The 1,051,073-nt window shown below is 43.4% G+C and overlaps 2 protein-coding genes across 2 annotated transcripts; both read right to left on the bottom strand.

The window, feature by feature from the left end:
• Nucleotides 1-86,253: 86,253 nt before the first annotated feature.
• On the bottom strand, nt 86,254-1,046,463 carry KCNH7 (potassium voltage-gated channel subfamily H member 7). The gene is made up of 9 exons (XM_086954212.1): nt 1,046,076-1,046,463; nt 1,010,050-1,010,280; nt 369,516-369,671; nt 306,713-306,745; nt 194,074-194,502; nt 187,718-187,738; nt 187,247-187,270; nt 177,366-177,580; nt 86,254-86,718 (listed from the first exon to the last, which is right to left on the bottom strand). The coding sequence occupies exons 1-9, from the start codon at nt 1,046,149-1,046,151 to the stop codon at nt 86,254-86,256; spliced, it is 1,650 nt and encodes a 549-aa protein (XP_086810338.1). The 5' UTR covers nt 1,046,152-1,046,463.
• On the bottom strand, nt 708,083-710,941 carry LOC147731542 (uncharacterized). The gene is made up of 2 exons (XM_086958765.1): nt 710,806-710,941; nt 708,083-709,016 (listed from the first exon to the last, which is right to left on the bottom strand). Exons 1-2 carry the CDS (start codon nt 710,939-710,941, stop codon nt 708,616-708,618), a joined length of 537 nt encoding a protein of 178 aa, XP_086814891.1. The 3' UTR covers nt 708,083-708,615.
• Nucleotides 1,046,464-1,051,073: the final 4,610 nt, after the last annotated feature.

Genomic DNA, 1,051,073 nt, shown 5'->3' with positions numbered 1-1,051,073 from the left:
TGGGCACTGAGCGAATGTACACTTAGGTTACAACAGGCTCTGTAATCTACTAATAAAAAGGCAGTGGAAGCAGCAAGGGCATGGGAGGCATTAGTTGCACTGCTACAGGCACCTGAGATGGGTTCCATGGAGAGTTCTGCCCTGGAAGATCAAGAAGGGGCAACTGGCGCCATAGCACAAGGAGTATAAATATGGGCACGCACTGTGGAACAAGCGCTGAACTCCTATAAAAGTATGTTACCTGTACTGCACTACTTTTGTTGAATTTTCTGCCTCAGGAGACTTAGATGTTCCTTTAGTGTTTAAGCTGCGGGCAACTAAGGCACACCGGTGGCGAGGGGTATGGGGGGGAGTGGGATGAGGGGACATGCAGCTTGAGATTTCCTATGCAGTCGATATTTGATTCTGCAATGCTGCTTTATTTTACTTTGTCTTTTTTGGAAAAACCAATAAAAAATATTTTTAAAAAAAATACAGAGTGGCCCACCCAATTTTAGCTTTTTTATTTTTTATTTTAACCAAAAGTTCAAATAGCGGGCATAGGGATCAATCCAGAAGGTTATAAATGCAGTGTAGCAAACACAAATTAAAGCAGTATAAAAGCAGACCCAAAGTCCGGTTAGATTCTTAAATTTTCTGTATTTCTTCCTATATTTGTATGTCCCAACATGCTCCAGTGTTTTCATAATGCAAATGTTAGAGACTCAGCCAACGCATTTCATCCACAGTAAATTTCAAAGATAAGAATAGTATGTTTTCAATCTCAGAGTTTAATTCCTCAGTAGAACATTTCAGAATGTTAATCATAAGCCTAGACCTCATATTCAGGAATCGGCCAAATCTGTACTGGACACCTGACTCTGTGTCCTGTGTTACTGTTGAAAACTCCTCCAACCATCTATCCAGAAGGTTGCTGAACTTTCCACATAATATCTCATTTAGAGCATTGTGAGTAAGCAATGCTCCAGCTGAAGGGTGTATTTGCATCGCTGATGTATTAACCTATTTGCATGTCTCTTTCAGTTTTGACATACATTCTTTCTTTTCACAACTGGCTTGACTGGCTCGAGAGTAGTGTTAGTGAACAACATTGATGTACTATCAATGGAAGTTACCTGCTAAGTGAAAACCTGAAGAAAGTAGCTAAATGAGTGCAAGTTAAAAAAAAAGTCAGTGAACCAGCTAACATCAGAGGTTCAGATACTATAAATGAGGTGAAAACACTTCTGAGCTCATTTAGAGGTTATAAAACAGGATTGAACCAACGGCCATAATAGCATGGATGATACACTATTGGAACAGGTGGTTAATAATGCAGCATTCTAAGAAATGTAAGGAACTACAATATAAGAATCCGACTATCAGAATATTCAGAGACTACACTACAGACAGACTACAGATTCTGAAACATAGAAAGTACTTCTTATTGGTGAAACAAAAACAAGGTTCCTATAGCTAAAATACCTACTACTATACCCGGCCAAGCTACAAGTAAATCATTCTGTCAAGTGCCACTTCTTCACAGATGCCATGTGCGAATTACTAGTGGCTGAGATTAATTCAAGCATTCGATCCATCACCTATTTGTGTACTTTAAAGTTAGGGGACAGATCAAACAGGCAATACAGAAATAGGGACCACATAGGTCATGGTAGCCATGACTGAGGAAGGATCTGAACAACCAGAGTGAGAGCCGAAATTGAGGTGCTAAATACACATTGAATCACCCTGGTATATTAGTAAGGGAGGAGGGAACACTGTGAGAAATTGGGTTGTTGGTTAAGGGTTGTGAAACCCTACTCAAGAAACAGCCATAATCCTTGTCAGGTTGAACCAAAAAAATTACTAAATTAACCTGTGCTTAACCCAGTAGCAGATTGTCACAAAAGCACTCAGACTTAACTTAACGCTGTTCGAAATTCGGTTACTGGTTGAGGGGATGAAACCCTACTCAGCACCAACAACAATCCCTGTCAGGGAGAAACACAAACAAACCCCTAAATTTACCTGTGCTTAACCCAGTGGTTGCTTGGTACAAAAACAGTCAGGCTTAACGTAGAGGCAATGTTTTAAGTATTTATGCAGCACTATAACAGTGATAAGGTGAAATCAAAACACAAGGAAAATCCCACACAGTAGGAAATTTAGTTGCTGGTTGAGGGGAGTGGAAACCTTACTCAAGCACAAACCACAATCTCTTTCCGGGTCAAACACAAGCAAACCCCAAATTAACCTGCTCTCATTCTTCTGGTGCTTCACACAAAGGTAGTCAAGCTGAACTTGGAGGCAATGTGTAACATATTCATGCAGCACTTCATACAGAAATAAAGTGGAAACCCAACACAAGAAAAATCCTACACTAATTTAGAAACATAGAGTGACATTTACTGAACTAGTTGGGATCAAAACAACAAAAATCCAATCAGGAGAACCGGAGATATAACATTCCAATGTTTAACTGCAAATAGCACAGAGCTCCAACTGTGGTTATCTGGTCGTGCTGAACGGGGCCAAAGTCATAAGTTCAGGCTGACAGCCACAGGGACCAAGCTAGGCCTGCTAAACAGAAGTAACTTAAATCCTGGTTGTGGAGTGACGTAGAGTCCCACACTGAGGAAGCATCATGCAGCAGAGGTGATGAAAGGTCCTTGTGTAGAGCATTGTCCCACAACGGCGGTTCCGAGGAGCTGGGGTGGCAACGAAGGGTCCATGCAGGGAGATGCATTGCAAAGCAGCAGTTTTGAAGAGCTATGAAGGCAATGCAGTGTCCCTGCGTGGAGATGCATCACGCATCGGCGGTCCGTGGTTCGGAGGAACTGTGGTGGTGCTGCGGGGTCTGCGCAGAGAGATACCTTGTACAGTGGTGGTTTCAAGGAGCTGTGGTGGCAATGGGATGTCTTGCATTCAAATGTCTTTTGCATAGACAGTTTTGCAAGGCTGCAGGCTGTAATGTGGAAGTCCTGTGATGTGGATGCAAAGCGCCATGGTTCCGAAGTCTTGCGAGGTGTAGCATTGTGCTGCATTGGTTTTTCTGGGGCCACAGATGGGCTGTCAAAGCACCTTTAGGCACACCTCCATGGGTGCAGGATTGGTTGGGGGGCAGGACTCACAGCCGACAGAGTCTGGGTGCTGGGCTCAAGGTTGTTCTGTCCCTGAGGCTATCATCAGGAGGCCAGCCAGTTGACCCTTTTTGTCACTCTAGTGGCCCTGGTTCCAAAATGCAGGTCCAGTCCTTCACTTGGGCAGTATTTAGCAGGGCAAATGAGTAGCAGTCCTTCTTGTAGAACAGCACAGCAGCCCTTCTGAGTCTTCTAAAGGTCCAGAGGTGTACTAAAGTGTTTGGTCTGTGGGTCCAATATGTATACCTGATGCCCACTTTGAAGTAGGAAAAGGTTCTGGAGGTTTCTGCCTCAGAGATACCTGGAAATCCTATCTCCCTGCCTTGGTCCCAGATTGTCTGTGGTCACAATAGACTGCTGTCAAACCTTTGTGAGTGTGTTCAGGCAGAGCCTTTGTGATGTGCACATGTGATAGGTGATAGCACCTCTACTTCATCAGGTCTGAGATAGTCCATCCTGCCAACACCTATTGCCCTTTGTTTCTCTGTCTGGGAGCAATGCAGAAAGACCAACTGCCACCCACATCTACTCATGCAACCCAGTAAACAGGCTGCAGATACCAAATGTTTGGGACAGGAATATTCCAACAATCTAAAAGTGGCATTTTCAGAATGGTGACTTAAAATAAAACTTTTCCATTAAAGCCTATCCTTTAGACACCAAACATGACATTCCTAACTGCCCCCAATTGAAAGTTATCACTTATTAAATGTAATAAGTTAACTCAATGTTTCCTACTAGAAATGAAGGCCTTGCAGTAGTGAAAAACTTATTTAAGGGGTTCTAACTACCAGGACATGTAAAAGTTAAAAGTACATGTCCCACTTTTTAAATACACTGCACCCTGCCTTTGGGCTCTTTAGGGCCTACCCAATGGTTGACTTATATGTATTCTAAAGAAAAATGTAAGCCTGGCAAAAGGTTTATTTTGCCATGTCGAAATGGCAGGTTAAACTATACACATATGCTGCTATGGTAGGTCTGAGACGTTTAAAAGGGCTACTGCAGTGGGTGGTACAATGAATACTGCAGGCCCACTAGTAGTGTTTAGTTTACTGGCCCTGGGTACATATAGTACCACTTTGCTAGGGACTTCCAAGTTAAATGAAATATGGCAGGACCAGTTCAGGCCGGGGAGGTTCAATTGGAAACTGGTGAGTCTCCCTTTTCCAATGGCACCATTCCCAGTGGATCCCTGCTTGGGGATTGCCACAGGATGGCGATCCCCAAGGAGGGATCAATCCACTAGACACCAGTGAGAGGAGGAACCGCCACTTTTGCAATTGGCTTGTGGTCCCCTTGCTGTTTTTATACACCCATAACCGAGGAACAGATCAGGCAATTACCTCCATCTGCTCACAGGGGGCAGAAGGTCCACTAGGCACCGTGGATTACTTTTTATATATATTGCAATGCCCCACCCCATAAAAATGGAGAAATAGCAGATAGGTCAATTACCCCGATCTGCCCCCTGGGGGGGGCAGGAAGCCCACTAGACACCAGGGATTTATTTTTGTTTAAACATTTGTAGGGGTAGGGGCTGCCTAGCGTGGGCATGGCCATGTCCCCACCCCCATAAACATGGGGAAACAGTCTTTCTGCCCTCATGGTGGGCAGATTGGGGCAATTACCCCTATCTGTACCCCCAAGAGGCGGAAAGCCCTCTATAAGCCAAGGATTGTGTTTTTAGGCATCGGGATCGGGCCTGCCTAGCATGGACATGGGAATGGCAATGCCCCCACCTCAAGTAAAAGAGGCAACATTCTTTCTGCCCCCCTGGGGGCAGATGGGGTAATAGCCCTTATCTATCCCCCAGGGCAGAAAGCTCACTGTAGCAACTGGAACGGATGCAACCAAGTTCAGAGGGAGCAAGGGGTCCAAATGCCTTTGGTATGATCTGTTCCTGTCACAGGCACTGGGACCAGCCACACAAGTGGGACAGCCTTTTTATTAGTAGAGGTAGGCCAATGCTACATGGTAGAAATTTTGCAGATTCCTGTTGATTCCAGAAGTTTCTATCACAGAAATGTAATTAAAATCTATGACTTCAGGCAAAGTTTGAGGTTTGCAGAGCATTGTGGATAAAAATTCCTCATGCGATCTACACGTCACCCCAACCTAGATTTCCCTAGGTATATAGTTTTACAAAATGTACAAGTTTGTCAGGTTTCCATAGGTGCCAGCTGAGCTAGGGCCCAAGATTCACAGATACCCACTTTGCACAAAATGGGTCCGTTTTGAGTGGAAAAATGTGATGTAGCTATGTTGCGTTCGGGGCCGTTTCCTGTTGCAAGGCACTAGGTCTAACCACACAAGGGGGGTACCATTTTTATCAGGAGACTTAGGGGAATGGTGGATGGAAGGAAGTTTGTGGCTTCCTCCAGATTGCAGAGCTTGCCATCACAGAAATGTTAAGAAAATAGATTTTTAGGTCAAAGTTTGAGGTTTGCAAGTGATTCTGGGTAAAACAACCTGGTGAGAGCCACTCAAGTCACCCCATCCTGGAATCCACTAGGTGTCTAGCTTTAAAACATGTACAAGTTTTCTAGGTTTCCCTAGGTGCCAACTGAGCTAGGGCCCAACATAAACAGCTAGGCACATTGCAAAAAAGGGTCAGTTTTTAATGGAAAAATATGATGTATCCATGTTGTGTTTTGGGCACTGGGCAGTCCAACACAAGTGAGATATTATTGAATGTACAAAAAATAAGAAAAATGGGTTATCTCCCAATAAAATGCCAAACACTGGGAAAAGGGAGATTTTAGCACCGCAAATCTTTCATTGATTTCATTTTCAGGAAAAAAAGCAGACACTTTTTTCAGCAGTACTTTGACCTCAGGATTACCAGCTGAAAATACTGCTTTCAGTGTACTACAAAAAAGCACATTATTTAAGATGAGGCTAGCAAAAAATGAGCACTGTCTGCTGCATGGAATCAGATACTATTATTCACACTCTGTGAAAGTATGCGTCAGTACAGGCTTTCTGGAATGAGACATGTTAGTGGCGGTGCTGGGGCTTGAGTTGCCTTGAAAACCCCAATGAATCAAACTGGGTATTGCTTTGGACTCGGGCATGTTAAAAATAAAGCTGCCTTTCTCCTTGCTTGGGCTAATGGTAACCAAAAGACATATTGCATGGTAGAGTTGGTGTGCAGACAAGAATCCGTATATGAGAGAAGAGAAAGTTGTGTACAAAAGCATGGGGTGCCCTCAAGAGATGAAGAGAAAATATGGGGAACATGGATGGCCGACTTCGAGCTTAAATGAACAGCAAAGGCACGTGCCGCAATATGGTATAAAACTAGCTCAGATTGTTAAGAGTGTTAGGAGAAAATGTGGACTAGAGTCCATGAAAATGACTTTGCTGTACTATGTAATGGATAATCCCAAACACCTCTGTATGTTGGTTCATACTTGCATATGGATGTAGTTATATCTTTGCAAAAAATAAAAAAAATTAGTTAACAGTAAAAAACAAAGGTCACTCCCAGAGGCATAGCTTAAGGGGGCAGTGCTACATTCCCCTAATAATGGGATCCTTCAGTAAATAGTTGGATACAGGGGTTTTCAATTGAGTACAGTAAATCGGATTTCACCTATAATTTTTATGTGCACACAGCCAAAAACTTATGAAACCCTAGAAATATGCACTGGTCTCCCTTTCCATTGACACTTAAATACCCTCATGCCCTGTTTTTCATAGGATGTATTTTACCGTATGCCAGATTAATTGTTGGGAAGTTTGAAGCTCACCCCCCACAAATCTTACTGACCAGTCTACACCCCTGATCACTCCACCCCCTTGTCCGCTGGGAAGGAATGGAAAGAAAATGAGAAACCAAGGTGCAAATGCAAGAGTTATATCAGAATATGGCAGTGTTTAAGCTAAGATTCAGATAATGCTAGCAGCCCAAGGTTTTTGTTAATAATTAGTACATTAAATAAGTTAGCAGGCACTGTCCATTCCTGCAATAATGGATGTATGAAAGACTGGTCCTGGCCTCTTCAGTATCAATAAGCTTTATTCGGTTGAAACAAAGCAACCATAAAAGCACAGTACAATTATTAAAATACATTCATATCTATACATTAAAAAGGAAATACCATGCCAAAGAGTAAATATGTACATACATGCAATAAGTTTACAAAAATATAACAAACAGTTTTTAGATTACACGAAAAAAGTGCAAAGTGCGTTAACAAGGAATTTCATTCATATAAAAAAGGGGGATACAACCCTCACTCAATCAGCATGTAACCGGTCTAGACGTAACATCTTTCCCCACTTAGTGCCGCCTCCTCTGCAATTCTAAGCAGCCCCAGGCATCAGAGTTTTGTTATCAGACCTTTCAAGGATCGAATTATCAGATCAATACGAAAAGTGATTCCTAGTGGGTAGCTTATAGTTGCTGAGTGTATTGTTGCCCCTACAGCGATTATTTCCTGTCTTAAATCTTACATGGGGCATATATGCGGCTCTGGGGTAAAAATCTCTCAGTTCCCTTACAACTATTGGGCCGTCCCCCCTTTGGGGCTGCCAGCCCAGAAGATAATGGACAACCCGAGGATCCCTAAAGTTTACAAGAATCAGATCTCCCGCTATATCTTTGGTTAGAGGACCCAACCATTTCACCCTTCTGACATTCAGTATTTTCCCGTCTATGTTTGGTGGAAGGGGCCTATTCTTTGATAACCAGAAAGATACCTTGTTTGCCAGCTCGGTTTGTCCCTCGATTTTTTCATTGCTTAATTCAGGCACGCCTGATAGAATGCATACAAATGGAGCTACCTCCGGCGGTAGGTCAATTTGATTAGTTTTTCTTTGCCTATAACCATTTTTTGAGAGAGTCCCCACTAAGGGTGTTGGATCTTTGGATGACCCTACTCCTTTATCAGAGTTCAATGGTATTACCATTTTTGGTGTAGTCTGCCGGGTATTAGATGGTAATGACTTTTTAGATTTATTAGGTGCAGATGGCTGGGTTGGAGGAGTACTGCTTTGTGTCATAGTTATTGGTAGATCGGCAGTGGCTGTGAGTTCAGCTTTGTTAGCTCTTACCAGACTTTCTAAAAGGATAGCGTTCGCCTTCGTTGTTTCTTCTATATAGGTAACTTTTTCCCCGATAACCATGATTTTTTTAACCAAAGGGGATATTAAAGATTTAATGATGTGTTCAATCAGGGTCAAAGGGTCAGTTGGTGTGGAAGGTAGGGGAGAATCAGAGGTAGAGCATGCCCTGAATGATTGCGGGGAAATAGTACAGACCGAAGGGGGACTTGCATGCCGCTTTCTTTTGGTGGGGGGTGTCTGAGGGTTTGTTATAAGAGTGCTATCTTTATCTGTAATTGAGGAGTGGTTTCCCTGGTGGGTTACTTGGGGGTTAGGTAGTTTGTTAAGACTAGGACTTATATTTAGTGGGGCACCAGTTGATTCGTTACCCTCTTGAAACAGGATGTAATTGGTTTTACAAAGCGCATTAAGTTCTTCCAATAGGGATAGTGATTGACAGTAGTTAGTTGTTACTAAAGGGGATTGACGGCAGAAATTTACGTTATCCAAACTCCCGTTTCCAAGCCCCCCGCGGGAGTTAGTATTATTTATGACCCCTTTGTCAGCCATAATGTTGGTAGTTTTCGTATATAGCAGCAATATAGTAACAACGACAAACACCAGTACTGGACCAGTGTACAATGTCATAAATCCAATTCTGTTAGGCGGAAAGGGTATCAAGGCAGTCACGGTTATGAGTCAATATGATTTACCTCCTTTATCTAGTGGAAGGTAGGACAATATAACAACTCGGTACCTACTCCTTCGTAGTAGCCAAGAGGGGTGGCCCGTCCCGGCCTCCTTGTGCCTCTGAGGGCCACAGAGGGCCCGCCCTTTGCCCGGGCTTAGCCCCGGGCGCTGACCCGCGCGCGTTCCCGCGACGCGGGGATTCGCGCTGTCCTTTAGCGCACCTCCGGGGGCGGGACAGGAAGCGCGCCTTCCCAAGCGCAAGAGGTGTTGGGGGATGTAGTCCCCGGTCTGCCGCCTCGCCGCGTCCGTCCAAAGCGGCAGGCTGCAGGCAGCAGGGAGCCCAGAAAATGGTGCAGCAGGGCAGCGCTGGGGCTGCGAGGGTCCGGTGCCCTGCTGTGTTGGCCCTTCCAGGTAGGTGTGTTGTCTGGCCGAAGTCCCCCGCTCCCCCGGGGCTCGCGCTGTCCTTTAGCGCACCTCCGGGGGCGGGACAGGAAGCGCGCCTTCCCAAGCGCAAGAGGTGTTGGGGGATGTAGTCCCCGGTCTGCCGCCTCGCCGCGTCCGTCCAAAGCGGCAGGCTGCAGGCAGCAGGGAGCCCAGAAAATGGTGCAGCAGGGCAGCGCTGGGGCTGCGAGGGTCCGGTGCCCTGCTGTGTTGGCCCTTCCAGGTAGGTGTGTTGTCTGGCCGAAGTCCCCCGCTCCCCCGGGGCTCGCGCTGTCCTTTAGCGCACCTCCGGGGGCGGGACAGGAAGCGCGCCTTCCCAAGCGCAAGAGGTGTTGGGGGATGTAGTCCCCGGTCTGCCGCCTCGCCGCGTCCGTCCAAAGCGGCAGGCTGCAGGCAGCAGGGAGCCCAGAAAATGGTGCAGCAGGGCAGCGCTGGGGCTGCGAGGGTCCGGTGCCCTGCTGTGTTGGCCCTTCCAGGTAGGTGTGTTGTCTGGCCGAAGTCCCCCGCTCCCCCGGGGCTCGCGCTGTCCTTTAGCGCACCTCCGGGGGCGGGACAGGAAGCGCGCCTTCCCAAGCGCAAGAGGTGTTGGGGGATGTAGTCCCCGGTCTTTCGCCTCGCCGCGTCCGTCCAAAGCGGCAGGCTGCAGGCAGCAGGGAGCCCAGAAAATGGTGCAGCAGGGCAGCGCTGGGGCTGCGAGGGTCCGGTGCCCTGCTGTGTTGGCCCTTCCAGGTAGGTGTGTTGTCTGGCCGAAGTCCCCCGCTCCCCCGGGGCTCGCGCTGTCCTTTAGCGCACCTCCGGGGGCGGGACAGGAAGCGCGCCTTCCCAAGCGCAAGAGGTGTTGGGGGATGTAGTCCCCGGTCTGCCGCCTCGCCGCGTCCGTCCAAAGCGGCAGGCTGCAGGCAGCCCAGAAAATGGTGCAGCAGGGCAGCGCTGGGGCTGCGAGGGTCCGGTGCCCTGCTGTGTTGGCCCTTCCAGGTAGGTGTGTTGTCTGGCCGAAGTCCCCCGCTCCCCCGGGGCTCGCGCTGTCCTTTAGCGCACCTCCGGGGGCGGGACAGGAAGCGCGCCTTCCCAAGCGCAAGAGGTGTTGGGGGATGTAGTCCCCGGTCTGCCGCCTCGCCGCGTCCGTCCAAAGCGGCAGGCTGCAGGCAGCAGGGAGCCCAGAAAATGGTGCAGCAGGGCAGCGCTGGGGCTGCGAGGGTCCGGTGCCCTGCTGTGTTGGCCCTTCCAGGTAGGTGTGTTGTCTGGCCGAAGTCCCCCGCTCCCCCGGGGCTCGCGCTGTCCTTTAGCGCACCTCCGGGGGCGGGACAGGAAGCGCGCCTTCCCAAGCGCAAGAGGTGTTGGGGGATGTAGTCCCCGGTCTGCCGCCTCGCCGCGTCCGTCCAAAGCGGCAGGCTGCAGGCAGCAGGGAGCCCAGAAAATGGTGCAGCAGGGCAGCGCTGGGGCTGCGAGGGTCCGGTGCCCTGCTGTGTTGGCCCTTCCAGGTAGGTGTGTTGTCTGGCCGAAGTCCCCCGCTCCCCCGGGGCTCGCGCTGTCCTTTAGCGCACCTCCGGGGGCGGGACAGGAAGCGCGCCTTCCCAAGCGCAAGAGGTGTTGGGGGATGTAGTCCCCGGTCTGCCGCCTCGCCGCGTCCGTCCAAAGCGGCAGGCTGCAGGCAGCAGGGAGCCCAGAAAATGGTGCAGCAGGGCAGCGCTGGGGCTGCGAGGGTCCGGTGCCCTGCTGTGTTGGCCCTTCCAGGTAGGTGTGTTGTCTGGCCGAAGTCCCCCGCTCCCCCGGGGCTCGCGCTGTCCTTTAGCGCACCTCCGGGGGCGGGACAGGAAGCGCGCCTTCCCAAGCGCAAGAGGTGTTGGGGGATGTAGTCCCCGGTCTTTCGCCTCGCCGCGTCCGTCCAAAGCGGCAGGCTGCAGGCAGCAGGGAGCCCAGAAAATGGTGCAGCAGGGCAGCGCTGGGGCTGCGAGGGTCCGGTGCCCTGCTGTGTTGGCCCTTCCAGGTAGGTGTGTTGTCTGGCCGAAGTCCCCCGCTCCCCCGGGGCTCGCGCTGTCCTTTAGCGCACCTCCGGGGGCGGGACAGGAAGCGCGCCTTCCCAAGCGCAAGAGGTGTTGGGGGATGTAGTCCCCGGTCTGCCGCCTCGCCGCGTCCGTCCAAAGCGGCAGGCTGCAGGCAGCCCAGAAAATGGTGCAGCAGGGCAGCGCTGGGGCTGCGAGGGTCCGGTGCCCTGCTGTGTTGGCCCTTCCAGGTAGGTGTGTTGTCTGGCCGAAGTCCCCCGCTCCCCCGGGGCTCGCGCTGTCCTTTAGCGCACCTCCGGGGGCGGGACAGGAAGCGCGCCTTCCCAAGCGCAAGAGGTGTTGGGGGATGTAGTCCCCGGTCTGCCGCCTCGCCGCGTCCGTCCAAAGCGGCAGGCTGCAGGCAGCAGGGAGACCAGAAAATGGTGCAGCAGGGCAGCGCTGGGGCTGCGAGGGTCCGGTGCCCTGCTGTGTTGGCCCTTCCAGGTAGGTGTGTTGTCTGGCCGAAGTCCCCCGCTCCCCCGGGGCTCGCGCTGTCCTTTAGCGCACCTCCGGGGGCGGGACAGGAAGCGCGCCTTCCCAAGCGCAAGAGGTGTTGGGGGATGTAGTCCCCGGTCTGCCGCCTCGCCGCGTCCGTCCAAAGCGGCAGGCTGCAGGGAGCCCAGAAAATGGTGCAGCAGGGCAGCGCTGGGGCTGCGAGGGTCCGGTGCCCTGCTGTGTTGGCCCTTCCAGGTAGGTGTGTTGTCTGGCCGAAGTCCCCCGCTCCCCCGGGGCTCGCACTGTCCTTTAGCGCACCTCCGGGGGCGGGACAGGAAGCGCGCCTTCCCAAGCGCAAGAGGTGTTGGGGGATGTAGTCCCCGGTCTGCCGCCTCGCCGCGTCCGTCCAAAGCGGCAGGCTGCAGGCAGCAGGGAGCCCAGAAAATGGTGCAGCAGGGCAGCGCTGGGGCTGCGAGGGTCCGGTGCCCTGCTGTGTTGGCCCTTCCAGGTAGGTGTGTTGTCTGGCCGAAGTCCCCCGCTCCCCCGGGGCTCGCGCTGTCCTTTAGCGCACCTCCGGGGGCGGGACAGGAAGCGCGCCTTCCCAAGCGCAAGAGGTGTTGGGGGATGTGGTCCCCGGTCTGCCGCCTCGCCGCGTCCGTCCAAAGCGGCAGGCTGCAGGCAGCAGGGAGCCCAGAAAATGGTGCAGCAGGGCAGATCTGGGGCTGCGAGGGTCCGGTGCCCTGCTGTGTTGGCCCTTCCAGGTAGGTGTGTTGTCTGGCCGAAGTCCCCCGCTCCCCCGGGGCTCGCACTGTCCTTTAGCGCACCTCCGGGGGCGGGACAGGAAGCGCGCCTTCCCAAGCGCAAGAGGTGTTGGGGGATGTAGTCCCCGGTCTGCCGCCTCGCCGCGTCTGTCCAAAGCGGCAGGCTGCAGGCAGCAGGGAGCCCAGAAAATGGTGCAGCAGGGCAGCGCTGGGGCTGCGAGGGTCCGGTGCCCTGCTGTGTTGGCCCTTCCAGGTAGGTGTGTTGTCTGGCCGAAGTCCCCCTGGCCTCTTCACTAATGTGTACTTTGACAGGCTTCTATAGGAAGTTGCATTCAGGTTTTAGACACTGAATTACCATGTTTTAATAAATCTACAACCCATCTGCGGGGAAATACCGCCTCATTTGTTGGTTCAAACACATTGTTGGTTCCGAACACAAGAGTACATTATATCCCCCTATGTTTGTGCCATGCAATTACATAATGTGAACGAAATAGACTTTTATAAATATGTCGCATAGGCCACTGGTTCTATTATGAGATTTGCTTTAATTACTACATGGAGGTGGGCTCACGTCCACAAGACTGGCACCATGGGAAGCAGTAGGGGTCACTCCAATTAGTGTCATTTTTGAGGTTGTACTGTTGCTGCCCCACCAACACTTTATGCAATTGCACGAGCTTCCAGGTGTCCTCTTTCTTACACACACCAATATCTTACAATATATTCAAATGCATTGGTCACCAACAGGTTCAGAGCCTCACACACATGCATTTGTACAGGTAGTACCGCAAATGGACACTGGCAGACATTTACTTAAGTGTCTTTATAAAACTTTGCACTTCTATTTACACATTTCACTAGGCCTGCTAAGGGCCCAATGGGAAACAAACCTTGATTGCGTTCTTGATGTCAAGGAATGGAGTTTCCTTATAGAATACCCCAGCATGATATACTACACCACACGTTTCAAATTCATCCAGTTTACACTGTTACATAGGGCCCCACTCTTCTTTCTTAGTGGGTGGATGATAAGAAATCACTTAGGTCCCTGACAGGGGGGCGCACACTGGGACATGGTGGAACATTGTCTCTTGGGACTCAACCCTAGACACAAGTCCTCAAAGACTGACTCTCACTTCCTGGACTCAGCCCTTCTCCTGGCCAAGCATCAGATACATGTTACTTGAAGTCCTCTGCTACACCGCTAGTGAAGAGCTGTCAGGAATGAGTTTGGTGCTGGGGTTCCGCTGAGAGCGTGACATTATGAAGGTAGGAATATCATGGGCTACACAACAACAACAGTAAGACGCAGACTGGTCCTGGAGTACGTGTTTAAGATAAACTTAGACAGATCCCCACCCTTGACATTCCCCTTGCACCGGACATCAGCATTTTGCGCTCATTTATTTGACAACTTCTGTGTAGGGACCGCTTACACTCTTCTGACATCAGACTGATTGACTGGTAGGTGGGGGGGAGTCATGTTGCTGTATCTGTTTCCTTTCTCCTTCATTTATTTTTAGGTCATTTATAATATCATGATTTCATATACTGTACATGGCTTCCTACTTTATCAATATCTTTTTGATTATCGTTTGAAAACTGCTAAATTTGTTTTTCACTACTGCAAGGCCTATATCTCGTATAGGTTAACATTGGAATTGCCTTAAAGCAACATTTAAGTGTAATTTATAAATGGGAAAAGATAGCAATTTGGGGATTGGTGATTCTGGACAAAAAATGTAAAATCACACCTTATGGCAAAGTCAGATTTTAAATTGTAAGTCTGAAAATGCAACTTTTAGAAAGTTGCCATTTTCTGTGTGTCTGCCTATCTCTGAATGCACATCTGGGTTGGGTGGAGGCTGGGCTTTGTGCATTCCCTCTATACAGGCAGACAAAGGGAGCTGAGGTGTCACATTGGCATCCTGATGGCCAATTATCAGACTGATGGGCCTTTCTTAAGTAGAATGGGAGAAGCAGACACTTGCACCTGGATAGGGATGTGCCTGTCCTTACACAACGTGCTGCATACCCCCGGAGTGAGTCTGGAGCCAGAACCGGAAAGACAGGGAACTTGTGATCTTCAAAGGCCTTTTTGAAGTCTCCCCCACTTCAAAGTCACATTTAAGTATAAGTCCTGGACACTTTTCACCTCCAAATGAGAACTTTGCAGGAAACAATGGCATTCTGCCTGGGTGAAGAGCTGCTGTGCTGTAGGGGGACTGCCTCTTTGCTACCTGCATTGGTGTTTTGACCTGCTGCCTTCTGGTTGCTGTACTGAAGGAGGGACTGCCACTTTGTTACCTGCTCGGCTGTGAACCTGCTCTCTACATACTTGCCCCCAATTTTATCCGAAGGCTTGTAGGCTTCTCGCCTTCTCTGAAGGCTCAGGGTCACAAAATACTTCTTAAAACTCTGCTGGTGCTGCTGGACCCTGCCACTTGTGAGTCTTGCCTGAGGTGCCCCCTTCAATCCTGGGCCTCAGAAGTGGGTTCTGAAAATCTGCAAAAATCGACATAGTGACCCCTTTGCACTGACCTGAACCAACACAGTGCCCTCACACTCTGACACTGGGCGGATTCAACAACGATACAGGTCCTGAATGCGAGGTTCGATGACAACGCAGCACCGATCCTTTCACACTGACAGCGAGGCTCGACTTGTAAATCAGTACCGACGCATCAATTCTTTGACGTGGACACTGGCTCCATACAAAGGTACTGTTTCGGCAGGCCCTGCATGGGTCTTGTCGCCTGCCTGTCCTCCTTCGGGGTCAACCTGAACTTTGGCTTTACATCAGTCAAGCGCTACCTCAAGTAATCTTTTACCGCTTGACTTCTAAGCATTGTTTATTGATTTAATCTTTAAAAACTCATATCTTGACTTCCTCTTATTTTTTTACAATTTTATTTTGTCCTCATATGCCATCAAAACTTAACAGAGCCAACTTAAGTTCGTCTGCTGTCTGCTGGGACCAGCACAAGGGCTCTCCTTTAATGGTTTGCACTTTACACAGAACCTCTCGTGATTTGTCTGTTCTTTACTTCAGTCTGTGGGCCCCCAAACTGACCCGAGGGGTGAAGTAATTTCATGTAGAGAGATAATCATTGGACAAACGAACCCCTGAAAAAAAATTATAATAATAATAATAATCATCCCTCCATCCACTCTAAGCATGGAGTCCAAAAGGCTCTCTTCTTATTGCTTTCTTTACGTGTGGCTACATCCTATAAGTTGACTTCCACTTATTGGATGTTTGTTATTTTTGTCTTTTGTCTTGTTTTACTCAGATAAATATTCTCATTGTTCTAAACTGTGTGAAGTCTTTTTGTGGTGGGTGTTCTCATTGTGTTACTGTAATTTAAGTGTTGAATAAATACTTTACACATTTACTTTTACATTAAGCCTCATGCTCTGTGCCAAGGTAGCAGAGGGTAGGCACAGGTTAATGTAGATTGTGTATCTGACTTACCCTGGCTAAAATCGTGATCCCTATTCAGACAGGGGTCTAACCTCTGCCAACTAGAGACCCAATTTCTAACATTGGTGATCAGGTGTGAGGATAGAACTTGTGCTGTGCAGTACCTTACAGTAATTTAGTGTACACTACTATCCACATCTGGACAAAATCGAATCAACTTTCTGTGATCCCCATTGGCTTTTTTTCCTACTCTCTTCAATTGGTATTTTTATTAATTCTCCCTGATTACTATTTTTCCTTTTTCCTAAAATCATGTTTATGATTGAAGGTTCTGCACCTGCAAGAATGAACTTTGAGCTGGTCAAACTTGAGGGTTACTCTGTGGCCAAGCTCAAGGATTTCTGCAAGGATTCTTGGCTGCCTGTAAAGAGTACAACTTGGAAGGTGGAGATGCAAAAGGCACTGAGAGCCTAGTCAGAAGCCCATGCTCCATTGAATGAGATCCCAGCGGAGGGTGAGGCTGAGAAAGAGCTGGATGAGGAGGATGATTTGGACTAGGGTCTAAGAGGAATGCCTTGGCTGCTATCTGTAGAGGAGGAGGGACATTTATGTCCAGGAATGGTTTTTTTTTCAAGAGCAGGGAGCAGTGTGTCATCCAAAGACTCATCCCCAGAGGAGCTAGAGGACAGGAGGGAGGAGAGAAAGTTCAAATTGGAGATGACTACGCTCACATTGGAGAGGGAGAAGGCCTTGGAAGAAAAGACACAGGTCTTAGAGGAGAACAGACTAGCCATGGAGATGGAGGATAGCCAAAAGAGATTGGCTATAGAGGAGAAAAGTATGATGTTGGATCAGGAATTGAGCAAACACAAGATGATGGACGGAGCGCTGAAACTTTTCAGACACTCACCCACAACCACAGATCTGGGTTGAATCCATCATTGTTCTTTAGCTCACTTTGCCACCCCAGTTCAGACTCAGCCGTATGCAAATCAGCCTTGACCCTGTGCCTCATTGGAACAGTCCTGTCGGAAATGCCAGGCAAGGTCATCCCTGGACCAGAAACAAGCATCATCAGCCAGGCTAGCTTGAATAATGTGGAAAAGTGAGCAAGGGACCACCGTCTGGGCATACCCTGTCAACTTAGGCAAACAAAGAGGTAGCTGGACATCAAAGTCAGGCAGGTGGAGTCCAGCAGTGATGGAGGCAGCATTTCTTCAATGCCCTCTGACAGGAGGGTACATATACCCAAGGGTCTGGTGTCTGATTTTGAGGTGGAAGACGACATCGACAGATTGAATGAGGTTTATGAAATTGCACTTTAAGTGCACAAAGTTCGTGATGCAGAATGGGGGGCTGGTTTTTGGAGACATATCCCTAGTGAGGGGATGGGCACTTTACTGGCCCTAGAAGGGAGTGACAGGATGAGGTAATCCCACATGAAAGATGCCCTAATCAGGTCTTTTTGTCTGACCCAAGAGAAATATAGACAGAAATTCAGTGACAGTCAGAAGATTTTCCAACGGATGTGGGTGGATTGGGTGGATTTTTTTTGTAAGGCATTGGATGGTTGGGTGAAGGGCAGTGAGGAAAAAGATTTCCAGGGGCTTTATTATTTGTTTGCAACAGAGAATATGTCCAGTTTTTGCTTTCCAGATCTGAACCAACACCTTGTTGTTAGCAACCTTACTGACCCCAGAGAGTCCCCTCTCCCTGTTGACAAAAAGAAGAAATGGTTCCCTGAGAGGTGGTCTGTAGGGAAGGCTCCCATTAAGTGCTATGAGTGCCAGCAGGAAGGACACTACATCGGGGATACCAAGTGTCCCAAGTAGGCACAACCCTCCACTGGTGGGCAGGCACTGGGACTGGCTAGTGTAGCGCTTGGGGAGGAGATTGCCCCAGATAGTTTGAGGGGGACTGTAGAATTGACCCTAGTGTCCCTGAGGGATGGAGAGATGGTACAGAGAACCCACATGCCTGAGGATACTAAAAAGTACAGTCAGTGGGTGGCCATCAATGAGCAGAGTCTGGAGGCTCTGAGAGACACAGGAGCCAGCATGACAACTGTCAGGTGTCATCTGATGTCTTTAGAGCAGGTTCTCTCTAACACGTCCCACCATGTTGTTGCTGATGATAACCATGGAGTCACTATCCTGTGGCTCTGGTTCCCTTTGAGTGGAGAGCAGTCTCAGGTCTGTTGGTGGTAGCTGTTAGTCCGGCCATGCTTGTGGATGGTCTGCTGTGCAACGAACTTGAGCACACCATCTAGAAGGAGGGAATCTTCAGGGCACACTGGAGATGATGGGGTGGCCTGAGTAGGTGTGCCTGACCACTTGCTCCATGAAAGTTCAAGACGTGATCAGAAATAACTGGAGCATGGAAAAATAGCCCAGGTATCTGCCAAAAAGAGGAAAGGCAATGGGCACGAGAAACCCACTTGTGAAATTCCCATGGTCTGGGAGGAGGTGGAACCCGAGGGGGACACCCCAGTAAATAACATGGGAAGAAATGGCTGAACTGGGGAAACTGGCTGAGCTCAGCAACTGGTATCAGGAAGGTGGTCCCTCCAGGTAGGAGTTCTTCAAGGAACCGAAGGAGTGCCTTACTCTTGTGGGTCTTAGGCAGCAGGCTGAGGCCTAGGGAGCTGGTACCCAGTGCTTAAAATATATATGCTATGTACTCAAAACATGGTAACATTGTTATATCTACAATTGGCATATTTGCTTTACTTGCAAGTCCCTAGTTATGTGTACTTTATCTGCCCAGGGCCTGCTCTGCCAATTAGTAACCCAGTTTCTAACAGATGGTGCCAAGGCCTGCAGCGGTTTGATAACATGTAGTATGATATCTTCCTCATCCTTTGAAAGACTACACTTGTTTTGAGAAAAGGAGAGATTTTACAATGAAGGCAACCTGAGACTCAAGAGACCAAAAAATTAATAGGTCATTTTGATTGTGGAAGGCCCGCCACTGCCAGCCATGCAGTGGCGGTCCATCCGCCATCGGACTGCAATTTTCCCACGCCGCATTACGATGGTGGGGGGATCCAGACAGCGACAGTGGCGGATGCAAAGACTGTCTACCACGGAACCATCACAGGCAATCTTTACGATTGACTGGCAGACGGTCTAGATAGGCTAAAATGGTTGCAGTGCCTAGCAGGCACCGTCTGCCAAATTAGGATGCTGGCTACAGCCAACCTTTCCATGGAGGCGAACCCGCCATGGAAAGGCTGGCAGGGATTTGTTTTGGGGCCCGTTGCGGGTGCCCCTTGTGTTGGGGTGTGTGGGTGCACTGAGGGGGTACCCATGGCACCCCCCTACATTTCACAGCCCTAAGTGGCAGGCATCATGTGGCGCCTGCCACGTAGTGCAGTGAAATGCCCAACCTGCAGTCAGTAGCACCCGCCACAATGTTAAATGGCAAGATGCGACTGCCATGGTGGTGGTCGCTTCCTAATTTGTAATGCGGGGCTGCCACATGCATGACGGGCGGTCCCGATCCCCACCACGATGGCGGATCGACTCAGGTCCATTCACCATTGTAATGACCCCCTAAGTGTATAATTCCAAGTTAGTTGGTCTCAATGTAGTTTACAGAGCTTTTTATAGGCAGCTCTATTCTCCATTAACTAGAAGATATTTCAAGTTCACATATGCGCTCAAGACTCCAAAAGGAAGCACAAAGACCCCTGCAGTGGTGGTGCGGCACATCACAGTAAACGCATCATCATGATATGGTCCATGTTGGGATTAATTAAATGCTTTGTCATCACACTGTCCAACTATTTGTTCAGGTTTAATTCAAAGAAAAGTGGGTATCTAGCACACCATTTTTTGCTGAAGGGTAACTACTTTTACGAATTCAACGGCATAAACATATACTTTTCTAAAAATCATCAATTTTGAAAAGCAGTGGCAAGCAACACTGCTAGTATGCGCACATCATACACCCTCTACAACACCCTGCAAACAGGGTGAAAAGCACCACCCCTGCCCTACCTCGCATCGAACATGCACCTCAAAATTTATATGGACAGTCAGTTTCAACTTTAAATAATCTGAGAGTTAAAAAGAAAACAATACTCACTGGCTAACTTTCGAATTATGATTTTTTTGTGAATGGTATAATTTCGTATGGTTCTACGGTAACTATTCCAGTTTCAAAGTATGTTATGAATAACAGCCTCAACACACCTCATCCGTCTAAAGATTGCAACGTTGCCATAGTAAAATTGGCTAGAAATTAGAGCACACAGTGATGGTACATTTACATTCCTGGAAACTTTGATTTGTCCTGACATATTTGTACTAGGTCTTGTAGGTTTACAAATTGTTGCTGCAGAAATAATTGCGATGTGCCAGAACACATCATCAAAACTGGAATCAAAACTAAAGGCTGTCCTTTCTTTGTGCATGCTGCTATGTGGACATTTTCTTGAACTTTTGTCAGTTGATAATCCACCAGACCATATGATTAGAGTGCAGCCTATGTTTATCAGCTCAGTCCTGTTGTGAGATCTATTTTAGAATGGAAATATGTGTTTCACAATGCACTGTGAAGCCTCAAAGTCTTTTATATATGCAAAGGAGGGATACAAATCACTATCTAAAATTGGCTAAATTAATGTAGGTGCGCCAGTGTTGTCTGTTTGAACCCTAAGTAATTCTTTACCAAATGGAAGTTTATGGTAACTCACTGGGGATGCTGCCCTCAGGAGCTAAAATCTTACTGTTTATTGTCATCTCATAGTATTGCTATCAGAAAGACAATGCGAACATTATGACTTTCCAAGGGAAGAATGTAAACAGTGACAGAACTATGTGAACTTTAGCATGGGATTTACATCTAGCAATTCTAAAGGGGACATGTAAAACTAGTATTTAAATGGCTGCAATCCTTCCATTCTAATATGTAATAGGTTTTATTGGGCTAGAAACTATGGCTGTGATGTATGTACAGACAGATTGCAAATAGTGGGTGCAAATTGCAATCTATATACAAGAGCTCTGCCTGTCTCTGTAGCGATAGAAAGCATGGCAAAATGCCCAGCTGCACATTGTCATAAAACAACATGTCTAGTGAATATTAACTAGGTTGCTATTTGTAACACTCTGTGATTGGCATCAAATGCAATCAATCAATCAATCAATCAATCAATCAGGGAATTCTAATCGTGGTACTCACCCGTGAGGGTCTCAAGTCACTGGGGGGGAGTGTCCCCAGATCTATTTAGTCGAAAAGCCAGGTATTGAGGGTCTTCCTGAAGGTGTTCAGGGAAAGGGCGCGTCTGATGTCTGCTGGTAACTCGTTCCAGGTCTTGGCTGCAATGTGAGAGCAGGATCTTTCGCCTGCTCTTGCTCTGTGGATGGGCAGCGTTTCGGCCAGTGTGAGGCTGGAAGATTTGAGGATTTTTTTGGGGAACATGGAAGTTGATTCTGGCACTGAGGTATTTGGGTCCATTGTCGTGTAGGCATTTGTAGGCGTGAGTGAGGATTTTGAAAGTGACTCTTTTCTCCACGGGGAGCCTGTGCAGACTTCGTAGGTGTTGACTGATGTGTTTGTGTCGGGGATGCAGAGGACGAGTTTGGTGGCGGTGTTCTGTATTGTCTGGAGTTTGCTGAGTAAGGACTTGTTGATGCCGGCGTAGAGTGCGTTTCCATAGTGCAGCCTGCTGGTGATCAGTTTGTGGGTGACTTTCTTCCTTGACTCAGGGGGGATCCACTTAAAGGTCTTGCGAAGTATGCGGAGGGTGTTGAAGCAGCTGGAGAAGACGGCATTGACCTGTCGTTTCATGGTTAGTGATGAGTCAAGTACGATGCAGCGGTTCTTGGCATGTTCTGAGTGGGTAGGTGGGCTTTCGAGGGCGGTCGGCCACCAGGTGCTGTCCCATGCAGAAGGGGTGGTACTGAAGCAGCGGACTTCTGTCTTCTCTGCGTTGAGCTTCAGGCAGCTGTTGGTCATCCAGACTGCGACGTCTTGCATTCCTTTCTGGAAGTTGAGTTTGGCAGTGGTGGGGTCTTTGGTGAGGGAGAGGATGAGCTGGGTGTCGTTGACGCAGGATACAATGTTGAGGCTGTGTTGTCGGACGATGGCTGCGTGGGGGGCCATATAGATGTTGAAGAGGGTGGGGCTCAGGGATGACCCCTGTGGGACTCTGCAGGTGATTTTCATGTGGTCGGAGAGGAAGGGTGGGAGTCTGATCCTTTGGCTTCTTCCGGTGAGGAATGATTAGATCCAGTCCAGGGCTGTTCCTTGTATGCCTGCATCATGTAGTCTGGCGACTAGTGTGCGGTGGGAGACGGTGTCGAAGGCCGCTGATAGGTCAAGTAGGATGAGGGCTACGGAGTGGCCTTGGTCCAGGAGGGAGCGGATGTCGTCTGTGGAGGCGAGTAGGCGGTCTCTGTGCTGTGGTTGCTTCGAATCCGGATTGGGACGGGTTGAGGTTGGTGTTCTCTTCAATGAATTGTGTCAGTTTCCTGTTGACTGTTTTCTCTGTAACTTTGGCTGCGAAGGGGAGGAGCGAGATGGGCTGATAGTTCTTGAGGTCGGTGGGGTCAGCTGTGGGCTTCTTGAGCAGAGGTCTGACTTCTGTGTGCTTCCAGTCATCTGGGAAGGTGCCTGTTTTGAAGGTGGTGTTGATGGTGCTTTGTAGTTCGGGTGTGATGGCGGCCGCGGCTCTGTGGTAGATGTGAGGGGGCAGGGGTCGGAGGTGCCCCCCAAGTGGATGCTTTTCATGGTCGAGGCAGTTTCTTCAGCCGTGATCAGTGTCCAGTTGGAGATGGTGGGTACCTGGTGGATGGTTTATGAAGTTGTTGTAGAGGTTTTTGATTTTGAGGTGGAAATACGTTCCAAGCTTGTCGCAGAGGTTTTGGGATGGGGTGATGTCTGTGGCTTCGCTTCGTGGGTTGGTGAATTCTTCAATAATACTGAAAAGTTCCATGGAGTTGGTCAGGATATTGTTGTAGATGCAGGTCCTCTTGGTGGCTCTGATCTGGTTGTGGTAGTCCATCATGGCGTCCTTGTAGGTGGCGTGGTTTTTGGTTGTCTTTGTGTTTCTCCAGTTCTTCTCCAGGTGTCCACAGGTGCGTCTGGCTTCTTGGAGAGCGGTGGTGAGCCAGGCGGCTTTCCTGGGGCATTGTCAGTCAGGGTCGCGCAGTGGGGCGAGCTCATCTGCGAAGTCAGAGAACCAGGTGTTGAGTTCTCGGGCTGCGTCGTTTGCGTAAGGCGCCCAGGTGTGGTTGTCTTGGGTGAGGGTGGAGTTAAGTTGCTCATGGGTAACCTTGCTCCAGTTCCTTCGTGGGGGGTGTGGGGCTAGTTTGGATGCCTTGGGTTTGTTGATGGCAAAGTGTACGCAGTGGTGGTTGGTCCATGGCGCCTGCGTTGTGTGGCTGAATTGGATGCTGTTTCCTGCCGCGAAGATGGGGTCGAGGGTGTGTCTTGCTCTGTGGGTCGGTGTGTTGACGAGCTGTTTAAGTCCGATGCTGGAGAGGTTGTCACGAAGGATAGTGGAGTTGGGGTTGCTGGGGTTGTTGAGGTGGAAGTTCAGCCCTCCCATGAGTATATAGTTTGTTGAGGCGATGGGGTGGGTTGCGATGAAGTCGGTGATGGTGGTGGCAAAGGGTGTTCGGGGGCCGGGGGGGTCTGTAGACGAGGGTTCCTCGGAGTGTGGTTTTGGGGGTGGTCTGGATCTGGAAGTGCAGGTGTTCAGCGGAGGGGAAGGTTTCGCTGGAGGTGGTGAGGCAGAGACTGCTCTTGTGGGCAAGGCCCCCTCCTGGGTTGTTGGACCGGTCCTTCCTCTGGATCTTGTATCTGGTGGTGCTGATGCCAGGGGCTTAGGCTGCGTTGGTCCAGGTCTCTGTGAAGTGCGAGAGAGAGTCGAGTAGGTTCCAGATTTCATGGCGTGTTTATGTACAGAACGTACATTGAGGAAGATGCATTTTAGGGTGTCGCTGGTGCTGGCATCGGCGGTGTGAGTGTCTGGTGGCAGTGGAGGCAGGAGAACTGGCCATGGGCCGTGTTCAGCAAGGCCTGTTGGCATTCTCTAAGTCTTCCAGGGTTGAGTACAAGGAGGGTGGTGATGTTGTAGCGATGGGTAGTGGGAGGTTCAGGGTTTCTGGTGCCTGCCGCAGTCGGGTCACGGATGGGCGCAGATGGGCTTGCCTTGGCAAGCCTTTGCGTACCAGCGGCAAACCGGCTGTGCGCAACCGCGGCAGCGGCCACTATTATGTAGGGGAGGTGGGAGGGAGGAGAGGCTAGGAGGCGGGAGCGGTGGAATTCGGGGGGGAATTCCCAAGGAGAATTCCGGGGGGGGGGACGGGGAGGGAGGGGCCACAGGGGCAGCAGCGGCAAAAGGTGAAAGGAACAGGCAGGCACTAGAAAATAAAAACAGTGGTGGAATTATAGCAAGACACAGATGGGCACAATAACAGTGGCAGAACAGGGAAAAATTAGGAAAAAAACGGCTGAGAAAGGTTACAGTGGTTGCAGGCAGTCTGGTCCCAGTTGGAGCGGGCAGCAGGCGCAGGAGCGGGCAGCAGCCTCGAACCTCCCAAGGAGGAGGTCGGAATCTGGAGGCAAGAGACGGCACAGCATAGCTGCAGGAGAGAGTGGACCTAGACCGAAGGTCAAGCATGCGAGAATGCAAGGAAGATTGCCTGCAATGGACAGTAGATCTCCAGCCTTGCATTTGCATTTTCAAAAATGAAAAAATAGTTTTTGTTTATACCTGTTTTGGAAGACATAAGGGGAGCAAGCAGCATTTCTCTGGATCACACCCCTTCTGAACTGCAATTCACAATGAATCACAGAATCCCTTTTGCTATGTTAGAAATATATTTACAACATGCTAAGCTGGTTTTGTGCATTTAAAACCACTCTTTTAATGTTCCCTTGTCTTTTTGAATTGTTCCCAGGTCATTAAGTGCAAAGCTTTATTGACATACAAAAGCCATTTATACTTTAGAAATACAAAAGCAAGTGCTTCAAAATCAAATAGCCATAACCAAGCATAAGTATAGCTTGGTTAAGCATAGCCAAGTAAATGTTAACTGGGGATGTGCGAAGTTGTAAAGTTTTGTGTCACAACCTTGATTGACTTGTTTGGAATGCTTTGCCATTTCTCAAAGTCTTAACGCTTTGTGCTTTCCCTATATTTTTGCGATAATGATCAAAGCTGTAATAGTTTATGTTGCAAAATTTTAACTTGCATACAAAAGATTTTGCTCACATATACAACTGTGCACAAAAAATTGAAAAGACTGAGTTGAAGAGAACAAATCTGCACACATTTTCCCTATTCTCTAAGCTTGATTAGAGTGAATTTCCGTCCAAATCCATTGGAAATGATCTTGCAATTCACACTGATATCTTTCCGTGGGCGAAGTTGAATATAACTTGCGAATCTTATCAAACTTTAAATATTGTGAAGTTCCAACATGGCCTAAAAAAAAACGAAAAAAAAACGAAAACTTTATGATAGCTACGGTGAAACAAGGTTGTTTAAAATGTCCATTTCAATTTCAATGTAATGTTGCTTAATGGGCTCCATCACTGTAGAGGGCTCACCTGTAGGAGAGAGATGGGGGACACAAGCCAAGTACAAAAATGTTCTCTAGTAAAAGCCATAGCTAGTCACCAGCATATGATTTACAAGTGTATGTGTCTAGGTACGAACACCTAATGTATTATTTAATGTCCCCGGTGAACAACACTTGATTATATCTGCTCAAATCATTTTATTTGCCCTTATCAATATTAAAACCAGTGTCACTCTACAATTGAAAAAAACCCACGTGTCATTTTTTTAAATGGTCAGCTCATTGTTTCTGAGCTAAATCTCAAACTAAGGGCTAAAAAGTATTTATTGACGTCCATATACATTTCTTTATGCAAAATAATTATTTTGAACAATAGTTGTTTATTATTCAATATTTTCCATGCTGAGTGGCTCCGAAATGCGTTGATGTGGTTAGGCCTTTAAGTAATTATCATGGCATGTGGCAGGGAATGGTCCTTCCCAGTCTAATTAAGTCTTTCGCAATTAGAAATTAAATAATCAACAAAGATTCTTTGCAGCTGTTCAAAAAATCTCTGATCACAAAATCATAAAGAACTCTGAAAAACGTAATTGGAATTAAACAGTGAAACACAGTTACATTCCGATTGCAAATATCATGATAAACATTTACAGAGCTACCACACTTTCTAGCTAAACAGTGAATTATCCATTTTATTGCCTCATTATAAAATATACTCGATGCTTTGCAAAAACGGAATAGCTTACTGAAAATCCAGATTTGCTTCCCAATTATGCACTGCACAATAGGCCTTGGCCTGAACTATACACTTGTTCTGCTCGTGGATACAGCTTCATGACAGAGCTCTTCCCTGCCTTCAGCACACCACAAACATATACTAAATAGGGAATTCAGAGATGTTGTGCATGAGCAATAAGCTCGAAAATATCGAACGGTTTTATTGTTTCATGATTCCGATTTGTGCTGTTTGCTAAGTTTCCTAGTTAGTGGATACACCGAGACTAAGGTTATATCTTGATCAATCGTGTACAGATCTTGGTTCTGAATATATGTGCAGCCTCAGAACGAGTGCCTTTCTTCACCTCGCAATTTCGGCTCTTCAGCATTAAGAAATCATTTTTGTGGGGAGTCTCACATCGGCCCTGTTGTACAAAATAAGGTGGGGCATAATCAGTGCATGGGCCAGGACTGGACTTCCCTCCGAGAAGACCAGATGGAAAATATGAGCTGCTGTAAATTGTAGGCACTTTACAACAGTATTGACCTTCAGCATTGCTGTGAGGTTCAACAGGGCCCGTGAGCAAGAGCCTCCATTTTGTAATATATGTTTAAACTTGACATCTGTTACTTTTTTCATGATTAGCACGCTCATAATAGCATACTTCAGCATCATTCTGCAGGCAACACATTTCTTAGTAGGCATATTATTAAGGTGCTTAGTACAATATGTCCAAGGCGAAGAACATTGCACACATTGCCCTTGTTTTGTTGTCCATATGGAGACAGTTTTGAATGGGAAAGACAAACATTGACATCACCATTGCACCTGTGACACAGTGAGAATAGAACTGTGCTTCTACTATATAGAGTATCTCTGAGCTATGATGGTAATTAGAGATGTTAGAACATGTTTGCTTATTCTGTGGCCTCTGGTATTGCGCTGGTCAATGGGAGTTTATAGGTTTCTATTATCTTGGTCATATTCATTTCAAAATGCTAGGCAAAGTGTGTAAGGATGCATGTGAATTTTGTTTGTCATGACTATTGCTTCTGCCATGCTACACCTGGACAAATGCACTTTGTAGGAAAACAGGTTATCATGACATTTCACCAGAGTAGAAAGGGATCTGTGTATTTGAAATATGACAGCCCTCAAATGTTTTTAAAGAAATTGCTTGTGACCTACACCTAGAGGCATAATTTCGTTATCCTGTGAATCAGTTATAAATCCTAGCATTCTTATATTGCTCACAGTGATGTACTGGTGTCTTTAAAAAAAGTATATAAAATAATTATTCTGGAAACAATTTTCTTTCTGGATGTGCGCCTTTTGACCTGGTCACTCGGTGACCTGTTAAGTATCACCTAGGGCTCATGCAAGATGACCCAGTGGGGTATGTCTAACACCCACCTAGATTTTTTCCCTGCCATAATTCAATATATTTTGTATTTAGAAATCTATTTATGAGAATAAGTGTAAACCAGAAACAAGGTAGGCCATACATACATATATATATATACATATATAGTTTACATCATCAAGTAGCTTTCCCTTAGCTCTCATTCGTTGTGTGGATAAAGTCAAGTTATATCCAGACCTGTTCAAACATATTACATCTATATAGAAAAAAAACATGCAGTGAGTCCAGTCACACATTGAAACATTTAAGTGCAAATCGATGTCCATTAAGAATCAGTCCCTCTTCCGGCACCAGCCGCATGAACAATAGGTAAGTGAGGTTGTCCGACAACAGACACCGGCCCCACTACCACGTTTTCACTGCTCTCAGATATAACCCCGATATGCATTCCAGCATTCTCAAACTTGAGTCCATTTTTGGGAATACCCCAACCTTCGTACACCACCTTCTCTGCTTGCATGCACCAGTCCATACCCTTTTTCCAATCCAAAAACTGACATAATTCAGTATTAAAATACACTTGATATGTTTCACTAAAAGCAGAAAAATTGTCCAGACTAGTTAAATAATGTTAACCATCCAGCTATGTATACAACAGGCCAATCCTAATTGTGGAACCCTGTGTTCAAAATGTTTAGACACTGAAAAAAAATCATTTAGGCTCTTTATCATGACAAGGTTTATCCGTTTCAACTTCAGTACAAATTATATGAAGATAATGCTAAAAGCTCTTGCGAAGCTTCAGTAATTTGTGAGTAAGAATGAAAGCCAAGACTTAGGCCCATGCAACATAGTTTATCCTTAAAAGTGCTTCAAAGAGGCGCTTGAAGAATAAATTCACATCTCTATTCAATCCAGAGTAAGGAAACACTGCTTACATCTAGGAATATAATGCCAGCATTACTTTGGAGAAATGTTGAAAGTGTTCATCAACCAGTAGTCAGGCCTGCAGGAGGCGATGTGATTAGATCCCTAAAAAGCATAATAGTTATTTTACAAAGTGTGACTGACAATAAATAAACTTTCTTCACTTAGAGGGTGGTAAGTTTGTAGTATTGGTCATGAATATAAAACAATACTTGGTCTTTAGGTAGAAATAATTTTTTCCAGCCTCTTACAAGGATGCTATCTATTCATTTTATGACATGGGATCATTTGAAGAAGATTGATTTAAAGATTTGTCTTTCCTTAACAAGAGAAAAGCTATCTGTTGAGGACAGAGGATTTAGCTTCTCTGACGTGGTCGTGTTACAAGTCAACAACTAGGAAGACAGGTAACAGGGCATTAGCCTGGATGCTGTCAAAGTTTCCTCCCTAATAGACATGAGCATGTAGTAAATATCAGTAGTGGGCAAGAGCTAATCGGGGGGTCTTAGATAGGACAGGGTCTGTGTTTGGGTTAAGGAGATACCTCCGCCTCATTAGGCAGAGTGTTGTCAGCTCCCCGTTGGAGTGGATGAGTGGGGTCCAGGATGTGCCTGTGCCTGAAATCACTAACCCTAGTAAAAACAGGTTCCATGATTCTGGTCCCAGTAACTTCGAGACTTGAAACACCAGACCACTCAAAGTTGCCTAGGAGCATTCCTCCAGTGATACTGTACCGGACAACTCATAATGATGGCCTAAGTGGTAACAGTGGTTATATAGCAGTTGGACAGCAGTTCTCCCACATTTGGGGTCACACTGAAATGCAAATTAGGGACTAATCCATCACAGTGTACAATCATGAAACTTGAACCCACGCAAGGGGTACTGCGGATAGGGAAGATGTGCCCCAGAGGTGCACAATAAGGGAGCATACACCTGATGAAAACCAACAATTTAGCTTCTTAGCTTACTGTTATGAAAAGCTTCATGCAAAATGTAATCACATCAAGTTTAGAAATAACTCCCACATTAAGGAATTTTTTTTATCAAGTCCACATATCACTTAAATTGATGGATTGTTACAATTACAGTCTTTAAACCTGAAATCACCCACTTTAAGCTAACCAAACCAAAGCATTCAAATTCTCCACAATAGACAAATAAATTTCATAAACATACATGGAGGTGGAGAGTTCACTTCATGCTATGGCTAATTATTCTATTTTACATGTCATTGTCACAATAGTGGAATAACAAAATCGCATTGATGTTCTTTGCATAAGGAAATGTATTTTAGGGCACATGAAATTTCTCTTAAAAATGTTGAAAAGGGTTTTAAAATCTACTGTTTGGAGTGCTACAATTTACACTCATTATCTCATTTGCCAATAAATAAAGCAAACTATCATTCTTTAATACAGAATTTTACTGCAACAAACAATGAGACATGAAAGGAATACTTGAGTACATTTCTCAACCACTGGCAATCACTTTGGCCACATTGCAAACCATCAATTTTCACCCACCATGCTAGATAGACACCTGTCAAATGCAAATCAGTCTTGATTCAGCTCCAACAGGAGCATATGTGAAATAATTGTTTGTAAATAACTTACATTTTAACTGCTAACATGATTGTGAGGTAAGGTAATTTTGAGTTCTGTGTGCAATGCTGAAGTCATAACAATGGTATACTTGCACATTTAGACTGCGTGCTCTGGTGACAATAAATACAAACTATGGTGATTTCTCATTGTGCAAAGTATAACCATATCTTTCTGTGACACGAATTTCATTAAAAAAAGGCTTGATTGCCTGCGTTGAATACCAGTTTTAATCCATTAACATAAAATAAACATGCTTTTTGGTCAACTTCATAACTATGGTTTCTTATTTCTGTTGTAACAGAGTTTTGGTTGATAGAAGGCAGTGGTTCTTAACCTTTAGTCCGAGGACCCTTGGGGGTCTGAAAAGCTGACTTGGGTGTCCATGACTGTTTCACAAAGTTAATTATGATTAAAGTTAATGAGTTAATAAAGTATTTACAAATAAAGAAGCAACATTGAAAATGTGAAAACATTTTGTATATTTATCTGTGAATTAAACACATTATCTCAATATTTGAGCATTTGTTTGGTGAATACTTGTTTGTGTATTTGTCTGTATTATTTTGTGATTTAAATCAAAGAAATTGCTTAGGCTGGAGGTCCTCCACTTCCAATAATGATTCAATGGAGGTTCACAGAAGTCAAAAGGTTAAGAACTGCTGGTATAAGCTGTTCTGAAACTGATCGCCACACGTTTGGGGGGGAAAGTGCCTCGTTCATACCGTTTACTGGGAATATTTTTAGGATTTCTGGTGAAATGTTCCACACATATAATGTTTTTTTGATCCATATCTTATTTATTGTAAATGAAAATTGTAGCCAGTGCTTTATTTATACTGTATGATATCTCAACAAAACAAGGCTCCAGGATGATTATAGTCAAGGATGAGTTTCACTGTTGTAATTAATCTACATGTAACTATTGTTCAGAACTACATGAGAGCCTGGACAGAATACCTGTTGCAATATTCAGAGTAAACACAAAGTTTTATTCAGAAAGTGATTCCTGATTTATTGAGGACAGGAATTGTCCTTTCAGTTCGACCACCTTCTAATGAAAGCTATTAAGTTATACCAACATTAATGACTGATCAATATAGTAGAATTCAAACTTCTTTGAATAATCCCTGATTGAATGTAATTATCTCAACTCTAGGCTCCAGAAATTCCTCAAGTGTATCCACCTCATAATATTAAAAGAAAGCTGCAAATAACAGGTGTCCCTATAAGCCCATTTTATCGTACTCAATTCATCAGACACGGAATTAAGATAGGTTGAGCTGGGCTTCAAAATCATGAGCTGCAAGTGGCAACGGTTGCCCAAAGCAAGTGGTAGCTCACTACACCACAAGGTGCTTAAAAGGAAGATAGTAGTGATCATATCTAACACTGCCCTTACACCAGCTATAAACTGCAAGCTCTTCACTTTCTAAGTAATCTTAAGGATTTAAAGACTTTGATGCATGCACCCGCTGCAATGACAAAGGGTTTGTTTTCTATCCTGATGCTGTCTCTTCTTAACCTTAACACCTTCCATGCTCATGACGAGCTGAGCTCGTCATGAGACACAGTGCTCGTGTGCTAATGACGAGCTGAGTCGTCATGAGCCGTGAAACACTCACACGTGGGGATATTTCCCCTGCTGTGCTGAACGTTCCACGGAAATGGGTGTGGTCATGTCGAGCTCAGCTCGTCATGAGCACACGAGCACTGTGCCTCATGACGAGCTGAGCTCGTCATGAGCACGGGGCGCTGTGCACGCCCCCCCCTCCCCGCCCCCAGTACAACGGGGTAATTGCCCCCACTGTGAAAGGGTTAACTTCGACACTCTTCACACTTTTACTCTTACTAGAACCTGAAAGGTATCATTTGGCATACCTCTTTCCAATGGTAAGACTTTAGTTCAAATATTGTAAAATGTGTGATTTTGAATTAGCGCCATATATTCACTTACATGTAGAAATGTTTACACTTTGATAACCGCAACTAATATTGCAGCCATTTCCATCTGGTGTGACCTCAACCATCTTGAAGGAGTTAGGGGTCACTCTTTACTTGAAAGTGCTTCGAAACTGAGAGCTACAGGCAAACCTCAATATGGCCAGCTATATTAAGGTGAGAGAAGGTTCAATAGAGACCACTGTGTAAAGCAATTCAACACTAGGGTGCTCATTAGGATGGTGGGTGGATTGCCCCCACCAGGCTGCCGGTACCACCGCTGGCCTGGGCAATCCGCCAGCCATCCGCACTGAAATGACCCCCCGCCACATTAGGATGGCTGGGGGGTCCGCGGCGGACGGAAAGATCGTTCGCCGCTTTTCCGCCCCGGTCTCCTTGCGGCTGGGGCGGAAAAGGTTTAATATGGTGGCGGTGTCTGTTTGACACCGCCAGCCATATTATGATGGGCCCAATCTGATGCCTTTCTGAGGCGGCAATGCCGCCACAGAAAGGCAGGCGGTCTTCACTTCGGGGGCCCCCTGCTGGCCCCTGGAGTGAAGGCGAGGTGGGGGGTGCACATGGGGGTACCTGTGGTACCCCCCAGCATTTGCATACATAAAGCGGCCGGCCACGCGCGGTGCCTGTCGCTTTGTGTATGCAAATGCATACATGCATTTATAGCATTGTGGCGGGCGGTGCTGAGAGCACCGCCGGCCACAATGTTAAAAATGCTGGATGCGCCCGCGACTGTGGCGGGCGCATCCTAATGCCCCCCATGTGACACCCGCCCTTATGGCGGACGGTCCCATTGTCCGATAGGATGGCGGACGGACTAAGTCTGCCCGCCATCCTAATGACCTCCCAGGTACATATAACTATTACCAATAGACAATATAAAGACCAAAGTCGGTTTTAGGGGAAAATAACTGAAGAACCAACCATTGCCTTTTTAAGTGAAACAGAAAGCGTATGAAAAGCACAAACACACACTGATTCTACAGACTTTGTAAAGACATGAAATGTTTCTGAGAAAAGCTTATATGTTCTGCCCTGTAAAGGTCAGAATTGTAGGTAGTAGAATTATAAGTTGAAGCTGTGGATGCAGTGGTTTAATGTGTAATAGTTCACTAATACTCCTTCACTGAAGTTTCGGGGTGCTTTTTAAGTAGTAGTAACCAGCTCATAACATTCATATGTTGTTCTGTAAGCAAGTTCTAAATGTCTACAGAAATATGCTTGATAACACCTACACATCTTTCAACTTTAGACCTCTACAACCGAATGGAACAATATTAAATCACCTAGGTCTTTAACATCTCAGCACATAAAATACTCAAGTCTCCAATCTAAATATGGGAAACAAAGATAAAAGCATCAGTTGTGAAACCCTGAAAAACCACAAACCACAATAAAATAATGCAGACTGCTCAGTGAAAAATCTTGATTAAAGGTAACAAATAACCAAATACAGAGACTGCCATGCCTATTTGGATGTTGAAAGAGCGTCAGGCAGAGATTTTTGACCATGGGCTGTATCATGAAGAGCTGCTCTGAGTCAGACAAAGTCGGGTGCCTGGTTTTTTTCTGATGTGATAAATTAACACATATAACTCAGACTTTTTATGAAATCGTGGATGATAACAAGACACCACATGACAGAAAGAGTAAACAAGGATAACCTCTCATTGTTTCAACATGTGTTATCTAAAGTTCTTGGATTAACTCAGAGAATTTCAGAGTTATATATATAGACTTTAGACTCCTCAAGTGCAAAAAAGGCCTGTGGCTCTGCACTGAGATGACACAGGCCTTTTTTTTTAGAGTAAAGAGGTGTAAAGGGGTTGTTTGTGATCACAGATGCGAAGAGATTAAGGCTGGTGAGGGTTTTTATGGTTCAGTGTTGAGTAGGGGGTAGTGAAAGTATTTTAAGGGTAATGAATGGGCGAACTTTAGGGCTGGTGGGGGGTTTTAGTCATTAGGGATGGGTGAAGTTTAAGGGCCAAAAGAGGTGTAGAATTCAGAAAGGGGTGCAGTTTAGGCAAGGGGCTTTTAGAGCTTAAGGGTGAGTGGGATTTATAGAATGGGTTTTTAGGTTTTAGGTGAAGGGTATAGTTTAGTAGTAGTGGCAGGTTTTAGGGTTTAAGAAGGGTTGGAATTTAGGGGTAGAATGGCTTTTAGTCTTCAGGGATGGGAGGAGTTTAGGGGTAGAAAGACTGTTAGACCTGAAATCCTTGGAGAAGTTCCCCGCCACCCTTTTTCCAGGCATCCTCCTGTTTTTGCTGATTTCCTTTTGGTGGCCATAGGACTGCTAATCAGTGCTAAAGTGCTTGTGCTATCACCCTAAAACATGGCAACAATGGCTTCAACCTAATTGGCACATTTAATTTACTTATACGCTTCTAGTAAAGTGGACCTACATGTACCCAGGGCCTGTAAATTAAATGCTATTAGGCAGGCACTCCAGAATTTCGCGATTTAGCAATTTTCAAAAAAACTTGAAATCCGCGTTTTTGTAAAAATGCAGCGATATTTACAAAACTGCCCGCAAAATTTGGAAAATGGACAAGGCTCACAAAGGGCTGTGAACACACAACAGATATTTTCACATGTCAATTTCCAACTTTTGGGAAACGAGGACCTCTTGTGGCCATCTTATGATGTCCACAATATTATTACATGATTAACAAGCATTTCCAGGGGAAACTTTCTGCATCTCTCTAAATGTCAAGGACATCTAACATGGGCTTCAATTGGAATTCCATAAAGCATATTTTCAAGCCCATTATCACCGTTTTAGCGGCAGTTTTCTGCTTCTAAAGCGACAATAATTTTATTGCCTGTCTTGATAATATGCCCCCTGGTGTACAACAGACAAGTAAATAAATCTCACTGTGACTTAGTAAGGATCTAATCACAGATTGAAGACGAATTTGCATACATGCACAGTGTGGATCCCTAGTGACCCAATTGAAACATAGAGGAAAACAGAGGGGTGGAGAAGGTTTTATAATCCAGATGGTTTGAAGGAACCCAAATTAACCCGAGCTCTTTAGCGGTAAAACATAACAATGTGAGTGATTATAGCGACTAAGTGATTCAAGAAAAGAACGCATATCAGTAATATGCTATAAAGCACCAAAGAAAATCAGAAAAGTGCAATATACACCAACTAAATCCAAAGGTCATGCATAAATAAATTATCACCAAATACCTCCAATGAAATGAAAGTAACAGTAGTCAAAGTCCATCCAAGACCGAATCACTCCCTAGAGAATGACTAACAATTATTACCACGGTATCACCTACTTCTCATATGGTGATAATTCCATCCCACATGTATATAAGAGGATATTCCACAATCCTGGATTCAAATCCAAAATTTAAACTTGCTGGTGATCCTATTTTGATCAGATTAAGTCTAAAATCAGAAACTGAAAAAAATATATATTTATATAGCCTCACTGATACAGTACAAAGTACAGCCCTAACCACACATCCACCAAACATATATCCATTGCACCATGTAATGGGGTAAAATGATCCTTACACAATTATAAACAATCCGCCCATTTGGTGAGGTATCCTCCATATATGTGGCATCCATTGTCACATAGAGTGCTCATAACGCATATCAAGCCTGCATAATATTCAATATAATTTATAAATCCTTAAGATATAGCCATCTTTACTAGAATATTCCAAAACAAAATCCCCCAGATGCCACAAAATGCATATTTTCTGTCTCATATAATCACCCAGTCATTAGCAATAACCACGCAGTTATGAGTAGTAATCCTGAGCGTATTCTTAAATATCATCAGGCCAACACCCCTGCTTACCAAGCATGGGGAAACGGACAGGTAATGCCCCTCCAGCCATCCACGTGTATGAGGTGACACCACATACCTGTAAATGAAAAATGGCCATCACAAACATAAAGTTTCCCTAAACTGTAGCCAAAAGATGCTACATAGTATACTCAAATTCTCATATCCTTACTGTTACAAACAGGATTTCTGGTTGGCTTGTACCAGAGCCAGGCAGAAACCACCACTCTAGTCAGGGTAAGAGAGGTACACACTGATGATAACCCCTGTTCACCCACGTGGTAGCATGGCACGAGCAGTCAGGCCTATCCTAGAGGCAATGTGTAAAGCGTTTGCGCAACACACACACAGCAGCAACATACTAGGCACACTACAACAGGAACTCCACACAAAGTTATATAAAAAAAAAGCCTTTGTATTATCATAAGCACATGAGAAACGTAATCACACATATACACTGTGCCAACTGGCACCAGGTAGAAATTTACAGGGGATTATATACACATTACTGGGCCAATTGGGCCACTGTCAGAACCATCAGAACAGGTAAGTACATGTAAAACACAACCAGTAACTACTGGTTCCATAATGACCTCAGCATTATCACATTAGGCATAAAACACATTAGGCCCAAACCTCATTAGCATAAACACATTCTGCAATAATCATCCTAAGCAAAAGCTCATTATGTCCTAGGCATCACAGTAGACATAAAACCTCATAAGCATAAATACATTATGCATTCCCTGTAGGCATACACACATCATGCATAAATACCACAGCATAAATCATCGTATCTCATAAGTGGAGGACACAACCAGTAACTACTGGTAAGGGTACACTTGGCCAAATCAATTAGGTATTAACCTTAACAACAGTGCACCACCGTACCCACTTTCAGAGGGCACAACTTAGCCCAAATCATTAAGTATAAATTACGTCACTGGGGCACCGTAATCACAGACAAGGTGCCCACAGCCCCACATGGCATAATATTCTGGAGAGCCCACTGGCCCCCTGAATGGCAGTCCCAGTGCCTCTGCACTCTCTTTCTGGACTGTGCAGTAGTTTGGTGGAAGCTCATTCATCCACTCAAATGTGGGGCCTCCGTCGAAGTTCCACCACGCTCTCTAAGACTAATTACTGCCCCAAGTCAGTACTTTCTAAAGCAGGGAACCCATCCTGGGTTCGCCCTGCAAGGCCACTTAAGACCCACTTGACCCTGATACCTCAGCAAAGAGTAGCTGTCCGCGATCATGTGGCGCATCTGCACTTAATGGGAGCAAATGTAGGGATAAACTTGGTACTCCCTATATATCATCATGAGATTTGCTAATGGCCCCTCGGGCCGAAAAACACAACAGTGCGGCCTGGGGACGAAGGTGCCCTGGTCCCCCTCAAAGGCCACTCACCGTGTCCGAGGAGTGCTAACACGGCTTCCCCTTCAGCTCCCACTCACCGGGGCTTTGACTTGGTGGCTCCTGACATCCACAGGGGCAGAATTGAAATTTGCCAAGCCCTGGCTCCTCTGGTCAGGCCCCTCCTCTCAGGACCTCTCTCCTGGCCAGGGACTTCCTTCTATGCACGTACCAATGCACGTTGTTCTCCTGCCTGGGTCTTTGAGTGTGGCGCTTCTCTTCCTTTGATTCATGGACTTCAGACGCGGGGCTTCCCTCACAGGGGTGCGAGGTCCCACCCCCAATCATGCTCGTCTCGCCTGACGTCCAGTTTTGGTGGCGCGCTGCCCTAGCCGCCGTACACTCACGTACCGCACTATCACCTGGGCACCAGAGATGCGGGGTAGACTCCCGCTCTCCTTTTGGCTGCACAAATGTGGGAAAGTGGGGTAGGCTCACACCGGTAAAACAGCGCACGTTGGGTGGGCACCCGCTCAATTAAAAAAAGAACCCAAACATGGCTGAAACCCGGGGTGGGCTTCCGCCGAAGCACACCACAATGCGGGGTAGGCACCCACAGGCCAAACAGCATAAAGCGGGGTGGGCACTTGCTATTATTAGCACAACCAGCTGGGTGGGCTCCCGCTCGGTTTCACAGCAGAGTGGGGGAATCCCCACGCCGGATTCCCTCGAGTCAAAGAATAGCTCAGCGCTGCAATGCCCACAGGTTTCTCTTCTTTCAGGGAACAACAGAAAAGTGCTCATAAGGAGCTAGGAGCCAGAGCTTCAACAGCAAAATCCTGAGGGCACAAGGCTGGGCTCTGGCAGGCCAGCACACAGGGCCCTCCAGCAGGGAGGTTGTCCCTCGTGGCGGTTCCTCCTGGAGCCCAGCAGCAGCAGCCCCCAGCATCAGAACAAGCACAGGAACCACCTTATGGGGTCACAGTCCTTATATTTATATTAGGCATTTCTTTGTCTGCGATGTAGGGTTTCGGGGAACCAGATGCAACTGGTTCAGGGGGTATTTGGAGCACCTTGTTTTCCAAGGTTCTCTTCCCCTTTGTCAGGTGGGGATTAGGTGATCAGACACACCACAGGGGGCGGAGCCAGCATTAACCAGGCTAGGCACAGATCTATTCAGGGTCAGGGGATTACTCCTCCCACTACTCCTTATGCAGATGTCCCATTCAGCCTAGTGCTGACTCACCCTGCCCCTCCTAGAGCCACACACACCTCAGGCACAATCCATACATGCAATTCACATCAGGCAGGCAGGCACATAGCACACAGAAATGCCAACTTCTAAAAGTGGCATTTCTAAAATATTTATTAAAAATCTGCGCACACCATTGCATAGCATTTGTTATCGCTATTCCAAATGTACCAAACTTGAGCACGCTGCATCTCCCATATCAGGAATTACCACTGAAACACTTATCAGGGAATCCCCAATTCATTCCTATGGGAGGAATCCCCACAGTAGTGAGAAACCAAAATGGCTATTTGTCACTACCATGACATGTCACCCACTTTAGGTACATGTCCTATCTTTTACCTACAATGCACCCTGCCCATAGGGCTAGCTAGGGCCTACCTTAGGGGTGACTGACATGTAGGGGTCACGGACATGGCACACACTTTTAGTGCCACGTCACAGCGGCAGTAACACTGCACACACAGGCTCTGCAATGGCAGAGGCCTGGGTAGGTTTAAAAAGGCTACTTTGGTGGGTGGTGCAATCAGCTCTGCAAGCCCACCAGTAGCATTTATTTTACCAGCCCTGGGTGTATGAGATACCACTTTACAAGGGACTGACACGTAGTTTAAATTGGCCAAACAGGTATAGACCAATCTTACCATATTTAACACAGAGAGCACATACACTTTACACTGGACAGCTGTGCTAAATTGCAGAGAGTCCTAAAACCACCAACATCATGTCAGAAAAAAAGTCTAGGAGAACAGCAAAAGGTTTAGGGATGAACCTGCAAAAAGGGCCAAGTCCAACGCTCACTGATTAGTGTAAGTAGTCTGTCTCCTAAGTGCCAACCATGTGCTCGAGTACGAGATTCGGTCCCCTGAAAGGCTGACATTTAAATAGCTCCCACAATCTCCAACCAGTCAGTTTGGAGAGAACACAATAAACTCTGTTCCCCCATCCACGGGCGCCATCTTAAAGTGTGCACCGCTGAGTCTAAACATTCTGAACTCCTATTGGGCACCATCTTAGATCATCTGACATGTCATCGTAATAGCCAATCTTGAAATTCCGTAAACACTATCCCTTGTTATTGTGGGTAAACAAGCATTTCTGGCCTAATAAGCCATCAATTGCAACATTCTCGGGCGCCATATTTGAGAGTGCACCTCTAAATCTAATAATTTTAAACTCCAGTAAGGCGCCATCATTGAATCAAGAGGATAAGCCTGAGCTAATAGTGACCATTGCTGAGGTCCACACTAGCCATAGCCTAAAAAAACATGGGTAAAGTGTGCCACACAGTATATCTATTATTTTAATCGAACTAGTCCTTACATAAGGAATACTCATATCTGACCTAATGCTATTCATTCATATAGGCGTGATGCCACTGATAATGAGCGGTAATACGAATAAGTATAAATAACAGTGACTAATAAGCCACCGAATAAGACTGAAATTCATTTGTATATGAGAATACATATTATAGTAATACATATGTAGGTAACATCAAATGACTGTGCAATTCCAATAATTTAAAAAGAAATGTGTAGCAATACATGCTAATTCCTGTCAGTACTTAATATCCCCCAATTATTCCGTTATCACACTGCCTTTCTTAGCCATAGTGCATATCGCTCCTATTCAATTCCCTCTTCCTCATAGTAAACTAGCGATCATCTAAGATCACCCCACCAACAGCACAGTGCTGGTCATAATCAGTATGCGTTGCATTCTCCATCTTCTCAAGGTGCTAAAAAATATATGTTTCCTTAAATGTGTAATGGAAATTAACTAATCTCAAGTGTGCCCACACAATAAGCATGAGCAAAACTAAAAACGTTACATCATGTTGTTAATTACTATTCATATGTGGATATCAAAAAAGGTTAAAAAAAAACAGCCTTATCATAACATCTCCTCAAACTCTTCAAGAAACAGAGGCAAATTAAAACATGTATGTAGAACATATGCAAAGTTCAAACCCATTCATCATTGTACATGACTGTACTATTGACCAACATAACCTCTATGCATTGTCATATAACAGACATCAGATCAACACCCAACCAAGAATGACATTCATCTGCCCAGGAATTAATATAGCTCCTGATCTAAATTGAGCCCCATCTCAGTGCTACATAATCTTAGAATCCAGAATGCTTCTATATACTTTGTCGCCAGGGCCTTCAAACTGTGTTTTCTTGTTGCATGCCCTCTTGCATACATTGCAATGACCACATCTGTAAAATCCTATAGTGTGTGGAGTCAACCAGTTCACTGTCGTTCTTGCCACAGATAACTAGGCATTAATAAGTTTCTGCGCCTAGCCCCTCTCCGATAGGTAATGTCAGGTCTTTCTGTAATTGATCCATATAGGGATCTGCCTGCCTTCAGAATGTGCCAGTGCCTACTAAGGCTACGCACAAGTATTCCTTCCAGTGTATTATAGTTTGTGACCATACGTATTTTTTCATTCTTCTCACCTTTTTGTGTTCCCTCAATGTGTTCTGTCTCTTGATCTGATATATTCTTTGTTTGGCCCGTGTGAGTGTATTCTTGTCATAACCCCTCCCAATGAAGCGAGCCATCATTTCTCTTGTACATTCTTCAAATTCAGGGTCATAGCTGCAGTTGCGTCTAGCCCGTATCAGTTCTCCAAAGGGGATATCCCTAATCTGGTGTGCAGGGTGGGCGCTGGAAGCATGCAACAATGCGTTGCAGGCAGTTGTTTTGCAGAAAAGTCTGCCTGGATCTTATTATTCCTGATATATAGCTCCACATCCAGGTTTCTAATTTTAGACTTAATCTGACCAAAATAGGATCACCGGTAAGTTTGAAATATCACCATATGAGAAGTAGGTGATACTGTGGTTATAATTTTTATTAATTCTCTAAGGAGTGATTTGGCCTTGGATGGCCTTGGATTTTGACTACTTTTGCTTTCATTTCCCCCAACTTAGATCTTAACCAGAGACAGTAGAGGTATTTGGTGACAATTTATTTATGCATGACCTTTGGATTTGGTTGGGTATATTGCACTTTTCCAATTTTCTTTGGTGGCTTCTCACATATTCTTGATATGTGTTCTTTTCTAGAATCACTTAGTTGCTATATTCACACACATTGTTATTTTTTACCGCTAAAGAGTTTTGGGTTAATTTAGGTTCCTTCTAAACATACAGATTATAAGACCTTCTCTAGCCCCCTGTTTTCCTCTATGTTTCAATTGGGTTGCTAGGGATCCGCACTGTGCATGTATGCAAATTTGTCTCCAGTCTGCGATTGTAGCCTTACTGAGTCACATGAGATTTATTGTTGTACACCAGTTTCTGTATGGTGTTACAATGGCCTCTTTAATTCTTATTCTTATTTGAAAAAGTCGAGGGACAATATCCCTGTGTGCCAACGAAACACATGTTGGCTGGCTACACACTCTATACAGTAATAAGAAAAAGAAAAGAAAGAAAGAAAGAAAGAAAGGATTACAACCACGTTGTATAATTTGTGTACACAATTTCACATTTCTATTTTCTTTACCCTGTGGACGTGTGCTGACGATTGTATAAACCTTGCACCCTTATTAAAAAGTAAAACCACAACATAGGGATTCATAAAAATAAAATAAAAGGGAGTTAGGAGCCCTGGTAACTATCTTTCTATATTCTAAAGTTAGTTCAGGTTGTGTAATTCTAAGAATTAACCGAAATTTGTGTTTAACTTACAATCTTGTTTTTTATTGGGCACAATAAATTGTTCTTCGTGTGCTTTCTGACTTCCCTTCAGGTATTCCTTCTTCCTTAGATGCAAAGACTGCTCTGACCATTGATCTACTTCCCTTTAGGTATTCCCTCTTCCCTAGATGTAAAGACAGCTCTGACCATTGATCTACAGTCGACGTTGAAGCTGGGGAACCGGGTTCGAGTCTCGGCAACGAAGTTCAACATCCTGTGATTCTGGGCAAATCACTTAATCTCCCTGTGCCTAACAAAAATGAATATGACCTTGTGTAACGAAACTGGTGCTATGTAAAGCGCTCTGATACCTGACATCTTCAGGTCTAGTTTGAGCAATATAAAACTCTAAAAAGAAAAAAGAAAGAAAGGAATTTAGGTGTTCTACCTCACTCTTATCTCCTATGAGTCAGTCAACAGGTGTAAAAAGGCAACATCACAAACCATACGTAGGCAGGCCATTTCTCAATCCTACAAGTCAGTAGGGGAGGTGGTTCCTTCTCATATTCAAGGCAGTTCAACATCAGCAGTTCGCTCTTCTAGTGCTTGTGCTCAGTGGATGATGGTGTGCCTTATGAAGACACTTCCAAGCCCCACCCCCTGAATGCGGTTATCGACAGAAGAATTTGGGTAGTACTGTTCAAGGGGGTTTTTCTCAGTCCTGAGTAACAGCTGGTGTGTTCCTAACTTCCTCTTAGGTTTTAAGATGCTCTGTGTATTTTCCACAAGGAATAATACAAGGGTGTTGGGTGTATGCTCAAGTTGACATAAGAAGACTGGAGCATGTAAGCAGGAGGTGACCTCCCACTGCAGTCTGTCTCACTTATTTGGATCACTACGGTCCTGCGCCTTAGGGTGCCTAAGGAAGAGGTGTCCTGCTTCAAGGATCCGGAGGCAACGGTGCCCCAGCAGGGGTGCATACATGGGCACTAGAACATCCCAGGGAGAAATACAGCCCCCCCCATGAGATTAGGACTTAACTGTGCTTCTGTAGAGCTGCAGACACTTTAAACATGCCCATTTCAAAGTGAAATACTCTGCTAAAACAGTTTCAATTGATTTCAGGCAGAAAATGAATGATCATAAGTAAAGTAGAGTGCCTAAAAAATACTGCCAAATTTCCATATTTGTGCTGCAAAATTTCCATAGTTGTGCCACAAAATTGGGTGATTCATGCCGCAATATCCTAGGGGGTCTGATTAGGCTGCCAGCAGCACTCATTTGCCACCCACTTAAGTAGCCCTTTAATCGTCACCGGCCTGCTATAGCAGCCTGCGTGTGCAGATTAAACTGCCAGTTTGACCTGGCAATATAAACCTTCCTCCAGGCCTAAAGATTCCTTGTTAATACATATATGTTGCACCTAGGGTGGGCACTAAACTGTCCGTAGGGCAGGGTGCAGTGTATTTAAAATGTTGGACATGCACTTTTGACTTCTACATGTCCTGGTAGTGTAAAAATTGTAATTTATTTTTCAATACTGCAAGGTCTATCTCTCCCTTAAGATAACATTGGGTTACCTTATTACATTTAGTAAGTTATAACTTTCAATTGAGTACAGGTATGAATGTCAAGTTTGGTCTCTGGGAGCAGGTCTTTGTGCCAGCTCCTCAAGTGGCAGTTGTCCTGTCCAGCTTGCCCACATTTCACTACCATGTGCTTCCTGTCTGACTGTTGCCCTCTTTGTGTGCTTCCTCTGCTTGTTTCTTGCTTTCTTTTGCCTTTTTCTGCTAGTTTTTCTGCCCTCTGTTTTGCCTTTTCTGCTAATTTTCCTGCTCTCCATTTTTCCTTTTCTGCCCTTTGTTTTGCCTTTTCTGTTAATTGTTCTGTTTACTATTTGCCTTTTCTGCTTGTTTTTCTGTCCTCTGGTTTGCCCTCTTTTGCAAATTTTTCTACGCTCTGTTTTGTCTTTTTCTGCTTATTTCTTCCCTTTTCTTGCCATTTCCCTCCTCCTGACACTCAGCACCCTGCCCTCCCCGCAGGATCTACTTAATGGGTACTGCAGAGCCACCTCATTGAGCAGGTCCTCGTGTCAGCTCCCCTTGCAAAAGTTCTCCTGTCCAGCTTACTCACAGTTCACTACCCTCTGGTGCCTGTCTGCCTACTGCCAGCTGTTTGTGCCTCCTCTGCTCATTTTTTGCTCTGTTTTCCCTTTCCTGCTTATTTTTCTAACCTCTGTTTTGCCTTTCCTTGCTCACCTTTCTCCCCTCTGTTTTGCCTTTTTCTGCTAGTTTTCTGCTCTCTGTTTTGCCTTTTCTGCATATTTTTCTGCCTACCATTTATGTCTATTCTGCTTGTTTTTCTGCACTCTGTTTTGCCTTTTTCTGTTCTGTTTTGCCTTTCCTGCTCATTTTTCTGCCCTCTGTTTTGCCTTCTCTGTTTGCTAATTTTGTTTTGCCCTCTGTTTTGCCTTTTTGTGCTTGTTTCTTCTTTCTTCCCAAAGTTTTCCCAAGACCTGACTTTTTCATGGAGACCTCACACCCCAGCACCCAGATACGGATCACTGAGATAATATAGAATGACAAAATATAGACTTACCAAAATATAGTCACCAAAATATAGAATGCCAAAATATCGAGTTCCTATCTACAAACAGGTAAGTACAAAAATATCGAATCCAAAATATAGTCTGTAAAAAATATAGACAGTCAAAATATCGAATTTTTTTAAATGTCTTAAAAGTAATTTAAAATTAATGAAATATTAAATATAATTAACTAAAACATACTTAAAAATACTCAAATAACCTTAAAATTAAGATATAATTAATTTAAATTATTAATAAAAAATGTACAATATTTTACCGTAGGATAGCAGGAGGGTAACATTTATTATTACCACTCCAGTGAGTGCAACAGTAGGGACAGCGTTGGATAGCGTAGGGGTAAAAAATATTATTCCCACTCCAGTGAGTGCAACAGTAGGGAAAGAGTTGGATAGCGTAAGGGTAAAAATTACTATTCCCACTCTAGAGAGTGCAACAGTAGGGAAGGCGTTGGAAAGCGGGAAGGTAAAAAATACTATTCCCACTCCAGTGAGTGCAACAGTAGGGAAAGCGTTGGATAGCGTAGGGGTAAAAAATACTATTCCCACTCCAGAGAGTGCAACAGTAGGGAAGGCGTTGGATAGCATAGGGGTAAAAATTACTATTCCCACTCCAGAGAGTGCAACAGTAGGGAAAGCGTTGGATAGCATAAGGGTAAAAATTACTATTCCCACTCCAGAGAGTGCAACAGTAGGGAAAGCGTTGGATAGCGGGAGGGTAAAAATTACTATTCCAACTCCAGAGCGTGCAACAGTAGGGAAAGCGTTGGATAGCGTAGGGGTAAGAATTACTATTCCCACTCCAGAGAGTGCAACAGTAGGGAAAGCGTTGGATATTGGAAGGGTATAAATTACTATTTCCACTCCAGAGAGTACAACAGTAGGGAAAGCATTGGATAGCGTAGGGGTAAAAATTACTATTCCCACTCCAGAGAGTGCAACAGTAGGGAAAGCGTTGGATAGCGTAGGGGTAAATAATACTATTCCCACTCCAGAGAGTGCAACAGTAGGGAAAGCGTTGGATAGCGGGAGTGTGAAAATTACTATTCCCACTCCAGATAGTGCAACAGTAGGGAAAGCTTTGGATAGCGTAGGAGTAAAAATTACTATTCCCACTCCAGAGAGTGCAACAGTAGGGAAAGCGTTGGATAGCGTAGGGGTAAAAAATACTATTCCCACTCCAGAGAGTGCAACAGTAGGGAAAGCGTTGGATAGCGGGAGGGTGAAAATTACTATTCCCACTCCAGTGAGTTTAACAGTAGGGAAAGTAATGATTTAATATATTATTAAAAATAAATTAAATATCAATACCAATAAAACATTAATTGAAATTAATAACCAATTTAATATTATGTAATAATTAATTAGAAATACAACTACATATTAGTTAATGAAAATTAATAACCTATTCATAATTATTCAACAACGAATTAATTTTAAATAAAAACGAATTAATAATAAAAATTAATACCAATTAAAAATTAACAGTAAATTAATTATCAATACACAAAAAGTATTTTTAATATGTAATTAATTACAATTACATTACTTCCCACCCTATTCCCCTATAAACCCACATCCCACTACAGAAAATACATTAATACAATTATCATAATTATCAAATATTTAATTAATACAAAATAATTACCAAATAATAAAAATGAATTGCCAATTAATAGAATTTAATTACCAATTAAAAATTAGTTAACAATAAATTTAAAATCAATACGAATAAATGAAAAAAATATTTACTTTATTACAATTAAATTACTTCCCACCCTATTCCCCTATAAACCCACAACCCGCTACAGAAAATAAATTTAGAAAATTAACATAATTAACAATTAATCAATTAATACAAATTAATTGGCAATTAATACAAATTAATTACCAATTACAAAATAACAATAAATTCAAAATGAATACCAATAAATAAATAAAAATATTTAATTAATTACAATTAAATTACTACCCACCCTATTCCCCTATAAACCCACAACCCGCTACAGAATTAAATTACGCAAAAATTAAATAACATAAAATTCATTACTTAAAATACATTAAACATACATTACAAAAATTAATATACACTTTTCACACATATACTAACATACAAAACACTTTAAAAATTGATATTATTAAAAAATCGATATATTTAATGCCTATATTGTATATTTCGATATTTTGACTTCTATATTTTGAAAATCGATATTACTTACCTTAAATTCGATATTTTTAACCACTATATTGTGTCCATTCGATATTTTGTCCATTCTATATTTTTACTTCGATATTATGTCCATTCTATATTTTGGTATAGATATTATGACTGTTTACCCCCAGATACACCAGTGGGTGACAGGTACACACATTACACATGCTGATTGATTGATATAGTATTGTAATTAAAAGCGCTCTTTAATGGTAAAGTCGGATATTAAGTTACAATTCTGAAAATGTCACAGTTAGAAAGTTAGCATTTTCGTGTTATAACCATTCAGTACCCTTTGGTGCTTTCAGCTTGTATCCTGCAACACATTAATAGGTGTGGCTGGCAGATGGACTTTGAGGATGACGCCCAGAGAGGGATATAAAGTGGGAATAGATGTGGGCAGGACGGGCCATCTCTGAATTGATAGAGGGGAGAATCTGTCACCTACCACACCTGCACATCACAAAGGATCTGCCTCAGCCCACTCACAAAGGGTTTGTGCCCCAAGACTAACTGGTGCCAGGGCAGACCGAGAGGATATTTCTCTTTAGGGGGAAGTTTCTCTCACTTCAATGTGGGCACCAGGTATAAATATTGAACCCTCAGGTGCAAATCTTCAGTACACATTTGAACCTGTTGAAGATTCAAAAGAAGGACTGCTGTGCTGTTCTCCTGCAAGAAGGACTGCTTCTCAGCTACCATGCTACTCTGCTGCCCTGCTGCCTGAATGTGGACTGCGCATTCACTGCCTGCAACCCGTTGTGACAGCAGACCCCCGGTTACGGCCCATAGCCCTGATTCAGTCAGGCCTCGCCAGTACCTCTCGCTGCACAAACGGAAGAATCATTCAGCCTTGGACGATCGAGTCTATAACCAGGATTTCAACCACGTCTTCCTTCTGGAGCTTAAGTCACTGTTCTCATCGACAACCCCGTCCTGATGAGGATCCCGAACAACGGGGATCGAAACGCCGTCGACTAGACAGCTTGAATTTCACGACGTATTTCACGTCTTGTGCTCCCATACTAATAATTGTGTTTCAAGTAATGGTTACTTGTCTCTGTTGGGGCCATTATCTGATGTTTAAATCCTGATTAATGCGTCGCCTTTGCTGTTGTTTAAAAACACTTGCTCACTCACTTGTCACTAATTGTATATAGCACCTGCACCAAGTGTCACCGGGTTGTCACAAGATACACTCTGTACAGTGCTGCTTTAACTGTATTGACCCTTGTAAGTTTTTTTCTTATCACTTATGAAAATAAGACTACCCTCCCTAAAATCCTTTGACTCCTTGGTTTTCCTTTCTTTGTAATGCATATTGCATACATTTTCAAAATTGCCTCCGCATAATACCTGTTGGGAATTGTCTTTACTCACATGATACACCCATCCCAACGTGGTCTATGGGTCTTCTCCTGTTGTTTTCATACATGAATGTGGACTGGACATGCATTTTGATCCCAATATCATCAGAATTACTTTATGTACTAGTTTGTGGGCCTCCTGATCAGAGCCTCAGCAACAGAAAAAGCCTTCAATTATCTTGAACCCTACACCTGGACACTGACTGCTGTGAGTCCTATCCACCAAGCGATGACACCTGAGTCCTGGAAGTGGACCTGAAGGTGCTCTGCCTGTCCCACTGTTGGCCTAGCAGAACCCACTCAGGGTGACACATTGCCTTGCAGCCTTGCATCGCAACTACTGCTGCACAACATGTCCCAAACCAGACCCGAGAGCTCCTCAGAACCGATACTGTGCAGCACATCCTCGATGCAGGACTTCACATCACAACTCTGCAGCCCATCAGAACCACAGCTGAGTGACACTTCCACAATGCAGTACCTCTAATTGCAGCCCTGCAGCTCCTGCAAACCGCTGCTGCGCAACATCTCACCATGCTATGCAACCAGGATTTAAGGTACCTGTATCAAGCATGTGCTTCATCGCAGCCGCCCTGAACTTGTGACTTTGTCGCAGCCTGGAGTGACCAGATAAACACAGTTGGTGTGTTGTGAATTTAAACACTAGTTCAATTTAAATCTTCAAAATCGGATACCTCCAGTTCTACTGATTGGATTTTTGTTGATTTGGTGTTACATTTTACTCTTTTTCTAAATTGGAGTGGGAATTTTTTTGTGTTGTGTATTCACTTTATTACTACTTGGCGTGCTGCATAAATATTTTACACATTGTCTCTAAGTTAAACATGACTGCTTCTGTGCCAAGCTAGCGGAGGGTTAAGCGAGGGTTAATTAGGGGTTTGCTTGTATTTCAACCTGACAAGAATTGTGATAGCTTCTTAAGTACTGTTTCATCTCCTTCCCCAACTGGTAAGCCCATTTCCTAAAAAGTCTTTTTAGTTTTCAGGGATGGGTGGAGTTTAGGGGACAGGAATGGGTATAACTTAGTCATGGTGAGGAATTTTTAGATGGAAGGCACAGATGGTGTTTTTGGGTGGTGAGGTGTTAGTGAATTGAACGCATCAGAAGTAATTGTTTGGCAATGTAAAATATATTTCGTAAACGTAAATCCAAAATATATCTGTTGAAGTGTAGAACTGAATTAAATACCTCTAACAAAAATGTTTTCAAAAGTAACATTGCATTTACACCTTAAAAATAAGTATGCAAAAAACAATCAATTTTGAAATAAGCATATTAAACTAATCCGTTTCTAGGAAATGGAAAATGCCATTCATTCTGCAAATATCCATTAAAGAGTTGAGGTGAAATGGTTTCTCAGTAATGGTATTCCATTAAACCATCATTCTATGATATCACATACAATGGTCTCTGCAACATATGTCTGGCCTCCTAAAAATTGAGATATACTTCATAATGGACAGTCACAAACAAAAAACAAAAAAATCATCATTCTTCTTGAGAAAAATCTAGCATCGGCAGGCAAGGCAACAGAAAACCTTGTAGCTAGTGACACCGTCAGAGATGTAAAAGCCAATTTCCAAATCTATTGCTAATACACTTGACTCTTTAAATATTTATAGGATATGCAAATAAAGCATTAGTGAATGTAATCAGTGTTATTGATTCCTGCAGAACTGCTTGTAAAGTGTTTTTAGAAGGTCACAACTGTAAGGATTTAGCTATAAGCTGTCTTGTGGTTACGCCTGCAACTGCTTCTTATTTAAAAGCCCTATTGTCAGGCCATCAAGGTAGACACTCAAACTTCTGCTACTTGAAATGTGCAAGTAATATTTAAAGCTAATGTCCAAGCTAGTTAACTGGAAATCCATTAAGGTTAAATGTAAAATACTCAATCAGTAGTATGTCCAAACCAAAAGTGTTACTGGCATCGAACATCACTTTATTTATGGATGAATGGCTATCCATTTGTCCTAGAATACTTAACATTGAAACCAGATCTATTAAGTGCTCCGTGCTAAATTATTTTCAACATGTTGTATTAAGTATGTAAACCATTGCTGTGTTTTTCAGGAGATCTCATCTTATTTGAGTGTTTTCTCGGGTTGAAATTCAATCATTCAAATATTGAATACCTAGTGTTAGACCTGGCATGCTTGGTGTGGTTTCCTATTGACTTTCAGCCTTCTGGCCGCCTCTTTTACTGGCTTTTTAATTGCTGGCTTTAGGATTCTGGGCATTTTACTACTGCCAACCAGTGCTAAGGTGCATATGCTCTGTACTCAAAACATGGTAACATTGGCTTATCCACAATTGTTTAATTTACTTATAAGTTGTTAGTAGAATGCACTCTGTTTGCCCAGGACCTGTAAATCAAATGCTGCTAGTAGGCCTGCTGCACTGTTTGCACCAGCCACTCAACAGTATTTAAACATTGTTTCGACCTACCACTGCAGATCCTGTGTGTGAAGTTTTAAACTGTCATTTTGAACTGGCAAGTTAACCTACTTGCCAGGCCCAAAGCTTCCCTTTTATTACATATTAGTCAACTCTAAGGTAGGTCCTTGGCAGCCCTACCGGCAGGGTGCAGTGTATTTAGAAGGTGGGATATGTACTTTTGAGTTTTACATGTCCTGGTAGTAAAAAACTGCTAAATTCGTTTTTCACTGCTTCAAGGCTTATCTCTCCCATAGGCTAACATTGGGATTGCCTTAAAATCTTTTAAATGTCATTTCAAATTGGGAAAATATAGAGATTTGAAGGTTGGTCTCTCTGGATTTTAAAATCACATCCTTTGGTGATGTTGGATGTTAAATTCTGAAAATGCTACTTTTAAAACGCTGTCATGTTCTTATTTTAGCTGTTCCGTTCCTCTGCCTGTCTCTGATTACATGTCTAGGTGACAGCTGGATTTTGTACATTCCCTCTTTATAGTCACTCAGAGGAAGAAGGGCTTTGCCATTTTGAAACTGATGGCCCAGCACCAGGCTGAAGGCCTTACTGAGGTAGATCTGGAGGGAGGAGCTGACACATGCACCTGAATAGGGCTGTGCCTGTCGCTACATGAAGAGCAGCATACCACCCTGTAGTGAGAAAGTCCTTGTGCTCTTCAAAGGCGTCTTTGAAGTCTCCCTCACTACAAAGACACATTTGGGTATAAGTACTGGACACATGACAACACCATACCAGAACATTTTGTAACCAAAGACATTCTGCCTGGAAGGGAGAGTGCTGTGCTTTAGGAGGGACTGCCACGTGGCTACCTGCATTGCTGTGTTGGCCTGCTGCCTGATGATTTCTGTATTGTAGGAGTGACTATCACTTTGTTTCTTGCTCTGCTGTGTTGGCCTGCTGCCTGCGGTTTCTTACCTGGGAGTAAGAGGGACTGGACCTTTTTTGTACATCCTTAAACCCAAGTTTCTCCTAAGTCTCTGGGTCACAATGTAACTCTGCTGGTACTGCTGGACTCTGTCCTCTGTGAGTCCTACCCTTCCCGAGGTACCCCCCTCCAGTCCTGGGCCTCCAAAAATTAAAGCATTGTTACCACTGTGTCCTTTGAAGCCAAGCTGATCCAAGGACATCCTTGCACTGTTCAACGACGACGCATTGACCTGACTGCAAGCTTTAACGATGACACAGAGCTGATTTGAGGTCCGGACAGTGAGGCTCAACAACAAAGCAGCGCAGATCCAAAGATACCACTGTGAGGCTTGATTTTCGACGCATCAACATGACTGTGTGAACTGGAACTGACTCATCGAGTCTGCCACACCGACGCTTGCTCCAGACAAGGTACATTTTCAGCTGGACCTGCGTGCGTCCTGTTGTCAGCCTGCCTTTCATTGTGGTGGGCCTGAACTTCGTATTTAACCCTGTCAAGCTCCACCTCAAGTAACCTTTTAGTGCTATTGACTTCTAACACTGTTTTTAGATATAATTTTTAAAAATTCATCTCGAGTTTTACTTAGTGGATTTTTGTCATGTGGGTCTTGTTTTACTTAGATAAATATTCTCTATTTTTCTAAACTGGTGTCGAGACTGTTTGCGGCGTTTTCACTGTGTTACTGTAATTAAAGTGTTACACAAATACTTTACACATTGCCTCTTAAGTTAAGCCTGACTTCTCTGTTCCAAGCTACTAGAAGGTAAGCACAAGTTAATTTAAGTTGTCTATTTGACTTACCCTGACTAAGATTGTGGCTCCTGCTAGGATAGTGTGTATATCCTGCCAACCAGAATCCTAAGTTTCTAAAACCTACCAAGTGGAGCAGTAGCCATATTGGGAGAACAAACACAGGCATTAAAAGGTCAGATGAATTCTCAGTTTTACAAACGCTAGACTAATTATTGTTGAGAAATGTATTCACTATTCTTGTAAGAAAAGCGGATTGGATTACCTTATTTGAGCTGAACAATAAATAATTCACCCCCAAAACTCATGTTTTTTTCAACAGTTCTTCAGGTCTTGAATACATTTGCATCTTTCCCCCTTTCCCAAAATTAGGATTTAGATATTTGGGAAATGTGAGGCAGAGAATGAGGTGATGACAAATACATGGTGATTAACTATCATAGGTAGAAATACATTTCTTTTATTTAAAAGTATATAGGTATAGTATGAAAATACACAGTTAAAAAGTTTTAAATATAGTGCAAGGGTGTGAGTCAAAATATCATACACAGAAAAATCCTCTGACATAAATATTGCGTTATGTGCTACCTTTAATCATAAACATCAGCATCATTGTAAATCCATATTCGGTTTATATACAGTAAACCATAAAAGACTATGAATAAAATACATATTTAGAAAACTATTAAAAATGTTCATGGCAGTCATATAGCTCCATAAATCAATATTCCAGAATAGTTCACCTTTTCCTTTCACGAAGGATTGTGATCACTTAAGAGGCCACTGTATTACAGTATACATAGATAAAAAGCAGTTTTATGAATATTAAATTTCATATTAACAAATAATGGTTTTAATAAACACTTCCTTTATTTGTTATAAAATTTACAAAAAAATGCAAAGTGCACAGTTGACTGAATTGATTTCCCATCACAGGAGCAGGGCGGCTTGTCTGTATACTGAAACCACATTTTTGGGAGGGAAATCAATCATATTTTTAATAACCCTCAAACAAAATATATTTGTTACAGTATACAGGTAGGGTTGGATCCCATCTTGTTTATTAACATATACATAACTTTTAACCATCATTTTCCCTGAGTCCCTTACAGCTCTATTGGGCTCTCTAATTGCAATAAATAATGCTTATAATTCATTCTTATGGTAATGAGCTATATGCTCAGGAGTTTCTTAAATAGTTATAATCCAAATCAACGATCAGACTCAAAATATCTCCAATATTTGAGAGGCAGGGAATTTTAAATTCATGATTCAATAATCCTTAATAATAGTTTTGGTGAATAAGAGCTCATTTTTAAACAAACTACATGCCAAAAAACCCTAGGTTTCACATATAAGTCCTCAATACAGAGGAGGCTTACCTCTTTTGTATAAGGGTCTCAGAAATCGATTGTGGCACTGCATCTCCAATGAAAGTCATTTACTTTGTAAATAGTCAACATTTCTCTTATGGGGTTTGTGCCTATGTTGGTACCAAACCTAAACCAAACCTAAACCTTCCTCCTGTAGTTCTCAACAAATTAGAATGACTTGTTTGTTTTGTATTGGACTTTGGTGGGTCCGGGTCCTGGGGGTTAACTTTGGGCGCCATATCTGTTTGGGGCACCTCATCCGGCGGCGGCCGCCATCTTTGAGCGGACTCGCGCGCTAAGGGATGACGGGAGCGCCTATTTAAAGCCGCTCCCCTCCGCGCAGCGGGACGCGCAGGGGGTCGCCTTTGCTTAGCCTGAGTTGTGCCGGAGTCCTGCCCGTCTGCGCCCGTCGGCGTCAGGGCGGCGGGGGACGGCGGATCGGCTAGACTCAGGCATGGATGATTTGTTACTCCTCGGCGATGCTGCGGAACATGCGGAGCCATTCCTGTTCCTGTCGCTCCGTTTTCCCGGGGCGTTTTAAGGGCAAACGGCGTTGTCCGGGCTGTGGCTGGACGCCTTCCTGGACACATGCCAATGTCCCTCGCCCAGCTACGGCAGGTGTGAAGCATCTATGCCTGCTGCTCAATACGAGGTCCATAGGATGCCATGCCCTACATATATACGATCTCCTTGTCAGGGAAAATCCCTTATGTCTGCTATTGACAGAAACTTGGTTGGGAGAAGCGTCCAATCCGGAAATTTTCTCAGCCATTCCTCCGGCGTATAACATTTTCCGGCAGGATAGAGTGAAGGGAAGGGGCGGGGGAGTGGCGGTAGTGGTGAAAAAGAGCATTTCCTGCTCTGTGCTTCCCCTGAACTCCATTGGGAGCTCAGAGTCGCTTGCCTTTACGCTTAGACTGTCCCCGGGCCAAGCTCTGAAGGGGCTGCTGGTTTACAGGCCACCTGGCCCTGTGGGTTCCTTCTTCGAGGACCTGCAGACAGTTATCTCTGAGCTAGCGTTGTCCACACCGCACTGCGTGGTGGCAGGTGACTTCAACTTCCATTTTGACTTGACGGATGACCCGGACGCTATCAAATTGCTGGATATTACATCTCTGCTGGGCCTTGTACCGTTTGTGTCAGGCCCAACACATGAGAAAGGGCATACCCTGGATCAGGTTTTCTCGTCAGTACCGATTGCGGAGGTCGATACCCTGCCGGTGTTCTGGACGGATCACAGGCTGATTAGATTCTCCGTCCTGGAGAAGGGGCGGCCGGATACCAGCGCCCCTGTGCTGCCCAGACCAGCCTCGAGAGCGTTGCATAGAGTGACGCCCGACATGCAGGAGCAGGCGCTTATGGACCACCCATGCCACCTTTCAGGTGATCTGGAAAGAGACACTGAGGCTCTACAGCTGTGGCTGACTGAAAGGTTGGACGATCTTGCCCCTAGGCCAGCCCCCCGGTCCACGGCGATACGGCAATCTGCACCGTGGTTTACGGAGGCGCTTCGTGTGGCTCGCAGCCAATGTAAGTTGGCCGAGAGGACCTGGCGCCATTTGTATGACGGGGAGGCTAAACGCGCCTATAGGGCGGCTGTGAAGGCTTACCATAGGGACATCCTGGTAGCTAAGAAGGAATACCTGGCGAGGAGGATTGAGGCATCTGCGAACTCCTGTAAGGAGATCTTCACCATTGTGAAGGAGTTCACGACCCCCAGTTCCCACTCGCCCCCACGTATATCTTCGGATGCGTGGGCATGTGATCTTGCGAGCTTCTTTACCAACAAGATCAAGGCGATTCAGGCCTCCTTTGCTGAGAAGCTTGAGGAGGGAAGCAGCCCCCCTGGGGCGGGCTGCGGACCATCGTGCACGCCTGTGGCGCTGTTGTCTGACCTTCCAGCTGTTTCCAGCGATGCGTCCAGGCTGCTGTTGGCTATTATTAAATCTGGCTCGCCACTCGACCCCTGCCCTGCCAAATTCTTGGCTGGGGTGGCGGCCGTGGTGAACCCGCTGGTCAACCCCATCCTCAACGCCTCCCTCAGGGAGGGGAGGGTCCCTAGCTCTTGGAAAAGAGCGATGGTGATCCCCCTCCTGAAAAAAACGGGTCTTGACGCCGAGGCTCTGGCCAACTATAGGCCAATTTCACTCCTCCCGGCTCTAGCTAAGATCACCGAAAAACACGTCCATGGCGTCCTGTCGAGCTTTTTGGAAGCTAACAATCTGCTCCATCCCTCCCAATCCGGATTCCGTCCTAACCTTAGCACGGAAACGGCTTTGGTGGAGGTCACTGAGATCATCAGGGAGACCTTGGATGTCGGCGGTAGGGCCATGCTGGTCATCTTAGACCTGTCGCGGCCTTCGACACCGTCCCCCACGAGGCGCTCCTAGCTAGGCTTCATGACATCGGCCTCAGGGGGACGGTGTTCAAGTGGTTCACATCTTTTCTGGAGGGCCGCCGCCAGACGGTCTGGGTTTCCCAGAGCTCTGCCGAGATGCCGCCACTGGGAGTCGGGGTTCCACAGGGTTCTGTGTTGAGCCCCAAGCTGTTTAACATCTTCATGTCCCCTTTGGCGGCTGCGGTGGAGGCTCACGGGGCCCAGATCGTGTCCTACGCCGACGATACGCAACTCCTCTTCACGTGCGGGAAGGACCAGGAGTTCGATGGAGAGAGTATACGGGGCTGTTTGAGAATGGTCTTCGACTGGTTCCAGTGGAACAGTTTGAAGGCCAATTCGAGTAAGTCTGAGGTCTTATTCTTTGGGTGTGTCACCGACCCTGAGTGGCGGCACTGGTGGCCGTCCGATATGTGTCCTCCCGCACAATCATCTTTGGTTGCTAAAAATCTGGGAGTCAAGCTGGACAACCAGCTGTCGCTGAGAACGCATATTCTCGGTCTGGCCGGCACCTGCTACGGAATTTTGAAAATGCTTCGCAAATTCCTCCCCCTACTGTCTGTGGAGCATAGGCGGATTACTGTGCAGGCGCTTATTGGATCAAGGCTAGATTACGCCAATGCCCTCTTTCTTGGCCTTCCTGACTATCTGGTCCAGCGCCTGCAGGTGGCGCAGAATTCCGACGCCCGGGCAATTTTCGGCCTGCGCAGACGAGCTCGAGCGTCCGGCTTGCTACAAACGCTCCACTGGCTGCCGATCCGGAAGCGGATCCTGTTCAAATCCCTGACGCTGACGCACAAAGCTTTGTTTGGCTCAGGTGCTTGATATTTGAGGCGGAGACTAGCTTTCTATCGTCCTACCCGCTCCCTGCGGTCGGAATCCCTTTTCACAGCGGTTGTCCCGCGGGTGAGGAAGGCCCGCGCAGGGGGGCGCGCATTTAGCTGTAAAGCTCCCCAGCTGTGGAACTCGCTTCCACTCACGCTCCGTAGCACCGCCAATCTGCTCCAGTTCAGGAAGAGCTTGAAGACTTGGCTTTTTAATCAGTAGGCTTTTCTGTTTTTCTTGTTTCTCATTCTGTTTTAGCTTTGTTGTGTTATTTTTATTCTGAGCTGCTAGTGGAAAGCGCCGGGACACTCTTGTTGAGTAGCCGTGCGCTATATAAAAGCACTATAACATAACATAACAACATAACGTTACTGCACAAAGATAATTGTGTTTCCAAATAAAAGAAGGTTTGCACATTGATAATACACTGCCCCTTGATGTAATGGGGCCAGCATTTAACCTTTAACCTACCCTTCATACAGGTTATCTTAGCATTCCAATTGAAGTCAGTGATAACAAAACTGCATCATCTGCATATAATAAAATGGGATAGTGGGATAGTGCATTCCCTGTTTGGTACAAAAAGCTGTTACATTGCCATACATTTAGGCCAACAGAGACATTATATACCTTGGAGTGTATAGCAAATTTATAGTATGCCATCATTTATTATAATTTCCTAGGTCAAAAGCACTGCTCAGATCCATAAAACACATATATAGAAGCACACCCTTAGCCCTTGTATATCTGCTGATAAATAAGTTTAGATTTAGGCATTGTTCTACTGTCCCTGTACCCCTTCTAAACCCATATTGTGAGTCGAGCAGTAGAAAATCTTCTCTCACCGTTGCTCCAATCCCTCCAAATGAACTCTTCCCAAAAGCTTTTTAGACAAGTCTAGGCATGAGATAGGTCTGTGACATTTAGGGTCGCTCTTCCTACCCTTTGTAAAATTGGGCCAATAATCCTCTCAGACTATGCTAAGAGGAGATACTCAACTCCAGGTGCATGTAAAACATAGTAAGCAGGGGCCCAAAGCAAAAGTAAATTCTTATGTGTACACTTGGACAACATCAGGTCCTGGAGCCTTGCCTTTGCTGCTCCAATCTAGTACCAAGATAAATTCTTCAACGGATGCAGACTGCAGCGGCAAGACTAACTTTAATTATTCCCAAACATGAACCAGTAACTAATCGATTGAGGGATCTCCACTGGCTGCCGGAGGGGAAGAAAATTATATTCAAGGCTCAGTGTCTTGCATTTAAGGCATTACAGGGGAAAGGGCCTCTTTATCTGAGAACACATCTCAGGAAATACTCTACTTCCAGAAACTCAAGATCAGCACAGGCATACTTATTGGTAGTCCCGAGGTACAAGCAGCTACGCTGGGGGGGAGGAGTTTTATTGTTGGCACTGCTCAGGTATGGAACTCCCTTCCATTAGAGATCAAAAATAGTACCTCCCTGATGTTGTTCAGAAGTAGGCTGAAAACCTGGCTATTCAACAACTAATAAGTTCATATAAAATAAAATTTGTTGGAATTTTACTTTCCAGGCTGTTTTAGCGCCAAGACGCCCTCGGACATTCGCTGCGCTCTACAAGATGTAAAATCAATCAATCAATCAATCAATCAATCAATCAATCAAAAGTAACAGGGACAAGGGAGGTGACCCCTTTATCATTAGCAGAAGTACTACAAATATTTGTGGGGTTAAAAATGAAAGTAAAATTGTCAACCCAATCAAGTCCAGAAACTGTACTTTCTAGACTAGGGGTATCCTTAAGGAGGGGAGCATTAATGGTTCTCCAAAAAAGGAACATGTCCTTAGTCTCAGATGCTTGAATTAAGTTAATCTGGGCCTCTTCTTGTAGCTCTCCCTTTCTGAAAACAAAGACTTTTCTATACTCATGACCACACCGTTGCGTGACAACCTTTTCTCTAGGTCGAGAGTGAAGGGCTGTCTACATGCCCTTGTACAGGCTGTATCAAACCATCCCTTAGAGGTTTGTTTAATGCCCTTTATCTCCCCTATCATAAAAAAGTTAATTGACTTTAACATGGGTTCATAAGCCCGAATAATTAATCCAGAATCAGCTTCCTCATCTAGTCAGGTAATGAAGTTGATGGATCCACACCAGATCTTTTCAGTCTCACCCCAATATGCCTTTCTGCAACAGCATTCGGGTAGCTCTGTTTTAATACGTATATGCATTAATAAAAGTTAACGGCGGATTATGATCACTCAAAACTTTTTTTTTACCCCAAAAGCAGCACTAATTAATTAAGTATTGTCAAAATGTAATCAAAGGTACTCAGAGCACCCATCTCAATAAAAGTAGGTACAAATATATTGCTACATTTGCATTGTACATCAGCCATTGAGAAATTACATTTGATCATCATGTTATCCAATGCATCACCATACGAATCACACACAACGTGCTCACTCTTGAGAGTACACTAAACCACAAACCATTGGCCTGAAGGAAGGTATCTAATTTGGTCTCCATATCACCAAGTACTTCTGTTAGGGTGGCATTAAATGTATTATTGCATTTGTTTATAAATCAAATGTCAGGGTTATTTCTATTGACAATCAAACAAACTGATAATATGAGGAGTCTACAAACATCTTTTTCACTTTAGATGTAAATAAAACTAAAATCAAAGTAATAAGACTGCCCCTGGCCCTGCCTGCATTGGAAGGAATGGCATGGATAGCATCAGATAAAAAGCCATACACTTTGATTGTACCAACCATCTAAGTTTCCTATATACATATTATCTGGGCTTTTGTAATGCAGTTCTGCCAATCGGTAGAATGCCCCTTATTAGCTAGTCCTGCAATATTCCATGAAAAAATTGGGACTTCAGTCCAGTTTAGGAGTATCGGTACAAAGGGGCAGGGAATCATTCTACTTCCTCTAAAGTGTCAAGAAGAGGAAGCCTTTTGGTTATAGCTACAGAGTCTCATTGTTCAAAAGGACACCCTCTTCCTTCAGAATGGTGAGAAACGGTATTTGTTAGACTTAATCCTGGCTTATAAAAATAACCTGAGGGCAAAACATACATTTTCCCTCCCTTATGGGTGTCCACAGTCTGCATGTTATTTAATGCTGATAATATGAATTTGTGAGGGCAGGAAAAGTTTATAACAATGCAATCTTCTTTGCTTGTCTTCCTGGATTTGCCAACCTCTTTACTTTTCTCAAAGTAAAAATGTAATTATACAAATATTAAACATTGCTATACAACCAATGGAACACTATATTTTTAAGTCTCAGTGGAGGTAACATTCAGTGAGGAGGCACCCTTCAGTGCAATGACATAGAGTTGCCTTGGATCGAATGTGCACAATATCTTGCTGATAAGGATTAGGGAGTCTGGTGAAAATCAAGGCACTTAACCTTAGCACCTCTTAGGGTGTCACCATGGGGCAAGGGAGGTTGCACTTTCTCCTGAGAGGAGTACTTCCTCACATTTGAACCATCACAATCTGCATAACATTTAAGGTTATTCATAGACATTTTACTTGGGTGCATAAGACTCGCTAATAATATTCTTTGCTGGGCCCTGTCCCAGTAGGCAAGAGGTAAGGTGGCCATCATTGGAAATAAACATACTTTTGCTAGTAGAACTTGTAGTATGCTTTTTTAAATGCTCCAGCATTTTTGATACAGTAGACTTGAAGAGTGCAAGTTTACATTTCACATCCTCTAGGGTGGTCTTTACGAAGTTCTTCATGAAATCCATCTCTGTGCCCAAGTTTTATTTATCAGTGTATCAGTTTCTGCATCCTTTTCCCAGTTTGCCTTGTAGGGTTACAAACTATTGTTACATAAGGCTTCTCATGAATACGTTGCTCTAACTTGTGCTCTCTTCTTCTTAGCTGGAGAAGAGCTTGCAGCAAGTGGAGGAGAATTAGCAGTAGTACTAAAAGAGGCATTTAAAACACACAATTGTCTATAATTTGTGGCCATGCCATCGGAAAGAGCATCCAATATTGGAACTTCAAGGCTAGCCATGGATACCAACAATTTGTTACAGGCATCATTTACTGATCATTGGGCAACCTTCCACATTGCCATTTTAGAATTAATCAAGCTCATTGCTCCAGTAAGATATTTTATGATTGAATTGGAGGTAGAGTTGAGGTGACATCCCAACCTAACTTGGGTAAGACTTCTGTAATGATCTCAATATTGGGAAATTGCACACTGCACCCACTTGTCACTAACACTGTGTGGTTTCCCTTTATTTATGACACTACTAGTTTTGGGTCCCACCACTTGGTAGGCCAGGCTCCTAATTTCAGTCACTGATTCAAGGTATGTCTTATAATAATGCATATATGTTACCTGACATACACAAGTTTCCCATCCTGTGGCCTTTCATGAAAACCTATCTGCCACTGGTCGTGTATATTTATTTACTTTTTGCTTTTTGATTCTTATTTAGCGAGTCTCAATAGCAGAGAGGGCGCTGGTCCCTATATTTGAGGATGCTTTTTAGGCAGAAACATGTTTACCTCCCTTATCAGGTTGAAATAATCCCCCTTCCTTTTTAATGTCTAACAACTGGAGACAAGAATACAATGAACGGGCCACCAGGAGGTAGTGTTACCACTTCTTTGTTTCCCCTCTGCAGGGTTCAATCCGTTAGACAATTTTTACTGACATTCATAGAGGATCCTCTTCCGACTTTGCTAAAACAAATGTCAAGAATTCCCCTTCTATTAGAGTTGTCGCTCACAATGGCACCCTATATTATGTTGATATGAAGAGGGGCCCTATGAGGAAGCATGCTGCCTATGGATGGGTAAGATTGTTTGTCTTTAAAGAGGACTGGACCAATGAACTTTGGTCAAAAGTTTCTGTGAGCTTCAAATTTCAATTGTCATTTAGACAGTTCCATTAGTCTGTCAAGCAAGCTTGACAGATGAGTTTCATTGGCAGTCTGATGCCCCTTATGTGTATCACCCCAATATACTGGCTAGACACTATCAAATTCAATTAGCCAAACTACTTATAATAATTGTTGTTCAAATAAGATTTACAACTTTCAAGCTCTGACACATTCATGTAAAAAGGGACCACTCAGAAAATATTGTTTCTTGTGTCTTATTAATAACTGTGAACCTGTTCATTGCACTGCCATTTGTGCACATCCCCTCAATAATGTCTAAGCCTCTTTAATCCTATTATTAGCACACTCCATGGATTTTGTTCCATCAAAGTGAGTAAGTTTTACATTACAGAGTGATGCTCTGACACTTGAACATATAGGATTCAAGATAGATGTTTAGGAACTTTTCTTGCCACCATGGTCAAATAATATAAACAACCAAACTAAGGACCATATTATACCACCTATTGGAAGTACATCTTTGAATGAGTTCCTCCATGAACCACTGGTTTGCTGTGGTAATGTTGACAGTCTTTACAAAATGACGCACAAAATGGTTAAGGGAGGAATACTTGCAAATATTCTTGTCCACTGGCAATACCCAGACATCGGCCCCTTGCTTGCTGTGTGATACAATTTGAGCTATTCCACACTGGCAAAGCCTAATGAGGTTGAAATCAGTCTGAAGTTTGTTGTGCACCCTTTGGAGGGGCATTGCCTGGCATTTCAAGGAGGACTGTTTCCATGAGGAGCAGGGTCAGTACTTATTTGCATAAGTCAGACTTCTTTATAGAGCGCCAAAGTGTGTGAAAATTGATTGGTTATAATGCAACCCAGAGTGATTGCCAGTGGTTTAGACTATTTTCATGCATTGCTCCCATAATTTTTTGTTTTTGAGTCTTTATGACATATTCACTAATTTTAGGTCTGAGTAATCCAAAATGACAATTGTATTTTAGCATATCTCCAAGATTTCTAAGATCAAGTACAAACACATCCATACAGATAATTGATATCCAAGGGGAGAGGGAGCACACTGCTTCTCATCCCAGCACAGTTCTCCCAAATGCATCTTGGTAGATGCAGTATGCTTACTTCCAAAGTTGCTGTACTTCGTCACCAAAATTGGTGCAGGTAGTGCTGCTATCTCTAGACACATTTTTTCTGGGTTTAGCCCTTCATCAGTAAAGAGCAAAAGTAGTGTAGAACAGAGAAAAGTAAACAGGGGTTGCTGAAATGGTGCCCAGTCATAACATACAGTTTATGATTCTCTTGCTTTCAAGAAAGATCATCATGGATAAAAAGAGGTATTTCAATAACGCAATAAATTCAATAAAATAGGACTATTTTTAATTTATGCAAGATAGAGATTACATCTATAGCTGTAAATATTTGAAGGCAACTACTTTCAGATACCTACACAAAAAATACAACATATTCTGAAATGTTTATAGATATTCATTAATTTAGCAGTCTGCTCATTTACTACCTTGTGAAGATTGAGCCATCAAAAGTGCGTTCAAGAATAAACAATGGAAAACAATGCAGCCAATATATCATCCCAGGTATTGCCAAGACAAGCATATTTTTCAGGATACATTGAGTTGCCTGGGGACTGCGCCACAAAACATTTACCCTTTTTTATATGAGCCACATACTAATTTACACAATTATTTGGTGCTAAATGCAAGTCCATCTCTAAAATGAAATACATATTTTTGAACTTATGAATACGTTAGATCAGAAATATGGCAAACTTACTGATAAGTTGTATTGTGAGCACAATGGACACCATTTGAAGACCTAGTTTATTTATGTATAAATATAACAGGACTATTTCTAGGCTGACCATGGTACTGTGCAAGACTAATACATCCCTACCTGACCAAAACTAGGTGCATATTTGTCATATTTTTGTGATGCAGACTCTGAGACCCACGACAACCAAATATATCCAGTCAATCGCCAGATTAAAGAATACTCTGTCCTCCCAAAGGAATGGGCAGGAAGGACCGGGGAGGAACAGGACATATCAGCATGGAGTAGAGCAGGGACTTTGGGCATTTTTTTTAGCAAGGTAAACAATCAGTTTATTTTGATAACCATATCCATTGATATGACATTCATAATACTCAAATACATAAATTGGTATTATTATAGAATTAATTTCACTTACCAAATCTGAGAAACCTAAAAAGGGCCGGAGGTCCTTAGACAGTAACCAGAGTGCACATCGATTGGATTATGTCAGTAGCAAATATGTACTAATAAATACATTGACAGGAGTGTTGGGGGTCTACATAATGCACAAGGTAGGTTTCGTTCTTTTCTAGAAGAAAGGCATCCCACTAATATGAGGTTCGCAACAAAAACAATTATCATTTTAAATTATTTTAACAAATATGTTGTGAATTGGGGCTCAGCTCTTTCAGGTAGCATTTTAAACTTGTATGTGAACCCTGTAAAGAAAATATATACCTTCCTCTTACTCCCCAAACAAAACTTACAATGCCAATGTTATAAAAAATGAGCCACTCTATCCTCACACCCCTAATGATAGTGATCAAGACCACCTGAATTAATTAATTATTTTGTTCCCACCTCATGAATCACACTGGTCTTTGCAGTGGTATGGTTCTAAATTATTATTGCAAAATCACTACAGGGGCCTGTAGCCAAAACACGACCTACGACAAGTCCAAACAATGCAGCCTATCTGATTATGATCTGAGTTTTATCTTGCCTCTTATGAGTTCACTGCACTGGATTTCAATAGAGGTAAATATAGAAATCAAGATTCTCTGTTAACTTAACAAGCTCTTGGCGGGACACCAGAGTACCTAATTAGGATGTTTCTAATCCAAACAGACAGACAGGTGTCTATGGTAAGCAAATGAAAACCGTCTTTCAATCTACTTGGTGAGATTCAAGAATTCCGAAGTGTTAAGCCTTCACATACAGGCCTACCTATGGAATTCCCTTCCTCTCACACTTAGGGGCCGATTATGATGGCGGACGGACCTGAGTCCGTCCGCCACCATAGAGTAGGAGGTCACATCCTCTATTTTTACCATTGCGGCAGGTGCGGCTTCAAGCTGCATCCGCCGCAATGGTAAAAATGCATACTTTGCATTTGTATGCAGAAAGCGGCAGGCACCGTGCAGTGAAGTTACACATGCTTTTCACTCCAGTGAAAAGCAGTGAAGTTAAACATGCTCTTCCACGGCGGAAAACCCGCCGCGGAAAAGCATTTTTAACAGCCCATCCTAATATGGCTGACGGTGTCTGAGAGACACCGTCACCATATTAGAGCTTTTCCGCCTCGATTGTAAGCCAACCGCGGCGGAAAAGCTGCGGACGGAAACCAGGACCCACCAGCCATCCTAATGTGGCGGTGGGTCTTTGGTGGGTCCGCTGCGGTTTTTCCGCATCCCCGGGCCGGCGGTGGCTTCCGCAGGCCCGGAGGATGCGGAAAAACCGCAATCGTAATAGGCCCCTAAATGTGGGATGACATCAACCCAAGAAGGCTTTTAAAATGCCTTGTTTTGGCAGATGAACAGATTAATTTCCACCTAACTCCCCCTCCATCTTGAAGATCCATAGTTCTACTGAATTATCTGTTTCATTATCCTCTTTAATAGAGTGGCCATTTTGTAACATACCGACTATTTCTGCCCTACCCTTTTAACAAAATGTTATTCCTTGATGGTGGTTGGATTAATTTTATTAATTGACTCTTTAAGCATGCTACATGGACAAATCCACTGGCTAAGGTCTATAACAATGCAAAACCCATTCAAACATTGTACTCCTGTGGGTTGTGTTACCATGTACACTGCTATGCTTTAGTGAGTTTGATTACATTAAGAAAGCCCAGGTTTTATGATATGAGCCCCAGAAGGCATGCACTCCAGTACACATGTGATATGAGAATTGCTTTCTTAACGGGTATTTTTGAATCTAGAACGTGGATAGAATTAATTCTGATATGATTTTCGACAACATGATTTAAAACAAGAGGTACATTACTTTATGGCTGAGATACCCGCCACCCCCTCTCAACACAATCCCCAAGGAATGGGAAACCGGAAACGGTTCTGAACTTTTGGAAGACGGGAGGGAGTGACCCTCCCGGCCGTATTTATTAAAATATGAAACAAAATTTAAACATTAAAATAACAGTTTCATATTATGTACAATTTCATTTCCGCATTGCGATATTTGGCTAACCTTAACATATTCTCTAATACAAAGGTTCACCTAGCCGAACTAACATCCTACAAAACATTTAACTTGAAATTGTACATCCTAACGTTTAAGGGCCAACGGCAAGGTCGTAACCGGTGTCAGATCCCTAAACCAGAAATATCCCCCTCACTTGTGAGGGGTGACCGCACAGAGGTGTACCTCACGTGCATCTACCAATTTCCCTTGACTTGACGGGGGCCCCAATAAACTCGACGCCATTTAAAGGTCGTCCGAGGACTCGTGTGAGGTGTCTAGAAGGTAGCGTAAACCCCCTCCCCAAACCCCACACAACTTACCACATCTGCCGTCGCAGATGTCCTGGCCCCGGGAAATTCCCCAGGAGGGGGCTGTAGCCCCTCCTACCCAGGAAGGGGCCTTGACCGCCTTTCCTTTCCTTTCGGCGGCCCATCCTTAGAAGGGACCGCCTCCCCGTTGAGGGGCCAATGGCCACCTCCCTCGAGCGCTCCCATCCGTAATGGGTGACGCCCACCCATAGGGATCTTCCAATTACTGCTCACCGATCATGACCTTACCGCCCGACCAAAATAAATACGACAATTCTAACTAAATTACTAAATGACTAAATTACTAAATGACAGTAATAATTACAATTTATTAAAAGCATGATTACTGATCAACACTAGTGCAGAATTACTTTATTTGCAAAACATACTACAAATTGACCATTCTTTATTGCATATTCAAAGATATCACGATAATCATCACAACCTGCAAGAAATAGAGTCACCACATCAAACTTTATTCAAAAACCACTTGCTGTCCTCAGGGGCTGGTGGGTGGGTCAAAATTGGCTCTTCGTTCCGTCTCGAGCTCACGTGCAGCGAGGAGGTGCAGCTTCAGAGCACAGGAACAAGAGGATGCTTTCTTGGCTTGTTGCTCCTTTTATCCGTCTTCAGGGCGGGCGTAAACCCGCCCCTGCCTGCCCCAAGGGCGTGGCCGGCCGCGTCAGTGTCTAGGCCAGCCCACTCCAGGGCGGGAAAAAGGCGCGCCCCGGCTACGCCGCTACGGGCATACCAGCCGAGACTCGCCTCCCGCCCAAGATGGCTTCCCGGGGGGATCGTGGTACTCCGCCATACGTTCGGGGGGACCGAATGGTCGCCCCTTTCCATATGGCTGAGATACCCACCACCCCCTCTCAACACAATCCCCAAGGAATGGGAAACCGGAAACGGTTCTGAACTTTTGGAAGACGGGAGGGAGTGATCCTCCCGGCCGTATTTATTAAAATATGAAACAAAATTAAAACATTAAAATAACAGTTTCATATTATGTACAATTTCATTTCCGCATTGCGATATTTGGCTAACCTTAACATATTCTCTAATACAAAGGTTCACCTAGCCGAACTAACATCCTACAAAACATTTAACTTGAAATTGTACATCCTAACGTTTAAGGGCCAACGGCAAGGTCGTAACCGGTGTCAGATCCCTAAACCAGAAATATCCCCCTCACTTGTGAGGGGCGACCGCACAGAGGTGTACCTCACGTGCATCTACCAATTTCCCTTGACTTGACGGGGGCCCCAATAAACTCGACGCCATTTAAAGGTCGTCCGAGGACTCGTGTGAGGTGTCTAGAAGGTAGCGTAAACCCCCTCCCCAAACCCCACACAACTTACCACATCTGCCGTCGCAGATGTCCTGGCCCCGGGAAATGATTTAGAAAAGGGGGTGGTTATGAACAGAGTGTCTGAGTTAAACAGACCACTCTTACCCAGTCCAAAGATCAGGGCTTGATCCATCACCGTTATTTATCTCACTGCCCCATCCCAGCTCAGAACCTGGCTATATGCAAATCAGTCTGTCCCTGGCCCAGTGCATCATGGGAACAGGGCAGACTAAACTACCAAGCCATTTCTTCACCAGAAAGGAGACAAGCTACCGGGGACCGGTTTCTGGCATTTCAGCCTTCTTCGGCCCGGCTTGCTTGAATCCTGATGGAGCAGTGAGAAAGGGACTCATGTCTGAGTATACCCTGCCACACCTATAGTGGCCAAAAACGATTTAGAAAAGGGGGTGGTGATGAACAGAGTGTCTGAGTTAAACAGACCACTCTTACCCAGTCCAAAGATCAGGGCTTGATCCATCACCGTTATTTATCTCACTGCCCCATCCCAGCTCAGAACCTGGCTATATGCAAATCAGTCTGTCCCTGGCCCAGTGCATCATGGGAACAGGGCAGACTAAACTACCAAGCCAATTCTTCACCAGAAAGGAGACAAGCTACCGGGGACCGGTTTCTGGCATTTCAGCCTTCTTCGGCCCGGCTTGCTTGAATCCTGATGGAGCAGTGAGAAAGGGACTCATGTCTGAGTATACCCTGCCACACCTATAGTGGCCAAAAACGATTTAGAAAAGGGGGTGGTGATGAACAGAGTGTCTGAGTTAAACAGACCACTCTTACCCAGTCCAAAGATCAGGGCTTGATCCATCACCGTTATTTATCTCACTGCCCCATCCCAGCTCAGAACCTGGCTATATGCAAATCAGTCTGTCCCTGGCCCAGTGCATCATGGGAACAGGGCAGACTAAACTACCAAGCCAATTCTTCACCAGAAAGGAGACAAGCTACCGGGGACCGGTTTCTGGCATGTCAGCCTTCTTCGGCCTGGCTTGCTTGAATCCTGATGGAGCAGTGAGAAAGGGACTCATGTCTGAGTATACCCTGCCACACCTATAGTGGCCAAAAACGATTTAGAAAAGGGGGTGGTGATGAACAGAGTGTCTGAGTTAAACAGACCACTCTTACCCAGTCCAAAGTCTGTTCCCATCATGCACTGGGACAGGAACAGACTAATTTGCATACAGCCAGGTTCTGAAACTGGGATGGTGCAGTGAGCTAAAAAACGGTGTTGGATCTAGCCCTGATCTCTTGACTGGGTGAGAGCTTTCTGCTTAATTCAGAGACTCTGTCCCTCACCACCCCTTGTTGTAAATATTTTTGTCCACCCTAAGCGTGGAAGGGTATTCTCAGATGTGAGACCCTTGCTCATTGCACCATCAGGATTCAAGCAAACCGGGCCGAAGACGGCTGTAATGCCAGAAACCGGTCCCCGGGAGCTTGTTTCCTTCCCAGTGTAAGAATTGGCTTTTGTAGTTTGGTTTGCCCTGTTCCCATCATGCACTGGGACAGGAACAGACTAATTTGCATACAGCCAGGTTCTGAAACTGGGATGGTGCAGTGAGCTAAAAAACGGTGTTGGATCTAGCCCTGATCTCTTGACTGGGTGAGAGCTTTCTGCTTAATTCAGAGACTCTGTCCCTCACCACCCCTTGTTGTAAATATTTTTGTCCACCCTAAGCGTGGAAGGGTATTCTCAGATGTGAGACCCTTGCTCATTGCACCATCAGGATTCAAGCAAACCGGGCCGAAGACGGCTGTAATGCCAGAAACCGGTCCCCGGGAGCTTGTTTCCTTCCCAGTGTAAGAATTGGCTTTTGTAGTTTGGTTTGCCCTGTTCCCATCATGCACTGGGACAGGAACAGACTAATTTGCATACAGCCAGGTTCTGAAACTGGGATGGTGCAGTGAGCTAAAAAACGGTGTTGGATCTAGCCCTGATCTCTTGACTGGGTGAGAGCTTTCTGCTTAATTCAGAGACTCTGTCCCTCACCACCCCTTGTTGTAAATATTTTTGTCCACCCTAAGCGTGGAAGGGTATTCTCAGATGTGAGACCCTTGCTCATTGCACCATCAGGATTCAAGCAAACCGGGCCGAAGACGGCTGTAATGCCAGAAACCGGTCCCCGGGAGCTTGTTTCCTTCCCAGTGTAAGAATTGGCTTTTGTAGTTTGGTTTGCCCTGTTCCCATCATGCACTGGGACAGGAACAGACTAATTTGCATACAGCCAGGTTCTGAAACTGGGATGGTGCAGTGAGCTAAAAAACGGTGTTGGATCTAGCCCTGATCTCTTGACTGGGTGAGAGCTTTCTGCTTAATTCAGAGACTCTGTCCCTCACCACCCCTTGTTGTAAATATTTTTGTCCACCCTAAGCGTGGAAGGGTATTCTCAGATGTGAGACCCTTGCTCATTGCACCATCAGGATTCAAGCAAACCGGGCCGAAGACGGCTGTAATGCCAGAAACCGGTCCCCGGGAGCTTGTTTCCTTCCCAGTGTAAGAATTGGCTTTTGTAGTTTGGTTTGCCCTGTTCCCATCATGCACTGGGACAGGAACAGACTAATTTGCATACAGCCAGGTTCTGAAACTGGGATGGTGCAGTGAGCTAAAAAACGGTGTTGGAACTAGCCCTGATCTCTTGACTGGGTGAGAGCTTTCTGCTTAATTCAGAGACTCTGTCCCTCACCACCCCTTGTTGTAAATATTTTTGTCCACCCTAAGCGTGGAAGGGTATTCTCAGATGTGAGACCCTTGCTCATTGCACCATCAGGATTCAAGCAAACCGGGCCGAAGACGGCTGTAATGCCAGAAACCGGTCCCCGGGAGCTTGTTTCCTTCCCAGTGTAAGAATTGGCTTTTGTAGTTTGGTTTGCCCTGTTCCCTTCATGCACTGGGACAGGAACAGACTAATTTGCATACAGCCAGGTTCTGAAACTGGGATGGTGCAGTGAGCTAAAAAACGGTGTTGGATCTAGCCCTGATCTCTTGACTGGGTGAGAGCTTTCTGCTTAATTCAGAGACTCTGTCCCTCACCACCCCTTGTTGTAAATATTTTTGTCCACCCTAAGCGTGGAAGGGTATTCTCAGATGTGAGACCCTTGCTCATTGCACCATCAGGATTCAAGCAAACCGGGCCGAAGACGGCTGTAATGCCAGAAACCGGTCCCCGGGAGCTTGTTTCCTTCCCAGTGTAAGAATTGGCTTTTGTAGTTTGGTTTGCCCTGTTCCCATCATGCACTGGGACAGGAACAGACTAATTTGCATACAGCCAGGTTCTGAAACTGGGATGGTGCAGTGAGCTAAAAAACGGTGTTGGATCTAGCCCTGATCTCTTGACTGGGTGAGAGCTTTCTGCTTAATTCAGAGACTCTGTCCCTCACCACCCCTTGTTGTAAATATTTTTGTCCACCCTAAGCGTGGAAGGGTATTCTCAGATGTGAGACCCTTGCTCATTGCACCATCAGGATTCAAGCAAACCGGGCCGAAGACGGCTGTAATGCCAGAAACCGGTCCCCGGGAGCTTGTTTCCTTCCCAGTGTAAGAATTGGCTTTTGTAGTTTGGTTTGCCCTGTTCCCATCATGCACTGGGACAGGAACAGACTAATTTGCATACAGCCAGGTTCTGAAACTGGGATGGTGCAGTGAGCTAAAAAACGGTGTTGGATCTAGCCCTGATCTCTTGACTGGGTGAGAGCTTTCTGCTTAATTCAGAGACTCTGTCCCTCACCACCCCTTGTTGTAAATATTTTTGTCCACCCTAAGCGTGGAAGGGTATTCTCAGATGTGAGACCCTTGCTCATTGCACCATCAGGATTCAAGCAAACCGGGCCGAAGACGGCTGTAATGCCAGAAACCGGTCCCCGGGAGCTTGTTTCCTTCCCAGTGTAAGAATTGGCTTTTGTAGTTTGGTTTGCCCTGTTCCCATCATGCACTGGGACAGGAACAGACTAATTTGCATACAGCCAGGTTCTGAAACTGGGATGGTGCAGTGAGCTAAAAAAATGGTGTTGGATCTAGCCCTGATCTCTTGACTGGGTGAGAGCTTTCTGCTTAATTCAGAGACTCTGTCCCTCACCACCCCTTGTTGTAAATATTTTTGTCCACCCTAAGCGTGGAAGGGTATTCTCAGATGTGAGACCCTTGCTCATTGCACCATCAGGATTCAAGCAAACCGGGCCGAAGACGGCTGTAATGCCAGAAACCGGTCCCCGGGAGCTTGTTTCCTTCCCAGTGTAAGAATTGGCTTTTGTAGTTTGGTTTGCCCTGTTCCCATCATGCACTGGGACAGGAACAGACTAATTTGCATACAGCCAGGTTCTGAAACTGGGATGGTGCAGTGAGCTAAAAAACGGTGTTGGATCTAGCCCTGATCTCTTGACTGGGTGAGAGCTTTCTGCTTAATTCAGAGACTCTGTCCCTCACCACCCCTTGTTGTAAATATTTTTGTCCACCCTAAGCGTGGAAGGGTATTCTCAGATGTGAGACCCTTGCTCATTGCACCATCAGGATTCAAGCAAACCGGGCCGAAGACGGCTGTAATGCCAGAAACCGGTCCCCGGGAGCTTGTTTCCTTCCCAGTGTAAGAATTGGCTTTTGTAGTTTGGTTTGCCCTGTTCCCATCATGCAATGGGACAGGAACAGACTAATTTGCATACAGCCAGGTTCTGAAACTGGGATGGTGCAGTGAGCTAAAAAACGGTGTTGGATCTAGCCCTGATCTCTTGACTGGGTGAGAGCTTTCTGCTTAATTCAGAGACTCTGTCCCTCACCACCCCTTGTTGTAAATACTGGCCCCGGGAAATTCCCCAGGAGGGGGCTGTAGCCCCTCCTACCCAGGAAGGGGCCTTGACCGCCTTTCCTTTCCTTTCGGCGGCCCATCCTTAGAAGGGACCGCCTCCCCGTTGAGGGGCCAATGGCCACCTCCCTCGAGCGCTCCCATCCGTAATGGGTGACGCCCACCCATAGGGATCTTCCAATTACTGCTCACCGATCATGACCTTACCGCCACAGGCCGGATAGTTGACCGGCTATCCGGACCCCCGACAACACTCCTGCCTAAAGGTCATGTTATAAACTCTTTAACCAAGCTATGAGGTCTCCTATGAGTAACTCGTTCCCCACCCGGGACAAATGAACACCATCCCCCAAATACATACTGTCCCCTTTAATACAACCATGCGAAACAGAATGCAGTGTATTTGAACGAAACAATCTACTCACTTTGTTATTAATTTTCCTTACTGAATGATTCAGAGCAGAAACCGAAATAGCCCCCCGCCACACTTTTCGTGGGATCATATGGGACCATGCAATTGTACACCCTGGAACTCTTCTTGCCAACCAACTTACTGTGGAAAGCATTGCCTCAAGAAGAAGTCGTCTACCAGTGGCCACCAAATCGTTGCCCCCAAGATGGACTATGATTATAGACGGCGGTGACCTTGTCCGCCCTAACAAACCCTCAAAAAATGATTGAAATTGGTCAATACAGAGCCCGCCCTTTCCGTAGAAGGACACCCTGTACCCGTATTCCCCAGCCACGTGAATCATGTCACCTGCTTTGAATACGTCCGCGGCACGCCTCACGTATGAGTGGCCCACGACCCACACCTCCTTTTTCACAGCCGGTGATGTCTGACCGCTGGTCCCCAGGTGTCGGGTCGACTGCACAGTCCGCCCCGCCTCGTAGGCTTGCGCAACTGAAAACCAAACAAAAACAAGAAGCGTGAGTACATCATTACAGCTTCACAACATGTGCAACCGCACATACCTTTTATAACAGTTCGAGGACCAACGCCCCACACGTTTTACTTCTTCTACACTCAGACCCCTGGCTGTAGCCTCTGTAGCAGCCCCTATCCGAAAGGAATGGGTCCCAAACTCGCCGGGGTTCAAGCCCGCGGCCGAAATCGACATCGCAAGCACCCGCTGGAACTGAAACCTCGTCAGTGGGGTGGCGTCAGCGTGTCTCAACAAGGCCCCCCCCCATGATGCCACCCTTTGCGCTAAATATTCCTCTACGCAAACCACAGGGCACATGGAAGACCCGGGAATCCTCTGTATGATTATACAGTCCCCAATCGCACCCTGATCGGTTTTGGACCTGACAAACGAGACAGTCATCGTCTCCCCCTTGACCTGAATGTGCTCCCGGCACAGTCCCCCCATCGTATCCTGCTTGTTCTTCGCCACTAGTTCGCTTACCCGCATAGCCCCATGGAATGCCAGCGCAAAAGCGGCTCGGAATAACACTGTTTCATACTGGGATGAACACGTAGCAAGGAGTACGGATAATAACAGGGCCAACCTATCCAGACCTATCGGGTGCCTCTCATCTACTCTGCGACCCTCAAGGCGTTGCCACCCACGTAGCGCTTTTTGCACAACGAAAGACGCTGTCGGGTCCTGGATCCCGTGAGCCCTTGCCATAAAGGAAATGGCGGCCCGATGCCTCTGGGCCGTAGCTACTGATTTGCCTGCCCGCTGTAAAGACAGCAGAAATTTTACTACAAACTCTTCCTGGCCCCAAAGCTCCCCCCTAGCAGTCCCCAAAAAGGCCCAATAGGAACGGAACGCCCCTTTGTATGCCTTCCTCGTCCTGGGTGCTGAACTCTCTCCCACAAGGTTTTGTAGTTCGGGGCACCGAGAGACCAGAGAGCTTCGGGAAAGGGTGCCGCCACCGGGTCCGCTGTGGGCAGAAAACCCCAGAAGGCCTGCATACGGAAACGAGAAAGCGCATCAGCCGCTTGGTTCATTACCCCCGGCACATGTCTTGCCTTAAATAGCACATTCAGTTGCATACATAATAACACAATTTCTTTGAGCAGTCTCAGAATCCATTTGCATCGTGCTGCCTGACTATTGATACACTCAACCACGGTCATGTTATCAGACCAGAACACCACAGAGTGATCTCTGAACCCCTCGGGCCAAGTTTTCAGGGGCCACCAGAATAGGGAAAAGTTCAAGAAAAGCAATGTTACTTGTCAGCCCGCACTCGTGCCACCATGTCGGCCATTTTTGAGCCGACCATCGAGCGCCGAATATGGCACCAAAACCAATGCTTCCTGCCGAATCTGTCCACAGCCCCAGCTCCTCGGAGGACACCGCCGGTTTGTTCCAGACAATTCGACCATTGAAATCCGCCAGAAATGCCAACCAAATGCGCATGTCCTGGCGACAGCCTCGTGCGATGATGACCCTCCTTCAGGCCGACCATGGCTTGAGCGATCGAGCGGGAAAAGGGGCGGGCCATCGGCATTACTCTCAGGGAAAAACTCAGCTGGCCCACCAATTGTTGTAATTGAAGCAGTTTGACCTTAGACGCATTAATACACGTCTCCAGGGATGCCCTGAATCTTAACACTTTTTCTCTCGGTAATCGAAAACAACCTCCCTCTGAGTCGAGCTCGATCCCCAGAAACTCGAGGCAAGTCGAGGGACCCACAGTCTTACCTGGTGCCAATGGCACACCAAAATGCTTCATTAAGACACGAAATTCATTCAAAGCCTGTCCACATTCTGGATCCCCGGCTGCCCCCAGAAACAAAAAGTCATCAAGATAATGCATAACATGGTGAAAACCCGTCCTCTTTGTGAAGACCCATTGCAGAAAACAACTGAATTTTTCAAAATAGGCACAAGATATAGAGCATCCCATTGGCATACATCTATCCATGTAATAGTGACCCTGAAACATGAAACCAAGGAGACGCTGATCGTCTGGGTGTACCGGGAGCAACCGGAACGCTGACTCAATATCTGACTGCCATCAGCGCACCGGGCCCTAGGCGATTCAACATGGCAACGGCCTCATCGAAAGATGCGTACCGCACCAAACACACTTCCGGGTCTATCGCATCATTCACGGAAAGACCACGTGGGGCTGATAAATTATGTATCAGTCGAAACTCACCCGGGTCCTTCTTGGGGACCACCCCTAAAGGGGAACAAACAAAGTTAACCATCGGTGGCACATCAAATGGACCGGCGACTCGACCTCGAGTAACCTCCTTCCCAATTTTTTCCTGTACCACGGTCGTATGTTGCAAGACCGACAGTTGGTTCTTACATTTTGCTACACCCTGAAAATCCCCCACTGGGATGCGGAAACCATATGAAAACCCGTTCCGCAACACCCCAGCTGAAGCATGATCCGGGTATTCGTTGAGCCAAGGAATCATCGCCATGGTATCAATCGGAGTAGGTAAAGGCGCCCCTCGGACTATTTCAGACCTGTTTGGCGCTTCCCCTACCACCGTTATCACCCGTTTTGGCTCTGCACATGGACTCAGGATGGGATGGCTGCCCACACCCCCCACATTTGTGTCTAAACTTGCACGACCCCTGGGGCCTCGTACATTTACCCCTGTTAAAATTCCAACAAATCCCCCTTTTACCTGCGTTGCCATTCGGCTTAGAGTGGTAGTCGTTACCTGCACCCGATCGAAAGGGTGCCCCAGCGTATTGGCGGGAGGACTCGCCCCCGCTACTTCCTACCAACGGTACTTTCAACATTCCTGTACTCTCCATTTTTGACCATGAAACGGAGTCGTAACAATCCCAAGTCAAGTTTTTGTCGTGTTCTTTCGCTTTTCTAAAAATATTATCATAGCAGAACCACTGATTGCCCCCATATGATACGTAATACTCCATGATCCGTGACTGATAAATAGGCAATTCGGTCAACAACTCGGGCCTACGTTCGCCCATGATGGAGGTAAAGATTCCCCATGCCCTGCCCCAAGTGCCAATGTTTTCGTCGACCTTAAAGGCGGCCATTTTTGCGCGCCAAACACTCGGATGCATGAGCTCCTTTTGGCTCTTAACATGCTCCATCTCATAATGATCGGTAAGCAACGAAAAAATGTTTACATACTCATCCGCCCAAATCTTTTCCTTAATTGCCAGAGGAACATGCTGAGCCACCTTCTCCCTTCGTGAAGGTGCAGACCCCTCCCTCGCAATCGGCAATGGCCGCTTACCTGAACCAGAAGCTGCATCTGCCGCCGGACCTGGGCCTGTTGATTTTTCTACCGCCGGAGACAGCTGGGTAACTGACGATGGTGCCTTCACCGCCTCCCTAGTTTCACGCAGTTGTCTCATTAACACCCGGGCGTCGTCAGCCGTGGCGCCCTCGCTATCTTTCCCCAACCACGCTGCCAATTGTGCTGCTAACTCGGGAGGCATATCCTCCCCGGACACGGGAGTGACCACCACGGGAATCGGATTCCCCTCCTTCGGTACTGGAGTTGGCTCTTCAAGCGGGATATCGGGAACCGGGGTTTCCCCCCCAGATGCCCCCCTTCTGGACCTCTTGCCTCTCCCTCCAGGGGCTGCTCCCGACAAAGGTCGTTTCGGTCCCCCTTCCCCGTCCTTAGCTGCCATCTGCTTCTTCAGATCGGTTACTTCTTTCATGAGCATGCGGAGCATCTGATCGGTACTGACTCGCTTCCCGACTTTCTTAGGCATTCTCAGACCGAGTATCTGTAAGACAAAAAGAAAGATTACCACGCTCAAAATTGGCTCTTCGTTCCGTCTCGAGCTCACGTGCAGCGAGGAGGTGCAGCTTCAGAGCACAGGAACAAGAGGATGCTTTCTTGGCTTGTTGCTCCTTTTATCCGTCTTCAGGGCGGGCGTAAACCCGCCCCTGCCTGCCCCAAGGGCGTGGCCGGCCGCGTCAGTGTCTAGGCCAGCCCACTCCAGGGCGGGAAAAAGGCGCGCCCCGGCTACGCCGCTACGGGCATACCAGCCGAGACTCGCCTCCCGCCCAAGATGGCTTCCCGGGGGGATCGTGGTACTCCGCCATACGTTCGGGGGGACCGAATGGTCGCCCTTTTCCAGTCTATTCACAGATGTGCAGGAGAAAGGTTCCACCTTCCTCTGGAGTTTACTATTTCAAAGTAGGCTCCAACAATGTAGCTTTTGAAAGGACTATTTGCAATCATGCAAATGCTACAACAGGTAGTATAATACAGTGTTACCATCTACTAGGTCAGCAACAACCCAGTGATACTTGGAGTTAAGCTATCATTGTGCTGATGCATGAGAGTATTTTTCATTTCATCTTAAACACATGGGCTACAGGCTTGCGGATAAAAATGAAAATGAGGACGGGCACTTCTATCCATGTTTGCCGGACCAAGTGCTAGAAATCATTTGGGCACGTACTACTCATTTGGCCATGTAGTACTCCAATACATGCATAGAGGTTTGTTTTTTAAACAGGTAGACTGGTAATATTAAATTAGGTACTGGGTGAACTAATTCTGCAACAATTTAGCAAAAAGAATTTAAAGAGCACTTGTCTACCTACAAGTGGTCAGATCAGCTGTCCTCAAATTGCAAGAGAAAGGACCCATCTTTTGACTTCAGTCACAACACCGGGTATTCACTATCAATATATCCCTTGAGACTATTATCCTAATTATGTAAATGCTCCAACATGTGATAATGTACTGTAACATAACTTTTGAGATATGTAACAACCTAATGAATCTAGTATTACTGTTCTGAAACAGGACAATATTTTCTTTTCTTGTTGAACTCATGAGAAAGTGTATACGTTTTTAACCAAGCTGAATATAATTATTGACTCTGTAGGTCTCAAGAATACAAAATGTTAACCCCCTGATGAAGACTAAAATGTTCTCAAAACGCATTGAGGCATGACTGAAACTTATGTGAAGGAATGACAGATGAATACATTAAAGACATGAAGGGGCTCATTATGATGTCGATCGGAGTTGCCTCCGACCAACATCACAGCAGTCTCTGGACTGACCGTCCTCCGGTGGGCGGTCTTGAAACTGTAATTCTGATGCAACCGCAGATGGTGCAGTCCCAAGCTCCCATAGAGAAATAGGAGTTTCTGTTAATCCCTGTACCGTGTGGCAGACACTGCAGCCGTAGGTGCCCCCAGGAATCCAACCAGAGGCTGCTGAGGAATAGCGGCCCCTAGTCACTTTCCAACAGGTTTTTCATGTCGGAAAGCCCAACATGAAAATCCTTTCAGAAACTGACATCCTTATCCCTGTGGCGACAACGCTGTTCTAAGGAAATTATGTGTGGCCTCCGAAAGGCTGACAGCCTCTTTGACCGGCCAGTTTAAACTCTGATCGCCTACATAGTATTTATTAACAGGTAAAGGTGCCTGAAAGGGATTTACTTAAGCACACTCAGTCTGAAAATTCATAAAATGATATATTCATATTACATTAATTTGATTAATGAACAACTTATACCTGTTGCATCAGTATCTTTTGTAGATCCTTTGGGAAGAAATTGAAAACTGAAGTAAAGATCTTTTAACTGCAGGTAACCGGCTGGAACCTTGATGTATCATTGTATGAATTGTCAGACTGAGTTTGCTTAAGTAAATCCCTTGCAGGCACGTTTACCTGTTATTACTTAATTTTCCCAAGCCTCCAAGGGTGGATTGGGTTGCCCATTTTAATTTTCTGTACATTGTAATTAGGCGGTCGGTCTTTAAACCTACGATGTTGGTCAGTAAGCCTCCAATGAGTGGTCAGAGGCTCCCGACCAACATAGTAGTATGGCCTAAATTTGTAAATAAGTTAAATGTGGAAGTCTAACCCAAAAACCTTACTTTAACATTAGTGGGCATTTATGAGTAAAAAAAAGAACATTGAGGCTAAATTGAAATCAATGGAAAGTTGTTCAAGACAACACAAATTGAATAAGGAGCACATCAAAAACAGGCTTACTGAAGCACAGCTGTACACAGGGCCACACAGAAGCATGTCAATTGAATATGCTTGATTTGGCAATGTCAGCCCCAGGAAGAAATTATTTCAATAAACCAAATGATTACTTATTGCATTAGATATAGAAAGTCGCGGTGTATGGTTAATTTCAACATTAAGTTAACACGTAGTATGTTTACTATGTTTATCACACCGTTGTACATATCTCTACGTTGATTGGCTAACACCATATGCACTTGCACTTTAAATTTCTGCTATTCCCCTCTGGAATGCAATGTGACCAAGGCCTCTGGGAGGCCGAAACGTTATGCTGTCCGTGTGTTGCAGAATAAACTAAACGTACTCACGGGAACCTTTGGGTCTGCTGTTTGCTGATGGCGTTGGTGTGATACGATACTTCGGCGCTGTTTGGTGAGAACCCGTTTGGATTTTACAGCCGGTTGAGTGCTTCTCCGGTGTAGCAAGACCCCTCCTTCAATTGTCGGCTTCGCGGCAGGAAGTCGCGACCTCCGGTGACCCGGAGCCATCTGTTTCTCCTGTTGGGGAGTGACTGCGAAGCCCCGGAATATCCGATTACATCGCCGGTTCGAAACAAGGATCCAACTCGGCGTGGCGACGGCGGTCGCAAACTTGGGTTGTTGAACTTTTTGGAGAACTCGGCGGTATTACTGGACACTTTCCGTGAAGGAGTATTTTCCAGGTTCGTCGGTGAGCTGCATGCACCTTCTAGCCGACGAACAGTGAGTAACGCAAGACAGTGCGTGACAAACACTTCATTTATAAGCAACATGGCAGCTGGCGCAAGAAGAGGGAGGGAGGTGGCAGCCCTCGACGTATTTGACGATTCCCCGGCTGGGGGATCGGGTGTGGCAGGTCCCACTGAACAAGGGAATGATGGTGCTTTAAACCTGCGCAGTATGTTTAAAAAACTGGTGAAACTGGTTAAACGGGAACAGGCAAAGTGGTGGGAGCACTGCTCTCTGAGCAGATATCTTGAGGTCGACCGGATACCAAGAGGGCTACGAGTGATGTTGGCCCCAAGTTATGACCAACCGGACCCTGAAATGCTCAGAGAATGGGCGGAATGTAATTTGGAATCTTCGAAAAGATTAGTTCAAATTCTAGTACGCTACGCTGAATCAGACCGGACTAAAATTCAGCAACAAATAGATGAACTGAATTTGGAAATTGAGAGTTTGGGTGCTGATAAAGCGGCGGAAAGCCAGAAACTTAGAGAAGAGATGATGGTCCGAGTTCAAAAGGAGGAGGACATTATTATCAAAAGGAAACAATATAAATTCCAGCGTGATAAAACGGACTACCTGGAAGGGCGTATCTTTACGTTTACGCGTAAATATGATGCCAGAAAACTGTCTCAACCTCCCAAAGCTCGGAGGGCTTCCACAAATGAGGAGGCCCAGCGTGCAGTCTCACCCGCCAGTTCCTCAAATGCAGACCTGAGCTCTAATATCGACAGTGGTTCAGAATATGAAGGAGGCAGAACCCGTTCGGGATTGGGGTTTACCCGGTTCACTATGGCGCAGGAATTAGAAATAGTGAGCCAGGACAAGCGGGATACACTGCGCCCCAGGGTGGATAGCTAAAATGCTACAAAAACCCCAACACCAAACGAAGAGAGCGCCGCAAAGCAAATGCAAGACGACGCTCCAAAAAACAAACTGTACAAGAAGCAGTGGAGCAAAAAGAAGAAACAGCAGTAGAGCTATCAGGTGTGTCAAACTTTTCGATTATTAATCTCACCTCTATGACATTTTCATCTTCCGAAATAAAGACGTTATCTATGGGTTTATCCTTTTGCCCGCCTAGAAACTTTAATTATGCGGACACGCACATTGACTTGTTCAAATTCACACGCAAATTGAAACTAAACAAACACTTTGTGAACAACAAGTCACGGAATCCTGAGGTGAGAACAGATGCTAACATTCCTAATAGCCCAACCCTCCTTTACCAAGATCTACCACTTTTGCAGGACTTAGAGGGTTTACGCTATGAACAATCTTTGACACAAAATGCAGATACCTCTTTCACTGTAGCGGTGGGGGGCCTCACAAAGTTCAAACCTAAGTCAACATAGACACCTCAGATGCTGCACGACAACATCGATATTTTCCAGGAAGCTGCAGTTAAAGACATTAAGGCACTGTACTCACAGACACTGAGGAACAACAAATACAAGAACATTTGCAACCAAAAATATACAGACTTGGTGGCTAAAATCCAGAAAAATGGAAATGTTATTGTTCGCCAATTGGACAAGGGGGGCAACATTGTTTTATGGGCGAGAGAACTATATCTGGAGGAGGCGGCAACACAGTTGAATGGCGTCTCCTGTTACAGACACTGTGATTTGGCAGTCATCAAAAAATCACACAGTACATTTTATTCTATGCTAATGGGTTGGAGATCATCGGGCCTCATTAGCATGGATGAGCTAAAATATCTCAAAAATGCTTTCCCCATAATGCCGGTCCTCTATTTGATCCCTAAAGTCCACAAGAATCCCGACAAGCCCCCTGGCAGGCCTATTATCTCTGCATGTGGGGGTCTACTTGAAAAAACTACAATATATGTGGATTCGTTTTTACAGGACTTTGTTTGTAGGCTACCCTCTTACATCCAAGATTCAAGTGACTTTCTGAGGAAGCTCAGTAATGTACAATGGGATCCAGGTTGCTTGTTGATTACACTTGATGTAACCGCTCTATATACGAGCATTATCCATGTGGATGGGTTGAGGGCTGTAGCACATTACCTGGGTCAACGTCCAATTGAATTGGTTGAACATAACAAAATGCTTCTGTCTATGATACATTTCTGCCTGAATAACAACTATTTTATGTTCAACAAACAACATTTCCAGCAGGTCAGAGGAGTAGCCATGGGGGCCTGTTTCTCTCCCAGTTATGCCTGTCTTCATATGGGGTACTGGGAGAGACAGGTCCTCAGTGGTGAACACTCTGCCATATGCAGGGATCACATTGTTCGGTGGTACAGATACATTGACGATGTTTTTATGATCTGGAAGGGAACAAGTGAACAGGCAGAACGGTTCATTGCTGAGTTGAACATCAATAATTACAACTTGTCTTTCACCTCAGACATTAGCAATTCGCATGCCACTTTCCTAGATGTTGCAATTGATGTCAACAACGGGCAATTGGATACATCTCTGTTTAGGAAGCCCACAGCAGGCAATACAGTGTTGCATGCTCATAGTCACCATCCACCACTCCTAATCCGAAGCATCCCCTATGGGGAAATGCTGAGGATTAGAAGAGCATGCAGCACTGATGCCACTGATGCCCAATACAAAACAGCGCAAGAAGCGTGCAGATTGAGGTTTTTGGCTCGTGGCTATCATGAAAATGTAGTTGCGGCAGCGATAAGAAAAGCCAATGCAATACCTCGTTCTGAAGCCTTATAGTTACTACACAAGAGATCGCGTAATCCCATTGTGACACCTGTGCAACAACCAGTCAGGCTTATATGGTCCTTTAATAGCCAACATGGGGCTTTGCGTAAGATCATAAATAAACAATGGGATTTGGTGAAATGTGATCCTGTCATTGGTAACAGCATGCCCAAGAAACCGGCAATAACCTACCGGAAAGCTTTTTCCCTACAGGACGCACTGGTTAAATCTAGTCCTGAATTAGAAATAAGAAAAGATTGGCTGGCAGGCAGTAAAGGCTTCAGGAGGTGTGCTTCTTGCAAAGCTTGTATACATGGGGTAAACAAGACAGAATACTGTACCCCTTTTTCCGATGTCCCATGTAAGATCAATAAAAAGCTCACATGTAAAAGCGACTTCTCAGTATACGTGCTGGAATGCCTGTGTGGGCTAAGATACGTGGGCAGTTCCAAATTGCAGGTACACAAAAGGGTCTTACAACATCTAAGGGCCATAAAGACCAATGACCCAGTGTATCCTGTGGCTAGGCACTTCAGGGAAAAACACAACAGTAATAGTGCATTACTGAAGTACTATGCCATTGATTCCATCGCACCAATGAGAAGGGGTGGCAACAGGGAAGCCGCACTACGGAGATTGGAAACCAGATACATCCTCATGTTAGATAGCAAGGCACCCAATGGGCTTAATGCATCTGAAGACTTTTACACCTGTCTTTAGATCATTCCTACATCTTCCTTCTGCTGTATTGTTGTTCTTTAATGACACCACACTAAAGTCAATTCAAATAAATGCATCAGACGGCTATTTGCATGTAATTCCAGCTTGGCCGGGGCGTTTGTGACATTTTCTTGTGTGATGTCATAGTGTGTAATATAATGTTCAGATATCCTGCCACTCTGATAGACAGACTTGGTTACAGTCAGTTTAACATCTGTGATGTATTTAATGACAATATCAGGTTTTTTGTCTTTTTAAATATCACCCAGCACTTTATTTCACACCTATTCATTATACAACGTAGTGATTTGACTATTCCAATATTAGCCAGATTAGCTACAATTGCACATATTTTAGCGAAGAGTTTATTTGTCGGGTATTAATGATTTTTCATTCCTCCTTAATGATTCTCACGATATTAACTATTTCGGCAAATATATGGGTTTCTAATGCAAATGCAAGTTGGTTAAAAGCATTGACATGTTTCTAATGCATAAGTATAATTATGGATTTAACAATTTATGGTTTACACGGTATGTGACCGGATCATGTATTTATATGTATATATTGATCAACATGTATAAATGTGCTTAAATAATCTTGAGAAGGGTTGTTTACAAATGGATTTACCCATTCATTGTACTTCTTGCTGCATTCACATCACTACAGTTAGACAGGCATGGTGCCCGTCTATTTGTCTGTGTTTAATGTAATTACTGGCTATGTATACTTTAAGGATTTATCCCAATACTTGTATTTTGGAAAGTCGCGGTGTATGGTTAATTTCAACATTAAGTTAACACGTAGTATGTTTACTATGTTTATCACACCGTTGTACATATCTCTACGTTGATTGGCTAACGCCATATGCACTTGCACTTTAAATTTCTGCTATTCCCCTCTGGAATGCCATGTGACCAAGGCCTCTGGGAGGCCGAAACGTTATGCTGTCCGTGTGTTGCAGAATAAACTAAACTTACTCACGGAAACCTTTGGGTCTGCTGTTTTCTGATGGCGTTGGTGTGATACGATACTTCGGCGCTGTTTGGTGAGAACCCGTGTGGATAGATATAACTTATATACACAAAATGTTTGCCCATTTTTTACTCACTATGTAAAAAAGGCACTTGGATACATATTTATTTTTATGCTTTGCCCTTTCCCTTTATCCATTATTATATACTTCCATTTGATATTATGGGTTTTCGTTTCCCACATCACTCATGATATGCATTATTGTAGTAATACCTGTCTGGACTACATTCATAAGGCTATACTTTACAAAGTGTATTTTCTAGACATAGGCGGATGGTTTAATTGTTGACACTTGAAGTTAAAACATATATTTTTATAATGTTGATTTCCTTTACACGCATATTCTAAGGTTTTTTTTTCACATATAAAAAGGTTAAGCTTAATTGCAAGCTTGGCATAAGGAAAGGTCGAAGATAGGTATTACCTCTTTTTTTGTAGTTGTACATGAAAATGCTATAATGTACCCCATGGTATATTGTTCCAACGAAAACTTTACCAACAGGAAATAAAAGAGTGTCATGTGAAGACTGGGGAAATGTGCAGATTATCTGACCCTGGAATCCTAATTTTGCCTTTAATCGTTATGTGCAATGTACTACTGTTTCTCAAAAGAGTAATGCAAAATCATTACCTTCAACTAAAATGAGCCCCTCCCTTTCGTAAGCGAATAAGAAAACAGATTCTGAGAAATTCAAATATATATTTAGGCTTTAACTTGAGTACAGTATACACTGTTTTTTTTCACAGGGTGCAAACTTGACCCAAATCGGGTATCAGAGCACTTTACACAGCACCAGTTGCATTACATGAGGACACACGATTTTTAATTTTGTTAGAAACGGGGAGATTAAGTGATTTGCCCGGAATCAAAGAATGTTCAGCGTCATTGCCGAGACTCGAAACCAGTTCCCCAGATTCGAGATTGACCGCCCTAGCCGTTAGACCAACTCCTCTCATTGTGAGTAGCTGTAAATTGAGCCCATGTCATATTATGTGTGACTGGAATATGATAACCTAATAGCATCCTGTGTCAAGCAACTGGAATCATACCATGCCGTCCCTACTATTTACGTGTGCATGTGATTTAACAGTTAAGAATCGTATTGAGACAAATATTGGAGGTAAAATTGTAATTTCTAATTTACTGAATCGTATTGAGACAAATATTGGAGGTAACATTGTAATTTCCAATTTACTGTTATGATGCATTCCCACAGACAATACTGCAGTAATAATTGTATTGGTCTTGATTCTGTATATGTTCATAAACAAAAATAATGTACTTTTTGATAAAAATAAATCAATAAAAAATAAAACCCCATGAAGGAAAACCTCTTCTGTTTATTTGATTATCTGAGAAGGCGGTCTGTTTAAAAAAAATCATTCACAGTGAATAAAACAAAGGTAAAACATGCACTTGCTGTGTTAAAATTATGAAAAATGTGTGATGTTATGGCAGTGCTTCAAAAACAAAAGTAGTTTTTCTTACCTCATCGGAGCCTGATCCAAAGATTAGCAGGTCAAAGGGTATTGCCGCAACCATGTCAATTAGGAACCAGCCTTTGAAGTAGTGAATGGCTATTCTTGCAGGGTCACTTACCACTTCCTCATTCGTGTTTACATATGTTGTTCTGAAGTTTATGAGAATGTCAATAATAAACATAATATCAACCATTAAGTCTACAACATTCAACGGACTGCAAGAATATCCACACTCGCGTCGCTTCTGTTCCTCTCTGTCATTCAGAAGGAAGGCCGCAGAATACGGGGTAAATATGGCTGTGTAGATGACAAGCAACAAAATGAGCCAATCCCAGACGGCTTTGAAAGGGCTGTAGTGCAAAATTGTAAACTTGTTCATGCGAGGTGTTTGAAGTTTGTATTCCGGTAACACATCGGCACCCAACGATAATACCTGAACAAAGACAGAGAGCGAGACGAGTATCAATAACTGTAAGCGACACATTTAAAGTTAAATAATTATATTTCAAATCAGTCACCCTATACACCCCTTTGGGAGTGTATTTTTTAATAAAGGAAGAAGGGTAAAAGATTATGTGATTACTGGATAAACGTTATTACATTCTGGAATGAAGCTCGGGATGCTTTCCATTGTAAGATGTACAGTTAGAAATTACATAGATCTACATTTGCTTCGTAGATAAATTAACAACACATGATCTGGTTGTGTTTAGAGCCTGCAAATAAACTCATATGCATAGTTATCAGAATGCAAATTTAAAATATTCTTAGGTATCACAGTTTCTCTCTCACACACACAATTATTATTTCTGGACCAAACGATAAAAACATTCTTCTTTGTAGAGAACAGGAACATTTGCTACATTTCGTAATTTAGGCTATATTGTTACGGTCAGACGTGAGAAAAGAGGATGCACATATTTGACAGGAGGTCAATTTCTCTAAATATGGATTGTTTTGTCTGTCAAATATTCTTTATTCGATAAAATTAATATCATAAAAGACATGGTACAATTATACAAAAAGTTACAATCTAACAAATTTCAGTACAATACATTTTTTCAATCAATGTTAAAAATACAATACATATTAAAAAGAGAAATTTCTAATTTTGTTTTAATACTTCTTTGATGACCTAATTGAGGTTCTATATCATGGCGATGAATGTCAACTTCGTTAATTTCCCTCTCGAGGAATTGGATCTGACGAATTGACCTAAAAGAAATTTAGAGGCATAACAGCAAGACAATTATCGCCACTTTAGCGTCCGTTTTCGGCCGGAAAACGGCTATAATTGCATCGCCCTATTAGCAAGGTCACGCTATCACGTGAATCCTTGCCTCAGCGCCCTTTCCCTTAACGCCCAGCTTTGCATCTCTGATGAGATGCAAAGTGGGCGTTCCTCCCCAGAATAATGGGAGAAATGTCGCTAAGTGACATTTCTCCTATTATCAAGCCTCACGCTAACCTGCAGAGTAATAAGAAAAGTAGGGCTCCCCTCTGTTATCGCGACTTTACTTATGCCTGCTTTTCATCTGACTTAGCCATGATATCCAATGGAAGAAGGATATCATGGCTAAGTATGCCCTGTCCTATCACCAACGTAGCGCCAAACATTGTGCGATTATCGCTGGAATCCTAGCAATAATTGCACATTTGGCAGCTAACTCAGTTGTTTTTATCGCTCAGGAGATATGCATCGCTGATAGCGGCTATCTCTGCAATAAAAACAAGCGATAGCTGGCGATAATTTTCCAACCACTAAGTGCGCTTAGTGATAATTATTGCTGGTTGTTGGTGATATGCCCCTTGATTTTATAATGTCTGGTCGGATGTGTGGATTTGTTCTGTAAAATGCATTTTGCTATGGAAATTAATTGCAGGTGCTTGTCCCTCATGGCTTTCCTCCTTGAGTTATTAATTTCATGGGGGATTCGCCCTGCTCCTTCTTTCCACACCAGATACTTTCTCATGCCCTCCACTCCTTTCTTGACCGAGGTGCTAGCTAGGTCTCTGCTGTCATTACGTGTCCACTCCTTCCCTTTTCTGATATGATTCATTATCATCAGGGTGGCAGCCCACTCTCTGCAACAGAAGCCAGCCCAACCCTTTTACTACAACTCCTAGAACACATGCCCAACTCATTATTACAATTCTCAAACCACATTAGGTTTGTCGAATTAAATCCCCATGTTCTAAAGCTTTGTGTCCTGACAACCTGGTGCAAAGTACTTTTCCAATCCCCTTCTCCTTGTAATCTCCTTCAAAGATTTCCTTGCTCTGATTCTTCTCCTGCCATAGCTTATTTCACTCCTCATTTGCTATATTGGTAATTACTATGTTCTAAGCAGTAGTCAAAGTGCATAAGAGAAAGTATGGAAACCATGATCCAGAGTACAGCGGTTGGGGTCAGCGTGTCTCGGGTTGGAATCAGAGTTGAGGTCAAAAAGAACGTATTTTTCTCTATTTTGTGGACGTTTCACAAACTATTAATTGCATTTAAAATATAATGCATAAACCTTAAATGGAAAAAATCCAACTTAAATTTGGCTTGGAAAATGCAGTTTTCTGGTAGGAAAGCTTGGTTGGTTAAGGCTAACTCGTCAGAAGTCTGTCATATTACCAGATGGTCACTGATTTTAATCTGGTTGGTGCAGAAATAGTGACATATATTTATAGCGCTGAGTTGCCCAAGCATATGATAGAAAGCAGTTTGAATGCGCCATTTGTTTAAAAAATATATTACGCACAGTATGAGGTTGCACATAATGTAACTGTCACAAAACGTCCAAAGAAATTGTTTAAATGTGTACAGTGCACAGGCAAATCTAATTCTATTGTTTGAAAGTAAAAAAAGCACTATTGTGTGGTCAACACTAATCAAGTCATAGCCCTTTTAGGTCAAAGCCTACCAGACAGTGCAGCTAGTGTGTGCGCTGGAGGAATGCTTTGTGTGCACTCGCGCACTCGTACATGTTAGAGGGAACTATGGGTAAGACCATACTGGGTAAGGAGGGATATGAAGTGATTCCATATCCCTGCCACCCAGTGCTTCTCAGGCACCACATTCATGTGAAGTGCTGCTTAATACCCCTGAAACCTCCCATCCTCCTTGGTATACTCTTACCCTAGATGCTTTGGCGAGCGCACCATTCTCTCAGATTGCATGGATGAAACGCTGCCACCATCTGTGCTGGACTCATTTCCCTGCAAGCTCTGCTCCTCCACATCATCATTCTCATCCTCTCGGTGCCCACTAGCCTAATTTGTTTTCCACGAGGCCTTAAGTGCCTTTTGAAGCTCTTCCTTCTTAGTAAGGTCCCTGATAGGATATTTGAGCTCCTCGTAGAATCTTTTGAGCAGAGGTATTGTGCAGGATTCCAACCTCCCTATCTAAAACACTGACTTTGCAGCTCCAACTGCTGGCTCACCAGAGTGAGACATGATTTGTAGATAAAACTCAGGAGTTGCAAAAGAAGGGAAAAGTCAAAAACAGTATGTGGTTGCATAGTGGTTTGCAATCTGGTAGCAGTGTACACCAATTACTGTTTGCAAAGTACAAACACAGTCCTATCCCGCCGCTGCCACTTATGCTATAAATGGGGGTCTCTAGTGGCAGTGGCTTGCACCCTGTCCAAGTAGGGACCCTTATTCTAGTCAGGGTAAGGGGATTACACATCTAAAATAACCCCTACCCACACCCTTGGTAGCTTGGCACGAGCAAGCAGGCTTATCTCAGCAGCGATGTGTAAAGCATTTGTACATACACACACAGTAACAAAGTGAAAACACTACAAAAGGACACCACAACAGTTCAGAAAATTAACCAAAATTTCTCTGAATAAAACAAGACCAAAACTTCAAAGATACAACAAATGCAACTCAAGATAACCCTTTTAAAAGGTTTCAAATAGTTCAGTCCATAGGAAAATATGGATGTAAAACTATTATCACAAAGTACCTGGAATGCATTAAAATCAAAGACGAGAACAGGTGCAGGGGAGGTGTGGCTGTGGAAAAGCAAAGCAATGCATCAGTTCCTCACTACCAGGAGATGTGATGTGACGGTTCCTTACTGCCAGGGGAGGTGGTGCGTCAGTTCCTTACTGCAACTCAGGGGAGGTGAATGCGCTGGATCCTTACTGTCAGGGGAGGAGAAGCATCCCTTACTGTGAGAGGAGGTAATGTATCGATCTCTGGACACGTGGCCCCGGTTCTTTACTTCAGGGCAATGTCGACGAAGAACTTGGCGCATAGGTGTGATGTGTCAAAAGTCTGGACGCACTGGGTTGATCCAAAGGAGGTAAAACAGGTGCTGCATCGATTTCCCAACCTCAACACAGGTACAGTCTTGATTCTTCAGCCGCCCTGAGGTGATGTATTAGTTTTTCAACTGCACAGTGGTGCTGCATCAGGAAAAATAGGTACTGGAGGTCAATGCATGGAATTTCTTGGCTCTTTACAGCAAAAGCCACCTCCAAGGGCCCAGAATTGGAATTCACACCACTTGGCAGGGCAGAACTCCCTGCAGAAGAGTTCAGGGCCTGCAGATTAAGTCTTTGAAGGCCCTGAGACTTTTTAACAGGAGGCAAGTACCCAAAACGCTTTGGAGAAACTTGGCAAACAGGATGTGGAAAGCAAACTTCAGTCCTTTCACTGTCCAAGAAAGAAGCAGTAAGCAGTAGGCCAAAACAGCAAAGCACACGGCAAAGTGGCAGTACCTACAGACAGCTTCTCCAGCTCTTCTTCTTGGCAGAATATTTTCTTAGCCCAGAAGTGTTCTGAATTTAAGGTGTTACAGCTCCAGTACTTATACCAGTCTCTGCCTTTGAAGTAGGCACATTTCAAAGAAAAGTTTTTGGCTCCAGACAGACTACAGGGGGTAGAGACAGCTTTGTGTGGGGGCAGGCACAGCCCTATTTAGGTGTCAGTGACACCCCCTCCCACCACTCTAGGTCAGGAAGACCCATCAGCCTGGTGATGGGCCATCACAATATGCCGGGAACACCTCAGCTTCCTTTGTGCGACTGTCTAGAGTGGATGCACAAACAGCCCAACTTTCACTCTACCTCCAGATGTGGATTCGACCAGCAGGCTAAGGCACAGAATGGTAAAGAAAGAAAATGCCCACTATCTAAAAGTGGCATTTTCAAACACTCGGTCTGAAAACCAACGTCACTAAAAGATGTATTTTTATATTGTGAGTTCAGGGACCCCAAACTCCAAATCTCTATCTCTTCCCAATTGGAAGTTACACTTGTAAGAGGTTACAAGGCAGCTCCAACAATAACCAATGGAAGACATAAGCCTTAACATAGTGAAATTAGCAGTATTTAACTATCAGGACATGTAAAACACACCAGTATAAGCCCTACCTTTTAAATACACTGCACCCTGCGCATGGGGCTACCTTTGGCCTACCTTAGGGGTGCCTTACATGTAATAAAAGGGAAGAATTTGGCCTGGAAAATAGGTGCACTAGCTAGGTTAACATGGTTGTTCAAAACTGCACCAACAGACATTGCAGTGGCAGGAGATGGTTAAAGGGCTACTCCTGTGGGTGGCACAATTGGTGCTGCAGGCCCACTCGTAGCATTTGAGTTACAGACTCAGGGTAGACACAGCACATTTTACTCGTGACTTACCAGTAAATCGAATCTGCCTATCAGGGGTAACCAATTACAAATATCATTTACACAGGGAGCACTTGCACTTTAGCAGTGGTAACGTGCTCAGAGTTCTAACCCAGCACAAACTAATTGCAGCACAAAAACAGAAGGTCAGAAGCAAAAAAAGGACAGGGGAAAAACACACCAAAGATGCCAGGTCTAAAAATAATACAGATACTGAAGTGAGTGTGGTGGATTGTGCAGGAGAGTGCTTGCATTAGGTGTGATGATCTGTCTGTAATTGTATTTATGTTTATGTTTATATCATGGTATGCACCACATACTCAATGTCCACCTGTTATTACATCAAAGTAAATGCCTACCTCGAAACCACATACAAGATCTTGTTTCTTTATTATTTGATCCCATTCCCTTCATTGTGACACAGGCTGGCAGAAATGCAGTCCGTATTGCAGTGAGGTACATGGTAGGACAAGCACGAACATTGCTCCCGCTGGGTTCAGGATATCTAAGGTTATTGCATCTGACAATGATGCTCTACTCCACTTCAAGACACTCCACTCTATGACACTCTATTCCACTCTATGCCCCTCTGCTATATGCCCCATCCACTCTACATCCCTCCACATAATTATTCCCCCTCCACTCTACGCCACTCTACACAATTTTCACCACTCTACATTACTCTATATCACTCTATTATATACACCTACCCCTACGCCACTCCACACCCCTTACTTCATTCTATGCCACTCTACTCTATTCCACTTTGCTCTATTCTATGACGTACTACTCCACTCTACGCCGCTCTATGCCAACCCAATCTACTTCACTCTATGCCACTTCGCTCCGCTCTACAACACTCAACTCCACTCTATGGCACTCCACTCTATGCCACTCTACACAACCTTCACCACTCTACATTACTCTACAATGTCTGTTGGTGCAGTTAAAGCACCCTGAGACCTCTTTTGGTGATTTGTTGCGCTATATAAAAGCCTTTGACATTTGACATATATAACTCTATTCTATGCACCTCCCTCTACCCCACTCCACACCATTTACTTCACTCTACTCTATTCTACACTGCTCTATTCTATGACATACTACTCCACTGTACACCACTTTATGCCAACCCATTCTCCTTTACTCTATGCCACTCCGCTATACAACACTCTACTCCACTCTATGCCACTCTACTCTACGCCACAATACACCATTCCATTCAACTCCACACACCTCTACACTTCTCTACTCCACTCCACTCTAGTCCAGGTCACTCCACTCCATGACATTCGACTCTACAATACTCCACTCTCCTCTACCACATCCCACTCCACTCTATGTACGAAACACTACTCTGCAACACTCCACTCTGCGTCCCTCCACTCTATGCCACTATTAGCTATTTCGCTGTACCCCACTATACACTTCTCTACTCCATTCTACTCCACTGTCCTCTAGGACACTCCGCTCTACTCCACAACATTCCACCCTAGTCCATCACACTCCACTCTACAACACTCCACTCCTCTCTACTATATGACTCTAATCTACAGCACTCCACTCCACGACACTACACTCCATTCTACTTCCCTCCACTCTATGCCACTTCACTCTACAATACCCTACTCCACTTTATGCCACTCCACTCCACTCTACAATACTCTAGTCCACATTATGCCCCTCTACACCACTCTACTTCCCTCCACTCTACACCACTCCACCATACACCACTTCTCTCTAATCCACTCTACTCCACGACAGTCTACTCCACTCTACTCCACTCTACTCCACGACAGTCTATTGCATGACACTCCACTCCACTCTACTCCACAACAGTTTACTCCATGACACTCCACTCTTCCACACTCCATGACACTCCACTCCATGCCACTCCATGACACCCTACTCCACTCTACAACACTACACTCTATGGCACTCCATTCCACGCCATTCTCCTCAATGCCACTAACCATGCTGAACAGCAGTCACGCTGGTGCACAACATAGCTAAATACATTGGCAAAGTCAATAGCTCTTGCATAGTTGAAACCCTTTGGCTTTTTCAATGCTTGATTTTTTTCTTACTTTTAACCACGTTGGTGTTGTACGTTTCTAAAAAAACATTGACCAAGCCTATAGATGTTGCACAGGGAAGACCCATTGGTTTTGCGAATGCTTGTTATTTCAATGTGCATGGTCCGCTGAGCTTTCATTGACGTGTTAATGATTTAAATATATTTGATGTGAACGTCTCACTGGCGCTCGTTTTCAGCAGTACATGTACCATCATAATCAGCTCGCAAACCGAGTTAATGAAAATGTCAACTTTAAGTAGGACGATATCTGCAAAAAAAATATTTTGCATGTGTCATTGAAGTGAGTGCATACAATTAACAGCGCTTTCAATTTATAATTTCATTTATCGAGATGAAATGTTTGGAGATCTATGTATAGTGTGCAGAAAAAAACACATACAGGCAGAGTCCTACTTAACAGTGCTGGTTATGGAGCGACATTTAAAAATTGCTTTCCGAATCAGTTTCCAAATTGAGTCCAGGTCTATTTCAGGGCAATTTTCTGATTTGTTTAACCCTGTCAGGAGCAGGGACAGGAAATCATTTTTCTAAATTTCGCTATGGCGTCGTTAAAATATGTTTACCTCATATCTTTAGTGGTATACCCAGATATAATAGATCTTTTTTTCGACACTAGGGCATTTCTTGGTACAGATTCTGCATGGACATCTCTTTCTGCACTTCATGTAGAAAGGCATTCGTAAATCTATTTTTCACTTTATCAAACATTTTCAACGTTTTGTTATGTTTCTTAAACCGAAAAATACCGTTGTCCTTCACTTCCAGGGACACAACACAACTGAGTTGTCTCGTCAGTGGCACTGGTATAATATTTGCGAATATCAGTACATTACTTGCAATATACTATTCCCATTTGCCAGAGGGCAGTGACACTGATTCTACCTAGTCACTTCTGAGAGTTTCGCAAAGCATTCACATCCAGTTTAATTGTTCTAAAAGTCCACTGGGGACACCTTGCCCAGCTGGCTTTTGATAGAGGGTGTGACCTTCCGGTCAATTGGAAATAAAGCCTGCAGGCAAATAGAGGAGTCCAGTGGGTAAAAGGTTTATATAGCATGGAAATAAGCCTATATTTTCACTGTAGCAAACAGATGTGAAAAGATCAGTCAATCCCACCACCAGAGATGTACATTTTGCAACATCACCAGATAAATCATCACAATCGGACGCAATTCCATCCATTAGCAGCGCACAACCTCACCCTCATCCTGTATTGTGAACTACGTCATCATAGCTCAGTCAGTTCTCTGCTCACAAATTCACACAAGGTGTCACAGAATCCCACTGGGCATGGCTTTTGCATTGTACACTGGGATTGCAGACATGAACCATAGTCTGCATGACAGCATTTGGCCATCTCCAGGTGACTTTGATTATGAGGCATTGATATAAGTTCTTGCTTGCACGCGGTCTACTCCTCTCAAATGCAGCAGGTAACAGATATTGACACAGTTGCCTCTGGAAGCATTGAAACGCCATCTGATCTAGTTGTAGACTTCAAGAGTCCCCTCGGAATAGCCTTTGGACATGCTCTGTGACAGTTACTATCAGGCTTGTGCTAAGTTCCTCTGCCACAGAATTTACTTGTCAGAGGCCTTGTTCACTCGGATAGGGCAGTAGGCCATGGAAACAAGCTTGTATTTTCACAATAAAAAGTAAACAGGTGAGAAAAAGTATTTATATTTTCAACAAAGTAAGCTATGACATAAATGGTGATGTGATATTCAGCATCAGCAATGAAGTAATACATTGTGTCATTTTTGATGTCTTCGCTGTATATTGAAAATAAAGACTGCTGTATTTTTGCACACAAGCAGTGCATAATCTGGCAAAAATGCACCATAGTTCGAAGGCTCCAGTACAACAATCTGGGGCAAATGTACAAGGAAGTGGAGGAGTAAGGTGTTAACTGTCATGTCTTAACGCGTCACTCCGCCACTTCAGAAACACAAGGCTGCAATATATTTACAAAGATATGGTGTAGCTTTGCATTTCCCTCCGCTGGCGCTAAACTTAGCAGTGTAGCGCCAATGGAGGCACCCTTGCACCATAGAGCAAAGGTGTCTGCCTGCAGGGGAAGATTGTTTATGTGCAGGAAGGTCCCCCTTCCTGCACATAAACAATCTTGAAATGCCATTTTGTCACTTCTACGTGTGCTGCTTAATGCAACACACATAGAAGTCACAAAATATCTTTTTTTAAGATTGTTTATGTGAAGAAAGGGTCACCTTCCTGTACATAATCAATCCAAGACTTTTTGCTTTTTCCATGTGTGCTGCACAAGGCCGCACACATGGAAAAAGCAAAAATGAGGAGAAATAAAGCACTTCTTGTTTTCCCTGGTATTAATTTTAGCAATGTCTCCTATTTACGCTGCCCTTATAAATAGGGAGCAGTGTCAAAATCAATGGGCGTGAAAAGGGCCCTTATTTACAAGGCAGTCTTAACCAACCTTTGAACTGCAACAGCCTTTCTAATCAAGACATACGATTATATCATAAATGACATTGTAGGTGATCACTCAAGATAATAGGGATTGCATCACTATTCGTTTCACTGATTACATCACTGACACTGACACTGAAAAGGATTGTTGTTTCATGACACCAGTAATATAGAGAGCAAAGCAAACACACTGGATTCAAGCTAGCCTGGCTAAAGAGGGATGTTACCTCAAAACCAGTCCCAGAATGTTAGCCTGACTGATAAGGGCTGTTAACCCAATATCGGTCCCAGGATGCTTGTTTCCGGTCCAGGGAAGATATGGCTTGGCATTTTGGGCTGGACTGTTCCCATGAGGCACAGGCTCAAGACTGATTTGCATATAGCTGTGTCTGAACTGGGGTGGCGAATTGACCTAAAGAACGATGATGGATTCAATCCAGATCTGTGACTGGGGGTGAGTGTCTGAAAAGGTTTAGCGCTTCGTCCATCATTTTCTTGTGTTTGCTTTGTTCTTCCTAAGTTGGCATGTTATGCCCAGAAGTGGGTCCTTTTCTCACGTTGCCACTGGATTCAAGCTAGCCTGGCTGATGAGGGTTGTTAGCCTGAAACTGGTCCCAGAATGCCTGTTTCAGGTCCAGGGAAGACACGGCTTGGCAGTTCAGGCTGGACTGTTCCCACGAGGCACAGGGTCAGTACTGATTTACATGTAGCTGTGTCTGAACTGGGGTGGCGAAGTGAGCTAAAGAACGATGAAGGATTCAACCCTGATCTGTGACTGAGGGTGAGTGTCTCAAGTGTTTCAGTGCCCCGTCCATCATCGCCTTGTGTTTGCTTTGTTCGCCCTAATTTGGCAGGGTATGCCCAGACGTGGGTCCCTTGCTCACTTTGCCACTAGATTCAAGCTAGCCTGGCTGATGAGGGCTGTTAGCCCAAAACTGGTCCCAGGATGCTTGTTTCCGGTCCAGGGAAGACATGGCTTGGTAGTTTGGGCTGGACAGTACCCATGAGGCACAGGGTCAAGACTGATTTGCATATAGCTGTGTCTGAACTGGGGTGGCGAAGTGAGCTAAAGACGGATGATAGATTCAAACCAGATCTGTGACTGGGGGTGAGTGTCTGAAAAGGTTCAGCTCTCCGTCCATCATTGTCTTGTGTTTGCATTTAAAACAGAACCCATAACAGATGAGGTTCCCAGGGCCAAAATCAGCCTGTGAGGAGGGCTGGAATGGTCTTCGTCCCATTATTATTACTTTTTTTTTTAAAAAGGATGGGGTCCCTGGGCTGAAATTAGCCTGGGAGGAGGGGCCACATGGCCCCCCTCTCCGAATACATAAAAAAAGAAAAAAAGACCGGCAAGTCACCAGAGGCCCCAACCCTTTTCTTCACCACTCTGCAAATGCCCTCCTGGAGCTCTGTCGGCGGGCAATGAAGTTCCCTTGGCTGCTGAGGGTCCTTTGGGGCCAACAAGACATCTTGTTACCTCCAGTAGGTCCCACACAGTGGGATTCCTGAGAGGTTTTCAGAGGCCACGACCCCTTTCTCTCCACTCACCAAACACGCCTCCCCATGCACTACTTTTTGGGGGATGAAGTTCCCTTGCCTCCTGGGGGTTCTTGGGGGCCAGAAGCCCCTCTTGTTTCCTCCAGTAAGTCCCTCACAATGGGATTGCTGCAAGGTGGTCAGATGCCACTCCCGCCTTTTTCACCATTCTGCAACATTGCCTTCTGGCGCACTACTAGTTGGTGGATGAAGTCCCATTAAATGTTGAGGTTCCTTGGGCACCAACTACCTCTCCTGTTACCTCCATTGAGTCCCACACTGCAGGAATGCTGGGGCATATTACCAAGCAATAGCGATAATTATCGCTATTGCTTGGTTAGAGTCAAAAATTTACCGCTGAGCTGCAGCGATTTTTATCGCAGATAAACATTGGTATTACCAAGATTTATCGCAAATGCGATAAAAATCGGCCGCAATGCATGAATATCGCTGAAAAGTCAGAGATATTCATGCATTACCGAGCTAATGCTCTTAGCCATGTTATCCACCTCCCATTGGATAACATGGCTAAGAACTGCTCAGGGCAGGTGTTAGTTTTTGGAGATATTCACGCTTAGCGCGAATGTCTCCAAAAGTTGGTAATAGGAGATAGTGATGTTAGCGACTGTTTCCAGTCGCTAACATCTTGGCACGCCCACTTTGCATGTCATTAGTGATAAATATCACTGACATGCAAAGTGGGGCCCAAGATGGTCGCTATCTCCTACTAGCTGTCGCTAACCAGTGTTAGCGACAGCTAGGTAATAGGGAGATAATTTTATCTCCGCTTTCTTGGCTTTTAAAGCCAAAAAAGCGGAGATAAACCCCCTTGATAATATGCCCCGCTCAGAGGTCTTCAGGGGCCAAGACCCCATTCTCCACCACTGCCTCCTGGAGCACTGTTATTTGGGGGATGAAGATGGATATATATCTATCTATTCACTGAAAAAACAAAGGTTACAGGGACGCTATAGTTAGGCTGACCTTTAACTCGTATAAAAACTGAGAACTACAGCCATTATAGTTAACTATAACTCACACCCCCACAACTGGTTATGACCTCACATATTACATCACTCATGACAAGGTCAGTGACATCACCTAGGACATCACTGATGACATCCCAAATTACAACACTAATGACATCATGGATGACATCATCCAGAGACTATGAATGTTTTAAGAAGGTTTATGAGTGTTAAATATATGTACACCAAGGTGTATTGGTGAATCAGTGGGTGTATAAGTCCTTGTCTGGGTGATTCAGTCGGTGAGTGACTGCCTGTATTAGTAGGTGATTTGGTGTCTTAGTGAATGTATGGGTGAGTGACTGGTTGTGTGAATGTTTATATCAGTCTGTCAGTTGGTGTCTAAGTGGCTGTATGGGTGTGTGATGGAGTTCCTGGTTGAAGTGTTGGCAGCCAATCGCATTTCAGTAGGGTTTCAGTAGGATTTTGGACTTCCAAGAGATCTATATTTAAAATGTGTTTAATATCTCTGAAACTACTGAATGGATTGAAACCAACATCTAGCTTTCGCCAAATTTGGTGTAATTCCAGTCAGCGGTTTGGGCTGTAGTTGTGTTCAAAAAATGAAAAAGTCCCTTAGACATAAAATGGGGAAAACGCCTTTGGGATCCCCTTTTTTCTCTGTCCCTGCTTGATGGATCACCCCAAACTTTGAACACAGCAGCTGAACCAAAAAGTGAACGTTTTTTTGAAAACTTTCGGGATGATTTGTCCAGCAGCGTCAAAGTTATTGGCAAAAACGTTGGTCCTAACTATAACTACCTTCTGCTAAAGGATACTGATAACCCGAGTTCACCCTCCTTCACATCACACACTCTTCATAGAGGGTGCAGGAAGACAGTATCGAGCAGGTCAAAAAGGCAGCAGAATCCTTATTTTCTTTGGCAAGTGATTTTATTCTTTTTAAGCTATTTTCAAATTTCAGCAAAGTGCGAGTGCAATTATGGGACTATATATATGTATATATATGTATATATATATATTACCTACTGGCGGTCGCCAGTAGGTATATATAGTTAGGATTTTTTCTCTATGGGATTTTTGAAAATTCTATGTCTAATAACTTTGGCGTTTGTGGACGGAATTGGCTGAAATTTTCAGGAAAATGGAACATTTTGTTTCTGAGCAGCCCTTGACAATTTGGGGGGGTTTCATCAAGGGGGGGCCCAGAAAAAAGGGGGGTCCCAAAACACGTTTTTCCCATGTTAATTTCCATAGGGCGGTTGACCTCACTTTTAGCTCGAACGGCTGAATGGATTTGCACGAAACTTGGCAAAATTGTAGGGACTGTTAGCCCGATGTGCCTTTGCTAGGTCTCAATATATGTGCTCCAGTGGATTTTGAGTAATTTAGGTTCAAAAAAAGATATATATCTGGGCGGAGCCTAACCACACATCTGATCTGATTGGCTGTCAGCACTTCATCCAAGAAGTGTTGGCAGCCATCTTGGGACCAATATACATGATAGCACCTCATTAAAAAGCATTGTAGTTAATAGAGGGTTTAAGGACTTTAGTTACATTATAAATCATTTGTTGATGGTACCATACTCGTTTTAGGAATTGTGGTGGGTTCTAAGGTGATTTTACCATGTGAAAAAACCTTCTGCTGTGATATCATGAATATTGTTTGAAAGAAAACTAATATCTCATGATTTTCCCACAGTGGTTTGGAAGGGGATCTATAAGCTAAACTGAAAGCATATTTTCTGTAAATTCACATTATCTTTCTCAGTCATGTGAAAATGAAGTCTGACATTCTAAGTAAAACATGTACATCCAACAAGGACAGAGACTGTCAGTTGATTCCTTTGTGTTCTACTGCAGCCTCCTAGAGTGTTCTAAAGAACAACTAGAGCGCTAACAGTCCTACTTATTACAAAGGTATGGCACACCTGAAGCCATATTGATTGGAATAAAGTGGTAACTCTTAAAACATTTAATTTAAAAAGAAACAACATGAGGGGGTATATTTTGCCATAGAAAGTATGATTAGTGCTGCAGAATGAAAACTTAGGGCACATTTTGAGTGACTTCTCAAATCCTTTTCTATTTCATTAAAACATTCTGACATGCAGTCTCCCAAAATGGCCACCAGAGACAAAAGAGCCCAAATGTAGCCCAAATATCACCCAGATGTAGCCCAAGTATAGCCCAATGACAGAATGTCCCAGAGTGTTCTAAAGAACAACTAGAGCGCTAACAGTCCTACTTATTACAAAGGTATGGCACACCTGAAGCCATCTTGATTGGAATAAAGTGGTAACTCTTAAAACATTTAATTTAAAAAGAAACAACATGAGGGGTATATTTTGCCATAGAAAGTATGATTAGTGCTGCAGAATAAAAAATTAGGGCACATTTTGAGTGACTTCTCAAATCCTTTTCTATTTCATTAAAACATTCTGACATGCAGTCTCCCAAAATGGCCACCAGAGACAAAAGAGCCCAAATGTAGCCCAAATATCACCCAGATGTAGCCCAAGTATAGCCCAATGACAGAATGTCCCAGAGTGTTCTAAAGAACAACTAGAGCGCTAACAGTTCTACTTATTACAAAGGTATAGCACACCTGGAGCCATCGTGATGGGAATAAAGTGGTAACTCTTAAAACATTTAATTTAAAAAGGAACAAAATGAGGGGGTATATTATGCAATAGAAGGTATTATTAGTGCTGCAGAAAGAAAAATTAGGGCACATTTTGAGTGACTTTTCAAATCCTCTTCTATTTCATTAAAAAATTCTGACATGCAGTCTCCCAAAATGGCCACCAGAGACAAAAGAGGCCAAATGTAGCCCAAATATCACCCAGATGAAGCCCAAGTATAGCCCAATGACAGAATGTCCCAGAGTGTTCTAAAGAACAACTAGAGCGCTAACAGTCCTACTTATTACAAAGGTATGGCACACCCGAAGCCATCTTGATTGGAATAAAGTGGTAACTCTTAAAACATTTAATTTAAAAAGGAACAAAATGAGGGGGTATATTTTGCCATATGAATTATGATTAGTGCTGCTGAAAGAAAAATTAGGGCACATTTTGAGTGACTTCTCAAACCCTCTTCGATTTCATTAAAAAATTCTGACATACAGTCTCCCAAGATGGCCACCAGAGACAAAAGAGCCTAAATGTAGCCCAAATATCACCCAGATGTACCCCAAGTATAGCCCAATGACAGAATGTCCCAGAGTGTTCTAAAGAACAACTAGAGCGCTAAAAGTCTTACTTATGACAAAAGTATGGCACACCAGAAGCCATCTTGATTGGAATGAAGTGGTAAGTCTGAAAACACTCAATTTAAAAAGGAACAACATGAGGGGGTTAATTTTGCCATAGAAAGTATGATTAGTGCTTCAGAAAGAAAAATTAGGGATCATTTTGAGTGACTTCTCAAATCCTCTTCTATTTCATTAAAAAAATTCTGACATGCAGACTGAAACATGCACTTTGAATACCAGCAGCAGACGTCCCTGGTGAGCAGTAGCTTTACTACAGTGATCTAATGTGCAACTAGAGTGCTAACATTCAGAATTTATGGCAAATGTGTGACACATCTGAATGCTTTCTTGATGGAACCAAAGTAAACAAGCATTGAAAATGCAATAGATCTCGCCCTCGTTTAAGTTAAAGCCATTCTGATTGTAATGAGGTGGCTTTTTAGCTTTGCTTTTATTAGTGTTTTTTCAACTTTCATGTAAATAACATGCATCTGTATGCATATAAGTATATGTATGCATGCATTTATGTTTGTATTTATATAGATATACAGATGATATATGTTTATATATGTATGTATATATATATATATATTCACTGAAAAAACCATAGGCTATAGACCATATATAGTTAGGAATTAGCATTTACAAAACCTTGAAAATTCACTGAAAAAACCATAGGTTATAGACCATATATAGTTAGGAATTAGCATTTACAAAACCTTGAAAATTCACTGAAAAAACCATTGGTTATAGACCATATATAGTTAGGAATTCGCATTTACAAAACCTTATTTTACTCACACAAAACCATTGAAATTCCATATATAGTTAGTTGCACTAACTATATATCGCGCACCCGCAATCCACTGCTGATGATGTCACATATTACATCATTCATGACATGGTCAGTGACATCACTGATGACATCACTGATGACATCTCAAATGACATCACTGATGACATCACTGATGACAACATCCAGTGACTGTATGTTTCTGTAAAGTTAAAATATGTCTTACATATTGAAGAATGAGTGGATGTATAAGTGTCTGGATGAAGGATTTAGTAGGTGCATGACTGACTGTATGAGTGAGTGATTAAATGTGTCTCACTGAGTGCATGGGTTAGTGACTAAACTGTCTTAATTTGTGCATCATTATGTCTGTTGTTCTGTAAACTGTTGCATGTGTTGATAAGTAGCTATATGAGTAACTATATGGGTTATTGATTGGTTGCCCAAGTATTTGTATGGGAGACTGAGTGTGTGTGTGGGTGGCTGGGAGTTGAATGACTCTGTGCATAGATGTGTGAGCAGTTGATTCACTAGATGTATGGTTTCAAAAGTGCATGTGGAAACAGCTGTATGGGCGGTTGACTGTGTGCATGAGTGTATTGGTGAGTGAATGGATATCTCAGTGCTACATGTCAAAGTAAGTACATATGTAAAACACAGTACATGTGAGAGTTGACATATATAAATAACTGTGCATAAGAGCCAGTGAATGTGTGAGTGGCTGTATGGATCATTGTGAACTTGTATCAGGGATTGTATAAGAGAGTAAATATGTGTTAGTATATGTTTGAATAAGTAAAGTTTGTATAACTGTATAGTTGAGGAAATGGAGGTGTGATTGATTCTTTGCATGACTGACTAGGTGTGTGAGTAACTCCATGGATGAGTGACAGTCTGTGAGTGTCTGTTTACACTGATTGTATCTAAGGTTATATTAGAGTCTGAAGAGGTTCATCGTATTATCACATGAATGATATCCTCAGTGATGTGATCAGTAATGTCAAATGAGATGTCATCAGTGATGTCATCAGTGATGTCATTTGAGATGTCATCAGTGATGTCATCAGTGATGTCACTGACCATGTCATGAATGATGTAATATGGGACATCATCAGCAGTGGATTGCGGGTGCGCGATATATAGTTAGTGCAACTAACTATATATGGAATTTCAATGGTTTTGTGTGAGTAAAATAAGGTTTTGTAAATGCGAATTCCTAACTATATATGGTCTATAACCTATGGTTTTTTCAGTGAATTTTCAAGGTTTTGTAAATGCTAATTCCTAACTATATATGGTCTATAACCTATGGTTTTTTCAGTGAATATATTTATATGTATATATCAAACCAAACAGGGAAGAAAGTTGCTTTATCAAGGACTAATATCTAATAAAACATGGGTTGTCTACTCTAACATTGTTTCTAGAAAAAGAAGAAATATCTTTCCCCGAACATCTTATTATGACTAATTATAGTTTGTAAAAGCTTTAAATATATATCAGAAAATCTGTTGTTTTGTTTTGTCAGGAAAGATCACGTTTGAACAGCTGCACAAATTATATACTGGGTATATATTTTTCAGAGCTGTCAAATCAATTGCAATTAAGTTAATTTCCCTTTGTTAAATTAATAATATAGAGTGTCATTTGCACTTTCAAGCTGCATTAGAGCTGTGTTTAATGTATCATCCCTAATGACACCATACGTCAGTAGATCTATAGCATTAATATTTCATACTTCAGTTTTGTTTAATACACACACATTTTTACACTTATGGTGTCTGCTACATTAAATTTATGCCAAATGTAATTGCCTGTGTTTACATGAATTGCTTTGATTTCCTCTAGGACTGCTTTTATTTATTTATTGAAGAGTTCTTTATTGCATTGCCTATGGCGTTTCTGGTACTTCAGATTGCTGGCAAATAAGGATAAAAAATATGCTTGTTGAAAAGTGAAGCTAGCATCCATGGTCCTGGAGGAATGCCCATGATTTAAGTAATAAGATAATTGGTTAAGGGGGTGAAAGTAAAATGTAAATGTAAATTGATACTTGTATAGCGCACTAATCACCCGCAAGGGTCTCAAGGCGCTTGTACGAATACCGCTGTGGAACCCATCCTGGCTTTCCCTGTGAGGCGTCCACTCCTGGGCACCCCCTAGGTGGAGGCCAGGCATCCTTAGCGTTGTGGGGGCCATTGTGGAGATTAAGTAAGCTATTGCCCAGAGTTGCAGAGTGGGACTCCATGATTGGAATAGGCACCGAGGTGAGAATTATCAGGTCCGTGGAATTTTGAGCCCAAGACCCGCCGAGCCGGGGAATTGAACACTGGTCCCGGGCTAGACCTCTGCATCAGAACCATAATGCTAGGGTGAACCACAAAAGTCAGAAAATTAATCTGTGCTTAGCACCCTGGTAGCTTGGTACAAAAGCAGTCAGTCTTAACTCAGAGGCAATATGTAAAGCATTGATGCAGTGCACAAACAGTAATAAAGTGAACACATAACTCAAGAAAAATCCCAAATCAATTCAGAAATATACAAATAAATTGTATTAAATAAAATGAGATGTGAAAGACAAAAATCCAAGCTGTCCAACCGGAGAGGTGGAATTTTAATATTTTTAATCAAAATAGCGCCAAACAACAATTATGCCACTCATGGTCATCTGGTCATGCTTGACCGGGGGAAAGTCACAAGTTTAGCTTGACTGCAATGGAGCATGGGTCTTATACAGGGACCAGGTTAGTCCCGCTGAAAAGTACCTTCTAAGTCTGATCCTTAGAGTTCCATTCAAGTTTGAGGAAGCCACACAGAGAAGGTTGAATATCACCAACAGCTGTTGCTGTAGCGTGAAGTACAACTTGGATGTCACAGATGGTTATCACTGTAGTGCGAAGAGCAGGTTGGTGTTGCCGATGGGAATTGCTGTATCTCTAGCATTTCCTGCAGCCACAGACATTCATTGTCAGTATGAGAACAGACTTTACAGGAGCTTTGCATTGCCAGTCATCCAGTCAGCAGAGATTTGGCATACATGGGGCAGTTCACAGTCATGATGAGCAAAAACTTCATGATTTTCAACTTTGCTTCAAGAGGAAAACTCTCTAATTGCAGTCAAGGGGGCATGGCCTGGGGGAACCTCTTGGGGATCAGGACTTACTTAAGCCGAGGTCAGCAGCAGGGCTCAGGCAGGTTCAGTTGCCGGTCCAGGCCAGTCAAGTTGCAGCAGGTCAAATGGGTAGTTGTAGGGAGGCCTCTAAAGCTTCTAGTGTCTCTGTAGCTCGCACAGGATGCCAGCCAACTGACCCTTGGAGCAACTCTGTGTATCCTGGGATGAAGGCAGGCAGGTCCAGTCGTCCTTCTCAAACAGTAAGGCACTCCTTCAAGCTACAGGACAGTCCTTCTTTTGTAACTTCCACAAGTCCAGGAGTGTTCTAAAGAGTGGCTCTGGAGATTCAATATTTATACCTGGTATCAGGCTTTGTGTGGGGGTCTCCCTGTCCTACCCCCACATCTGGATCTGGAAAGTTTTCCTCCTTTCCCCGTCAAGGCTCCAAACTGTCTAGGAGTGACAAAAGGCAGGGCAGGCCTTGTGTCAGGTTCCTGTGTGTATACAGGATTGAAAGCCCTTTGAAGTGTATGTGTGGCTGGATACAACCCCACCCCCCCCGAGTCATCCTGTCAGGATGAACAATCCTGTCCACACCTAAGCCTTCTTTGTGCTGCTGTTTGGAAGCAATACACAAACTCAGAGTGACAAGCAATTCACAGTCAAGTGGCACAGGACACTAGCAGAAGGTACAGATGGTTCCGACAAGAAAACACATCTTTCTTAAAGTGTCATTTTCAGACTTGTAATTTAAAATCCAACTTCACCATCAAAGAGGATTTTAAATTACAATTAATTTGAGTGTAAACAATATATCTCTACCTGCTCTAAATCTGAAGATAGCACTTTTTAAATGTAATACAGGAAACAAGTGTTAATCAATGGGAGAGAAAGGCCATACAACAGTATAAAATGACTTTAGACATTTTTCACTTCCAGGACATGTGAAACTGAAATACATATGGCCTACATTCTAAATACAATGCATCCCTGCCCAATGAGTCTTTAATACCGATCTTAAGGGGGGCTTATAAGTAACAAAATGGAAGGTAAAGGCCCGGCAAAAAGTTTATGTTGCCATGTCGATAATAGCAGTGTAAAACTTTACTACTGGCTCCAATGGCAGGCCTAAGACATGTTTCAAAGTGCTACTTTAGTGGGTGGCACAATGAGTGCTGAAGGCCCACAAGTAGCATTTAACTTACAGACTGTATCATCTACAAGGGACTTACAAGTACATTAAATGTGCCAATTAGGTGTAGACCACCTTTACTATTTTTGAAGGATAGAGCACAAGCACTTTAGCACTACTTAACAGTGGTAAAGTGCATTGAGTCCTAAATCCAACGGAAACAGATTCAGCAATTAGAAGGGGTGATGGCAAAAAGTTTGTGGGAATGTCAAGTCAAGGATTTCAGGTCTATAACATGACTAGTAATCTTTTTCTTGAGTAAGAATCCACTTCTGAAATTGCAAAAGCTTTACCTAGAAAGATGACTTTACATCAGTTATACTACTCCAAGAGGTGAGGAATGGGCATTCATAGCTGCAATTCCATCTGAGATTGAACACAACAGAAGACTTAGGAAATGATTTATGTATGGGTGAATGATACATCATTCTTCTAGAAGAACTTAGTAAATTTCTCCGCCCACCACATTTATAAATGACTGCCACGCAGGTGGTCATTTATAATGCATTTGCAGGAACCGCAGTCACAGAGGTTCCTGTCAATGCTCTTCACTGTTTGGGGCAGGGCTCTGGCTACATGAAGGAGCCCTGCATTAAACAGTTTTCTAGTTTGTGTTAAAAAAGAATATCCTGAAACTGGATTTTCTTTTTAAAAATAAAAATGAGGATGCCCCCCTCACAATGGGAGCCATAACCGATGTTGAGGGGGGACATCCATCTTTTTTTGCTCTCCCTTACCACCAGGGTTTGACTGGCGGTGCTAGACATTTGAAAAATGACTGTATATATTCCCAGCTATTTGGGTGGGCGGACATATAGCCATTTCTCTGTGACCATTGGACCGTTGGGTATGTTTGGTTAGGGAGGTGACAGAGTTGTCACTGCTGTAGCCAAACTTTTGGTCCAGGGCATCAAAATCGGGGGGCTAGACATTTATCTTGGTGGTATGTATACTGCATCGATTGATATAAATAAACCCCTTGCATATTTGTGTGTTCACAAGCTCCTTTCCTAAGAAAGGTTTCAGTAAAAAAAATTCTAGAATGGGAAGGGAGCATCCTGAAGGTTTTCGGGTATTTCAGGAAAGGTTTTTCTCACATAGAAAGCATTTTCCATATAAAAAAAGAAAAAAACTGCAAGTGGGTTGGACCTGGCCCTTTCTTTTGGGTCACACACAAACTTTTTGACTTTTTCCCTCCACATTTGGCCGCCTCCCCTTTTATTACATATAACTCCCCCCTAAGGCATGTCCTAGGTAGCCCTTAGCGCAGGATGCTGTGTAATTAAAAGGTTGGACAATTTCCAATTGGGAGCAGGTAGCTAAGTCATGTGGGGCATCTATGCAATTGTAATGATAAACCCTCTTTAATGATAAAGTCGGATTGTTCCGAAAGTCAGAAGCAGAAATCGAATCCTTCTTCTGCTCCTTGCATCCATTCAATGGCGGCTGCATACTGCCTCTGCCGACTTTGAAAGAAATGCAAGGAGCTGAAAAAAGATTTACAAGATATTTTGGCAAAGTGTTTGATGAACCCAAGTGAGTTCCAGTTCTCAGTCCTGAGGGAAACAATAACAACCCTGAGAAAGTCATTCCTTGGTTGTAAAAGCAGTGCATTGCTAAGTTTTTGTAGCCCATTAATGTAGGATTAGACAAATAATTTAAATTGTTGTCAACTTATGTTTCTTCCTGCATGGGGGACAACATTTCAGAACTGTGAATGTTTGTGCACTATCATAAATGATTTGTATGTTAAAAGTTTTTTGATTTTGTTTGGATTTAATTGTGTAAAAATTGTTGTATATGTTTGTTGAGTGGGTTTATGTGAACTGTTTTTGTCAGATTCAGTTGTGACATGGATCTGTATATGATGATAAAAAAAAAAGATAAGAAAAATGTGGAAAAGAAGAATCACCTGATCACTATTATTAAATAGAGTCTTCATTAAAAACGGAATTTGTACAGTGTCAGTCAGTATTTGCATTTTTCATATTGTTGAATATTAGGAAGTTGACATTTTCCTGCCTTTAGCACTTTGTGTGTGCAGCCTGTCTTCCGTCACATGAATGGGTATAGCTGACAATTAGACTTTTTGAATTCCTCCCAGACAGTCACACAGTAGAGGGATTAGGTGTGCATCAATAGGCCATTTGGCAGGAGGGGAGTCTGTGCTGAACACAGCCCTACTTACAGCTGAATTGCCTGTGCTCTGGCATCGCACAAAGGGTCTAACAAAGCTGGATTGTCACTCCAGGCAACTTGGAGCCTGGGCAGGGGAATCAGGAAAATCCATGCCCTTCCAAGAATCTTTCCAGAAGTTTCTCCCACCTTTCAGAAGAAGTGCACCAGGATTTACAAATAGAACCTTCAGACCCACTCTTTATTTCACTGCTGCTGAACCTGGAAGGACTGCTTTCCTGATCGAAGCCTGCCTTGAACCTTAGGAAACCAGCTCTGCTGCTGAGCACTACACCTTTCCTGGCACCCAATACTACTAGAGTGATTCCAAGGTCTAGTTTGCTAACATCATAATCAGAGCCACTGGGACAAAAAGGCTTCCACCATCTTCAACCTGAAGGGGGCCCATCTTGAGTTAGTCCTGAACCCCTGAAAGGTGTCCCACCAGCCCTGGACCCGTGGTTGGGGTACTAAAGGTGCCCAGATGGGCAAATCCCCAAACCGACGACTTGAAAAAATGTTGGCCACAAACTGCTCCAAGTAACAGGAGGAGACTGGGACCAACCTGCTCAACTATATGCCCGAGGTACATCGCCGATTGGATTGACTTTGTAACTTCTCTCGCAACATTCTTCTCTGCAGCAGCAAATGCCTTTCAGGGGTTCTTCTTCAAAGGGGTATCGCTTCTCATCGAAGTCTTTGGCTACAGCCCTCTGCAACGTCCCGCTGGAGAATTTCGACTTCCATTTCAACGACTAAGGGCCTCATTACCATAGTTTCAGCTCGGGACTGTCTGACAAGGAATCAGCGGTCCCAACAGCCCAATTATAATACGACCGCTGATAAGGTAGTCATGAATACCCCTTTCCCCATTGTGGCTTGTGCATTTTTTACATTTATTTATTGTTTATAAATGCTTTTTGTAAATATGGTTTTGGGATTTTCAATACTTTATATTTTGTATTGTATATATTAATTATTATATTTTTTCTCATTCAATTGTTCATGTTTTTATTGTTTTCTGGTTTTAAAGTGTATATAGTGTGTGTATGTATATATATATATATATATATATATATATATATATATATATATATATATATATATATATATATATATATATATATATATATATATATATATATATATATATTACCTACTGGCGATAGCCAGTAGGTATATATAGTTAGGATTTTTTCTCTATGGAACTTTTGAAAATTCTATGCCTAATAACTTTGGCGTTTGTGGACGGAATTGGCTGAAATTTTCAGGAAAATGGCACATTTCGTTTCTGAGCAGCTCCTGGAAATTTGGGGGGGGGGGGGTTCGTCAAGAGGGGGCCGAGAAAAAAGGGGGGTCCCAAAACGCGTTTTTCCCATGTTAATTTCCATAAGGCGGTTGGCCTCACTTTTAGCCCGAACGGCTGAATGGATTTCCACGAAACTTGGCAAAATTGTAGGGACTGTTAGCCCGATGTGCCTTTGCTAGGTCTCAATATATGTGCTTCAGTGGATTTTGAGAAATTAACGTTTAAAACAAGATATATATCTGTAACAGCGCTCCGGGTAGCGCTCCGGTTAGCGAACTTTTCGCGTATCGGAACTTTGCGAAGCGAAGCTGATTGGCTCTCCGGTGTCTGTCAACATTCTAAACAGTCCGGAGCGGCCGCCATCTTGTCTCTCGGTAGGATCGAGAGACAAGAGGAGGCCAAAACAAAGGGGGAAATGCAGGAAAGGGGGCAAGGTAGACCCCTTCTGACCCCCTAGGATTGATAGGGGGATATTATAGAGCCACGCGGGGCCCCCCAAAAAAAAATCCGATTTTTTTCGCCGTAGAGACGCGTCTTGGTACGCGAACCGGGCAGCTAACCGGGCAGCTAATCGGGAAGCTAACCGGCAGTGTAACGGGAGTCTGAGGAGTAGCTGATTGGCTGTCAACATTGTAAACAGTCCGGAGCGGCCGCCATCTTGTCTCTCGGTAGGATCGAGAGACAAGAGGAGACCAAAACAAAAGGGGAAATGAAGGAAAGAGGGCAAGGTAGACCCCTTCTGACCCCATAGGATTGATGAGGGGGATATTATAAAGCCACGCGGGGCCAAAAAAAAAAAAATTCGATTTTTTCGCCGTCGAGACGCGTCTTGGTACGCGAACCGGGCAGCTAACCGGGCAGCTAACCGGGAAGCTAACCGGCAGTGTAACGGGAGTCTGAGGAGTAGCTGATTGGCTGTCAACATTGTAAACAGTCCGGAGCGGCCGCCATCTTGTCTCTCGGTAGGATCGAGAGACAAGAGGTGGAAAAAAAAAAGGTGTAAATGAATGAAAGGGGTAAGGCAGACCCCTCCTGAACCCCTAGGATTGATGAGGGGGCTATTAAAGTTCCCTGCGGGGCAAAGGAAAAAAAAAATTGCGATTTTTCGCGGTAAAGGTGCTTCCTGGTACGTTAACCGGGCAGCTAACCGGCAGCATAACGGGAGTCCGACATATTGTGTTTTTTGAACGTTTGTGATATGTGCACGTGTGGATTTTGTCTAATTAAGGTTAAAAAAATATATATATATCTTTAAGCGTGTTCTGGCGCGCTTACGTTTTGGGTTTGGTTTGCGCTGCAGAGACGATACGTCACGGTTATGCGAAGCATCATGAGGCGTCTCACGGGCTACGTGATACGTCACTTAATAAAGAATATATTTTACAGCTATAGATATTAGCTTTTAAAAAACCAATGAAATTCACAGAAAAAACCATAGGTTATAGACCATATATAGTTAGGAATTTGCATTTACAAAACCTTGAAAATTCACTGAAAAAACCATAGGTTATAGACCATATATAGTTAGGGATTAGCATTTAAAAAACCTTATTTTATTTGCACAAAACCATTGAAATTCCATATATAGTTAGTTGCACTAACTATATATCGCGGACCCGCAATCCACTGCTAATGATGTCACATATTACATCATTCATGACATGGTCAGTGACATCACTGATGACATCACTGATGACATCTCAAATGACATCACTGATGACATCACTGATGACATCTCAAATGACATCACTGATGACATCACTGACATCTCATTTGACATTACTGATTACATCACTGATGATATCATTTATGTGATAATACATCTTCAGACTCTAATATAACCTTAGATACACTCAGTGTAAACAGGCACTCACAGACTGTCACGCATCCATGGAGTTACTCACACACCTAGTCAGTCATGCAAAGAATCAATCACATCTCCATTTCCTCAACTATACAGTTATACACACCTTACTTATTCAAACATATAGTAACACATATTTACAATCCTTGATAGAAGTTCACAATGATTCATACAGCCACTCACACATTCACTGGCTCTTATGTTCAGTTATTTATATATGTCAACTCTCACATGGAGTGTGTTTTACATATGTACTTACTTTGACATGTAGCACTGAGATATCCATTCACTCACCAATATACTCATGCACACAGTCAACTGTCCATACAGCTGTTTCAACATGCACTTTTGAACCCATACACCTAGGGAATCAACTGCTCATACATCTATGCACAGAGTTATACACCTCCCAGCCACCCACACACATACTCAGTCTCCCATACAAATACTTGGGCAACCATTCAATAACCCATATAGTTACTGATATAGCTACTGATTTAAACATGCAGCAGTTTACAGAACAACATAAATAATGATTGCCAAATTAAGACACTTTAATCACTAACCCATACACTCAGTGAGACACATTTAATCATTCTCTCATACAGTCAGTCATGCACCTACTAAATCCTTCATCCAGACACTTATACATCCACTCATTCTTCAATATGTAAGACATATTTTAACTTTACAGAAACATACAGTCACTGGGTGTTGTCATCAGTGATGTCATCAGTGATGTCATTTGAGATGTCATCAGTGATGTCACTGACCATGTCATGAATGATGTAATATGTGACATCATTAGCAGTGGATTGCGGGTCCGCGATATATAGTTAGTGCAACTAACTATATATGGAATTTCAATGGTTTTGTGCAAATAAAATAAGTTTTTTTAAATGCTAATCCCTAACTATATATGGTCTATAACCTATGGTTTTTTCAGTGAATATATATATATATATATATATATATATATATATATATATATATATATATATATATATATATATATATATATATATATATATATATATATATATATATATATATATATATATATATATATATTACCTACTGGCGGTCGCCAGTAGGTATATATAGTTAGGATTTTTTCTCTATGGGACTTTTGAAAATTAAATGTCTAATAACTTTGGCGTTTGTGGACGGAATCGACTGACATTTTCAGGAAAATGGCACATTTTGTTTCTGAGCAGCCCCTGAAAATTTGGGGGGTTTTGTCAAGGGGGGGCCGAGAAAAATGGGGGGGTCCCAAAACGCGTTTTTCCCATTCATTTTTCCATAGGGCCAACCGCCTCACTTTTAGCTCGAACGGCTGAATGGATTTGCACAAAACTTGGCAAAATTGTAGGGACTGTTAGCCCGATGTGCCTTTGCTAGGTCTCAATATATGTGCTCCAGTGGATTTTGAGAAATTAACGTTTTAAAAAACAGATATATCTGTGACAGCGTCCCGGGTAGCGCTCCGGTTCGCGTACTTTTCGCGTAACGGAACTTGGCTCTCCGGTGTCTGTCAACATTCTAAACAGTCCGGAACGGCCGCCATCTTGTCTCTCGGTAGGATCGAGAGACAAGAGGAGGAGAAAAACAAAGGGGGAATTTAATGAAAGGGGGCAAGGTAGACCCCTCTTGACCCCCTAGGAATGATGTTGGGGTTATTAAAGGGTCCCGTGGGGCAAATAAAAAAAATTAGATTTTTCGCGGTAAAAGCGCTTCCCGGTTCGCGAACCGGTAGCGAAACGGGAATTCGGCATTTTGTGTTTCGTTTTAATTAAATTACAAGATGGAGGAAAAACAATGTGGGAAATGGGTATAAGGGGGTACGGGAGACGTATCCTGACCCCCTATGTTTTCTGAGGGTGGCTGAGGATGCTCATATATGTTGATACATGTCTTCCAGCGGCTGCGCGTGAGCAGATTTTTTTTTTTTGTTGCTGCGTGACGTCTTTTAACGTTCGATTCGAAGGAAATCAGGAAGTGTTGACCGCCATTTTGTCACTGCGAGTAAATATATTGTTAAAAATAATTGTTATAAATTAATCCGTATTGATAAACATTGTCTGCGCCATCTTGCCTTTTTTCCAATGCCACACTTTTGTCGTGCACGGCAGCCATTTTAGATGCCTTGACCAGACCCACTCTCTGCACGCCGCCGATCCTCAGCATGGCTCCCCACCCTTGCAAGCATCTCCCCCACGCACTGGTCACCCCCGCTCTCTCTCATATGCATGGGCCAAAAACCTCCCCCCATCTGCGCTGCTCTTCCCTGAGAATCACACCCTGTGCCCGCCCGACACCTCCCTTTCACCCTATTCACTACTGCACCCTCTGACACTCCTCTTCCTCTGTGTCCGATTGTCCAGGCCGGTCCCAGGCTATCACCTAGCCCTGCGGATGTAGTTTATGGCCCTATCTGTAAAGCATCACCCCTCTTCAAAGGAGTTACAGTAGATCAAGGCCCCCACCCCATGAGATCCGTCACACCACACGCGTTGCTACTATCTGATAATGATCCTGTATTGTGATTGGGGAGGGGATTCTCACTGTAAAGGTGTGTGGGACCGAGCCTGAAGCGGAAGATTCCAGGGATGCCTTTTTGTACATCAAAGTCTTCACAATTATGTGTCACATTAAAAATATATAGCACTCCAACAAAGTAGTAGGATTATAACACTTTAATAACTTATAAATATATACAACGCTCCAACAAAGTAAACACGTTAAAAAAAACCATTTTAAACAACTATTTACATGGCAGCCTGCTACAACATCCATCTCAAAGCATTCACCGTCCGCTTGATACTGTCCTTGCCCCTCCTTCCCCGGAGTAGCAACAATGGGCTGCTTTGGTCTGTCTTTTCATCATCATCAAGTCAACTTTATTTCGGTTTGTTAATGAACCATAAAAGTACATAACAGTTAAAAAAATACATTTACAACTCATCCAATGCATTGTAGATCTCAATTAGCATATTTACAGTAATCGGTTGACGTGCGGTTATAATATGACATTAAAGACACAACAATAAGATACAAAAACTAAGAAATTTCCTTAAAAACAGATAACAAACTGATTATTACTAGGACAGAGCCATCCACCCACATAAGCGGTTTACTACACATGGATCAGTCTTCGTCTAGTTAACCACATCGAGAACAAGAATTTGGAAATAGCAGTAACTATCAATGCATCAGTATCAGTTTTTAAAATTCTAAAATAGTCTATATAGTTCCTCAGTCCTAGGTTAACACATAACTGTATAATCCATTTTTTCCTGCTGGCAGAATAAGCAGGACAAAACAAAATTACATGGATTAGAGATTCATTCGGGTCATCACAACCTGGACAAGGACGAGCTAAACCCAATTTCCATTTATCAGAATAGGAATAGAGGGGTAATGTACCATATCTGAATTGTAGAAACAATTTTTTTGCTAAGACAGGTTCTATAGCATCTAACTCTTTCTCAAAACTGTAAACACTCTTAAAGTGCAAGAAACTGTCGGTGAGACTAGATGGCCTGGCTGTTCGAAAGACCTCTTCAAGGTTATGATGTTTTATAGACTCAGCCAGGGTTCTCTTTGAGATAGATTTGCATGTGTCCTCCGGGTTAGACCAGAGATTCTCCATGCCTATCTTGGACGCATGCCCCCTTATAAAAGATAACCACTTTATCCTCCCCACACCCGGGCGAGCCATGACTATTTTTAGTTCTTCTCTATAACACTCAAGCTCCGGGACACTCCACAGTCTACGCCAGTAAAGAAGCGGGCGTGAGGCAATTACTTCTGCAATTGGCCTCAGATTTGTATCCAGCCTTAGTGGGACTAGGGGGGTGTTAGTGGGTAAGGAGAGCAGTTGTCTAAGGAATTTGTTCTCTGTTATACTAATCTCATTCGCTGGACAATGGCCCCAGAGTTCTGCCCCATAAAGGGTAGAAGATCTGGATTGTACCTTGTATATTTCCAGCGGTACACTGACCAGCTTGTGAACACAAGATTTCTGCACTTTAAGGATACCCCCCATGGACTGAGAGAGGGTCAGATTAGCCTTCTTCCCCGGAGTAGCAACAATGGGCTGCTTTGGTCTGTCTTTTAGTCGGCTTTGGGTTATAAAAAGCCTACCAAATCCGTCGGCCTGTGAGGTGGCGTCAGTAGCGGACCATTGTGCGAATAGGCCGAAGGCAGCACAACGCGCCGAGATCCGGACGGCACCCAGGTGGTGTCCAGCAAGTGGCCGCACTGGTCTGGCCATCCTACAATGCTGTGCTGAAAAACGGCGTGGGGCGCCCTGGGGGGGGGAGGCGTCGCGAACGGGCATCCCCCGCCTCCCCAGGTGGAGGCTCCTCAGCTGCAGTGGGGCGCCCCTTGGCGTTTCAGTCGCCATCCAGCTGAATTGCGCCCGCTCTTGCGGCTACAGCGTCTCGCCCACCATCCAGTTGAATTGCGTCCACTCTTGCGGTGCAGCGATAGGCGGCTGCCACAGGACTCTCAAAATGGCGGCCGGCTCTTCGGATTTGGGCCTGGTCCACTAAAATGGCCCTGGGACACATTTGAACTCGGACATTTGCCTGCTAGGGCATGGGCCCCATTCCCGAAAGCATCCCCTCAGCCTTGAAGATTCAACAAAAGTCATCGGGGCCCCCGACTCCCGCAGGCTTCCGGTGGGGAGCGGCTGCCATGATTGCTTGCGGAATGGCCACGACGGAGCCACGAGATGGTGGTGCTCTCATGCTGACGCCAGCTTCAGTCTGAAACATCCAGAAACACTGTAGACTACCAATTCGATTACTTCCGGTGGAGCCCCAACGTGACCGGGTAGGGAAGAACTTGCCCTCCCTTCTTTTGACTGATGGTTCTTGTTGCCTGTCCCCTCTGTTGTCATCTAAGGGAACCTCTTTGGACTGCTGAGTGAGAAAAAAAAGGTGGGGCTTTCATCATTTGGGAAAAGAAAATGTTCCAATCCAATGAAAAGTGTTATTTTTAGGTCATATCATCAAGCCTTCCATCGTTAGGAAACCAAAAGTAAAATGAACCAATGAAAAGTTTTATAAACAAGTCACATGACCTGTTATGCGGCTTTGGGCTATAAAAAGCTTACAAAATCCGTTGGCCTGTGAGGTGGCATCAGTAGCGGACCGATGTGCGAATAGGCCGAAGGCAGCACAACGCGCCGAGATCCGGATGGCACCGAGGTGGTGTCCAGCAAGTTGCCGCACTGGTGTGGCCATCCTACAATGCTGTGCCGAAAGACGGCGTGGGGTGCCCGGGGGGGGGAGGCGGCACGAACGGGCCTCTCCCGCCTCCCCAGGTGGAGGCACCTCAGCTGCAGTGGGGCGCCCCTTGGCGTTTCACTCGCTATCCAGCTGAGTTGCGCCCGCAATTGCGGCTACAGTAGGCCGAAGGCAGCACAACGCGCCGAGATCCGGATGGCACCGAGGTGGTGTCCAGCAAGTTGCTGCACTGGTGTGGCCACCCTACAATGCTGCACCGAAAGACGGCGTGGGGTGCCCCGGGGGGGGGGGGAGGCGGCGCGAACGGGCCTCTCCCGCCTCCCCAGGTGGAGGCTCCTCAGCTGCAGTGGGGCGCCCCTTGGCTTTTCACTCGCTATCCAGCTGAGTTGCGCCTGCACTTGCGGCTACAGTGCCTCACCCGCCATCCAGCTGAGTTCCGCCCGCTCTTCCGGCACAGTGCCTCACCGGCCATCCAGCTGAGTTCCGCCCGCTCTTGCGGCACAGTGCCTCACCCTCCATCCAGCTGAGTTTCGCCCGCTCTTGCGGCACAGTGCCTCACCCACCGTCCAGCTGAATTGCGCCCGCTCTTGCGGCACAGTGCCTCACCCGCCCTCCGTCTGAGTTGTGCCCGCTCTTGCGGCTACAGCGTCTCGCCCACCATCCAGCTGAATTGCACCTACTCTTGCGGTGCAGCGATAGGCGGCTGCAACAGGACTCTCAAAATGGCGGCCGGCTCTTTGGATTTGGGCCTGGTCCACTAAAATTGCCCTGGGACACCTTGGAACTCGGACGCTTGCCTGCTAGGGCATGGGCCCCATTCCCGAAAGCGTACCCTCTTTTGACTGATGGTTCTTGTTGCCTATCTCTTCTGTTGTCATTTAACTGAACCTTTTTTGACTGCCGAAAGGGGTTCTGGTCCGACCGCTGGTTGGTGGAGACATTTTGACTATATCCTGGACCTGCCCGGCCTCGCCCAAAATGGTGCCGGTATAAATGGGACTCGTAACTCCTTGTTGTGTACTGGTTGCCCAGCCTTGATATCACGAGATACGTATGCAGTTTTGAAACACATGGCGGGCGGGGACGAGTACTGATTGAACATTTGGATATCCCTATTGATATTAAGTTCTGATGTGTTATTGATTACTGTACTATTGAAAGTTCGAATTAACGTCACCCATGGTATTTGCCCGCAAATATATATCTAGATAATTTTATTGTAACTGGCCCTGTCGTACTTTAATTATAAAATGTACGTCCACCGATTCCGCAACTGTTAGACACCTTAGTTCTTGCAACCTAATGGCCCGCCCGTTACGTTCTTCTACAGTGTAAATGTCCCCTCATCATATACAATTACAGTTTGCTCCGTGGCCGGCCCACGTGGTTATAGGCCCGTGTTTGTATACTGACATTTTCACAATAAAGGTTTTTAAAACAAAACATGGTAGTAGTACCTAGATTGGTAAAGTTTTGAATAATAGCCACTGTTTTCGAATCAGTAAAAGGCAAGTGAAATAAAGCAGCCCGATTACATGACGGTTAAAAGGTATAATACGCAGGAAAGCAGTAAAGATAAATGGTCAAGGGCTGTTGTGTTTTCCACTCCTGCAACATAAAGTGATCAATAAGAATCCGATATTCATGCCTATCAGTGACTAAGACAGCAGGTCGAGCCTCTTTTGTTCAACGGCTCGCTCATGGGACGAAGAAAGGCCCTTTTTCTCGAAATAGGAATATTTTACTTGCAGGACAGTTGTAAATTTCCAGGGAAAATACATTAGCCTGGAACATTGTTAGTGATAAACTGTAAATGCATCTGGGTCCTTTGCTTTACAAGTCAGAGTGAGAAAAAAAAAGGTGGGGCTTTCATCATTTGGGAAAAAAAAAATTTCTAAACCAATGAAAAGTGTTATTTTTAGGTCATATGACCAAGCCTTCCATCATTAGAAAAACAAAAGTAAAATGAACCAATGAAAAGTTTTATTAACAAGTCACATGACCTGTTATGCTTACGTTACGCGCTGCGCACCGCGACCTGGATTGCTTCCGGGAAGCTGAGCCTCGCGCACCGGAGCACTTCCGGGTGCGCTAACGCGGCACGTCATATGAGGCATTACGCGACAACGCAGGTCCAGAATATAGTCAAAATGTCTCCACCAACCAGCGGTCGGAACAGAACCCCTTTCAGCAGTCCAAAAAGTTCTGTTAAATGACAACAGAAGGGACAGGCAACAAGAACATTCAGTCAAAGAGGGGAGGGCAAGTTCTTCTCTACCGGGTCACGTTGGGGCTCTCCCGGAACTGATCGAAATGGTAATCTACAGTGTTTCTGGATGTTTCAGATTGAAGCTGGCGTCAGCATGAGAGCACCCCGTGGCTACGTCGTGGCCATTCCGCGAGCAATCATGGCAGTCGCTCCCCACCGGAAGTCCCGGTGACTGTTGTAGAATCTTCAAGGCTGAGGGGACTCTTTTGGGAATGGGGCCCATGCCCTAGCAGTCAAGCGTCCGAGTTCCACGGTTGCCCAGAGCCATCCTTGCAGGCCAGGCCCAAGTCTGTGGAGCCATTTTGTGAGCTCCATAGCAGCCGCCTGTCGCTGTACCGCAGGATTGGGTGCAATTCCGTTGGATGGCGGGTGAGACGTTGTAATAGCAAGAGCAGGCGCAATTCAGCTGGTCGAGCGAGGCACTGGGGTGTAGCTGAGAAACCTCCACCTGGGGAGGTGGGGGAGGCTCGTTCGCGCCGCCTCTCCCTTCTAGTGCACCTAACGCCGTCTCCTGGCGCAGGAATATGTGATGGTTGGACTAGGGCACCGCAGGACGTGTCTTCAGGTCAAACAGATTGTGGGACAAGGTCCAGAATGGAAGAGTCACTAAAAGGCAAAAAGTTCCGCCTGACCCCGGTAGCCGGCCGCCTATGTCGGGGGCGATCTTAGGACACATCAGGGCAACAAGACTTGAGGAGGGGGTAGGAGAAATCCCGGGAATGGCAGCATGCATTTGCATCGATGTTGCAGCAGGCTGCCATGTAAATAGTTATTTAATAAAACGTTTTACCCTGTTACTTTGCTGGTGTGTTGTATATATTTATAATATTTGCATAGGGTTTGTCGTAATTTTGGGCGGGGTGGGCGGCGGAGCCGAGCTGTCTTGCAGCCATCATGGTGTCGACCTCAGTTCCTCTCACTAGTTTCGTATTTCTTATGAGGGGTTGTTCCTAATGTTTCTATTTTAGCGAGGTTAAAAAGAGATCCCATTAGTGGCCTACTGATTTTGCTTGATTCCTTTTGTTTTTTTAACGATTTTTCACTATCTGCAAAGACTAAACAGAGTATTGTGACTCTGTGCTTCTTTATAAATAGAGAATGAACCAAAGAGAACCAATTCCAAAACAATAAATGCTTGGATAACAATCAATCAAATGGAGATGGTAGCAGGCACGAAAGATTACAACGGGGGCAAAGGCCTGCATTACCTACCCTTCACTATCTGCAAAGAGAGAATACTCCTAAAAGAAAAGAGGGGGGGCAGCGTTCAAAGAACATCAGCGTGCATAAACACGAAAATGTTTTTACCTACCACGTACTTGACATTTTAATGCTTTTGATATTTCCTATTAAAAAACCATTGAAATTCACTGAAAAAACCATAGGTTATAGACCATATATAGTTAGGAATTAGCATTTACAAAACCTTGAAAATTCACAGAAAAAACCATGGGTTATAGACCATATATAGTTAGGAATTAGCATTTACAAAACCTTATTTTACTCACACAAAACCATTGAAATTTCATATATAGTTAGTTGCACTAACTATATATCGCGCACCCACAATCCACTGCTGATCATGTCACATATTACATCATTCATGACATAATCAGTGACATCACTGATGACATCACTGATGACATCACTGATGACATCTCAAATGACATCACTGATGACATCTCAAATGACATCACTGATGACATCTTAAATGACATCACTGATGACATCACTGATGACATCTCATTTGACATTACTGATCACATCACTGATGACATCATTCATGTGCTAATACGGTGAACCTCTTCAGACTCTAATATAATCTTAGATACACTCAGAGTAAACAGACACTCACAGACTGTCACTCATCCATGGAGTTACTCACACACCTAGTCAGTCATGCAAAGAATCAATCACACTTCCATTTCCTCAACTATACAGTTATACACACCTTACTTATTCAAACATATACTAACACATATTTACTATGTTATACAATCCCTGATACAAGTTCACAATGATCCATACAGCCACTCACACATTCACTGGCTCTTATGCACAGTTATTTATATATGTCAACTCTCACATGTACTGTGTTTTACATATGTACTTATTTTTGGATCTATGACAGAATTTCGACAGACAGAATTTCGACCTACACAAATATCGGCGTAATTATATCGATTGCAAGAATATCAACGCCCTATGTACAACATGGTAAGTACAAAAATATCGAAAAAATAATATCGATGTTAAAAATATCGTTGTCAAATTTCTAAACCAATGAAAAGTGTTATTTTTAGGTCATATGACCAAGCCTTCCATCATTAGAAAAACAAAAGTAAAATGAACCAATGAAAAGTTTTATTAACAAGTCACATGACCTGTTATGCTTACGTTACGCGATGCGCACCGCGACCTGGATTGCTTCCGGGAAGCTGCGCCTCGCGCACCGGAGCACTTCCGGGGGCGCTAACGCGGCACGTCATATGACGCATTACGCGACAACGCAGGTCCAGAATATAGTCAAAATGTCTCCACCAACCAGCGGTCGGAACAGAACCCCTTTCAGCAGTCCAAAAAGTTCTGTTAAATGACAACAGAAGGGACAGGCAACAAGAACATTCAGTCAAAGAGGGGAGGGCAAGTTCTTCTCTACCGGGTCACGTTGGGGCTCTCCCGGAACTGATCGAAATGGTAGTCTACAGTGTTTCTGGATGTTTCAGATTGAAGCTGGCATCAGCATGAGAGCACCCCGTGGCTACGTCGTGGCCATTCCGCGAGCAATCATGGCAGTCGCTCCCCACCGGAAGTCCCGGTGACTGTTGTAGAATCTTCAAGGCTGAGGGGACTCTTTTGGGAATGGGGCCCATGCCCTAGCAGTCAAGCGTCCGAGTTCCACGGTTGCCCAGAGCCATCCTTGCAGGCCAGGCCCAAGTCTGTGGAGCCATTTTGTGAGCTCCATAGCAGCCGCCTGTCGCTGTACCGCAGGATTGGGTGCAATTCCGTTGGATGGCGGGTGAGACGTTGTAATAGCAAGAGCAGGCGCAATTCAGCTGGTCGAGCGAGGCACTGGGGTGTAGCTGAGAAACCTTCACCTGGGGAGGTGGGGGAGGCTCGTTCGCGCCGCCTCTCCCTTCTAGTGCACCTAACGCCGTCTCCTGGCGCAGGAATATGTGATGGTTGGACTAGGGCACCGCAGGACGTGTCTTCAGGTCAAACAGATTGTGGGACAAGGTCCAGAATGGAAGAGTCACTAAAAGGCAAAAAGTTCCGCCTGACCCCGGTAGCCGGCCGCCTATGTCGGGGGCGATCTTAGGCCACATCAGGGCAACAAGACTTGAGGAGGGGGTAGGAGAAATCCCGGGAATGGCGGCATGCATTTGCATCGATGTTGCAGCAGGCTGCCATGTAAATAGTTATTTAATAAAACGTTTTACCCTGTTACTTTGCTGGTGTGTTGTATATATTTATAATATTTGCATAGGGTTTGTCGTAATTTTGGGCGGGGTGGGCGGCGGAGCCGAGCTGTCTTGCAGCCATCATGGTGTCGACCTCAGTTCCTCTCACTAGTTTCGTATTTCTTATGAGGGGTTGTTCCTAATGTTTCTATTTTAGCGAGGTTAAAAAGAGATCCCATTAGTGGCCTACTGATTTTGCTTGATTCCTTTTGTTTTTTTAACGATTTTTCACTATCTGCAAAGACTAAACAGAGTATTGTGACTCTGTGCTTCTTTATAAATAGAGAATGAACCAAAGAGAACCAATTCCAAAACAATAAATGCTTGGATAACAATCAATCAAATGGAGATGGTAGCAGGCACGAAAGATTACAACGGGGGCAAAGGCCTGCATTACCTACCCTTCACTATCTGCAAAGAGAGAATACTCCTAAAAGAAAAGAGGGGGGGCAGCGTTCAAAGAACATCAGCGTGCATAAACACGAAAATGTTTTTACCTACCACGTACTTGACATTTTAATGCTTTTGATATTTCCTATTAAAAAACCATTGAAATTCACTGAAAAAACCATAGGTTATAGACCATATATAGTTAGGAATTAGCATTTACAAAACCTTGAAAATTCACAGAAAAAACCATGGGTTATAGACCATATATAGTTAGGAATTAGCATTTACAAAACCTTATTTTACTCACACAAAACCATTGAAATTTCATATATAGTTAGTTGCACTAACTATATATCGCGCACCCACAATCCACTGCTGATCATGTCACATATTACATCATTCATGACATGATCAGTGACATCACTGATGACATCACTGATGACATCACTGATGACATCTCAAATGACATCACTGATGACATCTCAAATGACATCACTGATGACATCTCAAATGACATCACTGATGACATCACTGATGACATCTCATTTGACATTAATGATCACATCACTGATGACATCATTCATGTGATAATACGGTGAACCTCTTCAGACTCTAATATAATCTTAGATACACTCAGAGTAAACAGACACTCACAGAGTGTCACTCATCCATGGAGTTACTCACACACCTAGTCAGTCATGCAAAGAATCAATCACACTTCCATTTCCTCAACTATACAGTTATACACACCTTACTTATTCAAACATATACTAACACATATTTACTATGTTATACAATCCCTGATACAAGTTCACAATGATCCATACAGCCACTCACACATTCACTGGCTCTTATGCACAGTTATTTATATATGTCAACTCTCACATGTACTGTGTTTTACATATGTACTTATTTTTGGATCTATGACAGAATTTCGACAGACAGAATTTCGACCTACACAAATATCGGCGTAATTATATCGATTGCAAGAATATCAACGCCCTATGTACAACATGGTAAGTACAAAAATATCGAAAAAATAATATCGATGTTAAAAATATCGTTGTCAAATATATCGATTTTTTTTGGTTTAAAATAACATGAAAAATACTGTAAATAATACTTATAAATTACTTCAACATATTTAAATATATTTAATAATGGTAAAAAAAAAATACATATTTAATAAAAAAAAAATATTAACAAATCATATATAATATATACTTACTTAACAATAATTACTATTCCCACTCCAGAGGGTGCAACAGTAGAGAAAGTGTTGGATAGCGTAGGGGTAAAAATTACTATTCCCACTCCAGAGGGTGCAACATTAGGGAAAGTGTTGGATAGCGTAGGGGTAAAAGTTACTATTCCCACTCCAGAGGGTGCAACAGTAGGGAAAGTGTTGGATAGCGTAGGGGTTAAAATTACTATTCCCACTCCAGTGGGTGCAACAGTAGGGAAAACTGACCCTGAACCCAAAAGATATCCCTTTACCCAAGAACTGAAAACTGACCCTGAACCCTAAAAATACCCCTTTACCCAAAAACCCAAAACTGACCCTGAACCCTAAAAATACCCCTTTACCCAAAAACTGAAAACTGACCAAGAACCCAAAAAATACCCCTTTACCCAAGAACTGAAAACTGACCCTGAACCCTAAAAATACCCCTTTACCCAAAAACTGAAAACTGACCCTGAACCCTAAAAATACCCCTTTACCCAAAAACTGAAAACTGACCCTGAACCCTAAAAATACCCCTTTACCCAAAAACTGAAAACTGACCCTGAACCCTAAAAATACCCCTTTACCCAAAAACTGAAAACTGACCCTGAACCCTAAAAATACCCCTTTACCCAAAAACTGAAAACTGACCCTGAACCCTAAAAATACCCCTTTACCCAAGAACTGAAAAGTGACCCTGAACCCTAAAAATACTCCTTTACCCAAAATTTATTAATATTACAATTAAATTACTTCCCACCCTATTCCCCTATAAACCCACAACCCGCTCCAGTAGTAAAACATATAATTTAGTTAAAAATATACATAAATTATCAATTAATTATTCAATTATTCAATTAAAACAAATCATTGTCAATTAATATTTAATTGCAAAATAAATTAATCATTAAAAAATAATTATTTATTACAAATAAATTACTTCCCACCCTATTCCCCTATAAACCCACAACCCGCTCCAGTAGTAAAACATGTAATTTACTTAAAAATATACAAAAATTATCAATTAATTAATCAATTAATCAATTAAAATAATTCATTGCCAATTAATATTTAATTGCAAAATATATTAATCATTAAAAAATAATTATTTAATTACAAATAAATTACTTCCCACCCTATTCCCCTATAAACCCACAACCCGCTCCAGTAGTAAAACATATAATTTACTTAAAAATATACATAAATTATCAATTAATTTATCAATTAATCAATTAAAATACTTCATTGCCAATTAATATTTAATTGCAAAATAAATTAATCATTAAAAAATAATTATTTAATTACAAATAAATTACTTCCCACCCATTTCCCCTATAAACCCACAACCCGCTCCAGTAGTAAAACATATAATTTACTTAAAAATATACATAAATTATAAATTAATTAATCAATTAATCAATCAAAATAATTCATTGCCAATTAATATTTAATTGCAAAATAAATTAATCATTAAAAAATAATTATTTAATTACAAATAAATTATTTCACTCCCTATTCCCCTAAAAACCCACAACCCGCTCTGGTAGTAAAACATATAATTTACTTTTATATTTTTTTTATTTATAAAAACATATTAAACACATATTATAACAATTAATTTAAATACTTAACTAAAATTTCTAACACATATTAGTAAATCGAAATTACTTACATCGATATATATGCTATCGATATAAGTAATTTCGATATTACTTACCTTAGGGTCGATATTCTGGCAATCGATATTCTGGACATCGATATTCTGTCCCTTCGATATTAGCAACTCGATATAAGTGTAAGTCGAAATTAAAGATTCGATATTTTGACTGTGTACCCTTACTTTGACATGAAGCACTGAGATATCCATTCACTCACTAATACACTCATGCACACAGTCAACCGCCCATACAGCTGTTTCCACATGCACTTTTGAACCCATACATCTAGTGAATTAACTGCTCACACATCTATGCACAGAGTCATACACTTCCCAGCCACCCACACACACACTCCGTCTCCCATACAAATACTTGGGCAACCAATCAATAACCCATATAGTTACTCATATAGCTACTGAACAACACATGCAGCAGCTTACACAACAACAGACATACTGATGCACACATTCAGACAGTTTAGTCACTAACCCATGCATTTAGTAAGACACATTTAATCACTCACTCATACAGTCAGTCATGCACCTACTAAATCCTTCATCCAGACACTTATACATCCACTCATTCTTCAATATGTAAGACATATTTTGACTTTTCAGAAACATACAGTCACTGGATGTTGTCATCAGTGATGTCATCAGTGATGTCATCAGTGATGTCACTGATCATGTCATGAATGATGTAATATGTGACATGATCAGCAGTGGATTGCGGGTGCGCGATATATAGTTAGTGCAACTAACTATATATGAAATTTCAATGGTTTTGTGTGAGTAAAATAAGGTTTTGTAAATGCTAATTCCTAACTATATATGGTCTATAACCCATGGTTTTTTCAGTGAATTTTCAAGGTTTTGTAAATGCTAATTCCTAACTATATATGGTCTATAACCTATGGTTTTTTCAGTGAATATATATATGAGCTTTTAGGGGGGGTGGTTTTAGATATCCAGGCTTGGATATTTTAACACCATGTAACCCAGTTTTAGTTCATGTGGAATGATTATTACAGTTTGTATTATGACTAAGGTTCTGACTAAAATGGCTTGTTATGTATTAACTTATGTGCAACATTTGCACAGAAGCATGATTTGCACCAAAGAGCGCGATTTTGCACACATTTGGTTTTATAGGTATTTATAATAACATGTTTTAACTTCATATCAAAAAGAAATTTTTTTTTTAGAGTTCTATAAACATGATACATTTAGACAACCTATGCGTCATATTGCACAGATCGATCATCAAGCATTTATGCTGTTATAACTCCAGAACCAACACAAGGGAACACTGCGCTTCAATGTTTTATGGCAAATATGATGAAAATGAGAATTAGGTCTCTTGTACATACAATTTTTAGCTATTTATTGCGTAATGTTGCACAATGATTTATTATGCATTTATGTAGTAATATATATGTATAACTATGCAAATCAGAACCCAGCAAATATGTAAACTGGTCACCATTGATGTACAGAAATATATGGTCAACAGAAGTATTTTCTCACTGTTTAGCATCACATGATTGAAATGGTTGAAAAAATGAGTATTTAAACATGCACTTAACTGCAGTGTCGCTATGTGATCAAGGTTACTAGTTAACCGAAACGCGTCATGCCTGGAATACCATTTGAATGAGCCAATAAATCTTCCCACTTTATAAATCTGCTGCTTCGGGGTCCTTTATCTGTTTGGTGTGGAAAATCGCCGTGTGAACAGAAGGTGTCGAATGATATATATATATATATATATATATATATATATACATATATATATATATATATATATATATATATATATATATATATATATATTGTGTGCATATATATATATATATTTATATATATATATATATGTGTGTGTGCATATACATATGAATATAAAGATAGATACTGTATCATAATTAATAAAAATATTTATTTTGAACAGTATTAATTTCATGACTATTCAACATTTATTACTGCAAGGATATATGCATTTTTTGATATCATTACATTTTAAAATATGAAAAAACAATATGATGTAAAATAAATCTTATTATAAATTATATATATATATATATATATAGGCCCGTGACGAAGGAGTGTTCCACTCCGAAACGCGTAGGACGTTTGTGTCTGCAATAAATCTGCACTGAAATAGAGGCCACGGCTCCTGCGTGATTCCTTTTGATCTACCTAGGAAGGATTGCGCTGGATTACACGTGTGAGATATATATATATATATACATATATATATATATATATATATATATATATATATATATGTTCAAACCATCTTCCCTCGTAGAAAGAAGCTGAGCCGCACACGTGACTTCATTTTATGACCGTTTTAATTAAAGAGGAACAGCATGATTTAGGACTTTACTGACGCGTTTCGTTTCCCTTGGAAACTTTTTCAAAGTGGTGTCCTGCACCTAAGAAACAGTCCGTAAGTTCCACAGTTCAATTAATGTTTTTGTTACATTTCCTTCGGTGGAGTTTTAATGTGGAAAACATTCCCTTTTGATGTTGCATTGTAAAGCCTGTGGTTCCAACGGCTGTTTAGTGTTTAAAACCCTCCAGTGGGCGGTGAATTGATCTTGCTGTCCAAATAAACCATTTTCACGGCTTGAAGTTTCCCCATGTCAGCCCACTTTTCAAGCTGACTCGGGGCCAGTACCGAGGTCCAGTCCTCGGCGGCACCACTCTCCTGGTTCGTTTTCTCGATTCCAGCCCTTCGGTTCAGTTTGGGAGAGCGTTGGCGCTCTTATGGCGGTGCATTTGCTCTTCGGCAGAACCAAGCCAATGAAAATGTTCAAACCATCTTCCCTCGTAGAAAGAAGCTGAGCCGCACACGTGACTTCATTTTATGACCGTTTTAATTAAAGAGGAACAGCATGATTTAGGACTTTACTGACGCGTTTCGTTTCCCTTGGAAACTTTTTCAAAGTGGTGTCCTGCACCTAAGAAACAGTCCGTAAGTTCCACAGTTCAATTAATGTTTTTGTTACATTTCCTTCGGTGGAGTTTCAATGTGGAAAACATTCCCTTTTGATGTTGCATTGTAAAGACTGTGGTTCCAACGGCTGTTTAGTGTTTAAAACCCTCCAGTGGGCGGTGAATTGATCTTGCTGTCCAAATAAACCATTTTCACGGCTTGAAGTTTCCCCATGTCAGCCCACTTTTCAAGCTGACTCGGGGCCAGTACCGAGGTCCAGTCCTCGGCGGCACCACTCTCCCGGTTCGTTTTCTCGATTATATATATATATTACCTACTGGCGGTCGCCAGTAGGTAGTAATAGTTAGGATTTTTTTCAGTGCAAAATCTCAAAATTCTATTTGGAATAACTTTGGCGCCGGTTGACGAATCTGCCTGAAAATGTCCTCAAATTTGCCTCGTTAAGCTCCAATCCTTCCCTGAAAGTTTGGGGGGATTCGTTAAGCGGGGTTCGAGATAAAATGGGGGTCCCAAAACGCGTTTTCCCCATGTTAATTTCCATAGGGCGGTCGAACTCACTTTTAGAACGAACGGCTGAATGGATTTTCACCAAACTTTGCAAAATTGTAGGGACTGGTTGCCCGATGTGCCTTTGCTATGTCTCAAGATATGTGCTCCAGTGGATTTTGAGTAATTTAGGTTCAAAAAAATATATATATCTATAGGCGGGCCCCGGTACGCGCACCGGGGAGCGCACCGGGCGTGCAACGCGACTTGCGCATGGAAAGCTGATTGGTTCATGGGTGTCTGTAAACATTCGAAACAGTCCGGAGCGGCCGCCATCTTGTGTCTCGGTAGGATCGAGACACAAGAGGTGGCATAAAAAAAGGGGGAAATGACTATATTGGGGCAGGGTAGACCCCCCTGACCCCCTAGGTTTGATGTGGGGGCTATAATAGGGTCCCGCGGGGCAATAAAAAAAAAAATCCGATTTGCGCGGGGGAAGCCCCTGGTACACGCACCGGGGAGCGTACCAGGGAGCGAAGCATGGGGAAAATCCTGAGCCTTATTTATGAAGGCCTTGCGACAGTTTTGCGCTGCCGGTGCGTCACTTTTTGTGACGCACCAGCGGTGTACAAAATGCGCCTCGTTGCGCCATATTTAAAAAGTGACGCATCTAGGTAGATGCGTCACTTTTTCAACCCCTGCGCCACATTATACCTGCGTCAGGTATAATGTATGCAGATGGGGCGTTCCCCTGCAAAAAGCCTCATAATAGTGACGCAGTGAAATCTATGAGATTTCACTGCGTCACTTTTAGGACACTGTTGCGTCAAAATCTTGCGCCTGCCTCACAGCAGGCGTAAGACTGACGCAAGCCCTTTCACATGGGGCTTTCCCCATGTGAAAGGACGCATTACTGGAGTTGCGTCACTTTTGTGGCACACTCCAGCAGTGCGTCACTTTTGCGCTTACAGATACGTCAGAAATACTGACGTATCTGTAACTCCTTGTGACATGATGCGTCATACATTAAATATGACGCATCAGGAATGTCGTAAGGAGTGCGCAGTGAAAAGTGACGCATCGCTGTTTTCACGCAGCGATGCGTCACTTTTCATAAATGAGGCCCCCAGTTTATTCACTGTGTCACCTCTACGACCCTTTCTTGCGTCAATACGTCCCTTTTGCATACATTACACCTGACGTAGGAATAATGTGGCGCAGGGGCTTACAAAGTGACGCAACTACCTAGATGCGTCACTTTGTAAATATGACTGAATAAGGTGCATTTTTTACAGCACTGGTGTGTCACAAAAGGTGACGCTCCGGTGGCGTTAAAGTGACGCATGGCCTCATAAATGAGGCCTTCAGTCTTCTACTCATGCGTCATATTAAATTTATGACGTATTATGTTGGAAGTTCTTACAGATACGTCAGTATTTCAGACGTATCTGTAAGCGCAAAAGTGATGCATTGCTGGAGTGTGTCTCAAAAATGATGCAACTCCAGCAATGCATCCTTTCACATGGGGCCAGGCCCCATGTGAAAGGGCCTGCACGTCTGCTGTGAAACAGGCGTAATATTTGGACGCAACAGCGTCATAAAAGTGACGCAGTGATATCTCATAGATTTCACTGCGTCACCTCTACGACCCTTTCTTGCGTCAATACGTCCCTTTTGCATACATTACACCTGACGTAGGAATAATGTGGCGCAGGGGCTTACAAACTGACGCATCTACCTGGATGCGCCACTTTGTAAATATGAATAAATAAGGTGCATTTTTTACTGTACTGATGCGTCACAAAAAGTGACGCTCTGGTGGCGTTAAAGTGACGCATGGCCTCATAAATGAGGCCTTCAGTCTTCAACTCCAGCAATGCATCTTTTCTTACCCTTCCACACCCCGTTCCTTTTCCACATTTTCTTTGAATATCCACATTCCCCATATTCACTCTTCTTCTCCTTACTTTCCTTCCCAAACACTCACCTTCTTTCAGTCCCCCTACTTCACTTCCTCACTTCCTTTCTCCTCTCATACCTTTCTGTTCTTTCTTACTCATTTTCCTTTCCATTATCAATGCACTCCACTTCACTTTTTTTTTAAGAATATAGCTCTTTGATGAGAATTGGAGGTAGTTCTGAAAAGAACTTTTTTTTCTTCTTTTTTTTAAGAACAGAAACAAAAACAGGGAATGGAAACTGCTCAACAGGAGCAAAAAAACAAAAAAAATTAGGACTGGGAACGGCAGTGATGGTTCTCCAATGCTCGAACCATGAGCAGGACACTTTGCTCCCCATAGGTAAGGAGTTGATCGCAGTATCTGCATTTCAGGACACCTTTGTTGAATGCAGGTTGTATATTAGGAACCAGCTCCTGCAATCGCCCCCTTCCAGAAGTAGTTGCTCCTCCGGTGGATGTAGAGGCCCCATCACTGGGAACCTCTTGTGCCAGAGCCCTGACATTTTCCCGGCCAAAATTCTGGGGGTGCCTCCTCTCCACATGGCGTATCATTGTGAAGTTCCCAAAATAATTTTTTTTTTGGGGGTCACCCCGTGACAGGACTTTTTTGCAGATCCTGCACTCCACTTTTGGAGCATTCACCTTCTTCTGGTCAGCTGGTATTGAAAAAAAATTCCAAATGACATGCTCCTTCACCTTTGGCTGAGGAGGCTCTTCATCGATGAATTCATGCTCATCATCACTGCTGGATGGTCTGGCAGCCATGATTAACCAAGAAAGATGTAAGAGCAAAAAGGCATGTCTTTCAGTCATAAAAGTGAAAGAAGAAGTGAAGGAAATGGGTGGAGAATTCATTCATTGTAAAAAAAACTGTTAGCAACCAATGAAAAGTGTTATTTTAAGGTCACATGACTTGACGCGCTGACGCTGCGTGCACCGGAGCGCTTCCGGGTGCGCATACGCGGCGCGAACGTAGGCGCTTCCGGAGCGCACACGTGGCGCGAACATAGGCGCATACGCGGCGCGAACGTAGGCGCTTCCGGGGCGCATACGCGGCGCTAACGTAGGCGCTTCCGGGGGCGCTTACGCGGCGCGCCGAAGTGACGTTTTGATAGTTTCACGGAAATGCAAAATTATTTTCATTTCCTTATTAAAAAAAACTGCTTTTATATGTATGGTACTAAATGTCTTGCGTTATTATTTACTTTTCATTCATATTTTTAGTCACGAACGAAAGTAGCGCTCTGGGTGTGCTTTCCGGAGAGCTTACCGGAGCGCGCACCCAGAGCGCTCCAGGAAAAAATTATTTAAAAAAAATATATAATAATAATAATTAATACTTACACAAAACAGCAAATTTATAAAAAAATCGTAGGTTAGAAACTAGATATAGAAAGGAATTAGGATTTAAAAAACCTATGAAATTCACTGAAAAAACCATAGGTTTCCCACCAGTTATAGTTAGGAATTAGCATTTAAAAAACTTATTAAATTCCCTGAAAAAACCATAGGTTTCACACCAGTTATAGTTAGCTGGAAATTTTACTGACATAAAACCATTGGAATTCCACATTATAGTTAGTTGGTCTCACTATAACTTGCGCGCCTGCAAAGCACTGCTGATGACGTCACATATTACATCACTCATGACATGGTCAGTGACATCACTCATGACATCACTGATGACACCATCCTTGTGACAGAGTGACACACCTCCTTTCAGTGTAATGTAAGCCTTGAAACACATATTCAAAAATAGAAATTAACATTTTCAAAAAAATGGAGATACCCATACCAGTTACAACAAACAATTCATTAATTCCACCATCTATATACACATCCACTCATTCACCAACAGTTCTATATAGTCACTCATACATATAATCACTCATTATATGTAGTGATACACCTATACATCCTGTTACACACCGACAGTCATCCAAAAGTTACTCACACACATACTATTGAACATCCATTTATTTGCATATAGAACTATACACACACTACCACTTTACTTCTATGTAAATTTACACATACTTACTCTCTCAAACAATCACTTATAGAAACACATACTTATTTAAACAGGAACTCTTACAATCTCTCGCTCTGACATATACTCACTTATATACATCAATATTCACATATACTAGATTAAAACATATGTAGTTCCTGATAAAGACACTAGTGAGACAGTCATTCACTCACTAACACACACATATACACACTCCTCCACCCATACAGTCCTGCACATATGCTGTCTTCAAAACACATACAAACAGTGAGTCAGTCACCAACCCATGCAGCCACTTATACACAAAGTGAAACACTGATACATATATTTCAATATTTAAAAGTTGCTCGCTAATATATGTATTCACTAAGATACACTTAATATTAGCGAGTATTTGTGAATATTGATGTATATAAGTGAGTATATGTCAGAGCGAGAGATTGTAAGAGTTCCTGTTTAAATAAGTATGTGTTTCTATAAGTCATTGTTTAAGAGAGTAAGTATTTGTAAATTTCCATAGAAGTAAAGTGGTAGTGTGTGTATAGTTCTATATGCAAATAAATGGATGTTCAATAGTATGTGTGTGAGTAACTTTTGGATGACTGTCAGTGTGTAACAGGATGTATAGGTGTATCACTACATATAATGAGTGAGTATATGTATGAGTGACTATATAGAACTGTTGGTGAATGAGTGGATGTGTATATAGATGGTGGAATTAATGAATTGTTTGTTGTAACTGGTATGGGTATCTCCATTTTTTTGAAAATGTTAATTTCTATTTTTGAATATGTGTTTCAAGGCTTACATTACACTGAAAGAAGGTGTGTCACTCTGACACAAGGATGGTGTCATCAGTGATGTCATGAGTGATGTCACTGACTATGTCATGAGTGATGTAATATGTGACGTCATCAGCAGTGCATTGCAGGCGCGCAAGTTATAGTGAGTCCAACTAACTATAACGTGGAATTTCAATGGTTTTATTTCAGTAAAATTTCCAGCTAACTATAACTGGTGTGAAACCTATGTTTTTTTCAGTGAAAAAAAAAAAAAAAAAAAATATATATATATATATATATATATATATATATATATATATATATATATATATAAAATATATATTCATTATAATAAATGTAAAGTATAAAAAAATAATATAACAAAATACATTTTGTGTTACTATATATATTTGAATTTTCCTACTGACAGTCACCAGTAGGTAGTTTTCATTAGGACCTAGTTTCCAAAGGGAAAACGTTTTTTGATTCGCGTATATCTTTGGCGCTGGTTGATGAATCTTCACAAAATTTTAACCAAAAAGTGTGCCTGTGGATCATACTATAGAAGAAAAGTTTCAGGGTGATGTGTCGAGCAGGGGCTGAGAGCAATGGGTGTCAAAAAAGATTTTAAACACGACTACAGCCTGAACCGTCCAACAGAATTACACCAAATTCCTTTTAGAAAGGTAGCTCTTGGTCCAGAAAGGGCCCTTTCTGGTATGTGGTGTACATCTGTTCAGTAGTTTTTGAAATATTGAAGGGAAAACAAATTTGCATATGTAGAAGTGTGAATTCTTCTCGACTACTTTGTGACGAGCGTGAATGCACGTGCAAATAGGAATGCTGTGATTGGCTGACCGCACCCTGTGGTGAATGAAGAGGCTGCCATTTTATTTAACAAAACACAGGCCCAAGGGGTTCAAAATAAAATTTGAAAGTGATGGTAGGGGTCATGGTACATGAATGGAATATAGGAGTATTTGTGAGACACCTTATGTGTTGAAAAATGTTTTTTTTCTGTATGCAATATTTGGAAATTTGCCCCAGTGTAATGTCATGACGAATTTGAGAATTTTGCTGAAAAATGAAATATATATATATTTAGATACTCACTCAAACACTAATGCATTCACTATAAGACCCAATCACACTCTTACATCCACTCACCAACCCAGTCAGAGACACACACCAGGTCACAAACCCAATCAGAGACTCATGCATGCACTCAAACCCATTCAGACACTCATGCACATACTCACAGACCCACTGAGAGACCCACACACCCTCTCACAGACACACTCAGACACTCATGCCCTTACTCACTGACTCACTCAGACACTCACAGACCCAGTAAGACACTCGCACATCCACTCACAGACCCACTCAGACACTCACACATCCACTCACAGACCAACTCATGCACCCCTCATAGACCCACTCAGAGACCCATGCACCCACTCACAAACCCACTCAGACACTCACACACCCACTCACACACCCATTGCAGACCCACTCAGACACTCATGCACCTACTCACAGACTCACTCAGAGAACCACACACCCATTCACAGACCCACACACAGACTAATTCACCCACTTACCGACCTAAACAGCTACTCACACACCCACGCTCAAAGGTTATGAATTACAGTTAGGAAATAAAATGAAAAAATCTATAGAAATTCACACAAAAAAAAACAAAGCTTACAGGGACATCATAGTTAATGAAATTACATTAAAACATTGTACAAAGTCACTGAAAAAAAGGTTACAGGGATGTTCTAGTTAGGAATAAGCATGGCACTTTCCTATGCATCTGATGAATTGCATTTTAAATTTTTAGAATGCTTTAGATACCTTCTTTACATAAAGCAATCAAGTATCAGCTGTACTTTACATCTGTTTGGGCCTGTGTACTCATCCATATTAGTTCTGGATATTGGCTTAAGCTAATACATGAGTCTTGCTCCTAATTAACGGAAATTACTTTTTTAATTGCAAATTCTAATTGAAAATAAAGTAAATGGCATAACATAGAATTTATGTGGTTGGTTTGTTTTTGGCAAACTTCTATGTTTAGAGTTCCTGGTAAGCTTTTTCAAAAGGATCAACCTTTTGCTACATACTAATGCCATAAGGCATGACTATAACTACCAAGGAGCATATGTGTGTAAATGTCCTTAAAATATATTCATATTAACTGTCATGCACGTGTTCATGACTTAAGAAATATAATTTAAAAAAAATTATAATTCTGTCCTCATCCCACCAAAAGCGTCTGCATTTCTTAAATAGCCTCCTTTCCAGCCTGTACGACCCGTAGCCACTGCATTCGCTTCGATCAGGTACCCAGACCGGACGAGCCCCTTTGTTGGTGGCTCGGTGTAATCATAGGACCAGCAGGAATTACATAAAGCACCCAATCTGTAAAGGCCTGCCAGATATTTAAACAAATGTCATTATCACTGCCCTGGTCCAGTCTGGCCATTATGAAAGCAGTTTTAACGCAGTCCTGGGGCTTGGGGGGCAGAAGATCTCTCCACTTCAGGCATATTACCCTTCGGGCTATTAAGATCAAGTACAACAACAGACCTCTGTGGGTGAGTCTCAGTTTTTTACTCAGCGTGCCATTGTCTCCAAATAACACCATAGACACATTTAAAATGATTTTCCCTCTGAATATCCCACATAAAGCTTCCTTGATTCCCCTCCAGAAGGCAAAGAGTCTGGAACACCCAAAGAAGATGTGTCGCTCATTAGCCTGGACAAGGTCACATCTTAGGCATTTAGGATTTGATAGAGGAGCAAACTTTGCGATCCTGGCAGGTATATAATATCGTCTATTGATAGCAATGAAGTGGTTCTTCTTAAGATTGGCCGGCTTAACATACTTATACAGCAGCTTCAGAGAGGGTTCATAAAGGTCTTCAATGCTAAATTCAAAGGGGACCTGATTCCATATATGAGAAGTTGCGAGGAGTTCCTTATACTCTGCCTCTACAAACATGCTGTACCATGTTGAGATTTTTTTGCATTTAGGATTTATGTCTTTAAGGGAACATTCAACCTTCCATAACCCTTGAATGTCTCTCTTGTCTGCTGCAAACCAGGAGACCTGTTGTATATATTTAAATCTGGAGAGGTTCTCTCCAATCCTTGTTCTTTAAAGAATCCCATGGATGTACCCCCTCAGAGGATACCAAATCTGAACAGATGGTGATACCTGCTCTTTTAAGTGATATTGCCAAATGATCTTTAGAAACTCCAGTGTCCGGGTGGAGTTCCAGGTTGGGGAAAACTCTGAATACTACCCTATCCCCCCATCTGGTTCTAACCTTATACCAAAGACTTAGAGTATCCTTTAAAACTTTCAAACAAACCTTTTTGAAACACCCAGGTGCTCCGAATTTATATAAAAAACCTTCTCTGACCACCTACCTTATCATCTCTGTTAATAGTCTACCCCAGGTTGATTCATCTGGTTTTGAGAGCATCATCCGAATATTTTAAAATTGAAAAGCAAAACAATACCACTTTATATCTGGAAGGGCCAGCCCCCCTTTAATCAGCCTATGCCTTAGTTTCTTCCAAGCCCCTTTATGTGCCCAAATAAATGTGTGATCTTACTTTGAATTTGACTAATATCCGATTTTGGAAAAGTAAGGGGAATGACATTAAAGAGATACATTTATTTGGGGAGTATGACCATTTTAACCAGGTTAACCCTGCCATATATTGTTAATGGGAGATTTTTCCACCTGGCTAGGAATTGGCCAACTTCTTTTATAATCCTATTCAGGTTAATCTGAGGGATTTTTTCAATCTCTTTCATTATTGTAATACCCAAATATTTAAATTCTTGGCTTATATTGGCCTCCCAGTTACATATATTCCAAAGCATCACCTCGGTTTTAGAGGTGTTAACTAGATACTCTGAATAAGCTCCAAATTCTAACAGCAGGGCTTCAACCCTGGGTATTGCTGCCACTGGGTCATCCTTATATTATAACAGATCATCCGCATGTCCGGTGACCTTACCGCTGTACTGATGAGATTTAAAGTTCGTCTGCCCGTTCCCTCCGTCGATTCAATGTCTCCGCGTTTAACTACGCGGACGACATCCAACTGGTTTTCACCATCGACTCCAGTGACCAATCTATCTCCACTTTTCAAAACACCCTCTGCTTCATCAGTGATTGGATGGGCACAAACCATCTGAAACTCAACCCCGACAAGACTGAGCTGGTCCTTGTCGGGGGCCCTCCAATCCCTGGCACTCCTCCTTTTGGCCTGCCAGTCTTGGCAACCCCCCTTGCCCCGTCAACTCAGCAAAAAGTCTGGGAGTTGTCATAAGCAACGATCTATCTATGACACCCCAGATCAGCGCTGTAGTTTCCTCCAGCCATTTCCAGCTCAGGAAAATACGTAAAATCTCCCGCCTACTTACCACCGATGCCCTTACCTTGGCCCTGCTTGCGTTAGTCATGTCTAGGCTAGACTACGCAAATGCACTATACGTAGGCATTCCTGCATACCAACTCAGGAGACTCCAGCTGATCCAAAATCAAGCTGCTCGCTTGATTTACCATCAACCCAGAGATCAGCACGTTCAACCTCTCCTAAAAAGTCTCCACTGGCTTCCGGTCCCTCCCCGCTGTAAATTTAAGCTTGGTTGCATCATTTTCAAATCCCTCACTGGTCATGGCCCCTCCTTCATTTCTTCCTTGCTCCATCCTTGATGTCCATTCTCGCACCCTTCGGTCATCCCAATTGGCTTTACTTTCTGTCCCCAGATTCAAGCGGAAGAAACACGGTGGCCTTAGGTTTTCTTTTTTAGCTCCGTCTTTTTGGAACTCCTTACCTCTCTCTCTTAGGTTGCCCTCCCCCTACTCCATGTTCAGATCTTCTCTCAAAACGCACCTGTTTACTGCAGCCTACCACTAGTTGTCATCCTCAGTTAGGTTATTCTCTGTCTCTCCTCCCTGCTCCCTCTGTATAGCGCCAAGAAACCTAATGGTGTTAGCGCGCTCAATAAATTAATTTAACATAACATAACATAACAATGGGTAATATATAGATGTTAAAATGTAGAGGTGAAAGGGGGCAGCCCTTTCGTGTCTCTCTAAAAATATCAAAACTAGATGGTAAAACCCCATTTACTAATATCTTAGTAGAAGCCCCCTGATAACAATTTACCAGGCTTTGAATAAAGGTAGGCCCAAACCACATAGTCCTTAAGACCTTCCAAAGATAAACCCAACAAACTCTATCAAACGTCTTGGCCGCATCCAATGCCACTATGGCCAAGGGTTCGGATTGAGCTGTGGCAAGATCTATATTGCCTATAAACTGTTGCGTTAGTTCTGGGATATATCTTTTAGGGATAATGCCTTTCTGGTCAGCGTTAATCAGCTGTGGGGCAATTTTGATATTTCCACACACTACTGTAACAGTGCAAACATGACTGCAGGCTTACCACTGTAGCCTCTCTGTGCAGTTTTAAAACTACAAGTTCCATGTGTCACAATAACCCATGTTAGCAGGCCTAACCCCTCATTTTAAACATTAATAAGGCATCCTTAAGTATACTCTAATGCCCATAAGGAAGGGAGAGAGTAATACTTTATTGTACATGGTTGGATAAGGAAGGGTGCATACGCTTTAAAAGTAAGACATGTAATTGTTCAATGGTAAACATGTCCTTGTTTACCAAAGGCCCCAAACGCTATTTACACTGTAACAGGTCTAGCTTGCCATAAGGAAGCTTTGGGATACAGTATTATTTCAACAATATTTTCTCTGCCTAGGAAACACCTACAAGGCTTATTCTTGGACTTTTTAAAATATTTATTGCATCCCAAATTCGGATTTGTAATACATATTTTAGAAAAAAACTGTTTTAAAAAATCAGCTCTTCTCTTCCTAAAGCCTCTACAATATCAATTGCATGAGCTTCGAACAGTAAACCAAGAGGTGAAAAGACAACTTGATTAGGGTGAACTTACTCCCAGACACCTCAGAGATGGACACAGGAGCTCTGTAAAGGGGAAGAAAGGTTCTGCCATGTTTGATTTAGATAGAGAATAGACATGTGAGATTGTTTGCAGTAGGGCATGCAGGAACTGTTGTAAAGGTGGGTAGGGGTACCCCTGAAAACCTTCCCCTATTGGCTAGGGAAGAGTCAGAGGTCTGCCGCACCAATGGGCTAATGTGCGGCATAAATTTGACATCCCTAGGCACTCCCTTAGGAACACTACTTGACCTGTGGCGACAGAAGAAGGACTGCACGTGCTGGTGAGGCATATGAAGAGACCTGAAAGCCTGGACCTCTTTCTACTTCTACCCATGACAAAGTAGGGGACTCCAAGAGTTAGGTAGCCGACCTCCCTTTGAGCCACAGGTACACAACAAGCTGCTAGAAGCTTTTTTTGCTGAAGAACCCACGTTACCAGTATTAAATGTATCTACAATGGACCCTGCTGGTAGGTTCTGCTGGAGTGTGTCTTGACCCCAAGTGATGTTCTTGTAGTCAGGTGACCCTTGGCTGCACACCTCAGAACATCCTGAACACCTGGAACTTAGAACCTTTTAGACTCCAAAGACCTCAGAAGGACCAGGCCAAACCAGCCAAGACAATCCATCAAAAGTGCATTGACGGGGGCCAAAGATTCAGGTAGCTCTCACTCTGAGCTTTTCCATAGCAGCTAATCCATTTCAACTGGACATTACAGAGAAGGTTTCTGGTATTGTGGAGACATGTTCAGCTACAGTTTGAAGTCTTGGCCCGCCAGAGGATTCCAAGTGCTAAAAAGAGGGAAAATAGAACTCCTCAGTGGGCTAAGGTACCAAAAGTATTCGCCTGTGATGGACCTTCCTTGGGTGCCAATTCTGAATTTCTCTTGCTCTGAGCTTTCCCACCAAAAGTCAACCACTTCATGGGCACCTTAACCAACATCTATCCAGTCTTCTGAAGCCTTTCCTGGCCACAGCCTTCTGCCTTGCTCAACTCAGGTTTTCGGACTTCTATTTCAGGTTAAGGGTCTTGTTCTGAGTTTGGCGGTCTGTGGACCGCTAAATTCATGGTGGCGCAGACCTGGTGTTGCGGCTACTGTCACACCTGTGGTCCAACTGCCGTATTACCCCTTTGTCTGTCAGACCACCATGAGACTGCTGCAGCTGCCAGGGATCCACGATCCCTCAGCGGTTTTGTGGGGGTCTGGGGAAGCAATATGCTGGAGGTGCCACAAATTATGACTTTCCAGACCTCCACGCTTTTCAAGGTAGTGCGCCGGGTATAAAAAGTGTGGTGGTCAGGAAAGTAAGGGGGCCCTACAGGGCCAAATGGTGTCTCTGTGCATAGGGGGGCATGCAGAGGGCACATGTTGTGCCTCCCTGTCTGCATGCACCCCTTTGCACAGTCCATGTCATGCAGGAACAGGATTTGGCGCTACCTCACCGCTGCAGTTCTAAGGCCCACATATGGGCATTAGAACTGCGTGGCAGCGGAATGACCAAAGCACCGCCTGACAGACCACAAAAAATCGTTATCTAGTGGGCGTGCGGCAGTCAACTTTGGCAGTGTGGGTGGTGGGGGGTAGTGTGGCGGCCTGCTTCCACACTTCTAAAGACGTAAATAGGCCCTGAACTCAGAAGGCAAAACGTCAGACCAGGGCAAAGCTGGCTTCTGTATCCAACTCACACTCCATCAGTCAGTCTTAAATTGACCCTAGAAACCTGTCATGTGCAACCAGATGACTGGGGTTGATATATAACGGTTTATGGGGCTATTATAATTTAAAACTTTAAAAGTTCATATAACCGGTTTCTCTTTTTGTATTTTTGTCATTTTGGTGTCATTCTGTGTTGAGTTTTAGAATGTGTAAGTGTTCTGGTACTTCAAAATGCTTTGCACAGTTTCTTAAATCTAGCCTGTCTACTCTGTGCCATAGCAACCAAGGGTGTTTTCTCTTGTTTAAATGAACAAAACGTTTACTGTTCCTGCCTAACACTGAATATTAGGACTTTAAAAATGGTCGTAAGAAAAAGAAATCCCTTGGGGACAAATACTTACGACACACAATGGTATTTGGTTAACACCAATTTAGCCCATATATTAGAAATAGATGTCCACAAACCAATCAATAAATTGTGTAGTTCCTCTTTATTTTTTTATATTAAAAAACTTGTTTGAATTTTACCACAAAATGAAAACAGTACATTACAAATGCATTTAAAACATGTACAATCACATCACATTAAAACATTTTTAACTATTAAAAAGACAATCCTATGCTAGAGGAATTTGCCAATACATAAAAATAAGAAATACAAAATCATAAAAAAGGGTAAGGAGAGAAAGCAAGAGACAATCCTATTTGTCATATGAATACATATCAGGGAACCTTAATGTAAAACACTACTCCAGGAAACACACTAATATTTGGTGTCTTTGGGGTAAGCTCTATCCCTTGATTATGTGAACCGGGCGTCGACGCGTTTCGATGGTTTAAAACCAACCGACCATCTTTTTCAAGACCAAATAGATATGTCTCTCCTATATCAGGCACTTTGTTTTGCGATGCTGGCAATATGTCTAATGAATTATGGATAGACTGTGGAATATAAGTGTAGAAGGCGTCCGAACATGGGAGGCAAGATGGCGGCCACCTTGGACGGCTGAGCAGCAGCGCGACTGAAGAGATGCCGGCAGATGATATGACTCGCATCGGAGATTAATATCTGCATCCAGCATCCAGCTAATGTTCCCTGCAGTTTGAAAAGGATTAGCCACGGAAAGAAAAAAAAGAATTTTTGAACACGCCGTATGCCCCTTACCTGTGATCGTCCGCTCAGGCGGCTCCTACGGGAGCTGACACAGACCGCGAGGAGGGTTGCGTCAGGAGGCGTAACAGAGGGAGGTTTGATTGCGGAGCTAGCGGATTTCGCCGAATGGAAGCGGAGTCTGCGAGGCGGGCGGCGCTTGCTCTACAGGTCCCGGCAGCAGCTCCCGAAAGCGAAGAGGAAAACGAGCCCTCAGGGGGAAGTAGAGCCTAAAGGATTACGGAGCAAGCTGGAAGCTCCAAAAGAAGAGGAGGGAAGCGATCAGGACACTAAAGTTTCTGGTAAGGTGCACTTTGGGGTTAAAGAGAGGAGAAAACTGATTTTGGCTCCAAAAATGAGTGCAGCAGCTAAAGCGGCTGCAAAAAGTAAAGCTGCTGCAGAGCAGGCAGAGCTGGTATTGGAAAAGGGGGGAGATGGAACAAAAAGGAAGAATCAAAGTCCAATATCCCCAGGTAAAAAAGCAGCACAGCAAGGAGCGGGGAAAGCTAGTCATGGCACTACCCCAATTTCGAACATCTTTCAAAAGATAAGGAAAGACAAGGAAATTACTGGTGATGTGTTGGAGGACTCGGAAGCAGGGGTCACAGAGAAAGACAACTTGAAGGAGGAAATGATGGGCGAACAGGACCTAGCTTTACAGAGTCAGCTGATGGATTCCGCAAATAAAGAGGGGGGCGGTAATGTGCTGGCACACGGAATGGAAAGAACTGAAAATCCTACTCAATCTTTATTTCAGCCTGAACCTAATATATGTCCTAAGCCGGTACTAGACCAAGCCATTGAAATCCCAATTCAGGAGCTGGAGGGGGAATTGGAGCAGTAGCTCACGGAGAATGCAGAAATAGCAGAGAATGCAGAAAACTCTGAAGATAAAAAAGAGGCTCCTAGTGAGGCCTTCTTCTCACTTTCGGAGGGAGGGGAATGGTCGGATGAAGATGAAGGCAGCTTGGACCGAGAGGACAGTGGCTCTGCCTCAGAAAGTGATCCTGATAAGGAAGAGGTTTTACCCTCAACTTCAGCTGGAAAATCTAATATAGGGCCAGGAGTATGTGGTCAGAGACATGATCAGCCTCAGCGTAATCCGCTAATAGAGAGCGGCGGGGGGGTAAAAAGGGGGAAAAAAGTATTGAAATGAAAAAGGGCCAAATATCGGTATGTGATAGATGTATGGATACAATCAGGTTGGAGTTAAAAAAAGACAATAATGTCAGACATTAGGATATGCACTATTAATGTAGGGGGCTTAAATGACTGGAAGAAGAGACAGAGATTGAGTCAATTTGTGAAGTTTAATAATATTGATGTAGCTTGTATCCAAGAAACACATTTACCCTGGGCTAAAAAGAACTTATTGAATATCCCCGGTTATAATTTGCTAGGCTGTTCGTTCCAAACATCTACAACAAGAGGGGTTGCCATTATGGGGAAACGTAATCTGGGGGGAGTGAGACGCACCAAAACAGATGGCTCAGGTAGATGGGCCCTGGTTGAGTTGGAGCTTGGCATCACTTTAGGTGTAATATACGGTGCAAATGATGATGACCCAGAAGTTTTCGATTTGATGGAGGAGGAACTGGCTAACTGGGGTACCCCCGTAGTGTTATGTGGCGATCTAAACATTTCGGTAAATTGGAGGCAAATAGGCAATTACAAGGGACGTAAACAGAAGGTATATAGAGCATTAAGCTCTCTCATAAAGTCGCATGGTTTGTCTGATGTATGGTCGGAAAAAGTTATTGGAGACCCAGGATACACATACTTTTCATTTCCAGCTCAGAAATTTTCTAAGTTAGATTATTTTTTCATCTCTATTGGTGAGTTAGGTAAGGTTAAAATTACCAAATTACCAAGATTAGTCTCAGATCATAACCCCTTGATAATGACATATAGATTATGTAATTTAGCTAAAAAGACAACTAAATGGACTTTTGAAAAGAAACTTCTAAACGATGACAGATTTGTTATACATATAAAACAGTGGGCAAAGGAGTTTTTTGAAATAAATAGATACAGCTCGTCCAGGAATGGGGTTTGGGAAACCTTTAAAGCAGCTTTAAGGGGAGAAATCATTAGTTGCTCCGCAAGATTAAGAAAGGAGGATAGAAAGAAGCTTGAAACGCTCCTTTCAGAGCTAACAGAATCAGAAAATCGGCATATAGAAGAAATAGGACTAGGTAATGATGGGAGGGAAACAGCTAAAAATATTGCGCTGATTAAAGGGGATGTTCTAAGAATATTTACGCAAAAAGAGACTAGAGAATACCAGACTTCGCGAGCTAAAAGATATGAGACAGGAGAGCAAGCTGGCAGGGCGGTGGCATTGCGTATAAGGCAAGATTTCAATAAGAATAATATAAAGAAGCTTGAAGAGAATGGAATAGTACACACTGAACCAAGTGAGATAATGGGGGTTTTTCAGAGATTTTACCAAAATTTATATGATCAAGAAGCCAGTCAGATACCATCTAGACAAGATTTTGGAACTCCCTATCCAGTCTTAGAAGAAAAGGATAGAGAGCAGCTGGAGAAAGATATATCCCCAGAGGAGATCAGAGCTGCACTACAAGAACTTGCGGCAGGTAAAGCTGCAGGCCCAGACGGGATACCTATTGAGGTATATAAAACTCTAGGGGAGGAATTATTGCCTATAATTCTAGATCTTTTTAATGGAATAGTTTGCTCAGGGAAGATTCCAGATTCATGGAAACAGACTAACATCGTGGTCTTCCATAAAAAAGGTAAACCTGAAGATAATCCAGGCTCTTATAGGCCAATTTCTTTGATAAATGCAGACACTAAACTGTATTCAAAGGTGTGGGCAAAGAGGATGGGGGGAGTCATTGGCCAACTCGTCTCTCCTTGGCAGCATGGGTTTGTCCCGGGAAGGGGTACGACGGACCACATCTCGTGGGCAATTTCACTGTTCGATGCGTCGGCTGCGACGGGGAGGGAGATGGCCATGATTCTCCTGGACGCTGAAAAAGCCTTCGACCGAGTGGTCTGGAAATTCTTATGGGAGGTTTTGCTCAGTAGAGGGTTTGGAAGAAAATGTATGAAAGCTATAAAAGCCATGTATGAAGATCCAGTAGCCCGAATTACAACTATGGGATTACAGTCAGATGAAGTGGCTATTAGGAGAGGGACGCGCCAGGGGTGTCCCTGTTCCCCTATACTTTTTGCTCTGTACATAGATCCACTAATTAGAAAAATTCTGGATTCAGATCAAATCTCTCTGGTTATACTTAATGGTCATGCCACCAAAATATTGGCCTATGCAGATGACTTGGCGATAACAACTACCAATCCACAGATGGCCATGACAGAATTGATTCAATTAGCTAAAACTTTTGGGTCTCAATCGGGGTACAAGCCAAATGAAGGAAAAACTATAATAATCAGCACTAAGAGTATATATAAGGCTGATCAAAGCTATGTGGATTCAGCAGTTTATCTGGGGGTGAGGATTAATGCGAATGTGGAGAAAATTGTACAAGAGAATTATGTACCCTTGATTACATCAATAGATAAAGAGCTGAGAAGAATAGATGTCCTACACTTATCAATAATCGGTAGAGTGAATGTTTTGAAGATGTCTATGTTTCCCAAAATTTTATATCTTTTCCGGGCCATACCGTTACTTGTAGAAGAGAGTGTTTTTAGGAAATTGGAAGCGGTCTTCTCACAATTTCTATGGCAGTATGGGAACATTCGAAGATCTTTAGCTCGACTGTCAGCTCCATTGGAGGGTGGGGGCTTGACGGCACCAAACTTGAGATTATATCATTGGGTCTGTCTAATACTACAAATGAATGTTCTGTTTAAATATGATGATAGTGATGTCTTAAATATAGCAGATAGAACTCGAACAATATATGAATTATTAGTTGGTAGAAAAGCAGTGGGTCTGTTTACTCGAGAAATAAACTGTAGATATTTTAAAAGGAGTGGGAGTAGACTGATGTTGAGTGCCTGGGGTTTATGGAAAGCATTAAAGAGATATTTGAAGATCCCGAAAATCAATTGTATTATAGATATCTGGCATGCAAATCCTTTTGAGCATCTTGGACAGAATAGAAATAGTAAGCGATGGAAGGAAGCGGGGATTAAGTGTCTGGGTGATGTTATGGTAGAGGATGAAATATTGGGCTTTGATGTGCTTCAACAAAAATTTGGCATACCAACTAACCAATGGTTCTTATATAGGCAGCTAGAAGAAACAGTGAAGGCTGTTAGACCCAGGATTCGGATTCAGGAGCTCAACCCAATTCTGAATTATGTGAGGAATGGTGGTAAGAAGATAAAGATTGGCTACAGCTATCTTCTTCAGGGCTTGGGGGATGATATCGGTCGAGTTGAATCAGACTGGGCGGAAAGAATTAACGATCCAGATGTGGATATTGATTATGTCCTTGCAATGAATAAAAAGGTTTTAAGAGCTTTGAATTTAAAAGCACAGCATTATAAAACTATGTTTAATTTATATTATACACCTGGCAAACTGTATAAATGGGGTAAGAGGGATAATGATAGATGCCCCAGGTGTGATCAAGGACCAGCAGACTTACCACATATGTTTTATAAATGCCAAAATTTGAATCCTGTCCTTATGGAAATTGAAAGATTTGTAACAGGGTTGTTAGAGGAACAGATCACCTTATCCTCTACTATGGTTTTGATCGGTAGGGATGCTAGTCTCTCCATGGCTGTTCTGAGGATTTTAATTTCGGCTGGGTGGAAAGATCCTGTAGCCCCCACCTTCCAGTTGTGGATAACTAAACTGCTGGGAATACACAATATTGAGGAATGTTTGTACGAGTTCAAAGGAAGAAGGATGAGGGAATTGGGTTTGAAGATATGGGCTCCGCTAAAAAAATGGAGAGAAAATAGATGAGTAAGAATGTAAGGATCAAAGTGATGAGATTGAAGTTATTACTTATATGCTATTTGCATGTCTTATTGTCTGATTAGGTTGAACCTTTTTGACTGTTTATATTTCGTTATTTTGTGTACTTTTTGAATACCTGAATTGTATCTTGGTAAGCTATGTATGTATGTATCCCTTTATGATGCCCTGAATTTTCTCAATAATAAAAAAAAAAAAAGAACGGAATATAAGTGTAGAATAGAGTACAACCATGTAGAACAATTATATATAATTGAATTAAGATAGGGTGGATCAATTATATATGTAATACTTATTGAAGTATGTCTATTTACAGGATTTCTTCGAAATTGGCAACCATCCAGTGCCTGATATAGGAGAGACATATCTATCTTTTTTTTAATGATTTTGTATTTCTTATTTTTATGTATTGGCAAATTCCTCTAGCATAGGATTGTCTTTTTAATAGTAATTTTTTTTTAATGTGATGTGATTGTACATGTTTTGAATGCATTTGTAATGTACTGTTTTCATTTTGTGTTAAAATTCAAACAAGTTTTTTATATAAAAAATAAAGAGGAACTACACAATTTATTGATTGGTTTGTGGACATCTATTTCTATTATATGGGCTAAATTGGTGTTAACCAAATACCTTTGTGTGTCGTAAGTATTTGTCCTCAAGGGATTTCTTTTTCTTACTACTGACTAGTACTCCAATCCCCTGGGTGTAACAGGGTCTCTCTCTAAATTTTACTCACCTCCTTTAAAAATGGTCCCCAAATATTTCCCTTAGAACCGGCAGAAGACAAAGACATCCCTGGAAGCCGATCCACCCAAGGTACTTTGTTGGTCAGACTGACTTCACCGTAGCTACCGATACGTTCTTCTCTGTAGCAGCATACCCTTTTTAGTGTGACCTCCTGGTGACTGTACCCAGTCTCATGAAGCCCTCTTTGGCAACATCCTGAAGCTTTGTACTGCTAGAGGTCTTCGACTTACAAATAGCTGTCCAAGGTAAAAAATGTTCGCCAGGCCCAACGGCATCCGGCTCCCTGACAATGACCTCCTCTGCCTGATAATCCAACTTTTCCCACTCAGAACTTCTTCCTGCCAATGCTGACAACTTCACCAAGACCTTGTCCAGAGCTCCCTGGCAACGACTCCTCCTCAGACACAGTCTGCTGCCTTACCTTGCCTTGCTGAACTCTACCTTCTCAGGAAAAGTCGAAAGGTAAACCAAGACTAGGCCCAACCCATCTAGTGCCCTATTTAAGAGAAATGAGCACAGTGCAGTTGCAGAAGTCAATTTGCTGCACCGCTCTGCGTTAGTTTCGAAGCACAGCCATGCAACATATTTACAAGAATATGTTGCATCTCTGTGCTTTTCACTACCCTGGCACACAAACTGCTGCCCTAATCCGGCACAGGCACCCTTGCACCATGGTGCAAAAATGCCTGCATCGTGGGGAGATTTTTTTTGTGCAGGATGGGACACCTTCATACACAAAACTTGAGGTGATTTCCTCTTCCAAAGCGTGCTGTAGAATGCAGCACACATTGAATGAGGAAAAAACAAGGAGAAATGAAAGTATTTCTCCTCGTTGCACCTCCTTATGCCACCCCTTATGTGGCATAGGATTCTGAGGTATTTCCAGGTTTACGATCCCTCATACATCTGGAAATGCATCAGTGTACATTGGTGTTCCATGTGAACACCCACTGAAACACCCATGTCACACTCCTCACACGCAAAGTGTTTCATGAAAAGGGGCGATATTTACAAGCACACGTAAAACCAAGCAGGCACGCAAGGGGCTTATAAATAAGGCCCCAAGGGCCAGATGTAGGAGCCAAAATACCGAATCCAGGTGTGCATGCACATGTGTGCATGCACACCTATGCCATGTGACAGACAGACATGCCCTCAGGGCATGTCTGTGTGCCACATGGCACACATGCCAGTATTTGGGGTGCTAGAGGGTGTCAAAGTGACACCCCCTGCACCCTTGCTGGAATCGGTATTTACCGAATCGGTAAATACCGATTTGGTAATGCCCATTGACTCCTATGGGCTTCAATGCCCATAGGAATCAATGAACATTACCGAATCGGAATTTACCGATTCGGTAAATACCGATTCTTACAGAATCGGTAATTCAATTACTGAATTGACCTACATCCCCCCCTCCTATTTTACCGATTCATAAATACCGAATCGGTAAAATTCGGTATTTATGAGTCGGTAAAATATACTTACCTACATCTGGCCCTTAGTGTATCTGACCCGCCCTCCATAGTGGTCAGCCTTAACTTTTGAATTTGTCCCACTCTTGCGCGATCAGATACCTGCGACTGGTGATTTGATCTTTTTGGCACTGTCTTGCACTAAAAACGTTAAAAATTCTTAACTCCTACTGATTTGATCCCATATGTTTTTGGTATCGTATTATTTATTACAATTTATTTTTTTACACCTGACTACGATCTCCTTGCCGCCCGCCTACAAGAATGTCAGCTCCTCACATGAGCTATAAATGGTAACTCATCAGCTGGATGGATCTGGTCACTCTATCAAAACCAAGCTTTAACGCAGTTGGCCTGAACTTGTGACTTTAGCCCCAGATAACTGCAAGTGGTGCTTTGTCATTTTTGGTGCTATCTTCACCTAAACGTTTTTAAACTTAGATCTCTGCTTCTAATGATCGGATTTGTGTTATTTTGGTGTCACTATATTTATTACATTTTGCACCATTTTCTAAATTGGTTTAGGGTTTTTCTTGTGCTGTTATTTCAATGTATTACTGTTTGTGTGCTGCAAAACTACTTACACATTGCCAAGATAAGTCTGACTGCTTTTGTGCCTGATTACAAAAGGATTAAGCGCAGGTTAATTTAATGAGTTTTGTCTTGGTGATCCACAGGTGGAAAACTGTGTTGGCCTTCTCTGACAACTAAAAAAAATCTCTTCACTATTGTCCTTCTCAACTTTGAGGCGCGCGGTCTTTGCTATGATCTTAGCGAGGCTGGATTATGGCAATTCGCTATATATAGGCCTGCCTCAAAAACTTCTGGACAAGTTTCAAGTTGTCATGAATGACGCTGCAAGGTTCATCTTTAAGAAACCGAGGAATGCGCATGCCTCCCCCCTCATGGCTGCCAGTGAGGCAGAGGGTACTGTTTAAAGGGCTCTGCATTGCACACAAATCCATATACGGAAAGGCGCCAAGGTATCTGAAGGCCCGCCTGACTTCCTATAGGCTTGGTAGGATGTTAAGATCATCGGAAGCTACTCTCCTCACCCAACCATGTTTTAGGCTGGCCACATCTCTAACACCTTCCAGCAGCCTGGAACAAGCTACCAGTGGAATTACGGAAAGAAACCAACCTGCTGTGCTTTCGGAAGAAGTTAAAAACTGTGCTCTTCCAATAAGCTTGCGTGGGGCTGTAAATTCTCGAATGGCCCTCTGAATGTCTGCTGTGCGTACCTGACAATGCGCTTAGAGACCCCTGGGTTATAACGCGCTATACAAATCAAAATAAATAAAGAAATAAATTGTGGTCGCTGCCTGAGTGGAGCTTCCACTTCCCTAAACTAACAACCTGAATTCTTAAAGATGGCAATTGGAAATTGGAGACAGCATAATTTCTTATTAACTTATAATAAGTTGTATAATATTAGCTGATAGCCATATCTTTCAGCTTTCTGCACATATGATCACGTTTTAAATCCCTAATACTACACGTTTTCACTTTCAGCACTACATATTTTTCTTTGCATCAATTTTTGTGACACTCTATTGTTTCATATGAATATTGTTTTCTGACTAATATACTGATTAAAATGTACTTGTAGTATTTGAATATATTCTGGCAGGTTATATTTCAAGCTAAGCCTCCAACTTTGTCCTAGTGTTTTTCTAAATATCTACAAAGGAACCACTGTTGTTAACATGTACTGGATGGCCAAGGTAATGTTGTCGCCCATCACTACTGACACCACTCCTGCAGTCAAACTCTAAATAAGGGCCTAAGTCATTAGAACAACAGACAGGCAATACAATTAGTCATAGAGGTTTCAATTGAGATCAAAGCAGAAGAAAATATTGCTAACATTAAAAATAGACATACAACTGGTTTACAACAAATGTTGAACTACTCTGTATAGGGCTTTACAATTTACTAAAAAGTAGAGTCAAGATTTTCATGTTTAAATATATTTTTTAGTATTTCTGAGCAAGAATATTCAAGGTTTTCAGCATGATGCAACAACTCTTAAGGGTCATGCACCAGCAAACTTTCAGTATGGTTTAAGAGTTATTTAGGCTCCTGTCAACTGCCACAATTCTCACTCTTTCCCTACATCTGTGTCTTTACCGCTGACATTTAAAAGCAAGATAATACACGTTAAATCCCATATGTGTTCCCCGGGCTGCTGTTTAATTCCCTGATATTGCTCCTTCTTAAGAGATATTTACTCCTGAATGAGCAGTAGTTGTCTCAAGCTTTGGGATGTTTTACCTTTGGTTCCATGACCTACCTTGGCCCCTCCTTGACTTTTAAGTTGCTTGCCCTGTTGAAAGTTGCTACATTTTATGGCAACTCCTCAGCACACTAACACTTGCACTTTACTAGGACAGTTCCAATGGAGGTGGGGGAGCACTGTGCCACACAGTTATTGGGCAATGTTTCTATTTGTTCAATTTTTAATGTTTAAATATTGCTCAGATATTTCTCAACACTCTCTCTATGTATGTTTCATTCTTATTTGAACTCTCCCGGAAAAGAGGCTTACATATATTTTTAGGCTTGTGGGTGCTGACTGTGCTGCTCCTTAACACAATTCTGGTGCAAATACAAGCCAGGAAGTGGGGTGCTGACCACAAGCTCCGAACACTCTTTTCATGAATTACAACATGTTACCAGAGCACACTCCCTTAGCACTTCGGGACTTGTCATTTACTGTGAACACTTGTGAGCCTCTGTAGACATCCTGGTCTCTGTAGACATCTTTTCATTATGCTACAGTTCAATGTCATAAAAGCACATCAGTGGGATCTGTGCCACACCGTCATCATGCAATCATTCTAACTTTCAAATAATTGCAGTCTAAATGTTTCTCACAAATTTCTTAAGAACGTTTCTATGCACATTTCATTCTTATTGAAAATCTTCAGGAAAAGGGAAGTCAGTGTTTTTTTGGGCTTGAGGGTGAATTTTGGAGCAAATATCTGCCAGGAAGCAGGGTGATGGCCATGGGATCAGACATCTCCTCATTTTAAACATAACATATTATGGCAGCACACTTCCTTAGCACACACGTGTACTTTACAAGGTACATATGTCACTACTATTTTCAGCACTTTTCTAGCATTATGTGAGGTGACTTAAAGCTGCTGACAATAGCCATGCCTGCTATCAGCAATGCAATAAATTGGCATCATATCTTTTATCTACCCAATGCCAAAATGACCCTGGAAGCTTGTGTTTCCATACATGCAACGAACATAAGTGGTTTGAGCCCAATCCGATAATCAAATTGAAAATTGATCCTAATGCAATTGGGAGCAACCTCAGGGTGATGTTATTTGCTGTGGGGGGGAGGGGGGGGGGGGCGCAGCACTTTGAAACTTTGAATTTGCTCACTATAATTGTAGAGTACAGTAGTATTAACCAAACAAAACTGGGGTTGTTTCCTGGAAACCCTGGGGTGTGCAGCCCTCAAATGTTTCCAATGATTTCTGGAAAATAGATCCACGTTTTTTTGCCACCATGGCCATGTGAATGAGAGGTGAAGTCCCTCAGTGGTCATTCATATGCATCCAGTCTTTTAGGTTCACATACAGCTTAATGAAGTCTAGGGTGTTATGGCATCTTGCTTCAAACCTTTGATGGTGGAGGACCATGACTGGATGACCAGCAACTTACTCAAACTGAACCCCGATAAAACAAATATAATTAGATGTGGGGTGGGGAAATCTGGGGCCACCTATTCTACTTGCCTGACCTGCTGTGCTTAACCCTTTTCGTTAATCTTAGTGGGACTCTTGGGGATCATGTTTAACTCTGAACTATCCCTCGGCCTAGACATCTCAAACTTGGCATAAGATGTTCTATCTCTCTTTCCTGTCACAAATGGATCCTACATCTAAATTCATATCATTTGTGGGATCCCCATTGGACTATTAACTCCAAAATATATCTTTTACAGTGTCTGTTGTGTCTATCATTCAGCAAATCTAACTCAGGGGACAAAAATCACCTTCAAGAAGCAGGAAAAAATTCATTAAGGGCGGAAAAGGGAGTCATAGCAGACATTGAAGTGAGGGGAAGGTCCTCGTACTGACAAAGAAACAGGCAGTTCCTTAAGGCTAGTGTACACCCAGCACCTAAACAGCTGGTCATCCCGAGAATTACAAAAAGAATCTTGCGGAAAGCCCTGAAACTGTAAGTGGGCAAACCTCTGAATAAAAACAAAAAGGGGATAGTAGGAGATAACTTGGAGTCAGGCGAAGGGGGTAAAAACGCTAAAATAAAAGTCACTCCCTCGTTAAGGTTCTATTTTAAGGTGCAGGAACGAGTACAGAATCAAAGTAGTGACTCCTCTGGAGAACTAGAAGAAGTCTGCAGCCAGAAAACCACCATGGAAAACTCAGTCCCCCTTGTTTTGTCAGAAGCATTGGACGACGCTATAATCTCTGTTCCCACAGAGATTCAAATCGGGGAGGGAATAGAGGGATCAGAAGAGGAAGGGCTCCAGACCCAGACCCCAACTCAAAACACCAGTCTAAGCTTACCTTCCAGTCAGGATCTGAGTCAGGCTCAGTGCTTACCTCAGGACCCCCCTAGAAGTGTGCTAAATAGCCCGCCTAAGAGTCCCCCCACGGAGTTCATGAGTTCGCAGGGTGAACTACAAAGCAGCACGGATGTCATGCTGGAATAAATGCAGGACGGAAGATTTTCTTCAGTGGAAGCAGAAGTTGAGGGCCTAACTAGGAAAGGTGAGCTAGCCCAGAAAGATATCAGATCACTGAAAGCAGAGGACAAAAATATCGATGAAAAGCTAGAATCCTTAGAGAACCAGTCGAGAAGGTGTAACCTGAGATGTCTGAATGTCCCAGAAGGGCGAGAAGGGTCGTACATAAAGAAATTCATGATCTCACTCTTAGAGGAGCATTTTTCTTGGAGTAAATCCTGTGGTTTGGAAGAGGACATCCAACAGGTGCATCAGGACCCCTTTGGGAAGACTAAGGAAAATAAAAACCCAAGAAAGATCCTAATAAAATTCAGAACGTATACCCTCAAAGAAAGATTCTTGAGTGAGGTTCTGAAGAGAGGGGTTTATAGTAATGGTGACTGGTCATTTAAGATTAGATCTGATATTGCTAAAGTGACTCAAGACAGGCAAAGGGAGTTGGGAAAAAAATGCCTGAACTTAAAGCGCTTGGGGCAACTGTCCAAATGAAGTTTCCGGCCTCCCTCAGGATCATGTGGAGGAACAAGATGTACAATATCAGAGACCCACAGGAAGTTGAGTCACTTCTAGAACAGATGCGCGTCCAGGTTCAGATACACTCACATTCTTAGACCCAAGCACAAATGTAAAACATAAATGAGGAAAATACAGTAGCAGCACCTTTATTGTTTTCTAAATATGGAGGCACGGAGTTCGAAGAGGGCTAGAATTAAGGCCCAAAGGAAAGGGAGGCTTCCCCAGGGTGGGAGGGTGTCCCCCATGTCCTCTTTTTTCTTCTCTTATTTCTTATTTCACGTAATCACAGTTGGTCTGATATATACACTAGAGGGGGAAAGGGGGGCATGGGAGATGGGTGCAAAATAGGGGAAAAAATAAAAAATGTCCTCAGCAAAATGGTACTTCCAGAAGAAAGGGGGTAATTAGGATCCAGTTTAATTTTTGTGGAAACTCGCTAAAGGCAGGAAGAGATGGGTACAAACCGTAAAGATATAAAAATAACCTCCTGGAATGTTAACGGGCTAAGAACTAAGAGTAGGCGACGGAAAATGTTTGAATACCTGAAATCTATTGACAGTGAGATACTAATTCTTCAGGAAACTCCCCTACTAAAAAAAGAGTGGGAGGAGATAATGAAATCTCTTTGCTGGGTGGATTCGTATACTTGCACCAACCAAGATTGCGTTATAAAAGGGGTAGCTATCCTTTTTAAAAAGTCCCTAAAAGCAAGAATAACATCATCTGAATCAGACCCAAAGCGTAGATGGGCGATCGTGAATGTCAGTGTACGTAGCGACACCTTTACGCACCCCACTCTAGTCTCTTTACTCCCAGTTAATCTCGGTAACATCTCCTGTGATTTTAGGCGGAGACTTCAATATCATTTTAGATCCAAAAGTGGACCGGTATCCTAGAGACAAACAGGCAAGTTTCCCAAAAATAAGAGAGTGGTTGGGAGTCTATAAGAGGGACCTAAGTTTAATCGATATATGGAAAGAGAAGGGCGTTAAACAAGGCAACTTTACTTTTATAAATAAAAAACTTGGAATTCAATCTAGAATTGATTATTTTCTAGTGGACCAAGGGTTACTAGAAAATATTCAGACTGTAGTCCACCTTCCCGCCCATCTTTCTGACCACTCTGCTGTTCAAATCACGTTAAGAATAAAGGACAACATAACGATACCGAGATGGACGTTGGATCGTTCAGCCCTTTTGGATCCTAAAATTATTGACCAGCTCATACAAGATACAGAGCTATACTTTGAAGATAACAATGAATCCGCCCCAACTCAAGTGGTATGGGGGACTTACAAACCAGTAATCAGGGGGAAAATTTGCGGTTTAACTATACATAAATCAAGGGAGCTTAAAAAGAAATCAAGAAAATAGAGGATAACCTAAAAATATTGGACCGGCAGATATCTTCAGATAGCTCATTACCGAGAGGGCAAGAGCTAGAAAAGGAAAGGTTAAAATTAAAAGACAGCTTATCTGCCATACTAGAGGGTAAAATTAGAGAGAGATGGGACTGCAGCAAACTCGCTCATTACGAATACGGAGAGGGTTGCGGGAAAATGCTTGCCCCGAAGATCAAAACAGATCAAGCTAGAAATAAAATTGGCAGTATAGATCCAGCCAACCCTTCCCTCAACGGTTCTGAAGAGGCAGTAATAAAACAGGAATTCTCTTTTTTTTTCAAACCTGTATACTGAGGATTGTAATCTGAAAGTTGAGGAAATAATAACATTCCTAGACACGCAAAACATCCCCACCCTATCTCCTGAAGAGAAAGAAATTCTAAATGGCGAAATAACAACTCAGGAGGTAGACGGAGCTATAAAAAATCTAAAAAAAGGTAAAGCGGCAGGTCCCGATGCCCTCCCTAATGACTTTTATATGTAATTAAAAGACACACTGGTCCCTCATCTAACAGTCCTCTTCAACAAAATTTTTGTGGATAAAGGTAAAATTCCTGAGACTTGGAATGATGCAACCATCTCCATTCTTCTAGAGCCGGGGAAAAATAAAAAAAATGCGAGTCCTACCGCCCAATATCCATATTAAACTGTGATTATAAGATCTTCACCCAAATTATGGCTAAAAGACTAGGGAAAATTACGGGGGCTCTGATAAACTCCAACCAAAAGGGCTTTGTGGCAGGAAGACACCTTCAAGATCTTACCCATGAGCTCATTGGAGCAATAGATATTGCCATCACTGAGAAGCTTCCTCTAACGATAATTATAGTAGACGCAGCTAAAGCGTTCGATAGAGTAAATTGGAGATATTTAAGCGAGGTCCTAAAGAAATTCGATCTAGGGAAAAAGATAATAAAAATGGTAGAAAACATCTACAATTCGCCTAAAGCAAAAATCTTACCCAATGGCACGCTAACAGATAACATTAAGATAGGCAGAGGAACACGCCAGGGTTGCCCCCTTTCCCTCTTGCTTTTTAATTTCTATATTGAGCCAGTGGCAGAATGCCTTAGGAACCAACCCTTAATTTGCCCATTTCAATATCAAGGGTGGGATAAAAAAGTCGCTCTTTACGCGGATGATCTCATGATCTTTACCTCTGACCTAAAAGAAGCCTTTAAGGCAACAGAGGAGACTCTGATTAGTTTTGGGAAATTATCAGGCTACCAGATAAATAAAGCTAAAACCAAAATCATGACTTGGAACGTGGAATTCATAACCCCCCACTGTAAAGAAAAAATAAGATACTTGGGTATTGGCCTCGTAAAAGACATCAAAAAAATAACTCAAATCAATATACATAGAATAGAGGTCGAGGTAAAGAGGCTGCTAAAAGTGTGGAGTGGGTTACCATTAACATTCTTGGGCAAATCAAATATCATAAAAATGTCAATCCTGCCAAAATTTACCTTCATCTTTAGCTCCATTCCGTTGGAGGTAAAAAGAGAAACTATAAAAAAAATTCAGGGAGACCTTTCTAGTTTTATATGGTCCTCAAAAAAACCAAGAATCGCCTGGCATAAATTAAGGAGAAGAAAGGAGCAGGGAGGCCTAGCGAGCCCAGATCTCTTCGAATATTGTAGGGCCTTCCAATTCAAAACCAGCAGGATGTTGCTGGGCCCTTACTAAAATTACCCAGTATTTCTACAGAAAATGACGAACAACACTATCCACTTCTTACATAAGTTCGGCCACCCAAAATTTAAAAAAAAAATCAAACTAAAGACCTTGAAGTCAGCCGCATGGTTGTGGTACTGTGTCAGATCTACGCTGGTTATTCCTATTTACAGCGGCAAGGCTCCGATCTGGGGCTCCCCTTCCACACCGGACTGCCTTAAGGACAGTTTAGCGGCACCCCTAAAATCAGCAGGAATACAAGAATGGGGGAAACTCTTGGTTCAGAATGAGCTTCTTGATTGGGAAATATTATCAGACTGTACCAACTCCACACTGTCGAAATTTAAATATTACCAACTTTTGAGCTGGACAAAGTCACTAAAGAAACCAGAAATGGAAGCATTTCCCTAGAAGTAAAAATGCTGGACAAGAAACCGCTCAAAAAAGAAGTATCCTACTTGGACTGGACCCCAATTTCAGCGCGGGATGAGGACTTCCGGATCCCGGAGAGTATCTGGGGGAAAGATCTGCTGACGCTGGATACGAACAAGATATGGCAAGTATCTACGAACAAATGCTGGTCGATTGTCACTTCCGCTGCTCTTAAAAGAAACCTCTTACTTACCATCTATATGGCCTACTGGACCCCGAAAAGATTATCTAAACTGAACGGGGCCACAGTGAAGAGCTGCCCAAAATGTGGTCTGCAGAGGGCCGACGACCTGCACATGTTCTGGCAGTGCCCCAGTCTCGACGGTTTCTGGATGGACGTGGGTAACACTTTAGATGGGGTAACGGGAAGACATCTAACTGTAAGTACAGTTCTTATTATTTTTGGGTTAATGGGTGGGGATGCATTAAGATCACTATCACTATCTAAATCCCAGGAAAACTTAATTTTTATGTTGATCCTGTTGGCAAGGAGGGAGGTTTGTATACAATGGATAAACCCAACCCCACAGAAAATGGCTAGGTTCAGTTTTAAAGGTTCATAATTTGGATAGAAAAATTAACCCATTTTCTAAGAAATATAAATTCTGGGAGATATAGGAAGAGTTCCACAAGGTTTAACTTAGTTCATTAGTGGGGTACTGATTAAGTCTCAGCATACACTTGTCTGGGCTTGCTAAATAGATCAATAAGTCCAATGATTACGTAAGTGCAACAAATCAGATGAAGGCTTATAAGAGTAGCCATAATGGCTAGCTCATCCCCCATTGGAAAAAGAATCCTTCTTCCTAAAAGTGTATGGAAGTAAGGGGCTCCCTATTCTCTGAAAAACCGGAAGGAGGTGGCCCTGGACCCACAAACTAACAGGGAAAGGTTTGACCAAGAGAAAGGACCCTGAGAATCTCCTAACTTTAACCTGTTGCGTAATGAGGACTTTAAAAAAAAAAATCATTCAGCAAATCACTTGCCCATGATTATCCTTAGCCACACTTCTCCACTAGCTCACAGTCAATGTCAAGATCTTTCTCAGTTGTTGTGTCTAGTACATGGTGCTATTTTTAGAATTTCAGGACAAGACCTTCAGATACTCACCATGTGCCTATGGCACATTATGCCAAGCTGAAAAGCATGGTGCTCCAAAGACAATGAAACAATGATCTATGTTTTTTAGTTCTAGTGCTGACCATTGGCAACTCACTGACCACACCAAATCTTATTTTTTTAGCCATTTAAAACAAGTTGTTTTCAATGGTATTTCGGGAATGCAGAAACTGACCCATATGAGATGCAGAATTGGCTGAAGTCTACCAACATATTTGCCCCATAAACAAGGTGAAAGAGAACCCAAAAACTTGTAATCAGTGAGCCTCGAAAGGAGCCTGGCTCCTGTAGTGAAGCCAGGGCAGGGAAGGCAGGATATCTGTGCACTTCTTGGCATGCCCTTAATAACTTCTACCCACTTCAAAGGCACAACTGTGTATAAAACAAGGACCTCAGATAACACCACTTTGGTACACTACTTGACCTGTGGATATTCTTTCAGGAAGAAGGACTACTGTGCTGCTACAAGGACTGCCTCTCTACTGTTCTGAAGCAACTGTTTCCCTGCTGTGCTGATCTGTTCCCTGCCATACTGGGGAAGAAGAACTGGAACTGCAACTCCACCTTGAACCCAGGACCCCAGAGTGACTCAAAGGGCTATTTTGCTGTCCTCCTGATCTGCCCCTCATGGCTATAACAGGCTTCCCAACAGCTTCTGGACTTGTCTTCAGCGAGCTCCTGACCCCCAAGTGGTGCCCCCTCAGGTCCTGGACCCTTGGTCTCTTAAATCAAGCTTTTGCGACTGCAGATGTACCTGTTCACATTGGAACCATGCTGCTCGCACGGAAATTCAATGAAAGCTGTCTGCGCACCTCCTCGCACAGCAAGCATGAATCGCTGCCGAGGACCGGCAAATTGAAGCTCAAGCCCACATGTCTGTGATGCCCAACTTGCTCTTCATGGCATGCCGACTACCACCAGCAATGCTCTCCTTGTTCCCTGTAACTCTCTCTAACGCCAACGTGGCTCTTGGCACAAAATTGGAGAAGGTAAACCTTCTGCGGGACTAATCTGGGAATGTACCAGCGCTTCATGATGGTTGGCATGAACTTTTGACTTTGTCCATATAGCCATGGTTGGAGCTTAATGATTTTAGGGGCTAGCTTGCAGTTTATTCTTCAAAAATTAATAACTCTAGTTGGACTGATGATTGGAGTTTTGTCATTTTGGTCTTGTTTTATTTCTTAAATTAAACTCTGTTAATATAACCTGGAGTGGGATCTTTTTGTGGGTCCCTTGCTCACTGTGCCACTGGATTCAAGCTAGCCTGGCTGATAAAGGGTAATACCCAGAAACTGGCCTCAGGATGCTTGTTTCCTTTTCAGGGAGGACCTGGCTTAGCAGTTCGGTCTGGACTGTTCCCATGAGGCACAGGGTCAAGACTGATTTGCATATGGCTGGGTCTAAACTAGGGTGGCCTGGTGAGCAAAAGAATTATGGATTTAACCCAGAACTATTGACTAGGGGTGAATGTGTGGTTTATTCAGCATTCCGTCCATCATTTGTTTGCGTAGCACTTTTCACTGTATCTTAGACATAAACCACTAGTTATCATAGCAAACTTCATAAGTTGTGCACTGGTGTTCGACATTTGAAGCAGATTTTTTAATGTCATCAACCTCACCTAAATAAAACGTAAACGTTTTTAATGGGCCTAACACCATTTGTAACTTTCAAAACAGAGGCCATCATTATGATAGCAGTTGCCTACATTTATTCGAAGGTTGTGAGCTTCTCATTTGGTATTCTGCAATTTTGTGCAGGGCACTTTGCCCTTTTTAACAGAAAGTATATCGACACAATGCTTTACCCCACACAAGTACCTGCGTAAACCGTTAGCAAATTAACCCCTTGCCTTTAATTCTCAGCTTACTATCACTAATTCATACCCGACTAGGCAGTTGTCCCTCAAAAAATAATTCTATTATAACAATGTAATCACTGCAATCACATTGCTGAAAAAATGCTCAATAATCTTAAATGCATGTGTTCAAACTGTCGTAAGAAAATATTATAGCAATATATACATATCCAGCGCCTAATTAGGTTCCAGGCATACTCATTAAGCTTCTACTCAGCATCTCTTACCTTGGGATATTCTCATATAATTTCATTAAAAAATGCTTGTCCTTTCATTATCTCTCTTTATGACAGTTAATTCATGTTTAAAACATGCTTTGAAGATTGAGACAATAATTACATCTCCTTTTTACAGGCGTTATTAGATTCTAATACCTGACTTTCATACGCGGGTGGATGTCACCCACTCCCCATCTATGAAAGAGTAGCTTCAAATAGAGCGGCTGAGCTCTTTTCAAAAATTCTCATGGCATAAAAGCATGCTCAACCCAATCTTTACCACAAAGCAGTGGCGATGAAAGCAGGGGTGCAGCAGGAGCTGCATCACCCCCAAATGGCAGGACAAATCTTGAAGTTAATTACCTCTCTGCTGGGATACAGCAGATGGTAAATGGATGATACTCTGTCAGAGTTTTAATAACCTCTGCAAAGAAAGCAATGAGCTTTCCTTCCAAAGTATACACATATTTTAAAGTACTTGTCCAGTTTAAAAGTGGAAATTAGACACATTGCCTCCTAGAAGTGTCTCATAAAAGCACACTAAAGGAAATTAATGGTACTTTGTGTGATGTAAAAAAAAAAAATAAACCAACTCAGATTTATTAATATATTTTTCTTTCCTCAATTTGCAATTGGTGCAAAGGGAGACATAAAAAATGATTGCAGTTTGTGAGGTCATATGTGGTGTAATGTATTACTACCATGATGATTACATATACAATTGACTATTGTGCCTATTTTATCATCCCAATCTTTTAAACTTTACACGTTTAGCATATATGAGTTCATGTTTATTTAAGAATTTCTCATTATGACTGGCAGTATTAAACCTTGCCACAGTTGTACCATATTCTACCCATACATTATGTATATGCCATTCAAAATGCTTCACTGTACCACATTTATCCAAAAAGCTCCTCCGAATGATATTAGTCCTCTATACTCTCCATCTGGAAGAAGTTTCACTCATTTGCTATATTTGCTCATTCACTGGCATTATTACTTTCCAGAACCCCTGTTATTGTAACTGTTTCCACTCATTGCATCCTAACTTTAGAATATATTCCAGCACCACTGCCACCAAGGAGGTGATATTGTTGCTGATGTCTATGTACACATCATTCAATCTTGCAGCCCTCAATGAGTGTTTATTTGACAAGCCTAAGCCATGTTCAATCAGAGTTCAGTAAAGAAACTGTTTGACAATTTCCTGACAGGTGTATCAATGGCTTAGGCGTCTTTATTCCTTAAAATCAAGTCATTTTAGAGTACAAATGTGACGAAAGTAGAATAAAACTAGAAAAGTAGTGATGGTTTCGCTGCAATAGAGCTATCAAATAATCCTACACAAAACACATGAATAATATTATGGACACGTTCAACAGTCAGAGGATACTTGCAACTGAGGCACCTTAGACGTAAAGGTTTACAAATGCTTATCTGCTATGCAATCAGCCATACCTACTTCTTGGATCCTTCACAACTCTATCTTGACACGTTTGATAAGCAAATGTGAGAGGATGTATCAGAAAATCAGTGAACTGTCAGTTTAACAGAGCGTTTTCTCTCACCATAGCTCACATCATCCATCTAGGCACAGTGCTGCACAGACAACTCTACTGATGAGTACCCCTGCCCAATTTCATCATAGACCTTGCTAATATTCCGCCATGATGTCGCCTTTGGGAGTCGGGGTTCCACAGGGCTCCATATTGTGCCCGACCCTTTTTAACATCTTCATGACCCCTTTGGCGGCACTGGCGGGGTCGTTCGGGGCCCAGATCGTATCCTACGCCTACGACACCCAGCTCCTCTTCTCTTGTAAGAGAGGAGGAGACTTTGATGGAGAGAGTATCCGGGATTGCCTTGGGGCTGTTTTTAAATGGTTCCAGCTGAACAGCCTCAAGTGCAATTCCGATAAGTCCGAGGTACTCTTCTTCGGGTGTGCTACGGAGCCAGACTGGCAAGCTTGGTGGCCCATTAACATGTTCCCTCCGTCTTGTTCATCCCAAATTGCTAAGAACCTGGGGCCAAGATGGACAAGGGTCTGACGTTAAGATCCCAGATCCTTGGTGTGACGGGCACATGCTTCGGCCTCCTTAAGATGCTGCGGAGGTTTCTACCTCTTCTGTCTGAGGAACATAGGAAGCTGACTGTGCAGGCTCTGATCGGCTCTAGGTTAGATTATTCCAACGCTCTCTACCTGGGCCTGCCAGAGTACCTGCTGCAGCGGCTCCAAGTTGTGCAGAACGCTGCCGCGAGGGCCATTTTTGGCCTTAACAGGCGAGCCAGTGCTGCTGGCTTGTTGCAGACTTTACATTGGCTGCCCATCCGTAAACGGATTGTTTTCAAGGCATTAACTTTGGCCTACAAAGCTCTTCATGCGGTGGGAGCGAAGTACCTCCAAAGGAGACTTGCCTTTTACCATCCGGCTCGTTCTCTCAGGTCAGAATCTCTGTTCCTGGCGTCTGTGCCGCGAGTGAAGAGAGCCCGCATTGGAGGCCGCTCCTTCGGACTGCTGGCGCCACAGTTGTGGAACACCTTGCCGCTAACACTCCGGGGAGCCACCAGCCTACTTGCATTTAGGAAAGGCCTCAAAACCTGGCTGTTTACCCTTTAGGCTGTTCTGCTGTTCTCTCTGTTTTCTTTCTCCATTTCACCTTGTTTTTTTACTGTGTTGTGTTATTTTACTGTAGGTCTCCTTATTTAAAGCGCCGGGACACTCTTTTTGAGTAGTCGTGCGCTATACAAAAACAAATATAACATAACATAACATAACATAATATTCTAGCAAAGTCCTCCAGGGCCTCCGGCCCATACCCAGCACGCACTGCTCACCTCTGGCGTGCAACATGAGTCCTTCTCACTGCTCCGATTGTGGATTCTCCTTTTTACCTCCCTACCCTAACCCAACTCCCAGTAAACCGAATATCTCACCTGCTCTGAATATGAATATGAAAAACATTGCTGCATCTACAGAGTTCACTTTCGTCAGCCTCAACTGTAGATCACTTCCAAAACAGAAGAGAGACAGCCATGACCTGCTCTCTGACTCTCATCCAGATGCCATCTTCCTGATGGAGACTTGGCTAAACGATAGCTCCGGACCTGATATTGCTAATGCACCCCCCTGGCTACACGTACCTGGGAAATAACCGTGTCACTAGGGGTGGAGGGGGCATAGTGGTAATTTTCAAAACTTCCTACACATGTAAATGGGATGACTTATGCTTCAGTGATTGCGAAGCCTGTCTCTTCTAACTTCTGCTTTCCCCTTACTTCACCCTCTCTGGGACCTTATCTATTGCCCCCCAGGACCAGCAGGTCCTTGGGCTGCTGCATTCCCCGATCTTATTACCCCATTATTATTGCAAGCCACTAACTTCCTGATTCTGGGTGATGTGAATTTACATCTCAACAAGACTTCCTGTCCTACCAGCGCCAATCTCATTGCCGATTTGGCTGCTATGAATATCACTCTTCACAACTCTGGCCCCACCCATAAAGCGGGAAACCTACTCTATCCTATTTTCTCCAACCTCGCCAGTGTCTCGTGCAAGACTGTTATCCCTATCCTTGGGTCTGACCACTTTCTGGTAGAATTTCAGATTAACCATGAACAGGCTTCAATAATTCCTCATTTCCCTTGGGATCTAAAACAGCAGAAATTGGAAAGATCTAAATATGAATAGACTTAACCTCCTCCTTGATAACACAATGTCGGTTACTTCAATCACTGATCTAGATGACAATGAGGTCCTCCATAAATGGTTAACCTCGTCGATTGAGGCATGCCTGCCTTTATCTAACAAGAAATCTAATTTCTTGTTGGATAAAGGCAGGCATGCATCAATCAAAATAGAAAAAACGAAATGTAAAAAGCTAGAAAGACGCTGGCTCAAAAAACTAGCCTTTAACAACTACCACTCAATGTGTAACACTGCTTGGACGGAGCACGCCAACCAAATTATTCTGCTTACACAAAACTGCCCCAAACTGCTGTTTAAAGTAGTAAAGGAACTTTCGGGTGCCACCTGTCAGCCCAAGCCTCCATGTTTGGACTCTAAACAATGTGATATTTTAGCGAAATTTCTTGCGGATAAAATAGATACCATCTACTCTGATTTTAATAAACAGCCAACAATTTTAACAAATTCCCCATTTAATTACCCCGCAACACAAAGCCTTTCCCAGGAAGCTGCTCAAGTTAACAGGAACACCCTGTTAGCAAATGGACTCCACTTGACATCTCCTACTTCTGGAGTATTCTCACCAGTATCAAATCTGGCTCCCCAAGGATCCGCTCCCTCCCTTGGTACTTCAAAAACTTGACCTCCCTATAGTCAATGTTATCATGGAACTACTCAACATATCAGTATACGAAGGAACGGTTCCCTCAGCCTGGAAACATGCCATGGTCGTACCCCTGTTAAAGAAAGCAAACACTGATCCTGAAATCCCCTCCAATTTCCGTCACATCTCTCTTCTTCCAATTTTCGCCAAAATTTTGGAGAACCACTTCAATACTCAGCTTACAAATTTTGTTGAGACACAAAACATCCTGCATCCGTCCTAATCCGGCTTCGGGGATGGTTTTTCAACAGAATCAACACTTCTGGGAGTCACCAAAAACATTTATCAACAGGTCGACAAAGGAGAGACAGTGGCACTTATTCTATTGGATTTAAGTGCCACGTTCGACACTGTGTCTCACACTTCTATCTTAAAAATCCTTCAATCCAGTGGTGTTGCTGGCACAGCACTAAAATGGCTGTCCAGCTTTTTATTTAATAGGACCGTTCAGGTCTTCTCCTCAATTGCTAATTAAAAGACTCATGTATCCCAGTATGGAGTCTCTCAAGGCTCCATACTTAGCCCATTGCTATTCAACATCTATGTTAGCTCTCTGGCAATGATATCTGAGCAAGCAGGGCTAACAATATTCTCTTACGCAGATGACAAACAGATCATCATCTCGCTCTCCTCCAAAGAGACCGCTAAGATATCAGTGCTCCAGCCAGGACTAAAAAAGATTGCTGACTGGATGCATGATAACAAATTAAAACTAAATGGGGGAAAACCAAAGTCCTTATCTTCGGCAACAACTAAAACTCTCTGGGGCCCCCATTACTGGCCACCTCAAATGGGTGATCCCCCCTCCCATCTCAATTGGCTGGCAACCTTGGAGTCATCATCAACAACCAATTGTCGATGAAGCAACAAGTGGTTAAGGTTGCCTCCACCTCCTTTGCCATTCTCAAGTGGCTTAGGAAAATCCTCTGGATGCTTCCTTAGTCTACACAAAAAACTGTCATCCAGGCCCTGGTAGCTTCTAGACTAGACTATGGCGGGAAACAACCTTTACAACACAACTTTTACAACGCAAAGGTTGTAAAGGTAGTATGCATTGTAATGGAATGCGTTGTAAAGGTAGTTTTTAAAAATTCGTTGTAATGGCATGCGTTGTAATGGAATGCGTTGTAATGGATGTTGCATTGTAAAAAATGCGTTGTAAAGGTATGTGTTGTAAAAGTATGCATTGTAACGTCATACATTTGACTATGGCAATGTACTTTAACTGGGGGCAAGCAAGGAAGTGCTTCGCAAGTTGCAAGTAGTCTAGAACTCCGCAGCTAGACTGCTTTGCAAACTACCCAAAACAACTTCTATCTCAGCCTCACTTTGTGAACTTCACTGGGTGAGAATCGACAACCGAGCAAACTCTGCTACATGCATAAAATAAATTCCGCCTTAGCCCCTCACTATCTCTGTGCTTTGGTGCACCACTACCACCCCCCACGCCTAATACGATCTTCTAATCAATACAAATTCCAAATTCCCATGATAAAACGAGCCAGTATGGGAGGAAGATCATTTGCTTATCTGGCTCTGTCCCTCTGGAACTCTCTTCCTGCACACTTACGTGTCGAACAACACTATCTCAAATTTCGTAAAGGCCGCAAAACCTGGCTTTTTAATCAGTAGAACCTTGTAATTATTTCTTAGCGTCCAGCCTTTACCTCTTGTCCTTCACATTTACAGGCGCCGGGAAACATCTGGGTAGCTGCGCGCCATATATAAATCTAATAATAAATAAATAAAATGAGAACTTTAAACTAGGCCTAGGCAAAATTTTAATTACACAGGCGAAAATGGAGTAATTTGAGTAATTACGTAGCACCGTTGTGGTTCGAAATAACAGAAATGACGCTATTACACCAGCTTGTGTAATTAAGAGTAATTTGAAGAAAAAATTGAGCATGAGCAACGAACTAAGTGGCATACTTACAACCCTGCGGCACGTTTTATGCCGCCGTAGCTTCACTTTTGTGATGCTTCTGACGCTCAATCTGCTGGCTCATATTTACAAGGCCATGCAAAGCCACCCTGGGTGGCATTTCATGGCCTTGTAAATATGGAGTAAGGCAATGCCTTACTCTGTGTGGAAGGGGCGTTCCAAGGGTGTTGCTGTGGGTGTTCCCACACAACACCCATGTTTTTTTACACTGCCCCAGATTTACAACATAGCAGCGCCTAAACTAGCCCCTTGCCAAAGCAGACATAACAAGGAGAAATGGTTACATTTCTCCTCGTTTTTTCCTCTTGACATGAGTGTAGCATTCTGCAGTTCACATAGAACACGGTAAACGTCTTCTTTGATTGTATTTGTTCCTTCTTGCACAAAAGTAATCATGCCAACAACAACACAGATACAGATGGGCCAAGGGTGCCTGCGATGGCGCTCAGCTGCAGTTTGTGCGCTGGCAGAAAGGACAGGAATGCACCATATCTTGTTGATATAGAGCATTCCTGCTCTTTCGTTTTGACGTAGGGTAGCACAGCTAGAAGGTTTGCGACGGTGCCCTATTACAACATATTGCAGATAGGCCCCTAAGAGAGAGCAAGTGGCTGCTGGCTACATCTGTTTCTGTCAGAGGTCTCAGGACCCTCACTAAAAGGCAATATGAAAAAGTGATGGATGGAGTGCTTGAAATAATCTCAGTCACTGGCAATTGCTCTGGCTGTATCTCAGCCAATAGGTTGTTGCCTCAAAGCCACATCTTTTTTTTATTTCGCAATTATAGCAAACTACAGAGACACTGACAGAGATGCAGGATTAAGGCTTTCAGTGTCTCTGTCAGGGGCCCTGAGGGGCTCCAGGAAAACGGTTGTAGCCTCTGTCTGCATGGACGCAACACTCTTGCAGGCTTTCTGGGCCATTTTAAGATTATGTGGGTAATATTTGAATGTAAGTAAGAAATGATAGATGTGCTACTGTTCTGTAGGTGAAAGCTGCACTATATGCAGTGCACAGTATAATTCACCTAGTTAATGCAGGAACTGCAGACAATATGTTTGGATTAATCCGGTCGAAAGCCCCAATCAAAGACACAAACCATTGACAATTAGTTGCCGATCAAGTAACTGGGCTACAGAAAATAATGGGTTACAGTATTCAGCGTCCAAAGAAGAGGTGGGGGGGAAGGGCCCTGCAAGGTAATGCAAGGTATATTTCTATTTGCCTTACCTTGTAGCAAAGGTACCAGAAACATGACTGTTTTTCACACTGCCAAATATTGTCATCCCTGCTGCACTCATGGCCAGTGCAGTTCCTAATTATCGCTACATTTCTGCGCAGTCAAAGATCCATGCACCCATCCTCCTTTCAAGGAGGTGGCATCTTCCAACAGGCAATGTACTAGCCTGTCTGAATTCTACTTTTCCAAGTATACGGCTTGCGCTCAGGTCTCCTAGACCTGGCGGCTCCGAATCAGCCAAGAGACCTTCCTTCATGTGCACCACAACGCAGATTTTCTCCTCTGTACTTGCCCTAGTTAATACGCTGTTCAAGGATATTGTATTGGGTAGTGGGAATATTACTCTTCTTTCATTGTCAACAATAAAAGGTGGCATGTCTATTTTTGTAATTACTATCTGAGTATTGATACCTTTCTTGGGTTTAGTTCCTTGAGTCTGCTAGATCTGGTTATCTGGTCACTTGTGTGAACCTACAATTTTCAGATTCATAGTATAAATGTCTTTTATAGCTGTTTAGTTTTTCTCGTATGAGCCCTGTTACATTTTATGCCCCCTCTGTACCCTTTCAGCTGCTTCTATGATCAATCCAAAATACAGGTTATGAAAATGAAGTATTTCCTCATCTGCTTCACAAAAAGAAGGATAGACCATGGGTTTGATTTATACGTTGGCAGAGAGGGTACTCCGTCGCAATGGTGACGGAGTACTCTTTCCTCAAACATAATGGTCTGCCCATCTACCTTTGATTTAAAGGAGGCTCCGCCAAGGTTAGATCCCTATAACAGCCCGACGGAGTAAGGGATGTTGGAGTTTGATATGCATGTTCGCTCACCTAATTTGGATGGGCAGACATACAGAACAGTTTTCACTGCTCGTTGCCACCAGAAAAACCCTGGTGGTAAGTAGCAGTAAATACTGCAAAATGCTCCCTTCAGCATGGAAATAAACCACATGGCAAGAGAGGTATTGTTTTTTTTCCAGACAACAAAAACTTGCTTTGGGGTTTTCTTTTTGAAAATAAAAAAAATGCAATTTGGCTGTATGGCTCCTGAATGTTTGACAGCAAAGTTAAGATGCATTGTTTGGAACCTCCTTGATGTCAGTTCCTGTCAATGCATTAAATGTCCACTGGCTTAACAGGAGTTTATACATTTTGCAGGTTTAGGCACTGAAATAATACTTTTTTTTAAAACAAGGTGAATTGATATTAGGAATTGCTAACTGCAACTAATGCCATCACTACTAAAATACAGATATTCACTGGTAAAAATAAATCTGTAGTAAGGTTTGGGCTTTAATGAACATGAAGCTGTGTGCTTGGGTTGCCTGCTGATGACTATGGAGATTTAACATGATGGTAATCATAAGGGTTAAAATAATTTCCATGGGTTTCTTCAGGACAATGGCGCCTATCAAGAACCTCGGACATTGAAATTCTGCACTCCATGGCTACCTTTGGAACGATGGGTGATTCCTGATTTTATTTTTGTTACATCAAAATCCACAGCCCATGAACATTTGTGTAAAGAAAAGAAGAAAACTCTAGCAGTAAGGATATCCTCATAGTACTTAGTCAACAATACATCCTCAATCTGTATTGGACTCTCAACACTGTGGAAAAAATGATTTCCCTGCAGTGAAAAAAAGTAAAAGTGCACTTGCAGGACAAACTCCCTTCCAGTGAACAGAGTTCTCTGCCACAGAGAACCCTGCACAGGAGGAATGGAAGCAATAGTAGGGAATCCTGTAATTGCAATTTAAATCCACATGGAAACTTGCACCAAGGATAGCTTTCCATACTAATTCTAACAGGAAGTGGTGAATTTTAAAAGTAGTAAATCCGACTCTTCCTTTGTTTCATTCTGTCTTTCTTTCTTACTTTCTCTCTTACTTTTTTTTAGCCCATAAACAACTATTTCTATGATTATTTGTTAACATTTTCCGAACAGAAGTCCTCAAATGCACTTCCTCCATTCATTCAGTTGCTGGAAGGTCATGGAAAAATTATTTTCAGATATCAGTTCCTCTACCTTATTCAAACCCTGTACATACATTATTTTCTCATTAGAGATTAGTGACAGGTGATTAGGGTGTGACAATTGATTAAGAAAGCTAATAAATCTTTCTTGGCATTTCAGTTTAGCGTAAGGTCATTGGAAGGACAAAGTAGGGCCCTGATTGCATTTATTTATATATTACATAGATATTAAAGAGTAACTGTCTATTTGTTTAACTTATTTTAAAACACAAATGTTTTTGATTTTGCCTCTGTTAAATACCATGAAACCAAATTGACCCCCTGTGAAGATAACAACATGCGAGATTGGAAGCATTTTGGATTGGAGCAGTCTTCATATACTCTTACTATGGTAATTCATTTGAAGTTCAACTTTTAAAGTATGTGATCCGATTGAGTAAGATTTCTTTGTGAATTACTCTTTTTAAGTTCAAGAAAATTTTATTGAAATAAACAAAGTTGTCATTACAAAGAACAAAGTGAAATACAACATCATCAAAAAGGTCAATAAACTAGGGCATCACAATAAATAACATGAGATAATAAATGCAGGGGGAAAAAGAAAAAAGAAAAATAAAAAGTGGATGAGGCTAGAAAGTGCAAAATATACACTGGGGAGGCTTGGTAACATGGGAGAACAATGCAACTAAAAGCAGAGATGTAAAAGCTAGTGATAAATAAGGAACTAAAGGCCTATGATTGAATTCCAGTTGAAAGCAAGTAGCAAGCTGGTACCGCCGCTGGCTTACTCCTACAATTAAGCAGTATGTCAGAAGGGCTACAAGAGTAAATCACACCTCCACATTGAGTGAGAGGGGAACAGCACAGACATATATTTTTGGGTGTGAAAAAAGCTGCTTTATTGAAACTGGTGCACATCGCATATAATCCACTGCTCTTTGCCCTACAAACTATAAAACTCACTCTACAACAAGTCACCCAAGGTCCCTAACCCCACCCTAAAATTCCTGCCTCTCCATAATATTTTATTTAACAGAGTTTTATATAGCGCAAACTTGTCCAGAATCGGGTATCAGAGTGCTTCACATAGCACCAGTTTCATTACAGGTGGACACATTCATTTTTGTTGTATTTTTCGTTAGGCATAAGGGATTAAGCGATTTGCCCAGAATCACAGGATGTTCAGCGTCATTGCCGAGAGTCAAACCTAGTTCACCAGATTCGAGGTCGACAGCCCTAGACGTTAGACCAAATCCTCTCCCCTAATAACCTACACCTGTCTAGATACTACCTTGCTGCACAATCGAAATGGTGAACTTTTATCTCCCCTAACTCCTAACCTACCTCTAATAACATCTAAATATCTAAAAGTTCTACAGCATAACTTTAACTCTCCACCCTCGTCCACGCATTCTTCCTCAGTACCCTCCTATTTATCCTGATTTCACCTATGGCAAGATTAAATACCTTGTACCCAAAACCAATAGGCCAGCCACCCAGCACGTGCTTCAAGTGACAACAAATACACAGCACAGCATCCCAGCCCTGCGCACCTGTATCCAATAAAAGCCAGCCAAAAAAAGGGAATAACAAAGAATAACCTAAACCAATTAGGGATGGGCGGAAGGAGAACATTGGCTTTTATAACGGCTCTACCAGCCACACTGTCACCTTCCATAAAATAGTGGCTGGAGGATGGAAAAGGGGGCTTATATATATTGAGCTGCCCAAAAATAGCACAAGTATAGCCTGGGCCATACCAACTCCCCCAATATTCCTGGGGGACACAATCCCAGGGGTTAGCAGTCACCCAAACCCATAGTAAAATCTTTGTGAATCTGGTTCAGTGGGTCTAATTTCCAAATAAAATGTTCCAATTTAAATTTACAGCTGTAAATAAAACTAGCTTACATTTGCATAAGTTACACTGTGTTCTCAAACCGGTGTACATGAACTAATTAAGCAGCCTTCATCTGCTTTCATCTCGTAATGCAAGTAGTCTTAAATGTCTTCTTAATTTCTTAAAAGAAGCCCTAATCACCCAAAGTTCATATTTGGCTTGAAAAGAACAACGTACCTGTTAGGATAAATATCTGTAATTGATAAAAGAATATTTTCCAAACTTAATTCAAAAACATGTACATTTCCTAATCCTAAACTGATGTAATTTAGGCGTAATCATTAAATACACAAATGTATGGATTGGCGTAAACAGTTGTATGTGTCTCTTTTTAGTGAATACCACACACTTAAAACGGTTCCTTAAGACAGTGATTAATGATCCGGGTTTGGAAAGGGAAAGTTACTGAACACACGAGACATGCATTACTTAAAAGCAGATTTAGCACTTTATATATCTTCAGTCATCTTAATCCTACCTAAAATTGTCAGACATCCTTTGCAACATTCAAACTATGGTTTATTATTCTTCTAATATCAAAGGACTACAGGAGTGCTATCATTATGTGGCGTACCCAGTCTGTCCATTTTGGGCACTAAGAATTTTTGTCTGACTGTACCCATGTTTTGACCTGTACCACGGCATGAAGCCAAATCAATGGTGGAATACAGGAGTGAGCCAGGAGTACTGCAAGGGTAAATCACAGCCAAATGCTTGTGACTCAGGCCAGTGTAATTTCCGTTCATGCTCTTGTGCTTCTGCAGTTATGACTACACCTGATGAAATGAGAGGGGCCTTGATTAAAAAAGCTCATAGATCAGAGTTATATATGTTTTTTAAAGTGAATATATGGTGTGATCACAAATACACCTCGACAGCATCCCCTGCAAGTAAGCATGAGGAAAACATATTGGCATTTTTTAAAATTACAACTGCTGCCTTTTATTGGTGATATAAAGGATGCAAGCAGCAGTAGTATTAAACAGTACTTAACACAGTGCAGGTCAATGTAGCTCAATAAGTTCAGTGTAAACTGCTGAAGTCTTCATTTATCTGTAAACCAGGGGCTGTTTTACACCAAGTGTCTCTGAGGTGCAACGGATGTTTGTGCCGCTTTCCGCATCCCCGGGGCGCTTTGGTATTACAGAAAGGGCCGCAGACGCTTGTGTAGCTCCCTTCTGTAATACTGAAAGTGCTGGAGCACATACAGTGCCAGAGCTTTATCAAGAGAGTGTTCACTGGTTTGCATGGGGGCATTCTGCATGCAAATGAGGGAATCCCCTTGCCTCTGCGCCGTGTTGAAGAGGCAAAGAAGCTCTCAGGAGGGGCACTGACAGTGCACCACCTAATAGGTGGCGCACTGTCAATGCGCCCCCTGATAGCAGCCTTCTGGAGGGGGGAAGGGGTCCCATGGACCCCCAGACATTCCCTTGCAGGCAGGTATGGTCACTCACTGCACCCGCCTGCAAGGGAATCTCTAATCCCCTTTAAAAGTGCAGGCGGGTTGCCACCTGCACCGTGAAACGCGAAGCGGATACTTCACTTGAATGCACTGCCCTCAGGGCAGCACGACTGCACGGCTGCCCTGGGGTCTGTGCATTCGATGTAATAGGGCGCTCTTTCCCTGTTGTACCTGACACACCTGTTTCAAGGTGCGCCAGGGTGCAAACAGGAAAAGTGCACCCTATACATATCAGGGCCCCAGCTGTTTGGATCTTTGTAAGGCCAACTCAGTCTTTCATCATTCAAAAGTCAGTTAATAGAGTGAATGAAATTGGGATATAGAAACACCTGTTACGTAAAATGCAAAGAAATGGAATAGGTCTGGTATGATTCACTATATAAAAGGTAATGACTTACTCTTAAAATAAAGTTGGATTTCTATGGGTAAACCTTGTCCATCTCTTCAAATCAGGCCCAAAGATTTACGGTTACAGTAAAAGTGTGGCCAATACCTGCACCTCCAGTGGATTACTGTTAGAATCTTCTATGTTGTGTAGGTCCTGATGACTAAAGCATTGATTATTGATCCCCTAAAAACATTACTGCCTTGGCTGAACAGGTCTATTTATAATGGGAACGAGGGGGAGGAGTATGAAGGGGGGGGGGGCGAAGAACAGGTCATGTATCTCCTTGGATAGCTGACACAATTTGACAAGCAGAAAAGTTAGGTGCTTCGGAAATAGCGGTAACCAGTATGAAAAAGAGAATAACTTGGGGTCTGGTAAGATTACGTTCATCTAACCATTTAAAAAGCACATGAAGTACTGTATCAAACGCTACTAGAGTTCATTTTCCTTCAGTGATTCTGATTGTTCAGGAACCACCTAGATCCACAACACTCCACCAGAAGTTCCAAATTAAGTGTAAATCCTACTGAATAATGCCACACAAAATATACCTATCACTATTTATTTACAAGCAAAACATGAGAATTTGGAGATGCTAAAAGGTGCATACAATCAAAGCAGCAACAAGAGAAAAACATCATGACAAAATTATGACTCCCATAAAAGCTATTGACTCATGACCAGTGAAGAATGGGTGTGTCTAATGTGAATGTCCAGGACATCCATAGCATTTGATGACAACACAACTACACCTTATGCATGAATATAGTGTGGTGTTGCTGGGCAATGGCATCTCCTTTCTGTTGAGTGTCATGGATACTTGTAATGTAATGTAATGTAATGTAATTGCCCATTTATATCGCGCAACAATCGCTCCAAGGAGCATCTAGGCGCCCATGTATGGATACTTGCTGGAGCTGTACCCGAGAAGGAGAGCACCGAGGAGGATATCACATTAAATGCAAATTAGATAAAATAATTCTAAGTTACAACTTGTAAAACATAGCTTTCATGAACAAATTCCTACCTGTGTCACTTTTTCTGTAACATTGTGCGTTCTGTCTTTCACCTTGGGAGCAATGATTGTTTTCTCTGAAGATGGTGGAGATGAAGACTTTTTGTCATTTCTAACGTCCGAAAAGTTTAGAGTGAGCTGGGGAATCTTGTTTATGGTGCTGTATTTATTGAGGTTTGAGTCTGATGTGGATCCCAGTAAGCTGGACTTGATATGATTAAACGGCCCTAAACAATTAAAAATAAAGACAATACACAAACTATGATAACTGAATAACACAGCCCCAGTATCCAAGTGGGTGAAAAAATTAAACATTAGAATACTATATTAAATAATATATGGTAGGAAAGAATGAATCTGCCTTTTTTCTCATCCACGTGTTCTGTGCTTTCACAGCACAACTAATCAATTTCCAACCCTATTCCACCGGAATGTTTTTGCTTGAAAACGTTTCATATTTTTAATGCATTTTGTTAGAAAGTTAATCTTGCATTTTAATAAACAAATAAGTATTAATATGCTAAGCATACCATTGCTAAACTATTGCATTGCTGGGTTGTTACACCTTTAAATGCGCTTTCCTGTGAATGAGCTGTTGTCCACATCAATATGTGAGCAATGCCACAAACATTTGTTGTTCTTAAATATTTTATAGTGATAGCATCTTCTCTTTTTGATGTGAAGTCAACGTGCACACGGAGTGAGGCAGGGAACGTTATGAAATGAATAAGATAAACCAATTTTTGTATTGTTGTTAAGTGTAGTTGATACTGGGATCAGTTAAAGAATATATGGGACAACGTAGGTTGATTCTGGCTTATCCTGGAATGACAGTACACCATGATTCATATAGTAATGATGACACTTATTTAATAAACAAAGATTTTAACCCCTTCGATGCTCATGACGAGCTCAGCTCGTCATGAGGTACAACTCTTGTACACTCATGACGAGCTGAGCTCGTCATGAACAATGGGAATCGATGATGGTCAGCACACAGGGTAAATCTGCACTGCACCGATGGTGTTAAATTCAAAGTCAGTGTGAAATGAAATGTGAAAATGTTTGGAGTCGATATGAAGGCTGTTGACTAGTGTAAAACCAAAATGCGCCAAAGTTATTTATTGTTATCCACAATGTTTCTATCTGTTCAACGTGTTGATTTATTGCACATTGTGTGATAAATTGCTTAACGTTGATATAAAATTATTTATTTTAGTAAAAACGCAATATATTGTGGTTTTCTGACTTGAAATTGGCATTCATGTTGGAACAAGAAGGGTAAAATAAATGTTATAGATACTAACATTTTAATGCAATACCACAGAAACAAAATAGACTAAGTTCTGTGATAAGGTATTCTTCGGGCCTGTAGGAAAATTATCTACAACAACATTAACCATTGACATATGCAATGTATAAGGTAGGACCAACTGTAATACATGCCATTATATATCTATAGCTACCAGTTGTGCAATTTGCTGCCCATATAGCACTTTTAAACACATACATTTATTCAAAAGGGTAAACTTACACTTATGTGTAAGTATACAATCTTTTGCAATTCACAAATGAATTTTGCAAGTAGTATCTTTACAACTGTGGGTTGGATCAGGCCCTGTGTCCAGAATTGCTGTTACATTGTAACTGTTATGTTTACAATACCAAAATGCTCCAGGATCGCCACAAAAACACCATTAATCAGAACAATGGCAAACAGTCTTGGTGGAGCCCATAGCTGTATCAATTACATTTAGCATATTCAAACTTGAGAAACAATAAAATGGATGTCTTGTCACTAGAAAGTCTGTTCTTTAAGAATCCGACTTGTGAGGGGTGGAGGAGTTTGGATAAAAAAATGTGAAGTTGTTTAGCGAAGATCATAGCATATATTTTGCAATTTAGGTTAATTAGGGATATTGGTCTGTAATTTATTTGGGAGTCTTGGGTCTTTCCCTTCTTTGGGGATTACTGCTATGATGGCTTCTGCAGGTGTCCCATTAACTTGACCAGAGGTACTGAATTTGTGGTATAAATTTAGTAGAGGGAGGGTTAGGACTGATGAAAAGCATTTGTAAACTTTGCATTAAACCCGTCAGGACCAGGGGCTTTCACAAGTTTTAGGGCCTTAATTGTGATATCTATTTCAGAGGCAGTGATAGGGTTGTTGAGCTCTACTTGTTCTTGGTCTGACAGTATGGGAAGCGTGCATTTGTCTAGGTAGTCATGTGTCTTAGTGCCATCAAGATCTTGATTCCTGCTGTATAGGGTGCTAAAGAAGTCTTTAAAAATGTCTGCAATTTTGTCTGGGTTGGAGTGAGCTAGCCCTGCCCTATCTGTTATATTCTGAATTGCGTTATTGTTATTCTCCAATTTAAACTTTAAGTACGAAGCAAGGCTCTTCCTTGCCTTATTTGATTCGCATAATTTGGTGCCTTTTTGTTTGTTTAACCATATTCCTGCTCTATCACTGACTATCTCATTATATTCGTATTTCTTTTTCACTATTTCATTTAGGATTGAGGTATCCCTAGAGATTATATGTTTCCCTTCAAGCGCAGCAATTTCATGTTCTAGTTTTTCGAGGCTGCGATTGGACTCCCTATTCATCGCTGTTCTGATTTTAATGATTTCTCCTCTGACTGAGCACTTAAGAGACTCCCAGCGTGCAAGGTCTGATGTTTCTCCTTATTTGTTGTTCTCAAGATAATCTGCTACTGCGCATTCAATGGTCTATTTATGGAATTCTGTTTCTAATACTTTCTGAAAAAAGGGACTTTTCCTATATTCTACTAGGAATATTGGATCCTAGGATCAAAGGATCAAAGACTTGCAGGATCGCTACTTATTAGACCTTATGCTCACTTTAGCATGTAAAGTTATCCTGAGTAAATGGAAAAACTCTAGTGAAGTATCTTTTAGAGCGTGGCAGGAATGGCTTTCCTCCCTAAGAGGAGCAGATAACGAATCCCTCCATACCTCCCCCTGGTGTAAATCCCACAAAAACTGTGGAAATCCCTTGACGCCTCCAATTCATTTTATGACCCCCGTGAACACCTTAATTTTTGCCTCAGATTTTAAAGCCTTCTGTACTCTTCTATTGTAACGTACCATTGTCAACCCTTATGTGAAATATGTTTTTGCTTGGTCAACTGTATACTATTAAGAGTAAGATCTGTCATGAATGCCCTTCTTGGAACTTGAGCATTTATTATTACAACTGTTATTATTGTTATTATTATTATTATTATTTTATTTGTTATCATGGTCATTATTATGGTCATTATTGTTAACTTTATCATCATTGTAACAACTTTCTTATATGGATATTTAGATGCTGTCTTATAATTTGCTATATTGTTGTAATTATTTTCCCTGTCATTTGTTTCTTTATGTGTTTGTTTCATATATTTCAATAAAAATGATTTAAAAAAAAAAAAATGTTTGTCTTGCTCCCACCCCATCAATGTTATGTTAGTGGTTTTGTAGAGCACGGCAAATTATCCACACGGGTATTCAGGTGCTAGGCAGGTGAAAGATGAGTGTAGCAGTGGTCTTTAGAGGGACTAGAGCGCTAGACGAAGAGCCAGGTCTTCAGCTTCTTTCTTTATTCCTGCAGCAACATGGAGGCCCTGATGTGGAGAAGGAGGACATTTCAGGACTTTCAAAAGGTGGGAGGAGGATAAGACTCTGGCTCTGCTTCTGCATGTGCGGGGTACTTGGGTGAGAGAGAGAGGCAAAGGGGAGGTGTCTGGTGAGCTGATGTAAATAGAGGCAGATGTTGAGGTAGGAGAGTCCAGAAATGTGCAGAGCCTTGAATGCATGGGTGAGGAGCCTTAATTGGCAAAATAAAAGAAACATGAGCCAGTGCAGCTGCCTTAGGTGACATGGGTGTGTCAGGGGAGGTCCAGAATGAGTCTAACAGCACTGAATGAGCCAATTGAAGATCTTGTGTAGCATGTGCAGGGTGAAGAAGCAGGAGGATGTGACGGTGTGGACTTGTTCGGCCATGGTAAGATTGCAACTGAGGATGATTCCGAGGTTTCTGGTATGTTCAGGCGGGGTCAATCTCTGAGGGACACTAAAAGGAGTCCCAGGGGGTGCTTCTGTTTCCAAAGATCAGCACCTCCATCTTGTCGGTGATGAGCCTCCAGCAGTTTTTCTTCATTCAGTCTGCAACACTGGTATTCCAATTGTGTAAGTTGTTCCTGGTGTTGGTGGAGTCTTCTGAGAGGGAGAGGATGAGTTACATGTTGTCGGCAAAAGAGATTAAGTTGAATCTGTGGGATCCGATGATGTTGGTCACCATTGCCATGTAAGTGTTGAGGGTGGGGCTTAGGTACAAGCCTTATAAGACTCCACAGATAATTTCCTTAGGCTTGGAAGTGAAGGGTGGGATGCGTACGCATCGGGTTCTTCCTGTGAAGATCCACATGAGTTCTGGCTCCCGGATTTTGATGTGATGGAGTATGGTGTGAGACGGTGTTGAATGCAGTGGAGAGGTCAAGGAGGATAAGAGCGGATATGGCGCGGATGTTGGCCATGGGTGTGATGAGTGTTCTTTTGGTGCTGTGGTCACTGCAGAACCCAATTTGCAAGCTGTTCTGGAGTTGATAGTGTTCCAGGTGTTTGCTGGGTTGCTGGTGATAGCTTACCCAATGACTTTGGCTAGGAATGGTAGTAGGGAGATGGGATGGTAGTTTTTGAGTTTGCAAGGGTCGCCTGATAGTTTCTTTAGGCCGGTGCTGACCTGTGTGGGTTTCCAATTCCCTGGAAAGGAGGGTTTCTCTGGAGGCATTGATAATGGTCATGATCTCACGGCTGATTTTGGGACCATCTGGGTTGAAGATGTGGTGGGGCTATGGGTCGGTGGAGGCCGCTGAGTGTCCTGCCTTCATGATGGAGGTTGTATCCTGGTGTGTGAGATTGCTCAAGTTGGTTAGCTGGATGACTTTCATGCTGGTGATGGTAGTGGGGTAGTTGTTGAATTCGGACAGTTTGGGCTGAAAGTTGAAGCTGTAGAATGTGGCTATCTCATCGTGAAAGAAGTCAGTGAGCCTGTCACAGAGTTCTTGGGAAGGGTGACATTGTTTGCTGCAGCTGGGGGTTGGGTAAGTCCTTGATTATCACAAAGAGTTCCCTGTTGTTGTTGGTACTGGTTTTGATTCTTGTTGTGAAGGGCTCTTTCCCTTCTTTACCACAGTTGGTGGTGGTAATGGTTGAGTGTGGTTTTGTAAGTTGTTCTATCTGTGGCATTTTGCTGGTTCTCCATCTCCTCTCTAGCTGTTTGCACTGGCATTTTGAGTCCCTGGTATCCTTAGTATACTAGCTGGCTTGATTAATGGTTCTTCTGTGTCTGATGTGTTTGATCACTGCAAGGGAATTTATGAAGTGAGTGATACAGGTGTTGACGTTTCTGACACTGAGATCTAGACTGCTGGTGGGATCCTGCTTGTCGGATGAGAATGCATTGATGCAGGCTGCTTCTCTGACATTGCTCCAGTTGTGGCTTCATTTACTGGGCCTTCCTTGGTGGGGGGGCCTGTGAAGTGGTGATGCTGAAGTGTACTGTGAAGTGGTCCATCCAGGTGAGCTGGGTGGTGTAACTGTATGTGATTCTGTCGCTAGAGGTAAAGATGGGGTCGAGTGTGTGTAACCTGCAGCATGTGTGGGATTGTGGATGAGTTGGGGAAGTCTGATGTTGTTCAGGCAGTTGTGGAGGTCTGAGGAGTTGGGGTCCATGAGGTTGTCTCATTGAAATTCAGATCGCCAAGGGTTATTTACTCATTGGAGTCAATGGCGAGCGGGCGATGAAGTCAGCGATGAGGTCTGGGAAACTGGTTCTTGGTCTAGGTGGGCAGTAAATGAGGGTTCCCTTGATAGTTGTTCTTTCATCAGTCTGAAGTTTGAAGTTCATGTGTTTAATGGCCGAGGTTGTGCTGTCTGTGAGGTCGGTGCCTTGGATGGAGTCTCTGTGGATGATGGCGAACCCTCCTCCTGGTCTGTTGATGCAGTCAGTGTGGGTGATTTTGTTTCCCTTCAGGATGGCAGTTACAAGTTTAGGGGCTGATGATGGGTCAAGCAAGGTCTTTATGAGGAAAAGGACAACCGGTCTGATGAGGTCCTTGACCTCGGTGGAGTGTTTGGTGAGAGACCTCTGTTGTGTTACAGGTGTAGTGCTAGGAGAGGTCTGAGGGGAGATTGGTGGTGTAAGAGCAGCAGGTGAAATGGTAGGTGCTGCAGGTTAAAGATCCTACCATGGTAAGTGAGGTGGCAAGGTGGCAATGTTTGTGGCGCCGCCTGGTGTTGATGGTGCAGAGTGCGGCAGAGGTGTATCTCTGGGGGGGTTGATGGGCCAAGGTTCATGCTGCTGGCTGCAGTCCAGGTGCTAATGGGTGCAAATGCGCTTGACTTGGGCACAGCTGTGCTAGAGCTGCCAGTAAATAGGCCTTGGGAGGTGGGAAGGGTGTAGGGGCGGTGGGAGAAGGTGCCTGGGCCCGGCCCCCCACTTACCTAGACTTGTCCTCTGAACAGTCAAGGCCCTTTTGGACCCAGCTCGGCATTCCTGCTGCTGACCCCCGTCACTCTTTCTCTGTGCTCTCTCGCTCTTCTCCTCCTATTTGTGCTTATCTTTTCATATTTTTGCTCCTGATCCCCTTTACTCATTTCTCTTTGCTTCATTTCTCTATTCCAGCTTTTGCCCCTTTTTTCCTTTTTTATCCTGCAGATATACTGTTCAGTCTATATTCCAATTGTTTTATTTATTTAATTGTTTTGGATGAGGTCTTTAGATCCCTGAATGTAAAGGAAATGCCATGAAAATGGACATGAGGAATTTCCTTTTGGAATTTGAATAAGGGTTGACTATGCTACAGTTACTATAATAATCAATAAATACACACTCAAATATATTTTAACGGACTTCCACTCTACACTCCTATCTAACCCCCCTAAAATTCCTTATTCCTATGTATACTTCTTGTTATGGCCAACTGTCTTGTATCTCCATTTTTCCATAGAGTTTAGTTACTAGGTTTGAACCTCTATAAATCTAATACATACATACAAATATTTTATGAATACTAAGAGGCTCACTTTATGAGTTTTAGCACCATTAATACATTGATATGGATGAGCAGACACAACCACAATATTTAGGTCTATCCTAGAGCTTTAGCAGTCTCACCAGTATCATGTAATAAAAAAAGTAAAAAATATGCGTACATTAAGGGAATTTGGGTCAGCCCTCTTCTTACTTTGGTCTGTTCTGCTTTCATTTGCATTTTGCTTCCACCCACCACAATATACAGCAGGGATTAATGGGCCAGCCCTCCTCTGCTATTTGTTTTGTATTGAGTGATGGGATTTTACCTCATCTACTCTGGCACATCTGCCTAAAAGAAGGAGCCATTCAATGTCAGGGCTGGCTTTTCCAATGAGTAAGTTTGCAAAATCACTTCGAGCTCTGAAGGCGTGCGATCCTAGGGGGAGTCACCAACATAAGAATTACAGTGAGCCAACTTACATCGAGGCACTGCGGAACGGTTCCAGATTGCGGACGCGACCAGCCTGTTTTCCGAAATAAACCGCTAGCCTTTTTTGAACAACCGCGGCTAGGTCATTCAGTCATTACTGGCTCCCCCGAGGGATGCACACCTTCGGAGCCCAAAGAACTTTTGCAAACTTGCTTATCATAAAAACAACTCACTTCTGTTGCGTTTTGTTATTGGAGGATTATGGTCCTGCATTGTCCTAATTTAGAGGCTGAAATGCGTCGACTTTTCATCATCAAGGACCAACACTTTGCATCCCAAAGAAAAGAAGAGAACCCATCAGTAATTAGACCATACACCTAATGATGGACTTAGTTAATTTGACAACAGTTGGTCTATAATGTATTCGTGTTGGATCCCTTAGATGGTTTCTTTATATGCCCAAAGGAGGGTACATCATCCATCATTTGTGGACAGCCTATTCACCTAATTGTTGCAAATGTTGAGTTATAACAACTATGTGCTGAGAATCAGTATGATTTAAGTTTGGATACATATTAATTGACCAATCAAAGGTTTTGAATAAGAAAGTTTTACTGGGTCACTATTTCCTTTCCATTTGGCCAGCAATACTATCAATGTTCTTATTTAAGAGATTTGACATAATAGTTTAAAAATGGTCAGACTACAGTAGGCAAGTAGCTCTGCCTAAGGCCACATATTAATTAGTTAGCTTCTCTCATTTTACTTTGTTTGCAATCTATCCTGCTGGGGCCTCACTTCCTTGTGCTAGGCCTGCTAGTCCGCCCCCTGAACCCAAAATATAAAACAAATCTGTCATTTTTGGAGCGATCCTGTGGGACTCCTGTGGGATAGCAGAAGAAGAAAAGAAAATGGAGGCCCATATTTTTTGTATAATATTTGGGGAGGGTGTTTGTGAGTGGGATTCATCTCCCTCAGCCAGTTTGGACCCCGGGAACCCATCCTCCAGGCACAACTTTTTAAAAAGGGTGGCAGTGGACCCCCTCCCCAAGCCTTTAAAGGCACGAGGACCCCATACCCCAGGGCCGAGTAATTTAATGAAGGGGATGGGAGCATGTAGAACCCCTCCCTGAGCTGATTGCGGCACACGGGACCTCCATCTCCTGGAGCCTGCCTATTAATTAAGGGGAAGGCGGGCACAGCCCCCCTCCATGAACCGATAAGGCTGGACACATCAAAATGAACTGGTCACTCATAGGGAAAGTGTTACCAAGCAGAGTATACCCTTCATGATTTTTTAAGTCTTGCCGGTAAAAGGCTTAAAAGACTGAGTACACTTACTTTCTTTGTTGGTGGTCAATGATAGTCTTTAAGAGCAAATATTCTATGATTGGTCGAAGACTGATTCAATTAATCCCTGACATTTCTCTGCACACTCTGGGGGAGTCTGAAGAGGAAGCAAGACTAACAGTATAGCATGTTACTAGGACGTCCAAGAGGACTCTGGTAAGGAATATACAAATGTGGCTATATGTCACATCACATAAGGAACAAACCTGAAGGTCAGAGAGGTAAATTGTTGGCTGTTAGATAGAAGAGCCTCTGGCTGTGATGTCTGAGATGTGAATGCTTTCTTTCGTTCCGCTTAAAGGAAAATCCTTGAAAGGTGTCCCAAATAATCATATTACAGTCATATTTACGGGGGTATGTTTTGCAGAAATTCTTATTACGTACTGTCTAGGCCTCGAGTCTGATCTTCGTTTTGAATTGTACGTATTTACATGAGAAAAATGGCACATTCATTTTTCAATAAATACTTTTCTAAAACATTGTACTAAAAGAAAAAGAGAACAAAATCATCAGAACTGCACTGATTTACAAAATAAGTAAATGCAATGAGCGACCGGTGAAGAGTAATGTTGTTTATCTAATGGTCATAACGTGCACATTCTAATATTCCATGCACTGCATGCAATGCTAGCAGCTACATTTCTTTCCTTAATAAGAATATTCAACATGCACATAATTACAAAAGTTTGGGCAGCAGATCCCAGCATCTCCTGTAACAATCTAATTAATTTGTTATTAACATGAATTCATAAATTCAAAGGCTAACAATACATGTAGAAATGCATTTAGACCAATCCACATTTAATATTAAAGTGGCAATGAACCTTTTGCAGGACATATGAAAAATACTGGTGCTGCATCTCATATTTCACCTAAACGAGAACTGTCATTGGTTCAAAATGTATGCCATATGCGGCTCCCTGTCTCCTGCTGCAGTACATGGAGTTAACATACATGATGTCACGTGGATACTAAAGCACGTTTTCAAAACATATGTAAGATTAAACAAGAAAGTACAGTATGAGTCATGCATGCACATTTTAGTACTAAAGAAAATGTAAACCATACCCCCTGCCATCCAGGATCGTGAAACTATTTTTAAGGAGACAAAAGAGGAATAAATGAAGAAAATCTGCCAACTGGCTCTAGGGGTGAATGAATCTTTGCTGTATGGCACCTTAAATGGTTAACAGTATCAAGTCTAATACAAATAAGTGTTTTCTCCAACTTTTTCCAGTAGGAGAGACTTTTCCATAAGAGTAAAAGTCCATTGACCTTCAAATTGGAATCAGATTCCATAGACTGGATTGTGTGATAATCATTTTTTTGCTTCCTTTAGTGGCATTCATCCAATGAAGTTGGTACTTAACAGCATTTACGCAATCAATCAAACAAAAAAAAGTGGGTGATTTTTTGCGCCTGGCCATTAAAAGGTCATCATGAACACACGGCATTCTGAAATTCATGCAGCAGGCAAGCTAACATGCCAGTCAGAGTGGCCCCAAAAGCGTCAAATGATGCATTATGTGAGTACGTTACCTTTGAAATTGCGACCATTGTCTGATTTTCAGCAGAAAAAGAGCCAAAAAAAGAAAGATAGAAAGAAAATGCTAAACACTACATCACATAAACAGAACATACCATACACCATTGACACTTGATTCAGTATTTTGCTAGAAATTATATTTCAGCATTCAAATCAATTCTCAAATAGGCATTCTTTCGTTACGGTAAAGACGTCATATATGCAGGTATTTAACAGTGTATTTTGTTTCACCCTAGTGCATGAAGCTTTTACGGTTAGGAGCATATAAACTGCTTTTAAGCACTTAATGTGGCTTGTGAGGATGCAGGGAAATGGAGCCTCTTTAAATGGCATAAACAGGACCATTTGGAAAGTTCTCTAAAGGAATAGAGGTAAGATCTAGCGTTGAAGGCTTTCCCATGAGATGTATGCATGAACATTTATTACAATAGTAATGAGTCAGCATAGCCAGTAAAATGTGTCAGTTTCAAATTGTTCCTTTTTCCAGAGCAATGTGTTAAATGGCAATACTGCCATTAAAAGTTAACAACAGTCAGAACACAGACAGAATTTAAATTGTTTTCATATTTTTCTGACGAGCACATAGTGAGTTTGATCTCATATGTTAAAGATCAGGAGTGTATCATGATGAGATGAGCGCCTGATTTTTTTTCCTTGAGAGGTGTCTAAAGTTCAACCACATAACTCGGAATTTCTCTGAGATAATGCATGAACCTTAAACAGAACAAGTCAGAAACAATGATCAGGAATTGCTTCTCTCTGCTTCCGATTTGTTCTGTAACTCGGAGAAGTCATTTGTTTGACATTTAGACACTCCCCACGCAAAAACACCAGCCATTTGGCCCATCATGATATGGCCCCCGACCAAATCAAGAGGGTATTTTTAATTTTAGATGCCCTGGGGAGCTATATGTGTTTGGCTTTGTCTTATTCCATGGAAGATATGTCTCGTGTAAAGGACCACCAAAACTATATGTTGATGCCCATAATTTCTGGCATGATACTGGACCTGGCATAATAATTGTCAATCTTGACATATTCTGGGCATTCATGGGGGCAGATTCACAAGAAAGTGCTGCAGTGCGGAACCGCAAGCCCTTTGGCTGAGCCACCCTGCGGCACTTTCAGAGCACAGGAATGCGACATATTTACAAGGATATGTCGCATTCCTGTCCCCTGCGTTGGCGCTCAAATAGCTGCCATGGACCAGGGCAGGCACCCTTGCACTATGATGCAAGGATGCCTGCGTCATGGTGAGATTGTTTTTGTGCAGGAAGGGGCAGCGTCCTGCACGAAAACTATGACTACAGGCATTTCCCTCTTTCAATGAATGTTGTAGAATGCAGCACGCATTGAAAGAGGAATAAAAGAGGAGAAAGAAAACATTTCTCCTCATTGTGCCTGGCTATGCCACCCCTAGAGGGGCGGCATAGCATACTAAAGCATTTCCAGGTTTACGATTCCTCGTAAATCTGGAAATGTGTCTGGTTCCATGGGTGCTGCGTGGGAACACCCACAGTAACACCCACGGAACGCCCCTTTCATGCAGATTACTGCATGTAAAGGGGCCGTATACACAAGGACAGGAAAAGCCACGCAGGGTGGCTTTTCCTGTCCTTCTAAATATGGGGCAGAGAAATGCGCTGCCAGTGCGACACAAAAAGTGAAGTACTGGTAGCACAAGGGACTTGTAAATCTGCACCTTTGCATAGATGTGCATACTGGCAGCCATCATTGACACTGTCAGTATGATTGGTCCAATTTGGGCTGCCTGTGACATAAATAATTACAGGCACGATTGATGTATTGTGAGTATCCTGCCCATTATGGTCTTCAGCCTTGGCACTGCAGTGAATCTGATAAAATGGTGAGCATTATTGTCATATTATAGGCATCCTTTGCATTATGGTAAGCATCCATGGCAGGGAATCGCAAAACCGGGATATTTGAAGGACATTCTGCCCATGATAACCATTTGTACATGTGAGTACAAGGTGTTGTTTTGGCGACTGCGATTTACTAAAAATCAAAGCTGTTCTTCGAAGGAAAAAAATATGTTTCTTTCAGACAATAAAATTTGATAATTGAGTTTGTTTGCCCTATATGGGAAAGTATTTGATAGAAAAATTTGTTTTTTTTTAACTGAAATGCTGATTATGACAAAATGCTTGCATTTCCAAAACATTTTCAAAGTTGAATGGTACTTTAAGCTGAGTTGAGGGGACTCATTGCTGTGGTGATGAACACTGTGCCAGAGGGCACATGCTGCTTTAGCTGTTATTTCATTAGTCATGTGGAGACATTTGTATTTACACAGATGCTGATATCACTGCCTGAAATGTTTGGGTGGTCACTAGTTCGGTTGTTAGTGAATAAGGTCCCTATTGTACAATTTGTTAATAGCTCACAATGATTTTCCATGAGCAGAAGTAGCTCTCATGAAAGAAAAAGTTTGCAAAAGGCTTAAAACACTGAAACAGTTTTGGCTACAATCAATGTACCATACTCTGTATATTAAATCATGCATGGATGCAATTCTCTGCTGTCTAAAAGGGGAATTGTGTCAGCTCTCATGTCGTTTTCAAAGATTTATTAAAGCAGAACCGCAACAGGCAGTAAATATAGCCAAGTAACTCAAGTTGCCTCTACAGAGTCAAAGGAAGAAGAGAAAGGAATTAATTAAGCTAAACCTAGACCCTGGCCCTTATCTTAGAAAATTAAGTACTTTCTGACTGGGGATCAGTATATGAAATAAAGCGAACTGTGAAATATTAATCAAAAGTCTTGTTAGATTTTCTTCTTTTTTAAGGGAAACGCCGAACTGTTTTTGAATAGGGCTTGATGTCTTTTAATATATAAGATTTGGGATTTATTTTGTATTATTGTGATCATATTAAGAGATGGTAGGTTGGGTGCATTAAGGGAAATGTTCAATAAAAACCCCTGTTTTGGGTGACCATCCTTTCACGGATTCTAAGGAGAATTGGGTGCTATAAGAAAAATGCGCAAACAGATATCAACCAAGACTAATCCTCCTAACACATAAACACTATGCATGGAGGCCTTTTGAGATTAAATTGACGGGAGAAAGAGCAGGACAGAGGAGGTTGTATTGTATTTAATGATTTTAACTAATTGAACATTCTTAATAAATTTGGTTAAGCAAAGCAAGTCGTCGCAAGGCCATGCAAGCCCTTAAATGGCCACGCAAAGACAAAAGCCTACACCTCCTTCAATCAGGCGTAATGAGAAGAAAAGTCTTTATTGCTCCTTCTTACTTCCTCTTTCTATGTGTGATACAATTTGCATCACGCATAGAAAGAGGAAATCACCTCTTTGGATTGTTTGTGTTCAGTAAGGTATTCCTTCTTTCTTAAAAACAATCCCACGTGTAACACAGGAACCCTTGAACCATGGGTCAAGGGTGTCTGTGTTGGTGCTAGGCAGCACACACTGCACCAGCGCTAGGAGAGAGCAAAAGTGCGCTATATATCAATAAACAAGGTGCATTTTTGCTCTCTCCCTTTCATGCAATGCAATGCACCAAGTTGCCTTGCTGCAACATGTAAACTATTAGTAAATCTGCCTCACAATGAGCCTGATTCACAAAGGTAAACTGAGATGAAAGCCTAACTTTATGACTTTCAGTATTCACAAAGGTCATTTACGAATATTAATGTTAGACTTTTGTCTTAGTTTTGGTCTCAGTTAAACTTAAGACCAAAACTTGAGTTCAACAGAGACAAAACTCTCACTTTACTGCTCATAAATACCCTTTGTGATTGCCGAAAGTCGTAAAGTTAGACTTTCATCGCAGTTTACCTTTGTGAACCGTGCCCTGAGTATGCAGAGTTAGTCGATATGTGAATTCAGACTCGCAATGAACTGCATCTCTGGATTTTAATAAGCTTTAAGTTTCTCTATTGCACAGTGCTGACTACGTGCAGAAAAACTTTTAATACATCAAGCCTGAAATGTTTCTCCTTTCTTTGTACGGGGTGAAGGAGCGGGAATACGATAAATATACAAGAATAAAGAGATAGGGCTAATGCTTATGCCAACCTCCTCCCCTTAGGAAAAGCCATCTCCACCACAAATTCATCTTTTCTACAGCATTGTTATGCCGAGATTAAAAATAATGTGTTTTTCCTCATTTCTGAGAGAGGCTGCAGTACATACACTCTTTAATAAGAGAAGTAATCCTCTGGGAGTCCACAACTTCCTGAGATGAGCCCTGCCAGCAGTGTGTCTTCTCCTTGAAGCTTTAAGCCACTGGGGGAGAACTGTATGTTTCTCACTTGGAGCATTGTGATACTTTTACTCGAAAAGTTTCAGAAGATGACAACTCTGCAATTTCAAAAAGTTACTTAGTGCGTCACCTTTGCAAAACGTAGCCTGTATTCCAAATTACCATCAAAATAGTTTTTATGAGATTTTTCCAGAATTTGATTGGGGCTATAATTCCTAACCCAAAAAGTAAATTTCGCAATTGGTTTTATCCAGGGAAGCAGACATTTTTCTAATGTTGTCAAGATATAAAATGAAACTTCACCAACTTGCAGATTTAAGACAATATTCACAAGTTTGGTGCAGTCAAGATTTTCCATCTTTGCCAAAGCTTGTTCTTTGGATTCTTGATCATTCTCTACAACTGCCAAATGCATTTGGCACCACCATTCCTTTTCATATTTTGAGGATGTTTCCATTTATTATGGTTGCCTGATGTATTGAAGCCCTGGTTTTTATTGCTAACTATAATAACAAAGTGCATAAAACCATGAAAATGCAAGGTCATGTGTACACTCATGCACACTCATCATGACTGCTTTCAAACATTGCTTGGTGGGAGAAATATTTTTTTAAATCTCAGCCAAATATTTGATGGGAATTCTATTATCATTAGTTACGTCTTCATGGAGCATCTGTATTTGGTGTATGGAGTATACCATTCTCCTCAATTCGACGTTAAGGCTTACATAACACTTAAAAAGCATAGTGGCTGATTCACAAAAGCAATTATGAGTACAGAAAGTAATACTGAAGGAGTACATTTCATGTACTGTTACACACTTTTGTGAATTAGCACTGAAACGTACAACTCCTTATTAGTAAAAGTGCAAAGACTGCAAGGGTTTCGAGAGGCAAGCACGAGTCAACTCTAAAAAGAAAAGTTTGCTCAACATTTCATCCTTTTGAAGAGGATAAAAGGACTACCAATGGTAAAAACTGATATTGCGAAGGAGAAAGAAAGGAGGAGTGGCATGGGGAAATTGAAGCAGGTTGGGTGGTAAAAAGTGGCCGGCAGAGTAAAATTTGCACTGTATATTGGGGAGTGGGCACTCAGAAAATGAACCACTCTGGATAGTGGAGGAGGGGAGGGGGCTGGCATTCTGAGTATCAGTGTGAGAAAACAGATTTAAATTTAAGATTGACCATATACTATTTTACTATGGTTTGCCCACAGCAAATAATGATGAATGGACAAGAGCGTCACACGTGTTACTTGTCCATTTGCCCAGAATTATACTGGGGCCAATGCACAGAAGCATTTTGGAGTAAAATGTAAAACAGTACTTTTTTTTTACATTCTTTTTGATGCCTTTGTAATTTTGCTCCAAAACATTAAAAATAGAAATCAAATGTACATTTTCTGGGACTATTCATGTACACTTAATACAAATAAAAAGGACTTTGATGTCTGTGCACTTTTACTAATAGAGAGTTAAACATGTTGATGCCAATTTACTAAGAAATGTAAGAGCATGTACAAGAGTACTCCTGTAGTACTAGTTTCCATACTCAAACATACTTTTGTCAATCGGTCCCATTGTTTATTACTTTGAAGTGCTCATCTACCGATTAGAGCAGCTCTAGAGGAAACAATTTAATTAAGCATACAGTCAAGTCACAACACAATCAATCAGAAGGTGATAACGTTGCATCACTTAGGACCTGGGGTAGCTTTTGAACCTGGAAGCTAAATGTTAAAAGGTTCTTAGGTCTTCTCAGAATCAATTGCCAATTCTGTCCTATTTTCACCCCAGCATTCACAATTAACTTTGAAAAATCTATTTCGTTTTGAGAAAAAACAGGAAAGATGATACAAGTGAATGAAATGTTTAGAATCCAGGTTGTTTCATTTTAATACAATGGAGCCCTTTCTTTCGTATTTCTACAAAACACATATTTCGATCTATCGAATTATCTGATAAGCAGTACAATCCTACCATTTAATCAGAACTTTCGGACACATGTATGCATTGTTTAGTCCTAAATGTTAAGGTTTCAATTGTTTTTGAACACTGCTAATTTGAAGCCAATAATGGAGCATAATCAGTTTGGGCCGTACCTTCGCTTGCATGGCGGTCTCTGAATATGTTGTTCGGATGGATGCTAAACCCTTCTATGTCGTGCACTGATGACGCTCTCCTTATGCTACAGATGCTTTCCTTAGACTTGGAATGGGTCAAGTGTGGACCTGTTTGAAGCCTGTCAGGGTAAAGCTGGTCCCATTGCCTTTTGGGCGAGGAATGGTCCAAAGGTCCCGATATATGAACCACAGGGTTACATCGGCCAGGCTCAATCAGGGCCTTTGTGTCCTCTGCTTCCGAAGGGCTACCACTTTCCTTTATAGGGGATTTGAAGGGCTTCAGGGCAACTGAATCCTGGCTGTGCTTTGAGGAGTGGATCACCACGGCGTCGGGGTCCTCCTGGGGTAAGGATTGCTTCCTGTAGGTCAACAGTCTTATTGCAGGCAGCTTGAAGCCAAAAAACGTGCCTGTGAAGAGAAGGGCATTTTAAGGTTAGATTCAGCCATTCTGTCTGAATAGATGACAAACAATAGCGATTATCACATGTATCAAAAACACCACTATTCACTGAGGCCAGGAGTATACAACGGTCGGAATAAGGGTGAGTTACATTTAAATCACCTGGTAAAGCTTGTTAGACATTGTAAACCGAGTTTCAATTTGGCAATGGACATCAAATGCAACACTGGCATTAAAATCATGTTTTGCCATTTTTCTGAGAATTTCCGATTTTAAATGTCTGCTTCTTTGACCTGCTGAAATCTATCAGGTTGAAACTGGTAGAATTACGGTGTTTGCCCTTTCTCCCGTTTGCTGAGGGATTGGAAATATCCGGCAAACTCAGAATCAGGGCCTAAATCTGAAAGCTAACACCTCACGTTTTTCGTAGGCGTAATATTTTGTTATAAATTTCCATTCAATGTTATGACTTTTGGGTGAATGTTTCTGTAACAAGAACAGTTAAATTCTCTAACCAAAATATTGAGAGCTTTTAAAGAAACTTTGCGTTCCTTTTAACCACCACAGGAAATTATTAAAACAAAATTCTTTGACCTAAATGATGGGAATAGCAAGTTATAAAAACAATATTTGACTGAAAACCCCAGTCTGTAGCGTGGTAATAAACTGTCATTGATACTTTTTCAAAAACAGAACAGATCTAGCAAAACTTAAAGATAGGAATACGTTTCAGAAATCCTTTGTTAGATTATTTAAATGACAGGAGTTACACGAAGGAATCCACAGAGTTTCTGGGCAACAATACAGACGAAGGTATTGCTACCCAGCAAAATCCAAGTGAAAACCCCGAACGAAAAGCAATTCGTAATATGTAAGTAATCCCATTTTTCAAAATGTCCATCCCAAGCATTTTTAGACATTTGGGTATTTTTTTCACAAGTGGTACTTATTAATGCAAGCGCAAGAGAGAGACACCTGTTCCCAGAATTATCGTCTGTGATAAGCAATGGGTCATGGTCTTTCAGCAACTGATTGGAGAGTTGGTAGAGAAAGCCTAAGAGAAAGCCCTCAAACACGTTTGTTGAATGTAAGGCAGTGTAAAAGCTCCCAGTAGCGAATTCACGTCACTATCTTACATCATGTCTGCTGTGGTACAGCGACATGGACTTTAAATACTCCCAGGTGTTTTTGAAATCAAATAGTATGTTTTATCATTAGTTCCACTTATTCTTTCATTCTTTCAGTTACTATATCATCAACGCTGCGCACAGACACTGCATTCCGCCGAAGACCCATTTTTTTTACATATGACGCTACTTACAGGATGTACACTTAACACTAAGCTCCATGGTTCCAATTCACAAAGATTTAGCTCTGAGTTGGTGTGACTTTCTTTTTTCTGGTTTAGTACTGAATACCTTCTTCCAGGTGCCCTTGTCCGAATTAAAACTCTTAAACCTGCACTTGCGCATGAACTAATATAGCTGAAGGTAGATTTATGTTCTTTGGAAATGTACTTACATTCTCAGCAGGATGCCTGGAAAGTAGTGGTAATCACATGTGTAAGGAAACAGGCTTTTTTTGCAAGCCCCCCTCCTCTGCTCTTTGGCCCCATTTGGAATACTAGCTGCTGGTTTTTTGACTCCGAGTGTGCACTGAGAACTGCTAACCAGACCCTAGCCTTTGCTGGGCCTCCCGAAGCAGGCTGCCTTTTGTTCATGCCAGCAGTGGGAGACAGGGACAGAGAGGGAAAATCCGTCCCCAAACCAGTTTTCACATGGGCCTGTAACCCTTATGTAGCCACATCTCTAGGGAGGGCTACTGAGCTTCTCACAGTTGAGAGAAGGTCCCGACATCTTGAGAGTGGCAAGAATATTACTGGGATTTTCAAATTCCACACATCACCAGAGCATTGTCAACCAAGAGGAGGGAACCTGCTAGCCCATTGGCTAGTGACCCCATTGCCCTTTATGCACTTCCCTGGGATAAAACCGTCACCCCTGGTACCCTGGTTCTCAGTGCACATTGGATTTGGACAGAGGACCAAAGAAGGACTGCTAGTAGCTTTGAAGCTGCACAAAGGGAGGCTATATTGTTTGTAGGACTGCACTTGCTGCACTTTCGGCTAGCAAAGTTTGTATTGTGCCTGTGGCTCCTGGCTTGGGGAAAAGTTGATTCCTGACCCGAGATTGAAGCAGTGACTCTAAGGATCAGTTAACTGATCCCTGGAACCAACACCAGTGACAAAAAAAGCTAAAGAAGCCCAAACTGGCAAGTTGGTAGCCATTGTAGAGCTTTTGCTGTTACCTGCCGCTGACCGCCCAAAGTGACCAATCCACAACAGCCAAACATTGCACCTGAGTCCACTGGACCCAGGAGTGCTGCCAGAAACCAGATTTGCCAACCAAGAGTGACACTATCCACCAAGGGTGTTCGTTCTGAGTGTTGTGTAGAGATCTGTAGCCCAGCCACAGCTGGTCTTTTATTGTAGCAAGGAGGACGTAGTGGGATCCTGAGTTCTGTGGCCAAAATTGGACCACTTCACTTGTGGAACAAGCACTTGACGGCACAGCACAAGGAGCATCTTTGAGCATCTTTTCCTCCTGCATCCCAGCATCAGGACCAGTACATTGCTGTCTAGGGTGGGAATAACCTAAAGGCTGGAACTGGACTGGAAAAGGTTCTGGTGACCAGGTAACTGCCCAAAGTAAATTCACTGGCCTCCTAGTCCTCCGCCCTGTCAGATTTGGTCACCCAACCTGGACCAGAGTTGCTGAGAAAACAATTTCAAACTTTTCAAAAGTTTACAAACTTTTCGCACACCAATGCATGTTTGTGGTTGAATTACAAGTCATAAAAAGCTTTACAAATTCATATCTCAAGATGCCCCCTGTGGATTTTGATGATCAAGGACATTAAAATACATTAGAAAAATATGCTTTATTTTGATAAATTGTTGTTGTGTGATGTTCTTATTCCATTGTTTGGGGCTGATAAATGCTTTACACTAAGTTCCTTTGTCAAGGCATTGCTGCTCGAAGCCACAACTACCCAGGGTTGAGCAAAGGGGTTATAAACAAGCTTGACTGGACCAACACAGTTTTTGTGAGTGCATTCCATGATAAGGTCCCACAGAAATATCATATAATACACCAAATCCTCACATGGTTACTGCAATATAAATGGTCATGACAGCAGGGTTTTACTTATTGTGGAGTGGAGACATAAAACAAGTCCATGCATTTTGTTTTCCCAGAAATTCTGCTGTTTGCTAGGCAAACATTCCTTTGGGAATCTCTGAGTTAATGCTTTAGCTGCAGACAGCAACGCTCAGGAACAAAGAACAGTGTTTGCCTCACCATGTTTTTGAAGCTATGCTATCTGCAGCTCATACATTAAATCTAAATTTTTTAGAGATAATGTATGCAATATATAAACAGTGGAATATCAGAAAAATAAATGCATGGGCCCATTCAGGGTCTAGACTCTGCACTTCATAGCATCATGATATGGCCAGGAGAGCTGAATATTGAACATATGAGGTTGATCAGAGCAGGACCACATGCAACAAACAGGGAGTGACAACTACTGATCCTTGTTTCAGATTTGAGTTGTCTGAATCTCATGCACTAGTTCAGATACTTTCAGAGTTGAGTATATGCTTGTTAATAGTGTAATGCAAACACAGAACAAGGGCACAGCTCTCCACTCCACATGTGCACACATACACCATACAGTTCCCTGTCTATAATTAATATTTTAACTAGCAGCCCGTCCCGACCTTGTCCGGAAGTAATCAGGCTTCCCCAACCCCCGCCCGCCCTGACATTGGCCAGCAGCGCGGGACCCCGCCCGCCCCGACCCAGCCCGCCCCAACATTGTCAAGCAGCCCGGGCCCCTGTCCGCCCCGTCCCCCGCCTGCCCCGTCCCCTGCCTGCCCCGACCCCCGCCTGCCCCGAACCCCGCCTGCCCCGACCCCCGCCTGCCCCGACATTGTCCGTGGGTCTCCCAGAGCCTTACCTCAGCCGCCACTCCTCCCCCGCGCTCCTCAGTTCACCGCTCCGCCGCTCCTTGCCGCTCGTCACCGCTTCTCCCGCCTGTCCGCCGGTCCTCCCTGCCTGTCCGCCGCTGGTCACCGCTCGCCCCCCGCGCCATGTCCTCACGCTCCGGGATACCGCTCCTCCCCGCGCTCCTGACGTCAGCACGCAGGTCGCGGCCGGCGCTACTTTGAAGGGACTACTTTTTTTTTAAGGTACATTTTTTAAATAACGCATATTTTATAGTTTATATAGCCTAAGTCCATATGCACACCCTGACGATTACAATGATGTATCGGGTGTGCGGATTGGCGCTGTGCTTCCCGAGTTTACCCGCCTCAAAGGTTCAAAGTTCTTGCTTTATAATAGTAGTATAGATAAACTGCAAATTTAAACATAAACCAAGGGTCATAAGATGATGCAGTTCGATGCACAGGGCAAACAGAGTTGCGGTCTGCACAGTGCATGCATTTTGGACTTAGCCCTTCCTGCAGGATCATCCCCAGATTTTTTTGCCTTCACTCCTCCAATTTTGCTGAGTTCTTTTTTGCTGGCATTATACTTGTGTACTTTACCACTGCTAACAAGTGCTAAAATGCTTGTGCTCTCTCCTTAAAACATGATACAATTGGCTTATACCCAACTGGCATATTTAATTTACATATACATCCATAGCAAAGGGGTACTATATGTTCCCAGGTCCTGTAAATTAAACACTAAAAGTAGGACTGCAGTACTGATTGTGCCACCCTCTTAACCCCCAGCCGCGGCTGTAATTCTGCCGCGGCGCTGGGGGGGAGGGTGGGCCGCGCGGCGCCACTGTGCTCGTGACAGAACCACCCCGTCACGAGCCACGGGCGTCTGTGCTTGTGACGGAGTGGTTCCGTCATGGCCCGCCCGCTCAATAAAACTGCAGCGCAGAATTCCTGTAGCGTGGGCGGGGCGGCCGCGCCGTGATGGAACCACTCCGTCACCAGCACAGCGCGTCTGTGGCTCGTGACGGAGTGGTTCCGTCACAAGCACGGAAGTGGTTAAGTAGCCCTTGAAACTTGTCACAGACCTGCCAGTGCAGCCTGTGTGTGCAGGTATTAAACTGGCAGTTCAACCTGGCAAAGTAAACATTCCTTTTTTATACAGATATGTCACCCTTCGAGCAGGATGTACCTGCAAGTTTTACATGTCCTAGTAGTAAAAAACTCTTACATTAATTTTTCACTAATGCAAGTCCTACCCTCCCATAGAATAATATTGGAGTTAATGTATTTCTTTTAAAAAGTACATCTTTCAAATGAGAATAGGTAGCCAGTTAATGTTTCGGGTCTCTGGAATCACAATTTCAAATACTAACTTATGGTGAAGTCGGATTTTAAATTGCAATTATGAAAATGCCACTTTCAGAAAGTTGATATTTTCTTTCCTTATCCATTTCATGCCTCTAGCTTGTCTCTGAGTTATATGACTGTGTGTAGATGACAGTTGGGTTTTGTGTATTCCTCCTTGACTATCACACACAATGGGAAGATTACGTGTGACTGGATAGGCCATCACTAGCAGGATGGGTGGGAGGAGCTCTTCTCAGCCCCACTTACGCTTGAATCGACTCTGTACTATCTCCACACAAAGGCCAGCCTACCTCCTGTAGTTAGCCTTGAGCCTGGGCTATAAAGGTAGGGCACCTGTGCACTTCAAAGGCTGCCTCAAGCAGCTTCCCCCCACTTTAAAGGGAAAACTGTGTATAAATACTGGACTTCAGACACCAACTCTTCAGTATACTTCCGGACCTGTGAATACTCGGCCATGAAGAAGGACTGCTGTGATGGTACAAGGACTGCCATTCTGCTCAACTGCAGCTCTAAAGAAACTGCTGCCCTGCTGTGCTGATTTGCTGCCTACAGCCCTCTTGCTTGGGGCATAAGAACTGGACTTGCAACTTCATCTTGAAACCAGACCCCAGAGTGACTCCAAGGGTTAGTCTGCTGGCCTCCTGATCTGAACTTCAGGGACATAAAAGGCTCCTCAACCTGCTCTGGAACCAAGCTTCAGTGAGTAACTGCCCACCCAAGTGGTACCCCATAAGGTCCTGGACCCATGGTGTGGCTCAGCAAGCTCAACCCAAGCTTTTGCACTCTTCAAAATAGCAAACTGGCCTTTTCCCACTAAGGCCATGCAGCTCTCACCGACACTTAGTGTAGAGTGCGCACAGCCTGCTTCTTCACACTACAGCATCAACCACTTATCTGCAACACCCGGCCTGCTCTTCATGCCACAACAACAGTTCCCTGCCATGCTCTCCTTGCTCCTCACAGCCCTTTCCCACACAAATAAGGCTATTGGCTCCAAACTTAAGAAAGTAAAACTTCATCAGGACACACCTGGGACTGTATGCGACCTGTGCTCCATCGTGGTGGGTCTGAACTGTTGGCTCTGACAGGCCCAGCGTGACCAGACAGCTGTGGTTGGCGGTTTTTGGCTTTAGGCACAATTTTACACTTTATTCTTTAAAAATTAATATCTCCAGGTCTACTAATATGACTTTTGGTCTCGTTTTGTGTAGGAAAGTGTCCCTTTTGGCATGGTTATACCCACGTTTTTCTTGGAATTTGATGTAATTTTGACTGAAGTTCACTGGGTCCCTGCTAACCAGGTTGCCAGTGCCATTGCTCTTTCTCTAAAAAAAGGAAACTGTAAAATTCTCCCCCAATTGGCATGACCGTTAGCACCTCTGCAAGTCCCTAGGCACCCTTGCTAGCTAGGGCATGGTTGCTAAAGAGGGTCCTTAAGGGCTACAACATACATTGTGCTACTCTAAATAACCCACCGCCAAACTCATGCAGACTTCCATTGTAGGCTGCGTGAAATGGTAAAAAGAAATGTGAATAAAAGGATATGATGGACGGAGCAATGAAACTTTTCAGACACTCACCTCCAATCACAGATCTGGGTTGAATCGATCATCGTTCTTTAGCTCACTTCGCCACCCCAGTTCAGACACAGCTATATGCAATTCAGTCTTGACCCTGTGCCTCATGGGAACAGTCCAGCCCGAACTGGAGGTGAAACTCCGAAATTGGTCATTCATATGGCTGGGTTCAAACTGAAATGGCATGGTGAGGAAAAAAACAATGGAATTAGGCCAGATCTCTGTATTGGGGTGAATGTATGACATTGTTCTTTATTCTGTCCATCAATTGTTCTTTTTGCATTTGTCACTCCAAGTGGGACGGGTATGCCCAGATGTGGGTCCCGTGCTCTCCATGCCAATGGAGTCAAGCTATCCTGGCTGATGAGGGGTGAAACCCTGAAACCGGTCCTAGGATGCTTGTTTCCATTCCAGGGAGGACCTGGCCTGGCAGTTCAGGCTGGACTGTTCCCATTGCTCGCACGGTCAAGATTGATTTGCATGTGGCTGGGCCCAAACTGGAATGGCATGGTGAGCAACAAAAATATGGATTTAGGCGCCGATCTCTGTACTGGGGTGAATGTATGACATTGTTCTGCATTCTGTCCATCAATTGTTCTTTTTGCATTTGTCACCCCGAGTAAGCCTGGTCTGCCCAGACGTGGATCCCTTACTCTCAATGCCATTGGAGTCAATCTATCCTGGCTGATGAGGGGTGAAACCTGGAAACCGGTCCTAGGATGCTTGTTTCAGTCCAGGGAGGACCTGGCCTGGCAGTTCAGGTTGGACTGTTCCCATTGGGCACAGGGTCAATACTGATTTGCATTTGGCTTGGTTCAAACAGCAGTGGCATGGTGAGCAAAAAATAAGATGGATTTTGGCCCAGATCTCTGTACTGGGGTGAATGTATGACATTGTTCCTCATTCTGTCCATCAATTGTTCTTTTTGCAAATGTGAAAACACGACATGACACTTAGGCACTACATGCAATATATGTAATTTACCTCTACAGCAGCCTTATATCTCAAAGGCAGGGTGCTGTATATTACATGTGAGGAAATATTTGCATGAGCAGATATGCCCCTGTGCTGTCTAGTTCAATTGCTAGACAGCACTAGTGAACAGAGGAGAAATCTTAAGTATATGCGCTAGGCACGGAACATTATGAGCTCCCCAGTTTCATAACGGATTCACTTAAAATTATGGTGTTTGGTATCAAACACTGTCTTAATACATACAAACTGATGCCAGGAGTAGATTTATTAAAACCTGCACCCAAAGGGCACCTTAGAGGTGCCCCCTGAAAACCTAACAACCTCTTAGTCTGCTGGCTGACTGCCTGCCACCACAGATGAGTTTGTAATGCTCTGGAGGTGAGAGCCCATGCTCTCAGAGGTCAGAAACAATGCCTGCTCTGGCAAGAGGAGTGTAGGCCCCCTCCAGCAGGATGTCTAGGGAATCTGCATACCAAGGTCAGAGGCTTGAAAGCCTCTGCCACCTTTGATATGCGACCTGGGCTTCCCCTAGACATGGGAGATGCCACCTCTGCCCTGAGGCCCATTTGGCACCAGGACAGGTAGGAACTAGATAAGCAAGTAGGGTGTTGCACCACCAAGGCTAGTCACACCCCTAAGGTGGACTGCTTGATGTGCTCCATGAAGGAAGTATTTCAGCCTCTTTATTTTGGTGGAATTAGGAACTCTGGAACAGAGTTATGCCCACTCCCCACAGGAAGTGGTCATGTAGGGGTGCAGTGACCCCAGGAGTAAGTAGCCCACTGGCACTCATCACAATCCAACTTTTCCTACAGCATCCTGTGCATCCTCCAAAAGCCTCAGAGGACCACCATTACTTCACCAAGCCATCAACATCTCCCTTGAAGTGGAGAAGCCACTTCCCTGCAACCTGCAGGAACTGACTGCCAAGTCCAGTTCACCGTTCTGATGACCACCGGGTCCACCAAAAAAGTAGCTGCCTAAGAGAAGGTTACTGTGCTCCACAGGGTGTTAGATATGTCTCCCCACTAAGTTTGGAGATGCCAGGATTTCCAGGAGACGCCTGCAACAATACCCGGAGTACCAGATCCCTTGCAGCAACCAAGGTTTGCAGTCCAATCCAGACTCCAACAAAGCAAAGGCTGTCCAGCCGATGAAGGACATCAGTATCACTTAAGCTAACACTTAGAGATGCCCAGCTGTCCTGTTTTGTCCCCCTCTGCATGTCTGCCGAGAACTGTGAGTGCCTTTGACACACGGGAACAGCCAAACAAAACCCTCACGAAGTGGATCAACAACTGCGCGGACGAACTCGCCCCACTGAGGACCCCGCCCAGCAGACCCGGCAGCAAGAAGGCCCCATGGTTCACCGACGAACTCAAGAGCTCCAAGAAGAACTGCCGAGCCCTCGATAAAGCCTGGAGAATGGAACCAACACCGGACAACATGACCGCCCTCAAGCTTGCCACCCAGAAGCACCACCAACTGATCCGTGCCACCAAGAAAACTGCATTCAAGGACCGGCTGGACAACAACGCACACAATTGCAAGGAACTCTTCAACATTGTCAAAGAGCTCTCCAACCCCAACGCCGGAAACAACGACATCACCCCTTCGCAAGACCTCTGCAATTCCCTCGCCTCCTACTTCCACAACAAGATCGCGGACATACACAACAGCTTCAGCACTCAACCGACGCACGCCACAACCGAACCACCGCCCCCCACCACCACCCTCCGCGCCTGGACTCCGATCAGCACCGAAGACACCATCCGCATGATGAACTCCATCCACTCCGGATCTCCGACCGACCCCTGCCCTCACCACGTCTTCAACAAGGCCGATGCTGTCATCGCAGCCCACCTGCGGGACATCATCAACACCTCCTTCGACACCGCCACCTTCAAGGAGAGCTGGAAGCACGCCGAACTCAGCGCCCTACTAAAGAAACCTACAGCGGACCCCACCGAACTCAAAAATTACCGCCCCATCTCGCTCCTCCCGTTCCCAGCCAAAGTCATTGAGAAGACCGTCAACAAACAGCTGGCCGCCTTCCTCGAGACGAATGGATCCCTCGACCCCTCACAGTCTGGCTTCCGAGCCAACCACAGCACCGAGACCGCCCTCATCGCTGCCACCGATGACATCCGAGCCCTGATGGACAACGGAGAAACAGCGGCCCTCATCCTCCTAGACCTCTCCGCGGCATTCGACACTGTCTGCCACCGCACCCTAGTGCAGCGCCTCAGCAACAGCTGAATCCAGGAGAAGGCACTGGAATGGATCATCTCCTTCCTCGACGGAAGAACACAGAGAGTCCGTCTACCACCGTACAAGTCAGAGGCCACCGAAGTCATCTGCGGCGTCCCTCAAGGATCCTCGCTGAGCCCCACCCTCTTCAACGTCTACATGAGCCCCCTCGCGGCCATCGCACGCCAACACAACCTCAACATCATCTCCTACGCTGACAACACCCAGCTGATCCTCTCCCTGACCAACGACCCCGCCAGAGCCAACCTTCACGAAGGGATGAAAGACGTAGCCGAGTGGATGACGACCAGCCGCCTGAAACTGAACTCAGACAAGACGGAAGTCCTCATCCTGGGTTCCTCGCCCTCCGCCTGGGACGACTCCTGGTGGCCCCCCGCCCTGGGCAGCGCACCCAAACCGACAGACCACGCACGCAACCTGGGCTTCATCTTGGACTCCTCCCTCACCATGACCAGACAAGTCAACGCCGTCTCCTCGTCATGCTTCAACATCCTGCGCATGCTACGGAAGATCTTCCGGTGGATCCCCACCGAGACCAGGAAGACGGTCACCCAGGCCCTCGTCACCAGCCGACTGGACTACAGCAATGCCCTCTACGCCGGAACCACCGCCAAGCTCCAGAAGAGACTCCAGCGGATCCAGAACGCCTCAGCCAGACTCATCCTCGACATCCCACGACACAGCCACATCTCCGGACATCTGAGAGACCTGCATTGGCTCCCCGTCAACAAAAGAATCACCTTCCGCCTCCTCACCCACGCACACAAAGCCCTACATGATCAAGGCCCGAGCTACCTCAACAACCGCATCAACTTCTACGCTCCCAAACGACATCTCCGATCAGCCAGCCACGCCCTCGCCGCCGTCCCCCGCATCCGAAGAACGACAACAGGAGGAAGGTCCTTCTCCTACCTGGCCGCCAAGACCTGGAACTCCCTCCCGACCGACCTGCGCCTGACCCAAGACCACCTCTCCTTCAGGAAGAAGCTCAAGACCTGACTATTCGAGCAGTAGCAGCACTCCCCCCCCCAAGCGCCTTGAGACCCTCCGGGTAAGTAGTGCGCTCTATAAATGTCTGTGATTGATTGATTGATCTGTTTCTGAGCTCCCCCGAGTGGGTCTATTAACACCGACTGTCCTCCCTGCTCCCAAGACCCTCATGAACTGAGCCCTCCATTGGTATCTCCTAGGCTTGTCCCCAAAGTCCCCCTCTCCAGCCTGTTTCTAGGTGGTCCCTCTTTTTCGTCTACGGTGTAGCATGCAAGGCTTCCAACCCGTACAGCACCTCTGCACCAGGACACTGCAGGGCAGGTAAACCCACCTGCTGGTGGATCTTCTATCATTGACCCACTAGCACCTTAAGTCCTAAAGGGGACTTCCAAAATACAATAAAAAATACCTGTATGCAGCATATGTTTATTTTTCCATAGAAAAGCGTTACCACGTAAAAACGCATTTGTGACATTTTTGCTTAACTGTCAAAATTGATAACTCGAAAAGTACTTACCCAATTATGAAGTTCTTTGTGTTAAAAATATATAAGAATACCTGTATCTCATTTATTGACTCTTATTGTTCAACAAGTGTTTAACACTGCCCTTTGATATATTTAAACTGCTCGCCCACAATAACACAAAAGGAAGCATTTGAGATTATGAATTAAAGTCCTGTAAGCCAATAAGGGTCATCTGGACTTTCTACATAGTGTATCTCATTTTGATACGCTACCTAAAAAGCCAGCTTCCTACATCTTATTTATTACATTTTACTATATTTTTCTAACCTGGTCTGGTATTTTTTCGCATGGGATTTTCACAGATTTTCTGTTTGAATTGTTGAACAAATACTTTACACATTGCCTCTAAATTAACCCTGACTGCTCTGTGCCAAGCTACCAGGGAACTGAGCACAGATTAATTTGAGGTTTGCTTGTGCCTTACCCTGACAAAGACTGTGGTTGCTGCTTGACCAAAGCTCTCATCCCGAACAAGCAAGAAACCAATTTCTCTTTATAGATTACCTCAGCAAATCTTTTAATTAGTGTGTGGCCTGTAGACAGCACAATTAATTAATAAGTAAGCACTTATTGTTCTATGTTTCCAGACTGTGCTGCATGCAGCAAATGCATTTATTTGCAAACATACCTAGTTACATGCCATGATAAGGGCAAATATTAGAAAAACAAATGAACAAACTCCACCCACCCCTGAGTTCTGCAGTGATTTATCAGGCATGATATTGCCCACAGCCTTTTTTTATCACAGTGCTTTATAACATTAGTAGTTTAATTCTATAATGCTATAAAACATCAAATGTTTTAACTATTTAAAAATGAGTAAAAAATAAAATGTATACTATATATATATATATATATATATATATATATATTCACTGAAAAAAACATAGGTTTCACACCAGTTATAGTTAGCTGGAAATTTTACTGACATAAAACCATTCAAAGTCCAACGTTATAGTTAGTTGGACTCACTATAACAAGCGCGCCTGCAATGCCCTGCTGATGACGTCACATATTACATCACTCATGACATGGTCAGTGACATCACTCATGACATCACTGATGACACCATCCAGTGAATGTGTGTCTTTATGAAAAATAAATTTGTTTTATATATGTATTTGTAAAGGCGCGCTTGTTATAGTGAGTCCAACTAACTATAACGTTGGAATTTGAATGGTTTTATGTCAGTAAAATTTCCAGCTAACTATAACTGGTGTGAAACCTCTGTTTTTTTCAGTGAATTTCATATGGTTTTTAAATGCTAATTCCTAACTATATATAGGGCCTCAAACCTATGAAATGTAATATTTTTTATAATGAATCCTATATTGTATATTTATATAATACTATTTTTTTTTTTTGCCCTGGAGCGCTCCCGGTGCGCACCCCGGTGAGCGCACCGGAAAGCGCAGTTTTCAGCGCGCCCCGGTGAGCGTCCCGTTAGCGCTATTGCCGCGAACGAAAACATCATTGTGACGTATCGCGTAGTCGCGTCCGCATGATACGCACGGCGTAAGCGCACCCGGAAGCACTTGAGCGAATACGATCGCGCAACGTAAGCATCCGACGCGCTTACGCGACGCGCCCGGGGGCGCGCAGCGTAAGCGCGTCGGGTCATATGACCTGAAAATAACACTTTTTATTGGTGCAGAACAGTTTTGGTTTCTAAATGATGAAAGCCCGGGTCATGTGAGCTGAAAATAACACTTTTCATTGGTTCAGGACAGTTTTTTTTTCCAAATGATGAAAGACCCCACCTTTTTTCCTTATTCTGACTTTGTCCTTTGACTGAGGAAGACCTGCTTGGAGATCTCTGAATAATATTTTGCACTTTAAAATGGCTACAGTAGCAACAGCAGCAGCAGCTGGAGCATCTGCACCACCATCACCACCACCACCAAGAAGACCACCACAACACCACAGTGGTGGAGATGAAGAAGAGGAGGAGGAGGAGGAGGGGAGTAGGACATTCCTACCAGAAGACAATACCCCATATAGGCCAAAGCAGCACATTGTATGGGAGTTTTTTTCTATCCCAGAGGGCAAGAAGAAAGTGAATGCGCCAAAGGTGACTTGCCTAATCTGTAACATGAAGCTTTCAAGGGGGTACCCTAATAAAAAATACTCCTTTGGCAATATCACCATGATTCCGCACATGCAGCGCAGGCATCCCAACAACTATGCTGCGGCAGAGGTGAGAGAACTGGCCAGCAACCCTCCCCAATCTTCACCCAGCACCTCCAAACGAAAGCATCACACTCCATCGGGACTAGAGACAAGGGAGATGGTCCCAAACATACAACCACAGTTTGGGGAATACAAGATCTCTTGTATATTTTGTGGTAAGACCATCACCTATGGTGAGCAAAGCATAAAGCTCATCAACCGTGCTGGTGACAACCACAATTGCCCCAAAAAACAATAATTTTTTCCTTATTTTATTTTCTCCAGTTGAGCCGTTTACAATTCCCTGTTTCTTGTTTCTCCCCATAAAAATAACAAAAAAAATATAAAATAGTTCATAAAAGCCAAAAAAAGTACAAAATGTTCAAAAAACATTAAAAAAATATATAAAACAACAAAAAGAAGAAAAAAAACAGTTCTTTTTAGAACTACCTCCAATTTATAAAAAAAGGCTACATTTTTCGAAAAGTCAGTCATTCTTTTTTCCCCATGGTACGCTCCCCGGTTCGCTCCCCGGTGGCCGTACCGGGCGCTCCCCCCGCCAAATCGGATTTTTTTTTCGTTCTGTCCCGCAGGGCCCTTTTATAGCCCTCACATCAAACCTAGGGGGTCAGGGGGGGTTCTACTCTGCCCCCTTATGGTCATTTCCCCCTTTGTTTTTGCTACCTCTTGTGTCACAATCCTACCGAGACACAAGATGGCGACCGCTCTGGACGGTTTGGAATGTTGAAAGACACCCGAGAGCCAATCAGCTTTCCGCGTGCGAACTCGCGTAGCGCGCTGGCTAGCGCCCCGGTGCGCGTACCAGGGCACGCTTATAGATATATATATTTTTTTGAGCCTAAATTACTCAAAATCCACTGGAGCACATATCTTGAGACATAGCAAAGGCACATCGGGCTACCAGTCCCTACAATTTTGCCAAGTTTCGTGTAAATCCATTCAGCCGTTCGGGCTAAAAGTGAGGTCGACCGCCCTATGGAAATTAAAATGGGGAAAGCACGTTTTGGGACCCCCCTTTTTTCTCGGCCCCCGCTTGACGTATCCCCCCAAACTTTCAGGGAAGGACCGGAGCGCCGCGAGGCAAATTTGAGGAAATTTTCAGGCAGATTCCTCAACCGGCGCCAAAGTTATTCCCAATAGAATATTGCGATTTCCTATTGAAAATAATCCTAACTATAACTACCTACTGGCGACTGCCAGTAGGTTATATATGTATATATATATCGCTACACAAAGTGATCCTTAAGCCAGTCGAGAGCGCTCCGCAGTGTGTGCTCTGCCCAGGGGTCGGATCCTGACCCAGGGAAATTTGAGTATACAAAGGAGGCAGCACAACCAGGATACTTTACAAGCCTTGTTTATTACACTTCACCCCACCAACGCGTTTCAGCCACAACTGGCCTTGCTCACGGTCGGTTAGTCCCTCCACAGTGTTGCTTTTTGTACTATCCCATGTTAGCTGATTATGAAGCAATATGGGAATTGTAGTTACAATTTAGTGAGAAAAATAAAATAACAGAAAAAGGACATTGTGTGCGTTTCAATTACTGCACTTTAGTGACTGAAAGTTCACTGTGGCATATCCGTTGTGATTTTTCATTTATTGGGTATAGTACCCAGGTCTTTTATAATAGTTCATCGATAATTGTTTTGATTTATCGGGTATAGTACCCTAGTCATTTCAGGAACTTGTTATTCTAGATGAATGTGCAGATCCTCTCCAAAGTTCATCCCTTTCGGATGCTTTGTTTTCAGTCTGATTATCATCCGCGACTCAATTTGACGTAGTTTGCGAACTAGGTCTCCACCTCTTTCCATTTTGTCCAGCATCTTTATTCCATAGAATTGCATTTGTCTCCAGTCTCCATTTTGGCAGGAACTTATGTGTTTGGCTGTGGCGTATTGCATGTTCAAATTTTTCACCGCTCTAATGTGCTCCAAAATCCGTTTTTTTAGCATACAAGTGGTACATCCCACGTATTTCATTCCACACTTGCATTCCACGATGTATACTACATTTTTTGAGGAACAAGTGATCTGTTGGTCGATTCTCATTATTTTGCCATCTGGTTCTTCAATTACTTTCATGCTTTTACCGATCTTGCACGCTTTGCATGAATTACATGGTTGGAACCCTTTTTGTTGATTTTGTAACCAGTTTGATTTTGGTTCTATTTGGAAGTAACTTTTAACCAGTAAGTCTTTAAGAGATGTGTTTTTCTTGTATGTTATTGATGGAGCTTCACCAAGTGTTGTTCCAATGTCAGGGTCCCCTGACAGGAGGTGCCAATATTTTCTCATTATGCGGGCAATGTTTCCACTTTCTTTGCTGAAGGTCGTTATGAATCTGGGTGGTGCATTGATTTCAATGGTTTTGGTCTGTTCGATTAATGTTTGAGTCCTCGTTTTCAAATCAACTTTTCTTTTGCATGCTGTCAGAACACGTTCTTCATATCCTCTTGCTCTGAATCTGTACTTGCTTTCTTGTATTACTCTTTCCGCATCCTCTGGTACAGTTCAATTTCTCTTTAATCGTGTGAATTCTCCATATGGTATACTGCGTAGGAGGGATTTGGGATGGAAACTGGTCCCATGTAGCACACTGTTTGTTCCTGTTTTTTTGCGAAATAGAGTAGATTCAAGTTTGTCATCACACACATATATTTTGGTGTCCAGAAAGTCTATTTTTTGTGTGCTTGTATTACATGTGAATTGTAGACCAAGATCGTTCTCATTCAGTTTGTTGAAGTAACTTTGAAACTGAGTGTCTGTGCCATGCCAAATAAAAAACAGGTCATCGATATAACATACCCATAATATTATTCGATCCAAATCCTGTTGTTTGCCCTGATTCCATGCTATGGTCTTCTCCCACCACCCCATGGTGATATTTGCGTAGTTAGGAGATAGAGAAATGCCCATGGCAGTACCACATGTTTGTTTAAACAATTGCTTGTTGAAGAGAAATATGTTGTTCTTTAAACATAAGTCAATAATTTTTATCAGCATCTTTGAGTGGTCTAGATATGCGATGCTACGCTGCTTTAGATAATATTCACACGCTTGCATTCCGACCTCATGCCGAATTGACGTGTAAAGTGAAACCACATCGATGGTAGCTAAAAGATACTCTGAATTCCAGGTCACATTCATCAAATTTCTTGGAAAATCCCCAGTATCTTTGATATAGGAAGGTAGACTTTGGGCAATAGGAGCTAGAAATTTATCAACATAATTGGAGACATTTTCGTATAGTGAGCCACAAGAGGAGACAATGGGTCTTCCTGGGGGGTAAATAAGAGTTTTGTGAATCTTGGGGAGAAAATATATACAAGGTGTTATTGGATGATCTATAGTTAAGTATTTCTTTTCATCATCATCAATCAGCCCTTTCGTGTACCATATTTCTAGATGTTCTTGCAACTCCCTCTTCATGTTCACATATGGGTTCGTTTCCAATTTTTGATAGTTATTTTCTTGATTCAATTGTCTCATGGCTTCTTGCACATAGTCCGATGTTCTCATTAGGATAATATTGCCCCCCTTGTCCACCGGCTTTATAGTAATTTTGTCATTTTCAATTAATGCTTTAATTGCTCCTCGTTCTGTTTTTGACAGATTTTCACGTGTGTTATTTCTTAGCTTTGAAAGATTGTCCAGTTCCTTTGTTATTGCCTCAGAAAACAGATCTATCTTGTTGCCTGGTGATAGGATCGGATAGTACCTTTATTTTCTTTTCAATCCAGTACTTGGTCTTTCGTCAGTTTGGATATTTAGTTCATCCAGCATTTCTGAATCCGATATTGATGTGCCATTTAGGTCGAACAACGATTCAAAACTGTTTCTGAGGTCTGGTATTTCTGCAATTGTGTTGAATTGGACATCATCCATATTTTCTTCCGCTAAATTACTGGCTTCAGTTTGTTTTCCAGCATGTACTTTCGCTAGTTTGAGCTTTCGGATTCGTGTTTCTGTGTAGTCGAAATGAGCTTCAGGACAGAATGACAATCCTTTGTTTAAAACGCTTTGTTCAGTTTCTGTTAGCTGGTGATCCGAAAGATTCACTATTAAGTTTGTCTCGGATTGCGATTGCGAAGGGGTTACTGTCGTCTTTCTCCGCTTGGACCTGCGGGTTTTTCTGGTGCTGGAGCGGGGGTTGCCTGGTTTTGTGTCCCCCTTCCTCTTCCTCTGTATCTTCTGCTGGAGTATGGTCGCATTCCCCTTCCCCTTCCTCCGCTTCTCGCAATGCTTTTCTCCAAATTGATTATTTTGACTTCCTCTAAAACAGACCAGTTTTTTGTCTGGTAAGCGCTGCGTGTTGATCCATCGTCACTGATGCTCGATTCACTGGCACTCGATGCCATTTTGTGCATGGGATAGTTTTTTTTCAAGTTATCATATCGTCTTGCAAATGTGAGTATTCTGCCATGAATATAATCTTGCTCGTCCCTTTGAAATTTGCGTTCTTTGCGCTCTTCAATTTCACTTTCATACGAGTCTAGTCTTGCTTCAATGTCTTTACGTAATTTAGCGAATTCCTCTTGGTTGCTGTCGCTTGATATTTTGTCTTCCAATTCTTTTATTTTTTGAGTGATCTCATCCACCTCAATTCGTGCATGTTTCACCAGAATGCGCATCATGTATATATATATATTTTTTTTTTTCACCAAAGCGCTCCTGCGCGTTTGAGAAGGCATCACCTCGGCGTTCCTCAGCCTCGCAGCTGCCAGTGAAAGCGCCCCAGCACGTGTACAGCCGCATGTCTCACTCTTTGAAATTGACAAAGTCCGACGCGTTTCGGGGCAACGCCCCTTCCTCATGGACAATGTGATGTCATTTGACATTTAACCAGGGATGTTGCCAGTGAAGTCACTGACAATGTTGTGAGTGAAATAATATGTTCAATCATAAGCAGTGGATTGTGGGGACGTAAATTATAGTTAGCTAAGGAAACGTTAACTGCTGAATTTCTATGGTTTTGTGCATGTCAAATCACAGCCTAACTATAACGTCCCTGAAACCTTTGTTTTTTTAAAACACATTTCTAGGGTTGTAAAAAAAATTGATTTCCTAATGATAATGTCCCTGTGACCTTTATTTTTTCCTGTGAATTTCTACAATATTTAATGTTATTGCCTAACTATAACCTCCTGGTAACCTTTGTTTTTTGTGTGAATTTAAAAGGTTTTAAAGTTTTATTTCCCCACTGTAACCTGTGACCTTTGTGCGTGGGTTTGTGAGTGGCTGAATAGGTCAGTGAGTGGATGTGTGAGTGGATGCATGAATGTGTGAGTTTTTTGGGGGAATTTGAGTGGGTATGTGAGTAACTGTATGGGTGTGTTAGTGGCTATATGGGAATGTGAGTGGGTGTGTGAGTGGCTGCATATCTACGTGAGTGGTTTTGTGGGTGAGGGAGTGTCTGTATGAGTCTGGGAATAGGTATGTGAGTAGCTGTGTGGGTGTGTGATTGGGTTTGTGAGTAGCTGTGTGGGTGTGTAAATGGGTTTGTGAGTGGCTCCATGGGTCTGTAAGTCAGTATGTGAGTGGCTCTATGGGTCTGAGTGGGTGTGTAGGTGACTGTATGGGTCTGCAAGTGAGCGTATGAGTGGTTTTGTGCATGTGTGAGTGGCTGTATGGGTGTGTGGGTGGTTATGTGGGTGTGTGTTTGAGTAGCTGTATGGGTCTGTGAGTGGGTGTATAAGTCGTTTTCTGGGTGTGTGAGTAGATGGGTGAGTGACTGTATGGGTGGCTGGGTGGGTGAGTATCTGTGTGGGTCTGTGAGTAGATGTGAGAGTAGCAGAATGGGTGTGTGAATGGGTGTCTGAGTGTCTGTGTAGGTGTGTCAGTAGCTATGTAAGTAACTTGGCCAGGACGGAGCCTCACCTGCTCCTTTATCCAACAAGAGTCCACGGTTTAGCACAAAATATCTACCCAACTGGAGTACTTTGTGCTGCTTAATTACTAAGTGCTAACTCATTGGGTAAATGTTTAGTACATATTCCACACTACAGTTGCATAATAAACCAGGAGGAAATATCTCCAGTGACCTTCAGTGCATTTAATTTCGGCAATGTGATTGTTCCACAAGCTTCTTCTTCCAGAAATCTATGATAACAGGAATTCTCCCACACAGAGCATGACGAGACTACAAAGAGGTGAATCTCTACCAAACAAGGGTACTTCTTAACTATATACAGTAAGTGTCCCTTTGTTCGGTGGTGATGTCCTCATATTCTTTGGCATCAAGAAGGCATCACCAAAATTGATAGAAAATGCGCTGGGGAACCTTTTGGTATGCTGCCCATCGTACTGGCAAAATGCAGGAAGACCTTTGCATACTACTAAGGTGGATGGAGAGATGACAAACTGATGAGTCTTTCTGGAGATTTTGCACATTTGTATACGCATAGTAATTCAAAGGAAGAACCATGGACTCACCAGGAGAGGCCAACAAAGAACCCACTCATCATAGTCATTACAGATAGTGCTGCAAAGGATTATTGATGCATTCATGGGGAAGAGGGGCCATGTGGTCCCCATTCCCAGCCGATTCCGGCCACAGGGACCATATACACTGGGGCCCAGCCACTTGATGGTGGGTTCCCTGGCCCCACCCAGGGCACCTAGTAATAAGTAACGCACAATGGGAACAACAAACTATCGGGCAACACAGATCTGTTATCAGCTGACACCCATATGCCATAAGGTTATTCTCAGAACCTGCTTTAATCTAGCGGTTCTGTTCTGCTTCTGAGACATTTTCCTACACCCTCTTAAATTCATCCCAAATATCAGTCAATTTCATCAACAATATGAACAAAGTTTCTTCCTCAGACTAGCATGTGAAATTTCCATGAAATGTGCAGGCCTTTCTTTGCAAAGAAATCACATAAAGGAATTTATTTCTTAGAAAAGAAGCTCAGCAAGGAATGCTACTAAGGAATCTTGAATATATGTCTGTGCCACTGTTTGCTATATATGTTCTATATGGGTACGATATATGATTTAAATTGTTCTCTTTTTCCTTTTATCTATTTTGTTTTTTTCGATTATATGTATTTTATTTAAATGTATGATTACAATATCTCTTCTTTTTGACAATAAAAAAAAGAAATGTACAGGCCAACAAATCACAATACCGTGCAACGGAATCAACATATCTATTTCCCATGGCAATATAGCCATTACCACTTACATGAGCTGCACATTTAACTACCACAATCTTTTCACGTAACTGAAAAGCTTGCATTTTGTTTCTGATTGGTGTAAAAGAGGAAGTAAAAAAACCTCTTTGAGAACATAAATCCCCAAAAATCATGGACCTAAGTCATGCTGACTATCTGGAAATATAGTCACTCTCATGTGAGCAGTTAATGCCCTGATAAGGGCAATCAATTCTGCAACTTGTGTTGAGGTAATTCTTTGAAGTCAGGAAGTGTGCACATCATCATTTATAGTGCACACAGCATATGCTGCTCTCAGTGTACCCTCATTACTTCTTAGACATGAGCCATCTAGAAAAAGGACATGGTCGCACTCAGAGGTTCATCCTTAATATCAGGTCATGGCTTGGTGCATAGGTCTGTGACATCCAGGCAATCATGTTCAATTGAATCACAAACAACATCATTTACTGGCAAAAGAGTTGATGGATTAAGGATTTGACACCTTTTTAGAACTACGATGTCAGATGACAATATGTTCTGTTCATGCTTTGTCAAACAATTATTATCCCATCTCTAGCTTCTCACTCTTTTCCAAACTAGTGTTCTCCACAGCAACCGCTTTAAAGCAGCCAGGAAGACCTGTGACATCCGGATCAAGGGTAGTATAGAAATGGGCTACAGGAGATTCAAATCTGTATGACATTGTTGTGGAGATACAGTGTATTATTATTTACTTTTGTTGGTTGTCCATGTTCTTTGACGTGTTTTCTGACAATAAAAATAATTTTTACAAAAGTGTTGTAGAGAAATATGCCACATGTTTCCGAGCATCACCTTACATCTGAGTCAGCACTGAGAGTGCGCAGTCCTCTCATTCTCTGCAAAATAAAGTCAACTCTTTGTTGTAATCTGCCATTCCTACTACTGGGGCGCAAAACAGTTTTTCTTTCAGCTCGAGAATGGCTCTCATACAGTCATTGTCCCATGGAATCCGATCAGCCAAAAACATTCTGACTTCCTTTTGAGTTTGACGTGGATTTATTGAAGAATTGCTTCCACTCTCTCTGGCAACACCTTTCTAGCTCCTTTTTCAGTAAAGTGTCCCAGATATTGAACTTCTTTTTGACAGTACTGGAGTTTTCCTGGAGACACTGCATGTCCGTTCTCAGCCAGGTGATTTAACAATGCAATGGTGTCTTGTTTACAAGCCTCTCAGGTTTCTGTAAGCAGATCATCTGTTTACTATACAAGTACTGACCTGTAGGGCATTTGCAATGACTCCAGATTTCTTTTCAGAATCTGGTTGAACATAGAAGGGCTCTCTGAACACCCTTGTGGGATACTCTCTGCTGGAACAAGAAATAGAAGAGGAATTGGCTTTCTCCATGCAAAGGCATTGAAAAGAAAGCTTAAACAAGTCAATGACAGTAAACCATTCTGCAGTACATGGAGTCTGAAATAATATTGTGGCTGGACTTGTTACCACGGGACAACAAGGGAGCACTATTTCATTAATCTTTTTAAGATTCTCTACTATCCTGTATTTTCCATTGGGCTTCTGTAAACCCATTGTTGGATAGTTACATTGACTCCCAATTAGTTCCCTCAAGATTCCTTTTTGGAACATAGTGTCTATCACAGGCCTTATTCCTGCAATGATTTATGGGGTCAAAGGGTACAACGCATTCTGGGATAAACGGTGTTTGCTTTTGCAGTAAACCAGACTGGCTCTATACATTTTATTAATTCAATATTTTTTCAGTTAGATCCCAAACTTCTGTATTCACAGTGTCTCACAAATCAGCAGGTAATTCTTCAACTGACATTAGGGGAAATATTCCTGTAGCTGTCTGTTGTTGGACCATTTTGAATTCCACATCCTCATCAGGGGTCTGGAAAGCTACACTGTCTGGTGTACAGTAAATAGTGCAATGTAATTTGCACAAAAAATCTCTCCCTAAAAGCTTTATTGAACTTGAATCACAAACAATAAACTGGTGCTTTTCCTTGAATGAACCTATATTGACTGGGAAACTCTAAAATTTGATTTGTAATCTCTTTATTTGCTGCCCCTACAACTTGGATATATTTTTTTGAGAAGTGTAGGTCTGGGACTTCCAATGTTCTAACAGTAGATCAGGTAGTCCCAGTATCAAAAATGAAATGATACAGGGTGACCATACACTTCAGCATCAACAAATTGTCTACTCTGAAACTGCACCAAGTATGCAATCTTCGTCACCCTCAAGCAACTTTATAGAGAATCATCAGAACCTCTACCATCATTTTCGAAAAAGGGATACTGTTGTAATGCTTTTTGATGTCAGTTAGGAAACTGTTACATTGAATTCTGAAAAGTGTTAGTATTAATTTTTGACATCTGATTTAAATTCAATTTAGTATTTCCAATGTTTTGTGGAATCATTTGAGCTGGTGGGACTGGCATCATTGGGACTTGTCCTTGCATAGGCACCTACATCTGCTATGCCAACATGTTTTGCATCTGCACTCCTTTTTGCATTTTTACATTTCCTTTAGCAATATCAGGATGATATCTACACTCCCTTTTCCAATGCCTGACTCTGTGACAGAAGTGACAAGGCGTAATATTTTTTCTCAGCAGCAATATCTGCTCCTGAACCTGTATTACAGGAACACCTATACCTCTGAGGAACATTAAACCAGCCTTGCTTACTTGAAAACCAACTTGTATATCTCCTTGAAGCCCTATAAAAGAAGGATTCTGGAAGCCGTTATGAGCCAACTTTGTCGGTGCTAACATACATTTCTTTTTTATCTTTTTCTGCTTCAGCTCCAACTCATCACTACAGGATGATGCATATCTCAGAACGTCATCAAGTGATTTGTTTTGCCAGCAGATCATGCTTTGATTTATGTGCGTGTGTAGGATAAACAGGAGAAAACCCATAGACCAAGTTGGGATGGGTATACACTGTAAATAAGAACAATTCCCAACAGGTATCAATTGGAAGACAATTTCAACAGGTGTATGCAATATGCATTACAAAAGAAAGAAATTAAGGAGTCACTGCAGTTTTTGAAAAAAAGGCGGGTATTATTCACCACTTTAAGAACAAGGCGGATATGTTGCAAAGTTATACAGTTAAACAGCACTGTACACATCAAATGGGGTGACAACCCGGTGGCACTTGGTGAGGGTGATATATACATGAATATATACAGTGAATAGTGGTGGTAGTGCAAGTGCTGGGGTGAAACAGCGTGGTCGGCGCGTAGTGACAATAGGTGAAATATACAGAGTAATGGCTCCAGGGATCAAGTTGTAATCACTTAAAACAAGAATGAGTCAATTTCCAGGAGTACAAAACAAGTAGGGCGCCATAAAATTAAGCTGTGTGGTCGACGGCGTTTCGATCCCCGTCAGTCGGGATCGTCATCAGGACTGGGTTGTCGAGGGAACAGTGCTGTAGGGTAAGAGAAGGGCTAATCAGTGGGGGTGGAGGTGGCCGTATTTAATTAAGGGCGCGCTAGTGGCTCGCAGTTGGGAAGCTGCTGGGAGAGTAGGGGTGACCCTGTGCGTAAGATAAGCGCAGGCGGCATGCAGGTAACAGGCAAGTAACTACGGAGCTAGCTGGGGTGTCTGAAAGTAGTAGACAACTAGAAATGCAGGTGTCATGCAGGTAACTGGCAAATAAAAAGTGAAACTAGCTAGGGTCTCTTGAAGGTGGCAGACGGCTTGAATTACAGGCCGGGCCTGGCGCTGATGGACAGGCGCAGGGGCTGTATATAAGTATGCAAGAGCGTGTGGCAGTTAACGGATGGAACTTACACACCAGCCCCTCCATCCCCATGAAATTGCCATTGGCGGACATGTAAGTTAACTACCCTTACCAGCATGTTGTTTACCCTGGCGCCAGTTAACTGCCACACGCTCTTGCATACTTATATACAGCCCCTGCGCCTGTCCATCAGCGCCAGGCCCGGCCTGTAATTCAAGCCGTCTGCCACCTTCAAGAGACCCTAGCTAGTTTCACTTTTTATTTGCCAGTTACCTGCATGACACCTGCATTTCTAGTTGTCTGCTACTTTCAGACACCCCAGCTAGCTCCGTAGTTACTTGCCTGTTACCTGCATGCCGCCTGCGCTTATCTTACGCACAGGGTCACCCCTACTCTCCCAGCAGCTTCCCAACTGCGAGCCACTAGCGCGCCCTTAATTAAATACGGCCACCTCCACCCCCACTGATTAGCCCTTCTCTTACCCTACAGCACTGTTCCCTCGACAACCCAGTCCTGATGACGATCCCGACTGACGGGGATCGAAACGCCGTCGACCACACAGCTTAATTTTATGGCGCCCTACTTGTTTTGTACTCCTGGAAATTGACTCATTCTTGTTTTAAGTGATTACAACTTGATCCCTGGAGCCATTACTCTGTATATTTCACCTATTGTCACTACGCGCCGACCACGCTGTTTCACCCCAGCACTTGCACTACCACCACTATTCACTGTATATATTCATGTATATATCACCCTCACCAAGTGCCACCGGGTTGTCACCCCATTTGATGTGTACAGTGCTGTTTAACTGTATAACTTTGCAACAGACCCGCCTTGCTCTTAAAGTGGTGAATAATACCCGCCTTTTTTTCAAAAACTGCAGTGACTCCTTAATTTCTTTCTTTTGATTTATGTGCGAGCTGATCTCTCGTCTTGATCCTAAGAGAAACTGCGACACAAATATTCCCATATCATTTTCCTCAGGATATTCTCGCCCACTATGCTGTTGTAACACATGTAACAGTCTTTCATAAAATGCATGAACTGATTCTTTTGGTTCCATTGGTCGGTCAGTTAATTTTAACCCAATCCAAATCTTTTGGTGGCATTCAGCACTTCAAGAAAGTAATCACTGCTTCAGATTTCTCCATAACTACAGGGAATTGTGCATTAGTACTAGAATTTCAAGCTGGTTCCACACATGGCCATTGTATAGCATTTTTATAGAAAGCATCCAAATCAGCCCACAACACGTTCAAAATCTTTATAAACCATTCTACTTGTGAGCACCACGGCACTGGTTTGTCTCTCAAATTTGAGAATTTGTTTGTGAATGCTGTACGATCACCACTGTTCCAAGGGTCATGAACATACATCCTTCATGCTATTTCTCTTAGTGGGTATGCTGTAATTTCTCCCTGATTTTTCTAATCTTAAACTTCCTCTTTTTCTTTTCATGCTTCTTGCACACTTAAATTCAAATCTTTCAGTTTTACTCCATTTCAAATGTATTTTATCAATTTCATAATACTTAAATAAATTTCTGAAGCATGGATATTTTTAATTGCTTCATCATCTATTTGAACCCTATAACTTTTCTCTAAATTAACATTTTTAGAAAGATCAATTTCAAATTTCTGAGCTAATTCCGTCAGCATATGATGTTTGACACTTGCTCATCTGGTAATTTCCTTACACAGGTTAATTATATCTCTTGATAATGTTCTAAGTATTCTCTTTCCAAACATCCTCTTATTATTGCTTTCAATTCTACTTTTTGTTTGGTAACATCTAATGGCCTTTCCTTTGTAGGATTCAAATTACCTGTGAATCTGTGATTTTTTACTTTTTAATCCCTGCCTCTTCCTCCAACCAAGGTGGAAAACATCCACCCTCTATTGAATGTATTCCTCCTGGGGTCACGGTTGCGGTAAAAACAAGCATTCCCCCATATATGAGTGCTTGTCCTGTTTGTGGTGGTCTCCACACAACAATCTATGAATTTTGTGAAGTTGGAATACAGACTGTTGTAGGTGGACCTCTTGCAGGCCCGTGAGCTTCTGTCATCAAACAAAAATGTTGTATTTATAACTGGTCTATGTAGGGTGTGTGTATTTACTGGTGGGCATTGTGCTGTACTATAGACAACCGGTGTACTAGTCACAGTACACACTGGAATTTGGAGTTGAGCTACAGCTGGTGGAAAAATGAATGTGAAGTATCAGCTTAGGTCTCTCCAACTGTAGTACACTGGGTTCTCAGGGGCAGTAGCCACTGTACTGTACTATTCGTACTAGTACTTGATTCACCTAGATCAGTCAATGTTAGAGGAGGTCTTGCAGCTAGTATCTCTTCTAAAATATCATCCCCTGAATCGCTATCTGTCTCATCATCCTTCTCTTTCTTCTCTTCACCCAGCTCTGTTGATTTTTTCCTATTTCCCTTTCCTGGTATTTCTGTTGTAATGATTGGATATAGTCATGTTCCATCAAACACAGTTTTACTCCACCTACACTGTCCTTCATTCCATTGGGCATCTGCATAATTGTGCACCACTCTCTTCGCCATTCTCTGATATTTTTCCCTTTCTTTTTCTGGTGCAACCTTCTTCCATAGATTTAGAGCTTCATCTTGAGCTGGTCTAGGGGGTGTTCTCGTTTCATACAATTTTCCTTTTTAGTTTCCAATAATTCTAGTTTCAAATATTTAGTATCTTGGGAAACTCAATGGACCATCTTTTTCTGTGATCATGCACCAATGATGAAGCTAACAACATGAATATACACCATATTCCATTGTCATAAAGTATGCAGGTGTACCCACAGGAGCTGCCTCTGCACCTTTGTATACTGGCTTTGTAACATCTCCCCTCACCAAATTCGTAATTTCTTCAAAACATTTCATGACTGCAATACATGAGAAGGATAAAACAACTTTAAATTCAATATTTTGACTGTTACGGGTACTTCAAATCTCTGTGATCCCATACCATCAAAGCTAATATTTCACAAAATGATGTCAACACATCTCAATGTGGTATTCACTCAACGGTTAATACTCACACCTCCAAAAAAGCAACACCCTTCGAATACTGCCATGTCAGATCTTCAGGTTCTGGGCATTACATTTCAAGATTCAGATCAATTTAACATGGGAAATATTTTATAGCTCCATTCAAGGGGTAAAACGTACTCTGCCACAAGAAAACTGATAGCGCCAAAAAAGTCCAATATTTTAATTTCCAGTACCAGTTTAACAAGTAACTTACAAGAATGGGCTCCAACTCCATGCCAAGTTCTTCTCCAAGGCGACAGATCTTTGCCACCATTTTTTAATGAAGTTAATCAAATCAATATCAATCAACATCATATAATTTATCAGTTCTTAGTCTTAGTCAATAATGAGAATTTTAGTTTGGTTTATAAATTTTTTTTTTTGAGTGTGTGCTCAGTCCCTCACACAAAAATTAAGTTTTACAAAAACAATTTTGAAATAAAACACACATTAACAAACCAAAAGGGTGCAATCAGTGCCAGGCCTATTGTATTTGCAATGCATTTAATCTGAAAGCACAGAATCATCGATATTGCTTTCACACTTCTTTGCATCTAATCAGAGAGAATGCTAAGAGCATTATAGGTAGCCTCAAATTGTTAAACTTTGAAAACGTGTGTTCATTAGTATACCGCAACCACTGTCGGTAGTACAAGCCAAGCTCACAGTTTTTCCTTAGAACGCTTACCCTAACAATAAAGACTTTGCATTAATAAACCATAAATACAAGTTTGAACAAATTGAACATATGGATATAAATCTTACTTTAACAGTAGACAATGCTCTTTTAAAGAGCCCTAATGTGGTACTGTGAACTGATAAACAAAGTGCTGCAGTGGGTTAATCCTACTTATCCAAGGTACAAAACAAACATGTAAAATTGATGTCCTTGACCCTTAACAATATGCCTTTGCTTTTGAGTGATAGGAGTTCCACACCCCTGGAAAGCCATCTCTATAAACACTGATTCCCCAGGCCTCCTTTCCTTCCAATAACCATTCAACTGTTTTGTAAATACTTGATTTATCCCAGTTATTGCAGTATCCTGTATACCCTTTAAAGATACAAATTAAATGAGCCACTCATTGATAAAAGAATATTGCACTTTTCTGAATTTTGAGAGTGAAAAATCAACAAAATCAAACAGAGGGTATCAGAGATAGGAATTTTTCAATGGCTTATAAATCTCAGCATTCCAATCAAAAACACTATCAACCAAATATAATCACAAAGTTTGGAAACTTTTAAAGAGTTCTGTTGAATGATCAAATCTGGCAGGGGAAAGGTCAGGCGGGCCAATAAGGAGTGGTAAGACAGTTTACCTTGGCACAAAAGCAGTCACAAGACAAGTTCCTGGTGCTATGGGCAAACAATCATATACTTCAATAGAGTAATCCTAATGCAAGTGATACAGGATGCTGAAGGTACTGTAAGATGCTGAGAACTGTGAGCAGTCAAAATATCGAATTTTAAATATCGATATGTCAAAATATCGAGTTTAAAATATCGAGTGGACAGAATATCGACCGTCAAAGATATAGTGGTGCAGAATATCAAAATGCAGGTAAGAAATATTGTTTGTCATAATATCGAAGTTAGTAATACTGAGAGTCATAATATAGTTGTTAAACATATCGAATTTTATGATAGTGTTTTAAGTGTTAGTATATGTGTTAAAAGTATGTATTATTTTTGTAATGTATGTTTGAATTTTTTAAAGTGAGGAATTTTATGTTAATACATTTTTGTGTAATTTACCCGTAGCGGGTTGTGGATTTATAGGGGAGTAGGGTGGGAAGTAATTTAATTATAATATATTTTTTAAGAATTATTCAGAATTAATTAAGTATATGTTAATTACTTTTTGTGTAATTTAATTGTGTAGCGGGTTGTGGCTTTATAGGGGAATAGGGTGGGAAGTAATTTAATTGTAATTAATGTATTATTATTTTATTAATTCATAATCAAGCTAATGAATGTATTATTAATTATGAATTGATTAATGACAATTAATAATTAATTGGTAATTACGTTCATTGTGTTATTTTATTATTAATTGGTAATTAATTATATATTAATGATTAATTATTAATTTGTAAATATGTTAATTGTGTTCCTTTTTTTAGGAGTGGGCTGAGGGTTGATAGGGGAGTAGAGTAGGAAGTAAGTTAGTTTTAATGTAATTTGTAATAATTTTTCTATTATATATATTAAAAGTAATTTTAATTTTATTGTGTTAATTGTGTCAATTAATTTAGATTTGATTGTTATTAATGTTATTGTTAATTGTTTTAGTTAATGAATTGTCAATTAATTATTTTAATTTATTAATATTTTACAATATTGTAGGTGACATTTATAGGGAAAATGATGGGAGGTAAATTAATTTTGAAAAAAAATGACTTGTTAAATAATGTTAATTATATTGCAGGTGTGGGTATACTAAATTATTCCCCTACGCTATCCAGCACTTTCCCTACTGTTACACTTGGTGGAGTGGGAATATTAAATTATTCCCACCCGCTATCCAACACTTTCTCTACTGTTGCATTCGCTGGAGTGCGGATAGTCATTTTTACCCACCCGCTATCCAACACTTTCACTACTGTTGCACTTGCTGGATTGGGAATAGTAATTTTTATCCTCCCGCTATCCAACACTTTCCCTACTGTTGCACTTGCTGGAGTGGGAATAGTAATTTTTACCCTCCCGCTATTCAACACTTTTCCTACTGTTCCACTCGCTGGAGTGGGAATAGTAATTTTTATCCACCCGCTATCCAACACGTTCTTTACAGTACCACTTATTGGATTGGAAATAGTAATTTTATCCTTTACATTATGCAACGTATTCAGTATTGTTATCTTTAATGTAGTGTAAAATATTATTTATATAAAAATGATTATTTTGATGTTTTAACCTTATCAATTTTTTTATATTATTATTATAGGTTTATATATATGTATATATCTATATAGGGGTGGGCGTAATTGCGTTACGCAAATCTCTGTGAAACAGTACAAAATCTCCGCGAACACGCAGAAATTCCACAAACACGCGGAATTGCTTGTTCGCGATGCTTTTCTCCTGTTTGCAATCGCTGTTTGCCTGCTCGGGGGGAAATATCTCTCGAACACGCATTTTGAAAACGCAAACAAGCAAAAAGTTTTGCGTAGCCGCGGAACGCAGAATTTAGGGCAATTTCATGTTCTCCGCAGAATGCGAAATTACCCAAATTCCGCATATTCCGCGAGCAGAACTGAATTTACCGCCCAGACATATGTATATATATATGACAACTAACGCAATATATATATATATATATATATATATATATATATATATATATATATATATATATATATATATATATCTTTTTTTTTTAAATACAAAGAGGGCGGCACAACCGGGTACTAGTTAGAAGTTCTTTATTTTACCAACACTCCACCGACGCGTTTCAGCCTCACGGCTTTTCTCACGGTCAGTGAGTCCTTTTTTGCTTTCCTCTTAAATACTGCCCCACTTGAGCCTTAAAGTGGCATTGTGGGATACGTAGTTTTTAAAGCAAAATTTGTTAAAAATTATATGACAGACAAAGGACTGGTGTGTTTAAATTGTAAGTATAGTACTTAACGTCCGAAGTTGTGTTCACTCAAGGGCATATCTGATTACATTAGTTACAATGATTGATTAGTTTTCAAGTATCGGGTATAGTACCCAAGTTCATATATTGTTATTTTGCTGAGTTCATATTTACTCCAGATGTATGTGGAGATCTTCTTCAAAGTTCATGCCTCTGGGCTGTTTGGTGCGGAATCGGACAATGAAGCGTGATTCCATTTGTCGAAGAAGACGGACCGTGTCACCTCCTCTCTCTGATTTGGTCAGCATCTTTAAGCCATAGAAATTCATAGCTCGCCAATCCCCATTTTGGCAAGTGCTCAAATGTTTAGCTGTTGCATATAACAAGTTCAGATTCTTTACAGCTCAAATGTGTTCCAATATTCTTTTCTTTAACATGCATGTGGTGGATCAATATATTTCATTCCACATTTGCACTCTATCACATACACCACATTTTTTGATGTACAGGTGATGTATTGTTTGATAGGCATGTATTTTCCATCCGGTTCTAACACAGTCTTCATTTTTTTTCCTATTTTGCATGCTTTGCATGTAGTACATGGCTTGAAGCCTACATTTTGTTCCGTCCACCATTTTGGTTGTTCTTTGGTTTGAAAATAGCTTTTGACTAATAGGTTCTGAAGAGATGTGTTTTTCTTATACGTGACGCTCGAGAATTATGTAGAAGTCAAAAGAATCCCGAGGGGATTGAGAATTTTCACGATGCCAACACACCCAGATACAAAAGAAGAACTTATCATGGAGTGGCTAGAAAACAATACAATGTGCTCTTTGAACATGATGCGCATCCTTATCAAGCATGCGAAAATGGATATAGATGATATTACAACTAAAATAAAGGAGCTTGAAGAAATCCTTTCGAAAGACACTAAACAAGAAGAGATTACCAAGCTAAGACTAGAAATGGAAGCAAGACTGGACATTTATGAAGTGGAAATACAGGAACGCAAAGAGCGAAAGTTCAAAAGGGATGAATTGGATTATGCGCATGGACGTATCCTTACCTTTGCAAGGCGCTATAACAATTTGAAGAAAAACTTTCCTCCCAATACACTGGCATCAAGTGGCAGCGAATCAGATGCAAGTCTGATAGAAATGACAAGTGAACAGTCAAAAAACTTCAATATTTTAGAGGAGGTGAAAATGGTGAATCTAGAAAAAAACATCACCAGAGGAGGCAGAGGGAGGACGCCCTTCCAGAGAAGGGGAAGAGGAAGAGGCACGCAAAACCAACCAAGTCCCTCACCAGCACCCGAAAAACCCGCAGGTCCAAGCAGCGAAAGAAGGCAATATCCCCTGAGAAACAGGAAGTAACTAACCTAATCGTGAACTTATCGCAATACCATCTAACAGATGATGAACAAAATGTTTTGAACAAAGGTTTATCTTTCTGTCCAGAAGCCCATTTCGACTACCCACAAACTAAAATTGACCTATACAAGTTTGTGAGGAAACTTAAACTGGCAAAAATTCACGCAAATAAAGTGGTATCTAACAACGCAACCAACATGACAGAACAAGCAGTGGACGAGGAATGTACAACTACAATCGAACAATTGCCTGACCTAAGAGAAATTTTTGAGACGATGTACAACCCTGAGGGTGATATTGTATCGGACACACAAATGCTACAACAAATGAACATTCTAACAAATCAAAGTAAAAGCACTGGATTAAAGAAAAAATCTCGCTACTGCCCAGTCTTCTCACCAGGCAATAAAATAGACTTCTTCGCAGATGCCATGTCGGAAGAAATTGATAAATTGGTAAGAGTCAAAGACAACAAACGACAAAATTTATCAATTAAAGAAAGGAAGGCCATACAAAATCTGATGAACAATGCCAACATAACAATAAAACCCGCCGACAAGGGGGGGAATATTGTTATTCAAGACACAAGTGATTACATATTGGAGGCGGAACGACAGCTGAATGTATCTCAACATTATAGCAAACTGAAATCAAATCCAATAGTGAAAATGATGTCCGACTTAAATGAACAACTAAAAACCTGGTGCACCAAAGGTTTAATAAATGAGGAAGAGATGAAATACATGACCACGGAATTTCCCATCACTCCGTGTGTCTACTTTCTGCCAAAGATTCACAAAACACTGATCAGTCCACCAGGCAGACCCATCGTGTCCTCTTGTGATTCATTGTACGAAAACGTCTCTAGGTATGTTGATACTTTCCTTGCTCCCATTGCTCAGAGCATGCCATCATATTTGAAGGACACCGGAGACTTTCTGAGAATTCTAATGGACATTTCATGGAATCCAGGCTATCTTCTAGTGACAATAGATGTTGTGTCTTTGTACACATCCATAAGACATGATGTAGGGTTAAAAGCATGTAAATATTTCCTACAACAACGAAGCATAAAAGAAATGGACATACATCTATGCTTTTACAAATGATAAAATTATGTCTTACAAACAATGTGTTTCTTTTCAATAACAATCTGTACAGACAAGAATGTGGCACAGCCATGGGTATTTCATTTTCTCCCAATTACGCAAATATCAGCATGGGATACTGGGAAAAAATGATAGCATGGAACAAAACTGACCAAGAAGAATTAGATCGCATAATTTTGTGGGTCAGATATATCAACGACCTCTTTCTGATCTGGAATGGCACCAACGAACAGTTCCAGAAATTCTTTGTGACTCTCAATCAGAATGAGGAAGGTCTCCAATTCACATGCTCAACTAACAGCAAGGAGATAGACTTTTTAGACACCAAAGTCTATGTCTCAGATGGCAAATTGGAAACAACACTGTTTAGGAAGAAAACTGCAACTAACAGTGTACTCCATGGTAACAGTTTCCAGCCGAAATCGCTACTCAAAAGCATCCCATATGGTGAATATGTACGATTGAAAAGAAACTGCTCAAAACCTGAAGATGCCGAAAAAAAGATACTTGAAAGCAAAGGAAGATTCCAGGCAAGGGGATATAAGGACTACGTGCTAAAAGTCTGCAAAAAGAAGGCAGATAAAATCAGCAGAGCAGAAACGTTGGTCGAAAAACAAAAACCCCCACAAGACAAAGATCCACCGAGATTCATAACAACATATAACAAAGAAAGCGGGATCATAGCCAAAAAAATGAAGAAATATTGGCACTTGATAAGCAGTGATCCGGATGTGGGACCATTAGCTGGTAACCAACCTTCCATCACGTATAAGAAAAACACATCTCTTCAGAACCTATTAGTCAAAAGCTATTTTCAAACCAAAGAACAACCAAAATGGTGGACGGAACAAAATGTAGGCTTCAAGCCATGTACTACGTGCAAAGCATGCAAAATAGGAAAAAAAATGAAGACTGTGTTAGAACCGGATGGAAAATACATGCCTATCAAACAATACATCACCTGTACATCAAAAAATGTGGTGTATGTGATAGAGTGCAAATGTGGAATGAAATATATAGGATCCACCACATGCATGTTAAAGAAAAGAATATTGGAACACATTCGAGCTGTAAAGAATCTGAACTTGTTATATGCAACAGCTAAACATTTGAGCACTTGCCAAAATGGGGATTGGCGAGCTATGAATTTCTATGGCTTAAAGATGCTGACCAAATCAGAGAGAGGAGGTGACACGGTCCGTCTTCTTCGACAAATGGAATCACGCTTCATTGTCCGATTCCGCACCAAACAGCCCAGAGGCATGAACTTTGGAGAAGATCTCCACATACATCTGGAGTAAATATGAACTCAGCAAAATAACAATATATGAACTTGGGTACTATACCCGATACTTGAAAACGAATCAATCATTGTAACTAATGTAATCAGATATGCCCTTGAGTGAACACAACTTGGGACGTTAAGTACTATACTTACAATATAAACATACCAGTCCTTTGTCTGTCATATAATTTTTAACAAATTTTGCTTTAAAAACTACGTATCCCACAATGCCACTTTAAGGCTCAAGTGGGGCAGTATTTAAGAGGAAAGCAAAAAAGGACTCACTGACCGTGAGAAAAGCCGTGAGGCTGAAACGCGTCGGTGGGGTGTTGGTAAAATAAAGAACTTCTAACTAGTACCCGGTTGTGCCGCCCTCTTTGTATTTCAAAATTGAAAATCGGGGCTTTGATCCAGCCCTTGGGTTGAGCACACGCTGTGGAGCGCTCTCGTGCATGAACGGATCGATTTTGTTGGAATATATATATATATATATATATATATATATATATATTACCTACTGGCGATAGCCAGTAGGTATATATAGTTAGAATTTTTTCCCTATGGGACTTTTGAAAATTCTATGTCTAATAACTTTGGCGTTTGTGGACGGAATCGGCTGAAATTTTCAGGAAAATGGCACATTTTGTTTCTGAGCAGCCCCTGAAAATTTGGTGGGGTTTCGTCAAGGGGGGGCTGAGAAAAAAGGGGGGTCCCAAAACGCGTTTTTTGCATTGAGTTTTCCATAGGGCGGTTGGACTCACTTTTAGCTCGAACGGCTGAATGGATTTGCACGAAACTTGGCAAAATTGTAGGGACTGTTAGCCCGATGTGCCTTTGCTAGGTCTCAATATATGTGCTCCAGTAGTTTTTGAGAAATTAACGTTCAAACCAAGATATATATCTGTAACAGCGCTCTGGGCAGCGATCCGGTCCGCTTACTTTTCGCTTATCGGAACTTTGCGCGCAGAAAGCTGATTGGCTCTCCGGTGTCTGTCAACATTCTAAACAGTCCGGAGCGGACGCCATCTTGTCTCTCGGTAGGATCGAGAGAGAAGAAGAGGTGGAAAACGAAGGGGGAATTTAATGAAAGGGGGCAAGGTATCCCCCTCTTGACCCCCTAGGAATGTTGTTGGGGTTATTAAAGGGTCCCGTGGGGAAAATAAAAAAAAAATGATTTTTCACGGTAGAAGCGCGGCCGCGAACTGGTAGCGAAACGGGAATTCGCCATTTTGTGCTTCGTAAATTAAATTACTAGTTATAAGTGGGTGCGGGAGACGTATCCTAATCCCCTATGTTTCCTGAGGGTGGGTGAGGAGGCTGATATATGTTGATACATCTCTTCCAGCGGCTGTGCGTGAGCTTTTTTTTTTTTTTTGCTGCGTGACAGTCCGGAGCGGCCGCCATCTTGTCTCTCGGTAGGATCGAGAGAGAAGAAAAGGTGAAAAACTAAGGGGGAATTTAATGAAAGGGGGCAAGGTATCCCCCTCTTGACCCCCTAGGAATGTTGTTGGGGTTATTAAAGGGTCCCGTGGGGAAAATAAAAAAAAAATGATTTTTCACGGTAGAAGCGCTTCACGGGCCGCGAACTGGGCCGCAAACTGGTAGCGAAACGGGAATTCGCCATTTTGTGCTTCGTTAATTAAAGTACTAGGTATAAGGGGGTGCGGGAGACATATCCTAATCCCCTATGTTTCCTGAGGGTGGCTGAGGAGGCTGATATATGTTGATATATCTCTTCCAGCGGCTGCGCCATCTTGCCTTTTTTCGAATGCCACAATTTTGTCGTGCACGGCAGCCATTTTAGATGCCAGGCTGGTTCCAGGCTATCACCTAACCCTGCGGATGTAGTTTATGGCCCCAGCTGTAGAGAATTCAGACATGCCAATCCTCCTGATTCAGGCGTGTGACTACTGATTTCAGTGCTAGTCTCCCGCCTCCCGATTTCTGCAAGCAAAAACCCGGGGGCATATTACGAACAACTAGCGATAATTTTTGTCTATAACTTGTTTAGAGACAAAAATTATCGCCGCACATCGGCGATTTTTATCGCAGATAAACCTTGCTATTATCGCAGAAAAGTCAGCGATATTCATGTATTATCGACCTAATGCTCTTAGCCATGTTATCCACCTCCCATTGGATAACATGGCTAAGAACTGCTCAGGGCAGGTGTTAGATTTTGGAGATATTCGCGCTTAGCGCGAATATCTCCAAAAGTTGGTAATAGAAGGTAGCGATGTTAGGGACTGTTTCCAGTCGCTAACATCTTGGCACGCCACTTTGCATGTCATTAGTGATAAGTATCACTGACATGCAAAGCGGGGCCCAAGATGGTCGCTATCTCCTTTTAGCTGTCACTAACTGGTGTTAGCGACAGCTTGATAATAGGGAAATAATTTTATCTCCGCTTTCATGGTTTTTAAAGCCAAAAAAGCGGAGATAAACCCCCTTGATAATATGCCCCACGATTCCTTGGGGGTTTCAGCTGACAGGGCTTGGTATTGTGTTACATGGTAATTTTTCCATGAAACGTCAGAGGGTCGATGTAGGGGTTCTAGAAGAGGTGATAAACCATTTAAGCCTCATGAACAAGCGCATGGTCTTTTAAAGATTTGTGAAGTACTCGGGGCGGCGGTGTGTGTGTGCCCTCTTTCAGGAGCGGGCGGGGGGGCACTGCCAGCAACTTGCCAGGTCAGGTAGTGTTCAACACGTGCATCACCCTTTCTCTGCCTGCTATTGCGCTCCATGCTTCGGAAAGGTAAGAAAAAGAACGTGCATTTGAGTTTGAAATGTCCGATCCTGCAGCAGCACACTTCCAAAGCCCACACATGACAATAACCCGAATCAAGGCCCCATTCACCCGTTTTCAAAAAAATAGATAACACTCCAACAAAGTAAGGTTATAAAACTTTATTAACTACTAACTTTAACAAACGGAACAAAAACTAAAAACATTTAAACATTTCTCAACACAAAAAGCAACAATGGTTAGAAGCTGTCTTTTGTGCGAATAGTCCCAAGGCAGCACAACGTGCAGAGTTCTGGACGGCACCCAGGTGATGTCGCCTGGGTGCCGCACTGGTTTAGGGATCCTACAATGCTGCTCCGAAAATTGGCGTGGGGCGTCCCGGGTGGGGCGGGGGGAGGCCTCGTCAGTAGCGGTCTGTTGTGCGAATAGTCCCAAGGCAGCACAACGTGCAGAGTTCTGGACGGCACCCAGGTGATGTCGCCTGGGTGCCGCACTGGTTTAGGGATCCTACAATGCAGCACAGAAAAACAGCGTGGGGCGTCCCGGGTGGTGCGGGGGGAGGCCTCGTCAGTAGCGGTCTGTGTCCAGTGTCACATGGCTGACACAACATGTACGACAGGCACCCAGGTGATGTCCAGTAAACTGTCGCACTGGTTTTGGTATCCTACAATGCTGCTCCGAAAATTGGCGTGCGGCGGCCCGGGGGGGGGCGTGGGGGAGCCGGCGTGAACGGGCCTCCCCAGGTGGCGGCCATCTAGCTGAGTTGCGCTCGCTCTTGTGGCCACAGCGTCTCGCTCACCATGTTGTTGAGTTGCTCCCACTCTTGCAGTGCAGCGATAGGCGGCTGCCACATGGCTCTTAAAATGGCGGACGGCTCCTCGGTTTTGGGCCTGGTCCACTGAAATGGCCCTGGGACACTTTGGAACTCGGACGCTTGCCTGCTAGGGCTTGGGCTCCATTCTCGAAAAGCGTCCCCTCAGCCGTGAAGATTGTATAAAAGTCTTGGGGGCCCCCGACTCCCGCAGGCTTCCGGTGGGGAGCGGCTGCCATGATTGCTCGCGGAATGACCACGACGGAGCCACGAGATGGTGGTGCTCTCATGCTGACGCCAGCTTCAGTCTGAATGATCCAGAAACAAGGTGGGGCTTTCATCGTTTGGGAAAAAAAAATGTTCTAAACCAATGAAAAGTGTTATTTTTAGGTCATATGACCAAGCCTTCCATCTTTAGGAAACCAAAAGTAAAATGAACCAATGAAAAGTTTTATAAACAAGTCACATGACCTGTTATGCGACATAGGGCTACAAAAAGCGTAGAAAATCCGTTGGCACGTGAGGCGGCGTCAGTAGCGGACCGATGTGCGAATAGGCCGAAGGCAGCACAACGCGCCGAGATCCGGATGGCACCGAGGTGGTGTCCAGCAAATTGCCGCACTGGTGTGGCCATCCTACAATGCTGCACCGAAAGACGGCGTGTCCAGCTGAATTGCGGTCACTGTTGCGGTACAGTGACTCGAACGCGCCGAGATCCGGATGGCGCCGAGGTGGTGTCCAGCAAATTGCCGTACTGGTGTGGCCATCCTACAATGCTGCGCCGAAAGACGGCGTGTTCAGCTGAGTTCCGGTCACTCTTCCGGCACAGTGACTCGAACGCGCTGAGATCCGGATGGCACCGAGGTGGTGTCCAGCAAGTGGCTGCACTGGTGTGGCCATCCTACAATGCTGCGCCGGAAGTCGGCGTGGGGTGCCCCGTTGGCTTATGAGGTGATGTCAGTAGTGGACTGATGTGTGAATAGGTCGGAACCAGCACAAGGCGCCAAGATCCGAATGGCAAGTCCTGGATGTTGAGTGCCTCAGTTGAGATTTCTGAGCAGTGCTTGTAGGACTGTCTGAAGCTTATTTGCACCTGCTGCAGCTTCACTAGGTCCGGCGGAACTTTTTGCCTTTTCCTTTCTGCTTCTTTTCCTACAATGCGTTTCTTCTGAAGACACGACCAGGTCCCTGAATGTGTGCAGGGGGACGCTATTGATTGAATGAACGCACCGAGATCTGGATGGCACCGAGGTGGTGTCCAGCAAATTGCCGCACTGGTGTGGCCATCCTACAATGCTGCGCCGAAAGTCGGCGTGGGGTGCCCCGTTGGTTTATGAGGTGATGTCAGTAGCGGACCGATGTGTGAATAGGTCGGAACCAGCACAAGGCGCCCTGCACTGTTGAGCCTTTTTCAATGTCTGTTTTTTGTTGTTTCCCCTCCATCAAAAACAAAACAAAAATACAAGGCGCCAAGATCCGAATGGCAAGTCCTGGATGTTGAGTGCCTCAGTTGAGAGTTCTGAGCAGTGCTTGTAAGACTGTCTGAAGCTTATTTGCACCTGCTGCAGCTTCACTAGGTCCGGCGGAACTTTTTTCCTTTTCCTTTCTGCTTCTTTTCCTACAATGCGTTTCATCTGAAGACACGACCAGGTCCCTGAATGTGTGCAGGGGGACGCTATTGATTGAATGAAAATGGCGGCTTGACACAAAGCTGACTCAAGCGTTACTGTTGGTGCTATACAGACAAAAATTGGTTTTCAGTTTGTACATTCTTCAGGTTTTTTTTTTCCATCCAAGTCTGATTGAGAGTTTGTAGAAAAATGGCTTCAGATTTTCCACATACTACTCTTCAACATTCTTCCTAAATGTAACAATGTGAAACTCACTAGGAGAACGGCTGTTTCTGTTTCCTTTCAAAATGCTGCCACCAATATTTTCTGAATGGAAGACACCATCTTGTAGCATAAAGGGCCGAAAGGGGTTCTGGTCTGGCCGATGGTTGGTGGAGACATTTTGACTATATCTTGGACCTGCCCGGCCTCGCCCAAAATGGCGCCGGTATAAATGGGACTCGTAACTCTTTGCCCGCAAATGTATATCTAGAAAATGTTATTGTAAGTGGCCCTGTCGTATTTTAATTACAAAATGTACGTCCACCGATTCCGCAACTGTTAGACACCTTTGTTCTTGTCACCTAATGGCCCGCTCGTTACGTTCTTCTACAGTGTAAATGTCTCCTCATCATATACGATTTCAGTTTGCTCCGTGGCCGGCCCACGTGGTTATAGGCCCGTATTTGTATACTGACATTTTCACAATAAAGGTTTTTAAAACAAAACACGGTAGTAGTATTTTCATTTGTAAAGTTTTTACTTTTAGTGACTGTTTTCGAATCAGTAAAAGGCAAGTGAAATAAAGCAGTCCAATTACATGACGGATAAAAGGTATAATATGTAGGAACGCAGTAAAGATAAATGGTCAAGGGCAGTTGTGTTTTTCATGTCTGCAACATAAAGTGATCGATAAGAATCTGATAATCAGGCGTATCGGCGACTAAGACAGCAGGCCGAATCTCTTTTACTCAACGGCTCCGTCATGGAAGGAAGAAACGCCCTTTTTCTCGAAAAAGGAATATATTTTACTTGCAAGACAGTTGTAAATTTTCCGGGAAAGTACATTAGCCTGGAATATTATAACATATGTTTGAAAAAAAAATATTGTTCGAAAATAATAAAAAGCGTAATTTTTAGGTCATATGACCAAGCTTTTCATCATTAAATTAACAAAAGTAAAATGAACCAATGAAAAGTTTTATTAACAAGTCACATGACCTGTTATGCTTACGTTACGCGCTGCGCGCCGCGCCTCGGATCACTTCTGGGTGCGCTAACGCGGCGTGTCATAAAACGCATTACGCGACAACGTAGGTCAAGAATATAGTCTAAATGTCTCCACCAACCAGCGTTCAGAACACAACCCCTTTCAGCAGTCCAAAAAGTTCTGTTAAATGACAACAGAGGGGACAGGCAACAAGAACCATCAGTCAAAGAGGGGAGGGCAAGTTCTTCTCTTCCGGGTCATGTTGGGGCGCTACCGGAACTGATCGAATTGGTAGTCTACAGTGTTTCTGGATGTTTCAGACTAAAGCTGGCGTCAGCATGAGACCACTACCATCTCGTAGCTCCGTCGTGGCCATTCCACGAGCAATCATGGCAGCCGCTCCCCACCAGAAGCCTGCGGGAGTCGGAGGCCCCCAAGACTTTTGTAGAATCTTCACGGCTGAGGGGACGCTTTTCGAGAATGGGACCCAAGCCCTAGCAGACAAGCGTCCGAGTTCCAAGGTGTCCCAGGGCCATTTTAGTGGACCAGGCCCAAAACCGAAGAGCCGGCCGCCATTTTGAGAGTCCTGTGGCAGCCGCCTATCGCTGCACCGCAAGAGCGGGCGCATCTCAACTACATGGTGAGCGAGACGCTGTAGTCGCAAGAGCGGGCGGAAAACAGCTGAATGGCGGAAGAGGCACAGTGTAGCAAAAGCGGGCGGAATGGCAACTAAAACGATAAAGGGGCGCCCCACTACAGCTTGTCTTCAGGTCAAACGGATTGTGGGACAAGGTCCAGAATTGAAGAGTCATCAAAAGGCAAAAAGTTCCGCCGGACCCCGGGAGCCGGCCGCCTATGTCGGGGGCGATCTCAGGCTACACCAGTGCTATAAGACTTGGGGAGGGTGTCGGAGCCAAGCGTCTTCTCCGAGTCCATGGCCATCACACCGCCCCTCAGGGGCCTCCGTCAAGCTGTTTAGGAAGGTAACATATCACATTGTTTTCTAATGCAGTCAGGTCCACAAACGACACTCACTTACTTTGAGAATAGTGAAGCTGCAGTAGGTGGAAATAAGCTTCAGACAGTGTTACAAGCGCTGCTCAGAACTCTTAACTATGGCACCCAACATCCAGAACTTATGCTATTTGAGAATGGTAGTGACATCGAAGCATCTCAGGGACCAAAACCATTAACGTACTTTCACGTATGAAAATCTTACTTGGGGAGGGGGCAGGAGCGAAGCGCCCCCTCCCAGTCAGCGCCACCACACCGTATGTTGAAAATCTGAAGCCATCGTTCTACAAAGTCAACCAAACTTGGATTGAAAAATCTAGAAAAATGTACAAACTGAAAACCAGTTTTGGTCTGCATAGCATCAGTAACAACGCTTGAGTCAGCTTTGTGTCAAGCCGCCATTTTGATTCAACAAAGCACAGGCATTGAAAAAGGCTGAAATTCAGAACTCTAAACTATGGCACCCAACATCCAGGAGCTTGCTATCCGGATCTTGGAGCCTTGTGCTGTTTTCGATCTATTCACACATCGGTCCACTACTGACATCATCTTATAAACCAACGTTATGTAAATAGTTTTTTAATAAAATGTTTTACCCTGTTTCTTTGCTGGTGTGTTGTCTATATTTTTAATATTTGCATAGGGTTTGTCATTATTTTGTGCGGGATGGGTGATGGAGCCGAGCTGTCTTGCAGCCCTCATGGTGTGGAGCTCAGTTCATCTCACTATTTTCGTATTTCTCAAGAAGGGTTGTTCCTAATATTTCTATTTTAGCGAGGTCAAAAAGAGATCCAATTACTGGCCTACTGATTTTGCTCGATTACTTTTATTTTTTTACACGATTTTTCACTATCTGCAAAGACTAAACAGAGTATTGCGACTTTGTGCTTGTTTGTAAATAGAGAATGATCCAAAGAGAACCAATTCTAAAACAGTAAATGCTTGGACAACAATCAATCAAATGGAGAGACAAGGAGGCACGACGGATTACAACGGGGGTAAAGGCCTGCGTTAACTACCCTTCAGTATCTGCAAAGAGAGAGTACTACTAAGGCAAAAGAGGGGAGGGGGGGGGGCAGCGTTCAAAGCACATCAGCGTGCATAAATACGAAAATGTTTTTATCTATCACGTACTTGACATTTTAAAGCTTTTCATATTTGCTATTAAAAAACCAATGAAATTCACAGAAAAAACCATAGGTTATAGTGGATATATAGTTAGGAATTTGCATTTACAAAACCTTGAAAATTCAATGAAAAAACCATAGGTTATAGGCCATATATAGTTAGGAATTAGCATTTACAAAACCTTATTTTACTCGCATAAAACCATTGAAATTCCATATATAGTTAGCTAACTATAAGCGCTAACTATATATCGCGCACCCGCAATCCACTGCTGATGATGTCACATATTACATCATTCATGACATGGTCAGTGACATCACTGATGACATCACTGATGACATCTCAAATGACATCACTGATGACAACTCAAATGATATCAATGATGACATCTCAAATGACATCACTGATGACATCACTGATGACAACTCAAATGACATCACTGATGACATCTCATTTGTCATCACTGATCACATCACTCATGTGATAATACAATGAACCTCTTCAGACTCTAATATAACCTTACATACACTCAGTATAAACAGACACTCACAGACTGTCACTCATCCATGGAGTTACTCACACACCTAGTCAGTCATGCAAAGAATCAATCACACCTCCATTTCCTCAACTATACAGTTATACACATCTTACTTATTCAAACATATAATAACACATATTTACTCTCTTATATAATCCCTGATACAAGCTCACAGTGATCGATACAGCCACTCACACATTCACTGGCTCTTATGTTCAGTTATTTATATATCTCAACTCTCACATGTATTGTGTTTTACATACGTACTTACTTGCACATGTAGCAATGAGAAATCCATTCACTCACCAACACACCCATGCACAGTCAACCGCCCATATAGCTGTTTCCACATGCACTCTTGAACTCATACTCCTAGTGAATCAACTGCTTACACATCTATGCACAGAGTCACGCACCTCCCAGCCACCCACACACACACTCAGCCTCCCATTCAAATATTTGGGCAACCAATCAATAACCCATATGGCCACTCTTATAGCTACTGATCAACACATGCAGCAGCTTACACAACAACAAACATACTGATGCACGAATTAAGACAGTTTAGTCACTAACCCATGTACTCAGTGAGACACATTTAATCACTCACTCATACAGTCAGTCATGCACCTACTAAATTCTTCATCCAGACACTTATACATCCACTCATTCTTCAATATGTGAAACATATTTAAACTTTACAGACACATACAATCACTGGTTGTTTTGATCAGTGATGGCCTCCTCGTGTCTCTCGATACTACCGAGAGACAAGATGGCAGCCGCTCCGGACTGTTTACAATGTTGACAGCCAATCAGCTACTCCTCAGACTCCCGTTACACTGCCAGTTAGCTTCCCGGTTAGCTGCCCGGTTAGCTGCCCGGTTCGCGTACCAAGACGCGTCTCTACGACGAAAAAATCTGATTTTTTTTTTTTTTTTTTTGGGCCCCGCGTGGCTCTATAATATCCCCCTCATCAATCCTAGGGGGTCAGAAGGGGTCTACCTTGCCCCCTTTCCTTCATTTCCCCGTTTGTTTTGGCCTCCTCTTGTCTCTTGATCCTACCCAGAGACAAGATGGCGGCCGCTCCGGACTGTTTAGAATGTTGACAGACACCGGAGAGCCAATCAGCTTCGCATCGCAAAGTTCCGTTACGCAAAAAGTACGCGAACCGGAGCGCTGCCCGGAGCGCTGTTACAGATATATATCTTATTTTAAACGTTAATTTCTCAAAATCCACTGAAGCACATATATTGAGACCTAGCAAAGGCACATCGGGCTAACAGTCCCTACAATTTTGCCAAGTTTCGTGCAAATCCATTCAGCCGTTCGGGCTAAAAGTGAGGCCAACCGCCCTATGGAAATTAACATGGGAAAAACGCGTTTTGGGACCCCCCTTTTTTCTCGGCCCCCCCTTGCAGAACACCCCCCAAATTTTCAGGGGCTGCTCAGAAACAAAATGTGCCATTTTCCTGAAAATTTCAGCCGATTCCGTCCACAAACGCCAAAGTTATTAGACATAGAATTTTCAGAAATCCCATAGGGAAAAAATCCTAACTATATATATATATATATATATATATATATATGTATATATATATGAAAACAAGAGGGGTGCCTCAATGAGAGGGTCTCACCATCATGAGTTGCCACACACCAATGCCGGTAGTTGATCACCAACACACTCTTTCACCTTCATGCGCTAGATCAGCATCGCGCAGCCAAATGCGTTTCGAGTGAATACTCTTCGTCAGTGGCAATTAATAAACACAAGAGTGGCGGTGATTGTTATCCAATTTATTTAGTTAAAGTCCCGCCCCAGTGGGCGCACAGCATCCTGCTAATCATAGTCCGTAGAATGGTTGCCTGGGCTTTATGGGTAACTCTTTTCCCAGTGGGCCACTCCCACTCTTGTGATGTCAAATCCAATGGAAACATAAAGTATAGTCAATCATATTCCATCACGAGGCCTCGGTGCTGGATGAGTATTGAGGAGTTTGCCAACATCCTTTAACACCTTTTACCCACTTGGAATATGATTGACTATATTTTATTTTTCCTTTTGGGCTCACATGCTTTGTGGCTTCCTGCCAGGGAGAGATGACACTTTTGCCAACTACAGGTTTCTACTTTTATTACTCTCTGAGTTGTTCACATATTGCCCCAGGCGGGCAGAAGGTTGTCTTTTGGCCAACATCTGTGTGTGGCCATTAGGAATCTCGGGCAAAAGAGTGCCAGCTTACTGAAAGTTGCATTTACTCAAAACTTACATTAAAATTGGCTTTAGCTTCAAGTCAGGTTTAAAGTAATGTTTAATATGATACCTTGAAGTACCAACTTTAGTTGTCCCATTCAATAGTTAACACTGCTGAGTTGTCAGTATATAATACTGTACTTGCCAATGAGGCCACTAGCCAAACAAGAATTTGGGGACTTCACTGTCAGGACATATACAAGTACATATCCTGCTTTTTAATATATAGCACCCTGCCTTAGGACTTGATGGGCTCCTGTAGAGGTGACTTATACACACTAAAAAGGGAGGTGTAGGCTTTGCCGTTGATTTAAATGGCAAAGACGAGTTAGTTTAAAACTGCTCTACCAGTTGGCAGACCAGGAAATATTTTTTCACACTGTCCCAGCCAGGGTGGCACGAGTCATGCAGCTGCCCTGGGGGGACACTTTAACACACACGACCTGAATATCTCTGGTACCATATACTAGGGACGTATAAGTAAGTAAAGTTATGCTAATTGGATATATCCAAACTAACATTATAATTTTACGGATCAAAGCACTGGTACTTACGTCAGGTTAGTGGGCCTCAGTGTACTCTCAGAGACGAAAAACCAGCAGACTCAGTCCACAACTTTGGGGATGATCATGCAAAAAAGGTAATTGCCCTGCAGTAGTGCATCACAAGTGAGAGGTGTGTAAAGTAAATAGCTTCAGGCACCGCATCCCATATTCAAATTGTTATGGTCTGGCTTGTCAGTGCAGCCATTGCCAGACAGTTATATGGGCATCACTAAAGAAGGGCTTTGACAACTCCCACTTGTAGGGAGCTGGGAGTATATGTTTTGAATGGGCAAAAGTAGTGTGCTTTCACAAAAAAAGTGCTTGCCTCCACCCAGCTGTGATTATTTTGTTTATTTAGCCAGCTGCCTGAGGTTGAACATTTAGGGGCACACACATGACAGTAATGCTATGAAAGTGTCTCAGAACTAGATCATTAATAGTGTTTTTCTCCGGCAGCAAGACAGATGGGAGGAGGACAATCATTCATCTATATATATTTTTAGGTCCTACTTAATAGCGCATTCATAAGCCAGACTTATTGGCATGGCCAATGCTTGTTCTTGTGATTATTGGTTTATCCAACACCCACTTGGTATGAAAAACATTCTTTAAAGTATCATGAATCAATTTTACATCTGTTATGACTAATACGAATTTTTGTTACATTTAGAGACTGCAAACTCTTTTGAATAGTGTATGTGCTAGACTCATGTCAATAGATACATGTTCTACATTCATGCTGTAGTGGGTTCTTTCACTTTTTGGCATCAGCCCTGATAGCTTCTGCCATCTTATCCTCTTTCTTCATGTTATAAGACAAGGTATGATAACGGTCAATTTTATAACTTTCCAAATCTATTTCAACAGAAAAAGTATTCGGTCTTCTCTTTCCTTTTTATTTTACAATTTCTTATGATTTGCTTCATATTTCTAACAAAGCAGTTCTCATATTCTTAGTTTGTGGTTAAAAGATTCTCCATCTATTGTCTTGGAAAATCCACATCCAAAGCTTTTTATTCCTTTGCTGCTATTTTTTCTACCTCATACATTTTAATGGTCCTTCTCCTTATGTACTCTTAGATCACCTTTAGGTTTTGTGGTGCAGAAGATATAAATTGTCTTCCAGTACTTTTATACTCTCCTACAAAAATGTCGGTTTTGAAGGAAAATATCTAGCAAGAGGCACATTGGCATTCCAGTAACATTTGAGAGTAATCTATTTTACTCCTAAATCATATTTTTGGCAAGTTGAATTTAGAGCAAATTAAGTGCTCATGGAGTTACATCCCCACTTGCGTTGACAGGATTATAACGTTTGCTGGCTGTCAGAGAGTGAGGTAATAATTCAGGAAGAGGAGACTAACAACTTAATAAAAAACAATGTTGTTAGTTTCAAAAAAAGTTTGCTTATAAACTCTGCTCAATCTCATGCAGTTTCAAATATAGATTGCTGAGAAACTCTGCTCAATCTCATGCAGCTATGACGGTCAGCAGAAGGGGCTTCCCTCTAGAAATGAGTGATAGAATAAACAGTGTTGAAGTTAAGAACACTGCAAAATAAAAATCCCAAACGTATTTAGAAAATAGAGGGGCATATTAACAAGATGTGCGTTAAAAAACGCACAACGCACATGTCACTATTGCCGGCTATCGCCGGATTTTTTCGCCGTGTTAGCGCGTTATTATCAACGCGCAACACATAGGCGATAGTAAATACTGCGATAACCAGCGATAGTGAACATTAGCGCGTGAAAACAAGCGTTGTTTTCACGCGCTAATGTGTGCCTTGTTAATATGGGGGGGGGTGGATTCAGCTTTATGATCCACACCCCCATGTTAACAATGCCTAATGCCGGGTCAGAGCAGGCGTTGGGAGACCTAGGTCTTTTCCTACCAGTGCCTGCCTTGGTGATAGGGTGTTCCCACCTCCAACCACATTTTACATGTGGTTGAATGTGGGAACGCCCACTTTGCATGTCATTAGCGATGTTTCTCGCTGACGTGCAAAGTGGGCTTGTGGCAGGCGTTGCAAAGCCCTTGTTAATAGGGCGCTGAAAGTAGCGCCGCTTTCTCTGCGAATTGTGCCTAGAAAGCGGCGATACTTCATCTTGTTAATATGCCCCAGAGTACTTTAGTAAGCAGAATGACACAAGAATTGTTGAAAATAAAGTAAGAGAGGGAGTTTTTTTTGTGTTTAATCAAGGTAAAAAGCACGAAATTGAAAAGTACCAATCAAAGTAAATGTTCACGGTACAATAGGAACTGAGCATGATCTTTGGCTAACCACATAAACAGGGTTTGTTAAACCTAGCAGATCTCACGGGCCAAAAATTTTACCTATTGATGTTGTTACTGTTTGCTTATGAGTTTCCTACTTCAGGGCATGGCAGAATTTTAAAGGTGGTGAGGACTCCTCAAAGACAGGTACCAATGCTGGTCAGTGAACTCCACTCCGCGGGCAGAGTTTGGCAAAAACAGCCTATGCCGGGTGACGGAGTCCACTGGAATCACAGTGTCTCATCAATGCTTCCTGTCTGTGATTAGGGAATGGGGTTGAGTATCAATGCCCTGCTTCTACTCTGTTCCTACTCTGTTCCTTTCTCTGGGTGCCAGGAACATCCAAACGACCTCACAATATGTAGTTTTTGTGAGGACTGTCATTGCTGTATCATTACCACTCACCCGGAAACCGCAACGTTCCCCAAAAACTGTCCTCGTTGGGGATTTGTCCATCATTTGATATTCAAGGTACCCTAAAGGCTATAAAAATGGCAAGTTTACTCCTGAAAAGATGGTCCAGAGTCCCAGACTACCTCCAGAGATCCCCAACATAACGTTCATTAGTGCCATTTGCTCTCTTAATGTAAAAAAGAGAGCCCATGGATGGCGTTTCAGCGCGCGCATTGTAATTCCTTTTATTTATTTACTTAACTCTGTTCAACCCTATGCTGGAGCTTACTACCCCTCACCCTGCCGTTCCCCTGCCCCGCCCACCACCCACAGTACTCCCTCCAGGAGCTGCCACTGGAAAAGGGAGAGGTCATGTTTTCCTCCTGAGCTGCAGCTTTATTTTTGAAGGGAGAGGCTGTCTTCCAAATTTCTTTTCTCCTGGAACCCCCACCGCTCCCTCTGTGGTGTGAAGCTACCTGTCATGTATCCGAGTAGGCACTGCCAAAGGTTCAGCCTGACCAAATGGCTTGTGGGGAGCAAGAGGAGCTATTCTTGCAAAGCTGTAGAAGCACCGGTGTGGGAGGGGGTGGCGGGGGGGACTCTGGTTTAATCCCATCTATGTCACCTGTTTGACCCCGCTCGTTCACGGTACTCCTTGGAATCTCATGGAGTTTCTTGGCAACTCCCCGGAATTCTGTGGAGTGCCACTCCGCTAGCTCCACCCATCCCTAGAGACACTGCCATTGAGCCCCTGCTGAAGTATTACACAACAATGCTGGATTTTGTAACCACCAAGGATACTTCCTCTTGCTGGAGTGAAAATTAGTTTAAATATTAAGGTTTATTGTCTCTCTGTCTTACAGAGTTAATCCCCACTCTAGTTTCTCTTTTGTTTCCGTTGTTGTACTTTGTGATCAAAATATGAGACAGACCTTGTCCATCGTATCTGAGAATTAGGAGCAAATCATCACATACATCACAATGTACTATTTCTAAGTTCAGTCAATATGGAGAGTTTGAGTTAGTTTAAGGGGCTTTATTTTCCTTTAAGGTTTGGTAAAATCTCTTTTTGTTCAATTGGTTTCAGTCAGTTAACAAAATGGATAATAAAGTATGTTTAGATCAGAATCATAATAATGCATCAAGCACATTCCATAAAGGAAAGAATCCCTATTCTAAGAGAGGGATGAAAAGGTGTCAGTAAGAACCCATAAAGAGTGCAAGTTCGGGAGAGGGAGTGAGATAGAGCATAAAACTCAAATTCAATTAATCAATAACAGCAGAACTTCCCATAAAGAAATGTTCATGAAACGCAGTAGAGCCTCAAAGCAAAACAATAAAATAATACTGCAGACATAGTAGTAACCGAAATCAGAAATATGGTTCAGAATGGTGAGAAAATCTGCATCCTGCTTTCAACTCTAAGGGGGTCATGGGGGCGTGGCTTGCGCGCCGCTTCAGCATGGCGTGTTGCGCTTGAGCTCCGAGGCGAGTTTGGCCCGTCGAGCTAATTTCCCCGTTTCTAGCTGCCCCTAGAGGCGGAAAAGGCAGCCTTCAGCAGCGGAACATGTAGGGAGCTGTTTGACGTGGTTTTCCTGAGGTTTTGGTCACCGGCTGCATGTCTTCTATCTCACGCTCCAGAGGCGCTCGTTTTCCTCACGGGCGGCCGCCATTTTACCGCTCTTGACGCATCTGCATTTTCTCCTCAGAAGCGCCGCTTTGGCTACAATATTACAGTTGATGGTGGCTGTCCAGGTCGTTTCGTCTATGATGCCTGCAATTGGTAACATTTCTTACTTTTTTCTGTTATTTTCTTGCTGCTTGGCTGGGAATTAAGCTATCCACGCGCTGTTTCTTTCAGTGCAGTTCTCTCATGAAGGTGTAGATCTTTTTTTTTCTACGAACTCATTATTGTGTTCCCCTGCTTTATTGTAGCTATTTATTATTTTGCTACTTGCCTGCCCTGCATATAAGTCCGCCGCTATTACTAACGTAGCGCCCATTGAGCTCAGTGTGCTATATCTTTTTTTTGATACACTCTGCGCAGTTTTTCCTCTTCTTGAGTGGTTGTATACTTTCTCTTGGAGGCTGCTGCTCCATGGCTGCAAATATGGGTCGTCCCTCGACCAACAAAGACTCCAAAGATACTGGAACGTCGCTAAAAAAGCTTAAGTCAGTGTCTCCTACACCTGAGTCCTCTCAGTCAGACACCACTTCCACGTTGGACACGATACTAGCGCGCCTCAATGAAGTGCATGATATTGCGCAGTCAACGAAAACTAACACGGATTTATTACAAGTAGAGGTGTCTGCTATCAGGAATGACTTTAAAGCCCTCTCTCTTCGTGTTTCTGCTACTGAATCACCAATCTGTTGTGCTGAAGATGGTATGCAAAAACAATCCAGATCTCTCAACCACTTGGAGCGCTCAATGGCGGCATTGCGCAGAGACCTCACTGAGCAGGAGGACCGTAATCGTAGATCTAACCTACGCATTTTTGGTCTGCCGGAAGATTCAGAGAAATCATCTTCCTCTATGATAGAGTTCTTATCCCATTGGATTCCGGACACCTTACAAATCTCATTCAACAGAGACTTTGAGATAGAAAGAGCACACCGTGTTCCAACGTTTCGGTCTAAGACGGCTACCCAGCCAAGAGCAATCATTTTTAAGCCATTGCGGCATCAACATACTGAACTGATTCTCTCTCATATGCGAAAAGCTAAACAAGTCATCTGGGACGGACATCGGATCTCAAATTCTCAGGACTTTGCCAGAGATACGGTTATAAGGAGAAAAGGCTTCCTAAATCTTCGGAAACGTCTTTCTGAGATGGGTATTCCCTTTTCGTTTTCTGGTCCATCGAAGTTCCACATTACTTATAAAGGACGCTCCAGAATTTTCGATGAGCCGGCTGATCTAGCTACCTTCCTGGACAACCAGCTGGAGATAGAGATGGAGATTCAGAAAGCGACCTCGCAGACTCCTGGTGCCTCGGGCACTTGAACTGTCTCCTTCTTTTTTCTTGATGTATTTTTCTGTATGCCTGGTTCTCTCCTCTCTATTGTTGAGCTTATATGTCGGTCTTAACTTCCAAGGCTGTTAATGGTATTTTTCCGTTCTTCTTGTGTCCACACTCATTTTTGTTCTAGTCTTCTTCCTTGCATTTATACTTGTTCGTTCTTTCTATAGTTCTCCTCCTACAAGTACTTCTTCTTATTTCTCTATTGCTCTCTTGCTCTTCTTTTTTATTCCGCTTCTGGTCTTTTCTCCTTTCTTTATTTTTTCCTCTTTTGCATCATGCCTTCTATTTTGATTCTTTAACTGGTCTACAGCTCTTTTTATCTTTATTTTCTGTCATTTTTTCCTTCGAGTCGCTTTTCTTTTCTCTTGCTCTTTATCTCTTACATAGTCATATTGCTTTTTCTGTTATGGGTCATCTTCTATCTTTCTTTTTACTTCTTATTCGGATATTTTCCTACCTTTCTTTTCTCACATATCCGTATATTCCTGCTTTTTCCACGTCAAATTCATAATTGTGAGAAGTTGGCCCGATATGCAACGTTCGCTATTCTAGCGACCGCTATGTATCGTTCCAACGACCCTTATGGTGTTTGGTTGTAAGTCAACCTATAGACCAGCTATCCTAGTAGCGTGGATACGAGCAGTCTAAGGCTAAAGACTCGAGAGGGCGTGTTAAGCCAGCTGTTTACCACACATGTACCCCTTGAACACCAAGTGAAAGGACACCACACAAGTGTTATGAAAATAAACAGGATATTTATTGAGAATCACAACAGCCCTGTACTCTTTATGAGGACAGGGTACTAAGCACAAACCAAATCTCTTTAGGAAAATACTTCAAGTGCACAATTAAAACAAGTGTCCGAGGACACGGAAAGTTTAAGGTCTCGGGCGGACCCGATAAGGCAAGTCAGAAGCGAGGGACTCGGGACCCTAGAGTAAAGAGGCTATGCAGGCACCGAAATGCCGAGTTACCTAGCCACGAGGGCTGCGGCTGCACAAGTCTTACAGGCGTCGGGGTCTTCGCTGACGAGCCAGGAGCCGGAAGGAAGGAGTTGCTGGCCGGCGACCAGTGATGAATAGGTCGTAGGGATCCAAGCCTGGATCAGAGATTGTTGATACCTGAAAGCAGAGGGGACCAAGTTCGTACTACTAGCCAGTAGTCAGAGGGTACCAGGAGGGCACCGGTTGGCCGTCACCTCGACCAGGTGAGTGGGCGACGCTAGGCTCTGCAGTCTCACGGACCAGGAGGCGTTGTCGGCGACCACGTCGGAGGTGCGAGCTGTCCCACGAAGGATGATGCTGTCGGCGTCGCTGGGCCCAGGATGGGGCAACAAGCCTTGGCAGATCTCAGGGCCACGTGGTGGGCCTAAGATGGCGTCGTGAGTGGACCAGGAGGGTCCGGGGTGCTTCTCGCAAAGATGGAAGCAAGGGCCAGTCTGGAGCAACCAGACCGGCAGAGTTGTTTGTCGGTCGTCGTCAAGGAAGGGCACAAGCCGGAGGCTAGTGACCAGACAACGTGCTGAGCAGCGAGCAGAAGGGCCCCACGCAGATCGTGGAGATGCTGGGAGACTGCACTTCGGTGCTGGAGCGGCTCAGGGTCGGGGCTTCTCGGACCCCAGAGCACTCACCAGGGAATTGCTTCGAAGTTCGTGCTGGTTAAGAGCGTGCAGGTTCTGATGATGGCCGGTCCCTCGAGGTCTCGTCGCACCCACAGATCCCAGCTGAGCTGATGACGTGGGTAGAGGTCAGAGGTGCCAGGGAAGCCGGTTCTCGTCGAGCTGGGCCGTCGGATTCCTTGAGGAAGGACTTACAGCAAACCGCAGAGTTCTTAGATGGTGCCCGCTGATGCAGGGTGACTACTCCTTAGTCACAAGGGAGAAATCTTGAGAAGAGTCTTGAGTGTCCTTTCGTAGAAAGTAGTTCTTGATTCAAAGATGATCTGATTTGGAAGGGTCCCCGCTCCGGCCTTTATTCTAAAGAAAGGGGTGGGTACATGACTAGGTCCTGCCCTAAGGGTGGGACCAGGAAGGGAGGTGGTTACACCCCTCTCCCCTGACAGACTTTCCCCAGGCCAGGGTTGGTGCCCCTGGAACTGGTTCTGACCGGCAGATGCGTAGTGAGCACCGGGGTGCCACTCCGCAGTCACCTTCTCGCAAAAGCCCTACCTACCCAGAATACACAAACCCTGTCTGGGACGGTGCGAACACCGCCCTCGACAGGAAACCCTTTGTCCAAGCTCTCCTCGCTGGAAGGACTCCCAGCAGCAGGAGGTCAGACTCGTGTCTGTGGTGGCAGCATCCATTTTGTGGAGCTGAGGCTTTAGTTAACTTTAACCGGGGTTCACAGTTACGTACATGTCGTGTCCCTCTAGAAGGGCGGAATGCTATCCTCGTCGCCAGAATTGGTGCGGGGGCACCATCCCGATTCGTATGACACCTTACTCGACATGTCTTGATAACGCGACACCGAAGTTACCGATGTGGTACGCGTTATCATGGAACAGCCATTGGGTCTTGATTCCGCAAGCTGCAACCGGGCTCGGCTCGGGCCAGAACCTAGTTCACACGAGCCCACGCACTCTGCCTTCAGGATTGTCAAGGCCTGCCATAGGAGTGACTGATAGGAACTCGGGTGTCCATGGTATGGTTAGATATAGGGCTACTATATCTAAAGCAAAGTGTGATTACACGACTTCGCCCCAGCTGTCATGCAGCCAGTTGTGTCAAATTTAGGAGGCCAGCCAGGGGTGGCATAATACATGCTGCAGCCCCTGGCGGCCCTGGGTACACCTATGCCCTGCGTTACGGGGTCTGATAAGGTGGCCCAGTACCAATTGGTAAATGCACCTAGGGTACATATCGTAATTTAGAAAGAGAACAGCCAGGCTGTGGGTCTGATTGGCAGGCCCACAGCCAGAGAAAGTCGTAAACCAGTGAAACAAAAGCAAAAAATCTGGGTGATCATAGGATTGCAGACCCTACTCTCCTACATGACCCCCCCCAAAACGTCGGAACAATAAGCTAACCTTGACCAGGTGAGTCTTCTTGTTCTAAGTGGAAATATCTGGAGAGCCCATCGGCATTGCCATGATCAGTACCAGGTCTATGTTCCACTGTAAAGTCCATCCCCTGTAGGGAAATGGACCACCTTAGCAGTTTGGGGTTTTCACCCTTCATCTGATTTAGCCACAAGAGGGGCTTATGGTCGGTCTGAATCTTGAAGTGAGTGCCAAACAAGTATGGCCTCAGCTTCTTCAGGGCCCAAACCACAGCAAAGGCCTCCCTCTCAATAGCTGACCAATTCTTCTCTCTAGGGGTCAGCCTTCTGCTTATAAAAGCAATGGGCTGGTCTTGACCATCGAAATTCAGTTGAGAAAGAACAGCTCCCACACCCAACTCAGAAGCATCTGTTTGGACAATGAATGGTTTGGAGTGGTCCGGACTCTTGAGGATAGGCGCCGTGCACATGGCCTGCTTTAGGTCATCGAATGCTTTTTGACAGCTCGCTGTCCACTGAACCTTTTTTGGCATTTTCTTACTTGTCAGTTCGTTTAATGGTGTCACGATGGAACCATAGTTCCTGACAAACTTCCTATAGTAACCAGTCAGGCCCAAGAAAGCTCGAACCTGAGTCTGGGTGGTTGGAGGAGCCCAGTCCCTGATTGACTGTATCTTGCTCTCCAGTGGCTGAACCTGGCCTCCACCTACAAGGTGGCCCAGGTATACAACCTGTGTCTGCCCTATCTGGCACTTGGTGGCCTTGATAGTGAGGCCTGCTGCTTGCAGAGCCTCTAACGCTTTCCGCAGGTGGACCAGGTGATCCTCCCAGGTGGAGCTAAAGACAGCGATATCGTCAAGATACGCCGCACAGAAGTCATCCAGCCCAGTAAGGACTTGATTCACCAACCTTTGGAAGGTGGCAGGTGCATTTTTCAGACCAAAGGGCATCACCACGAACTGATAATGCCCACCAGGGGTTGAAAATGCGGTTTTAGGCTTGGCGTCCTCAGCTAACCTGATTTGCCAATACCCAGCGGTCAGGTCAAACGTACTTAAGTAGTTGGCCGAAGCCAATCTATCGATAAGCTCGTCTGCCCTTGGTATTGGGTGGGCGTCAGTCTTAGTGACTGCATTGAGACCCCTGTAGTCTACGCAAAACCTCATCTCTCTCTTACCACCCTGGGTGTGAGGTTTCGGCACTAGAACTACGGGACTAGCCCAAGGGCTATCCGAGGGTTCAATGACTTCCAGCTCCAACATTTTCTGCACTTCACTCTTGATGCAGTCTCTAACGTGATCAGGCTGCCGGTAGATTTTACTCTTAACGGGCAGGCTGTCACCAGTGTCAACCTCATGGGTGCACCAATCGGTCTGACTGGGTGTTAGAGAAAACATATGTCTGAACGACTGAAGAACCTGTTTACAGTCGCTCTGTTGATGTTCGGAGAGGCTGCCACAAAAGACAACACCATCTACCGATCCATCGTCAGGGTTCTGAGTGAGCAGGTCGGGGAGAGGGTCACTCTCCTCTTCCTGTCCCTCATCTAGGGCCATGAGCAAACTCATGTCCTTCCTGTCGACATATGCCTTGAGCCTGTTGACATGAAGCACCCTGTGGGGGCTCCGGGGAGTTCCCAGGTCAACCAGGTAGGTGACCTCTCCCTTTTTCTCCAGGATGGTGTAGGGCCCGGACCATTTGTCCTTGAGTGCTGCTGGGGCCACCGGCTCCAACACCCACACCTTCTGTCCGGGCTGGTAAACAGTCAAGACAGCCTTTTGGTCATGCCAAGTTTTTTGGAGTTCTTGGCTGGCCTTAAGGTTTTCAGATGCCTTCTCCATGTACTCAGCCATCCGCGAGCGGAGGCCAAGCACATAGTCCACTATGTTGGCTGCAGGCTTTTTGAGAGGTCTCTCCCATCCTTCCTTCACCAAACACAGGGGTCCTCTTACAGGATGCCCGTACAAAAGTTCAAAAGGGCTGTAGCCAACCCCCTTCTGTGGGACTTCTCTGTAGGCGAACAAGAGGCAGGGGATCAGGACGTCCCATCTACGCCGAAGCTTTTCAGGTAGTCCATGAATCATCCCTTTAAGGGTCCTGTTGAATCTCTCAACAAGCCCATTGCATTGTGGATGATAGGGTGTAGTGAACTTGTAGTTGACACCACATTCCTTCCACATAGCAGTTAAGTAGCTCGACATAAAGTTTGCACCTCTGTCGGAGACGACCTCCTTAGGGAAGCCCACTCTGGAGAATACTCCAACTAGGGCTCTTGCCACAACAGGTGCTGTAGTGGTCCTAAGGGGAATAGCTTCAGGATACCTGGTGGCATGATCCACTACCACCAGTATAAACTTGTGCCCTGATGCTGTCGGTGGTTCCATGGGACCGACGATGTCGATCCCCACCCGTTCAAAGGGCACCCCCACCACAGGCATTGGTATAAGGGGGGCCTTTGTCGTGCCACCTGACTTACCACTGGCTTGGCAAGTGACACAGGAGCGGCAAAACTCCTTGGTATCTTCGTTCATATGAGGCCAGTGAAAGTGTGAGACAAGCCTGTCCCACGTTTTCGTCTGGCCTAAGTGACCTGCTAAGGGAATCTCGTGGGCTAAGGTAAGTAGGAAACCACGCTGAGACAAGGGTACAACCAGCCTCCTGGTCATGCCAGGCTTGGGGTCTCTTGACTCAGTGTACAGGAGTCCATCTTCCCAGTATACCTTGTGGGTACCTGTGGCGTTCCCAGCAGCCTCAGCAGCAGCCTGCTGTCTGAGGGGTTCAAGAGAAGGGCAGTCTAACTGGTCCTTCCCCAGGTCTTCCCTTGAGGGTCCCCCTGAACCCAAGAATTCAACTTGATCAAGTTCGAACTCCCTAGGCTCAGTTTTCCTCAATTCCTGTAGGTCAGCCTCCTCTGAGACTTGATCCACGACCTGGGGCAAGGGGGAAGGCGCAGCCTTAACCCTACCGCTCTTTTTCTTGGGAGATGTCTGGTCCGTTGTTCCAGGATCCAGCACCTGTTCAGTGGGGCATTTCCTGACCTGTGACCTGGTCACAGCGAACACATGTGCTGGCAAACCTAACATTTCCATGTGAGTCCGGTGCTCCACTTCTGACCATTGTGATGACTCCAAATCATTGCCCAACAAACAATCCACTGGGAGGTCTGGACTAACTACAACCTTCTTTTGGCCAGTTACCCCTCCCCAGGAGAAAGCTACAATTGCCATACCGTGATTGGTAGTGACATTGCTTGCATTGGTCACCAGGAATTCCGTACCTGGCATGATCTGTCCAGGGTCCACAAAGTTAGGCGTCACCATGGTGACGCTGGCACAAGTGTCCCTATAGGCCTGAGCCATCTTTCCATTTATGAAAGGCGTCTGTCTGTATTTGCCCAAGGTATTGGGACTTATGTCAGGGGACACGTCCGCGTCCCCTGTACTGACAAGGACAGCCTGAGTGAGTGTGCCAACTAAGTTGTCACGCCCCTCAGAACCCAGGGTTAACCCTACTAAACCCTTGGGAGGCGCACTACCACTGCTGACTGTACTAGGGGGCACAGGTGCCTTAGGGGCTGCAGTGGCAGGAGTCTGCCCTCCTCCTTTCTTGGTGCACTCACTAAACCAGTGAGATTTACTTTTACAGTACTGGCACCATCTTTTGGATTGGCCTTCTTTCTTCTTTTGGGGAGCCTGACCCCCACCCTCTTTGGGTTGTTGGGGACCTGTCGAAGACTTCTGGTCATTTTGTTCCCCCTTAGAATCTTTACCCTTCTGGTCTGCTTTCTTCTGACCACCTTGATTCTGGCCCTGGTTCTGTTTAACTCTCGTACGAACCCATCTGTCTGCCTTCTTTCCCAATTCTTGGGGAGAGGTCAGATCCGAGTCGACAAGATGCTGATGCAACAACTGGTTCTGACAATTGTTTAAAATTTGTTCTCTCATCATCAAATTATACAATCCTTCGTAATCAGTAACCTTACTGCCCAGCAACCAGCCCTCAAAAGCCTTAGTGGCACAATCGACAAAATCAGACCAATATTGAGACTGCGTCTTCTGGGTATCCCTGAACAGCACCCTGTACTGCTCAGTGATTAGGCCGAACCCTTCAACGAGTGTATTTTTCAAGACTTGGTAATTGTTCGCATCCTCCACCCTTGTGGTGAGGAGCTTGTCTCTTCCTTTTCCTTCAAAGGAGAGCCACAAGATAGCTGCCCACTGACTCTGGGGTACACCTTGCACAGTGCAGGCCCTCTCCAAAGCAGTAATCCATTTGTGGATGTCGTCCCCTTGTTTAAAGGGGGGCACTATCTTACCAAGGTGTTTTGTATCAAAACTCCTTTCCCTATTGCTAGGTATATTGCTGCCACCAGTGGGGACCGCCCCACTTAACTGTTGCTCTCTAGCAAAGGCAAGCCTCTCTTTGGCCAGGGCAAGTTCTTCCCTTTCGATCCTCAGATTAGCTGCCCTTTCCTTAGCTTCGTACACTCTCCGCTGAGGGGACGTCATCCCTCGTTGCGAAGAGTTGTGAGAGCCATTGGTTTGAAGGGATCTGCCAGAGCCTCTTGACAGAGATCTGGCTCGTCCATTCCCAATGTTAAGCTGACCTGATAGTGGTCCCAGGAGTCCCCCAGTACCACTGTCATGTTTGCTTAAGTTGGCCTGCTTAGTCTAACGACTTCTACCTGTCCCTTATCTGCCTCATCCCCAGAGGGATCCTCATCCTCATCCTCCTCCACATCTTCGTTCTCGGTTGCGAGGTGGATGAGGTCAGGATCGTCTCTGGTTCCCTCGAGGGGAGGCATGTCTCCTTCTGGATTAGAAGGGCTAAGAAGCTTCTCAGCCTTTCTGGCATCATAAGTCTCTAGGAGACCAATCAGAAAGGAGGTGGTGGGGTTAGCCCCTTGCTTAATCTTCCTAGAGGTACATACTTGTCGTAACTCATGGAAGTTAAGCGCAGTATATCTTGAAGGGATGACCTGTGGAGGGTCAACTGACACAAGGGGAGACTCAGAGTTTCCTCCTTTGTCCGACATACTGTTTCTAGTGTGGTGTAAGTGATGCACCTACCTACACTATGGGTTTACCTACTGTTCCCTTGCTAAGAGTTGCAGCCAAGGTGTGCTAAGCCTTGAGGAGCTGCAACAGCTGGTTCAGTAGAACTCAGAGTATTCTAAGCTTTAGTTATATGTACTAACAGTACTTATGCGATCTTTCAACAAGATATTCTTAGGATACGTGTGGTAAAACAACAGCAAGCTCAAATCCCACCCGCTGCTCACCAATGTGAGAAGTTGGCCCGATATGCAACGTTCGCTATTCTAGCGACCGCTATGTATCGTTCCAACGACCCTTATGGTGTTTGGTTGTAAGTCAACCTATAGACCAGCTATCCTAGTAGCGTGGATACGAGCAGTCTAAGGCTAAAGACTCGAGAGGGCGTGTTAAGCCAGCTGTTTACCACACATGTACCCCTTGAACACCAAGTGAAAGGACACCACACAAGTGTTATGAAAATAAACAGGATATTTATTGAGAATCACAACAGCCCTGTACTCTTTATGAGGACAGGGTACTAAGCACAAACCAAATCTCTTTAGGAAAATACTTCAAGTGCACAATTAAAACAAGTGTCCGAGGACACGGAAAGTTTAAGGTCTCGGGCGGACCCGATAAGGCAAGTCAGAAGCGAGGGACTCGGGACCCTAGAGTAAAGAGGCTATGCAGGCACCGAAATGCCGAGTTACCTAGCCACGAGGGCTGCGGCTGCACAAGTCTTACAGGCGTCGGGGTCTTCGCTGACGAGCCAGGAGCCGGAAGGAAGGAGTTGCTGGCCGGCGACCAGTGATGAATAGTTCGTAGGGATCCAAGCCTGGATCAGAGATTGTTGATACCTGAAAGCAGAGGGGACCAAGTTCGTACTACTAGCCAGTAGTCAGAGGGTACCAGGAGGGCACCGGTTGGCCGTCACCTCGACCAGGTGAGTGGGCGACGCTAGGCTCTGCAGTCTCACGGACCAGGAGGCGTTGTCGGCGACCACGTCGGAGGTGCGAGCTGTCCCACGAAGGATGATGCTGTCGGCGTCGCTGGGCCCAGGATGGGGCAACAAGCCTTGGCAGATCTCAGGGCCACGTGGTGGGCCTAAGATGGCATCGTGAGTGGACCAGGAGGGTCCGGGGTGCTTCTCGCAAAGATGGAAGCAAGGGCCAGTCTGGAGCAACCAGACCGGCAGAGTTGTTTGTCGGTCGTCGTCAAGGAAGGGCACAAGCCGGAGGCTAGTGACCAGACAACGTGCTGAGCAGCGAGCAGAAGGGCCCCACGCAGATCGTGGAGATGCTGGGAGACTGCACTTCGGTGCTGGAGCGGCTCAGGGTCGGGGCTTCTCGGACCCCAGAGCACTCACCAGGGAATTGCTTCGAAGGTCGTGCTGGTTAAGAGCGTGCAGGTTCTGATGATGGCCGGTCCCTCGAGGTCTCGTCGCACCCACAGATCACAGCTGAGCTGATGACGTGGGTAGAGGTCAGAGGTGCCAGGGAAGCCGGTTCTCGTCGAGCTGGGCCGTCGGATTCCTTGAGGAAGGACTTACAGCAAACCGCAGAGTTCTTAGATGGTGCCCGCTGATGCAGGGTGACTACTCCTTAGTCACAAGGGAGAAATCTTGAGAAGAGTCTTGAGTGTCCTTTCGTAGAAAGTAGTTCTTGATTCAAAGATGATCTGATTTGGAAGGGTCCCCGCTCCGGCCTTTATTCTAAAGAAAGGGGTGGGTACATGACTAGGTCCTGCCCTAAGGGTGGGACCAGGAAGGGAGGTGGTTACACCCCTCTCCCCTGCCAGACTTTCCCCAGGCCAGGGTTGGTGCCCCTGGAACTGGTTCTGACCGGCAGATGCGTAGTGAGCACCGGGGTGCCACTCCGCAGTCACCTTCTCGCAAAAGCCCTACCTACCCAGAATACACAAACCCTGTCTGGGACGGTGCGAACACCGCCCTCGACAGGAAACCCTTTGTCCAAGCTCTCCTCGCTGGAAGGACTCCCAGCAGCAGGAGGTCAGACTCGTGTCTGTGGTGGCAGCATCCATTTTGTGGAGCTGAGGCTTTAGTTAACTTTAACCGGGGTTCACAGTTACGTACATGTCGTGTCCCTCTAGAAGGGCGGAATGCTATCCTCGTCGCCAGAATTGGTGCGGGGGCAGCATCCCGATTCGTATGACACCTTACTCGACATGTCTTGATAACGCGACACCGAAGTTACCGATGTGGTACGCGTTATCATGGAACAGACATTGGGTCTTGATTCCGCAAGCTGCAACCGGGCTCGGCTCGGGCCAGAACCTAGTTCACACGAGCCCACGCACTCTGCCTTCAGGATTGTCAAGGCCTGCCATAGGAGTGACTGATAGGAACTCGGGTGTCCATGGTATGGTTAGATATAGGGCTACTATATCTAAAGCAAAGTGTGATTACACGACTTCGTCCCAGCTGTCATGCAGCCAGTTGTGTCAAATTTAGGAGGCCAGCCAGGGGTGGCATAATACATGCTGCAGCCCCTGGCGGCCCTGGGTACACCTATGCCCTGCGTTACGGGGTCTGATAAGGTGGCCCAGTACCAATTGGTAAATGCACCTAGGGTACATATCGTAATTTAGAAAGAGAACAGCCAGGCTGTGGGTCTGATTGGCAGGCCCACAGCCAGAGAAAGTCGTAAACCAGTGAAACAAAAGCAAAAAATCTGGGTGATCATAGGATTGCAGACCCTACTCTCCTACAATAATGTTATTATATACAGTTATAGATTGTTTATTAACTATATAGTTATTTTTTAGGATATACATTTTGATTGTCATGCTGTAATCTATTGTTCATGATTTACCTCATGCTTTTCTTTTTCTTACAAATTGTTCTATTTCTATTCGGTACTATAGCTATGTTTCTCATCATTAGAATCGTTAGCTAAATATAATTATATAAATTGCTTAGTTATAGTTTGACTATCTACATTATTAAGCTGTTTTGCGATGCTACTTTTGCTTGTTACCAGTTCCCCTGTTCCTGCTATCTGGTTATCATATTTCTTTGGGGCTATTGCTATCAATTATTTTTTCGCCTAGTATGGGTCCCTTGCTCGCCTTTCCACGTTCTCCCTAGTATGATGTTGGTCTTTTTTAGGCCTTCCCTCCTGCTTCTTCTCTCCCTCCTTTCTTTTCTCTTTTCTTCTCTTCTCTCTTTCTCTTTTTCTTGGATTCCTCAAATGGACGCTCCCACGGTGTTTCTTTTGTTTGATGATTGGCTCCTTGTACTTGTGTCGTTGGTCCTTTTTCTGTCATCCATGTCATCGTTTTTCGATTTTTATGTTTTCCCATGCCGGGTTTAAATGTATTATCCCTTAATGTTAAGGGTTTAAATCACCCGGTGAAGAGGTTGAAAATTTTAGATTATTGTAAATCTCTGTCTTCTGATTTGGTTCTTTTTCAAGAGACCAAGGTCACTAACAAAGAAGCGTTGTTTTTGAAGAAGGAATGGGTTTCGGATGTTTGCTGTTCTGATGCCTTGGGTAAACGAAATGGAGTTCTTACATTGGTTTCAAAGAATTCTGGTTTATCGATACTTTCTTCTGAGCATGACTCTGAGGGTCGTTGGCTGTTGTCTAAATTGTCGGATGGCCAGCATGATATGTATGTGATGAATATTTATGCACCTGACGTTGATGATCCGTCCTTTTGGAAATCGGTTACCAAAAAATTGAATGACACCCCACACTCTGGTAATCTTATTGTTGGTGGCGATTTTAATTTACCAATGGACCCTCTTTTAGACTGGAATTCTGCATTTCAGTTTCGTCCTCCTAAATCCTACAAACAAATGCTTAACATGTGTTCCATTACTCATCTTCAGGATATTTGGCGTCTTCATAATCCCACTGGTAGTGATTTTTCTTTCTTCTCTTCGCCTCACTCTTCCTTCTCTCGTATTGACTATCTCCTGGTTCATTCTTCTCTTGTTTCATCTTCTTCTTCTCCGCTTATTCATCCTATTTTGATCTCTGATCATGCTGCGGTCACTTTTACGCTATCATCCTTTGCCCCTAAATCACGCGCTCGTTCGTGGAGATTGAATACCGAAGTTTTACATGATTCTTCTCAGGTTGATGAATTTTCTAAAGCTATAGATACCTTTTTCCATGAGATCGAAGGCTCTGTCTCTTCCCCAATTGTTCTATGGGACTCCTTTAAATGCACTTTCCGTGGTCAAGTCATTAAATGTATGTCCAAACGTAATTCTGATATTAAAAAGGAACTTACGGATTTGTCATCTGAAATAAAGACTCTGGAAGCTTCCTTTAGGCAATCTAAGGATCCAACTTGTTTACAGCAAATAAAATTACTTAAATACAAATATAATACCATTGTTACTAAAAGAGCCCATATTGGGGTACAAGCTCAAAAATCCAAGAAGTTGCTGTTAAAAAATCGGGCTGGGAAAATTTTGGCTGCTACATTAAAATGTCAGGATTTCTCTTTTAAATCCTCGCAGATCTCTTCTATTACTGACCGCACCGGCTCTAAAAAATTCCAAACAGAGGAAATACTTGAAGTGTTTCGCGACTTTTATAATAAGTTGTATACTCCTTCTAATCAATCCTCTTTTGACCAATGTCAAGCTTTTTTAAAATCGGTTCCGATTCAGTCGGTCTCTGATGCTGATCGCTCTTTTTTAAATAAACCTATGTTCCCCGACGAAATCGAGTCTGCGGTTAAAGCTACTCGTTCTGGCAAGGCTCCAGGCCCTGATGGTTATCCAATTTTATTTTATAAAACTTTTCTCCCTACGCTTGTCCCCAAATTAAAATCTGTTTTTGATTCTTTTATTAAAGATGGGTCTGTTTCTGGTACGGCCGCTGAAGCTACTATAGTAGTGATCCCGAAAGAGGGGAAAGACCATTCGGATCCCAAAAACTTCCGACCTATCTCTCTCCTTAACATGGAAGCAAAGATTTTTGCTAAAATCCTGGCCAAAAGATTAGAATCCTTTGTCCCTCTTCTTGTTCATCCTTCCCAAACTGGTTTTGTGAAAGGCCGTCTTGCGCGAGACAATATACGCACTTTCTGTCATATTCTCGGTGCTGCTAAACGGTCTCAACTTCCTGCCGCGGCCTTGGCCCTTGATGCGGAAAAGGCCTTCGACAAGGTCTCTTGGCCGTTTCTTCGTGCTGTTTTATGCGTGCACAACCTTGGCGACTCTTTCATTAATATGATAATGTCCTTATATTCTCAACCCAAAGCTAACATTAGAGTTAATGGCGCTACGTCCTAGTTTTTCAATCTTAGTCAGGGCACTAGACAGGGATGTCCCTTATCCCCGCTTTTATTTGTATTATCTATTGATCCTCTTCTTCGTTTGATTGAGCTACATCCTGATATCAAAGGTTTTTCTTTTGGCCCTCACTGTATTAAAACTGCTGCATACGCAGATGACGTTCTTATTTTTTCAGATGATATCGCTTTGGCAATCCCTGCTATTTCTAACACCATTTACCTATTCTCTTCGGTTTCAGGGTATACCCTAAATAGAGACAAGACGGAAATGTTCCCTTTGAATGCCTATTGTTTCTCCTCTCATATGGGATCAGCGGGATTTAAGTGGCAGTCTACACACTTGAAATACTTAGGAATTTATTTTTGCTCTACTCTGTCTACCACTGCTGCCTATAATGAGTCCCAGACTATACTTAAAGTGCGTCGTCTTTTGGATACATGGTCTCCGAAACATATTTCATGGTGGGGTCGCCTCCAGACTCTCAAAATGATGATCACGCCGATTATTAATTTTGTTTCATCCATGCTGCCGATTAAATTGTCAGATTCCTTTTTTCGCGAAATCGATATTCTGACTTCTAAATTTTTGTGGAATGACAAACATGCTCGACTTGCATACAAATTTTTGCGTCGTCCTTGTGATATGGGAGGTTGTAATTTTCCTGATTGGGAGAAATATCAGACTGCATTTTTGGCCTCTCAAGGTGCTTTATGGTCTCTCCGCCATCTCTTCATGTTCCTTCTTGGCTGCTCATAGAACAGGAATTAGCATCCCCTTTGCCTACTGCCTCTTTTTGCACTGCATCTACTTTGCATATCCTGTTTTCCCGTTCTATCATTCTTGATACAATTGCTGCGGTCAGGAAAATAGACAAGAAGGTGGCAATTCCGTTACATAAAACTAGGTGGACATCTATCTGGCGAAATTCCAAAATTAAACTCAACATTACTCCCAACCTCATGTCCTATTGGGCAGATAAAGGCATCTCTCTTGTTAAACATCTCTATGGTGTTTCTGACGAACCATTACCTTTCTCTACCTTGGCTCAGAAGCATTCTTTAACAAATCTTGACTTTTATACTTTTCTTAAATTTAAAGTGGCCATTGCCAAAGTTCGTCTTCATCCTACTTCTTCTACCATCTCACTTTTTCATATTTGGATTAAATCTGGTCATGTTGCCTCCAAAATTTATAAAGTTTTGTCCTCTGCTTCACTCCCCGACCAGACGGTGGCTCAACAAAAATGGTTACATCTTTTTGATCATGCCATTACAGAGCATATTTCCTCTGAAACTTGGCAATCAATTGGTAAACTCTCTCTTCGTAATAAAATCGCACCTTCTTTAATGCAGTCTAAGTTTTTCTCTATTATTCTCCTCCACTGGAAGCCTGTGCGTCTTCATTCGCTAAACCTGAAAGATGACAACTTGTACTGGAGCTGTGGTTTGATGGCAGGCGATTTTCCTCATATGTTTTTTCATTGCTCCTTGCTTCAACCTTTTTGGAACCTCATTCAGAAGCATCTCTCTCTTATCTTTGGTTTTGAGCTCCAACTTTCCTTCCCCTTAATTTTATTAGGCCCACTGGCTGCCCTTACTCCTCTCCCTTTAGATCCGTTGGAGTTACAGTTGTTGGATCTTCTCCTGACTGTAGCGGTGAAAATCATTCTTATGGAGTGGAAATCTTTTTCGTCGGTTTCCTACCATACGTGGTGGGCTTGGGTCTCCTTTTTACGCAGTGCTCACACTTCGGTTGATCAAGCTCACCTCTCTCCATCTATTTCTAGTGGGGTTTGGAAAGCTTTGGATGATTATATGGAGTTGTCTTCCAAAGGGTTGGTTCCTCAGTTTCCTTTTGATATGTCTGTCTAATTGTTGTCTGCTATTTTTTCTCTAGGCTGGGTTAGTCCTGTGGGATTCCTTCTTTTCTCTTCTTCTCTTCTCTCTTTCCTGTCCTCTCTTCCTGCTCATCTTTTCTATTGCTCTCTCTCTTTTTTCCTCTTTTCTTGTATTCTGTTTCCTCCCCTATCCCCTTCTCCAAAATTGATAGTGATACGTTTGTTTTATTGCTTCGATAGAGGCTTTTACTTGAATGGAATCTATATCTCTCATGGGCTAATGATCCTTTATATATAATTCCTTGGTTTACTTATCAATTTTAGCCCTTTTTTGCATATGTCTCTTGTTTTGATTGTATCACTTGTATTGTATTTTATTCTCACTATTCTTATCATTATTCTCATCAATAAAATTTTCTTGAAATCAAAAAAAAAAAAAGAAAACTCTAAGGGGGTCATTAGGATGGCAGGCGGACCTCCCGATGCAAAAATGGACTGCCCGCCATAAGGGCGGGGGTCCCATGGGGGCCATTAGGATGCGCCCACCACAGTGGTGAGTGCATCGCCGCCATGGAAAGGCATGTGTCTTTTACAAGTTGACCGGGCGGAAAAGCCGTCCTGCTTGGTCCTCCCCGCCATAGTAATATGGCAGGGGGAAATGAGTGGCGGGCGGGGAAGGATCTCGGGTGGATCGCCAACGCCCGCATGGCTGTGGCGATCCACCCGAGATCCTAATGACTCCCTAAGCCCTCAGCATTTAGCTTCAGGAGTGGGTGCGGAATGGTGTATAGAAAAAAATAATGAGGGTAAAACTTATAGCCAAAAAGCGCGTCCGTCCTTACTCTAGGAACAGGCATTAATATAAACAGTCATAAAGAAATCTTGCAGTCTATGTTGCATCTTCTTCTCCTCTTGTCCAACCAGCTTTAGGTATACTCCTGAGAACATACGAGACAATGAATTACAGACAGTTATCGGAAGTGATAAACAAAGTTATTACAATGACTACATATGAGGTCTTTCGTTCTCAGACCTCCTTTCCCACGAGCATGACAACATTTCTAACCTTATAATAAAACAAATTGTATGTTAGCTAAACAATGAATAAAGCAAAATTGAAACATCAGCTGTAATGAGAAAATATTTAGCACCACGTCTTCCATTATAAAAGAAGGAAAAGTATATTAAAAGGTCAACATCTCTATTCAAGCATTACATTTTTATGTGAGCATTTTCATAATTTCATCTAGCGCTAAAATTTCTCAGAGACATTTTGCAGAGTTATGTGAAGCTTTTCATTAAAGGCATAGTCATGGAAAGGTCAACTTTTTAAACATTTTGTGCATGCTTCAGCACATCCTTGTAAAGCAAAGCTGATTTTAGGCATTTTGAGGCCTAGTATGAATAACTATCCTACCTATTTCAAATTGTACATTTTTAAATGTCTTTTCGGTGCACTATATATTGCATGTTAATACTGCTTATGTGGTTTTCACTATATTATTTTTGTTTTAAATAAAATTCCCTATCAATCTCTTGTGTGATTTTGTTAACCCTTCACCCAACCACATCCACCCTGCTGTGTTTCCATGTCCTACATTTGCACTTATGGGTTTATTTAGACTATGGTAGGCAACCTACTAGACTGTCAGGTATGTGGAGGATCACCCACAGATTGTATTAGGAGAATCCTGACATGCAGTTACAGAAGATCAACCAACACGTGCAGAGATGTTCCAATCTCTGTGTTCAAGTGAAGAGAATGAAATATCTCAGAATTTTGTCATAGAGAGGTCAGGCTGCTTTTTTCTTTCAGATGCTTCTTTCCTGATATTTTTTGATGAGCTAGTAGTATGGTTCCTATTTACCCAGCACTAAAGTGGCAGTTAGCGACATCACTAGAGGAAATCAATGTAAAATTCCCTCCAAAACCCAACCCTTTTTTTTAACACGTCTTGTCCCGGTTTACTGTAAAACATCTCAAAGGCCTCTATTCAAGGGACAGGAGCCAGAATTTAAGTCAAAATTAATTCTTAGGACCAGCAAGTCCTCTCTCAGATCCACACTTGTGGAAGCAATGACCCACTTTCACTTTCTGATCTGGGAAAGAACCTTTCCTCATGTTTTGGACAGAGAAAAATGTTTGAGAGGACTCTTTACACAAAATGCTACTGACACTAGGGTCTCCTTAATACATCTGGATATCAAAAAGTTGGACTCTGCTCTGGACCTGTGTAATGGAATCTGCTTCTATCCTTTCCCAATAGGCCCCTTCCAAATGGAGTTTAGGGATTGCCCCAAAACTGTCTTTCTACATTTAGATATTGGTGAACACAATACTGGCAGAACCCTTTATCACAACTATTTTGGATGCATATGTCTGCTGTGATGATGTGTCTTTTTTGTGTGATCATCCCCATTGTTTGTAAACTTATTCTGATGTTTTTGTTGACTTTGTGAACTGGGACACTGCCAACCTGGCTCCAGAAGAAGGGCCCTGACCCCATAAACATTTTGGGATTGTCTTACACCTAATTGGCATGTTTACCTTTCTAATAATACTGTAGTATATGGTGTACCAAAATACACCCACAGCATATGAAGTTAGATTGTTCCCAATGGACCACAACACTACTGTGCCATCCACTACTGTGACCAGGTAAACATAACTCCAGCACTGCAATTGCAGTGCTGGCAGGTGTAGAGAATGTATGACCTTTGATCCTGTCCACCAGGTAGGTCGCTCCCCCCTGCCACTACACGGTCCTCCTGTGCTGTGCTGCTGCGCTGCCCGACCAGTCTGTGTGCTGTTACCAGACTCTGCCCCTGTCTACCCTCCGTTGTCCCCTCGCACCCCTTGCTCCTCTGCCCTCCCCGCTCTTCTTTCCAGTCCGCATATTGTATTGTTAAGCCTCTGTCTGACTGTGCCTGTTTAGCCTTCGTTGCTTCCCTTTCCCCCCTCTTTTGCCTTCTGAGCCCTCCCGCCACGCCCTCGGCCTGTATTTGTATTGTTGCTAGAACTTGTGTTGTTGTTATAACTTGTGCTCGGTTTATTATTCCATGCCCCTCGTTCCCTTTTGCCTTCTTGCCGACCTGCCTCCCGCCTCGCCCCCGACTTCCCGCAGCTGCTCCCTGTGGCCCAGCCCCCCGCCGCTCCCATTCGCCTCCCCGCTCCCGTCTCCCAGCTGCTCCTCCCTCCCTCGGCCCCTCATATGGAGGCCATGCGGTGGTAAAGGGAGCGACCTTTGACCCTGTCCACCAGGTAGGTCGCTCCCCCCTGCCACCACACGGTCCTCCCGTGCTGTGCTGCTGCGCTGCCCGACCAGTCTGCGTGCTGTTACCAGACTCTGCTCCTGTCTACCCTCCATTGTCCCCTCACACCATTTGCACCTGTGCCCTCCCCGCTCTTCTTTCCAGTCCGCATATTGTATTGTTAAACCTCTGTCTGACTGTGCCTGTTTATCCTTCGTTGCTTCCCTTTCCCCCCTCTTTTGCCTTCTGAGCCCTCCCGCCACGCCCTCGGCCTGTATTTGTATTGTTGCTAGAACTTGTGTTGTTGTTATAACTTGTGCTCGGTTTATTATTCCATGCCCCTCGTTCCCTTTTGCCTTCTTGCCGACCTGCCTCCCGCCTCGCCCCCGACTTCCCGCCGCTGCTCCCTGCGGCCCAGCCCCCCGCCGCTCCTATTCGCCTCCCCGCTCCCGCCTCCCAGCTGCTCCTCCCTCCCTCGGCCCCTCATATGGAAGCCATGCGGTGGTAAAGGGAGCGACCTTTGACCCTGTCCACCAGGTAGGTCGCTCCCCCCTGCCACCACACGGTCCTCCCGTGCTGTGCTTCTGCGCTGCCCGACCAGTCTGCGTGCTGTTACCAGACTCTGCTCCTGTCTACCCTCCGTTGTCCCCTTACACCATTTGCTCCTGTGCCTTCCCCGCTCTTCTTTCCAGTCCGCGTATTGTATTGTTAAACCTATGTCTGACTGTGCCTGTTTAGCCTTCGTTGTTTCCCTCTCCCCCCTCTTTTGCCTTCTGTGCCCTCCGGCCTCGCCCTCGGCCTGTATTTGTATTGTTGCTAGAACTTGTGTTGTTGTTATAACTTCATATGGAGGCCGCACGATGAACGAGCAGCGGACGCGCGCAGCGGGCGCGCCGATTGTGCTCCGAAGGCGCGCCAAAGGCAAGCCCGTCTACGCCCATCCACGCCTGGACCGCGCCCAGCACCAGGACCCCTGGCCGTCGCCGACTCCAGACGACACGACGGACCTACGACGACGCCACCCTCAACGCACTCTACGCCGGCCGAACCCCCACCTGCTACTGAGCCACCCCGAGGTGCACCCACGGACCCTTCACCTGCCAAGCCTACAAATACACCTGCCTCCGGACCTGCACCGCACCCGCCAAGCCAAGCACCAGCAGCAACCACCTCAAGTGCATCCTGCTCAACACCCGCTCCGTCCACAGACACGCCGTCGAACTCTGGAACCTGCTCGACACAACATCTCCAGACGTCGCCTTCCTCATGGAAACCTGGATGAACGCCTCCTCAGCGCCCGACATCGCCATCGCCATCCCGGACGGATACAAGATCACCCGGAAGGACCGCGTCAACCAGACTGGAGGAGGCATCGCCATCATACACAAGAACACCATCCGCATCACCACCAGCTCCGACGACACCTTCACCGCCGCCGAACACCTCCACTTCTAGATACACACCGACCTCAAGACCACACTCAGAGGCACCCTCATCTACAGACCCCCAGGACCACGCACACAATTCAGCGAAGACATCACAGACTTCATCAGCCCGCACGCCCTCCCCTCCGCTGACTGCATCCTCCTAGGGGACCTCAACTTCCACCTGGAGAACAACAAGGACAGCAACACCACCACCCTGCTGGACAAGCTCGCCAACCTTGGTCTCAAGCAACTGGTGAACACGCCCACCCACTACGACGGCCACACGCTTGACCAAGTCTTCTCCTCCAGCAAGTACATCTCCTTCAGCCACTCCACCCGACTTCATTGGACTGACCACAGCTGCGTCCACTTCAGCTTCAGAAGAACCACGACCCACCACCACCCACAACAGGTTCCTCGCAGGAACTGGAACAAGATCACCGCCGACCAGCTCACCACCTCCCTCAGCCAGAACCCTCCGGCCAGCACAACGGACCCCAACGAAGCAGCCAGCAACCTCACACAGTGGATCACCAACTGCGCAGACGACCTCGCACCACTGAAGACCCCTCCCAGCAGACACAGCAGCAAGAAAGCCTCTTGGTTCACCGTCGAACTTAAGAACTCCAAGAAGAACTGCTGCCCCCTTGAGAAAGCCTTGCGCAATGACCAGACCACAGACAACATGACTGCACTCAAGCGCGCCACCCGCAAACACCACCAGCTAATCCGCACCACCAAGAAAACAGCATTCAAAGAACGACTGGACAACAACTCCCACAACAGCAAGGAACTCTTCAGCATCGTCAAAGAGCTCTCCAACCCCAGCGCCGGAAACAACGACATCACTCCCTCGCAAGACCTCTGCGACTCACTCGCTACGTTCTTTCACCGCAAGATCGCCGAAATACACAACAGATTTGGTGCACCAACCACGCACCCAACCACGGAACCAACGCCCCCCCTCCACCCTTTGCGCCTGGACCCCTGTCAGCACCGAAGACACCACCCGCACGATGAACACCATCCACTCCGGATCCCCAACCGACCCCTGCCCCCACCACGTCTTCAACAAGGCCGACTCCATCATCGCACCCCAACTCCGGGACATCATCAACGCCTCCTTCCACAACGCCACCTTCCCGGAAAGCTGGAAGCATGCCGAGCTCAGTGCCCTCCTGAAGAAACCAACAGTGGACCCCACCGACCTCAAGAACTTTCGCCCCATCTCGCTCCTCCCTTTTCCTGCCAAAGTCATCGAGAAGACCGTCAACAGACAGCTTGCCGCCTTCCTCAAGATGAACGAATCCTTTGACCACTCGCAGTCCGGCTTCAGAGCCAACCACAGCACCGAGACCGCCCTCATCGCAGCCACTGACGACATCAGATCCCTGCTCGACAACAAGGAAACAGCGGCCCTCATCCTCCTGGACCTCTCCGCAGCGTTCGACACTGTCTGCCACCGCACCCTAGTGCAGCGCCTCAGCAACATCGGAATCCAAGAAAAGGCACTGGAGTGGATCATCTCATTCCTCGCCGGAAGAACCCAGAGAGTCCGCCTTCCCCGTTCAGATCCGAGGCATCCGAAGTCATCTGCGGCGTACCACAGGGATCATCGCTCAGCCCCACCCTCTTCAACATCTACATGAGCCCCCTCGCAGCCATCGCATACCAACACAACCTCAACATTATCTCCTACGCCGACAACACCCAGCTGATCCTCTCCCTCACCAACGACCCAGCCACCGCCAGAACCAGCCTACACGAAGGGATGAAAGACGTCACCGAGAGGATGAAGAACAGCCGCCTGAAACTGAACTCAGACAAGATGGAAGTCCTCATCCTGGGATCATCTCCATCCGCCTGGGACAACTCCTGGGGGGCCCCTGCCCTGGGCACCACTCCCAAGCCAATGGATCACGCACGCAACCTGGGCTTCATCCTGGACTCCTCCCTCTCGATGACCAGACAAGTCAACGCCGTCTCATCATCGTGCTTCAACACCCTGCGCATGCTCCGAAAGATCTTCTGTTGGATCCTCACCGAAACCAGGAAGACGGTCAGCCAGGCTCTCGTCACCAGCCGACTGGACTACGAAACACCCTCTACGCCGGAACCACAGCCAAACTTCAGAAAAGACTCCAACGCATCCAGAACGCCTCCGCACGTCTTGTCCTGGACATCCCCCGACACAGCCACATCTCCGGCCACCTGAGAGACCTGCACTGGCTCCCCATCAGCAAGAGGATCACGTTCAGACTCCTCACCCACGCACACAAGGCTCTCCACGACCTGGGCCCCAAGTACCTCAACAACCGCCTGACCTTCTACACGCCCACCCGCCAGCTACAGTCGACCAGCCTTGCCCTCGCCGCCGTTCCACGCAACCGCAGAACCACCGCCGGTGGAAGATCCTCCTCCTACTTGGCAGCCAAGACATGGAACTCCCTCCCCGTCCACCTTCGGCTAACCCAGGACCATCTCTCCTTCAGGAAGCAACTCAAGACCTGGCTTTTCGAGCAGTAAGGGACCCCTCTCCCCCAGCGCCTTGAGACCCTTCCAGGTGAGCAGCACGCTATACAAATGTCATGATTGATTGATTGATTGACTGACTTTACAAAGCATACATTTACAATGCATGCACTTACAGCGCAGTTTTTCCATCGCAACATCCACTACAACGCATTCCACTACATCGCATGACACTACATCGCATTTGAAAAAACTACCTTTACAACACATTCCAATACATTGCATACTACCTTTATAACACATACCATTACAACACATACCCTTACATTGCATTTAAGGTAAGCATTGGATAGTATAGGCGTAAAAATTACTATTCTAACTCCAGGGGTGCAACAGTAGGGTGCGTGTTGGATAGTGTAGGGGTTAATAATTAGTATTCTAATTCCAATGGTATGCGTTGTAATGGTATGCATTGTAATGCCTGCGTTGTAGTGACATGCGATGTAGTGTCATGCGTTGCAAAGAATGTTGCCATGTAATGCCGGCGTTGTCAGTGTAGTGCGATGTAATGGTCGCGTTGTAAAGGCTGTTTTCCACTGTAGATCAATCCTGCAGCCCTTCCTGTCAAAGCAATAATTTGTATAAAAGAAAATCTTCCTTTCAAATATTAATAAGTCACCCCTACATTGGCCTTTCAGCCCAAGGCAGGGTGCATGAAATTAAAAGTATGAAATATAGAAATTAAATTTTTTTGCATGTCTTTACAGTGATTAGCACTCAAAAGCCATTTTTAGTATACCAAGCCTGGCTGGCTCATTGAGAAACACTGGGAAGTAATATTAAATATTAGTACTACTATCTCTGGAGTGGGACCCCCTAGAAGTATGATTAAACCACATTTTTAATATTGATAAAAAGCCTCACTCAATGTTAAAGCTAGATTTTAAATAAATAGCAGAGAAAAGTAACTTTTAGAAAGTTACCTTTTCCTTCCCTTAAGCTCCTAAGGGCTAGTTTGCATTACCTTTCTAGCAGTGGCCCACTAAGTGCTTAGCCCTAATTATGTGTGAAAAGGTCTCCCAGAACAGAGATAAGGGCCTGGGTGTGAGGAGGTGTTTTTCTTCCACTAACAGAAAGACCAATTGGGCTGCACCTGAAAACTTAAAATACTTCTAGGGGTCTCTCATATCATAAGCAGATGTCAGATGACACCTGAACAGGCCCTTCTTTTTTACTCCCAGTCATCAGACACTAAACCCAGTGTGGAGGAACTGTCCCCAGAATATGTTTAAAAGGACCACAGAGAAGGGGCTACTCATAACCCTGGTGAAACCTCTGGATGTCACACAGGCTCTGATCAAGAGAAGTGTTTTTTCATCTTGAAATTAGTAAATGAGGGGCACTATAAGATTTTTCTAGTAGGAACACAGGAACTGCTGCAAAAGTATAGGGTTAGTCCTGGGAATTTTGACTGATTTGCTAAGGGAGGAGCCAGGAGTCATGTTTCCGACAAGCTAGCACCAGCATAAATGTGGCACCCCTAGACACTTTCCTCTAGAACACTACTGGGTCTAAGGAATAACAGAAAAGGACTGGTGTCTGTGACCTGAGAGGAGCGGTGAAGGATTGTATTTGCTCCCTCTTTAACCCAGGACAAAGAAGTAGACTTTAAGGGTTAGTTAGATGGCCTCCTGTTTGGCTAAGGGGATACAAAAAGCTACAGGAGGCCTTTTTCCCAAAGCTCTCAGCTTACCTGTACCTACTGGACCTGACCATGACCCTGTTGGTGGCTTCTGCTAAAATGAGCGTTGACCCCCCCCTCTCCACCAAGTGTCTGGTCCTGAGGTCCTGGGACCCTTGGCTGTGTCTAACTAAACTGCTCCTAACATCATCGAAACCTTGGCCTTACAAAATGTTGTACTTTAAGACCTCTGACGGACTGGGTTATAACTGCCAATCTCATCCGACGAGGGCGCAACCTCACTGTGCTGAAGAAAAAGGTTTACGCTGCTCAAATCATTTCTGTAGCAGAAAATCCATTTAAATCTGGCTTGATGGAACCCACGTTGGATACAACTCACAGCCTTGCCACACTGGAGGCTTCCGAGGCATGAAAAATGGGCCTGATTTAGAGTTTGGCACACAGTTATTTAGTCCATCAGGGAGACAGAGTAAAGTACTCGATTGCCCTGAGGGAGTATCCGCCTGCCAAATTTTGATATGTCCGTCGGCCCTGTGGCCTTCTCTATCACTTACTAGAACCACCTTTGTATTGGGTTCTGTAAATGTCATGGTAAAAAAATGTATGTAGCTCGCGTATACCCATGGGTGTTCTGGAGCTTGCAGAGCCTGAGCATGCTGAGAATGGAGCCATTAGTTCTGAATCAGCCACGTTTTAAGCTCTTTCCTGAATGAGAGCAGGTTGGAAGTGGCTCTGAGATGTGGCGGGAGAGTGTTCCATAGCCTGGCCGTGCTGGTGACAAAACCTCTTCCTCCCTAATTCTCTTTCTTGAATATAGCAGTGGCGATAGTTCTGGATGTAGCCAGACGCTGTTTTAGGAAAATGGCAAACATGATACGTTTCAATAAAGTGGTTTATTCAGTCAGTACATGAAATACCTCTGACCTGGCCAAGTTCTTAGCAGCTCTGCCTTAGCTCTAACCCTACATTCAAAGTACCAGGGTAGAAGCTTCTTAAATTCCAAGTTCATGGGTCATCAGGAGATCCTGATTTAGCTCCTAATAGAAGAGTGGCTACTTGATTAGGCATGGTGGATGTAAATTCCAAAAGCGGGGGGTAGCCAAGAACATTCTGCTTTCTCAGCAACATGATGGAGCCCTAAGGTAAACTGTCAATGTTTTTTTCTATTTTCAAAAAGAAAATCCAGAGTGGGATTTTCTTTTTTTTTAATAATAAAGCATTATTTCCTTGCCATAGGAGTTTTTTTCAAATAGCCTGGGGGTTATTTTACAGTTTTCACTGTCCCTTAATGCCAGGTTTTACCTAGTGGTGAACACTTACCATTTGTTTGCCCACTCTAAATAGGATGGGTGGACAAATAGCCACTCTAAATGGGATGGGTGGACGAATGGCCAATCCTCCAACAGCCCTTACTTTGTTGGGATGCCAAAAGTGTATGTCTGTCTTGGACATGGAGTCATCTCTGACGTTGGTATACTGAAGGACTGACCATCTCTAAATGAGGCAGACGGACCTGGAATTTGGAAGAAATGCTAATCTGTCAAACTATAAATTGTGCCATAAGTTCGAACTTAAATACCTTGACCGGGCAGAGGCACCAAAGCATGTGGCTGGTCAAAACACTTTTTTGGGCATGAAATTTGAATTTCTACCATTCTGAGTTATTCCCATTGAAACCAAGTGCTTCTGCAGCACCTCACCCAATGCAATCAGATTTGACGATTACTTCCTCAGATACAGCCTGCAGCCCTGCATAACTGAAAGATTTTAACTACCAGAGGAAAAGACTGAGTACCAAGGTAAAACCTCTGACTAGGGCAAACCTGGTTGGTATATCCGAACCAGTCTCTTTGTGGTTGGCAATAAGTTGCACCTTCGTCTACCACAATAATTAAGTACCATTGGCTCTTTGTGCCTTTTGATGTTGTTTTCATCAAATCTATAACACTTGATAGTTTTAGCTCCCCTTATTGGATTTTTGTAATTTTGTGTCATATTATCCAATAAACTATTCTTTAATTTTACATATCAGAGTAACAATTTTGATGTTTTAACTGTTTTGGTAATTTTATTTGGTTAAACAGTTTTTATTATTTTCAGGAATACAAACAGCAGGACACATCGTACAATATAGTTCCTACCTCAAGGTACATAGCTAGAGATGGAGTCAGTGTCCCATAACTTGCTGAACTGGCTAGCTTCAATAGCATGAAGATTTCCCACAACCGGCATTACAAAAGGCATAACAAACCAGTACATTTATGTCCATGCAATACACCTTTCACTAAGACTGTTCTTCTGTCCTTGCCCGCTTTGTAGCCCTCATGCTGCAATCGCACTGTAGAATGGAAAAAGAGCACCACATATTCCTTTTAGAGGTTGCAGAATTCCAATACCAAGTATTTGCCTGTAAACCACCTCAGTATATTCAAGCGTGAATCTCAGAGGTGGCATCAAATGGTTTGGCACTCCCCTTTTGTACTAAGGGCTCTTTATTTCTAAGCAAACATCTTCACAACCCTGCCCCACATTTCGAGTGTCGACGGACTTCCCCCTTCAGAATTTCTTCCGAGCTATGGAGCGGCCCTGAGAAAGCCACTGTCTTTTAGGTCTTTAGGGCGTTGGCAAGTCCGTTAAGCTCTCTGCTCCTTCTGCTGTCAGGGCTTCGTTGAGATCTGTGACATGGTGATTTGTTGTGCAACTCAAAGGCTAGTTCATTGGTATCGTATGCGATCTTGCCACAGTTTATCAGTCACTGGTCAGAACTGCAGGAGCCTCACCAAAGTCGCCGGTGCAACGCCTTGGAAAATGGATCACGAGGCTCCCTGAAAGGACACCAACTCAGATTTGAGGCTGCCTGTATGATTGTGTCTTTGACTTTAAAGGAGGGGTGCTTAGCAAGCACTTGTCTGGGGCACCTCTTCTCCAATTTTTTTTAAATTGTGTATGTCTCAACAGTGTGGAAGAGAGCCAACAACAAAGGCCTCCAGATCAGGTCCCTCCACCCCTTCTGCCAGATTCCTTATTCTTATATTGTCCTACAGTGACCTGTTTTCCAAATCTTTGCACTTTAGTATGGACATCTGTTGCGTGGCGAGGTAAGTTGAAGATTCCTCAGCCTGGTCTGTATGGCGCTCTAGCTCCTGGAGTTTACTTTCGGTCCAGGCTCGGACTTAGTACACGTCTAGCTCTAGCGATGTCAGGTGGCCTTTAACATCGGAGCACAGGGAGACAAGGGAGGAAGTCATGTCTGCTTTTAGTTACTCATGTAGTTCATTCTTGAAGTCCCTCAGGGAGGCCATGAGGTCCTTTTTTGTAATAGTGATTGATAGGGGTCCCTTTCTGCGATTCCATTGGGGTAAAATAACTGGGGACCGTGTTACTCTGGGTTTTCTTTGGAGGCATAGATGCAGCCGCCTATCGGGGACTGTGGCACCCAGGCAGTGCTGAACACTCTGTCACCAAAAGCAAGGGCTTGGATGCCCTATGGTCTATGCCAAAGTGCTCAGGCCTCCTGCAACATAGCCACCTCCCCCAATGTTGTAATCTTGGAGCTAAATGGTCTCAGAGGGCACCTGGGGCCCCTGTGCCCCCTTCACCATTGTTACGTTGCGCTACACTTCAATGGTGTAGGTCATATGCCCTCGCTCCACTTCCCTGGTGGCTTCAGTAAGCAGTGAAGTCCCCCAGTCTCTAGATAGAGACCCCAAACAGTACTCCAATCCTCACCATGGGCTCATTGGGTCTTGAATGTGTGCCCCTTGCATTGTGTATTAGTCCGTGTTGAGTGGGGTCAAATCATCTCCTTTGCGGGCTGAATCTTCAATTAGGAAGTGCTTGCCTTTATACAATGGGCACCTGGTATGTTCTTCCAGCAACCATCTCTGTCTGCTGTGGGTGTCTTCACCACCACGTCCTCGATTGCCACGGTCAGTTCCTGGCTGCTGTCTTGGGGTCATGCCTGGCATATGCGTGCTCCCGGGTCGCTATTTTCCTGGCCTCCAATGCTCATTCTGGTCTCAACTTATCACTCCAGTCCCATCAGGGGGCCGCCGCTGGTCTCTCCGGGCCGCTGCAACAGTCAGCCAGTGCCTCTCCAGACCTGTGAAGCGGCAATGTGTGGTCCTTGTTGAGTTGTGTTGATCTGTGTCTGTTTTGATGAGAAGCTGCAATGGCTGCGTCTGGTTCTGTCATGCTGCATTGTTTCTGATGGGGACCACAGCTGGGCTGGCAGAACAACTTTCTCCCCACTTCTAAGAGACCCAGGATAGGGAGGCACCACTTGTGGTGTTAGGACTCAGCAGGCAGCGTCCATGTGCAGGGTTCAAGATGGTTGGATACTTTTCTGTATATTAGGCTCTGATCAGGGGGCCAACAAACTAGCATTTGGAGTCACTCTTGTGGTCCTGGGTTCAATGTGCAGTTTCACTCATTCTTCTCCAGGCAGCAGTGCAGTCCTTTTAGAAGTGGATAAGCCAGGCATCATATCATCAGGGCAGTCCTTCTTGCAGCAGACCAGCCCTTCTCCTGAGTTTTCCACAGGTCCAGAAGTAATCTGAAGAGTGGGTCCAAGGATCCCCTTCATATACCCAGTGCCCAAATAGAAGTGGTAGAAGCTCCTGGATTTTCTCCCTAAAGCGGTGTCTGGAATTTCCTTCCACCCTACCTTTGAATTCCTGCCTACCTGTTGTTGTCTCAGTCTGTCTGGCAGCACAATAGACTGGTGTGTAGTCCTTCGTGCATGAGCTAAGCCACTCTTTTTGAATTGTAAGTGTGGTAGGTGACATACCCGCCCCCTATAAAGTCAGATATGGCCCATCCTGCCAACATCCAGACCCTTCTTTGTGATATTGTCTGGAAGGTATACACAAAGGCCAACTGCAAACTGCACATAGCGATGTGACTCAGGAAACAGGCTGAAGGCACCAAATGGTAGGTATTTTCAGAATTGTGACTTAAAAACCACCTTTACCATAAAAGTGGGTTTAAAATTAAAATTCCTGAGACACCAAACATGACTTTCCCACCTGCTCCCAATCAATAGTCATCATTTATAAATGTAATAAGGTAACCCAATGTTATTCTATGGGAGAGGTAGTTCTCACAGTAGTGAAAAACAAATGTAGGAGTTTTCACTTCTTACAGTACATGTCCAACTTTTTTTAAATACACTGTACCCTGCCCTCTGGGCTATTTAGGGCCTACCCTAGGGGTGAATTATATGTATTTTGAAAGGAGGGTTAGGCTTGGCAGGGTAATTTAGACCTGCACACACAGGCTGCAATAAAAGGCCTGAGACATGTTTAAACGGTTATGTAAGTGGGTGGCACACTGAGGGGGGCGATTCCGATTCGGTAAAATCCTGTACGAATAGCCGTACGGAGCATTTTTCCCGTAAGAATCGTATCCTCGAACATCCCTGTATGTACGATGTAGTACAATGCGTACCCAAGGTAGTTCTCCGTCGGAATCGTACCAAAGCCCGTACGACTCAATGATCCGTACAAATTGTATTCGGAACGCGCAGTACGCGATGTCCGTACGGATCGAAGCATCATTTTCCGACCCAGCAAGTACGATTCGTCCACTCAACATTCTGTACGACTCTTTTTTTACGAGAGTTCTAAACGTCCGGAAAAGCAGATTTCGTCCCGAAATGCGTGCAAAACAAACCCCCCGGTACGGTTCGTACACCCCATGATCTTAGGGGTACGGTTCATACACCTACGATTATGGGGTACAGTTCGTACACCCCATGATCTTAGGGGTACGGTTCGTACACCTATGATCATGGGGTGTACGAACCGTACCCCATGTTCGTAGGTGTACGAACCGTACCCCTACAATCATGGGATGTACGAACCATACCCCATGATCGTAGGTGTACGGACCGTACCCCTACGATCATGGGGTGTACGAACTATACCCTATGTGATTGTGTGGCTCTCTGTACGAATTGCTCATACGTGACGTTTACAGAATGAATCAGGTACTCATTCCCCGGTCCGGATCGTACTTGTCGGGACGTACGGCATGTTTACGATTCGTATGGTTCACTTTCAGGGTCCGTATCATACGGATTTTCCCTTGCTTTTTGTACGGTTCACAACGATACGGACAGATTTTTTTACTACGGATCGTACTACGCGATTCGGACGGATTTGTGCGATTTGTACGGAAACCGCTACGAATTCAAATCGTCATATGGATTTGTTTCCCGAATTGGAATCGACCCCTGAGTGTTGTATGTCTACTAGTAGCATTTAATTTACAGATCCTGGCTACATGAAGTTCCACTCTACTTACAAGTGAACTAAGGGGCTTATTTATGAGCCCTTGCGTCACTTTTGCGCCACCTGTGCGTCACTTTTTGTGGCGCACCAGCGGCGTATAAAATTTGCCTTGTTGCACCATATTTACAAAATGACGCATCTAGGTAGATGCGTCACTTTGTAAACCCCTTCGCTACATTATACCTGCGCCAGGTATAATGTATGCAGGGGGGGTTCCGACACAAGAAAGTTTTGTAGAAGTGACGCAGTGATATCTGTAAAATTTCACTGCACCACTTCTAGGATGTAAATGCGTCAATATCTTATGCCTGCCTCATGGCAGGCGTAAGACTGACGCAGGCTTATTTAACATGGGACTTGCCCATTTGTAAGGACCCATTGCTGGAGTTACGTCACTTTTGTGACACACTCCAGCAATGCGTCATTTTTGCGCCTACAGATAAGTCAGAAATACTGACGTATCTGAAACTCCTTGCAACATAATGCGTCATACTGTAAATAAGATGCATCATTGGTGTCGGAAGGAGGGTACAATGGAAAGTAACACATCGCTGTTTTCTCACAGTGATGCGTCACTTTTCATAAATGAGGCCCTAAATGTGGCAGTTGGTTGTAGGACAATCTTGCCATATTTAAAATAGAGAGCACAAGCACTTTACACTGGTTAGCAGAGATAAACCGCCCGATTCATGAACCTAAATTGCGCTCGCAAGGGGCCGGATTCTGAGAATCCGGCCCTTTGCGAGAGCGATTTTTGCATTTGGGATTCAGCATCCCAAATGCAAAAATCGCTAATTGCGATGTCGCAAATGTGCGAGGAATTACATTTAAGGAATCTCTATTAGAGATTCCTTAAATGCAATTCAACATCCAATTTAAATTTGCAAATTCGCAATTTCTTGCCGCAATTTACCGCGAGGTCAGACCTTGCGGTAAATTGCGAAAACTCAGAAAAATGTATTTAAATGCATTTTTCTGAGTTGCATGTTACACACACACATGTCCTTTGGACATGTGTGTGTGCAACACCTGTGTGAAATTTCATTTGAGGGGTGCTACAGGGTGTCCTGTGGACACCCCTGGCACCCTTCAAATCACAATCTTATTTGCGATTAGCTAATTGCTAATCGCAAATAAGGAATACTCCCCATTCATTCCTATGGGCCTTTTGGCCCATAGGAATGAATGGCGAGTTATTCCTTATTTGCGATTAGCAATTTGCTAATCGCAAATAAGGAATCAGTAGGAATCGCATTTTATTATGCGATTCCTACATGATTACCGTTTTGCGAATCCTTAATAGCGAATCGCTATGATTCGCTATTAGGGGCTCGCAAAACGGCCCGTTGATGAATCAGGCTGTAAGTTCACAGAAGCCTAAGGCCCACAAAATGAATTCAGAAAAATAGAAGGGGTGACGGCAAAAGGTTTGGGGGTGGCCCGTGCAGAGAGGGCAAAGTACAGAAGTAGGATGTAGAGTTAAGTATAGTAATATCAATCTCATCAAGTTCAGAGAGACCATGAATGGATTTGTTTAAAATAATTTCCATTTGATAAACTTTCCAAAATGAGACATCTCAGGTCTCACTTGAGAGTAGGTTATAGATCCCAATTCCTCCCATTGCCCCCCTCTACTGGCACCTAGGTCTAATTATAATCATAGTCTGATTACAGATATATGTATTTCTAAGCACATATACATTAGAATGGGACAAGCACTGGGTTGAAACCTTTGGTGCATCCAACCAAGGTAATCGGTGGTATCTACCTGACCCCTAGATCTCGGGTTAGTTGGTTATCATCTTGTTTGCAGAGTGTGTCAGATATTTTGGGGGAAAATTGAGAGCATCCTATTCAAATCATAAGCCCATAAAGAGTATCGAGCCCTGATAATAACCATGTACACTTTCAGTCATCTTTTGATTTGCCCTTACTAAAATCATCTAATAGTTATGTTAGTAATGATTTAGCTACTGACGAAATCAAAACCCATAATGCTCAATTTAAATCACTTAATGCATCTGGATCAGTATTAAATGGTAATCAGACAGGCAATGACTCAAGATCAGACTTACAGATTTACGACCTACTGCAAACTCCCTTTTAATCATTGCTTAGTTCTATGGAGTGAATAATTCAACAGTGTCCATAATTTGTTTGAAAAGCCCTCCTTAAGACCTACCTACAAAACATCTTTTCATTAGTTTATTTTCTTTTGCAATTTGTAATGCTGATATTGCTATAATGACTGTTTATTCGAACCATCATTTTAACTATGGTTTATGTACCCTTTCGAGGACTACAAGTGAAGGGAGGCTACAAAGTCACACTCAATATTGGAAAATATGCCTACAGTAAAATTATATATAATACCGTACGAAGACTTAAGCAACATTACAACAAACCTTATGGAGATGTATTTAAAATTTTTATGTCGTGAAGAGCACCAACAAGTATGAGACAACTTTAGATAAAATAGCAAGGCACTAATTTTTCTGATAATATCTCTTGTAACAGAATAGCGTGGTAAAAGGCATTCTAAGTTTATAGAATAGCTATAGTAGCAGTATTGTAGGGGAGGAGTGGATACGACAGGCTTGTACAGATGATGGATATATCCAATGTATATAGACTGAACAGATGGATTTTCAGATGTGTATGGAAAGGTATTAGTAGGGGTTTTTCCCTTATGTCTGCTGTAAATGAGCTTCACAGGAGCAATGTTGGCCCTGAGAAAGATTGATGCTGGCCATGAGGAGTTTTAAAGGTGGGTGGTTTGAGTAGGAGATTATTGTTGCTTCTAGATTCTATGATGCTGCCCAACTGTTTGAGCAAGGAAGTAAGATACAGTGCAGAGGTGCGGTGGATAACCCTGTGCCAGACATCCCAGTTTTAACCTGTATTTTATCTTCAAGAGGTAGCTAGTGTAATTCAGCCAGGATAAGAGTAACACAGTTGAATCTTTTAGTAGAGGACTGTTTAACATGTCAGCCTTAGGGTGGTCCTCCCCCAAACCATTTGCCATACTCCTCCATATATTGCTGCTCTCGTTTTTGTTGGCCTTGGGACTCTCTTGGTTACCACTACTAACCAAGGCTAAATGGCATGTGCTCATGCATTAAAACATAGTAACTTTGTTTTCTCCCCAATTGGTATGGTAATGTACTTATAATGCACTGGTTAAGTGGTACCAAATGCACCCAGGGCCTGCAAAACAAATGCTACCAGTGGGCCTGCAGCATTTGGTTTGGCACCCACTTAAGTAACCTTGCAAACCTGTCTCATGCCTGTCATTGCAGCCTTGTGTGTGTAGTCTAAACTGCCATTTTGACCTGCTAAAATAAACCTTGTCCCAGTCCCAAGTTTTCCTTTTTATACATATAAGTCACCGGTATGGCAAGCCCTACACAGAGCACAGGGTAGGGTGCAATGTATTTAAAAAGTAGGACGCATCATTTTAGGTTCTACATGTCCAGATAGTGATAAAAATTGCATTAATTTTTCACCATTACACAGCTTACGTCTCCCATAGGATAACAGTTGGGTTATCTTATTACATTTACTAAGGATAACTTCCAAACAGGATCAGGTAAACAGTTCATGTTTGGTGTCTTTAGAATTGTAATTTGAAATTGTCTTCTACGGTAAAGTCAGATTTCAGATTACAACTTTGAAAATTACACTTTCAGAAAGTAAGCATTTTCCTGCTTTAGCCACTAAGGGCCAGATTATGAGTTTAATGGTGCGATGATAGGTCGGGCCACCCACCAGATTACGAGCTAACCTCGTGCCTGGTGGGCTTTTTTTTTACGACAGCATATTTAAAAATAGGCACTGCAAGAGGGACATCAAAAACATTTCCTGCACGGCATGGACTCAAAAGTCCGTGCCATGAAGGAACTGGTGTGCATGCACACAGGGGGGCACATGATGCGACGCCCTGTGTGCATACAGAGGGTATAAGGGCCAAGGGGTCCCTTTGTTTCCTCTCCGCCAAGGTTTTCATGGAGCAGGAACCTCCATGACATCTCTGGCAGAGAGGAAAGTCGTAAGATGCTTGGCGGAACCACAGCAGTCCCACCAAGCATACTGCGGTCTCGCCTATTTTACAGAGCTGTGCAAGCATTCCATTCATCACTTTTTTGTATACTTTATTGTGTCACCCTAAGTGGGACAGGTATACCCAGATGTGGGTCCTGTGCACACTGTGTCACTGGAACCAAGCTGTACCTGGCTAATGAGCCCATAAGAAAGTTGAACCGATCCTGGGATGCGTGTGCTCCAGTGCAGGGAAAACTTGACTTAGCAATTCAGACTAGACTGTCACGATTGGATCTTGGCCAAGACTGATTTGCACATAGGTGCTCCAAGCTGAGGGGACATGGTGTGCAAAATAAAAATGGTTTAGGATGCGGACTAGATTAAATATCAGTGGCTTTAGAGTGTCACCCTCAATGGGACCTGTATGCCCTGACATGGGTCCTGTACACACTGTGACACTGGGTAAACTGATTTGCTTGTGTTGCAGGTCAGTGAAGACCTGGTTTGACAGTTTGGGTTGTAATTTTCCAAATGGAGGTGGATCAAGACTGTTTCACAAATAGCTGGGTCCAAACTGAGGTAATAAGATGTGCAAAATAACGATGGACTGGGATCCATCCATCACCTTTTTGTATACCTTAGTGTATCACCCTAATTGGAACAGGTATAATGAGACTTGAGTCCTGCCACACTTCATCACTGGATCAAAGCTGTTCCTGGCTGATGAGCCAGTAATTAGGACAAATTCGATTCTGGGTTGCTTGTGTTCCGGTTCAAGGGAGACCTTGCTTGTAAGGTTTTTGCCTTTGGGCCTGCTGTGTCAGAACACTAACTCAACTTTGAGCACTTTGCTGCCCTCAATTTTCGCAACAAATTAGAGGTCAGAATATATTTTTGTGTCTTCCTTACATCAATTGGGGGTGTATTCCAACCTTCTTAGACTGTTTCTCTCACACTCCCATGCTTTGGGATGCTACCTCTTCCAAATATAGGGGCCGATTATGATAGCGGATAATCCACACCCTCCGAGCCGGCGGAAGCCACCGCCGGCCCGGAGGATGCAGATTATCCACTGTGGACTGAGAAAAGACCAGATTAGGTTGCCTTCCGACCGCGGCGGAAAAGCTGTAACATGGCTGGCGGTGTCTATTAGACACCGCCAGCCATATTAGGATGGCGGCGCTCCTATGCCTTTCCACTGCAGCATTTCCACCGTGGAAAGGCATACGGTGTTTTATTTGGGGGCCCGTTGCGGGCCCCCAGGGGTAAAGGGGTGGCGGGGGTGCACATGGGGGGTACCTATGTACCCCCCTGCCTTTGCATGCACGAAGCGGCAGGCATCACGCGGTGCCTGCAGCTTCGTGCATGCAAAGGTAAACATGCATTTTTTAACATTGTGGCATGTGCTGCTTCAAGCAGCACCCGCCGCAATGTTAAAATTATAGGATGTGACCGCCAGGGTGGCGGTCACATCCTAATTCGCATGGAGGGACCGCCGCTGCCCCTGCGGACGGTCCCTCCTCCTCTGGGGTGGCGGACGGACGCAGGTCCGTCCGCCATCCTAATAGGCCCCTTAGTGTTAATACTGTTGTACGATCTATAGTTTCAGGTTTATCAACAAGTTTGGCCCTTTGAAAGGGCCCAATTAAAAGTATGGTGAGCTTTCACATAAAGATGATTCAAGTATTTCTCACATGCTGCAAAGCACCAGAATCCAGAATTAGGGAGTAAAGCTATATGGGTGCTGACACTCTACCCCTACATTGGGGTAGTGAGCCCATATTTGTGATTGCAGTCACACCATGCAACACAGGCAATGATGGAAACTGAACTGGTGCCCCCTCCATCAAAATAAAGTAGCTCTTCCCACTGTAGAGTTAGTCATTTTAAAGAAGAAATTCCCATGCAGTTGCTAAGCATTTAAAATTAACAAAATGTCCACCCCATTTTGGTAAGCAACATAAATACTATGTAAAAACATACAACAATTAAACCATAGATCCATAAAACCTCTAAACCAGCATGTCTCCAGAACCATCTAAGGGGGTAAGTCCAATAAAGTTATCGGTCCCCTTTTTTAAGGTCGTCTCCTCTGACGGACAGTTTTTTCATGACCTGAGCATCAGCGTACTTGAAAAGATTAGCAGTTTTTTCAGTTCATGATAATAGCTACAGCTCTCAAATTCAGTTTTGCCAGGTGTTCGATGTAGTTCTTGCTTACTGTTAGTATCTAGCATCCCAAGTTTTTGTGCCAGTTGTTTTCTGTCGTACTGTACTTATCTGGTACCCTGCTAAGAGACTGCAGATGGGTCCCATCTAAAAGCATGTCATCCATACCTTGCAGGCAATTAGGTGCAGATTTTTAAAGAGTTTGCACTGGCGCTCGCATGATGCAAAGCGGCGCAAAACCTCACACACATTTTTAGATAGGCACAAGTAAGTATTTGCGCCTTATTTTAAAGTTAGCGGGCCACACAAACGGTTTTGTGTCCCTCTGCGTCAAAGTCAATTTCATTAATGCAGAGTGAGAGTGTCAGGGCGTTACCCACGGAAAAAGCTACAAAACCCTGTAGGCACAGGTATTTACAAGAGTCACGCAAAAAGACAGGAAGCAGCGCAAAAAAGATTAGCGCAGAAAAAATAGCGCAGGTACAAAACAGGCGCAAAAGAAGCTGGAGCCATATACTGGGAGATCTACTAGCAGAAGCACAACAAATATCTACTGGCTGTGGCAACCATGGAGATTGTTATTGCCTTGCCGAAAAAGAAAACACATCAGATGGAAAGAATCTACAAGCAGAGAATATCACTCATCCACATAGAGATACTGGTAGCTGGATCCTCTTCTGACTGCTGCATTCCAGGAATGAGTTGTGGGGCAAGGTTCTCCTCCATTTCTTGTGTTTGGACTTCCACCAAAATACATTGCATCCTTTTGTGGTGTTTTGCGTATTTCTTTTTTTAAGGACTTGCATTATGCACATGATTTTTGCGTTGCGACGTGAGATTATTTTTGCGAATGTGCTACTTTGCGATACCTGGTGTTGTAAATATGACGCAGCGCTTTTTAATCTCACGCACGCAGCGCAGCGCTAAGATTTTCTGGCACAGCACGAATTCTACTTGACCTTTGAAAATCTACCCCTTAGTGGGTTCAGCTATTCCCCTTCATGATATGCTTTTTCTTTTTTTTAAACAAATTAGTCCGTCTTCACAATAGGATATGACAATAGAATTTTACCTTCAAAGACACTGAAAACGAATTTTGAATGAGATGCCCTGAACATCCAAGGAGGAAAATATAGGATAGCAATTCAATTGTAGAGTGCTTACATACTAAATTAAGAAAGTGCCTCTTTTTCTATCATTGACGACAAATACAGAGCCGTATAGGTCCTGCAGTGACCAATTCCCCTCAAAATCAGACACACACCTCCCCCTCAAAGACGATCTACTAAAAGCTGTCACCAAAAAGTGCTTTTCACACAGAAGAATTACCTCGTTACCACAACTACCCCCTCACTTCTTTTAATCCAAACGTTTGCAAATACCACCATATCTGTTGAATGATCAGGGATATATTTGCCATTCATTCCCAAACTTAAGTAAATTTAGAGTGAGCCGTTATGATTTGCTATAAATTCACAAATATGGAAATTTGAGAGAGGAATAAAGCATATTAAGATCAATCACCCATCCTGTAATTTATTATTACCGCGTCGCCGATTGCATCATGGGCAAGCAGTAAAACATAGCACATGCACGCACAAACACATTCACACACACAAACACACACACGGTTGCAAGGTATTTGAAAATGTGCAGTAGGCATAGAGAATGTTGTGTCAAGATATCCAGGCAAATGTTTAGACTGGTTATATATATATATGAAAATTATGAAAACCATTGCTTCCATTTGAAACATATCTGCATGCCAAGACGAGAGTTATTTCTGTGATGCTGAAAATTGGTAACATAAATCAACATCTGTTGCACGTTTGGTAAAAAAACAAACAAATATCAGAAACCCTTTTAAACATACTTTTTTTTATTACACTCACAAGAATCCCTCTACTGCTTTTTGTGTCTTATTCATGGTAGTGCAGATGGTCGTTTCTGCCTCAGTTGGTTAATGTGACCAATGTTAGTCTGCGTTACTGATTTAGCTGTCTAACAGCAGTTCAGCTGGAAAGAATCTGCGGGAAAAATTACTCTCTTGCTCAAACCCACAGATGTAGAAGAGAAAACACCAATTTGTATCATTTGTGTAAATAATGATTTAAATAAAATGTACTAAGGTTATGTATCCATTTATGTTATTTTAGGTCTCCAAAACAGATGCATGCATTGTATTATATATTTAAGCCTATAATCTGGGCAGGTCATCTTTCTTAACAGTTTGCCCCGTCCAGAAATACAGCTGCTTAAATGAAATATGATCTGAATTTGTTATTTCCATTGTTTTTGTTTACAGTTATGTTCCTTTGAAAATCAAGGGGCATATTACCAACAACTAGCGATAATTTTTGTCTCTAACTTGTTTAGAGACAAAAATTATCGCCGCACATCGGCGATTTTTATCGCAGATAAAACTTGCTATTAACAAGGTTTATCGCAAATGCGATAAAAAACGGCCGAAATGCATGAATATCGCTGAAAAGTCAGCGATATTCATGCATTATCGAGCAAATGCTCTTAGCCATGTTATCCACCTCCCATTGGATAACATGGCTAAGAACTGCTCAGGGCAGGTGTTAGCTTTTGGAGATATTCGCGCTTAGCGCGAATATCTCCAAAAGTTGGTAATAGGAGATAGCGATGTTAGGGACTGTTTCCAGTCGCTAACATCTTGGCACGCCTACTTTGCATGTCATTAGTGATAAATATCACTGACATGCAAAGCAAGGCCCAAGATGGTCGCTATCTCCTATTAGCTGTCACTAACTGGTGTTAGCGACAGCTTGGTAATAGGGAGATAATTTTATCTCCGCTTTCTTGGCTTTTAAAGCCAAAAAAGCGGAGATAAACCCCCTTGATAATATGCCCCCAAGTTCCTACTTAGAGAAGCAGGCGGCAGAGTTTACTACAATATTTTTTAGGGAAGCCTTTCTCAAACAATTCTAGAAATAAACATACTTATCAAAATGAAAATTCGAAGCCAAAGCCATATAACGATTTAGGTGTCATATTTTTAGATCACCTCATACATTGCCTAATTTAGTGTGTCCATTTTTCCACATGCATAGCAGAAGCAGGAAGCACAGGAAGCCACCATTCATTCCACATCCAATGATATTAAAGTAGATAATAGTGTACTGCCTTTGATTCTAAATAAAGGCCAAGGTACATGTTCGTAAACAAACTTCATTGAAACTTTGAAGCTACTGCATGTTCACAATCTGTGATTACTAACCGATGCAGGCCAATAGTTATCTTTTAAAATTACCAAACGTAAATGGAATACTTAAAAAAACATCAGTGGTCCTATTAGTGATATCACAGTGTTTGAAAAACAGACCATGAATTTGCAAAGAGCAATTCAGATGTATCTCTGTTTTACTACCGTTAAATGGTAGTACATGACGCACTTAGAAATGTACTCTCAAAATCAAATAGGATCTTGCAATCCTTATTTTCAAAATCAAATGTATTCATGAAATATAAATTGTTATGTGTTTATTACATCATTTAGCAAATAATTTAAATATGTACTAATATCATGCATACTCAAAAACCCTATCATACAAAAATCAGGGTGGGTTAAGATAAATCTACTACTGCATCTAGGTGTAAATCAACACTTTTTTGCAATTTACCAGGGTCCAAGTGTAGATTTACATCAGCAAGACCTATTCCCAAAGCTAAATTTACACATGAGTAAATCTACATGTGTAAGTTTACTTTTACACTCGTAAATGTACTACTGTGCTATTCACCATTTCTCAGTTTAAATTTCTGCAAAGTGTAGACTTACACATCTCCACACCCTGAGGAATCCTCCTACAACAGGACTTATAAGGGAAATGTTAGGTCAAAAGTACTAACTTTTCACTTGTAGTTGTAGATATCCATCCTGAGGAAGATATTTTTATTGGGTAGTATGGAAACATAGTAAAGACCTTTTTTTTTACATTTAAAAAAAGTCAAAATATAAATGTATTTTTTTTTAATATGTATTATTCTCATAGACATACTGACACATTACAGCATATTAAGTCATTACATTATAAGTATAGTAAATAATTAATCAATGAAAATACAATTATTTATTTTATAAATATTTCTTAAGAAATAATTTAATATATTCCCACTGACAGTAACAATATTTTTTATTTAATATGTATTTTGTGATATTTGTGAGGGTATTTCTAAAGCGCAACGTTCGCTCCGGAGGGAGCATCTTGGCGCTGAAAATCCTGGATGACCGGTCCTGGTAACGGTAGGGGATTAGATGGCTGCTTTGGAGTAGTCATCGGAGAGGTTAAAGATCCAGGTCTTTAGGAGTTTTCTGAAGGGTTTTTCGAGGGTTTGTTGTCTCAGTTATTTGGGCAAGTTGTTCCAAGCTTTAGTTGCCAGGAAGCTTAAGGTTTTTCCGCCCTTCGTCTTCAGGTTGTACTTAGCAGGGAGGATGAGGTTGTCCTGGGACGAGCGGAGGGATCGACTGGGGGTGTAGTGGGGAAAGCGTCTGGAGAGGTATTTTGAACCGGATTTGTTAAAAGCTCGAAAGGCAATGATCAATATTTTAAAAAGAATTCTTTTGTAAAGAGGAAGCCAATGTAGGGATCGTAGAGCTGCGGAGATAGATGCTCTACGGGGCAGTTTGAGGACCAGTCGAGCGGCCGTGTGAAGCACACTTTGGAGATTAGATAGAGTATTCTTTTTTGCCCCTGCAAGAAGACCGTTGCAGTAGTCTAAGCATGAAATTATAAGGGCTACTGTCACCGTTTTCCTGGCGTCAAGTGGAAGGAAGTCGAAGAACTTTCTTAGTGATTTTATTATTCCGAAACATTTACCGGCTACAGTCCTGGCATGTTGATCGAAGGATAGGTCTGAGTCGAATAGGACGCCAAGATTCCTGGCTGTTGTTACTGTCTGGGGGGGGTGCGACTGAGTCATCCGGCCACCAAAGGGCTGGGCAGAAGGAGGTGTTTTTTCCAATCGGGAGGATCTCCGTTTTGCTAGAGTTGCATTTGAGATGGTTGATGTCCATCCAACGGAAGACCTCAGTCAGGCAATTCTTGAGGTTGAGCTCAGCTCGTGTAGAATTGTCCTCTAGGGGCACGATGAGTTGCGAATCATCGGCATACGAAGTTACTGGTATGCCGAATGATTCAATCAGGGATAGGAGTGGGATGAGGTAGATATTGAAGAGGAGGGGACTCAGGATGGACCCCTGCGGTACACCTGAGGAGACCTTCTTCTCTTTAGAATGGAAAGGGCCAAGAGCGACAGTTTGTGATCGGTCGCTGAGAAATGACTTTATCCAGGATAGAGCGGATTCCGAGATCCCTATGTCCGTCAGCCTGCTGATTAGGATGGAGTGGGAGATGGTGTCAAACGCCGCGGTAAGGTCGAGAAGAATGAGAATTGAGTTTTTCCGCTGGTCTTGTAGCAACTTAATAGTGTCTGACAGTTCTATCAGCACTGTTTCGGTCGAGTGTTTAGGTCGGAAACCAGATTGTTGTGGATGGAGTATGTTGTTGGCTTCCAGATAATGTTTAAGTTCTCTGTAGACTAATTGTTCAGTTATTTTTCCCAGGGCCGGGAGTAGTGAGATCGGGCGAAGATTGGTCAGGTCCGACGGGGATTTGTTGGCCTTCTTCATGAGATGTTTGACAATTCCCTTCTTTCACAGGCGGGGGACAGATCCTGTGAGGAGCGACGAGTTAACTATGTCGTTGATTATTAGGTTCACCACATCGATTAGTTGGTGAAGAATTTTGGGGGGACAGGGGTCAGACGGAGAGCCCGATTTGCAAGCCAAGATGACTTCTCTGGTTTGCGCCAAAGTGACCGGAGAGAAATTTTTGAGGTTTCCGACTCGAGAGTCCGGGGGAGGGGGAACTGAAGATGTATATAAAGTGGGGAAGTTACTTTGAATGGAGACAATTTTGTCTTTGAAGTAGTCAGAGATTTTGTCGCACAAATCTTGTGATGGGGGGGTTTCGGGTTGAAGTGCTTTGGGCTGAGTGAACGATTTTACTATTGCGAACAATGTTTTTTGTTTTTGACAGGATTCTTTGATGGCGTTAACGTAGAAAGTTTTTTGGGCTGATTTAATTTTAGAAAGATAAGTTTTCCTTATTAGGATATAGGAGAGACGGTTGTCATTGTCATATGTCTTGCGCCATTTTCGCTCTGCCTTCTTACATAGTAGATGAGAGGTAGCTAGATCTGGGGTGAACCAGGGGGCATTGGTTTTGGTTTTTTTAAGAGTAGTGCAGAGTCGTTTGGGGGGGTTTCGAGATTTCATTTCCTGTGAAATCCAGTTATGGAAAAGGTCAGCGTCAAGTTCGACGTTCCCGGATATGTTGGGGGATTGGGATTGGTGAATGGGGTTAAGAATAATGTTTTCTTGAACCTTTTTCCAGTTGACGGAGTTGGTAAGGTGAGAGTTAGTTTTACTGAAGGATGGTGGACGCACATTCTTGATATGGAATGGGATCAGGCTATGATCAGTCCCAATTTGGGGAAGAGGGTGCAAGGTAGTTAGGGAGGAGAGGTTAGTGCAGACACCATCGAGGGTATGACCCAGCGAATGAGTAGGTAGTGTGACGCATTGCTGGATATTGAACATTTCGAGGGTTTGGGAGAAGTTGATGGTTTGTGCATCGGATTTGAACTCAAGGTGTACGTTGAAGTCCCCGAGTAGGGTGAAATGTGGGTATCTGAGTAAGAAGTGTCCCAGGGAGTCGCACAGTGAGTCAAGAAACTCGGTGGCATTGCCGGGCGGGCGGTAAATAGGACCACCTGAGAAGGAGGTGTAATCATTAAGTTTAATTGAGAAGCCTAGGCCTTCTGTATTTTTCAAGGGCTCTAAATTGAACGTGTGGCAAGGGAAGGTGTTCTTAAGTATAATGGCAACACCTCTGCCTCTACCTTTCAATCTGTCTTGTCTGAAAAATGAAAAGCCCTGGGGTAGGGAGATGGCAATATCTGGATTGCTGTCTTCCGTTAGCCAGGTTTCTGTTATCATTAGGCAGTCAAGATCAGAGTCACAGATGAGGTCGCATATGTCTTGGTTATGCTTGCACATAGAGCGGGCATTGATCAGACCTCTTTTAAAGGGAGGAGGGGAGACCTTGGGGAGTGATAGGGGAGCGGATATGTCGGCTGGGTGTTTGATAGTAGTCCAGCGGCAAAGCTTGCAGCTGAATGCGCCAGAGAGCTTTGCTGGGTCGAGTTTGCAGGAGCAGTACTTAGTGCCCCATAATCGGTGGAGGTCACTAGAAAGGTACCTGATGTAGGAGGGAGATTGGGCAGAGTTTCCTGCACCTGTCGCGGTCTTGGCGTGGACGGGCGCAGACGGGCTTGCCTTCGGCGCGCAAACGGCGCTCCCGCTGCGCTCGTCCGCTGCGTTTCCTGTGCATGCACATTTCTGGCAGAAAAAAATGGGCGTGGCCTAAAAGGTGGGCGTGGTTAGCGCGCACGCCTGGGCTGATGGCGGCGGCTGAAGGGTGATGAAATGCGCGACAGCGTTTAGATCGGCTGCGTGCAGTTAGCGATATTTGCTTTTTAAAAGCATGAAGTTTGCACAATTATCAAGTAAGTGACACCACACAAAAGGTTATAAAAGCAGACAAATATGCAATTTTTGAGTACCTCCAGCTCCCGGCTTCCGCCTCAGGACTGGGTCAAGGATTAGTGAAGGGACGCTTGTTTTCAGCGTATTTGTAGGCGGGCTGATGGGCATGGCCTAAAAGGTGGGCGTGGTTAGCGCACACGCCTCAGCTGATGGCGGCGGCTGAAGGGTGATGAAATGCGCGACAGCGTTTAGATCGGCTGCGTGCAGTTAGCGATATTTGCTTTTTAAAAGCATGAAGTTTTCACAATTATCAAGTAAGTGACACCACACAAAAGGTTATAAAAGCAGACAAATATGCAATTTTTGAGTACCTCCAGCTCCCGGCTTCCGCCTCAGGACTGGGTCAAGGATTAGTGAAGGGACGCTTGTTTTCAGCGTATTTGTAGGCGGGCTGATGGGCGTGGCCTAAAAGGTGGGCGTGGTTAGCGCGCACGCCTCAGCTGATGGCGGCGGCTGAAGGGTGATGAAATGCACGACAGTGTTTAGATCGGCTGCGTGCAGTTAGCGATATTTGCTTTTTAAAAGCATGAAGTTTTCACAATTATCAAGTAAGAGACACCACACAAAAGGTTATAAAAGCAGACAAATATGCAATTTTTGAGTACCTCCAGCTCCCGGCTTCCGCCTCAGGACTGGGTCAAGGATTAGTGAAGGGACCCTTGTTTTCAGCGTATTTGTAGGCGGGATAATGGGCGTGGCCTAAAAGGTGGGCGTGGTTCGCGCGCACGCCTCAGCTGATGGCGGCGGCTGAAGGGTGATGAAATGCGCGACAGCGTTTAGATCGGCTGCGTGCAGTTAGCGATATTTGCTTTTTAAAAGCATGACGTTTTCACAATTATCAAGTAAGTGACACCACACAAAAGGTTATAAAAGCAGACAAATATGCAATTTTTGAGTACCTCCAGCTCCCGGCTTCCGCCTTAGGACTGGGTCAAGGATTTGAAAAGTTGTTAAAAAACAATGTATAGAATTAACTTAAACAGTTCTATCTTTTTAACACAAGTTACACATTGAAATGTAATTTAATTTTACATAATTATTATATAATGTTTTAACATTGATCAATGTATCTATTTCGATATATATATCTTAATCTAAAGCTATATTTGTAACTACATCTACATCCATCTCTCCCTCTCTGCCTCCAACAACGGCCCGTGGAGGGAGTTTCGGTGGGGCGGAGAGGTGGGGCGGGGTAGGGGCAGGGTCCTAAAAACTGGAGTATGGATCATTGAAGGTAAGTAAACAATTTAATAAATAAAATGAATTTCGCATTTTGCCCCGCCTCTCCACCCCACCGAAACTCCATCCACGGGTGTGGCTGTCTGCCTCTCTCTATCTCTCTCTCTCTGTCTCTCTCTCTCTCTCCCTCTATATATATATATATATATGTTTCAAAATTCAAACTTTTCTCCCGATATGTATAGAGATATATTATTATTTCTCTAATTGAATAATGCAGGATTGTTTTATGTATTTATACAGTCAGTAACGGCTAATAGCAATGTGAGAATATATGTATTTATACATGTAGTATTTTGTTTATGTCCATCATTGAGACATGTGACTGCACGATATCACTTTAAAAAGGGCTAAAGCAATCTGTAATGCCATGTGACCAAGGCCGCTGGGACGGCCGAAACGCGTTATGACAATCTGTCTAATGGCTGAATAAAAAGAATGCTGAAAAAAGATGGTACTTGCCTTGTGTTTCGGTAGGGGAAGCGTCACTGCTGCGAGGTATTTGCAGATAATAATCGGCATTGGATTGTTGCCGATACTGGACCCCTTCCTCTAAAAGCAGGCTTCACGGCAAGCAGTCCGACGTCGCCAGGTATCTGCCAAACTCCTTCCTCGTGGAGGAGAGTTGGCGGGGACCCCGGGGGCACATTGTGAATCCCATTCAAGGGAAGGAGTGGAGCCATCCGAGTGAGCACCGCCCGGCAGAAGGAAACATCGGAAGTAATCTCTCACCCTGAGGCTGCTGCAGATCGGGCGCCGAGAGAAGGATCAGCGCGACTTTTGGGTACCTTTGGTGCCGTAAGGAGAGCAAGCTGCAGATCCCCGTGTGCGTCCAGCCGAGAACGCAGCCCGCGGTACAGAGAAAGAAAAGAGAGCAGTTGCGGTGTCAAGAGGATTGAGGAGGTACGTGTCTAACCGCCCGAGTCAGTCTGTTGCTGACAGAGACTATCTTGGTAATTGGAGCGGTTCGCTAACACGTCATTCAGCGCTTTAAAAATTGCAGCCATACAGACAGATAATGTCAGGCGACGTACGGAGGGCCCGGGAGCTCGCTGCACAAGAGATGTTTTCAGATGACATTGAGCAAGAGGTTATTACCGAGAAGGATGTGGGGGAAGGGGGGCCAGGTGGTACAGCAAACAGTAATGCTAGAGACTTATTTAAAGAACTAGAAAAACTGAAAAGAAATGAGCAGTCCAAATGGTGGGAAGCCCGCTCCCCCAGGGGATTACGCATTATGCTGGGGTCAATGTAACCTAGAATCCTCGCGGAAATTAATGCAAATTTTGGTTAAGTTTGCCGAAATTGATGGTGAAGAACTCCAAAAAAAGATAGATACGCTTGAGGAAAAAATAAAAACACTTCTAGGTGACAAGGAAAACCCACAAGCCATCAAAATGAGGGATGAAATGATAATGAGACTATCCAAGGAGGAGGAAGAAATCAAGACTAGGAAAATATATAAATTTTAAAGAGACAGAGACGACTATGCCAATGGCCAAATATTTACTTTTGCACGTCGCTACGATAACCTAAGAGCGGCAACAGCCAGCAAAAGAGGAGCAGCCAGTACAGGAGTAGTCCTACCAGAGACTGAAGATGTATCTGTATACAGCTCTGCTGCAGAAAGCGGCTCTGACAATGAGGGTGCCAGAGGCAAAAGTATTGTTGTTCTAACAATGGGGGAAGAGTTGGCGGTCTTAAAAGACAGCAGAAAACCAACCCTAAGATCGCACTTCCAGGGAAGATTGACACAACCAAATCCCAACGTAGGAGGGGCAGGAGAAAAGCTGCCAAACAAAGGAGAGACAACCAAGCGGGGACGAGGCCGAGGACAGGGAAGGAACAAGAAACCCCAGGCATAGTCAGAGACAACATAATGGTCCTACCAAGTAGTGAGAGCTTGGACAGACAACAAACCAGCAAGGAACAACAAGCCAAATCTATAGTAAACCTGAGCACGGTACAATTATCGGCTGCAGAACGGCAGCTTTTAAGCTTAGGTCTAAGCTTCTGCCCCGAATCTAACTTTTCTTATACCACAACGAGGGCTGATATCTACAGATACATACGGAAATTAAAACTAAAAAAACAATTTATGCATAAAACAACCAGCCCAAGTACTGCTCCAACTAAATCAAAGGCCAGCACCTCTGAACTGGCAGTCAGTGATCTAAACTTGTACCATGATATGTGCCAGCTGGGGAATGAGGAAAACATGGGGACACAGGAGATAGTGGCTTCCAGTGGACAGATGAAGCCAATTACCCCATTTAAGCCAAAATCCAAGTATATACCACTGGCGGTACGGGACGGACTTGATACCTTCAGTGACGCAATTGTACAACAAGTTAAAAAGATGGCCTTAAACACCAAATTTAATAAACAACAATATACGAACCAGGAGAGAAAACTAAACTTATTATCAACCAAGTTTAAAAATGCAGAAGTCATAGTTCGTAATTCGGACAAAGGCGGAAATATTGTTCTGTGGCCCACTATGGATTATCTTGAGGAGGCACACAGACAATTGGATGATACCCAATGTTATAGCAAGAGCAACCCTCAGAAATATAGGGCTATGCTGGAGAATCTGTGTAAGAACCTGGTGGCATGGAAGGGACTTGGCATGTTAAGTGGTGATGAGTTTAAATATATAAAGAAAGATCATCCACTTACTCCATAGATATACTTTATACCCAAGGTCCATAAGAGTACCACCAAGCCACCTGGCAGACCAATAATTGCAGCATGTGGTGGTCCGCTGGAAAACCTCTCAAGGTACATTGACTATTTTCTGCAGCCACATATGAAATCCTTAAAATCGTATGTACAGGATTCTAGTGACTTTCTGCGAAAATTAGAGGAGGTGGTGTGGACACCAGATCTGCTGTTGGTATCATTGGATGTCAGTTCATTATATACCTGTATAAAGCATAGGGATGGCCTGCGTGCGTGCGAGTACTATCTGAGCCGCAGACCAATGGAATTGGCCCATCATACCAAAATGCTTTTGGAAATGTTGACATTCTGCCTTAACAATAACTTCTTCATGTTCAATGGTCAAATGTACCAACAAGTCCAGGGTGTAGCAATGGGGGCCAGTTTCTCCCCCAGTTACGCGTGCCTGTTTATGGGGTGGTGGGAGGAACTGGTCGTTAAACGCAAATTTGAGGAATACTGCACCTCTAATATAACTTGTTGGCTTCGTTTTATTGATGATTTATTTATTGTATGGCATGGTTCTGAAGAGAGTATTTTAAATTTCATACATGACATCAATGAAAATGATTTTTAATTTGCATTTTACCTCTAATGTGAGCAGGGAATCGGTGACATTCTTCGATGTACAGGTTTTAATATCCAATAATATTCTTACCAGTACCCTTTTTAGGAAACCGACGGCAAGTAACACTCTTTTACATGCAACGAGTGCCCATCCACAACATTTAATCAAATCAATACCCTACGGTGAGATGCTACGCATCCGCCGCATCTGTAGCAATACTGATGACATGATCATTAAGCAACAAGAAAGCTTTTTGAGATTTGTGGATAGGGGTTACAGTGCCAAGACATTGAATACTGCCATGAGGAAATCACGGCTTAAAAATAGAGGTGATTTGTTAATTTACAAAGAGAAACCTAACACACTGCAAGGTAGCAATGCCAATGATGTCAGATTAATATTGACATATTCCAAGCAGGAAAAAGAAATCAGGAGTATAGTCAGAAGAAACTGGCACTTTGTCACAGATGATCCCACAATTGGAGACATGATGCCCCCAAACCCATTAATAACTTATCGTAAAGGTTTGAGCATGGGCTCTATTCTCTCAAAAAATAGTGAGGAACATCTTGGAAAAGAACAGTGGCGGCCTACCAGTAGGGGTTTCTATAAATGCCTGGCATGCAAGGCTTGTCAACATGGTGTTAATACCAAGAAATACACCACAGTAATTCCCAGAATCACCAGGGAGATAAAACAACATCTAACTTGCAGAACAGAGTATTGTGTGTATATATTGGAATGTGATTGTAAACTCAGATATATTGGCAGCAGCAAACTACAAATTCATAAACGTATTTTACAGCACCTCCGCGCCATTGTTAATAAAGATCAAAGTTACCCAGTGGCTAGCCACTTTGAGGCATGTCACAATAGTAGACCTCAGTGTCTCAAATATTTTGCCATAGAATCAATCCCGTTAACAAAAAGAGGGGGCGACAGAGAGGCATGTATGCGTAGGCTGGAAACCAAATATATTCTTGAGTTCAATTCCAAGTGGCCTGGGGGCCTCAACACTACGGAGGACCTCCACACATATTTATAATCTGCAAATACATACATCTTGCATGATTGATGGATTGTAGACAAATGTCAAATAGCACCTTAACCATAGTATAAGAGGAGTTGGATTATACATTGCACTATTTGCACATTATGTATTTATACTGTGATATATTGTGTAATATTTATAAATAATTGTGATGTATATATGAGATGATTGATTTTAGCCGTCTTTTAAACATTGGGGTAATTTTATCCTAGTGTTTTTTATGATAGCTGATTTTAGTCATGTCACCGATTCCCTTTTTTATAGATTGGTTTTATGGTGTTGATATTTTTGTCTGCTTCATTGGTACTGTATGGTTTTTTCTAGTCTTGAATCAAATGATCATAATTTCTTGTTGAATACTATGAAATTTTCCCTCCTTGTATATATCAATTTCTTCCATTTTAATCTCTATGCACCAGTCACTTTAATCTTTTTGCACTAATTGACACGAAGTCACTTTATACTTGAAGCCATAATTTTTGTGGCAAACAGTATGTGCAATAATGTAGATAAAGCTGGGAATACAAAACATAAGCTAAATAATACTTATTGGTATTATACCATTAATCTAATGTTTAGTGGCTGGAAAAAATATCTAATACTAAATCATCTCTTATGCATGGTCCTTTTAGATAAATTTGGATTATACATTTTCTTTTTGGATCTTTTTTCTATTATTATGAAATAATAGAGATTATTATTATTTTTGACTATGATTTAATACACGTTGGTGAGCACCACTTTTTGCACTATAGTTATGTAATATCAGATGGACAAGGTTGAAACAATCATATGTGCATTTCGTTGTGGGAGGAATCAGCATTTATGCTGTTATTCGAATGTTTAAAAATTCAAACTTTTCTCCCGAAATGTATAGAGATATATTATTATTTCTCTAAATGAATAATGCAGGATTGTTTTATGTATTTATACAGTCAGTAACTGCTAATAGCAATGTGAGAATATTTGTATTTATACATGTAGTATTTTGTTTATGTCCATCATTGAGACATGTGACTGCACGATATCACTTTAAAAAGGGCTAAAGCAATCTGTAATGCCATGTGACCAAGGCCGCTGGGACGGCCGAAACGCGTTATGACAATCTATCTAATGGCTGATAAAAAGAATGCTGAAAAAAGATGGTCCTTGCCTCGTGTTTTGCCAGGGGAAGCGTCGCTGCTGCGAGGTATTTGCAGATATATATATATATGTATATATTAGGCATAGCTTGTGTTCTGTCGAGCACTGGATGCGGTAGGTACATGGAGCTTAAACAGGATCAGGCATTTGGAGCGCTCTCTCTCTCCCTATATATATATAGAGAGAGAGAGAATCATCTTTTTGAGAAACAGTGGTGTTAATGTATTAGGCATAGCTTGTATTCCGTCAAGCACTGGATGCGGTAGGTACATGTAGTTTAAACAGGATCAGGTATTTGGATATCTCTCTCAAAATAATACATATTTAAGTCTTTACTTCCATTATTTTCTGTGGAAGTGTGTTGCAGTACCTGTGAATGGCCATGTGTGCTGCTTGACATACTCAAAGGAGCTGTAGTACACTTACTGCTGTTTTGTCACCTTTAGGGCTGTAGTAACTCTAGACGTGTAGTTCCCGAATAGCAATGTGATTACCTTTTGTGGGTAGGGTTTTGGTGTAGCCTGTACCTTTCTAAAGCTCCCCCTGGTTTTCACTAAATCCTGTCCCATTTTGTTGCACATATTCTTTATTTTCCAGCCACTCCCCCTTGTCCCTCTCACATATGCTTCTAAAATGCAGGCTTAGAAGTTCAATGTTCTTTCCCACCATGGCTGAGATGTGCAAAAAAGATCTGAGATAAAAAGGAAGAGAGAGAGGTAAAGGTCCTGTTTTCACAGACTAGGTGACAGCCTGCCTCCTAACGTTAGAACTCCTAACAGTTTTGGAGAGTATCTTAGGCTGGTTTGCATTTTGAAACCAAGGGTTTAACATTGACATCTTTTGCATATGAGATTGGTTCATATTTGTTGGACTTGGCCCTTTTCCTTGAATTTTTTCACTTTTGTGGGTATCAACATGTCATGTGTTTGTATTTCAAATCCAAATGTTAAATGCTGTACAATGGTGTACACACCTATATCTCCCCCATAGTAGAGGAATGTATAGGCCATGTGTGGTGCGAGATGCAGTGATACATGCTGCGCAATGGCGTGCGCTGAGTCATTTTCACCATGGTAGAAATGCACCTTTGTAAAATGTCACTTTTAAAATGGACGCCGTATCTGTCTGCTTGTGCCGCCTGACTGAGGTGGGTTAGCGGTCTAGTGTTTGAAGTGACAAGGTGCTCTACACTCCCCACGGTGACAGTTGAGGCTGGAACTGCCAGGTACTTTCTAGAAGCTTCTAGCCTTTCTGGTATTTGTAGAGCAGTAGAGATGCCATGTGCTCAGGCAGAGCGTGGACTGGAGAGTGAGGGGACCGGCTACCAGGGGGTGCCGCCGCATGGGCCTGTGTGCTGGCCCCTGAGCCCATCTGTACCCCTCCACTGTCCAGAGGGCCAGTGAGAACCTGCTGCTTGAGTTCAGGCTGCTGTACCAGGAGGAGTGCCACGTTACAGGGGATGATGGTTCCGAGGAGCTGCTGTCCTGTACTGATGAGTACCCACTGACCGCTGACCTGGCCTAGCACTGCTTGCCTGCTCTCCTGCCCTAGCAACTCGTGAGCGCTACACCTGTGCCATGACTGCTCCCTAGCACCTTTAAAAAGAGAGCGCTTTGACTGACTGCCAAGGAGCACCTTTGATGCGCCCAGAAGGAGGTGAGGAGAACGACCTTTTGTCCCTGAGTCTGCTGGTGGGACCTATCGCCTCATGAGCCGTCCATGTGGACTGCCTGTACCCTCCCTCTGCCTGCACTCTAGCCTTGTACTGCCCAAGCGCTATATGCAGATGGCCAGTGAGGAGAGAGGAGCATAGGCCCTATGTCCTTAGGTGGAACCCTTAATCTGTGGCAGCTACCTAGAGCCTCGTGAGCGCTATATTCGCATTGCTGGTAAGGAGTGCTGCCTGTCATCCCTGAAGCCCCTGGTGGGACTGAGCACATCGTAAGCGCTATATTCAGGGTGCTAGGGGAAGAGGAGCTGAGGCCTGCAGCGATGTGCTGTCAAAGCGCTATATTTCAATTCCCCTGCATGGGTGCTGCATTGTGGTGCTGCCAGAGTGCCTTATTCGCATTGACTGTGCTCTGCTTGCTGCCAAGGCGCTACAACTGTGCCCAGGAAAAGAGGAGCGGACGTCTGCAGCGCCGGGATACTAAAGCGCTACGAGGGAATCCCGGCAAGTGGGATTCCCCCCTGCCTGCTTGGTTGACAGCGGGCAACTTCAACATTGTGGGGCACTCTTAATTGCAGAATCCAGAGGAGGGACTCCATTTTCCCAGGCGCAGTGACGCCAGAGGTTACTCTGCAACTTTGGGGCCTTCGTGAGGTTAGAGAACCCTTTGCGACTGCGTAGTGCGCCAGAAATTCATCTGCCGTGTAGGGGACAAGGACTGTAGGTGTTAAGGCCAGCTGACTGCGAGGAAGTCTATGCAAATGGCTTATGCCCCCCTACCAATGTGATTTAAGCTAACGCAGGATGCCCCCATGTTGAATGCGGTCAGGCTAATGAAAGTTTTAGGCCTAGAGTTCTCCAGCTGCAGAGGTTGCTGATGTTACGCATGATAATACCTGATGCCTGTGCTAATGTGGTTAATAATGTATTTTTTTCAGGCTTGTGTATATTGTGTTCATGGGCTGGCCTGCCATCTTATGCAAGGCTCATGGATAATGCCCTATACCCTGATACGTTATTTATCTGGGGGTGGCCAAATACCATACCAGGATATCTGAGTTGTACGCCTAATGTTCATTTTACAGGGGATGCTGATGCAATGCATAATGTGCTTTTACGCCTAATGTTCCTACCCTGAGGATAATGTCCCCGGCTGGCGTATGCCCCATCTGGTCCTGCCTGATTCCAGACCTATAGTGAATGTCCTGCTAAGAGGTTTTATTGCAGATGTTCCTGCCTAATGTTTGATGCCAAATGATAATGCTTTGTTTCTTTATTTCAGCCTTGACACGGATGGACTTACCTTTTTCATTTATTCTTTATCCTTGCGTAATGGTTCTGGCAGTGGCCCGATTGGCCCTGCCCTGTAAATATTCCCATTTGTATATATTGCCCTGGCACCAGTTGGTGCAGTGTAGTGACTACTGTGATTACTACTGCATGTTTAACCCAATACAAACGTTTTACTTACACAACCTGGTGTCGTGTCTCTTTTTGTAGTGTGCCTTTTGTGTCCTCTGTGTGTACTGCGTGGATGCTTTACACATGTCCTCTGGAGTTTGGCCTGCCAGCTCTGCACCATGCTATCCCATTTCTAACAATATTAGAGCAAGAACTAGTGCTAATACAAAAATATCTACTAAGCCTTTATACCATTTCAATATTGCACCGTGCTTTCTCTTATCTTTATATGACTGAGAAATGAAAACAGTGTGATATTTAAAGCCATTAAAAATGGCAGGTCCATTTTCTTAGGGCCCGATTTACAGCACTAACTTAAGACAAAATCCTAAACTTACTAATATTTTGGTATTCACAGAAGGCACTTACTCATTTTGGTATTCACAGAAGGCACTTACTCATTTCGGATTCACAGAAGTTAGGAGTCCTAACTTTAGGACTCCTAAATGTCTTCTGTGAATACCGAAAGTCTTAAAATTAGGATTTTTCTCAATTAAGTAGTAGTAAAGTTAGGACTCCTAACTTTGGGCTCCTAAATGCCTTCTGTGAATACCGAAAGTCTTAAAGTTAGGATTTTTCTCAATTTAGTAGTAGTAAAGTTAGGACTCCTAACTTTAGGACTCCTAAATGCCTTATGTGAATACCGAAAGTCTTAAAATTAGGATTTTTCTCAATTTAGTAGTAGTAAAGTTGGGACTCCCAACTTTAGGACTCCGAAATGCCTTCTGTGATTACCGAAAGTCTTAAAATTAGGATTTTTCTCAATTTAATAGTATTAAAGTTAGGACTCCTAACTTTAGGACTCCTAAATGCCTTCTGTGAATACCGAAAGTCTTAAAATTAGGATTTTTCTCAATTAAGTAGTAGTAACATTAGGACTCCTAACTTTAGGGCTCCTAAATGCCTTCTGTGATTACCGAAAGTCTTAAAATTTGGATTTTTCTCATTTTAGTAGTAGTAAAGTTAGGTCTCCTAACTTTAGGACTCCTAAATGTCTTCTGTGAATACCGAAAGTCCTAAAATTAGGATTTTTCTCAATTTAGTAGTAGTAAAGTTAGGACTCCTAACTTTAGGACTCCTAAATGTCTTCTGTGAATACCGAAAGTCTTAAAATTTGTATTTTTGTCAAATTTACTACTACTAAACTGTGAAAAATCCTAATTTTAAGACTTTCGGTATGCACAAAAGGCATTTAAGAGTCCTAAAGTTAGGACTCCTAACTTCTGTGAATACCGAAATGAGTAAGTGTCTTCTCTGAATACCAAAATGAGTACGTGCCTTCTGTGAATACGAAAATTGTAGTAAGTTTAGGATTTTGTCTTAAGCTAGTTCTGTGAATCGGATCCCCTGTGTTTAATCATTGAACAACATCAAGCAAGACTTATGGGTGAATCCTATGAACTTCAATTTAGATAGTACTTTATCCGCAGTGTATCAATAAAATAAAGAGGTCTTCCAATTTGCCAGCATGCTAGGACTGTGAAAATCAAAATATAGAATGTTAATGTAAATGTAGTTGAGCTTATATAGCGCACAGCTACCCACAGTGAGTTTCCCGGCGCTTGCTTAGGGAACCTGTCCTGATATTCCCCTGTGAGATAGCAGGGTATCCACAAGGTGAAAGTCAGGCATCCCGCCGCGAGGGGCCGTTGTGGAGATTAAGCAAGCTATTGCCCAGAGTCGCAGAGTGTGAACCCGTGAGTCGAGAAGGCACCGGGTTGAGAATTATCGAGTCCGTGGAATTTTTAGCCCAAGACCCGCCGAGGCGGGGAATTGAACCCTGGTCCAGGACCGATCTCAGCTTCCGGGTCTGCCGCCTCTAACCCCTGAGCCACACTTCTCCATGGGCACGGAACTTCTCAACAGAAGATCGTATCATGTTTGTGGTATGTTATATTTTGTTATTGCATATATTTTTAAGCTCAAGAGTCGCCCTTCTGAAGATTTATTTTGTTATTGTTTATTAAACGTGAGGCTAATTACTTTTGCCTAAAGATATTAGACTTCTTTCTCTAAATAACAAAAAGGAAAAACTATTGATGAGCGCTCCTCCCAGTGATTGGATTATATTTGTCTGATTATTTATGTTAAATCGAAACATTATGTGAGTTTACATTGAGATTGTCATTCAGGATGTTGCTCACATCATGCAATTCTGTATACCAATTGTTTGATATTTAGGTTTTAATCTGTTTTATTGAAGAGAAATTATGGTTGTGATTTGTGTGTAAACACCATTTTGTTTTTATCTTTTTTCACAACTCTGAAAAAGTTCCAAAACATGTTAAAGGAACAAAACTCATTGTATGTTTAGAGGTTTTATATAAGAATCGGATGACTAATAAAGAAGAATTCTTTTTAGACATTTGAATCCCTGTTTTTCCTTAGCTGCGCAAGGCTACAGTAGTTCCCATAGCAGTTGAGTACAGGTATGATAAACACATAAAAATGTACTAACATTTTTGAACAGTCAAGTAAAGCTGAACCTTTGTCTTTGCCACATCTGCTCATTGTCTGTATATCATCTACCTATGTGTTACTTGGTGGGCTTTTATAATCTTTTGTAAGTGCATTTTAAACACTGTTCTGTGTGCTTAAATAACAAAAAAAGGTTAAACGATTAAATGCTAAAGAAGTCCTGGAAAGGGGTTCCAATTACCTAAACTATATAGAAAAACACTTTAGGGGAGCGCCTTTAAAATGAGGAGAACACACACTGTTGAAAAAGTCTAGCTTTTGTTTTTTTTCTGTAAGAAACCTTAACGTTTCAAATTACAGACAGTTTCAGTAGTTTTCCCTTCCACGAGACTGTAATAACATGAGTGTACTATATGTGTGATGGGGGCCTGCGCCTTTTGGTTTCTTGGTGTAGAAAAAGCCAGGTCTGCTCACTAACTGTAGTCCAAAGCTTATTTAGGTTGGTTGTTGGACCGGACTGCTGATTCAGATGGAAATCCCTCATATTAGCTTTGAGGAAATACTCTGTATGCTATATGTCACACTTGATTCTGTGATGATGTATACCAATAGCATTTCCAAGATCTCTTGGATGATATATGTATTTATCACTGCATCATGCCCACTATGGACAGGCAAATGTGCCTAGTTCTGGTGGACATGTTTGTGGCAGAAAAGTGAGGTATTATTTTTTAAAAGAATGCAGAGGTTTTTGGCTTAAATTAAGAATTTGTACTTATGGAGCTTACCAGTCCATATGGCTTGCATTATTTTTGATATTAAGCATTAATATAATTGTTCTCTTCCTTTCCTTTCTGTTGCTTCTTGCTCATATTTTATTAAAGATAGGAGCTAAAAATATGGTCTATTCTTTATTCAGTTCTAACATTAATGCAACCATAAGTAGTGGCTGTCAATTCTTGTCCTTATTAGTTTCTTCAATTTTTGACTCAATGTGTCCTTGATTTGCTGTCTTTTTGGAGATAGCTTGCAATGACATATAGCAGATTATGACCTCAACTCCTGAACGCAGATGTGTATGAGTAGCTACAAACAGTTAGATGTGCAAACCTTGCACCACACAGGGTGCTATATCTACTTGACATAACTTAGATGAACTTAGATCCTTGTTTATTGAGTGCCAGTGTATATTCTTGGATTGAATATTCTCTATTCTTAAATTGGCTTGACTTGAGTGCCAGTGTATATCTTTCACCATATTCAAACAAAGATGGTTCAGATTTAAGTAGATGATTTACTGTCAGAAATGCTTCACAGACATACCCATGTATAGCACATTTTCCCACCCTACTAACATTTGATTAAGCTTCTCCCAAATTGGGCACTTTTGGCTGTTTGTCTGCATACTGCATAAAACCCTCACCTGGTTTCCTCTCAGAAATGCTTTACAGGCATAACCACAGTTATACCATGTGTTGCCCTAATAGTGATTAAAAACATACAAAAACATTCTTACATTTCTTCTCTGAGATCCTTCGCTTTTACTATTTTTCTATCTATGGCCATCTTGTTTTTTCAAGTGAAATAAGATGCACATCTGCACAGTATTTGCAGAGATATCAGATTTGTTCCGAGACTGATATTGGATGTCAATTATTTTTACACATAAGTGAAAATATAAAAGTATGCTACAGATTATGGAAGATAGTTTATGTTTGAAGGAGTGTTTGTGTACAGTTAATTTTAGGTCGATCTCATCAGAAATCCTTAATTAACATTGGTGTTGTATCCAAATTAAGACAACGTGTTAAATTAAAATCTGTTGTTATAGAAAACACAGTGTTAGGAGTTTTGCTTTTTTCTCTTGGGAGCACGGTTCTATCAGCTTTAGTAAACTTAGCGGGGCACATTTTTCATTAGAAATCTTTTTTCTTGCATTTACATATAGTTCACATTTGTTTTCAACATTTTTGTTACATTTATGACTGCATTTCCCTAATAGTTGATAATAACAGCAATAACCATATCACCCCAGGTTACCGTAGTAAATTGCTAGCTTCAACTTTCATTTAAAGCATGTTCTTAAATAATATTACTCTGTACCCATGTCTCCTTTTCATTTCAGAGCCATAGCCCTCTTTCTTGTATTTCATATAAGGGTGTGAAAAGATGCAACAACAGGCGTCTCCCAAATTTGTACGTTTTGAAGGGAGACAAAAAACTGTAGTCAAATGCTACAGCTGTTGCTCAGAGCTGCTAGTAGACCAGCAACACTTGTGAAAAGCAACATCATGAATTTATCAATAAACTTTAAGAATTGTGTGGAAGGATTGCAACAGAGTACAACTAATTTGGAAACAAATGTAACACACAAAACCCAATAATGGGTCCATGAAGAACTTTCCAGAAAAAATAAAAGATTTAGTTCTGAGGAGCAAACCAGCAAGCCAGATGAAGCTAGGGGTTAGGAAGACCAGGGTTTGGAATCAGTCCATAATGATCTAAATGTACGAACGCTAAAGAGTGACAGGTTAATCGTTGATATTGGGAATTCTTAGAGTAGAATAAAGATGAGGCGTGGGGTGAGTTTCAATTGGAAACCATCTGAGAAGTCATTTGGGCAAGCCTCCTTGCTCAAAATGGTGTTAAACTTATGGTGAGCTGGAGAGCAGAAAATGATAATGCTGAAAGTAAGTCATTAGAGTTGGTTAGAGATAGCTCAACCAACTACCATGAAAGCAATTCAACATGCCAATAAGAACTTGACTATGAGGAAAGTAAAAGGCTGGATAAATTACACTGTGAATTTTATAAGCAGTTTCAAGTTAGGATTGCCCTAACAAGGTAACAACAGCTAATTAATTTCGAGAACCCTCACACCGCATTAAACACATTCCAAATTAACATAATCCTAATCAGAAACAATAAACTATCTACCAGAAATAAACGTTATGATTTTTACAATTTGGAGAAAAACATTTTACATATATATGTATATATAATATTACCTGGAGATGCACCTCTTGAAATGTTGTTTTCATCTGAAACACAATTAGACCAAATTTATGCACAGTAATGCAGTTTGAGAAACATCATTAAGTTATCAGTTATTTGTCTTTCTCTTTTAAAATGCATGTTCTGTCATTAGGGTACACAAAAAACGGTAGTGGTGTTTCCAAAGATTCGGAAAAGAACCGCACATACACTAATATTAGTAAAATAAGAAATAGTACTGGACAGTCAATAGGATCTTTCTCAATATCAAAGACGGAGTGCTACATGGACCAATATCCCCCACTACCAGGAAGGAACACAACTTATCAAGCCAAAGGATTGACAAATAAACATATAGGCAAAAATGGTCAGGAGAGCACAATCCTACAATGTAAGTATGTACAAGAGTAATGCAATGTAAAGTCTAGACAACAGTAAATCCAAGTGTGGTCAACAAATTCTCATAAGGTACAGGACAAATAGATGGATAAAGTTCATAATTTATATCATCTTTTCCTTTATTGATTCTTAAAAGTGGTTTTCCAAATGATAAAACGACAGCCGACACGTGTTTCGTCCTTACTATGAATTAGTACAAGGACTTTTTCAAGGCTAATGATGTAAACTATTGCAGCACGTGTATTGTCAAATCACGTAGAAGATACAGTAAACTTGAAGCTCTGGAAAAAACCACAGTCCAAGTTGTCCGATTGGGTAGATCGAAAATGTACAGCTGGATGAATATCAAATGGGGTTTCTCACCATTGGTTCTAATATGTAAGTGATATGGACTTGTCCTGAAGAAACGCACGTAAATGACACCACAATAAATAGTTGGTGAAACCAATCTAAGGAGACTCAGTGATTAGCTAAGTTATTTCCACAATCGGGCAAGAAGAGTATAAATTCAACAAGGTGAACTGCCGCAGACGTCCTGGTCAAATTATTTCAAAAACGTAGCGGTAGCACCAATCCTAGGTCACAATATGAATGTAAGGTGTATTGTAACACCTCGAAAATACGTGAGGCATACTAGAAGGTCTGGCACCACTTGATACTGGCACTCCGTAAGCCTTAATAACTTCAGAGGCACTGGAAGGAACGCTTAGAAAAGTCTGGAGTAGTTTACTGATGTCACAATTAAATGGCATCTGAGAAAGAGGAGTGAATGGGATCCTTTCTACTGGGCTCCCAACATGTTATACCATGATTACTTATGGTTTATCACATCTTAGAAAGCCTGCCGCAATCATTGGTCTTTTTAAGGTATGCGCATAGAAACATATGGTTTCCTTTTCAGTATATGCTATTTACACCCAGTTGATATACTGGTCACAACTATCATACCTAGAAGATCATTACTTGTACATAAAGGATGCCAAGCAAACTTCTATGATGGAGTTGTGTATTTCTAGGTGTCTGTGTTTTAAAGGCTTTATAGTCCTTCATGCTAAACAAGTTAAAGTGGAAAGTAGAATATATTATTCCAGAATCAAAGATTGAAAACTATCACATAGCTGGTAGGTTCTCTACTAGTGCTTAGTTGACAATCGACTTCCTGATCCTACATCTATTCAGAGAATCATGTGGGGACCTAAAGCTGTGGAAGACTAAGCTGTTGAAATCAACTCTAAGGATAAGAATAATTACTAGATAACTCAAATTTCAGAAAGCATTAAAAATCTGGCAATTTGCATTCACATGAATCTTTGAGGCAGGCTTCTGACAAACATAAAATTATGTAGTTTACATACACAGCCACATCCATACTCCTATCTTAGTTACCCATTTGGGGCCTCATTTATGAGGTTTTAGCACAGGCTCTCGGCATCTTGCTGTGTTGCCAATCATCAAAGCAAGAGGGCAGGAATGAGCCGTATCTTTGAGATACGGCACATTCCTGTCCTTTTTCCCTACGCGGCGCACAATTGGCTGCCATGCACCAACGCAGGCACCCTTGTGCCATGGTGCAAAGGTGCCTGCGTTGTGGGGCCGATTGATTCAAATCAATCAATTCAGGCAATTTCCTCTTTCTGTGACAGCAACACATGTGGGAAAAATTATGAGAAATTAAACCATTTCTCCTCGTTGTGCCTCCCTAACGCCACCCTTAGTGTGGCGTTAGATTCTGACGCTTTGCCAGGTTTACAATGACTCATAAATCTGGGAATGCTTCAGATTCCATGAGTGTTGCGTGGGAACACGCACATCAACACCCATGGAACATCCTTTTTACCCAGTGTTCTTTGTGAAACGGCAGATATTAACAAGGCCATGAAAAGCTACGTAAAATGTTTTTACGTCGCCTTCTTAATATGCGGTGGCACATTGCACCACCAGAACATCTAACAAGTGACGTTCCAGTGGCTCAAAAGTGCTGCAAGGGGTCTCGATGATCAATCACAGCTAGACGTTCACTGAACCATGAATGGAGCACATCTGTGATCCTTACACACTACATGCTATGCTTACCATAAAGGCTTAACTACAACATCACACTCTTTCAATCATGTACACCAAAAGGACCTCACAAACAACACAACGGCAACGAGAAACACTCACTGCCCTCTCAGTAGTGCTGGTAGAACCAGTGCAATTTACTTATTTTTTACCACCAACAGAACTAGGTTTGCTTCTCCAAAAGCCTAACAATGCAGTTGCTTTTAGGAGCATTGTGATGGGCACTGGAATATATTTACTTCAATGGTAATAACATTGAGGTAAATATATGCCCCAAAATCCTAAACGTGCTCTTAAAAGCCCCTGCCACGTGGACCACATGGGGGGTCTAGATGCCGCACACAGGCTACCCTGTTGGTTAACCTACTCTCATACTCTGAGCTAAAAAACGGTGATGGATCAAGCCCTGATCTTTGGACTGGGTAAGAGTGGTCTGCTTAATTCAGACACTCTGTCAATCACCACTTCCTTTTCTGAATCATTTTTGTCCACCATAAGCGTGGAAGGGTATACTCAGATGTGAGTCCCTAGCTCATTGCACCATCAGGATTCAAGCAAACCGGGCCGAAGACGGCTGAAATGCCAGAAACCGGTCCCCGGTAGCTTGTTTCCTTCCCAGTATAAGAATTGGCTTGGTAGTTTGGTCTGCCCTGTTCCCATGATGCACTGGGCCAGGGTCAGACTAATTTGCATATAGCCAAGTTCTGAGCTGGGATGGTGCAGTGAGCTAAAAAACGGTGATGGATCAAGCCATGATCTTTGGACTGGGTAAGAGTAGTCTGCTTAATTCAGACACTCTGTTCATCACCACCCCCTTTTCTGAATCATACTCTCATACTCTGTCAGTAGTCCAGGAAAGTAAAGTATGTAATGTAATTACTGCTAAGATGATTAATAGTCCAGTCCCTGACAGTGCTGGATGACACAAGCATTCCCCTTTCCTTAGAAGTCTATCTGTGGAGAATGAGGAATGTTTGTGCTGCATGGTATTTCACCTGTATTAAATTATTTCTTTGAACCTGGGGTAGGCAGATAAGTATCCAACAGAAATGGGCTGAATTGTCAGATGTGTTACATCCGCTTACTGTGGAATAAAAAGATAATAATAATAATTTGCCCACCATTACTCTTCAGATTTAGGATGCACCATATAAATTCTGTAATCGAATTGAACACAACCTAAGATTCAAGAAAGAACTGAAGACATACTTTTAGTCACCATTTCTAAATTAACCCCATCTCAGCCCCTTTTCCTTTACAAAGAAGGAGACCTCCTTTCAAGGCACAACCACGATGACCGGTCAGGCAGACCCAACATCCCTTCTATTGAACATCAGCTATTTGTTCTTGTTTGTACTTTCAATATCCATGAAGGGACCAGTCACAACACACAATGGAGAAGTGTGGCTCAATGGTTAGAGTGGCAGACCCTGATGCAGAGGTCTGGCTCGGGACCAGGGTTCAATACCCGTCTCGGCGGGTCTTGGGCTCAATTTCCTCGGACCTGATAATTCTCGCCTCGGTGCCTATTCTAATCATGGGTCCGACTCTGCAACTCTGGGTAATAGCTTGCTTAATCTCCACAACGGCCCCAACAGCGCTAGGATGCCTGGCTTCACCTTGGGAGTGCCCAGGAGTGGACATTTCACAGGGAAAAAGCCAGGAAGGGTTCCTAAGCGGTATACAGACAGCGCCGGGACACTTCCGTTGGAGGTAGCTGTGCGCTTTACAAATGCTGGCATTTACATTAGCACAGTCAGTCACCCAGAAGCAGCCAGAAAACAACCGGCATATTTACAATGCCCTTGCACCACTGGTGCGTCACTTTTTGTAAGGCACCAGCAACGCATTTTGCGGCCCCATATTTACAAGGGAAGAAAAAGCCACCCTGCGTGACTTTTTCTGTCCTTGTAAAAATGGCTCCTTTAGACTCAGCACTTTCTGTGAAAGGGGCGTTCCATGGGTGTTGCTGTGGGTGTTCCCATGCAACACCCATGGAACCCGACACATTTCCACATTTGAGAAACAGCACTGTTTTGAACATGTAAAGACAAGCTCTATATGTTTTTTGCAACTTACGGTGGCAGCATACATCTGTGCTTCCTGCAGGCAATGCTTGCAGCAAAGCCAATAGGTCCACTTGAGCAAGAACTATTGGCTCTGTTTAAATGTATTTTAGACATGTTGCCCAGCAGAAGTCAAGAAAAAAAGTGCTATGAGGCAGCCATCACTGACCACGTCATAGCGCTTTTTTTAAGCCATGTTGCTGAAAAGCAGGGGGGAAGCAAAATGAGGGAGGCATGGGGGAGGAGAGTGGGAGTGGCAACAAAGCAAGAGGAGACGTGGGGGAAGAGAAAGGGCCCACCAGTCCAGGGCAGCAATACGGAAAAGGGATTGCTGGGAAGGGAAAGAATAAATATTACCTCAATCACAGTGTGAGCAGCAGATGGGCGCTAATTGAGTGCAATAAATATGTGCTTGATCCATGCTCCTCAGAAAAGAACAGAAGAGACAATTGGCCTACACTGCAAATATGGAGGCAGCAGAGAAGAGTAACACTGAAGCCAACAAATGGTAAGCAGTTGGCGGGCACCGAGCTCATTAATGTAAAGAATAATGTCTTGCAAGCAAGAGCATATGCAGCACATGCACTGGAGTAGCCTCAGCCTAAAAAGGCCCACCAGGCAATACAACAGGCCTAAAACAGTCAAAAAATGGGCCAAGCTGACCTGTCAAAGCATCTCTTTTGGACACCTACGTGCTATTATATAAGACAGTCCGACTCAGCACCCTTTTTTGCTCTCTTTCTCTCTCTCACACATCATACTTTTATCACCCCTTGCACTTTTTCTAATGTACCACTCACCCAAATATTGCAGTCATCATACGCCTGCTAGTAATTTGCAATAGCTACTGTTATATAGTTTTAAAAACTTCCTTGAAACTTAAAACGCCCATTTCCTCAGTTAAATGTTGTCCTTCCTTCCCATGTTCAGATTTGTTTAGTGAACCTGAGCCTTGTAAATGCTTAGCAACAAACACCTGTGTCTGTGCGACTATTTAAATTAAGCCCGCAAGGTATTATTGATAACACGAAAGATATCATGTATATTTAACCTTAAAATTAGAGTTTACACTAACAATAAGCTCTCTCCAGGGCCCAACAAACCAAGCAGTATGCAAATGCTACACTACAATAAGATGACGGGAGCAATCCTATTCTTGCACGCTTGGTGGCGGTATAATCAACAGCTTTGGCTTTAACTGCACAATCTATGAAACCTATTTGGGAAATCCACGATCATCTTTGCCATCTCCTCTGTTCCCGACAGGCCCGGTTCTAAAGGGTGGGCCGGGTGGGCCGGGCCCACCCAAACTTTGGCCTGGCCCACCCAAACATAACCCTTGGCCCTGGCAGTGACGTCAGCAAGGCCAGCAGAATATGGCCACTGCAAGTTAAAACGTTCTTCGAACGTTATCTTTCTTTAGGAGTTGCGTGATTGGGCCTGGGCTCGCACCCCCAATCACGCATCTCCTATTAGGCAGGTGGACTGCGTCCCCGCCGACTCGTGCAGGTACATTAGGGGCACTGCGAAGGGGACAAAGCCTTTCGTTGGAACTGAATTTGTGGATAATTAATTATTTTCTGCTGGTAAAGAGGAGTTTGTTTTGCCGTTTCGTTTTCCTGACCTTCCTGACCCCTTGAGCTGTTTGTTTACCCGATCCGGCTGTGACAGAGTTCATAAGGAGCAGGTAAGAGAATGTGTGGCTATTGTGTTTTTTAAATCTGTGAGAAAGACATACTTAGAACGCCATGTTTATTTCATTTTCATTTACATCGTGTGTTTAAATCGTTGGTATCATTCATGAGTGTTTCTGCAAGGATGCACGACAACTAAATGTCCAAATAACCTTGGGGATTGTTGATCTTGCTTGAGAGCGTTCTTTTTTTTGGTTTGTAGTATTTAAATGCAATAGAACTGTAGTTAACGTGGATAGCTCAGTGGGTTACTGCCTTTGTCACAGAGATCCTTTGATACATAGGACAGTGTGATCAAAGACGTGTATACAAACCAGAATGGTATAATTAGATTTTTTTTTGTATTGCTAGTTAGTTCGAATTTTCCCAGTATTTCATTATTCTAATGTTGCAATACAGAGTTTGGCAGATATAATTTCTAATCAGTACAGCCAACCACTGGGATATGCTTTAAATCCTGTGTTTGTGGTTCTCCAGACCCAACCCTCTTAATACATATTGCCCAGCAGCATGGATGAGATGTGATTCCTACACCTGGTAATCTTCATTAGCTTATGTGACATTCCCTATAGGCTGATTTGGATACTTTTATGAATCATTGTGTCTGCATAATGTGTGTGTGATGTACAGTACTGTGATACCCTACACTACGAGTAGCGCTATACAAGAAATAAAATGCATATGAGAGAGGGGCTATGGAGTGATGATGGGCTCTGTTGGAGGGTGGCAATGAGGGAATCCGAGGGGGCATCATGAGTGGTGGAGATACGGAGAGATGGAAGGCACTGGTGGAGGTTGTTTGTGAGGGAGTCTGAAGAGGAGGTCATGGGGGAGGGGCTTTGGAGTGATGAGAGGCACTGGTGGAGGGTGGTAGGAAGGGATTCTGAGGAGGAGGTCATAAGGGGGGGTTGCTTTGGAGTGATGAGGGGCACTGGTGGAGGGGTAGGAAGGGAGTCTGAGGAGGAGCTCATGAGGGGGTGTTGCTTGGAGTGATGATGGGCACTGGTGGAGGGTGGTAGGGAGGGATTCTGAGGAGGCGGTCATGAGGGGGGGTTGCTTTTGAGGGATGGGCACTGGTGGAGGGTGGTAGGGAGGCAGTCTGAGGAGGAGGGCATGAGGGGCACTGGTGGAGGGTGGTAGGGAGGGAGTCTGAGAAGGAGGTCATGAGGGGATAGCTTTGGAGTGATGGGCACTGGTGGAGGGTGGTAGGTAGGGAGTCTGAGGAGGAGGTCATGAGGCAGAGGGGCTTTGGAGTGATGAGGGGCACTGGTGAAGGGTGGTAGGGAGGGAGTCTGAGGAGGAGGTAATGGAGAGGGGCTATGGAGCGCTGAGGGGCACTGGTGGAGGGTAGTAGGGAGGGAGTCTGAGGAGGAGGTCATGAGGGGAAGAGGCTACGGAGAGATGAAGGCCAGTGTTGGAGGATGGCAATGAAGGAATCCGAGGAGGGGGAGGTCATGGGGAGGAGCTACAGAGCGATGAGGGGCACTGGTGGAGGGTGGTAGTGGGGGAGTCTGGGAGGAGGTCATGAGGGGCACTGGTGGAGGGTGGTAGTGGGGGAGTCTGAGGAGGCGGTCATGAGGGGGGTTGCTTTGGAGTGATGGGCACTGGTGGAGGGTGGTAGGGAGGGAGTCTTAGGAGGAGGTCATGAGGCAGAGGAGCTTTGGAGTGATGAGGGGCACTGGTGAAGGGTGGTAGGGAGGGAGTCTGAGGAGGAGGTAATGGGGAGGGGCTATGGAACGCTGAGGGGCACTGGTGGAGGGTGGTAGGGAGGGAGTCTGAGGAGGAGGTCATGAGGGGAAGAGGCTACGGAGAGATGAAGGCCAGTGTTGGAGGATGGCAATGAGGGAATCCGAGGAGGGGGAGGTCATGGGGAGGAGCTACGGAGTGATGAGGGGCACTGGTGGAGGGTGGTAGTGGGGGAGTCTGGGAGTCTGGGAGGAGGGTGGCAATGAGGGAATCCGATGAGGTCATGGGGAAGGTGCTTTGGAGCGATGAGGGACACTGGTGGAGGGTGGCAGTGAGGGACTCAGGAGGAGGTCAATGGGGGATGGGTTATGGAGCGATGAGGGGCACTGGTGGAGGGTATTTGTGTGGGAGTCTGAGGAGGTGGTCATGGGGAGGGGCTTTGGAGTGATGAGGGACACTGGTGGGGGGCAGGTAGGGAGGGAGTCTGATGAGGAGGTCATGACTGAAAGGGGCTAAGGAGAGATGAAGTGCACTGTTGGAGGGTGGTAGTAAAGTTGTCTATCGAGTAAGAGGTCAGTGGTGGGACACCAATAAATAATTTTGCACCGGCGCTATAATAGACCCTGTAATGTTTTTGCTTATTTAATTAGCAGTTGGGTCATTAGGGCCACTGTGTAACATAGTTTAAAGTGTGTGCTAATTATATTTACTCTTATATTCAGGGTTTTCAGTTTGAAGGTGATTTTACAAATCTTTTTAGTGGGATTATGGAGAATGAAACCAGGTGGTGCCTGATATGGGGCTGGGGACCAAGGTTAGCTGTGAGTTAAGGTGCACGGTAGAGAGATTGTAGAAAATTGATGATCAGGCCTGGAAGGGAGTGTACTGCAGAATCTGGGGTCAGATGGAGGTAATAATGAAGAGAGATTCTCTCTGAAGGCTGGCAACGAGGCAGGCTGAGTAGTGTTACTTGCCTGATACTCCCACCTCAGAAACCTCCTTTGCCCATCAAAAGGACCTTACATGGGATCAAAACACTTTTTGAGAGTGTTAACGATTAGAAAGAGAGTTGGAAAATAATGGAGGGCCCTGAATCTCCTGTTATCCCCTTCTATCACACGCAGGAGTATAGTTTTTTTTATTTGTAGGCTACCTCCAGAAGCGACACATTGAGCCCGCAGTGGCCCACCCAAATGCGCCCTTGGCCCACCCAAACAGAAATTCCTGGAGCCGGGCCTGGTTCCCGAAGAAGAAAACAAAGGGGCAGATTATGCAAAGTAGACACCAAATGTGCTACATTGCATTGCGCCAGGAGGGGAAACCGCACGGAGCCATTATTTAAAAACATGGCCTCTGCTGTCGTTCCAGTGCAGCATAAACAATCTTTGTTCCACGGTGCAGAGTTGTTCGCATGCTGTCTAGCAACGATGTGTACTAGCAGCATACCTTTCCAGTACACAATCCTATCCCCTGACAAATTATAAAACATTTCACACAGCGGATGTGTGCTTTGCATTGCAGAACACAAGCACTGTGTGCCAGGTGTGGGGAAATTTAAATCTTTCTCCTACTTCGGGGGCCATTATTTGGATACAAAGCCTGGTATGGCTATCTTTGTAGATCTTGCTTTGCGTCCAAAACCTGGGGTGCCTGCCCAGATCCACCAAAGTACATGCAGGTTGCAAGGTGTTGCATCACTTCCGGTGCACCAGGAAAAATACTTTAGAAATCTGAGTCTAAGTTTCCAATGCCCTTGTGGAACAGATGTGTGTGCAAGATACGTCCGCAATTATTTGCGTTTACTACAGAGAATAAAGACAAGAGCTCACAGTTCTGAATTGCTTTATGCATTCCATTATTGAAATTTCTGAATGCCCTTCTATTTTGTGCACTGACACTAACCTTTGTGTGCTTTTTCCACGTCTGTAGTATTGTGTGTGGGTTTTTGTCTTGTAATCCCTCATAATTATTTTACTTAAAGAAACAGTGAGCTAATGTGGTCCCTTAGTGAAGGAAATCCCTTTCTCGACTCTGTACAGCTTCCAGCTCAACCTGGTGCCAGACATTGCCAGTGGCTAAAAATAGCACCTGTCAGTGTGTCTTCAGTGGTGCTGGCACGAGTGCTATTTTTGACTGTTCTATTAATATCGCTGTGGAGAAACCCCTGCGACCGCTCCATTGCTGTGATATCCCTCTCGTATCTCAAAGGAGAAAAAACAGAGCACATCTGGCAGCAATCTGCTTCCTTTGCACTCTCTGCCCTGAGCAGGAGCCCTACCTACCAAACAGAGAACTGGCAATACATAAAAAAACGGTGCCTCATATTCTGACTAGAAAAATGATATTTAATCAAGTTGGCAATTCAGAAAATAAATATAAAATAAAACGATGCAGTATGATGATTAATGTCTAGGAAGTGTAAAATAAATTTAAGTAAGCACTTTGCTTTAAAAAAAAAGGAGGATGCATATAATATGAATAGAAATTACAAAAGGAGTGGCACAGAGATAGGTTAATTATAGGAAGCTGGTTGCCATTGCAATGCATAAATGGTGGCTAATTTCAAACGATTAACTATTGCATTGTGATCGTTACATAGCTCTTACTGCGCGATTTATAGCTCAGTACATCGGTGGTTTCTTAAACAGTAGAAGACATGCAGCAGCGGTAGTTTACTACCTCTGGAACGGTTGTTTTTTCACTGGCAGTTTAAAGGGATGTGTTACTTTTGGCTGGAAATAAGCAGCATTTGTTGCAATCTTTAATGTAATTAAAGTACAAAACAATAAAATAAACCAAACAAAATGACTACAAAAATATAACTGGGGACGAAAGTACAGTTAGTGTTCCACAACACAATAACTATATTAAAGAAATTTAAATAATGCACTAACAGCGCAAAAACACACCTGCACGAAAAACAAGAGAACCCTTTATCACCACAACAAAACAATTATAATCTTAAAAAATCTGCTTTCAAAATATAGTGGTAAAAGATGTTTGCGAAACGCACTGCTTTAGAACTATGGATATTTAATAACGCCTTTCAAAAATGTTTTATGCCCGGCCCCATCATGGCTGGGTGTTTTCTTGTTTCCCCCACACTCATAAAGCTTTCGGACCCTCTGAATGGTTTATTCTGGTAATTGTTTTGTTTCCCAGCTCCCATTTTCGTTAATAATTAAAAGATTTGTTTTCCTCTTCTGTTTTCATATATTCTTGACCGCTAGATGCAAATTATAGCATTCTTCCCACATTCTTCCCGCATTTCATCCTTTCCCACTTTGTAATGAATTTCCTAACAACTTTTTCTTATTATTAAAGGGATTGACGTTCACTTCGAAAGCAGAGGAAATATATTAGTAATAACGATAGTGAGCTTAAAAACAGCATTTCATATTTTGTTGAGAAAGAACCACCATCGCTCTGTGGGAGCTCTGGGTACGCAGATGTGAAGCCAGTGCCTTCATCGTCTCTCATCATCTTTCATACATGACAATGTGCCCCCACACTAAGAAGCACATGACTTGCTACCCATGGAGAGACCTCGAGCGCATTTAAAGAAAAGACGACCCCTGCAGATGTGACATAGAATGGTATGTGGAATGCGCTCATCACATTCTTATATTAAATAAGCGGCAGAAGTCCTTTCTGTAACACAGAATTTGTGTCTGCATTTGGAACACTGCCTCATTGGCATGTCACCAAAGGAATGAGTGAACCTCTTTGGAAGTGTATAAACACAATTTTATTAAACCATGAACATGGGCAAAAAGGCACTTAAGGTATAGATTGACTATGCACCAGCCAAAAAGTGGTCTAAATGTACCATCCACTCCAGTACACCTTTTGATAAGGGGGCAGGGAAGGCCTTGGTAAATTCAGGACCCCAACTCCTCAAGAACAGTTTCCCGAACCTTTACCAAATGTTTGGTGGTGGTGCCTCTACACTGACACTGTCAGTATCTGTTCCTTGGAGCCAAGTACCATGACCTTATGGGGGTATTCAAGGCTCCTTAAAGATGCACAGCAGATTCTTTTTTGAATGTATGTTGATTATTCCTCAGTGAACACAGCTGTTAATAGTGAATCAAAAGGAGATGCCATCCAGAGTGACATTTATTTGGATAAGATTCGTGTGCAAACAGATTCAGTAAAGATATGTGAGACAACAATTGAGTTTCATGACAATATGGTTTATGGGAGAAATTGTAGATGACCTTGCTGGAAACAATTTAACTCCAATGATAGGAGCTTACATGCTGTGCAGCAGGGGACACAAGTCAAACTCTGGATTGAATTTGTGTTTGCTTTCATTGGGAGAACCCAGACTGGAAAGGTTTATTTTTGTCGGCATGCTGAATAGACTTTTGTATATGGCTGTCGCATACACAAATGGCAGAACAAACAATATAAAGAACATGACTTTGTTGAAACATGTGACATAAAGTGCCCGCATGCTATGGAAAATAACCAAAATACACAATTTAAATACACAAATATACAATGTAGATTACTCCCTTTTCAAGGACATAACAGCTAATCTGCAAGCCATCTTGAAGCAGACAGCTAACTGGATGTCACTGAATTCTTTAAAAATCAATCCGGAGAAAACGGAAGTTCTACCTGTTACCATCGCCGGCAACCCATGGCATGATGGATTCTGGCCGAGGGAACTTGGACCGCCCCCGGAGCCGGCAGTGGCTGTAAAAAGCCATGGCATTTATGTGGATGACAAGCTCTCCATGCGGAAACAGGTCACCACGGTGGTAGGAACTTGTGTTGGCATGTTGCGTCAACTTAGGAAGATCGCGCCATTACTGTCCCATTCTACCCTGCGAAGGGCGGTCTCTGCTATGATCCTGGCAAGACTGGATTATGGTAACTCGCTCTATTTGGGCTTACCTCAAAAACTTCTGGACAAACTGCAGATGGTGATGAATGATGCCGCCAGGCTCATTCACAAGAAACCCAGGAGCACGCATGTGTCCCCACTCATGCGTGAGTTACACTGGCTCCCAGTAAGGCAGAGGGTGCTTTTTAAAGGGTTATGCATTGCACATAAATCCCTTTATGGTAAGGCACCAAGCTACATCAAGACCCGCCTGACCCCATACACACCGTCCAGGGTGTTAAGATCTGCCGAAGCAACTATGCTCACGCAACCCCGGTTCAGATTGGCGTCAGTGGGCGGTCGTGCCATCTCCAATACCCTTCCAGGGGTCTGGAACAGTCTACCGGTGGACTTGCGCAAAGAACCCAATTTGCTGACCTTTCGGAAGAGGCTGAAGACGGTTCTGTTCCAGAAAGCTTGGGGAGGGCTATAAATCGCCTGTAGTGTTTCTTTTGGTTCCTGTGGTGTTTACTGGACAAGCGCTTAGAGACCCCGGGGTTATATAGCGCTATATAAATCGAAAGAAATAAATAAATAAATAAATAACAATCTGTCAGCACCCTTTAGACTGCCTTCTTCTTAGTAAATGGCTGAAGAGACTAGGAATACGAACAGATCAATGAAGCGTCAACGTTTCGACCCAGAAGGTGTGCATAATTAAAAGTACTAATGAGAAATGTGCGCACATAGATTATGGGCGTATCCCTGCCTTTGGGCACAACGTTGGTTCTTCCACAGAAACCTCAAAGAAAACGTTGAAAATAATTTTTAATGATCACTTTCACATGAGTTCCATTAGTACTTTACTTTGATATTCTTATTTCATATCCAGTAATGATCCCAAACAATCCATGTGTAACATATGCATTTCATTATATTGATGATCGCTCCAATGCATTTCGGGCTCCTGCGCCCTTTTTCAAGGAGCTGCACATGGGCGTTGACAGGCTTGTTTCGAGTAGGTTAATCAGGGAGACGCTTGCTCAGCTTACTCCAGTTGCACCCTACCTTTTTCTAAAAACTGTACAATGGTTTACTCACCGAATTTGAAAACACATTAATATTTGTCCTGTGCACCGTGCCTACCCCCTTTGGTATTTAATAGTTAAATGTACGTCACTGCAGGTCTTCCTCAGGACTGGTGTATGGAATGTAGAAAGCCAATCCAGAGTGACGCCCTCCAATCCTGGAGGGAGTCTGAGTATATGTAAAGGAGAAGTATGCTGAATCATATCTTTTGGGAGGAATGAGACATCATGTGAAAGGGGTGGGGGCACAATTCCCCGATGGATCACTATGGCTTGAAAGAGCCGGAAATACTGACGTCCAATCTGTTGCTTGAAAAATCAAGAGTTAATTTCTTAGATATATGCTGGAAAGCTTACCAGGACAACATTTTAAACATGTCCGGCCCTTTGTCCAAAATTTGCAATATGATCTTCACGGCCAAGGAGCAAGTTGCTCCCATTGACTTCAACATCCTGGTTCATTGTGCCTTGTCTTACGAGTGGTAGTGCTTTATTCTCCTCAGAATAGACCTTAAGCTTTGTGAATTAGCTACTAACTAGGTCGGTCTCTCTGCAGGAGATCTCTTGTTTGGTGAAGGAGGTGGGAAAATGTATTAATACCTCCAACTCTCTAGATAAGGCATAGTCCTCCCTAAGAAAGGTTTTTCATTTCCACCTTTTTACCGGGCTGGTTGTGGCAAGGGATGCTCTGTCAGACGTTTCCAGGTTAAAGGCTCGTCCTTTCCAGGCCAGAATAGGAACAAGAAAAGATTCTCAGGATGGAAAAACTCCCAAAGGGGAACCCCTTTCTTCCCTTCTTGAAAAAGAAGCTCAAGAGGATGGTTCCACCATGGAGGATTCAGGGAAACATTTAATAATGCAAATTTCGAAGGTAAGTTCCCTTCACTCAGACAGAATTAGGAGTCAAGATATATTATTTTCTCTCCAATTGGGGTTTGACAACCCAATATGCATGGGTTCTTCAGACCGTGCAAGTCTTCCAGCTGGAATTCTATGCAACCCCTACACAGAGCTTTATTTCTCAAGCACCACTTCATAGACCAGGAGGTAACATCTCTCATACAGAAGCAAGCAATAGCTCCATGTAACCCCTTAGGTTTCATAAATAACTTCTTCCTTGTGGACAAAAAAGGTGGAGTTTTCTGTCTGGTGATCAATTTCAGGGAATTCAACACTTGGCTCCTATACCGATATTTAGAAATTAAGGGGATCCACTTCTTATATAACCTTCTAAGAATGGGCGAGTACATGTCTGTTTGGAACTGAATGATGCCTATTTGACAGTGCCAATATTTCCTCCACATAGTCACTTCCTGCGATTACAATGGCAACATCTTTCATACAAATTCTTCTCAATGTCTTGGGCTATCCTCAGGCCCTTGGTGCATTATTAGACTTGTTGTGGAGTTCTTGAGCGCCATAGGTATCCAACTGATCATATAAATGGACAATTTCCTCTTGATGTCACAAGCCTGAGCTTACTCAAACATCAGTTGAAACTCACATTTTCCCTGTCAGAACATTTGGAGTTTCTCATCAACTACACCAAATCCAACCTTCTGACTTCTCAGCAAATTATTTTTATAGGCTTTCCAATAGAATCTGTCTCAGCCACTTTAGCTCTTCCACTCTGAAAGACCAGATCTATAAAGAAAAAGGAGACCCACAGAGCTCTTTCAAAGCAAATTCTAACTCTTTGGTGCCTTGCGAGTCTAGTGGGCCTTCTAGTGTCATCTATTCAAGCAGTCTCCCTAAATCCACTTCACTCTACCAAGCTGTACAATGTCTGAAGATTGCTCTTTTAGAGAAGGGGTTGTCCTATTCAGATCAAGTTGTTCTCAATCCTGAAGTGTGTCACAAACTGCAATGGTCGCTCAACCACGTGGTCGCTTGGAATGGGAAAGCAAATTCTGGTCTAGTTCCAGGCATAGGGGAGGAATCTGATGCCAGCCATTGGGGATGGGGTGCTCGTAGCAATGGGCGGAATATTGTTCAAAGCAGTGCTCTCTTTACCTTTCATCTGTCTAGAACTGTTAGCAGGTTATTTTGTGATTCATTCCTTTTCTTCCCAATGAGTACATTCTTGTATATTACTGAGAATGGACAGTGTGTCAGTAGTCCAGAATGTCTACTGCTTAGGAGAGACCAGATATTGACTTCGAGCAGGACTTCTGGTATTATTGTCTCCAACTTCTAATTTCAGTGATATATCTTCATCTTCCTGGCATGAAGAATTCAGTGACTGATTGCCATTCCCGACACCTCAGAGATACCAGTGAATGGAAACTTGGTCAAAACCTTTTTTCCAGGATCATGCAGACGTGAGGTCAGATGGACCTGTTTGCATCTTGTCTAATGTTCCAATTATCATTCTTCTTCAGCTAGGGACCAGATCCTCTGGCTTGAGCGACATGTGCATTACTGCAGAAGTGACCTGGACTGCACTACGCCTTTCCCCCATTCTCTATGATTCTGAGAGGAGCCCCAAAAGTCAGAAACCAGTCAGCAGAATTGCGCCTAATTCCACCCCGTGGAGAACACAGAATTTGTTTCCAACTGTGCTGATGCTTTCTTGTGATTGCCTTCTCCTCCTCCCTGGTTGCTGACTCTCCTACTGGACCCTCTGGGTTGTCAACATTCCTTAGCCATAACACAACAGCTGAAACTTATAGCATGGAGACTTTTCAGAGACATTGGCAAGCACCAAGGCTTTTGGAACAGGCTCTTGTTGTCATTGACAAAACATGGACAGACCCCACACATAAAAGGTATCAGTCCGCATGGAAAAGATAGTCCTGATGGTACATGGAATATAGTTTAGATCCCATGGCATCAGATGTAATTTAATTCACTAATATTTTGGCCTTGCTATAGAACCATCAATTCTTACAAATTGGCAATGTCAGCCAGAAATCTTCCCATTTCTAACAGGGCAATGGGAGAGCACCCCATAGTCTCTAAACTTTTAAGGGGTGTGCATTTTGCAGCTCGTCTTTAACTAAAATATTCTTCCCTTTGGGATGTTTTCTTGGTTCTTACATATCTTCAGACCTGGCCAGATAACTCCCTATTGTTCGGATAACAACTTTCACCAAAATTGACGCTCTTGTTGTTTCTGGTTTCTTGAAAACGAGTTTCTGATGTCGGAGCTCTCGATCTGGGTGACAAATCCACAACTAGACAAGTGATATTCCGAGCACTTCCAGGAGACTGAAAGTTAGTGTGATTCATTGTTTGCAGGAATATGAAAAGTTTATGACTCCTCTACGGAGCCCCCTATTGGACCCACTGCTAATTTCATTTTTACATAACCTTGTGTCTTGCCCTACACTAGTGCTTCTGGTGAAATAGATTCTTTCAGAAGCTGGTGTAGGAGCTTCCACTTTTGAAGCCAATTCGGTCCAGGAAGCCATGGCTTCAAAATCCTTTGCTTTGGAAGCACACTTGGAGGAAATCATTTTAACTGCAGACTGGAACTCAGATTCTATGTTTAATTAGTTTTATCATGAGCCAGTAAGTAACCCTTTTGCCAACAACCTTTAAACATACATATACACTGTAGCCTCCCATCCTGGCACTGAATAGAGAATTTGATAGCAATTAGAAAACTCTATTAAGGTCATGGAGGCAGGGGGGCGTTGGCAAGATGGCGGCTGCAGAGGATGCTTTTTAACGATCTCCGCTCGGCACCCGCTGCAGTATCCTACATCCTGACCGTAACTGGCCCATAAACTTGGCTGCAAGTGTCCCACCGACTCGCAGGACTGCACCGACACGGGTGCTGGTCTTGGACTGCTTCTGTTGTGTCTCTGCGCCGAATAGCACGATCCGGTGTTGTGGAGGCGGACCTGCTCAACTATTGATGCCCGATCCCGCCGAGCTCTGTGGCCATGCATGCAGCTCTGGGGGACCCTGCAGGACATGTGAAGTACTGCCCTGACTACAACAGATGATGGGTGCCCAAATCTGCTTTGTATGCCTCCGCTGGACTTATCAGAGAAGATCGGGCCTCGCTCGTGCCCGGAGCAGGCTGGGTGCCCCAACGTGACCACCCGGTTTCTGGGCAGCCTATTCAGTCAACGTGGTTACAACAGCCTGCAGTATCACCTGGTAAAGAGCGGGACCCAGGTACCGCGGAGGGCTGAGTGCAACTGCAGTGTCCAGGGGGCCCTGTGTGGAGCAGCTGTGCATGGCAGTGAGATCCAGACCACATATGGTGGTACAAGCGGGTGCAGCGAAACCCAACCAGCATTCCTCCCCCAGGTCGTATGGTCTTCCCCCAGCTGAAATCCACAAGACTTTCTAGGCTTAGACCCCTACCGGGCTGAGTTTGATGAAGCCAGAGAGGCGCATTGAGTCTGCCCAATCCTTTGGCGCCTAAAACAAAGGTGGACAAAGATAAAAGAAGAAAATATTTTAAGGTGAAAAAAAGACTTGGGGGCCTGGATTGGTGGGGTGACCAGGGCGCACACAGTCCATGACCTTTGCATTATACATCAGTCAGTTAATCGGGGACTCTCCCCCCTTCATCACAGCTGTACAGGATAAGAACTCCACGCTGGACATTACACGTAATTGACCGCGGGTCTTAAGAGGGCCTAGGGGCAGTGCATTGCGGACTGCGCTGTAGTACCAGAGCCCTTCCACTTTTGTCTCTTGTCTGTTCGCATTGCACTCATTCTCCCCACCAAGATGGGGAAAGCCAAGGTGGACAGGCCCCAGGCTGGGAATATGCCGGAGATGGGGATCCCCTGCTGAAGCTGCCACACCATGAAGCCGTCAGCAATGGACCATACAGACCATTAGCACCATTTTGATGAGCTTTTGGCAGCTGTAATGGACATAAAGACAATGCTGGACCTCAAAATAGACTCTCTATGTCCAGAGAAGGAATTCCTTCTTAAAGTTCATAAAAAACTGGAGGATAGCGTCGAGGAAACTGAATCGACATTGGCGATTATGAGACAGTTTGCTAACCACAACATCAGAGCAACTACAGTCACTGCAAAGAGAGGTAGGGCACTTAAGTAATCGGGCGGAAGATCAGGAAGGCAGGTCCCGGAGGAGCAATGTGTGTATCGTTGGCCTGCAGGAACGCATTTAAGGCAAAAGTGTGGAGCTATATCTCAACACCTGGTTCTCCAGAGTTATACTAAAGGGCAAAAACTCCAAGTTATTCTCAGTGGAAAGGGCCCAGACAGTGCTGGGTGGACCCCTAACCCGGGTAACCTTTCCAGACCGGTAGTAGCCCATCTGTTCAACTATAGAGACCATATCTTGTAGGTGACAAGGGCCCACGGGCCATTTCAGGTTGAGAATGCTGCAGTGCACATATACCCGTACTACACGCTAACAGTGCAGCGCCACAGGTCCTCCTTCCTGAAAGTCAAAAATGCATGAGGGATCATGAAGTAAAGTATGCTCTGCAGTTTGCGGCCACTCTGCGGATTCAGCACAGTGGAAATCCTGGTTACGCTCTTCCTCAGAAGAGGCCTGTAGCTGGATGGATATAAAGAAGGGTGGTCCTTGACACTAATTCGAACAAAACTCATATGAATATCATTTATATCTTGATAATGCGATTAAATCTGCATACATTGATTGAAGCAAGATGGGGGAGATATATTCGAGTTGGTATTGGTTATATGCACATTAGATGCAATGAAAAAAGCAGTACCCAAAATTAGCACGTTTAGCCTGTGAAAAGAACGATAGATTATAACCACACTCTGGGTGCTTGTTATATCAAAATTTACATATTTATTTATAACTTCATAAAACAATTATGATTATAAACGGCGCAAAAGACTATCAGAGTATAGTCAGTGGAAAGGAAAGGGGTGCTCTTGTGATTTGGAGAGGAAGAAGGAAAAATAGCAATTATAGTATACAATTGTAATATTTACATAAACCAAAGCGGGAAAACTTCCGCTATCATATAGGCCTGTCCACAACAATTGAAAGGGGAAAAGAAATTAAACTGAGAGGGGTACAGGCACACAAATTGAAAAGCGTCGACGTTTCGACCCTAGTGCTCCTGGGGTATTTGGGACCTCGGCTGCGGGTCTTCTTCAGGACAATGATGATGGGGTGGGGGGGGGGGGAAAGGGGGACTTGGCCGTGATCCAACGAGTGGTCTGGATCGAACACCAATAATGCTGATCAGGTTGGACCTCCGTCCGAGCTTCTAGGGGGTAGGTCACCTAATATCTTGATGGTGGTCTGGTGATTCAGGTTTACACTCAGTTTGATACTCAGCCTGATCTTTTCGGTAAGGCCACTAATTGTAGACAGTTGGAGAGTCCTACCGGTGCCCTCACAGGCACTCCGGTGGTGGTAGCACTGTATGGTACCGACGTTGCCTCTATAGTTTAATTTAGAGGTCTGGCATAGTGGCTAGGATCTCACTTCAATTTCCGTCTGAGTAAGGTTCCCAAGTTACCTCTGGAAAATATTGCGAAGGGCTGAATACCGCGGGCGACTTCTACCAGCATGTAGCTCGATGGAACAATACGGAATGTCACACAACCCATGGGTGGGGAGCGGTCCCCTTCGGATATTGCAGCCCTGCGTGCAACGTGTTATGAGTGGTGATTGTTAACTGATTGTCAACTGCGGTGTGTTGCCAACGTTCAGGCTGCGAAGGAGAGAGCACAGGCAGTTAAAAACACGGAGAAACATGCAAACGCCTGATCCCTTCTGCTATCTGAATCAAAAACCAACGTCACGGTGGAGGACGCCTATCAACTAATGGAGTCGCAGCAGACAGCGGTGCAGAGAGGTGGCCCCAAAGTGACCCCGCAGACCGCAGATTACTTGATGTGATCCAGTGCTGCAAGCCACAAATGCACAATCAGTCATTGGGAAGGCTGCCATTTTGAACAGAATTGACACTGCAAGATACCCAACACTAGACAAATTCTGGCCTAACAAGTACTCCCTATCAAAGCGGGCCTCTTGAATTCGTCACATCTCATGCACCCACTCACAATGTGTCTGTTACAGTACTACCTAGACGATATTTACCATGTCTATTCTCTCTTCATCTTTTCTTCTATACTGTTCTCTCCTACAGTGATCGCTTAATTATTTACTTTTAAGTTATTTCGCAATTAAGTGCGATGGCTATTTGCTTATTGGTAAACTTGCCTGGGTTCAGGAGTTGGGTACCAAATCTATCATACACTATCTGTTAGAAATGAGGGTCTCTAGTTGGCAAGAGTTTGCACCTTTGTCCAAATAGGGACCCTTCTTCCTAGTCAGGATAAGGGAGTACCACTCCTAAAGTAACCCCTGCTCACCTAATTGTTAGCTTGGCACGAGCAGTCAGGCTTATCTCGGAGGCAGTGTGTAAAGCATTTGCACATAACCAACAGTGCACAGTGTAAGCACTACAAAAGGACATCACACCAGTTTAGAAAAATATCCAATATTTTTATATACTTAAGACAAGACCAAAAATGATAAAAATCCACAATACAGTACTTAGAAATCTTCAGTTATCAAAATAACCTTGAAAAACAGTTCCTTGATGACGATAGCTCCGTCCCCGGCTATCATGGCGGCGTGAGCAAACAAATTCAAATAGTTCTGGCTGACTGCGGCGTTACTGGCCAGCCACGGTGTCGAGAAGACCCGCAAACAGTAACTTTTAGAAATGCAGGGCGTCGGCGACCTCTCGTTTGAGCTTCCGAAAGCACAGCATCCATAGGCATCGGTTCCGGAGGTCGGTGCAGGAGTATTTGGTGCCCTCGAAGTCCCTTGAATTGCAGGTCGAACTCCTCTTTGTTGAAGTCAGAAGCGTTAGCGTCGGCAGGTGTCAGGTGCTGCATTGCGAAGTGCAGCGGTGCGGCATACGGTGCCCTCAGGTAGCAGTGCGAGCAGTGGCTCAGTGGTGGCGTCAGATGGCGTAGTCGGTAAGTCAGTGCAAAGTGAATGCAGTGCTCATCGCAATGCTGGCATGTCGCAGTGCAAGCAGCGGCGTCGTCGTTGCTGAAGTGCTGTTGTTGGCTGACAAACTGGAGTCGATTGTACCGGCATCAGTAGGCCAAGACTGTGGTGCGGGATGTCGGCGGTGCTTTGTGTAACTTTACGAGTGGTGCCCTTGAACCACGGTGCAAGCAGTGGCGTTGATTCATGCGTGGAGCGGCATAGTCGGGGATACCACTGCATCATTGTGAAGCGAGGCAGTGCGGAGTGTGGTGCCCACATGTCGCTGTGTGAGCAGCGGTTCAGTGGCGGTGTCAGCAGGCATCATCAGTGAGACCAGGGTCGCATTGCAGCGTTGGGGTGGTGCCATCAGGACACGGAGTCAGCATCAGCGTCGCAGATGTTGTCGAGTGGCTTTTCTTCTGTTGCAGCACAAAAGACACAGTCCCCAATGCTGAGAGCAGAAGAGCTTGAAATCTTTGCTGTTCCTAAGATTTCTTGAACAGGGGACAAGATCTACCTCAAGCCTTTTGAGAAACTCACAAAAGTAGATTGCAGAAAATTTAGTCTAGTCCTTTCACTGCCAAAGACAGAAGCAGCCCCTGTAGGCTAACACAGAAAAGCACACAGCAAAGTGGTAGCACAGCTTCCCCAGCTCTTCTTCTTGGCAGTCTTCTTGATCCAAAAGAGTTCTAAAGTTCTGGGGTTTGGGCCCAATATTTATACCACAAAATCCTTTGTTCTCTAAAGGCAGAGAGTGTCTGTACCTAGTCCAACCCAGTTCTGGGTGTTTTCTGCCAGTGCACAACTTCTTCCTTTGCCAGTGTGGGCCAGGGTCATCAGACGCACCACAGGAGGTGGAGCCAGCATTGTGGAAGGCAGGCACAGACCTATTCAGGTCCAGGTGCTACTCTTCCCACCCAGCCAAGGCTGGCAGTGGGAGTACCTGCAGGGTGGTGACATGGGGAGGAGGAGGGGCAGGGTGGGGGGTAGTAATGTATGGATTACAGAGTTTTGCAGGTAAGTAAACATTTAAATAAATAAAACAAATTTCGTTGCGCACACTGCATCGCATTTGGGGATGAAGTGCACTCAACGAATTTCATTTCATGTGACTAATTATAGGACCTGATGATAGATTAGTTCCATCCACTGCTCTTACTGGTTCACTTTTACTCTTCATTATCGCCTGTATTCCCACCTTACGTGCAAATCTCAAATCACAAAAGTTCCCCGTGGTGCCAGAGTCGATCATTACAGACACTCCTGACAGGGTTATATGTCTGAATTCTACTTCCACTAACAGATTCAAATGAGGGGCTGCCGACTGTAGAGTATTGGCCACTTGGTGTTCTTCTGGAGTCTTTTCCTGAATCGCACCCACCTGTTCGACTCCTCAACAGGTAGTGCATCTAGTTTTCCTTCTGCTTATAGTTTGTCTTGGGTTTCTTAGGGCAATTCCTGACAAAGTGGCCCCATGCCCCGCAGTACATACACAAATTTCGGTCCTTCTCTTCTCCTTCTCTTCTTTAGACAGAGGTCCACGAATCATTCCTATTTGCTTTGGTTCGACCCCTGGGGAACCTTCGTTACTTCGGCTTGTTTCTGCTCAAGCCCGATCAAATCTTGGAACCGTTGGTCGGAACTCTCTTCTTTTTTCACCTTTTTGTTCTCCTTGCCGGAAGTCTATCTCTAGTACTAGATCCACCAATGCAGATATCTCGGTGGGACTATTTGGAATTCCAGCCAAGGCATCTTTGAGTTCGTCTCTCAAGCCACGGTAGAATACTGCTGTTCGTTTACTCTCCCGGCCAGTTTGTCTCTACCACTAACTTGTTGAATTGGGCCAAATAGCCCACCAGATCCCGGTTCCCTTGTTTCAAATCGAGCAGCTCATTGTCGATGACCTGAGATATTCTTCTTCTGTCGAATATTCGCAAAAAACTCATCCTTAAATTCCTCATAGTTTCTTAAAATTGGATCGTTTCTGGTGATAAGTGACATGGACCAGGCTGCTGCGTCCCCGCTCAGATAAGATAATGCATATGCGACCTTGAATTGTGCATCAGGGAAAATCGAAGGGTGGCACATATAATGGAGAGAACATTGTGTTATAAATATTTGCGCCTTTTTTGGGTCTCCACTAAATCGCTCTGGGGCTGCCAAGGGTATTACTGGGGACAAGGAATGAATCACTTGGGTGGTCATTTTATTTGTACTGTCGGACAAGGGGTTCTGAGTCTCCGGTCCTGTACTAAGGGGCTTCCTAAGTCTATGTGCTAATTCTGCTGTTTCCTTTCTGTTATTCACTATCTCTAATCTTAGGTTTTGGTTCTCCTCCCTAACTGCACTTAACTTCTTTTGGATTGTGTCTAAAATAACTCCTAAACCTTGCAGGTTTATCCCTTCTGCCATCTCTGTTCAGGTGCAAGGTGCAACTTGGGCACTTCACTCTGAGAGAACTTACAAAAAAGGATACTCTTGGTAGCAGCACGGGAACAGAGATGCTAGCTTCCAAATCCACCAAAGGCACCAACCGAGAGCTCAATATATAGATATACGAGACTCCAAACTCTTACCTCTGGGGGAAGGGGAAATTGGATAAAATAATAAACAAACAAGAAGAGATCCTCTTGGATGGCTCCGCTCATCAGTCCGACCTGCAGACTTCACTGGCTTGGAAAACCTGTAGGGAAATATTACAGCAACCTTCCTAAAGATCTATGCCTTCCTCTCTGCTACTTCCCTACCCCTCTTCCTAGTTCACACCTACCATTTCTGCCAAGAGTCCTGCCCTCTCTTCTATCAGGTAAGGCTCCGGATTCGGTTGACTTTTCTCTTTTTATTTCGTCCTGAAATTTACAATGACAATATATATTAACCTGTTCTCTTCACCCTTCAGTTTTATCTAATTCCTGTTTCCGCTACTCACTTTCTATCAGTACTCCTTCTAGCTTTCCCAGTGCCTGTTCCTGTCTTCTAATAATTCTTTCCGTAAACTGTAACACATAAACATAAATGTCTTTACTGTATTGTCACCCCGCTTGTGCTACTCTATTAATATTTTATATGTGAGTTCCTGACTTTTTTTCCTATTCCTTCTTGTACCTTCTCCTGTCCTTTAGGACTAATCCTGCATTTATGTATTTTCTGCTAGGGTTTGTATCAAAACGTCCGGTCTCTTACATACGCTGCTGTGCTGTTTTCATTATCCACTAGTAGCAAGGTAAGAATTCACTGACTTAATTTATTTGCTTTAACTTCTGTTCATGTACGATATTTGCACTTATCTCTGTCTTCTGTTTCTTTCCGACAGATGCTCAGGCGAGATGCTGCTTTCACGGTATGTGCGTCACTGAACTCCTCTTCAGAACGCCGGGATGTGCCTTAACCTTTGACTTCACTGCACATAAATTACTTCGGTATAATTATGACTCTTTTCAAGTCTCTGCGTTAACTCGAATCTAACCTTCATGAAACGGACCTGAAAGGTTTTTAATTTACTTTCCGTTTCTATCTAAAAACACTCTTCTAACTCTAAGTTTCCTCAAGACTTCTAACGCGCTTCCTCTTCAGGGTTTGCCGTCGGTGAAGTGCGCAGTGCGTAATCATCTTGTGCTTCACCTGGACTCGGCTCCCAGAGGCGTCAAACACTGGAATGCTGACCGCGGCGAAAGCCAGCGGCCATCTTGAGATTCCAATTCTTCCAATTTTCGGACCAGGAGCTGATCTCTGGCTCCAGCCTTGCCGGGTGATTCCTTGCGTAGATAGTTGCCGCAGCTTGTAAATTACGGATCCTGACAGTACCCCCCAACAAGGCAGAGACCTCCCCCCTTGGTTTAGTGGGGAAGCGTTGGTGAAACATTTGAACTAATCTGGGAGCATGAACATCTTCTTCGCATTCCCAAGATCGCTCTTCTGGACCATGCCCCTTCCAATCTATGAGGTAGAACAATTTCCCTTTTGAAATCTTTCAGTCCAAGATTTCCTTAACTACATACTCGGTTCCTGTCTCTAGATTGATGGGTTTTGGTGGTAGTGTCTTCCGTAAATGGTTTTGGGCTTTCTTACACCAAGGAAACATGGAACACTGGATGAATCTTAAGTCTCAGTGGTAAGGTTAGCCTGTAAGATACTTGATTTATGTGTTTCTCCACTGAATAAGGGCCAATAAAGCGAGGCTGGAACTTCCGGTTTCCTTTTAATCTTAAATTCTTTGTACTTAACCAAACATTATCTCCTATCGCTAGCTTTGGACCCTCTCGACTCTTTTTATCTGCATAACCCTTATACTTTTCTTTTGCTTTTTGGAGACTTTCCATGGCATTTTGATGTATTTGTTCTAAATGGGACACCACATCCTGAACTGCTGGGACTGTTAAATCTACCTGTCTAAGTGTTGAATTCGGATGTCTTCCATAGTTCATATAGAAGGGAGAAAACCCTGTGGACACATTTTTGGCATTATTGTGGGTGAACTCCGCTGCCCACAAATAATCCACGCAGTCCCCGTCCTGTTTTAGAAGAAACAGTCGCAAGTACTGTTCCAACTCTTGGTTCACTCGTTCTGTTTGGCCATCGGTCTCGGGATGGTAACTAGTGGAGTATCTTACTTCTGTCCCTAAGTTCAACATAAAGGATCTCCCAAAAATGGGAAATTAATTGTGGTCCCCTATCTGAGATTACTATCTTTGGTATTCCATGTATTTTTACAATGTCTGTGCTAAAGTGTAAAGCTAACTGTTTGGCAGATGGTATTCCCTTCAGAGCTGTGAAATGTGCCATTTTTGTAAAGGTGTTTACCACTACCAATATAGTGTTGTAACCCTTACTAAGTGGTAATTCAGTAATGAGGTCCAAGGTTACAGTGTGCCAGGGGTAAGGTGGAGTTGACAGGGGTCGAAGTAAACCCTTCGGGGCTTGCCGTTCAGATTTTCCCTGCGCACAGACCTCACAAGTCTTAACGTAGTTCTCAATATCTTTGTTCATTTCTGGCCACCAGTAATGCCGCTTAATTAGTTCCTTGGTTTTTGCCTCACCCTTGTGACCAGCCAAATTCGCATCATGATTTTCTTGCATGACCTGTAACTGCATTCCTTTGTAGGGATAGACAGACTTTCATGAAAGTAGGGGAGTTGACCAACCACCTTTCTTCTTTCTTCCTCTCTTGACCAAGCTTCCATCGCATCTGGCGTCATTACCTCCAAAATACTGGTTTCCAAACCTACTGAAGTGGCGGTACCAATAATCTTCTCGCTTGGTACGATGGACCAAAGGCGTTTTCTGACTCCCTGTGCCAATTCTGGATAAGTCATCCACCTTTCCGTTTTGTGCTCCTGGTCAAAATGTAATTATGAAATCGTAGTCAGCAAAATACAGCGACCACATCAACTGTCGAGGAGTCAAGGTCCGAGCTGTCTTCAGGAATTTTAAATTACGATGATCAGTAAAGACTGTCACTTGGTGTTGAGCCCCCATTAGGTGATGTCTCCATTCCTTAAAGGCGTCCTTAATCGCCAACAACTCCTTTTCAGTGATGGTATAATTACACTCAGCTGGAGATAATTTCCTTGACCTGTATGCCACCGGGTGCAATTGTCCAGTCACCTTATTTCGCTGAGATAGGACCCCTCCTACTGCTTGGTCTGAAGCATCAGTCTCTACGTAAAAAGGTTCGTTGGGATCAGCATGCTGAAGAATCGGAGCCGTAGTGAAGTCCTGCTTCAAGGAATTAATTGGCTTTCTCTGCTTCTTGGGTCCAATTGAATTGAATGCCTTTTCTCAACAAATTCGTGAGTGGCAAAATCTTGTGAGAAAACTCGCTGATGAATCTGCTGTAAAAGTTGGCGAATCCAATAAAACTTTGGACCTCCTTCACACTTTCTGGAGACTTCCTCTTGACGACTGCTTCGATCTTTCGTTGGTCCATTAGTATTCCCGTTGGTGAAATAACAAAGCTCAAAAATTCCACTTGAGTCACATTAAATGTGCATTTTTCTAGTTTTACAAATAATCTGTTTTCTTTCAATCTTCTCAAAACACCCTTGTGTCGAGTTGCATTATACTGCATCAGTTCCAATGAGGAGCTTTAAATACTGCAAGGCGAGTTCCACATCAATTTGCGTTGCACCAGTTGTGAAGAAAAGTTGTAAGAGCCGCAATGTGAGGTCCTGCATGCTAGATCGATTCTGATGGTGACTTCAGCTGGGCTTATAAAGCACTTTTAAACTTTTAATCCCACTTCCAAGGGTCCAGGACTGGAAAGACATCGCCTGGGGGTCAGGACTCACAGTAGGCAGAGTCCAAGTGCAGGGTTCAAGACGGTTAGATTCTTTTCTATCCCTGAGCCTTTGACCAGGATGCCAGCTAACTATCCTTTAGAAACAATCAGGTGGTCTTGGGTGCAAGGTGCAGGTCCAGCCCTTTCTGCTCAGGCAGCAGGGAAGCAGGACAGCAGATCAATCCTTATTGCACCAGAGCAGTCCTTCTTTTGAGTCTTTCACAGGTCCAGAAGTTATCTGAAGAGTGGGTATTAGGGTACAATATTCAAATCTGGTGTCCACATTGAAGTGGAAAAAGCTTCTGGTATTTCTACCTACAATGGTATCTGGAATTTCCTCCCTAGACTAGCCCCAGTCTTTCTAGAGGCTCAATAGGATAGTGTGAAGGCCCTTGTGTGAGAGCTGAGCGAGTGCCTCTAAAGGGAAAGTGTGGTAGGTGACAGCTCCGCCCCCTATAAAGCCAGAGATGGCCCATTCAGCCAACACCCGACTCTCTATTGTGATGCTGTCTGGCATGAATACATAAAGCCAACTCCCAAATTACACCTAGCCATGTGACCCAGGAACAGGCTGTAGGCACCAAAGGGTTAGGACAAGAAAATGTAAACTTTCTAAAAGTGATCCCTTGAGCAAAGCTATATCACTATCACAGCCATAATCTATAAATGTAACAAATGGTAATTTTATTTAACTATGCATACACAATTGATATTTAAAAAAGCTTTTGTGATGGGTGCAGTGGGTGTATAGTGAGAAATGTGCCTGGTATTCTCATAAATGTGATACACACACGACAATTCGTGATTAGGAACGTGCATCAAAGAACACGAAAAACACAGCCCATAACAATTCTATATACATTCATGCTGGGTCCGTAAAGGTAGCCGGTGTTTCAATCTCTTAGAAAGATATAGAGATCGTCATCAGGACTCTAACAATTAATAACCCAGGGCAAAGCAGAAAGGACTGACAAAGAACACATAAAATCTAGAATTAGAGTAGAAATCAACAAAAATGTAAGGTTCGGACATATAAATTAAAGAAATACACTAGGAAAGTGGCAAACGATCGATATGTGTTCTACTGAAAAACACAACAGTGGCCCGCATATTTAATATCATACAGTGATATTAATTAAGGATGGACCACTTTCTAGATCTGCACACAACTATCAGTACTCCATAGAACAAGTGGATAGTCATCAGCCATAACACAAGTGACAACAGACGCCATTAACACTGATTTACTGTTTTACATATAACCTTAAAGGCATTTGTAGTTAACTTGCTTGGACATTAGCTTTAAGTGTTATCTGTGTATTTCTAGAAGTGGTCTAAGTGTCTCTAAAGATGGTACCACTATTGGAGTTTTAAAGAAGAAGAAGTAACAGACATAACCACAAGTCTGCTAATAACAAAATCCTGACAGCTGTGACCTTCTAAAAGCACTTTCCAAGTGGTTCTGCAGCAATCAATAACAATGAATTAATGTACTAATGCATTATTTGCATAGCTTATAAATATTTAAAGACTCACATGTATTACAATAGATTAGAAACAGGTTTTACATCTCTGATGGTGTCACTAGCTAAGAGGTTTTCTGTTGTCTGTCAAAGCTGGGAAGAAAACTGTGTTTTTTTAAAACTCAAACAAAGGAGCATATTTATCAAAATGTCATGCAACGCAGCACAACAAGACACCTTGCTGGGCTGTGGTTTGTGAAAGGGAGACAGGAATGCACCATATTTAACAATATATAGCGCATTCCTGTCAACTCCTGCTGGCACACTGTGTGATGCCTAGTACACCGGTGTCTGCTTTGCAGGCAGGACTGTTTTTGTGCAGGAAGGGTGCACCTTCTTGCACAAAAACAATCCCTTGTTCTTCCTTGTATGTGTGCTGCAGAATGAAACACATGCAGAACGCAGCATACATAGAAGGAAGAACTTCCGAGGAAAAATATAGATATTTCTCCTTTTTACACCTCCCGTGGGTAGGCATAGCATTTTGACCCATTTCCATGTCTATCACAATTGTTAAATCTGGGAATGCAACACAATTGATGGATGGATGTGTCAGAACCCCCACGCTCCACCCATGAAACAACTCTTTGGGGCAGAGTAATGCAAGGTGGCCTTGCGTGTCTTGGTAAATCTCATTTAGGATTTTGCATCGGACTTCGTTACCTTGCATGGCTCAAGGAAGAGAAAAACTGTGATGAATATTGCCCAAAATCACCAGAGTTGCATTTCTTTGTTTTTTGTTATTTGTGACTAGGTGCACAATGAATTATATGTACATTTGAGGAGGCCAAAGTGACATTGCAGAAACACATAGGGAAGTATCATGAAGAAATGTGTCAGCTCAGTGCAGAACCATTCGTTGTTTTGGCACTTGAGGCATCTAAAATTCATACTTCTAACTCTGAAATTCTCTGAGTTCATTCATGAACTTTAGACAGCACATATTGGAAGCAGGGAGAGGTTTGCATATTATGCATTAATATGCTACAGTTCAAAAAGCATTCCCATACTTGGCAGATGAGTACGGCACCACCAGGTCCACTGTACTCACATGCTAAAAACCTTGGGGACATTCCAAGACACAAAAGAAGTTTGTATCATTTTCAGAGACCTCGGAGGAATCTAGTGATAACTCACACAATGAAGAAGGCAGCAGTGGGTTTACCAGCCATAAAGGACAGGATATTTTTTGGGGGTGGGTCAACATAAAGGACAGGATATTTTTTAGGAGTGGGTCAACCACAACCAATATGGATGGGCAGAGGGCAGTGGAATAGATAGGCCTTGTGCCGCTTGTAGGGGCCCTGCTTTTGCCGGCCGTGGCTGTCAAATTTAAGGGCGGGGGTGCTACTGTTTCCTGCGTTTACTGTCTGACGGCCGAAGGTGAGAGCGGGGGGAAGCCCGCCACCCTCAAAACTCATGTCCACCCAGGGTGGATCCTCCTTGCTCCTCCTGCTACGCGGCTGGCAGAGTGAGAGGGAGGGACCAGAAATGGTACAACCGCACCCCAGAAGAGAGACAGACACATCGAAAGCACTACCAATGGGAGCCCCCGGCCCCAGTATTAAATGACTCCTTCCTGAGTAGCGTGCTCTCTTTTGTCCCAACTGAACGGGTAGATTTTCTTGACTTATAAAAAGACCTCTTTAAATTTTAAAGAAAAACAAGATTAGGAGCCCTTTTCCAAAAAGTTAGACCTTGTTGTTCTACTGATGCTATATATCTCGCCCGACCTCAGCATTTGTACCTTCCTGTAACAACACCACCATAGAAACATTTAAGTTTAAAAAATGTGCCCCGAAGATATCCATGGCTTACAACAAAAAAGTATTTTTACGACCTATAACAATACATTAAATGAGTGCAAGCCCTCACATACACTCAAAGAGAAGACGTATTTAGTCATTAGACTAGTGGATAAGGAAGACTGAAAGTGTTGCATGAAAAAGAGTGCTACAAATCAGAGATATATTGTCAATTAGCTAATAAAGAGCATTACACTAAACTCACAAAGGATCACATAAGTGATATACAGAAGGAGATCCTTAGAATGATCGCAGCACCTAAAGTAGTGGGGATACTTAGTCAGAACGATGTATGCTTTCTGCGAGGGGTTTTGGAAAAGCAGGATAATGGTGCTTCAGCAGGTTAACTTTATGGTACAATGTGTAAATGAAGAGCAAAAGTTTCACGTTGCAACCAGGTCTGGGGAGGACCCGTAAACCCCTGTATACAGTGTGGGCCAAAAAACTCACACAAACAAATTCAAAACCAAATACCAGGGCACATGTATAGTTACATGTGACTCTTCAGGGCTGGGAACAATACAAAATGCTAAATCACATCTATGGCAAGATTCACTATGTTTAGAGAATCTTGACCATAGATGTTATTTTGGATTTTGTATTGTTCCCAGCCTTGAAGATTCACAGGTAACTACCTGTTGAAAAAAACACGTGTCGGCTGGCTTTTTGCTTTGACGAACTCTATACTTGCATAAACATCATTCAATACATGGAACTACTGGCGTCGATCTCTTTTGATTTCTGTACAAAATCTAACAGCACAACTGTAATAATTGTATCCCTATACATGTGCCCTGGTACTTGGTTTTGAACTTAGTCGGAACAAATTCCTCTTTTTGGATACAAAAAATGTCTCTACTTCAGTGATTTACACACTGACAAAAATACATAATAACGTTTCCAATCCTCCAAGGAGGCCTACAGTGTCTGGATGTGAGACCATATTAGAATATATGTGGAAGTATGTTGATTTCTTCAACAAACCCTTTACCCCGATGATATCAGGTTATATCTGCGACACAATGGATTTCATCAAATTAATTGGGCATATTCCATTTACTCAAACTGATTGTCTATTGGTGTCCTTGGACATTGGGTCCTTATTTACGAACATACCACAACAGGAAAGGATATGCGTCATACGTGACCTCCTTCATACCAGTCCCAGACCACATTAAGGGCCTTATTCTCACAGATAAACATACACTTTTGGTGTAAGTTACTACTTTTTTTAAATGCACAACAAACTATGAGTGTAGTTTAACGTGTTATATATTTGCGACTGCGGAGAACTACATACAGAAAAAGATAGGAAAGTATCTGCAATTGTAAAGATGCTACACATAAAACTACACTTGTAGTTTATGAATAGCAAAAAAATTGTAAACATTCACCATAAGTGTAAGTTTACCTTTGTGAATATGGCCCAATATTCCTACTACTTTCATAGTGAATTTGCTTACCCCAGCATTAACCAACATTTTTTCTAAGTTTGACAATTATTTCTTCATGCAAAGTACCCTTCTATGAGGGCTATCTGTGCTCCAGATTTTGCTATTCCTTACATGGACAGTATGGAATCAGCTTTTATACTGTCTAATTCATACCCCTTTATGGACCATATCCTAATATAGAAATGCTGCATTGACAACATTTTCATGATTTGAAAAGGTCTCCCCGAGGCCCTGACACTATTCCACAAATAGTTAAACTAAAATTGTAATGGATTACCTTTCACACTGACCAGTGACCAAAATAAAATGCAATTTTTGGACGTCATTATAAAAGTAGAAAACAATATGCATTACATGACATTGTAACGTAAACCAATGGAAAGAAACACCTTATCGGAGTATTCCAATTTTCACCCTCATTCCCTAAAGAATTCATTGCCATAGAGTCAATTCTTAAGGATCCAACATAATTGCCACCACAAATCAGATATATTCAGGGAAGCAGACATTTTACTTGAGAAACTTCTAGCTGTAGTGTATCCCAAATGTCTACTCAGAGTGAGCATGATATTGCTCTAGGTAAACACTTTCCAGGGCGCACAATAAGGATTGCACATGTAAAAATCTGATATGTTTGACTACTTTCTCTCCAATTTCCACCTTGGTCTCTAAAAGCATAAAAAATATTGGAAGGTATTGGCAGCAGGGGACTTTGACAGGAACAAACAATATTTTGGTATACGAAAGGCAGGAACCTCAAAAGTCATCTCATCAGGGCAGCCATTGTGTGAAACACTGATGAACCATTGGGGCCTCCTCCCCTTAATTGGTCATTTTAAAAGTAGCCAGTGTTTGCTGATTTTGCACAGAATCCAAGACCATTTTGCATTCCAATACTGAACTTACAATGTGGTTTATCCAATTACCTGTCCATATAGGAACCTCTACATTAGTCAAACCACACAAATATTAACACCTTGTCTGCTAAGGCAATTCCCCTCCTGTGCTGGAAGTTCCTATATCCCATGGATCATGACGAGCTCAGCTCGTCATAAGCACACGACCAGTGTACTGCATGACGAGCTGAGCTCGTCATGAGCAGTGAAGGGGTTAAGAATACAAATCTGCCAACATCGGAGTCGTATCCACTGCAATGTCTGAACAACCCCACTAGTAGAGCATTACATGACTTAGGGCTTATGGAAGATGACATTAAATGGCAAGTGATCGGCATCTTCACATTACCTGAAAGGCGAGGAAATATTGAAGAAATAATCAACAAAAAGGATCCTAAAGTTGGACACAATGAGAACTGGCCTGAGCCAGCATGAGTCATTGAGTTCATTCAAGACAATTTCTTTGTATTTTCATGCATTTTGCATATTGTATTTTAGCAAATTAAATATGCCAATCAGGTGTATGCCAATTTTACCATGTTTTAGGGAGTGAGCATTGTAGCACTGGTTAACAGTAGTAAAGTGCACAGAGTCCTAAGGCCAAAGAAAACAAATTCAGCAAACATAGGCGGGGTGAAGGCAAAATGATTAGGGCAAAACGACCCTAAGGCTGATAGGTCAAATACCAATAAAATAGGTTAAGCAAAAATATGATCAGCAGTAGTGTTGGATTCAAGAGAACAAGTTAGAAATATATTCAGGGGTTTGTATTAAAGTTTGATCAAATGTGGTAATTCATGGACAAACGTGAAATTTCAGAAAGTGCAAATGTACTAAATTATGTTAGTCATTATCAAATTCAGTTGTTAATAATGGTGTACTTTAAAAGTCAGAGTCTATTGAATCTGCTCCAGCATCATCACTGCTGTTTTGGAGTGCAGCTCATCAATTGCAGAGGCAATGTTTGTGCATGTGGTCTTGAAGAATCGTCATCTAAAAACCAATATAATGAATTTTCTCATAAGACAACACACATTTTGTTACCTCTATTTTAAGTACTCTGCCTGCAGGTATTGTCTGATTCCCACAGGATAATGCACCAGGGCTTTCACTTCTAGGCAATATATTTTTGGTTGCATATCATCTTGAACCTGTGCACTAAATTGTACAGGTTTTTTATAGAAGATTGTGTTCGTTTTTTAGTTTGCTTTCTTTTTCATTTCAATGTATTTTCATAAACTGATCTATTACTGTTATAGATTAATTTAGTAGAAGTAGGAACTTTCCCTTTTCTTGAAAAAGTCTAAAGCTAATATTAGATATAAATTGGACACATGCTCTCCTAGAGTCAATTTTCTCTTTACATGGGGGATTATGAGGCATAATTTTGATCACAACAATCACAACTGGAAACACGCTTCAGCTGAAGTTATTGAGCAGGTTTATACATCCTAGACCCCAGTCTTGGTGACTTGACCCCACCCTGTGTGTGCATGAATAGCATACAATGCTGCAATCCCCTACTGAGATCTCAGTAGCTCTACTGCTGGGGTCCAATTGCCAGGAAGTTGGAACGAGTGAGGGGATGTTAACCCTGAATAGGACCCTGAAAAGCTTTCAGTCATCGGGTACATTAGTCACAAAGTTTAGTTTTAGAAATCACACTGATTCAGTAGCTTCAGGAGATTTATATCAACGGCATCCATTTGCCAGGAGTCCTGAAGGGGAGAGTATCATGTACTTACCTCGAGTCATCCTGTGAAGAATTCTAAAGTGGTAGGAAAGTACTAAGGGGGTCATGAGAATCGCGGACGGACTTGAGTCCGTCTGCGACCCCTGAGTAGGAGGGAACGTCCGCAGGGGTTGTGGCGTTCCCTCTGTGCAGATTAGGATGTGACCGCCAGGGTGGCGGTCCCTGCTGTCTTGTATCACGTGCAGTGGGCTCAGTGACAAGGTTCTGACCACTGGCCAGGCCTCCACTCAGTCCACATAACCACAGAGCCTGCTGTCATGGCTCCGCTCAGTTCCAGTGATCATGCTTCTCAATTTTAATATTTCTGAGCTTTGCTTCCCACCTCCTCATCACATCTTCAAAGTCAATGGACAATCTTACACCCCTTTCACTCTGACCTTGGCACTTACTGCAGTCAGATGTTTGACTTTTTTTACTACTTCTTATGACGTTTCGACTTTGCACTCTGGGATGTGCCCTCTGCACAGTATCCTGGACTGCTGACCTCACTGCACAGAAATTGGATCCTGTGCAGTTGACATTGAACCAGGCTTTGACCCTCTCCCCTACTCTAAGCTTAATGTCCATTCCCCCAGAGCTAGTAGTGCAAACTATTTTACTATGCACACCAAAATCATCTCATTGGGCATGCCATGTGTCTTAATCTTGCTACACTTAAAATAGTATAAAATGCTTTCATACATGGCCTTAGACCTTGCACAGAATGGTCTGGTTGCAGGACGTGGCCTTTGCCCATGGCCCCAGTTCCCGCTGCATGCAAACTTATCCTGGGCACAATAGGCTCTGTTTGTAACCACTAATCATATGCCACTTGAATGCATAGCAACTATAGTTATCAATTATCAATGATGGTATTTGTGATGCCATCTGTGACATGTGAGGTCACGAGGAGTGTGTTGGAAGGATATCTGTGCATTACTCACCATAAACTGAGAGTTTCAGTGTCTGTATACTGTTTATGTTTTGCCATTGATTCTGAACTTACAATGGTACATAGTACATTCAGTACAAAAATGTAGGGTATTTTAAGTCAAAATGTACTCCGCATTGAATGTGTGATGGGTTACTTACAGAAAAAGGACCACAAATTGACCTTAATTCTTTATAACAGTTTGCGGCTTAATCTCAATCAAAGCCTCTGATGGGCTGAGGGTAAGGTCAATGCAAATCACCGAGAAACCTTTGAAGAATTAAACTGAAGATGGAGCTAATGTAGGTCTTGCTCTGTCATCCTTGTGTATACACTCTGGAATGAACTTGTCAAAATCAGCTCAGCAGGGTCTATGGCCTGATTGCCGATTGGATAGAAGGGGTGTCATATTATGATACAGTTAGCGCAGGGATTGGAATTCTGCAATTTTCCACTGTTAAATTTCAGCAGTTGTTACATGGCAACATTTTGTGTGTGTGTTGGGGCGCACGTGGTACATAATGAGGAATTCAGCGCTGAAAACACGCATTTTGTAAGCAATTCCTCATTTCTCCAAAAAAAACTCAGCAAAAAAGGTATGTAGTGCATCGGGTAAATACTGCACCCTGTGGTATTGGTGTTTATCACATACAATAAACACCTCGGCCTTTCAGCACCTCTTTGTTAATCAGGGTTTTATAAAGTAAACCAAATAACTCGCATTTGCAGTACTTGCTTAAACTTGAACTGAAAACCTTCCTACACAAAAACAATCCAAAGAGGAATGTTCCTCTTTCTATGTGGGATGTAGAATATATCACGCATAGGAAGAAGTACTGACAAGGAGAAAACAATCATTTTCTAGCCGTTACTCCACCCTCTGAGAGGCATGCCAATTTGATCTAAGCCCAGGTTTACAAACCTTTTGTAAATCTGGAATTCTGTCAAACCCAAGGGTAAATGCACTGGGACGCCCATGTCCCATGCATGGAACGCCTCCCAGCTTGAAATGTAACGGAAATCAGCGCAAAGCAAAGTGTTGCATTATGTGTCTGTACAAAGCCATGCAAGGTAGCATTTTGCCCCTTGTGGAGCATTGTAAATCTGAAATAAGTAATTCTGCTGCCTTGCATGATGTGAGGACAATGCAACTCCCTGATGAATCGGCTCCTAAGCGTGAGTGGATTGTTAAAACAAACGGAGAAGAATAAACGAAGAGACCTACACGCATCCATTGAACGTACCTAACAACAGTGGGTAAAGTCATCAGAAAACCACAGCATTGTTTACTATAGTACACATAACGTATAGCAGGGATAATGCAACCACTCCCACAGCTGAATACCTTATATACTGAAAATAACAATGGCTCCCTCCGATTTGCAAGAATAGAAAATTGAGAGGCCAAAATGTGCAAAACCCCAAGGAACATGTACAAAAGAAATGTTATTTTGCAAGTTCAAATAAATATACATTTGATTCAATATAGATGATACAATAGGTGCTCCGTGTTGCAGCGCAGTACATGTGACCTGTGAAAAGATCTGAATGTGCATGGGAAAACAATAAGAGTTAAAGTCTATACTGGCTGTGCAAAACAATTTTAGGGGGAGGTCAGCCCAAAAAATCAGTTCCAGCTGCCATTTTATTTATGTGTTAATGTGAGTTTGTTACGAATTGACATTCCGACTTGTGTGATAATTGCCACACAGACTAATTACCATACACCTTCAATTTTCCACCTGCACAATTTGTCAGCAACAACCTGGGAAAACTGACAGGGTGAAAATGATTATAAAAATGTTCAACTTGCACTTATAATTGCACAAATCATTGATACAACGTTATGCCTCATTCCAATTCATGAAGCTCGGATTAGGTGGTAATTACTGTTACTGGTAAATACTGCATCCTGAGTATAGCCATATACAGGGTACATTATTTGCCATTATTTACTCTTATACCAGAATGAGACCCAAATAGTCTTCCACCCATTGAAAATAATTACTGCTTGACCCAACCTGCAGATAGAATATATAGTGCAGGTGACCGAAAAAAGCATCATCCTTCTTTGTGAAGAGCACAGACTGTCTATAACTAACAAATCACCATAGCTTCTAAGTTGTTCTGTCCTTTCTCCCTAAATAGACTGATTTGAATTTCAAAGTGATCCACACAGTAGTGAGCACCTTTTTTGATTTTGCCCCGTAGTTGATGTCATGTGCACTACCACATGTCGCTTTGGCGGATCTCAGTGTTCTTTTAGAACAGTACCGTATATACTGGGGCCCGACTCCATGCAACGCTGTATTTGCCAGGCATAGCGCTTTAACCCCTTCGATGCTAGTGACGGAACCATTCCGTCATCAGTCACGGTTGAGCTGTGCTGATGACGGAATGGTTCCGTCACGACCACACCCAGTCATAAAATTGCAGCACAGCAGGAAAATTCCTGTAGCAGCGATGTGGTTAAAGGCGATCCTTTTTCTAACAGGGAGCCAATGAAGCTCCACCAGCGCAGCAGTCACAGGCTTGAATTTGGAGATCTTCTTGAGCAGACGGCAATCTGTATTCTGCAGCATCTGAAGTTTATTTAGAGGTCTCGGTTAAATTCCCAAATAGAAGGCATTGTAATCATCAAGCCGAGATAAAACATAGGGAGATGAGCACTGATTTTTGCAGATCATGTGAAAGTAGAAGCTTTTGACAAGGAAAAAGAGCCAACAAATGTTAATTGTTGTTCATTGCTTAGCCAAAGTATGCCTCTGCATGCCATCCTCAGTCCAGTACTTTTTAATGCATATATGGACCCACTAAACCGGTAAATATAATCCTTCAACATGGAGACCATATCATATGCAGACAACACTCAGTTGATATTGGTCCTAGACAAAAATACTACACTGGCTGAGGAAAACCTTTGCCAATGCCTCACAGCTGTCTTTCACTGGATGAAGACCAACCACCTAAGATGCACCTCTGAAAAAACGGAAATCATGGCGTTAGGGAAGGGTAATAACTTCTTCCTCAGCTGATGGTGGCCGTCTGAAACCCATCATCCCCCTTACATCCTAACTACCGCCAGAAACCTGGGGGTCAGATTTGATTCTGCTCTGTCTTTCCATCAACAAATGCTATCTGTAGCTGGCACCAGCTTTCACTTAATCAAATCATTAAAAATGTTTTTTGACGTACTTCGCATTTCGACAAGGTAGACTGTTGTTACGATCTTGATTACTTCTAGACTGGACTATTGCAACAGCCTTTTTGCAGGCACTAATAAATCAGTGCTTCAAAAACTTCAGATGGTTCAACACACTGCAGCAAGATTAGTACTCAAATGGCCCAGGAAATCCTCTGCATCAGCTGCCCTTAAAACACTGCACTGGCTACCTGTCCACATAAGAATACTGTTCAAACGTCTAATAATTACTTTCAGTAGCTTTCATTTCTGTGGCCCCCAGTATATTTGATCTAGGTTTTCCCACTATGTACCTTGCCGCACGCTTAGATCCTCCAACTCAAATCTTTTAAAACCCCCAACCTTCAAATGTATTTCCAAAGGAGGTAAATCCATTGCAATGTTTAGACACCAAGGCTTAGAACCAACTCCCTTGTAACCTCCGCTCCGTTCAGTCAGAAACCCTTTTTAGGAAGTCCTTAAAAACCTAGATCTTCACCTCTTCGGATGCTCTATGCAGAGCTCTGATCTAACTCCTTCAATCCTGTTCCTCAGTAGCTGCTATGCTATTCCAGCAATTCAATCATAACTCCATGATGCTCCTCGGAGTGACAGATGCGCTCTATAAATACCGCCTAACATAACATAACTTGTAGGTTGGTATGATCCTTCTTTTCTCAATCCTTTAACAGTTGCACAATGTAATTCTGTCTTTAATGACTGCTTTTTTGGGGAGACCAAATGATAGCTTATTGCAATTGTCCAAGTTAATGCAAGCAACCCGCAGCCTAACAGAAGGAGTAGGGTGCAATGCACTGCTAACTGATAAATAAGGGATAAAAAAGCATTAAGGGAAGATCTATCCACACTGAAAGAAAATGCAAAACATTAGGAATGATGATTCTTCAAAATAAATATATTGGATTTTTCTTTTTTTTGTTGAATCAAACCACAAAAGTGACTTTTAAGCTAATTAATTAACCACTGACCTCTTGAATAATGAAAAATGTTATTACAGAGGCATTGGAGACATATATACAAGGGTTTTTGAAAATAAAACTAGATATGTATTGTGAATCTTTAGGGAAATGCCTCTTTCTGCTTGATCTCCTTCATATTTTTGGCTGATGCTGCTGTTTAATATACTGGAACTCTGCTAACCAGGACATTGCCCATGTGCGCTGACCTCTAAAATATCTTGATATTGTCTATAGCCCTAATTGGAATATTTGACTTACCTATAGGTCCCTAGTATATGGTATAAAGTGTGCCAGGGCCCATAAGACAAATAATGTCAGTGGACTGCAGCACCCATTCTTCCTTCCGCTACAGTGACAGTGCAAACATGACTGAATGCTCACCACTGAAACCTACCTGTGAAACTTTAACACTACACATGCGGCCTGTCAAAATAACCTCTTCTGACAGACCTATACCCTCCTTTTATGTATTAGTAAGTCACCTCTACATAGGTCTTAATGCACATGAGACAGGGTGCGTGGTATTTAAAAGTAGGACATGTACACGATTAATGATAAACATCTACCTAAACTGAAAAGGCCCTGAAGGCTATTTTCCTAGTGGCAGAGTGAGTTGTTCCATCGGAAAGCAATGGGATACAAAATAGATGTAAGAATATTATCTCCATCTAGATAACTGCTACATAAAAAAAGAATTCTTGGACTTTTTAAAATATTTATTGAAAGCCCAATTCATTGGTAAATTTAGATTTGGATTAAATATTTTGGAAAAAAGTACTTTTAGAAAATCAACTTTGTACTGCTTAAAGGCAGTAGAAGCCCATAAAATGAGCTCCCTCCAACTGATACCCTTGAGACAAATAGCCTCCTTGATTAAGTGTGAACTGGCTCCTAAAGCTGAAATAAAAAGGACTTGGGTTTGGGCAGGCGTTCTGTTCCTCTAGTAGGGTGACCATTGGGGCAGTGCCCAGGAACATGATTAACTTCAAAGAGGCCTACCCTGTCACAGGTTAATTTTAGATGACACCTGGGCAGAACCCTCTTTTGTCCTAGTCAGGCAGGCACCGTGCCCTGTGGGAAAGGAGCTGCCCCAGTCATGAACTGATAACAGGGGAAGGTCTTTTCATTTCTCTGCCCACACCTCTGGGGAGCGTACACAGCCTCTGCACAGGATTGAAGGGTTTCAACATCTTGGATTAGGGCGGAGAGGGGTACTGTGGGATTGTTTACAGTTGGCAGACATAAACTGCTGCAAACGTTGGCCGGGATATCCCTGCGATCTTATATCCTATTGGTTAGGCCGAGGCCCTGGGTCACCTCTACCCCCTGTGGGCAAAATGTGGCACCCTTGGGCACGCTGTTCAGAATGTTACTGGACCATTGGAAGACAAAAGAAGCCTTGTCCCACAGGAAAAATAAAAGCTCCAAAAAGTGACCAAGTTTGAATGCAGAAGTCTCCACTGGTCAAAGGCGCTAAAAGTATCCAGCCAGCAAGGGACCTTTCCTGGGTGTGAATTTTGATTTTATCCCACTCAGAGCTTTCCCAACAAAAGTCAACAGCCTCACTGGGACCTCGTCTGACAGCTACTCCACCTCATGCACCTTTCTCGACCATAGCGGCTTACTTGCCCCGCTGAGGATTTTGAGTCCCATAAACATAGTTGCTGTTTTTGATCCGTGCTTTATTGCTGTTGACCTTAAATTGCACCTAGGTACCAGTGAAATCACACCTAGGTACCAGTCACCTGCAATGGAATGACCATGGCTGGTGCTCAACAATTTTTGGGGCTATTTTTAAGTGTAAATTTAAAAAACTCTTATCTCCAGTTTCCCTTATTGGGTTTTTTTGTTTTGGTTAACTTTGTTCATGAAATCATTCCGCATTTTTATAAATGTGAATGAGATTTTTATTTTGGTGTTTTCGACTTTTTAACTGTTTTAGACTGACTTTTGCTATGGATACCCAACTACATATCTCTTTATCTTTATTCCATTCCTGAATAATTGAGGCTTGTCGCCTTGCTAACTGACCTTGGAAACCCTCAGCATCAACACATGATTATTTGTCTATCTTCATTGTTCCTGACCCAATGAATTAGCTCTGGCTCCCTTCGCCTATACTATCCTGTATCTATTTTGAAACATGTTACTTTCAAAACACTTTTTCTAGTAGAACGTTTGTACCACAGACCCAGTGCAGATTACAGAGTGTCTAGAGAAATCATCTCATTCTAGTACATATTATTCTCCCATTTTATGAGGTTTTCTTTTTTAGCTGCACTATTGCGCCAAGGCAATTTCTTTTTAAAGTATGTTATGGGCTCTTTGTTCTTCAAACCGAGCAAATGCTTTTCTAGTGTTGCATCTTGTAAGTTGCATTTCTCTCTTGCTGTAAAATTGATGACTGCATTTATTATGTTAGATGGCTGATCGTGCTTCATACTACTTTCTTGCATTACTGTGCATTGAAAAATGACTCACCAGTTGATCTAATTTAAAGGACCTATCCAAGAGCCATTATTCTTACTCCTATTTCATTATCAGCCCATTAGTTTATAGTTCCGATTTTTTGTCTGGAGACACAGTCAGCGGCACTCTTTTTATCGCTATCTCCCCTTTCCACCTAGGTATCATACATACATTTTTCATTTTTTCATTTGTCTTTGTTCACCACATTTTTGTATGTCTCCTCACCTCTGCTTCTATAACCTCCTTTGTAGCGGCCTTTCTTCTCTTTATGCAGTTGAATTACGAATCCTTCTTTTTTCTCCTTCTGCCTTATTTTCTCTTTCTTTCTCAAATGCTTCACCATATTCCTCCTCATATTTTCATCTTCCGACGCGTCTTCCTTCCTTCTTCCCGATGGATATTGATTATCCACGTTTCTCGCGTCCCATCACATAACCTGGTATCCCAATGACATCGCAGGTTTGAAGAATTATTCCCCAGTGCTTTTCAACTGCTCCCTTGTCCCCTTTCAGCTGGTGCAGGTCTGCCACACACCGTTCAGGCCCTCTTCACCTGCAGCAAAATGCATGTGTAGACGTTTTAAATGATGCTGCTTACACAGACCGACTTCAAGATGGAACCTGATTTCAGAGTTGCTGTTTTCTATTTCCCCGGGTGCATTTTTGGTACATATGATTAGGTACTCATTGCACCTAGCAATACAATGGGAGATGTGTTCAGTGGGGCGCTCATTATTTTTGGATCAAAGCCCACAGACACTTCTGATAGGCCTGTCCTTCTGTTGCCTTCTTCTTACACCTGAGCTCAGGCGTAGCAACGGCTGCGCCAGCAGTAGCATAGCCAATGTTTCATGGGCGCCAGTTCAAGGAAGGAAATGAGGTCCCTAGCCTCTGTTTGAGCGATGAAATACAGCAATAATCAGGGATCATGGGGGCCATCAGGCCTCTGGGACTAGAGGCTACTACACCTGCTACGCTGAATACCTTATGTACCAAAGTGAGACATCAGCAACTTCCGGCTACCCCTAATTTACGCCCATAATCTACCTCTTCTCACCTTCCATATGCTCGTGTGTTTCCTTACACCCAGCTATCGTCCATTTTCTCTCGTCATCTTTTTCTTAGACTCCTCTAATTTCTTTTTATCCCTATCTCCTCCATCTTTCTGCATTCCTCCTTTTCCTCTGATCTCAGCTGTCTCCCTTTTTTCACTTATTATCTGCTGCTTCCCTGATCATTTCCCCCATGGGCATCCTTGATTTCATTTGTTTTCTCCGCCTCTCTTTCATCCATCCTTCACTCATAATCTTTGCTTTGCTTGGTTGTTTTGTTCTTTAGTTTTCTGTGTCTGTTCCATACTACTTTCTCATGCCTTATTCCGAGTTTTTTATTCTTGCGTTGTGTGCTATATGTGTACGACTCTTAATAAAGACATTTTCCAAAGACAGAAACCACAATGATCATCGTGTTGTGACGGGGAGATGTTAAAACATTGTTTCAATCCAATTTGTTTTTTTCTTAAATAAAGTAGGCCATGCATGGACCGAATGGAAGGACCGAGGTGAAAGAAATGTTGATATCTAACGATTTTCCCTGATTGCACAGCTGAAAAATAAACCTTTGTGACGAAGATTTAGGATAGCGCTGGTTGCAGTGCTTTATTTGTAAAAGAATGAGTGCTGCTCAGAAGCCCGGCCTGTGCTATTGCATGCCAGCGCTCCAAATACCAAGGCTTCTAGTCTGGCATCCACTTCTTGCCTCTTTAACCCCTCCCCTGCTGATGACGGAACCGCTCCGTCATCAGCTGCGGTGGCGCTGTGCTGATGACGGAGCGGTTCCGTCATGGCCCGCCCGACGCTCCTGCGCGGCGCGAATTCCACGCCTGCGCTGAGCGTTCTATTGAGCGGGCCGGCCATGACAGAACCGCTCCGTCATAAGCAAAGCGCAACCGACGCTGGTGACGGAGCGGTTCCGTCACCAGCATGCGCCCGCCGCATTTCCGCCCCATCCCCTTAGCACTGCGGGGGAATAGCCGCCACAGTGAAGGGGTTAATCCACTGTCAGACACTCCCTGTTCCTTTATCTCAATCTGACAGGTGCCTGCTTTCACCCTCTGTGAGAGTTTTTCGTCTTTCTCTTCCTCCTTCTTTCCCCATTTAGAGTTGTTCCCTTACTTGCTCGCAGTAAATGTCCAAAGAGAAAAAATACGTGCCAGTCACCCAAAAAGGGCCCTCACCAACGGGCACGGACTAAAATGAAGATATAATATAGGAAACATGAACAACTTAGTGAAGCGATTTTGGTACTGCAGGGATCTTGGCAGGCAGGAAGCTCTTTGATTAGTGAAGGCATTGCACCCCAATGATATGATTGGAAATCCATAACCTTGATTATTGAAACTTCAATGCTAATTATTGACTAGTCCCGTTTGGAAAACGAAGGACTGGGTGTTAGTGTTCAGTCAGGCTCCACCATTCGACAAACCATCAAGACATACTGGGTCTAGGGACAGGAACTACAGTACAAACCTTTGCACTCAGCAGGAGTCTCACTGACTCACCACTTCCATTGCAAAGTCTTATCCTCTTGATGATCCCAAAGAGAGGGTGCTCACAGCATAGTATCCATTTTGTATAGAAAACTCTTAGGGGCATATTATCAAGGAGGGCGATAAGAGATTATCGCTGGCGATAATTCTATCGCCCTATTAGCAAGCTGTCGCTAACAGCAGTTAGCGACAGCTTGTAGGCGATAGTGAGCGGTTGGGGCCTGCTTTGCATCTCAGGGATATTTATCGCTGATGGCATGCAAAGTGGGTGTACCCAACCTGTTAGCGACTGAAAGCAGTCGCTAACATCACTATCGCCTATTATCAACGCAGGCGTAGCAATGGAAATATTCGCGCTAAGCGCGAATATCTCCAAAACCTAACGCCTGCTCAAACCAGTTCTTAGCTTGTATATCCAATGGGAGGTGGATATTCAGGCTAAGTCCCTGTTAGTGATAATGCATGAATATCGCTGGATTTACAGCGATATTCACGCATTTCGCCGCTATCGCCGGAAATGTTATAGCTTCAGAGATAAACGTTGCTAATAGCACGTTATCTCTGTGATAAAATCCGGCGATGCTCGGCGATAAAAAAAAAAATCGCTAAGCCTATTTAGCGATAGATATCGCTAGTTGTTGATAATATGCCGCTTAGTTAAGTTATCTTGAGGCTGCAGTGCACCCACCAGTGCTTCCTTATTATGTACAAGACGTCTGCTCTGAAACTAAACAAATATGGAAAAAGGTCTTATCTCTCATACCTAAATGAGAAAACAAGCCTTATGATTTGGTCTATTGGACCAGGCAACTATGTTGTTTACTATGGGTAGCAAAACCATGGAGTTCAGTGATCCATTCATTGCAACACTTGCTGCAGCATCAAACACCAGAGAGACAGAATCAGAGAAGTTGTATTCAAGTAGTCCTCTGACAAAAGGCATGTGGAAAAGCAAAGATAAGATTCAAGGGGACAAATCATATCCACTCTAAAGGCCTCATGACTGTAAATGCTGTTAAGTGCACCAAGAATCAGGCCAAGAAACAATTAACTATGTTCATATCCTTTTTACTCATTGTTGCGTTCATAATGTGCATTTGAATTATACTGAGCCGAAGTAACTTTCATATATGAGAGGGGACACAATTGATACTTTGACTGTGTAATGCTTAGAAAGGAGTACTTTTGATCAACTGAACACCCAGAGTGGTGCTTCGGTATGTCACTTTCTTTTACTTTGCACATTCTCTCATTTCCAACAGTCACATTTCAGGGCATTGATAACTGCCCATTTATAGTCTTATTGGACTGCCTAGACAGACTAGCAACAAGTCTTCTAAGGTGAACACCTGCATGCATATACCCATAATACGGATGGATGAATTCCTGAACTCTTCACCCCTACATCTAAAATCTCCCCATTACAATATTTACATACAATACAAACACGAACATTTAGGGAATCCGTACCACAAATAATGCTAAAATATGACAGCTGCATGCAATATGTACCCTTCCATCATTTCCAAAAGTCAATGGCTTACCTCACTGTATTAGAGGGAAGATATTACTCTTGTAAACAGATATCTTGACATAGTTTTAATTCAAAACACACTCATATCCTCACAAAAGAGTGTCAAACTGAAAAGAGATAGAGTGGATAAGATGTAATTTGCGAATAAAAGTAAGCCACATGAACCAACATAAACCCTCACATGCCACCTTTACAAAGGGAAATGTGTAAATATTGATCCTAAAATCCCAACCAGTAATATTATTGGAGTCATGGGCAGACCATAATATTTTGTCTAAACTCAGAATACAGAACTTGACAATTGTGGTGGACTCTATATAGACCCTGGCACTGGATAAAAAAAGTTGGTATTAATGACCTACCGGGATTCTTCCCTTGCTGGGGAGAATCTAAGTCATTCTGTGAGGAGTTTGGAAACCTAGCCCTAGACCCACAGTTGAAGAGAGCAGGAAGACCTGACTTACACTAATCCAGAGTCTGACACGTCTTACATTGCCAAATATCTGACTACTTTTGAGACTCCTAAGGATTATACAACAAACAGATATAGACTAAATATTTAATTCTTGCATCTGTGGGACGCGTTTCCAAGCAAGTTACTTCCCGATATTGACAGAGGGCCATATTATCAAGAACGGCGTTAAAATTATCGCCGCTTTAGCGGCAGGAAACTGCTGATTAAGCGGCGATAATGAGCTTGCTAATATGCCCTTGTGAATTCCCATAGAAGCCCATGTTCTGGTCTGAACCTGGGCTTCTTTGGGAATTCACAAGGGCATATTATCAAGCCCATTATCGCCACTTTGGCGGCAGTTTCCTGTGGCGATAAATTCAACGCCGTTCTTGATAATATGCCCCTGAGTTCCCTGGAGCGTTAAAGGAGCCTCAAACATTGCTAACAGTGAATCAAATCCTTATATGGTCCAGCTAAATAATAGCTTGACTCTGTTTGAAATAGAAAATGCTCACTACGTGATAACGCAAATATCTTGATATGGCTTTAATTAAAGAAACACACTTTCCCCCAGAAGAGAGTGGTAAAATAAAAAAGAGATTGAACAGGAAACGTATATTTCGCCATTATAGGTCACCACACAAACCAAAATGAATCCTCACATCCTCCCTTTGGAAAGGGGTATGTTAACATTTTTTTCAGCTACAAGGCATCTTCCCAAATAGACTACTTCCTAATTCTGAGAGAGTTACTCTGCAGGGTTAAAGGATCTTCCATCATCCTTAGCAGTGCCTCGGATCAGGACATACTTCACCTAAACATTGACAAAAATATACTACCTCCTCCCCTTAGATTCTAGAAAATGAATACTTTAAGATTTAAAATTCCATCAGGAAAATAATGTTCATATTCTTTCCTGACAACCTATCTGAGTGAAATCAAAAGACTGGTTGCCTGAGCAGGGACACTGTGGCCAGTAGGACACCAAGGAGAGAACTGATGAGTGAGACACTACTGTCAAAAAAAGCTCCAGATGCCATTGCTATCAGACTCCATAAAGAGATCACGAAAGTCTCAACATTATATAACACTCACATAAACAATCTATATTAGATCAATTACTTGAATAAAGTTTGACCTTAGTAGTCTATACTCCTTCAAAGCTGAAGTCGCTTTAATGAGAATCAAACAAAAGCTCGATTAAAAAGGAGGGAAGGAGCTGATGATGCTGCAGATATGATACTAGAAATGTCATCCCACTGATCAATGACCGCCAAGGTCCAACTTTAATAAACCTAGCGGCAATTACAGCTGCCTCTATATGCGTCTATAGTAATTTGTATAATTCCCTATAGAATTTGATATTACTAAGTACGGTTTTAAAGAAACTGAAGAAAAGAGATGCCTCACAACTAAATTGAAGTGAGTTGCAATCCAATTGAATCATAAACTTCTAAAGAATCCCTTGCAATGTGCATTTGTGGGCCCATGTCTCTTTTAAACGTCGACATAAACTTTTTGGCAAATATCATAGGGGCAGATCTACAAGGAAGTGCAGCAGCGTGGCACCGCAAGCCCTTTGGCTGCGTCGCACTGCGGCACTTCCGAAGCACAGGGATGCAACATATTTACAAGAATATGTTGCATCTTTGTGCTACCCCCTGCGCTGGAGCACAAACTGCAGCCATGCGCTGGCGCAGGCACCCTTGCACCATGTTGCAAGGATGCCTGTGTCATGGGGAGATTGTTTTTGTGCAGGAAGCACAAAAACAATCACTACAGGCATTTTCCTCTTTCAATGCGTGCTGTAGAATGCAGCACGCATTAAAAGAGGAAAAACGAGGAGAAATGAAAATTTTTCGCGTAGCATTCAGACGCATCTCCAGATTTATGATTTCTCGTAACTCTGGAGATGTATCTTGTTCCATGGGTGTTGCGTGGGAACGCCCACAGCAACACCCATGGAACGCCCCTTCAACGTAAAGTGCTGCATGTGAAGGGGCCATATTTGCAAGGAGAGGAAAAGTCACGCAGGGTGGCTTTTCCTCTTCTTGTAAATTTGGAGGAGACACCTGCACCACCAGTATGTCACGAAAAGTGACGTACTGGTAGCACAGGGGGCTTGTAAATATGCCCCTACGTGAACAACATCAGTCAAATTATACAGTATTTAATATAACCCCCTACATGTTGAAATGATCCCTAACCAATTTTCCACTGCACACTTGTGAACCCTTTGGATGTGATATAAATGACAAAATCCACAATGGTGCACCAACATGTGACAATAATGAGATCCTCAGTGTTGGTTCTCTGACATCATGGCCAAACTGGAATGGCAGAAGCATTCAAGAAATTGGTGATTAGATGGTTCCTACAATCCCTTTGCATATTTAAAGGCTGCAAGTGGCTTACTCAGTTCTCAGTCTTGCAACCCTGCCCCTTAAAGCTCTATCATAAGTAAAAGACATGCCCTATCCTAGATACTTTGGAATACTCACCCATACTCCAATACATAAATAATTAGGGCACCAACAATCAAATGATTTTATGACTTTATATTCTTCTCATTGACCAATGTTTTTCCTGACCTACTTATGCAGCATTTTGGAGATGGTGAGAACATAGATTATCAAAGGAATTTTCAGATGAAGACTGGGAAGAAATACTTATCGCTATGATGAGGGAGTGAGGGAGGCCAGACTGAGGTTGGGCTGTTTTAAAATATTAAACAGATGGCACTGGTCCCCCACACATCTGCAATCCACAGGACTGAACCAATCTTTGTTATGCTAAAAGATGTGCAATCTCAGAGTGTGAAACTGTTCATATCTTATGGGAATGCAAGAAGCTAGAATTATGTTTTAAAAAATATGGGACAAAACAATATCTTAATCAGGAAGAGTGGGAGATTTATATGCACCAACAGCACTGCTATATGACACATCAAATTTCCCTGGACTTACACATTAGTGAGGGAGATGGTTCATAACATCATTAGCCATAGCTAAAATAGAGATCTTGAAGTTTTGGAAAACTCCCAACATCCCCTCATTTGATTTGCAGAGGATGCTTCAAATGTCAACCTATGAATTAAATCAAATTGAATGATCAAATGGACAAGTTAAAAAAAGTATTTACAGTTTTTCTAATTCGTAGTGTTATTGGTCTTTAGATATAATACCATCATATATAATAGGACCCAGGACTAGAGAGAGAAAAACACAAAAGAGACAAATAAGGAGGAAGAAAAAGACGGAAAAAACCATCCGGTTTCTCAAGTTGTCCATCAGAGGCTGAACACTATTTAGGGTGGTCTTATTGGATTACACCTTTTTGCCAGCTTCCAATGTTCATCCTGTGTTAGACCTGGCACCATTGGCGTGGGTCCTCCTTTCATTTTTCACTGTCTTCGCCTCTGTTTTTGCTGGTATTAGATGCTCTGGGCGCTGTGCCACTGCCATTCAGTGCCACAGCGCAAATGCTCCCTATGTAAATATGACTGTGAATTGGTATGTCCCTGATTGGCTTATTTGGTTTACCTGTTAGTCCCTAGTAGTGTGGCCTGTGTGTGTCCAGGGCTGGTAACCCAAATGCTGCTGGTGGGCCTGCAGCGCTGGTTTGCACCACCTACAGAAGCAGCTTGTAAAGTGTTCCTCAGACCTGCCCCTGCAGTGTCAGCATGCAGTCCAGAACAGCCATCTTGACTGTGAAGTGCCCACACTTCTCAGCTCCTGAACCTTCCCTTTGCATCCTGTCAGTCACCCCTATGGTAGGTGTATAGTGTGTGTAAGGTAGGACATGGCTTGATATGTGTAGCATGTCCTGGTAGTGAATTACCCTCCATTTTGTTTTTCACTGCTGCAAGGCTACCTGTTCTCCATTGGACAGAATGGGCAGACTGGCTATTACTCCTATAGTCCTATCTCACTCAGAAAACATGGTAGAAATTCGAGTTTAGCATGCCTTAACTCAGAATGATAAAATACATCTTTTTGTGAAGTTGGTTTTTCCATTCTGTGTTTGAAAAAAACACTTTTAGAAAGTAGGTATTTTCTTGCCTAAGCCTTTCAGTGTGCTCTGCTGTTATGTGTATTGGCTGTCTGGGTTTAGAGGGGCAAGGCAGGCTGAGTCAGACCTCAGTTGAATAGAGAGATCTGCACTGAGTACTGGGGAGGGGTAGCTCCTTGACCGGAATAGGGCTGTGCCTGGCAAGGTGAATGCTGGCTCCACCTCCTACTGTGCGTCTGATGGCAGACCCCCTCTTTCTGAAAGGAAGGATGCAGCCTGGTAAACAAAGTGCTCCAGCCCTGAGCATAACTGTTTGTGTCTGGGTACAGTGAGTAAAGACTTATGAGAACAAAGACTTTTGGGGTATAAATATCTGTGCCCCAACCCCTGATTTTTGTATTGCTCCTGGATGTCAAGAGGAACTCTGTCGTGTTACTGAAGGAATCTGCAGGAGAGGACTGCCCTTGTGCTTGTGTGCTGTTTCCTGGATTGGCCTGCAGTAGTTCCCCTTGGACTTGGAAGGAGAGGGAAAAGGACTTTTGAGAGACTTTTATTTTACTAAGCAATCACCTAAGGGCTAGAAGAGAGCTAGCCTCCTGCTGGAGTCACAGACACATCTGACTCCCCCACCAGCCTCCTGATTCCTTCCAGTAAGGATTTCTATCTGCAGGTTAGGCCCCTGTGAGTTCCAGGGCCTCTAGTTCTACTACAGAGAAGAGAGTGCTGAAATCGTCGCTAAAGCCTGTTTGCGAGCTGCGCAGCTGAAGAGGGTAAGAAGAATCATCGCGCTGCTGCCGCCGAACGCTCGCAAACCTAAGATCATCGCATCGCATGCTCGCAGGCCCCAAAGTGCTCGCTAATCCCAAAGATCATCGCATTGCACGTTTGCGGGCTTGTCGAAGGCCCGCGAACCCTGGATTATCGCATCAAGATCATCTTATTACGACATCGCAGAGTGGGCGCCGTGCGTCTACCATTTTCCTCTCATAGCACCTGTGCCCCTGGGACCTCCTCAGTGCCACCAGTAGGGCGCCCAGGGGGTATGCCTCTATAGCGCCCCTGTCTCCTAAGGGCATTGTGCCCTCACCACTGTATAGGGCTGTTGTCCTGCACTCAGTGCTAATCGCTTTCGGGGTGCCCCTATCTTGGTGTTTACAATGGAGGCCCTTGCCTCTCTGTGCAGTGTCACCCAGGCAGTTGGCGAGGTACAGACTCCACAACCCCCACTGCTCTGAAGCCCTCCTACGATCCTGGGCACAGTCCTGGAATCCTTGGTTTTTGGTGTGTGCCACTGTCCCAGAGGGGCACGCTTGGGAGGGAGTTTCCTTGCAGCCGCCACCTCAACAATCCTGTACAGTCCCCAGCACCTCAGTTGATGATTCTCCGGCCCAGGACAGCTGCTCTATCTGCTCTATCCATTCTGGACACTGCAAGACCTGTTGCCTTGAATGCACATCAAGCTGCTTGGCTTTGTGCGGCCCGAGGCCTCCTCCTCCTTCTGATGTGTGCGACCACCGTTTTGCTGCCACCTGGGGAATGTGGCTCACTTTCCTGACCTGTCCTCTTCCTCCTCCTCCTCCTCTGTGGATACCCAGTGGCAGGCAGACAGCTCTCCTGGGTAGATGAGCTGCAGGCAGCAGTTAAGGTTCCCGATGGCCCCTCAGAACTTCAGGCTCTCTGGAGGAATGCCGTGCTGGCTTTCGGAGCTCACAAGGGAGCTGCCATTTTCCTGCTTGGCATAGCCACACTTCAATACAGATGTACTTCTTACCTCCTAATTTATGAAAGTTGAAAATATGTATATCGTGAAGGTACATATATGGAGAGTTAGGTATAGAAAAGCTATTGTTAGAAATTGGATTTCTGGTTGGCTAAGGCTTGTGCCAAAGCCAGGTAGAAACCACCACTCTAGTCAGGGCAAGGGAGTTATACAGTGAAGATAAACCCTGCTCACTCCCTACCACTTTACAAGGGACTGACAGGTAAATTAAATAGGCCAAACTTGTGTAGACCAATCTTACCATATTTATCACAGAGAGCACACGCACTTTACAATGGACAGCAGTGCTAAAGTGCCCGGAATCCTAAAACCAACACCATGTCAGAAAAAAGGCTAGGAGAAAGGCAACACGTTTAGGGATGACACTGAAAAAAGGGCCAAGTCCAACAGCTATAGATACTTACCTATTTATATTTTCGTCTTTGATATTTTGGCTACGATATTTTGGTAACACAATGTGCCCTACTCGAAGATCAGGTTCCACATAGTATTTCACATGGACATTAGGGTCTCGGATTCAGCATCAATGTATTGTCAAATTCATGCCTTGCTGGGCGAATAAGTATACTATGGACAAACGCTCAGGATCCTATCTATATATATAAAAAAGAAAGTATGTCTGTCTGTCTGTTTGTCCTTTATGCATTACTACACCATTCATCCGATCGCCATGAAACTTTCGGAAGTTGTTGAGTACACTCCTGTGAAGTTTTCGGTCAATTTGTTTTTGAAAAATCCACCCCCCAGGGCCCTCATATTCTTTCGAAAACTGAAATAGACAGTGAATTTGCGAGCATCGTCGACAGTTATGACCCCCAAATGGAAATCGATTGGTCAATCTACATCAGAAGCACGAAAGAAAAAGGCATTACGAGCTTCAGAAACAGACGAGCAACGGGAAGCAAGATTAGAAGCTGTTCGAATACAAACTGCTCAAGCCCGTAATTCTCAAACGAACGAGCAACAAGACTCAAGATTGGAAGCCTATCGAGTATGCACTGCTCAAGCCCGTTCTTCTCAAACGAACAAGCAATCAGAATCAAGATTGGAAGCCAATCGGGGACGCACTGCTCAAGCCACACTTAGAAATGTTTTCAAAAATAAAATGAATACGTTTCAATAACAATAACACAATGTAAATTTAATGTTATCATAACGAGTTTCCTTGAATTGTCTTTCTTCTGAGATCGCAGCAACGTGCGACGGGTAAGCTAGTTTGATATAGATGGAGAGGTCATTTGCAGAATTATAGGGGCTTGTTAACACAGCAGGGAGGTCCGCATGGATGCCTTAGTAATTTCAACGGAAATAAGTACTATGTGTTTCATTCATCTAGCTTGAATAAAAGCAGAAATGTCACTGATTTTTGTAATGCTTGCAAATATGAACGTGTTCATATTTTTCGTATAAACCACGAATACATATTGCATGGAAATCCCATCTGCTACCTAAAACCGAAGCTTGACATTATTTTCTGCTTCCAGCTCTCTAAGAATCATACGATTGACCTCTGGAGCACCACTGTTCAGAGTTGCTAGTTTACAGAACAATCCAAGGGCAGTAAAACACCGCAAAGTTAATAGCCAATTCTACCTTTTTACCATTCTTTGGTTGCTACAGGCATCAAGAAATTTCAGCCTTTAAATGGTTTGAGTCAGCAAAATATGTGATAGAACAGCGTTGATTTATTTTGCAAGAAAAAGACCCTTTCAGAAAAAGTCACCAAGCTAAGATTACATCGACACGCTTGAAAACATGTCGCTGTAAAACTGAATTGGAAATACGAAAATGATTGATGCCTTCAATGAGCGCGTGCATTCATGAATATTGGTATGCGAGCTGTACTATGTTTTGAAGTTTAAGCTGTGCTATTTTTTTAAGTTTAAGCTGACGTGCGCGATATGTAGCTTTTAAAAGGCAGCCCCACTGCTTTGGAGCGCACTGGCCAAGAAACTAAAATGTACAGTGTCAGTATTAAAGGTACACTTGTCACTTTAGGACAGTGTTGAGCACTTTATTCAGAACTATATTATGGTGGAGACACATAGCATTGCAAGTGTGCCTTTCTCAAGTTAAGCCTTGCAAGTTACAATTCACCTAGATTTTAACATGGAGCCCATGGACCCACGTTTTAGATGATAACCTTGCCGACTAAAAAAGTATTGCAACACTGACTAGTGGAAACCTTTTTTTAATTGAATGTTTTCTTCATTAACTCAACAAAGGACTGTGAGAACGATCCAAATGCAATCAGATGCTAAATAGGATGGAGCATGATAACAGTCATGACTAATGCAGATGTATTCGGAGGTGACCTGTGAAACAGTGAGAAAGGATGTTTGGCAGGTTTTAAGCAGAGAGGCGGAGGGTGTTTAACGCAGAAAGACCATGCATGAGACATGCTGACTTTAAAATTAACTCAAACCTCAGCGACACTCATGTGTGTCAGTTACTTTAGCACAACAAGCCCAAATTGTGTCAACTTTTTTGCCATGGTTTTTAAGCTTTTAAATTATTTCTTTACAGTGTAACACACCATTGCCTATATATAGGAAATGTAACTAAACGTAAAATAAAGCCCCCTCCCCCTTTACACCGTAGTACTAGGACCATTACCCTATCATCCTGTTTGTGTAAGTATAAAATAATTTTACCCCTTGCACTTTTCCAGGCAAGTGGGCTGTTATGTCACTGCTGGCTAGTTGTGATTTATGGAGTGGAGGATCATAGGAAGGAATTTGAGATATTTTGAGCATATAAGCTCTTGAAACTCAGTAGACAAGAAGCAAATGCCAATATACTATGGTCAGGTGTCATTGTGATCTTTTCTGAGGCTAGTAGGTCCCATATTTTGAGTACGCAGTCCTTTCAGGTTGGTTTAGTTTACCTGTTTCGATTTCGTCCAAACTGACTGGAGTGCTGCACTGAGTTCAATACAAGTTGTTTTCCCTTAAGGGGCCTCAGTGAGCATGTACCGGGGGACGGTAAGCGAAGTGTTGGACTTGGCCCTTTTTGCAGGGTCATCCCTAAACTTTTTGCCTTTCTCCTAGCCTTTTTTCTGACATGGTGTTTGTGGTTTTAGTACTCTGGGCACTTTAGCAGTGCTGGTCAGTGTAAAGTGCGTGTGCTCTCTAGGGTAAATATGGTAAGATTGGTCTACACCTGTTTTGTCTATTCAATTTACCTGTCAGTCCCTTGTAAAGTGGTATCTCATATGCACAGGGCTGGTGATTTAAATGCTACTGGTGGTCTTGCAGCGCTTTTACGCCACCCACCAAAGAAGCCTTTAAAACCTAGCAAGGCCTGTGCGCGCAGTGTTACTGCCGCTGCGACGTGGCACCTAAAGTGTGTGCCGTGTCTGCCTGCCTGATGAGGATTACATGTCTGTATTTTGAGTGACAGGGGCTAGTGAGGTGTGTGTGGCTCCAGGAGGGGCAGGGTGAGTCAGCATTTGGAGCAAAGGGAGGAGAAATCCCTGGTCCCTATATAGGTCTGTGCCTAGCTTGTACAATGCTGGCTCCGCCCGCTGTGGTGTGCCTGATCACCAAACCCCACCTGAAAAAGGGGAAGAGGAGCCGTGTAAACAGAGTGCTCCATAACCCCCCAGAACCAGTTGGGCCTGGTTCCCCCAAGCCCTGTGCTTTGCAGGCAAAGGAGAAATGTAGTATAAATGTAGGGGCTGTGACCCCATGAACTGTGCTGTTCCTGTGCTTACTGGGGGTTTTGCTGCTGCTGGGCTCCAGGAGGGACCCCCATGAGGGTCTGCCTCCCTGCTGGAGTTCCCTGTGTTCTGACCTGCCTGGGGCCAGCTTTGCCCTCTTAAAATTTAAAGGACCTAGCACCTCGTGGAGTGCTTCTATTTTTAATTTGCAGCACTGGGCTGCGACCTGGCGATTCCCCTACTTAGCGTGGGAGTAGCAGGAGAGCCCACCCCGCTTTGGTGCATGTCGATAGGCAGGAGCCCACCCCGCATTTATGCCTATTTTAAAAGGCGGGTGCCCACCCGCACTTGAAGCTTTACTTTAGAGCGGGTGCCCACCCCGCAATTGTCGCTTTTGGTGGTGGGAGGCCAACCCACAATTATCTGTATTCAAAGTGGGTGCCCACGCTGCACTTGGCACCAGAAGAGGAGCAACCCGGAAGCCAGGTGGCCATGCCTGCTTGTGGGCGGAGCCAGCATCAGGAAGTTGCCGCAGGCACGAGCGGGGCTCCCGTGAGCAGTGGGAGCCCGGTGTATGCCGAGAAGAGTAGCGCCGTGGTTGCGAGGCCAAGCGGGACGTAGGAGAAAGCTGCCAGTTGAAGCGGGGCTCCCATGTTTTTGAGGAGAGCCCCGACTACAGCCTGGGATGTTCAGAACCTTGCAGGCTCCATCCCGAAGTCCCGGACCCAGGAGAGGGGCAGGGCAAAGAACAAAGTTGCCGATGCAGACCGGAGGCGTCGTAGGAGATCCCCCGGTGAGTGGAAGGCTGAAGTTGGGCAGGGTTGGTGCCATCACAGAGCTCTGTGGGGCACAGCTACCCTGCCTGAGAGGGGGCAGCTGCAAAAGGTGGCTGATCCCTTGGTGGGCCAAGTTTGGAGGCCTTATTTGGTAAAGGGGGCATTTTTGGAGAGAGAGGAGCCCCGGGAAGGAGGGGCTCCCACGGCACTTTGTGGGTGCCATTCTTTTCTGCTGATCTCAGCTGCGCCGCAGGTGGCGGGCAGCTGCAAGGTTGGGGAAAAGTTTGAGTTTTAGAGTCTCGGAGTGGGGCTCTCACGGAACAGTGATGCCAGTTCTTCATTTACTGATCACAGCTGCACTGCGAGAGCACGGGTAGCTGCAACAAGGGGGATTATTTCTTTTCAAGAGGAAGGGGTCAGTTGCACCCCACACCCCAAGCACATTTACGCCCCCAGTGCTTTGGGGCACATTGCTTTGTGCTGCATTGGCAGTCCAGTGGCCAGTGGAAGGCCCCAGTACCCCCTGACATTTTGAACAAAGGGCATTGGGCCCCAGAGAAAGGCAAATGGGCCTGGGGTCAGGTTTGGTACCTGTATGTACCAGGAGCGCGCAAGGCCCTAAGTGAAGGTGATGTATGCACCTGCGGAGTGTTACTACAGTGCACTCCTAAATGTAAGTATTGCATAATGTGTTTATGCTTGTGATGCCTGTTGTATAATGTGTTTATGCCTACAGATGTGGCCTAATAGGTTTATGCTGGTGATACCTAATGCGTAATGTGTTTATGCCTACTATGATGGTTGCCGAATATGATTCATGCCCATGGTAATTACACTAATATGTTTATGCCTAATGTCATGTTATGATATTTTAGGATAGTGCCTATGTTTATTCATCCCTTCGTTCATGCTAACCTTTACTCATGTTCCTACCATTGCCTAATTAATCAGGGAAAAGTACAGCCCCAACTCTCCACATGAAGTCTTTGATATTGTTTACAGTTTCATACAAAGGGATCCTTTCTGTCTGGAGTTTAACATTGAGGCCCAGTTAAGTTGTCCTTGTGTAGCGCAAAGCAATGCAAGGAAAATGCAATGGCTTCATTAATATTTACAAAGCCAGGCAAGGGGTGATTTGGGCCTTCTTGCAAGGGATTTTTAAGAAATTTAACACAACAATCTTTGGTGGGATAAGGCACAGAAAGTATACAACTGACGGGAGAACTTCATTGGTCACAAAATTAGAATTTTCCTGCCCAGAACTTTTCCCATCAAAACCAATACTTTCAGGACCTCACCTGCCAGGCATCTGACTTTGTAAGGACTTCATTGGATACGGACTTCCACCTTGCCGTACTGGAAGACTTCCAGTTCCATAAAAAACACAAACTAAGAAGTATACTTCTTTGACCAGGGCTTTTATAAGCTCTAGGTCCCAGTCTGCTTTACCCATTGATGCTATGCTGTTTTTTTTTTTACTCAAAACTTTAAATAATTATATATCTATTTTTTTTGTTTGGATTGTAATCATTTTTCTTATTCTTTTTTTCTTAATTGTTCAAAATCGGTTGTGAGATCTTTAAGGTGTTGTGTTTTGACTTCTTTAACTAGTTTGAGCTGCTAAATATTTTACACATTCCCCTTAAGTTAAGTATGCCTGCTCTGTGCCATTTCTACCAAAGCTTGAACACAGGTTTATTTATTGAATGTATTTACCTCACAACTATAACCACATTTCTTACATTCGTACTAATGAAAAATAGAGTTAAAAAGTCAAAAGTGATAATTCTATCAGATTTATCACCTTGTTTAATGATGAAAGTATGGCCTTTCTTTACATTTTTAAAAATCATTCATAAGTAAACTAGAGATCTAGCCAAGTACATTCCCACTAACTCCTAGATTACTTTGAGAAATGTCAAAACCTTACTTACCATTTTGAGCCTTATTGATATTAACAATAATTACCACACGAATTGTAGGACCACCTGACTATGCAATTCACTTAAAAGTATTCTACCCAATTGAATCTTGAATCAAATGTAAATATGTACCTGAAAGCACTAAGATTGTTCATATCTTCTACCATTATGAGAGACATGGAACTCCTTGAAGAAAATATGAGTGTCAGGATCCTTGACAAGGTACAGCAAGACAGCTGTTGTGCCCAGACTTTTTAAACAATGAAAAAGACTAAAACCCGGATTCCGATATGGTTAGGAAAATCTCCTAATGGCATTTGCTCTTTCCGAATCGGATTGGGAATGTGTCTTTCTGACCAAATTGGAAAGGTTTCCAACCGACCGAGTGCGAAGCAAGTTAGGCATTAGGAATATCCCAATCCGAACCAGATGGCATTCGGAATGACCGAGCTGTATGGAGCAGAATCGTAAGTCTCTATGTGCCGCGTCTCCGAACAACCGATTACGATGCTGGATTCAGACAGCTTTTCAGAATCGTGCCATCTAACTCGAGTCAGCAGTCGGAATCAGACTTTGGAGGCCCATAGTGGGCCCCCTGCACCCGTAGACTTCCCTATCAGGTCCGTGGGGGTACTCATGGGTCCCCACTTACCGGCCATGCACAGTGTGGCAGGCACCAGGGGGTGCCCGCCAAAGAGTACCCGATTTTCCCCAGCCACCCCTTTCTCCTATGCATTCGGTCTGAACATAGGCTCCCATCGAAGTCAATAGGAGTCCAACCAAATTGTATCTGGAAGCATCTTGATGCGTCCTACTGGGTCAGTCATACTCGCCCAATCCGAGTCGTTTTGAAACCATTCCCAAACCGATTCATTCAGAATGACTTCCTAAACGCATCGGAATCAGGGCCGAAGGAGTCATAATATCAGCCATGGATGTTTCTTGTACATGCCAAGAGAGGAGTTCCTTGTAGCTTAGAGCTGTGACTCAAAGTGCTGACACTCAGACTGGGGGCCTAATTATGAGTAACCAATAATCTCTGATGGATGTGTTAATCTCTGGGGAGTTGAGATTGTTGGACCCATTAATGAATATGTCACAATGAGAACCCTGGAACATCTACAATCTTGACACTGTACCAGAGCTACATTTAAATAGATCAGCAAGGTCCTGAGTTGTGTGATAAAAAGTCTGCAAACATCCAAATGTATCATGTAATTGCTTCAAGAAAAGTTCAGAAGACTGCAACATTAATAGAGAGTATTTATGCTTTTCTTTGTTTTTGATGGCACTCATTTGTTGAAAAGTTTCCAACCTTTATATAACAGAGGTGTCAAAATTATTATATCGGCTCGAACATCTCAAAGCCACCTTCAAGCACGGATTCCAGCTCCTGAGTACAGCTGAAATGTCTGAGTGAATTTCTGAGAACAATGAGGAATTACTGAGTCAATCAGACATGCACTAACCGATTGCCTTCAAAATTCCTCACTGCTTAGAGGAACCTCATGATTTCCACTTGTAGTCCTCTGTAATTCTGTTAAAAGTAGTCCTTCTATAAGGGGTGTAAATATAACACCACCAATTCTTGGACAAACAGAAAGGGCCTCTACATTTACCCTCAATCAGATACATGGATAGTACTCGAAGTGGAATTGAGTTTAGTGACATGTGCTCATTCTCTCCCCTTTACCTCACTGAAATGATTTCAGTCACATGATCTATGAAACAGCACTTAGATAGCTTGTCAGAATTCTGCCCTTTTAGTCCTGAAACATCCCTAATTGAGTTGGAGAAAATGAAATCTGGTTCACCAATGGATCACTGCCCGACTATGTTCTTTAAAATACTAGTTCCACTGCTCAATCCCTCGCTAAACCGGCTATGGAACTAATCCCTGGAAACAGGCATCTATAGCTCCATTTGGAAAAAGGCATGTGTCCAGCCAATCCTCAAGAAAGAAGACGCAGATCCGGCAGAACTGAACAATTTTAGGCCCTTCTCCATCCTATCAGTTCCAGTCAAGATCCTTGAGAGAGAAGTACAGAAACAGCTCTCTGAATTCCTAGAGTCCAACAAACTACTTCATGGCTCTGTGAGGCTTCAGGTTGGGATACAGCACAGAGACAGCTCTGCTTGAGGTAGCTGAGACAATATGGGAGACCATGGACAAGGGTAGCTGTGCTATGCAAATGCTGCTGGACCTGTCCGCAGCATTTGACACAGTGTCACATAAGATCCTGTTGGAAAGGCTCAAGCAGCTGGGAGTGAGAGGGACCATTCTAGACTGGTTTGGCTCTTTTCTTGAGTGCCGGTCCCAGAAGGTACTCCTTCACCCCCATACCTCATCCACCCGCCCCCTGATTTAGGGAGTCCCTCAGGGCTCGGCCCTGAGTCCAACTCTTTTTAATATCTACCTCGCTCCTCTTGCCCCACTAGTAGAAAAGCACGGTGTCCGCGTTGTCTCATATGCTGATGACACTCAGCTTATTTTCTCCTTCAGGGACCACTCTGAGGAAGCTTTTGCCAATTTCAAACTGTGTTTGATTAATATATAGTATTGGATGACTGTCAACTGTTTGAGGCTGAATACTGATAAAACTGAGGTTCTGTTCTTTAATCAGTCCTCCCCTCCACTAGCCAATCTCTGGTGGCCATCAGAGCTCAACCCCCCCCCCTCTTTCTGTCTCCACCTCTAGAAACCTGGAGTTCAAATTTGACTCCACCCTCTCTTGTAAGATCCAGATAGGCCAACTCTCCTGCTCCTGCTTTTGGAAAATGAAGGCATTACGGAGATTTCTTCATTTCCTACCAATGGACAGCAGGAAAACAGTGGCCCATGCTCTGATCACATCTCAGCTGGATTATGCTAACAGCATTTACTTGGGCCTGCCGGCCTATTTGATCAAAAAACTACGAACTATACAAATGAAGCAGCCAGGCCCATCAGAAACGTACCAATCCGACATCACATTTTCCCTCATCTGCGCAGCCTACACTGGCTGCCCGTAAAAAGGAGGCTAGAATTCAAGGCAATGACTCTCGCATATAGAGCAGCCAGGGACACTGGCCCTCAATATCTGAAGAAGAACAGATAGAAAAAAAGAATTGGAGTTATACTTACTGGTTGCAGCTTTAGCAGATTCTTCCTGGGTGAGATTCACTGGGGATTCAGCTGTGTCATTTTCTGTTATATATTCAAAGTTCATAATGAACATCATTGCTACTCCCTCTTGATTTTTTACTGGGATTATATGGGTATTGCAAATGAAAGTGGAACCTAAAAAAAGAAATAAATAAAGACGTCAATAAAACATAAATACGTATTTAATGATAAACAAATCAGATAAATGTTATTTTCTTTTCACAGAGGGTTAGCAGTTGCCTTATTTTTATCATAGTCTAGAAGGTATGGTGCACATAAATATGTAGATATAAATGCACTGATGCTGTGATATTCTGCACCTTTCTCAGGTGTTTTTGCTGTGATGTTTGGATAGGCATTCATACGAAAGACCAGTGCAAAAATAAAAAATGATTTTACCTGTAGGTCGATGCCATGTTTGGTTGAATGTGCTTACAAAATGTTCCAGCAGGAATAGAAAATTGCTTGCCAACAGCCACAATTTTCCTATCACTGGTGCAATTTATGAAATCTCACAGAAAGATACCAAAAATGGGTCTGCTTCCCAATTTAAATGTGCATCAGGCTACCCTTATAGGTAGTTTTCATCCCCTTGCCCTATTATCTACTTGGGACTAATAGGGTGGGTCATGCCTATTATAAGTGTACCTCAATGTATGTGTTAGTGTTTAACATAGCACTGGCCCTGGGCCTGACTAGTAGAGTCCAGTTCCTAGTCAGATGCAGCTACCACCAGTTCCATTCAACACCAAAAATGGGGATTAAAAGGCCAAAAAGGGTGACTTTCTAACACCATCATGCATTTATACAAAAAAAATAAAAAACCTTCGAACACTATCTGTTTCCAGTGAAGAAGAGAGTTATATCTTCTGGGACTGCCTTATCCGAAGTTAAGGGAACTGTTGTTAGTTGACTGTTTCTTGAAGGAGATAAATGCATTAATATTAGACTGTCATCTTCCAATAAGAAGATAGTTTTATCTTCTGAGGTGTCTGGAATCTACAAAGATGTAAATAAATGTTAATCGGCGAAGAGCTAACTGCATTTTACCATGACAGATCTCCTTTCTCACAGTACCCTCTCTAATCACCTCGCCCTCATATGGCCACTCTATAACTCTGAAAATTTCAGTAGCAGAATTGGATCTACCGAAGGTGGGCTTTCGTTAGGGTAATGCTCCCGAGGAACTACATTTAAATTCTGACATCTCTGGACAAAGATTATAAAAACCTCCCTGACCCAGGGAGTAATACCGGACTGCCTGCAAATTGGATACGTTTCACTGATCCTAAAAAAACGGGTACCAACCTGACTGATCCAGGCAACTTTCATCCAGTGAGAACCCTCCCTCCCCTGGTGACCATCCTGGAAACATGTCTCCTTCACTAATTCTGGCAATGCATTACGAAATTTGAGCTACTCTACAGCTTCCAAACTGGATTTAGAACAGGCCTCAAAACAGACTGAACATAATACTCATCATGGATGACACACTCAAACTCCTGGAGCAAAGCAGCTCCTGATTCTCCTAAATCTATCTTTGGCTTTCGACATTGTCACCCATGCGACTATTTAAAAAATGCTAGAAGACAGAATAGATCTGTTAGGTGCTTCAATGTTTCTCCTCATATTTAAACAACTGATCACAATTAATTAAACTGCAGGAAACCTGATCAAAACTATCCATGGTTAGGCTGGTAGTACTTCAAGTGTCCATTCTCTTGGCTACACTATTCAACCAATACATGGCACCACTGACCGCAATTATTTCACACTCCAAGCATGCATGCCACATGTCCGCAAATTATACACAACTATACCTCAAATCTCCTCCCTAAAGGACATCATCCAACGCAACAATACTCTGACCATGGTACAGACCTGACTCACACAGAACCTTGAATGGAATGCTAAAAAATCACCTTGCCCTCTCAAGGTGACATTCAACGCAGCAGTAAGACTAGGGCTGGACACTTTGATGATTATTACTCCCTCCCTAGGATCATTCATTTGGCATTGCATTGAAGCCAGACGTTCGCTCAACTGCATGTCTGACACATAAAGCGATATACTTCAAGACCTCAAATATCTAGCGTGCTCCTTCACCACCTCAAGATGCAGTCACTCCCAAAACAGTGCAAGTTCCCACCTACCCGTACCGTATCACATTCATGAAACGTAGGACCTTCATTCGAAGCATCTCATGATAACCCACCAGATTCTGAAACTCCTTCGCACTGAAGCTCACACCATTCCATCGCCAAAAATTTCCAAGCAGGAGGTGAAAATAATACTGATGATGAAGTTCTTCCCCCATGATCACACTACGTTTTGCCGGACACCGTGGGAGTTCAACTAACAGCAGAGAGCTTAATGAAAGAACACACAAGTGGGCCCGCCCAGCAGTCTCCCCCGTTAAACCATGGTGGCATGGAGTCACACTGATCATGCGCAAATTCTGAGGGATTCAGTTGTCCTAGTGCTGTTCCTCTGCTGCATCGACATGGAGCAAACACGTTTTGACAACAGCCCAAGAGAATCCACCAATTTATGCCTGGCTGTAACTTCACTTGGTTGAAAGACCACTGAAGTGAGTAAATGTTCCCATTGCAGCCTCTCTGCAATTACATAACAATGGCCAGCAAATATTTTTCACTGGCAAACTCTTTGTAAGTTGTCTATTATGAACCCTGGTAATTTTGATCTCTGGACAGCCCTCAGATACATCCCAGAATCTTGTACCCCTGACGCGAGTACTTGTAAATAGCTCCCATTGAAGGATGTGTATCAGTGAAACAAGTATCTTGTACAGCGGTACCCTCTGTTCATGTTCATGGTTAAGAAAACGCTCTAAAAAATAACAATATGCAAAAATAAAATCGTTTTCTAAAGAACACAGTAAAAACCATTTACCACTGGGCTAGTTACGTTTTCGATGGGGGCCATCTCACTCAAGTACATGTCAACAGGATCTGAGGCATCTGAAATGTTCTGGAAAATGTGACTGCCACAATTAGTAATCAGAATGTGAAGGATTTTATCAGTATGATTTATTGTTATTGTTGCTACTCAAAAGGAGCTTAAAATGGTGCCAAAGAAAAGCTCAAGACAACACGTTTGTTGTCTAAAAGGTCTTCATCAGGGTACATTCGAATGAGAAACAGCTGTAGCCCCTAAAAGTAAGTAAGAGGAGGGACCCGGACAGGTGGAGAGCAATATAATATAACGGCTGGTAACGATTCCACGCCAATGCGTTACCGGTTATCATGCCGCCCGATAACTCATCCTTTGATCCTTTCTTTTGGAACAGCCACAGACCTCATGCAGCACTTAAAATCGTTGCACTAGGAAATCCTACCATAATATTGCTCTCCACCTGTCCAGGAACGCCCTTATTTGCGTTTGAATAGAACATATCATAATAATTCATACTGAAAAACTGTTCACATTGTGATTTCCTATTTGTGGTACTCACATTTTTTTTTAAAGAATTGTGTGCCTTAAAATCTTTAGACATTATTTAATTCAGGTAAAGCTTGGAAGGAGCTATACAAATCCTGAGGCATTAAAGTGGTTCCAGATAGAGTTTCCTCCTGTTTTACTTCACATCCACGTTTGTCTTTGTCGCCACAATATCTCTCTATCAGCTGTAACATGAAACATTCCAGTGAGGGCCGGAAGATTACAACGGCCAGGCAAGCCATAGTCCATCAATTCAACGGTTAATGCTCTGCTTAACGTTTTAATGTGCAGTGTAGTGGGTCTAATGCAATGTCTTCGCGTTTCACTAGTTAACAACGGCGAATTGCAGCTTCAGACACCAAAATTGTTCTTCCAATATCATTTGCACGTCCAACAGCGTTGACTTTACTACATAGAACCACCCTAGCCTGGCCGCTTGTCTGTTACTATGAGAAGCTGCGCCTTCAAGTTTTCCAGCTGTACGTTCAATCCATTTCATAAAACAGTTAAGCTTTAGCACTTGCCATTGTTTCCATGGCAACTAACAGAATGACTTTGGTAAACAGAATATAAGCAATTTAAGACTCATCGGTTAGAGCTATAAATAGAAGTGCTGGGAGCCATTCAATACAGCAGGCTAGTTAAACAGCCACTGGGGTTTGAGTAGTATGACACTGCAAGTCGCCATTATTGAAGGTAATGCCCTAAAATATATTTTCCTCACAAATACTGTTAAGAAAGCCCTGGATGCTCACGGAGGGAGATGCTTTAAATCACTCACATTTTTCTTGGTATGTTATATTAAAGCTCAACACCACGTGCCGGTCAATTACAAAAAAAAATACATTGGTATAGAGAAATGCATATCCTCTGACTCAATACATGCCCAAAAAATTAAATTGCACCTATGGGGTCGTATCATAGCTATGGTACACTCTCCCGCTCTGCACCGTGGTGCACACGTCAGTCTATGTGCCGGTCACAGACTGTGACAGCGCTCCTCATCTTAACAAGTGTGCTGTTCCCAATGCAGCTGCAAACCTGCGCCTGCTCCGGGAACATCACATTTGTAAAAGATGAGCCGGTTGGTTGAATTCGCGGGTGTGTCTTACACTGTACAGGTAGTAACGGGCTGCTTTTGAAAGAGGGCGTAGATACCGAGCAGCCGATTCCACATGAGGGGAGAGGGGGTGGAAGGTGGGAAATAACAGTGTGCCACCTCTATGTGATGTACAGTCAGCGTGCCTCATGTCAGCCTCTTTGCACCCACATCTGTTATACTGCACAGGTGACGCCATGCTAAATAAACATCGAATTGAGATCACACCAGTGCACAATCTGTATTAGGAGTCCAAAAATGCCCCTGGTTCATAAACAGCAGGCACACACATCAGCTGCATATCAGGATAACTTTCTGGTCTCTGATATTGGGGCTGCACATTCCTCAATATATTTTATAACAATGATCCACATAATCCCACTTCAGAGCCGTGTATTTGAAATGACAGATTATCTAATATCTCCACAACCCCGAAGAGCAATTAGTTATTAATTCACCATGGCTGGTTAAAGTATAGAATATTGCGTCACTCCTCAAAAACTGGAAGTCACGATAAATGATTGGTCTCAAATCTAGGTGTGTTGGCTTACATTAATTAAAACGTCTATAAGGTAACTTCTTATATAGCCCAAAGCAGAAAGTATTAACTGTGAGACATGCACGAGACCACTTGATGTATTTCTGGTGGTGAGGAAAATTATCATACTTCACAGCTCATTGACATCTCATCATCCACGTGCCACAGTTAGCTTATACTGTGGTAGTTGTAAACATTTAATACATCCCATTGTCACCTTGGTGATCTGACATGAAGTTAGGCTGTTCCTTTTTTTTAAAATTTTTATTTTTATTTTTGTGGCAGAGGCATAAAACATACAAGGACAAAACAGCATCCAATCAGCGACAGTCATTCACATAGTTTCTAGTACATTATTGGCATAGAGAAGAGATATGAAATATAAAATATATCTTTGCAAATACAGTTGTTATTAGATTTAGATCCAATTGTCAATAGGGGACCATAACTTCCGAGCAAAGATCTTCTTTTTCTGTCCCTTCAATTTATAAACTGCTTTGTCCATTCTATAAATGTTTAGCAACTTTCCCAGCCATTGTTCAAATGTTGGTGGATCTATATCCAGCCATCTAGAAGTAATACAAAAACGATATACAGACATTCCAATAAACAAAAAGTATTCTTGATCAGCAGATAAGCTTTCAGAAGGAGAATAAATACCAAAAAAAATCACAGAAGGACAAAGCTTAATATTGACATTGAGCAAGTTAGTCAAAAAAATTTCACTCTTATCTATATATAACGCCAATTTGAGGCAGCTGTAAAACATATGACATGAGTCCGCTGCTAGGATTCCACAACGTCTACAGTTAATACCTTTCGTGGCCTTCCATTTGGCTAGCTTAGCAGGTGTGTAGTAGAGGTGCAGAGTAGACATATAGTGTTGACTTTTAAGAGAGCTATTAATTAGTACTTTATTACTCATCTCCAAAGCCCTTACCAAGTCTATTCCTCCTATGCTCAATTTTCTTTGCCATTTCTGGGCCTACTGATCAAGATCATCATGCAACCTATTAACCATTAATTGATAAATCGTGCCAATACGGCTATTCTTCCTACAGCTCTCTAGAATATCAATAGTCTCCATAGCATCATTATATAACAGATTTTTTTTTCCCAAAAAGCTACGGATCTGTAAATATTTAAAGAATTAATTCCTAGAAAGGCCAAATATGTCTTGAAGTTCAGAAAAGGACATAAGAACCCCATTTTGATACAGTTGCCCCATTGAGTGGATCTGTCTCATATGCCACCGGTATGTTGCCATATCTTGAAAAATCCCCGATAGTGACGTATTACCAAAAATAGGTGTATAAAAATTAAACTTTGAGGTTATCCGTAGGGTTTTATTGATTTGTCTCCAAACTAAAAAAGCAGATAAAAACACCTTGAATTTTGTTTTTTTGTAGTAGCTTGGTTCCATGAACTTCAGTAGACATTGACGCACATGAGCGCCCATTAGCATTTCAAAAATAGAAGGTGCCATAGAGGTTTCGGTAACATGGTCATGGAATAGTAGCACCCTGATTGCTTTAAGAGTAATAGCCCAATAATACAGTCTGAAGTTCGGAAATCCCAACCCAGCACGTTCTTGCGGAAGAGTACACCAATTTAAAGATCTTTTTGAGCCGCGGTACCCCCACAGAAATCTGGACAACATCCTGTCTATTTTGTTAAAAAGAGACATTGAAAAAAATAGGGGAATAGTTCGAAAAAGATAAAGAAATTTTGGGAAGATCATCATCTTGATGACATTGGTTCGTCCATATAAAGATAAGTGTAAATTATTTATCCTTTCTAAAGTTCTGTTAGTAGATATGAGTAAAGGATCCAAATTTAATCCAACAATGTCATCGATTTTAGGAGAAATAATTACACCAAGATATGTGCCAGTAGAATTTAATGGGATGTCAGTAGGTGTACCAGTCTCAAAATGTATGATCTGGGTTTTTGAAATATTAAGTTTGTATCCGGAAAATTTACCATATTCTCGTGCTACTTCAATTATTTTAGGTAGCGCAGTAGTAGCATCAGAAGTTACAATGGCCACATCGTCTGCGTACGCTAAAACTTTATGGTCTACCTCGTGAAGTTGAACTGGTGGAATACCGGGTTCCATAATTAATCTGTTCAAATAGGGTTCTAAGTAGAGAGCAAATAGAAGCGGGGAGCAGGGGCAACCTTGCCTGGTCCCCCTAGTGATTAAAAAAGATCTAGAGGTATCAGTGCCTAGTCTTATTACACCCTTGGGATTAGAATAGAGTGCTTGTACAGCTTTAATAAATTGTGACGGAAAGCCCTTACATTGTAGTACAGTCCAAAGGAATCCCCAGTCTACCCTGTCAAACGCTTTTTCAGCATCGAGTAGAATCACCCCAACTGGGGATTCCTTTGCTTGAGCCCAATCCAATAATGTGATAACACGTTTGACGTGATCTATAGTATCCCTATGTCTAATGAAGCCATGTTGAATATGAGAGACCAAGCCTGCCATTACATCATTTAATCTATTTGCAAGAATTTTAGAATAAATCTTGCTATCTGCGGTGATAAGAGAGATAGGGCGATAGGACCCTAATTCTTTTGGGTCCTTATTCTTTTTTACAAAAACAACTATAGTGGCAGTAGACCAAGAGTCAGGAGATTTACCTTGAAACGGTAAATTAAAAATTTTTAACAGCTCTGGTTTCAACATGTGTCTAAATGTCCAATAAAATTCAAGAGGTATCTGGTCTGGCCCCATCGCTTTGCCTGCCGCAAGACTCATAATCGCTTTCTCAATCTCATCCCAGCTTATTGGCCTTATAAATAAATCTGTCTCTTCTGGGCACAATGAAAGTTGGTTAGCACTTCTAAGATAATCTACAGGATTAAGAGTCTTATCAACTTCATTACTGAGATCATTATACAATGTCTTAAAGAAATCATGGAATGCCTCTAATATTTCTTCCCTACGTTCATGAAAAACACCATTCATATCTTTAACGCACTGTATTTCATTAGTTGAGGCTTTTTGTCGCAGGCGCTGGGCTAAGACTTTTCCGGTGCGTTCGCTGTATTCATAGCGTTCAGTTTTATGTTGCTTGAATTTTGCCGCTACTTCATCAGCAATATGGATACGCAGACCAGAGCGTTCAGTAACTAGGCGTAATTGTGCATCCTCTATTCCTACGTTATTTTTGCAAGCAGTAGATAGATCCATCTCGGCTATCCTAATCTTATTTAGCCTCTCCTTAAAATCTGTTTGGATTTTCTTCCTCTTATAATTTGCAAAGCTGATTGTCTCTCCCCGTACAATGGATTTAAAAGAGTCCCACACTACTTGTGGAGAGGCAGTATCGTTGTTTATTAAAAAATAGTCTTTAATAATTATAGCCATAAATTGGAGATAGTCTTCATCTAATAGCAGATTTCTCTGAAATGACCAGAATCTAGTTGGATTTTGACAGTCAGTGGGAAACTGAATCTCAGCAATCATAGGATTATGATCTGAGATAACTTGAGGTAATATTTCAATATGGATTTTCTCCAAAAACAAAGAGGATACAAGGAAATAATCTAAACTGACAAATTTCCGATGAGGAATGGAGAAAAAAGTATATCCTGGATCTTTACAATAAAATTTGTTCCAAACATCAGTTAGCCCATTATTTAACACCAGATCTCTAAGTGCTCTGTAAGTTCTAATCTTGCGGCCCGTGTATCTCATCCCTGATTTAATATTCCAATCAGCTGCCAAATGGATATTTAAGTCCCCACATACTATTATTGGCTGTGTCCACGTAGCTAGCTCTGCATTCATAGTGTTGAACACTTCAGCATCATCAAGATTAGGGCCATAAATACAGCATATAGTAAATTTGCAACTCCCAATTATTAATTCAGCAAGCCCCCATCTGCCCCATTTATCAGCTGATGTTTTCAAGCACTTCCCAACTCCCTTTCGCATACATATTGCAACGCCTCTTTTTATACCCATTTGTTTTGACGTAAGCAAAACTTCTAATCCCAAATTATTCAAAAGAGAACGCTTGTCCCATGAAATGTGCGTTTCCTGAATACATAGTAAATCAATATATAAAGTCTGAAGCATTGTTCGAAGCATACCAATCTTTTTTAAATCATTAAGACCATTAATATTGATTGTACATATTTTCACCTTTTTATCCATATTGAAAATAATAAAAAAAATATTAGCTATTATCATCACTGCATACTCTTCAATATTATCATTTGAATGCCTTGTATTCATCCTTGTATTAAACACCTCTGCCTTACACCCCCACCACCAACCCTTACCCTTACCCACCCCCACCCTTTTTCCCAGAACCCCTCCCCCCACCCTCCCCACTATAGGAGGCACAGGAACCATCAGTTCCTGAAACGTATGGGCGCCGTGTCCCTGGCCCATAGCATCCTGACGAAGAGAAAAGAGAAAAGAGAAGAAACAAAAAAAAGAATGAAAGAGAGAAGAAAGAAGAAAGATAGATAAAATGGAAAAGAAAAAAGCGATCCTGCATAGTTAAACAGCTATTAAACAATACAATTTCTAAGCTTACAGTCTGGTATTATCAGACTACGCATTAGTTCTTTCAAAAAGAGAAAAAATGTTCTTCATCAGACATGATTGTTCAAAGAGAATCCAAATATTCCTTGGCTTTGATAGTGGATATAAAGTATTTTACTTGGCCTTTGAATATAGTCTTCAATTTTGCAGGACCTTGGAGGAACACTGCTACTTCTTTCTTTTGGAAATCAGGGATCAATTGCCTTAGTTGCCATCGTTGAGCCACAGTAGCTTGGCAATAATCTGGTCGCACAAAAAACTGACAGCCCAATCCATCCGCTTTCTTATCCGGTCTTGCGTTTAAGTAAATAGCTTCACGAGCAAGGAAGTTATTGAACGACACCAGAATGGCCCTAGGATAGTTTTCATGGCCTTGTCGCGGTTTCCTCGCTGTAAAGGGAAATCTATGTGCACGCTGTATTTCCCGTGCCCAGTCCCATTCTGTTAACTCAGGAAAAGCGTAATTTAATAGATTAATGATGAACCTCCTCGGGTCAGACCCTTCTTTATTTTCAGGGACCCCCAAAAAGCGCAGATTACTTCTGCGGGCCTGATTCTCCAAATTTGCTAGCTTATCGGATAAATCCTCCTTTTGAGCTTTAAAGTCACCCACTTCTTGTCTTTGGGCCATACATTCTTCTTCTAAGACAGATATCCTAGCTTCTGCCTCGGTGACCCTGTCGGCAGTCTCTGAACATATCTTAATCGCACGTCGCACTGCATTTTTGACTTTAGCACAAGTCATCTGCGTACGTTGGTTTTCAGCCTTACTCTATGCCCTGTGATTCATCATAGTATCAAAGATTGTTTTCAGTGTAATCTCTTCGTTATTTTCTTGTGGCGGAACCGAGTCAGTTACAGAATTATGACTGGACCCAGGAGTAGCAGTGACAATAGTAGCGGTAGATACTTGGGTAGGAGATGAGGGGTTCACTCCACTTGGTAAATTAGGAGCGGTCTCTTTGCTCGCTGCACGTAGAGATCTTTTCTTCCTCAGCTTCTTCTTAATGATAGTGGCCGCATTAGCACTGTCAGGGCTCATACTAACCTCGCCATCAGAAGATATACTCTCGCAGCTGTAATCTACCCAGTCTTTATTCAAACCAGTTACTTCATCAGATGAGAGTTCTGACAGGGAATAGAAATTTTCAGGAAGCTCCTGATTATGCGGCTGCAAAATAGTTTTTTCTCCGCTCTGTAAATCGATTATTGATGGTAATAATAGTGAGGGAAGAGAACACGCTCGGTTGATTATAGTCCCGCCTGAAACTACATCTCCCATAATACCCTTCCTCAAATGATCAGTTGTCTCAAGAGTTATGGGATTATTCTGACTATCAGCACTTTTAGACGGTTGATTAAGCGGTTGATTAGTGGCCAAATCTGTGTTTTGGCTGTTATTGTCAGTTATTTTCTTCCTAGCTGCATGTTTCACAAACAGATCTGGCAATGTTTGTAGTGTTGTGCTCTTCATACTTGAAGCTTCATTGGATTTCGATACAGCCCCCTTATTAGAATTCCTACCCTGTTTTGTGACAGTTTTACCAGGGGTCGATGGAGCTGCCTCCGCCATCTCGTTCTCCTCGTTGTCCGGCTCCACTCCTCCCAAATCGCTTCCAGCACCGTTTCTCTTGTTTCTACGCGTGCCGATGGAGGGTGGTAGTGGCGTCCTCTTCTTCTTCCGAGAGCCGCCTCTACCAGGGAAAACGCTACTCTGTGACCAAAACAAACAGAGTGTAGCGCGCCACAGCGGGGCCGGCCGATTGAACTCGAAGAGATTCAGCAACATTCGTGAATTCCGTCACGAAGATAGTTAGTATCCAATTATCACCACAGTACGATACTGTAGCGCAGTTAGCTCCGTTCCGATCCGCTAGTGCCCGCCTCAGGCCACTCTCCTCGGCTCCCGACCCGAAAATGGCCAGCGCCTCTGTGTAGCTCCGTGTCTCCGTGTCTCACACTCCCAACGGCCCGGCACGGAACAGAAACAAACATAGACCAGCCACACCCACAGGCAGCCTCAGGCAGCCGACCGGCTCCAGCCGATACGGTCAGGTAGGATGAGATTGTCCGATATATACGAAAATATAATCACATTTAGTGCAGCGAATATGTTAAATGATCTTACGGCCAACTCCCGCATAGATTATCATGGCAAAAAACTGAATTTTCTTTCTCCTTCTCTCCCGGACGCCAGGAACCAGGGAGCTGGCTGCTTACACAGCCTCCCTCACGGCAGCCATCTTGCCCCCCGTAGGTTAGGCTGTTCCTACTGAAACCTGGACTCTCCCGAGCAAAAAGTAACAACATTTTGAGTACAGCACGTGGGGTTGAAAATTGTCCCCAGGCCTCTGAGCACGACAGAATAAAAAAATAAAAGCAGAAACCGCATCACCGTCCTTGGGTCCCAGTCTACTTCCCCCATTGTGCTCCATTTCAAATCTCCTTTTTTCTTACTATTTTGTTTTGCTAACCCATTCCTCCTTGTCTTTCCCCCATTGGTACCTTTTCATCACTATTTCATATTCTTGTCCCTGAACATCTTTAATATCCACTTTCTTCTACCATAAACTATTGAATTTAATTGCTTTTCCTGTATCATTTCACAATCCTCGTCTAGAGGTTCTTTGTCGTTAGTGTTTCCCTTCATCTTCCACCTTTGCTCGTTCTTTTTTCCTCTTTTATTTCTATTAACTTCACTGAGAGCCTTTGAACTTCAAACCTGCATCTGATTATATTTTGCCCACTAAGTAGGCCAGCAGATATTCCTATTGCCACTCAGTCAAAATTGGGGCATCGCTCACTGCTACTTGTTGCCCTTGTTGTAATCTTTTTATGTCTGTGACCGATGTCTCTGCACCGATGAGTCCTATGCTAACACCACCATTGTCTCTGCTTGTATTTAAATCTCTTTGTTGTACTAAGTGATTGTAGTTTATACAGCTGAAGTAACATTTTTGAACCCCCAGCTATGTAACTGCCGCCTGGAACAATGAAGCAAAATACAGGATTTTTATTAACACGATAATGTCCCAGTGGAAGCTTATTTTTCTGGGTTATATCCTACAAGGTCCATACAGGTAGGAGTTTTACTCAGATTCTATACTGCACCGCAGAGGCGATGGATCTTTCTTTGTTGTAGTGAGGGGTGAGAAATCAGGATATACCACAGTCAGCCAGCAAATGAGGACCATTAATTTGTAGACAACTCACAAACTGGACATTAAGTTAAAAGATATTACTCTTAGAACCATACTATAGAAATAGAGTACCACAATTGGAAGACCTAACCTCCTAAAGATGTTTAGTCATACAAGAATCATACAAAGCAATAGCTCTGTTGTGACTGCACAGAACAAGAGTAAAATAACCTAATGTTCTGAAAATACTGTATGACTCTTTCTATTATGGATTTAAAAAAGCAGGAACAGCCACAAATGCCTTATATTCCCTTCCATGTGTAGTCTTTCGGAGAATGGCTGGAACAACAACACAGATTCCACAAGAAAAATAGAAAATTACCTTTGTAAGTTAATCTTTTAGTATGATTTTAAACACTATGAAACATACATGGTGATGACTAGATTGTACAAACAATGCTGTGTGCATCTTGTGAGCATCTTGTGAGCTAATATTGGCTCTGCAGAGAATAACGGGATCTTTTGAATAGATTATACTTCCAATGTAGATAGCACTTTAGCCCTTTTACTTCAAAAGCCCTTAGTAGAATGAAGAATCGATAGGATGCAGAAAGATCAAATGCCTTAGCTATGGTAGAGTCACATACTTTAATGGAAATTCAGTTCAGCCAAAAGTCATCTACGTTCTTTAATCTGATTGATGCTATTTCTACTTCATTTTGTCAAAGTTCATGAGGATCTAGGAAATATTTGATATAAATTGAGCTATTCTTATGACACCTGTCAAACAATGAGAGCTTGTTGTTCCCATATTTATTATCGGTCAGTTTTGCTGCCTGTATTGTTCGCCATTTTTTGTACCTGTTCTTTAGTTCTGTCGCTTTGTAAAACCTTCTTGTATTACAAAACCTCAAAACATACAAATCTTCCTTAACCCCTGTACACCATAGAAATATACATACTCATACCTGTAGCATGAACAGTTGCACCTGTGCTTGCAAGGTGAGAATCTACCTCGAATATTCTTTTTTCTTAAGTTCTGTTTGGCCACTCATCCCCTCTACCATTCGCTCTTGAAACAGTAACACTCCATTCCACCCCCTTTTCCACCTAACTTTAAATATAGCCATTTTGTCCTCCTTCCTAATTACAATTTGAAAAAAAATCTGATTCCGTAAATCAGAATGCAGAAGTCCTACGGGTATTAACATTTTTGGGTAGTACTGTGGGCAGAGCCAACATATCTCAAGGGAGGAAAAGTAAACATGCAAAAGAGAGAGCTAGGTTATGGGTATTGGAAACAAAAGGAGAAACACCTCTGTTTTATAATGGGTAAATGAAATGAGTTTGAAAAACTATATATTTTTAATAAAGGCGAGACAATTGAAAAGAAGCGATGAGGTAGGAGTTTGAAAAGAAAGAAGCAATACAATCATTTGAATAAAAAGCAGCTGTGAAGATAATATATGTAAGTGGAACGGTATAAATGAAAAAAAGGAAAGGACCAAGAACAAAGTCCTGGGGAATATCACAACTTTGGCAAATAGTTTGAAATAGACGTAGGATAAAGTGCCACCAGTTCTGTGGTAAAAATCTCCTGCAAGTCACCAAGGAATTCCGTGACCATATTGAGGCAAATGGCTGCAGGGTGGTTGTCTTCATAGGTTCATGGGACTCTGAAGTCCTATGATGTAGCCTATATAGAACGCATTATACTCCACTACCTACTATTTTTATTTATTTTTATTTTAGATGTCTTATAAAGCGCCTGAATCACCCCACATGGGGTATCTCCGCGCTAAGGACTGTAGAAACATGAGATCATAGCATTAGAACTGGAAAGTCTTCAGATTCTTCCTAAAGCTGCGGTAGTTGTGGGTAAGGCGAAGTGTCTCAGGTAGCTAATTCCACATTTTGGGCGCCAGGTGAGAGAAAGCTTTTCCTCCCCACTTGGTTTTCTTAAAGCAGGGGATGACCAAGAGGCCTTTGCCTTCCGAACGGAGCCTGTGTGAGGGAATATATGTGATCAGTTTGTTGGATAGGTATGTTGGGACAAGCTGATGAAGGACCTTGAAAACTATGCAACAGATTTTAAAGTGAATACGTTTGCAAATAGCGAGCCAAAGAAGTTTGTATTGGAGAGGGAGGGAAGGGGTACGGCGAGGGGCGTTAGTAACCAAGCGGGCTGCTGTATTCTGGACCATCTGTAGGGCAGAATCTTTGGCAGAAATAAGTAGGGTGTTACTGAAGTCCAAACGACTGAGTACTAAAGCATGTATAAGAGTCTTGCGGGTAGAAAGGGGGAGAAAATGGAAAACTTTCCGCAAAAGACTAAGAGCATGAAAGCAAGATCGTTTGGTGGATGCAATGTGCTCATCCATGTTTAGCTTATTGTCTACCAGTACTCTTAAGTTCTTTACCACTGATTTGGGGGAGGGAGCTGTCCCTAGTTCTTGCGGCCACCAACTCGGGGACGAACTAGTGACTGCCTCCGTGAATAGCATGATTTCCGTTTTGCTAGTATTAAGCTGCAGGAAATTCTAACTCATCCACGCAGTAATCTTGAGCATGCCTTCAGAGAAAATTTCTTGAATATTGGGCGCATCAATATCGTAGGCCAGGAGCAGCTGTGTGTCGTTTGCGTAGGAGACCGGGATAAACCCGATCTTCCTAAGCAGAGCAGCCAAAGGGGCAATGTAAATATTAAAAAGGGTAGGGCTGTGAATATGAGCCCTGTGGGACTCCTTTGATAACAGAGGTGGTCTTAGCTTTGAAGGGGCCCAAATTGACAGTTTGGGTTCGATCCTTAAGGAAGTCTGTCAGCCATTCCAAGGCCGTGTCCTGAATACCTATGGTGAGCAATCTCTCTAGTAGGATCTGATGTGAAATGGTGTCAAAGGCGGCGGATAGGTCGAGCAGTATAAGAATAACTGCTCGACCCCCATCCGCCTGCATTCTAATATCGTCTAGGACGTTAACCAAGGCAGATTCTGTACTATGACGGGGGGAAGCCCGACTGGGTGTGATCTAAGCAGTTGGAGATCTCAACAAAAGATGAGAGATGTTTATTAATATGTTTTTCCAGCAGCTTGCTGTATAATGGGAGCAAGGAGATGGGGCGATAGTTCGTAATAACATCTGGTGGAAGTTTGGAATTTTTCCTGATTGGCATGACTTGTGCGTCTTTCCATTCTTTCGGGAGTTTACCCTCAGCGATTGATCTGTTAAAAACAGCCTAAAGGGGTCCTGCCCAGTTCCGTTGCAAGAGTTTTTACAATTTTCGCCGGAATTAGGTCTTTGGGTGATCCTGACTTGGCCGATTTAAGTAAGGATTTCGGTTTCTCCTAAAGTCAGAGGGGGGAACGCTCTTAGGGAAGGCTGGGTGAGAGAGTAGGGACTAATGAGTGGAATATCTAAATCTAGCTCTCGAGAACTAGGGGAAGAGAATTTGGAGTAGATATCCTCAATCTTCTGAGCTAGATGATTGGCGATGTTATCACAGTGTAATTGGGACGGTTCGTTCTCAGGACTACAGGCTTTTGGATTAACGAGAGAGTTGAGAATCTGAAAAAGCATTTTGGAGGTATTATCAGCCTGCTCCAGTTGCAATGCTATATGCTTTTTATGGGTGTTTCTACGGTTCTTATGGTATATTCCCAGCATCTCTCTAAAATTGTCCCTATCTGGTTGTGCTTTGGAGCGGCGCCAGATACGCTCCAGTACCTTGCATCTACTTTTCTCTATCTTTAGTTCTTGTGAGTACCAGGGGACCTGGGGGCGATGTGCCAAGGTGGTAACCTTTTTTATAGATATTGTGGCATCTAGAGTGAAGTTAATGGCATCGTGAAGGGATTTGAGGTGCTCCTCGACTGTACTGTTGGAAGACTGTGGGGGGGCGTGAAATGCTTCTGATAAAGACAGAGGTGAAAGTTTGTCCATTGTCTAAAGCTACGTGTACCTGGCTTTGTGTTGGGTTCGTTCGCACTGGGTCCCACTAGATCAAAAGTGATCATATGATGGTCTGACCAGGTTAGAGGGAGCGTTTGTTTATAGATTAAATCCGGGGAGTTGGAAAGCACTTGGTCCAGAGTGTGACCTGCATGGTGTGAGGGTGCGTTATTTTTCTTGATCAGGACGAGAGGGGAGATTTCTCTAAGGAAAAGCAAAGTCTCTGGGTCTAGAAGGTTTTTACTATGAATATTAAAATCTCCCAACAGGATGAATCTATCAGTGGAGATGAAGTGAGGAGCAATCAGCTCTAAAAAAAGTGAGATTGAGTCGGCAATAGGACCTAGAGGGCGATAAACAAGTGCGTCTTTCCAGCTAAGTTGCGAATGGAGATCTATTCTAAATATAATCACTTCTAAGTTGATGCTCAGGTGTTGATCTAACACAGTTGCTTTTATGGGATCCTTGTAAACAATGGCAGTCCCTCCACCTGCTTTCCTGGGTCTGTCTAACTTTACGATCCGATATCCATCAGGCAAAGCTGTTGCAATAGCTGGAGCTAGTCCTTCCTGGTCAACAATGTTCCCCAGGCCAATAAAAAAACAAAAACAGAGCACTTCCAATTTGAATACAATCTAATTGTTCCGTGGCCAGCAACACAAATGTCTTCAGGAGCTAAGAAAAGGGTTTACACTTGTGGCAACAGAGCAAGAACGTGAATCTCACTCAGAAAAAGTACATATATATTTGTACTGTTCATTAGAAATATTTTCCTGAACAGTAGAGGAACATCATAAAGTTGGAGATCTGTGCCCTTTAGCTTTTATTCTGCCAGTCTCGGATGCACTTATAACTTCATCTACAAATAATCTCTTATAGCATAGTTAAATGTCGTCTTCCAGTAGTATATCGTATTTATATAGATTCTGGTTTGATATTTCACTCCTTATTTGCTTTACCACTGGCAAGACATCAGCATTTGAAAGGGCGCTGATGCTAGCAAAAATCCAGGAAGCCTCAAGTTCTAGCACTGGGGGGCTGACCTTGCTTACATTTCGCGTGTGCACCTTATCAACAAGAATTCCATGGTGATATCACCCAATCTTTTAAAGTTCTGGGACAACCTGTTTGTCAAGTTTAATTGCATTGTGTTGCCAGGGTTGATTTAAAGGGAATACTTAAAAACATGATGTCAACATGGTTCTGAGACAGAACTTTCTGTCTGAGCAACAGGAAAACAAAGCATCTCTATTGCATACTTTTTACTGTTATGTCCATCTTCCAGGGAGGAATGTCCTTTGATTTGTTCCAGGAAAGACACGTGAAGAGAATGTTTAATGGTGCAAATATTTCAAGGCACTGAAAACATATTGCATGTGGACCCTTGGAACCCAACGACCACTATTACATGCATAAATGTGTGTGAGCTTCATAACACCATGCATAGGGCTAAAGGGTGCTGTTTCTAGCTGGTTTAATGCAAAAAGGTCAAGCTGTTCCTAAAAGTAGAAGCCTACATCTATAAATGTAAGAGAGAAGAGAGAGCCATAATAAAGACAGGACAAAAACCCCTCAGTGACCACTTGAGAACCTACATATCCTCTCTGAACTGAGCGATGGACATGACTGCTGCTTGATCTTCTTTATTAACATTAGAAGATATTATAAAAGAATCAGAGAGGCTTTCTCTGATAAATCTTACTTGATACATGAAATTCCATATCAAACACATGAAAAGTGCCCAATTATCAAATCATTACAGTTAACCAAAGGGGGAAAGCATTTGTGAGTCAATGGCTCAAGAAAGACTTCAACTCTTGACATTGATTTAATAATCAAAAACAAAATGTTAGACTTAACTCTTCAGAAATTCTTTCAGAAATCTTTTCATTTCTCACAAAACGTTCATGGAAACCACACAGTTCAATTATTCATACCTAGATGATTCTAGGAAAACACTAATTGTTTTGAAATCCACGTTTGAAATACCACAATGCGTGCACTTCAAATCCAACTAATAATGCATGCAAATCTTGAGGGATAAAGTGTTCAGAAAATCAATAACAAGTCACACATAGTTCTAGAAATGCAAATGTTATTTTTAAGAGCAATTAAAGTAATACAAATATATTTCTTAGACAGCAAGGCAATAATTCAAAACTGAACATCAAGGACACCAAACACAAATTGCAATACGCTGAGCCATTAAAGAGAAATTGGATCGTCTTCTTCAAAGGGAACCATTCTGTAAAAATTGTCATTTTCATAGCATTGATTGAAATTTAATATCCTTATTGGTTGCTGTCTAGCCAGGGTCAGAATGCGGAACAAAAAGCACCACTGGCAAAAATGCTCAAACCAGCCCTGCCCCCTTCCCGTCCTTGCTCTTGTTATCTTTCCATCCATTCCCTCTCCATTCTCTCTCTTTCCCTTTCTCTCTCTCTTGAACCCTTCTTTACTTGCCAGAATTAACCTCAGTGAGCTACGCAAAGGAATATATCATTGTGGAGCAGCCCTGGGCTTTCAATACCAGCTTCCAATGTCTGCAGCTCGCCAAGGAAATGGCAGATAGAATAAAATGCCTGCCAGCCCTGTATCTTCTTAAAGATGACTGTAACTTTAGTTCTCTTCATCTTCATAAGACTATCACCAACCTCTGCTTTGTACTTTTCCAGAGCATGAGGCACCTTTAGGTGTGCACAATGAATATGTATCCTCCCCTCACACTTAAGAATTCTTTCTGTTTCTCCCTCAAAGAGCATAATATATAAGCCTTCATTTCAAATAGTGAGGAAATGCAAATTCCTCAAACTGGATCCAAATACAAATTAGGTTTTGCAGTAAATTACCATACTCCTACAGTTTCCTAAGATACTTATTGCCAAGAACAAACTAATGAAATTGCTTGGGTAAAAATGGTCAAAAACAGGAATATATGGTTATCAGTGGGCAAAACAGGAATATCATGTGTTGTGCCTCATTGCAACAAACACATTTTGAATATGGTTGGAATGCTGCATGTGTTATCTGCTACTTCTACACTACTTGTAATGAGGACTAACATTCTATTATTCTAAGTGATGCAGAATTATGTGTGAGATACAATGTGCCCAACAATTAATCTGGCTATTACAAGCTATTCCCACCAGAATGGTGAGTAACTGTGTGGATGCCATTTTGCTCCATACAAAACTCTTCTTAGAATTCCCAATACTATTGGTATTAATGTTTACATTTACCACCTGCTCTTAGGGGAAATGGGAATGGGTATAGGTACTTGGCATTGAGGAGCATAATTCGCTCTTCCCAAGCCTTACATTGGGCTCAGGTGTGTGCCAGAGACCAGAACCAGGCTGCACACAGGAATTCTTGATGCAGGGATAACAGGCCATGAGTGTGGTCAAGCTGGCAGTATCCCCTCGAGCTTTGGCATATCGCAGAGATAATTTACCGCATTGATGCCACATTGACAAGGCACACTGCCATTCCATGGCCTGCCTAGGAGCTCTGCTTTCATTTTGTGACTTGGAGGTCCTGTGATTTACTTCTTTTGGTGCAACCTTGGAGTCCTGGAGCTTTGGCAGGGAATTTGGGTGAAGAGCTGGCAATATCCATTTAATGAGCACGTCATCCACTTTTCAGGTATTTCTTGTGCCTCTCATATTAGCATTTTTCATGAATCAGCTAAACATTGTCTCTCTTAAGGGCAGTACCTGATATGCTTTGGCGGTAACTCCTGAAATCAGCACAGGTGGGCTCCATTTTGAGAGCGCATCGCCCACCTCTCATTTTGTCTTGTGCTTCTCATATTGGCACATTTTGAGAACTCAACAATTGTAAGGAGGGAGCTGCCCTTTTACCAGGAAAAGGATTGGGTCAACAATCTTAAAAAACAGGGTTCCTTCTCCTGAGTTCAAAAGATTCTAGGTGGCATTACTATCCCCAGTTAGGGTTGTTTACCATCAATAAGAGGGATTGGAATGTTACAATGGTTACCAAATTCACAATTTCATATATCTATAAGTGGCCCACATGTATAGTTGAATGACATGAAAGACATGAAACAATTTTATGAAAACTTTTTTCATTCATTTATTTAAAAAGAGAAATTTTTATAAAAAATATTTGCTAATAGCACATTCTCGTATTTAAAATCATATCCATCAACATTTATAATCAGTTTCAGAAATAAAATCATACAGTATTCCTTAAAAGTTGCTGATCTAGCAAGGTTTCACAAAAACATTACATTAATCATATCATCATTACTCTTTCGAAAAAATTTTTTAAAAATAGATTTTTTGGGGGAACGAAATTGTCGACGCTGCGTTTCGGTGCCTCTTTTGTATCCTGCACCTTCTTCAAGGACTCGTTCACTGGTTTAATATTATCCAGGTTAAGGTTTTCCCTGGTAATGATATTTTAGTCTTTGAGAGCATGTGTTGAATCCGCTCATCTATTCCCTTAATTCTTCTATTCTTATGTTTTGGTTTTATTCAAACTTCATTCGGTTTGGGGAGAAAATGGACCGACTTCAATCCAGTCCTATCTTCTTATTTTCTTTGGTGGTTGGGGGGACGCCTCATGGAGCTACCTTGTATTATTTCTTTCTTCACTTTTTCTTTGTGCTTAAAAGAAATTGTCTTTACATTTGGTGTATTATTTTTCTTCACACCGACGAGGGTTACTTCTTAGAGCTTTTTTTAAAAAAATTAAGCTCTCCACTTTGTGACTGGTAGCTGAGCTGCACGGCGTCCTCCTCCTTTCCGGTTTGTTTGGAAATTTTGAGAACTGGCATCATATTAATCCAATCCACCTCAGGGCAGCCCTCTAAGCCCTGTTTTAAGGTGCCTGCTAAGACTCGGGGCAGAAGTGGTGGCTTCTGGAAATAATCTGGGTGGGCACCATTTTATCAGCGCACTCTTCATTTCTTGTCACTTCTATACAAATTAATTGATGAAATGACCTGCCTATCCTCATCTGAAAAGTTCTTACCTCTTCTGTATGGTGCACATACTATGGAGATGTTGATTGTTTTTGATTTTTCATAGTGCATTCCTGTCTACCAATGCTGTGAAGCCATCTTGTCTTTCATGTTCCTCGCTCAGCAAGTCCCTTTACAACTATTGTTTACTTTTAGAGGCACCTGGCATATATTTTTACCTCTATACTACACTTCAGTCATTATTTTGTTAAATTGGCTGAACTAAATTCATTAAAAATATTCCTCATCGTACTGCACACTAGGGAAAAGATGGCTAATGACTTCCTTGCAACAGCCACCTCATCTAGCACAAAGCCTTAAAGGGTGAAAAAAGATCCTCCATCGTTTATTAAATCATTTCATAATCCAGTTCTAGATACCATACTTGATGAGGTGAGGGACTAAAAACCTTTTATGTGTGCTGCCAATGAAAAACTTCAATAAACTGAGGACTGATTAACTATTTTAGACGGTAAAATGGTCAAATTGGAACACTGTGCTAGTTCTCTGCAAGATGTATTTATTTATTTGATTTATTTATTTATACAATTTATATAGCGCGCAAATACCCTGAGGTGTCTCGGCGCTGCTCGATACTGAGATTCTTTTCCTTGATCAGGAAATCTAAAAACTCAAACTATATAAGGAAGACATTGCAAACAGGAATTGTTGTAATTATCTTCACCTATATGGTCTGCAAGAGGCTCTTGAGGGTTTACTTGAGTTCCTGAATACATTTCTCCTAGAGCTACTTGGGCTTCCCACTATTCCTCCTCTAAATATCCAACTAGCCACTGTTTGCGTCATCTGCAACCTCAATAGTTTAACCCTCAAGGAATCATCATCTTCTTTCTTCAATTTACAGACCTTTTATAAGTGCTAGAAGCTGCCAAGGAAAGCATTTACCTGTTTGGTCTGGCTGCAATATATTAATTTTTTAGACCTCTCCAATGCGACAAATACCAGATGAAAGGATTTCCTTGCATTGCGGCCTCAACCAAGACAACTAAACATGTGCAATGACATCCTTCATCCTTGCTTATGCAAAGTAAGTATGGGCGAATGTTGCAGATTTGTGGTCCGCAAATTCACGCAAAATTGCCCAAAAAATCCGCGAGCTCGTGAAAAATCTGCAAACTCGCAGATTTGCACAAATTACTGTTTTTACTGGCTAACAGTAAGTGCTAGCTCGTTGGGTAAATGTATAGTGCTTTTCCAACACTGTAGCTGCAAATGGGCCAGAAGAGTTGTCTCCAGTGACCACGTGTGTGTTACTATGCCATCACGCCGAAGGGCGCAGGGGTCCCTTGAGTGAGCGGTCCATCATAGTGGGTGAATGGCAGGACCAAACGGGCGGGACTTCTATGCGAGTTCACATGCCTCTTGTGTGTATAAAAGGTCAGAGACCGATCAGAGCAACAGATTAGGAGAAAGAAGCTCCTGGACACAGGAACTGCACGGGGATTGCGCTCGTAAAAGTGAAGGATGCAGAGGCCTCTATCCAGCATCACAGCTAATTTTTGACGGTAGATACGGGGGGGAAAGCACACCTGCCCAGCGCCGGGTCCCTTGAATGGGCTGTCCATCATAGTGGGTCAGGGCGGGAAAACGGTGCACACCACCAGTGTGTGAGCGGGGCCAAAGAGCGGGGCTTCAATGTGAGTTCACATGCCTCTTGTGTGTATAAAAGGTCAGAGACCGATCAGAGCAGCAAATGAGGAGAAAGAAGTTCCTGGACACAGGAACTCACGGGGATTGCGCTCGTAAAAGTGAAGGATGCAGAGGCCTCTATCCAGCATCACAGCTAATTTTTGACGGTAGATATGGAGAGAAAGCACACCTGCCCAGCGCTGGGGCCCCTTGAGTTAGCTGTCCATCATAGTGGGTCAGGGCGGGAAAATGGTGCACACCACTAGTGTGTGGGCGGGGCTAAAGAGCAGGGCTTCTATGCAAGTTCACATGCCTCTTGTGTGTATAAAACATCAGAGACAGATCAGAGCAGCAGATGAGGAGAAAGAAGCTCCTGGACAAAGGAACTGCACGGGGATTGCACTTGTAAAAGTGAAGGATGCAGAGGCCTCTATCAGGCATCACAGCTACTTTTCAAAGGAAGATACGGGGAGAAAGCACACCTGCCCAGCGAGGGGGTCCCTTGAGTGAGCTGTCCAACATAGTGGGTCAGGACGGGAAAATGGTGCACACCACTAGTGTGTGGGCGGGGCCAAAGAGCAGGCTTCTATGCGAGTTCACATGCCTCGTGTGTATAAAAGGTCAGAGACTGATCAGAGCAGCAGATGAGGAGAAAGAAGCTCCTGGACACAGGAACTGCACGGGGATTGCACTTGTAAAAGTGAAGGATGCAGAGGACTCTATCCAGCATCACAGCTAATTTTCGACTTTAGATATGGGGAGAAAGCACATCTGCCCAGCGCCGAGGTCCCTTGAGTGAGCTGTCTATCATAGTGGGTCAGGGCGGTAAAACGGTGCACACCACTAGTGTGTGGGCGGGGCCAAAGAGCGGGGCTTCTATGCGAGTTCACATGCCTCTTGTGTGTATAAAAGGTCAGAGACTGACCAGAGGAGAAAGAATCTCCTGGACACAGGAACTGCACGGAGATTGTGCTTGTGAATGTGCAGGAGCAGAGGCCTCTATCCAGCATCACAGCTAATTGTGGATGGTAGATATGGGGAGAAAGCACACCTGCCCAGCGCTGGGGTCCCTTGAGTGAGCTGTCCATCGTAGTGGGTCAGGGCAGTAAAACGGTGCACACCACTAGTGTGTGGGCGGGGCCAAAGAGTGGGGCTTCTATGCGAGTTCACATGCCTCTTGTGTGTATAAAAGGTCAGAGACCGATCAGAGCAGCAGATGAGGAGAAAGAAGCCCCTGGTCACAGGAACTGCACGGGGATTGCACTCGTGAAAGTCAAGGATGCAGAGGCCTCCATCGGGCATCACAGCTACTTTTCGATGGTAGATATGGGGAGAAAGCACACCTGCCCAGCCTCGACAAAGCTCCCGATTGTTTTTGGGCTGATGAATGCGTTACTGAATTTGAGCTTCAACTAGGGCACCTGCTTTATTTATATATGTAAGTGCTTCCTGTTGAGGTTGAATTTTTGTGACAGGAGCATTGTGCCAGAATGAATCCTACCCTGCATGAACATGCCAGCCATGTTAAAAAAAAAAAAAATCCGCCTGCGAGCGGATATGCTGATTTTTCGGCAAATTCGCAAGATTCGCGGATCGCGAAATTGCAGAAAATCCGCAAATTCCGCAAGCGGAAGGGATATTCCGCCCATACTTAATGCAAAGTTACTTATGAGAGCACCTCTAGAACCTTTGAGGAGCCTGTCAAATTCAAAATGTTTCTTCAGATCATTATTTCTCATACTATTGATACCACTGTCCATAACTCTTAAGAATTTGTATTTGCGCCTGTTGTTTTTCTATTTCTTATTTTCTTAATATTTGGCTTTTCTTCATAAACTATTTTCTCTCTCTCTGCTGCTGTTCTTGTTATGTTATAGACAGATCACACATTCCATATCGTTAGTTCTCTTTTCAGATCTCTATCTTTATCCTTGATCTGTTTCTTCTTCTACTTTCTTATATCTCTCTTCTTAATGTTCTGTCTTTCCTTTCACATCTATTTTGTGAGTGCTGAACGTCATTGTTAGATATGGGGGCCTCTGGTTGGCTAAGGCTTGCGCCACAGCCAGGCAGAGACCACGTCAGGGCAAGGGAGTTACACGCCAAAAATAACCCCTGCTCACCCCCATGTTAGCTTGGCATGAGCAGTCAGGGTTATCCTGGTGGCCATGTGTAAAGCATTCACGCACGCACACAGCAACAACATCCCAGGCAGACTACAAAAGGAACTCCACACAAGGTTATATCAAAATAGCCTTTGTATTATCACAACACATTAGAATAGTAAACACATATTATACATGGTGCCACCTGGCACTAGATCATATTTACAAGAGATTATATAACACCTGACAGGGCCCACTGGACCACTGTCAGAACCATCACAAAGCAAACTTAGTAAAAGTAAAACAGATCATAAACGTAGTGGAGTAGTGTGGCTCAATAGTTAGAGCGGCAGACCCTGATGAAGGTCTGGCCCTGGACCAGGGTCCAATTCCCGGTGTAGCAGGGTCTTGGGGTCATTTGTCTGCGGACTCGATAATTCTCGGCGCCTACTCTAATCCTGGGGTCGCACGCTGCAACTCTGGGCAATAGCTTGCTTAATCTCCACAATGGCCCCTACAACACTGGGATGCCTGGCTTCACCTTGGAGGTGCCCAGGAGGGGCATCTCACAGGGAGAGCCAGGAAAGGGTTCCACAGTGTTATACAGCGCCGGGACACCCCGGTGATCGGCAGCTGTGCGCATTGCAAGTATTCTACATTTACAAGTATCCTACATTTACAACTAGTAACTACTAGTAATCACTGTACTTAGCATCAGCCTGTAACATTATGCATCGTATCCCTTTTTGTCGCGAACTACATTCTGCGCCAACCTCACCAGCATAAACCATAATATGCAAAACAACCTCGTAATCCTAAAAAACACAGTTAGAGCTATAACACAGGGTGCATAAAACATACTACATACATTACATTTCCTTGCACCACATAATCACATTTGGGCCTGGCGCCCTACAATCCTAACAGTCTCCCTGGCCAACTGGCCATCTCAAAAAGGGGCTCAAATGCCCTATGTCCCAAGAGTCAGGGCGCACTGCCAAAGCAGCAAATGTCAAGGGTGCGCAATCTGCACAGGCCTAAACGTTGCCACTGCCACTAAGTGCTGCACAGCTGTGAATATCAGGGGTAAAGGAGTGCATCTCCCTCCTAACTCAGGCATGTCCCCCAAAGAAACAAATCGCCGAAATGTTGCAGCTGCCCACTACTTGCTGGGTAGCTATAAATATCCAATGAGGCCTGGCACCACTTTGCCCTTTGATTCAATGTGCCAACGTTGGAGCCACATGGGACTCTAAAACAATCATGGCCACAACTGGAGCAACCACTGGCCCCTCTGGCCCTTAAAACAAATATGCCCCCTTTGTTGGAGCTACCTAGGCTCTAAGAAAAATAATGCCTTTCGAGGTGACCTGGAGAAAATAAACATGCCCACCATGCTGGAGCCACACGGGGCTCTAAAAAACAACGTTGCACCCCCTCGTTGGAGCAGCACAGGGCTCTGTAACAACGAATGCCCCCACACCCTCACTGGGACTTTGAAAACAAATGGTGACCCCGTTGGAGCAGCCCGCTGCCATGCGGGGCCGTTCTGACTTTGAACTGCCGTCACGGTGGGCTGTGGTTGGCACCAACTTTGCGCCTAACCTACCCCCCTTATTCTTTGCAACTTACCGGCTCTTGGAGGGGGGAGGACTCCTCTCTTCCTGGTCTCTGCTCTTCACCCCGGCACCCTCCTGGGACCCGGGGCTTTTCCATGGAGCTTGCAAAGCTCCCAACACCCAAGGCAGCACATGGGGCTCCTCTCGTTCACACGGGAGCCCCGGCCAGGCCAGCCGCATCCAGGCAGGTGGGGTGGGCTCCCACCTGCCTATAGCTGCTTACTCTCATCTCATTCCGGTGGCATGTGGGGCTCCCTCCAGGCAAGGGAGCCCTGCCGACGATACCGCTTCTCCTCTTGGCCTGGCACAGTCCAGTGCAGGTGGGCTCCTGCCTGGAGTCTTCCCTCATTGCTCCTGCACCAGCGGTGGTGACTTCCTCCTGGCCGCGGTGGTGATTTTATCAGCAAGTAGAACGCGGGGTTGGCTACCGCATATAAAATAAAATCAGAATGCCGCAATCGCGGGGTGGGCACCCGCTAGTTCATAAAAATCAATTGGCGGCATAAACAGAGGAGTGGGCGCAAGCTCGGACCTGTATCACAGGGGAATCCCTACCACGGGGATTCCCTCCAACAGGGGCTGGAGCTCGGCGCTGCACAGCCCACACTTTTCCCTTTTGGGGAAAAATAAATAGATCACAGCGCTCCTTCCTCCTGGGGGAATGCAAATAAAGCACTCTCTCAGGTTTAGGAGCAACAGCTCCACAGCAAAAGTTCAGGAGCAAAGAAAAAGCAAAAGGTCCCCAAAAAGTCCTTACAGGCATCCAGGGGCAATGCAGGGCCCAGGGAGGCAAGACCTCATTGGCAGCCCCCCTGGCCCCCAGAAGTAGCATGCCCCAGCAGGAACAGCAACCAAGAACTGCACAATTTAATGGGGTCACAGCCCCTATATTTATACCAGTAAATCCTTTGTGTAAAGGTGCAGGGCATGGGGGAACCAGATGCAACTGGTTCAGGGGTGCTTTGGAGCCCTTTGTTTTGCTCAGCTCCTCTCTCCTTTGTCAGGTGGGGAATCAGTGTTCCAGGCGCACCACAGGGGGCGGCACCAGCATTGTGGAGGGAAGGCACAGTCCTATTCAGGTCCCAGGTGCAACTCCTCCCTCCCATCTGCATGCAGATCTCTCTATTCATCACACATACATAGAGAGCGCACGCACTTTACACTGGACCATAGTGCTAAAGTGCTCAGAGGCCTAAAATCACCAATACCAGGTTACAGAAAAAGACTAGGAGAACACAAAAAGTTTCAGGGTGAACCTGCCAAAAGGGCCAAGTCCAACAGTCATAATGTTACCTCATTTATACCCAATGTTATGTTTAATAAATGGTGTCATTTTGCCTCCCCTTTTTTTTGCAGTTTATCACCCATGTTCCTGTACCATTATCACTGCATATCCAATATTTTTAACGTTGTCTCGTGGAATGTCCGTGGACTTGGGCTTCCGGTTGAAAGACAAAAGGTACTTTCTCATTTGTCTAAATTTAGCACATAAATGGCATTTTTACAGGAAACTCAATATAACGACGTAAATTCAGTAAAATTGAAATGTCAATGGGTTGGCCAGGTGTTTTCCCCCAGCTACTGATTGTAAGGGTGGTGTTAGTATTCTCAGCCATAAAGCATTCAAAGTACTAGTTATATCTACTGAATGTGATACTGATGGTAGATGTGTATTGTGTTGATGCCATTATAGATAAGAAACACATTCCTTTAATTAATTTATATGGCCCAGTCAAACCTGACCCTGATTTGTGGTATAGTATTAAAGTGAAACTTGCTAATATTCTTAACCCCAACATCAGTAAAGCCGGTGATTTTATTCAATGGTTGGATCCCTTTACAGATAGAAAATCTAAATGCAAATTTAACCCAGACAAATACCATAAGGCATTCCAATCAACCATCACATCTTGACCACTATTTGATGTTTGGAAAACATGCAATCCTGATTACTTTTCCCTCTAATGTCAATCATATAATGTACAGATTTAGTTACAAAATCCTTAAGGCTTTCTATACACTAATCTGGAATCAGATCCATTTTTTGTTATCTCAGATCATGCACCAGTACTGTCCCCATTGATCTCTTTCATATTGGCTCCAAAAGTGTCATATGGAGATTTAAAAGCTCAATGTTATCTGATATAAATTTATAACTGAAGCTACTGCTTTTATTTGAGAATTCTTTCAAATTAACATCCTTTCCTAATAATTGGGATGCTTTATAAGCCTCATTTAGAGCTTTTATTATAGGGTATTCAGCAAAGAAGAAAAAAAGTAAAACTCTAAATATCTAACCTTACTTTAATAAATTAAAACACTTGCATATAATTACTTTACTCCCAATTCTTTCTCAATTTTACAAGAATTGATCAAAGTAAAATATAATATCAATAAAAGTGCTACAAGTGATGCATGTAATATCCTGCGTTAAGTTATATCTAAATTACATGCAGGTCAGAATAAACCTGGTAAAATGCTAGCTAGCTATTTAAAAACAAAGACTGAACATAACAACATAGGCCCCATTTTTAATGACTCCAATAATAGTACTTTGTTTCTGATTCTGACATCTCGAACGCCTTCCAATCCTATTACAAAGCACTATACACAAAAGAGACTACTCCATCAAAAGCTAATATACAACAGTTTTTTAATGGTCTCCCTAAACCTCTCTCCAATTCACAAATACTTTAGGAAACAGAGGCTGACATTAGGCTCCAGGAGATTTTGGATGCAAATCCCTCAAAACACCTAAGGCTCCTTCTCCATCCAACTAATTTCTTCCCTTTCTCCATTTTGTCCCCAAATTATTAGAGCTTTTTAATTCATCTTTTTTAGTTCAGAAGCTTGTGGCTCCTTTTTAGAAGCCTTGATTATTATAATCCCAAACCAGACAAAGACCACACCCTTTGGTTGAATTATCGGCCCATTCCATTGATCAATTATGATTGTAAAATTCCAAGATCCTAGCATACCACCTAGAAACTGTTGTACCCCTTCTTGTCGAATTAGATCAAACCTGATTAATAAGGGCAGATTTGCTGCAGATATTGCCAGGATGCTTTCTGAAATGCCTGTAGCCCTATCCCAAGATGTTGAATAAGCTTTTGATTACAGTAATTGGCAGTTTACGTTCATTACTCTTAACTAGTTTGGCCCCAAATTGATCTCACATGTACAATTATTATATTCCAACCCTGATGCAAGTGATTTGTCAATGGTTGTTTTTTCCTTTACATAGAGGTACTAGACAAGGTTGCTCCCTTCTCCCTTTACTGTTTGTCCTTTGCCTAGAACCATTCCTTGAATGTATACTTTGCTATACACTTGCCTCCATATTCAAACAAAGTTCCCAAGAGGTTACGTTATCTGCTTACACAGAGGATGTTCTAATCTATATGTCCAACTCTTTACCTCCCTGGACTCTTTCATGCAAGAGATTACATGATATCCCAGTATTTCCGGCTATCAACTCTATTTTTCCCAAATATAATTGTATCAATAAACTCCTTTTGATTATCACTACTAATTTCAGATGGTGATCCCCCAAAATTAAATATCTTGGTGTATAGTTTTCCACTAGTATATCTAACACACAGGCATAATTTTGTGACATTCAAATTAAAATTACAAACACTAGTTTCTACTTGGTCTTCTTTGCATTTATAATGCTGGGGTGGACTTGATAACATTAAAATGATGATTTTACCAAATGTCATTTTTACAATATATATGTTACCTTTCAAGATCTCAAATTATTATTTTGCACAAATTGACTCAGTTTTTATGAAATTACTATGGAACAAAAACATCCACGTATTGCCTTCTCCAAATTTAAAAATCAAAAAAATGAAGGTGTTATACGGTTTCCTGTTTTTAAACTTGTCACTCTGCCTTTCGGATTAGGCGGTTGCATGTCCTGATTAACGACTGTCAAGATTTGCCCACCCCACAATGGATTACGTTTGAACAATCCTTAATAAATTGGTTTTCTTTCAAAGATATCACTCATACGTCTAATTTTACTTTTATATCCAAGAATCCCATTGTAAAATATTCACTGCCTGAAAATGAGTGGATGGACCCCCTCTGAATTCTAAAATTTTCCTTTTTTAGTTTGTATATTTTCATTTGATAATGCCTGACAGCTCCCAAGAAGGTGTTACTGGCATGTTTACTTGTGGCTTATTTCGTTTACAGTACACCACATCCCACATGGCCAAAGCTTTTAAACTGGGGACTACCTTGCAAAGGTTTTGTCAATAGAGTATTACTGATTTACTATTCCAATATGGCCACAATGATTAGAAGCAAGAAGACAGTCTTCTTACAAAGGTACACAATGGTAAACTATGAAAAATGCCATTCCAAGTCAGCTGTCTAGTGACTTGTTTACGGAGTGACTAAACCACGAAGGAGCCAATATTGGCTCCACCAAGCTGCACAGCCACATCATAGCCTGAATCCAATGAATTAAATGTGTATAATTTTTTCAACATTTTTCCTTTTTTCAACATTCATTTTAATCCTTCTCTTTTGCGTTCAATTCATTTTATTCAATCCATGTTTTACGTCATTGTTCAAAAATGCTCGGGAGCATAAGGTGGATTTCATGCCATGATTTATTTTCTCAATCCCAATGCGTTTCGGGAATTAACTTCCCTTCGTCAGGGGAATCTATAAGGGCAAACAAATACTTTCTTTAAGCCATATTATGTCAAGTAAGCATTTCATCCATGACATGCTGTTACATCTTAAAACGTGAGAAACCATTCCAAAATGAGCAAATCCAATATAAAAGACCATGACTTCATCTCTCTATTGTATTAACGTGCCGAAGCATGCATGTCTCTTTTCAATGCAAACTGTGTCTTTTGTAACCGAACCCATTTATATTAGTTTCCACCCTATATAATTAATCACCTGTGTGGCATTTTAAGATGTAACAGCATGTCATGGTAAGCGCAGGGAATTTTATACATGTTTATGTTTCTTTAAACTAGTGGTACTATTTTCTACTTTTAAAAAAAAGGGGGTGCATTTATTTCTCAACAATGGAGTTATTTTGGGATACCAAATATATGAACACTGTGGGTGTATAAAAGATTGCATGTAGCTAATAAGTGTCATTTTTTTGTGCATATGTCTCGCCTTATCTACAGGTTTATTGTTCATGTTATTGTTGTGTATCGTTTTTTAAAATGTGGATGAAATGCCTAATTGACATAATATGGCTTAAAGAAAGTATTTGTTTGCCCTTATAGATTCCCCTGACGAAGGGAAGTTAATTCCCGAAATGCATTGGGATTGAGAAAATAAATAATGGCATGAAATCCACCTTATGCTCCCGAGCATTTTTGAACAATGACGTAAAACATGGATTGAATAAAATGAATCGAACGCAAAAGAGAAGGATTAAAATGAATGTTGAAAAAAGGAAAAATGTTGAAAAAATTATACACATTTAATTCATTGGATTCAGGCTATGATGTGGCTGTGCAGCTTGGTGGAGCCAATGTTGGCTCCTTCGTGGTTTAGTAATGTTGCAGTGCAATGGGACGAAGCGCGGAGCAAGTCTTGCACGCAGTAAATGTTTGAACAGAACAATTTGGTTTAGTATGCTTCTAAAATGGATCGCGAAACAAAGGTGTGCATCTCATCCTTATTGAACTCATTGTTTACGGAGTGGCCATCTTGGAATGGTCCGGTGAATAGTTAATCCTTATTTTACTATTTGATGATGGCTAAAATGTTGCTTCTAAAACTGGTGTCCCAGTAGGAACGTTTAAACAATGATACACAATGCACACCACCCTTCCAAGATAGACACCCTCTGCCATGTTGACTTTTTTACTTAATTTTTATTGTAAGCATATTTTGCCTTGTTTATGCAGGAGAATTTTGCCTACTTATCTTTTTTTTAATTTATTTTGTGTATGCTTGTTGAGTTTGTGTCTGTTTTATTGTGGATGGATTAGTGTGTGAATACATGTTTAGGTCAGTGGTTAAGTGAATGGATGCTAGAGTTTGAGGAAGAGGCACATAATGCACTTACCTAATTGACCAACTATTCAAGAGGCATTTTCTGATGTAGCCCAATAAATTGGTGTTGCCAATGGGTCTTGAGTTTAAATTAAAATGTCTGGGGGATTAGTGAGGTGGCTTAATCATACAGTAGTTCCAAGGAGCTATCCTTCAGATTTGACATGCTACCATTTTGATATAATCAATTAAAGATACTACAAACTGTTTTTGTGCTCAAAACTGAAATAAACTAGGGAGGGATTTTATAGACAACCTATGCACAAGCAATTAGACTACACACAGGACCCTGCATGTTGTCTCATCTTTCACTTAAGTTCATCCTAGCTGGATATGATATTTAAAGATATGTTGTTATTTTAGTCATTCTAATATGTTGTTGCTCGTGGATTGTTAGACAGTCAGAAGTTGGGCAATTATCATTGGGATCAGTTTAAGAACACATCCATATTGTCTAAAAGCCTAAAGAAGACTATATGACGTTACAACCCAAACAAATACAACGCATGCTTTTACAACACAGTTTTTACATAGCAACTGCCATCACATAGCATGATTTTACAACGCATGATATTACAATGCATTTTTTTTAACTATCATTACAACACATTCCATTACAACGCATACCATTACAGCACATAATACTTTTAGGGCAACAGTAGGGTAAGTGTTGGATAGTGTAGGGGTAAACATTACTATTTCCACTCCTGTGAGAGCACAGTAGGGTAAGTGTTGGATAGTGTAAAGGTAAAAATTACTATTCCTACTCCAGTGAGTGCGACAGTAGGGAAGGTGTTGGATAGTGTAGGGATAAAAATTACTATTCCCATGTATCCCTAAACCCATACACACCCTAAAAGTGAAATATTTCCATTACTTACCTTATACGTCATTGAAATGGCATGTGTTGTAATGGTATATATGTAACGGCAGGTGTTGTAGTGACAAGCGTTGTAATAGCATGCATTGTATAGGCATGTGATGTAAAGGCAGTTGAGTTGTAACAGTTGCACTGTAAAGGTAGTGCATTGTAATGACTGTGTTGTAATGGATGTTTCCCATAAAGAAGAGACATGGTAATAATTGTCTAACACAAACAAAAAACTACAACTAATTGTGTTGCTATCCCTGCTTTGTACCTTTGTACCAGATGATTGTGAAAAAAGCTTAAGAGAGGGAATGAGGAGGAATATGAAGGTTGCTCTATGGGGAGTGGTAGGTTAGATTCACAGGAAGGGCAAGGAATGTGGCAGTATAGATGGAACAATTTTCACAGGGGGGTGCTGCCATCAGTGTTATGTAGTATGAAGTTATAGGGATTGTGAAGAAACCAAACGTCACAAACAGAACTAGAGAAGCAAATAAGCCACACTCATTAAGCAGAAGGGTGGTATGGGTGTAGTATATAGCCAATTATGCATTTTGGCACAAGTATATCACTAAAGTTTGATGTGGTAGTGCACTGTAATTAACAGACATATATTTCCCATTAAAATGGTCACTAAAGTTGCACAGGAATGCACATTTACTGATAAAAATATACAGTGTGAACATTGACTTTCCGTGAATATTTATCCTTTGCGCATCAACATATAAAGTGTCTTGATTTGTTTGATCCTATTATAATTTTTGTTTTCATCGCACTTCAGAATTACAAAACAAACCGGTAGATGCATCAACGTTGTCATTTGCGATTCCTTATTTGCGAAAAATAAGGAATCGCAAATAAGGAATAGCAAATGGCAATGCATCATTTATTTCGCAATTTTATTGAGATTCAGTAAAAATCGCAATTTTTACCGAATCGCAATAACATTGCGAGTTTCAAATAGCGATTTCGCAATTCCCATTGATTCCTATGGGCCGAAAGGCCCATAGGAATCAATGGGAATTGCGAATTCGCAATTTGGAACTCGCAAATTGTTAATGCATTCCATGGGTGCAGGGGGGGTCCAAAGGAACCCCCCCCTGCACCCCTGAAATGCATTTTAAAGTGCATGTTACACACACACATGTCCTAAGGACATGTGTGTCTGTAACATGACAGTGTTTTAAAATGCATCTTTGGGCATTTTGACACATTTTTGCAAATTACCACGAGGTTCAATTTCGTGGTAATTTGCAATCCCTAATTGCGAAATCGCATTTTTAAAAATATTCATGCATTGCTTTTAAGGAATCGCAAATTTGCGATTCCTTAAAAGCAATCGCATTTTTGGAATTCGCTAAAAATAGCGTTTTTCCAAAAATGCTTGATGCATCCCCGAAACCAATTTAGGAAGTGCAAACGGCCGAATTTTGCGATTCGCACCGTTTGCACTTCCTAAAAAGGTTGATGCATCTAGGCAAAAGTTCTTAATTTGTTCTTTCCTAACTTCTGACATATTTTGCCATTATGTATAGTTCAAGCTTTGTTCTGTATTAGAAACGAAAAAAACTATAGACTTTCCTTTCACACCCAGCAAGATTGTCACTCAGCTGACTTTACAAAATTGTCTCAATTTGCAGTCAGAAAGAAAAGTAAACAAGCAATCTTTACCTAAAAGAATAGGCAAACAATTTGTCAGTCGACTGAGCCTAACATTTGACCTTTGAGATAAGATAAAACAAAATCTGTCATGTAATGTTATGTTACAATACATTTGTAATGCGCACAGATACTCAAGAGTGTCCCGGCCCGGCTTGTGAACATAACAGCAGAGTCCGAAATTAGATGGCTTGATTAAAAAGAAAAGTCTTCAACTGTTCCTTGAATGTCGTAGTATCCTGAATATTAGGCAGCTCCAGAGGGAGAGAGTTCCAGGCCTCCGCAGCTTTGACAGAGAGAGAGCTGAACCCCAGATGGAACCTGCGGAAGCGGGGGACAACTGCCAGGCACTGAGTTGCAGAACAAAGACTTCTGCGAGGGACGTAAAAGGCAAAGCGCCTCCGGAGTTTGGCCGGGCCTAATCCATGCAAGGCTCCATGAGCCAGAGTAAGAGCCTTAAACTGGACTCGGTGGGCCACAGGGAGCCAATGAAGGTCACGTAGGTGCTGTTGCATACTCAATCTTCCAGGGATTTGCAGCAGAACCCTAGCTGCCGCAATCTGTATTGTTTGCAATTTTTTTATCTGATACCCTGGGAGGCCAGTGTACAAGCCGTTGGCATAATCAATGTGGGACAGGATGAGAGCTCGGGTCACCATTTCCCTAGCCCGCCTAGGCAGCAAAGGTAAAAACGTCCTAAGTGGTTTTAGTATGCCATAGCACGCCGCCGCAAGCCTCTTTGTCTGCGTGGCAAACCTAAGGTCCTTCCCAAACCAGACTTCCAAGTTTTTTGCACGATTGCCAGTTGAATTAGGCCGAGGGTACTCTGAAATGAAATTGAAATTGTGTGTCTTGTAAAGCGCACTGCTACCTGCACCGCAGGCCTCGTAGCGCTATAGACCGCTGGGGAACCCGTCCTGGCTTTCCCTGTGAGATAGTCCCTCCTGAGAGTCTCCAAGGTGAAACCAGGCATCCCCAGCGTTTGTGAGGGGAGTTGTGGAGATGAGGCAAGCTTAATGCCCAGAGTTGCTGAGTGTGCTCCCTGATTAGAGTAGGCACCGAGGCGAGAATTATCAAGTCCGCTGATCCTGGTCTAAGACCCTGCCGCGTCGGGAATCGAACCCTGGTCCCAGGCCGTTCTCCGCTCTCGGGTCTGCCGCCTCTAACCAGTGAGCCACACCACTCCACCGCCAGAGTATCCCTAAAAGAAGGAGGGAAGGATCCATAGAGAAGGATCTCAAACTTGTCCTCGTTACACTTCAACTGCGCCCTAGCCAGTCATTTAAAAACAGCCGAGAGACAGCTCTGAGCTGTAGTCGGGGACAGATAATTTTCCCTCCAAGTGAAAAGGAGCTGGGTATCATCCACATAGGCAATGACTTTCGCTCCCAGCTTCTCTACAAGAAAGATCAAGGGCGTGATATAAATATTAAAAAGCAGAGGGCTCAGAGTTGAGCCCTGCGGAACTCCAGTAGACACCCTCCTAGGGGTAGAGGAGAAAGGTGGCAACCAGACCTGCTGGGTATGGCCTTCTAAGAAAGATTTAAGCCAAGCCCAAACTAGACCAGACACGCCAATGCTTGAAATAAATTGTTGATGGGGGACCATATCGAAAGCAGCAGAGAGGTCTATTAGAATCAAGGCCGCTCTCCCGCCCTCATCCAGACATTCCCTTATTGCCGCCGACATTTCCTCAGAGCTGTGTCTGTGCTGTATGATACCCTAAATCCAGATTGGGCAGGTGGAGAACACCAGATGACTCCACAAAGGTGGCTAGCTGTATAAAGACTGCTTTCTCGCACACCTTGGCCACCGCTGGAATAAGGGAAATAGGACGGTAGCTAGGGAGTATATACGGGTCTATGTAAGGCTTCTTCAGAAGTGGTAGAAGTTTGGCCTGCTTCCATACCAGAGGGACCATGGCAGTCTGGAGGGATAGATTTACGATGGCATTCACCTCCAGATTAACCACCTCTGCGACCCCCACAAGCAACCTAGCAGGACATGGATCAGTAGGAGAACCAGATTTAAGGGATTGAAGAATGGATAGTGAATCTGCCAGGGTAATGGGCAAGAAATCCCTCAATGGGGGCGCTAACAAGTAGGAAGCTGGCATGCTCGGGACGTGGGGCTCAGCTTGCCGTAAACAATCACTTCCAAGGGTGTCGTGAATTGCCTGGATTTTATCAATGAAAAAAACAGACAATTTCTCGCACCAATCCGCCAAAATAGGCAGATCAGTGCGCTCAGCACTAGGATTAAGGAAACTCTGAACGATGGTAAAGATTTCCTTTGAATTGTTTCTGGATTGAGCAATGAACTCACTGCTCATTCACCTTATGAACTCCAACATGGATATTTAGGGGATGATGCAGCACCCTTCACATCCCTACTTCCACTGCCTATGTGATGTGGAGTTCTATGCTGCAGAGCATTCCTCGGGAATTGAGGTAATGTTAGGAGTTTATAATACATTGGTGAGAATAAAAGTGTGCAGAAGTGGTGGGAAGGGCAAAACTACCCATTTCTTTTCACATTGCATTTATTGCACTTCCTTTACAACATTCGGTGAAACACAATCTCTAAGCCGACACATTGGTTACTATTCAGTGTTCATGGATCACCTTAAACTATGCTGTGATAGTCTTTATCTTACTATTATGTAATGAATAAATTGATGATGTGGTCCTTGCATTGCACAGAATAAATACCTCATAACTGTGCCCTGTGCCAGTACAGCAGCATTAGACAATCAAAAGCAGTAATGGGTACAAGCAGAACATAGCCAGTTTATCATAACCTGCCATTTAGCAGCACATAACAGTTGCTTTTTGTCCTCTAAACTGTTCGCAGAAATAGGATTTTTGGCGGTGACTACTCTTTTTTTTGGCACATCTGCTACTAGACATTAGGAAAGGAAAGCTTGTTATATGAAAAGAGAAATAACTACACCCTTATTTGATAGTCTTGTGTTGGACCGGGTACTCTCTACAGAGTCACCCCAAAACGTTTTGCCTTTTACTCTCCACTTTTTCCAGAATTTGTTTTTGTTGACCTTAGTGCTAATGAGTGCTACAGTGCTCTCCCCTTTAGACATGGTAAGATTGGCTTACTCCTGTTTGTCCTTAATGTATATGCCCCTTGTAGGGTGATATACCATATGCCAAGGGCTTGTAAATTAAATGCTACCAGTAGCATAGTGTACCTTTGTACAAGATGACTGAGAAAGAAGCAGAAGATAGGGTATGCAGAGGAGTCTAAAAGTAGCACTAAGGTGAGTGGTTGGCTAGATTAATAGGAAAGGTAGGCGATGGGGCAGTGCAGCCGGAACATTTTTCACAGTGGAGCGCTGCCTTCAGTGTTAAGTGAAAGGAAGTTATAGGAATTGTGAAGAAACCAAGCATCACTCAAAGAAATAGTATAGCAAATAAGCCACACCCATTAGCCTTAAACTCTCCTTTCATTGCATATAAGTCACCCCTAGGGTATCCCATGGGGTATGGTGCATTGTAATTAACAGATTGGACATGAATGTTTAAGTTTTACATGTCCTGGTAGGGAAAAATTCCAAAATGGGTTTTTCGCCACTGAGATGCCTACCTGTCTAATAGGATGACATAGATTTAACTTACTACATTTAATAAGTGCTAACTTTCGATTGGAACCGGGCGAGCCTTTCATGTTTGGTCACCATGAAATTGTAATGAGAAATCCTTTTTATTGATAACATCAGATTTTTAATTACAATTTTGAAAATGCAATTTTTAAAAAGTTGGCCTTTTACTTCCCATAGCCTTTTGGTGCCTTCAGCTTGTTCTGTCTCAGTTCACATGATTGGGTCTAAAAAGCAGTTAGACATTGAGTATTCCTCCCAGTCACACAATCGAAGGATTAGGTATGCTTGAATGGGCCATCTGCTGGCAGGATGGTGGGCGGAGCTGGGCACAGCCTCACTTGCAACTGAACAGGCTGTGTTCTGCTGTCACACAAAAGGCTTGTCACCTTCACATTATCACTGCAGACAACTTGGTACCACGGCAGGGAAGTCAAGAAATTCCAAGAATTTTAATAAAAAACCTTTAGAAAGTTCTCCCAACTTTAAAGGAGGCATTAGATATAAAAGTAGTGCCCTCAGACCCACTCTTTAGTTCACTTTCTATATCTACGGAGGGATTCTCAAAGGACAGCCTATTGCTATGGCCTGCTGAGTAAGCCACAAAAATGCTTTGCTGCACCTAGAAGGACTGCTTTTCTGTCTGTTGCTTGCCTTTAAACTTCAGAGGCCAGCCCTGCTGTTTGAGCCCTGCCTCTTCACCTAAACCCAAGACTACCAGAGTGTTCCAAGGGCTAGTTTCCTGGCCTCTTTCTCAGAGCCACAGCGACACACAAAGCTCCCACCATCTTGACTAAGCATGGGCGAAATTTGCGAATTTGCGATCTGCGAATTTGCGGATTTGCAAACTTGCAATCCACAAAATTTGCGAATTTGTGCGAATTTGCGGATTTTTTTAATTTTTGCGTCTTCGCGGGGTGCTTTGCGTGTTCGCAGGGCGATTTGCGTGTTCGCGGGGCGCTTTGCGTGTTCGAGGGGTTTTTTTTGTGAGAGACCGCGATGCGCCCTCTGGTTCATCACTGCCACCCTCTCGTTTTTTGTGCCCTTCTGCCCTCTGTACCACTCGTTTTTGTGCCTTTCTGCCCTCTGCCCCACTCGTGTTTGTGCCCTTTTGCCCTCTGCCCCACTCGTTTTTGTGCTCTTCTGCTCTCTGCCCCACTCGTTGTTGTGCCCTTCTGCCCTCTGCTCCACTTGTTTTTGTGCCATTCTGCCCTCTGCCCCACTCGTTGTTGTGCCCTTCTGCCCTCTGCCCCACTTGTTGCTGTGCCCTTCTGCCCTCTGCACAACTGCCCTCTGCCCCACTCATTGTTGTGCCCTTCTGCCCTCTGCCACACTCGTTGTTGTGCCATTCTGCCCTCTGCCCCACTCGTTGTTGTGCCCTCCTGCCCCTTGCCCCACTCGTTTTTATGCCATTCTGCCCTCTATCCCTCTCGTTGTTGTGCCCTTCTGCCCTCTGCCCCACTCGTTTTTGTGCCATTCTGCCCTCTGCCCCACTCGTTGTTGTGCCCTTTCTGCCCTCTGCCCCACTCGTTTTTGTGCCATTCTGCCCTCTGTCCCACTCTTTTTGTGCCCTTCTGCCCTCTGCCCCACTCGTTTTTGTGCCATTCTGCCCTCTGCCCCACTCGTTGTTTTGCCCTTCAGCCCTATGCTCCACTCGTTTTGGTGCCATTCTGCCCTCTGCCCCACTCGTTATTGTGCCCTTCTGCCCTCTGCCCCACTCGTTGCTGTGCCCTTCTGCCCTCTTCACAACTGCCCTCTGCCCCACTCGTTGTTGTGCCCTTATGCCCTCTGCCCCACTCGTTTTTGTTCCATTCTGCCCTCTGCCCCACTCGTTTTTGTGCCATTCTGCCCTCTGCCCCACTCGTTTTTGTGCTCTTCTGCCCTCTTCCCTTACTAATTTTTGTGCCCATCTGCCCTCTGCCACACTCGTTGTTGTGCCCTTCTGCCCTCTGCCCCACTCGTTTTTGTTCCATTCTGCCCACTGCCCCACTCGTTGTTGTGCCCTTTCTGCCCTCTGCCCCACTCATTGTTGTGCCCTTCTACCCCTTGCCCCACTCGTTTTTGTGCCATTTTGCCCTCTGTCCCACTCGTGGTTGTGCCCTTCTGCCCTCTGCCCCACTCGTTTTTGTGCCATTCTGCCCTCTGCCCCACTCGTTGATGTGCCCTTTCTGCCCTCTGCCCCACTCGTTGTTGGGCCCTTCTGCCCTCTGCCCCACTCGTTGTTGTGCCAATCTGCCCTCTGCCCCACTCGTTGTGCCCTTCTGCCCTCTGCCCCACTCGTTGTTGTGCCCTTCTGCCCTCTGCCACACTCGTTGTTGTGCCCTTCTGCCCTCTGCCCCACTCCTGTTTTATTTTAGAATAGCGCCGGCAAGCTGCCAGCGACATTCTAAAATAGTTACTAAGTTAGCTTCATCAGGAAGCACTAATAGATAAAATAAAGCTGGTGCTCGAGTTGAAGCTGGAATTCAGTTAAACTCGAGCACCTGCTTCATTTTATCTATTAGTGCTTCCTGTTGAAACTAGCTTAGTAACTATTTTAGAATGGCGCTGGCAGCTTGCCGGCGCCATTCTAAAATAGTTACAAGCTTGAAACTTGAACTTTGCCCCCGGATCCGTTCCATCGCGGATTTGCGAATTTACGGCAAATTCGCTGAAATTCGTGGATCGCAAATTTGCCGAAAATCTGCAAAATCCTCGAGCGGAACGAATTTTGCACCCATGTATAATCTTGACCCCACACTAGAAACCAACCTGAACACCCAGTCCTCAACCCTTGTTTAGGGTGATAAATGTGCCCAAATAGCCAAAATCCTAGACTTTAGATGTTGCAAATGTTTGCTAAAACCTTCTCAGTGAACTGAGGGAAGACCGGGGCCAACTTGCAAGTCTGTCCACCCAAGGTTCATTGCCGGTCAGACTGGAATTGTGGCTGCCACTGCTACATTTTTCTCTGCAGCAGCAAACCTTTTTCAGTGGTCCTTAGCCAAAGGAGTATCTGCCCTCCTGCAACTGTCTTTGGCTACAGCATCCTGCAAAGTTCTGCTGGAGATATTTGAACTCCAAAAAAGTGACTATGTCTGAACATGGAAATCATCACTGCAACTTCATCCAGGTGCTCCCCGACAACAACACTCCTTTCTCGGACACCGCCTGCAGCCTTGACTTGCTGAATTCTACATTCTTAGGACATTTTTCTTGAAAATTCTTCTAGGTATGAAGGTAAGCACAGAACAGGCTAAATCCATTTCTTGTATCTGAACAACGCTCTATTGCGGTCGGCTATATTACTTTGACCCGGTCTCACATGACTAATGTCAGCCGTCTACGTTTTGATCTTTTAGGAACTAGAATTTACACAAAATGTTACACATTTTTGACTCTTGTTCTACTGATTGGATTTTTGTCATTATGGTCCTGAATAATTTATTAAAATGTATTCTAATTTTCAGAATTAGTGTGGATTTTTTCATGTGTTATATCACTGTTTGTGTGCTGGTAAATACTTTACACATTTGCTCTGAATTAAGCCTGACAGCTTTTTGTGCCAAGCTACCCACAGTTAAGCACATGTTAATTTAGTAACTTTTTTGACTCACCCTGCCAGGAACTGTGCCTGTTGCTTGATCAGGGCTCACACTCCAGTCAACCAACCCAATTTCAAACATTCCTGAAATTACAATTCTGGTTTTTTACGCACTGTAGATGAATTAGAATATTTCATTAGAATTTGAGGAAATTCTTTGCTATACCTTTGTCAACAGCATTATTAAGGGTTAAACATTTTTAACTATGGTAACAAGTACAACAGTTCTGCACAAACAGTTGAGAGATATAAATCCACTTGTATGTAGTGATGTATGTATGCATGCATATATCTGTGTATGTATGTAGGTATGTATGTGTTTGGTATTTCTATAGCACAGACTTGGCCAAAAGGCAGTTAAGTGCTGTTGAAGTTAAAGACAAGCATAAAGTCAACAGGTGATAGATAAGATAGATGGTTTGTAGATGGTTAATGCATTGCTTTTTTGAAAAGTGGTGTGTCTTCAACTCTTTCCTAAACTGGAGCAGGGTCGGGCATCCCTTGTGGATAGAGGGTTTTTTTTCAGGTCCTGAGCGCTAGGTGGAAAAGGCCTACCCTCTTGTAGTTTTGCTTTTTTCAACTTTTTAATCAGCATTCCGATGGTATCCTGACTATGGGTAGGCTGAGAACCACCAGAGATTATGAACTTATGTGAAAGATAAGCAGGGGTGATGACTGTGGTGGCTTTGTAAATAATGCAGCTGGTTTTGAAGATGGTGTGAGTCAGCCAGAAGAGCCAGTAGTCTTCCATGTGATGTAATAAAACATTTTCATGAACTAGATGCGTTATCCTGTGGCATGTGGGAGAGACATAAGGAGTTCAGTATGCTGTCTGTAACGCCATAGAGCAGGCCCTTCCCACTATCAAAATGCAAGAGTATGAAGGCTTGAACAGCAGTTTTGAAGTTCTTTTTTGCAAGAAATAGTTTGACTTCTTTAGAAGAGAGAACTGGTACCAGGCCATTGCTATTTTAGAAATATGTTCCTTAAACTTAAAATATATCATAAAGCCATCCGTACTGCCCGCGCAGCTTTCTACGCTGACAAAATCAGTTCCAACCCTAACCCAACTAAAATGATTTTCAAACTTGTCAAATAACTTCAGAGTCCCAGGTCACCCTCTCCCAAAATTGCATCCAATGAACAATGCGAACAGCTCGCCACATACTTTGTGGAGAAAGTCCAGAACATCTACAAAACTTTTTCGCAGACCCCTCTTCACCCTGGTGAACCCAAGAACCCAACCTCCAACATCACCCCTCTTACCCAAATCCCAGCTATCACTGCTACCGACCTGATTAAACTCTGCAAAAAAGTGAAATCCGGCTCCCCTGGGGACCCTATGAGCCCTGCTCATTTTCTGGACTCGCTTGACTTCTTCCTACCCCACACGATCGAAATTCTCAATCTTTCCTTCACATCCGCCACTGTACCCATAGCCTGGAAGCAGGCTTGGTTATCACCCATTATCAAAAAACCCACCCTGGACCCTTCGAAGCCAGAAAACTTCCGACCTATATCCCTTCTCCCCTGGATGTCTAAGATAGCAGAAGCCCACGTCAACGGCATTCTCTCCAAACATGTGGACCTAAATGGCATTCTGGATCCATTCCAAAATGGCTTCAGACCGGGCCACAGCACGGAATTTGCCCTTTTGGCCGCCTCCGAATATCTCCGGACGATTTTAGACTCCGGTCAAAGTGCTGCGCTGATTCTTCTCGATCTCAGCGCGGCCTTTGATACGGTATCACACGACATTCTTCTGAAGCGTCTGGAGATGGCCGGTGTGTCTGGCCCTGCTCTAACCTGGTTCCGCTCCTTTCTTAACACCTTCGCTGCTAAGGCAATTCCCCTCCTGTGCTGGAAATTGCTATTTTCATTGTTTTATGACGAGCTGGGCTCGTCATCAGCACACGACCACTGTGCACCATGACGAGCCCAGCTCGTCATCAGCATCGAAAGGGTTAAGGATAGATCCTTTCGGGTGTCAGCCCCCCTTTCCTCTCTAAACCCTATCCAATAGCACAGGGAGTTCCCCAGGGCTCAGCGGTGAGCCCCTCCCTTTTCAACTTATATGTTCAGCCTCTTGCGGAAGTGGCCAAGGAGTGGGGGCTCACGCTGGTATCGTACGCCGACGACACCCAGTTGGTCGTCACCCTCACTGAAAGCCCTTCCATCGCGGCGTCCAGGTTCAGAAATGGCCTGGCAGCAGTGGCACAATGGATGATGGACAATTATCTCCAACTGAACGCCGGGAAAACCGAGGTGCTCCTTCTTGGCAGAAACACCAGCCGTTGGAACGAGCACTGGTGGCCGTCATCCCTTGGTACCACCCCACTCCCTAAATCCAGCGTCAAAAATCTGGGAGTCTGGATGGATGCCACTCTCAGCTTCCAGACACACACCAAAAAGGTGGCAGCCACCAGTATAGGTCTTCTGAGAAATCTTAGGCCCATACTTGGCTTTTTCGATTCGAAGGTTCGCCAGCTGATTGTCCAGGCAACCATCTTATCACGTCTGGACTACGGGAACGTCCTCCTCCTAGGTGCAGACAAAACAGAAACTGCTAGGTTTCAACGAGTCCAAAACACGGCGGCAAAAACGCTGGTCGGTCTTCCCCGCAGATGCTCAGCCAGAGCCACCATCCGCAAACTTCACTGGCTACTCGTTGAAAACAGAGTAAAATTTAAAGCTCTCATCACGATCTTTAAAATCTTCAAACAGGGAAACCCCCCTCTGCTACAAAACCTGATCTGCCCCTATTCTCCTAGCCGTGAGCTGCGCTCCTCCAACCAACTTCTTCTGAAAGTACCCCGAATAAAGCTATGTCGCACGGGAGGCCGCTCCTTCAAGGTCCTGGGACCCAAGCTGTGGAACGATCTTCCTCTTCACATACGTTCCATAGACTGTCTTTCTGCCTTCCGTAAGGCAATCAAGACCCTTCTATTTCCTCCCGATTAGTGCAGCTCCCAGTTCCCCCCGCCCCCTCCCCCTCCTAGTAGGATGTGTGACCTCTCTCAGCGCCGGGACGCCCCATTGCTGGGGCAGCTGTTGCGCTTTACCAAACCCAGAATAGAATAGAATAGAATAAAGGGACGTTTGGGGTGAAGTGTGAATCCAAGTGATTTGGCATTTGGTGAACGTTGGGGTGCACAATCATCAAGGTTCATTTCATTGAGCAAGGTATATCTTGTTTGTTATTCTTGGCAAATAACAGGAATTCTGTTTTGATGGGTTGAGCCTCAGGTAAGTGCTGGACACGGAGGTCTGGATGGTGTGTAGTTGGTGCTAGAGGCATAGGATCTCTGAAGCACTTTCAAGTACTCTTGTGTGTCATTGGCATACTGCTGAATCGTGGTGCTGTATTCTATAAATAGAGTGCCAAGTGGCTCCAAGTAGAGGTTGAAGATGAAAGGTGACAAAATTGAACCCTAGGGGACTCAGTATGTAATATGGATCTTTTGACATTTGGAGGTGCCCATGTGAACAAAATGGTGTTCATGGGATAGGTAGGAGGGGAACCAGTGAAGGACATTGCTGGCAAATTCAATTTTATACTCCAGTATGAGCATGAATGAGGGATTGTCAAATGTTTCAAAGGCAGCTGGGAGGTCCAGCAATTTCAGTAAGGAGGAGTCATCTTCATCTGTGGTTGGGAGGGCATTGTCTATGATATGTGAGATAAGTAAGTGTGTGCTGCAATGTGATCTGAAGCCAGACTGGTATTAGTGCAGAAGATGGTTATCATTAACCCCTTCGATGCTCATGACGAGCTCAGCTCGTCATGAGGCACAGTTGAGCTGTGCTGATGACGAGCTGAGCTCGTCATGAACAATGGGGATTCTGGGGATGCAGCGCAGAAGGAAAATATCGCTAGCAGCCAAGGTGTTAATGTGAGTGTGGAGTTGAACATAAACTGCATATTTGTATCTTACTGATGAATGGTAGGTGAGTGATGGGTGTATGATTGGCAAGGTCATCCATCAGGGTCTAGTATACGTTTATTAGGAGTGGAAGAATCTGACCTGTTTTGAGAAGATTCCTTGAGTAAAGGAGGCACTGACAATAGTGAATAGAGGTGAAAGAGTGTATACTAGGCAGACTGTTTACCAATGTGGTCAGAGTACCCCCCAATATTAACAGAACAGTTAGGAGATCATAGAGGGAACTGAGGAATTGCAGAATGACCTGGCATTTATGAGTTTGGGAAGATTTGGATGCTTCAGTCTTGATCTTGAGCCAACTTCAAATACTCTTACAAAAGCTAGAGTCAAAGACAAAATCTTATCTGACGACCACTGCCCAACATAGATCCCAATCACACACCCTGAGATAACCCTTGACACGGTGACCTCAGATGAAATTAGCACGCCATGTAAGAAGCCCAGAGGCTTGGAAAAGAAAGAAGATGACCACCAAAGCTGCAATCCACGCACTGAAGTAATGCTTGCTGTAAAGCCTCCGTGGCACAGAGCCAAAGACCAATGAACACCTACAGATCAGTAGCTAAATATTTCTACCCTGATCTTATGACAAAACAAAGTTTAGCATCCAGCAAGCAGTATATGAAGCACTATGAGGTATAACCCATTGAAACCACCTATTGGAATTGGTCTTGTGAGAGGGCATTTAGGAGCCAAATCATGACCAAAGATAAGAAGAAAAATATTTAAGGGAAAACAAACCCATACTTCATCTAAAGTAAGTTCTGGCTATTAGATATGGACAAACAAGACAAAGAACCCTTATACACCAGCATTCCAGCCCATGAGGAGTGGACTAATGAGAGGAATAACATAAATAATAAGGCTATTTTTACATTGTTCTACCTCTGTAGAGGGCACCATGATATATTGCAGAGGTGGAACATACTGAAATTAATCAAAATTCCCCCAGGGTTGAAAGATTTAAACTTAAATTATATCATCTCAGTATGGTACCTGGATAAAAGAATAAGAAAAGAACGAGAACCTAAAGACATCACCTGGGCCCTGCTATACACAATTTTAATGCATGAACAATCTCTACTCAGTTGGGGCATAAAAGTGGCTTCTCACTAAGAATAACCCTACTCAACTTTATTAGGGAAGTCAGATGATGTAGTCAAAAAAAGCTTGAGTAGCAACCGGAATTCTTAAAGATCCATATGGGGCCCAAGTCCTAACCACATGAACAAGAAAGATACACTTACTCTAAAGGAAAGAAAGTGTCAGTTCCAGATAGATCATGTGGCAAACAATATGACCAGCACAAACGACGGAACAAAGAATCAAGTTAGTTAGCTACTGACCTACCAAATATCTAAAGCACTCCATCATAGAAATGTACTCTTTCCTGGAAAACATCTAATTACCAACCCACATATCATGACTACCTTTGAGCAAAAAGTTTTGATTGAACAATTAAGATATTAAGCTGAAACATTAGTGTTTTAAAATAGCCTGCAAAAGCACCTAGTATATGTTGTTTCCAAGAAATGTGGGCTACAGAAGAAATCGCAGCGGTGGAGTACATGCAATATTGTGTTTCAGCTATATATTAAAAGAAAGGAGGTTCCAAAGGTGAATGTTCTGACTGGGTCTCTGTTGCTATGGCAGGGCATTCCCAGTCAATTACTTTACATGTACGTAATTTGCAATATGACATGCAGGAAAGTAATAACAGGCTGCTTGACATTTGTAAAGACTGTTATACACTAGGAAACAGCAAGGGAAATGATTCAGTCTTCACATTGAAAGCATCCGCCATTACAAACTCAAAAGCAAAAGCAAAAAGAGAGGTTTTAAGGACATGTTTAGATAGAGGGGACTTTAACACCTTACCCAGATTAAGGACTCATTAAAAACTAATTGCTCACATAGGAACCATGGAGCCTACCAGAGCTTAATGTACAATGTTGAATACCTTAACAAAAACAATTTTTTAGGTATTGTAAAAACAGAATCGATCTCATAGATATGAAGAAAAAAGAATAGAAAGTGATCATGACCATTTAATTACACCCTTTTCAATGCATGGCTAAAACACTTCCACACATGGAGAAGATGTTGGAACTGAAAGCTTTAGCCTTAGAGAAAAATTCAGAGGGCTATAAGGTGGAGTATAGAAACCTCTAACAACCTTGTTACTCGCACAGCAATATATGAAAGACCAATTAAAGGAAATAATAGAAGCACTAAATGCACCAAAGTGGGGAAACATCTTTTTAAACCTTTAAGATGTTATCAAAACTAATTGCCTCAAGCCTCCAAACGCCTAAGAAACTGTCAACAAATAAATCAAAGATGAGCGCAGAAAGCCTAGAGTGGTTTGATGGAGAGTGCTTCAGGGAAAAATATTAAGTGCCTTAAGATGCCAAGAAACAAGCCCAGTAGGGGAACTACCTCTAAAAACCATGTGAAAGGTAGATACAATTTTAATTAAAAAAAGATAAAATCCTGGGATACAGTGAAAGATGCACTAAGCAATAGAGATACAAGAGTGTACTGAGAAATTGTCAAATAGGGTTGCAACAGGCTCCCACTATACTTCGACCTTGAATCGCCACTAAGGAATGGTTGCAACATTTCACCACGCCACACAAGAGTGACAAGGCTGTGGATGTCTTTTAATATGACAATATGCTCCCACTTTATGGAAATTGAGGTTTGTAATGTAATTTATCACCAAAAGCTAAATAAGGAACCTGGTCCAGACAGAGTGCCATCAGTTATGTCCATTGTCTTCAATGCAGTTGATAAGTTATGTGAAGTTCCACACTTATGGAGAAATGCAATTATTGTTCCAATCTCCAAGAAAGGCTCTTGCTCAGACATAGGGAATTTATACCCAATATCGCTGCTCGATGGAGTAGAGAAAGTATGCATTAAACTGCTACTTGAACGCCTGCAAGATTTGAAATTAACCACATGCGCGCTAGCGCAATTCCCCTCCTACGCGATGATTTACTAAATCCCATGTTACGTGACGAGCTGGGCTCGGCATCAGCGTGCGAGGAGGCTACGCCATGACGAGCCCAGCTCGTCATCAGCCCCGAAGGGGTTAAAAGATCTTAGCTGGCTATAGGCCTGGATTTCATGAAGGGACAGCAGCAATAGAGAAAGCCAAGATGTTCTAAATGATATTTGCAAAATAATCTGGGTGGGAAGAAGCGCAGACATTGTTTCTTCACAGAATTGCACTATTGGTATGCTGCCAAGAACAACCAACAAAAATATCAATTGTACATGTTTTTTTACCTTAGTAAATGGTTGAACATGACATTGGTACTTTTAAATATGGAGAAGACGGGGCTTATGTTTTTTATCAAGCTAGGGCAGTGAAGCAACTCGTTTATTATAGTAAGTATTCTCGCTTCTCAGTCAGATTATTACTCATAGCTGTAAGGCAAAAAATATGGTGGTCTTTGTGGACAAATTACATTTACTTCAACCTTAAGCGGAGAAGAGTGTAAGTAGTACTCACAACTTTCTTTATTTCCATAAGAACATTATTCATCCAATACTAGTCAGTTGAAAGCAATAATAATGAGGGACACCGTAAATTTCAATCTAAACTATACTACAATGAATCTACCAAAAATTCTATATAGTGGAATTCGGTTAGTCACTGAGCTTCCCAGAACAAGGAGTCTCTAACAACAAAAAATAATAATCTCAGTTGCTTTCAATAGAAAGACAAGATCAGTTTAACGACTGTATATCAGAATTCCATCAGCAAAAATGTCCTCTGACAGATATAGAATGGTCTAAATATCATTTAAATAAATATCACTCCATTGAGTGTAGATTTTTTATTATTAACACAAATGGCATAATATTTTTATAGGTGAAATTCAGAACACAGTATTTTTGTTAGGTATATTTCTGTTATGATATTTTGGAACCATAACCTTTAGCTGCCTCGGGGGTGCTAGAGAGCCGGATGCAAGATGGCCGCAGCCTAAAGCGGCTCTGCGGACTGAAGAGCTCCATCCGCCCAGAATTTCTGGTATTGGCATCAGTGACTCCAAAAAAGCAGCGCTCCCGATGAAATAAGGGGCCGGGACTTGAGGGAGTAGAATGGAGTGAAGATATCTCGTTAGCCAGGCGGCGAACCACAAGCCATTGCCAAGCTCCTGAACTGAACTGCACTCAAACATGGAAGCCACCGCGGTTCTAATATCGTAGGTCTGAGACCCTCCGGATAACCCCACCCGGAGCAGCCCAGAGATGGTGCCTGGCCATTCGCAACTGCTGGAATTGTGGAGCGGATGTAGGGCTGCCACCCGAGGGCAGCAGCAGAAGTCGTGGGGAAGCAGACACTGTCGGGCAGCTGATGAGTGCCACAGTGTGTGGTCCTGCTGAGGTGAGAGGCGTGACGCAGCCAGAATTTGGTCTGGGTTGCAGGCGGCCTGCAAGACAGAACTGTTTCCCCCCTAGTAGTGGCACCAGCTCTTAGACACAGAGCTTGCCATGAAGATACAGCCGTGCACCCCGGAAGTCGAAGTGGGAGAGAGTCAGCAGCATTCCTTGCTGGGCCGATTTGGGGCCTAGCAGAGCTGGCTTGAAACCGCAGTGCGTCTGAGATCATGGCAACCAATGACCGGGGTGACGAGAGGCCACAGATACACTAATCCCCCTTTAATACCCTTAATAACGTGAAGACACACTGCACCCCTGTACAGGGTAGACCTGCTCTGAAACAAACATCAAGAAATTGAGCAGGCAGATCACTGGCACGCAGTCATACTACACCATGGGTAACCTAACAGTTGACTATTGCATGCATGCTCGCCCAGGAGACCTCACTGTGGGCGATTACTGGGGTGTATCCCCACATGCCTCTGCCCCCAGTTCATCTAAGCACTCACAGTTGTGTGGGGACTAGTGGAAACTATACTAGTGGCAGTCCACAAACAAGCACTGCCGCAGATGACAAAAGATTGCATACCTGTACAACTGATCAGCAACACACAAACTGGGCCCACCACAACCTAATTCCTACTACTTCATACCTGGCCCCGGTGACAGGAAGAGGTACCTGGCCTTTCACAGGATCTGGTGAGTGAGACACGATGCAAATGTACCCCTGAGGTTCAACGAGACCATTGCTGTGCACACCCAGCAGCAAAGTTGGCCAGCTGAACATGAAAGGCTCAACATGGGCAAGTCAGACAAGCAGCAATCCCAGCTCAGCTTCAAGACCAAGAGAGCAGCCAAATCTGGCAAGTACGCCATGTCTGACTCGGAGCAAGATGGCCAACCCCAGAGCTCACTGGCACTAGCCTCCCCATAGCAGCGATGCTTTAGAGTCTACCATCTATTGACAAGAACATCGATACACTAAAACTGTGCATGGACCATATGGCAACCAAATTGGACAAACAGTGGGCCAGAATAACAATGACAGAGCAATGCAGCTCCGTACCAGAAGACGCACTACGCAGCACTCAAGAGAAATGCTTGAACATGGAAAAGGTCCTGGAGGTGATCAAAGCTAAGAAGCAGGACTGAAGCTAGATTAAGAAGGAACAACATGTGGATTATGGGAGTCCCAGAAACCAACAACATAGGAAATATGGAACTCTATATAGACAGATCGCTGATTGCAAAGTCCCCCCAGGGCTCCTCTGCACCCCATCATCGCACGCCCTATTGAACTATCCAGACCGAGATGCAGTGCTGTACTAATCCAGGGAACGGCAGGAGATTCACTACCAAGGGAACTCCTTCTCTTTCTATCCGGACTTCACAACGTCGGTACAAGCTGCTCGTAGAGAATACGTCCCAGTAGAGAAAAAACTGCAAAAGAAAGGCATCAATAATTCTATGCTATATCCAGCCAAGCTTAAGATTTCCTACAAGGGCACACAAAAAGTATACACCACCCCATAAGGGGCAATGGAAGACATGAAGCAGATCATGAGCACCCGATGACCTGCACAGGAATAACAGGACTTAGGGACCCAAGGCAAGGTATTCCGAATTGCCGACTGCATGCCAAAATGAACTGTCAACAAAAGGGCACAGTCCACGCCAGCCACACAGACCCTGTGCAAACAAAAGCCATCCCGGTTGAGATTTAAGGGGTCTGTGAGTACTGCACTGAATGGGTGTGATGCTGATGTAATAGGGCGATAGACTGATACAACTGGCTTGTGATAAACAAACATTACACGCCGTCCATGCTGCACATCCGCCCAATGTGTTTCACTGCTGATCTCATGAGTAGATACTGCTAATATATTATTATTAGCTCCCCGGTCACCTCTGCCCACCAGGATGTTAACCCAGGTGTCTAGCTCCCCCCATGGGAGAGAGATCCCCTTTGAAGTACATCTCACGGGAGTTCTATGTTTAGACTACTGTATAGTCTGTTAATGCATTGTATTAGGGAAATTCAGGTACTTAGGGATGCTGTCTTTATGATGATTGAGATGCTGAAGTGGGAGGGGGAGAGAGGGTTGTAGGTTTTATGTTGAAAACCCACCAGAAGATGATGTCTGAACCTGTCAGATATGGAGAGATAAGCAATACAGACAGGCATACACACCTTCATGCAACTAAAGTAAATGACCAAACTACCGCAAGTCAAGCCACTACACTAAATAACATGGAATGTGTGAGGGCTTAACAACCCCAAAAAATTGCTGGCTACCTCAACATGTAAGAGGTAAAATGTCAGAAACTGCTGGGGCCAGATGGGTGGGGTACTGAGTTACCTCCTCCTACTCTAACCACACAAGAGGGGTCATGCTATTGATTAAAAAGGGGGTCTTATTCGAGATAACACACTCGGAGACTGACCAGCACAGCCGATATCTGATAGTGCAGAGTGTTCTATGGGGCACAATCCTGACAATTATTAACACCTATGGCCCCAATGTCGATGACCCAGAGTTCTATGCATATATTTGGTGCCGACTTGGGGCGCTACGCCCCAAGGGACTATTTGGGGAGGGGGCCTAAACCTCTATCTAGATTCAAACATGGATAGATCAGTGAAAGTGGAGACGGGGTGGGGGAGAGCAGCACAGCTGATGTGCACTGAAATGGACAACTGTGGACTCAAAGTTCTCAGTCACCCAGATGAGAGGGAGAGTACCTACACCTTGATGAGTCATGGTACCTGATCCCGCTTAGACTTTTGGTTCGAAAAAAGGGATGTGAACACATGGGTGCCAAATGTATGCCACTTGCCTAAAACCCTCTCACATCATGCACAGGTGCTACTGGCCCTGATCATCCCAACTCAAATACCTAAACAGTTTCAATGGCGCCTGCACCCCACTGAGCTTGCAGACCCAGGCATTACCGCTGACCCATCACCCAGCGTTATCAGTCACGTGGGAACCCAAAATGCTAGATTTGCTAGCAAAGTCAAAACTGTTGACAATGGGGGACTTGTTCCTGGATGGAAAGTTTAACCCCTTCCATGCTGATGACGGCCCCCATCCGTCATGCATTACAGTGCTCGTTTGCTGATGACGGCTGGGGGCCGTCATGAAGCCATTGATCCTTTAAAAGCTCAGCACACGAGAAAAATCGGCCCAGCATGGAAGGGGTTAATGAATGGGCAGTAGCATCTCAGAGAGGACACAGCTCTCCACTGCTGCAGTTCGCATACCTTCGACTGGGCTTCTCTATCTCCTCTATAATGCTTTGCACTAGGACAATGCCAAGATCAAAAATTCCCCTAGAGACAAATGGAATGAGGCCCTAGATAAACCCCTTACACAAGCGGAATGGACGTTCTGCTGCACACAAACAGGCGAGCTCACCTTAAATTGGAACTTGCGCATTATTCACATTAAGTTCCTCCATCAAACAAATTACACACCACTCCTACTCAGGAAATATAGTCTTCCAGAAGACGACAATCGCAGCAGACGTGGCTCCCCGAGGGAGGACTTTCTATGCCTGGCTTGGTGCTGCCCCCAGATACTCTAGTACTGGGGGCTAATAACATGCGTCCTTACTGAGGTGGCAGCCAAAGCTGCACACTGCACCCCTAAGGTATGCCTACTTGGGTATGTGAAAACATTCAAACTGGCTTGTCATATGCTTGTGGTCAGTCTACTACTAGTTACAAGAGAGGTTGCAAAACACTGGGGGACAGTGTGCCTACCCAAAGCTGGAGAGTTGGTATAGAGTCAGTCATTGCATACTTCAGGGACCAACTGAACACATACGAGGAGGAACTGCCATGTGGGACTAGACCAAAACACTACTGGGCACCAATGACAGAGTATTTACATGAATGGTAGGAGAGCCCCCAATTGCATATAGTGGTCAATATGTGGTGCTGTGTTAAGAAGCAATGCCTCTTTTTCTCTCTCCTTCTATCTTTCTGGTTTGGGAAAACTGTATTAACCATGCGGCCAGGATACAAAGAATCTATCAAGACAAGTGGGATCTGTTGTTTTTTGTTCTGCTATGAACGTTTAGCTGAAAAACAATAAAAAAAATTGCAAAACCTTTAGCTGCCTCTGCCTCATACTTAATTGAGTACATTTTGTCTCTGCAATAGATTCACACATGGAGCTACTCACACAACAAACGCTGTGCTTTAGCCTTACTACTATGATAAGAAATAGACTTCCAAACGCACTTGAAGCTTTCCTTGCAAATTTTAAGAAAGACAAAACTGGCCACATTTTTATTTGATCAAAATTACGGTGTGCATAAAATTGCTTAGGTAAATAATGGTATGGCATGGTCATGTTATAATCAAGGGCAGTTTGATCGCGCAATTATGGGGGTGTGATTTAATACTTTATAGTGCAAAGGAAAAAAGCAACCAAGGTTTTGTACTGGAAAGGCACTCTTTTTGAATAAAACACCATGATTAGCCGTATATTGCCACTTTACATATATGCATAAAAAGTTAGGAGAATTAAAAACATTTTCCTTGTTTGCTCCTGCCTCATGGAGGCTTTAGTTTCTGGTGCAAAGTCTTGTCTACCATTGTTAGTAGAGCCTTGCATCAATATTACTAGGTTTGGTATTTCCCAAGTAAGGAACTCCTGCATCATTCTGACTTTGTAGCTTTGTACTGGGAATAACATGGTAAAACATATGAATTTCATCAGTCCCATCCAAATGAAAACTCTGGGTTCTGCCCAAATCAAGAGTACACTGGACTTGTAATATGCCTCTAGTTTGCAGCTGTTGAATCTCAAAAATATGATTTGTTGACGTGTACAATGTGGAAAAGAGGAGCACATATCAACTAAGTACAGATGAAAGTTGAAAGGAAAGATTTTCCTCCTTCAGTAGCTGGATACCCATTGGATTTAACATCTCATATTACACACTTCATTCTGGATTTTTTCTTGTAATTTCACACAGTGTTTCAAATGTTTTAGTCTTGATTTAATGTTCACTTCCCCTTGGCCATATTTTCAGATTAAAAGTGATAACTCCACGATATGTTGGTAAAGATAAGTTTGGAAAATGTGGGCACAGTGTTCTAAGCCCCTAAGGACAGAAACAGTAATAGTTTACCAAGTTTTAAATCTGAGTTACTTCATCTTTTTACTCTTTAGCTTCTGCTCAACCTCCTGCATACCTGACTAGGGTGGGCTACTAACGATTGGCCCCATAACTCAATTTCCCAGCATTAAATTCCGAATACGTCTAAGTATTTGCAAACTACCCTTCCTAACTTTCTTATCTCGAAGAATCCTATGGTTTTGCTTGAATTATACATACTCCTCCGCTCTACGTAGTGATTATGCTTTGTATAACATTAAGTTAAAAATGATTCTCTTCCACCTATGTCTGTTTTTAGAAGTTTTAGAAAAATACTTTGGTTTGTACACTTGATGCAACAAAGTCTATTTATTTATTTCTGTATTTATTTATTTAGAGTTTCATTTAGCCACACATGTCACCTCACCACCTCATGAGGCCATGAGATGTAGTATGTCTGGAAACCTGTACGAGGTGAAAGCTTATTAGCAAGTTCTTTAACAAGTAGAATAGAATCAGACTGTCTTGCATTAATGTGTCACCCTATTTAGACCAAATAATGCTACCACTAATCTCCAACTATTTTCTTTAAACAGGAATCAGGATTTTTCATTTTTATTTTAGAGTTTAAACTCTTAGATATTGGCCCCTGGAGTAGTTAATATATCCACAATTTAGATTACTTAAGGCAAGTATACTGCATTGTTATAATCTTCATGTATTTCTGTTGTATTATTGTTCAAATGTGTTGCACTGTTTCTAGGCTTGGATTTAGAATCTAGAATGCCTTCTGGGTCTAGTTCCCCTGTCATCTATTGGAGCGCTAAAGGCACAGAGTCTATATCTGGACAGAATTTACACATTTTCATCAGAGACCGACGTGCAGCTTTTGGAGTTCCTGTTTAGATCCGAAGCAGTGGCCTTTCCCGCAGAGAGGAGTGTGCGTTGGCGGGGCAAGTATGGGTAAAGCTAATTTAACTATTGTAAAGTATATTTAAAGACTCACAGTGTTGAGGGTGGTTGAAGTTGTGTGCGCCATTGCTGGATGCATCTGCAACTTTTTGTTTGGAGAAGCAACGTTCTGTCCTGTCTTCACGGTGGCAAAGATTCTTTGCGTTAGGTGTCTATGCAACGCGATCCCTTGCGCTCTATCACGGAGGAGCGTGAAGGCGAGAGTGAGCGCATGACTTGTACTGACGAGCAGAATCAGGAAAAACAAATGCTGCTATTGGTCAATTTGTTTCTCTTCCATTGGGAGATGTGAGCTGCGTTTCCATTGGTTTATTCGAGCAATTTTTCTACTTATTTTACATCTCGTTTTGTCATCGGATGTTATGACTTATTGAGAGGCTGTAGACTGACATTTAAAAGTGATTTGTGATAGACGGAGGTCATTTTCAGAACAAAGGGACATGGCTGACAATTTTGAAGATACCTGGTACTCCTCAAAACACTATTGTTGTTCTGTTCGACATTGGTGATTTGTATACATATATTTACTTTTACATTTTACTGTGAGAAGTCATGCAGTTTGATCCTTCGGGGAAACTTTTACCCAACAAAGGGGAAGCAGCAATGCCTTGGGTGAGGTGGAAAGAGGAATGTATAACTTACATGACTGCTATTGATGGCCAAATAATGGGTGCTGAGAGGAAAAAAAGTATATTACCTTACCTAAGATCTGAGAGCCAAGTTGTTTTCAGGAGTCTACCACAAGTAGAACAGGAAGATTTGGATGTGTATAAGGAAGCACTACTAATGATGGAACTTAGATTCATACCAGCCAGCAGCATTGTGCTAAATAGGTTAAAATTTTACACCAGGCGGCAAAAAGGGAATGAATCTTTTGATGACTTTTTTGACCGCATTAGGTGGACTTTCCATGTCATGTAATTTTGGCCAAATGACAGATGAAATGATACAAGATCAAATCGTAGTTCATGTGAAGAGCAAGAAAATACAGGAAAAGTTATGGGTTGTAGGAGATCCTTAGCAATAGCAATAGCAAGATGCTATTGCTATTGCTAAGGAGCTAGAACAATCTGAAAAATGGGTGTCCGAAGTAAGTAAGAAAGATCCTGGTAATGAGGAAGTATGTGCTATTAACACCAATTAAGGACATTTGTGTATGTTAATCCAAGGTTGTGACTATAAAAAAAGATGAAGGCAGAACTACTATTTGTTACAGGTGTGAAAGTATCAATCACATTGCTTCTTTTGCTCATTGCCCTGCAATTGGGAAAGAATGTGAAATATGGTTGTATTGGGCATTTTGTCCTTGTCTGTAGAGAAATAAGAAGGAGAAACCATGTTACTTCGAATCAGAAAGGAAAAGTTTCCTCTCTAATTGAAATAAGTAGACATGAGGTTAACTGTGAGTGAGGAAGGGCTGATATTCAAACAAAAGGAATTGTTATATCTATAAAAGATACTAATCAGTAGGAAATAGGAGTCAAGGACCCACCCAAGGTTCAAGGTTCAACCCAAATGCATTGTCAAAGTCCTTGGTGAGCATTTAGAGCTCATGGCTGACTTAGGCTCTCCATGGACCATTATTACGGAAAAATATTTTGTGAAGAAGTTTGGAAAATGTTTATATTTGGATACATTGAAACTGTCTGATATTGTAGCAGAAACTGTTGATGGCACTGCAATTGATGTTATTGGTTACAATATTATAGAACTAGAGTTCAAAGGTAGGAAAGCTGAAGTTAAACTCTATATTGCTGTAAAGGGTGTGAATGTACTTGGGTGAAGGGATGAGTCGAAACTAGGAATTATATTAAACCCCAGGAATAGTGAACCTGTCTTTATCATATCAGACAAATCATATCAGACAAAAATAGTGAGGAAACCATTATTAATAAATATCCTAAAGTTTTCTCTGACAAACTTGGTAAACTATTGGGTTTTGCTTGTGAGATAAAAATAAAGAGATGGACAATTCCTGTGAGACAAAAATTAAGGAATGTTCCTATCAAAATCAGATGAGAATTGAAGGTAATGTTGGAGGACTTGGTCAAAGAAAACATAATTGATGAGGTAGAATCTTCGGAATGGGTTTCTCCCATAGTTTTGGTGAGAAAAGGGGATCAATCTTTGAGGCTGTGTATGGATTTAAGAGCTTTAAATGCCCATGTAATAGCTGATTGCCACCCACTTCCCAACATAAATGAGGTTGTGAGCATTTTAGAAGGAACTGCTGTGTTTTCCACTCTGGTTCTCAGATCCGCCTATCACCAGATGGAGATGACAGAAGGTTCTAGACATTGTGCTGCTTTTATTACACCATTGGGTTTATACCAATTCAAGATAATGCCCTTTTGTTTAATATCAGCAGAGTCAGTGTTCAAAAGGCTATGTACCACATATTCAAAGACTGTGATATTTTTACAAAATGTTTCCAAGCTGATATACTTATATTTTCCAAAGATCATCAAGAGTATTTCACTCATCTAGAGCAAGTCTGCAAAAGATTGGAAGACCATGGTTTGACATTGAAGAAAATCAAGTGTTATTCTGCACTTCTGTAGAATGACAGACCCGTGCCCACACCACATATTTACCAAGGCAGACGCAGCCATCGTACCCCAACTACGGAAGATCATCAACATCTCCTTCGAAACAGCGACATTCCCGGAAAGCTGGAAGAAACGCTGAAATTAATGCCCTCCTCTAAAAGCCTAAGGCGGACCCCAAGGACCTCAAGAACTTCCAGCCCATCTCTGTGCTCCCGTTCCCAGGGGAAATTGTCAACATGCAAATGACGCGCCACGTCGAAGACAACAACATCCTGGACCCGTCCCAATCCGGTTTGAGACGAAACCACAGCACCGAGACAGCCCTCAACGCCGCCACAGACGACATCAGGCGCCAATTAGACAACGGCGAAACATCTGCCCTCATCCTCCTGGACCTCTCAGCCGCCTTCGACACGGTCTGCCTTCGCACTCTAAAAACACGCCTCCAAGAAGCCGGTACCCAAGAGAAGGCCCTCGACTGGACCACATCCTCCCTCTCCGACAGATCCCAGAACGTCCGCCTCCCACCTTTCCAATCCAAAACAACAGACATCATCTGTGGTGTCCCGCAGGGCTCCTCCCTCAGCCCGACGCTGTTCAACATCTACATGGCCCCCCTCGCACAAGTGGCCCGCCACCACAACCTCCACATCATCTCCTACGCTGACGACACTCAGCTCATCCTCTCCCTCACAAAGGACCGACGCACCACCAAAACCAACATCCACGTTGGAATGAAGGCCATCGCCGACTGGATGAGGAGCAGCCATCTGAAACTGAACTCGGACAAGATGAAGGTCCTAATCCTCGGACCCAACCTCTCAGTCTGGGATGACTCCTGCTGGCCAACCACTCTGGGGACAGCACCGACACCCACTGACCACACATGCAATCTTGGATTCATCCTCGACTCCTCCCTCTCCATGTCCAAACAGGTCAACACCGTCTCCTCCTCCCGCTACAACACCCTGCGCATACTCCCCAGGATCTACAAGTGGATCCCGACCAAAACAAGAAGAACAGTGACACAGGCCCTCGTCAGCAGCAGGATGGACTATAGCAACGCACTTTACGCCGGAATCCCAGCCAAATACCTACGACGACTACAGAGCATCCAAAATGCCTTCGCCTGACTGATCATCAACATCCCCCAACGCAGCCACATCACCCTCCACCTGAGAAACCTACACTGGCTCCCCTTCGACAAGAGGTTCACCTTCAAACTCCTCACCCACGCACACAAAGCACTCCACAATACCGGACCAGCCTACCTGAACAGCAGACTCAGCTTCCACACCCCTCGCCGCCAGCTTTGATCCGCTAACCTCGCCCTCGCCGCCGTCCCCCGCATCCATCGAACAACCTCAGGTGGTAGATCCTTCTCCTACCTCGCCGCCAAGGCCTGGAACACCCTTCCTACCCACCTACGGCAGACCGAAGACCTACTCGCCTTCAGAAGACTCTTCAAGACTTGGCTCTTCAAACAGTAGCGAAGATTCCACCCCCATCCCCCTCAGCGCCTTGAGACCCTCACGGGTAAATAGCGCGCTCTACAAATAGATTGATTGATTGAATATTTGGGTCACACTTTGTTGAAAAAAGGTGATGTTCCCAAGAAATGGTTGGTTGATGCTATAGTGAAAGCCCCTGCACCAGACTCTAGAGAGAAGTTAATTTGCAGGAATATGTGAATATTATAGTACATTTATTAAGAATTTTGTAACAAAGACGGGACCTTTGTGTCTTTTGAGCAGGAAAGATGTAAGGGTTGATTGGTCTGACAAACAAGAAAAAGTATTTCAGCAAATCACAAATTTGGAGGTGCCTACCCTCAAACATTTTGTATGGGTAAGGAATGTATAATTACTGTAGATACCAGCATGTATGGTTTCGGAGGAGGGTTATCTCAGAGGTGTGGAAAAGAAGAATGGAATGTAGCATTCGCATCTAGGACATCTAATAAAGCAGAGAGGAAATATGCAGCGATTGAGAAGGAACTACATGGTTGTGTGTGGGCCATGGAACATTTCCGTAATTATGTTTGGGGAGGTAATATTTTACTTAGGACTGATCACAAACCACTTGTCCATATTCTGTCACCTGGTGGTGTAGGAATGCCACTGCCCGCATTGCCAGGTTGATTTCTAGACTACAAGAGTATAGTTTTAAAGTAGAGTATATACCTGGGAAACTAATGTCATAGCGGATTGTTTTTCCAGATTACCTTGTAATGATGAAGACGGATACTTGGACAAACCACAAGAAGACATTATTGCAACTATTAATGATGTTGTAGAGAAAGCCTTTGAAGGTATTGATGAAAAAGCCTGGTCTGATAATTGCAAGGAAAATTAATTATGGAACAAAGAGAAAGATTATGTTCTGGCAAGATGGCCAAGGAAAGACCTTTTATTGCCTGAAGTACTACCTTTCTTTAAGGTTGCAGATGAATTGGAATTAGAAGAAGACTTACTATTCAAGAGTGGTAAATGTATTCCTCCTGTAGGAATGCAAGAGATATTCTTCTATTGGTGCATAAAAAACATTTTGGTAAGTCTTCTATGAAAAGATTAGTTAAGGCAAATGTTTGGTTTAGACATGATCGTTGATCGAGTGGTAAGAGAATGTGAAGATTGTGTGAATTGTGAGAGAGGTCTCAGAGTGATTACTGCACCTTTAAAACCTATGGATTAGCCGGAATTTCCTTGGCAGACAGTTGCCATAGATATCTCAGGACCTTTCCATTCTTCGCCACAAGATGCAAGGTTTGCTCTTGTGGTAAATGACTATCATTCGAAGTGCGCTGAGGTGAAGTTGGTTAGTCAGATTACCATTGTTGTAGTCATAGAATTTCGTAAGGAAATATTTGCGAGAGAAGGGTACCCTGAAGTACTCAACACTGACAATGGTGTTCAGTTTAAATCCAAAGAGATGTAAGATTTTATGGTGCATTGTAGCATTTGCCATTTGACAACTGCCTTCAATCGAGTTTAGATGTATCGTACTACACTCACACCATCACGGACGTAAGTCCTTTCAAACTGCTCAAAGGCAGGAATCCTACCACTAGATTATGTCCCTGGTGGTTCAAGAAAGGATGAGAAAAGAAATGTCATGGTATAGATGTTGAACAAGTGGGAAAGAAGGTGGCGATTAGACAAAGCAAAATGAAAGAATGGTATGTAACAAATGGAGAGTTAAAAGTCCCAGTTTTGTTTCGGACATTGGGTCAGGATCCAGGTGCCTGCGATTATTTCCAAAGGGTGCCTAGATTTGGAAAACCCACCAGAGTGGTAAAAGTGAATTTGAACAGTGTGATCACACAGGATGGTAAAGTTTGGAATGCAAGATGCGATGGGTTTAAAAATGTTAATGTGCATTTCAACCATGCCCTTGACAAGGATGAGGAATTTGCAAATGAAACTTTCATTTGTGATCACACAAGCCAGGTTGATCCTACTGAGTCTGTGGCATCTAGAGTTAAAGACACCTGCTGTGTGAGTCGCGTTCCTCACAAATTCAATGATTTTTGATTTCTGTTTTAGAGGAGCAGATGTCATATAATCTTCATGTATTTCTGTTTGTATTATTGTTTAAATGTGTTGCACTGCCGATAGGTTTGGATTTAGAATCTAGAATACCTTCTGGATCAGTTTACTTCTGCTGAACCTTTAGGCAAGACACTTGATGCTGTGCTGCAATAAAAGACACATTTTTTTATCAACTTTGTGTCTGGAACCTTTATTCTACATGGATGTTTTTACTTTTCCAAGCCAATGCATCGTAACAATCACTTGAATGTTGAGAGAAGTGGTGCAGTTGTCTGGGTGACTGATCTTTTTAGAGCCTGATAATGAGATTAGGTGTAATGTATCCCACTTGGTAAATAGCGATGCCAAGTGGTTTATTGTTTATCTGGTATGATAAATAGCACCTATTGAAAGCTTCTAGGGAATAACAGATGGATTTTGGTGGTTAACACACCAAAATCCGCATGACACTGTAAATACCTATAGTTTGCTCATGCTGTTTTGACTTGCAAAAATGTAAGGAAGGAAGGTTGAGGTATTTAAGTTTAATGAATCTGGTAATTATCAGATGCATTAAATAACACTCAACTTATAAATCCGACCCATGCATAAACAGGGGTTTATGTATGGAATGGTATTAACTGGCCCACTTGTAAGCAGGCCCATAGAGTACCTGCCAGATATGTATATTTTAGAATTAATAATAATGGTGACTTTAGAGGGAACTGTGCTTTGAGAAGGTGGTAGAAATTGTGCAAGCATGTCTAGAAGGCTACTGACAGTCAGGAGATCTAGATAAATATAGTCCTTGCGTATCATATTATATTGGAACCAGCTGTAATGAATCAAAAATACGACAGACATATTTCAAATGATATTTGTTGTGAATTTAAAGCATCCAAAACCATTCTACAGACTGAGTGCAAATAACAAATGATGAAAATTTTTAAAAAGTGAATTCAGTGAAGAGAGACACATCTTCAGAACAGCATCCATTTTTCTCAACAAAAGAAAATAAAGCGTGTAATTGTTTTCTATAATAATGCTGCATTTACCGCTTTACCTTTGCGTGTTTCTGCAATTCTAGAACATTGCGTCCTTGAGCCTGGGAACAAGTGTGCCAATCTCTCGTTTCTCAATGGAGTTGATGTATGTTATTTGTATTGATTGAGAATACCACCCCATTAAGACCATAACTGTAAACTAATGGGCCTCATTTACGAGGTGTTGGTGCAGGGCAGAGCCGCATGGGATCTTCTCAAAAGAAAAGGGCAGGAATACTCTATATCTGTGAGAAATGGGTGCATTCCTTAATTTTTCCCCCCACTGGGGCACAATAAGATGCTGTGAGCAAACAGAGGCACCCTTGTGCCATGGTGCAAGGCTACCTGTGTTGCAGGGATGATTGTTTTTGTGCCAGGGACACTTTCCTGCGCAGGAATACAACACATTCCTGTCCTTTCCCCCTGGGTTGGTGCACAAATGGCTGCCATGCGCCAACATAGGCTCCCTTGTGCCATTGTGCAAGGGTATCTGCTTTTTAGGGGTGATTGTTTAATTGTAGGAAGGGACACCTTCCTGCACAAAACAAAAATTGGGTCTATTTTCTCTTTTTATGTTTGCTGTTCAATGCACCACACATAGAAACAGGAAAAAACAAGGAGAAATATTGTTATTTCTCCTCATTGTTCCACCCCATGCTACTCTTGGAGAGGTGTAGGCTTTTGACGCATTCCCTGGTTTACTAAAACCCGTAAATCTGGAAATGTGTCAAATGTCATGGGTGTTACGTGGGAACACCCACCGTAACACCCATAGCACACCTCGCTATTGCAGGGTGTGTCAACGCTGCTTCATTCTTGAGCTGCATTGCCTCAGTCCTTATTTACAAGGCCATGAAATGTCAAGCAGGGTGGGGTTACATGGCCTTGTAGATATAGCCCTGCAGTGTGCCCTGCTAGACCGTAACTAAAAGTAACACTCCAGCGGCGCATAGGGGTTTGTAAACCAGCCCCCAATGTATTCTAGTTCCAAACAATTAAAATCTCAAACCCTCCGGTATCAAAATGCTAATGTCTGATGCAAACAGTTTTAACTACCACATCATGACAGCGGGATTAAGGTGGCTGTATTGTGATACAATTATATTTGTGCAGGTTTTGCCATACCGACTGCAATTGAGGTACTACAACACCACAAAAACTCAACGAAGCGCCATCTGAAAACAGAACAGCACAATAGTGCAACATCAATTCAATACTACACAACAAAATAAACACAAGAACAAAACAGAATCACATAAGCCAGCACAACAATGTACACAAAAACACTACAACATAATAACTCAAAACAAGGACAAATTCACAGCACAGGAACATAACACCATGACAACATAACTCGCCACAACTGCAGAAGAACTAAAAGTCAATGCAACACAACCTATTAACAAGAAATCACAATGCAACAATACAAACCATAACAAAATAGGACTATGCATCATTAAAGCACATCAGCACTCCAGCAAATAACAGACCAACACAAAACATGCCAATAAAACAGTGATACATCAATACAACGCTACACACAAAAGAAACCGAATGCAGGCAAGCAAATCATCTATAAAATAATACAAAATTAGATCTCAGAGGAGGCAAGAGTTTTCGAGTTTCAGGCTGTAAGAGTGTTTGAACAGTCTTACCCAGCACCAACTCCCCTCCCATTACCTCATTCAATAAGCTAATCCCTAAAGCAAGTGTTCTGTTAGGAGAGTCGTTCCTGGAGAGACAAAACGGGAGACAAAAGTCGTCAGGTAAAGGGGGATTGCTGGTATAAACAAATTCTGTCTTTTTTAGGTACAGGTGTGTGTTTTCTGGTTGTCAGAGTATGCACCCTGTACAAGCAGGAACCACCACTCCAGACAGGGTAAGCTAGATATACACTAAAGGGTAACCTGGGCTCACCCTCTGGTAGCTTGGCACGGAGCAGTCAGGCTTATCTAAAGAGGCAATGTGTAAAGTATTTGTGCAACCCACACAATAACACAACAAAAACACACACAAAAGTACTCCATGCAGTGTTTGAAAAATAGACAATAATTATTTGAGTAAATCAAGACAGCAACTAAAAAAATCCAATAGCTAGAACCGGAGTTACGAATTGTTAAAGATTAAATCCAACTAAAGTGCTTAGTTTCATAAAGTGTGTCAGGGTTACTTGAGGTCACGCAGGGCCGGGGTAACTCCAAAGTTCAGGCCGACCATGATGGAGGGCAGGCTGGCTACACGACTCACGCAGGTCCGGCTGAAAAGGTACATTGGATGGAGGAAGCAACCCTGTTGAAGACTCGATGTGTCAGTTCAGATTTGTGCAGACAATGAAAGCTTTGTCAATTAACCCCTTTACGATGAAGCTGCTGTGTTATCTTTGAGCTGCATTGTCCGTTGTGCAGTCTGTCAAAGCAATGTGGCCAATTGGCTCTTGCGTCAGCATCGAAGGGCAGTACATTGGTTCTGATCAGCGCAAAGTCATCACTGCATCTATTTTGATGGTTCTGACTGGAATAAGATCAGTTTAAAGGGCCCAGGACTGGATTTACACCACTTGGCAGGGCAGGACTCACAGATGGTAGAGTCTAGGAGCTGTTGCAGAGTTGAAGACAATCTTTGACAGCCCTGAGACTTTAATACAGGGGGCAAGCCCGCAAGCCCTCTGAGCCACTGTGGGTTTAACTGACATTGGTCCAGTCCTTGTCCTCAGCAGGGCAGATATCAGCAGGCAGCAGTGCAGCACAGCACAGCAGAAAAACAGTTATTCTAATGCAGCAGTCAAGCAGAGTGGCAGTTCTTATAGCACAGCAGTCTTTACTGTTGGCAGGGCTCGTCACAGGTCCGGTAGAGTACTACCTTGGTTGGGTCAGAGGCCTAGTACTTATACCCAGTTATGCCTTTGAAGTGGGGGCTCTTTCAAACCTGGCCTCCAAAGTGTCTTCAGTCTATCAGTAGCGGACAATCAGCCCTTTGTCTGGCAAATAAGACACTTCCTATTCAACTGTAAATGTCAGATCCCCTCCTCTCTACCTTCTCTGGAAGAGCTATCAGGATGCATATGTCTGAAAATTAGTTCACTGTCACACCCACCTTTCCTGTGTTTGTGGCTGTCTAAAGGGAAAGGACAAAGTGTAGCTGTCACCCACCCCAGACATGTTTTAGAGGCAGGCTCCAAGGCACACGGATTAGTAAGAACAGATAAATTTCCACATTCTAAAAGTAGCATTTCTAAAACAAGTAATTTTATATCCAACCTAAATTTAAAGAGGATTTATCATTACCATTCCAAAGATATGAGACATGAGTAGGCCTCACAGTATTGAAAATTAATTTCGGTGTTTGTCACTACCAGGACATGCAAAACATACCCGTACATGTCCTACCTTTTACTTACATTATCAACCAATTCATATGGACAACTAATATTCTCATTTATATCAATGCAATGTTTGCTGGTCCAATGATGTATTCCAGACATGGCGCATAGCTGAATGCCATTAAGTGTATTTTAGATTCATAGGGCATGTGTGCATGCCATTCCCTGTAGAGACGTATCACACCTGAAAACAATAAAGAGAGTACAATTCCTACAGGCCATTTGTAGACTCTTTGTGCTCCTTTAACCATCAGTCCATGTCATCAGGCTGTTGCTTGTGGGTGGTCCAGGAATAAGCATTTGGCATGTAGGCTAGTCTGGGGCAACAGTAAAGGTCAAAAGATATTGACACAAGGCATGGCTGAATGCCATAAAGTATAGCCATGATCAGCATGTACTTACGTCAATAGCACTATGCAGAGGAAACTGGTAATGGATATAGTAAGACATTATTGCCCTGTGTATGGTACCCACATGCTATAACCTGTAGGTATTACAATCTACCAGGTGTCTTGTTAAAAAAAGGCATCAGGTCAATTGTTCAGTATCTTCAGTTGATTTCTACAGTGTGAAACGTTGTTAGGCACATACCATGCTCAGTGCCAACCCCCAGCTGTAACCCCAGGAATCAATGGACAGCACATATAATTCTATGCATTTATCTTAAACAATGCATAGTTCATCGGCCATGCGCTTAGTGCACAACAGACAGGGCATCCGTAAAAAAGAAATGCCCATTTATGCATTAGACATATTGTGTATTTAATCAGCATTCTGTTTGGAAAAGGCAAAAAAAACTGAACATTCCAATTCCAATAAGAGTCTATTGATGGCTGCACCTTGCAGAGAACACCTTTATCATTCTGTCTCTTACAGAGATAAAATGCGATTTCGACAAAGCAGAGTGGGGGTTTCATTTTATTTTTTCCTAACAACGTTTAAATAGACAGTCAACAGTATAGTCCATTGTGTGACTGTTCTCAAAATACATTTCCTATTTGAAAAGAACATCTGAATGAAACCAGGCACTCTCTTGAAATTCAAGCACTGTTGTGTTTGTGTTCAACAATAATGTTAGAGATCAGGTTGGGTAGCTTAGAGGGCGCTGCCAGCCTATTACCCTTAGTCTGTGTAATTGTACAGTACTGGAAAGAGTGGTCTGGGAAATCTAGACTGTCCAGTTGGGCACCACTGAAAATGCCTGACACTAGGTTTTTTAAATATCAATAAGTTTTTCTAGATTTTTTTTTATAAAGGAAACATTTCTAATATTAGTTATACAATCCATAAAAATTACAGTAAATATCTGAATACCGAGTATCTAGTATTTGTTTGACTGAGGATCCAAGCCAATACATGATGAACAAATAATTTCCTTAAATCGACTATTGGTGATATCAACTTAATGCAATTCAGGCACTCCTTCAGCGGACAATAATACAATGGTATTTTTATTATTAACTGTAAATAAAAAAAAGAAAACACCCAAAATACCATCTTGCACTAAACCTAGATTCAAACCAGAGTTCAATATATCATACTCTCTATCTCTAAAATCCCTACATCCAAACGTACAATTTAATCATCCATTCAATAAAAACAAGACAAGAAATTTGCTGTTAATTAGCTGTCCCCATTTGCTTCAACCCTACAAACAATGTAAGAAAAGCTTTAAATATTGTGCCATTAGCGTTAGGGTTCCTATGTTTCTATATACATTTCTGGTAACCATTTCATAAACGAAAATAAGCATGTCTGTTCCAGACAGTGAAAAGAAAAAAATATATAATAAAAAACTGTGCGAGGTTAACCCCAACCGCTTCTCAGTGTAGCCATTCCTACATAACTTGTTTAAATGAAGGGGGCGTGGACAACAGGGGTAATGAAGATTACTGGTAAGTAATAGGACTTCAACGCATGTAATGCAAATAATACAACTCTTCAAGTCGAAAATGTTGCATTAAAAAAAATAATAATAAACAGAGGTTTAAATTAAATACACAGTAACTTAGAAACTGAAATGTAACACCACTAACAAAAAGAGTAGCTATTAATCAAACGCTACATACATTTCATGTTATTAAATAAAGATCAGTTACATAGGAGAATATAATCAGTCAGTTTGAAATAATGCTTTGACTGACTGTCATACAGTTCTTTCTAAGTGGCACTTTAACCAAATCAAGCTGCATACCGTGATGATTCAGTTCACAATATCAGGTTGAATAAAAAATAGGTCAGACAAAACTTGGAGAGATATTAGTAAATCTGTTCACTTTAAATGTAAGTAACAAAAGACCCAAGTAGGAATTAAAATGCATAGTTATTTTTAGAAGTTTAGGGTTTGTTTACCTTAATAGAATGCGGATAAAAAGGCAATGGTAAGCGCCAGAAGAATTATGCCATTCTGGGCTGCAGTACCTAATGCATACTTATGGATTCACCACACTTGCCACATAATTTGCACATTTGAGCAAAATGGTGCTATTAAGTGAAATGTATCAAAATAATCACTGCCATGAAAGTTGCACAAAAATACAAAATACGTTATGTTTCCTTGTCACATAATTACAAAACTCTGCCACGTAATTTAGTCAGCTATTGTTGCTGAATCCTAGCAGCCATTCAGAGAGGTTTCAGGGCAATATGATAATGAAACCCATATTTAACAGGAACTTTATAATTATTACCATATTTCATGAGTCTCTGTGAAACAAATGTAGACCAATAGCACGTTATTTGAAGTAACTAAACCAATAAACACACATTGATTATTAAAGTGCAGTAGTCACATTCTGCTTTATTGCAGCACTTTATAGCAAAACGGATACAAGAAAAGCATTGTTTACTGCCTCAGATTGCATGTTCCAATTAGATACACAAAGAAGAAGACTAAACAACTTGCTCAAAAATCACGAGGCTCCTTCAATGTGATTTTACCTTGCGGCATAGGTGTAGCCACTTTCATCCTCATGTTTGTGAAATATCCATTTTCAATAAAATTAGCATTAAAAAAATGCAGCAGTGCAGAGTACACTAATTAGTACCATTATTGAGTGAAGGGATGGGCATCATTATGTCATGGCCCACCTTTGTCTTCGCCTCTCAAGAGTCGGGCCCCGCTCCACAATAAACAGTAGCAATAAATAGCATATTAAACTCTGCACATCTGCAAATATAATATATATACTGCTAGTAATGTTTATGCACGCATTAATAATAGGCTTGGAGGGACTCATGAAACCCTAAAGTGTATGACTAATACAAGTAATCACCTTATTTTGTCAAGATCATGGCTGTGCTATATAGTGGAAAAGTCAGAACACAATATATACATATCATCGCTATTTAGGAAACAGTACATTTTGTCTACATTTCATTGGTAAATAGGGTGGGCGTTTGATGAACTTTCATGACCCTTTACATAAAAGAATTTTGCACAGTCATTAAATATGGAACACTCGACAGGCTCAGCTACCGATTTAAGCGAAACTTGTATTTGCTTCAATGGTCAATCTAGCCAAGGCTTTCTTTCCTAGCTCCTTCTTCGGTTAATAATTTAAAAAGCTTCTCAAGTGCTTTCAGAGAACTTCAATGCAAATTGGCAAAGAATGGGCCACGCAGCTGCCTGCTATTTTTAGCCTACAGTGCATGAACGCGCTTCTGTTTGGTAATCTTTGCATAACATGTAAGGGACATGTTGCTCCAGTAACTACATTGTTTGGGGTGCGAAGATAAATTATTGTGTTATACAATAAGTCACACATATATTTCATTTGAAAGGGAAGGCGGACTATTGAGTCTGAGCGCTGCTGGCTTGTGCGGGTGAAACCTGATACAGCACCAATTGTGTCACAAAATGGCACAGAATGATTAACGGAGGCGCTCTAGTGGCTGGAGAATACAGTGTCTGCACTATGCAGCGTCAGCATCATATTTCATATGAGGAGTTTTATTAATGGAGTAAAATAACGCGTCGTTATGGTATCAGAAAGAGTCTGCAATATGAGTTATCTCACTAGGAGTTGAAAGATAGATTTTTGGCCTGGGCATGTGTGCTGCTACTCATAGTACCTTCAGCGAGTGCTCAATTGTCTGTGAAGCAGCAACAATTTTTCTTACTTTGACAATTTTTACCTTCTTTTTTTGCTTAACATCGGTGCATAATTCTATTCAAATTTCGTTTTTATTCTCAAAAATGCATTTTGGATAAATTGTCCTATCAATTCCCATAAACCTAACGAATAGCTAGATACCTATTCATATGCACCTACTGAATTCCTATATCCTAATGAATCGCTGTGGGTGGACACATTTCTCATTAAGGGACACATATAATGTAGTAGCTACATCACTTTAACATGGAGTATTTTACTTGGACGCCCTGAAGGAGTAACCGAATTTCAGATTTAGAGATTACTGCTTTCTCAGTGGACATCTCTTACCTTGGCAGGGTCCTCTGTGATGGCAGTTCCTGTCAACTCATTGTCAGTGTGCCATACAGCTTGTCAACATGATGGAGCCATACGGCACTCTTTCAGTTTCTTTTATAATAGCCAAATAAAAAATCCCAAAGCAGATTTTTCGTTTTGAAAATAAAAAAAATCAATGACCCCTTCGTCATGGGAGTTTTCTCCCATGGCATGTGGGGTTATTGAAATGGTTTTACTTTCATTTACCACCATTTTTTGGGTGGTGATAAACGAAAGTAGAAACTTGCCATTTGTTCTCCCTCTCTGAATAAAGCGGGCGGACAAATGCCAAAACCTCAGACGGCCGTTATTCCATCAGGCCATTCATTGGATGTGTATGTCTTGTATGCAAAGAGAAGTCATCCTAAGGTTTAGATAACAGCAATATTTCCACTGGCGGCGGGTGAATATTAAAAGTGGTGGGTGCACATTTCATACTCAAATATAATGAACGAGTGCAGAAGCTGGGGCAAGATCACCGCCGACCAGCTCACCACCTCCCTCAGCCAGAACCCACCTGCCAGCACACCGTACCCCAACGAAGCAGCCCGCAACCTCACGCAGTGGCTGACCGCCTCCGCCAATGACCTTGCACCATTGAAGAACCCTCCCAGCAAACCCAGAAGCAAGAAGGCCCCCTGGTTCACCGACAAACTCAAGGACTCCAAGAAGACCTGCCGCACCCTCGAGAAAGCCTGGCTCCTCGACCGGACCACTGACAACATGACCGCCCTCAAACACGTGACCCGCAAGCACCACCAGCTCATCCGCACCACCAAGAAGAAATCACTAAAGGACCGACTGGACAACAACGTCCACGACAGCAAGGAACTCGTCAGCATCGTCAAGGAGTTCTCCAACCCCAGCACCGGCAACAACGACATCACCCCTTCACAAGACCCCTGCGACTCCCTCGCCTCGTTCTTCCACCGCAAGATTGCCGACATCCACAACAGCTTCGGCGCACCACCCTCACACCCAACCGCCGAACCGACGCACCCCACCGCCACCCTCCGCTCCTGGACCGCAGTGACCACCGAAGACACAGCCCGCACGATGAACACCATCCACTCCGGATCTCCGACTGACCCCTGCCCCCACCACGTCTTCAACAAGGCCGACTCCACCATCGCACCCCAACTCCGAGACGTCATCAACACCTCCTTCGACACCGCCACCTTCCCGGAGAGCTGGAAGCACGCAGAGCTCAGCGCCCTACTGAAGAAACCAATAGCGGACCCCACCGAACTCAAAAACTTCCGCCCCATCTCGCTCCTCCCTTTTCCTGCCAAAGTCCTTGAGAAGATCGCCAACAGACAGCTGGCCGCCTTCCTGGAGACGAATAGATCCCTCGACCCCTCACAGTCCGGTTTCAGAGCCAACCACAGCACCGAGACCGCCCTCATCACAGCCACCGACGACATCCGAGCCCTTCTCGACAACGGGGAAACAGCGGCACTCATCCTCCTGGACCTCTCCGCTGCGTTCGACACTGTCTGCCACCGCACCCTAGTCCAACGCCTCAGCAACACCGGCATACAAGAGAAGGCACTGAAGTGGATCATCTCGTTCCTCGCTGGGAGAAAACAAAGAGTCCGCCTCCCCCCGTTTCGTTTCGAGGCCACCGAAGTCATCGGCGGCGTCCCGCAAGGATCATCACTCAGCCCCACCCTCTTCAACGTCTACATGAGACCTCTCGCAGCCATCGCACGCCAACACAACCTCAACATCATCTCCTACGCCGACGACACCCAGCTGATCCTCTCCCTCACCAGAGACCCCGACACCGCCAGAACCAGCCTCCACGAAGGGATGAAAGACGTCGCCGAATGGATGAAGAACAGCCGCTTGAAACTGAACTCAGACAAGACGGAAGTCCTCATCCTTGGACCTTCACCCTCCGCCTGGGACGACTCCTGGTGGCCCTCAGCCCTGGGCACCGCCCCAAAGCCAACAGACCACGCACGCAACCTGGGCTTCATCCTGGACTCCTCCCTCTCGATGACCAGACAAGTCAACACCGTCTCCTCGTCATGCTTTCACACCCTCCGCATGCTCCGCAATATCTTCCGATGGATCCCCATCGAAACCAGGAAGACGGTCACCCAGGCCCTCGTCACCAGCCGGCTGGACTACGGAAACACCCTCTACGCCGGAACCACAGCCAAGCTACAGAAAAGACTACAACGCATCCAGAACGCCTCCGCCCGACTCATCCTGGACATCCCCCGACGCAGCCACATCTCCGGCCACCTGAGGAACCTACACTGGCTCCCCGTCAACAAGAGGATCACGTTCAGGCTCCTCACCCACGCACACAAGTCTCTCCACGACCTGGGCCCCAAGTACCTCAACGACCGCCTGACCTTCCACACGCCCACCCGCCAGCTACGATCCGCCAGCCTCGCCCTCGCCGCCGTACCACGCATTCGAAGAGCCACCGCCGGAGGCAGATCCTTCTCCTACCTGGCTGCCAAGACATGGAACTCCCTCCCCATCCACCTTCGGCTGACCCAGGACCACCTCGCCTTCAGGAGACAACTCAAGACCTGGCTGTTCGAGCAGTAAGCGTCCCCCTCCCCCCAAGCGCCTTGAGACCCTACCGGGTGAGTAGCGCGCTATACAAGTGATATGATTGATTGATTGATTGATTGAGTGCAGCTAGTGAGTCCAAACTGGAAAAGGGGGTGGACTGAGTTGGATTCTTCCCAGAAAGAACATGTTGCGATTTAAATGGTAGATGTTCACAGCATACATTTCCAACATTTTTTTAAATGGGAACTAAATGAGGCATTTTATAGTGCGAGTTTCAAGAAAATATTAGATGTACACCAAAAATATGTGAATTATAAGACCTCATTTATCTCTTTGGGAAATACCCTGTATTCCACAAAACAAGCACAAACCCACCCACTCACAAATATAGGCACCCAGGTGTTTCCAAACTGTCAGGTATCGCTACCTCTTTTCTGTATTTTTGTCATGCATGGCCTCTCAAAACAGACTGGTTGGAAAATGGATGTGCCCAAATGAATTAACCCCATTGAAAGGAAAGGCGCGGACATTTGCATATATAGGCCACTAACAAATCAGCTAGCTGTTTGCACTGTGCTAGTGAAGGGAAGACAAAATAGTGGCTATAATGTACGCATAACATAAATAAAATCAATTGCAGAGGATATGAAGGTGATATGGCTATTAGCAAGGTGTGAGAGGCTAAAGACATGCTGTAAGACACAAAGACACATTGTGAGAGGCTAAAGAAGTGCTCTGATGCGGACACATTCACACACACACATGAGGTTGAGCGCATTGAAGGGCTTAGGACACGGGGCGAGAACACAAGCTGCAAGCCTTTAGAGACTGTGAGCCATTGGCCACATCACCCGTGGGGCACAAGGTTACAAGCGGCCTTGAGTGGGTCAAGTGTGGGCCTGCACAGGAACCTGAAACTAGCTGGAGCGGCTGTAGAGCGATGCCGACGAGCTTGAAATCATGTGGTGAGTGTGGTGAGTGCCCATTGCTTGGAGTGCTGGAGTCTCACTGGGCCCACCCTAGAAGCATGCAGTGAGGTGAGATCCAGTGCCTGCTGCTGGCTGTCCTCATTGTCCCAATGCCACTACCATCCAATGCTACTCAGATGCCCAGGCACCCAGAAGCAGGGCCGGCTTTAGCACTGGTGGCGCCCAGTGCGACAATGTTTTTTGGTGCCCCCCAATGACCACCTCTACCACAGATTCCCTCCCCACCAGTCTCCAAAACCACTATCATTCAGATGCATTTATTTCATTTTATAGCATCACACATAAAAGTGAAGGGTGTCAGAGCACTTTACATAACACTCATATTACACTGAGACTATCAATCATAGGTGTGTAAATCAGTTTATAGGAAATGTTACATAGCACAGAGGACAACAAGGGGTGGATTCACATAATATCCATACAGCTAGGCAGTATGGATGAAGAGTACTTGATCTGGAGAAGCACAAACTCTGAGTTTAAAGTGTAACACAATGGATTGGGGCTCTCTTTAATAAAAAAGAATTGATTTGCACCCAAATGAACCCTTTATGCACGTTAGAATAATGAAAGTCTGGGGAAAAAATCCATACGCTCTAATCTATACCTTGAAGTCTGCACGCAGTTCTTTGACAGTTAATAGCTCACTGTATTCTGCCACCAATAAAGGAAGTTTCTGACAAAAGCAGTAACCCACTGACCTGTTTACATTACATTCACTTTGTGATCTGCATGGTACATGTTATTCGCAGCAGGCATATTAACACTCTGCTCTACATTACCATGAATCAAAACTTCTAGGAGTCAAAACTTCTACTAGACAAAACTCAAATCTCGCCTGGAAGAACATTAATCACCGGAGTTTTCTTGACATATTAATTGTTGTCTGAAAAGTGCTTGAGGCTAGAAACGCAGCCGCAGGTACTATTAAGCACAATATAAAGTAGCAAACAGGCGTCCCCCTGTGAAGTCAGCACCCGTTGCGGTGGCACCGGTCGCACTGTCCTAGAGCAGACCCTGCCCAGATGCAAAATACATAGAACAAGCTTAAGACCAGCCAAGGTGCCTGAGTTGATTTACCTGATTTAGCTCAAGTCAGTCTAGAGGACCAACGTGTCTTCCTCCCCCCATAGTCTCACAGAGTCTCCAGATGGGTTTTGAGGCATAGGAGGGTTGGGATCACAATCAAGGCCATGGGCATGGGCATGAGTATGGATATGGCCAACCTAGGAGTTGGTGCAGCTTGTGGGTAACTGACCAGGCCCTCCATGTATACTGTTGCCCTCTGGCGCCACATCCCTTAGCAGTGCTTACCTACCTGTTTACCTGCTCACATACTTGCCTACCAAATACTGCTTTCTGTCTCCAGTTGTCACCCTTCAACATCATCTGTCATAGTTCCTCATCACCTCTGGTAAAATGCATTTTAAGTCCTCAGTACCTTCAGGGGAAAAATGACTCTACATTGCCCTCAGTTTGATTGTTGACTATTGCAGACTACCGACTATAATAACCACCGGTGTTTCCAGTATCACTGGGGGCCTGATTAAGTATCAATTAATCAAATGAACATCATATAAGATGACTGCAAGGAAGGCAAAACTCCTCTGATACATCAAAAGCTACGAGGCATTCAATGAGAGTGTACAATCATCTTCCGACATCTCAATCAAAGGGTATGAGGATTACCACAAGGGCCTGAGCTATACAGACCTGAATCATATAGCACTATAGGATGATGTTTTGGGAGATATTGGTGAAAGTTACATCATCATCTCCCCATCAGCTGTCCTCATTATGCACTACTTTTCTATGTCCTCCAAGGGCACCAAAGCAAAGGCCATTTTAGCAGAGGAAGAATCCAAATCACAAGGTACTTTAGCCCTCTGTGAAATATTGATCCCCCCAAAAATGTAAATTGATACTTGTATAGCGCACTACTCACCCGCAAGGGTCTCAAGGCGCTTGTACGAATACCGCTGTGGAACCCATCCTGGCTTTCACTGTGAGGCGTCCACTCCTGGGCAACCCCAAGGTGGAGGCTAGGCATCCTTAGCGCTGTGGGGGCCGTTGTGGAGATTAAGCAAGCTATTGCCCAGGGTTGCAGAGTGGGACTCCATGATTGGAATAGGCACCCAGGTGAGAATTATCAGGTCCGTGGAATTTTTGAGCCCAAGACCTGCCAAGGTGGGGAATTGAACCCTGGTCCCCTGCTAGACCTCTGCATCAGGGTCTGCCACTCTAATCATTGAGCCACACTTCTCCCCCAAGACTTTAGAATATTCAGATTCACTCCTGCCCACACAATAGGAGCCCAAAGCGATGAAGAAGACTGCTGGATACAATCAATCAATCAAGAGTATTTGTAAAGCGCGCTACTCACCCGCTAGGGTCTCAAGGCGCTGGGGGGGGGGGGGGGGGCTGCTACTGCTCGAAAAGCCAGGTCCTGAGTTGCTTCCTGAAGGAGAGATGGTCCTGGGTGAGTCGTAGGTGGGTGGGGAGGGTGTTCCAGGTCTTGGCCGCCAGGTAGGTGAAGGATCTTCCTCCGGTGGTGGTTCTGCGGATCCGTGGGACGGTGGCGAGGGCGAGGCTGGCGGGTTGGCGTGTAGAACGTGAGGCGGTTGTTGAGGTATTCGGGGCCCAAGTCGTGGAGAGCCTTGTGTGCATGGGTGAAGAGTCTGAACGTGATCCTTTTGCTGACGGGGAACCAGTGCAGGTTCCTCAGGTGGGCGGAGATGTGGCTGTGTCGGGGGATGTCCAAGACGAGTCGTGCTGAGGCGTTCTGGATGCGCTGGAGTCTTTTCTGTAGTTTGGCGTTGGTCCCAGCGTAGAGTTTAGTTGATAAAAAAGTTTATTTAGACAATAGTCTATAAACCATACATAGAGCAATGGATTACACATAGTGATAAAAGATATTTAAAACCACAATTCATTTTACACATTTACAACACTTGTAAAACCATAGCATAAAATTGGGAAACACTGTACTTTTTCATTTCCAGCGTAGAGGGTGTTCCCGTAGTCCAGACGGCTGGTGACGAGGGCATGGGTGACCATTTTCCTGGTTCCAGTGGGGATACAGTGCGAAGATCTTACGGAGCATGCGGAGATTGTTGAAGCAGGAGGAGGTAACGGCGTTAACTTGCTTGGCCATCATGAGGGAGGAGTCAAGGATGAAGCCCAGGTTGTGTGCATGGTCCATGGGCTTGGGTGGGGGGCCCAGAGCAGGGGACCACCAGGAGTCGTCCCAGGCGGAGATGGATGGGACGAGGATGAGGACTTCCGTCTTGTCTGAGTTCAGTTTCAGGCGGCTGAGCTTCATCCAGTCTGCGATGTCTTTCATTCCGTCCTGGAAGCTGGCTCTGGTGGAGGTGGGGTCGTTGGTGAGGGAGAGGATCAGTTGGGTATCGTCGGCGTAGGAGATGATGTTGAGGTTGTGCTTGCGTGCGATGGCTGCGAGGAGGCTCATGTAGACGTTGAAGAGGGTGGGGCTGAGCGAGGAGCCTTGAGGTACACCACAGATGATCTTGGTGGCTTCTGCGAGGAAGGGCGGGAGACAGACTCTTTGGGTTCTGTCGGAAAGGAAGGAGGTGATCTATTTCAGGGCCTTTCCCGGCGTGGCGGAGGCGGGTTGTCAGGGTGCGGTGGCAGACTGTGTCGAACGCAGCCGAAAGGTCGAGCAGGATGAGGGCGGCGGTTTCTCCGTTGTCCAGCAGGGTCCGGATGTCATCAGTGGCCGCGATGAGGGGGGTCTCGATGCTGTAGTTCGCTCGGAATCCGGATTGCGATGGGTCGAGGGAGCCGTTCGTCTCCAGGAAAGGTGTCAGCTGTTTGTTGACGGTTTTCTCAAGGACTTTTGCAGGGAAGGGAAGGAGCGAGATGGGGCGGAAGTTCTTGAGGTCTGAGGGGTCTGCCGTGGGTTTCTTCAGGAGGGCGCTGATCTCTGCGTACTTCCAGCTCTCCGGGAAGGTGGCGGATATGAAGGAGTTGTTGATGATGTCCCAAAGTTTGGGTGCGATGATGGAGTCGGCTTTGTTGAAGATGTGGTGTGGGCAGGGATCGGCTGGGGAGCCCGAGTGGATGGTGTTCATTGTGTGGGTGGTATCTTCTGTGCTGACCTGACCAGGCGCACATGGTGGTGGTGGGGGGTGTAGGTTCGGTGGTGGGGTACGTGTTCTAAGCGTGGAAGCTGTCGTATATGTCGACAATCTTACGGTGAAGAAAGGTGGCCAGAGAGTTGCAGAGATCTTGAGAAGGCGTGATGTCGTTGTTGCTGGCGTTGGAGTTGGAGAGCTCTTTCACGACGTTGAAGAGTTCCTTGCTGTTGTGGGTGTTGTTGTCCAGTCCTTCTCTGAAGGATGACCTTTTGGTGGTGTGGATCAGCTGGTGGTGTTTGCGGGTGGAGTTCTTGAGGGCTGTCATGTTGTCCGTTGACTGGTTGTGGCGCCAGGCTTTCTCGAGGTCATGGCAGGATTTCTTGGAGTCTTTGAGATCGTTGGTGAACCACGCAGCTTTCTTGCTGTTGAGGTTGCTGGGAGGGTTTTTCAGTGGAGCAAGGGTGTCGGCGCAGTAGGTGATCCACTGTGTGAGGTTGCAGGCTCCTTCGTTGGGGTCCGTGGTGTTGGTGGGAGGGTTTAGGCACAAGGAGGTGGTGAGTTGGTCGGTGGTGATCTTGCTCCAGCATCTTCGGGGGGTTTGTTGAGGGCGGTGGTGGGTCGTTGTTTTCGGTCCAGTGGAGCTCGGTGGTGTGGCTAAAGGAGATGTGGTTGCTGGAGGAGAAGACAGGGTCGGGCGTGTGGCCGGCGTAATGGGTGGGGGTGTTGACCAGTTGCTTGAATCTGAGGTTGGCGAGGTTGTCTAGTAGGGTGGTGGTGTTGTTGTCCTGGTCGTTCTCGAGGTGGAAATTGATGTCTCCTAGGAGGATGTAGTCGGGGGAGGCGAGGCCGAGTGGGCTGATGAAGTCTGCAATAGCCTCGCTGAAGTGTGAGCGTGGTCCCGGGGGTCTGTAGATGAGGGTTCCTCTGAGGGTGGTCTTGGGGTCGGTGTGAATCTGGAAGTGCAGGTGCTCTGCGGTGGCGAGGGTGTCGTCGGTGTTGGTCATGATGGGGATAGTGTTTCTGTGGGCGATGGCGATGCCTCCTCCGGTCTGGTTGACGCGGTCCCTACGGATGATCTTGTAACCGTTCGGGATGGCAATGGCGATGTCGGGGGCTGAGGAGGCGTTCATCCAGGTTTCCGTGAAGAAGGCGACGTCTGGTGCCGTTTTGTCCAGGAGGTCCCATAGTTTGACGGCGTGCCTGTGGATGGAGCGGGTGTTGAGCAGGATGCACTTGAGGTGGTTGTTGTTGGCGGCTGTTTTGGCTGGCGCACTGCAGGACCGAGTGCAGGTGAAGTAGCAGGCGTGGCAGGTGATGGTCCGTGGGTGTGTTTTGGGGTGGCTCGGTAGCAGGCTGGATGTCGGCCGGTGTTGAGTGCGTGGAGGGTGGCGGCGTCGTAGCTCAGTCGGGTTGGCTGGCTCTGGCGGGGTCCAAGGGTTCTGGTGCTGGGCGCGGTCCAGGCGCGGACAGGCGTGGGCGGGCTTGCCTTTGGCATGACTTCGGCACGCAATCGGTGCGCCCGCTGTGTGTGGCTGCTGCGCGTACGCGCCGTCCCCACCATTTATGGGGAAGTGGGAGGGAGGAGCAGCTGGGAGGCGGGAGCGGGGCGGCGAATGGGGAGCGGGAGACAGGAGAAGGGGGCGGAGCCGCAGGAGAGCAGCAGCGGGGAGAAGAGGGGGGGTTGGAAAGAGCGGGAAAGCGGAGCGGGGGGGAGCGAGGGCAAGCCTGGGCAAGCCTGGAGAGCGATGGCAAGCCTGGAGAACAGTAGCCCTAAGGAGAGGCGACATCAAGAGGGCCAAGCAGGCAGCGGCAGCAGAATCCGGGCACACAGGGGCCGTGTGGTAGTGACCGGGTCAAGGGTCACAACACAGAGTTACAACAACTGTGTGTGATCTCTATAATAAGGCCCAGACCATTTTGTTGGGAAAAAAAAGCAGTGATAGATCAGAAAAGGCAGAAGGAAATAATATCAGAAGTAATCAGGAAATGGGCACCAATAACAGCGGAGAGAATCGTAAGATCTCACCAATACTGCCAATTGTCAACCCACTGAAAGGAATAACAAAATGAGCAGGATATACCTCTAGTAACAAGTTATTTGAAGCCTCAGTAACTGATTCAGTGACTCCTATAATCCATGACTACACACTACCAGATCTTCCCATACTACCTACTGTAACAGAAAATGATGTACAGAATATTAGCGGGTGTGCACAAACAGTCAAAGTACAGAGATCCAAAACCATCATGCCAAGATCAAGCGGCGATGAATCAAACTATAAGCGAGAGATCAGCATTGATGAGAGCCGATACATTTTTTCTGGATTTCCTCAATGTAAAATATCATCCATAAACTCACCTAGATGTGTGGTTATAGAAGATACCATCTTATCTGAGGCCTTACACTCACTGGATACTGTTTAAACTTCAATACTGATGCTTTTGGAGAAATTATAGACTATTTTGTACACCTTCATCTGGTCCAATTAACAATAAAGTACCAGAAGTGATGACCCATTCCGAATTATCAACGTATTTCCATATCTGAATAGTTTCAATCCACTAAATAGTGGTCACCTATTTACTCTCTTTCACATGGTCCCAGTGCTATGAGCCATTACATCTAACGATATTAAAGGGGGGCCACTAAAAAACAGTGGGGTTACAGAAAATTCAGAAACATTTTATCCTACACGGTTGAGTTTGCCTTCTGGAACATTGGCAGACTGGTACTCCAACATCTGGATGTTCTCCATGTAATGGGCATAGATGTGCTACAGTTCCAAAGTATTACAAGCTTGAAAAAAGTAGCAACATTATCTAGAAGCTGCATGCACCCACCAGAAGGGGCTCAGTGTCAAACTGGGAGAGCCAAACCAATAACCATGGGAAAAATGCTTACCAGTAGCCAGGTGTTAGTCAATGGCTACCAAAATCTGAATATCCCAAATGTCCCATAACAACTAGACATTGATATATCGCCCAATTTTGGGTCATGTGACATGTGACTGTGTGATCAAGTAGTAAAAACCGATCAAGATTGGGGATGGGTATCCTAGGCGCTGGGCGGCAGAAGTTCAGGGAAAGTATTGGAAGAGAGAATTTGAAACACACAGACTGGCACCACATAAGGCAAGGATGACCTCCAATATGACACACTTTACCCAATATTCATTTCTAAAAACAAGGACATGAAGCATGTGAACATTTTGTCATGGGACATCACTGGACTGGGGTCAAAAATGGAAGACAGTGATAGGCTGATGTTTGTCAGTAATTTTACCATCTGTTATTTTCAAGAAACATGGTTTCTATTCGAAGATAGTCTTGAGGGTTGTTATGAGTTCAACACCCCGGCTATTAAACATAGAAGGGATAGACTGTGTGGGGGTTTAGCAATCTATGTTGCATATAACATAAACTGCAAGATGGCCCAATGTTCCTCTGCAGTAGTCGGTGCTAATTTACTCCATGTTAGGCTGCTGAAACCAAATGAGGAAGTCGACTGCATGGATGTAATTAATGTGTACATTCCACCAGGTTGGGGAGAGGATGTACAGCTGATATGGCCAAAATTAAGATCTATTTAGAGTCATTAAAAACCAAAAAAAAGCTAGAATACGGGAGAAGCTAAGGTTGAGAGGGGTAAACATTTGCTTTTGATTTGTGGGGATATCAATGACCGCCCAATGGGCGGAATGGCCAATGAAGATATTCTGATGGAGTATTGTTGTTTGAAATACCTGAACCTAACATGGCATTGGATAAGCCACATAGAAAGGGGGAGGCATTTGTAACTCTTTGCAAGACTTGGCCTTTTTGGCTAAAGTTCCCTAAACATTTTGCTTCCCCCTAGACCATTTTTCTGACACAGAGTCGCCAATTTAGATGCTTTGGGTACTTTGCCACTGCTGAGCAGTGTCAAAGTACAAGTGTTCCCTATGTAGAGTGTAATGGTAATTAGTTGGGCATGATTGGTATGTTTGCCTTACTAGTAAATTCCCTAGTGATGTCCACTGTGTGTGCCAGGGCTAGTAATGCAAAGGCGCGCGGAGAAGGGAACTCAGGCCTGCAGTGTAGGGCCTGCTGGCAATTTGCTAAGTTAGCATGTTGCCCTGACAAGTGCAACCACTTGTCAGGCCTTACTTTCCCTTTTGCATACACATTGGGCACCCCTGTGGTAGGTCCTGGGTAGCCCCTGGGCAGGGTGCAGTTTAAGTAAAAGGCAAGTCGTATACTGAGGTGTATGCTATGTCCTCACAGCGAAAAACACTCCATTTAATTTTCTCTGGTGAAAGGCCATCCTGCCCATAGGACAGAATGAGGGTGGCTGGGTATTGTGTGTTGTTAGCCTAGTTTCCTATAAGTTTACAATGGAGAGGTGAAGTTTAGTATGTATGATTTCACAGTGTCATAACGCATTCAGAAACCACTCTTTTAGAAAGTGGCTGAGTTTTGTGCTTTAAGCATTTCTGTGTGTCTCTGCTGAATGTGGATTGAATGTCTGGATCTGAGAGGAGAGAGGAGCTGCGGGAGGCCTTGACCCAAGGGAGGGGTTGAGATGGCACCAGGCTGACCTGCCTTTGGAGAGTAGGCGAGAAGCCCGGGGAGGTGAAGAGTTATGGGCTGCTGCTGCTATAAAACAATTGACCCATCTCCTGCTGAGTAATTAAGTATCCAGTATCAAAGGGAGAAAGGTGACACTGGGAGGGAGACACCCAGAACTCATTTAGGGAGGTGTCAGGGTCCCCTGAGCACAACGAACTTCAAAGACATTAAGGGGTATAACTATGAGAGCTGAAACCACTGAATGTTGGAATGCAACATAAATGGATTGAGACTGCAAAGGCTTGGACCCATTTCATGGCCAAGAGGAACCTTTGTTAAGGAAGGAACAACTGAAGAGACTGCTGGGGAAAGACTAACCCTTGCTTCGTGATCTGGGGCTGGTCTGCAGTATGCTGTTTTAACCAAGGAAGAGACTGTTAGGACTGTGCTTGGTGCACTGGGCCACCCTGCTTGAAGAATACTGTGCTTTGTGATGTGTCTTGTAACCCCAAGGGCCTGAGGTGAGCTGGCTCCCTGTTTGGAAACACAGGAACATAACAGTTTCTGGAGAAGTTTTAAGCACTGTGGTGGGCGAGTGTTGTGGCAGCTTGAGACCCTCAGAAGGTGTGCCCTGTGATCTTGGACACACGGAGGAGAAGCGAGACTCAGGCATGTTGGGTACGTGTCTTGGTGCACAGGAGGTGTTGGTGAAGAGCGGCTGTTCTACGTGTGCACCGACGGTGAAGTGAGTATTGGCACGTGTCGGGGTGCACCGCATATGTTAGGGAAGAGCGCCTGGTCAGAGTGTGCACCAAAAATGAAGTGAGACTCGGATGCGCTGGGTGTGTGTCGGGGATGCACCAGAGGCATTGGTGAAGAGCGATTGGTCATCGAGTGCACCGGAGGAGAAGTGAGGCTCGGACACAGTGAGCGTGTCATGGTGCGGCCGAGAGTGTCTGGAGATTGAAGCACCGGAGTTGGAGTAAGTCTCAGTGAAGCAGTGTGGGTGCCCTGGTGCTACCTGGGACTGTGGAGGTGATCGGCTGATCATCGTGTGCACTGGAAGAAAGTGAGTCTCTGCAGAGCGATGAGCATGTTTTGGTGCCAACTGAGACCGCAGGAAGGAGTCCCATCAGTGTTGTGTGTGTGGCTTTGTGCCAGAGGAGACCCGGAGGGTGCAGTGATGAACGTGCACCTGAAGTAAAGCAACCTCAGGGACATGGGGTACATGTGCCCTGCGGCTGCCTGAGATCTTTCCTAACAGTTGCGGCCCGGACCAGCAGCCCCAGAGGAGCTAAGCTGCCAGGCCGAGCCACTGAAGCCTATTGACAAAGTTCTGCATGGAAGGCCCAGCTCGCTGAAGGAAGAGAGGAGAGTGGGGTTGCACCACCAGGTAACATGGATCACTACCTGGGTGGAGTGCGGGCTCGGAGGAATACTCTCTCTGCCTCTCAGTCCTGATGAAGTGGGCCTTTGCTTCAGCTTAGATTGGGGTCAGTACTGACGAAAGGAGTGCCAGTACTGGGGCCAGAGTAAGAATCTGTACTTTATGTCATCGTTGATGCGTGTGGGGGCAACTGTTATCGAAGAGGCTGATTGTTGGAATACACATTGCCAATATTGCTGCTAACAAACTGCTGGACTGTCTTATGATGCCTGACATTATGACTGCATAACGAAGTACACGTTTGTAGGGCTACGCATTGCATTATTTCTCCATTGCAAAGTACAGGATTGTAGCGGCCCACATTGCATTATTTCTTCATTTAAAGTACATGATTGTAGCCGTACCCATTGCATTATTTCTCCCATTGCAAGGTACCGGGGTGTATCATTACGTATTATATTATTTTTCCTTTGCCAAGCACAGGAGTGTTTCATTAAACAGAGCATTATTGTTTGTTCATTGCAACGTGTGTGATCATAGCATTGCGACCAGCATAGATTTTTGAAAGCGGTGGTTGGGATTTGAACCTACAAGCCATCTGGAACAAATATTACCCTCTATTATATGTTGGCTTTTGTTTCGTGTGGTCTGATTGTATATTTTTTTATATAAAGTGTATACTTGTTTGTATCAAACTAATGTGGAGTCCATTTGTGGTGTCACCAGGGGTTTGCTGCGGGCGTGGTTGCACATACCGTACACTCGTGCCTTGGAGATTGGCCTGGCTGCTTGCGCCAAGCTACTAAGGGGGTGAGCAGGGCTATCTCACACGGTGTCCTTACTTGGCCTAACATTGAATGAGGAGTCCCGGGTCTCGCAGTCAGTGACAGGGGTGCGGGACGGGGACTCCGGCTTCCAACACTCTTCTATTGGAGATTGGTCTTTAGCTGTTAAATGGCTGTACTATTTTTGATTACCCAGTTAAAAGTAGCTATGGAGCAGGGTTAGAGGCTCACTCATAGGTTCCGTTCTAATCAAACTTCAGAACTGGGTTAAAGTGAGAAACATGACTGTAGTGAGGTGCATCAAAAGTGATCATGACCCTTTCCCAGTGAGATTTGCACTTGTGGCTAGTAGCTAATGGACCTAGATATATATCGAAAACCTCTAACCTGTCCCAATTGAATCAACTAATGATTGGAGAACAATACGCTGATAAATATCTAGCTGAGATACCGCACCTACATCTTTGATTAAATAGGATGGGAGAGGTCTCCTGTATTGACCAGGGCGTAGAAAAAGACATTATTTTGGATACTTTCTTGGCATTGCAAAACGAGATCAAACTGATGTGGACATGCTCAGTTAACTATAATAACCAAGGTCAAGCCAATAAACCCAAATATGCTTGGTATGATGAGGAATTCTACCAGGAAAAAAAGGTGAGTCTCGCACACCCCTTATTTATTGACACTCTGACAGGCAAAGTGAAATGTATTTCTAGACCCGTAGGCAGGCTTACAAGCAATTGCTAAAAACCAAGAAACTTAGTCAACAGTGCCTGTTATTGGAGGAATTGAAGTCGATTGTAGTCGAAAAGAACTCCAAGTTTTATAGGAGACTATTAGTAATGTCAAAAGAGGACCACCGACCGGATAAGCCATCACATTGGTTCAAAAGACTTGGAAAATCATTTTATAACCTGTATTAGACCATGGATATGAGCACAGGTACGCTAGCCAGAGCACAAACTGCTCCACTACAAATTTTAAGACCAGAAGTTGAGCAAGCTCTCCAGTCCGTGGAAAAAAAATAAGGGGCCTGGTCCAGATGCTGTACTGTTAGATTTATATCAGATGGACCCTGGTCACGGGTTATGACAAAGGCCTTAAACATTGTCATAAATAGTGATTGTATACCCGCTTCCTGGCGTTCAGCCATCTTAGTACAAATCCATAAAAAGGGTAACTCAGGAAACCCATCAAATTACTTCCCAATCTCCCTCCTGGATGGAGTAGGGAAAATATTGAGGAATGTACTATTCCATACATTATAAGGTATGATAGATTCTGGTAACCTATTGACAGATTCTAATCCTCCCTGAGCACTATATATTATTGAATTAAGAATCAAAATTGTATCATAAATAACACTATTCAGTAATCCTGGGTAGTCATATAAAATACTGTTCCACTTGTAATCATATTCCACACAACATACATCAGAATTTCAGCATGTCCATAAGCCATCAATTCAATGCAAAAGTCCATTCTCCATGCCCATTTATTTTGCAGTCATTATTCCAAAGTCAAAGCAAATGTTCTTTAATTCCGTAAAAAAACCAATGCGCAGCCAATATTCCAATTTTAAAGCAGATCTTCTTTAATTCCATAAAAAAAAAAAAACGCAGCCCACAATTCCACCAAGAAAGGAAAAAGATTCTAAGTAATGAGCTGTATTCATCTGTTTGTATGATGAGTATATTCTGTAGGTTAACAATATAGCTATTCACAGTGTGTATCTCTATAAAAACATTAGAAACCTCCAAATGATCATTCCAAAACAAAGTATAATAACTATACACATCGTCATAGATAATCTAACTTCTAATGGGGTCTAAGAACTGTTTATGGGCCTTAGAGGGGTGAGCAGGACTACCAGTAAATGGGCGTGTCTGTGGTCTGCACACATAAGGAACTGGCTGATGGCTATGGGTCTGATTAACCTATGAGTAAATCTCGGGCAGGTGGGCCGCTATTGTACTTTATTAAGGGATGGCAAGGCCGGGAGTGCGTGACCTGGTGGTCTAATAGACTCCTATCTCAGGTGTAAGACTGAGGTAGGGTTCATGGATTATCTGGATATAAATACAGCCTAATCAAAGAAGGCAGGCGTATATTTTGTTCAGATCAGAGAGGTTTCCAACAAGGTCATACCTTTTGAAAACAAAACCGTTCAGAGAGGAGTACTCTCTTTATAACTGCTCTGTTGGGGGGAGGATACCATAACCCACTTGCTTCTGTTTCGCCCAAAATATATTCCCATTGGATCCAGGGGGCCATGGCCTCTTTTTGAGTTATATGGGATTTGCAGCCTTACAGATGCAATTGAGCTATGTTATAAGATAGATAGGCAGGATATCATAAACAACGAAACAGCCTTTCTTCTGTGGACTTGGCCGGTTGTCAAACAATTGACAGAAGCATTTTGAAAACCTCCAACACCAGATAGTGCTCACAGCCTAATGGCCAGTGCAGGCACACTTGAATGGTGCAAGGGTACCTGTGTTGCAGAGATGATTGTTGTTGTGCAGAAAGGGATACCGTCCTGCACTAAGACAATCATGAATGGTGTTTTGCTCCTTCTATGGGTGCTGCAAAATGCAGTACACATAGAAAAAGCAAAATATGAGGAGAAATAGAAGTATTTCTCCTCGCTGCTCCGCTCTTTTGCCTTCCCTGGGAGGTGTAAGTTTTTGATGCTGCCTCAGATTTACAGATCCTTGTAAATATGGAGCATTGTTAAAAAGCAATGGATGCTGTGTGGGAACACCCAAAGCAACACTCATTGTGCGTCTCTTTGCCGCAGAAAACTGCATCACGGAGGACCATATTTCCAAGGTGGCATTTAGCCACCCTAATTGGCTTAGCTCCGCCTTGTAAATATGGAGTGGGGCACAGTGCAACCGGAGCGTTGACATTTCGGTGGTGTAATGCCATTGTAAATATGCCCCTAAGTGAGGAGAACACAGCGGCGGTTCCTCCATATGAGCGGAGGAGCTTCACCCCCAACACTGCCGTGCAGAATGTGAAAAATAGAATTGTGATAAAATTATTTTATTACCATTTTATGTTTTACTCTGTCAGCAAACGCATTGTGGGGGTGGGGTCAGTGAATCACTGCTGACGATTGGCAGCACTGAGGAGTGACCACTTCAGTTTGAAATGTGCATGTTGGTTTGGCCAGCTACCTTGCTACCGCCAAACCGACATGTGCAATTCAAACCTCTCCAACCGAGCTTGGTTGGAGGGCAGGCACAGGCCTCCAGTGCCTTTCGGAGCAGAGATCCAGCCTGCTCCTGCCAATCCAGATGCTTCAAGAGCAGTGTTGTGAATGGCTAAGGGAGATGTCTGTGGGACCTGGAGCTCAGTCTGGAGCCAGGAACATCAAGGACATGCAGTGTAAGGTAAGTAGGCTTTTTACTTGTCTTTATTTGTAAATAGTTTTTTCTTCCCTCTCTACTGGAAGTCATCGCATCTCTTCGCCCCTTTTCTGGTCCTGCTCCAACTCTCCTGCTGGTTATCACTGCTAGATTTCCCTGATTCACGATATTTATAATTTTATTTCAAAGTACCTTGCCTTCCGAGAGTACGACCAGTCTCGGGCTTGCAAACACATTATTTGGGCTCAGAGTGCACCAGCCCTGTCATAAACTGTGATCATTTCACTTACACGCGTGCATCTTTCTTGCCCATAAATCTATCGCAGCAGTGCGGCATTAGACTCATGATGGCAGGGACCTCCGAGATGAACAGTTAACCCTCCGCCTCCTTCCACGTGTACCTTGTAAACTTCTCTGCATAATGTTTCTCGACAACTAATTTCCGATTTACAGTCACGACCTGTGCTTTGAAGTTTGGCTTTCCAAATAAACGCACCCATTCAAAGACACTGGAACAGAAGTTTAAAAAACTGTGCCTGGAAAATTATCAGCATCTGGCTTCCATTGTTTTTGCAATAAGGAGGGTCCAAAGCCAGGGGGTCCTGCTTACACGAGGAGGTTATTAGAATGTAGTGTACAGCATATTGACAATATAGGACTAAAGGCTGCCAGGTACAAGGGGCTACACACCATGATGTGCTCATGCAAAATACTCTGAATGATGTGGGTCTGCAGGCAGTAATAAGGAAGTGTCTACCCAAAGCAAGCTTTTATAACTAGAGCTGGCACAATTCTCTCCACTGGCGTGTATTATCTTACCAACTACTCCTCGCTAGCCTTACCAGGTGGCTGCAAGCGCTGCTAATGCTCCCAGTAGCTAGGCCTTTGGTCAAATGTGCAAGAGAACTACTCATTGACAATGGAACATGTGCAGCGCCTGAGGGCACACGCTAAACACACTTTCAAAGGTACAACCTTTTTCAGTTTTTAGGAACTAGGGCACTCAGAGGCTGCCGGGCAGCATCAGTGTAGGGCAGTGTTTTAATACATGTGTCTCCAATTGGGTGAGCAAGTTTGTCCCATTGGACCCTTGCTGTTTCTCGGGTAGTGAAGACAAGCAAGAAGTGGTAAAAGCTTTTTGAAATCACACTGAGTATGAAACAGAAATACCAAACACAAACAAGAAATGAACTGCCCAGGAACGGATGGATGGAATGTGATCTGCTGTGTTGTGCTAAAATGGCAGGCAAACAAAACGAATAATACAGAAAGACAGTTGACCCTGTCCAGCCTGGCATTTCATTTTGGCATTCTGCCCGTAAGAATCTCGTGGGACATTGCCAAGAACTAGATGCTGTATTGTTGGGTCTGGTCTAGAACATGCGAGGAGAAAAGACTCATGACGATGGGTGACCTACACAAGGAAGAAGAATGAGCTCATGGTGATGGGCAGTAGCGGTCGGCAGTAGGTGTTTCTATAGGGCGGTGACGTGGGCAGGAGGAGGGGCAGGGTGGGGGGAAATAATGTATGAATTACGGAGTTTTACAGGTAAGTAAACATTTAAATACATAAAACGAATTTCGTTGCGCACACTGCATCACCAAATGTGATGCAGTGTGCGCAACGAAATTCGTTTTATGTATTTAAATGTTTACTTACCTGTAAAACTCCGTAATCCATACATTATTTCCCCCCACCCTGCCCCTCCTCCTGCCCACGTCACCGCCCTATAGAAACACCTACTGCCGACCGCTACTGGTGATGGGTGACCTACACGGGAAGAAGAAAGAGCTCATGATGATGGGTGACCTACAGGAGGGAGAAGAAAGGGCTCATGAGGATGGGTGACCTACTAGAGGGAGACGAAAGGGCTCATGGTGATGGGTGACCTGCACGAGGAAAGAAGAAAGAGCTCATGGTGATGGGTGACCTGCACGAGGAAAGAAGAAAGGGCTCATGGTAATGGGTGACCTGCACGAGGAAAGAAGAAAGGGCTCATGGTGATGGGTGACCTACAGGAGGGAGAAGAAAGGGCTCATGATGATGGGTGACCTGCACGAGGAAAGAAGAAAGGGCTCATGGTGATGGGTGATCTGCACGAGGAAAGAAGAAAGGGCTCATGGTGATGGGTGACCTGCATGAGGAAAGAAGAAAGGGCTCATGATGATGGGTGACCTACAGGAGGGAGAAGAAAGGGCTCATGATGATGGGTGACCTGCACGAGGAAAGAAGAAAGGGCTCATGGTGATGGGTGACCTGCATGAGGAAAGAAGGGCTCATGATGATGGGTGACCTACAGGAGGGAGAAGAAAGGGCTCATGATGATGGGTGACTTACACGAAGGAGCAGAAAGGGCTCATGATGATGGGTGACCTACAGGAGGGAGCAGAAAGGGCTCATGATGATGGGTGACCTACAGGAGGGAGCAGAAAGGGCTCATGATGATGGGTGACCTACCGGAGGGAGAAGAAAGGGCTCATAGAGTGACCTACACAAGGGAGAAGAAAGAGCTTTTGACGATGGGTCAATGGTGCAACAGGTGGAGTTGCACCAAGGCCCAACGCCAGTGTGCGTAAGTGTTAATGATGAATGAGAACGAGTATGATAGCATTTGTGTGTGAGTAACTGAGTGTGAGTGAGTATGAGTGATAATGAGATAGTGAGGGAATGCTATTTAGAGCGAGTGACAGGAAAGAGAGTAAATGTGAGAGGGAGCAAGTATGAGTAAAGCAAATTTCGATAACAAATGGGGTGAGCTCCTGGACCCTATTACGCCCCAACACTTCTAAATGTCACAAGTCGCAGAACAGGCTGATAGCATCATGAACGAAGAAAGAGATGTAAAAGGCCGAGCCCACATGAGATTTTGGAACTGGAATTGTTCTGTCAAGAGGAGTGGCTGAACTGAAAGCTGTTTTCAGGCCTCAGCGTCCAGGATCGAGAACGTGTATCTGTCTCTATGTAGCCTGTGAAAATTGTATTTCCTGAGGGGAGCCTGATTATCAGATTGCAGTGGTCTGGTAGGAAGATACAACTGACTTTTGGTCTTAAGAAACATTGGAGCTGTTCCAAACACTGATCGGTGCATGATGCCCATAGCTTTAAATAACACACTCACTGAGGCCTGGAGTCAGAGTTTAGATTGAAGAACAGTGGGGCTGCAGTCTAATTGTTTGGCCTCACTTATGAGATGGGCAGCAGCATTGTGGACTCTCCAGAGCCAGTAACACAGACTTTGTATAGGACCAAATAGAGGGAGTTTCATAACTCAGTCCTAGATCGATCCTATAAGAACTCGTACAGGGGCAATTTCAGCAGTGGCATTTAATGAGGTGAGCTAGAAATTTAACTTTGATGTGAACAACAATAGGACTCATTGGGGACCCCTCCTTTATGCTTACTGTGGGGCTTTTAGTACCATTTAAAGAGAGAGTAGTTTCTGTCACAGTGATAACAGAAACAACCATACCATGTTACTCTGTCCTTTCCTTTGTAAATTAAAACAGGCCTTGAAATGGATAAAGAAAATTGTGTTCGGTAGGACTTATTAGTGAAATAATGAGCACAGAGGGAGACCTTTAATCTTTGATAATGCACTCAAGCATAAATGACCTCAGGCAAATTATCCCACGCATTTGAGATGCAGTACAGCTCTGCTACTCAAATGTTATTGTTAACAGCATCAACCAATTTCCTCTTCTTCCCCACCCCTTCCTAGAAAAAAAAGACAATGATAAAATGCAGCTATATTAAGCAATTTGCCTGAGTTCCTGACCTATTAAATGACATTTTACCGCCATAATTTTAGAGTAAAGCAGGATGGATATTTTATTTAAAGGAAGGAGATTCTTCGAACAACAAAACCTATCTTTTTAAACTGTGTACACTACATAATATATTAGGTTAAGCACAATTTAAAATACATTTTTCAGTACCTTTCCAAAGGGAATAAATGATAGTGCTTGGAATGACAGCAGATTATTAAAAACTGTAGATTCAATCTAATTCTGAAGGAAAATGGTTTCTATGCAGCAACATGGGAGGAAGTGTTTAGATCAGGCCTGGGAAATTCAGGAATCCATATATTTAGTGAAATCAGAAAAGTCGATCCTTCATTCAGTGCTCTGTGGATATCCACTGGCGAATCTGAGATCCCAGAAGAATAGGAGAGTTTGATGATGCTCTTGATAAACACTGCATGGCAATCAGGGGCCATGGCGGTCTATTAGAGCCTTGAGCAGTTTAGCAATATTCACTCAATCCATTGTTACATTAGGAAGGGAAGGCCATGCTTCACGAGAGGCAAAGCCTGAGAGGGTCATGACGCCACACCTCAGCAGCGCTAACAAATACCACCTTTCCTGATGCAGATGTTTGCAAGTGTAGCCAATTATTGAAGGATATATAAACAAATTAGATATATGTAGTGAGATAAAATAATAAGGCGAGTCTTTGTGACTATGACAGAGTAATCTTCCTGTGTAAGTAAATGTAACATGCGATCGGAAAGGCAGCGATCTGTTTTCTATCGTCAGTTTCGCTGCATTGTTGGAATAAATGCAATTCACCTTAACATTGCAGTAGCAATTGTGTGAAGGATCCCTTTTTTAATTGAATACGTAGTGTTTGCTCGTCTTCAATACATCATCCTCACGGTTAAGCAGAAAACTGTAATATCAAGATTTATTTAATCTGTAAAGTTATTTTAGCCAGATCTCCTTAGGTTGTGTCAATAATTAAAATAATTCTTGAAGTGCCCAAAAGGTTTACAAATCCTGATAATTTTTGTTATAAAGAATAATGATAGGGATGCATCCGAAATTTATATTACACCATAGCCATTACATCATCACTGTTCATGGATATTCCGACTCATCCCTGAGTTTTCTGTTTAGATCCTTAATGTTTTTTATGATGAAGTTACAGACACCCCTTTTACAGCTATATATCTACATATAGAGGCCTAGGTGTGGGAGCGCTTTTGTTTCGCACAATGAAATAGTTTGAAAACCTTTTTAATTGGTCTGAATAAAATATACGTTTCTTCAATCAAAATGATAGCCACAAACCACTTTGTAGAGCTTTACCATTGGTAGCAATCCATTCAAATAGTTGCACTTTGCACAGAACAGCTTTTAACATTCTCTCCTATCGACAAATAAAATAATGTTTTGGAACAAAGCTAAGGGCATTGTTTTCTTTCTACAAACAACCAAACAGTATAGTCCACTATTCCATTGGTCACAATAAAAATAAAACAAAATAGGCATTTTATATTCTCGTGGCATTTCCAAAACATTAAGGGGGCCATTATGATGTCGGGCGGATCGCCACTGCCCGACCGGCTGTGGCGATCCGCCCGACATCTTTCCCCACCCGCCCTTCAATTATCCCAGCTAAATTACAAAGACAGTCCGTCGCTTTACCGCAGGCAGAAAATCGTTACGATTGCTTGCTGTGCGGTCCTGGGCAATAATATGGTGGCATATTACGATGTCAGCAGATTTTGGCATTTCCACAGCATAGCGGCGATGCCGCCATGGAAAGGCATGCAGTGTTTTGCTTTGGGGGCCTGTTGCCGGCCCCCGTGGTGTTGGGGGAGTTGGGGCTTTTGCACTTGAGGTAACTATTGTACCACCCTACACTGGCATGCACAAGGTGCATATTTGACATTGTGGCAGGTGCTGCACAAAGCACCGCCCACCACAATGTTGAATATGCAGGATGCGACTGCCAGGATCGGGGTCGCATCCTAATGGGCCCAGCGGGACCGCCGCACCTCTGGCGGTCGGTCCCATTCACCGTTACGGTGGCTGGCGGACTTTGTCTGCCCGCCATTGTAATAAACCCCTAAGCCTTTAGTCTCATAAATTATGATGTCACAAGAGCCCCTCAATGGTCTTAGTGGACCAAGCTACATCGATACCTGGTACATGTATGCTTTCTCTCTCTCAACTCAATATTTCACATGACCAAAATCAACCATTGCTGTGCTCGGTTGAGGGCCGGGTGCGTTGGAGGGTTACCCGTGTGTTAAGGAGGTAGCTTTAATAGAAGTTAGGTATAGTGTATCATCCCAAAAAGTAATTAAACCGCATTACAACTTCTTTTAAGAGCTAATATGGTTACCAAATAAAACATTTAAGCCCCTTAAATTTCCCAATATTGGTTTGCTCGGCAAACCAAAGCATGCAGACCCCCCTGCAAACCATAACTCACTCAACAAATACATTACTAATGATCTCACCCTTTAGGTATCATGTGGTTTTGTGATTAAAAGAAATGATCCCTGATCTTACTAATGATGAAACAATAAATTCACTTACAATTGTGAATGAAAAAACTACGGATTCAGCATTATCTCTATGTGTATGTGTTGAAATGTAAAGATGGGCTACGAAGTTCTTTTATTTAGTCTTATAAATATTGTGAGGTCATACACATTGCCGTTATTGTAAGGATATGGTTTGCACCAGACATTAACAAAGTAGAGCTTGCAAAGCTACCCATAATTGGGGAATTTCAGGGGCTTACAGCTTTGTTTCATAACAATGTGATCTCAGTTATGGGGTAATCAGATTCACAATAGGAAGTACTGCCACAAGCAGAATAAACGTGTTTGGTGGGGACGGCAATTCCTATTATGGCTCTTTGGACTCAGTAACTGTTGTCCCTAAAGTTTTATGGAAGGCAGGGTTGCCACTGGTAGAAAGTATATATCCTTCTACAAACAAGAAGTCCCTGCTGGGTAACAAGATCCCGCCTGTAGGCAACAGGACAATTTATTCATCACTCACTTTTTGAAAGAAAATGGCTGGTACTTTAGCTCAGGGATTGACTCTGACTGTTGATGCGAAAGGATACACCACAGAGTCAGCACAAATCGGGAGAGAAGAACAGTACAGAAGTACAGAAGAAGATAAGGTCATCTCCACAAGGGAGAGATGCAAAGAAAGCCAGCTTCATCTTGGAATTTTTCAGTCACCCAAAGGTAAAAAAATGAATGTCTGAATGATTACTTTAAAAACTATTTGACTTGAGTTAAGACGGGACACAGGGGACAATATTCATTCGGAACCTTCACAATGTGAAGGTATATGAATGGAAGGCATGCTTAAGAGTTTTCAAGAACCTTGTGGAAGCTTCCCAAGACACTGCTCCTTACATAGTGGAGTGCAGGATTCCGAAACTGTTCCTGCAGAGGTCCTGTGGGAGAAGTCAGAGCAAAACAAACAGCAGTTGTGTTTCTTTGTACTCTACTGTATGGAGTGGGAGAGAAAATCTGGTGGGGAGAACAAAAGCCCAAATTGGAAGATGGAAAAATGGCAGAACGAGACGAGTGTCAGTCATAATTTAATACGCAAAAGCAGTTGCCATTGGAATAAGTCAATTTTTGTGAGTTTTTTTAAAAAAAAGACTAAAGAAAAAAGATAGAACCCAAAATAATAGGTTCTTTTAAAACCACCCAAGATCTATTTCTTAGTCTTCAATTCTATTCTTATTTTGTAACTTAACTTTGGCTACCTGTCATAGTCCAGGGCCCCCCTCCATTTGATTAGGCAATGCATCCAACCTCCAACGCACATTGGAGCTTGGTTAACCGCAGCAGGTTTGGATCTGTGGCCAACCCCCTTTGTGAAGGCGGTGCGCATTGCGGTTGGACTTCCTGACCGATTTGGGTACTGGCATATGCCATAGGCCAAACCCTGCTGCTATTTATAGCAAGAAGAAACATTTCCTAAAAGCACCGTAATAAACACTCATATAAAGTAATATTTTGTTACGTTTTGGATGTAGAGCCAACTATCTACTAGACACGATCTTTGGCCGGTGCGGCAGAGGTTGGCCACAGGGTCTCAGTTATGGCCAGGTCTTTTGACCAACTACCCTCACCAGGCAGACAACCTCATACCGTGCACAGCTTTTAATCAAAACCCCGCCACAAGCCAAGCAGCTGACCCCATGCTTCGCACTGCATGTGGCCTGCACCGATCCCCCCTCACAGGCAGTTAACATCAATGAGCCAATAGTGGCCCCAGGGACCCCTTTCCTTGGGCAACATGACATTAAAATGGGAAATGGGCTGTGCACAGCCTTTGGTTTTGCACTGAGCTGCATTAGCTGTGGAGGTGTCCAACCCCCTGCAGGAGGAGAACCCCACGCTGTGCACAGCCTTTATAGATATCTGAACTGTTAATATGTCCAGTTCCGCAAACCTATATTCATAGGCCTCCATGGATCTTAACATTAAAAAATACATGAATTTGGGAGTTTGATGCCTCGATACTCATTTTGGGTTTGTGAATCAGCAAAACTGAAACAAGGTGATTGGCGGTCACAACTTCAAGGAAAATGTTTTTGCCACCATTATAGGATGTAGGGACCTGGTAAGGCCATCCTGAAATATAATAAAAAGAGCATATAAGGCAGCAGGGTGAGCATAACTAACTCTACAGCCCATCTGGAGAGGCCCCAAAGGGATCCCCTATGTTGTTGTGACAAGTTTAAATGATCCATTATGGCATATTGGTGGGGTGCATAGATCCAAATATAGAATAAAATACAATTATATACACACACAAACACGCACTCACACCCACACACACACACATACGCATACACACACACACACGCCTGTCCTAATATAGAGTTCCAATAGGTCAACTCCTAAAATTCTGAATTGGAGTGGGTAATATTCTGACCTGCTTCATGAATTTTAATCAGCTAAGTCCCAAATTGCATCTCATTCCAATTGGTGACCATCACGGGGGATTGTGGCCATCTAGGGTCAGCAGAGGAAAATACTTGTGGTTTCCTTTAAATAAGGTAATCATGTATTTTAAAATATAGGCTGTGTTTCTTTATTGAGATAGGGGTTTGTTGAAAAAAAAGATTCTTTTATGCCCAAGTTTATTTGAGAGTTGACAGTGGTCCCCTGGACCTTTGTCTGTTCCTCAATAAACCTTTGCTTTAAATTCACAAACGGGAAGTAGTACCACTTTCCATATGAGTTAATAGCCCAACTTGGAAGTCTTTGACTTTTCAATGTTTTGCAAGCACATGTCAGTTGCAAAATATTGATGATTCTTATATTGATTTTGTATTTGGAGAACATGCTTGCAATGTGCCCAATCTAAATGCCAAATCAGTATGGGGTGCCAATCTAATTTTAGTAGTCATTAACACTTTATTGAGTCCTAAAGCAGGATTGTTACATAAGAAAAAGTATTTTGTGGTCACAAACTCCAAATCAGAGTGTTTGCAACTGAAAAAATGCTTGGCACATCTTGGCATTTGTGACTGTCAGGAAAGCTGTTTCCCTGTGCAACTAAAGTTTTCTATGGCACCTGACAGACAGTAGAAAGTCTTCATATAATGGTTATAATATAAATGCAAAAATGATTATGGCGACACACATAAGCGCCATACGCAAACAGAAATTTACAGTATATCCCTCTATATACAAGCATTTTTTTCACTATAGATATGTACCTATCTTAGTGTATTACTTTGTATAAACATGTAAAATAATTATGTTGTTGAGAGAAAAAATAATAATAATAAATAAATAAAAATCATCTTTGGTCTACATGTACATACTTCCATTGTGCAACTATGTATCTTCCATGTACTTGGATCTGTGTGTTTGTTACTTTTCTCCTGAAAAAGCATATCCAATGCACTACCCTATTTCTCATCCTGTGCCTCTATCAATATCTTTATTCTACATATACTTACCTCCTTTATGTATCTATGTACTTTCAATGTAATTATGGATATATATATTTATCACTTTCTTCTAATTTAGCATTTCCAGTGCACTACCCTATTTCTCAGCCTATACTTCGCTTAATATATCTTCTAGCCCAACCTTCTGACTCATCTCAAACTTCGTCTACTACTCCTTCCAATGCACTTCCCTATCTCTCATCCTATACATCTCTCAATATATCCTCTACATCCACTCTCTCATTTATCCCAAACCCCATACCACTACTATGATTGCCAAAATAACCCTTTCTAGACTCTCTCCTAGTCTACCCCTCCTTGCATCATCTGACACCTCTTTTACTATACCGATTCCCTAAAACAAACCTTTCTAAACTCTTTCTTTTGAGTCTTCCCCTCCAAAACTCCTTTTTACTCATCCAAAAGCCTCCTCCTATTGCTAAGACCTAAAAAAGACAACAACAGAAAAAAACTTTCACTCTTTTATCCCTCCACTATCATTTTCAATCGAAATTAACAGACTAACATGTTCACTTCTCAAATTCCATATTAAACTATAATAATATACTACCCAAATAACTGAATAACATATCCACTACTCAAATTACTTCATATTTTTTTACTATACTAATTTTCAACAGTAATCCTTTATGGGTTCCGGAGTGGAGTGCTACTCGCCAGAAAAGCGCTTCAACACCCATCAGGGGTAACAAGTTATATATGAATGCAAATCTATCTTCCCCTTTTATCCCTCCACTATCCTTCTCACTCCAAGTAACTGACTAATATCCACCACTGAAATGACTTCATATTTCACGATATTAATTCACCACTAATCCTCTGTAGGCTTCCTGAATAGCGTGCGTCAACAAGCGCTATATAAATACAAACCTTTGTCCTACTCTATTCTGTTATCATTCCAAATAACTGACTAACCTATCCACCACTTAAAATGTACTTGCATGTTTCACTATACTAATTCAACACTAATCCTCTATGGGTCCCGGAGTAGCGTGCTACTCGCCAAAAAAGTGCTATGACGCCTCATCAGGGGTAGTAAGCATTATATAAATGCAATTACAATACAATACAATACAATCTACCTAGCCACATCTAAAGCTCTGACAAAACAATTACAAGTTGCACAAAATGCTGATGTGCATTACAACGAATTTCTTGTCCTACGCAAACTTCACTGGCTTCTGATATAACATATCATTTTCAAAGCCCCAGTCTTGGTCAAATGGGATTTGCAGCTGGGCAGACCACCCCAAAATAAAAAATCTAGCCAACAAGATTTGGTAAATATGCCTAAAACCAAAACTGGAAAGATGGATGGCAGATGTTTCTCTGCAGCTGCAGTAAAATTATGGAAATCCTTCCCATGATCCTTCACATGAAACCCAAGACCTTGACATCTAAAAAGCTATTGAAAACATCTGTCTCCTAAGCAGACTGTCTCAGAATTCCATGTGCTGTTAAACATTGCACTGCATAGCACCAAGGTACCTCAGTGATAATAATTGTTCACTGACACAACATCGATCTAAAAAAGATCAATGTGAAAAATATTGAGTAAAAAATATAGACAACAAAAATATCAACCCCTATTCTTAAACAGGTAAGTAGAAAAATAATTAAACTTAAATTTCACAATACAATCAGTGAAACAGGAGGGAAAATGTTGGATAGCAAAGGGGTAAAAATAACTATTCCAACTCCAGTGAGTGCAACAGTTGGGTAAGTGTTGGATAGCGGAGAAATTAAATTTACTATTCCAAATCCAGTGAGTGCAACAGTAGGGAAAGTGTGAGATAGCGGAGGGGCAAAAATTAGTATTCCCACTCCAAAGAGTGCAACAGTAGGGAAAGTGTTGGATAGCAGAGGGGTAAAAATTACTATTCCCACTCCACTGAATGCAACAGTAGGATAAGTGTTGGATAGCAGAGGGGATTTTTTTTATTCCCAGTCGGGTAAGTGCAACAGTAGGGAATGTGTGGGATAGCAGAGGGGTAAAAATTACTATTCCCACTCCAGTGAGGGCAACAGTAGGCAAAGCGTTGTATAGTGGAGGGGTAAAAATGACTATTTGTCACGATTCCTACCAGTGACACCAATGATCTATGTATTTTGGTCAAGTATAATGGGAGTTTTAGTTCATTGGAGTCAAGAGGAATTTAGAAAAGACTAAAAAGAACCTTCTTACGGATGACATTCTATTGAGAATAGATAAGTACATGGAGCTCATGTGATTCTAGTACCATTAATTTATTATTCAAAGTGTTGTATTTGGAAAGCACTATCATACTTAAGTAATCTCTCTCAGCGTATTTAGGGCCCGATGTAGGTAATCCCAGATTACCGATTCTTAAATACCGAATCATACCGATTCGGTATTTAAGAACTGGCAATCGAGATGTCGGTATATTTACCGAAATATTTACCGAATCGGAATGATTCGGTAATTACCAAATCGGTAAATACCGATTCGGTAATTGCCATTCATTCCTACGGGCCTGTAGGCCCATAGGAATTAAGCCAATTACCGAATCGGTATTTACCGATTCGGTAATTTAAGGAAACATTGAAGGGTGGCAGGGTGTCACTTTGACACCCTGTTGCACCCCTCAATTATGTATAGGTGCACATGTTGCAGACATACATGCCCTAAGGGCATGTATGTCTGCAAAATGGCACCGCCTAAAAAGCAAAAAAAATGCTTTTTAGAGGGTTTTCATTATTTACCACCAACTTCTAGTTGGTGGTAAATTATGAATTCTTACACCCCTGTAGCACTGATTTCAGTGCTCCCTACATCCCAAAATACAGATTCGGTATTTTTACCGATTCGGTATTTTACAGAATCGGTAAAATTACCGATTCTGTATTTTGACATGCCCCTACATATCAATATCCAAATACCGGTCGGAAACGGCCGAAAATATGTATTTTCGGCCGTTTCCGACCGGTATTTCGATACCTACATCGGGCCCTAAGTGATTACAGTTCAGTTTATTTCTTGGATTAGTATTTTTCTTTACAGGCAAAGACTGTTTCTATATTTTACATATGTTGATTGTATAAAGAAGAAAGGTAATCGAGATTCAAACTACTGTATCATCTTCATTCCAGATCTCCCTCCCCGCAATACACTTCCTAATTCCCTTCCCCTCGTCTGGCCACTTTGATCCTCTGGTGTTTTAAGCGCAGATTCAACGCTGGCAGCAGGTGGGCTACTTGAGGGTACTGCTCCTGAAGAACTAGGAACCTGACACTATTCCAACTCCAGTGAGTGCAACAGTAGGGAAAATGTTAGATATCAGAGGGGTAAAATTAACTATTCCCACTCCAGTGAGTGCAACAGTAGGAAAAATGCTTGATAGCGGAGGGGTAAAAATTACTATTCCCACTCTAGTGAGTGCAACAGCAGGGAAAATGTTGGATAGCGGAGGGGTAAAAAGTACTATTCCCACTCCACTGAAGGCAACAGTAGGATAAGTGTTGGATAGCGGAGGGGTAAAAATTACTATTCCCACTCGAGTGAGTACATCAATAGGGAAAGTGTTGGATAGCGGAGGGGTAAAGTTAACTATTCCCACTCCACTGATTTCAACAGTAGGGAAAGTGCTTGATAGCGAAGGGGTAAACATTACTATTCCCACTCCAGTGAGTGCAACAGTAGGGAAAGTGTTGGAAAGTGGAGGGGTAAAAATGACTATTCCAACTCCAGTGAATGCAACAATAGGGAAAGATTTGGATAGCGGAGGGTAAAATTTACTATTCCCACTCCAGTGAGAGCAACAGTAGGGAAAGTGTTGGATAGCGTGGGGCAAAATTTACAATTCCCACTCCAAAGAGTGCAACAGTAGAGAAAATGTTGGATACCGGAGGGGTAAAAATGACTATTCCCACTCCACTGAATGCAACAGTAGGATAAGTGTTGGATAGCGGAGGGGTAACATTTTTTATTCAAACTTCAGTGAGTGCAACAGTAGGGAAAGTGTTGGTTAGCGGAGGGGTAAAAATTACTATTCACACTCAAACAGTTAAAATAAAAATGTAAACAAAACATAAAACATAAATGAACAATATTTAAAATAGGAAAATAAATATATAAAATATATAAAAAGAAAACATTATAATATTAACTACATATAACAAAATCTACAATATTATATCAAATAAAATAATAAATTAATTTAAACATTACCATATATTAATTACCACTTAATCAACAAACCAAGTATTAATTGATAACTTAAAAATACTTCTATCCCTTTACAGTTATAAACACCAAAACACACACCTAAAATTAATGCACAATTACCATAATTGATTACCAATTAATGAATTAAAATTAATTAACAACCAATTATTAATTAATTAATTAATTAATATTACATTACTTTACACATTTAACACTATAACATCTCAATTAAAGAAATATTAATTCATGAAAATAATCAATTAATTTAATATAATTAAATTACTTCCCACCCTATTCCCCCATAAACCCACGACCCACTACTGAACTAAAAACGCAAAATTCAAATAAAAAACAACTAATAAGTACTAAAAATTTAACACATACATTAAAAATACCAAAATTCTTATACAGAACACATACCTCAGATACATATAATATATATGCTAAATTACATAACATTAATTTAAAAAACAATATTTTTAACAACTATATTTTTGCAAACAATATTAAGCAATTTGATATTTTTAAAATCGATATTACTTACCTTAAGTCGATATCCTTGACCACAATATTTTTGCTGTTGATATTTCTGAACCATGATATTTGTGCAACTCGATATTTTTTACTCAATATTCCGTCTGCACACCGATATCACTGCCATATAAATACCTGTTCATAGATCACAGAGTGCTGCTCTCTAGTCAAACTGCATTTACTGTGGTAACAAACCGGCAGTTGAATTTTAGTAGTAAATTCGTATTTAATACAGTTTCTCTAAGTAATAACTGGTGTTATTTGGCCAAATAAATTTTCACTGTAGCGGTTGCAATAAGTATTACCATTTATTTATTACCATTGGTGGGTGTGATGAGGAGTCATGAGAGGCAAAGCTGTCTGTGTTTCATGATTTTGCTGTTTTTTAAGATGATATTGTTATGTAGTGCAGTGGATTAAAATAATAATGCTAAGACTTTAGAGGTATGACTTTAGTTGATACATTAATTTCCATACATTTTCTTTCTTCCTGATGACTTGAAGTTGATGGGGGAATGCCTGCTGCCAAAAATGGTTTAGAAACAAAGGTGGTGAAAGCTCCTGCAGCCATTGATCAGTTGTGCATCCGCATCTAAATGGGCTGGGAGAACCACAATTTTTGCAGAGTGGGAGCTTTGCTAATTTACAACTGAGTTTCCGCTCTACCCAAATCTAAAAGCCCTCCTTAATGAGTGACTACCAATTTACCTTGCAGGTTAGATGAAGCACATTGGGAAAGATGAAGATGCAAGCCAATAGGAAGTTTCATGGAATATGTGAGGTGCATTTCTTTAGAATCCAGATGGCACACTGAGGGTCCGATTCCGATCCTGGAAAAAAAACGTCCGTACGATTTTCATCCAGAGCCATCGTCGTACGATTCGTACCCGTCGGTCCGAATCGCGTAGTACGATCCGTATTCCGTCAATCCGTCCGATTCATCGCGATCCGTACGTATTGCAAGGCTAAAACAGTGAACCGTACGACTTGTACACATGCCGTACGACCCGACGAGTACGATCCGGACCGGGGTATCAGGATGCGAGTCGTATGGTCCACGTCAGGTAAGGGTGATTCATACGGAAAAGCGCACAATCACATACACACCATACGGCCCGTACCCCCCATGATTGGAGGGGTACGGCGCGTACCGCTGCGATCATGGGCGGTACGCGCTGTACACCCAGCGAACATGGGGTACGGTGCGTACCCCATGTACGCTGGGTGTACGTTCCGTTCCGTACCTGTTTCGTCGCGAACTCTGCTTTTACAGCTGTTTTCAGCTTCCATAGTAAAAGAGTCATACGGTGCGTACCCGACACGTATCGTACTTGCTGGGTCGTATGAACCAGCCGCGAACCGTACAGATGTCCCGTACAGCGGGTTCCGAGTGAGACTCGTACGGAGATTAGAGTCGTACAGTCTCTGTACGATTCGTACAGAGTCCAGCACCTAGTACGAATCGTACTTCGTCGTACATATGGGGAACATTGCAGGGTACGATTCATACGGGAAAAACGCTCCGAATGGCTATTCGGAGCGCTTTTTACCGGATCGGTATTGGCCCCTGAGTGTGGATGCAAATTTAATTGCGACCAAAACTCCAGTGATTTGTACTTGAAATAGTAATCTCTGCATATTTCACATTCAGGGGCATAATTCTGAAGATTTTAGATTGCCCTTGCACCATGCAAGGGGGACGCAAAACCTATTTCGGATTTATTAAGCCACGCAAGGCCACCTTGCGTGGCCCTGCATGGCTTGATAAATACAAAGTAATGCAACGCAGCGACAATTCTTTGCATTGCGTTACTCTACCCCAGTGAGGCCTTTCATGGGTGGAGCGTTGGTGTTCCTGCGCATCCACCAATGAGTTTTGGTGCATTCCCAGATTTACCAACAATGGTAAACCTAGGAATGCTTCAAAATGCTATGCCTCCTAGCGGAGCTGAAACAAGGAAAAATATGTTTATTTCTCCTCGTTTTTTTCCTCTTTCTATGTGTGCTGCATCATGAACACACAAGAAGAGGAAAATGCCTCAGGGTATTGTTTTTGTGCAGGAAGGTGTCTCTTCCTGCACTAAAAACAATCCTGTTTACACTGCAGACACCCTTGCACCAAGATGCTAAGTAGCACATTGTGCACCAGCGACGGGAAATTACAGGATTGCGTTGTATATAGTTTAGTACAGCACATTCCTGCCCTTTACCTAACATGGAACACAGCAAGGTGACTTGCTGTGCCGTGTGATTTCTTAATAAATATGCCACTTAGTTTTTTTAGCACTAGCACAAATCAGATACTAGAGTGCTGAATAATGTGCCTGATTAGCACACATGGATGAATTCTGTGAGTCAACTTAGGGCCTGATTTAGATGATTGGCGGAAAGCCACTGGCAGTCTGTTGGAGGCTTTTCGCCTGACATCGAGTGTTTCCCTTTGACCACCGTATTACTATGACGGCCTTTGGAGTGAAATCCCCGGGGAGATTCTGTTCCTCTTCCGACGGGCTCTATGAGCCCGTCAGAAGAGGAGTAGAATTGTAATCCCATGAATGATGTCACAGCCGGCCTCGACTCTGCCATCAGGATTACAATGTTGTTTTCTGACAGCCTTTCCATGTTGGCCTTTCCAACATGGAGAAGCTTTTGGAAAGTGATTTTGGAGGCCCCTTGCAGTCCCCCATTCCCCCCTGGCTCTCCACTATGAGACCTATGGTGCCCCCCTAAACATCCCTGAACCGTGTGGCAGGCACGGTGACGTGCTGCCACACGGTGCATGGATGTTTCCAAACATCCATTTTACTATGGCAGCATATGCTCCGGGCCTTTTCCACCCACCGCACAAGCTGCCATAGTAAAATGGATGTTTCCGACCGCCCTGTGAGTGGTCGTATCCTAATAAAGAGGTCAGAACTGCCGAACTAATGTCGGGAGGGTCCAGACAGCTACGGTGACTGAGGATCGTAATGAGTCCCTTAATAGTTACAACATATGATGGGATTTATGGGCAAGTCAATACATCTTAAAGCAGATCCGAGTTTGCATTGTCAGCCAATTAGAGATGAAAAACGACAGGTTTGCTTCTCTTCAACAAAACACCAAACTGAAAGCAGCATTTTTTTCTCCACTCAGTGTTCTAAGATCTAGGTACCCTTACATAGACTCCATTAGTCTATAGAAGGGTATAGATGAACAGTGGTTTCACCATAGTTGATAGCACAACTGGTGAACTGGAAAGAAATGGAACAGTCCCACAAACATAACTAAAAGACATGAAAACACAACCTATATTTTCTCTGATTGAATATCACAATGCCTACTAAACTGTCAGGTAGGTAGGTGTAGGCTTTGTACGACAGTGGTGTTTTGGGCAGGAAAATAATTTATTGAGTATGCGTTTGTTTAGTTTCATATGCTTTAAAAGCCATACTTCTTCAGTGATCATTTAGTACTTTTGAAGCATTGACAAAATGTCCATGGCCACAAAGGAAAAAGCCTGAATTAGAGGTTGCCAGACAGAGTAAAAGGCATCAGGGTGGCAGAGGACTTTGCACGTCCTACCCTGCCTTTATTAAACCCACCAAATGGATGTTTGTTGTTCAACAAGAAAAAAAAACGAATGCTTTATCCCAAGGTCTGCTGGTTATTTTTCCTATTTTTAAATTCCTTTACTGCCAGGGTATTCCTGGTGGTGACAGACAGTAAAAAAAAGCCTACTGACCACTTATTCTAAATAAAGTGGCCTTACATTTGATAGCCTGTATTCCTTTGGTCCATCCGAGGAAGGTTTACATCAATGGAGAAAATCATACTCAATCTGCAAAAACCTAGCAGTCCTCCCAACTATAAATAGGGTGGGTGGATAGAGAGTTTGGGGACAGGGCACTCTTTCTGCCAATCTTTAAATGAGACCCTAAATACACCCTAAATATTCCTGTAGTCAGAAGAGGGGTGTTTTATCAAATGAAGGTTTCAATGGATGCCTACTTCTGAATTTATAAAAATATAGAAAATGTGAAATGATGATAGCCAACTTTGATAAATCCAGAAAAACATGTGAGGATAAGAAGAAAACAATACTGAGATGTCAAAACCATAGAGTAGAAGACTGCATAAATAACTGATGAGCTAAACAGGCAACAGCAAACTTGATACAAAATATCTAATTTGATAATGTTGGACTTCACTATCACCCTCAAACTTTTTGCCTTGATTCTTTCTGTTTTCTGAACCCCTTTTTGTTGGCTTTTAGGAATCAGGGCACTTTGCCATTGCTGACCAGTGCTACAGTGCTTGTGCTCTCTCCTCTAAACGTAGTTAAATAGGCACATTTAATTTACTTATAAGTCCCTAGTAAAGTGATATACATTTACTTAGGGCCTGTAAATGAAATGCTATTAGTGGACGTGCAGCACCTATTTTAAATTTTTACCATTGGGTTACCTTTTTACATCTAATAAGTGATAACTTTTGTTTTGGAACTGGTAGAAATATCTACGGAAATGACATTTTAAACCCTCTTTAATGATAAAGTCTTTTTTAAGCCACAGTTCTGAAAATGGCACTCCTAGTTATTACCATTTGGTGCCTGCAGCCTGTTTCCTGGGTCATGACTGGGTATAGCTGGGACGTGGCCTTTTTGTATTCCTCCCAGGCAGTCACACAAAAGGGGGGAGCTGGGCTTTGGCAGGATGGGACATCCTGACAGGATGGGAGGGGTGGAGCTCTGACCTACCACACTTACATTTCAGATGAACTGCCTCAGTCCACCCACAACAAACTTCACACTGCACTTTTGTGACCCCCACACATCCTGGGGCCAGGGCAGGGAGGCAGGAAATTCCAGAATCAGATGTAGAGGGTAGACTAGAAGTTTCTTTCACTTCAAAGGTAACACCATGTATAAAAATAGGCTTCAGACCCACTCTTGAGATCACTTCTGGATATGTGGACGATTCAGAAGAAGGACTGCCCTGCTGCTGAAAGGACAACCCTGCAAGGTTTGTTAGGAAGACGGGACCTGCACCAGAGTGACTCCAAGACCCAGCTCACTGGCCTATTCTGAGCTACAGGGACATACCAAGCCCCAGAGACCTCTGCTTCATCTGCCCAGTTGCCCAGACTCAACTGGACCCATCTGTGCCCTGCTGCTGGCCTATGGTGGATTAAGTCTGATCCTCAAGAGGTGCCACCTTGGTCCTGAACCCTTGGCCAGCATCAGAGTGTACTCCTCCTGGCCCAACTGTGGGTTCCCTTTGAACCGACACAGCACAACGCAGGACTTTAAATCACAGTACATCACATCTCTTTATCACAGCCTCATCGGAACCAATGCAGCTCAACACATCTAGATGCAGGACCTTGTATCAAGTACCTTGCAGCTCCTGATTGATCGCCTTATCAGAACTGAAACAGCACAATGCAACTTGATACAGCACCTTGCAGCTCCTGATGAGGGGTTCATCGGAACCAACCCAACTCAACCCAAAGTGACGCAGAACCTCTAATTTCAGTCCAAGTATAACCAGGTACACTGTGCAGCATATTGAACTCAGTCCTGTATCTGGCCTGTGCTCCACTGGGTTCGGCTTAAACTTGTGAAACTTGTGACTTTGTCCCAGTCTGGTGTGACCAGATAACCATAGTTGGTCCTTTGCTCTTTTTGGAGCTAATTTAACTAAAATATTGACATTGCATATCTCCAGTTCAACTGATTGTTTTGTTGTCATTTTGATATCATTTTATATATTAAATACTACTGTGGGATTATAGGTGTGTGGTGTATTCACTTCATTACTGTTTATGGGCTGCATAAATACGTTAAACATTGCCTCTAAGTTAAGCCTGACTACTTTGCTGCCAAGCTACCAGAGGGTTAAGCACAAGTTAATTTAGTGACTTTTGTGGTTCACCATCACAGGGATTGTGGCTGCTGCTTGAGAAGTGTATTCGCCTCCCTCATCCAAAAAAACAATTTCTCACAGAGAGGTAATAACTTCCTTTACTGTAAACACTATAGGGATAGGAACTGGAATGAAAACAGACACACTGAAAAAAGATCCATGTCTATCTGAGATTGTTCGTGGAGTTGAACTTTTAGCATGTTTTGGCAAAATTCCTTTTTCTGTGTTTTAGACTCATGAGGCGTGGATGCTATTATAATTTCAACTATATCTTTATGCCTTCTTCTGTGTTACTGAAGGAGAACTGAATGAAGAGGGGAACTTGACTAAATGAGATTAACCAGCAGAGCAGATTTTCTCAGAGATCCTCACTGATCCACACAAATTCTTGATGGAAGCACAACAGCTTAATTGTGCACCATTTGCTCCCTGGATGCCTGAATCCTGTGTACATGATTGCTTCTTAGATGCTTCTAAGGTAATCTATGTAAGAATTTCCCATTCAAAGAATTGACCCACAAAAGAAGAAAGGGAATCTGCCAAACGTCCCACTTGTTAAAGGTAAGCTAGCAGACATCAATTATCAATTTCCCGTCTCAGGATCTCTTTACTCACATTAGGAATCTCAGATTTCCCACAGACACTGAGGTCTGCCTTGAAGGAGTTCCACTGTGTGCCTCCTGGGTATTGAATAAATAATATCAATGAGAAAGAATGTGAAGGACAGAATATTAAAAATAAAATATCAACCTAACTATACATATATGTACATAAGAGCTACATATTTCTTCACAGGTAAGTAAATGTGGAGTTAGGAATAGTAAGCCTATATGTACTTACCTTTTGATATTTTGTCCTTCGATATTTTGTCCTCCTTTTTAGTATCAAGGATATTGTTGGTGCTGATATTCAGTACTACAGTCAGATCCACATTTTCTCCGTAGTGCTTAATTTCCTGATAAAGGCATATTTGATGAATCTTTGTACAGCTTCTGGTAGTGATTCTAGGTGTCCTATCAGATCCGAGTGAATGTGCAAGATACTACATGGTTTATGCTTATAGAAGTTCTCAAGAATGTTTTCCTTTGTTCCAAAGATCTTTTCCCATCCTGGCATCTGGCAATGAGATTTGGAAGTCTAGTCTAGAACTACAATTAAGCCTAAATAAGCCCCAAATCATGATACACAAACCACGGTTTAAGCAAAATGATTAGGAATTAGGAATATGCTCAATCTTTTCTTAGTTTTAATTTTACTAGAGATTTTTTCATGTATTATTTCATATTAACATACAAATTAAGGGAGACCTCAATAAATAAATCAATAGCCTGCTCTCGTTGTCTTTTGTTCATATTTCTCTTCATCCGTTGTATTTTTTTTTTAAATGTTACTAAAAACATGTTCAGTCGACATATTTAGTGATCTGAACCGCATGTTTCAGGACACTAAAGTAGAAATAGAATCAGTAACAAACACATCTGTCATGACACTCGAGTCTCTAATGGCAGATGTCTGGCTCCATGTGAATACAGTTGGTGGTGAGAGGTGAAAGGGAGTCACTATGCTTGAAATGCCTTGCAAGGTAAGGCAATTGTCTGGTGCCTTATCCCTGATATCGACTAAGAGAGCGTAAAGGTGTCAAGAGAGGTAGTTATTATTCCCTGAGTAGGCATTGAAGCAGATGGAGCTAGGAATGCAGCCACGTAATTCGAGGAGAAACGTAATTGATGAAGTAGTGAGAATCGTGTGAAGGCCGGAAAAATATTCAGTCAGATAGAAGCAGCCATGGTTTCCAGGCTCATGAATTTTGTTTAAACTACCAGAGAGCAAGGTCTGTTTTATGTTTGCATCACGTACAGTCAACTCCTGTTTTGCCCTATTTTACCCTTTGTAATCCTCAGAATATCGTGATGTTGCCTTACAGCACTCAAAGCTAGGTCACAGACAATGGTTGGGCAATGAAGAGACAGACATAAATAGCAGCATCTCATAATCGAATAATTTATCCTAATAATGGGGGTTTTTCATTAATGAGTTTCAAGTGACATCATAGACAACAGAATTAAACAAGAGTAACCTCAACCCAGCTAAATTTACCGCGACCCGTAACGCAGCACAGGCGCTGCCATCACTCTTACCTGTTTCATCGTATCCTGCTCTTCTGCAGCCCGCCCGCCCCCAGCCGCCCGACCCCTTCAGCCACCTTGGAGGTCCGGCCGCTGCGTGGAGTGTGGGCGTGGCACAAGGACCACAGATCTCAGCAGCGCTAGCGGCGCATACCGAGACCTTTGCGCGCCAGGAGGCGCATAAAATCAGCGTCACCCCGACCGAGGGGGTGAACCTCAACCCAGCTAAATTTACCGCGACCCGTAACGCAGCACAGGCGCTGCCATCACTCTGACCTGTTTCATCGTATCCTGCTCTTCTGCAGCCCGCCCGCCCCCAGCCGCCCGACCCCTTCAGCCACCTTGGAGGTCCGGCCGCTGCGTGGAGTGTGGGCGTGGCACAAGGACCACAGATCCCAGCAGCGCTAGCGGCGCATACCGAGACCTTTGCGCGCCAGGAGGCGCATAAAATCAGCGTCACCCCGACCGAGGGGGTGAACCTCAACCCAGCTAAATTTACCGCGACCCGTAACGCAGCACAGGCGCTGCCATCACTCTGACCTGTTTCATCGTATCCTGCTCTTCTGCAGCCCGCCCGCCCCCAGCCGCCCGACCCCTTCAGCCACCTTGGAGGTCCGGCCGCTGCGTGGAGTGTGGGCGTGGCACAAGGACCACAGATCCCAGCAGCGCTAGCGGCGCATACCGAGACCTTTGCGCGCCAGGAGGCGCATAAAATCAGCGTCACCCCCGCCTCGCGGGACGCGAGCGGGACGCCGGGCGAAGCCCGGACCAAGGGCGGGCCCGTTTCAGCCCGTTACAGACTGTGCAGGACTGGACTGGGCCACGGTATTTCCATTTTCATTTACAGTTATACATCATCTTTTCTAGTGTTACATCGCTGAATATTCCCATTGTATTAGCCCCATATACACCTGAAGCTTTGTAGCACTCGAACCCATTTAACAATGAATAAACGGACTAGAAGTAAAAAGACCTCCAGCCTAACTGACATCACCGGCCCACTAGACTTATTCATCACTAAGACTCATGAGGTCATTGACAATAGTATACAGATACTACAACGCAGGGTATCCCATGAATTGGAGGTTGCAAGAAGGTCGTCCATGGGGCCTCTGGCATCTGTACAAACTCCTCAAAAGGGTCCAACTGCCCCCCTGCTCAAGCAGGTAGATAATATGAATGTACTAATTCACACAGTCCCAAATAGCGTTGATTTATCCGCTACCCAACTCTCTCTGGGGTCCAATTCCTGTGAGGACTTGGAAACTACACCAGACCTACAATTTTCCCAAAACGAACAGGATAGTGTAGACATTGTAGATCTCGACCCCACGGGTAATCGGGAGGGTGCCATAGCAAAGAGGTCAAACATAAATACGGATAAGGCCCCACACGAGACAGCATCAGTTCTGCAAAACACCAAGACCTCTCTTAAGCCCACCACTGACATCATTCTGCCAGGGCAACTAACTTCTATCAATAACGGTGCTGATTGCACAGCGACACCCCATGACCCCTGCCCTAGAGAGCTGTTAGGGACACAAACATTGGGTGCTGACACACAGAAACCATGCTCTGCATGCATAACATTACACGACTTTATTACAAATAGTATGGGGCGATTGCTAAAACATCACTTGCAACCCCTAGAGAAGAGCATTATGATTATAGAGAAACAACTAGCCAAATTAAATGCCCCAGCATTTAAGCAAAATACACTGGGTACACTTGCTAAGGGCCCTGGGATTGTAAATAATACAAACACGCAGGTCCAACGTCCAACTCCACCAGGCATTCAGCCCAAGCCTCATCCGCCTAAAAGAGCTGTTAATCCAGAAACTCAAAAAATTGACAGGCAAAACACACAAACTACCTCAAACCCCGTGACAACAGAAGGGACGGGAAAACGGAAAGGCCCTATCGAGAACTCCCAAAAAACTCCAGCTCCTGCGGAGTCCACCAGTCAAATAGTAAAACAAAAGGACACCCTACCAACATCCCAAAAAACCCAACCACCTCAGTCACAAGCTAATGAGAGGAGGGCTCCAAGGTATAGACGTCCGATACATCTCCCGCCTGAGGCGACCCCGTACACTGTCATACTTACAGGGGTCACAGAGCTGGCTGATGGTATGGATGAACCCCCCTGGTCCCTGCGAAACAAGGTACTACAGTGGCTAAGCCAAAACAGACCTCTTCACCCATACAACCATGGCAGAATTGTATCCATGAGGAGAGTGTTCTGGATTGGCCAAACCAAAAAAACCCTAAAGGGCGATTGTATCGTACTTAATTGTGAGGACCCCGATACAGCCGATTATATCTCCTCATGGCCAGCTCTAGAAAAAAGGGGGGGCGTTGATGTACAACGTCTTTCCTTTTTTTACCCCCCTCTAAATATCCCTAATTATGGCGACCCAAACAGTTGGGAGGAAGCACAGGATTGGACTTGGACACAGGTGGGGCATTATAATGGAAATAGAAATAGGAACAGGAACAGTAAAAACCATTGGAATGGAGGGTGGGACAACCATCCCTGGCCATTGAGAAGAGAGAACGCACACCCTGATTACTGGAGGGGGGTCCCCATGAGGAATAGGTATGATTGCTTGGACATGGTCGATTGACCAATAATGACAACAAACCCCAAAATTACAATTACAAATCTAGGCACTCCTGTAGAAACCTCTAATAGTGAAGAGCAGTTTGTCACTGTTAACAGACCACCAGTAGGGTACACGCCTGATCCTCCTCTATGGAACACACTTCGTACCCCCACAACCCCACAGATTTCTATCCAAACACACAGGGAGCAAGGACTAAATTTAGAGGGCATAGAGAGCCCAACCCCTCAGGTAGTGGCAACAGAACCCAGCCGACATAAATTAAACTTGAAAATTACCTCCTGGAACATTGCAGGGCTGAGTAACAAAGCAAGGGCCCACCCGTTCCTATCATTCATGGCAAAACAGGATATAGTATGCCTACAGGAATGCTGGGATCAGGAGGAAACCCATATTGAGGGTTTTAGCACCCACTACATCCCGGCGATACAGGGTAACCGAGGGAGAGGGTCGGGGGGCCTATGCATCTTTACTTCCAATTTGAGTAATACAAAACTATCTACATATGTGCCGAGTGGATCCAATGTAGAGGTGGCTAGATCCTTGCAAGGACTTATAGTCAAAGCAAAGGGGTGGTCCCTCTTTTTGGTGAATATATACATAAACGTGCCCAAAGTAGAGCCCAAAGCCTTAATAGCGGAGCTTAACGCAATGCTCTTGATGGGTGACAAGAACGCAGACTGCATCCTGGTAGTAGGAGATTATAACTGCCACCTGTGCCCCTATAGCGCCACAAAAAATTGCGGCATTTATAATTTAAGAGGGGACCCCACCACACATTTTGAACATTCCATTATTGGGAATATGCTTAACCAACTAATGCATGACTGGGACATGGGGTTCGCTAATGAACTTTGTGAGCCTTATGTAGCTTTCCAGACAACATTCTTTGGGCGGGGGTCAGGTACCACAATTGACTACATCCTAGTGACCAATAAGAACCAGGGTTGCCTGGGGGTTTTCAATACGGAAGATTTGGTATTAAGCGACCACTTCCCGATCAGTACCACAATTTCTATTGAGAAAGACGAGTGCCCCGAGCTAAGCATACCGAGTATCCTTCATGGCCACTCGGTGTCACTGGCAAGAAAGAACGGGTATGCTATAAAGTGGGGAAAAATCGATGCTACAACCTTTCTAAAAGACCTAGTGCAGAAAGAAATGAACCATTTCATGGCCTGCCTAGAATCTAATACCACTCCTCAGCAAATTATAGTGGCATATGGAAGCATAATTGCCACTATAAATGATAAACTAACAAAAAAATTAAAGAGAGGTATAGCAAAGAGAGAACATGGCTGGTTTAATCCCGCCTGCTCTAAAGCCCACAAAGACCTATTACAGGCTCTAAAGACACTTCCCAAGGATAACAGTGCGATTAAGCAAGCAAGACGTGTCTATAAGCAGACGCTACGTGAACGACAGGATGAACTTAAAAACCAGGCCTGGGAAGCTTTAGTAAAGGCAAGCTCCACAAGGGACAATGTCTCTTTTTGGAAGGAAATTAACGCTCCTTTCTTTTCCTCGGACAACAAGGCAGATTCGATGGAGATAGCCATAATGGAAGACGCCTGGGTTGATTATTTTACCTCTTTATATAAAAAAGAGGCAATAAATATGACCCCAGAACATAACATCTATAATAGGAAGAAACCACAACCGGCGATTCAAGATAGCTTCCCTCTAAATATAGTTTTTACCCCTGCTGAGGTCGAATTAGCAATCTCACAGAGCGCAAATTTAAAAGCTCCCGGCCCAGATGGAGTCCCCATTGACTTATTTAAAGTCAATGTAGAACTGTGGGCTCCATTATTAGCAAATGTACTAAATGCGTATAGCACAATGGGATTTCCTGACTCATGGCATGAAGCCATAATCATTCCAATATTTAAAAAGGGGAACAGACAGGACCCAAAATGCTACCGCCCCATTTCCCTGCTGGATACATTAATGAAAGTGGCAGGTAGAATATTGCTAACTAAACTACAAACTTGGTCCAAAGACAAAGGGATTCTTTCCAAATCACAGTACGGCTTCAAAACTGGAGTTGGCACTGTAGAGCAGGGTTTAAATTTGAATTTAATAATAAACAAGTACATTAGCAAGAAGCAAGGGAATCTCTTCCTTACTTTCGTCGATTTATCCTCGGCTTTTGACTGCCTCGATCATGCGGTGCTGTGGAAAACTCTGGCAAAGCTGGGAATAGATAAAAATATCCTACATTTTATACAGGAACTATACAGAGATGCGGGTGCAGCGGTTAGATATGGCAAAAATGGTGAGCGAACAAAAAAATTCCCTATAGCGAAGGGTGTTCGTCAGGGCTGCATCCTTGCGCCATTTCTTTTTAATTTATACATCAACGAGATAGCAGACGTTTTAAATGATCTTAGAGTTGATTATCCTAAAATAAATGGCACCCCAGTATCTTTATTATTGTATGCCGACGATGCTGTGATTATGGCTCGTACACAGCTAGGTCTTCAGAAAGCCATAACAGGTTTCTCATCTTTTATGTCCACGAGAGGCTTAAAAATAAATGAAGGAAAAACATTTACAATGTCATGCTCTTTGCGAAAAAACATACCAGACTGCAAAACCTTTGTAAACAGCAGTAAGATAGCGATGACCAAAACCTTTTCCTATTTAGGAATTACATTTAATAACAAGGGAACATGGTCACCAGCAATAACCTCTAGGAACTTAGCCTTTGCCCGTACAATAGGCGCTCTTAAACACTTTGCTAAGAGACTGGGCAGGAAACCTGTGAACATATTACTGAAGATATATGCTGCTAAATGCGTGTCTACCGCCGTATATGGGGCGGGCATATGGGGCATAGCAGATAGCACACAGATCCAAACAGTGGAAAATGCTTTCCTTAGATATCTACTCTCAGTCCCTCGCTCCACGTCTATTACTGTGTGCCACAACGAACTGGACAGAGTCCATATTATAGACCTGATAAAAATAGCACCAGTAATGCTGTGGTTCAAGATTTGGACATGTGAGGATACAGGGTTCAATAGGGAAGTAATTAATGACTGTTTAAACTACTCTGCGTCTACCAAACAACCATGGCTAGCTTATGTGAAAAAGTTTTTTCTTTCTATTGGTAAACCAGATCTTTATTCAAACCCCACAACATGCTCACAAATATCAAAAAAATCTTTAAAAACGGCGTGTTTAGATTTACTGGCGGAACGAAGATGGTATTTAGACGGGCACAAATCCACCATAGTAGCTCATCGTAATATCTTACACGGTCCGGGTATCCATGCTTATTTAGCACCAATCTACTCGTGTTACCATAGAATGCTCCTGACTCGAATGAGGACGGAGTCGTTCTACAGGCTTGTATCTTTCCCCATTACAAACAATTGGTCTGTAAATATGGAAAATTGCCCGTGTGATGACTTATCCAGACAGTCAAATTTACATTGTATATTCTTTTGTAAGTATTATGAGTGGGGGAGAAAAAGATACCTGTTACCATTGCTAAAGTCATGGGGTGTAAGAACCTGTAAAACTGCACTGTTTAGATTATATATGTTGCAAGATGAAGTTACCATAGTGACAGCGATAAAATTCCTGGCGTTTATCGTAAAATGCAGGGGGTCTATGGGAAATGCATAGGACTTCTTGGATAAATATAAAACTGAAAATTCGTATTATAATGTTCCTTATAAACACCGAATAATACGTATACAGCAGTAGACTGTATGAACTCCAAGAGTCTTGTAAATGAATTTTAGAATCTTTATATATGCACATTTAATGAATTTGTTCTATTTTATCTATTTTATCCTGATGATATTTTTTATTGTAAGAAATTTTGTATATGAGAAAAGTCGTTTAGTCTGTTTTTTGTCTTGTATTTGTATGTCATGCTTTTATGGTTTTTTGTCAAAATACCGAATAAAGCTATCTTGAAATTGAAAAATTGAACAAGAGTATGTGAGTTGAAACCCAGGGATGAAGAAAATTGTTTCTCACCACTTTAAAGTCACAGAAGTAACCACGAACAGTTGGTACTGTTTCCAATAATGACTTCCTGTGTAAGTGGATTGAAAAAACCCAATTATGCTGGTTTCACTTAATTTAAAAGTTTTCAGTAATTTTAATTATTCTGAAACATAGTCAAATAATTTTCTCCTTAAAAGTGAGAATCAAATCCAAGCAAAAGAAAGCAACACATTTGAACGAAGTGAACAGGTGAATTTAAGATGGCAGAGTGAGAAAGAGGAGATACTGGAGGACATGAAGGTGATTCTGAAAGGTAACGGTTACTTGATGACGTTATAATTTAACAGTGTTCCATGAAGGACAAGAGGATGCAAAGTGACGCCCAATTTACTTTAGTGGATCCCCTTGTGGTCCTCAAAGTAAATTCATAACTGTCCAATCACTCTGTATCTCCCATCTTCACCCATAGTCTTATGGTTTTGCTCCTCTCCAAATTACCCTACCAAATGACTCTGTCTCTCCCCATCCATTTCAGTCTGCATAGCTTTGTCCTACTCCCCTCCTTGCATCTCTTTGTAATTTCCCATCACATTTTATTTCATGCACCCCATTATATCGTGATTGTCGTGAAATAGATTGAAAAATGATTGTTCAAATACATAACTGGCATGGGGTAAATTGCGTCTAGGTTACAAGGTTTGGGTTGAAAGGCTTTTTAAAATCCAGGATTTTATTATATTGACATACGTTCGACATGCACATACTAAGGTCTATAAAGAAACACCTCATAATTTCATAACCTTGGAACTTTCATCAAGGAAAATGTGCTCTGAATGTTCTTCTCAATTTTGCACAATATCTATGTATCTTTGGGCTGTTTTATTTTATATATTCAGAAAAAATCAAGGGCACCGAAGCCATAGCACATGCATTTGAGCTATATTTAACAACACTGTGTTTAGCATTTAAAAAACTGTTTTAAATGTAATGCAAGCAAGAGACTGACCTTCCATTAGCTGCTCCTAAATCTAAAAAATCAATACAGTGCTACATTATGTTCAAATTAAGTCAGGCAGAGAGAACATTTGCTAAAAATGTAGTCTGTTTAATTTGATTCAATGATCTTTTAATCATAAATATGAGCGCGGTTTGATACACTGAAACCATCTTCCAGTACATTTCAAAATCAAGTAATGCATGTTTTAATATAAGAATTACAGTTTATCATTTTAGGTGGCATATTATACCATTGTCTTGTGACTGTGCTCACACGGTCCATCCATCTAGCTGCTTACTCAAACTCAGTTGCAAAAACCTTGTAATACTAAAATTACAATCTTATTAAAGACAAAGATGATTAAGCTGATTACACTTTACACACATTTTATACTCCTACTCTTAGCTTAACTCAATCGTATGGCACCAGAATCTTCCATCAAATATAGCTATCTTGCAACATAAAAAGGTGTTGGTTTTAGATGTATGATACCTTTCCCATTTGCAAATGGCATCTCCGTGGAACAAGGCTCAGATTCTGGACTGCAGGATAGACTCAAAGAAACTGGTTTCTGATAGAAACTACTATCCTTCAAGATGTTACCTGGTTCTTTCAAATCAGGAAAACGCTAAAGGCACAGTAAGTGAAAGATAAACAAAACATATGTCTGCATTCTCATCCTCAGAAACACAAAGGAAAACGTGATCTCATCCCCAAAACCTTTACTAAAGACACTTCTAGTGATGAATAGTCTCCCCTCCTCATTTACTAAAGACACTTCTAGTGATGAATAGGCTCCCCTTGCCTCCTGGAAGTACTTTTAAAGGATGTGCATTGGTGAAAATAGGATCTAGAGAGTATAACAATTCTTCATGGCGAAAAGTCTCAATTTATTGAGGGTGGGTTGGACGGATGATTAATAATTATTGCAATTCATGGGAATACCTATTATCCCAACATCTAAATGGGTTGACATTTTTCAGCCTGTATAATGGCTCTAGAACGGGCCCCTTCAGTACCCAGTTCCTCACTTTCCTAATCCCATTCTATAGTACTCATGCATCCATCAGCAAATATCCACATTATACCAAAATACCGCCCTGTTTTACAAAATTCACTGAGTAAGTGTTATTTGTATGGCCCTGTAGACAGTCTGGCCTCCTCTCCTTATTTGGGAAACTAATCCACATTTTATGCATTCTAATCCTATAAAAGAACTTTGGCTCTGGGCCATTCATGACACAAATCAGCTAACAACAGTCCTGCAACACTCGAGCCCTGATATCCTTAGAAATCAGTAATACCAAGGAAAGATTAGAGGTCTCATAGTGCTGTGATTGAGGAAAGCTGGTGGCAGTTTCTACTTTCTTGGAATCCATGTGATCCTGTTTCAATTCAAATATAATGTAGAAATGTCAATGCTATATGTGGGTATGTCATTTTCTAATTTAATAAGTTTGTGAGGTTGTCCACCTCACTGTGATAGAAGCTATCATCTTTTAAATATATGTCTGATCAATACGGTGAAACGTGCCTAAATATCAACACCATGGACCAAGACACACTTATCCCAAAATACACTGTAAGCATAAATAAAAACTGAAACTATATGTACATTATTCAGAATAAAATAAATCTATAGCTGTGCAAAAACAGTGTACTTTGAGAAAAGTGTTCTAAATCACTCTTTGATTTAATTAGAGATAGGCATGGACAAGCACAAATGCCCTGATTTATTGATGCTATTTTCATTTGTGTAGCTTTTAGTACCATGTTATGACATTGTAGCACTTTCTCAATCTGCATATCGTTCAAAGTCATGAACAATATTAATATAATTTCAAACTTAGATTAGCTATCAAAAAATACTAAGCCATACTCCAATGAACCAACTGCAGACAAAGTTAATGCCATAATCAAACATGTCTAAAGGCCCGTAAATCATCAGTCCTGGTTTCACCTGAGAAAGTACATTCACTCACAAAGAACATTAAAAAAAATATTAGTTCCATGATAAATCCGTTTTTTGCACTTAATTGCTAGACACTGAGACAAGCAAGAAGACACATGAGGTCTAATATGTTGCCAGCATTATCATAATTTTTAACAAGTCAAAATGTACCACTAGTATCTAAATATTATGATTGGTTTTAAAAATAATAATACTTTTCTATGTTATGCTTTTTTAAATATCTGTTGGTAGTGCCTGAAGAATTCAAAATTACAAAATTATTATCATCAATCACAAATAAACTCATAAGAAAGAAATAATGTTATTGCATCCTTATGTCAGTTTACAAAAAACTGTTGTGAGACAAAGCCAATCAATACCCCGCTAAAGCAATTCTTCAACCTTAAATCGAAGAATAAGATCTTCATCATTTCTCCCTTCCAAAACAGGAGGAGGAATCATGTCATAGATCTTTATTCGGCAAATTGCCACAAAAGCAAATAAACAAAACATAAATACAGTAACAACATTTAAAATCATCTCGTAAAATTGTTTTAGCGATTAAAAATCCATAAAATAGCAGCATATGTATTAAAGTGCAAGCATTGATCATAATACTGGCTGAATTCATGAACCACATAAAATATATAGTTTGGACTAGAAGTGCTAAAATCGAAGTAGGCAATTCACATGAACTTCACATAGTGGTACCCTATATAGATAATACGACCATGATATGCATTGTAATCATCCACTCATACCCTTGGTATTATTTGACACAGCTAATGGATGATAGGTATAAGAGGGCTACCTTTTTCTGTCTATATGTCCACATATGTAGCAGCAAGAGGGAAGCGACAGTGGCTGTGATGTGTTAGTTCCAAGTATCCTAGCTGGTGTCGTAAATCCCTAGTACACATGCTGCGAGAAAACAGAACTATCCACTTATTCCTATAGGCAAGGTAATGAGGACAGAAGAAGACAACATGCTGGACACATTCTTTTGCTTCAGGACAAAAGGGACAAGAAATGTCTACCTCTGTGTAGGCATATTGCCATTTGGCATTAACTGTACAAAGCGGCAACATCCCAATCTGAAATGTAATGTACAAGGATTTTGCAAGCGGTGGCCCAATCTCATCCATATACCAGCCATGCTGACAACTTGCTCCCCTAGGACCGCCCCCTGCAAAGCTTCAACGGCACTAATTGGACAAATATCGCCTACACTCTGTTCCCTAGAACCGCCCAATGTCATTCGTCAATCCCCTGTGGGTCCTAAAACTTGTGTTTTCTCCCAATTCAAACTTGTGGCAGTCTCATCCATGTCATCTGCCTAGAGACAAGAACAATTATTAACCCAGGCAGCCGCTGTGATATTACTGGATAATGGAACAGCAGATACCAATCCCCTGCCGGCCAGGATTTGCCAGAAGGAGCGATGGTCCTTCAGTTTAACCGCTACCAGTAAGGCTTCCCATTTGTCGAATTCATACTCCTGTTTAGCCCTTGTTATTGTTGCTTTGCATGAGGCCCTGGCTTCCTGTATTTAAGCTCTGGACTCACCTTTGATTGCGATCAAGAGGGTGCACCTTGCTAGCACACAAGCCTTAGTGTACCAAGGGGTCACTGTAGCTCTTTTAGGGAGAGACCTAGACTCTACCATAAAAAGCTAATTTAGGGAACTATGCAAGGAATTATGTATGGCATTAAGATCCACCCAAGAAGCAGCTGCAAAAGAGTTCCCTCCCAGGCCCAGTACAGCTTCTAGGGTGGTGGCCAGAACCTCATAAATCTGTGATTGAATGACAGGGGTGGCAGCAACGGCACCCGATTTCACCCTAAAAGGGTTACTAGTGTGTATTAGCCTCCTATCTAATTGTGTGTTACTATAGGCAGATATGATAGGACCTATTTAGTTCAAAGTAAAGTCAAAAGCATCGTGGACGCTATTCTGTCAGGAAATCACTTCCATATCTATAACTTGCATCCACAACCTGATGCCTATTAGTATATATTCAATGTGACTAGTATCACCCTCCTTGTGCGATGGTGCTTTCCCATTACAGGCTCCAGGGCTGTTATTAAGCACAAAGGTGTTTAGTTGCAGGGTAGCAGCGGACCACTTTCTCATAGGAGAACATGAGAGCACAGGCACAAGCCACACTTTGTCCTCTTCCCCTCTAATGGTACTTGTGGTGATACCTAAAGGTTTGAAATTACAATTAAAATCACCCACTACAATTCTGTAAGAGAGGGATGCAAATGAGCATTGATTAGATCAATTATAGCTAAACTGGCTTTGGTACTATCATGCCTACATAACACATTATACAAGCAAAACGAGACACCCGAAGGGAACTGAATGAAAAACACACAGCATATCAGCAGGATTAAGATCAATTACTATTAGTGTACATTCCAGGGCAGTTTTAATCCGGTGTGCACCTGTTACAACGCATTTTTTACAACGCACTACTGTTACAACGCATCCATTACAACGCAGATACTGTTACAACTCATGTTTTTACAACGCATTTTTTTACAACGCAGGTACCTTTACAACGCATACCATTACAACGTAAGTATTGGTAAGTATATGGTTATATTTTAAATGTTATATGTTTGGGGTAAAGGGGTATTTTTAGGGGTTAGGGTCAGTTTTGGGTTTTAGGGTAAAGGGGTATTTTTTGGGTTCAGGGTCAGTTTTCAGTTTTTGGGTAAAGGGGTATTTTTAGGGTTCAGGGTCAGTTTTTAGTTTTTGGGTAAAGGGGTATTTTTAGGGTTCAGGGTCAGTTTTCAGTTTTTGGGTAAAGGGGTATTTTTAGGGTTCAGGGTCAGTTTTCAGTTTTTGGGTAAAGGGGTATTTTTAGGGTTCAGGGTCAGTTTTCAGTTTTGGGTAAAGGGGTATTTTTAGGGTTCAGGGTCAGTTTTCAGTTTTTGGGTAAAGGGGTATTTTTAGGGTTCAGGGTCAGTTTTCAGTTTTTGGGTAAAGGGGTATTTTTAGGGTTCAGGGTCAGTTTTCAGTTTTTGGGTAAAGGGGCATTTTTAGGGTTCAGGGTCAGTTTTCAGTTTTTGGGTAAAGGGGTATTTTTAGGGTTCAGGGACAGTTTTCAGTTTTTGGGGTACAGGGTAAAAATAAATTAAAATTAATTTTAAATTAAATTATTTAATAGAAAATAAATTAAATTAAATTACATTGCATTATTTTTGGGGTTGAGGGTCAGTTTTGAGTTTTTGGGGTACAGGGGTACAGGGTAAAAATAAAGTTTATTTTTTTTAATTTACAATAATTAATTTAAATTATATTTAATTAAATTACTTTAATTTATTTTTGGGGTTTAGGGTCAGTTTTGAGTTTCTGGGGTACAGGGGTACAGGGTAAAAATAAAGTAATATTAATTTTATTTTAAATTAATTAACGGAAATTAAATTATTTAAAATTACATTAAATTATATTTTTAAAAATTAAGTTACTATTATATTATTAATATTAATATATACTTACCAATACTTACGTTGTAATGGTCTGCGTTGTAAAGGTACCTGCGTTGTAAAAAAATGCGTTGTAAATACATGCGTTGTTACAGTATCCGCGTTGTAAAATCCGCGTTGTAACGGTATGCGTTGTAATAGTCCGCGTTGTAACATCATATATCCTTTTAATCCAGATCATAAAACCTCCCGATGGCCACCTAGCCCAGAGAAAGATTCTGGTCATTCAAAGCTAGCAAAGCCAGATAGAAATTGTGGGATAACAGCTTAAGTCTACTGATACGTGCAAATGTTGAATCAGTCCACAAAGTTACCCCGTTCTGGGCATGCAAGTTTGTTTATAATGCCTGCTTTGACACAGAGTTGTGCAGTCTTTGGCATTATTCATAGGGCGACTACTTGCAGACAAACTAAGGACATCAGCTGCTAAATGTAAAGAACTCTCACCTACTGGCAAACACAGCATGTTAACAATAACAGAAGGGCAGTGGGTAACAGACGCAGAGTGAGAGGAGCCATCAACTATGTGAGTTTGGGGCACATCAGCACTGGGTCCGACTTCCATGGCCCCTTCCAAGTCAATCGCCCTATTCTGAGCCAAAGTTGAAGAAAGTCAATCATTGGCATCCAGGTCTTTTAATGGTAATTATCTACTGAGAGTAGGAACAATGAAGGGACTTGGAGCATCTGCTCGATAAGGTAAGTTCCCTCTACCGCTCAGCCATCTTGGAGAATTTGGTTTATGAAAATATCCTAGAGGAACATGCTGGCAGCAGCTCCTAATTTACGTGGCCTGCAACCAGTTTTATTCAAATGAAGAGCCGTACCTGTGCAAGTACAAATTATTACCACACAACCCCCTTCTATTGATTTTGCAGATTAATCAATCCACCCAATCCTTCTCACCAGTAGTATATCATTATACTCAAAGACACAGAAGTCAGTATTCTATGTAAGCCAATGACAAACGTTATTTTTAAGTGCCCGGTGTGATCCATCCCTGTTGCAGAGAAGTGGTGGTGCACCAACCAAGACCCCCATGTATGGACAGCAATCAGGTAGCATATTCAAGTAGGGCTGAATGCGTGTCGTACATAACTGGGGCGTTGATTCCTGGAAATTAAGTCTATTTGCACAGATAGCCCCTCCTTGGCTTTTTTACCTTTGGCCAATTTTACTACAGCTTGGAGTTGGTGTGGGCCTTGCCCCCTGAGCAGATGTAGACATAGTTGCTGTGGAAGCGGATAATTCAATAGCCAACAAAGACCTCTGTTCTGGATTCCGGGTGATGATTTATGCAAATTTCTGGATTGGCCCTGCCACCCCTGGGCACGTTAGAACTGGGGCGCATAGTCCCACCCCAGCAAAGTTCTTGGCAATAGGTAATATGCAGGCAGGGAACCGCTGATGGACACCAGCACTGCGGGAAGCAGGTTGCGTTTTTAAACATGTTTCCGATTGGCCCTACCCCGTCTGGGTGCGTTGGAACTAGGGGACATAATCCCACCCTCAGCAATAGGCAAATGTGGGCAGGGAAACCAGTGATTTGCAATAAGAACTGGGTCTCATTCATATTCAGAATCAGCAATTGATTCTGCTAAATTTTCAATGAAAGGACAGAAGCAAGGTTCTACCATTACTTTGGAAACACTAGTACAATATAAAAAAATCATCACACGTAGGATATGTTGGCAACTTGTGTGTTATTTTATAACACAGCATTTTGAGAAATCAAAATGACGTTTCAAATGTCTCAAGTAGAGCATATCTGAAATTATGTTTTATAATATAGTATTCTATGCTTGGTAGTTATCACATATATATGAATATTGTGGGCTATTTTGCTGCATTCATGCTACTTGAGCCTGCTTACTCGACCACTTATTTGACCACTACAGGGCCTGATTCGAGGGTGCTGTTAACAACCCTTGCCATGTGGGAAACTCTGTGGGAAGAGAGCTGCCCGCACTGGCAGCCGCTGGGGACTAGGAGTCCCAGAACCCTTGCCTGGAGTTACACCTGGAACTGCACCTGCGTTCCATTAGACGCTACTAAAGCGCACCACAGCCCAACAGTGCGGGACACGTACAGGCCATGCGGGGTGAGGCCCGGATGAAGGGCCATCCCCTTTGGCCTTTGCTTTCATCCTACCTCCCATGTTGTCTTAAATACTGTGGGCTCAACCTCCAGGCAAACTAAGGCACTGGGTGAACTGTGGCCTGGCTCAAGAACGCTCTGAAGGCCGAAAGTTACCCCGAGTGCCCCACGGGATCTGCTTCTGGTTTGCAGTGAGTGTGGTAGGGACCAATGGACACTTTCTACCCTGTGCTGGACCCTCGGTTTAGTGCTTTGAGCAGACCTCTGTTACATTTGTGCTTGGTGACCGGACAGGGTGGATTATTTGATCTGCCCACGAGGGCTAGTGAGCGTGAGGAACTGTGGTGTTGTGGTGACTTGACCTGGTGTGGTTTGTTTGACACGGGGCCAATTTAGGTCAATGTTAGCCTTTGGTTGCATTGACTAGGAGGGGCTGTGTCACCTGAGCTTCTCAATTATGAGCAAGAGGAAAGCTTCTGCTATAAAGGCATTCTCGCTGGCTAAAACACTGCGAGTCATGACCATCAAAGGATTCTTAACACTTGCAGTCTCAGTGGTGTCCAAAGACATTGAGTTAGTGTAAAGAAGGCTATTACTAGGTGTAGTCCCCAACTGGTCATCCCTCACCTGTGGATGCTCACAGGAGGATGGAGGTCCCTGTTAGTCAGAAGCTTATCACTGGGAAGGGGATCTGTGGCCTTAGCTCATGATTCAACCTACTCAGGCTCCACCAGCCCGAGCAGGAAGAGGAGGAGAGGGGGAGAAAATGCTGACTTAGGTTGTAGTACCCATGCGGTTCCCCCTTCTGATCCCAATGTACTCTGTCTTGGTGGGAGAACCCTTCTAGCAAGGATTCAACTTAAAAACTCACAGCAGTGTTAAAAGCCAAACTTGAACAAATCTTGTCCAGGTTAAAAATCCATAGAGACCAGAGTGTCCGAAATTCTACCTCTAATTAATGTGGGGAGGGAATTGCAGGCACGGCAGATTAGCCCCCCAAAGACAGCTGCTTCTAGGGCTCACCCCATGGTGGACATGGTGGATACCACTGCCTTTACTCATGGTGCATGTTACATCTGGCATCTATGGCGTGTTTTCTCCTGTCTTTTTTTCATCTGATCTCCTGTTTTGATTGTGCTGCATTACATTTTTGCTGGTTTTAGAGCTTGGGGTACATTGGTACTTTACCACTGCTGATCAGTGCTAAAGTGCAAGTGCTCCTGGTGTAAATTGTGATTATGATTGGTTACCCATGATTGGTATATTTAATGTACTGGTAAGTCCCCAGTAGAATCCACTGTGTGTGCCCAGGGCCTGAAATTCAAATGCTACTAGTGGGCCTGCAGAACTGCCACCCACAGGAGTAGCCCTGCAACCATGTCTCAGACTTGCCACTGCAGTGTCTGTGTATGCAGTTTTAAACTGCCATGCCAACCTGGCAAGTGCACTCACTTCCCAGGCCCTAACCTTCCCTTTTACCACATGTAAGGCACCACTAAGGTAGGGTGTAGGTAGCCCCATGGGCAGGTTGCAGTGTATGTGAAAGGTGTGTTCTACATGTCCTGATAGTGAACTACTTCCAATTTCATTTTTTAGTATTGCAGGGACCATCTCTCCCATAGGTTATCATAGGAACTGCCTTGTAACCTCTTACAAGTGTAACTTTATATTGGGAAGAGATGGACATCTGGAGTTTGGGGTTCCTGAACTCGCAATTTAAAAATACACCTTTAAGTGAAGTTGATATTGCATGTTTAAAAATGCCACTTTTAGAAGTTATACATTTTCTTGCTTTACAAGTTTGTGCCTCTGAATATTTGTGGAATCAACACCTGGTTTAGACTGACAGTTAGGCTCCTTGTGCATTCACTCTAGTCAGTCACACACATGAAGCTGAGGTGTGCCCTGCATATCCTGATTGCCCATCACCAGGCTGGTGGGCCTGCCTGTGCTAGAATAGTGGAAGGAGTTGTCACTGATGCTTGAATAGAGCAGTGCCTGTCCTCACAAAAAACTATCTCTTCCCCCCTGTAGTGTGTCTGGAGCCAGGTCATGGAAAGGCAGGGGATTATGCACTACAAAGATTTTCCTTTGAACTTGCCTACTTCAAAGGAAGAAACTGGTATTATGACTAGATCTGTTATACCATAACTTCAGAACACTTCTGGACTAAGTGAAGAAGCTGCAGGAGGAGAACTGCCACTCGGCTTGCTGCTGTATTGTGCTGGTCTACTGCTTGCTGCTTCTGTCTTAGGCAGGGAAAGGACTAGACTTTGCTTTATATATCTTGCTTGCCAAGGTTCTCCAAGGGGTTGTGTGTGCTTGCCACCTGCTAAGAAGTCTCAGGGCCATCAAAGACTTCACATGCAGCCCTTGAACTGCTCTGCTGGAAGCTCTGACCTGCCAAGTGGTGCCAATTCCACTTCTGGTCTGGTGCTGAACCTCTCAAATCAATTTGCCCCTTTGAGTAGGTTTGAATTGTCTGGCTCACTGGGATCTACTTACCAACCTTCTTCACCCCCCAGTCTCCTAACTCTTTAGAAGTTACCTCGAAGTCCACCAAGTCCCCCTCCCAGTTTGTTGGCCCCCCCATTGGTGGCCACAGCAATGAACTCAAAGCATCTAAAGTTGCTCTCCTAGAATATCACAGAGTTCTCATCAAAGTTTACTGATCCAATTCGGGTGGAGTTTGTTAAATCTTATCAGATCATCTGTATGCTGGAAATGTGGGAGAGGAATAATAGACTTTTCATGGAAGGCTACAAGACATTTTCTTCCAGCAGTGCCCTCAGCTGCAGGCAGGGCCAGTAGGGGACTGATTACCTCTGTGGCAGTGGAGCTAAGTGGGCAGGCTGTTGATTTATCATGGGATACGGTGGTCTTGCAGAGGCTCATGGGTTCTGCACCATCTGTATCCCCCTTCCTATTGGTGAACTTTTACTACGCAAGAGAAGGACCAGATGGAGTTTCTAGTCTCCAATTTTTAAGTTCATCTTTGTACTGTAGGTATGAACAGGGGGTGGGTACAGGCCAGAAGTTGATAATGTTAGTGGGGGATTTTAATTGTCACTTGTGTGACTGCCCATTATTGGCTGACAGTACTAAGCCCAGGTGAATGGTGTCAGAGGGGCTTCACTTTGTTCATTCTATGGAAGGCTGAGAGCTCAGCACGATTCTAGAAGCTCACAACCATATGCTTGCCCTGGACAAGTTGGTTAATTCACCTTACCCTATTCTTCTTCCAACCTTTAAGGGGAAGGCCTCTTTCATTGATATTATTATTGTGTCTGCTCCACTATTCCTGTGTATTGCTGACTTTAACATCGTACACAGCCCATTTCGTGACCATGATCCCTTTTTTTTAGATCTCGAGGGATTCATGTACGCCACTGAATCACATGGGCTCTCAATGGGCTCTTCCCTGTTGACCAAGATAGGTGACTTAACTGGACCCTGGTAGAGCTGGCATACATTAAAGCATCCATTTATCTAATGCAGACCCAGAGATAGCCATCTTTCGGGATGGTGTTGCTATTGAGAAGGATGTTCTGCAAGTATTCGAGGGTTTCGTATGTAAAGTCAAGGAATTATTGACCATACCCTCAACCCAAGTGGGCAGGCAAAACCTAAAATGGTTTGATAGGGCTTGCTCTAAGTGCCTTTGGAGGTTAAAGGTGACCCTAAAGCAGGTCCCCATAGATAGGAGTCTTGTGGCAGCCAGAAGGCAGGCCTGCAAGCAGGCAGTAGCTAATCGTAAACACACCCTTGCAGAAATTAGCCTTGAAGGAGTTCACCCATGCAATTGAGACAGTTCTAAGTAGTGAATAGGCCATATTTTGTAGATGGGAAAGGTACTGCCATTTGTTCCCACATCTCTAAGCAACAGTAGGCAGACCACTTTGCAGGGGTCTACAATTTTGGTGAGGGAGTAGAGGGTGAGGATACAGTAGCCAAATATTAGGGACAGGCACACATGATTTTTACCATGGAGGAAGTAGTCAAGGGCATAAATGCTCTAACCGGGAAGAAGGACACTGGCCCTGACAGGATTACGCCAGACCTGATGATGATGGATGATGATTTGTGCATCACATTTTAATGAAGCGACCTGGAAGAAAGATAAGCGCTGAAACGCGTCCTCGCAATAAACAAAATTATGTCACTAATTCCGTGAGTGTGATTATCCTTCGGATGTGAGCTTTGATTTTACATGGACCCACCACCATGTCAAAGTGCACCCACCGAAAAGAGTGCAGAAGCAGCCGATGGTGGAACGAGGAGCAGTAAATATATATATATATATTATATATATAGAGATATATTCAGTGAAAAACCCATAGGAATTCACCATCTGACAATCGAAACTGTGTGAATGTCTGTATCAGTCGCTAACACATGCATTAAGTAAGACACAATTAATCACTCACTTATACAGTCAGTCACACACCTACTTAATCATGCATCCTGACTCTTATACACCCATCCATTGTTCAATACACCTTGGCATATATATATATATATATATATATATATATAAAACATATTTACAGTTTATAGAAACATATAGTCACCGGATGACGTCATCAGTGATGTCATCAGTGATGTCACTTAACATGTCATGAATGATGTAATATGTGACATCATCCGCAGTGCATTGTGGGGGCGCAAGTTATAGTTAGCTCAACTAACTATAACAGCGGAATTTCTATCGTTTTGTATGAGTGAAATGACCGACTAACTATAACGTCCCTGAAACCTATGGTTTTTTCTGTGAATTTCTAAGGTTTTTTAATTGCTAATTCCTAACTATAACGTCTGTAAAACCTATGGTTTTTTCAGTGACTTTCAAAGGTTTTTTAAATGCTCATTTCTAACTATAACGTTCCGGAAACCTATGGTTTTTTCAGTGAATTTCAAAGGTTTTTTAAATGCTAATTCCAAATTAAAATGTTCATTAAACATATATTGTTTTCTTTGTTTTTTCATTATCATCCCATTCTGAACCTGGGGAAAACTGTAAATCTCACCACTCTTCCATCAATACCTTCCGCCAACAAAATCGCCACAAACGAGAGCCACAACTAACGCTAATGATATGCAAAGTAGGTGTTCCCGTGCAAAAAAACGCCAAAAACACCACTTCCCCATATTTTCAAAAACCAGCCAAATCTGCAATACGATCCAAAAAGCAGACGATAAGCTGACTTACCAGTAACAAATTAACATCAACCTTTAACTGGTGTAAGGAGGTCGACTATCTACTGCGTTAATTAGATCCAACTCACAGCCACATCTAAAGACCAACACGTGATAAAGCTACTGATCATGCAGCTCTGACACCCAACAAGGCCACAACACCCAGCGCCACCACCGCCAGAACCTCCCCCCCGGACTACCAGCCCCTCAACTACCCCAGAGGCAGTGCAAAACAGGACAACAGACCTTCTCAAAATACCATGGCCCCTCAGCCGCACAATAGCTTAATGTTGGGAGATGTGGTAACCAACTATATATGAAGAAGACAAGTCACCCATCAATAATAATGCATGCAATGCCAAGTGTAACGCTGATGTGCTGCACAGACCTCACTATGCAAAGCACAAACCTCTCCATGTGAAGATATACTATTGATACTTGTAGTGTAGTGCACAGTGGACGCAACCATGTTACCTCAGGCAGTGGAGAATATCTTGGTCATGTAGCTGTGTTGTCCCCCCCCCTGGAAGCGGAAGGGGAGTGGGCTGGTCCAATGTATGCCACTCCAGCGTAGGAGTATGAATAAATAGGCGTGGTTCACTTGTGGGAAGACCAACGAGTCTGCAGAGCGGCTGCCCTCACCCTGGCACGTGGCTGCCACCATGACCCAGCCTCCTCCACACAGGCCCCCTGCGAACCCAGCGGCACAGCACCAAAGACTTATGTCTGTACAAACTACTGCCTTCGATCTACACTGCGGACAGCAGGCTTCACAATTTGAATTCAGCCTTGATTTATTAATTGCATAGAGAATTGTACTCTATGACCTCGGATTTTGTCAAGAAGAAGTGACAAAAAACATTCCTCGATGTCTATGCTAACTACTGTTTTCGATCTACACTGTGGACAGCAGGGTTCACAATTCAGATACAGTGGCGATTGCAGATGACGCGGTCCACTTCGCAAGTACGGCCCGCCTGGACCACGCATCATCGTAGGAGGCTCACATGCTGTGTGCTTCAGGTGCTACTAACTCACTGCACCATAAGTCATCTCCACGTGGCCTTATCAAGGCAAGACATTGCTCCCAGTGCGGCCTGCCGAGACCACATATCATCGCAGGGTGCGCACACGCCGAGTACTCCAGGTGCCACTAACTGTGCAGCTCAACTCAACACCACATGGCTGTGTGCCCATCCTGAATGCTGACTGCGCCCTACACTGGGGTTAAACGGTTCACAATTCAAGAATAGTAGCAATGCAAATTGTGTAAGAGACTATAATGGGTTAAGAAGACCAAATACTCCCAATCTGTGCAGCTCAAGTCAACCTCACCTGCCTGTGGGCCTTTGCTGACCGCTGCCTCCGGCCTACACTGTGGAAGACCAGTGATACATGGTGCCAACTAACCCTGTTCAACATAAGCCAATCCCACATGTGTAACTGGTTCCTGAGTACTGAATGGCAGCGTCCCCAACTTCATGGCAGTGACCACAGCACCAGACTCCCTTCAATCAGTGAAGGATATTTGCATATGGTAGGCCAGCGACATGTGGTGCCACTGAACCTGTACTACACAGGCCGGTGGGGCCACCAACATATGCACATGGCTATGGGCCCTTGCTCAACGCTACCACTGACCTACAATGTGGACGACCGTTGACACATGGTGCTAACCGTCGTCAACTCAACCCGTTCCCACATGTGTAACTGTGTCCTAAGTCCTGAATAGGAGTGACCCCAACTCTGTGAGACATCTACAGCAGCCAATTTCCAATTTCCAATTTAAAGCATTTATAGAGCGCAGCGTGCACCGTACGGTTTCTTGGCGCTAGTAGAGAGTTCGGCAACTGAGACAAAATAAAACCTGTCGTAGAGAAGAAGGGAAGTTACACAGGGAAGGCCTGTTTGAAAAGGAACGTTTTTAGGTCTTTACGGAAAGAAAGATAATGAGTGGCAGAACGAAGGTGATCGGGGAGGGAGTTCCAGAAAGTGGGGGCTAAGGTAGAAAAGGTGGCAGCAGACTCTCTTTAATCAGTGAGGCATATTGCCATATGGAAGGCTTGAGACACGTGCTGCCACTAACTCTGTTCAACACAAGCCTATCCCACATGTGTAACTGTGTCCTGAGTCCTGAATGGCAGTGACCCCAAGTCTGTGGCAGCGACCACAGCACCAGACTCCCTTCAATCAGTGAGGCATATTTCCATATGCAACGGCAGCGACATGTGGTGCCACTAACTCTCTTTAACACAAGCCGATCCCACATGTGTAACTGTGTCCTGAGTCCTGAATCGCATTGGCCCCAAGTCCGTGGCAGCGACCACAGCACCACACTCCCTTCGATCAGTGAGGCATATTTCAATGTGCAAGGCCGGTGACACGTAGTCCCACTAACCCTCTTTAACACAAGCCAATCCCACATGTGTAACTGTGTCCTGAGTCTTGAATTGCAGCGACCCCAACTTCGTGGAAGCGACCACAGCACCTCACTCCCTTCGATTATTGAGGAGTATTTACAAATTGAAGTCTGCGACAAGTGGTGCCACTGAACCTGCGAAGACGCAGGCCGGTGGGGCCACCAATATATACACATGTCTGTAGGCCCTTCGTCATCACTACCTCTGGCCTAGACTACGGTCAGCAGGCCTCACAATTCAGACACAGTCCTGATTCCGCATGACGCAGTCCAGTTGGCAAGACACATTGCTCCCAGTGCAACCTGTCCACATCAAGCATTCTCACAGGGTCATACAGTCTCAATGCTTCTGGTACCCCTAACCCTATTTAACACAAACCAATTCCACATGTGTAACTGTGTCCTGAGTCCTGAACCAAAGTGAACCCAACTTCGTGGCAGCGACCACAGCACCAGACTCCCTTCAGTCTTATTTGTTGTTCTTTTCTTTGAATATATTTTTTTAGGTTTAAAGTATTTTATTAAGGCATAAAAAAACACGGGGAGGGGATCAGGAAGTCAGGTAAACATACAGTACAGGAAGCAAAACGTTGCAGCGGGTCAGAAGAAAAAGAGGGAGGCAGGATGCCCCAGAGGGTAACAAGGCAAAGACATAAGGCGATAAGGCATTGTGAACGACCCCCCTGTAGGCCCCCACTCCCTAGGCAAGGCCAAACCAGAATAAGACTCTGCGACACAGTAAAAGAGAAGCATACCGTTCCACCAGCCCCTTGACCCCAGAAAAGGAGAAGAAAGAAAAGCAAAGAAGGAGAGGAAAGAAAACAATACCCCAACATCCCCGTCCGAAAGTCAGCATTAGAAGCTTATAACTCCACCTCCCACCCCCAACCCCCGGCCCCCAATCCGCACACTCACTCCGCCGCTGGCGCCGGCGGCGTCAGCCTAAGGAGGCGCAAGTACCGTGGACACGTAAGCTCGCGAAATTCCGTGGACAGCAGTGCCAAAAAGGGATGCCAGAGCTCCTCAAACTGGTCAACATTCCCAGCCACCGTTAGCGACATCTTCTCCATGCCCAGTACCTGCCAGAGCCTATGCAACCAACCAGTGATAGAGGGGGCAGTGGGGGTGCGCCAAAGTACAAGTATGTTCTGAACGGCAGAGCCTAGCGCAATCGCAATCTGCCTGCCCCTGCGGGATTTCAACGGGTACATCAGGTCATTGAGGAGGCCAAGCAAGACATACGCGGGGAAGCGCGGGAGCTCGATCTCAAAATTCCTATCCACCTCATCTAAGACTTCCTTCCAGTAGGCCGACAGCACCGGGCACTCCCAGAGAATGTGCGTGAGGGTGCCCTCCTGTCCGCAGCCACGCCAGCAACCCTTATCGCCTATTTTGCGCATCTCGTAGAGCCGCTCCGGGGTGTAGTACCAATAGGTGGATACTTTAGTGAAGGTTTCCGTCAGCCCAGTGTGGTACGCAGAGTGCCTCGCCCGATATGCAATCTTGTCCCACTCCTTGTGGCTCAGGGTCCTGCCCAGTTCCCTGTGCCAGCGCTCCCTCCCTGGGTTATGGTAATGAAACGGCGGGGGTTGGAGAAACTTATACAAATCAGTGATGAGTTTGGCGTCCGAGGCCCGGGTTACCAACCATCGCTCATAGGGCGTAATCGAACGGGCGGCGACGTCACGCACTGGGGGTTGAAGAGCCCAGTGGCGGACTTGCATGTAACGCAGTCTGTCCCCTTCCGTCAGGCCAAACTCCTGTCGGAGCTGCTGGAAGGGGAGCACGCCCTCCGGCCCGTAGATCTGGAAAAGCGCTCTGCATCCCGCACTCACCCAGTGGGAAAAGGCCCCCGGCTCCAGACCCGGAGTGAAGTCCGGGTTGCCAGCAATGGGAGTGAACGGCGATGGAAAAGTGGTGAGCTCCCGAGGCTCACACACAGCGTCCCACACTCTTAGCGGGACCCGGGTGATAAAGGAGGCGTAGAGATTAGGCGGGCGATGAATGCGCCGCAGGAACGGGACCTCCTGGAGGGTACGGCCTGCAACTGCCTGGTCTTGAAAGAGCCAGTGTTTGTCCGATTCCCATCGGCTCCACTCCACCAGGTACCGGAGCTGCGCCGCCTGAAAATACTTCCGGAGGTCCGGGACTCCGAGACCTCCCGCCTCCGGGGCAAGCATGGAGAGGACCCGCTTCATCCGAGGCTTACGGCCCTGCCACACAAAGCGGGAGATGTCTGCCTGCGTCTGCCGTATCCAACCCACGGGGGGCTGAAGAGGTAGAGCGCGAAAAAGATACAGGATCTGGGGCAGTATCGTCATCTTCACCGCCGCGATACGGCCCAGCCACGAGAGTAGGCCCTTGTTCCATCGGCCGAGTTCCTCTTTGATCTTTTTGCCCAGAGAGGAATAGTTAGCTGCAACCATGGCAGGCAGGGAGGGAGCAAGCAAAATGCCCAGATAAGGCACCGTGGAGGAGGACCACTGCAAAGGGAAGAGACTTTGAAGGTCCCGCCTGGCGGCGGCAGAGAGCGACACATCCAGTGCAGCCGACTTAGCCATGTTCATTTTAAAGCCCGCGACGCGGGCAAAAGCGTTCAGTTCCTGGGCGCAGGCAGGGAGTGACCGCCTGGGGTCATCTAGGGTCAGCAAGACATCGTCCGCATACAAGCTGACAGTATGTGTGTATTGCCCCATCTTCACCCCAATCGCGTCCGGGTTGTCGCGGATCCTCTGCGCAAACGGCTCCATATAAAGGGCAAAGAGGAGCGGCGAGAGGGGGCAACCCTGTCTCGTGCCGCGCTCAATGGCGAAGCTGCTGGAGCTGTGTCCATTGACACGTACTGACGCCGACGGTCTCCTGTAGCAGTTAAAGACCATAGTGCGGAACTTCTCGCCGATCCCCAGTTTCCCAAGAACCAGCTCGAGGTAGGGCCAATGAACCCTATCAAAGGCCTTCTCCGCGTCGACCGATAGCAGCATCCGCTCCCCCGGGACGCGTGAGGCCTTTTCCAGCACGTGCGTCACCCTCTTCGTGTTGTCGACCGTCTGCCTACCGGGTACAAAACCGGCCTGATCCGCCTCCACCAAACCTGGTAGGTGTAGCCCCAGTCTGGCCGCCAAGATTCCGGTGTAAAGCTTGAGGTCAACATTTAGGAGCGAAATGGGCCGGTACGAGCCGCACAAGGTCCGGTCCTTCCCCGGCTTGGGGATGACCGACACAGTCGCTGAGAGGAGGTCCGGTGGGATGGCACCCGGTTCGGAGAAGGAATTGAACAAGCGAGCCAGGAGAGGAGCGACAGTGGGACAGAAGGTCTTGTAGAACAAGGCCGTGTAGCCATCCGGGCCCGGGGCTTTACCATGCTTCAGCCGTGCGATCGCGGAGATGACCTCCTCCACGTGAATGTCCCTCTCTAGGTGGTCCGCCTGGGAGGGGTCCAAGGCCGGGAGGGTCACGGATTCCAAATAGGCCTCAGCCTCTCCCGGTGGGGAAGGTTCTGAAGCGTACAGTGCCTCATAAAAGGAACGAAAGGTATCTGCCACCTCCGCGTCACCGGAAACCGGGATCCCATCCACTCCCACCAGCTCCTTCACCACATTGCGTTGCTGCGCAGCCCTGAGCCTATGGGCCAGGAGCTTACCGCACCTGTCTCCGCCGGTGTAAAAGGCATGTTTCAGGCGCAGCGCTGCGTACTCCGCCCGATCTAGATCCAACGCAGAGAGGAGTTTCCGTGCCGCCTTCAGTTGCTTCCAAACACGAGGAGCCCCCGTTCGGCGGTGGACCTGCTCAAGCTCCCTAACCTGCGTCGTCAGTTCCTCCCTCTTGCGCTGGCGTTCCTTGTTTTCCGCCGAGGAAATGGAGATAAACTCCCCCCTGACGACTGTTTTCAAAGCCGCCCACTGCGTAGCCAGGGACGTGTCAGAGTTGTTATTGTGGGTCAGGTAGTCCTGGATGACTTCCTCTGAATATATTTTTTTATATGTAAATCTATACATGACTAAGATTCTTCTTTCTCCAACTGCACAGGGACACTTCCGGACCCAAGTAGGTTTTTAAGGGTATGTTGGTAATATGGGAAAAGGGTACATTACCTGCTAATGTGGAGAGAGGGAGCGTCGAAGGGGTATCACTCTCAGAAATAACTCTGCTATGTTTTCACAAATGCCTCGGACAGATGCCAGCTGACAGACTGAATCACAAAATGTTTTTTCAATACTTATATATTGTGAGTTATGAACAGTTCGGACCCAGGCTCGCAGAGGGACATCTGCAGCCCGCCCGCTCGACTCCCGGACACTGTACTACCAGCCGTCCGCATTATTGTGTCTATCCCTGCCCTGTTCCATCGTACGCCACGCCAAGCCACTCCGATTACATTTCAATGTTGGCCCCACATAGCTACCTTTCGCAGGCGTACTCGCTGTTGGTGTGCAGGTCAGTGGTCTAGTTCTCAACATCTCACGGCCACTGCCTGAGTGCAGGTTTGCACACACACCACACCCATCCGGCATATGCGGCACAGACCATGTGACCATGCAAATATAATAGATCGACAACATCACATCCTTTATTGCCGTGCTAACTAGCTGGCGACCGCTCCACGGGTCACAACCATGAAGAGTCCATTAAAAGTTGAGCAGAAGGTTAGCTGCACCCTCAGCTGTATGGCCGTCAGCGGCCTACCATCCCCTTGGCGCGGACTTCATATGCTTAGGGTTAGTGCCACCACAAACTCATGTGGCCATCAGGAGCCTACCACCACATGGCACGAACTTGAGTTCCACAGGCTTAGCGGCACCAAACTCTGAGGTGGTCTCCACCATTGACGACACGGCGACATGTGTGAGATCTGCCGTGCCGCAGAGAAGCTGTAGTGGTCTCCATCATTCAGGACTCAGCGACATCTATGAGATCTGCGAACAAGCTGATGTGGTCTCCTCCATTCAGGACTCAGGACTCAGCATCATCTGTAAGATCCGCTCAGAATCTGATGTGGTCTCAGGGTTTTGACGGGCACGTGGAGTCCGCCCACTGCTAACACTCCGCTGGCACCAGGTAATTATTTGCTCATGAATGAGCAGAGGCGACAGTCTCCCCCTCTCTCTCTCTCTCTCTCTCTCTCTCACTTCCCTGTCTTCTCTCTCTCACTCTCTTTGTTCCGTTCCTTCTATCTCTCTCTCTGAAAATAGTTTATGGTTTTTATATGTTTATAAAAAAATAAAGTTTGACAAAAAAATTATTAACCTTTTCGGTTGTTTTCTTAACTGCTGTGTGACTCTTTCTTGTTCTTATTACTGTTATTTGCTGGTATCAACCATGGTGTTAAATTTTGGAGCACTTATCGCGGGAATACTGGTGATCTCTGAAGTTTGCACCAACTTCTGAATACTGTCTTAGATTTATCTCAACTTTAGTTGCATTAAAGGACTGCTAATGAAAAGAAGAATAGCCGTCCCATGCAAAAAGACACAAGGTGCACCGTAGCAATTTATTTCAAGTACTAAAATCCTGTATTGAATTGTACTGAGGTAGAGCCTGCACTTACAGTGTACAAGCAATATCAATGAAGAAATCTCATTGTATTTATACTGATTAGGAATAGTGTGTTAGGTGCTGGATCTTGACGGGATACACTGCCCAGTTCGTATATTGTTCTGCACACAAAAAAATGACATCACAACTTTCACAAATGAAATGCGAAATTCATTAAGCTGATAACCCACAATACCACCAGGAATTTTACACCTGCTTCCTGCTGGTTTTAAGCAGGACTACTACCTACAGCATGAAAGGAAACACAGCCAAGAGCCACACCAGAACCCCCACAGCTGCCATAGTGTCAATGAGCACGATACAAGGATACCCATGAGGGCCACAAGACTCATCGCAACAACCCCAGGACCACCAACGCCCCCCCAAACCCGCATATGAGCAAGTGTGTCTGTGTGGTCATTGTGTTAGCTTGATAGGCATAGGCCCTGCAACATCACAGTGTGCTGTCATCAGCAGACGTTACCATGTCACCTCAGCGTTGGCAGTGTCCCTGGACATATAACTATGTACGCATCCTCCTGCAAGCACAACACATGTGTGCTGGTCCGGCGTACACAGGTCAGGGCTGGGGTGTGCCTATCTGGCAAGAGAAACGGGGTGTCTCGGACATGTCCGTGTTTAGGAAGCGTAGTAAGTGTGTCTCTGTGTTCTGGCGTGGCCTGCCAGAAGGGCCGCAGCAGATGATTTTGTAAAGTGGGATACACCACCACCAAACAGCACTCTCATGGTGTAGTTCGAATGCTGCAGGACATGCCGGAATAGTCATTACAACGCTGTGCAGTACGAGTGCATGGGATACAACAGTGCACGTACAAAAGTGTGGGGGCTCGTGGGAGGGAGAAGTAGCTGTTTGGCTATGCAACACACAGTGAACCCGCTCATGTGCCACTGCCACGTGCGGGGCATCTCATCCATGATGACCACGGTTGCAGACATCCCACAACACCCACGACCGGCCTTTGTACACATCCTGTATGAATGCAGCATGGTTTTAACTACTATGCTCATTCAGCGGTGTGATGTTGCCAGGTTGTGTGACTTATGCTCCTTGTTGGTGTGTTTCATTTTGGCCATTGTTTGTCTATACTTGTGCTGTACTTCATTGTACATGTGTGTCATTGTGCCCATCTCCCTTGTCCCCCCACTCCCTGCTTCTTCCTCTTCCTGGTGCTGTTTCTATAATTTTGTTCCTCCACACATAAATACCAGTAAAGAACAAATTAGAATGCTTCCTTGATTCTTTTACGTTTCAAAACTTCTCTCAATTAGTTTCTTTTTAATTTTCCATATAAACAGTTTTTTTCATATTCAACGACACGTCGAAGTCAGCAGTTCAACGTATTCTATCAACACACTTGCTAGAAAATTCTACAACACGTGCAGGTTAAAAGTTCATCAATTTTTTTAAACCTAACAATTTTTTGCAACATTTTCTCGAACATTTAACAGCACGTGCAGGTTAAAAGTTCACGATTGTTTTAAGTTAGGTAGCAGGTGTGGTTGAGTTGAGCAAATTTTATCCTAGAATACGTACTCCAGGTTCAAACTGCTTTTTCTTAACCAATCACAAACATGCTTTTCCAGAAAAGGAATGTGCACCCTACTTTTAAAAAACAAGGCTTTTCATCTCCGAAGCAGGTATCGTTTTGTATGTGAAAAAAAACTAGTTCCCCATCTTTAAACATATCTCTTATTCTACGAAGGAACTGCATGAGCTACAAACCTCTCTCCATACCTTTCAGCCATACCTTCAAAATGCTAGTGTGGATAGTCGGTCATAGCTATGTTTTCTGGTGCAAGAGGTATGCAGAACAGAGACGTATTGACTTAGACCTAGGTTAACAAAATGTGGATATTAAATGGTTTGCACAGAGAGGATTGAAGTGGCACCAATTTCTACCTTTGGTTAAAACCTCTTTGCATCTTCCTCACCTTGACCTCATGATTGTGCATTGTGGTGGAAATGACCTAGGCACATTGACTGGGGTAGGTTTAGAAATGCTTATGAAGGACACCCTTGGACAATTGATGTTACTTTTCCCTCAAACTGTCTTTGTATATTCCAATATATTCCAAAGACAGAAGTGGAAATGGTCAAAACAATTTTTTCCTCAGATTGAAAAACCTAGGAAGAAAGTCAACAAAGCTGTGTCTGCATACCTCAGAGACCACAAAAGGGGGTACATCCAACAACAATATACATTTTGATATGGCTGATATTGACAGAAGTGATGGCGCACACTTCACAGATCAAGGAAATCGAGTTTTCCTGAATAACTTGAAGCTGTGCATCCGTACTTATATGTAGCTCCAACTAATGAACACAAGAGCTCTTTTTAGAGCCACCCTATAACTTACAACTTAGGCCCACTATTTTAGGGCCAGATAACAGGAACTCCCGGACCCTCGCAAAAATGTATTCTCCACATAGCTTTGGCGCAGTGGCCACACCATCTCACTTTGCAGCACAGGACTCTCGCTTTGATCACCGGCTCTACCCACCCATAGGGGTCAGTAGTTTGTGCATTACCGATACCGTAGTGATTTACCTTCACACTCGCTATACAACACCACCTAAGCACCATATACAAGTTGGAGAGGTGTTCCACAGCGCCCAGAGCACATGACCTCACAGCACAGCACACATAGTTTAGGCTCACAGTTTCATCCCAGAGTCCAGCAGCAGCTCAATTTAGCAGCATGACACTCTAGGCAATACCTCACTTAATTTCCGTACCCAGCATTTTCAGAACGGTAGGGGTCAGTAGTTCAGTGACTTTACCCCGAATCCTTTAGCAGCTCAGCTTACGCCCCCAGCGCAATCAGACCCGTTGAAGTGAGTAGTTTGCACTTGACAAATACCGAATTGATTTGATACGCACAAATTTACCTTCACACTCCCTGTATAACAACCCCTAAGCACCATACACAAAATACAATGTTCAAATCAAAAGTTAATCCGAGTAGGTATACCTACATGCTCACACTACTAGGACAGATGTGTCACAGCGGCCAGAGCACATGACTTCACAGCTTATGACACACAGTTTGGGCTCACGCTTTCATACCGGAGTACGGCAGCAGCTTAGCTTAGCAGCATGAGACTCTAGACAGTTCCTCACATATTTTCCGTACCCCAGGACTTTCAGAGCAGTTTGTGTCAGTAGTTTGCACTTCACAAATACCGAATTGATTTGATACAAGTGAATTTACTTTAGCACTCCCTGTATAACACCCCCTAAGCACCATACACAAGTTACAATGTTCAAATAAAAAGTTCATCCGGGTAGGTATAACTACATGCTCACACTACTTGGACAGATGCGGCACAGCGGCCAGAACATTTGACTTCACAGCATATGACACACAGTTTGTGCTCACGCTTTCATCCCCGGAACAGCAGCAGCTCAGCTTAGCAGCATGAGACTCTAGACAGTACATCACATATTTTCCGTACCCCAGGACTTTCAGAGCAGCTTGTGTTAGTAATTTGCACTTCACAAATACCGAATTGATTTGATACGCGCAAATTTACCTTCGCACTCCCTGTATAACACCGCGCTAAGAACCATACACATGTTACAATTTTCGAATAAAAAGTTCATCCGGGTAGGTATAACTACATGCTCACACTACTTGGCCAGATGTGGCCCAGCAGCCAGAGCACATGACTTCACAGCTTATTACACACAGTTTGGGCTCACGCTTTCATCCCGGAGTATGGCAGCAGCCTAGCTTAGCAGCATCAGACTCTAGACAGTACCTGACATTTTTTCTGTACCCCAGGACTTTCAGACCAGAACGGGACAGTAGTTCATCCTAGCAGGTATAAACACATGCTGACACTACTTATACAAGTGTAGTGCAGCGGCCATGGCACATGACTTCACAGTATAAGACACACAATTTGGGCTCACTCTTTAATCCCCGAGTCCTGCACCAGCTCACCTCAGCAGCATCAGACTCTAGGCAATACCTCACTTAATTTCCGTAGCCCACCACTTTCACAATGGTAGGGGTGAATACTTTGCTCCGCACCCCCTCTATAGCAAACCCTAAAGACCCCACAGAGGTTACAGCGCTCCTACCCTCCTTTTTCACACTTTTTTCACCCTTTTTTTCCCTTTACTCGCTTTAACAGAATCACAAAATGGCGGCGAACACTTCCTAGTTGCAACCGCTCTCAGCAAGCTCGTGCTCGTAACGCCTCAGCCAATCAGATGGCAGAATTCCCAAATATTGACATCTGTAAATTTTGATATTTCTCCAAAACTACTGAACCAATTTACACCAAATAAACAAAAGCGTGCTTTCTAGACCAAGACTCTTCTCCCTGCCAAATTTGGGGTAATTCCGTTCACCCGTTCAACTTTTAGCCTTGTCTAAAGTTTTCTATGGAAATTAACATTGAGAAAATACATTTTGGGATCCCCTTTTATCTCGGCCCCCTCTTGACGAATCACCCCAAACTTTTAACCTTGGAGCTGACATGAACGAAGAATTAGTTTTGAAAATTTAATGAAGATTCATCACACGACGCCAAAGTTATTAGCAAAACAATAAATGCTCTTCCTAGGGAAACCTGGTCCTAACTATAACTCCATTAGGTAATATATATAATATATATATATATATATATATATATATATATATATATATATATATATATATATATATATATATATATATTACCTACTGGCGGTCGCCAGTAGGTATATATAGTTAGGATTTTTTCCCTATGGGATTTTTGAAAATTCTATGTCTAATAACTTTGGCGTTTGTGGACGGAATTGGCTGACATTTTCAGGAAAATGGCACATTTTGTTTCTGAGCAGCCCCTGAAAAGTTGGGGGGGGGTCGTCAAGGGGGGGCCGAGAAAAAAGGGGGGTCCCAAAACGCGTTTTTCCCATTCATTTTTCCATAGGGCGGTTGGCCTCACTTTTAGCTCGAACGGCTGAATGGATTTGCACGAAACTTGGCAAAATTGTAGGGACTGTTAGCCCGATGTGCCTTTGCTAGGTCTCAATATATGTGCTCCAGTGGATTTTGAGAAATTAACGTTAAAAAAAGATATATATCTGTAACAGCGCTCCGGGTAGCGCTCCGGTTCACGTACTTTTCGCGTAACGGAACTTTGCGATGCGAAGCTGATTGGCTCAACGGTGTCTGTCAACATTCTAAACAGTCCGGAGCGGCCGCCATCTTGTCTCCCGGTAGGATCGAGAGACAAGAGGAGGCCAAAACAAAGGGGGAAATTACCATAAGGGGGCATAGTAGATCCTCATTGACCCCCTAGGTTTTATGTGGAGGTTTTAAATTTTTTTTTGTTTTTTGCGTGGGAAGCGCCCGGTTCGCGAACCGGAAAGCGTTCTGGGCAGCGTACTATAAGGAAAAAAGAATGATAGACTTTTCAAATACTGTATGTTAATTGTTTGTTGTTTTTGTTGATTATTTTTTAATTTCTTTATTTTTTAAGCATTTTTTTTTATTGTGATTGTGTTTCATAATGTATTAAACTTTCTAACATTTCACTGTCAGAAATTTCATAATTCTCATTGAATATACTTTGTAGTCTCTGAGGGTGTAATATGTCCTCATTTTTAAGGAGGTCATCTACTGCTTGCACACATTGCAGTAGTTCTTGGTCCCTAGTTTCATCCATAAATTCATTTTCATTTTGATAAATGATTTCTTGGCTGCTCTCTTGCAGGACAATTTTAAATTCAACTTTCTGTTCGCCTTCCATTTTGCCTGAAATTTGGATAAAAAAATATATATATTAGTAGAGATAGGGCACTGTTGGGATTAATTTTAGATAGGCAGTTTTTATCAGTGAATTTATCTTTTGGCAGTGTATAGTATCTGAGTGGAAGTAGGAATATAAAAAAGTGTCTGTGATTTAACGTAAGTAAATTCATAATTATACAAGAGAAGCCTAACTCCATCCATAACTATAACAGAGAAGTCTATCTAAATCTATAACTACTACAGAGGGATAGTATATAACTATCAGAAAAAGTTTACCATATTAATTTATAGTGTACAATATACTTCAGTTTTAAAAATAACAACTTACCTTTACAAACAAGTTGAAGTGTTTAGTGATAATTCAATTGTAATGTACAACAAGAAGTAGCAGTCAAAATGGCTGTGTTTCCTTCTCTTCCTTTATATATATTCAGGTATATAACCAATCAAATGTCAGGTAATAAAAGTAGAAAATGAAAGTAACATTTTCATTTGTTGTCAATTCCAACACTTCAGATGTGTTTTGTGAAGTAATTTACCTCACGGTATTTAGAGAGGTCTACAGGCTTAATGGCTAAATGGAATTTCAATCAAATTTGTGAAAATGAAAGGGATTGTTATGTAGTATGAGCTAATCTATATTTGGTGAGAGTGTCTCCAGTCGTTTTTCTGTGAATTACTTTCCCACCTTTTTTTTTGGACCGCTTCCCGGTATGCGTCCCGGTTCGCGAACCAGCAGCGTTACGGGAGTCCACCATTTTGTGTTTCGGTCGAATCAAGATACAATATGGAGGGCAAATAATGTTCAGAATGGGTAGAAGGGGGCACGGTAGACATATCTTGACCCCCTAGGTTTTCTGAGGGTGGCTGAGGAGGACCATATGTGCGGGAAAAAAACATTTTTTTTAGAAATTTTGCTCCGTTAGCTTTCGGTTCGCGTACCGGGTAGCGCTCCGGGGAGCGTAGTTTATTGAAAATTAGAGATAAAAGTTAGAGAAAAATAATAATTGTGAGTGATCAGATGTAGGGTAGCTCTGAGAAGAGCTTTTGGGATTATGGTACACTTCCTGTACAACCGATCTTCTGGCCATCGAAGGGGGATTTTCTTGCTCGTCACGTAACTGGGCAGCACTATAGTTGTTAGGATGCCACCTACTCATATGCCGATGCATAGTGTAGTTGCCGTAACTGTATTTTTTATCAGTCCCCCTGGACAGTCTATCATTACATATACGGCAAAACACGTAGCGTGCATTTACTTTCTTTTGGCCCTCGGGAAATTAAAAAAATTGCCAAATATAGTTCTCCTTCCGATGATACCTCCTGGGCTCCTCTGGCAAAAACAGTGTCTCTTCCTGCTCTTCCTCCTCTTCCTGTTCTTCCTCTTCTTCTTGAATAATAACTTCAGCAGGTGGTCCTCTCTTCCCTGGATGTGGTGGAGGTGGTGGGGAAGAACCAGCTGAAGCTACTAATGAAGCCATTGCTCACTGTTAATGAATGGTCTTTCTCTCACCAAGATGAAAGTCAGAGTGAGGAAAGAAGGAGGGGTTTTCATCATTTGGGAAAAGCAATAGTTCTAAACCAATGAAAAGTGTTAATTTTAGATCACATGACCTAGTATTACATCATTAGGAAACCAAAAGTGAAATGAACCAATGAAAAGTGTTATTACCGAGTCACATGACCTGCTGTGTTTACGTTACGCGCTTTGCGCCGCGTTCCGGTTCGCTTCCGGGTACGCTAACATGGCGCGTCACATGACGTATTACGCGACAACGCGAAACGTCATGCTGACGCGACGCGTCACGATGTTGTTTTCTAATGCAACAGTTACGCAAACGGAACGTTTACCGGTTCGCGGACCGAGTCGCGGCTCCAAATTGAGCTAACGGGAAGCTAACCGGTTTGCGGACCGGGAGCGAAACAAAAAAAAAAATTTTTTAAAATTGTATCAAAAACATGTAAAATATATTTTAAGATTTAAAGAAGAATACATTTTACAGCTACAGATATTAGCTTTTAAAAAACCAATGAAATTCACTGAAAAAACCATAGGTTATAGACCATATATAGTTAGGAATTAGCATTTACAAAACCTTGAAAATTCACTGAAAAAACCATGGGTTATAGAACATATATAGTTAGGGATTAGCATTTACAAAACCTTATTTTACTCACACAAAACCATTGAAATTTCATATATAGTTAGTTGCACTAACTATATATCGCGCACCCGCAATCCACTGCTGATCATGTCACATATTACATCATTCATGACATGGTCAGTGACATCACTGATGTCATCACTGATGACATCTCAAATGACATCACTGACTTTTGTGTGAGTAAAATAGTGAATTTTCAAGGTTTTGTAAATGCTAATTCCTAACTATATATGGTCTATAACCTATGGTGTTTTCAGTGAATATATATATATATGACAGAAATTGTCCTCCAGAAACCTTCCTGTTCTGTAAAAGTTTTTTTATTCCGTTATGCCCATAAACACCACTGCCACAACGCGTTTCAGCCCACGTGGGGCCTTGATCATATATATATATATATATATATATATATATATATGTATATATATATATATATATATATATATATATATATATATATATATATACACACACATGATTAAGGAGACCCAATGAGTTTTCAAATGACATAAACAATACTTGCAATTATTTAAAAGTGGTTATCAGTAGAGATTGATTTGTCTTAGAGTATTCCAAATGCACATCCTTGCTGTGTTTAGTAACTGGGAGGGCTAAACGAATAGCAGGAAAGCTGGGGGAATTCGGTGAACATCTTCTATCGGAGCTGTCCCTGACTTTTGACCAATACTGGGACCTGTTACTGGCAGTCTTCCTTACTTGCTTTTCTTTTTCACAAGCCGAAAAGGTGTGCTTATAGGTTTCCAGGGACTGAGTGAGTCATCTTGCGTTCTTAGACTAGACATTCTGAAACTCAACCGAAGGACGGACTTGGAACCAAAAGCAGCTCTAGTAAAAGATGGGAACCCAGGGGGTGGGGTGGGAGAGGGGTGAAATTAAGCTGATCACCCCTTTCCTCTTGCGTGTCTTCATGCAGTGGATGAGATCACAGGAGACATTAGGATAGGGTAATAGACAAAGGGGGCAGCGTTTAGGTGGCAGGTATTTACGGCAGTGGTACAGTAGGGTAAATCATTGGTTCCCCGTGGGTACCACATTGGCAGTTAGGGTACTTTTCAGGTGAGTGAGTTTTTCCATGTGTAAGAATTTAGTCAGATTATTGAATTAAATGACAGAGTATCATAAAGTGATAATGTTCAGGGACTGTGAGAGCACTATGAGATTAAACCTGGGTATATTGGAGCAAGCATGAATGAGGCTGGGTAGCCCACAAGGTAAGGGGGAAAAAGGTGTGTTGCCATGTACAACTAGGGGTGTGCATAACTCCCATAGTTAATGTAGCATAATTAGGCACAATTAACGCAAAAGTATGTGAGATTACACTGGATTAAGCGAGGAGTTTAACTCGGCAATTAACAATATTTTCCTGACACAAAATGCACCCTCGCACACAAAATAGTCCTGGGAGTACATTTTTTGCTAAGAAAATAGTGCTAAATGCAACAAACATGAACAGCAGAAGCCAGCTGTCGCTCACCTTTGTTAAGTTTGTTGTTTGTGTGCTCCTGCAGTAGGTTTTTGTGCCAAATTACTCATAACTATTTGAATGAGCGTAATCGCATCATTTTCTGCAATTTCTGGTCAAAAGAGTAAAACAAAATGTATGGCCCCCGAGTTGGAGTAGTGTCAACCATAATGTCACACAAACTTTAGTAAAGTATGACATTTCTGTTGACATGTCCATCAAGTGAAGTCAATCTTTACCTTCTGAAGAAGGAGCACTATAGCTGTGATAAATCAAAGCAGAGGGAGGCCGGCAACTGAAGGAAGAAAAGGTAGAGATTTAAATTTGAAAAGACTAAAGTAATAGCAATGGGCAGGAGAAAGAGTGACAGAAAAAGGAAGGTGATTGCTAAGAATGACGTGTATGCAGAGAAATAAGTCAGCCGCCGAAGGGCGCTTGAAACAAAGGGTAAGATTGTCAGTTTTTACCGCAACTTTTATATAATTGCAATAAAAGAAGCTGTTGATCCTGTACACAGATAGCATTGAATTTGATCACACTACACGGTTAATGCATCATACAGTGATGGCTGCCTCGGAAGGGGTAGTGGGAGGGATGAAAAAAATAAAAAATAAACTTGCCTTCTGCACCATCACACGTCTCTCCTCCGTCCTCACACTGCAGCACCGGAAGCACCCAGGTTCCTGGAATCTCCAAACCAATCACAATGCTGCATGAGCAGCATTAGGATTGGTCTGAGTGGCCTGTGTGGCTGCTCAGGCAGTACCTGAGAGGATGGGCATGTGCAACACAGTCCAGTCAAGAACATGCTAAGTGCGCATGATAATTTGGCTGGCCCTAGAGGGCTGGCCAAGCTGTCATGCGCACTTAAGGAGTGCAAACCACCCCTGCTCTCTCTGACGGTGAGGAACCCAGCCCCACCCCACACCTAACATAGTTTTGAATGGCACAGAAAAATAAAACGATAATAAATTAATGTAATTATAATTTCTTTTTTTTTGCACAGCTCAAGAAGTGGGGTGACGCTCCTCCGCCTTAGCGGAGGAGGCCCGACTGACCTCATAGCTAAATAAGGGACACGCAGGAACAGATTAAACCAAAATTTGATTATATTTGATTATTACACTCAGCAGACAATTGTTTAAGAAATGAAACTGAAAATACATATTTAACATATATAGTGGTGAGGATGCAGAGTAGTTCATATTGATGCACAACAGAAAGATGAAAAGGAGGGAGGAGCAAGATAGATATGGGATGAAGACAGAAGTTTAGGTATAACTAGTATGAGAGGAGTTAGAGCAGCTCAAGGTGCCCACGGCAAGCAGAAGACCTATTAGCAATAGTGACTGGAATGTCATTAGAGCAAGACGTCAAATGTGAACAAACCATTTAGGAAATTAATAAAACGTGGACCTTCAAATTGACGAAGACAATATGTAACAGAATTCATACAGTACCAGAAATACATTTTTTATTTATGAAAATAATGTTTTTTATATTTTGTCTCTTATATAATCAAATTTAACTGAAAAAATGTCAAAGGCAGGGGTAATCACAATGTAACTTCTAAATTGGCCTATGTATCAAACAAGGTATGAGTCCATGATTCTTGCTAACAATATTCAAACATACTTACTCATTCTGATGCTGTGCGTCAGGACTATCGGGAAGATCCACCACGGACGGTGTGAGCCGAGCAAGCAGTCTGAGGGCATTCAATTAGGAATTTAGGAGCACGATCAAGCAGTTCCCCACGGTTCCTCCCTCACCAATACCAGAGTTTTTCGTCATCGGCCCTCAGTACAAAAAAAACCCCTATTCAGTATTTCACTGCCACTCCCCCCATATTTCCTGCATTTTTATCCTGAGATAAACTCCATCTCTGCTAAGAGAGTCGCCCGACATTAGGATTAGAGAACAGAGAGTGGACTTTATCTTCCTCTCCCCACTCAGCGCTTTTCGTGTAATAATGGTTTTCAGACCTTTCTAAAAAGTTATACACCAATACACAGTGTCAGCAGTGACGTTTATGTTAAGACTTTCCAATTATTGGGTGCTTTGTTCAACTTAGCTCTGAAATTATTCTCAACCAAATCTTAACAGTCAGATGATACAGCACATCTGACAAGATTCTATAGGACAGACATGGGTACCTGAAGAAGGCGTAATGCTGAAACGCGCGTAGGATACACATTACATTAGCCATGGCAAACAAGATTGTTTTTTATTCTTAAAAATTTGTATTCAGATTTGTTTTGAAGTGATTTCACTGTATAGTTCATGTCTAATTAAAACACCATAAATCATATTGGCATGACATGTTCCATGAAAACATTATGTATTATTCGGCCATGTATGAATGAGTAAGTATGTCTGAATATTGTTAGCAAAAGTCATGGACTCACACTGTTTTTGATACATAGGCCAATTTAGAAGTTACATTGTGATTATTTCTACCTTTGACATTTTTTCAGTTAAATTTGATTATATAAGTGACAAAATATAAAAAACATTATTTTCATAAATACAACATTTTTTTTGATACTGTATGAATCCTGGTTACATATTGTTTTTGTCAATTTGAAGGTCCACTTTTTATTAATTTTCTAAATGGTTTGTTCACATTTGACATTTCAACCTGATTTAGGACATTTATTCAGGGGTACCCCTGTTTTTGCAAATATATTAGAGTGAGACGTGCCTGAGCAGGTCATGTATGAGGAGCAGTTACCACCTGGGTTATCCATAGACCACAAAAACTAATCTAAAGAAGTGAAGAGGTTATTTGCAGATCTTTCGACATCAATTGCAATTAAAAAAACACCCAGAAAGTATCATATTCAGGGTTTAAATGGTTGGCCTATGATGGCGCTATAGGTGATGGAGAGCAACCAAATTCGAGTGGAGTGTTTTTAATGGGAGAAGATGATTTAGTGTTAGATGATGATGAAGACATTGATGCCCTGGATGAACAGAAACTGACCGAAAATTGTAATCTAATGACTGGAAAGAATGTTGCAAAAATGTATGAACATGGGATGGTGGGGAAACCCTTATTGGGAGAGGGCAGTTTTGGCGTATTGCAGAGATCAAGAGCAGATTCAGCAAAGAACATCATGAACAGGATACTAGAAAAGAGGAATTATAAGAAAGGCAGAGAAGGTTATTTGGTGAGATGACAACATTTTCACAGGCTAAGAGGCTCATCTTGGGATTCATGTCCACAAAATCAGTTTCTAAAATATAACTCAATTGGTGTGGGGGAGGGCATGATTCATGAAGCTAATAAGGGAAATCAAGGTGAAATAGGGGTAAAGGGACAGGTAAAGATTATCAGAGGACAGTGCATTAAGAGAAACAAATGTGTGACTAAAGATGCAAAGTTTTGAAGGTGATGAAAAACAACAAGATAATACAGGTAAGACAAAAGAGTACAGGTAAAAATCAAGTAAGAAAATAAATTGCCTTATATCAGAATACAAATGCCATTGGAATATCATGTAACTGAATAGACAAAAGAAAGTATAAATTAATTTATAGTTTTTATATTGAGGAAGTCAATGTCAATATGAGTAACATACATTTATGTAAAAACGAAATTGCATCTTTAGTGACAAATTCACCCATTGAGAATTCAAATCAAACCTGACTCAGAAATACTTGGTTAGGAAGGCCCTGAGACCCAGGCCCGAGGTTACTGATTAACCGGTCACAGGTGGGGTAGCACGTAGCCAGCATACAAACGTGTGAATAGGATATCCCAGATCGATCCCACAGATAAGCGCAGCAACACCACAATGGCCAAGGGAAATTAGCCCCAAAAAGCACACATGGCCAGAAGAGTGTGTGTGTGTTTCCAAAATACCATAAAGTCACATGCCACTTGAAGTTAGGAACACTAACAAAGCAAGACAAAGAACACACAGTACACGCAGTGATCACATGCTCCCTGTGGCAGATATCTGGACATGCTACCCACTGGCCGCATTGTGTCCACGCAAGGTCAAGGCCCACCTGGATTCCTCATCCAGTAAGCTAATTTATGGCTCCAAATACAGAGATACAAATTCCTTACCAAAAAAGGATCACCTGAAACATTTTATCACATTCAATGAACCGTATAAAAGTCTGTGTAAGACCGATTGTAAATTGAGACAGTCCTCAGACCCCATGCCGGTGACTGTGCTCCCAGATGCATTGTTCATTTAAACAAACTGTTCTTGTTGTGCCAAAAGCCTACTGTGTCTTGATATTTCAAGGTATTGCATGATCAAGCAACAAAAGCAAAATATATCCTAAAGAAGTATAGATAGAGACAGAATGGGAACTGTCAATGCGTCCAAGAATTCCAGTAAAACATTGATACATGGACATCCAAATTTTGAATAAATGCTATTGCGTATTTCCAGAAGCAAGCAGTTAGGGCAGTTGCTTTATTGAGATGGTGACATCACACTTAAGGCACAGTTAGATCTTTGAGGTTTTGCATGGATCTAATATGATGGGGAATTTAGAGCACAATTTAGTATTAATACAAAGAAGACATGGGGGAAAATGATTCCTAATTACGGGTACAGTGGATGTCAATATCTAGAACAGGGCCAATTACACATATAGCTAGAGGATTACCAATATTTAATCTACTGTTCCTTAAGTCCCCTGGCCTACAAGAGGCTGGCTTTATACAGAGGGAGGGTTCATTTGCATCATTATGAGTTTGCTGAGGATTCAAAAGACGATTTTGCCAGATGTGCAGGTACAAACATGAACAGTGGTGGGAACTCAAGAAACTACATTCGAAGAGCAATAAGTCTGACTTCGGCCGAAGTGTTGATCCGGACCGGGATGCGGGCAAAATGAAGCAGTGATAATTTGTAATTTATATGAGCACACCAACTGTTTTTCTAGTACCAGCATGACTGGGGGATTTTCTGAACTTGCGATTCTCTGAACTTGCGATTTGACTTCATCAGTCCTTTATATTCCTAGCGATTAAGGCCAACCCGACCAGTATTAATTACTTCATATGTGGCATTGTTATTAGCTATTGAGTTTTTCTGTTCCGTGGTCGCTCGTTCGAAGGTTGTGTTCTTGGCGCACCTCCTATTTCAGCACTTAACTTTGCCAATACAGATATTTTATTAATATCAAGAGGACGCTCTCAAGTTGAATGTTTTGTCCTAATGATGACCCTTTAAAATTATTCTGGGTCAAAATGCCATCTACACCAATATGCGGCCTTCAATGAAGAGGATACATATTTTGTTGCATGTTTCTGTTTTGTTTTGAACTATGTCTTTACAGTTTTTCCTCAGACATGCTCTGTTTGTTTACACATGCCATTGTTTATAATTGTAACACTGTCTATCTAACCCTGTGAGCACCCTTTTTGTTTTAATCCAAAAAGTAATTAGTTGTACATGAGTTTAGGGTGTTTTACTAGTTTGTTAGCACTAGTCTTCGGGCTCTTTCTCTTTCCTTTCCTTTTTTTTCTTTTAACTTAATGCTCTTTGAATGTAGTTTATTTTGTTTCAAATTCCCTTTCATTTTTATTGTTGTACTTGAACCACTGTTTGGATTCCAGTATTATTTAACCCCTGGTTCAAGCTCTAGGGTTGATCCTGTTGTTCATAACTGAGGACATATACAGACACAGAAACTGCTAGGAAATTGGTATGGGGATTTCTTTAAGGATTCAAACTATGCTCTGAGAGACCTGAGAAGCAAAGATGGGAGAGATTATTTAAAATTTGTTAAAAAAACTGAAGGAAGTAGTGAGATCAAAATTGAAGAAAAAGGTGAAGGAAGGAAGAATTGTGGGCCGATTTCATGAATTGCTTTAACATGGATGTAATAATATCCCATTGGAAATTATTCTCTAAAGGTTGAGGGTGAATATCGATGACTACACTATTTGTCACGAGCTAAAGGAATCTCTGTTAATGATGTGATATCACAGGAAGCATCTTGTGTGATGCTAGAATTGATAATGCTATCAAAGTGGTAACGATAGATGTGCAAAGTACAAAACTGGCAACATTTGACATTAAGACAGCTTTTCTCATAATGCTGTCCGAACCTTTTGATTTTTCATTGTTGGGTATGAAGTAAAAAAGTGCAATTTATATAGGCAAAGACTTACTATGAGCATAGACATGAACATATATGTAGTATGGAGACATTTTTGGATGTTTTCAATGGTCTATCAATATAATCTGAAGATGAGGAAATGGTGTAGCAGGTAAAAATATTTTTAGATGTTACTAGAGCAAATGGGTTAGTGTTTTTGGGGAGGTTGTGGCAAGGGGAATGGATTCAAGAGAAAAAGAGCATTGCTTTCCTTCAGTTTTCTCCATTGATTGTAAGTCTTGAAATATGGGGAAAAGACATGTCTAACAGGAAAGCTATGTTCATTGTCTTCTATATGACACTGGTAGACCTTGTCAATCAACACAAGGCAATAGATCTGAAAAGATTTATGTTGAAGTGTTTACAATGGAACATTGTTTTCAGAGCACGGCATGTGCCAGGCACAAATAATAACACTTCAGATTCTTTTATCTCATTCACAGTGGCAGAAATTTCACAAGCTGGCAGCAGGAGCAAAAAACAATATTGACAAGGGATATTTTGTTTCTAGGGGATTGAGCATTGTGGAATTGATTGAACAATCTCTATCAGGATCTCCCAGGAAAAGTTACAAGCAAGCAGCGGAAGAATTTATTGATTATTGTAAAATATGAGGTTTGGTAGATGGTGGGCATAAAGGGCCTGATTGCTAGTTTGGTGGTCCTAAACCCATGGTGGCATGGCAGCTACCTCTGCAATAATACAACTTCAGTGGTTGGACCACCATAGGACTGCCGCAAATGCCATAGTTCGCAATCCCTCAGAGTTTGTGTGGCGGCCTGGGGCAGCATAATGCTGGCAGTGCTGCTGCGGTACCGTCAAGCATATTATGACTTTCTTGACCTCCACACTTTTCATGGCAGTGATCCCTTCATGAAATGTGTGGTGGTAAGGAAAGTAAGGGAGCACTACCGGGCCCCCTGCTTCCCCTGTGCATATGGGTGCATGCAGGGGGTCATATGGTGTGCCCCACTGTGTTAATGCACCCCAGTTCCTGCATGGCATGGACTGCAAAGTCTTTGCTGTGCATGAACTTGCTTTGGTGCTCCCTCTGCACTGCAGTTCAGAGGCTCACATATGAGCCTTTGAACTACACCGCCACACCGCCCGCCTGCCTGATCACGAAAGGATTTGTAATCTGGCAGGTGGGCACCGGTTGACTTTGGCAGTGTGGGAGCGGGACCCTGGTGTTGCCACCCGCTCACTCACTGCCAGAGTCATTATGCCCAAAGAATGGACAAAAGAAGTATTGATCAATTTCTTATTGAGTATAATGGACAGAGGATTTTCACAAGCGATCATTTCAGGGAAATTTCCAGGGATTTCATTATTTGGAAAATTACATTGGGGTTATGCCCAAGCAGAAGGTAAACCAAGGAAGATGGTTATGGTAGGTTAATGGAAAAATGGGGCAAACAAAAAACTGTTGGAACTAGTAAGTCTTGACGTATTACTAAATGTAATAAAGGTTATACCATGTTGATGTTATGACAGATTCAAGATAAGTATTTTTAAGTTATGCATATTATGAATGTCTTTGGTGCACCTAAAGTGTCTGAATTATTAGGTTCAAAAGGTTATGTGGGACTAAAGAGGAAAGATATCCTTGAGTGTTAAATATCTTACACATTGTCTGAAGAAGTAAAAAAAACTGATCTGGGTGTGGTTAAGCAGAAATGTAAAGACTGATTTTTGCCCAGTAAGAGCTTTACAAATATTTTAGGGTGGCATTTTCTGTCAAAAGGAAGGAAATGGAATAACATAAATGTAGGTTTGAAACCATAAAAATATGGGATAACTGACATAAAAAAGGGAACACAAATATTGTGATACAAAAATATTGTATCAAAATTATTGGATTCAAAAATAGTTTTTCTATACCTATAATGGTAAGTGAAATAATATCGAAAAAAGAATATAGTTTAACAATAATATCGTAATATAATACAAAAATAGCAATATATATATGTGTGTGTGTGTGTGTATATATATATATATATATATACATATATATATATATATATATATATATATATATATATATATCCGAAGCAAAATGCCCTATGCATTTACCAAAGCAAACGACAGTGCACCGACCATCCAGCCTTCATTTCAAAGCATTCTTTCCTGCTTCACAAATTAACAGTTGCCTGACGCGTTTCAGGGTCAAAGACCCCGTCTTCAGAGGCTGCAAATGATGACACACAGGAAACGCTTCACTTGTGTTAATGGCTATTTAATTGAACAAGCCCCCCAGTGGGCGTGTGCTAAGTGCATCGTCATGCTGGCATTGACTGGGACTTGTAGTCCGTGAAGCGAAAGTCATTGTTGCTTTAAGTAAGTCCATGTGTTCATTCATTTCAATTGTGCTTGTCATTAAAATACCTTGAGTAGGTCGTGTTGCATTCTGGAATGCTGTTTTTCTCTCATGGTGCGCTGTGCCCAGGAATCGATGTTTGGTAACAGACTCGGGCCTCAAAAGGATGGATAGCACTTTTCTTCCACCCAATGATGGTGCCTTTGGTCACGGACGGGCCGTCCGTGCAGTATAATCCGAAGCAAAATGCCCTATGCATTTACCAAAGCACACGACAGTGCACCAACCATCCAGCCTTCATTTCAAAGCATTCTTTCCTGCTTCACAAATTAACAGTTGCCTGATGCGTTTCAGGGTCAAAGACCCCGTCTTCAGAGGCTGCAAATGATGACACACAGGAAACGCTTCACTTGTGTTAATGGCTATTTAATTGAACAAGCCCCCCAGTGGGCGTGTGCTAAGTGCATCGTCATGCTGGCATTGACTGGGACTTGTAGTCCGTGAAGCGAAAGTCATTGTTGCTTTAAGTAAGTCCATGTGTTCATTCATTTCAATTGTGCTTGTCATTAAAATACCTTGAGTAGGTCGTGTTGCATTCTGGAATGCTGTTTTTCTCTCATGGTGCGCTGTGCCCAGCACAATTGAAATGAATGAACACATGGACTTACTTAAAGCAACAATGACTTTCGCTTCACGGACTACAAGTAGGAAAGAATGCTTTGAAATGAAGGCTCCCGATCCCCTATTGAGTGCGTTGGGTCAGTGACAGGTCAGCTATTCGGACAAGTCTGACAAATTAACTAACTAAGCCTACCCTAGTTATACTATTTTCCTGGTCAGTTTACCACCCCCCAATGTTGCAAGTGTAAGTATACCCAATTTCAATTGGACCAGAAGAGAACACAGAATAAATGAATGCACAGTATACCACTTATGTCTACTCTATTCCCATAACTAAGTTAAGCAGAACGAACAGCTTGGCAAAAGCAGTAGTGCAAGCTTCATGCATGCTGTAATACAGAGCAGCCATCTTAGTTCTAGTGCACAGAAGCAAAAGATTCCCTCCAAAAGCAGAGAGTATGTCATGTCACGTGAGTGTGACAGACGCATGCGCAGTAAGAAATCCCACGTAGCAGCGGCCATATTAATGCAAGCGGATTCTCGTTAGTAAAAGCATATATGCACGCCTCACTTAGATGTCATGTTATGCAATATTAATAGGACAAACATGTTGATTAGTACATTAATGTTATGTCGAGGACTGAATTCAAGCAAGTCACATTTCGTGCGAATCCTTGCTCCATCAATCCCCTCTTTGATATTTTTATATCATCACCAATCAAAGAAACAGATGCCAACTTTCACATTTCACCCTGCTCAATTTCTTCAAACTTTCTATTTTGTTTCTTTTCATTATTTGTGTGAAAGTTTTTCACTTTCTTGTATATATTTCCATTCAACTCTTCTAATTCAAGCTCATCAATATTCTATTTTTCCCTTTCTTATTCACTGTAGATGTCTTTTTGTGCTTCCGACATTTGCAACAAATTATTATCCCTAAAATCAGTAGGCCTATTCCCACCGTTGGCATCAGTATTCTACCTACAAAACTTTTTCCTACATTAGAAAGCCAACTACCTATAGAGGAGAGACCATCAGTAAGTCTCTTCCATGCACTATCAACCTCCAGTGGTTTAAGCTCTTTTTCCAAATTAGTAATATTTCTTACACACCTTTTAATTTCAACACTTTTGTCAGGTATGTACGTGCAACAATGTTGCGCTTTCAACATTATACAGACTCCGCCCTTTTTTGCTAATAATGTATCAAGAGCAAGTCGATTTTGTAAAACCATTGATCTGACAGCAACCTATTCGGTATTGACCATTAAAAACCCTCCAGCAGTATCAGTCGATAACCGATCTACTACTGCTGACAATTTGCAAATTCTTTGTGTATTCAGAGCCACTCCAACTGTAGGTATTAATGCACTAAATATATCACCTACTATTTCTCCAAAACTAGCTCTTTTGCTACGTATTAATCCATTTGTTTCTTCATTGTTTCCAGTGATTTTGTTTACATGATATATCTTTGGGAATACTACTACCAATGATCTGGCAATATGTAATAAGCCTTATTTCCGCATATAAAATAAATTCCAGGAAACACAGGTTCAGTTCCATCTTTAAAACTCCAACCCCCAATTACCTTGCAATTGTGTTCACACCCAGTGGAACCAATGAATATATTGTTATAATAACTTGTTCTTTCTCTATGGACACAGAGCTTCCCTTTCTTTTCAAAATCCAGCAACATAGCAGCATGAGTCTTGCCATTTGGGGTGAACCCTATATTTTCAGCCCATTTAGGAATTTTATGGTTCTTATCATTTGCCTTTTTTTGAAATTCTCTCTCCTTTTCTCAACCACATTCAAAATATTTTCTCATTTCATGTAATAAGCATGTTAAAATATTCCTGTGTCCTTCGCTATATCTATTGTACCTATTGTTAGAAATTTTTCACCCATATAACGTGTTACATCACTCTTAGTATGTACAGGATTCAGGTTACTACGTATAGGAAGTTCAGAAAATATCACATCTGAATTAGAATAGTAATACTGCAAAGGTCCTTTCTTATAGAATAAACTAGCTAAAATACTGCATGAAATACCATAGGTTAGTGGTAAATGATGGTAAGTCACACCTTCGGCTACCGAAGTAGGCAACTTCATACAAACATAGAAATCTTCTATTTCCATAGCTTCTACATAGAGTACTAATAGGTTTGCAAATACATTTAAGTGAGTTCTGTTTTTAATTCCAGTATAATGAAGTCCTTCCTCATCTGATGCTTCTAAGTCTACCTTCTGTTGTTTAATGCTAAGTGCTTTCTCTTATGTATCTATTTTTTGTAGGTGTATCTATCATTTGTAGCTCATTAGCATTATTATTCATGTCTCTACTCATTATGTAAGGAATGGCTATTGTCAGTCCTAACCATACTACGAGTACTATCACTATACTACATGTGCATATTCTACAGCATGTTTTCAAACAGTTTCTTTTCGGTCTTCTATTAACAGTATGATCAGCCATTTCTGACCAAGGAGATTTTACTCCTCTTTGTAGCTTTTACACAGTCTTTTAACCAGTGAAATTTTCAAGTGGGTCTCACTTCTCCGTCCATCTCATCAGCAATCAATTTGTTATCACTTTCGTCACATATTTCTAAGTTTTCGAAATCTTCAAGGACGATGTAAGTCCATTCAGGACCTCTGAATTTGTTATTCAGTCTTCAATCGTGGACTTCTCCTTTTTGGTTGTACTGTAGATTGTTCAGTTTGACTTGTTATTTCATTTACTTGTTCTGGTTCTTCATTTATTGTCTTTAGACAAAATTCAGTTTTTTGGCAAACCTAGGCCACTTGTATCCTTTTCTGAGTCTGTTAGCTGGCACTGTGCTCTGGCCTTCTACCAGTGCTCTCTTATTTTCATTCAGTTCTGGCCCATCTATTTCAATGCTGTCTTCTGTATTCCTCTCTATCTGACTTGGTCCAGGTCTTATTTCTGTTTCTTATGCCTGGTTACTTATCTGTACAAAAGGGGGTGGTGATGGACGGAGCATCTGAATCAATCAAACACTCACACCCAGTCAACAGATCTGGGTATAATCCATCACTGTTCTTTAGCCCACTCTGCCACCCCAGTTCAGACATGGCTATATGCAAATCAGTCTGACCCTGTGCCTCATGGGAACAGTCCAGCCCGAACTGCCAAGCCATGTCTTTCCTGGACCGGAAACAAGCTTCCGAGGACCGGTTTCTGGCATTCCAGCAGTCTTCAGCCCGGCTTGCTTGAATCCAGTGGCAAAGTGAGCAAGGGACTCACGTCTGAGCATACCCTGCCACACTTATGGTGGCCAAAAGCGGTACAAAAGGGGGTGGTGATGGACGGAGCATCTGAATCAAACACTCACACCCAGTCAAAAGATCTGGGTATAATCCACCACCGTTCTTTAGCCCACTCTGACACCCCAGTTCAGACATGGCTATATGCAAATCAGTCTGACCCTGTGCCTCATGGGAACAGTCCAGCCCAAACTGCCAAGCCATGTCTTTCCTGGACCGGAAACAAGCTTCCGAGGACCGGTTTCTGGCATTCCAGCCGTCTTCAGCCCGGCTTGCTTGAATCCAGTGGCAAAGTGAGCAAGGGACTCACGTCTGAGCATACCCTGCCACACTTATGGAGTCCAAAAGCGGTACATTTTGTAAGTCTCTCACTTCTTCCTACGTTCTCACACCTTCAAGCAACATAAGTTGGCAGCTCTTTCCACCCACTTCAATTTTCTTGTTTATAGCCATTTTAAATTTTGTACAATGTTGGACTAACTGGTCAGCATATCGGTTACCAGCTGTCACTTTGTCATTTCCAGATTGGTGAGAAGCAGACTTGACCACAGCCACTTCTTTTGGCAATTGAATTGCTTCCAGTAAATCTTTTACATAATGGCCATTTTTAATAGGAGTACCTGAAGAAGTCAGAAACTCCCTTTGCAAACTTTGAATAACTACATCACCTCCTAGATCTTGGTCTTTTGATTGTTCTCTCCTTGCATCATTGGATGATATCCTATCTATTAAAACTGATACCTGAGAGTTCATGCAACTAAACATTAGCTCAGCGGGCCATTGTATAGTATGGGATGCATATAAAGCCTTTCTTCAAGGGGTAATTAAAAACAAGGTTGTGTTCCGTAAGAAGCAATATAATCAAGAAATGGTATCTATTGAATCTGACCTTCTCAGAGTACAAGCCGAAATAGAAGCCATTCATAGTGCCTCTAACCAGGACCCTATATCCCTGCAGAATAACCTGCTTACCCTGAAAGAGAAAATGGCCACGGTCTTGAATCGACGTATCCTCCAAAGATGGGAGAGTAGCAAACTATCCCATTTTGAATATGGGGAGGGAGCCGGTAAATTATTGGCCTGGAAGACCAAAACTGATCAGGCACGAAACATCATAGCCTCGGTAACTACTAACAATGGCACCCTCTCTTCGGATACAGAAATCAGAACAGCTTTTATGGATTTCTTTAAAAAGATATTCCAGGAGGATAGGAACATCACCTTAGATAATGTAGATAGATGGTTAGACGGTGTCTCCCTTCCATCATTTTCTTTAGAACAAAGTGCTTTTTTGGATGTGGAGATTACCGAGGAAGAGGTTACATTAGCTATCCAGGGAAGCAAGAGTAACAAGGCAGCAGGCCCTGATGGCCTGCCAGCTGAAATTTATAAAAATCTGACGGCTGAAATATCACCCTTCCTTGATATACTATTTAATCACATACTGCAGGACAGGGCTTTACCACCTACATCTTGGAATGGTGTGTCTATCACGCTCATTTTGAAACCAGGCAAACCTGCTTATGACTGTGGGTCGTACCGTCCCATATCAATGCTGAACGCGGATTATAACATCTTCGCATCTCTTTTAGCAAACAGGCTGGCCCAGGTGGCCCCTGATATCTTACATCTTAATCAGAAGGGCTTTGTGAGGGGCCGTCAGTTGCACGAACTCACGATCTTATAGGTGCCATAGACATAGCAATTAAGGATTCCATGCCTTTGTCTATCCTCACGTTGGGCGACACCAAGGCTTCGACAGGGTTAATTGGACTTTCCTGTCGGGGGCCTTGAGAAAATTCAACGTGGGAGAGGGTTTTCGCAGGGCTGTGAAATTGCTGTATAACTGTCCATCAGCCTCCGTGCTGGTAAATGGGTCTCTGTCTGAACCCTTTGCAGTAACTAGAGGTACACAGCAGGGCTGCCAGGTTATGAGGTAAATGCCTCAAAAACTGAGGTTATGACTTGGAACGACGATGCAAGTGGTTTTAATCAACATCTTAGTGAAAACCTGCGCTACTTAGGGCTGAATATCGTTAAAGACATCAGTCAGATTGTCCCTTTAAATTTTGCAGCAATTGCAAAAGAGTGTCGTAAGCTAATGAGATCTTGGCAACACCTCCCCTAGTCTATGTTGGTTAGAGCGAATCTTGTAAAGATGTCAATCCTACCAAAGGTTTCTTTTTTGTTTAATACATTCCCACTTTTCTTTGACCCATCTTTGCTGGCTAAGTTACAGGGAGAAATCTCTTCCTTTCTCTGGGAAAAACAAAAATCCTAGGATAGCCTGGAAAAAGATCAGGTGCCGTAGGGAGAAGGGTGGACTGGCGGGCCCCGATATATAGATATATGCGTGGGCGTTTCAGCTCTCGCACTCACGCATGCTTCTCAAAACACCGACAGAAGAGGGAGTAGGCAACATGTTCTCAGCTCTGTGAAGGAGTTGGTCTATCAGGTTATCTCTTCAAGTTCGGAGATCCCAAAAAAAAAAAAAGTAAAATTGCCCAAGTTCTTACCAGGCCATAAAGCACCTTCAAAGATAAGATCTACAATTAATTTGGGTTACTATTCTAGTAGATCTCCAATTTGGAATCTACCCCTGGCTCCAAGCTGGGCAAGTGATGTACTAGCACTCCCACTAAGAGAAGCTGGAATATCTACCTGGGGAGATTTGTTTGGTGAAGGGACCTTGCTTCCTTGGGAGTATCTAGTAAACAAAGTGGGGCCCAACATGTCTAGATTTAAATATCTACAAATATCGAGTTGGGCTCAAGCTGCTACCACCCAATCTGCACGACGAACAAACTTGCCACTAGGAGGAGGCTGTGAACTTGAATCTCTTCTGGTAGATAAACCACCAGCAAAGAAAGAGATCTCTGTGTGGTACAATTTAAGATTAGAGATTATCTCTAATCTATTCCCATTACTTTATATTTAACTATTGCATTAGAGTTAAGAAGAACGAACAGCTTGGCAAAAGCATCAGTGCAAGCTTCATGCATGCTGTAACACAGAGCAGCCATCTTAGTTCTAGTGCGCAGACGCAAAATGTTCCCTCCAAAAGCAGAGAGTACGTTATGTCACATGAGTGTGACAGACGCATGTGCAGTTAGAAATCCCGCGTAGCAGCGGCCATATTAATGCAAGCGGATTATCGTCAGTAAAAGCACATATGCAAGCTTCACTTAGATGTCATGTAATGCAATATTAAAAGGACAAACATGTTGATTAGTACATTAACGTTATGTCGAGAGGACTGAATTCAAGCAAGTCGCGTTTTGTGCGAATCCTTGCTCCTTCACATACATATATCTAAAATAACACTAATGTTATATATTTTTTATTTATTACTATAAAAATAAAATATATTTCATCTAAAAAAAAAATTCAGTATTTCCAACCATAAAAGTACAAAAAACAAATACAATACACATAGGTCACATAAAAGAGCTAAACAGAGAAGCTGAGTAACAGAAAATATAAAATGGACATTGTACTGATAAGACGTAAAATAGTACAATAGGCCCTCACAAAAACCTCGAAAAATTGTATTTCATAAATATATTTAAATAGTATAAAATAGAAAGTACTGGCATGGGCTGTCCCAAAAAAACCACAGAATAAATAAAATATATACTTCAAGTATAAAACATATATGTAACATGAAGAAGCACTCAAAACCACAGAGTGGCCATGAAATGGAACCTACATCTGAGCATACCCTTCCCACTTGGGACAACCATAGCAACAGAGAGAAAATGATGGACGGAATGCAGAGTATTATCGAACATTTACCCCCAGTCACCATTCTGGGTTAAAGAAATCGCTCTTTTCCTCACCATGTCACCCCAGAATAAACCCAGTCATATGCAAATAAGCCTCGACCCTGCCCCCCATAAAAACGGGGTTATTGATTGAGGGGGTGGAAGCCCCACTCCGCCAACAACCACAATCCTTACCAAGTAAAAATGCAACACACAAAAAAGTGAAAGCACAAAACAAGGAAAATCCCAGTGTAAAAACATCAATTACATTTTAATAAATAATATGATACCAGAACAACACAAAGCCCAATCATTAGAACTGAGATATTCAATTTTTAAATGTTTAAGGGAAAATAGCGCCTAAAAATACAAAGTGCCACCTGCAGTCATCTGGTCGTACTAGGCTGGGGGAAAGTCAGTTCATGCTGATCACGATGAAGCGTGGGTTGGATACAGGGGCCAGCTTAGTCCCACTGAAAAGTTATCTTCTAACTCCGATGCAAAGAGTTCCATTCATGATGGAGGAGGCCTCAAGGAGGATTCTGATCGTTATGGACAGTCTTTGCTATAGCGTGAAGAGCCGGTCAGGCGTCACAGCAGGTCATTGCTGCAGCTTCAAATTTGGTGGTTGTTTAGGCCATTGCTGCAGTAGCGCAAAGTGCAGGTCTCGCATTACCGGTCGTTCCTAGTGTTCTCTGCTGATGCTTCATGTTGGCGGTCATCGTGGGCGGCAGTCTTGGACTGAACTGGCCCATTTGCAGTCACAAGGAGCTGAAACTTCAGGATTTTCACCTCTTCTTTAATAGGAGGGAACTCTGAGGCCAGCCAAGGATCCAGCATCTGGGGAGGCACCGCCGAGGGATTAGGGACTCACTGCAGCAGATGCCCGCAGAGCTCAGGCAGGTCCAGTTGCAGGTCGAGGCTGGTCCAGTTTCATCAGGTCAGCTGAGCAGTTGCAGGGAGGTCTCTAAATCTTGTTGTGTCCATGTAGCGCACACAGGAGGTCAGTCTACTGATCGTTGGAGTCACTCTGGTTAACCTAGCAGGTCTAGACTTCCTTCTTAGACAGCAAGGCAGTCCCTCAAACAGCAGGTCAATCTTTCTTCTGTAAAGTCCATAAGCCCACGAGTGTTCTGATGAGAAGCTCTGGAGGTCCAATATTTATACCTGGTGCCAACCTTTATGCAGGGAACTGTCTGTCCTACCCCTCAACGTGTCAGGGAAAGTTCCTTTCCTTCCCATGTCAAGGTTCCAAACTGTTTGTGGGTGACAAAAGGCAGAATAAGCCCTGGTATTAGGTTCCCTTTTGTCTGCAGGAGGGAAACTCCTTTGAAGTGTTCTTGGGCCTGGGTATAGCCCCTCCCCAGTCATCCTGTATACAATTAAGCTCCCTTTGTCTTGTGTCACTTTCTAGAAGGAATACACAAATCCCAATAGCAGGGCCATTCACAGTTATGTGACCCAGGATATTGACAGAAGGAATACATTAATAGGACAAGAAAATGGCAGCTTTCTAAAAGTGACCTTTTCAGAATTGTGACTAAACAGTTAAAGAGAATTTCAATTACAATCACTGTGAGTCTAAACAGGATATCTCTTTTTGCTCCCAAGCCAAAGAGAGGAACATACTTTTTCTTCGAACATAACACAATAGGATAGTAATAATATGATAAATATGTAGTTATCAACTGGTGGCTGGTGAGTCAGCAGCGGGCATTTCTTCCCCCCAGGGGGACATTGGGGAGAGGAATCAAACATTTTATGGCTTCGGAGCGGGTGAAGGGCAAGTGACTTGGAGCCGTTGGAGGTTTGGTGGGCATGAATGATAAATTGTGGAAGGCAAGGGAAAGAGCAGTGAAAGAAGAATAAAGAAGGGTTTTTTAGGGAAGGATGAATATGGGGAATGTTTACATTGCTGGGAAGCTTAAGGAAGGGGGATGTCAGGAAATAAATTGTAATAGCAAGGTTGATAGTTTTCATGTATTTGTGTTTTTAAGAATTCTAGATATTATCCTGTTCTAATAAAGTGTTCTTTTATGCTACCTAAAGCTGAGTCAGTAGTCTATGAATATTGCACTAATGTTAAAGCTGCCTCTCTTCCTTCCTCTCTTTTTCTTTCCATGTATTTTTCCTTCTTCTCTCTCCCTCGCTCTATATATATAATTTTGTCTCCTGCTGTGCTTCATGACATAAATCCTTGCAGAAGAGATGAAGGCTGTCGTTGTCAGCCTTCATAACTGGGGTCCAATGAGCCCAGATCCCCGAGGGAAAGGCGTAATTGGATAAATGGCCAACCCAGCGCTTAAACAACCCTTATTACTGTGTGACACTGACAGGCAGTGGCTTGCACATATTAAAGAAAGAGAGAAATAGTGAGGATCTGTGGGTCCACAGGTCTTGAAAAACGTATTTACTGTGGCCTCTTTTTGAGAGATGAGGTCATCCAAGGCTGTCCAGATACACTGCAACAGTCCCTTGACAATAGTACATTGTTCTTGCAGTCTATTGTGCAAAATGCTACCATCAAGCTAAGTATCTCTTGTCATCTTTTTGTTTCTATACACACACATCAAGACATTTAGACATAAGTAAAAGCAATTTTTATTGTAAGATTCAACACGCTAAATTGAGCAAAATGAAGGGCAATATTATACCAGTTCTACCTGCATTCAGAGATGAATAACAGCGACAAGACCTTTGTACTAGCAATTCCATTCAAATGAGCATATGCTTAGTGGCTTCCCAAGATACCAGGACCCAGGGGATGGCAAAAAACTGCAGCTGTCAGCCCAGCTTTCAGAGCTAGTGAAAAAGAACTGTGCACCAATTATTGTAGCAAATTGGGCAAGAATGAACATGTCACAGACATGCAAAAGATGGCCAAATGTTATGGTTTCCGCGTTACTGCCTTTAGATATTTTCTCCTTCTCTTTCAAACCTGCTGCCAATCATAGGAAAAACAAAAATACTGCATGCCATTCGAGAGGAACAGCTGCGTCTATCAATAATATTTTACCCATAAATGTTTTAAATGCCTTAAAATTAGTAACTTGTATTTCAAATTCCTTTAAACTATATTATTAATATTTCGATTATTGTAATTTTTATCTGACGCATATGCAATCTGGAGCCTATAAGTGCTATGAACCACGTTGCTAAAAGTTAAACCCTGGTCGGATGAACAGAATAAATGTGTCATCAATGCCCAATTAAAAGGAATGTAATTGTGCCATTTTTCGAGGTGTCCAGGGATGTGGATGAGTGGATCGAGACATTAAGGGTGGGGGTTAGTGCTTCGCTGACTGGTTGAGTCCTTTGGTAAAGGTGTTGTGGATGCAAGGGTCAGATTGGGACACCGAGCGTATGGTCTTCATGGTAGCAACAGTTTCGACAGTGGTAATTGCAGGGCATAAGGTCAGGTTTCATTCTCCACTGTGATGTTGAGTTGTGGTGGTGATAGGGGTTCCATTGTGGGTCGAAGTTGCCATACAAGGAGATGATTGTGTTACAGAAGAATTCCAAGAGCTTGTTACAAAGTTATTGCAAAGGGATGATATTGATTGAGGTGGCATGAAGCTCATTGAAATCCTTGCTGAAAATGACTATTCTAACTCCAGGGGGGTGTAATAGTAGGGTAAGTGTTGGATAGTGTAGGGGTAAAAATTACTATTATAACTCCAGGGGGGTGTAATAGTAGGGTAAGTGCTGGATAGTGTAGGGGTAAAAATTACTTATATTTTTTTATTTTTAGAACTTTTTATAAAGTAATATTAAAATTACTTAAATGAATTTATTTAATTTATTTAAAGTACTTTTTTTATTATTAATTATTTTTATTGTTAATATGTATTAAATTAATAATATTTAATTAATTAAATATTTTTTTAATTAAATACATGTTTTAATAAAATGATATACTTACCTATACTTACGTTGTAATGGCATGCGTTGTAATAGCATCTGCTATGTAATGTCATGCGTTGTCAAGGCATTCGTTGTAAAGGATCCTGCGTTGTAGTAGTTGAGTTGTAAAAGTAGTCCGTTGTAATAGTTGCGTTGTAACGGTTGTTTCCCCATTGTGAGTCCTCTAAAACTTCTTGTGAGTGAGAGAGTGCTGGTAAATGGTCAATGCAGTTGGAGGAGAGAGATTTAAGACAAGCAATATGAGTACCATAAATGGATTTACCCTAAGAACTACAAAACTTCTGAGAGTCCATATTAAAATTATATACATTTTCAGTTTTCCCCAAGGTGACACATTGACATTTCTATGCTAACAAACGTGCAGATTGCAGCTGGGGCTTATTTATGGTAGGAATATAAACAACTGTGATTAGCACGGAGTCAAATGCAACATTCTGTTTACGCAGTAGGAAAAAATGTTGCAAAGAGGCAGGAATGGAGAAAAGTGTTGGGAGCTAGGGGAGCGTGTATACTTTAGCAAAAGGGAAAAAAAGTCCTCTGGCCAGATTTTTGCTAATACAGAGTTAGTCTCTTCCAAGAGCCTGGAGTTCCCCCTAAAGATCTGTTGCTGAATATTTTAAAAGGAAAGATGCACACACAGGCCAGTCCAAGCCCAGCGTTTCTATCTGCCACCCCCAGCTGGTTATTCTGATCATTCTCTGAAGGGTCAGTTTGCCCTCAGGCCCCATGTGGTGCGTGCTCTGTCAGAGACAGTGCTTGGTGCTGGCGTAGGTAAATGTTGAGTGCCGAGGACGCCAGGCTACCTTTCACTATCACTTATACTCTGTGCACATGGAGGCAGTGCAGGACCCGCACTTCACAGAACAATTCTGTGAGTGCACAGCCACCACAGGAACGTGCATCCCACAGAGAGCAGAGTTACACTCTGGAACAAGCTCCCCACAGGCACAGCTCCCCCCCCCCCCCCCCCCCCCCTCTATAACACTCTTAACTTACAGGTCCCGTGATTCTTCTGCGAGGAGCGGCACAGAGTTGTTATGATTCTGTTATGATGACAGGGAGAGATGTATGTGTCTCAGTTTTGTCAAAGGACCTGACAAAGCATTAATTGAGGATTTTACTTGCAGGGGCTGATCTAATGGCTACTTTTCTTGGTTTTGAATTAACCAGGAGCCTAGTTTCCGTTGATGCAGCAGGTGCAGTGACAACGAGGCTCATTCAGTTGGACTACTGCTTTTGTTTACAATCCAAAGAGCAGCTAGGAGTGGGGTGTGGGTGGGCATTTTCTGCTTTGCACTAGGGCCCATGATACACTGGCTACTCTGTTGGAACAAAATGTTCTAAAGTCAAATCTTGGCTTCCCATTCCAAAAAGATATTACCCTGATGAAGCTACTCCACCTCTGTTTCCCACTTCTGTGTGCCATGGTCAGGATTCATACACTTTGCCCTCCTGCTGTACCTTTTTGCACCAACATTTGCACTTCTATCTGATATGCAAGAGCAGCTTTTTACTGAATGATGTGTGAAAATTGAAATTTGCAATGGTTAACAGGTTCAAAAGTATTGATCACAGTGGGCAATCTATAGAAATGTTAGCGGAAAACTCTATTATATCAGTACCAAACTGCATAATTTGGACCCAGTAGTTCTTCAAAACGGCTTGCATTCTGATTTTAGCGCTATATTACCAACAGTCTTTTACAAAACAGGCAAGAACAGAAGAATGCCCAATCTTGGAAAGAGAAAGAAAGTTGAACACACAGATATTGATTGCTTTGAAACCTTACGAGCTATGTTCCTTTAAAAAACGCACAATGCTTTGGCTAAAGAAAGTGACAAGGACGGAGTACAATTTGCACATACTAGGCAAAAACTAAGTTGATATTCTAGCCACGTCATTAAATAAAAACTCAGGCATGACTTCACACCGGGCTTGACACAGACAATCATAAGCACTAGCTTTTTGTAATTATTGAGACCGCAACTCAGCACTTTAAACAATATATCTAAAAAAACCTGAATATAGACATTAATATTTCATCAATAAAAGCGTTGGTGGTATCTAGTCGTTAATATTTTTTTATTTTTTTTTATTGGTATTTCAAATACATTACAGGACCTCCTGTGTCCAAACATGAGGCAGCCACACCCCTTACAACAACACTGATTTACAACACTCCTCCTCCAATAGGGCAAATTCTTGTACATCACATTTTAAACCAGTATACATTACATCATGTGCGCATTACAACTGTTCATCTATTCCAGTTAAATAGTCAACTAAATATTGCCAGTAGTCTTTTGATCGTGATCGTAGTGGTAATTCCTCCTCAAATAGTTTCAAATTGTCTTTGCAATAAACCATATCCTGTATCCATTGCTTGGTCTGTGGTGCCATTTTACCTCCCCAGCAAATCGCTATTCTTCGTTTGGCCATCAGGAGGGCTATTACGCAAAACTTACATTTGCGAACTCTAACACCCGGCAACAACCCAAGTAAACACGTGCGAATATTACAATCAACCTGGACGTCTACCATATTGCCCAGTATATCGGTCACTGACAGTCAAAATTTCGCCACCCCCCCCACAATACCACGCCATATGTATAAAATCAGCTTCTTCAGTCCCACACCTCTGACATCTAGAATCTGCCTGCAGGCCATATTTGTGCAATCTCTTAGGTGTGTGGTACGTGTTATGTAAATATTTAATGTGCATCAACCGTAGATTCCCATTTGGGGTTAGTAGTTCAGAGAGCATGCCCGTTTTGGACCACTCCTCTCCAGTGAGTGGGGTGTCCAAACAACTATCCCATTTTTGTATCGCCCTGTGCGCTGTAATACCCATTTTGCTTGCAGAGATACATAGAGCTTGGACACCAGGTGTCTGGGGTCAGGTGTCGTGAGTAGTAATTGTAGGGACAGCAGTACGTGTACGGAGGAAGTCAGGGTCCTTGAAACACCCACGTGCAAACGGTAAGGTCAGTGTTTGGAGGTCTATCCTAGCAGTTTTACCCGACCAGATCAGCCTTAGCGTCATGGAAGTTATTGCATGAAATACCGCCATTGTGGGCTTTATCGGTATATTATTAAATAAGTATAGTAGTTTTGGGAGAACCACCATCTTTACGGTCGCTACTCTATCCACTATTGACAATGGCAGTTGTATCCATCTATCAATTTTCTGTTCCAGCGCCGCGACTACTCTACCGTAGTTCGTGCGGATCACTACTTCGGGGTCCCTATGAAACCACACCCCTAGGTATCTAAATGGATCTGATTGCCAGTCCAGCGGGTATTCCGTTGGAAATTGGAGTGTGCTGTCAGTGAGCGGAAAAATCGTCGATTTAGCCCAATTGATACTGAGACCTGAGTGGTATCCAAATTTTACGTATTCACGCAATAATGGGTTTAGATTTTCTTTCGGGTCTCGCATGTACAACAACATATTGTCAGCATAAAGCGATATGTGCAGTGGCCTTTGCGGGAACTGCAAAGCTGAGTAGTGGTGCCCCTGTCGTATCTTGCAAGCTAGGGGTTCTAACGCTATGGCAAATAGCAGGGGGTATAGTGGGCATCTCTGCCTGGTGCCCCTTCCTATAGAGAATGGCTCTGAAACGTATTTGTTAATCCAAATGTGAGCATTGGGCGCAGCGTACAATAATTGCACCCACTGAAGGAACATCGGCGGGAAGCCCATCCTTCCCAATATTGTGCATAGGTAGGTCCAAGCTATGGTGTTGAAAGCTTTCGCGGCGTCCAATAGAACTACAGCAGCCTTGGTAGTGGGAGTCAAATAGTGGGAAATTGCAAATAAGGTTCTGGTGTTATGGGACGTGGAACGCGTTGGGATAAAGCCCGACTGGTCGGGTAGGATCAGCCTGGTCATCAGTCGTTGTAGCCTAGTTGCCAAGATTTTAGATAGTATTGTAGTGTCTACATTTATAAGAGACAGTGGTCTATAAGATTCGCATTTCTCTGGGTCCTTGTCCGGTTTCAGGAACGCTAGTATCATAGACTCCCGTAATGAAGGCGGCAATATCATTTTCTCATGAGCATTTCCCAGCTACAATATGTGGGGCCAGTAGGTCCACGAAGGCCTTATAAACTCTCCCGTATACCTGTTTGGTCCGGGCGCCTTTCCATTAGGTAGTGACTGAATGACTTCAGTGACCTCCTCCACTGTCACTGGCAGGGAGAGGTACTTCCTCTGTGCATCAGACAACCAAGCTAGGGCCACATCATCACAGTATGATGCTATTTCCTCCGCTGTCGCCGTTGTGTCTGCTATGTATAGTTTCCTGTAAGTACACATAAATTCCTCCAGTATCCCCTGCGCGTCATGCCGTAGCTCACCCTTTGTGTCTCTCACCGCCGCCACCAAGGGTGGAGGTCTCTGCGCACTTATTTTGGCTGCCAATATAGCACCTGGCCTCCCATCTTCACCGTAACTTCTCGCCACCCGTCTCTTATGGACATAATTAAGATCCTCATCTGCACACTTCTGATATTCGGATACCTCAGTTCTAATTTTGCCCAAAAAATGTGGATCCTGAGTTCGCTCATATTCAAGTTCCAGTTCTCGTATTTTTGCTTCACCTTTCGATAGTTGCTGTTGTCGGTCCCTGAATATACCTGCGTTAGTGCTGATGCATATACCACTAATAGTGGCTTTGAAAGCTTCCCACAATAACCCAGGGTCATCTGTGGTGGGTGCATTTATCTCAAAATACTCCACTATGGCCTTTCTGATTGTTTCTTTATAGAGAGGTTCCAGCAGGGCTCTCCTGTTGAATCTCCAACTAAAAGGAGAGGGTACGTAATTGGACAGTGCTAGAGTCTATAGCACCAGGTTGTGGTCCGACTGAGTTCTGGGAAGGTGGGTTACGTCCACCATCCACTGTAACACCGCAGGGTAACCCAACCAATAATTTATTCTCGACCAGCTACCATGCACCGCTGTTGTGTGTGTAGCTTCCAATTTTGTTGGGTTTTATGTTTTCCAGAGGTCCACTAGTTGCTTATCTAGCAAGATGTCATGTATTTTCTTTAATGCTTGTTTGTGAGTTTCTGCTGATGTGTGTGATCGATCAACCACGTCATTTAAAGCTGCGTTGAAGTCCCCCCCCCATACCACCGGGACTTCTGGGAGTTCATTTAATTTCATCCAGAGGGCATTGTAAAAAGCTGGATCATCAACGTTTGGTGCATATATATTCAGTAGGTTGATCTTTTGTCCTCTAAGGGTGCCTGTGAGGCCACATATCTCCCCTCGTCCTCTGTGTGAACGTGTTCCGTTATGAAATTCAACCCTTTCCTGAATAGTATTTGGACCCCTCTCGAATATGAAGAGTATGCAGCCCCATATGTTGATTCCGCCCATCTGTTGCCTATATCTGTCTGTGTATGAGGGTCAATGTGCGTCTCCTGTAGGAATGATATGTAATCTCGTGAAATATGGCAGTATTTGCCTAATTTTTGGGGGGGTTTTGAGGCCTCGCACGTTCCAGGTTATGAGTCTCAGTTTATCCAACGTTAGTTTCTCAACCATCTCCCGTCTCCAGACTTATGCTGTTAATCTTTTACCAATGGTAGCATTTGTACAACACAAGTGACATAACTGTTGTGACATGCAATCAATTACATTCCCCTCTCGGATTGAGGCAGTGCTTCTCAAATGCAGCGTTTCTAACCAAACCGCCCAACTACTCCCCGCCACCCCCCACCCACTTTAGCATCCCAATCATACCAAAGACACTCCCTACTATCAACAGTTAACTTGCCATAACCATGGTAGGGGATAACCCTGTTGGGGGGTCCACCCGGGTCACACAAACTCATCCAACATAGTGAATGTGGCCAGGTTAGCAATGTTTCGGCTAGTACACCCCATCTGTGTTAACCCCACATGTAGCAGAGTCTGGTTCCGCCCCCTCCTACATCAAGTGTCTATATCCAATGTGTCCCGAAATATGTAGACGCGGTCAAGGTGAAAACATATGTATATACTCATGATATTCCGTTGCAGTCTATCTAGCTGTGCCATTCCCTCCGCCCCTCTTTATCACACCAGTGCAAAGTACTTTTCCGATACCAGCTCTAGAAGATAATTTGGAATAACATTACCACATCACGCCACCTCTTCTGGTCGATTCTGGGCGACTACCTCCATCGTCCCAGTCTGTTCTGCCAGTCATCCACTCTGCAGGCCATATGCTATACAAGGCAGAGCGGCGCCAATATGCGTCCAACGTGCTCCGGCCTTTAGCAAATATTGGGTCTGCGTCATCTCCACTTCAGGGAAAGGATGGCTTAAAATCCTGTTGGATGATTCCTTCGTTTCGTATCCATGGTGCCGTAGCAGTCGACCCGCAATGTTCCCAACATATTGTTGTCGCAGCCAGTGTGGTTCCATCTTGCAGTTCACATCCTCGCGTCTCTAATCCGATTCCTGATTCTACTCCACTCTGCGTTGCTCGCGGCGCCGTTGTCCTATCTTTTTGATGTAGTCGTTTGCCTCCTTTGGTGTTTGGCAAATCACAGTCTTTCCTTCCTTCGTTATCTTCAATCTGGCAGGATAGAGCATCGCATACTCCCCATCCATCTCTCGGAGTTTCTGTTTCACAGGTGCAAATTCTCTATGCGCCATTTGGACGTTTATCGTGAAGTCGGGGTAGAACTGCAGTTTGTTTCCCTGATATTCGACCGTCTGCTTCTCCCTCGCCATTTTCAGAGCTGCGTCTCTGTCTCTGTAATTCAGAAGACGTGCGACTATCGGTCGTGGGGGAGCACCCGGTTTCGGTCTAGGTGCTAGAGTCCTGTGCGCCCGTTCCACAATAAATACTGATGACAATTGCTCAGTCCCGAAGATGTTTTTCAACAGGTCTTCCACGTAAGTTTCCATTTTGCCGGTGTTGGTCGATTCTGGAATGCCCGCGATTCAGACATTGTTTCACCGGGACCGTGCTTCCAACTCCTCACGCTTGTTCTTAATGACCTCTAGCACTGAGCATTTCTGCGTGGTAGTGTGGGACTCATCCTCCACTACAGACAGACGAGTCTCGGCCTCCTCAAGTCGTTTGCCATGTTTGTCTAATTTTGCCGCCATGTTATCGACCCTCTTTGTTATGGAGTCCAATTTCCCGTGGACGTCCTGAAGACTTTTGTGGATAGCCTTCAACGTTTGCTCCATCACATTGGTTGGCTCAATGTCATTATACGGTTCGGTGTCCGAGGGAACATTGAAGCCCTTCGCTGTCTTCCTGGTGTCAAAGGCCCGCTTAGATTGAACTTTCTCGGGTTTGCCCATAGCTTCCGCCCCACAGGATCTCAAGGCTCGCGGAATTGTGATTGGCTGTCGATACTTTATTTTTGGTTGGCGCCCGATTCCACCACCCGCATCCAATGTGCCCGTCTAACACCAGGCGCTACGACTATCCTGGTCGTCCTTCCGCTCCGGATAGGCTCGATGCACCAAGGGAACGCTTCCTGGGAGTGCGGCGATTCCAACCCAAGATGGGGTGCAGTGGGCCGGGGCCTACCCCGGTATTTTTGCACTCTGTCACATGCTCGTATAGCAGCTGGTAGGGGCAAGTAGACGCAGGGGTCCCGCCTGATCCCAGCTCTGCCATGTACACTCCGGTGCTCCCGTCCAGAACTTGCCGGTTGGGGCGGTAGGCTGTCGCACCACTCTCCCCGTTGTAAGCTCTATGCTGTGCGCGCTCGTTTTCCTCTCCCAGTGCCTCCCGGTAGTAGTGTCCTCGTTATAGGCACAGTGCAGTCCGGGTCACATGCGGGGCGAAGTGAGGTCAATACTATCACACTTATTATTTCCGCAGTGGCATAGTCTCATAACCGCCTCTCACCGCTATTTCTGGCCATTGACTCCCTGCCGGAAGCCCTGTATTCCGTTATTGCCTCACAGCTTCAAATTCTTATGGGCGCCGCCATCTGGCAATCGAGGACAGTGTCTCCTCAATTATGAACGTTATTGCGGGCCGTCCACGTTGTTTTGCGGCATCAGTGTATTGACTAGTTCCGCTGGCGCATCCCATCCGTTGGGGCTCGATGTAGTGTCAGTTTGGGAGCGCCTCGTCAGGACTGGGTACACTTCTTGCTGCCGTCCCCGATCGCCGCCATCTTACACCCCGTACCTTAATAGACCACCATATCTTGGACATGCCACTATCGCTGCTGTGCACTGTCAATAAGTCCGTCCAGCCTCCCCCAGCACGCCATTCAGGTCCTCTGCAACTGCATCGGCAGCCGCACTGCAGTGCCTACCGCTTATACTCTGCATCCACTGTGTCCCGTAGTGTATTTGCTTCGCTGATCCGCCATCTTGGGCCGAGACGCTCACCAGCACCGCAGGTCTCCGGGGCAGATTTCTGGTTGTCTGGTGTGTTTCCACTAAATACCGCCTCACCCCGACATTCCTGGCACTTTCCGACATCGATATGTCCCGTCAACGATTCTCAGGGCACTCGCCTTCCGCTAGTAATTGCTGTTTTTACATCCTGGCCGTCGGAGCTGTCTCAAGAGGCAGCCATTCCGCTGTGCGCCCTCTAGCGCCCCCCGATCTAGTCGTTAATATTTGCTAAGGGTTAGAGTGTTTCAAGAAAGAAACACACCAAGTTTTGTGTTTACACTTGTTGTGTTGTGTTGCAGCCGCACCAGCCTCCATCACCGCTGACAACTCCTCGGCGGTAGGTTGGCAGTAACTTATCTATCAAACAATCTTCCCACACAACTCGACCTTTGGTTATACACAGAACGAGGCGCACCGCAGCCTCATTGCCATATATAATATTATGTTATGTTATATTGATTTGTGTAATGCACTAATCACTCAAGAGGGTATCCAGGTGCTTGGACAGGTATGTAGGTGTGAGGCCTCCGAGGGTCTTATGTGAAGAGCCAGCGCTTCAGCTTCTTGCAGAACTCAAGAAGTGAGGAGGCAGCTCTGAAGTGTTGAGGCTTATGGGTGTGGGTGGAGCTAATAAATGAAGTGAGTGGAGTCACTGTAGGAAGTGGGCGGAGCCCGGGAAAGTGGGTGTGGCCTCCTACAAAATGTGATCACCTGCACTTAATAGTTCACAATCTAAGCACTGGAGTACACAACAACATTTCAAACAGGCACAGGAGAAGGGATAGATTGAGGGTGAAACATGCTTTGTTCGGGGAGAAAAACATGATTGAAAAAGAGCGCTTTTTAATATTTCCACCTTGAAAGTCCACTGACTGGAGTTCGACATTGTCAATGGAATACAGTGAATCCCCAAAAAATTGACAATTTACCTATATTTTAAGGGAAGTCCCACAAAGCCTGAATGCAAGCCCTCTTTATGTTTCCAGGCAAATACTTTCTTCTGAGGATCCAAATGGATCATAGAAAGCCCAAACGTCGTGTAATGTTAGGGCAAAAATGTGAGGTAACTCAATTACTAAACAGTTTTACAAGCTCTATGGAATTTAAGTGATGCGTTCTTATTCTGGTAATATCGCGCGGCACTATGTAGTACTGTGAGATAATTCCCCCAAGAAAAGACCCATGAAAACCAGACGTAAATATAAATAGAAACCTGGGAGTTAACAATGTTTCCCGCGCTAACATTAACCGTGCATCCGAGAAGCGAAACGTTTATGTTGAAGGAAACTAACATGGTAATCACATTGTTTAAGATATTAATATTGAGCTGCAGCCCGTAGCCACTCGAACAAATGAACAATACTTTTTCCTGGGTTGAAAAACAACAGATTACTGGGTGCAATTAAACTGTCATCTGTAAAATGTTTACAATGAAACCCGTTTAAAGGAAGAGCCACAACATCGTCTCGCCTATCCCTCTATTCTACTTTTTGTATTATTCGCAGCAAGTAACCTGTAATCAGATTTCTGTTCCGTTCCCAAACGAGAACAAATGTAAGTATCTAAGCACGTTTGCCATGTACATCACTTTCCTTCGCCTTCGAACTGGTTTCAGCCGCCATTTCTGTCATTAAGCGATTGTTGGTGTGCTAATTATGCAAGCCATTATGCGCCATGATGACTTGTAATTGGTTGATGTGAACTGTAACCTGAGACATGCAATTATGAGCTCTGCTGGTGCAACCACGCTGTTATTCTAAAGCTATATTCGTGTATGTATTATATTTTATCCAAATACAAACTGGTCTCATTCATAGTTTCCTGGGGGCATTTTAATTGGCTCCACAGGAAGCCTGCATGTTGCAGTTACTCTTGTAGATGGCAGATGCAAATTTCAGGATTTAATTTTTTTTTGTAAAAATGGAATGGAAAAATTGCGCTTATCTCTGGTACAATTGTGAGAATATTGGTTGAAAATGTGCCTAACGCTGGGAAGCTTCTTGTAAGAGACCATCATTTACAAACATGTGTGAGATGGAGCTAGCCAAGTGAAAGCATAGGGAAAACATTATTTTTCAGGGATATTTTGCTGAGAGGCGCTGGGGCTTATTTATAATCTCCTTGCGCCACTGGTGTGTCACTTTTTGTGACGTACTGCTGGCGCAACCTCATGCCACATATTTACAAGGAAGGACATGTAAAAACCCCCTACGTGTCTTTTCCGGTCCTTGTAAATATGGCCCCTTCTCATGCAACACTTTGCGTGAAAGGGGTTGTGACATGGGTGTTGCTGTGGGTGTTCCCACGTATTTTTGCCGCCTTTCCAGATTTACGAGAATTTGCAAACCTGGAAATGCGTCAGAATGCTATGTCACCCCTGGGGTGGTGTAGCGAGGCACAACGAGGAGAAATGTTTTGTTTACATTTATCCTCTGCACCATGGCGCAAGGGTGCTGCATGGCGCATGGCAGCTGATTGTGTGCGAATGCAGGGGAACACCCAGGGATGCGTCATATTGTTGTAAATATGATGTATCCCTGTGTTTTGAAAGTGCTGCTGGGTGGTGCAGCCAAAGGGCTTGCGGTGCAGCGCTCCAGTACTTTCTTGTAAATAAGCCCCGCTGTATACAGGTTGCACCTGACATCAAAAGTTTGTAATTACAGTAAGATAATTCTGTTTAATGTCATACTCCCATCTGTGAGAAGGTATTATGACACATTTCCAGGAGAAAATGAACACGCTCAGCATGATGGTAAAGTATTTACTGTCACGGTTTCAATGCATTCCTATTCATTAACAAGTTACCTTATCGTATTAAACTGATGTTCACCCTTGAGGACTCCGGGTGAATTGGGTGTAGTAGGGTTTCTTGGGTTCTGAGTTTGGCTGTCATCTCTCAGGTGCTACTATTTCTGGTTAGGATGCCTGGATAGGGCGTTACGTTTTTGTTATATATTTTTTTCTGTGCCTCATGTAGTGCTTTGGTTCTTAAACCTCCCTCCTCCTCCCTTTCAAGTTTGGATACCCATGGGTTGGATGTCTGAGGTTTGGTTTCTGTTTCTGTTCTCATGCCTGATTTTACTTTTTTGGTCTGAAGGTTAGTCCCTCCATTATGAAACATGTGTTGATGCTACTAGGACTCCGTTGTCCATGCATATATATTCATCCTTGTTGCAGCATGGCTATGGACTTCTGGGCCGGGCAACTTGCTTCTGTCTCGTTGTTCTCTAACCCTTGCTCGGGCTCACCTATGTTATGGGTGACTTTGGGTTCTATGATGGAAGTGGACTGTCCTGTCCCAGTGTTGGCATACTGGGGTTCCCAGTCTGTTTAAAAAAAAAAGTATTTTCCTCTCTGCTGGCTTTGGGGAATGTGTGGTGTTTCCACTGGTGTTTCGCCAGACATTCCTTGGCTCCATGCTGGTACAACCTTTGCCATGGAACAAGTTTGCCTATTGCCTACTGTATCTTATTCTTTGCCCTTTGAGTGCTACCTTGTACTGTGGTGTGTGGATGTATGTAGTTTATGGTCTCTTCTGCTCTTATCTGTTGTGTACAGCCACTTTTCAAGTAGGGACTTTGCCTTGGGCTTCAGACTGTGCTCTCTGCTGCAGTTGGGCTTTGTAATGTATGTAACCTGGTTGCTTAGGTTTTCCCTGCTCCTTGACCCTTTGATTTGTTGTTTGGTGTGGGTCATCTTCCTGGGCCTTGCTCCTCTTTTCATCATTGTTCTATCTGCCCTGTGGTTTCCTATCCACCCCCTGGCTATGTGGAGTATGAGGGATGATGGTCCACTGCACTCCTATGATTCCCAGGTGTTGTTTTAGGACTACTCTGTGTGGGTGTCCTGCTTCCTATCATGGTGCTGTGGGCAGCACTGTTTTCATTTTGTTGGGGACTTCTTTGGTTCGAAGGGTCCTCTGGTTTACCATGTATGAAATGTATGTGGTCTTCAAAGTAGTCTTCTCCCCCTTGGGTGCGGTTCTCTGATGCTAAAGGATTGCCTTCTGGTAACCAGTTACTACTCTTGGGCCATTAATTATTTGACATGTATGTTCTGGGCCAGTTCAGTGATGTTTGGTGGCTCTTTCCTCTCTGGCTTTCCCTTATGATCTCCGCTAGGCTTGGGCTTTTGGATTGCCTTTTGCATCGTGCATTGATACAATGGGCTCCTCGTTTCCTTGGTCCTATGTTCTGGGTCTGTTGAAAAGCGGTTTGCCCTGGCTGCTATTGCTCTCTTTGTGGTCCTTTCTGGCATTGGCACTTGGAAATTGTCGTCTACGTCCATGAATTATTTTTGGGTCCTCCACTTATTGCCTCACGCACTTCTTACTGGTCCTTTTTTGGAGTCTGCAGAGAAAATATTTAGTGTCTGTGGCTATCCTTATTTTCTTTGCTTTCTTTTCCAGTGTTGATGCTTGATGACTGTAATTTGTGTTTTTTGACCCTTTATTTAAAGCAGGTGTTAGCAGTGTTTACAGTTTTGCTCAACCTACCTTTCACTTGTGCGGTCTGCAGGATAGAGGCATAGTGATTTGCCCCATCTTCATTAGGCCATGTTTCAGGCCTTTCCCTTCCCTCATACTTGGGGCTGAGGATTTGGGTTGTTGACTTGACATCATTGTCGGTTTTGACCTGCCCACTCTATTTGTTTTGCTCAGTGAATCAGTGTTCATTTGTCTTGTCTTTTCATCTGAGTTACACTTGAGCATCATGGTGGTGGCGAGTTTGTTCTATCTTTGGTCACCTATTGCTCCTGATTACTGCCAATCTCTCTCCTTGCTTTTCTGTGACTGTGCTTCATTTGGCATGCTCTATTCTCTCCTTGTTGCTTCCCTTAACAATTCCTTTGGCTTATATGTGGAGCCCCAGTGTGTTTTTTTTGTCCAAGTGAGTATTCTGCTTCTGGGTCTGCCTCTATTCTCTGTTGTCAGTGCACTTGGTTCCCTTCCTATGAGGTGCTCTAACCTAATGCCTGTGGGTTCACATACTCTTTCAGTATCTTCTGTGCTGTTAGTTTTGCTTTCCTCCAGGGTTGAGTGGGGTTGCATCTTGGTGAGGTACTCTTTATTGCCCTCAAGTGATTTTGCTTACATTGCAGCTTTTTTTTGGCCTCTAGGCATTGAGGGTGCCTTCTGCGTGCCTTTGCTGAGCTGCTTGACTCTGAGCTGACACCATTACTATCGGGCCTTCTTTACCCAGAGGTGGTTGGTGGGTACATTTTTCTCACCTGGTCCCTCTTGGGGTTCTTTCCGTTCTTGCTGGTTGGGTTATTTTTCTAACTTACTGAATAATACTCATATTACAGTGAGTCAGTTCTTATAGTTTGGTGCCTTCTATCAGATGTATTTTATATTGTATAAATGCCATACCATGCAAGGCTCATGTTTGGTAATACCCCAGACAAAATCCCCTTTCCATTCTCTAATGCAACAGATAATTTGTAATAGACATGTCAATTGTGGTGGCAAGGGTGGTAAGGCAGTCAGTGGTTTGGAAATTATTGTTAATGGTAGTGGCAATAGTGGTGGTGGTAATGATGGTGGTTATGGTTTCAGTTTAATTATTTAATGATGTATTGAATGGTTAATCGAAAAATGTAAATACATATTAGAATAGAAATTGCTACCCAATAGAATCAACAATATAAATATACAAGGAGTTAAAATCATTAATAATTCAATCATGCCATGTGTCCATGTTGTTATGGATAGGATAAGCAACAAACATTCAAAGCACATAGGCACATTTGTATTGCATCTCCTAGCCTCCTCACAAATTATATATATACTCAAAGGGATCACAGGCGATGCTGAAGTGCGTCCCTATCACTAGTATATAAATTACAAATAACTATAGTTTACAGTTTTCCATCAAGCAATGCATCATATTATAATATAATCAATTGTAGATTACAAATGTGAATAAAAGATCTATGGTTATGGTAATAGTAATAAACGTGGTGGTATTGGCTCTGTTAATGGTAGTAATCTGTATTATTGGTAGTCATGGAAACACTTGTGGAAGGGATGGTCATTTGAATAGGCGTAGCGCTTCAAAATCAATTTCCCAGACTTATCTCAATTGATTGCACGTTTAGGACATCAATAGTTAATTAGTAGTGTGCTTGATATCTAGCCTCGAGCAAAGCTATATTTGTTACAAGCTGTGTCTTGCACTGTGACTATTTTTACAAACTCAGAAAATGCACTTGTGGAGAAAGTGCATTGAAATTTTATAAACTCAACTGCATGAGTTTGATTTCTGTTGAACCCTTTGCGGATCATGGGCTAAACATAGGGGAATAATGTGTAATGCATTATACCTAGATTTTGGGCACCCCAATTACGGCAAACACTTGAAAAGCAAATGGAATATTTGCTAGCGCAATGGTTGCAGCATCTGTAACATTGGTTTGGGAAACACAGCTAAAGTCTGGCAGACTCTCAAAAAATGAATGGAAGCATTTCAGACATTTGAGACTATTGTCCCCCCCCCCCATTTTCTGAAAATGTAAGCATGTACCCAAGCACATATGCTGGCCAGCCATCTTTCCTGATGGTTGCGCTAATTACTTTTTGGTGTTCTGGATCTATCATTTAAGGAAAAGGCATATACTATTTGCATTACCCTGATGATGTAAATGTATGGCCATGCATTGCTGGCATTTAAAGCATAAGAAAGACCACTGTGAGCCAAGGTAACAAGGAGGGCAATTACAGCAGGGGCTGGTTGTTTTGTCAGCAGAAGTGCAGCCCTCTGAAGGAGAGCAGGGCAGAGCAGGTTTGCAGACGTTCACGGAGTTGCATGAACTCTTTAGTCTGTCAGTGCCTGTCGCTTCCCGATAGGGTAGCAGATAGAAAGAAGGCAGTAAGTAAGCAAAATGTTGTCACTCTTACTGCCTGAAAGGTTAAAACTGAATGGATCTCATGTGGCTGCAACATGTGATTGACGCTGTCTACAAACCAATGGCTAAAGGGGGCTGATCCAATCGCCCACTTGTATGTTAACATATGTAGTCATGTGGAGTGAACTAAAGTATAATCTAAAGTGTAAATGACACTCCAACAGAGCAATAGCTGAAGGTGACTCATTCAAAGTACCTTTTTGCTTTTAGTGTTAGTAGGATGTACTACTTTTTCAGCCTACAATAGACTCGGGAGACAGCTAAATCTGGCTCTTTAGCCAGCAGTTCTTATTCTTTAGATGGTCCCCACTGATTCACTACTGGATGCCATCGACCCTAACCTAAATTTTGTGAGCCACACAATAACACACAAAAACTATAGAAACAAGAATACATTAAACACATATTAAATACGTTGTGAAAAATGTTATTTATCTCACAAACACAATGTGCAATGTGCATAGATCAACATTTTGATGGGAAGGTTGGAGGTTTTAAAAGCTGACTTTTATTTGTGAAAGATGAAGCAATATGCTAGACTCTTTTGTATCACTGTCTTTCTCTTTGTCAACACATATCAATGCTTCATTTGAGGCCACCAATCGTCCATACTAGATCCTGTTTGATGTACATATGCTACTACCACCAATCAACCTTCTAATTTTTAGCCTGAATTTAAATTTCGATTCAGATTTACAAAGCATTTTAAAATGTTTAATTTCCAAAGTTGCTCTTTTAAATATGTGTAGTATGCTAATCTGCAAAAATAATGTAATTTTCTAAATCGTCGTGGGACCCTGAGTAGGTGTCATGGATCCTTTGGGGTCCGCAGACCACAGGTTAAGAGAAAGGCATCTAGGTCAGCCGTTCTTAACCCTCTCAGTGCTGTGGACCCCACTGAATCATAACTGGAATTGGCGCACCCCAGCCTAAGCAATTTCTATGATTTGAATCTCAAAAAAATACACAAAAATACAAAAACAAGCATACATCAAATAAATATTCAGATATTTAAATAGTGTGTTTAATTTGCAATCAAATATTGAAAACGTTTTTAAATGTTCAATTTCACTTCTTTATTAATTTTAATGTATTAATTTTAAAATGATTTAATTTTGTAAAATATTCATGGACCCCCTGTGTAGGACTGCCAGAGGTCCTGGGACCACAAGTTAAGAACCACTGCTCTTGGTCACCACTAAAAAGGATCGGTTGGCTGGACTTTATAGAGCAATAAACACAATCATCTGCAGTATGCAGACCTTTCTAATTGAAGAACACTAATGTTATTTCTAAACGTTTTTAACTAAAAACCTTAAGATAAAGCCCTGTAAATGCAATGTAAGTGTCCATAAGGACAGACAAATACAACAAAAGGTTATTTCATATACCCCAGAATTTGTTGCTCAGTTGAGGAAACCCCAATATTAGAGTAAACAAATGATCAAAACTGGGCCTGTCGTTTTTCTTCTTCATGTGGCAGATCATTGTGCAGACCTAGGCTCTGTAAGTATCAACATGACGTGAGATGTCATCCAAGTCAAGGTCATTTTTAACTCATGCAAGATGGCTTAGCAAGCTATGGTTTCACATCCCATGTGACCTGAGGGTTCTAATTCTGGTATAGCTGACTTTGAGGTTAATCTAATGCATTGAGTTCCATTACACTGGTTCATTTAGATTGGAATGAAATGGCAAGGCTGCATTTGATAGCTCTTCATAAAAGAAGTGCCTGCAAGGTCTTTGCAAACATATAGAATGCAGTGACCAGATATCGGAGTTCGGAGGAAAGCATGAACGAGCTCTGAGTAGTACCACAGAATGCCACAGTATGACACCTAGGGTCATTCTGGAGTTACACTTGCTTAGATTTTCCAGTGTTATGTATCATTCTCATGGAGGGGTTTGATTGTTACATAAATTACAAGATGCACTACAGATGAGGTTTGTAAAGTTGTGCTCTGCTTACTATTGATAGGGCTTCCTCATAATGTTTAATTTAACAGAATGAGGAATGAATATAAATTAACTTAATCCGTGATTACAGTTTCTTGTCACTTTCATCTGGCAAGGGATTATTGTAAGTATAGTTCTACTTCTCTTTACCTCTACCATGTGAGGGATAATCACCACCAGTTCTGGACTTCTGTCTTCTGATGTAGCCTAGGGGTTTTAGATTACATTTGTAACACTAAGAGGCTGCCAGTGTACACAATTAGACAAACAATATTTAATGAGAATCAATTTTATCTCCTAATATGCATGCCGTTGCCTTGTTATTTTTTTTAAACTTTGAAAACGTCATTTTGTACAGCACTCTGCGATCTGATCTCAGAACTTAGAAGATCAAAACTGATATATGTATCCCTGATGTGACAGTAATTCTTAAAAGCTCTATACAAATATGTGGATGCACTGTTTTGTTTTTAAAATTTCTAAGCATTGTCATACACAAAAGTGCTCATGCTGAAACATTATTGCTAATAAAATCGGGAACTGCCTAATCTCTTTCAGCTTCGTAACCAAAAATGGAAACAGCATTTGGCCAGATACATATGTAACGGATGGTTCACAAAAATTATATTGTATGGATTTGCAAAAAATACGTTGGCCCGATATGACAACAAGGCGCTTCGACTTAAAACGACCTTAATGTGCCTTTTTTGGACTGCATGGTCAAAACGGTATTGGCTTTATTTAGGGTCTATTTGAGGGGTTTGAGTGAGGTGCATGCAATTCCGACATGTGTTCTGTAAATGGTGTGGCAAACTCAAAGCCTTATATAAGCATGGCACGAGGTGCTGCAAAAGATTGTGAGAGCAAATGGCACCCTCACATGCTGATACCTTCCATTTTATTTAAAGAGAATTGATTGTTTCATAATGATTAAGTGTATGAAAACAGCAAGATTTTTAATGCCTTCTAGTTCGTAATGGTTGTCAATTATTCTTATTGTGGCAGAAATTGTGTTCTTAGTCCTAGTAGTCTAAATTAAGAGGATGTATGACGTCACAACACATGCTTTTACCACGCATGCCTTTACAATGCGGTTTTTACAACGCATGCCTTTACAATGCATAGTGCTTTGGGGTGCTGGATAGTGAATAGTTTAATTTACTATTCCAACTCCAGCCCCCGTGGATAGTAGGGAAGGTGTTGGATAGTACATTAAACCTATTCCCTATCCTAGAGCGCCCCCCAGCGCAATGCGTTGTAATGGTTTGCGTTGTAAAAGTTGCGTCGTAAAGACACTGCGTGGTAAAAGTTGCGTTGTAAAGGATGTTCCTCAAATTAAGAGTGTGCAAACCTCATTTGCATTGTAATTATATGAAATTTTGGCAAAATTATGTTACATTATGTGCAATTATGTGAAATGCAAATCCGTCCTTGCTTCAGTTTTTCAGAATGAGGATGATCTTAAATGAAGGCACAGTAAAAAGCGTTCCGTTGATCCTTTGGATTCTTGGTACATCTTTACAGTGGATTGCGAAATTCAAAGTAAACATTTACTGCAAATAGCATGCAGTTATGAAGAGTGGAATACTGCCGGAATTTCAGGAATTTTGCATAAAGAAGCGTCACACAGATTTCCTGAAATTACGAAAATTATGCCAGTTCTAGTCTAAACCAGGATGGACCTTTCACCAGTGCAATAGGTTTTAGAAAAATCAATGCTCAATAGTGGAGGCAAGCTGGAAAGCAACCTGGAACTGCAAAAGATAGTTTGATTTGAAAGAACAGTGATCTAGTGCTGTGGATAGCTTGATGTGCCATGTTTGCAGCTTTGAGCGTAATAGTTCTCAGCAAAGGAAGTTGGGGTAATGAGTTATCACACAATAGCATTTGTTTCATCCATAGTTTCAAATCAGGTGAAGAGGTGCTCCAAAATATGTACCATTTATGTAACTCTCTTTGTGGAAGTGTGGTAGGCTGATTATGGCTTGTACAATTTATTGAAATTCTACCAAAGAAGCATATTATTTAGAAGGATCCTTTACTAACTTATTTGCGGAGCGGAGCGGAAAAACTTTTATTTCGGTCACCAGGACCATAAAAAGTAACAGAAGCACAACATGATACACGTTATTAAAATAGCATATATCAGGGTTAAAAATGAACACTCCATTTGTAGTACAATTCACAATTTAGAAGCGGGTACAATAGGGTTTTACCGACAGGCCAAGAAGGGGGTGGGGGGGGCGGAGGGACAGAAGATTTCACTATGGAAAAAATGTATGTCAATTGATGTGATGCGATCAAACATCAGCTAAAGAGAATAGCAGCAATAGTTCCATAAATAGTTTAAAATGGGGAGATATAAGAAATTAATACTATTTACAATTCTATATACAAAATAGTCTAATGCTAAAAATGTATATCTAAGAAAAACTGTACACACAATAGTCATATTTATAAAATGCTGCTGGTACACTTTTTTATAAATTTCTACCCTTCTGGATAAAAGCCCACCTCCTACGCCACATTGTGTTTAAATATCTTGAAACAGAGAACACAATGGGTTCGGATGTGTCATATTTTAAAACCCAAAAAGCATCCCTACAGTGCTCAAAACCCAGGTTCCGACAAAGCTGCACAAGCCAATAGCGCCTTGCATTTTGGTAACTAACTTATTAACTTGTGTTACAAGTGAGAAAGTATAATTCATAATATGCCCCAGATTTTTGACTTAGTTCGATCATTTTTGAAGTAGGCCAAGGTCTTTTTCTCATTCACCACCCAACGTTTCTCTGTTTTTGGAGTGTTTAGCTTGAGGTAGTTGAGCAGATTGCATTGCCCAATGGTTACCCGTTTGAAAACATTAGCCTATAGTGAACGATTCAGATTACATAGGTTTTCAAGATTAAGTATGATTTATGTCTTATCAGCATAATAGTAGCCGTTTAGGGTTTAAGGGTTTAAGTGGGGGTGAGATCAATAAGAGGGCTGAAGAAAATACCAAATGACCAGAGCTGCTAGAGCCTTGTAGGACTTTGTATGTGCATGGCTATAAAGCCATGGATAAAGGGGTAAGTGTTATGATGAGGGATCTTCTAGGAAGGAGGGTATCTACTGCAGGATATTGTCATGTAGTCTATGCTTTAAAGTCTCTCTAGCATTGTAGGTTAATGAACAGTATGAAGGACAAAGAAGTGGTATAGTAGCAGCAGAGCAGCAACTCAATTTGAGTCTATCGGTGTTGTGATGTCTTCCAATGTGGCAAACAGTGTGGTTTCTATGCCACAAACAGAGTGGAAATCTGGTATGGTTTTCAGAGTAAATATTTTTTTGTTGACAAATATTGATCATTGAGTGAATGCAGATCTTGCAATTAAGTTTTCCAAAGAGAAGTCATTGCAGATTGTCCTGTAGTAAAAGGATTTATTGGGGGTAGTTTTCTGTTTTGTTTTTTAGAATGGTCTTGTAAAAGATGTCTTGATTTTGTTTGGTAATAGTCCTGATTTCACAAAGTGGTTATTATAGGGAGCTGTGGCAGTGATGGCTGCTGAGCTACTAATGAAGATGTTACGAGATATGTGGTCTCACTGATGAATGCACTGATCGAGCCATACACTTTGGCTGGAGCAAGATTGTAGAAATCGCTTGACCAAATAGGGGTTTGACAGAGTGCCTATTGGCAACCTTTCATCATTGCGAGCAAATCAATTAATCTCTTGAGCTCTCCATAATTTCTGCAAGGAACACAGCCCATCAGTCACCTTCTGAAATTATAAGGATCCATGCAAGAAGGCAAAAAAAAATAGTTAGTCAAATTAAAACTAGCATTAACAATGCATAAAATTAAAAACAATTGTGAGGGGTCATACCATAAGGGAATTAGCCATAGCGAAATATAGTTAAGAAATTGAGTAGCATAAATCTACTCAGTTTGTACGTAAAAGAAAACAAATCCATGAGAGCACCGCCATGTAGTCTGCCTCCAAGGAAAGAATTAAACCAGCAGATAATCTACTGTGGAGACTGCTCAGTACAAGAGCAAAGAAAAGAATAATTATAAAGTCAGAGAACAGTCCAACAACGAAAAGATCTTTAAACATAAATCAAATAAACAGACTATCATAGAGCCTGCCTAAATAAAAAACCGTAAAAGTTCTCGAGAAAGTCTCTCACAAGTCAAATAAAAGTCTGAGAAAAGCCTGGCACACTTCCCAGAAAGGGGGCATTTTAAAGTTTCAGAGAGGTGAAAAATGACATACTTGACATAGTGTGAAGTGGTACCATAGGGTAGTACTTACAAAGATACATGACATAAACAAATCACATTTTTGAAATTGTGCTACATACAACAGATTTCTTTAGGGAATGCCTACATCTTTATTAAATGTTAAATGCCCTTTACCCCACAAACAAGGAAATTACATTGCACTATTAAAGCAAATACGCCATTTTATAATTTATGAAAATAAAGTTGATGCTTGGTCATCAAAACAGCCTTGAGTGTTGTAACATACAAAGACATCTCGACATGGTATCCTTCTAATGCATACAGATAAACACATTTTATTCAGTAAAAGAAAACAACACTAGGATATCATCCCATTTGAACTATTTTATGAAAATGAATAACACAGAAGAATCAAAACTTACTCCTGCAATATCAAAAGCCACACTTTCTTCAGCAACTTTAAAATTGATGTCTGTAAAAACAGACAAAGGCCCAGTTAATTAACTTTTGCGAATTAATTATGCTACCTCAAACACACATCAATAAGCATTATTTTCTAAGTAATAACAACACTTTAATTGTACTAAAGTACTTATTGTGGATATCCAGGACAAATTAAGCAAGTAGCCATAGGCTGGAACATTTCAGGATCCAACCAGGTTCATATTTATGGAAAGCTTTCAGCTATGCCTGGGGTGTGCATACCAAAAAACCAAATGGACTTCAAAGCAAATACACCTGCCTCTGAGTGAAAGAGCCTACAAACCCTTGACCTCTTTCTTGTAAGTGTATTGTACACAGAACATTTGAAAATATACTGCCCTATTTGTAGCCTTAGTTATGTCTAGTGTTGTGAAAGGATTGTTACAAGTAAGAGGTATAAGGTTAGGGTTGTAAGGGTGCTTCGGGCTCCACCTTTCGAATGCTATAAGCAGAACCCCTTTTGAAGAGCTTTGACTGCTCTTCAAAAGGGGTACGAAAAATGTAACCTTAAGTTGTAATTTAACTTTATCCTAACAATAATGAGTATAAATCACAGAACTCTGTCAGGGGTTTTTAACATGAACTTAGTACAAGGCAGAGAAAACAATTTAGCAGGTCTCATACAGGTAAGGCAGGGCAGTACAACAAGATGCGACACGCCAGGCAAGAAATGTTTTGCACTATTGGAAGACTGTTTACCCTAAATGGAAAAGGCCCCTTGGATAGCCCGGCAGCTTTTACAAGAGTTACTGACAAAATTAGTGCAACTATCGACTTCACCCTGGCGGACCCAGAATTTTTTCCTTATATCTCTAACTTCAAAATAAAGGTAAGAGTTAAAAGGGATCGCTACCCCCAAGCATTAACCCTGGCGTACATCCCGGAAATTCAGGTTGAATGATTAGACTTCATACTATGTTACTGTAATTATTTTGTGTTATAAATTTGAATATATATATATATATATATATATATATATATATATATAAAAAAATGGAATACATTTTGAATAGTTTTTCATGACTCAAGGATCTTGAATGTTATGATTCTTTTCTGGTCTATGTGAGATTATTACTGATGATATAAGTTTGGGACTCTATTAGAGCCGTTTTTTATATCATTGGGGGCAGATTGTTTTCTGTACTGAATTGCACATCCGGAAAGAACCCGGCAAGCCAAGGCCATCATATTGAGAACCCACCCCTACAACCTAAAATGCTTAATGTGGAACGAAAGCAACATAGATGCCATCATGGTGCTTGTACTACCCTAGTGGTGACAGCTAATGCAAAGCCACTCGGGATAGAGCCTTGGGATGACTTTGTCATCAACTTAAATACTAAATTCCCTAATAGCACCTCCGGTCGAAAAGTAGTCGGGAGCTCTGGTGCAGCATGGTTTACACATAACTTAAGGATAAAAAAAAACATAATAGACAACTAAGATCAATGTGCTCTCTGGGCTCACAACCAACTCGCTCACTTGCAATAACTGCAAAAATGAAAAGAGACTTCAAAAAGGAAACTAGGGTGGCAAAGTACTTATATAATGAGGAAATTTGAGCAAAAATGCTAGATGCCCGCAAAGAAATTCAAAACTTTTCTCATTGAACATTAATAACCTACGAAATGGAAATAGCCAAAATTACAACTCAGGCATCATGGAACCCACCTTGAGTGCTCATATAGCAATCACATACAATAGTGTTGCTCACTCTAGTGTAGCAACCATCGAAGAAACATTGAATGTGACTCAGTCGGCCTCAACCCTGTAAATCAGCCTCAAGGTCCCGTCGCCCTTAAGCAAATTGAATAAAGACACCAAAATTTGCTCACGAACAGCTATGAATCGCCTAAGTCCCAAGATAGGTACTTTGAAGATGAGGCACAGCCTGGAGCACACGTAACCTGAAGGGCCGATCAAAAGGAGTTCAACCCACAGTTTACGCAAAAGCAGGTAATGCACGCCATAAAACAGCAAAGCTCTGATGGGGCCCCTCAGTCAAATAGCCTGCCTTATTCAATAAAGATCCATCTTTCTGGCCAACACATCTAACCACCCTGTTAACTATGCTTTGCAGACATGTACCATCCCAGACTCATTGCCAGGAAGTATACTCCAACCGATTTATAAAACAGTGTTGCTTTCAGACCCTACTAATTATAGATTAATAGCACTCATTGATGTGGAGGCTAAGATATATGCTTCAAACCTGTTGACTGACATTGAGGATTGGGTTAACAGCATAAGATTAACCACTTAACAGCAGCGGCAATTCCGCCGCGGTGCGGCGGTTTAGCGCAGTGGGCGGGGCTGCGTCGGCCAACGGACGTGCGCAGCACTACGGAGGTAGTGCACGCGATGACCGTTGCCCGACACAAGCAGCAAAGGGGTTAATCCTTAAAACACAAACAGGATCCCGTGTAGAAATGAGCACCCGAATGAATCTATCAGCAGTCACTCTCCTGGCCGGCCAAGCCATTGCCAAATCAAGCTTTCTGGATGCATTTTTTGTAGACCTTAAAGCCACTTTTGATAAGGTCCCCAGAACAAAGTTATGGGAAAAAAGTCAATCCAGGGAATCTCCCACAAAAATACGTGAGGCAATCATTAACCTCTATTCAAGAACATGGGTCCATATTAAGTGGTCGATTAGGATGGAGGACGGACAAAGTCCATCCGCCATCCTGTCGGAGGTAGGGACCATCCGCCACAGGGGCAGAGGTCCCGTATCTCGTATCAGGATGCACCCGCCACAGTGGTGGGTGTATCCTGCATTTTTAACATTGCGGCGGGCGGTGCTGAAAGCGTCGCCCGTCGCAATGCTAAAAATGCATGTTGTGCAATTCAATGCACAACATGACAGGCACCGCGCGGTGCCTGTCATGTTGTACTTTGAAACACAGGGGGTACCATAGGTACCCCCCATGTGCACCCCCCACCCCCTTCCCCCTGGGGGCCCGCAACAGGCCCATAAAGCAAAGACCGTATGCCTTTCCACAGCGGTAATGCAGCCGTGGAAAGGCAAAGGACCACTGGCATCGTAATATGGCTGGCGGTGTCTCGCAGACACCGCCACCATATGTATGCACTTTTTCCGCCAGGAAGGTGACCGGCGAAAAAGCGGCGGACGGTCTTGCCGTTCGCCGCGGACCCCCCAGCCATCCTAATGTGGCGGGGGTCTTTTCTGTGAGGATGGCGGACGGATTGCCTCCGCCGGGCCGGCGGTGGCTACCGCTGGCCTGGTGGAGGCAATCCGTCCGCCATCCTAATCGGCCCCAAAATTAGGAGATGGTCGGTTCTTACTTATAAAATCTCAGCCACCAACAGTTTAAACAGGGGTGCGTTTTAGCCCCATATCTGTTTAACATCTACACAGCAGACCCAGAAAACCATCTTTGCTTAACACAAGGAGACCCCTGAAATTGGGTAATGCCCCAATAGTAAGCTTCGAATATGTTGATGACATTGTTCTGCTTAGTAAAACACCTCGATGTTTACAGCGTCTGGTTACCCAGTTAGTAGAATATAAATCCATTGCACAACTAGACCTTAATTTCCAAAAATCGAAAGTCATATGCTTCTCAAGCTCCTGCAAAAGACAACCTAGATTCACCTGCTCAGCTTGTAACATACAAATATCTAGGGGTACTACTCAATCAGCACCTCAACTACAAGCAATACCTAGCATTAGGGCAAGCAAAAGCAAACCAGCTGCTATTCGTATTTAAAATCCTGAAAAAAACTTGGCGATGATTGTTGAAGGTTGTTGCAGCAAAATCCTTTTCTCAATCTTGTACGGATTGAAATTGCTTAAAACCAATGACGCATCAGCTTTGAATACAGCACAATGTAGTCCATTGAAGAAATTATTCTCAATCACTTGTTACATATCTAAAGCCCACATTAGGCTTCAGTTCTTTTAAAAAAACAGATCCTGGCAAGACAAGGGGTGCTCATTAAATATTACTGGAGAATGAGGGCAGCAGAGGCAAACTCCCTAGCCCATCACTTTTAGCTGGAGGTTGAAAAACAGTCCAGGTTGAATAATTCAGTCAGTATACCCAGTTTTAAAGCAATCACATGCCTCTTTAAAGTTGAACGAGGCTTGGCTCACAATACCTGCCTACTCTGAGCTCAAACAAACAACCAACAAAGACATTAAGCTGCAATCACAGCTAATAGACAAAGCAACTTTTATTCACAAAACCCATGCTTGGGTAGGTACGCCAACAAATAAAACCTTAAAACCTCAATCGTACGTGCTGGAACACTTTTTAGATCAAAAAAGCTCAACTTGATTGTTCTGAGGCTCGGAGTCTATCCATCCAAAGACCTTACACCAAAATGGTAACAAATCATTACTACACCTACTATGCACTTGCCTGGCACTACTAACTCTTTGGAAAACTCTTCTACGACCAATATTGAAGCAAGAACAAATAAGAACCTGCAGATCTGATGTTATAAATTCAGTAGGAGGTTCGACAGTCCAATTGGCATGCAAGGTGATAAAGTTCTTGAGCTTAGCAGCAAAGGAACAAGAAAAGAGAGACAGATGAATCAAGTAAACCCATGGGTATTCTTTGACCCCTCTGACTACTGTAAATCAAGACATGGATCTGCACTAAGATTTGCAAAGTGGCATTTTTCACTCAACATGTCAATCCAAGCTAAAAAAGAGGACATTTAATGCCAAAACCTAATTAGATGACATATGCAGGGACAGACGCCGTTGTCTCATAGGCCCCCTGTTTATCTTGGTCAAAAACTGGCAGTTTACATGATCACGGCAGCAGCACTTTACACTTTATTTATGTCCTGGAACAATCCGCTGATTTTTACTGGCGATAGGAGGTTGGACAGTCTGCGGTTGGACTAACTTAAAAACATGAGAAGTCTTGTTCTTTTAATGCAGGGCTGGAGGCACTATGTTCGTATGTAGCCAAAGGAAAATTGTTTTATCATCATTTTTTGCCCATATTTTAACCAGATTAATGCTGTCCTATATTTAAACAAGCAGTGTTGTTTAATGATTTTAAGTATTTCGTTGGTTGCTTGCATCGTGCTTTTATGGTTTTAAATGAAATTGAATAAGCATTTTTTTTCATCACAGAGTTCATTAAATGGTACACAATTCACCACTCTTCGGGGCCCATTAGGATGGCAGGGGCAATCCGCACGCCATCCGCACTGAAATGACCCCCCGCCACATTAGGATGGCTGGGGGGTCCGCGGCGGACGGAAAGACCGTCCACCGCTTTTCCATCCCGGTCGCATTGCGGCCGAGGCGGAAAAGATTTAATATGGTGGTAGGGTCTATTAGACACCGCCAGCCATATTATGATGGACCAAAACAGATGCCTTTCCATGGCGGCGAGGCTGCCATGGAAAGGCATGCGGTCTTCACTTCGGTGGCCCCCTGCGGGCCCCCGGAGTGAAGGAGAGGTGGGGGTGCACACAGGGGGGTACCCCCATGCATTTGCATTAACAAAGCCTGCCGCTTTGTTAATGCAAATGCTTTCTTGCATTTTTAGCATTGTGGCGGGTGGTGCTGACAGTGGTGGGCGCATCCTAATTTGTGTTGCGGGACCGCCGCACCTATGGCGGACGGTCCCTTTTGCACCACGATAGCCCGCCCGCCATCGTAATCGGCCTCTTTGTTAGAACTCAGTGCTGCACAACATATATAAATTTAAATAAACAGCTTACACTTGTCCTCATCCTTAATGCTAAATATTTTACTTAACAATTTACCAACATATGCCAGACCAAAGACCAAAGAGTCACAAGTCCCTGCATTGCAATGATGTTGCACTGATGGTCACACCACACATTACTCATTCACAGAGGTTAGTCTGGGTGGGCCTAAGATCAGGTGCGGCCCCCACAGCTTGCTGGTGGGGGGGGGGTGCACGGGGGGACGGGACGAGTGGGCGCAGTCTGCTTTAAAAGAATAGATCAAACTTACCTTGCTGCCGCCACAGGGCCCCACATCTTTATGGCCGGGATGCCTGTCACCCCCTCCCAACACAATCCCCAAGGATGGGAAGACGGACGCAGTTCTGAACTTTTGGAAGGCGGGAGGGAGTTACCCTCCCGGCCGTATTTATTAAAATATGAAACAAAATTAAAACATTAAAATAACAGTTTCATATCATGTACAATTTTCATTTATTACATTTTGATGAAGACATGTTCTTTGGCTAACCTTAACAAATCTCTAGTACAAAGGTTTTCCTAGCCGAGTCTAACATCCTGCAAATGCATACTTTCTAAATTAAAATTGTACATCCTAGCATTACGGGCCAACGGCAAGGTCGCAACCGGTGTCAGATCCCTACTACCAGAACTCTCCCCCTCACGGTGTGAGGGCGGCCGCGCAGAGGACTGTACCCTCTGTGCCAACTCCAATTTCCCTTGTCTTGCGGGGGCCCCCATTTTAACTCGACGCCATCTTAAAGGTCGTCCGAGGACCCGTGTGAGGTGTCTGTAAGAAGGCAGCGTGGACCCCCCTCCCACCCCACACTGTCTATCACATCCGCCGTCGCGGATATCCGGGCCCCGGGAAATTCGTAGGAGGGGCATCTAGCCGCCTCCTCCCCTGGAAGGGGCATATGGCCGTCTTCCCTTAGGCGACCCATACTTAGTGGGTGCCGCCTCCCCGTGGGAGGGGCCAATGGCCGCCTCCCCCCCGGGCGCTCCCATCCATAGTGGGTGTCGCCCCCCCTCTAGGGACCTTGAAATTACTGCTCACCGATCATGACCTTACCGCCCGACCAAAAAATAAATACGACATTTGTTTACCTACTAAGGAAGAAAATTATACTGTACATTGCAATATTTGTCTATACTACTAGACATTCATCACATCATTAATCTAGACCGTTATCATCCGCTAAACCAAGGGAAGAAGATGTTATCAAGCAAATCACTTTATTGCAGTACTAACATTGCCATGTTATTAACCGCTAAACAAAGGGAAAAAAGATGTTATCAAAGCAAATCACTTTATTGCAGTACCAATGTTGCCATAAGGGGCTGGTGGGTGGGTCAAAATTGCTCCTTGTTCCGTCGAGGGCTCACGTGCAACGAGTGGGTGCAGCTTTCAAGCACAGGAACAAGAGGATGCTTCTTCGGATTCCTGCTCTCTTTATTCCTCTTCGGGAGGGTGTGTACCCTCCTCCGGTACGCCTACTGGACGTGGCCAACGGTGTAGGTGTCTAGGACAACCCCTCTTGGGCGGCAAAAAGGCGCGCCAAGGCTACGCCGCTTCGGGCATACCAGCCGTGACACGCCCCCGCCCAAAATGGTTTCCCGGGGGGGATCCGGGCCCCCTACCATACGTTCGGGGGGACCGAGTGGTCGCCCCTTTCCATATGGCCGGGATGCCTGTCACCCCCTCCCAACACAATCCCCAAGGATGGGAAGACGGACGCAGTTCTGAACTTTTGGAAGGCGGGAGGGAGTTACCCTCCCGGCCGTATTTATTAAAATATGAAACAAAATTAAAATTAAAACATTAAAATAACAGTTTCATATCATGTATAATTTTCATTTATTACATTATGATGAAGACATGTTCTTTGGCTAACCTTAAAAAATCTCTAGTACAAATGTTTTCCTAGCCGAGTCTAACAACCTGCAAATGCATACTTTCTAAATTAAAATTGTACATCCTAGCATTACGGGCCAACGGCAAGGTCGCAACCGGTGTCAGATCCCTACTACCAGAACTCTCCCCCTCACGGTGTGAGGGCGGCCGCGCAGAGGACTGTACCCTCTGTGCCAACTCCAATTTCCCTTGTCTTGCGGGGGCCCCCATTTTAACTCGACGCCATCTTAAAGGTCGTCCGAGGACCCGTGTGAGGTGTCTGTAAGAAGGCAGCGTGGACCCCCCTCCCACCCCACACTGTCTATCACATCCGCCGTCGCGGATATCCGGGCCCCGGAAAATTCGTAGGAGGGGCATCTAGCCGCCTCCTCCCCTGGAAGGGGCCTATGGCCGTCTTCCCTTAGGCGACCCATACTTAGTGGGTGCCGCCTCCCCGTGGGAGGGGCCAATGGCCACCTCCCCCAGGGGCGCTCCCATCCATAGTGGGTGGCGCCCCCCCCTCTAGGGACCTTGAAATTACTGCTCACCGATCATGACCTTACCGCCACAGGCCGGATAGTTGACCGGCTATCCGGCCCCCCCACAAACTCCTACTAAAGGTCATGCTTTTACAAACCCCTTAACCATGCTATGAAGTCTCCTATGAGTAAGACATTCCCCTCCCGGGACAAATGGACCCCATCATCGAGATACATGTGATCCCCCCGAATACATCCATGCGGAATACAGTGCAACTGCGCCGAGCGAAACAACCTACCAAGTTTGTTATTGACCTTTTTCACTGAATGGTTCAGTGCTGACACCGAGAGGCCCCCCCGCCACACCTTCCTGGGAATCATGTGGGACCATGCTATCGTGCACCCCGGGATCCTTCTCGCCAGCCAGCTAACAGTAGATAAAACTTGCTCGAGTAGTACTCGCCGACCGAGTGTCACCAAGTCATTGCCCCCCAGATGTACTATGATTACAGATGGCAGTGACCTCTGCCGCCCTAACAGTTCCTCGACAAAACATTGAAACTGGTCAATACAGAGCCCGCCCCTTCCGTGGGAGGTCACTCTGTACCCGTATTCCCCAGCTACGTGAGTCACGTCACCTGCTTTGAATACGTCCCCGGCCCGCCTCACGTATGAGTGGCCCACGACCCACACCACTCTCTCCTCAGCCGGTGATCTCTGACCGCTGGTCCCCAGGTGCCGGGTCGACTGCACAGTCCGCCCCGTATAGCATGCTCGCGAAACTGTAAACCAAACAGAAGACAAGAAGCGTGAGTGCATGACATTGACTTCACAACATGTGCAACCGCACATACCTTTTATAACAGTTCGAAGACCATCGTCCTAGTTGTTTCACCTTCTCAACACTCTGACCCCTGGCTGTAGGCTCTGTAGCAGCCCCTATCCTAAAGGAATGGGTCCCGAAATCGCCCGGGTCCAAGCCCGCCGCTGCGATTGCCATTGTTAGCACCCTCTGAAACTGAAACCTCGTCAGTGGGGTGGCGTCGATGTGTCTCAGCAGGCTTCCCCCCCATGTATCCGCCCTTCGCGCCAAATATTCCTCAACGCACTTCACCGGGCACATGGGGGACCCTCGCATGCGCTGGACAACAATACTGTCTCCCATAGCACTCTGGTCAGTCTTGGACCTGGCTATTGTGACCACCATTGAATCACCCTTAATCAGAATGTGATCCCGACACAGACCTCCCTCCACATCTTTCTTATTTCTTGCCACCAGCTCGCTCACCCACATAGCCCCATGGAACGCTAATGCGAAAGCGGCCCGGAACAGCACTGCCTCGAACTGGGAGGAACATGTCGTGGGGAGTATCGACATCAGCAGGGACAACCTGTCTAACCAAATCGGGTGCCTCTCATCTACTCTACGACCCTCAAGGCGTTGCCAACCACGAAGGGCTTTCTTTACCAAAAAGGACGATGTCGGGTCCTTGATGCCATGCGCCTGCGCCATGAATGAAATGGCGGCCCGGTGCCTATTGGCCGTTGCCGCTGATCGGCCTTCTCTGTGCAGTGCTACTAGAAACTTCAGGACATAATCTTCCTGACCCCAATTGTCCCCCCCTGCCGGACCCAAAAATGCACAATAGGAACGAAACGCTCCTTCGTATGCCTTCCTTGTCCTGGGGGCTAAGCTTGCTGCCACGAGGCCTTGTAATCCGGGGCACCGAGTAGCCAGAGTGCTTCGGGAAATGGTGCCGCCGCCAGGTCCGCGGAAGGTAGATAACCCCTGAAAGACTGCATGTGTGAACGAGAGAGTGCATCAGCCGCCTGGTTCAGTACACCTGGCACATGCTTCGCCCTGAATTGCACGTTCAGTCTCATGCAAAGTAGTACAATTTCCTTCAGTAATCTTAATATCCACTTGCAGCGTGCTGCCTGATTATTTATACATTCAACCACAGTCATGTTATCGGACCAAAACACCACAGAGTGATCTCTGAACTCATCCGGCCATGCCTTCAGAGCCACAAAAATGGGGAACAACTCGAGAAACCCAATATTACCTGTGAGACCGCTGGTGTGCCACCACGTCGGCCATGTCTGCGCCGACCATCGATTACCAAAGATGGCACCAAATCCTACGCTCCCCGCCGAGTCGGTCCACAAACCCAGCTCGTCCGAAGACGCTGGCGGCTTGTTCCACACCACTCGACCGTTGAAGTCCGCCAGAAACGCCAACCATATGCGCATGTCCTGGCGAACCTCTGCCGACAGTCTCGTGCGGTGGTGCCCTTCCTTGAGACCAACCATGGCTTGTGCAATGGAGCGGGAAAAGGGGCGGGCCATTGGTATCACTCTTAGGGCAAAGTTAAGCTGACCCACTGCTTGTTGTAACTGATGGAGAGTAACTTTCTCTTTGCTAATGCACAGTTCCAGGGAAGCCCTGAATTTCGCTACTTTCCCCACTGGCAAACGCAAACATCCCTCCACAGAATCGAGCTCAATTCCCAGAAACTCGAGTGAAGTAGATGGTCCAAACGTCTTACCTGGTGCCAATGGCACCCCGAATTCCTTCATGAGAGTGCAGAATTCATGTAAGGCCTGCGCACATTTTGTGTCGCCGGCTGCCCCCAAGAACAAAAAATCATCCAGGTAATGCATAACATGGCTATGGCCAGTGGCTTTGGTGAATGCCCATTCCAGAAAACAGCTGAATTTCTCAAAATAAGCACAAGAGATGGAGCAACCCATTGGCATACATCTATCCATGTAGTAATGGCCCTGGAACACAAAGCCTAACAGACGCTGATCCCGTGGGTGTACCGGGAGCAACCGGAACGCTGACTCGATATCTGACTTCGCCATCAGCGCTCCGGGCCCCAGGCGATTCAACATGGTGACGGCATCATCGAACGATGCGTACCGCACCGAAAAAACTCCTGGGTCAATCACATCGTTCACCGAAAGACCCCTCGGAGCTGACAAGTTATGGATCAGCCTAAATTCCCCCGGGTCCCTCTTGGGAACCACTCCCAACGGGGAACAGATGAAATTAGTTACTGGCGGGTGCCTATATGGGCCAGCAACCCGGCCAAGGGCAACCTCTTTTGCAATCTTCCTCTCAACCACCGCTGAATTATGCTGAGCCGACAGTTGGTTTCTACAAAGTGGTTCCCCACGAAAATCCCCCGCCGGGATGTGGAAACCATATAAGAAGCCGTTCCTCAACACCCCAGCGGAGACATGATCAGGGTATTCGTTTAGCCAGGGGATCATTGCAATGATATCAACGGGGGTAGGCAGCGGTACACAATGGTCCTCCTCAGACCTGTTTGGCCCCTCCTCTACCCCCCGTATCACTATTCCTGGATCTGCACGAACTCTCGGGGTGTGCAGAATTTCCGCAACCTGCACACACATGTCTGAACTTACATGTCCCTTGTGGCCTTGTGCAATTGCCCCTGTTAAAATTCCAACTGACCCCTTTCTTACCCCCATTCCCACCATTCCTTGGTTGGTGGTCGCCAGCGGGGCCCGCTCGAAAGGGCGCCACAGGCTGTTGGCGGGAAGGCCCCGACCCATTCCCGCCTAGCGAGGACGACTTCGTCGCGCCCGGCAGGAGCTGCTTCTGCCAAGAGATCGAGTCGAGACAATCCCACGTCAGAGATGAATCGTACTCTTTGGCCTTACGAAACTTCATATCGTAACCCATCCACTCATTGCCCTCATACGTTTCATAAAAATCCATTATTCGTGCCTGATAGCAGGACAATTCGGGCAAAACCTCGGGCTTACGTTCCCCAATAATTGCAGTAAACATCGCAAAGACCTTGGCCCAGTTTGAGATTGTCTCATCAACCCTGAATCCCGCCATTTTGGCTCACCATACACTCGGGTGCCACAAATCCTTCTGTGTCTTAACATACTCCATCTCGCGATGGTCAGTCAGCAGAGAAAACATATTCACATACTTATCAGCCCATATCAATTCTTTCGTGGCCAATGGTATATGTTGGACCACCTTCTCCCGTCCTGGGGGCAAAGACCCCTCCCTTGCCATTGGCAATGCCTGCTTACCCGGCTCCATTGCTGCTCCCGCTGTTTTTTCGACGCCAGCTGCCGGTCCTTCCGAGGTCACCTGTGGGGGGACAAGAGGGAGATTCGCCTTCGCTGCATCACGCGACTGCCACAACTGCTGCATTAGTAACTTGGCCTCTTCGGCCATGTCTCCCGGTGCCGTAGCACCCCCTGTTTTTCTGCCAAGCCATGCGGCCAACTGGGCGGCTAATTCCGGAGGCATGTCCTCCTCGCTGGCGGGCGTAACAACAACCGGAATCGGTTGGCCCGCGTCCGGGATCGGTACCGGGGCCTCGACTGGAATGACCGGGCTTGCCGGAGGTAACTCGGGAATCGGGCCCTCCCCCCCTGCCATCCTATTCCTGACCCTTTTACCCCTCCCTGCGGGGAGAACTCCCAGCAATGCCGGGCCTATAACTTTCTTCGGTTTACCCGTATTGTTCATCGCTGCCATCTGCTTCTTCATGCTCGCCATATCTTTTATCAGCATGCGAAGCATCTGGTCAGTCCCGGACTTCTTTCCCGCCTTCTTGCCAGGCATTGTTATCAGATATTCGATCCCCGTTGCTCAACACGGTCCTGGATCCGTAGGCTCGAAGTTGCTGAAAGAGAAACACAAGAATTACAAGTTCTCAAAATTGCTCCTTGTTCCGTCGAGGGCTCACGTGCAACGAGTGGGTGCAGCTTCCAAGCACAGGAACAAGAGGATGCTTCTTCGGATTCCTGCTCTCTTTATTCCTCTTCGGGAGGGCGTGTACCCTCCTCCGGTAAGCCTACTGGGCGTGGCCAACGGTGTAGGTGTCTAGGACAACCCCTCTTGGGCGGGAAAAAGGCGCGCCCCGGCTACGCCGCTTCGGGCATACCAGCCGTGACACGCCCCCCGCCCAAAATGGTTTCCCGGGGGGGATCCGGGCCCCCTACCATACGTTCGGGGGGACCGAGTGGTCGCCCCTTTCCATTCTCCTTCTCGCCTGTGTCTGACTCTAGGTCGGAACAGGATGCAGGCAGCCAGGCTTGCACCCCTAAGCCAATCACAACGCTGCACGGCTGTAAGGGTGGGCTTGTTCAGGGGTGTGCGCATGACTGTTTTTGGTGGCCTGAGAAGGCCGACCAAACAGTCATTGCGCACAGGAGTATTCTATCACTCGTCCCCTGCAGCTCCACCTCGCCCCCTCATGCACTGCCGCAGCAGGAGGAAAATATAAATGATAATAACATTCCGTTATTATCATTTTATTTTTTCCATTCTTTGCTGCTCCTGGCAGTGAGGAGACGCTCCTCCGCCTTAGTGGAGGAGCCGTCACTGCACAAGATCCTGTCCACCTCTCACTAACCCACATATCCCATACCATATCAGCACAGCCAGCCTATAGCATGCAATCAAAGTCTTTAGCACGAAGAATTCCACAACTATTGGTGAATTATTTGCTATATAAATTCCAATAACACTAGCATTACTAGTGATGTTTTAATTTACATTGACACAATGACTTCTGCCACTGTAAACAATTGCTTCACATTTTTGAGCCTGTTCGATGAACATATGCTGTGGCCTATCTCTGAGAAACTTCTTTTAGAAATGCAAAACGCGAAAAGCGGAAATTAAGCTCCCAAATGTAATTTGTCTTTTTCTCATGAGAGGTGTAGTACTGTTTCTATAAAATGAGAAAATGTTGTTGTATTCGTGTGCCCACTTATGTCTTAAAGCTAGGAGTTAGACATTGCTCCCTAGGGTTATTATCTATCCTTCGTGTTCATTGTAAATTTACAACAGAAAATACTCTTCGGTCTCCCTGCGATCCGCGATCTATTTATTAGACGACCAGAAAGCAAAGATGCAGTTTCAGGCAGTTTCCTGTAAATTCAGCATCTACGCCTGATTAAAAAAATGCAATTATTTTGGGGGATGGTTGCAAGCACCCTGACTTCGTTTGCACGCAGAAGGCTGTTGGAAATACAGCGCTGCTACATTATGGCTGCAGATCTCGGCTTGTCTGTATTCAGTTTATTTCCCCAAGTGCAAGATATTTTTAGACGCACCACAGATCACATGCGTCCTCCCTCTGATCGCACAAGTCTTTCCCGGAAATAAAACAGACACCAATAACCAACGTGGAACAAGCTGCAAATGATATCTTGCAGAAACTAATTTACCAGGTACAGAAAAGCCAATGTTAAGTCCTCTTTTTAAAATAGAATCTGATTATTTGAGCTTCTAGAATATTTCCGCCTCACAATAACATGCCGAAGCAAGTAAACTGGATACATATCAGTGTTCCTGTTTCATTCATGGTTAACTCATACCCCTCAAATCCTCAGTATCTAGGAGTCACCCTCTCTGTACTCCTCTTCACATTCCAAACAATCAAATTGCCTCCCATAGATTTCATTTGGCTAAACCAGCATGAAACCTTATTAATCCTCCAAAGAATATTTTTTTTGTTCATTAATTTTAACCTCTTGCGTGCTGCCGTCGGCCTTTGGCCGACGGGAGCACTAGCTCGCTAGTGCTGCCGTCGGCTAATGGCCGACGCGGCCCTGCCCATTTTGCGAAATCGCGGCAGCGGCAAAGGGGTTAAAGGGAGGTCTGAAACCCTTTCAGTGCTTAATTTAGAAAATAAATAAATAAATAAGTGTGGGGGGGGGGGGCGCAAAGTATTTTTTTTTAAACTCACCACTATCCCAGCCTAATGTTGCGGATGGCAAATACCCAAGATACTTTGGGGTAAATTTACATGCCCCTTGCGACACATTTGCGCCACAGTTGTGTTACTTTTTGTCACGCAGCGGTGGCATAAACAATGCGCCACGTTGCAGCCCATTCAGAACGTAACGCATCCAGGAAAATGCGTCACCTTGTAAAGCACCTGCGCCACATTATTCCTGTGTCAGGTATAATGTATGCAGGGTGGGCGTTCCCAAGTGGTAAAGCCTTGTAGTAGTGACGAGGTGAAATCTACAAGATTTCACTGCACCACTTCTAGGATGCCACGGCGTCAAAACCCTATGCCTGCTTGGGCTAAGGAGTGACGCAGTGTATTAGTAATAGGCCACCCCATGCATTGCTGGAGTTGCATCGTGCTTGTGACACGACTCAAGCAATGTGTGACTTTGGCGCCAACAGATGCGTCAATATTTCTGACGCATCTGTCAATCCTTGCGCCATGGTGCGCTGTATTGCACATATGGCACATCCATGGTGGCGCAAGGGTTTATCACAGAGGATTAGGGAAACTGACACATCTATACAAATGTGACAGTTTCTTGTCAATAAGCCCCTTAATTCTTTAGTCCTAATCATGTATCTTTATTCCATGGAACTACATACACTTCTTGGCTTTTTATCTCCCTTTTCCAGCTTTGTTTTCTATTTCTGCTTTCCCGGTATGTGTCTGTTCCTTCTCTTATTTCCCTCCTTCCTTCGCCCTTCTCTGCACTCCACTCCCATCACCCACCCAAACTAAGCAATATTTATTTGACCCTCCTTGCGGATTTAAACGGTTTAGAGATAGAATCCACTTCCCCACACAAAACTATTTTCAATTTCGAATACATTTAGAAGTGTTCAAGCAGTAGAATGTTATCTCCATTTCACAGCTTCAGTAAAAATACAAGCGTGAATATAAAATGAACCTACAGGTCTTAATGTGTGCATTGCCACAGCTATTTGGAATGTTGTTCCGCAAATATTAAAATCACTATATATGTTTTTCACTGTTTTTATTGTGTTACAAATTAATCTGCAGGTTCGCATCACAGTGCTAAACCGGGATACAGTTGTAAGTGACCCTACATGCTGCAGGGTCTAGATTTGCAAGATTTTGATTTATTTAAAGAATAAAACATGTCAGTTAATTTCACTGGCTGAAAAGACAAACGTTGAAAAGTGAGACTAATGCAAATAAATGAAATATTAAAAATTAGATTATATTCATAAATGTTCACTTACTGTTTATATGTAGCCTTATAAAAATACACTCTTGTTACCTAAATTACAAAAATGTTTGCACTTGGAGAGCTGATTGCACAGACGATATTAATGTAACACTTGCAACTAAACAACATATGGGCGAGTACAGAGCCCCAGAGGGAGGTTTTTGTTGCATTTGTCATGATATAGTTTATGAGTTCTGAATATGTTTTAAATTATATTTTTGTTCGGACGATAAGCATTTACAATCCATACTCGTCATAGTTTGATCTATATTTATGCAGACTAATTAAATTAGGAGTCTTGATACGCTTGAAATAGAGCAAATAACATAAAATTTGAATCTTGCACAAAAATTGACCTTATTAGCAAATAGATTTAGGACCCAGAAACATGCTAGTTCTTCCCAAACCTCTAAATTGCCCCAATGCTCTCTGCATTTATTCTCCTGAAGACCTGACATCGGACATATTTCCTGAATCTTCACATGAGTGTGGAATTTACTCCAATAATTAATCTTACCCCTAAATTTGATGCAAAATTAAATTTTTTGAAATTTTCAAAGAGTTCCAGGAGTACGGGAAAGCTGCGCCTATCACAGATTACCAGCCGCAGTTCTAGAATTCACTGTTAATTACCATATACTCCTATGCAAAACCATCTTCACATGCATAAATGGATTCAGCACGTGTGCAAATGTGCTTCACAAGTGCATTTGAATTTTCGAGCATGTTTTTGCTTCACAGGGAGAATATAGTACAGATTTTTCTACACCTCATCCATTTTGAAATTGTTCACGACTTGACTGGAATGAATCTCATGGTGCATTCCAGTTAGCAATGCCTTGTTAAATGTTGTGAATCCCCACAAATGGACACATTTTAAGGGTTCCACCCATTTTAAAAGCATTCTCACCCTGCAATGCACACTTCTGCCCCTGTGGGACATTTACTGATATGGAAAAGTACATAATACTATTGCCATTCAATATGTTAGTGAGTCCATTTTTGACTGAAACATCAGCGGCTCTTGAGAGGCTGCTATTGTGTGCTTGAAGCTGGACATCTAGGGCCAGATTTATCATAGTGTTCTATTGCCCCTGCATAACACAAGGTAATGCAAGGGCAGCATCACACTAAAGTCAGATTCACCAAGGAACGCAAGGCTACCTTACGGCTCCTGCGGTTCTTGGTAAATCTAGAGTAATGCGAGGCAGTGCAAGTCGCTGCCTTGGGTTACCCTGCACCAGGTAGGCATTCTATGGGTGGAGCATTGGTATTCCCACACACCCACCCATGGATTTTGACACATTCAGGTATACCTGGGAATGCGCCAAACTGCTATGCCTTTCCAGGGGAGGAGCAACAAGTACATGTAGAAAGAGGAAAAAGCCTCAGCTGATTGTTTTTGTGCAGAAAGGTGTCCCTTCCTGCACAAACAGAATCTTGTTTACAATGCAGGCCACCTTGCACCACAGTACAAGGGTGCCAGCAATGGTGCAAGACAGCATAATATGCAGCACTGCAAAGAGAGGACAGGAATGTGCCATTTATTGTTCAATAACATGCATGCCTGCCCTCTCCCTTTAATGCAGCGCACCAATGGGTCTTGCTGTGTTGCATGGTAGTTTAATACATTTGGGCCCTGGTTAGTGGTGTGAACTCTGAAGACACTGCATGCCAGAGTAGTAATTCTGGGGAGCTGCAGTCATTTGACAGAGGGTACGAGCTAGTGTGATGCTCTCTGTAAAGCAGTTTTTTTAATCGCCCTTAAAGAGAACTGAATGCAACTGTTGGTGAGATTGATGTTGCTCGACTGTTGCTTTGCTTACATGATTCTGGGTTTTCTTTTGTACCTCTAAAGGAACCAAGGAGTAAAGGAGAAGATACAGGGGGCAATGATTAGGTCGAAATAAGGAGTAATCCCTCAAACAAATGGGGATACAGGGGTCATAATCTTGGCTGCTTGCACATCCATCCATCTATCTGCATGTGTTTGTCTGTGTTGACTAAACGATGGTAATCCTGTTCTTAGCAGGGTTCATATTTTATTTCACAAAGTGTGACGTATGCCCATAGGCATCTTGGCACTAGTAACTTTAACCAAAGAAGATCGACTGCATTTGATTAATTGTATTTACATGGATAGTAGACAAAGCCATGTTTTTAGCCCTTTCCGAAATATTGTCAGGTTTTCCTAGTTTCTTGGGTGCTAGGGTAGCAGGTTCCAAAGCTTGCATATTGAATGTACAAAACCTCTGCCACCCCATGAAGCAGTGTGAATTCTTTGAAACCTGACATACTTGGCAGTTCCTGAGTGAAGGCTTCTTCCTGGGACATACAATAAAAATATGTTGTAAGGTATTCAGACCTGACACCATGAAGTGTTGTATGCGCTGTTCACAGTGCCTTAAATGCCACTCTCTTTTTTACAGTGAGTCTAATTGACTGAGTCAGATTTTGTTTATATTATTAAGCAGCCTAGCAGCCTAGCAGCTGCACTTTGAACTCTCTGCTATTTCTTGAGAGAGCCCTGCTGCATTCCCAGGGCATTGCATTAATCAAGTCTTGATAGGACCAGAGAAATTATCAAAGTCTTTTGTATCTCTTCGAGGATAAAAGGCTAGAGTTTACTAAGGATTTTTAACTGGTAAAAATAGATAGATGTAATTTTATTTGATTGTTCCATTAACAAGAGTTTTGAGTTTTTATACTAGCACATTGGGCGTGGTTTCCCCTGACTGTTTGCGTCTACCCCCTGTATTTTTGATGCTGTGCTGGATTTCGTTTTTTGCTGGTTCAGATGCTTTGGGCACTTTGCCAATGCTGATCAGTGTCAAAGTGCAAGTGCACCCTGTGTAAATTGTTATTACAATTGGTTCTTTCTGATTGTAATATTTAATTTACTGGTAAGTCCCTAGTAAAGTGCACTGAGTGTGCCAGGGCCTGTAAATCAAATGCTACTAGTGAGCCTTAAGCATTGATTGTGCCACCCACATGAGTAGCCCTGAAAAGGTATCTCAGACCCTAATCATCCCTTTTCAAACATTTAAGACACCCCTATGGTAGGCCCAAGGTACCCCCATGGGCAGGGTGCAGCGATTGTGAAAGGTAGGACAAGTACTGGTGTGTGTGGGATATGTACTGGTAGTGAAATACTGCCAATTTTGTTTTTCACTATTGAAAGGCTATCTGCCCCATGGAATAGAATGGGAGATACTTTGTAACATTTTGCAAGCATAACTTCCCATTGGGGCAAGATAGAGAAATTGGCCCTTCGGCAGGTTGAGCGCCGTTGGCGGCGCACATATGCCCCCGAGGAGAAAACTGTACACGTAGCCTTGCTAAAACAATATAAAAATTCCATTTTCCAGGCAAAAACAGCATACTTCTCACAAAAAATCATCGATTCATCTTCAAAGGCCAAAGACATCTTTGCTATTGTTAACAAATCTCACACAACCGGACCGCGACTCGCTCAACTCCTACTTTATCAATAAAATTGCTGCTATTTTAAAAATAATATTCCCACCTCTATTCCTCTTACCACGTCGGTCGTACCTTGCAGGAATTTATTTTCACTGGATCATTTTCCTTTGATTACTAAAGCAGCCTTTTTGACCCTACTGAATAAAGTGAGCTCTGGCTCGCCTAATGACTGTTGTCCCCCTCAGATCTTAAAGGAGGCCTTCCTTGCTTGCCCTGACCCCCGCTCGCACTTCTTAATAAATCTCTGGCAACAGGCACTGTACCAGACACCTTCAAATGTGCCGCAGGGGTTCCTATCCTGAAAAATGCTAATGCAGACCCTTCAGTATTGAGCAATTTCCGACCTATCTCCTTGCTTCATTACCTTAGTAAGATATTAGAGGCCCATGTCACAAACTGCCTAAGCTCATTTATTGACAACTCCCAGTTTCTTGACTCTCAGCAGGCGGGCTTTAGGCCAGTGCACTCTACTGAATCTGTCATTGTGGCTGTGATGGACAAGCTTAGGAATGGAGCCGATAATAACATCTTCCAGGCACTAGTGCTTTTGGATTTATCGGCGGCCTTTGACACAGTCGATCACGAACTTCTGATCGACTGTGTCAACAATGCTGGTATTCAGGGCCTGGCGCTTAAGTGGATCAGATCCTTTCTATATCAGCGTTCTCAGGTGGTTCATCTATCCACTTTTTCAGCAACACAAACCAGTTTGACTTGCGGAGTCCCCCAGGGCTCCGCCTTATCGCCCCTTTTGATTAACCTATACATGCAACCCCTGATGGTCTCCCTCCGCAATAGTCTGGTCGCTATTTCCAATTACGCCGATGATCTTCAGCTTGTGTTCAACCTTGACTCCACCTCTGCATCCAGTACTAATTTTCAATCTACTATGCTTTCGATTAGCGAATGGATGTATCATAGCCAACTGACACTTAATCCAGACAAAACAGAGCTTGTCTTAACTGGGGGCCTGCTAACCCCTGGAACTCTAGCTTTTGGCCACCCTCTTTGGGCACTCCCCCCCATCCTGCAGACTCCGTGAAGAGTCTTGGTGTCATTATCTGCAAAGACCTATCAATGAAACCCCAGATCAGTGCAGTTACCTCTTCATGCTTCTTCCATCTTCGCAGAATCTGGAAAATCTGCAGGTTCCTGACTACGGAGGCCCTCACTCTTGTCATCATGGCCCTGGTCACCTCTCGTATCGATTATGCCAATGCTCTTTATGTTGGCATCCCAGCCTACCAGCTTCACCGTCTGCAACTGGTACAAAATCAAGCAGCCAGGCTTATCTTTCACCAGCCCAAACATTAACATGTTTCTCCTCTGTTGAGGAACCTTCACTGGCTTCCGGTGGCTAAAGGTTGCATCTTCAAACTTGGCTGTACCACCTTCAAGGCACTATCTGATCAGGGCCCTTCCTTTATCACCTCCAGGATCCATCGGTATGCCCCCTCCCGCGATCTTCGCTCCTTACACCATAACCTGCTTACCATCCCAGCTTTCAAGCGGAAAAAACATGGTGGCCTCAGATTCTCATTTCTGGCCCCCAGGTTATTGAATTCACTCCCGAACGAACTCAGATCAACATCCTGCTACACTCTATTCAGGAAACTCCTGAAAACCCATTTGTTCTGGCAATCCTATGAGTTATAACGCCTCTCATTATTGCCCTTCTGCCCCTAGCACCATGAAACCGCTTGGAGTCCGTGCGCTGTATAAATATTTTTAACATTACATAACAAATACAATTTAGGCTGTCTGAACTCAGAATTTAATAACACATCTTTTAGTACGCCAATGTTGTTGTTTAACCTGTGTACCTCTGCTTGTTTGTGTATTGACTGCCTGGTTTGGACTGTCAGGGGCTGGGGATGTACATATAGTGTAGAGAGACAATATGGGGGAGGGCGGCGGGTTGAGGTGTGCCTGGCCCTTCCTGGATGACTAAGAGCTGACCTGAATGGGGCTTAGCTACATTTAGAGGAGTGGGAGGAGTTTTACTTACACCTGAATAGGGCCTGTCTTCCTTACACAAAGCTGTCTCTGCCCCCTGTGGTCATACTGAAACAGTGAGGACAGAACTGGGTAGGGCTGGGATTAGAGACCATTGCACAAAAAGAACAAAGACAAAATGGGGTATAAGTAGCAGACCTTAAACCCCAGAACTTTAGATCCCTTCTAGACTCAAGAGGAACCTTTGCCAAGGAGTAGGAGCTGAAGAGCTGTGAGCAGGAGTACTGCCCCTTTGCTGTGTGCTGTGTCGGGTTGGCCTGTAGTTGCGGTTTTTGCCAAAGAAAGGACAAAGGCTGGCTCTTTGTTGTAAACCTGCTTGAAGATGAATCTCCAAGGGCCTGTGGGTGCTGGCCTCCTGTTCTGAAGTCTCAGGGACTCAAAGACTTCGCCCCCTGCTCCCTTGAAATCTGCCGCTGAGAGTTCTGACCTCCTAGGAGGTGGCAGTTCCAGTTCTGGGCCTCTAGAGGTTGTTCCTGCTCTTGGGACCTGGAAGAAACCTAAAGAACTGAGAAAATTGATGCATTGCCCTTGCAGCTGTTTTTTCCAGACGCAGCACCACCGTGCAAGAAGAATCGCCTTGCACCGTCGCTGCATACACGAAGCAGAGCATGTTGCAGCTGCAAGAACCATTGTGGGATCTCGGCTGAAGAAACCAATACAGCTCTGCTTGCCACAGCAGCATCGATCGCCAATGCATTTCCATACATCACACCCGTTAGGCAAGTTTTTCCAATGCATCACCCGCGGACCAGAACAATCTTGGCATCAATGCATCACTTCAGCAGAACTGTTGCATCGCCTCCCCACGGACTCAGGAACTAACGCATCTCTTTGTTTCTCAACGCTTCCCTTGTCTGCGGCTGTTTAGCCTTGTGAATTTTGAATAATCTACTGGTACTTTTTTGTAGAATCATGCATCCATAGTTTCCTATGGACCAAGTTGCTTGAAACCCTTTTAAAGTCATATTCTTATTACATTTATGGTGGATTTTTGTTGTTTTGGTCTTGTTGAGTTTAGATAAAGATACTTTATTTTTCTAAACTGGTGTGATCTCCATTCATGGTGTTATCACTGTATTACTGCGTGTTTTGAACACAAATACTTTACACATTGCCTTTGAGATAAGCCTCTCTGCGAATGGCTAGCTACCCAGGGGGTGAGCAGGGGTTATCTAAAGTGTGTATTCCCCTTATCCTGACTAGAAGCATGGGTCCCTATTTGGACAAAGTTACCTACCTATGCCAACCAGAGATCCCCATTTCGAACATTGGTGGTCAGCAGTGATGATTTAAACTTGTATTTGTACTAGACCCACAATGATTGGTGTACATCACTAGTTTAGAGCAGAATGTTGTAATAAATAGGGGAAGGCAAACTTGAATGAAATAGTTTTCCACAAAATTTCATGAAATTCCAGGAATTATTTGCAAAATATGATTTCATAGGAAATGTGGTTTGCAGGTTGGTATTTCTTGTGAGCGACCAGAAGGAGACCTAATCGAGTAGATCACGTGTTCGGCAAGATATTTGGGGGCATATGTACAAGGAGTTAACGCCGCCATAGCAGCACTTCTTTGACTGTAAGGCAGCAATTTTGTTATTGCCATATGTGTAAGCTGTCGCTAACCTTAGCAGCAGTTTCCAGGAAAAACTTGCATTTTAAAGATCGCTACTTCTGTTATCAATAGTTAACAAAAATGAGATGTAAGGAAGGCATTCCTATGCAAAAACAGCTGCATACCGCACTTTGCAATATTTACAAGGATTTCCTTTTATGGAGCAAGACCAAAAAAACTGCAGTTAGAGGCAGTTTTTTAAGATCAGAAAACAGATGGTCTTAAAAATTGTGCAAAGATTTGGAGCCTCATTTCAGCAGGTTTTAGTGCTGGACAGAGCTGCAAGGAATGTTGCTGCACTGACTTGCGACAAAACTACAGGGCAGGAATGCGCACCATCAATAAGATAGTGTGCATTCCTGTGCCTCATTCATGAAATGTGTTACAGCGCTGTGACAAAACAGCGTTGCAACACTTTTTACTACGCCCTTCTTGTGACACCATGGATGCGCTGTATTCACTGTACAGCGCTCCATGTAGCTTTTAATGACAGATACGTTAGGAATCCTGATGTATCTGTCAGCGCTAAAGTTATGCATTGCTGCAGTTGTGTCACTAGCATGATGCAACTCCAGCCAACCTATCACTGTGGCACTGTGGCCCTGCGTCACCCTTACACCTGCTGTGAGGCAGGCATAAGGTACAGGTGCAGTGCTGTCCTACAATTGTCACAGTGAAATCTGATAGATTTCACTGTGCCACTCCTTTAAGGCTTTGTTGCGTGGGAACGCACACCCTGCATACATCATACCTGATGCAGGTATAATGTGGCACAGAGCTTCACATATGCATACATGTGTGACTTTACAAATACGGCGCAATATGGTGCAAGGATCACACTGCAAGTATGTCAAGAAACTGACCTACTGTGGGGTGAAACTGTCAGAAGGGACTCATGAATAAGCCCCCCTGTCTTTATCACCTACGTTGGTGCACAATGGCTGCCATGTGCAAACACATGCACCCTTGCGCCATGGTGCAAGGGTGACTGTGTTGCGGAGTTGATTGATGTTGTGGCTCCATCACTTCTCGAGACATCTGCAGGGCTCTGGATTAGTGGAGGGCGGGAGTGAACCAGTTGGCCTTCTTGGAGTATTGTTTGCCTGGTCTTTTCTTGAGGGGTGCCAGGGTATTGGCACAGTTAGAGATCCATTAGTGGAGGTTGCGCGCTGCGGTATTATGGTCTGTAATGGTTGGCGAAGTGGTGGTGCTGAAGGAGTTGATGAGAATTTCTTCGGTTGCATTGATCCGGCTGCGAGGGAGGGGCGATAATGGCAGGGGTGTACGGTGGGCATGGTGAAGACGTGATGTATACAATGATAGTCGGTCCAGGAGAGTCTGGTGGTGTGGCTGTAATTGAGGTTCCTGCTGGTGGAGGAGAAGTGCTCGAGCATGTGTCCTGCTATGTTGGTTGGTGCTGTGACTAGCTTCTTGAGTCTGATGGGGATGAGCTTCCCCAGGAGGGGGGGGTTTTGGTCACTGGGGTTGTCCAGGTGGAACTGGAGGTCTTCGAGTAGGATGAGAGAGCCGGGGGTGCAATGAGGTTTACAATTTCATCAGTGAATAGGGGTCCATGGCCGAGGGGGCTGTAGATGAGGGTGCCACAGAGGATGGGGTTGGGATTGGTCTGGATCTGGAAGTGGAGGTATTGCATGGTCACTGTTGGGGCATTAGAGCGCGTGGTAAGTCAGAGTGTGTTTTTGTAGGATGTAGCAATGCCTCCTCCTGGACGGTCGGGTGGTCCTTGCAATTGATGTAGTAGCAGTCAGGGATGGTGATGGCAATGTCTGGTCTGGAGAAGAGGTTGGTCCAAGTTTCTGTGAAGAAGGCGGTGGCATCAAAGAGGTCCTAGATTTCTGTTGCGTGTTTGTGGAGTGACCGCACGTTGAGTAGGATGCAGTTGAGCCGGTTGGGTGCACTGTTGCTCGGGTGGGCAGTACGAGGCACTGGTGTGCTGATGTTCAAGAGAATTCCACAGTGGTGCTAGATGGCAGGCAATTTGAAATCCAGGGTTGATAGCTAGGAGGAGTCCTTGGTACTGGCCACGGTCCAGGGGCGGACGGACACAGACAGGCTTGCCTTTGGCAAGGGAGACGTCCATTACAATGAGGCATTACATTGTACTGCATTTACAACACAACTTTTACAACACTGGTGCCATTACAACTCATGCCATTACAACGCATGCTATTACAACGCATTGTAAGGTTAGTAATAGAGAATGTTAAGTTTTAGGGTGAGCGGGGTTGTAAATATTTTTTATAATGAATTCTTACCTTGAGGCTGGGTCCCGCATCTTCTGTGCTCCTGCTCTCCTGAGTCTGCTTCCTCGAACAGGAAGCAGGCAGCCAGGCTCCCTTCCCTAAGCCAATCACAATGCTGCAATGCGGCATATTGATTGTTCTTGATAGCAGTGAAAAGGCGTTCAGCCATGGGCTGGACGGGTGGGCATGTTCTCCATGCAGGCTGTAATGCAGCCTGCATTGCGAACTAGGAAGTGCACATTACTGCTTTGGGCGGCCTGAGAGGACAACCCACCACAGTCATTGCGCACTTGAGTAGGCATACCACTCCGCCCCTGACCTGCTCTGTGAGTGGAGCAGACCTATGCAAAGAAAACATAGCATGTGTGCATCAGAAAGTTATCATCATGTTACTATTTTGCCACTTCTTGCACTGCTTGAAAGTAGTGAGGCGACGCTCTTCCACCATTGCGACTGGGAAATGAAGGACATTTGTGAATACTGTCAGTGTAATATAACATTGGCTGTGGCCTAGTTGTAAATAAACTTGAAACATTTGTGAGTTCAAAATAAAAAATTTGTGAGTGATAAATGTGAATCTAGTTGTCTCCCGTGGTATTCACTGGTACATTTATCTTTAGTGCCATTATGCTATGAGGATGCTTGGACTAATCATACAGCTAGAAAAACTAATTACAGATCAAATAAAGGGTCATACTGCTTATGTGGATATTATAAACTTGCAATTCTCTGAAAATATAGATATTCTGAACTTCTTATAATATGGAATCATGGGTATTGTAAAGTAACCCTTTAAATGAACACAGCCTCGTCGCATTAAAGTTGGATTGGAAATATGGTGGAATAGCTTAAAAATATTTTAGATATATTTTTTAAATGAATGGGGGGTCATTGTTGGAGTTCAAAGGATGTGTTCCTTTTGGTTATTAGCATATGGAGCTCTCTTGATGTAGATTGAAACCGGGGCTCGTAGAGGAAGAGACTTGCACACAGCCGCAGCCCGTGGAGGGAGTTCCGTGGGGCGGAAAGGTGGGGTGGGGGAGGGGCAGGGTGGGAGGTGCTAAACACCGGAATATGGATAATGTGAGGTAAGTAAACAATGTTATAAATAAAACGAATTTCGTAGCGCGCCCTGCATCGCATTTTGAGATGCAGGGCGCGCAACGAAATCAGTTTTATTTATTAAATTGTTTACTTACCTCACATTATTCATATTCCAGTGTTTAGCACCCCCGCCCCGCCTTTCTGCCCCAAGGAACTCCCTCCACGGGACGCGGTTGCTTGCACACTCTTATGAGTTTATCCATTGCATTCAAGAACATATGCAGATAGATAGTTATAAAACATGTGGTAGTAAGGACAAATATGATACTAACCTACAAATTGGTTGACCCTCGAGAATGGGATGATAGAAATTAGTTGTGAAAACTATCATATTAGTGATATTTAGGCCAACATTTTGCCCTCTTCTAAAAGCATAAACATTGTGAAAAAAATAAATGCATATCATTCTTTTAATTCTAAATTTTCAACTTTACTGATGCTACAAATCAGAAAGATTGAATACAGCGCAGAAGGGCCTTCTATCAGAAGGGATTTGGAAGCTCTTTAAAAATGTTCAATTCAGTGAGGGGGTAGATGTCATACACTTAAAGATATGACTAGTTCATTCGCAAATTAAATATGGCGAAATGCGACATTCCCAGCCACAGAGAAGACCCAGGGGTTCCAGCAGGTTAAAGCTCTCAGAGAATATTGATGTATGTCATAGCATTTGGGATTTACCGGGCAATAATGTAAAATATAGTAAGGAAGGAAAAATTGTTACTTGCATAACAAGTGAACGATGTCAGTGATTCCAACTTACTGCGATTTAAAGCTCAGTGACATACTGCACAATTAAATTATTAGCTTCGGTCAATTTGGGCCAGTTTAGAGGAACGTCTGCTCAAATGGGTAAATGCAAAAAATATATTTGTTCTTCATCCATTATTAGAATATTCCCTGTTGCGAATTAGGTCAGATAGATGTGGGTTTAAAGAGGCAATAGGTTTTCTGTTTTAACAAACTACCAGTGGTTTAAAAGAGAAGCTAAAGGAATAATGTCGTGTAGGTTCTTGCAAAAAAATCTGAGCAACAGCACGGAAAGTTGTCGGACTCGAAACATAAGTTAAAGTGGGGAAAATTATGGGCTCTGAAGGGGTCAGAATTACTATTACCACTCAAATACAAGCAACAGTAGGGACATTGTTATAGCTTGGAGGGGTCATATTATTATTTTTACTCCTAAATTAAAAGAAAAACCGGCAAAATATAAACCCCAAAAAATATAAAACAGATTTTAAATAATACATGTATTCGTTAAATATAAAACAAATTCAATTAACATTTAACAATACAAACTCTGCTACAAATAGGAAAATAAATATAAAATATAACAAACATTTTAAAATGAAAATGTTCTCTCACTACTACCCTAAAAATGAACACACCGAACAATAAAAATACACAAATATGTAATATATAAAAACGGAAATTATTGATATTAAACATAATTACTAAAAATAAAATAATTTCAATTATTTTAATTACAAAATACTAAATTAAATAACAAAATATAACTATCAGATATTTTGATCAACAATTTAGGAATTCATTGTCAATCAACACATTTAACAATAATAAATAAGCAATTCATTTACATATTTATCAATTAGAAATTTAAATTACACAAAATATAGTTATACAATAAAAACTATAGTTTACAGTTTAAAATTTCCCCACCCTAATGTCCTACAAACCCAACAACCCATTACTAAATTAACAATTTCTAATTAAATATAAAAAAAAGTATTTCATCTAAAACTTACAAACTATAATAAAGAAATAAAATTCACTAATCATTATACTATTTATAAAGTATAATACTAATTAACTAATATTTATCAAACTAATTAAAAAAGATATTTTAAGTTCCTATATTGAATAAAACAATATTATATATAACTGTGTTTAAAAAACAATATTGGAGACATGGTCACCAAGGGAATGGAGTAGAAGAGCAGTCGATGCAATCCACTCCATCTCCAGTCCTTCAGCAAACTACAGAATCCTGCAGCCCGTCATAGGAGTCCCCTTAGCAGAGACTCACCCAAGAGACCCCTGGTGAAATCTCATTGTAGCTGCAGTAGAGAGTCGGGGTACCCCAGGCTGAAGCAATGCAGCCGAGCCACTTGCGGCATCATTTGTGATACAGATGAGGCCACTAGGTGAATGGACAGCACGGCCTGTGCGACTGTGGGGTGAGGCGCCACCCTGTGAAGATCCATGGTGATGAACAACCAGGGAGATATTAGGACAGATGATAAAACCAGGGCCTGAAGGAGAAACCACCTACAGACCTACTGAGACATTGCCTGGGCAGCACCACACCTGCAGAGGCCACAATGGTCCGGGACGGGCCACCAGTGATGGAAGAGAACTCCGAGCTTAAATTCCTTGATAGTCATATTAAACCAGTGAAATATCATGTAGGAGAGCATACCCAAAGCCCATTTGGAATATAATCAGCTACTATGACAGCAGTAATGTCTTTGGACTGTGAGAAGTTACACAGCAGGCCCAGAGCCAGTGCATCACGAAAAAGGCCACCAGAACGACCCAACTGTGACATAAAAGAATAAGGCATAGCCAGTGATTGGCTTCTATCCTGGATTATGGATGGATGAAACTGGCTCTGCCACAGACTGGGAATAGCTAGGGAGTAACTTACCAGAGAAGTGGGTCTGTTTTAAATGTTGCATAATGCCGGTAGAACTGTTATTGTAAACTGAGAGAGAAGGCCCATAATTTACGCCTAGATGAGCAGGCATTGAGAAATAAGGACTCAGATCCCACTCCACAATAGATTAAATGCCTGAAACTCCCAGACACCAGCAGAAATGGACCATTAAGATAACATTAGGGGTTCTGTTGGCGCACTGTGTCTAAAAGGCACTGAGGAGCTTGAGTGAGGCTGATTGTGAACCGGGCATAAAGAAAAGACAACACATGCTTTAAGGGATACTCACACTGTAATTCAGGTGGACCCACATCCTCATATCACACTGTGTGGAACACTGATAATATGACAGCCAACAAAAGCTGTAGAGAGGCATCTATTGAGGACATGTTGTTAAATAATAATTCTAAATCTGAGAGAGCAGAGAAGCCCTTCTCGACTGCCAACCCTTCTGTGGAAGTAGAGACTATTATGGCCTGAAAACTGGTCCTCAGACAATAATTTCTCCAACAGTTAGTAAGAAAAATCAACAATGAAGGTAGCACAATTTGAAGTTACTTCAAAGATATAATGTATTTGGGTCTAGAGTCTATGACCTTGAACAAAAACTGGATAAAAGGTCAGAAGAGCTCCACCATGCAGGCAAACAAATCTTTAATGTATAAGACCAACATGAAGATCCAGCTCTCATGCAGGAGGACCTTGAAACTGGATCCCACTGTAAAACATCAGGATTTGATGGCCTGTGGAGAAGTGTGGCTCACTGGTTAGAGGAGGCAGACCCGGAAGCAGAGGTCAGCTTGGGACCAGGGTTCAATTCCCGGCTCGGCCGGGTCCTGAGTCCTAAAATGTCCATGGACTCGACAATTCTTGCTCCGGTGCCTACTCGATTCACGGGTTCACACTCTGCGACTCTGGGCAATAGCTTGCTTAATCTCCACAACGGCCCCTCGCAGTGGGATGCCTGGCTTTCACCTTGTGGATACCTTGCCGGGGTTATCTCACAGGGGAATACCAGGACGGGTTCCCTAAGCAAGCGCTTAGAGACCGGTTGGTGATTTGCGCTATATAAATTCCTGTACATTTACATTTACATTTCTTTGGGTCCAAATTTCCACGTGGTAAAGAAGGCACTGATATTCAGGCCTATATTAAGAAATGATTACAAGTCAGGAACTGGCCAAGCGATTGGCCAAAACACTTAGACCTCATTCAAATACCTGGTACACTACAAATGCCCAACGTTATGTCCTTCTTTTAAAATGTGACATATTGGTGAAATTCGAATTCTGATAACATACACAGAAAATGTACTTTGTAAAAAGGTACTGTTTTAACCAATTCTCCACTCATCACGCCTCTGGTGCTAGATTACACACCCTTGGCTGGGAGAGTTAACTACTCTGGCTCAGAGGACATGGCTTGCCTTTGAGCCTAGGAAAGTCTAATGGGTGTTGGCTACCGATCAATTATCAGTGAGCTGCTTTCTGGGAGTGGAAAGAAAGAGTTGCAGAGCAAAGAACAGCGTTAGCAGTCTCTTTTTAGGCTAATTAGCTTCAGAAACCTCGGAGGAAGTCAGACCCCGGTCACAGTAAGGGCGAAAGCAAGTTTGATACTGGCCAGTAGAGAAGTAGACATAAAGCTGAAGACAGGCCTTTCTGATGGCAGCTGGGTCTCGTCATATTAAAACAGGGTATCCTGGGTAATTTTGCAGTATGGAAAACGGGGGGAGACTGTGAGGAAATAGTTATGATTGAGTGGTGGAATTTTTCTAATCTCTGGCTAGGGCACAGGATAAATCTTCACCAGCATCTCCTCAGAACATTCCTGGACCTGGGAAGGCTCCAGCTCAAGGAGATGGGCCTATTGGAAGATTTCTGACTCCTGCTGAAAGAAGGAGGCACATGCAAGGACTTAAGGACTCCTGACTCCTGTTTGCATCCAAGAACCCAGGGACTGGAATTTTTCTCCCTAGGTCAAGTGTTTATCTGCTTCCAAACATTAGCCATGTTTTTAAGAATACATCACGGCCATCAGTGGGAGCTGAAGGTAGCCATGATTGGATACATTAGCAATTAAAAGTACTCTGTTGTCTGTGGCTATGCATATAACTCACCTGGAAAAAGAGAACAATCCCAACATAGGAATCGTTGCAATTCTGTAAATACTTTTTTTGTTCTCAGGTTTGCTGCATCATTTCCAGATGAGAGGCAACATTCGGAGAATGAACTGAAGGAGAGTTGTTCTTTCCATATAACAGATACGTGTTAAATTGCCTTCTTTATGATTGCTGTATGTGCCCTAAAGCCCAGGGAATGTCATGCTCTGTAACTTCAGTTTATGTGCATCTGTATATTGCCATACTGTCAATTGTGTGTGTTGTGAGGCCTCCTTTGGCATTGCATTTTTCTACACATACAAGTTTCTTCCCAGTTAAGATGGCGTGCACCACGTCTTCAAAGGGGCGTTATGTGTGATTAGAACATGTGTAGAAGTTGATGGAAGAAGAGTTTGGTTAATCTTAGTCTCTGTAGAAATTCCCGTTGTGTTCTAGAAAACTGTCCTGCTTTGTATGTACCTTCTTTTACTGTGGAATCTTTTTATTACCCAGATGTCTGTTATATCTATATACACCAGACAGAATTGCGTGGGTGTCAGTGATCGATCATTTCGGTGGGCGTTGTCTTTTAAGTCATGGTTCACATTCAGAACTTTTAGTTGCACTTAAATACAGGTCCTTCTTTGTTATGAATAACTTATTTTGTGTGTGTGTTAAAAGTTCTTTTAATTCTATTTTCAATGTAAGCTATTATAAGTAAAACCAATTGGTGTGTTTTGGGGCATTTATTTAGTGTTTCACTGCAGTCTTTGCTTGGTGAGAGTCATCAGGCATGTGTGATCTTCTTTAAGAGAAACGTGTGTTCCATTCAGACAAGTTTCGAATTTTGTAGCCAGTGACAACGAAGAACATTCTAGTATTTGCGAAGGTTTTCAACACTTTTATTTTAGTATTTATTTGTTGGTCCCCTTTGAGACCCAAGTGCATTCTGGTTCTTTCTTAGTTTTCCTAGATTTAAAATCAGTGTTACATTGTTTGCATAGAAACTCCTTCAAGATTTTTCCTGGTTTATTCATACCTGCAGAGGAACTAATTTTGCCATTTACTGAGTTACCTAGTATGTTGCAGCATGATCAGCAGCTGCAATGGTAACCAACATCTAAGTGCTGTATGAAGCTGCCATAACTTAGTGCAACTAAATTTTCTGTTCTATTAGTCTACTGGTTGAGATAATGTAGGAGCTGTCATTGGACTATATGAAGACAGGACCGACCTGTATTCCATATGGTAAACTGGATAGACACAGCAAAAAGGACAACGTTCCCTATGGATATATATTAATACCATCGATTTATATATTGCTTTGTGTTGGTCCAATAATGTGTGCATATGTCAGTTATTAGTCAAAAGATGGCTACTTGATTACATACGGAGGCACAAAGGATGTTCTGATGATAATGTAAGCATTCAGATGTATTTGCAAAGGCTGTATGTGTGTATTTATTTTTATTTATTTATGTATTAAGTGTTTTATATAGCGCGGACATGACCCAATGTTGTTTTCAGAGCGCTTCACAATTCCATAGCTTTAACTTTCGACTGCAAGTTTGACAAGTCCTTTAATCAAAATGACCAAGCATAAATATTCATTTTTGGAGTGTGAGACATTTATATCTACAAAACATATGTGTCCTAATGATTACACGAGTTCGACTTGTATTATAATATTACGTGACCTAGATAATGATATGATATAAATGTACAAATAATTTAGTGGCAACCACCAATGCCGATCGGTGCAGAAAGCATATTAATCACTGTTGAAGCGGGTGGCATAAAACTAACACAAATTATGAAAATCAATCGGATTAAATAAAAATACACCCAGTTGCTTTTATATATCAAGTGATGATTAGATAATATGTAGGTCTAGTAATAAGAATGCATCCCAATTTTCCTCCTTTTCTATAAAATTGAACTGGGTCTTCCTGATTATGGATAGAGTTGGCTAGTGCAGATGGCCATCATTCCGCCAAGTTGGAGTACAAGCCAACCACCCACATGAGTTTGAATAACTCAAACATTTAGCAACACCCACACTGCAGAACAGAGAACTAGACATAATTAAAGGTAGTTGTTTATTAACACATCTTTGTGGGTGCAAGTTTTCAACTTTCTGGTATTCATAAATATTTTCCAAGAAAAATGTTGTGAATACATTTTGTCACTTTGATGGAGACATTGCCCAAATGCATAACTGTACTCGTTGTACAGGTGGTGAAATGGCAGTGATTTTGCACTAAAATTCATAGATTTTTTTTTCTTCATTGAGAAAATGTTTTCGCCTTATCATTTACCCCACACATTTGAGGAGTGTTATTTTTCTTTCCCAACATGGAAAGGATACTGGAAATGGCCCTTTTTAGAGTGCATTGCCTCGACTTATTGCTTTTGTCCCTCCTGGTTTTACACTGATCTACATGCTAGCCTTAAGATTCTGAGCGCATTTGAGACTGCTGTTCAATTCCAAAGCGCTGTGCTTGTCATATACATCATGGTGATTGTTGTATACATTATTGGCAAGTCACTTGTCTAGGGGTAAAGCATATATCTAGAGCATGCAACTCCAATGCTCCTCCTTGGCCTGCAGCACTGAATGTACCACCCACAGAGGTAGCTCATCAGATGTGCCACAGGTGTGCCCTGGCAGGGCCTGAGCATGCAAGTTACTGTTACTCATTTTGGCATTTAAAAATCTACTTGCCAAGGTTCTGCATGCCTCTCACTACATCGAAGTACTCCCTGTGGGATAGGTGCGGTGTCGTAAGAAAGCAGGCATGGCACTGATGCATTGCATGCACTGCTAGTGACTGGCACCAGATGATGTGTTTGGTATGGGGAGGCCTGCTTCTCGCATTGATTAACATGGGGTGCCAGTGGAGAGATTAATGAGCAGGATTTCCTACATGCATAAGAGTAGCAGTATAGTGTTTGATATTGATGAGTTAGTAAGGGTAAATCCTCTTCGGTAGTGCAAGTGGATTCAACTTTACTAATATGGAAGTGGCACTTTAAGAAAGTGGGCATTACTGTTCTTGTGGCTCTGCGTGCCTGTCAGTCGGTCTCCAATCCACATCTGTGCATTCCTGATAGAAGGCCAAAAACTAGGGGCTCAAGGGAAACTGCAGAACTCAGAGAGGCCTTCCTGGGACTGATACGAGGTTGAGGAACTGACACCTAATTTCCAAGGGGCTGGTATTGCCCCACTAAATGCATTGATCAAGCCTCCCGGGGTAGGAAGGCAGACAGGACCACATTTGAGAGTGCCTGTGCATTTGGAACTGATCTCATCTTCAAAGGACATTGTGGGTATAACTACTCGGTCTCTGCCCTCGGGAGTGAGAGATGCTTTTGGGATTGGAACCATACTATGCAGGTTCAACGCTGGGAAATCGACAAGAGGAACCATTGCGGCAGGAGGGACTGCAACTGGATTATCCCCAGACTTGTGGTGACCTGGGGCGTGTTGTGCTTTATGAAGGGGACTATCACTTAGTGGATTTTGCCTGGATGTTGCTTGCCAGCAGATAATTGCCAACTGTTGTGGCTCAGGTCCCTAAGCACTCTCCAAGGGCTGGAAGCTAGCCTCCTGTTCGCAAGATCCAAGGGACCGAAAGTATCTCCACATTTCCATGAGAGTGTAAGGACGGCTCAGGGTGCATTGAAATAGGTGGAAGTGATTGTCAGTTGGGACAAGAACCGTCCTTATGTATGCCATAATCACACTGTGCAGAGGAGTGTGCTCATAAAGATCAGTGGCCCACTTGGGGTGCCAGAACGTTAGGAGTTCAAGGAGTGCTGGGAAAGTTTGCCAAATCAGAGGGAACCATTCTTGCTACCGAAAACATATTCCAATTAGCACTCCATAGTGGTTGGTGTCCGAGGACTGTTGGGGAATATTTGCTGAGTTTGTGGGACCCAAACTGGAAACCTTGACTGTCTCCAACCTCTAGATCGGGAGGACGACAGTGCCTGACATTGCGGCCTCCGTCTGAGGTCACAGCTCCATCGTCCCGGACACAAGCCACAAGGTACTCTGTTGTTGAGAATATCATGACTAGACCCGAGGGGTCTCTTTGTGCCTTGTTTGCACTCACTTCTGGCTGCCTGGAGCAACTGCAGCTTGCACCTCCACCGGATGGGAAACATTTCACCAATTTGGAAGCGCGCCAGCTTCCGGTGTCACAGTCTTTTTCCAACAGGGGGAGAGTGATCTAGCACTCATGAAGGTGCCTCTGGGGGCCTGAAGGCTTAATCTGGAGGGTTTAAACCAAGTAACTCTTTCCTTCTGCTTTAGGTGGCCTCAACAATCTAATCATTGTGGGTGCAACTTGCATCGTTGGCTGGTGTAGTTTGAGCAGCTTAGAGGCTGGGCCACATCTGTGGTTTCTTGACCATTACAAAAGAACTGGGTATGCGATATTGGAAATGTCATGTTCAATGCTAATGAGTTAGCAGGAAAGTGGAATACCTCTGAACAGCCTGCATACATGTTTCTGTTGCTTTTGATTTGGGAGGGATTGCTTGGATCATGAACAGCTAGGTGAAGAACGCACATGGGTTTATGTCACTCACGTGGCTGACTGGGCAAGTGAACACCTATGACTAGTACATATATGTTCAGGCTGTTCTGCTTCTAATGGGAGAGTTCAACAGTTGCATATAACTGTAAAGCATCCATTGCCTATGCCATTTTGATTTCAATGTGTGTATAATACAAAGACCTGTGTTTTATGCATACGGTGTGGAGTCTTTTTGTAGAGTACTCAATGTGTTACAAGGGTTGTGTTGTGCCAATACTTTACATTTTGACCCTGAGGATAAGCCTCTATGTTAAGCTTCCCAAGGATGAGGACTGCTTATCAATTAAGTGTGTTGTTCTCATCCTATCTAGGACAGTCAATTCTCTTTGGCTTCGATCTGCCCTAGTCAGTCAGAAACTGCTGGGTCTAACAAAGAGACTTACACCTGCGCTTGACAGCTAAAGATCTGTCATATTTCTGGAGTGGTTTATAGAGTGGGGGAATACTAAAAAGGTTCAAGTCTCAAATCTTCCAGGGTTCACCACAACTTGAAACACCCACTCCCCACCCCTTAAACAGGTTTATCAAGGTCGCAGTAACAGGCCATTGCAGGGAATTATTTCCTATGAGAAAAATAATCTTCCACTGCTGATCACCTTTTGTGAAGACTTTGTAATCAAAAACGTCTCTATTATTGTGCAGCAGTGGCTGCTCCTTCTCCTACATCGCTGCCAAGGCCTGGAATGACCTGCCTCTCGAGCTCCGCAGAGCCCCCTTTCTGGCAGACTTTAGAAAAAGACTTGAGAACTGGCTCTTCGATAGAGACACAGCAAAAAATACCCTTAGGGTTGACAGTGTTGCGCTTCACAAATGCTGTTTGATTGATTGAAGAACGATTTGCATGTGCAAATGGTTTTGTTAATGGGCAAAAAATTCCCAATCCTTTGTATCTATACAATTCACATCTTCAGATTTTAGAGTTTACCTGCTCCAAGGACAAGTCCACATTGTACTTCAAAAAAGAAAGAATTCTTTGCAATATTCCTATCTACAAGAAAGATTGCCTATAGCTGCACAAGTGAAGTACATTGTAGCACACATTTTTTTAAAGTATGAATGTACTGTTCACAAATTCATTGTGGTTATTCAACAGCAGTGCAAACAGCTAATTAGCGGAATGTTTTGGTCTGATTAGAATAGGTTGTGACTAAAAGAATAACGCATGAGCCGTAACAAAGAACGAGGGAATGAATTCAGCAGGGCATTGTAAGACTTCATGAGGCGCTCAAGTGAGCCTAGCATAAATGATTTCTGAAGAATAGGACGAAGCCTCGTGCAATTGCTTTCCTCCATTTCAGCCTGACCCATACATTATTTAGTGTAATGCACAGCTACTGTATCCTCTTTATTCAAGTAACAAGCCTGTCATTTCACTCTCTAGCTTTGAGAAATTTTCCTCCATTTCTGTCACGTACAAATTCCAAATAGCAGAATTCTAAAGTTCTTTCTAAGGCTAGCAGTATTTTGTGCATGTGGAAGAGGGCTACATTTGCATATCTTGAGCTGCTGTATATTATATTTCCAATTGTATTGCTTTTTTTCTTTGTGACTTCCGTGTATTATGTGTTTTATGTATACAATCCTTTACTTGATACAAGATCCATTGATGCAGGCTGATCTCCAAAATACATAAGGCCATATCATATAAAGTGAGCATTTCAAGTGCTAATTTAAGGCACTGACTTTGCTACAGATTTGGGTGTTTGTTTTATCACATTAGTGTTAAATTGTTGCTTTCACAAGAACTCTAAAGGCATATGGTGTTTTTGGGCTAAAATTGTAGCAACATTTGTTGACATATCTAAAGTAAACAACAGCACATAACACAATAACTTGTACAAAGCAGTATAACAGCACATTTGCAAAAGAACAGGCGACAGCACAGCAAACGTTAACATAGACCACATCAACTGTATTACACAACAACATCACATTGTAAAAATGAGGCCTAAAACAAAGTAGCACAGAAAATAACAGAACACATTACCACCACAAGTGTCACACAGCAACAATGCATACATTTTCCAGTCACACATTACGGCTTCCAGAATCCTAGAATTGATAATACCATGGCAAAAGATGTTTACATCAAACCCTGCCTTAACTTAACACCCAGGACATGAAATATAGCCTCAGTCAAAAGTATGGGAGGCAAGGAGTTTCAATGTTTCTAGTTGTATTGTTTGTCTAATTGGATGATCAGCTGATCAACAATGTAGCTGATATCATGTTCCTGAACTCTAAACTGCGTAACTGTCTTCATATGTGGTTACGTTTTGGGTGGTAAAACATTATAGAAAATGCATTTCATTTTGAGGCAAAAGAAAAAATGACAAAACGGGAGTTATTGGTATTGATCTCTTCCTGATATTGAGAATTGTTGTGCCCCTAAACATAACTACATGGTATAGGGGTGCAAGCAATGTTGCCATTTCTATGTAGCAAAACTGTCCCACTAGCATGCAATTACAATTAAAACTTCAAGGAATGGGATATTAAAATATGGGGGCAATTTGTCGGACTGTAAGATCACACTGGGTCTCTATCCCATGCAGTTCTACGGCTTACATTTGCCACCTGCTCTGAGCAAGTTGTAAATGTATGTGGGGTTCAATGTGTGAGGTGGGAGTGAGGAATACTGTAGCCAAAGTATAATTTCCAGTGGGATCAATTGTGTCGGGTTCTTCCAAACCCAGTAAATCATGGTGCAGAAAAACAGTTAGAAATTGGGTCTCTGGTTGGCAGAGGCATACACTCTGTCCAAGCAGAAACCACAATCCAAATCAGGGTAATTCAGATACACATCATCAATCAAACTCTGCTCACCCTCTGGTAGCTTCGCACAGAGCGGGCAGGCTTACCTTAGGAGGCAATGTGTAAAGTATATGTGCAATATGCAATACAGTAAAAAAGTGAAAACACAAAGCAAGCAGGCTTAATTTAGGAGGCAATGTGCAAAGTATTTGTGCCATATGTAATACAGTAAAACAGTAAAAATGGGACACAGAAATATACCACACCTGGTTAGAACAATAGAGCTTAATTCATCAAACATATAAAGACCAAAACAACAATAATCCAACACGTAGCACCAGAGTTATGTATTTTTAAAGATTACATTAAAATATAGTGCTTAAAAGCCTAAAGCACCAACCGGGGCTATCTTATCACACTAGACCGGGTCAAATCCAAATGTTAAGGCCGACCATGATGGAGCATGGGTCAGCTACAGGGGCCAACCTTGTCCCGCTGCAAGTACCTTGTTTCACCGAGGAGGCCAGATGCATGGAGCAGAGGAGGAGATATGTCATCAGCAATACCTTTGGATGAAGGCAATGCGTCAGTTCCAACTTCCAAGCCGCGCAGTTGGGGATGCATTGTCATTGAGCATCACATCCAACAAAGCACTGTCTTCAAACCAGTGATGCATCAGCATTGAAGGAGATGCACCGGTTCTGAGTAAAGTAACAGTGGCCATGCGTGGACTCTTACAGTTGCAGCACTTTAAACCCACTTCTAAGGGCCCGGGTCTAGATTGGCACCACTTGGAAGGTCAGGACCTTCAGATGACACAGTTCAGGTGCTATTGGAAAGTTGATTGAAGTCTTTGATGTCCCTGAGAAATCAGAACAGGAGGCAGCCAGCAAGCCCTAGGAGTCACTTTGCTTTGGGGTGTAGAGTTGCAGGTCCAGTTCTTCGCCCTTCAAGGCAAGGAGGGCAACAGGTCAGACACAACAGATCAGGAGAACAGCAGAGTAACAGTCCTTGTAGCAGCAGAGCAGCCCTTTTTATTGGCAGAGTATCCACAGGCCCAGAAGTGTTGGTGGTGTCAGCGGTCAGTACTTATACCCAGTTGCTCCTTTCAAGTGGGGGAGACTTCAAAGAGAGGCCTCACTATAATAATAATAAAGTAGGTTTATAAAGCGCATGGTGACGCCATAAGTATACCTTTGTGTGGGGATAGGACATGGCCTTTCATGTGTAAGTGTCAGCATCTCCCTCTCGACCTGACCAAGATGGCCCTTCAGGATTAGATGGCCCATTAGTCAAGTTCCACTTGTGTGTGGCTATCTGGTGGGAATGCACACAAATCAGTTGTCACCTGACACAGACGTATATTCAGAGACAGGCGGAAGGCACCAAATGGCTAATGTAAGAAAATGCTAACTTTCCAAAAGTGGCATTTTCAGAATTACAATTTAAAATCTAACTTCACCATATATTAGGATTTTAAATTGTGATTCCAGAGACACCAAACTTGGCATCCCATCTCTTACCAATTGGAAATTGCACGTATAAGACTTAATGTGGTAATCCCAATGTGAGCCTATGTGAAAGATAGACCTTGCAGAAGTAAAAATGGATGTGAGAGTTTTTCATTACCTGGACAGCAAAATGTAAAGGTATATGTTCAACGTTTTGAATACACTGCACACTGCCCTTGAGGTTGTCCAGGGCCTACCTTAGAAGTGACTAATATGTATTAAAAAAAAGTTTGGATCTGGCAAGAGGGTTAACTGGAGTGGCAGGACTTAGAAGTGTTTAAAGGGCTACTAAAGTGGGTGACACACTCAGTGATGTAGGCCTACTAATGGCATTTAGTTAAAGGCCCTGGGCACATGTAGTACACTTTACTAGGGACTTATAGGTCATTTAAATATGGCAATTGTAGCTAAACCAATGTTACCGTGTTTTTAGTAGATAGCACATGCACTTTAGCACTGGTTAGCAGTAGTAAAAGTTCCAGAGTCCTAAAGCTAGTAAAAACTATGCCAGCAAAAAGAGTCCTAAAGTCAGCAAAACAGGAGATCACAAAGCAAAATTAAGGGGAAACCATGCTAAAGATGTTAGGGATAACAAGGATGCTAACAAAAACCTATCCACTAATAATTAGATGGAGTGAAATTAACAATGCAAGCATGCATTCATTTAATTTCACCTGACGTATAATCGTGCCCATCGAAGAGTAATTAGAAACAAATTTGAGCCTGTTGCAGATCATTTGTACATCTTGTTAGGGCTGATAATTTACAAGAGGTTGCAAAAATTGAGTCTCAATTAGGCTGACAAAGTTGTTTAAACAATATCTGTTTGATGGAACCGTGGGCAGCACAGAAGTTTACTGAAGTATAACAAGGGAAACGCTGTCCTTGAGGTAACAAAATATAACGTGGATGTAGGAAACAGGTTCTGTTCATTTAATTCCTCTGAATTGTTTGCTATTAGATTACCCAGTTTTTGGGCTTTTGATCAATGCTTAATTTGAGCTAGTGGTTTTCAGTGCTCGGCACCGGAACTTTATTATCAACACCAGCACTTATGACAGTCTACACTGTTTATCTAAAGTAGAGATTAACACAACAACATTTGTTGATTATTTTAATGAACACTAAAAATGACTAATATCTGCTGCCCAAGTCATTTTAGTAGATTTTCGGTGTGAAATAGTCTGAAAGGCCATACTTGTAGGGTTTGTAGATTAGTAGTTGTGTTGATTCTGTCACTGGTGGCGCGAATAGGGGCAATCAGTAGTGCAAGCTGCAGTGGCTTCTTGATGAGGGCTCTGGGGCTTATTTTTTTTTAACAAACTAAGCACTGCTTTCAATGTGAGTGAGTTCAAACAACCGAGTGTCACTTATAGCAAATTCTGTGAAAATGGAATGGGATTGCGAATAGCCAGTGTCTGCATTTTATGGGAGGATTCACTGCTATGCAGATAGGATAAGAGGCTGTCCGTTGGTTACATGCAAAAACGTGAGCAAACATGTATGCACTGGTGTTCAGACTGAGCGTGTGAGTCAGACCAGCCTGGCATCGGCACGCAGGTAGCCTGTCACAAAAGAGACCCATCAGAGATCGAAGCTGATTTGGTGGAGGCATTATAATGTGAGTGGATATTCATAGAGTAGGTTTATAGTGCATACTTAAAAGACTATGTGCTCAATGAAATATACCATATAAGTAAAATCTGTCCCATCTCACAGTTTCAGCATACTTAGGCCCAGAGATACCAGTCAGGAATCAGTTTTAGTGGAAAAAATTACACGAGTGCAGATTTACTGTCACTTTTGTGATACTTGTACTCCTTATGACACTTTAAGAAATGTCATATTTCCCTGGCTCAGCAATAATCAAATTCCGTGTATTTGTCCCCCATACTAAGCCAAGTTAATTACTCTGCACAAAGACAAAGATCAAAGGCCTCCCACACAATTGAGCCATTAATATTGCATAGAGAAGTTCCTGGGAAAAGAAGGATCAGGGAAGACATCTGCATCTGCTAATTATTAATTCACACTGCACCTGGCCGGGGCAAGCCCCAGCCCTTAGAATCAAGGGAGGAAGACTAGACCACTGAAGCTAAATGCAGGAGGTGATGCCTTTTGAGGTTTTGGTGGGAACAGTTCAGCTAGCTGTGTCAGGTAGGACAGGGCTGAAGCTCTCAGGGAAGGTCTTTTAATAAACCACTTGAAGTTGCCGTGTTTAACAAACCCAGAATGCTGTGCAGGAGGGTAAGGACAGAGGTAGAGTGATGTGCCACCCTAGGATTGGGTAAAGGTGCCTAGGTTTTCCAAACACTCCACCGAAATTAAAAATGCATGCACAAGGGAGATACACTTGAGAAGATTTTTGACATGGGGCTGAGATGCCAGAATAATGCCCAGCAGAAAGGAAGAAGATCCATTAACTTCTGTAAAGGATGGACTTTGGGATTCTGAATTTTCATTTGCCTCCCAAGATTAAGATAGGTCTCACCAGGGCCAGTGACACGGGCCTCTTTAGGTCCTCTAAGAAACAGTGGGTGGAATGGACCAACTGGGGGACACTAAAGAGTTCCTGTGGGACTTCTGTGGACTGGCCCCGGCCTCCATTGCTGACACACAGGTATCCCCAAGATGGCCAAAGCCATGGGGCCAGAGGAGTGTAGCAGAGAGAGTTGTTGGCTGTGGAACAGCTGTGGAAAACATGCCCTAGCAGGGTAGAGTATCAAGAGCACATGCAAGTGAAATTGACAAAACAGGAAAGTGTTGACCGATCAATGAGCCTGCTGGGCAGCTTAGTCGGATCCCTCAGCAATGTTCCAATGTAAAGGCAGTATAAAATATCATCAGCAGGAAAAATACCAACTTTTAGATGTTAGCTGGGGTCCAATTGAGTTCCATATTTGCTGTACATATCTAAGTATTGTCCATATAATCTTGCACATAAAAAGCCTATTTATTCAGTCAAAAAACGATTCCCGGTGGAGGAAAATTCAACCCATTTGGAAATCCCGATATTGCAACCGCCCAAATGAAAATCGATGTTGTAAAATATATTATATAGCAATTGCACATTCCCATAGGAACGTTTTTAACCACCATTCCAAGCCACAGTCTCAATTAAAACAAGCTTACACGCTTCAAGGTGATTGCAGGGCTCATCAGGCCACCTTGAACCCACCTACACCACATGTAGGTTTAGTGCTGTGCCTGAGGTGTATCAAAGGGACAGACTGGCCCTCCATCAACTGCTCTGTGAAATCTCAAATAAACCATCAAGCAGGTCACGATTAGACATTTGCAAAATCATTTAGACAATATTACAAAGAGGGCCAGAGATGCACACAGGTGTTTGCATTGGCTTAGTGTAGTTCTGGGGACCTTTTGTGTTACAGAGGGCATGCTTTAGCTCCCGTGAAGTATTATAGATGGAAGCACCAGTATAAACATGCCACTGTGAAGTTAAATGATGGTGCACCACATATCTGTGGCCTCTTAGGAGTGAACGAGGTTTGTGGAACCTCCAAATATCTTCCAGATAGCAGGTGCAGTCATACACCGCAACCAGTTGCTGTGAACCCATTTCTGCCTCTTCCAAATGTACACAGATCTGCTGTCAGTAAAAACAGAGCTGTGGTTTCAAACCGCAGCTCGATCTTTCATAGATGCATTTTGCCCATCAAGGCGCAGCATCTCACAGTTTGCCCCAGCACACCCTCCCTGTCCGCAATAGTCACACACAATTGATGGTGTACTGGGATGCAAATAGAAGCATAGCACCTAATATCTAACACAGCCCTTAAGTTCTCCCATACATCAGTTGCTTCCCATGCCAGAACCTGGTGATGTCTGTATTGTGATGACACTTCTACAGTGACAAAAAGCTCCTGGCAACATTCTCGGAATCATTGCTTTTTAGGTCGAGCCTAGTGTAGCACACATGCGCTGCCGTAGGAGATGACCTTTTGGAATCCATCAGCTCTTTTCAAGCACTCATGCTTGTGGCAGCATCCACCTTGCGGGAGCGAGCAGCGGCACGCAGAGGCCATCTGTCTCCAATTAGCGTGACTGCACATGCTTCTTTCACTTTGCGATCAGCTTCAGCTTTACCCACCCCTTCTATGTGTGCTTTGTTCCCTCCCATGGCTACTTCACTCACAGTTCCTTTTGGTCATTCCTCATATCACTTCCACAATGCATTTATAATGGGTGTCTCTCCTTTTAGGAAGCCACAAAGCAAGTCTGCATGCCTCTCTCTTTCTCTCTCTCTTCATATGGTTTCTCTTGACCGTTGCCTTATTTCTCCTTACATTCGTCCTCCACCACTCTGCCCCCACCTTTTATTTGCTCAGGTTCACCCTCCCGACTATCCCTAAAATACTTAATTTTTTCGTGCCTTGTTCTTCCCGCTGTTGTAAGAGTGCCCCCCACCTGAGTGCCTGTTCACTATCAACACATCAACCCCACACCCACCTTTCACACACCTGAACAAAAGGGTACACACAGGTGTTTAGAGAAAGATAAGGAAGGCTTTTTAAGTGGTTAAATCGGAAATCCAGGTGTCCTTGGGCACAGTCCTACTGATCTGAAGGGGGTATGGAATTCCAGAATGAATGAGGGATGGGGGTCGTGAGTAGCCATCCCACTCACTGTACCTGCACTGTACCTGCATTGTATTCTGGTATTTGCAGTTCTGTGTTTTTAACACACGTCCCATAATCCTAATAGGAGAAGGAAGAAATGCTGTGGAAGGAACCCTAGTTCCTAGTCAAACCACTCACTTCGTCTTGCTAAAATATAGAATGTGGGGCATATTAGTTTACACAAATACATTATTAATACAGCGTTACAGGTTATATAAGAGGACTGCATCCGAGCAAGTCTCTTTTACACAAGTCCTTACTCCATCACCATCACCATCACCATCACCATCACCACCTTCAAGTCTTATCGGTGCTACAAATGTTTCTGAACCACACTTTTCTGTCTTCTGATCCTTTGTTGCTAGAAGCTGATTCCAGATGCTTAAAGATGCCCTTTGATGTTCTTGTTTTGAGCCATTTGTGACAGTAAGCCCACACCAATCACAAACAGAAAAACAGTGGCCCAGGTTCTTATTGCGTCAAGGCTCGAGTTCTGTACCTGGGTGTTACACAGGGTCGGATCAAGAGACTTCAGAGTGCCAAATTCTTTCCAACCTTCTTAGATGAGCGTTGATGGGGTATGCACTCAAAATGCTGCAAGGGCTGCCGGTTAGACATAGGTCCTTTTTTAAAGCCTTGTGCTATTGTCACAAGGCATTTACACAAAGTATTTTAGTATCTTCAATCCCTGATCATACCTTATATACCAGCAAGAAACCTATAATCCGCTGGGGAAAGGCTGATGGCTGTTCCTAACATTACAAGATCACACTCAGGTGGGAGCTCTTTCGGCGAACTAGCACTGAAACTGTGAAAACCTCTGCCTCAGACGATTCATCAAACTCAGCCATAGAATGTTTTTAGGAAACAACTCAAAACTTGTGTTTAAGGGTGGGACCTAGGCGGGCCTAATTACTACATTTTGAGCTATGGATACTTGTACCTAGCGCTGGGACAACTCATTGAAGTAGTTAAGTGCTTTATAAAATACATTATTATAACGTAAAATTAGTGCCCAGGACTGTTATTGTATTTCTTTGATAGTCGTTTGGTAAGTTATTCATTTCTATTGTTTTCGTTGTTTATTTCCATATTTTTATTGTACATTTATTGATATATTTAAGGCTCTATTAAATTGCTGCTCTTATAAACAAAAATCCAAAACTGCCTGGAATTTCTATCTTTAACTATTATATAGGTTTCATACTGTGTCGTCTCTTAACCCTAACGTCACCTTGTTGAGCTAGTCCTTGACTGCTTAACCAACATACAAAAGGGTTTCCAGGAAACGAGGAAACACTGGTGCTTAGTTTGAGCTAGTGGCTGCTAGTGGGGGTGCACCAGCACTTTTTTGGGGGGATCTGTAATGATGCTGCTTTATCCCACAACAAAAATGACCAGAAGACTGTAACTGCGGGCAGAACAGGATTTAATTGACTACAAAATCTCCGGGAGAGTGCCGAGCGTACAGTGTTCTCAAACCCTTTCACTTTCCCTGCGCGTATGCGCAGATCGCTCCGTGCCCAGGTTCTTGCATGCCACGTCATGATGTAGGACGCGAGAACGAGCACAACACTACATATCTCCCCCTTTTTGTTCACAAAATAAACATGTCCTTGATGAGTCTCTCAGGACGCATAGCTTCCCCCCATTTCAAAGTCTCTGAAACGTTTGGGTCTTACCACCACTCTGCCTGCCCGTGTGCGTCTTACTGGAGTGGAGAGAGTTTCACCGGTACCGTTCTCTGTAGGACTCGCCACTTGGTCTCTCAAGGCATCCGGTTCTTCTCTCCTCGGTGTCCTACTCCCCCTTTCTATTTCTTCCCTCATCTCCGGCAGTCCCTGGTCTCCAAGCCCATCTCCATTTCCTTCTGCTCCTTGATCTCCTTCTTCAGCAGGAGTGGTTCCTTCATTCTCTCTTTGCACTTGTACTGGTGGTGTCCTTCCGTTCTCCTCAGAGGACCATCTTAGGATTTTGTTGCATTTTGCCATGCAATCTTAAGACCACACTTTACCATCACTGAGCAGTGCCGCCCTATTGTATACTCTTTCACTTGAAGTGGTTGACTGTACTTGCGGTCTCCTTTTCTTTTCAATGCTGCTAATTTGACTCTCACCCATTCCCCTCTCTCAATGGCGGTTTCCTTCACCTTTCTCCTTTGGTTGTAATGCTCAATGTATATCCTCTGGGCTTTCTCCAGATTGTGCTGCACCACTGCAGGAGACCACTTGCTGGTGATGGTCTTTTCTCTCCAAGCTATATTGTCCTTGGTGAAAGGGTGTCTTCCTCTTAAGATTTGGAATGAGCTGTACCCTGTGCTGGTAGGGGTGATGCGGTAGGCCCACAACATGCTTTGTACCTCTTTTTCCCAGTCTTTCCCTATCGAGATGGCAGCTTGGATGGATCCCATTATGACCCTATTGAATCGCTCTACCTGCCCATTGCTCAAGGGATGGCATACAGAGGTATGTTTAATTTTGATCCCAATTCTCTCTGAGTACTTATACCACTTCTCTGAGGTGAATTGTGGTCCATTGTTACTCAGCATGGTTCTTGGAATGCCTTCCTTGAGGAAGACTGAAGTTAAGAACTTAAGCACGGTGTCAGTATCCATCTCCTCCTGTATGTGCACCTCCGGCCATTTCGAGTACTTGTCAACGAGGACGCACAAATACTTGGGTGTTCCTTGGTCGTCAAGCACAAGTCCCAGAATGTCTACCAACACTTCTTCTCAAGGGTTGCTCGGTTGGGCAAACTTCCTGAACGCCAGCCTTAATGGTTTCAGAATTTTATCCGCCCCTTGGCATTGGTGATATTCCCTTGCGTGTCTCTCCACTTGAATGTCCACTCCTGGCCACCAGTACATCTGTTTCACCCTCATCTTGGTTTTCACGATCCCAAGATGTCCTTCATGTAATAGCTCTAACAGGCGAGGGACCAGTGTTGTCGGGGGCACTATTTTATCTCCTCTGTACAGAAATATTCTGTTGTCGCCCACAGACAATTCCCCTCTGACTTCAAAGAATTTCGAAGTGTTTTTCGTAAGTGTTTCTTCTCCGGCCATCCGTGGATTATTCGCTCCTTGATTTCCCTTATGTCACCGTCCACTTTGTATGCCTTGGTTCACTCCTGGTTGCTTATCACCCGTTCTGCGTCTTCCATTACTGCTACCATTTCCTCATTTTCCGCTATCTGGTGGGGAGCTCTTTCCATGGCTGACGCTCTACTGAGGTAGTCTGCTACCTTGTTTCGTGTCCCCGATATGTACTCCACATCATACCTGTACTCCAGCACTTTTAATGTCATTTTGGCAAAGCGTGGCGTGGCACTCGCATGTCCACTCGAAGTGAGCACTTTAACCAATGGCTTGTGGTCAGTCTTTAGTTGGAATCTCGTACCCCATAGGAATTGGCGGAACTTTCCCATTGCCCACACTACCGCCAGCATCTCTTTTTCAATCACACTGAATTTCTGTTCCGTGGGCGATAGGGATCTTGAGGCAAAACTGAGGGTCTCTACCGTCCCATCTTACCTCTCCTGCATGAGGACTGCTCCTAGTCCTTTTTCGCTGGCATTCGTTGTTAGTATCGACTGTCCAAGAGGATCGTACCCCTGTAATGGTACAGCTTGACTAATGTCATTCTTTAATGTCTCAAATTCCTTTTGGGTCTCTTCTGTCCACTTGACCACCGTTTTGTCTCTTATCAGCTGCCTCAGGTGGAGCGTCTTGGTGGCAAAGTGTTGCACAAACTTGCTGTAATACTCAGCCATCCCTAGGAATGATCTCACTTCCTCTTTGTGGGCTGGGGCTGGGGCTGCGGTATCACAGATTGCTTTCACATTTGCTCTTTTCGGCGTGATGCCGTGTTCTCCTATCTCGTGTCCCGAGTATGTGACCAACGTCATTCCCAGTCTACATTTCTCCCACTCTGCTCTCAGGCCATTGTTCTCTAGTACTCTAAGTACCTCGTCTAGATTCTTGTCATGATCCTTTCGGTCTGTTCCCATCACCAGTATATCGTTCTGGAAGTACTGGATGCCCTCGATGTCCTTGAAAAGGCGGTGCATTAATTTCTGGAACACCGCGGCTACCGAGGCAAGGCCAAAGGGCATTCTGCGGAATTGATAGCACCCAAACAGTGTTATGAAGGATGTCAATTTCCGGCTTGTAGGATGTAGGTCTATCTGATGATATGCAGAAGTAAGGTCAATGGTGGAGAACCACTTCAACCCTTTTGTCTTGGCCAGCATTTCCTCGATGCGAGGCAACGGGAATTTCTCCACTACAAGGCACTTATTCAGCTCTCGAAGATCCACACAGAGGCGGACGTTGCCATTCGGTTTCATCGCTACCACCAAGGGTGCCAGCCACTCCGAGCTGTCTATGGGCTCAATGATACCATTTCCCTCTAATCTGTGCAGTTCCTGCTGTACTGCTTCTCTCACCGCTAGGGGTACTTTTCTGACCTTGTGGGATACTGGTTTGGAGTTCTCCCTAAGTACAATCTTATGTGTGAATTTCTCCAGTTTGCCGATCTTTCCACCGAACACTTTTGGGAAGTCAATCTTAATCCTCTCCCAATCCGGCCAGTTCTCGGGGGCTGTCGTCAGCACTTGTACGTCTCCCCCTGGGTCCAATTTTATCCCCAAATCTCCTTGGTCCCTCCATCCTAGGACTGATGGGCCCTTTTCAGCTACATATAATTTGCACACCGCACTCCTTCCTCTGAATTCGAATTTTAGGGTTCTGTATCCGACCATGGGGATGAGCTCACCTGTGTATGACACCGGTCGTATATCAGGTGGTTCTAACTTTGGGCCCAACCTGGGCTGGAATTCTTCATCCCACACCGCTCTCTGGACAATAGTGTACGGGGATCCCGAATTTGCTACGATCTTGATATTCACTCCTCCTATCATCACGTCACATTGTGGCTTGCGGGACCGCCTACAGTCAATGCCCAACACTTGTTCTTCCACACATAATACATTGTCCTCTTCCTCCGGTTCTTCTTCTTCCTCCTGTTGATCTTGCACCACGTACTTCACCATGGGTCTCTTCATTTTCCGGTGACACACTTTTTCGTAGTGGCCTACTATGCCGTAGAACATGCATTTCGCTTTGAACGCTGGACACTGTTTGTCTTGGGACGCATGTGCCATGCTTCCACATCTGAAGCACACTCTTTTGCTTTCTTTGTTCTGTTTCCACGGCTGTCTGGGTTTTCCCATCCACTTACTCGGTTCTTTTCCTTCTACCATCATGGCTTTAGTCCTTCCATGTGGCTCTGCATCATCCACTTTGTTAACCATGGTCCTCTGGGCGGTTTCTCTCTTGGCAGCGTCAGCACACAGTTTCGATAACTCTGCCTTTTTCACCATGGGTATTACTTCCTTTAGTGATGCTTCTCCATTCACCCACAACTTGTCTTGTATCGTCTTGTTGGTGGTGTGCATGACTGTTTGATCTTTTATGAACTCATCGTGTAGGACCCCGTACTTGCACGTTACCGCCAACTTTCTCAACGCAGCGACGTACTCGTCTATGGATTCGCCGGCTTCTTGTTTCCTCTGCTGGAAATTGTATTGGTCAATTAAACCGCACACAGTGGGGCAGTAATGGTTGTCGAGATCTTCTATGGCATGCTTAAATACGTTATCATCCGCCTGTGGTCTGGGCGTGGGCACAGGTTCTGAAAGACCCTTATTCCCTCTGTTCCTAGGTTATGCAGGAGTATCCTTTTCTTCCTCGCGCTGGGGAAGGCTTCCCCATTTTTGTCTTCTAGAGCTTCAATATAATTCTTAAAGTACTCTCTCCAGTCTTCCCACTTCATTTGGGGTTCTCCTGGTTTCGGTAAGAACGGGATCTGCGTCGTGAGTGAAGATGCTTGCGCGCTCATTGTGGCACATCTTTCTGGATCCGCCCCTAGACCTCTTGGGCTGCCTGGCACGTTCACGCTTTTGCCTTGTGCCTGGTTTGGTCTGGGCTCTTCTGTTCCCCCGTCCCTGCGCATAGTTTGCTCCGCCAGGGTCCTCGTGGTTTATCGCTGCACTCTAGCTGTGCTTTCTGCGTGCACGCGCTTTAGCGTCAGGTCCCTTACTTATGGGTGGTGTTCTCCTTCCTCTGCGCGCTTCTGCCGCGCTCTCCCGCTGTTCTGAGCTACTGCGTCGCTGTCCTCTTACTTGCAGATCTTCACGATGGCTTCTGGCCTAGTATTTTCTGTCCTGCTGCTCACGTGGCAGTCTATTGTCAGTGTCCTCTGTGCAATATTGGGCACTGGCAATCTCTTCCTCCTAAATCCGATTTTTTTTCTTCTGGTCTGGATCCCAGACCTCTTCGCCACTGTAATGATGCTGCTTTATCCCTCAGCACAAATGACCAGAAGACTGTAATTGCGGGCAGAACAGGATTTATTTGACTACAAAATCTCCGGGAGAGCGCCAAGCGTACAGCGCTCTCAATCCCTTTCACTTTCCCTGCTGCGCGCATGCGCAGATCGCTCCGTGCCCACGTTCTTGTGTGCCACGTCATGACGTAGGACGTGAGAACAAGCACAACACTACAGGATCGGCACTATTTACAGCTATTTAACCAGTGCAAGAAAAGAAATGTCAGACGGGAAAGACGGAGGAAGACAACGGTGGGAAAACCATCACAACCAGAAAGCAGGTACCTTCAAAAGAAAGAAAAAGGGGCAGGGAGTGTCTGATAGTGGATTACACTACTGGGCTTGGTATCCAGCGTGTCGACGTTTAATTGCACCAGCTGCCGGCTTCTGAGCAGAACTTCATCCACCAGAAAACTTTCTTTCACAAATTAAGCACTGGGGGAACATTAACTACCTGATCTTTAATTTTGCTGACTGGCCACTAGCGCTTCAAGGATCTGTGAAAAAAAAGCTTAACAGTAAGGTCATTTTGCTGCTTATTGTATTTGTTTACCGTTTCTTGGTTTGCACTTGCAGCACTACTAGTTGCTTTTATTGCACTGTATTTATACACATGCATTTCCTTAACTACTCAACAATAACTAACCGCCTATATAAATAGCCCGTGTGTTTTTGTGTGTCAAGATCTAGCAGAGAAATAATTAGATTGAGGTTTTTTAACATTTTTATGTAAACAACATTATATCTGTAGCTCACAGCATCTTAATACTAGAAGTTTGGAATAGTTATTTTAGTGCAGAGAAACATTGATCGCTGGCCCAAGGATGGATTGTGTTTTCCTGGAATGGTTCTGTGAGATCTTAAAATATGACATTTGGGAGTGTATATTGTTAAAGGAAAGCTACCAAGTCAGATACACTTTCTGCTTTAAGTTGTCCTCAATAACTTTAAAAAAATGCTAGTTAGGGGAATGCAAAATACTGGAAATGAAGAGGAAATAATATGTTATACTGTTGGAAAATAGAGTAGCAGGTGCTGCATTCAATTTCGGTAAATACATGCAATATCAGCTAGTAAGTTGAAAATGTTCATATTAGAATGCAAACGACCAGGCTTTGCATCTGCCTCTCTGTGTGGCTACACTGCAGGTTTAGATGGCAATTCCATGTAAAAGCCCTGTGACAGCTGGCTAGTTGCCATCATATATTTATTTGTGTCCTGTCTGACTATCAGACAGAGAGGTTGTTTTTAAAATGTACTTTTATTCGTTAAGATTCAAATAGTCCCAGAGAAGAAAATGCTGGTTATTGAAATACTAGCACAAGATTGGAGAATTAGATAATCAAAATCACCAATCTTAAGAAAGGCTACAAAATTAGAAATTACAGAAGTAAAATTAAATTTTAAATTGAATGCTGGAAAATGGAGATACTTCACTGGTAGTCTACAAGATAAAAAATTTAAAAAAAGAGAAATAGAAAACACATTGCCTGAATGCGACAATAGGCTGGAGGGACGGGGTTTTCTAATCTAACACATGAAAACAATAGACATACAGGCTTTTTACTAATCGTATATAACACAGTTACATAGAACTCCACTCTCCCTGGTTTGCTGGTAATTCACAATATGTAAGTACAGTTAATAACTTAAATGTCCATGGATGTTGTGCTAAATTCAAGAAAGGCTGCAAGTGTACCAAAAATAAGCCTTGTACAGAAATGTAAATTTACGGTTTTATGCAACTTAGCTATTTATTTTTGAATTCAAAGTTCAATTTTGATAATAGTAATTCTCGGACAGTAGACACTTCTCACAGGTGGTGAAGACTCCATATATAAAAAGATAGGCCTGACCTATCTTCTTATGCTCGGAGTTCTTGGCCCCAACAGCAAATTCTTTGCAGTCGTAAATTTACTAATAGAAAAATGAAACTTGTAGTTTGTGAATACTAGAATTATTCTTAAAAACTTACACAAAGGTGTAAGTTTATCTTTGTGAATCAGGACCACGGTTTCTATATGCAATTATAGTGTGGTCTTTCGAAATGTGGCCAGCGAGACAGTCAGCAAAATCTGAAATATACAGAACTATAAATCGTATACTATTGTACACACACTTTGAGACTCTCTTTGATAACAAAATGATAACATATTCTACATGTATATGTTGCACAGACGTTTAATATCAGTTGTATGCATGCTAACAGACACACAGGAGTGAAAGTCAACACTTCACTGAGCGCAGACCTATCATCATGGCCGCTTTAGCGCTGGTGAAGCCTGTGCAGCAATCTATTTTGACACCCCCAAACCAACCCCAATAACCTTCTTCTCCATGAATTTCCATACCACCTCCCTCCAACACTGCCCCTCATCTCTCCATCACTCCACTTTGACATGTATTTCGTTTTTTAAGAGCGCTACTCTTAGCTCACTTACACTTAGTTCTATTATCTGCATGGTAGAGGTTCATTTCAGCAGGCAAATTGACCCTCTGTGCTACTTTACTATGAAGCAAAATCGCCACTAGACAACACTCCGTTCTCTCTCCAGCAGGAACATTAATCACCAGAGTTATCTTGACATTTTTATTTTTGCCTGAAAACTGCTGGACACAAAAGGAACACTGCCCCACATGCTTTTAAACCTGCAAGTTATTTTAAGCACAGTGCCCCCATAGGTCAGCACCAGGTGCGACTGGACTGCTCACTCTGCCCTAAACTGTACCTGCCCATCCTCCCTGTCGCATGATCGCATTTTGGGAGATTTTAATGCAAAACTCTTCAAAGCCTACTATTCACAAAAGTGGGTATGGAGGATGGAATGTTGTATATTGCTGCCCAAAAACCATTTTCTGTGTAGTCAATATGGTTTATCGACTGTATAATCCTCCTCACAAGCACGCATTTCCAAAAGCAATAGTTCAGATTTGGACTATGTTATGTACACACTTCTTAATATTATATGCACAATAATTTTTAAGTAACTTACAGACCTTTTTCAGTTTTATTTATTTATGTATTGCTTGGGATAGACATCAAACAACTTTAGTTTCAGACATTTCGTACAGATTTGGAGCCTTATTATAATACAGAGAAAAAAAAATAGATAACTGGTCAAGAAAAGAGGCCCACCGCCTGATGTACCTTAAAGGGCTAGTGTATACAAATATACAAAAACATAGGTATTGTTTAATGCACGGTAGAAATACTTTTATTTGATTTGTTAAACAACATAATATAAAGTGAAACATGCCCCCATGTACTGGGTAACATTGATCTAATGTTCATAAGCAATAAAAACAGTAAAAGACGATTAAAAAGGCGAAACATGCCCTCGCGAGCTGGGCAACATTACGCAAGTGTGCATGGATGTAGCACATGGTAAAACTTGTGCTTGAATAAGCATGACTATCCCCCCTGTCTCAAATAAAGTGCTTAAAAGGACATAGAATATAAGGGGAGAGGGAGGAGAGGAAGCTGCAAAGAGCATCAAGAAAGCTCTGGGTCCGGGTGCAATACATCCATGTTTCCCAGTTCCTGTTTTGCTGCAGCCTTCTTTTCGAGCTCTTGAGCTGCAAATGTCAGGAATTTGAATTGATTGTTTGATGCACTGAATCAGTCCTGCCCCATTTCCTTAATCTTGCGATATCTAGATTCTGCAGTTTTACAATACATACATACCCTGTTAATCCACAAACAAATTATAATACCAAAGCTTCATGTATGGATTAACCCAGCAACTGGTACAGTAAAACGACTATGTAGGTACTGTACTTAAATAACCAACATATTTAACTACTTTCTGTTAAGTTAAGAGACAGAACAAAGTGCTGACTTCATTCGATATCAAACAGAGATCAGAAATTACCTATTGTCAACCTAATAGCTAACACTTTAAAGTGACTCTTTAACCAACACATTTAACCACTGGCCAACTCAATAAAGTCCTAGTTTCCTTCTAAATCAAAAAAGAAAATTGAAAGATGAAATTAAACCATTATCTAATGCCGTAAAGTGGCAGGGCAAATACTGCACGTGCATAATCATTATAATAGTTGATCACTGATTCAATAAAGTAACAGTGCAAGCAAAGCGCTAGTTTCCCTCCATATCAAAAATGATTCAGAAAGTGAATGTGCAGTGCCGATAAAGTGCAAAAAAGCAAACTTCTCTAAAGGGGTTTTCCTCCTGGGAGGGCTCCCATATCTCCTTATATCACTGCATTTTATTCACCCGGGAATGGTACCAATATTACCTTGTGCTGACTTTCCTCATCTGGATTAACCACTTTCTAAATGTGGGATTCACTGATGATTTCCAATAGCGAATAATAATAGACTGCCTTACACAACCAAAACATGTGTTCCTAGTCTCCTACTTATTTATATCTAGGACATTTTCTACTAGTGATTTCAAACATTTTTTGAAGCATCTGAGGGGTATAATGAATCATCCATGCATTAAAAACCATCAATCTATAAAAGTTTGCGCCTTTCAACAGCGGAAACCCATATTCAAAATATCTAGGCCAGTTATCTTAGTCAATCTCTATCTCCGTACTCTCCCGCCATTTCAGCCATATATTTATGATAACATGAGAGCTGGCTTGCCGAAGTTTTTTATACCAATATCTCAGGGAGTCATTCACTTATTCAAACCTAAATAATTTTTTAACCAACCAGGATACTTGGTGAAATTTAGGTAAAGATAAACCATTAAGAAAAGAAACCACTTGTCTGTAAGGACATATTGTGGGGAACATTGCTTCAATGGATCTCTGCAGCATTAAATTCTGGTCTAAAAAAAATCCTATTTTATAACTGTTACTCTTTTCTGACTTCTTAATGGTAGACAATGAGAGACAGGTAGAAAGATGCATGTAGCATGCCAGGGGCATCACAGCTTAAATCACGGGTATTTTATATTTACAGACAAATTGCAGTACGTCAATCCAAACATTTTGCATAGTATTGTACATCACTTTTTTGATTATTTTTGGTTTGTTAATGGCTTTCGCTAAACTGACTATTCCATAGCTAAGCAATACATATGAATGACAAAATTATCTAACTGGGTGCCCTGCATAAAAAAGCAACAAATCAGCACAGCAATTGGCGTTAAAAAAAGTTTTAAAACACAGGAAATCCAATTCTCCCTTGGTCTTAGCCAGTTGTAATATCTTTAAGCTGGCTCTAGCTAGATTTATTTCCCCACATAAAAGACGTCAAACTGTTTTCCAGCTTGTTAAAAAAACCCTGCCTCCAATTTGCAAGGAAGATTTATAAAAAGAAATAACATGGAGGTAAAACAACATTTTTATTTGCAGCAAGAAAGTTAACAAAAAGAAGTGTAGGCTTTTTAACATCACACTAGTGTGTATTTCCATTTGTGCAAACACTTTTATGCTCAACTTTTAATGTCCTCACTGTTTAGCAGTCATAATCCATATAAACATTTGTGCAACAACTGAAAAAGGAGTGCAAAACATCAAACACGTATAACTCAATTTGAACAATGAAAGCTCAAAGTATTGTGTTCATCCACAAATAGTATCAATTCAATCGAATTCAGTCCAACGGGAGTTGTGTATTTATGTTCAGATCTAATTCCTTTATCAAAATTTCAATCAGCCCAGCCAATGGTTTAGTCCAATAGGACTTCAACAGGGTTGGTATATCCATAGGTCAAATGTCACAGCATGGTACAAAATGTTCTCCCCTATCCAGAATCATCAGGTAAATAGTCTTAATTTCAGGTGGTTTAGTACCCGCTATTTAGGTGCCGATTACGATGTCGGTCAGAAAGGCCCTTTGTATTGTCTACAAGGCAATAAACAACACGGGACCCAAATTCCTTAAAAATTCCTTTAAGCCTTTGGCAACTCCCAGAACGCTTCGTTCCAACACGGCTCATCTGCTGCAGATACCCAGAACAAGGAAAGTTAACTGGGGAGACAGATGTTTTACTATAGCTGCTGCTAAATTATGGAACTCCCTCCCTCTTAATATAAAAACCAGCCCATCTCTGATTGTCTTCAGAAAGCAACTAAAGACTTGGTTGTTCTCTCAACGACATAACTAACTATAAATCAATTCAACTTCTGCCTAGAGATCTAATCACCGGTATCAGCTCCTAGCCATTAGCGCCGAGACACCCACGGGTAATTGTAGCGCTTTAAAAATTGCAAAAATAAATAAATATAAATAAATGGAATTCGGAATCTCAGAATCCGATTTGGAACCTATGATTCCGACCAAATCGCACACATATCCAAATGACCGATTACGATGCACGGAATCCTTTCAGGCTGTCCCATTTGGTTCCTGGCAGCCTGAGGCTTTCGGAGCCAAATTGCACAGCTCTACGGACACGGTTTCCGAGCAAGCAGTTGCAATGATCAATTCAGGCCGTCAAAATCTGACTTTGGGGTGCTGCAGCAGACCCCCCTTTACCAATAGGCCTCCAGTTGGGAGCCATGGGGTACCCGAGAGACCCCTCTTTCCAACCATACACAATGAGGCAGGCACCATGAGGTGCCCGTCACAAAGGGCAAGGTTTTCCGCAACCACCCCTTTTGTCAATAGGAGCCTGTGTTCTCGTTCAGATTAGAGGCTCCCATTGAAGTGAAAGAGAGTCCGACGAACGATGTATGGAAGCACCGTAATCGGTCAGTCGGACTAGCAGAACCCAATTCAGTCTAAAACTATCCCGAAAACGATTCGGTTGGAGGAGTTTCCGAACAACATCGTAATCGGTGCCTTAATCTTTTTTCAAAGATTAGGCAGTTTGCTGGACCGAGTGGTTGTATTATGACTTAATTAAATGATTTCTCCAGAGTCTGCATTTGCGATGCCACTCCCAGTGCTTTGACATTACTTGCAGCAGAGACTTCTCTCCTCGTTTGGCCAGACTTGTGGGACTTACTTTGATCGAATTGATGCAATTTGTGAATGACACTATACTATGAACTTTCAATGGGGTGCAGGCAAATACCCTTATGCAAACAAATATATTGGGTAACGGTACTATTAATAAAGTAAATAAATGGGGTGCTCTGGTGGGTTTCTCTACTGGGAACTATGGTTCCCACACTTTGATTATTTATTATAATGTGGGCTGAAGTATTTTCCTACAATCTGGCTATAGACGTTGTAAGCTGTATCGGGAAATTTCATTTCCACCAAATTTTAAATAGAAAATCCCAGATCACAAGGTCATATGCCTTTTCCGCATCCTGTAAAACTACAGCCATGGGGATATTATTGGTTGTAACAAGATCAATAAACTGGGCCAAGTAGTAAATATTGGCCATCAAACTACGTCCCTTAATAAAACCACTTTGATCAGGGTGGATCAAGTAATTAATTACGGCACTAATAGGATGACTTAAAATTTTCATTAAAATTTGTATAGTCCATAGGTAGGGGAGTTATCGGTATGAATGGAAAAAGTAACAAATTCATCTTTTCCTTTTTTTTAAATAAAATTATTAAGACTTTTTTTTTAAAGAGAGTGGGATAAAACCCCCAAGTGAAATGGAATTAAACAACTTAGTAACAAGGGCTTCCAATAAGGAGCAGAAATACTTATAAAATGCTGCCTCATTGCCATCTTGCGCCGGAGCTTTGGACCCTGGCAACTCTTTTATGACATTTTTGACCTTCTCAGTACTAGCTGAATGTTTTAAAAGGGCAGCAGATTCACTGCTTAACTCTAGGAGCTGTACTTCCTGCAAGAATTGTTTTGCTAAGCCCCTGCTCCATGCTTTCATTTCCCCCTTGTATAATTAATCATAATAATCCAAAAATAAATGTCTATTTAAGCACTATCTCTTTCTATTTTTCCCGTGCAGGGATCTGTAATGCCAGTCATCTAATTTCAATTAAATTTTTCTTTGGACATCCAAGCCAAAAAGCATCCGATCTCTCACCCTCTTCATACACCAGTAAGTTATTGACTTGACTATTAAAGATTTCTTTCTCCAGAAAGAAATCTTTTAAAGTTTCTTTTTTTTTCCTGCCATAGATGTAAGGTCTACATTTATTGCAATAACAGAGCTTTACAATATGTCTCATCTACTGTTTTCTGTAAGCTGTCTTGCTTTTCATTATCTTTCTTCCTTTGGAATGCTTACATTGAAATCATAAACCCCCGAATTGTGGCCTTGAACACCTCCCAAATTAAAGCCCCTTCCGCTGTATTATCGTTGATAGAAAAAAAAAAATCTCTTTTGACAAGGACTGAACGTAAGATCCCAGGCCCAACAATAATTTATCTCTGACCCAACTTTTAATTACTCTCGAAAGAGAAACAGGGGTTTTTAAAACAACCACTGAATGATCTGAAATGACCCCTGCATGATATTGAGAGGACATTTTAAGAATAGATAAGGGGGCTAATAATAAATCATTCCGCAAAATGGACTGATACTTCTTAGAGTAACAGGAATACACCATGACAGTTGAATTTAATTGGCACCATACATCTTGTACCCCCATGTGAAAACAAAGATCAGCAGAGATCTATTCTGTATTTCTCTTGTGTTGCCTTCGGTTTCGATTTGGTAAATTCAACTCGGGTGAAGGTAGGCAATTCAAATTGCCCCCCAATATTGCTATCCCAGAAAGATAGCATAGCTCCCATAATAATGACTAAAGGTTTTTTATGTTTTCATGACTGGGGCCATAAAAAAACAATATTATATCTTACAGTATGAGCTATGGTGGGAGCTTTAACCCTAAACCCCCCATCGTCTGATACTGGAGGGAGACAGCTAAACTGCACTTTTTTACAAATCACCACCATTGTCCCTCTGCGAAAATTTTGCAGATGAGAAAAAACACTGTTTAACCCAGGAGTAATGAAATTTGTTATCTTCATTCTCTGTAATAAAGTGTGTTTCTAGCACAACAATGACAAAGGGGTCATACTGCAACAAACTCAAAAATACAGCATCCCTATTGCATCTGTTGTTTAGCACATTTGCATTGTGATAAACTATCGTAAACTCCATTTCACTTCAGTACTGTCTGTTCAATTTTTCTTCTAAGCATTCTAAAACCCCTTAGGGAAGCTAACACAAATCTCAGAGTCTTGAATCCGATCTCTTATACTTAGAGCCATTAGTCAACTAAGTAATTTTTCCATACTGTTCCAAAGCAAATTTTCCCCAATGCAGAGATCCCCTAATCACCAAACACCCCCTAACCAACTCCCTGCACATCTCCTTCTACCCTTCTCACACCCTGTGCATTGCCCCTACCCACACCCCTAGCTCCTAATCCCTGGAAGTCAAGAGCTGCAAAGTATACTTACATATGGTGCATTCTACTTACACCAATGGTTGCCTGAAGCTAATCAGATTGCACCTTTTGTGTAACCCCCACATCTGAGATGATAAATCCTCAACATCAGCTGGATTGGTGAAGACATAGAACGTTACTCCCCACAAAAACTTCAATTTAGCTGGGTACAATAATTGTGCTTGAGTACCCTTGGCTCATAAAGTCTCAGACAAGAGCTTCACTTCCTCACGTTTCTTAAAGGGTTCATATGGCATTTTGGAAAAAACCTTAAATGAGAAATCATTCACAGTTTTTTACGGATTTCAACTGGATAGCTTTTTTAAGAAGCTCCTCGTTAATTCTGAAGCCCTGGGAGCAGACCAAGATAGTTCAAGAAATATCGCCATTCTTAGGGGCCATTGGGAGGACTCAATGGACCCCTTCGATTGAGAGATGCGTGTGTGGATTTGGATGATAGCATGATCATTTCTTCAGATAAGTCTTTATTTTGGCAGAAGGTTTCAGGCCTTCCCACAAGCCTTAAGTTCTATAGTCTGGTCTGTTTTCTAAGTCCCCTACTGTATCCTTCACTTGGTTAAGGTCCTTAAGGAGTCGGGTTGTAGTTTCTGAGTGGAGCTGTTTCATATCTTCCAAATTAAATATTCTTTGTTGGGCTTCTGTGCATCTCATGCTCAGTTTTTTGCAGGCCTTTATCAAATCAAGCTTTTTCTCAATTTTTTCTACCATATACTTGTGTGGCACTTTAATTTCTTGAACCTCCAGCCACAGCTGTTTAAGGAGGATGGAGAGTGGAGCATTGAATCCGTCTTAGTTTTGCCCTGTAGCTCCTCTTGCTGAGTCTATCTCAGGGAAATGTGTCTGTGGTCACTTAGGGGTAACCTCCTTGCCTGGAGCTAGTGTAGAACAGTAGTGTGGAGCATTGTGCGAACCATTCACATTTTTACTCAGCTGAATTGAGGGGGTTGTCTGTCTGGATGGCAATTGCCCTCTACTGTCTACCTTTGTCTCAATCCTCTTGAGACAAATACTCAATATTGTTGCAAACTCGTCATGAGACACATAGAGCTGCAGTCTGTGAGGGATGTCAGTGTGAATGCTATATTCTATTTTGACCTACTAGCTCCTGCAGCCCCCTTCTGTCTAATCGATTTGTGGGGAAGCAGATCTGCGGGCACTTTGAGGGTGTATTGCCTGCTCAGCCTGAACCCCCACCCCCATGTCTACAGTCTCAGACATCCCCCAGGGATGCACCCTTGCTTCCTGCAATTGTAATTGGGGGATATCCTCCTGGGGCTGTTGCAGCAATGATTGCTATATCTCAGTCAATATCTGATGACCCTCTACTTCTTCTACTTCCACCCACTGAACCTGGATTTTCTGCAGTTTAATGGAGTCTATAGATGAAGGGGAATGGCCAACAGCTAAACCCCCTGAACCTGACTCCTCCTATTACTGCAATACACATCCATTTTGTTTTTACTAAGAGAAGCCTTCATCTCTTCCTGAATTGGTTTATTATTCTGGTCTGTGTAAGATTTGAGGCTGTGTATTCCCTTGATTTTTTTCCACAGTAAGGAATTACATCTACACAAAACCTTCAAAGGAGAGCTCTTATGTTGGGAATGCTCTCGTTCCCAATGTTATAGTTCATAGGAGCTCTCTTCCACCATTATTGTCTCTGAAGAGGAACCGCTCAAATTGAAATGAATGGGGGGGGGGGGTCATCATAAAAATCTAAATCTTTCAGGTAGCCATGACTGAAGTCAAATTCATTCACCATGCCAGCAAGTGTGAAATCCTATCATGCAATTCTTTATCAGGCGGGTCTGCAGAACGGGGCACAGGGTTTGAAATGCAGAAGAAACAGCACAGAGTTACATTTGGGGCCTGCCCCCACCACGGGCAAAACCATTCCCTTACTGTCACCTCTCCACCGTGCCATCCCACGTTACACAAACACCTGTGACCTTGTACAGGGCATTGTACCCAGAGTGACAGATCCTCCAGGTTCCGATCAGTGGGCCCCCAGGACAGTTAAGAGTACATATTCTTTTTGGCGGCAGTGGTAAAATTGACTTTGAGCACCCCCCTTGTCTCACACTGCCTGCCTGCAAACCCCCAGGCTGACTGCTTCCGAGGCCCTCACCTCTTACCTTTCTCCTAATGCGCTGCTCATGACTCCCAGTGGCAAAGAAACATAGAGCAACAACGGGGGAAACAACTTTTGAGTGTCCTCACAGGTGATGCTTCAGGCCACTATGGGGGGGGGGTTGGTCAGGCACTGCGCCAACTGGGAACTAGGAAGACCTTTCGTCATCCTCCCCGGTAAAGGAGTAACCTATGTTTGCCATAAATTACAGACCTGATTGAGTTCATCAACCATTATTGTTTAATATACTGGTGCAAAAGAGAGAAATAATGAATACAAGTAAACCCCAAGGTGTGACAGAAGTATATGGAACCAATTCAACAGAAACTGAACAAAAAATTACACATATTTTTCAATTAAGTGTGGCAGAACACGGTATCTAAAAGAATACCATGTCAATATTGATTCAAACTCTACACATGAATTGTGTTGTGGATGTGATCTTTTATTTTTTGATAATGGTAGCACATGAGGATGATATAGAAAGATACCATGCCCTAAAAAGTAAAGCTCCATTACAAAGTACACCAAAACAAGTCCAGAAGAAATCAGACTACTTTGAGGCAAGAACCTGCTCTGAAATAGCCAATTAAATAAACATCCTAAAATAATGTATAAAGTCAAAATAGAATGATTTAATCATGCAAACAAAGTGAGCTATGGACTCATGTGTTCAGAAGAATTCTGGAGACTAATTAATAATGGGATTAATCAAATAGAGCTCACCTGGAGTACAAAGTCCTGTTTAATAAATCCCAAATAAAGGATATTTGATCTCAACCAGGGAAGAGAACACTTAAATTAAAGCAAGGTGGCCATAAGAAACTGAAGGTTCGAGCAAAGTATCAGTGGGAAATGACTTTAAAATTAATATGTGGACTTGAAAACCATATGAGAATTGCACCTTAGAATGTGATTAAACTGCTTTAGACATCTTTTCACATAGAAAATAACACGTAGGAAAATGTACCTGCTTTGAAATCCTTTTAAAATGCATTATTATTGTCGCAATTAATTTGTAAGTAGATCACACATAAGGAAAATAAAAAATCCTAATAATTAATCACTACTAATGACAATCTGCCTAGGGCTTCAAACATGACAGGCAGACATATGGTGCTGAAAACAGGAAAACAACAAGGATTTGCTATTCAAAGGCCTTTAACCAAATGCTTTCCTTTTAATCAATCAAGTTCTTTAGAATGCTAAAACATGCAAAAATATAATTTATAGCTAATGTGACTAATTTAGATTATGTCTTAACTATAGAATGTGTTTTTAAACTTAGTTTTTACTAAACCGTTGTGCAGCAGTAATGTACAATTTGTATTAAATTAAGACAACATTTAAATGTACAGAACACAGTGCCAGCTAACTAGAATTATTGGTTTGTAGAATTGCAGCTTGCTCAAAGAACTTGACCTTCCAGATAACAGAATGTGTCTTTCGTTTGTGAAATTGAGATACCTCTCATGAATTACAGCATGTAACCTCAGATTTGTTGCCTATTTAAAACAGAGCCCCGTTCATAACTGACATAAAGCTTAATTTATTTGCCATAAAGAACAGAAAGCACCTGTATTTCAAAATGCATTACCATATTATGTTTCTAATGATTTCCTGCTTAAATAAGTTTATTTGCAGCTGTTTGGTTAAAATAAACAGTTGCTTTATCAGAAGGTTAGGAAATTAAGTATTAACTGTACGTGGGAAAGATTTATTCACTGGCACAGAGAAGATAGCCAGCTCACATGCTGGATGACGTGAGAGTTGCTGGATGTCCATTGGAAGAAGAAAAGAACAGACCAAATGTTTTGTAACATTAAATTACAGCTTTACAAATGCATTCCTCGTTCAGTAGCCTAAGATTTGGAAGACTTAGATTTGGACAGATTTTTGCCGAAGAGATTCCTTTAGCACAGCAGAGACTGAGACTGAGATTTGGATTCCTTTAGCACAGCAGAGGCACAGTTGGAGGAGGCAGATCAGCTGAGATTCAAAGCAGAACTGATAGGACATGTTCTTTTGACATTTATCAAAACACAAGCTTTATGCTTTAACTAAATTGGATTTGCCAAGGCTTATTTGCTCTATGCTTTATTTTTTCTTCATCGGAATTCTGAAATGATTAATTATTGATTTTTAGAGTCATGCTAATCTCACTCTTGCCTTTCTACTCAAGCTCTTCATCTGGCTGACATCATTTGCACCTCATTTCTTAGAATAGGGATTATTTCCTTTATGGACAAGCAGTATGCACATTATAATATGATCTTAACTAACTTTTTGTTTTTATATTTCCAATTCTGTAACCTCATTGATACTTGACTAATGAACAAAGAATCAGAAAAACCTCAACTGTATTCAGAAAATGGAGCCTTTTAAAACCACTCAAACGTCTCATCATTGATGGAAAATAAAGAACTTGACAGTTGATGATATACTTGACCTGCACATTCTGTTTAAGCTCCAATTCAGAACTCTGGAACCGGTCCCAGGTTGCTTTTTCCTGGACCAAGTAGGGCCTTGTTTGGCAGTTTGGAATGGACTGTTCCCATGAGTAGCAGGGTCAAGACTGATTTGCATATGGCTTGGTCTAAACTAGGGTGGCATGTTGAGCAAAAGAACAATGGATTTAACCAAGATCTCTTGACAGGAGGAAATTGTTTGAATTGTTCTGCATCATTTGTTGGTCTTTTGCCAATTCAGAACATGGTGGCCAAGGTCCATTGACCTGTTGTGATCCGTCAGGTATTCTAGCAGAATAACTCTGTAAGTTGGGGTGTTTAATCTTAAATCCCATTTGATCAAATCCTCTTAGATTTCCCACATAACTTGGAATGATATTACAGCAGATTGCGAAATCTGTGCTTGGGTGGATGCATGGGAACACCCAGGTTGCTCCCATGGAATGCCTCCCTGGGGCAGAGTAATGCAATTCAGTAATTGGCACTGTGTTGCGTTACTCCAGATTTAGCAAGCCACTCAGGGTCACACAAGGTGGCAAAGGATGGAGAATAACAAACATACAGAAGCTGGAATACTGGGTCCTCCTCTGCATGTTTTTAGCCTTTTCAGGGATCTGGCAGGCCCAAATCCACAGCATTCACCAGCCTCTTGGAGCAAGTGGTAAATGTTGTTCAGCTTTTTCTTTTGCCTCTAAGTTTGGAAAGGAGAAGGTAATCCACAGGAAGGCCAGTTCCTCTGCAGCTGGGGAGAGAATTTTCTACTTACCCCAAGTGAAGGATGCAGGCAGGCAGGGAGGGGTAACACCACCCGACAGCTGCCTACAGTCCCTGCGGTTCTGCAGGTAAGTGTACACCGAATGCCTCCTAGCCCAACAATATTGGGTTAGATGTTTCCAGATGTTTTCAGACCCAATAATTAGGGACTGGGCACACCAAGAAAGATGTCATTTCCCAGAGAAGTACCACCATGCTCGGAACAATTTTACCCCCACAGGATAGCGGTCCATGTAGCTCATATTGAGGCCCCTAACAGTAGGCAAAACTGTGGTGTGAATTGCTCTATATAAAACAACACATACTTTCCATGATAGCTATGAGGGGATTTGCACACTGGATTAGTAAATACAATTCATATTGTTTGTTTTTAAACTGAATAAATGTGTATCATTCATATCATTTTGGCAGCTCAGAAAGGAAGTATTTGGCTTGCATTTTATTACATGAAGGGCAACCACTCCACCCTCTAGCATCTAAAATGCAAAGAAGAATGCAAATATGTGATTTAATTGTATGTAATTGTCTGTTTGATAGGAACTTCCAGAGCTCCAAACAGCATTAAAGCTTGTTCTTTAACGCCAATTCTTAATAGCTAGGGCATTGTTTAGGGTTTTTGAAATTCTTGAGATCAAAGTTAACTTTCTAGGAGGTCCCTCAGGACCTAATAGATTTCAAAATTCCTACTCACCCCTTGTTTTAGTGCTCGTAAAGTAAAGATTGCCTGATCTTGCCTTCTTATAGTGTAAGCCTCCAAATTATTTCTAAAAACTTTCCTCTGCACACACATTTTTCAAGAATGCATATTTGGTTAATGAATCTTGACAAAGATGTTTAACTGGCTTCTTGCTTCCTTTGCATAATGAGACAGGTTATTTCCCACTTTCAAGTGCCTCGGAAATTATTTGCATTGATCCAGATATTTTTACAATCCAAATGAGAAAATCTCCGCCTTCACACAACTTGAAGAACTAATTAGGGAGACACCAATAACTCAAATAATATTGTGCTATTTCTATGTGTGTGCTTGTGTATATTCTCCCGGTCCACTAATACAAGCACTTTCCTCAATCACTGAAACTAACTTACCTGGCTTGGTTTTAAAAAGATGGACTAAAATGTTGATTATTTTTGTTTTTGTTTGACACTTTGACGGTTAGTTAGAATTATTATATCAAGTAATCTGCAAGATAAAAATGAACTATAATAATGTAATACAATCTTAAATTCTGACCACTCTACTTTATCTGTAATCAGAGGTTAGTAACATTTCAGAGAGTGGTGTGCCTGCAGAAACCCATATAAACTAATTTAAAAGCAACAAAAAGGCCTCTGTCATTGCTGTGTAGACACAGCTTGGTTGCTTTGTTACAAATGTGAAAACTGAGTCTACAAAGTGAAGGAAGTAATGATTTTTAAGCACTGGCTGACACTCTACTTAAGCTTGTTGTGACCTCACCAGAGCAGGGCCGACTAGCAGGCAATACAGTCCCATCATGCCTCGTATTGAGCTCTCCGGTGGTAAACCAGGGGGCGCACATCTGTAGGAGACAGGCCACCTCCCCCAGCGCATGTCCCAATGCCCAACTACCTCTGAGGCCATATTGTGGGCAGAGTGATGCTGGGAAGAGGCACCTCTGTCAGCACCAAGGCTCCCTTAAACACACGTGGATGTCCCTGCTGCCTCCGGCTCCCTCGAGCTAGTGTGCGGCTTATGCAAGTCCTGCAGCTTTAAATGCCTCGTCTAGCCATTTGGGGCAGACGACAAACTGGGTCCCTTCTGCCGCTCTGGGGGTCGCAAACAGGAGCCCCTGTGTTTTCTGCACCTCAGCTGCACCCACAACGGCAGCAAGGTGCCTGGGGCCAGCCACTTGCTGCGCTGGAGTGTCAAGTGGCTAGAGAGCTTTGATAGGAGATGGCCTGTGTTAAGCTACATTCCATTTTAAATGCTATGACTATGGTGCACATGTATGAAAATAGTCAATTGCAAAAGGCATGTGTGTGTGTAACATGGGACTTTGAGAAATGCACGTTAGTGCATTTTTCAAAGATATCGCTAATTACCATCAATTTGAGATTGACTGTAGTTTGCGATTCCTATTTGCGAAATCGCAACTTTTTTTAGGATAATGCATGGCATTTAAGAACTCGCAATTTGCGATTCCTTCAATGCAATCACAATTTAAGAAATTCCAATTTTTGCCATTACTTAAATTGTGATTTTTGCATTTGGGATGATGCATCTCAAATGCAAAAATACCGGTCACAAAGGGGCAGAATGTGCCCCTTTGCGACCGCTTTCTGGGTTGATGCATGTGGCCCTATGTTTCTCTATTTGAACATTCTTGTACGTAAATGTTCTGTGTTTCGATGGTGTGCATCTTTGCAAGTGCATAATTCAAGCGTAATTCCATCCTCTGCATGCCAGCCGGTAAAGTGGTCAGTAAATAGGAGAGCATTGGAGGCATTGCAGAGATGGAAAGATGCTGGTGGATGAGTCCCACATTTTATCTTCAATAAACGTACTATTTACATTTGCCTCTTGTACCTCAGCTGGTTCAACAAACCTTGCTGCAACACAGCCATCTCAGGTGCAGTCGCACTGCCCCCCCCCCCCCCACACCCTCATTGGATTACTGTCTAAATGTTGAAAAGTGAACAAGAAGCACCGTTTTCAGGCTGTTAAGAAGATCAACCTGTATTGCTTTTCCTACTTGAATAAGTGCACCTCGGCACACTGTCAGCAACTTTAATATCTGCAAGGTCATCTGACAGAGCTTTATTGTAACACTTGCCTGTCTTACCACCAATTATCCCAGAACTTAGACTTTCAAAATGGAAGCGATCTTTGTAAGCATTCATATTAACTACAGCTCAGTGTATTCCTGGACCACAGTTACTCCTTACACTTTAATTTCAACCTGACATTAAACATTTAACCTCAATCCAAGCATTTCACAAGTGGAAACATTTAGAGAAAAAAACATATTCTCTCCTGAGTATCACCACTTCGGATGAACAGTCTACAAATCTTTTACTAAAATTAATGATAAGATTTGAAAATATAATGTGTAAGCACTAGGGGAAACTTACCTTTAATTATTCATTTCTCTTTTGCTGAGTTCATAGGCTGGCACTGACAACTCACAGTTTCTTTATTACTTTCCATCTAACAAATCTATAGGCAAATGGAAAAGATTGCTGTGCTCATCAGCTTCCAGGCCTCTTGCTGGTACTTAATAAGCATACCCGCTAATTGACATCATAAATGAATGTCTCTGAGATTGTGTTGGAATGGAAAAAAATGTTGCACGCTACCTTTATGATCCATCACACAGAGCAGACCTGCGTGCACATAGCCCCCTGGCAGAGATCAGTTGAAGAATTCATTTCAGTGGCAGTGTAGGCAATCAGCTTTTACTGAGCTGTAGTCTGACACCTGGGCCCTCCCTTTGTGTAGGGCACACTGTTCCTTATTTACAGCAGTGCACTATTCGGTGAGTTGTGCCGGGAACAGATTGGGACGGTATACCCTATTAAAGTTAATGTGCTGCCCTCAAAGTAGTCACAAAATGGTGCCAACTATGCACGCAGCGCATTAGTGAAAGGTGGACTGGATGTTAGAATCAGTAAGTTCAGCTTTCATTGGGCGAATAGGAACCCAGACTACTTTTAAAAGGGAGAGAAGAGATCATCGGTGTGCAAGAGGGCGGCCTGTGGTGGGAGTGCTGCCGGGCGCTGACCTGGGCCAGGGTGGGGGCTAGTAAACTATGGATTATGGCGAAACAGAGGTAAGTAAACATATAAATAAAACACATTTTGTTGCGCGTGCTGCATTGCATTTGACAATGCAGCGCGGCAACAAAATTAATTTACTTATTTATATGTTTACTTACCTCTATTCGGCCCTAATCCATAGTTTACTACCCCCCACCCTGCCTTCCCCGCCCGACGTCAGTGTCCGCCAGCACTCCCACCACGGGCCGCTACTGGGGTAGAAGTAAGTGACAGCACCCAACTGGAACCCCTTTCCCCTCCTTCCAGGGTCCTCTTGAGGGGGGAACACCAGGGTTGGATTGGGATCAAAAATCGGCCAAAGCACAACAACAACAAAAAAAGTGGCCCACATTTGCGTATTGCCTTTCGGCAAAACACTGCGTCACCGAAGTTTTGTAAAAAGGAAGGGAGTGGGGGCATGTTTTATTAACTTCACAGGTTCATTGAGTGTTTTGTGGCGCAACTGGGGTTCCCGCTAGAAAAACACCGTTTTGAACAGTTACACTGAAATATAATATTCACAATTAATATCAGAAATACATTTGCATACTTGGCAGTACATTTTCGAGCTCCCTTTGATGTTTTCTCCATCATGTTTTCTGTGCTGGAGAAGCAGGTGTTCGAGTCACCTGCACGTCATTGATGTGTGCATGACAAGGTCACGGGTGGCACAGTTTAACTGACAGTGTTCTGACATCAGGTCACTCCGACTGCTATTCGCTTCTCAAAATAGAACAAAATCCTATTCTATTCGGGAATACATCAATGAAATTGTGCTCAGCAGATATACCTTTCTTTGAGAGTAATCCAACATATTTAAAAAATGAACCTTTTCTTTTCACAGTACCATTAAAAGACAGCCGTGATATGCTACAGCAGATGTAGAATTTTTGTTCTGCATTTTAAATGTACCCGATAAATGATGTTTACACAATAATGGAGTATTTTGTTTATTAAAGGCCAATGAAGAAACAGTGTGCCTTATTGCCTGATGTATGTGATGGAACAGCATAACACTGCTCAGTATGAAACTGGCTTAACTGCATGGCTGGATTGTAAACATTAAGGGGAGTTGCATCGCAAATAGTTGCGGTTTCATAGTTGAATACAGCATGGCACACATTGCTTCATGTCCCCTAATAACATAAGTGTTCGACAGGGCTTCTTTGCAATGTTTTTAGCCTGTCTTTTTTATTTTGCTTCTGATCTCCAGTTTTTGACTGTATGCTACATTTAGTTTTTTCTGGTTTTTTAACTCTGGGCACTTTACCACTGCTGACCATTGCTAATGTGCAAGTGCTCCTTGTGTAAATGGTATTTGTAATTGGTTATCCATGATTGGCATATTTGATTTATTGGTAAATCCCTAGTAAAGTGCACAGTGTGGCTCAGGTCCTGTAAATAGAGTGCCGCCTACGTGAGTAGCTTTTCATGTCTCAAACTTGCCACTGTAGTGTCTATGGGTGTAGTTTTGAACTGAAATATCAACCTGGCAAGTGCACCTACTTGCCGGGCCCAAAACCTCCATTTTATTACATGTAAGGCACCCCTACGTCAAGCCCAAGGTAGCCCCGTGGGCAGGGTGCAGTGTATTTAACAGGTAGGACATGTACTGGTGTGTTTTACATTTCTTGACAGTGAAATTCTGCTAATTTCGTTGTTTTACTATTCCAGATTATCATTGGAAATGCCATGTAATCTCTTACCAGTCAAACTTCCAATTGGGGAGGGTTGGAGATTTGGAGTTTGGGGTACCTGAACTCACAATTCAAAAATACCTTTTTAAGTGAAATAGTTTTTTTGATTGTGTTTGAAAATGCCACTTTTATAAAGTGTATATAACAGAACTATATGGTGTACGGGGGCTACAGTTCATTTGAAAACTACAAAAAACAGGACCACCATATTGGATTTAGTGTTTTTAGCGATTTATTTCACCTTCAATTTTTACTTTGCTTCTTTATAAAAATTTAAGCTTATGTGTAAAAATATATAATTTATCAGTGAACCAATCATATTTGTACATCTTGCTGTTGTGTACATTAAACACATACTAAAAATACATATAAACATGAATAGTATGAAATAATAGAGAAACGCTCACACTTGATGTTCAAGTAAATATGAGAAATGCAAATATTTATATGCCATGGTTATGCACAATGTCTTAATTGAAACATCTATTTGTGCACAGGATGATGCACCCATGTCACTGTGTGCTATGTACGGAAAATATAGATAATAATTGCCATTTTTTTTATTAGTGCATTAGCTTTTATTCGCATGTATTCATTGGTGCACTATTTTTTGTGCATCTGTAACTCTAAGCTGCATGTACTGTACAGCCCTAATAAAAATGCTTTCGTTTTTTTGTTACTTTTAGATAACTGTGCCTGTTCATAAGAACCTGGTAGTTATTCTAGTTCATTTTAAAGCAGCTGTAGAATGTGCTTCCTAGTGCAGATCAATTGTGAATCCAGATGCCGTTAGGTTGACTACAACCGTGCAAATGCAAACATCACCGGAACCAAAAATAACAAAAAAATGTCAACATGCTGAGGGGAACAGGGTAGAAGTATTGTTTCATTGCCAGTGCTAAGAACATATTAGACTGCAGTCGTACCACTCACAACTGATGTCACTTGGTTTCGAATTACATTCATGGTTTACTCACATATTCAAATTTAAATTCACAATACATTTACAGAATACTCTCACGTGTTCATAAACCTGGAAATAAAATAATGCTGCCTTATTTTTTCTGCAGCTGCAAAAACATTATGTTAGTTTTTATATTGTGGCAGCTGCCTGTGCTTGTTTGTGATTTTGAAGTGCACATTTCAGTTGGAGATCATTAGTGCAACTTTAGGCCTGGCACGTATTTTACAGTCAAAAAGCCTGTGATTCATTACATCTCAGGATCTTGGAGTGCAAAATACCTATTTACTAATCACAAAAGCCCTCTTGTGAATAGGAAAAGCTTCTCACACGTGGAAAAGAGGTTTTGCGGGCCTGTCCTCATCTCAAGAAGAGGCGTGAAAGCTCCTCCTCTTATCTGCGATTCAGAGTGGAATGCATCACTGGTTGGTGACCTTAAAAAGCATTGATCAGATACCAGCACCTAGGGCATGGTGCATTTGCGGCATGTGCAGGTAAGAGCAGTGGGCGGTGGGGCCGGGTAGGGGTAGGATTTCGACAGACGAGGAGGAGGGAAAATTTATTAATTATTTAATTTTTCTCCGTGGTCCTGTGTTGAACCCCCCCAACCTTCACGGGCTGCGGCTGGTGTGGTATCTGATTCCCAAAGGGGAACGTGTCCCTGTGGCCCATAATATTACACAGCAGTGCCCACAGGATTAGTAGACAGTGGCCTAAGCAGACGCAGCCGACACAGGTAACAGCGATTGGGCAGTGGGGAGGGAGTTCGGGGGAATGAGTGGGAAGATGTAGGAATAGAGAAAGTAAAATAAATAAAACCACTTGGCAATGCGGAGAGTGCAAGGTAAGTGGTTTCATTATTTATTTTTATTTTACTTTCCCTATCCTGTCATCCGCCACTTCAAGCCTCCGCCTCACCCTAATGCCCCACCTCTGATACATGTGCTGGCCGCGCCTGGGTCTAAGGGACTAAGGGACCACAGCCTGCTCTCCTCGATGTCTTCCTAAATGGGAATCTTTATTTTCTCAATGCACGACCAGTTCCAACAGTGGAAACAGATCGCTTTTGAAAAATACCCATTTCCCGTTTGGGAATGCAAATGCTGGAATACAAGTCAGCTGTGCTTTGCAGGCTTCCATCTTTGCTTTTGCTGCAACTCACAGAGTTTGTAAACTGCGACCTGTCTATATAATATTCTATTACGCAGTTGTTTTGGCCTCTCTGTGAATGGACACAGGTCTCATAGCAAGTTGAATTCATATTCATAAATCAGTCAATGTTCAAATTGTGCATCCTCGGTTAGTGAATGGGAATAGCATATCAGGCCGTCTGTCTAGACCCAACGATGGCTGTAAAGTTCATGCCAGGTTTTGTCTGTGCAGCTTCAGGGTTGGGCAGTTGGAGGGTTCTAATAGGAATACTGATCCAATGGCAAGAAAGAGTCTGCCCTCTAGTGTTCTTTGGCTTCATAGAAATGGATTATACCCCTATTTTAACAGGTTGCCTGAAAAATCACTAAGCGATATTAGCAAGGGCAGTATCGCCGCTTTAGCGGCACTTTTTGCCGCTAAAGCAGCAATATTTTTATTGCCCTATTAGCAAGCTGTCGCTAACAACTGTTAGCGACAGCTTTATGGCGAAAGCGACCGCTTTGCAGGTTAGCGATATTTATCGCTAATGAAATGTAAAGGAGGCATTCCTAACTTGAAAGCGACTGAAAGCAGTTGCAAACACACCTTCCGCCTATTACCAAGGCCCACGAAGCGATAAAAAAAAACGCACGCTAACCGCGTTTATTGCTGGATTTTAACACCTGCTACAATCCTGACTTAGCCATAGTTTCCTATAGGAGGTGGATTCTAAGGCTGAATCCTCACCTGCCTATTAGCGACCTTTTCCTTAGCCATAGGAATTCATAGCTTGAATTCCCGTGTTATTGCTGAAGAATCGTCACTATCGCTGGTTTATTATCGCCTTGGAGATAAACATTGATAGTAATGCATTCTCTCCATGATGTACACCAGCGATAAAAAATACAGCACTAAGCGCGCTTTGCGATAATCATCGCAAGTCCTTGCTAATATGACCCTCAAGGTTGTACATTGTATTTTGTTGATTGATTGGTGTAGTGCTAGGATTTTTACAAAGAAGACAATTTGTAGAACTAGATCTTTCAGAGGGTTTCTTTTTCGTGACTTCTCCCAATGGGCTGTCAGAGAGTCGGGAAACAGTGGAGATCATATTTTCATTCGATCCACAGAGGTATTTGATGCCAATACACCTTCTCTCGGTAGGGTGAGTGGAAGCCTCTTATCAAAGCCTGCCTGGTAAATTGTAGGTCACTCCCAAAACAATTGGAGGACATTTGGCTCTCCCTTGAGTTCAATCACTGGGACCTTATGTTTCCAACAGAAACCTGGTTAACAGAGTCTTCTTACCCCGACATCTTGCTTGCGCTGCCCACAGATTTTAAGATCTCTCTGGTTAACTGTGCGGATAATAGGTGGAGAGGAGGCATAGATATTATTTTGAGAGACGAATGGGTAATCTATGTAAAAAAATTGAGAATGTGGGGTAAATTGAGGCCATGTCTTTTTCTATTCAAATCTTACCAGGGTACAATTTTGCGGGCACTCTGGTCTATCGACCTTCAGACTCTGCAGTCGCCCACCTCTCAAATCTGGGTGACATCATAGCCGATCTCTCACTAAGACACGCCATCCTTATGATTATTTGCGATTTTAATGTCCATATGGATGAAGTGGACTGTGCCTGAGCAATCCAAGTGACCGAGAAGCTGGAGGGACTAAATTTGACCCAGCTGGTTACGGCCCCATCAGGCGGGTCACATGTTGGACCTTTTTTTTTTCAACCGATCCCACAGTCAAGCTCGAGGCTCCTCTTCCTTTAATATGGTCAGACCATTGGCTGGTTTCATTCAGCCTACTAAGATGTGGTGGGAAACAAAGCTTGAGACCAAAGTTGGTGAAGAAGAGAAATTGGAAGAGGGTTTCCCCGAGTCCTTAGGTATCATTCTGCAAAACACCCCACTTCTGCTGACAGGTGATCCCGGCATGGATGCAACCTCCTTTAATGAGGGGATTGCATCCTCCCTAGGTGTTATTGCTCCCTTGAAAATTGTAAATCTGGCTAGGAAAAAGCCTTCTGCCCCTTGGTTTTCCTGTGAGCACCTGTAAAAACTTAGAGTGAAACTGGTGTAAGACTTATAATCTGGAGGCGAAGAGCACATTTAAAAGTGCACTAAAAAAAATTCCATTCCCTCAAATGCCTGGCTATTGGGAATTTCCTAGCTAAGCAAATTAAAGAGTCAGATAATTCAACTAGGGAAGTGTTTAAGATCGTGCAAGATTTTATGAAACTTCAAGCCACCATGAGCACAAGTACGCCATCAGTTGATTTAGAGATCTGTCTAACTTCTTCCAGGAGAAGGTTCACTTTATATATTCTTCCTTCCCGGCTTCAGAGGATTGCACAGCTTCCTCACTTTTACGCATCTTCCGTATCACTGGTCTGAATTCCGACCTTTTCGACCAACCTTGTCCCTGCTAGACCTAGCTAGAACTAAGTCAGGCTCGCCTCTTGATTTGTGCCCTGACAGATTTTTTAACCAGCTGGCCCCTTGTTTTAATCCACATCTAAATGCTATTTGGAACGCATCTCTGATGACAGGTAGTTATCCCTCTGTCTGGAAAATAATTTTTGCCCTGCCTATTCTGAAAAAAGAAGACGCAGATCCTGGCATACTCAAAAACTATAGGCCCATCTCCCTTATGCCCGCTCCTGAAGAAATACTGGAGAAAGAAGTTCAGAGACAGCTTTCCAATTATCTGGAATCTAATAACCTTTTTCATGATTCCCAGTCGGGTTTTAGGGCGGGCTATAGTACTGAGACTGCACTGCTGGAGGTGGCGGAAACCATCTGAGAATCCCTAGACCAGGGATGCTGTGCCATGCTTGTGCTGCTGGAGTTGTCCGCAGCCTTCGTTAGTCTCGCATTCGATTCTTATAGACCGACTGGCAAGCTTAAACTGGTTCCTCTCTTTTCTGGAGGAGCGGTCTCAGCAGGTCTTTCTGCGCCCTCCTGTCTCCTCCTCTTGCTCCATGGTAAGCGGAGTCCCGCAGTGCTCGGCACTTAGCCCCACCCTGTTTAATGTCTATCTGGCTTCTTTGGCATCACTTGCGGAACACTGTAGAGTGAGAATAATTTCTTATGCTGATGATACACAGCTTGTGTTTTCCTTTAAAGACACTGCTAAGGCTGCGTTTGACAGTTTTCAGGCATTGTCTAACTAAGATTACCTACTGGATGATAATAAATACTGACAAAGCAGAGGTGATGTTCTTTAATCAACCTTCACCCTCACTGGCTGATCTCTGGTGGCCGACACAGCTGAATTCCCCTCCTACCCCTGTCTCCTCAGGCAGAAATGTAAGTTTCAAATTCGACTCAAAATTTTCGACCAAGATTAGTCAAGTTTCCATAGCATGCTTCTGGAAACTCAAAATCTTGCGAAGATTTCTTCATCTATTGCTCATGGAATGTTGGGTGACTGTAGTCCATGCCCTTATTACATCTCAGCTGGACTATGCTAATAGCCTATACTTAGGTTTGCCACCTTACCTTATTCATAGGCTGCAGACAGTGCAGAACGCCACAGCAAGGCTCATCAGAAATGTGCCCCTTCAACACCACATCGCCCCGCATCTGCGGAGCCTTCACTGGCTACCAGTGAAAAGGAGAATTGAATTTAAGGCATTGTCACTTGCTTTTAGAGCCACAAGAGATAGAGGTCCAGGATACCTGAAACAGAGACTTCAGAAATACCATCAGTCCAGCACCTTGCGTTCTAACTCTCAGATGCTTCTCCATATCCCTTGCTTCTGTAAAGCCAGGATGGGCGGGCGAGCCTTTGCAATAAGAACTGCCGCTCTCTGGAATGCTATGCCTTACCATCTGCGCAAAGCAGAATCAGAACCTACTTTCCGGAAGGTGTTGAAAACATGATTGTTTGAATTGCCCTAGTGGGTTCCTTCCCACCCTTTCTAACCATTCAGTGCTGGAATACTGCCATTGGTGGTAGCCGAGCGCTCTATAAATGGCTTGGTATGGTATCAAACAGAATGTATCCTTTGGCCTTTTGGCAGACCCTACACCCTGTCTCTCTGCCACCAAAACACTGCTCAGGGTTTTCAGGCATACCAGGAAGGCACTGTACACACACCCTTAACCTTTGTCATTGTCTGCCACCAATCCAAATGTGTTCGGATTTTGACTGCGGGCAAGGAAATTCCCTGTGTGGACCCACTCTTCCTGGCACATGAGCTGAGCCCCTTACACATGCCTCAAGCCAAGCACAGTATACTTTGTGACTCAGACATATCCAGTATCCATCTTCCTGCCTCCAAGTCCATTGCACCAGGCTTCAGCCATTACCAGAGGACATTGTCCAAAGTATGCCCTTCCCCGTCCATACTCTTTCCCCGCTCTACAGCATGGCTTAGCTTATTCCACTCCTCTAATCTCCAGTGCCAAATCGGACTTCTTCAAATTGGTTTGTAAGCTCCCCAGCCATTTTAAAGTGATCATGCCTATTTTAGATACCTTGATTTCTGAACCAATAGGCAAAGAGAGTGTCATAGTTCAGCAGGCTCTGCCCAGCTTTATAGCTCATATAATATCTGCATATATCTGCCATGGGAGCGGAATAGCAAGAGCCACATATAATTATGAAAAATTGAGGAAGTATCGTCTCCGAATTTAAGGGTGACATTGAGACAACACCTTTATATGGGGTCAGCATGTTCCTCTTTCAGCATAGGAATTTCTCTTATTAAATCCGGAGGGTACATAGTGAGAATTTGTTTACATTTTTAACAGAATTTTGCGGGAAATGATGCGTACCTAACAAGAGAAGAAACCAACTAAGAACCATGCTATACAAAAGATAGTATTAAGCAGAATTTCCAATAGGTAAGCAGTTTTTGAATACATATATTGGAATTTTAATATTTATGTACATTCAAATTAGAAATAAATTCTTAATATCGCTATAGGACAAACTACCTAACCAATCAACGGCTGAAAGTCTGTATAGAGACCATCTCCCTGAATGGTTTGCTAGGGTATGAATATTTGTTAATAAATAGTTGACACTTTTCGTGCTGTGTGGCATGGAGAGCTAGTTTTTCGTATTTTTTCAAAATCTAACTGTGCGACTTTTAAAATTGATTCTAGTCTTCTTCTTCTCATGCCAAAACCTCTCTTGTTCTTCTCTTTCTCTCTTAATTACGAAGTTTGAGAGCTGACCATCTTTTGAATGATAATGTTGAGTCTCCCTAAATTAGTATGCCTGGGGAAGTGCTTAACATTAATATAATCACTTAGTTAGGTCAGTGTTAGTTTATGACAAAAACAAAGCAATGATGAAAAACAAATGAGTAATGAAATGTGTGATGTAAAAATTGTTGGTCCTTTATAAAGTGATAACTGATACGGATAAATTATGTCTTCTTAAGTTAGAATGTAACTGTCTGTTCTTCTCAAATGATGATGGCATAGATACATTGTATTCTATTTGTAATTACAGATACCCATACAGAGTCCGAAAACTGTTGTGACGAGCTTTGTTCTGTCAAAGGTCCTGAGGAAGGTGGTCGAAGCCCACCGAAACGCGTCGACCTAGCGTGACAGTTCACAGAAAGACCTAAGAAAGAGTGAATTTTGAGTGAATGACAGTGGATGTATGGTGAATTTGTGAGAATGGTTTAGATGTGTTCTCTGTATGGTATTTTGTGGATTTTTTATTGTTTACATACGCACTGTTAATCATATATATATATATATATATATATATATATATATATATGCTGATTTGAAAAAAATAATTATGAGATATGAATAGAATGAATTCAGACAAAAAAAGTATATAAAAAATAAATTTGTAAAAAAAGTAAAAGAATAAATGAAAAGGTACAAAAATTAAATAATCAAATGTGTTTGCCATGCTTTGAAGGACCTTTTTGAAAGTAGGAATTATATGACATTGGTAAAGGAATTTAGGCCACGAGGTAATCACTTTGCTATGATATTGTGTTCCTCTCTTTTCTCTGGCCCAAAGTACTCTAAGAGGGGGTCCCGTACATATGTTGATACATTCACGGTTGTTTAACTGTGGGATATAGTGGTTAGAACAACTAAATTTTTTGTGTGTTGCTTTGTTGTAGTATGTTAAACACTGACCTGAAATTGATAGATGGGAAAGAGTGGATTTCTCTTTAAAAACTCTTGAACTTGTTCACCTTTTACTTTCTCTTGTTATCTTTAACCCACTATCACAGATGTGAGTACAGACTTGAAAGAAAATATTTAGACCCCAATTATGGAAGGCCTACAGACGTTTGGCTTTACAGATGAGGAATTTAGCTCTCTGCTGGGCCAAGTGGTTGATAATACAAGTACCACCAGTACTACACTTGGTGATAACAGTGAATGGCAGAATTGACTAAATCTAAGGAAAAAAGCAAAACGGATAGAGTCAAACGTGTATTATATGCGTGAATATCTGATATCGGGAGTAATACCGTCCGGACTTAGAGTTAGGAATGCACCAGCATTGTTTATTGAGATACGTAAGTTCCGAGAGTGGTGGTCACTGATTTCAAACCGCTGCTCCAGGCACTGGATAATGCGGATTATAGAAACAGCAAGGGAGATATTGATATCTTTGAATCAAGAAATCTTAACATTAGAAGAGAAACTTAATTCCTCTGATGCAGTTGAGGATGCAAAGAACAAACTGGAGAAAATACAATCAGAAATTAAAGACTTTGAGACCTACCTAACAAAAAACTAAAAAACTCAAAAATGATGTGCGGTGGTTTACGAAAGAGAAAATTTACCCTTATTTAAATCCAAATTATTACCAAGGAGGTAATCAGGGTAATTTTACTCCAAATTATAATAACAGCTTTAGGAGAAACTATACAAATTTCTCTGATACTGGCTCTTCTGATTCAGATAATGACAACTATCCAAACCCAGGGGTGAGACGCTACAACTCCAGACCCTTTAGAGGCAGGCAAGGTCAACAAAACTTCCAAAATAGAGGTTTTTTTAATCGAGAGGCCCCTACAGGGGGAAAACAGTACATTGGCAACAAGACAGAGGGGGGGTTACAGATGTCAAGCCCACAACCTCAGCAACAATATGTGAAAACGAGGAACCAACAGTATTGGTGGTAAACAATGATTCAAACAGGAATAGTTGCAGGGACATCCTCCCCATTTATAATCTGTCATCTACTAAACTTAATGATGATGAATCAGCTTTGCTCAGCAAGGCATTTTCCTTTGTCCCCTACACTTCACTCAACAAATTCAAATTGCATGAAGACCTTCATGCTTTTTTACAGGAAAGTAAGATTAAAAAAGTATTTTGAAGGTAGAGACTTGGAAGAAGACAATGACAATTTATCTAAATGTAAACCCCCTTAAACTTTTACACCAACTCTAGATATGGTAGGACCAGAGGTACAAATTTTTGAACGACAAGTGATGCAAGATATAACACGCTTACGGTCAAGATCACAGAGACTGTGTTTTAATTTAAATAAACAAGAGAATATGGCATTAAGAGAATTGGGGAACAATTCACAATTAGTGATCAAACCTTGCGACAAAGGGGGAGGAATCACAGTCTTTGATAAGATTGATTATGACAGGAAATGCAGGATATGTTATCTAGTGTAGAGCACTATAGACCAGCTCATGTTAGAGAAATACAGTGGCTTAATATATCTATTAAGGAAATGACACAAGCAGCACTTGTGGATGGTTACATCTGTGACAAGGAATTTGTATTTCTTAATAAAGCATGTCCAGTGACACCTGCCATGTATGGCCTTCCGAAGACGCACAAGAATATAAGTCAGCCACCAATGCGTCCAATTATTTCAACCATAGGCTCTAGCACAGAACCGCTTTCAAAATATGTGGACTCATTCTTGTGTCCTTTGACACAGAAATATGAGTCATTTGTACGTGATACAGGTGATATGATCAATAAAATCGAAGGCACATTATTTAATCCAACTACAGACATACTGGTAACGCTTGACATTGAGGCGTTGTATACCAACATACCTCAATGTCAAGCGTTACTGGCTGTGACCTCCCTTCTACATAGATACCAGGACAATAGACCGGATGTGTTTATTGTACAGTGTTTAGAGGTAGTCCTTTTTAATAATTTCTTTGAATTTGACGGATCGCTTTATAAGCAAGTCAAAGGCACAAGTATGGGAGCATCTTGTGCTCCAAGTGTGGCGAACACATACATGGGAGAGTGGGAAAGGAGAATTATTTACAATGAAACCGCCCCTTTTTTAAAAAACTTTTTTGTGGCGACGATTTATCGACAACATTTCTTTTGTTTGGCGTGGCAATGTAACACAACTTGAAGAATATATCTTGTGGCTCAATGCAAGTGACAAAAATTTAAAGTTTACATCAAACCATAGCTGTAACAAAGTAGAATTCCTTCATATTGTTATTGATGGAAATAATGGAACTCTACAAAATAGTTTGTTTCGTAAACCCCCAGCAAAAAATACTATACTCCAATTTGGGAGTTTTCACCCACATTGCCAAAATGATTCAATCCCCTTGGGGGAGTACCTTCGCATCCCCCGCAAATGTACGTCGATATCTGACTATTCCATCCACGGTGCATTATTGAGGGATCAGTTAATTAAATGAGGGTACCCACATCGTTTAATTCGTCAAGCTTTTAAGAGAGCGAAATACTATGACAGAGATGCCCTACATAATCATACAAAACGGAAACCCCATGAAAAGATAACTTGTGTCATAAATCATTCACCACTAAACTACAAGATACAAAATTTAATCAATAAGAATTGGAGAATTCTAGATGTGGAAAATTATAGACAGTTCGTTAAACCACTGATGGCTAATAGACGGAACAGGAACCTTAGAGACCGGCTGGTCCATACAAGGAACAAATTCAAACCACGGGAGATGCAGACAACTTTGACTGGCTTACCTGTAGTACAAGGAAATCATAGATGTGGTAGTTGTCATGCCTCTGAGTCTACTTTGGTAAGTGACACCATCCAATACAATAGTGTAAATGTGAAACTGAAATCCTTTACAAATTGTAAAAGTAAAAACGTCATTTACTATATTTTGTGCCCGTGTGGTCTCGCATATATAGGCGAAACAAGATGCGATTTCAGAATAAGGTTCAGCGAACATAAATCGGCTGTGAGAACAAGTAAGATGACAGCACCACTAACTCAACACTGTTTGGATTTTAATCATAAGGAATCTGACCTAAAAGGGTGTACATTGGCAAAAGGACTACATAAAAATGGTGAATTTATGGAAATAACAAGAAAGAAACATGAGAGTTATTGGATTTTCCAATTGGACAGTGTGCAGAGAGGTTTAAATGAGAATATATCATGGTATGTAAAAAAAAATATAACCATAACAATATCCCATCTGTCCATGGAAAATACTGAATTTATCTCTCCACAGCCCATCACCATTACCATAATGATAGAGTGATATTGATTTTACTGAAAAAAATCGAGTTTGTATTCTAACCATCATTGAACCTTTAACTAAGGTAACATTGATTTTCGAACATCAAAATTTACAGTATCCGGGGATAAAACTTAAGTAGACATGTGCTTAGGTGCGATATACGAACTTAGCAAAGACATCAAGACACTTCAGTCTGAGCAATATTATAAAATACTTAGCCGAAATAACACCAGGTTCTATTTCAAAATGAAACACATGCCGCTATGCATATTATAAACTTATGTGCGAGTGGTAAACAGAGAAGGTGTAAATTCCTTTTAGTAATAGCGCCCATATCTTGATGTGTAACACGGAGTCAGTAACTCAGTAACTTTTTACGTAGGACTCAGCTGTTCTATCTTGTTCTAATCACAAAAGATTTGATTAGATCAACACTAATCATAAAAGATTTTATTAGATCAACACCAATATCTGGTTGATCTAGAAACAATCTTTAAGCCAACAAGTATAAAATAAAATCCTATGCGAGCAGTGATAAATAAAGAACACAAAACTCCATTTAGAAATGGCGCCTGTATTTACATGCAGAACCTACCACACGTAAGCTGAATTGATGCGTGAAGGATAGTATTTAAATCGACTGAAAGCTGTTCTATCTAGTTCTAATCACTAAAGATTTTATTAGATCAACACTAATTATAAAAGATTTTATTAGACCAACAACAAAATCTGGTTGATCTGGAAACAATCTTTAAGCTAATAATTATAAAATCAAATGCGAGCAGCAATAAATAAAGAATATGAAACTCGATTTAGGATTGGCGCCCGTGTTTACATGCAGAACCTCCCACATGTAAGCTGAAATGGCGCGTGAGTGACAATATTTAAAATCGACTGAAAATAAGCTTCCGGTTTACAAGGTATCAGGAGATGATGGCACTTTGAGGATGTAAGACGGAAACTCTGGTAAGCACTGTATTAGATATTTAGAAAGACTGAGACGACCGCTTAATGGATAAATATGTACCGCCTCCTGCCCAATTTGAGCGGTTGTAGCATTAGGTAGGATAGTTAACCTTTAGCAGCAAACTCCCATGCTAGAATAACTATAATAATAGTGCTTCTACAGGGTTAAGAAACAAACAAGAAAAGAGCATAAATACGTTTTTAACATTCTTATGCCGCGTTCGAGAAATACAGCGTTGGTTGGGGGATAATAACGCCGATTTGTAGAAATACGAACAAATGGTGCTGACAACTTTCGCAAAAGATATTAAAACTGTAGTAGGTTACCAAAATTGAAGAACCATTATTATACCTAACATGACTCTAAAACCTTGGTTTAATATGTTGTTACAGCTTCAATGGAATACGTACAAAATCAGAAAATTATGAAAAATTGAGGAAGTATTGTCTCCAAATTTAAGGGTGACATTAAGACAACACCTTTATATGAGGTCAATCTGTTCATCTTTCAGCATAGGAATTTCTCTTATTAAATCCGGAGGGTACATAGTGAGAATTTGTTTACATTTTTAACAGAATTTTGCGGGAAATGATGTGTACCTAACAAAGGGAAGAAACCAACTAAGAACCATGCTATACAAAAGATAGTATTAAGCAGAATTTCCAATAGGTAAGCAGTTTTTGAATACATATTGGAATTTTAATATTTATGTACATTCAAATTAGCAATAAATTCTTAAAATCACTATAGGACAAACTACCTAACCAATCGACGGCTGAAAGTCTGTATAGAGACCATCTCCATTAATTTTTTTCTAGGGTAAGAATATTTGTTAATAAATAGTTGACACTTTTCGTGCTGGGTGGCATGGAGAGCTAGTTTTTCGGATTTTTTCAAAATCTAACTGTGCGACTTTTTTAATTGATTCTAGTTTTCTTCTTCTCATGCCAAAACCTCGCTCTTTTTCTTCTATTTCTCTCTCTTAATTACGAAGTTTGAGAGCTCACCATCTTTTGTATGATAATGTTGAGTCTCCCTAAATTAGTATGTCTGGGGAAGTGCTTAACATTAATATAATCACCTAGTTAGGTCAGTGTTGGTTTATGACAAAAACAAAGCAATGATGAAAAACAAATGAAATGTGTGATGTAAAAAGTGTTGGTCCTTTATAAAGTGATAACTGATACGGATAAATTATGCCTTTTTAAGTTAGAATGTAACTGTCTGTTCTTCTCAAATGATGATGGCATAGATACATTGTATTCTATTTGTAATTACAGATACCCATACAGAGTCTGCAAACTGTTGTGACAAGCTTTGTTCTGTCAAAGGTCCTGAGGAAGGTGGTCCAAGCCCACCGACATGCGTCGTCCTAGCGTGACAGTTCACAGAAAGACCTGTGACTCCTTAGACACAGAAGAAAGAGTGCATTTTGAGTAAATGATAGTGGATGTATGGTGAATTTGTGAGAATGGTTTAGATGTGTTCTCTGTATGGTATTTTGTGGATTTTTTTATTGTTTACATATGCACTGTTAATGATATATATATATATATGCTGATTTGAAAAAGAAATGTATGAGATATGAATAGAATGAATCCAGACAAAAAAAGTATATAAAAAATAATTTTGTAAAAAAAAGTAAAAGAAGAAAAAATAAAAAAGGTACAAAAATGAAATAATCAAATGTGGTGGCCATGCTTTGAAGGGCCTTTTTGAAAGTAGGAATTATATGACATTGGTAAAGGAATTTAGGCCACGAGGGAATCGTTCTTTGCTAGGATAGTGGCCCCAGTGCTCATTTGCAATATCCATAGTAAGCAGACAACTATGCCTTGTGCTGATCTCAGAATCCTGTTTCAGTTGTGAACATCCCTCTTCCTGTTGCTGACAGGAGGTGAGGACAGAAATCAACTGCTCTGGTACCTTGTCCACTAGCAATAGATCTGGCATCAGCTGTGCACTCTTGAGCCAAAGGCAAATGTCAGCAATAAATTGGAACTGGCATAAAATGGACTTCAGCGGGAAGTGTTGATGGCTAGCTGCCTTTTGGCAAGACTGGAAAGGAGAGCATCATATTGATTTGATTTTATATTTATAAAGCACAAGCTAATAACTGAAGTCGTCTAGGAGCTACCAACTGAAGATCAGAAGATTATGAGAGATAGATGAATAAATAAAAAAAGACCGGAGTCCGCAAGCAAAAAGTATTTAGCAAAAAGTATTTAAGGAGTGAAGAGCCATGTTTTAAGGGCTTTGCTTAAAGAAAGCAGATTGGACGAGTTCTTCAGGGGAGAGGGAATGGTGTTCCAAAGTTTGGAAGTGTAGGAGACAAATCTCCTGTCACCCTGGCCATTGGGAAAAAAAAGATCTGGGAGATGTGGAAGACATATATTTTTCCTCCTAGTAGGTGAAGCTGGGAGGCCTTTAAAATATAGTTCCCTGGCTCTACCAAATATTTAGCAGAAAACAGCAGGGGCAGGACTAACATACCCCTTCATTACTATTGTGAAACTGGGCTCAACAAGGCAGGAAGGCTCTCTGCGTCAAACGGTCACCACTTACATCTGCTGCAATCTTGGTAGGCAGGTTGAAAGGTATTGGAGCCCTTATACATGAGCGCCATCTTCATTACACAATGATACATTCATATTTTTAGCCATTGGAGATCACAGTATATTTAGCAGTCACAGAGACTCGAACCTGGATCCCGAGTTCCACAGTAGGTAGTTTTGGCCATAACGCCATATCCTCTCTCCAGGGATCCAATTCAATGGCATCAAGCCATTGGATTGGATATTAGTATCACCTATTATTTATAGTGTGTAGAAAATGCAGCAGGACAGTATGATATGATATGAACCAAGATAATGTTATTTTTCATTATTCTATATTTAAAACAATTATTTAGAGAAGCCCTTGTTGCACAAGTCTGACTGCAAATAGAACATGTTGAATTTTGGAAGGCCCTACATATAATGGTACTGTGGAATTTTAGCCATAGCATTTCTATAACAACAATCTTGTTTATATCATATGTGAGATGCGCTGCAACAGTTTTAATAATGGCAAGTGTGAAACTACTAATAAATGCAGCAACTGCGAAAAAATAGACAAGGCAGAAAAAGTGCCAAATGTACCTTTGATATTTAACATGCAAATTTCTCCAAAAATAGATTGTCACTTGGAGTTGTCTGGCAAACTCGACAAATTACGACACTTCCATGCTTGAATACTTTCAAAAGAGATTCTGAGATAATTAAAACACGGTATGTTCGGGTTTACAACAGGCAGAAGTGTTTCCGAACACATTTTATGGCTATTCATGACAAAAATGTGTTGAAGTTAAACGCAACTACAGAAAGAAATATACAAGGCAGCTATCATTCTTAATACCTATCTGCTGAAAATGTCTAAAACGTATATGTGCATGTAGGGAACTGTACAAAAATGAAATACACCCTGTAAGAGAATCCGGGGATTCCGAATGGTTATACAGAGGTATATGTAGATAATACCAACTCTCTTCTTGTGGTAGTGTGGATGAGGAGTTAGGCTTATCAGAGGGTAGTGCTAAGCATTTGTTGTACTCCCAGAGGCAATACATTAAACACACCCTCAAGAATAAATCTGAGACCAATTAGTAAAAAGATCGATTTTTATATAAAATTTTTAAGACCAAGAACATTCCTCTAAGTACTTTCAGAGAGATATGATTTTGCACAGTTCGATAAATATATCACTTCTATGCTCAATTACACACCATAGGAAACAAAGGTGAAAAAGTGGAAAACTGCATAGATATTCAGGCCGTGTTTTCACGAAGTTCAGCTTCTCGTTTTAGGTCAATGTCAGGACCAGGTCCAAGGTTCCAGAAGGAGAATTTTGGGAGCATACAGGATCGGCAGGAAGCAGAGTGCGGAGGTCTTGGAAGGTGGTGTGCAACGACAAAGGGGGCTACTTGAAAATGCACTGAACAGAGCGACTTACAGGTAAGTGCTGTGGGTTTACTTAGAGAGAGTAGGGTGCAAGGGCCTAGGGACCCCAGGAGGAGAGCTGGTTGGTTGAAGCTGAGGCCAGTGAGGCCGAGTGGAGAGCATCTAGAGGTCCTCGTGATCAGAAGCAGGCAACTTAGAGAGCTGATCTCGGGACATCTGGGCCACTCAGGAAGTGGGTCTTGGGTGTCTCGGCATCCCTGAATGGTTGTTTGCTTCGGTTTGATTCTGGTGCTTTGGGATTCCGGAGAGGACTTTTCTTCTTGGTGTTTGCCATTGATGGTCCAATATCATAGGTATTGGTACGCCGTGGCTCTGGTAGGTCTTGTTGTCTCCAAACTTGGTGGAGAGACAGATCAACCCTCCAGAGCTGTTGTACCTTCTCTTGGTGCTGCATCAAGGTTGTCAGGGAGCAGCAAATCAACAATGGGATCATTAATTCAGTGCCTGAGGTGTGCATGGGAGTGATACCTTCACTCCAAGGGAGCTTCCTGGCGAATTCTTGAAGGCTGGAGGTGCTCCAGGGTTCTTGGAGTAATTTGAGGTTTCAGGACGGCACGGCAGCAGCGAATGTAAAGTCTTGGGAGTAGCAGGCTGGTTTAGTGCCTTTTTCGTCTGCAGCAGTGCTTCAGTTCTCATGTAGCGGGTCTTCTTTTTCCTTATCTTCTCTTGTCCGCGGAATCTGGGTGTTACAAGGGAAGAAATGTAGTAGCATACATTTAGGGTGTTTACACCCTCTAGTGACAACTTCGTGTGGGAAGAGGGACTACTCTAGTCCAGATAGGATGGTTACCCACTATCCCAAGATGATGGAATTACAGGAGATGGGTTTACATCGCCTTTCTCGCCCTAGGGGTGGTATAGGCTAAGTGGTGACCTTCCTCCAAATCTAACTAAATTTTCCACCTAAAATAGAGCTGGAGGGGGCTTGGCTTCCGCCACTATTTGGAGGTTCCTGGGTTGGATATCAAAGGCAGCATTGTCTTTGAAGCTTCCCCCTGGGAAGGCCATCTGTCCTGGAGGAGATGTGAAGCATCCCCAGCTCAGAGTAGGCTTTGTCTCTGTCCTGTGAGAGCACTGGCTCTCACCCCATGACGTCAGAAACATATCTGGTAGTGGCAGGCTGGTGGAAACAAGTGTGGAACTTCACCAGTGGTTAGTAGGTTTTCAGGGAACCCTCTAAAAGGGTCTCCTGTGTAAATGTATTAATACATCCACCACTGGCATTAGTGAGGATTTATTAAAACAAGATGTTTGGTACCAAACACCTTAGGAATCAGGGAAGCCATCATGGAGCCATGAAACTCGTAGTGACAAGTATCCAGCCCATGTACGATTCTGGACTTCGCTGTGCACTTACAATATCTCAGAATAGACTGGACATTGTATAGGCATATGCTGATATACCCACACTTAGGATATAGTGCACTATGCCGTACGGCTAAAGGCTTGCAGTAGGGTTGACTTACCTATATGTTATGGAATGTATGGGTTGCATGACACACAGGGCATAGCCTTGGTGAAGGGTCCCTGGGATGGCACAACCAGTGCTGCAGCCCCATAGGACCCCAGAGAACCCTGTTCAGTATCCACGCACTGAGGCCCTGTAAATTAAAAGCTACTAGTTAGCCTGCAGCACTGACTTTGGCACCCACTTGCAATTTAAAGGTTATTTTGCACAGTAAATATTTTTAAGAGTATTGTATGTTGGATTTTTTTCATTTTTGGCCTTGTTGGTTTAGATATAGTTTGCTTATTTTTTTAAACTGTTGTGGTGTCCATTTATAGTGTTTTCTCTGTTACTGTATGCATGTACAAATGCTTTACACACTGCTTCTGAGAAAATACAGTTTGCTTGTGTCAAGCTACACAGGAGGTGAGCAGGGGTTATTTTAGAAGTGTATACCCCCTACCATTGACTAGGAAGATGGGGGCCCTTCTTAGACACACAGGTACCTACCTCTGCCAACTAGAGACCCCATTTCTAACAGGTACCATTTACTAAGGACTTACAGGAGTAATTGAAGTTGTGCCAACTGTGGTACAGGTTGTGGGAAATAGATCTGGCACTGGGGACCCGGTTAGCGGGGACCCAGTTCCCTTACAGTTCAAAATCACATCAGAACAGAAGACAGTAGGCAAAAAGTGGGGGGTAGTCATGTCAAAAGTGGCCCTTTCCTACAATGCAGTTTGCACATTTGACATTATCACCGGGTGGCGATCTACACTACATATACTTATTTCTGGAAAAATAGAAAAGTAATATTAAATTGTAAAATAGATTGCAGGTATGAATGCCTACTAATGGTCATTTGGAATTGTAATTTTAGGCTCAATTCTTGCTCCTACGATGAATGCAAAGAAAGATGCTGTTATAAATTGGGTTACTGGTTGACTGGGGTGTGTCCAGGTCAAGCAACAACCACAATCCTAGTCAGGGTAAGTCACAATCAACCCAAATTAACCTGTGATTAACCTCCTGGTAACTTGGTTAAGAGCAGTCAGACATTACTTAGAGGCAATGTGTGCACTATTGTTTTAACACTTTAAACAGTAAAACAGTGAAAACACCACAAAAATAGAGCTTACTTCAAGAATAACACAAGGATAAATAACACAAAAATGCAAGTCTAAGTCTAAGCTGAGGAGAGAGTCCCCCTCCAAGCCTTGGTTTTTTTCTAAGCTTAGGACTCTGAAAGTCCTAAGCTTAGAAGTGCAAAATAGCCGAGAGAGCCTGGCGTGCTCGTGGCTACTGTCCCGTTGACAAGAAAGCTCTCAGAGCAAAACAAAGGCTCTACTATACAGCTATTGGAGAAGCCAAGGAACACCACTATGCCACTCGCATTGAGCGTGCCAAAAACAATTCTAAAGAGATTTTCTCTATTGTTCACAAAGCTGTCTGGCCCCTTGTGCTCAGGTGGCTGCCACACCTGTCTCAGGTACTTGGTGCAACTTCTTGGCGGCATTCTTCAAGGATAAAATAATTAGTATCCAAGTTTCGCTATCCATCTCTCCAGGGAATCACGGTGTGGTGTTATCCTTACATATCAGTGGGGTTGAGCCACCCTCCACCTTTTCGGATTTTGGGCAAGTTGATTCTGCCAGCTCCCTTAAAATCTTGAAGGCCCTTAAGTCCGGCTCTCCCAACGACCCCTATGCTGCTAGGATTTTGTCCAACCTGGCTGATACCGTAAATACAGAGGTGAATTTCATGATCAATAAATCACACCGCACGGCTTCTGTGCCCATGGCCTGGAAACATGCCCTGATTCTTCCTCTGCTTAAGAAGCTGTCTTTAGACCCTTCAGCGCCAGAGAACTATCATCCTATCTCGCTGCTACCAGGTTTGGCGAAAGTTTGTGAGAAGGCTGTCACCTTCCAACTCACTAAGTTCGTTGAGGAGGCAAATGGGGTTCCGGCCCAGTCGGGCTTATGTGCTGCTCACAGCACGGAATCCGCCTTGTTGGAGGTCGCTGAGGCAATTCGGGTGTGTCTGGATGCCGGCGGGAGAGCAGCATTGGTTATGCTTGATCTCTCGTTGGCATTCAACACTGTCACTCATGCCATGCTCCTCAATCGCCTATCTGATATAGGCATTGCGGGCAAGGCTCTGCATTGGATTAGTTCCTTCCTTGAGGGCCAGCAGCAGCAAGTCTGGCTTCCTCCGAGTGCCTCTGTGTCTTTGCCGGTGTCCACTGGAGTGCCACAGGGTTCATCTCTTAGCCCCCTCCTTTTTTAACATCTATGTGACTCTGCTTGTGGAGTCATTGGGGGCTAAGGTTATGGCCCAACTCTGTTTATCCTCTGTTTTTCACTGGCTGGCCAAGGTTTAGCTGAAATGTAATGAAGGGAATTTTGAGGTGTTGTTGTTTGGCTCCTTTCCTTCAGATTACAGAGAGAGGCTTTGGCCCCCGGGTTTTCCTCTGGCCTCTGAAAGAATTGGCGCTATAAAAAACCTCAGCGTCTGGTTCGATCAAAACCTGAACTTTGTGACGCATGTGAGGAAACTGGACGGCACCTGCTTAGGCATATTTAAGAGCCTGAGGAAGTTCCTCCCCCTCTTGCCGAGTACATCCAGAAAAACAGTGGTCTGTGCGCTAATTTTGTCCCGCCTGGACTATGCCAATGCCCTCCTGGTTGGCTGCTCGGGGTCTTTGGTCAAAAAATTGCAGGTGGTGCAAAACTCTGCGGCCAGACTTCTTATGGGTTTATCTCCCAGAGACAGTGTACGGTCACTTTTGTGCGCCCTGCACTGGCTGCCAGTTAAATCACGCCTGAAATTCAAAATGTTGGCCATTGCTCATCGAGCCCTGAATGGGACTGGCCCATATACCTACAAAAGAGATTCGCTTTCTATGTGCCAGGGCGACTGCTTCAGTCTTCCGCCCAATGGCTGATGCAGACTCCGAAGTTCAAGCGTCAGCGTCTCGGTGGCAATTCCTTTGTGCGCAGGGCTGGCCTGGCCTGTAATTTGTTGCCTTTAGCCTTGCAGACCATTCAGGACTCTTTGATGTTCAAAAAGAAACTCAAGACTTTGCTGTTTAAATCAGATGAACAATCATCTCTTTCTTTCAGGAGCTAGCGCCGGGACACTTCTAAGTAGCTGTGTGCTTCATAAATTCAACATAACATAACATAACATTAGTAAAACTGGAGATATTGACTTTTAAAGTTTTAGGCAAAAATAACGCCAAAAGGCAAAAAGTGCCAAGTGTGGATATCTGGGTGTACGGGACCAGGCGGAAATCGCAAGTCCAGGCTGACTGCGATGGAGTGTGGACCAGTTACAGGGGCTCAGGTAGGCCTGCTAAACAAAATACCTTAAATCCTGGTTTACAGAGCATTGCAAGGATCCGCATTGAAGATGCATCATGCAGCAGCAGACAGGCTGGATGTGAAAGCCTGCATTATCATTGAGGATCTTGTTAATAGTGTTTGTAATGGGAAGTCTGGTGTTGATGTTTTGGAGCGCAGCCGGAGTGATGCATCTGTTACAAAGAGCTGTGAGGCTGGGATGTGGAGCTCGGCATTGTCATCAAGGCTGCTGTGGATGATAGATGTGAGGGTTTGTGTCACAGATGCGTAGGGCAGAGCAGTGGCAGTGGCAGTTCTGAAGACATTGTGGGTCACACCAGTGATTCAAGTCTTTACGACAGGTCCCCTCCATTCAGCAGTGAAGATGCATCAGTTCTGCTCTGGGTTGTACCTTACAGCAGAGAAGATGCGTCAGGTCTGCTGGATCCACAGTGGCTGGTAAAGCACCTTAAACCCATTTCCAAGGGTCCAGGACTGGTGTGACCATACTTGGCAGGGTAGACTCACAGATGGCAGAGACCAGGTGTAAGGATCCTAGACACCTGCCATGTCCCTGAGATTTCATATTAGGAGTTTGAGCCACCTAGCCCTTGGAGTCACTTTTGTTTCTGGGTTCAAAAGATGCAGGTCCAGTCCATCTCCCCCAGGCAAGAAAGGAGCAGGTCAGGAAAGCAGGAGGTCAGCACAGTCCTCCAGCAGCACAACAGTCCTTCTCCCTAGTAGAGTATCCACAGGTCCAGAAGTGTACTGAAGAAGTGGTGCACTGATGCCCGGCCTTCCCTACCTTGGCTCCATGCTAACTTCAGGGAGTATGCAGCCCTTTGTGTGGAGACAGGACCCAGCCTGTTCAGGTGTAAGTGAGACCGGGCCCAGTGATGGCCCATCCAGTCACACCTAAGCTCTCATTCTGTGTGGCTGCCTAAAAGGAATACACAAAGAAGTACAATTGCCAACTACACCAAGTCATGTGAAAAGAGACAGGATGCAGGCACCAAATTGCTAAGGCAAGAAAATGGCAACTTTGAAAACACTGCTTTTTCTGAATTGGAATTTAAATCAGACTTCATCATAGGTTAGGATTTTAAATTAGAATTCCAGAGACACCAAACAGGATTCAGGTATCTCTCTCAAATTGGAAATTACATTTATAAAATGCAATAAGGCACCCTTGGACAATATAAGCCTTACTGTAGTAAAAAAAAACTTCAGGAAATGTAAAACATAACATTTTCTAATGTTTAAATGCATTGCACCCTACCCTAGGGCAGCTTATATGTATTAAAAAGAAAGGTACATGCCTGGCAAAAGGTTTATTTTGCCAGGTCGACATGGCAGATTAAACTGCACATGCAGGCTGAGCAATGGCTGGCCTGAGACAGAATTACAGAGTTACTTAAGTGGGTGCAAAAATCAGTGCTGCTTGCTAACTAGTAGCTTTAAATTTACATGCCCTCAGAGCATGTGGTACACATCACTATTGACTTTTAAGTAAATTAAAGATTCCAAATGGGTATAAGCCAATGTTACCATGTGTTAAGCAGAGAGCACAGGCACTTTAGCACTAGTTAGCAGTGGTGAAGTGCACAGTCCTATTGGCAACAAAAACAATTCAGCAAAAAGGTAGGAGGAGGAAGGCCAACATTATGGGGGTGACCCTGCAGAAAGGGCCATGTACGACAGATACTCAATTAACAATTAAAAAACCATCAACATTACGGCTGTTCCGCTCATGACACTAAAGAGGGAGAGGAGGACAAATACTGTAAATGGGAGACAGACTTAGGAATGGATCTCATAAAACAGATGACCCTAACGCAACACAGAACTCAACACAACAAAATACATACAGCAGAAATATTTTTAACAGTGAGGCCATCTTACACTTCTGTTTAGTTTACATCACTTCCATTTGTATAGAGCACACATTCACTATACATATTAGCTGTTTTGTGAAACGAAAATGATTTGGAATGTGATGCAAATGAGAATGTGGGGAATTACAGATTGCGGGTAGAAGTAGCATGTCCCCTACCACTGGATAAAGAAACTTGATAGTTTCAGCAAGTCAACTAATCATAGACGAAGGGCAGATATCATATGTAAGAAAACCTTAGGCCTTATTTCAAGATTGGTGGGCAGGATTCTATGTCAAAACATAACAATATCTTGTCTGCCATGTTACAATATTAGAAGTGCCATAGGTAATAATGCATTTGTATTATGGCGGACGGGATATCTACCACATTTGTTACGGAGTATCCCATCCATCAAGCTCTAAATAATGCCTTTATCTTTGGAAACTGAGGCGTGACACCAAGAGCGCTATCCAGATGATCCTAACATTGATCCTCAAAGAAATAGAAATTATGTTGAGCATCATTTTCAACATACTGTAGTCAGTCATGCTACAGTGTTTTGGAAGCCCTTAAAAAAGAAAGGGTTGTGGCACATAGTCAAAAGTATAGAGCATTCTCTTAGTGCAATGTTAATCCAGTTAATGTTCTGTATGCTTTGAATTTAATTGGAGTAATGCAGACACAGGAGAATGCTGGATTCCTCTTTGAGGTTCAAAAAGCAATGATGACATTTGGTTTTTTATTGACACTTAATGATCAGATTTAGTTAAAAGGCTCTCCATCAAGTTCTCTTCCAGTTGAGATGGCCACAGACTGCAAGTCTTCTGCCATTATGTGGTGCCATGCACCCCTCAAACAAGAGAGGGACCTTAAAGCTGCCCCATCTGATACTTTTCAACATCTCTATCAACAGCTAGGGGAATTAACAAGTAAAGTCAATACAGATTGCTACGGGCAGCGATCAGCAGCGTAAAACATAACATTTTCATTCACATGGGTAGAGCACCAAAGAGTGAAGTAGGACCTTTGTGACACACCATATTTTCCAAATTAAGTTAATATCCTCTTGACTACATAGTTTTGGCACTCTAAACACATACAGGAATAGAAAGATATACATCCTGTGCACTTCCTAATAATTGTGGGTCCCTATAAATATATTAACAATTTTACTGGCAAAGTGTCCCATGCCTCCTGCAGGAAACCCTCAAAGGCGGATGGCTTCTGGACTAGTTTTCCACTGGACATAAATGTATGTTGTATGCTGCACCAATATGCTTTTCAACTCAACAATGAATAGGTGGCTGTGTACTCTGACAATGAACAACAATATGTAGTTTAGGGCTACAATCCATACCCAGATTCTTTCAACACAGATCATGGGAAATGACTGCACTTTCATTTCAGATATTGAGGTCCAGATTTTGTGGCTTATATAGGGCTGGTGGTGCACCGAAGTAAGATATTTAAATTAATTAAGAAAAACAGTAGCAATTGGCACTCTGTAGCTGTGTGGCGCAATAAGCAGCTGCAAACATTAATCTACAAAAATATTGTTTCCACCATACCAAATCTGACTATAGCATCAAGAAAAGTATTACAGGAAGTAATGGATTTACTTTTTTTTTTAATTCCACAACTACTTGCCTTCAATTATAGCAGTAGTCATGATCAACCGATTTTATTTTGCATTTTGAAAATGCATAAAAGTACAAATGATAAAAATAACATTTCATTACATTTAAAAAGCCAATCATAGAATAAATACAATGCAGAAACCATGGTGATTTTACCCTTCAGGTTAAAAATAGAATCAAATAGCAGTGATCATAAGTATTAAAAGCAAATGCATCGATTGGATCAATGGTCCTAAAATGCAATACATGGTTTACTAAACACTTTACTGGTTTTCAAGATAGCCAGTAGAAAAGAAGAAAGTACATAGCAAGCCAGTGGGGTTTCTAATTGATAAAGTAAGGAGAGAGCAGAGACTGGGGTACGTAAGGCGAATTTCTTTATAAGTGGGATAATAAAAATCTCCCTCGCTACTATATACAAAGGACAAAAAAATAGGTAGTGTGAAGTTGATTAGGGCCCCCTATTGTTACACGAACACGGCGGCAGATTACTTATAGAGAGTAACTTATTTGGATGGCCCAATATTAGCGGATGAAGTTTAATCGAAATCTGGTCAAGATAAAATGATGCTGGATGTTCGACAAATCCTAAATAGGAATGAGAATGTTTAGGTATCTGTAATATGCCTTCATAAAACTTTACAGATTGTTTCTTCCTATGACTATCCCACCTGTCGTGAGTAACTTTCATCAATTTAAATTTGGGAAAAAGTCAACAAAGGGTTGGGGTAACTTGACAACAATGATCCTGTTGAACATTATTCATGTGGTGTGTTTTGTCAGCGAAATATGGCTTGGTGCACGACTGAGGCAGACAATACAAGCAAAAAAAATTGCAGTTAAATCATTCCACAGTCTATTCTCTAAATCGGCAAAGATCAATTCAACAATACACCATATCCTTCAATCAATGTGTGAATTGGTTGCACAGAGCCATCGGTGAATAAGTAAACTAGCCAATTGAGATAACCTGCAGTTCCCTAAAATACTTGAAAAGGGGATCCAAATCAAGAGTGCAGTTAAGGTGAACGATGGATGATATTTTTAGGAGTAGCAACATGCATGAAACCATGATTAACAGAAAGTATGCATTGCAAAATGGAAAAGTAGACAATACACAATACATTTACGGCCATATTTATAATTATTGGACACAGCGCAACACCGCAAGGTAACTTGCTTTGATGCGTCAAATGGAGAGCGCAGGATTGCACCATCGGTACTGGCATATAGTGCATTCCTGCTCTTTCCCTAGGCTGGTGCACTGAGTGAATGGAGCAATGATACCTGCATTGCAGACAGAATAGTTTTTTTGCAGGAAGGGGCACTTTCCTGGACAGAACAATCCTTCGAGGTGTTTCCCTCTTTTAAAGTGTGCTGGATGCAGCTTAGAAAAAGGAATAAACAAGAAGAAATAGAGACATTATTCCTTGTTGAAGGTGCGGCATTTAGACGCATTCTTAGGTAAATCCGGGAATGTGCCAAAATACACGGGGAGAGGGTGGAAGCACCCACTCTCCACCCATGTAACGGCTTCACAGCAAAGGTTAAAGCAAGGAAGTGGCTTGCTCAGCCTTGTGTTACTCTGCATTTGCCAAGACATTCAGGTCCATGCAAGGTTGCCTTGTGTGGCTCGGTAAATCTGATTGAAGGATTGAATTTCCCTTGTGTCACCCAGCGTGATCCAAGGGCAACACAATCTAATGCCAAAGCTGGCCCTAAATTCCTCAGCCCTTGTCTATCATATGAAGCATAAACCACAGTTGGAAAGGGAGCCACAAGGAAGTCAGGCGGCAAAAAGGTCCTCAGAATAAAATGCTAGCGGAATACTGCAAATCACTAACACCCAAAAAAACGCCTAAATATATTTAGCATACAAACGTTTTCTAATACGGATCTAATTTAACCCTTTCCCTGCTGCCGTCGGCCAATGGCAGCACTACCTCCCCTGTGCTGCCGTCGGCCATTGGCCGACGGCGCCCCACCCACGCACGCAAAACACCCGCACCGCGGCGGAATTACCGCCGCGGTTAACAGGTTAATATTTGCACTTGCCCATGACTTAGGCCACCTTTCGCACAATAAAAAATTGGATACATTTTCGCGATATGTATATTGTCGCATTTGGAACCTAGTTATCAATAAGCGCAATCAACACAAGTAAATCAAAGATGAAACAAAAGATATAAAAACAATTAAAACATGTGTTATAAGTACTGTAAGAGATATATTTTACTGCCACTTTTATGCATCGCTAAAGACCAGTGGACCGCTTGTGATCTCCTTTGGCAATCTTTGCAATAGCATGCACAATACATGAATGCACTGATGTTTCAGTTTTTGCAGATACTCCATGCATTGATTACATTAGTATAGCGGCCTCATAGTGTTCTAGAGTGTTGTCTTCAATTAGGTGTATTTATGTCTGTTTTAAAAGCTGCAGCTTGATCCCGTTATAGATTTCTGAAAGTGCTTTTATTCGACTAAAATGATCAATAATGGTGGGCTCGAATGAGGCTTTTTCTGCAGGAGATTGCACGATATTCCGTTTAAAAATTACCTCAGTACAAACTTCTCCATTGTCTAACTGCAGTAAAAGTGTGCAACCCTTGGTATTTAGAGAATGAGCAGTATCGGTGTATTGGGCAACAATCCTTTTGGCTGTTGACAATATTTGGCATTCATAGGCAAAACAATCCTTATCTTTTCAATATTTGGATTAAAATTGTATAACCATGAGAAAATATTCATATTTCTTCTATTTCTTTGGTAGGGTTCATGCGGTTAATGGCATCACTTATAAATTAGTAACACAGGAAGCTGAGTTATTAGCCAGTTACGTTTTGCATTTAATCAGATAGGAGATTTATACTCAATTTGAAGTGCTCGGCTGAGCTCATCTTATAAGGACCTGAATCAAGTTCATCTATGGTTACCTGGAATGTTCTTCAAAAGCATTTGATAACAGGAGTGATGATGCGGCATGGAGGCCGATGCAGGTATGTAGGAGCTGCTGTACATATAATACCAACACAGAGTGGAACCACCTATAGACAATTAATTTTACCACTCATAAACCTACCTTTGATCATTCTCCGATACCTCTTGGGTGCCATTGGTTCTTGGAATACCAAGCGTTTATGCCAGTCAGCCTTAGAGTGCTATTTCACAAAATGTTTTGCCATCTCCCCTCCTGTTTTGCCAAATTCAATTTTGTTGGCCTTAGGACTCTGTGTATTTTAACACTGCTTACCAGTGCTAAAGAGGTTGTGCTCACTCACTAAAACATCACAAAATTGGTTTACAACTGATAGTCCCCGCCACGACGAACACTCCGAACCCCACCCACCATGACCATCTGACCACCTGGACCAACGTAAGCACCGAAGACATAATCAAGACCATGAACACCATCCACTCAGGCTCCCAGTCTGATCCCTTTCGCACCACATCGCCAACAAAGCCGACAGCCTCTTCGCACCCCACCTGCGCAACATCATCAACCTCTCCTTCCGAACCGCCACCTTCCCTGAGAGCTGGAAACACGCCGAGATCAACGCCCTACTAAAGAAACCAAAGGCGGACCCAAGCGACCTCAAGAACCTCCGGCCCATCTCCCTGCTTCCGTTCCCGGTGAAAGTCATCGAAAAGATCGTCAACACCCAGCTCAACCGCTACCTAAAAGACAACAGCATCCTGGACCCCTCCCAGTCAGGATTCCGCAGCAACCATAGCACCGAGACCGCCCTCATCGCCGACACAGACGACATCAGAATACTACTCAACAATGGCGAGCCAGTGGCCCTCATCCTCCTGCACCTCTCAGCCACCTTCGACACCGTTTGCCACCACATACTTCGCACACGCCTCCACGACGCTGGGATCCGAGGCAAGGCCCTGGATTGGACCTCCTCCTTTCTCACCAACAGAACCCAGAGAGTCCGCCTCCCCCCGTTCCAATCCGGAACCACCAAAACCATCTGCGGCGTCCCGCAGGGATGCTCCATCAGCCCGACGCTGTTCAATGTCTACATGACGCCCCTCGCCCGCATCACCAGACTATACAACCTCAACATATTCTCCTACGCCGACAACACCCAGCTGATTCTCTCCCTCACCAAGGACCCCCTCACTGTCAAATCCAACCTGCACCAGGGTATGAAAGCCGTCGCCAATTGGATGGAGGAAAGCCGGCTCAAACTGAACACGGACAAAACAGAGATCCTCCTCTTCGGGCCCAACCCCTCAGTGTGGGACTCCTGGTGGCCAGTCTCCTCCTCCTGCCTCCACACCCTCTGTATGTTACGTAAGATCTACAGATGGATCCCGCCGGACACACGGAAAACCGTCACCCACGCCCTCATAAGCAGCCGACTCGACTACGGTAATGCCCTCTACGCCGGAGCCCCGTCCAAACTCATCAACAGACTCCAAAGAATCCAGAACGCCTCCGCACGCCTGATCCTAGACGTCCCATGCCGGGACCACATCACCCTGCACCTGAGAGACATGCACTGGCTCCCCGTTGACAAAAGAATCACATTCAAAATCATGAACCACACACACAAAGCTCTCCACATGACCTGCCCAACCTTCCTCAACAACAGACTCCTTCTACGTATCCAGCAGGAAACTCCGCTCCACCAACCTGTCCCTGGCCGTCGTCCTGTGCATCCACAGAACCACTTCCAGGGGCAGATCATTCTCCATTCTCCCTGGAACGCCCTCCCCCTCCACCTACGACAGACGGCAGACCTCCCAGCCTTCAGAAGACTGCTTAAGACCTGGCTCTTTGACCACTAGCTGCAGCCCCTCCCCCCAGCGCCTTGAGACCCTAGCGGGTAAGCAGCGTGCTCTACAAATCCCCAGATTGATTGATTGATTAATAGTCCCTGGTAAAGTGGTATTTCAAATACCCAGGGCTTGTGTAATGAGCCAGCATCATTGATTGTGCCACCCAGTTAAGTAGCCCTTTAACACATGTCTCAGGCCTGTCTTTGCAGCCTGTGTGTAGTTTTATACTGCCAATTCAACCTAGCAAAAGAAACCCTTTGCCAGGCCGTAATCTCCCTTTACAATATATATATATATATATGTCACCCCTAAGTAGGACCAACACAGCTCACAGGGCAGGGTGCAGTGTGTTACAAGTTTGGACATGCACTTCAAGTTTTACATGCTCTGGCAGTGAAATAAAATTGGGTTACCTTATTGCACTTATTAAGTGATAACTTTTGTCTGGGAGCAGGCTAAAATGTCATGTTTCATGTCAAATGAATTGTAATGTAAAATCCTCTGTAATAGTAAAGTCGTATTATAAGTCCCAATTTTGAAACTGCCACTTTTATTAAAGTGGTAAGGTTCCTGTGCACAATCATATTCAAAGTAAAAAAGCAAAGGCATTCAAATGGTGCTCATAACATAACTGTTTGGTGACTACAGCCTGTTTCCAGGTTGACTTGATAGGTGTAGTTGGCTGTTAGACTTTGTGTATTCTTCGCAGACAGTCATACAATTGGGATACTGAGTGTTGGCAGACTGGGCCATCCTGTCACAATGGGAGGGATGGAGCTGTGTACAGTTCCAATTGCACTTCAAAGCTGCTGCCTTAGCCAACACACAAAGGACTTCACACTAGCCTTTTGTGCCACCAGGAATCTTGAGACCATTCAGGTAGGCAGGCAATTCCAGTGAGGTAATAGAAATTTTCAGGTAGCTAATGTGTCCCCCACTCGCACCCTATCCATGCATCCATGTTCCTCGCATGTTGTGTAACTCCTTTCCCGTACATGCTAGAGAGACGCATATGCTTTTGCGTCCAACCTTAACATGTCAGCTATCCAGTCCTGCAAAAAAATCCCATTAATTAGGCTTCTAGGCCTATGGTCCCAACGTCTTTACATGGTACACTTCTGAATCTCGCACACGTTTTTTCCATGTTTCCTGGCTCAGTCGAGCTAGGCCCTTAAACGAGGCCCCGAGTCTCATCTCTCCTGTCTCTGAAAGCTGTGTGCATCCCTGACCCCTGCCTTACTTCCTGCTCAAACGAAGCGGTGCCCGGCTCGGCCTGGCCTGCCTGCCAAAATCGTATTTTGCCTACAGTTATCTGTTCAGCCTCCTCGAAAACACATTCCAGTCTAGTGAAATAGGTAAACATATTCCCGGCTGCAGAGCAAAGGGCCCGGGTTTCCTGTCCTCCTTGCAAGTGATTTACTGAACCTGTTACCATGGTAGGCCCATGGCCCCGCGCATCGCACCAAGACACGTATGCACGCACTAGCATTCAGTATTGAACGGCCTCTGCCCAAGAGACCTTTTACTTCAGACACTACATCCTCCAAACATGAGATACCAGATATGTTATAGGTACACGTTGCCCTGACATCCCAGACACCAGTCTCCTCTACTAGTGCTAAAGTCAAAGCCCCCAGTTCTCCCCAGTTACACGTCATGCTCAGTTGCGCGCGCATATAGGTCATAAGTTTCTGCTGATCCTGCAAACTTTCTCTTTGCATCCACCCACTTGTGACGTTTCTCTGACATGTCTAGTGCACGCCCATGTGTACGCCTTTTTACACACCTTCTGTTACGCACATGTGTTCTTATCTCTCTCTTTTCACCTGTTACGCCTACTGCATTCATTTCAATTATACTGTTTTACTATATATAATGTGTAATGCTAATAAAACGTTGAATGTCCCTTCCTGAACCCTAGCGGTGATGGAACATGATATCCTGCAACTCGAGTCGCATAATTAAAGCCCGTATGACTCAGATACCACAGACTCTGCCTCTCATTTGATTGAGCTGTCCTTTATTGATAATTAATTGTATGGAAAAATGATACGGTAAAATTATTTACCACATAAACTGGCGCCCGAACAGGGACCCCCCACCCCCCCTTCCCCACTCGCCGGTGATGTTACGCAGGCTTTGACCCCTTCTACAGCCGCAGCGGAAACCGTGCACGCCTGCGGCTTTTCCTGCTATCTCCCTCGGGCCCACGGAGGAGACGGAGACTGCGGTCCGGCATCCAGACGAGGCGGTGAGGAATGCGGAGGATCCCGACCAGAGCCCCAAGTCGAGAGAGCAAGGTCTGAGGTATCCGGAGGCCCACCTGTTCCGAAGCGCATGCGTGGTAGCGTGATGCGTAGCAGCCAGACGTCGTAGCAGTCCAGTCCAGTCCAGTCCAGTCCAGTTTCCGAGGCCTTCAGTTTCTTGCTTCCCGGTGAGTACCGTTGTTGGGAACGCATCTAGACGGGTTCATTAATTTGTGCCCGGTCAAGACAGGTCTGGGTACACAGACCTGGTCCAGACGTGTTCACTTAGGTGGATACGGTCCGACGTGTCTCTTTATGGGACCGGTATTGTCTGTACTGTTTTAGCAGTGCATCTAGTTATCCAGTATTCTAGTATTGTATCTCGAGATTTTCAGAATTTGTGTTTTCTATGTACCAGGTAATTTCAGTCTGACATGTTTCACTGTGTTTTAATGTCGTGGTATGAATGATTGTTTGCTGTTCATTACTGTGTTGACTGTGCTCACGTTCAAATCAGTTCGAAAATGCCATTGTTCTCAAAATTACGTCAGATAGGAACTAGGAAAGGGATACTCGAAGAAGCAGTTCCCGTCCCTCCTAGGGACACTCCAGGATATTTTATGTACCATAAACACGGCTTAGATGCCGTACTGTATCTAGATTTGTGGGTAGATTACACTAGGGATCTGGAAGAGAAGTATAGATGGCCTGTCTCAGGGACATGGGATGCTGAATGCATTGTGAGATTAGAAGAAGCATTGTGGAAAAAGAAAGCCAGACAATCCCAGAAAGATGCCATAGAATTGTGGCGTAAAGAATCACATAGAAGAACAGAGAAAGCAATCAGAAAAGCAGAGAAAAGTAGAGAGGAATCTGAAAAAGCCAGAGAAAAAGAGTTACTAGAAGAAGGAGAATAAGTCAGACTAGAACAATTAGACCGTCAAAGAAATGCACTCATTACAGGCATGTATCCTGTTCTTACCGAGGGCCTGCCTAAGGCGACCCCGGAAGTACCCCGTAACTTGCCACCACCATTGGTCCCGACTAAACTTCGTCACAAACAGACCGCAGCAGACATTTTCCTTTCTTCCTATTTAGATGATGTAGCTCCAGCATATACCAATGTACGCGTACAACCAGCTAATAATGCACAGCAACCTCTCCCGCCTGTTCAAAACCTACAGCAGCCTACTCAGCCCGTTCAGTCTGCTCAAGGCGCGTTACCCCCACCCACTCAAGACTTGATTTCTCCATCCGTTATCACTTCCCATCCTGTCACCACTGTCCCTGTCACAACTATTCCTGTTACTACTACTACTACTACTGCTGTTCTTCCTACTACCAGTTCTCACAATCCTTTCGCTATACCGACAACTCAGGGTCCGCCTACATTACCTGCACCTACTTTTCCAGCTATGACGCCAGCAGTATCAACACATCTAGTTGATAGTCACGCTTCCGCTTCAGGAGGTGCCGTAGGGGGTCTACCTATCACCCCGCCTCAGTTGAAATGATTAACTTACAGAGAAGCAGCATTACAACGCACACCGAAAGCTGCGAATTTCGCATCTTAGACAGTACATTACAGATTGCAGATATGATCCAGTACCAGGTGAAGGCGAAATGTTGTTAATTTCGTTACGTTTACGTCGTGTTGCAAATTATTTGATGCTTTTACCAGAAATGACAAACCATCTAGACAATATATACCATTTTATTAGACCGGGGGAGAGACCAGAATGCATTCGCGAGGCCATGGCACATCACAAGGTTGAGACACAAAGTATGATCTTATATTTTTGATAAATTGTTTGTTAAGGGAACGAGATCGGCCAGGTACTAGCAAAGATGAGATGAATGTACTGATGAATTGGAGTAATAAAATAGCAGATTGTAAACATGATAAACAAAATTGCATAGAAGCCATGTACAGGAAGATCCGTAAAGAAATCGTACTAATACACGAAAAAGAAAAAGCGGCTGATACGGCCGAGACAGAGAAGAGTGAAACCTCAGAGGAGGAAAATGTAGATGAAAATGTAGAAGGCACAGGTAGAATAGCGTACGTAGGAAGAGTGAAGCTTCCTAAACAGTATTCTTTTGACAGACCTTTTGACAGACCCATCCGACTAGAAAACAAGAAACGTTTCCTTTCTCCCATACATGAACAATGTTCTCTTGAACATGTATTCCAAGACACCGATAAAATACTGAAAGAAAGAATAGGTTACAGTGAACTTAGTACAATGCGTGATCAGGAACTAGCACGGTCAGCAGTCCAATGGGCTGGAAATGAAAGCATATATAAAGATGATTCCGTAGCGCAAACATTTTTGAGCCTTACCCCAGACGAACAGCGATTAGCTGGGATGTACATGATCCAACATCTCATTACCCTATATGAAAGTCAGCATTCTGATCCAGGTCCCCTATATAATATATTGGACGAATTACTCCTAAAAAGATGGAGAGGCCTAGGTACCGATTTAATTAATCCAATTCTAGAACAACGTCACAAATACAGAACTTTCCTGACTCCACATTTTGTTCCTGTTCCACCCCCCGTAAGACAACCATTTCACATAGACAGACAGAATCCCTTACGAGAAGTTCATCCCGTCCTGACCCCAGGGGGTGAGCTCCAACGAGTATTCGTATACACTCCTTTGACCAAAATGGAATTATTGGAAATGAAGAAAATAGTGCCCAGTCATGATAAAGATCCGGCAGGTTTTCATCGTGAATTAAAAGACATGTTACTCATGGGAGACTATAAGTATTCCGACATTCTTAAAATGTTAAAGGTATTGTTGCCGGCTGGTATTTACGAAAAACTGAAAGAGAAAGAATGGGAGGTGGGAGATAAAAAGATTGTTTGGACAGAATTAGAAGACGAAGACAACAGACGAGTCCCAGGCACAGGTCTTGGGGACAAAACCAAAGCATTACCAGGATTATTAGTACAAGTCTTGCCGAGGTTATTAACAGTTAAAAAGGAAGACTGGGATGCAATCTCAGCCTGCAAACAGAAACAAGACGAAGACACTAGTGATTTTTATTCCAGATTCGAGAAATGTTTCATTATTAATAGTGGCCTGAAAACAAGTAGCGAATCTTATCCACATCTTTTTGTGACCAAATTAGTCGAGAATTCGTTACCCCAGGTTAAAAACAGAGTATTGAAAGTCGAAAGCACATGGCAAGCAAATACGCCTTCCCAAATGTTGCAAATGTTACAGTACCACCAGAACAGAATTAGAGAGGAACACGATCATGAACAGAGACGTATGAAAGATACGAAAATGAAAGTACTAGTTGCCCAGTCCGTCCCAGCAGATGGTCAGAAGAGGGGTAACACACAGACTAGTCATTCTGCAGCTCCTGTTAAAGGGAATTGCAATTACTGTAAACAGCCAGGTCACTTCATTAATGAATGTGCCGTTCTAAAATACAATATTGCTACAGGCAAAACGAAAGAAAGACCGCGTCCGCCTAGACCAGAACACGTTCCACAGAATAATCCACAGAATACGCAACCTCCCCAGAATGTACAACAACAGACAGTAGCTGTACCCCAGCCCCAACCCATTGCCGCAACGCAACATGTCACACAGCAAATGTACCAGTATGCACAGTCCGATTACCCCGATTATCAGCAGTATACATGAAACAGCCTAGAGAGGGAGGTTGGCTTGCCCCTTATCGAGGTTCCTGTAGATCAAGATGGTCCCTATGTACATAGTCAGGTATTAGGGAAAGACAGAAAGTTTTTGAATGACACAGGGGCGAGCAGAACTACCATTAGTCATGACGAGGTTCCAGGGGCACCCCTCTCAGGCTCACAGAATGTTTCCCTTGGATTTTCAGGAAAGCCTATTGTTAACGAAGTATCAAAGCCAGTTCCCCTTGCAGTTCGTCCATTGTCCCGTACTACGGATTTGTTACTTACGAAATCATGTCCTGAAAACTTGCTTGGTATTAAAACGTTGAAAGCTCTAGGAGCAGTAATATGTTGTTCCCCAGAAGGAGTGAGATTGTTCTTACGTGACTTTAAAGGCCATTATGTGTTGAGAGATTTTGATCCAAGATTGAAAAATGTTCCACAGCATTTATGGGCGCAAGGTCCAACTGATGTAGGTTGTATGCATATTACACCCTATCGTGTTACTCTTAAGCAAGGTGTTGTACTGCCCCGAATCCGACAATACAAATTGCCCCCCGAGGCTGTAGCAGCCTTACTGAAAATTATTGACGAACTCATTGCCCAAGGAGTAGTTGTAGAAACTGACTCCAATGTATGTAATTCTCCAATCATTCCGATTCTTAAAAGAACTGACCCAAATGCACCTCCAGTCTACAGATTGGTGATTGACCTTCGAGAACTCAATAAATGTATAATACCACAGTACCCAGTAGTCCCAGATATTTCATCACTATTGACTGCCATTGATTCCGAAGCTGCGTTCTTCACTGTAATTGATCTTAAGAACGCCTTCTTTAGTGTCCCCATTCATCCCGAAAGCCAGTACCTTTTCGGGTTCTGTTTAAATGGCCGAAGCTTCAAATTTGCACGTGCACCTCAAGGGTTCACGGAAAGTCCTAGTATTTACAGCCAAGCACTGAAAAGACAACTAGACAGTATTCACATGCCTACTGACACTGCTCTGCTGCAATATGTTGATGACTTGTTAATTACAGCACGGACCGAACGTGACTGCGAACGCGCGTCACTGACAGTCTTGTATTTTCTGGCTGAAAAGGGGCATAAAGTGTCCCCTTCGAAGCTACAATTCTGTGCCCAGCAAGTGGTATACCTTGGACACTTGCTGTCCAAGAGGGGTAGACAGTTGACACCAGATCGTATCCAGTTAATTGCACATCTGCCACAGCCCAAGACACAAAAGGAAGTACGGGCCTTCATTGGCCTCACTTCTTACTGCAGACAATGGATTCCTCAGTATGCATATCTAGCCAAACCACTCATACAGTTGACAACACAGGAGGCAGCGACTCCGACTGTCCTCCCTTGGACTCAGGAACATACACAAGCCTTTAATGACTTGAAGAAAGCTTTATGTCAAGCACCAGTTTTAGCGACACCATGTTACAGCAAACCTTTTACACTTTTTGTCACAGAACGCGATGGCACAGCATTATCTGTTCTCACACAAGATCAAGCAGGACACCACAAGCCTTGTGCTTATTTTTCTAGTACATTGGATCCAGTAGCCCAGGCTCTGCCTGCGTGCCTAAAATCAGTTGCAGCAACAGCTCTAGCTATTAGACAAAGCGATTCAATAGTGTTAGGACATCCCTTGACAGTACAGGTTCCACACTCCGTGGAAGTTCTTTTGAACCGAACCCAGACTCAACACTTGACCATAGCACGACTGACAGGTTATGAACTGACACTGTTCCAGCCACACATAGAAATCAGACGTTGCAACATACTCAACCCTGCCACATTGTTACCCTCGAGTACAATTGATCCAGCACCACATGACTGTGTAGAAGTCATTAATACAGTGACAAAGCCCCGACAAGACTTGACAGACATTGCATTGTCCGACCCAGACCTGACACTTTACGTGGATGGTTCATGCATGAGAACAAGCACAGGAGAGTTAGTGGCTGCATATGCAGTGACCACCGAAACTGAAGTCATAGAAACACATCGTATTGACACATTATCTGCTCAAGCAGCAGAGCTCATCGCTCTGACCCAAGCTTGTATACTAGCCAAGAACAAGAAAGTAAACATATATACAGATTCACAATACGCATTCGGAGTCGTTCACGACTTCGGTGTTCTTTGGGAAGAGAGAGGTTTTTTAACTTCTCACGGTGCCAAGATTCAACATGGTCCCCTCATTCAAGTCCTGTTAGAAGCAATACATTTGCCTACCGCCATAGCCATTATGAAGTGCAAAGCACATACTAAAGTCACCGACACTATTTCTCAGGGTAACGACCTGGCAGATCGAACAGCCAAACTCACAGCTCAGACAGACATACCGACTGACATGACAAAAACTGAAGTAACTTCACTGACACATTGCCTGGCAGTTAAGGATCCCACACTAGATGTACTTGACATACAGACACATGCAACCCCAGATGAAATCAAGAAATGGACTGAACAAGGAGGGATCCAGACAGATCAGGGATGGATGACGAAGGGAAGAGCCACATGGTTCCTCCCCGACTCTATGGTTCCAGTTATCATTAATACAGCACATAGTCCAGCACACTTAGGAGAGAAAGCCATGTTAGACAGTTTACAGAATCTTTGGTTCAACAAACATTTACGAGCAGCAGCGAAACAGAAAGTGCGTACTTGCATGATCTGTTGTCAGTTCAATCCAGGCAAAGGTATTCCCGTGGAACAAGGTGGATTTCATCCTCCTGACCATCCTTTTGAAGTCCTCCAGATGGATTATATCCAGATGGACAGATGTCGAGGATTCAAGTATGTCCTCGTAGTCGTATGTGCTCTTTCCCGATGGACAGAAGCATATCCAGTCCCCGATTACACTGCTGTAACCACTGCCAAACAACTGGTCCGTGAATTTCCCGCGATATGGTTTGCCCCGTGTCGTGTACTCTGATAATGGACAGCCATTCTCGTCCGAGCTTATGAAACAGGTATCACTCTTGTTAGGTTACCAGTGGAAGTTCCACTGCGTACGACACCCTGAAGCAGCTGGTCTCGTTGAGAGACATAATCAAACCCTGAAAACACGCCTAGCAAAAGTCTGTGCAGAAAAAGGTGTAGATTGGATAGTAGCCCTGCCAGTTGCCCTCTTTTACATGCGAATGGTAGCTCATTCTAGAACAGGATTGTCCCCGTATGAGATTATTTTTGGTCGTCCCCCGAATATGTGGGGTACGCCTATGCCCCGAAAAATCACTGATGTTGAAAGTAATATGCTGACAGATTACTTGGCTTCCTTGATGTCTGCACTACAATCTTGTCGTTCACAGGTCGCGGCTGCCTTCCCAGACAACACCCAAGTAAAACCGCATGAAGTCGTCCCGGGTGAATTTGTGTACGTGAGAAATTTCGACAGGACAAGTCCGCTGGAACCCAGATGGAAGCAGCCAAAGCTGGTGTTGATGACAACGAGGACCGCCGTAAAGCTAGAAGGTCGCAAGGGATGGCTGCACTCCAGTCATATTAAGAAATTTCACGGACTGTGTCCAGAGACTTCGATTAAGGACTGCCCCCTTTCAGACACTGACTCTAAACTCCCCCTGCTAGAGAAAACTCCTCAACAGGAGTATCGTTCCAAATTGAGGTCTAGTAAGTCAGACAGCGTTTAATTGTTTAAGTCCCCCTCGGGTGAAGCGGTTAGACAGGTTTATGACATGTATAAGATAGACCCAAGTAGTCAGAGAGATAGGTGTAGCGAAAAGAGAAAACAGTATTGTAAAAATTTGCACAGCCGATGCGTCATCGCATTAATTGTCATGTTTCTTCTGAGTCTTACGATCATATGCATAAGTTTAATGCTACATGTTTTCTTTCCTCTTGATTCTCATGTACATGCTTCCTCTAATGACACTGTAGAGCACACTTTTAGCGACCTGCCTCCCCACGAATTATCCTATCGTTTAGCAATGCGCAACAATACATTCATCCGTATGTTACATCATTCTCACCAGACCAGCAATGCCACCAATTGTTGGGTATGTGGCCGACTCCCTCCCTACCAGAAATATAAGGGAGCTCTGCCCCTCTTTCCTTATCCGTTCACACATAATGGTTCATGTGGTGCATGGTTTACTTTAATGTCCTCCCTAGACAGTAAGTCCACAGTTTCCCAAGGCGATTGGATATGGGGGGAACCTGAATACAGTTATGAATAAAATATGTTTCCCAGACAAGGAAGGTCTCCCCCAAAGGACAGGGACCGATCTAGAAAATGAAGTGTATGGATTAGGTAATTTTACACTTAACCTCATGATTCAGAATGTACAGTCTGAGACTAATTCGGACTTGCCGTTTATTACAGTTTTGCCAGTGAAAGGTGAATTATGCGTCAGAAAGAATGGTTCAGTACATCTAGGACACAGTGATTGTAATACTGTGGTCGAATTCAGTGATAAAGGAAAGTCTGCTTTCAAAGCCTCTCGCCATTCTTATTTTATATGTGGTCAGACAGCCTATGTACGTCTGCCATTAGATTGGAATGGGACGTGTTATATTGCGTTCCTATTACCACCTGTTTTCCTAGCCCCGTCTGATTATCATCGAAATTCACATCTTGTGCATGTAAGACATAGAAGGGAGATCAAGACCCCGATTGTCGATCAGACTGAAACAACGTTGGAGCAATATACAGATTTCAATAAAGGATTCATTTTCTTCATAGGCCCCATTCAAAATAGTAAATTAATATGTAGGTTAACACGAACTTTGGAAGCAGTAGTGAATGAGACTACTTCTGCTTTAGGTAACCTGACCGAGGAGCAGTCTGCTATGAGACTTGTTGCTCTTCAAAATCGCCTTGCCCTTGACGTCATCCTGGCCGATAGGGTCGGGGCTTGTAGAGTCATCGGATCCAGTTGTTGCGTGTTTATTCCTAATAACGCGCCATCCGTGTATAAAGCAATTACAAGGCTTCATGAGATAGCTCATTAGATACACCAGAATCCAGGCACTTGGACTTGGTCCGGTTGGCTCTGGAGTGTGATATCTGCCTGGGGATGGAAATTGTTATCATTCCTAGGAATAATATTGGTCATAGTATTCAGTTGTTGTCTCTGTCTGCAATGTGGGCCAGCGATTTGCGGCTTGTGCACCACAGCTTGTATTCCCCGTCCAAGTACACGTTCCCGTTCCCGAATTAAGAAAGATGAACAAATGATGCTTTACGAACAGATAGATGGTCTCATGAATATAGATATATCCTAAAGGGTGTAGTAGGGTCCAAGGAGGGAATGAGGTAATAGAAATTTTCAGGTAGCTAATGTGTCCCCCACTCGCACCCTATCCATGCACCCATGTTCCTCGTATGTTGTGTAACTCCTTTCCCTTACATGCTAGAGAGACGCATATGCTTTTGCGTCCAACCTTAACATGTCAGCTATCCAGTCCTGCAAAAAAATCCCGTTAATTAGGCTTCTAGGCCTATGGTGCCAACGTCTTTACATGGTACACTTCTGAATCTCGCACACGTTTTTTCCATGTTTCCTGGCTCAGTCAAGCTAGGCCCTTAAACGAGGCCCCGAGTCTCATCTCTCCTGTCTCTGAAAGCTGTGTGCATCCCTGACCCCTGCCTTACTTCCTGCTCAAACGAAGCGGTGCCCGGCTCGGCCTGGCCTGCCTGCCAAAATCGTATTTTGCCTACAGTTATCTGTTCAGCCGCCTTGAAAACACATTCCAGTCTAGTGAAATAGGTAAACATATTCCCGGCTGCAGAGCAAAGGGCCCAGCCTTCCTGTCCTCCTTGCAAGTGATTTACTGAACCTGTTACCATGGTAGGCCCATGGCCCCGCGCATCGCACCAAGACACGTATGCACGCACTAGCATTCAGTATTGAACGGCCTCTGCCCGAGAGACCTTTTACTTCAGACACTACATCCTCCAAACATGAGATACCGGATATGTTATAGGTACAGGTTGCCCTGACATCCCAGACACCAGTCTCCTCTACTAGTGCTAAAGTCAAAGCCCCCAGTTCTCCCCAGTTACACGTCATGCTCAGTTGCGCGCGCATATAGGTCATAAGTTTCTGCTGATCCTGCAAAATTTCTCTTTGCATCCACCCACTTGTGACGTTTCTCTGACATGTCCAGTGCACGCCCATGTGTACGCCTTTTTACACGCCTTCTGTTACGCACATGTGTTCTTATCTCTCTCTTTTCACCTGTTACGCCTACTGCATTCATTTCAATTATACTGTTTTACTATATATAATGTGTAATGCTAATAAAACGTTGAATGTCCCTTCCTGAACCCTAGCGGTGATGGAACATGATATCCTGCAACTCGAGTCGCATAATTAAAGCCCGTATGACTCAGATACCACGGACTCTGCCTCTCATTTGATTGAGCTGTCCTTTATTGATAATTAATTGTATCGAAAAATGATACGGTAAAATTATTTACCACACCAGAAACTTCTGTAGGGGAGAAAACATCAAGCATTTTTTAAACTTCAAAGTTGGTAGCAGCTTTAAAATTAGAAACCTTAGACCGACTATTCAGTTCATGTCTGGACCTGCAGAGGACTCATAAATGACAATCCTACTGCCTGTGACCAGCTGTGTACTTCAAATGACTGCCTTGCTGCACCAAGAGGATTGTCCTGCTGCTTGAAGCCTTCCCTGTGCCCTGCTGCTTGAGACCTACTTTTCTGCTTGACGCTAGCAATTCCAAAGTGACTCCAAGAGCTAGTTGGCTGGCCTCCAGGACAGAACCTTAAGGGCAGAAAAGGTTCCAAACATCTTTAAAAAAAAACATTTTTTATAGGTTTGTACCGCGCTGGCTTCGACTCCCGGAGGAGTATCTCCATGCCTTTGGCTCCTACCACATAGGTTTAGGGGAAGAACTGTATGTGCAGCTATACTAGTCTAGTGTTGGTATAAGAAGGTCTTCAACATCTTTCTGAAAGGGAAGTGTTCTGTACATAACCTAAGAGATACAGGGAGACTATTCCAAAGGGAGGGTCCTACTACAGAAAGAGATTTAGCTCCAAGTCTGGCCTTCTTTGCTCTAGGTACACAAAGAAGGCCTTGTTCACTTGACCTGAGAGTCCGGGAGGGTATGTAAGGGATGAATTTGGTGGCCAGGTATGCTGGGCCCTTCCCGTTAATGATTTTATGTATGGTACAACATACTTTAAACTTGGCCCTCTGTTTGACGGATAACCAATGTAACTTTGTCAGCAGAGGTTTGGAAGGCGTACGTGGAGGGGCGTTCAAAACCAAGCGGGCGGCCGTGTTCTGGACTACCTGAAGTCTTTTTGTGACTCCCTCGTTGACAGACAGGAGCAGGCCGTTGCAATACTCCAATCGACTCAGGACTAGCGCCTGTACCAGTGTCTTCCTAGCTGTGTCTGGTAGTAAGGGGAAGATTTTACGCAGCATGCCAATCACATGGAAGCAGGCTCCTACCACCTGGTTGCCATGTTGTTTGAGAGTAAGTTCTTGATCTAGTCTGACTCCCAGGTTCTTAACTATTAGTTTGGGTTTAGGTACTGGTCCAAGGTCTCGTGGCCACCAGTCTGGAGTCCAAAGTAGTTTTGCCTCACCAAACAACATGACTTCTGTCTTCCCAACTTTGCATTGCAAGTAATTGGAAGACATCCAGAGGGCTGCCGCTTTCATGCCCTGGGAGAAGGAGTTCCTCACCTCAGGGGTAAAGATCTTAAAGGGGAAGAGGAGTTGCGTATCATCCGCGTATGATATCGGGATGAATCCGTAAGTTCTCATGATGTTAGCCAGGGGTGCCACATATATGTTGAAAAGCGTGGGGCTCAAGCATGAGCCCTGTGGCACCCCCTTGGAGATTTTAACTTCCTCTGACCGATACGTACCCATGGTTGCTTTCTGGGTGCGGTTTGCTAGAAAACTCCTTAACCACGCCAGAGCTTCGTGCTTCAGGCCGATGTTAGCCAGTCGAGCAGTAAGGATGGAATGAGATACGGTGTCAAATGCCGCAGACAGATCCAACAGCACCAGGATAACGGAGTGGCCCCTATCCTGGTACATGTGAAGATCGTCTGCGACTGACATCAAGGCGGTCTCGGAACTGTGTCGAGGCCTGAAACCCGACTGGGATTGGTCTAGCACTCCTGCGGATTCAATGTATTCACATAAGTTTCTGTTTACGTATTTTTCAGTAATTTAGCCCAGAAACGGGAGCAGTGATATGGGTCTGAGGTTGGCTAACTCATTCCAGGGAATTGTTGTGTTTTTCCTGAGTGGTTTGACCAGAGCCTTCTTCCATCCTTTCGGGACCTGTCCTGTGCTCAGCAAAAGGTTGATCAACCTCTGGATAGTAGGACCCAGATCCGTTGCCAGAATGGGCATAATCCGTGCAGGGACAATGTCCATCGGGCAGCCACTCTTTATCTGGGAGATGAGTGCTAGTACTTCCTCAATCTGAATAGGAGGAAATGCAGAGAGGGAATGCATGACCGGAGGTTGTGTTTCTGTATTTAAGATAGGGTCATTGACATTCCTACTAGTTTGATTGGAGTGTATGATTTTATCATAAATGGCCTCTATTTTTGGAGTGAAAAACTGGGAGATATTGTCACATAATTGCTGTGAGGCCACATCCGTGCTTTCGCAAGCTATAGGTTTAACAAAAGTCTCTAAAATCTGATGTAGTACTTTGGGGTTATTTCCGGCCGTCAATAGTTGAGATGCAATATGATTTTTCCGTGCCGTGCGAATGGCTTTATGGTATGCTGTCAAGGAACTTCTATACATTTGCTTATCTCTGTCTTGGCGGGAGGATCTCCATTTTTTCTCTAGTTTTCTGGTGGCTTGTTTAAGCAATCGCAGGTGCTCTGAAAACCAGATTTCCTGTTTTTGTGCAGGTCTAGGCTTAAAAGTTTTTAGTGGGATAATCCCATCAATGGTTTTGAGAAGCATCTCTTCGTATCTATTTAAAGCAGTATCAATGTTCTCACCGGTGCAAGGTGTGGGTGCTAAAAATTTTTTATTAAAATCTTGCTGGGTTAATTTGTGCCAAGGTCTTCTTTTGCTAGATAAGACATATGGCCCTATGTCCTGCAAGATAGGAGTGGGGGTGTAAAATTCAATGATGAAGTGGTCTGTCCATTCTACTTGATAGGGGGGCATAGATTCAACCTGCAGGGAGTTAGTTAGAACTAAGACTAAAGTATGTCCCGCCTGATGAGTGGGCCCAATGTTTACCTGCCTTAGGCCCAGTGAGTTCAGGTCTGCCATTAATGTTTGTACTTCAGTACTGTTACCTAACTCACTGTGGACGTTGAAATCACCTAGAAGTAGGAAGTCAGAATTGCCGTGTATATGGGGTGCCAATGCTTCCATCAATACTACAGATATATTGGAGCATGGACCGGGGGGGGCGGTATATTAATGCTCCCTTTCTACTTTTTTTTAGGTGAAATATGTATTTTAAAGATTAAAAGTTCTAATTCGGGAGTGCACATCTCGTCCAGTACAGTGATATTAATTTCCTGTTTATGGACAATCGCTATTCCACCTCCAACTTTAATAGGACGATCTAGCCTAACGATTTTATAACCTGTAGGAATTCCTAGTGTTATGGCAGGGACCGAATGAGGTTTAAGCCACGTTTCCGTTAGGAAGCACAGGTCTGGCTCTTATGAGGAAATTAGATCCCACACTTCTACAGCGTGTTTAGGTAGGGATCTGATGTTACATAGCAAATTTTTATTACCAAGAGGAATATGGGTAGTCCCTTTGTTTATGGCGATGGAGGAGTAGGCCAATGAGCCATTGTCGGGTGGGCGAGGTTTAGAGAGGGTGTCAGAGGAGTCTCTAGCCCCTGCGCCAGCTTCAAATTGATGTTTACAATGGTGGCATGCAAAAGGACCCTCTAAACTATCCTCCACCCTAGTTTTGACACTTCATGGATAATTGGTGATGGATATTTCGTAGTACCGGTGCAGAGTAGGTTAGTCGCACATCTGTGTGTGAAGCCATAGCCTTCGGCCCCAGGCCCCAGTCTGTCGCAGATGGGCAGGTCTTAGGCTTGTCTTCGGCGCTGGCTAAGGCACCCCATTGCGTGCAAACGCTGCACGCTATGGCCAATGAGGGCTAAATAGCCCTGTGAAGTGGAGAGCTGGAGCGCTAACCGCTCGCCTTCCTGGGCGTGTCTTGCTCTTGCCTGCCCCGCCCTCCGCTCAACGGTATAGGCTACAGAGTCGGACCAGGGCGGGCAGGCTTGAGTATTGGGCAAAGACAGCCGGTGAAGTCGTGGGAGCCTCACTGAGCCCTGTCAGGCGCAAGTGCATCCAAATAACAAGGAGAGGTAAACACACACTAAACTCTATGCACATTCAAAATTCTTACATCAATTTTAAAACACGATCAGTCCGAGTTAGTGCTGGGCTTTTAAAATTCTAAATCTTGAAACCACACAAGGACCCAGCCTGAGTGAGTCCTGACCCTCCAAGTGGTGATCCTCCAACCCCGGAGCCTCGGAAATGGCGTGAAATGTGACCAGATAACCCAAATCCAAAAGAAAACTGAAAGGAGACTGGAACCTACCTATTCTCTGAGCCACTCAATGTGCATTGCCAGTTGGCTTGACTTCGCAGTAGCTTCCACTATGTTCTCCTGCAAAGCAGCAAATCCTGTTCAGCGGCTCTTCTAAGAAGAGGCATTTGCTCTTGAGCTCTCTTCAGCTCAAGCCTGCAGCTTCTTCCAGATGGAGATTTTACACTTCCAAAAAAGAGACTAAGTCCAAAAGCAGAAATCGTCACTGCAACTTCGTTCATCGGCTCTCCAACGATGATACCTCCTCCTTGAATACCGCCAGATACCTTGCACCACTGAAATTTACCTTCTCAGATATTTTTTCTCAAAACGTCTTCGGAGTCCAGAAGGTAAGCGGAGACTGGGACCAATCTACTTTGTGTATCTGAACTACCCTCCATTGCAGTTGGCCGTAACTTTCGACTTTACCCCAGTCTCCTGCAACTAGATGTCTGAGGTTGGCACTTTCATCTTTTAAGCGCTGTCTTTCACTTTAAACTTTAAAAAGTCATAACTCTGGTTCTACTGATTGGATTATTGTTGTTTTGGTGTCAAATAATTTATTACATTTCATTAAATTTTGGATCATCAATTGAGGGGGTCAAAACCCTACTCAAGCAACAAATACCATCCTTGTCAGGGTGAGCCATAAAAGTTACTAAATTAACCTTTGTTTAACCCTCTGGTAGCTTGGCAGAAGAGCAGTCAGGCTTAACTTGGAAGCCATGTGTAACGTATTTATGCAGCACATGCACAGTAGTAACATGAAAACACAAAACAAAATCAAAACCAATTAATCAAAATTGAGTACATTTTATTAAACTTATACCAAAAATCCAATCAGTATAACTGGACATATGTAATTTCAAAGATTTAAGTATATATAGCACCTAAAAGCACAAAGTGCCAACTAATGGTGTCTGTTTGACAAAGTCACAAGTTCAGGCCAACCACAATGGAGTGCAGGCTGGGCACAGAACCAAGTCTGGCCTGTTAGGAGTTGTACTGTATGTCTAGATGCACAATTTGTGCAACGTTGCTTTGAGAGGCTTTGCGTTGATTGGCGCCAGTTCTACTAAGGCTTGAAGATGTGCAGATTTGTGTCACTAATTGTTGGTTCTGATGAAGCTGTCAGCTGTGCAGTAACACTTTATGTGGCTCTGGTCAATCAGTATTAGTTTTGATGAAGCTTACAGCTGTGCAGTGAGGCTTTGTGGGGCTTTGCGTCATTCTGCATTGGTTCTGTTAAATGTTGTAGCTGTACAGTAAGGTTTTGAGGAGCTTCCAATAGTTTTTTGCCAGATTTGATGGAACCCAGTGGCGTACCTAGCCCTTAGACCACCCGGGGCGGTCTTTGCATTTGCCTCCCTGTTGCCGACACATTGATGAGCGGGGGGTTGCTGGCGATTTTCTCAGCTACTTGCCACCCCAACAATAGCTGCACCAAAGGGGGACAGAGGGGGATTGCTGCCCCAAAATGTCAGGTAAGAGCTGGGGGAGGCCACTTCCCCCAAAACTCCTGCCGCCTGGGTCAGAACCCCCCCTTGCTATGCCACTGATGGAACATTCAGTTAGGCAAGGAGGTGTTTTCTCTGATGCCCTACAAGGGTCCAGGAACTAGTGAGGTGGCTTTGTAGGATTAGGAACTCACTCCAGCAGAGGCCATGAGGACTCAGGCAAATCCAGTTGCTGGTCCAGGCAAGTCCAGTGCAGCAAGTCAGAGGACAATAACGTGTACGCCACTGGAGCTTGTGGTTTCCCTATAACTCAGAGCAGGAGCCTCGGTCAACTGAATCGCAGAGCCACTCAGGTTAGCAAGGGATGAAGACGCCAGGTCCAGGCTTCATTTTCAAGGAGCTGGGCAGGCCTTAAGCAGCAAGGCAGTACTCTGAAGAATAAGGCATTCCTCAAGCAGCAGGGCACCTTTGGTAGCAGTCTTCTGAAGAACAATACAGGCGTCATGCTGTAGGGAAGTCCTCTGGGGATCAAGGCAGTCCTTCCTCTGTATTGTCCACAGGCTTAGGACTGTACTGATGAGTGATTCAGGAGGTCCAATATGTATACCTAGTGACAGCCTTTGAAGTTGCAGGGACATCCTGGGTACCCCCACATCCGATTATGGAAATGTTTTCTCTTCTGCCAAGGCTCTAAAGGTCCGGGGCAACCAACGATTACTGTCAGGTTCCGCTGTGTGTGTGCTGGTTGTAGCCCTTTGAACTGGAAGTGGGACAGAGAACAGCTCGGCCCCAACCACCTTGACTGAATGGCACATCCTGCCGACAGTTGGTCACTATGTCTCTCACCGTCTAGGGGGGACACAAAATGCCCAACAGCTAGGCTATTCCCAAGTATGTGACTTAGGAACATGGCAGCAAGGAACCCAATGGTTGTCCAGAAAAGTACCAACATTCTGAAAGTGGCATTTTGAGAATTGTGACTTAAATTCTGACTCTACCATTAAAGATACAGCACCCTGTCCTATGAGCATGTAGGGCCTACTTATTTGCATTAAAAAGCAAGGTTTAGACATGGCAAAATTATTATTTTGCTAGGTCAAAATATCAATTTAAATACTGTGCCACAGGTTGCAGTGGGAGGCATGAGATGTTTTTTAAAAAGCAACTTTAGTAGGTGGCACCATTAGTGTTGCAGGCCCACTAGAAGCGAATATTTACATGCCCTATGTGCATGTAATACCATTTACTAGTGAATTACTAGTAAATTAAATGTGGCAGTTAGGTGTAAGTCTATTTTACCATGTTTTAGTGAGAGAGCACAACACTAATACCACTGTTTATCAGTTGTAGAGTTTGCAGAGTTCTAAAGCAACAAAAACGAATTCAGAAAACAGGAGGAATGAAGGCAAAAGTGGAGGAATACCACTGCAACGATGACAGGTCTAACAAATGTGGTTCTTTAAACAAATATATCTTGGGTTTAGGTAGTCGATGGAAGTGAGCTGCATCTGTCCGTCCAATGGTATCACTCTCTACCACCAGCACGAGGCCCTCTATTCCTTCCAGGGGAGCATCAATGAAGGGGCTACCTGTTGTTGCAGCTAAGTTTAAATACAACAGGGGCATGCATTTAGGATGGCCCAATCTATTCAGATAATCTAATGAGTTGAACCGGTAAAGCTGAATAAAGTGTAGTATCTACAGAGTCACTGCACCAAATGCAACCTTAAATCATACCAGGATGGTCAATATTGGGAAATAAATATCACCGCCAGTTTGCTTCGAAGTACTTAGAATCGAACACCCATTCATGTAAGATTGATGCCCTAGAAATCATTGGCTGATAAATGTTCATGCAGAACTGTAGTCTTTATGGTTAAACTTTCGAATCCGTGTGCGAATTCTTTGCACAAAATCATACATTTTAGGAGCTCTGCATTCAGGATGATGCATTTGCAAATGATAATTAACTGTAAATTAAAGTCCGCTGTTCAGCAACGACTAGTATTTATTTTGTTGGTTTAATAAAGAAATATTGGAGTACAGTTTCTAGCCAACCGTTCCTCCTGGCAAATTTCATTTGCTTCTTGAAACGGACACGTGGTGTCTTAATTGGACATTACATTGACTATATGAACACACGTGAGCTGTAACATGGACGGGCCCCTCTCCCACCACTGTGCAGACTCCACAGGAACTTTGTTGCCTCCCTTAAGCTGACACAAATCGTTTGTTTACAAGTTACCTTAATTTGTTTTCAGAACATTCGCGGCTATTGAGCGTAATACGGTACATTCATAATGGAGGCTCACAGTTGTGCCTCATTATGTACACTTTTCTTACTCGGAGACAAGGTATTTTATCGATCTGCGCACAACTGGGAGAAACCCAAATGCTAATGGAGACAAAAGTATAGCCTAATGAACACCACTGAAGCTTTTCTGATTAATTATGCCACAGGAAAGGGTGCTATTACCTTGAGATTAATGCTATGCACACAAAGGCAGCAACTCTAAAAGCCAGCAACAAACATTAAAGCCACAATTCGGAATAAATGCTTGGGAAGGACAATATCTCATTTTCCAAATATATGTTCTCCTAGGCGGCTAAGCCAATATTAGTTTCGATTGTGATAATGTAAGCAGCGTTCCTGCTAATGAAAGATTGCATATCTAGAGGCATGTAAGTAAAGCATTGACTGACGGTGTCTCATTTGAATTTGAATCTACATAAACTCTTACGTCAGATATTATAGCATACCATAGACAGCCGCAAGCCTCTTATCTACCTATACAGCAAGTCAGGTTATATGACACATTAAGGCTTTTTCGAGAGTGCTACAAGGCACTATAGCAAGAGCAACACAAATGGAACTGTATTTATTCAAGGTTCCATAGAACGTGGCTGAGTCCACACTGACCGCCCTCCACACAGGCATGGCACCCTACCAGGAGGCCTTCTTAAGGTTTACAATATTTACACCACTAAAATCTCAGGCATTGGCACTGTTTATTTAAAAGCAGGCCTAAAGGCCTTCTTTCATACCTTTGGTTTTGTTATGAGTCTGCTCAGGTACTTATATATATAAATATATATATATGCATCAATGAATGAATGAGGACATGTAAGACACGTGGCAGATGTTACCTCAATTGAGGTGTGGCAATGCTGTGGTTGAAGTTCTGTTATCCAGACATGATTTGATCCACTGAAGTGCCTTCCAGTTGAGCAATGTTTGCAGTAATCTTTGTGTACAAAGTATTTTCAGATAGCTTGAGAAATTCGTTTGAGTAGAAAATATCTCTGGGTGAGAATTTGTTTGTGTGAATCAGTTGGCAGAAGTTACTTTATGAGCCTTTTTTTTTTACCTAAGGTGCATTGTCTGGCAAAATAATTATGTGAAATTCTGTAAAGTAACATTTTCAGAAATGTTGGAATTTTCACATAATGCAAAATTTAGGAAGTTTGTAGATTTCGCCTGTGTAATTGCAATGTGTCCAGGCCTAAATTGCCCAGGCCTGCATAACATCTACATGCATGATGCATTTAAGATTTATCTATTCACCTATTTACTTTCGGCACATTGGGACATATGTAACAAGGCTGTTGTGTAATTGTCAGGTGTATTGGACCTCAAAATACATATTCGTCCTAGAACTACTTATTAGAGTGGATGAGACAGTTTAAAAAAGGAGCAGTAGACAAACTATGAATTATGACAGAACAATAAGTGTAGATAAAACGTACTGGGTAGATTTTACATAAGGAATCTTTGCATGCAATTCTTCCTGGCTCTGTCCTGTTTTTTCTTATTCAGGTCGCAGGCTTTCCTAGTCTGTAAATGGTTTTGATAATATAAACGAATTATTATTTTAATAGCACAGGCTTGGATAATAGAACTTTTGTAATTATTGACTACAGCTGGGAAAGGTAAAATCTTAAGCCGAAGGGACTGGCAATTAAACTTTTGTCATATGATACAGGACATGATACTGGAATTATCATGGGTAAAAATGTAAGTAGAGAGAACAAGAGGGATAGAAAAAGAGTAACCTCTTAATCTTGTACCAGAAACATAAAACCTGGGAGAAAGAGGTAGTAGAAACATGTCTGATGTTCTAATGGTGCAACAGGCCACCCATCTAAGAAAAACTCATTCCTTTTCCTAGAAGTGCATATTGCGGAGTACTTTCACTGTATGTGAATTAAAAAGATTCCACACGGCACAGTTTGCGATCTAGCATCGCCCACAAAACAATGAATGTTATTGGCGTAATTTCTTATACACAAGTCAGTTTGTACTGGTTCAGCCTAAGGTTTTGAATAAGGCAGGAAGAATGGCACTCAAGCTGGTTCGCGGTAGGGTATGGGATGCAAAAGAATATTTACGGTGCTGCCAGATAACCCCTTGAAATGTGTGGATGGGGATCCACGCGGAAAATTTAAACGAAGGCCCGGGCACACGTTCAAAGTAGAGTTCAGAGTAATGCGTTCAGAGTGACAACACACGGTTATGGTATCTCCTATTAAAAAGTCTTTTGTAGGGGTCGACACCAGTAGGTTCTTTATGTTGAATTTTTTATAGTTCTTGGAATATGTAAAATAAGAAAACCAGACGACAGTGTTTCGTCACCTGGGATTTAACCCGTGACTCCTCAGTCATGTCCACTTCAAAGGCAACACTGGGGCTCTGACCCTACCTAGACAGTACACTACTTGACCTGTGAATAGCTTTGCAAGAAGTAAAGACTGCTGTGCTACAATGGTTGCCACTCTGCTTGACTGCTGCTCTGGAAGAACTGATTTTCTTCTTTGCTGTGCTGTCCTGCTCTCTGCTGATTTCTTCCCTGCTGAAGACAAGGACAGGTCCCATCTCAGTTGAACCCAGTGTGAATCCAGGGGCTTGCTGGCTTGCCCCCTGTTCTTAAGTCTCAGGGCCATCAAAGACTTCCTTCAACCCTCCAACAGCACCTGGACAGTGTCATCTTCGAGTCCTGCCCTGCCAAGTGCTGTCTGTCCAGTCCTGGGCCCTTTAACGGTGACATCTGTTGTATTGAACCATAAAAATCGATGTAGTGACAACTTTGTGCCAAACAGAATCGACTCATTGCCCTTCAACACCGAGCTGATCAACAACATTGCTTAGATGGACTTTGAGGCTCGACGATGATGGGCAGACCAGCTTAACGATAATATAGTGTCTGCATCTTTAAAGGGTCTGTCGATGAAGCCTTAATCTCCTGTGCGGATCGCAACAGACGCATCAAGTCTTCAACATCGTTGCTTGAGGCATCTAAGGTACTTTTTCTTTGGGATCTGCGTGAGTCCCATAGCCGGCCTGTCCTCCATTGAGGTCAGTCTGAACTTTGGATTTAGCATGGTCCAGCATGACCTCAAGTAATCCCTAAGTGCTTTATGCATCTAAGTACTACTTTTTGATTTATTCTGTAAAAAAATCATAACTCTGGTTCTGCTTATTGGATGTCTGTTATTTTGGTCTTGTTTTACTCATAACAGTATAATCTATTTTCTTCTAACCCTGTGTTTCAATTTGTTACTCTGTGTGTCTTGCACAAATACTTAACACATTGCCTCTATAGATAAGCCTGACTGCTCAGTTCTAAGATACCAGAGGGTGTGCACAGGTTACCTTTTAGCGTTTACCTAGCTTACCCTGATTAGAGTGGTTGTTCCCTCTTGTACAGGATGCAAACTCTTACAAACAAAAATCCCCAGTTCCAACAAGTGCCCTCCCATGATGAGAGTGAAGTAGTACATTATCCTCGATAGTGCAACTGATTATGGTAATGTTGGTACCTTGATGAATGCAGAAATGAATTGCTATTCTAAGATTCAGGATTCTGTTTTTATTCAATGACATCAAAGTCTGTTTAGTTGAACAACCCATTAACAGAGATGGTGTGTGATCCTTTAGCAGCCCAGGCCAGAACCCCAAAGCAATTGGAGCATTAGTAGACCCTGAAAAGAGAAACACACATAACACATATTGCTTATTATTTGGTGTTCGGAATAAATTTGAATTGTAATAGAGATAGGTTATTTTCAATGCAATTTCTATAAATATTAGGCATATGGTTTTAAAGTTATCCAGGGATAGTACATCTAACAATATATTATCCTCTGGGCACATTTGGATGACTCTTCCTAAGGACATAGGTGAATGTGGTCTACATTACAAGCTATGTTACATGAAGTATTTGTCAGGGAAATTAGAAAAAATGAAGAAGAAAAAGTAGGTAAGCTCAAGACTGTTTTTGTTAGGTTTTCCTATGTTAAAGCTATGTTAAGTCATTTACAATGATAAACGCAAGACTAATTTTACTATATAACATAATTGAATGAATGTATTATTAGTGTTTTTTATTTCCCTGCCTCCATTTTTCTGATGGGAGTGTGCTGCAGTAACTGTGAGTGCCCATGTGTAGTACTTGACTTACTCCAAGGCTGGGCTGGAATACACGTAAGCCTGTTTTGACACATATAAGGCTGTAGTAACTTTAAAAGTGTTGTTTGTGAATAGGAAAGTGTTGGACTTGGCCCGCAGGGCAGGTTCGCCCCTAGACTTTTTGCCTTATTTGTGACCCTGTGTTAGTGATTTTTGGGTCTCTGCGCACTTTCCCCTGAGTCCCAGAGTGAAAGTGCGTGCGTGTAGTATGGCTGGCCTGCCCTCCCATAGGAATGCATGGGGAATGTGTGTGTCCCTGGTAGTTCCTGATGCGTGGGGAGTGCAGGCTCGAGTTTGGTATGCCTAAACTCGTGAGAGTGAATGCTGCAAGATGGTGTCTGTGGCATGTGTGTGTCTAGTTGGGAAGTGCTACTTCTGGACATTGAGATATGTGTACAGTGAGGGTGCTGGAGCGTGATTGGCTGGAGCTGGCTGGCATGCCAGGCTCCAGGAAGTCTGGATGGGTCTGCCCGGTGGTGAGTGGGAGATTAGCATGAGTGATGTGTGGGAGGAGTGTACCTGGGTCCTGGATGGGCTGGGTTTTCCCCACACAATGCTGGCTCCGCCCCCCTGTGGTGTGTCTAATGACCCTAGCCTCCCCAGTGAAAGGAATGGGTGGTTGGGCCATCAAGAGTGCTCCAGAACCAGCTGCGACTGGTTTTTCCCCCACCCTGCACATTGTAACAAAGGAATTTACAGTATAAGAAGGGGCTGTGTCCCCACTGAAATTGTTCTACTTTTGAATCCTGCCAGAGGGGGCTTGTGCCGCTGCTGGGGCCAGAAGGACCGCCACTTGGGGAGTCTCCCTGCCTGGAGACCCAGTGTGCTGGCTCTGGCCCAGCCTTGCCCCCCCTGCCTGCCTCCAGCCCTGCTGGAGCCCTGTCCTGTCCTCCAGTGCTGGGGAGCACTGAGGACTTCTTTCCTGCAGCCTGAGAGCGCTGCTCTCTGCCCTTCAGCGCTGGGAGCGCGGAGATCGCCTGCCTAGCGCTTGGAGAGCGCTGGATTTTACCCCTAGCGCCTGGGAGCGCTTTTGTTGCTGTTTTGCGCTTACGAGCGCTTATTGGTGCCTGCAGCGCTTGGGAGCGCTGTGGTCTGCAGAGGCCGGTGCCCACCCGGCATCCGATCGCCCCGTGGGGCGAGTTGACAGCGCGGGTGCCACCCCGCTTACTGCTGTGGTGTTGTGCCGATTTATTGATCCACGAGGGAGCCCACTCCTCGGATCATCTGGGAGCCCGCCTGCCTGCCTAAAACGGGCCGCCGCGCTGCCCGCGACGACCCGGAAGTGTTCCGGCCGGCCGGCCAATCAGAGCGCGGCCCCGGGAGAAGCGACCGGAAGTCCCGCCTCCCTCGCCGAGCCGCGAGAGAGCCTGCCGAGGCTCCCCGAGAGGAAAGGAGAGCCCCGGGACCAGCGGGAGAGATCCGCCGCCGCTGGAGAGCCCAGCGCTAGTCTGGTGAGTGTCCCTGCCTGCAGAGGAGGGGGGGGGAGCGTCGGGACACATTGCCGGTGTCCGCCCCGCCCCCTCTCTGTAGCGCGACCTCGCGCCTTGGTGTTTTGAGCCTGAGGGCTCAGGGGGCATTTGTAAGCAAGCCAAGTCCCCAAGAGGGGGACTCCAAACCGAGCCAGAGAGGCTCCACCGAAAGAGAAAGCACCTCCGCGTTTGTGGAGCCACGAGGTGCCCCGGGGGCACCAGTAGCGTTAGAGCCCAGCGAGGCTCTTGGCCAGCATTATTGCTTTGGGTCCCCAGAGCGAGGGACCCCCCAGCCCAGCGAGGCTGTACCTTTCTGTTGCTGGAGCCCTGAGAGGCTCAGCAGCCCCCCTTGCTGGTGAGAGAGCCTAAGAGAGGCTCACCAGTGCCACAGTGGTGGTTCTTTGAGCCCAGAGAGGCTCCAACTTTGCGCTAACTTTCCCTGCTCCAGTTGCCCAGCACTTTGTGGGCAACTGCCACGTTTAGGCCCTGACATTGGGACACCGGGACAGTCACGGGTGGTGACTTGTGAGTATGGGGGAATGGTTATTGATTCTGCACCTCTGAATGTGTTGCTTATGCGTCATGTGCCTTTACACCTCTGAATGTTGATACATCATGTGTTTTATCCTAGCACCCCTATAGGTATTGTGACATGTAGGTGGTTGTTTTCTCCCTAGTACAGGTGGTGCTAGAGAGGTCCTGTTACCAGTGATTACTGGTTGTATGCTCTACTGTTATATTTTTGTGCTACAGTAATTATTTCTAAAAGTGCTGATACCCTTGACAGTGGTCCAAGTGGCCCTGTCCTGTACAAATATCCCTTGTAAATTCCGCCCGTGCCTGTTGGCACAGTGTAACAAGATGTGTGTTTTATCTGATGTATATTTATTATAATACAAAGGCTATTTTTTTACATAACCTTGTGTGGAGTGTTTCTTTGTGGTGGGCCTTGGGTGTTGTTGCTGGGGTGCATGCGCAAATACTTAACTTACATCGCCTCCAAGTTTAGCCTTGACTGCTCGCGCCACGTTACCTAGAGGGCGAGTAGGGGTTGCCTTGGTGTGTGACTCCCTTGCCCTGACACTTGGAGGTGGCGATCCCTGACTGACCTCGACGCGAGTCTTGGCCGGCCAGGGTCCCGGTTCTAACAGAAAGGTTACTCCTTTGTGGGTGTATGTTTGTAAACACCTCCTTAAATTTTCATAAATCTACCCATAAAGTAGACAGTCTCCCAAGTTGCTAAGAATTGGGCTCCACACATGGCCCCTGAGACCACAACATGTTGGGTACCACATTGGAAGTGCAGGGGCATCTGGTTTTGAAAATGAAGAATATGGTGTGAGGCCTCATTGTCAGGGCTTAGAAATGTGAATGTTTTCGCTCTACGGAGCACCAACTTATTGTTAATTGTTCTGGGGGCTGCCAGAAGTGCAGTAACCCACCGAGGATCCCCCATATTTATTCCCAGAAATTCACCCAAAGGCTCACATGGGGGCAGATTAATGACTATGAGAAAGCTTTTTGACGATTTCAAGCACTCCTTGAGCTTGGGATTTTTGTCCAGAGGTTCTAGAAAGCATGTAACCCCCTAGGTGGGTCTAAAGGCGGTGTTGCAGCATGTTTAAAAGTCAAAGAATGAATCATGCATACAATATATTGGAAAGTAAAAATGTTTTATTGACAATGATAAGTTTAACAGTGACTCATTAGTTGTCTTTTTGGAGATCATGGAAATGTTTTATTGGCAATCACAAGGCAGGTGCCTCATTCTTTTTTTTCCTGCAGGACATGGTCACTGGACAGGTGCCTCATTCCTTTTTTACCTTCAGGAAATGGTCACTGAACAGGTCTCTTGATCCTTTTTTACCTGCAGGACATGGTCACTGAACAGGTGACTCATTCCTTTTTTACCTGCAGCACATGGTCACTGGACAGGGGCCTCATTTGGGGAGCATTCATAATTCTCCATTCTCACCCCTCACACCCCTTCTTTTGTTTAACATATTCCCGTGCTCCTTGTTTTTGCTTCAGAGGGTTCTGGAATGTCACTGTGATGGGTTTAATAATCCCTTATGATTTTGAGCGGCTAAAAAATAACTTTTGTACTGCTGCGTTAAATGGCATTGGCTCGCTCCCTAATGCAAACATCAACTCAGTGAAGTTTCAGAACTATTGTTGCTGGTCGATACCTGCTTCTTCTGAAGCTGCTGTTGCTAGCATCGCTCGATGCTGTTTCTGCAGTTGTCTGACTGTGGGGATCATAGCACAGCGCCTGTGTGTATTGTGTTTCTTAGTTTACAGATTCTAGCCAGACCAGACTGGTATGTTTGCAGCTGTTCCCAGGCAAGCAGTCTCTGTTTCTGACGGATTTTTGGGTTGGCACTTTTTTTTACCAGCCCAGCTGTCACTTCTGTTCTTATCTAAGCGTGGGCGGAAAATCCGTTCCGCTCGCGGATTTTGCGGATTTTCGGGAAATCCGCAATCCGCGAGATTTGCGGATTTCCCGCAAAATCCGCAAATTCGCACGCAGCGGATTTTTTTGGCGGCGCGCGGCGTTGGTGATACAATTTTTGCGGCGCGCGGCGTTTATCATCGTTTGCCGAGTTGTTTTTTTCGATAGTTTGCGAGTGCTGCGCCATTTTGGATCTTGCTGTGTGATCCCGCGGGAATTGGCGAGCGCGATTACGTCATCGCGGCTTGCCAGCGATAGTTTGTCAACGCGAGTACGACGAGATCACGTCTCGCGGTACTTCGCAATTGCGAGATTTGAGATGCGGCGCGCGAAAATATAAATTTGCAATTCTGCACAAGAAATCCACCAGCAAGCAGCATAAACCTTCTAGAAATGATGATTTTTATGTGAATAACTCCTTAGTTTGACATTTGCCTGCACTTTTTTAGCGAGGAGTCCATTTTGGGGAGGGGGGCAGGGGGGTGGGAGGAAGGAAGTGCCCCATAGTCTTCAACTTCCTGTTCCTGTTCAGCAGGCTCCTCCCAGTGCTTTGTCCATCTCCTGGTCACTTTTCATTCGGATGTGGACCTGGAAGGATTACCTTTTGTGGATGCTGCTGGATCTTTGGATTTGAGGCCTTTTTGACTTTCTTTGGATCACTGTTGGATTAGAAATTTTACAAGTAAGTTTGTTTGGGGCATTACAGTTGCTGCAACTAAAATTTTGGGATTTTCGATTTTTGGGCTGTTTTGGGGCCTTTTCCCAGGGGTACTCAGTGGTGGGTGGACTGATTCTTTCTGTGGGTTGTCTTGAACTTAAACATCATGGAGGCCATAGATGAATTGGGATTGTGCTGATTTTTCTGTGTTTTTCGATTTTTTTTTTTTGTAAAATTTTGTGTTTTTCGATTTTTGACCTGTTGTTGGGGCCTTGACCAGGGGTAGTGAGTGGTGCATGGGCCTAGTCTTTCTGTGGGCTGTCTTGAATTTAAACATCATGGAGGCCATGGATGGAATGGGATTGTGCTGATTTTGCAGTGTTTTTCGATTTTTGGGGGTGTTCATGGGGAGGGACATGCCATGTGGCTGGTGGCCATTTTGAGTGCAGCTACAGGCACTGGCCATGTGCTGGCAGGCAAGTGGCCATTTTGAATGCAGGCTTTGTTGTTAGGCCTCCAACCATTTTGCCTACTTTTCAACCTTTATTTATGCCAGGGGTAGTGAGTCTTGCATGGGCCTAGTATTTCTGTGGCAGTGGCGTAACGAAACTTGAGGGGGCCCCCCTGCAAAGCACATGGAGGGGGCCCCCCCACCACCCGCGGCGCGGCCCACCATGCCTCCCTCCGGCGGCGCGGCCCACCATGTACCACTACCACTTTACCCCACCACGCAGAAATCTGGCATATTTTGCTTTGAAACCTCCAACATTTAAATGAAATGCCTTTATATTGTCTTGCTGTAAGTTCTAGTGAGAAACACTCTCAACATATGCCATTTGCAACAACCCTGTCAAAAGCAGATAATTTAACTGAGGCAGCAATCATGAAAGTGGACATCACGTGTGCTGTTTGCCTCTCTGAGACTGTCTAAACTTCGGAATCCTGAACACACACACACACACACTATGTTCTCTAAGGCACCCTTCTGCATGGGACCCGCTGGGTGAAATTTAAATCCCATATTACCAAAACCCATTCTCTGTATCCTTTTAAAGACTTAACAAGTCAATTCACGTTCACCTTTGAACCCTGAACTCCTACACATATACACCTTCCTTCTTTGTAAACACCCATTTAACGTAGACATCCAAATTATGCCTCTAAACAGCCACCGTCCTCCTCCCATAGATACATACTTTCCCCATGACATCTGTATCCCATTCCCTTCCACAGAGAGCCACTTTCTTTCATTAGACACCCACTGTGTACCCTGCACGTCCTCCTGTCCTGAATGCAAGCGTTCAACCTCCCACCTTACCCGCACAGTGTGCCAGTGCCACTCCCTGACCATCTCCCCACAGAAAGAGCTAAACAGATCTCGACAAGATTAGTGACATGCTGCATGTAAGGGCGCAGATGCGGCACTGTGTGAAAAGCCTGCACCCAGCTGAATACACTGAATCCGCCTGCCGCCAGTAATAGGAAGCCCCGTCAGAGTTCTACCTAATCCTCGCACTCGCAGATAAGATGTTCCTTCCAGAATTATCGGCCAGCAATCTTCAGGGTATCTGTCTGAAAATCAAGTTTACTTTCAGACTGGTTTGATTCTCCATCCATAAACGAGGAAATATCTGAAGAATCTTTACTCATTCCCACTCCCTTCAGAGCACGCTTCGGAAACTGACAATTTTCTCCCCAGCCTGTTACCAACCCCTGGTCCTTTCACCTTTGGAATGATGATACCTTCCAGTTCACACACCCACCCACCCCCTGCGTTGCAACTGCTCCCCTCCCCTCCACAATTTACCTCCTGGAACAAACGTTCTAAGTTCTCCTCCTCTTATGGGCCGCTAGAGCTTAAGTCCCAAGGTGCGCTTTACAATATTTTTTAATTAAAAAAACATGATATCCCAAAACACATAGCAGCTGTTTTCGTCCAAGTTGGACTGGTAGGGTGACAGCACTTCTGTCATTTATATATAGCGCCCTGCTGCAGTCTGCTACTAGAGCGGCGAGAGGCACCGCACTGCACATGTATCTGTGGAACTTAGCGAAGGATGCTGGTTTGTGTGGCATACGGGTAGGTGCTGCTGGTGCAGTTTGGGTGATCACCGGGTGGTGTGCCAGTTGTGTTGTGCCTTGTAGAGGGTTCGTAGCAGCAAGGCACGGCAGTAAGAAAATGCAGAAATAACGTCGAAATTGTGGTTGATTTGAAATAATGCTGCTTGTGCTCTTAAATTTAAAGCTCGAGTTAATCCCCAGTCCGAAATGTGGATCTCGAATTACCAAGTGACGTCACTGACGTCCAGTGAAACCCCACAGCGTCGATGGTTTACCACAGGAGTTAGTTAGGAAGAATTAATTCTGCACTTTAGTTTAAAGGAGTGGGCGGGTCCTGTCTACTTCAGTCTTCGTCATTACCAAATGCGTCTTTTTCGTCAGGGAATTATTTAACCCCCCCCACCTCCCACCACCACCAACTCCCAGTCCCACCTCATACACATTACGCTGTGCAGCCGCTCTTCCGTCTGTAAACATTGTCACTTCACTAGTTCACTTATTGACATATCGATAAGCAACAATGTAATGTCCTTTTTAAAATGGGTGGCACAATATTATAGGGCACAGGGAGAGAGTATTTCTGGAGGCCTCTGTGGGGGTGGGGGGGGCACTGCACTGGGCGGCACCTGACAGGATGCATGCTACGGTTACCCCTACCACCTCACAGACAAGACGCCCATAATATCATATACCTGCTGCTGCTCCACTGCTCCCACTTTACCACCTGGCTGGGCCTTGCCCTGCCCTGCCCCCCCTGCTGCCCCCGAGGGCGAGGCATACGCGGCAGTCGGCAAAAGTGAAAGTCGGGACTTGTAAACAACAAGTGTGACGTGTGCGCGCCGCGCGCACGCATCATCCCCCACCCTCGCTCCCTGTCCTGCCGCTATTTCATCATCGTTTTGAATTTAAATTCGAGACTTTCGAGTCGACTGTCGACTGAAAAAAATAAACTCAGGAAAAAATAAAGTGCTCTGCTCATGCTCAGGAGTCTGGCCTCAGCCAGGCTCAGGGTGGCCCCGGGGCACGGGCACCATTTATAATTGCGCACTTTGCAGACCAGAGTGCCCACTGCCCGGGCCATCAGAGTCAGTCTCAGACAGAGGAGGCTGAGCACCTGGCAGCAGCACGACTGCACCATTCCCTTCCTCCGCTCCAATTCTAAGTTCTGCCCCCCTTCCTCCAATTCTAAGTTCTGCCCCATTACATCATCACATCGTCATCTACCGCCGGGCGGTAACGGTTCGTTCGGTTAAATCTCTGGTCCCACATGGCCAGTTGCACATGGAGTACTTCACGGACACGGACACCCGAACTTACACACGTCTTCAGGGGTACACGTCACGTCCTCCGCTCCGACCTCAAATTGCATGCAAGCGTTCCACCTCACACAACCTGAACCTCCCTAGTACCCGGCCCCACAGACTGTCAGACAACCAACCAACGCCGCGCCAGTGCCACTCTCACCATGATTGATATCATCTCCCTCGGCCTCCCCCCATCCTATTACAATACCGTAACCAACCCCTGGTCCTTTGGAGGAATGATAGTAACTGTGATATAATAACACTCCAGAGTTCACTGTTCACACACCCACCACGCCACCTGACCCCCTGCCTTCCGTTCCAATCCTGACCTAGCCCTACTTTTGCTCGCCTGCTCCCCTCCACATTTTGAGTAAAAAACGCTCTCCTTATGGGCCGCTACCACACCTCACAGTCACCCGCCCATATATATGCCCCGGCGGCCCGTTCGCCATTGAATTAATTGCCCAGCCCAGCCCATTCAAAGTTCTTCTACCAGTCCGGAGCTAGTCTGCTCGCTCTTTTACACACCATGCCATCCTGAATGGCAATGCGCCACACCCGGGCCAGAGGAGGCTAGCTAGCCAGCTGCCAGGGACAGGACAGGGCCGGGGGCCGCCGGGGCCGGGCAATTTAAATAAGGACAGCCTGGACAGGATTATAAGGCCCTTCTTAGGCCCCGCAGCAGGACAGGTCAGTGTCACTCAGGAGTCAGACGTGGGTGACGGCAGGGACTGGGACAAACTTACTTCGGACTGAATCGGACAGTCTGTCTGGCGGCGGGGCGGGCCTGGCTGGCTTTTGTCTTCTTCGTCGTTCTAAATCGATCTCTTCTCTTGTAAGTTGTCTTGAGTATGGCTATGGGCGGCTGCTTGGCCTGGCTCCTTGGGGTGGGCGGGCTATGCGCGCCCCTGGCCCCTGATGCCACACCTTGTGTTAATTGCGCCGCCGGCGATTGCGCATGTGCTGCTGTGTGCCGACAAATGTAGGGCAGGGCATCATTGGTCACCTCTACTCAGTACTCACCTGCCAGCCAATCAGTCTTGCCCCAGCCCCCCCGTACCCCACGACACGCGGCACGCGCATACGCGGCGGAAATGGGAATTGAAAGTGAAAGAATTAAAGCCAAGTCAGCCAGGATTGGACAGGACCGACTGTTGCTGGGAGTAAACAAGTGTGTGCGCGCCGCACATCTCTACAGTCTGTCCGTCCCGCCTGGCCTGATGATTGATCGATCGATTCAGCACCATTCCAATTCCATTTATATGTTATTTGCATCATCAGAGAGTGGCGTGCCACTGCACTGCACACTGCTGCAGCCTGCCACACTGCCGCGTACCCACCCTGCCCTGGCCCTGCCTGCATCATCAGACAGACGGCCGGGCCCCGGCCGCCCCCCCCCCCCCCGAAATTCGGACTTTACTGTCTGTCACTGACACTGACTTGACTCGAGTCGGGCGGGGTGGGGGCCCCCTGCCGGCCCGCCTCGCCTCGCCTTCCCTCACACTAGTCAAGAACAGAAGTCACTCACTACGGATGGCCAGGGCCCCGGCGGCCGTGCCGGGGCCCCGGCCGGCCCGCGCCCCGCACGGATGAAAGTCCAGACTGAGATTTGCAGGGGGCCCCCTGGCCCCTGTCGGGGCCCCCGCCGCCATGCACCGCCAGGTCCGCCACCATTTCAAACTCGCAGCAGGGGCCCGGCCGGCCCACGCTGCTCATTTTGTCACAGCCCTACTACTGTGTGTGCGCAAGCAGCATGTTACGTGAGGGGCCCCTGAGGGGCCCCCCCGGAGCCAGTGGCCCTCGGAGGCCCCCCCGCAATGCGGGGGCTGCGGGGCCTTGTGTTACGCCCCTGTTCTGTGGGTTGTCTTGAATTTAAACATCATGGAGGCCATGGATTGAATGGGATTGTGATGATTTTGCAGTGTTTTTCGATTTTTGGGCCTGTACTTGTGGCCTTTTCACCAGGGGTATTTGAGTCTAGCATGGGCCTAGTCTTTCTGTGGGCTGTCTTGAATTTAAACATCATGGAGAGGCCACGGATGGAATGGGATTGTGCTGATTTTGCAGTGTTTTTCGATTTTTGGGCCTGTACTTGTGGCCTTTTCACCAGGGGTATTTGAGTCTAGCATGGGCCTAGTCTTTCTGTGGGCTGTCTTGAATTTAAACATCATGGAGAGGCCATGGATGGAATGGGATTGTGCTGATTTTGCAGTGTTTTTCGATTTTTGGGCCTGTACTTGTGGCCTTTTCACCAGGGGTATTTGAGTCTAGCATGGGCCTAGTCTTTCTGTGGGCTGTCTTGAATTTAAACATCATGGAGGCCATGGATGGAATGGGATTGTGCTGATTTTGCAGTGTTTTTCGATTTTTGGGCCTGTACTTGTGGCCTTTTCACCAGGGGTATTTGAGTCTAGCATGGGCCTAGTCTTTCTGTGGGCTGTCTTGAATTTAAACATCATGGAGGCCATGGATGGAATGGGATTGTGCTGATTTTGCAGTGTTTTTCGATTTTTGGGGGTGTTCATGGGGAGGGACATGCCATGTGGCTGGTGGCCATTTTGAGTGCAGCTACAGGCACTGGCCATGTGCTGGCAGGCAAGTGGCCATTTTGAATGCAGGCTTTGTTGTTAGGCCTCCAACCATTTTGCCTACTTTTCAACCTTTATTTATGCCAGGGGTAGTGAGTCTTGCATGGGCCTAGTATTTCTGTGGGTTGTCTTGAATTTAAACATCATGGAGGCCATGGATGGAATGGGATTGTGCTGATTTTGCAGTGTTTTTCGATTTTTGGGCCTGTACTTGTGGCCTTTTCACCAGGGGTATTTGAGTCTAGCATGGGCCTAGTCTTTCTGTGGGCTGTCTTGAATTTAAACATCATGGAGAGGCCATGGATGGAATGGGATTGTGCTGATTTTGCAGTGTTTTTCGATTTTTGGGCCTGTACTTGTGGCCTTTTCACCAGGGGTATTTGAGTCTAGCATGGGCCTAGTCTTTCTGTGGGCTGTCTTGAATTTAAACATCATGGAGGCCATGGATGGAATGGGATTGTGCTGATTTTGCAGTGTTTTTCGATTTTTGGGGGTGTTCATGGGGAGGGACATGCCATGTGGCTGGTGGCCATTTTGAGTGCAGCTACAGGCACTGGCCATGTGCTGGCAGGCAAGTGGCCATTTTGAATGCAGGCTTTGTTGTTAGGCCTCCAACCATTTTGCCTACTTTTCAACCTTTATTTATGCCAGGGGTAGTGAGTCTTGCATGGGCCTAGTATTTCTGTGGGTTGTCTTGAATTTAAACATCATGGAGGCCATGGATTGAATGGGATTGTGATGATTTTGCAGTGTTTTTCGATTTTTGGGCCTGTACTTGTGGCCTTTTCTCCAGGGGTATTTGAGTCTAGCATGGGCCTAGTCTTTCTGTGGGCTGTCTTGAATTTAAACATCATGGAGAGGCCATGGATGGAATGGGATTGTGCTGATTTTGCAGTGTTTTTCGATTTTTGGGCCTGTACTTGTGGCCTTTTCACCAGGGGTATTTGAGTCTAGCATGGGCCTAGTCTTTCTGTGGGCTGTCTTGAATTTAAACATCATGGAGAGGCCATGGATGGAATGGGATTGTGCTGATTTTGCAGTGTTTTTCGATTTTTGGGCCTGTACTTGTGGCCTTTTCACCAGGGGTATTTGAGTCTAGCATGGGCCTAGTCTTTCTGTGGGCTGTCTTGAATTTAAACATCATGGAGGCCATGGATGGAATGGGATTGTGCTGATTTTGCAGTGTTTTTCGATTTTTGGGGGTGTTCATGGGGAGGGACATGCCATGTGGCTGGTGGCCATTTTGAGTGCAGCTACAGGCACTGGCCATGTGCTGGCAGGCAAGTGGCCATTTTGAATGCAGGCTTTGTTGTTAGGCCTCCAACCATTTTGCCTACTTTTCAACCTTTATTTATGCCAGGGGTAGTGAGTCTTGCATGGGCCTAGTATTTCTGTGGGTTGTCTTGAATTTAAACATCATGGAGGCCATGGATGGAATGGGATTGTGCTGATTTTGCAGTGTTTTTCGATTTTTGGGCCTGTACTTGTGGCCTTTTCACCAGGGGTATTTGAGTCTAGCATGGGCCTAGTCTTTCTGTGGGCTGTCTTGAATTTAAACATCATGGAGGCCATGGATGGAATGGGATTGTGCTGATTTTGCAGTGTTTTTCGATTTTTGGGGGTGTTCATGGGGAGGGACATGCCATGTGGCTGGTGGCCATTTTGAGTGCAGCTACAGGCACTGGCCATGTGCTGGCAGGCAAGTGGCCATTTTGAATGCAGGCTTTGTTGTTAGGCCTCCAACTATTTTGCCTACTTTTCAACCTTTATTTATGCCAGGGGTAGTGAGTCTTGCATGGGCCTAGTATTTCTGTGGGTTGTCTTGAATTTAAACATCATGGAGGCCATGGATGGAATGGGATTGTGCTGATTTTGCAGTGTTTTTCGATTTTTGGGCCTGTACTTGTGGCCTTTTCACCAGGGGTATTTGAGTCTAGCATGGGCCTAGTCTTTCTGTGGGCTGTCTTGAATTTAAACATCATGGAGAGGCCATGGATGGAATGGGATTGTGCTGATTTTGCAGTGTTTTTCGATTTTTGGGCCTGTACTTGTGGCCTTTTCACCAGGGGTATTTGAGTCTAGCATGGGCCTAGTCTTTCTGTGGGCTGTCTTGAATTTAAACATCATGGAGAGGCCATGGATGGAATGGGATTGTGCTGATTTTGCAGTGTTTTTCGATTTTTGGGCCTGTACTTGTGGCCTTTTCACCAGGGGTATTTGAGTCTAGCATGGGCCTAGTCTTTCTGTGGGCTGTCTTGAATTTAAACATCATGGAGGCCATGGATGGAATGGGATTGTGCTGATTTTGCAGTGTTTTTCGATTTTTGGGGGTGTTCATGGGGAGGGACATGCCATGTGGCTGGTGGCCATTTTGAGTGCAGCTACAGGCACTGGCCATGTGCTGGCAGGCAAGTGGCCATTTTGAATGCAGGCTTTGTTGTTAGGCCTCCAACCATTTTGCCTACTTTTCAACCTTTATTTATGCCAGGGGTAGTGAGTCTTGCATGGGCCTAGTCTTTCTGTGGGTTGTCTTGAATTTAAACATTATGGAGGGCATGGATGGATTGGGATTGTGCTGATTTTGCAGTGTTTTTCGATTTTTTTGTGCTCTATAACTGAACTGATGTTCCTCTGTCTTCCATTTTTTTTAGGTGCACAAGACTCAAGAGAACCACCAGTGCCAGGAAGAAGTCCTGCAGCGGTGTGTGTGTGCAGCATAACGTCACGCGACGTCACGTCTGGCCTCAGACAACTCTACAATTCGTGCAACTGCGGCCTGCTGTCTGACCTGCTCTGAAGAAGATGGCCCCAAAGAAAGTTCTCCGTAGCTCCTCTAGCAAGAAAGTTGCTAGTAAGGAGCAGAAGAAGCAAGTTACCAAGGAGGCTGGTGTGCCACCCGCCACTTTTTTTGGGAGCAAAAAAAAAAGTACGCCTGCAGCAGCAGGATCTGCTGGGGACCAACCTGAGAGCAGCACCCCTGCTCCATTGGGTTCAGTGCCTCCACCACCACGCCAACTTAAGTCAAAGCCCTTGAGTGCTTCAGAGGCAGTCAGTGTACTTCTCCAATCACCATCGACCAGTGATGTTGGCTCATCGCAAGAAAGTAGCAGCAATGTCCCTGAATCAACACAGGTTGTTGTAACTCATCTGACAAGTGTTGAACAACCACAGCCGCAACAACAACACCATGTGCAAGTACACGCCCAAGTACATGTGGAAGGAGAGGCAGCAAAAGGAGATGCGCAAGCAAAGGTGCATGGACGTTCACAAGTGCCCACAATAGTTGTTCCTCCCGAAGTAGGGGCACATTTGGAAATCGACAATGAAGCTGAGGTATCATTGGAAGCCACTCCTCCTGATGATCATTCATTGTCTTCCACATCCCTAGCAAGGAAAAGATCAAGGGGGGTGTCTACATCTTCTTCAAGCCCACCTCGTTCTGGTGCAAGTGATCTGTCTTGGGAACCACAACTGCGGTCTGACAGTGAGGCAGAGGCACACCATGATCTGACACCGTTACCTAAGCGTAAAAGGAAGGTCGTCCAAAAACTCAAACCTATGGAGTGTGATGAGGCTCAACAAGAAGTGACAGATACTGCTGGTGATGAAGCCTCTCACGATGACGACGAGCTAGTCATCACAAAGGTCACTGCAGCCCCACCGGGCATGCAGCAAAGAGACATTTTGACCCTATCCCGAGAAGCTGCTGAGCGTGATGACGATGTCGGCGAGGAGGCAATGGAAATGGAATCATTAGATTTGGAGTTAAGTAGTACACCAAAACCTACCGCTTCCATATTTCTTCGCAAGAAGGTACCCACCTCGTCCTCGACCTCAATTCGTGGTGGTGAAAGTGCAAAACGTACTGAAGTTCGGCAATCCACATCCTCCACTTCATCTGTCATTAGCAGCAGGACCACCACCACCAGTATCGCCGCCTCCTCCGGCCCCCGAAGACATTTCAAGTCTCCAGTTTGGGACTTCTTTAGTGTTTGCCCAAAAAAGGAAAACGTAGCCATTTGTAGCCTTTGTAAGCTTCGATTTAGTCGTGGTAAGCTTGGTTCTAACTATGGTACCGGAGGCCAGAGAGGTCATCTTGAGAGAAGGCACCCTGTCGAATGGTTTCCGCACCTAGAGGCGGTCAAGAAAGCCGGAATTGCACGTAATGAAAACGTTGATTTGTCATCTGCTGATGACGAGGTAGAAGACGATTCAAACACTTCACTTACACCCAGTTCCCATGTCAGCAGCACACCCCATGGGAGCCACACTAAGAGTGTGGGAGAGAGTGAGACATCAATGCGGAAAAGTTCATCAGCGAGCGTAACTGGGTCGAAGAGATCATCATCATCCCGTAAATCATTGGTCCAGGGCAACATTAAAAAGATGTTGTTTACAGAAGCGCAATATGAACGCAACCACCCAATGACCCGTCTGTATAACACTAAGCTGGCTAAAATGCTAGCTCTGGACCTTCTCCCTTTTTCTTTTGTAGAAGGGGTTGGTTTTCTAGAATTAGTGACAGCGCTCTGCCCTAAATGGAAGGTTCCTAGCCGGTTCTATTTTGCCCGAGTTGCGGTTCCAGCACTACATGAAGATGTTCTGAAGGTGATTGGGGCAGCTTTGCAGAAGAGTGCTGTTCACACTATACATCTGACAACAGACATGTGGACCAGTGGCGCAGGCGCTGATTACATGTGCATCACTGCACACTGGGTCTCTTTTTCAGGGGCTAAAGCAAAGCTAAACTCAGGTGTTGACACTAACATTGTTTTTAAAGGTGCTCGGAAACATGCAACACTAGCCATGTTTGGTTTGGAGAAACGTCACACAGCAGAAAACATTTTGGATGTCTTTAACACAAAGGTCCTTAACTGTCTGTCCCCACTAAAACGCAAGGTTGGTTATGTTTCCACAGACAATGGCTCCAATATAGTTAAGGCCATGAGGGACGGTTACTATTTCAGAGTGCCGTGTTTGGCGCACTGTATAAACCTGGTTGTCCAAAAATTCTTGGGTAATAAACGCAGTGCAGCGTACAGTGTATTGGAGAACTGCCGAAAAATATGCAAGCATTTCAGGCATTCTTTTAAGGCCCGCAAGCAGCTGAGGAGCATGCTATATCAAAGTCAAATGCCAGTGAAAGCACTCATCCAGGAGGTGGTAACACGTTGGAACTCAACCTTCTACATGCTTGAGCGTCTGTATGAGCAGTATACGCAACTCGATCAATATTTCTTGAAAGAGGGTATAGAGGAGCTGAGGATGGGTGGGCCGCAATGGAACATAGTTGAAAGCCTAACACGCATGCTTCGTCCTTTTGAGGTCTTCACACGTGCAGTCAGCAAGGAGGACTCTAATTTGGGAAAAGCTATCCCATTGTTGTACATGCTGGAGGACCAACTGAAGGAGGTGTGTTCTGTGTTTCGAAAAGATGACAAAAAGAAAGACTCTTTGCTTCTGGCTGAGAAATTATTAGAGCTCCTACAAGGTGATGAACGTCTTCAAAAGATCCACTCAGAACAGCATTACATTTGTGCTACTATTCTGGATCCACGCTACAAAAAGGCGCTGGCAGGCAGAGCATTCTTTCCTTTTGCTGATGAAGATGTTACAAAGTACAAACGTTGGCTAGCCTTGTCAGCCAAGAAGTTTGAAACAGAACGGCTGGAAATTGAAGGAAATGGCAGTACATCAGCAGGCCATCCCCAGTCAAAACAATCCACTTCTGCACCTGTGGCTGTGGCACAAGTGACCTCTCAGCCGTTAAAGACACCGGCAACCGCATCATCTGCACGAAAGACAGCAGAAACATTGGAGGCTGAAGAGGATTGGCTAGCTCTGCGTGGGTTTGGTTCTCAAAAGGTCAGAGGCACAGCAAGAGCTACGCAAAGTGGAGGAACCTTGGAGGAGGACCTTGAGTCGATGGTGAAGGACTATCTGAATGACTCCACAGAGGTCTATGTTAATTCTGACCCATTGGCGTATTGGCATGAGAAAAAAGAATTGTGGCCACAGCTCACCAACCTGGCTTTAAACTACTTGTCTTGCCCACTCGCAAGTGTGTCTTCTGAACGGGTTTTCAGTGCGGCTGGTGGGATTGTAACTCCCAAACGGAGCCGCCTCTCGCCCAAAAATGTGGAGAGGTTAACAATGATCAAGATGAATCAGCACCTCATACCACCAGATATAAGAGTACGAGAGAGCGTGCCGGATGAAGAGGAGGTGGCCAGCACCATAGATGAGGGAATTTCTACTCTGTCAGGTGGCACTGACCTCACCCGGGCTGAATTCGCAGAGTATGATGACGAAGCCTTATTCTTATTCCTGGACCGTGATTCCGACTTCGAGCCCTGAAAATGAGACAACGAATCAATAACTTTCTTTTTCATCCTTATTCACTTTTATTCCTGTGTGTCTGTCTTTCTTTGTTGTGCACAGTTAATATAATTCAAACTTTAATCAGATAATCACAAAGACAAGCCCATCAGCAGAACTGTCTTCACTTGTTTGCTAATTTATTTGAAGGTGCCGCAGTCTGCATTCCTCAGGTTCACAAGTTCAGAAGAACATGCTCCTCTATCCTCCTCCTCCAGACTCCTATTTCCATCAAAGCAGAGGGCTGGTTTACGCCCAATGAAGAAAGACTCAGCACTTGTGGGGGTGTTGTTCTACCTCTTTGCAGGTGAGTTGACGGGTCTGGGGCCATTGCTGGGAAGCACTAAAAGTGGTTTGTGCCAAATCCGAGGCGGAAATTTTTTTGTGTTTTTGATGACTTGCTTGCCTTTGAGGTGCTCTTAGGGGGGGTTCCGTCTGTTTGTGGGTGAGTTTCGTGGTCTGAGAGCATTGCTGGGACACTCTAATCTTGATTGCATTTGCTTTTCAGGAAATCCGTCGTGCCAACCCCGACTTATGGCCTAGCTACGCAGCGCGTTTGGACCGAAGGCCCAGAAATATTGCAAGTATGAGATTTTGCTTTTGTCCTGTTTGGGGGTGTTATGCTTCTTGGCGGGTGGGTTGCCGGGTCTTGGGGCATTCCTGGGAAGGTCTAATACCGGGTAGAAGTGGTTGGGACAAAATCCAGGCCGATTTTTTTTGGGCTATTTCAGACATTTTGCTCTATGTAGCGTTTTCGGGGGCCTGTTTGGGGGGCTTCCTGGTGTTTGCGGGTGAGTTTCGTGGTCTGGGAGCACTGCTGGGACACTCTAATCTTGATTGCATTTGCTTTTCAGGAAATCCGTCGTGCCAACCCCGACTTATGGCCTAGCTACGCAGCGCGTTTGGACCGAAGGCCCAGAAATATTGCAAGTATGAGAGTTTGCTTTTGGCCTGTTTGGGGGTGTTATACTTCTTGGCGGGTGGGTTGCCGGGTCTTGGGGCATTCCTGGGAAGGTCTAATACCGGGTAGAAGTGGTTGGGACTAAATCCAGGCCGATTTTTTTTTGGGCTATTTCTGACATTTTGCTCTATGTAGCGTTTTCGGGGGCCTGTTTGGGGGGCTTCCTGGTGTTTCTGGGTGAGTTTCGTGGTCTGGGAGCACTGCTGGCTATATCTACTTTACTTTGCAAGAGGTTTGAAGCAAATCCATGGTGGCAGAGGGGACTTAGGGCCTAGCTGCAGAGCGCGCGCGGAGTGATTTGGGAAATTTGTGAAAAATTGACTAAGTCCCCATTTTTGTACTTTTGCTCTTTGGCTGTTTGGGGGTCTTCTACTCGTTTTCTCCTGGGTTGACGGCTCTGGGGCCATTGCTGGGAAGCTCTAATACCGGATAAAAGTGTTTTGGACCAAATCCCAGGCGGAAAATTTTTTGTGTTTTTGATGACTTGCTTGCCTTTGAGGTGCTCTTAGGGGGGGTTCCGTCTGTTTGTGGGTGAGTTTCGTGGTCTGGGAGCATTGCTGGGACACTCTAATCTTGATTGCATTTGCTTTTCAGGAAATCCGTCGTGCCAACCCCGACTTATGGCCCAGCTACGCAGCGCGTTTGGACCGAAGGCCCAGAAATATTGCAAGTATGAGAGTTTGCTTTTGGCCTGTTTGGGGGTGTTATACTTCTTGGCGGGTGGGTTGCCGGGTCTTGGGGCATTCCTGGGAAGGTCTAATACCGGGTAGAAGTGGTTGGGACTAAATCCAGGCCGATTTTTTTTTGGGCTATTTCTGACATTTTGCTCTATGTAGCGTTTTCGGGGGCCTGTTTGGGGGGCTTCCTGGTGTTTCTGGGTGAGTTTCGTGGTCTGGGAGCACTGCTGGGACACTCTAATCTTGATTGCATTTGCTTTTCAGGAAATCCGTCGTGCCAACCCCGACTTATGGCCTAGCTACGCAGCGCGTTTGGACCGAAGGCCCAGAAATATTGCAAGTATGAGATTTTGCTTTTGGCCTGTTTGGGGGTGTTATGCTTCTTGGCGGGTGGGTTGCCGGGTCTTGGGGCATTCCTGGGAAGGTCTAATACCGGGTAGAAGTGGTTGGGACAAAATCCGCGCGGAAAAGCCTTTAGTTTTGGCACTTTTTGTAACTTAGGGTTCGTTAGGGTTAGCCCTAGCAGCAGGATTGCATGTGTATCGGGGTGTTCTAGATTTTTCAAACTGAGTTCTGGGGTCTTAGAGCACTCGTGAGAATGTGTAATTTTGGTTGCAAGTCATTTGAAGAAAATCCATTGTGGGAAAGGGGGGATTTGGCATAGTTAAAGAAAGCCTTTGCCACTATTCTTAACTTAGGGTTCGTTAGGGTTAGCAGTATTTCTATTGCATGTGTTTGAGTGGGGGGGATTTCGAGTCTTGGAGCGATGCTGGCTATGGCTACTTTTGCTTGGTTGCTTGCAAGTGGTTTGAATGCAATCCACGGGGGGTAATGGGTAATTAGGGTACTTCGGCCTACTTTTACTTTCAAAGTAAGTTTTGTCTCCAGTTTTCTGCTAGGCCTCGTTTTTTGGGTGGGAGCACTGCTAGGAAGATCTATTTTTGTTCTAAAACACAGTTTACAGTACACCTAGCTTGAGGGGCAAGATCCGCTACATTAATTTGCCCATACTTATTTATCCTTCAAAAGGTGACTCAGAGTACGCACTTTCAAAAACATTGTACTGTCTGTCTACTAGGAAAAACAAATTGTGACTTTTTGCACTCCACAGCCTACATACCTTATATTTATTTATCAGTGGTGTTGTAATATTATATCACTTCCTGTTTTTCGTTGAATAATTACAGGCCGGGTTTCAGTCTCTGCAATGGGGAAAAAAGGATGGAGTCAGGCTTCACAGTAGCGAGCCACAATTCAGCATCAGGCAGGCAGTGGACAGGGTGTCTTCTGGTGACCAACATCGGTGGACGAAGCGTCGGCTGCAATGGAGGAGTGCCGCTAATAGGAGGATTTTCTTTCTGCGGGCAACTTACTTACCACTTCCAACAGGACCACTACAACCACATAGATACAGTATCCCTTGCCTTTTTCTCTGACTGTGACTGCATTTCTTTGCTCTCTCTCGGCTTCTACATTGATCCCTTAACACATCACTTAGTCCACTCCACTATCTGCACCACACATAGTCATTTGTAAGTGCTCCTACGTAATTCGCAAGTCGCAGCACGCCCCAGGCCGTAGAGGACTGGGATGGCCCCAATGATGAAGCATGTCACCAAGGGGCAACCCTGGTGAGTGAGGGGACACCTAGAAAAAAAGCAATTTCTCCTTTTCTATCTACTATACCTTCTGTCAGGTTACGCAGCCCCTAAGCGCCTACCGTACTATGAAACTACATTTCCCATGAGTAGGCGGGAGACTTGCAGACTATTTAGTGAGACTATATGAGAGTACCCTTGTATGTTAGGACATCACTTCACTGATGCCTGTCTTGTCTTCTCTTACAGGTATCCTTTCCCTGCTGACCCTACCTTTACCCATCCCACATTTTTTATTTTAGTTTGTTATTTTTCTCCCTCGCCTAATGCCTCGAACACCCTGTGTTTACACTTCTGGGTGTTGGTGACATTTGGAGGTGGAACCATATTTGCATCGACTGGATCACGGGGAGTAAACGTGACACCTTCCAGACCAACCCCATTGAGTGTTGTTGTGAATGGATTTATAGTGACCAGCAAGGCTCTCGGGTATCTGGCTACAGAGACCTTATGTTGAATATAGTTATCAATAATTCCACACAGGCCCTGTACTGTCGCATTCTTTCTTTCCACAGTTGTCGATGATATATTCTTACTCTGCTTGACAAAGAACCATTGCTAATGTGAAAGAACTTCAACCGAATTAGTAGTTATACTTTACCATTTGTTAGGCTACAATGTGGCACTGCTCTACTGTACTTCTGTCACCTGCTATATTCTCAGTTGTACCGTTGAATTACTCAGGAGGACAAACCAGATTTCATTTTCTTTTTTTTCATAGGCATGCAACTGCCACTGTGTCACACCACTAGTACCACCGCTATGAGGAAATTTTATCCGACCAAGATTGCCAACGTTATTCGGTGTTTCCCGTGGAGCCAGCCCTGGGCCTAGCCCTACTTTCAAACACAAATTACAGGTAAGATAAGCGTTTGGTGGTTTGGGGGTATAATGGAGTATTAGTACGAGAGACGAGAGACTGAAGGTAGTACTACTAAAGTCCTAGGACTCTTGGATTCACTTCACTTAGTCTGTGAGAGGCACTTAGTGTTGAAAACATTTGGGCATTTACACTTAAAGGAAGAAAATGGAACTAAACTTTCAGGAAAACAGTCAACGTTAAACCCCCACCCACCAGGCAAGCAGTAAAAAACAGGTATGCTCAGATAAAGTTTGAAAAAGTATATTTATATCCCTAACAAAATAATCTCCCGCAAGACCCTCCCTAACCCCAACGATTGTCCTTCAAAAGTCCCCAAAAACCCAACTCCCAATTCCCACCCCCCAAAAGTCTCTAAAAAAGGGGCAAGGGACACTATGGGTGGATGCTGTTAACTTTTTGGGCCAGGGCATCATGCTCCTCGCGGAGCAAGGCGAGCTCCTGCTGAAGGCGGGACACCATCAGGGTAGTGCGGCGCAGGCGTGCCTTCACTGCCTTGCAGGTGCAAGGCCTGTGAGAAGCAGCTGTTGGCCTTGCTGCTCGGCGGTGGCGTTTGCCTTTGGCAGCCCGGCTCAGTCTCGGTGGACCACTGTGCTGGGTGGCAGCCGGTGGGGCCACGGAGGCCGATGCAGACGACGTTGTCGTTGTTGTCGACCGCACACTTTCCTCGTCCTCCAGGGCCACCAGCCGCCGATATTCCGCAACAGTGGCCTCGATTCTCCGTTGCCGGGCCGCTCTAGCCAGCTCCTTCCTCCTTGTTCGTTTGGAAGGAGAACCTATATGAAGAAAGAAAGACATAGTCTGTAACCAATGCTCTTTAAGATTAACTCAATCATTCAGCAGAAATGTGTGCTGCAGTACAACTAGCAACTTGCAAGCGCATTACATAACTATTGAGGCCAGTATCTATCTAACCTCACACTTCTTCATCCTTGCTCTAACATTAGTGGGAGTTTAAGGAACAAATTCTATGAGCACTGTGGACTTCCATTGGAGTCGACTATGAAAGTACACCAGTCTTATTCTTCTTCTTGTCTCTTGTTTTGGAAAATTGGTACGTTATTTTCTGCAAGCCGGCATAATGCCAGCGCGGTAAACTTGCACCCGAGAAAAAGAGACGCACGCCATGAGGAGTGACCTAGACTTGCGTTGCCGTTGCGTTACTGTACCCGTCCAGTACATGCAGGTGGTGAATCTCTTACTTTTCTATTACGGGTGGCACTGAGAATACTCTGTTACAACTCAAGGGCTACTGCTTAATTAATTTAACTTTCACCCTACAGTGGAAATGAGTACTAGAAATGGAAAATTGAAGAAGATAAATAATCTGATTATCTATCACTTCACATGGGATGTTTTTGCTTATATATGGGATGACTTTAGGTGCTTTGCTTTTTATTGAGTGACAGGCAGTGATACATCCACACATGAATGACTGAGTACTACTAAACTTATTAAGAGAGGTAGGGAGTGGCCACCATAATAACCGGATCTATGCAGTGCTTGCAATACAAACTACTGCTACTATTTATGGTAGTATTTGGACAAAATTAAAAGTTCTTTTCCTTGCCTTTCCTACACTGGAACGGACGTGCGGGTGCAGTGTTACATGCTCTTCAAAGTTACACTTAGTTCATCCACTGACCATCTACTCTCTCTAGATCATGGGTACTCACAAACTTTCTCTCAGGGGCTACATTTACAGTGTAGTTTGGGGCCGAGGGCCGCACTGGTGGGGGCGGAGTCAGAGGGGGCGGGGCTAAAGCAAAACGATAACTTGTGACCATGAGGTTGCACACAGGTCCCTGCAGCAGATGCCCTCATCCACTGAGCCACCAGACCCAGCATTTACATACATCTCTCTCCCTCCTGCTGTCCCTCCTGCCCTCCCTCCATCTCTCTCTCCCTCCTGCCCTCCCTCTCCCTCTGTCATCTCACTGTGTGTGTGTCTATCTGTGTCAGCCTTCAGCCCGGGTTGAGACCGCTTCCTCAACGCGCACACACAGACAACAACACCAAAGTACTTAACAGGTCTTTAAAAGACCATTAACATATTATTGAGGCTTTGTTTGTTTTAGCGCCCCTGCTTCTCCACCCTGACAATCACTGCTTGCCCGGCCCCACAGAGCAGAGGCTTTGTTCTATTTCACCTCTTTGTGGCCTTGCATCTCCACTCTGCTCTGTGGGGGCCGGGGGAGCAGTGATTGTCAGAGTGGAGATGCAGGGGCGCTAACAGGTGAAATACAAAAAAGCCTCTGCTCTGTGGGGGCCGGGGGAGCAGTGATTGTCTGCAAGGTCTGCGCACCGCCAAGGAAGGCTTGCCGGGCCACCACCGGCCCGCGGGCCGTACTATGAGTACCCCTGCTCTAGATACACATATGCTATCTAAGAGTCAGATAGTAGCATGATCCAGGTATATGGACACATACAGTTTCTGTGTCACCCACCCAGGCTGTTGTCCTTCCACCCATCATTGCTTCATCATTCACCCAGCCATGCATCTCATATTCTTGCCTTCCCAGCTAGTCTTCAATCTCAATAAGTAAGGAATATATAAGAGCTTACCTCTGGCCGCCACCACCGTCTCAACTCTCACAGCCGCCGCCGCCGCCTCCTCCCCTGATGAATTGCCCTCCGCCTCCGTGTCGAGCACCACCACCACACTGGCCCCGCCACCAGATGTTCCACCTACAAAGTACATTTAAGAATCTTAGAATAAAGCACTCACTAGTCACTAGTATTTGGTCTAGGAATGAAGACATGTGAAAACAATGTAATTTGTGACTGTCTACGTTAAAGTTAAAAAAAATGTCCCTTTTTCCAGGGAAGGTTGTCTTGCTGCACTTTTTGGCACAACTGATGAAGGCTGATTTTTTAACACGCACCATTTTTCTCCACACAGACAGAAGATGGACTTCTAACAACAAGATCAAGTTGAAACCAGGTGAGAGCTCGGCTCGACCACAAGAAATGTCTTCAATTAATCGTCAGCACTAACCACTTTTCCATTATCAGTTAAACGTTTAGTTTTATTATGACTTCATTTTAATAAATGTGTTTACTTTTAATAAAGCTTTTAAATTTAAATACAATCTGTGTTTTTTGGTCCTCCAGACTAGAGTGACTGAGCGAAAGGTTTTGCAATTTTTGCAAGCATGAGTCCAGATAGAACACTTCAAAAGACATTATGGACAATCCCAGAGGACTGCACTAAGTTGATAGAGCTATTGCTGACTAGAATCATGGGAGTTTCGCCAACCGTGCAATCTTAGTTAGCTACACAGACAGACTAATAAGAATAATCTAGTAATACCACAGGGAGTCATAGTAGAGGCAGGATAAGAATTTAGATACAGTCTACAAGAAGAGCAAAGACAATTTTGAAAAAATTCAAATGAGGAACGCTAGGAAAAATAGGTACTAGTCTAAAATGAAAACTTACTGGGGCCAGCAGAGGAGCCCTCGCCTGCCCGATCCTGGCCCTGTTGAACAGCATCCGCCGCCTGCTGCTCCTGTGTCCTCCTCTCGCCCCTGGGGGGAGCTGACGTACAACATGAAAGAAAGAACAGAAAACATGGATGATTGTTGCTTGTCAATGTCAACCAAATCAAACATTTCAAAAGAACAATAACAAAATATTTCCGCGAAATTATATTGATTATGGTTACTTTTTATTTATTTGCGGACCTGTGACTTCGAAAGTCACGTAACTCACTAAACAAAGTACTGAAACGTTCACCTAGGACTGGCAGGCAGCAGTCCGCAGGCAAGACGCAAAGTGACAGACAAACTCCATTGTGATTTCAGTCAGATCAGTGACAACACTAACAGTTGCCTGCTACATTACCAGTCATTTAAATAGTCAAACTATCAATCCACCGCCACTATTTTTCTTATTGTCAGGGTTACAAAGGAAGGGGCAGATTTAAGCCCTTGCGGCTCTTTTGCGCCGTTCTTGCGTGACTTTTGTGACGCAGCAGCTAAACAAAAAAGGGCGCCATGGTGCGGCGTATAATATTATAACAACGTGACGCATTTGGGAGATGCATCCCGTTATAAAGCCCTGCGCCATCAGGGGGCGTTCCGGCGCAAGGGAGGGCATTCCTGCGCTGGAACACATCCTAATAGTGGCTGAGGGAAATCTACAAAATATCAATCAGTCACCTTTAGGACAATGATGCGTCACACAAACCCTGCACCTGCTTGAAGCAGACGTACGGCTTGACCCAGCATTGGGGAGATAGGGTACCCCAGAGCATTGATGGAGCTGCGCCATCGTTGCGACGCAACTCCAGCAGTAAAGCTTCGGTGACGTTTTGGGCCCATGGGGCGCCGCATTGCAAATACGGCGCACCATGTTTGGTGGTGGTAGCGGGCCGCACAATTAATGGCGCATCCCTGCTACTTTGCAGGGATGCGACGGTAATTGCAATTCTGCCCCTTAGGGGCATACTTACTTACGCGTTCTGGCGCATCTCCAGAGATGCGCCAGATCAAATGCGTCACGCAAAACTACCCTTGCGACACGGCAGATGTGCCTCATTTACAATGCGGCGCGCCCTGGCGCAAGGGTAGGCACTTGCGTGACGCATCTCGTCACGTAAGAGCGGCGCATCGCTGGAGTCACGTCGCCAACGCAATGCAACTCCAGTAATGCTCAGGGCCACCCAATACTTTACATGCTGTGTCAGTCCTTTCGCCTGCTTCGAGCAGACATAAGGAATTGAATTGACGTAGCAGCGTCGCAGAAGTGCCTGCGTTAAATCTTGTAGATTTCACGCAGGCAATTTTGCGAGGCGCACAGCCGCTGGACCGCCCACCCTGCGTACTAGGAACGCACCCATTGTGGTGCAGGCCCATGGCTTTATAACGTGACGCATCTCCCTAGATGCGTCATGCTGTAAATGACTTGCAGGGATGCGGCACGTTTACGCCGCTGTTGCGTCACGCAAGGCAACGTAAACGTGGCGCAAGGGGCTTGTAAATGTAATCTGCCCCCTAGTGTCTAGCATTACGCAGTTCTGTTAAGTACAATCATACATAATAGTTACTCAGGCCAATGAGACCACGAAATAGAAAACAAATAAGCATAGTAGCAACCCCACTGAGAAGGAGAGCAGTGCACCTGAAATGCACAGAAGATTTTGAAATATAATTTAACTACAATGTAATCGTCATCAGCGGCATTATTGGCTTGCTCCATGTAAAAAACAAATATTTGCAATACAACAACACAGAGCAGGAGAAAACATCATAGTAGTGAGTGATTAAATGCCAATGGCTACTACTACTCACCAAGCCCGGGGATCTCCAAGCCGAGCTGGTCCAGCAGGTCGCGCTCGCGGTCCAGGAGGTCCGTCCAGCGATGGGTGACCTGGCTGTAGGTGCGCTGGACCCCGTAGAGGTGGGATATGGCCCAGCACACCTTCTCCCACCGCTTCCGGCGCTCCCGCATGTTGTAGCCGCCGGCCGCGATCCTGCCGCCTCCCGCGATGGTACTGGGCAGGCGGCGCTGGACGAAGTAGACCAGCGCGCCCACTTCCTCCGGGCTGAATATCTCCCGGCGCGTCACCTGCTCCCCCCTCGATCTCACGCCTGCTGTCCTGCCAGTGGGTCCAGCACTACTCCCCGCCGCCGCTGCGGCCCTCAAGTGCCTGGGCAGCTTCACGGCGCCTGGCTTGACCATGGTCTGGGCAGGTAAGGTAGGAAGAAGTAGAAAATTAAGAAAGAATAGGATAGGGAAGAAGAAAAGAAAAGAGTTTACAAAAGTAGTTTAAAAGTAAAGAAAAATAGCAGAAAAGACAAAAATATACAGCTAGGAAAAGAGAGGGATAGATAAGAAGCAAAATCGTAAAAAAAAAACTGAAAACAAGCAAAGGATGGGAAAGATATCAAGAGGATTAAACACCATGCCCAGACACAGGAAATGAATGAAAAACAAGATGGCCGGCGCCCGTTTCCGAGCGCGAAAGTCAGTTCGCGCGAGATTTTCCTCGCGATCTCGTGCGAACCTCTAGATTTCCCGCGCGATCTCGTGCGAACCTCTACTCGCAATGCGCTTACTGCGCGAGATTATACATAGCGGGCGGAAACGGAAATACGTCACGCAAACAAAATGGCCGCGCCCGTACTCGACCTTGGGGTAAATTCGCGTGTTGCGCTGCAAGCGGCTCGCGAATACTGCAAAAAAACTCGCGAAACAACAAGCCGCAAAAAAATAAAATGCTCATTCGCACGAATTGGCGGCTTCCGCGGTCGGTTTCGCACGACGCCGCGCCCCGCGAATAGCGCGAAAAAAAACGCAAAACGATTTCAGCAAAAGCAAAAGCAATGAGCAGGTGCAAAAGGTCAACCTCATGATTTGTAACGATTCTTTGTATTGCTTCCTGAGGGGGCCCTCCAGAATTCGGTTGCCTGCTTGCAACTATTGTGTGACCCTGCTCTGACCTTAACTGTATGCCACAAAGGTCCTGATTTACAGCTAAAGGAGCAGACAAGCAGGTGCCAGGCTGGAACTTTAAATTCTTTCAGTGACACATTAATTAGCCCCTAATTCATTATTGTCAGTTGGGGCAGGGCAGGTGTTGTAACTAATTTTGCAACAATGAAAGCACTTAGCAAGTGCAAAAGATCACTAATCAGGGCGCACTAAGGAAGCAGGTGCCAGCTAAAAAAATATTCTGTGACACATTAATCAGCCCCAAATTAATTCAGGTCACTTGAGGCAGGGAAGGTGTGCTTTGCTTTGCCGAAAATAATGTACACTGGACAACCAGAGGGTGTGGTGATGAAACAGAGGGTGGCATGGGTGGGCCAGAGGGTGGCATGAGTAGTCAGAGAGTGGCAGTGGTGACAGAGAGTGGCAGTGATGAAGAAGAGTGTCCCAAACAGGCTGGACATGTAGAAACAACAAGTTCGCAAAACTTGCGACCCGACAGGTAAGTTCGCAAATTGCGAAATTGTAAAAACCCTCGCGAACTGGCAGAAACACGGGCGAACACAAAAAAAAAAAAAAATACGCAAATTCGCGGGAATTCGCGGATTTTGCGGATTGCGAATCCGCAAATCCGCAAAATTCGCGAACGCGAGATCCGCAAAATTCGCCCATGCTTATTCTTATCTCCCTGCACCAGAAAAGGTTCTTGTCACAGCGAAAGTCTCCTTAGCTCCCCACCTGTGTTTTAAGTGACCAGGCCTCAAAATGCAAGTTTTACTGCTTTCTACTAAGAAAAGGGAAAACGCTTTTAGTGTGTGGGCTTCCATTTCCTAACGCCTGGGGCTGAGGTAAACCCCTTGTTTACGCCCCCCACACACACTCACTCGAAAAGCGACATGCTTCTTGGTGCTCAATATACTGTACCTGCCTTACATTAGCCTAGCAGTGCTGCCTGCGACCTCCAGATCAGACATCGTTCTGGTCGTAGGTTGCAGTTAGTTTGGTCAAACATTCTGTTAAGAAAATAGCCAGGGGCCTCTTTCTGTTAGAATCTGTTACACACCGGCCTTCGGTGGAAACATTTGTTATTAATCTTTGGCAAAATTGTCACAGGTGGTGTCTGCAGAAGGACTCCATTCATTGATGGACATGCTGAAAGGGCTTGGGCTTGTCGCATGGTTGCCATGTGATAATCCTCCTTTATGCAGATTAATACTTAATAAAATGTGAGAATCATGATGTGGCATAAATCATCTCCCCGGAAGTGGACGGACTGCAGACCATTGTTGGCGAATGTGCCAAAGAGAACCACACTTATAAACTGAAAAAAAAACATCGAAGTGATTAAAAGCAACTAAAACAATTGATTGAAAATAAGCACTAAACATGATTTAATGTATTGTTGGAGCTTGTGCCTTTGTTCTAACCATCCATGCCAAACACCCTTCGACATGCAGGCCAGATCTTCTCCAATATGTGTTATTCTGGGCCACACACCAAGGGGGTCATTATGATGACGGGCAGACATAGTCCGACCGCCATCATAGCGGGACCCGGGACCGCCCGCCATAAGGGCGGGGGTCCCGTAGGGGGAATTAGGATGCACCCGCCACAGTGGTGGGCACATCCTACATGTTTTGCATTGTGGCGGGCGGTGCTCTCTGCACCGCCCGCCACAATGCAAAACATAAGAGAACGCATTTGCATGTGCAAAGCAGAAGGCATCGCGCAGTGCCTGCTGCTTTGCATATGCAAACGTGGGGGGTACCAGAGGTACCCCCCCTATCCTCCCCCTGAGCTGGCGTCACCTGGGCCCCCCCCAGCAAACACTGCTTGCCTTTCCGTGGAGGCATAGCCGCCGCGGGATGGCCCCTTCATGTGGACATTGTATAATGGCGACCGCGGCGGTAAAGCGGCGGATGGTCTTTCCATCCGCCGCTGTCCCCACCGCCATCTTAATCTGGCGGGTGGAATGCAGGCATGGATGTCGGGCGGATTGCCTCCGCCAGGGTGGCGGTGGCCATCGCCACCCTGGCGGAGGCAATCCGCCTACATCCTAATGGGCCCCCAAGTATCCATAACAAGCTGGCTCTGTCGAGCCAACAGGGGGAGGGAAAATGAAATTGCACGATGCGCGCGCTGCCAGGCTCCGGGGACAGGAGATGTGCGCGTCCGTACGCCTGCACATCACCTGTCCACGCGTGCCAACTCCTGTCTCCCTTCCAGCACCAAAGCGGCAACAATAGAGACTCACAAGGCGAATCAGCGCATATACTGCATTCGCTAGTGAGACCTAAAAAGGTCAGAAAGACCGGCGTTTCCTTTATTACAAAGCTCAAGCTTTAACAAATCTCTGCACCATTCAGCTTCAACTTCATTTTTTAAACTGTACCATTTATAAAAAGCGATTGATTCACATTATCCTTTGCTAAAATAATGATAAAAAAGAATCTTAAAAAATAAGTACAATAACTCTAAAACAAAAAAGAAAAAGGTAATGTGTCAACTGGAACTGAGCAAGGGTTCAGAGGGGGTCTGGAACTCCCAGCCTGGAACTCCCAGCCTCAGTAACCTGAAGTATTTCACTTTGGCCAGGATCTCAGAAACTATGATTGTTCTACTCTACAAATGTGTTTTACATTAGCGAAGGACATAGTTTAAAAAAAATTAATTAAAAGCTGCCAGCTCACATGGGTGTTGTTGGATATTTTAGGCCTCAGAAATGCGAGGGATATAGTGCCCGGCAGGACTAATGCAAGGGCCTTTAATTTATTTTTGAAATGAGAGTTTGCTGCTTCAGATGAGGTTGTTTGCTCTCTCAGCTGTGGATAGTCAACTCGCACCACAGAGCATGCTGCAGGAAGGAGCATGGAACTGACAATAAGGAGAACGAGGCATCCAAAATGTCAAATTTAACACGAAAGTAGACAGCTCTTTCATGCCGTCTTTGGCCAGGTCACTGAAAGTGCTCAGGTGCACTCATCTAAATTCAAATTTTGTTTACATCTAATAATCATGGCTAGTGACAGTGTTTTGAATATTGTAACACAGCAGCAGCTCACTGATATTACTGCAAGTAATCTCTGTGACACCACTGTGACTTGCATTACAATGGCAAAGTTTTCAGATGACTGTATTGTCTTTACTTAATTTGGCGCATATAAACATTTAGCTAAACCTATAACAACGTGGGCACTGCCTATTTAAATAAATGTGGAAAAATACTAGCTGCAACGTCTTTTTTGCTTGCAACAAAGATACATGCGGATATATACAGATAAAATGACATAAAAATAAATATGGATAAATACAGATGGAAATGTTAAAAAAAAAAATACCATAAAACTGGGAGCCCTACTTATATCCCTATGATATGGTACACATGTACCCAAAGCTTCAAAGTGAATTGCTACAAGTGGTTGCAGCACTGACTATGCTAACCAATAAAGTAACACTGTAAACCATGTCTCAGACCTACCACTGCAGCCTGTAGTGCAGTTTTAAACTACAATCTTACCTGGCAAAAGAAACCTTTTCTAGGCCCAAACCTTCCGAATTTGTTTTTTTCACTGTAACAACGCTAACTGTCCCATACACTAACACTCAATTACCTTATTACACTTAAAAGTGATAACTTCAGTTTGGGAACAGATAGGGAAATACTTCTTCCATTGAATTGAATTGTGATTGAGGATACCGAGGACTGATCAAAATAAACGATTTTTATTAGAGTTGCCAAATATGTGTTTGCTGGCTGGATTATATGCAAGAACAATTTAGAAGCTAATGTTGGCTATCCACCTAATGCGATTGGCATCTAGTTATGGTAGGTTCTTATTTGCTCTTTATTGTATATTTACTTTGCATCACTTTACTATTTATTTCCAATATTATTGTTGTTTTTATGATACGTTGCCTTTGTGAACGCTGTGTGTGGCTGCGGTGTTTCCCCCTGACTCTTCAGCTTCCCTCCTGTGGCTGGGCTTGCCTCCGCCCCCCTGTTTTTCCGTTTTTTGACCTTCGACCGGCCGGGCTTGGCTACGTTGGTCCGGCTGCAGACTACGATCCCCAGGATCCCTTGGGGCAGGACGCAAAATCAGCATGCGCCAGGAGGCGCATAAAGCCCCGCCTGGGGACGAGTCCCTTGTTGCCTTCGTGAACGCTGTGTGTGGCTGCGGTGTTTTCCCCTGACTCTTCGGCTATCCTCCCGTGGCCGGGCTTGCCTCCGCCCCCCTGTTTTTCCGGTTTTTGAACTTCGACCGGCCGGGCTTGGCTCTGCCGGTCAGGCTGCACACTATGATCCCCAGGATCCCTTGGGGCAGGACGCAACATCAGCACGCGCCAGGAGGCGCATAAGGCCCCGCCTGGGGCCGAGTCCCTTGATGCCTTTGTGAACACTGTGTGTGGCTACGGTGTTTCCCCCTGACTCTTCAGCTTCCCTCTCATGGCCAGGCTTGCCTCCGCCCCCCTGTTTTTCCGGTTTTTAACCTTCAACCGGCCTGGCTTGGCTCCGCCGGTCCGTCTGCAGACTACCATCCCCAGGATCCCTTGGGGCAGGACACAATATCAGCATGCGCCAGGAGGCGCATAAAGCCCTGCCTGGTCCCTCGTCTCGCGAGGACATGCGCGCGACGTGCCGGGCTAAGCCCGGGACAAGGGCGGGACCCTCAACGGCCGTCCTAGGCCCGTCAAGGCTGGGCTGGGCCACCCCCCTTGCATTTGAGTTTTAAGAAGTGAGACAATCCTGTACTTACTAGCACTTGTTTATTTTTACTTTACACTGTTCTTTTGCAGCTACGGTTGGGAAAATCTATAGTGTTTTAAATTAGTTCTCCATATACATCAATATTCACGGTGCAACTAGCCATGGCGCTTTGCTTAAGGAATGGGAGGAAGATCGCACAGGGTAGCGTTGGGGGCTCTGCGTCCGGTACTCTTGATCAGTTTATCTCCAGAGCGGCTGTTGTACCTGAACATGAAATTGCACTCACCGAAAAAAGGTTGTCCCTAGAGCTATTGTCGAAGAGATCTTCATTGGGCACCATCATGGCTGCTGTATCCCCAGAGCAGCAACAGGATAATAGCGACCGTAGACCGGGCTCAAGTACGGAGAAGGCGGGGGCAGACATGTCTATCATTAGTACCTCATTGGATACAACCTCAGATAGCATATCTATATTAGGTATTAGACAAGCCGAACCTAACTCCCCTACCACCCTTAACCCGCCCCACGCAAACGTCCCACCTGCACTAAAAATGGGAAAGGCCAAAAAGCTGCAATCTATTGTTGGTAAAAGAAAGCGCGGGGGAGGGATTCAAAAGGGCAGATGTGCCAAAGTTATAAAAATCACCACTCCAACTGTGTAGAACTGGACCACACCACTGGTCAACCAACATAGTTTCCATAATTGACCTTACACAGGCCTTCAGGTCTGTGCCAGCAGTACTAATACAGATGTAAACAATATTTACGTCTTTTTAACACAATACCAAAGCATTTTTAACATTGCATTCTCTCTGGAGAAGTGTGGCTCAGGAGTTAGAGGCAGCAGACCCGGAAGCTGAGATCGGCCCTGGACCAGGGTTCAATTCCCCGGCCCGACGGGGGTTGGGCTCAATAATTCCACGGACTCGATAATTCTCGCTCCGGTGCCTACTCGACTCACGGGTTCACACTCTGCGACTCTGGGCAATAGCTTGCTTAATCTCCACAACGGCCCCTCGCGGCGGGATGCCTGGCTTTCACCTTGTGGATACCCTGCCGGGGTATCTCACAGGGGAATACCAGGACAGGTTCCCTAAGCAAGCGCATAGATGCCTGCGATGTGGGCGATTTGCGCTATAAAAATACATGTACATTTACATTTACATTTCTCTTAAATTGGTTTAATGCAATATTTTCTTTTAAATGTACTTTTAATGTTCTGAATGTAACGGTTTTAATTAATCATGCATAATAAATGCACTTACTTACTTACCACTCCAACTCAATCAACTTACCCCAAAGTGCAACACCAAATATCCACCAATGATTCTAGAAATAGGGCTAACAAGCAAACACCCTGCCAGCCCATGGCAAACCAACTCCCTAAAGGTATTTTGGAAACACTGGAACAACTACTAAAATCTCTATTTTTACAATTACTTGAGAGGGTTAAACAAATTAGCGAGAATGTAGGGAAATTGGAAAGTGCTATACTGGCCAATTCGGCCTTATTAGAAAAAGCTGTAGAGTCCCCTCATGGATCTGGGCCCCCAACTTTTTTGAGAGTGGCAGCGGACCCTAAGAGCCCCCCAAAAGTTACTCCCCACGGTACACCAACCAACCATAACATCCAACACCACCCTATTGTCACTTCAAAAGGCACAGCAAACTTATCTGTCATTGACCATATAAGGGAGGAATCCGAAACACTAGTTAGCGATGGTCGAAAGAAGTCGGTAACCGTAGATCACAGTGTAGGACCAAATACTAGAGGGATTGACACTCTTAGTAAGGAAGGCAAGCCATTGAAGCCCCCTTGTATCAACCTACCTCCGGAATCAGCTCCATATACAGTAATCTTGGCTGGCATTCCACGGATCCAACATGATAAGATAGAGTCCCATAGAGAGCCCAAGAACAAGGTCATCTTTTGGCTCAATGGAAATAGATCGATCCCATCCCACATGAACGCAGAAATACTGTTTGTAAGAAGGGTGAGCTGGCTGGGCATTAGAGCAAAGGACCTGGATGGTGATTGCATAATCATAAACTTTATGGATCCTAGAGTAGTAAGGCACATTTGTTAAGACCTCAGGAACCGCGGTGCCAGTGGAATTCAAACTCTTGATTTGTGCCATTTTTACCCTACCTTATTCCGTGGAGTGACCCCTGTTCAGCAAGATAGGTGGGAAACCATTCCAAGACGCCCTTATAGCGCATTTAGACAGGAGTTCCACCTCCCCCTGATTAATCACTTCGAGCCACTATGCAGCTTGGAGGGGGTGGACTGACTGGGCACCAGCCAAAAGGGCAACAGTGTAGTCTGGCACAAGAAGAAAGGTTGTAATGTCGGGAGGAGAGAATAACCAGCAGCAGCATAAAAGGGGGGATTCCTGGTGTAGGTTGTGAGGTCCCAAATATAGTCCCCTCCCGCATCCCCTGCCTCAAATAAGATATGGGGCTTTAGCTGGTCTTGTTTCCATAGAGAGCGCCCATGGTTTGAACTCGCCTTGTATTAAGCGTATGAAACATGTGGTAGTGGCGTATGTGGGGAGGACCACAGGGAAAAGGGAGAGCTAATGATTATGGCTCCTAGGTCCCATGAGCAAGGGCACCCAAATCCAGGCAATTCCGGAGACATGGACCCCCAACAGGCTATGCCTCCCCTCCAAACACACATAGTAAGTGATACACACTTGCTCACTTTGGTTTCCTGGAATATAGCAGGTTTAAGGAGTAAAACATCTATAGTACAGTGGTGCGACCTGGTGGAGAAATTTGACATACTTGCCTTCCAGGAGACGTGGGCAGTGGACCCTATTTACCAAATTGGGTACCTAAACTTCCACAAAGCTGCAGTTAAAGGGGTTAAAGGCAGACCTTTGGGGGGCCTTAGTATATGGGTTAGACAAACTATCAACTGTAGACCTACAGAATTTGTTGATAGCCCGGATCTTCTAGCCATAAAGTTGCATTTGCCAGATCGTCCAGACACCCTCATTGTTAATGTGTACAATAGAGGACAGCCTGGTGGGCGTGGCACTGGTACTTTCTTAAAATTAGATAGTTTTTTGGACTCAGTCAGGCCCGACACCAACATAATAATTGTAGGGGATCTTAACTGCTCGTTTGAGCCTCTTAACGCCGATGGGGAAACACTACTGTCGGAAGAGGATGTTAAATGGAACATCCCCCCTCTTGACCTTATACCCATCAAGAAATGGACAGAATCTGCCCTACAGTGGATGGGCCTCTCTCTAGAGCACGACTTTAGGGCGGCAAATGGACGGACTGTCTCTGATAAATTGGGCTGGGCAACCTTTGACAACGGACTACATAAAAGCCGAATAGACTATGTCCTCATTAAAATAGAGTACCGGTCTACATTAGAGGACATGGTGATCTTGGATCGCCCTGAGAGTGACCATAATCCCCTCATAGTGAGCCTACACCTAAGCAGTGACTGTAGGCATAACAACCAAACAGAGCTAGTCACTGCTCATGCCTTGCTTACCAATGATTTACGTAGGGTGCGCTGGGCAAGGATTGCCATTGATGCACTAGATGAGATTAGTTCAAAAGTAATACGGACCCTGGAATTTTTGCGCTCTCTTCCAACACAGAAAGATATTAATAGGGAGATAACTAAACTCCACGAAGATTTATTTAATGGTCTAAAATCTCATTTCTCCAAACTTAGTAAACCAAAGAAACCAACCGGCCAACCAAAGCGTAAACTTTGGTATAACAAATCGTGCCGGGAATCCTATGGTAAACTGGCCTCATCCATTAAAACTAAAATTATGGTTGACATTAGAACAGCTAGGCGCAACTATCACAAAGTTAGAAACCAGGCCAAACAAGATTGGGATAACCAACACTGGCAAGATCTTCTTGTTGCCGGCAAGCTAAAAAATCTGACTAAGTTCTGGCACATAGTTAAATGGGGCAATACCCACGACTTGCAGGTTCCCACAAACCAGAGATCTGGGTTGAGCACTTTGAGTCCCAGTTTTCAGGGCTGAAACTGATTGATGAAATTTCCCCCTACGATTCCTGCCCTAAGAACACCTCACACCATATAACATTTAACTGCAGAGAAGTTGAGGAAGCTCTGAGCAAGATCCCCTGTGGAAAGGCCCCGGGAATTGACTGCATCCCGGCCGACCTCTTCAAACATGACCAAATAAATTGGGTACCCTATACTGTATTTTTGAGTAACGCAATCGCTAAGGGGGGTGTCATCCCAGAATCTTGGCGTGGAGCCGATATTCTGCCAATATACGAGAAGGGTGATCGCTCAAGCCCGGGGAATTATCGTCCAATCAGCTTGATCGACTCCATCCAAACAATCGTTGCCAGGATGGTCCTTGCTAGAATTCAGAGTTGGATTGAGCTGGAGGATATATTATCTCCCCTCCAGGCCGGGTTCAGATCCTGCATTAGTACTATCAAGCAGGTCCTCAGGTTACAATTAATTTATTGGAAAGTAGTTAGCTTAGGTGGTGGCACCATATATGCCGCTTTTGTTGACCTTAAGTCAGCATTCGACCTAGTTCATAGGGCCAAATTGTGGGGGGTTTTAAGAAATATGGGGATGCCCCCGGAGCTTCTGAATGTTGTAATTAAGCTCCATGAGGCAAATTTTGCACAAGTTTGCTGGGGTAAGCAAGGGAAGGTCATAAATAGATTTGCCGTGTCACGGGGTGTCAGGCAAGGGTGCGTTCTAGCGCCAACCCTGTTTTTGTTATTCATCAACAGGGTTGTGCAGTATTTTTCAATCTTTCCGACAGACGCCCCTTCCCTGGGTGGCACCAAGTTTCCGCTACTTATGTTCGCTGATGACACCCTATTACTATCGCAGACACAAGTTGCCCTGCAGGCGACCCTGAACAAGTTTGAAGAATTTTGCCAAGATCATGAGCTTCAGGTTAATGTCACCAAAACTACGTTCATGATTCTCACCAAAGGTAGACCAGTGGTTGGCCATGTCAAGATGAATAATACAAAGTTAGAGCAGACAAATGTCATGACTTATTTGGGGATTGTCTTAGAGAGCAAATTGACCTGGAAGCCCCAAATAGACACCCTTTCCCTCAAGTTTGTCCAGCTTCCAGGGTGTTTAGTCAAAGAACAGAGAATGTCCCAGACCAAAAGGATAGGCCCAGCTTTGATGATCTACAGCTCTAGAATAGGTTCAGCGATCCTGTACGGTGCGGACCTCTGGGGTTTTGCGGACCTTTCTCCATTGGACAAAATACAAAATACATTTCTACGGAATCTTAGAGGTCTCCCCTGCTCTAGTCCCATGAAACCGTTGCTATTGGATTTAGGCTGTCACTCCATATATGACATTGCTCGCTTCAAACCAGTGGCTCTATGGAGGAGGATCTGAACCAGCCCCATATGCCAAGGCAATTATGGATGTTAGATCCATTATGGGTTCGGGTAACATACCATGGTTTAAGCAAGTCAGATTGCTCTTAGAGTCTATGGGTTTGGGAAATCTGTGGACCGACCCTGCCAACAATCCTTTTCCAACTAAAAAACTATTTAAAAGCTTATACTGGTCTTCAATAAGCCAGAAACATATTCGACAATTTCCGGCTACCTCTTTGTCTGGTATGTTCCTGGAGCTTAAAAGTGATCCTTCTTTAGAAGATTATTGGGACACAATCACCAGGTCCAGCGACAGGAAACTTTACCACCAACTAAGAATTGGCTACCTCCCCATTAGATTGTTTACTAAAAATTGGAAGGGTCAGGAGCCTGAATCCTGTTGCTGGTGTATTGACCATAAGGAATCCATTGGACATATATTCTTTGAATGCCCGGCTCATGCAGCCCCCCAGGATAAATGGCTAAAACTCATGTGTTGTAACATGGTCACAAGGGTAGGGTCTGTAGCCCTAAGGATCTTGAGATTTGACACAAGTGAACCTATCGTAATTGCTGTTGCAAAATTCCTAGGCTGGGTGTGGATCATTAGGGCAAACCAGTAAGCAGTGAAGTGATTCCATCTAGTCTTTATTTAATCGTTCTGATTGTATTTTTTTTTCAATGGAATAGAAATGTAATTTTGAAATGCTAGTACGTTTTTTAAAATATTTTTATAATAGTATTTTAATGCTTTTTATAAGATGATGTATGCTTTTTCTCATGATGTATTTTATTATGGCAGCGTCTTGTATGATGAAATAATCGAACTAAAGACATTTGAAATTGAATTGATACTTGTAGTGATTTTTATTTTAAGTTGATCCTAATATTGGCAACCACAATTCATTAGCAATTTCATTGGTTATCCTATTGTTGTGTATTCCTGTTATCTAGTGTCATTTTCTGACCTTTAAGCTTTTTTTATTGACTTAATTCTGCTGTTGGATCTCATATTTTATTTTTTTCTGGTGCTTTTTCCAATCTTCTCACCCACTGACTGGAAAAACACTCACAACCCCAGTCACCCATTAGCCATTAAAAGATCTCCATTAAAAAGCCCTCTCTCGGGGCCCGTTGGGCATTGCAGCACCAGCCAAACAAGGGGCAAACCCAATGATGGAGCATGTCACCTTCGGCTCGGTGAGGGCACTTACACTTAGGAGCGCAGTATTGGGAAAAACACCAGGAGGTATACTCGGAGCTGAGCTGAGCTCAAATCTGCAATATCACAGAGTCCCTTGTTGTCGCAGTCTGGACTTATCGGACCAAGCCATAGGGAACTGACTCATTGCCTTGTGCTTTGTTTGTATATGTATATATATATATATATATATATATATATATATATTAGGCATACAAACGTCTCAGCAGTCATGCAGAAAAATGACGAGGCAAACCCAGGAATTGGTGCTGGTTATTTTATTCTGCTCTCCACCACTACACCACCATTACGCGTTTCGGCCGACCACGGCCTTGATCACATGATATATATATTTATTTTTATTTTTTTACCCTAGTAGTTTCCTTAGTTGGTATCTGGTGTTGCATGAGCGGCGCATCGGTTTATTGACAAGTAGGAGCACCATTTTTTCCGGTTGTCCCTTTATCTTGGCCAAGAGCCCATGGGTCTGTGGCTGTGAGGTTCAAGTAATGACTGCAAAGAAATTGCGCTCTGGTAGAGTGCTATATACAAGAGCCTGTAAAAAAAACAAAGCTAACCCTTTAAGAAACAATTCATTACAAATAAATATTTTAAAAAGTTTTAATTTTATTTCCTCCTTTTTACCTAAAAAGGATATAAGCCAAAATGTAGCAGGGATGGTGGAGTCTACTCCGGAAGCACATGATGCGGCTAAGGCTATGCCAGGAAACTCATTTACAGAAGTACACATTAATAATTTCCCCAAAACTGATGGTCCTTGGTTGAAAGATAGCCATCATTTGGATTTTAGGGAAACTGACTCTTTTCTGGCAAATCTAACTACCCATTGTCTAGCAAATGAAGTCTCTCACTCCGAAGGGGCATCTCAATTAGCAACAAAAGTTGGAGATCCTGCAGTGGAAGACTTTACGCTCCCAGATCTTCCTGATTTCAATATTAGTTTAATTCAGCCTTCAAAGTTGATTCTGCACTTAATTTAGAGTCGTCCAGTCACCTTAACCCAGTTAATTCCACGACCTTCAGTACCTGCGTTCCCTCTCAGGGTCATCATACAAATGCAATTGTTCAGTAGTACACCTAGTAGAACAAGCATTCTTAATACATAGGGCTCGATCACACCTCACCTATCTCTGCATCTCCATCCCCAAACTCATAATCCAGAGTCTAAAATGGTGATGTCGGATTCACTTCTCTGTTTGGAAAGAGTGCTGTCCTCCATATTAGCACTAATGCAGAAATCAGTGATCAATTCCGACTCTATTTTAGATTCCCTGTTGGCCCTTACCAAGTCATTAGTGGCAGAGCAAAGACGGTCGCTGGGTAAAACTGATCTACCTCCCCCTTGCTTGCCTAATATCGTGAAGAGGCCTTTGCCCCCTTTAATTATAGAGGATAATTCTACCCAGCCATGTCCTCTTCAAATTTCCTCTCCTCATCTTGCTAAAGGGCGGAACTTTGGTGTGCAGGCCGGTAAGCCTTTATTTTGGAGGAAAAATAAAATGAAACTGAATGAAAGCAAAGACATAATTGATAATTTTCACTCCTCCACTCTCCAAGAGCTTTTTGAGCCTAAGAGTGCGGTCCCAGAGGGAGTATTTTCATCAGTTGCACATGGAAAAAAGGGTACTCTAGGCACTTCCCGTAAAGGTTTTCCTATTTTTCTAAAAACAGACGTAAATCCCCCTACGTGTCCTTCAAAGGAGGATCTAATTGTTGGTAACTCCTCTCTTAAAGAAAAAGACACTAAGAGCTAATATATTAACATCAGTAAGAAAAGGAAGGAAAAAAGATGAAAAATTCATTAAAAAAAGGGCAAAAAGACTTCGCTTTGACCCTAACGTAAATTTTAACGTACCAATAAGCCAGGACCTAAATGTATTAAAGAAAGAAGTTGGACTAGTTGAATCCAACGTTGTGTGCCCTTGTACACCTCTTTTGAGCCTAAGTACTCCATCTCATCTCTCACAAGAGCATTTGGTATCTGCTATAAGTGTGCCTCAGATTGTTCAGCATACCTTGAACCCTAATGCATCTTTATCTGCTTCCTCTATAGGTACCAATGTCACTTACAATGCCACTGAGAATAACTCTGAGGTATCGTGTCCGACTCACCATCTACCCACTGTAGCTTACTCTCTGGATTTTTTATTTATTTTTGATCATGAACTATTTATGAATAGATTTTTTTCGTTAGGTTGTTTTGCCGAAATCCCAGGCCTTCAAATGATACGAAGCAATGACCTTGCTCTGGTTCTGGTTCAAAAGTATAATATTCCTAGGTGAGCTAGAGTAACATTCACATCTAAAGCTATTTCCCATCTGATAATGATGCATAGCGATAAATTGTGTTGTTGTGGCATTGATGTTCTTATCCCCGAAGGACAGTTAGCTTTAAAAAAAGTGGTTCAAAATCAGCCGACTAAATCATATACTGAAGTCTCTAACAGGGGCCTTTTTCATACGAAGAAAGAAAGCATTTTACAAGTTTCCTTAGGTAAAGAAGGCAGGAGGGTCTCACTTCTTGTAGAAGAAGGGACTCAGACCCCCTATAAATGAGGAAGATAAGAACTGGAGTTGGGTGGCAGGCGCTCTGAATAAAAATAAATCTATAGATTTAAATTGCGGGAATTCCTCCTAGCAGGGATATCTCCGTAATATCTTGGACTGCAGCTGACCTAAACTCCAATAAAAATAAATTCTCATTTCTGAAGGATCTGAACGCGGATATAATCTGCTTATAAGAGACCTGGATCACAATGGATTGGTCCATTGAAATATATATAGTACTGAGCCGTCCGGCGCTCCAAGTGAACAGAGGACATGCTAAAGGAGGAATCGCTATTATGCTTAGTACAAATTTTAACTGGTCCTTTAAAGAATTTTTCCATGATTCTAATTTGTTTCAGGCAATTGAGTTACATCTTAAGGATTCACAGGATCCTTTGGATCACTGCTAATTGTAAATGTATACCTTCCTCCAGATGCATCCCTTGTGTACCTATTAAAATATATTTTTGTTTTATTTCCTCTATTCTGGAAAGGGAAGATTGTAAGTCTATAATCCTAGTAGGTGATATGAATTCTAAAAGCTCTGCACATAGTATCAGGGGATTTTCCAACACTGAAAAAAATGAAGCCCAAAAAATTCCCACAGCCCTATTTCCGAATAAAAGCAGGACAAATAAAAAGGGCACCACATTACTTGAAGGTCTGAAAAGTTTAGATCTTATAATTGCTAATGGGAGGTTAGAAAACGATATTCCTGCTAACTATACCGATAAGGCCCCAACAGGGAATTCTATTATAGATTATTTAATAGTCTCATCCGACTTCTTTTGTAACCTCATAAGCATGGAAGTCTTGGGATCCGATTTTAGTGATCATATGTTGATCTGTTTTAAATGTAATTATACTTGTGCTAGGGTAGATCCATGGAACCTTAGAGGCAGCAGTGTAGGGCTTAATATAAATAATGGTAGAATTCATTGGAACACTCGAGTAACAAGCAAAGTAAAAGCAAATTTAACAGCTTTGATAAAAGATCAGCACTTCCTAGGTGTGCTTGAATTTGATTTGTGTCAAATTGATCTTTTGGACATTTTTTCCCGTAATATTGGTTCTTTGGCTGTATTAACTAAACCATCACGTGTTCCAATTAAACAGAAACCTTATTATAATCCATTGCTTATTCTAAATAGGGAAATCAACAAATTGGTGAGGGCACAGTTCCTGAACTTTTCTAATGAACGTGGTAATTTAATCAATTTATTGAAGAGGAAAAGGCTGAGCAAAAAATGTGCTCTGAAGCAATTTATGGAAGATGGTGTCTGGGTAAAGTTAAAAAAGGCAGCCTCCAAAAATAATTCAAAAACGTTTTGGTAAGTAATTGCTGAATGCTGCGGTACAAGAGCAAAATCTCTCCTCATTCCTGTTAAAGAAAAGGATTGGAAAATCTCCTTGGTAGCCCTCTATGCCGCAAATACTAACTCCCCTATTTTTCTTCCCTCTGCACCGGACCCTTTGGTAACTCATTTACCCAACTGTGTACACTCAGTGAGTGACATAGTTCGTTTTATAAAAAAATTAGATCCTCAGGAGCAATGGGTCCGGACGAAATACCAATGTTGGTAATTAAAAAGGAACCTCTTTTTGTGGGCTACGTTTTTGGCCCCTTTGTTTAACTTTTGCTATTCCCAGGGGAAGACAATGCCATTGTGGTCTGGAAGTATTTTAATCCCCCTACACAAAAAGGGCCCTAGATCTCATCCGGGTAATTATAGGCAAATAGCTTTATTAGACGCAGTGGGGAAGATATTCGCACACAGCATTCTAGATCATCTTACGGAATGGGTCATGGAGAATAAGGTCCTTCCTATAGAACAAGCAGGTTTCAGGAAAAATCATTCCACATTGGATAATATCACCATGTTGAAATTAATTGAGGAGAAATATATGCTATCTCGCAAATCAAATGTTTTTATGGCCTTCATAGATTTTTCTACGGCCTTTGATAAGGTAGACCGGCCGCTTCTCTGGAGGAAACTAGAAAATATGGGATTGCCTGCCCCCCTGTTATCCTTAATCATAGCATTACATTGTCAAACCTGGTATCGGGTATTAATGGGTGGAAACCAAGGATCAACATCTGTATTCCCAATAGAAAATGGTTTGAAATAAGGTTGTTTATTAGCACCGATACTTTTTCCTTATATTTAGCAGATTTACCCAACTGTCTTTCTCAGCGAGAGGGCGATGCTCCAAAGATAGGTAGCCATCCTTTCGCTTGCCTCCTTTATGCAGACGATATTGCTGTGATGGATCTAACTCTGATAGGCCTAAATAAAAAATTGTTGTCATTACAGAAGTATACAGCGGCTCATTTCTTGAAGATCAATGTTTCTAAAAGCAACATTTTAATTTTGAAAAATGAAAGAAGCAGAAAATTAATAAGTTTAATTTGCATATTGGCAAGGAAAAGTTGAAGTTGGTTGATTCATATTTATATCTAGGGAAATTATTCACGAGCAATAAGGAGCATAAACTCCATATTGAACACAGTACTAGTAAAGCTATGTCTCACGCTACTGGTCTGCGCATTTTTTACAATACAATGGGTAGAAGGCATTTTATACATCTACTGACGGTGCTGAAAGCAAACATTCCATCAACCTTACTTTATGCCATTAAATCAATCAATCTCTGTAAAGGAATGGAGTTTTCTAGAGAAGATAGGTCAGATTTTACGAAAACTGTGTAATTTCAATACGTTAGTTTCCTCAGCAGCTATTTGATTGGAATTGGGACTGATAAGCATGTATATCCAAGGTATTTCTAGAGTCTTACGTTGGGGATACCAGTTAAAAAATAGTGAACATTATTCACTAAGGGATTTCATGTGTAAGGAAATTTTCGGTAGTATGGGGGAGAAATACTCTCTAATTCGAGATTTCTCTCTGGCCCTAAAACTGTTTTGTGTTCAGGAGGAATCCGTGATATCCCTCCCACCTTCAGAATTCAAATCCTTTGTAAAAAACTTAAGTTATATGATCAGCTTTAATAGAGATATTGAGTTCTGTAAGACTAAAGAGAGACTATAGATAATAACAAAAACTACTTCCCCGAAACTGCCTCAGAAATATCTAACTTGGAACTTAGATCATGGAACAAGACGCTGTTTCTCCTTATTTAGATTAAATATTCTTCCTTTAAATGATCTAACTGGTCTGGTCTCAGAATCCGCAAAATGGAAAAAACTGTAATTTTTGTGAACTGAGCATCCAGAACTTGGATCATGTTTTATTTGTTTGTCCGGCACTAGCCTTTCTTTGCCGTTGCTGGCTTAGGCCAATGTATTTACAAAAGGGTACTAAGGATGTAGCTTCTGCTCGCAATTTTCTTTTTAATCCTAAAAATGAAGCAGTATGCGTAAAATTGGTTAACTTTTTTAAGGAATTTATGTATATCTTTTAACTGTATATTTCCCAAGTGGGATTTCATTTCTGAATCGTTGACCTTCTATCTTGATGTTTTATCTTCTCCTAATTTTGAAGGTATTTCGCACTATTGTGTCTTCTACACTAAAGGCTCTGTGTTCTTTTAATTTTTAATTTGCAAATTTGCACATGAATCGGTTGCTTTCTATATGTCAGTAGCATTATTCTGGATATGTCCTGTCCTCTCATTTTCTGCTGCTAATTGTACACTTTGATCCATGAAGGTGCTCTATGCTGTCCTGGCTGCTACCTATTGGTTACTTCCACAATTTAGGATATGATCTGTGTTCTCATTGTCAGCTGCTAAATTTTAAATTTTAACCCCTGATACTGCTGTTTCCTCATGTTGGCTGCTAAATTCAAATTTTTATTTTTTGGTACTGCTATATGTTGAAAAATGTTGTTCTCGGACCACCATATCATTTTGTATTTTTATATGGTTTTATTGTATGTTATGTATTAATTGGTATGTATCTTTTTAAGTGGACCTCATTAGAGTTCCAAAACTTTAATAAAACTGAATTGAATTGAGGCACTGAAAAGAGTAGCTTAAATCCTGGTTTGTAGAGTGGTGTGAAGATCCCGGACAAGGACTTGTAAATATGCCCCTTTGTGTACTATCAACTTGAAAAATTCATTTGAATTAATGGCTTTCATTGTTAAGAAAATATTAGGATTTCACCAAACACTGCAACAAAAAAGTTGAATTAATTTCCCGTCGATTTTCAGATCTTTACTAAAGAGAACGCATTAATGTATGAAATAAATTTCTCCAGTTCTTCATTAGGAGTGTCCCTTTAATTCCAAGGGGCCCACTATAGTGCGATATATTTGATACTCACATTATTCCCCAAACACATATATTCATTGTTATTTTTCCGTTTCTGAAATTATTGGGAACCTCAGTAACAGTTATGGGGAGGGGAATGGAGCAGGTAATGTGCAATGAGGGCTTTGGTATCTTAGGATAGCCATTTTCCAATTGAAAGTCCTGGACTGCATAGTATTGTGTCTTACGATAAATGCTCTTTTCTTGATGAATTGTGCGTATAAATGTGAATAGCTAGGTTTCAAAAGGGGCCATATTTCAAAGGCCTTGAATGCTGTTAGACAGAGAGAAAGGCTACATCTAAATTCGTCAAATTGGGGATAATTATCATAATTAGAAATCTTTAAGAGTCCCGGAAGAATTTGCCTTTAATATCTGAAATGTTGGAAAATTCTGACTGCATCTGGAGTAAGATGACCTGCTGAGAGGGAATACAAGATTAATTACATCGTGTTAGAAAAAGAGAAAGGACTCCATCTCCCATTAAATGCGACATGAGAACAGTGATTCATAAAGTGGAATACAGGAATCCTATACATGTGATGCACGGATTAGGCACTCATGAAGTATAAGGTTATGTGACTGATATCACGAAGGAAGAGGCAGAAACATTCTGAGTTTCGGCATCTGAAAATCCTAACTGTCTGGAAGACGAGAAATGTATGTGCACATTGCAGTGCAGTCCTATACTGACTTCTTTCTATTTTTTCAGTCAGTCACAACATTTTTGCATTTTATATAAACCAAAAGGTACACACTTAGCTGGTGATAGTAAAACTATATAGGTATGTTATATGTTCATGATGGACCATGTGAGCAGCATTCTACATAAATACTGGTGGAAGTAAGAGGGCGGGGCAAATGGCACTTGGCGAATTTTGAAAGCGAACAGACAACAGCAGTGGTTGAACCCATCTGTCCCTGTGATAGTCCGGACTGCCTTCCTCCTCTCAAACCCAGCATAGCCAGACAGACTACTGTGATCTGTCAGCCACTGCAGCTGATGTTCTGGTGGTCAGTATCTCCCTCGACTGAATAAACAGAGAGCTACAAGCTGCATCTCTATGCTAAGCCGTGGGGAGACTTTGCAGCATATAGTGTACTTTGGTGTCTGCAGGCCCAAGCACAGACACATGGCAGATGGCAGTGCCTACATGTCTGTGGTAAGCACTGCAGGTTTTAGGAGACTAAACTAAGTTTATTCTATAAGATGATATATTCACTTCTATGCACTTATGGGTGAATATTCATGTGTATGTATGTATGCATGTGTTTGTATGCATGCAGGAGTATGCGTCTCTGAGAATGCGTGCATGTCTACTAATAAGGTGACAGGCAAAGATGCCAGGACTGTGTAAAGCCACTATCAGATTTCAATGCAAGACTCTTTGAGTGACTATGACTCTTTCAAAGATGGGAGAGGAGCATCACCATGTAGAAATGAACGTTATCACTTCCAGGTAGTAAGCAGCTCTAAAGACATACTGTAAGGAACTGTGTCAGTCCTCAAAGTGTCTTCCAATAAGAACGCTTTATAAAAGTATTTACAGGCAGTTGACCATTTTCTCAAATTACTTCTGCTTCCTGGAAGTCATCACATTTAGTATAAGCAGTGTTGCAGTGTTTCCATATTGGACTTGGACATGTAAGTCAGCCACTGTTGTGTTTACGTGAACAAGTTCCAGGTTCCAGCTCTCGGGATGCTTGCTGGCAGTTAGTGTGAGGTGGATCACAAAACATGTATAGGGCTTTATAGTGATACAGCACAGCAAACGTGTTGACAAGTTGATGAGTTGGCTCAAGCCCTCGACCCATGCTGCTGGGTTTTGTCACCAACTTCAAGCTGATAGAGGACGCCTTTGAATTACAGAAATGTTCATGCCATTTAGTTGGGGCATGTTTTCCTAGGACCAGTAGGACCCAGCAGGTCTCCAGCACTTAATGATATCGGAGAACATTTTGTGCTTGAGACAGCATATCGTAATAGCAGCATGTTCTTGTGCCCCCTTCTTCACCTCCCAGTCCTTACGTGACCTGTTTGTGACGTGTCTTGTGCATCACTCCTCTTCCAGTTCCGGGTTGACCAGACTATCTAAGCTAGGATTGGCCAGCCACAGCATTGTGCTGAGTAGCACTCCTAGTTTTGTGCTCAAAGGGGATTGAAAAAATTATCCAGCCTCAAAATCGCTTTACATAGGGAATTCTTTGTGAAGGAACACATTTTACAGTCCCACAGCTACTATTTAGGAGGGACCCCAAAGGAACTTTCTTCTAACGTGAAGTGCAACAATTTTCGAATTCCTTGGTGGATATCCTGCGATCATCATCTGCACTTTTGGAAGTACTATTTGCTATTCCTTCATCCCAGTTAGGGACTTTGTACCTTTAGAGATTGCTGCTTACCGCTTTTATTTAACATGTCTATGTTGAATCTTCCCTCACCCCAGTCATTTATGGTAACTGAAGGTGAACCATATATTAAATGGGAGAAATCAAAATAGTATTTTAGTGACACTTAGTCTAGTTTTGATTCGAAAAAGTTCAAACCGGAGAGGAAAAAAAAGATTTTACTTCAGTGTTTGTGCCCAGGGGGATTAAAAGTATACAATATTGTTGCAAAAAAAACCTAGGTAGGGCGATGAGGGCAATGTATTTTCTGATGTTTTGGAATATCTAGCTGTATACTGGCACCTACAGTATGAATTTGCATAGATCATTGCAATTTATTCATTGAAAAATAAGGGAACAAAGAAATAATTGAAAATTATGTATCTGGATTAAAGAAATTTATAACAAAATGCAGGTTTGGCATCTGGCATGATGAACTGTCAGGGATCAGGTCATCAGGCATAGCAACAATTCCAGCATTCAAGAATAGATTTTGGGGTCATTGTGATTCCTCCTTAAAAGAAGTTGTCTCCATTATTGTCTTCCCTGCGCCTTGGAAGATGGCCATTGTTAAGCCCCGTCTGAAAAAGGCCACCATGGACCCTGGGATTCTAAAAAACCTCCGCCATATATCCCTACTCCCTGCCCCCGCTAAGATGCTCGAGGCCCACCTTAATCACTATCTCAGCACCTTCCTGGATAAATCTAGCCTGCTAGACCCCTCTCAGCATGGCTTCCGGAAGGCACACAGCACAGTCAGCCCTCACAGTGGTGGTCAATAAAATCCGCGCTAAGGACGACAGTGGTCAGACTACCCTTCTGATCCTGCTCGACCTTACAGCCGCTTTTGACACCCTGTCTCCCACCATTCTGGCCACCTGTCTTAGTCAGATGGGAGTTGATGGGTCGGCTCTGAGCCTCCTGACATCCTTCCTCAACCAGCGTGAACAAAGGGTTAAACTCGGCGACTTCCTCTCCTCTGCCAAGCTTCTCCAGTGTGGGGTCCCTCAGGGCTCATCCCTGAGCCCTACACTTTTTAACATATATGTGGCCCCACTTGCTAGGCTTGTAAGATCTTTTGGACTGGAAGTACTGTCGTACGCTGACGACAACCAGATTATGGTCTCCCTCTCTCAATCTGTCGAGAACACGGCCTTTAACTTCAGGAACTGAATGGAAGCAGTGGCAGGTTGGATGACCTCAAATTTCCTCAAACTAAATGGGGAAAAGACCGAGGACCTCATTTTTGGAGGTAAACAAGATGTCTGGTCGGCCGACTGGTGGCCCACTGCCCTTGGAATTTGTCCCAAGCCCTCCCTTGTCGCTCGTAATCTGGGTGTTATCCTCAACTCCACACTTTGACAAGCAAGTCAACAGGACTGTCTCCACCTGCTGTGGTGTCCTAAGGATCCTGACAAAACTCACACACTATCTTTCCCCGGAAGCAAGTCTCGGTGGCTCTCATCTCCCCTCGTCTGCACTATTGTAACGCCCTCTATTTAGGCATTAGCAAAAGGCTGGTCCAGCGTTTACAAGTTGTCCAGAATGCAGCAGCAAGGTTTGTTGCTGATGCCCCCAGGCGTTCTTCAGGATCCTTGATTAGAAAGAATCTTCACTGGCTTCCTGTGCAGGCCAGGATAAATTTCAAGGTATGAGTTCTTACCTACCGTGCTCTTCAAGGATCCGGTGCAGAAGACATTAGGTCTCTTGTGTCCTTTTACAACCCGGGCAGGGCCTTGCGCTCTGCCAACAAAAACCTTTTGTCTGTCCCTCGAACTGCCAAAGCCAGATGGGGAGGGAAGGCCTTTTCTTCCCTTGCCCAGAAACTTTGGAACATGCTTCCAGCAGAACTCAAGGGCCAGGCGTCCCTCGCCCTGTTACGCAAAGGTCTAAAAATCTGGCTTTTCGCAGAAGCCTACCTGTAACCCGTCATCTGTTTTCACACTTCACTCAGCTGTTTCCATCTGATGCGCCTTGATGCCTCCAGGCTAAGTTGTGCAATACAAATTCTAAATTCATTCATTCATTATAAGCAAGGTGGAGCTTACTTCTAGATGTGCTAATTTAGTTTTACCTGCTAGCAACAAAGAGGGTGCTGGAAATCTAGTCAAAGCAGTCACTAAAAGAACTGAAATCAAATCTGATCTAGAAAGTACTAAAAATATAGGAAATTCTACAACGTACAATGGTGGACGCAGAATGGAAGATTTAAATGGTAGATGTTGTCGCTTTGGTAGCTCCAATTATTTAGAGCAGGATACAAAGGGCCCTGCTTTGCACCAAAACCTTTATGTGATATTGCTGGTGGAGTGAGCATCAAAATGTTTGAAGACTCTGGTGCACCTTATAATAGTATTAACAAACAGGTTTGATACGATTACTTTACTGGCACATTGGGTACTGAATTACTACAACCTGATGCCAAACCATTAAGTTTGTTGAAAATATGTAGAGAATGCACTCCTTCCCTTATGTTATAATTCAAACTTTTGTTTATCTGATTTTCTTTCGTCCTTTACTGCGTGCGATACAGGTGCTGTGTACCATCCCAAAACACAGCATTGTATACACAATATGCCTGAGGGGCGCTGATTCGCACCCCACCTGCCGCACTGCAAACGCGGGGAACGGTGGAGGAGTGTGGCTCACTGATTAGAGCGGCAGACCCTGATGCAGAGGTCTGGCCCGGGACCAGAGTTCAATTCCCGACGCGGCAGGGTCCTGAGCCCAAAAATGTCCACGGACTCGATAATTCTCGCCTCAGTGCCTACTCTAATCATGGGGTCCCACGCTGCAACTTTGGGCAATAGCTTGCTTAATCTCCACTACGGCGGCCTACCCGCTGCGGGATGCCTGGCTTTCACCTTGGGGATGCCCAGTAAGGGTTATCTCACAGGGAAAAATCCAGGACGGGTTCCCAAGGCAAGCGCCTTGATGCCTTCGGGTGATACGTGCGTGATATAAGTCGCAATACATACAACCTTCCCCTTGCTTTTGTATCCGTTTCTTCAACATAAACCAATATTATCAAATGTAATCTTGAAACCTCCGTCGTTATAATTTAATCGAGATATTATGAAGACTTCGAAACACAGCTGAGACAGCGACCTTTTTCCTCCAATCTTTATTTTAGCGTCTTAAACAGTCTACTGAGTGCCCATCCGGGCATTTTCACAGTCATTTCATACATTAGAGGTGAAACGAAACAGAGTATGCTCATCTTGTTATACTACCAATCAGTGCACAAGTCCTTAAAAAAGAAGTTGGGGGACGCGGTCACCGGAAGTGATGTCACCACAGGAAGTGGCGTCACGAAAGGTGGCTCTGATCTCGTCCCAGAGAGACCAAAGAGTGAAGTCCAGCTGTTTGGCAGGGGGGACGGCGTCCACCCAGTAAAATAAGTTGGGGGACGCCATCCACCCGCGTGGTACCCCGACTCAGGCCCTGCTCCCAATGCATTTCGAGCCTCATGGGCTCTTCGTCAGGGGTTTCTATAAAAATCAAAAAACACTATTCTGCTAGTTTTTCCCAGTTGACCTTCACAGTTAAATCATAATCGTACAAAGTCAAATATAATGCGCACTATGTCACCAAACCTGCTAACTCCCATTCATTACTGTATCCCGTCCAACTAGTGAAACAGCAAACAGTCCCCAACCTTCCCTGCTCTGCATACCCTTCTCTCACTAAACTTCCTGAAACAAACTAATAAAAGCGAACTAACATCGAAATAACCTCCCAATTTTCTTTGAGCAAAGTCCACTTGTAAACACGTAGATTACTTCCCCGTGGCGACTCCCTCCCAACACCCCGTTTTTCAGTGCACCCTCATACGCAATAATTATGGAATACCTTGAAGGAACCGCAGCAGGCGGCCTGACCTCCTCTTCCACCTTCCCCCTTTCCCAATCTGTTAAATAACCCGTTCGAACCGGTAAATTTTAATCACCTGGTAATCTGCTTCCACCCAATCCTAACGAGGTGATTAACCATGTGACCTGTTCTCATACCCTGCGTTAGGTTATTCTAGTATTGCTCTCAAACTACGTGCCCCACAATGCATCCTCCGCTACCCCATGATGCTAAAATGTCCGTGAAAATAAAATGAATAAAAAAATCAAGAATGCCCCATCTCAACCACCCTTCCGTGTGTTAATTATGACACAAATCATTATTATACTACCAAAAACAACATGTGATAGCCCGTGCTGCATCATTACCGGCAATCTAACCTTTTTTCCATCATTCTGTGTATCCTGTCTACAAAAAGTTTAAATCAATCGCTTTAAGCATAAACGATACATAAACAAAAGGCCACCCCGAGGATGAAGAAGGAAAGTGAGAGGACTTTAATGCAAGGAATGTGGACTCACAGCTGGGATAACGAGAGACTGGAGTGGATTTATTGTACATCTCAACAAGAAAACAATTCGTAGTGTATTCACGAACAATTGGCCTTTGGTTTATGTATTGTGTATGCTTAAAGCGATTGATTTAAACTTTTTGTAGACAGGATTGGTAGTATAATGATGATTTGTGATTCTTCTCTCTACCTTTCACCTGCCTCTTATTCTCTCTCTTTTACAGCATCCGCATGGCTGCTGCAATTATCTTTGGTGAGCTGGGGGAAGTTACAGAGGCACCAGGAGGCACCCTGGGCTTTCAAAACTGGCCACCAAGGGCTCCAATCCACGGAGGAAATGCCAGGTCGAATAAAAGGCCTGTAGGGCCCTGAGTATACATATATGTGACTGCCGGGTACTTTGGTAATTTAGGAGGAAAGTCTTGCTTCTCATTTCCATTAATCCGTTGTAAATCCTTGTCATTGTTGGAGACCGGTACACAAGGCTCAGTACGTACCTGCATGCGCAAAATTCCAGTTATTACATCCCAATTTGCTAATTCTGTCTATTGGTATGTTATAAAGGAGTGCAATGTGTACAGTGGTGGGTCCACCCACCGACATAATGATGGCACAGACATGGGGGCATTTTATCAAGCCTGGGCGATAAAATTATCGCTGCTGTATCGGCAGGAAACTGCCAAATAAAGTGGCGATAATGGGCTTGATAATATGCTCCATGGAATTCCAATCGAAGCTCATGTTAAATGTGAAGGACATCTAACATGAGCTTCGATTGGAATTCCATAGAGCATATTATCGAGTCCATTATCGCCACTTTATCGGCAGTTTCCTGCCGATAAAGCGGCGATAATTTTATCGCCCAAACTTGATAATATGCCCCATGGTGTTTTCTGTCTGAAAGTGAACCCCGAGTGAACCAGCCCCCTTTTATTTATACCCTTCGGGCACACCCACCCTCAGGGATGCATGCCCTATGTACCTCCATTACATGACAGCATTACAGTATTAAATGCGTTTCTATAGATTACCTTCTCTTATATCAATATCATCGTAAATCATACATTGATCCCACACATTGAACCATTGTATTTCTTCTAGACAGACTCAACAGCATCGAACCACTTTGCTGTGATGTTATCCGTTCCTAGTATGTCTGGGATAAACTGTTCAACACGTCTGCCCTCCATTTGCTGGCACATAACATGCCTCTTCATAAAAAAGCATCATGTTTTTAAACAAAATTATTTGGTTATATATGCCAGATGATTTTTTTTCAAATGGAATCCAAAATGAACACAAATGATGTTGTGATAACATGCTTTCTTCTGAACAGCTGGTGTTTTTACTAAAATCGCATTAATTTATTTGAGGCATACGCACTCTCACGCCGTCTAGCAGATGCGCTATTGCCTAGTATCTGACAAGTTCTATATTTAATAGAGGTCCAGCCTTTAGATTTATGTTCCAGAAAAACAGTATTCAAATCAGCATGCCAGAAAAGCAGAACAATGATTTTCACAAGCATGGTAACAAATGCTGTTTGTATCACTTTGACATGACCTTACCTCAGCAATCCTATTTTACTTGTTTATGCGGCTTCTGCTGATAACAATCTCTATGCTATTCTCATGATACTGGGTAAAGCTCCATCTTAGATGCCGATTGTCAAGAACACGGTGTCATCTATGGTTCTGTCTTAGATGCCGAATGTTAAAAACATGATGTCGCATATAGCTTCAACTTAGATACAGAATATCAGCACCATGATGTCAGCTACAGCTCTAAATTGTATGCCTAATATCAACAACATGATGCAAGGTATAGTTCTGTCTTATCAATAAACAAAAAAAGAGAGGTTCATGTCTCTCAAAAGCCACTTGGATAGAGCCACCAGATTCAAGATACTTGCACCCTATTTGGGTTTGAAGGAAAGCCCTCACACACTGACCTAGTCAGTGTCATGCTTCATCATCGGGCCCCACCGAAGAGACCTAATGCCTCTTCGGTGTGCTGCGACGCCAGAAGACTGCGGAGCTGGTATTGTGTAACGGGAGTGTTGTGAGGATAAATAAACTTAAACTTAAAAGTGTCTAAAGGGTATCTAAAAAAATTTTTTATTAGTGATCCCTAGGACACAGATACAAAGGTACTATGTGTCTGAATTGTAAAAGCCAAGGTAATGGTTGGTTTAATTCAGATATAATATTAAATTAGTATGTCAACATGTTTCAGCCTTAGTGTTGGTTTGATTTTACCTAGGCATTCGTCAGGACATTGATAAACCCCGGCGGTATGGGCTCTCTAATCACCCACCCTACCTGGGGACGTGAAAGTGAAAAAATAAAAGTGTTTAAAGTGCATAAAAAATCGGAAGAGCTAATGCTCATTCCAAAAATCACTCCTAATTTGGAGTGTCTCGGCACTTTAAAGCTTGGCGCTATCTGCACCATGGGTCTCAGGAGGGGGGATGGAGTGTCCCTGGCACATCGCCCTCAGCACTCTCAGCCCGCTTGTACACCTAGTACTGCCTCTACCGGACCCCGACGAATAGTTCTGTCTTAGTCAGTTACCAAATATCAATTATTAAATTTGTCCTTAAATGACAGAAATTAACCAGAAACCAACTAAACAATAAACCCTGGAATTAGCCCATAAATATGAGCCCAGCATCTAGACACACACTAGCTTGAAGAAAGCACAGCTTTTAGGTCATGAAACACAACCTCTAGAGTAAAGCCTGTGAGCCATATCATTAGAAAGAGCTCAGTGTTACAGCATAATTGGCTTGCAACACTAGGTATATTTGGCTGTGCAACAGGAAGAAAAGGCATGGGGAGCATACAGGGTAGCATGGGATAGTCTTGTCGCTCAAAAAATAAAAATTAGCCATAAACTTTGCAGATCTTCTGCTGATTTTAGCTAGGAGGACCATCACAATGAGATGGCAGACATCCTTGCCTCCAGTACTGAAGGGCTGGAAGTGAGAGGTACAATACTAGGTGGAAGTAGAAAGCATCATTAAGGAGAAAAGAAGAGGATTGAGCAAAAGACCTATTGCAGAGCACTTGGACAAATTAGTCCGTACATATAAAGAAGACAAGGAGAACGACGACAGAGCACCTTAGATGGTAATAATGCGTATACAGTAAGCATCCAGCATATTGATAGGAACCATGAAGGTCCTCATGACATAAACAGGGGAAGGGTGGGAGTTATAGCCCATTGGAAGAAAGATTGTAGGGGAAAAGCAATGCTCACTGTGTTCACAGGGCAAAAAGAAGGGGAAATCATGAAATGGAAAGCCACTTTTAGGGGAGGAGACCACTTACAAATGGCTGCATAACTAACATCCACTACATCTACATTAACAAAGCACCAACCTTACTCCATTTGCCAGTGGTTGAGAAAAGTTTTTTGATTTGATCATCTTCGCCCGTACAGCAAACCTCACCAGAGGGTCAATTGATACAGAGCTTTAATCTTAGTGAATGTTTCTTTCTCTGGATTTGAAAATCTTGAGCATCTTTGCATCAAATGTGATCCTGTAGCTCTAGGGGTTGATCGGATAGGACCAGTTGACACTCATTTTGCAGAGACCCAAATTATGTTTCTTCTCTTTCAAGATACAAAAATTAGACTGGGGTCAGACTTGGCGAATCCGTGGCTGTCGCCACTTCTTCATCAGCTTGTCTTACCCTCTTTACATGTGATGCATGAATCTACTGTGTCAATCCAACACATTTTACAGAATTGTTAGTCACAGAGATCACTTGGTGTGGTCCCATCCAGTGAGGCTGCATACCACACATGCTTTTACACCAGAACCCCTTCTACCTGGTTGAGGTTGTATCACTGCTCCTGCCTCACTGTTGTTGTCGCCATGTCAACCTGACAAGAGAAAGAACGCACTACATCAGCCACTCATTTGCACTACTCAAGAACAGTTTCATCTCTGATGTTTACAAGTGCAGCTGCAGGGTCATAAGGCATTCTCATAGTTCTTCATCTCTGCTCTTCATGAGGGGAGAGTACTGTTCTTCTATTTGGTGTGCTTCAGAGGCTCATCAAAATAAGTGGGAGTGCATCGGGATGGTTGAGAGAGGTGGAGGAACCCACGTTTGTAATCCTAGATTTCAACGTACCACTGACTTGCTCAATAACTCCTGATGTTTCTAGTCTGTAATTATATTGGAATTTCGGGTCAATTCATAGGTTTAAACATGAAATCATTCTTAAAATGTGTGCCATGGTCTGATTCTAAAGAAACTGGCATGCTAAATATAGGGAACAGCTCCCTCAATAGTATTCTAGCTACAGTGAGACTATCACATTTTTTAGATGCCTCATCCTACTTGGAGAAAAGACACACCACTACTAAAATATACCAAAGCCCATTACAAACGGGCATCTCCACAAAGCCTAATTGCATTTGATTTAATGGACCATCAGACCTTTCCAGACCTTTTTTCTGGCATTTCATTGCATGCAGGTAATGCACCGTTGACACAGACTCCCGATGATGGACTTAAAATGGGTGTTAAACCAATATTTTTAAAAGATACGCATCATCCCGTCCCTTCCAACATGTGTAGGACCATGGAAGTGTTGGACCGCTTCAGGCAACAGAGAATCTAATAACACATTGTTGCCATCATTTGAAATCAAAGTATTGCTTGCATATTTGGTTCATCCTACTTTTATTTCTCATATTTGTGTGTTTCCTGTTGGAGTTCTCTAAATTAATTTTTTGTCCAAACTGGTTGCACGATCACTGTCAGTTTTACATGGTTCTTCTACACGGAATAAGTTGAACTCAAGAAATCAATATTTTATTACCTTAACAGCATATCGGTGTCTGATGTGACCATGTCGTCACCACTCTTGTGTGCAGCCCATTTAACTAAAGAAATTTCTCTAGGTAACTGCAGTACTTGGAAAATATGTAGAATATACATTTCATTTTATATAGGGGATTCAGAACATGTCAAAAATCCCTTTAGTGACCATGACTGTACAAAAACATGGACCACAGCAATCACACACTGGCTGCCTGTAATAGATGGTAACACTCAAATCATTACCCACAGAGCATGCTCTTGTTAATGCAATAATTTTAGCTACTCTTCTCTCAAACATTCACAAGAGTATTTTTTCCCTCTCTCAAGGCTGACCAGTATTAGTAGGAACAATTTCATTGCAAAAAATTACAAAAAATGCAAAGCAAGGTATTTGAAATTCATTATTCACAATTCAGATGGGACCAATTCATTAGGGGAGCCCAAATAGCCAATAATTTCGCTTTTGATTATTATTTTTTTTATTTCTTTATTATTTTTACATCTCTAAATCACAAAAGCAATCAAGGTACATCTATACATTTGGACCGCCTCAGTTGAGGTGGTTCATAGTAGAGCCACAATGCCATAGCAGATGAATAGTCATAAGTAAAATTGCAGCGCTTCCATTGGCACCTTAGTGTGCAGCTACAGAGTCATTCAGATGCACCACACCTTGTAAAGGGTATGAACAAAGGAGAAAACCCACCCCCCCATCCCGCAATCCCTCCAACTCCCCCAACGCCCCCCCTCCCCACCCCTTCTGCCGGGTCCATAGTGGTGCAGTCTAAGTTTCCCAATCCCTGAGTTGGGTCACCTGGTATGGCTCCTACATGGTCAGGGGCCTCTTCCTGCCAAGAGGGCACTGTCCTGGAACTGGTCGGTGTCCCCTAGAAGTCTTGACCCACCAACTCCTGTACCATTGCCACCCACGTCAGTAGGGCCTCAGGTAGTTTGCCATCCCTACTAGTGTTCCGCATGTGCCCTTCTTCTGTCAGTGCCCATTCCCGCAGGTCAGTCTTCCATTTCGTGAGTGACGGGCCCTGTTGGGCCAACCAGTGGATCGTGATGCGTCGCCGGGCTACAACCACCCCCAACACTAATTAGCGCCTGCTTCCTTTCCGTTTAGGGTCCCGAGGGATCAAGCCCAGGAGACACACCCCCGGATCCATCTCCACCACCCATCCCGTGATACTCGTCAGTCCCATCAGGACTGCCCTCAATATGATTGGAGTTCAGGGCACACCCACACCATATGTATAAAATCCGCCTGGGAGCTATGACATGTCGGGCAGTGCGCGTCCCTACTGCTATCAATGGCCTGAAGTCTCGCGGGTGAAAGATAGGTCATATGTACAATGTTATATTGGATTTGTTTGAAGCGATTGCTTACTGACACCTTCCGCACACTCTCGTGTATTTTTTCCCACTCTCGTGGGGTAACCTCCTGCGGACACACCTGCTGCCATTTGTGTTCTATCGCCAGGGGACCCAACTTTTTATCCTCCCTCAAAGCCTTGTAGAGATCCGTCACAAACTTACGCCCCCCCCCCCCATCGCTATCATGGTGACCAGAGTACAGCTGTGCACCGGGGCTTCAGGAAACTGGGTCATAATTGCAGCGCCGTCGCCGCTATTCTGGCATATTGCAGAAATTGCCCCGGTCCTAATTCGAAGACTGTTGCCGCCTCTTGATAGGTAATGAATTGGTCGTCCGGATAAAGGTCGGACAGCATCCGGCAGCCCCCCTCTTTCCATCTGTCTGTCGACATAAGCTGATCTATCCGGGCAAAGGGAGGCATTAGCCATAGATCCATCTCAGGGGCGAACGGCCTGTCGTGAATCAGGCAGCGTGTCACTCGATTCCAGATCGTGGCCACCAGCCTTACCAGCGGAGGGCCGTTTTCCCACCACCCCCTGACCCGCCACAACAGCGCGCCCAACTGCTCGTTCCCGTATGTACCTGCCATTAAGGACCTCTCCCAAGACGGGTCTGTATCCAACCAGGCTAGCGCATGTTGCAGGTGGTCCAACCAGGCTATCACATGTTGCAGGTGGGACGCAAAATAATACAGTTCTAGATCTGGGACTTCTAATCCCCCCTTGCCCCACCTGCGTTTCAGAACCTCAAGACTCACCCTGCATCGCTTCCCATTCCACAGTAATAGGAGTAACAGGGAGTCTAATTTCCTGAAGACCCGGTGCAGCAGTTCATAGAAAGAACTTTGCATTGTGTATAGACAGCGCGGGAGGACCACCATTTTTATAAGGGCGATCCTCCCCATCAGTGAAAGCTACAGGGTGTTCCAAAAAGTGATACTTCCTTTCAGTCCCCGGAGTATCCTCCCATGTTATGTTGGAAGAAGACTGTCGCGTTGCGTCCTATCCGCGCCCCCAAATAGCGGAGGGTGTCCTCTACCCACGGAAGTCCCAACTCCGGGCAATGGATCCCCTCCCAGTCTGTTCGGTCTCCAATCGCAAAGAGCTGTGATTTTGTTTTATTGACTGCAAGCCCTGAAGCAGCCGCAAACTGTGACAGTGTGGCTATCAAAGTCGGCAGCGACTGCGACGGCCGGTTCAAGTAGATCAATGCATCGTCAGCGTACAGTGACACCACATGCTCCATGTCTCACACCCGTATGCCCTGTCCCTCCAACACACTGAGGAGCTGACACGCCAGCGGTTCCATCACCAGGGCGAAAAGTAGTATGGAGAGCGGGCACCCCTGGTGCGTCCCCTCCATTATAGGTATGATGTCCGACACACATCTCCCTGTTCGGACCCTGGCTGCTGGGCTCGACCCTTCAGAGCTTGCATTTCATGGGCCAGGCGGCGAATGTTGTGCAGCGTATTCCGACCTGGAATAAATCCCAACTGGTCATCATGGACCAGCCATCTGAGATGAGGGAGGAGCCTACTTGCCAGTACCTGACTGACAATTTTCAGATCCACATTCAACATGGATATCGGCCTATATGAGCCGGGACGAAGGGGATCCTTACCCTGCTAGGGGATCATAACTATCGTTGCTGCCCGCATGGAATCCGGGAGTGAGCTGCTGTCGTAGGCCTCTACCATGAGTTCAAGGAGCCTCAGGGTCCGGACCCCCTTATACTCCTTATAAAATTTGGCGGCCAATCCGTCCATCTTCGGGGATTTAGCCATCTTCAAGTGGGCAATCGCAGATCGTACTTCTTCCTCCCATAGGGGGCCTCCCAGATCCTCCTGACTATCCACCTCCACGCAGGGCAGTTGAAATCCCTCAAGGTACACCTCCACTCCCTCAAGACCCGTATGGGGTCGAGACTCAGAATATATTTTACAGAGATGGGTCCGGATGACATTATTGATCTCATTGGGTATATACCAACTGGCCCGGATCATTCTGTAATGCCAAAATCGGGTGGGGTTGAGTTTCCGCCCAAATCAAACGTGCCAGCAGTCGCCCGGCCTTGTCGCCCTCCGTGTACCATCCCCACCTACTGGCAGTTCTATTAAATTTACCAAGTGTGGCCCACGTGTCCCCCAGTTGCTGTTGCGTGGCTGTCCAGTCAGGCTACCTCTCCTTATCCGTGGGGAAGTATTTTTCGAGCGCCACTAGGCGATCCTCATACCTGCGGAGATCCCGTTCCAACACCTTTCTTACCCCCACCTCCATGGACATAGAGATCCCTCTGATTACCACCTTAATTGCGTCCCATTCTGTCGCCCTGGAGGCAGAAGAGGCCCAGTTAACCTCCAGATGCGCTTCAAGCCCTCGTAAGATAGCCTCTTTGTAGGTTGGGTTACCCAGCGCCTCCGTGTTGAGCCTCCACAATGGGATCTTAGGCCGGGGTCTGTCAAGCAAGTAGGTGAGCAGGAGCGGTGAATGATCAGACAAGTATCGGGCCAAGTATTGGACCCCCACTTCTCGATGCATTGCTGTTCCCTGGAGAAAAAAATAGTCTAGCCGACTATGGGTGTTGGCAGCAGGTGTGTGGCACGAGTACACTCGACTGGTAGGGTTGTGGTGCCTCCATGTGTCAAGTAAGCCATAGCTCCGAAGCATCTGACCCATCGCGTCTCTCATCCTGATTTTGCGTCTAATTTTGGGGGGTACCTATCTAAATCCACATCAAGGGCACAATTAAAGTCTCCTGCAATAAGTAGTTCTGTGTCCGGGTCCAGGTCTAACTGTCCTAGCACTCGTCCAAGAAACTCCCTCTCATCGGTGTTCGGAGCATAGATATTAACCAAGCATGAGCTACGTCCATCCAGCGTCCCTGTCACCATCACGAACCGCCCTTCCGGATCGTGCTTAGTGTGTATGGCCTTGAAAGGGACTACCAGTGCACCCCTGGTGAACCCGGAGTAGGACGTGGCAAAAAAACGTCCCCGCCATCTACGTTGGACATATTTGAGGCAATCCCCTCAAAGGTGTGTTTCCTCTAACCAGGCTATGCTAATCCCATAGCACCTGAGGTAAGTGGCCACCCTAATCCGCTTAACCATGTTATTGAGCCCCCTGACATTCCTTGCTATGAATTTATATCTTTGTGCATCACCCGCCATTTGTTAGTAGTTGGTGGTAGAGCAGCACCCTTCTATTACACCAGGGACTACTCTGAACCCAGCAGTGTGACCCCCGCATGTACAAACATCACGTGTGTCTTGGAATAAAGCTACATTGTGACCCAGCAGCAACCCGAACCAAACCAGAACAAGACCCCCCAACACCCCCCACCCACAGGTGGTAGTACTACATTCTCCTAACCCAACCCTGGCCAGAGGACTCAGAACCCCTCCCCAAGATTCCACCTGCCCTTACACCCCCCTCCTTTGTAATCAATGACTGCCAGAACACAGAAATTTCACGTTCCCATTTCCTACGAAATCCCACTCCCCCCCCCCCCCAATTGTTGTGCAGCCGACTGACTGGGACCACGCGGCCCGGCCCGACCGTAGGTCTAGCCCGGTCGCCTCAGTTCTCTACAGCCAGCCAATTGAGTCAGTAACTGATGCAGTAGTGTAATCACTGCTAGAAAGCATATTGCAGCCCCCGCCCTCCTCGCCCCCCGAGTCTCTGGGCAAATGTCCCCAATGCAAGTCTCTCGGGCCTGGATATTCCTCTCGTGGGCCAAAAAGAATATAGAGATACTCACAGTGTCCATGACCCCATTAGTCTGATTCATACCACCGGGATCATCAGTCATTTGTCTCTTGAGTCCTCCACGGCCGGACTAGGGGCACCACCAGGCTCCCACTGTGTTTCCTGTACCAAACACAATGGTGAAAACTGGTTTTAGGTCGGGATCGCCTCCAGTTCCGCCCGAAGAGTGCCATCGGGCCCCACCGTGATACGTCCTCCTTCTTCTGGATCCTGCCTTCCCGGGTGCTAGGCTCCCTCTCCAATTCGCTGGTTCCGTCGCATCCCACTTCAGCGTCTCTGTTCCTGCCAGTCGTGCGTTCGGTCATGGTCTGCCAGACCCAGCGAATCCATCCACTCCTCCGCCTCCGACGAGTGAACAAAGAAGTGCGTCTTGTCTCCGTGCTGCACTCTGAGTCTGGCCGGAAACAGCAAGCTATATTTAATGCTCTTACACCGCATCCTCCGTTTGACCCTTAAGAAATCATTTCTGAGATCTTGTACCTTCCGTGTATAGTCCGGGAAGATATGAATGGCCTGGTTGTCGTACTTGGGGGGGACCAGCGGTTCGGATGTGCTGAAGGATAGTGTCCCGGTCCCTAAAATTAAATAACCGGCTATTATGGCCCTTGGTGGGGATCCCGGCTTTGGGGGCGGCCCAAGAGTCCTGTGCGCCCTCTCCACCGCAAACATTTTGGAGAGACGTAGGTTAGGGAATACCTTGCCAATCCAGTCCTCAAGGAAGAGGTCCTCCGCTGGCCCCTCTGCCCGTTCCGGAAATCCCACAAAGCGAAGATTATTCTGCCTTGACCTCCCTTTGGCGTCCTCCGCCCTGTCCTACAGCCGAGCCGCGTGCTCCTGGAGAGCTGCCAGCGCGTCCTTCAACTGGCGAACCATAGAATCCAGTGCGCCCACGTCCTTCTCAGTGGCGGTAACCCTGTCCCCCACCTTCCGGAGGTCCAGGAAAAAATGGTTTATATCCATTGCCATCCCATCCATTTTGGTTTCCAACGCCACCCTGGGGTCCCGGATCGCTGCCAAGATGACGGCTTTGTCCTGGGTCGCAGCCTTCTGGCGGGCCCCCACCTCCCGATCATTTCTGAGCCGCTCCATCGCCATCGGGCCTGGGACTGTGTATTGCATTATTTTATTTGATTGAGCTCCTCGCGTGGGCCTGTCCTTCCCCATATCCAAGGTGGCTGTTCCGGTATACCCCATCTTTCCTCTTTTTTGCCTCTGAAAACAATTATGATTTTGAAACTTTGAGAGACAATTTCATGTAGCATAATATTAGCATTTAGCGTAATATCAATAGAATATTGAAAATTCTTTGGAGGCCTACAACCATTAGACCTGCTAATACCGAATCATCCATATACAAAGGAAAAGGCCATATCAGGGACTCATTCTTGGTGGAAAACCTTGTGACCCTAATATCTCTTCTGGAAAGTCAGCTAAGTTCAGTTATTAAGCTCAATTCTTAAGTAGAGTAAACCCTCAGTTGCCCCTCCATTACTAATCTTCTTCAATTACATGATTCGATCTATGTTATTGAAGTCTAATGAATAATAAATGAATAACAAATACAAGTGTTGACTTTTTCACATTACATATTTTTGTCCATTCATGTCCAATAACAAGCGCAATAGCTTGCCCCCTTGTCTTTTCCTAACTCCAATTTTCTTAATTGGTAATGTTTTTTTGACTTCTCAATCTTGTAGATGTGAGAACAAGAACACATTTGTGAACAAAATCCAAGCCCAACAATCTAAAATGGTGATAGTAATGTACGTATTAAGATGGTCCTACCATCTTTTTTGTGGTCTCTCTACAGAAATCCTCAGCTCTGTTGCAGACAGCATTTTAAAATTCTCTGTTGATCAAATCCTTACTCAAAACTGGATGATTTTCAAGTAAATATCAGTTTCCTTACTCAGATTTGTGGCTTTCCTCCCTTTATGTGTCTGACTTGGCGACATGAGCGGTTTGGTTTCGCTGTCAGTAGATTTGTCATTCATCTTGCTCCAAAGGAAGCAATGCATCCAAGAAAACAGGGCCATGTTTAAATAACACCAGTTTTGTGTGTTTCATTGCCACTTTGTGATCAATAGAAAAACTGCAACATAAATCTGGATGATATATATTTGTTTTTTATAGATATTGAAGACAACTATAAACAAGCACTGACAATGCCAATTTATCTTCCTTGTATAAGGGTAAGCAAGACCTATTGCGAGTGGGACTGCCAATGCTTGTAATATTCTGGATTTGCAATGCTTCTGCTAAAATCTTTCATCTTCCCAGCCTTTGAGAACTCAATTACTGGGCACGATATGCATTATTCCTTCTGTTTCTTCTCACTAGACTAAATTTTGTATTTCTTTACTCATCATTGAATTAAAACATCTATTCATATAAAAGAATTTACATTTGCTGCTTCTTTAATTTTACAAATGTACATCATTCACCTCCAGCTAATCTGTTTAATTTGGGGTTTAGTTTTTGTCTGTATTGCATCTTTAACTTTACTTCAAATGTAAATTTTACAAAACAGTTTACTATATTCTCTTTGACATCTACCGCATCTTATCCACCTGTAAACTGAAACCTCGGACAAAGCCTGCTGATTTTTACTGTAAACCCACAGCAAATAATGACAGCATCCGCTTCAGTCTTTCATTGTCAATTACTTGTACGTTGACTATTAACCATCATATATTCAATTAGATGTGTAGAGATTACAGTCGTTTTACACAATTTTGATACTTCTGGTCAGCTTTGCTGGGTTATTCTCAAGCATGTCTTCGTTTAACAAACTTCATCAGAGGTGGGACTGTTCTCCAGTCCCCAGAAATGCACAGCTAAACGCCACTTTTGGCTGTACCTGTATACGAACATTATTTTTTACTTATTCCACATTTATCCATTGTAATCCAAATTATTTATCATCAATGTTCCAATCTTCCACAGACGAGAAGGCGCCCTTCGTGTGCACGTTAATTTTCAAGTTTCTACTATTCTCCTGGTGTCACTAAGACTTTGACTAAGAATATGACAAAGACGGAAGTTCATTTCAGGCAGTATTTATTGTCACATAACCCAATGCATTTCGGGAATCCAGCCCTTCTTCGGGGGTCACTGTAAAGTATAAACATACGACAAGATTACCGAACTGATTCACCCCTTTAAGTGCGTTTTCCACTATCTGCGCATATCCAACCACATTTATCTATTAACTCTCATTAAAAAAGACATCTCAATAAACCTTAAATTAATCTGCACATGTTGACCAAAAAAGTACAGCCTCAGATTCGAACCCCTGCTCTATGCACATTGCTTCATGCTGCATTATCGCGCTGAGCCACCCTTTGTCCTAATGACCTACGCCCTTCTTTTCTTAACTCAGCTAAATGTTTTTACAACGCATTGAAAAATTACGTGGAAATCATGTTTCTCTAACAGTGTAAACTCTGTGTTTTATGCCATAGCCTCAAGTTTAACAAAGCAGTAAATCTCATCATTAACACATTTTTAACTGACGGTATTTAACCTAAATAACATCATCTAGCAGCCCTCTTAAACAAAGCCCCATACCCATTCTATGCATAAAAATAAGTTCACCCAGCTTGCACGTACCTGCCGTCCCAGCGTTAACCGCTACATTGTATCACTGATGAAAGGAGAGTTACCAAGCCACCCGTCCTCCCTCTTTTTAAACAACATATATTGTGCTCTGATTGGTCCGAGTTGAACAAAAAGTTCCCACCCTTTCTCATCTGACTAAATGATTACACCTGAGGTCTGTGCTACCACAAAACTACAACTCCCATCTTTCCATAGTCCCATGTGTGTTTAGCTCAACTAAAAAAGACATCTCTAGTCACAGAAGTGAAAGTTACATTGATCCGAGCAGTAATTTGTGAAAATTATGCTGATTTTGTATCGTTATCAAAACCGTCCGGTATTTCAATCCAGTTCTCTTGCTGCCATCCTTATGAACCACGATGTTGGTCTTGGCGCGCGATCTCGTGTAATCACACAAGTTTCCAATCTTGTCTTTGTGGGTGCAGTCCTGTAGTCTGGGCTAAAGTTATAATGTTTTTTCATGAAGGCAGGACGGTGTGCGTCCTGCCTTCATGAAAAAACATTATTCGTTTAACAAACAGCATTGCATTTTCAATATACCTCTAGCAAGAATTGTACCCCTTATTTTATTACGTATTAAGGCTTTTGATATGGTACAAAAAGTGTGCTATCTTTATCACTCATTAATATGAACAAATCAGGTTACATACAGACATTAAAATCACCAGGTAGAATAATTTTTCACAGGTCCAGGTTTTGGTGAACTTTTACAATCCCTTCATTTCCTATTCCAGGTCCTCATAAGGAATTGCCTGACATTCTCTGAACAGCTAAGTCCCTATTAGCTCACATGAAAAGATCCATAGGATGACCAGTGATGGAAGTAGGTTATATTATGGTCCCAGTAAGTGAAATTGTAGTGAGTTAAAAATGTTTTCGAGTCTTTCCACTGCATCAGGTACATTAATCCCTGATAATTACTGTATTTTACTATCTCAACAGCAGCCAGAGTGGCCATTTTCCTTCCTAGGCACATTGCAACCTTGATACCCTCCTGTGCATTTGGTAGATTGTATCATAAAAGAAATTGTTTGTATAATGTGGACTCAAAAGTATTTGGGCTGGCTAGTTATATAATTTCTTACTGTTGCTGTCATCAACCCGGCCTGGTGGCTTTGAGGTAAAGACTTAAAACATTGGAGGCCCACCTCAGACTGAAGAGCTCTTAGTTCTGCTACAAAGAATTATGCAAAATGTAAAGAGCAGCCTGCAAGTGTCACTGAACAAGGCAGGCAGAACTCAGAAGTTTACGCTATGTAATAAATACAAGGACTGTTATGAATCAATACATTCCTTAGACCAAAGATGGGTGTAATGTGTTTTGGCTGTGTCAGCATGTAGCACTGCTAGTAGCATGGTTTGATAGAATACTTTACTCAATAGACACTGGATCACTTAAATTACACTGGTGCTGTGCAGAATTCTGGACTTTTAGATTGCAGTAGTCCTCATACCACTTTCCACAGAATTTGCACCACGTGTGAAGTGCAAAAATATATTTGTACTGCCTGCAAGTGCAACAAATGTTATGCGCTCTGTCTGAGAAGTGCAAAAAAGACATTTACTTTCGGTCAGTCAGAATATATCAGATCAGATAAGACAGAGCGTGACTAATCACCTGTGATGGTCTCCAGGAGCTGTGAACCAGACGGTGGTGAGGGTTCAGTTGAACAAACATGTATTGAACACTTTCCTGAATTCCAGCAGATAGGATAATATTCGGAGGTGAAGGGGTAAGCCGTTCCCGTCCTTCGCCGTGAGATAGAAAAATGAGCAGCCTCCACTGTTGGATGGGGTTGGGGGGGGGGGAGGTGTTTGCACAAGGGAGAGGGAGCTTGGTTGAAGTTGGCTCGGGGGTTGATGTATGCTGGTCCTTGGTTGTGAAGGGCTTTATAGGTCTGGATCAGCATCTTGCAAAATTGCAACTTTCTTATTCATGCAAAATTGCACTATTGCTTCTAATACATTTGTGCCATGAACGCTGACGTGATCTAAAACGAGTATAATCTGTAAAATAATATGTATGAGGCTTAAACAAATATTCTTATTCGAACAAAAGTACTGAGCTGCAATGGTACTGTAAGCCAGTACGCAATAAATGTCGAGATATGAACTTTTCCACAGTGCATCGGCAGATCCCTTTTAAGAATACACAGTGCAATGCAGCTCTCCATAAGAAGTATATAATAAAGGAAAGACGGACGAGACTTGCTGACTTTAAAATAAACAGCTCTACACAGTGGCATCCCGCGGCACTGACATGATTTATGGCAGCCTCTGCTGAAATATTCGCTCAGCCGGGACCTGACAAGAACACAGCACGCCTGCTGGAGCTTGGGGGACAAAAGCAGAATCTCTGGAACTCCAAAATAAATGTGGAACAGCAAAGCATTTTACAAAGCATTTAAGCTGGGCGTGAATGTATACAGCAGAAGGGGAGACAGATGATATGTAGAGGGCCCTATGAGAGAAAGTCAGACTGAATACTGCCTGTCTCAATTTTGTAATATTTCCCAAGGAATTTAAAGCAGCTACTTTTTGCGCCTGGTTTGGTGATAAAAAATTAGGAAATTGTTTTTCGATTGTTAATACTTCTTTCCAAACTCCTAACAGCCGTGCAGCCTTACACGTGGCTTACAGACCGCAGAGGGATGCTCTTATCAGAACTGGGACCAAGGAGCACTGACTCTGTTATCAGGCCTACATGTCTTATGCCCCACCCCTCAATTTGTGAAGCTGTGTCTACATATGACACAGACTTCAACACTCATCCTTAAGACCTTATAGAACAGCTACTAGTCGGAGCCACACTTCTATTGCTGCCATGAAAAATAACCCAGGCCAGTACAGCACTAGGGGGGAAACACACGTAGGATGAACACCACAAGAAATTGATTGGAGCAACTAAAAGAGAATAAAGATGCTTAACTCTCTCCTTTACTGTATATGTGTTTTCTCTATAAGTTACTCTCAAAGTCTGAACCTACGATAGGAATGTAAATGTACTAATGCTGGGATCTCCAAACTTTTTAAGCAGTGTTATTGCCACATTTGCCCATTTTGCTGTCTGAACTTGTCACTTAATCAGTGCAGAGTCAAGTCCAGCCGCAGAATCTGCGTTCATTTGCACTCATGCTTAGCACTGCACCAACTTCAAGATAAGGCCACTTAGTAAGTAAGTAAGTCATTAGTTTATTTTTTTAATTAATTAAAGCTGTTTAAAGGAACACATCAGATACAATTAAACATGGTATAAGACAGTTCAGTGGTCATATAAGCCATCGGTCGTTGCATACGTGAACAAAATATGCCATTATCTAAAAGCACTCAATAAAATACCAAGTGGAGAAAGGGTAAAAGCAAATTAGGTGCCATGCATCGCATCAGTTCCATCAGCGACAGTTCCCAATTATGGTGACTCCTTGCTAACCCAGCTGGTGTTCCAGCCCGTGGTCCGCGCCCCCACCTTTCCAGGGTCTGGCTCCTGAGTAGACACTGTTCTCTTAGACCGCAGGGCCTTGGTGCCAGGCACTGAAGCCCTACGCATTGCGTGAGAGATCGATAACCGCAGGGGAAAAAGTGCAAAGTGCTGTGTATGGAAGCGTGATTGATGGTGCTAAGATAACATAGTGCAGAGGCAATGTTTGCAGCCGTGGCTGAGGTGCCCTTTGCAGCTTTACAGGCCGACGGTTGTTAATGTGCTGTTGTTACTAAAGGTGACCTTTCAGTAGATTTTAAATTGAGATCATATATTTGCCGAATTTTGCCAATTCGGCCGAGGTATCCAAGGTACAAATTAACTCTTTTGCCTCCCTACAAGTGCTTGCCCTATGTGCAAGGAAAACTGGGGCATATTAGCAAGGACAGCGTTAAAATTATCACCGGAGATAAGGGGCTTGATAATATGCCCTGGAGAATTCCAATAGGAGCCCATGTTCACACCAGAACCCGGGCTTCTATTGGAATTCACAAGGGCATATTATCAAGCCCATTATCACCGCTTTAGCAGCAGTTTTCTGCCTCTAAACCAGCGATAAATTTTAACTCCGTTCTTGATAATATGCCCCACTGGTTTTAATAGAGTGCGTAGTGCATTGAGGAGGGCTGGGCAGGTACATATTAAGTGATCCAATCTTGCCGCGCTTAAGTGGCGTGGTCTGCATGGATCAGCCATAGTGAGTGATTTCCATCTTCTATTTAGGTCTTTTATTGGGAGGGTAATGAGTCTTGCATAAAGAGCATGCTTCAGCGCTGTATTCATCAGTGCACTGTTTAAGTAGGGCTGGACAAGCTTGTCTTTATCCGAGTTTATGATTGTCTTGATGTTAGATTTGGCCTCTTCTATGGTACTTATATTATCCTGCCTGGAAAGAAGCAAGACTGTTTTTTCCAGTATGATTTTTAAAGAGGCCAAGGAGGTTGAGCTATTTTCACAGTTTTCCCAGGTCAGATTTAGTTTAAAATGAGCCTTTGGCAAATAATCTGACCAGGAATTCGTCCCTGCTGTAAATATGACCTTCAAGACGTCTTTCATTCTGTAAGCCATTAGGTTACAAACTTTGTGGTAGTACTGTACAATGGCCACCATGTTCTCAAAAGATTGTTTAGAAATGTCCAACTCCAGGAGTACTAGAAAAATCCAAACATGTGGTGGTATGCGAATGCTCCGCTGATAGGCTTGGCATTGTGACCTCTCCATGGTTGACGTAAAGGCCCCAGGAAAAGCGAGCTGACTGTAACTGATGGTTGGGAGCAGTTTTGCCATTATTGTTCTCTAGATAGCTTCCGTAGATGGGCTGTGCAGGTTCCAGTTAGGTTTACACAGATCGTAGGGCACAGATTTCTCTTTCTCTTCCATATGGGTGGTGTGCAGTTTTGGGTTTTCATTGCTTGTAAACCACACGCAAGGTAGTTATATTTTGGGGTTCTCTTCATCTTCAAATTGCCTAGTCTCAATTGCCGTTTATGTTTGTTGGAATGACGCCCAAAGAGAGCAACCTTTGTTTTAGTGCAGGTCGCCACCAGTTTGTTCTTTATGTTTTTTACGTTCAGGGCACCTAAGGCTTTCTGCATCCCCACTTTGGCGTGATCCATTAAACACATGTCGTCTGCATACTGCAACCAAAATAAGCACTTTTGGCCGATTTTGTGGAACAGAGTTGCAATATTTCAAGATTGGACAAGATCAGCAGCGTACAAGTTAAAAAGCATTGATAAAAGGACACATCCTTGCTTTAAATCATTGTTGGTGTAAAGTTTGGGGGTTGCCATGTTTTGTGTCAGCTTAAATCTCAACCAGGTTTGAGAATAGAGTGAGATCATTTCATCCAGCAGTTTTTTCGGAATTCCCCAACTGTATAGTTTGCTCCAGATGATTTGCTGATCCACTTCATCGAACGCTGAAGGGTGTTCGGCAAAACATGAAAAAAGCTGTGGGTTTTTGTGTTGGTTAGCCTGCTCCACCAGGAATCTCAGTGCCATTATAATATCTGTAGTGGATGTTCCATCCCTAAAACTTGACTGATAGAATGCCAGAATTCCCTCATCTCTGATCCAGCTTACCAGGTCCTGAAGTGAAGTGCTGGCATAGGCCTTTCCTTTGATGTCACGTAGGGTGATCACTCTGTAGTTGGATGGTACTGTGTTATCGCCCTTCTTGTGGATTGGGTGTAAAAATTATCCCGCCAGGAATTTGGGACTGTGGCTGTCATGTAGCATTACTGAGAGTGTGAAGAGAGCAAGGGTGCCAAAAATTAATTGTCCTCCTTATATAAGGAGCCAGGTGACTCATTTGGGCCAGTACCCCATCTTGTCGTATAAACTTCAAGATTTTTACAATCCAACTTTGATCAACTTGGGTCAGGTTTGGGGTGGGGCTGGTCTTATGCAAGTCATTATCTTTTACAGGCAATTGATTAGGTGTTGGGATTTTCTGTGACTTGGGCCTGATTGGGTCATTAGCACTCAATGGCGAATTGCAGTACAGTTTCCTAACATGTTTCACCTAGGGAGCAGCTTGGACAGCATTTCGTTTGTCTTTATGTTGATACTTTAAGTGGTTGATATACTGCAGAATTCGGCCTAGTTAACAGTTTTTGAAAAGTCTAAAGAGGTGGGTCCACTATTTCCCAATGTAAGTTTTTGTGCTGCTATGTGAGCCTACTGTTTTATTTACTGGTTGTGGCTAATTTAATGCAGATATCTATGTTCCCACTATTTTAAAATTGCCAGATGACTTTCCTCAAAGTTCTTTTGCTTTGTTTCATGGCTTTGATGTAACTGAATTGAGCGTGGTGCAGCTTAACTTGGTTTCCTTGTAGCTTTCCCAGATTTTTTCCCATGTAGTAGTTTGTGCAGGGCAGCTAATGTTTCTGGACATATCGAGCATATGTGGGCCCCTGCGCTATTATCATTCTCCTGTGACCATTTAGCCTTTCAGGCTACTAGATTTGTGATGTTTGGTTTGGCTCGTTTCACTCTTTTCAATACTGTGTAAATTTCATCCCCAGCGGTGTCACCTAAGATGTGCGTTTTGGGGCCAAAAATGACGGTATTGATAGCATAGTGATGAATGGTAAAGGATCACTGGTTTGTTGTGGCTTGATTGAGAAGTCTAGTTGATGTGTCAAAGAGGATTTGCTTAGAAACAAGAAGCCCAATGTTGAAGTGTTGAAAAGATACATGGGCAAATTTGCCCCAATGGCTCCATTCTGTGAGAACTTTAATTGATACGTTTTAATAAATGTATTCAAAATACAGCCTGCTGCGTCGTTGGAATCATTTTCAGCTTGGCTTCCCCACCAAGTAGCAGTTGTTAAAATATCCAGCGACAATTAGCTCACTGGAGGGGTGGGAGTAGATTAGATCTTCTAGAGCACTTACAAGCTCTCCTAGCGGATAGTGTTTGCAATAAAAATGTACATGTATTAATATTATGGATACCTTGTTCCTGTGCATCCTTATTGTCTCAAGGAGCATGGTCTGGGCCAGATTGGTGGTGAGTTCAATGTTTGCAAATATTATGCCTGTGGCCAAAATTACATAAATGGGCATGCCATCAGAGGGTCTGTCAAAGAGAGTCAACTTTTAGTAGGATATTGAATTTCCACAAAACCTGGGATTAGTAACGGAGCTGGGGTCCAAGTCTCTTGCAGACATAGCAGGTCACCACTCTGGAGAAAGGTTAGATCTCCTTTGTTGTTTATAGCACTCCTGAGTCCGGTGATGTTCCATGAAAAGACTAAGGGCCATATGTATAAACACATTTCCCCATAGACACAGAATGGGCAAAAACCTTTGATACATCTGGGCCTTAGAAAGACCTCACTAGAGCAGGGTTCCCTGTGTCCCAGGGACCTAGATATGTCTTGGAGGGCTAGGAGCAGGGCGAATATTTCCCTGCTAGATTGGGGCTAGCGGCACCTAGTATTTTGGTTGAGGTGAGTCTTGTGTGTCTGTGACAATTCTGCGAACTTCCGTTGGCCCATTTCGGTCAATGGAACACCAGACTTTGAGGGTAGGTTGATCTTTGCTAAAATGTCTGGTCGATGTTCCTTTAGTAAACACCTCCCTTGAAAGTGCACTGGCTGGGCACTGGTTTTTTGCATCAGTATGTATGGATAACTCTCTTGTTGGGGGGTCTCGACCAGGATCCCCCAATTAGTGAGATGTTCCTTCTCTGACAGTATTCCTTGTGCCTGTTGGCTGTTTTTCCAGGTGGTCACTGTGAATTCTTTGGCTGCATACCTGCTTAGTGTCTAGAACTGGACTTGTAGGAGGTCGTCAGAGGTCTACTGTGTGTTTCAAGATTTGTAAGTTGCCATGCTTACAGCATCCATTCACCCTCGTGAGATGTACTCAGGTGTAAAAATCATGACACTATTTTTGGGCATTGAGGGATCAACATCTCTGGGCTGGCTTGGACCTTTGTTTGGTATCGCCGTTGTGGTGTGTTACAAATGGGATTCCTGGTTGGCTGAGGTATGCACCCAGGCAAGGCAGGAGCCACCCCTCTAGTCAGTAAAAGATAGATACACTATAAGATAACCAGTGCTCACCCTCTGGTAGCTTAGCACAGAGAAGTCAGACTTATTTGCAAAGACAATGTGTAAAGTATTTGTGCAACACACACACACGGTAACACAATGAATACACCACAAAAAGACTCCAAACAGAACAATAGAGAATATTTATCTGAGCAAAATAGGACCAAAATGACAAAAATCCAAGCAGCATAAGTCAAGATTTGAATTTTAAAACATTAAATGCACAAACATTGCTTAGAAGTCACTAGAGGTCATGCAAATTGAAGTTCAGGCTGACTGTGATCGGTGGCAGGATGGCTACAGGACCCAAAGAGGTCCTGCTGAAGAAATACCTTGGCTAAAGCTTTGGTCGACATTGAGAGTCCACTGCATTGTCATCGAGTCGTGCAAAGGGGGTCCCGCATCAGCATAGAGCTCTATTGAAGTGAATGCAATGCATTGTCACAGAGACACATAGAGTGTTGTCATTGAGTCGTGCAGACTGTGGAACTGCTTTCGTCAGGCAGCTTCTGCATTGACGTTGAAGGGCGACGCATTGGAATTTCTCACGCAGTTGATGTAATGTGTTGGTTTTTGATGAAAACAACTGCAGAATCCACTTCTGAGGCCCAGAGCATGGCAGAGGCACCCCAGGCAAGGGTAGGACTCATAGCCCCCTTGCAACACCAGCAGATCTGTAGTATTTTGTGTCCCTGAGACTTCAGAATACAGGAGGCAAGCCAGCAAGCCATTGGAGACCACTTGGAGGGAATACAGAGTCCTTCCAGCAGAGTCAGGCAGCAGTAGGTCAAGAGCAAAAAAGCAGTCCTTCCAGGAAAGCAGTCCAGTTGAGTCCTTCAAGCAGCACAGCAGTCCTTCTGACAAAGATTCAGTTCCAGATGCAGAATTGTCTCATTTTCGGGGGTCTGAGAGACAGTACTTACACCCAAAAGTGCCTCGGATGTAGAAGGTGACTTCAAAAAAACTCTCTGAAGTACACAAGGATCCCTTTCAACCCAGTCCTGTATGCCAGGCTAATGCTGGGGGTTAATCATTCCTATGTGTGAGGACAGGACACTACCTATTGAGGTATCAGCCCCTCCCATTCCTCACTGCCCAGGAAGACCCATCAGAATGCAGATAAACGCAGATGAGTGCTCGGGATGCAGATGAGCCTCCCCTTCCTGTATTTGTGGTGGTCTAGATAGAATGTTCAAAGTGTAGGTGTCACCCAACCCAGCTGTGTATTGGAGACAAGCTGTCAGACACAATGAGGCATATGTACAAGCCCCTATCACCACCACAGTGTCACTTTTTCCGATGTTGTGGTGGCGATAGGGGCTTTGCCTTATTTACAATGCAACGATAAGCCACTTAACATGGCTTAACACTGCCTTGTAAATAATGCCCCCTTTCAGGCTATGGTTAGAGTTAAAGGGGTGGGCAGTGGGTGTTGCGGTGGGCGTTCCACTGCATCTACCATTTATTGTACAAGGGCAGCGTACATAGGAGGCAGCGCCAAAATTAAAACCAGGGAATACTTGGTCTTAACTTGGTGAAATGAGGAGAAATGCATTATTTCTCCTATTTTTTGCGTTTTCCATGTGTGTTGCCTTGTGCACACATGGCGAAAGCAAACTGCCATGGATTGTTTACTTACAGGAAGCAACCCCTGTATATGAAGGTGCCCCTTCCTGTACATAAACAATCTGTAAAACAAAAAAGACATTTTGTGACTTTTATGTGTGCTGCATGAAACAGCACACATAAAAGCGACAAAATGGCATTTTAGGAATTTTAGGATTGTTTATGGGCAGGTTTGGACACCTTCCTACACATAAACAATCCTCTCCTGCATGCAGACACCCTTTCACTAAGGTGCATCGTGCCTGTGTTGGCACTACACTGCTAAGTCTAGTGCCAGGGCAGGGGGAAATGCAAGGTTGCACCATATTGTTGTTAATATGGTGCAGCCTTGCATTTCAGAAGTGGGGGAGTTAGGCAAAAAGCCATGGCGGCTAACACCTCACTCAGCCACTTCCTCGTACATATGCTCCAAAGAGCAGTAAGTATGGGTAAATGTCCCCTTTCTTAAAATGGCATTTTTAAAACAGTATTGTTAAATCTAACTTCACCAGTAAGGTGGATTTATCATTACTATTCCATACATATGAAACATGAAAAAGCTGCTCCTCTCTGATCAGGAATTACTGCTTAAAAATGTATTAAGGAATTCCCAATGCTGTCCATTGAGAAGGGTAGGCATCACAGTAGTGGAAAACGAAAAAGGGAGTTTGTCACTACTGGGACATGCAAACGATACAAGTACATGCCCTACCTTTTTCTTGCATGGCACTCTGCCCTTAGAGTTGTTTAGGGTCTACCTTAGGGGTGACTTGTGTGTAATAAAAGGGAGTTTAAGGCTTGGCAAGTAATTTTAAATGCGAAGTGGGAGTAAACTGCACTCACAGGCACTGCAGTGGCAGGCCTGAGATAGTTTTAAGAGGCTACTTCTGTGGGTGGTACAATCTGTGCTGCAGTACGCCGCTCTCAAACAGTATCTGTTTGTTTGTTTAGTTTGGCACTGACCTGAGCCAGTCAGTTTGAGTGGCAAGCACCGCTTTTTGTACTAAGATTAAGAATAAAGCCTGTACAATTAATATAAGGTTTAAATTGGTGTGCAGAGGGTCACATTCTCTTTTGTGACAATCTGTGCTGCAGCCCACTCATAGAATTTGAAGTACAGGCCCTGGGTATATGACATACCACTTTACAAGTGATTTTGCCAGTACAAAAAATATGTATACACAATGTCATCATGTTTAGGGGAGAGCACATGCACTTTAGAACTGGTTAGCAGTGGTATAGTGCTCAGAGTACTACTGCCAACAAAAAGAATCATAAAAAATGAGAGGCATATGTCAAAAGGTTGGGGGAAAGACCACCCTAAGGATGACAGGTTTAACAAGGTGCTTGTGCCAGATATTGCCCGTTGATCAACCCAGGAGTTATCCTTCCTGCTAGGGATATGTGGTGGAGTTTGTGGCCTCTGTGGCCTGGTCCCTGTGCTCTCTAAGATGATTAGTCTTTTATGATGCCAACTTATGCTCAGTTAGGTATCATATCCCTTTCCCAGAACCTATGGTGCCTGTAGACATTGTGCATCATGAGGGGATTCTGGCTGGGGGTGTGTAGTTACCTGAGAGTTTGTATGAAAGATTGGGAACAGCTTCTGAGTAGTGTTTGAAGCTGGTTGTACGGGTTGAAGTTTGAGCTCGGCAGCCTCCTTCCTTTCATCATGGGCTTCTGCAGGGAGGCCTGAGTGTCTTTTAAATCCAAATGAAAGGTGGCGCTGCTGGTTCTTAGATGCTTAGCCTTGCGTCTAACTTGTTTAATTTAATTGCCATCTCTGCAATTGCTGTGGCGATAGTCTGCATGGTGTCCATCAGTAACTCCAACTTATGTAATTGTCAAATAATTGCATTTACTGTGGGGTCAAAGGTCAAAATACTTTATGGCAATTGTGGATCTTGGTGAGATTGGCTAATTTGCAACAATAATTTAATGTTGCTGCAAAGTTGTTCTGTGGTACTTTCGTCACAGTAATCCGATCTGTCTTGGTTGTGGCACAGCTGTTCCATTGAATCTAACTGGAGGAAGTTTCTCCATAAATGGGTCACTCCAAACATCAATGCTAGGGGGGTGAGTCTTTTCGAGAGGGGATATAAGATCTCCCTTGTCTGCATCTTTTGGCGCGTGGTGGACCATTGTTTTGCTAACCCCTTTGTTGTGCGATGTATTCGGGGTAGAATTATACGACCGACAGAGGACTATCTTGGCAGCATTGGACATGCTTCCTGGATAGGAGCCATCTGGTTGCTCAAGGTTAACGTCTGGACCTGACATAGAGATAGATGTAGAAGAGAATTTGATTAGCTTGATCTCTGAGGTTTGTGCCCTGGACTTTGGTATCAGATCAGTGGGATATCTAGACGGTGTCAGTTCTGTGCTCCTGCCGGGCAAATGCTGCGGCTACTGAGTTAGCCAGCCCTTCCAGGGTGAGAGATATTTGACGTTTTAAGTGTTCAGTAGAGAATTTTGAGCTTACAGTAATGACAAAACATTTTCTTATTGAAGTTGTTGGAATTGCTACTCTTAGGGTGCTGGATTAGCATTATTGACAATACTTTCCATCATGTTCGTTATTTGCATGAGTATCATCATTGACCTTGTTGCTGGGCATCGATGTACCTGACTTTCCTTTTGGGCATTGCAGGTGCCCAGCTCTGATTAAGCATCCTGTGAGATAGCTTTAACTACCTCAGGGAATAAAGGGAATAATGGATCTCCTATGATCACTGGGGGTGGGAGTGGCTCATGGCCTCCTTAATTTTACTGTTGTATGGACTCTTGCTTGCTATCAATATTTCATGTACATTGGTGTGGCGAGTAACAGAGGTAATAGCCTAGTCTTGCGACTGTGGAAACTAGCTGGGTTGATATGGGTTAGAAGACTCCTGTAGGTTGACAAGCACTTGTCACTTTAGTTGGCCCTGCTGGAGCTCCTGCTTGCCTTTTTTATTTTGCTTTGCTTTTGCGCTTCTTGCTTGAAATACTTCATAACTCTTACAGCCATTGATTAGATTACAGCTTTTCTGCAAGCTTTCGCACAAACACTCTAGGTTATTGCTTTTCTTACCCCCTCGCTTTGCAGGGCTGCTAACATGTGCACTGTGAGTGGCGAGTGGCATGGACAAACAAGAGCAGTTGGCTGCAGTGTCGTCTATGTAATTCTTTGCTAGACCAAACCAGAAATAAATGTCCGGCTATCAGTGTGCCAAGATGGGGTCGGAGGGTGGAAGCTCACCAGATGCCACAAGGTACACCCAAAACTGGAAGTGCCACATTCATGGGGTTGGGGCTCAACCTTGAAGTTGCACCCTAATTTCTGCTGCGGCCTGCCCACATCTGAGTGGAGCATCTGTGCACTCCTGCTCCAACACTTTCGAATGACCCAGGTTAGACCTGCCGGGGTCGGCACGCTGGGCTTGGCTTTCCCCTTTGAGGAGGGGTGCTGGTGCCGGGGGCAGTATCCGTGCAGGGGACACACGAAGGGGGAGCAGGCGTGCTGTACACAAGGGTCTTCCCCTGCCTCACCTTCTCTCTGTGTCAACATTCATGCTCCTGTTCAGAGCAGGCCAGAGCAATCGATCAAACACCATTAGCCAGAATCCACTGAGACTCCATTAGTATATTGTAAATTGGGTTGAAATAGCAATGTGCCTTTTCACTTTGCCCAAGGGTATAAAAAATTATTACTTTGCATTGCGTGATAGGTCCTAGGAGGGAGCTAGAAGACAACACTGTTAAGGCATCCAACTGTCTTTTCTAACGAACGTCTTAATTATAACTAACTTGGAGTGCACTGCTCACAGAAAACATTACCCGTTAAATTTTAGGAGATCAAATTTGCCAAAATTTAATGGGAGAAAAGTGCCTTGTAATTATTGGAAGATGCACATTTTGTTTCAGCAAGCTCTAAAATATGCATGCTAATTCAACCATAAAGCTATTTATTCCACCAGCTACATTTCGAACCAAGCTGGTGCTGGATTTTATTGGTTGAAATAAATACCCACTACCCCTCTGGGGCACTGGTCATCTATCACATAAGTATGTTCGCTATAGAGAATATGTGGCAAGGAAAATGAAACTGATTATGAAATGGCTGCTAACTCTCCAGCGTGTGAGTCCAGGAAACATTAAACATTTGTTTGGAAAATGAAGAAAAAACAAGCTCATGGTGGACGTCAAGAGGGAATCCCGTAACTGCTGACTCCTTCAAAATAAATCTCACCTGAGAAAAATGCACTTGAGTGCCAAGCAACGAAAATGTATACTTGAAACTTTATTTAAAAGCTTTACATGTTGTTTCATTGTGCCACTGCCTGGAAGATTAATTGCTTTTTCCACAGAAGAGTGTTTGCCTGAGAAGTGGAGCATGCAGGAGGTGGCACTTTTAATGTGCAGAGTTCCATTGTGCTGCTGTGTATCCAAACACTGTTACACAGACAAGTAGATTGATGGCCACACCATTAATTTTCACTCAAGGGGTCACCAAGGATTTAAAATTGCATGGATTAATGGAGTGTTACCTCGTTCAATTTTTTTCGTCATGTTCTAGTCAGCAATTAAGAGCACTGTTCATTTTGAGAAGCAAATCTTATAATGCGATTTAAAAATGTTCTCCTTATGTAACCTATTTGCTATTTTTATCCACAGGGCACTGCTGTTTTTTTTGCGCCTAATTCTAGAATTACTTTTACTGCTGGTCTGTTATTTTTTTTTAAAAGAAACGCCATTGCTGAAAGTCAGGGATAAAGGACAGAGAGGCTGTTGACATATTTACCCAGGTCTATTGGCTGAATGTCCATGCATCCCTGGTGACCAGATCAGATTACAAGATAGTGAACAGCATCACTTCCTCTATGCACTCCTATCCAATGCGAATTAGCATCATTTTAACCACCAATATCATGAATAAGGATGGCTTATAACTCAAGTTTATTTGTATGATTAATAAACACTGCTTCATATACATGACATTATAAGCATTCCTTAACATAATTTAGACATAATATTGAAAACAGAATTAAAACAGCATGCAGTGCAGGCCACTAGAGATAAAACTTTGAGCTTTCAAGCGAATGGTGATAAAAATCAGTGATAGCAGTTTTTTTGTGCAGGAAAAAGGGGCACTGTTCAGTGATGGGAAATGTATCATTAAGCATAACATTGATTGACTGTTAAAGCTGGCCCTCGCTGTAGTGTCATCCCCAAACTTGTAGCCTTCCTCCCATGTTTTTGCTAAATTCGTTTTCGTTGGCCTTAGGACTCTGTGCACTTGACCACTGCTAACCAGTGCTAACGTGTTTGTGCACACTCCCCTAAAACATGGTTAAACTGGCTCATACATAATTGGCATATTTAATTTACTTACAAGTCCCTTGTATAGTGGTACTACATGTATCCAAGGCATGTAAATTAAATGCTACTAGAGGGCCTGCATCACTGAAGTAGAACCTTACAACATGTCCCAGGCCTGTCATTGAAGCCTGAATGCAGGTTTAAACTTCTATGTCGACTTGGCATTAAAACACCCTTGCCAAGCCTTAAACTCCTCTTTTATTAAATATGTCACCCCTACATTGGTCCTAGGTAGCCCACAGAGCAGGGTGCTGTGTAATTAAAGTTGAGTTTTAAAAGTCCTGATAGTGAAAAATCTCCTAAATTCATTTTTCACTACTGTCCGACCAACCCTTCCCACAGGGATTCCTTGCTGCATTTAATAAGCTGTAATTCCTAACTGGAAGTTAGTGGCTCTGTTACGTTTAGTGTCTTTGGAATTGTGGCGAGGAGCCCTATTTAATGGAAAAGTCAGGTTTATTTACAATGATAAAAATGCCACTTTTGGAAAGCTGGCTTTTTTATGCCTATAACTTAACAGGGGAGACGGTGGCAGTGTCTCCCGGACCCGCTGGCTTGCATAGGACGCCCAGTGCATTGTAGTGCTTCTCATTAGCGTATTGCGTATGAGTAGAATTTTAATGTGTTTGGTGGAAACTGGAACTGGATTTTAATAATTTTATCATTTCTGTGTCACTAGATTAAAATGGTGCACACACTCGCACTCACACGCTAACAACACTTTCAGAGCACTCACTTGCTTCCTCGCCTCCCCGTGATTGTATACCGGGGAAGGAGAACACCACTTCCGGGTTCGTGGAGCGGTTAGCGCTCTAGCGGACAGGGCTGACGGGGCTACTTAGGCGGAGCCCTGCTTTCCCGCGCTGCGGCAGGGGAGACGGTGGCAGTGTCTCCCGGACCCGCTGGCTTGCATAGGACGCCCAGTGCATTGTAGTGCTTCTCATTAGCGTATTGCGTATGAGTAGAATTTTAATGTGTTTGGTGGAAACTGGAACTGGATTTTAATAATTTTATCATTTCTGTGTCACTAGATTAAAATGGTGCACACACTCGCACTCACACGCTAACAACACTTTCAGAGCACTCACTTGCTTCCTCGCCTCCCCGTGATTGTATACCGGGGAAGGAGAACACCACTTCCGGGTTCGTGGAGCGGTTAGCGCTCTAGCGGACAGGGCTGACGGGGCTACTTAGGCGGAGCCCTGCTTTCCCGCGCTGCGGCAGGGGAGACGGTGGCAGTGTCTCCCGGACCCGCTGGCTTGCATAGGACGCCCAGTGCATTGTAGTGCTTCTCATTAGCGTATTGCGTATGAGTAGAATTTTAATGTGTTTGGTGGAAACTGGAACTGGATTTTAATAATTTTATCATTTCTGTGTCACTAGATTAAAATGGTGCACACACTCGCACTCACACGCTAACAACACTTTCAGAGCACTCACTTGCTTCCTCGCCTCCCCGTGATTGTATACCGGGGAAGGAGAACACCACTTCCGGGTTCGTGGAGCGGTTAGCGCTCTAGCGGACAGGGCTGACGGGGCTACTTAGGCGGAGCCCTGCTTTCCCGCGCTGCGGCAGGGGAGACGGTGGCAGTGTCTCCCGGACCCGCTGGCTTGCATAGGACGCCCAGTGCATTGTAGTGCTTCTCATTAGCGTATTGCGTATGAGTAGAATTTTAATGTGTTTGGTGGAAACTGGAACTGGATTTTAATAATTTTATCATTTCTGTGTCACTAGATTAAAATGGTGCACACACTCGCACTCACACGCTAACAACACTTTCAGAGCACTCACTTGCTTCCTCGCCTCCCCGTGATTGTATACCGGGGAAGGAGAACACCACTTCCGGGTTCGTGGAGCGGTTAGCGCTCTAGCGGACAGGGCTGACGGGGCTACTTAGGCGGAGCCCTGCTTTCCCGCGCTGCGGCAGGGGAGACGGTGGCAGTGTCTCCCGGACCCGCTGGCTTGCATAGGACGCCCAGTGCATTGTAGTGCTTCTCATTAGCGTATTGCGTATGAGTAGAATTTTAATGTGTTTGGTGGAAACTGGAACTGGATTTTAATAATTTTATCATTTCTGTGTCACTAGATTAAAATGGTGCACACACTCGCACTCACACGCTAACAACACTTTCAGAGCACTCACTTGCTTCCTCGCCTCCCCGTGATTGTATACCGGGGAAGGAGAACACCACTTCCGGGTTCGTGGAGCGGTTAGCGCTCTAGCGGACAGGGCTGACGGGGCTACTTAGGCGGAGCCCTGCTTTCCCGCGCTGCGGCAGGGGAGACGGTGGCAGTGTCTCCCGGACCCGCTGGCTTGCATAGGACGCCCAGTGCATTGTAGTGCTTCTCATTAGCGTATTGCGTATGAGTAGAATTTTAATGTGTTTGGTGGAAACTGGAACTGGATTTTAATAATTTTATCATTTCTGTGTCACTAGATTAAAATGGTGCACACACTCGCACTCACACGCTAACAACACTTTCAGAGCACTCACTTGCTTCCTCGCCTCCCCGTGATTGTATACCGGGGAAGGAGAACACCACTTCCGGGTTCGTGGAGCGGTTAGCGCTCTAGCGGACAGGGCTGACGGGGCTACTTAGGCGGAGCCCTGCTTTCCCGCGCTGCGGCAGGGGAGACGGTGGCAGTGTCTCCCGGACCCGCTGGCTTGCATAGGACGCCCAGTGCATTGTAGTGCTTCTCATTAGCGTATTGCGTATGAGTAGAATTTTAATGTGTTTGGTGGAAACTGGAACTGGATTTTAATAATTTTATCATTTCTGTGTCACTAGATTAAAATGGTGCACACACTCGCACTCACACGCTAACAACACTTTCAGAGCACTCACTTGCTTCCTCGCCTCCCCGTGATTGTATACCGGGGAAGGAGAACACCACTTCCGGGTTCGTGGAGCGGTTAGCGCTCTAGCGGACAGGGCTGACGGGGCTACTTAGCCCTCGCCCCCTCCGAGCGCGCAGCGGTCGCGCGCAGGGGAGCCGAAGACAACGCCGAAGACTAGCCAAAGAGTGGCCCGTCTGCGCCCGTCCGCGACTGGACGGGGCCAGGGGCCACCAACCTTGCCCTGTCACTATGGACTGCGCTAGGCCAACCCCCTCTCTCAGGTATACCTCACAAGCTCTTAGAGCACTACAACCCCAGGGGAAACACACCTGTACCTCTAAAACATCACGCTGCCCAGAGGGCCCCTTCTCATGTCGTAAATGTGGCTTTCAGGCTATGGATTCCCATGTCATCATTGGACGGCCTTTGGACTGCATCGGCCCCCAGGGAGGCTTGGAAAGCTTTTTGCTGAATCTAAGATCTCTCCCTAAACACCATACACATCTATGGGATACTATCCATAGCATCCAACCCGAGATCTGTTTCCTTACTGAGACATGGTTGAAACCTCACACCACCCCCACTATCACTTTGGGGATACCCACAGGGTATAGATTTATCCGACTGGACCGCCCGGTGAAAGTGGGGGGCGGAATTGCCATCATATACAGGGACACCCTGAATATTAGAGTTCTAGATCAAGTGATGCTACCTACTATGGAAGTATTAATTTTTCATCTCACAATCAGCCCTAAGGTACACTGGAGAGGAGCTCTAGTCTATCGCCCACCTGGACCCAATGCTGGGTTCTCTCTGGCCCTTACTGAATTGCTAGCTCCATATATGAAAGCCAACGGAGATTTTATCTTACTAGGAGATTTTAATTTTCATTTGGATATTAGTGATCATCCGGACACCAAAGTTTTTCTCTCAGACCTTGCACTCTTAGGTCTACACCCAAGAAATAATGAACCCACGCACTCAGGTGGTCATATCTTGGACTCGATTTTCACCTCCCATCCAAATGTTCATTGTTACCCCCCTAAGTACGTCTTTTGGTCTGATCATAAATTGATAAACTTTTCTTTTACACATACTACCCTTCCCTTGAACCACTTGGCCACTCAGTACACTAAACGCAGACCTTGGCATAAAGTAACCTCTGCTAAGCTTGTGCAAGTATGGGAGCAGCCAATATCCTCCAACTCCGATAACATCGACACTGCTCTCTCCAAGTTTAATTCCACTCTGACGGCTGCTATTGACACTCTTGCCCCTCAGAAAAACGTAAAAAAATCTACCATGGCTAAAAGGGAAGCCTGGTATACTGAGGCTCTAAAAACTGAAAAGCAGAGATGCAGAAAATTAGAGAAACTTTGGAGACGAACAGGAAAGGAGGAAGATAAGATTCGCTATCTGGAGGTAATGTCCTCCTATTATAAAAACATAAAAAAGGCCAGGAAATTAAGCCTCACAACCCAAATTGGAGAGGCAGGTAATTCAACAAGAGAACTCTTTAAAATTATTCAGACCTTTACTAACCCTGAGGTATGCGAGAGCCCTAACACCTTTACTCAGGTTCTGTGTGACGATATATCCCAATATTTTGAAGACAAAATAGAAGGGATATATAAAAAAATCACCGCTGTCTCAGACTCTCGGGGAAATGAAGCTCCTGAAATATCCTCTATGCTGACCTCTGAAAGAACTCTCCAGGCTATCCCAGAAATAACTGCTGAGGACCTGACCATACTGATTAATCAAATAAAGACTGGTTCCCCTAATGACCTGCTACCTGCTAAATTCTTCTCCCCGCTAATCGACATAGTAGGACCCTCCATCCAGAAACTGCTTAATCTTTCATACGCTGAGGGTATGCTCCCATCAGCCTGGAAGAAAGCGGTAGTGAACCCTATACGCAAAAATTCCACCTTGCCCTGGTCTGAACTCTCCAACCTTCGCCCGATTTCTCTCCTCCCTTACATTAGCAAACTGGCTGAGAAGCACGTAAATACCATCCTTTCCGATTTTATCGAGGCGACAGGGGGCCTGGACCAATCACAATCTGGGTTCAGGCCCAACCACAGCACTGAATCAGCCCTTCTTTCTGTGACGGATCAGATCAAAATGTCACAGGATAGAGGAGGCTCCATGATTCTAGTGCTGTTGGACCTGTCTGCAGCCTTCGATACCGTGGATCATAACATCCTTCTCGGCCGGTTGCAAGGAGTAGGAATCGGAGGCCTAGTACTATCATGGTTGGAGAGTTTCCTTTCCGGGAGATCACAATCTGTCAGCCTGGGCCCCTTCTGTTCCATCTCCAGGGGGCTCACGAAGGGGGTGCCACAAGGCTCCTGCCTTAGCCCTACATTGTTCAATGTATATGTGGCCCCCCTTGCTGAGATTGTGCGGAAGTATGGGTTCACACCGATCTCCTATGCTGATGACACCCAGCTCCTCTACCCTTTCAGCTCCCTTGACTCTAAAGTCAAAGAGAATTTTGCTGAGGGTATGAGGGCGGTGTCACATTGGATGGCGAAGAACTGCCTCCAATGTAATGTCACAAAAACTGAGGTCATGCTTTTTGGCAAAGCAAGCATTCTTTGGTCCCCTGACTGGTGGCCAATAGATCTTGGCCCAGTACCGTCATCTAAACACCATGTGAAGAATCTTGGGGTGAAACTGGACCAAAAGCTGACCTTGAAGGAGCACACCAATTACATCGCAGGATTATGCTTCCACACTATGGGCCTGCTTAGACGTGTCTTTCCGTATCTTCCTGCTTCTTACAGGAAGACACTTGTGCAGGCATTAGTGACCAGTCGTCTGGACTACTGCAACGGCCTGCTGACGTTAGCAAATGCTGACGCAGTAGGTCGTTTGCAGGTGGTCCAGAACACGGCAGCAAGACTGGTTATGGGGGCACCAGCTAGGACCCCCTCCAAACCCCTGCTCAGGGAGCTGCACTGGCTCCCAATAAGACAGCGCGTCGATTTTAAGATCTGCTGCACGGTCCATAGATGCATCTATGGCACAGGTCCTAAATACCTGTCTCAATCTTTGGTGCCATATCAGCCCAGTAGGTCCCTTCGCTCAAGCAGTCAAGCCTTGCTAAAACCCCCGCCCACAAAGAAGTCCAGACAAGGAGACCGGGCCTTCTCCTCAGTCGGACCTGCCCTATGGAACAGACTGCCCCTTGAAGTCAGAACAACTACTAATCACCTATCCTTTAGGAAAATACTAAAAACTATCCTTTATCAAGAGGCTTTTCTGTCCATCTAATTAATGTTCCTTATTCACCGACTGAGTTTCCTACTGCTGGCACAGCGCGGAGATACCCTTACGGGATTGATTCCTGCGCTTTAGAAGAATTTAAATAAACCTGAGTCATATGACTGGGTGTCAGTTAGACTTTGTGAATTTCCCTCAGACAGTCACACAATAGAGGGATTAGATGTGCCTGAATGGACCATCTGCTGCAGGCTGATAATTCCTTGTGCTTGAATGCCACTGGCTAGAAACGTTTGCCACCTTCCAGAACAAGGGCACCATGATATAAAAGTAGGACCTCAGACACCAACTCTTCAATACACTTTTGGATCTGTGGATGCTCTGTCAGGAAGGAATGCTGTGCTGATACAAGGACTGCCACTCTGTTGGACTACTGCTCTAAGGGAACTGCTGCCTTGCTGTGCTCACCTGCTGCCTGCTGCCCTCACACCTGGGGAAGAAGAACTGGACTTGCAACTTCATCTTGAACCCAGGACCCCAGAGTGACTCAAATGACTAGTCTGCCTCCTGCTCTGGGCCTCAGGGACATAAAAAGCTCCATATCCATCTCCTGGACCCAGCTGCAGCAACCTTGTGCCATGCCCTGCCAAGGATTGTGGCTGTAGCTTCACCCGAGCTCACACCCTAGTCAACCAGTAACCCAATTTCGAACACCGAGTATATGTAATCATGCAGTATATGTGAAAGTTTAGTTCTAGAAATCAGTCAGTGCAGTACCCAGAGGAAGAAAAAGTGTTTTGTGTGGAGAGGAAGATCAAAGAAACTTGTGATCTATTTACAGGAGCTATTCTTAGACAGGGTACTTCTCACAATGTCACACTCCCGGTGACATCGATTTTAGGGGCTTTAGTACAAAATGTTTGCTAAATGATTTTCAATGAGCAAATTTGTAGAAATCGCTTGAAGGGAATCGCAAAATGATATGTATGTAACAGTTGATTTCCCTATTAGCACCTTCTACAGATTCACATTTGCAAATAGGATATTGCTATTTTGGAAATTACAAAATTGCGATTTTCTTATAAGAAATCGCAAATTAGAAAAAGTCGCATTTTGTATGCAGAAGGATGATGTCAGACCAGGAAGTTTTTAAATACAGATGTGGCCACAACCCAGAATCCATGCAGGGTGCTGGAAGAAAGGAGTGCGCCTGGCTCACTACTTGAAGTGGTATTTGGCAACTCATGGAGAACACCATGTCCAAGGAAGATGTCACAAAGGATTGTGGCAGCAGGAAGGGGAAAGTTAGATTTTCTGAGAAGGAATTGTTGCTCCTAACAGAGGAATTAGTGGCACACATGGACCTGCTATTTGGGATGACTTCAATTGCTGTTCCAGTAGACCAAGGAATAGAACAGCATCCTGGAGAAGGTAAACTTTCTTGGTGTGACCCAGAGGACCACACATGAGATCAGGAAATGCTGGTATGATTTGAGATCCTGAACAAAGGTGAAGGTGGCCAGCAGGATGCCTGAGGGTCATGGCAAAGGCGGGGAACCTTCTAAAAGCTTCACTCCCATGGAGTCACTGATCAAGGGAACACTGGAACAAGAGAGTGTCGTGCGAGCATCAGACATTGACAGCTCCAATCTTGCAGGCACTAGACAAGGTAAGTCTACTCCCCTTTACTTTTTTAACGTAACAAAATGTAATTACCCAAGTAAAACATAACAGCTTAAAAAAATCCATTTTAATGTATGTTGTACCTTGGCAATGCATCATGAGAGTTACATACACCAAAGTGTCATGCTGTACTGGGTGCTGAAGACTACACTACACATATCTGTAAATTTGAAACATGACAAACACATGAATCACACTTACAAAAATATTGTGAAGGAACATTACCTATTTATTTACACTAACTATATACATGCATTTCCACAGATCACACAAAGGTCATATCAGAAACAATTGAGGCAGAAGAAGCTACTGACACAAATGTGGGATTGAGGGACTGCACAATTGCCACCACAAGACCATCAGTCCATCTCCAATTTCCAGGAGAGCAAGCATTGCACCACTGCCAGACTTTGTGATCAGTGATGAGGGACAATCCCAAAGTAGGGATACCACTACTTCTGTGGGCAGGACACATAAACACTGTTGATTCTAATCGGGGTAGCAAAGGGAGGAGTTCGGGAGAACAGTCCAGCACAACTATCATGATTCTAATCAGCAACTGTCCACAGTAACAATGTATCAGATGACATGGCAGCCAGTTCTCCTGTGTTTGGTGGCCTGAAAAAATCAATCAAATCGGTACAGCTCTTACAAACCAAACATTTACACTGTAAATAGGTATCTGCTAAGCATGTCTAAGTCAATAGAGCTGTTGCACAAAGGGCAAGACTGTTGAATTCCTGCCACGGAGAAGGAGGAGAAGTAGCACCATCTGCAAAGACACAGGCCCAGGCAGTACATAGCACGCTTCGATGACTTCACTCATGCAATTAATAGATTGGCCGTAGCCACGACCACACTTGCAAGGAGAAATGTCAACATTCAACATGACATTGGACACTGCTGTTAGTATGTTGTACGTGGGCTAGTAGAAGTGACCACAGCCCTTTAAATTATAAAGACACACAACCTGTCTTTCCCCATCATACTGCTGTCACCTGAGAGTGAAGACAGTGTTGTAATGATGCATTGTACTATGTTTGCCTGTTCGTGCCTTTGTATGCAGGACCTTCATGGTAATGTCTTGGGTGAGGCATTTGGAGACTGGAGAGCTGACAGGCTGGCAGGAAATGTTGGTGGTTTGACTAGAAGTAAACAAACCTCTTTTTAAGGCTACCCAGTGAATGGCCTTTTAACAGACGGCTCTATCATCAGTGCCACATTTATGCAAGAGGGATCTTCCACCAGGTGCACATGCAGAATCACCTCTGGATCTGACAAAGCCCCTCTTCCACAGGCCAGTTTTGCAGAGGAGGCACCCAACCCCAGAGGTGGAGAAAAAAGTTAAGCCACTGAACACTGAGGCTCAAGAGTTTACTTTGTATAGTTTGTTAATGCATACTTTGTTTCTTTATTGAAACACTGTTTCACCTGCAATAGTTACAGTTTATTAAGGGGAGAGATACATTATTGTCAAACCAGAATAAAAGGTCGTATTTTAGTTATGCACCATGCATTCCCATCATGTGTGATGTTTACTCATTTGATGTTGTCATCAATCTTACCTCAAAAGATAGTTGTTGGTGATCTCTGTGTGTCATGCAGTACTCTCTGCTGCACGTGTGCCATCCTACTTCACATGTAGTGGTGGTAATTACTCATCGGAGTCTGATGTGGGCTCTATGGTGATGTTGTGCAGCCCCTTTCCTCACCTGATATTGTGTAATATAGCACATGTAGCAATGATCTTACAACACGTCTCAGATCTGTAAAGTAGTGCTCTGCCAGTTTTGTGGAGGAAGCAGCACCTGGACTTCAGTATGCCAAAGGTCAGTTCAATGACAGACCGTGTTGTTATATGTACCCTGTTGTTCTGCCTTTCCCTTAAGGTTCTTGGAGTCAAGTATGGTGTCAGTAACCTAGGGCACAAGGCATATGCACTGTCTCCTTAAAGAGAATGAGAGGAAAAATCATTTGGACACATAATAAACAGTTCTCGTCACTGTATGCATTGAGTGTATAGAAGGCGTGGGGGGTTAGCCACATCATCCTCTATGGCTTTAGCTAATTCCTTTAACAATCATGCAAAAGATGGCCATCGAGGGACAAATTCTATAATAATTCATCCACAATAGTATAGTATTTTATTTACTCTTGGGTTATTGCAAAAAAGTTTTTTCTTACACTCTTCCTTTATATGCTTTTTTTCAACTCCTTATATGTATTAGGAGTCCACAAGAGATGGAAAAAGTTTGTTCTAACAAATGTCAACCCAAGATAAATAACAAATTGATCCTTTTAGTTACTCGAGGTGGTGTTAACTGTAAACACATGTGGACTACCTATATGGACACATTCAACATACTAAATGTGTGCTGTCTATCAGTTAAAAAAAATGAATATGAGGATAGAGTGTAAAAACATTTTTTTTAAATTTGTATAAAAGCAAAAATCAAATCATGAGATATCAGATAGGCATTTGTAATGGGAAAAATACAAATACGAAAAAATAAGTTACAACTCTTTAGAGCATTTTCCTTGGATAGAATCTCAAGATTAACATATGCAAACTGATTGCATTAACCCAATAGTAAATAAAATACTATTGTGGATGAACTAATATAGAATTTGTCCCTCGATGGCCATCTTTTGTATGATTGGCACTGTATACATTGAGTCTGCAATTTTCTTACCAAGTAAAAAGCCATTGCCAAATTTTCCCAGAGGCACTTGGTTGTGTATTCCAATAAGGCGGAACATGAAGGAGTCATGGCTGCGGCCTGAGAATATAGCCAACAAGTCTGCTATAATGCAGGAGGCATCACACACCACCTGTACATTGAATGAGTGTGTGCTCTTCCTATTTCTGTAGATTAACTCATTTTTTGAGGGGTGACATATTGCAATATGTATGCCATCCACACAGACAATAACAAGGAACTGTGCTACCTGGTAAAACATGTATTTGGTCTGTTGCAAATGCTGAGGAAAGATAGGTATTGGTTAAGTTTCCTAAACATGATGTCCAGGAGCTTGTGAAAGATCCTGGAAAAAGCACTTTGTGGCATCCCTGCCACTGCTATGATCCCCTGGTAATTGCCAGAAGCTAGAAGGTGTAGACAACACAATGCCTGCACATGTGGTGGGATTGCCTTGCTTACGAGAAGTTGAGGTCTGCAGCTAGATCTTTTGCTCGTTAAGAAAACATTGAAATAAAGAAGAAGTTTTGGAAGATCATCTTGTCCTTAAGAACTTTTCATTGGAATTTGGAGCTCAGGATAAGCCTTGTGTTTGATTCCATGGTTTGGTTTCCCACGCCATCTGGTGAATGTTGAATGGCCATCACCTTATCCTTCGAGCTGTAATTAACTGTACTCGACTTACTATTTCACGACTGTACGCAACTGCTACCCAGCCATTCTGTTCTTTGTATTGCTATATCATATAGAAATGCTGCACTATAGGCTTCCAGGCCTTTAAGGACTTTATTCACCAGCCTTTGGAATGCGACAAACCAACGGGCATTACAATGAATTGATAATGCCCACTAGGGGTGGAAAATGCTGTTTTGGGGTTGGCTCCTCAGCTAGCCTGAATTGCCAATATCCAGCAGTAAGGTAAAATATGCTCAAGAACTTGACTAAGGCCAAAGTGTCAATGAGTTCATCTGCCCTAGGAATAGGGTGAGCATCAGTCATGGTGACTGCATTGAGCCCCCTGTAGTCCACATACAAACCTAATTTCTCTCTTACCACCCTCGGTATGAGGTTTTGGCACCAGGACTTCTGGACTAGCCCAAGGGCTATCTGAGGGTTCAATCACTCCCAATTCATGCATCTTTTGGGCCTCAATCATGATGCAATCTCTGTCATGATCAGGCTGCCTGCAAATCATTTTTTAACAAGTAGGCTTTCACCTGTGTCCACTTCATGGGTACACCAGGTGGTCTGACTAGGAGTCAAAGAAAACATATGGCTATATTGATTGAGGACCTTCCTGCAATGAATCTGCTGTTGCTCAATGAGGCTGCTTGCCAACTATACACCATCAAGTGAGCCATCATCAAGGTTCTGTGAGAGGAGGTCAAGGAGTGGGTCACTCTCTTCCTCCTGTCCCTCATCAGTAGCCATGAGCAAACCCATGTCTGCCCTGTCCACATAGGGTTTGAGCCTGTTTACATGGAGCACCCTATGGGGGCTTCTTGGTGTTCCAAGGTCCACCAAGTAGGTGACCTCTCCCTTTACCTCAAGCATTGTATGGGGCCACCCCACTTCTCTTGGAGGGCTGCTGGGGCCAACAACAATACTTTCTGCCCTGGCTGATAAACAGTCAGTACAGCCTTTTGGTCATGCCAAGCTTTTTGAAATTTTTGACTTGCCTCAAGGTTTTTGCTTGCCTTCTTCGTGTACTCAGCCATCCTGGAGCGGAGACCAAGTACATAGTCCACAATGTCTTGCTTAGGTGATTTAAGAGGTAACTCCCATTCCTCATTCACTAAACACAGGGGACCCCTAACTGGATGCCAACATAGAAGTTCAAAAGGGCTGTAGCCAACCCCCTTCTGTGGGACCTCTCTGTAGGCAAAGAGAAGGCAGGGCAATAGGACATTCCATTTTCACCTAAGCTTTTCTGGGAGGCCCATGATAATGCCCTGTGGGAGCTTTTCGATTTTTGGTTTTCAAAAGAAAACATCATCTTTCGGAGGTTCTTTTTGAAAAACAAAAAGATTTTAATCATTTTGTGTATGGCCATCAAAACCAACGACAACCATATACTAGTATTTTAGTACATTGAAAGGAACCAAAGATGATAGTTCCTTTCAGTGTACAGAGGAAATCGCTGTGCTTAAGACTATCTCTTAATATGCCAGACAGAGTACCCTCGGGTTGGTGGAAGTAAAGTCCTCCGCCATCCCACCAAACTGTGAATCAGGATCCCTGTTCTTAATTTCACTTGAACAAATGTTGACCATCATAAATATAAATTTCAGAACAGCACCTATTTTCATCATGTATTGTTGAATTTAGGCTAATGTGATTTACCGAAGGTTGGTTGGCTTTGTTATTTTCATCTAGAAATGGTAAATAACTTAGAAATGTGCCAACTAAATGGTCGGAAAAACTATGAAGGATTTTCATTGTTCACATTGAAATTGAAATGTGGATATCAGAGTGCTGTTGTTGCTGACCATAAAAAATAATCTCTTAGAAGCAATCAGTCAATATTTTAGATTGGCTTGGACTGTTTATGCTCCTTGATACATTGGATTTCATGAACCTTGGAAATAGTAAGCACAAAGAGAAAGTCACAATCACCCAGCAAGCTAAGTAATTTAATGTCTTTAAAAATCCATCACTTGTTTTTTTTTAGACTCCTCTTGATGGATGATCAGGATATTAAGACAGCAGCAATAGGATATGTTGAAGCCTGAAGACTATATTCACAGCAGACCAAAACCAGTAATCATTGTAGCTCAATGGACTTACTCTTTTACTTACTGGAGGGCACTTACTTCTTCTGTTTAGCGCTTAACTCCTTGCATGCCAAGGACGTAATGGTTACTTCCTCGGAAGAGATGCTGCTGTTCCAAGGAAGTAACCATTACATCCTTGTCACAGCAGTCAGAAACCCCTCGGCTGTAAACAACAGAACAATTTCTTTTTTTTTTCAGCCTCATGAGATGGGAAGAGCTTCCCCAGCTGCCTGAGGCATTTGTTTTTCAGTGCAGTGACGATCGGTGCGCATGGCACGCTGGTATAATTGCACTGAAAGTGAAAGTGAAATAAGGCAATTGGCTCATTTCACTTTCCCTGCCTACTTGCTCTTGGGACTATCTCAGACCCCCAAGCACATAGGCAAAAGTGAGAGGTATCATTTGAAAGGTGATCCCTGCTTGGAGATCCCCGCAGAAGGCAATCCCCAAGCAGGGATCCACCCACTAGAAACCAGGTAGGGGGGAGCGGCCCCTTGGGCAAGGACATTTGCTACCCGAAAAAAGATTTGTAATTTTTCAGTGTTTCTACCCAGACACCAGGGATTTTTTGTGTCTGAAAACCTAGGGGTGGAGGCTGCCCTAAGTGAGCATTATAATACTCCACCCCTCCTTTTAAATTGGCACAGTATTTCTGCCCTCATGTGATGCAGATTGGGGCAATAATAACCGATCTTCCCCCCATGAAGGTATCGTTTTTAGAGGGAGACTGAGGTGAATGCTGGGAGGTGGGAAAATTGTGCTGGTGTGGTGATCTCACAATCTTGCCACACAGAAATGTGTGGGAAAAATGACTTTTTAGCTAAATTTGAGGATTATAGGGGATTCTGGGTAAGAAAACCTTGAGGGATCCATGCAAGCCACATATCCCTTCACTCCTCTAGGTGTGTGTTTAGTTTTCAGAAATGACTGGGTGTAGTAGGTTTCCCTAGATGGCAACTAAGCCCGGAACCAAAAACGCAGGTGCCCCCTATCTATCACAAAACAACCTTTTTTTGCAAGGGTGTCATCTGAGTTTTTTGGTCCTAGACTCGATGGCCATCTAGGAAAACCTACCAAACCCAGAAAGTTCTGAAAACTAGACGCCCAGGGGAGTCCAGGAAGGTGTGGCTTGCATGGAACCCCCAAAGTTTTCTTACCCAGAATCCTCTGCAAACCTCAATTTTTGCTACAAAAATCACATTGTACTCACAGTTCTGTGTGAGAAAGTTGTGGGATCACCAAGCCCACACAAATATTCTACCATCCAGCGTTCCCCCACATTTCCCAAAAAAGTGCTACCTCACACACAAGGGCCCACGACAGGGAAGGGCCCAAAACGTATTGTAGAGACATCAAAAATGATTGATCACAAAACGATTTGGTTTTGCAAGGGGTTCATCTGCATTTTTTGTCCCGAAACTCAGCATCCATCTAGAAAAAAACCTACCAAACTCAGACAGTTCTGAAAACGAGACATCTGGGGGTAGTCCAGGGAGGTGTGGCCTGTGTGGATCCCCCAAGATTTTCTTACCCAGAATCCCCTGCAAACCTCAAATTTTGCAAAAACAAATCAAATTTTCCTCACATGTCTGTGTGGGAAAGTTGTGGGATCATGAAGCTCACATAAATTTCCTACCACCCAGCATTCCCCCAAGTCTCCCGATGAAATGCTAACTCACTTGTGTGGGTGGGCCAAAGGTCCGCAACAGGGACAGACCCTAAATGTATTGTAGAGGTACAAAAATAATTGATCACAAAATGACCTGGTTTTACAGGGGGCTCATCTGCGTTTTTGGTCCCGGACTCGACGGCCATCTCTGAAAACCTATGAAACCCAGAAAGTTCTGCAACTAGCCACCCAGGGGAGTCCAGGGGAGTGAGTTTTTGGTGGATCCCCCAAGGATTTCTTACCCAGAATCCTTTGCTATCCCCAAATTTTGTTAAAAACACACATTTTCCTCACATTTCTGTGGGAGAATGTTGTGGGCTAACCAAGTCCACACGAATGTCCTACCACCCAGCGTTCCCCAGGTCTCCCCAAAAAAATGCTACCTCACCTGTGTGGGTGGGACAAGGGTCCGCAACAGGGAAGGGCCCAAAATGTATTCTAGAGGCATCAAAAATGATCTAACACAAAACGACTGGTTTTGCAAGGGGATCATCTGCGTTTTTGGTCCTGGACTCAGCGGCCATCTAGGAAAACCTACTAAACCCAGGCAGTTCTGAAAACTAGACACCCAAGGGAGTGTAGGGAGGTGGGTCTTGCGGGGATCCCCAGAATCTTACCTTACCCAGAATCCCCTACAAACCTCACGTTTTACTAAAAAGATCCCATTTCTGTGTGGGAAAGCTGTGGGATTAGCAAGCTCACACTAATTTCCTATCACCCATTGTTCCTCCAGGTACACAATGAAAATCCACTGCAAGGTGCAGCTCAGTTATTAGCTCTGGGTACTTCAGGTTCTTGGTAAACCTACAAGCCCGATATATTCCAGCAACTAGAAGTGTCCGGTGGATGTAACAGTATATTGCTTTAAAAAATCTAGCATAGTTAGAAGAAGTTACAGGTGAAAATGTAGGCACAAATGACTGTTTTTTCAACTCAATTTCAATATTTTGTTATTTTAACTGTTAATTTCTATAGGAAAACCTTGAAGGATCTGCACAAATAACCCCTTGCTGAATTCAGAATTGCGTCTACTTTTCAGAAATGAATAGCTTTCCAGGATCCATTATTGGTTTCACATCCATTTCTGCCATTAACTGGAAGGATGTTGAAAGCACAAAATATAGGAAAAATAGGCTATGTACAAGTAAAGTGCCAAAACTGTGTGGAAAATTTTGGTTTTCTGAGAAAGGTTTGCCTGTTCCTGAAATCTGGGAAGATGATGAGTTTAGCACCAGAAACGATTTGTTGATACCATTTGCAGGGGAAAAAACAGGTGCTGTCTCCTGCAGGACTTTTTCCCCAAAAACCCCAAAATGTAGCTGTATTTTGCCAACTTTCTCGGTCCCCTCTAGAGAAATCCACAAATCCTGGATACCTTTAGAATCCTCAGGATGTTGGAAGAAAAGGAAGCATATTTGGCATGCATACCTTAGGTGGCAAAAAGGTATGGAAGCCTAAGTGCAAACTACCCGAAATAACCAAAAAAGAGGGTGGCTGGGGGACGGGGTGGAGGGTGGGGGGGGGGCGGGGGGGGGGGTGACGGATTGGCAGCAAAGGGTTTAATTTGAGCCGGTGGTACTAGCACTTAATTGTCAACACTGGCACTTATGACAGCTGCCATATGGTGGCACTGTTTGTGTAATTTAAAGATAACCAGAACAACTGTTTTAATAATTCAATATACATTAAAAACAACTAATCCCTGCCATCCAAACCATTCTTATAGCTTGAGGGGCCTCGAACAGTCTGAATTTTCACACTTGTAGCAGTGTGATAATTAGTAGTTCTGTAGATACTGTGATGGCAGCGCTGACAGGGGCAATAGGTGGTACCAGCTTCGGTGGCCTCCAATGACAAGGCCCTGGCATGTATTTGTTTTTTTAGAACTTACGCACTGTGTCTGCCTGCACATGTATTGTAATTAAGGACTCCTTTTTGTATTGTTTGCTTTCAACCTAAATTTAGTTCAAGATCTGAGCAAGGATCTACACTTCCCTGCGATGGTTGCTCAGAAAACACTTTCCTCTTGAATCCAGCTGACCCTATGATGACTCTTGTTTTTTAGTGGCATGCTCAGCCACTTGAGGACAGCAATCTTCCAAAACGTTCTGGAAAATGAATAGGAAAGTTAGTTCTGCAAATTTTGTTTGCGATTTGCACACAGACTCTCAAGGATTGCTACAGCTTTTTGGCATTCCCCCAAATATTTTTATTGATGTATCCTTCCCCAGTGTTTACCAGTTACCCTTGTATGTGATAGATTTACAATTTATAGGTGTTTTATATATTATGATATAGAATGTGGTCGGCTTTTTACTTATTTATAGGTCGGCACATTTAATGCTCTCAATAGTACAATGATATATGACCCAGATATGTTGTCCATTCTTACATTCATTTGTAAATCAATGAGTGATGAATCATTTTGAGAGATTACTTTCTTAACGTGGCAAGATCATCTTCAAATGTATACTTTTTTTTACGTGCTTTTACAATAGAGTTATAGAAAAGGATAAATACATGTTCTTCGGCCTTAAATAAATGGCCACAATTTTTCTTTATGCTTCTTTCTCAGGAAATGACATTGTTGGGCAATGTGCGGCTACTCCAATGGCCTTTTTTTCTGTTGCACAGCATTTAAAGTAGAACACATTGTTTTTATTTATTCAGAATACACCATATGTCAGAATGCACGAATAGTATTGACTTGGGTAAAAAACATTATATATCTTGGCCTCAAGAAACTTCATCTAATTTGGACAGTCTTCCAATGTCTTTTCAACCTTGATGTTACCTCTGTCTGATTACTGTGAGACATTTTTGATGCAAGGAACAAGGAGAGCCAAGAATAACACTGCAGATGCTAGCTACTGAAATCATGTTATGAATATTTCCAACTGTCTTGTTTATCACAAATGTTTGTGAATTTGCATTTATGATCACCCACAGTAATATATGATATTTTTCCATGCGTTCATTTTTGCCAACTTTACTGGGACAGCCCTAAAGTCTTTCCTCATGGATAATCAAAACGCAGGGCCCAATAAAAAAAAAACTATAGTGAATTGAAACTCGTAGTGGTATTACTATGAACCGGTGCAGAAAGTGTCATGTGACATTGGTAAGAATTGCTATTCCCCAAATTATTAACTCCTTGGACGCTCATGACGAGCTCAGCTCGTCATGATGTACACCTCCATACACTCATGACAAGCTGAGCTCGTCATGAACAATGGGAATGAAGAGGAGCCAGCACAGGAGGAAAATAACACTAGCATCGATGGTGTTAATTGTACATATTGTACAACTGTGGGTTAGGATTAGAGAGCCTTTCTGTATAATGGCACATTATTTCCCATGGAGAAATCCTGTGTTTACCGTCCAATCCCACCTCAAGCTTTGGAGCATTCCATTCCTCTTACCACCCTGGAAGCAGATACACTCCAACCATTCGCTGAGGCTAATCTACCACCAATTTCAGGAAGAGAGTCAAAAATAGTGTGTGAATTCCTACAAACTCAAAGGTTGTGGTCTTTCGCTCACTTTCATGATAAAATTAGTCTGGATCTGCCCACCGCCACCCCTTTCAGGGGTTTTTCACCAGGATCATTGTTCGCAGTTGTGGCCAGAGTCGGCTCCTTCTTTAGGGCGGAGGTGTGTCACCCCACTGCTTTCTCACAGTGCGAGAAGCAGAAACATAAAATGGTAAAACTACCATTTTATGTGTCTGCTTCTCGCATTACGAGGTGGCAGAATGGTTTGGTTGGGGGCAGGTGGGTGGGCGGGTCTGCCCAAAGCCCAATTCACTGCGGAATGAGTTGTAGGGAAGCTGTTGCCTCACAAAACATTTCAATTAGACACAGAGGAGCACTTCTGACAGACCCTTCCGCCGTTTGAGACAACACAGAGCGGACGGTGCAAGTACTGCAGTGCTACTGCCTTCCATGACCGCCATCGAGCCAGTTCCCAACTGCGGCTCAGTTTGCGGCTGCCATCTTGGGACTTTCATCGATTGCTGGAGACTTGCACAGAGACTCCACCTAGATGGCCTGCCAAACAGTCGGGAGCACAGGAGATCGTTGTGTCTGCGATTCACCACATAGCATAATTGAAGGTGAGATCAGGGGAGGGCATGGCTCTTTGGTGACCGCTCAAGGAGGACTTTGCGGACCACCATCTTGAGACAGGGTCTCTCTCCACTTCAGTGTCTAAATTTAAAGCTACCACTATCTGCCCCAAACGGTTGACCCGACTCACCCACTGGAAAAAAACATTTTATTTGATTCCTTGGTTCCCTCGTTCTCTGGGCATTATTTCACCTCGCTGCAGACTTCCGTCCTGCCTGGCTCACCTGACCCTGACGCCGTATCTAAAATGGCGGACTCCACTGTGATGATTATCACTGTCTTTGTGTCTTACAGGTAATCTTGATTTTCAGGCAGTTATTTTACTTCCAGAGAGATCCACGTAAGCCCTTCTCTTGCTTTCTTTGTTGCCTAATGCTATCAAGCCCTTTCACCTCACCAACCTCTGTCCTGCATCAGATGACTGACCCTAATATGGCGGACCTACCTGCAATCGACCACCACCAAATTGGCCTCCACCCACCCCCTTCTCGCTCCACAGGACTGCAGCAAAGAGAGAAGCCCCTCCAACCCCACTGGACTACATGGACTGGCTCTCCGGGGTTACACCAGCGAGGCTAGGGATGCTCTCCCACCATCCTCCCCCACTCGGATCACCCATCATGACACTGAATTTGTGATTCATCTATTTTATTTAAATGTTTTACTAGTAACTGATGTAACTGATGTTAATTTTGTAACTTTTTGGAAATTCATGTACAGTGCTCTGATACCATCGGGTCTAGCCAGCACTATATAAATCTCATAACCCTAACACCCACCTACCTTTCAACCAACAGCTCCTCAAGACTTGACATCATTTTTGTTGTGGCTAATTTATCGTTAATTGAAGAGTAAGAGGGATATACTTTGGGTAGATTTTTCCCTTCGTCTTTCTGTCGTAACTCCCCCCCTAACCTGTTACCCCACCCCCTACCCCTCTACATTTCCTCTGACCTCACCCTCAAAGATCTCAATATGTTCTCCCTGCAACGATGTGGCCTGTAACTGATGTAATTTTGTAACAATAAGGATGTCATGCAAATCGCTTTGATACCTTCGAGTCTAAGCTATTTTAATCCTGAATGTTGAGACCTTAGCAACATGGTTGATGCCCGTTAGAGTTGCTAGACTGCTAATGAGGAGATTGGCCCTGGTTTCCCCCTCTACCGTCACCTACCCAGCCGGACATTGGGCACAGTTCTTCCTCATCTCCCTGCTATGACTCCTTCCTGCCCTCCTTTCCTATGAATTCTCTCAACATTGTTGTTTGTTTACTGTACCTTATTATGGGCCCGATTCACAGAACTAACTTAAGACAAAGTCCTAAACTTACTACCATTTTGGTATTCACAGAAGGCACTTACTCATTTTGTTATTCACAGAAGGCACTTACTCATTTCGGTATTCACAGAAGTTAGGAGTGCTAACTTTAGGACTTCTAAATGCCTTCTGTGAAAACCGAAAGTCTTAAAGTTAGGATTTTTGTCAATTTAGTAGTAGTAAAGTTAAGACTCCTAACTTTAGGACACCTAAATGCCTTCTGTGAATGCCCAAAGTCTTAACATTTGGATTTTTCTCAATTTAGCAGTAGTAAAGTTAGGACTCCTAACTTTAGGACTCCTAAATGCCGTCTGTGAATACTGAAAGTCTTAAAATTAGGATTTTTCTCAACTTTACTACTACTAAATTGAGAAAAATCCTAATTTTAAGACTTTCGGTATTCACAGAAGGCATTTAGGAGTCCTAAAGTTAGGACTCCTAACTTCTGTGAATACCGAAATGAGTAAGTGTCTTCTGTGAATACCAAAATGAGTAAGTGCCTTCTGTGAATACGAAAATGGTAGTAAGTTTAGGATTTTGTCTTAAGTTAGTTCTGTGAATCGGGCCCCATGTTACTATGCTATTGTAACTGGTAAAGTGCTCTGATACCGCTGGGCCTAGCCAACGCTATATAAACTCTGTTTAGATGTACAGTGTAATGCAATGATCCTCTGGTTAAGCACTCTGATACCTCTTGGTCTAGCCAAGCTCTATATAAACTTATCAAATCAAATAAACTCAAAACTGGTTCCCCTGATTGCTGAGAACTGAGTAGCATGGCTGATATCCAGTGGAGCTGCTAGATAGCTATTGAGGAGATGGGCCCTGGTTTCCCCCTGACCGTCACCTATCCAGCCGGAAATTCTGCAGTTCCTCCTCGTCTCTCCACTTTTGACTCCTTCCTTCCCTCCCTCCTACGAGTTCTTGCAACATTATTTTTGTGTACTGTACCTTTCTATGCTCATGTAACTGATTTAACTTTCAATGCAACAATCCTAAATGTAAAGCACTCTGATACCCTCTTGGGTCAAGTTTGCGCTATATAAAACTTTATAAAATAAAAAAATAAAAAAATGCTGCGGGCCCTGACTGTTTGGTCAGTTCTCTGAGGCGACCAAACCAGTCATGCACAATCTCCTTTTTCTCCATGTAGACTGCATGCCACATGGAGAAAAGGGCCTCCCCATAGACGCCTGGCTGGTCAGCGTCCCCACCAATTACTAAGCTGCCATTGCAAGGTTGTGATTGGCTTAGGGGAGGGGAGCGAAGCTGCCTGTTTCCGGCCAGGAGCTGAGACGGCACAGGACCAGGGAAGGCACTTTTTTTCAAATTAACTCCACGTGAACCCCGCGCGGCCCCCCAACTCGCAAGTCATACCGGCTGCAACTGGTTGTGGCATTATTGCCTTTACTCCAGCTTGGTATCATTTTGTGAGTACCTCACAGGCATAGATACAGTCATTTGTTTAAGCATTCTTTGTTTGTTACACTATTATATCTCTAAACCCAATCATTAAAACAGGAAGGGCAACAGCAAAGGAAAGTTGGTATTCTGATGACTCGTGAAAGTTTAGAGCAAGTTTCAGTGGGGCTCTGTTAAATGGTCTCTATGACTTTCCTTCAAGAGTTCTGTGCATTATCTAGGCTACACTGGACTATATGAAACATACCTCTGTCACCCCATAAGTTCTCCAAGCTAAAAAAAGAGATCCATATATTGAACTCTATCTGCTCTCTGTGATAAACAGATCCTGGCCCATCTGTATTTGTGATATGCATATGTACATTGTATATGTATGCATCAACATAATGGTCACATATAGTAGTATTAGTGTGTAGAGAGATTAAAAAAGGCTCATGTTTCCATGTAATTATTAATGTCATAGTTGAAACCATGTTTTAAATCATAAGTGCCTACAACAGTGATTTCATTGATGTCATCTATGATGTTATATGTGATCAGGCAGAGAAAAGACCTGAACCCTGACTGGAAATATCTTTCGACCACTGGTTTCTAAACGAAATTGATTTAATAAAAGTGCTTGCATACACTGCTTTCTGTACCATAATCTGTTCAAGTTGAAATCGTTAATGAACAATAGGAAACACTTCTAAAATGTGTGCAGAAAATGCTCTTAATCAATCTTTTCACCATTTAGGAATACATGTTTGCACTTAAAACCAATCAACACTTTCATCTGATGTGAGAAATTAGGGTGTTGTTTCAGTAGTGTGTTTGTTAACTGTGCTAACACAACAGCCACAATCTCTGTCATGGTAAATGACTGCAGTCACTAAATTAACCTGTGCTTAACCCTTTAGTAGCTTGGCACAAAGCAGTAAGGTTTAACTTAGAAACATTGTGTAAAGTATATATGCAGCACACAAAAAATAGCAAAGTAAAAACACATCACAAGAAAACTCCCACACTTTAGAAAAATAGAGTACATTTAATACATTATTTGACATCAAAATGACAAAAATCCAGTTAGTAGAAATGGAGTTATGAATTTGTAACGTTTATGGTAAATACTAAAAGATGAAAGCGCCAACCATGGACATCTAGTTGAACAAGACATGGGCCAAAGTTGAAAAACATGGCCAAACAGAATAGAGCATGGGTGGGATATAAAAAGTGGGGTGGGCCCGCTTGGTACTTACCATCAGACTTAAAAAAAATTTTTTTCAAAAATGTTCTGTAAAATTCAGTGGGGCAAAGCTGCAGGTGGTGTCCGAGAAGGAGGTGTCATCATGGATAGAGGTGCGGTGAACATTTCTATGTTTGGACTCAGTCTCTTATTTGAAAGTCAAAAATCTCCAGCTGGATGAATCTGGAGGCTGTAGCCGATGAGAGTTCCATGTGGCCAGATACCCCTTGGCAAAGGACTGCTGAAGAGGATTTGCTGCTGTGGAGAAGAACATAAGGGAAGCTACCGTGAAGTCAGGCCGACTGCCGAGTCACCTTGGATAGATAGATGAGAAGGTTGGTACCAGTCTCCGAACTATTCTCAGAGCAGTTGTTAGCCACACATGTCCAAGTGTTGAATGTGGGCAATCTGGGCACCTTTAGCACCACCACCAAGGGTCAATGACAGATGAGGTACCACTTGGGTGATTAGGACTCACTCAGGCTGGATCCAGGTGTGAGTTCATGATGGTTGGAGCCTTTTCTGTCCCTGGGGCTCTGATCGGAGGACAGCCAACTAGCCCTTGGAGTCAGCACTGGAACAGGGATCAAGCAGCAAGGCATGCCTCTGAGGGTTCAAGGCAGGCTTCAGGCAGTAGAGAAGTCCTTCCAGGAGCAGCAAAACAGTCTTCTGAAGCACACAGCAGACAACATCAGCAGGTACTCCTCTGAGAGACCTCAGAGAGACCTTTCCTACACCCAGAAAGTGAACTGAAGAGTGGGTCTAATGGGGTTATTGTTAAACCTGGTGTCTTCTTTGAAATAACATATGTTTCTAGGGAATTCCATATGAAGTGCTTGAAGTTTCCTGCCTCCCCTGCCCAATCTGCAACCTGGCTGCATGAACAATGCAGTGGTGATAAGTCATTTGTGTCAAGGCAGGACACAGCCTACTTAGTTGCAAGTGGGGCTGGAATCAGCTCTCTTCTCCTTTATCCTGTAGGTTGATAGCCCATCCAGGCACATCTAATCCCTCTATTGTGTTGCTTTCTGGGAGGAATGAACAAAGTTCAACTGCAAGCTACACCCAGTTATGGCACCCGAGAACAGTTTATAGGCACCAAATAGTTAAGGTAGGGAAATGTCAAATTGTTAAATGTGGCTTTTTTGAAATTGTAACTAAAATTCCAACTTTACTATTAAAGAGGGCTTTAAATTACAATTTCTTAAACTCCACAAATGGAAGCTTCACCTGTTCACAATCAAAGGTTACCATGTATTAAATGCAATAAGGCAACCCAATGTAATCCTATGGAAGAGGTAGGCCTCACAGTGGTGAAAAATGAATTTAGGTGTTTTTCACTAACAGGACATGTAACATTTTAAAGAACAAGCCCAACCTTCTAATTAAAATGCACCCTGCCCTGCGGGCTACCTAGAGTCTAGTTTAAGGGTGGCTTGATGCAATAAAAGAAGACTTTAAGGCTTGTCAGGGAGGTTATATTGCCAAATCAAATTAACAGTTTAAAGCTGTATTCAGATTGCAATGGCAGACCTGGCGCATGTTTTAAGGGACTACTTAAGTAGTTGGCACAATAAGTGCTGACGGGCCGCTAGTAGCATTTAATTTACATGCCCAGGGTATATGGTATATCACTTTACTAGGGACTTATAAGTAAATTAAATATGCCAATCAGGTGTAAAGCAATTTGACCATGTGATATGGAGTGAGCACAAGCACATTAGCACTACTTAGCTGTGGCAAAGTGCATTGAGTCCTAAAGCCAACAAAAGTCATGTCAGAAAAATACAAGGGTGAATACAAAAAATGTGGGGGAAGATCACACTAAGGTTGACAGTTCTAAAACAGGATTTAAAATCTATGGAAAAAAAGTTTATTAGGGAAGGTGCCATGTTTCTTCCACTCAGTTGGTGCAATCTTAATATTCTAGTTTTCTTCAAGTACCTCTACATGTTCATACAAAGGTTATTTTTCACAAAGAAAAATTGTGATCTCTAAAACACTTACATTTTAACTCCACTACTTAAGCGGTTGGCACAATAAGTGCTGAAGTCCCACTAGTAGCATTTAATTTAAATGCCCAGGGTATATGGTATATCACTTTACTAGGGACTTATAAGTAAATTAAATATGCCAATCAGGTGTAAAGCAATTTGACCATGTGATATGGAGTGAGTACAAGCACATTAGCTCTACTTATTAGTGGTGAAGTGCACCGAGTCCTAAAGCCAACAAAAGCCATGTTAGAAAAATACAAGGGTGAATACAAAAAATGTGGGGGAAGATCACACTAATTTTGACAGTTCTAAAACATGATTTAAAATCTATGGAAAAATAGTTTATTAAGGAATGTGCCATGTTTCTTCCACTCAGTTGGTGCAATCTTAATATTCTAGTTTTCTTCAAGTACCTCTACGTGTGCATACAAAGGTTATTTTTCACAAAGAAAAATTGTGATCTCTAAAACACTTACATTTTAACTCTACTACTCTATCTGGTGACAAGACTACTGAACTGAAAGTCACAAGTACGAATCCCTGCAACACCAGCCTAGACACTTACGGTAATGTTTAAATATACTATGATTTTAAGGGAGCCTTTAATATATTCAACATAGTTTTTACAAGGTTTCCTTTTCTCTGGCTGTGCCCCAACCACTTTTCTTTTGGCTGGTAGCCCTTCTAACATAATAATTCCTGTCACATCTTAAAGCCATTACACATAGGATATAAATCATGAACATTGAAATTAAAATATCTTCCTGATGCTCTGAACACTCATGGATTTTGCTTTTTCTGTGACTCATTTTTAGTATTATTAAAGATGTCATTAGCAATGTAGCGAGAAAAGATAAATTCTTCACTCTTGTTATCTTAAACCTATTTATACTACATAAAGGACCTTGAAGTGCAGACAAACTACAGGATATATCATACGCTAATAAAACACATCCCAAAACGACATCACTTAACCACCCAACCCGAGTCACGTCCTCAAATCTGCAAAGTAAATCTATTGTCCCATTATTATTTGTCCCACTATGTGTGTGAATACAAAGTAGCTTGCAGACATATTCAGTGCTGCAAGACTTGTACAGCAGGATCACACTTACATGAAGGTTCATAAGCACATCAACAATTCTAATCAAGGGCCGGGGCAACCGAGCTACCAAGAGTTTTCACCTATGAAGGGGCTCTGGGTCTATCAAACTGTACACCAGATTTCTCAGGCCCTGGTCATCTCCCTAGAGCCACAGCCCCTTCTCGCCTCTCATAACAACACACCACTTTCATACCGTGCCCATCTCACAAGCTCCTGCGTGAAACTATGATCCAGGGGCCACAAGCAGCTTTCTAATTCCTGGTAATTTCCATCTTCGCTAACATGGAGGCCATGTCTTGGAATCTGCTGGTAACTTTGGTTTTGGCAGTGTGTGGGAATTAACTCTAGAAGCAGTGCCCCAGAGAGCAGGGGACCTCCCTCATGGTAATGTCAGCAACTGTGCGTGTGATATCTTCCCAATAGCCCGCTAGTCCTGTGTAAAAAGTTCCAAATAAATAAGGAAAAGTCCTTATGTAAGTTCATGAAGATTTATTCATAAGAGGATCCCATCCACAAAACAGGAGATCAGGACAGCAACTGATACTGTACACATTTAAAACTAAATAAAGAATTCAATGCATACATAACAATCCCAAGTTACTCACACTAATGACATGCCTATAGTTCTACCATGACACAACAGTATTCTAACATTGGCCTAATGAAGAGGTTATTGCAAATGCAGCATTCTACATCCTAATAGTCCTATAGCCTAGGTAAGAATTCTGCTCTGACCTCACAATGGGGACAAGCTGTCCTAGCTGCATTATAATACATATTGGATCACCCTGGGGTGAGGTAATCCTTACACAAGATATAGAATCTTGCTATTTTAAAGTGGGTGTTCCGTGACACCCTTTGGGGCCGCCCAGTCGCCTTCAGGTAAGGATACCCTCAAGTCCTCGAACCACTTGGTTTGTAAGATGTCTATGCATTGGCAGCACTTGTGGGGAGGTGGTTATGACATGCCCGCAGTAAAATGTTTTCGAACTGTTGCCTCCCCTCGATCATATGTATCTGCTTTTAATAATGTCAACAGCGTTCTGATATTAATCGCTGTGTTGCTGCCAGGTATAATCCCTGCATGATCTCGGTGTATTAATTTCATCATGCTGGGGAGGCGCCTGATTGCTAGAACTCAGCTACGGATTTTATAATTGATGTTAAGCATCAACAAAGGTCTACATGCTGAACGGTCATATGGAGTTCTCACTCGTTTGAGCAGGGAGACCTCTAATGCTTCCCGGGTGGGGGGGGGTGGCCTGTATTTTTAGCTGCCTTATATAGATCCATCCACTTGGGGGCTAAGAGATCAGTAAATTTGATATAAAACTCAAAGGGGAACCCATCTGTCCCCAGTATTTTCTTCCTTGCCATACCCTTCAGTGCTATCTTTATTTCGTGGTGTATTATATTCCCTTCTAAGTTTCTGGCCTCTTACAGTGTAGGAATTGGAATGGTAATGGGGCTAAGAAATCAGTCAAGGCACCTCCCTTGTGTACAAAAGTGCAAGCCAATCTTAGAGTGAACCAGTCCAGTCTCAACTCTGCATGTGCCTGTATCATGTGATGTGATGTGATGTGAAAGTCATTTATAAAGTGCAACGTACACTATACAGTTTCTTGGCACTAGAACATAAGGACAAAAGGCGGCTGCCTGGACAGTGCAGGGAGTGCAAAGTCATAACAGGAACAAAAGAACAGTAAGATGGACCGGGGGGGTGGGGGAGCAGGTTATTTATAGGCAATGCGAAACAGGTAGTTCTTAAGGAGGGATCTGAAGTGGGTATAAGGCGGAGCCAGCCTTATGTCCAAAGGGAGGGCATTCCAGAAAGATGGAGCGAGGAATGAGAATCTTAAGCCTCCCCATTTCTTACGCTTGACTCTAGGGACTTTGAGTAAAGCCGAGTGAGCCGAGCGAAGATTACGAGAGGGGACGTAGGGGTGAATGAGGGAGGAGATGAAAGTAGGACCTTGGCCGGCTAGCGCTTTAAAGACAAGGCATGCCAACTTGAATTTGCAGCGTTCAGAAACAGGGAGCCAGTGCAGGGATTTTAGCAGAGGGCGGACGTGGTGGTGCCTCGGTTGATGGAAGATGAGGCGTGCCGCCTGGTCCTGGACAAGCTGCAAACGTTTGAGTTGGTAATCAGGGATGCCTGTGTACAAGGAGTTTGCGTAGTCAATTCTGGAGATGACTAACGCCAAGAGGGCCAGGGTAAGAGCTTCAGTGGTGAGAAAGCGTGCGATTTTCCGGATTTTTCGCAGTTGGAAGAAGCAGGAAGAGACAGTGGCATTAATCTGGGGTTTCATCGAAAGATCCTTGCTGATGATAACCCCCAGACTTTTGGCAGAGTCAACTGGACGGGGGGAGGCCCAAGCTGGCGGGCCAGAAGTTCGAGTTCCAAGCATTGGAAGGCCCTCTGACAAGAACCAGTTCGGTCTTGTCGGGGTTGAGCTTCAGATCGTTTGCCCCCATCCAGTTGCTGATGTGACAGAGAGTGGCTTGGAAATCTGAGACTGACTGGTCCGAGGAGTTGATGTTGAAGACTAGCTGGATGTCATCCGCATAATTGAACGCGGTGACATTCCTGTTTCGGAGAGATCTGATCAGGGGGGTAAGGTATAAGTTAAAAAGGAGCGAGGACAAAGAAGAACCCTGCGGCACACCGCAGGTCAGCCCCACCTTGTCCGCGAAGAACTGGGAAAGTCGGACCGCTTGTTGGCGGCTGGTGAGAAACGAGCGGACCCAATCCAGGGCAGTGCCCCCGATCCCAGCCTGTCTGACACGGTCGACCAGGATGGCATGGTCGACCGTGTCAAAGGCGGCCGACAGATCCAGGAGCACTAGGGCCTGACTGATGTTAGAGTCGGCCCCCCTGCGTAGGCCTTCCATGACAGAGAGTATGACCATCTCTGTAGAGTGGGCGGGTCTAAACCCAGCCTGCTGAGAGTCGAGAAAATGAGACTGCTCAACAAACGAGCTCAAGATGTTGGTAACGTGGGACTCGAGCACCTTGCTGAAGTAGGGAAGGAGGGAGATGGGACGGAAGTTGCTCATGATCGTGGGATCGACTGTAGGTTTCTTTAAGATGGGTACTACTTCGGCTGCCTTAAAAGTACTGGAGACTAGGCCAAGAGTGAGGGAATTTTTCAGGAGTGCCAGGGGGGGAGCTGGGCAGGCAGTGAAGGCCTTGCGTAGAATCTTGGGGGGACAGCAATCAGTTGGAGACCCTGAGGTGACTTTGCTTAGGAGAGCGGAGAAGTCCGCCTCAAGGATGAGGGGAATCTGAGTGAGAGAGTGGGGGTTAGGAGGGTCAGCATGGGGGTTAGCAGGGAACCCAGAAGAGTCAGATGAGGGCGGTACCGAGATGCTGTTTTTGATTTTTCCAATCTTCTCAACGAAGAAGTGATTGAGAGAATCACAGAGTCCCTGTGAAGGGAGGGGTTTGATGGAGACCCTGTCAGGGTGAGATAGCTCCTCCACGATCGAGAAGATGTCTTTTGCTTTATTGGCTGACTCCACAATTTTGTTGGAGAAGTGCAGGGTTTTGGCTCGCACAATGGAAGACTTATACCCTTTAAGTAGGGTTAAGAACTCTAGCCTAGCTTCAGGGGCATAGTTTGTATGCCACCGGCGCTCGGCTTGCCTAAGACCGAGTTTTAACGCTTTCAGGTCCTCAGTAAACCATTTCTGGGCATCATGAGGGTGCCTAAGTTTGACCCGTTTGAGGGGGGCAACCATATCGCTGGCCGATTCGAGCCAGCGGGTTAAGTCAGAGGCTTGAGTGTCGATTGAATCGGATTCAGGGGGAAGGGAGGTGCTGAGTAGGTCGATAAATTGGCTGATGTCAGCTTTATTCCAGTTGCGTATATATTCTCATATATTCTCATATATTCTCTATAATCATAACACCAAAGCTTTTCAGCCTGCCCTGCTACGTGCTCTTTGGTATGAAACAAGAACTGTCATGGGTCTGGACGGCCTGATCTGCTCTTCTCCACCTCTCTCAATTGCACCTTCAATGCCACAACTTCATCAAGCAAAGTGTGCCTAATGCCCACTGCTTCTGCTATGCACTCCCCCTTGATCATTGCTATAAAATCATCCTATTCCATTTGAGAGGAAGGAGCTGTACCAGTAGTGTCCTCAAAGTACTTCTGAATGCTAGTTTGAGTAGAGTCCTGAAAAACTGGATCTTCTATAAATTCCGGCATCAGTCTCCACTTAGGTATAAAGAGCCGCATCTGCTCCCCACCCCCAAATAGAGGAGTACTGGGTTGTGATCCAAGATGTTCCTAGAGAAATATACAGTCTCATGTACCGAGGCATGTACATCAAGGGGTGAATAGAAATGCATCCAAGCCTACATGAAGACAGTGAATGCCCAAAAAAGAGGAGTAATCCCTGGTCAGTGGGAGTGCGCAATGCCAAGTATCATCTAGTCCCCATCTAGCCTGCCATCCAGCAAATGATTTAGCTGCCCTGCTAGCCAGGGAGTACCTCAATAGGAGGTGGGATCAGTCCAGTTTAGGATCAGCTACTCATTTATAGTCTCCCCCCATATTGACCATGTGCACCAGGTAGGGGGCTAATAATCTGGACAAGCCCTCCAGAAATGCTCCCAGTCTACATTAGGTCAAGCAGTTTCCCGTTTTCTCGAAGTGGACTGCCGGCCGCACCAAAATAAGGCCACCTCGTGCACAAGCTGAATAGGTGGTGTAGTGGGCCTGCCTCGCCATCTCCTCTGCAGCTTCGGCCCCTCCTTAGCAGTTAGGTGTATTTCCTGTAATATTGCGATACGGACCTCCCCACTCATAATATTCATTCCCCTGATGTTCTGGGATATGAATCTGTAGTACAAGGGAGCTGCCATCGGCGTATCAGCATACAACCAATTTCATTGACCAATTGGCTGCAATCTCAGGACTCAGAATTATCATTCAGGACAGGGACAAATACTGTAGCACCAGTGGGACCCCAACTTTCAAACAAACAACAGCCATTCCAACTCCCACCCCCCAGGAAATTGGGCAATGATCTCCCATCCAAACATTTAGTCTAACCACAAACAGCCTCAAACGAGCCCACTCAGAGAAGGAGTGTGATTGTTTGGATGCCCCAAGTCAGGCTTCCCCCTACCTAGCAGCACAGAGCATACATGAATCTGTTGCCAAGGGACCCAGAGTGAATTGCCAACAAGCCTCAAATCTCTCCCGGAGATTCAAGCCACAAATAAAGAGCTTTACAATACCAATAGAACAGGCACATTACAGGAGATCAGTTCCAGATGCCACTTTTGGCAGTTCCATTTCGGGGTTCCTGGATGATACAGACTCATGTTCCATTTACATTTTTGGAAACTAATTGACTTTAAAAATGAAGTTATAATAACATTAAATGCTTTGAACCACAATAACAGGTGGCTTTTTGAAGAACTATGGATGTAAATTGATTGAATTTTTTTTTCACTCAGAACCCTTGCCCAACACCAAGTCAACGCACCCTGTGTGCAGCCGGATGATGTCGCACTTACGCAGTTGTTTAAAGGACGCCGTGTAAACCTATGAGCGATTCAGGAGGAATAACAGCACTCAGTACCCACCCTTGGACACTCGCATATTGCAACACCTTAAACAGAGCCCTCTCTAAGCGCCAGTAGGCTGCATAGTATACGGCTAATATCTGTGAGTGCCTTGAAGACGGCAGATCAAGGTGTGTGCAGTATCACACGAACCTGTTCAAGTGTGAAGCTGAGATTATAGGTTCAGAATCAATGATTAATTCCTACGCATCCCCTTACTACCACATGTTGGGAGCACCCCACAAATATCTACTCTGGTGCTTAAAGAAGAGCAAGGGGTCACAAATCGTATTTATTTCTGTGCCGAGCATTATGTAGGCTTGTTGCATGTGCGGTTGCTATTATTCTGTAGTGTAAACACAGAAGTCCTGTGTTTTTGTAAAGCGCCTTGAAGTAGAAAAAAGGGAAAGAGTAAGAAAGAGAGAGAGAGGGCGAAAGAGAGGGAGAAAGGGGTAGAGAGAGAGTGCGAGAGAGGGGTAGAGAGAGAGAGAGAGAGAGAGAGACGGGGCGAAAGAGAGAGAGAGAGAGAGCAAGAGAGGGGGAGAGAGAGCGAGAGAGGGGGAGAAACAGAGCTAGAGAGGGGGAGAAAGAGAGCGAGAGAGAGAAAGCGAGAAGAGAGAGAGAGAGACAGAGAGAGAGAGAGAGAGAGAGAGAGAGAGAGAGAGAGTCCGGGAGTGGTAAGTGCCTGCATGCGCAGTCTGCTAATCTTCAAGCACTGCACTTGTGCTTGTGGCGCACCCCTGCTCTCTCCCGCAAGGTAGATGCCGCCACAAGCACGAGTGTGTGTGCTTGAAAATGACCAGAGCGACAGCTAAAGGTCCTCCAATGCTGCACATGCACGCTGCGTAGGCGAGACCTTAAAAGGATTGTAGCATGTAAAAACTCTATTTTGCGAGTCAGTAACATTTTACTGACTCGCAAAATATGGGTTGCAAGTTGCTATTAGGAAGGGGCATGCCAAGGGCATCACTCCCTAATAGCGAGTCGCAGGGCGATGTATGATTGTTTTTCAACAGAAAATGCGGTCGCAAAACAATTGCAGTTATTACCAAATTCAAGTTGGTGGTAAGTCATTTGCAAACGGGATGGAGGCCCCTATGGACCACTTCCCCTTTGTGAATGGGTGCATCAACATTTTTATTAGAGCAGGCAGTGTTCCCATGGACCACTGCCTGCCCTTAAAAAACAAAGAGAAAACTTCTATTTTTTTACTTTTATACGTATCCCATTTTCCTTTAAGGAAAATGTGATGCATTTGTAAAAAATAAAACACTGCTTTATTTCAAAAGCAAATAAAGACATAGTGGTCTGCTGGCGCTAGCAGGCCGCCATCCCCATGTAGCCCATTCCCAATGGGTCGCAATATTGATGAGGCAGGTAATTTGTGACTACATTAGCACACTCCATTTTGCGAGTCGCAAAAAAACTCAACTTGAGACCCACAAAACAGATTGGTCGTAAATCGGGCCCTTAGTTGTGTACAGACAGTAGTATTGCAATCGATAGCTCAGCAGGTGCGATAGTAATGGGGTCCCAGTCGTTTTTTTTTGTTGTTGTTTTTTTGTAAATGAATACTGGCGATTGTGCCCATTTTCATTCCTTGCCTTAGAGTGCATTGCACCTTTGCAGAGCCACTGTGTGCAACCTTTCATGAACGAAATAATATTACAGTGGTAGACCTGTAAAATCACCTCTTTCTTAAATTCTACTGACCCACTGGAGTCTCCAAAACCGCTTACTCTTTAATGCAGAACTATTTTTCATTTCACATAAAGTACACCCTTCGCCTGCAATTAACACACTGACTGTTCTTTTGCTCTTAATATAAGCTCCATTCACTACCTCCCATGACACCAGAGTAGAGATCGCTGATCCAGGGTTAACAAGTTAGGGCATGCATTGCTTTGGAGGATTTGTTCGATGTTTTCCGTCTTTCCATGAACATTCGCAAATTTATAATAACCTCAGAAGGTTTTTTCGAAAATCCAGGGAGCTTTAGAAAATATGTCAAGCAGCGCCTTTTGTGTTATCTTCGCCTTGCAAATCTTAACCGATACTCTTCGGAATGTGGGAAGTAGTTAGCAGTACACACTAATGTAAATACTGAATCATAATGAAAACTGCGCTCTTAGCTCTTTCTATGAAATACTGAAATATTTGGTTTTGGACGCCTTCTGCCTGTGAAACTGTTCAGTATACAACATAAGAGAAGCATATTGCTTTAATAAACATAGAGGCAATACTTCAGTGCAAGGGAGTAGCCAGAAAATCAAAATAACCCCAACTTTGAACTAAAACTCTTCTGGCACCAAGCAAGCGAAGCAAGTCATTGTGACTTTCACCAGAAGAGCTTTCTTGTCTCTTGCACCCAGGCATCTAGCCATTCATATTTTCGTCTTTCCTTCCGCCCGCTGATATCCACTGTTTCACCTTTACATTCAGTCATCCAACCATTCTTTAATCCATGACTCAATATTTCACCTTTTATCTGTCCACCCATCTCTCCGCCTATCCATATCCAAATTATCCATCCATCTCAATACTCTCCTTCCATCCCTCCATCGCTCAATCATTCATCCATTCATTTACCCTTTAACTCATCCATCTATCCTTGCACCTGCTCATCCATCCCTCCAACAAACCATCCATCCATCCATCCTTTCTCTTATCTATCCACACCCTTTCATTTATCCATTCATCCACTCACCCTTTCACTCATTTATCCATTCAACCTTTCATCAATCCATCCACCTTCCCTTTCACTAATCCATTCATTCTTTCCATCCTTACATCAATCCTTCCATGCATTTTTTTCATCCATCCTTTCACTCACCCATCAACCCACCCTTTCACTCACGCACCAATCCTATCCCTCATTCATCCACCAATCCATCCATTCATCACTCATCTATCCATCCATTTACCCTTCCACTCATCCATTATTTCACCCACTTATCCATCTATCATTTCTCTCATCATCCGTCCATAAACACTTTCACTTATTCATCAATCCACTCACCCATCCTTCCACTCATCCATCTACTTATCCATCCATCCATCCTTTCACTCATTCACCAATCCACCCTTTAATTTAATTCCTTCCTTCCTTCCTTCCTTCCTTCCTTCCTTCCTTCCTTCCTTCCTTCCTTCCTTCCTTCCTTCCTTCTTCCCTCCCTCCCTCCCTCCCTTCCTTCCTTCCTTCCTTCCTTCCTTCCTTCCTTCCTTCCTTCCTTCCTTCCTTCCTTCCTTCCTTCCTTCCCTCCCTCCCTCCCTCCCTCCCTTCCTCCCTCCCTCCCTACCTCCCTACCTCCCTTCCTCCCTCCCTGCAGCTGCTAAAGCAGAGGGTTCACAACACCTCTGTTTCAGAGAACTGTAATCTTTGTGCACCGAAGATTAGTTGCTGATTACCTAGGGTCAGAGTGCTTATGGAAACTATGGGTGTAAGTCACGTGAGCTACTGCACTAAGTACATTGAATTAAAACAAGCATAAAGCATAGAATCCCATATCATGGATCTCATTTGATTGTGTGCCGATAACAAAGCCCATGCGACGTTCTATTTGAGTCTGAGCACAGGTACATATCTGGGAAGTGAGCACCCCCATTGCATCCATTCGCACATCTGGAATTCATAAATGAAAGCTTATACAAATGTGTGCATTCTGGCTCTACCTACCTCTCTGCCTTCTGTTGGACCTGGTCCTTTGTGCAGGATCATCCCAGCTTTTTGACTTCTTTTACTCAGCCCATTTTGTGTTGGCATTAGGACTCTGTGCATTTTTTCCCTCCCAACTAGTGGAAAAATGCTTGCGCTTTCTCTCTTGAGCTGGTTTACACCTGATTGTTACATTTAATTTACTTGTAAGTCCCTAGTAAATGGTACTAGCCATTAAATGCTACTAGTGGGCTGAGTGTAGCCTTTTAAAAAATGTCTCAACACTCCAGCTTCAGCCTATCTTGCAGTTTTATACTGCCATTTCGACCTGGTAAAATAAGCCTTTTGCCAAGCATAAACCTTCCATTTTATTATGTAAGTTACCCACAAGGGAGGTGCCAAAGGCTAATAGGGCAGATGCACTGTATTTAAAAAAATAGTACATGTAAACTAAAGTTTTACATGTCCTGGTAGTGAACAACTCCAAAATTCCCATCTCTTCCATTGACTATAACTGTACTAACTTAATACATTTAAACAGTGCTAACATCACATCGGAAGCAGCTGGAAATATGATGTTTACACTCAAATGAATTGTCATTTTAAATCCTCTTTAAAGGTGTAGTCCGATGTGCATTTTTACCTGAGTTTTCTAATAAAGGATGAAGAGGTAAATTGATTAAACTAAATAAAAACTAGTTTAGAGCACCCATTGAAATGATTTGTGTTTTCTACTGAACAATGTAGATAGAGACAATGGGGCAGATTTACTAAGATTTGGTGTGATCAAACTTCTTGTGCCCTTCTGAGTTACAATAAAGGGAGAGAGCAAAAGCACTAAGGGGGATGTGCTGGTTTACTTGACTGTTGTCATGCAAACATGGCACAAAATGTTGGTAAATCTAGTACAGTGTCTCATTCTAGGATAATATACGTACAACTTGTCTGGAGGTACAGTGCTCTTGAGTATGTCTAAAATCATTTGGCATATTTACAAGAAAAGATGGTGTGCAAAGTTTTGACAAATTTTGAAGTGCTACGCTCCGCCATTTCCAAAACGTAGGGATGCGCCCTATTTACAACAATACCGTTCACCCCTGTGTTTTCCCTAGCTCTGGTGCAAAAAATATCAGCCTTCACAAGGAGATGATGGATAGAGCACTGAAACCTTTCAGACACTCACGCCAGTCACAGATCTGGGTTGAATCTATCATCATTCTTTAGTTCACTTAGTCACCTCAGTTCAGACACAGCTATATGCAAATCAGTCTTGACCCTGTGCCTCATGGGAACAGTCCAGCCCGAACTGCCAAGCCAAGTCTTCCCTGAACCGGAAACAAGCATCCTGGGACCAGTTTCTGGGTAACACCCTTCATTAGCCAGGCTAGCTTGAATCCAGTGGCAAAGTGAGCAAGGGCCTACGTCTGGGCATACCCTGCCAACTTAGGGCGAACAAAGCAAACACAAGGAGATGATGAACGGTGCACACACACCCCCAATCACAGATCTGGGTAGAATCCATTCTTTAGCTCACTTTGCCACCTCAGTTCAGACCCAGCTATATGCAAATCAGTCTTGACCATGTCAGTCCAGCCCAAACTGCCTAGCCAGGTCTTCCCTGAAATCGGAAACTAGCTTCCTGGGACCGGTTTTCTGGGTAACACCCTTCATCAGCCAGGCTAGCTTGAACCCAGTGGCAAATTGAGCAAGGTACCCATGTCTGGGCATACCCTGCCAACTTAGGGCGAACAAAGCAAACACAAGGACAGAGCGTGACACTTTTCAGACACTCATCCCCAGTCACAGATCTGGGTTTAATCCAACCTTGCTCCATAATGTATGGGCACCTGCATTGCAGGGAATCATTGTTTATGTGCAAGATGGTGTCCCTTCTTGCACATAAACAATCAATAATGGATATTTGCTACTTCTATGCATGCTGCATTTTGCATTTTTGAAGTTTAACAACTCCCTCACAGAGGCAATCAATGTGCTGGCCCCTTTGAAGTTACATAAACAATACCCCACCTCCAAGCAAGAAGTGTGATATACAGAATCACTTAGAACTGAGAAACAGGTGTGTAGAAAGCTCGAGGAAATCTGGAGAAAAACTCGAACTGAGAAAAGTAAGAAAGCACACTTAGATGCTCAATCCAACTATTATAAAAACATTAGACTGGCAAGGAAGAACTGTCTTACCCAGCAGCTTGCTGAGGCGGGTAATTCTTCCAAGGAATTGTATTAAATTCTACAGGCCTTTGTAAAACCGGTAGCCTGTGAAAGTCCAGATGACTTTTCTCAGTCCCTTTGTGATGACATCTCCTTGTTCTTTGAGAATAAAATTGATATGATCTATGATAAAATCACGAAGGCCTCTAGTCAAAGGAACAATATCCCGATTCTCTCTCAAGTATCCACACGTGGTAATAATTCACTTATGACCTTTCCAGCAGTTAATGACTCTGATTTTTCCTCCCTCATTAGCCATATAAAATCGGGGTCCCCTGATGATTTCCTGCCTGCCAAAATGGTTGCCTCCCTGAGTACTCTGCTTGGACCTGATATCCAATCAGTCATAAATCTTTCCCTCAGGGAGGGGCAGGTGCCTATGGAGTGGAAGAAAGCGGTGGTGAATCCCATTTGAAAGAACACGGCACTTCCATGGATAGACCTCTCTAACCTCCGACCCATCTCCATCCCGCCATACCTTAGCAAGGTGACCGAGAAACATGTGAACACATATTTGTCTAAATACATCAAGGCAGCGGAGGCTCTAGACCACTCTCAATCTGGGTTTAGACCCAATCACAGCACCGAATCCGCCCTACTCTCCGTGACCGATAACATCAGGATGGACTGGATGGAGGGGGCTCTATGGTTCTGGTGCTGCTAGATTTATCCGCTGCCTTTGACACGGTGTCACATGAGAATCTGCTCGGTCGTCTGAGGGAGGTAGGTATAGGAGGCGTGGCTCTGTCCTGGTTGGAGAGATTTCTCACTGGCCGCTCACAAGGAGTCAGATTGGGCTCCCTTCATTCCATTTCAAGGGAGTTCACCAAGGGAGTGCCACAAGGCTCATGTCTAAGCCCTACACTTTTTAATGTGTATGTGGCCCCCTTGGCTGACATTGTGAGAACATATGGGTTCACCCCGGTGTCGTACGCTGACGACACCCAGCTTTTGTTCCCTTTTCAGTCCCTCACACCTGCCATAAAAAAATCTTTTGCGGATGGTATGAGGGCAGTATCAGATTGGATGACCTCAAATTGCCTCCAATGCAATGTAGGCAAAACAGAGGTTATGCTGTTTGGAGAGGCTCCTCTCCTATGGTCTCCAGAATGGTGGCTTTGGATCTAGGGCCAGTACCAAGCCCTAAACAGACCGTAAAGAATCTTGGTGTGCGATTAGATCAGGCACTACTGCTTAAAGAACATGTTAGTCAGGTTACCGGATCCTGCTTTTGTGTCATCAGACTTCTAAGGCGTGTGTTTCCATTCTTGCCCGACAGCCACAGAAAGACACTCGTCCAGACTCTTGTAGTCAGCAGGCTGGACTATTGTAATGGTCTTCTCATCTCGGCCAATGAGAAACAACTCAATAGACTACAAGTGGCCCAGAACACCGCGGCTAGACTGCTTCTTAATGCTCCACCTAGGACCCCCTCACGTCCCCTTCTGAACAAACTTCACTGGCTGCCTATCCGGCAACGTATTAAGTTTAAAATCTGTTGCACAATACATAAGAGTCTCTTTGGATCTAGCCCAAAATATCTGACTGAAAAGCTCAACCTCTACTGTCCTGGACGTTCCCTGTGTTCTAGCAATCAATTACTACTTCAGGTCCCCAGGATTAAGAGGATTAGGCAGGGAGGCCGAGCACTCTCCTATAAAGGCCCCATTCTCTGGAACTCACTCCCTCTCACTCTGAAACAAAATACTAACTTCCAGTCTTTTAGGAAGTCTCTCAAAACATATCTATTTTTGACTTCCTAACTACTTTACAGACTATAAGACCTGATTGGGCATTCCAGCAATAGCGTAAGCGCGGAGATACCCCTTCGGGGGTCGAATCCTGCGCTATATAAGAATATAAATAAAAACCAACAAAAGTAGTAAATCGTCAATATTTAATGATTGTTTATGTGCAGGAAGGAACATCTTTCTGCACATAAACAATCATTATTGGCATTTTGCAGCACACAGAAAAAGCAAAAACAAGTAGAAATAAAATCATTTCTCCTTGTTGTGCCATTCTAACGGCTACCATTGCATGGCATTCATTTTTGGCGCAGCCTCCGATTTACACCTCCTTTTAAATCTCGGGAAGTGTCACAAAGCAAACACCAATTGCATGCCCATTTCACGAAGACCTGCATTAAAGGGTACCATATTTACAAAGTGGTCTTAAGACACAGAAAATTGCGTAACGTCACTTTGTTAATATGGTGCAACTGGAACATCAAAAAAGTGACGTTCCGGTGGTGCAATCCCCTTGTAAATATGCTCCATAACCTGCTTCACTGGTGTGTTTTCAAGAAGAAAAAATGGTGCAAAGATTGAGAAAATCAGGTTTTCTTTCGATGTTTAGAACTTTAGTGAAAAAAAATAGGTATTGTCAGTCATATGTGTGATCTCTTGAGTCCCAGCCTACAACTACTGAATACGGAGGTGCTCAAATATGCTGATAATGAATTAATATGGGTGTTTGGTTAATTTTTCTAGTCATTTATTTTTGTTGCCAGTACATATGGGCAGAATCCTTGTGCCTCAGAGGATTGAAAGACAAATCATATTATCCCCATTCACATTTACAAATGTTTCAGAGAGGCTGTCTACTCGTTTGTAGAACATGTCTAGAATTACTTATTTTCAAATAGAACATCTGTCTCTATAGCTGTATGAATGACATTTCGACTTGAACCTTCTTAAAGGTGCCATTTTTACATGTTTAAATAAAATGCTAAGCAAAACTCGACTTGCAGTTTTGAGACCTGTAATCTACATGAAACATTACAGTGCTAGGAACAAGAGAGCACACATTTGGTGCTACATTTTGCATGCCGAAAGCGCATTAGTTTAATGGAAGGTTTGTTAATTAATCATGGCAGTGTATTGTAGACAAACGTTCAGTTCTTTCCATAGTAGTCTTAATTAAAAGCCAAGTAAAATAAAGATCTTGACTCATTTTAATAAAGCACATCCTCTCACTGGTGTTAAAAACAAATACAATTAGCTATTTCGGTTTATGAAATAGTAAAACGCAGCTGAAATCTTGTCTGTTTCATAATATGCACCAGATTTAAACAACCAGAAATATAACTCACTCATTATGTTTGCATCAGCTAACACCCTTAGTGGGGGTAGAGTTATTAATTTAAAAATATACAAAATAGTGCTTAATAAAACTAGCATTCTTTGTAGCTCACGTTCAGAAAAGTGGCTGAAGCATAGGTATTTTATATTGATAGTATAACGTAGTAAACTGATAACATAGCTCAACCAGATAACTGTCTGTGTTGCAGATAAGCCAACTCTGCCATCCTTCCTATTGAGGTGTATACAATAAGTAGTATTGATTTAAATAAATTGTTATAGTTTTTATTACTGATCAACGTACTTCTCATGCATACACTTTTATCCATCAACAACATTGGTCTTGCTTTGCCAGTCCTTGGCTTGAATAAAATATTGGAAAGAAACTGCACAGAAGACATGAAAAACGTCGATTTCAGGCATAGACACTGAAGATATGTGATTATGACAGCTTTCTCCACTTACAGCTGAATTGAAATACCACATATTTGATTTCATAAATCAAATAAAGATTTTCCCATATAGTTACTGTGTACTGACTGTCAAGACTAACACCATTCATCATAGATGCATTCTTAACAGCTGTGTGATGGTGGACCTTGGCGTGCATGTAATTCATAAGAGATGCCTCATTCTGAGTCCTGAGTAAATCAGTATCTTATATTCTGTCTAATTTCCCAACCCTCTAAAATGTCTCCCTGATACATTTCAGCAGGAAAAATCTGCTAAAATTTGAAGTTGGAAAGCTACTGCTAAAGAGGGAGTATTTGTGGGGTTAGGTGCATAAACCTCCATCGCCACATATTACTCCTCTATTCAAGCAGAAAGCTATGATTTAGATAGAACTCCTTGGCCAGTAAGTACAGCACTCTGCTGTATCAATATAGATGGGGTTCATTATTACCACACTTTGGGCCATATGTTCGAAGGAATTTTACATTTCCTAATCGCGCGAATCACAATTCGATGCCATTAGAAAATGCAAAATGCCATTTCAGAATCAACGAAAGGCATTTTCGGTAGTGCAAAATGGGAAATGGCTAAATGGGAAATGGCAATTAGGAATTTCCAAATAGTCAATCACTAACACCATGTGAAAAAGATTTCCTAATTGCGAATAGTCTCAAAATGAAAAGACCACTTAGGAAATGGAATTACCATCAATCTGTACCAGGTAATAACCAGGTGCAAACTATAAAAAGGAACCCAAAAAACGTCTGGCTCTTTCAGAATGGTGGCTCTGTATATCTTGGCTAGGAGGATGAGGATTTTGCTTGGTAGTCAGAGAAGGAGGGGGAGGCCGGAAAGGATATTAAGGGTGAGAGTCACACTGTTTGAATAGACAGAGGAGGAGGTAGCAGAGAAGAACAGACTCAGTAGTGAGGTAATTTGGGATTGAATTGCTGAGTGACAACCCTTAGCTGCAGACTCCAACACTCAGAAGCAATGCAATCCCACTGCATGTGCAGGTAAAGTGTTGTCTACATCTTCTAACTTCTGGTAGTTACCAGGGGGTCATAGCAGTGGCAGACAGGAGTCACAAAGTGCTCTTTTTAGGTTCTTTCACAAGATCCTGGACATCATGGTTAGCAAAGTTAACCAATGCATATCTATTCGAAATACCCCCCAAAATTTGCAACAGCCCAAATTAATGTTTAACCATTTAGGACAGTTCCCCAATATTATTGGCTGTGTTAATGGCACACATATTGGAATATGCCCCCACTCATGAATTTAGTTCATCTACAGATATAGGTAGAGCACATACTCAAAGTACAGGTGGTGTGGGTTGCCTCATGCATCATAACAGACTTTGTGGCTAGACTCCCAGGAACCAGCCATGACTCCTTCATGTTCCGCCATAGTGCAATACATAACGACTGTCTATGGGAGAAATTGGTGATGATGTTTTACTTGGTAAGAACATTGCTGACTCAATGCATACAGTGACCAGAACTGTTTGTGTGATGTGAACTAATAGTTTATCCACTCATACTCTTTAAGGAGACAGTGCATATGCCTTATGTTCTTGGTTACTGACACCATACTAGACTTCAAGAACCAGAAGTGAAAGGAAGTACAACAGGTCACATAAAACAACATGGTCCATCATCGAAAGGACCTTTGGCATACTGAAGTCGAGGTCCAGCTGCCTCCTCAAAACTGGCGGAGCACTACTTTACCGACCTGAGACGTACTGTAAGGTCATTACAACATGTGCCATAATCGAAAGCTCCATGAGGAAGGGGCTGCACAACATCCCTATAGAGCCCAAATCAGACTTCGATGAGGAATTACCACCACCACAGGTACAGTAGGATGGCGCACGCACAGCAGAAGGTTGTGCATGACACACAGAGATCATCAACAACTCTTTTTGTGGTAAGATTGATGACAACTTCCAATAAGTAGACATCAGACATTGATGGGAATGCATGGTGCATAACTGAAATACCACCTTATATTCAGGTGTGACAATAATGTATCCCTCCTTAATGAACTGTGACCATTGCAGATATAACATTGTTTCAACAAAGTATGTATTAACAAACTATACAAAGTAAACTCATGAGTCTGAGTGTTCAGTGGCTTCACTTTTCCCCGGCCTCTGGGGTTGGGTGCCTTCTCGACAATACTGGCCTGTGGAAAAGGGGCCATGTCAGATCCAGAGGTGTTTCTGCATGTACGCCTGGTACTTGCAAAAAACACACAGTTGTTGGACAGAATGCAGAACAATGTCTTACATTCACCCAGTACAAAGATCTGGGCCTAAATCCATCGTTTTTTGCACTCCACACCACCCTAGGTCAGACAATGGCTATATGCAAATCAGCCTTGACCCTGTGCCTCATGGGAACAGTCCAGCCTGAACTACCAAGTAATGTCTTTCCTAGACCGGAATCAAGCATTCAAAGAACGGTTTCTGGCTATCAGCCTTCTTCAGCCTGGATAGCTTGACTCCAGTGATGTGGAGAGCCTGGGACTCACGTCTGAGCATACCCAGCCCATCGGGGTGAAAATTGCAAAACACACAGTTGATGGACAGAATGCAGAACAATGTCTTACGTATGTCTGAACTGGGGTGGCAGAGTGGGCTAAAGAACGGTGATGGATTAAACCCAGATCTTTTGACTGGGTGTGAGTGTTTGATTGATTCAGATGCTCCGTCCATCACCACTCCCTTTTGTACCGCTTTTGGCCGCCATAAGCGTGGCAGGGTATGCTCAGACGTGAGTCCCTTGCTCACTTTGCCACTGGATTCAAGCAAGCCAGGCTGAAGACGGCTGGAATGCCAGAAACCGGTCCTCGGAAGCTTGTTTCTGGTCCAGGGAAGACATGGCTTGGCAGTTCGGGCTGGACTGTTCCCATGAGGCACAGGGTCAGACTGATTTGTATATTGCCATGTCTGAACTGGGGTGGCAGAGTGGGCTAAAGAACGGTGATGGATTAAACCCAGATCTTTTGACTGGGTGTGAGTGTTTGATTGATTCAGATGCTCCGTCCATCACCACCCCCATTTGTACAGCTTTTGGCCGCCATAAGTGTGGCAGGGTATGCTCAGATGTGAGTCCCTTGCTCACTTTGCCACTGGATTCAAGTAAGCCGGGCTGAAGACGGGTGGAATGCCAGAAACCAGTCCTCAGAAGCTTGTTTCCGGTCCAGGGAAGACATGGCTTGGCAGTTCGGGCTGGACTGTTCCCATGAGGCACAGGGTCAAACTGATTTGCATATAGCCATGTCTGAACTGGGGTGGCAGAGTGGGCTAAAGATCGGTGATGGATTAAACCCTGATCTTTTGACTGGGTGTGATTGATTCAGATGCTCCGTCCATCACCACCCCCTTTTGTACCGCTTTTGACCGCCACAGGTATGCTCAGACGTGAGTCCCTTGCTCACTTTGCCACTGGATTCAAGCAAGCCGGGCTGAAGACGGCTGGAATGCCAGAAACCGGTCCTCGGAAGCTTGTTTCCGGTCCAGGGAAGACATGGCTTGGCAGTTCGGGCTGGACTGTTCCCATGAGGCACAGGGTCAGACTGATTTGCATATAGCCATGTCTGAACTGGGGTGGCAGAGTGGGCTAAAGAACGGTGATAGATTAAACCAGATCTTTTGACTGGGTGTGAGTGTTTGATTGATTCAGATGCTCCATCCATCACCACCTCCTTTTGTCCCGCTTGTACGCCTGGTACAGCATCCCTCCTGCATAAATGTGACACTGATGCTAGAGCTGTCTTCACTCTCAGGTGGTGGCACTATGTTGGGGACAGACAATTTGTCTGTCAGAATAATTTTATGGGCTGTGGCCACTTGTACTAGATCACGTACAACATACTGACAGCAGTGCTCCGTGTTATGCTGAACGTTGACAAATCTCCTGGCAAGAGTGGTTGTGGCTACGGCAAATCTATTGATTGAACGTGTGAAGGCATCAAAGCGTGCCATGTACTGCCTGTGCCTGTGTCTTTGCATACTGTGCTCCTCCTCCATGGAAGCAAAAGAACGGTGATGGATTAAACCCAGATCTTTTGACTGGGTGTGAGTGTTTGATTGATTCAGATGCTCCGTCCATCACCACTCCCTTTTGTACCGCTTTTGGCCGCCATAAGCGTGGCAGGGTATGCTCAGACGTGAGTCCCTTGCTCACTTTGCCACTGGATTCAAGCAAGCCAGGCTGAAGATGGCTGGAATGCCAGAAACCGGTCCTCGGAAGCTTGTTTCTGGTCCAGGGAAGACATGGCTTGGCAGTTCGGGCTGGACTGTTCCCATGAGGCACAGGGTCAGACTGATTTGTATATAGCCATGTCTGTCTGAAAAGCTGCATTATCTTAGACAGATGCCTATTTCCAGTCTTAATTCATTTTCATTGCAGGTGCTGTACCAAGATTATTGATTTTTCCAGACCACCAAACACAGGAGTACTGCCTGCCATGTTGTCTGATACATTGTCATTGTGGACGGTTGCTGGTTGGAATCTACGGTGTCTGTGTTCCTCCCTGCCCACAGATGTAGTAGTGTCCCTTCTTTGGGAATGTCCCTCATCACTCTTCACAAAGTCTATTTGTGGGGCATCGCTTGCTCTCCTGGAAATTGGAGTTGGACTGTTGGCCATAGGAGTTGCAATTGTGCTGTCCTACGGTCCCATGTTTGTGTCAGTATCTTCTTCTGACTCAATTATGTCTGAAATGGCTTAGGCATAATCTATAGAAATGCATGTATATAATTAGTGTTAATAAATGGGTAATGTTTCTTCACAATATTGTTGTAAGTGTGCTTCATGTGTTTGTGTCATGTTTCAGATGTACAGATATGGGCAGTGCAGTCAACAGCACACAGTACAGCATGCCACTTTGGTGTACTACAACTCCCATGATGCATTACCAAGGTACATCATACATCAAAATGTATTTTATTTAGCTGTGATGTTTTACTTGGGGAATTACAGAAATTTTGTTAGGTTAAGAAAGCAAAAGGGAGTATACTTATCCTGTTTGGTGCCTGCAGAATTGGAGCTCTCAATGTCTAACACTCCACCCACACTCCCTGGTGCCAATGTCCCCTTGATCAGTGACTTCATGGGAGCGGGACATGGGTGTTTGGAAGGTTCGCCACCTGTGACATGACTCTCAGCCATCCTGCTGCCCACCTTCTCCTTTTTGCGGAATCACAAATCATACCAGTGTTTCCTGATCTCTAGTGCGTTCCTCTGGGTCACACCAAAGGAGTTCACCTTCTCCAGGATGCTGTTCCATTTCTCGGTCTTCTGGGATTCTGGAACAGTAATTGAGGTCTTCCCTATGAGTTGGTCAATGTCAATGTGTGCCAATCATTCCTCTGTTAGAAGCTCCAACTCCTTCTCAGAAGATGTAACTTTCCTCTTCCTCCTGAAATCATAAAATCAATTAGCTTTCACAGCTTGGGATTTTTCTCCTAAAGTTTGTCCATCATTTTTGTATTATGCCTGTCCCTCCATAATAGGTTTTTCTGGTGGTGATGGGCAGAAAGAAATGTATTACACTGTAAACCCTAAACAGCAGAGATGGTATAATTCACTTAATAAGACAGCCCATACTCTGTGGAATCTTCAGAGCAATAGGTGCACTGTCATAGGAATACTTATGTCCCGCCCATCTCTAAATGAGGCCCATCTTGTGTTTGTAATGTAGTATAGGCCCAATTCGTATAATATGTTGTAAGAGGACAGGTGGAGAATTACATCACTGCCTGAATGGACTGTTATGGCTTTTCTCTATTCACAAACATTCACAGACATACTCTTGAAAAGCTACGCAGTTTACCAAACATAGTCCTGGTAATCTCATGTGACATTTTATAAAGACTATGTGGATGTTCCTGTTGTGGAAAATTCAACACAGGAGGAATGCAGCTTCCTGTGCAAATGCAATTTTTTTTCCCTGTCCTGCAAATATGTTTTGTCCCTGGAGAAAGCCCTTTCCCTATACCCCAAGCAAATCTGGGAGTTATCCATTCCCATTGCTATTGTGTAAGGGGATTTACTCCAGGCCTTAGCTGGAATAAATCTCTGACTATTTCTGGGATGAAAAGGCAAAGATTGAAATTTGAGAATGCCCACAATTGCACATATTTGTGGGTGAAGCCAAACTTCCAGAGCATTTCATGATCGGAATGGCCACTCCCCGCCTTGAGTGGTATTTACAACTGCAGATTTCTCTGTGGTCATCACAGAGAATAAGATGTGGTAAATTGATTTACAGACACCATCCGCACGATGAACTCCATCCACTCCGGATCACCAACCGACCCCTGCCCTCACCACGTCTTCAACAAGGCCGACGCTGTCATCGCACCCCACCTGCGAGACATCATCAACACATCCTTCGACACCGCCATCTTCCCCGATAGCTGGAAACACGCCGAACTCAGCGCTCTTCTCAAGAAACCTACAGCGGACCCCACCGACCTCAAGAATTACCGCCCCATCTCGCTTCTCCCGTTTCCAGCCAAAGTCATCGAGAAGACCGTCAACAAGCAGATGGCCGCCTTCCTCGAGACGAACGGATCCCTCGACCCCTCACAGTCCGGCTTCCGAGCCAAACACAGCACCGAGACCGCCCTCATCGCCGCCACCGATGACATCCGAGCCCTGATGGACAATGGAGAAACAGCGGCCCTCATCCTCCTAGACCTCTCCGCGGCATTCGACACGGTCTGCCACCGCACCCTAATACAGCGCCTCAGCAACATCGGAATCCAGGACAAGGCGCTGGAATGGATCATCTCCTTCCTCGACGGAAGAACACAGCGAGTCCGCCTACCACCGTACAAGTCAGAGGCCTCCGAAGTCATCTGCGGCGTCCCCCAAGGATCATCCCTGAGCCCCACCCTCTTCAACGTCTACATGAGCCCCCTCGCGGCCATCGTACGCAAACACCACCTCAGCATCATCTCCTACGCCGACGACACCCAGCTGATCCTCTCCCTGACCAACGACCCCGCCACCGCCAGAGCCAACCTGCACGAAGGGATGAAAGAGGTAGCCGAGTGGATGACGACCAGCCGCCTGAAACTGAACTCGGACAAGACGGAGGTCCTCATCCTGGGCTCCTCACCCTCCGCCTGGGACGACTCCTGGTGGCCTCCCGCCCTGGGCACCGCACCCAAACCGACAGACCATGCACGAAACCTGGGCTTCATCCTGGACTCCTCCCTCTCCATGACCAGGCAAGTCAACAGCGTCTCCTCGGCGTGCTTCAACATCCTACGCATGCTACGGAAGATCTTCTGGTGGATCCCCACAGAGACCAGGAAGACCGTCACCCAGGCCCTCGTCACCAGCCGACTGGACTACGGCAACGCCCTCTACGCCGGGACCACCGCCAAGCTCCAGAAGAGACTCCAGCGGATCCAAAACGCCTCAGCCAGACTCATCCTCGACATCCCACGATCCAGCCACATCTCCGGACATCTGAGAGACCTTCACTGGCTCCCCATCAACAAGAGAATCACCTTCCGCCTCCTCACCCACGCACACAAAGCCCTACACGACCAAGGCCCGAGCTACCTCAACAGCCGAGTCAACTTCTACGCTCCCAAACGCCACCTCCGATCAGCCAACCACGCCCTCGCCGCCGTCCCCCGCATCCGAAGAGCGACTACAGGAGGAAGGTCCTTCTCCTACCTGGCCGCCAAGACCTGGAACTCCCTCCCGTCCGACCTGCGCCTGACCCAAGACCACCTCTCCTTCAGGAAGAAGCTGAAGACCTGGCTGTTCGAGCAGTAGCGGCACCCCCCCCCCCCCCCCCCCCCCCCAAGCGCCTTGAGACCCTACGGGTATGTAGCGCGCTTTACAAGTGTCACTGATTGATTGATTGATTGACAGAAGCCAAGAATCATTTTGTGGTTTCCTAGCAGGCATAACAAAAATAAAGTTGTACATAAACGTACATTTAAAATTAAACTTACATTTAAGAATAGCTCTTCACATTGTATGTAAATTGGGTAGTTTCCTTCTTGTCTGAAATTAATGCCGATGCCCCCGTCCTGGCTGGTGTTAAGGTCCCCACACTACTCTTCGCGGACGATACGCTGCTGGTTTCGAAAACTCCAGCAGGCTTACAGAAGCTGCTTGATCGGTTCTGTTTGTTCTGCAAATTGAGGGGCCTAGTTATTAATGCCACCAAAATCGAAGCTCCTCTACTTTAATTCAAGCAGGGCTGCCAAATCCACCCTTACGCTCGAAGGTGAGCCCCTGGAACGTGTAAAAGTGTTTGATTATTTGGGGATCAGAATTGCGGATAATCTTAAATGGCAGCCGCACATTGAAAAAATGGCCCTAAGCCATGAGCGGGTTATGGGTGTCATTGGGAGAGAGCATCGAGCTTCAACCTCTAGACCCATTGCTCCTGCCCTGGACATCTATGCTGCCAAGGCAATAGGCAGTGGATTATATGGAGCGGAGCTCTGGGGCTTCAATAATGTAGATGCCCTTGTGACAGTAGAAAACAAGTTTTTTAGAGAGCTTGTTTCACTTCCTAGGGGATCACCTAGTAAACCTCTCTTGAGTGATATGGGCCGACGCTCAATTAAGGATTGGATCGGCCTACGCCCCTTTTATACTGGGGTCGCCTTTGGCGTACCCCAGAGTTATCCAGCTACGCTGATGGCCTAAAGGAAGTAATGAATCTCCAGGGATCTTACAAGATCGCCTGGTTAGTTAACATCAAAAGACTTCTTTTGGCCATCGGCCTTGCTCCTGCATGGGAGCTAGGGGCCCCGGTGTCCAAAATGACAATCAAGAGATCATATTGGGCATGAGTTGAAAATCAATCTCATAGAGATCCCAATCAGGGCCGGCTGACTGATGAGTTTCGTCAGCATAAGACAGTGCCTCGCTTTGAGTCTTACCTGGATTTTATCCAGAAACCCAGGGACAGGGCCCTCTTCATTCCGTTTAGAATGGGAACTCTTCCAGTCCACGAGCGTACCCACAAGTGGAAACCTCCTAACCAAACCCCTGCCGATTGCCCATTTTGTACTGGGATAGTTGAAACCATTCCACACTTGTTCTTTGTATGTAAAGCTTACTCCAAACCGAGGGAAAAATGGTTAAGACCTGTTTGTCGATTGCTAGATACAAGGAACCATTCAACTGCCCTTAGAATCCTTCAAGCGGAGGCAAACACTACGTTAGCTTGTGGGGTGGCCAAATACTTAAGCTGGGCCTGGCTGATAAGATCAAAAGCCTTACGATGATTCTGTATTGTTATTCCTCGGTAAAGATGTCAGTGGTTTATAGACTTTTTATTACATTTTTAGCCATTGTATTTTAATGATGTTTGTTGCACAGAAACACTATCCAAAGCTGACACATGGTTTAATATCCCTTTTAACCATTGTATTGTATAATTGATTGTCAGTTTTAAACTCTTTTACTGTTTGAAGGACATGTACTTTTTAAACTTGATGTGCTTTCTAAGATATTTTATATCGAAATAAAGCTTTGTTGAAAATGAATAGCACCCTCTGTCTTTATCCAATTTGCATGTGTAGTTGGATACTTTTTATTTCTTTTTTGTCTAAAATTTTCAGCACTTAATACTTACTGGTTTCAATGTATTATCTAGGCTGTGCACTTCTATAAGAGCTACTAAATAATAGTATTGTTTCCATTTGGTAACACACATTCACTTAGTGGATCATTTAGACACTGGTGATGGATATTCTGTTCAGCTATGACATCATATGGATGTACTCAACTGTCCTGGTGGACATACAGCCCTCTGTATTTAGAGATCTCCATCTGCCTGACAAAGATCCTGGTTTTTCATGACAGTCCCAAGCAGAAAAATGTACATCAGAACTTCTGTCCTAAGTAGTACAGCTTATCTGAGCTACTTACACTGCCAATCTTAAGCCTGTTTGGCCACCAAAGCAAGGATTACTCCAGCAGAGCCAGCAGTGGCACTGCCAACAGAAATATTTTGGTGGATAGTCTCTAAATAGAGAGGGTGGACCAACAGTTTGTGTTGGAAATGGGTTCTGCACATTTAGTCTGCCAGGATTGTTTACTTTTACGTTTGATCACCTGGTTTTTGGACCTTAAATTTGGATGTTCCTCACTATCCGAGTATCACTTCATTTGATGGTAAATTGATTGAGCATGTTTACCATCAGCATCTGCCTTTTAAGATAAGGCTGCTGCAGCACAGGCAGGATAAGGGGTACTGGGTTGGACACACATGAGCCCGAGCGCACATGTGTTAGCTGCACATGAAGCACTAACATTGTCTGCAGCCATGTAGCTGTATACAGGTTAAAATTAAGGGTGGGCATAGTTCACGAAGTAGCGCTACGCGAAGCTACGCAAAGTGCACTTCGCACTACGCAAGCTGCGTAGTAGCATGTTCGCACTGTGCAAGATGCGTTTTCAATGATTGCACAGTGCGGACAAGCATTCGGCACGGTGCAATCATTGAAAGCGGCATCTTGCACAGTGCGAGTTGTAGTTTTCTGCTGCTCGAGTAGATTTTTACTCGAGCAGCAGCTTTCTCAACGCGAACTGGTAGTTTCTCATTGCGAGCGGTTGCGAGCATGCACAACCACTTGCAATGAGAAACCTGACCTCCCCGTGTTGAGAATCTCGCCGGAATGTCATTTTGCTTGCTCGCGGTCACGAACATTAAGTTGAGGACTGTGAACAAGCAAAAAATGACCGCTGCACTACGCTACGCTGCACTACGAGTGTTCGCACCGTGCTACGTGCAGCTCACGTAGTGCGAAGTTGCGCAACTTCGCAAACTACGCGAGCGTAGCGTAGTGCTTTGCCCAGGGTTAGTTAAAATGCCTGTAGTAGTTTTAAACCAGAAATTCGGCCTGTCAAAACAATGCATTTGACAGGCCTAAACCTTTCTGTTAAATATTAATAAGTCACCCCTAAGTGGACCTTATTGCCCATAAGTGTACAAAAAGTGATGGATGGAATGCTTGAATTAACTTCAGCCACTGGTAATCACTTTGGCTGCATCCCAATCCATCATTATATTGCACACCATGCTCCCCCAGTTAAACCGAGCTATAAGCAAATCAGCCTTGAACTTCTCCAATGGTAACAGTTCTATCTGAACTGCCAAGCTTGGTCCTCTCTGAAGCGGAACATAAGCAAACAGGACAGGTTTTGCACTTGTTATGGGTTCATCAACCAGGCATAGCTTGATTGCTTGTGTTCTAGGTTGGAGAGTCAAGGCTTGGTGTTTAGGCTGGACTGCTCCTATTGGAATGGGTCAAAGCCAATTTGCATATGGCTAGGTGGAATCTGAGGTGGTAGGGTGGGCAAATGAACAATGGTTTTGAATGCTACTCCAGGCCATTGCCCGTGGTTATACTTACTTTCAAGCATGATCCCATCACCTTTGTCTGTTTGATGTAGCACCCTAAGTGGCCAAGGGTATCCCAAGATGTGGGTCTTTTGCTCACTGTGCCACTGGAACCAGGGTACACACACGACTAAGGAGCCCCAATCAGGGCAAAACTGGTCTTGGGTTGCTTGTGTTCCAGTTCAGAGAGGGCCTGGATTGGTAGTTCAGTCTGGAATGCTCCTATTGGAGCAGGTTGAAGACTGATGATTTGCGTATGGCAGTGTCTAATCTTAGATGCCAGGGTGAGCAAAAAAAAGATGGGTTATCATGCAATGCTGAGCGATTGCCAGTGGTTAGACTTATTGCAAGCATTCTCCCATAAGCTTTTGTGTGTTTGATGTACCACCTTTAATGGCCAAGGGTATGCCAAGATGTAGGTCCCTTGCTCACTGTGTCACTGGAACCAACCCACACCAGATGGAGGAGCGCCAATCAGGGAAAAAAAATATTGGGTTGCTTGTAATCTGGTTCAGAGAGGGCCTGGCTTGGCTGTTTTGGTTGGATTGGTATTGTACTATATTATATTATATTATATTATATTATATTATATTATATTATATTATATTATATTATATTATATTATATTATATTATATTATATTATATTATATTGGCTGATTGACATATGGCTTTGTCTAATGTCAGGTGACATAGACAAAGCAATATGGTTGAATTGGTACTCCAGATTACCAGTGGTAAGACTTATTGCACACATCCTCTGTTCAGCCTCTGTGACTTTATTGCCCATGGTATTTAATGGTATTTAAAATAGAAGGTATATGAGTTAATGTTGAACATGTCCTTTTAGTGAGGTATCCTCAAAATATATAATCTTTAAAGGAATGCGGGCAAAATTCATAGGAACCACTGGGCTACATTGTAACATTTAATAAATACTAAATTCAGATTGGTAGCAGCAAGAGAAATAATTCAAAGAAACATTTTTATAGTTATCTAAAATCCAATTGAATAGTAAAATTGAGTTTTGTCTAACTGTTAAGTAGGGGTAGGTGGAATGTTTCACTCCACTGAAGTGGGATTGTAGGATTGGCCAGGATGCCTGGCATCTAGAACATTCCACTCACACTTATAAACCCCTGCACAAGTGAGAGACAGAGAGCAAGACCATAGAAGTTGATGGCGATGCCACTAGAATGGACAACTGGAATGAGAATCCACCTGATGCCACTAAGAAATTTGTCAGCAGCTGATCCTCTGGTCTAGCGGTGTCGCTCCTGTGCAAGTTGTGTTGGATCCCTCCTGCCCTCAAGGACCAATTGAGGGACGATCTGAACTCTGCTGTCACCCTGGGTGCCATGCAAGACAGCTAGGGTGCTTTGGGGCAGTGACTAGTAGTGGAGGGGTAGCCAGAGATAGCCCCACCAGCCAGAGAACAGTACCAGGAAAGAAGACTGACTTAGGGGACAGTAAAACCAGCTCCCTGCAAAGTGTGCCATTTGAAGGCCAGGAGAGAAGGCCTGATAAAAATGCTACTGGTGGCTAGAGATGGACCACGGGAGTAAAATGAGCCCAATGTGACAAAATCCAGCACAACGGAGACTGAGATATTCACTTTCAAGGATTATCCCATTTAAGAAATGAAGCATGAGACACTTTGCTGCACCTTCTCAAAATCCCCCTGGGATTGGCCAGTTCTCGGAGGTCAACACAACAAGCATATTTATTTTTTAATTAACATTGACCTTTTTAGAGAGGTCATGCATAGGCCCCCCACCCACAGTACTTTTTGCTTCTGGGGGCAGATACAGAAGACATGGGGATGCCTGCAGTGTTGTGGAGAGTAGGGTCCCAGGACCCGCCCCCACCCCCCCCACCCCACGGCACCCAGAAGGAGAAGAATGAACGTTGGTGTGCTCACACCTCTCCAATGCTTGAGACTGGGGCTCAGGTGCTTCCCGCTCTGAACCTCCTGTTCCATGGTGGGAGGCACTCGCTGAAGGCAATGTGAGTAGGAAAACAAAGAATGATGCCTCCCGCCTGGGCAGCCAGCAGGCCGGGTGAGCTTTGGGGCTCCCCCTGTATGCTTTCAATGGCACTGACTGTGTGATGATGCCCTGGGTGGGACCAGGCACCTGCAGCCCCCCAAATTAACAAAATATAGAAATTGTGCTGTGAACCTGCACCTTGGGATAAAGGAGCACAGTAAGCTTCTGATATTTTATTCATAAAAACAGGATAAGTAGTGGCCCACTTTGCCCCGTGAAGGATTCATATGTATAAGTTTCTTCCATGGGGTGGCACAAATCTGGGCAGGGGCTCCACTGACATATTTTAAGAAAGTGCAGCAACCACCACTTAATTGAAGAAAACTCACCCTACGTCTACCAGCTCAAAGGATGCACAACATAGGGAGACTTTACAACATTATTTAAGCATCCCTGGAGCTAGTTGCTCTTTAGCTTGGCAGAACAGGGATCCCTAGAGGTTGGTCTCATGGCTGCATTATGTGGCCTAAAAATGTAAAAGGAAGACCCCCTTATATTGTGATGGTGCATCTAGTTGGTGATATCATGATTATGGGGTTATGACTCACTAGGGGGCAAAAGTGATTTCACTATATCACCAAGGTATTTCTATCTATTTTATGTATATGTTTGTAAATTAAAGCAGCACCGGGACACCTCTGTTTGAAGTAGCTGTCGCGCTCTATAAGTGTTGGTATTATTATTAATATTAAAACATAGTATTTAGCAGTGTGTTAAGAATAAATGCAGTTTTTCTTTTTCAAAATCATTGACTGGACAATAATTGATTTAATGGTGTTAGTGCATGTCAGTGAAAGGAGATTACTAGTCCACACTACCTCTGCTGGGTGGATGTATGACGTTACCACGCATACTTTTAGCACGCATACCTTTACCACGCAATTTTTACAACGTAGGATCCATTACAACGAAGTACCATTACAACGCATTTTTTTACAACGCAGATGCTTTTACAACGCATACCATTACAACGTAAGTATTGGTAAGTATATAATATTTTTAAAAATGTAAGTAATTTAAATTAATATAATTTAATTTATTATAATTTTAATTTAATTTTAATAAAAACCCAAACCTAGCCCTGAACCCTAAAAATACCCCTTTACCCAAAAACCCAAACCTAGCCCTGAACCCTAAAAATACCCCTTTACACAAAAACCCAAACCTAGCCCTGAACCCTAAAAATACCCCCTTACCCAAAAACCCAAACCTAGTCCTGAACCCTAAAAATACCCCCTTACCCAAAAACCCAAATCTAGCCCTGAACCCTAAAAATACCCCCTTACCCAAAAACCCAAACCTAGCCCTGAACCCTAAAAATACCCCTTTACCCAAAAACCCAAACCTAGCCCTGAACCCTAAAAACACCCCTTTACCCAAAAACCCAAACCTAGCCCTGAACCCTAAAAATACCCCTTTACCCAAAAACCCAAACCTAGCCCTGAACCCTAAAAATACCCCCTTACCCAAAAACCCAAACCTAGCCCTGAACCCTAAAAATACCCCCTTACCCAAAAACCCAAACCTATTACATTTTAAATATAATTAAATACTTACCAATACTTACGTTGTAATGGTATGCGTTGTAAAGGCATCTGCGTTGTAAAAAAATGCGTTGTAATGGTACTTCGTTGTAATGGATCCTGCGTTGTAAAAAATGTGTGGTAAAGGTATTGCGTGGTAAAAAATGTGTGCTAAAGGTTGTATACCCTCCTGGGTAGGCCTTTGACTTCTTTGCTTCGCTACTCTGATAGAAGCAAGTGCTACAAAAGGCTACTAGGTTCCCAGCAAAGAGATTATTGAGGAGGTATTACTTGAGCATATCTCATTTCCTGCACAATTAATAACCTGATTTGTTACAGTTTGGGTTGCAGGGTACTCCCACACATTGTGTCAGAATATTTATCTGTCAAATCCGAAATGTGGCACTTAGACTTTATTAAAGCATTCTGGGGGTGCTGTGAATAAGAACCACACTGAGAAGAGCTCCGCTGAACAGTAGCCATACAATTGGAGACTGTGAGGCTTATTTGTTTTTGTAACAGGTAGTTACTTTTGTAACGGATGCTTGGAGGAGAACTGATGCGATTTTACATTAGCTTCAGAAACTTACCAGGAGCTCAGTATATACTGGAGGGCAGAGGCGTAGAGTAAAATGAAGGGGGCTCCTGGAGGGCAGAAGCGTAAAGCAAAATGAAGGGGGCTCCTGGAGGGCAGAAGCGTAAAGCAAAATGAAGGGGGCTCCTGGAGGGCAAAAGGGTAAAGCAAAATGATGGGGGCTCCTCTGCCAGATGTGGCGAGGGGCCCTTGAGTCTCCCATATCTCACAGAAATTCATTGGCTTTAGACTGAATGGGGCCACTTTTAAGGGTGGGTGCCCCGCTGTGCAGCAGAGGCTGTAGGGACCTATGTTACGCCCCTGCATGAGAGACTGTTTGGGGTGTCCATAAAGTGTACTGTTTGCCAGTTGAGGTTACCTATCAGGACTTGTAAAATGCAGTTTTATACTTATCATTTTTAAGTGTCCTTTAATTATATTTAAAAAATTCCTAAATAACCTAGAGGGCAGGAGATCCCCCTTTCTACTTTCGTTTGACATGGTGGTATGTTCATTGGTCTTCAATGCTGGAAGCAACAGAAGAGTGTGACAAGTCACCCCATGCTGTCTGTAAAGAGGATGTGAGATTGGAATAAGTATGGTGCAGTTGGTCTGAACTATATTGTCTTTTCGCTGTTAACCCCTTGCGTGCGGGGCGTATTTTCCTCCTGTGCTGACTCCGACTTGTGCGGGCGGAGTCATGACGGAACGGTTCCGTCATCAGCACAGCTCAACCGATGCTGATGACGGAACCGTTCTGTCATCAGCAAGCAAGGGGTTAAAGAGCCGCGCTTAACTGCATCATCAAACTTTCCCCACATATGGGGAGGCTCCAACTAATGCTTTCTTTTTTGTTAATTTCGAGTGACCTTTGGTTCTATTTTCGGGTTAAGCATAATCGCTTTAAGTGCAAATTACATTTTGCCCCTTTTATCTCGAAATTTGTAGGTGGCTGTATTTATCCAGTGTTTAAAAATCCAGACCCCAAATCAGGCAGAGTGCTCATAATGTTTGTTCACATTTTATTGCTCTGCGCCAGCCAAGCACTTCTCTTGTTTCTGCAGCAAGCAGGATGCAACGCCATCTTTTTATATAACTCTTTCAGCTTTCATTTATATAGCTTTACTAGGAATCAGTGTAGAACACATATAAGGCTTGTATGTCCCTGAGGTGCAAAAGGCCAGGTCCCAAAGTCCATTGGTAGATCTATACCCTGCAGCAAACGAGGTTGGTGTATGGATAATCTGAGCTACAGAATCGAAGGGTTCATTTAAGAGTGCTCTGCAGCAGACACATAGAGCAAAGCAACATATACTAATCTTGCCAGGCGGCCAAGGGGACCAATTAACAGAATCCCACCGAGGCTTGATCTCTACTTTAAACACTGAATATAATGGTCTTTAATTCAGTGGCTCTGTCTCTTGCTTTAACGAGGAGATTGAGACATTGACTGGCTTCATAAAAGAAGATGCTACAGAGCAATAATGAAAATAATTCTGGTTTCATCTAAGCCCTTAAAAAAGAAAAAATCTAACCATGACATATTTGTTTTTGAATGAATTATAAAGTCTTGGAAGAATGAAAGGTAAAAATATCACATTTCCGTGTGCATGAACAGAAACAAAATATAATAATAATCTTCAAAGATGCAAAAATGTACATTTTATGTCCATTTTATGACTATGCCCCTACTTAAGAGTACCCACTTTCAGGTTTAGGTAATTTTTGCATATTATAAAATTTGATACCAAGTAGTTGGACATTCTTGAGGTACAGTAATTACTTATGATTACTGTATGATTGGTGTGGTTTGTACAAAATTCTGCATGTCTTGGAACTAACCAGGCATTTTTACCTCTGTAAATCCAAGCAGGCTTGAATTGGCTAATTAAGATGTCAGTCCAAAGTCATTGCTGTTCATCAGAATTGGAGAATGAATCATTTCCCACTTCCGTTAAGGCCCATGCAATGCACAATTTAGGGGTTCACACTAGGATACTTTTGGAGGATAGTCTAAAACCATTGTTTGCTATTCCCTCTTTTCACAACAATTCTTCATTATAGAAAAAAGGTGTTAGCAATGATACAGAAGTCATACATTGAACTAGATATATTACTAGCAATATTAGTATGTCTACAGTGTCATGAAATCGGATAATAATGATTTAGAAATGACACAATAACAAGTAGTATAGTATATTAAAGATAACACATACAGTGAAACAAGACAAAAATAGGAAAATAGAAGATCAAGAGAGATGTGGTCAGAACAAAGGAGAGGGGGTAGAATGAGGGATGATGTACAATAGCCTTATTAAACTCACAGACCTACCACATAACACTGTACTGAAGCGTCCATCAAACATATGTCTTGTACCTTTGGTTGATCACCTCAGGGTGTTAAACAAACCCCATAAAGATGGTGCAAATATGATGCATCAGCCCTGTGAGTGAGATTGAGTTCAGCTCCTTCATCCCATCCTGCCAGTGATGGTCCATCAGTCACATCTAATCTCCCATTGTGTATGGCTGACTAGGAGGAATACACAAATCTCAACTGCCAACTTCACCCAGTCATGTGACTAGAGACAGGCTGCAGGCACTAAATGGCTAAGGCAAGAAAATGCCAACTTTCTAAAATGGCATTTTCAGAATTGCAATTTAAAATTTGACTTCACCATAAGTTAGGATGTTGAATTGGTATTCCAGAAACACCAGACATGAACAGGTTATCTCTTCCAATTTGGAGATTACATGTATAAAAGGTAAAAAGGCAAGTCCAAAGTTATCCTATGGGAGAGGCCCTGCAGTAGTGAGAAACACATTTAAGGGTTTTTTCATTACCAGGACATCTAAAACTAAGAAGTACTTGTCCTACTCTTCAAATACATTTCGCCCTGCCTTCCGGACTGTCCAGAGCCTTTCATGGGTGTGACTTATATGGAAGGTTGGGCCTGGCAAAAGGTTTATTTTGCCAGGTCCAAATGGCAGTTAAAAATTGCAAACACAGGTTCTGCAATCACATGCCTGAGATATGTTTAAAGGGCTTCTCACGTGGGTGGGGCAATCCGTGCTGTAGACCGTTAGTAGCATTTAGTTTCCAGGCCCTAGCCACAGGTAGAAAAGCACTTTTGCTGGGGACTTATAAATAAATTAAATATGCCAATTGGGACTGAGCTAATATTACCATGTTTAGAGGAGAGAGCCCAAGCACATTAGCACTGGGTATCTATCACTGGTAGGGTGCACAAAACCCAAATACCATCAAAAACTAAGTCAGAAATTGTTGAGAAGGAAAGTAACAGGTTGGGGGGAACACCACTCTAAGGATGACAGGTCTAACCAGCAGTGTCTTCAGATTGATGCGTTACTTTGCCTTGCTGTGTTTTGCTCTAAACTTTTAAAAATCCTTATCCCTTGTTCAGGTTTACTTATAGAATGTTTGACATTTTGGTATTATTTTACTAATTGAGGCCCAGATTTACTAATGTTGCATGTCAGGAGAGGGGGTGCTGCTATCCAATGCAAACAAGAATTTGTGTTGGGCAGTTTCATCCTAGGCATAACACAGGCCCCTGCAGCCTCCGCGGTGCAGAGGGGCCCGAGCTGGTGAAGGCCCCCTCAGCACAATTTTTAGGCCCAAGAACTCCGGATTAAACCCAGAGGGGGGGCCCCTCTGTGTACGTGGCAGGGGGCCCCCCTCCATTTTCGTTACGCCACTGTACGAAGAGTAATGCTAATATTAGACACGTGATTTATGGGGGGACTCATATGGATTGCTTTGCATGCCCCATGAATTGCCCAATAAATATTTCCTAATTGATCTCTTTAGAGCATTTGTGCCTTTATCCATATTTTTGACAAAGGTAGCCTAATAGGACTTCCGACCTGACCTCATGAAGCCCAAATAGCGTACATGTTCTAGATATGACAATGTGAACTTAAAAGAATGGAATATTTAATTTTTTATTAGTTCCACATTCAAGGTTTTCCCATTGGATGCTGCACATAATATATTTATCTTTATTTCAATTGAGGTTATTTAAAGTAATTGTCTTTGCAAGTGATTATTGAGATGATATAGTTAAAATCATTGTGGGAATTGACTGTTTAATTTCTTACTCCATTATTTTATGGTTGAATTGTATTGTTCTCTACACACTTTTCTTCAGAATTGGGTTGCCACTCAAGCCAATCTACCAAAGGTGATCAAAAGTTTCACTCCTTGAAACCTGCTTATGTATTTGGACTGGCCTGGGGTTATTGTCCAACATTGTGAAATCATGTCCATTTATCGAAATATTTAAAATACACTACTTTGACCACTGTGTGACTTGTTAAGTAAAATGCACCAGGCTCATACCAAGTGTTTCCATATAATTGCATCCATCGCAACCTCCAGAATGGATATATCTAATTTCATTGGACGTAACCACATATAGATTTACTGTGTTTCCTACATGTCATTATATTCCAACATACATAGAAAATGCCCGTAGTCCTAAGTGTATCTAAGTGTCTGAAGACCCAATAAAAGCCTTGGAAGAACAAATGGTACACAAAACTTAGTCTAACAGCAGTGGTCAAGACTACCCCTTCAAGTTGGCACTTGTTCTCTGATAGAAATAAGCATGAACACTGGAGAGCTGTGGTCATGTTATGCAGTGAATAATGATCTGAACACTGTTTTTATCTGGGTGTAGTCTACATAAAATATGCCTCCTGTTGTAATATTGATTGGTTGGAATCCACCACCCCTCAGCTGTAGACAGGACTTTCTGCCTCTCTGTAGCTCCTTTTAAACCTTTCAAGAATATAGCCTGTGCCTTTTTCCCAACAACCTATATAGGTGTGATTCCACCTTAATCATAGGAGTAGCAGAGGGGATAATACATTTCATTTGACCAACTAGTGTTTACGAATAGGTCACTTTACATAACGTTTCTAATCAGTTAAACCACAACAACCCAACCCAGCCGTTGACAGTAAAGTGGTACACATAATTATATTAACTTCTAATCTGTATATATTACTGCAAATTTCGCAGAAGCAGTTTAAAGGGACACAGTGAAAATCCATTAATTGTATCCTTCTTAACAGTTGATGTACAACAGAATATTTTTCCATAAGTGCTTAAGGAATAAGTTATGCAAGGAGTGGATGGGGTACAAAGGAGACAGCATTTTCACTCCTGTAGATTCTATAAACTCATAAATCTCACCTGAGTCACAGAAGCATAATGTCAACTATAGAATTCACAATTGCTAATGCTGGCTTCCTGTATACAATGCCAATTACCATCGTGTTTTTTTTAATAACATGGCAATGTTTCTTGTAAAAGTAGGCAAACGTACGAGATAAGAGCAGAAACCCTTAGTTCTGTATCAGCCAGACAATTATCTAATTTTTAAAAGTGGCCAAAATAGGCGTCCTGTGCTGCCTAAGCACAGCAAAGAGTACATGATTTATCTATTATATGACACTCTAACTTTTTTATATTAATGGTACATTGTTCATTTCTTCACTGCATATGGTTTATTGATTCTTAGTAAATTTGATGAGGCTATGCATTGAGACTAAACAAGCTACCTAAAGGCAAACATGGGTGCTTTGCTGTTCTGTGAAAAGGTGGATGTAGTGTGTTGTACATGTGTAAGTAGAACACATTTAATATGAGGTCCTACTTCATCACTGCTCTGTCAGTGACTCGCACTGGCAACAATTGTAAAGAGGCTTGCTTACCATTCCTGTTACAATGTGGGGTGAATGGAGAAGTCTTCTGGTAATTACGTTGGCCAGAGTATGGATCTAACAAACAAGTGCTGCATGGTCTAGCCCAGCAGACAGGGAAAATAAACTGGACAATAGCTCACTTTCCACAGTTTAGCAAACTGCATCTTCCTTTAGCCTGATTATGAAATGAAACTGCTCCAGCGAAAGTATATAAAATGTCTCCGATATGTTTAACTGTATGTTCGTCAGCCTATAAGGAGAAAAGTTAGAACTGTGGTCAATAATTTAATACTGCTTTAGATTTCGTATAAGCTTGCCAGGTGGTTTTTGGACGATGTGATTGTTTAACAATGATGATATTTACATAATGTTTACTAGTAGAAGTGTAATATGTGTCATATATGTCACATTTCCTTTTAGAAATGTGACAGAGCTTTGTGGCTGAAAAAGCACAATAATGTTTCTGATTTGGCAATAGTTTTTTTTAGCTGTAAGTCAAGTCTTTCAAATAGGATAAGGGATAACTCTCAAATGTCACCCCATGTCTACACTCCATAAGGCACAATCTCTTATCGCCTCATAATCTAATTTCCTTGCCATTTCCAAACCTGTGAATGAAGGATCATGGTTACTAACTGTGTTATTTACATCCAATCAAGTTTGCGCGCAGCCTGTTCCAGTGGGTTGCGCATACCTTCACAATGGTATAAGTATTATCTAGCATTTTTGCCTATATACTTCACACATATTTTAAACATATTGAGTGAAACAAAGGATGGTTATAAGTGGCATGTCTTCGGTTTTATATTACATAGCAACATGTAATTCTGCTTTCCTGCTCATCTCTGTTTTTGTCCTATGAGGATTTTGGTTTAAATATGAAATTTCCCAAGGGCCCAAGAGAAATGTGGATATTTTGTTCTTAATAAGAACATGGTCGTTTTCAACACAAATAATTAAAGATTAGGGCATAAGTCATTTTCAGTATACCACACACATTTTAATGAAGTATGCTGTTACACCGTTGAAGATAATGCTTTCAGATGTTAGATGAAATTCAGAAAAAAAGCTATGTGCTTATCAACTCTGCAGCAGCTAACAGATGTCTTTAAGCATCAGGAATCCAAATTTAATATGCTAAAAGACTCAGGAGGAAAACCAAACTAGTCTCAGGAAAGACTAATCTTCGAATTATGCATATTACCAAGATAAATATTGCTCGCTGAGATAGATTACTCCTTTCATTTGCTTACATGGAGCCATGCTATAGAACTTATTGTTTAGTACTTGAATTGTCAACTTTTGTTCATACTTTTCCAATCACATTTTCACACTGGACATGGCACAGATGCTTTATCCGTGTTATAACATAACGTGAGTTTTGCATCTTGGCTCCGAATAACAGATGTTTATTGTTACCGAACTCAATGGTACCCATTTTATCAGCCACAGGAAGATGAAAAGCTGAGTGAACCTGTGACCATGAGGTCAAAAACAGGCCCCTAAGGTTTACGCATTAGTCAACTAAGACAACAGACCCGGCTTCATCAAGTGTACAGGAGTTATCAAGTATAACTCCTTAATGACTTCTCCATGTGGCTCTTCTCAAGTTAGACATCTCCTGAGTATGACAGAGGACATTTTCAAGTTGAAATCATATCGTGATCAACTATATGCATAGCATACACTCAATTGTCTTTCTTCAAAAAAGTCCATAGGTTTTATTCAACTGTGTAAGTGAACCAGAGGTTTATATAACTCTTTTATGGAAAGGGAAGATGAAAGTACGATACCACCAGTTATTGAAATACTTTGCTGCATAAGGCATGCCACAGTAGGTGAACCAGGCAAAGTGATGGGATGCAAATTTTCTGCATCTTGCAAATTCCACTTCATAGTACCTCATTTCTAAGTAGGCGGACTTTGCAGGCGCTAGAATTAGGATTAACCTCCGTGAATCAAAACATTAGAGAGTGATAAATGACTTTCCGGCTTATTTGTTTTTAGTTATTGCGGCGCTGTGTTTTTGTACTGTCACACCGTGTCTGAAAATAAGCATATTGACAATTATTTTGAGGATACCTTTTGCATGAGTATTTCAATGAAGATGAACGATGTTAACAGTGGCGTTGAACTTCTAGCACCAACAACGCATTTAATGTCCCAACAATCTATCTTGTTGTCCCAATATTAAGCAGATGGTTTGTACAGCAATGACTCCAGCGTAACCTGGAAGCAGTCTGAGGTGGTTAGGTCTGTAACCTGAGCCACTACCTTGTTTTATGAATGCCGTGTCTGCTGTCTACAGCCTGAGATTATGAGATTTTTGTACTTTTTAATTATTCCATTCTGCCTTTTCCAATGTGATTCTCAGTCATACATATGGCTCATAATGGACTGACAGAATCAAGTCAATGAAACAAACATTTTGAAGAAACAGGATGAAATTATGAATGGAAGTAGAATGCAGAGCTGAAGATCAATGGTAAACTGCGATTTAAAAAGTAATATGCCATTTAAAATGACAGTTTTTTCAAAATGCTTATAATATCTTTTGAAACAATGCTTGGAGAAATTAGTCTTTAAATATTCAAGATGTAGCCACCATTGCTTACAGTTTCTTTTTGGGAAGGCGAACTATTCAAGATCCCTCAGCACTTATTCAGAACCTTTGAATTTTAGCCAATGTTTGAGAACTAGGCTGTAAAACACATGACTTGAAGTTGTTTTGCAAACTGTTTTCGTCTATCATTGGTTCACTTGTGCTATCTGAAGATTTTACTCCATTACTCCATTACCTCACGGTCACCACTAAACACACTTTCCATGGTCCTCCTCACCTTGCTATCGTGGACATCAGAACCTTTTTATCCAGAATATCACCAAAATCCATGCCCTCCATGCTTGTACCTTGGAACGGTTTTTCTTGCTCAGGTTTGAGAACTAGGACAGAACTCTTATTCCAGTACCCTCTTCTGTGCAACAACACTGCACTGTTTGATACTTTTTCCACACGCACGTGATCTTTAAAATTCACATTTGGCTTGGATATGCATACCCAATCTCCCTCCCCAATAAGCTTTGGGTTAACTTGATATACTTTGTCATGGTACTCTTTGTTCTTTACTTGCACCATGCTAGGTTTCTCTCATTCTTTCCATCACCTCTCCAAACTCATTTATTTTTACCATGTCTTTATGCAAGTTTGGAGTCAAAGTAGTGTGTGTATCATAAGAATATACAGGCCACCCCTGTCGCCGAATGAGGTGTAGTATGATAAGTCCAAAGTTATTTTTTGAGAAATGTACTCACATCCTGATTACTAGCACGATGCTTGAATGCCTTCTTTTAAAAACCTGTAGCCCTTTCTACTTGACCATTGCCTTTGGGCCAATATAATGGCCCCCTTTCTACTTTGATGCCAAACTTTTGTAGAAAATTCACCATTTTTGATGAAACAGACTGCACACCATTATCTGACATTAAAACCTTTGGATAAACTTCGACCTGAAACACATTCTTCAAACATCTAATTATTTCATCAGTTTTGGGATCTCTCTCAAAATTGTGATATATCCACTTGGGAAAATTGTCTAATGGAACAATACAAAATCTCTCCTCACATCCCAAAACATTATATGGACCGGCAAAATCAATAGAGATTTTTCCCAAGGTCCTTGTGGAATGTCCTGACAACTGACTGGCTCACTTGATTGTCTTCCGTACTTGTCCTAATTAACACAAATGGGGCAGGCATTGCGATAACACTCAATATTAGCATCCATGCCCGGCGGCCAATAATATTGTTTCAGCAACTTTATAGTACCTGACATCCCAGGATGTCCTTGGAGAGCTGTAAGTATGAGTTTGTGCCTAAGTCCCCATGGTAGGAAAAACAGAACATGCCTCATGTTAGAAATGGGATTTCTGGTTGGCTAGGCCTTGCGCCTAAGCCAGGCACAAACCACCACTCTGGTCAGGGCAAGGGAGGTACGTGCTGAAGATAACCCCTGCTCACCCCATTGGTAGCTTGGCATGAGCAGTCAGGCTTATCCCAGAGGCAATGTGTAAAGCATTTGCGCAACACACACACACAGTAGCAACACTCTAGGCACACTACAAAAAAACTCCACACAAGGTTATATCAAAAATAGCCTCTGTATTCTAATAAACACATTAGAATCATGATCACACATATACACTGTGCCAACTGGCACTAGGCAATATTCACAGGGGATTATATACAGGAACCAGGCCAATTGGGCCACGGTCAGAACCATCAGAACAGGTAAGTAAATGCAAAACACAGCCAGCAACCACTGGTGACATAATGACCTAAGCATTATCACATTAGCATTAGACACCATCCTAAAATATCATAACATGACATTAGGTAATAAATCCTATTAGGCCCAAACCTCATTAGCAGAAACACATTACGCACTAGGCCTCACCAGCATAAACACATTATGCAATAACCTCTTAAACATAAACATCATTAGAGGCATAGATCAGGGTGCATAAATTATGTCACATAAATCACATTATGCAATCACAATTACATGAGGCATATAACCCATTGTGTAGCTTTGTAGAGCCTTTCACTCTACCAATCTCACCCACAATGACCCCAGGCCATCTGGCCTTCCCTGGGCTCAAATGTCCTATGTCTGCAAAGTCGGGGCTCTAAGAGGGACCTCGCAAAGGGCCCCCCTGACTGTCTCAGAAGCAACCATAAAGTGCCCAATTGTGCTTGCATCACTGTGCCTTCTGGGTCCCCACTGGGACTTGTAAGCAACTGGCCTATATGTTGCAGCTGCCTCTAATTTCGGTGCAGCTGTGCAGGGACTTGGCCACTGGCACTCACAAAACAAGCCCTGGTACCACTGGGCCTGAGTCCTGCCAAAACAATATTGCCCACATGGCAGCTGCCCATAAAGGCAGTGGAGCTGGGAAGAACAGCGCTGGCACTCTCAGTGCCTCGGGAGCCCAATTTCACTGGGCTCCTCCATGTGCCATCTCTTGGTACCAGTACACCTCAGCCCCCTAAAAGAAATCAGCGTGGGCCCTATGGTGCCTGAGGAAACTGCCCACGTGCCAGCCCCACTCACCTGGGGTCTCTCAGGACTCTGCTGGTTTAATGCTCTGGTCTCCAGTTAGGTCCTTGAGGCATGCTTCCATGCGGGTCTCTTCCTGGATCTCCTCTTCAGGCGGGGCTCTCTCACGCTCATGGGAGCCCCACTGATCCGCCGCACTTTTTCCTGGCTTCTCTTTGCCTGGTTCCCCTTCCTGGGATAGGGACTGCTCCCTGGAGATCATGTAGGTGTGGTAGGCTTCCGTCCTCCTGGCCCCATGTAGTCAAGCTTCTCCTGGCTTACGGCTGCAATCCTTCGGCAGGCCCCACCCCCAATCAGGCATGGGTGCATGTCTTCTGGTTTTCCGCACTCTTTCCTCAGCGGCTCGGGCCACGGCGGTGATTTAGAAAAATGCGAGGTGGGCTCCTGCTAGCAAAATAACCACATAAGTAGGGTGGGCAGCCGCCAACAACTCCGGACGTGGGGTGGGCACCCACTATTATTAAAAAGCACAAAGCAGGGCGTGCACCCACTCGACAGCTCCAAACATGGGATGGGCCCCCGTTATCACTTAAAAAGTATAAATCAGGGTGGGCACCCGCTCGGCTGCGCTACCTGCGGGGTGGGCTCCCACTCCATAAAGCAGCAAGGGGGGAATCCCTACACCGAGGATTCCCTCTCCAGGACGTGTAGCTCGATGCTGCAGGAAATCAGGCTCCTCTCTCCTGAGAGCAAAAGAAAAGAGCTCACAAGGCGCTAGGATCCACATCTCCAGCAGTAAAATGTCCTTAGGGATCAAGGGGCATAGCCGGGCCCAGGGATGCAGCACACAGGGTCCTCCAGCAGGCAGGCAAGCACTCATGCCGTTTCCTCCTGGGCCACCATTAGAAGAAAGCCCCCAGCAAGTCCAGAAACAGCACCCCAATCACAGGGCACAGCCCCTATACGTATACTCCATTTCTCTATGTCTGCATCAGCCCAGGGCTTGGGGGAACCAGATGCAACTGGTTCAGGGGGGATTTAGAGCACTCTGTTGACAGGGCTCCTCTTCTCCATTGTTAGTAGGGGGCTCGTAATCAGACACACCACAGGGGGCAGAGCCAGCATTCACTAGGGCAGAATCAATCCTATTCAGGGACCAGGAACTTCTCCTCCCACCACTCCAAATGCAGATGTTCCAATCAGCGCTGCAAGTCCACCAGTAGCATTTAATTTATCAGCCCTGGGAATATGAGATACCACTTCACAAGGGACTGACAGGTAAATTAAATAGGCCAAACAGGTGTAGACCAATCTTACCATGTTTATCACAGAGGGAACACGTACTTTACACTAAACAGCAGTGCTAAAGTGCCCAGAGTCCTAAAACCACCAACACCATGTCAGAGAAAAGGCTAGGAGAAAGAAAAAAAGTTTAGGGATGCCCCTGCAAAAAGGGCCAAGGCTAACACCTCAACAACATGTTTTTTTCAAACTCAATGCACTAGAAACCTGGGAACAACTCTACACACCAGAATCTAGATAGGTGGCCACCTGTTCACAGCATAGTGTTTAACTTTCATCAATTGCTAATCATCGTACGACAGCTTCAACCACTCTGACTCAGAAACAATGCGAGTATACCTGTCCAAAACATCCACCACTGCAAAAACACTTTCATGATAATCCAAAACAGGCTCATTCTCAATGAGTTTCTGTGGTTACCAGGATAAACAATCCACTGTCACATGTTTACCTCCAGAAATATGCTGTATTTCAAATTAAATTCCAGCAATCTAGCAATAAGTCTCACCAAACTAGAAGAAGCATTTCTTGTTCTCCCTCCATCCATCATATAGACCAAAGGCTTATGGTCTGTGATTAACACCAATGACCATCCCACAAGAAGCTTTTTAACTTTTCCACAGACCACAAACAGGCTAAGGCCTCTCTTTCTATGGTGCCATAGTGCAGTTATGCACCATGCAAATAAACAACATAACCCTTTCCTTGTCATTAACATTTGACTAAACACAGCTCCCACCACCACTTAACTGGAATTCAACATTACATAGGACTTGCCTTGTGGATCAAATGTGCTAAGGGTAGGAGCATGAACAATCAAAACTTTAACCTTTTCACATGCTTCATTGTGTATTTTCATCCAAACAATAGACACACCTTTCTTCAGCAACTGATATAACGTTTCCACAAATATGGCATACCCCGAACAAACCTTGCATATTACTCCCCTAATCCTACGAAAGACCTTAGGGAATCTTTGTCATATAGTTCTATAGCATTAGTAAGTGCATTGACCCAGTCTGCTTTAAGATGAATGCCTTTACACATTATTCTATAGCCCAAATAAATATTATTTGGAAGTAATACATTACCATCTCTCGAACAGTGCCACAGCACATCAGTCAGCTGCACACACTAACGTTGCAGTGTGAAACAGGAATACATTACAACCAGTGACGCAGCTAGGGAGCAATGTACCTAAGTGCAAGTGAGGAATATAGGCCACTCCTGGCTTGTTAGTAAAATAGGGCCTTGATTGGTTGGCCGTTGACTCCTCGAGACGCAGTGTCAATGCACCTGTTGCATTACTGGCAGCTACACTCTTAACTGCAGAAGTATCTCGAGCGGCATGCCATTGGTGTTATGTAATGATGTCACACATCCATGGGCCATATACCCTCGGTGCCCAGGACTATGTGCTTCCTCAGGACTAAAAAGGAATAAAAGTTGTCTGACGTCATCGTGTTAACTCAAAGCAGACAGCATGCATACACTCTGTTATGTTATGTTATGTTAAAGGTATTTGGTACCGCGCACATTCACCAATTGGTTTCTTGGCGCTCAGAGACAGGTGGAGGGAGGACACAAGGGAGTAGAAGCAGCTAGTCGTGAGCAAGATGAAACAAGTAGGTTTTCAGGAGTTTGCGGAAAGTAGTATAGTCAGGTGTGAGCCGAATTGAGAGGGGAAAAGAGTTCCAGGTAGACGGGGCCAGAAAGGAAAAACAAGCACCACCGTGTTTCTTACGTTTGAACCTGGGAGTGATCAAGAGGTTGTGAGCGGAAGATCTAAGATGTCGAGAGGGGACGTGGGGGTGCAAGCAGAGAGAAATAAAGGCAGGGGCAGAGGCAGATAGGGATTAGAAAACAGTGCATCCCATTTTGAAGATGCAACGGTGCGCGACCGGGAGCCAGTGTAGTTTTTTCAACATCGGCGTGACATGGTGGTGTTTGTGCTGTTGAAAAATTAGTCTGGCTGCCTGGTTTTGCACCAGTTGGAGCCGATGAAGATGGTATGCGGGAACCTCCACGTATAGACAGTTGGCATAGTCAATACGTGAGGTGACCAGGGCCATGATGACAAGGGTGAGAGCCTCTGATGATAAGAACCTTCGGATCTTCCCGATTCTGCGAAGGTGGAAGAAGCAGGCCGAGGTAACAGCGTTGATGTGGGGCCGCATCGAAAGGTCACTAGAAATAATGACTCCTAAACTCTTCACGGAGTTGACAGGACAGGGGGGGGGGCCGAGGGCTAGGGGCCAGAAGTTAGGGGTCCAAGGGTGCGAAAGCCCACCGATCAGAACCAACTCTGTCTTGCTAGGGTTGAGCTTCAGCTGACTGAAGTTCATCCACTCGTAGATGGTGAGCATTATTGATTGGAAGTTGGAGCAAGAGAGAGGGGAGGGGTCGATGGGAAAGATGAGTTGCAGATCATCTGCATAGTTAAAGATGGTAACAGAGGAGTGACGGAGAGAGGCAAGAAGGAGCTGCATATAAAGATTAAACAAAAGAGGGGACAAGGCAGAACCCTGAGGAACACCGCAGGAGAGTGAGATTTGGGGAGCAGAGAAGGTGGACAGTTGTACAGATTGGGAGTGGCGTTGGAGGAAGGACACAATCCAAGACAGGGCCGGGCCCATGATGCCCGCATTTCTTACACGGTCGATCAGAATGTCATGATCGACCGTGTCAAAGGCGGTCTTAGCGCATCCATGACCGCCACCACCACTGCCTCCGTGGAGTGGGCCGGTCTGAAACCTGCCTGTTGGTCGTCAAGGAAATGAGTTTCCTCGATGAAGGCGCTCATGCAATGGGTGACGTAAGTCTCCAAGACCTTCGCCAAATAGGGGAGAAGGGAGATAGGTCGGTAGTTACCTAAGACCGCAGGGTCAGAACCGGCTTTTTTTTAAATGGGTACAACCACTGCTTTTTTTAAAGCATCGGGGACAGAGCCTGTAGAGAGTGAACGATTTAGCAGGTCAAGAGGAGGACCAGGACAAGCCATAAAGGCGTCTCTTAGGATTTGGGAAGGGCAGCAGTCGTGGGGGGAACCGGAGCCAACAGCCTGTAGTAACGAAAGAAAAGTGTCCAGAGAAATAGGAGGAAATTCATGCAGGGAACAAGGATTCTCCCACAAAATATTAGTTTGCCAATGCAGCTACATACAGACACCACAGAGATGCCAGCTTGAATGCCCCCAATGTCCCTGGCACTGCGAAGTAGTGAACTATTATGAGTGAACGTCTACAGTGGTACGGGGAGGCCGGCGCCACTCCTTCTCGCTATTGTCCATTACATGAACATATAAATTATAAACTGTCACTATTGCTTCTGCAACCCCGACTTTACACAGAAGGACAACAGAAACCAACAAAAGACTCGTTTCCAAATATCCAGTTTGCCATTATATTTCTAAAAACGTAGCTAGATGAGCAAATCAGCGAGTTGAAGAAGCCAGTCAACAATGCCAGGCTACACAGGAGGGTGACTGGATTAAGCACTTTACATGAGCACCAGTTACATTACAGATGGACACAATCATTTGTAAGAGTCGATCTTGCGGGTGCATGTGCTGGTGAGACACTACTGTTTATAAAACTGGCGTTGAGACCACCCATTGCTTGCCATTTGTTGGCTGCAGTGGCCCTCTTCTTTGAAGCCTCCTGAATTGGCCAGCGCAGGCCAAATGTCACTTCTGTGTAGCATGGACCAAGCACAGATTGATTCAGCTTAATCACTACCCATCCGCTGCTCCTGACATGAACGATGTATTATTTCTTTACTCCTCAGGCTCCATCCAAGGTTTCACTGGTCTTCACACCTCCCCCTCGTGCACAGTGGTTTCTACCCAACAGCTTTCTTTAATAGCACCTACCAACAGACCGAAAGTGCTGGATATTATACTGATGTCTTGCTAATAGTTGTCACTGAACAGAAGCTAAATATTTCCAATGTAAACTGATCTTGTCAGTGTTCCATCTTACTTTTTACTTGTTACTTGCTGTCATGCCATCTATTCTGGCTCTGTCTGTCTTTTAGTTACAGGGAAACTAGGTGAATTTCCCAAAACCACATGCTGTTGCGTAGACTAGAACCTCGTTCCCAAGTTCTTAAGACAGCAGCTATTGCATCTTCTTCCTTGTTGGTAGTCTTGTTGAGCTCTGTCCTACCACTTGTTCACTACAGCTAGCGGTGTGCTTCTGTGCACAAGCAGGAGGGTCACCAGCCCTGCTCATCCTCATGAAAAGGGGCAACCATAGCAGAGGTGCAAGTGCAGTCGTTTCAGTGCAGATCTCGCTCCTTGATTGACACACCTCTGGCTATTTTAACCAGTCGTAATGGGCATTGGTAACTATATATTTTTTTAAGGTGATTAAATAAAGCATATTACAGACTAATTAGATATATTTGTGCGGCCTTTATAACCACTCACAATGCTTTCCCGGTATAGTATAGTGACGTGCTCCATGCTGTGCACGGAATTATAGACATGTTTTATTTTTTTAATAAAGTTCAGTTTCCCGCAGAGGTTAAATGATGTGTTTTACTGTTCTTGCCACAAGCTGTGCACCAGGATGGATGTCATATTATTCTATTTTCACATGCTTGTAAGGGATAAAGGGCCACAGTGGGTTAATTTCTGCTTCAGGAAACAACCCATAGCCATCCTGCCTTTAGCCCCAGCCTCTTCCCCCATAGCCACTCTCCTGCACAGCATCCATGTCCCACCTTGGTGAGTGTAAGCAGTGGTTCTCCAGAGAATGGGAATCTGGAAGCAGCTCGTGATACCCTGTTTGTGCCAGACAAGGATGCCCTTTTATGTGGATGGGGCAGAGAGGGCCTGATCAGCTTGCTCTTTGTTGCCTGGCTACATAATGGCACAAGTTGACAATGCTGAGCAGTCATTTCTGGCTTTGGCAGGTGAATTTCGGTCATATGTACACCTGTTTTCACAGTGCAGCAAACAGCAAATGTGCAGGAGTACACTTGTTACTCTTCATACAGGGGAAATTATTATAACAAGTGTGTTACATGTAATTGGACTCATTGGAATTATACCGCTTATTACTCCTGATGAGGTGTTGAATGTTATGAAACAAACTAAGCATGTGAGCCTGATCTCTCCTTGGTAGTGTTTGCGGAGGGTGTTTGGGGCATTCACCATAAGGAAATTATTAAATACATGGGTACAATTTATCTCATAAATTGAAAGGGCACTCATTAAATATTCAAATCCTTTCATGGGGTGCCAAGTGTATAAAACCTCATTTTCCCAAGGAGTTGAACCCATTTTGAATTTTAAATGTACTTTGGGTGACCCCATATGACACAAATTACCTCCAATGTGCCAGGGTTTGTATTTTGTCATGTTTGTCCTCATTAGGAGATGGGTGTCCCGTTAGGCGAAAAATTACAAACATTATTCAAGTGCTAGAAATTTGCCATAATTGCAATACATAAACAATTGGCAACTCTTGTGTCAAAATTTTAACTTTAGCATATCAGGTAGCAGGATATTCTCAAGGGTGCCCCCTAACATACGTCATGGCTGCCCTCCCTCATATAAAGAGTTATCTCCAATCTGTCTTGCCAGCATTTTACTTCGGGTGTCCCAAGCTAAATATTACCTCCTGTAAGCCTGCACCAACCTTCTGCCAGTAGCGTTCCATAAGCCAAGTACTATCTCTAGTATGCCATTGCTAGTGGGAGTAGCCCGTAAGCCAAGTGTTATTTCTAGCATGCCTTTGCCAGTGTTTTGCCGCTGGTGACTGTCATGCTCCGAACTTTACCCAGTATGACAGCACCAGCATTTTGAATGTCTTTAGAATGTATAATCCAAGAATTGCCTCCAGTATGCCAGTGTTGATGGCAGATTCTCAAGCATATCACAACATTATCACTCCCACCCATTCAATCACTCACATCCATTCTCTCTCATTCTCACTAACTCATTCACATTCCCTCATTCTCTTGCACTCATTCTTATTCTCACTCACTTGTACTTTCTCACTTACAGAGATCCACTCACTTGCACACATTCGTACTCTCACTCACTCATTCTCATTCAGTCTCACTTATTCTTAATCATTATGACTCACTCTTACTCACTCATTCATATGCACTCACTCTCACTCAGATCTACTCTTGAATATTCTTTCATATGTTCTCACTCATACTCACTTGCACTTACTCTTACCTTTATCTATTCATTCTCCCTTATTCTCGCCCAGTTACACTCTCTCACTGTCACTCATTCTCATAGACACTCATTCTCACTCACACTCCCTCCTACTCTCCAACACTCCCCCAATATAACTCTCACTCACTTATTCACTCTCTTGCTCACTTATTAACACTCAGTTTCATGTATTCCCACTCACTATTACTCTTTGTCACTTATTCTCACTCGCATTCACTGTTGCTCTCAGTCACTCATACTATCTCACTCACACACAGTCACTCATAATCCCTATTACTAACTTATTTTCACTCACACATGGTCACACATAAACACGCTATAATTCACATAAGCACACTCTCTACTGTACCCATGAATATAACAACATTTAAAACATCTCATTTCACTTACTTTAGCTGCCAGTGGAGGTTATTTTTTATACCTTCTAGCGCTCCACCTTTATTTCATTAATGTTGAATAACAGCTTGCTATTCACGTTTAATATATTAAAAAGGAGCAAAAATCAAGGAGGGTGGAACCCTAGTTATTGGCAGTGATGTTGCCACCTCTGAGGCCAGGGATCACAAATGCAGTGCCAGGGGCTTCAAGAGGTAAGCCAGGAGTCGCAGATGTGACCCCTGGTGACTCCTAAATGACACCCATGACTCCACCACTAAAGCTTCCTTTCTGCTGTATGCTGTGAAAGAAATTACTTTCAGGGGAGGTGGCTGGAAAGCAATCATTGTCTGGTGAGAGGTCTAGTTTCAGCTTACTTCTCTTGAGGTAGACACTCCCAAGAAGGTGAGATTTATTTTTCCCTCTCTGGGGTCCAATTCACAAAGATTGTTTCTCTGTTAATGTTGTTATGTTTTACTAATACCATTTGTAGAATGCTCCTTCATCAAAAGCTTCATGGACCTTAAGAGTTATTTTCATATGGAAATTAAAGTGTAAAATACACTTCCTTACACCAGACATACTAACGGAAACAAATTACTTTGTAAAGTAGGTCCTTCGAGAGGAACATTTCTCAGTGTCACTTTGCTGAGTGAAGCACGCCCCTTGTGAAGTTATAGAAAAGCAGTAGCTCCTGAACAGCAAGCTCAAGGCTTTGTCAATTAGTGTTGCACCCCAGTTCTACTGCACAGTGCAATTACCACTGCCTTTATAGGGGCCTTTGATTTTAAAACTACATTTAAGTACATTCACAGACATATTTTTCCATCTTACTTGAGATATGTTAATTTTTTAGATAGAAAATATAATAAATTCCTTAAACTTGTTTATGCATATTTATCTTTGCCATTTTTTTCTTGAAGCCGACGCGTTTCGTGCTTCTTTCCGTAACTCCTCTCATTTTTACTTCCATTTCTTTTGTGTGACTAATGCGTTAGTCACTCTCTCATGATGACTAATGTGTTGCTACCTAAAACGCAGCTGCAATGTTAGAAAATAGTTCTTTAACAAGCAGCCTGTTTTGAGTTATTCATCTATTCCGAACTCAAAATGACTGCATATTTTAGTTTTGCTAAGTTTATTTTTTGGTAGGCGTTTAGTTGTGGTGGCACACCTGCTTACCTTTCTTCCTGATGACCTAAGGCTGTGTCACATGACGTGTAGTGTAAGTGCTAATTTAAGGCAAGGGGTCGTGTCACATGAAGTGCAGTGTAAGGGCAGACTTAGGGCAAGGGGCCGTATTACAAAAAGTTGGTACTGCAAGAGCCAATTTAGGAGACTTCTATGCCATAGTTATTAGTTGACTGACGTCGTAACTAGATAACGACCAGAAGCAGTACTATTATACCACTTTACACACTGGTAAAAAGCTGCAGGTCACAGGACCTTTATAAACTTTAAGTAAAGCACTTCTTTGGGCTGAAAATGTGGCAGTAGTCGTTTATATATTTAAAGAAAACAACAGAATATAGCACAACTCAATTAAAAACAAACACGACGCAACACACCATTCAAGAGAATATTTAACACAGGTAACCACAGTACAAGACAACATCACATTGCACATAATATAAAAGAAAAAAACAAATTGCCCACAACATGTGCACATTCTGAACACCTCTTAGAGGTCAGAGGACATACAGACTCAAGAAGCTTTCTTTCATAATGCAGTGGTAAAAGGTGTTTGCACCAAACAACTGCCTTCATATATCTAAAATTATAACCAGGATGAAATAGAGACAATCAACATTGTTTTATCTGGCTCCCTGGTTCTAATCTTGAACTCGGTGGTTGCCACAAAATGATGTGTTTCTTGAAAATTGCCTGATCGCCTCGAACCTCTAATTATAAAATTGGCAATGTAACATAAGGAAATACATCTAGCAAGTACAAACAATAAATACAGACAGCTTAAAAAGCTCAAAATACAAATTTTATTAGTATCTTTTGCAAATATGCTTACATTTAGGCTCCCTGAGTTGCCATTGTGATTTCTGATCGCACATTCATCGGGGATACCTAACTGGAGTAACGCTATACTATACAAATGAAATAGCCATAAATACCACTGTAAGTGAAAATAAACGTCACGTTGTTAATAAAGGAAACAATCTGCAATTAAAATAATGGGACCTAGTAGATGAGATTAGACCATGAAAAAGACATTTAAGAGCTATCCATAGAACCCATAGGATATGAACAGTTAAGTGACAAATAGAGAAAATGGCACAGAAGTACCCAAAATATATTCCAGCCTCCTTAGTATAAAATTGTTCATACACTAATAGCATGGGTAACTGGAGATGTAAGCCTGAATGGGAAGTGCTTAGGCATGCTACCACCCAAGATCACTACACACATTAACTATACAGGTAAGTGAACACTTTGAGTTGGGAAAGCCCAAATTCCAAATGCCGAGGGAAGGCAACTGAGGCAATGAGAAGTTGTGAGAAGTTAAAAAGGTCACAGGCATAGAAAATCCAAGGTCAAAAAAGTTAATGATTTTGATGTTGGAACACAAGATTAAGCACATACGTTAAAGCATAACAGACTGCATGGTTCTTAGGTGTCGTTGTGGGAGAGCAAAACACAGAATTATTCCTTTGTTTGCTCTGTCTGCTCCTTGTTCTCCTGTGAGCAATATGCACATGGTGAAGGAACAAGATTGTTTACTCCTCAGACAATGAGAACTTTTCATGATGGCCGATCATCATGTAGTGAATGGTCTGGGGGGCTTAAATTAAGATACAGCTACGGTCTAACAATTCTGCTAGTACCCCTGAAACATTCACAGTAACAAGACAGAGGGAGAAAGGTGTTCATATAGGATTTATGTCCTTCCCTTTCTCTGCTTCCTATCATGGTGCCTTTACTGGCATATGGAATGTGGTGTTCCTCTTAGATATTTCTTTTTTAATGAGCCCCTTCCCCCAATGGTAAGGTGTAGCTTTGCTCCTATTTAAAACTGGTAGTTGCTCCAGATGGGAAAGTGACTATCTTCTTGCTAGGGTGGTTGGATGAATGATAAATACTATTACACTCTTTGTTTTAGCAAATACAACATCACTCAGATGTAAAAGGTCCAGTAGCATCTATGTCTCATTAGAATCTTCAAAATGCACCCAGTGATACCCAAACACTCATTCTGCTTTGTCCATTAGAGAAGATCAAATCCATCACCTCTAGACCTTGTTGGTTCTTCCCATGTCTGTGCTCCTCCTGTAGGCAAACAATGCTATCAGGAGCATAATTAGGCACTGTGTATCAAACGACTTTGTACACATCAGCGTTTATTATGTTGTTCTTTCATAATTTGGAAGTTAAAATATAGAACCTATGTTATACTGAGTCTGCAATATGGACTACCAACATATCATCAAAATAGGAAAATGTGGAGATATGAATGCTTAACCTGTGATTACCTTGACGATGTGCTGCTAGCCGATACCGTTCATTCGATAGATGAGCAACATTCCTTAGCTATATTGCAACAAACAACCACTGATTAAGTACACTGATAAATTCAGCACCTTTATTCACAGAATTAGGATGCATGGAGATGTAGATTCATAAAATGAACATGCAAAAGTGGAAAATTCACCTGACTGGGATTTTTTTCAACATAAAAAATGTTTGGCATTTCAATGTGATCACCCTATAAAAACATGTTTTTAATTACTTACCTACCTTTTCCACCCTTGGTACAAGCAAACTACTATATTATATTACTTTAATGGATATCTGAGTATAATTCTGCACATATTTACCTTTGAAATAAACAGTTCTGAACACTGTACTCTTACTGATGTTTGACACAGTTGAAAATCTGCATGAGTAGATTTTGGGTTCCAATAAAACTATGACTGTCATATTTCAAGCAGCATTCCTGAGATTCTTTGTTAATCACCAAACAAGTCAAAATACACTTTCATTTTAGTAGTAAGTAAAGTTACAGCGTATGTGTCTGCATTTAGAGAGAAGTGTGCATCATGCTACTGGAAAGTAACATTTATCACATTGCAGCAGAATTTGCTGGCTGTAAGGCTTTTTTGAGCAGCATAGGGCAAGAGATCCAAGAACTGAACAAACCTCTGAGAGAAGGCCCACAGGGAACTGACATTATGTGAGTCATGGAAAAATATTTAATAACTGCAAAGAGACAAGGGCCAGATCATTAATAGCATAGTAGAGAAGAAATGTGGCATAATAGTACAGCTGGGGAATTGGGTACTTAAAAGAGAACCTTTATCTCCAAGTACTGAATAAAGAATAGTAGCAAATTGATAAAAGAAATGTGATTGTTAAATACATCCAGGTTTGCAGCTGTCCAAAATATTTTGTATGGTCCTGAACACAACGTTGACTTCCACCATCTATGCCTGCAACCCATAGAGGAGGGCATCAAGAACCTTAAGACTATAAGAACCCTTAGTGATCATAACACTAATATACACAGCTTAAGATTACATCAGCAAAAGGGTGGTCGAATCATGAACAGGGTATTTCGTATAACTGGTAGAAAAGCAATGCTGATCCTACCATGTAAATCCAGCCCTTCATGTCTGCCTGTTAAAATAGCGCAAAATAAGACCAGAGGGGACTCCAATTGGCTTGAGCACCCATTAGTCAAAGTTCAAATATGCATAATGCATGGCAACCTCTACTCTTGGGAACCTCTCTTAGGGCCCAACTGGAGAAACTGGTAATAGGACTGTGCTACTGTATTTTTATATGGCAAGTGTGTGAGGGTTACCATTTTAAAAATACATGATAAGTTGATCTGTTAGCAGCTTCGTATTTGTAACCTCAGTTATATATTGTATACAAGGTCTTGACAGAAAAGCCAGTCTGCATATTGGTTTGGCTTCGTATGTTCATTTAATTTATGACGTATCAATGCAGAGACACAAAAGGAAACACAATTCAGAGGGAAATGCTGATTTCCACTTTTCACATAATTTCATGGTTTACACAGTCCCACATTTTTCTATCTGTATCTGCAGAACTGAGAGGTTTTATTTGAAATCAATAATCCTGAGAAGTGCATACAGACCACTAGGATGGGAAGTGGCCAGAAGCTGTACAGTCACGCAACTAAAATGAAACAACCTACAATCTTTAATTGTTTACTTAAGCAAAGCTGTTTACCTTGCATTGTAGTGCACTGCGGATAGATACATCAATTAATAAATTACTTAAATATTTGCATTAATTGTACTTATGTAGGACATCATCTGAACTTAACAGGGTGATTGGAATAGAGCAGGAGAGAGAGACAGAGAGAGAGATAAAACAAAAAAACTGAGACGGGGAGAAAGGAGTATGACCAATTTCTGTCTGTGAATTAGGCAAAAATAACTACTCAGAGAGGAGGTGGGAAAAACTATTCTGAAAATGGGATCCTACTCCCTTCTTTCCATAAAGATGCAGCGATGAGAAATTCGCCTTGAAAGATCATTGCAACTAAATAAGCATCTTCATCAGTCAAGCTACTGATAATGTGATCACCTGACAACAGAAACCTGAAAGCGATTAGTCACAAGGAATTTTTTGAGGAACACTAAAGATATACATTGTGCTGCTGTCATCAGCCATCTTATTCTTCTGACTGCGCACTGCTAGACTACCTGACTGAATGGATTTAACTCCCTGGGTTACCTGATCCCTGAAAAATCAGGATATTCAAACAGTTTCTCGTTGCTATCCATTGCAAAGTATCCCTAGCGGTGTCTATAGTGTACAACATTGTGTGGTGTGTATATGTAGGATTGACCTTTAAAGTCTTTAAATTATTTGATATATTCCTGTAAACCCAGCAGGTAAGCTTCTATTTTAAATTTAATTTCAAAGACTATTTCAAGTCATCCGTCGCTTAAACGGTCGCTTATTTGTGGAGAAGCGTGGCTCAATGGTTAGAGCGGCAGACCCTAATGCAGAGGTCTGGCCCGGGACCAGGGTTCAATTCCCGCCTCGGCGGGTCTTGGGCTCAATTTCCTTGGACCTGATAATTCTCTCCTCAGTGCCTATTCTAATCATGGGTCCCACTCTGCAACTCAGGGCAATAGCTTGCTTAATCTCCACAACGGCCCCAACAGCACTGGGATGCCTGGCTTCACCTTGGGTGTGCCCAGGAATGGGCATTTCACAGGGAAAAGCCAGGAAGCATTCCACAGCGGTATGTGTACAGCGCCAAGACACCTCAGGGTATAAGTGTGCTATACAAGTACGAATTCATTTCATTAAATGGAGTTAGCCATATGTGAATATGGAAATAAACCTCACCAGAAGAGCACAATATTAATGGCCATGCCATCCATGTTCATGCACGCACCTTCTCCAATGCTAAAGTTCACATTTAGGACATGGTAGTGTACGCACGAAGGTGCTAATACATCCCCAAGTGAGGCACTCCAAGGGTGATCATAAAATGATTCAAAAGTTTGTTTGTTCAAACGTTTATTTGTTGTTCAATATGTTCTCATAGTGGTTATTTCATTGATATTAACAGCATATCAATCCAGTATGTTGTAATCCCTTTAGGGTAGAACATGAATGCGAACTCCTCCTATGCATTTCGGGCGGGGGGCCCTTTGTCACGGAGAGCTGAAAGGAAGACAGGTTGGGGTCAGGGTCATGGTTGCAAGGAGCGTTGAAAACTACCCGTTTAAGTGCCGATCAATAAGGGTGTGAGCTGACTGTGTACTTAATAATAGCGAAAAGGAGTGAAGTCGGAAAGTGAGCTAGGGAGATGATGAATGGAAACTGCAGATGTCCAGGGGGGCAGGTAGGGTGTGTGTGGGATATTACATCGCTTGAAATACTAACAGAGATGAACCAAGTGGTTCCCGTGCGTAAGGTGCGGGAGGCTGCCCATGGATGGTCATAAACTTACTTCAAGTCCGATGTAGCGGGATACGCTACTTCAAAGGTGCTGAGAAAATCCTCTGCGGTGCGGTATACGCACGGGTAAGCTCGTGAGTGAAGAAGGGTGCTGGTGAGCTTAAATATAAAAGGCGGACTCGTGTGTTGTGAGGGTTCTGGAAACTGAGGGGGGACTAGGAAACGGCTATGCTGAGGATCGAACGGACATCTTGAAATGGGAACGAGTAAACGAGCGGGTAAAAGGAAGAAGGTGGGGGATGTAAGATACACAAAGGTAACAATCAGAATAAATGAAGGAAAATACAAAATAAAAAATATATATGAATAAGCATTAAAGAGCAATGCAGCACATTATGAAGGCAACTATTTACAAATAACAACTGTATTCAATTCGATCATTAAGACCGTATGGTTTCAGAGTCTGTAAGCGATATATCCATTCAAGTTCTCTTTTGAGAAGAAGCTTACGATTGTCAATTCCTTCAGTTTTGATGACAGTTTCCAAGACAATAAAATGAAGTTGTGCGATGGTATGGCTAAATTCCAAAAAGTGCATGGCAATGTTAGATTTCTCGTGTTTCAAGCGTATGTTGGATTTATGTTCGTTCATGCATGTCTTTATTTTACGCACGGTCTTGCCAACATATAGTTTGCCACAGGGGCATTTCAAAGCATAGATCAAGTTCATGGAGTCGCATGTGGCATCTACTTGGAGATTGATTGCGTTTCCTTTCATGGGGTGTCTAATGATGTTACCCTTGATGATACAATTGCAATGGTTGCAGTTTAAACATGGCTGAGTTCCTTTGTGATGTTTGGGTGTAGGTGTAGGTTTAGAAAGGATTTCTTTCATGTTCTTACTTCTGGTGTAAGCAAATAAGGGGGAACTCTGAAAGATGTCCCGGAAGTCGGGTTCCATTTGTAGGATCGGCCAATGTTTAAGTATGATCTTTTTGTAGGTGGTACTTGTCGATGAGAATTTGGAAACTAAAACCATGCGTTGTTCCTCTTTTTTGGTGGTTTTAGACAGGCTTTCCTGTCTGGAAATTTTAGAAACTCGAGTTTGAGCCTCCTTGAGGATGTGTTCAGGGTAACCTCTGTCCAGGAAGCGGTCATGCATTTCTTGTATGCGGGTATCCAAAGTGTGTTCATTTGATACTATGAGTTTGACGCGCAACATTTGGGAGAACGGCAGGTGTTTCTTTAATGTGCCCTGGTGGAAACTGGTGTTCACATTTAAGCATTACATGGAAATACGTATTCGGGCATTTATAAATTAAAATCCGTTGTAAATATCTATAAAAAATGTCCTACCACAAAGATGAAATGTGCTGAATTTCCATGGAGGAAGTAAAAGGGGATATAAATATGAAGAATGAAAGTTAAAAGAAAACAGTGTAGCCAGAACTACGGTAATCCACTTAGTACCAACATTCAATCCCCAATATAAATTTCAAAATAAATGGCAAAATATAAATTAAAAATGTTTCTGAAAATCAAATTTACATTTACATTTTGCAGTTAGACTGCATATGTTCAGTAATGGGTCTCATCTCAAAAAGACACACATATATAAGTAACACATTGGATTATGGAAAAAAGCCTCCTCTATTGAATTGGGCAGAAAGTGAAATTTACCTCAATGGACATGTGAACATATAATTTTGAAGGTAAGTGCACATGCTAAAATATAAGGAAGAAATGTATTGAACACCGCCCTGAAACCTAATGTGCAATGCATCTTGAAATTGCCGGTGTGAGAAAGAGTAATATCATACAAGTGAAATTAAAATTAATTTAAATCTTATTTATTGTAGCATATTGAGACATATTAAGCAGTGTTTAATTTTCGCCATATTTTAATTGTAAGCTTGCTTGACTAGTTACAATATTTACTCCAATTATTTATTTTGAAATGAAACATGTTCATTGTTGCATAGCGACTCCATTTGGCCTAATGGCCATGCAGTAAGTCATTTGTTAAAATGAGGGGGGATTAACTAAGATGTCTGTCAAAAAAGAAGAGCTGGAGGTCCTTTGTGAAGGTTACTAGGCAGGTGGTTAGAAGGAGGGAGGTAGAAGTTCTCCAGGAATGAATGAGTTTGTTCAAATTATGGAAATCTGTTACTTGGTGCCTGCCATGCATGTGTGTGCACGGGCACTAGTGGGTGCGTAAAACCGATTTTAAGATAGACATACCCAACTAGAATAGTACAGCAGGCATAAAAACAAAACAAGAAGCAGGGACATGTGCAGAGCAACACAGGACTAACAGTAGTGATATTTGAACAAAATGAGTGGGATTGGGAGAGGCAGTACCCACTATTGATGAGCTGGGAGAGAGAGAGAGACAGAGGTAGGAGGAAAGGAAGCAACACCGAGCACAAGTGGGGGCCAGGAGCATAGTAAAAAGGTAACAAGCACAGGGGGAGAGAGAGTAAGAAACACATGCACTTCAGTGCTGTGCTTAAAGGAAAAGAAGAAAAAACATCTCCCTTCGTGCAAGCATTATCGTCAGTGGAAGGGTACAAGCCAACTAGACAGAAACCTGACAAAACAATAATAATAAGCAAAGCTATTGTATCCAGAGGAAACAAATTAGATTAAAGGCAACACAAACCAGTCATGAGAAAGAGGTTAACTCAAAATCCGCTCTCCATATTCTAGTAAAAACAGGCCTGACAAATAGACTCCTTAACCTGTCTGTGGCAGAGTCATTAAAATGGCACCTCTTTTAAAAAAACATGGAAATACAGAAACAATACCTTAATATGATATCGTTTTCAAGATCATTAAAATCTAGGGCTTGATCACAAAACCTTATTGTCTGGCACTATTACTTATGCTTGGTGGTACATAAGGGAGCCCTTGGAAGAAACACCATGTTAATACAACATTATTAATGCAGATTTGTCGGGATTGTAATGTGTGACAAGACACGTATATTTAAGAAGACAGATCGGTATAGCAACACCAGAACAACATATTACACTAATAGATCACATTAACAATATTGCAGCAGAATGCAACAATTGAAAAAGCACAACAAAAACACATCTTCACAATGCAACAAAACATCAATACAACATAGAATACATACATGATATTACAAAACAGCACACTAGGACACCTACAGAAAACAATCCCACAGCACAATTATGCAATTGTGTTGTTTTGTGGTTTTGGTTTCTAATGGTGTGGTGTTATTGTGCTGTTTTGTGATTTTATTTTGTTTTGTTGTTTTGTGCTGCATTATGGCATACCGTTTATTGTGCTGTGCATTAAATATTTGTTACATTGCTGTGTGGTTATTCTCTTGGTTAAATGTGTTTCCATGTTATTTTGTGTTGTATTTATGTTGCACTGTTATGTTATTTTTTAGGATGTGTTGCGATATTTGTGCATTGTTTTTTTATGCTACTGTGGTGCATTTCGTTGTGATGCAGATGTGTTCTGTGTTGCACTATTAAATTGTGCTGTGCCGTACAGTGTTGCCTGAGTTGCATTCTGTTTTTTTATTCTGTAGTGGTAAGTTTTTGTTTTTTGTTTACATTGTGTTATTCCAAGTTATTGGTTTGTCCGTCGTCGTTACTTTAGTGATGTCAACACATGCTGATAAACTTTCAGCTGAAAGCAGCACTAAACACGTTCCAGTGATAAATAATTATTTAGCAATGTCTACAAATTTAACATACTATTTTTCTGCTCTTACAGCTATTTAATTTCACAGACAGCCCAAAACTGGCCACTTTACGTGACCTGGCCCTTGATTTTCATAGCGCTACAAAATATCCTTTATGTGAAGCAAAAGAAAGAACACACACACGCAAATTTAGTGATGGAAGGTCTAAGAATTTCTGTTAAAAACCAAAAGAATTGCGGTCAGGAGGCAAAAAGGTACATGGGCAATTTACATTTGCCACGAAGTGTAAACCTTATGATACGACACCAAGAGCATTTCTATAAGTGTGCATTTTCATCTGCATTACGCAATTCTGTCCCATGTATTCATTACAGAAAATAGTTGATAAATGAAAGTATCATGTATTCCCAAACGGTGTTTCCTAGTAATTTAGAGAACTTTTGCCGCTTCTATAAAATTGGAGTGATGTAACTCCTCTAGTAAAACCTGATTACAAATCTGTCTCTAAGTGGCACATAAAAGAGGATGAGAGTTTGAGTACATTTTAATTAAGAGTAATCCATGTAATTTGATCCATAACATTTGCATTTATATTCTGGAAGTCACATTCCCAAATTGAAATCCTAAATTGAATGTAAGTGCACATACGTTTTGACAGGGTATGTGGACATGTATGCAGACAGATTGGAACGTAGATGCTTTTTCACAGCTTGTCACATGGATGCCCACTGGTTCAGGTGGCTGAGCCCCAACTCACCAACTTAGAGCCTGCCCTCCTGCCAAATCGAGAGCTCCCCAATTTTATGAGAGCCTCTTTGCTGAAGGTGAGCCTATGGACATGGTGAAATCACTGTAGGTAAAAATGCCGGGTCACACAGGCCACATTATGACAGTCTAGCCAGCATTATTTTTGTTTTTCAGAAAAATAGGTTGTGAGAAGGTGGTGCTGTCCATCTAATGCTCCTGGATTTTTTACTTTTTGATCACCTAGTTTTTGACCTTTTACTGTGGGAAGCCTTGTAACTTGTGAATCACCCATAGTAAACTCATGGTAAAATGAACTGCACATGTTTACTGCTAGTGTCTGCCTTTTAAGATAAGGCTTATGCGATTCAGCAAGGGTAAGAGGCACTGGGCTGTTTACATGTGAACATGTGAACATGTGTGCACATGTGTGACGGCAACATGTGGGAAACTCCTGTTGTGCGCAGCCCTAGAACTGCGTAGAGGTAGCCTGGCATAGAAGGGACTCTGCAGGGTTCGATTTTGATCTGGGATAGGTCTTACAATATTGGTGTACACAGATAGGGAAAGTCAGTGTGCTTTACTTTCTGGAATGCAGTGACCCTCCATAATACACTATGGGGAAGACTGCCTTAGATTGCAGCTTCTCTCTCCTTCGGTCTACAGACACTAGTGGGGGGTGGGGGACCAAGAGACTCTTGATGGAGAACAAACATTCCTAATCCACCCCAAAGACGACCTCTTTACAAATACTGGATCCATAGAGAGTCTACGCTCCATGATTTCTATCTCATGGGCCAAAACAGATGAGGCCCTCGTGATTAATTGATCTAATGTTCCTGCAACGGAGCCTACTCCGGCCGCTTTCCTACTTTGCTCCTCCCGTGTAGCCATATCTTAACTTAATTTTATAACGTTAGCAATTTGCCCAAATAACAGGACAAGGCGGAAATCCACTTACTAGGCAGGCGAGATGGCAAATATTTTCGGATAGCTGGACTAAGAGAAAGGGCCCAGCCCAGCCTCTCGCTGACTCGAACTGGCTCAAACGGGTCCGCCCTTGGCCCGGGCTTCACCTGGTGTGCGTCCGCGCGCATCCCGAGAAGCGGGGGCCGCGAGGAGTTATATTGCGTGTGGGCGTAGCAGTACAGGTGTGCTGGCAACAGAGGCTCCTGGTCAGTGTAGTGCCTGGAGGGAGCGAGCAGCCAAACAACCCGAGGTCAAAGTTCCTTCTCCTGCGAGCGGCACAATAATCAAAGCACAAGTGGCCCAGCTGCCAACAAACCATCAATCTGTGTACTAGAACTATAAACAACCTCGAGTCAAAAACTCCGCCACAAGACCCCTGGAGCTTGGTCTGCCTGTGTTGTGGGAGCCAAGCTCTGGAGTGCATTGCACGCAGGCTGAGAAAACAACCATATTGGACAGAATTTAAGAAATGTCTGTAAAAACAGAGAGGGACCCAGAGACCCAAAGGAGTAGGGTACCAAAAGACAAGTATGTCAACAGAGAATTCCCCTTTGGGTAAATATAAGAGTAAACCACAGTTATGTACCAAACATGCATACATATACACAATCAGGAGCAATAAATGATTAACATGAATCAGACATACAAAAGACCTTATACATTTTATTCAGATAATAAAAACAAATTAAAAAACAGTACATTGTCAAAATAAGGATTACTTATAAAATGTGGGACATTGCATAGGGAAAATGATTCCAATTAAAAACGTGGAAAGAGCCACCAGTATTTTGATAATTTTAGATTAAGTTACTCCAGGTTTGAAAATTCCACAATTTTGTAGGAGTTTCTTATCCTTAGTAGCCTAGTGCTCCTCCACTGATAAAGCATCGACGCGTTTCGGTTTATGGCACATATATTTCCAAAGCCAAAAAACCTTCTTCAGGAATTAAAATATAATATCCCACAGAACCACAATGTCTTTGTAGGGTTCAAACGAATGTTACTATAGATACGACCACTTTTAATATTCCGCCATTTCCTGGGTTTATCTTAAGATAATTGAGGAATGCACATAAAGATATGCTGCATCACAATGTTGTACGACGGCAAAAGTCACGTCGAGTAATTCAAAATAAGCCTCCTTCCTGGTCAGACCGCCCGCAGTCTGCAGGTAAGATGGTCGTAGGTCGCAACGTGGGGTACTGCGTGATAAGACCTCCGCTATGAAACCACTGAGATCACACCCAGTCCCATGCATTCCAAAAAGGGACATGACTCCTGTTTGTGTACCACAGCCCCATTGAATATTGGAACTATTTCAGTCTTCACAACATATAGGAGAAACATGTGTTTTCATCCCTCAGTGCAGTAAGCAGGCCATTGTAATGGTAAATTACCACATGCCAGAGTGTTACAAAAGTTATAGCATACCAGGGATGGCCACACTACAGACACACGCATCCCTTTCTATAAACAAACATGCATGCCTGCTCACAAACTCTGGAATTTACTCTCTTATTTTGTGCCACTTTGTCAGTTGATTGCCTCATTGGCCTGTCTCCTCTCCACACTCAAAGGTGCAGTTATTAGATTCTCCTCCTGTCTGCCCATTGGTGCTCTCTCTGTGCAGGGCTGTATTAAAGGCAGGAAGCACATAAGCAATGGACTCACCTACTTCCTTGTATAGCGCGGGCAAAGACACACCGGCAAGACGTGCGAATGATACATCTGGGCAGTATTACTCTTGTCATCGCAATGCAGCTTACTGGAAGGCAAACGATGGTTGGCAAATATGTTGAACGCCCACCCTCCCAAAGAGACTGAAATAGGTGACCTGGGGACAAGCATATTTGTACAAATCTGAACAATCTCTGTGACCTTGTGGCCTCAGCATACATGCATGTAGAGGGCCAGCGCTGATGTGCAACAGCTCCATCATGGCGATGGCTGCCTTCACGCCTGCTTGAAACGTGGTTAGACATCAGGGCAGTGACAGCGCCTTCACATAGGTTTTTTCCTCTTCATTCTGTTCCTTTTGTGCGATACATTTTGTTCCTCTTTTCATATTTCTGGTCTTGCTAGTTAAAGATCCAAGTTAACAACAACGCACAGTGCAAAGGTGCAAGTGATTAGTTTGACATTATGCTAGCAGACCTACTCTACTCCTTAGAAAAGTATTTTTTTTCTTAAGCCTGATATGATTGCTAATCACATCAGCTGTGGGCTGGGAAATGTCACTGACAGCCGGGTATCCTCACTAGTGTTAACAGTGGTATTTGGTATCACTTTCATACCTAGCAATCAGAGGCCAAAGTTTACTAGTTTACAATGCTGGGACCATGTTGGTATGCAGAAAGCATTTGTAAAATGCCAGACTTTTCTCCTCGCAGAAATATGCCCGATGATGTCCCACGTTTTAAGATGATTTGTCTCACATTGAGTAATTTCTGTGCACTTTTTTTATGGTATGTTTTTAAGAGTATTAACATGTGTCGGTAAAATAACACCAAATATAAAGTTGCAACAAATATATCTCCTATTTAATAGTATGTATACACTCTTTGATACATGCTATTAGAATAAAAATATATTTTGTTTCGAAAGAACACAAAACTGGAATTCTTATTTCCCTGCATTAGAGAGATGGAAGGGGTTAAAGTACTCAATACCTCACATAGAGGTGTCACTTAAATAATTGCCCCTTTGTTTATTTATAATTTGTAGACTTACGGATTCTGAGCACTATCTTTGATTCTAAATTAAAAGACGCGACGGATTTAAAAGTGTTGTCTGCATTAAATATTGTTTTGTGTGTAAGCAAGTACTAGACACCCTAGCAACTAAAATGTTTAGTACAAACAACTTAAATAAAGACAAGTTAACTGGGGCGTGTCATGATTCGAGGTAGGATCAATCAAGACAGTCACTGTTTCTCCATACATCATGCCCTGCACTGATCACCCAACATCAGTGCCCATTTTCATAATTCAGAAAAAAATTGCTGAAAAAGGCATGTTACACACTGCAAACTTCTGTACAGAGCAGTTTGGATGTTTGTACATTTGGAAAAGCATTTTTGCCATCACAAACGGCCCGATTTTGCAAAAAGGCTTCGTACATATGGCTCGGAGTGTTTTAAATCAGCAGAACACAATTTCACGCTTTTAACCCCTCCCCTGCTGGTGACGGAACCGCTCCGTCATCAGCCGCGGTCGCGCTGTGCTGATGACGGAGCGGTTCAGTCACGGCCCTCTCGGCACGCCTGCGCGGCGCGGATTCCGCGCCTGCGCTGAGCATTCCATTGAGCGGACGGGGCCATGACGGAACCGCTCCGTCATGAGAACAGCGCAACCGCGGCTGGTGATGGAGCGGTTCCATCAACCGGCATGGGCGTGCCGCGCGGCCCCCCGCCCCCTTAGCGCTGCGGCAGAATAGCTGCCGCAGCGAAGGGGTTAATGTTCCTCGATATCTTGAGAATTTAGCATGGCACTACTGTCTTCACCTTCTGGGTCCACAGAGACTAATTTTATGGATTTGATTACAAAAAATCCTCTGAGAGGTATCAATTACAATGATCAGCCTATAATTACTAGGGATGCTACACTGACCCTTTTTGCAAACTGGAATGATTTCAAGCAAACGCCATGAAACAGGTATCTGAATACCCTTTATATTGGCATTTGAGAGGTGGTTCATGTAGGGGCCCCAGACACCCAAACATAACGTAAAAAGCTCACTTGGAATTTGGTCTAAAATAGGGAACACAACTCTCAGATTAAATACTGTAAATATATTCAAGCGGATTTGATTGTCACATTGCAATAAAGAGTGACAATAAATAAACGTACATATTTCATATTTGTCATTCCCACTTAAAACGAATATCATATGTAATCGAAAAAGTAGGGGTACCTAGAACAGAAAAAAACCACAATAAGTATAACAATAGTTTACATCTGTTAGTTTTTCCTAAAAACTGGTATTTCAAGAAATAAGGGATTTTGACTTCTAAGGACATGTTGTCCACCCAAGACGGTCAGTTAGTTTCTAGGCAAGGTAGATTGGTGTTCGCCAAAATATGGCGTTATCTGTGATTCCGGCAAGTTTGAAGATGTTTCTCATTTTGAAGGGAATCCACTTAAATGAGATCAGGTTTGGTTAGATGTGGTAAACTTAGAAGCTGCAAGAAATCCCGCTTCGATGAGTCTTGTCTAGGTTCAGAATTCTTCTTAGTAAGAAGGGATTTTCAGTTTCAAATATGTATCACGAATCAAAAGGATGATCCCACAGATGCCATTGTGTTAGTGTAAGGATGAAGATTTAAGGTTTTAATGCAAGTAGATACCCAGTTATTTTGGAAACCCCACAACTGATGGATTGCAATTCAGAAAAGAAACGGAATTAGGCCAAGCTTGGAACAGCACAGTGCATGTTGGTGGGGAGCATAGGAGGAACTCCGTTTTCAGCATTTTCAGTGCTGATGTTACATCCAAGCTAGAATGGCTTCAAGTACATTTGCAATATGTTTCACATATTCTGGGTAAGAGATTTTGAGATATAGTTGGTAGTCATCCGCATAGAAGTGAAATTAGATATTGTAGTTGCTTACAATAAACGCTAGTGGCTCCATCTAGTGATAAACAATGTAGCAGAGTGAATAGAGTGAATAGAGCCTTGGGGACATCTTGAAGGATAGGCAAAGAGCTAGAGATGAGAAGGGCCATTTTTGTGCAAAGGCTTCAATTTCCCAGATATGACAAGAAGCATCCAAAGACCAATCAGGTCAGTCCCACTCTTTTATCTTAAAATTGGTTTATATATTAGACATTTCCCTATTGCACTATGTGAGTTTGTGAATCATAAGGTTTGCAACCACAAAAGGGCTTAGTACATCATGTCATAGGCTCAGTGATTTGTAGAACTGAGAAAGTGATTTTAGGTAACTTCATTATTTTATTAACCTCATAAAAAGAATATATTGAGATGTAGTTGTTCCAGGCACCGTTTGCTACATGTCATCTAGTTCATAAAGCTATCATTTAGTTTTTTGTAATATGCAACCAAAATGTGCACTTTTACATCGTTTTGGCTGAAATCCAGCTTGGTTTCAATCTGACCTTGAGACAGTGCTGTCATAGTAACACATCAAGCACTTTATCTCTGGACTGGTTGGTGGTGTTATATCAATGCACAAAGCATTAAGCACTTTATTCCTGGACTGGTCTTCCTAGCTCCAGCACTCAAACATCCAATGAGGTTTTAATTCAAACACTGATTGTCTATTTATGAAAATGTATACATGTGATTGAGATAGAACTGCCTGGACTGGCTCCAGTATTTATTTACTCAAATAGGTTTTTAGACTTTTACTGATTGCTTGTCTGTGTTTTCTAATGCATATTGAAAAGAGTTTAATTAATCAATCAATAAATTACTTGCTCAGGTGCAATAAAAGTAGTAATAAAAGTACAAGTTCCTTTTAGCAATTTTTGGCCAAAATCTCTTTCTAGCATTTACACAAGAAACGCTGAGCATCTCGAGGACGCCGCCAAACCCCTGTAAGGAAGCCTGCTCCTGCCGCCACGCCTCGCCGGACCCGCTTCGCGGGTCCCGCTTCGCGGCTTGAAGCGGACCTAAGCACAGACAAGGGGGCTAACTCTGACTGACCGGCAGGGCTGCGAGCAACTGCGGGGACTCCGAGGACCAGGAGTCCCTGCGCGCCCCTCGACCAGCTGGGCTGCTCTCCCTGCCGGTGCCATGCCCACCCGCCCTCAGCGTCAAAAAGCGCTTTCACTGGGCAAACAGCGGATTTCCACCAGAAACGCTGAGCATCTCGAGGATGCCGCCAAACCCCTGTAAGGAAGCCTGCTCCTGCCGCCACGCCTCGCCGGACCCGCTTCGCGGGTCCTGCTTTGCGGGTCCCGCATTGCGGCTTGAAGCGGACCTAAGCACAGACAAGGGGGCTAACTCTGACTGACCGGCAGGGCTGCGAGCAACTGCGGGGACTCCGAGGACCAGGAGTCCCTGTGCGCCCCTCGACCAGCTGGGCTGCTCTCCCTGCCGGCCCCGCCCACCCCCCCTCAGCGTCAAAAAGCGCTTTCACTGGGCATACAGCGGATTTCCACCAGAAACGCTGAGCATCTCGAGGAGGCCGCCAAACCCCTGTAAGGAAGCCTGCTCCTGCCGCCACGCCTCGCCAGACCCGCTTTGCGGGTCCCGCTTTGCGGCTTGAAGCGGACCTAAGCACAGACAAGGGGGCTAACTCTGACTGACCGGCAGGGCTGCGAGCAACTGCGGGGACTCCGAGGACCAGGAGTCCCTGCGCGCCCCTCGACCAGCTGGGCTGCTCTCCCTGCCGGCCCCGCCCACCCGCTAGTTAATTGGACAGCTACATAAAGGAAGTACCGCTCCCGCTGCACGGGAGCGCGCGGGAGGGTGCCGGGAGAAGCCCGGGACAAGGGCGGGACCGTCTGTGGCCGTCAGGGGCCGACAGAGGCCGGGCCGGGCCCACTCTCTTTGCCCCTGCGGCCCAAAAACTGGACCTCTTGCACGTCTTTGCATTTCTTTTTGTGGTACGTGTATTTTATTTTAGAATCGTGTTTTGCTATCACAGTGTCCCCTACCTGCTCATATAATCAGTGTTTGCCACTTCTGCCCCCTGCCTCATTCGCCCACAGCGATGTCTACCTCTGAGGCAACCCAGGTGCTAGCTACGCAAGGATCTCCTATGTTAGGACCACTGGATACATTTTTTGCTAAAATAAAGAGCGACGTTGACAGGGAGCTCACTCTTGCAGAGAAACGAGCAGGGCGACGTCTCTCCATCGAAAAGTTAAAGCTAAGACCTCTTCAGCCCCACGATGCAGCTATAACATCCCTAACATCCCTAATGGATCTAACTACACCCATAGATCATATTAACACTTCTTCCCTTATAGAAGACATCCCCCTCATTTTTCAGACGAATCCCCCTGACCAGAAGGACATTATTATTATTTCCGACTCCATTCACTCCCAGGCAACTGACACTCAGACCATAGACTTAAGCACTCCCCCAGTGGAACCAGCCCCTCTTTATGATAAAAACATACCCTCTCCTGTCTTTACCCCAATTGGATCTGACCAACATACCTTGGGCATCCCTGAGGGAAAGCTTCTAACATCACCGCCTAGGGATTCCATCAAGCGCCCTAAAGCCTCCTCTGGCTCCCCACCGAGGAAGAGAAGAAAGAAGCTTGTAATTAAAAAAAAGAGAATCGCTCCTCCTAAACACGCGCCACATACTCCGCTCACCATCCCTGATAAGGTAGGGACAGTTGATCCCATGAAAGATATGACCCCCAAATCAATTTCGGTACCTAGCTACGCAGGGCTGCTGAATGATATCGACCGTCTTATAAAGGCTTTGATCCTTCCCCTCACTGAAAGGATCAAAAGATTAGGGGAGAATATCGATAAAATTCTTCAAGATCAAAAGGGCATATCTTGCCCTAAACCAAACGCTTTAAGTGACTCAACACAGTCTACCAAAGAACCTAAACTACCCAAGCCGGCGATTGGTATCCCTAAGGCAAATCCACCACCTATAGCTGGGCCTCCAAAACCCTTGCAGAATAGTAACTCTAATGCCAAAAATAGTAATAGCAATAAAATGGCCTCATCGAAAAATATCACGACCTCAGATAAACCTCATTCCAACACAAGGCCCCATAGTACGCATTCTAACAATAATAATAATATAAACCCCCCACCTACCATATCTCATCACCCTAATAGAAGATCAAGGAATACCGTTGATCTACCGCCTGAGTGCATAAACTACGTTATTGTACTCACAGGAGTTCCGCCCCCGCCAGAAGGTAACCCAGAACATCAGGCCAATTTAAAAAATAAGGTTATCTATTGGTTGAGGAAAAACAGACCACTTCCCCCACACCTAAATGGTGATATCGTTTCGGCCAGGCGATGCCACTGGGTAGGCACTAGACCCAAGGACATCGAAGGTGATGTGATCCTAGTCAACTTTAAAGATCACAGACTGGTCACATACATCAGTGACTGGTATCCCGGGACGGGCGAGGGGGGAATCTCAACCCATAACCTAAGCTACTTCTACCCTGAGGCCATGTTGAGGCATCCACCAGCCCGGTTTAGACCTTACCATCCTGGTAGTAAATGGCGCCCAAAAGCCCCTCTTGGTCCCACAATACCTTCATTTCCACCTCAAAGATATCACACGGGCCTTAACACTCCTCTCCCCCATCCTATGCCCACCCATGCTCCAATACCGTACAGACCTCATGCCCCCGACAGATTAGATCACACGCTGATGGAAAAGGGTCAGAATCATTTTGACACCACCAATGATTTCTGTTTCCACCCCTGCCAGCTACCCTTTCCACCGCAACATTTTCATAACTCTATTGCGTACTGGGGTGATTTAAATTCTTACAACCCCAAGGACTCCTGGAACATACCCCTGTCCAACTTTTACAACCCTCTCTCTGGACTGGATGACAACGAATGACTTCACAAGTCTACTAACACAGAAAAGCTGCCTGTGGGCTACCAGAACCGTCAGTGCGCTTCTGCCCACAATTCGTCATCCAGCCCGTCTAAAAGGCATCATGGCAATACGAGGGAGGGGATAGATTCTCATGGTGATCTCCTGATACCTGGCATTATTTTCCATCAGCCCCAATTATCTCCCCATAATTGCACCATCCCTACCCCTATGACTCCTCTCGCTACCTCAAACACACCAACTCTGCAATCACAAAGACCTCTTGTGAGTGAAGGCCGCACACATGTGGTCACTAGCAATGTACCCCATTTCAATTCTCTTCTTTCATGGAATGTGGCGGGGCTAGCCAGTAAAGTTTCCAACAAAGCCTGGTTAGACGCCATACACATGCACGACATCCTGTGTTTTCAAGAAACATGGTGTTGTGAAGAACTGCACCTCCTTGGGTATCAAACCTTTCACTCTTCGGCTACGCCGTCAGCACAGGGCCATAATAAGGGTGGGCTCTGTGTTTATGTCTCAACAACGGCAGAGGTTAAGATTCATAACTTTCTTTCCAGTACCCATTTTCAAATTCTATCTTTTAACTGGGGCACGAATGAGAAAATTGTATTGGTGAACTTTTACAATAATATGTCCGATAGTGAAATGGAGCCCACCATGTCCAATATGTTGCGTCAGTTGACGCGTACCGTTGACCACTTTAAGGGGGCAATAATAATATGGGCAGGGGACTTCAATTGTACGATCTGTTCACATTCGGATTCTCCCTTGTGTGGTCTCGCAGACTTTGGGGCGGACAATCCAACTCATTTTTCTCACACAAAGATGGGGATGTTGTTAAATGGTTTTGTCTTTAATTTTGACCTTTGTTTTGCCAATCAGACCTGTCCCTCACCCGCGCAGTTTGAGCCAACCTTCTTTGATAGAAGTTGTAACTCAACCATTGATTTTATATTGATAACCATTGTTAATCCTGGGTTTCTGACCTCGTGGGCGGTTGGCAAAGATGTTTTCAGCGACCACTATCCCCTCTCAATCGGTGTAAACGTAAAGGGGCGCTATGATAACAATGGTATCCATCCCACGTATCCATATAGGATTGAGTTATCTAAAACTAATGGCTATGTGGTAAAATGGGAGAAGATTGTCCCTAGTGTGTTCCTGAAAAAGCTGTTCTCTGAGTGTGCCATTGATGTTAATGTTTGTCTGGAGGAACACGCGGACCCCTCTACTGTCATGTCAGCCTTTGCCAACATTCAACATCGTATCAAATATATGCTGACCCGTGTAGCGAATAACAATAATACATCTAGTGAAGGGTGGTTCGATGGGAAGTGCACGAAAGCACTAAAAGCCCTGAAAAAAGTGCTGGCCCATAAACCAAGGGACCCCCATATAATCTGCAGCGCCAGGCAATTATATAAACGTGCATTAAAAGAAAGAAGATTGGCTTTAAAAAAGCAAGCCTGGGTTACACTAAGAGAAGCATCCACCCAGAAAAACACCACTAAGTTCTGGAGGTTGGTCAAAACTCTATACCACCCGAATAATAGTGGTAATAAAATAGACCTGGCAATAACGGGTGAAAGATGGCTAACCCACTTTAGGCAACTATATAAGCACACAAAGTCAGCTGACACTATTACATCCCTAGGGCCGAGCCCCACTGTAGCCCAAACTTCAGAAATCAGTAGGGACACTTATCCCCCAACTTGCCCATTCCCGAATGACTTAACCTTTTCAGTAGGTGAAGTCCAGGATGCAATTAGGGATAGCGCACCAGGTAAAGCAGCGGGGCCCGACTGCACCCCGGCAGACGTGTATAAAGCCGAACCGGACTTCTGGGCTCCCCTGCTTACAAACATGCTGAATAAGGGTAATCAAAAGGTGTTTATTGAAACCTGGTCGGACGCAATAGTGGTCCCCATTTTTAAAAAGGGCAGCCGAGACGACCCGATCTGCTACAGGCCAATATCCCTATTGGATGGTCTAATGAAGATAGCAGGTAGGATTATTTTAAAGAGACTTCAGGAATGGGAGGAAGAGCATAATGTTGTGTCACACCTTCAATATGGGTTCAGGAAAGGCATAGGGACAGCCGAGCAGTGTTTAAACTTGGCCCTTTTATGTGCTAAATATACTCAGGCTAGAGGTGGATCGCTTTTTATAACTTTCGTTGATTTAAGCTCCGCTTTTGATTGCATGGACCACATGTTATTATGGTCCACGCTGGGCGAGATGGGCATTGACGCCCGTATAATCACCTTCATTAGAGAGCTGTACCACAACTGCGGGGCAAGAGTGAGATATGGCAAGCAGGGGGAATGTACCGATGAATTTGCCCTCTCAAGAGGGGTTAGACAAGGATGTATTTTGGCCCCAAGGCTATTCACATATTACATAAACTCAGTGGGTCAATACCTTTCCCTCTTCCCAAATGATTACCCCACCGTGAAATGCTCACCAGTGCCAATACTCCTGTACACCGATGATGCGGCCATAATGTCCCAGACTCAAGTGGGACTGCAGAGGGCGGTGACTAAATTTGCGGGTTATATGCAGGATAGAGGACTTAAAGTGAATATTTCCAAAACATATACTATGCCATGCACCAATAAGCGTAAGAGGGCTCTCTGTAATGTATCCCTGGACAAACAGAATATAGCCACTGTAGATAAGTTCTGCTATCTGGGTGTTCTGTTTGACAGGCGGTGCCGTTGGAAACAGGCGATTGAAGCTAGGAAACTGGCTTTTATTCGCACCATAGGCGCTCTGCGCGCTTTTTCTAACAGAGTCGGTGGCAAACCAATCAAAGAGCTGACCCAGATATATCGGGCTAAGTGCGTGTCCACAGCCACCTACGGGGCGGGATTATGGGGCATCGAGAAGGATCAATCCCTGCAGGGCTGTGAGAATCAATTTATCAGCTATCTTCTGGGCGTACCAAAAACCACATCTTCATTCATGACGCATATCGAGACAGGAGTTAAGCACCTAAGCGACATAATTAAGATGGCCCCTATTCTTTTATGGCACAAGGTATGGACTACAAGTGAAGCCAGTTTCAACAGGGACCTTTTAGAAGACTGCCTAGCCCTAGATGGGGTTGCAAATTTCAGATGGCTATCGTATGTAAGATCCTTACTTACCGAGATAGGTCACCCAGAATATTATGAAAACCCGAGATCTTTGGATGGTGTTTTAAGATCAGTTTTCAAAAAAACACTAACCACCCATCTGGAAACTTTGAGATGGAATTCTGAAAAGCACAAACAAACCATCTTAAACTTTCAGGAAATCACCCCCAACGAAGGCTTGCAAATGTACCTAAATGTTGATCCTAGTCCGTATCACAGAATGCTTCTGTCCCGTTTACGCCTTGGGACTTTTTATCGCATGGTAACTTTACCTGACATGAACAATTGGTCAACCACTAAGCTGTCCTGCACATGCGACAATATCGCAGTGCAATCTAATCTGCATATAATGTTCTTTTGCACTTTTTATTCTAACCCCAGAAAACTTTCCTTGAAACCTCTACTAAATCGCTGGGGTATAAGAAATTGCAGGCCAGCTTTCTCAAGACTGTTAAGATTTGAAGATGAGCATGTGATCTTTGCGGTATCTTGTTTTTTAAGAACTGTCATAAAGTTGCGGAAATCCATGTGGTAAAACATCCCTCTTGTGGGTTCCACCCTGCTCATTGTTTCAGACACTAGATATTGCACTTTAAAATGTATAGCATCTGAAATTCTTTTACCTGCCCGACTATGACACTTGTTTTTTAAATTGTATGTGCATATGTAAGCATTTATTAATTGTGATTATGACTTGATGTATGTGTTGTGCTTTTATGATTTTATATGAAAATCGAATAAAGCTATATTTACTTACTCACAATACAAACTCCAATTTGCAAACAATGCTCTATTGCAAAAACCTCTAATCCAGTACCATAAATTTGACAAGTGATGCTACCCTTATGCCAATATCGCATTAAGGTGAGAAACTGGTGAACTGCTGCCATCATTATATAAGAGAATGGTACAGTTCCTCTGCCTGATATTCTTGGCTATCAGGAAATTAATTATTTTTTTATTTTTATATTGTTTAGCATTGGGTCAAAAGCACAAAAACATTAAGCCAATTTGTATATTTACTACTTGTTTATTAAGAAGAATTTGGAGAAGATGAGGAAGGTTAATGTAGCTAATTGGAGGTATGGTATTTGAAGTAAAGATATAGATTGGACACAAACAGTGAAAAACCTAAGTAATCTCAACAGTAGATATTGTTGCTTGCATGGAAGCAGGATTTACTTATTTTATTTGATCAGTTTATTAATAGTATTATATTTTTTTACTGGTAAGCCAGAAAATGTTGTTACATCATGTCAATGTTCTGATCTTCGTCCATGAAGTATTACGTTCATGTACACTTAAACATGTTTAGCAGAAGCATGATCTTTTGCTAAATTAGCTAGCAATGAGCAATATGAATTGAGTGCTGCCTCATTACGACTTCTGTGCAGAGCAATAATCTGTTTTATTGGAGGCAGAGGCTGTCTATCATCCGCCTATTCCCTGAATTCCTCCTTGTCATGTAGAATCAATTCTGTAATCACTTCATTGAACATCCCAGAAGAGGCCTGCTGCTGTACTTTCAAAACATTGTGGAGGGGAGACATTTCTACATTCGTTTATTTGCCAGTTTTACTCATAGCTATAGATACTGCTAAGCATGAATAACAACACTAAAGTAATGAATCGCCTAGCTTCAGATTTACATCCTCTTACTTCTATCTTTAGTAGCACACATATTTATTTGTATGTATGGTCTGAAATCCTTTACTATGTATTGGAAATATTTATGAATTAGATACAAATACGAAGCATATCATGTGCTCCAAGGCTGGGTGCGGAACCAAGAGCAGCCCTAGAAAAATGCTCAGGTCAGCCGTGCTGCTTTCATCTTCCCGTGCAATCTATCTCTTTCCATCCATTCTCTCTTTCTCTTTCTCTTCTCTCTCTATCTCCTCTATGATCCGTTTCTCTCTACCTCCCCCCCTCCACCTATCTCTCTCTCTCGAAAGCTTCCCATGCCTGGTGCAATTAACCTCAGGGAGCTGGGGAAAGTGACAGAGGCCCCAGGAGTGGCCTGGGCTTTCAAAACCAGCCTCCAAGGGCTCCACCGCACCAGGAAAATGCCCGGTGGAATTAAAGACCTGTCCAGTCCAAATGTCCTCTCCAATTCAGTCATGTAGCACAGAGGTTTATTTTTAGTTCAAGCACATTTTGTTCTTGTATTTTCATTTTTTACAATGAAACCTGAGATTGAACAGCAGATACGTTCTGTAAGTTTAAGCTGATCCAAAGTTCCATATATTTGGTTGCGGTAAGTGTTCTACAGCTCATTTATTATTGACAGACATTCTCATTGAGCAGGTACTTTTATTTCTGGAAAATTCTGAAGGTGTTTTAATTTTAATAATGGAAACTACTACTATACCATTCTGAACCCCGTGCCCTTTCTACAAATAGAATTGGCAATTATGGTATTTTTTCACAATGCACTACGGGGCAGTTGCTTTCTCAAGATACTTATTCAATACTTTCAAATGGCATGCTTCTAGTCAGTTTTTATAAAAGGTTAGGTTTTGGAAGTATCTCATTGTCCCAGGTAGCTCTTAAAACGAATGTTCCAGAGCCTTAATTTATCAAACGAGAAATAGTTCATGTGTTTCTCATTTAATCCGGAACGTTGGGGGAGCTTAAAAGTGGAGATATGAGCCATATCTAGTGAACATTTATAAAGACTGGCTCAGGAAGATGGCACAAGGACCAATAAATACATATGCTCTTAATGTAGGTTATTATGTTTCTAATTATTGACTTATTTCCAGTCAAGAATAAATATTTACATCAAAAATGTGCAACTTTTCAAATTTTAACACCAGGACACAAATATTGTTTGTATTGTATCTAGGGCATTTACAGCCTGAATACACATTCACACAGATCTGGATGTAAATTGCAAACCTGCAAATTATCACTACCATGGAGAGTGGTAATTAGCGGGTGCAAAGTTTGCGCCCGAATCTGGGTTGCACCCCCAGAATTTGGAACTATGCATAATTTGAGCAAACTTTCACCAGGACTCGAGGTCCACAATCTTAACTGCCCAAATGTGCACCTGAGACTTGTAAACCTGTTTTGTTCAGAAACTAGAGTATTGTCATGGTCCCAAACCAAAGGAACATCAATTGTGTAGTGCCACTGACTAAATGAAGCGCTCCCACATTCTTACATTCTAATACATTGACTTCATCAGTTCACTGAGTCTCCCTATTTGAAGATACTCCTTGACCTCCTATACACATTTCAGTCATAAAACATATCTGCTAGCATAAATCACAAATGTGTTTCCTTGTTTAGATATAAAAGATCGCAAATGACATAATCTTTGCCATACTTTATCACACTACTTATGATCCGATCAATAATGTTATTAAAAATTATCATGACATTATTGGTCTGATCATGCTATGTTTTATTATCGTGTTATTTCATATTTGTCTGCATTTTATATTTATACTCTTGGTATATTCTGTCTGATTATTTGTGAGCCTAGAATGCGGTATACAATAGAACAAAAGATATAATAATGAAGAAAAAAGGCGATATAAAATGTGGGAGATTCTTTTATATATGGACACAGTTACGACATTCCTAAAACCCACATTCTATCATCACGTGAACTGGGAGCCAACACCCAGAATTCCAAAGAAAGTACCAAGAGAAATACAGAGTAGGAAGTGTGAACCTGTTGAGAAGAAGTTTAGGGACTAACAGGGGAAGGTGAGTAAGGCCACACCAATGTGTAGTACCCCTTAAGAGGATGAACCAATACCTGATTTTGCGCCACTGGGTGCGATAAACATGGACCTGAAGCTGGCCGCTTTCTTTTACAAGTAAACATTGCACATCGCAAAGCTTTAAATATCAGAAAGAAATTAATGCAAAGTGGCACACTGGATCACTAAAATGTCACGCACCCTAATTGTAAAACACAAGATCATTTGTTAGAAGTTGTTCATTTAGTTCCATTTAAGAAATATTCCGAAAATAAGAATTCCCAAAATGGAAACACCGTCTCCAGACACTTGTCACTCGAACGTAATTCAATGTAATGAAAGTATCCAGGCACTGTATCTCTGTGAAATGACCTCAAACGAAGGATGTGAGAACTGGAAAAAATTATCTCCATGGGTTTTGACTACAAACAACTATCAGTCAAAACAACAGCTCACACACCGGCCATGAGATATTGGGCACAGGTGGCAAAGTAAGAACAGGAGTAACCATGATGCACAGACTGTGCTTCAGAATGTAGAAATCTCTGCACCAAAAAACCCCTTCTTCCTAGCAAATGCAAGTTGAACAACGAGACTGCTAAGCAGCTCTTTTGGTACAGTGATGAGCATACTTACATTTGGAGTGGTTGCAAAGATGGAAAATTAGCCTTTTTTAAGACTATTAGGCTGTAATTAAATTAAGTGAGCCTGAAGTGGCTATTTCTTCTCCCATTGGTTGTTCTGCAAGTGGTCTGAAGTTTGGTGTCTAGCCCCTGAGCTATTACTAGAGACATAATATATGCCCATGCTTGATTAATAGCATCCGTTATGAATCACAAATTAGTGATAGCACAGCCCTGGTGCAATAAGTACATTTATTTTGGCACTGTCAAGAGCAAAGGTAATCTCTCATTTATTATAAAGTAATTTATTGAACATTGTGAATTTTTTTCGCTCTTGTACGTATTTACTATTGTAGCAAACACAACAAACTCAGTGTCCTACTTTCAAGAGTATAAACCAGATCTGTCGACGCCTGCTTTAGAGAGCTAGATTTATGAAGATGGAAAATGTAGGTCTCTGGTTGAGAACATCTAATTTTGTCATAGGTTACCCAAGTTAACTCAAACATATTTTGAATAAATATGAGTTTTAATTTCCCTACACAAAAACCCCAGTTTTAAAAAAGGTACTCTTCGGGCACCCTAATGCTAAAACAAATGAGAGACACAGTGTTTTTCCTCTTTGTACACATTACTACTTTGATTTAAAAAGTACAAAAGTTTCCAATGTCCTCAATTATTCTCCTGAACCTTTTAGGGCAAGTCCATCTTTCGCTAATTCGGAGGCAAGGTCCACTAAAGTCGTACTACCATTGGCATTGGTTAAGTCTCTCTTCTCTTTCTTTCAGGACAAAAAGCAAGGCAGCATAGACTGGACTATGGCAAGTGACTTCTCTTATCTGTTTTTAAAGAAGGCAGCTGCATGTCACCTCCCTTTATTTATTTGCTTAGCTCCATTAGTACCATAGCAGTCGAGGACTTACTCTCCATGAGCAAATCGCCTGGCTTGCCTAATAACTTTTGTTTTCCTAAATTTGTTCTAAAGGTAAATAAGCGCTGGCCATGCCTTTGCTACACTTTATGAGCTCTCCTGCAGCACGGACTATTTAGAGGCACTGAAATCATTTGTCCACCTGCTGTTAACGAATCCTTTTTAAACGCAGACCCCCCAAACAAATTACAGTCACATTGTGTCTCGCCTTTTTCTGCAAAACTACTGAAAACAAATGCAATAAATCAGCCTCTGACTTCTGTGGTATCTTGGGCATTGTTTCACCTCCTAAAAGCAGACTTGCAGCCAGAGAAGGGAACTGAGATGGTAGTAGTCATAGTGCTGAATCAATTCTGGAATATTGTGGATGGCACCACTGCTAAAGCATTGTGTTTTGTCTATTTGTTGACTACATTAATTAATGTAGAGATCCAGGAAGCTCCTTGAAAACCAGGCACTGCAAGTTAGCTCAAGGAACGGCTACCAATTCTGGCTTTCCTAGGTCTTGGAATGGAAATAAACTGTGCAGGTTATGAGTGAAGACCACGAGCTGGGGCATATTTCCGAATGATGTCTTGCAAACAACAAGGGCCATGGATTGCATTTCCTGATTACAAAACCATAAAGCTTTAAATAGACATCATTTCACAAAAGACAAACCAGTGTAGGCATTGACTATAATGTCCTATTACATATGGTAATCTTCATTACTCCGGGTCCCGTAGTCCTCGACACCTTCATAATAAACAAGTGGAGATGACCATCTCCCGACAGAAAAAAACAACAAGACGCATGCTGGGACACTAATACTGCCCCTCCCCCCGGGAGTACATAAGCAGTACTTACCCAGCAGACCTCCTGAACTAACAAGCCTAGACAGGAAGGCCGGCAGCCCGGGAGGGAGGGAGGGGCGTATGAAGGTGTCGAGGACTACGGGACCCGGAGTAATGAAGATTACCATATGTAATAGGACATTACCCCCAGGTCCCTCCGTCCTCGACACCTTCATAATAAACAAGTGGAGAATACCAAAGCAGAAACCCGGCCTTCCGCACGCATAAGCACACCCAGGAAACCACAACAAAGCAGTCACCCAAGGGAGCACCGAGAAGGAGGAAAGGAAGACCGCAGGCAACATCCGGCCCGCAACCCCGAACATGACAGCAGGGACAAGGACCGGGGAGAAAGAAACAAGGCCAGGGCTCCAAAGAAAGGAGGCCGCCAACCCGAGAAACAGGCAACCGGGACCGGGACCAGGACACCAAGACCAGCCAAAACAACCCACCGGAGAAGACCGCCCAGGCCAGAACCAGCAGGAAGGCACACAGGGCCAGGCAGACCCACCAGGAAGACGAGACAACCCGGAAGAAGCCAAAGAAGGAACGGCCAACAGAGCGCAGGCACAAGCACCCAGCCCAAAAAGGAAGGAGAAGCACAGGCCAGAAACACGGCCAAACTCGTAAAAGAAAGGACTCGAGCCCAAGAGAACTGAGGAGGAAACCCCACCGAGGAGGCCCAGGAGGCAACAAGCACCCAGGAGCCGAACAGGACCGAGAACCTGACCCAAAAGACAGGGACAGGATGGAACCCCAGAACCCAGCCGAAAGCCCACCAAACAAGGAGAGGCCAACAAGACCGGAAACCAGCAACAAAGAAAACACAACCAGGTCGGGAACAGAGAAACCGACCTCAAGCCCAGAAAACCCCAACCCCAAAGGGATGGAACACAAGGCAGGAGGGGAGCACAGAGCAACCGGGAAACCCCAGCAGCCGGCCAACGAGGCACAGAGGGCAGCACAAAGAAGGCGCCCAAAAGACACAGGAACCCCACACCCAGGCCAGGCAAGCAGCAAGGACAGGAGCAGCGGGAAAAGAAAGCCCAGGGAGCACAGCACCCAGACCACAAACACAAGGCCCCAACCCAGCAACGACGGAGAGGAGCCAAGCAAACCGCAAAAAAGAGGCCAACAAACCCCAACAGAACCGGGAAGCCAGGACCAGAGCCAAGCAACCCGACCACGCAGGAGAAACAGCAGGCCAAGCAAACCCCGAAGGAGAGCAGAGGACCAAGCAGCAGGAAACCACAGACAACCCGCAGCCCGGAGGGAGGAACCCGCAGAGGCACGAGCACCACAGAACAGCACCCCAACCAGAGAGGGAGGGGCAGCCAAACAGACCCACACAGGGAACAAAGCCCGGTAAAGCAAGGGAGGAAGGAGCGAGCCAGGACCACAGAACCAGGAAGAACCCGGAAAAGGCCGGCAACAACCCCCAGAGCAGGCCAAAAAAGGGACAGCACAGCCCGAAAACCCAGAAGGCACAGCCCGAAGCCTCACACACAGCCAGCAAGAAGCCGGCAGAACCGAAGCCACAGAACCCCACACAGTCCCACAACACCGGTAAACAAGCCCGGGAAGAGAACCAACAGCAGGAGAAGGCCCAGAAGGAACCACGAGGAAGCGGCCCCAACTCAGAACACCCCGCCAGGGCCCAAAGGGACACCAGCAGGGAAGCAGAGCCCAAAAAGGAGCACCACAAGCAGGAGCGGGTAGCAGCAGCAGAAACCACAGCCAGGCACCCACCAAGGGAACCAGACGAGACCCGAACAACCCAGAGAGCAAACACCCCCAAACAGGAGACGGACCCGGAAGACAACAGCCCCCAGCAGCCCCAGAAGGCCAGGCAGGGACCAACCCGGCCCGACCAAGCCCAACACAGAGCAGACAGCGGAGCACGGGGACAGCACACCAACCCGGTGAACAGGAGGCAAGACAGGAACCTGCAGCAGCCCGGAGGCCCCAGCCAGGAACAAACCAGGCAGGCACCCCGACAGAAAATGGATGGGCAGACAGCCAAATGCCAGCCCCGGGGGAGCCAACGCCGAAGCAGCCAAGCCAGGCACATAGAAAAGCCCCCGGACAACACCAGAAGCCCCAAGCGGGAGCAAGGGAAGCCCACACCAACAGGAAGCCCCAGGCAGCCGCCACAAACAGGCACCAAGCAGGGAACAGACGCTTACAGGAGCAGGCAGGGCTGAAACAGAACAGCCGCACCCAAGGCAGCACAAGCCACCCAAGCGCAGGCAGAGGGGACAAAGCACCCGAGAGACCCCCTTGGCACGACACCGGCAAGCAACCAAGGACAGGAACCAGGCGCAACCGACCAAGCTGAAAGAAGCCAGGAAGCGGAGGTGAAGAGCCAGGGCACGCCACCGGAGCAAGGCCACCACAGCCAGCCCTCCGAAGGCCACCCACAGAGAAGGACGCCGAAGAAGCCACCCCCAAACAGACGAGCAGCAGAGGGCAAGGCCAACCAGCACCCACCAGACCACCGCGCGGGGGGGCAACAGAGTACACAGAACAACTCCCACCGAGCACCCACAGGAAGCAAGCAGCGTGGGCATTGGAAGCAGCAGGAAGACCAGCCAAAAAAGAAGAGGGGACGAAGCATAGCGCCGAACACATGCACCCCAAGGAGGAGGTCCCCGCACAAACCACGGCACCCCCAGGCGAACAAGAGGCCTGAACACGGCAAAGCCAGGGCAGCCAGCTCCCACAACCAGGACCAGCCCACGAAGAGAAATGGGGTGAAACAGCCAGAGCGGGGACCAACAGCAAAACAAGGCCCGCACAGGCACATGGAAAAAGCAGCACAGATCAGGGAAGGGCGCAGGTGCACGAGCAGCCAAAGCCAACCCAGAACACCTACAGACAGGCGAGGGACAGGGAAAGGAACACGGCACCCCAGTGCCCGAGACCAACAGCCACAAAACCCACCTGCAGCCCGTCAAAAAAGAACGGCATCCCAGGGACGCCAACCCCCGAAATCCAACAGGCCGAGCGTGGAAAGGCCAGGGCCAAAAAGGGACGAAAAGAGACAGAGAGGGCTCCAGACACGTGCGATAGGGATTGCGACCAGCAGAACCAACCCAGTAGCATCCACCAACAGCACAACCATGCATGTCTCAGGAAGGAGCAGGGGGCCCGCCCGGACAAGACGGCACAACATGAGCATAAGACAAAAAGGCACATGGAGGGTCGGACACGGGGTGCCTGAACAGGGACCTGAGCCCAGGACCCTCAGATTAAAAGGCTGATGCTCTACTGACTGAGCAATCCAGGCCAAACACAGAACGAAGTAAAGACACACCAGCAAGGGCAGTCCGAACACCAGGACAGCAGAGTGACCAAAGGCACAGAGAAGCACCCCCCACCAAGCCCCCACAGGAAGGAAGCAGCGCGGGGCACCCAAATGCAGCAGCAGACATCCCAAAGGAAGAAGGGAAGAAGGGCCGCCCGCCACCACAGCAGGCCAGACACAGCAGGGCAGCAGGATCCCCCAGCAGAAAAAAAGGGGAAGAAAACAGCCAGAGCGGGGGCCACTCAGCTCAACAAGGCCCCCACCGCAACCCTGTGGAAAAAAACTGCACAAACACCACCGTCCTCCTGTGACAAAGCAGGGAAGAAAAACGGTACCCCAGCGCACGAGACCACAGCAGTGCAAGGGCAAAAAACAATAGCAAGCGGCCACCGTATGGCCACACCAGCAGCGGGGCAACAGGGCGTAGTAATAACAGATGCATATTGATACCCAACACAAAGGTACACAGAAAGCATCCCATGTGGCCCCATGTCACAAACCCAAAGAATATCGGGCTCTCCCCTCCCTACAATCCTGGCGCGTCACCGTGAATGACCAGCAAACGGCAACAAGACGACAGAGTTACACCAACAACTGAACTCTGTCCTGCAGCAGCCCCTCGAACCGCCGGGAAGATCTGTGGTGCCGCTGCTCTGCAGCCAGGGGAGCAAGGAACCTGCAAAGGAGAGAAAACACTGACACAGCAGGCAAAAGCGAGGCCAAACAACGCACACACTATACCGGCAAGGAAACCAGAACCGGGAGCGCGGCAGACGCCCGGACCCGGGCGGCACTCATGGCCTGTGCAAGTCCCAAACCCCAACAGTCAGTGGGGAACCAGCAAAGCAATCCGCGGCCAGTCCCTGCCCCGCATCGAGCACGGAGTGCAAAAGCGGCCGGAGCCGCCGTCCCCGGGACCGGGCAGCACCAGCAACATGGAAACAGGGCGCCAAGAAGCAGCGCAAAAGAAACATAAAACTCCGCAAGCGGGTCTCACCCCGAGTGGGGGCCAACCCCAGGAACAAGGCCCCCACTCCAACAGCAAGCAATCCAGGAAACTGGCAGGAGCACATCCAGCGAGGCACGCCTCCCCGGCCAGGCTCGGGGAGCCGAGCCCGCGACCCGGAAGCAACTTCCCGGGAACTCCAGCCCCAGCCGCAAAGGACCGGTATGTGCACGAAGTGCACAGCAGAACACCGGCTCCAAGACAGACTGACTCCCAGCAAGCCCGGCAGGCCAGGAGGCAGTCCAGGGAACCCCGCGCCCAAACAGCCAGGCAGCAGGGCGGGGGGGAAGAAGAGAAGCCACTCAAGCCCAGCAGGAGCAGCACCAGCACACCATCCAATCTGTCGACAGACAGAAAAGAAGAACAGGAGGTCTGCTGGGTAAGTACTGCTTATGTACTCCCGGGGGGAGGAGCAGTATTAGTGTCCCAGCATGCCTCTTGTTGTTTTTTTCTGTCGGGAGATGGTCATCTCCACTTGTTTATTATGAAGGTGTCGAGGACGGAGGGACCTGGGGGTAATGTGGTGTAGGTATGTATTTACTGATACCCTCCAGAAATCGGGAAGCAGCATTGTGGATCACATGCAGCCTCCAAGCCTGCTTTTTTTAGTAGATCCAGAAGGATGCAATTTCAATATTTGTGTCTAGCCATAAAGGGGGCTTGGACAATGACTTCTGAAGACCAGGTATGAAAGAGAGAACTTTTTTTCAATATTGTAAAGAAGATAAAATTAGTTCTAGGTAACATATGAAATATGCGTGTACAAAGAGAGATGGGGATCAAAATAAATCCTATGCTTTTAGCAGGCTGAGTAGAAAGAGGAGCCAGGGCCAGCTGACTTAGCCACTAATTAGAATCCCAGATAGATGGATTCCCATGTATCAGAACATACCTTTTCTGTAAAATTGAATCCTAGATTATTACTCAAAGAAATAACATTTTAGACCATTACTCATCAGCCCATTAGCAACTGAAAACATAGATCTTTTTAAACTGGCTTTAGTGTTGTTAATTTGTACACAACACACATTGTAAAATTGAATTTAATTATTTGAAAAGCATTGGTCACGGACCACTTTTTCATTCCCGTACTGTACCCAGGTCCGGTTGACTTTTGGGTTACCCCATTATCTATAATGATTTGATGGGTGCATGATCACCAATGAGCTTAAGAATTAGCTAGGTGTCATCAGGGTAAGAGAAGCAAGACAAATCAAAGTACCTAAAAAGGGATTCCAGAGGAGTAATATAGAAATTAAAAAGAGTGGGCCAAGCGTGAAACATTACGAGCCTCAAAATACACTCAAAATCCATTTATTTATAATTTGATTAAAATGTGGGAATGGTAACAGCCTGAAGGTGGCCATCCAAGAAAGAGGTAAGACAGTCTAGAGCCCAGGCAGCAGCCCATCAAAGCATGACACAAAAATGGCATGAGAGACTGTGTCGAAAGTGGTTGTGGCTCACTGGTTAGAGGCGGCAGACCCGGGAGCAGAGGACGGCCCGGGACCAGGTTTCAATTCCCGACGCGGCAGGGTCGTGGACCAGGGTCAGTAGACTCGATAATTCTCACCTCAGTGCCTACTCTAACCAGGGATTACACTCAGCAACTCAGGGCATTAGCTTGCCTCATCTCCACAACGGCCCCCCACATACGCCGGGGATGCCTAGTTTCACCTTGGAGTAGGGACCATCTCACAGGGAAAGCCAGGATGGGTTCCCCAGCGGTCTGTTGCGCAGAGATACTCCTTCGGGAGTCGATTCTAGCGCGTTAGAAACCCACAATTAATTAATTAATTATTCCAGAAGAATTAATAATGTCAGTGTTACCATCAACACAATACATTCTAATCTCATTGCAAGCCATCACTAGTACTGATTCAGGTACAAAACTGTGTTTGACTCTAGGATGATGAGTATCAAATTGGTTACTATTTTCTAGGAAGGCTGGAAGTTGCAAAGAAAGTTGTGATTCAAGAATTTTAAGAGAGGCGGAATTATGCAAATTAGTATCAGGACTATATGAGACCTTAAAGGGGGGAATTATAAAAAAAATATTATCAGGATATATGAGACTTTGAAAGGAGCACTCTACACTAAACTGACAAAGGGTGACCTTTGTGTCAAATAGAAAACTCTATTGCAAAAACAATTTAACCAGGAGCACTGGTTAGAATTATTGTCTATACATGACAAGAACTTTAGAGAAGCGCACCTTGATGTTAGTTTTTTAAAAATATTGCACTAATAGCTTTCAACCTCTTACAAACTAAACTGAATCAAATTATTTACCTCATTGTTGGGTCGGGGCTGCAAACATGCAGAGAGCAACATACTTCATTTTTTATGGGACTGGCCAATAATACAATCCTGCTGAAAGCAGCTCTGGCACACACTTACCCTTAACAGTGATCTAACCCCTCACCAGAACTGGAAATTTTGGATGATACTCAAGAAGTCATCAGTATTAATAATGACAAGAAATGGTAGATTATTACAGCGTTACTAGTGGCTAAATTGTGTATTATCACAAAATGGGAAACAACTGTGCCTCCACATAAAGACAGGTTTGACTACCTGATGCAAAGGGCAGCTCATAAACATCGAATATATGAGATTAATGGCCATCTATGTATATCTAATGATATTTGTATCAGACTTAACAGAGGTGAATGGCCCAAATGTATATGTATGACCTTTAGAATATCAAGATAACTTTTCTGATTCACTAAATTGAGCTTGTGTCTTATGTCAGGCAGATTGAATGATGATATAGTAATAAACTGAGTCTTCAAACTGTTTATTCTGGTAATACCTTTTGAAAAAAATCATATTAGATCTACTTTCAGTCTCAAATTAGGAATTGGCCTCTATGTAAAAGTCAAGCAAGGACATGTTCCTATGTTTTTGTATTAGCTTCAGCTTGTACATAACTGTCTCTATAATGGAGAGTGTTTTTCCAAATCGTCTTGAACGGCTTTCAACATATAGAGATTATGTTTGAAACACATATTTTTATATATTATGGAATGCTTATTCAACATTTCCAATAAAAATATTAAAATAAATGAATTTATGAGAGGCAAGAAGAAGAGAGAATGGTCTATAATTTGCAGGAACCTTGGGATTAGCAACAGGATTTTATAAATGAGGCATAACTAACAACCATTACCATTGTTAAGGTACTACATCCGGCTTGAGTGAGAAGTTTAGTAATAGAGTGAGTTGAGAGGAGGATAAAGATGCCTAAAGTTCTTGATATTTTGTTGGGCAAGTGTCTATCAGTGATCTGAATGAAAAAGGATTTATTTTAGTGAACCAATTTTTTTTAAGGTTAAGACTAAGGTAAGAGGGGTTTTGTGGGTAAGTACTGAAGAATCAAGACCAAGTCTCATGAGTTGTACAAAAAAAAGGTTTATTCCAGGCGTAAAGTGGAGCCCATCCACCAGCTCTGTGATCCTGCTAACAACTGCCTAGGTAACAGGAAACCCTTCCTGGCAAGATCACAGAACATGGAACCTCACTTAGAAGATGCATATCCAAAGAAACACAGATAGCAGAATACAGAATGCATACACTTCATGAATACATAGAATGCAGAACAATAGAATATCACACATTTGCACCCTCTATAACAAAAAACACAAAATAAATGACAAAGGAAATAAAATGAAAACATTCTCAAAACTATACAGAAAAACCATGCAATTAACCAGGTCTTTCATATAATCTACCACTTCTTGTGATAAATCTGTCCTTGGTGATATTGGAAATACACTATCATTAGCGGTACCCTATGCACTCTGCAAGGACCTATCAGAATTGCTATTCAAAAACCTTACAGTAACATCATCACCTGTGGCATTGGGCAGAGAAGATTAAGAACAACAGCTCCACCAAGAGTCACTTATAGGTGGTAAATATAACTTTTGTTGGTAAGGCGATTTGTCTCTTAAGATTGAACTTCGAAATTCAGTGAGCAGGAATAAGTTCCTAATTGATTACCGATGCCTGTCCTCTAACATGACAGAACAACGCACCACTCTAAAGACCTTGTACAGCCATTAAACCGAAAATGAATAACATTTCTGTGTCCCATATCTTTCGACATGAACAATGCACCTACACAGATCTCCTTTTCACACATGTTTTTCCTAGAATCATGATAGGTATTCATTTTATATTGAGCTTCTTTAAGTTCCATTTTCTTCAAATTTACAACTTCTCCATAGTCTCCGGAAAACTAGTCCTGTAACCAACTAGGGTATACCATGTGGGAGAAATCCTGCCCCTCAACGTGAAAGCGGAGACACCTGTAGTGCTATGAGGTGTGTTATGATAAGCCCATACTTTAACCTAAATAAACTTTTCCACATTCAACCCACATGTCAAAGCTACCTGGATACCCTCTTTAAGCAAACAGTTAACCCTCTCACTTGCACTATTAGCTTGTGGAGAAAACAAAGCAATATTGTAATGGTAATGGCATTATCCTTTAAAAATGTTTCCATGCCCTCTGAAATCAACTGAATTTCGTTATCCATAACCAATTCATCAGGGTAACCTTCCAAAAATTGAATAAACACTTGGGTAGATGCTTTTCTCACGAAAGTGTAATATATCCATTTGGAATAATAATCACAAGTAAATACTTGGCACTGTCAGGCAGTGAGGAAATAGATCCCGCAAGGTCTATAGCCGGTCAACTCCACTGTCCAAGAGGTAACGATGTGGCAATTAAAGGAGTATCCTTAAGTTTCCAATGTTTGTCAGACAAAATGCAATCATGCAATACATTGACAAAGTCACCCACATCTTTATCCATGTATTGTCACCAAAACACACTCTTAATGTTTCCTTAGTGGCTGTGGTTCCTAAATATCCACAGTGAGCTAGATTAATAATCTTGGACCCTAACTTTTTGGAGTCAAACATTCTTTCCTGCCCTTAATAAAATACCATTCACAACATTAGGTCGGTCTGCCATGTGACAGAAACAGTATAACTCACCCTTAAAATGCTTAACATGAGAACAACCTTGTTGTACAAAGCTTAAAACCTTCCCAAACACTAAATCCTCCTTGAATCAACAACACCATTCTTTTTCAGATACTACCCCTTGAAATGTTTTCAAAATGTCCACACTTGCCACTACACATTCATTATCAAATACATCTTCATTGATAACTTCTTCTTGTGTCTCCATGGTAAGTCAAGATAGAAAATCAGCTCTAGCATTAGTACTGCCAAGAATGAATTTAACATCAACATTATATTCCTGTAGTTTAGAAAGCATTCTAATAAGTCTGGAGAGTTAGATGATATACCTTTGTCCTCCAACAAATACATCAGCAGTTTAAGGTCGGTACACCAGATGAAATGCATGCCCCACACATATGCTTTACATTTTTCTATAGCCCATGAACATTTAAGGGCTTCTCTTTCCATAGTGCAGTTCCTTTCTCAGTATCTGAAAACACACTGGATGGAAAGCCTACAGTACCTTGCACATTGACAATGCGCTGACACAGAGCAGCACCAAGACAAACGGCACTAGCATACACCATGATGACACACTTATGGCCACTGACGTAAGTTTTTAATGCAGGGACTTTGGGTAACAAGTCGATATCAAGAAATACTTTTTCCTCTTCTGGACCCTAAACAAATTTCTCTTTCTCCTAAATTATTTTTTAAAATGTTCCATAAGGGTGGCATACCCCACCACAAACCTAAAATAATAATCACTCAGACCTAAGAATTACTTTAATTCCTCCTTTTTTGCGTGGAGCCAATACAGCTCTAAACATTTTGATGAGGTCTCCTTTAGTTTTGACCCCTTCAGTGCTCCAAATATTCCAGTATATTTGTTAAAAATGTACACTTGTCTTTAGACACAGTCATGCCAAGTTTGCATAATATACCCAGCACTTGATCTAGAATAATAGTGTGCTCCACCACAGTTTTTGCAAATTTAAGGATATCATTCTGGAATGCAAATACTTCAGACACATCTTTTAACAACTGGAACATAGGCTTTTGGAACACACTTGCCGCTGAGACTAGACCAAACGGCAAACACAGGTATTTATAAGCCCCAAATAGAGTAACAAAAGTCATCAAAGCCTGTGAATCCCTTTTCAATGGTACTTGGAGGTACTCTGCTTTTAGATCAATACAACTAAATACATTTGCCCCTTAAAAGGTGGTCAAAAGCTCATTAATCTTTGGCATTGGATAACAATCCACTAAGAAGTTTCTGTTAAGCGAATTAAAATCTGTACATAAACGGATTTGTCCATTTTTCTGTTTTGCTATGACCATAGCAATAACCAACTCAGCTGCATTGATGTGTTCAATGATATTGTCCTTAAATAGTTGGTCCAAATGCAACCTTAGATCATCTCTTACAGATAAAGGAACATCACATACTTTGTGTTTGATGGGTACTGCACATTGTTTTAAAAATAATTTCATGCTCAAACCACTTCACGGTACCAATCTCCTCAGAAAAACTGGTAGGATATTTGGCTAAAATGTGATCAACATTTCCAGGATTGTTTTCTACTAACAAGACGGGAATAGTGGTACCTGGTCTCAATACAATACCTAGTCTACCTTGATCTATCTACCCCATGATATCTCACTCATTAACAGCTATGTAGATTTTAGTGAGAATTTCTCTCCCAGAAAAGCTCAGGACGCCTTAAAAAATCCAGAGGGTCTCAATCTCTGCTTTCCCATAAGCAATGGCTCTAATATTGTACTTCCAGTTTGATTTGAATGATGCTTCACATAGAATAGTTACAGATGAACCTGAATCAACCATTATTCTTATATCTACTTTCCAAATCATGGCTTCACAGAATGGTTAATTACTCCTAGTGATTGACTCTTTGTCATGGCTACAATTTTGTACACTGCCATCAGGATGTTCAAGATCAACTGTTAATATAGTCACTGTATTTATACTTTCCCTTCCGGAACACAATTAACTCTAAAAAAAAATCCACTTTTGCCAATGTTAATAAAATGTCCTACTTTTTTGCACTTGCTGCATCTTTTACCTCACGCAGGACAAGTGGCACTATTTGCAATATGAACATATGACCCACACCTATAACATACGTTAGTCTTACTAACTCTACTTGTGTTATGGGTGTCTTGTACTTTTTTTTACTGGATTCATGCTCATATTTTCCAACCTGCCTGTGGCACATCCAGCTGCACCTGCCTACAATTTCACTGATTCTGCTGAATGTTCGATACATTTAACTATATTTACTGTCTATTCCAAGGAATAATTTGTGCAACACAGCAAGTGTTCTTGGACTTTTTTAAGCAACTATTCAAGACAATCTTATCTCGCAGATACTGGTCTCTCGCATTCTCAAATTCACACGTGCTGGCAAGAATTTTAAATGGTGCAACTTTTTGTTTGACATTTTCCTCTGAAGTTTGTTTCCTTGAGAAAAAATCAAATCGTTCCAAATCTATACTTGGCTTCTGAGTAAAATGTCGAACCAACATTTTTTCAGCCTGCATGCACACATTTCAGTTGCCAGCATCAGAGCAATCATACACAGGTGGGGGAATTTTGGGAACATTATCAAATACTTTTTGACCTTCCATTCCTAAGCAAATATGTAAAATGCCTGCCTTTCTAGTTGGACTATAAGCTATACCATCAATGGCTGCAAAATAGTTTTTAAAAGCATGTAACCAATGTTTCCACTCCAGCTTAGATTTCCCTGGACTATCTAAAACATATGGGGTGAAGTTGCACATTAATTCCTCCAGACATGCTCACCCAGTACAATAGCAAAACTAAAAAAGAAAAGAGCACACTATAAATAATATAATGGAGGAAAGATAAATAAAAATACCAAGTAATATCCAATGATGTATGTGCATAATTAACACCCAGGTCAGTTAACCACGTACACATTTAGGAGCAGCCACTAAACACTTCCTGTGTTTCAAAATGATGGAACACCGAGTGTAAGCACAACAAGACTGATGCTCAGCTGATGGGGGCATTAGATGAAAACAGGATAATGCCTGGCAGCCAATTACTTCACCGGAGCTCCAAATGCAAGAACAAGGGCACACCTACTGACTGCGACGACTTTCTTACACATGGAAATGTACTCCAGCACCTCCAATCAGCCTTGATGATAGGTCGTAGTTTGGCCGGAAATCCACAAATATGAAAAGAAGTGAGGAAATCCGTTCAGCTGTGTGTCTGCAATAATTGCGAGATACATTTGTTGGCAACTTCTACAACTAAAACTTTGGTGTCAGCGATACCTGGCAGCAGTAAGCCCTGTCAAGTCACTACAATTAGGGTAACAAATGCAACACTGTACTTTGTATAAGAGATACTCGACAGCATCCACGCAATAGTAGGTATTGACAGATGCTATGCCGTAGTTGGTTACTGTGAATAGGCTCCAAAAAAATGCTTAAAACAAACAACATTCAATCCTTGTTGCCAATATGTTGTGGGTAAGCACTTGCAGAATCAAGGTTAAGTCTCATGAGTTGTACAAGAAAGGTTTATTCCAGTCGTAAAGTGGAGTCCATCCATCAGCTTCTTTCCAGCTCTGTGATCCTGCTAACGACTGCCTAGATAACTGGCAACCCTTACCGGAAAGTACACAGAACGCGGAACCACATTTCGAAGATGCACAACCTAAGAAACACAGATATCAGAATACACAATGAATATGCTTCTTGAATACATATAATGCAGAACAATGGAATACCACAAGGGGAGAGAAGCAAGCTTGGGCTCTGCGCACCAAAAAAGCGACGGGTGGACAGAGACAAAAGGAACTTATATAGATGGATTGATCATTAGGTGAATCCTGAGATCTCCAGCTTAGTTCCAGCTTTTGGAAGTGCTGTTTTGATTGTTTAAGAGCAGGAGTGAACTAAGGTAAAGACACGTGAGTACAATGACATTTAATACTTTTTAAAAGAACCATAAGAACCAATTGACTAAGGAAATGGAAATTCAAGCATTGAAAGTATCAACATTCACATTATTGCCACCAGAAAAATAAGGTGGCTCTAAAGCAAGAACTATGGCAACTTTGTAGAATGATAATTTTGAACAAGGTGTGCTTAACCAAAATGATGCAGGAATTATATGAAGGATCAAACGGATTGTTTTTAGGAGTGTTAAATTAATAACAGTGTAGTCAGGACAAAGATCAAGTAAATATTAGGTCAAATATAACTGCTCATTAACCAATTGAGTGAGACTGAAGTTAAAGCAACCCTCAATGAATAGGCGAGCATCATTATCAGTAGGAGAATCCTCATGAGGTATTAGGATATTGTTGACTTTCAATGATAAGGAGAAAACAAATTTGGGGCACAAGGTGGTAAAATAAGTGTTTGAAGCATGAGGCTGGTATTCTAGGAGTGTTTTATTAGCAAAGGAAGGGGAGATTTGAATTTCCATGAGAAGAATTTCAGCATTGCCCAAATTTGGTGAAGTCAAAATCTTTACTGAAAGGAAATCTTTGCAGACAATAGTTATGCCACAATGAATACGATCAGAGCTGTCCTGCTTCAAATAATTAAAACTATATGGCAGAGCCTACTCGAGGTCTGGATTAGAACATTCACTCATCCATATTTTTGACAAAAGAGAAATGTCTGTCTTGTCTTCTAATAAAAACTCATGGAAATTGATTGAATGTTTAATTAAGGATTTCACATTAATTAGAACACAGTTCAGATAGCCTAGCTGAAAATTAGAATGATGTTTTTGTGCCATAGAGTTTTAAGGAGTACAATTACCTTAGCATAAGTAGAGGAGCAAATACATAAGATTTCAGAGATTAAGTTTGTCAGCTCTGACTTGGAGAAACACAATACTGAAGACGTCATACTGAAAAGAGAGTCTCATCAAAAGTAATAAGAGATTTTCTATTTACAAGCACCCCTTGCCCTGTGCCTAGTCAGTGCATGAAAGGCAATAGATGGTCTTGACTTTGACACAACTTCGGCGCACCACCAGCCCATCCACTACAAGCTCCTGCTGCGCTGTCGCATAGGGCATCTACTTAAATATTTAATAAGTGAAAAGCAGATTTATTACAGTTACAATGATTAGGAGGTTATATGGTGCAGAAAGCAAGGAAGATCATTTAAATAACAGAACAGAGAATTAGCCCAACCTAAAATATGTTTGCCAACAAGGGGTTAAACCATGGTAAAATGTGCATGCAATAAACATCTAAACGACAAAACTGAATTACTTGAAGACTATAAGGACAAACTAAAAAAAATGTACCCAATTGTTTATGTTAGTCTGAAGCACTTACAAATGAATATACGCAGTAGGTGTATATTTACAGATTTGAATGATTATAAAATATGCTTTTGCACGCATAACATTTTATTTCTTTTTCCTGTGGAGAAATCTGTTTCCCTACAGCTCCACCTGCTCAAGAAGTTACATTCTCATTCTCACCCTGGATACATATTTAATACTTCTTTTAATAGTAATATGTCTCTCACTGCATCCAGGGTGGAAATGTCCCTTAATTCGATGTGTTAATACCAACACACTTGCAAATTTGCAGAATTGCCCTGCTATTCAAGGAATCCGTGGCAACCAGGGCCCCCCAACTTCATAAGAGCTATTTATTTTCAATGAAAATCATTTGGAGCTACTCATATTATTAGTGTTGTAATACTGACCCCATCAGCCAAGATTACATTAGTGGCCACCATAATTAAGATTACAACCCGCGATAACCTTAGTGCATTAAGCAAGTTTGCCAGCATAAACATAAAAGAGACTTTTTCAATTTTGAATGCCTCTAAATGGGTAATACATAATAGCTATAGCTGCACTGCCTTTGCGCAAATGTAATAACGTTTGTAGAAAGTCTTCCCAGTGCCATGTTATTTGTCACTCAAATAACAGCTTTAAATATTATTTGGGAACTCAGTCATTTTTCCTCCAAATATCCGCTTATGAGTTCTGAAAATAAACACATTTTCATTTTGAATATACACTTTCAATTCTGGTATAAATATAATAATTCAACCAAGCAAAGATTTCTAATTTAATAGGCTGGGCTGCGCAACGGAGAGCTACTTACAAGTAACTGGAGAACTACCAGTAGCTGTCGAGCTAATCATTAGAGAAGCCTGCTTTAAACTCATGAAATTGTACACTTGAAGTACAATAAATCCACAATTATGTATACTACAGGAATCATGCAAAAAGCAGATACAAAGGAGTTTTTCTTGTAAAGTTTAGTTTTTTGCTACTTGCCAGCATATGAAGAGGTTTACACATGTACAGTTTCAACTGTGTATGTGAAACTGACTTGCATGCGTTCTGTTGTACTTTTTTTTCTTGGTATCCACTAGGAAAACATTTCCCCCTGCAAAAATCCTTCCCCTGCATCCCAGCCAATTCTTTGGGGTTCCTTGTCCATTTTCACCCTCAAACGGGATTTATCTCTGCCCCTAACAACAGTAAAATTCAGAATTTTTACACATATGGATGGAATTTGAACTTAAACATGAAAATAGCTAGGGGAAGCAACGCCCATTCAATATAATGATTAATGGTTTATGCACACCCCGTGCAGTGGTGTGGCATGCAAATTTAGAAGAAGGAAATACAAAGAATTGTTTGCATGAACTCAAAACTTGTATTTCCTCTTGGAAACGAAGGACCTCAATGCATGCCTTTTCACCAATGTATACAGAATAAAGGTGCACCATAATCAATAACTTCCTATTAACAAGGAGTTTCCATTAACAATCTACAGTGTCCTGATCTGCACTTTATTTTTTTTGTACTTATATCTTTAAAACATCACGTTTACAGCAAAAACAGCCAACGAGTTTCAATCATGAAAATGAACTTCTTCAGCGCTGTAAAACAGTCAGTGCAAAAAACCTATATAAATGCAAATATATACATAATTACATTCCATAATACAACATAAAATAAAAACAATAAAACACAAAAAAAGACAGACTCCTAATGTCATATTGACATACATTAGCATAAAAACAATACTGCAAATTGAATAACCCAAAGAACAAAAAACATTCCTACCAATAAGTGACACATAACAGAACATACAATATAGCACGCAACATAGACATGCACACCTATATTTATTATAAAAATATGAATGCACTGTGAATATGACTTCTTAATAGCAACACCAAATTTTACAAAAAACACAAAACTACCAAATAGTTTGATGAGGACACTTTACGTATATTAATTTCATTATGTTTTAGTGCCCAGCATCTCCTGCTCCCTGAGCATGAAGTTTCTTGAGAGGTCAGGGAAAACTGGAACGGGCTTGAAAATAAACACATGAAATAAATGGTCCCATTTTCAATTCTATTGAAAATGCTGGAATGAAAGATATTATATAATTGGAAATCTATAGCGGGCAAAGTCATGCACAATTGCAATGAGGAGCATTAGTGTCCCAAACCCATGGTGTGTTGCATACTTAATGAATACAACACACAATCCAATGTAATTTATACCTACCACATTCGATTCCAATATCCTAGCTTCCAAACAAAGATCATCTACAAAATGCCACCTGTATTCTGAATATCAAAGTTGCGGATAAAATTTCGTCAAAAGACTGCACCACTCATAATCCCACTATGATCATTACATGGGTGACTAGTTTCAATACGACCAAGTATTCACACCTAGCAACAAAAAATATATATAATCGAAAATCACCACCATGAGGACGAATTCATAATGTTTGATCTACAAAGCTTAAATTATTAATAAGCCAATTCCACTACCAACAAGAATAGGAAGCGATGAAGGAAATCTCTTCCATATTATTCAAGAATGCTCGATCTGCTACTGGCATCCAACAACAATAATCTTTAGCCCCTAAATCAATTAAATAGTCTTGGTGAGCTTAGCTATTATATGAATAGGAGGGACCCATCTGTCCCATTTTGGCACCTGTAAATTAAAGGACGAATATCATGAGGATCAACATGATACCCGATTCACAGCTTCCACAACCAATGTTCGAATAATGGTCACACCTTGGGTCACAACACACAAAAAGTGCATGTTATTATACAGAGGTCGAGGTGTAGACCAATGTGATATTGGGAACTGGCAAACCCGAAGCTGTGACATCGACAGACAGACAGGTGTCCAATCACCCAGGTATAATGACCGACATGTGGATATATATACCCATATTGGAATGGTTACAACGATAAGTCAACTTACTTAAACTGGGTCAAAAAAATACACTATCCTGCAAATACTAACACAATACGCAAGATCATCCAAGTAACAACAACATTTTGACCTCTGACATGTCATAATACTGTCTCAAAATGAATATGCCCATGTGGGCAATATTCCAGTACAAATGGCATGGAAATACAATGTATGCAAAACATCATATCTATACTGACACAGTGACAAATACATTCATCTAACATCTTGACCAATAACAGAAAATAACATTGCACATGTCCAAGTGGGCAACGATTCAAAACAAATAATATGGAAAAATACCCAATATATGCTAAATGTTATTTGACTAAAAGGTGTGTCTTTAAGCCCAAGTGGGCGTAACTAGCCTACATTGGCATAACTTCATGATATATTAACAACCAAATGCATTATTTAGAGCTTCAACAATACTTGTCCTCAGTAATAAGTGAAGTGGAAGAGTAGGGTAGGGTAGCGAACCCCGTCATGAACCACTCCTCGAAACTTACAGCGGTTCTAAAGGTTCCCTATCTATCAAACACTTCTCATACAAATAGGCACCCATTATAATCCACATAACAATATATGCAGTAAACATTAAAAAGAGTATCTTCACATAACATGTATATAGCTATCATATGTACTAGACAACATACCATAAATGAGTCAAACAAGATGGTCAATGAGCTAAAAACTATACTGTACAGTAAGCCCACGGCAGAGAATAGTTCACTACATGCCCTTAGCAGCCATCCATGCTGCCTTAAATGGAGCATTCCTTATGGGGAATTGATTGGAGCCAAACAGAATTTAAGTGATGAGAGAGATTTCATGCTTGAATAGCACACCATGGTTAAAATATTTAGAGAATGTGGATACCCTGCGTGGGTACTCAACAAAGCGAAGGTTAGGGTCAAGCAGAAACCAAGAAATCAAATCTTATTTGGTCCAAGTCAGATAGACAAGCCAGCTGATGGTCAAGGTCCAATTAGGTTGATTACTACTTACAACCGCAATTCAGGTCTGGTGAGGAAAATCCTGAACAAGAACTGGAACCTTTTAAAATGTGATAACTGCATCGGTGAAGTAATCAGTGGCCAACCAGCAATTACATATAACAGGGAAAAGTGACTTAGGGATGTTTTAGTACATAACAATGTGACAACAAAGAATACAGATCTTAAACTTGCCCTGAAGGGATGGTATGCCTGTGGCAAATGTAAAACCTGCAAGTACCCTAAAAGCGTCAAGTGCTGTCAAGTTCATTGCTCCAACAAACCCAGGGAAATATCCAAATTCATCACTTATGATACCATCTATGTTGTCTATGTACTGTATTGTCCCTGTGAAGTACGAGTCATCCTCTACGTAAGAGGCGATTTGAACTTATGAGGGCATTTGATACTATGATAACATATATCCCGTGGCCCGGAATTTTGAGCAATTCCATTTTGGTGCCCGAAAACTACTCAAATTCTTTGGTATTGAGGAGATGAGAATGACCCTTGTGGTGGAGACAGAGTTCTTAAATTGAGAAGGAGTAAATCTTGCATGATTATTGACCTCAACACCAAGACTCCTTTTGGTTTGAATTCAGATATAGAGCTGGCAGTCCATCTTGGTTGACTCACATATGTTATGTTGTCTTGTACATATTGTTAGATTTGGCATCCTTGGTGTGCCTTCCTCCTTACTATTTGCGTTCAGATCTCCTGTCTTTGCTGACTTCATTTTTTGCTGGCTTTAGGACTCTAGGCATTTCACCACTACTAACTACTGCTAAACTGCATGAGCTCTCTACTTAAAACATGATAACACTGACTTATCCACAATTGGCATATTTAAGTTACCTAAAGGTCCCTAATAAAGTGTACTACATGTGCCCAGGACCTATACATTAAATGCCACTAGCGGGCCTGCAGCCCTGATTGTGCCATCCACTTCAGTAGCCTTTTACACATGTCTCTGGCCTGCCATTACAGAGCCTGTGTTTGCAGTTTTAAATTGTCATGCCGACCTGGCAAGTTAACCATCTTGCCAGACCCAAACCTTCCTTTTTACTATATATGTGTCACCCCTATGGTAGGCCTGGGCCAGTCCAGCGGCAAAGTGCAGTGTATTTAAAATGTAAGAAATGTATTTTCATGTTTTACATGTGCTAGCAGTGAAAAACTCTTACATTTATTTTTTACTACTTCAAGGGCTACCCCTATCCAATAGGTTCACATTGGGATTACACCGTATTACATATTTTAACTGTAATTTCTACTTGGGAAGAGATGGGACCCCGACATTTGGAGTCCCTGGAATCTGAATTTAAAATCAATGTGAAATCAATTTTAAATTGTAATTCTGAAAATGCCACTCTTAGAAAGTTGGTATTTTTTACTTTAACTATTTGGTGCCTTCTGCCCATCTCGGAATACCCATTTGGGGTGGGTGACTGCTGGGCTATGTGCATTCCCTCTAGAAAGTCACACACAAAGCGAACTTAGGTGTGACTGATGGGCCTCGCCAGAACATCGGTAGGTTACAGCATCGACTGAATCGGTTGGGTGCTTCTGGACGCACCCAGTGGCTTGAGGGTGGATATCATATTGGCTGTAATTGGGATGACGGTGGACTCTCTGCACACACGGGCCATCATCCCTGTGGCCGCTTTGACTTCTGGCTGACCAGTATATTTTGTACTCACAGCACTGTAGGCAGAGCGACTATGACTTTGGGTCCTGATGAATGCCCTGGAAACCCGTTTGGGGACCACATATGGGCAGAAACATGTTGACCATTGAGAGTGGTGTATACTTTTTACAACCCTGGTCCACTTTTTAAACTCTATCCCAGTTGACCTAAGGAACAAAGTTATTTGGACATCTGGAGATAGTTTTAACTTTCACTATATACTACACTGATTTGCCCTCTGTCCCTCACTGACCCTATTCCATCGCTCATCAAAGACCTCTGCTCTTCCCGATTTGTGGAGTTGTAGCCCACACCATGGACCTTGCTGTTCAGGTGTGAGGAGAGAACCCTATGATGAAGCATGTCACCCTCCGGTGAGTGAGGGTTCTTGTCCTAAAAAGGATTTCTTTCTGAGCATTTCCATGACATGTGCTTCTGTTAAAATACAGGACTACCACTGGTAGTGTGTCAGTTGTAAGTCCGTCCTTTTGTTGGAATACCAGGCGTACTTCGGTGTGAGTTGTACTGATGGGCCATCCACATCCTGATGGGCCATCACTGGCATGATGGGAGTGAGGAGCTGACACCCACACCTGAATAGACTGTGTTCTGTCCCCACAGAAAGGGCTGAATATCCCCCTGCAGTGAGTCCGGAGCCAAGGCAGGAATGCTTCTCTTTGAAGGCTGGGTATAAGTACTCGACCCCTGACACCACAAACACAGCACACTTCTGGGCCTGTGGATACTCTGCCAGGAAAAAAGACTGCTGTGCTGCTGAAAGAACTGCCACTGTGCTGAAAAGCTACTCTGCTGGGTTCCTGCTTTGCTGCCTACTTCCCGCTTGCCTGGGTGAGAAAGACAGGACCTATACCTCTGGAATTCAGAATCCAGAGTGACTCCAAGAGGTAGTTGGCTGTCCTCCTGATCTGAAGTTTCAGGGAAGTAACAAACTTCCAACAACCCTGCATCTCCACCTGGACACTGCCAGTTGTGAGTCTACTCTGCCGAGCCCCCTTCCAAGGGTCCTGGACCCTTGGAAGGGGGCTTAAGGTGCTTTGCTAGTCTCTCTGGATCCAGGGGAAGTGATGCATCACCTCTGCTACATGGTGCAAACCTGAGCAGAACCAATGTATCTCCACTGCTGCATGGATTGGACCCATCACAAAGATTTGAATCACTACCATGGTCTGCATCACCTTCGGAACTGCTACTACACAATGCCTACTCGCCCCAGGCCCTCACATATGTCATCTACGCCAGCCTTGACCACGACACCAGACTCCACATCCCAGCCCTTCAAAACTGCTGCATCACCCTGACTGCTGGAACTGAAATGTCATGAGTGATGTCATGAGTGATGCCACTGTCCATGCAATGAGTGATGTAAAATGGAATATCCTAAACAGTGCATTGAGGGGGTAAAAGTTATAGTTAGCTATACTTAGCTGTAACATCCCTGTAACCTTTGGATTTTTTAAGTGAATTCTAAGGTTTTTTTAATTCATTTTCCTAACTGTAACCTTTAACATTTGAGAGTGGGTGTATGAGTGGCTGAATAGGTCAATGAGTGGCTGTATGGGTCTGTGCGTGGTTTTGTGGGTGTGTGAGTGGCTGTATGGGTCAGTGAGTGGGTGTGTGACTTTCTGTATGGGTAGGTGAGTTTGTGTGAGAGTAGTTTTGTGTGTGAGTGGCTGTATAGGTCTGTGGGTGTGTGTGTCATTGGCTATATGAGTGTGTGAGTGACTGTATGGATCTGTGAGTAGGTGTGTAAGTGGTTCTGTATATATGTGAGTGGGTGTGTGAGTGGCTCTATGGGTGTGTGAATGGCTGTGTGGGTTTAGTATGGTCTAGACACTCCCTTCAAATAGCGTCATGAGTATACTTATGCATCCAAATAGTTGTTCCATCTTTCCTTTTGGGCAGTTTGAAACTTAGGATTATAAAATCGACCAGTGGTTGAATCATAAGCTGCTGAGATTTCTCTACAGCCTTCGTATTTCCTTGTTGGGTTTCCTGGAACACAGACAGCGTGAGGAGGTTATACAGAATAATTACTTTAACCTTCAGAAGACCAAATGCTGCATCTTTGATGGTTACTAATGCGTAAGTAGCTGTTCCTATAGACGATTGTGAAGAGCATGCATTGCTATTTGTGCCTGTGTCCTTTCCTGTTGTACAGAGCCCTGATTTTTTTTTTTGGCTTATTTTACTGAATGTTTTTGAAAAGGTTGCCTAATGGGGACAGTTAATGTAAAAAAGAACAGCAAGAAGATATCCCTTAAAGTCTGATTACAAATTAGCTTCTGAAAATCAAAAGTTAAATCCATATATTGAGCACCACAGATGCTAAGTACGGGCTTTTTTTGTTGCAGTTTTTATGTAGCACGATTGTTGGACCCAAGGGAATTAGGGTGTTGTACAAAAGCATCAGATTACGTTAGGCAAAGTCAGTTAATATTTGCTTTGTTTTTCATTCACAGAAAGATTAACTGACTTTCCCAGAACCACATGATTTTGAGCCACTGTCAGGACTCAAACTTAGTTTCCCAGGTCTAAAGTTGGCAGAGCTGTTAATTAGGCCACCATTTTTTGTGATTCTTTGAAGCTGCTTTTCAAAATTCTCATTATCTTTTTGGCTATCAACTGTAGCTCACCTTCGATCAGGTGTGCTGGCTGCCATGTTCAATCAACCTTATTCATAGTGGGTAGTATGTGGATAGTTTCTAGCCCACTTTGTATTAGCTGGCCTATCGCAAGAATGTATCAGAGATCAGGATGGAAGGAGTCGATTAGGGCCATTTGCAGATATCTTGCATCCTCCACAACCACCTCTTGTCAACCACAAAACACATACAAGAGGGGCTGCAGCAACATGGCTTCAGAGGGAGAAAGTTTGGTCTGGCATATCGTAAACAACTTCAGGTTGAGATCAGGGTGATTTTTATTTGGGTGATATTTCATTTCAGTGTGGTGACAAGTGCACATATGCATTACTTTAACCTCTGATGATTGACTCTTGGCAGGGCAGCAGACAATTGAAGTCTGTGGCGCTTGCGTAGTCAGCCGTTAACAGCAACAGCTAAATATCAATCCACACAAAGTTGAAGGGAGATCCCCTCAGCAAACAGAACCTCCACACCTCTCTTGAGTATCACATTGCAGAGTGGTTAATCAATAACGCACTGAAGGTGACATTTTATCCAATATATTTATTTAATTATTTAAATGTTAATAAAAAGCAATCTCCCTCCCCACCAATTTTCATGCTGACACATGTTTCGAGATTGGACAAGTGGCAGCATCGCACAGTCAAAGGGCCCGAAGATAGGTGTGGACTGGTTGGACCCAACAATGGGCGCATATTTTTTTATTTTGGGGGGTTTTACTGCAGGCGGCAACCATTGGCTGCCTGGGAGCAACATGGCGCCTGGAGAGTCAACAGGGGCAGAAATACAGGTTAAAAAAGGGGCAACCATTTCATATCAGACACCTTTCTGCCTGCCTACCCGTGAGGGCTTCCAATGCTCAGTGCCCCTGATTGATCCAGGCCTTCCTTACGGGGAGAAGCTTTCAAGTGAGGCAAGGCGACTGCTATTCTAAAGGGGTACATCTGGGCCAAGGCGTGCCTCAGGGCTCGTCCCTGAGCCCGACCCTTTTTAATTTGTATGTCGCGCCTGTAGCCTCCATTGTGGAGAGCCATGGCCTCCAATTGGTTTCGTATGCCGATGATACGCAACTGGTCATCTCCCTGTCGCACGCGCCCTGTCTTGCTGCAGATGGCTTCCGGTCGTGCATGAAAGAACTTGCCGAGTGGATGGCCATCAATTGTTTGAAACTTAATGGCAGCAAGACAGAGGTGTTGGTGGTAGGGAGAGCCCAGTCTGCTTGGTCGTCGGCATGGTGGCCATCCTGTTTAGGACCAACTCCCACCCCCCGCCAGGAGGCAAAAAACCTGGGGGTATGGTTTGATGCGGGTCTTACTTTCGGGCCCCAGATCAACCGGGTGGTCGGAGTGTGCTTTGGGGTACTGGAAAGATTGAGGAAAGTCTTGAACCTACTGCCGATTGAAGCCCGTCAAACCCTGGTACATGCTTTGGTGACCGCCAGGTTGGATTACGGGAACCTGCTGTACCTGGGGGTACCAGAGAAAAGCATGGCCCGCCTCCAAGTGCTGCAAAATGCGGCAGCACGTTTGATCCTCAGGCTGCCCAAAAGGGCGCCTTCAAAGGTGGCCCTGCAGAAGTTACACTGGCTCCCTGTGAGGAGCAGAGTCGAATATAAAGCCCTCTGCACTTGTCACCGGATCTTGAATGGCAGGGCACCTCGACCATTGAGGAAACTGATTGAAGTCTACGAACCTGCTCGAGCGCTCAGATCCGCTGGTGGGGTTCTACTGAAGATCCCCAGGGTTAAGAAAGCTTGCATGGGAGGCAGATCCTTTAGGTGCCTAGCGGCAAACTACTGGAATAAACTCCCAGTGGACTTGCGCCTGGAACCTGAAGAAGCGAGGTTTCGAGCGAAATTAAAAACCCACCTCTATGCTAAATAACTGCCTGCTCGGCAGCTGTGTTCCCTGTTTGCCGCCTCTCCCACTTTTTCAGCGCGTGGACACGCCGGTGCGCGTAACTCAGCGCTTTATAAATGTCCCTTATTATTATTATTATTATTACCAAGGAGAGTTTATTTTGCTTGGACCACTCCATAGTGTTGACCATCCCCTTCTCTCCCCTGGGAATGCCCTTGCTCTCGCTGGAATTGTTTCCTGGGCAACCATGGATTTGTAGGACTGTAGCCTCAGCCTGAGGATTCCACCAGTGGTGGTGGCATCTCTCCTCACCATAATTTGCAGAGGGATCTATGTGCACAGCTGGTCACATTGTTGGATTTTCAGGTGTGAGGCTGCTTTGCAAGAAAGTGAGGTAAGCAGACGCAGCACTCAATCCAGTCATTGGGCTTTTTTGAGTGGAAGGGATGTGGGACAAGGCTTCCCATACAGGTGGCAATTTTGTATTATTATGCTGTTATCTGCACAGGCAGTTGGGGATCGGAATAATTGCCAAAATCGTTTGAATTTTTGGGTGGTATTTCCTGTATTTGGGCAGCAGGTGTCACTGTGAATCTGGATCAAATGGAAATTAATGCTTTTTTTTAATGTACTCAGCTGATCTTGGCACGTTTTGTTGTGGTGCTAGGGCTGATCTACAAGCATAATTATTGGGAAGTGCTGTCCATCCAAGGATTAAAGATAACAAATGATGGGGCTCTAATCAGTGGTAAGATTGATATATGCTGCTCTTGTTCCCATCTGTTCCGTTTGGGGTTCCTTTCATAGTGCTGAGGCTCGAGGAGCCTGAGGAGGGAGGCCCGTGCGCCACCCCTCTTTTAAAAAATATATGCTTCTGGGACGTGGCCCACCAGGCAATCCATTCAAAACAAGAACAGAAGCCTGAACTTGTTTTTTTTTTTGCTGCGTATTTGCAGCTTCATTGTGATTCTGCTGCAATTTGTTTTTAAAAGTACTTTTTGGCCCTATCGGCAGCACAGGGGGACCCTAGGATGAATATATGATATTACCACGATTACAAGTTCCACGCATGGCATTACCATGCGAATTTTAGTTCGCAAGTGGCTTTACCACGCTGGAATTTGCAACGAAGGATTATACCACGCATTTTAACGTCCTTTAAGCACAAACGATAAAGATTAATTTCTTACCTGACACCTTCCTTTCTTTCAGCAGCAGCCCGTACTTCAATTCACCATCGAAACAAGCGTCAAAACACGTCTACCAAAACTAAAAAAGGACTGCTATTTTCACGTACACGGCACGTCTTTGGGGGAGGCACTTTCCTTTTTCTTCAGTGGTACTGAAGTTCGTTTTTTTAATTTAAGTAATCCGCTCCTTTGTTTGTTTTTTGGGGGGGAGACCCCCCCAGCCCCCCTCCGAGCCCCCCCCGCCCCCCCCAAGCCCACGCAGAACGACTTGAAGGAATACCACGTCTCCCCCCCAGCCCGTGCTAAAGACGTCGTGGAAGGCACCCTCGTTGTAAAGACGTTTGCGTGGTAAGTGTCACATGGTAAACGTTATTAGTGGTAATGCCTTCGTGGTAAATGATGTTTCCCCCCTAGGACCACAGTTAAGGGAATTGGGTATTCCTACACTGCGCCCCTTTTTTCCCTTTTTAGCTGAGTCCTAGGATGGCTGCACACACTTCCTGGGTGAAGTGTTGTCAACCAATCAGATTTGAGCATGGGGACTGTCGGATCCTCAGAGCATCTGAGTCCCTATATATTAACATTTGGATTTCCTTTAAAAACTCCAAAACTACTGAGCGGATTTACACCACATTTCTTCCAAATTTATTGTAATTCTGTCCAGCACTCCCACCCCAGGGAGTGGGGGGGAGTGGGTGCATGGCCCCCTTCCGCTATTATAACTAACATTTTTAAAAGGCTGGGCACTGGCGGATGGGTTCCCCGTGGCCGAAATTGGCGAGAGGAGTGGGGCTGCCAGGCCCACCTCCAACATTGCAAAAAGGGGTAATATTGGTTCTCCTCTAATTTAATTAGGCCAGTTCATTCACATTGATGAAATGTACGTTTTTTTACCATGTATTGTGCTTTTATGGTTTAATATCTATTTTTAAATCATATAAAGCGTATTCTGATTCTGATTCCCATTCAGGCAACATGTCAAAATAGATGCTATTTGTCTGGTGTAAAGTGTAAAGATTACTTGGTTCGTAACTAGACCTATCCCTCACCTGTTGATATCCTTCAGTCAAGTATTGGTCTAGTGATTGAACCACCACACCCCCACCTCCTTATCTGGCTGTTGGGAATTTCTTTGAAGTTCTCGGAGTGCTAAATATTGTTCTTTGGATAGATTGTATTTCTGGGTACTCTTAATAAATGTAGGTTTTCTCAACTCCTTGACTACTGCCTTTTTAAAAACATCAATTGCATTGTGTTGTAAATTGGGGAGAAAAAATGACTTAGGTTTGAACCCAATAGTGCAACGCATGTATAAAGGTATGTCCACATCATCCAAGTTCAAGATTAGGTACGGGTTGTGATATGCATACACAACCAATTCACTTAAAGTATGCAGAACCTCAATATCCCTAAAGGTTAGACCGGAAGTTACCACATGCACACTCTACCAGCCGGTAAGTACAGGTTCGAGTCAGTTCAGGGAACTTCAGTTCAAACAGGTTTGGCATTAAAGGGAAATCAGAGTTCAGTTCGACAGCATGCCTGGCAGACAAATAGATAAAGACAGGCAGCACCAACTCCTCCTTCAGAGAGCAATTATACTTCCAAAAGTAGAGCAGAAAGATAGTCTTAAAGACAAAGCTTCAATTTGTAGTTCATTCAGAGAAAAGGAAAATTAAAATATTAAGTGACTTAACATGTTATTATTACATATGGCAGGTGAGAGCATGCACAATTGACCTTGGTCACAATGGATATGAATGAACGCTGCCCTATAATGGAATAGTGTCTGTGACATTGTTTAAATTGTGATTTTGATTATGTTTATTACACAGAAGACACATTCCAATCAATATTGCATAGCTAAACTCCATTTGTAAAACTAAGTTATATTATCCTTTGTCTATTTTCGCATGTATGCACTTTTAAGTTCACGTCTATCAAGGCTGCTAATAAAAAATGTTATCCCGTGAAAGCAGAAATGCCCTCGAAACGTGCTGGGATGGCTAATGCAGGCGATTAAATTTTCACCGTTGGTGCCTGCATGGGCTTGTGGCTCCTGCCGTTCTGTCGGATGTAAGAAAGCAGGTGTTGTCGGACACATATATGTATATATATATATATTGTTTTTTCTGAAGCTACAACCCCACTGCCAAGCAGTGATGGTTGCATAAGAAAGATGCACTCACTCGGAAGTTATGAAGTTGTTAAGGCGACTTTATTTTCAAAAACGCTGCCTCTCCCAACGCGTTTCACCTTCCCCTTAAGGCTTGATCCCGTGATCCTCCAATAGCGTGAAACAAGCCCTCCATCTGCCCCTAATTTGCAAGTATTTATTAGCGTAGAGTCCATCGCCATAATGCGTTTCAACCCCTCCCGGCTCTGATTTTTAAAAAGGGAGAAATTAATTATCAGTGAAAATATAGATGTTTCTGTGAACTGGGAATGAGATCAAAAGAATATGACCATCTGTACTGAGATTAGTTTTTATATATTTGCGTACTTTCACTGATTCTCTACATATGAATGCCACAAATACACAAACATATATAAATATATATATATAAATATACACACACACACACACACACACACACACACACACACACACATATATATGTATATATATATATATATATATATTACCTACTGGCGGTCGCCAGTAGGTATATATAGTTAGGATTTTTTCTCTATGGGATTTTTGAAAATTCTATGTCTAATAACTTTGGCGTTTGTGGACGGAATTGGCTGAAATTTTCAGGAAAATGGAACATTTTGTTTCTGAGCAGCCCCTGACAATTTGGGGGGGTTTCATCAAGGGGGGGCCGAGAAAAAAGGGGGGTCCCAAAACGCGTTTTTCCCATGTTAATTTCCATAGGGCGGTTGGCCTCACTTTTAGCTCGAACGGCTGAATGGATTTGCATGAAACTTGGCAAAATTGTAGGGACTGTTAGCCCGATGTGCCTTTGCTAGGTCTCAATATATGTGCTCCAGTGGATTTTGAGTAATTTAGGTTCAAAAAAAGATATATATCTGGGCGGAGCCTAACCACACATCTGATCTGATTGGCTGTCAGCACTTCATCCAAGAAGTGTTGGCAGCCATCTTGGGACCAATATACATGATAGCACCTCATTAAAAAGCATTGTAGTTAATAGAGGGTTTTAGGACTTTAGTTACATTATAAATCATTTGTTGATGGTACCATACTCGTTTTAGGAATTGTGGTGGGTTCTAAGGTGATTTTACCATGTGAAAAACCTTCTGCTGTTATATCATGAATATTGTTTGAAAGAAAACTAATATCTCATGATTTTCCCACAGTGGTTTGGAAGGGGATCTATAAGCTAAACTGAAAGCATATTTTCTGTAAATTCACATTATCTTTCTCAGTCATGTGAAAATGAAGTCTGACATTCTCAGTAAAACATGTACATCCAACAAGGACAGAGACTGTCAGTTGATTCCTTTGTGCTCTACTGCAGCCTCCTAAAGTGTTCTAAAGAACAACTAGAGCGCTAACAGTCCTACGTATTACAAAGGTATAGCACACCTGGAGCCATCGTGATGGGAATAAAGTGGTAACTCTTAAAACATTTAATTTAAAAAGGAACAAAATGAGGGGGTATATTATGCAATAGAAGGTATTATTAGTGCTGCAGAAATAAAAATTAGGGCACATTTTGAGTGACTTTTCAAATCCTCTTCGATTTCATTAAAAAATTCTGACATGCAGTCTCCCAAAATGGCCACCAGAGACAAAAGAGCCCAAATGTGGCCCAAATATCACCCAGATGTAGCCCAAGTATAGCCCAATGACAGAATGTCCCAGAGTGTTCTAAAGAACAACTAGAGCGCTAACAGTCCTACTTATTACAAAGGTATGGCACACCTGAAGCCATCTTGATTGGAATAAAGTGGTAACTCTTAAAACATTTAATTTAAAAAGGAACAAAATGAGGGGGTATATTTTGCCATATGAATTATGATTAGTGCTGCAGAAAGAAAAATTAGGGCACATTTTGAGTGACTTCTCAAACCCTCTTCAATTTCATTAAAAAATTCTGACATACAGTCTCCCAAGATGGCCACCAGAGACAAAAGAGCCTAAATGTAGCCCAAATATCACCCAGATGTACCCCAAGTATAGCCCAATGACAGAATGTCCCAGAGTGTTCTAAAGAACAACTAGAGCGCTAACAGTCTTACTTATGGCAAAAGTATGGCACACCAGAAGCCATCTTGATTGGAATGAAGTGGTAAGTCTGAAAACACTCAATTTAAAAAGGAACAACATGAGGGGGTTAATTTTGCCATAGAAAGTATGATTAGTGCTTCAGAAAGAAAAATTAGGGATCATTTTGAGTGACTTCTCAAATCCTCTTCTATTTCATTAAAAAAATTCTGACATGCAGACTGAAACATGCACTTTGAATACCAGCAGCAGACGTCCCTGGTGAGCAGTAGCTTTACTACAGTGATCTAATGTGCAACTAGAGTGCTAACATTCAGAATTTATGGCAAATGTGTGACACATCTGAATGCCTTCTTGATGGAACCAAAGTAAACAAGCATTGAAAATGCAATAGATCTCGCCCTCGTTTAAGTTAAAGCCATTCTGTTTGTAATGAGGTGGCTTTTTAGCTTTGCTTTTATTAGTGTTTTTTCAACTTTCATGTAAATAACATGCATCTGTATGCATATAAGTATATGTATGCATGCATTTATGTTTGTATTTATATAGATATACAGATGATATATGTTTATATATGTATGTATATATATATATTCACTGAAAAAACCATAGGTTATAGACCATATATAGTTAGGAATTAGCATTTACAAAACCTTGAAAATTCACTGAAAAAACCATAGGTTATAGACCATATATAGTTAGGAATTAGCATTTACAAAACCTTGAAAATTCACTGAAAAAACCATAGGTTATAGACCATATATAGTTAGGAATTCGCATTTACAAAACCTTATTTTACTTACACAAAACCATTGAAATTCCATATATAGTTAGTTGCACTAACTATATATCGCGCACCGCAATCCACTGCTGATGATGTCACATATTACATCATTCATGACATGGTCAGTGACATCACTGATGACATCACTGATGACATCTCAAATGACATCACTGATGACATTACTGATGACAACATCCAGTGACTGTATGTTTCTGTAAAGTTAAAATATGTCTTACATATTGAAGAATGAGTGGATGTATAAGTGTCTGGATGAAGGATTTAGTAGGTGCATGACTGACTGTATGAGTGAGTGATTAAATGTGTCTCACTGAGTGCATGGGTTAGTGACTAAACTGTCTTAATTTGTGCATCATTATGTCTGTTGTTCTGTAAACTGTTGCATGTGTTGATAAGTAGCTATATGAGTAACTATATGGGTTATTGATTGGTTGCCCAAGTATTTGTATGGGAGACTGAGTGTGTGTGTGGGTGGCTGGGAGGTGTATGACTCTGTGCATAGATGTGTGAGCAGTTGATTCACTAGATGTATGGTTTCAAAAGTGCATGTGGAAACAGCTGTATGGGCCGTTGACTGTGTGCATGAGTGTATTGGTGAGTGAATGGATATCTCAGTGCTACATGTCAAAGTAAGTACATATGTAAAACACAGTACATGTGAGAGTTGACATATATAAATAACTGTGCATAAGAGCCAGTGAATGTGTGAGTGGCTGTATGGATCATTGTGAACTTGTATCAGGGATTGTATAAGAGAGTAAATATGTGTTAGTATATGTTTGAATAAGTAAAGTTTGTATAACTGTATAGTTGAGGAAATGGAGGTGTGATTGTTTCTTTGCATGACTGACTAGGTGTGTGAGTAACTCCATGGATGAGTGACAGTCTGTGAGTGTCTGTTTACACTGATTGTATCTAAGGTTATATTAGAGTCTGAAGAGGTTCATCGTATTATCACATGAATGATATCATCAGTGATGTGATCAGTAATGTCAAATGAGATGTCATCAGTGATGTCATCAGTGATGTCATTTGAGATGTCATCAGTGATGTCATTTGAGATGTCATCAGTGATGTCATTTGAGATGTCATCAGTGATGTCATCAGTGATGTCACTGACCATGTCATGAATGATGTAATATGTGACATCATCAGCAGTGGATTGCGGGTGCGCGATATATAGTTAGTGCAACTAACTATATATGGAATTTCAATGGTTTTGTGTGAGTAAAATAAGGTTTTGTAAATGCGAATTCCTAACTATATATGGTCTATAACCTATGGTTTTTTCAGTGAATATATATATATATATATATATATATATATATATATATATATATATATATATATATATATATATATATATATATATATATATATATATATATATATATATATGTATGTATATGATGTATATGCCCTGAAGATGCTAATTTGCCTTGTAAATCGTAAATCTACATTACAATTCTTCTTTCCTTCAGCTCCTCTGTAATCTTGCAGTATTTTTCAGTATTTTTCCTTTCAATGTATGCTGCCTCATCACAAAAGCTAACTGTAATTCAACACTACTGCAGGGCAAAATAACATGCAATAGCAGAGGATGAGAAGACTCTATTTCGTACATCAAGGTTGATGGATCCTCTTACAGTACAAATATTTACGCTGCGCCTGAATGATCATGTTTGCATAGTGCTCATTTGAGTGCCTGACACAAGTTGGAACATTGCAAGTCAAGTACAATGAATGAACTATCTATGTGGTATCGAGAGAAAAAGGAACTGACATCTGTTCCCAAAACCAAACTGCTGTGTTTCTCATGAATAGTGGAATATTTGAAATGAAAACATCTTGTACATGCTTCCTAAGAAATCATAGTTCCATAAGCATTAATTAGTGGCAGATGGTTTCTCTTTAAAGCGGTGAGGCACAAAAGTTATTTCTCAATGTTATGGTTCGAGTGACAGAAGTAAGTCCCTACAGACTCAAGACGATTCAGGAGTTTTTGCTTGGCCAATTATTCAAAAAGTCAGAGTCAAAAAGGTGCATTTCACAACAAATTTCAAGAAAGAATTTGCATAAAAAGGCTAAAGGTGGAACTGAAGGTAAAAAGGTAAAAAAGGATTTCAGAAAGGAGAACATTAGTCATGTGCACTGACAAAGGAGGGGAAGACAATGCTTGTGATCGTACAGGGAGATGGTGTACTTCTGCGACTGTAATTTTGGAATTAGGCTTTCAGGGCCTTTTTTACCAGAGGCACTTTCCATTGTAAAACAGTTCCCCCAAATACATGTAGAGAAGGAGCTAGAAACTAGGCCTGGGTGGAGTTTGTGGAGTTACGCTATGTGGAATTTCACAAAGTGACCAAAAACTCTGCTATGCTAGGCGGAGTTCCGCAAGCGGCAGAATGCATTAGGTCATGTCATTTGCACTCATTTTTAGAGCCGGGTGTTTGCCACGCACTAGAAAATCAGCATGAATGGTACCATGCACAGCGCAAGGAAATTTTCTACTCGAGCTGCAGCTTCCTCAATGCGAACGGATGGTTTCTCAATGCGACTGCTCACATTAAGGAATCTCGCTGGGAGGTGGTCTAGCTGTAAAAAAAGCCCTGATAAGCACAAATCTCAATAAAAATCTATTTTTCCCAGGTTTATCTGAAACCTACTCAGATGTACTGCAATAGTTGTCATCTGAAGCAAAACATCTTCAACCTTTGCAATAGATAGATCTTCACATATGATATTAAAACTTCTATGTCTCACCTTTAGCAACCAATACCAGTACCCATATCAGTACCGGCAAAATTTAGTTTGCTTATTCTAATGTACAAGCCATCAGCCAAAACAATGAAGCTCGCCATTTAGAAGTGAAAGGACTGCATGGTTTCAACCATTTAGGCATAAACTGACTCTGTTGGGGGAAACCTTCGAACTCATAGTTGTTCTGTCACAGGACTGCTGGGTCATGGAGTCACTCACCCTACCTTTTTTAGTACTGGGTAAATTCTCCAGAATTCCCCTTACCCAGGACCCCATGCAAGAGCCATATGCACAGCATGGTGGTGCCAGTCATGGAAAATAATTAAGGATCCTAACACACAGAGGCAGCTCCATGTGCAACAAAGCGACTGATGATTTTGGAATTCAGATGCAAAAAAAATCCTTCTGTTAATATTGAAAAAGTTGATGTTAATATGGATAATGATAAATTCATGTATAAAACGAAATTGCATCTTTACTGACCCCACAATAGTCCAATGAGGTTGGTTCCAATAAAGCACACAAGGCGGGAAGGGTGCGTGCATTCCCAAAACACCATAAAGTCAGATGCCACATGAATTTAGGAACACTTAGCCAATCAAGACACAGCACACAGAGAATACTCAATGATCACACGCTCCCCATGCCGGACATCTGGACACGTTACCCACCGGCCATATTGTGTCCACGCAACGTCGAGATCCACCTGGATTCCTCATCCAATACCTTAATTTATGACTCCAAAGACAAAGGTACACATTCCTTACCAAAAAAGGATCACCGGAAACATTTAATTGCGTTCAATGAACCATATAAAATTCTATGTTAAACAAACTGTAAATTGAGACAGTCCTTGGGCCCTATGCCTGTGACTGTGCTCCCAGCCACATTGCTAAATTAAATCAGCTGTTCCTGTTTTGCCAAATACCTCTTATCTCTTGTTTCTTCAAAGTATTTCATGTTCCAGCAACACTTCTTTGGGAGTTTGTTTGTGGAAAATAAAAAATGTATGTCTTGCACGAGAAGAAAAAAATATGTGGCCTGTCTAGCATTCACTTCTGCTCATAAGTGCATACACAACACCCGTGGATCACTTAAGATAGAGAGATCCCTACTATTTACGTGTGGATCTTGCAATATAATGGGTGGTCCTTGAGAACCATTTTTTAACATCCCTAACTCCATGCCTCTTCTCTAACATAGAAGTGGAATGGCACCATCATATTATTTGAAGTGCGCATATGGTAAGTATGAAAAAGCTGTTTCTTATCAACAAAGCTTTGTAACTATGGAGCAATACAAATGTTAAAAAAATTAGCTCACAATCACATGGGTGAGAACTTTGGAAACTGCCTCTCCTAGGAAAACATAGAACAATATAAATGCAATGAGTGAGGCTGTCTTCAGTGAGTATGTGGATCATAATCTTCCTAACATCTCACTCTAAACTGGAGATAGCATCACAAAAAAAGAATGTGAAGCTGAATATACAGGTCCAGCAGTTTACTTGAAACAGTATCCCTTTGTTTCTCTGATGATCAAATTATTTATGAAAATAGAGTTAAGGGTCCATGCAAGTCATGTGACTAGACTGAGTAAAGGGGGTAGCATCTAAGAGCAGCAATTTAGTAGCAGTGCATTCCATTAAATGCACACAGCTTGGATTTTTAGCAGATTTGATTAGTTTACATAGTTCAGTCTGAAATGTCAATCATTGTGTCTTTTCTGACATAATTTTTGAGTTCCTCTAGATTCAATTGGCTTTGCTCCCTTTGATGATGATGTCCCATTTTCTCAGTGTTATCCCACTTATTTTTAGGATGTTTACAGACAATAACATTTTTATAATTTTCCCAACGCTTTTTGGTTGCCTTTATAGCTCAAGCAATTTAGTTTATTTGTGCCTTATCTTATTCAAAGGTGTAGCTTATGTGTTTACACTCTTTCCATATATTGGTTTAGGAGCATGAAAATGCATACTGGCCAACTGATCAAGTTCTGGATACAAGTCTACATTGGTAATTCATACGGTATGTAATAACTGCATCCGTGTTTACATTATTATGTTTATAGTCCAACAAAGATCAATTCTCTCCACTTTGATCTTCAAACTATACATGGATCTACTGAACGCCATACTTGCCAACCATGCATGCAACATTCACCACTATACAGATGACACAAAACTTTATCAGAAATCATTCATAATTAAAGGCGTATACTGTCTTGAAAAATGCTGTACAACAATTAAAATATCAAATCCAAGTGTCTTCAGCTGAACCCACCTAGTCCAGATTTCATCTTCATCCAGAACCACATCAGGAAAGGTCCAACAACTACAACATGAAACTAGATCGATTAATACAACATGTATATAACATCCCTGAGATTCTCCATTCACTCTGACCTCCTTCAAAACCCATGTGGCCAATTGAATAAAAAGCGGTCCTATCTCCCCTAAACAGAAATCAATGATTCCCTCCGCAACTCAGACTTTGGAACCAATATCCAGGCCCTTGTCTTCTTCTACCTGGATTGGGGCATAGTTCAATGCATTCTTCTTGTAGCTATGACTCCACTGAAGATTGTCAATCAAACCAATACACATCACAAAGAACGAAAGAAATATGATTGTGTATACCCTTTTTGTTCTATATTTGCTGCTCATCCAAGCTCACATTTTCTCCAAGGTGTTTTGAGTCACAAGTAGGGCAGAACAGTGCAATACAGAATAGAAGCTAACATTGTCTTTTATAATAAATTTAAATCTCCACAGGTCAACACAAGACATTAAATCAGAAGACAGCTACACAAAATGTAAAAATGCACCCACAATTCTACAGTCAAACCTTCACATATGTGATCCATCTCTGGAACAACACCCATCGATGCATCAACTTTGGCTGATTAATGTATCTATTCTAACACCTTCTTAACTAATAGGAACATTAGGAGATATTTTACATTTTCATTGTTGAACACAATGATTATCTGGCCTTTTGACCTATAGTGTATCCTAGCAGAATATACTCTATAGTTTGTGACACTGCTAATGTGTTCATCAAAAAACACTTGGATTAACAGTGGTTTCTCTTTTATGTTTTAAAATAGAAAACTGCAGTGCAGAAATTATTATTTGTTCACTTTGTGGCCTATTCACAAAGCTAATTTATGAGCGAGTAAATCTGTATAAGTAAATTTAGTCTTACTGTTTGCAGTAAATTTCGTTCTTTCGCTATTCACCATTACTGAGTGCACATTTACTACAAAGTGTAGACTTACATGCCTATGTCCTCTGAAACAGGGGGTGAAGCCATGTTTACAAGTGCAAAGTTACTACTAGTAACTTTTTACAGGTTGGAGGCATTCTCCATCACCAGGGAAGGATCTCCCTAAGGAAAAATATAGGGAAAACTTTAAAAAGTGTATCAGCATTTAATGAGAATAGTAAAAAAAATAGATTAGATCTCAAATTTCCCTGCATAGAGTATCACTGAAATATTCTTGTCAGCAAGGCAGGCATTTGAGAGTAGAAGATGTTGTTTACATTACACACAGCCCTATATGAAACACACAAACTGCACTGGAAGCTAGTGGCTACTCTTTCTGGGCTTCGTTATTCAGCTCCCTTTTTTTAGCCTGTATATACAGTGTTTAGCTGCATCCTGAACATATTGAAGGTGAGCTGGGAGTTTCCTAAAGGAGCCCCAATAAGAGTAGCATTACCGCAGCCATCAGATCGGCCAAACGCAGCTATTTTGCAGGACGCATTAATAAAGCAAACAACAATAGTAAGGAAATCTTTACGATTGTAAAAAGTTTTGTGTCCCCCTGTGCATCACAACCTTTGTTGCCTGCTTCGAAGGAATGGTGCGAAGAACTATCTGAGTTTTTTATTGAAAAAATCGAAAAAATTCAGGAAGACCTACAAAATGTTTGTAATGGCCCCACACCACCTCTAACCACTCTGCGTCCTTCAATGCCCCCACGTACTGAGCAATTGGTTACGTTTACTCCCCAATTAAAATCTGATATCACTTCTATTGTGGCTGCTCTAAAATCAGGATCTCCCTCTGACCCCTGCCCGGCTAGAGTATTTGCGGGATTAGCGGAAACATTGGGAAATGAGGTTACTCAGCTGATCAACCTTTCGCTCCTTACAGCTACTGTTCCCGCTTGCTGGAAGCAAGCCAAATTGCTTCCATTGCTAAAAAAAAATGGATTAGATCCGGCCACGCCGTCTAATTACCGGCCTATATCTCTGCTCCCAGCTCTTGCAAAGATTTGTGAAAAGACTGTCTTTAAGCAGCTGGATAAATTCGTTGAGTCAACTGAGGCCCTACATCCAGCTCAATCCGGATTCCGGGCCTCCTATAGTACCGAGACGGCCTTGGTCGAAATCTCAGAAGCTATTCGGGAGTGCCTTGACGGAGGTGGCAGAGCGGCTCTGATTTTATTGGACCTCTCTGCTGCCTTCGATACGGTGCCTCACTCCCTATTACTCGCCAGATTAGCAGATATTGGTGTCACTGGTCCAGCATTTGACTGGCTGACTTCTTATTTGAATAATCGTACTCAACAGATCTGGCTGCCCCCATTTGCCTCCACCCCGAAACAACTTTCCACAGGTGTTCCCCAGGGGTCCATTTTAAGCCCCTTGCTTTTTAATATCTATCTCACTCCGCTGATTTACCTCGCTGAACAACTAGGGGCAAAACCTTATGGCGTACGCCGACGATACGCAGCTTTTGTTCACCTGGCCTAAAGATAATTTAGATACGTCGGATGCCCAACTTTGTCTGTCTTCTGTTTTTCAATGGCTGGCACACGCACAATTAAAGTGCAATGAGAGTAAATCCGAGGTTCTGTTGTACGGCTCTTTTCCTGAGGATTTTAGTGAGCGTCTCTGGCCTGCTGATCTCCCCCCCCCAAAAGCCACATCTGGCCCAGTGAAAAACTTGGGAGTCTGGTTCGGTAGGAACCTTAAGTTCGAGGACCATATAAAGAAACTCACGGGGGTTTGTTTTGCCACCCTAAAAACCCTACGTAGGTTCTTCCCTCTTCTACCACAAGAAGCAAAAGAGACAGTCATCCGTGCCTTAATTCTCTCCAGGCTAGACTACTCGAACGGACTGTTCTGTGGATTGCCGGCATACCTGATTCACCGCCTTCAGGTCATTCAGAACGCCGCCGCCAGGCTCCTGTTTAATGCACCTAGGCGCTCTAGTGCCCGTCCCCTGCTTTGTGCTCTCCACTGGCTTCCGGTCGCCCACAGGATTTTGTTTAAAATTCTAGTGCTGGCCTTCCGAGCCATCTATCAAATTGGCCCTGTCTATCTGAGAAAAAGGTTCTGTTTGTATGTCCCTAACCGCCCTCTACGATCGGCCAACATGTGCCAGATGTCTGTCCCCAAATTTAAATATTGCAGACTTGGCGGCCAATCAATCTCGGTAAAAGCAGCAAAATCCTGGAATGCCCTTCCCCTCCACTTAAAAACTGCACCGTCTCTTAATGTCTTTAAGAAAGGACTAAAAACTCACCTTTTTAATATTAAAGTCTAATTTTTTCTGTTATGTCTCTTAATATTTGTCCTTTCCCAGTCTGCTCCGCCTTTACCGCGCCAGGATACTATTTTTTAGTAATAGAGCGCGTTATAAAAGCCTTTAATAATAATAATAATAATAATAATAATTTGTGATTGCACAGTAGCTGTGACTACAGCAATTGCACTATAGGGTTTACAGAAGGGAATATTTGTCAGAGAGTTTTACATACGTAGAAGCATTATTTTGCAGAGTATGACAGATGCATTTCTGTTCCAAAGTTTGAGTCATTGTAGATGCCCAGACAGCATACAGAATTTGTTGGGAGTGGACGTGATCTCATACAGCTAGGCCTGTGGAGGTCCCGAATGTTGACGTATGAAGAGGTGAGCAGAAACTCTATCTTACTTGGGTTTAATTTCAGGTTGTTGTAGGACATCCACCACCAAATGGCTGGAAGACTGCCAGATAGACAGAATTCAGAGTCCTTAAGAGATCGTTTGTCAGGAGACAGTCCATAGACAGAGGTGAGTGGTTATGTTATGTTATGTTAGTATGAATTTGTAGAGCGCACATTCACCCCGGGGTTTCTTAGCGCTGTGTGCCGCTGGAGAACCCGTCCTGGCTTTCCCTGTGAGATGGTCCCTATTGGGCATCCCCAAGGTGAAGCCAGGCATCCCCAGCAGCGAGGGGGCCGTTGTGGAGATTAAGCAAGCTATTGCCCAGAGTTGCAGCGTGGGACTCATGGTTAGAGAGGCACCGAGGCGAGATTTATCGAGCCCGCTGACTTTGGTTCCGTACCCTGTCGCGTCGGGAATTGAACCCTGGTCCCGGGCCGACCTCTGCTTCTGGGTCTGCCGCCTCTAACCGGTGAGCCACACTTCTCCACTGTGTACGCTTACATGAAAAATTTAGTTTCCATGAGACTTAATAGCTGTGCTAGTTGACACATACAAATGCTAAAGACATGCAGGGTAAGAACAGAATCCTGAAGTAGTATAAACTGTATATCCATTTTGGATGAAAAAGGGCCTATGGCCAATATTTTCCTCTTGTGTGTTAGAAAGATTCTAACAATGTTACAGCCACTTCTTCTATTCTGATGCCTGACAGTTTAGAAAGCAGGATGTCATGATCTAAGGTGTCGACGGCTGCCAAGAGATCCAGGACCTACAGCATCCATCCTTCTCTTGAGGTCATCCAGTACCAAAACAATGACTAGTTTGGTGTGACAGCATATATCATGGGTACTCACTAACTTTCTCTCGGGGGCCAAATTTACAGTGTGGTTTGTGGCCGAGGGCTGCACCGGTTGGGGCTGGGTTAGTGGGTAGGGGCGGGGCTAGAGCAAAAAAACGGGGATTATGAGGTTGAACACAGGCCCCATGCAGCGGATGCATTCGTCCACTGAGCCACCAGGCCCTGCATGCACACATTTCTTTCTCTCCCTCTGTCTCCCTCCCTCTGTCTCCCTCTCTTACTCTGTCTCACTCCCTCTCTGTCTCCTTCCCTCTCTGTCTCCTTCCCTCTCTGTCTCCCTCTGTCTCCCTCCCTCTCTGTCCCTCTCCCTCTCTCTCTCTGTCTCCCTCTCTTTCTCTCTGTCCCCCTCCCTCTCTCTCTGTCTCCCTCCCTCTCTTTCCCTCTGTCTCCTACCTCCCTCTCTCTCCCTCCCTCTGTCTACCTCCCTCTTGCTCTCTCACTCTGTCTGTCTCCCTCCTCCCTCTGTCTGTTTCCCTCTTTCTGTCTCCCTCCCCCCTCTGTCTCCCTGTGTCCGTCTCCCTCGGTCTCCCCCGTCCATCTCCCTCTGTCTCCCTCTGTCTCTCTCCCTCCTCCCTCTTTCTCCCGCCTCCATCTGTGTCCCTCCTCCCTCTGTCTCCCACCTCCCTCTGTCTTTCTCCTCCATCGGCCTTTCTCCCTCCGTCTGTCTCCCTCCCTCTTCATTTCCCTCTCTCAGTCTCCCTCTCTCTGTGTCTGTTTCTCTGCCTCCCTCACCGTCTCCCTCTCCGTCTGTCTCTCTGTCTGTTTGTCTGTCCCTGTCCCTGCCTCTATCTGTCTCTGTCAGTCTCTCCCTGCCTCTCCCGGTCTCTCCCTTCCTCTATCTGTCTCTCCCTACCTCTATCTGTCTCTCCCTGCCTCTAGCTGTTTCTCCCTGTCTCTATCTGTCTCTCCCTGTTCCTGTCTCTCTCTGTCTCTATCTGTCTCTGTCTCTAGCTGTCCCTGTCTGTCCCTGTCTCTGTGTGTCCCTGTCTCTATCTCTGTCCGTTCCTTTCCCTATCTCTGTCTGTTTCTGTCTCTATCTGCCTCTATCTGTCTCTACCTGCCTGTCTCTATCTATCTCTGCTTCTCCCTGTCTCTCCCTGTCTCTATCTGTCTCTCCCTGTCTCTATCTGTCTCTCCTTGTCTCTATCTCTGTCTCTGTCTCTATCTGTCCTGCCTCTTTCTGTCTCTGCCTCTATCTGTCTCTCTGTCTCTATCTGTCTCTGTGTCTATCTGTCTCTGCCTCTATCTATCTCTGCCTCTATCTGTCTCTGACTGCCCCTGTCTCTTTCTGTCTCTGTCTCTAGTTGTCCCTGTCTCTGTATGTCCCTGTCTTTCCCTGTCTCTGTCTGCCTCTATCTCTATCTTTCCCAGTCTCTATCTCTGTCTGTTTCTGTCCCTATCTTTCTCCGCCTCTGCCTCTATCTATCGCTCTCCCTGTCTCTGTCTCTCCCTGTCTCTCTCTGTCTCTATCTGTCTGTCTCTATCCCTGTCTCTATCTGTCTCTGGCTCTATCTGTCTCTGCCTCTATTTGTCTCTCTCAGTCTCCATCTGTCTCTGTCTCTATCTGTCTCTGTCTCTATCTGTCTCTGCCTGCCACTGTCTCTATCTGGCTCTGGCTCTAGCTGTCCCTGTCTCTAGCTGTCCCTGTCTCTATCTCTGTCTGTTTCTGTCTCTAGCTGTCCCTGTCTGTCCCTATCTCTGTCTGCCCCTCTCTCTATCTCTGTCTGTTTCTGCCTCCATCTCTGTCTGTTTCTGTCTCTATCTGTCTCTCTTCCTCTATCTATCTCTCTGCCTCTATCTGTCTCTGTGTCTCTACCTGTATCTGTCCAAACAGGAAGCTTCCCAAAACGCCCTAAAATGTCAGCTGAGAAAGCACTTACAGCTGACTTTTAAAGGGCCTTTTGGGAAGCTTTCTGAAGGAGCCCTGACATCACAGAGGCCGGCAGTAAACACAGAAGATGGCCGCAGGAGCATACGTAGGGAATACCTATTTAAAACGTATTCACATCGCTTGCTCCTGCGGTCATCTTCTGTGTTTAGTGCCAGCCGGGGAAACTGCAAGGCAAGGTTCGCGGGCCGCCAGTGAAAGCGTGTTGGGTCCCTGGTGGCTCGCGGGCCGTACTATGAGTACCCGTGGCCCAGATGGAAGACAGCTTGAGGATTGTTGAGCAGTACATTAAAGTTTGCATGTTCTTGTAGTTGGAGAAAAACAATTGTCTCTAGCAATTTGGACATGAAGGGCAGAAGTAGGATGAAGTAAACATTTCCTGGCTCAGAAGAATCATTTCAGAATCAGGTGGACTGTTGCTTCTTTCCAGCCTAGGCAAACTAGCCTATTATTAAGAGAATGTGCAAAAATTTCTCTCACACCTAAGCGTAGGTAAGGGGCCAGTTGTTTGAAATATTTGGTAGGATATGGGCGCTATAATAAGCCTCAGGTTCAACTCTGTAAAGTCAATGCAATAAGATGTGCTTCGAAAATTCGGGTAAACATTTTCAGCTTTGGTATTGCTTTCTCTATTGTGGACGGCTGGACTTTGTTGTACTTGAGTGTATCTAAGGAATTTGGATAGCAATACTATCATTTAACATTTTTGCTCTGATTTAGAGCCCACTTTTTATATACTCATTTGGACCGGACCAAGCAAGTGTGAGAGTTTGCTAAAGGAGACAAGGTCTCCCAAGATTGCAGAGTTGATAGAGAACAAAGAAAGACTGACAAGCTTTAGTATGGACTGTAACCAAAACATAACAAAATGTACAAGTAAGTGATGAAGGATCAAAATGATAATTAGTGCAGTTGCTAAGAGCATGGTTTTTATGTCCCTAGTGTGATAGCCCATCGCAGGAGAGTTTCCCAAGATGGCCGTGTTGGGAGAAAATAAACAAAGACTGACAAGTGGTAGCATGGAGTATAACCAAAACACAAAAAACTTGCAAAGTTAGGCTAAGCACTAAAACAGTGACATTTGAGTAAAATAAAAAATAAAAATCAATAAAAATAAATGCTGAAACAATCACTTTTGAAAGCCCCTTTATAGTTTTTCCCTTCAAATGACATATAGAGAATCAAAATGGATACAGCCTTTCCAAAGTAGACTGAGGTATGAGGGATCCGAATGACAAATCACACAGATGCTATATTTCTGTAAGCCGTGATCTAAAGCCTTGAAAATTAGCAGGCCAAAGTGAATTTCCACAACAAAAGTAGCCTTTAAATGTTTTCATCAAGAAAATACAGCCTTGTATACATACCTAACAAACAATAATCTACACCTGATACTCTGTACACTCTTGAAGGTTTTATTCGCTGGGTGACACTTATTCATTTTGCTAATGCTGGGACCCGAAATTTTGGTGGGCAATTTGATGACCAGTGCAGACCAAAAGCACTTATATCAAAAGCATTCTATTTCTGGCATTCCTCCATCTTCAGGCCAAGAGATCTTGGCCACCGTGGTAGAATTTAGCTGTAACAAATGTAATTCCAAATATAATCATCAACTGTCTATCTTAATGTTCTGTCAAGGATGAGAGGTATGGAATCGTTTTCTCATTAGGAGATAAGCATTGTTTTTGTTGTTTGTATTCATACTAGTTAATTTACGAAATATCAAGAAAAGGTTTAATTAGAATCAGTATAAGATAGACAGCGTGTTCCATAAAGGAAATAGTCCCTATCTTAGTCTAGGAGCCCTAACCTAAGTAAGAATCCATAAAGAGTTCTCTTGGAAAAAAGCAAGATTCTGGAACATCTAGTAAGTAAAACACACCATTAAGAGTAGTTCAGGAAACTCAGCTGAGTTCCCCAACACGTTGCAGTAGAAACTGTTAATTAAATCAAAGAGAATTAATAACAGCAGTATCTATGATCATCTGTAGGAGAAAGTATCCTCGCAAAAAGGATAATAGGAAATTGCTGTTAACAGAAGCACACAGAAATCTGGGCAAGAATAAGGAGGAAAATAATGCAGGAAGCATCAAAGGTAGGGTGACATGGAAAAAAGGAGGAATGGTGCAAAATGGAATTGACTCTCTACTAGGAACATATATATATATAAAAACATAAAACATTTCAAACATCCAGCACTATACGTCCAATGTACGTGGGTCTTCAGATGGTCTGTCTTCACTCCTCCCATTTCCCACAGCAAACATTCATGCCAGTAAGCAGTAATCTAAACGTTTCTAATATGTCTTGCACTTGACACATGAGGGAAGGTTCTCATGAGAACCGTTGCAGGCCTATTCTGTTATTAGTTGTCAGTATCCCATAGTGTGGACAAAGGGCTGGTCTAAAGAAATGAAACATTTCTATCAGTAACTCTTGATGAGACCATGCAAACAAATATCTTGAATAAGTTCAACATTGCCAATGCTCTATTCATTATACAATATAGCAGGATACATTGTTTAGTGAAATGAAGGTGTGAGAAAGCGAAAGAAATACATCACATGGTGTGAGGAAGCAAAGGAAATACATTTGTCATAGAACAGCACATTTTAAAGTAATGAACAATTTTACAGTTAAAGGATTAGGTCAGCAGTTTCTGTAAGGCCGTTTATTGTAATGTAAAGTAGAAGTCGACAAAATATTTTTCAGGCCTAGTAATACAAGCAATTAGGTATGATAGCCTACTATATATTTAAGCTGCATTTTTTTACATGCTCAAAAAGCATCTTCTCCAAAGGTTAAAACGACTTTAGTCTCTGTTTTCTATGTTCTCTTCTATAGATACGATAAAGTTAAACACATTTTTAATGTCAGGCACATTTTCTTTATTGTAACAAAGGCACATTTTTATTAAAAAAATTGAAAAGTTAACAATAACAATAATGCACACGTCTAATTTTTCTGACCGTTCCTCGTTTGTGCGTGGAGCCACTCATATGCCTTTCTCTATCTGTAAGATACACCCTCTCTTTCCCTTATTAGCAGTATTCTTTGCTTCTTCGGAAAGATCAACATTACCACTGACTTAATTCCCAGGACATGGCGGTGTTATTTTTTCACAATATAATTATCTGATACCACACGGTACCTAATTGGTTGCAGAGGAATACATGACTGTACTTCTATAAATATTCAGAGCACGTTGAGAAGTTCAAAGATCTCGGCAACTCTGTAAATCAATATTAATCATTTAACACTATATGGGCCATATTACAAGCGGACTTCGTGTTTAAATCCACATAATCAAGGAGAACAATGCTAGATTACACAACGTATTTTGATAATACATCACAGTCGTCAGCCTACAATTTCAGAAGTATCTTTAATTTCAGATGATTATTATTGCAGGACAGTGCAGTTATTTCCACACATGCATTGACTGTCGGGGCTAGTGGACATAAAGGCAACAAGTGAATGTTCTACACAGTAAAACAAGGCATGCAATTGTTTTTCTTAACAGTAATACAATTTACCCCCACATGGGCTATTTCCAAGTATGCACCAACAGTCCTTACTTATGTGGCCTTCGGTATTATCAGTGGCAGCTTGTATGGTAAGGGAGTGGTGGCCCTCAGAAAGCGAAAGGGAGTCTGGGCATGTTCTAGACCCAAGCTGTAATGCAGCCTGGGAAGAAAAAAATGCAAAGTGCGCCTAGACGGCTGGCTAAACCATCATGTGCACTTTAGAGTGAAGCAACCACTCCTACTCCTGGACATTACGGAAGCCAAGCCAAGCCCCGCCCACCTTAACGTGGCAATACTAAAAATAAAATAATAATAACTTATGGTATTAACATTTTATTTTTTCTTTGACACAGCTCTGTGAGCAGTGTGGCGATGCTCCTCCGCCTTAGCCACTGGATAATATCAATGTTGGCTGAAACGGGGGTTTCTGCCAGAAACGGGATTTCAAGGTACGTGGTAAAAACCACACCCACAAAATTTTCTATGGACACATTTCATCAATGAAAACCTGCTGGTAAATATCATTGGAAACGTGCCCAGTATAAGGAAAAATATGGATAACTTGGTGGCAAACAGGGGTTTCAGTGGTAATCTGTTAAACGTTAACAAGTTTTTCTATTTTCAAAAACAAATTCACAAAGAGTGATTTTGTTTATGAAAATACATTAACTAATGACTCACACCATGGGAGTTGTCTCTCATAGTGAAGGGTCGTTTTGGAGTTCCCGGTACCTCTTATCACCAGAATTTACCTGATGGGAAGGAGCCATGAAATCTGGGCACTTTGCCGCCCAGTCTAAAGTGGGAGGGAGTTCGAAGAGCCAAACCTCTGATGACCCTTACTGCATTAGGCTATCAGAAGAGTATGTCAGTACTGGAGACTACATCACTGGCATACTTAAGGTCCACCTATCTGTAAATCTTACGGACGGACGTTCAGTTTGGCAGAAATTGTACTCTCTGTCTCATATCCCATTCTAAAATGATGGCAGATTGGTTTAGTACCAGAATTAATTATCCATCTCATATTGTGAGACATACACAGCTGCATAAGTCACGTCATACAAATGTAAAGGATTACAAGGAACACATCAGTCCTAATTCATATGCAGTTGTGAAAAACAGTTTCTGCCAACACTAGGGGAGAATTGAGCTTCTCAATAGCTTGTTTGTCTCAAGAGGGAAAAGCAGTAGAAGTGGAGTCACCTGGTAGCAGTAACTTGGCCTCTACACATTCAGGCAGAACTTTGTGAGCTCTCCAACAGATGTGGCTTAGGGACTCACAAAATATGAAAAAGAAAAATGACTTGATTGAAACATGAGGACTATGGTGTCTTTCAGGTCAGCATTAAGCTCCATCTCACAGACCTAACACACCCATTTTAAGTTGAAATGACTACCACTCTGGCACTACATAGCAAAATGAATTCAATGTGTCATAAATGTGTGAGAGTTGTACTCCCTAAATAAGTTTCAATTATGACCGACAGCTATGCAGCCTTCTTTCCTCTCAATTTTGTTCCTTTTTCTTTATGGTCTTTTGCACCAAAGGATTTCAAGGGTCCAGTTATTTTGTTTCGATGATAGAGGTGTAGCACAGGCTTCTGCAGCTCCTGTAGCACCAGGTGACCCCAACCCTTTATGGGGCCAATATACAGTCTAGTTAGGGTTATCAGCTGGTCAGTTTTATGCAGGCATGACCGGTATTTTTTATATGCTGCTGGTACAAAAAACTGAGGGGCACATTATCAAGGGGGTTTATCTCCGCTTTTTTGGCTTTAAAAGCCAAGAAAGCGGAGATAAAATTATCTCCTTATTACCTAGCTGTCGCTAACACCAGTTAGAGACAGCTAGTAGGAGACAGCGACCATCTTGGGCCCCGCTTTGCATGTCAGTGATATTTATCACTAATGACATGCAAAGTGGGCGTGCCAAGATGTTAGCGACTGGAAACAGTCGATAACATCGCTATTTCCTATTACCAACTTTTGGAGATATCCGCGCTAAGCGCGAATATCTCCTAAAGCTAACACCTTCCCCTGTGCAGTTCTTAGCCATGTTATCCAATGGTAGGTGGATAACATGGCTAAGAGCATTAGCTCGGTAATGCATGAATATGGCTGACTTTTCAGCGATATTCATGCATTTCGGCCGATTTTTATCGCTTAGGAGATAAACCTTGATAATAGCAAGGTTCCTAAGCGATAAAAATCGCCGCAGCTCGGCGATAAAAATATCGCCGCTAAACCAACATAGCGATAATTATCGCTAGCTGTTGGTAATATGCCTCTGAAACCTTACCTAAACCTGGTATGTTTTTCCCTTATCAGTACATACTTTAAGCAATACATGTTAAAATAAAATACTTTAATATATGTTCTATGGTTGCACCGATTACACCTGACTGATAATTAAAGTAGATTCAGAAAAGGAGGTGGTGATGAACAGAGTGTATGAATTAAGCAGACCACTCTTACCCAGTCCAAAGATCAGGGCTTGATCCATCACCGTTATTTATCTCACTGCACCATCCCAGCTCAGAACCTGGCTATATGCAAATCAGTCTGTCCCTGGCCCAGTGCATCATGGGAACAGGGCAGACTAAACTACCAAGCCAATTCTTCACCAGAAAGGAGACAAGCTACCGGGGACCGGTTTCTGGCATTTCAGCCGTCTTCGGCCCGGCTTGCTTGAATCCTGATGGTGCAGTGAGAAAGGGACTCATGTCTGAGTATACCCTGCCACACCTATAGTGGCCAAAAACGATTCAGAAAAGGGGTGGTGATGAACAGAGTGTCCGAATTAAGCAGACCACTCTTACCCAGTCCAAAGATCAGGGCTTGATCCATCACCGTTATTTATCTCACTGCACCATCCCAGCTCAGAACCACCCCCTTTTCTGAATCATTTTGTCCACCATAAATGTAGAAGGGTATACTCAGATGTGAGTCCCTTGCTCATTGCACCATCAGGATTCAAGGAAGCCGGTCCGACGACGGCTGAAATGCCAGACACCGGTCCCCGGTAGCTTGTTTCCTTCCCAGTATAAGAATTGGCTTGGTAGTTTGGTTTGCCCTGTTCCCATCATGCACTGGGACAGGAACAGACTAATTTGCATGTAGCCAGGTTCTGAGCTGGGATGGTGCAGTGAGCTAAAAAACGGTGATGGATCAAGCCCTGATCTTTGGACTGGGTAAGAGTGATCTGCTTAATTCAGACACTCTGTTCATCCCCACCCCCTTTTCTGAATCATTTTGTCCACCATAAGCGTGGAAGGGTATACTCAGATGTGAGTCCCTTGCTTTATTGCACCATCAGGATTCAAGCAAGCCGGGCCGACGACGGCTGAAATGCCAGAAACCGGTCCCCGGTAGCTTGTTTCCTTCCCAGTATAAGAATTGGCTTGGTAGTTTGGTTTGCCCTGTTCCCATTATGCACTGGGACAGGAACAGACTAATTTGCATGTAGCCAGGTTCTTGGCTGGGATGGTGCAGTGAGCTAAAAAACGGTGATGGATCAAGCCCTGATCTTTGGACTGGGTAAGAGTGGTCTGCTTAATTCAGACACTCTGTTCATCACCACCCCCTTTTCTGAATCATTTTGTCCACCATAAGCGTGGAAGGGTATACTCAGATGTGAGTCCCTTGCTCATTGCACCGTCAGGATTCAAGCAAGCCGGGCCGACGACGGCTGAAATGCCAGAAACCGGTCCCCGGTAACTTGTTTCCTTCCCAGTATAAGAATTGGCTAGGTAGTTTGGTTTGCCCTGTTCCCATCATGCACTGGGACAGGAACAGACAAATTTGCATGTAGCCAGGTTCTGAGCTGGGATGGTGCAGTGAGCTAAAAAACGGTGATGGATCAAGCCCTGATCTTTGGACTGGGTAAGAGTGGTCTGCTTAATTCAGACACTCTGTTCACCACCACCCCCTTTTCTGAATCATTTTGTCCACCATAAGCGTGGAAGTGTATACTCAGATGTGAGTCCCTTGCTCATTGCACCATCAGGATTCAAGCAAGCCGGGCCGACGACGGCTGAAATGCCAGAAACCGGTCCCCGGTAGCTTGTTTCCTTCCCAGTATAAGAATTGGCTTGGTAGTTTGGTTTGCCCTGTTCCCATCATGCACTGGGACAGGAACAGACTAATTTGCATGTAGCCAGGTTCTGAGCTGGGATGGTGCAGTGAGCTAAAAAACGGTGATGGATCAAGCCCTGATCTTTGGACTGGGTAAGAGTGATCTGCTTAATTCAGACACTCTGTTCATCACCACCCCCTTTTCTGAATCATTTTGTCCACCATAAGCGTGGAAGGGTATACTCAGATGTGAGTCCCTTGCTTTATTGCACCATCAGGATTCAAGCAAGCCGGGCCGACGACGGCTGAAATGCCAGAAACCGGTCCCCGGTAGCTTGTTTCCTTCCCAGTATAAGAATTGGCTTGGTAGTTTGGTTTGCCCTGTTCCCATCATGCACTGGGACAGGAACAGACTAATTTGCATGTAGCCAGGTTCTGAGCTGGGATGGTGCAGTGAGCTAAAAAACGGTGATGGATCAAGCCCTGATCTTTGGACTGGGTAAGAGTGGTCTGCTTAATTCAGACACTCTGTTCATCACCACCCCCTTTTCTGAATCATTTTGTCCACCATAAGCGTGGAAGGGTATACTCAGATGTGAGTCCCTTGCTCATTGCACCGTCAGGATTCAAGCAAGCCGGGCCGACGACGGCTGAAATGCCAGAAACTGGTCCCCGGTAGCTTGTTTCCTTCCCAGTATAATAATTGGCTAGGTAGTTTGGTTTGCCGTGTTCCCATCATGCACTGGGACAGGAACAGACAAATTTGCATGTAGCCAGGTTCTGAGCTGGGATGGTGCAGTGAGCTAAAAAACGGTGATGGATCAAGCCCTGATCTTTGGACTGGGTAAGAGTGGTCTGCTTAATTCAGACACTCTGTTCACCACCACCCCCTTTTCTGAATCATTTTGTCCACCATAAGCGTGGAAGTGTATACTCAGATGTGAGTCCCTTGCTCATTGCACCATCAGGATTCAAGCAAGCCGGGCCGACGACGGCTGAAATGCCAGAAACCGGTCCCCGGTAGCTTGTTTCCTTCCCAGTATAAGAATTGGCTTGGTAGTTTGGTTTGCCCTGTTCCCATTATGCACTGGGACAGGAACAGACTAATTTGCATGTAGCCAGGTTCTGAGCTGGGATGGTGCAGTGAGCTAAAAAACGGTGATGGATCAAGCCCTGATCTTTGGACTGGGTAAGAGTGGTCTGCTTAATTCAGACACTCTGTTTATCACCACCCCCTTTTCTGAATCATTTTGTCCACCATAAGCGTGGAAGGGTATACTCAGATGTGAGTCCCTTGCTCATTGCACCATCAGGATTCAAGGAAGCCGGGCCGACGACGGCTGAAATGCCAGACACCGGTCCCCGGTAGCTTGTTTCCTTCCCAGTATAAGAATTGACTTGGTAGTTTGGTTTGCCCTGTTCCCATCATGCACTGGAACAGGAACAGACTAATTTGCATGTAGCCAGGTTCTGAGCTGGGATGGTGCAGTGAGCTAAAAAACGGTGATGGATCAAGCCCTGATCTTTGGACTGGGTAAGAGTGATCTGCTTAATTCAGACACTCTGTTCATCACCACCCCCTTTTCTGAATCATTTTGTCCACCATAAGCGTGGAAGGGTATACTCAGATGTGAGTCCCTTGCTTTATTGCACCATCAGGATTCAAGCAAGCCGGGCCGACGACGGCTTGAATGCCAGAAACCGGTCCCCGGTAGCTTGTTTCCTTCCCAGTATAAGAATTGGCTTGGTAGTTTGGTTTGCCCTGTTCCCATCATGCACTGGGACAGGAACAGACTAATTTGCATGTAGCCAGGTTCTGAGCTGGGATGGTGCAGTGAGCTAAAAAACGGTGATGGATCAAGCCCTGATCTTTGGACTGGGTAAGAGTGGTCTGCTTAATTCAGACACTCTGTTCATCACCACCCCCTTTTCTGAATCATTTTGTCCACCATAAGCGTGGAAGGGTATACTCAGATGTGAGTCCCTTGCTCATTGCACCGTCAGGATTCAAGCAAGCCGGGCCGACGATGGCTGAAATGCCAGAAACCGGTCCCCGGTAGCTTGTTTCCTTCCCAGTATAAGAATTGGCTAGGTAGTTTGGTTTGCCCTGTTCCCATCATGCACTGGGACAGGAACAGACAAATTTGCATGTAGCCAGGTTCTGAGCTGGGATGGTGCAGTGAGCTAAAAAACGGTGATGGATCAAGCCCTGATCTTTGGACTGGGTAAGAGTGGTCTGCTTAATTCAGACACTCTGTTTATCACCACCCCCTTTTCTGAATCATTTTGTCCACCATAAGCGTGGAAGGGTATACTCAGATGTGAGTCCCTTGCTCATTGCACCATCAGGATTCAAGCAAGCCGGGCCGACGACAGCTGAAATGCCAGAAACCCGTCCCCATTAGCTTGTTTCCTTCCCAGTATAAGAATTGACTCGTTAGTTTGGTTTGCCCTGTTCCCATCATGCACTGGAACAGGAACAGACTAATTTGCATGTAGCCAGGTTCTGAGCTGGGATGGTGCAGTGAGCTAAAAAACGGTGATGGATCAAGCCCTGATCTTTGGACTGGGTAAGAGTGGTCTGCTTAATTCAGACACTCTGTTCATCACCACCCCCTTTTCTGAATGATAATTAAAGTAAGCAAAGGCAGAAAAGGCATGTTAAAAAGGAATACAGGCATTGAAAATTAAGTTCTTAGGAATCATGTCCAGGCATCTGCAAATCTTAAAATGTGAGCAGATGGATGGTATGTTAGTCTGGGAAGGTGGCAACCGATCCCGGGCTACAATCTATTTGGAAGCTTTGTGGCCCCTCATCATATTCTACAGGGCAGCCCTTTCATTTTGCCTTATGCCACTGTATCATAACTTATAATGTTCATAACTAACAGAAATACAAGTGGAACCCAAAGCACAGTCCAGCGCTCACCCTGACACAAATGTAAAAACTGCTTCTTTTTGTGTTCCTGTTGTCCTGGAGGAAGAAGCTCTAATCTGCTCAACTTTATCTTTTCAAAGCCATTTCTTCTAGCTGACAGAGGTTGCGTATGTAATTTCAAATATGCTGTTGTTTTCTATTCACTACTTTTTAGGGTAAAAATCATCACTCTACGCATGCAGGATGGCTTTCTTGGTGTAACGTTTATTTCACAACACAGTGACCCTCTGTTTCTGGGGTGTAAACCAGGTCTTTTCGCTACTTCCTTTGAAAGTAGACTCCATTTCGGTCTTCTTATTGCCTTTTTACTAAGAGATTATTCAGAACATGTTTTTGCCATGCTAGCTTTATGAATTTCTCATGAATTTGCATTATACATAGGGAGCATTTGTTGATAGTTTGAAGCTTGAACTGCCTAAGCCGCTATACTTACCTTCTGTAATGATATAACATTTTAAATAAACCTTCATGGTTTGTATTTGAATCATGATCAAAGTGGATTTTCCTTTGCGGAGTTTTCTACATGTGTATTTCTGAAATTCAGTGCCTAGGGCCTTCCAACCATGAGATTCACATGGCCCAATCCTTCTTATCTGGCCTTATAATGGTAAAAAGTGCTGACGTATTCTGGATAGCTGAGCTCTGTTCCCACAGACATGGTAGCCCTAATTCGAGTTGCATGGTACTCGGAGCACAATAAAATTGCATACAATTGTAGGATTACTGTGCGGTAAATCTGCTCAGTACCAAGCAATTACTAGTTAACCCCTTACAGTGGGGAATTAACTTGCATGGTCGATATTTATGGATGTAAACCCACACAGAATTTCCAATTTCATGGGGGTTAATGAGGTTTGGCTACAGTCACAGACTCATGAGGTTATATATTAATGTGGAATTACCGCACAGTACAACTGAGTCTAGTTCTTCAAAGTCTGGAAAAACAAGTGTGTACCACCTGAGCTACTTGGACTTAGGTGGAGTGGAATTGCATGAGGTAATTCCACTCCACCTGACTCATAATGATAACCTAAGTCGGAAAAAGGTAGCAAATGTGTGCTTCCTGGACAAATACGGCATTAGTCTGAGTGCCCAGCAATAATTTATTAGTGCTCCTGAGGTTTATTCTTCATAAATATGAGATAAGGTAATCTTTACTTGTTCCCTATTATACTGTGGTCTCTTTCAGACTGCTAAAAAACTATTTTGATTATTTTACACCATACCGAGCAGCAGTGACAACAGAAAATTAATTCCACCATGCTGGCGAATTATAACTTTAGTTCCTAAATAAAGCAACTATAATTAGTTAATGCTGTATAATTTATACAGTAAGACTGCTTATATTTTGTAGACTATCTAGATTGATTTAAATGTTAAACCCACGCATTGTGAAATGTGTGATGGCAGAGCTCCTTGGAAATAAAGGGTTTTGAAAAAGAAACCTCCATATGGCTACTTGCACAATAAAACAAAGCTTGTTTGAAATTAATTAAAAGCTTATCACGATCCACCAGCTGGGTCTAGCAGACTGAATTTGAAAATTGTGAAAGGAAACAGATCATGTATGTGGGGTAAGCTTAATCATGCATGTCAAAAACGATGATATCATCCTCTCATTTTTTTCTTTTTGTCACTGCACATGATAGATTTCAGACCTGCTTGCTGCCATGTCCTTGGCAAACAGAGAGCAATTTCGCCCTTATTGCCCTAGTAATTTGCCTGCACGCTGTATTGGGCTCGCTCCTTGAATAAAAGATCCCCCATATTTGTGCTGATTCTTTTAGCAGAGAGCTTGTGGGGCTTGAACCTGTGTTAATTGCTTATTTGTTAATGCTATACCTTATCTTTGCACAATGGTCTATAATCGTTTACCTTCATTGACACATTTAGTAACAGAACGGTATATAAATGATCTGACCACTTTAAGTGATGTTAGTTGGTGTTTTATATATATTATACCGATATGGGTTAATTTCTGAGGTATAGGCGAATCAGCAGATGCTTCGACGAAGCAGTGTTACTCTCTAATAAAAACAAGCGCACAAATTCTTCCTGCAAACGCATCTTTAATAATATAAATTGTAATGCATCAGATTCTAGTCTATTTTTATTTGAAATCCAGGAAAGGACTGCTAGCCAGGAATGTTTATTTACCACGTTAAAAAAGGCCCATTCGATAAAGATCTTCTTTTATGATACCACTGCTTTGTGGTCATTACTCTATTAAGCACTTGCACATGTAGGGACTGCAACATCTGGCAACCAACAAGACTTACTCTACTATTTGCAAAAATGAACTTCCCAGAAATTACCGTTATGCTGAGCAGATACTATTGGCAGGATATTGGGCCCTATGACTCAAGCCGCACCCAATGATGATATCTCGCTCGGGGACACCAAACCTCACTCGTACTTGCATTTCTGGAGCCTTGCAGGAAAAAATTCTGCCACCCGGTGATTGGCGGAATGTTCCCAGAACTCTGCATTACAAGAGTAACACGGACTCACCAAATTCCACTTACTTGGCAAAGCCTAAGTAAGAAAAATGACCATAGTTTAATGACAGACGCTCCCACCCAAAAAGCCTCTTTTTTTGAAGCATTATTTTTTATCCTACCTGAGCCAAACTGTCAGGGTTTTATATGGTTGGCTTCAGGTGGTTTCAATTTGAAAATAGTTGCTTGTTGTCTGCTTAGGAATAACGGTTACCAAATAGGCCAATAAACTGATCCAGACAGAGAAGATGGTTGGTAAATAATATTCGATTATGTGGAATCTCAAGGAACCCCACAGTTTGTGATTGTAAAAGCAACCTAAAAGGTCGCATAACTACCGTACTGGTCAGAAAATACTCATTATGGGTGAGCACAAAGTGACAGACACAATTTTGAGACCCTACATTAATGTTGCCCTCAGGTGACCCACGATGTGCTAGTGGTAAATATTTAAAGGTATAAATCATGAGACCATTTTTATTTCCCAAAATTTCAGTTTCCCTTTAGTGAAACTGTAGTATTGAAGCAGGCAGGACAACAGGATAGCTTGTAGAGATGGTTTATTCAGCTTAGGAGAAGCACAGCGACAGGGAGCAGGCAAAGCTATCAACTGCTAGAAGGCAACATTCTACTACAAAGCCATAGAACATACAAGCACAGGGGTTCTAACTACAGGTGCCAGGGAGGCACAATACAGTGAATACTACATTATCCTCTTTTCTGTAAAACAAAAGAAGAAGCGTTCGCACCTGGAGAAGGTGGGGAGAAAAGAAAAGAAAAGAAAAGAGGAAAAAGAAAAGAGAAGAGAAGAAACCAGAAAATTAGGATGGAAAGTAAGAGGAAAAGGAAAACACAACTGGTAGCGAAGGAGAAAGACAGAAGCAAAAGGTTATCTGAACCTGGCAGGAATCTTACACACTCTATGACTCCTGCGAGGTCCTGGTACAGAAGCATCAACAACATTTCTGCCATTTTCGTTAATAGCAACAGCACTGAAACGTTTGTCACTTGAAACAGAGCTGGGATTGGGCTGAGAAACACCAGTGAAAGCATCATCACTACTAACCTTGACAATTTTACAGATGTTCCACCAATCCTTATTATTCACACGTACAGCATTTCCACAGACCTTATCAACTACAAGTGGCTGAGAGAATTTGCTCCTACCCTTAGTGATATGAACAGGATTTTTAATCCGAACCACATCGCCAGCACAAATGTCATGGGCAGCAGATCTCTTCCGTTCATCAAAATAGGTTTTCTGCTTCTTTTGAGCTTCAGAAACATTGTCTCTGACAAGATCCTCAATTCCATCCATAACATTCATTTTTACCCACTTTGACATCCAACCCGGACAAATTTTGGTAGAAGGTTTCCTACCCCTCAGGAGCTCAAAGGGGGAAACCCCAGTAGAAGAATGAGCTGTTGTACGATAAAACCATAACATGGAACGCACAGCATTCTCAACCACACACTTGCTGGCAATGGCCCACTGGATACAGTTGTTGAGAACGCGGTTCATCCTCTCAACGAGACCATTGGCCTGGGGGTGGTAAAGGGAACTTTTCTTATGTGTCACACCACCTTGTTTAAGGAAAGATTCAAATTCACAACTGACAAATTGGACACCATTGTCAGTCATGACAACTGAAGGAAACCCCTCTCTCAAGAAGATGTCTTTCAAAAAGGAAATTACACTGGCAGAGGAGGCTTCACTGATGAAGCGAATTTCCGGCCATTTGGAGTAGTAATCAATTGCAACAATGGCAAAACAGGAACAAGGGGGTAAAAGGTAAAAAGGACCAACCAGGTCAACCCCAATCTTTTCCCACGCCCTTTCCGGAAGTTGAACGGGCTCCATAGGGGGAGACCTAACCTTATGACTTTTGTCTGAGGACTTGCAAATGACACAGTTGTCAACCAGAGAATCAACACACACGTCCATCTGCGGCCACCAGAACACATCTCTCAACCTACGTTTAGTGAAAGTCTTCCCTAAATGCCCTTCATGTGCACCATCCACCAGACGCTTCCGCAAGCTCTCAGGGGGAATAAGCCTGCCACACCGCATGAGAATGCCATCTTCAACAGTGAGTTCATCAGCAACCTTGACAAAAGTTTGGAAAAGACCAGAAACATTCTTTTCTTTGGGCCACCCAGACTTCAGATAGTTGACAACCTGTAGGAGAACCACATCCTTCAGTAACTCCTTTTTCCACTCAACCTCACTGATTGCACACATACCTTCAAGATCCAAAGCCGCAACAAAACAATCCTCAAGATCTTCATCTTTTTCAACCTCGGAGTCATTATCAGTTAAAGGAAAACGAGAAAAATAGTCGGCTCTGACATTCTTTGAGCCCGGCAGATAAACAACCTCAAAGTCATACTGAAGAAGCTTAGTGGACAGCCTTGCAATTCTAGGGGTATGCTCCTTAATCTTTTCCCCGGACAAAATAGAGACTAGGGGACTGTGATCTGTGCGAATAGTGAAATGACTACCCCAGAGATAAGGATTAAACTTCCTGACCGCCCACCAACAAGCCAAGAGCTCTTTCTCAATAACAGAGAAGTTAACTTCTGCCCCACGCAGTACCCTTGAGGCATATGCGATGGTGTTGTCAACTTGTCCATTCCTCTGAGTAAGAACAGCCCCAAGTCCAAACCCACTCGCATACACAGTCACAACACACTCCTTGTTGGGATCGAAGGGTTTGAGAATACTTTCCCCAACAAGCTGTAATTTGGTCCACTTGAAAATTTCTTGACAATTTTCATCCCAAACAAAAGGCACACTTTTCTTTAACATGTTAGTCAAAGGTTGAACTTTTGACGCATAGTCTTTGATAAACCTTGAGTAAAATTCACTGAGTCCAATGAAAGATTTTAACCCAGATTTGTCGGCAGGTGGAGGAGCATCAACAATGGCTTTCACTAAGCCAGGACGTGGTTCCACACCTGCATGAGAAACAACGTGCCCCAGAAACTCCATCTTTTCTTTCAAGAAAACACATTTCTCTCTCTTTAATACAATTCCCTTTTCTTGCATGATTTCCAGGACCTGATTCAAGGAAAAGTCATGATTCGCCTTGTTCTCGCCAAAAATCAAAACATCATCCTGGAAGACAATTACTCCAGGGGTGTCCCTAAACATCTGACTCATCAACCTTTGGAAAACTGCAGCTGCTGACGCAAGGCCAAACGGCATCCTACAGTACTGAAAACTGCCAAAGGGAGAGACAAACGCAGTCAGATGTCTAGAAGATTGACTCAACACCACCTGGTGGTAAGCGGAGGCCAAGTCCAGCTTTGTGTACCACCTTGCCCCTCTGGTAAGGGACAACAAATCTGTGATTTTTGGTAAGGGGTGTGAATCAATCCAGATGTTCTTATTGAGACTGCGCAAATCCACACAGACGCGCAAATCCCCATTCCTTTTCCTGGCGACAACAAGAGGAGACAACCACAAGGACGACTCAATGGGTTCTATGACTCCTTTTCTGCATAAACCCATCAACTCCTTTTCTAAATCATCCCTCACGCTGAAAGGAACACTCCTCACCTTATGTTTTACGGGGATGGCACCATCCTTTACTCTAATTTCGTGGTTGAAACCCTTAATGATGCCAAGGCTATTTCCGAAGACTCTGGGGAATCTGGAAATTAAACTCTCAATATTGTCACCTGAAACAATAACAGCCAAACTCTCTACATTATCACAAGATTCCTCAATACTGATCTGTTCTTTGGACCCGGGTCTAAGGATCATCTTGAACAAACCCTGGTGGAACCAACCCAAAATGTTTAGGCCCTTCAATGAAACGTATACTTTACCAAAGATCCTCCTTCCCCTGAACTGAATAATGTCTTCAAAAAACCCAAGAAGAGCAATTCTACGCCCTTCATAAGAAACAGGAGTCCTGTCAGGTGGTAGGAGGTTCCTTTCAGGCCAAGTTACATCAAACAAATCTTGTGTAATCATAGTTACTCTAGCCCCAGAGTCTACTAAAAGGGTAATTATCTTGTCACCCACACCAAAGTCTTCAAGAGGATCAACACAATCAGAAGGATCTCCAATAATGACCCCATCGTCCCGTACTACTACGACCATGTCTCTAAGGTCATCTTGGATGCCGTTCATAGAGTCGGAGTCATCAGCAGTATTTCCATAAGACTCTGAGACATTCCCAATAGTGTTGACGGTACTCAGACTCTGGGACTTGTTGCTGAAAGTAGGATTTCCCTGTTTAGAGACTTGGCAAATTTTTGAGAAATGCCCAAACTTTCCACAGTTCCGACATGTAGAGTTCCTGGCAGGGCAAAACTTGTTGTTTTTATTATGGGAAGGATTTCCACATCTATAACAAATGTCATTTCTTGAAAAAGCATTCCTCTCAAAACGCTGAGAACCAGGAGTGTTGTTTCTATCAAAACGTTGACTGCCAACCACTTTACTGTCTTTGTTCTCCTTGGTTCTAACTATTGAAACTCCCTCATCACATTTCTTTTCAAGTTCCTTTACTTCTTTTTTTGACAGTTCTATACTCTTGGCCATACGAATAGTCTCTTCAAGTGTAGGATTGCCCAAAGTTAGAAGCTTCTGCTGAATAGACTTATCAGAGCACTTACAAACATATTGATCCCTAATTAATTGCTCTCGAAAACCTTCAAATTCACATTCAGCACTTAGTTGTCTTAGACAAGAAACATACGTCTCAACATCCTTCCCAGGTAGTTGTTCTCTTTTGAAGAATTTGTGTCTTATAACAACGAGACTAGGCTTGACATCAAATCGTAACTCAAGCCTTAATCTTGTCTCTGTGTATTCATCTACATCCTCTTCTGCGTTGTTTCTTACTAAGGGAGGTAAATGCTTGAAAATTTCTCTACCCTCGAAGCCCAAAGAATGCAGTAGAAGACACTTCTTCCTTTCTGCGCGATATCTGGACGCGCCAATAGCCCCCAAATAAGTCTCAAAGGCATCAAACCATTTTCTCCAGATTATGGGAGGATTGCCTGGGGTCTCGAGAAAAGGAGGAGGAGGAGAAACAGATTGCATACTGGCAAAGATTAGGGATTTTCCCCTTTATTGACTCTGTCGCTGTGCAAATGAAGTTGAGTATGCAAAAAGAATAGATTTTCCTTGAAAAAGGACCATGTAGTAATTTTTTCCACCACTAGATGGCACCGACGTGTAGAGTTAAAGTCAAACAAACACCTTGTGAAGATATTCTTTAGGAAATGTAATGCCTGTCTTTTCCTTATGTTTAGGTGTTTTTTTTTTTAAACAGACGGCGCCAGCATGAGGATGGTGAAGAGCGCTTCCAAAGACTTCAGACCGGCAAGACACAAGCAGGTTCAAAGACGCGTTGTCAGACCGCTATGAAAAGGACTGAAGTCGGCAAAACGCGAACAGGCTCAGAGACCCGTTGTCAAGGAGACGCGTCTGGCAGGAGGAGGGCGCGTCAGGCGATTGTCAAGGAGACGCGTCTGGTTTGAGAAGAGCGCGTCAGGTGGTTGCGTTGGCAACGGAGCGAAGCAGAGCCTCGCGCTGACACCGATGACGTGGCGCGCTCGCGCTGGGAAAGACGTAGCAGCTTCCTCGTTAAAAGCCTCGCGCAGACACCAATGACATGGCGCGCTCGTGCTGGAATGACGTTGTAGCCTCAACGTAGACAAAGTAGATTAATGAGCCATAAATTAATTACATTCGCGCAGGAAGAGAAGCGGACCACTTATCTTGCCAATGGTCTTCACCAGAGAGTCGAAACAGCTGCTCTTCATGTACACTCGATCCACAGTGTACTCTCCACAGGAATACGAGGAGAGGAGAGGTAAGGCAGGTTCTTTTACCTTCTCCTAAGCAGCATCGTCACCAACAAATTTGTAGTATTGAAGCAGGCAGGACAACAGGATAGCTTGTAGAGATGGTTTATTCAGCTTAGGAGAAGCACAGCGACAGGGAGCAGGCAAAGCTATCAACTGCCAGAAGGCAACATTCTACTACAAAGCCATAGAACATACAAGCACAGGGGTTCTAACTACAGGTGCCAGGGAGGCACAATACAGTGAATACTACAGAAACGTAGTATATACACTGTTCACATTCAGAGGAGTGCCTTTCAAACAGACTCAACGTTGTATCAAAACAATTTGCTGCAATGTATTTAACAAATAAATCAAATGACGGAAAGGACAACTCTAACAAAATTCTGATGAATGAAAACATTTGAAACCTGAAAATATTTTCTTGATGATGCAAAGTTATTGCTAACCATGATAACAATAAAACGTTTTTGCCATAAAATAGACTACTCTAGGAAAAAAAAAAGATAAAACCTCTGAAGACTGGAACAATCGTGTTTTTATGGAACACCTAACTTCACGTAGCGAAGCATAGCGAGATACCTAGTGTAATGAATAGAAATACCATCAGAAACACTGATTTTTGAGAGGTCAGATCACAACAGGTAACATCAATATAGTGCTGTAGTCAGAGCTATAAATGATGTGTTAAATGTTTAGGTTACAGCAGGGGACGCTACAAACATCACCCTTTCTTGTTCAGCCGATCATCAGACTCTCGTAATCTCATCTGTGGACATAACTCACTTCAATTGGTGCCCCCATCAATTTATGTAGGGAGGGATTTTAGACATTAGTAACTCAGCCCAGGGTAACTGGAGAGGTATGGTACTCCCAACACTACCTAATGTGCCAACGGAACAGGTTAATGGTTTCCTCCAAGACACAAGTAGTGATGTAGAATCAAATAATCTCCCAAAGGTTACACTAGTTTCAACGCTCAGAATACTGAAAAATATCATTCTGAATATTTTAAAATGCAGCTGCAGTAGTCTGAATAGAGATCCCAAATCTCAACGGTGTGTGATTTGCTACATTTTTACACTGATCTCTGTCATAAAACAAGTATTGGTAAAGCTAAAAGGTCTTGCTTTTTTAAAGATCATCTTCACATGCAAAAGGGAAGCTGCAAAAGCCACTTTCCCAAGTGAGGCTGCAGAAACTTGTGCTGTGGGATGGTGAGGGGATGGGGCAAGGTGGCCATGGCTGTGGCAGTGACAGTGATGGAGGGGTTGATTATGGAAAGAGGGATGATAGTGAGAGTGTGGGGCAAGATGATGATAAGGGTGGGGAGTGATGGCAAGGATGAAGAGGGAATTAACCAGGGCGTAAAAACAGGCCCCCCACAGCCCCTGCAGTGCGGGGGCCCACAAGCTTCAGGCTGCCCCCTCACCTCAGCACATTACTTTGGCAGGAGAGATCCTGATGGAGACCGGAGGGGGGGCCTGCACGTACCTTGCAGGGAGCCCCCTCAGGTTTCGTTACGCCACTGGCATTAACATAGGAATCAGAGATGGCAGCAGGGGGCAAAGCTACATGATGATGGTGGAATGAACAGTGTGGGAGATGTGGTTGAAATGAAGAGGCGGCAAGCCATAATGAAGAGGAGAAAGGACAAGATGATCATAGTGGGGGAGAATTGGCAGGAATGATCAAGGTATAAAAGAATGGGAAGGAGTGATGACAGCAAGGGGTGGAGCAAGGTGGCAATTGCAGGTGACTACTTGAAGCTGGTCATCTCACCAAAACCAGCCAAACTCAATGAGAACAATAATGGGACAATGCATCCAACCAGTAGCAATCCTTGAAAATTAAGTAAGAGCCAGGGGCTGAATGGGGTGGTGACCTGAAGCCCATACTCCATGTGTTATGTGTTTGGGTGATCTATTAAAGTACGTTTAACATGAGATCTTCCTGGGAGCTAAAACTGTCTGTAGTGAGGCCATCCTTGGACTCAATGTTCTTTACTTACGTAACTTTATAGTATAATGACATATATAAAGGTGCTACATAAAAAGGTGTGCCATTCTGTTCAGTCTGGAAGCATCAACTTTTTTAAAGCTGAAGTGTATTCTTCATGTAATTTATCTTTCTAATTTCTGAAGTTTACAGCCACGTTTATAGGGTGATACTGAGTCACACGGAGTTGGAAAGGGATGAATGCTGGATGAAGTGCCACCTACCCACTCCGAAACATTACTGCTATTAGCACAGAATTCAATGCTTTAACGGTGGAAAGTCATGACCCCCCTCATTGTATAGCCTTCTACTACAAAGTCACATTTCTACCTTCTTGGGGTTTTATGCACGCATGAGAAGGAATTGCGTTTCATTTCTATCTTGATCCAATCTTCTATCTAATGAATGAGAATACTTCCACAACTTAAATCTTTCCATGTAAAATGTTTTACAATAAACATAACCCATTTCTTTTCAACTTTAATGTATTCGTGACATCAAATTAGAAAACATTTGCATATCAAAGATATAAAATGAAGATCGATCAATGCTCCTGTCACCACTGGGGTTAAGTCTCATTTCATGTGAACTACCATTTTATATTCAAAAGTCAGTACTTTGTGGCTCCCATCTCCCATCTCCATGTAGTTACATTTGAAACATGCATACATGGCCATCTGATGTATCAGATGAAAATATGGTTGAGGGAAAGCTTTGTTTTTTGCAGATACTATTAAGTCTGTAGCATCTGTGGTTCAGTTGTTCATGCTTTATGTTGCCACGTGATTGACATTATTTTTTTACAGATTTCCAGCTACTTAATGGGAGTAAATGAAACATTTTCTTCTACTTCAGTATTCATCTACGTGCATTATTCATTAAAGTGCAAGGAGATTCAGTTTATTGAGTGAGCTGTGTGACTATATACATTTATATATGGATAACAGAGAGTAACTGATTGTTTCCAACCAAGTGTTTTAACTGACATCAAACAGGCAACACGAGCGGGGGGCGTGGCTAGCAGCCGATCATGGCGGCAGCATAAGGGACGAGCTCCGCAGCTGAAGCGGCCTCTTCGACTATCCGACTCATAATCCACCACAATTTTCAAGCCCTTCCGGAAGGTACCGGAGCCCAGGACCGGGCGGAGCAAGTAGTGAGAAGCGGGGTTCAAATCCGACGTTTGGGGACCGAGTGACACCGCGGCTGCGGTTTGGCCTACTTCACTCGCCTGAACCGGGATCTTTCCTGATCAAGTGGCCCGGCAGGAAGTGCAGTTGATCCGGGGGACCAGGACCGGAAGTGCCGGCAAGCCGCATAGGGCGGTCGACAACTCGAAAGTCACGGAGCCAGACTGGGTGCCGCATACGGTCCAAAGAAGTGTGACTGTAATATGTCACTGTAACTGGTACCCCCAGCCCTGTTTGAAGTCGGATCGGCGGCCACAAGCGCGAGGAAGCCCAGGAAGGTGGAGGGCAGCCGCCATTTTCTAGGCCGAGGAAGTCACTGCGCACTTATTGACTGTTGGCACTCTTCGCCCTGTGGACCGCCCTACCAGTGCCCGATTGATGGGCCTGAGCACGACGACCGACTATACCCAGTTCAGGAGCCTAATACGACCCCCCGGAGGCCCGTGGAGAGACAGCCAGTTGCTATCGGCGGGCACTTGTGAGGCGCCCTGGTCAGGCCCACGCGTGGACGACACCACTGGCATTCTGTGGCCGAGGTGGGTGCGCCACTCCGGACAACCTGGAGCTGAGAGGCCCGAAAAGCACGAAACCAAAAACCATGGCGGGGAAAGGTCCCAAGGGCGGCGCCACACAGACCCGCATCGAACGATATACGTCCGACAAACCAGCTGCATCCCCGGTGGCGGGGAAAGATGCGGGGGGCAAAACTGCAGATACCCCGGGAGGCAAGAAGGCGACGTTAGAAGATGTGATGCATGCTTTGGCTCAGTTACAGACGACGGTGGGTTCGATCTCCATGGATGTCACTTTGCTTAGAGCCGACCTCCACAAAATGTCGGAGAAGGTTAAAGACATGGAGGTGGTTACAAACTCCCTAGTGGAGGATGTCTCTGAACTTCAACAGGCAATGGGGAAGATGGCACAGGACAATAAACTGCTGCGTGAGAAGCTTGATGAGCAGGAAGGGCGTTCTAGGCGGAACAACATCCGTATTATTGGGGTGCCGGAGTCGGAAGGCATAAGAGCCATGGACTTGTTTGTAGAGAGCTTAATCACGGACAAACTTAAACCGAAGGGCTTGTCCACTTTTTTCTCCGTGGAAAGGGCCCACCCCGTGCCGGGAGGCCAACCAAAGCCAGGGGCGGCTCCGCGGCCCATAGTAGCCCGCCTGTTCAATTTCCGCAACCGAGACGCCATCTTACAGGCGGCCAGGACATCCCCTCCTATTAAGCTTCAGAACTCCACCATTGCCTTCTTTCCCGACTATACGGCGGACGTCGCACGCAGGAGAAGAACCTTCTTTGAGGTAAAAAAAGAACTGAGGACACGAGAACTGCCGTACTCCATGCTCTTACCTGCGAGGCTTAGGGTAGTAGCAGAAAACAAAACTTGGTTCTTTGACAACCCAGAGGCGGTGCAGGACTGGCTGGAGGGGTGGACACCTGAAAAACCTTCACTGGCTCCCCGTAAATAAAAGGATAACTTTCCGCCTCCTAACCCACGCACACAAAGCACTTTACGAACTTGGACCCGAATGCCTCAATACACGACTGTCCTTCTACACCCCCTCCCGTCAGCTACGTTGCTCCAACCAAGCCCTTGCCACTGTACCTCGCATCAACAAAACCACCATGGGAGGTAGATCCTTCTCCTACCTGGCAGCTAAAACCTGGAACTCACTTCCCGCTCACCTTCGCCTTACTCAGAACCACCTAGCATTCAGAAAGCAACTTAAAACTTGGATATTCGACAAGTAATTCCCCACCCTTCCTCAAGCGCCTTGAGACCCTATGGGTATGTAGCGCGCTATATAAATCTCTTGACTTGACTTGACTTGACTTGACACCACCCGCGACGAACCAACCGACCCCCAAAGGGCCTAAAACATCCGGACTCCCAGGATTTGGGAGGGGGCCCAGAGAGCAGCGCGTCCTTGGGAGCAGATGGAGGCCAAGAAGACAATAAGGAACAGTAATCTCCAGACTTCTATGTTTAATTAGACTTTTTATAGTGCTGTACACGCACTTCCCGCCATTGGACACTGGGTGATGGACCTCCGGGGGTGTGAATGAGAGACCACCGGCAGCGGAGAGTCCCTCACCCCAACGCGCAAGTATACTGTTTTGGGGATGGGGTATGCACTCTGCTCAGTTGGGGGGGCGGGCAGTTTGGAGTCCGTGTAGCAGGGGGGCAGGGTGGGGGGTGGGTAGGGGTACAGGAATAATTAAACTTTGGGACCACTTGGTCCTGCGAGTTCTTGTTTTGCATACACACATGTTCATTGGTATGTCTCAGTATTTGGGAAGCATCGTATGTCATGGGGATGGCCAGAGGACGGGAGGTTGGGAGGAGTCACATCTGCCCTGTACTCGTCTCCACACACCACCTCGCACATGGCGAGAAGGCCTCGCGACCGCCCACCAGTTTTTCCTATGGCTAGGATAGATAACCACACCACACCAGCCCCGTTGCAAATCATGTCATGGAACGTTAGGGGCCTGGGAGACAAGATCAAGAGGGGCCTGGTGCTGCAGGGCATTAAGAGACAGGGACCCGCCCTAGTTCTTTTGCAGGAGACACACTTGTTGGGGGCGGCCACACGGGCTCTGGATAGGAGGGGATATCGTATGATAGCGCACGCTGAATTTACCTCAGGGTCACGTGGCACGGGTATTTTGTTAAGAAAATCATCCCAATACATAGTGAAATCCACAACAACTGATGATCAAGGCCGCTTCGCGGCAGTATATGGCCAGTGGGAGGGTAAACTGCTAAACGTGGTCTCCGTCTATATCCCGCCGGCGTTACACTCTATAGCTCTGCCGGACCTCGGCAAATTCCTGCTGGAACTCCCTGAAGGGGATTTGCTTATAGGTGGAGACTTCAACATGACACTCACAGACACCCTCGACCGATTCCCCACACGAACACAAGCAGATGGCCGTAGCAAGCTACAGACCTTTTTGGACGCACAGGGATTAGTGGATGTGTGGCGTACACTGCACCCAGATCAGCAACAATACTCCTATTACTCAGCGACCCACAATAGTCTTTTGAGGATAGATTACTTTTTCACACTGAGTAACGGTCTCCTTAACATTAGCGAGGCAAAGATACAGCCGAGAGGCATCTCGGACCATTCGCCGGTCACTCTGACCGTAACTAGCGCAGGTACTAAACGCAAGAGGGTGTATCCGATCTTTTCAGGGTATCTCAAAGCCCCACAGATTAGTAAAGATTTGAAGAAGGTGACCCAGCTCTACTTTGAGGAGAACCAGTCATCGGTGGACTCCCCCGCCATACTGTGGGAATCCTACAAAACGGTGTTCAGGGGTCAGGCTATTGCAGCAATAACGAACCACAAGAAAGCACACAGGAAGGAAGCATTGGAATTGGAGTTGGGCCTTGAGAGAGCCAACTCGGCCCATATGGCGGACCCATCGGAAGACACACTTCATGACCTACAGATACACCACCGCCGCCTCAACGACCACTTGAGACGTGTGACACTGGTGGACATTGCCGCAACCAAACACAGGGTCTATGACCTAGGGGATAAAGCTAGTAAACTACTGGCATGGCTAGACAAAAAACAAGGGGGGGGGGTAGGAATATACTACAAATTACAGACTCATGTGGCACTGTCCACACCCAACCGGGGGACATAGTAGAAGCCCTGGCTGACCACTTTCGTGATGTATACACTCCAACGATAGTGGTGACAGAAGATGAGGCCCGAGACGCCCTCGAATGTGTGCCCCTGCCAAAACTGACGGATGAGGCGGTGAAGGATATTGATGCCTCCTTAACAATCGACGAAATTCAGTTAGCCATTAACTCCCTCCACTCGGGTAAGGCTCTGGGCCCAAATGGGGTGCCCATCGAGTGGTTTAAAACCATGTCTGAATTTCTAAGTACGCCCCTTCTTCAGATGTATGAGGAGAGTAGGTTGAAGGGAACATTGCCCCCGGACCAACGGATGGCGACTATTGTTGCTATCCCGAAACCGGGTAAACCACCCAGCGACTGTAAATCATGCAGGCCTATTTCCCTCCTAAACCCGGAGGCCAAAATAATAGCAAAAGTGCTGGCAAACAGGCTCATGCCATGCTTAGGTCAGCTGATTCATCCGGACCAACCCGGCTTCATGCCGCATAGAAGCACGGCCCTAAACCTTCGCAGGGTACACGGAGTTGTGGCAAGACTCTCCTTGTTGCGAGAACCGGCAGCGATACTATCACTTGACGCCAAGATGGCGTTCGATTTGGTGGAGTGGAACTACCTCTTCGTGGTGCTCACACGTATGGGCTTTGGTCCAGTCTTTATTTCCTGGATAAGGATGCTTTATAAAGATCCCATGGCCAGGGTAGTAGCCAATGGCCACATATCTTGGGCCATACGTTTAGGTCGTGGCACGCGACAGGGGTGCCCTCTCTCGCCCCTCCTTTTTGCTCTGGTTCTGGAGCTGCTGGCAGTCACTATCCGTACTATGCAGCTTCTGAAAGGGATACAATGGGATCCACAGTGGGAAGACAGAGTGTCCCTTTATGCGGACGATATGTTAATATACCTTACTGACCTAGAGAACAGCCTTCCCAACCTCCTAGCAATTTGTAACTCACATGGGCGAGTATCGGGCTATACCATCAATTGGGCGAAGTCGATACTTTTTTAGCTCAAGGGGCCACTCCCGCCACTGCCGGACTCCTGTCCGCTTGAGATAGCTCCCTCCTCTTTTAAATATCTGGGAATCCACATCACTCGAGATGAACCGGAGTTCGCACGGCTCAACTTGCAGCCCACTTTGCTACGACTCCGTAATGATGTGCAACACTGGAAAGAACTCCCACTGACACTGCTGGGAAGGGCAGCGTTGTTTAAAATGATGGCCCTGCCGCGCTTTTTGTACGTTCTTGAAAATGCCCCACACTTGATACCAGCCAGCTTCATACAGAGAGTAACAGCACAGATCACGAGTCTGCTTTGGGGGAACCGACCACCTCGGATTTCGCACACAAAGCTGAATAGGCGCTGGTACGATGGAGGCATTGCACTGCCCAATCTGCAATTATATTATTGGGCGGCCCAACTCAAGATCCTTAATCAGTGGCTGCACGCCCCGCAGGATGACCCAGCATTCAAGGCAGACAGGATACAACTGGGTACAAATAGCTTACTGGCACCTCTGTACCATCGGGGCACCGCGGCAAAACTCGTAGGGCCCACTAAACACACCGTTCAACTGTGGTACAAGGCACAGGCGAAGTTACACTGGGATGGGACCATCACAAAGCTTACGCCTCTGTGGGACACCAAGGCGCTGGGTCATCTACGACGCACTAAGGGCTTCACTCAGTGGGACAACATTGGGATATCGACCGTGGGAGACATGTGGACTAGGGAGGGAGTGGTTTCGTTCGCGACCCTTCAAGAACAATACGAATTGGGAGGTAGCGAGCTGTATAGATACATACAGATTAGACACGCCCTACAGGCAGCGATCCCACCAGACACGTCTCCACCGGAATCCTCCCCGCTGGAGGACCGTCTGCTCACAGATTTCATGCAGGAAGGAGCAACCTCATTAACATATTGTAAGCTGATCAACAATTTACCTGACCCACTGGAGAAGCTGAAAGACAAGTGGGTGACTGACGTCGGAGACCTAGACGAGTCCGACTGGAACGCAGCCATGGCGTCTCCACGTGAGGCAGGTATATCATCTAAATTCCGTTTGGTACAGTTAAAAATTCTGCATAGGATTTACTACACCCGAACAACACTACACAAACTGCAGAGAGCGGAATACCTGTATTGTCTCAGGGGCTGCGGGGCAGAGGGCACGTTCATACATACGCTTTGGGAATGCCCACGTGTTGTTAGTTATTGGCAGCAGGTTCTACGCACCATTGCACAGACACTCCACACCTCACTCACACTGGACCCACGGGTATGTCTACTGAATGTGTGGGGACCTACAGATCTCACTTTCTATGAAAGGGTGTGGACCACGATAGGGCTTGTCACAGCCAAACGGGATATCGCACAGAAATGGGGACCGGCGGATCTCCCCACACTGGCGCAGTGGATCAGGAACATGGATATGCTCATGTTGACAGAAAGAGCAGTCTACAAACTAAGAGATAACCCGCGCAAATGGAATGGGGTCTGGCAATCGTGGAACTCATATAGGGGGGATATTTGTGAGCCATTGACGGAAGAGGATCTTGAAGGTTCTGACGACGAGGAGAGCATTGAATAGGGGTCGAGGTCAATGGTGGGCTTTTTGCATGGAGGGAGCGGGGATGTCACATAACAGTGGGATTTGACGGAGGGGTGTGCGGGCGGGATGTGGACTTGGGAGATTTGCACAACTGGTCCCTCACAGGACAATTAGGATGCTAGACAACACGCTAAGAATACCTTATTGTCGTACTGATTCATGTGTGCAGTTTCTTTTAGTTTACGTTTAATATGAAAACAAAAAACACAAAAAGCAAATTGTATTTTCACTGTAAATTACATTCGTTCCATACAATTGATCATCTTGATAATTGATACTGTCTCTACAACCGGACGAGGTTTCAAGGTCTCTGCTCTGATTATATTTACTCCATACTGACAGCCGGCCTCTGGGTTGTAGGCGTATATTTGTACGGTGACGATATTGCTATATAATTTTGCAATAAAAATAAATTTTTAAAATTTAAAAAAAAAAAAAAACAGGCAACACGAGCGAGGTGAAAAACATATCCACTATTCACATTTTAACCATCTATAATTTAATATTATGTATGGTTACCAAAATAATGTGGCTCTGGTTGAAGCTGCTACAATGGGACAGAGGAGTAATGGGACAGCCAATCATAACATATCCTGTCCTCTCTATTCCAAATTTTTAAACAAACAGCCTCCTGCCACTCACCTCCAACACCATCACTGCTTTCCAACCTCTGTCTCTTAGAAGCATGTGTTACAACCAGCACTGTACTGGAAGCCCAATAAGAGGAAATTGGAATTCACTGACATGATTTCGGTATCAACAATATTGTGAAACAAAAATATTTTTAAGAAAAATATTGTTTCCCTTTCCCAACAATAATAAGTACAAAACTAAAACAGTTAAAAAACATACACAAATGTTGTATATATATATATATATATATATATATATTCGGGATAGGATTCCAGTTATCTCAGTCTCACACTGAAAGCATCCAGGCACTCACGAGCAGAGTTTTTTTCAAAGCTTATTTATTAAGCAATTCCATATATATATATATACATAAGTAGTAAATCTTAAATATTTTAATATATACATTAATTAATATAATGTAATATTAACTAATCTTATTATTATCTAATACTATATGCAAATATATACTCATATAAGTATATTACCTACTGGCGGTCACCAGCAGTTAGGACCTAGTTTCCATAGGAAGAGAGTTGTTAGACCTGGCATCTTTGGCGAAAATTCCCCTAACTTTTTGCCTCTACCTCCTACATTTTTGACAATGATGGATTTCGTTTTGCTGGTTTAGATGCTTTGGGCACTTTGCCACTGCTGATCAGTACCAAAGTGCAAGTGCTCCCTAGTTAAATTATTACTGTGATTGGTTATCCATGATTGGCATATTTGTTTTACCAGTAGGTCCCTAGTTAAGTGCACTGAGTGTGAAAGGGCTGGTCATTCAAATGCTACTGGTGGGCTTGCAGCACTGATTGTGCCATCCACATCAGTAGCCCTAAAATGGTTTCTCAGGCCTGCCACTGCAGTGCCTGTGCGCAATCTGTGAACTGCCATGTTGGCCTGTCCAGTGTACACACTTGCCAGACCTGACCCTTTCCTTTTTTTACACATTGGACACCCCCTATTGTAGGCCCAAGGTACCCCCCTGGGCAGAGTGCAGTGTATGTGAAAGGCAGGGCATGTACTAGTGCGGGTAACATGTCCTGATAGTGAAATACTGCCAATTTAGGTTTTTCTATTGAAAGAATATCTTACCCTTAGGATAACATGGGGAATACTGTGTAACATGTTTACCTGCATATCTTCCCATAGAGGCAAGATAGACATATGGAATCTGGTATCCCTGAACTCAGAATCTAATAACACATATTTTAGTGAAGATGGTTTTTAAAATCTAAGTTTGGAAATAACACTTTTAGAAAGTGGCTATTTACTTGTTCAGCCTTTCTGTGTGCCTCTGCCTGTTTGTGGATTGACTGTCTGTTTTGTGAGTGATAGGGGCTGGGAGTGGCTCCAGGAGACTGGGTGAGTAAGCGTAGGGTTGAATTGGCACCATCTGCCTGCTCTCCCCTGCTATCGGCCAAGAGGAGACCAGGAAATCTTGTGCCAAGATCACCGCCGCCGGCCCGTGAGCCTCAAGTGCCTTGTGCTACTTTTCACCGCCGCTGGCCCGTGAGCCAGCCAGTCCTGCCGTCAATTTAATTACTGCCAGCCCGGGAGAGTGAGCACGTTCCGGGGGCTGCCCGGAGGCTTTGTATTGATTTCCTAGCATGGCACGAGTCAGGAGAAAGAGCTGCGCTGAGGGAAGCGCCGGAGCATTGCATAGCAATGGTGGGGGCTTGTCTGCAAGGAGCCGTGCTCGCACCCGAGCGTGACGCCAACTGAGGAATCCCCAACAGGATGTGAGCTGGAGCCAAGGGAGAACGCTCGAGAGCGAGCCGCCGCGCCAGGCCGACCCGACCAAGGTAACGCTCCAACCCGCTTTGCTGCACTACCAGGACGGTTTGAGAGCGAGCGCGTGTGCAGGCGGAATTGTACCCATATCTGTGACAGACTGTTACGGCCTGAACCGGTTCGCAGAGGAACAGCAGTATCAGAGCCCGACTGGGTTATGACCCTTGCAACTCTCGTGCTACTAGGGAGCAGTGGCAGTTAAAGAGACAGCGTAGTGAAAGTATTAGGCAAATCAACCATTGGAAAACAATATTGCTACACGCCACAGTAAAGGACAAGTCTCCTGAGCTATAGACGCAGCACTCGGTGACACAAGTGCAGCAGGGGCATTGCTGAAGAGTGCTTCATTTACATTGGTTTTTAAATAAGCGCTAATACACTAGGAGCAGGAGTCCTCCAAGCAGAAGGGCTCAGTCAATTTTCTTATTCCTAGAAGTCCATTTCTTTTGCACAGAGAACACTGATAAAGCAAACTGTTTTCACAAGGTTTGCAAAGAACACTGCAAGAGAAACTTTCTCCTTTAAGATAACTTTCTTTTTCACTGTGAGTGCTGGTACAAACATTTTACACATTGACTTGGGGATAATAAGCCTGCCTGCTCGTGCCAAGCTACCAAGGGGGTGAGCAGGGATTATTAACAGTGTGTTTTCCCCTTACCCTGACTAGAAGTAAGGGTTCCTATTTGGACAAAGGTACTTACCTTTGCCAACTAGACCCCCCCAGATCTAACAAAAGTTTTTTCATTTGCCAATAACTTTGATGAATCTTCACAAAATTTTCAGAACTGATATGACACTCACTTCAGCACTGCTATCTTAAAAGTTTTGCCGTGATCTATTGAGCGGGCCCGAGATCCAGGGGGTGCTTAAAAGCACGTTTTCCACATGTTAATTTCTAAAGGACCTTTAGACACGGCTACAGCCCAAACTGCTGAACAGGTTTACACCAAATTTGGCAGGAAGGTAGATGTTGGTGCAAAGACAAGCCTTTTTGTGGTAATCCGTTCAGTAGTTTAAAAGTTATTTTAAAAAACTACAGTTGCAAATATAGAGACGCAGTGGATCTGTGACCCCTCTGGATCTCGTGCTAGGATCTGATTGGCTGCCAACACTTCAAACTAGGAAGCGTTGGCAGCCATCTTGTGACTCGGTTGAACTGAGTCACAGGAAAAAACATAAAACAAAAAAGGGGGCAGGGTAGGAACAATTCGACCCCCTAGGCCTCTGAAGTGGGGGGTCGCACAGGGACCCCACAATTCCCAAAAAAATTCAACCTGAGTCATGCTGGATCTGCTACTCCCAACAAAAATGTAATGAAAATGAAACGGGGCCCGCACGTCTTAATCAGGAGGCGCCTGGGTCAGCCAAATGCCTCTGGTATGGTCAAATTATAAATAATTAAAGGAGAGGGCACACTGGGCCCCCTCCAGGATATTTATATACCCCGAGGACCGTCACATCCCCATGGTTTATTTTGCTATAGAGGGCCCCGTAGTCCCCAGGGACCCAGGGACCGCAAACGCCATTGGCCAATTTGTAAGAAATAGGGAGTGCCAGACGGACCTCCTGGGCCCCAGGGACCACCAACTTTTGGTGTCATTTTAACCACATCGCTGCTGTGGTTATTTTTCCCCTGTGCTGAAAATTGCCATTTTGCTGGTGTCATGACGAGCTCAGCTCGTCATCAGCACAGCTCAACTGTGCCTCATGACGAGCTGAGCTCGTCATGAGCATGGAAGGGGTTAAATAAATCGAGGGGGCCTTATGGATCCCTGTGCCCAGGGACCACCACCTCCCTAGGGCCTACATTTTGTATTGGGGGGGACCTCATGGAGCCCTAGGGCCCTGGGGACCCCCACCAGGTGCATTTGCAGAGTGGTGGAGAAAGGGGGGGTGGCCTCCTACAGCCTCTCAGCAGTCCTGCTGTGAGGGGCTTACTGGAGGTAACAGAAGGGGTAGTTGGCCCCAAGGATATCCTTGGGTGCTAACAAGCCCGCCTGTTACCTCCAGTAAGTCCCACACAGGGATACTGGTGGGAGGTCTTTGGAGCTCATGCTCCCTTTCTCCACAACTCTGCGAACGAGCCTCCTAGCACTTTCCTGGTTGAGGAATGAATTCCACTTTACTCCTGAGGGCCTTAGGACTAAAGTAGACTTCTTCCCTCAACCAGTAGTTTGCCAGGAGGCGTGTTTACATTGTAGTGGAGAAAGGTGGCATGGCCTCTGATGACCTCTAAGCAATACAGTTGTCTGGGTCCACCTGGAGGTAACTGGGTGGATATTAGGTCCCCAAGGACCCTCAAGAACCAAGGGGACATCATCCCCCAAATAGTAGTGCACCATAGGCGTGTTTGCAAAGTGGTGGAGAAAGAGGAGCGGCCACTGAAAACCTCTCAGCAAACCCACTGTGTGGGAATTACCGGAGGTGACTGGAAGGGTACTTGGTCCCAAGGAAACTCAATTGCCAAGGGGACTTCATCCATCTACTAATAGTGTGCCAGGAGGTGCATGTGCAGAGTGGTGGAGAAAGAGGGGCATAACCACCTGCAACCTCTCAGCAGCCCTGCTGTGTGGGACTTACTGGAGGTAACAGGAAGGGTAGTTGGCCCCCAATGATGTCATTTAGGGACAACTACCCCTCCTGTTTCCTCCAGTAGGTCCCACACAGTGGGGCTGCTAAGAGGTCTTCAAACGCCACACACCCTTCCTCCCACTCTGCAGACGTGCCTTCCTGCTACACTACTGGTTAGGGGATGAAGTCCAATTTACTACTGAGTGACCTTGGGGGCAATTAGCCCTCCTGGTACCTCATGTAGGTCGTACACAGTGGGTTTCTTGAGAGCTGGTAGGAGGCCCAAGCTCCTTTCTCCACCTCTCTGCAAACACAACTACTATTTAAAAACCATAGAACATTCACTGAATAAAAAAAAAGGTTACAGGGGTGTTTTAGTTAGGAATTAGCATTTTTAAAACCTTAGAAATGAACTGAAAAAAACAAAGGTTAGAAGGACATTATAGTTAGTAGTTTACATTTATAAAAACTTAGAAATTCACTGAAAAAAACAAAGGTTACAGGGACGTTATAGTTAGGCTCAGATTTCACTCATACAAAACCAGTGCAATTCAGCTGTTATAGTTACTGAGCTAACTAGAACTTGCGCCCAGCAATGCACTGCTTATGACCTCACATATTAAATTACTCATGACATGGTCACTGACATCACTGATCAGACCCTCCAGGATTTCGCGGTTTGCCGCAAAATCGGCACTTTTGTAAAAATGTTACAATTTTTACAAACGTGTCCTTGAAATCGGCACTTTTGTAAAAATGCTGCAATTTTTACATAAGTGCCCATGAAAATGAAGGAATGCAGGGAAAAGCGGAAGAAAACAGTACACATGTGGAGTTCCTGGAAAGATCAGAATGCATACATTATGCATTAAACACATCTTTTTTATTTGATGAGTACTTTTTTCGTTTTTCAGATTAGTTGTTAGGGCAGAATATTTCTGGGTAATTATTTAGGGCTTATTAGTTAGTCTTAAAAGTTGTATTTATTTATCTAATGTATTTTAAGGGGGGCTTGTTCTTGGTTTTCCAGATTGCGTAGGTTGGAGGAGTGCTGTGCACAGAGCACGATAAAAGGGAAGCTAGGACTGTTCTGGTGGCTGACGGGAGGGCTGCACACGCGTGCTACTCGAAAATGGAAACCAGTGACGATACTGATCAGGGTCTATACTGTATTACAGAAAAATAAGATAAGTCCTAGGTATAAAAGGGACCTGGTGTAAGCACTATTACAGAACAGCAGTGATCCCTACGGAGGTGAGAACAACAACACACAATACAATTAAATCAAAACAATATTTTTAATACGTAGCGATCCATTAATAAATAAAAGTGCAAACAAAAGTACTGTAGTGGGATGTGAGTTTTGAAAGGTGGCATCATCACGAAAAGTTTAATGTAAGCCTGAGTAACTGTCACTCAAAAGAGTGATGTCTGTCAATAAATAAATCAAACGCATGAAGTGGGCCTCCACTGTAGTCTGGAATGGTTTTCAAGAGGAGGAGATATAAACGGTGCAGAATATTGCTAAATAGTGGAGGGGTTATATAAGTAAAAGTACGCCTGGAAGGATAAAATCCAAAAGCCCGGGACAGTGTCAGGCTTACTGGGGCTGGGTCTACCACACTTGCCGATCTGAAATATCTCTGTATTGATAACCTATACAGGTGAGAACCAGATCTCGAATGTACTCAACTGTAGCCTGCAAATTTGCAATTTAGAGACCCGATGGGAAGGCAGGTGGTCCCAGAAGAGTAAATCACACCTTAAATATACCGAATTATTAGCAGTGACCGCATACTGTAGAAGATGGTCAATGTATTAGCAGTGATTCGCTATTAAAAAAGATGAAAATGGATGATTATGAGTAAAATAAAGTGCCGCAAAAATGCAGCTAAATTTCTATATTTGTGCCGCTAAATTTCCATATTTGTGCAGCTACATTTGCTAATCCATGACGCAATATCCTGAGGGGTCTGACTGATGACATCTTAAATGACATCACTGAAGATATCATCCACAGAATCACTGAAACACCCACTCGAACCCCATATAACCTTTCATACACCCACTCCAACTTCCACAGTACCATTCTTAATCCCATTCACACAACTATACCAGTACTTACACACTCACTGACTGATTCATAGGTCTACACACATATCCACTCACTCACCCATACAGCCACTCATACACCCACTAACTCACTAATACAGCTGCTGACATACCCAGTCATACACCAATACAGCCACTTACACACTGTCAGTTACTCAATGAGCCACTCACACATCTACTCACTCACCCATAGAGTCAATCACACAGCCACTTACTCACCCATACAGTTACATACACTGCCACTCGCTTATTAATACAGATACTAACACACGCTCACTTACCTATACAGTCACCGACACAAGCACACACTCACCCATACAGCCACTATCATGTTCACTTATTCACCGATACAGTCACACATATACTCTAAAACTCACCTATACTGCCTTTCACATCTGCAGTTTCTCACCTACATAACACTGACACATCCACTCACTCACCAACACAGCCATACACACACTCAGTAATCTACACATCCCCTCACATGTGCATTCACTAACTCATAGAGCCACGTACTCACACACTCACCCATCCATTGAGGCATCACACACACCCTCTCCCACCAACACAGACAATCAGACATCCATACTAGTACTCAGGTACCCGCTCACTCACCCATACAGCCACTTAGACAACAACTGACACACTGATACAGACATTCACACAACCGGTCTCTTATCCCTAAATTCACTGATACAAGTAATCACTCACTTATACAGTCAGTTATGTACCTACTGAATAGTTCATAAAGGCACTCATACACCCATTGGTTCACCAATATACCCTGACATATATATTTAACACTCATAGTCACTCACATAGGAATTCACGAGAGCAAGCCCATTGAAATACTACACGGAATATCAGTGGGTCTCCTAATAATGATATCATTAGAGATTGTGCCATGTCAAATCAATCCTGTCCAATCGCATTCCAGGAGAAAAATGTAGGTTATAAAAAACAAATTCAGTTTATTAATCCACTGGAGGACGAGTATTAACCATACTGGAATATATGTTATTCATGAATACACAACCATTGAATAAAGACTCACCATCACAAATGGAACAATTGTGCTAAATGACTCGCCAAAGGAAAAATGTCAACTACATTAACCAGAATGCATTGGAGCAGTGAGATAAGAAATAGCGGATAAAATAAAAATGAAAACAAAAATAAAACTGCAGCTCGGGACCCAAAAGGACTATTTCCTGATCGAGAAAGTGGTGAAAATCACTGACAACAATAACCATGGACAGGTAGAAGGGAATGCAATAATAAACATTGCCTCACAAAACAGTGTATGAATTATAACCAATAACAATTTCCATTTCTGAAACACTAATGTTTTTAAGCACTTTAGTTTGTAAATACACAATGAGCCCATAGAGCATGCAATTTCCGGGTTAAAAGTGTATTTGTATGTTTGTATTGCTATATTGATGTAAAAGAAAGATCTAATAAAAAGGAAAGAAATACTGCACAAAATACATACATATGCATTGGTGTAGGAAAGATCAAACTCGCCAGTGGTCAAGGTCCAGGGGTACCAGAATTCTATGGGAGCATTGAGGGCGATATAACTGCTGCAGAATGTAATCGAAAAACAAATATGGCAACCACAACCTAACCCCTAAGTGTGACTTTGTTTTACCTCTAACTCAGGATTCATGATACATTGTAGCGGTTTGGTCCTATTGCTCAAAATGGCACCACCAGAAATGTCAGTATGCCGCACCACCCACCAAAGAGGACCATTAGACCTCAAATAAATAAATAAATATATTGTTTATATTTATATGTGTGTGTATATATATATATATATATATATACATTAAAATAAATAAAAAACAATTAACCAATTTACAAAATGAACTTGCGATCCTATACCACTACAAACATAGCAACCCACACTTAGAATATAAAAAAATAAGTATAACACTATTTAAATAATTGAGCACCAATTACATTGCTAATTAACAATTAATCATTAATTGACAATTAATATTTACTTAATTAACTACCCTCCCAACAAGCCCAGCAGCCCACCCCTGAAATATATCTAAAATATACAACTATTACACAATTTATTTTATTAATCAATTAAAAGTTACATTATACATTATTGATTATTATCTTTTAATTAATACTTAATTAGTGTCCTGCCCTATACCACTATAAGCCTAGATGCCTGCAACTAAAAGATAATTTAAAAAAATCTGCATTACATAATGCACATAATTAATAATCCTCAAATAATCAAATATAAATTCATAATTAAATGCTAATTAACTATTACTTAATTACCTTCCCACACTATACTCCTTCAAACCCAGCAGCCCACACCTAAAACTAAGCTAAAATATATGATTATTACATAATTTACATTATTAACAATCAATTAAATAATCATTCATCAATTAGAAATTATTTGTTCATCTCACCCTATACCCCTACAAACATAGCAACCTGCTCCTAAAATATAAGTAAACTGAATCAGTATTACATAATATACATAGTTAATATCAACCACGCACTTACTTTAAAATGATTCATTAATGAATAATTAATTAATTTCACACCTATCCCTCTATAAATGTTGCAATTAAATTAAAATTTCTAAATCACAAACAATTGCCAAGTATATTCAAACAAATCATACACCTATACAAACAATACTAACACATACATTTTATATATCTAATAAAACACATTAAAATAATAAAAAACATCTTATTTACAACTGTATTATTAAAAACGATATTAAGAAATGCGAGGTACCCTAATAATTATATTACTTACCCGAAAAAAGGAAATTCTCGACAACAATATTTCTGTATCATGATATTTCTGTATCACAATATGTTTTTTACAATATTTTTGTTTCCCCGTATTTAAAACTCTAAATGTTGACCAAATATGATTCCTTTATGATGAAGCAATGATGAGAAATTACATTTGCTTCCCACTGTTGCAATGTCATGCTGTGAATAACTAGATTTAGAAACTGCTATTCATAACTGAGGCTTCAAGTGGAAGCCAAACAAAGCATCAATATTATTCGCTCTTTTGGACCACATTCTGTGTAAGTAAGCTGCCATTATCTCTGCAATGAGCTTATACGTTATGGTATTTTGAGAGATAAAATGCATTTTGGATGACTTAATACGCTATGATGCATCAGCAAAAAACTGAAATTATGATGCATACATTTGTATGCAACACCACAGGAGTCTACTCCGAAAGATACCTAATAAGAAACGGATTTAATGAGTCTGTTCTATGCACTCAAAATCAAGATGTACGACTAAGCCACTTTCATATGTTCCTTCATTGATTTTTGCAACTGTGCAACTTATTTATTTATTTAAAAGTTTCGTTTTAATTCCAACATTTCTGCTTTCAAAAAAGTTAGTTTACAATAGTTCAATGAATTATTCACAAGAACTCAGTAAATTGAAGACATGCACAGAAATAAACAAAACTAAAGAATTACACTTGGCAGAAGACAAGACATCTCTGACACAATTAAGATGTACATAAGAAATCTAGGATTTGCAGTGTATGATCTCGACAGATACAATCATCTTTCATCACATTAAGTACATGTACATTTAATTGTTAATTGTGTTGTGCCATGGCCTCTGTGTACTTAAGGTACTCAAAAAGTTAGTTGAATGCTGGACTGATTAAGTTTACTAAGATGAAATATTAATTTGCTGATTCTGAGGCAATTGGGAACATTCTAGTGAAGGGGACTTTCAAGGATGTGTGAACATATCATGAGTGGTCGGATTGAATACGACAACTAAGGTGCCAGTATAGAAATTGAGTGATATCTATCTTTTGTTTTTGAAAATTCTAAAACATGTTAAAAGTTTGGCAAACGCTCCTGTCACGCTGACAATACCATCTATCAATCATTTAATATACTAACACAAAGCACCATGTCCACTGTGCCAGCGAACCTCTTTAAATTCAGAGTTTAATTACTTCGTCAGGGAGACGGGTAAATGTAGTACTTCAAAGTCTAAATCAGGCCAATACTCCTCCAACAAATCAACCAAGTAAGGTGAAATGAAGTCCACACGCCGTCAGGTAGGAGATATATTTAATTGATCCAGTCGTAGGAGCTCCCCGGCAGCAACTGCTGTAGATAGAACATTCACATTCTATATTCCACGCAGGGAACACACAGCACGAGCATTCCACAGTAGATCTAGATCTCAGCATAAGGGCGATCAGAGATTTGGCAATTCAACCACCCATCCGATTTAGAGCAGGCAGTCAAATGGCCGTTTTTACTGTCTGTCACAGCTAGGTATAATCTGGTGGTAAGGTAAGGGGCATTTTGTTTTTGAAAAGACAAGAAACATGTTAAAAGTTTGAGGGACAGTGCCATCATGTTTATGGTACCGTTTGTCAAATGTTTGATACAATGACTTGAACAGTGGTTCCTGGCAAAGTTAAGAGATGGGCTGGCAGATTTGTCTAAATTTAGAGTACGATTACTCTGTCAGAGCAAAGTTACGTTTTACTCTGTAGCCCTGACAGAGTAAATACCATGGGCTGAAGTCTAAATCAGGCTCATAGTCTGCAAAGTAGAGATTTTGTAAGCAGGGTGTGCAACATACAAACTTTAGAAGTGCTTAAGTGGAAATCAGATCACAATCTGATGTAGACGTTTTGCAGAAGGAAAAGGAAGCAGGAATTGAATGTTTTCATGTTGCAAAACAGCAAGTAGTGAGTCCACACAGTGTCAGGTATTTGCTTTAGATTTGAAAGAGTAATCAAATAGAATACCTAATATGAGGGATGAAGGATATATATAAATATACAAAGGCAGAAAATAAATATGGAGATTAAGTGCAAAAGAAGAAACTGGGAATAAAAGTAGCATGTTTTAGTGACACCTTAAGGGTTTATGAGGTCCTGGGCAAAATCTATTTTGGAGCACCCTGATTGGAACCTGTTTGAATTTATTAACCATTTTTGGCTGATTCAAGCCTTTGTAATACCAAACAATATTGAATTAAATATTAAAACTTGAGGAATGAGGTAGGTAGAAAACGTGTATTTAGACAATTGTCCATGAAACATTCTAAGAAGCACAGTTAACAATTAATTCATAATTAATGGTATAATTGAGAGATCAGTAAAGTAAGTGGTTGAGAAAGATAGCTGAGCGGTGGGCTGAAATGGAAAAGTCAGTCCAAAGAGAGATATGTGTTTGTGAGAAGGGGAGACAGAGAGAGAGAAAGAGTGGTGAAGAAAGAGAAGCAAGTGTAGAGGTAGCCAGAGAGGAGTATGATATTTAGAGAGGTACAGGAAATGGAACATAGGTGGAATGAGAGGCACAGGAGATAGAGAGATGAGGTAGTGAACTAGTGGTGTGGTAAAGTTACAGGTTAGGCAGTAAGGGAAAGCAGTGGGTAGTTAGAGGTGGTGTAGTGAGATAAATGTGAGGTGGAGAGAGAAATGAGATAGAGAGGTGAGGAATGGTGAGGTAGAGAAAGGGTTGGAGAGAGGTAGGGATTATTAAGGTAGAGAGAGGGGCTAAAGAGTGATAGGTACAGACATAAACACATAGAGTGATAGAGACAGTGGCAAGGCCATTGAAAAAAGTTAGATAGAGATGAAATCTAGTGAGGTATAGTGGAAATAATGGGAGTGTGGACAGGCAGACAATGTGAGATAGAGAGAGGGCAGAGAGAGTGAAAGAAAGATGCATTAGGAGAGAGGGCTAAGGTAGAACACCTGATGGGAAGTAAGAAGATAGTAATGACACAGAAAGATTATTTATTTAATTTAATTGCCATCAACTGCCTGAAAATGAAAGGTTTACATTTGACCGGCCAGGAATGCAAATCAAGGACTTGATTTATTATTTTTACTGCATTGCAATGCAGTGCAGCACAGCAACCAAAGATGCTGCATTGGGCAAGGAGGACAAAGCAGCACAAAGTAATATTTGGAAAAATGATCTGCAGATGCTCACTGCCTCTGCTCTGCTGCACAAACAGGTTAATTAGCATCACGTATAACCTTTGCATCATGGAGCAGAAGTGTGTGCAGTCTAACAAAGGATGTATACTACAACATACCTTTGCTGTACAAAATCCTATGCCCAAAAAATTATTCAAACATTTCAACCATTGTGTGTGTACTGTTAAACATTTCTCAGTGTTAATGCCTACTTGAAGGAGTTGTTGTTTATTGACTAAAGACCAGTCTAGCTATACCCAGTAGATTGGACTTTGCATCAGACACGATTGATGCTTGCAGTACTCTGACCACGTAACACTTGCTTGACTGAAAATTATGAGAAACAGTGCAAGTGATATTTGTGCTGAGAAAATGGAACCTGTCTAGGGCAAAACGACCTTTGAGCTGGAAATTAAATACCCTTGGAAAGGTTTTTACTGCTTTCCATCACTTTGCTTGCCTTTGGCTGGGTGCAAACCCTTAGTAAATCTGGCATTAGGTTTCTATTAAGCAAGCTCTGCTGTCAATTTTTTAAAAGTAACTGTTTTCAATAGTAATGTTGTAATGACAGGAATTTCAACTGGTTTAATCGCTTTACTAGGGGTCCCTTAGCAGGTGGGGGGCCTGAGCAATTGCAGACTTTGCCCATGCCTTAAAACGTCTTTGATGTGTTTTGGATTTCTTGTGTAAAGGCTATTGGTTGCCAAATCACCACTAAACATCTCTAAAGCGAGGCATTAAAATGGGTGAATAGCATATTGGTTCCACCAATCACTCCTGCTAGCCTCAAAGTGTGCCCATACCTGACAAAGACACCTTGACTCAAGTAAATCCCCAGATATTCTCCAGTGCCCCAGACACCTAAAGCACCATGATAAGCTCAAGAACTGCCTTTCATTGGATGACCAAATACCTCTGATTGAAGGGAACTCCAAAGAGTTTATTTGTAGGGGCCATGTGCATGCATAATGCCCATTAATATGAGTATGTAAACATTTTTCTAAAGCAATCTCTACAAGAAGTGACATTACTTCCTGCATTCTCCCTACTTTAATTAACGCCTCAGGGCAGCCCTCCTCTTCGATACTTCCAGCAAAGGCTTTGCCTGTTTGTGCCTAAAAGGTCAGAAGGGGATTGGGCTTGGCCCTGTTTTACTGAAATCTGCAGGGTACAATATAAACATGTTCCACCAAGAACCCCACACTGGCAATCCCTATAATCACACCCAGATCTAGATCGGATAGTATACTTGCAACATATAGACTCAACCTGATACACAATCCACTAAAACACACTCTCAAACTACAGAACACATACTCCAACCCATTCTCACTAAGGATTGATCTGCAGTGCTCCTTGAATCAGACATTACAGTCTTCATCAGCTATCAGACTATTGATGCCCTCGCCGACACCGAAACATGGTTTGCCTCCAAACCCTCGCAACCCTCAATGTCCTTTCTCCCACAGGTTACATCATCTATCATGTGGACCATGCATATAAGAAGGGAGGAATCCTCACTGTAATGCATAGTTCCTCCTGGTGCAACTCCCTAGGCACACAAGTGACACTCAACATCATGGAGCTAATGACATGCCACTTCCCACTCTCTGCACCTCATAGCCCCACCTTCTGTCGTATTTACAGGCATCTTGGGTAGAACAAGGCCTGCAGCAATGATGAATGTGAGGATCTCCTTTCCCCCTCATCCTATCCAATATGCCCATGCCACCCTCTTGGGTGACTTCACCCTCCTGGACAACACAAGCTAAAAAAAATAAGAGATGCCCTCCTTCACCTTACCAATACACTCAATGTTGTTCAGTATGTCTCCCAGCCAACACACTCCAAAGGCCACATCCTTGACCGTGTCAACTTAACATCACCAACAATATAATGCAAGCCACTCATGCCTATAGACTAGAACTGCGGTACAAAAGGGGGTGGTGATGGACGGAGCATCTGAACAAATCAAACACTCACACCCAGTCAAAAGATCTGGGTTTAATCCATCACCGTTCTTTAGCCCACTCTGCCACCCCAGTTCAGACATGGCTATACGCAAATCAGTCTGACCCTGTGCCTCATGGGAACAGTCAAGTCCGAACTACCATGCCATGTCTTCCTGGACCGGAAACAAGCTTCCGAGGACCGGTTTCTGGCACTCCAGCCGTCTTCAGCCCGGCTTGCTTGAATCCAGTGGCAAAGTGAGCAAGGGACTCACGTCTGAGCATACCCTGCAACACTTATGGCGGCCAAAAGCGGTACAAAAGGGGGTGGTGATGGACGGAGCATCTGAATCAATCAAACACTCACACCCAGTCAAAAGATCTGGGTTTAATCCATCACTGTTCTTTAGCCCACTTTGCCACCCCAGTTCAGACATGGCTATTTGGAATGCCAGAAACTGGTCCTCGGAAGCTTGTTTCCGGTCCAGGGAAGGCATGGCTTGGCAGTTCGGGCTGGACTGTTCCCATGAGGCACAGGGTCAGGCTGATTTGCATGTAGCCATGTTTGAACTGGGGTGGCAGAGTGGGCTAAAGAACGGTGATGGATTAAACCCAGATCTTTTGACTGGGTGTGAGTGTTTGATTGGTTCAGATGCTCCGTCCATTACCACCCCCTTTTGTACCGCTTTAGACTAGAACTATCATCTTGCCATCATGCTCTCCATGCTCAGCATCTTAAAAAAAAAAACTAGGTCAACCCGAAAAGACTAAGCTTCAGATACTTCAAAGACTTCTCTTTCACCAACCTAATGCTTGAAGTTAACTCTTGTCCTGCCAGTTCCATGTTCAATGCTTACACTCATCTAAATGACATCAACACTTTTTGAGGAAACTGTGAGTATCCACACAAGAAGAAAAATAAGTAAGTAAAAGCCAAAACCTTTAGCACCCTCATTCTCTCAAGACCTCGCTAACAATTGACGATCCAGCTGCAGACAAGAAACAAAATGGAAGAAGTGGAACTTCTGATGACCTCTGGGCACTGAAGTCCCTTTCGCTATAAGCAGAGATTCATCACATCAGCCTAACCAAAATACTATACCAACATCATAAATTTAGATACCAAAAAGGCAAAATCCTGTTCAAGATAAAAAGCATTGCCGCAACCCCCTGCATGAATCTCCTTTCCCACACTCCACAAATTCATATAATGCGATCAACCAATACACATGATCTGATAGCGCATTTACAACACCACTCTCGCTTCTCTTCTTACACTCACCCCTCATTGAATCCTGCACGGTCATCCTGTGCTGTTACACAACTATATCTCTTTGATGCAATAAGTAAAACGTGTACCTTAGCTGTTATAGGAAAATATAGCATGAAGAAATGGTGAGTGCCCAAATACTGTAGCGGGAAAGTTTCAGGAATCAATGGTTCAGTGTTCAAAGTTAGTGTAGAAGCCACAATACAAGAGCTTGTCAATGTTCTCTGCTTGTCACCAAGTGTGGAAATCAAACACAAGGCAGAAATAAGGTGATCCTGACATTTGTGAAGCAACAGGGATTTATTTCCAAAAAAGATGACAGATGGAGAAGGATCTCTTACCGAGTGCTCCAGAGATAAGGGATCGCCATAGGAAAAATCCCTGAGAAACCTACCCCTTCGTACCGCAACTTTAAACAATTTAAACCAGCGAAAATCTCTCACCTGTGATCTGGAAGTTCTGGACCCACACACTCGGGCAAGACAGGCTGTGAGCTCCTCGGCATCTCCCATCACCACAACGATCGCTGTCTCCCAAAAGGTTGAACTCCAGGCTGGGGGTCGGGCACGCGGTTTGGCGACTGCCTTGCACCAAAGGTGGTACAAAAGGGGTTGGTGATGGACGGAGCATCTGAATCAATCAAACACTCACACCCAGTCAAAAGATCTGGGTTTAATCCATCACCATTCTTTAGCCCACTCTGCCACCCCAGTTCAGACATGGCCATATGCAAATCAGTCTGACCCGGTGCCTCATGGGAACAGTCCAGCCCGAACTGCCAAGCCATGTCTTCCCTGGACCGGAAACAAGCTTCCGAGGACCGGTTTCTGGCATTCCAGCCGTCTTCAGCCCGGCTTGCTTGAATCCAGTGGCAAAGTGAGCAAAGTGAGCAAGGGACTCACGGCTGAAGACGGCAGGAATTGTAGCCATGAGTTGCCATGAGTTGCTTTTTGGAAAGAAATCATTTAAAGTTCCAGAAGCAAGGAAGAGAAAAATTTGGTTGGAGATCCAGGAAAAAGTAAATTCTGTTGGAGTTACCAATCGAACCATTGATGAAATTTAAAAAAGATGGTATGACATGCGTCAAAGATCCAAAGAGAGGGTTGAGAAAGGATCAAGGAAGCAAATAAAACTGGTGGTGGTACATCAACATCAGACCAACCAACACCCCATGAGGAACTAATTGAAACAACCCTGCTTCCAGAGAGTGTGAGTGGAGTGGCTAACATTGATAGCTCTGACCCTACACCAACAGCACAAGGTAGGATACATGCAAAGCAGTGTATCAAATGTTTGAAATGCATGTGTATGTGTCCTGTGCAAGTTCTCAGTGTGAGGAATGTGGTAGTCCAGTGAGACTGTGGAACATGTAGGACACAATGCATCATGGGATTTGTAGTGCAATCATAATTATTTTGACATTTCCATCATAGGAACACATGAAATAATTGAGAATTAATTATGGTGGTAGAAATTTAGTATAGTGATAGTGATTTTTTCAATAAAAAAACTTTATTTGTCAGAAAATGCACATACAAAAACATACTCATATGTCTCACTCTACATCCACAGAACAATCAAGGGAATCCAGGGAGCTTGAGGGCGAGGAATCACCTCCCCATGTCACATCTGATACTGAAGGAGGAGGCACTGATGCCACTGCCCTAACTCAAATTGTGCGCAGAAAGCGCAGGCATGTAGCTCCTCTGCCACCATTGGAAGAAGATGAGAATGTAGATGGAGGTACAGTACACAGTAAGCCTGACACAGTGTGACCTCGTGACTCACAAGACCAACCCCAAAGTCAAAGGAGTACACGGTCAAACAGGTTGCAGACATGTAGGAGCAGCAGTGGGCAAATGGAAGCAGGCTCAGTTTTTGCTGGTCTTGAGCAGGAAATGCTTCACGTGCAGCGCCTGCAACATAAGGCCCTCAGATCAATCAATAGTCAGCTTTTAAGATTGAACAGACATAAAGAAGGCATGGCTGCATCAATTGATAAACTGTGTCTGACCCTGGAACGTACGGAGAATGCACGCAACAAGGCTGCAAAGCATGCACATTGCAGGATGCAAGGCTATACGAAAGCAGTCAACCGGCTATGTACTGTCACAAGCAACTTCACCAGGCGCAGCATTAACATGCAGCGTGAAATGAGCGAATGCACCCATAAAATGGCAAACAGCTTGGACAGAGTGACCTCTGCTGTAGAAATTTTGCAAACCTCCAACTCTGGCGCAATCACTCTCATTGCCTCAGCTGACAGTGAGGACACCTCCAGTAGGAGCAGTAGGAACCCCACACCAACTATTCACTTGACCCAGCGCAGAAGTGGAAGGCGTGCTGGCACAGCACATGATGAAGAAATCATACAACCACAGGAACATCCTGCTTCAAGCCCCCAGCGCAATAAGTGACAGTTTAAAGTACAATTCATTTAGCATTACTGCATTGTGGAACATGGCTCCATGTTACATTTGTGTTTCTTTTCATTTACTTTCATCTAAAATTTTCATTTTGCAAACTGCACTATGGTCTGTGTGTTGTGAATAAAAACAACACTTGCATAAAAAGTAAATCTGTAGTTTTGCTTGTCTTACCTAAAAGTAATTCCGTGTTATCTCAGACCGTCTCTGACGGCCAGCCACAGCTCCTACTCCTGCTGCAGCCCTTCTAGGTGGAGGTATGTCATCATCATCAGATGTGTCCGACTCACTCACTTCAATGTCTGTGCCTTTGCGCATGGCCATGTTATGCCGCATTGCACAGCTAGTTACAATTTTACAACAGGTTTCAGGACTGTACTGCAAAGCACCTCCACATTAGTGTATGCATCTGAAACGGCTTTTCAAAATGCCAAATGTGCGTTCAATGACCCCACGTGTTGACCGGTGTGCCCTGTTGTACCGTCTTTCTCTTGCAGTTGCAGGGTTCAAGTATGGCGTTAGGATGAAGTCACGCACTGAGTAGGCACTATCACCTGCATGGATGGAATTTTTTTTTACTGTATGTTCCATTGTCAAAAAATGGATGGATGGATGTTTGCATGAGTGTGATTTACCTAGCAGGTATCCCTCTCCAAAAATGTCTAGCACTCAGACGTCTAAGAATTCCGCTATGTCTGAAGATAAAGGAATTATGTATGCTGCCTGGGTACTTTGACACTATGTCATTGATGATATATTTGGCATTGCACACAATCTGGATGTTGAGAGAGTGGTAGCTTTTCCTATTATGAAATACATATTCTGTGGCTGCTGGTGGAGTGATGGCAATATGAGTTCCATCAATGCATCCAATAACATGTGGGAAGCGTGGAATTTGATAGAATTTCAACTTGGTTTCCTGTATGGCTTGTTGGGTGTTTGAGAAATAGATGTGATGTTGAAGCCTGTTCAGAATTGCATTCAGGAGCACATGAAAAAAGCGTGATAGGGCACTTTGTGACATCCCACCAACCTCTGCAATTACACTTTGAAAAGACCCTGAAGACAAAAGGTGCAGTGAGCACAATACCTGCACATGAGTTGGATTTGATTGAGTTCTGCGTGTTGGATGCTCCAAAAATGGATTCAATTCATTAATGAGGTCCATAATGGTGTGTGGATGAAGTCTGTATTTGTCATAAATGTCCTCTTGAGTCTGCTGGAACAGCGTGATGCGTAATCTGAAGATTCTCTCCTGTCTCTGTCTCCTCTGTGCAAGAGCTTGAATGCGCAGCCTCCTGGCTATCAGGTATAGTCCAGCCATTTTGGAAATCAATTCTGTGCATTCTGGGTGCCTTTAAAAAAATTTTTAAGGTTACCACCTGAATGTACTTGGTGTTAATTGCAAATTCTTATTTTGCGATTTTCAGGAATTCGCAAATTGCGATTTTTTTTCATACATCCAATTGTGATTTCTTATGCTGTGATTTCTTGTTTGCGACTTCCGTAAAACAAAAAACATGCTAAATAAGGAATCGCTAATAAATTCTCAGAAATCAACTTATCGCAAATTAAGAAATCGCAATATTTGCGATTTCTTAATTTGTGAAGCGATTTTTTTCATACATACCATTTCCCGTTTTTTTCGCAAACGCTGCTATTTTACGATTCGCAGCGTTTGCGACAAAAAAAAAACCTTAATACATCTGCCCCATGGTGAGTGGGGCTTTGTCTACGTAATGCTCTGCCTTAACAGCCCCCAAATGACTGCCCGCCCCATCCCCCCTCAGCAAGAATGAACTTATCTGTAGTCACCTCTTATGCCCTGGGCTGGTTTAAATAGAGCCCTGCTGTGCAAAGCATTCATACTTGATCTGGAAACTATTCTATAAAAGGGTTTCCAGGTCACCCTGTCATTCATAGGGCCTCTACACCGGGTCACCATGTAATGAGATGTGAACTGTGTGTCACATTGCAGCACTGTGTGATTTGCTAGGCCTAAAATCATCTTTTTCCGCTTTTATTTTTTCACACAAATTATGTTAAATAGTGCATACTGTATGAACAAAAACAGCATATTTTGTCATGTAATGTATTATTTGTTTGATGTTCAGGATCCCAATTACTACAAGCATGAGTTTTGAGTTTTTTTGTTTGATATATTGTTGACGATATAATGAGACCTTGCCTAGAGAGGGCACAGGATTTGAGGATGGGTGTCCATTTCAGTTTGATACTCATTACATCCTAGGTATTCGTCGAAGGAGTAACACAAACTATCTCTGATCATGCATGCCCCTTTTAAATAGTCAGACTTTCCGATTTTCCATATCTCCTCTGGACGTTTGCTGGTTGGACTGAAGGCTTGGTTTCAATGGTACTGTACATTTTGTCATGTACTTTATTATTTATCTGGTTAATGTTTTCTACTAAGTTCTGTTTCCAAACTCCAGGCCACCGTTTTGAATCTCAGAAGGAATAAATCTCGTTTTATCGTCCATTAAATATACTAAATATCATTGTACTGGGATAATGAAAATACCAGTTCATTAGGGCGCCATAACAAATTCGCACGTTTTGACTCCCAGTATCATTAGTACTTTTACTGTCCTAAAGAAACGTCAGTAAACGTGATATGCTTTTGGCTTGTCAACGTAGGTCAAGGTCACATGACACAATTATGGAGGACAGTGTTCTGGGCCTATTTTCAGCAAGGCCTTTGCAAACCTTTACAACGTGTCTGTCAAGGGTGCGGAAAAACCAGGGCAGTCGAAGATCATTTGATATTATTAATATGTATGTGTATTCGTCAAATAAGAACTTGAGGGTGAGAGGAACAATGGAGCCACTGCGACGTTGGGGTGGAAAAACATTACTCAAAATGTCTGGAAGAACTTCCGCATTTGCGAAGTTTAGAATGACGCAATCCCCTTTAAATGTTTTAGGCTTACTACCGATCCAAGATACCCTCCTAGACATGACAATGTCCCCTGCCAACTTGTCGAACCCTTGTTTGTAGTGTAGTTCCTAGTTTCCCACTAGGCCCTGCGCATTGGAATAACATAAACAGTAGTATCGACGTGGAACTGCGGATATTCCAGGCCTCCACTGACTATGCTAAACTTAATTGGGTTGTGTTACCAACTAGCTCAGAGGTCACTGGAAACTTTCTTCTCCGCATAGGAAGTGATCAGCTTCCTTGGCACAGACAAGAAGGGATTCAGTTTTCCAACAACCGTGCAACATGACAACTTTGCTCCTCAGATCAAGAGTCGATCTCTAGGGTCGTGTGAAACAATAGACATGCATTTCACTCAGTCAGTCTAGTGCAGTTTACTTTCACGAGATGTAGAGAATAGAGAGACGGGCGTGTATCAATAAAGGTTAACATTTATTGAACAGTCTTTCTTCTCGTACAAGAGAAATGTATTGCCACAATTGCAATAATTGTTATTATAAAAAGTACGTACAGTAAGATAAGTATTGCGAAATAGAACTGTAAAAGCATTGATATGGTTTCTTAGCCATACAATGGTTTAAAAGTAATAAAACATATATACAGTCATATATACATTAGGCTAACATACTCAACTGGTGCTTCTAACTAAGCCTACCCCAGTGTGCCTGACCTAAGCCTAACACGTGAAAGGGGAGTAAGTAAGTAGCTTTAAGTTAAGTTGGTTTTGCCAAGGTTTGTTTCAAGAATTCTCGTCTAAGGGTTTAGTCAACACCATACCTCTGAATAGAATGATGGAGGATTGGTATCTCCTTCAGGGGTCTCTCTCGATATCCCAGTCACCCGCGAGGGTAAACCGGAAGCGCCGGGACTGGATTTCTCTGCACGAGAAAGGCAGCGGCTTCTCTTCAGCGCGTCGAGGAAGGAGGGGGGACAGCGTCCGCGGGCAGCTGGAATCTGCTGGATGTCTTCGCAGAGGACGGCTGTTCAGCTCCTTAAGCGTACTGCACCATAGTTCGCGCTGTAGCGGCGATAATGGTAATCAGCAGCTTCACCACCACAGGATAGCAGGCTGCAGCGACAGAGTGCTAGATTTACCAACACAGGGTCATGCAGGCAGCTGGCATCAGCAACAGGCAACGAACATTGCTTAAGGCAACGTTGGTAATATTTATACCTGACAGGTGCCGGGTTTGACGCAAGTTTGCTGGACATAAGACGTCAATTAAAGATGTCACTAGGAAGTGATAGTTATCAGTTGCTCATTAGAGTTCCTTTACTAATCAAAACATAGCAAACGGGGATTTCCAGGTTTGCTAAGTTTTTATCTTGTTGAAGAACTCGGAGTGTTATCTAGGAATATCAGATAGGGACTGCTGCACTGTCATTGCACTAATTGGTCGCAAAGGAAGTAGCAGAGAGTCATGCTGGAATGTGGCTCTGTTCGTGTGAGGCCAGAGATGACTTTTCAGAAAATCGCACTTGAACGGTTATGCCAATATAGGGAATAAATGGATTTATAGCCGAATAGGGGCATAAGGTCACAGTATCGATCAGGAACCTAGATAAACACGCAACACCCACTCCACGTTTTCATGTCCATCAAAATTACTAAAACTAAAGCAATAAGATGCATGTGTAACATAGCCCACCCCAAAATACATAAATGCATTCGAAATAGGCGTACTTGTAATACATGGAATTTAGGTACTGTACGCTTTTTTAAAGCATAGTAATCATTCAAAAAATTATTGCATATGAAATCAATGAACGATTATGCAAAAGGAATTACACATGAAGTATCTCCGACAGAAGAAAAGCGAGATAAATCATCACATAAAAATGCATTGTAATAACATGTGTGCTAGAGGCTGGTGTAATGTTGTTATGTCTCTAGATGTGTTTAGAAATAGAAGTGTGAAGCTTCTGTTCTCTAAGAATAGTTTTTACGTTAAGCAAAGAATTGTTCGTGCCAAAAAAGGTCAATATTAGAAAAATTGTCCAATTCAAAGAAAATAGATTTCCAAAGCTCTTGGCAGTTTTTGTTGATCAAAACTGAAGGCCGAATTCAGAGTTCATGGGAACGCTGTGTGTCGGAAAGCTATTCAAAAGTTATTGTTTCTCTGAGGGTGAGAACATCGTATCAGACAGGCTCTCAAAGAATTGGTCTACAAATTCAGGTGATAGTTCAACCAAATTAGATAGCGCTGTAACTTGGCAGGTGTGAGAATGATTGCTGTCATCGAAGGCAGGACCAGCAATGCTCACAGAACGTTGTACCTGGATGATGTTGCTTTTGTCACTCGCTCCACTGTTACCACTTGGTTGTAGCACAGGAGTCTCCACGAATGCCGTCATCAGGATTGGTAGCCGCTGGGGACAACACAATGCGTGAGCCGTTATTGGACTGAGCAAAGTATCGACGTCCATTGGTACTGCTGATGGAAGTGAAAGACAGATGTCCAACACGCATTCATCGCCGCAAAGCATACACCGTAGCACAGGTAAAATGCAATTTTGCCATATCGGTCTGAATGAAAGGAACCAGGTCATGTTTAGATCTCTCAGCCTGGCCAATCCGAGGACGTTTTCCTGTCCCGGTAGCGCATTGCTAGGATTGTCTCTTCCATTCCCATGGGAGCTATGTCTGAGCCGAGGCTTGCCATAACGAAGCAGGAGGGTCAAAAATAGAATCCCTGCGACGAGTCCCAAAAATAATGGTATGCCGCCAAAAATGGAGTGCACAAAATTAGGAAAGATTCCCAAAATTGCCTGGAAGGGTGTTAGCAGTCCCGTAAAGACTGTCTTAAATATGCCTGGGATGCTTGTTGCACTAGACATGTTAAGGAGTTGGCTGAACATTTCTACGAAATGCACGGGGCAATTTGTTGATAAAAGGTCATGAACCTCAGTAGCCGTCCTTGCGACTAGAAGATCATACGTCTCTTTAGATGACGTTATAGGCACTGTTGTCTGTAAAAGTACAGATTTCATTTTGCTTAATGTATCAATTCGTATAGAATAGAGATTCAGACGAGGCCAGAGGGGAGTCACTATGTCTGGAGGCCCGCTCGGGAACAATGCTTGCATACAACATTTGACCATGGACGTTACTTGTACTAGATAACTTTTCCCTGGCGTCAGGCCACAACATCTGTGATCCGTTCTAAGAATGTAACTCCCGTTTGCGAGTTGCATAAAGAAGGGCTCTATCTGAGTTGCAGGTGTGACTAGCTGGTGGCATGAAAGGTTGTTTGAATTTCCATCACATGCTCCGTGTAAATTAATACCCTGACACAAAAGTATACCGCTTAGTGAGTGTTTACAGTTGTTACCACTAAGAAATACATTTTTGTCGCTGTCACTATAGCAAGAATGAGTGTATGGTAATTTCCATTCGGATTTTACATATCCTTTACCCAATTGTTCATATTGGCCAGCAGGTATGTACTCAAGGCACTTTTTAAATCGGAAAGTTGTAATCGGAATTGTGATAATTCCGTGTATTATCCATTCAATGACAGGACTCTCTGACATTGTCAATGGTAATCTCTCGAGTTTTTCGATGCTCAGGATTGTATAGTCTGCTCCTTTCTGTGCCAAACTGATCTGTTTATCAGTAAGGTTAAAACTGGAAAATAATGACGTTGTGTTGATTAAACGCCAAGGCACATAGCCTGAACGAAGATTTTACAGCGTCCAGCCTAATTCTATAATAGAGCGTAATTGAGATTGGCCATGTTGTAACATTAGCAAATCTCTGTCTATCACATCAAAGGCAGAGGATACAATATTGTCCAAAGAATATATTCTGGAAGACAGAGTCGTTAACCCATTGTCTACCACAGAAAGTGATTTCTCCAAATTAATACGATCAATTTCTCGTATTTTTTCAGCAGTTTCAATTTGCTTTACTTTCCAAGCCTCGTTGTAAGCAGCATAGATACTGGTCGCTATGAAACGCTTCTGACGCTGTTTGCGTGGTCCAAGAATGAAATCGCGCAAATCAGCACCATCTTTTAGTAAAGACAAGTGTTGCTTAATTTCAGCCAGTGTGGACGAAGTTAGCCATTCAAGGCAGAGTTTCCCGACACTGTATGTTGTTATAATCCCTGGATGCTGTCTCTGGGAATATCTCGAGTCTAATCTGGTCATTTTTAACCCCTGTGTTTTATTCAGGAATCTATCTTGACAGCTATTTGTGTCTGTAGGCCAGATTAACCACTTTTTCCAATCAGGATTTGTTCTGTTGAAATGTAAAATTCGTGACACGTCTAACTCAATATCTGTGGTTGTATTCTCAGGTATTGGCTTTGGTATAGACGGTGTTTTAAGGTCTTTGATCTTAGCTAGGCCAAGACAAGATGTTTGGTGTATTGTGTCATTCAAAAATAACATTTGTTCAGGTATCATGCAGGTTCTAAATAGTGCTTCTATGCCTTGCACCTGCCAATCTTTTGTACCCCAAATTGTTTTCGTTTCAATATTATTTTTCCAATAATCAAAACCAAATGTCATCATTTTGTCATAAAATGCTTCTGAATATATCAATTTAGAATTTGTCAGCATTGTTTTCATTCCTGTTTTATCTAACAGTTTGTAATAAAACGTTTCTGCATCACTGGTGTTAAACCCTGAAAAATATTTGAATTTCTCAAAGAATGCTTTAGAACTGCTTTTAGGTGGTGTATCACAATGTTCCCATTGATTATACATAAAAACATTTCTAGGCTGTACAGATTTATGCAAGTAATGATCCCCATAGTGGGTGTAACAGAATAACTGCTCATAACTAGATGAACCTTGTGAATAATCATGATCTGTGAATCTAGATGACATTACTAAATCAGATATCATGTCATTAATACTGTTAAAGTCCCAATCATCAGAGAATGTACTTGGTGTCACAAAGTCACTTAAGGAAACCTTTAGTTGATGAGGATACTTCAGGATTTCGACCGGACCATATATCTCATAGTCTGTTTTCTCCCATACTACCCCACAAGGTATTGGAATTGCTGTGACATTTACTGTTGACAGTTCTCTTTTCTTCACGTGGGATGATCTGTGTGGTTTCAGGACTAGGTTGATGTTCTGACTTGCTGTGTCCATTGTAATATATTTTCCTTCAATGAATTTTCCCAAACACAGTACCATGATGAGCCAAAGCAGGAGGAAAAATATACCTAGACCGAACCAGAACTCTAGCCAAGGGGAAATTAGGTAGATTTCCTTCAGTTGATGAAAGAGTTCCGTTGCTTTTTCTTTAAAATACTTTTTTGTTTCTGGCATCACTTCGGGGTCATTTAAATCTTCAGAGAAGTTGTCGAAGTTGATGAAATAACCAGAGGCAGTTCTGTCAATTGATGGGATTGTTCTTTCAATCTGTCTCTCGGTAGCACTTTCTGATGCCACATCATTGTAGACTGGTGTTGTTTCTTGACAAACTGTTTCAATCTGTGTTTCAAGAGGCACGAGTTCCATGGCATTATTGCATAGTCCTTCATTGTGCACTGCAGGCTGATCGAATGTGATTGGTCTTTCAGTTTGAACCTCTTGGATTGTTGCAAGTTTGGGTATTCTGTTGTTTCTTGGGAGTCCACTGGGCCTACTGTTGATTATAGGCCACATGCTTGTGGTTTTACCAGATCAATAGACACGACTCTGTTCTCCTTTTTACCAGCAAGGGGCGGTAGCACAACTGATCTTGTTCCGGTGACTGCTAAGACAGGTACTGCTTTTCTGTAAGAAGGCCCAAATTCCTTCTTAACCGCGATCTTTTCTCTGACTAGATCCCCAATCTTTGGAATCCAGACAGGCCTTGCTGGGGCTGTTGCGGGTGGTGCCTCGTCAGTGGTACTTGGCTGTTGCTTTAACTTTATGTTGCTTAATGATTTTCTTGTTTCATTCAGTTCCTGTAAAACAGCCAAACGGTCTTTTACATCAAAGTGCGTTGTTTCTTCTTGTACCACTGACATCTGACTATCGAGGTCCTGAACGCGCATTCTAATTCCGAACAATAGTTCGTATGGGCTGAAACCTTTTAGAGAATTTCTTGGCATGTTGTTAAGACTAGTCTGGACACTTATTAAATGTTTGACCCACCCAGCGCCTGAACCTAATACCTTCGCTGTTATAGATTGCTTTATGTCACGGTTTTTTCTTTCTACCACACTATTCCCTTCGGGGTGCGACGGACAAGAATACCGCAACCCAATTCCCATGCTGGCCATGGCCTCCTTATAAGCTCGAGAGCTGAAAGCAGGACCCTGGTCAGAATGGAACGTGGTAATTGCGTATGTGCCGATATAGACTCGCAAATCTTTTATAACCGTTCTAGCGTCAGCCGAGCGCTGGAGGCCTCATTTTTTAAGTGCTTTTCGTCTTAACGGTGTACACTGGGACGCGCTTCTCTTCTTTGATTGCGCAGATAGACCGCCTTATGCTGTCTAGAAGGGATCCTGAAACTACACTGGCCTGTTCATTTCTGCGATCTCGGTTGCAGTTTTCACAATTTTGAGCAAAACATTGAATATCTATACTCATTCCTGGCCACCAGTACTCTGATTGTAATTCTTTCAGAGAGGCTTTGATTGTTTGGTGTCTCAGACCCAACCCCATGTGTGCTTCCAGTAAGAGGAAGCCCCTCCTGCTCCTGTTTGGAATTACTCTGTCCCCCACTCCAGGGATTCGAGCAAAAGGAACGGAGTTTGCATCGATTATGTATGCATATTTGAGTGGATAGTTTACGGGTAGTGCTGCACAGTCGCCTTTTACGGTAGTTTTTACTGCCAGCATTGTTTCCCCGTCTATGTATTTATCTGTACGCTTTTTTGTGGCTACGGAAGCCGGTTTAGTTGCTTCCGCTTTGGCTGTATTAGCCAATGAATTCCCTGCAACGTGAACGCCATCACGTTGAAGACTCTGTGCGTGAATCACGTGAGTCTTTTGTAGTTCTTTGTGTAAAAGAGCTACCTCGTTCCAGAGCAATTTATGCTTTATTGTGGCACCTGTGTCATCTTTGTAGTCGTTTTCGATCCAACTCTGCAGTTTATTGTTGTAAGAGTTGACGCAAAAATGAGAATCGCACACTATAAGTGTCGGGAATTCGCGTTCTGCATTTTCGAGCGCCATCTTTAAAGATCTGATTTCAGTTCTCTGAACCGAACAGTTTCTTACAGATTCAGTTTTTGTTACTTTCGGTCTGAATTTACCGCACAGCCAACGACCTTTTATAATCGCACATGCTGCATTGTAGGATTTTCTCTCTACGTTAAAATGCTGTACAAAGCTATCTGTATAGATTATACAGGCGTATTGTGGGAGAGGCAGAATTTCGATTGGCAGAGGATATTCTTCTTCATATTCTAAATCATTCAGTTCTTCAAATTGCGGTGCGAAATAGTATTTCACATCTTCCGCTCCTAGAGAATCTATACACTGTATCCATTTCGGATCCAGTGACACTGTAGGCAGGTTTACTGGGCTGAATAGCGCCTCGAAGGCGGATTCCGCTGTAAGGATATTAATCCGTTTGCCGTGTGCTAGTTCTCGTTCATTTGCTAATGCGATTTGCACTGCGTTCATAGTTCTTTCTGTGTGACTGAATGTTTTTTCTGCTTGTGTGTACAAGTGAGATTTAATTGAAATTGGTACCTTTTCTCCCTCATTAGAGGTTAGGTACGTGAATCCGCATCTTCCTGGGATGACTCGGATTACAAGATCGATCGTGTTGTCACGTGTATCTAATTTAGTTTTTGCTAACATGTCTGTTTGCAGTGATCTCAAAATTTCTGTGTGTTTTTGAGTCCAATTGATTTGTTTAAAATCAGGTTTAATTAGTTCGTAGAGTGGTTTAACCCTCTCTGCGTAATTTAGAATGTAAGTTCTTCCGAAATTCAGAAAACCTAGAATGGATTGTAAATTCTTCAGCGTTTTTGGAGCTTGGAGTACAGCGCACTTCTCTAAGAAGTTGTCCGCTAGGCTTTTCCCTTCACTTGATAATTCGTACCCTAAGAATAGTACTGTCAGATGGGCAATTCGGGACTTTTTAAAGTTGAATTTGTAACCCTCTGCTGCAAACCCAAGTATAATGGTGTTCACTCTTTTCAAGTGAGTATCCAAGTCGTCGTCTGTGAGATAAATATCATCTACGTAAGATAATGCTTCATCATCATAGATTTGTAGTAACTCTGTTACCCTAGCTGAGAATAGTCCTGGGCTGTTCTTGAACCCCTGTGGGAGTCGACAGAATTTTTTCTGTGACCCAAATGCGGAGAAAGCGGTCAAATATCTGCTTTCTGGTGCAATGTTTTGACAAAAGAAACCATTAGAAATGTCTAATGTCGTTTTATATTTTTTCCTAACTATGTTATTCATTAGGGCTGCACTATGCGAGTTTTGTACTGCAAAGGTTTTGCAACATGTATTAAGATGTCTGTAGTCCAAAACTAGACGATATGAATTGTCTGGCTTGGAGACAGGAAACAAAGGATTGTTCATTTGAGGGGTGCATGTTTCAATCACCCCCTGGTATTCATGTTGATCTAAGATCTCCCTGACCTGTTTTTTAGCTTCTTGCTTTATGGGATACTGCCGTTGGGCAGTTGGTTCACTTTTTAATTGGATTTTGTGAGGCGGTGAATCCTCATCCCATCCTACATGATTTTTATATAATGCAGGTGCCTGGGCCACTGCCCATTTCCTTGCATATGTATATTTTTTGTGAATCGGAATGTGATTCGAGAAGGCAGGCATAATCACTTCTTCGCCACGAGGGCACTCCCTGACAAACTCTGGGGGCCAATCTTTTTCAGCTAACAGAATATCGTAGCCTTTTGAGAGCTTATCCCAAAATAGACCCTTAATTTTCCTAGTCTTATCACCCTCTATACGCAATGTTATTTCGTATATTTTATGGGGCTCGCTAAGTCTGGTGTCGGCAGTTTCAACCTGAATGAATTCATTCGTGTCCACTGTCTCCAGATGACTCATCAAGATCTTGCGCGCTATACTGATTTCTGCTGCACTGTCCAACATTGTCAATGCCCACTCCCCGTTTTTCAACTGTGTCCTCAGTATTCTCGGCATGGTTGATTACTCTAATACTGGCTACCTTCTTTTTCTGAAATTGAGATTTTTTACTCTGAGCAGGTTCCTTGTCTTTGGACTTGGTGTGCTCTCCTGGGTCTGACCGTCCTCTTCTTTCCGAATTCTGTGGAAAAGATCGAGAGGGACGTGTATCAATACTTTGATATCTATCAGGTTTTTTCAGATTATCCCTATTTCTAAGGTTATATCTTTTCTCAGAGGGCTCCCGTTGGGGAGACTGGCGTTCTCGAGTCGGAGTTCTTTCCCTCCGTCGAGGAGACCTTCCTCTGGACTGGAAAACTTTTTCCTTGGGAGTGGATTGTTTATTTCCATCCCAGCTCTTTTTAGGAGTATTTTAATTATTTTTAATAAATAATTTTTCAGGATTTTCGAGCAGTTGGGGCTTAACTGGTTTTCCACCCAAGCTGTCTCTACCTAATTCTTCATAGCATTTTTCTATGATTTTTGCAAGCTCAACAGGATCTTTTATATCTGTTTCCCTCAACTTCTGGCGGATCGCCACAGATGCTGCTTCTCCCTTAATGTTGGCTAATAATATAGCCGTGACCTGCTTGTAGTCTTTCAGTAATTTCATACCTAGATTTAAAGCGGGCTCTGGACCGAATTCATTTTGAATCTGTTTTAGCACTTCTGGTATTACCGCCATAGACGGAACACCGTGTGTTTTTGTGTAAATGGAAGCAAAGACTGTACCCCAAGTGTCGCAGTCCTCCACGTGTGGTGCGATTCCCATAGGAAGGCAGATGGTCAAGATTCTGTGTTTCTCAATAGGGGTAGTATCAGGAAATACTGCCTCTATTTGAGTGATTTTCTGGGCTAACCAGAAAGGAATTTGTTCCCGTTTTGCGGGTGTTTTACCAAGACATGACTGTATGTTCTGTGGTGTAATTTTATTTGTGTTCCCCTGGTGAGGGGTCAGCTGTGGTGTATTAACAGCTGGCTGGACTGTTGCAGTCCGCATTACATATTGGACTAATTGCCTATGTATTTTTATTAATGTGTTTAGCTGTACTAACAGCTCTTCTCTAGACATTTTTGCAATGTCAGGATGTGGTGTGTAGCTGGCTAGAACCGGCCACGTGGCTCCTGGTCTGCCTAGTGGACCGAGCCTAGTTATTTGATCAGTGTGTTTTAGGGCGCCATTAAACCAGAGCAGGTGCTCTTGAAATTTAAGTGGAATTTCAATCTCCTCGAAAGGAGCGTACTCTTCCGGAGGTTTCTCTATTTTGTAATAGTGAAACTCTTTCGTTATAGCGTTTACCGCTGGAAAGTTTATCCATGAATAGAATACCTCTGTCTGCCGATACTCGTGAGCCTCTATCACGAAAATTACTGTACCACCTTGAGGTGTCAGTCCGTTTTCTATAAGTTTTAAGGTTATAGATCTTCTTAAATGTGCCGGGATGATTATTGCATCCGGGTCTGTGTATTTGGGACCTTGCTGAGTCGCATCTGCTGCGCCCCCAGTGGTTCCGTTATTTTCTACTGACATTGTATAAATGCAGGTTTTGCAGAGTAGGTCTCCAAGGAGACAAAGATTAGGTGCACAATATTTTGGAACACTGTATCCTTCAACGTTGAATAAACCAGAGCTTTACATAGGAATCTCTTCCTACTAAGGTCGGGCGGATTTTAACCTTTCACCCACTCCAGACGTCTATTGGAGTATTTACGGGAGGAAGGGGTGTGAAATATGCACGACTAAGTTACTCTACAAGTCTTGCGTTAGTTTATCGCCTTACCAAACGTTTGGGCGCCATGTAGTGTAGTTCCTAGTTTCCCACTAGGCCCTGCGCATTGGAATAACATAAACAGTAGTATCGACGTGGAACTGCGGATATTCCAGGCCTCCACTGACTATGCTAAACTTAATTGGGTTGTGTTACCAACTAGCTCAGAGGTCACTGGAAACTTTCTTCTCTGCATAGGGAGTGATCAGCTTCCTTGGCACAGACAAGAAGGGATTCAGTTTTCCAACAACCGTGCAACATGACAACTTTGCTCCTCAGATCAAGAGTCGATCTCTAGGGTCGTGTGAAACAATAGACATGCATTTCACTCAGTCAGTCTAGTGCAGTTTACTTTCACGAGATGTAGAGAATAGAGAGACGGGCGTGTATCAATAAAGGTTAACATTTATTGAACAGTCTTTCTTCTCGTACAAGAGAAATGTATTGCCACAATTGCAATAATTGTTATTATAAAAAGTACGTACAGTAAGATAAGTATTGCGAAATAGAACTGTAAAAGCATTGATATGGTTTCTTAGCCATACAATGGTTTAAAAGTAATAAAACATATATACAGTCATATATACATTAGGCTAACATACTCAACTGGTGCTTCTAACTAAGCCTACCCCAGTGTGCCTGACCTAAGCCTAACACGTGAAAGGGGAGTAAGTAAGTAGCTTTAAGTTAAGTTGGTTTTGCCAAGGTTTGTTTCAATAATTCTCGTCTAAGGGTTTAGTCAACACCATACCTCTGAATAGAATGATGGAGGATTGGTATCTCCTTCAGGGGTCTCTCTCGATATCCCAGTCACCCGCGAGGGTAAACCGGAAGCGCCGGGACTGGATTTCTCTGCACGAGAAAGGCAGCGGCTTCTCTTCAGCGCGTCGAGGAAGGAGGGGGACAGCGTCCGCGGGCAGCTGGAATCTGCTGGATGTCTTCGCAGAGGACGGCTGTTCAGCTCCTTAAGCGTACTGCACCATAGTTCGCGCTGTAGCGGCGATAATGGTAATCAGCAGCTTCACCACCACAGGATAGCAGGCTGCAGCGACAGAGTGCTAGATTTACCAACACAGGGTCATGCAGGCAGCTGGCATCAGCAACAGGCAACAAACATTGCTTAAGGCAACGTTGGTAATATTTATACCTGACAGGTGCCGGGTTTGACGCAAGTTTGCTGGACATAAGACGTCAATTAAAGATGTCACTAGGAAGTGATAGTTATCAGTTGCTCATTAGAGTTCCATTACTAATCAAAACATAGCAAGCGGGGATTTCCAGGTTTGCTAAGTTTTTATCTTGTTGAAGAACTCGGAGTGTTATCTAGGAATATCAGATAGGGACTGCTGCACTGTCATTGCACTAATTGGTCGCAAAGGAAGTAGCAGAGAGTCATGCTGGAATGTGGCTCTGTTCGTGTGAGGCCAGAGATGACTTTTCAGAAAATCGCACTTGAACGGTTATGCCAATATAGGGAATAAATGGATTTATAGCCGAATAGGGGCATAAGGTCACAGTATCGATCAGGAACCTAGATAAACACGCAACATGTTCTGACATATACATGTTGTTAGTGAGCCAATATAACGCTTTATCTTTTAGATCCTGATTGGACTCTACTTTGCCTTGTGTTAGAGCAGGGACATTTGCCAACACCAGGACTACCGGTGAGGCTTCCAGAATGAATTGGGCTGAAGCATCCTCTTGCTGTGTTCCCACTGTGGCAGCAGTTATACTAATATGGGGGTCTGCAGCATCTGCGTCCTGACCAAGTACAGGTAGTAATGGTGGTGGTAATGGAGGCGGAAGCAGCGACCCTTGCTGGATGGATTGCGGATTACTTTCAGTTGGAGTAACCTCCACATTTGTGGGTATTCAATTTGTGACGAGGGAGGATAAGTTTTCGAACTCGACGGCCAACTTGCTATGTACCACGCCCAACTTTTTGACCTCGGATGTTAGTTTATCCAATTTCCCGATCAGAGGTTTGATTATAGTCTTGATTTTGATGTCTATCATATCTTGGATCCTATTAAAAAGATCATCATCATTAGTGCTTCTTGGCTCACTATCAGTATCGAGTTCCGCATGTTTCCCTTGCCGTCTAGGGGGTGGGGTGGTGACCTTTTTCCTACCTAGATGTTTTCCCCCCCGTTTAGCTACGGATTTTCGGCAAGCTCTGACAGCCCATGTGGTGGGCTGCAGGGATTGTGAGGCTGCGTCCGTAATGGATATCTGATGGTTTGAATCATTGATAGCATTGACTGAGAAATCTATTGGATCTAGTCTATCTATTCGAGGGTCAGAGTCAACATCGACGTCATCCACAGTTCCATTATCTTGAGGATTCACATCAGCTGGATCTAGTATAGGATTTTCTAGCGGTAGCTCAGATGTCGCTGTGCTTAGTACGCTTGTCGAGGGGCTTTCTGAAGGCAAGATAGGTGATTGACTCAAACCTAGAGATTGCCTTCGTTTATTGTTAATATCGTTAACCACTTGTACCAGATATGAATCTAAAGTATTCACAGTCTCAGCCGGGGCAGGTGCCCGTTTTTTCACCATTATTAGAACTATGGCTATGGACAGGCTACAGAAGGCTCACCTTCAGATGGATTCGATAAAAGCCAATGGAATAATGTGATGTGGCTGACACTCAGTGACAAAACGAAGGCGGGCCGATAACAGCAATACAGTTTAATGAACAAAATAACAGACAGGACACAGTACCTTAGTAATCAGCCGGAAGATGAAAGGGGAATGGCCTAGCCTGGCCTTTTCGTGCCTCTGAGGGCCACAGAGGGCCCGCCCTTTGCCCGGGCTTAGCCCCGGGCGTCCCGCTCGCGTCCCGCGCAGCTGAGGGCTCTGTGTTTTTATCCGCCCCTCCTGGCGCCTTGGGCAGGCGTCAGGGAACGCGCCTCCACCGCTAAGACTGCCGGGACCTGTAGTCCCGGGGCGGCGGTGGCATGCCTGGTGCTCGCGGTCTCCGGTTATCCAAGGTAGAATGGTTTGGTACCTTACCTAAATTCCCCAGTTATAATAGACATACCAATACTAGTAGCTGGAGAGGGGCCACCAGACTTCGACACCCTAATGGCTGGTTACAACCTATAGCATATCAGGAGCCAGGAAGATTCCATCGCCCGACTGAGTCAAACACCAGGCCTGTCTTGGCACAAGAGCCAAGAGGTAATGTTTGGGGTTCTGGCTTCCTGGGTGACGATCGTAACGCCCGGGGCTTTAGGCCTACACACTGGCTGAGAAATGACCAGTTCCTGCAACACCCAAATACTCCACAACCCATGTGGAACTCAGTTCCATATGGTCAGGGTCAGGTAGCTACCCCGTTTGAGTGGGGTTTTAGTACAGGCAATAGGTTTGCCCCTCTATCTGACTTAAATACCTGCGATTGACTTGAACCAGGAGCCGAGCAAGTAAGGGAGGTGCCAAATGATCTATTATCAGCAAGTGGTGGTCTGGTATCGCAACAAACGGCTGAAGGAGAATCAGAGGGCGTAAATGATTGAAGGTTACCCATTGACTCATGTAAGATCATAAGTTGGAACGTAGCAGGTTTAAAGGCAAAATACCACATCATCGCCTTGCAAGAAACCTGGGACACATCTAACAACCTCGGGTGGGATGGCTTCACCAGCTTCACTAAACCTGCAGTCCCCAGTAGAGTGGGCAGAGCCAAAGGGGGCTTGGTGATCTTATTTTCATTAGCCCTAAAAGGTAGCTATAGGCAGATCAGTGTTGACTCTGATAACATCTTAATGGTCGAGAGGGTGATCAACAAAGAAAGCAGGACATTGTACGTTAACTTCTATAATTCTGGGAACAGCAAATATAGCGGCTGTAATATCGCCAACTTGGATAATATTTTAAACACAGTATCACAGGATATCAATTTAGCTTTTGAGTTTATTTTATTAGGCGATTTTAAAATTCATCCATGTGAATTAGCCTGCAAGGGAAGAGATGTTAACGAGGCTGATGACGCAGCCATACGGGGACCTCACTTCGAACATTCTGCAGATGGGCAGGAGCTTGAAGAGCTATTGGCTAATTTTGACCTGTACGAACTTGACTGTGGCCTGAGAAATCCAACGTTTACTGGCGCCCAATATGGAACAGTGATTGACTATATTTTTGTTTCATCAGGCATTTTAAATCGGTCTATGGCCTACTGCACAGTCTCTACACACTATAGTGACCACAACCCAGTTCTACTCGAAGTGGCTTGGGGAGCCCATATGGGGGCACCACCAGCAATTACCAAAACGGCACACCCCCTGAGGACCTCTGACCAAGATAGACGTGTAAAGTGGGCAAAAATAATTCCGGAAAATTTTTATGAAAAATGCTACCCTAAAATCAAAGCTCAGGTGGAGCTCTGTAGAGACCCGGGCACCCAAGGGAACACCAGAATAGCAGCTTATGAGGCAATATGTGATCAGGTCTCTAAGGATCTTCTTGCCAAACCTATCCAGGGAGCCCATGGACATAAGCGATGGTTCGACCCTGCATGCTCGAATGCCCACAGAGAACTGCTGGCGGCACTGGCGGCACTTAAAACTGTTCCTAGGGTCAAAGAAGACATTTCGAGATTAAGGAAAGCCTATAAAGCAGCCATAAAGAACCGTAAAGACATTATTAAACGTGAATCATGGGACAATCTCCTTTCAGCGGCAGTACTGAAGGACAGTAGGAGATTTTGGGAGATCATCAAACAGCCCTTATTTCTTGATGACAGTAATGCTCCCATGGATTGCGTGATTACCGACGAGTCTTGGCTGTCTTTTTTTGAAAACGTATATGGGGGCGACGATGAAGGAACTAAAAAAGGCATACTCCATAACTCCATAACACAGATGTTCACCCTATTATCTTCAATCCGCAAGAAGTGGAAAAAGCTCTGCTGGCAACCACCAAACATAAGGCACCTGGTCCAGACGGAGTACCCGCTGACTTTTTCATGTTTTCACCTAAACTGTGGGCTGAGGTCATGTCAAACGTGTTTAATGCAGTTACCGGTAATCCAGCCCCCGCCTCATGGGCCATATCTACCATCGTCCCCATCTTTAAAAACAAAGGACGGCGGGACGACCCCGCATTTAATAGACCCATATCCCTCTTGGACTCAACCGTAAAAATCTTGGGTAGAGTCCTCTTATCCAGATTGAGGGAGAATGTTGAGGGTTGTGGCGGGTTGTCCGAAATGCAATACGGCTTCAGAGAGAGAAAAGGGACCATTGAACAATGTATTAACCTGCACTTACTCATCTCTAAGTATACGGTGGCTAAGGAGGGTTCGGTGTTTCTTGCATTTATGGACCTTTCGTCGACGTTCGACCTTGTTAACAGGTCAAAACTGTGGGCGATCCTGTTGGAGATGGGCATTGATGAGGCTTTGGTTACATTCATGGCCGCTTTGCATCAGGAGCTTTTTGCAGCCGTACGAGTGTCAAATAACGGTAGATGTACTCCACTGTTTAAATCTCTAAAGGGGGTACGGCAAGGTTGCATCTTAGCCCCCACGCTTTTTACCATCTATATCAATGGCCTGGGGGCACATCTGTGTGGCCAGGACGCGGACGTCCCGTATGCAGGAGATGTACAAATTCCGGCACTCCTGTACGCGGACGACGCTGTGCTGATTGCCCGCACTGGTGTTGGACTTCAGCTCCTATTGGATGCCTTCGGATCTTTTATGGATAATTTGGACCTGAAGGTTAACGTTTCCAAATCACATATGATGGTAATGGGGCGTGAGTGTACCAAAAATAGTCATAAATCATTCTTTTGCAGAGGGGTCCCTGTTTCAAAGGTAACTACATTCCCCTACTTGGGCGTTTTGTTTGACCAAAAGGGTACATGGGGGCCACAGATAAGAGCAAAAAGGTTGGCCGTAACTAGGTCTTCCTCAGCGATCCTGGGCTTTGCGGGTAAGTTGGGAGCTAGGCCCATGGAAGCCCTTCTGAAGATCTATAAGTGTAAGCCTGTGGCTATTGCACTGGTATGCACCTGTTACAACGCATTTTTTACTCCGCACTACCATTACAACGCGACTTTTACAACGCATACCATTACAACGCATTGCGCTGGGGGGCGCTCTAGGATAGGGAATAAGTATAATTTACTATCCAACACCTTCCCTAGGGTCCACGGGGACTGGAGTTAGAATAGTAAATTATACTTACCACTATCCAGCACCCCAAAGCGCTATGCGTTGTAATGGTATGCGTTGTAATGGTCGCGTTGTAATGGTAGGTAGTTGTAACGGTATGCGGAGTAACGTCATACATCCTATTGCACTATATGGATCTCCCTTGTGGGGCTATGTAAATCTTGATCCTATCCAGAGAGCAGAAAACAGATTTATTAGATCCCTTCTCTCTGTACCCCAGTCAGCCCCAACTTATTCGATTCATCAAGAGGTGGGCTTACCCTATTTGTCGGATTTATTGAGCTTAGCGCCACTGATCCTATGGCTGAAAATGTGGGTGAATGAAGATCTCCCACTGAATCATAAAATACTGAAAGATGTTCTTTCTCTAGACAAACATAGGAGCATTCCATGGCTGGCCTATCTAATTAAATCATTCACAGACTTGGGTCGCCCAGAACTTTTTTCATGCCCAGAAAAAATCAGGGCCTTGGACATAGCTCATATAAAAAAGGCATTCATGGAAAGGAAGGAAGCGCGACGCGAGGATGTCGAACTACTGAAGCCTACAGTTAGGTCACATAACCTTTTGGTTAGTGCTCCCTCTCTTGCACCTTATCTCAGTTTCGTTACGCACCCTTACCATAGGTTTTTACTGACAAAGTTTAGGTTTAACCTGTTACATTTTTACTTAGGTTCTTTTAAGCGATGGCAGAAGCCAGATCTAGCCCCACCTTGCAGTTGTGATGATTTCTCGGTGCAGGACACAATGCACTTTGTCATGTTCTGTAGCTTGTATCATGAGCAGAGGAAAAAATATTTGCTCCCCATCCTGAAAGAAGCGGGTTTTACACAGGTACGCCCGGCGCTGCTTTATTTACAGCTTTTGACAAACCCCCGTACAACCTTCTGCATTGCAAATTTCCTAGTGGCTGCTGCTAGGGTGAAAGCTGCTGGTCAAATTTCGCCTTAGCAATTTTGTATATAGTATTTTTAAACGTATATGTAGTTTGATGCTTTTTAAGAAAACGTAAGGTTATGCATGTATCCTATGTCATGTTTTTATTGTTTCTGTTTCTTTGTATGACTTGGAATAAGTCGAATAAAGATATCCTGACTGTATGTGTATTAATAACAAGCCTTTTCCCTTAAATAGCGTTTTTTTAATGCAATAGTTTAGAAAATGTTCAAAGAACCCGTCGCTTTTTCCTAGTTTTGGAAGCGAATTAGATAACGCATGTAAAACTACAACACAGCATGCACGCTGCCTTTTATGCGCGGCAATTCATTTCATGCCTGAAGGTAATATATTGTTTAAGAAGCCAAAGGCATGCTCTTTACTTTCCTTATCTGCTGAGTGGTACAACACCCAAGAGAACACTTAAGTGGACAATGTGAGGGATATAAGCAATTTGCTTGAATTACTCCACATTATCCCGCCTCTGAACACTAGCATTTAAATTACACCAGGCTATTACCCAATTTTCAGCTCACAAATTCGACAATATGCAGACTATCCTGGGTTCATTTTGTTGACCTCAAATGCCTGTTCCTGACAGTCACATAGGTCTCTATCAGCATTGTGTCAAACTGTGTCATTGCTAATGTCAAAACCTAATTGCCTGAGAGAAACATTCATCTGACACCTTGCAAGCAGTCATCGCCCCCTTCACTTGAATGCTGTGTGCCTTTAATCTCTTCTGTTATAGATTTCCTAAATTTGAGAACGACTTTAAATAACCCTTCAGAGTCAACGTTTGCTTATCATTTAGATATTGGGAATTGAATACAGTGGCACTAATGCAAGCACGGACAATGGGCTCCTTTGATCCTCCTTTGCGTAGTAAAAGATAGCCATAATTGGGTTGGGGTGCAGTGGCCCGTCGTGCCACAGGGCACTGGATCCACTGCTTCTGCATCACTGACAGCGGTGCCCCTGACTGATTTTTTAAAGTAGTCACCCATGTATCACACTTTCGGATTTTGCTTTGGATGTTACACTGGACAGGCATGCTGCAAAACTGTGCAGTGCCTCGTTTAGATACCATACCATGTTCTGTGGCAGGTGCACCAGATGGTAGGGCTGGAATGGGATAGAAGAAGGACCAACACCAACATAAAAGTTGCCCCACATTGAATCAGCTATCTTAACAAGCACTGGAAATGGCAATATGTCTGGTTTATCAATGAAAGTGCCTTATGTGTCATTGGCCGGGTTAGGCACGCGATAATGCATCATACATGGATTCTGGCACTATTCTTTGCACTCAGGCATCTATTCATTCATTCACTGACTCATTCCTGCATTTGCCCTCTAACAAAATCACAGTAAAACACAAACAAACTACACAGCATATACAAGATAATTTAAAGAATACAAGTTGAAAAAAGAAAACATGCTGCCATCTAAAAATGACAGGCATATGCTTGCAATAACAAAATTAACCCCTTTGCTGCGTCGAACGTTCAGCACCCAGTGCTGAACGTTCGAATAACGAGTGCTGGCCCGTCGTCCAACGGTCGTGCGCAGCACTGGCAAGGTAGTGCTCGCGACGACCGTTGGCCGACGGCAGCGCTTAAGGGGTTAAACACAGGACCTGTTTTAGATCTTGGCAGATGGGTTACTTTGTCACAATGGTGACGTAGATTCCGTCCACCAAAATATGAATCCCATTAAATCCTATGGGATTTAAATTTCAGCAGATGGGATATCTCTCACAGTTGAGACGGAGTGACCCGTCCACCAAGATCTAAATCAGGTCCATAGCATCAAAGTCCATCTTGCAAAGGAATTATAATTAGTTTATTGTTGTTTTAGAGTTCAGGCATGATGCCACATTTAGAACCAATGTATTGGCCATTTTGGTGCTGCATGCATTTAGTGATCCAAAATGGTCTGCGATCAAGGACTGTGTAAGTTTGAAACACGTTGGGCCTACGTCTAAGAATTTTACCGAGATTGCTGTTAACTTGAATAAAAGACACTTTGAAGGAGAGTGTGTCTCGTCTCTCTTTAATAGAGGTGTGAGTTTGAAAAAAAAAAAAAAAAAAATATATATATATATATATATATATATATATATATATATATATATATATATACACTTTGCATGACATTTAATTGTACTTTGAAATACATTTTAACAGTGTGCACTATGAAATATATCAGGAAATGAATGGGACGTTGGCTATTATATAACACTATTCAGCAAAATCAAACTGATTGCCAAGTCAAGCTGCAAAATTGAACTAATGGTGCATTCTGGGGCTCGTAGTTTGGAAGCACGGGCCATGTGACCACTTGGATTTGACAAATGCACTCACCTGTGAACAAGGCGAGAACGCCAAAACACGTAGGGAAGAAAGGAGTGCTCAAACTGCTGCCGGGTTGTTGATGAATAAAAGTCAACTTGCAGATAAGACGAAGTTGGGCTCTGCGTCTCTTTTGTTGTTGTTGGAACAGAGTAACAGAGTCTCCATTCCTGTCTTGGCAGAGCCCGCCCTGCAGGATCGGGGGCCCCCAGTAAAGTGGAGTCTCTTCGTGCAATATTAATGAAGGGGGCATGACCCGCTTGATCATCGCACCAGCCAGCCAACTTTCACGGCGATTTTGGTGTTGGTGGAAAGAAAGGGAGATAAGAGAGGCGACATCCTCTCTTTGGCAACCTCGCAACGCAAGTACAAATTATGAACATGGCAGCAGAGAGAAAAAATGCACTTTGCAAGACATTTTCTTGTACTTTGAAATAGATTTTAACTGTGTGCACTATGAAATATATCAGCAAATGAATAGGACATTGGCTATTATATAACGCTATTCAGCAAAATCGAACTGATTGCCAAGTCAAGCTGCAAAATTGAACTAATGGTGCATTCTGCGGCTCGTAGTTTGGAAGCACGGGCCATGTGACCACTTGGATTTGACAAATACACTCTCCTGTGAACAAGGCGAGAACGCCGAAAAGCGTAGGAAAGAAAGGAGTGCTCAAACTGCTGCCGGGTTGTTGATGAATAAAAGTGAACTTGCGGATAAGACGAAGTTGGGCTCTGCGTCTCTTTTGTTGTTGTTGGAAGAGTAACAGGATCAACTTTCCTGTCTTGGCAGAGCCCGCCCTGCAGGGTCGGGGGCCCCCAGTAAAGTGGAGTCTTTTCGTGCAATATTAATGGAGGGGGCATGACCCGCTTGATCATCGCACCAGCCAGCGAACTTTCACAGAGATTTTGGTGTTGGTGGAAAGAAAGGGAGATAAGAGAGGCGATATACTCTCTTTGGCAACCTCGCAACTCAAGTATAAATTATGAACGCGGCAGAAGAGAGAATAAATGCACTTTGCAAGACATTTTCTTGTACTTTGAAATACATTTTAACAGTGTGCACTATGAAATATATCAGCAAATGAATGGGACATTGGCTATTATATAACGCTATTCAGCAAAATCGAACTGATTGCCAAGACAAGCTGCAAAATTGAACTAATGGTGCATTCTGGGGCTCATAGTTTGGAAGCACGGGCCATGTGACCACTTGGATTTGACAAATACACTCTCCTGTGAACAAGGCGAGAACGCCGAAAAGCGTAGGAAAGAAAGGAGTGCTCAAACTGCTGCCGGGTTGTTGATGAATAAAAGTGAACTTGCGGATAAGACGAAGTTATTATTATTATTATTATTATTGGGACATTTGTAGAGCGCTGCGTTACGCACACCGGCGTGTCCACGCGCTGAAAGTGGGAGAGGCAGCTAACAGAGTTGGGCTCTGCGTCTCTTTTGTTGTTGTTGTAAGAGTAACAGGATCAACTTTCCTGTCTTGGCAGAGCCCACCCTGCAGGGTCGAGGGCCCCCAGTAAAGTGGAGTCTTTTCGTGCAATATTAATGGAGGGGGCATGACCCGCTTGATCATCGCACCAGCCAGCGAACTTTCACAGAGATTTTGGTGTTAGTGGAAAGAAAGGGAGATAAGAGAGGCGATATACTCTCTTTGGCAACCTCGCAACTCAAGTATAAATTATGAACGCGGCAGAAGAGAGAAAAAATGCACTTTGCAAGACATTTTCTTGTACTTTGAAATACATTTTAACAGTGTGCACTATGAAATATATCGGCAAATGAATGGGACATTGGCTATTATATAACGCTATTCAGCAAAATCGAACTGATTGCCAAGACAAGCTGCAAAATTGAACTAATGGTGCATTCTGGGGCTCGTAGTTTGGAAGCATGGGCCATGTGACCACTTGGATTTGACAAATGCACTCACCTGTGAACAAGGCGAGAACGCCAAAACGCGTAGGGAAGAAAGGAGTGCTCAAACTGCTGCCGGGTTGTTGATGAATAAAAGTCAACTTGCGGATAAGACGAAGTTGGGCTCTGCGTCTCTTTTGTTGTTGTTGGAACAGAGTAATAGGATCTCTATTCCTGTCTTGGCAGAGCCCGCCCTGTAGGGTCGGGGGCCCCCAGTAAAGTGGAGTCTCTTCATGCAATATATATATATATATATATATATATATATATATATATATATATACATATATATATATATATATATATATATATATATATATATATTTTTTTTTTTTTTTTTTTTTTCTTTTTTAACCCAGTGGAGGCCCCTATTCAGTAGGTATAGTCCATAGGAGATGCAAAGTTCCCAACTCGATCTAGATTCTGCCCACAACTACCAGCAGGGAATAGGGTAGACATTTTTCTAGAACTAATGACAGAGGAATTGCGAGCAATATACATTAAGGAGAGGAAAAAGAACCAATAACAACTTGATAAGATGACTGAAGTTGACAAGTGGGCATTAACCGCTTAAACACAGCGCAAATTCCGCCGCAGAGCAGTGAAATAAATGAGTGGGCAGGGCCGAGTCGGCCAACGGACATGCGCAGCACTACCAAGGTAGTGCTTGCGATGGCCGTTGACGACACACGCAGCGAAGGGGCTTAAATGATTTACGGATGGATGATAACATTGTCATGAAACCCTCAGATTAGGGGGGGAACATCGTCGTGGTGGACTCCCAAAAATATTACTTGGAAATCAAAAGACAGTTAAATGATGTGAACAACTATGAGAGACTTAAAGAAGATCCAATGTTAACAATTATGAACAAATGTCATAGTATGCTTCGCAGTTGGCACACATCCAATGGCTGTTGGATGAAAATGAATTGGAATATCTTCTAATAACTCGTACCATCACTCCAACTATATATGTGTTGACAAAAGTTCACAAAAACTTGGAGAATCTACCAGGACGCCCCATTGTGAGTTCTTGTGTATCACTTTTAGAAAATACTTCAAGGTTCTTGGACATTTTTCTTTTCCCGTATGTGCAAACTTTACCCTGTTACATCCATGATTCAATGGATGTTTTAAATCAGATTGCAGGCATTCCTTGGAAAGATTACATAATGGTGACCATTGATGTGGTCTCATTGTACACATCAATTAGACACAAGGATGGCATCAAAGCTTTCAAATTTTATCTTCGATCACGATCACTGAGCGCACTTGGTCAGACCAATATGATCTTAGAAATCATGCATTTCTCCCTCCCAAATAATGTTTTCATCTTTGATAAAAAAACAATTACAGACAAAACAAAGGTACCGCAGTGGGCACTTCCCTTGCGCCCACGTAGCTAATCTGATAATGGGCATGTGGGAAGCAGAACACATCTGGTCTGATAGAAATAAGAAATTGATGGAAAACATGATCCTCTGGGTATGGTATTTAGATGATTTGTTTTTAATCTTGGAAGGCACCACAGAGGATCTGAATGCCTTTCCTAAATCTCTCAATAAAAACGAATTCCAGCTCAAAATGACTTATAACACCAGTCAGAAGGACTAAAAAATTAGGGGTAACCCACAGATAAACAGGCGCTCTGCACAATTAAGGGGAAAAAAAAGGTTCACATGTCACAGTAGTCAGGGTGCTCCTAGGGAAGATGATGCGGTCACCAAACACCCACACAGGTTTACCAGGGTAAAACAAGATTTTTCAAATCTGCTCCCGAGCACTCATAATTATAAAGAAAGAAATATCAGAAAAATAGTATGACAGTAAGTCCAAAGTCTCCAAAGTACACAGTACAAATATAGATCCAATATCCTGGATTGAATATTCCAAAAGCGTTTAATTCTTGAAGTCCTTATTCATCACACAGATACAATTGGTTTCTTCAGAAGTAGCAGCCAACACGTGTTTCGTCGTGGCATGTATAAACACATTGACTTCCTCAGGACTGCAACCCGAATAAAAATAATAATTGAAACCCCATCTGTATCCAGATATTCAATACACATACAATATAAACAAGTAAGTAATCATAAGATGTCAGGTCCCGGTGAAAAAAAAGAAAGGAAAAAGGATGGAACCCAAAACCCATTCTCAAATATCACCTCGTTCATGTGTGAGATGCAATCACCATCTAGATAAGAATGGAAAAACGAGTAAAAAAAGGAAGAATCTAAATCGTAATTAATGGTTCACCTGTTCAGTGAGTACGCCAGTCCATGTCATCATTCCTGCACTTTGAATATCCAACCATCAAATCACCGAAAATATTAATGTACCATAAATGTTCAAAACCATCAAAGAACACTATCCACATACGATTAGCCAAATTAACAATAAAAGATCCTGTCTCGCATTACTCCAAATTTATACCCCCATCATTCTAAGAAAGTAAATTTCTTTATTGTTCGGTTAATTAAAACCATTACAATTTGTGACATGCTACAGCATTTAAAACAGAATTCTTAAAATATTAGCGAGGAAATACATAGGAAAAGGAAAAGGAAGGAGTTAAAAGAAGGGTTTACATTAGAAAAGGTTTGCGATACAAAGAGTCCGACCAGTCGTAGCAGGATTTGCTATAAGACAGATTTATCTATCAACAGTGATCTTAAGTCTCGATGGGGTTCCGGCAAGCGGCAGCGTGCCTTGTTTTCTCCGCGAAGCTGTCCAGGAATTTTACTTGTCTGCAGATCAATTGGGCGTCCGCTGAGCATAAGGCCTTGACTATCGCGGACCGGCAGGTACGGACTCCTAGCTCGTTGAGTTTGTCCTTGAGCCAGTGACGCCGTCCGTAATGCATAGCTGGGCAGATGCAGACTATGTGTGTGAAGTCTCTGTTAACTGCACCGCAGAGATCGCATTCAGTTGTTACTTGTGGTCTCCATCTAGGTTGGTCTAGTCGTGTGGGCATAATGCCCAGCCTTAAATGGAGGAATTTGCGTTTAAGGTTCAACGAGAATGCCGTGTCTAGATAAAGGGCTGGCGCTGGCTTTGTGTACGATTTAATAGTCATCCAGGCGTGGGACCGGGTACTGAAAGTTATTTTGTCGTTGAGGAAAGAATGCTTCTTGGCAGTCCTTTTGACTACCTGGTTAAATGAAGGGGCTGGGAGTTTTGTTTCCCACAATGCGCCGAGCTCAGTTTCCTCTAGTGAGAGCTTTAAATATTTTGAGTACTCAGAGTTCGGGCTTGTCTGGATCGCTCCCCAAAGTGCATCATTCATTTTATTCTCCTTGTTCCTCCAGACGTGGTACCAAAATTTTATGACCTCATACTTTTTCAGTAAGACTTGAGATTGTAGACCAAATTCAAGTCTGACTTGTGCTGGGGAAGAGTTGTACCCCCATCAATCAAATAATAGCCAACACTATAAGCCAGTTAGCAGTTCAAATACGAAAATGTACTGATGCATAATTTGCATGGCTTCTGTCCAATATATACCCTGTATATGCAACAGTAAAAGGCATGTTTCATGTCATTCCAATATATAAAAATTACTATTATTACCATGTAATCCAAATCAATGTTAAATCCAAAGTGTTCCCAAATCCGGCAGAACGATTCCTCTGTCAAAATCGGCAGTTTTCTGAAACCAAAAATATATGCCATTGGTAATAATACTAATGCGTCGCCTAATCATACAAGTCTCTATGACTATCATGTCACCATCTCCTATTCACCCTATATCTCCTTCTCTTGACATAATAATGCTTCTCTATATATTCCTCTCTCAGTATTATCAATCACGAAGTCCTGAAAAACATACATACGCGCTGATTACAATACGTACAATAATATATGTCTTCAATTCATCACGGCAGAAACACAGTCCTAAGGACTCACCACATAGACTGGGTCGCGAGTATCTTCACTTCCCTGTAGCCGACGTTCAACTCGGGCGCCATCTTGAAATCCCTAATATAGCTCCAAGACCATGGGCGCCATCTTTTAATGTGTAATCCAAAGTTATGATCCAAAGACTGAATACGACGCTGAGTGAAATAAAGTGAAAAAAGTAAAAAACTGAAAAAGGGGCTGCAGTAAACTAACCTATCTTTATAGTGTACCGCCCAACGTATAAGCAATAAAATAAAAATATATGCATGGCCGCCTCCAAAGTAGTAACGATAATTACACACCGCAGGTATCATATCTCGTGAGCCTCCAATATGGCTAGAAAATTATGATATACACAAAGGTAAAGTATCTTAAAAATGTTATATATTAGAATCAACCCCACTATCGTTGTTGATATTCACGGGGTACTGGGTCACATTGCGGGCGCCATCTTTAAGTGGTTCCCAATTACAATGGCTCACTAACAGAATACGAAGAAGACACATTAAGTAGATGTGTGTCAAAACTCATGGAGGCCCAAAACCGTTTCTTCTTTAATCACTATAAGGTTATCTACTCACTAATGTACGAGTGTCAGCAAATTAAGGTAATAATATATAAGTATACCGTCGTGCAGTACATTCATCCCAGTAATTACCGCCTGTACCACAGAAATAATAACTATTTACACTCTCGTATTCCCTATCTCTCAAGAACCACATTTAAAATCACCAGTCACGCGTATGTAAATATGTCTACATAAATTCCGTCAATCTCGTCAAAAACAAATCTTAAAAAACACCTAGCTCACACTTTCCAGTGCTGGTATCAAACCAAATTATCAGTAACTGCATTCCTCCCTAACGCATTCCGTCCTTAATATTGCCCTTCAAGTAAGAGGGGTTCCACAGTCATGCCCAAAATGCAAGGCATGTAAGTATGGTCCAAATCGAAAAGAAGTAATAACCTTGATAGGGGAAAAACCTGAATCAAGGAAAAAATGACATGTGAGACCACACGTCGTCTATGCCCTAAAGTGTGAATGTGGAAAACAGTACATTGGGAATACAGTGAATACATTAAAATTACGTATTCTCCAACATCTCAGGGCAATTAAAAACGAAGACTTCACTTATGCCATTGCAAAACATGTGTGGAAAGACCATGAGGGCAGTTTTGAAAATCTATCTTTTTATGTCATTGAACATATACCTTTAAACATTAGAGCAGGGGACCGGGTATTGACGCTCCGGAAAGCAGAGTGCAAATGGATAATCATGATGGGAACATAAATACCAAGGAGAAGTCAATACTGATGCAGTACTATATATCTTTTTATGAACTGTCATTATGGAGAGAACCGTTTCTAACATGTTGCATTGAAATACCTTTATTAGGGATTGTGGAGGATTGGATTATGTGGCTGGCACTTGCACTTTGAAATAGAGGAGGAGATATTGATAGGCGCTTTTTGGTTTGATGAACAATGACCATCAGTGAAACAATTAAATGTTATGCGAGGAAACATGTGACTATATTGATACTTTATCAAGATTTGATGTACACATGCAAAAGAAATTTGAGAGAATTGTATATTTTATTATCTTTCTTGATTAAACATCCCTTTGAGAGTAGATGGAGTAGACATCAGGAACTATTTGGTTAACTTTATATGAAAATTTAAGGATGAAAATTAAGGGATCATAATAACGTAAACGGATTGTGCAATTTTTGATTACTTGGGTACTTTACCAAACTTAAGATGCATTTATAATTTTGTATATGTTTATATTTAATGCATTTTGCACTTTACTGCATTCCACACTTTACGGAACGGGAGAGGGTTGTGTACTCATGTTATTACTTGAGTACTTTACCAAATTCGAGATACACATAGACACTTTAAAAACTGTGTACAAGTTTACATTTATTGCATTTCGCACTTTATTGCATTCCGCACTTTACTTCCATTTTATGTGGAGAAATTCAGTGAGTTAAAAATTGCTGATATTGTTTTATATAAAAATCATGAGATGATTTAATAATATTATGAAATTTTAGAGATGTTAGATATGTTGAATGTGTACAATTTCTATTGAAATCAAAGTGGTCTTGTTTCCTAACCGCATAATTAATTCTGGCCATGATTAGTTTATAATGGGTACATCACCCCATATAATACTGTTCGGCGAACATAAAAGATATTTTATATGACTCCTCCTCTTGTGTGACCTAAACTTTTGGTACACAGAGGGTAGTGTCAACACTAGTGCATAAAGTACGCAAGAGAAAAAGAAAAAGTAAGAAAAGCTTAAAAAGTGTAATGTTCCTTTAACAGTCAACCAGGACCCCAAAAATATTTTGTAACAGAGGGAGGGTCCAACCAACCTCTTTATAATCACTTTGCACTTTACATGCTTTGACCCAGACGAAGGCCTCTGGCCGAAACCCATAAGTCTTTTTTTTTTGTCTCCAATTTGCACTGACTGCATTTTGCACTTATTATAAATGAAAACAATGAAAATAAAATGAGAAAATAAAAGCTACAACCTGTTGTGAGTTCGCTATTTTGAGTACTGCCTTTCTGTGTCCTTCAATAATGACGGTGAAACGTTTGTGAAGGTAATCACGGGACACCAATTTCCCATATATATAAATAAATATATTTAAATATATATATATATACTTTTTTTTTATAATCCAGTGGAGGTGCTTCCTAGGGGACTTTCATAGCGAAAAGGATTGCCAGAGACTGCTGTTCCTGCCTGATTGTCTCTCTTCCTCGCCCTTCACCTTTCGCGACACCCGCTGCGCTGGTGCCGCTCAGCTGTTCCCCGGGCCGGTCTCCCGCTGGTGTGAGCGGCTCTGCGGTCGGCAGAGAGCACATGCGCTCCCAGTAGAGGACAGGCCGGGTGAGTAATTGCAAGTGCCAGCAACGCGTTGAGCCTACCGGGGGACTGCGAGGTCCAGCAGCCTTTGCTCTGCACAGCTGGTGCCTCTTCCCCCGGCGGCCACGCCCCCAGCCTCCAGCACACTTAATCGCTGTTTTCATCAGCTGTGTTGGGTGCTTCCTAGCGGACTTTCATAGCGAAAAGGATTGCCAGAGACTGCTGTTCCTGCCTGATTGTCTCTCTTCCTCGCCCTTCACCTTTCGCGACAACCGCTGCGCGGATGCCGCTCAGCTGTTCACCGGGCCGGTCTCCCGCTGGTGTGAGCGGCTCTGCGGTCGGCAGAGAGCACACGCGCTCCCAGTAGAGGACAGGCCGGGTGAGTAATTGCAAGTGCCAGCAACGCGTTGAGCCTACCGGGGGACTGCGAGGTCCAGCAGCCTTTGCTCTGCACAGCTGGTGCCTCTTCCCCCGGCGGCCACGCCCCCAACCTCCTCGTATATTTTGACTCGGGCACTCCCGCACGCGGGACGCAGGCCGGGGCGAAGCCCGGGCAAAGGGCGGGCCGTCTGTGGCCGTCCGGGGACGTACGAGGACGGGACGGGCTCCCCCCTTTACATCTTGCTCAACTTTATCAGAAAAAGTTCCTCCTTTGTAAGAGAGTCGGGGAAAGCCAATATTCCACAAACAACAGTATAATATCTATCAAATTCTTGGCGAATTAAACAATACATAAATTTAAATAACTATCGGTGAACAAATGGGTCTCAAAAAACTGCGATCCCGTACTATATTTATGAAAAGAATGGGGACGGAGAATGCAGTACGGAAATCCTCCGATAAAGCCATAAAGTCTGGACGCATAACTCACACGCCGACAATAAGTACATACTTCTCCACGCTTATAGCGAAAGATACTCATGAATCACATACATCAGGTAAAGAAATATCTCCTAATTCTTCTATAATCATTGGGGAAACCGAAAGTACTCCAATGATACCTAGTTCTCAATCTAAAATGGGTCATTTGGAGCGTGAGTCAGGTAACAAACTACTTTGTACTCCTAAAGATCTACAAAACATTGACCAGGAAACATCTACCCAAAAAACCTCAACACCGGTAAAAAATAGAGAAAGCTCAATGATATTTGAAGATTCAAACATTAATAAATCAAATCTAGAGTCACAAAAGTCAGAATCTGGGAAAAGTAACAACATCCAAGAAATGACATTGGAAGTCTCAAACATTAATAAATCAAACCTAGAGTCACAAAAGTCAGAGCCTGGGACAAGTAATAATATCAAAGAAAAGACATCTCCTCCAATCATCTCACTTGACCTCTCGTTGGATCCCTTTAATCTCAAAACTAATAACAATATGACCAATACTAACTCACCTATATCAAAAGCTTTGTTCTCACTGCAAGAGATTTTGGAATCAGTTCTCTCTTTTCTGGGAAACATCTTAGACAACTCTGACCAAACTCTGGACGTTCAAATAGGGATATTAAAACATTTAGTTGAAGCAAAAAAGAAAAAAGACTTCTCCACAGTTGAGAAAAATAATTTATCAACGAAAATCAAAATCGAGGAAAATGGTTTAATAAAAGAATATAATAAAGATCAAAAGATGAGAATACGCGATGTTGGTACTCAAACATCAAATACCCAAATACAACAAAACCAGAAGCCGGATAATCTAAATGATTCAACAGTATATTCTCTAAAAAAACTTTTCAAAGAAAAACATCAACAAAAAATCAAAAACTTTCCAATATTTACAAAATCAAGCGAATTAAACAACGTTATAAATGATTCTGCACCAGATACTCAGGAAAAATATACTACCAATACATCAAACCAAGGAAATGAAGAAGTGATAGCTAAAACAGTACAGGAAAATAACACAGAAGGAAAGAAAAGAAGGAGGAAAAAACCAGTAAGAAGGATTCAAAAAAAGAAAACCCGCAAACTAAAATTCCAAAAATCAGTTATAATACATAACTTTGAAAAGGAAAAAGGTGACGATATAATAACATCCCAAAATATCGAAAAACCAGGAATTATTAAAAATCTTGAAGAAAAGATGACTCAACTAGATCCAAAAGCTACTGAATATGTCCCAAACAGACTCTCAGAGGAACCAGACTATAGCAATATCAAAAATACGGGGGAAGTCAAAAACAGGTACAATCAAAGAGAGAAAGAGCCTTCCACCAAAACTCTACAATTCGAGGAACTCTTTCCCACCGATTCTGCTCCACTTAATAGAGGAAGGATAATATACCTACTACGACATATAAGGTCCTTACAATCAATGACCAGTAATGAACTTGATCTAGTAATTTTCCCTAATAAAGATAATACCAAACTAGTAAGGGTAACATTCTGGTCGTCTATTCTTCCCGGGATTATACTCAATGAAAAGGAGATACTACATAAACATGGATACGATGTGGTTGAAAGAGAGGAATCAACGGCTAGTAAAAACACAATTCAGTATAATGCTCAAATACGTGCACTCTCCAACTCACACTTGAAAGCATACCAGAGAAACTATGATATGATACAAGATTTGGAAAATACGTGCTCAGATACAAACTCTACAGGGCAAGAAAATCTAAAAATCTCGGTGGATAAAGGTCAAAGGGCAGTTTGGTATCATGCACCTAAAGAACTCGATATTAGTAACAACATAAAGTCCTGGGCCTGGGTCTTTGAGACTCTGAATAGTAATAAAATTAAGAACTTTCATCATCAATCTGTTTAGCACCGGCTTAAAAATTACATCATGGAATATCGCTGGTAGAATTGAGAACAAACTGTCCACAGCCATGAGAAACTTGCAAGATATTCTGATTCTACAAGAAACGTGGGCAACTGAACCTATCACTCTTAAAAACTATTACGTATATGAAATCCTAGCAATACCAACTAAAAGAGGACACGCTAAAGGTGGTTTAGCCATTTTATTGAGTGAAGAATATCTATGGGCGCAGGAAATAGTAGATACTAATCTAGAAAATCTACAGTGCATTAAAATCTCCATAAAAACATATAGTATGGCCTCTTCAAAGTAAATTCTCCTCTTTAACGTCTATGCCCCTCCAGGGAAAAAACATGATATAGTATTCCTTGAAATTATGGAAAAAATCGTGAAAATAACAGAAAACCATCCACATTCATCCTTCTTAATCGCTGGTGATTTCAATAGTAAAATCTCTAACTCTGAAATCAACAAGTGGGCTACACTATTTTTAGAAGAAGGAATGGAAACTATAACTCCGCAATTTCCTGAGGGTATATTAATTGATAAAAGAGGCAAATTGCTACTAGCAACACTGACTAACCTGCATGGAATAATAATGAATGGCAACATAGAAGGGGACATCCCAGCAGATTATACCAGACGGGGCAATGGGACTTTTTCCATTATAGATTACATTATTAGCAGTATGGACTTATTTGATACAGTTACGTATTTGCTTAACCTGTTTTGCCAAGAGAGTGACCATGCACTAATGCATTTAACTACAGATTGGATACCTATAACCTCACCAGCCTGTCATATCATTTACCGCAAAAGTAACGTAACGATAAACAGCAAACAAAGACGCATCTTCTGGAATTCCTCGACCCTTGATAAAATTACTTCATTGATAGACCACTCTCAATTTCTAACAAAACTTCTTTCTGAAAATCCTATTGAAAACTTTGAACTCATTATAAAAGATTACAAAAACTACATCCTAAATATGATAACAAAGGAGGTAGTAGGTAACAGCAAGGAGACAGATACAAATACGCGTAACTTAAAGAACTCTGAAGTAAAGTAAAAATTGAATAAACTCATACGCGCCCAGTATATGAACTCTACACCATATATGAAGAAGGAAATAAATAAATTGAAAAATCAATTGAGACGTGAGAAGCAAAGAAATAAAAAAGCTTCACAAGATCGCAATTGGGTCGATATCCAGATATCAGCGAACAAATATAATCAGCGCAAATATTGGTCCCTGATTGCAAAACTAACTGGATCAAAAAAGAAATTACAAACAATACCGGTCCCTCCGAACGACTGGGAAACTTTTCTGACAGATCTTTACAAAGAAAACATAATAATACCATCAGACAGTAGTGAAGCTAATACCTCAGCAAAAGATAAATACCCAATAATTAAAACTACAGCTATATCGGTTGAACTGAATATACGTAATGCAAGAACAACGGGAGCTTCTGGCCCAGATCAGATCCCGATCAAAGCACTGCAAGTCGCCCCGAAGGAATGGAGTCAGCTTTTATACCCCCTTTTCAATTATATCTTTGACACAGGCCAGGTACCACAATCATGGCAGGGAAGCATAATTATTCCCATTCACAAAAAGGGAAGCAAAACTCAAGCAAGTAATTACCACCAAATAGCACTCATGGACGCTGTGGGAAAAATATTTGCAGCAGAAGTATTACACCGCTTGAAAGAATGGGCCTTCTCGTCAGGTCTGATACCCATGTACCAAGCGGGTTTCAGACTTAAACATTCGGTAACAGACAATATTGCAGTTATCCAGGTCATTCTTGATAAATACGTAACCCGAAAAACCCAGGTCGTTTACGCCGCATTTATAGACTACTCAACGGCGTTCGATCGGGTAGATCGACCGACATTGTGGAGAAAATTAAGGAGGCTTGGAATACAGGAACAACTGCTACAATCTATAGTAAGCCTACACACCAATACTTGGTGTCAAGTTCAAATGGGGGGAGAAAAAGGTCTTACAAAAAGAATCAAAACCGAAAACGGATTAAAACAAGGGTGTCTTCTAGCCCCAATCCTATTCTCCCTCTACTTAAGTGACTTGTGTTACCATCTGCAATTAGGCTCCAGCCTACCTCCAAAAATTGCTAATCATAGCATACATGCATTACTATATGCCGATGATATAGTGTTGTTGGATCTCACTCCTTTCGGATTGCAAATATCATTGGATATTCTGCATAAGTATTCCAACGAAAACTATTTGGTTCCAAACATCAAGAAAACAAAAGTGATAGCTTTCTCAAGGAAGAAACAAAATGCCAAATATACCTGGAAGATATGAGGAGAAAAGATAGAAGAAGTCAATGATTATCCCTACCTTGGAAGGATCCTCTCTAAAAATCTAAAAAATACAGCGCAGTTGAAAAATTTAGAAAGGAAATCTGAAATACATGCTGCAGCCCTCCTGAGACTTTATAGTGCAACAGGGAGTAGGCATTTTTCCTCACTGATAAACATCTACAAAGTAAAAATACCACCTGTATTATCCTATGCGTCAGAGTATATTCCCATAAAACAATGGGCATTTATGGATCGCAAAGAAGGAAAGATTCTAAGAAAAATTATGAAAGTATCAGATGCTGTACCTGTCCAAGTATTGAGACTGGAACTATCAATCACAAGCTCCTATGCAATAGCAATCGCAAATGTAATTAGGTGGGCCTACAATCTATTACATGCAAAAGAGAACACCTTAAGGACATTGCTGAAAAAGGAGACTTTTGGGTCGGACGCAAAAAAACAAATTTTCTTAGAGAACACGAATGAAGCATTTTGTATAGCTAATATAAACACAGAACTGTTGCTTACTTGGACACCAGCACAAGTAAAATTGTTCTTAAAATGCTTCACCCCAAAATTGAGTTATGAAGTGGATTTTCGACACTGCAACAAACTAGTCACTTATAAACCCTTTGTCGACTCAATAGACTATAAACAAAGCCGATCCTATGTCGGGTTTTCTCTGACTCATGGCGCAAGGAGGCCAATTGCTATGCTTCGCTTGGGCATCCTACCCGTATCAGCATATACCTCAAAATGGACTCCGGGAGGATCCCCAATATGTACACTGTGCGCAGGGGGCGACCAGACTTTAGAGCATATTTTATTTGTATGCCCAAACCTGAAAGTAACCCTAGCCCGTACTAGGTTCTTGGATCCTATCTATCGCTCTTGTAGAATCACAATGGTAAGAGAACTTATATCTCTGTGTGAACAGCCCCCGAATGAATTTGTCTGTTACAAACTGTACAATTTTTTTAAATCGTTTTTACCTTTGTATTGATAAAAATTGAATTTTTCTTTTTTCTTAAATGTAAAATGTAAAATTTTCTTTTTGTGGTCCTCTGTTGAGTACCAACACAAATAAACTAACTTTGACTTTGACTTTGACTTTGACTTTGACTTTTGACTTTGACTTTAATCCAGTGGAGGCCGCTATTGGGTAGTTATAGTCCATAGGAGATCCAAAATCCCATGCATTTTCCATTGACTTCTTTAAGATGTGCTGTTGTAAAAACAGCAGAATGGAATTAAACCAAATTTGGCAAGAAGCTAAGTCATGGTCGGCAGACTGTGCTTTGTGTGATTTGATATAAATCCATTCGGTAGTTTTTGATACATTTTTTGAGAAGGTTTTTGAGAAATTAAGGTTTAAAATATTTGCTCACCCCATGGCCCCAGCATGCCTGGTGGGTTCCCAGGGTGGGCGCCATCTATTACTGATACAGCACCAGTGAATGGGGTCCCCGGGGCCAACATAGGCCCATGGAGGGCACCCTCCTCCTCTTTAATACACATTTCAGCCCTGGGGAGTGGGCTTCCCAAGGCCTATGAAGGCTTTCCTTAATCATTAAACTGTGCCCCAGGAATGGGGTGACCATGGCTGAAAATGGCTCGGGGATGGGGACCATGCAATCCCTCCCTTTAAATATACCTGGCCCCGGAGGATTGGGTCTCCAGGGCATGAAATCGGCTGTGGACAGGAGTGGTCCTACTGATGCACTCCTCCCAATATATGCTTTCTTTTTTTTTTTAAAGTACAGCCCTGGGGAATGGGTTCACCAGGGCCTAATTAGTAAGGGTGGGCAGTGAACTCCGCTCCCCCAGCGGAGTTCACAGACTTTTTGTCACTTACATATTTCATCAAAAAATTCCACCGGCATAGCAGACTTTACTGGTACACCACTCACCCATAGGCCCTAGTCCACTACCCTACCTTAGTTGACTGCATGTGATCATTCTCTTACACCTGGTGTCCTGTTTGAAAAAAAACACACAAGAGGACTTCACAGTTCTCCTGCACTACCTACTGAAAACACTATAGCTCTGGTTTCCTCTTCATTTTCCCTCCCCCAAATTGAGCGCACTCTGTGCAGAGTGCTCCTTCCCTCCCTGCTGCCATTGGAAGAGGTGGAGTGCAGGCCCAGTGAGCCTGGGCCGCCTGGGAAAGTACACGCACAGATTGGGCTAGCCGCCATGCCGCTGTCCCCGGCAACACCTGTTACTGCAGCAGCAGCGCGGACAGAAGGTAAGAGACCAGAGCCTGCTTGCCGACCCATCCACTGCACTGAGGAGCAGTGCAGGAAAGGAAAAGTGCTGGGAGCTGAGCTGAGCTGGATGCATGAGGATTCCCCTCCTGCTTATTCATGTCTTTTTCTTTCCTTGGTGCATGCACACTGCTCCCCATCAGATACATTATTTTGGGCAACTCATAGTGGAGAGGACAGTGTACTTACCAAGTGATGCTAGAGCCCTCTTCTTCCCCTTAAAGGGGAGTAGTGCAGCTCCATCCACCTCCAGCCACCCATGTGTGTACACACAGATGCACCAACTTCCATTTGCCCAAAATCACACGTTTATGTTTTAACTTACAATCATCACTTCTGAATTTAATGTTACAAACCCAGGCAACTTTAGAGAAGCCATTGTTCTCTTTAATTTATTGATAATCTGGGCATAATTTTCCGTTGCAGAAGTTTACAAAAATATATTTGGAGTAGTTTTGCAGAAAGTCAAAGAAAAACATTTCCAAGAATGGCTCCTGGAATATGGGTCAATGAAAGACCAAAATGTGCAGTTGTGTTGACTGGATTATATGGCAAAGAAAGTGCAAATTATGCACCACATTATGTAATTAAGGACAAATTATGTGGCATATTCTGAGGAAGGGAAAGTGCTGGGAGCCGAGGTATGCAGGACCATTAAAGGAAAAGGCAAGCGACTTAGCTCCCCCGCGCTAAATTGCATGAAGCTGACCCGGTGAAAAGGGATCTTGTGTACATTTGGGGAGCTACATGCTTTTGTATTCCCTTTAAACTCTGAGTAAAGTCCAGTCACAGCCAGATCCAGACCGGAACAGACGGACGTGCAATTCATTCATGGCACATGAAGTGTTTAGAAGGAGGCCTGAATGTTCCCCCCTCACAAAATGACAGGGATGGTCCTTGAATAGAGGGAACTCCGCTTGCGACAGAACTCCGCGGAATCCAACAGAGTTTTTTGATTACTCAGCAGAATTCTGCAAAGTGAAACTCTGCAAGCTGTGCCCAGCCCTGCTAATTAGGCTCAAGGAGGTGGGCTGAACACCCCTCTCTTTATTAATTACTTGGTACTGGGAGATGGAGGCCCGGGCTTATGAAGCCTCGGAGAGGGAGGCCATACAGCTGCCCTCCCCTTTTTTAATTGGTTGGCCCCAGGAGATGGAGTCCCCAGGGCCTAATAAGGCTTGGGGTAGGGGTTGTGTGACCCCCTTCCCTTTGTATTAAAAAGCCCCCGGGATAGGGTCCACAGGGCCTATTAAGGGTCAGGTAGGTGGGCTACATGCCCACCTCCCCTGTGTATTTGTATTTGGCCCTGGGGGAATAGGTCTACAGGGCGTTTTAGGGCCTGGTAAGGCCCTGTCCCCTTTTCATTGAAACTGACCCCAAGGGATGGGGCTACCAGGACCAATTAAGGATCAGGGAGGGGGCTGCACACCCCCATGCCTAAAGATATATATTTTGACCCCAGGGAATGGGGTCCCTGGGGCGGAATGCCAACCTAAAGCTGTGCACACCAAAGGGAGTGTACAATTAGGGGTTGGCTGCCTGCTAAGGGTTTGGCCACAGGGCCTGGTTAGCAAGCCAAGCCCTATGACCCACTTCCTGCTATGCATGGCCAAAGGTTGTGCATAGCATGGGCTTGGTTTCCTAGAGGCAATTGGAGGCAGGGACTGGCTGCAAGACAGCTCCTGTGGCTGACCTCACTCCTTGCACGACTAAAGGCCATGCACAGAGCGGTATTGCCACCTTCAGGTGGCTGCCTTCAGAGAGTTGAATGCAGGGTATGAGTGCAAAGCAGACCCTGCATCCTAATCCCATGCCAAACATGATGAAAGGGCATGCACAGCATGGAGTTGGATGCCTGCGGGGTGGGTTGGCTATCACCAAGTGGGTCAACCTCATTACTTTAAAAACAAACCCTAGAAATTCACTGAAAAAAACAAGGTTAACAAAACGTTATAGTTAGGTGAATATCAGTGATACCATTAGCGTTTTGAATTAAAATGAAAAACACAACAGAAATTCACAAGTCATAGGGCTTCATTACGATGTAGGTTGGACTTTCGTCCGACCACCATGCTTTTGGAATTGGTCCCGCCATAGGGATTAGGATGCACCTTATGATGCAGCCTTCAAGGTGGTCGCAATGTGTATGTTTTGTATTGCTGCATGTGCTGTGGGCTGCAAGCACATGCTGCAGGAGAAATAATACACATTTTGCATATCCCTGCACTATGCGGTGTCTGCCACATGGTGCAGGGATATGTAGGAGGGTACCATAGGTGCCTCCAAGAACCCAAGGCTGAGAGCAATGGGGAAAGGGGGCCTGCTAGGGGTCCCCAAAGTAACTTTCCACCTGCCTTTTCATGTCGGGTTAACCACCTTGAAATGGCCAACAGAAAGAGACATTGTGATCCCTACGGTGGTGCCTGAGCAGGCACTGCCACTGTTGTAGGGATTCAAGTCCTTCTGAAGCACCAATGGGATCATTGAGCCCATCGGATGCATGGCGGTTGGACTCTCCACCAGCCAACAATCTGCCCACCATTGTAATGCGGCAGGCGGACCTCCACGGTCCGATGGTGGTGGGACCGCCACCGACAGGCTGACGGTGCCAGTTTCACCACCATCATAATCAGGCCCATAGTTAGTAGACCTACCTATAACTTGCGCCTCCACCGAGCACTGCTTATGACCTCACATATTACATCACTCATGATATGTTTTATGACATCTTAAATGACATCGATAACATCATTCAAAGATACAGAAATAAATATACATCAAACAAATACACAAAATATAAAATGTATTATATCGTTTTCCAAAGAAAATTAATGGGAAGGTTAAAGCTTTTTAAAATGTGGTTTTGCTAGAAAAAGACAAAGCAATATGCTACTGTAACATACCACATTGTCTTTTTCGATCTTGATGCATGCACTGTTTATATGCACATACCAGTGCTGCTTTAATAAAGTTCACTACCGCTTCTACAAAGCAAACTAAGAAAGCAAACTTAGGACCCAATTATGATGTTGTTAAGAAAGGCTCTGAATGGGATTCAGTTTTGCAGAATCTGATTAAGAACTCTTGTTTCTGAACGAAACGTACATATTTTCCAACGACCGATTATGATGTCCGGTAACCGTTCGAGCAGTCCATGTCGGTTCCGAAAGGCATTTGGACAGCCTGAGTCTTTCAGAGCCGATTCGTACAGCTCAATGGAGACTGTTTCCGGACGAGCGATTACGATGACTGACTCGGAAAGCCGTTCCGACTAGGTCTGCCCAAAACGAAACAGCTGTCAGAATCTGTCTTTGGGGTCTGTTGTGGGCCCCCCTTCACATGGAGGCATCCGAGTGGGGGCACTTGGGGGTACAAAATGGACCCTTATTCCCAACCATGTAAATGTGGCAGGTACCATGGAGTGGCCACCAGAGGGTGCTAGGTTTTCCCCAAACACCCTTTTTCTCAATAGGAGCCTGTGTTCTCGTTCGGAACACAGGCACCCATTGAAGTCAATGCAATGTTGGGAAACATCGTAATCTGTCGTCCGGACTTGCAGGAACTGATTCGTTTGGAAATTAGTGAGAGAGCAATTCGCTTGGAACAGCTTCCTAATGACATTGTAATCGGGTCCCTAATTTCTACCCTTCAATTTCAAATTCTTCACATTTACAAAGATTTTTAATTGTTTGCAGGAAAGCTCCAAGACGCAACCTCCAATCCTCCTCGGATCGGCGAAGCAGGAGACGGGCCACCCGATTGGTTGGCAGGTTTCTTTATTAAAGTTTCAGTTGGAAAAGCAAGACGCGTTTCGGGCTAAACAAGCCCTTGTTCACATGCGGAGACCGAATGTTACTTTTTGCATTTTATAATGCTAGTGACCCGCCTACATCCAGCCTCTAAGTTGATCATGTGACCATGGAAATAGACAACATACTGTACAATTGTAACCTGTGTATAAATACACATTTCAGATCGTGAATAAATTACATATGGCATACAAAAGTAAGAACAGTTTCCATTAAAACATGATATAATTAAGATGGATAAATCCTTAGATGAAAACTGGGACAACATATTTCTGTATAATTGATAATAAAAGAGTTTGTCTCTGGAATGTAAAAAGGTGGGTATATATTAAAGTGCTACTAACAGTGACATAAATTCAGTGCTTAAAGTGCAAGAAGCTGTGTAAAAAGTGCAACAAAGATAGGATGTAAAGTGCAGATGTGTATGATAAAGCAACCTATATATTCATGATTAGATATTGCCATCATTACAATTAGTACAAAGCCTTATTATGTCAATAAAAAGCAATTTAAAACATTTCATACTTTTAGGTTATTCATCATATTTACAAGTGATTAAAACACCCTGTGTATGAAAAAGTGCTAAAAAGGATCATTAGGGAAAAACAGGATATTAAAAATGTTAAAGTGGGGAGGCTGGGGAACTAATATATACAAGACAATGGATAACAGGGAACCTGACTATCCATTAAAAACAACAATATCAAACTACACGCCTAGATAGCCCTACTTAAGACGAAGCATCCCCACAGGCAACAGGGAACCTGACTGCCTGCGGGTGTAGGGCACAGGTTTTAAAGTATGAGTCAGGATTTCACAAGAGACTTTCAGATGGGAGCATGCTACAAGGTAGAAAGAGGCAACTATGGGTTAAAAATAAGGAAAGCCAATTTAAAGATGTATTTACAGAAATTTGTGCATGTCCTCGGTGTTATTCAGGCCATTTGGCCATTTGCTATCAAACTCAAGGATCATGTTAGACTCCAGTTGTCTCAACCGGCGCTCCCTATTGCCTCCCCTAAGTAGTTTAGGTACTGCTCCCACCACATAGTAAGTAAGGCAACCCAGATCTTTGTTGTGTTTTTTCTGAAAATGGCGCGCCACCGGGTAAGCAGGATCGCTGTGTAAAATAGCTCGGAGATGTTGTAAAATCCTGACGTGTACCTGTAGTTTGGTACTGCCTATAAAATTAAGGCCACAGGTACACGTCAGGACATACACAGCGAACTCTGTCTGACAAGTGTGGTTGCCAATGATAGGGATTTCGGTGGAACTGAAGGGGATGCAATAATGAGTTTTTTTATCCCAAATTTGCACGCTCTGCAGTTTGAGCATTTACGAAACCCAGCTGTAGGTTGCAGCCATGTTGCTTTTTGTTTCAATTCTGGGCTACTCTGATCTGGAACGGCCCCCATACTTCGAGCTCTGTGGAAAGTGACCAGTGGTTTGTTGGGTAACATGAAACCTAGTATGTTGTCAGTGAGAACAATAGGCCAGTTTCTTTTGATAATGTTTCTGATCTTCGTTTCCTGATTGCTGAAGGCAGTGATAAATCTTGGACAATCATTTTGTTCATTGTCCACAGTTTGATTGAGTTCAATGACATGATTGCTTGATGTGTCATTTGGAAATAGACTTGCTCTAGTTCTTAAATTGGCTTTGGCCAGTGCCTGATCAAACATGGAGTCAGAATACCGAAGGGAGGTGGTCCACAGAGGAATCCAAGTCCACATTAGTTTTCACAGGGTTTTGATAATGGTAACACACTCAAGAAAACTCTGGACCTCTTGAGTTTTCAGATAGTGAAGTATTTAAAGGGGATGATGAGTGTGTTAGGTGTTGCGTCTTAGTGTCCTTAGGCTCAATCCTTTTTTGTATAAACAGAATCAAGAGAGTCCTTGCTTTGTAGAAAAGTTGCTCTTTATTTGTGTAGATAAAAGCGTGGACAGCCGACACGTGTTTCGCCCCTGTGGCGAATTGCGCCAGGGCTTTTTCAAGGCTGTAATGAATCACAATTAAAAATGTAAGTGTACATAAATAAAGAGAGAGCGCCTATGACCCCAAGAGACGTGCACGAGTTCGAAAGAGAGGTAGCGTGGAGTGCAAATTCATTAATATGATTTCTGGTATGTGATCAGCGGATAGATGAGACCCCTTTTGTGAATTTTTAAACAACATTGAGAAGAGGTGTGTGCATGAAGACAGAAAGCATCAAACACTGTGAGTTGTACCACCAAGGTTTTGTGCAAGTTATATAAGAAGGTGTTGAAAGTTACAATTCTGATAGAGGCTAATACCATACGATTACAGGGCATTCATCTGCCTGCAATACAAGGATCTAGTGGCCAGTTTCTTCATGTAGCGTGGTCTAGCTTTTGGATCACTCTTTTCTTGAGAGTTTGCTAAAATTCTGTGAAAATTTAGAAACATACCAGTTCTAACTTCATATCCACTGAAAGTTCACGCCTTACTAGTACCCAAATGTCTACTCCGGTAGTAAGCCTTTTGTACTCACGTGAAAAGCGTTTTCATCAATACCTACAACTCAAATTAAGTATGAAACATACCATTTTCACGAATTGCCCAAACCAGACAGTATGATTGATAATATTGAGTATAATTAATATAATTGACGTCTTAGGCACTTCAGGTAAGTCTGAAACTAAATAAGTATTCAATTTTGAAGGTGGTTATGGAGGTTTTCTTCTGAAATGTATATAGATCCAGTCTTTTCTAACCTAAAGCAGTTCAGTAAATAGACAAAAGCTCACACAAATCTCCTTAAATTAGAATGACTAGGAAAAATAAGTAAAGTAATGTTTTTGGGTAACAGAAGAATATATAAGTGAATGCTTGAAAGTCAGTTGAAATTGCAGTCAATAAGATAGTTTGCAACACTATGCTTGTTCAGACATGAGACACTGTGGGATCACAAGTCAACAGTAATAAATTACTAGAGAAATAATGTTCATTTTTTTCATTACATGTGAAAACGGATGTCTACACTGTATTGCAATAGGAGCATTATACATAGAAGTGTTTATACAGGGATTACAGGCCTCCCAAGTTTTAGTTTTCAAACACCATACCTATGTCCCACAAACAAGTCGAGTTAGGCATCCCAGAAATACCTGAAAAGTATGACTGAGTAAATCACACAATATTTTCACATAACGCATTTACTTTTCTGCCGTAAGGAGCAGATAATATTGATTGTTTATTCAGATTAATGATATTGTTGACTTAGAGATAATGACCCAGTTAGGTGAAGTGAACATGTCTAAAATCTAACAGAGCGGCCTATTTTAAAAACAATTTAGAGGCTTTAAAATCAGAATGTAAAAAGGAAAACCACACATTGCTTTCAAATTCTAATTACTTTTGAGTTACGATAAAATATATAGAAAAGAAAATCATAAATAGCGGATCATGTTTCAGAGTTTAAATCAGTTTAATTATGCTCACTCTTCTGTAACTGAAATAGAACAGATCACACGTCCTTCTGGTATATAAGCTCTTTAATTTTGTTCCGAGAATCACAGGATTATGAAAAGTGTCACGATCATTATGTAATTCAGCGGCTGAGATGGTTTCTACATAATTATGTTGTCCTAATACTGCTATTAGCACAACCGGCTTCCTTGACAAAATGGCAAATGCCGTAATATACATGGGCTGACTGACGTTAAGCAGACAATTGATAAGGCAGTAGGAAAAGTAGTTGCTTTGTTTCTGAATCATAAACAATCAAAATTCTCTAAGAGGAAAATGAACATCCTTAAAACTATGTTACAAAATGACGTGGAAAGATACATATTTTTAAATTGGTGCTCTTACCGTTCTTGTGGTGATACGTGACTTCCACTTTTCTTTCTTCTGACCCAAGCAGCGCTTGAGCAATCTGGGCCACATCATGTCTTTTGGTCTCTGGTCCATGCAGAAAATCGCAGGTGCACGGCTTCTGCATGACATCCGGCCTGGAGAATCCAGTCATCTCACAAAAACCATCGTTGCAGTAGATGATTGCACAGTTTTGCACTCGGGCATTAGCAATAATGAACTTTTTATCTGAAAAATAAAGTAAGGCTGGCGTTTATAATTAGGTCCTTTCAATGTACAGCACTTTTAGTCGAGAGCCAGATCTGAGCCAACCTGCAATTCATAGGGCTCTCAGCTTCCCTTTTAAGTTCACTGAGGAGATTGTGGTGCAAAATGTACCTTTGCATTTCTAATGCATTTAAGCAATTTTAATTAGAAGCTCTAAAAAATAACTCCAAATGTTCCATAGTTTTATCCTCATACACAGGCAAAAAAATTCCAAAATTAAGTATTAACTTCCCTCAAACATCAACAGAAATTCTACCAAAAAATGTATTCTCATTTTTCCCAATAACCCCACCATCTCTTTTACAGGAACCTATTACATGAGAAACAGAAAGGCTGAGAGGCTTAAAGTCCTAGCAGACAAATTGGACTAAGCCTCTGCATTGTAGAGTGTCCCAATCCCAAATCACCACTTCTTGACCAAGAAGAGATCGCAGGGTGCTGTGGAGGAAATGGTACTTCCTGTTTGGGGGCTTTGAGTCTACCATCCGCCACACTCCAACTACTATTCTAGTATGTGCAGATCAGGACCAAGGGCTGACAGTGCACTTTAAAAAATATATTGTTAATGAAACTGTACATCCTAATTACTAGGATCCATATTCTTCTGCAGTGGGGTCTGTGAAGCCTAGATTTCTATTTCAGAATGAGCAGCTGAATGGAAACTGTGGAAAGGAACTCTATTTCCAGTGTCTGAATGGAACTGCCATTTTGCCTGGTCCTGGGGCACTTAATTCGTAATCCTTCTAAGGCCACCTGTCCTCTCCCTCTCTCTAAGTGACACTGACTGGCTTAACCAGGGCCTTACTAAGAGCACATTGGAACAAGGATCTGATGTAGAAGCCTCACCACAAAATCTAGGTCCAGGAAATGACTTAGGGTCACATCCCTACTTGACATCTGCGGTAAGTTACCATGTGGCTCACCTCCCAACAACATCCCTTTCAGGGCTTTCTTGGAACACAAACCAGCCCTGGCAATAGAGCTGGACCGGCCCTCGGGGGGGGTGGGGTGCGGGGGGGGGAGGTGGGGGCGCTAGTGAGAAGAACTGGCCCGGGGTAGCTGGAGGGATGCCAGTGTGAAGCACTGCTGCCTCTTTTGTTACAGTGTGCCGATATTGCAGCATTGCTTTAAACCCGACCCATGTAACAAAATCGGCCCCCACCCTTCCAGCCCACTGGGAAAACGCCCGGTGCTATCTATGGGCAGTCTGGCCCTGATCTCTTGCTAGTCAAGCAATCCACCATGCTCTCTATGAAAAATGCAAGTCAGCCTGCTGAATCCACATGCATCCTCTTAAAAAGACACGTCCTTCCCATTCCTACAATCACAACACAACACATCAGTAATTGGGCATATACTTTAAGCAGCAGGTCTATTCAACTGTTACCAGGTGGTTGCTCTGCGCATCACTGAAACATGATGTGTTCATCCACTAGATGAGCTCTATTAAAATTGGCAATCAAGTCAATCTTATCCCAATGCCTCCTGTCCATTTGCAACACTCATAATTGCAACAAGCATAGACGTCAAAATGTTCTCATCATATTTTTACTGTCACCGCAAACATTTTGCCATTTCATCCCCATCTACAACTCTACTAACCTCTGCAAGGATGTTATCGGCTAAATCTCTGACTGCATTTTCTTTGGCCTCTCTTTCTCCAAGGAGTCTTTCACAACCAGGGCAATAAAAAGCCTCTTCATAGACCCATTCTCTTTCCTAAAACCTAACTCAAACTTTAGTAGTCCATAACACCTATCCTTCTCTGTGGCAAAATCATAGTCCTGGACTATTAAGGTCACTGTGCTGTTCCCTTCAGAATGACACATCACAATATGACCATCTAACAAAATAATTAGGCTCCCCAGGAAATTCCCAATAAATCACTTGGATACACATCAGTCTTACCTCTACAAACACCAATGCAAGAGCACATAATTTGTTTTAGAAATAAACAACCTAAACGTACATCTCTTTGTAATTCTAAATGTCTCTTTTAATGAACAGATCCAAAACCAAACCCTTATTCCCTGGCACATGCTAGGGGGATCTGTTGACAGCAAATGATAATTCAATATTAATTATCTTTTAATTGATTATTTATTATTAAATGGTTATTAATTATGTACATTCTTTGCTCATATTTTAATTTAAATTAATATTGTTTATAGTTAGACTTTAGATTTTGTCATTATCAATTATTAGGGAGATTCAAATATGTAATATGTTTGAAGTAATTTCCCTACTGTTGCACAGACTGGAGTGGGAGTAGTAAATGTAACCCTTCTCTAGTCCAACACTTTCCTTACTGGTAAACACACTCTAGTCAGAAGAGTAAATTTAACACTTCTGAAGTCCAACACTTTCTTTCCTGTAGCAGAGACCGGAGTGGGAACAGCAAATCTAACCCCTCTGAAGTCCTTCACTTTTCCTACTGTTTTACACACCGGAGCGGGAAGAGTAAATTTATCCCTTCTGAAGTCCAGCGCTTTCCCTACTGTTGCATAGACTAGAGTGGGAATAGTAAATCATCCCTCCTCTGGATTCCAATGCTTTCCCTACTGTAGGACAGACTTGTGTGGGAATAGTAGATGTTACCCCACCAAATTCCAATTCTTTCCCTGCTGTTCTACAGATTGGAGTGGGAATAGTAAATGTTACCTCTCTGAAGTACAGTACTTTTCTTATTGTTTTATAGACTGGGTGGGAATAGTAAATGTAACTCCTATGAAGTCCAACACGTTTCTTACCATTACACAGACTGAAGTGGAAATAGAAATTGTACCACTTCCCAAGTCAAATTCAAACTCAAATATATTTGATTTTTGACATTAAAAATCATAAAAGTTGCATGTTAAAAAGTTTCAGAATTAAAAATACACACATTTCCATCTATACAAGTCTCAATCCTAACAGTTCCCATCAGTTCATTCTAAAAATCATCTGAAGGAAATACTAAAATTATACACAGTAACCAGCTTCATACCAAGATTAACCAGTTATGCTTTTCCTTTTTCTCAATATGCTTTTCAAAAATCCAGCCATTACGCCCACACAATAGGCATTTTCCTACAATTGATAATATAAAAAGGCAGGGCGGCATTGCCTCCACCCCCATCTCTTCAACACTGGCAAAATCGATCTTGATCTTTCGAGTAAATAAAATTTGCACAATAAAACCACATGTAGTGTTGATTGGGTAGACATCTTATGGCATGGACATTGACATAAATCTCTAGATCAATCATTTACTGTGGAGAAGGTAACTACCCAAAGGAAACTATCAATCCTAAATCTGGTAAGGATATACCTGTCATACCCTCCTATGCACCAAACCAAATATGGTTGTATACTGCGGGTTACCAGGGTTAGCTGATGCTAAATAACAATACATTTCTTCATTTCCATTGCAGCTCTTAAAGACTCTAAGTGCGACAGACATAGTAATTTAAAGTCCTTCCTGGAACTAAAACTCATAGTTTCGGGGTAAGTGTAGAAATCAAGTATGTGCCAAGTCAAACACTTTCTCTTCTGTAGTTCAGACTGGAGTGGGAATAGTAAATTGTACCCCTGCAAAGTCCAGCACTTTCCCTACTGTCGTATAGACTGAAGTAGGAATAGTACATCTTACTCCTCTGAAGTCCAACACAATCCCAACTTTTGCACATACTGGAGTTGGAATAGTAATTTTAACTCCTCTGAAGACCAACGCTTTCCCTACTGTTGTACAGCCTGGAGTGGGAATGGTAAATTTTAACCTCTCTAATTTGTAATGCTTTCCACTCTGTTGCAAAAAAATTAGTGGGAATAGTACATCTTCCCACATATGAAGTCCAATGCTTTCTCTAATGTCGCGCAGCCTGGAGTGGGAATAATACATTGTATTCCTCCGATGGCCTACACTTTTCAAACTGTTGCACAGACTGAAGTGGAAATAATAATTGTAACGCCTCCGAAGTCCAATGCTTTCCCTACTGTAGCACAAACTGGGGTGGGAATAGTTAATCTTACCCTTCTGAAGCCCAATGCATTCCCTACTGTTGTACAAACTTAAGTGGGGATAGTTAATGTAGCCCCTCTGAAGTCCAACACTTTCCCTTCTGTAGCACAGACTGGAGTGGGAATGGTAAATCTTACCTATGCGAAGTCCAACGCTTTCCCTTCTGTTATACAGACTGGAGTGGGAATAGTAAATGTTAGACCTCCGAAGTCCAATGCTTTCCCTACTCTATGTAGTATTTTTAGTAAATGTGTTTTTTGTAGTTTTAAATTTGGAATACTCAATTTATTGTGTTAACTAATTATTATATCACAATGAGGTATCAGAGGGTCAATAATTCAACAGGCAACTATTAAGGACAGACAAGGTGAGATGCTATCTCTAGCTAAATAACTGAGATTGTAGTAAGAATAGAGGGGCCAGATCTAGTAAGTGTCTGGTCTCTGGCACCCATCAGTCACCACTCGGAACCGCCCTTCATCATTTGGGGCTCCGAGGACCAACACTGTATCTGAACTGGTTTTGTAACAGAAAGAAATTAGCCTTCCTGTTGGTCAGTGTATGTTGGTATGTTGGTAATGTAACTGACGGGGAAAAAAAGTGCGTGCAGTGCAAGGAAAAAGCAATAAAGTAAAGAAAGTGAATAAAATTGGTTTAGGGAGCAAAAGAAAGTTTAATAGGGTATAACTCCCAGCACCAATGTTAAAAATAGCCAAGACAGGGAAACCTTATAAACTGTCTAGTGATGGAACGTGGTCGACATGTTTCAGCAATTAAGGCCAATAGCCTTGCTTTCATCAGGACCTAAATATATCGCTACTGCAAACAGAAAAAAACCCAGATATGTGATAGAAGTGTTAAAAATAGGAGAAAACGAGTACTGGAACAACATCAATATGTAAATGTCACCTGGCCACCTCCCCAGACGGCACAGATGCCGCGCTGGAGTACCGACGGTTAGAGCGGTGCTTCACCATTATCCTGAGCCGCAGCCAGGTGGGGTGAGGTCTCTAATTCTCAAAAACCAGTCCACTGCTGACTGTGTGGGAAGACTTGGAACAAGCACACCTTGGATGTCCAGGTGACATTTACATATTGATGTTGTTCCAGTACTCGTTTTCTCCTATTTTTAACACTTCTATCACGTATCTGGGGTTTTTTCTGTTTGCAGTAGCGATATATTTAGGTCCTGATGAAAGCAAGGCTATTGGCCTTAATTGCTGAAACATGTCGACCACGTTCCATCACTAGACAGTTTATAAGGTTTCCCTGTCTAGGCTATTTTTAACATTGGTGCTGGGAGTTATACCCTATTAAACTTTCTTTTGCTCCCTAAACCAATTTTATTCACTTTCTTTACTTTATTGGTTTTTCCTTGCACTGCACGCACTTTTTTTCCCCGTCAGTTACATTACCAACATACCAACATACACTGACCAACAGGAAGGCTAATTTATTTCTGTTACAAAACCAGTTCAGATACAGTGTTGGTCCTCGGAGCCCCAAATGATGAAGGGCGGTTCCGAGTGGTGACTGATGGGTGCCAGAGACCAGACACTTACTAGATCTGGCCCCTCTATTATTACTACAATCTCAGTTATTTAGCTAGAGATAGCATCTCACCTTGTCTGTCCTTAATAGTTGCCTGTTGAATTCTTGACCCTCTGATACCTCATTGTGATATATGTATGTTGGGCGTGTATTCAGAGCAGGTCGTTAAATTGCCCTGGGGTCCCCTTTATTGTATGTAGTGTGGATTGACTAATTATTATACTTTTGTTATTGCATTTTTTACATTTGTATAGTTTTATTGTGAATGCATTATATATATATATATATATATATATATATATATATATATATATATATATATATATATATATATATATATATATATATATATATCTTCCAAAAGTTTGAAATCAACACAGCAAAGCTCACGCTGAAGACGAAAAGTGAGTAAAGCCACAAACTCCGTGCTTTCCTTTCAGTGCATTTTATTCGTGAGGAATAACAGCCCACCAGTCACCATAAATATATATATATATATATATTTTTTTTTTTTCTCATATCCCTTGTTGACGCCGCCGCAGCTGCAAGGTAGCCTGCACACCAGGGTTACAATCTAAGGAAGGTGACTACACGGAGAGGCGATTTCACTGAATCCGCGTGCCATGGTCCGGCTGACTCTTGCTATTGTGGCAGGGCGTATGGGGACTCAAGGAAGTTCCAGGACATCGAACAAACCGGGACTTACCATTCACACACAACAATCTTTTGCCAGGAACACCAGTGCTCATTATGGGAATAAATGGGGCCTCGTTGGGGTGACTTACACAGCTTTGTTGCCTGCTGGGAGCTGTAGTTTACAAACTCAGGACTGCAGCTAAACTCAAAATAAGGACCTGGGTCCAGCTGGATTCCCACCAATGGGAGAACCGTATGATATTCAAAAGATAGTTGGGGTAGGTTCCCGTTGTGAACTGCATCTGAGGAAGGCACTCCCAGCCGAAACTCATCATGCTGTGAACATTTTAGCTTCTATTTTTAAATGTGTGTATCAAACGTTATATTATGCTGAGAGGAGGTCTACCACTCTTTTACAAGGATGATGTCATCAGTGATTTCATCAGTGATGTTATTTCAGATATCATCAGTGATGTCATGAGTGATGTCACTGACCATGTCATGAGTGATATAATATGTGATGTCATCAGCAGTGCATTGCGGGTGCGCGAGTTATAGTTAGCTGAAGTAACTATAACGCGGGAATTTCATTGGTTTTATATGAGTAAAATGTCCCGTTAACTATAACATGTGTCAAACCTATGGTTTTTTCAGTGAATTTCATAGGTTTTGTAAATGCTACTTCCTAACTATAACGTGTGTAAAACCTTTGGTTTTTTTCAGTGAATTTCATAGGTTTTTTGAATGCTACTTTCTAACTATAACGGGTTTAAAACCTATGGTCAGTGAATATATATATATATATATATATATATATCCGCAAATCCAAGTCCCGGTAGTACACCAGTCACGTTCACAAGTGGGTCGGGGTAGGGCTCCCGGTCACCCATCAATCACAGCATTTTCCATTCTCTCGAACAGACTTACCCGACTCTCAGAAGGTTGCTGTGCACGCAATTTTATTCAGCAGCAGGAAAACAACGTGTTTCGCTTTACAGCTTGATCACGTTTACAAATTGTTGCCAAACAAATTGTCCTTTTACTCTGTTTTCTCAATAACAAAAAGAGACAACGGACCAACACCCATATACGTGAAAATGTAAAATTGTGTGGCGGACATCTTGAAATGGTCAAATGTGTTTCGCATAGTTAATTTACGAGTAGTGAGTTAAGTAAAGTCTTTGCAACAATCTACATAACATAAAGTTGGCGGTGCTCAACAAAAACCATTAATTACGTTTCATACAAATGATATTCGTAAATGTGGAATGAAACAATTTACAACATATACATATCTGGTGTTCCCTGTTACGATCTGGTACAATCAGTAGGACTCCAAGCCTAATCAACAGGGGTACATACCACATTGTGAACTCGCCCACTTGGGCTAGGACTCAAAAACGATTTGCTAAGTACAGGACTTGGTTAATCCATGCACTATCAACGTTTGGGTGCATATCAATCCTCTCACTATGCTAACAATAATTGTGCCCACTTGGGCTGAGCTGGTTTTTACGAATATCATTTGTATGAAACGTAATTAATGGTTTTTGTTGAGCACCGCCAACTTTATGTTATGTAGATTGTTGCAAAGACTTTACTTAACTCACTACTCGTAAATTAACTATGCGAAGCACATTTGACCATTTCAACATGTCCGCTACACAATTTTACATTTTCACGTATATGGGTGTTGGTCCGTTGTCTCTTTTTGTTATTGAGAAAACAGAGTAAAAGGACAATTTGTTTGGCAACAATTTGTAAACGTGATCAAGCTGTAAAGCGAAACGCGTTGTTTTCCTGCTGCTGAATAAAATTGCGTGCACAGCAACCTTCTGAGAGTCGGGTACGTCTGTTCGAGAGAATGGAAAATGCTGTGATATATATATATATATATATGTATATATATATATATATATATATATATATATATATATATATATATATATATATATATATATATATATATATATATATATATATATATATATATTACCTACTGGCGATAGCCAGTAGGTATATATAGTTAGGATTTTTTCTCTATGGAACTTTTGAAAATTCTATGTCTAATAACTTTGGCGTTTGTGGACGGAATTGGCTGAAATTTTCCGGAAAATGGCACATTTTGTTTCTGAGCAGCCCCTGAAAATTTGGGGGGGGTCGTCAAGGGGGTGCCGAGAAAAAAGGGGGGTCCCAAAACGCGTTTTTCCCATTCATTTTTCCATAGGGCGGTTGGCCTCACTTTTAGCTCGAACGGCTGAATGGATTTGCACGAAACTTGGCAAAATTGTAGGGACTGTTAGCCCGATGTGCCTTTGCTAGGTCTCAATATATGTGCTTCAGTGGATTTTGAGAAATTAACGTTTAAAATAAGATATATATCTGTAACAGCGCTACGGGCAGCGCTCCGGTTCGCGTACTTTTCGCGTAACGGAACTTTGCGATGCGAAGCTGATTGGCTCTCCGGTGTCTGTCAACATTCTAAACAGTCCGGAGCGGCCGCCATCTTGTCTCTCGGTAGGATCGAGAGACAAGAGGAGGCCAAAACAAAGGGGGAAATGAAGGAAAGGGGGCAAGGTAGACCCCTTCTGACCCCCTAGGATTGATGAGGGGGATATTATAGAGCCACGCGGGGCCCCAAAAAAAAAAAAAATTCCGATTTTTTCGCCGTAGAGACGCGTCTTGGTACGCGAACCGGGCAGCTAACCGGGAAGCTAACCGGCAGTGTAACGGGAGTCTGAGGAGTAGCTGATTGGCTGTCAACATTGTAAACAGTCCGGAGCGGCCGCCATCTTGTCTCTCGGTAGGATCGAGAGACAAGAGGAGGCCAAAACAAAGGGGGAAATGAAGGAAAGAGGGCAAGGTAGACCCCTTCTGACCCCCTAGGATTGATGAGGGGGATATTATAAAGCCACGCGGGGCCAAAAAAAAAAATATATAAAATCTGATTTTTTCGCCGTAGAGACGCGTCTTGGTACGCGAACCGGGCAGCTAACCGGGCAGCTAACCGGGAAGCTAACCGGCAGTGTAACGGGAGTCTGAGGAGAAGCTGATTGGCTGTTATCATTGTAAACAGTCTGGAGCGGCCGCCATCTTGTCTCTCTGTGGGATCGAGAGACAAGAGGTGGAAAAAAAAAAGGTGTAAATGAATGAAAGGGGTAAGGCAGACCCCTCCTGAACCCCTAGGATTGATGAGGGGGCTATTAAAGTTCGCTGCGGGGCAAAAGAAAAAAAAAATTGCGATTTTTCGCGGTAAAGGTGCTTCCTGGTACGTTAACCGGGCAGCTAACCGGCAGCGTAACGGGAGTCCAACATATTGTGTTTTTTGAACGTTTGTGATATGTGCACGTGTGGATTTTGTCTAATTAAGGTTAAAAAAATATATATATATCTTTAAGCGTGTTCTGGCGCGCTTACGTTTTGGGTTTGGTTTGCGCTGCAGAGAAGATACGTCACGGTTATGCGATGCATCATGAGGCGTCTCACGGGCTACGTGATACGTCACTTAATAAAGAATATATTTTACAGCTATAGATTTTAGCTTTTAAAAAACCAATGAAATTCACAGAAAAAAACATAGGTTATAGACCATATATAGTTAGGAATTTGCATTTACAAAACCTTGAAAATTCACTGAAAAAACCATAGGTTATAGACCATATATAGTTAGGGATTAGCATTTAAAAAACCTTATTTTATTTGCACAAAACCATTGAAATTCCATATATAGTTAGTTGCACTAACTATATATCGCGGACCCGCAATCCACTGCTAATGATGTCACATATTACATCATTCATGACATGGTCAGTGACATCACTGATGACATCACTGATGACATCTCAAATGACATCACTGATGACATCTCAAATGACATCTCAAATGACATCACTGATGACATCACTGACATCTCATTTGACATTACTGATTACATCACTGATGATATCATTTATGTGATAATACATCTTCAGACTCTAATATAACCGTAGATACACTCAGTGTAAACAGGCACTCACAGACTCTCACACATCCATGGAGTTACTCACACACCTAGTCAGTCATGCAAAGAATCAATCACATCTCCATTTCCTCAACTATACAGTTATACACACCTTACTTATTCAAACATATACTAACACATATTTACTCTCTTATACAATCCTTGATACAAGTTCACAATGATTCATACAGCCACTCTCACATTCACTGGCTCTTATGTTCAGTTATTTATATATGTCAACTCTCACATGGAGTGTGTTTTACATATGTACTTACTTTGACATGTAGCACTGAGATATCCATTCACTCACCAATATACTCATGCACACAGTCAACTGTCCATACAGCTGTTTCTACATGCACTTTTGAACCCATACACCTAGGGAATCAACTGCTCACACATCTATTCACAGAGTTATACACCTCCCAGCCACCCACACACATACTCAGTCTCCCATACAAATACTTGGGCAACCATTCAATAACCCATATAGTTACTGATATAGCTACTGATTTAAACATGCAGCAGTTTACAGAACAACATAAATAATGATTGCCAAATTAAGACACTTTAATCACTAACCCATGCACTCAGTGAGACACATTTAATCATTCTCTCATACAGTCAGTCATGCACCTACTAAATCCTTCATCCAGACACTTATACATCCACTCATTCTTCAATATGTAAGACATATTTTAACTTTACAGAAACATACAGTCACTGGGTGTTGTCATCAGTGATGTCATCAGTGATGTCATCAGTGATGTCATTTGAGATGTCATCAGTGATGTCATCAGTGATGTCACTGACCATGTCATGAATGATGTAATATGTGACATCATTAGCAGTGGATTGCGGGTCCGCGATATATAGTTAGTGCAACTAACTATATATGGAATTTCAATGGTTTTGTGCAAATAAAATAAGGTTTTTTAAATGCTAATCCCTAACTATATATGGTCTATAACCTATGGTTTTTTCAGTGAATATATATATATATATATATATATATATATATATATATATATATATATATATATATAGCAAAATGAAACCCCTCATTTTGTTCCTTTTCAAATGAAATGTATTAAGTATTACCACTTTATTCCAATCAAGATGATTTCAGGTGTGCCATACTTTTGTCATAAGTAAGACTGTTAGCGTTCTAGTTGTTCTTTAGAACACTCTGGGACATTCTGTCATTGGGCTATAGTTGGGCCCGCAAATGGAGCTCATATGACTCCCAGGGATTTCTTACTGCCCTGGCTGACTCCTGCCCGGCGATCTCTGACCCTATTGATACGGATAGGCTAGAACATAACGTGGCCACCTGGCTTGAGTCGGCCAGCGATCTGTTTGCCCCCTTGGTCAAATTCCCCTGTACCAGACACAGGAACTCTCACAGGTGGTTTTCCGACGACCTCAAAGCCCGGAAACTCAAAACTCGCCAGTTGGAACGCATCTGGAGACATGATTATTCTGACCTAGCCAAACAATCTTACCTGACTGCCCGCAAAGAATTTAAGACAGCTATCCGTTCAGCAAAAACCGAACACTTTGCCAGTAGGATCTCTCTGGCAGCTAACAAATCTAAGGAGGTGTTCAGAGTTTTGAACGAGTTAACCACAGACGACAGGACCCTACCAGCCCAGACCCCTACTCAGGAGGCCTGTGACACCCTGAACTCGTTCTTCTTAGAAAAAATTTCCACAATTAAAAAATCCATTCCTTCACTCCCCCAACTGTCACTACCGGATACATCCCTTAATAACCCCCTGTCCTTCACTTCTTTCCCGGCTCTAGACTCTTCTTCTCTGGCGGAACTAGCCACTCGTGTAAAATCCGGCTCCCCAAATGACTGCTGCCCACCGTCCGTTTTGCGGAGCATATGTCTCAATTTACCTGACAGTATCCTACATCTACTTAATAGCTCCCTCAGTAGCGGCATCTGCCCCACTTCCTTCAAGGAAGCCATTCTGGTACCCTTACTAAAAAAACCTGGCGCCGACATGTTGGAGCCATCGAACTACCGCCCCATTTCCCTTCTCCCTTATTTTTCTAAACTTATGGAGGCTCACGTCACTCGCTGCCTGTCCAGGTTTATAGAATCCTCTGGCTACCTTGTACCAACCCAGGCCGGCTTCAGACCCGCCCATTCTACAGAAGCCGTTATCCTGGCAGTCCTTGACACACTCAGAGGCAACGCGGACGTGGGAAAACCCCAAGCCCTCGTCTTACTGGATCTGTCGGCCGCGTTCGACACGGTGGATCATGACATCCTTCTCCACCGTGTCGGGCAGGCGGGCATCCAGGGCGTTGCTTTTGAGTGGGTCAGGTCCTTCCTTACGGGGAGAACACAGGCGGTCCGCCTTGGCCCCTACACTGCTAAAAAAACTCTCACATCCTGTGGTGTTCCCCAAGGCTCTTCCCTTTCCCCGCTCCTCTTTAATCTTTACCTCCGACCACTTATTCAATCACTTCTGAAATGGGACATCGTCACTTATAACTACGCTGACGATCTCCAGATCATCTTCCCCCTCAACTCACCAAATGCCATCAAAACTTTTCATGGAGCCATGACTCATATCCAACTCTGGATGAACCAGAACCAATTGAAGTTGAACCCCGGTAAAACTGAGCTCCTACTTCCTGGACTCAGTTCCACCTACTGGGGTCCACAGTTCTGGCCTCCAGAGTTTGGCTCCCCCCCGTCCCTGCAAAAACAGTAAAAAGTCTAGGTGTCATCATTGACACCGAGCTTTCTCTCAGGGCTCAGGTGGGAGCGGTGGTTTCCTCCTGTATGTTTCAACTTCGGAGGATCCGCAAAATCCGCCACTTTCTTCCCCCGGCAGCACTCACCCAAACTGTTATCTCGCTGGTACTCTCCCGTCTGGATTTTTCCAACGCCATTTATCACGGTCTACCACAATACCTGACTCAACGCCTCCAAATCGTCCAGAACCAGGCTGCCCGCCTGATCCATGGAACACCCAGATGGCAATCAGCTAAACCTTTGCTTATGAATTTGCACTGGCTCCCGGTCGAGCGAAGGGCTGCCTTCAAGGTAGCTTGTCTTACCTTCAAGGCACTTCATTGCCCTTCCCCTGCTTTCCTGAAATCTACCATCCACCCTTACTGTCCTACACGTCATCTTCGATCCGCCCACCTTGACTTGTTGATCATCCCCAGGAGCAAAACTAAGAGATTCGGCGGACGCCGGTTCTCCCAGTTGGCCCCTGGACTCTGGAACACCCTCCCTCTCTCTATCAAATCCTGCTCCTCTTTTCTCAACTTTAGGAAAATGCTAAAAACTTATCTTTTCCCTACCCCCACGTAGATTCTGTTACCTCTACCTCCTCCTCATTCTGTTCTGTCTACCAGCGCCAGGAAGCTCCGGTGTCAGTGCGCTTTATAAGTAACACTTAACATAACATAACATAACATACATCTGGTTGATATTTGGGCTACATTTGGGCTCTTTTGTCTCTGGTGGCCATCTTGGGAGACTGCATATCAGAATTTTTTTAATGAAATATAGGAGGATTTGAGAAGTCACTCAAAATGTGCCCTAATTTTTCTTTCTTCAGCACTAATCATAATTTCTATGGCAAAATGAATCCCCTAATTTTGTTCCTTTGCAAATTAAATGTTTTAAGTGTTAACACTTTATTCCAATCAAAATTACTTCAGGTGTGCCATACTTTTGTCATAAGTAAGACTGTTAGCGCTCTAGTTGTTCTTTAGAACACACTGGGACATTCTGTCATTGGGCTATAGTTGGGCTACATCTGGCTGATATTTGGGCTACATTTGTTTTTTTTGTCTCTGGTGGCCATCTTTGGGCTACATTGGGCTACATTGGGCTACATTTGGGCTCTAACATATATATAGCCCAATGTAGCCCAATATATATTTTTTCAAAGTTAATTTTCTCAGCAACTACTGAACAGATTTACACCATTCAAAGAAAAGCGTAATCTGCAAGCCGGACTCTACCTTTCTACCAAATTTCTTATAAATCCATTCAGCCGTTCGAGCTGTAGCCGTGTCTAAACGTCCTATGGAAAATAACATGGGGAAAAGACGTTTTGGGACCCCCCCTTTTATCTCAGCCCCCACTTCACGAATCCCCCCCAAACTTTCAGGGAAGGAGCGGAGCGGAGCAGGCCATCTTTTCTGAGAAATTCGCAAAGATTCGTCCACCGGCGCCAAAGTTATTCTCAATAGAATGTTGCGGATTTCCTATGGAAACTAGGTCCTAACTACTGTCTTTGGGCTATAGTTGGGCTACATCTGGCTGATATTTGGGCTACATTTGGGCTCTTTTGTCTCTGGTGGCCATCTCGGGAGACTGCATATCAGAATTTTTTTAATGAAATATAAGAGGATTTGAGAAGTCACTCAAAAGGTGCCCTAATTTTTCTTTCTTCAGCACTAATCATAATTTCTATGGCAAAATGAACCCCCTCATTTTGTTCCTTTGCAAATTAAATGTTGTAAGTGTTAACACTTTATTCCAATCAAGATGACTTCAGGTGTGCCATACTTTTGTCATAAGTAAGACTGTTAGCGCTCTAGTTGTTCTTTAGAACACTCTGGGACATTCTGTCATTGGGCTATAGTTGGGCTACATCTGGCTGATATTTGGGCTACATTTGTTTTTTTTTTGTCTCTGGGGGCCATCTTTGGGCTACATTGGGCTACATTGGGCTACATTTGGGCTCTAACATATATATAGCCCAATGTAGCCCAATATATACTTTTTCAAAGGTAATTTTCTCAGCAACTACTGAACAGATTTACACCATTCAAAGAAAAGCGTAATCTGTGAGCCGGACTCTACCTTTCTACCAAATTTCTTATAAATCCATTCAGCCGTTCGAGCTGTAGCTGTGTCTAAACGTCCTATGGAAAATAACATGGGGAAAACACGTTTTGGGACCCCCCTTTTATCTCAGCCCCACTTGACGAATCCCCCCCAAACTGTCAGGGAAGGAGCGGAGCAGGCCATCTTCTTTGAGAAATTCGCAGAGATTCGTCCACAGGCGCCAAAGTTATTCTCAATAGAATGTTGCGGATGCATGGCTTAGTTGAATTTATTTTCCCCTCAGTGATGCGTTTCAAATTTCTTCAGTCCTTGTTCACGCTGACCATACATATTTATATATTCTCATATCTCTTGTTGATGCTAACACAGCTGCAAGGAGGTCCGCACGGCGCACACCAGGTTTACAATTCAAGGAAAGTTTAAATTCACTGACGCGTTTCGGCCTGATGGTCTTCTTCAAAGCTGGGGATACATTGTGGCAGTGCTCTCTATATAGTCAGAGAGACACTGTTACATAATTAATAAACGCTGGCAAAAGACTTAAGTCACTGTTACCCAAGTGAAGTGCCACTCAGTTCATAAGAAAGAAGACTCAAAAGTCAACAAAAGTACAGAAAACTAAATGAAATGTTTCTTCCCCTAAATTAAATAGAGACATTGTATATCAAAATAAAAGTGAAAACAAAGTGTATATACGACATAGATCTAACGAAGTCCAGGAGTGACTATGTTTATCAACATTGTATTTGAAAAAATAATACCAGTGCATGTGCAACAGTGACTCCAACATGGGCCCTCAATCGGATGTGCCAGAACGGAAATACTCACTTAAAAACCGAAGGTTACAGAGACATTATAAGTAGGCTCACAATTCACTCGTACAAAACTAGTTAAATTCAGCAGTTATAGTCACCTGAGCTAACCATAACTTACCTCGCTGAAGTGCACTGCTTATGACTTGCATATTGCATCACACATAATAGGGTCAGTGACATCAATCCAGGAGGGGCCCACGAGCCCCCATTGTTTGATGCAGTAGGTCCCACCCCAGGGAGGTGGCCGTCCCCAGTGCCCGAGAATGTCCCGATAGGGGGGGCATGCAGCCCCCTCCCATTTTAATGATACAATTTGGCCCCAAGGAAGCGGTGGTCCCTGGCCACAGGGGGTCCGTGAGGCTTCCTCAGAGCCGGCAAATTGGCCCCAGGGAGGTAGTGGTCCCCAGGGCACAGGGTGCCGTAAGGAGCACGATCTCTTTTCAACAAGCCCAGGGAGGTGACAGTCCTAGGGGCACGAGAAGGGGGACCCTGCGCAGCCCCTCCTTATAGTGTATTTAAGCCTGCATGACCTGGCCCACCCGGGGGCTGAATAATAGTCAGCGAGTCCGCACTTCTTTTTTGTTCATTTTTTTAAACTGTTGTGCCCTGAAGGGACTCCTTTTGGACCCCCCTCATAAGGCCTAAGGTTCAGGGTATTCCTACCCAGCCCCCTTCTCTTTTTTAATGTTTTGTTTTATGTCTCCGCTGAAGCCAAGTCCCAGGAAGACTGGCACCAATTCCTGTTTGAAGTGGTGCCACTGGAGACCCTACACTGGCTCACAATTAACAAATGCATTAGATTTAAATCTTTCTGCATTGTACACAAGGCCCATCACCTTCCATATCCTGCAAGACTGAAAACTATGCTTGGCCAGTATCTCCTAGGTAGACCCTTCTTTCTTTGCTTCAACTACAGCTCACAGTACCGAGAACTGAAAGAAGAAAATGAGGTGACAGAGCATTTTCTACGGCCACAAGCAAACTCTGGAACACCCTTACACACATCATAAGGGACATTCCTCATCTCGTGCCCTTCCGAAAGGCTCTTAAGGCATGGGTATTCTCCTTGTAGTAATCTTCTATATATGGGTTATGAGCTGGTTCTTCCGGATTGTGATCTATATGGAAAACACTTTTTCTGACCCCTTTTTTTCTCAGCCCGCTTGCCAGATCACCCGAAACTTTCCATGCAAAACAAGACTTACTATGGCACTTTATATTGAAAATTTCATGAAGAATCGTCAAGCGGAAATAAAGTCAAGGGAAGATCTGCATTTTGTATTTATTTAACATTGAAGTGCCGGAGTGCTATGTCAGGGAAACACAGCACAGGTGAGCGCCTCACCACTAAGGAGGGAGGAGCATATTAAGCATATTCACTAAGAAATGTTGAGTAAACTGAGGCATGTGAAGAAGGCTACCGCTGAAACGCGTCATGCCGAACTTTCTTTAAATAAACGGTCATTGAAGCCCTGCTGTTTCCCTGTATTTTTTCGGATGGGAGGAGATGTTTTTGGTATATGCAGCGTGTTACCAATGACATGCAACAGGGACCCTTCCACAAAGAGGTGGTGTCTAAACATTGTCAACAGATTGGAATAACTCTGAGGTATCGGGCTGCTGCGACCCGCCGCTTGACCCCTGGAAAGTTGAGTTGCTGCTGCCAACGGGCGGTCCATGACTACATGGAGTGAGATAGTCAATGCACTGGCGTCTCTGTACTTGCTACTAGTGGGACAGGTTGGCTGAAAGTAGGGGGGCAAGGACTGTTTATTCGCCCTGTAATTTTACCAAGGCTTCTTCCTGAACTGTGTTATGTATTTTTTTCCATCTGGTGGTACACAGCTACATAAGACACTTGTTGTGCGATCAACATGTTGCGTGATGGGACTAGCAGTTCTCAACATCGAACTGCCGGAGTGCTATGCCAGGGAAACGCAGCTCAGGTGAGCACCTCACTACTAAGGAGGGAGGAGCATATAAAGGACTTTAACAAAGAAACGTTGAATAAACTGAGGCATTTGAAGAAGGAAAACCACCGAAACGCGTCATGCGGAACTTTCTTTAAATAAAGTTTTTGAAGCCCGCTGTGTCCCTGTATTTTCTCGGATGGGAGGAGATGTTTTTGGTATATGCAGCGTGTTACCAATGGCAAGCAACAGGGCCCCTTCCACAAAGAGGTGGTGTCTAAACATTGGCAACAGATTGGAATAACTCTGAGGTATCGGGCTGCCGCGACCCGCTGCTTGACCCCAGGAAAGTTGAGGTGCTGCTGCCAACGGCCGGTCCATGACAACACGGAGAGACGTAGTCACTGCGCTGGCATCTCTAACGGGACAGGTTGGCTGGAAGCAAGGGCCAAGGAATGTTTATTCGCCTTGTCATTTTACCAAGGCTTCTTCCTGATCTGCATTATGTATTTACATATATATATAAAACATATATGTATATAAAACTCTGTGAGATTCTGCGAAGTTCCGCTGATGGGTGGAATTAGGCACGTCGGTTTCCTTTCGCTGATGCTCAGCATGAACGACACCATGTTGTGTGCCAGAGGTTGCTGCTTCTGGAATCAATTTCGCTGCCCCACAAGTAGATCTACTCGAGTGTCAGCTTTGTGACAGCGAATGGTCGCGAATGCTCACATTAGGGAAATCTTGCCAGGTGCCCTCCTAGTGACCAAAAATCACAGAAGGTGATGCAAAATCTTGCTTTTCAACACACGGTAGGTGAGCTGTGTGTGAAAAAAAACTCCACAAATGCAGCAGTTGGTGAAATCTGGCTGGAACATTGTGTTATGCATGCTGAGCGGAATTTATTGTCCACCCCTAAAGAAAACTTGCGAGTCATCAGAACCTATTTTAAAGATGTGCTGTGAAGGTTGTGTGCAAGTAATGTTCCACTAAAGATGAACATTTCGAGCTAGAGTTGTAAATATATGTAAAACACTCTCTAGTACTCAAATTTATGATGTATGTACATTAGTACTTTATGACACTATGTATGATGAATGGCATGTGAAATCTAGGAATTAAGGCAATAACAAAATGAAATGTAGTTCAAACACTAGGCACTCAAACAACACACAATGCCTAATGTTTGTGTTTACTAACTGATAATGAATGCATCACCATTTATAAACAAAGACAGCACAGTATTTAGTGGTCCTTAAAAATCAAGGCAACTCTAATTACTGTTTGTGGCTACTAACCATACACCAGAAATATATTTTTTTTAAACAGAAAAGAATTTGTAAATGTAGATAAAAAAAGGCCACTGACATAAGAATGAATGTCTCCGTGTCTCATGTTCAGCAGGGCTGGGGAAACAAAAACGATAAATGGTGGAGCATGGAGGTAGTACCCTTACTACATATAGTCACCACACCCAGATTATATGTACTTTTACTTGATATTTTCTGTGGCAGCTCTTTCTCAAACTCTAGTAATATAGAAAAAACATTATCGGTGCTCCATTTACACCTCCTTGGATTCCTTGGCTGGATGTTGATTTCATTTAGTCAAGGTAATAAGCAGAAAAGAAAAACAGCACAGGTGCAGCAGGGCATCCACATTTATCCTAGAATTGAAGAAAAGTGAAGCATGCACCTCATGGCCAGAAAGCCCTATTACAGGGTCCTGACAAGGCTGTTTCTAGTACATGGTAATTGGGAAGCAGCCCACTGACAGTCAGTACCAATATACATCTCACATGCTGAATGAAGCCTTTAGAGGGTTTAGGACATTGAATCAGATCCTGACCATAGCAGCATGTTTAAGTCAGTCAATTCTTGTCTCTAAGACCTTTAAACAAAAATTCCATCTATCAATAGTTAGTTAAAGATTTCAGATAGCTTATCCAAGGCCAGTTCTTGCCAGACATTCCAAAATTAAAACTGTAATTATACTAGCATGGTAGGAATTGAAAAAAGTTGCATAGCTATGCCCTTAAGTCTGCTGACCCACAATGGTGTTCACAAGTGCTTGATACTTGAAGACCAGAACTTATACTTAATATACCAAATGCGAAATTACTCTATCCTCTATGAAGACAGCTTTCATATAGTTTTAACCATCAAATTACTGTAACTAGCTTATTATCTTGTCCAACCTCACAACTACTATATGAGAACCCCTCAGGGTTTTTCATGAGAAAATTACAAACATCCGCTATCACATTCAGCAAGAACACATCCCTATGCCTGAAATACCAGAATTATATTTTAAACCAGTTTTGGAGCAATTCATTATGACCACTGTGTACTAGACCTGTGGAAGACAGAATAAGGACAGCACCTGCTGTAGAGGCCTGTGAGAAAACCTGAAGGGTGGGACTTACTCTAACTTGTACCTAGGTTTGAGAAGTGGATTCCAATGGTCATTTGGCTGAATCCATGATAAGCTACAGGGACACAAAATCAGCAAGAAGCCCACTTTCTTGGAAGAGCCCAGATCTCCAGTTTCAACTGGACCTTCTCCGGATCCTGCTGCTGGCTTATGCTGGAGTGTATCCTGTCTTCCAAATCCTATACCTGGGATCCTGGAACCCTTGGCTGGTGTCAGAGTGTACTCCTCCTGCTCAAACCTAAAAAGCTGGACTTAGAATCCTTTTGTTACCTGCTTATCTGAGGGATCATGACCAGCTTGCCAGCTTATCGACTGAGTGTGCCTAGCCAATGGGCTTGTGTTACCCACAGCTTCCATGCATTCTTCTATGCAGCAGAAAATCTGATTCTGTGGGCCTGATGCCAACCAGAGTCCACTGAAGTGTACCACCTCTTTGGCTACAGATGGTAGCCTTGCCCTGCTGAAGAAATATAGGTTCCAGAAAAGAGTCTAAGACTGAAGGTAGAAATCTTCAAGGGGTCTAGTGGCAAGCAGCATCTGATCGATGATTTGTGGAAGCAAATTCTGGACTTTTCCTGATCTGAGTTTTTCTCATCTTTATTGATACCTTCACCAAGACTTTGTCATTCGTCAACTCATTTTTGATGAGCCTGTTTTTCGATCCAGCCTGCAGCCTTGCCCTGCTGGAGACTCTACCTTCTTGAAGCGTTTCTAAGTCCGAAGGTAACTCTTTAAACTTGACCTACCTGGTTCTTGTATCCAACATGCACACCATTTCAGTGGGAAACATCCTTTACCCCGCATGCGTTACTCCGCATGCCATTAGCCCGCATTTTTACACTGCAAAATCCATTACAGCACATTCCCTAAAGTAACGCCCCGGTGGAGTAAGCATAGTAAATTGCGTTGTAATGGGGAATGCTTTGTAATGGATTGCATTGTAAAGCTCTGCAATGTAAAAGATTTTGTAGTGTAAAAATGTGGGGAAAAGTGTCCTATTCCATTTCAGTCTGCCCCAATCCCTATTCATGTCTTGGTCTAGCATGACAAGTTGCTCGCAGTTGGTGAATTGCACTTTTTGGCACTATTTAAGTTTAGAATTTTTAAAAATCATATCTTCTTTTTGGATTTTAGTTGTTTTAGTGTCCTTTGATTCTTTAAAATGTTCTCTATTTTTATAAGCAGGAGTGCGATTTTTATTGTGTTGTGTTAGAAACTTTTTTACTGTTTTGAGACTTCAAAATGCTTTGCACATTTTCTTTGGTTAAGTTTGTCTGCTCTGTTCCATACCTACCATAAGTTAAGCTAAGGATTAAATCACTGAAACCTTTTTTGGAACCAACAAGAATAGTGCCATTGTTACTTGATGGACTACCATCCACCCCAACTAATAATCCACTTTATCACAACTGCAAATTAGAAACCTGATTATCCCTTATGAACTAACAACAGGCTTGAATCAAATACAATGAACTGCTCGTCAAATCTTACAAGAATTGGACATAGATACAAAGCAATATCAATACACAATGTTCAAGGAGAAATACAGATTCTGTCTTATATTACCACCAGGAAAAAAAAATGTGATATTTTCCTCAAATTAGTGTCAATGGGTACTGGACATTTGAGGAAATAATTGACAACATTAAAACCTCTCTAAACCCTGAAAGGACAGAAACTAAATGTCTACAAAATAATGACACAATCTTTGCAAAGAAAGATGACAAAGGCCGAAAGAATTGTGATTCTTGACTGAAATTATGCCATCAAAGAAGCAAATCGACAGTTGAAAGATAAAGTAAATTAATGAAAAGCTCTCAGCTAATCCAATAAAATAAATGAAAACAGATTTTGAAAAAACTTGAAGAACTAGCATTCAAAATTATTGAGGAGCGATGAACAATAGAATTTTCTCAAACATGACAACCCTTTAATCCCCACAATATATTTTCTGCCAAAAACCAAAAAAGATCCTGATTGACACCCTGGGGAGGCCCATAGTACTGGCCTGTGATTATCTATGGGAAAACATGTCCAAATTCATTGATCACAATTTGGTATCAACAGTGAAAAGTCTATGTTCATATATTAAAGACATAGGAGACCTATTGCACATTGTAATACACGCAACATGGCAATAAGCATACCTCTTACTGACAATAGATGAGATTTCACTTTACACATCAATAGGTCATGTATGGCTGCAGCTAGGTCCTGTATTACTAAGGAATGGATTAGTTGGGACCCTCCTTCATTCTTTATGTGGTGTGAAAAATTATTGTTTATGTATAATATTGAATCTGCTATATACAAGTTAAAGGGGGTTAAAAAAAAGAGCTCTGGGGGAGAAAATCTGGGCACCAATTGCCGAATGCATTTAATTTACCATGCTGCTTGAATTATATTTATGTTATAAATTGTAATGCATTTTATGAGGATATTGTGCTATTTTTTTGTATCTATGTACTGCTGTATTTCCTTGCAATAAAACAATAAAATTAAAAAAAAAAAAAATAATAAGACATGATGCTGGCTTAGGAGCATGGGAATATTTTTGGAGAAAACCAAATGTTGATCTGGAACACATAAGAGTGCTTGTAGAAATGATCAATATATGTCTTAATATCAGTAATTTTCTATTCACTCTTGACATGAAATAAACAAAAGTGTAACACTGCCATGGGCATATCCTTCTCACTCAGCTACATAAATTTCACCTTTGGGTGGTGGGAGAAAGAGGTAGCTTGGGGTGAGAACAATGAAGATTATCTATTGGCGATAATACGACATGGGTAAACTTTTCCGTAAATCACATCAATACCCAGGGTATCCGGATGTATTACAACAACTCTGCAAAGAGAGACGGTGGCTAAAAAAAGAGAAGTGGAAGTACAAACAATCTAAACAAGAAACACTATGGGCCCAGTTACTACACGCCTCTAAAACACATGATCTGAAAAGATTTTGGAAGATAATCAACAGAACAAAAAGGCCATGTAGCTTCAAATAATGCTAACATCAGTGAGATGGAATAGGTTAATTATTTAAAGTTACACTTTAAGAGCGGTTCAACGACTACAACTAGCCCCCACCATTCTACCAAAGCGTCTGTGGTACAGCAGATAATCATAGCGATCGAGGTAGAAAAGGTTATCAAAAAGTCTTGGGCAGACTGTGCCCCTGGTCCAAATGGACTTCCTCAAGCCTTGTTTAAAAACCATACCCCACAATGGGCAGGCTTCCTAGTGTGCATGCTTAATTTTATCTTATAAAACATTCTTATCCCTGACAGTTGGAGGGGCTCAATACTCCACCCCATCTTTAAAAAAGGTGCAGCATGTTCACCCACTAATTATAGACTAATAGCATTAAAGGACGTTGAGTTAAAATACTTCTCCACAGTGTTATTGCATGATCTGGAATTGTGATCGCTCAACAACCGAAGACTCCTCTTAAAATCAAACTGGCTTTATAAGGGAACAGGGCACTTTACCAAATCTCATGACATTGAGCCTAATCAGAAATAGAGCAAAAGCTACTAGGACACCTCTTTACATGTGCTTTGTTGACTTTAAGGCTGCTTTTGACTGTCCCATCGCGTGATGTCACTGACCATGACATGAGTGATGTAATATGTGACGTCATCTGCAGTGCATTGCAGGCGCGCAAGTTATAGTGAGTCCAACTAACTATAATGTGGGAATTTCAATGGTTTTATGTCAGTAAAATTTCCAGCTAACTATAACTGGTGTCAAACCTATGGTTGTTTCAGTGAATTTAATAGGTTTTTTAAATGCTAATTCCTAACTATAACTGGTGTGAAACTTATAGTTTTTTCAGTGAATTTCATAGGTTTTTTCAATGCTAATTCCTAACTATATAAGGCCTGAAACCTATGTTTTTTTCAGTGAATTTCAAAGGTTTTTTTAATGCTAATTCCTAACTATATAAGACCTGAAAGCCCACCAGGAATCTCCAGTATGTGCCAGGGGACTGCATTGCAGAGAGGTGTAATGAAGCCACGCCCCTTATTACACCTCTCTGCAACACAGCCCCCTGCCGCGTTTGCAGAGGGGGAACTAATTCCCCTTGCATACTGGGGGTCCCTGGGGGCCAACTAGCCCACCAGGAGCCTCCAGTATGTGCCAGGGGGCTGCATTGCAGAGAGGTGTAATGAGGCCACACCCTTTTTTACACCTCTCTGCAACGCAGCCCGTGCATGTTTGAAGAGGGGGAACTAATTCCCCTTGCATACTAGGGGTCCGTGGGGGGCATCTAGCCCACCTGGAACCTCCAGTATGTACCAGGGGGCTGCATTGCACAGAGGTGTAATGAGGCTATGCCCCTTTTTACACCTCTCTGCAATGCAGGCCAGTGGCGCGTTTGCAGAGGGGGGACTAATTCCCCTTGCATGCTGGGGGTCTCTGGGTCATATCTGCCCAAACACTGATATTCCGAACGATTGAAAATGACTTTTCTTGAGAAACATTTGGATTTGGATTATCATGTCCTATACTTTGGAATTTTTGAAAGACTGACTTTGAGTATGCTATAAATTACTCAAGTCTGCCCGAATTGTGTGGGTAAAATTGATACCTAGTCACTTTGAATAAGAATGTACTTACGTCTCGTCTAACATTTGGAAGAAATATCTAGTTATATGACAACAGGATACCGACATAACATGAAGGAAATAAGAACGCCCTGAAGAAGTTCTGTTGTACAGAACGAAACGTTTCGGCTGGCTGTGGTACATAAACTTAAGGATAATAAAAGCATTTGAATATACACCAAGATTCAGCGCTTCAATAAGGACTCTAAGTGATATGATTTGATTGGACCTATTGTGCAAGTGGTGCTGTGCCAAACTTTGGAATATTCTCCACTACTCTCTACTACTGAGCAGAAGGCTTTTTCACATGGTAAAATCACCTTAGAACACACCACAATTCCTAAAATGAGTATGGTACCATCAACAAATGATTTATAATGTAACTAGAGTCCTAAAACCCTCTGTTAACTACAATGCTTTTTAATGAGGTGCCAAGATGGCTGCCAACACTTCTTGGATGAAGTGCTGACAGCCAATCGGATCAGATGTGTGGTTAGGCTCCGCCCAGATATATATTTTTTTTAACCTAAATTACTCAAAATCCACTGGAGCACATATCTTGAGACATAGCAAAGGCACATCGGGCTACCAGTCCCTACAATTTTGCCAAGTTTTGTTGAAATCCATTCAGCCGTTCGGGCTAAAAGTGAGTCCAACCGCCCTATGGAAATTAACATGGGGAAAACATATTTTGGGACTCCCCTTTTATCTCGGCCCCCGCTTGACGAATCCCCCCAAACTTTCAGGGAAGGAGCGTAGCTCAGCGAGGCAAATTTAAGGAAAATCGAAGGCAGATTCCTTAACCTGCGCCAAAGTTATTCCCAATAGAATGTTGCGGATTTCCTATAGAAAACAATCCTAACTATAACTACCGCCAGTAGGTAATATATATATCATATATATATATATATATATATATATATATAATACTCTACTTGAGATACATAGATGATCTCTTTATTATTCGGGCTAGAGCAGAACAGGAATTCACACAATATTTTCACAGTCTGAACAGCAATCAACATGGGATGAGGTTTACCTACACAATGAACCATGGAAAAAGGAACGTTCTAGATGTAAACATCTTAATAACAGATTAAAACATTGAAACAATGCTGGATGGAAAATAATTATATACTAATAGTATCCTACATTGCACTGGTTTGTTTATTAAACCACTTTATAAATCATCCCAATTGAAGAATTACTTTGAATGAAGAGAGACTGTTTATATGGCCAGGACGGGTAAAATAAATGTGAAGAAGTAAGACAAAGAATTTTTAGGAGCCTATATCACAGAAAAGAATTAATCAATAAAGCCCTGGAGAGGTCAGATAAAAAACAAGAATGGAAACTCTCATAACCAAAAGAAACCAATATGTAAACAAAATGGAGAACAGTAAAATAACATTGATTGTGTCATACAGCAAAGAAGCAAATTAGATTTGCAAGAATTTTCAAAACCAAAAGAATCTAATTTCTCTAGATTCAGATATCAGCCAAAAGACAGGGGAAAACACCAGCCATAACTTTCTGGAAAGCACCATTGTTATTACATAAACTAATTAGAATCCAATTCATTTCACATCATGAAATGAACACAACTGGCTACAATAATAACAACAATGGTTTGTTGAGTGTAAAACATGCAAAACATGCCAAATTTGAAAAATCGTGAAAGATTTCAAAGACAAAAACAACCAGCTGATAAAAACTGACACAATGCTCACATTTTGGATCATAATATATTACATATGTTCTGGATTTTGAATGTTGAATCATACGGAAAAAACACAATTTGCCCCTTAAAGAAAGGGAATTGTAGAAGACATGAAGAGATACAAAACAAGGATCCATTATATTCATTGGCCATATCTTATACAAAAAGTCATAAGTAAGGTTAGCAGACAGTCAGGTACTATGGCATTGACATAGCTACAAAGAATGAAACAGGAGTGAACCAAATTCTTCAACTACACCAACCAGACTCGAAATATGTATGTTTGAAGACAATAAATCTGTGTAATAAAGCTAATGAATTGTTCATACATTTGTTAAAAAAAATTCCGATGGTGAGTCAATGAACTATAGGAATGCAATATTGATCACACAGGCTCGAAGTGATAAAAAGGTAAAACCGTGGTAAGCAAATATCATCTAAATAAACAAGGCAACTGCAGCATTGTTAAATAAATCAGAGTTGTATGCATACTATTATGTTGAATATAAATAAGGTTACCAGTTTTCAATTTTTACTGATTTTTACAGATAAATACAATGTTTCCTGGCTACATTTATTTTTAAAAGTGGATAAATACAGAAAATTGGGCTTGTTTGGATTGAATCTACATGATACCTTTTCTGAATTTCATGACAATAGCCGTGCAAATTGACAGCATGAGCAGTTAAAAGCAGTATGAGATTTACCTGCATAACTGCATATCTCAACATATAGTTGTGCTATAATGCTAATATTTTCCTGTGGATGTAATTTTGTACTATATTTAGATGCATAGAATGTAGGTATGGGGTAACTGGCGTAATTCTTTCTAGCGTAATCACTTAATTGCTCTCAACTATACATAATATAGAGTGAGAAGCTTAATCGAGCATTTAGGACTATTTTCCTAATGTAAAATGTACCCTGAGGATACATTTTACACAAAGAAGATAACAGTAAGGGCCTAATTGTGATGCAGTTTGCAAGGCTCCAACCATCGGTTGGAGCCTTCCAAACCGCATTGTAATTTGACAGTCGGATTCCTTTCTGACTGCCTCATTTTGATTGGGGCCGTCGGAAAGGAAGCCGACCAGTCATTCCGGCTGGTTTACGACGGGCTCAGAGAGCGTCCACCACTCCGAATGCGTCAAGTGATCTCAAGGGCGGGCCTTTCCACCCATGAGATTATGATTACAGTTTTCAACATGATTTCCATGCAGGCCTGTCTGGCAGGGAAACCATGTCAGACAGTGTCTTTTGGGGCCCACAGCAGGGCTCCCTGGGTACATGGCCTCTGGTTAGAGGCCGAGGGGGTAACTATGGAAGTATGCATAACAGCCGGTTTACAGCCCAAGTGCATGCTCTCATAGTAAAAGGTAGGACTATGACCAAACAGTCTTTGGTCGCATTCCAATGAGGCGGTCTGGACCTCCAACCAGGTGTTGGTCGGTCTCATAACCGATGCTGTGTTGGGGGGAAGTGATTCCACCTGATATCTTAATGAGGCCCTAAATGCTACAGGACATGAACAGCAGTATCCAGTGGCCACCTGCTTTCTCTTAGTTCATTTACCTGTGCTCTTGTGGTAGGATTTTTGCCCCAAATTACTGTTAATGAGTTACTCAAACTAGTGTAATCACATAATTGTGATACTTTTCCATCCCAAGAGTAATGTGTAGTTACTGAAATTACTTGAATTACTCCAGCATCATTAAAATGTCTCCCAAGCCTACTTAAGTAGTTAGGGGCTCGAGTCTTACTGTCTCAATAGTAAGCATGGGCGAATTTTGCGAATCTGGCGTTCGCGAATTTTGCGAATTTGCGAACTCGCAATCCGCAAAATCTGCGAATTCTCGCGAATTTGCGGATTTTTTTTGTGTTCGCAAGGATTTCTGCCAGTTCGCAAGGATTTCTGACAGTTCGCGAGGGTTTTGTGACAGTTCGCAATTGCGAACTTACATGTCGGCTCGCAACGGTCACGATTATGTTGTTTCTACGTCTGGTTCATCATCATAGGTTCCCAGCACCCTCTGTTTCACCCCTGCCACGCTCTGTTTTACCCATGCCACCCTCTGGTACATCAATGCCTTATGCCACCCTCTGGTTCATCATCACTGTAGATTATGGGGGGAAAAAGCAAGCACACCTGTTGCTTCAACTGACATGAATTAATTTGGGGTTGATTTATTAATGTGTCACTGTTTTAATTTTCCAGTCTGGCACCTGCTTCCTTATCTGTAATTTGCTTTCTGTTGCAGTGCAATTTTTTTTCCCAGGACCTTTGTGGCCTACTTGTAGCTATTCTATGAGCCTGCTGTGAGGGTCAGAGCAGGGTCATACAATTGTTGCAACTAGCAACTGAACTCTGGAGGGGCCCTTGTCAGGAAGCACTACAGGGAACTACTAATGATGAGTTTGAACTTTTGAACCTGCTTTCACTTTTGCAAAACTCGTTTTTCTGCAGAGCAGCATTACAGCAACTTTAATACCCCACCAAGCTTATATGAGAAAGTTGATTTCTAATCCAAAAGTTATCCAAAGAAAATCAAAAGTCCTCAAATCTAAAAAAGTGCAAGCAAATGTCAACCTGAGGAGTTATTCTGACAAAAATAATCATTTTCAGAAGGTCTATGCTGCTTGCTAGTAGATTTCTTGTGCAGAATTGCAATTTTTGTAATTTCGCGAGTGCGAGATTGTTGCTGCCCGCCGCACCTACATGTTCGCAATTGCGAACTTACACCGCAAAGAAAAAAAATCCGCTGCGTGCAAATTTGCGGATTTTGCGGGAAATTCGCGAATCTCGCGGATTGCGAATTTACTGAAAATCCGCAAAATCCGCGAGCGTAACGGATTTTCTGCCCATGCTTACTCAATAGTAATGTGCATTCTCAAATATCTAGTTAGCTACAGATATTTAAATTACATACTGAAAGGTAATCTTGTTCTTTTTAATTGGCCAATACGTTTCTTTTGACTTTGTCCAAACATATCTAATTTTAAGTATAACATTTATCAAAGGCTAAAAAAACCTCCCCTCTCTCTCTCTCTCTCTCTCTCTCTCTCTGATATATTACCTACTGGCGATCTCCAGTAGATAGTTATAGTTAGGACCATGTTTAAACCATGTTTCCAAAGCAAACGTTTTTTTGACTTGCCAATATCTTTAGCATCGTTTGCCGAATCTTCATGAAATCTTCAAAAAAATGTGCCCCGGGGATTCTTGTTGTGCATGAAAAGTATTGGGGTGATCTGTCAAGCGGGGGCTGAGAAAAAGGGGGAGTTAAAAAACTGCATCTCTCATGTTAATTTCCATAGGAATTATAGACACAACTACAGTCTGAACCGCTGAGCGGAAGTACATCAAACTTATCAGAAAGGTAACTATTGATCCAGAAAACTACCTTTTTGTGAACTGGCCTAAATATGTTTAGCAGTTGTGGAGTTATTAAAAGAAATTCAAATCCTTATATATATATATATATATATAGGGATGTGGATCCTCAGAGGATCCAACAGTCCCCGTGCTGAAATCTGATTGGCTCCCACCACTCCAACTAGGAAGTGCTAGAAGCCATCTATTGACTTGGCTTCTGCCAAGTTCCACAAAAAACATTAAAAAAAGAGAAGGGGTAGAGTAGGAATACCCAGTACCCCATGGCCTGTAGGGGGTAACTCACACACATTGACACACTCATATATTCACTCAAACACCCACTGAGACCCCCATGCACTCAGTCACACACTCACTGTAAAAGGTAAGAGGTTACAGCTTGGAAATAAAATATAAAAGCCTTAGAAATTCACTTAAAAAACAAATGCTACAGGGAAGATTTTGTTAGGAAATAGAATTTTAAAAACCTTAGGATTTCACTGAAAAAAGACAAAGGTTATAGAGATGTTATATTTAGGAAATAGAATTAAAAAGACCGTGAGGACCAAAGGTTACACAAATTTTATAGTTAGGTTCACATTTCACTCGTACAAAACCAGAGAAATTCAGCAGATATAGCTACATGAGCTAACTATAAATTACGCGCCGGCAATGAACTGCTTATGATCTCACATATTACATCACTCGTGACACATCAGTGGCCTCACTGATGGCATCTCAAATTACATCACTGAAGGCATGATCCAGTGATTGTGAGCATTTCCTAAATGTTTTGTATGTTAAATATATATATACTAAGGTACCTCAAAAGTTAAATTAGCATACTTTTGTACTACTACTGAGTGATTCTTGTTTTCAGCATAGTTTATATGATTCGCTGTATGACTGTGTATCTTTGTGTGAGTGGGTGTCTGAGTGACTGTACAGATGTGGGAGTGGGTGTGTAAGTGGCAGTAGGGGTGAATAAGTGGGTGTCTAAATAGCTCTGGGGGTGACTTAGTGGATGTGGGACTGGCTGTATTTGTGAGTGAGTGTGTGTCCATGGCTTTATGTGTGGGTGAGTGAGTGACTGTGTGAGTGGCTGTATGGATGGATGTGTGGGTATGTCAGTAATTGCATGGGTAAGTGGGTGTCTCAATAGCTGTGAGAGTGAGTGTCTTGGTGTTTATTGGCTGAATGGGTGAGTGTGTGGCTGTTTGAGTGAGTGTTTTGTTATGTGAGTTGGTGTGTGAGTGGTTGTATGGAAGAGTGGGTGTATGTGGGATTGGCTGCATGGGTGAGTGCCTATGTAGATGTTTGAATGGATATTAAGTGGTTGTGGGGATGTTTGAGTGAGTGTTTGAGTACCTAGTTGTATGGGTAAATGAGTGGCTCTGTTGAGAGGTTGCATGGATGAGCGAGTGGGTGCATGAGTGGCTTATTAGTGAAGAACTGGGTGTGTCAGTAACTATATATGTGAACGTTTGGTGGTGTAAGTGGCTGCATGGGTGAGTGATGGGTTGCATGTTTAGGGTTATTAGTGAATGAGTGAGTATGTGAGTGACTCTATGGCGGAATGATTGGTTGTATGAGTACTGGTATGGGTCTGTGAATGAGTATGTGATTGGTTGTGTAACAGTGAGAGTGGATGTATGAGAGGTTCCATGGTACCTTATACCTTATACCTAGGTCACACCATCAGTGTTCCTTACAACTAGTCCACACCCCACTATCCCTTAGACCTAGCTCACTTTACACTGAACTTTTTACCTTTCTCACAATCCACTGTACCTGCATCTGTACTGAGCTTATACCACTGTACCTTACACATTCCACACAACTTGCTGTATCTTGAACCTACCTTACATCCTGATATATCTTTCACCCAACACCAACCTACTGTAACTGACACTAAGCCTGCATGCTACAGTAGCTTACACCTGTCTCACTCTACATTACAGCTATCTCAGACCTCACTGTGGCCTACACCTAGCTCATGTCCCATTATATATTAAGCGTAGCTCAAACTCCACTTTACCTTACACCTCACTAGCACTGCACTATACCTTACATCTCCCTGAATCTTTCACCTAGCCCACATTCAGCTGTACCTAACACATACCCAAACAGCCCCCGTACTTTGCACCTAGCTCACATCTCACTCTACTTTACATCTAGCTCAATACTGCGGCACAGTACCTTACACTCAGCTCGCAATCCACTGTGTAAGTTGACCATTTTTATGTAAATGTAACCTCATAATTAGAATAGAAATGTGCTTTAACAGTCTCTTGTAAGATGCTTCTGCATTGGCTATAGATGACAAAACCACCTGTTTATGCAACGTTTTGTGCTTTCAATATAGTACATATTCTTAGATAGAGAGTTACAGTATTCTGTGCATCCCTACCCTGCCATGTCCCTTAGTACTTTGTTGTGCTAACCTAAATTCCTGTAAGCTACTGCTAATGGTGATTTCTTTGTCTTTCCTTTCAATTTGTGAGGAGACTGTCTATCTTATACAGATCATAGCTCCTGCTGTGATCAGTTCCTTTACTTGTTTTAAATGTTGCTACTACTGCTGTCAAGGAACTCGGCTAAGATTCCAGAACTACTCTTTATGCGGAGTTCAACCTTTTTGATAGCTATCAGTCTTTTGCCCTAATACTTGTACTTGCTCTTTTCCAAAAGGAACTATTTATGGGTTCTTGCTAGGATAGATTACTAAGGGGCTTTTTTACAAGACAATGTTGGAGCGTGGCTCCAAATTTGGCAGCGCGTACTCCTGTGTTTTGCCGAGCGCTGGTGCTAAAATGACCCACCCAGCACCTACGGAGGCACCCTTGCACCATGGTGCAAGGGTGCCTGCGTTGTATAGAATGATTATTTATGTTCAGGAATGTGTCCCTTCCTGCACATAAACAATCAATTATGGTGAATTGTTACTGCTATGTGTGCTGCATTCTGCAGCACACATAGATGAAGCAAATCATCATTATTGAATGATTGTTTATGTGCAGGAAGGGATGCTATCATGCACATAAACAATCATTAATGGTGTTTTGCTTTTCCTCTGTGTGATGCAGAATACAGCACACATAGAAAACACAAAAACGAGGAGAATGAAAAGTATTTCTCCTCGTTTCGCCATTCTAACGCCTGCTAGTGCATGGCATTCGTTTTTGGGGTTGCCTCAGATTTGCACAACTTGATGCGGTGGAACGCTGACAGCAAAACCCATTGCATGCCCCTTTTATGCAAAGGATGCGCGTAAAGAGACCGTATTTACAAGGTGGGGTTAAGCCACTCAAAGTGGCTTAGTGACACTTTGAAAATATGAAGAAGGGCATAGCGCCACCAGAACATTGCTAAAAGTGACGTTCTGGTGGAATTGTCCCCTTGTAAATATACCTCTAAATCTTTATGGAACACTCTGTTATTTTGAATCTGTGTTCTAAACAAATATTCTCGAAATTTTCAGTACATGGATTTATTTGACTAATCTGAATAAAAAAGAAAAATACCTACTAATCTCTTAAAGAGAACATAAACTTTTAAAATGTCACCAAACCTCTACTTATTGACTGAGCATTAACGTTGAAAGCAATGCTCATTTTAGAGATGTGTTTGGGCTGTGCTGCCTTCTAATACGGTGGCAAAGATTTATCGACCCAAAGAGGCTTGGAAATTGGAAGCTCGCTTAGGAAGATTGAAGTGGAGATACTTATAAAATTAATTCGATTTCCACGCTCACACCACCATACCTTTACATCGATCTCATTCTACCTTCCATCTAGCTCACACCTTTCTATAGCTTATACCCATAGTTGCTAACATTTGAAAAAAAAATCCTGGGACACTTTGCAGCACAGGGCTGCTGCAGGTAGAAAGTTCTTGTTTGCGTACCTGTGTATAATAAAGAAGAACAGTTTCTGAAACAATATTAGTTGGGACAGTGGGCAACTTGCCGGGACTGTCCCTGCAAAAACGGGACAGTTGGTGACTATGTATACTTAGCTCGCGTGAAAGTACATTATGCCTAGCTCACATCCGACTGCATTTTCCATCAAACTCAAGATCATTTGCATCTTGCACTTAGCTCACATTACAGTCAACCGTTCAGCTAGCTTAGATCTCCCTGCCTGTAGTTCTCATCCCACTTTACAATGCACCTTTTGTGCACTCAGTTGTATCAGACACATAGCTCACATCCCTCTGTATCTTGCAATTAGCTTGCACACCACTGCATCGAATACCCGGCTCACATTTCATTGTAACTCCCATTTAGCTAAGTCATGTTATCTAAACATAACGATATCGCTTCCACCCTTAAATTGTAGCTCATCTTACTGTATCTGAACTCAAACGAACAAGCCCAAATAACACCCTGGTATCCAAAAGATCAGTTCTCTGTGCCAGTGTAAGAGCAGTTTGCCAACCAACCATTATCCCGTGTATGCTTTTCCTAAGGCGGCAGCCACCGGTTAAACACCTGCTCTCTTTGAACATGCGCCACAATACAGCCGGTCACTTGCTATACTTAGACATGGCTGCATCTTCTTGGTAGTGCCCTGGACCGCTTGAGCCGCCCTCCCTGAGGCTGCCTTCTAGGCGTACGCTTCAAGTTTTTAAGACTTTAACTATTACAAGCAGATTATTCTCTTAAAAAGTTTGAGGTCATAAAAAGTGCTTTTCTCCGCTGAGCAAATAACACCGTTCTGCCATGAAGAAAGCTACAGGAACATGATTGCTTACGAACTTTAAGGAGTTTATATTATTAATGATGTTCATTAGCTTGAAGCGAGTGGGCAGGGAACTCCTTTTAGAGGCGCGCTGCATGGTGCGTCTTCAGTGTCAGAGAGAGCACCTAAGCACAGCTCAGTTGTACTACCCGAAGGTATCTTCCAGTGCAAATGATATATGTTTTCCACGGGGCGTGCGCTCTCAACGTGGAGCATTTTGGGCAAATTCATCAGATAACGCGTCTTCATCCTATTCGAAGCAAGCATAGCACTCATTCTTGGTTTTAATAAACGTCTTGCTACCAATGAGAAACGTTCACGCGGTCTCTTCGTGTACTGACAGGTCTGCCTCATTCTATATTGGTTACGAGAATATCTCGTACCGCAGGAAAAAAGAAGGCAAGAATAGAAAAGGAAAACACATCTTCCTGCCTGCCACCTTTCATCTGATTGGTGGACTGCGGGCTGTGGTACATCCCATGGAAGGGTTGGTATCTGTCAACTCTCAGGACAAAATATCCTGACATCCGACAAAGACAGTAGATTTTTCGCATGGTGAACCTTGAAAGCACGTGCCGGCTGCATTCGCTGCCCTGCTTTCTTGTACAAAAAGAATGCGCCTTTAGAAAAAGATGCTCGCGCTTCGCGCTTGAAGTTTATGCACCTTAGTTTTAGCGATTCTGCTGATTGGTGGAGTGCTAATATTGCCAAGAAAATGTGAATAAAGTATTAACACTCCCATTTACCAGCACACCCAACCATGCAACCTTCCACACGCCTGCCTCAATTGAACGATCCTTGCACAGATCACCACATTATCCATTCACTCGCCCATCAAAACGTCAACTAATCATCCACTCTTCATGTCCACCCGTACATATATCCAATAAAGGACACATCCGCACGTTCATTCGTCCCACTTATTCTCTAACCCATGGAACTTATCCATCCATTCATCCAACTTAATCACCGACCTTTTGATCTTCGCTCATTTATGCATATTTAAATGGAAAGAATAGTGGGGTATTCATAGCAATATTGTTCACGAGAGAACTCAAACCGACTTTTTGTTACGAATCAACTTTGCAGACATAACGTATTATGCGTACACGCAGATACAAAAAGTGACTTACTTTGCCCCTCAAATTTTCTGATGATAGTGCCCAGAAAGGTGTTTTGTGGCGCCACATGTCCTCTCCGAACAGGCATGTTTGTGCCTGTGCTGGTTCTAGGTTCAGAGCGCGGCTTCCAGGCTGTATTTCTCCAAGTGCCAGCGCCTTCAGCGGCACAGTTCAATCCAGTGAGGGAGCTTCCTCCTGTGACACACCATCCTCGCTGAACGCCGAGCTGCCTGCCCTCAGCACCACTTCTGCTAGACACGCCGACTCTCCCGAGGAGGCAGAGCCATCCTCGCTCCTGTGGGCAGCGCTGGGCCGCGCGAGGGCGACGAGGAGGGAGGTCACTGGGGCGATCGATGCGCTGAGCCAACAACACGCATCGCAAGTGCGAGCGGAAAGGGATGTGACCCCACCGCCTGCCGCGCGCGCTGTGCCGCTGCTGCTGACGGTCGGGCTGGGAGCCTCGCGCTGCTCCGCTGGAGGGAGGAACGCCCCCCTCGGGGCCGGAGCATTACTCGAGCGTGGCTCGGCAGAAAGCAGCCAATAAATCTCTCCAAACTCAGCGACACATCAGGAGGGAGATAACGTTTAGGAGCGCCACATCCCTTTCCAGTCAGATACCGGGAGTCACTGACATGCTGTAATGCGTGCGTGCGCACTTTGCAGCTTCCCTGCCTCTCCAGTTTATTTCTCCCAATGCTACGCCGTATTACACGTTCTATTTCTGTTCGCCATCAGTCCTCTTCCGTCATGCGCGGCTTTTCGCCTCATTTATTACTCAAAGTCCTTTTCTTTATGCTTCCTCTGTCCCCGGCTTCCGAGCTCTCCTCCTCAAAAACTCCTTTATCTCCTTAGTTCTCGAAAATGTCCTGTTTTGCCTCTCGCTAGTTCCTAATCTTGCTTGCAGGTGTTGCTCAGAAAAATGAGTGAGTGCTTCTCCCACATGACTCCCTTCCTTCCACTCACCCATAGAGTTAACTAAGCATGTGTCTATGCATTTTATCAGTGGGCTAAAGTCTTTGTTTCTAATTATACTTCATAACAGACTCATATATTGTATATATTCTTAAGCACATCACGTGACTAGGTGTGGTTTGAGGTGAGCCGACGGGAAGGCGTGTGTGCTCAATTAACATGACAGCTATATCCTGAGGTCGGAGGTCTTGTACTTATTTTTGCATTATATGCTAACTAACATGTATTTGAATTCGTTTGCCCACGTTATGTCATGTACCTCTACACTCTTTACAGAAAGTAACTGCAGCACATTGAAATTAGAAATCCACAAAGAAACCATTGCTAGCTAGCAAGAGGAATAATCCTGGCAGCGATTCTATTTTGATCAGCATTCGGGAACACACAGGTTAGACGCGTGTATAAGTGACCATCATGCCATTAGGGTACCATGCTTCAATCCAAATTTCCATTAAAAAAATGAAAATATAGGGCTCTGATTCAAAAAGTGCACTTTGGAGTATGTAGCGTAATACTCCAGTAGTTGTATTTGCTTATTACAAAATGCAACTCACAAACCACTGACCCGGACATCTCCACCTCTGGTTCTCCTATCTTTTCTGTGTGGGTATTTCCAACATATGCATGTGTTTTAGTCGTACATATGGGAGAAACAAGGGAGAGTGTCTGGAAAGTAGAGAATAATTGCTTTTCGCAAAATACACTTCTAATTCTATTATCATTCTAATAGTGACAAAACAGGCTTAAGAGAACATAAGCCAAACCTCCTAGTAAATCAAGCACCACACATGGGCAATCACTGGTACTGCAACACACTTACATCTAAAACAATGAAACCTGTAAATAAAACTAAGGAAATCTAGGAACATTTATGGAAAATGTATATCTTTACTATTTTTTAAATTAATATATTACTTAGAAATGTCTTGCAAAAATATTACAACAAGTCTACAAATACTTAGAACAAGCCTGGTAAAGCAATCACAAGAGAGTGATGACTCAGGTTTGCTCCACCCTCTGTGGGTGGGTACCCTGTATTCACAATGTGACAGCCAGAGGGCGCACCTTCTCTTACACCTCCCCCAAAGAAATGGAGCGACCTCCTGTAGCGTCCAGCTACAATAAATACAACTCATATACTGATATCAACTGGAGCTTTATTATTGGCATGTTACTCCTACCTTGTCCCTGCTCTATCTGCCCATATCCTGCGTCCACTCCTCCTCTTCCTCTCGCCCCCTGGCTCCTCCCACTCCCAGCTACTAGTGTGCTAACATCATAACATCTCCCCCCTTTGTAACAAACAAACAGAACATACTGACTTTCTTAGTCCATCTCCACGATCAGTCTCTTGGGTGGACGTATGTCGCGATGAGGTCGTGGCGACCTGGCCCTCAGACCATCAGTACTCAATGTCTCAGTGATCGGAGCAATGTTCTCTTGACCATTAGGCTGTGGTTCTTCACCTCGGGGATTGCTTATGTCATTCATCATGGTTCTCGAGGTGGCTGTTGGCAGTTTCTTGAAGTGCGAGATATTTCTCGTAACTCGCCGCTGCTCAGACTCCGCAGTTACCATAGTCCCTTTCCTTCGGGTGACCACCAGCGGTTCATCCTTGAATGGACAGTCAGTCTTTTTCTGCGTCTCTTGCTTGACGATAACATTGTCCCCTTCATCTAATGATAATGACCGTGCTCTCCTCCGGTTGTCGGCATAGGCCTTCATTTTCCTTTTGTTGCGGTCATCAGTGGCTCTCATTTCCCACGAGTCCATCTCAGATAATGATGTTTCCAGGGCTCCATCCCACGTGGGAATGCGATTCCTCATGGGACGTCCCAGCATGAGGGTCGCCGGGCATTGGCCAGTCGTAGCATGAGGAGTTGTACGATAAGCTCGAAGGACTTCATTGAGTGCTGTTTGTAAGTCTTTCCCTTCCACGGTAGCATGTTGGAAGGTCTTTTTGAGGGTGGCCATGAACCTCTCAATTGTCCCATTCGCCTGTGGCCAGAGGGGCGTGATCCTGCGGTGATGAAAGTCCAGGTGCTTTGCAAACGCAGCAAAGTCATTTCCGTTGAAAGGGGGTCCATTGTCTGATTTGACGATCTTGGGAACTCCCCACGCTGCAAAGACTTCATCCAGGACTTTGAGAGTACTGGCAGTGTTCGTGGACGCCACAAAACAGGCAATGGGGTACCTGGAATACTCATCAATGATAGCCAGCACATATTTGCCAGATGACAGGGGTCCATAAAAGTCTATGGCGATTTCTTGCCACACACCACTAGGCAGGCTGGTCATATTTAAAGGAGCTGGAGGATCACCCTTGCTGGTGAGTTGGCAGAGATGGCAATCTTTCAAGGTGGCTTCCACTAGTTGATCAAGGAACGGAAACCACACTCGTTCCCTTAGCGCTCGTTTGGTCGACACTATTCCTCGATGTCCTTCATGTGCAAGAGCAACCACTCCTTGTCTTAGTTGAGTAGGAATTACAATCCTCTGATCACGCAGCAATATGCCATCCGTCGTGACGGAAAGTTCACCACTCACATGCCTGAAGGCTTGTAGTTCACGTTGAGTCGAGGAATCAGTTTCATCGTCCTGAGGATCATGCCTCCATCGATTGTTGCGGATTTTGTGAAGGACTCTCTGCAAGATGACGTCCTGTGCTGTAGTCTCCCGAATAGTCTCCATAGGGATAGCTGGAGGAAGAGCCTGATCTGTTACGAAATGAATGTACTCTTCCGCAATGGAGGATCTGGAAGCTGAGGATGGGAGAGGATGCCGGGACATGTAGTCCGCTGGATTTTCAGACTTCCCTGGTTTGTGAAGTATAGTGAAGGTATATTCTTGCAACCGTAGGCCCCACCTTTCGATCCTCGGGGGCATCTTGGATCTTGGATTTCCGTAAATGGTGATGAGAGCTTGATGGTCTGTAATTAGAGTGAAATGTTTTCCGTAAATGAAGACATGAAAATGTTCACATGCCCATACCACGGCTAGGCTTTCTTTTTCAGGTTGGGAGTAAGCACGTTCCGGCTCAGTCAGACTACGACTCGCGTAGGCAATGATGCAGCGTTGATCTGAGTCATTTTCATATTGTGCCAGGATCGCTCCCAGTCCCACTGGACTTGCATCCACGGTTATTTCAGTTTTTCGCTTTGGGTTGAAATATGACAAGTGATTCGCCGATTCCACCGCCTTCTTGATTTCCTTGAATGCCTGCTCACATTGGGGAGTCCATTCAAACGGCTGACCCTGTTTGGTTAGCATGCGGAGGGGGTGGCTGATCGTAGCGTAATCCTTAATGTAGCGAGCACAATAGCTGGCCATTCCCAGGAACGATCTGAGGTCGCTGACATCTCGGGGACTCTTGGTGTCATTTAGAGTTATGATTTTGTCAGGATCAGGTTTCATGCCAGCACCAGAAAAGATGTGACCGAAAAACTTCAGCGTGGCCTGGTGAAACTCGCATTTCTCCTTGTTCAAAGTCAGGTGGGCTGCCACTAAGGCATGGCAGACACGATTGAGTGCAATGTCGTGTTCTCTGACATCAGAACCATAGACAAGGATGTCATCGCTATAGTTGAGCGTGTTTGGAATATTTTGAATGACTTGCCGGATCATTTCCTGAAATATCTCGGCTGCCGAGGACACACCGAAGCTCAGTCTTTTGTATCTAAACAACCCCATGTGAGTTGCAAAAGTGGTGATGTATCTAGACCCCGCTTCCAATTCCAGTTGATGATAGCCTTTATTCAGATCCAATTTGGAAAACACAGTGGCTCCGTTAAGTGCTGCGATCATGTCGCTCAAGTGTGGCCCCGGGTGCCGCTCTCGTTCTATCGCAGTGTTGGGCAAGCGCATGTCCACACAGAGTCTGACTTTGTTGCCCGTGCCCTTTTTGGGAACGATGACGACCGGCGAAACCCATGGGGTCGGGCCATCGGTGCGTTCGATGATGTCCGCAGCTAATAGATCTTGGAGTTCTTCCTCAACAGCGGCCTGTAGGTGAAATGGTACCCGCCGAGGGTGTTGGGC

Source organism: Lissotriton vulgaris, chromosome 2_1 (assembly GCF_964263255.1).
Source record: "Lissotriton vulgaris chromosome 2_1, aLisVul1.2, whole genome shotgun sequence".
Classification (NCBI taxonomy): Eukaryota; Metazoa; Chordata; class Amphibia; order Caudata; family Salamandridae; genus Lissotriton; species Lissotriton vulgaris.
This window is presented reverse-complemented; position numbering and strand designations above follow the sequence as displayed.

Bases quoted from the DNA above. Each gene is read 5' to 3' on its own strand.
- KCNH7 (XM_086954212.1), bottom strand. From the start codon at position 1,046,151: ATGCCTGTTCGGAGAGGACATGTGGCGCCACAAAACACCTTTCTGGGC. The intron at 369,672-1,010,049 runs GTAAGAGCACCA...TTCTTTTTTTAG, and splicing joins CACGTATCACCACAAGAACG to GTTCCACTTTCATTTGCAAT. The intron at 187,271-187,717 runs GTAACGTACTCA...CCTTAAAAATAG, and splicing joins CAATGGTCGCAATTTCAAAG to TTTCACGATCCTGGATGGCA.
- LOC147731542 (XM_086958765.1), bottom strand. From the start codon at position 710,941: ATGTACTTTGTAGGTGGAACATCTGGTGGCGGGGCCAGTGTGGTGGTG. The intron at 709,017-710,805 runs GTAAGCTCTTAT...TTCTTCATATAG, and splicing joins GACGGTGGTGGCGGCCAGAG to GTTCTCCTTCCAAACGAACA.